A 1,153,433-nucleotide genomic window follows, 5' to 3' on the forward strand; every position below is an offset into this window, starting at 1 on the left:
TTCAGAAGCGGACAGCTGTGTTTCATTGTGGTCGCAGGGTGAGGGCAAAATATAGTTAATTCAGAAGCGGACAGCTGTGTTTCATTGTGGTCGCAGGGTGAGGGCAAAATATAGTTAATTCAGAAGCGGACAGCTGTGTTTCATTGTGGTCGCAGGGTGAGGGCAAAATATAGTTAATTCAGAAGCGGACAGCTGTGTTTCATTGTGGTCGCAGGGTGAGGGCAAAATATAGTTAATTCAGAAGCGGACAGCTGTGTTTCATTGTGGTCGCAGGGTGAGGGCAAAATATAGTTAATTCAGAAGCGGACAGCTGTGTTTCATTGTGGTCGCAGGGTGAGGGCAAAATATAGTTAATTCAGAAGCGGACAGCTGTGTTTCATTGTGGTCGCAGGGTGAGGGCAAAATATAGTTAATTCAGAAGCGGACAGCTGTGTTTCATTGTCTTCTGACTGTTTCTTGGGGGTTGGCTTAAAAAAGATATCCAATTTTTTCTGCTTTGCCCTTTTTCTTCTTTCATGAAGAAGGTGCCAAATAAGATCTTATTCTATGAACTGCTACCCTGATGCATTCTGCATTGTAATTATAGATTATAGAATTATAGAACATTACAGCACAGTACAGGCCCTTCGGCCCTCGATGTTGTGCCAACCTGTCATACTGATCTCAAGCCCATCTAACCTACACTATTCCATGTACGTCCATATGCTTGTCCAATGATGACTTAACTGTACCAAAAGTTGGCGAATCTACTACCGTTGCAGGCAAAGCGTTCCATTCCCTTACTACTCTCTGAGTAAAGAAACTACCTCTGACATCTGTCCTGTATCTTTCACCCCTCAATTTAAAGCTATGCCTCCTCGTGCTCGCCGTCACCATCCTAGGAAAAAGGCTCTCCCTATCCACCCTATCTAACCCTCTGATTATTTTATATGTTTCAATTAAGTCACCTCTCAACCTTCTTCTCTCTAATGAAAACAGCCTCAAGTCCCTCAGCCTTTCCTCATAAGACCTGCCCTCCAGACCAGGCAACATCCTAGTAAATCTCCTCTGCACCCTTTCCAAAGCTTCCACATCCTTCTTATAATGCGGTGACCAGAACTGTACACAATACTCCAAGTGCGGCCGCACCAGAGTTTTGTACAGCTTCACCATAACCTCTTGGTTCCGGAACTCAATCCCTCTATTAATAAAAGCTAAAACACTGTATGCCTTCTTAAGAGCCCTGTCAACCTGGGTGGCAACTTTCAAGGATCTGTGTACATGGACACCGAGATCTCTCTGCTCATCTATACTGCTAAGAATCTTACCATTAGCCCTGTACTTTGCATTCCGGTTAGTCCTACCAAAGTGCATCACCTCACACTTGTCTGCATTAAACTCCATTTGCCACCTCTCAGGAGAGAGTAGTAATCACTGTCTTCTAAGAGCTGCAACTGCTTCTCAATTTCCCTTAGGATAGAAAACAAAACATAAGTGGAAAGCTCGCATGGTGCGTCACCCTGCATTTCATCTTCTTCATCTCCAGCTTCCACTTCCCCCTCAGCAATGAGTTGTTGTAGATCAGCTGTACAGTGGGACTCAAGCAGTTCTTCAACATCCTCACTCTCCGCTTCTTCAAATCCAACTTGCTTTGCAAGATCAACACAATGTTCTTTGATTCTTGGGAGTTCCTCTGATGTATCAAAGCCTTCAAAATCTTGAAAAAAAATTGTCAGAAGCTTCTGCCAAACTGCATGCAAGCAGTCCTTACTGACATCATCCTAGGCCTCCATGATAATGTCAATTGCATTCTTGATGTTAAAGCTGAGGGTAGAAATAGCACTTTGATGTTTTCAGAAATCTCAGCAATGGTGGAAGGATGGCTTGGCACTTTACCAGTGATGATAAGAACCACAAAATACAAATTCTACTTCCTGCAATATTTTCTAAAAACATCTTCCAAAACATCAAAAATAAGGTTAGAGAAAATTTAGTCCGTCATCCAATCTCATTTACTTGACCTAAAGTAGATGGCTAGAGCAGACTTAAGGTAACCTTTCAAGGCTCGCGGGTTGCAGAGTGCTACACCACCACAGGCTTAAGTTTTACGTCTCCACTGGCATTGATGCCCAGCAGCACAGTCATATGACCCTTTGCCACCTTAAAGCCTACAGCGTGTGCTTCATTCATTAGAAATATAGGTTCTCAATGGTATTTACTTCCAGTATAAACCAGTCTCATCCAAATTGAAGTGTGAAGCTGGATGAACATAGCAGGCCAAGTAGCATCTCAGGAGCACAAAAGCTGACGTTTTGGGCCTAGACCCTTCATCAGATGTGTGGCACTTAACACTGTTTTAAATGGGACAGAATTTGAACAGATCTAGCAATTCAAGACTGGACATCCATGGGGTGCAATAGGCCATCAACATCAGTAAAATTGTACTCCAGCACAACCTGTAACCTCATGGCCCGTCATATCCCCCACTCAACCATTACCGTCAAGCCAGGGATCAAACCTCATTCAATGGGGAGTGCAAGAGGCCGTTCCAGGAGCAGCGCCTGGCATACCTGAAAATGAAGTGTCAGTCTGGGGAAGCTACCAATCAGGACTACAGTCAGTTCTGCTGTAATGTACATTCTGGCAATGCAAACTGCCTATAAAGTGACTGACAAATGGGGAACGCTATCTCTAAGAACATGAACTTATGTTGGCTATAACATGCTTACATCAGTGCACAGAGGAGGACATATTGACATAACATGATCGTTTCACAGGCTTTGTCCTGAATACGTGCAATGTTAGCGCCAAATCCACACTAGCATCCTGTGATCATTTTGCAGACTTTGTCATGAAGCGCTTTCTGCTGGAGGTACAGTGTTCTGTGATTTTTGTTTTTTGGCAAATTCTGCCATGCTACCCATAAAAATGCAAGGAAAAAGTGACAAGAATGTTAACAAGAAGTATCCTGGTGATAAAATTGAGGGTGGTGAACATAAGAGAAAGGCTATAATACTGAAAGTGAAGCTCGATGTTACAAAGCATTTTGAGCATAACAGGAATAATGTGCCATTGCAGACAATGCAGAAAATATTAAAGCAAGCTGTATTGCTGGAACAAGTCTGACTGCTAGCAAATCTGTGAGATCACGGACAAAGGAACTTGAGGTGGAGCGACTTCTAAATGTGTGAACAGAAGATCATACAAAAATGCGATCTGGGACCACCTTTCTCACCATAAAAGAAAACCTTATCGATTTATGAGATCTAATAAAAATGCTGAAAATCCGACATAGAGAAATAGATGTGGAGCTGGAGGATCAGAGCAGGCCAGGCAGCATTACAGGAGCAGGAAAGCTGACGTTTCGGGTATGGACCCTTCTTCAGAAATCCTACAGATGTCCCTGCCTTTAGTACTAGCAGTGGCTGGTTTTCTGGTTTTAAGAACCGCTATGCTTTTCATAACATCAAGTTATGTGACAAAGCTGCCAGTGCAGATGGCATTTTCTCCCATAGTAGAAAAGTTAATTGATGAAGAGGGCCGCAACTTAGATCAAGCTTTCGATTTAGATGAGTGATAGTGGGAACTGCAGATGCTGGAGAATCCAAGACAATAAAGTGTGAAGCTGGATGAACACAGCAGGCCAAGCAGCATCTCAGGAGCACAAAAACTGACATTTCGGGCCTAGGCCCTTCATCTGATTGTGAAAGTCTGAATGGATCAGCTGGCTTTCCCAGTGGAACTAAATGATGGATCAAACCCGTCAGCGATCTTCCGCACTCAATGCACCTGGATTTGTGCTCACGTTCAATCTTTATTATTCGTCCTGTGGCAAACATTCAGTACCCACCATTGTTGGATATATTGGCCCAAATCTTACAAGACATGACGATAATCAATGGATTTGCCACTCTGTTCCTACACTTTCTGTGCTACAACCAAGTTTCCCATTTCCTGCACTGAATTCTGATCATATTACAACCTTTCCACAAATGGGGAGCATAACTTCTCACCAACTATTCCCTCAAAGCACAGAACCTTTGAGGCAAGGCAAACTACGGTACTATCTTTCGGCGCTCACTGTCATAATTTCTTGAGATTAAATGTCACAAAACTTACCTTAATTATACTGTTTTCAGCTTTGTATACCAGTACAAAATATTTTCAAACCTGTTATAATTATCCTGCAGCCAGCATTTTTAATGTTCACTCTCCTCCCTCACCTCAGTGTTTATCCTCTTATCCCCAACAAATGTTTACCTTTCTCACTCACTGCCGAGACTGTTTAACATCTTGCTATAAATACACCCTACAACCACGATTTTGACCCTAGCCTTACACTCTTTTATGTCACAAATGTACTCAACTGCTACTGTCTCCCTGCCTGACATTGCTAAATTCTTCTGACATGGGATCACTGTCTCCCAGCCAGCCTAAGTGAAAGGGGGTGGTATATAGAAGTGGTGTACTGGCTGATGATGCACAGAGTACTGGTGGTTGCACATTGCCACGTGTCCCAGAGAGCTTTCACTAGACCGATACTCCTGAGCAGTCTTTAGAAGCCAATGAGCTGCGGAGTCATGCCGAGGTTGTAGTAGACATCGGTGAGGCCTCTTCTGTAATACTGTGTCCAGTTCTAGTTGCCCTGTTGTATGAAGGGTATTATTAAGCTGGAGACAGTTTCTAAATTTAGTTCCATCTGCCACTCCATGGCCCATTAGCCTAACTGATCAAGGTCTTGCTGTGCTCTAGATAATCTTCTTCGTTGTCCACTGCACCCCCAATTTTGGCCTCATCTGCAAACTTACTAACCATACCTCCTAAATTCTCATTCAAATAATTTATATGAATGACAAAAAGCAGAGGACCGAGCACCGATACTTGTCACACACCATCAGTCACATGCCTTCAGATGAAAAGTAACCTTTTGTCACCACGCTGTCTCCTACTTCCAAGCCAATTTGGCTAGCTCCCCCTGGATCTCACGTGATCTAACCTTACTTATCAGACTAACATATGGTGCCTTGTTGAATGCTTTGAAGTCCACATAGACAATGTCTAACGCTTTGCCTTCAATCTTTCTTTATCACCTCTTCAAAAAACTCAGTAAAGTTAGGTGAGACACAATTTCCCATGCACAAAGCCATGTTGATGGCCCCCTAATCAGTCCTTGTCTTTCTAAACATATGCAAATCCTGTCCCTCAGAATCCCCTCCAACAACTTACTCACCACTAACACAATGCTCACCGGTCTATAGTTCCCTGGCTTTTCGTTACAGCCTTTCTGAAATAATTGCACCTTCACCTGTGGCTGTCGATGATACAAATATCTCATCAAGGGACCTGCAATCTCTTCCCTAGCTTCCCATAAAGCTCTGGGAAAAACCTGACCAGGTCCAGGGGTTTTATCTATCTTTACTTGTTTTAAGACCTCCAGCAACTCCTCTTCTGTAATAATATGAACTCTTTGAAAATATCACTATTTATTTTCCCAAGTTCCCCAGGTTTCATGTCCTTCTTCACAGTAAATACTGACACAAAATATTCTTTTAGCATCTTACCCATCTCCTGTTGTTTCACAAATAGGCAGCCACATTGATCTTTAAAAGGGTCTATTCTCTCCCTAGTTAGTCTTTTGCCCTTGATATACTTACGGAATCTCTTTGGATTCTCTTTAACACTATCTGCCAAATAAATTTAGATAAGTTGTCTCATGTCCCTTTTCTGCCCTCCTGATTTCCTTCTTAAGTATACTCCTACTACCCTACTATACAACCTTACCAAATGCCTTTTAGAAATTCAAACACATAGTCTTCCCTTCATCCATGTTGCCTGCTACTTCAAATATTTTCTCTGTTAAAAGGTTTTCTTTAAGGAAATTTTAAATCAAGTGCAAACAAGATTCAAAGATATAAATATTTATTAATCTGACATTGAACATCCATCGTCTTCCATTAAAATACAGTTGCTGTATCCAACACATATTCAGCTCTGCAGTATTTGCTTTACACGCACTTCTGTTTATACTGGTGCACCTTCATTCACTTCCTTATTGACGGACTGGGCTTTCTCTGCAATTGCTGCTTTCTGCTTCAGCTGTTTAGCAGCACGCAGTTTCTGTAACTCCTGGAACACCTGAAACAAAGCATAAAGCCATGAGAGCGCATGGGTCAGTGTGTAAACACAAATATATATCCAGCATGTCCCATCTCTTAAAATTCATAGTTTTTAACCTTATTGGGAGCCACTGTTTGGACTCAACTTGGATCAGCTACATTCTGTTCCTCTTTCTTCCACCACTTTAGACAGGATTTTCCTCATTGACCAGACTGCTCCTGCTGAACAATTTCTACCTAAAGCACTAATCTACTTCAATAAGAGCAAGAAAAAAGCAACTGAAAGGCATTTGGTTACTCTGTCATTCAATGACATCATCGCTGATCAGACTACAGCCTTAGATTTATTGCCTACCCCCGTAAGACTTGACTCCCATACAAGCTGAACAATCTCTCTCAGCCTTAAATAAATTCAATGACCTAAGCTGGTTTCTAGGATGAATTGCTTATCTAACAAAGAAAGGTTGCACTGTCTGGGCCTATATCATTTAGAGCTGAGAAGAATACAAGGTGATTTTACTGAAATAAAAACTCTTGGGGAAATATAAAGCTCACAGGGTGGTCCTGGCAGGATTCTTTGCTTTTGGGAGAGACTTGAACTGGAGAAAGTTGCTAAAGAAAAAGAATTTGTGATTTTAAGATGAGCAGGACATTTTCTAGTTGTTGCCAGGTTACGGAATTCTCTTCCCAGTAAACAGCAGAAGCTATGTCATTCAATTTATTTACCGCTAGATCGGGTAGATTCTTGATTGACAAGGGTTATGGCAGCAGATAGGAAAGTGGAACTGACACCACAACCAGCACAGCTGTCATCTTATTGAATGGGGTGCAGTCTCGAAAGGCTCAATGACCTTCTCCTTCTCCAAAGTCCTTTGTTTCTGATAGGTGATGCTCTAGCTTGTCCTGCGACACTCCAGAAAAAGTGTGCCAACCTGAAAATGAACCATTAAGCCTTGTTTTTCAGTTAGTTAGCCAAACATCTTCCTGTGCTAATACATCACCCCATCACCATCTTGTGTAATAACTTTTCAATGTGGCATCTTTTCAAATGCCTTTTGGAAATTTTAATACACTACACTTACTGGTACTTTTATCTCTTCTGCTTGTTACAATCCGAAAGAACTTTAATAAATTTGTTTCAAAAAATTGTGTTGTGACAGCCTCAGTACAATGTGATTTTCTGATGTTTGGCTGCATTTTTTAAAATAATGGGTTCCAGCATTTCCTTTATAAGAGCTGTCGTGGTGACTGGTCTATAGTTTCCTGTTTCCCACCCTTCTTCAATAGGAGCATTACATTTATGGTTTTTTAATCCTTTGGGGCTTATCCAGAAGTGAATTTTGCCAGGTGCCTTTTCTCTAATGATCATGATTGATTCATCGCGCACCATCTTGCCCAATTCTATACTATTAATGCATGTTTTTGTGTCCTTTAACATGTTGAATGAAAGAAAATCTTGTTCAAACTCTCTGCTATTTTCTGGTTTACCGTCATTAATTCCCCAATCTTATCCTCTGAGGAATGACTTTTTATATCTAATTTTTTAGAATTCTAATTTTCCATTTCTGGCTATTACAGATACTTTATTTTTCCTAAGTGCTCCTTTTGCCATTTCTAAATTAATCTCCCAATGTTATGGCCTGCTGCTAATCTTTGCAAAGTTGTCCATCTTTCTTCAAATTTGATATAACTGATTTCCTTAGTTATCTACAGATAGTTCATCCTTTAATTCTCAAAGACATTCCATTATCTCCAAAAATATCCTGCATTGCATGTCCACTCATCTCCTAGCCTATTTTCAGGCTTGACTTCAGCCAGACTTGTCTTGATAAACTTAAAGACAACTACAAAGGTAAGACATCAGTTTCAGACCCACCCACCTCACAACAGAATATAGCACTCAATTTGCCATGATCATCTTCCCTAGTGAACCTGTATCATTACAGCATTAATATCATCACATTTCATCTTAAAAGATCTAATTAGTTTGTTTCAAGATTTTTTTTTTCATGTTTTGTTCTAAGAAACAATCCTGAATGTACTGTGAAATCATTTTCAAGGCTAACTTTACCCATTTCATTTGTCCAAAGATTTCAAGCCACACGTGATCTTTATATTACACAGTCCGATTATTTGTTGATTAATACTCTATCATACAGGATAGCTGCTGTTAGGAGGTTCTAGATTATTTCCGCCAGTTAATGAAAAACCGTACAGCATGAGCAGGTCACTTGGCCTACCCACACTGAGCTGACACATGATGCCTTTCTAAACTAAAAACTTTTTGCCTCTACATAGTCCATAACTCTCTATTTCCCGCCTATCCAAGTACGTCAAGATGCTGCATAAATGTTGCTATTGTATCTGCCTCCACCACCACTCCTGCATTCCAGGCATTTACACCCTGTGTAGAAAAGCTTGTCTCATATTGCCTTTAAATTTACCTCCTTCTACCTTAAACCTATGACCTGTAAGTAATTGACATTTCTACTCTGGGAAAAGGAATGACTATCCATGCCTCTCAATTTTGTAAACTGCTATCAGGTTGCCCCTCATCTTTTGACTTTCAAGCAACAACAAACCAAGTTTGTCCAATCTATCCTCGAACAAACTCTCCAGCCTAGGCAAAAGCCTGATAAATCTGCTCTTCAGCTGACCCAGTGCAACCACATCTTTCTTATAATGTGGATACCAAAACTACACACTATTTTAGAGTTTTAGAGTAGATTCGTAGCTCAGGTTTTGGGTATTGTGGTTGGTTGGCACACCGAGCTGGTTCATTGTTCCACAGATGTTTCATTACCTTGCTGGGTAACATTCATCAGTGCAGCCTCCGACGAAGTGCTGTTGAGTTTCAGAACATAGAAAAGTACAGCACAGTACAGGCCCTTCGGGCCATGATGTTGTGCCATGGAATAATCCTTATCCAAAAGGAACTTTACCTACATCCCCCTCAATCCACTGCTGTCCATTGCATGTCCAGGAGTCGCTTAAATGTCACTAATGACTCCACTACCACTGGTAAACTATTCCATGCACTCTCAACCCTCTGGGTGAAGAACCTCCCTCTGATGTCTCCTCTATACCTTCCTCCTAACACCTTAAAACTATGACCCCTCATGGCAGTCAATCCTGCCCTGGGGAAAAGTGTCTGGCTATCGACGCTATCAATGCCTCTCGTTACCTTGTACACCTCGATCAGGTCACCTCTCTTCCTCCTTCTCTCCAGAGAGAAAAGTCTGAGCTCAGTCAACCTCTCCTCGTAAGACAAGCCCTCTAGTCCAGGCATCATCCTGGTAAACCTCCTTTGCACCCTCTTCAAAGCCTCCACATCTTTCCTACAATATGGCGACCAGAACTGGACACAATATTCCAAGTGTAGTCTCACCAGGGCTTTGTAGAGCTGCAGCATAACCTCGCGGCTCTTAAACTCGATCCCCCTGTCAATGAAAGCCATAACACCATATGCTTTCTGAACAATCTTATCCACCTGGGTGGCAACTTTGAGGGAGCTATGCACTTGAACACCAAGATCCCGCTGTTCCTCCACACTGCCGAGAATTCTGCCTTTAATCCTATATTCAGCATTTAAGTTCGACCTTCCAAAATGCATCACTTCGCATTTATCCAGGTTGAACTCCATCTGCCGTTTCTCAGCTCAGCTCTGCATTCTGTCAATGTCTCGCTGAAGCCTGCAATAGCCCTCGATACTATCAACGGCACCTCCAACCTTTGTGTCATCAGCAAACATACTCCAAGTCATTTGTAAAAACTACAAAGAGCTGAGGCCCAAGAACAGAGCCCTGTGGCACACCACTCAGCACCGACCTCCAGGCAGAATATTTACCATCTACAACCACTCTCTGCCTCCTGTCAGCCAACCAATCCTGAATCCAGACAGCCAAATCATCCTGTATCCCATACTTCCTGACTTTATGAAAGAGCCTGCCGTGGGGAACCTTATCAAATGCCTTGCTGAAGTCCATGTACACCACATCCACTGCTCGACCCTCGTCAACCTGTCTTGTGACCTCCACAAAGCACTCAATAAGATTTGTCAGGCATGACCTGCCCCTCACAAAGCCATGCTGACTCCCTTTAATCACGCTATGCTTTTCCAAATAGTCATAAATCCTATCCCTCAGAATTCTTTCCAAAACCTTGCTGACCACAGACGCAAGACTGACTGGTCTGTAATTTCCAGGGATTTCCCTATTCCCTTTCTTGAAAAGAGGAACAACATTTGCCTCCCTCTAATCTTCCGGTACGACTCCTGTGGAGAGTGAGGAAGCAAAGATCTTCACCAGCGGCTTAGCAACCTCTTTTCTCGCTTCCTGGAGCAACCTAGGATAAATCTGGTCTGGCCCTGGGGACTTATCAATCTTAATGTTTGCTAAAATTTCCAGCACATCAACTTCCTCAATCTTGATCTGTTCAAGCCTGTTTTCCTGCTCCTCAAAGTTCTCATTCACAACAAGGTCCCTTTCCTCAGTGAAAACCGAAGGAAAACACTCATTTAGGGCTTCCCCTACCTGCTCAAACTCCATGCACAAGTTCCCTACGCTATCCCTGATCGGTCCTACCTTCTCCCTGATCATTCTCTTATTCCTCATGTATGAGTAAAATGCCTTCGGGTTCTCCCTAATCCTTCCTGCCAAGCCTTTTCCGTGCCCCCTCCTGGCCCTCCTCAGTCCACTTTTGAGCTCGTTCTGAGCAAGCCTGTAATCCTCTAAAGCTTGCTAGACCCTTGCTTTCTCCACCTTACATACGCTGCCTTATTCTTTTTGACAAGAAGCACCTCTGTACCCGTCATCCAAGGCTCCTTAATCGTACCCCTTCTTACTCGTCTCAGAGGAACAAATTTATACATCACTCGCAACAACTGCTCCTTAAACAGCCTCCACATGTCTGTTGTGCCCTTTCTGTGGAACAATTGCTCCCAATCTGTACTTCCCAACTCCTGCCTGATAGCATCATAGTTTCCTTTACCCCAGTTAAATATCTTCCCCTGGTAACTGCTCCTTTCCCTTTCCATGGCTATGGTAAATGTTTTCCTGCCTGTTATTTAAACTCTGGTGGCCGTTGAGCTAGGTTACCTCACTTTCGGTTTTCCTTCAAAATGGAGTGTATATGGGTTCTAGCTCTGAGTTTATCAATGGCGTTCTTAGTAGAGAAGCAGCTTCTAGGAATTCCAGTGTTTGTCTCTGCTTCACCAGTCCCAGGATCCTGGTGTTGTTCCAATTGAATTGGTGGTTTTCCTTATCCAAGTAGGCGGATACAAAACCACCAAAGTGGCAACAACACAGTAGACATCGGGGTAAGAACAAAATTAAATTTGCTAGAAAAGCTCAGCAGGTCTGGCAGCATCTGTGAAGGAAAAAATAGTTAACATTTCAGGTCCAATGACCCTCCCTCAGGTTCTGAGGAACGTTAACATTAACAAAACTCTGTCTTTTCCTTCACAGATGCTGCCAGACCTGCTGGGTTTTTCCAGCAACTTTTGTTTCTGTTTCTGATTTACAGCATCTGCAGTTCTTTCGGTTTTCACCTGGAAAAAAAACCTTTCAGACAGGAAACTGACAGACACAGAGAAAGCTGTTCTGATTTTCAGAGACACCAACAAGACAGAATTCCTAGCCACGCTGAAGACCAATGGTATCAATGAAGAAACACAACAAACCATAAGGCAGACAGTGATCTTGAAGCTGACCAGAAAAAAATGAACTTAACACTGTTAACACATCAGAAAGAAAGGGTGGGATGCTTCAAGGGGCGATGTGGACTTGTTAGGTCGAAGGGCCCGTTTTCACATTGTAGGTAATCTCATCTAATCTACCTGCAGAAAAATGGCGCATGATAATAATGCTAAACAAATGGGACTACCTCTCCAAGGCACAGACACTTCTAGCTGACGAGAACACATACTGGCAAGTGCAGACAGACCTGACACCACAACAGTGCAACGAGGTTCTCAACACACTAAAGAGACTCAGACAGACCGGACAAAATCAACAAAACAGAATACCTAAGAATGAAACCTGAAGGAACTAACACCACCCCCCCCCAATTCTATGGCCTCCCAAAGGTACACTAACCAGAAGTATCCCTCAGACCATCGTCTCCCTGTCAGGCATGCCATCACATAGATTAGCCAAGGAGTTGCAAAGGAGATTTAAAGCACCTCATCAGCAAGTCACCCTACTCAATCCACTCAGCCCAGAAGTTCCTCAATTCCACCAAGGACAGAAGGATAAATGATGATGAGACCATGATATCATTTGACAGTACTGCCCTATTCACATCGATAGACATAGCACTAGCAAGAGAAACACAGACAACACTACTAAAACAAGATTCGAGTGGCACCATCTCCACAGACAACATGCTGAAGCTACTGGACATATGCCTCACCACCCACTTCACCTTTAACGGCCAGATGTATGAACAGATCAACAGGATACCCATGGGATCACCTGTCTCCAGACTAAATAGCTGAAGCAGCGATGCAGTGACTTGAAAGCTTGGCCCTTCCTCTAATCCAACTGAAACTCTGGAAACGTTACGTGGATGACATCTTTGTCATTACTAAAATGGACCAAACTATAGGAGACACACGAACTTATAAACAACACCCTCAAGATCAGATTCATCAAAGAGGAAAGAACAAACAGCTCCCATTCCTGGACATCATGGTGGAACGCAGGACCAATGGGGAATTCCTAAGAAAGGCACACAGGAGAGCCACACACACTGACCAAGTACTGAATTTCAACAGCAACCACCTCAATACACAAACGAACTTGTGTGAGAACAATATTTAAATGGGCAACACACTGCAGCAACACAGAACTTCACCAGAAAGAAGAATACCTCTTCCAAGTATTCAAAGACAACAGATACTGGAAAAACTGGGTCAGAAGATGCTTATTACACGATCACCAGGAAGATACTGCACACTCTGACACACTCATCACATCACCTTACATCAGAAACACATCTGAACTGACCACAAGATTCCTATGACCACTGGGCATCAAAGTAGCACACAAAGCCACATCAACCCCACGCCAACTACTAACTCATACCAAAGACCGACTCTGGACAGGGCCAATGTCATATACAAGATTCCCTGCAAAGACTGCAAAAAATATTACATTGGACAGGCAGGAAGGAGATTCACCACAAGGGTACACGAACATCAAAAGGCAACAAAAAGGCACAACCAATACTCACTCATCTCCATCCACATTGATAAGGAAAACCACCAATTTGATTGGGACACTACCAGGATCCTGCGACAGGCGAAGCAGAGACAAGCACTGGAATTCCTTGAGGCCTGGTACTACACTAAGAAAGCTGTCATTAAATACAGAGCTAGACCCCACGCACAGTCTATTCTGAAGGAAAACCGGAGTGAGGTAATGGACACCAGAGTTTAAATAATAGGTGGGAAAACAGAACAGCGCTTCATCAGAGATAACAAAGTATGGAGCTGGATGAACACAGCAGGCCAAGCAGCATCTCAGGAGCACAAAAGCTGACGTTTCGGGCCTAGATCGTTCATCAGAAAAGGGGGATGGGGAGAGGGTTCTGAAATAAATAGGGAGTGGGGGAGGCAGATCGAAGATGGATAGAGGAGAAGATAGGTGGAGGGGAGTCAAACAAGTTAAAGGGGCAGGGATGGAGCCTGTAGAGGCGAGTGTAGGTGGGGAGGTAGGGAGGGGACGGGTCAAGGGGACAGGGTGAGGTTAGTAGGTAGGAGATGGAGGTGCAGCTTGAGGTGGGAGGAGGGGATAGGTGAGAGGAAGAACGGGTTACGGAGACAGGGATGAGCCACTGCATCCCAAAACCAGCCCAGCTGGTCCCCGCCTCCCTAACCTGTTCTTCCTCTCACCTACCCTTCCTCCCACCTCAAGCCGCACCTCCATCTCCGACCTACTAACCTCACCCTGCCCCCTTGAACTGTCCATCCTCCCTGGACTGACCTATCCCCTCCTACCTCCCCACCTATACTCACCCCTACAGGCTCCATCCCCACACCTTTAACTTGTCCGTCTCCCCTCCACCTATCTTCTCCTCTATCCATCGTCGATCCGCCTCCCCCCCTCCCTATTTATTTCAGAACCCTCTCCCCATCTACCTTTTCTGAAGAAGGGTCTAGGCCCGAAACGTCAGCTTTTGTGCTCCTGAGATGCTGCTTGACCTGCTGTGTTCACTCAGCTCCACACTTCGTTATCTTGGATTCTCCAGCATCTGCAGTTCCCATTATCTCTGATACAGTGCTTCATCGAAGACTGCACTGATGATGTTACTCAGCAGGGCAACGAAACGTCTGTGGAACAACGAACCAGCTCGGCAAGCCCACCAGCCACAACAATAAATGCTAATCTAGCATTGGCCTAACCAATGATTTAGAAAACTTTTAACAAATGGAAGAGTTTCTGCAAAACCTCCCTGCTCTTAAACACTATGCCTTGACTAATTAAAGCAAATATCTCATATCTTCTTAACCACTTTATCCTTCTGTCCTAATAACCTTAAGGAGCTGGTGCACGTGCACCTCTGATCCTCTGTGCTTCCCAGGGTCCTTGCATTCATTGTGTATTCCCTACGCTGTTTGTCCTGCCTTAATATATCACTTCACATTTATCTTGATTGAATCAGCTCATATGACCAGCCCATCTATATGCTCTTGTAATCGAAAGCTATCCTCCACACTATTTAGGACCTCACCAATTTTTGCATCAATAAACAGCAATGGCCCTAATACTGATTCCCATGGAACCACACTGGACAGACCCCTGAACCATTATCCTAGGTTTCCTGCCACTGAGCCACTTGTGGATCCAATTTGCAAAATTTCATTGAATCCCACGTACTTCCATTAGGACCTTATCAAAAGCCTTGAAGTCCGTGTAGACAACATCTATTGCTCTGCCTTCATCTAACTTCTTGGTCACCTCTTTAAAAAGAAAAAAAAAACAAATTTGAGGGCTGATTTCTCATGCACAAAGCCATGCTGACTATCCAAAAATCAGTCCTTACACGCAGATTCTGTCTTTCAGAATCCCAATCCATCAGTGACATTAGGCTCACCAGTATCTAGTTCCCTGGCTTTTTCTTGCAGCCTTTCTCAAATAATGGCACATTAGACATCTTCCTGTCTTCTGGCACCTCACCTGTGGCTGTTGATGATACAAATATCTCTGCTGGGGGCCCTGCAATTTCTTCCCTAGCATCCCACAATGTCCTGGGATACAATTGATCAGGTCCCAGAAATATATCCACCTTTATACTTTTTAAGACCTCCAACACCTCTTCTGTAATGTGGGCTCATTTCAAGAGATCGCTATTTTCCAGACTTGTCTAGTTTCCATGTCCATCTCCACAGTAAATACTAACTCAAAATATTCATCTCACCCGTCTAAATTGGCTCCATACATAGATGGCCATATTGATCTTTACCAGGCCCTATTCTCTCCGTAGTTACTCTTTTGCCTTTAATATACTTGTGGAATCTTCCTTTAGCCTGTCAAAGCTTTTTTTGATACCTCTTGCCAAAGCCATCAAAAAAACTCTCCACCCCTACTCTCTTGCCTTCTTTAACTATGTATTCATCTTAACAGTTCATTAAGATGTCATGTGACTTCACCTTTTGTATCAGCCTTCTATGAGGGGCCTTGTCAAATGTTTTGCTAAAGTCCTGTACGTAACATCTACTACCCCCACCCCATCCATTGTCTTCACCAGTTCTTCAAAAAAAAAACTCAAGCTTGAGAGACATGACCTTCCCCACACTAAGCAATGCTAATATTTTCCAACAGGTCCATTTTTTAAAAAATAAAAGAGAGCAAATCATATCCTTAAGAATTGTCTCCAATGATTTAGCCACATTGATGTGAGGCTCACGAGCTTGTAATTTCCTAGATTTGTCCTGTTGCCCTTCATAAATGAAGGAATAATGTTGGCTATTCCTCAGTCCTCTTGGACATCTCCCGTGACTAAAGAGAACATAAAGATTTTGTATAAGCAATTCTCACCATTTTGCAATAGGTCCCATCAGGTCCTGAGAACTTGTCTACATTAATGCTTTTTAAACACACACCACCACCATCTGTCTATATTGGCAATGCCCCAGAATATCAAAAAAAATCCTCCCAAGACTACCTTTTCCTTTGTGAATACAGATGCAAAGTATTTGTTACTTCTTTCCTTTGCCATTTCTCGTCTCTACACAAAACGATCTACATCTTGATCTTCTGAGCCAAGATAATTTCATTATCCTGTACTGATCTCATCCTTTAATCGACAGAGCTACTCCATCTACATTTTGACTATCCTTCTGATATTCAAGCTTTCCCTCAACTTTGACCAACAATTTAATTTAAAGCACTATCTACAGCCCAAATCCACCAGCATTCAATGAACCGTATTCCAATGGAACAGCCCCTCTTTCCAGTACAGGTAGTTCTGCTACAATGCATGTTTCGTTAACGCGAATTGGCTGTAACACGATTGATAAATAGTGGACACAGTTTGGATAGCATGAACTTTCTGCTGTACTGGTATAGTCATCTTTAATAGTTATTTCCCAATAATGCGGTCGTCTATAGTATGAGGACATATAAGAGCTCAACTATTGTGTTATAGGAGAATCAGCAGTATTGGGGTCATTGTCCCAGGAATTGAAGCCCACGTTCCCAAAACAACCCTTGAGCCATGTTCAACTCTCCGATTTTAACGATCCTATGTCAATTTGCTTGTGGCTTAGGTAGTAATCTAGAAATGTTTATTTTTGTGTTTCTCCCTTATAATTTAGGCTCAAATTCTTCAGACAGTCTCAACTAACACATCATTCAAATGGACTTGCATTGACAGTATCCATGAAGGATTTTTCCCTTCCTACTTCTAATTCTGATCAGTATATTTCCAACTCATCCATTTGACTGTTTTGTTGTAGTTGGCAATTAGTCATTGCTTTTACCTTTATTGCGTACGGGGTGAACAGAACACAGAGTTTCCCCCTACCTTGAGCAGCATGACGGCTCAGTGGTTAGCACTGCTGTTTTACAACACCAGGGATCCAGGCTCAATGCCAGCCTCGGGTGACTATATGTGTGGAGTTTGCATGCTCTCTCCATGTTTGTGTGGGTTTCTGCCACATGCTCTAGTTTTCTCCCACAGTCCAAAGATGTGCGAGTTAGGCGGATTGGCTGCCAAATTGTCCACAGTGCTCAGGGATGTGTAGGTTAGATGGATTAGCCATGGGAAATGCAGGGATAGGGTTAGGGGATGGGTCTGAGTGGGATGCTCCACAGAAAGTCTGTGTGGACATGTTGGGCCAAATGGCCTGTTTCCACACTGTGGGGATGCTATATGCACAGTTTCTTGGTCTGTACTTTCACTCATCCATATGGTCTAAACAGGGTCTCTAGGCAGGCTTTCAATTGCAGAGCCTAATTCCTTCTATACTTGATGTCAAGGCTTGTACTTTGAAACAGCGAGCAGGAAGTGGGAGGACTGCCGAGTATTTGCAGTTTTTTTCTGCATGGAACTCCCAGGACCAGTCAACTGGCTTCTGCCCAGTGACATATATTAATGACTTAGATGAAAATGTAGGTGGGTGGCTTAGCAAGTTTGCAGACCATACAAAGAACCGTGGAGTTGTGGATAGTGTAGAAGGTTGTCAAAGGATGCAGTGGGATATAAATCAGTTGCAGATATGAGCGGACAAGTGGCAGATAGAATTTAATCTGGGTAAGTGTAAGGTGCTGCACTTTGGGAGATCAAATGTTAAGCAAAAGTTCACAGTTAATGGCAGGACTCTGAACAGCATTGATGTACAGAAGGATCTTGGGTTCAAGTCCATAACTCTCAAAGTGGTCATGCAAGCAGATAGGGTGGTAAAGAAGGTCTGTGGCATGCTTGCCTTTATTGGTCAGGGAATTGAGTACAAAGTCATTTTGCAGCTTTATAAGACTTGGTTAGGCCATGCTTAGAGTACTGCATTCAATTCTGGTTGCCATATTACAGGAAGATGTGGAGGGTTTGGAGAGGGTGCAGAAGAGGTCTACCAGGATGTTGCCTGTAGGGGTATGACCCATAAGAAGAGGTTATAAAAATTCAGATCATTTTCTCTTGAGCGATGGAGACTGAAGGGATACTTGATAGATGTCTGTAAAATTATGAGATGCATAGATTGGGTTGACGGTGAGAATCTTTTTCCCAGATTTGAAATGTTTAATACCAGGGGGCGTGCAAGGTGAGAGGGGTAAGTTCAAAGGAGATGTGAGGGTCAAGTGTTTTGTTTTTATACACAAAGTGGTCGGAGTCAGGAAAGCACTGCCAGGGTGGTGGTGGTGGTCAAGGCAAATATGATACGGGCACTTAAGGGACTTTTAGATAAGGACACGAATATGCAAGAAATAGAGGGATATGAGCCAAGAGCAGGCAGAAGGGGTTGGTTTCATTTGGCATCATGTTTGGCAGAACATTGTGGGCTGAAGGGCTCATTACTGCGCTGCACTGTGCTGTGTTGCAGGTAACTGATTTTAACAAGATCAAAGAACTACTAGTCTCTGCAAAGATTTTCCCTAAACCAACTTCTTGACAGCCTTGACAACAGCCTCCATTTATATAATAAATTCCAATGCAGTAACATTTTCCAAAATGGCTCACAGGAACAACAAACAAGCAAAACGTGACACTGAGCCACAGAGCTGACCAGAATTTTCAACAAGGAAGATTTTAGGGGTATGAAGAGCTCTTGAAAGACCTAAGAGGGTTTGACGTTTCAAGATGCAATTCCAGGTTTTAGGGACTAGTTCACAGCATAAAGGCAGAACTGAAAGTACTCTGGTATAGCTTTGGAGATCATCATAAAATTGAACTGTAAAACTGACTTCAAGGGAGTAAGAAAATAATTCATCGGCTAAGTTTAGAGTGCAGGGCAAAACAGCAACGTGCAACATGTTGGCTAGGGAATGGGCCGGCAGTAGAAAAGACAGTAAGTAAGCTTTATTTAAACTACTTAACCCTGTACTTAATTGCCTTTAATCAGTGATTTTTAGAAGTTATAATGAGGAGGAGTTGAAATTTTTGTAATTGTACTAAGACAAATCATCAGGATTGACCTGATGATTCAACTGGGCAACACCAAAGAATGAACTTGCGGTCAGGGGAGGGGAAATTTTGAAGCTTGTAAAGGTCCCATTAATACCATTGGGCTGCAGGGTTCCCAAATGAAATATGAGATGCTGTTCCTTCAACCTTCAGGTGGCATCGTTGTGGCATTGCAGAAGGCCCAGGATGGACATGTCATTCAAGGAATGGGAGGGGTAGTTAAAATGGTTTGTGACTGTGAGGTGCAGTTGTTTGTTGCGAACTGATTGTAGGTGTTCCACAAAGTGGTCCCCAAGCCTGTGTTTGGTTTCCCCGACGTGGAGGAGGCCACAACAGGAACAGCGGACACAGTATGGCATGTTAGCAGATGTGCATGGTCTCTTGCATTTCATGCAACTCATCCCACACACCCTCTCCCCGCAATAACAACCAAAGCAGAATCCGCCTTGTCATCACATACCACCCCATCAACCTCCGGATCCCATGCATCATCCTCTGGCACTTCCGCCACCTGCATTCAGAACCCATTACCAAAGACATTTTTCCCTCCTCACCCTTGTCTGCTTTCTGGAGAGACCTCTCTCTCCGCGACTCCCTTGTCCACTCCACACTCCCCACCACCCCTGACACTTTTCCCTGCAACCACAGGAAGTGTTACACCTCCTCCCTCACCCTCCTCCCAGGGCCTAAGAAGACCTTCTGATTCAAACAGATGTTCACCTTCACATCTGCTAATGTGGTATACTGCACCCACTGTTCCCGTTGTGGCCTCCTCTAGGTCACGGAAACCAAAGGGAGGCTTGAGGACTGTGTTGTGGAACACCTATGACCGGTTCACAACAAACAGCTGTACCTCCCAGTCAAAACCATTTCAACTCCCCCTCCCACTCCCATTCCTTGAATGACATGTCCATCCTGGGCCTCTTGCAGGACCACAATGATGCAAACCCGAAGGTTGCAGGAACAGCATCTCATATATTTCAGTTGGGAACCCTACAGCCCAATGGTATCAACGTGGACTTCACAAGCTTCAAAATCTGCCCCCCCGACCACATCCCAAAACCAGCCCAGCTTGTCTCCACCTCCCTAATCTGTCCTCCCAGCTATCCACTCCTCCCAGCTCAAGCCCCACTCCCAACTCCTACCAACTAGCCTTATCCTGCCTCTTTGACCTGTCCATCCTCCCTGGATCAACCTATCCCCTCCCTAACTCCCCACCTACACTCACCTTTACTGGCTCCAACCTCACCTCTTTGACTTGTCTGTCACCTCTCCACCTATCTTCTCCTTTATCCATCTTCTATCCGCCTCCCCCTCTCTCCCTATTTATTTCAGAATCCCCTTCCCATACCCCATTTCAGAAGAAGGGTCTAGACCTGAAACGTCAGCTTTCCTGCTCCTCTGATGCTGCTTGGCCTGTGTTCATCTTGGTCTACCCCTTGTTATCTCAGATTCTCCAATATCAGCAGTTCCTACTATCTCTGTAACAAGGCTATTGGCTAACTGGTTGAAAAAGGGATCAGAATAGCTTTTTTTTTACTGGCATGAATATGATAGGCCTCAGTCTGGAAACTCCACAATGTATCATCACTACATGGCTATATTGACACCTGTTCAGGTTTCTCATAACAGTACCAGGTTGGTACTTGGGTCCATCTTCAGAACCAGAGCGTTAGTTCACCCAGTATTTAGTGATGAGCTATCCTACTATAGCAGTCATCCCTCAGAGCCTGATCCTGCCCACATCCATCATTCAAGTGGGAATGGGATCAGAAGTGGATCTCCCTGAAAATCTTTCCCTCCTTTATCCAAAAGAACTGAGGCTAATTTCAAAGTTTACGTTCAATACTTATTCCATTCTGTCCTGTTAGCAACAATAATGAACACAGTTGGCTGATCTCCTTACCCTTATGCACAAAGCTTTTTTGGCAGCCCATCTCTGTGTCACCTTCCTGTAATAATCTGGGGGGAATGTGTACTGGATACCTAGCTGAGTGCACACATTCTCAAACACCTCATAACGCGTTCGCCGGAGATACTTCAACAGCTTCTTCCGTCTGTCGATTGCCATCAGCATGTGGCGTTTGTTGGTCTTATCCTGTTTAAGAACAAACATGTCTGAGTACTTTAGAAAGATATACTTGCCCTAGAAACTACGCAGTGATGACCCAATGCCCTGGCGGCACTGCACTTGGGTACCATGTTTGCATTTGAGAGATAGAGGAAATCATAGGGTGTGCTCTTGCTGAGTAAAAATGAAAATATGAACTAATCACTAAAATCGCAACTGCAATGTCACATGAATGTGCAACATTAGCATTAAAGGAGTACAGAACCATAAAAATGCAAATCACAAGACTTAGGTAGAAAGGGCATATGGAAAGAACAGGAAAGTGGAGCGAGAAAATTGCTTTGAGATGAGCAGAGGTCAAATAGTTCTGGACCCTAGATCCAGAGGATTACGTTTCTGATAGAACTTTAATACAGAAATAAAACTCCTTTGATACTATCCCCAAACACTCCTTAGGCAGCTACAGCTTTGTGTTAAATACAAAGTAAAACTTCCTATACACTGTACCCATCAAACACTCCCACAACAGGTACAGAGCTAGATTAGATGCGGAGTGAAATTTCTGACCTGCTCAATCTATTTTAACTCTTTATTAACACAATAAGATTAAGTAAACCACAAGAATAATCAATAAGGAAAGTTTAAAAAATTGTATAAAAGGCTATCTAAGTGAAAGGTTTGAATGTGATACTGTCTGCTGTTACCGAAAAAACATATAAATGCTTTTTTTTAAAGTGAATTTGGAGAGGGAAATATTGTATAGAATAGAGTGAAAATGAGCAGCATTAGGTTTGTGGGATATTAAAGACCATGAGAAGTGAGGACAGTGGGACTGAAATATGCAACATTGACTCAAGTACATGAAATTGACAATAGATCTTCATGGAGGTAAAGCCTCTTTAGTTGGGACTGTGTGCATGCAATTGTTGGGTAAGAAAGTCTAAATTTTTATTTGGTACAAATGTAATGTAGTTTGTAATTGACATCAAACTTGTATCTACAGTGTAAACTCTGCTATTTCCAGTCTGAAGTAAGGCATTCCAGAGGGTTCCAGTAAAAGAACAACTTCAACTAAGAAACTGCTGAAACTGGACCATTTAGTTGGTCAGGAAGACTGTGCGTTAGGAGCATGTAGTGGTTCACATTGACTACGAGATCTTTGATTGGCGTTGTTAACCTGGGCCAATCAGGTAGCCCTGGCTGACAGATATAGAAAGGAGATTCTGAAGGTTGTCTCAGGTCTAGGGATTGGCTTTGAGCTAGCTGTTCACAGCATGTGGATACCCACCTCTGTGCAGAGCATATAAAACTAGCTAGCTTGGGGTGACTTAGCTTGAATGCAACTTATAACAGAGCACCAGAGTTGTTAAGTGATTTAGGAACATATGACTATAGACAAAGTAGTATGTTTGGCATAGTCAATATGAGGAAGCAGGTGCCAGATTAAGAATAACAAATGTCATAACCACTGCATTACTTTCTGCACGGTGTGCAAGGTAGTATAAGGCAAATCAGATGAGAAATATGAATGCATAGAACAAACACAGGTGTGGGAGAAGGTTTGTAAGGCACTGGTAGGATGACTGTGGAAACTGGAAATATTACCAAATGTGGTTAAGTGTTCTTGCCAACTGTACAAGTGGGAAAGAGAAAGAAGTTTAAACTGAATATGGGGGCAAAAGATCAAATTTGAGATGATGTGACAAATCAAAGAGAATGGAGGCCAAAGAGAGAGGGTGATTATATGGGAAACGATAAACCGACCCTGACGGAAGGAATAGAGAACACGAACCTTAGAGGCAACTGGCAGATGAAGCTAGAATTTACAAAACAGTAAAAGGATAAAATTAAAGGTCCTGTATTTAGGTGTATGCAGTTTTCTAAATAACACTCATGAATGGAGTGGAAACAGAAACAACTAAGAATGACATGGCTGGAGGATGATACGCACGGGGATCCAAAATTTGAGGGTACGTGACATTAAGGATGCCAGGACAGTAAGACAAGGTAACGGCATTAGTTAACGAGCAAGGATGACATGCAAAAATGACAGATTTAGCCCATTACAGGGAGGTGTCTTAAGTACAGGAAATCAAGCTGGGGAAACAGTCTGGATAGATACGAGAAATGGTAAAGGCAAAAAGTCACTTGCGGCAGTGGTGTCCAGGCACCAAACAGTAACCACACAGGGCAGTGGGGTATAAAGTAAGAAACCATGAGAGGTAGTCAGGGAGGCACAGTAATAATCATGGGAGATTTTAATATGTAATTTGACTGAAAAAAAACTGGATGGGCAAAGGTGGCCTAGATGAAGACTTGTTTGAATATCTTCAGTATAATTTCTTAAAACAGCATGTTCTAGAGTCAGACAGCAGATGAGGAGGAGGCCTGGTCATCTACAATGGGATAGGATTAATTATCTCACAGTGAAGGGACCCATAGGTAGCAATGATTGATTTTGCATTCAGTTTGAGGGAAAGAAAATAGGTTTAAGAATGTTTTTAAAAAAAATAAGTAACAGCAAATATGAGGAATGGAAGCACAGTTGGCTGAAGTGAATAGGCAAATTAGGTTAAGGACAGGGCAAGACAGATGGGATATTAGACATTTAAGGGGATATTCTGGAATACAGAAAAGATACATTTCTGCATAAGAAAAATTTCAAGGAACATATCCATCATCTATAATAAACTAAAAACATTAAAGGTAGTATCACACTTTAAGAAAGAGAGCGATCCATGTGCAAAGATGAGTGGGAGATCAGAAGATTGAAACAGCAAAGCAAGAAAATTAATAAAGAGGAAAAATTAAAGTACAACAGAAACCTAGACAGAAATATAAAAACAGATAGTAAAAATTTCTATGAATATTTAAAGGGGAGAATGAAAGTCAGTGCTGACCCCATAGAATGTCGGAGTACAGAATTAATAATGGCAAATAGGAAAAGACAGATGAATTAAAAAGGTATTTTGCATCAGTCTTCAATATTCAGGATATAAGTAATATCCTAGATGCAGTGATGAATCAAGAAATGGAAAGGAAGGGAAGAACTTAGGAAGTCTAAACAGCAACAAAATTAAGAGATACTGAGTAAATTATTGGAATTATGGGCTGACAATTGCCCATTTCTGATGCAGTTTACCTTAAAATCCTAACTTGGTTCATGAGTTGTTTTAATTTTTCAAAACTCCCTTGATTTGAGGACGATATCATTGGATTCAAAGGTAGCAAATGGTTAAAGGATTGGTTGGATAACAGGAAGCAGAGTGTAGATGGAAATGGCTCTTTTTCAAGTTGGGAAGATGTAATGAGTGATGTGGCACAGTGATTGATGCTTGGACCTCAACAGTTCGTGACTTTTACAAATGACTTAAGTGAAATGTCAGAAGGTATGGTTTCCAAATTTACTGACAACACAAAGATAGGTAGAAAAGTAAGCTGTAAAGAGTACACAAAAATGTAATAAAATATATCATTAGGTTAAGTAAGTGGCCAAAGATATTGCAATTGGAGTATAATGTGGGAAAATATGCAACTACCCATTTTGGCAGGAAGACAAAAATGCATTTTGGCCTAAATGGAGACAGATTGCAGAGCTCTGAGTTGCAAAGGCATCTGGGTGTCCTCATGTATGAATTGTAGAAGATTATTGTGCAGGTACAAAAAGTAATTAGCAAAGCTAACAGAATGTCGTCATTTATTGAGGGGAATCGAATACAAAAATGTCAGATTATGCTTCAGTTATTTAGGTGAGGCCATTTCTGGAGTACTGTAAACAGTATTGATCTATTTAAGGAAGGATAAAAATGCACTTCATGCAGTTCAGAGAAGGTTTACCAGCATAGTACCTGGAAAGGGAGGGTCGTCTAAAGAAGAAAGGTTGGGCTGTCTAGGTTTTTCTCTGCCGGCTAAAAACAGACAAGATCTCTCCTCATAAGGGAGAATCTATAACCAGGGGTTACTATTTAAAAATCAAGTGTCACCAATTTAAGACAAAAATGAGGGACAACTTTTTTCTCTCGGAGGGTTGAAATGTCTTTGGACTTGCTTCTACAAAAGGGAACAGAGATCTTGAATGTTTAAGGCAGAGGAAGAGAGAGATTGTTAACTTTCAGCAAATTGATTCTTAGGAGTGGGTGCGAATGAAGTTAGAGGTGAAGCAAACTCGATGGGAAGAATAGCTTCCTCCTGTTCCTGATTCATAGTTCATTACATCACCCTTTGTAGCAAGGCCTAAGGAGACCAGTTGAAACAATGGACAACACCCTCTTGCACATATTCCCACAAGTCTGTGGCTGCAACAGAGACAGACTTTCATGTATGTAGCATCTTTCACAATTATGGGACATCTCAAAAACACTTTTCAACTAATGAAGCACTATTTGAAGTTTAGTCATTGTATGAAATACAGCAAGCTCTAATAATGGGAATTGTGACAATTATCACCAAGTTAATCGAGGAATAGATACTGGGACTAACTCTCCTGCCCTGAACTGAAATAGTACCAAGGAATGTTTTACATCCACCAGGCCTTTGTTTAAGATCTCATCTTAAAGGCGGCACCTTTGTCAGTATAGCATGTCTTCTCAACCACAATGCATTGGCAGTGTAGAGTTTATGTCGACTTCTGGAACAAGATGATTCCATGAGGCAACAGAAACACTGGATCTTTTGATTTTCACTGAAGGTAGGCATGTGTTCAGCTTATTCACACTGAGCAAAGTATAGTGGGTTTCCTAATCACAGACCTATTGAGGGCACCAGAAAAGCCCTGATGAACAGACAGGATTTCTGCAAACAATACATTATCCTTTAAATCTGGAGGAATAGAATTAAAAATCAAAGATGCTAAATTTGCACTAAACCTTAGTTAGATCACACTTGGCAATACCAAGAACAGCTTTGGTCATCATGTGATTAAGAAAGATCACAAGAGCTGAAGGATTGTAATTATCTGGGAAGGCCGAAGAGACTATTTTAGAAATGCCAAAGGAAGTTCTTTAACATTAACTGAGGGTTTGAGAAGGAAGATCCAGATACAATGTTTCCTCTTGGTTAGACACGTAAATATAAGTCAGTTACATTAAATCCAATTGCAAATTCAAGGGAAACTGGTTTGCTGAGACAACACACGTGGTTGTTGGCCGATTCTCAAACGTTTCGTCCCCTCAGTAGGTAACATCGTCAGGATGCTTCCAGTGAAGTGTCGGTATTCTGTCCTGCTTGTTATTTGTGTGTCTTGGTTTGTTGGGGTGGATGGGTGATCGGTCAAATTGGTGTTCCTCTTTGTCCATGCATATTGAAACGAGTCATAGTTGGTCATATCTCTTGGCATCTAGTTGGTGTTTGTGAATCCTGATGGCTAATTTCCTTCCGGTTTGCCGTACATAATGTTTTTGGCAGTCTTTGCATAGTATCTTGTAAATAACTGGGCCAACATAGCTATCCCAGGACAAGTCAAGCAAAGACAGGCACGAGAATTCCTGGAGGACTGACACTCAAACCAGAACTCCATTAACAAACATGTAGAGCTGGACCCCGTATATCAACCACTAAGAAACAAATCCAGAAGTGATGCCATCCACCCCAGCAAACCGTGACACACAAATAACAAGCGGGACAAAACACCAACACTTCACCAGAGGCGGACTGATGATGTTACACTAGTAATGGTGATGAAATGTTTGCAAACAAACTCACCAGCTTGGCAAGCAAGTCAACAACCCAAGTTACAAATCTTCTCAAATACTTTGAACAGCTCATGTATTTGGAAAGGCAAGGACTGATTAGGGATAGTCAACATGGCTTTGTATATGGCAAAACTTGATTTGAGTTTTTTAAAGTAGTATCAAAGAGGATTGATGAGTGAACAGAGCAGAACAGTGAATGTGATCCATATGGACTTTAGTAAGTTGTTTCATAAGTTCCATATGGTAGACTGGTTAGCAAGGTTAGATCATATGGGATGCAGAGAGAACTAGGCATTTGGAAACAGAACTGGCTTGAAAGCAGAAGACAGAGGGTAGCTTGTCAGACTGGCAGTCTGTGACCAGCGGTGTATCACATTGATCAGTGCTGGGTCCATGGATTTTCATCATTTATATAAATGATTTGGATGTGAACTTAAGATGTATGGTTAGCAAGTCTGCAGATGACACCAAAATTGGAGGTGCAGTGGACAGCAAAGAAGGTTACCTTAGAGTACAATGGGACCTTGATCAGATGGGCCATTGGGCCAAGGAGGGGCAGGTGGAGTTTAATTTATACAAATGAGAGGCGGCTGCATTTTGGAAAGGCAAATCAGGTCAGGTAAGGTACTGGGGAGTGTTGCAGAACAAAGAGAACCTTGGAGTGCAGGTTCATAGCTTCTTGAAAGTGGAGTCCCAGATTGTCAGGATAGTGAAGACTGCATTTGGGATGCTTGCTTTTATTGATCAGTGCATTGCGTATAGGAGTTGGGAGGTCATACTGTGGACATACAGGACATTGGTTAGGCCACTTTTGGAATACTGTGTGCAGTTCTGATCTCCCTACTATAGGGAGAATGTTATGAAACTTGAAAGGATTCAGAAAAGATTTTCAAACATGTTACCAGGGTCAGAGCATTTGAGTTATAGGGAGAGGCTGAACAGGCTGGAGCTTCAGAAGTTGAGGAGTGACTTTATAGAGCGTTATAAAATCACAAGGGGCATGGATAGGGCGAACAGCCAAGGTCTTTTCCCCCGAGGTGGGAAAGTCCAAAACTAGAAGATGTAGGTTTAAGGTGACGGGGAAAGATTTAAAAGGGACCTAAGCGGCAATTTTTTCATAGAGGGTGGTGTTTGTATGGAATGAAGAAGTGGTGGAGGCTGGTACAATTACAACATTTAAAAGCCATCTGCATGGATATATGAATGGGAAAGGTTTAGAGGGATATGAATCAAATGCTGGCAAATGAGGCTAGATTTATTTAAGATATCTGGTTGGCAAGGACTAGTTGGACTGAAGCAACTGTTTCCGTGGTGTACAGTTCTATAATTATGACATAGCATGGGAGCCACGATGGCTTGAGGCACGTAGCAAAAAATGGATGTGAACTTAGGTAAGTATACGAATATGAAAGGTTTGGAGAGATATGGGCCAGGAGCAGACTGGTGAGACAAATTTAGTTTGGGATTATATTTGGCGTGGACTGGCTGAATCAAAGGGTCTGTTTCCATGCTGTATGGCTACGCATTTAAGGGAAAGTTGGATAAGAACACAGACAAAAGCAAGACAAGGCTCAAAATCCTAGAACTTTACAAAAACTATAGTTCAGGAGGAGGCTGTGTTGAGGTTAGTTCAAGTACAGCAGGAGGCGGCTTACATGGAATATAAACACCATTGGGACATAGGGCTGATGGCCCACTGTAAAATTCCATATAATACCAGTATGGGCTGGTCGGAGATGACAAGCAGTTAAGTTTAATTACGATGCCTGCCACAGCCAAATAATCATGAAGTACAGATGCCTGATTCAGCATCACATATGCAATTGCCACTCACTGAATTATTCTGCCGATAGGAATCAATGAACACTTTAGTAAGTTAGTTAAACCAGTAGAGAGGAGTTGCTTTGAAAGATGTGGTGTAAATTGAGACATCAGAATCATTGTGCCATTGCGTTGGGAAAGGCATTGTCACAAGCCACGGTGATGAATTAGACCAGCAGAAATAGTTCATCCATTAACTGAAATTTGCATTGCTTGGTAAAAGTGACAAAATTGCACAATGTTCTGGAATAACAAAGAGGAACTGAAAACGGATGAATCAGTAGTCAGACTGTCATGAGTTCGAACTGCACTCTCCAATTCCAACACAATCTAGTTTAGCTTCAGTGCTGTTCTAATGGGCACTGATCTGTGCCCAAACTCACACAAAGGTGTGTCTTGTCTCATGCTTGCACCTACAGGAAGAGATATGATGTGGGAGTGAATGTGAGCCCCAGGCTGACGCAGGGTGTGCTTGTCCCAAACATGCATGATAGGGGAGCTATCACTTGGAGGGTATGACATCGTCCCAGGCTTACACAGGGAGGAGCAACACCCAGGCCCACTTAGAGACAGCCTCACACATATTCACTTCCAGAAGTAGTAACGGACAGTGATCATATTGGAGACCCTCACTCCTCATTAATCACTTTACTAGGACGAAGGAGGCTCATCAAAGGAAATCAAAGTTAGGTTGCTTCTCACCTGTCTGATATCAACCAAATGAGCAAATGCTAATTTCTTTACCAGACAGTGGTCCAGCAGCTCTCTTAACTGAAAGCACAAGTATAATCCAGCACTGTACTCCAAATGAATTCCTCTCCCCCAGCACTTATCTTCTCATTCTGTCTTCAATTGGATGTTGGAAGGGTACCGACAGGCTTGTCAATTGCCTGGCAGTGGCATAGTGAATGGTTAGGTCTAGGACTGTGACAAAGACAGTGATATGCCTTAGTTGTACTTGTCCCAATATAGTGTTAAAATCTGATTCATTATGTAGGCCCCGTCACACTTTCTGTCACTCACCTTCCTGTGTACCTGAAGGTGCTCTTGGTAATTCCGTATTTTTGCTGTTAAGATGGCAACTGAGGAGGGAAAGGGAGATAGAATGAGTTAGAATCCAATAACTTAACACACATTAGTCAGGACCTCTATGCAAAATTATTTCAGGTATCAGATATATCCATCATCTCTTTACACCCACTAGTACAGAATTTGGTCCAATGATTTAGCAACAGTAAGAAGAGTTAAGAGCGGTGGTTAAGGGGTAGAGCTTGATATCACCAGTGAACAGGTTAAAAATAACACCTTACTTCCAGATGCTATTACTGTTGGCAATCTGACGATGAGAAATAGAGGGGGGGGGGGGGGGGGGGGGGGGGGAGGAGGAGCAACAATTTCTTCTTGAAGGACACTGATTGAAGTGAGGAAACAGGAAGAGAAGCCATTACAGGTAATTTGCTGGTTACAATTAGATAGGCAACAGCAGCAGCCTGTTAGTGGAGAAGTGGAGTGGCCAGTGTCAAAGATTACAGGTAGGTATTTTTTAAAAAATCTTCATTCATGAGATGCGAACGTCTCGGTGATCCCTATTTGTCCTTAGCGCAGTTAAAAGTCAACCACATTGCTGCAGGTCTGATGTTACGTCTAGGCACACTAGGTAAGAATGGTAGTTTCCCTCCCTAAAGGACCTTAAGGAACAGATGGTTTTTCTAACAATCAACAGATTCATTTTCATCATTCGAGTCTCAATTCCAGATTTTTAAGGAATTCAAATTCCACCATCTGCCTTGGCAAGATTCAAACCCGAGTCCCTGGAACACCATCTGGAGTCTCTGGATTAACAGTACAGTGATAATACCACTAGGCCACCCCCTCCCCATAAGTGAAGAATAAATGATTGTTGGGAAACCTGAAACATTAACTTGGCTTTTGCTCCACTGATGCTGTCAGACCGTCTGAGTTTCTCCAGAAATTTTTGTTTTGTTAAGAATAAGTGGTTGTTTGAGAAAGATAATTACATAGATCTACACAAAATGCCTTCAGATTGAAGGAATTTAAAATGGATCGTTCCTTTCATCTGAAGCTCAGTTTACGCTGGTACGTTGGGATAAACACTTGCTTAATGAAAGAATAGCAAAACGTTCCAAAGGTTCTTAGAAACAAAGAAACCTACAGCACAAGAACAGGCTCTTCGGCCCTCCAAGCCTGCGCCGATCAAGATCCTCTGTCTAACCTGTCATCTATTTTCTAACGGTCTGTGTCCATTTGCTCCCTGCCCATCCATGTACCTGTCCAAATATATCTTAAAAGACGCTAACGTGTCTGCGTCTACCACCTCCACTGGCAACGCGTTCCAGGCGCCCACCACCCTCTGAGTAAAGAGCTTTCCATGCATATCTCCCTTAAAGTTTCCTCCTCTTACTTTGAACTCATGACCGCTAGTAATTGAGTCCCGCACTCTGAGAAAACGCTTCGCAGGAGCAATTATCAAACAACATTTAGAACTGAACCATAACAGATATTATGGTCAGTAGCCAAAACCTTGATTGAAGTGTGAAATTTTAACAAACAATTTAAAGGAGGAGTGTGAAACCTGGAGAAACCATAAAATCCTGATCTTGTGGTACACAGCACGGGTGTTTTCAAGGTGCAAATCAGAATTCAGGGAGTGGAACACAAATACAACAACAATGGAAATCAGGAACACCCAAGCAACTATGTTAACAGTGGTGAAATCTTGGAGGGTTGCAAGTACACCTATAACGTTTGGATACAGACATGTTAGCAGACGCGTGTGAACCTGAATACCGCATTGGAGTGCATACATCTGATTGCACACTTCTATTCATGTGTTCTGAGGAAGAGTCACCGGACCTGAAGCGTTAACTCTGTTTTCTCCTCCACAGATGCTGCCAGACCTGCTGAGATTTTCCAGCAACTTTGTTTTTGTTTCTATTCATGTAGATATTGTTACAACACAGGCGCACAAGCCAGACTTGCTAACACTAGATTCACAATGTAGTGAAATTAAAATATTTGATGACCCTCAAAATTGATCAATTGTTCCTAATTAGACTTTACAAATAACCAGTCTTGGACACAAAATTTATAACTTAAAAATTTATCATTAGTAATTAATGCAACTTTAGCAGAATACAAGGCTGTATAATTGCTATCTACAATCTAAGCTTGTTTATCCTCCTCCTGACTGACAGACAGTGAAGGGATTAACTTAAAAAAAAAGAATAAGTTGCCAATTCAATAACTGTCTCAACGAAATGCAATAGGCTACATTATAGGTATATATGATTATATCTGGCCTGAATTCCAAAGGCACCAGTCAATTGCAAACCATTTCTGCAGATCTCTGGAGCCTTTTCCTTATTTTTAAAAGATTAGGGTTCTTTTCTCAGGGCTATCAGCAAGTCGATAACTGGAGAACAACTATAGAACGGTAAACCAAACAAAAAAACTCTAGTCCTGCACCTTCCAAAGCAACACTGTTTTCTCCCCAGGCAAAACCAATTCAGCCATTGTTGTTTTTTTATTATATAATCTGTGTTTGGTGAGCTGGCCAGCATCTGTCCTCCCTTGATTGACAAATTTAACATTTAACTTGCTACCAGTCCTCAGGAGCATGACAACATCTTAGTGCTAAATCTCTTATGGCATTCTTACAGCACTAATTAGCCTGCTTTATCTTTCTAGGCCAGTCCCCAACAGCAAAAGTCAGTATTTTATTCTCTCTTTTAAAAAACAAGCTGCTGTTCAAAGTCCAAATCTCAATTGTAACTCTCAGTTCATAACCAAAAGTGAAAAAAAATCAAGAAATCAAATGATGGTCTCAACAATATGCACGTCTGCAAGCATGTCAGCATGTGTGCATGATTATGAGAGTGAGGGACAGTATCTGACAGTGAGAGAGAATTACTTTGTGTGCCACCATGACTGTGTATTTGACATAACTAACATAGTGTGAATTGTCGTGATGCCACCAGGATTGGATCTCTCAGGGCAGAAATTCAGTCTGTGGCTAATTGACCTCGTTGATCACAATCACAATTTGAGCTGTTCCACTATGGACCAGTTAATTCCATCTTCCCTGGGCCATCCTCAAGTGGTTCAAGGTTGTCCAGAATTTCTGAGAAAGGTACTTCACCATTCTAGTCAGTTACCAGGTTGTGACTGGTGAAGTTTGCAGTCAGCAGTCAGCTAAAAGAATACTGACAAGTGCAGGGGCTTTAATTTTGGGGAATGAGGAGTGAACAAAGAAAATTACAGCACAGGAACAAGCCCTTCAGTCCTCCAAGCCTGCGCCGATCGAGAGCCTCTGTATAAACCTGTCATCTAAGGGTCTGTACCCCTGTGCTCCTGCCCATCCACATACCTGTCCAGATACATCTTAAAAGGCACTATCGTGTCTGGGTCTACCACCTCCGCTGGCAACGCGTTCCAGGCACCCACCACCGTCTGCGTAAAGAACTTTCCACGCACATCTTCCCATAAACTTTCCTCCTTCATTAACTATTGGCTGGTGACATTCCCTGAGGAAAATGTTTTACGTTTTTTTGTAGCCCTTTACATCTGTTAAAGGCATGGCAAACAGCAGCATGCATGAGCAGACACTTGCATGAATGGGTCTGAATGTGCATTGGTGTTGTGTGGAAATTTAGCCAAGCAAGAGCTAGAGTGTGTCAGCAGGAATGAGTGCACATGTCAGTACATATGAATGAGTTGTGCCTTTAAAGAACTTAGAAAGAAAGGGGACAAATGTCCGTATGTATGTGTGTCTACAATTTTCCATTGCATCACACAGATGTTTTCTGTCATAGTTGTTAAGACATAAAACAACGTTCACAACAGCACTGTCAAACTAAATTTGACAGAGCTCGACAAGAAACCAAAGAGGTAGGTTTTAAAGAGCAAGTTAGATTCTAGTGAAAATATAATATCAATACTCAACTTGCCATTTTCCTTCAATTCAGACTTGCTTGGACCACAAGTTTCAAAAATGGACAAATACAGACCTAACAAAAACATAGTTGCTGGGAAAGCTCAGCAGGTCTGGCAGCATCTGTGAAGCAGACAACAGAGTTAATGTTTCAGGTCCAGTGACCCTTCCTTAGGACTGTGGAAGAAACACAGAACAGTCCGAACACCCCAACCTCGTCCCAAACCCAGCCCAGCTCGTCCCCACCCCCGAACTCACCCAAAACCAGCCCAGGTCGTCCCTGCCTCCCTGACCTGTCTGTCTTTTCTCCCACCTATCCGCTCCTCCCACTTCAATCCCCACCCCCACCTCCTAGCTACCAGCCTCATCCCTGTCTCCTTGATCTGTCCGTCTCCCTCCACCTCTCTGCTCCTTTATCCATCTTCCACCTGCCTGCCTCCCTCCCTCTCTGTTTATTTCAGAATCTCTTCCCCCTTGCCCACTACTGAAGAAGGGTCCAGACCTGAAATGTCAGCTTTCCTGCTCCTCTGATGCTGCTTGGCCTGCTGTGTTCATCCAACTCCACACCTTGCTATCTCAGATTCTCCAGCATCAGCAGTTCCTACTATCCTGAATTGAAATTAACATTGTTAGAAAGGGCACTAAAACTTCTGCACCTTTCAGCCAATTCACACATTAAGGACAACATGGTCGGTAATCAAACTGCATCTCATGAAATGTGCCCAAGAAAAGGTTCAGGTGAGAGGCAAGAATGATTCAAAGTTTAAAACAGCAAGTTTGAAGGATCAAACATTTCCATGGATGTACTTTAGAGCCGCAGAGACTCAGAGGTTTCTCAACTGAGGCCTAAAACCTAAATGGCTGAGTAACATTGCTGAAGATTACATGTTAACAGATTGCAGATGCAGGAATATGCAAAATAACAGTATAAGAGTTAAAATTAACTGGGTGTTGTCTCCTCAGAGGCCAGTGAGTCTTCGAGATGTGTACATCTTTAGGACAGAGCTACAGCTGGGGCTGGATTGAGTCTAGGCTGGAGCAGAGATCACATCATCTAAAGTTTAGAGTACCAATGCACAACACGTGATCCATGTGATCTCTGGGGCTGCACTTGTTTCAGAGATAGGAGGAACTACAGATGCTGGAGAATCTGAGGTAACAAGGTGTACAGCTGGATGAACACAGCAGCTGCTTGGCCTGCTGTATTCACCCAGCTCTACACCTTGTTATCTCTGGGGCTGTTTGGTTCGATTCATGAGCCTTCTGCCACTTGCCAATTATGCTACAAAACATCATGTTAGAAAAATATAAACACAGATGCTTAAACTAGTATATACAAATCACAGGGAATTGAGTAATTTTAACTAAACTATATACAACATGTTGCAGATTGCATAATGGAAAAGCGTACTTACTTTGCACTTCTGTAGAGCCAACATCACTGGGACTCCTCTGCACCTTCTCCACCAGCTGGCTAGTTTTCAGTTTCAGCTTCTCTTTCTGGAGTGAATGATTCATCATGTCAGTCCAGTCTAAACAATGCAAGGTTAATCGCAAATTAACAGCACAAGGAATTTCCTCTTTTCAGTCCGGATTTATATTCTAGCATAGTTACAGATGAGTTCTCTCAATACTTAATCTGACTTGAACACCCATCTCCTTAAAAACAACTCAATTTGATAGCCCACCATTCTGTAAACTACCATCTTATCTCCAACCTCTCTCTCCTCTTCAAAGACCCTGCTCTTGTGTATTTCCCAGATGTTTGAATCCCTCTAGTTGGCTTCCAACCACGTAATAGTACAGGGTGTAGTTCTTCAGAATCAAAACAGTCTTCCTCTCTTCATCCTTCACGTTCTGCCTGCAGCCTATGACATGGCTGACTACACCTCCCATCACCTAATACTTCTCTGTCATCCAGCTGGGTGAGACTAGTTTCGCCTGGTTACACTCTTAACTAAGATAATTACAATCAGAGTAACAATACCAAAGGCTTCTCTTCCCGCTTGCACACCTTTATCTCTAGTGGCAACCCCCACTGGGAATCTCTCCTTCGCCTCCTTCCAGTTCTCTTCCACATGTTAACATTGGCAACAACATCTCTGCTCCATTTTTGCTGCAGCAGCAGGAGTGGTGAGAGCAAGGGCCAGGGAGCTGCCGGGACGTAAATTCTTCATTTCCGCAATAGACCTACGTGGGAGCGGGCGAATCACGCTCTGGGAAGGTAAGTGAACTGTTATATTTGGGCGGTGGCTAAACCCGAGCTCCTGAGATGCTGCTTGGCCTGCTGTGTTCATTCAGCTTCACACTTTATTATCTTGGATTCTCCAGCATCTGCAGTTCCCATTATCTCTCACACTACACATGTAGTGTCTCCCACCCACCCTCCTCCTTTAAGCAAAAGAAAAAAAAATTCTGTGGTGTGTTGATAAGGTAAGGTTTTTCTTTCTCTTTTTTTAAATCCTGTTTTGCTAAGTGGAGTGACTTGTTAAAAATATTTCCATTTCATTTATCTAGTTTTTGATTTTACAGTAGGACTAAGTTAAGCTTAAGAGTAAAAACGGCAGGAGATCCCAGACCCGTGTTATGCTCCTCTTGCTCAATGTGGGAGCTCAAGGACACGGCTGATGTCCCTGACTCCTAGACGTGCAGGAAGTAAGTGTGTCCAACTGCAGTTCTTGTTCGACCGCATGACGGTTCTGGAGCTGTGGATGGACACACTTTGGAGCATCTGCGATGCTGAGGAAGTCACGGATAGCACGTTCAACAAACTGGTCACACCACAGATTAGGATTGCTGAGGCAGAAAGGGAATGGGTGACGAAAGGAAGAGGCAAAAAAAAACAGGAAGGCAGTGCCGGTGTCCCCTGCGGCCATCTCCCTCCAAAACAGGTACACCGTTTTGGATACTGTTGGGGGAGATAGCTCACCAGGAGAAGGCAGCAGTAGCCAGGTTCATGGCACCGTGTCTGACTCTGCTGTACAGAAGGGCGGGAAAGAGAGTGGAGGGCTATAGTCAAAGGGGATTCAATTGGAAAGGGATTAGACAGGCAGTTCTGTGGTCGACAAAGAGACTCCCAAATGGTAAGTTGCCTCTCAGGTGCACAGGTCAGGGATGTCTCAGATCGACTGCAGGACATTGTGAAGGGGAAGGGTGAACAGCCAGCTGTCGTGGTGCATATAGGCACCAATCATATAGGTAGAAAACATAGGATGAGGTCCTACAAGCAAAATTTAGGGAGTTAGGAGCCAAGTTAAAAAGTAGGACCTCAGAGGTAGTAATCTCAGGATTGCTACCAGTGCCACGTGCTAGTCAGAGCAGAAATGAAAGAATAGGCAGGATAAATGAGTGGCTCGAAAGATGGTCCAGAAGGGAGGGATTCAGATTTTTGGGACATTGGGACCGGTTCGGGGGGGGGGGGGGGGGGGGTGAGAATATTACAAATTGGACACTGCCTAGGCAGAACTGGAACCAATGTCCGAGGGGGTGCTTTTGCTAATGTGTCAGGGAGGGTTTAAACTAATGTGGCGGGGATGGGAACCAAATGAGAAGATTAGTGGACAGTCAACAGGTAGTAACTAAAGCCTAGTAACTAAAGGAACTAAATAATGAAGTCAGTGTGACTAAGGGGAAGAGTAGACAGACAGCAGACAAAGAACGCAAAAGGGACAGGTGATCTGAGGTGCATTTGTTTTAATGCAAGAAGTGTGTAAGGCAGATGAACAAGATAAGGTTTGGATTAGTATCTGGGAGTATGATGTTATTGCTACTACTGAGACTTGGTTGAGGGAAGGGCAAGATTGGCAACTAAATATCCCAGGATACAGATGCTTCAGGCAGGACAGAGAGGGAGGTTAAAGGGGTGGAGGAGTTGCGTTACTGGTCAAAGAGGATATCTTAGCTGTGCTGAAGGAGGGCACTATGGAGAACTCGAGCAGTGAGGTGATACGGGCAGAGCTCAGAAATGGGAAGGGTGCAGGAACAATGTTGGGGCTGTTCTATAGGTCTCCCAACAGCGAGCATGAGATACAGGTACAAATATGGAGAGAGATTACAGAAAGATGTAGGAGCAACAGGGTGGTTGTGATGGGAGATTTTAATTTTCCAAATATTGACTGGGATTCACTTAGTGTTAGGGGTTTAGATGGAGCAGAATTTGTAAGTACCATCCAGAAGGGTTTTCTCAAGCAGTATGTAAATAGTCCAAGTCAGGAAGGGGCCGTACTGGACCTGGTATTGGGGAAAGAGGCCGGCCAGGTGGTTGAAGTTTCAGTAGGGGATTACTTTGGGAGTAGTGATCACAATTCAGTAAGTTTTAGAATACTGATGAGCAAAGACAAGAGTGGTCCGAAAGGAAGAGTGCTAAATTGGGGGGAAGGCCAACAATAGCAAAATTCAGCAGGAGCTGGGGAATGTGGGTTGGGAGCAGCTGTCTGAGGGTAAATCCATATTTGATGTATGGGAGGCTTTTAAAAAGTATTTGATTGGAGTGCAGGACAGACATGTCAGTGTGAAAATGAGGGATAGAAAGGGCAAGATTAGGGAACCATCGGTGACAGGTGAACTTGAGACTAGCAAAGAGGAAAAAGGAAGCATACATAAGGTCTAGGCAACTGAAAACAGACAAAGCTTTGAAGAATATCGAGAAAGTAGGGCCAATCTGAAATGAGGAATTATGAGGGCTAAAAGGTGTTATGAAATATCCTTAGCAAACAGGGTGAAGGAAAGTTCCAAAGCCTTTTACATGTACATAAGGAGCAAGAGGGTAACTAGGGAAAAGGTTGGCCCACTCAAGGACAAAGGAGGGTAGTTATGCGAGGAGTCAGAGAAAATGAGTGAGATTCTTAAAGAGCACTTTGCGTAGGTATTCACGGAGGAGGGGGACATGACCGATATTGAGGTTAGGGACAGATGTTTGATTAGTCTAAGTCAAGTCGGCATAAGAAGGTGGAGAGGCGGGGAGTGTTGGGTATTCTAAAAGACATTAGGGTGGACAAGTCCCCAGGTCTGGATGGGATCTATCCCAGGTTACTGAGGGAGGCGAGAGAGGAAATAGCTGGGGCCTTAACAGATATCTTTGCAGCATCCTTGAGCACAGGTGAGGTCCCAGAGGACTGGAGTATTGCTAATGTTATCCCCTTGTTTAAGAAGGGTAGCAAGAATAATCCAAGTAATTATAGACCGGTGAGCCTGACGTCAGTGGTGGGGAAGCTGCTGGAGAAGATACTGATGGATAGGATCTATTTACATTTGGAAGGAAATGGGCTTATTAGTGATAGACAGCATGGTTTTGGGCAGGGAAGGTCATGTCTTACCAACTTGATAGAATTCTTTGAGGAAGTGACAAAGTTGATAGATGAGGCAAGGGCTATTGATGTCACATACATGGACTTCAGTAAGGCGTTTGATAAGGTTCCCCTTGGTAGGCTGATGGAGAAAGTGAAGTTCTATGGGGTCCAGGGTTTACTAGCTAGATGGATAGAGAACTGGCTGGGCAACAGGAGACAGAGAGTTGTAGTGGAAGGGAGTTTCTCAAAATGGAGAATTGTGACCGGTGGTGTTCCACAGGGATCCATATTGGGACCAGTGTTGTTTGTGATATACATAAATGATCTGGAGGATGGTATAGATGGTCTGATTTTCAGGTTTGCGGATGACACTGAGATTGGTGGAGTAGCAGATAGTGAAAGAGACTGTCGGAGAATGCAGCAGAATATAGACAGATTACAGAGTTGGGCAGATAAATGGCAGATGGAGTTCAATCCAGGGAAATGCGAGGTGATGCATTTTGGAAGATCCAATTCAAGAGCAAACTATACGGTAAATGGAAAAGCCCTGGGGAAAATTGATGCACAGAGAGAGATCTGGGTGTTCAGGTCCATTGTACCCTGAAGGTGGCAACACAGGTTGCTAGAGTGGTCAAGAAGACATACGGCATGATTTTATTCATCTGACGGGGCACTCCGAGTACAAGAGTTGTCAGGTCATGTTACAGTTGTGGAGGACTTTGGTTCAACCATATTCGCAATACTGCGTACAGTTCTGGTTGCCACATTACCAAAAGGATATGGATGCTTTGGAGAGGGTGCAGAGGAGGTTCACCAGGATGTTGCCTGGTATGGAGGGCGCTAGCTATGAAGAGAGGTTGATTAGATTAGGATTATTTACATTAGAAAGACGGAGGTTGAGGGGGGACCTGATTGAGGTCTACAAAATCATGACAGGTACAGACAGGGTGGATAGCAAGAATCTTCTTCCTCCCAAAAGTGGGAAATTCAATTACTAGGGCTCACTATTTCAAGGCGAGCGGAGAAAAGTTTAAGGGAGATATGCGTGGAAAGTTCTTTACGGAGAGGGTGGTGGGTACCTGGAACACGTTGCCAGCGGAGGTGGTAGAGGCAGGCACGATAGCGTCATTTAAGATGTATCTAGACAGATACATGAATGGGCAGGGAGCAAAGGGATACAGATCCTTGAAAAATAGGCGACAGGTAGATAGAGAATCTGGATCAGCGCAGGCTTGGAGGGCCGAAAGACCTGCTCCTGTGCTGTAACTTTCTTTCTTCTTTGTCTCAAAGCATAGTATTGTTTAACTCAGTTGTACTTCACCTCCACCATTCCTTCGCTGTTGTAAAGTCATCCAACTCCTTATTCAAAGTAGAGGACCTGGATGAGAAGTCTTCTCTGTTTAAATATCATGAAGACTTCATTCCCCACTGCAAACTCTGTTCCCTAGCAAATTTCTCCAATCCTCCCTGCAAGGTCAGAGTAAACCAGACTATTCAAAAGTGTGGTATCATTGTGGGTCACAAGATGCTTTTCATCCCATTACCTAGACTTCCCACTTGCATTGTCATAACAATCCCTGATTTTGCCCGAACCTCAATCTCTTTGCTTCTGAAACCCTCATACTCGCCTTTATTACTTCGGAATAGGATTATCCCAGCGATTCGCTAACTGACCCCCAAATTCTGCCTTCAATAAACTGGAGACCAGCAGAAACCATGTCCTAACCCGCAAAAATTCAGTTCACATATCATTGTAGTTATTGTTGAACCACACTGCACCCCTGTCAAACAATGTCTCAACATTAAAATTCGCATCCAATCTCTCCATGGCCTCCCGACATCTCTTGTAACCCCTTTCAGTCTCTCAACCCTCTGCAATATCTGATTGAGCATTTTTGAACAACCCCAAATTTAATCCTTCACCATTGATAGCTGTGGCTGCAGCTGAGGTTATAAGCTCTTCAACTCTTTGTTTGAACCTCTTCACCTCTGTCTCTGTCTCTCCCTCTCCCTGTAAGGCTCTCCAAAACATACTTCATTGACCAAGCTTTTGGCCATCTGCCCTCAAGATAATGTTAAGTGGTACAGTTTTCAACATTTGCAACAACTGTGAAGCACCATAGGATTTTTGTTACACTAAAAGCATTATTTAAGTAGAAATAAAAGTCACTTCAGCCTCAGCAGATGATGTCTTTGGTTGAGGCTTAAGCAGTGACTTGAAAAAGGAGCATATCATTGCAGAAATAAAACAAGGTTAACTATGATATGAGGAAATGACGCATTGGAAAGCAAGGGCACCACACTATTTCTCTTCAATTAAATCTGATCTGAAAAAAGAATGGCTTACATGAGTTGCCATTTCCAGAGACAGCAGCTTTCGAACCACATCATTGGTCCTGCAGAAAAATTAGATTCACAATTCAAATATACAGGTCTCATGTTGGATATGGGGAAAGCATTCAGTGACATTTACAACTCATTTGCTGAAGCTGTTTTCACCATTATGCAACAAATGGACATTTTAGTTTGGTGCATGACACGTGGCAGTCAATGACTGTCTCCCATGTGAAAGAGAACCTAATCGTCTCTCCTTTTGACTCAAATGACATTACATGAGGATGGATTCAGCGATGGCAAAGGATAACTCTGATGTCTTTCCACAGATGTTAGCAGATCTGAGATTTCCATCATTTGTTTCTTTTTAAAAGCGGAAAGATAGCTTTTAAAATCTATTTTAAAGTTGAAGTACATTCAATGCTAAGACTTTTAATCAGTAAGACAAGGAAATGTTATAGGGAATAGACAGGAAAATCAAGTTAAAGATCATCAGGTCAGCCATGATCTCAGTGAACAGCAGGGTAGACACAAAAGTGTTGAAAACCCTACTTCTCTTCCTACATGTAACGATCCTTTAATGTCAGATCTTGCAGGTTACTATTGAGCAGAAATTTAACTGGACCAGTCACATAAATACTGTGGCTACAAGAGTGGGTCACAAATTGTGCAACAAGTGTTGGAGGTGGGTAGAATACCAAGATTTTATCCCGGCTACAGTGAAGAAATGCAGTATATTTGAGAGTCAGGATTGAGACTAGCTTGGAGGGAACTTAGAAGTGCTGGTCTTCCCATGTATCTATTGCCCTTGTCCTTCTGCATGAAGTTTCTATGGGTTTGGAGGATGTTGTCAAAAGGATCTTTGGTGAATTTCTGCACTGCACCTTGTAGATGACACACACACCGCTACTACTGAACATTAGTGGTGGAGGGAGTGGATATGGTGCCGATCAAGAAGGCTTTCTGTCCTGAATGATATCAAAGGTTTGAGTGTTGTTGGAGCTGGACCCATCCAGACAAGTTGCACTTTCCTTACTTATGCCGTATAGATAGTGGACAAATTTTGGGAGTCAGGCGGTGTGCCACTCACTGCTGTGCTCCTAGCCGCTTTGGTTTTCTAGCCACTATTTATTTGGGGATTCCAGTTGAGTTTCTGGTCAATGGTAACCTACAGGATATTAATATTGGGGAATTCAGTAGTAGTAGTACCACTGAACATTAAGGCGTGGTGGGAAGATTGTCTCTTATTGGAGAAGGTCATCCCCTGGCATTTATGTAGTGCAAATGTTACTTGCCACTTGTAAACCCAAGCCTGGATATTGTCCACATCTTGGACATGGACTGTTTCAGTATGAGTTGCTGCAAATGGTGCTGAACATTGTGGAAGAGCCGTATAGGTGGTATGTGACAATGCAGGAGCTGAAGCAGCCAGTGTGGGAGCGACTCAATATGCACATCCAATCACAGACTATGTTTCTCGTACACTCTGAACAAGACTCCCATCCTGCAATTCTTCAGTCTTGTTTAGACGCTGGAGGAGCCATGATGTAAGATAATATCCAAGGGGTAACCTTTCTTGAACGGTTTGTTTTTTTTTGACTTTTTGAGGCTACTGTATGATTGAGAGTGAATTCGTTTCAATCAATTTGAATTCTCCAGAAGTCAAGCACTACAGCATGTTGAAAATCTGCATTCTGACAAACTCAGTATAAACAGATAATCTCTCAGCCTTTTCCTCTGCACCTCTTACAGAGCCAGAGATCTACAACACAGGAAAGGGCCAGCCCATTACATCTGCTTCGATCAAAAACAACGACCTAACAATTCATATATGTGGTCTGTACTTCAAGCCCATTCAGATAGCTTTAATACGTAGTTTTCTATTATGTAAGGATATCAAAAGCTATCAATGCATGTCACGAAAACTCCAAGGTGACCTTCACAATCTGAAATGTCTTAGTTTAGAAAGTTTCAGATCTCAACCACAGAGGATAAACAGTTTCCTGAGTTTACTCCTGAAAGACCAAGCTGTAAGTTTGTGTTTGGATTTCCCACCAGATGGAATAGTTTCTGCGATGAATTTTCTTCATCATTCTGAACACTAGTCAGATCATCCCTTAATCTTCTGTACAAAGGTACCAGATGAAAGTATGCTAGAAGTTAATTGAGTGGTCAGAGTCAATCTCAATGGGCTGCAATGGGAGATACAAGTACACATGCAATATTTGAAAGCCCAGCAGCTAAAACTACAGATCGACGAGATCCCTCCTGACCGAGTACCTGCAGTACATTGGAAAGACCAACTGCATACTCGAGACATTCAATTCCACAATTAGGTGCATTTAACACCAACTGCTTAATCAAAGTCTTCATGTCACTGTATGGGGAGCTGACTTCCTTCTAGAGGACTCAGTTATTGAACTTGGGAGTTCAGGGTCACAGCATCACAGAATATAGTACAGAAAGACGTTTTCAGCCCATCAAACCTGCATTAACCCTCTGACCAGCATCCCATCCACCCCGTCACTGTAACCCCTCATCAGGTTTGTAGCATGCTTAACCCACCTCACCTGCACATCCCTGGACAGTGAGGCAATATTTTCGCCCCCATGGCCAATCCACCTAACTTGCTCATCTTTGGCCTGTGGCAGATAACCCACACAGACACAGGGAAGATGTGCAAATGCCACACAGGGCTGAAATCAAACCCGGATCCCTGGTACTGTGAGGCAGCATTGCTAACCACTGTACCATCATGCTGACCTTGCAGATGAGACTTGAACTCATAACCCATTACTTCAGGGTGGTCCATGCCTTTTCCTACTGAGAGTCCTAGTATCTCGACCTCATATACCCAGCAACACCCTATCGAAACAAACGCTAACCAACCCCCAACTCAGCGCATGAGTTGAGCAGAGAAACGTGAAGCTTCAGCAGTTCAATGTCATCAGGAAACTCAGTGTACGTACATATTCATTATTTCCAGGTCTTTGTAGTCCTTCTTCAGCATGGTTGGTGACAAGTCATCCAGCTGGCTGGGAAATTCTGCAATGAGGGAAACACATTAAAATACAATAACATTTGAACTTCATAGAATCATTTAGCACAGCAGGACATTCTGCCCAGCGTGCCTTGACCAGCTCATTAACAGCCACCCAATAACCCGTCCTTCTCATAGACAGCTGTAAACATTTTCTTCTGGCTTTTGATAGTTGCTATTGAATTGGCTTCCATTACTTTTTTTGGGCAGTGCATCCAGGTTTTTCCCAATCTACACATCTGTGACCTTCTGTTAGAGCTCCACTTACCGGTTGCGCTGACAGTGCACCCACATGTTCATCAATATTTTGAAACACTCAGCTATATGCCCTTTTCAATTTTGCACATCATTTGTTGATGCTGGAAAGTATCTCTATTAGTGAAACCTCATTGATGTTGAGTAGAAGTCAGGGTATAGGTACCATACCAAGTCAGTCTACCCGATTGAACAGCATTCTCCTGTACCCAGGGCCAGTGTTAGATGTCTCCACCTATGAGCCCTGTGTCATTCTGTATCACCCCACCTGTTGCCGAAAATCTGCAGGAGTTCAAGCATCAGGGATAAAGTTAATTGAGAGATCGGTTGGACAAATAACTTCTAACCTTGAATTTTTGAGGAAACTCATGGAGCTGTTGTTACAGTCATCATTTGCCTCCTGCTCCCAACACAAAGCCAAACTACAGTGTCCCTGGGAGCCTCATATCTCTGTCAGAATTTTATTATGCAAGATCAGCTCTGTGTTAGGGTCGACCTTGTAGGGTACATAGTAAATAGAGGTAGGCTATTCAGCTCCTCAAGCCTGCTCCAACATTTAATATGATGATGGCTGACCATCAAGCTCAATATCTCGATACTACTCTCCCTAGTATCGTTTGATCCCTTTGGCCACAAGGGTTATAGCTACATCTGTCTTAAAAACACTTTGGCCTCAACCACTTTCTGTGGTAATGAATTCCTGACTCACCATTCCCTGGGTGAAGAAATTTCTTGTCATCTCTGTACTAAAGATTTACCCCTTAACCATAACCTGTGACGCCTGGTTCTGGGCTGCCTCACCATTGGAAACATCTTTCCTGCATCCCTACTGTCCTGTTAAAATTTTAAGGGTTTCCATGAGCTTCCCCCCTCGTTTGTCTAAACTCCAGTAAATACAGTCCTAATTGACTCACTCAACCTCTTCTCATATATTCTCCAGCATCTGCAGTTCTTAATATCTCTCTCATCCTAGGAGTCATTTTGGCAAACCTTCGCTGCACTGTCTTTATACCAAGCACATCCTTTCTCAGCTCGGAGACCAAAACCAAACACAACATTCCAGAAGTTGGACCACCAATGCCCTGCATAATTGCAGCAAGGCATCCTTTTCCTATACTCTAATTTTCAAATACATAACAGTTGGCCTTCTTTACTGCCTGCTACACCAGGGTGATTACTTTCAGTGACTGGTGCACAAGGGACACCCAGGACTCCCTGAGTATTGCCCTCTCAATTCACAACTATTTAAATAATAATCTGCCTTCCTATTTTTGCTGTGAAATCCGACAGCCTCACATTTTATTGCATGGGCCATGCATTTGCCTGCTCAGCCTGCAAAAAAACCAAATCACACTGCAACATCTCTGCATCCTCCTCATAGCTCACCCTTCCATACACACTGCATCACAGCAAGAAACTGTTAATTCGCGAAGATAATTTTATGTTGCATGCAGATTATATCCTAATGTTTTAAATCTTATTGCTTAGCTCAATATGCTTATTCCCTGGTTTTTGAGCTTTAACCACTTTTGCAAATTCCCACTCCCTCCACACAGCGTGATTACTTATCAGAATGACTGGACCAGTTTAATGTTCCTTTCCATCCCAGTATCCAAGTCATTAAACAAAGGTGTTGTCCGTGAAGGCCAAAGCAGAATATTTGATTGTTGTGTCTCCCAGGAGCATGGATACCCCTGGGTTGGCCCTTTCCAAACAGCACACCAAAAGATCCAAGGCAACGTTGAATAGTATTAGTGAGAAAAGGTTGCCCTGCTTAACTGCCCTCTCCATGTTGATTGGCGTGATCTTAGTTTTGTTTCTTGCACCACTGGGGTAATGTTCAAGTCCTAGATTAGCATTATGAAGTCTTTGGAAACACACACACTCTTGTGTTTTAATAAGTAGTTTGTAGCCAATGGAGTCAAAGGCCTTCACAAGCTCGACAAAAGGAGCTGCTAGGAAACCCTTTTGCATAGAATTGGTTTTGGTTGGTGAAATAATTGAGCGAGGCATAACCTTTGTGAACAAGCGGAGCAGCACTGGGCTGACAGGATGGATGTCAGCCGTCAATGTCTTTCAGATGATTCGGCTCCACTTAAAAGGTGTCAGGTATTGGGTTTGATTTCAGCCAGTGAGAGAACAGTTGAGCTAGGCATATGGTGCCCGCAACATGGATGCCCTTGACATCTTCCACTCTCCTCTTGTCTGCATTAGCTGCATTTTTCATATCATCCCCCTTGATAGCTACAATTACTTCCATCTCCTCCTCTATTGGCCTCATCAACAGACCATCATCCTCTCGTGTGGAATATGTGGCGAATTTGCTGAGGCTCACCATATTGTTTGCAGCTTAAAGCTTTGTATGAAAACAATTCCCCCCCCCGCCCCGGCTTTCTTCTATAAGGAGGCTGTGGATAGCGCTTACACCATCTGTCTGGCAAGTTGGTGCCTGCTGGTTCTCTGTCTGAATTACATGGCTCAGAATAGGGCTTTCTGGATCACCTAGCTTTGCAAAATACCATACCAGTATCCTTTACCTTTCTTTGGTTGCCTCCAGGTCATTTTATTGTTTGCACGGTCACATCCCTGGTTATTAATAAAGTTGGTGATGCTTGTTCAGTGCCAAGTGCTCTGGGGCACCCCAAACATGCATAAGTCCTTTGGATTGAGTGCATTGGTCATTAATATGCCTACATTTTGGCTGGTGACTTGACTATCATGTTTTGGACATCTGGAGCCCATGTCAGGGGAGAAGATATCCTCAGTAGCTCATCTTCTGGGAAATCATGAAGAAGATTGTGTAGTGTTATTGCTTTGCTTGGGCCTCCAATTGGATGTTCTGCAACCATCTGCACTTACCTGTTGTTTGCTTAGCTACTTCATTTTCAGGACGTCAGCTATCTTTTTAGTGAATTGCATGCCATCCACTAAACTACTAAGCAAAGTCGCAAAGATTAGTTTCTTCCTTCACTTTTTCCTCCGCTCTCACTTGGGTCTGGCTTTCAAGACTGCGAGACATTTCTTGCTTCATGCCTGTTGTGTCATGCATACCTGATCTATTCATGCCACAAAACTGATCTTAGTCATGAATTGTAGTTGACACAGACTACGTGCCTGCATGTTTAGGAAGGGTGTTTAGTGTGATGATAATATGTTGGCATTGGGTGCCCATTTTCTCCTCCGAGTAGAGCCCATTCAGAAGTCTCTCACACAACTAGACTAGCCAGTTGAAGTTTTAAGCTATCCATTAGTTCAAAGCACTCTGCTACCATCGATCTCTCTAACACCCAGCTTCTGCATTAGTTCAGTTATCCATGTGTTATTTCATATAGCAAGAGCTGATTCCCCCAGAAATCTGCACTGTCCACTGTTGTTCAGGACATACCTCGGGTTTTCTTCGAGACACTGGCATAATTGTTTGCAACCACCAAGCTGGCACCTGTAGAAAAACAGTCAACACTCAAACAATGGCCACAAAAGGGGTTAGACACTATCTTGTCTATCATCACACAACAGTAAACTTATATTGCAATATTTCCTAAACTAGATCTGGAGACAAAGGCTTTGAGCACAGCAAAAATAGTCAAAGTGAAATGTACTCAGACGCCTTTCATGTAAAAGGTTAGCATGCAGACTTACGCCAACAGCAAGGGTTCAATTCCCACAATTACCATGAAAGAACCTCCTTTAACTTTTCCCTCTCCTGCAGTGTGGTGACCTCAGCTTAAACCACCTGTCATCTGTAACAGAGCAACTCTATGGTCCAGCAGCACTATGGTTACTGTTATATTAGATAGCTCAAGAAGATTAGTTTCTCATAATCCATTCTCACTCCCTCCCACCCCCACCCCACCGCGCCAAAAGCCCACACCACCGGCTGGAGACCCCATCTCCTGGGATCCTTATATTCTGGCCCATGTCCTGATATTCCTCCCTTTTCTCATGCTGCATTTGCCTGTCACCTGAGCCTCCTCAACACCAACCACACCCCCAAACCTCAAATAGTGATCAAGCCCTGTTTGTCCCTGCTGCCCTCCCACTCCCTCCAACCCCAGGTGGATAGGCTGTCAACTTCCCCGAGGTGAACAGTCCCCTCCCTGCTCCTCTCCTTCACTCTGGGACCCCTACCCTCGCCATACCTCTAACCTCGCCATTCTACCTGCTCCCCATCTGTCTCCTCTTCCTCTTCCTCTTCCTCTTCCCTACGTGGCACACTCCCCCTCACCCCCCCCCCCCCCAATCCCCGGGAAACCCTGCTCCTCACCTTATCCCCAGGCCCTCTTTCCTTCCCTTTCCTCACCTTGCTCCCCAACCCAATGACGCCCTGCCCATCCCCATCTCAAAATCTGCCCCTGCCCTTTACCTCCGCCCAGGCTGTCCCGGAGTGAAGATTCCCGGGACTCCCTCCCTGCGCCTCACCTCCCCACTGTCCGCTCACAACCGCCCCGGGGCCCTCCCAGGTGAATAGAGCCCATCCTCCAGGTCTCAGGAACCGGCTAACCGCCCGCCGCAGCATCGTCACCGTCATCAACCACGCGACTGTACGCGTCATGATACAGCGACCAGGTCCGATTGGAGCCATAGCAACAAGGACATCCCATAGTAACAGGCAGCGTCAGAGGAGAAGGCTAGCTGATGTTTTGGGTCTGGACTCCTCTTCAGAAATGGGGGAGGCGGATGGAAGATGGATAGAGGAGTAGATAGTTGGAGAGGAGATAAGACAGGGAGCCAGTAAAGGTGAGTGTAGGTAGGGAGTTGGTCACTGAGGTGGGAGAGGAAGAAGTAGAGGACTTTTAGGCCATCTGCATGCGTCTAAGCCCAGGCCCAACCATCCCCCCTCCACCGACACCCTTATCCCCCCTCCACCGACACCCTTATCCACTTAACCGAACTCGTCCTCATCCTTAACAACATCTCCTTCAATTCCTCTCACTTCCAACACACAAAGGGGGAGGCCATGGGTACCTGCATGGGGCCGACCTATGCCTGCCTCTTTGTAGGATATGTGGAACAGTTTCTCTTCCGTAGCTACGATGGCCCCATCCACACCTCTTCCTCCGTTACATCCATGACTGATAGGCGCTGAAACAGTTCATCTGCTTTAATAACATCTTCCACCCCAACCTTAAGTTCACCTGGACCATCTCTGATACCTCCCTCTCCTTCATGGACCTCTCTATTTCCATCTCTGGTAACCACCTAGAAACCAATAGCCATTTCAAGCCCACCAACTCCCACAGGTACCTGGACTACATCTCCTCTCACCCAGCTTTCTGCAAGAATGTGATCCCCTATTCATAATTCCTCCGCCTCTGCCACATCTGCTCCAAAGATGGGGTGTTCCAAACCCAGATATCTTCATATGTCGAGGACCGCAACTTCCTCTCCCTCAGTGGTCAAAAACTCCTTCGACCACATTTCCAGCGCTTCAGCCCTCACACCCCCTCCCCGGAATAAAAACAAAGACAGAATTCCCCTTGTCCTCAGGTATTACCCATCAACCCCTGGATTTGACGCATCATTCTGTGTCACTTCCGTCATCCCCAATCTGACCCACTGGGATGGATATGTTTCCCTCCCCATCCTTATCTACCTTCCAGAGGGACCACTGCCTTCGCGACTCCCTCGTCTGCTCCACCTTCCCCGCTAGCCCCACCACACCCGGCATCTTTCACTGCAACCACAGGAGATACTACACCTGACTCTGCACCTCCACCCTCACCTCTATCCCAGGCCCCAAAGAAACCTTCTACATCAAAAAGATGGTCACCTGCACATCCACTAATGTGGGCTGTTGTAACTGCTGTTCCTGATGTGGCCTCCTCTACATCGGTGAGACCAAGCGGAGGCTCGAAGACCGCTTTGTAGAGCACTGACTCTCGGTTCATGACAAACGGCAACACCTCCCAGTCGTGAACCACTTCAGCTCCTCCTCCCACACCCTGAACAACATGTCCATCCTGGGCCTTCTCCAGTGTCACAACAATGCCACCCAGAAACTGAAGGAACAGCACCTCATATTCCATCTTGGAAGCCTACAACATAATGGTCTCAATGTGGATTTTACTAGATTTAAAATTTCCACAACCCCAACCTCATCCCAAGACCAGCACCTCCCCCCCCCCCGATCCCCACCTCGTTGACCTGTCAGCCTTCGCTCCCACTTATCCGCTCCAGTATCCACCTGCTATCGCCCCCTCACCTTTATTTATTTCAGAGCCTGCTTCCTCTCTCCCATTCCTGAAGAAGGGTCCCGACCCAAAACTTCAGCTTTCCTGCTCCTCTGATGCTCCCTGGCCTGCTGTGTTCCTCCAGCTCCACATTGTGTTATCTCAGACTCCAGCATTGGCAGCTCTTAATGAGTAAAACAAAAACAGAGAATGCTGGAGAAACTCAGCAAGCCTGTAGCATTTGTGGAGAAAGAAACAGAGTTAACCTTTCTGAAGTACAGTCGCACAAGACTGAAAATATTAACTCGGTTTTTCTCTCCGCAGATTGGCTGCCGCATTCTGCATCTTGGAGTAATGGGGCCAAATCCATCCTGCACACCTCAAAATGAAGATTTTGACATTTGGGGCATTTTCTAAAAAAGCAGGCATGACAAGCCTGGAAACATCCTGACTCAAGCCACTTTCCTTAGTAATGAAGATTTACACTAATGACTTCTCACCAGAACATCTGGTGAAACTTCTGGAACTGTTACGGTGAAGGGCCACTGGGCTTGAAATGTTAACTCTGCTTTCCACAAATGTGACCAGAGCTGCTGAGCTTCTTCAGCAATTTCTGTTTTAGTTTTGGTTCTCCAGAATGCGCAGTTCTTTGTTTTCTGTTTGAGGGCTTGCCTTCTTCTTATGAACAAAGGCCTAAACAATCCCCAACCCTCTTCTGCCTGGCTGAATTTGTTCTCCCATGGAACAACTTCTCCTTTGTTCCACTCATATCCTCCAAACAAAAGGTAATTCCATAGCCCTCACACAGGTTCTAAGCCTTGCCTCCCTGCCTAACCCTATTTGTTTGGCTCATTAATTAGTTATTATTTTTGTTAGCTGAAGTAGTAGAAGGTTACAGTTTCTTAGTTGGCAGTCAAAATAACACTCAGTAGCTCCCAGAGGTGTTAAGAAAATATATTAAAAGCAGCACTTCCTTCCCGTTCCACACTAAAATCTAACTTGCATCAAATTTTTGACTTGGCACTTAGTTTACAAAAATCATACTGTCCATAGATCACTTCCTCAATCTGTATGTGATAGCAAAACCCACCTAGTTTTGTAGAGAGCCAATGAAACACATTCAAGTTACAATTGTTTTAGTACTTAACAGCTATTCAAAAAGTATTGCTTTTGGATCCAGTAATGGGGAATGAACTAGACCACACAGAAAAGTAGAGGTAGTGGAACACCTAGATAATGGTCACCATGTTATATGCTTTAAAATGATGACAGAGAGTGTTGTAATTATGACAAAAATTCAGTCCGTGGATTGGGGTAGAGCTAATTTTGATTGGAAATTAATGGACAACAGTATTTACTGAAGGAGAGAATCGAAGAGAAAGAAAAATTATAATCATAAATATCCATAAGACCATAAGACATAAGAGTGGAAGTAAGGCCATTCGGCCCATCAAGTCCGCTCCACCGTTTAAATCATGGCTGATGGGCATTTCAACTACACTTCCCTGCACTCTCCCAGTAGCCCTTGATTCCTTGTGAAATCAAGAATTTGTTGATCTCTGCCTTGAAGGCACCTAACGTCCCGGCCTCCACTGCACTCTGCGGCAATGAATTCCACAAGCCCACCACTCTCTGGCTGAAGAAATGTTGTCTCATTTCCATTTTAAATTTACCCCCTCTAATTTTAAGGCTGTGCCCACGGGCCCTAAACTCCCCGCCTAACAGAAACAACTTCCTAGCGTCCACCCTTTCTAAGCCATACATTATCTTGTAAGTTTCTATTAGATGTCCCCTCAACTTTCTAAACTCTAATGAGTACAATCCCAGGATCCTTAGCCGTTCATCATACGTTAAACCTACCATTCCAGGGATCATCCGTGTGAATCTCTGCTGGACACGATCCAGGGCTAGTATGTCCTTCCTGAGGTGAGGGGCCCAAAATTGGACACAGTATTCTAAATGGGGCCTAACTAGAGCTTTATAAAGCCTCAGAAGCACATCGCTGCTTTTATATTCCAACCCTCTTGAGATAAATGACAACATTACATTCGCTTTCTTAATCATGGACTCTACCTGCAAGTTCACCTTTAGAGAATCCTGGATCAATACTCCCAGATCCCTTTGTACTTCTGCTTTGCGAATTTTCTCACCATTTAGAAAATAGTCCATGCCTGTATTCTTTTTTTCCAAAGTGCAAGACCTCACATTTACTCACATTGAATTTCATCAGCCATTTCCTGGACCACTCTCCTAAACTGTCTAAATCTTTCTGCAGCTTCCCCACCTCCTCAGTACTACCTGCCTGTCCACCTATCTTCGTATCATCGGCAAACTTCGCCAGAATGCCCCTGGTCCCTTCATCCAGATCATTAATATACAAGGTGAACAGCTGCGGCCCCAACACTGAACCCTGCGGGACACCACTCGTCACTGGTTGCCATTCTGAAAAAGCGCCTTTTATCCCAACTCTCTGCCTTCTGTCAGACGGCCAATCCTCAATCCAAGCCAGTAGCTCACCTCGAACACCATGAGCCCTCACCTTGCTCAGCAGCCTCCCGTGAGGCACAGTATCAAAGGCCTTTTGGAAGTCTAGATAGATAACGTCTACTGGGTTTTTATCATGCATTTTTAAAACAAAAAACCTTGCTTGACAAACCCAAATTGACTTTTTGAGGAATAATTGTTAGTTAATCCTGAAGATAAGTGCAACATATTACACGGGGGAATACAGAGGGTAGGTGACAGCCTGGTGCTGTTGTTATTGGCCTGTTAATCGCGAGACCAAAGTAACCTTCTAGGGAATTGTTTGAAATCTGCCAAGGCAGATGGTGGAATTTGAATTCAATACAAATTCGGAATTTAGAGTCTAACAATGACCATGAATCAATTATCGATTGTCAGAAAACCAATCTGGTTCACTAATGTCCTTTAGGGAAGGAAACTGCCTTCCTAACCTCATCTGGCCTACATGTGACTCCAGACTCAAAGCAATGTGGTCAACTTTAAAATGCCCTCTGAATAATTACGCTTGGGCAATAAATGCTGACCTAGACAGTGATGCCCTCAATCTGAATGAGTGAAGAAAATGGAGTTGCAGAATGGGCCAATGTTTGGCTAATGAAGTTCGAACAAAAAAAAAGTACATTTTAATAGGAAAAGTAGATCGTACTATTTGGAAGGTTCGAGATCTCATATAAAAGAAGAACAAGGGGAACTTTGGAATGCAAATACAATAGTTATGAAATTTGCTCCAAAAGTTAGCGAGGCCATTGAAAATCAAACCAAGCAGTGGGCTTCTAAGGGATTGAAATGAAAAGTAAGGCTGTTCTGCTCAATCTGTATTAAACCTTGGTTAGAACACATTTAGCTCCTGTGTAGCAGTTCTGGATACCATATTATAAACAGGATACAGAGGCACTGGAGAGGGTGCAGAGGTGATTTGCAAGGATAGAACCAGGCATGTGTAGGGGACTATTTCAGCAAAGTGTTGACAGGCTGTTTATCTCTTCTTTTGATAAAAGGCTGGGTCTAACTTAATAAAATAATGAATGGTTTTGATGGAATAGATGTAAACACAACGCTTCCTTTTGTAGGGAAAGACCATAACTACTGGCTATCAATATCAGTCACCAATACATTCAATGTATAGAAACATCTTTCCAACAACAACTTGTTGATGTAGTGCCTTTGACATAATACAGTCGGTTCTGCCATAACACGTGTTCCAGCAATGTGACTTGGCTATGACACGACTGACTATTTTAAAATGCGAACCCGTGTTGGCTATAACGCAATTCCACCGATGCTCAGAGGAGTACATGTCCACATCACATGATCATTTCACCAACTTTGTCATGAACTACTTTCTGTGAAAAATATAATACTCCATGATTTTCTTTTTTTTTGCAAATTCTGCCATTTTATTTTGTTATTAGATATGAATTAAACACGTATTCAAACTGTGCTATTCTTTCTGTTAGGCTTTTGAGGGATTTTTAATGATATTTCTTGGTGGTCTGCCTAACCCTGTGTTTTCAGTAGGCCCCTTTATAGCGCGATTTTCTAAAACAAGATGCACAAGAACGCAATCATCTCATCATAGCAGAACTGACTGTAAATGGTTCTGAAGAATGAAAGCATGGTAGAGAGGCAGTGTGAGAAGATTGTAGGTAGTATTTCAGACAGCTGAAGGCATGGTCATTAATGCTGCAACAATTAGTAAAGAGAATGCTTGAGGCCAAAATTAGATGAACGCAAATGTCAGAGGGTTGTCAGATTTGAGGAAGAGGGTGAAACTTTGACCACAAAAAAATTTGCTTGAATGGGAACCAATGTAGCTTAGTGATGCAGACTTGATGTTACTAACTACCTATTATGTTGAGATTTATAGAAAGTGGAATTCTTAACCAAATATTGGGTAGAATGTGAATACCATTACCACAGGATAATAAAATGTGAGGCTGGATGAACACACAGGCCAAGCAGCATCTCAGGAGCACAAAAGCTGACGTTTCGGGCCTAGACCCTTCATCAGACCCTCTGATGAAGGGTCTAGGCCTGAAACGTCAGCTTTTGTGCTCCTGAGATGCTGCTTGGCCTGCTGTGTTCATCCAGCCTCACATTTTATTATCTTGGATTCTCCAGCATCTGCAGTTGCCATTATCTCTGACACCATTACCACAGGAAGTGGTTGAAGTGAATACTGTGGATGCATTTCAGGGGAAGCTGCGCATGCAGATGTAGGAGAAGAGAATACAGGGTTACAATATAGATTTAGCTGAGAAAAGTTTGAAGGAGGCTCAAAGGAAGCATAAATGCATTGACATAGACTGTTGGGCTGAATGGCCTGTTTCTGTGCCAGGTGTATTTTTCTATCTGATTTTGTCTGCCCGGACTTCCGCTTTACCACAGATATTTATCCTGTTTCTTCCACACTCCCTTTCCTTTATCACATTTTTCAAACGTTTCCCAGTTCTGATGCAAAGCCAGTTTTGTAAAATGTTAACTCTGTTTCTCTCTCCAAAGAAGCTACCTATCCTGCTGAGTGTTTTTGGTTTTTATCTGAGCAACTCAGTACTCAATTTGTAGCAAAGGAGAGCGTCGATGATAGGGTAGCAGGTAGGAGAGATGAGATGACAAATGAGGTAATTGAGCAAAGCCATCAGGGATGGTAATGGTACAAGAGAAGACATGAAAGATCGGACTAGAGGAGATGTGAATGGAAATAATATAACCACCGCCAAAAACTACTAGCCTGCTGATGAATATGTTTCCAATGCAGGAGATAGGGGTACTGCCATTAAAATGGCTGCTGTGATCAGTCTGTAGAAACCCAGATGCATCTGCAACACAGTTGCAGTATCAAGGAACAGGCAAAGCATTTTGAACTTACAATCTTCCTACATAGGTTTTTAAACCACTTGTGTGTTTAACTAGAGTTAACTTCGAAAATACATGGCATAAGTTAAATTATTAGAATAAGTTTTAGCTAGCTATTTTCTAGTTTTGCAAGCAGTTAAAATGTATAAATAAAAGAACGATTGTATGGGCAGGCATCTGTCAATTTAACTATATTTAGCATTGGTAAGTTTGCATTTTGAAAAGTACAAACTTTTCATAATATTCATGGGATGTGGCAGTGCTGGTTAGGCTGGCTAAGGATACCAAGTTTCCTTCCCTCAAGAACATTAGCGAACCAGTGAAAAGTAATCAGCAGTGGTTACAAGATTTGCTTTTATTGCAAATTTAACTCCTAATAGGCTTGTGTGGTGGCACAGTGGTTAGCACCACTGCCTGACCGTGCCAGAGAGCCAGGTTCAGTTCCGACCTTGAGTAATTGTCTGTGCAGAGTTTGCACGTTCTCCCTGTGTCTGTGTGGGTGCTCCGGTTTCCTCCCACAGTCCAAAGACGTGCAGGTTGAGTGGATTAGAACATAGAACATAGAACAGTACAGCACAGAACAGGCCCTTCAGCCCACAATGTTGTGCCGACCATTGATCCTCATGTATGCACCCTCAAATTTCTGTGACCATATACATGTCCAGCAGTCTCTTAAATGACCCCAATGACCTTGCTTCCACAACTGCTGCTGGCAACGCATTCCATGCTCTCACAACTCTCTGCGTAAAGAACCTGCCTCTGACATCCCCTCTATACTTTCCTCCAACCAGCTTAAAACTATGACCCCTCGTGCTAGCCATTTCTGCCCTGGGAAATAGTCTCTGGCTATCAACTCTATCTATGCCTCTCATTATCTTGTATACCTCAATTAGGTCCCCTCTCCTCCTCCTTTTCTCCAATGAAAAGAGATCAAGCTCAGTCAACCTCTCTTCATAAGATAAGCCCTCCAGTCCAGGCAGCATCCTGGTAAACCTCCTCTGAACCCTGTCCAAAGCATCCACATCTTTCCTATAATATGGTAAATGCAGGGTTGCAGGGCAGGCGTAGGGGCTGAGTCTAGGTGGAATGCTCTTTGGAGGATCACTGCAGACACAATGGGCTGAATTGCCTTTTATCACACTTTAGGGACATTATGATTCTCCATTGAGATGGATGTATACATTTCATGGACTTGAATAGTATATTCCGGCAGAAAATAAAGAGCATGAACTCATGTAAGTACTGGATTAAAACTGCAACAGTGGTTGCCATGGTGATCGTCAATGAATGATAGGCATTTGAACCCTGTGCGTTTCTCACTGTTTGTGCATTTTGACAGTGCTCCACCTCGTGGTGTTGGCCAGAAATGCAGTCTCCAATAAAGGAGGCCAAGCAGCATCTCAGGAGCACAAAAGCTGACGTTTCGGGCCTAGACCCTTCATCAGAGAGGGGATGGGTGAGGGTTCTGGAATAAATAGGGAGAGAGGGGGAGGCAGACCGAAGATGGAGAGAAAAGAAGATAGGTGGAGAGGGTATAGGTAGGGAGGGGATAGGTCAGTCCAGGGAAGACGGACAGGTCAAGGAGGTGGGATGAGGTTAGTAGGTAGATGGGGGTGCGGCTTGGGGTGGGAGGAAGGGATGGGTGAGAGGAAGAACAGGTTAGGGAGGCAGAGACAGGTTGGACTGGTTTTGGGATGCAGTGGGTGGAGGGGAAGAGCTGGGCTGGTTGTGTGGTGCAGTGGGGGGAGGGAACGAACTGGGCTGGTTTAGGGATGCGGTGGGGGAAGGGGAGATTTTGAAACTGGTGAAGTCCACATTGATACCATTAGGCTGCAGGGTTCCCAAGCGGAATATGAGTTGCTGTTCCTGCAACCTTCGGGTGGCATCATTGTGGCACTGCAGGAGGCCCATGATGGACATGTCATCTAAAGAATGGGAGGGGGAGTGGAAATGGTTTGCGACTGGGAGGTGCAGTTGTTTGTTGCGAACTGAGCAGAGTTCGCAACAAACAACTGCACCTCCCAGTCACAAACCATTTCCACTCCCCCTCCCATTCTTTAGATGACATGTCCATCATGGGCCTCCTGCAGTGCCACAATGATGCCACCCAAAGGTTGCAGGAACAGCAACTCATATTCCGCCTGGGAACCCTGCAGCCTAATGGTATCAATGTGGACTTCACCAGTTTCAAAATCTCCCCTTCCCCCACCGCATCCCTAAATCAGCCCAGTTCGTTCCCTCCCCCCACTGCACCACACAACCAGCCTAGCTCTTCCCCTCCACCCACTGCATCCCAAAACCAGTCCAACCTGTCTCTGCCTCCCTAACCGGTTCTTCCTCTCACCCATCCCCTCCTCCCACCCCAAGCCGCACCTCCATCTACCTACTAACCTCATCCCACCTCCTTGACCTGTCCGTCTTCCCTGGACTGACCTATCCCCTCCCTACCTCCCCACCTATACTCTCTCCACCTATCTTTTCTCTCCATCTTCGGTCCGCCTCCCCCTCTCTCCCTATTTATTCCAGAACCCTCACCCCATCCCCCTCTCTGATGAAGGGTCTAGGCCCGAAACGTCAGCTTTTGTGCTCCTGAGATGCTGCTTGGCCTGCTGTGTTCATCCAGCCTCACATTTTATTATCTTGGATTCTCCAGCATCTGCAGTTCCCATTATCTCCAATAAAGGAGATTGTGTTTCATGACTGTTGATCTTAATATGGTATCCGGAAAATGTAAAGTGCCCAATCAAAGAATGAGAACTTCAATCTCTGAATAAAGAAATGTGAAAGTTACTGACATTTGTGAGACGTATAAAATTATAAGGTTGGTTGTTTTGACTGGCACAAATGCGAAGAGCCGTCTTCTGAGCTATAGAGCTCTGTGACTCTAACACTGAATCTCCTCTTGCCCACCTTAGGTTTTGCTGATCACAAATGGCCCTTTGATTCCTGGAACCTAGGTCTTGGCACAACACCTGCTACAATCAAAAGCTCCTAATGGGACCCAATGGGACTTTTAGACAGTAAACACAACAACTGTTGTAGAAGCCAGGTAAATAAATCTCATGTTATCTCAAGATTAGAATGTCAAATGACCAAATGTTCAGGAATGTCTCCAACCAATGTTAGCATCTGTACCACACGTACACATTACAAGCTCCTTACTCTCTGCTCTGTGCTGGAAGACAGCAAAAGAACTCTATTTGCAGTGCTCTTGTCACTTGAGAATTGCAAAGATCTACTCAGTGGTAGCCCTACTAGGTGCAAGGACAAGAAAATAGCTGTATCTTCTGTTATAACCCAGAAGGAACAGGAGTCCATTCAGAGACAATACAGCGTGGAACTGGATGAACACAACAGGCCAGACAGCACTAGAGGAGCAGGAAAGTTGACGTTTTGGGCCAGGACCCTTTTTCAGAAGTGAGGAGGGGTAAGGGAGCTGGGGAATAAATACAGAGAGGAGGGGTGGGGCTGGGGAAGGAAGGTGGGATGATGCTAGATGAGTACAGGTAGGGAATGGGAGGAGGAGTAAAATGGCAACCAGAAGGTGTTGTCGTTTCTCACTTATAGAGAGGAGATGCTCTATGAAACGGTCCTCGAGTTTACGCTTTGTCTCACCAATGTAGAGAAGGCCACATCGAGAGCAACAGATACAATAGGCCAAGCTGGCGGATGGCCAATATGAAAGATTTGCTTTGGGCGTTGAATGGAGATGAGGGAGAAGATGTAGGGGCAGGAGTAGCACCTCCTGTGGTTGCAGGGAAAGGTGCCAGGTGTGGTGGGGTTAGTGGCGAGTGTGGAGCGGATGAGGGAGTTATGGCGTGAGTGGTCCCTACGAAAGGTGGATAGGGGTGGGGAGGGGAATATCTCTTTGGTCATGGGATCGAATTGTAGATGGCAGAAGTGGCAGACAATGATATGCTGGATGTGGAGGTTGGTGGGGTGATATGTGAGGATAAGGGGGATTCTGACCTTATTTTTGTTGGGAGGAAGCGGTTTTAGAGCAGAAGTGTGGGACATACAAGAGATGCAGTTGAGGGCATTTTTGATCACCAGAGGGGGGTTGTTGAAGTCCTTGAAATACAAGGACATCTGAGAATGACCGGGAGTGGAATACTCCATCCTGGGAGCAGATGCAGCAGAGGCATCCTTCGTTGTTCTATCACAATATCACTTCTATCTTAATTCCTTTTATTTGCCTCAGTAAACAAGTCATTACAATAAGTGATTGAAGAGAATTAGTATTCATTCCATCTTTTATGCTGGTTTGTTTTCCATTTTCAGCCCACACCACTAGCTAGCAGCAAAACAATAAAGAAAGTCAATAGGTAAGCCTGTTTGTGTCAGTTCACAGCCTGTCCATGGACAAGTTCTCATCTGTACTTCCTCGTGTTGGTACAGGAAAAACTAAGTCTCTTGCAACACCAAACTAAGGCTTCAAGGAACTTGGAGGAAGCTAGGCCCCAGACATGCAGTATGCAGACCCACAAACATGTGATCTCAATGCCATTCATGAACCAAATTTCCTGCAATGAGCGAATAGCTCCATTGCCTTGTGGATACCCCAGGTTCAGTTGAAGACTAAGGCAGTGAACCCTGATCAAAATTTTGAACGTACCCCCTGAGCTGATGCTTAAATTTGTCATGTTTTGAATTCAAAGACTCTTCTTCAAAGAAGGTGTTTACTTACTTAACCTGAGTTGACAAAAATCTGCTCAGCCTCGCTTCCTTAAGATCCAAGACAAAGCTGCACCAACTCATCAGAAAACCTTGCTAAAAGACATGTTCAGGAATTCTCTCAGACTTGCAAAGCGTTTGATTTGACCATCAGCACCTGGATGACGGGTGTTATGGCCCAGGATGTTGGCATACAAACTTCTGTCAACATTGACAATGTGAAGCTGGAAATCATAGGAATCTACAGCACAGAGAAAAAGCCCCCTAGGTTTGGGCACAATTGCCTAATTATTATAATCTCATTTTCTAGCATTTAGCCAACAACGTTGTATGCTTTGGCATCGTAAGTGCACATCTAAATGTTCTTAAATGTTGCAAGGTTCTGCCTATACCTCGCAGGTGCAGGGTTCTAGATGCTGATCACTGTCTGGGTGAAAAAAGAATATTTCCTCTCACCCCTCTAAGCCTCCTTCCTTTTACCTTAAACCTATGCTCCCGGATATTGATCCCTCCAACCAAAGGAAGGAAAATTCCTCCTGACTAATCTCTCTATGCTCCTCATAACTTCTTATATCTCAATTCCTTTTGCTCCAAGGAAAACGACTCCAGTCTATCCAACCTCTCACTATGATTAAAATTCTCCAGCCAAGCAATATCCTGTTCAATCTTCTCTGCACTCTCTCACCCTGTTGATGCTATCACATCTCTCGTATAATGTAGATTTCCAAACTACACACATTACTCTAGCTGTGTCCTCAACAATGTTTTATACAGTTCCATATAATCTCCCTGCTCTTAAAGGCTATGCCTCAGTTAATAAAGGCCCTGCCACCTTAAGGGACTACATACATGCACATCATATTCTCTGTGATCCTCAATGCTCACCAAGGATCTACTGTTCATCATGTTGTTCCTTGCCTTGTTTGTCCTGCCTAAGTTCATCATTTCACAATTATACAGATTGAATTCCATTTGCCACTGATCAACCATCTGACCAATCTGGCTATGTCCCCCTATGTTTCACACTTCTCGAGCCCATAGTCACCAGCACCATAGTCACTTGATGCTGAAATCAACACATCAATTGAAAAAACTTCACCTGACATCTCCAAGCTTAGTAAGGGAGTGTGAACAACAACAACCTGAATGAGAGCACCAACTGTGAAGTCTGTGTCCTCAGCACACTCCTCTATAGTGATGACAGCAGAACAACATACAGTAGGGAGGAAAAAGGCTGAACTGTACTCACCTTCTCTGTCCCTGAAATATCCTTCAAATCTCCTGACATATCAACATTATCAATTTAGTGGTACTGAAATTTACTAATTTCACCAGAATATACTCATTGTGAAAGCCAACGACATCTAAGCTCTGTCAACCACATTCATGAAAATCAACCTTTTATCCAAAGATTTGCACAGTGAACCATCCGCTGGGCCATGACATCTTGGATGCCTGTACCTCCACTATAAGCACCCCTATAAATTGGAAATGAAGATAGAGATCTTGACCGTGACATCTGGGATACAGTCCCCTGGAGGCTGACTGTTCAGAAGGGCAATGGAAGAGATGAGCAGAAATGAAAAGTCCAAGTGGCTGAGAAGAGGAATCAGAGCAAACAGGTGAGTAAATTGTATATTTTCACAGCTCACTGTCTCCCTCAGCATAATATGTGGCAGAGATTATCATGTCCGGGTGGGGGTCCTGAACTACACTAACAATGCTTCCCATGGAGTTGACCTGCACTGTGCAAACAATTGTCTTAAGAGATACAGGCTCCAGTTCTATCCTGCATGGCATCCTTATCTGAGAAAAATCTACTGATCACAGTTTTAAACTTCAGTTATTGTCAGCATTGATGGCTGCTGAGACAGAAAGTTCAAGATTTTCACTAGCCTTATGTGAAAATGTGTTTCCTCCTTTCAATCCTAAATAACCTGTTTCTAATTTTGTATCACTCAACCATTTCTATTAAATCGTTTTATCTCATGAAGATCCCGCTCAGTAATTGGAACTTTAAGCAATTTTTTTAATCCTGCCATACCAGATTTGTTTCTTTACCTCCCACTTTTTCATAGAAACATATAAAATCCTAATTGGACTGGATAAGCTGGTGTGGGAAGAATGTTCCCGATGTTGGGGAAGTCAAGAACTAGTATCTCAGTATAAGAATAAGGAGTAGGCCATTCAATCTGTGATGAGGAAGAATTTCTTCATTCAGAGAGTTATGAACCTGTAGAATTCTGTACCACAGAAAGATGTTGGTGCCAGTGTATTATATATTGAAGAGGGAGTTGGATGTGGTCCTTGCAGCTAAAGGGATCAAGGGGTACGGAGAGAAAGTGGGAGTGGGATACTGAGATTGCATGATTAGCCATGATCATATTGAATGGTGATGTGGGGGTATGAAACTATTTCCTATGTTTCTATTCCAACAGTAGGCTGCAGGGAAATTTTACTTTACATTTTTCTAAATAAAAAGCCAATGAACAGTCTGTGCACTTCCAAAATTCTGACCCCGGATACTGATTGTCAGTGAAATGAGCAGTTCCTGCCAGGGGATGACACTTTTAGATCCAGACTTCCATTTGTTGTTGACATTGGCTGAGTTTGTTCATTTTTCTACGTGAAATCCAGAAAGAAATGCTAAACCAGTCAAAGGAAGCCTGTACAGTTTGTATATATGTGATTGCAAACGTGAAGTAAGAAAAGCTTTCCTGCCAATGTGGAAGAAATGTAAACAGACAACAATAATGTGCTGCATAAAGGGAAGAGCCAGTATTTTATTCATGATGCTGAATTAGTGTTGGAAGAAGCTGATAGGTACAGGGGAATCTGAGTATAACAACAATGATCAAAAACAATGGGATGTTGATCTTCAGCAATTAGAAGAGGAAAGAATAAGTTTGAGAGAGCAGTATTAGTCAAACTTTACGAGTCTTGTCAGATCAGATCATACCATGAGCATCAGGTCCAGTTCCTGTCATCAGGAAAGTCAGGCATTAGCATTAATGAAGGTTGAGACCTGATGCTGATTACATTGTCCAAAGTCTAGGTTATAGAGAGAGATAGAAGGTGCTGAACTTTTTAGCCTAGAGCCAGAACACCTGACAGCTGGTATTATGGAGGGATGGAAAATTGAAAATCATGTGAAGTAAATGACGGAATTTCCTTCAAGTTGAAGTATGAAAGTTAAATCTGAAGGTACAGGTTCAAACTGGAGAAAGGGAATCTCTCAACTGATGCCAAGAAATTCTATTTTACACAGTGATCAATGTATTAAATAAATACCCAGAGGGGTAGAATCCCTGAAAACATTTATTAAACATTTGTGTACTGTAAAAGGGTGATTCCAAGGTTCTGTCTGAAAAGGTGAACTGATTTGGAATGTGAAAACAATCAAAGAACTGAACAAGGACTGAAACAAAAAAAATTGAGGGATGGGTCTGGGTGGGATGCTCTGAGGGGCAGTGTGGATTTGTTGGGCCGAAAGGCCTATTTCCACACTGTAGGGATTCTAAATTTTCTAAATCTAAAAACAGAAATTGCTGGAAAAATTAATCAGGTCTGGCAGCATCTACATAGAACATAGAACATGGAACATAGAACATTACAGCACAGTACAGGCCCTTCGGCCCTCGATGTTGCGCCGACCTGTCATACCAATCTGAAGCCCATCTAACCTACACTATTCCATGTATACGTCCATATGCTTGTCCAATGACGACTTAAATGCACTTAAAGTTGGCGAATCTACTACCGTTGCAGGCAAAGCGTTCCATACCCTTACTACTCTCTGCATAAAGAAACTACCTCTGACATCTGTCCTACATCTTACACCCCTCAATTTAAAGCTATGCCCCCTCGTGCTCGCCGTCACCATCCTAGGAAAAAGGCTCTCCCTATCCACCCTGTCTAACCCTCTGATTATCTTATATGTCTCAATTAAGTCAGCTCTCAACCTTCTTCTTTCTAACGAAACAGCCTCAAGTCCCTCAGCCTTTCCTCGTAAGACCTTCCCTCTATACTAGGCAACATCCTAGTAAATCTCCTCTGCACCCTTTCCAAAGCTTCCACTTCCTTCTTATAATGCGGTGACCAGAACTGTACGCAATACTCCAAGTGCGGCCGCACCAGAGTTTTGTACAGCTGCAGCATAACTTCATGGTTCCGGAACTCGATCCCTCTATTAATAAAAGCTAAAACACTGTATGCCTTCTTAACAGCCCTGTCAACCTGGGTAGCAACTTTCATGGATCTGTGTACATGGACACCGAGATCTCTCTGCTCATCTACACTACCAAGAATCTTACCATTAGCCGAGTACTTTGCATTCCGGCTACTCCTACCAAAGTGCATCACTTCACACTTGTCTGCATTAAACTCCATTTGCCACCTCTCAGCCCAGCTCTGCAGCTTATCTATGTCTCTCTGTAACCTACAACATCCTTTCGTCACTATCCACAACTCCACAGACCTTAGTGTCGTCTGCAAATTTACTAACCCATCCTTCTACGCTCTCATCCAGGTTGTTTATAAAAATGATGAACAGCAGTGGACCCAAAACCGACCCTTGCAGTACACCACTAGTAACTGGAGTAATCTACGAGAGAAAGCTGAAATAATGTTTCAGGTCTAGTGATCCTTGTTCAAAACTGAAGTGAGCTTGAAAATGATGGTTTGTACACTGTTGATAAAAGAAGATGGGAGCAAGTGGAACAGGTCGTGTGAGTGCCGAAAGCAAAGGATAAAGGGGATACTCATGCTGGTACACGAGAGATATAGATACAAAATACTGCCAATAATAAACATGGATAATGGAAAATAAATTATCGTTGCTGAAAGCAAATCATTACAAACAAGACAAGGGGTTTTTGACAACACAGTGTGGAGCTGGATGAACACAGCAGGCCAGGCAGCTTCAGAGGAGCCAGAAAGATGACATTTTGGGTTGTGACCCTTCCTCAGAAATGGGGAGTTGAGAAGGGTGCTCATAAATAAGTAGAGAGAGGAGGGGTGGGGCTGGGGAAGGTAGGCAGGATGGTGATAGGTGAGTGTAGGTAGGGAGTGGTGGGGATTGGTCAGTGAGGCGGGAGGATTGAATAGGTGAGAGAGAAGATGAACAGGTTGTGTCAGGTCAAGGAGGGGGAGGATGAAGGGAGGGTTGGACGTGGGATGAGGCCGGGGAGTGGGGACATTTTGAAACTGGTAAAATCCACATTTAGGTGATTGGGCTGTAGGCTCCTGAGGCGGATTATGAGGTGCTACTCCTCCAGTTTGTGGGTAGTGTCATTGTGACACTGGAGGAGGCCCAGGATATTCATGTCACCCAGTGAGTGGGAGCAGGAGTTGAAATGTTTCCTAACTTGAAGGTGTTGTTGTTTGTCATGTCCAGGATGCAGGTGCTGTACAAAGTGGTCTCTGAGCCTCTGCTTGGTCCCACCGATGTAGAGGAGGCCAAATCGGAAGCAGTAGATGCAATAGACCTCATTGATGGATGTGAACCTCTGTCTGATTTGAAATGTTTGTTTGGTGCCTTGAATGGAGGTGAGGGGAGACGTATAGGGGCAGGTGTGGCACTTCCTGTGGTTACAGGGAAAGGTGCCGGGGGTGGTGGGGCTAGTGGCGAGTGTGGAGCAGACGAGTGCGGAGCGGGTATTTTTGTATTCATGTGTTTGTATGTTTGTGAACGTTGCCGGGGGAGAAGAGAGGAGGTGTAATCAACATAGAGGACAGCGCTCATTCCCTGAGTTTGTGGAACTGATTGCCAAGTCTTCGATGTGGTAATGTACCTACAGTGGAAAATGAGATGCTGTTTCTTCAGGCTGTATGGGACTTCATTGGAACGTTACAGAAAGCCTAGACCAAAATGTTAGCCCGAAAGCAAGATGCGTTATCGAAATGGCAAGGAATGCCATTGTCTTCCAGCACTTCCTATTTTTATTTCAAATCACTGGCATTCTCAGGTAGAGTTGGTGAACACTTATAGAACATAGAACATTACAGCACAGTACAGGCCCTTCGGCCCTCAATGTTGTGCCGATCTGTCATACCGATCTGAAGCCCATCTAACCTACGCTATTCCATGTACGTCCATATGCTTATCCAATGACGACTTAAATGTACCTAAAGTTGGCGAATCTACTACCGTTGCAGGCAAAGCGTTCCATTCCCTTACTACTCTCTGAGTAAAGAAGCTACCTCTGACATCTGTCCTATATCTCTCACCCCTCAATTTGAAGCTATACCCCCTCGTGCTCGCCGTCTCCATCCGAGGAAAAAGGCTCTCCCTATCCACCCTATCTAACCCTCTGATTATTTTATATGTCTCAATTAAGTCACCTCTCAACCTTCTTCTCTCTAATGAAAACAGCCTCAAGTCCCTCGTAAGACCTTCCCTCCATACCAGGCAACATCCTAGTAAATCTCCTCTGCACCCTTTCCAAAGCTTCCACTTCCTTCTTATAATGCGGTGACCAGAACTGCACGCAATACTCCAATTGCGGCTGCACCAGAGTTTTGTACAAGTGCAGCATAACCTCTTGGTTCCGGAGCTCGATCCCTCTATTAATAAAAGCTAAAACACTGTATGCCTTCTTAACAGCCCTGCCAACCTGGGTAGCAACTTTCAAGGATCTGTGTACATGGACACTGAGATCTCTCTGCTCATCTACACTACCAAGAATCTTACCATTAGCCGAGTACTTTGCCTTCCGGTTACTCCTACCAAAGTGCATCACCTCACACTTGTCTGCATTAAACTCCATTTGCCACCTCTCAGCCCAGCTCTGCAGCTTATCTATGTCTCTCTGCAACCTACAGCACCCTTCGTCACTATCCACAACTCCACAGACCTTAGTGTCGTCTGCAAATTTACTAACCCATCCTTCTATGCCCTCATCCAGTTCATTTATAAAAATGACAAACAGCAGTGGACCCAACACCGACCCTTGCAGCACACCACTAGTAACTGGTCTCCAGGATGAACATTTCCCATCAACTACCACCTTCTGTCTTCTTTCAGCAAGCCAATTTCTGATCCAAACTGCTATATCTCCCACAATTCCATTCCTCCGCATTTTGTACAATAGCCTACTGTGGGGAACCTTATTGAACGCCTTGCTGAAATCCATGTACGCCACATCAACCGGTTTACTCTCATCTACCTGTTTGGTCACCTTCTCAAAGAACTCAATAAGGTTTGTGAGGCACAACCTTCCCTTCACAAAACCGTGTTAACTATCCCTAATCAATTTATTCTTTTCTGGATGATTATAAATCTTATCCCTTATAACCTTTTCCAACATTTACCAATAACTGAGAAAAGGCTCACTGGTCTATAATTACAGGGTTGTCTCTACTCCCCTTCTTGAACAGGGGAACCACATTTGCTATCCTCCAGTCATCTGGCACTATTCCTGTAGACAATGACTAGTTAAAGATCAATGCCAAAGGCTCAGCAATCTCCTCCCTGGTTTCCCAGAGGATCCTAGGATAAATCCCATCCGGCCCAGGGGACTTATCTTTCTTCACCCTCTGTAGGATTTCTAATTCCTCTTCCTTGTGAACCTCAATCCCACCTAGTCTAGTAGCCTGTATCTCAGTATTCTCCTTGACAACATTGTCGTTTTCTAGAGTGAATACTGTTGAAAAATATTCATTTAGTACTTCCCCATCTCCTGTGACTCCACACACAACTTCCCACTACTATCCTTGATTGGCCCTAATCTTACTTTCGTCATTCTTTTATTCCTTAAATACCTATAGAAAGCCTTAGGGTTTACCCTGATCCTATCCGCCAACAACTTCTCATGTCTCCTCCTGGCTCTTCTGAGCTCTCTCTTTAGGTCTTTCCTGGCTACCCTGTAGCCCTCAAGCGCCCTAACTGAGCCTTCACATCTCATCCTAACATAAGCCTTCTTCTTCCTCTTGACCAGAGATTCCACCTCCTTCGTAAACCAAGGCTCCCGCACTCTACAGCTTCCTCCCTGCCTGACAGGTACATACTTATCTAGGACACACAGGAGACTTTCCTTGAATGAGCTCCACATTTCTAATGTGCCCATCCCCTGCAGATTCCTTCCCCATCCTATGCTCCCTAAATCTTGCCTAACATCATTGTAATTGCCTTTCCCCCAGCTTTAACTCTTGCCCAGTGGTATACACCTATCCCTTTCCATCACTAAAGTAAACATAACAGAATTGTGATCACTATCACCAAAGTGCTCACCTTCTCAGAACATCTACGTTCTGCTCACATAAAAGACCCTGAACTACCCATTGCCTGTCACTTTAATGCACCACATCCTGTTCCCTGACCAACATGTCTGTCTCTGGCTTGCTGCAGTGTTCCAGCGAAGCCCAACACAAGCTGGAAGAACAACACCTCATTTTCCATTTGGGGACCCTGCAGCCCTTCAGACTCAATATTGAGTTTAATAATTTTAGGGCCTAAACTCTCCCACACCCAGCTCCCTACCCCACACACCAGACCTTGTTACCACATAGCTTGCCATTATACACTACCTGTTATTAGTCACTAATAGTCCTCATTAACAACTATTCACCCTCCCAGCCTGATTGTTATCAAGTCTTTGCCTGTCCAACTGCTCTTCTCCCTCTTCAGACTCTACTCTACCATTTATTCCCCCTCCCCTTTTCTCTGCAGATAAACTGACGTTTTCCCAACCACTATCAGTTCTGAGGAAGGGTCACTGGACCTGAAACGTTAACTCTGTTTTCTCCTCCACAGATGCTGCCCAACCTGCTGAGCTTTTCCAGCAACTTTATTTTTGTGTACTGGCGTCCTCAGGATTCTGCTTTTATTTGAGTACCTTGTGATTGTCTGTTTTACATAGAACATAGAACATTACAGCGCAGTACAGGCCCTTCAGCCCTCAATGTTGCACTGACCTGTGAAACCAAACTGAAGCCCATCTAACCTATACTATTCCATTATTATCCATATATTTATCCAATGACCATTTAAATGCCCTTAAATTTGGCGAGTAAACTTGGTATCTTCTACCTATACACACAACTGACTTTCTTGATCTCTTACTGGTCCCTCCTTTTCCTTAATTTCATTTGTAAAACTGACCTTTCCCCAACTTAGAATGCGTACTTCAGGTGCATCCTTGTCTTTTTCTGTAAAGGTCAAAACTAAGAGTAGGAGTAAGCCAGTTAGTCCATCAAGCACACTTTGCCATTCAACATGGTCATGGCTAACCTTGATCTGAACATCATACTCCCACTCTCTCTCCTTGAAACTTTTGGCCTCTAGAAATCTATTTCTTTCTTAAGTATATTCAGTGACTTGGTCTTCACAGCACGCTCTGGTAGAGAATTCCACAAGATTACCACCTTCAGAGGGGAAAAAAATCTCATCTCAATGTAAAATGGCCTACCCATATCCTGAGACTGTGACCCGTTATTCTGGACCACCTAGTCAGGGAAATATCATGCCTTCAACCAGTCTGTCCAGCCTGTCCTGGCTACATCTCATAAACCTCAAGCCCAGAATGCAACTGAAGACTGAAATCAGTTAAATTATAAGATACATAGATAAGGTTGATGGTCAGAATCTTCTTCCCAGAGTTGAAATGTCTAATTTATGGAACAAGAGTGGTAGGAGAGTGGAATGTGAATAGTTTAATTTTAGTTCCTGTGATGTATTATTCTATGTTTTATGCTTGTTTTATTTCCTGGCAAATTCTCAGACAATCAGATAGACTGAAGATTGAGATTTTACCCATCAGAGAATCAGCAAGACCAGTGATTAGGACACATTTAACTGGTTAACTATTGGAGAATGAGTTAGGACCAGGATTGGAACCTTCACACATTATCTTCAGAGCAGTGTTGCACAGGCCAATGTCTCATCTTGAATCTTTGGAAAATTGAGCTCATCTGAAAACCTGTTATCGGTACTTAAACTTGCTGCAGATCCCATTTACACATCACCTTGCTGACCTACTATGGCTCCTAGCGTGCAACACTTCAGATACAAATTTGTCAATCCTATATTTCAATTCTTTCATTTACTTTCTTTTTCTAACTCTCTAACCTTCTGATGTCCTACAAACATCTCACCCAGTTCTTTACATTTCACTATTGTTACCCTAGACCCGAAGCTCTGGAATGTCTTCCCCAAATCTCTCTGTATCATTCACTTTCTTTAAAATGCTTTATAGAACCAATCTCTTTGACTGAGGTTCTGGCCACCTAAGCTAATAGATTAGGTTCGCTCGGTTCGCAACAAACAACTGCACCTCCCAGTCGCAAACCATTTCAACTCCCTCTCCCATTCCTAAGACGACATGTCCATCACGGGCCTCCTGCAGTGCCACAATGATGCCACCCGAAGGTTGCAGGAACAGCAACTCATATTCCGCTTGGGAACCCTGCAGCCCAATGGTATTAATGTGGACTTCACAAGCTTCAAAATCTCCCCTTCCCCCACTGCATCCCAGAACTAGCCCAGTTCTTTCCCTCCTCCCCCCGCTGCATCACAAAACCAGCCCAGCTCGTCCCCTCCCCCCACTGCATCCCAAAACCAGCCCAGCCTGTCTCTGCTTCCCTAACCTGTTCTTCCTCTCACCCATCCCTTCCTCCCACCTCAAGCCACAGCTCCATTTCCTACCTACCACCTCATCCCGCCTCCTTTACCTGTCCATCTTCCCTGGACTGACCTATCCCCTCCCTACCTCCTCACCTATACTCTCCTCTCTACCTATCTTCTTTTCTCTCCATCTTCGGTCCCCCTCCCCCTCTCTCCCTTTTTATTCCAGTTCCCTCTCCCCATCCCCCTCTCTGATGAAGGGTCTAGGCCCGAAACATCAGCTTTTGTGCTCCTGAGATGCTGCTTGGCCTGCTGTGTTCATCCAGCTCTACACTTTGTTATCTAAGCTAATAGATTGTTTGGATTATATTGTGTCTAAATGCCTCTGAATGATTTTGCATGCTGTCCATAAATGCGAGTTATTGAGGTGTATTTGTGATTTTTATGTGGTGAATTCAGCTGCTGTTTTTCACACAGCAAGATCCCGCAAAAAGCAGTGAAATAAATGATCAGATATTTTCATTTTAGTGATGATGATTGAAAAATAAATATTGTACAGCACAGAGAACTCCTGTCTTTGTAGAATAATGCCATGGGACTTTTTAGTTCAACCTAATTTTTTCATGATGACATGTAGGAGATCCGACAAGGGACCGTGCAGTGCTGGGAACTACTGCTGGGGAATAAATCCAGATAGGTGGCCAAGGTGGCAGTGGGGCACTATTTAAGTGATAGCAACTACAACAGTGTACTTTTTAAGTTTGTTATTGAAAAGGAAAAAGATAGTTTGTAAAAAAGAGTTTTGGATTGGTGGAAGGCAGTTCACATTGAAATAAGGGTCACCAGACCCGAAACATTAACTCTGATTTTTTTCTTCACAGATCCTGCCAGACCTGCTGAGCTTTTCCAGCAACTTTGTTTTTGTTGCTAATTGAATAAGGTTACATCTGGCCAATGTAGACTGCGAACAGCTACTTATAAGTAAGCTTAAAGGAGAATAATGTACAATGTTCAAAAAGGAACTGGGGAGAAAAGGATCAACATGTTCCTTTTAGGACCAACAAAACCAGGGAATGCTGGTTATAGGAACAATGTAGGAAGAAAATATAAGGTTTTAACGCATGAAGTGGAAGCAAATCAACAGAGGTCCTTGTGAAGTATATAAAGTGCAAAGGGGGACTTCAGAAAGTGACTAGTAGAGTAAAAAAGGGGCATAAATACACAGGCAGGTAAGATTAGAGAAAAATCCAAGATATTTTATAAATGTATCAATAGGAAGAGCATAACCAGGGAAAGAGTAGGGCCCATTAGGAGCCATTGAAACAATCTGTGTGTAGAGCCACATAAATTGGTAGCGTGTTAAATGAATACTTCACATCTGTTTTCACTCAGGAGAAGAAGCATGTCAGTACAGAATTCAGGAAGAGGAGGAGGTATTGGTGGTTTGAAGGGTGGACAAATTCCAGATCCAAATGAGTTGTATCTCGGGCTGCTGTACATGGCAAGGGAGGAAATTACAGGGGCTCTGACTCAAATTTTTAATTCCTCTCTTTTCCACAGAGGAGGTGCCAGGGTGGGAAATTCAGGGATAGAGTAGTGGGGGGGATGCCCTTCAGAGGGTCATTGTGGACTCAACAGGCCAAACAGCCTGCTCCCACACTGTAGGGATTCTATGATCTATGTAGATAAGTACATGAAAAAGTTGCCACTTAGGTCACTTTTAATCTTTGTACCCTTGCCTTAAGGCTATGTGCTCAAGTTTTGGACTCCCCTACTCTGGGAAAAAGACTCTAACTATTCACCCTATCCATGCCCATCATGATTTTATAAACCTTTATAAGGTGACCATTCAGCCTTCAATACTGCAGGCAAAATAGCCCCAACTTATTCAGCATCTCCCTACAGCTCAAACTGTCCAAACCAGGCAGCATCCTTGTAAATCTTTTCTGCATCCTTTCAAGTTTAACAATATCTTTCCTATAGCGAAGAGACCAGAATTGAAAGCAGCATTTCAAAAATGGCCTAACCAATATCCTGTACAGCTGCTACATGACATCCCATTTCCTATACTCAGTAAAGGCAATAAAGGCAGGCATACCAAATGCCTTCTTTGCTACCCTGTCTACCTGTGACTTTACCTTCAAGAACTTGGAACCAGAGACAATGAAGCCCAGGGAGACTCAGTCACATGACACCAAGTTATAGTCCAACTGGTTTATTTGAAATCACAAGCTTTCTGAGTACTGCTCCTTCATCGGGTGAAGTGGAGGGAAGCACATAGGCACAGAATTTACAGCCAGAGAGATAATTGTAAAATAATTCCAGGAAATTAAGAGTGTCAAAAGATAGTACAAATGACGTGAGTGGGGTGTCAACAGGGTGAATAACAAGTCTTTGCAGGTGATCAAAAGTGTCAGAGACTGTGAGTGAAGTGTCCACATTGAATAGCAATTGAAGGGATGACCTATGATCTGATTAATTAAAGCAGAGAGATAATTACAAAAAATCAAAAATAAGATGGTGCTAGATACAAACCAAATGGCTGGAATAACATGATAAGTACAGGAGTCACAAGATGCGGTTCTAACCAAAGTTTCAAATAATTCAAAACTGTACAAACTAATTAAGGTAGAAAGATAATAGCAAGTTATCAAAGTGATGGTATTAAAATAGAACAGTAATGAAGATTTTGCAAATGAAGAACAGTATGGTGGGGTAGCACAATGCGAACTCAAGACCATGGCTAAGGCTGTCCTCATGTGTATGGAACTTGGCTATCAGTTTCTGTTTGGTAATTTTGCGTGGTTGTGTGAGTTTCAGGCCGCCTTAAAGGGCGCCTACCCAAAGATCGGTGGTTGAATGTCCTTGATCACTGAAGTGTTCCTCAACTTCCTCCGTTCATCCGTTGTCATAGCATCTTCATGGTCTCGCCAATCTACCATGCCTCGGGGCATCCTCTTTTCTCTTGCAGTGTTTGAGGTCAACAACATTGGCCAAGTCACAAGAGCATCTGCTGCGTATGTGGTGGCTGGTGTTCCCATGTGTCATGGTAGGATATAGATGTTATTGGTCAGAGAGAAAACAGTCAGTCCCCTAAGAAGCAATCAGGGTCAGAGAGTCAGTGTCATAGAATCGTACTGCGTGGAAACAGAGCCTTCATTTCAACTCATCCATGCTGACCAGAGAGAAGGCAGTCAGTCCCTGAGAAAAAGCATTGAGGGTCAGGGAAAAAGGCAGACTGTTGGGGCTTAAGATAACAAAGTGTGAAGCTGGATGAACACAGCAGGCCAAGCAGCATCTCAGGAGCACAAAAGGTGACGTTTTGGGCCTAGACCCTTCATCAGAGATCCTCTCTGATGAAGGGCCTAGGCCCAAAACGTCACCTTTTGTGCTCCTGAGATGCTGCTTGGCCTGCTGTGTTCGTTCAGCTTCACACTTTGTTATCTTAGATTCTCCAGCATCTGCAGTTCCCATTATCACTGATACAGTTATAGACTGTTGGGGCTTGTCTGTTTGTGTGAATAATATGTCATTAAGTAAGTGTTTAAAATGTTAACAACCTCTATTTTGAATAAATAATTTCTGGCAGCGGAGAAGGCTGGAAATACATCATTAACTGAACTAAGAGTCTCACCTAGCTGCTGCGCCTGCACTCCAAGCAGACAAAACAGAAGGAGGATCAGAAATTTTATCCATCACAGTTTTATCTTAGTGAACAGAATGGACCAGGTCCAATCTTAGCTCCAGTCTGTTTCCTGCGATACTATGGGATAAAATTCCAAAAGGAGATATGTTTATTAGGAAGCAACACAGGCTGGTGCCATTTGAAGTGAATGGTTTCACCGCTGTCTCACCTCAGTACATGAGGAACTGAGGAAGGCCAGAAGTTACACAATGAGGGTGTGCTCTGTTCTGTACCACAGATATAAACAAAAACACAACAATTCCTGCTGGCTGGGAACACGGAAACTGATGATGCAAAAGCATCTGTGTTGGATTTTCCCAGGAGCTCAGAGCTAAAGCTGTCAAAGATATTTGTATGTCACGGCTGGGGGCTGTGGTTTGGATGTGAATGAGGATACTGAAAGTTTCTGTAGCTAAAAAGAATCAATGCTACTTAGATATTGTCGCCATCAAATGCTGGCAGTAATTCATGTAATGGTATCCAGGGGGTGTGTGATGGCGTCTAGGGATTAAGAACTGTGAGTGAGTGCTAGCCTAATATGATCCATTACTGAAGGTCTAGGGCTGGAGCTCTCAGCAGGGGAATAAAGTGGAATCAGTGGAATGGCTGACTGCTGTCTCCTCTCAGCAGCTCCACCAGGAAAAGTGGCCACTGGTGGCTCTATGTCCTGCCCTAGACATCCAGGATCTAGATGCGAATCATGTGAGGTTTATGAGAGGTTACCATTAGAGCTAGACTGGCAAGCTTGTGTGAAGTGTCGGAGAGAGGGGAGGCAGGATTAACAAGCCAGGATAGAGAAGGGTGAAAGGGGCATCACCTTGTTAGGAGGGCCTCTGGTGGACTAGGGGAGCCCCTGCCCTTACTTGTTCCTTAGAGAATAATGACTTAGCCTGCACCAGCTCACACAATTAAAGCTGCAGACATCACACATGGCATGCAGTAAATTCCTTAATTAGTTATTAACTGCAGAGGGTCAGGGATTGGGTAGGTATTAGTCAGGATGCCTAATGGATTTTACATATCTCTGCCCCCTTTACAATCACTGTCAGGAGAGTGTTAAATCAGATCTGAAGTGATATTGAAATTAATAACATCGAGCCAGGAAGATTATTCTTATGTTCTTAATTTCACTCCATCCTTCTATTGTTGTGGTTATATGGTCCAGCTAAGCTCTTCAATCACTTCATTATCTTAAAGTGTGACCAAACCAACATCTCCCAGACTTTAAACTTATGGATAGCTAACAATTAATCCACTAGGCCTGATTCATAAAGCATTTCTGATCAGCAGAATTGAAAGATGTTTAAATTAATTGTACACCGATTCCATTATCAATGTCAGACTTGGATAATTCAACGAACCTTCCACCCATTCATTCTCTTTTGTTCTCTCCACCAGCAATTACCTGAGTAATATTTTTCTGGTAGTTTTATTCCATTCAATGCCTGTGGTTATTCCAGTGTTTTGTGAAAAAGCCATACATGGGGTTACATGTGATTATATGGGATACAGCACAGAAACAGGCCATTCAGCCCAATACCAATATTTCTACTTCACTGGAACTTTGTGACATCCTTCTCATCTGTATCTATTAGCGAACCACTTTATTTTCTTCTTCCTCATACGCTTGTCTAGTTTCCAATTCAATAGATCTATCTCGACATTCCTTCAGAATTCTCTATTGGAATTCTCAAAGACTGTATTATACTAATGGCACCAAATACCTTTATCATTTTAGGTCACCCCGCTGGCATTCTTTCCTAGAGCAAAGAGACTTAGCCTGTCAATCTTTTCCTGAAATATTACCCCATTGATCTTTGTGATCATCCTTTTAAGTCTTCTTAAAAAGAAGTCACCAAATAAAAGGAACACCTGGAGAAAACGTATGCAGGACGTGCAAACTCCACTCAGACAGTCACCTGAGTGTGGAATTTAACTCAAGTCCATACGCTGTGAGGTAACAGTCCTAACCACTAAGCCCCTGTGCCACCCTAAGACAAACTTTCCTTATATGTTTTCCCAACTTAGATATTTCTTTATATTGCTTTTCAGATTTTTTTTAATGCCTCCCTGGAATTTAAGTAGCACCTGCTATTAATCTAATAATAGGTGGCACAGTGGCTCACTGGTTAGCACTGCAGCCTCACAGCGCCAGGGACCCAGGTTTGATTCCACCCTCGGGCAACTTTCTGTGAGGAGTTTGCACATCTCCCTGTGTCTGTGTGGATTTCCTTCCGGTGCTCCAGTTTCCTCCCACAGTCCAAAGATGTGCAGGCTCAGTAGGTTGGCCATACTAAATTGCCTGTAATGTTTAGGGGTGTGCAGATTAAGTGGGTCATTGGGGATGGGTCTGGGTGGGATGCTCTGAGGATCAGTGTGAGCATGTTGGGCCAAAGGGCCTGTTTCCACATTGTAGGGATTCTATGATTCTAATTGTATCATAGCATTAATCAGGCCAGTATCATAGCATTAATCAGGCAGCCTTGTCGAATTGGATAACATGTTTACCCAACCAGTGAGGCCCACTTCCTGTGAATTAATTTTTAAAAATGTGCAGTCACTCTCACTTTACATCTGGAGATCAGATCTTGGTTTGGACCAATGCAGTAATGAGGACAGTGGCCAAATTGTCCTGCGAAACGCAAACTGAAAGTAATTGAGTTAATCATTTGCAAGTACCACTTAATAGCACTATTAATGACCTTTTCCATCACTTTTGCTGAAAATCAAAAGTAGATTGATAGGGTGGTAGCTGGCTGTTTTGAATTTGTCCTACTTCTGTGCATTGGACATATCAGGACAATTTTCCACATTGTGGGGTGTGAATTAGGTTGGAACAGTACTGAAAATCTCGGCTCAGGACACAGCTAATTTTGGAGCTTATTCCTTTGATACTGCTGTCAGAATATTGTCAGGATCTGCAGATCTGCAGAATCCAGTACCTTCAGCCATTTCTCATATGAGGTTAGACTGAATCAAAGTGGTTAAAGACTGGCATCTGTGATACTGAGAATCTCAAGAAGAGGTCAAATGGATAACCCATTTGGCACTTCTGACTGAAAATTATTTTGAATACTTCAGTCTTAATTTTTGCATTTATGTGCTGGACTCCCCAGTGATTGAAGATGTTTGTGGATCCTCACCGTCCGAGGTTGTTTAATTGCCCACGACCCTTCATGTCTGGATGTGACAACTGTACAAGAACTGAATTCTGATCCATTGTTTGTGGGATCACTTAGCTCCGTCTATCACATGTTACTCCCACTGTTTGTAATACAAGTAGTGCTGTGGTTTAGCCTCACCAGATGCACCTCTTTTTTTAGGTATGATCTCCCAGCTTGATGATAATGGTAGGTGGGGATATGCACATCTTTGAGGTTACAAATTATGATTGAATACAATTGTGCCACTGCAGAAAACCTACAGCACTCCATTGATGTCCAGTTTGGAGTTTCTATATTAATTTGAAACATGTCCTGTTTAGCATGTTGATAGTGCTATAGATCATACAAAGGGTACCCTTAATGTGAAGATAGGACTTCAGCTCCTCAGGGACTGTGCAGGAGTCACTCTCTGCGATACTGTTATGGACGAGTGTATTTGCTACTGGTAGATGGAGGAGGACAAGGTCAAGTAAATTTCTCCCTCATGCTGGTTCCTTTCTGCAGAAGCAAGCTATTAGCTATGTCCTTTAGGCCTGTAGTGGTGCTGCTGAGCTGCTCATGAACATTAAGTCTCCTATTCTGTATATGCTGCCCTCTTGGATAGGAAGGAAGTGTGTTTTTACAACATTGGGTTTTACAGTTGCCAAGAGGTTAGCTTTTTAATTTGTGATTTTTATTGAATTCATATTTCACAGCTGACATAGGGAGATTTAAATCCATGTCCCAGGCCAATAGCCTAGGGCTTGGAATTTTCAATATGATTTAGTATTGAGTCTGGAAGGGATGATCAGTACATTCAGAGATGAGCAAAGATTTGTGGGGTTGTAAATTAGTGAGGAGGATAGCCTTAGAACGCAGGAGGACATGGATGGGCTGATCAGTGGCAAATTTAATTCAATTTGAATAAGTGTGCGTTGATGCAGTTGGGCAGAATATAGGAAGAATGACAGGACGTTAAGAAGCGCTGAGGATCAGAGGGACCTTGGTGTGTATGTCCAATGGTCCTTTAAGATATTAGAACAGGTGGGTGAAGTGGTAAAGAAGGCATATGTAACACTTGCCTTTATTAGTTGAGGCACAGAGTTTAAGAGCAGGGAGCTGAAATTGTATAAACTGTTAGTTAGGCCATGGCTGGAGTATTGTGTGCAGTTCTGGAATTGACATTATTAACAGGATATGATTGCTGTATTGAGGATGCTGAGGAGATTTACCAGAATGTTGCCTTGGCTGGAGAGTTTCAGCTATGAAGAAAGATTGGATAGTCTTGGGTTATTTTCCTTGGAGCAGAGGAAACCAGGAGGGACATGACTGAGATGTGTGAAATTATGACGGTATGGACAGGGTAGATAGGAAGAAACTTTTCTCCTCGTTGGAGGCATCAAGATAATGAAGAGCACCCTTAACACTTACCATCAATAGTACAGCCATACATCTGCCCCTTGAACAGTGCAGCACTCCTCCAGTATTGACCCACTGATAGTGCTGCACTCTCTCAATACTGATTCACTGGCAGTGCAGTCATTCCTCGGGACTGACCCGCTGATGTTTTAGCATTCCCTCAGCGTTGACCCACTGACACTGCAGCACTCCCTCAACACTGAACCTTTGATAGTACAGCACTCCTTGTCTTCCCCTCTGACACCATGGCATTCCTTCAGTGCTGCAGTGAAATATCTGCCTCAAGCAGTCTGTAATGTGAAGGGAGAGGACTGTTGGGACACTTGATGTTTTCTTTGGACCAACACTGACTTAATCATCTGCTAAAGACAATTAACCTGAGGAAGGAAATCAGATTATGACAGCAAAGACTTAAAAAAAAGGCACAGGGTGTAAATAGTAAAAACACAGTAAAAATGGAAACAATAATTTGGGGAAGGAAATAAAGATATTGGCAGGAATTGTTCAGGGAAGGTGTAGCTACATAAGGGAGATCCGAGTTCATTGTCCTGCCTGCCAGCAGTGCATTGTTGAGGCTGCCTATGCTCTGAACCAATCTGGCTCTTGCTTGCTCAGTTCTGACGGTATTTTATTGCTCTCACAATTTCCTCCCTGTCATATTTGCTGTGATTTACCAACCCACTAGTAACTTCATCCAAAATCTGAACCTTTTTATTTGATTTTAGAAAATGGGACCTTTTGAGGAGACAAATTTCAGCCCAACCTCCGCCCGCCAGCCCCCACAGACACTGGGAATGTAGTGAGTAGTTGCAATTGGGAATAATACAGTCAGAGGAATAGTTAATCTTCTCAGTGGTCAGGATCAAGGGTGCCAAAGGCTGTGTTACTTGCCTGATGTCAGGGTTCAGGATTTTTCATCTGGGCTGCAAAGGTTGTGGAGAAAGGGTGTGGGTGGAGGCTAAGTCTCTGGAGGGTCATAAGGGACTCAATGGACTGAACGGCCCTTTTCTGCACTGTAGGGATTCTCTGATTCTATGTTAAAGAAAAAAGCAATAAATGGGGAGAAGATGAAATATGATGGAAACTTAGCTCATATTATAAAAGAAGATTGCAAGGGTTTTTATGGATATGTAAAAGGTAAGACAGAGGAATGAGTGGACAAGGAACCACTAGAAAATAAGGCTGTAAATTTAGTAATGGGGTACAAAGAAGTGGTAGATGAACTGAATAGGTACTTTGCATCAGTGTTCACAATGTAAAACACTAGCAGCATACTGGAACTTTAAGAGAGCCAGAGCAGAGGTGAGTGTAGTGACCATCACTAATCATCAGGTGCTGCAAAAGCTGAAAGGTCTGAAGATAAATAAATCACCAGGAATCTGATGGAGTTCTGAAGAAGATAGCTGAAAAGATTGTAGATCCGTTGGTGGTGGTCATTGAGGAATCACCAGAGTCAGCAAAGGTCCCAGGGAATGGGAAAATGACTAAGGTAAGATCCCTGTTTAAGAAGGGAGGGAGACATAAGACAGGAAACCAAAGGCCGGTGTTCAATGGTAAGATTTTAGATTCCATCATTAAAGGTGAGATTGCGGAGTACTGGAAGTGCATGGTAAAATAGGGCTGTGTCAGAATGACTTTTTCAAGGGGAGGTTATGCCTGACAAATTTGTTAGAATGCTTTGAGGAGGTAATGAGCAGATTAGACAAAGACAACAAGGTGCAGAGCTGAATGAGCACAGCAGGCCAAGCAGCAATCGGGTCTGAATCCTTCGTTAGAAAAAGGGTTTTCTGAAGAGGGATCCAGACCCAAAACATCAAGCTTTCCTGCTCCTCTGATTGCTGTGTGGCCTGCTGTGTTTATCCAGCTCCACACCTTGTTATCTCAGACTCCAGCATCAGCAGTCCCTACTATCTCTCAGACAAAGACAAGTTAGGCAGTGGACATGATCCATTTGGATTTCCAGAAGGCCTGTGACAAGGTACCACACAGGACACTGATTTACAGGGTAAGAGCCCATGGTGTTATGGGCAAGGTGCTGACATAGATAGAGGATTGGCTGACTGGCAGAAGGCAGAGCATTGGCTTAAGGGTGTCTTTTTCAGGATGGCAGCTGGTGACTAGTGGAGTTCTACAGGGGTCCACTGTGGGGCACAACCATTCATATTATTTGTTACCAGTATGGATGAAGGGACTGAGGGCATTGTTGCTAACTTTGCAGATGACACAAATATAGGTGAATGGACAGTTGGTTTGATGCTAGGAGGTCGCAGAAGGATTTGGACAGGCTGAGAGAGTGGGCAAAGAAGTGGCAAATGAAATACATTGTGGGAAAATGTGAGGTTATGCACTTTGGGTAGCATGAATAAGGGCATAGACTATTTTCTAAATAAACTTTCTAAATAGGAAAAGGCTTCAGCACAAGGGGATGTGGGTGTCTTATTTCAGAATTCACTCAAGGTTAGCATGCAGGTTCAGTTGGCAGTTAGGAATGCAAATGCAATTTTAGCAACCATTTGAAAAGAGTTGCAATATAAGAGGAGAAATGTACTGCTGAGGCTGTATAAGGATCGGTCGGACTGCATTTGGCAAATTTTAAACAGTTTTGGGTCCCATATCTAAGGAAGGATGTGCTGACATTGGAGGTGGTTCAGAGGAGTTTTACAAGAATAATCTCAAGGATTGGGAGTGGTTGAGGACTCTGGGTCTGTACTTGATGGAGTTTAGAAGAATGTGGGGTGATCTGATTGAAACTTACAGAATACCGAGAGGCCTGGATAGAGTGTATATGAAGAAGATATTTCCATTAGGCCGTGAACTAGGACCCAAGAGCACAGCCTTGGCATGAATGGGCGGTCCTTTAGAACTGAGACGAGGAAGAATTTCTTCAGCCAGGGGGTAGTTAATCTGTGGAACTCATTGCCACAGGAGGAGGCCAAGTCATTGAGTGACTTTAAGACAGAAATAGATAGGTTCTTGAGTGGTGAGGGGATCAAGAGTTCCGGGAGAAGGCAGGAGAATGAGGTTGAGAAACACACAAACCAAGATTGAATAGAGTCATAGAGGTTTACAGCGTGAAAACAGGCCCTTCGATCCAAATTGCCCACGCCACCATTTTTTACAATTAATCTAGTCCCATTTGCCTGCATTTGGTCCATGTCCTTCCATGTATCCCTTCTGTGTACCTGTTCTTTTTCTCTCATTATCTGCCACAGTCTCAGTCACTTAAACATACAGGCTCAGGTGCAATTCCATGGCCAAACTCCTGCCTTCACACAACAAGCAAGCCATTGCCAGCAGCAGTGTCACGCTAGAAGCGCTGAGTAAATTCATGGACGCAGTCTATTGAAAGTGAGGAATTCCCCTTCCCCTCCCCCATCCCATCACACTCACTTCACCTGGAAGTTCAAATCTAGATTGACTTAGTGCAAGCCTCTGAATCACAAAACAAGTATCTTAATACCTGAAAGTCAATTACTGGAGACTATATTGTTCCAATGAATAGAATAACAGGAACTGCTTCACTGATACAGCAGCCGCACCTTTCGAGCATGGTACAATGGAATAGAGCTGATTGTATCACAGGGCAGGCTCAGCCTAGCCTCTGAAAGCTTTAACAGGATACAAGGGCTTCCACTTATAGAGTGCACTGAGCAAATGATTAATGAGAAAGAATCTTTATTGTTCCAAGATTTTGAAATATGTTATGGCCTGTTTCTTCTCCTTCAGTGTTCCACAAAAATTCACCATGCATTTAACTAATGGTCAGGACTAGATGCTAAAATAAGAACAAGAAAAGCTGGAAATACTCAACAGGTGAGGCAATATCTCTTGAGACAAACAGACTTAGTGCTTTAGGTTGATGATTTTCATCAGAATAGATTCTAATTGGAATGTGGATGCTGCTGCCTGGGCCAACATTTATTGCCCATCCCTCGTCGTCCTGGGGAAGGTGGTCATGAGGTGTGTTTTCAAGTTGAATAAATATTTTGTGAATTTGCCCCATGGCCTTGCTGGAAATTTTGAGGGCATTCATTCTCTGACAGTTTGCTGTTGATAGCAGTGATAATGGGAACTGCAGATGCTGGAGAATCCAAGATAATAAAATGTGAGGCTGGATGAACACAGCAGGCCCAGCAGCATCTCAGGAGCACAAAAGCTGACGTTTCGGGCCTAGACCCTTCATCAGAGAGATCTCTGATGAAGGGTCTAGGCCCGAAACGTCAGCTTTTGTGCTCCTGAGATGCTGCTGGGCCTGCTGTGTTCATCCAGCCTCACATTTTATTACTATGCTGTTGATAGCATATGTGCGATACAAGCAGATAAAATCTTCTGTTTTGTTTGGAATGCCTGACTGAGTTCAGCAAACTGAGTGTGGAGCTCTCAATCTTGATTCTGTAATTTTTAAGCGTCCACTATGAAATCACTCTACAATCTCATGCCTTCTTGACTTCAGTATTAATTATTCTATGGACATAAACCAATCCTTTCTTTACAACTGTAAATTAACAATGGCTTTTGTTTGTGATATCTTTTCAATATGTTGATCTGCTGAACACTATATCACCTACACTACCAGACAGAGTTGCCTGCAGAGTTGTGCACTTCTCTCTCCTTTCTGAGTTGCACAAATTCCTTTGGGTCTTCCCTCAGTTGCTGGTGGTATATCAGTAACTGCAGTGGAATATTATTCCATTTCTTCATTGAAAGTTATATTTTCATTCACTGTTAATGCACTGTTGTTCTTATGAGTATAACATCTGTCACTTGTGACTTGCCGTGAACATAGCCTGCCACCAGTTTATGTCTTTATATCTTCAATTGGATTTTTATGAACACAAAGCAGAAGAGATTAAAGGATTAAAGATTTTGTAGCCTTGGATTAAATAATGTCCCGATGATGTGTAAATCATGGGATAGCAGCTGCCCAAATGCATGGTGAAGGAATAAAGACAGAAATGAGAAAACACAAACTAGCAAAAGCCAACAGTTCCCAATGTCTCAGAGGAGATGAGCACCTTGGAGCCCATGCTGACAGAGCTATTTTGTGCACACTTCACCAGTATAGGTGCTCCCCAATCAGTGAGCCCTTACGATGAGAGGGTGGCACGCAGTGAAGTACAGATCACTTTAGAACAGGAAGGTTCAGAGACGTTAGAGCTGGGACCAGCCAGGTCCCCTCAGAGGGTCAAAAACAGAAATTGCTGGAGAAGCCCAGCAGGTCTGGCAGCATCTGTGATGAGAAATCAGAGATAATGTTTTAGGCCTGGTGACTCAGAACTGATGGTAGCAGGGAAATGTTGGTTTATGTGCAAAGATAGGGTGGGGGGAGCAGGCAAGGAATAAACAATAGTTGTGGATCAAGCCTAAAGAGAGAGAAGAGCAGTTGGACAGACAAAGGAGTGAATAACAATCTGGCTAGGAGGGTTTTTAATGGAGACTGAATGGCTAACAATAGGTAGTGTTTAATGGCAGACTATGTGATAACAAGGCTTGGTGTGTGGGTTATTGGGCTAGGACATGGGAGAGCTCAGGCCCTAAAATTATTGAACTTGATATTAAGTCTGGACAGCTGCAGGGTTCCCAAACGGAAAATGAGGTGTTGTTCGTTCAGTTTGCACTGAGCTTCATTAGAATTCTGCAGCAAGCTAGAGATAGAGATGTCAGCCAGGGAACAGGGTGGTGTGTTAAAGTGGCAAGCAGTTGAAGTCAGGGTCATTTTTGCGTGCAGAACGTAGATGTTCTGTGAAGTAGTCAGCCAATCTACTCTTCATTTCCCCAATGTAGAGGGGACCACATTGTGAGCAGCGAATGCAGTAGACTAGATTCTGGGAAGTGCGGGTAAAGTGCTGCTTCACCCGGAAGGTATGTTTGGGCCCTTGGATACTGGGGAGGGAGGAGGTAAATGGAGGTAAATGGCAGGTGTTGCACCTTCACCAGTTACAGGGGAGCATGCTGTAGGGCTGGGGGTGGGTGAAGGAAGAGTGGCCTTGGGTCTCCCGGAGGGAACGGTCCCTGCTGTGAGTGGACAAGGGAGGGAAGGGGAATATGTGTCCAGTGGTAGAATCTGATTAGAGATGGCGGAAATTTACCAGCACCTGCACTTTAGCTGCACTTCCCACAATCTAATCTGCATTCGCTGCTCACAATGTGGCCTCCTCTACATTGACGAAACGAGACATCAATTGCGTGACCACTTCACAGAACATCTATGTTCTGCCCCCAAAAATGACTGTGAGCTTCCAGTTGCCTGCCACTTCAACACACAACCCTGTGACCAGGTCAACATCCCTGTCTCAGGAGTGCTGCAGTGTTCCAGCGAAGCTTAGCGCAAGCTGGAAGAATAACACCTCATTTTCTGCTTGGAGACCCTGCAACCCTCTGGACTCAACATCAAGTTAAATAATTTTAGGGTGTGAACTCTCCCATGTCCTAGCCCCTACCCCACATACTGGGCCTAATTATCACATAGTCAGCCATTACACACTACTTATTGCTAACCATCAACAGTCTCCATTAATAGTAATTCACCTCCTAGCCAGATTGCTATCTACTCCTTAATCTGTCCAACTGCTCTTCTCCCTCTCTTTGGGCTCTATCCCCACCTACTGTTTACTCCTTGCCTACTCCCCCTATCTTCTGCAATACATACTGACGTTTCCATCAGTCGTGAGGAAGGATCGTTCGACCTGAAACATTAAATCTGATTTCTCTTCAGAGATGCTACCAGACATGCTGAGCTTTTCCAGCAACTTCTGGTTTTATTTCTAATTTACAGCATCAGCAGTTCTTTTGGTTTTTATTTAGTATTCCCCCAGAGAATGAAGGAAAAGCATAGTCCTGTGTTCAGCAAGACACTGATGTTTGCCCACATGTCTGGGTGAGAATGAAGATGTCCATTCTAGTCAACTGACCCACAATGTCTGAAGACTTTGAGTGTACGAGCTCTGCCACGATGAGTGCAGCGAATGTCACGGACTTTGCAGTATCAGTTGGAGTAGATGCAGGATCTGTGCACTAACAGACACAGAGTGTCTGCCTCAATCTTGAACATTAACAGTCAGTGCACTAATGAGGCAATGATGTACAGAATGGGTGCTAGCCGTGTCCTAACTGACACGGGTGGTTCCCTCTATTGATTAAGGGCTGAGGATGTGACAGTTGGTGATGAGGGGTCAACATTCATGGCTTCCATTATCATCCACCTTCTCTAACAGACTGTGGATCTACACCCTATAACAGAATCTGCCCCTTCAGTGATGCAGTGCGCCTGGCCTCAACTGGACCTTGCAACTTGAGGGCGAGTGCAGTGACCATCTCAGGCCCAGACAGTCATGAGCAAGCTGACTGCCTTTACTTTCTCCTCAGCCACAGAAGGAATATCAGTGGCTTTGAACAAAGGCCACTGCATCTGCAATATCACTTTGTGAGTCACTTGCCCATTGTCTTTTGTAAATAATGCTGCACCATACTTTGATAAGGCATTGGCCATGATGTTGCACTACGACAAACTTTGTGTGTCTTCATCTTATCATAGAAACAGCTGCTGCAAACCTTCTGATGAGCCTCAACAATGGACGCAAATCAGAAACCATTCGCCTTCACTGATGCTCATACTCTGGCAATGCCCAGGTAGTTTCTCCCTTCTAGGCAGTCTATGCTGCTGATGAGAGACTTGCCTTTGTTGTCTCCTGTCCTTCATTCTATATTACTGTGTTCCTGTCACCGAATCGCCTGTTTCACTTCATGCCACTCATTGCTAGTTGACCCTATCTCTGAGACTGTGGAACATTTACACGAGAGTTGTGATCAATAAATCCACTGGACTACTGAGATGCATTGTCCTGCATTTTCTTGCCAATTAAGGTCACCTGGAATCTGGAAAACAATTGTATCGGCTCCACTGGGATTTATGAGTCAGTGTTTCTTATCCTCACCTTCTTCAACTAATACTCATGCATCGGAGACAAATGCAAACCATACACCCAAACTGCATCTCACAACCATACCAACTTCTCATCTCTGCTGGGATCAGATTATCAGGACTAAAGATGGAGCAGAGAGAGTTAGAACTGATCCTTAAAATGGCTGGTTAGTCGAGGAGTATGACACTGCAGCAACAAATGCTGATAAAGAAGGCCCAACAACGGCTGAATGAGAAAGATTTCAGATATAGCCCTTTAAGAAACAGGAACCTGGTATTATCAGTTAGACAGTGTAGAAGATTGAACAAATGGGTAAAATCCAGCACAGGAATGTTGATCGCTGCAATGGAGAAATTGGTACTTGCTTGGTGATTGTCGTCCGAATAATATTGTGGGCACGCCTACCCGTCTACCTTGTCTAAACCTGTCATAATTTCATACAATTATGTTCCCCCTCAATCTCCTTTGCTGTAAGAAGACAACCACAGTTTATTTAATATTTTTCTAACTGACACTCTCAGTCAAGGCAATATCTGAGAAAGTCTCCTGCACCCTCACAATGCAGTCTCATCTCTCCTATAATGAGGTTTTTAGAAATGTTGTGGCGTAACCAGCAATTTATACAGTTCCAGCATAACCTCTCTGCTCTTAAACTCCATGTCTTGACGAATAAAATCAAATATTCCACATGCCTTCTTAACCACTTTATTTACCTGTCCTGCTACTTTAAGGGACTGGTAGAAATGCATTCAGGTCTCTCTGATCCTCAGTGCTTCCCATGATTCACCCAATATCTTGTTTTCCTTGCTTTCCTTATCTTTCTCAAGTTCATTATCTCACATTTACTCAGACTGAAGCCCATTTGCCATCGGTCAGCCCATTTGACCGGCCCGAGATCCTCCGTAATCTAAGGTTTACCTTCTCACTATTGAGCACCCTAGCAATTTTTTTATTATCTTTGAACTTCATGATCAATCCTCCCATGTGCAAGTCTAATTGATTTATACATACCACAAGCAATAAGGGCCCTAACACTGACCCTTGTGGGTTCCCACTGGACACAGGCTTCCAGCTAGAAAACCACCCCTCAATCATCACCCTCTGCTTCCTGCCACCCGGCCAATTGTGGACCCAATTTGCCAAATTTCCTTAGATTCCATGGGCTCTTACCTTTGCTGTCAGTCTTATATGTGGGACCTTATCAAAACCCTTGCTGAAGTCCAAATGGACTACATCAAAAGCATTGCTCTCAACTCTTCAAAAAATTTGATCAAGTTGGTCAGATGTAACCTGTCAAGAGTTCAAGTGCGAACTATACAGTAAATGGAAAAGTCCTGGACAAAATTGATGTACAGAGAGATCTGGGCGTTCAGGTCCATTGTTCCCTAAAAGTGGCAACACAGGTCAATAGAATGGTCAAGAAGGCATACGCAATGCTATCCTTCATTGGATGGGGTATTGAGTACAAAGGTTGGCAGGTCATGTTGCAGTTCTATAAGACTTTGGTTTGGCCACATTTAGAGTACTGTGTGCAGTCCTGGTCACCACATTACCAAAAGGATGTGGATGCTTTGGAGAGGGTGCACCAGGATGTTGCCTGGTATGGAGGGCGCTAGCTATGAAGAAAGGTTGAGTAGATTAGGATTATTTTCATTAGAAAGACAGAGATTGAGGGGGGACCTGACTGAGTTCTACAAAATCATGAGGGGTATTGACAAAGTGGATAGCAAGAAGCTTTGTCCCACATTGGGGACTCAACTACTAGGGATCATGAGTTCAAAGTGAGAGGAGGAAAGTTTATGGGAGATATGCGTGGAAAGTTCTTTATGCAGAGGGTGCTTGAACGCGTTGCCAGCGGAGGTAGTAGACACAGACACGATAGTGTCTTTTAAGATGTATCTGGACAGGTACATGGATGAGCAGGGAGCAAAGGGATACAGACACTTAGAAAATAGGTGACAGGTTTAGACAGAGGATCTCGATTGGTGCAGGCTTGGAGGGCCAAAGGGCCTGTTCCTGTGCTGTAATTTTCTTTGTTCTTTCTTTGTTCTCTCCTAAACAAAACCATGCTGACTGGTCTTAATCCCTGCTTCTCCAAATGCAGAATAATTCTGGCCCTCAGAATTGCTTTCAATATGAGCCCAGGCACATACCTGCACCTTCTTAGAGAGTAAGAGAGTAAACTAACCTTAACATAGTGTGGCAAAGCTACCAGCATTACATATTCATTGATAAATTGTGATAATCAGATTAACTGGTTGACGATGAGATCGCAAGATACCACTGCACGTCTGCTGCAGGTGATCAAGAGATTACAACAGGCCGGGACAAAACAAGACACCGAATTGTTTCATGGTTTCTTTCATTAAATGTATTGCCAAGTAGAGAGCACGTTAGAATCGTCTGAAAATTCACCTCAAATCCAAACAAATTGAACATGTGTTCCAAAAGCAGTTAACATAATATGTTGACTTGGATTGAGCACATACCACAAATCCAAATGTTACAGCACAAAACAACTCATCAGTTAATATTTTCACTCTGGGTTATCAAGTCAGAATGGCATTATCACAGTTGTTGGGTCAGTTGATACAACATGGCCGTAGTTAAATGTGGAGGTAGCTTTACTCTATATGGGAGAGGCAGTGGCCCAGTGGCATGAATTTAATGGCTCAGGTAATGTTTTTGGAACTCCAGTTTGAATCCTGCCATAGCTGATGGTGGAATTTGAATCCAATAAAAGTAAAATCATAGACTTTTACGGTACAGAAGGAGACCATTCATTCTGCTATGTCTGTACCTGCTCCTGAAACAGCCAACCAACTAGTCCCATTCTCCAGTTCTACCGCCACAGGTGTCTAAATTAATCACTTGTACATATCCGGAATTAAGAGTCTAATGATGACTATGTTGTCGATTGTCCGAAAAACCCATTAGTTCAATAATGGCCTTTAGAAAATGAAACTGCCAGTCTGGACTACATGTGACTCCAGTCCCACAGAAATATAATTGACTCTTAAGTGCCCTTGTAGGCAATTAGGGATGGGCAATAAATGCTGGCTTAGCCAGTGATGCCCACATCCCATGAATGAAGTTTTTAAAAGTCTAACCATGTGCTGTGACTATCCCGAGAGTGTTTGACAGGATATGTTCAGCAGCAGGTTTACCCTTTACCTAACTCTCTGCTGTAGAAGTCCTGGAAATTTTTTCACATTCTCTGTGGGATGTGGACATTACTGACTGGCCAGCATTTAATGCCTGTCCCTAGTTGCCCCTAGGAGGTGTGATGAGGTCCCTTCTTGAACAATGGCAGGCCATATGTTGTGGGTAAACCCTGAATGCCATTCGGAAGGGACTTCCAAGATTCTGACCCAGTGACAGTGCGGGACTGGTGATATGTTTCCAATCGGGATGATGAGTGGTTTGGAGGGGCACTTGCAGGTGATGGTGTTCCCATTATCTGCTGCCCATGTCCTTCTAGATAGAGTGAACCTCAGTAGCAGAGGAATTGAACGTTTGTGGATGTGGTGCCAATCAAACAGGTTGTTTTGTCCTCGATGGTGTCAAGCTTCTTGAGATTGATTGGGGCTGCACTCATCCAGGCAAGCAGCAAGTATCCCATCACACTCCTGATTAGCACTTTGGAGGTGGTGAACAGGCTTTGGGGAGTCAGGAGGTGAGTTACTTGCTGCAATATTCCTAGCCTCTGACCTGGTCTTGTAGCCACTATGTTTATGTGGTGGGGCCAATCGAGTTTCTGGTCAATGGTAACCCGATGGTGTTGACAGTGGGGATTCAGTGATGGTAATGCCGCTGAATGTCAAGGGGTAGTGGTTAAATTGTCTCTTATTGTAGATTGTCATTGTCTTGCAATTGTGCGGTGGGGATGTTACTTGCCACTTGTTAGCGCTAGACTGGATATTGTCTTGTTGCATGTAAACGTGGAGTGCTTTGATAGCAACATGGTAAAGAGTACTTTATTTTCAGTTTAAAAGATTAGAGGGAGCTTTATTGCTCACCTAACCCTGTGTTGTACCTGTCATGGGAATGTTTGTTGGCAACAATCATGAGGAAGCTTTACTCTCCATCTAACCATATGCTGTACCTGTTCTGGGAGTGCTTGATGGTGGCAGTGCAGAGGCAACTTTACTCTGTATCCAACCCTGTGATATACATGTCCTGGGAGTGTTTGATGGGGAAAGCATGGAGGTAGCTTTACTTTCAGTTTCCTGTAGATAGAACATTACCCTGTATCTAACCCTATGCTGTACCTTTCAGTATCAGTTGAGTATCTTTACTTTCAGTTTTCGAAACTAGTGAGATCTTTACTCTGTACCTAAATGCATGTGAAATTGATGATAATGATGAGGACAACCCTCAGACCCTGCATTAACAACAGAGAAACCTCAAAACCTATCCCGTTAAGTTATCTTGACATTTTTCAAGATAAGGTGTTAAATTTACTTTTATTTCATTATTAGACATGAATTAAGCATTTATTCAAACTACTCAAACTGTGCTACCCTTTTGTGTTAGGCTTTTGAATGATTGTTTTTGGTGGTCTGCCCCTAACCCCGCTTTTCCCATAGGCCCTGTTATTTCCATAGCCTGATTTTCTATAATGTGGTATTGCGCAGGAATGCAACTGTCATGTAATAACAGAATCAATTGTATATAGTTCAGAGAATTTGGAGGCAATGTGGGAAGTCAGTGCAAAGAGGAGAGATGCTTTCCCATGCTTTTGTTTTTGATCATAGTTTGTCACGATTTTTAACAGGATAATTCAAGCACATGAATGGGGGTCCAAGTGTAAACGGTAAACTGTAAGTTCATTGGTTGGGGATAGCTACTAATTTGATTGTCTAGTATAAGTTACTTTCAGATTGAAAGTAAATGGGGGAATTGTTGACAGGCTACAAAATAAAAGTTTGCTGCAGCAGGAAGTGTACGATAACTTCATGATGTGGGAACTGGTGTATGCCGTTGTGGTTTATCCTGATCATATCTGTTGCAGGTGTTGGTTGCTTGAGGAACTCTGGTTCAAAGTTGATGGCCTGGAATCTGAGCTTTGAACACTGCAGTGTATCAGGGACCTGTGAGATTCATTATGTACAGTTGGTCTGCAACACCACCGCTGCCCTCAAAGTAGCTGTAGGGAGTTGAGACTGTCACATATGTCCTTCTGGAATATGTCTTTGCAAAGGAACACTGGAGAAAGATGCAATGGTTTGTGTTGAGCTTCATCCTGAGCAGCTCCATGACAAGGGAGTCTGTGCTCTACGGTCTTCCCCAGAACGTACACCAATACAAATATCATCTGCACCTGCTGGACTGTCAACTCATTGAAAGGCACTTTTTGATCTGCCCAAAACTTGTTGGTCTTCAGAAGAAGGAGCTGACCACGACTGAATGTATCAGACTGACAATTCCAAGGTCCAGAACTATGTGTTGGGGGATGCACTAAAGCCTGGGGCTGTTGCCAGCAAGGTGAAGTTGGAAAAGACCACTTTCTGTTGTCTCCCTGCTGAAGATAAACTGAGGATCCTTTCAGTTACCAGACCCTCGTAGTGGCTCAGATATATATACATATTAGTATTGTGTGAGGAAGCGAGGTCTTTGGGTTTTTGGGCAGAGTCGAAGTCCAATGTTTTATTTATTTACTTTTTTATATGTAGCTCTACAGAACCGAACTGCTTTTGTGACAATGTCTACATACAAACAGATTTTTTATGCATAAAGTATATTTTGAAGTTATAAAAAGAGTGGGTGTTATCTGAACATTATGTTTCAGGAGCCAGTCACACCTTTTAGATTAACCACCTGAAATTCAGTCAGTGGTCAGGAACAGGTGGGTGTGACTACAAGCAAAGCAGGTAGCGGAATCTAGGAGGTAGTGCTGAAGGAGTCTCCACCCTTGATAGTCTAATAGGTTTGAGATTCTTGCTCCCTGTGTGGCTGGGTTTATAGTCTGTAGGGAGGATGAGCAAACTGACCATAGCACTGTGGTACAGAAATCCGTTCTAGAGGGGGGTGTAAAGAGATATGTAGTTGTAATTAAGAATACTATAGTCAGAGGAATTTTTACACTGTTCTCTGTGGCTAGGATCAAGAGTGCTGAAGGCAGTGTTGCCTCAGAAGAGCAAAAAACTTTTCTGCTCCTAGTCCTTTCTCACTGGCATCACACCGCAGAGTGACTTTGTTGCCTCAATAACAGTGCCTCAATACTAACATTGTAATCACAGATTGCTTAATCCAAATAAAAGCTTCTGCTTCTTCTGTGACCTTTGCAATGACCTTTGCAATGTGGGACTTGTCACAATCTTGATTACTTGCATCTTTTCAACCTCCTCCATCTTGCCTTCAAGGACATTTGGAGCACTTCTCCAAGGGTGCTCAATAGTTCTATAGTCTAGTCAATGAAGATATCCATATCCTGTGAAAACCTCTTATGCTTTTAGGATCTGTTAAACAGCTTGATGACATGCAAATCAACTTTAAATCTATCTCTTAAGCTTTTAAGTCTTTTCAGTTGAGGTGAGGGAATTATACTTATTGTATAATTATACTTATTGTATTGTATCTTGATAGTCAAGATACCTTGTCTATCCAAACATTGGTTGAAGCTCATGAGGCTGCAGCACCATCATTTTCAGTTTGACACTTTACATTAAGATAGGAACATAGTTCATTCAGCCCATCAAGCCTGCTACATCATTTAATATGATCATGGTTGATAGAACACTTCAATGTCTTTTACCTGCACTATCCCCATCATCCTATGCACTATTAATAATAGGAAAAAAATCAATCTCTACATGAAACAAATGCAAAGACTGAGCTTCCAGAGCCTTTTATGGTCAAGAATTCCAAAGATTCACTATCCTTTGTGTTTATTTAATTGCTTCATGCAACTGGTTGGCCAGAATTTGTTGCAGGTCCCTAGTTGCCTTTCATCTGACTGGCTTGCTATGCCACTTCAGACAGCAGTTAAGAATCAACTGCACCAGTGATAATGGGAGCTGCAGATGCCGGAGAATCCAAGATAACAAAGTGTGAAGCTGGATGAACACAGCAAGCCAAGCAGCATCTCAGGAGCACAAAAGCTGACATTTCGGGCCTAGACCCTTCATCAGCTAGGCCGGAACATCAGCTTTTGTGCTTCTGAGATGCTGCTTGGCCTGCTGTGTTCATCCAGCTTCACACTTTGTTATCTAAGAATCAACTGCACATGGCTAAGCTATGTCCTACTTTCATCTACTTATCTGGGTTCTACATTTCTTAAAATCCTTGGATATTGAAAATTTGTTGTAATCCAGAAAGTTGATAAACCCCATTGAAAATCCAGGATGCAATTAAACAGGTAATCTCTGCCCAGAAGACTGGCCAAAGACAGTGAACTGAGAGCTGTAGCAAACAGGAAGTCAGTGGAAATAGGGTTCTCTAGCTATTGGAGTGGAGTCATGGACTGGTGCCTGATTCCAGTTATTCTGTGCTAGAACTGATAGATTCAGCAACACATGCAAACCTATTTTAAATGGGGTTGTGGTGGCAAAGTGGTAATGTCACTGGACCGGTAATTCAAGAATGCAAGGCTTAACTCAGTGGGAATGTGAGTTTGAATCCCACCATGGCAAATGGTGAAAATGAATTCAAGAAAAATATTTTTGAATTCAAAGCTACTTCTATGGTAACAAAGTAACCATTATTGATTGTTGCTAAAACACAAAATCTGGTTCTTTAATGTGATTTAGAGGAAATCTACCTTACCCATCCTTATCCAGTCTACCCTACATGTGATTCTGTACCTACAGCAAGTGGTTAACTTTTCAATGCCTGTTTAAATAATCTCACTGGCAAATCAGTTATATCTGACCACAAGACTTTTGCAGAAGAGTTCAGATTGAACTTTGACAGGACTAGTTCTGAGGAAGGGTCACTGAACCCGAAACATTAATTCTGATTTTTTCTTCACAGATGCTGCCAGACGTCTGAGCTTTTCCAGAAACTTCTGTTTTTGTTCATGATTTACAGCATTCACAGTTCTTTCAGTTTCAACAAAATAGGTGTCTGTCATTCACTTTCCATAGAAAATCTTTGGCCAATTAGAGTCAACCTGCAGTATTTAAGATTTAAGTAAGGCTCGACAGTTAACAGTCTGTCATCATTATCTGGTGAATTCTCTATTGCAACACTGCTATCAATCAGAATCCACTTGTCAATCAGTCCGCACTCTCCTTTCATACAATATAAATGTTCCTTTCTCTTTACTTTGATATTTCTTGTGAATTGCTCTGTAAAGTTCAAAATGAAAGCCTCAACCAATTCTGTGAGTTTTAACAATATTCAAGTTCTGTAAAAGGACAATCTGAACTCTACTGCAACAGTGTTGTTTATTCAGGAATTTCATTTGTTCTCAAATTGAAGAAATTACCAAAAGCTTTTAAAACCTCTTCAGAAGTGTTTGTGTACTTTGTTATTTGGTGATTTATTTCATCCACTATAAGATAAACAAGCCTTCTTTACATTTGTTCATGCCACGTTGATGTCAAAGTCCTGACCAATAGTAATCTTTCATTCCCGATTGATAAAAGTAAAATGCTGAACAGAAGTTGCAGAGACTTAAATTGGTCACCAGTGCAATTTATCTTATACTCAGGATTATCATAGAATCCCTATAGTGTGAAAACCAGCCCTTTGATTCAACAAGTCCACACTGACCCTTGGAGCATCCCACCCAGACCCATCCCCCTATAACCCACTAATGTTCAATGTCCTTGAACACTACGGGCAATTTAGCATGGCCAATCCGCCTAGCCTGCACATCTTTGGACTGTGGGAGGAAACTGGAGCACCTGGGGGAAACCCATGCAGAAACGGGGAGAATGTGCAAATTCCACACAGACAGATGCCTGAGGGTGGAATCAAACCCAGGTCCCTGGCGCTGTGAGGCAGCAGTGCTAACCACTGAGCCACCATGCTGCGAATATTGTCCAACTGCAGTATCACACTTGATGTTGGACAATGGTTTGTTGAAAAATTTGCAAGCTGCTTCAGTATGTGTGTTGCAGACATTCAAAGGGATACAAAGTCCCAAGTATCATTGCCCTGTCAGATCAGGTACCATGGCGGAGGAAACCGAGGTTACAACCTACAAAGATAAAACTACATGGTCCAGGTGGAACAACTTTCAATATGAAAGGAATTTCAATGAGTAATACTGTAACACAGACAGCATTCAAGAGTTGAAGCTGTGTGTGTGATTCACAATCAACCCTCTTCACTTTGAACCTGTGTACAGGTCTTAGCCTCAACATTCTTGCAGGAGCAGAAAGAGTTTGACCACCTTCCTGAGAAGAAATGTTTCAGAAACAAATCACTGATCAAAAAGCAGCAAAGAGAGATTTCACTGAGGCTTTTTTAAACCTAAAATGAAGAGACAGTTTATTGCCATTATCATTGAAGCAACAGGAGAATAGCTCCATACTAGCAACAGGAAGGAAGTCACAGATTTTGCAGGACTGATGGAAAGGTTTTCTATTCCTATTATCTCTGAAAAACAGTTTAATCTGTTCTCTCTCAAAGCAGAATTGTCAGTGCCAGTAACAGAGGTGGCATTGAATGTGTAGCAATCGTCCAGCAATGACTGAAGATGGAAAACGAACTAATTCGCAAGAAAGACATCCGCAGAGGAAAAACAAATTCTTCCAATTTAACTTTCTAAATTTATTCATGGAATGTGAGTGCCACTAATGGAAAACGTTTAGTGCCCATTGCTTGAGTAGGTGATGGTGAGTTGCTTTCTTAAAAGGCTGGAATCCATTTGCTGTATCACTATGCACTTTCAATTCACTTCTCTGTCTGCTGCTGCTGCTTTAGTGCTGTTGGCATCGCTAATAACGATTCTGCTAGAATGGTTAGTGCCAGCTACATTAGGAATAAGCTGCTGAATTGGTCATCCAGATCATGAAACTTATCAATGGAATTAATTCAAGGATGGGTCTTGAAGAATTTGAATGATGGTGGTTTTTACGATTTCCTTTGGCAGTTTGTGGGATTGTCCTTGGGAAGAAAGTTTGTTGATACAGATTCTTAGAAATAAATGGCTTTTGTGGTTTGTATGGCTGGCCCTCATGTTGTGTCATTTCTGAAAGGCACCAGTACTTGTTTCTGTCAACTCCTATCAGTTCATTCTATATTTTACATACTTTTTCCTTCAACTGCCCATCCAATTTCTCTTTGAACTCGGTGACCGTGTCCACCTCTATTAAATTTGAATTCAAGGAATAAATTTCGACTTGGAAGCTTATTTAATGGTCACTGTGATACTTTTGTCACAAAAAAAAACTATCTTGTTCACCAACGCCCTTTTGGGAAGGAAAATCTGTCAATCTCACCTGGTCGGGTTGCATGTGACTCCTGTCCCACAACAATGTGGTTGAATCCTAAATTGTTTCACCTGCTACAAAATTTAATTGGGAAATAATAATGGACATATCATTAAAATCTTGGATTTCACCTAGTGATCTGAATTTCACCTACTAGACTTTGAATCCAGAAACCCAGTTAATGTTCTGGGGACCTGGGTTCAAATCCCACCATGGCAGATGGTAAATTTTGAATTAAAAATAGTTTGGAATTAAGAGTCTTTGACAACCATGAAATAGCTGTTAATAGTAGGGATAAACCCTTCTAGTTAACTAAGTGCTTTAGGGAAGGAAATTGCTATCCTTACCTAGTCTGGCCTCCATATGACTCGAGATCAACAGCAATGCCCTCTGGACAATCAGGGCTGAGCAATAAATACTAGCCTAACAGTGATACCTACCTTCTCCGAGCAAAAAAACAATGGCAAATCCATGACAGTCTAAGTTCAAACATGGACAAATGAGCTGATTCCAGTGGTGAGACAATAGTAGCTGCCCTGAGTTCAAGACAATATTTGGCTAAGTGTGGCATCAAGGAGCCCCAGAATACAGAATTGTTACAGAGCAGAAGGAGGCCATTTGGCCCATTGTGCCTGCACCTATTACTCAGTGCCAATCTTCTGTCTTTTCCCAATATCCCTGTACAGCATTTTTATTTAACTTTTTAAAATTCTCTTGTGCAACCTGGGCATTGCTGACTGCGCCAGCATTTATTGCCTGTCTCTTGTTGCACTTGAGAAGGTGGTGGTGAGCTGTCTTGTTGATCTAATGCAATCCAAGTGCTGTAGATAGACCTACAATGCCGTTACAGAGAGAATTCCAGGATTTTGACCCAGTGACAATAAAAGAACGGTGACATGTTCTCACTCAGGATGGTGAGTTGTTTGGAGGGGAACTTACAGGTGGTGAAAACAAAAATGCTGTAAATCACAGCAGGTCAGGCAGTGTCCATGGAGAGAAAGCAAAATAATATCTTAAGTCTAGATGACCCTTCATCAGAGCTGACATGAAGTGATGTCCCTATGTATTAGTTGCACTTGTGTTTGTAAATGGAAATGATCATGCGTTTGGAAAGTGCTCTCTAAGGATCTTTGGTGAAATTCTGCAATACATCTTCTATATAGTACACAGTATTGACACTGAGAGTGGAAGGAATGGCTTGTGGATCCAATCAAGCGGACTGCTTTGTCCTGGATGGTGTCAAGCTTCTTGAATTTTGTTGGAACTGCATCTATCCAGGCAAGTGGCGAGTGTTCCATCATACTACTGACTTGTGCCTTATAGATCATGCACAGGCTTTGGAGAGTCAGGAGATGAGTTACCTGTTTGAAGGTTGCTAGCTCCAAAACTGCTCTTGTAACTACTATATTATATATGGCAAATCCAGTACAGTTTCTGGTCAATAGTAAACCCTAGGATGTTGATAATAGGGGATTCAATGATGTTAACATTGACAATATTTATCAACTCAGATGCATGAGTAGATTAAAGTAAAGATGTGGTTGAACAAACTGGAGATGGACTGCATGCAATTCTGTGGAAGCCAGACCAATAACCATGGGGACAACTAGGATAATGTTTGTTGATTAGTAAGTTTCTGTGACTTCATGTACTTTTCTATTCATTGTTAATTTGTATTTTTGTTACAGAGCTTCATTGGGGCTGTTTAACACAATTTTTTGTTTTGTTTAAAAGAGCAGAGAGGAGAATGGAGGGCTCTTGATGGTGTCAGTGTCCTTTCCTCTGAGCAAGCAGGCCTGAGTTCAAATCCTACTTGCTCCAGAGGTGTCTAATAACATTTCTGAATTGGTTGATTATAAAATATTAGGAAGGGGAAAGGTTGGTACGTAGAGCACAATGGATTTAGATGGTCCCCTTTCGTAGTGCAGCATTCTATGATTCTATAATTAAAAACTGGAGAATGACCTGGTTAGATCTGATGGAATTTCCAGAGCTTTACAGCTACAGCTACTGTTGTTTGCAGATGATAATAACTGAATAGAACTGAATAGAACAAGCTGTTCCCATAATTTTTTAAATAAGTTCCAAATTCCTAACACTGTAAGTGCCAAAACTGCAGGAACGTTCTGTTAAATCAGTGTTACAATGTTTCTAGCCCACTCAAGAAAGTGGGTGAAATGTTTAAGAATTTGGCAAAATCTGTTATAAACCAGTAGATGTTGTGTTCTACTGTTACAACTCACTTTACGTCGTCTCTGCTTATAACCCAACTTTCCTCCCAGGCTTGGTTCAGAATTAAATGTTCTTAATTAGTGTTTAAGATTTTTGTGCAGCTAATTTCCATAGAATATCATGGAATTTTGGTTCACGAATGCTAGAAATGGAACATATTCCTCAATCACAAGTTTTATATCCTCATCAAATAGTCCCAGCATAGGAGTGGCACGGCATCAGATACAGAGTAAAACACTCTGTACATTGTCTCCATCAAACACTCCCAGAGCCGGTAAAGCACAGGGTTAGATACAAAGTAAACCTCCATCTCCACTGTCTCCATTAAACACACTCAGGTACAGCATGGAGTCACATACAAAATAAACGTCCCTCAAAACTGTTCCCATCAAATGCTCCAGGGCTACTAAAGTAAAGGGTTAGACCCAGAGTACAGCTTCCTCTACTCTGTCCCCATCAAACAATCTCAGGATAGACGTGATATGAGGTCAGATGCACAGTAAAACACTTCCAACATTGTCTGTTTCAAACAGTCCAGGTTTGGTAAAGTAGAAGGTTAGACACTCTACACTGTCTCTATCACTCATTCCCAGGGCCAGTAAAACACAGGTACAGAATACAGGAAGAAGATGGAGGGCTTGGTGACGCGGTGCAACGACAACATCCTCTCTCTCAATGTCAGCAAAACAAAAGAGCTGATCATTGACTTCAGAAAGAAAGGAGGAGAACACACCTCCATCTACATCGATAGAGTTGAGGTTGAGAGGGTGGAGACCATCAAGTACCTAGGAGTGACGATAACCAACAAACTGCCCTGGACTTACCACATAGATACTATGGTCTTCTTCAGGCGGCTCAGGAAATTTGGCATGTCCGTAAGGACGCTCAACAACTTCGACAGATGTGCCACACAGATCGTACTTTCCAGATGTATAATGGCCTGATACGGAAACTGGTCTGCCCAGGACTGTAAGAAACTACAGAAGATGGTTTACACAACCCAGACCATCGCAGAAGCCAACATCCCATTCATGGACTCCACCTACACTTCTCGCTGCTGCAGAAAGGCTGCCAACATCATCAAAAACCTCTCCCACCCCGGTAATGCTCTCCTGCAATCTCTTCCATCAGGCAGGAGATATAAGAGCTTGAACACACACACCAACAGGTTCAGGAACAACTTCTTCCTTGCCATTATTAGGCTGATGAATAGACTCTCTAACTTGAAAGAGTGTTGATCTTACTAACATTGATCTTGCTTTGTGCATCTCCTGTGCAGTGTAAACTGTATGCCTTACTCTGTCCAAGCACCCTCTGATCTGTATATCCTTGTACTCTGATCTGCCTGTACTGCTTGCAGACAGAGCTTTTACTGTGCTAGGTACACGTGACAATCAATCAATCAAATCAACTCAAATCAAATCAGGTTTAAAGTTACCATACTGTATCCATCTCACAATAAAAGGTTCTTTACTGAAGAGCGACCATAACAGTATAATTTCACAGTTTGGGGTCAGAGATAATGGGAACTGCTCTCTGATGAAGGGTCTAGGCCCGACATGTCAGCTTTTGTGCTTCTAAGATGCTGCTTGGCCTGCTGTGTTCATCCAGCTTCACAATTTGTTATCTTAATTTCACAGTTTGTTTGAGTGTGTGATACTGGGTTATGAAATTAATGTGGCTGTGGAAAGAATTTGGCTAAAACAGACAATGAAAATAGTTGAAAAGATGAAGCCACAGGTTATCAGTTGCAGACATTTAATGAGATATTCTTTAATTCTCAAAAAGATATATTCCATTAAGAAAGAAAGACTCTACAAGAAGAATGAACCAGTCATGATATGAAAAGAAGAATAGGCTGCAGAAATAATGGATATCTAATGTTGTAATTTTCCAAACTTTCTGGGATTTAGAAAGATCCCAGCAGATTGAAAATCTATAAATAAAACATCCATCTTCAAGATGGAGCGACAGAGAGACCAGCATACTAAAAGCCAACTAGCCTTAAATTCATTATTGTAAGAATGTCAGAATCCATTTTTAAGGATGTCGTAGATTTTTGAAAATCAGAATATAATCAGTCAGAATCAACATGGTGTTGTGAAAGGGAAATCATGTTTGACAAAACTATTAGAGTTCTTTGAGAATGTAATAAACAAGAATTTCTTCTCCCTGACGATTATTAATTCAATTTCTGTTTCAGTGTTTCGGTGTTCAAGGTGTATACAGATTCATTTGTTTGAAATATTGATGTTCCTCAGAGCTCCTCACTCATTTCATGCAAGAAGACAATACCACAAAGTCATCCAATAGAATCTCACTCATTCTAGAACTGAATTCCTTCATTCTTTCTGCTGTCATAATGTGTCAATTTGATTTGCTGCTCAATGATTCTCCTTTTCATTGACAGTCCTTAGAGTGTACCATCTATGTCTGGCTGAGTCAGACTCAAAGAGAGCTACGCCATCTGACATGGACTCTTCACCACTGTCCGTCTCAGCACCATCTGCTTTTGTTCACTATAATAAATGTCAGTCACCAACTGAAAATCCATCTATTTGTTTATGGGATCATGGCAATCTGTGAATATCTGAGCTGGTACCTGGGCTGCTGCATTGCTGTGAGTGCAATCTCAAAAGGATTCAGTTCCTCTGATGATTAGTCATTGGCAAAGTACATGGAATTCTGCCGTATGCCTGCAGGCCCTGATGAACAGATAAAATTTTGAGGTTGTTGACTTGGTCGCCGAGCTGGCTTGTCTTTGTTCAGACGTTTCGTCACCATTCTAGGTGACATCATCAGTGGGCCCTCCGATGAAGCGATGTTATTCCACTTGCGGAGTAGAATAACTTCGCTTCATTAAAGGCTCCACTGATGATGTCACTTAGCATGGTGACAAAACATCTGAACAAAGACAAGCCAGCTCGGCGAGCGAGTCAACAACCTTATCCACATCCCAAGCTACAGATCTCTTGCCAAAACTTTAGATAAGATATTAATGTTTACTGGCAAGGTAAGAATGTTGCAGTGTATCATTATGAAGATGATCATATTTCAATCTATTGAAGCCAAGATCAATATGATTTTGTGCCTACAATATGTTATTGAACTGATATTGAACTGTGTCACCGGGTAACTTGTAGGTTCCCTTCTCCCAGTCTATGATGGACAGTGACTCTGAAATGCCACCAATCTCTGGTACATTTTTCTCTGCATTTTCAGCTGAGAGTCACAAGAAAATTTATCTTCAGCTCTCTCTATCTCCCCTTGCCCTGTGCTCTTTTCTCCTGTGGCGATGTATGTTCCCATGACAAGCAGAGATGACCAGATATCAGGGAGAGAAATGAAATTGTGTAAGGGTGAAGGTCAGTGGCAATGATTGATCCACAGATGGGGATGTAAGGGATTGCACAGAAAGGGACATGCATGATAAGTGGGTTTGAGGAGTGTTGTGATGAGCAAAGATTGTCAAAGCAGAATGAGGGGTGAGGTAATGCACATTCTTGATCATGATATGCTATCCTGTACTATAGCATGTAGCCTGATGTTATAAAAGACATTTTAATTATTTATTCATTTTATTGGATGTGGGCATTGCTGGCTGGCCAGCATTTATTGTCCATCCCTAGCTGCCCTTGAGAAGGCGGTGGTGACCTGCCTCTTGAATTGCTGCTGTCTACCTACTGTAGTTTGATTTAGAATGCCATTAGGGAAGGAATTCCAGGATTTGACCCAGTAACAGTGAAGGAATGGTGATATATATCCAAGTCAGGATGGTGAGTTGTTTGGAGGGGAACTTGAAGGCGGTGGTGTTCCCAAATATCTGCTGCCTTGTCCTTCTAGATGGAAGTTTTCTTAGGTTTAGAAGGTGCTGCCTGAGGATCTTTGGTGAATTTCTGCAGTGCACCTTGTACAGTTGCTACCGAGCGTCAGTGGTGGAAGGAGTGGATGCTTGTGGATGCAGTGCTGCTTTGTCCTGGATGGTGTCAAGCTTCTTGAGTTTCTTGACGCTGCAAACGTCCAGGTACGTGGGGAGTATTACATCACACTCCTGACTTGTGCCCTGTAGATGGTGGGCAGACTTTGGGGAGTCAGGAGGTGAGTTACTTGCTGCAGTATTATTAGCCTCTGACCTTCTGTTGAAGCCATTGCATTTATGTGGTGATGGAAACGTGCTGCTGTTTGTAATCAAATAGCTCAGTACTTGTCCAAATATTGTGACTGTAACATACGTATGTACCATGAGCTTTAACAATGGTCTATTGAATCTTTCAGTACTACATTACCCATGTCTAATTTTTACAATACAAGTGCTAATACAATTATTACCTGATCAAATACATGTACATTTTGGAGGCAAAAGCTCATATGACCATAATTAGTCATAGTGGCATCATGGTGGTTAATCACCCATAAAATTATTCAGGTTTTCAGTGGTAGATGTTTGGAATCCTCATTGAAGATCAGCTAGACTACAACCTTGAACATTAAAGCATTCTGAAACCTAACAGCACCATTTTCTGCGAGTAAAAGTCTGTAAATTAACCAGCCTGAAGGCACACTTACCTGGTCATGTTACAACTGTACAAGACATTGGTAAGACCACATTTGGAGCACTGCATACAATTCTGTTTGCCTTGCTATAGGAGGGATGTTAATAATTTGGAAAGGGTGCAAAAGAGATTTACAAGTATGTTAGTGAAACTGGAAAGTTTGACTTATAAGGAGGGGCTGGATAGGCTGGAACTTTTTTCCCTGGACCATTGGAGTTTGAGGGGTGATATTATAGAGATTTAGCATGGATACTGCATGGAAATCAAACCCTTTGGTCCAACCCATCTATACTGACCAAGTTTCCCAAACAAAACAAGTCCCATTTGTTTGCTATAACACGGTGTGAAGCTGGAAGAACACAGCAGGCCAAGCAGCATCAGAGGAGCAGGAAAGCTGACGTTTCGGGTTGGGACCCTGCTGTTGGCCCATTATATCGAATCCTTTCCTGTTCATGGCTTGTCAAAATATCTTTTAAATGTTGTAACTATACCAGCATATACCACTTCCTCTAGCAGGTTATTCCACATACAAACCACCCCCTATGTGAAAAAGTTACCTCTCAGGTCCCTTTTAAATGTTTCTCCTCTCATTTAAAGTTATCCCTCTGGCTTGGAACTCCCCGAGGGAAAAGTCCTTTGCAATTCTCCTTATCTAATGCCCCTCATGATTTTATAAACCTCTGTAAAGTCACCTCTCAACCTCTAACTCTCCAGTGAAAAATGTCCCAGCTTTAAACCCTCCACTTCCAGTAACATCCTTGAAAATATCTTCTGCAACCTTTTCAATTTAATAACATCCTTCCTATACTTGGGTGACCAGAACTGTTCATAGTACTCCAAAGTGGCCTCACCAACTGCAGCATGATGTCCTAACTCCTATACTCAATGGTCTGAGCAATGATGGCAAGCACCCTAAACACCTTCTTTACTATCTTTGATGTAGCTTACAAGAAACTATGTACCTGAACCGTTCGGTCTTTCTGTTCAACAACACTATCCAGGGCCCTACCATTAAATGTGTAAGTCCTGCCCTTGTTTGGCTGACCAAATACAACACCTTGTATTTATCCAAATTAAACTTCATTTGCAACTCCTTGGCCCATTGGCCCATCTGATCAAGATCCATTTGTAATCATTGATAACCTTCTTTGTTGTCTATTGTACCACAAATTTTGGTGTCATCTGCAAACTTACTAACCATGCTTCCTAAATGCTCATCCAAATTATTTATATAAATAACAAACAACAGTGGACCCAGCACCATTCCCTGCAGATACAGCTAGCCACAGGCCTTCAATCCGAGAGACAACACCTCAACACCACACTCTATCTCATACCATCAAGCCAATTTTGTAACCAATTAGCATGGTCTCCCTTGAATTCCATGTGATCTAACTTTACTAACCAGTCTACCATGTGGAACCCTGTTGAAGACCTTACTGAAATTCACGTAGACAATGTCCACCACTCTGCTCTTACCTTGGTCACATCCTCAAAAAACTCAATCAAGTTTGTGAGACACAATTTTCCATGCACAGAACCATGCTGACCACCCCTAATCAGCCCTTGCATATTCAAATGCACATAAATCCTGTCTCTCAGAATCTCCTCAAACAACTTACCCATCACTGACATGAAACTTACTTGTCCATAGTTCCCAGGCTTCTCTTTGCAGCCTTTCCTAAATAAAGGCACAACCCTCCAGTTTTCTGGCATCTCATCTATCCCTGTAAATGATCCAAATATCTCTGCTAGGGGCCCCACAACTTCTTCCCTAGCTTCCCACACGTACTGCGACACACTCGACCAAGGCCTGGAGATTTATCTACCTTTAACACCTTCTCTTCTTAAAGCTTTTTGAGAAGATTTGTGGCTCGGTTTGTGGCTGAGGTTGCAGACTTGTGCACTGAACCGATGTGTTTGATTGCAGGCGTTTCGACACCCTGCTAGGCAACATCATCTGTGCGCCTCTGGTGAAACGTCGGTGTTCTGTACCACTTGTTATTTATATACCTCAGTCTGCTGCGATTGTTGGCATCACTTCCGGTTCTGTTTTTCAATGGTTTGTATATTGGGTCCAGTTCATTGTGTTTGTTGATGGAGTTCTAGTTGGAATGCCAGGCCTCCAGGAGTTCTCTGGCATGCTCTGTTTGGCTCATGTTATTATGGGTATGTTGTCCCAGTCAAATTTGTTCCTTCTTTGTCTGTGCGTTTTGAGAATTGGTCATGTCTCTTGGCGGCTATTTGTTGTTTGTGTATCCCTACTGTCAGTTTTCTTCCAGTTTGGCCTATGTAATGTTTCTCACAGTCCTTGTGTGGTATTTTGTACATCAAATTAATTTTATTCGTTGTGGGTATTTTGTGTGTCCTTTATATTGTGTGTCCTTTACGTTCATCAGTAGCTGTCACAGGGTGGTTGTTTGTTTGTGGGTTACCATGATATCTAGGAGTCTGAGTACTCTTGTGGTAATCTCTGATATGTCACCCATGTACAGTAGAGTGACTAGTGTGTCTGACTATGTTGTGTCTCCTTGCTGTGGTCTGTTGCCGAAGTAACAACAGAATGTGATTTTTGGTTATCCATTCGTTTAAAGAAACTCTGTATAAGTGCCCCTGTCCTGCTTCGTGCAATTCTGGGTTGCTGCAGTGTGTTGTGGCTCATTTGAATGATATCCTGTTGCAGCTCCAATTCTGGGCGTTGGAGTAGTTGCTGATGTAATTAAGTATAAATCGGTGAGGTGGGAAGTGAGGACAACATAATTTTTATTATATAACATAACAAAGTGTGGAGCTGGATGAACACAGCAGGCCAAGCAGTATCTCAGGAGCACAAAAGCTAACGTTTCGGGCCTAGACCCTTCATCAGAGAGGGGGATGGGGAGAGGGAACTGGAATAAATAGGGAGAGGGGGGAGGCGGACTGAAGATGGAGAGAAAAGAAGATAGGTAGAGAGGAGAGTATAGTTGAGGAGGTAGGGAGGGGACAGGTCAGTCCAGGGAAGACGGACAGGTCAAGGAGGCGGGATGAGATGGTAAGTAGGAAATGGAGGTGCGGCTTGAGGTAGGAGGAAGGGATGGGTGAGAGGAAGAACAGGTTAGGGAAGCGGAGACAGGCTGGGCTGGTTTTGGGATGCAGTGGGGGGAGGGGTCGAGCTGGGCTGGTTTTGTGATGCAGTGGGGGGAGGGTTTTAGAGCTGTGGAACAGGTAATGGACGAGGTGCGGTGGAGGGCTGTCTGGATGACAGAGGGGGAAAAGAGCATTGTTTGAAATTGGAGGACATCCGGGATGCTTGGGAGTGGAACACCTCCTCATTGGAGCAGATGCGATGGAGAGGGAGGAATTGGGAAAATGGGATGGAGTTTTTGCAGGATACAGGGTGGGAGGGGTATAGTTCAGATAGCTATAGGAGTCTGTGGGTTTATCATAAATGTCAGTCTATACATTTTCACCAGAAATGGAAACAGAGAGATCAAGAAAGGTAGGGAGGTGTCTGAGATAGACCAAGTGAATTTGAGGGCAGGGTGGAGGTTGTTAGTGAAGTCGATGGACTGCCCCAGTTCAGCCTGGGTGCAGGATGCAGCACTGATGCAGCTAAAGATATAACAGCTGAAGAGTTGGGGAACAGTACCGGTGTGTATGCTGAAGAGGGATTGTTTGACATAACCAACAAACAGGCGTAGCTGAGGCCCATGCGAGTGCCCATGGCAAACCCCTGGATTTGGAGAAAGTGGGAAGGATTGAAGGAAAAGTTATTGAGGGTGAGGACCAGTTCAGCGAGCTGGAGCAGGGTAATGGTGAGGAGATAACTGGGTGGGTCTGTTGAAGAGGAACAAACTGACCACCTGCAGGCCATCAGTGATAATGGGAACTGCAAATGCTGGAGAATCCAGGATAATAAAATCTGAGGCTGGATGAACACAGCAGGCCCAGCAGCATCTCGGGAGCACAAAAGCTGACATTTCGGGCCTAGACCCTTCATCAGGGGGTCTGATGAAGGGTCTAGGCCCGAAACGTCAGCTTTTGTGCTCCTGAGATGCTGCTGGGCCTGCTGTGCTCATCCAGCCTCACATTTTATTAACCTGCAGGCCATCGTTGTGTGGTATGGACGTGTATAGGGATTGCATGTTTCCAAAGAGGTGGAGGGCATGGTTTGTGTCCCAGATGTAGGTGGGGAGTGCCCAGTCCAAGGGGGAGAGAATGGAGTTGAGGTAGAAAGAGATGAGTTCAGTGGGGCAGGAACATGCGGAGATGATGGGTCAGCTGAGGTATTTGGGCTTGTGGATTTTGGGGAGCAGATAGAACCAGGTAGTGTGGGGCTGGGAGACTATAAGGCTGGAGGTAGTGGAGGGGAGATTACTGAAGGCGATGAGGTCATGGCCAATGTGGGAGATGGCGACTTGATGGGCCGTGGTAGGGTTGTGGCCAACAGGGAGGTAGGATGTGGTGTCAGAGAGTTGGTGTTTGGCCTCTGTGACTTCGACATCCATCCTGCAGACTACCACTGCCCTGCCTTTGTCAGCAGGAACTGAGTGGTGAAGGGAATGGTCCTTGCCTACCTTCCTATCTCTCCTGAATGTCAGCCATTTATCTGACGACCTTTCTGAAGCTACAATATATCACATTGACTCCAACTGCCTCTCCAGCTGATCCAAATGGTCTGATATAAGACTCATCGAAACACACTTTCTGCACATGTTGTCTCCAGGGACAGTCAACTGTTCCCTGATCTCTCATATCCAACAGGAGGAGCATATCACTCCACTGACTGCCATCTTTGCCCATTAATAGACAATAGACAATAGGTGCAGGAGTAGGCCATTCGGCTCTTTGAGCCAGCACCACCATTCATTATGATCATGGCTGATCGTCCACAATCAGTATCCTGTTCCTGCCTTATCCCCTTAACCCTTGATTCCACTATCTTTATGGAGCTCTATCTGTCTCTTTTTTGAAACTATCCAGAGACTTGGCCTCCATTACCTTCTGGGGCAGAGCATTCCATATATCCACCACTCTCTGGGTGAGGAAGTTTCTCCTCAACTCTGTTCTAAATGGCCTACCTCTTATTTTTAAACTGTGTCCTCTGGTTCTGGACTCCCCCATCAATGGAACCATACTTCCTGCCTCCAGATTGTCCAATCCCTTAATAATCTTATACGTCTCAATCAGATCGCCTCTCATCCTCCTAAACTCAAATGTATACAAGCCCAGTCGCTCCAATCTTTCAACATATGATAGTCCCGCCATTCCGGGAATTGACTTCGTGAACCTACGCTGCACTCCCTCAATAGCCAGAATGTCCTTCCTCAAATTTGGAGGCCAAAACTGCTCACAATACTCCCGGTACGGTCTCACCAGGGCCTTGTACAGCTGCAGAAGGACCTCGTTGCTCCTATACTCAATTCCTCTTGTTATGAAGGCCAGCATGCCATTAGCTTTCTTCACTGCTTGCTGTACCTGCATGCTTGCTTTCATTGACTGATGTACAAGAACACCCAGATCACGTTGAGCTTCCCCTTTACCTAACTTGACTCCATTTAGATAGTAATCTGCCTTCCTGTTCTTGCCACCTGGCTAAAAACTGGCTAATATAGACTTGCCTAAAAAGACTCACACTTTGCACAAATTCTTGTTTGCACAGTGTTGCAGTTGACACTCATGCTGGGAAAACTCAATTTTTTTTACTATTATAAGGCCTGCAAGAAAAAGCTGTAAATACTATGTATTTTAAAAAAGAAACATCCTTCCCTTATCCATGGTTTTAAATTTTAAGTATGCAAAAGAGAAAAAAAAAATAAATTCTTAAAATCCAACACTTGGCTTAACTCCTAGGAGCTCAGACAGCGTCATCCTCAGATTGTCTACAGGCAGCGATTCTGGACAAATACTCAGTCCTTCTGGCTCTAAGTGACAATATGTTGATCCCTCTGATTTCTAGATTCAGCTTTACAAAGTAATGGATCCAGGAACCCTGCTCCCTATCATTATTTCACTGCCACAAACACTGTTAAGGAACCCTTGACAGTCACATGTAACAGGCCTTTCCCGAACTCTGTGTCTCCCTGTCTTGCCTTCTTCCTGCATTCTTATTTATCTACCTATCTATCTATCTACCTATTTATTTATTTTGTCTTTAGAAGTTCCGAAAGCATTGTTAAATGAAAAGAAATCTGCTTTCTGTTCTCAAAGACAGAGGAAAATCACATGAAAGGCCTGCCAACTCACAAGCCACACTACTCTCCTTCCACCGTTTTTTTTTCTAAAACCACTGGATGGAATCCACTTGCTGCAGGTAGACAAATGATAAATGATGGAAATAGAAAATGGTGCTGACCCTAACCTGGAAACAGGCCTCAGAAATCACCATCACGCCCTCTACACTGTTGCATTAGTTTGAGGCTGTATCACTTCCAGACTCCCCATACAAATGCAAATCTCCAATCATTAGCTGTACTTGTGTGCCTCTGTGTGTATGTGTGTAAAATTAATGAACTCAAATAATACCACCAGGTATTTTTGAGATAATGTTTTCTTGAGCACATTTTTAAGAATGGCCATAACTGCAACTATGGAATTCCAAAAGGCATTTAACAAATTTCCATGCAAGAACATAGAACATAGAATTTGTGAATACAAATGAAATAGTGCTCTGAAAACAGAGTGCTAAACTAGAAAAATTGCATGGGATTGAAGGAAAGGAATAGGAGCAGGGAAAGGGAAAGGGGCATTGAAGACGAGGTAGGAAAAGACGGGAGGTTAAGGCAAAAAATTACACTGTGCATCCTGTATGTATCTGCACTTGGTCTCAGTTTTTGAATATACTCATCAATGACCTAGGTAAAGGAAAATTGAGCTATATATCTAAACTTGCCCAGAACACATTAGGTTAAGTGATTAGGAGGCAGATAGAATAAACAATGCCAATGGGAGCAGAAGTCTGCAAAGAGACCTTGATTAATTGGATGAGTGACAAAAATCCAAGGCAGATGGAGATTAATGTATGAAGGTATGAGGTTATCCGCTCTGGATAGAGGTATAGTAGATCGGAATGTCTTATAAATGGTAACTAACAAGAAGTGGAGGCTTAGAGAAATTTGGGGATCCAAGTACAGAAAAATTATTGGATAGGTGCAAAGTAAAAAAAATGTTACTAGAATGTTGACTTTAATCTCAATCCATCTGAAATACAAAGTGATATTACAACATTACAGAACTCAGGTGAGACTTTATCTGGACAACACAGTGACTGAGGAACCGATATACTAAAAACAAAATGCTAAACTTGGGAAATTGGCATTACACAAGCAGAAATCTAAATCATCATTTAAAATTTGACTTCGCATCTTAAGACTGAAAAGGATGGCAAGTACCTAATTAATAAAAGGTGCCTGACAGTGGCATTTAGCAGTTGATTAGCTGGAAGTGATTGTCTGAGTAAGTACTATAGCAGGAAGCTGATTTAACAGTTGTAACTTGGATAACTCAAATTATAAACTCTCTACATAAGTGGGCAAGTTTGCAATTAGAACGATGAAGTGCAGAATGATTTGGGAAATATTTCACGAACAGAGTGCAAAATTCAAGGGTGAAAACAGAAAGTGCTTGAAATATTCATCAGAGTATATCTGTGGAGAGTGAAACAGTGATCATATTTCAGAACAGTAATCTTCTTTCAGAACATGTCTTCATGAAAGGTCACCATCATGAAATACTGTCACTTTCTTCCTTCACAGATGCTTCCTGACCTACAGATTATTTCCAGTATTTTCTGTTTTTAATTTCAGATTTCCAGTATTTGCAGAATATTGCTTTTGCCAAATTTGGGAGCTTGATTTTTAAAAAAATAACCTATTTTTCTAATCAACCTGCTCACATGTGTTATTATCACAAATCTGGAGCAGTTTGAATTGAACCTGTGCCTCCCAGTCCAGGTGTAGGGACACTACCGCCACTCCACAAGCCCACCATATAAGTACGGTAGGGACTACTTGTATTTTAGGTGGAAACATAAGCTACAAAATTGAAGTTTGAAAATTTTTTTACAACATGAAGGAGAAGTGGAACCGCATAGTGATCACTCAATGGTTACAGAAGGAGGTGCAACATTTGGAGACATTGGACTCAATGCATTTGTGTGACACTCAGAAATCAAAAACAGCATTTAATATTGAAACAGTATTGAAGATTAAAGGGACTAAAAGCAGACACATCCTCAAGATTCTAGTCTCCTAATCTCAGGAAAGCTTTTACTGCTGTAGAGGGAATGCAACCAAGGTTCACCGGACTTGTTGCTGGAATAGTGGGACTGTTCAATGAACAGGGATTGGGGAAACTGAGACCTGTATTCTCTAGAGTTTCAAAGAATGAGACATGACCTCATTGAAACCTACAAAATACCTAAAGTGATAGTTGGGGTAGATGCAGGTAAGAAATTTACCACTGGCTAGGGAGTCTAGAAACTAGGGGTCATAATTTAAAAAGAAGTGGAATGCCATTTAGGAATGAGACGAGGTGAATATGTTTTATTCAGAAGGTGATGAACCTTTCGGATTCTCCAATCCGGATGGCTGTGGAAGCTCAGCCTATGAGTATATTTAAAGTACAGGTTAATCATTTTTTGACTAATAATGGCATAAATGACTATGGAGTTAGTGTTAGTATTATATTAATGGCAGGGCAGTCCAAATGGACTGAATGGCTTACTCCTGTTCCTACATTCTTAGACTTAGTGGCCTACATCCTGAGCTTCTAATAGAGATGCCTGATGAGTTATTGAATACTGCTTAGTGGATACGTAGAATGGTGCAGGTCATTAATGATTTAGCACACACTTGGAGAGCTCTTGTGATGCAGTGCTAATATCCCTACCTCTGGACCGGGAGGCTTGCCTGGCCCAGAGGTGTGTGTCTAGGCAGATTGTTTAGAAAATATCTACACTTGGTGACCTGTAATGTCAAGGGTTCCACATGCACGGCCACTCTTTGAAGGAAAAAAAATTCCAGCCAGGTTCCTCTTGAGCATCTGATTTCTCTGGGATTAATATCAACTGGACATTCCCCCATAACAAATAAGGCCACAAGATCAAGATGGAAACAGTTACTTACCTTAGAAGCCCCAGAAAGGTGTGAGCAGGCGAAGAGTTAGTGACAAGTTAACTTATCTGCTATGTCCCATCACACCTATCAGTCTGTCAGTCACACAAAAGACAAATTCCACATGTTTCATCTTTAATCACAGATTCATTCTTCTTACATAGCTGCTCACTTCCACATATACATTACTGCTGACCACACGAGAGACTCCTATTGAAGGTGCCACACTGGCATTTACCCTTATGAATCAATGCAGATCATTGAGCTGTTCCCTGCACTGACCTCGGGTTTTGCGAGCAGTTCACCACCTCTACCACCTCTGCTCAGCCTGACTTGGTCAGGCAGGAGGGCCTTGCAGTACCATCTGTGGAAAACAGCAGTTCTTGCCTTTCCCTGATGTCCTGGAAAAGAACCTGGATGAGATACTGCTGAACAGTAGGGCTATTTGTCAAGTCACTCTGCCACCTCCCCTGTTGACAGAGAGGGGATTAACTGGGGTATTAGGGACAAGAGACAGTGGTAAGGTATAGAATGTTGTGGGTGTATAAGATATGTAAAAGGAACCTGAGGGGAAACATTTTAATACAGAGTGTGGGACGTATGTGGAACACGCTGCCAGAAGAAGTAGTAGAGGCAGTTGCAGTTACAACATTTAAAAGACATTTGAACAGATACATGGAAAAGAAAGGTTGAGAGGGATTTGGGCCAAACACAGGCAAGTGGCACGAGTTCAGTTTAGGGAACCTGGTTGGCATGGACATGTTGGGCTGAAAGGTCTGATTTGGTGCTGTATGACTCAGTGACTCTATAGCGTAGAAAGAAATTGGAACAATTTGACGATAATATAGAGGAAGTGCATTGAGAGCCCGACTGTGGCTGCAGCATTGTCAGCTGATAGCTTTTCACCTTTGGCTATTTTCCTCTGCTATTAGATTGCTAGTGTGTATCCAAAGTACAGCACTGGGGCTTTGAATTTAAATTACGGTTAAAACTCCATCTCTAGGTAACTAAACAGCACAGACACGATTATTGACAGCAAATCGATTAATGTCTTTCTGTGCTGAAAGGTATGGAGGTGCCGGTGTTGGACTGGGGTGGACAAGGTCAGCAATCACATGACTCCAGGTTATAGTGCAACAGATTTTCAAATAAACCTGTTGGACTATAACCCAGTGTCTTGTTAGTTCTGACCTTGTGCTGAAAGGTGATAGATTAGATATATGGTGTGTAGAGCATTCAGGTACAAATTCCAATAATTTAAATATTTCCTCTGGTAATATTAAAGAGCAATGGCTGTGAACAGATTAGAGTGAATCATTCCCTTTTATCCTCTGTGTTCTGACCATGTTACTTAGCTGACACTGTGCACACAGAAACAAGGACTGTACGGGAGGTGACCCTAAGGCACACACGAGATATACAGGAGCTGACAGTAAGATACACACAGACTTTACAGGAGCTGACTATGAGACACAAGCAGATAATATAGGAGCTGACATAGAACTGACGCTCATTCATACAAGTACCAACATTAAGTCACACAATCTGCACAGTAGTTGAAACTGAGACACACAGATTTTATAGGAGCTAAAATAAAAACAGAAGTAGCTGGTGAAACTCAGCATCTGTGAAGAGATAGCAAAGTTAATGCTTCAGGTCCAGTGAGTCTTCTTTAGAATTGGAACCAAAATGTTAACGTTGCTTTCTGTCTACAGGTGATGCCAGACCTGCTGAGTTTCTCCAGAATTTCTGTTTTTGTTCCAGATTTCAAACATCTGCAGTTCTTTACAACACAGTGTTGAGCTGGAGGAACACAGCAGGCCAGACAGCGTCAAAGGTGCAGGAAAGTTGATATTTTGGGTTAGGATCCTTCTTCAGAAATGAGGGGTGGGGAAGGGAGCTCTGAAATGAATAAGACAGCGGAGGGCTGGGGCTGAGAAATGTCAGTGGGATGGTGATAGGTGAGTGCAGGGTGGGAATTGGCCAGTGAGGGTGGGAGGAGCAGATAGCTGCGAGAGAAGATGGACAGGCTGTGTTGGGTCAAGGAGGCGGGGGTGAGAGGGGCTGGGGAAGGTAGATGGGATGGCGATAGGTGAGTGCAGGTAGACAGTGGTGGAATTGTTTAGTGAGGTGGGAGGGGCGGATTGGTGAGAGGGAAGACAGACAGGTCAAGGAGACTGGGATGAGAGGAAGAGATAATGGGAACTGCAGATGCTGGAGCATCCAAGATAATGAGGTGTGAAGCTGGATGAACACAGCAGGCCAAGCAGCATCTCAGGAGCACAAAAGCTGACGTTTCAGGCCTAGACCCTTCATCAGAGAGGGGGATGGGGTGAGGGTTCTGGAATAAATAGGCAGAGAGGGGGAGGCGGACCAAAGATGGACAGAAAGGAAGATAGGTGGAGAGGAGAGTATAGGTGGGGAGGTAGGGAGGGGATAGGTCAGTCCAGGGAAGACGGACAGGTCAAGGAGGTGGGATGAGGTTAGTAGGTAGGAAATGGAGGTGTGGCTTGGGGTGGGAGGAAGGGATAGGTGAGAGGAAGAACAGGTTAGGGAGGCAGAGACAGGCTGGGCTGGTTTTGGGATGCAGTGGGGGGGAGGGGAGGGGATGAGCTACTCCTCCTCCCATTCTTTAGATGGCATGCCCATCATGGGCCTCCTGCAGTGCCACAATGATGCCACCCGAAGGTTGCAGGAACAGCAACTCATATTCCGCTTGGGAACCCTGCAGCCCAATGGTATCAATGTGGACTTCACAAGCTTCAAAATCTCCCCTTCCCCCACTGCATCCCAAAACCAGCCCAATTCGTCCCCTCCCCCCACTGCATCACACAACCAGCCCAGCTCATCCCCTCCACCCACTGCATCCCAAAACCAGCCCAGCCTGTCTCTGCCTCCCTAACCTGTTCTTCCTCTCACCCATCCCTTCCTCCCACCCCATGCCGCACCTCCATTTCCTACCTACTAACCTCATCCCACCTCCTTGACCTGTCCGTCTTCCCTGTACTGACCTATCCCCTCCCTACCGCCCCACCTATACTCTCCTCTCCACCTATCTTCTTTTCTGTCCATTTTCGGTCCGCTTCCCCCTCTCTCCCTATTTACTCCAGAACCCTCTCCCCATCCCCCTCTCTGATGAAGGGTCTAGGCCCGAAAGGTCAGCTTTTGTGCTCCTGAGATGCTGCTTGGCCTGCTGTGTTCATCCAGCTTCACACTTTATTATCTGGGATGAGAGGAAGGGCTGGTTATGGGATGAGGGCAGGGGTGGGGAGATTTTGGAACTAGTAAAGTCCATGGTGAGACCATTGGGTTGTAGGCTCTCAAGGTCTTTGTTTTATTATTTACAGGAACTAGCTCTGAGACACACAGAGAGACCATACAGCAGCTATGAGGTGCACTGAGACACACAGAGGGACCATACTGCAGCTATTAGGTGAGGAATGGAGAGGTGAAATTAATGTGACAGAGTGAGAGCAGAAATGGAGAATAGAAAGGTGCGTTAAATTCCTTCAGAAGCACCATTCTTTTCTTCACACTTCAACATCAATGTATGTGTGAACAAACCTCTTTCATGTAACTGATTGTGTCATGCAGTCTCTTGGTGAGCTGTTGTATATGCTGGCTCACCATTTCTCATCGCAACAGTCCCTGGGATAGAATGGTTGATTTTACGTCTCAGACTGCTCTGGTTGGTGATGTCTCCTGCACTAAATCCAATGTCTCCCGTCTGCTTTCACAGGGCATTAATTGGGCTTACAGACTTAGTCAATGTTCACACTGCATGCTGAGGCCAGTCCTAACATCCCAACTCATCACATACCTCCGGTTCACTGGTGTCTGCATCCCAGACACTGAAAAAATGCTTGGTTTTGACTTTTTAAGTGTCACTGAGGGGTTGGGACCAGCTGTAAACACAGAGGCGGCAACATTAAACAGTACAGCTCCATCTAATACCCATCAAAAAGGGTCACCCCATGTGGGAGCATTTGCTACTGTGGCTGGAGCAATAGTTTTCAATAGTCTCCTGCTCTCTGATTCATCTGAGACTCTCAATTCTTGCTGCTGCACTTGGGTTAATCTGTACAGTAAGCAGAGGAATTGGCCTAATAAGGACTGGCAGCTTGATCTTAGAATGGAGTGTACCCCTTGAGTACTGATGGGTCGGAGGTGCAGATAACCCAGTGACATAACCCAAAGTGTCACCAAGACTAGGGGTAGAGATGAGGCTGCCGAGGAGGGGTGGATATGCTATGCACTCCCACTAATAGTCAGTCTTAAAGAATGCAAAGGTTATGTTCAGGTGCAGTCAGGGGCTGGTCTATTGTGGGCTGGCCTCAGCAGGACCCTCAGTACCCCCTAAAAACAGGACTGATGGCTCATCTGCACCTTCAACAGAATTGAACAATGCAGCAGGCTCAGTCTTGAACTCAGTTAGGGGTTAAACTTGCACACTGTTCAAGTGACCATGTGTAAGGAAGGACACTGAATCATCAGAACCTGCTAGACGTGTGTCGATCATCATCCCTCATTCAGAATCAACAGGATGTGTAACTGAACTAGATTCAAACTGGCATGGCCAGTAATAAAGGCCAGTGGTCAATAACATTAGTTAAATTTTGGGGGATTGTCTGTAAGTGAAGGGTTGGCTGTGAACATATTCAGTATGATTTACCCCTCACCGAGTCTGGCTCTCTGAACAATTTTTCTGTTGTGGGATTCTTTGTGTGTTGTTTTGTGTGATCAGTGCCTTTCAGAGTCAGTGACTGGAAATATGGGCATGGAATTCATCACAAGAAATAATCATTTGAAGCCTCAAATAACGAAGACAGGCACTCAGTGCTTCTTTTCAGTGAGACTGCTAAAACAGGTTGGTGGGATATTACAGCATCATTATCCAATGGATTAAAATGGAAGGATTTTGTTTAACACTGTGACTGCCACTGTGATGAATTGTCCTGTTGTTCATTACAGATCAGTGATACAAATGATTAACTTTTGGGTCAGCAGGTTATGAGTTCAAGCTCTCCATTCAAAAGATTCGGCACATTATCCCGGTTGATAATTTTCAGATCTGAAGGAATTCAGCACAGTCAGAGCTGCTGCCTTTTTTCTCATTCATTCACTGGATGTGGGTGTTGCTGGCTGGGCCAGCATTTATTGCCCATCCCTGGTCACCCTTAAACAGGTGGTGGTGAGCTGCCTTCTTTATTGACAGCAGGCCACAGACAGCAGGGACATCCGTAATGACATTAGAGAGGGAGTTCCAGGATTTTGACCTAGTGACACTGAAGTGACACTATAACAGCGATATATTTCCAAATCAAGGTGGTGGGTGGTTTGGAGGGGAACTTGCAGGTGATGGTGTTCCCATGTATCTGTTGTAATTGTCTATATAGCTGGCAGTAGTCATGAAATTGGAAGGTACTTTCCAAGGAGTCATGGTGAGTTATTGCAGTGTATCTTATGAGTGTATATTTGTGGTAGATGGGGTGCCAATCAAACATGTTGCTTTAAGAGCATTGAACATAGATCAGTACAGGCCCTTTGGCCCACGATGTTGTACCAACCTTTTATCCTACTAAGATCAAACTATCCTGCATACCCAACATTTTACTATCCTTCATGTGTATATCCAAGAGGCAGCATCCTGGTAAATCTCCTCTGCCCTCTCTCTAAAGCTTCCACATCTTTCCAAAAATGAGGTGACCAGCACTGAACACAATATTCTTGGTATGGTCTAACCAGAGTTTTATAGAGCTGCAGCATAGCCTCGTAGTTCTTAAACTCAATTCCCCTGCCAATGAAAGCCAACACACCATATGCCTTCTTTACAACCCCATCAATATGGGTAGCAACTTTGAGGGATCTATGGACGTGGACCCCAATATCCCTCTGTTCCTCCACTCTGCTGGGAATCCTGCCATTAACCCTGTGTTCTGCATTCAAATTCGACCTTCCAAAATGAATCACTTCACACATTTCTGGGTTGAATTCCATCTGTCGCTTCTTTGCCCAGCTCTGCCAATGTCAATGTCCTGTTGCAACCTACAACAGCCCTCCATGCTTTCTACAACTCCACCAAACTTCGTGTCGTCGGCAAACTGACTAACCCACCCTTCCACTTCCTCATCCAAGTCATTTATAAAGATTACAAAAAGCAGAGGTCCCCAGAACAGACCCCTGCACAACACCACTGGTCACCGAGCTCCAGGCTGAATACTTTTTATCTACTACCACCGTCTGTCGTTTTGTCTTGATGTTGTCAACCTTATGAGTACTGCTGGAGCTGTAGTCATCCAGGCAAGTGGGGAGTATTTCATGATATTCCTGAATTAAACCTTGTAGATTGTAGTAGTAGTCAGGCTTGTCGACAGGTATGTTACTCATTACCTAGCCTCTGACTTGTTCTTGCAGTCACAGTATTTACGTGGCCAGTCTAGTTCTATTTCTGTCAAATATACAGGATGCAGCTAAGGGGATGGGGAGGTCAATGATGGTAATACTGTTGGATATCATAGGGCAGTAGTCAGATTCTCCCTTGTTGGAGATGGTCATTGCCTGCAAATTCTGTGAGCAAATGTCACTTGCCACACTATCAGCCTCAGCCTGAATGTTGTTCAGCTCTGTCTTCGTTTGTACATGGACTACTTCAGTATGTGAGGAGTTTCTGAATGTTGTGCAATCATGAGTCAACGTCCGTGCCTCTGACCTTACAGTAGAAGGAAGGTTATGGATGAAGAAACTGAAAATGGCTGGGCCTACGACACTGTACTGAAGAATTCCTGTGGCTGAGATGATTGACATCCAAACTATCTTCCTTTGTGCCAGGAACTCCACCCAGGAATCACGGGGAGGCGATGGCCTCGTGGTATTATCACCAGACTATTGATCCAGAAACTCAGTGAATGTTCTGGGAGCCAGGTTTGAAAAAAAAACTGGAACTAAGAATCCACTGATGACTGTGTTGATTGTTGGAAAAACCCATCTGGTTCACTAATGCCCTTCAGGGAAAGGAAACTGCCATTCTTACCAGGTCTGGCCCACATGTGACTTCAGATGCACAGCAACGCACTTGACTCTCAATTGTCCTCTGAAATGGCCTAGCAAGCGATTCAGGTGTATCAATCGCTACAAAGTCTCAAAGAAATGAAACCGGATGGATCTTCTGGTATCGATCTAGGCACCGGAAAAGACAAATGCAGAAACAGCCCCTTCGAACCTGCAAAATCCACCTTACAAACATCTAGGATTAGTGCCAAAATTGGGACAGCTGTCAGCCTGACATCGTCATACTCACAGAATCATACCTTACAATGTCCCAGACTCCACCATCACCATTCCTAAACATGTCCTGTTCCACCAGTAGCAGAGGCCCAGCAGAGGTGTAGGCACAGTGGTACACAAAGAACAAAACAAAGAACAAAGAAAATTGCTGCACAGGAATAGGGCCTTCGGCACTCCAAGCCTGCGCCGATCCAGATCCTCTATCTAAACCTGTCACCTATTTTCCAAGAATCTGTATCCCTCTGCTCCCTGTCCATTCATATATCTGTCTAGATGCTATTGTGCCCGCCTCTACCACCTCTGCTGGCAGTGTGTTCTCCAGGCACCCACCACCCTCTGCGTAAAGCATTTTCCAGGCATATCTCCCTTAAACTTTTCCCCTCTCACGTTGAAATCACGACGGCGAGTAATTGAGTCCCCCACTCTGGAAGGAAGCTTCTTACTATCCACCCTGTCTATACCTCTCATGATTTTGTAGACCTCAATCAGGTACCCCCTCAACCTCCATCTTTCTAATGTAAATAAACCTAATCTACTCAACCTCTCTTCATAGCTAGCGCCCTCCATACCAGGCAACATCTGCACCCTCTCCAAAGCATCCACATTCTTTTGGTAATGTGGCAAACAGAACTGTATGCAGTGTTCCAAATATGGTTGAACCAAAGTCTTACACATGAATAACATGACCTGCGAGCTCTTGTACTCAATACCCCATTCGATGAATGAAAGCATGCTGTATTGCCTTCTTGACCACTCAATCGACCTGCGTTGCCATCTTCAGGGTACAAGGGACCAGAACACCCAGATCTCTTTGTGCATCAATTTTCCCCAGGGCTTTTCCATTTACCACGTAGTTTGCTCTTGAATTGGATCTTCCAAAATGCATCACCTCGCATTTGCCTGGATTGAATGCCATCTGCCATTTCTACGCCCAACTCTCCAACCTATCTGTATTCTGCTGCATTCTCCGACAGTCCCCTTCATTATCTGCTACTCCACCAATCTTAGTGTCATCTGTGAACTTGCTAATCAGACCATCTATACCTTCCTCCGGATCATTTATGTATATCACAAACAACAGTGGTCCCAACATGGATTCCCTTTGAACATCACCAGTCACAGTTCTCCATTTTGAGAAACTCCCTTCAACTGCAACTCTCTGTCTCCTGTTGCCCAGCCAGTTCTCTATGCATCTAACTAGTACACCCTGGACCCCCTGCGACTTCACTTTCTCCATCAACCTACCATGGGGAACCTTATCAAACACATTACTGAAGTCCATGTATATGGCATCTACAGCCTTTTCCCTCATCTATCAACTTTGTCACTTCCTCAAAGAATTCTATCAAGTTGGTAAGACATGACTTGCCCTGTACAAAACCATACTGCCTATCACTAATAAGCCCACTTTCTTCCAAATGTAAATTGACCCTATCCTTCAGCATCTTCTCCAGCAGCTTCCCCACCACTGATGTCAGGCTCACCGGTCTATAATTACTTGGATTATCCTTGCTACCCTTCTTAAACAATGGGTCAACGTTGGCAATTCTCCAGTCCTCCGGGACCTCACCCATGCCCAAGGATGCTGCAAAGATATCTGTTAAAGCCCCAGCTATTTCCTTTCTTGCTTCCCTCAGTAACCTGGGGACTTGTCCACTCTAATGCCTTTTCGAATACCCAACACTTCCCTCCTCCTTATGCCGATTTGACCTAGAGTAATCAAACTTCTATCCCCAACCTCAACATGCATCATGTCCCTCTCCTTGGTGAATATTGACACAAAGTACTCATGAAAAATCTTACTCATTTTCTCTGCCTCCTCACATAACTTCCCTCCTTTGTCCTTGAGTGGGCCAACCCTTTCCGTTGTTACCCTCTTGCTCATTATGTACGAGTAAAAGGCTTTGGGATTTTCCTTAACCCTGTTTGCTAAAGATATTTCATAACTCCTTTTAGCCCTCTTAATTCCTCATTTCAGATTGGTCCTACTTTCCTGATATTCTTCCAAAGCTTTGTCTGTTTTTAGTCACCTAGACTTTCTGTATGAGAGATAATGGGAACTGCAGATGCTGGAGAATCCAAGATAACAAAGTGTGGAGCTGGATGAACACAGCAGGCCAAGCAGCATCTCAGGAGCACAAAAGCTGACGTTTCGGGCCTAGACCCTTCATCAGAGATGATGATAAAGGGTCTACGCCCGAAACGTCAGCTTTTGTGCTCCTGAGATGCTGCTTGGCCTGCTGTGTTCATCCAGCTCCACACTTTGTTATCTTAGACTTTCTGTATGCTTCCTTTTTCCTCTTTGCTAGTTACACAATTTCACCTGTCATCCATGGTTCCCTAATCTTGCCCTTTCTATCCCTCATTTTCATAGGGACAAGTCTGTCCTTCGCTTTAATCAACCTCTCTTTAAAAGCCTCCCAGTTATCAAGTGTGGATTTACCCTCACACAGCTGCTCCTAATCCACATTCCCCAGCTCCCGCCGAGTTTTGCTATAGTTGGCCTTCCCTCAATTTAGCACTCTTCCTTTCAGACCACTCTTGTCTTTGTCCATCAGTATTCTAAAACTTACAGAATTGTGATCACTACTCCCAAAGTAATCCCCTACTGAAACTTCAGCCACCTAGTCGCGGTCAGTCCCCAGCACCAGGTCCAGTGTGGCCCTTCCCAAGTTGGACTATTTACATACTGCTCTCGAAAACCCTCCTGGATGCTCCTTACAAATTGTGCTCTGTCTAAACCCCTAACACTAAGTGAATCCCAGTCAATGTTGGGAAAATTAAAACCTCCCATCGCCACCTCCTTGTTGCTCCTACATCTTTCCATAATCTGTCTAAATATTTAAACCTCTATCTCACGCTCGCTGTTGAGAGACCTGCGGTAGAGCTCCAACCTTGTTACTGCACCCTTTCTATTTCTGAACTCTGCCCATATTGCCTCACTGGTCAAGTCCTTCATAGTGCCCTCCTTCAGCACAGCTGTGATATCCTCTTTGACCAGTAATGCAACTCCTCCACCCCTTCTACCTCACTCTCTGTCCCGCCTGAAGCATCTATGTCCTGGGATATTTAGTTGCCAATCTTGCCCTTCAGGAATGGCAATAACATCATACTCCACGTACTAATCCAAGCCCTAAATTCATCTGCCTTACCTACTACACTTCTCACATTAAAACAAATGCACCTTAGACCACCTGTCCGTTTGTGTTCATCATCTGCTCTCTCCCTACTCTTCCCCTTAGTCATACTGACTTTATTACCTAGTTCCTTACAGGCTTTAGTTATTATCACCTTACTGTCCACTAACCTCCTCATTTGGTTCCCATCCCCCACCACATTAGTTTAAACCCTCCCCAACAGCGTTAGCAAAAGCACCCCCTCGGACATTGGTTCCAGTCCTGACCAGGTGTTGACTGTCCAATTTGTACTAGTACCACCTCCCCCGGAACCGGTCCCAATGTCCCAAAAATCTGAATCCCTCCATCCTGAACCATCTCTCACAAAAAAAAGTCACTCATTTATCCTGCCTATTCTTTCATTTCTACTCTGACTAGCACGTGGCACTGGTAGCAATCCTGAGATTACTACCTCTGAGATCTTGCCCAAATATATCAGTTTTCTCACCTTTCCAGAGTGCAATTTGACCGATCCCACTCAGCTCTGCTGCCGAAATGAAGAACTTACCTTCTTGGCAGACCCCTGGTCCTCGCTCTCTCTGCTCCTGCTGCTGCAGCAAAAATACAGTCAGGACAGAGCTGCCCTGGGAGTCCTCAACATTGACTCGACTGCACAAAGTCTCATGCCTTCAGGTTAAACGTGGTCAAGGAAATCTGCTGATAACCACGTATTGCTCTCCCTCAGCTGCTAAATCCACACACCTCCAAGTTGAACAATACTTGGAGGAAGCACTGAGAATGGAAAGGGCACACCATGTACTCTGGATTTCAGTGTCCACCACCAAGAGTATCTCATCAGCAGTACTACTGATCAATTGAGTTGGATTCTAAAGGACATAGCTATTGGACTGGGTCTACATCAGATTGTGAGGTAACTAGCAAGAGGGAAGAAACATACTTGACCTCATCCTCACCAATCCTCCAGCTGCAGATGCAAATGTCCATAACAGTATCAGTAAGAGTGACCACCATACATTCCTTGTGGAGATGAAGAACCACCATCACATTGAAAACACCCTATATCTTGTAGTGTCATACAATGCTAAATGGCTCAGACTATGAACAAATCTAGTAACTCAAGACTGGACATCCGAGAGGTACTCTGTGTCACCACAGCAGAAGAATTGTACTCCAGCACAATCTGTAAGCTTATGACCTGGCATATCCCCCAGTCAACCATTACCCTCAGCCAGGAGATCAACTCTGGTTCAATGGAGGAGGCCATACCAGAGACAGCACCAGGAAAACCTGAAATTGAGGTGTCAACTTGGTGAACCTACCAAACAGCAAAAGCAGCAAATGATAGACAGAGCTAAACGATCCCACAACCAACAGGTCAGATCTAAGCTCTGCAGTCCTGCCACATCCAGTCGTGAATGGTGGTGGACAATTAAACAATTCACTGGAAGAGGAGAGTCCACAAATATCCCCATCCCCAACGATAGATGAGCCCAGCGCATTAGCGCACAAGATAAGGCTGAAGCTTTTGCTGCAATCTTCGGCCAGAAATGCCAAGTAGATGATTCATCTCGCCTCCTCCAGTGGTCTCCAGCATTACAGAAACCAGTCATCAGCCAATCTGATTCACTCCACATGATATGAAGAAACGGTTAGAGATATTGGATGCTGCTAAGGCTATGGGCCCTGATAACATTCCGGCAATTGTACTGAGGATTTGTACCCCATAATTTGCTGCTTCATAGCCGAGCTGTTCCAGTACAGTTACAACACTGGCATCTACGCAGCAATGTGGAAAATTGCGCAAGTATATTCTGTACACAAAAAGCAGGATAAGTCCAACTCATTCAATTAACACCCAATCAGTCTCCTCTCGATCGTCAGTAAAGTAATGGAAGGTGTCATTAATAGGCTATCGAGCAGCATGTGTTCAACAATAACCTACTCAGTGATGCCCTGTTTGGGTTCTGCCAGGGTAACTGAGCTCTTGACCTCATTACAGCCTTGATTCAACCATGATGAAAAAGCTGAATTCTGGAGATAACATTTGACATCAAGGCCACATTCAATTGGGTGAAGCATCAAGGAGCCCTAGAAAAACTGGAAGCAATGGGAATTATGAAGGAAACTCTTTACTGGTCTTACTTGGCACATAGAGAAGTTGTTGTAGTTGTTGGAGGTCAGTCATCTCAGCTCCAGAATATCTTCCATAGGAGTCTCTCAGGGCCGTGTTTTCAATCCGACCATCTTCAGTTGCTTCACGTTTGCCCTACCTCCATCATAACATCAGAAGTGGAGGTATTCACTGATGATTGCATCATTATCAGCACCATTCATGATGACTCCCACACTGAAGAAGGCAATGTTCAAATGCACCGAGATCTGGACAATATCCAGACTGAATATTATCTTGAACTCAGGACAGTCACCGTTGCCTCACTGATGGTATCAGCTCTTTTGCCCATGTTTGAACCAAGCCTGACATGAGGTCAGGAGATGAAAGTGCCTGACAGAACCAAAACTGAGAGTCAGTGAGCCTAATATTGCTGAGAAATCACTGACACCATCTCTTTACTGATGATGGAGTGCAGACTGATGGGGTTGGGTTAGATTTGTCCAGCTTTTTGTGCACAGGATATATGTGGACAGTTTAGCATAACGTTGGGTGGATGCCATTGCTGTAGCTGTATTGGAACAGCTTGACGAGGGGAGTGATATGTTTTGGAGCGCTAATCTTCAGTATTATTGCCGGTGTAACCTTTGCAGTATCCAGTGCCTCCAACCGTTCATGTGGAATGAATTGAATTGGCTGAAGACTGGCATCTGTGATGCTGGGGAGTCTGGCTGATGTTTGCACTGATGTGCTGGGATCCCCCATTATCGAAGGTGGAGATATTTGTGGAGTTATTTCCTCTAGTGAGTTATTTCATTTTCCACCACCATTCATAACTAGCGGAGACAATCAATGAGTTCAAAGGGAAATTGAATGGGTATTTGAAGGAAAAAGAGATATAAAATATGGAATAAACTGATAGGAATTGACAGGAACAAGTTACTGGGGCCGTCTAGTAATGACAGAACAGGAGGTAGCCAGCCACACAAGACCCATCTTGGACCTATCTTCATTTATAAATTTCATGATCTGGAGGATCAACTCAACTTATTCCTAGTGTAGCTGCCATAGGAATGTTGGCAGAATCAGTGATGCCAACACAGCTGAAGTAGAAGCAGTCACAGCAGTAAATTGAAAGTGCACAGTGCCACACCAAATTGAATGATATTGTCCCTCAGCATTGGAGTTATGTTCTCCTAGCCGCTTACCAAATCCACCATCGTGTCTTCCCCACACTTCTCCACCAATCATATCTCATCTCCAAACTTCTTTTATGACGGCTTCCTGAAATCAGCATTCATTGCTTACAGTGCTGCTAACCACATAAACCATTCACCTCAGAAACAAGCAAATACAGATGTCATTTTTACCAAATTTATTTTAGTTTTATATTTATAACAGAAATAATTGTTTATTAAGTAAGATCAAAATTTGTGGAATGTGGTAAAAATATATAAACTTGATAATCCAGCTACCACATGACAATGAGCATGATAAAGTAGACATACACTGGGAACAGTTGGAGGCCAAACTTCACCCCCTCTGCAATCTGGAATTTGAACCAAGTTACAGCACAATTAGTGATGACTTGCCATATAATCATAACACATGGATGGGGGCCATTTGGACCATTGTACTTATGTTTGGTCTCTGAGCAAGTTAATCAGATCCATTCACCTGCTTTATTCCCTAATCTTTTTCAATTCATTCCCATTTGTTGGTGAATCTGATTCCCCTGCCTTTTCAGGCAGCACACTCCAGATGATGATAAATTGCCACACCAAGCATTGTTCATCCCTCCTACCAATTAACATAAATCGATATCCTTAAGTTACACACCCAGCTGCCACTCTAATTGGTTTGTACTCAGTTATACCACCAACATTCCTTATGATTCTTAACACACTAATCCCACGGAAACTTCTGTGCTCTAAGGAACCCCCAACTTTTCCACGTTCACTGAACATCTTCATTTCTATAAACCATTTCAAGCAAATCTCTTCTTCCCCCTGAATCTGATGCCAACAGATTAGCTCATCTAATGTGAGGAGGACCTGCAGTCCTTTCTGCCATTCAATGAGATCATGGCTGACTGGTACCCCAATTCTATTTAGCTGCTATTGCTCCACTGTCTCTTAATATTCTCACCCAACAAAAGTATCCAAGATCAAGTGCAAAAACTTTGGAGAGCCCCTGAATGTACAGCTTTGAGGAGAAAATTCCAGATGCCCAGTGGCCTTTGGGTAAAAACAAAGGTGTTTCTTGTTGCTGATGCTGAATAACTTGGCTCTAATTTTCAAATTGTACTCTAAATGGTGAATGGAAGTATGGATAATTTTACTTTTCACTTCTACTGATGTATAAATCAGAACTTTCTCTGGATCAGTAAAAAAAATTCAGTAACCATGTGCACATGCATATGGTGCAGTTGATATTGCAATCTATTTTATAATGTAAAATGATGCTTAACAGATGCCAATTATAATTGTTCAGATTGTGAAAACCATACAAATTCTAGACTTGAATCTGAAACCCTGCCCTGAGAGTGAAGTTACCTACAGAGGAAGTGACCATTTGACTACCCTTGCTGTTTCCCAGCATCCCTTATGGTTTTGTGCCTGTTACTATTGCATTGTGCCACACCCCTACACTAGATCACCAATGAGAATCTCCGTTGTTGTCAAGTCCAAATGAGGTACCAAGGGAGGCAGGAGGCTTGATATTTGATACTTCCAGTCCTCATGGATGGTAGGATATTAATAATGAACTCAACTTCCTCTCTTGGTGCACTGATTGTCAGTTGCTATGGTTACCAGTGGTCTTCTCCCCTTGACCTGTCACACCAGCTGAGCATGATGCTCATTCTTTCCTGTCTTCTTGTTCACTATCATTGCATGGCAATGTGCCCTAGGAGTGTGTCCACAAGAAAATGAGCTCCACTCACAAGAAGTGAAGTTCTTTGGTAAGGTACAAGCTTTATCCTGATGTGTGATAACTGACAAAATCTGTGTTGTTGATGAAAGTCCATTTGACACTGCATCTTTGTGAATACTGAGAGCAGACTGAAGAAAAAGGGAAACTTGATGAAGGTGTCTCCTCCAAACTCGGTGTACACTGTCCTGCGTGTCACAGCTAGTTTGCCACAGAATTCACTTGTGGAGCATGTCCTCCATGGTCACTCGTCCCCAGCTACCGAGGATGAAGGTTTCAATATCACACTCATTCTCACCCCGAGCAATCCTGAAGTAACCATTCTCGCCCCAATCTCTTCCCCAAGAGTTAGCAGCAATCTGGAACAGAAAGAAAGAGGAAGGCATCAGTCCACATTCCTCAGCCCTTCCAGTACAACTTTTCAGCATCATTCTCCATTCCCCGCAATGTGTCCATCCACTGTCATGTTTCAGAAATGTAAAGGAGGGCCTGACATGCTGTAGAATGAAGGAGACGCAGAGGCAACCAATTTAGCTTATTCTGCATTTCAATGTATGTTTTTGACCTCAAAAGGAATGGAAAGGACAAATGGCCCAAGACACTCTGGGCCTGACAGAGGACAGACATTAGCCAGCATTTCTAGTAGCATCATTGCTAATTAGGCCCTGTTTACAGGAGGACATCATATGAGAGACAGTCAAAACAAAAGTTCCCAGAATTGAAAAGATTTTTATTTCCTCTCTCACGGGAGGTGGGCTTTACTGGCTGGACCAGCATTTATTTACCCATTCCTAGCTGTCCTTCAGAAGGTGCTGCATCTCGAACAGTCACAATCCTTGTGGTATTGAGACCCAGCACCCAGAGTGCTGTTAGGAAGGAAATTCCAGGATTTTGACCCAGTAACAGAGGTGGCATGGTGGCTCAGTGGTTAGAACTGCTGCCTCACAGCATCAGGGACCTGGGTGCAATTTCACCCTTGGGCGGCTGTGTGGAATTTGCACATTCTCCCCATGACTGAGTGGGTTTCCTCCAGGTGCTCCGGTTTCCTCCCACAGTCCAAAGATGTGCGGGTTAGGTGGATTGGCCACGCTAAATTATGCGTAGTGTTCAGGGGTGGGTTATGGGGGGGGAGGGGGGTTGGTATGGATTTGTTGGGCCGAAGGCATGGCCAGTTTCCATGCTGTAGGGATGCTATTGCATGATAAAGGAATGGCGATATATTTCCAAGTTAGGAAGGCAAGTGACCTGGAATAGATTTTGCAGGTGGTGGTGTTTCAATCTATCTGCTGCCCCTGTCCTTCTGGATGGTAGAGGTTGTGAATATAGAAGATGCTATCTGAGGAGTTTTGGCGAATTGCAGTGGTACGTCTTGTACATGGTACACTCAGCTGTTACTATGTGTCAGTGGTACAGGAAGTCAATAAATAAAGTGGTGCAAGATAATAAAATGTGAGGCTGGACGAACACAGCAGGCCAAGCAGCATCTCAGGAGCACAAAAGCTGACGTTTCAGGCCTAGACCCTTCATCAGAGAGCTGAAGGGTCTAGGCCCGAAACATCAGCTTTTGTGCTCCTGAGATGCTGCTTGCCCTCTGTGTTCGTCCAGCCTCACATTTTATTATCTTGGAATCTCCAGCATCTGCAGTTCCCATTATCTCAAATAAAGTGGTGCAGGTTACTGAACAAACAGGCTGCTTTATCCTGTTTGGCGTTGATCTCCCTGAATGATGTGGTGCATTGTGGATCAATTACAGGTTGTTGTTTGTATATCAAGGCAGTTCCCAATGATAATGTGCAGTTGCCTTCAGTCAGAGCCGACTTTCACAGCAGGATGCCTAAAAGAAAATCTATGAGCTTTTCAAGAGAAGACCTGAAGCTGCTGAACTTATACGAAGAGATTGGGCACCCCTTTGAAGACAGCCTGAAGAAATCACTAGGCGAGTTAATTGAGCTTTGGGAGAGGACAGGTACCCTTTGGAACTATGAAAAATAGAAAGGAATGTGTGTTGAAAAGTAGACAAAGTCATTGGAACGGCCAAACTCATTGAAAATGTTGAGTTGTCACATTAATTGTCAACCTGTCAAGAGAGTTGATAAGCTCACTGGAAGAGTTAAACTGCAACTTAAAAAAAAATCAGAGCTTGCTATTGCACTCTTACAATGACAGGAAGGCAGATAATCATCTGGCTGTTGATAGGTTGGGAAACAGGGGGGATGCAATGTGACCAGGGTATCCTTGTACACCAGTTGCTGAAAGTTAGCATGCAGGTGCTGTAGGCAAAGGCAGCAAATGGTACGTTCATCTTCATAGCGAGAGAATTCGAGTACAGAAACAGGGATACTTTGCTGCTATTGTCGTTGGTTAGGCCACACCGGGAGTATTACGTGCCGTTTTGGTCTCCTTATCTGATGCTGAATGTTTTGGCTATGAAGGAAGTGCAACAAAGGTGTACCAAACAGATTTCTGGGATGGTGGGATTGACATATCAGTATTAGTATATTGACATATCAGACACTGTATCAGTTTGGATTACATTCATTGCCTTTTATTCTTCTAAACTGCAATCTCACAGAAACATATAAAGTTCTACCAGAACTATACAATGTGTTCCTGATGACCGGGGGTCATGGAGGGTGGGGCGGGGGGTGTTCAAAGAATCAGGGGTCACAATCTAAGGATACAGGTTAGGCCACTTAGTACTGAGATGGGGAGAAACCTCTTCACTCAGTGAATGACAAGCTTGTGGAATTGTCACAGAAAGTGGTTGAGGCCAAATCAGTGACTGAATGTTTTCAAGAAGTGAGATACAGTTCTTACGGCTAAAGGGATTGAAGGGCATAGGAAGAAAGTGGGAACAGGGTGCTGAGTAAAATGATCAGCCATGATCATTATTGAATGGCAGAGCAGACTCAAAGGGCCTACCGTTACTCATATTTTCACAATCTATCATGCACAGTGAGGATCCGATCTGTTCGCAGCTTAACCCACAGCTCCAAATGGTTATACAGTTATTGAAGTAGGGTTATGAATACATATGGTTATTTTCTTTTAAAGACATTAAGCTATTGGAGGAATTTCAATGTTCAGTTATTTAAAACAATTTTTTTTTAAATAACATGAAGTCATAAATAGAAACAAAGCTTTATTTCATGTCACATCGGCCCAGAAGTAAAAGGGAAATGATAAGGGTTGTATGGTATGGGTTGGCATTAAGAAAACATAGAAATACAAAGGCAATTGGGGCGGCACGGTGGCTCAGTGGTTAGCATTGCAGCCTCAGAGCATCAGGGACTCGGGTTCGAATCCAACCTTGGGTGACTGTCTGTGTGGAGTTTGCACGTTCTCCCCATGTCTGCGTGGGTTTCCTCGCACAGTCCAAAGATGTGCAGGCTAGGTGGATCAGCCATGCAAAATTGCCTGTAGTGTTCAGGGGTGTGGGGGTTATAGGGGGTCTGGGTGGGGTGCTTCAAGGTGCGGTGTGGACTTGTTGGACCGAAGGGCCTGTTCCCACACAGTAGGGGATCTAATCTAATCTAATTGAGTCAGAAGGGCATACATGGCATAGATCAGGCGAGATGGCTTGAGGGACGGATGGGGCATAGGGAGAGAGTGAGAGAGGTCTGTGTGTCTCACAGAGTGTCAGAGGGGAGGGTGTGATGGCTGCTTTTCTTCTCCTTCCTTTGTTTCTTAAACTTGGGACAGAAGTCCTGAATCACCAGGGTCAGCATTTACACAGCCAGCCTCTGTACCAAACAATCCCAGGGACTATCGTTAAGTTCTTTATCAGGCAGGGAATGGCAGGCCTGACCTTGGTTCACACCTGCCCCACCTCAGACTGCTGGAGAACATTCTCTACAATTCATTTTGATGAGCTGATTTTTTTTGACTCAAGAGCAACATATCAGGTCTCCATACTATCCCTGCCCTTGGAGTGCCAAGGGAGCTCACTTTCAGTTTATAACAGTAGAGGAAGTTTTACTCTGTATCTACCCCCATGCTGACCTTGTTTAGCGGGGACTGTGGGTACCTGAAATGAGAGGGATTTCTATAATCCTGTTTTAGCAAACACAGCCTCGTCTCCAAATGAAAAGCTGAACTTTGTTTTAACATGCTCAACATTCTGATTAAGACAACAACCTCTGCTGAGTGGGATATGTTATTTTACTGTTGTTTTATTTCATAATGTATTGTGACTCTCCAGAGTATCAAATACTCAATGTCTTGATCTGTGGTGATGGTGCAGGTAGATATTTCAACATTGACCTAGGGGAAAATAAGTGTCTGTCAGTTCCCCATCTGACCACTTGCTACACTTAAAGGTGGCAACTTCAGCTGTCACTGTCACCCTCTAGCACAACATCATCCTTGCCCATTTTTCATGGAAACAGTGAGGTGCCATAGGCTATTCATCTGTGATGGTCATTTTGGCTGGTCTCCCACCTCTCTTTCTGTACCTACCTCTCCAAAGCACTTTTGCAATGCACAGCAAAGTTCTGGCTCATTCTCATTCTTACATGGTGATCTTTTGCTCCCCAATCTGCTACTCAGTTTAGAGTAGTAGAAAGAGCTTTACTTTCAGTTTCAAAGAGTAAAGAGAGCTTCATTCTGTAGCTAAGCTTGTACTGTCCCTCCTTTTTGTTTCAAGATGGCGACAGCGGAGTAGGCAGCGTTCGGGGCTTCTCAGCCTGGGGCTTATCAATCCGTCCGCTTTGTTTTCTCCCCCCTTTTCTTCCTCTCTCTTTTTGTTTTCTAGGATTTAATTTTTTTTCTTGATAAGAAATCTTACCTTGAAGCATATTAGAGCTGGAGTAGAGCGGGCTGAAGGCCTGGAGCAGTGTGGAGCAGGGGTGGTTTTTGGACTGGGGTCTGGCACAATGGCTTGCAAGGCTGGTCAGAACATGCCCCTGCACTGAGCTACTGCAATGTAATGTTTATCTGCAACTTGTTTCTGACTGTAGTGTTTATCCTTTTAATTATGTTTTATTTATTCTATGAATCACTGTAAGATAATGCAACTTATTTTCATTTTTACTTCTCTTGTTTATTTAAGATTTATACCTAGGTACCTTACAGCTAAGATGGTGCCACGAGAGGTGACATTGAAAACTTTTCACTACACTTCTGTACTTGACTACACGTGACAATAAAAGGTATTCTAACCTATTTTCAGGGTCTTTGATGGGGATGGAGTAGAGAGAGCTTTACTTTCAGTTTAGAAGAGTAGAGGAAGCTTTATTTCCCCTTTTAAAGATTAGAGAAAGCTTTACTCTTAACCATGTGATGTCTTTGGAGTGTTTTATATGGACAGCATCGAGGCACACTTACTTTCAATTTTAAAAGAGTAGAAGAAACTTTACATTGTATTTGACCCCACATTGTCTCTGTCCAAGGTGTTTGATGTGGACAGTGTCACAATAGCTTTACGTTGTTTACTTCAAATTTGAGAGCGTACAGGTAGCTTTACGCTGTATCTAACCAGTGCTTTATCTATCCTGGCTGTTCTTGGTGGGAATGTGTAGAGGAATCTTTACTCTGTATCTAACCCTGTGCTGTCCAGTCCTGGAAATGTTTGATGGGGGGGCAGTATAGAGGAATCTTTACTCGATATCTGACCCCGTGCTGCACCGTGTCCCAGCAGACTCTTACATTCTAATTGGGATAAAAAGAACATTATTGTGTTGTGTGCATGGTTGTGATTTCCACATACCCAGTATTGGCGAATCTGTCCATCATGTCCTTGATCTTCACCCCACCTACAATGAGAAACACAAAGAAACAGTTTTCTGATTAGAATAGAATTTCAAACTCAAACAACAGAGCTCTGCTTCCACCTTGTGTAATCCATGGAGGAAAGGTCCCCATTGATTTGAGAGTGTTCTCCTCCTCCTGGGCAGAATTTACACAGTCAGCTGTTCTAACACCAATGGGGGTGTACAGGCCTCAGAGGAACCTAATCAACAAACATTCATAGAATCCCTATACTGAATGAAAACAGGCCACTCAGCCCATTGAGTCCTCACATTAATGACGATACTGCCAAAGTCAGGCAGCTTTCCTTAGCCACTGAAAGAAGATGAACCAGTGAAGTTGATATCGGGTGGGAATCAGATGTGTCAACTCTTTTTGAGAGAAAGTACAACTTCTTTTTATATGGCATCTATCATGACAGAGATATCTCACAACCACATAGTCAACAAAGTATAAACATTGATGTGATCATTGGCATGGATGCTGGGAAACTGCCCCATCTGTGTGCTGTAGGATTGTCGACCTGAGTGCAGACATCGATACTATCATTTCACAAATGGCACAACAGGCAGTACAGCGCTCCCTCAGCAGCGGAAGCCTAAATTGTGTGTTCAAGTATGGCCTGCATTCAAACATTTTGGCTCAGAAGCACAAGTGATTTTAACCAAGGACAAAAACAGAAGTTGCTGGAAAAGCTCAGCAGGTCTGACAGCATCTGTGAAGAAGAATCAGAGTTAACATTGGACTTTTTAGAGATAGCAGGGCTTTGTACGAGGCGGTTTTGTCTCACAAAGTTCTTTGAGTTTTTTGAAGAAGTAACAATGATGACTAGAACATAGAACAGTACAGCTCCTTCGGCCCATGATGTTGTGCCGAATGTTAATCCTAAACCTAAGGTCTATCTAACCTCCACCCCTACTTTATACTATCATTCACATGCCTATCTACCACTAGCTCCACTACCTCTCCGGCATTGCATTCCTCTTCCCTACCACTCTCTGCGTTAAGAACCTACCTCTGATGTCTCCCCTATATCTATCTCCAATTATTTTAAAACTATGTCCCCTCATAATAGCTACCTCTACCCTAGGAAAATGTCTCTGGCTGGTCACTCTATCTATACCTCTGATCATTTTGTACATGATTGATGAAGGTAGAGCAGTGGATGTTGTCTACATGGGCTTTGACGAGGTCCTGTGTGGTAAGGTGATCCAGAAGATGAAGTCATGTGGGATCCATGGTGAGTTAGCAAGTTGGATACAAAACTGACTTGGTCATAGAATACAGAGAATAGTTGTGTTTTTTCCTGACTGGAGGCCTATGACCAGTGGTATTCCAGAAAGATGTGTCGGGACTGCCATTGTTTGTAATATATAAATGATTTGGATTTGTTGTTGGTCTAAATAGTAAGCATGACATGAAAATTGGCTGTTTGTGGATAGTAAGGAAGGTTCAAAAAGAATACAGCAGGATGTAGATAACACCGTGTGGAGCTGGAGGAGCACAGCAGACCAAGAAGCATCAGAGGAGCAGGAAAGTTGACATTTTGGGTCAGGACCCTGCTATGCTCCACACTGTGTTATTTCTGACTCCAGCATCTGCAGAACTTACTATCTCACAGCAGGATATATATCAGTTGGAAAGCTGGGTGAAGAAATGATAAGGTTAAAGTGAGGTTGTACATCTTCAGAAGTCAAATGCAAGAGGAAAGTATATTGCAAATGGTCAGACCCTTAGGAGTGTCGATATAGAGAGGAATCTTGGAGTGCAAGTCTATGGCTCCCTAAGAGTGGCAACACAAGTGGATTAGGTGGTAAAGAAAGCATTCATCAGTTGGAGCATTGAGTATAAAAGTTGGTAAGTCATGTTGCAGTTGTAGAAGACTTTAGATAGGCCACATTGGGAGTATTGTGTGCTGTTCTGATCACCACACTGTAGGGGCACGTGGAGGCTTTGGAGAGGGTGTAAACAGAGGTTTAACCAGGATGTTGCCTGGATTGGAGGGTATTAGCCAAAAAGAGAGAGGCTGTAAAAAATTGGATTAGTTTCATTACAGCATCAGAGGCCTAGGGGCGACATGATAAGAGGTATATAAAATTATGAGAGGCATGGATAGGGTGAATTGTCAGAGCCTTTCCTAGCGTGGAAAGTCAAATACTAGGAACCATAGTTTAAGTTGAGAAGGGAAATGTTTACAGGAGATATGCGGGGTAAGTTCTTTCTTTTAAAACAGAGTGCGGTAGATGCCAGAAATGTGTTGCTAGAGGGAGGTGGTAGAAGCAGGTATGATAGCAATGGATGTGAGTTTGCTCGCTGGGCTGGAAGGTTAGTTTTCAGACGTTTCGTCACCATTCTAGGTAACATCATCAGTGAGCCTCTGATGAAGCGCTGGTGTTATGTCCCGCTTTCTATTTATCTGGTTAGGTTTCCTTGGGTTGGTGATGTCATTTCCTGTTCTTTTTCTCAGGGGATTGTAGATTGACTCCAAATCAATGTGTTTGTTGATGCAGTTCCGGTTGGAATGCCATGCTTCCAGGAATTCTCATGCATGTCTCTGTTTGGCTTGTTCTAGGATGGATGTGTTGTCCCAATCAAAGTGGTGTCCTTCCTTATCTGTATGTAAGGATATGAGTGATAGTGGGTCATGTCGTTTTGTGGCTAGTTGATGTTCATGTATCCTGGTGGCTAGCTTTCTGCCAGTTTGTCCAATGTAGTGTTTGTCACAGTTCTTGCAAGGTATTTTGTAGATGACGTTCGTTTTATTTGTTGTCTGTATAGGGTCTTTTAAGTTCATTAGCTGCTGTTTTAGTGTGTTGGTGGGTTTGTGGGCTACCCTGATGCCAGGGGTCTGAGTAGTCTGGCAGTCATTTCGTAAATGTCTTTGATGTAGGGGAGAGTGGTCATGGCTTCTGAGCCCGTTTTGTCTGTTTGTTTGGGTTTGTTGTTGAGAAATCGGCAGACTGTGTTCATAGGGTACCCATTCTTTTTTAATACGCTGTTTAGGTGATTTTCCTCTGCTCTGCGTAGCTCCTTTTTGCTGCAGTGTGTGGTGGCTCGTTGGAATAATGTTCTAATGCAGCTTCGTTTGTGGGTGTCGGGATGGTTGCTTCTGTAGTTCAGTATTTGGTCCGTATGTGTTGTTTTCCTGTAGACGCTGGTTTGAAGTTCCCCATTGGCTGTTCGCTCTACTGTGACATCTAGGAATGGCAGTTTGTTGTTGTTTTCCTCCTCTTTTGTGAACGTTATGCCAGTAAAGGGTATTATTGATGGTCTTGAACGTTTCCTCTAATTTGTTTTGTTCAGTGATGACAAAGGTGTCATCCACATAGCGGACCCAAAGTTTGGGTTGGATGATTGGCAGAGCTGTTTGTTCGAGTCTCTGCATTACTGCCTCTGCTAAGAACCCTGATATCGGAGATCCCATGGGTGTACCGTTGGTTTTTCTGTAGGTTTTGTTATTGAAGATAAAAAAAAGATAAAAACATCGTTATCCTACCTGCAGACAAAGGACGCTTGACAGTCATCTTAAACTGAACAGACTACATTGAGAAAGCGAATGCACCGCTTGCAGATACCGACACTTACCAACAGGTGGCGATAGACCCGACCCCACAACTAGAGAACCGAATCACAGCCTTACTCAAAAAACTTCAAAAATCTGGAGAATTAAACAAGAGAGACTTCCAAAAAATGAAACCAGATGGATCCAACACACCACGCTTCTACGGACTACCAAAAATTCACAAACCAGACGCCCCCCCTCAGGCCCATAGTGTCGCTACCTGGAACACCAACCTACAGATTAGCCAAGGAACTACACCAAAGACTAAAACACCTAGTAGAAGACTCCCACCACTCCATTCGCTCCACCCAAGAATTCCTGAACACCAAAGACACCAAGATAGAAGAGGATGAAATAATGGTCTCTTTTGACGTGACAGCCCTGTTCACATCCATCAACATCAACCTGGCCAAAGAAACACTGATGACACTATTAGAAGAACCGAAGACACATACACCAGACACCACCAACCTCATCAGCAAAGACAACATCATCAAGCTAGTGGGCCTATGCCTCACCACCCACTTCACTTTCAATAACAAAACCTACAGACAAACCAACGGTACACCCATGGGATCTCCGATATCAGGGTTCTTAGCAGAGGCAGTAATGCAGAGACTCGAACAAACAGCTCTGCCAATCATCCAACCCAAACTTTGGGTCCGCGATGTGGATGACACCTTTGTCATCACTAAACAAAACAAATTAGAGGAAACGTTCAAGACCATCAATAATACCCTTTACTGGCACAACATTCACAAAAGAGGAGGAAAACAACAACAAACTGCCATTCCTAGATGTCACAGTAGAGCGAACAGCCAATGGGGAACTTCAAACCAGCGTCTACAGGAAAACAACACATACGGACCAAATACTGAACTACAGGAGCAACCATCCCGACACCCACAAACGAAGCTGCATTAGAACATTATTCCAATGAGCCACCACACACTGCAGCACAAAGAGCAGAGGAAAATCACCTATACAGCGTATTCAAAAAGAATGGGTACCCGATGAACACAGTCTGCCGATTTCTCAGCAACAAACCCAAACAAACAGACAAAACGGGCTCAGAAGCCATGACCACTCTCCCCTACATCAAAGACATTTACGAAATGACTGCCAGACTACTCGGACCCCTTGGCATCAGGGTAGCCCACAAACCCACCAACACACTAAAACAGCAGCTAATGAACTTAAAACACCCTATACAGACAACAAATAAAACGAACGTCATCTCAAAATACCTTGCAAGAACTGTGACAAACACTACATTGGACAAACAGGCAGAAAGCTAGCCACCAGGATACATGAACATCAACTAGCCACAAAACGACATGACCCACTATCACTCGTATCCTTACATACAGATAAGGAAGGACACCACTTTGATTGGGACAACACATCCATCCTAGGACAAGCCAAACAGAGACATGCACGAGAATTCCTAGAAGCATGGCATTCCAACCGGAACTCCATCAACAAACACATTGATTTGGAGCCAATCTACCATCCTCTGAGAAAAAGAACAGGAAATGACATCACCAACCCAAGGAAACCTAACCAGATAAATAGAATCAGAGATAATGGGAACTGCAGATGCTGGAGATTCCAAGATAATAAAATGTGAGGCTGGATGAACACAGCAGGCCAAGCAGCATCTCAGGAGCACAAAAGCTGACGTTTCGGGCCTAGACCCTTCATCAGAGAGGGGGATGGGGGGAGGGAACTGGAATAAATAGGGAGAGAGGGGGAGGCGGACCGAAGATGGAGAGTAAAGAAGATAGGTGGAGAAGGTGTGGGTGGGGAGGTAGGGAGGGGATAGGTCAGTCCAGGGAAGACGGACAGGTCAAGGAGGTGGGATGAGGTTAGTAGGTAGCTGGGGGTGCGGCTTGGGGTGGGAGGAAGGGATGGGTGAGAGGAAGAACCGGTTAGGGAGGCAGAGACAGGTTGGACTGGTTTTGGGATGCAGTGGGTGGGGGGGAAGAGCTGGGCTGGTTGTGTGGTGCAGTGGGGGGAGGGGATGAACTGGGCTGGTTTAGGGATGCAGTGGGGGAAGGGGAGATTTTGAAACTGGTGAAGTCCACATTGATACCATATGGCTGCAGGGTTCCCAGGCGGAATATGAGTTGCTGTTCCTGCAACCTTCGGGTGGCATCATTGTGGCAGTGCAGGAGGCCCATGATGGACATGTCATCAAGAGAATGGGAGGGGGAGTGGAAATGGTTTGCGACTGGGAGGTGCAGTTGTTTGTTGCGAACTGAGCGGAGGTGTTCTGCAAAGCGGTCCCCAAGCCTCCGCTTGGTTTCCCCAATGTAGAGAAAGCCGCACCGGGTACAGTGGATGCAGTATACCACATTGGCAGATGTGCAGGTGAACCTCTGCTTAATGTGGAATGTCATCTTGGGGCCTGGGATGGGGGTGAGGGAGGAGGTGTGGGGACAAGTGTAGCATTTCCTGCGGTTGCAGGGGAAGGTGCCGGGTGTGGTGGGGTTGGAGGGCAGTGTGGAGCGAACAAGGGAGTCACGGAGAGAGTGGTCTCTCCGGAAAGCAGACAGGGGTGGGGATGGAAAAATGTCTTGGGTGGTGGGGTCGGATTGTAAATGGCGGAAGTGTCGGAGGATAATGCGTTGTATCCGGAGGTTGGTAGGGTGGTGTGTGAGAACGAGGGGGATCCTCTTGGGGCGGTTGTGGCGGGGGCGGGGTGTGAGGGATGTGTCGCGGGAAATGCAGGAGACGCGGTCAAGGGCGTTCTCAATCACCGTGGGGGGGGAAGTTGCGGTCCTTAAAGAACTTGGACATCTGGGATGTGCGGGAGTGGAATGTCTTATCGTGGGAGCAGATGCGGCGGAGGCGGAGGAATTGGGAATAGGGGATGGAATTTTTGCAGGAGGGTGGGTGGGAGGAGGTGTATTCTAGGTAGCTGTGGGAGTTGGTGGGCTTGAAATGGACATCAGTTACAAGCTGGTTGCCTGAGATGGAGACTGAGAGGTCCAGGAAGGTGAGGGATGTGCTGGAGATGGCCCAGGTGAACTGAAGGTTGGGGTGGAAGGTGTTGGTGAAGTGGATGAACTGTTCGAGCTCCTCTGGGGAGCAAGAGGCGGCGCCGATACAGTCATCAATGTACCGGAGGAAGAGGTGGGGTTTGGGGCCTGTGTAGGTGCGGAAGATGGACTGTTCCACGTAACCTACAAAGAGGCAGGCATAGCTGGGGCCCATGCGGGTGCCCATGGCCACCCCCTTAGTATGGCGTACTGACCTCTACATCGCCGAGGCCAGACGCCAACTCTCCGACACCACCTCCTAACGCCTCCTCGATCATGACCCCACACCCGAGCACCAAACCATCATCTCCAACACCATTCATGACCTCATCACCTCAGGGGACCTCCCACCCACAGCCTCCAACCTCATTGTTCCCCAACCCCGCACGGCCCGTTTCTATCTCCTTCCCAAAATCCACAAACCTGCCTGCCCTGGTTGACCCATCGTCTCAGCCTGCTCCTGCCCCACCGAACTCATCTCCACCTATCTGGACTCCATTTTCTCCCCTTTGGTCCAGGAACTCCCCACCTATGTCCGTGACACCACCCACGCCCTCCACCTCCTCCAGGACTTCCAATTCCCTGGCCCCCAACACCTCATATTCACCATGGACGTCCAGTCCCTGTACACCTGCATTCCGCATGGAGATGGCCTCAAGGCCCTCCGCTTCTTCCTGTCCCGCAGGCCCGACCAGGCCCCCTCTACCGACACTCTCATCCGCCTAGCGGAACTCGTCCTCACACTCAACAACTTCTCTTTTGACTCCTCCCACTTCCTACAGACTAAGGGGGTGGCCATGGGCACCCGCATGGGCCCCAGCTATGCCTGCCTCTTTGTAGGTTACGTGGAACAGTCCATCTTCCGCACCTACACAGGCCCCAAACCCCACCTCTTCCTCCGGTACATTGATGACTGTATCGGCGCCGCCTCTTGCTCCCCAGAGGAGCTCGAACAGTTCATCCACTTCACCAACACCTTCCACCCCAACCTTCAGTTCACCTGGGCCATCTCCAGCACATCCCTCACCTTCCTGGACCTCTCAGTCTCCATCTCAGGCAACCAGCTTGTAACTGATGTCCATTTCAAGCCCACCGACTCCCACAGCTACCTAGAATACACCTCCTCCCACCCACCCTCCTGCAAAAATTCCATCCCCTATTCCCAATTCCTCCACCTCCGCCGCATCTGCTCCCACGATAAGACATTCCACTCCCGCACATCCCAGATGTCCAAGTTCTTTAAGGACCGCAACTTCCCCCCCACGGTGATTGAGAACGCCCTTGACCGCGTCTCCCGCATTTCCCGCGACACATCCCTCACACCCCGCCCCCGCCACAACCGCCCCAAGAGGATCCCCCTCGTTCTCACACACCACCCTACCAACCTCCGGATACAACGCATTATCCTCCGACACTTCCGCCATTTACAATCCGACCCCACCACCCAAGACATTTTTCCATCCCCACCCCTGTCTGCTTTCTGGAGAGACCACTCTCTCCGTGACTCCCTTGTTCGCTCCACACTGCCCTCCAACCCCACCACACCCGGCACCTTCCCCTGCAACCGCAGGAAATGCTACACTTGTCCCCACACCTCCTCCCTCACCCCCATCCCAGGCCCCAAGATGACATTCCACATTAAGCAGAGGTTCACCTGCACATCTGCCAATGTGGTATACTGCATCCACTGTACCCGGTGCGGCTTTCTCTACATTGGGGAAACCAAGCGGAGGCTTGGGGACCGCTTTGCAGAACACCTCCGCTCAGTTCGCAACAAACAACTGCACCTCCCAGTCGCAAACCATTTCCACTCCCCCTCCCATTCTCTTGATGACATGTCCATCATGGGCCTCCTGCACTGCCACAATGATGCCACCCGAAGGTTGCAGGAACAGCAACTCATATTCCGCCTGGGAACCCTGCAGCCATATGGTATCAATGTGGACTTCACCAGTTTCAAAATCTCCCCTTCCCCCACTGCATCCCTAAACCAGCCCAGTTCATCCCCTCCCCCCACTGCACCACACAACCAGCCCAGCTCTTCCCCCCCACCCACTGCATCCCAAAACCAGTCCAACCTGTCTCTGCCTCCCTAACCGGTTCTTCCTCTCACCCATCCCTTCCTCCCACCCCAAGCCGCACCCCCAGCTACCTACTAACCTCATCCCACCTCCTTGACCTGTCCGTCTTCCCTGGACTGACCTATCCCCTCCCTACCTCCCCACCCACACCTTCTCCACCTATCTTCTTTACTCTCCATCTTCGGTCCGCCTCCCCCTCTCTCCCTATTTATTCCAGTTCCCTCCCCCCATCCCCCTCTCTGATGAAGGGTCTAGGCCCGAAACGTCAGCTTTTGTGCTCCTGAGATGCTGCTTGGCCTGCTGTGTTCATCCAGCCTCACATTTTATTATCTCAGATAAATAGAAAGCAGGACATAACAGCAGCACTTCGTCGGAGGCTCACTGATGATGTTACCTAGAATGGTGACGAAACGTCTGAAAACTAACCTTCCAGCTCACATCCAGAACCTCAACCTGAGCTACAAATCTTCTCAAAACTCGCTATGATAGCAATGTTTAAGAGGCATTTAAAAAGACACAAACAGGCAGAGAGGCATCCAGACCAATGCAGGTAGACAGGATTAGTTTAGAATTGCAACACAGTCAGCATAGACATGGTGGGCTGAAGAACCTGTTCCTGTAATAGTTCTATGGAACTATTCCTCAATGAAAATCAGGGCAGCAATAGAGAGGTTTGGGAAATGCGTTGAATTGGTATCATGTCCAGCTCAGTCTAAAGTTAAAACGTGATAACTAAGGTTGTGATTTAATCCTGTTCATTCAGACAGTTTCAGTTAACACTTTTATCCAGGTAGAACACAGAACAATACAGCACAGTACAGGCCCTTCGGCCACGATGTTGTGCCGACCTATTATGCTACTAAGATCAAACTACCGTGCATACCCTACATTTTACTATCCTCCATGTGCCTATTCAAGTGTCCCTTGAAAGTCTCCAAAGTATGTGACTCCACTACCACTGTTGGTAGCTCATTCTACATGCCCACCTCTGACATTTCCCCTATACCTTCCTGCAATCACCTCAAAATTATGTCCCCTCATAACAGTCATTTCTGCCCTGAGAAAAAGTCTCTGACTATCCACTTTATCTTGTATGCCTCTTTCAAGTCACCTCTCATCCTTCTTCGCTCCAAAAAAAGCCCTAACTCCCTCAGTCTTTCCTCATAAGATCTGCCCTCCAATCCAGGCAGTATCCTGGTAAATCTCCTCTGCACCCTCTAAAGCTTCCTCATCCTTCTAAAATGAGGCATCCAGAACTGAACACAATATTCCAAGTGTGCCTCATGAGATGGCAGGAAGTTTTCCTTGAGGTTTGGTGATCAGGAAAATGGAAGTTCAGACAAATAAATACTTCCTCATTCTGCTTATTGATTAATTTCCTTCTCATATTGAAAAACAAGTATTTTGATATAGTGAAGGTTGCACGTCTTAAAGACTGAACCATATAAACTCTGGCCCCAATGTTTTTGCACCATTTCCAGCTTTAGCTTCTTGCTGAGAGAAAAGGAAAAGATGAATCCATTCTTCCTCTGTTCATTAGGCTCATTTTCTGCTGACAACACTGGAAGGAGTTAACCCCCAGCTGGAGGTCACTGTGCAGACTCCAACTTGAGATCCAACACAATACAGCAGAAACCAGCATTTCCTGCACATCTCTGCAGAGGGACTCCACCTGCTACAAGGCTGGAGGAGACAGCTAAGATGTAAGTCAATAATTTCACTGGAATCTTTCCTCAGATTGCAAGGGCCACCCTCTGTATGTTTATCAAATTCCATATCAGCAGAAAGAACAGACATTCACTTCTCCTCACTTCCCCTTACAAACACAACAGTGTTAGCCCCAGATAATGATAGACAAATGCAGTGCGGAATCCTTCACTGTGCACGACTGAAACAGAACAAATTTTATCACTGCAGATTTCACAATTAATGGAACACAGCAAACCACATGCCTTGGCATCACACTTAGTACTAGAATCTCAGCGGCAGTGATTACACCAACATGGGGATCTCGGTCAGTGGCAGTGAGTAAACTGACATGAGGATCTCTAGTTTCTCCAGGCTGAGCTCCTTGATCTTCAGCTCACCATCTGAAGTGACAATGAAAGCAGATTCGATAGGAATGTTCAAAAGTGAATTTTAGAGGCACGTAAAAATCAAAAAACATCAGAACTATAGATAAGCAAGAGGTCAGTGGTCCTTACTGAATAGTTCTATCAAAAGTGATAACACAAGGACAATGGTCTGAGAGACCTCCTCCTGGACTATATGATGACATGATTCTCTGTCAGTGACAAGAAGGGCTGAAATTCCTGACAGTGATGCATACAGTTTATAGAGTTATACACCTTGGAAACAGACCTTTTGGTCCCACTCATCCTTGCTGACCAGATATCCTAAATTAACCTAATCCCATTTGCCAGCATTTGGCCCATATCCCTCTAAACCTGTCCTATCCATATACCCATCCAGACGCCTTCGAAGTGTTGTCAAACTTCTACCACCTCCTCTGGAAGCTTGTCCAATGCACACCAGTTTTGTGTTAAGGAAGGTTATTGATGGTATAATGAGGTATCAGCAGCAGACACTTCAGAAACAACAGATTTTATCTCAGGACTTTCTAACAAGGAGAGAGGAGATTACGTCCTTGTCCATCTGCTCTGTATTCAAATCCAGACCCTAACTGTGAGTATCCAGTGTGTGAACCACCATAATCTTTCCTCACACTGCTGTAACAGGGAATGCAGCTGTATATCATTTCTGTGGAATGGAATTATGTTATCACTCGCACGTAGACAAAACAGCTCAGTGTTGCTGGTCTCACTCATGCATTATATCAGTCAAAGGCAATCCTGTTCATATGTAAAAAGTGGAAAATGTTTTAAAACAGTTGGTTGTACAGACCAGGAGATTAAAATGCAACAGTTAATACTTGACTATTTTGATTGATATTAGTATGTATTGTTAATAATTAACCATTGTATTGTTAATCTTTGATAACAAAGTGTGGAGCTGGATGAACACAGCAGGCCAAGCAGCATCTTAGGAGCACAAAAGCTGACGTTTTGGGCCTAGACCCTGTTAATCTTTTATTTATTTGTGTCTTTCACTCATTTTCAGACTCATTTTTATGTTCCTTGAATGGAATACTTCTACCTTTTTACTTGTTTTCCTTTTAACCCATTTAGCTGTTGTCCTAATTCATTGGCATAAATTGCTTTGATTCAGCACAAACTACTTTCTGTCTATTCAGAAGCATATCCTTTTCCCACTGACATGATTCTGGAACTTACTGACACTCTTATCTTTATTAGTTTCCCAATCTGGCCTGTATTTTCTACACATCACATACAGAGCTGGAACACCGACTTTTATCTGATTTGTCCTTGTCATGACATATAGCTACTTCTTTCTAATCTATGTAGGAGCAAATTACTACAGATGCTGGAATCTGTACTGAAATCAAAAAATGCTCAGAGATCACAGCAAGTCAGGCAGCATTCATGGAGTGAAAGCAAGCTAATATTTCAAGTCTAGATGATTCTTTATCGGAGCCAGTGAAGAGTCACTTAGACATGAAACTTTAGCAGTTTTTGTTTTCAGTAGTCTTTCTAACCCATGCCATGCCTTGGCCTATTTTGTTCTTGGACTTCAAAGGTTTGACTAGACCTTCCCTCTGCTGGTTCCCATCAAGAACGTGAAATGGCACAAGAATTCCTGTCGAGGAACATGGAGAAGTCTGAAAGAGTGAAAGGCACTGATAAATTAAAAAATGGAGAGTACAATAATTCCCTGTACATGCTAATATCGAGCAAAGTGTTTCTAGTTGAGGTTCAGTTATTGCATTTTAATCTCCTGGTCTTAAAGTTAAATGTTGAAATATTGCTATATTTTATATATGAACAGAATTGCCTTTGACTGAATATAAGACAGTGAGGCAGTTGTATTAATTATGAGAATGTGATTTTGAATCCCTGTGAATTGTCAATAATTCTTCTTGAATTTCATCTTATTTGGACCAAGACCCCACACCAATCATTCCTTACCCTGTGATTTTAACCGAGTGTGTCCCATGTCTGCGGAATGTCTCTGGTTTTTCAGCCATTACTGGTGTGTGTCTGTAAACTCCACTCCTGTACACAAAGAAGTCTTCATGTACTTCCATCAATGCTGTGAGAGGACACAAGAAGAGTAAGTGTTCATTCTTCAAACTCATCACAACCTCCTCATCATTTTCACTGTAACAAACCAGTATTCCTGCATAATCTCACCACATTCCCACTGCAGTATTCCCACCCACTAACAATTACTGTGGCCTTGACACAAAGAAAGGTTGATCCACACTTGTGTGCATCCATCAATGCCCATTCCAGGATGTATTCTGGTGGCACCTTTCTCAGGAATCGTAGCTGCTATCAGACAAACAGTGATCGCATACAACAGTAAGGAAATGTATTCTTTAACTCTTCCCAAAACAACATGGACACCCCAAGAAAAGAAACTTCCTAATGACTATGAAAACTTCCCTAGACCCTGAAGTTGTTAAGAGCACTTCACAATCAATGATACCTTCCACCATACATGATACATCCTGGTTCTAACCTCTCATAATCAGCTATATATCTCTAATCTTTACACAGGCACCACTGATAGCGAGCTGGGTCTGCATAACATCGAGGCACAGATTAGGTTGTGCCCATAACCAATGACAGCCTTATACTCTGATGTCAAAGGTTATTTGATCTAAAATCACACCATTAATGGCAGGAAGTGAAGGAGATGTTAATTAGTTTCAAATGTGGATTAATAGAGAAGTTAGTGCTCCATCAAACTGAGCTGCCATACTGAGGGACAAATGGTCAGTGCAGGGTTCGAGTGGCAACTGTATCAATTCATCCAAGGTTTCAAGAGTTAAGAATGATCAAATCATTTGTCTACACAGTTCATCAGCAGCAACCTTCTCAAAAGGTCAAGAAATAGTCTAACCCTAACCTGGGGCAGCACAGCGGTTAGCACTGCTCCCTCAGCCCCAGAGACCCAGGTTCAATTTAACCCTGGGTGACTGTCTGTGTGGAGTTTGCACATTCTCCCTGCATCTACGTGGGTTTCTTCCGGGTGCTCCAGTTTCTTCCCACAGTCCAAAGATGTGCAGGTTCAGTGGACTGGCCATGCTAAAATACCCATAGTGTCCAGGGAACGTGTAGGTCAGGTGGGTTAGTTGTGGGAAATGGAGGGTTATAGGGATAGGTTAAGCAGTATGAGTCTGGGTGGGATGCTCTTCGGAGAGTCGGTGTGGACTTGTTGGGCCGAATAGCCTGTTTCCACACTGTAGAGATTCAATGAATTCATAGGTAATCCACCAACTGAATTACTCCTAATTGGCATTGGATCTATTAGTTCCATGCTGAGGACCATATACAGTGTGGGTTTAAAATCATGACAGTAGTACCGCCCCCACAGTAGTGTGTTGGGACTGCCAGGTGACCATCTCAAAACTGTCCAATGAGACCTGATTCCAAAATCTTCTGATTCACATGCAAGAATTCTATTAACAAAGGCACAGGTAATATGGAAATATGAGTAGTGGGATATAATCACACCACATTGTGATGCAGGGTATGCCAGAGACAGCAGTACAGCAGGGGCTGCAGGGTATATCTGGGTATCAGTGAGGGGCTATTATGTTTTTGTTGTACTGTATTTAAAGGTCTCTCCATCTCCTGAGTTGATAAAACATGGAGAAATTGTGCTCAGTCTAATTATATTGTATTTCCTACCTTGCACAGGCCCATTCTCCATTATTTCTTTCATGATTTCCTTGTCCTGTTGAATAAATATGTAATTACATTAGAATAAAATCAAAACCCTTCACTGATCTCTTGCTGTCGTAACAATCACTTGTACAAAACCAAACCTCACAACTGGGTTGCTGCCACACACTGGTAAAGAACAGGGACACAGAGCAGCTCCAAGGAGGAAGCAATGACTCACTCAGCAGGGACGCCTGACCGAAATGGAAAAATGAATTTGTCAGTCACCCAGTGCTGCACAGCAGCCCATTTGGAAGAGAGATTCCTGGCAGTGGGATAAAGTTGGCTTGATAGAGACAAAGCATGAGATTGTTGTTTCAACATTTAAAGGAATAATGAGGTGAAGTGAATTGTGAAAATTGGTAGGTCAGACTGTGGGTCAATGATGATATTCAGTGAGGGTATGAAGTGGCTTATGTTGATAGCACCTTCCTCCTGCAGCTTCACTGATAGCAAGTTCCGAGAGCCTGAAGAGAAGAGAGGGGCTGGGCCAACGATACCAAAGTACTCACGTTGTTAGAGAGGCGGTAAGGTGGAGTGGTTTGATAGATCTGGTTTGTGTGGCTGTAGGGATTGGGACAAGGCATCGTTGCCTGTCTCTTGCCACGGCCAGCTGAGCGAGTGGACATCATACACTGGCTGCTAAGTTGCTGCTTCTCAGAGTTGGAGAATGGATAGCAGGCATCTGACACCACCCTGCAAGGAGCAAAACAGAAAGAGGTGAACCCACAGCTTCAAACAAGGAATATCAATCTAGGCTATCCATTAGCAAATCACCAATTATCCAAACCTAATCAGTGACTGGGTGAGAAGGTCATGGCAAGGGCTAATGTAAAGTCACTATTCTGATCCCAAAAGTTTAGTTTAAACTGAGCTGTAGAACATAGTTTGAGCATAGAACAGTACAGGCCCTTCGGCCCACAATGCTGTGCCGAACTTTTACCCTAATCCTAAGGTCTAACTAACCTCCACCCCTACCTTATACTATCATCCAAATGCCTATCTAATAGCTGCTTAAATGCCCTTAATGAGGCTAACTCCACTACCCTCTCCGGCAATGCATTCCACGCCCCGACCACCCTCTGAGTAAAGAACTTATCTCTGACATCTTTATATCTAACTCCACTCAGTTTAAAACTATGCCCCCTCGTAATAGCTACCTCCACCCTAGGAAAACGTCTCTGGCTGTCCACACTATCTATACCTCTGATCATTTGGTACACCTCTGTCAAGTCACGTCTCATCCTTCGTTGTTCTAAAGAGAAAAGCCCTAGCTCTCTCAACCTTTCCTCATAAGACCTTCCCTCCATTCCAGGCAACACCCTGATAAATCTCCTCTGCACCTTTTCCAATGCTTCCACATCTTTCCTGTAATGAGGCAACCACAACTGGACACAATACTCCAGATGTGGCCAAACCAGGCTTTTGTATAGTTGGAGCATAAGTTCACGGCTCCTGAACTCTATTAATGAAAGCTAACGCAACATATGCCTTCTTAACAACTCTAACCTCCTGGGTGGCAGCTTTCAGGGAAGTGTGGACATGAATCCCAAGATCCCTCTGCTCCTCCACACTCCCAAGAATCTTTCTGTTAACCCTGTATTCTACTTTCAAGTTTTTCCAAATCTGCCACATTTCCCCTTATCACATGCCTCCTTACCTTCTGCACGAGCCGACCATGGGGATCATTATCAAATGCCTTACTTAAAGCCACTGCCTGAATATATCAGTTCCTTCCTGGCTCACATTCTCTTTACACACCCGCTGTTGAAAGCAAGGCGGCCTGCAGCATGAGGTAAGTTTTTATACTGGGGGTAAAAACAACCTCACCCTGTCAGCACTCTGGCTCTTGTTGCTGTTGCTGAAAACAAGCTAGGAGTTGTTTAATTTTCAAATGATGTCTTTCACTTGCACCATAGAGTCAGAGATGTACAGCGCAGAAACAGACCCTTGGGTCCAACTCGCTCACGCCAATCAGACATCTTAAATTAACCTAGTCTCATTTGCCAGCATTTGCCCTCTATCTCTCTAAACCCTTCCTATTCGTATACCCATCCTGACGCCTTTTAATTGTTGTAATTGTACCAGCTTCCATCACTTCCTCTAGCAACTCATTCCATACACTCACCAGCCTATCCATGCCTCTCATGATTTTATGAGCATCTATAAGATCACCACTCAGCCTCCAACACTCCAGGGAAAATAGCCCCAGCCTATTCAGCCTCTCAAATCCTCCAACCCTGGCAACATCCTTGAAAGGGTTCAGAAAAGATTTACAAGTTTCATAACATGTTTCCTATAGCAGGGAGGCCAGAATCAAACACAGTATTCCAAAGCCATTGAATACAATCTCCATCCCATTTTCTCACAGAACAAACTTCAGGGGAGCGAGTGACAAGCTGAGCAGGATTGACTGGAACAAGAGATTGATGGGATAAGCAAGAACTGAACAATGGGCTACCTTCAAAGAGCAAATAATTCAGGTATAGTCAGGGCATATTCCCTCAAGTGGAAAAGGAAGGATAAAGAAATCCAGAGTTTCCTGGATGACAAAGGAAGTAGAAATTAACATTAGAAAGAAAACATGGCTGTTTGATAAATGTGGGCAGAAAGTACAGTTGAGAACCAACAGCATACTGTAAGTCTGGGGGGGTTGAGAGGTGAAAATGCAAAGAAGAAAGGCAAAGAGGAACGAAAGATGAACAAAGGGAAATTCCAATGTCTTTGAGAGACATATAAACAGAAAGAAAGTGGTTAAAGGAAGAGTAGCTGATCAGAGACTAACATGAATATGAAATTGACTGAATGATAGGGGGAAAAAAGGGTGATGTCAGTGAATATTTTTCAGGCTCGAGGAAGGTTTGTAATGGAGTTCCCTGGGATTGGTACTGAGAGCCTTCCTTTCCCTGACATACATTAATAATTTGGATCTTGGTGTGTAGGAAAATTTCCAAATTTGCAGATGACACAAATTGTAATCTGTGGCGAGGACAGTGCGGAACTCCAAAAAGGGTATTGATAAATTTGTGGAGTGGCTGGTAGAGGGCAGATGAGATTCAATGCAGAGAAGAGGCCACTTTTGGTCAAAAGAACATTGAAAGACAATATAAAATAATGGGCACAATTCTAAGGGGGATGGAGGAGCAGAGAAACTTCAATAAATATGAGTATTGATCATTAAGGTGTCTGGACAAGTGGAGAGAGCAGTTAATAAAACATACAGTATCCTCAGCTTTATTAATAGGAGCGTGGAGGTAATGTTGAGCTTGAACAGGACACTTGTTAGACCTTAGCTGGAGTATTTTGTACAGTTGTGGCCAGCACATTAAGGGAAAGATGTGAACACATTGGAGTGAGTTCAGGAGAGATTTGTTAGTGATTCCAGGGACGAGAAACTTCAGCTATTAGAACAGATTGAAGAACTTGGGATTGTTCTCCTTGGTCAGAATGTGGCTGAGCGGAAAGTTGACAGACATTTTCAGAAATTATGAGCAGGTGCGATAGAATAGGTAGGGAGAAGCTGTTCTCCCTCATAAAAGATAAAAAGAATGAGAGGGCACAGATTTAAAGCGGTGTGCAAATTATGATGTATGATGGAAGAAAAACAAACTTTTTCACACCGCTAGTAGTTAGGGTTTGGAATGCAGTAGGTTCAATTGAGCCATTCAAGAGGAGCATTGGATGAGTATTTGGATAGAAATAGTGTCCAGGGATATAGGGAAAGGCAGGAGGATTGCCACTAGGTAATAGGTCTGGGGCAGACAGGATTAGCTGCATGGCCTCCTTCTATACTCAAATAATGCTGTGATTGTCCAACCAAGGGTTGATGATCTGGAGGCAGCCTACTTGTTCCTCTGTGAAGTTCAGCCATGTCTTAGTGGTAGTACTTTCAGCAGCAGAAAGGCACAGCTTTAATCCCACAGAGACTTGAGTATCTGATCCACAGCCAACACTTTCTCCGTAACTGAGGGAGGGCTACATGGCAAGAGATATTCAAGTGTGAAAGAAGCATTAAACTGAGGCCCTGAAGCGCCTCTCAGAATTAAAAGACTCCAGGCGTAAAACAGGGCATTCTCCTCAGCACGTGGGACAATATTTATCAATCAGCTAACATTGCAAAGAATAATTATCCGGTCATTATGTCACCGCGGCCTGTGGGACCTTGCTATGTGCAAATAGGCTCTTGTTGTTCCTCTAACATAATTGTAAAAGTCATTCATTGACCATGAAGTTTTTGGAGCATCCTGGGATTGTGGAAGGTGCTATAAATTGCAAATTCTTTCCTTTGTTTAGAAAAAAAAACACTGAAATTTGTAGTGACCTTCAATGTAGCATAATCTCAAAGTGCTACATGATAACTTGCGAGCCAATGAATGAAATATGTCAAAGGGTGAACAAAGGTGGAAGGGGTGCCTTTAAAAGGAGAGTCTAATGGGAGAAGAGAGGGACCAGAAAAATGGAGAGGCCATGTAGCTGAAGACAGAGCTTGAAATGACAGAATTAAACGAGTATCCAAAGAGCCAAAATGACCAAAGTGCAGATCTTGGAGATGACTGTGATGCTGGAGGAGATTAGAGGGGGAGGTGGGGTGAAGTTATGGAGCGATCTACAAATATTAGTTTCATATGGAGGCATTCATTCACTGGGAGACTGTGCAACAGGCTTTTGGCCACTGGAAGATGGGAAGTTGGCCAGGAAGACATTGGAAAAGTGGAGTCTGGAGGGAACAAAGAAAAAAGAACAGAGAACAAAGAAAATTACAGCACAGGAACAGGCCCTTCGGCCCTCCAAGCCTGCGCCAGTTGAGGCAGTCTGTCTAACCTGTCATCCATTTTCTACAGGTCTGTGTCCATTTGCTCCCTGCCTATCCATGTACCTGTCCAGATATATCTTAAAAGACGCTAACCTGTGTGCATCTACCACCTCTGCTGGCAACGCGTTCCAGGCACCCACCACCCTCTGCAAAAAGAACTTTCCACGCACATCTCCCTTAAACTTTCCTCTTCTTACTTTGAACTCATGACCCCTAGTAATTGAGTCCCCGACTGTGGGAAAAAGCTTCTTGCTGTCCAACCTGTCTATACCCCTCATGATTTTGTAGACCTAACTGTAACATGACCTGCCAACTCTTTTACTCAATACCCCGTCCGACAAAGGAAAGCAGGCCGTATACCTTCTTGACCACCCTATTGACCTGCGTTGCCACCTTCAGGGAACAATGGACCTGAACACCCAGATCTCTCTGTTCATCAATTTTCCCCAGGACTTTTCCATTTACTGTATAGTTCGCCCTTGAATTAGATCTTCCAAAATGTATCACCTCGCATTTGCCTGGATTGAACTTCATCTGCCATTTATCTGCCCAACTCGCCAGTCTATCTATATTCTGCTGTAATCTCTGACAGTCCTCTTCACTATCTGCGACTCCCCCAATCTCAGTGTCATCTGCAAACTTGCTGATCAGACCACCTACACCTTCCTCCAAATCATTTATGTATATCACAAACAACAGTGGTCCCAGCACTGATCCCTGTGGAACACCACTGGTCACAGATCTCCAATTTGAGAAACTCCCTTCTACTACTACTCTCTGTCTCCTGTTGCATAGCCAGTATTTTTATCCATCTAACTAGCACATCCTGGACCCCATGTGAGTTCACTTTCTCCATCAGCTTGCCATGGGGAACCTTATCAAACGCCTTATTGAAGTCCATGTATATGACATCTACAGCTTTTCCCTCATCAATCAACTTTGTCACGTCCTCAAAGAATTCTATTAAGTTGATAAGACATGACCTTCCCTGCACAAAACCATGTTGCCTATCACTGATAAGCCCATTTTCTTCCAAATGGGAATAGATCCTATCCCTCAGTATCTTCTCCAGTAGTTTCCCAACCACTGACGTCAGGCTCACCGGTCGATAATTACCTGGATTATCCTTGCTACTCTTCTTAAACAAGGGGACAACATTAGCAAGTCTCCAGTCCTCTGGGACCTCACCCGTGTCTAAGGATGCTGCAAAGATATCTGTTAAAGCCCTGGCTATTTCCTCTGTCGCTTCCCTCAATAACCAGGGATAGATCCCATCCGGACCAAGGGACTTGTCCACCTTAATGTCTTTTAGGATACCCAACACTTCCTCCTTCCTTATGTCAACTTGACCTAGAGTAAGCAAACATCTATCCCTAACCGAACAAAAACATCGAAACTGGTTTCAGTAGTAGATATGTAGAGGCAGAAGAGGAGACAGACAAATGGAGGGAGCTTGTCCTAATGTGGAGAATAAGGGGCATTGGAAGTTCATCTCAGGGTCTTAGGACCCTTGGCTTACAGTCTGCTTCAGCCTAGAAGAATGGCAAGGGGAGGGTTGCCGTTTATGCAGAGGATTAGAGTTTGTTGTGGGGACTGATTTTTAATCAAGGTCGGGTCCTAAGCCCGATTACCTTCAACTGCTTCATCAATAGCCTTCCCTCCATCAAAAGGTCAGAGTGGGATGTTTATGCAATGTTCAGCATCTTTTGCGACTCCTCAGATACTGAAGCAATCCATGGTCAAATGCAAAAAGATCTGGACAATATCCAGGCTTGGCTGACAAGTGGCAAGCAATATTTGTGCCATACAAATGCCACACGATGGCCATCACCAATAAGGGACAATCACAGCCCCTTGACATTCAATGGTGTTACCATCACTGGTTTCCTCACTATCAACATCCTGGGGGTTATCATTGACCAGAAACACAACTGGATTCAATAGTGGTCTCAAAAGCAGGTCAGGGGTGAGGAATACTGTAGTAAGCAACTCACCTCCTGACTCCCCAAAACCTGTCCACCATTTACAAGGCACAAGTCAGGAGTGTGATCAGAGGTAATGGGAACTGCAGATGCTGGAGAATCCAAGATAATAAAGTGTGGGGCTGGATGAACACAGCAGGCCAAGCAGCATCTCAGGAGCAGAAAAGCTGACGTTTCGGGCCTCGACCATTCATCAGAAAAGGATCTAGGCCCGAAACATCAGCTTTTGTGCTCCTAAGATGCTGCTTGGCCTGTTGTGTTCATCCAGCCTCACACTTTGTTAACAAGTCAGGAGTGTGATGGAATATTCTCCACTTGTCTGAAGGGTGCAGCTCCAACAACACTTAAGAAGCTGGCATCATCCAAAACAAAGCAGCCCACTTGACTGGCACCACATCCACAAACATCCACTCCCTCCACCACTGACACTCAGTAGCAGCAATATGTACCATCTATAAGATGCACTGTAGAAATTCAAAGATCCTTAAACTGCACTTTCCAAAGCTACAATGATTGCCTTTTGAATCAATGTGTCAGTGCTCAGTTTTATACTGTTAACCCATTCAACGTGCATACTAGCGCCTGTTGTTTGTAACAAAGCAAAGTCATTTAATGAGTACAGACAAGCAACTAGAGAATGGAGACTGGTACAGAATGGTCTTGAGAATCAGCCTATAACTTAGTCCATCAGTTGGCAGTGGGAGCCATTTAGTTACCCATTAGTGTGGGCACCTCAGGAGGATGTTGGATGGATGATCCACTATGCAATTCTAGTTGGCGATTGTTGCAAATACTTTAGCCTTTTCTTTTACACATACGGTCTTGGACTCTCCCACCCTTAAGGGCAGAGATATTTGTGGATCTTCCTCTTTCAGTTAGTTATTTCATTCTCCACCATCATTCACAAATTCAGTTTCAATCTGAGGGATCTCTGGATCAGTATACATTTAAATTGCTGGTTTACGCTGTAGTGTCTCCCGGTTCTAATTAATATTCAATTCTTGAAGGGAAATACTCTTTTGGATTAGAAATGTGCTGCCTTGAAAAATATCCTAGAGTAACAATCATTTCCTTTAGTCTTCATGAAATAATGTGAATGAAATAATTCTAATGAAAGTATGGAAGATCCACAATTGCCTAGTTACAAAATAAGGCAGACACCATATGCAAGCACTAATGCAATTGGAGGGTTTATGACAAGCAGAATGAAGATGGAAGTATTGTTATTAGCTATTATGGCACAAGACTAAATTGAAACAGTAATAACAAGTGAATGAATCCCCAGCAAAATTCTACTGATCACAAAGTGCATTAGTCCTGTGTCTGAATGCATTAATTGTAGAATTCTAAATGCATTATCAGTTAGTGCTCATCTTTCATCATTATGTAGAACAGATGGGTTAAAAATATTACTTTGAATATACATTAAAGAACAAAAGAACAGAATATAATACATTCTGTTTGGTTTTAGTTTATGTTGACAACGCATTGGGGTCACGAAAGAGAGTTGCAACTCCAAGAATAGCTAAATTAAGCCAGTTTTAAAGTACTGGTATAGTAATAGACCTCTTTCAAAGAAAATCGCCCTAACCTATTCTCATAACTGAAGTTCCTCATTCCTGGAACCATTCTCGGAAACCTCTTCTGCACTCTCTGCATTATATTTCCATCCTTCCTATAATGTGGCTCTCAGAACTGTACAATATTTCAGCTGAGGCCTAGCGAGTGTATTATACAAGTGAAACATAATCTCCTTGCTCATGCACACCATGTCCCTGTTAATAAAACCTGGGGTATTGCATATTTTAACTGGTCTCTCCACCTTTCCTACCATCTCTAGTGATTTATGCACATGTACACCCAGGTATCTTTACTCCTGCATACCTTTAAGCTAGTGATCTTTATTGTATACCATCTTTCCATGTTCTTCCTACAAAAAATACATCATCTCACATTTCTCCATGATGAACTTTATCTGACACCTTTATGCCCACTTCACCCAAAGGCAATGTCCATTTGATGCTCTACGCCTTCTTTGCATCACCTACAAACCTTGAAACTGTTTTGAAACCCCATTACACCAAGGTCTAGATCATTTATATCAAGAAAAGCAAGGGTCCAATACAAATCCTGGGAAATTCCACCAGCAACCTTCTAACCTGGAACCTGTCCATAAACCATCAAGCTGTTTCCTACCTCTCAGCCAAGTTGCATCCATGTTGCTGCTCTCCCAAATTTGGAACAAATGCCTTTTGGGAGTTTGGGTATACTAGCTTTGTCCTCATCTACTCTATGACCTATTCAAAAAACTCTAGCAAGTTGTACAGACATGATTTCCCCTTAATAAATCCATGCTTGTTATCCATAATTAACCTACTTTTGACAGTGTCACTCTTAATTCTATCTTGAAATATTTTTTGTTTCAGGCAATTTTGCAGAGATTAGATAGTCAGGTGACATGGTCCAGAAGGAACTGCCAAGCAGAGGAATGCAACAATTGTAATGAGCAGGAAATGCTACTGGCATAAGAACAATGAAGCGAGGTCCATAGATTTACAAATTGGTGTGAAAAAATAGAATAAGAAAACATTGGAAATATTGAGTGATTCTGGAAATGAGTCTCATTAAGAAGTGACAACGTACTGGGAAGGGAGCTGCCACAATAATAGTGCCGGGAGAGATAAAATTGCAAATAGAGACAGTAGCTTGAATAGCTTAGAAAATGAAAGAGATCACAGAACAGAAGCAAAAGTCCTTGTGATCATGACACTTTGACAACTGCCAATAACTTATTTGTATAAAAATTACACAAAGGAATGAACTGAAGCTGGTTTGTTTGCGAGACATACGTAGTCAGTTATCTCTAATTATAAATGTATAAAGATTAGCTCCAGTTTTATCCTCCACCACTTAAATGTTTGCTGCAATGCAAGTCTTCCACCTTAAAAGCACTTTACATGTAAGTCAGTTTCTGATCTACAGTATGGTACCATTTCGTCTCGGTTAGAATAGTGTCTACGGTACATACCCCCGCCGTCTCAGGTACCACCAGGCGCCATCGACCCGCCCACCATGACAGCCTTGTTGGTTCCGGGTGTTGCATGAAATAAGATTCTGTGGAGATAATGCTGCTGTCATGTGACCCATGGACTGGATGGAGATCCTGTCAGATGCCACGGCTAAGGGTGAAGGAACAAACATTAGGCAGCTCAGCAACTCATTATTCTTCAGTGTGATGCTCGCTGATATTCCCCACACCCCGCACCAGCTCATCAACTCATTATTCTTCATTGTGATGCTCGCTGATATTCCCCACACCCCGCACCAGCTCATCAATTCATTATTCTTCAGTGTGATGCTCGCTGACATTCCCCCACCCCGCACCGTTACACTCGCTGATATCCCCCACACCTTGCACCGTTACACTCGCCAATATCCCCCACATCTCGCACTGTGACAATCACTGATATCCCGCACACCTCACACTGTGACACTCGCCAATATTCCCCACACCCCGCACCGTGACACTCGCCGATATTCCCCACACCCCGCACCACGACACTCGCCGATATTCCCCACACCCTGCACCGTGACACTCGCCGATATTCCCCACACCTTGCACCGTTACACTCGCCAATATCCCCCACACCTCGCACTGTGACAATCACTGATATCCCGCACACCTCACACTGTGACACTCGCCAATATTCCCCACACCCCGCACCGTGACACTCGCCGATATTCCCCACACCCCGCACCCCGCACCGTGACACTCGCCGATATTCCCCACACCCCGCACCGTGACACTCGCCGATATCCCCCACACCCTGCACCATGACACTCGCCGATATTCCCCACACCCTGCACCATGACACTCGCCGATATTCCCCACACCCTGCACCATGACACTCGCCGATTTCCTCACACCCTGCACCGTGACACTTGCTGACATCCCCCTCGCCCCACCCTGTGACAATGATACACTCCATAGCAGATTGGGAAAGAGGAGCTAAAGCAGAGAGTTGATCAGCTGCTCTGCAGTTGGAAAGAAAATTAAAGTATTTCATCAGGCGAGTGGGGAAGTGATTGGTTGATGGGTATTTTCCAATTCATAATAAGCTAAAAATTTTCAATATGGAAATTATTAAATTATTAAAGTAGGTATAAGAAGTACCAATGGAGTGGCTGTTGAGTACTATTTCGTCTCTTTAGTTTTAAGTACGATTGACTATAATTGGTAAACCCTGTGAAGTATTAACATGCTGGTACTTTAAAAAAATCTAGGCACCAAATGGGACTTTGAACAAAGTTATTAAAATAATTTCTAATCCTAAGATTTGAAATAATAGTATCAGAGTTGGTGGTAGGTTTACTTAAAACTAGACTCAGTCAAATAAGCATATTAATCCAGCCAGTTAGCTTAATATTTAACAAAGGGAAAATGTTAGAAGCTATTATTAAAGCAGAGTACTTGGATTAATTCAAGGTAAATCAGGCAGAGAGGATACCATTTTCCAAAAGGAAAGTTACATTTGACTAATGTTTTTGGAGTTACTTGAGGAAGAACATATGCTGTGCATGACAGGGAACTTTTGGATGTAGCTATACTTGGATTTCCAGAAACGTTCAATCAGGTTCCACATCAAAATATTGTGGAAACTAAAAATCATGATACAGGGGGAACTATTGGCACAGATAGAAGATTGGTTAGCTAGTAGAAAACAACAAGTGAGCAGGATAAACACGGGACTACATGATGAACAGTACGAACCTTGGAACAACAGAAGATCAGAGGGACCTCTGAAACATCTGCATCCCTCATTGCAATATCCCAATATATCCCTCTCCACACTGCAACATCCTGATATACTCTGCACCCCACGCCGTGACATCCCAACATACTTTGCACTGCTCAGTGATGCGCCCCTCACTGCGATATCCTGATATACCCCCACACCCTTCACTGTGATGTCTTGATATATCCTACATCCCTCACTGCGACACTCCAACATGCCCCATGCCCCGATATGCTCCACGCCCCTCACTGTGATGCCCCAATATGTTCCACGGTCTCAGTGTGCAGCTGTTACCTGCTGTCGAAAAGGCCCAGGAGGCTGCACAGTTTCCCTGGTCCATGGGCTCATGGATCATCCCTGGCCATTTATTTGCTGCGTTGAAGTATCGAGGCAGGAGGTCATTACTGTCCATTTTCATCTGAAAGCAAGGGTCAAACTTAGTGTAAAGCAAGAGCTCACTAGAACAGTGCAGGTCACAGACCTGACTTCATGATTAAATAACTGGCCCAGATTATATTTATTTTGAATTGGAGCTGTGTCCACCCCTTGCCCCTTTATTTTTAACGTGTTCTGCAATTGGTATCACTGACGGGAACAACAATATTGCCCATCCTAATTTGCCCTCAAGGTGGTGGTGAGCTTATTAAATCACTGCAGTCCTTGGTTTAATGAAACACTCAAAGCGCTGTTAAAGAAGGGTGTTGCAGGATTTTGATCTAACGACTCTGGGGGAATAGTGATGTATTTGCCAGTCAAAATGGTGAGTGGCTTGCAGGGAAATTTGCATGGGGACAGCACCCCTGCACCTGCTGCTCTTATCCTAGTAGGTTATAGAGATTATGGGTTTTTAAAAGGTGCTGCTGATGGAGCCTTGTTGAGTTGTTATGGAGCATCTTGTAGATGGTACAGAATGCTGCAACAAAAGATTTGCTAAGATGCTACCTGGACCAGTAGGTTTAAGTTATGAGGAGAGGTTGGATAGGCTGAGACTTTTCCCCCCTGGAATGTAGGAGACTGAAGGGTGACCTTATCGAGGATTATAAAATTATGAGAGGCGTAGATAAGGCAGATAACCAACAGCTTTTCCCCATGGTAGAGTTGTTCAGAACTAGACAGCATCGGTTTAAGGTCAGAGGAGAGGGATACAAAAAGAGGGGCAATTTGTTTTGACACACAGGGTGGTGAATGTCTGGAACAGGCTGCCAGATATAGTGATGGAAATGAGTACAATGTCGTCATTTCTGAAGCATTTCGACAGGTACATAGATGGAATAGGTATAGAGGGATATGAACCAAACACAGACAAATGGGATGAGTTAAATTATGAAAACTGCGCAGCATAGACAGGTTGGCCAAAGGGCCTGTTTCCATGCTGCAGACCTCAATGACTCTAACTGCGCACCAGTGGTGGAAAGAGTGAATGTTGAAGGTCATAGCTGTGGTGCAAATCTTGCAAGCTGCTCGGTCTTTGGTGTTATTTTGCTTTGATTACTGTTGCAGCTACACTTAGAGGAAAAGCAGCACAGGACAGTACTGAAGACATTGCTGAAGAGACAGAATGGCCTTGAGAATACTACATTTATCCTCAAGAATAAAAAAAAGACTGGTTAGAGTTTTTAAAAAAAATGGCCTTACAGCTGGGAGTATTCTACTGGCCACTGAAAAATGTGATTGATACAAGAATATGGTAATTAAAAGGTACAACATTGGTAGAGCAGTGAAAATACAGATATAGACAATGATAGCAATGGTGGTAACGGCAGAGTGCAGTGAGGATTCCTACATTGCATTCAAGAAAATTTTCTACAGCAGAATGTTTCCAGTTCAACAATGGGAGTCACTGCTAGACCTGGTGACTGGGAGAGAAATGAAGTGATAGTTGGAGAACATCTACTGTATAATGATTATTAAATCAGAAGGTTTGCAGTGACTGCTGAAAGGACCAGGAACAATCAAGAGTTTGAAATAATTAACTGGAGAAGTGCCAAGAACAGACCTGATCCAGGTAAATTACATTCAAAGATTGGCAGGGATAACTGCTGTTGAACAACAGGCTGCCTTTAAACGGGAGATGGTTCAAGTTGAGTTGAGCTACATTCCCAAGGGATGGGAAAACAAAGCCAGAAGAGAATAGCAGAAGAAAGTGAGAAAATGTAGCAGATAAATAGTGTAAATGACAGCAGATGGATGATACAACTGAGAATCAGGTAGAATGTTGACTGTTCATGATTTTGGGGGTGGGGATACAGTGCAAAAAGCCAGAGAGTAACCAATAGGGAGCAGCAAAGGAGTTTATGTTGAGATAGAATGTATGGTTGAAGAAATAAATAAATACTTTGCTTTGGTCTTTACCAAGGAAGATGATGTTGCAAAAGACACAGTATTGTAACAGCACAGTAATAGTACTGTATCATTGGTTATAAAATTCTTTGATGGCCTCAGCATATTGAGGCTGCGATTTTCTAGGGAGTTCATACTTTCTTTAACGACAGTGTGATGACCAGATAGATCAAAGGCCTGACTTTTGCTGCATGTTTTATGGATACAAAAACCTTTCTCCAAATTAGAATGTCCTTACTTTAAAAATGCAAGAATGAACAGCCCGAGTAGAACAAGACAACTAGATTTAGCTACTATCCTCAATGAAAATTTGGTTAGAAATTTATGAAGAATATCCACTCCATTCTAAAAGCTTGCTGTAAAAATGGCCAACAATGACGCTGTTGTAAAAGGATTGTATGCCTGAGTGCTAACCCTTTACTAGGAGTCACCCTGTTGTTTCAGAAGCACTATGGATGGTCAACAAATTCGTCGTATTTCTGCATTGAATTGAGCAGGTATTCCTGAGCTAAATTAATTCAGGGAGATTCTTTGTGATGCTGGAGTTTGGAGAACTTGCTAAAGACTGGATCTACAGTAAGGTAATAGAACATAGAACATAGAACAGTACAGCACAGAACATTAGGCATTCAATTGTAAGAAAATAGCACAAAGTCTTAACATGTATACAAAATCGTACAAAGTACAAATACAAAGTTTTGTGTATGCTGGGAATCTGAAATAGAAGCTGAAACACAAAACTGCTCAAAATAGTCTGTGGCCCAGGCAGCATTTTGTGGAGAATGTGAGCAAGAGTGAGAGAGCTGTGAAAGAGGGAAAGCGAGAGAGAAACAAAGTCAGAGACAGAGACAAATTAAATGGGATCACGTATCCCACCTAGATGCAGATTGCCCCAGAGTCAGATAATTGTGAGGATGGTGTTTTGTGGGCTATCCCAACAAATCGGTGATGGTTGGGTGGAACAACCAGTGGAGTGTGTATAAGAAGACAAGTGAGAGCTCAGATTATTGCTACTGGAGAACAGACACCACAGGTGGCTGCTGGGACTTTTCTACAAATGGAATGGAACGTTTGGCTACTGGCCTGGACAACGGGCTAGAAATTGGGCAATGATGTTTTGGGAAAGTCATGGAGGAGTAATTATGTCCTATACAAAATTAAAAATGGGATAAAATTGGGCATGTTGGCTCTGTTGTTAGCACTGCTGTCTCAGTGCCAGGCACCTGAGTTTGATTCCGCCCTTCGGCGACTTCGTGCATTTTGCATATTTTGCCCGTGTCTGCATGGTTTTCCTCCAGGTGCTGTGGTTCCCTCCCACAGCCTACAGATGTGCAGGTTAGGTAGGCTGGCCGTGCTAAGTTGCCCATAGTGCCCGGGGATGTTTAGCTTAGATGGATTGACTGTGGAGAATGCAGAATTACAGGGACAGGTTATGGTTGAGTCTGGGTGGGATGCTCTTTGGAGGGTTGGTGTGGACTTGATGGGCTGAATGGCCTGCTTCCACACTGTAGGGATCCTATGATTTCTATGATTCCATTAAACTAGCAGAAATGTGCTCCTATCTGTTTGTCCAAGGACACCCAGCACACAAAAATGGGGTGATTTTAAAACACACAGACAAAACCCTGTATGACCACATACACTATGAATTGATACCAGTGATGTTAAGGTTCATCCAGAACCCAGTTTCCACAGTGCTGTCCTTCCCAACTTCAGAAATTTCTTGTATTTGAGCCTTCGGCTATTAGGATGGAAAACAGTGATTGACATGGGGAGGGCCAGACTCGAGCCAGCAGGGTGTAGGAAAAGGCACATATTGAGTGATTTGGTCACAACGTATGGAGCAGACATTTCCACAGTCAATACTGTGATCAGAGATAATGGGAACTTCAGATGCTGGAGAATCTGAGATAACAAAGTGTGAAGCTGGATGAACACAGCAGGCCAAGCAGCATCTTAGGAGCACAAAAGTTGACGTTTCGGGCCTAGATCCTCTCTGAAGAAGGGTCTAGCCCAGAACGTCAGTTTTTGTGCTCCTAAGATGGTGCTTGGCCTGCTGTGTTCATCCAGCTTCACACTTTGTTATCCACAATCAATATGCTCTATTTGACTAATTTGGACAGTAAACTCAGATTTTTAACCCAACAGACCTTGGGTAAAATTAATCTGGACAGTTGGCAAGATCCCAAGGGGGAATAAAAGAAAGGCAGACAGACCGACGCCTGGTAATGCCAGGACCATAAACATGATCAAATGGAGAAAGATAGTTGATGACAGTAGGCAACAGACTAGGACCCTGTGAGTGTTCTACGGCCAGTGGATAGTTGAACAGTTGAGGGAGAAGCTTAAGCAGGCTAATCAAGGACAGGTCCCATCTTGGATCAGTAATAAGCAGATACGCCATTTGGGCTGCAAGAGACACCCCCAACATTTCAAATTCTCAATTAGCGTCATGGGCTAGTTTAACAAAGATTAATGGAATCCCAGAAGACAGCATGGAGATTATATTGGGAATCCAATCATAAATCACTGAAGCATTAACCTACTAGTGTTACATAGTGTTTTTGCACAGCAGCAGGAGGCCATTCAAGCCCATCAAATCTATGTACAGCAAATCAATTTCTGTGCTTGATTCCAAACTCCTGTCAGTTTATTTCCTTCAATTTCATTTTGATTATCTCCATGTCCATCACACTCAAGGACTGTGAGTTCTAGAGTAATACCATTTGCTGTGTAAGAATTGTTCTTTTCAACATCCTTTGTACTTTGGTGTCCTACTGTCCTTGCACCATCAGTTAATGGAGGCAGTTATTCTGGTTTCCTTTATCCAAACCAGTAAAATCTTGTCCACGTCTGCTACACGTCCCCTCAATCTCCTTTGCAGCAATAAGAAGAATCCCCATATATGCTGTCATGACTATATGCCATTGCTCCATCTACCACAAAGCTTGGCCTTACGTTCAGTTCATTCATGTTCATCACTGTGTTTGAGGGTCGCCTGGTACCCAATCGGTATCGGATTCCTTCATCCAGAGTCAATCCCCAGAACTGGCTGTAGTTTGAAGCCCTCCATCTGGCGAGAGAAAGATAAAATACCAAATGTCAAGCATGAACCTTATTGGGAAAGCCAGGTTTCACCATTCCACGTGCTCAGTGCCCAAGAAAACTGTCGATGGGATTTAAACCAAGTTTGTTGCCCACTGTCTGCAATGAGCGCACTCTATGTAATGAGTGTTCAACAATACTGACTTCCCCGTGCCCGCAGGAAAATACTGTAATCGGAAACAACTACTGGCCTAAAGTAGGCAATATCAGACTAGCTGTTTGCTGCCTATCACATACCTGCTCCCTGTCTAATTGCTTCAATATTCTCCATCTTAAGCTGCCATCAAACATTAAAATTACCCTGAAAGAACGAACATATTAAATCAACAAGTCATCATTAGATGACACCACGATTGGGTTTTAAATTATCAGAGACTTGTAATCAATGAGCAAGTGATCATTTAATAATGTTGTATGTGTGAGTAACACCAGGGCTGGCATACTTAAACACTGCTTAGGGACTACACTTAGTGTCAGAATGAGTAGTCCGAAGAACAAGCCAGTGTTGGGTTCAGAACCTCATCTCAGAGCAGCAAAACAGATGCACCCACTGGGTGTCACCAGGTATCAGAGATAATGGGAACTGCAGATGCTGGAGAATTCCAAGATAATAAAATGAGAGGCTGGATGAACACAGCAGGCCAAGCAGCATCTCAGGAGCACAAAAGCTGACGTTTCGGGCCTAGACCCTTCATCAGAGAGGGGGATGGGGAGAGGGAACTGGAATAAATAGGGAGAGAGGGGGAGGCGGACCGAAGATGGAGAGTAAAGAAGATAGGTGGAGAGAGTGTAGGTGGGGAGGTAGGGAGGGGATAGGTCAGTCCAGGGAAGACTGACAGGTCTTCAGGACACGGTCGAGCAGTTTCAAGGCCGAAGAGATTACAAGAGAGTTGCAATGGGAGAGAGATTCCCTGAGGTTGGTCCGGAGGGAGGAGGGTAACTTGTTCAGGTTAGGCATCCCTGGAAGAGGCTTATACTCTCCATCTTCGGTCCGCCTCCCCCTCTCTCCCTATTTATTCCAGTTCCCTCTCCCCATCCCCCTCTCTGATGAAGGGTCTAGGCACGAAACGTCAGCTTTTGTGCTTCTGAGATGCTGCTTGGCCTGCTGTGTTCATCCAGCCTCACATTTTATTATCTTGGAATTTTCCAGCATCTGCAGTTCCCATTATCTCTGATACTATTTTAACCTCACTGCGAAGCCTCTTCCAGGGATGCCTAACCTGAACAAGTTACCCTCCTCCCTCCGGACCAACCTCAGGGAATCTCTCTCCCATTGCAACTCTCTTGTAATCTCTTCGGCCTTGAAACTGCTCGACCATGTCCTGAAGACCTGTCCGTCTTCCCTGGACTGACCTATCCCCTCTCTACCTCCCCACCTATACTCTCTGCACCTATCTTCTTTACTCTCCATCTTTGGTCCGCCTCCCCCTCTCTCCCTATTTATTCCAGTTCCCTCTCCCCATCCCCCTCTCTGATGAAGGGTCTAGGCCCGAAACGTCAGCTTTTGTGCTCCTGAGATGCTGCTTGGCCTGCTGTGTTCATCCAGCCTCACATTTTATTATCTTGGGTGTCACCAGGTAGCTCACTGATGAAGACTCTAATTGTGAACAGTCCGTATGTGGGTCTGGGAAGGCGAGAATATGAACGGGGAGGAGTCGTTTCCTGGAGCAAAGGATATAGGTCAGTCCTAGGTCAGGACAAATTTCAATCAACATTGCGGTGGAGGAATTGGATGTCATCAAACATAGAGGAGAACGAACACTTGCTTTGTTGGAGGAGGTCTGCAGCTGTCCTTAATTGGTTGGGCCACACGCAGCGAGGATCTGCTTTCCTGACCTTAGCAAGTCTGCTGCCAGCTAAATTTTGGTCAGCTCAATTTGTATAGGAATCCTTAGATAAGCATATGGAGAATGATGGGATCATGTAGGGGGAGGGGCTTAGATTAGTTCACGGGTCGGCGCAATATCGAGGGCCGAAGGGCCTGTTCTGCGCTGTATTGTTCTATGTTCTATGTTGAACCTCCCAACTGTGTGCAGATTAATTTCCCTGTAACAATATGGCAGGTGGTGTGTTATACATACATCTTCCCTCTTTACCCTACTGGAAGCTAATGTATCCATGAGTGGTACTGTAAAGCAGGTCAGTAATACTACTACAGAGCACACTTGGACTTCAGTAACACTGCTGCAGCACACACAGACACACACTCATATGCATGAGTAACATGGATACAGCACACACAAGCATATTTCAATGCATTATAGTGCACTGATATGTGGATGAGATTGTTTCTTTGTGTTGGACTTTGCTGAAGGATGACACTTACCCATAATTTCCTCCATTGATATTGTGAATCATTTCCTGATTGATGAGACACACATGCTGCTCACAATCCCATTGGCCACTGCTGCAAGTGCTGAAGAATCACACACCATTAAAGCCATTATACAATTCAAAACAAGTCAGAACACCATATGAAGAATTGCGGTGACAGAGAGTTACTGTCTACATGAATAATTGTAATAAGAATCACCATACACCAGTGCCTGAAATTTAAAGAATAAATGAGAAAGAAATATGTGACATGAAGTCATGTGATGATGGGGCCAGTAGTACGGAAGTTCAAACCGTCTGGAATTGGAAAATGAGCCTGATTTTTTTTCATTCATTCATGGGATGAGGGGCTGCTGGCTAGGCAGTGTCTATTGTCAGTTCCTAATTGCCCAGAAGAGTCAACCACGTTGCTGTGGGTCTGGAGTCACATGTAAGCCAGACCAAGTAAAGATGGCAGTTACCCTTTCCTGAAGGACATTAGTGAACAAGATGTGTTTTTCTGACAATTGACAATGGATTTATGGTCATCATTAGATTCTTAATTCCAGATTTTTAATTGAATTCAAATTCCATCATCTGCCATGACAGGTTTCAAACTCGGATCCCCAGAATGTTATCTGGATCTCTGGATTAACAGTCTAGTGATAATATCACTAGGCCATCACCTCGTGCAGTCAATCAATTCTCTCTCAAACCAGTTTGGCCCCTCTCATGGTGTAATCTGAATGTTCTGTATGCAGTGGTTGTCGCAATTGGGGCGAACCTCATATTTCGCTTGGGAACTCTGCAGCCCAATGGTATCAATGTGGACTTCACATGCTTCAAAATCTCCCCTCGCCCAACCACATCCCAAAACCAGCCCAGCTCATCCCCGCCTCCCTAAATTGTCCGTCCTTTCTCCCACCTATGCACTCCTCCCACCTCAAGCCCCACCCCACCTCCTACCTACCAGCCTCCTCCTGCCTCCTTGACCTGCACGTCTTCCCTGACTGACCTACCCTCAACCTAACTCCCCACCTACACTCACCTTTACTGCCTCCATCCCTGCGTCTTTGACCTGTCTGTCTCCTCTCCACCTATCTGCACCTTTATCCATCTTCCATCTGCCTCCCCCACTCTATTTATTTCAGAATCCCCTTCCCCGCCCCCATTTCTGAAGAAGGGTCTACACCCGAAACGTCAGCTTTCCTGATCCTCTGATGCTGCTTGGCCTGCTGTGTTCATCCAGCTCTACACCTTGTTATCTCTGTTTACACTGTGAACTGGATTTGCACCAAGTATCGGTAATTCAATAAGGCAGCAATTGTCCCAGCTCCAAATCATTTTCCGAGGCTTGCAGCCTCGATGTTCCAGTGAATCCGCAGTATGCAGTGTTGAATAAGGAGGACTACAGGTCATTCAGACCCAGGAAGAGACTTTCCATGAAACACACCCTGACGTTTTCCTGTTCACTGACGAAACCTGAGTTTCATTTATCTTAGAAGTCACAGTCAGGTATTAAATGGTGGAGGTCACATCGATCACACTTCATACTTGTGATGACTTGTGGATTAGTGGGGTTTTACTTCCAGAACATTCTTCACAGCGGAGTCATGGCAATGTTGAATTGTGAGGTGGGATGTTAAATCAAGGTTTGGTCTGTCACCTCAGGTGGGTGCAACAACTTCCAAATGGGAGTAAGGGAGATATCCCTGGGGTGTCCTCATCAATATTCATCAGAAAAACTGATTATCTGCTCGTAATCCCACTGCTGTTTGATAGAGAATTTGCTGTATGTAAATTGGTTGCAGTGTTTTCTACATTACGATAAGACATAGGAGTGGAAGTAAGGCCATTCGGCCCATCAAGTCCACACCGCCATTTAAATCATGGCTGATGGGCATTTCAACTCCACTTCCCTGCACTCTCCCCGTAGCCCTTGATTCCTTCTGAGAGCAAGAATTTGTCGATCTCTGCCTTGAAGGCATCCAACGTCCCGGCCTCCACTGCACTCTCTGGCTGAAGAAATGTCATCTCATTTCAGTTTTAAATTTACCCCCTCTAATTTTAAGGCTGTGCCCATGGGTCCTAGTCTCAGACTACATAAACATGTAGTTCAGCTGTGAGTTGCTTTGGGACATGTTGAACTTGTGACAGGCACTACAGAAATGCAAGTCTTTAATTCTATACCTTCCCCACCACCATGTAAGTGACTGCAAACTCAGCAGAGAGGACTGACCAGTTCCATCACATGTAACCGTAGTCAGCCACACACACACTGCAGCTTTAATCATATTTAAACTATTTCAGACCAACAATAGGACAAAAAGCCCTTTTTAAAAATGTTAAAGTCCTCCAAATAATTACACTTCTGTTTGACATTTGCTGCTCTTTGATTCTTTCCATGAAGTCACTAAGTGAATGATTACAGGGTCAGTGCTGTGCAAAGCAGAACAAATTGACTTGTTTATGGAGAGTCACGATCCTCAGGGGATGTTTCTGAGCAACTACTAATCAACAGTTTGAGCGAGACAAAGCAACTTGACATCCCACGGTCATCAGTTCCATAGGAATGTCAGACACTCTAGGCTTGATTTCACCTGGAGATATATGCTTTGCTCCCCTACTGCCTCCACAGAAGACAATCACGAGCCCACTGACGGAGAATGCACTGCCTGTGAGAATACATGGGCAGCAGCCTGGATTGTTTCAGAGTGTCCCTTTGACCCCATCTGGGAAGAACTCCTGGTCTAGAAAGCTGTTTGCCAATCCAATTGGCTTGCAACTCTGAAGTCCCAGGGTCAAGCAGTGGCCACTGCTGGGATTGCAGGCTGTCTGTACAGGATTGAGGGACTACAAACTTGAAGGCAATGGTGGGGGTAGTGTGTGTGCATGGGGGGAGGGGGTGGTGTGCAGAGAGATCACCGGACGATATAAGATCAGCGAACATAGAACATTACAGCACAGTACAGGCCCTTCGGCCTTCGATGTTGTGCCGACCTGCCATACCAATCTGAAGCCCATCTAACCTACACTATTCCATGTACGTCCATATGCTTGTCCAATGACGACTTAAATGTACTTAAAGTTGGCCTATCTACTACCGTTGCAGGCAAAGCGTTCCATACCCTTACTACTCTCTGAGTAAAGAAACTACCTCTGACATCTGTCCTATATCTTTCACCCCTCAATTTAAAGCTATACCCCCTCGTGCTTGCCGTCACCATCCTAGGAAAAAGGCTCTCCCTATCCACCCTATCTAACCCTCTGATTATCTTATATGTCTCAATTAAGTCAGCTCTCAACCTTCTTCTTTCTAACGAAAACAGCCTCAAGTCCCTCAGCCTTTCCTTGTAAGACCTTCCCTCCATACCAGGCAACATCCTAGTAAATCACCCTTTCCAGAGCTTCCACATCCTTCTTATAATGCGGTGACCAGAACTGTACGCAATACTCCAAGTGCAGCCGCACCAGAGTTTTGTACAGCTGCAGCATAACCTCTTGGTTCTGGAACTTGATCCCTCTATTAATAAAAGCTAAAACACTGTATGCCTTCTTAACAGCCCTGTCAACCTGGGTGGCAACTTTCAAGGATCAGTGTACATGGACACCGAGATCTCTCTGCTCATCTATACTGCTAAGAATCTTACCATTAGCCCTGTACTTTGCCTTCTGGTTACTCCTACCAAAGTGCATCACCTCACACTTGTCTGCATTAAACTCCATTTGCCACCTCTCAGCCCAGCTCTGCAGCTTATCTATGTACTAAACCTGTAGACAATGAGGACTCAAAGATCAAGGCCAAAGGCTCCACCACCACCTCCCTAGCTTACCAGACAATCCTCGGAAAAATCCCATCGGGCCCAGGGGTTTTATCTACCTTCACACGTTGTCAAATTGATAACACTTCCTCCTTACTGACCTGAACCCTTTCAATTCTAGAAGCCCGTAACTCATTCACCTCCTCTACAATATTCTCCTGTCCCTCAGTGAAAACAGATGAGAAATATTCATTTAGCACCTCTCCAATCTCCACACTTGTCTGCAATAAACTCCATTTGCCACCTCTCAGCCCAGCTCTGCAGCTTATCTATGTCTCTCTGTAACCTACAACATCCTTCGTCACTATCCACAACTCCACCGAACTTAGCGCCGTCTGCAAATTTACTAACCCATCCTTCTACACCCTCATCCAGGTCATTTATAAAAATGACAAACAGCAGTGGACGCAACACCAACCCTTGCGGTACACCACTAGTAACTGGTCTCCAGGATGAACATTTCCCATCTGTCTTCTTTCAGCAAGCCAATTTCTGATCCAAACTGCTATATCTCCCACAATCCCATTCCTCTGCATTTTGTACAATAGCGTACTGTGGGGAACCTTATCGAAAGCCTTACTGATATCCATATACACCACATCAACCGGTTTACTCTCATCTACCTGTTTGGTCACCTTCTCAAGGAACTCAATAAGGTTTGTGAGGCACAACCTTCCCTTCACAAAACCGTGCTGACTATCCCTAATCAAATTATTCTTTTCTAGATGATTATAAATCCTAACTCTTATAACCTTATCCGACACTTTACCAACAACTGAAGTAAGGCTCACTGATCTATAATTACCAGGGTTGTCTCTACTCCCCTTCTTGAACAGGGGAGCCACATTTGATATCCTCCAGTCTTCTGGCACTATTCCTGTAGACAATGCAGAGTTAAAGATCAATGCCAAAGGCTCGGCAATCTCCTCCCTGGCTTCCCAGAGGATCCTAGGATAAATCCCATCCGGCCCAGGGGACTTATCTATTTTCACACTCTGTAGGATTTCTAATACCTCTTCCTTGTGAGCCTCAATCCCACCTAGTCTAGTAGCCTGTATCTCAGTATTCTCCTCGACAACATTGTTGTTTTCTGGAGTGAATATTGTTGAAAAATATTCATTTAGCACTTCCCCTGTCTCCTGTGACTCCACACACAACTTCCCACTACTGTCCTTGATTGGCCCTAATCTCACTCTCGTCATTCTTTTATTCCTTACATACTTATAGAAAGCCTTAGGGTTTACCCTGATCCTATCCGCCAACAACTTCTTATGTCTCTTCCTGGCTCTTCTGAGCTCTCTCTTTAGGTCTTTCCAGAGTACCTTGTAACCCTCAAGCACCCTAATTGAACCTTCACATCTCATCCTAACATAAGCCTTCTTCTTCCTCTTGACCAGAGATTCCACTTCCTTTGTAAACCACGGCTCCTGCACTCTACAGCTTCCTCCCTGCCTGACAGGTATATACTAGGACACACAGGAGCTTTTCCTTGAATAAGCTCCACATTTCTAATGTGCCCATCCCCTGCAGTTTCCTTCCCCATCCTATGCTCCCTAAATCTTGCCTCATCTCATCGTAATTGCCTTTCCCCCAGCTATAACTCTTGCCCAGTGGTATACACCTATCCCTTTCCATCACTGAAGTAAACATAACAAAATTGTGATCGCTATCACCAAAGTGCTCACCTACTTCCAAATCTAACACCTGGCCGGGCTCATTACCCATTACCAAATCTAATGTGGCTTTGCCCCTTGTTGGCCTGTCTACATACTGTGTCAGGAAGCCCTCCTGCATTACAGACAGTAGCCTGGTGTTCAATGATGTGAAGATAGGAGGTGGTGCTGGCACTCGCCTCTGCAATGTAGATGTCAGTACACCAGCATCACTCCGGTTGGCAGGCTTGATTATAAAGTCAACATTAGATCTGGGAGCATAGAGTGCTGTTAGTTTGGAGGGAGATCGGTTCGAAAGGGTAATGGAGGAGCCGGGGCGGGGGGGTCGGGGGTAACAGACAAATTATAGGGCTCACACACCAGACCATACCATCACATGGTTGCAACACGACCATCCCATTGTCAGCTACCAATGGTTCCAATTAGCAGATATTGATTCCTCCAGGCTGTTCCTTACTCATTCCTTCATCTGTCCAAATATTTTCTCTCTCTCAAAGCTTTATCTCCACCCATCATTTTCTTCTTCCTTCTCTACCCCAACCCATCTTCAGCATGTATACTAACGTTTGCCTAGCTATAATCAGTTCTGGTCTTGAAATATTCTTTTCTCTCCACAGATGCTACCAGACCTGCTGAGATTTCCCTGCAATTTCTCTTTTTGTTTCTGATTTCCCACATCCACAATTATTTTTTTTTTTGTTTAGCATTAACTGTGATAGTTTTAGTATGCAAGGTAGGGTTGAAACAAACTTCCAAAACTGCACGCAGGAGAGTATTTTTAGCTAATATGCAGAAAGCCCAACAACATACAGGGAATTCTGGACCTGAAATTCCAAACAAGCCTTGGCAGGTGGAAGGTGCATCAGTAGAGTATTTTGGAGATAGTGTCCATAACTCAGTTAGATTCAGGATAGTCGTAGAAAAGGATCAGAAGAAGCTACGAATAAAAGTTCTAAACTAGGGAAAGGCTAATTTTACTAAGGTACGATTTGGCCAAACTGGACTGGGAGCAGTTAGAACAAAGAAAATTACAGCACAGGAACAGGCCCTTCGGCCCACCAAGCCTGCACCGATTGAGATCCTCTGTCTAAAGCTGTCATCTATTTTCTAAGGGTGTGTATCCCTTGCAGTTAAAGCTGTATTAAAATGGGAGGGGTGGTAGAATTTAGAACATAGAACAGTACAGGCCCTTTGGCCCACAACGTTGTGCCGAACTTTTACCCTAATCCTAAGATCCATCTAACCTCCACCCCATCTTATTGCCTGTACCATTTAAAGGAGAAAAGAATGGGTGCACAGGTTAAATAGTTCCCATAAAGACTAAAGGGTAGGATCAAGACCAGAGAGCCCTGGATGTCAAAAGGGTATAAAGTTTAGGTCTAAGAAAAGCTTGTAGCAGATATTGAGAGCTTAATATGGCTGAGTCCCCAAAGGAGTATAGAATGTGCAGGGAGGAAAAGGAAATTAGGAGAGCTAAGAGTGGACAAGAAAGAATTGGCGGATTGGGTACCTGGGTTGTGTATTCACTCAAGTTTAGAAGAATGAAAGATTATCTTATTGAAACATTTAAGATCTTGATGGCTGTGGATAGGGTGGATACCAGGAAGATAATTCCTCTTGTGGGGACTAAAAACAAGGGCACACAATTTCAGAATAAGAGGCTTCACTTTCAATTCAGATAATGGAAAATCTTTTCTTCCCTGCAGAGTCATTCATCTGTGGAATCCTCTTCCCTAGAGGACAGTACAGAGAGGGTCATTAAATTCATTCAAGGCCGAGTGAGTTAGATTTTTGATGAACAATGAAGACAAGGGTAACAGACAGGTAGACAGGAAGTTGGAATAGAGAACTCAACCAGATCAAGCCATGATCTTATTAAGTGATGGATCAGGCTCAAAGGGGTGAATGGCACAAAGCTGTTCCTAAATACAGAGGCTGAGATTTTCCTTTGGTTTAGGTGTGAGGGGACACATCTTTAAGGGAAAAGATCCTCCCTCACCTCACTGAAATCATGAGAATATCCACCAGATTAAGTGCCAATCAGATACTTAGTTTTCCTGCCCTATCAAATGTTGCAGTCCAGAAGTCCCATTTCTCAGTTACAGGTAGATGTCAGAGAGCAGCCATTCCTTACAGCAGAGGGCTGTTGAGGCTCGGTTAGTAGGATCATAAAATTCTACAGTGTGGAAGCAGGCTTTTTGTCCCTAGAGTCTACCCCAACCCTCCGAAGAGAATCCCATACTCCTGCCCTATCCCTGTCACCCTGCACTTCCCATAGCTAATCCACCTAATCTGCATATCCCTAAACATTATAGGTAGTTTAGCATGGCCAATACACCTAGTCACCTAAGTAAGTATAATCATGGCTTAGGGAGACAGTTTTAATCAGTAAGGAAATCAAGGGCTGGGGGAAAAGGTGGATTTGAGCATTATTAGAGGCATTATCTCATTGAGTGGTGGAACAGTCTGGATGGGCTGAATGCTCCACTTCTGTTCCTATGTCTTATGGTCTATAACCAGGCTGCCGCACAGACATCTAGATGAAGGATTCTTGTTCACCAGGGTAGTCTCAGGCAGAGGCTTTTTAATTCTCAGAATTGTGTAAACTGGAAGGAAATGTGATTGCATTCTTTAAAATGTTACAGTTTAGTTAGTAGCAGACATCTCTCAGTCACAAGGTTGTGGGTTATAGTCTCACGTCAGGCCATGACAATCCCTTTTGATGTTCCTGTGTATGCTATGACATTTTAGTTTTGTGGGAGCTTCCTGTGCTTAAACTGGCCACGTTTCCTTCATTATAAGAGAGTGACTTGGCTTCAAAAATGATTTCTTTAGCTCTATAACTGTTTTGTTTGTTGGTTCTGATAAGCATAATATACATAATGCATCTTCTTTCTCCCTTATAAATAAAAAAAGGCAAGCTTCAGCTACAGTGGAGAGACTAATCCAGTTAGATGCGTTTGACATGGCTGGCAACAGAAAACACAAACTGAATCATAGAAATAGCTGATGTATCTGCAGGGAATGCTTTTACAAAGACCAAGGGGGAAAAGAAAAAGATCCTCCACAGAAAACCAAAGCTGGACAGGAAATTTGGATCTCCACCTTAAATAGGAGGTACCTTATTTTTAAATTGTGTCCCTTAATTCAAGCTTGTCCCATAAGGGGAAACATAATTTTACCACTCAAGTTGTCAAGTCCCCTCAGAATTTTATACTTTAAGAAGATCAACTCTCGTTCTCATGAATTCCAATGGATATCGGCTTGACTAATTCAAACCTTCCTCACAAGATAACTCCTTCAACCACAGGAATTAGGAAGGGGAACCTTCTCTCTATTGCTTCCAAAACACATTTATGTCCTTTCTGAAATAAAGAGATGCAGACTGGATTCTGTACTCTAGATTTTGTCTCACCAATGTCCTGTAGAACTGTCATAAAACATTCATACTTTTATATTCCATGCCACTGGTAATTGACAACAGCATTCAATTTGCCTTCCTAATCACTTCCTATACATACAGAGAATAATTTTGAGTTTCACGGACCAAATCACCCAAATTCCCCTGTACCGTACAGATGTAATTTCTGTCCATTTAAATATTATTCTGCTTTTCTATTCTTCCTGCCAATTGGCAAGTTCACAATGGAATCCTCCTGCCAAATCTGCCCATTCCAAACCTCTCTTCATCCTTTTGCAGTCTCCTCATGTCTTTTCATAATTTACTTTCCTACTACCTTGTGTCATCAGCAAATTAGCATCCATTCATCTAGTCTCTTCACCAAAGTCATTAACATTGATTGCAAATTGCTGAGGTTCCTGTGCCAACTCCTGTGGTACTAAACTGGTTGCCAATGTATGAATGATCCATTTTAAGCACCATTTCTCCCTATCTAACCAAACCTTAATCCATGCTTAGAATGTTACTTCCTATACCAGGAACTTTTATTTTATGTAATAATTATTGTTGGTGAGGCCTCTTATGGCAGTACTGTGTCCAATTCTGATCAACCTGTTATAGTAAGGATATTATCAAACTGGAGAGGGTTCAGAAGAGATTTACCAGGATGTTGCTGGGAATGGAAGGTTCGAGTTATAGGAAGAGGCTCGTTCGGCTGGGGGTTTTTTCACTGGAATGTAGGAAGTTGAGGGGTATGGAGGTTTTAAAATTATGAGGGGTACAGATATGATAAATGGCAGCTATCTTTCCCTTGTATGGGCATTTTTTAAGGTGAAAGGAGAAAGCTTTAAAAATAATACTTGGGACAAGTTTTTTTCCCCCCCCAGAGTCATTCACGTGTGGAATGAACTTCCAGAGGAAATGGTGGATGTGGGCACAGTCAAGGAGAGGTGATGGCTTAATGGCATTATTGCTGGATTGTTAATCAGCTGTAATGTTCTGAAGCCCTGGGTCGAATCTTGCCACTGCAGATGGCAGAATTTGAATTGATCTGGAATTAAGAGTCGAATGATGGCCATAGATCCGTTGCCAATTGTCAGGAAAAACCCATCTGGATCACTAATGAACTTTAGGCAAGGAAACTACCACCATACCCAGTCTGGCCGACATGTGACTCCAGCCCCACAGCAATATGGTTGGCTCTTAACTGCCCTCTGGGTAGTTAGGGACAGACAATAAATGCTGTCCTAGCCAGTGTCATCCCATGAATGAATAAAGGGAAAAAAAGTCACATGTTTAAAAGACATTTGGATAAGTAATGAATAAGAATGATTTGGAGGGATAAGTTTTGTTTAGGATTATGTTCAGCATGGACTGGTCGGACCAAAGGGTCTGTTTCTGTGCTACATGACTGTATTATATCCATTTCTTAAAATTCATTTGTTGGATGTGGGCATCACTGGCTGGCCAGCATTTCTTGCCCATCCTTAGTTGCCCTTGAGAAGGTGCCACTTCTACAGGTTCCCCTTTACCGATGTTGCGTGTTACTTCCTCAAAGAACTCTATTAAATTAGTCAAACATGATTACCCTTTCAAAGAACAAAGCTGACGTGCCTGATGATACCGAGAATTTCTAAGTTGCCTCCTACATCCTGTTAATTAGACACTTCCCTACAGCAGTCATTAGGCAATTTGGCCTCCCTTTCTTGAATAGCAAAGTCACATTCACTATTTTCCATTCTAATTGGGTCTTCGAAGATGGAGAGAACTTGAAAATTAAGATCAAAGCATTTACTAACTCATTAGCCATTTCTTTAAGATGAAGTCCATCGGGTTTGGGGACTTGTCAGCATTCAGTTCAAATTATCTGCTCAGTACTCTTTCCCTGGTGGCCAATTGTTTTTAATCTCTTCCCTCCTTTTCACTTTGCGATATGCTGTCATATCTGGGATGTTACTTGTATCCTCTGTGAAGACAGACAAAATATTCGTTCAATTCATCTGCCATTTCCTTATTTTGAATTCCCCAGGTTTACTATAGGACCAATTCATTTTATTTATTCATTTCCTTTATAAATAGCTAGAGGCGCTTTCTAACAATTTTTTGAGTATCACTTCACCAGCAGTTCAAGGCAGCCCATCAATACTTTATCGAGGGCAATTAAGGATAGACAATAAATCCAAGCCTAGCCAGTGATGCCCCTATTCCACTAGGAAATAGAAACAAAACTAGAAACTGTTTTTATTTGTAGCCAAGTATAGCACGCAAAATGACACTTTTCACTGTACCTTGGTAGAAGTGACAGCAATAAATCAAAGTCAAACTGCATTGCTGAGAGAATTACCCCTATCCAGGAAATGGGTCTCAAGGTGTGGGAGGGTATTAAAGCTGGGGGAGGGGGCCTGTGGAAAGCAGGTAGTTGGAAGAAATGAGGGGGGAAAGCTGTCGTATACAGGGGTAGGTCTGACCGTGTAATATGCCAAAGTAACAGTATAGTCTCTGTTGCAGATGTGTGGCAAGATGTAACCGTGGTAAGAAGTTTCTTAAACAAACTTATATTTTCTTTACCTCAACAAACTGTAAATATTCTCCCACAGCAAAATGAGATAGTATTAGAACTGTGTTGCTAAGGGGAATGCAGCAGACGAGGGAGGGTTGAAATGGTGATATGACAGGGTTGGAGAAAATATCACATAGTTCTTCAGCAGAAACTGCATAATGCAGAGATCTGCCTGTGGATGCCTCGAGCTTTGCTGGTTTGCTGATAACGTGATGACTGTTTTTGTAGTGCTCCAACCTCCTGCTCTTGGCTTCTGGCAGTCCTTGAGTTGCAGACACTAAGGGTACTGTATGCCATGTTCAAATTTACCAGTGTCCTCAGTGGATAAAGCTTGCTACTTGCTTTATTAACAGCATCAAGAGGCTCCCTGCACTGCCAGAGGGTGGGAGCATGGGTTATAGTCAGCTTGCAGAAGCTGCATCCAAAAAAAGAGGCTGGAAATGTATAAAATCATGAGGGGCAAGGATAGGATGAACAGTCAAAGTCTTTTCCCCAGGGCAGGGGAGTTCAAAACAAGAGGGCATGGGCTTAAGATGAGGAAGGGGAGGGGAGCGTGTGGGAAGATCTAAAAGGAACGAAGGAGCAACTTTTTCATGCAGAAGGTGGTGCACATACAGAATGAGCTGCCAGAGGGAGTGGTGGAGGCTGCTACAATTACAACATTTAAAGGGCACCTGGATGGGTATACGAGTAGGAAGGGTTTAAAGGGATAAGGGCCAAATGCTGGCAAAAGGGACTAATGTTGGATTAATGTTGGATATCCAGTTGGCATGGAGAATTTGGACTGAAAGGTCTGTTCCATGCTGTACATTGCTGTGACCCTATGACTCTCAAGTTGGCACTTCCCACCACACCCTCTCCATTCGACCCACACCACCACCAAGGCCCCCCCACTGGCCCTAAATGCCGCCCCCCCAACTCTACCTACCCGCACCACCACCACCAACACCTCCACCACCAGCCCCAGCTCCCCCCACTCTATCCACCCACAACACCCTCCCCACTGGCCCCAGCACTCCCTCCCCCCCACTCTAACCACCCACACCACCACCAACACCCCCCTCCCCTGCCCCACAAGTCCAGGTGCTTGTTTTGCAATGTCTCCCTTATTTGACAGTTTTTATTTATAAGACAGCTTTACCATGCCATTTTTGACTGATCCCTCCCTTTGTGTAGACAAAATACACAGACAGCTCTTTTAAGGAAAAGCTTGTTTGGAATTCCAATATGTTTTGGCTGACGTATTGCCTCTTGTTTTGGCCATTAGTTCTGCAAGGTTACATTGTTAATGGGCCATTATGGAGCTGCTTGTTCCTCCTTTGCTGCACCCCACAGACTCATTTCCTTCTGTGTGTAAAAGCATGGGCAATTACTGAATACTGAAGCTTTTCAACATAGACCTCAATTTATTGAACCCTAACTCCCCGTCACAGCTAGGTAAGATCCATTGAAATTTAAGCTGCTGTTGCTTCGCCTCATTTTAAACCCATCCTCAAGGTCAGCTCACTCATTCAGACTAACCGTCAGGACAGAAATTTCAAGAAAGACAAACGAGCAAAAAGAAGTGGTTTGAACTCCAAACCACTATTTATCAAGATACAAACCTGGGTTAATTTTTAAAAATAAAACGCCTTGGAATTCTATTCATCAACACAGAGTGTCCCAACATGCTTCACAGCCAATTAACTGCATTATGACATGTTGTCACTGATATACTGCAGGCACATCAGACAAATTTCAGATGAACCCAAATGGCACTGACCCTCCAACAGCACAGTGCACCCCCTCCCCAGCACTGACCCTCCGACAACACAGTGCACCCCCTCCCCAGCACTGACCCTCCGACAACACAGTGCACCCCCTCCCCAGCACTGACCCTCCGACAACACAGTGCCCTTCCTCCCCAGCACTGACCCCCACAACAGGACAGTGCCCTCCCTCCCCAGCACTGACCCCACCGACAGCACAGTGACCCCCTCCTCAGCAATGATTCTCCAACAACAGTGACCCCATCCCCCACAATTGACCCTCTGACAGCACAGTGCGCCCCCTCCCCAGCACTCATCCTCTGATGGCACAATGTTCCCTGTCCCCCTCCCTCCCCAGCACTGACCTTCCAACAGAGCAGTGATCCCCACACCTACAGCACTGACCCTCCAAAAAAAGTGATGCCCCTCTCCGCTGCACCGACCCTCCAACAGGGTGGTGCTCCCGCACATGAATGGAATGCCAGCCTGGCATATACAGGGTCAATGCAACTGAGCCTCAGATATTTAACTTGTGTACTTTGGCTAGAAGAATAAAAAAAAGCATCAAATTGTTTAAATTATTTAAACAGAGAGAGATTGTAGAACTCAGATGCGGAGGGGTTTGTGTGCCCTGGTACATGAATCACAAATCACAAAGGACTACGAAGGCAAATTAAATGTCAACATTTGTTGCAAGTCAAGTGGAAGAGTGTTACTATTGACGTACAGGGCATTAGTGAGACAGCATCTGGAATACGGAGTACAGATGTGGACTTTTATGAAACAATACAATTGCATTTGAATAAACTCAGAGAATGTCCATTCACCCGGGGGGTTGGGATCCTCAACAGCAGGGAATCAAGTGCGAGGCTGGAAGAAGATACAGTATTCAGAAATAGCAAGTTGAAGAAACACATCACACTAGAACAGTGCAGGGAGTAAGGAATGTCTGTTTGGATTATATTGCATCTATTTCAATGCAAGAGTGCTTCAGGTAAGGCCGATAAACTCAGGGTGTGGATCGGTATGTGGGGCGGGGATGTTATAACCATTACAGAAACATGGCTGAGGGAGGCACAGGACTGGTAGCTTAATATGCCAACGTACAGTTGTTCTAGGTGGGACAGAGGTGCAGGAAGGAGGGGAGCGGGAGTTGCACTTTTGATGAAGGGGACAATCATAGCGGTAGTCAGAGATGAAATAACGGAGGGATCACCCAGTGAGACTTTGTGGGTGGAGCTATGAAATAAGAAAGGGATGGTGACATTATTGGGGTTTTACCATAGGCCCCCAAATAATCAATGGGAATTAGTGGAACAAACATACAGGGAGATTGCAGAGACTTTCCGCAGCAATTGGGTTGTCAAAGTGGGGGATTTTAATTTTCCTAACATAGACTGGGACTGCCATAGAGTTAAGGGCTTAGATGGGATGGAATTTGTTAAATATGTTTAGGAAAGTTTCCTCAAGCAGTATATAGAGCAGCCTACTCAATAGGGGACAAAACTCAACCTACTCTTAGGAAATAGGCAGCTCAGATGACTGAGGTGACAATGGGGAGCGCTTTGGGGCCAGTGAGTATAGTTCTATTAATTCTAATATAGTTATGGAGAAGCGCAAAACTGGTCCACACGTTCAAGTTCTATATTGAGGCAAGGCGAATTTTGATGGAATTCAACAAAAGCTTGCAGGGGTTGATTAGAATAGTTTGTTTGTAGGCAAAGAGACTTTTGGCAAATGGTAGACTTTTGATCTCTAGCTATCACATGTTTACTGTCTATATGTTCCTGTGAGGGTAAAGGACAAGGTTGGCAGGAGTAGGAAACCCTGGATGACAAGAGATATTGAGGCTTTGTCCAGGAAAGAAGAGGCATGGCTCATGTATAGGCAGTTGGGATCAAGGGAATCCTTGGAAGTTTATAGGGAATACAGAGTTTACTGAAGAAGAAAATCAAGAGGACAAAAAGGGAGGCATGAGGCAGCTTTTTGGCTGAGAAGATTAGGGTGAATCCAAAGAGATCTTTAGGTATGCTAAAAGAAAAAGAATAACTAGAGAGTTATATCCTGCCACACGCACACACACACTCTCATGCAATCTGTCCTCAAGGACCAAAGTAGACATGTATGTGTGGAACCACAGGAGATGCGCGAGATCCTCAATGAATATTTCTCCTCTGTGTTTACCATGGAGAAAGACATGAAGACTTGGGAACTTGGGGAAGATAATAGCGATATCTTGGGGACAGTCCAAATTCACAGTAGAGGAGGTGCTGGAGGTATTAGGATGTATGAAGGACGATAAATCTCCTTGTCCTGAACAGATCTCTCCAAAAACCCCGCAAGAGTCGAGAGAGGAAATTGTGGGGAACCTGGCTGATATATTTTGTATCATCGTTAGCTCTGGGTGAGGTGCTGGAAGACTGGAGGGTAGTGAATGTTGTGCACTTATTCAAGAAGGGCTGCAAAGAAAAACCTGGGAATTATAAACCAGTAAGTTTAACACCTGTGGTAGATAAGTTACTTGAAAAGATTCTGAGGGACAAGATATACATGCATTTGGAAAGACAGGGTTTGATTAGGGGTAGTCTGCATATCTTCATGCATGGGAGATCATGCCCACAAATTTGTTTGAGTTCTTTGATGAAGTGACCAGTAAGGTTGATGAGGGCAGGGCAGTAGATGTAGTCTACATGGATTTCAGTAAGGCCTTTGTTAAGGTTCCACATGGTTGGCTGCCCTGGAAGGTTAGATCAAACGGAATCCAAAGAGAGCCGGTAAATTAGATACACAATTGACTTGATGGTAGAAAGTAGAGAGTGATGGTAGAAAGTGGAAGGATGCTTGTCAGACTGGAGGCCTGTGACAAGAGGTATGCCTCAGGGATCGGTGCTGGGCCCGTTGCTGTTTGTTATCTACATCAGTGATTTGGATGAGAATGTATAAGGCATGATTAGTAAGTTTGTGGAAGTCACTAAAATAGGCAGTATCGTGGACAGTGAGGAAGGTTATCAGAAATTGCTGCAGGATCTTATTCTTTATTTTTCTTAATTTTGGTTTGGAACTGTGAGCTGAATTTGAGAGTCGAACTTTGAACAGCAGCTGGTTTTGGAAAGGGGCAGAGAGCGAACAAGCTAATTGTAGGTTAATTATGGTTCTAAGAACGTTGCAGATGTTTTGGCACTAAGATGTCTTGTGCTCAGGGACTGGCAGCCAGTTGAATGTAACATTGGTGCTAGTCAGACAATCACAGACAATATGGAAAAAGAAACAGAAACCACAGATTGAACTAGCTTTTTGAGCGTGTTTGGAAGCTGCTGATCTTGAAAGATGTTTTTGAATTTTAATGTCTCTAGTTTTATACCCAGTTGAAGAATAATTGAATGTCCTGGAAAAAAAAATCTCAGTTTTTATTAAATAAATGAATATTGTTCAGAGCCTGCTGGAAGCTGTTTGCATTGACCAGTGATTTTGGAATTTAAGCAAGAAACCATCCTAATTTGCCTGCAATACAACATACTGTTCAAGGATCCCATGAAGACAAGGTATCCATTGTTGAAATGGTTACCAAACTGGCAAATTATCAGTAGAAAATAAAAGTTAATTTATCCCTTAACAGTGTTGGTCAGTCAGTCTGTAAAAATGGGGGTTATGATCAAAGAAGTTGGAGTTTAAAATCACAGACATTAATTAGGTTATCTCATTCTTTAGCTTTGCTCTGAAAGAACAGTACTAATAATAAACTATTTTTAGGCTTTAGATTTGATGTCTGAGATCTGTTTTTCCATAAAGTCTAGTTAGGAAGAATTGGACAATTTTGAAGGTCACTGAATATTTTAATTTCGCCATGTTTCAAATCCAGTAATTATGAGGCTTATTCAGTTCAGCCTGCAGTCCCTACATCATGTCAAGTGTGTCTCTTGGAGGGCTGACAGAATCTGTAGAGATCTTTCGGTCAGAAAACAATGGAAGCCGGGTCATCAATTACATTCAAGGCAGAGTTTGATTGATAAGTCAATCCAAGCTAGTAGAGGACAGATGGAAAACTGGAGGCCACAGTCAAATCAGGCACGATTTCATTGAATTGCAGAACAGGCCTGAGGGGCTGAATGGCTGACTCCTTCTTCCAATTCTGGGGCCCATAAAATCAGGAGACACAGCCAGACAAAACACAGATCCCATTTTCCTACAGAGTCTTAATGACATTGCAGAGCCCAAAATCAGTCACTAAAACTGGAGGACTCTACTCTCTACACACAGGATGCCAAGACTACAAATAATAAAGTAAAATCTCCTCTCCCCATTTTGGGGCATTATCGCTCTGTGCATTTAGAGGGTTGAAAAAAAAATCAACACAGCTATGACTCAATGTCGTTCTTATTCTGTCATCTTCCTTCCTGACTAAAAGCCTCATTAAAAACTCCAGAAAATGTCTGTTCGCCTCCTTTCAAAATTATCTGTGTCCACTGTTCCACCTTATTAAGGAGAAAGATAGTCTGGTATTATTCCTGTTTAAGATGGTTATTATAATAATAACACAAGAGCATGATGCTGTAATTTACTCTGGTTTGGCAGTCTTGCTGTACAACCTCAGTACCCTGCACTAGTCTGTGGGTGAAGATGAGGGAACAAAAGATGGAAAGAGGGATTGGACTCTCCTCAGGAATTTACCTGTCATGGTTGCACTTCTCTAAGAAGCACCTGAGTGAATACATGAATAGGAAGGAAATAGAGGGATACGAATCCTAAGTGAATACAGTTTTAGCATGGAAAGGCAAAATGTGTCAGCGCAGGCTTGGAGGGCCGAAGGGCGTGTTCCTGCACTGTATTATATTTTGTTATTGTTAGGAATGATCACCATGCATTCATTGTGGAGACAAATTCCTGTCTTTACACGGAGGCTCCCCTCCACGGCATTACTGGTATGTAAATAGGATCGAATCAGAACAGTTCTAATAGCTCAAACCTGGGCACCTAGGAGGTGCTGTGGGCCATCAGCAGGATTATATTCAATCACAATCTGCAATCTCATGGCCCAGCAGTATTGTTGAGCCAGGGGATGTAACTTTATGAAGAGTGAAGGACGGCATGCCAGGAACAGCACTAGGCATTCCCAATAACAAGGTGTCAATCTGGTGAAGCTACCAAACAGCAAAAGCAGCAAGTGATAGACTAAGTGATAGCTAAGCAATCCCAGAACCAATAGATCCGATCTAAGCTCTGTAATCCTGTCACATCTAGTTGTCGAGGGTTGTGGTCAATTAAATATCTTGGAGAAAAAGGCTTCACAGATATCCCCTTTCTCAATGACGAACATGTCCAGCACGTTAGCATAAACAATAAGGCTGAAACATTCACAGCAGTCTTCAGCCAGAAGTGCCAAGTAGATGATCCACCTCAGCCTCCTCCAGAGGTCCCCAGCATCACAGGTGTTAGTCTTCAGCCAATTCAGTTTATGCCACATGATACCAAAAGTGAGCTGAAGACACAGATATTACCAAGGCTGTGTGCCCCAACAATATTTCAGTAGTAGTCCTGAAGAACTGTGGTCCAGAACCTGTTGTATCCTTTACAAAACTGTTCCAGTATCTCTACAAACATTGCCATCTATCAAACAATGGGGAGGATTGCCCAGGTATATTAGAAGTAGAAAAAAAAAGGCCAAATCCAACCCATCCAATTACTGCTCCACTCGTCCATATGCAATTAAAGTAATGGGAGATGTATTTGACAACGTTATCAAGCAGCGCTTGCTCAGCAATAAACTGCTCACTGACAGCCAGTTTAAATTCTTTTGGGACCACTCAAGACCTGACCTCATTACAGCCTGGTCCAAACATGCACAAAAAGAGCCAAATTCAGAGGCGAGGTGGGAGTGACAGTTTGAGATCAAGGCTGTGTTTGACAAAGTGTGGCTTCAAGAAGTCCTGTTAAAACAAAAATTTCAATTGGAATCATTGCTCTCCAGTGTTTGGAGTCATAACTAACACAAAAGAAATATGTTGTGGAAATTAGAGATTAATCATTTTGGTCCCAGGACATCACTGCAGAAGTTCCTCTGGAGTAGTGGGAATCTCGACATACGGGGAAAACGAAAACAGGAAAGTAGTGTTGAGGATTATCATATCCCATTGAATGGCACAGCAGACCAGATGAGCCAATTGATTTATTTATGCTCCTCAGAATCAGGGAATTTGCTGATTGCACATTTTAATTTGATACTGATAATCAGATAATGAAGCAATTGGTTCCTACAATCAACAAAATCTTGGCCAACATCAGGGGAGGCAATGGCCTACTGGTATTATTCTTAAACTGTTAATCCAGAGACCCAGACAATGTTCTGGGGACCTGGGCTCAAATCCTACCAGGGTGGAATTCAATAATTATTTGGAATTAAAAATCTAATGATGAATCCATTGTTGATTTTTGGGAGAAACCTATCTGGTTCACTAATGTTCTTTAGGGAAGGAAACTGTCAACCTTACCTGGTCTGGCCTACATGTGGATCCAGACCCCAGCAATGTGGCTGATTGATAACTGTCCTCATTCCCTGAATGAATAAGAAAAAAAAAATCTAGGTTTGGCTGAAAGGTGCCCATTTAGCTTCTTGGTATAAATACAATTTCCTGCATTTGTCTGTTTCTTCTCTATAGTGTTTCTTTCCCCTTCAATACTTATCCTGTTTGCTCTCAGACCACAACCCCATATGTAAAATAAATTCTTAAAAGTTAGATCTCGTTCTTTAGGCAATGACCTTAAATTGGCTTCCTTTGGTTTCCAATTATTCTGCCACTGGAAACAGTTAGTACTTATTTCTTTGATCAAAAGTCTTCGATCATCTGAACATAAATGAGGTCCTTCCTCCCTGGCAGTCTCACACAGACACAATGTAGAACCATAGGGTTTATTTGATGCTAGCCTCTCCTCAGTTGTCTGTCCTTCTGTTTTAAATTTCATCTGTCACGTATTTGCCCTTTCACTAGCCTCTGTCCTTCTAAGGTCTGTCACTATCCTGGGACGTACAATACTGTGGGAGCACTTTCACTACACAGACTGTAGAGTTTCAGGCAGAGAGTCCACCCCAATATTCTCAGAACAATATCTCCAAAGGGATAAGAACACAAGAACCAGGAAGAGTAGTAGGTATCAACTCTGTTTCATCATTCAATGCAATCACGGCTGACAATCTTGGTCGCATCTTCACTTTCCTGTCTGTTCCCCATGACCATGGAGATTCTTCCCTCCCCCTACCGCATCCCAAAACCAGCCCAGCTCGTTCCCACCTATCACCCCGCTCCCACCGCAAGCCCCACCCTCATTTCCTACCTACCAACCTCATCCTGCCTCCTTGATCTGTCTATCCTCCCTGGACTGACCTATCTTCTCCCTAACTCCCCACCTACACTCACCTTTACTGGTTCCATCCCCGTCTCTTTGACCTGTCTGTCTCCTCACCAGCTATCTTCTCCTCTATCCATCTTCGATCCGCCTCCCCCTCTCTCCCTATTTATTTCACTACCTTCTTTCCCTTCTCCATTTCTGAAGAAAGGTCTAGGCCTGAAACGTCAGCCTTCCTGCTCCTCTGATGCTGCTTGGCCTGCTGCGTTCATCCAGCTCTACACCTTGTTATCTCAGATTCTCCAGTATCTGCAGTTCCTACTATCTCTGCTCAATTCTGGATGTTTGTTATATTCATTCACAGGATGAAGGCATCACTGGGCTAGGCCAGCATTTATTACCCATCCGTAATTACCCAAAGGTCAACCACATTGCTGTGGGTCTGGAGTCACATGTAGGCCAGACTAGGTAAGGATGACAGTTTTCTTCCTAATGGTCATTAGTGAACCAGATGGATGGTTACACCAAGAACCCACAAAAGGGAAATAATGGTCAATAAATTCAGCCTTGCTAGATTCTCAAGAATGACATTTTACAATGAAATTGGCCTAGGAAAATATAAAAAACCATGTCAAAAGTTAAAGGAATATGGAAAATGAGGAAAGTGCTGCTTATAGATACTGGAGCTTGTGGGAATGGGAATTGAATACTTTCAATATTTTTGGAAGAGGATTTCCCACAGATTTCAGTTGCCTCTCAGAGCAGCAAGCTGGAATATGCAGGTTAAAAATATCATCCAGCAACACATGTGTAAACAATCGTCAGAAACAATTACAAATTTCACATGATTCCCACCTTACCCTCGAGACTTACACTCTCACAGAATGCTTATAGCACGGAAAGAAGCAACTCAGCACATCATATCTGTTCTGGCTCTTCGAAGGATCAACTTGTCAACTGCCACTCCCTCCCACTTCTGCCCTGTACATTCTTCATTTTCAGATAAATATCAAATTCCTTACTTGGTCTCCATGGACCTTGCCTCCACCACACTCAGGCAATGCAGACCCAGTTCCTAATCTTAATTGCTGCATTAAAAAAAGTTTCCAAATGTCACCATCATTTCTACAGATTTTCTAAATTCTCTGCCCCATTCTTGATCCATCAATGGAGACAATTTCTCTCCATCTACCGTGTCCAGAATTCCTCAGGATTTGGAACAAATCGATTAATTCTCCACTCAGTCGTATCCCAGCTTCCAGTTTATCTATGTGTAAAGTTTCTCATCCTTGCAATCATTCTCATTAATATTGTCAATATCCTCTACATTGTCTTTGTATTATTCCCAAAGTGTGGAGACCAAAACTGGACATGGTACTGTACCAATGGGGACATAAATTACAAATCAAGCATGGATTCTGCCTTTAATGATGAGGGTGCTGTGTACCTTAATAAACACTCTTGACAATTCAGCTACCGTTAATGTTTTACACACAGATGCAACCACGTCTCTCTGCTCCCTTCAGAGTTGTACACTTTCTGTAATGTCATCATCCAACTAAAATGAATCACCTCACACTTCTTGACATTTAAGTTTCATCTGCCACTTGTCTGCCCATTCCTCCAACTTATCCTATCTTCCTGTCAGTTTACAAAGCTTCCAATTTTTGTACTAACCACAAATTTTGAAATTGTATGCTGTGCACCAAGGTGAAGTTCATTAATACAAAGTAAGAAGAGGAGGATTTCCAACACCAAGCCCTGAGAACTCCACTGAAAGACACCTCCAACTTGAAAACCATCCATTAGGCAGGACCCTGTCACTCATCAAATTTTATACCGGTGATACTGCAGTCCCTTTTATTCCATAAACTCTGACTTTGCTCATAGGTTTGTCGTGCAGCACTTGTCAAGTGCCATATAGAAGTCCATGTGCAACAGATGAACAGCATTTACCCTCTCGGCCATGTCCAACTTCCAGCAATTCAGTCAACCTCTGTTTTGCCTTTAAAAGTGCTCATGCTGATTTTCCTTTATCAATTCATATTTGGTCAAGTGACCATTGATTTTGAGCCAAATTATTGTTTCTAGAGATTTCCCCACTGTCAAGATTACACTGACTGGACTGTAATCGCAGCGCCTCTAGAATTTCTACCCTTACTTCTCTCAGCATCCTTGACTGCATTCCACCAGGCCCTAGTGCCATACAACCTCTCCAATACCACAACTGTATCAATTTTAAACCCTTTAAAAGCCAAAAAGCATCCTCTTTCATCATGACCTATGTAGCCTCTTTATCCTTGGAAAAGACAAATGCAAAGTATTCATTTGAAATCTCAGCCACATCTTCCGCCTGTATGCAGAAATCCTCTTTGGTCCCACCCCTCCTTTTACCGTTCATATGTGGAGAAATCTAATGATTCCTTTCTATGTTAGTAGCCAGTCTCTTCTCATACTGTTTCTTTTGTTTGCTTTCACAACCACCCCACCCCCGACCCAGAGGTTTCTAATTTCAACCTAGCTCTCAATTGTAAGATCCCTCTGATATTACCACACATTTTCTTCACTTCAATCACTAGGCCTTGTGGCTAGACTGCTTTGCCCTACCTTTCCCTTTTATTGCAGGATAGAAAATTTAAAATTCACTGTGGCATCCCAAGTGATTTCAGTGTTCAAATGTACAAACAGCATGTGGACAGGGAAGAGTTTAAGATTTGGAATCAAAGTGATCCAAAGTAAGCAATACAACAATGTGGACTTACAACTTTTTCAGTTAGGCCCACCCAGGGAGAGTGAGCTACGCTGGCCAACATTGGGAAAATTTCATGATCTCCCACATCATCCCCATGACATACATGTTGGTGTTTTGAGTCAGGGATTTCTTTGAATATTAAAGCTAGAAGTTACAGATACTGCTACATATTACACCTCAACAGGAATACAACAGCAATATGATCAGGTAGCAAAAAGCAAGAGACTGACTAGAATGTTGCCAGGAATGCAGTAATCACAAAAGCTGGGGTGTTCTTTTTACAATAGAAAAGGTCCAAAAGAGGTTAAGTGAATAATTCAAAATCACAAGTGAATAAGAAAGAACATTTTCAGTGACAAAGATTTGGTAACATGAGTCCAAGTCTGACTAGCAAAGGAATCAGAGGTGACATGAAGAATTTTCTTTCAAATGGTGAGTTGTTGCAATCTGGAATGTGTTTCTAAAAGAGCAGTGCAAACAGCTTCAATAGTAACCCACAAAGGGAACTGGATAAATAGCTGAATCAAAAAATTTCAGGACCAAGGTGGGGGAAGGATGGTTGAGGAGATTAATTGGTTATCTCCTCTGACAAGCTGAAAAGACTCAGTTGACTGAATGGCCTCCACCTGTGCATTATCATTCAAATCTAATCCTTGATGGAGGGGGTAATACACTGACTTTAGAAAATTAGCTGGCTAACAGTAAACAGAAAGTGGGCACAAATGTGTCAATTTTTAGTTGGCAGAATGTAAAGAATGGGGTGCTGCACTGATTATTAGTGACTCAGGGGCCTCAACTGTTTACAGTGTATATAAGTGACAGATGGGTGATCTGAAAATATGGTTTCTAACTGTGCTGAGTGTACAAAGACAGGGAAAAAAAAGAGTAAGTTGTGAAGAGAACACAAAAAAGCTACAAAAGGGAATCTGGACCGGTGAAAGATAGAAAAGAATGTTTGAAAATATTCTTTCCACCAAGATGGACAATTTCATTAAAAACAAGTAGCATATTATGAAACAGTGGGAGATCGCAGCGCTCACAGGTGTAGGGCATCTGGGTGTCCTCATGCATGAATCACAGATGGCATGGTGGCTCATGAGTTAGCACTGCTGCCTCACAGCAGAGACCTAGGTTTGATTCCACACTCAGGCATTAGAGTTGTTCAGTGGCGAGAGTCCAGGAAGGAGTATAAGGGCAGCCTGCTAAGGTAAGCTTTCGTTTTAAAAGTCTTACCTCGCGTGACTGCGGCCTTCAGTTGGTCAGCGGAGGAGTCCCAGAGCGCATGCGCGAGTGGTCGGCTGGGTAACGGTTATCTTTCACCCAATAAATTTGGGAAGTAACAACGTGGAGTGTCTCTCACTCTTCTACCTCTAAAAACCTAATAATAAAGACTAAGTGTGGTGAGCAGGTAAGTATTTGCATTTTTTAATCATCTTTCGGGAAGGTCACCTAGACGCCTAATCCTCTGGGAACAATTCGGAAGGCAAAGCTGGAGTCTGTTTGTGTATATAACGGAGTAAATTTACTGGTGCAGAGAGCACTTAAAGAGAGAATACTGCGAAATTAAAAACAAACTAATTAATTTTAAAGAATTAACAAAGTAGAGTTGGCAGGCTAGGTGATGTGTTGTAGCTGCCTGATGTGGGAGCTAACTGATCCCATTGAGAACTGCAGTGACCACATCTGCAGCAAGGCTTGGCTGCTTGGGGAGCTTCGGCTCAAAACTGATGAGTTGAAATCCGAACTCCAAACACTGTGGCACATCGGGAGGGGGAGAGATACCTGGTTGTCATGTTCCAGGAGGCACTCACCTAGTAGATTAACTAATGTTAATTCGATCAGCGGGCAGGGACAGCAGTGTGTGACTGCGAGGGAGTTCCTGCAGACGGGAACACAGGAGCGACAGCCCTTGACATTGTCCCACAGGAATGAGACACTTACTCCCTGCGTGGATGAGGAACAGGGCTGCAGGAAGGATGAGTCAACTGACCATGGCACCAAAGTCCAAGAGGCTATTCAAGAGGGACAGAGCTAAAGGACAGATTGTAGTTGTAGGGATTCCATCATCAGGGGGATAGACAGTACCCTCTGCAAGCAGGACAGAGAATCCCGCATGGTGTGTTGCCTGCCCAGTGCCAGGGTGCAAGACATCTCTGACCGGTTTGAAAGGATACTGGAGAGGGAGTGGGAGGATCCAGTTGTTGTGGTCCACATAGACACCAACAACATAGGCAGGGCTAGGAAAAAAGACCTGTTTCGGGATAACGAAAAACTAGTAACAAAATTAAAAACAGGTCTTCAAGGGTTGCTGGATTGCTGCCCGAGCCACGTGCAAATTGGCATAGAGAAGCAAGGATCAGGGAAGTAAACACGTGGCTAAAAAAGTGGTGTGGGAAAGATGGTTTCCTTTTCATGGGGCACTGGCATCAGTTCTGGGACAGGAGGGATCTATACTGCTGGGATGGACTCCACCTGAACAGGGCTGGGTCCAGTGTTCTGGCGAAAAGGGTAAATAGGGTGATCAACAGGACTTTAAACTAGTAAGTCGGGGGAAGGGAGGAGTGAGTGTGCAGGGAGTATAGCAATTAATGTAAGGTAAGGCAGCAGGTTAGCAGGTGATGAAGAAGCTTTAACTCCATTGAAAATTAGGAAAAAAAAGTTAAAGGGAAGGAGAACACAAGAGCTGTTAGTAATGGAGGTGATATGACCCAAAAAGAAGGTGCAAAAACTGGCATAAGGGCACTTTTATCTGAATGATTGGAGCATTCGAAACAAAATGAATGAGTTGACGGTGCAAATCGTGGCAAATGGGTATGATTTAGTGATCATTACAGAGATATGGTTGCAGGATGGTCATGATTGGGTGTTAAATATCCAGGGGTATCAAAACTGTTCGGAAGCACAGACAGGAAGGTAAGGGAGGTGGTGTTGCTCTGATTTTTAAGGATGACATCAGGGCGGCAGTGAAAGATGATTATATAGGTTCTACTGAACAAAAGGTTGAATCCATTTGGGTGGAAATTAGGAATAGCAGGGAGAAGAAGTCACTGATAGGTGTGGTCTATAGGCCACCAAATAGTGACATGGTGGTGGGATGGGCAATAAATGCAGAAGTAGCTAATGCGTGTAAAAATGGTTCAGCAATTATCATGGGGGATTTTAATCTACACATTGATTGGCCAAACCAGGTCAGTCGTGACAGCTTTGAGGAGGGGTTCCTAGAATGCATCCGTGATAATTTCCTTGCACAATATGTAATGGGAACAAGCTATCCTAGATCTAGTCCTGTGTAATGAGACAGGAATAATTAATGATCTCACAGTTAGGGATCCTCTCAGAAGGAACGATCAGAGTCTGGTCGAATTTAAAATATGGATGGAGCATGAGAAAGTTAAATCCTGTACCTGTGTCCCGTGCTTAAACAAAGGAGACTATGAAGGAATGAGGAAGGAGTTAGCTAACGTAGAATGGGAGCAAAAACTTTATGGTGGGTCAATTGAGGAACAGTGGAGGACTGTCAAAACAATTTTTCACAGTATTCAGCAGAAGTATATTCCAGTGATAAGGAAGAACTTTAGGAAAAGAAATAGTCAACAATGGAAGTCTGAGAAAAGTATCATATTTTAAAAAAAAATACAGACAAAATAGCAAAGTTTCGAGTGAAACCAGTAGACTGGGAAATCTTTAAAGGCCAACAGAAAGCCACAAAAAATCGTTATAAAGGAAAGTAAGATAAATTATGAGAGTTAACTAGCTCAAAATATAAAAACAGGCAGCAAAAGTTTTTATAAATATGTAAATCATAAAACAGTGGCAAAGGTAAACATTGGTCCTTTAGAGGATGAGAAGGCCAATTTAATACCTAGGAATGAGGAATTAACCGAGGCATTAAACAGTTATTGTGTGTCGGTCTTCACAGTGGAAAACACAACTAACATGCCAAAAACTGATGGCAAGAAGGTTCTAGGCCCGAAACGTCAGCTTTTACGCTCCTGAGATGCTGCTGGGCCTGCTGTGTTCGTCCAGCCTCTCATTTTATTATCTAGGCAAGAAGGTTATAGCAGGTGAGGACCTTGAAACTATCATTATCCCTAAGGAGGCAGTGCTGGGCAGACTAATGGGGCTAAAGGAGACAGGTCTCCTGGCCCTGTCGAAATGCATCCCAGGGTACTAAAAGAGGTGATGGGGGAAATAGTACTAGCAATTATTTACCAAAACTCACTGGACTCTGGGGTGGTTCCCGCAGATGGGAAAACAGCCAATATGGTGCCACTGTTTTAAAAAAAAGAAGATAGACAAGAGGCAGGTAACTATGGGCTCATTAGCTTAACTTCTGTAGTGGGGGAAAAATGCTTGAACCTAACATCAAGGAAGAAGTAGCAAGACATTTAGATAGAAATTATCTCCTTGGGCAGAGCGCAGCATGGGTTAATGAAGGGTAGGTCATATTTAACTAATTTGATGGAATTCTTTGAGGACATGACTTGCATGGTGGACAGTGGAGAACCTGTGGATGTGGTGTATCTGGATCTCCAGAAGGCATTTGACAAGATGCCACACCAAAGGCTGCCACATAAGATAAAGTTGCATGGTATTACAGGCAATGTATTGGCATGGATAGAGGATTGGTTGACTACTAGAAAGCAAAGAGGAGTGGTAAATGGGTGTTTTTCTGGTTGGTGGTCAGTGGCTAGTGGTGTGCCTCAGGGATCAGTGTTGGGACTGTAATTGTTTACAATTTACATTGATGATTTGGAGTTGGGGACTGAGTGTGGTGTGTCAAAATTTGCAAGTGACACTAAGATAAGTGGTACAGCAAGACACAAAGTATGCCAAGGGATATAGATAGTCTAAGTGAGAGGGCAAAGATCTGGCTGATGAAGTACAATGTTGATAAGTGTGAGGTCGATTCATTTTGGTAGGAAGACGAGCAAAATGGACTGTGTTTTAAATGGTAAAAAAGTCCCTGTGCAGAGGGACTTGGGCATCCTTATACATGAATTGTTAAACGTAGGATTGCAGGTGCAGCAGGTAATTAAAAAGGCAAATGGAATTTTGCCTGTCATTGCTACAGGGATGGAGTTTAAAAACAGGGAGGCTATGCTGGGTATAGGGTCCTGATGAGGTCACACCTGGAGTACTGTGTGAAGTTTTGGTCTCCTTACTTGAGAAGGGGTGCACTAGCACTGGAGGGGGTGCAGAGGAGATTCACTCGGTTGATTCCAAAGTTGAGAGGGTTGGATTATGAGGAGAGACTGAGTAGACTGGGATATACTCATTGGAATTTAGAAGAATGAGGGGGGATCTTATAGAAACATATAAGATTGTGAAGGGCATAGATAAGGTGGAGGCAGGGAGGTTGTTTCCACTAGCAGGTGAAACTAGGACCAGAGGGCATTGCCTCAAAATAAAGGGAAGCAGATATAGGACTGAGGTCAGGAGGAACTTCTTCACCCAAAGGGCTGTGAATCTGTGGAATTCCCTGCCCAGTGAAGCGGTTGAAGCTACCTCACTGCATGTTTTTAAGGCAAGGTTAGATAAAGTTTTGAATAGTAAAAGAACTAAGGGTTATGGTGTGCAGGCGAGTAAGTGGAGCCGAGTTTCAAAAAGATCAGCCATGATCTTATTGAATGGTGGGGCAGGCTCAAGGGGCCGGATGGCCTACTCCTGCTACTAGTTCTTATGTTTGCATGTTCTCATGATGGTATGGACTTAATGGGCCAAATGGCCTGCTTCCACACTGTAGGGATTCTATGTTAGAGTGCAGGTAGGGCAAGGAATCACGAAAGCTAATAAAATACAATACAAAAGCATGCTTTAGTTATACCAGGTGTTGGTGGGACCTTTATCTGGAGAAGTGTGCTCAATATTGGTTCCTTATTTAAGGAAGGAGGTATATTCATAGGACACTGTTCAGAGAAGGTTAATACTTGGAATGGGCAGGTTGCCTGATGAGGAAAGATTGAACAGAATAGGCTTGTAGCCATTGGGATTAACTGTAAGAGGTGATTTGAATGAAAGATCCTGAAGGATTGTCACAGATAGTAAGAACTGATGCTGGAGTCACAGATAGCACAGTGTGGAGCTGGAGGAACACAGTGGGCCAGGCAGCATCAGAGGGTCAGGAAAGCTGATGTTTTGGGTTGGGACGCTTCTTGTGACGGGATAGATGTGGAAAAGTGGTTTCCTCTTGTGAGAAATTCGAGAGGCAGGATTCACTGTTTAAAAGTTTTAAAAAGTCACCAATTTAAAAAGACAGACGAGGAGAATTTTTTTTACCCTCACAGCAAGTTGAGTGTCTTGGTAATTATTTTCCTGATAAGGCATTGTCAACGCAGACGTAAATAGGTTCTTGATGAGCAAAGGGGTGAAAGGTTAGTTGTGTGTCTCTGTCAGCTTCTGTACTTGCACGGGACACAGTAAGGAAGTTTCAACCAGCACATCACAGGAGGCGATGCTTGAACAGGAGATACTGTGGCCCCAGTGCAGCAGAAAGTACTCATTTCCTTGCACCTCGCAACTCATCCCATACTAATGGTTTCGAGTACTTCTTGTGACATGCATTTGCATTTCTAAGTTTCACAGATTGAATGTTCTTTCAACAGTATTACCATTCCCTCTCCAACACAAAATACACAATGGGGCAGCACTGGAACAGGCTCTTTGGCCCATTGTATTTCAGGGTAGTTTGTTTGTGGAATGAACTGTCAGAGGAAGTAGTAGTTACAGCTACAACATTTAAAACACATTTCAACCAGTACATGAATATAAAAGGTTTAGAGGGATATGGGCCAAACACAGGTAGGTGGGACTAGTTTAGGTAGGGAAACTTGGTCAGCGAGGAGGATTTGGACCAAAGAGTCTGTTTCTGTGCTGTATGACTCTATGACTATGTCTATGCCAACCATGATGCCATTCTAAATCAATCCCATCTGCATGCACATGGTCCGTCTCCCTTTATTTCCTGTCTGTTTATGTATTTGATGTGTTGCTATTATATTTGTTTCTACCATGTCCAGCTTGTCTGGCAGCATGTTCAAGGCATCTAACACCCTCTGTGCAAAAAAAAACTTGCACATCTCCTTTAAACTTTTCCCCTCTCTCCTTAAACCAATGCCCTCTAGTATTTGACATTTACACTATGAGAAAATGCTCCAACTATCCACCCGATAATTTTATATAGTTCTGTCAGATTGGCCATCAACCTCTCCTTATAATAATACACTCCAGTCCAGGCAACAGCCTGATAAACCTCTGTTATATCTTCTCTAAATCTTCCACATCCTTCTTATAGTGTAGCGACCAGAACTGCACACAATACTCCAAATGTGGCCTAAGTAAATTGTTATACAGCTCCAACGTGACTTGCCAACCCTTAAAATCAGTGCTCCAAGCAATGAGAACAAGCTTCTATATGCCTTATTTATTACCTCATCCTCATGTTGCCACTTTCAGTGAGCTTTAAACTTGCATTTACTGTAGATATTCCACTAGCATTTGACCTCTCAAAAAGCATCACCTCACACTTGTCCAGATTGAAGGCCATCTTATATTTCCCTGCCCAACTTTCCAACCAATCTATATCCTTTGACAACTTTCCTCACTGTCCACAACACCACCAGTTTTCAAAGTTAGCTCCTGTTAAAGGAATAATATAAAGTTTGATTATGTAAGCTGTTAGTTCATTGATTTCCAAAAAAAATTGACTTGTGTTCCACATCTACTTTTATTTGGGCTGTATTCATATACGACCTATCCAATAGTAAGGCTATTTCAACTGACTCTATATCTGTGTTGATAAAGTGGTTTGCCCCAGCTAATGACAACATACTCTCCATTCTGAGCTGGAATTAATGATTAAGGTACTGGTCAAGGTAAAACGTCTGCTGTCTGGATCATGCTGTGGTCACTGGCACAATATTGCGCTGCTTTTGTAGAAAGAAAATCACTCACTAGCCCTTTAACTGCAGCTGGGCCAATCTAAATGCAGATCTGAACACAGATCATTCAGAAGCATTCAGGACATGGTTATTGGTTTTGTGCCCAGTGTCTGTAAGTGATTAAAATGCCAATCCAATGGCATGTATACAAGCAGAATGCAAACCTCAGATCCTGACCTAGACAGCTTCGAGCAGCTCCAAATTCCCTAAAAGGTATGTAGAAAAGTTGAGAGAATGGAGTTGAGGAACATATAATTAAAAGCCAGAGCAGGCCCTACAGGCTGATTGGCCTAATTCTGCTCCTATATTTTACAGCCACTCCACCATGACCTTGTTATCAGTTTGGCTCTGTTGGGAGCAAAGGAGCTCCTGATGTCATTGTCCAATGAACTATGTGACGGCGCACATCTATCCAGCATGTCAAGGAGAGAGTCTACAGGGGGAGCCAAATGTATTGGCTGGGGCAAAGTGAGTGATTGGATGTTGCACATCCATCAATGGGACTTGGAGACTGAGAGTTTCCAACTCGAACTGCAGAAGCTGTGACAAACAGTGACGGTGGAATTTGAACATCAAACTGCTTGAAGGAAATTTTAAATTAAATTTCAGGTAAAAGGACAAAAGGTGACTGAGTAAAGTGAGATTCCGGTGTTTACATTCTGTGCCCAAGAACTGAATCACACTCCAGACAGTCTAATAAGAGACTTGATTTCAGTTTACAAATGTGGATTGACATGCAGTGGTCTGTTATCCACAGACATGGCTACCCCAGCCACTGTATCATCGAGATTGTTGGAACAAGAAACCCCCTGCCCATAGATAGGAGAACCTGTCCTATCAACACAGTTCACACAGGGGCCTGTCAATCTGCAAATCCTCCTCATTAATCATACAGTTCTGAAATGGCCAAGACTAATGATACAAAAACAACCGGAGATCCAGTTTGCAACTCAGTGCTAGGCTAAGCGTCTGATGGCAGTTTCGCCTCGAATATATGTCCTCCCCAATGCAAAGTTCAGAATTATAACATTTTTGTAGTTTGCCTCCAAACTGTTTAAAAATGGTAAACAATGGCTTTAATTGTCTTTTGCTGTCACTCCTTCTGGTTCTCTCACATTCCCTTCTTTCCTGGAAGATATCCTAATATTCTCAATCAATCCCACCCTCCTTTCTTACGTTCTTCCTTTGAGCAAAATTTTTCCCCATGGCCTGTCCTCCTTCTCTCAAATCACTGTCCTTTGCCCCATGACCCATCAGCCCTCCTCCCTCTCTCAAATCACTGTCCGTTGCCCCATGACCCATCAGCTTATTTGTCCCCTTTCTAACTGCTCTCTCAAAATGCAGTGTCAAAACAACAAGAAAAGAAGAAGCACAACAAACACAAGGTATTGCTGCTAGCACTGCGAACTACATTGTAGTTTCAAGTGTTGCTCAGCAGAAACACTCCCACCTGAAACAGAAAGTTAAATGTTCAAGTTGTATCAGAGACTGGAGCATATAATCCACATTGACATGGCAGTGCTTAAACAGACAGGTACTTTGTTGTTTTTGGATATCACATTCTGAAGTTGCAAGAAAATCAGGCTTTCCACCATTTGATCAGAACTGAAAAGCCACAGAGATCACCTAAGAAGGCAAAGTAGAAGGCAGCAGACTGAGGATTTGACTTAGGTGTAGTTGGTCATGACATACTTTTGTTTCTCTACTCATTCGTGGGAGGTGGGCATCACTGGCTGGTCAGCATTTACTGCCCATTCCTAGTTCCCCTTGAGAAGGCGGTGGTGAGCTGACTTCTTGAACTGCTACAGTCCACCTGCTATGGGTTGATCCACAATGCCCTTAGGGAGGGAATTCCATGATTTTGACCCAGCAACAGTCAAGGAACAGCAATATATTTCCAAGTCAGGACAGTGAGTGACTAGGAGGGAAACTTGGAGGTGGTGGTGTTCCCATATGTCTGGTACTCTCGTCCTTCTAGATGGAAGTGGCCGTGGGTTTGGAAGGTGCTGTCTGAGGATTTTTGGTGAATTTCTGCAGTGCATCTTGCAGACAGTACACACTGCTGCTACTGAGCGTCAGTGGCGGAGGGAGTGAATGCTTGTGGATGTACTGCTAATCAAGCAGGCTGCTTTGTCCTGGACAGTGTCAAACTTCTTGAGTGTTGTTGGGACTGCACCCATCCAGGTAATTGGGGAGTATTCCATCACACTCCTGACTTGTGCCTTGTAGATGGTGGACAGGCTTTGAGGAGTCAGGAGGTGCATTACTAGCCGCAGCTTTTGGCTTGCCCTTGCAGTGTTAATGTGGTGAGTCCAGTTGCATTTCTGGTCAATGCTAACCCCCAGGATGTTGATAGTGGGGTATTCAGTGATGGTAACACCATTGAATGTCAAGGGACGGTGGTTAGATTGTCTGTCTATTATTGGTGATGGTCAAGGGATTGAAGATAAACGAAGGTGGATGTAGGAGGATAGTGAAATATGAATGGGAAACATTTCATGACAGCACATCTCCTGATAGGAGTATGGCTACAAATAAAAGAGAAAGGTTTCAGTGCAGCAGAGGGAACACTTCACTATAGGAGATGCCTTTCAGCTCAAATAAAAGACATAAAGGTCTCATCAACTCTCTCGAATAAAAATGTAAATGATCCCAAAGGGTTCACTATTCTGATCAATATTTCACAATCAACATTACAACTCAGCTTATGCAGCTTTATCACATTGCTATTTGCTGTATACATATTTCCCACGTTTAAGCAATGACTGCACTCAAGCAATTCATTTTGGATGCCCAAGGTCACAAAACACACTATAAAAGGTTCTTTGTTCCTACATCCAGCAGTTTGTGATGCCTTGTGTACATTCGGTATATTCAGCCAGCTCTGGATTCCACAGTTTAAGGCAGAAGGATGAGAGGCTTTAGGAAAGGTGTGGATAACAAGCACAAGAATGGATCCTGCAATGAGGAAATTCATATACGTGGGTATACTGGAGAAGTCAGGACTATTTTTCTTGCAGAAGAGAAGGCAGAAAGGAGATTTGGTTTACAGAATCATGAGGAATGTGGGCAGAGTAGATGGGGTGACAGCATTCCCATTGGTGAAAGGTTGCAGAACCACAGGGAACAGATTGGAGGTAACTTGCAAAATCAAAGATGATAGGAAGAGAACCTGCTCCGCAAAGAGTGTGGTTCGGGTCTGGAACATGATCAGAGATAATGGGAACTGCAGATGCTGGAGAATCCAAGTTAACAAAGTGTGGGGCTGGATGAACACAGCAGGATGAAGGGTCTAGGTCTGAAACGTCAGCTTTTGTGCTCCTGAGATGCTGCTTGGCCTGCTGTGTTCATCCAGCTTCACACTTTGTTATCAGGGTCTGGAATTTACTGTCTGAGAGTGTGGTTGATGCAGGTTCAATTCCGTGATATAGAAAATAGAAGCAGGAAAATAGGATGCCTTTGAGCCCACTCCACTAGTCATCATGATCACTTCTGATCACTCAAATCAATAGCCTGCTCCTGCTACCATAATTTCTTCTTGAACTCATGCAACATTTGGCCTCAACTGCTTTCCGAGGTGGTGAATTCCACATGCTCACTCCTTGGGTGAAGAAATTTCCCTTCTCACAGTTAGCATTTTATTGGTTTCTACAAGATTGCCTCCTCATTTTTATGAGCTCCAGAGATAAACTGATTTAACTCTTCCTAGGTCATTCCCACTATCTCGGAAATCAGTCTGATAAATCTTTGCTGCATTCTCCCAACAGCAAGAACATTCTTCCTCAGATAAAGAGACCAAAATGATACAGAGTTTTCCAAGTGTTGCTTCACCAATGCCCAGTATAATTGCAACAAGTCATTCTTGCTCCAGTACTTGAATCCTCTCACTAATGAAGGCCTATGCATCTTTGCCCTCTTCACCACCTGCATGTTACTTTCAATGACTGTGTACAAGGGGACCCAAGTCACATTGAACATTTCCCTCTCTCAATTTATAGTCAGATAATAATCTACCTTCCTGTTTTCTTTTCCCCCCCCCCACAAAATTGGTAACCTCGTACTTATCTACATTATACAGCATCTGCCATGTATTTACCCACTTTTCCAAATGACATTGAAGCATCTCTGCATCCTCCTAAAAGCTCACCTTCCCAGCTAGCTTTAAGCCATCTGCAAATTTGAAGATTTTACAGTTAGTTCCCTCATCAAAAATAATTAACATATTGTGAATAACTGGGGTCCTAGCTCAGATTCTTGCAGTATCCCCTAGCTTCTGCCTGCCGTTTGGAAACAATATTTATTTACATTTTGTTACCAATTCATCACCAAGTTTTCCATCCATTTCAATACACCAGCCCCATCCCCAATTTTTAACTATGCATTCTAATCTCATATGTGGAACTGTCAAAAGCCTTCTGAAAATCCAAATAAGTAACATCCATTGGCTCCCCTTAATCAACTGTTCTAGTTATAGTCAAATAATTCTAGTAGGTTTGTCAAGTGCAATTTCCTTTCCATAAATCCATTCTGACTCTGTCTGATGCTGCCACTATTTTCGAAATGCTCAGCCATTAGTTCTTTTTTGAAAAAGAGATGAACATATTCCCCACTACTGACATCAAGCTCACTGGTCTATAATTCCCAGTTTTCTCTTTGTCTCCCTTCTTAAAAAGAGGGGTCACATTAACTACCCTCTAATCTGTAGGAATTTTTCCACGATCTATTGAATCTCAGATGATAATGACCAATGCATCCACTATTTTAAAGGCCACTTCCTTAAGGGCTCTAGAGTGTTGATTGTCTAGCCCTAGGGATTTATTGGCCTTCAATCCTATGAATTTCCCCAGTTCATTACTGATTTCCTTCAGTACCTGCCTCTCACTAAACCCTGTGTTCCCTAACATTTCTGGAATTTTCGTTCTGTGTTCACAAAGAAGGATATGATAGTTCCCCATTATAAATCCCACTATTTCCGACATAAGTAACATGTGGCTTCAATCTTTTTCTCTTCACATATTTATACAAACTTTTACAGGCAGTTTTTAATCACCCCACAAGCTTATTCTTGTACTCTATTTTCCCTTTCCTAACCAAACAACCAATTTTTGTCCTCCTTTGCTGAATTCTAAATTGTTTGCACTTCTTGGCGCTATTGGCCAGAAGAAAGAAACAATTTGTATGCCTCTTCCTTGAGTCTAACACTATCCCTAAGTTGCCTTGTAAGCGATGGTTTCGCTACCTTTCCCATTTTACTTTTGCATCGTACAGGATTGAATAACTGTAACAATTCACCTAGGCATTTTCTGAATGATTGCCATTGCCTTTCCATCATCATCCCTTTAAGTAATATGCCCCAATCTATCACAGCCAACTTGTGCCTTATACCATCGTAGTTTCCAACCATTTTAGATTCAAGATTCTGGTTTCAAAATGAACTGGGTCAATCTCCAACCTGATGACGGGTTCTATCACATTATGGTCACTCATCCTCAAGTGGTCGAGTGGTTAGGGTCTAGATTTGTACTGCCCGTGAGAGTGTGGTGGAGGCAGGTTCAATCAAGGCTTTCAAACTGGAGTTGGATAACTATCCTGGGTGTAAATATTTGTCAGGCTATGGGGAACAGAGGCAAGAGGGATTCACTGAGTTGTTCTTGCAGAGATCCAGTAACAACACTGATGGGCCAAACAACCTTCTCCCGATCTGTAGCCATTCTATATTCCACAGTTTGCAACCACACAAAAATATGACTGCATAGTGCAGTCACTAAATGTGGCTGCAAGTAGATAACACTTACCAGAGGTTGCAGTTCTCTCGATATGTGGCTCCTGATGGGTACTGGAGCCCATTCTTCATACAATCTAGAACAGAGAGAGACATTTAGCATAGAGTCCTTGGAATTGAGAGGCAGAAATCAACAGCAAAGTGACAGTAAAAAGCTAAACATGGGACTAACCTTTCATCTGTTGTAAAAGAGGACATTATAGCACTGTGAGTGAGGGATATCAGGGGACCCTGATCGATCAGTATGGGCTTACTCCAGGAGGCCAGAACCTGAGAGAAAGTATGCTGTGCATTCTTAGAATGAGCTCACAGCTACACATGGTTGTCCCTTCTGCAACTGTGATCCCTACCCAGCCTTAGCTTCCCACCAGCTGGATCCCAGTCCCGCAGTAGTGTTGTGTAACCAGGCCAATTCCCCACCAGTTCAGGTAAACTGAACCACAGCTCAGAATTCCAACATTTGAGTACTTGCAGTAATAAAATCTAACTCTTGTTCTTCTTTCCAGCTCATGTAATGTTGTTCCCTGCAGTACAGAAGATGGCCAATTAGCCTCTCGCAATCATGCCATTCCTGATTCATTCCCTTGCCTGTTCACCACTAAGCCACTAGCATTCAGTCTCCATTCCCTACACTTTCACCATGTCCTAAGGAACCAAACCTCTTATAGTGGAGGAACCTTTGAAATCTTAACACACTGTTTCCAATGGTTTGACCTGGGCTTCTGATTCCAAAGCCCACTTCAAATCTGCCAGTGACTGGGCAAGGCATCAGCTTCAGGACTCGTGACCCAATCTCGGGGATTATGGAGTCAGCCTCAGAGTCAAGCAATGTAAAGAAAGGTAGAGGCAAAAAGCTGTCTTGTACCCATGAATAAACTCTGCTCATCACCTTGTTCAAAGGCCCCCATCAGCAACTAACCACCCTATTGAAACACACCCCAACAAATACCATAAGTCTTTGCCAGAATTTACCATGCACCCTCCCGCACTAATGTAACTCCATGAATAGAAATTGCGCCTCAGCGTGAAGTATATTTGCAGTGGGCCCCATACATCTGCTAGAGGTCAATGTTCCTGAAGGGTAGGGGAAAAATTCCCTCACACATTCTCATTTATTCTCACATTTTAATATAAATGAAGAGTTAAATGAGACACATGCAACTTTCACTCTCAATTGCCTTCAATGTGGAATGATTTGGAGGAATGTGACTGAGGTTGTAACCTCACTGAACGCCTGGGGTATTAGACAGTGTCTGTAATACATGAAGCCTAATGTGGAGGAGAGCTCACTAATCCTTGAGGAATGTGTTCTGAAATCTCAGGTCTGTAATTGCCACTGCAAGGTGCCTCAGCAGCAGTGCAGCCAGAAATCTTCAGGACACACTTCAGAAACTCACCTTTCACTTTCAGTTTTCCTGTAAATGTTCGTGTTAGTTTATTGGAAGTATCCCTCTTAAAAACAGCCACACATATAAAAAGAGGTAATATTGCTCAAGGTAACCTAGCCTTTATCCTGGCTCCAACTTTATCCAGTCTCCAACTAAGGAAGGACCCTCTGCAAAAGGAACAAAGCCTACCTCAACATCGCGAAGGAATGTTCCTCTACCAATAGCACACGTCAATGCAGAGTCTCTGGATTCCAAAGCCTGGCAATCTACTACTGCCATCAAACCCACAATAAACCAACTCCCTCCAGACATTTCTAGTAGTCTAATGGACAGGAGCTCCCCATCTTATCCTGCAGCAGGGCTCCCATATCAAAGCCAGATGGTTCTTAATTCAAGTCCCATTCCAGAGCTCAAGCATGAAAATTAAGGCAGACACTCCAGTGTGATACTGAGGGAGGGCTGCACTGTCAGAGGCACTGTCTGATGTGCACGCTGATAAACTGAGGCCCTATCTGCTGCTTGAGTGGATGTGAAAGATTCTAACTCAGTATTTGAAGAGGAGCTGGGAATGTTCCCTAGTGTTCTGGCTAATATTTATTCTTTAAATCAACACTGCAAATAGATGTTCTGGTTATTACCACATTAGTATTTATGGGAGCTTACTGTGCACTAACTAGCTGCTGTGTTCCTTACAACAATATCCAAACCTTAAAAGCATTTCACTATAAAGTCTTTTGAGACATCCGATGGCCTGTAAAGTGGTCTGTAACTTCAAGTCTCTTATTTCCAGTGAGGGGGTGCTGTGTTTCAGGTGCCAGATCTGACACTTCATTGACCAGAGTCTAGTACCTGTTGCAAGCAAGGGCACCAAATCAGGTCAGACTTGGGGATAAGAGGTCAATGGCTCGCGCTGATTACAACAGACAGTGAAAATATTTTGATTGGGAACAAAATTCCTCAGGATCAGTAGGAAATAAAACTTGCCATCCTCACGTGGGTCTGACACAAGGGCAATTCCATCCTCAGTCTGAAGTGACCCAATATGCCATATCAAAGCTCAGCAGGGTCACCAGAGATAGAAAACAGATACCAGCAGTGCCAACAGGATAAAAAATTAAATTCTCAACACACATTTTACTGGAGATGCAGTGGTAGGCAGGAAGCTGCAAAGGGACAAAGGAGAAGGGAGAGGGAGTGGGATTTGCCAGACTGAGACCTGGGATGGTTTGACTATTCCATGAGGAGACTGGGTCTTGTATTCTCTGGAGTTTAGAAGGAAAACGCTTACAGGGTTCAAACACGATCTATGCTGGAGGTTCACTGGGATGGGGTGGGGAGAAATGGTTTGTGGTGGCTGTTGAAAACCAGAGGACAAAGTTTTAGAATAACAGGCAAGTAATTTAGTATGAAGACAAGGAGGAATTCCTTCACTGAGGAAGGCATATTCTCTACCCAGAGGCTGGGGCAACTCAGTCATTGAGCAGGTTCAAGTGAGAAGTGATACATTTCCAGATATGAAGAATATCAATGTATACGGTGACAGCATAGGAAAATGGTGTTGAGGTGGAAGATCCGCCACGATCTAGATGAAAGGCAGAGGCTGAATGGCTGACTCCTGCTCCTATACAGAAGGCAAATCTTGATGGGTTAACGTTTGTTTAGTACTCAGAACTGTCTCCCCTATGATAATATCCCAGTTGTGTTGGTGTCAGAGGCTGACAGACACCTTTTAAGGCAGCTGTTATATTCATGTCCTGAAAAATCAGAGTCCCTACAGTGTTGAAACAGACCCTTCAGCCCAACAAGTCCACACTGACTCTTAGAGCACCCACCCAGACCCATCCCCCTTTAACCCACTTAATCTACACATCCCTGAACACTACGGGAATTTAGCACGGCCAATCCACCTACGCTGCACATCTTTGGGCTGTGGGAGGAAACCGGAGCACCCAGAGGACACCCACGCAGACACGGGGAGAATGTGCAAACTCCATACCGACAGTCGTCTGAGAGTGAAATCAGACTTGGGTGTCTGATGCTATGAGGCAGCAGTGCTAATCACTCAGCCATTGTGCCACCCTATCATAGATAGATCATGGCTTTTGATGAATGAATGAGCAAACAAGAGTGTATCACACTGCACAAGGTCCACTTGGGGTCTTCAGTGACTGGGTTACAGATGGTAATCACTCCGTACTCACCAGTCTCCTCCCTCATCAGGTAAACAAGAGACAGACGAGAAACATGTAAATAATCTAAAACCTCAATGTGTCAGCAGTTGCTAGCCAGAGGAAAATCACTAACAGTTTACGTTTACAATTTGATGGAGATAAGAGATTGGCATAGAGTCAACTGGGCAAGAAGTTTCCTTCACTTCATACCAGAAGATGATAAACAGCCCAGAAACAAAGCAGGCTAAAGATTACATTCTACTTCTGAGCAACAATTCAATCCCTGTGCTAAAGTGACAACACTTCTCCACCCCGGGACAAGTGATAAGACTACACTTCCTCAAAATGTGCCATGTTATCTCTTTTGTCCACCTTGCATGGAAATGTCAGTCTGGATGATGTGTCGGTTTGGAGTGGGATTTGAACCAGTGAACTTCTGAAAGGTGACGCAGCTACTGACCCTAAGTTGATTCCCTCTCCTTTCATAACCTGGCCACTAAGGCCAGTTGGAACAGACTGACCAATGCCAGCTAAAAAATGTGGATCAAGGGGTGGGGGTGTTAGCAGATAATAAGCCTTGGATCTTCCTGTGCTGTGGGAGCTCAGCGTTGGCTGCGTAATGGAACTGAGTGAGCTGAGCCAAAGCAGTATATTTGTAAGCAGTCACAGGAAGGCAACAGGGTAAAATTTGGTTCAAGTTATTTTGAGACAGACAACTCCATGTCAGGGTGAAAGGTCAAATGAACCCAAACTGCCAGTGGCGAGAGTGCTCAGTAGTCGTGGTCATTGGAACTGAATATGTGCTGAGTTGACTCCAAGCAAAAAGAAAATGATTGAATTGTGCAAAGTTCCAGTACCAGAAGGTGCGAGAAGCGAAAGACAGGGGACAGTCTAAAAATGAAAGAACCTAATTTGGGTCTGAGCTCAGATCACATGATAATTTTTTTTCTGCGTATAAGAACAGAAAATAGTAATATTCAGCAGATCATGCAGCAATTGTGAAAGGACAGAGCAAATGAGCTGAATTTGCCCCGTCCTGCAACACTGCACTATTGTTCAGTGGATCAGCTACTAGACATGTTTCAGCCTTTCCGCACTTCACTGGAGCAACACAGATTGCTCACTCCACAATAGCAGGTAACCATTAGATCATGCCCAACTGGGGGCAGCACCATCTTGCACCTGCCCTAAAGCCCCCAGCACAGATTCACTGGGATAAGACAGCGCCAACTCTAGCTACAAACCACCCCTGAGGATGCTGGAGATCTCCCTGCACAACGAGACCCTGACAGTGCGGCCACGAGGGATTCTTCATTATTCACAGCCCTGCAGAGAGTGACTGCCTGTTGTGGTGCCCTGTCTGCCTCAGCAAAGCCCACTTCTCCCCTGACACAGAGCTTCTCATTATATATCAATTCATACGTGGGAGTTTGCAGATGCATCATTAGAACAATTTTATTTAACAAGTATAATGTAGCAAAGGGAGCATCCCTTTATTTCAAATGGGAGGGATTATAAAAATGATGAGGTTTTGCTAAAACTATACAAGGTAGTAGACAGACCACAGCTGGAATACCATCAATAGTTTTGGGCGCCTTATCTAAAGAAAGATATCCTGCCCTTGAAGGCAGATCAAAGGAAATTCACCAAACTGATTCTGGGTATGGAGGGATTGTCAATGGCAGGAGAGGATGAAGAGGTTGAGTAGGTTGGGCCTGTATTCACTGGAATATGGAATGAGAGGGGACCCCATTGAAACATGCAAGATCCTTAATGGGCCTGACAGAGTGAATTGAATGCAAAAAGGCTATTTTCCCTTGTGGCAGGATCTAGGACAACAGGGTATCATCTCAGAACAAGGGGTTACACATTTAAGACAGATAAGAAGGAATATCTTCCAAGGGTTGTTAATGTGTGAATTTCTTTTACTGTAGTGGGTTCTAAGGTTGAGTCATTCAGTAATTCAAGGCTGAGATAGACAGATTTTTAATAAGCAAAACAGTCAAGTTATGGGGGGAATTGGTAGGAAAGTGGCGTTGAGGATTGTCAGATCAGCCATGATTCCACTGAATGGCAGAACAGACTTGATTAACTGAATGGTCTACTTCTGCTCCTATGTCTTTATGGCAAAGCCCACCACTTCTGGAGGATCTGCTGGTTAGACACCATCACTGATTGGGAAGGCAGCTTTTTAATTTGATATCTCTGGGAAGGTCATGAATGTCATCCTACCACAAGCAGTTCAGAGCTCCTCTGGAACTGGCCACGGATGAGGAACATGCAGCTCAATGTTTCATAAGAATCTGTCCCAATGTCAAACACTGCACTGAGCTGACACACCCAACTTCCCAATTACAACATTTCCAAAAAAAAGAGAGACTCTGAGGGTCTGGAGATTGAGAAAGGCATTGTGCAAGTTCTCACTCAATTCAATCTTCCAAGTTATAGTTGTGGCTCAGTTGGCAGCACGCATTTCTTAAGTCAAAAAGTCACTAGCTGAAGCTACACTTCAGCACAAAATCCAAGGTGAACCTCCAGTGCTATACTGAGGCAATGCTACACTGTTAGAGGTGTCATCTTTCAGTCACGATGTTCAACAAAAGCAGTCTTCAGGCATTATAAGAAAGAAAATCCCTTAGCTTTATTTGGCAGAAGACAAGGGAGCTCTCGTGGTGTCCTAACTGATACTGCTGTCCAAAGATCACAAAAACAGATCATCAGGCAATTATCACATTGGTGTCTGTGGGAGCTTCCTGTGTGGTTCTTACATTAGGTTAGTGCCTACACTTCCAATAAAAACCAAAAGAACTGCAGATGCTGTAAATCAGAAACAAAAACAGAAATTGCTGGAAAAGCTAAGCATATTTGGCAACATCTGTGAAGAGAAATCAGCATTAACGTTTCAGGTTGAGTGAACAGCTGAGGAAGGGTCACACTACCAGAAATGTTAATTCTGATTTTCCTACACATCCAAAGTGCTTCTGGCAGTGGTTCACTGTCAAACAGTCTGTGCTCATGAAAGATGCTATGTAAATGAAAATCATTTCTTTCCAACACATTCCACTTGCCCACAGACTGTGAAATATTTTTGGTGTACTCAACAGTATCAGGATTTTAATGTGGAGGATGTCCCCAGCAACAACCATGGCACTGGGTCAGACCCAGATTAAACCTTTTTTTGTCTGACCCCAGCTTAGCCTCAGCCCCTCTCACCTTGTACTGAAGGTTCTGGTTTACCTGTTGTATGTCCCTAATGCAACATCAAATGTTTAGAAAATCCCAAAGTACATTACTTTGACAAAAGATTTCTCTTTTGTTGGAGCAAGATCAAATGTAATAATCAACAGAATGACAAAGATGAAAACACAGAGATAGAACTGGGGCTTTTTGTTTGTACTGACTGCTTCATTTGAGGTTAATGGGCAATAAAAAAAATCCTGATATTGTCTTAGAATATTGTTTGGGATCACAATCCAACACGATGCAGTTCTTAAATGAAAACAGAAATTGTTGAGAAACATAGCAGGTCTGAGCAGCGTCATTGGAGAGAGAAAGAAATTAACATTCTGAAGAAGTCACACTGGGCTCAAAACCCTAACTCCCTCTCTCTCTCTACAGATGCTGCCAGACCTGAGTTTCTCCTGCTCTTTCTGACTTTATTTCAGATCTCTAGAATCTGCACTGTTCTGCTTTTGAGTGACTCAGCCCTCACACAGCATCTCTGTTCCCCATTCTAGCCCAGAGCTGTGGAGTACCCAACACCTAAACCCACAGCCACTACCATCTAGAAGGTCAAGGGCAGTATATACATGGGAACATCATCTCCAAGCCACTGCTGTCCTAACTTGGAAATATATAATCAGAGCATAGAAGAGGCCCTTCAGTCTATCCATTTTGCACCAAAAAATTACTCAAAATGAACATTAATCTCACTTTCCAGCATTTGGCCCATAGTCTTCAATGTTATGACATTTTACGTGTTCATCCAAGAGCTTTAAAAGGTTCTGAGGTTTCCCATCTCAACAGCCATCCCAGGTAGCCCAGACTGTCAAAACCTCTCAGGTAAAATTATTTTGCTCAATTCCCTTCTAAATATCCTGCTTTTTACATTAAAATTATACTTTATTACTGACCCTTCAACTTAAGGGGAATAGTTGTCTACATCCCTCAGTCTCATACATCTCTATCAGGTCATCTCTCTACCCTTCTCTGCTTTAAAGAAAATAACCTGAGCTTACCCAGACTCTCTTAATTGACAAACTGCTCCATTCCAGGCAATATCCAGTTGCATTTCCTCTGCACACCCTCTAGTGCAATCACATCCTTCCTATGGTGTGGCAATGAAATGGCACACAGTTCTCCAGCTATGGAAACAAAGTCCTGTACAGCTTCAATTTAATCTGTTTTTATAATCTGTGCTTCAACTGATACCACTCCATTTGCCTTTTTAACTACCCTATTAATCCGTGCTGCCAACTAGAGATCTTTGGACCAGCAGCCCAAGATGTCTCAGTTCTTGTGAAATTCCCAGTGTCCTGCCACTCATTGAGGACCTGCTTGTCTTGTTACTTCTTCCAAAGCATATTGTCTCACACTTAAAGGGTTAAATTTCCTCTGCCCATCTGATTAATCTGTTTATATCCTCCTCAGCCTAAGACCTTATTCTTCATTGTTAACTATCCAGCCAATCTCTGTCATCCACAAACTTTCATTGCCCCAATATTCTCATCTACATCATTTATGAATATCACAAACAATAAAGGAACCCAGGACTGATCTGTGGTACACTGTGGACACCGCCCTCTAGTCATACAAGCAGCCCTCTACTACCACCCTCTGTCTCCCAACTAAGCCAGTTTTGGATCCAACTTCGTGAATTACCCTGGATCCCATGAGTTTTCACTTTCTTTATCAGTTCCCCATGTGGTAACGTGTCAACAGCTTTGCTCAAATCCGTATAAGTTCCATTAACTACACTACCTTCATCTACATACCTGATCACCTCATCAAAAAATTTAATCAAATTTGATAGGAATGAGCTCCCTCTAACAAAACCATGCTGAGATCTCTGATCAAAGATCTCTTGCTGGAGATTAATTCTTTCCTTCAGAATTTTGTACCAATGGTTTCCCTAATATTGATGCTTATCTCTATTACCCATGTTGAAAAGTGGAACCATATTAGCTGTTGTCCAGTCCTCTGAGGCCAAAAGGAATTAAAAAAAGAGTCAGAGCCCCTGTTATTTCCTTTGGGTGTGCCCATAACCAGGGGTCACAGTCTGAGCGTTCAGGTAGACCATTTCCGATGGAGATGAGACATTTCTTCACCCAAAGAGCGGTAAGTCTGTGGAATTCATTACCACAGAAAGTAGTTGATGCCAAACATTGAATGTATTCAATAAGCAGCTAGATATCGCATTTGGGGCAAATGGGATCGAAGGTTATGGGGAGAAATCATGATGAGGCTATTGAGTTGGAGAATCAGCCATAATCATGAAGAATGGTCTCCTCCTGCTTCTATCTTTTATGTTTCTATGCTTCTCACCTCCTACAACAGCCCAGGATACAACTCAGCTGGGCTTAGGTATTTGTCCACCTCTAAGCCCACCAAAACCTCCAATATTTCCTCACTTCCTATGTCAATCTGCTCAAAAATTTCACAGTCTCTCTTCCTAAATTTGTACCTAATTAAATTTTTTAATCAACAAGTTCAGAAATGTCATGACATGCCTCTGGAGCAGTGGGATCTTGAACCTGGGCCTTTTGGCATAGACGTAGTGACGTTACCATTGCACCACAAGAATTCTATATCTACATCTGTCTTCAAAGACTGATGTGAAAGTAGCTCAGAGATAGCACGAACTGCGGATGCGGAAGTCAGAAACAACAGTGTGCAGCTGGAGGAACACAGCAGCTCAGGCAACATCAGAGGAGTAGGAAAGATGTTGTTTTGGGTCAGGACCCTTCTTCAGAACTAAGGAGAGGGAACGGAACTGGAAAATAAATTGAGGGAGGAGGGGTGGGGCTGGGGGAAGATAGGAAAGATGGTGATAGGTGGATGCAGGTAGGGAGTGGTGGGATTGGTCAGTGGGATAGGTGGGGTAGTTGGGTTAGATGGGCAAACTTGTCCATCTTCTACCCCACTTATCTGCCCCACCCATCCCACAGACCAATTCCCACCACTCCCCCACCTATCACCATCCCACCTACTTTTGCCTAGACCCACTCGTCCTCCATCGAGTTATTTCCCAGCTCCCTTCCCCCTCCCCAGTTCTGAAGAAGGATCCCAACCAAAATATCAACTTTCCTGTTCTGATGCTGCCTGACCTGTTGTCTTACTCCAGATCCATACAATTTTGTGTCTGATGTGAAAGTACTCGCTTAACCAACCCTATAAATGCCCTCAGGCCTGGTGCACAAATTGGCCCCTTGGTCCCTAATGGGGCCTACTTTTCCCCTGGTTATTCTCTTCTCTGTGATAGGCTTGGTAACATATTGGATTCTCACTATTCTTATCAGTGTTTGTTCGGTATTCCTTCAATGTGGCTGGGTCAAAAACCTGGAATTCCTTCCCAACAGCATTGTGGGTCTACCTACAGTATGTGGTCTGCAGCAGTTCAAGAAGGCAGCTCACCACCATCTTCTCAAAAGGCAACTAGGGATAGGCAATAAATACTGGTCCAGCCAGCAATGCTTATGTCCCTCGAGTGAATATTAAAATCCCCAGCAGAGATTAGTTAAGACCACATGTTTCAGCGATTGAGACTGAGATCTATCTTTGATATGTCTCTGCTCCCTAATTCCAGGGCCTGTTAGTTCTGCATAAAGGCATGCGGCCACTCAGGGTACAGGTTGTACACCTTCCGCCCAAGCCTCGAATAATGCTGCATTCCAATGCAATGCCACATCATCCCGTGCCAAGGCCAGCATGCCTAGGTGCTAGAGTAATGCAGCAGTGAGCGCTCCAAAATATTCGACATGTTGTGCATCAGCCATCAGCCCATACAGGCCAGACAGCATGCGGAAGGCAGGGGAATAGCTTGGAATGGATGGGCTTTCCCCATGTTTGAGTTTCAGATTAAACACAATCAGCCTTTCTCTTTTTGTCACCTTGATCTGGGAAGCAGAGTTCAGTTTGAACACTCCTCAGTCTGGAGATTCGCCCCTTGGTGACCCCCTCCAGCTCTGAGTTCCTTTGTTCCACATACTGTAGGTGGTGGGGCAGTCTGCATTCCCCCCCCCCACCCCCAACCATCTCCAGCTGGCACAGGAGAACCTCAGACAAAGTTAATGCTTAATGAGTTAAAGATTTTCTAATCTGTAACCTGGTGACATCAGGTGGATATGAATCATTACTCTCTTCACACCATCAGCCCTAGTAATATTTAATGCACCTTGCCCAAACACCAGGGTTTTTATTTAAATGGAAACCTGAAATGTGCGGCTAGCTGTGTGCAGTCCCTCAAGATACCTGAGCATCCACCTGTTGCGAGTGTTTCTCCTGGACATTCCTCAATCATTTCCACACTCCTCTTCCCTCACCTCATCATGATTAAACACTCCCCTTCCTCTGTCCTTTAAGACTGTGGCCTCTTTCTGCTACATTCCCAAATGAACCTTGCATCTAAGGAAGGTACAGAAGGCATCACTGTTAAGCATGATGCAGTCAGTCATTCCCAGGCAGCTACATGTCACTGGGAGGGTAAGGGAGAGCTAGCCCATCATCAGGCCATCCCTGGAGAGTGACTCATTTCTCTTACAAATCCTTTTATTCAGCAATTATCAGAGATGTGAAGTTGTGAACCAACAAAGTTGAGAGAACTCATCTTGCTGTTCCACTGTGGGACGCTGAGACATTACCACTACCCTCAGTGTTGAACAAGTGCAATGTTTAAAGAGAGACTCAGGAGACAGGGAGATCCTTGTTCTGTGTCGAGAGAAATAGCCTCCTTCTGTTTAACCACTCGAGTTGAGTCAAACATTCCAGGGCTGATCTCTGGATAAACCATATTCATCAAGATTTTTGCAAGACAAAAATCTGCCAGTCTCAGAAATCAAATTAGTAACTAATCTAGCATCAGTTGCCTATTGTGATAGAGTGTTTTAAGCAAAACTCCAGAATCTCACTGTGGCTATTTGTACTATCGACACTTTCCCGAACTGTACACTCAGTCTGATACAGAGACTGACAGGAGTGGGAGCATCAGTCTTCACCGAACCATTTCCCAATTGGACACAATAAAGGGTCAGGGAGACCAATCCCAGATCAAACCTGCATAAACTGAAAAACATTTACTATAAGCCTCCTGACACTTGTGAAAATGTTGAGATTATTGCTAATATTTATGATGAATTCCTGCGGCCAGTATCTGTCTGTCAGTATGTATGTGTGTGTGTGACAGCATGAGAGAGAGTGCCTGTGAATACACGAGAACAAACTAAAAACCAAAAGAATTGCGGCTGCTGTAAATCAGGAACAAAAACAAAGTTGCTGGAAAAGCTCAGCAGGTCTGGCAGCGTCTGTGAAAGGAAAAAAAGAGCTAATGTTTCGGGACCTCAGAAGGGTCACCTGACCCGAAACATTAGCTCTTTTTTTCCTTCACAGATGCTGCCAGACCTGCTGAGCTTTTCCAGCAACTTTGTTTTTGTTCACAAGAGAACACCTGTGTGAGACAGTGAGAGTGTGCCTGCATGTGTGTAGCTACAGGTTAGTCTTAAACGTATGGGAGTCTGAGAGCCTGTGTGAGGGTTTGTGTCAGCCCGTGTGTATGGCAGTCTGATAGCCTGTGTGAGGGGCCGTGTATGAGCCAGTGTTCCTCACCGGGCTGTTCGGGAGGCTGAGTCCCCAAACAGAAAGTCCAGAAATCCGGGCAGCAGTCGGACACGGTGCGGTTACAGAACAGATCGCAGTAACAGACGGTGTCGATATAGGGCACGGTGCAGACATCATCGCGGCCCGGACAGCAGGAGCCCAGGCGGCGGCAGTACGAGCCCTGGGGGTCCCGGATCCCAGAGCGGTGTAAGCCGACGTTGAGTTCTCGACGCCCGCGGTTCAGGGCAGCATGAAGCCCCGGGCACAAGGTCCACAAAAGCAACAGTAGCTGCAGCGGACCCGCTCGATCCATGGGCAACTAGAGTCCGTCTCTAGAGCAATTGCAACCCTGTAACAGACAAGACAGGCGGACAGCACTCAGCAAGTGTCCAAATCCCAGCTTCCATTCATTAACTTCAATCTCAAATCTAAATCATCCATTGCTCATGCAACCTGTTGCTGCAGGAGCTGGTCCCCAAACAGACTGTCCTGTAAATAATAAAGGACAAATTAAACTTTACTGAAATCATTGCTCAAAAATGGCTTCTCTGTGCTGGACCTGTTTTGCCCCTCTGTATAAACCTGTTGCCAGGAGTCATAGAGAGACCATTCGGTCACACCAATGCGTTCCAGGTTTGCTAACACACACACGCGCTCTGGCTCTATCTGTCTGTCTGGCTGTCTCTCTCGCTCACTCACTCAATCAATCAATCAATCGATCGCTCGCACTCAGTTCACCCTGCGCCAGAGGCTGTTGTTACCAGGGGCTCCGCAATATCCTCACCTCGCCAGGAACTATGAACTGAACCTGTCCCCTCTTCAGTGAGCCGCTGAATGTCCAGCTCTAGTGCCCTCTCCCCGGCTATGTACAGGGGGTACCGCCCATCCTGAACAAACCGGAGGCTGCGCCTGCACTGTACAACCACTACATTTGCACAGCGCGCGGAATCCGGTCATTCCAAGGCAGTCAATAGGAGAGGTATGAAACCAAATGTGACTGAGGCACACAGAGAACTAATAGGGCGGGTGCACCAAAAGCTTGGTTGAAGAGGGATTTTCAAAGCTTCGGGCTGAGCTCAGTGAGAGGACAGTCACGCAAGGTGTCATGATTAGATCCAGGGATTTTCAACAGGCCCAGAGTAAATTAAACATTTCAGCGGGTTGTGGGACTGGGGATATTCTCAATAACTCAGATGTTCACAGTGCAGAAAGAGGCCATTTGGCCCATCCTGTCTACACTGGTCACGAAAAATCTGAGTACAGTACTCGCATTTTCCAGCTTTTGACCCAGGGCTTTGGAATTAACTCAATACCGTTTAAATATTAGGAGATTAAAACCAAATTCTCCTAGCCTTCTAATAAACATCTTAATTTAAGAGGGACATAGATATGAAAACAAGGACAGAAATGTCAAGAGATAGTAGCAACTGCGGGTGCTGGAGAATCTGAGATAACAAGGTGTAGAGCTGGATGAACACAGCAGACCAAGCAGCATCAGAGGAGCAGGAAGGCTGACGTTTCGGACCTAGAACCTTCTTCAGGAAATGATATTCTGAAGAAGGTTCTAGGCCCAAAAAGTCAGCCTTCCGGCTCCTCTGATGTTGCTTGGCCTGCTGTGTTCATCCCGCTCTACACCTTGTTATCACAGAAATGTCAAAATGGAGGAAACAACCAGTTGATGCAGGTGAGCAGGCTATCATCAGCACTGCTCTGAATCTGCTGTGGTGGAATCACTCCATGTGTAGGAGTTGACACTGGGCATAAAATCAGTTTCCAAGTATCAGCCAATTATGTTTCAACTTTCACTTTGAACTAAAATTGTTAGGGGTGGGAGGTAGCGGCTAGCTAGATGGTGTGTGTGGATGGGTCAGTGGACAGTCAGTGCTGAGGGAGTGCTGCACTGTCAGAGAATCAGTGCTGAGGGAGCACTGTGCTGTCAGAGGGTCAGTACTGAGGGAGTGCCGCACTGTTTGAGGGTCAGTGTTGAGGGAGTGATGCACTGTTTGTGGTGTTTGTGGATCTTGGGAAGGAAGTCAAAGGTTGTGAGGGGGGTGGTTTGGGTGGTTAGTGGACAATGAAATTGGAGACTGTGGAGGGAATGATTTCTGTGACAGACTCAGAAACAATGGTTGATTTTGGGAAGTAGGGTCATAGTCTGGGGGAAACAAGAGGGGAGTGTTGGAGAATTGGCTTTTGGCCTCTGTATTGTAACAGTAATATTGTATGTTAATAATAAATATTGCACAACATCAGCATGCCCCTTACAAATGGGTTTGATGGTTTTGTTAGAATTCATGAGGAGGTGTCTGAGTTGGACTGGAGTGGACAAGGTCAGAAGTCACAAAACACCTGGTTATAGTCCAACAGGTTTATTTGAAATCATAAGCTTTTGAATCTCTGCCCCTTCTCTACCTTAACTAGTTTGAACAGGTTTGGATTACTTGTTACTTTGGTTAGACTCTCTGTATACACTTTATTTAAATTTTTTCAATAATTATCCCTCTGCCTCAATTAATTGAATTATAGGTCATCCCTTCACTTACTATTCAGGTGTTGACACATTACTGATGCCTTCTGACACTTTTGATTGCCTGCAGAGACTTATTATTCAGCCCATCAACACTGCACTTACACCATTCGTATGATCTTTTGATCTCTTTGCCTATAAATTCTGTGCCTGTCTGCTTTTCCCCACCACCTAATGAAGGAGCAGTACTCTGAAAGCTTGTGATTTCAAATAAATCTTTTCGACTATAACCTGGTGTTATGTGACGTCTGACCTTGTTAGAATTGAACCAGAGAGAACAACAAGGTCAGAAAGAGATGAAGTTAGAGCAGGGGAGAAGAGCTGGAAATTGATATGGCCAGTGACACGCCAGCAGCTCTCAATGAAAAGACCTAGAGAGGATCAGAAAACAGAGGGATGGGACCAGGTGGCATGAGAATTTTGGTGGAATGTAAAAGGGCCCAAAGAGAGGGGAGAGAACTATTGGTTGAAGTGGGTGTGAAGATGAAAGTGACAGAAGAAACTTGAAATCCATTAAGAGTGTGCTGTTTGTGAATGTAGTTGAAATTTTTGCTAAGGACAGATTGTCTATGGTCTTTCAGGGGCAGGTGGAAGTTATTGTGAATATGCAGCAAGAGATGACATTGGAAGAAGGAATGGAGTCAAGGGGAAGTGAACAGAAAGATCTAAAGAGTTAATGGGAACTGCAGATGCTGGAGAATCCAAGATAATAAAGTGTGAAGCTGGATGAACACAGCAGGCCAAGCAGCATCTCAGGATCTCAAGGGTTGATTACCATGAATTGTTGAAGCTTGTGACCCTTCACACCTGAAAGGAAAGAAACAAGTTCATTTTTGTGTCAAATGAGACAGAAGATGTAAGGCTAGAATGGACCATATCAACTTTGAGAGAGAGATTCAATTCTGCTGAGAGAGTGTAAGGGTGTGTTTATTTTTTGTTTGTATCTGGGTTTCCATCAGTATTTTGTTTTAATTTTCAATTAGTTCATAGATTCCCTACAGCATGGAAACAGGCCATTCAGCCCAACCTGACTCTCCAAAGATCATCCTACCCAGCTGCCACGCCACCGGCTGCCACCCCTGTAACCCTCTATTTCCCATAGCTAAGCCACCTAACCTACGCATTCCTGGACACTATGGGTAATTTAGCCTGGCCAATCCACCTAACCTACACATCTTTTGATTATGGGAGGAAACCCATGCACACACAGTGAGAATCTACAAACTCCACACAGACAATTGCCTAAGGCTGGAATTGAACCCGAGTCCCTGGCACCATGAGGCAGCAGTGGTAACCACTGAGCCACCATGCCACCAATTTCATTTACTGTTTCACTGCTGAGTTTACTCACAAAACGTGAGTCAGTACCCTACAAAATTCATAGTAATTGGTCAACAGGCCCTTTGTGATGTCCCAGTCACAGTGCTAAAGCATTTATCATTCACTCTTTCAACTCTTTACATTATAAATTCTCATTGATTCAGAAACACCATTCTTCTTACAAGTGAATCTCACACACTATACATTTTAGAGGGCACCTGTTCCTGTCCATTCTCTGGTTAACTGATAGCCCAGCTAAGGATTGTTAACAGGGAGTGCCCTCACTTATGCTGTCTACCGAAATGTATCACCACTCAGTTCTCCTGTCACTGCACAAAGCGAATTGGAAGCATTTGAATGAGATGAAGCATTGTCTTTGAAAAGATATTTAAATAAACAGTGCACACCTTTCATAGACAGAGCATAAACTTTATTACACCTAAAACAATAAAATTGCCACAGGCTCTCAAGAAACATTGTTTTAAAGACAGGGGCTCCTCTTTCTCAGCTGAATTCTTTGATAATTCACTGGTTCAGCATAATGTTAACATAATCTACTCGGACTGGAAAGTGAGAAGTTCCAGTCAGACACCTGTTTCACAAAATACCTGATACACATTCCACCTCCATGAATGCAAAGTAGGTTTGAGCAGCTGATCTGACCCTGCCAGTTGTCACAGGGCTGGGCTAGGTTAAAAGTCACCCCTAAAATACGAAGCAATGTGGCTATTGAGCACTCTGTGACTGAGATACAGGGAGAATGTGAATGATTAAAAAAAAGGGAGAGGCATATAGTCCCTCACTATTAATATTATGTTCATTCAGGTTCTTCAGATGATGCTATGTTTTTGCCTTCTTGGAACATGCTGGTTACTGTTCTGGAGGAAAGCTGGCTTGCTGGAGCTCAGGCATTGTCTCTGGTTATTATCCTTTGGTCAGTTGTTTTTCACTGTCAGGGAGCTGGTGTATTGTTATATTTGATTGGTTATTCTGAAGAGGTTCTGATTTGTTTCCCTGGAGTTTTCCATCCCAGTGTGACAGTAAAGCTAGTTCAATACAGTTCAATGATCAAATATATAAACTCCATTTGAAGTCACTGTGATATTGCTAAAACTATCCCTCCTCAACCTGCCTGCAGTGTTTGTCAAGGAGAGCTCACTATCCTCTGCGATTCTGCAGCTGTGTAACACTGCTCTCACCTGGGTCCATTCCTATCAGAGATAATGGGAACTGCAGATGCTGGAGATTCCAAGATAATAAAATGTGAGGCTGGATGAACACAGCAGGCCAAGCAGCATCTCAGGAGCACAAAAGCTGACGTTTCGGGCCTAGACCCTTCTCTGATGAAGGGTCTAGGCCCGAAACGTCAGCTTTTGTGCTCCTGAGATGCTGCTTGGCCTGCTGTGTTCATCCAGCCTCACATTTTATTATCCATTCCTATCCAGTTCACCATCTCCAGAAAATCTCTTGCAATGGTGTTACTTCCCTTGGGCAGGAAATGGCGAGTGGGGATATGGGGCTGTGTTTTCAGGTTGGCAACCTGTAAACAATGGGAGTCCACAGGAATCAGTGCGGGACTGCAACATCCGTACCTCCATCCCAATCTCTGTGACCTCCTCCAGTCCCCACACCCATCCCTATCTCTGTAAGCTTCACCAGTCCTCACACCCCTCACTGTCTCTCTCACCTCCTGCAGTCCTTACACCCCTCCCAATCTGTATAAACTCCTCCAGTCCCTACACTCTTTCCAATCTCTGAAATCCACTCCCATTCCCACATCTCTCCCTATCTCTATAAACTCCTTCAGCTCCAAAACGCCTCCCTATCTCTGTAATCCCCTCCAGCACTTAACACATCTCTTTATCTCTGTATCTCTTTATCTCTGTAACCCTTCAGTCCCTACACCCCTTCCAATATCTGTAATTTTGTCCAGCCCCTACACCCTCCCAGTCTCTGGAAACTCCTCCAGTACCCACAGCCCTCTTTATCTCTGTAATCTCTACCAGCCCCTACAGCCCTCTTTTCTCTTTAATCTCTTCTACCCTCTCCACACCTCCCTATCTCTGCAACCTCCTACAAACCTCCCTATCTCTGTAATTTCCTCCAGTCCCTACAGCCTTCTCTATCTCTGTAATCTCCTCCAGCCTGTACAGCCCTCCTTTTCTCTGTAACCTCCTTCAGTCCCTATACCGTTCCCTATCTCTGTAACCTCCTCCAGTACCTGCACCACTCCCTAGAGGAGTTTACAGAGATTGTCTGGGGTGTTGGGACTGGGGCGGTTACAGTAATAGGGAGGACGGTAGGGGCTGAAAGGGGCTGTCTCAAGATCTTTGGTGAATTTCTGTCATACATTTTGTAGCTAATACATACCACTGCTACTGAGGGTCAGAGTAGAAGGAGTGGATATGGAACAATCAAGCAGGCTGCTTTATCCTGGATAGTGTTGAGCTTTTTGAGTGTTGTTGTAGCTACAAAGACCCAGCCAAATGCAGAATATTCCATTGCACTCCTGATTTCTGCCTTGTAGATAGTAGATAGCTTTAAGGAGTCCAGAGGTGAGTTACTCACTGCAAGTTTTCTAGCCTCTGACCTGATCTTGTAGCCACTGTACGTACATGGATATACTAGTTTGATTTCAGGTCAATGGAACCCCAGGATGTTGACAGTGGGGGAATTCAATGATGCTAACACCATTGAGTATCAAGGGATGGTGGTGAGATTGCCTCTTATTGGTGATTGTCATAACCTGGCATTTGTGTGGTGTGAACGTTACCTGCCACTTGTCAGCCCAAGCCTGGATATTGTCCAGATCTTATTGCATTTGAACATGGACAGTATCTGAGGAGTTGCAAATGGTGCTGAACATTATAGAGTCATCAGTAAAGAAAAGAAAAAAGAATCCCCATTTCTGACCTTCTGATAGAGAGAATGTCACATTGATGAAGCTGCTGGAGATGGCTGGGCTTAGTCCAATACCCTGAGGAACTCCTGCAGAGATGTCCTTAAGCTGACACGACTGACATCCAACAACTGCAACCATCTTCCAATGTGCCAGGTATGACTCCAACCAGCAGGGAGTTTTCCCCAAATACCTATTGATTCCAGTTTTATTAGCACTCCTTGAGGACACACTCAACTGAATGTGACAATGATGTCACTCTCACCTCACCTAAAGGTGATACACCGTCTGTGAGTTGAGTGCATTACTCTATCAGTGAGTTGTAATATTGCTGTCTGAGCGAGTTGAGGTGTCACTTTGCCAGGGAGTTGAGCTGTTAATCTGTCAGTGAGTTGAAGTTGACTGTGTCAAGATGTTACTGTGGGTGATTTGAGGTGATACTCTGTGGGTGTGTCATCATGTAACCCTGTAGTTGTGTCAAAGTGTAACTTGGTGGGTGCATCAAGATGTACTCTGTCAGTGAGTTGAGGTGTTATCTCAAAATGGGTATTCCAGGAGGTCACTGCGTATTCCTCACTACAACTTCTCCTTGTTGTCTCAGCCAGCACTATATCACACCATACACAATATCATCTGACTGTGATCTGTCCTGGGTACAGGTGCGCCTGTGAATCCCTCAGTTTCATTTCTGGGTCCTCTCTGATCTCCAAAGCTGACTGTTGCAAATTCAGAGTTATGAAAGCTGACATCATACAGCAGTTATGTTGACAATCTGGAAACTTCTCCCATGACAGGAAAACACAGCAGGAAATTGTGAAACAGAGACGACTTTCAGATATGTCACTTCATGGGCGCCTGATAAACTGAAATGGAGAGGAGATGGTGTCTTACTCTCACTGTGCTCTCCATCCGAATACAATTCAGTTGACTCAACTTCTTTTAAACAATAATTTTTAAATCTCCCCTTCTCCAGACAGGTCAGCCTGTGGATCAGACTAGGTAATATGTGACATGATACACAATCAGTTTTAATCAGCTATATGACTTGGAGGAGTGTTAACTGCTCATTGAAGGAAGCAAAGTGAGGACTCTCAGAGAAACACTCACAAGTCCCAAATACTATGTTCCTGAATGGGCCTTAGGGCACCAAGTTGCTTTCCTGTTTAATACACAAACAGGGAAGAGGTCCACAAACTTTCTAATTAACATGTTCAGAGATGTTATTACACATATCTGGAGGATGTGGAGCTTGAACACAGGCCTCCTGGCCCAGAGGTAGGGAGACTACCACTGCACCGCAAGAGTCCCATGCCCCCAGAACATTTCCCTGGCCTTCTGCATTATTAGTCCGGTGACATTATCACCACATCATCACCTCCCCCTGTTGGGGCTTCTCTCTGGGAACATAGCATCTAAAATTGACCTATGTGCCTTGCAGTTTTCCTAGGACAAGGCTTTCATGTACAGTGGGATTCATGCCTTTACCAGGAAAATGCCGTGAACCAGAGTGGGAAAATAGTAAGCCAAACAGATCTGAATCCCTGGCCCCCTACTTCTGGAGGGTAACAGTTGTGAAAAAAATCCATTTATGGCCAATGATGAAGGAACGGAGAACTTGCTGTGCTGAACTTTTAACAGGAGCATTTGCAGACCTATTGGCCAGTTGATACACGCGCTAGTTCACTTAGTTTGATCATCCTCTTGCCACACGCAGGGAGTTGGAGATCGGTACAGACTCTGGGCATGGAGCAATGCTGCACTGTGGAAATATATCACATGACCAGAGATTCAAATTGCCTATTTGTTCAGGTGAGAACAGGATGAGGTTAGCTGAGTCAGCTCAGAGTTTACAGTCACTATATCATTCTTTCTTTCGTGTGAGAAAGTTAGAGAAGTGCTACACTTGTCCCCACACCTCCTCCCTCACCCCCATCCCAGGCCCCAAGATGACATTCCACATTAAGCAGAGGTTCACCTGCACATCTGCCAATGTGGTATACTGCATCCACTGTACCCGGTGCGGCTTTCTCTACATTGGGGAAACCAAGCGGAGGCTTGGGGACCGCTTTGCAGAACACCTCCGCTCAGTTCGCAACAAACAACTGCACCTCCCAGTCGCAAACCATTTCCACTCCCCCTCCCATTCTCTTGATGACATGTCCATCATGGGCCTCCTGCACTGCCACAATGATGCCACCCGAAGGTTGCAGGAACAGCAACTCATATTCCGCCTGGGAACCCTGCAGCCATATGGTACCAATGTGGACTTCACCAGTTTCAAAATCTCCCCTTCCCCCACTGCATCCCTAAACCAGCCCAGTTCATCCCCTCCCCCCACTGCACCACACAACCAGCCCAGCTCTTCCCCCCCACCCACTGCATCCCAAAACCAGTCCAACCTGTCTCTGCCTCCCTAACCGGTTCTTCCTCTCACCCATCCCTTCCTCCCACCCCAAGCCGCACCCCCAGCTACCTACTAACCTCATCCCACCTGCTTGACCTGTCCGTCTTCCCTGGACTGACCTATCCCCTCCCTACCTCCCCACCCACACCTTCTCCACCTATCTTCTTTACTCTCCATCTTCGGTCCGCCTCCCCCTCTCTCCCTATTTATTCCAGTTCCCTCCCCCCATCCCCCTCTCTGATGAAGGGTCTAGGCCCGAAACGTCAGCTTTTGTGCTCCTGAGATGCTGCTTGGCCTGCTGTGTTCATCCAGCCTCACATTTTATTATCTTGGAATCTCCAGCATCTGCAGTTCCCATTATCTCTCTCCCACTTCAGAGATTGAGTTTGGTATTCGAGGCTGACACGTAGTGCAGTATTGCAGCAGAGCACCATTGTCAGAGGTGCCATATTTTAGAGGTATACTAAACTGATGCCTGTCCTGTCTAATGTAAAAGATCCCATAGCATGACTTTCAAGAAGAGCAGAAGATATTTTCTTAGTGTCTCAGCTGATATTTATTCCTCTATCAACGTCAAGCAGATTATTTGGTTCATTGTAACCTTGTTGTGTACAAACATGGAGCATAGTAAAATGTAGAGTATGCAGGGTAGATTGCTCTTAGTAGGATAACAGATCAACACAACATCATGGGCTGAAGGGCCTGTACTGTGCTGTACTGTTCTATGTTCTAAATATCTGCTGTGTTTCTTACATTGCAATGATGGTTACAGAAATATCTCATTGACTGGAAAACATTTTGAGATATCCTGAGATTGTGAAAGTTTCTATGTCAATGTCTGTTTTTCTTCCTTTTATGCTTTTATTATTCTGGAAGATGGGTCTAAGTGAATGATAGACCCTCCCTCATTCTAACTCCTTGGTAAGCTTTGTGGCAATTGTGGTCAGTAAAATGGTTCACACAGAAGATAGTTAATATGTTCTTGGAAAGGCAGAGGGGGCTTCAGTTTAGTGCCTCACTTGAAATACAGCACCATTGATGGTATAGCACTCCCTCAGGATGGGACTACATTCCAGAACCAGTTTTCTGAGTGCAGGCCTTAGTGACTCAGCTGTGGGGAGTTCCAATGAGACTGTAGCCTGCATTGGGAAAGTAACCACCCCCCCCGCTGTGTGGTTGGTGCCTGTAACCTTTTCACCTCAAGGTACACTTACTATCAGCTGGGGTAGCAATTGTCTCACTCTTAATATCCAGACCAGCTAGGTTGAAGGTGATGCCAAATACTGTCGCCAGGTTTCCATCACGCTGGGTAAGCAGACAGTGTGTCTGGATCTGTCAGTTTTTTATCTGTATGTATCAGGGTTTAGCCCCAGTCCTTTGTCAGTATTTTTTCGGAGCAGCCCTGATTTGGAACCATTTCGTAATTGTACACATACCATCAGCAGTCAATTTATGAGCCTGAGCTCATAAAGCACTACATCTCTTTATGTCATTGTCTTCCTTTAAAACACATCTTGAAATCTTTGATCAAATTTTAATCAGTTGTCTGGTATGTCCTTATGTGATACAGTGTCAACTTTTGTCACTGCTCCTGTGCCGTGCCTTGGGACATTTTACTATAAAGGCATGAAATGAACATAAATTGCTGTTGTTTTACCTGGTGCCCATAACACCATGATATAACTCAATGGCAGCTGGACACTTCCCCATGTTCCTTGATTTTGTCCAGTTTGTCACTTTTTACTGGATAAAATACACGTGATGAGTGTGCAGGAATCCCTGAGATACTGACCAATATCCATTTAACCTTCCACCTAGCCCCATCATCAAATGATAACTCCTTCAGCCTTTTGTATGAAATTTCTCAACTTGGATTTAGTGTGCATATCAGCAAGTTTCAGTCTCAGTGCCATCACCCATACAATCAATCTGGTGTATGTAGAAATACAGTGATAGAGAATGGGGTCAGTATCAGTTGACTCAGAAGCCAATCATTCAAATGTGTGAAACACAAGACTCGCATGTTGCGCATTCAGCATATACTAAATCCAAAAATATTCATGATTAATTGCTGTTCAAAAGTTTGAGTCAGAAATGCCCACATAATCATTTTGGTGTCTGTTTCCTTTGTCTTTGGAGCAGACCCCAATGTGTAATATGTCAGGTTAAAATGGTTCATTTATTACAGGATTCATAAACTAAAAAGAAGCCTTACAGTCATAAGAAGCTTCAGGGAAATCATGAAAATGAACCATGCGCAGAATCTGGTTGGAAGTAATTGGAAAAAATTGGTTTTATTGTTTTCTGGATCTGATGAAACCACCTTCATTACTCAGTAACCAAGAGTTGCAGCTGATGACTAACCTGGAGACCAATGTTAACCTTTTGCTTTCATATACAAGTGTACAAGGGCAGGGAAGGAAAGTCCATGAACTTCACTGGCTGACTACAGTAATTGTTTAAGCTGCGGAACAGATTTATTTCTGTCACATTATTGAGTGAGTTCAATTTAATTAAAACCATTGCACTCAATTTCAATTCAAATGAATGCACAAAAGAAAGTGTTGGGAGGTTAAAGAGGATTGCAAATGAGGAATGTAGGGAAGTCAGAAAATGACATAAACAGTATTTCAGTAACATTCCTCAGTGATGGGCTTGAGTCCAGTCATAACTGAGCCAAAGTGGCTGATGTTTCTGCCAGGCTCAACAGTGTAAATTGTCTGAAAGTCACGAAATCAATGTAAAAAGCCAAGTGTGAATTAGAAATATAAGTTACACACATATTGATTTTATGAGAACTTTTGAATGAGTTTGCAAAATATTTAAAGATATTTCATTTATAAACTGACTATAAAGCACAACAAAATAGGTAAAGGGTTCTGATTAGAATTTTAAGATCATTTTCACTTATTTCAGTTTATGTTTTAGATACAAGGTACTCTGATTACAAATACACTTTTTTTCTGTGAGACCCTAGTTAGAGCTACAATATTAAAAATGTGGGGTAACAAAATGTAGAGCTGGATGAACACAGCAGGCCAAGCAGCATCTTAGGAGCACAAAAGCTGACATTTCGGGTCTAGATCCTTCATCAGAAATGGGGTAGGGGGAGAAGGTTCTGAAATAAATAGGGAGAGAGGGGCAGACAAATTGAAGATAGATAGAGGAGACAGACAAGGTAAAGAGGCGGGAATGGAGCCAGTAGAGGTGAGTATAGGTGGGGAGGTAGGGAGGTGATAGGTCAGTCTGGGGAGGATGGGCAGGTCAAGGGGGCGGGATGAGGTTAGTAGGTAGGAAATGGGGGTGTGGATTGAGGTGGATGGAGGAGATAGGTGAGAGGAAGGGCAGGTAGGAGGCGGGGACGAGCTGGGCTGATTTTGGGATGCAGTAGGGGGAGGGGAGATTTTGAAGCTTGTGAAATCCACATTGATACCATTGGGCTGCAGGGTTTCCAAGCGGAATATGAGTTGCTGTTCCTGCAACCTTCAGGTGACATCGTTGTGGCACTCTAGGAGGCCCAGAATGGACATGTCATCTAAGGAATGGGAGGGGGAGTTGAAATGGTTCGCGACTGGGAGGTGCATTTGTTTATTGCGAACCGAAAGTAGGTGTTCTGCAAACTGGTCCCCAAACCTCTGCTTGGTTTCCCCAATGTAGAGGAGACCACAATGGGTACAGCAGACGCAGTATACCACATTGGCAGATGTGCAGGTGAACATCTGCTTGATGTGGAAAGTCTTCTTGGGGCCTGGGATGGGGGTGAGGGAGGAGGTATGGGGGCAAGTGTAGCACTCCCTGTGGTTGCAGGGAAACGTGCCGGGTGTGGTGGGGTTGGAGGGGAGTGTGGAGCGGACAAGGGAGTCACGGAGAGAGTGGTCCCTCCAGAAAGCAGAAAACATGAATCAGGTTATGAATCATAAGTATATCAAAGAAAAAGTTTTAATACAAGATAATAGCAATTCCATTCTGGATTGCTTCCTGGTTGTTTGTCAAGGAATTTTTACGTTCCACAGTATGTGCAGGTCAATGGGTTTGCGTGGAAACGTGATTTATGCTAATATAACAGTCACCAGGGTCAGTGCCACTCCCACGGACTCAAGCCTGCATCATTCAACTCTCATGGATTCTGGGCACCACAGCATGGTCTGTTTGGCATTCTAATGTTGCTTTATTTAACTCACTTCTCCTATTCAGAGTCTGCTGCATTTCTGTCTTTAACATATCTAAGAGTAAGTGTAATCAGACTCTGAGGTGTTTCAATAAACTCTTTATTTACACCCTGAGTACATAATGCTGATTATAGCTTGCTAGTTTTTCAATTCAGTCTCTTCTCAGAACCTTGATAACATGCGTTCGTGTCAGAGTTACATCATCTGTGATGTAGATTCATAATGCAACAATTGTTTGAGAGATAAGACTGTAAGGTAGATGAACATTGCATAATTTTAAAGTTGATTTGTGTTTCTATTTTATGTATGTTAAGAAGAAGAAGGCATTGTTTTTAGTTTAATTTTATATTTGTTCTGTGGCTGTTGCCAGGACTTGTTTTGTTTACGTGCATTTAAATTAAGGGGTTTTCACCCTTGAGGTGAACATTTAAGTGCATTAGAGAAGAAAAGGGTAGAAGAGAGAGAAAAAAAATCTACTGTTACCCAGCAACAGTAATCCAGTAACACGGAAAATCAGAACAATCCAGAAGAAGTCAGATAGGGTGCAGGATTATTCCGAGAGAAATGGGCCCTAGCCACAGGGGTATGGGTAGTTTAGCACCCTCCAAAACAATTAGGACAGGACTGGAAAGAAGTCCTGAGTTGCATGGAAAATAAATCCAGAAGCATTGTTGGTTGTTGAGGTGTCAGTATAGACATCCTACAAGACTGGTGAAAGCACACTTTTGCTAAAGATAAACAAATTAAAGTTGTGACAGTTACACTAGAGATTGAGCATAGACACAAGGATGACTCTTTACTGACATTTGAGTGTCTGTGTGTTTGTTGGGGAATAAATGGGCGAATCCTTTTTTCAGAAATTTGCAATGAGATAACAGAACATAGAACAGCACAACACAGTTCAGGCCCTTCAGCCCACAATGCTGTGCCGAACTTTTACCCTAGACCTAAGATCTACCTAACCTCCACCCCCACCGTATACTATCATCCATATGCCTATCTAATAGCCACTTAAATGCCCCTAATGAGGCCAACTCCACTACCCTCTCCGATGATGCATTCCACGCCCCTACCACTCTCTGAGTAAAGAACATACCTCTGACATCTCCCCTGTAAGTAACTTCACTCACTTTAAAACTATGCCCCCTCGTAATAGCTACCTCCATCCTAGGAAAAAGTCTCTGGCTGTCCACTGTATCTATCACCTCTGTCAAGTCACCTCTCATCCTTTGTCGTTATAAAGAGAAAAGCCCTAGCACTCTCAACCTTTCCTCGTAAGACCTTCCCTCCATTCCAGCCAACATCCTGGTAAATCTCCTCTGCACCTTTTCCAACACTTCCGCGTCTTTCCTGTAATGAAGCGACCAGAACTGGACACAACAGTCCAGACATGGCCAAACCAGGCTTTTGTATAACTGGAGCAAAACTTCATGGCTCTTGAACTCAATCTGTCTGTAATGAAAGCTAATGCACCATACACCTTCTTAACAACTCTATCCACCTGGGTGGCAGCTTTCAAGGAACTGTGAACATGAACCCCGAGATCCCTGTGCTCCTCCACACTTAGAAGAATCTTTCTGTTAACCCTGTATTCTGCTTTCAAATTTGTCCTTCCAAAATGAATCAACTCACACTTTTCAGGGTTAAACTCCATCTGCCATTTCTCAGCCCAGGTCTGCATTCAATCAATGTCCCTTTGTAACCAAAAACAGCCCTCCGCACTGTCCACAACTCGATCCAACTTTGTATCATCTGCGAATTTACTCATCCACCCTTCCTCTCCTACAACCAAATCATTTACAAATCACAAGTCACAAATAGAAGAGGACCAGCAACTGAGCACCATGTTGAATATTTTCTGTCCACGACTCCCTTTGTCTTCTAAGGGTCAGCCAATTCTGAATCCAATCTGCCACATTTCCCCCTATCCCATGCCTCCATACTTTCTGCATCAGCCTACCAATGGGAACCTTATCAAACGCCTTACTTAAATCCGTGTATACCACATCCACTGCTCCACTTCATCCACGTGTTTGGTCACCTCTTCAAAGAATTCAATAAGGTTTGTGAGGCATGATCTACCCCTCACAAATCCACACTGACTATAACAAATCAAACTGTACCTATCCAAGTTAGCATAAGTCCTATCTCTCAGAGCCCTTTCCAATAATTTGTCCGCCACTGATGTATGACTAACTGGCCTGTAATTTCCGGGGTTATTCCTATTCCCTTTTTTTGAACAAGGGAATGACGCTTGGCTCTCTCCAATCTTCTGGTACTACCATGGACAGTGAGGACAAAAAGATCATTGCCAAAGGCCCTGCGATCTCTTCCCCTGCTTCCCATAGAATCCTTGGTTAAATCCCATCAGCCCTAAAAGACTTATCTATCTTCAAGTTCCTCAAAATTCCTAGTACATCTTCCTTTCTAACATTCACCTCCTCTAACTACCAACCTGTTTCACATTGTCCTCCCCTACAACTAGGTCCCTCTCAGTTGTGAATACTGAAGAAAAGTATTCATTAAAGACTTTTTCTATTTCTTTAGGCCCTGTGCACAAATTCCCTTTACAATCCTTGATTGACCCTACCCTTTCTCTAATTCCTCACATCCATGTAAAAAGCCTTGGAGTTTTCCTTGATCCTATCTGCAAGGTTTTCTCATGCCCCCTTATGGCTCTCCTAAGCCCTTTCTTCAGCTCCTTCCTAGCTAACTTGTATCCCTCTAGAGCCTTTTCCGTTCCTCTTTTACTAAACTTTACATAAGCATCCTTCTTCCTCTTAACCAGTTGTTCGGCCTCTCTCAAGAATCAAGGTTCCCTTACTCAACCGCATCTTCCCAGCCTGCTAGGGACAAACATATCGAGCACATGCAGTACGCTTTCCTCAAACAATCTCCACATTTCTATAGTGCTCTTCCCTGACAGCACCTGTTCCCAAATTATGTTACCCAATTCTTGCTGAACAGAATTGTAATTACCCTTCCCCCAATATAAACTTTATCCTGCTGTATGCATCTGTCCTAGAGTTATGATCACTACTGCCAAAATGCTCTCCTACCAACAGGTCTAACACTTGATCCGATTCATTGCCAAGCACCAAATCCAAAGTGGCCTGTCCTCGTGTTGGTCTGTCTACATACTGTGTCAGGAACCCTTCCTGAATGCACTGGACAAAATCTGCTCCATCAAAACTATTACACCGAAAATGTTCCCAATATTTGGACAAATTTTTGTACTTCTGCACCTTTCCAGTATCTGCCTCCCAATCCACTCCTTCACTTCTCTGCAACTGCAACAAAGTGACTGCTCCTTTCTTGTTCCTGACCTCAACCCAAACTGACTCTGACGACATATCATTCTCGAACTGCCTTTCAGTAGCTGCTATATGCGCCCTGACTAGCATTGCCACTCCACCGCCTCATTTACCACCCTCCCTATATCTTTTAAAGCATCTAAATCCTGGAACTTCCAACATCCATTCCTCTCCCTGAGTTGCCCAAGTTTCTATAATGGCCACAGCATCATAGTTCCAAGTACCGACCCATGCTCTAAGTTCATCCGTTTTATTTCTTATACTTCTAGCACTGAAGTATACACACCACAAAACCATCTCAGTGTCCGCAATTATGCTCCATCGACCGCATTTCTTGATAAAGCACCTCACTCCCTGTTGTGTCTGTTGGAAGGCTGAATACCTTGTCCTCTGAATTATAAATTCAGTTCCCCACCCCCTGCCAAACTAGTTTAAACATGCCCGCACAGCTCTAGCAAACCTCCCTCCCAGGATATTTGTGCCCTTCCGACTCAGGTGCAACCCGTCCTTACTGTACAGGTCCCACCTTCCCCAGAATGTGCTCCAATTATCCACATAATGGAAGCCCTCCCTCGTACACCAGCCCTGTAGCCACATGTTTAGCTTCACTGTCTCCCTATTTCTTACCTTGTTATCACGTGACACTGGCAGTAATCCAGAGATAACTACCCTGTTTGTCCTGGACTTCAGCTTCCAGCCTAACTCCCTGTACTGGTTTTTCGCATTCTCAGTCCTTTTTCTACCTACGTCATTGGTACCAATGTGCACCATGACCGCTGGTTGCTCACCCTCTTCCTTAAGGATCTTGAAGACACTAGCTGAGACATCATGGACAGTGGCACCCGGGAGGCAACATACCATCTGTTCATCTCATTTGCATTCACAGAACTTCCTGTCTGTGCCTCTTACTATTGAATCCCCCACTACAATTGCTCTCCTATTCTCCCTGCTTCTGTTCTGAGTCACAGAGCCAGACCCTGTACCAGAGACCCTATTCCTGTGGCTTACTCTTGGTAGGTTGTCACCTCCAACAGTATCCAAAACAATATACTTATTGTTGAGGGGATTGGCCATTCCACTCAAACTATATTTCTCAGGGGTCCTCTCGCTCCCAGTCTCCAACACCCCTGCCGCCAAAAATGAAGGCCATGAAGCACTAACGCTAAGTTATTCTCCTCGTCATTTACCTTCCCAGCAAGTTCCCGTGCTCTCTCCCGGCTTCCATTATGTGGATAATTGGAGCACATTCTGGGGAAGGTGGGACCTGTACAGTAAAGACAGTTTGCACCTGAGTCGGAAGGGCACAAATAACCTGGAAGGGAGGTTTGCTAGAGCTGTGCGGGAATGTTTAAACTGAACATTCATCCTACAAACAGTAGATGAACAGGAGCAAACAGTTCTTGTATAGTGTATCATAGTATGTGTTTCATTGTGTAGTAAAGTTTATATCTTATTTTAAGTACATTGGTACCCTCTTGTCAAAGTGTTGGAAGTGACCTCCACAATAAACAAAGAGAAGAAAAAACCTTATGTTTTATCACATCAGGACTCACTTTGAGATCTGACTTGTCCGTCAACTATGATTATAACAGCATCACATATACCATCACCATCATTACAAGATTAATTCCCACTATACCTCATCAACCTTAGGAAGCCAACATCTTTTGACTATAATTTTGAGCGTGACTGTAAATTGAACCCAAAGACAAAACTGTATTCCAATATATCTTTCATACATTTCTTGCCTCTTCCTCCTTGTCTGAGATTACGCAGTTGTCTCCTCACTATTCCAATTTGGGTTCATGCATACATTCTCTTGATGTGTCAGTTGTGGGTCTGCAATTGGTGCTCCTGTTTCTGAAATCACTACTCTGTGGTTTAAGGCCAATTTAAAGACTTCACATGATTTTAGCTGATGGAGCAGCTCAGCAGTGAGGTCTGTATTGCCTTTGGGAACAGTGATTACATTGATGGAGTCTCTGTTGTCGGGTGAATATGAAGTATCTCACAGCAGATGCATTCTCTCAGTGTCTTGATGATATTTATCTCCAAACTAGTACCCAACCCAGATTATCTGGTCCGATACTGCATTACCTTGTGTAAACTCTTGTAGTGTACAAATTATCTACTAGGTTTCCTGCAACACATCAGCAATTAGATTCCACAAATTGATTTCTTAATTGTAAAGCACTATGAGAGGACCTCAGGTTATAAAAGTAGCTGTAAATCTATGTGAATAAAATTTAAAGTTATTTATGACGTTATTTGTCCATTTCCTTTCATGCCTGTATTGTAGACAATTGTAGGATGAATGTTAGACAAGATTGTATCCACCAGGAAACTCCTGTTGGCTACTCCATGAGATTGTGGTCCGATTCAGTTTGTAGTTGTACTAGATATTACAACCAGGCAAAAAGGATCAACTGAATGGTGGAAATGAATACATTTATAAACTCATGGGACATGGACAATGCTAGCTGGCTAGCTTTTATTGCCCATCCCTAGCTGCCGGTAAGAAGGTGGTAGTGAGCTGTCTTCTCGAACCACAGCAGTCCACTTGCTGTTGGTTGACCCACAATACCCTTGGAGTGGAGGGGACGGGGGTGGGGGGGGTAATTCCAGGATTTTGACCTAGCAACAGTGAAGGAATGGCGATATATTTGCAAGTCAAGATGGTATATAGTTTGGAGAGGTACTTGCAGGGGATGGTGTTCCCATGTATCTGCTGCCCTTGTCCTTCTAGATGGAAGCGGTCATTAATTTGGAAGTGCTTTTGAAGGAGCCTTGGTGAATTTCTGCAGTGCATCTTATAGCGAGTATCCACTGCTGCTACTGCGCGTCAGTGGATACTTGTGGATGTTGTGTTAATCAAGCGATTTGCTGTGTCCTGGATGGCCTCGACCTTCTTGAAAGTTGTTAAAGCTGTACCCATCCAGGCAAGTGGGAAGCATTCCATCACACTCCCAACTTAGTCCATAGAGCCCCTACAGTGTGGGAACAGGCCCTTCAGTCCAACAAGTTCATACCAGATCTCAGAGCATCCCACCCAGACCCATCCCCCTATAATCCACCAAACCTACACATTCCTGAACACTATGGGCAACTTAGCATGGCCAATCCACCTAATTTGCACATCTTTTGGACTGTGGGAGGAAACCCACACAGGCACAGGGAGAATATGCAAACTCCACATAGACAGTTGCCTGAGGCTGGAATCAAACCCGGGTCCCTGGTGCTGTGAGGCAGCAGTGCTAGCCACTGAGCCACCGTGCTGCCCACTGCTCATTTCTATAAATAATGCAACAAATGTACTGAATTGTAATGCTGAAACAGACTATTCTCCAAGCCAGATGTCTCAGGAAATTTCCTGTGAAGCTTGGGTTTGTAGTGCCTGCTTGTCAAGGAATGGCATTCTGGTTGCTGCCAGCTTCAAATAGTCAAGGTCAAAAGTTACATGACACCAGGTTATAGTCCAACAGGTTTATTTGAAATCACATGCTTTGGAGTGGCTGCTCCTTCATCAGGTAAAGTCAGACTTCACCTGAAAAATGAACAATACACTGAAAGATTGTGATTGCAAATAAACCTATCGGACTATAACCTGGGTGTCATGTGACTTCTGACCTTGTCCACCCTAGTCCAACACCGGCACCTCCACATCATGGCTTCAAGTAGTGTAATTGTTACTCAATAAATCCTGAGCTAGACATTATATATGGGGGCCTGCAGGCACAGTGCTTCATGTGATAACTGTGCATATCAGGAATTCAATCCTGGAGGTCAAGCCCATTAAACTCTCTGCCAGAAGCATTTATCATTTAGCATTTCCTTTAGTGCTTTTACCTCTCTTCCCCAGTACATGCTGCTTTCCAACTGTTGGGAGAGTAGAGCACTCAATGTAGATGTAATGGTTTGCAGGGCAACCTGTCATGACCAGACAGGAACATGCCAGGGATTTTCACTTGGTATGGGGGAGGTTTTCTTGTGCAAATGCATCCACATGAAATGTAAGCTCCTTACATCTGCATATAAGTTGTATATATCTGTATATAAAATGCACTTCATTACATGTGCATGTAATGGAAGCTCACCATGTTTCAATACATATAAATGTTCATTACATTTGTAGACTTTTGAAAGCTCATTACGACTGCATGTCCATTTTATCAGTAGGCAGGAAGCTCTGTTTTCCACTGTGACCTTCCAGCAATGATTTCCAGGTGCCATTTTTGAAAGGCACCCAGTCAGCACTTCAATCTCTGAACCCAAGGCAATCGGAGAACCTTGCATCCTGATCCTAGTCAGTCCTAAAGGTGCAAGGGCAGAGGCAGAATGAATGGTCTAAATTCATTGTCTGCTTCCTTGAGTTGCTGCTGCAGAGCATACGTGAGCACAGGGACACCTGGATCCCAAGGAGTGGCAACAACAGGCCATCCTGCCTAATGAGGGCAGCACGGATGGAGGTGATGAAGGGACAGCACATAATCAAACCATAGGTGATCCTGAATGCAGTGCCACAGGAGGATGAATGTCTACTAATTCCCTCATTCTTCTGTATCTGCATCCTACAATAATACCCATACAGGACTACCACATGCACCCTTGGAGGACAGACATCTCCATCACATCTGGGATCAAAATCATCGTCTCTCAAGGGCTGCTTTGTGATTTTCAGGGCTAACTTTTTATTGTCATTAATTTCAGTCTCAGGCACTGCAATCACATGGGAAACTTACCCTCTCTATTGGTGCTGATGCCTGGGCTGTTTGGACACTCACAGGAGTGAACTTGGAAGAGTTCAGCAATATCCTCAATCATCATCACCACTCATTAAACCTGAAGTTACACCACATAGCAGCCTTGAGTCAGCAGCAAATACAATATTTGAAAGCTACTGACATCTATATGGTAACATATACATCATCAACACAATCACTGAGTAGGTTCAAAACAGAAATAAATTGGCTTTTGGAAATTAACAACATCAAAGGATATGGAGACAATGCAGAAGACTGACATGGAGATTGTCAGTGATCGACAATACTAGGGCACATATTGATGGGGTGAAAAGCTTACTGCAGGTCCCATGTTCTGTGAACTAGTGAGTGCACATTCAGTTGCTCAGCTCATTCCTTTGCCCACACCCTGGACTTGGTTAACCCTCACTCTCCTATTCGCAGACTCACTTTGCCCTCAGTCCCAGCTTCACACTCTGGGACCTGGACATACCAATCTCACTAACCAGGCATGTCCACTCTCTGTGACCTTCTAGCTGCACAACATCTGGCCTTTGTGAACCACTTTGCTCAAACTCTTTCTGTGGCCCCACTTCCTCAAGGCCCAACTCCAGAACCCCTCATCATATACCACCACTGCCCCCATACTCCTGACCTGACCTGACCTCAGGCTCCCAACCCTCTTCACTCTGAGCTCAGGCCATCTCCCAGCCCAACTTGCACTGAACTTCAGATTTTAACCACTACCTGGGTGCAGCCTGTCACTGTTCACCCAACCATAGGCTTCTTTCTTCCCACTGTCTTCCCACATGTACAATCAGCCAATAATTGGACAAACAGCTCATCAGTTCCTGTGAGGATTTTTAGCTGATTGGTCACCCGATGTGATTACATTTCCTCAGCAACTCACACCCCAACAGCTCACTGACCAGGAGCTCACTGACCAGCAACTCACTGACCTGCAACTCACTGACCACCACACTCCAGCAACTCACTGATTCTGTTTCTCTTTCCATAGATGCTGCTTGAATTTCTCCAGCACTTTCTGTCTTTATTTCTTTCATAAACCAAAGCTCTCTCCATAATGTCTCATGAAACATTCCTGGAACACACATAGCACAGATTATATATTGTATAAATATCCCTGTGCACTACTCCACCAAACACTTAAAGTGCAAGTGCGATAAAAAAATAGATAAATTCAGAACAGACAACAGAGTACTCTAAAACCTCTGCAACATCACCCATCAAATATTCTAAGGACAATTAATACAAAGATTTGATACACAGTAAAGCTTCTATTCCAGCAACCTTTCCGTTATGGCCAGAATAATACAGCTAATTGGCCTAATCAATGAGCTGCTGGGATATGAGCGGCTGATTAGTGAGCTGGTGGTCAGTGTGCTGCTGGAATATGAGCTGCTGATCAGTGAGCTGGTGGTCAGTGTGCTGCTGGAATATGAGCTGCTGATCAGTGAGCTGCTGGTCAGTGAGCTGCTGGATAATGAGCTCCTGGGATATGGGCTGCTGGTCAGTGAGCTGTTGGTGTGTGAGTTACTGGTCAGTGAGTTGATGGTCAGTGAGCAGCTGGACGTGAGATGCTGGGGTATGAGCTGCTGGTAGGTGAGCTGCTGGTCAGTGAGTGACCTGGTGGAGAGCTTGCAGGTGGTGGTCTTCCCATGAATCTGCTGCCCTTGTCCTTCTGGATGGAGGTGGTCGTGGGTTTTGAAGGTGCTGTCTGAGGATATTTGGTGAATTTCTGTAGACAGTACACACTGCTGCTACTGAGCATCAGTGGTGGAGGGAGCATCTGGATGTGGTGACAATCAAGCGGGTTGCTTTGTCTTGGATGGTGTCAAGCTTCTTGAGTGTTGTTGGAGCTGCACTCATCCAGGCAAATGGGGAGTATTCCATCACATTCCTGACTTGTGTCTTGGAGACGATGGACAGGATTTGGGAGTCAGAAGGAGAGTTATTTGCTGCAGTATTCCTAGCCTCTGACTTGCTCTAGTAGACACTGTATTAATATAATGAGTCCAGTTAAGTTTCTGGTCAATGGTAACCCCCAGGATGTGGATAGGGGGAGAATTTAGTGATTGTAACATCTTTCACTGTCAAGGGTGGTGGTTAGAATGTCTATTATTGGTGATGGTTATTGTGTAGCAATTGTGTGGTGCAAATGTTACATGCCACTTGTCAATCCAAGACTGGATATTGTCCAAATATTATTGTATTTGAACATGGACTGCTTCAGTATCTGAGGAGTTGTAAATGGTGCTGAACATTGCACAATCTTCAGTGAACATCCCCACTTCTGATTTTATGATGGAGGATAAATTTACTGATGAAGTAGCTGAAGATTGTTGGGCCTAGGACACTACCCTGAGGAACACCTGCAGAGATGTCCTGGAACTGAGATGATTGACCTTCAATAACCATGACCACCTTCCAATTTGTCAGTTATGACTCCAAGCACTGGAGAGTTTGCATCAATACTCATTGATTCCAGTTTTGCTAGGGCTCCTTGATGCCACACTTGGTCGAATGAAGCCTTGATATCCCAGAACTCTCTTCTCCTTTGGTATTAAGCTGTTTTGTCCATGTTTGAACCAAGGCTGTAATGAGGCCAGGAGCTGAGTGGATCTGGTGGAACACAAACTGGCATCACTCAGCAGGTTATTTCTGACCAGGTGCTGCTTGATAGCACTGTTACTGACACCTTCCATCACTTTACTGATGATCGAGAGTAGACTGATGGGGCGGTTTGGATTTGTCATGCCTTTTATGTGCAGGACATAGCTGAGCAATTTTCCAAATTGTTCGGTAGAAACCAGTGTTGTAGCTATACTGGAACAGCTTGGCCAGGGGAGCAGCAAGTTCTGGAGCACAACTCTTCAGTGCTATTGCCGGAATGTTGACAGGACCCACAGCTTTTGCATTATTGAGTGCCTCCAACTATTTCTTAGTATCACATGAAGAGAATTGAATTGGCTGAACACTGGTATCTGTAATGCTGGGAATCACTGGAGGAAACTGAGATGGATCATCCACTCAGTATTTCTGGCTGAAGATTGCTGCGAATGCTTCAGCCTTATCTTTTGCAGTGATGTGTTGGGCTCATCCATCATTGAGGATGGGGATATTTGTGGAGCCCCCTCCTCCAGTGAGTTGTTTAATTATCCACCACCATTCACTATTGGATGTGGCAGGACTGCAGAGCTTAGATCTGATCTGTTGATTGTGGGATTGCTTAGCTCTATCTGTCACTTGCTGCTTTCGCTGTTTGGTGTGCAAGTAGTCCTGTTTGGTGGCTTCACCAGGTTAACACCTCATTTTCAGGTATGCCTAGTGCTGCTCCTGGCAGGTTTAATCCCTTGGCTTGATGGGGGCCATGAGGTTAAAGTTTGTGCTGGAGTACAATTCTACTGATGTTGGTGGCTCACAGGACCTCATGAATGCCCAGTCTTGAGTTGCTAGATTTGTGTGAAGTCTGTCCCATTTAGCACAGTAGTAGTGCCACACAACTTGATGGAGGGTATTTTCAATGTGAAGGCAGGACTTTGTCTCCACAAGGTTTGTGTGGTGGTCCCTCTTACTGATACCAATGTGGGCAGATGCAGTTACAGAGGGCAGATTGGCAGGGATGATATCGAGTGTGTTTTTCCCTCTTGTTTGTTCCCTCACCACCTCCCGCAGACCCAGTTTAGCAGCTATGTCCTTTAGGACGTGACCAGCTCGATCAGTAGTACTGCTTCTGAGCCACTCTTGTTGGTGAACATTGAAATCCTCCACCCAGTATACATTTTGTGTCTTTGCCATCCTCAGTGCTTCCTCTAAGTGTTGTTCAACATTGAGGAATACTGATTCATCAGCTGAGGGAGGACAGTATGTGATAATCAGCAGAAGGTTTCTTTGCCCATGTTTAACCTGAAGCCATGAGACTTCATGGGGTCCAGCATCAATGTTGAGCGCACCTACAGCAACATCCTCCCGACTGTATCCCGCTGTGCCAACCCCTCTGCTGGATCTGTCCTGCCCATGGGACAGGACATATCCGGGGATGGTGATGGTGGTGTCTGGGACATTGTCTATAACGTACGATTCCGTGAGTATGGCTATGTCAGGCTGGTTCTTAACTATACTGTGAGACAGCCCTCCCGGTTTTGGCAGTATCCCCCAGATGTTAGTGAGGAGGACTTTGCAGGGTTGTTTCTGCTGATGTCTTTTCCAGTGCCTAGGTCGATGCCAGGTGATCCGTCCAGTTTCATTTCTTTGAGACTTTATAGTGATTGGTACAACTGAATGGCTTGCTGGGCCATTTCAGAGGGCAGTTGAGAGTCAACCACATTGCTTTGGGTCTGGAGTCATATGTAGGCCAGACCAGATAAGGATGGCAGATTTTCTTCCCTGAAGGACCTTAATGAGCAAGATGTGTTTTTCTGACAATCAAATAGTTTCACGGTCATCAGTAGATTCTTAATTCCAGATTTTTTTTAGGCTGCAGCTAGAATATTGTGTGCAGTTCCTGAATCCACATTATAGGAGGGATGAGATAGCTCTAGAGAGGATGCAAAGTGATTTATCAGGGTGTTGCCTGAGTTGCAAAGTTTTGGTTATGAAGAGAGATTGGACAGACTGGGGTTATTATCATTAGAACAGAGGAAATTGAGAAGAGGCATGTTCAAAATGTATGAAATTATGAGGGGCATATATAAACACAAGTGTCCAAACTGTAGCACTGTCTTGTCATTGGCCTTCGAGCAGATCAACATTGGGTTTCAAATACTTTCACCTTGACCCATCTCTTAATGTGACGTTTTGCACTTTGGAAAAAAAGAAATCAAGCATGGACTATTTTCTAAATGGTGAGAAAATTCGTAAAACAGAAGTACAAAGAGATCTGGGAGTGTTGGTCCAGGATTCCCTAAAAGTTAAGCAGGTAGAGTCCGTGATTAAGAAAGCGAATGTAATGTTGTCGTTTATCTCAAGAGGATTGGAATATAAAAGCAGCGATGTGCTTCTGAGACTTTATAAAACTCTAGTTAGGCCCCATTTAGAATGCTGTGTCCAATTTTGGGCCCCACACCTCAAGAAGGACATACTAGCCCTGGAGCGTGTCCAGCGGAGATTCAGACGGATGATCCCAGGAATGGTAGGTTTAATGTATGATGAACGGCTTAGGATCCTGGGATTGTACTCCTTAGAGTTTAGAAGGTTGAGGGGAGATCTGATGGAAACTTACAAGATAATGTATGGCTTAGAAGGGGTGGACGCTGGGAAGTTGTTTCCATTAGGTGGGGAGACTAGGACACGTGGGCACAGCCTTAGAATTAGAGGGGGTAAATTTAAAACGGAAATGAGATGACATTTCTTTGGTGGGCTTGTGGAATTCATTGCCACGGAGTGCAGTGGAGGCTGGGACGTTGGATGCCTTCAAGGCAGAGATCGACAAATTCTTGATCTCACTAGAAACCAAGGGCTACGGGGAGAGTGCAGGGAAGTGGAGTTGAAACGCCAATCAGCCACGATTTAAATGGCAGAGTGGACTTGATGGGCTGAATGGCCTTACTTCCACTCCTATGTCTTATGGTCTTAATCCAACCCTCGACTTTCCCTATCCCATTTTTATACGATTTTCAAATTCTTCTTAAGGAACCCTATCTATACAGATTGACACAGATTGCTGCATGTATCCTGCTGATGTGAACACGAATTCCCTAGTGGAATATTATTGATATGTTAGTAACTCCCTTTTGATCCTCAGTTATCTTTGATGCATATATGGTATCATTAGACATATGTAGGGTCCTTGCACACATACAGCACTGTCACACATTACTTTTGTCTAGACAGAGAAATGCTGATTAAAGTTTGGCAAACATCTGTAGATAGGTACACTCAGATAATGAAGATCATCAGTTTAACTGGGACAAGGTAACCAAAGTAGCCAAAGTCAAACATAGACACACACAGGAATTCCTAGAGGCGTAGTTCTCCACCCGTAATGCAATTAACAAACATATAGAATTAGACCCCAAATGCAAACCCATACAGATCAAAACCAGAAATGACACCCCTCACCATAACAACCAGACAGTATAAATTCCAAGTGGAGTAGAATAACATCGCTCCATCTGAGGCTTGACTGATGATGTCACCTAACATGGTTACGAAACGTCTGAACAAAAACAAGCCAGCTCGGCGAGATATGCTGACGCTGACAGCACAGTGTCCACTTGGCATCACTGACAGTTTCTTCTGTGTTGCCTTATCTTCTAGCAGAGTACTGAATTCTATCCCCGTGTTGAGCGAAGATGCAGGGAGAGTAAGTTTAAACCCATTCTCCTGTGAATGGAGACTTCAGCTGTCCACTGTCAGGAGTTGTGAATGATCTATTTCCTACCTTGCCTGTAACTTAATTGAGAAAACAAAGTTAACTTAGGAAATGGATGACACCTCGAAACCTGTATTTACTGAAATGTTGTTCAGTGTTGATAAATGAGGAGTAATGAAGTGCTTATTTAATCTATCAATAAAGAATCATTCCATTTTGAGTGTTATGAGCCCAGTTGATGGCACTACTGGGCAAGCCACACCCCAGAGTGAAAGCTATCTACACTGATCATTTTTATTTGTTAATGTGGTGATTAGTCATAAAGTTTATTACAGAGAAGAAATCAAGCTGTACACATAACAACAGACAGGAAGATTTTAACAAAAACGTCAAAACAAAGTTCCATTCTTTTTCCTGATGGTATTCATTACTGAAACTTACATTCAGAGATATTAAACTCCAATCTCAACTCTAAGTTTCTGTTTAACTGAATCTTTCCAGTTTCTTTTTGTTGACCTGTGGAGACAATTTTATAATTCCTTTCTGAGTCCGAAGGAATGGATTTAAGCTTACACTCCCTGAATCTTTGCTCAATTATGGGGTGGAATTCAATACTCAGTTAGAAGAAGATAAGGTAGCGCAGGGAGGAGTTGACAGTGACGTAAAAGAGACGTCCATGTGCCATCAATGCCAACATACTTTTGTCTCCTGTACTAGGTAAAGCTAATGTGTAATGGTGCAACATGTCCAATGGCCCTCTCTACTCTGATGGTCTAAATATTTCTGGTTCTAATGCCTTTAAACTTCTATAAAAAATTCTCCTGGCTTGGAAGCTTCACACTCTATAAAAACACTGCAACTATAATGACTAGCTCCTCTGAATGAAACAGAACAAAATTCCTGCCAATAGAAGATAACAAAATGTGGGGCTGGATGAACACAGCAGGCCAAGCAGCATCTCAGGAGACTCCTGCTAATAGAAAACCTCTTCCCTTTCAAGCTAAACTCTTGCTTTCTTTTGAACTGATGTCAAGACAAAGCAAATGCCTTTGTTCTGTTTACCCTGCCTATTATAAATTCAAAAGTAGAAATATTTTATTCCGTTAACACCACCGAGGTCTACCAGGCACGTGGACACAGACTATAGTCTTCTTAAAACTGATGCAGTTAGGCCAATGTATTATAGTGGATTCCTGACCGTTTCTAAAGCATAACTTTCATACCACTACTCTACACTATTTACCTCTATTTTTAAAAGATCAAATTCCAGAAATGATAATATGTTACACAACCTTCATCATAAGAATAGAGAACATAGAACAGTATGGCATGGGGTGGCACAGTGGCTCAGTGGTTAGCACTGCAGCCTCACAGCACCAGGGACCCTGGTTCGATTCCTGCCTCGGGCGACTGTCTGTGTGGAGCTTGCACATTCTCCCCGTGTCTGCATGGGTTTCCTCCGGGTGCTCCGGTTTCCTCCCACAGTCCAAAGATATGCAGGCTAGGTGGATTGGCCATGCTAAATTGCCCGTAGTGTTCAGGGGTGTAGGTTATGGGGGATGGGTCTGGGTGGGATGCTTCAAGGGGCAGTGTGGACTTGTTGGGCCAAAGGTCCTGTTTCCACACTGTAGGGAATCTAATCTAATCTAAAGTACAGCACAGGAACAGGCCCTTTGGCCCACCATGTTTGTGCCAACTACAATCCCATTCTAAACTAATCCTATCTGCCTGCATTTAGTCGTTATCCCTCTATTCCCTCTCCATTCCTGTGTCTATCCAAATGCCTCCTGACAGTTGCTATCAATTTAATTCACCTCTCCAGCGTTATGCTTTAGAAAAGGTCAGGAATCCACTATAATACACAGACCTAACTGATTAAGTACTGGACTATTCTCCAGGAAGTGCCAACAGCTTTACTATGATACTGAACAGATTTAATATAGATATTCGGAGGGAGTAAGTCTGATTAGCAATGGGCTAGAGTTTATAATTCTGTATCATCGCATTCAAAACATACATATGCCTTCCTATCCATTCCCTTGTACAACATTCCAATGGGCCAGACTCTTCATTCCATTGTCTGAAATTTCCATGAGTCAAGTCTCTTCCCATTCAATCCATGGTCTTTTCTGTCAGAAGGCAGGTCTGACCCACATCACTGTAATCTCCAACACACATAGATCAAAGAGGCAGTTCCCAATCCATCCCACCTCAAATGTGTTCAGAGATGGTAGGAACTGTAGATGCTGGAGAATCTGAGATAACAAGGTGTAGAACTGGTTGAACACAGCAGGCCAAGCAGCATCAGAGGAGCAGGAAAGCTGACGTTTCAGGCCTCGACCCTTCTTCAGAAAACTAAATGAAGAAGGGACTAAGCCTGAAACATCAACCTTCCTGCTCCTCTCATGCTACTTGGCCTGCTGTGTTCATCCAGCTTGTTATCCTAGCTCAAATGGGGTTTGACCCCCCCTGCCAATAGCACCAATCTGATCGACACCAGTCCAGTGACTGAACCAGACTGAAAATATTTACTTTAAATTGTATAGCCAACTTGATCCAATTCAAGCCTGAGCCAAGCTTTTTTTTGGCTGATGAATCCAAACTTTCATCAGAGACTGACAGTAATTGAAACCTGATGGGACTTTGAAGACTTAACTTGAAGTAATGCTGGCACTGTTGAATGCTACTTATCATCAAGTAGTCAGACTATGACTCAGCAGCTGAGTATGCAATATAGGAGATTATCGGCATATCTAATCCAATTAAAAGGCACCCTAGCCCATAGAAATTGTTTAGCACTGATGTTGCTTCTTCCAATCAGCCTTTGCTTTATGTTGATTTTCCAAATTTGCCCTTTTCTTATAAAGGACCCATATTGACCTTTACTCCCCCTGTCCTTCCATGATGTTTGCAGCATCAAGCTTAATAGATGAGGCCAGTATAGTTTGGACGTATGGCAACCAAACTTCTTCATTGCCTCATTGGAGTTCCACGTGGAATCCCTTCATATTGGGGTTATTGCTCATCACTGTTATCCATTTCAGGCCAGTGGAGAGTGGTCAGTGCAAATTAACACCATGAATTCCTGAGGTAGAAAGTAGGCATGACAAGTGTAAAATAAAATTGATCATTCTAAAGGGCTGCTAAGGGACCTGTGTATATAAATACTCAAAATACTTTTGACTTCATCTTTGCCACAGATGTATCTGTACATGATAGTATTAGTGAGAGTGACCATTGCTCCCAGCAATGAGTCTGAAGAGGCACCCAGAAGAAACTCCTAATGTGCATCCTACCACATTCACAATGAAGAACGGGTGACAAAATAGGGGAGAAAAAAAGGATTTGATGGGTGTTTGAGATAGATGAAACAATCAGGCAGGTTAGGAATGGCTAGATGATCCAAGCTAAAAGGTACAGACAATAGATATAAAATTTAAGGACATAAATCACTGAGGAATATATCTTTTAGAATGGCATTGTTCTCTAGTGTACACCAAGCAATAGAAAAAATATACTGCATCCACTGTACCCGGCGTGCCTTCCTCTACATTGGGGAAACCAAGCGGAGGCTTGGGGACCGCTTTGCAGAACACCTCCGCTCAGTTCGCAACAAACAACTGCATCTCCCAGTCGCAAACCATTTCCACTCCCCCTCCCATTCTTTAGATGACATGTCCATCATGGGCCTCCTGCACTGCCACAATGATGCCACCCGAAGGTTGCAGGAACAGCAACTCATATTCCGCCTGGGAACCCTGCAGCCTAATGGTATCAATGTGGACTTCACCAGTTTCAAAATCTCCCCTTCCCCCACCGCATCCCTAAACCAGCCCAGTTCATCCCCTCCCCCCACTGCACCACACAACCAGCCCAGCTCTTCCCCTCCACCCACTGCATCCCAAAACCAGTCCAACCTGTCTCTGCTTCCCTAACCTGTACTTCTTCTCACCCATCCCTTCCTCCCACCCCAAGCTGCACCCCCATCTACCTACTAACCTCATCCCACCTCCTTGACCTGTCCGCCTTCCCTGGACTGACCTATCCCCTCCCTACCTCCCCACCTATACTCTCTCCACCTATCTTCTTTTCTCTCCATCTTTGGTCCGCCTCCCCCTCTCTCTCTATTTATTCCAGTTCCCTCTCCCCATCCCCCTCTCTGATGGAGGGTCTAGGCCCAAAACGTCAGCTTTTGTGCTCCTGAGATGCTGCTTGGCCTGCTGTGTTCATCCAGCTTCACATTTTATTATCTTGGATTTTCCAGCATCTGCAGTTCCCATTATCTCTGATAGAAAAAATGACATGCATCTTTATGGCATCATTCTCAATGACAGGACTTCTCCAAGTGCTTTACAGCCAATGAATAAGTTGTTGTTGTAATGTAGAAAACACAGGAGCAAATTACACTCAGCAATTTCTCAGACAGGATGTCTGTTAAGAAATAAATATCAGGTCAGCTTCAGGAAGAACTCTCAGACTCTTCTTTGAAATAATCCCACGAGATTCTTGACTGCCAGCCTAGAAGGTAGCAAGTGCCCCAATTCATGGCAAAAAGACAATAGCTCCTTGTCAACAGAGCACACCAGTGTCACCCTGGATTGGAGAAAGAACCTCAGTGTGATAGTCATGGAGCTAGCAGTTACAAGCATGTCCTTAACTGAATGAATATCAGATGCTCTTGAACCCGAGTCTAGGAACGTCCACCCCTGTGGTGAATTTGGAATGCACTTTGCAGGGGCATTTAATCAGATGGGTGGATAGTCTGGAGTTAGTTTGCCCATTCTGGAGAATCCAGAACAGAGGGGCACACCCTCAGGACGATGCAGCAATTAATTGAGGCACAGATAATTGATAATTGAGACATAGAGATGCACACTTTGGTTCAACTCGTCCATGTCAACCAGATATCTTAAATTAATCTAGTCCCATTTACCAGCATTTGGCCCATATCCCTCTAAACCTCTATTCATATACCCATCCAAATGCCTTTTAAATATAGTAATTATACCAGCCTCTACCATTTCCTCTGGCAGCTTGTCCATACACACACCACTCTCCATGTGAAAAAGTTGCCCCTTAGGTCCTTTTCAATCTTTCCCCTCTCACTTTAAACCTGTGCCACTAGTTTTGTACTCCCCTACCCTGCGAAACATACTTTGACAATTCACCCTATCTGTGCACTTCATGATATTATAAACCTATCTGAGGTCACCCCTCAGCCTCCCACTGTCCAGAGGAAACAGTCCCAGCCTTTGGGGGCTTAAACCCCCAACCCTGGCAACACCCTTCCAAGTTTAACACCATTTTTCCTCTAGCAGTGAAACCAGAATTGAACGCAGTATTCCAAAAGTGGCCTAACTAAAGTTCTGTACAGCCACAACATAATATTGCAACACTATATTCAATGTATTAACTGATAAAGGCAAGTGTATCAAATCCAATCCAATTGAAAGGGACCCTGAGCCAATAGAAATTGTTTAGCACTGATGTTGCTTCTTCCAGTCAGCCTTTGCTTTATGGTGGTTTTCTAAATTTGCCCTTTTCTTATAAAGGACCCACGTTGACCTTTACTCCCTCTGTCCATTCAAAGTCTTCTTCACTACCCTGTTGTAGAAAGCTCGTGACTGCTAAACATAGGTAGAGTGCTAACTTGGCCAAACAGGAAAGGATGCTGGGCACATTTATCAAGTGAAACACTGAAACCACAAAACCTACATACCAGACACAGTTCAAACACAGCAGCCAGGTGCTAATGATATTATCATAATGTAAAAGGCAACAGTTATTCTGGACAGACATATCCCCACCAAGTTATTCACTAAACAAAGAGCCCAGGCAGAAAAGCACCAGGTCCTGTGACACAAAGAAACCAACACTTAGCATGCCATCTAGATGTTTGACTCTTGTTTCAAACTAAAAAGTATGTCACTGTCTTTGGCCAAAACTATAGAAAGTTCCAGAAAACTATCTGTAAGGTATAAAAACATTGGTTCAGCTGTAGTCCTCGCTCAGAACCATTCTTGGAACCGTTCTGAGGCCTTCTGAGACAACATGACATGTGGCAGAGACCAGCTGACCATCCAGATAGAGAGAGGAAGTATTTTGCAGACTCAAAGACAGAGCCAGTGAAATAGCAACTGCATAAATTTACAAGAGACTTGGGAAGTATTGTTAACTTAAGGGGCCAAAGAAGAGTAGAGATATTATGTTCAGTATTAAAGATTATTGTAACTTTGTTTTTGAAACATTAGGACTGTTTTGTGTTGGTACCAGCTTATGTACATATTGGTTTGACCACTTTGGTATTGTAGGATACCTGGGCAAATTCATTCATGACATTCTGGCCAGGGTTATCTGTAACTTGTTTAAACAGGAACCAGACAACGTTGTCTACCTGTGACTCCGTCTTCAAGGAACTGTGAACCTGCAGCCAAACTTCTCATTGTTAGGGAACACACCCTAGGACCTTACCATTAAGTGTGTAACCCTTGCCCAGATTTGCCTTAACAAAATGCCACATTTCACATTTATCTAAATAAAACTCCACCTGACTGTCAGCCCATCGGCCCATCTGATCAATGTCCTGTTTTACTCTGACATTATCTTCTTCATCATCCATTACAACACTAATTTTGGTGTCATCTGCAAATTTACTAACCATGCCTTCTATACTCACATCAAAATCATTTATAAAAGTTACTAAAAGCAGTGGACACAGCACCAATCCTTATGGCACACTGCTGATCTCAGGCCTCCAGTCTCTGTCTCCTACCTTCAAGCCAGGTTTGTATCCAAATGGCTAGCTCTCCCTGGATACAATGTGATCTAACCTTGCTAACCAGTCTACCATGCTGAACCTGTCAAAAGTCTTTCTGAACTCCGTATAGACAACATCCACTGCTCTGTATCAATCTTCTTTATCACTTCTTCAAAAAGCTCAATCAAGTTAATGAAATGATTTCCCAACAACAGAGCCATGTTGACTATCCTCCAATCAGTCTTTGCCTTTCCAAACACATGTAAATCCTGTCTCTCAGAATCCCATCCAACAATGTACCCACCACTGACATCAGGCTCATCGGTCTATAGTTCCCTTGCTTTTCCTTATCACCTTTCTTAAACAGTGGCATCACATTAACCACCTCCGTTCTTCTGGCACTTCACCTGTGGTTATCGATAATACAAATGTCTCAACAAGGGGTCCAGTAATCACTTCCCTAGCTTCCTACCAAGTTATGGGGTACTCTGATCAGGTCTCAGGAATTTATCCACCTTTGTGCATTTTTAGACATTCAGCACCTCCTCCTTGGTAAAATGGAGAAAATGCAGGAGCAAATTGCACTCAGCAGCTTCTCAGATTGGATGTGGGAAGCTAGCAAAGTGATTGCTGGACTCTTGCTGAGATATTTGTATCATCGATAGCCATAGATTTTCAAATAATGAGAAATGTTTTCAATCAGAGAATTGAGAATCTTTGGAACTCTTTACCCCATAGCATTATGGATATTCCAATGCTGAATGAATTTAATACTAAGAAGGACAGATTTATGGTCTCGTAGTAAATTGCCAGAAGTGAAGAACATGTGAGAAAAGGAGTTGAGGCAGATGATCACCCTCAATTGTACTGCATGGTGCAGCAGGCTTGATGGGCTGAAGTGCCTATTCACACTCCTGTATCTTACATGCAAATGGAAATTGCCAGATTGCATTTGCCCTGCGATTTGGAACAGAGTCTGAGTGAGCTGCCAACTGCACTTCAAATGAGAGATTTGGTTGATTGATTTTATTTTGATTTGATTTATTAGTATCACATGTTCCGAGACACAGTGAAAAGTATTATTTTGTGTGCTAACCTGACAAATCATGCTGTATATAAATACATCAGTGTAATGGAACAGAATGTAGAATACAATGTCACAGCTACAGAGAAGGTGCAGAGAAAAATAAATATGAGAGGTCTGCTCATAAGCCTGATAACATCAGGAAAAAATATTTTCCTTCGCTCGCTCCTTTTGAAGCCAACTTCATCAGTTGTTTAAAAAAGAATTCAATAGTTGCCTGAAAAAGTGAGTGGGCTGGAGAATGGGACAGTAAAGAGTTTGGGAACTGACGTGGGAGTGTGCACAGCTTGAAATTGGGAGCAGTCAGTTCCTGGAGACATTGCATTGAGAAATTTACCCAGGCAATCTTAACTGTTCCATTTGCATGCAGTAAGCAGTGTTGAAATCCCATTGAAATGACCTGAAACACTGATGGTGGATCACTGCTAATCATTCACCACTTCAGTTTCTAGCAGCCACTCGTCCCAGTGAATCAGTTTCCTTCCCTGTGCCTGGGTAGTTCTTCTACAAAACTACAGAATAGTTGAGGTCATTGCAGTGATTTTTCTCATTACTGAAAAGGAGTTAGGAACAGAATTCTCAAGCTTTCCATCCATACCAGGCTGAACAGGGCTATTCTGAGACAAGGATACCCCTGAGTTGTTGAATCTAATTATTTCTCTGCTCAGGAAAGTCATGGTCTGTAAATATTATTTTGGTGACATTTGCTTTTGGTTACCGTGGGAGTGAGATATGATCATCAGATACTTAATTTGGACGGATATGGGAAGCAGGAGAAAACTGGAGGAATTTGCTACTATTTTGATCACAATATTGACGTATGCAATGGTCTGTACAGTCTCCAGTGTGGATCAGTGAGTCTAGTTCACTCTCCCTTCTGTCTTGACAACATTCATGTAGCTAGTGTATACAATGGGTACCCTGGAGATAAACTGATCACGAACAAAGAAAAAGAATGGATTTTCCCCATTAAACCTGATTTCATTGACTGTTTTATCCTCTGGCTGTAAGTGACCACAAATAGGTTGTTAATTACCCACTGAATTACCCTATGGAAATAAGGCATTTACCAAGTACTGCAAGGCTGGATTTGTGTCAAGGAGAGGGCTTTTACCCTGTAGGATATTAGTTAGGGTTATATTTTAAGGTTGGATTTGGAATAGATGTAAGATATTAAGGTTAGAGTTTACTGGTTAGGGTTAGAAACTAGGATAAAGTTATGGTTTAGTAGAGGGATTATGCATCCATTGGTGAAGAAGAAGCAGCCTAGGTCCTCTGTTGTTTGCAGTGCATATAAAATGATCTGGAGGAAGATGTGGGTGGTCTGATGAGTAAGTTTGCAGATGACACAAACATTGTGTTGCTGATAGGAATTGCTGATTGTGTTGACGATTGTGAAAGCATTCAACAGGATATAGCTAGATTGGTGACTTGGACACAGAAATGGCAGGTGGCATTTAATCCAAACAAATATGAGATGATGCATTTTGGATGATCAAATTAAGGTGTGAATCATACTGTTAATGGCAGAGCCCTTAGGAACATTAACATACGGAGAGATCTGGGTCTGCAGGTCGACAGTTCCCTAAAAGAGGCAACACAGATGGCCAAAGTGATTAAGAAGGCATATGCTTGCCTTCATCACCCGGGTCATGGAGTATAACAATTGGCAAAACATGTTGCAGCTATTAGGCCGCATTTGGAGTATTGTGTGCAGTTTTGGACACCACATTATCAGGAGGACATGGAAACTTTGGAGAAGGTGCAGAGAAGGTTTACCAGGGGATGTTGCCTGGTCTGCAGGGCATTGGCTATCGGGAAAGGTTAAAAAGACCAGAATAGTTTTCACTGGAAAGATGGCAGCTGAGACGAGATCTGATAGAGGTCTACAAAATTATGAGAAGCCTAGATAAGGTGGATAGTCAGAGGCTTTTTCCCAGGGTTGAAGTTTCAATTACAAGCGGGCACAGGTTCAAGGTGAGAAGGGGAAAGTTTAAGGGAAATGTGCGAGGAAAGTTTCTCATGCAGAGCGTGGTAGGAGCATGGAATACACTGCCAGAGGAAGTGGTGAAAGCGGGCACATTGGCGACATTTAAGAGACCTCTGGATGGTTACATGAATAGAGAGGGAATAGAAGGATACAGACCGAATAAGTGCAGAAGGTTTGTTATTTAGTTTAGTCAGAGTGTAATGATCAGCACAGGCTTGGAGGTTTAGAACATAGAACATAGAACAGTACAGCACAGAACAGGCCCTTCAGCTCACAATGTTGTGCCGACCATTGATCCTCATGTATGCACCCTCAAATTTCTGTGACCATATACATGTCCAGCAGTCTCTTAAATGACCCCAATGACCTTGCTTCCACAACTGCTGCTGGCAACGCATTCCATGCTCTCACAACTCTCTGCGTAAAGAACCTGCCTCTGACATCCCCTCTATACTTTCCACCAACCAGCTTAAAACTATGACCCCTCGTGCTAGCCATTTCTGCCCTGGGAAATAGTCTCTGGCTATCAACTCTATCTATGCCTCTCATTATCTTGTATACCTCAATTAGGTCCCCTCTCCTCCTCCTTTTCTCCAATGAAAAGAGACCGAGCTCAGTCAACCTCTCTTCATAAGATAAGCCCTCCAGTCCAGGCAGCATCCTGGTAAACCTCCTCTGAACCCTCTCCAAAGCATCCACATCTTTCCTATAATAGGGCGCCCAGAACTGGACGCAGTATTCCAAGTAGGACCTGTTCCTGTGTTGTACTTCTCTTTTGTTTTTTTGTTCTAGGGCTAGGAAACTGGAAATTGTGGCACCAGCATGGCAGAAAAATCAAGAATGTCAGTTGGAAGATTTTGAATAGAAGGGGATACAATAGGGTCAAGATGGGAGGAAATCAGTACAGTGGGGCAGGATCAGCTGAAATGGTGGGTCAGCCAGGGCAGTGTTTGTGGATTGTGGGAAGAATATAGAAGCAAGCTCTGCAGGGTTGAGAAACTGTGGAGGGGTGTCTTAAAAAATCAAAGAAACATAGAAAATAGAAGAAAGAGCAGGCCATTCAGCCCTTCAAACCTTCTCTGCCATTCACTATGTTCATGGCTAATCATCCAACTCAATAAACTGCTCCCACTTTCTCTCCATGCTCTTTGATCTCTTTAGCCCCAAGAACTGGAAACACAACAGATGAGTGCGATACTAAATGAGTATTCTGCATCAATATTTAATATGGAGAAGGATATAAAGCTTCAGAACTCGGGGAAATAAATAGTGCTATCTTGAAAAGTCTCCATATTACAGAGGGGGAAGTGCTGGATGTATGAAAATGCATAAAAGTGGATAAATCACTAGGACCTGATCAGGTTTATCCCAGAAGTTTTTGGGAAGCGAAGGAAGTGATTGCTGCATTCTGTTCTGAGATATTTGTTTCAATGATAGCCACTGGTGAGGTGCCAGAAGACTGGAGTTTGGCTAACGTAGTATCATTATTTAAGAAAAGTAGTAAGGAAAAGCCAGGGAACTATAGACCGGTGAACCAGACGTCAGTGTTGGGCACATTGTTGGAGGGGCTTCGGAAGGACAGGATTTATACGTATTTGGAAAGGTAAGGACTGATTAAAGATAATCAACATGGCTTTGTGCCTTAGGAAATTGCGTCTCATTAACTTGATTGAGTTTTTGATATTGGTGAAGGTGGAGCGGCAGATGTTGTCCATTTGGAGTTCAGAAAAGCATTTGACAATGTTCTGCATGGTAGACGGATTAGCAAGGTTAGATCACATGGTATCCTGGGGAACTAGCCAATTGGATAAAAAATTGGCTCAGAGTAGGAGACAGAGGATTGTGGTGGAGCGTTGTTTTTTAGACTGGAGGTCTGTGACCAGTGGTGTAATGCAAAGATTGCTTTTCATCATTTGTACAAAGAATTGGATGTGAATATAAAAGGTATGGTTAGCAAGTTTGCAGATGACACCAAAATTGGTGTTGTAGGGGACAGCGAAGAAGAATATCTCAGAGCACATCGGGACCATGATCGGTTGGGCCAATGGCCCGAGGAGTGGCAGATTTAATTTAGTTAAATTTAGTTTAGATAAATGTAAGGTGTTGCATTTTGGTAAGGCAAATTTAGGATAGGACTTGTATAGTTAATGGTCAGGCTCTTGGAAGTGTTGTTGAACAAAGAGACCTTGGAGTGCAGGTGCATAGTTCCTTGAAAGTGGAGTCACAGGTAGACAGGATGATGAAGCTGGCATTTGGTACACTTGTCTTTATTGGTCAATGCAGGTAATAAAGGAGTTGGGAGGCTATGTTGCGGCTGTACGAGACATTGGTTAGGCCACTTTTGGAATACTGCGTTCAATTCTGATCTCCCTGCTATAGGAAAGATGTTGTTAAACTTGGAAGGGTTCAGAAAATATTTTACAAGGATGTTGTTGGGATTGGAGGGTTTGAGCTGTAGGGAGAGGCTGAATAGGCTGAGGCTTTTCTCACTTGAGTGTTGGAGGCTGAGGTGTGACCTTATCGAGGTTTATAAAATCCTGAGGGGCATGTATAGGGTGAATAGCCAAGATCTTTTTTCCAGCATAGGGGAGTCCAAAACAAGAGGGCATAAGTCTAAGGCGAGAGGGTAAAGACTTAAAAAGAACCTAAGGGGCAACTTTTTCACTCAGAGGGTGATTCATGTATGGAATAAGCTGCAAGAGGAGGTGGTGGATGTAGGTACAAATTCAACGTATAAAAGGCACCTGAATAGGTGCAAGAATAGGAAGGGTTTAGAGAGATAGGACCAAATGCTACCAAGTGGGACAAGATCAGTTTAGGATGCCTGATCAGCATGGACAAGTTGGACCAAAGGATCTGCTTCCATCTTGTACGCTTCTATAACTATACCGATTTCTTTTACGGGGAGAAAGAGCCTCATAGCACTGTGATATAATGACAATAATACAAACCTTGCTCAAACAGGGACAGGAATAAATTTAATACTCTAGTTTGCGATATATTAAGGAGAAATAGGGAAAGGAAAAGGAAAAGGAGCAAAGTGCAGTAATATTGATCAGAGAAGCTATTGTCGAACAGAAAAGGAGTGATATGCTTGATAATAATTTCTGTAGTTGATGTTGTATATGTGAATTTTCAAATGTTTTGGATGAAATATCACTCAGCAGATTTTTCAGCAAAACCGAAGACCATAAAACTAAATGAGCAATGGAGGCATGAATACAAATGATCAAAAGGCAGGCAGCAGACAGAGGTGGTGAACAGCTCTTTGCCTGATTTCGAAGGAAGTAGATAGTTGTGATCCCCAGGGGTCAGTGGGAAGCTGAATCCTATTTATGAAGTGAATGGATGACCTGGACGTGGGTCATAATTTCAAACTATCACACATCATAAAGCTTGAAAAGGGGTGAACTATAAGGCAGAAAGTTGAAGACTTCAACAGGGCATAGACAACCAGGTAAGCTGAGAAACACATGGCTGCAGCAATTTGTTCCAAGGAATTGTGAAGAATCATAGAGAAGGAAAAATGAGGAGAGTGGATTGTCACAAACACTGCAATGTAAAAATGCTTTGGAAGTTATCATCAACTCCATTGTCTTAAACTCCAAATAAAACAGAGTTGGGATAAATATCTCAGGCTGGAGAAATTGCTGTATGATTTACCATAGGCATACCCAATTGCTATGGCAGAAACACTGAAACTGATCGAGGTGGGCTGTCAATTTTGACAAATATTACTCCATTTCACAGAATATAGGACAGCTGCTGATTAGGTAACGTGCAAGTGCTAATGGAAAGTAGATGTATTTATTATCGGATGTTAGCACCAAGACAGAATACTGGTGAGGTTTCAGTTTCGATTCCAAAGAAAGTAAACAGAGGAAATAGAGTCTTGAAGACACAAGGCACAGGAAATTGGAAGGTATGTTTTGCTGGTGAAATCTCAAACAGGGAGTGGACAGATGTCAAAGGGCACTAGATAACAAAGTGTGAAGCTGGATGAACACAGCGGGCCAAGCAGCATCTCAGGAGCACAAAAGCTGACGTTTCGGGCCTAGACCCTTCATCAGAGAGGGGGATGGGGAGAGGGTTCTGAAATAAATAGGGAGAGAGGGGGAGGCAGACTGAAGATAGGTAGAGGAGAAGATAGGTGTAGAGGAGAATATAGGTGGGGAGTTGGGGAGGGTTTAGGTCAGTCCAGGGAGGATGGACAGGTCAAGGAGGTGGGATGAGGTTGTTAGGTGGGAAATGAAGTTGCGGCTTGAGGTGGGAAGATGGGATAGGTGAGAGGAAGAACAGGTTAGGGAGGCGGGGACGAGCTGGGCTGGTTTTGTGATACAGTGGGGGGAGGGGACGAGCTGGGCTGGTTTTGTGATACAGTGGGGGGAGGGGATGAGCTGGGCTGGTTTTGGGATGCAGTGGGGGAGGGGGAGATTTTGAAGCTTACTGTGGATTTCTCCTGTGATGCTTGAAAGATGGTGGAAACAGAGTCGTTGATCTTTTTATGGAAGGGGAAGATAAATTCTTGATAATAGAGGGAGTGAAATGTTGTCTTGAGTAGGTGGAAACTTAGAGTAATTAGATCAGCCGTGATAGCAGAACAGGGTCAAGGGGCCAAATGGCTGATTCCTGAAAATGTTTATATGCCTGCCAGAAGCTCAGTGGATAGTGAAAGATCAGAAGATCTATTTCAGCTCTGTGTCAATTAATGTGAAAGTAACTTAAGTTTTGAATTATTGGTTCAATTGTGAATTAGCAAGAAACTGTGTTGGTTGCAGTTTATTAAGATAGGAAATCTTGAGTTATTCAATTCAATTATTTCCATTGGCGTTGGAAATTTTATCCCTGTTTTTAAAGCTATCGACATAAATGTGGTTCACAACACAACATAATCTAAATGGTGAAATTTCAGTGCAGTCTAGTGTGGGAATAACGAGCTGTGAGTCCACATACCCAAACTGATAAGTTTGTTAGCAAGATATACATGACCTTGGACTTTGGTAGTAATAAATAGCATGAAACACTAATTAGGTTCCAGCTCTGAACATTGCACTTTAGGAAGCATATCCAGCCTCAGAGTAATGGTGGTGGGGGTGTGGAGCTGGGATTTAGTAGAATAGTGCCATGGACAAGCCTGTTTAGATAACTGGACAGCATGGAGAAGCTGTGCTTGTCCAGTTTGCATAGGTGTCTAGTAGAATGAAAAAGGGTTGCTAACGTGAAAAAGCAGATTTTGTACAGTTAGCAAAAAATACAGAGTGGAAGCGAGGGATTGTTTGACAGAGGATGCAGCTGTAGGGAGTACACATTACCTGAAAGGGCAGCAGAAGCAGACTCAATAACTTTCAAAGAAGAACTTAATGAACATTTGAATGGGAGAAATTTGCAGGTGGGTTAGACACAGACAATATGGGCTGAATGGCTCCATCTATGCTCTTTCATTTTATAGATAACTGAAACGGACTCATTTTGATGATTTAGCCATACTTGTGAGTGTGCTCTGATCAACTTCAAACCAAATTTCCCTAATTCAGCAAACCAGCTCCCGATGCATTTCCTGTGCAGTGGTGATAGTGGCTACAGCAAATGAGTGTAAGGCAAACTATCAGTCTCGCGTGGGCCTATGTGTCTTTCCAAACTCAATGAGGATTACTCAGCAGCTGAATTACTGAGAGATATTTCCATGCCTTCTCCTTTTACTTATGATTATTTATGTTGGTTTAGGCCTCAGACAAGATTGACTGGGTCATCCTGTCAACTCTGATTCACCTCTGGTTCGGTCAGGCTCGTGTTAAAGGCTGGCAGTACAGTATCATTCTGATGGAGTGCTGCACTGAGGGGAGTGTCATAAACTGATGTACCCTCTGCCCCCAAAGGGTTTTGTGAAAAGTCCTACTGCGCAAGTTTGAATTGGAGCAGAGAATTCTGTCCAGTATCTTGACCAATATTTAACTCCTCATCTAGGTCCAAGATGGCAGCAGAGTGAGACACTCCAGCTGGAGCTTGTCTGCTCTGTCCATTCTTCCTCTTCTTTACTTTTTTCCCCTCTTATTGTTTTATTTCTTTTACTCATCTGACCTACAACAATTCCCAGCCTCTGGGGACGATTCCCATCCTCCAATGACTCCTGGTCTGGTGCCGCAGCCTCTTGGTGTGATGTGGTGACCTCCCAGCCTGTTGCTGTGCCCTCCCATAACGACTTCCAGGCCTGGTGTCATGGCCTCCCCACCTATTGTAACAACGTCCCAGGACACACTCCTAGCGTGGGATCCTCCTGGCTCAGCATGATGTCCTGAGCCCAAGATGGCAGTCTGAAGTATTCTCCCAGTCTCATGGTCCTCAAGGATGATGTGGAGTATTTATCTCACTGCTATTTGTGGGATCTTGCAATGCACATTTTCATGAACATTGATGATATTTCAAAAGTAATAAATTGGTACTCTAGTAATCAAGATTGAAAAGGAGTTAAATGAATGGACTATGTGTTTTTAAATGAATGATCACATGTGCCTCTCCTGGGCAGGGATGAAACTGCATGCTCCAGTATTATTCCTGGCCTGGGGCCCCTGACCCTGACCCAAGCTCAGTGATCACCTAGAAACTTGGGCCCCAATGTACCCCCTGCACAAAGCACTGATCCTGGGTCCCCAGAACAGTTCTGTTTAAAAATTTAGGGACAGGGTTCATGAAAATGAGCACTAGGTGATGGCCCAGAGGTATTATCAATCGATTGTTAATCCAGGGACCCAGATCACAACCTGGGGACCTGGGCTTGAATCCTACCATGGCAGATGGTGGAACTTGAATTCAATAATTATCTGGAATTAAGAATTTAATGATGACTCTGAATCCATTGTCGATTGTTGGAAAAACCCACCTGGTTCACTAATGTCCTTTAGGGAAAGAAACTGCCATCCTTACCTGGTCTGGCCTACATGTGACTCCAGACCCACAGCAATATGGTTGACTCTTAACTGCCCTCTAGGCAATTAGGGATGGACAATAAATGCTGCCTGGCCAGCAACACCCTCATCCTGTGAATGAATAAAGAAAAAATAAGTTAATGGAAAACCCAGAATCTACTCACTTAACAAGAAGAAGATCCTGTCTCAACCTTCCCCTATTCCCTGGAATTTTACTGGGCTTAGTAAACACAGTCATGAATAAGCACTAAATGTCTGATTGATTAGGATGAGAAATTTTGGTCTAAAAATGCCCTCTTTAACCAATGTGTCAAAACACTGGTCAAATATCCAGCTCTATCTGGAAGTCTGGCAATCAATAAAATGGCTGTTGTGTCCCTTATGGGTCGCTGAATACCCACCATTTTCACTGAATCACAGAGTCCCTACAGCGTGGAAGCCATTCAGCCCATTGGGCCTATACTGAATCTCCAAACAGCATCTCACCCAGACCCACCATCAACTTATCCCTGTAACCCTGCATTTCCCATGACTTACGCAGCTAGCCTGCACATGCCTAGACACTATGGGCAACTAGCATAACCAATCCAACTAACCTGCACATCTTTGGACTGTGGGAGGAAAGTGGAGCTCCCGGACAAAACCCACACTACACAGGGAGAAGAGGAAATTCTGAGACTGTGACCTCAAGTTCTGGGCTTCCCCAACATTGGGAATACCTTTTCTGCATCTAGCCTGTCCAGCTCCAGCAGGATGTTATATGTTTCTATGAGATCACCCTTCTATGAGGACATTGGTGAGGCCATCCTTGGAGTATTGTGTTCAGTTTTGATCACTTTGCAATAGGGAAGATGCTATTAAATTGGAAAGAGCACAGAAGAAATTTATAAGGAAGTTACCAGGATTCAAGTGACTGAATTATAGGGAGAGGTTGGACAAGCAAGGTCTTTTTCCTTTAGAGTGTAGGAGACTGAGCAGGGATCTTATGCAAGTGTATAAGAGCTTGAGTGGCATGGATAAGGTGACTGCACTCGATCTTTTTCCCAGGGTTGGGGAATTGAGAACCAGAGGGCATTAGTTTAAGATAAGAGGGGAAAGAATACATGGGAACGTGAGGGGCAACTTTTTTTTAAACACAGAGGGTGGTACACATATGGAATGAACTGCCAGTGAAAGTGGTTGAGACAGGTACATTAACAACATTCAAAAGGCATTTGGACAAATACGTGAAAGGAAGGATTTAGAAGGATACGGGCTAAGTGCAGGGAAATGGTGTTAGTGTGGATAGACGTTTTGGTTGGCATGGACTAGTTTGGGCTGAAGGGCCATCTCTATGCTGTAGAGACTGCTGTATGCTCTATTACTCTATGACACCCCTCATTCTTCTAAATTCCAGTGAATACAAGCCCAGTTGACCCAATCTTTCCTCATATGTCAGTCCTGCCATCCCAGGAATCAGTATGGTGAATCTTCGCTGCACTCCCTTAATAGCAAAAATGCCTCACAGACTGGGAGAACAAAACTGCACACTACACTCAAGGTGTGACCCCGCCAAAGCCCTGTATAACCTCAGCAAGCCATCCCTACTCCTACATTCAAATCCTCTCACTGTGAAGGCCATCATACCATTAGCTTTCCTCACCACCTGCTGCACCTGGGTGCCAACCTTCAGTGATTGTTCCCCCATGACCACCAGTGCTCATTGCACCTCACCTTTTCCTAAACTGCTACCATTCAGACATTAATCTGCCTTCCTGTTTTTGTGAGAAAAGTGGATAAATTCACATTTATCCACATTATATTGCATTTGTGAAGTATTTTCCAACTCAGCCAGTCTGTTCAAGTCACCTGCAGCCTCTTAGCACCCTCCTCATAGCACACACTTCCACCCAACTTAGTGTCATCTCTAAATTTGGAGACTTTGCACACAACTCCTTCATTAAATTGTTAATATATATTGTGAACAGCTGAACCCAGCAGTACCCCACCCATCACTGCCTGTCACTCTGAAAAGGGACCTATTTTTTCTAACTCTTTGCTTCCTGTCTGCCAACCAGTTCTGTATCCATGTCAATAGATTACCTCTGATACCATGAGCATTAACCTTCCTTACTAATCTCCTGTGTAGAACATTGTCAAATGCCTTTTGGAAGTCCAGATGCACAACATCTACTGATTCACCATTGTCTACTCTACTGGTCACATCCTCAAAAAATTCCAGAAGATTTGTCAAGCATGACTCCCCTGTAGTGAATCCATCCTGACTAGGACTAATTCTGTCACCACTTTCCAAATGCTCAGTAATAACATCCTTAATGATTTATGCTAGCATTTTCCCCACCAGCGATGTCGGGCTAACCAGTTTATAATTCCCCATTTTCTCTCTCCCTCCTTTTTTAACGAGTGGAGTTACATTAGCTATCCTCCAGTCCATTGGAACTCTTCCGGAGGCTACAGAATGCTGGAAAGTGATCACCAATGCAACTATTATTTCTAGGTCCAATTCCTTAAGTACTCTGGGATACAGAGCATCAGGCTCTGGGGACTTATTGTGTTTTAATCCCATCAATTTCTTCAATACTATTTCCTCATGAATAAGGACTTTCTTCAGCTGTCCCAGGGAAAGATAAGTCATTAGCGTCGATTCCTCCCCCTGCATGGTCATTTGCCTCAGGAGTGAGCAGAAGAAGAGTTTAAGATGACTATCAGGTACTGCCCTAGCTCTTTTCCTCTGAGAGCTACGTGATTCCAACTGCACACTGGGATATGAATGCATGGTCTGAGACTCAACATGTCAACCTTGGAAATGAGGAATCCATGTACTGTAGGATAATGGTTAAGTCCTTTTATATTGGTAATTACATGATTAATAGTGCTTGCTGAAAGGAGATGCACTTGAAGCTAGGAGAGAGGCTATAACATTTCACGAATGATCCCTCCTACATACTCACTTAGTGCAAATAGTTAATGAATAAAAAGCTGCTCCTCCCTACCATGAGGTCTGACATACGTCTGTCTCTTGCTCTCTATACCTCCTCAGCATGATCTCACAAGATGCTGGTAAGTCCATTGGGAGCTATCCCTGGCTCTGACCACTCCTCACAGGAAATCGAAAACAAGTGTGATCAGCAGCAGCAAGGCTCACCCTGTGAAGAGGTAAGACAGAACCAGCAAAATCTCTGACTGGGCAGGACCGCCTGACCAGACACAAACCCCAGGGCAGGCAGGACCCAGCAAGACTCTAGACGCTGAACCATGAAAGACCTGAGACATTCACATAACAAGACAGTGCAAATACAAGGACAACGTCTGCAGGAGAAACCCCACAGGAGACCCACATGGCCCTGGGAACTATTTTAACCCTCCTGCAGCCTTTGTGGATGCTGCAGGGCCTCAGACAGGCTGACTAGCGGTGGTGCTGCCAGAGAGGGCACCAAACACTGTGACAGGAACAGGTGGTATTGCTAAAAGGGTCATTTCAAAGGACTTGTACAAAGAAATGTCATTGCAAAGGAAGAAGGCTCTACCCAACCCCAGGGAGAGTTGCTTACAGTTATGGTGCTCCCAGTTCCTCACAGAAGCTTGTGCTAGAAACACATTAGGTATACAATGTGAAAGGTGTTCCTTTACAGAAAAGTATGGTTGTTAGAGAAATAATTGACCTGGATGGTCAATACTAGAGCATGGAAATCAATGTCAGCAGCCACTACACACACTTGAGGTTAGACAAAAGGGCTCCAGTCACTGTTTTCTTAGACAGTCTTTCACAGCTGAGAGATGTTACCCAAAAACATCAACTGTATAACCCAGAGATCGAACTTCCCAGTAAAGATCAATTTCAGGCAAAGTTACAATGCACATTTCAGGCATGTTGGGAAACACAGCAGTGGGACAACCTGTAAAACATTAAAATTCATCTTTAAAATCAATGTAGTTGTCAGTCAGACACCCACAAACCATGTTGCAGCTGTACAGAAATTTATTTAGGGCACTATTGAAATATTGTACAAGGTTATGGTCACCACACTGCCAGAAGGATTTGGAGGTGTTCCTGTGTCTCTAAGAGGCCTAGGAAAGCTCAACATCATGTACTGCATCACACTCAAAGCAAGGTCTAAATCTATGTAAAAGCCAAAATAACTCAGAAACAAAAACAGAAATTGCTGGAAGAGCTCAGCAGGTCTAGCAGCATCTGTGGAGAGAAATCAGAGCTAAGATTTCAGGATCAGTGAACCTATGTGATTGTTCGAGGCTCACGTTCAAAGAACAGAGAACAGTATGGCCCAGGAATAGGTCTTTCAGCCCACCAAGACTGTGCAGACACATAATGCCTATATAAACTACAAAACTTTTGTCCCCACATGGTCTGTATTCCTCTATTCCCTGCCTATTCATGTACCTGTCAAAATGCTTCTTAAACATTGCTATTGCATATCCCTCCACCTCCTTGGATAGCACATTCTAGGCATTTACCACCCACTGTGTAAAGAAACTTTCCTCTCACATTTTCTTTAAACTTATTCTTTTTTACCTTGAACCCTCTATCCCTAGTAATTGACATTATTCCCTGGGGGAAAAAGCCTCCAAATAACCACCATGCCACTCATAATTTTATAAACTTTTATCATTCGATGTTCAAGTGAAAGCAAGCCAAGTTTGTCCAATATTTCCTTAAAGCTATTACCCTCCAACCCAGGCAACATTCTGAGAGTTGGTTCTGTACCTTCTCCAAAGCCTCCAAATCCTTCTGGCAGTGTGGTGACCATAACCTTGTACAATATTTCAATAGTGGCCTAAATAAATTTCTGTACAGCTGCAACATGATTTGCCAACTTCTATATTTTATGCCCCGACTGATGGAGTTAAACATGCTAAACATCTTGACCTTATCCACTTCAGTTTAACATGAAAGAGGACATTGAGGTGATGTTGAAGAAGGGAGTTATTTCAAAAGTGGCAGAGCGATGGCATTCTGTTCAGCTATGGTGCCTGTCCCTCAGCCAAATGGAATTTGTGTCAAGTTAACATGTTTAAACAAAGCAGTCCAACGTGATTTCAATCCGATGGCACCAGTAGATTAGAGCCTGGTAAACTCTCAAATAACATACTTTTCATGAAGTTAGATGCCAACAGCAGTTTCTGGCAACTTCTTTTGGCCAAATATTCCAAATTGTTGACTGCATTCATGAATTCCTCTGGATGTTATTCTTTTAAATATCTGGCCCTTGGCATTACATCTATGCTTGAGAGAATTTTTAAATGGGCAATGTCAAGGAAGGAGACCTATGCCATATTCACATCCATGAGTTACTTAAACCCAACATGATGACAGAGTGAAGAGGGTCTGGTGTAAAATATAGGATAGTGGGTTGACACCTAACTACAAATGTGACTTTTCAGCCATGTTGATCAGGCAAAAGGAATAATGGTGGATCTACAGAGCCATCTGATCCTTTCACAAATAACAGAAAGCCCAACAACACATGGAATAGTAAACCAAGTGGGAACAGTCCTGCCTTGCTTAGCACAGTTCAATGAACCTCTCAGTGAGCCCTCGGAATATGAGCACTCACAGTGTTGAAATGAACATCAGCAGTGCTCATCCAACTGAAACAGCGATAAACTCATTTCATCAAGGATAGTAGGAACTGCCGATGCTGGAGAATTTGAGATAACACAGTGTAGAGATGGATGAACACAGCAGACCAAGCAGCATCTGAGGAAAGCTGATGTTTTGGCCTACTGTGTTCATCCAGCTCTACACTGTGTTATCTCATTTCATCAAAGATCTTTTTACAGTATGACGCAACTCGTACCACTTTCATAGAGGCAGGTGCATTATCAACAGATCTAAAATCCATTTTCTTTCAGTTTTAATGTGGAGGGTATAGAAGAACAGTTTATGATGCTTCCAGAGCTCCTCCAGACACTGCACAAATGACAAAGAAGCACTTTTGCAGAAACTATGGCGTGAGAGAAATGATCAGGTGACATAAATTTTTTGAGAAGATTTGTAGCTCAGGTTGTTAATGGGGTTGTAAACTTGCTCACTGAGCTGGTAGGTTTGATTATAAATGTTTCATCACCCTGCTAGGTGACATCGTCAGTGTGCCTCCGGTAAAGCGTCAGTGTTCTGTCCCGCTGGTTATTTATGTGCCTCGGTTTGCTGGATTGTTTGGTATTACTTCCAGTTCTGTTTCTCCGTGATTTGTATTCAGGGTCGAATTCACTGTGCTTGTTGATGGAGTTCCGGTTAGAATATCAGGCCTCCAGGAATTCCCTGGCATGTCTCTGCTTGGCTTGTGCGATTATCCATATGTTGTCGCAAAACTTCACAAAGCAGAACAGGAGCACTTATATGGAGTCTTCAAAAGGAATGCATACCCAAAAAGCACAATCTGCTGTTACTTCTGAGACAGACCGCAACAGGAAGGCATAACACAACCAGACTCACTAATCACCCTACCTTACATCAAAGACATTTCAGAGGTGACCACAGATCAGAACCCTAGGTATCAGAATAGCCCACAAACTGACAACCACCCTACAACAGCCACTGATAAACATAAAGGATTCCATACCCAAATCCAGGAAAACTGGCATAATATACAAAATGCCATGCCTTGAGAAACACTACACAGGCCAAATCAGAAGAAAACTGACAGTACGGATACATGAACACCAACTAGCCGCCAAGAGACACAATCAATTCTCAGAGATAGTAAGTACTACAGATGCTGGAGTCAGAGATAACACAGTGTGGATCTGGAGGAATACAGCTGGCCAGGAAGCAACAGAGGAGCAGGGAAGTTGACGCTTCGCATCGGAACCTTTCTTCAGAAAAGGCTGGGGGTTTGGGGGAAGGGAGCTCAGAAATAGAGAGAGGAGGGGTGGGGCTGGAGAAGGTAGGTGGGATGGTGAGAGGTGAGTGCAGGTAGGGAGTGGTGGGAATTAGTCAGTGAGGGTGGGAAGAGCAGAGAGATGGGAGAGAAGATGGACAGGTTGTACCAGGTTAAGGAGAGGGAGATGAGAGGGAGAGTTATTCATGGGATGAGTCCGGAGTGGGGAGAGTTTGAAGCTGGTAAAGTCCACATTCATGCCATTGGGTTGTCAGCTTCTGAGGTGGAATATGAGGTGCTGCTCCCCCAGTTTCCGGGTGGTGTCATTGTGACTCTGGATGGACATGTCTCCCAGGGAGTGGGAGGGGGAGGGGAAGTTAAAATGGTTGGTGACCGGAAGGTGTTGTCGTTTGTTGCAAACACAGCACAGATGCTCTACAAAATGGTCTCTGAGCCTCTACTTGGTCTCACCGATGTAGAGGAGGCTACATCATGAGCAGCAGATGGAATAGACCACATTGACGGATGTTCAGGTGAACCCCTGCCTGATATGAAAGGTTTGTTTTGTGCCTGGGTTGGAGATGAGGGGAGAGGTGGAGGGGTAGGTGTAGCACTTCCTGTGGTTTCAGGGAAAGGTGCTGGGGGTGGGGGCGAGGGGACTAGTGACCAAAGGAGTTGCAGAGAGAGTGGTCCCTATGAAAGGCAGGTAGAGGTGGGGAAGGATATATATCTTTGGTTGTGGGGTTGGATTGTAGGTGGTGGAAGTGGCAGAGAATGATAGGTTGGATGTGGAGGTTAGTGGGGTGATATGTGAGGACAAGGGGGATTCTGTCTTTGTTTTTGTTTAGTGCCAGTGTAGCTATGGAAGAGGGATTGTTCCAAGTGTCCTACAAAGAGGCAGGCATAGCTTGTGCTCCAGCGGGTTCCCATGGCCACCCCCTTAGTCTGTAAGAAGTGGGAGGAGTTAAAGGAGAGGAGTAAGGGTAAGGACGCTTAAGCAGACAAGGGTGTTGGTGGAGGAAGACTGGCTGGGCCTGTAGGCGACGAAGAAGCGGAGGGCTTTTAGGCTATCTGCATGGAGGATACAAGTATATAGGGATTGGAAGCCCATAGTGAAGATGGGGTGTTGGGGGCCAGGGAATTGGAAGTTTTGGAGGAGATGGAGGGCATGGGTGGTGTCCCAGACATAGGTGGGGAGTTCCTGAACCGGGGGAGAAAACAGAATAAATGGAGACATGTTCAGTGGGACAGGAGCAGGCAGGGACAGTGGGTTAATCAGGTTTGTGGATTTTGGGAAGGAGATAGAAATAAGTGGTGTGGGATTGGGGAATGGTGAGGTTGGAGGCTGTGGGTGGGAGGTCACCTGAGGTAATGAGGTTGTCTCACTTGCCTTACTACATATTGACAATGAGGGACACAAATTTGACTGGGACAACAGATCAATAATCACACAAGGCAAGCAGAGACACGCCAGGGAATTCCTGGAGGCCTGGCATTCCAACCGGAACTCCATCAACAAACACATTAAATTAGCCCCTGTGTACAAACCACTGAGAAACAGAACTGGAAGTGATACCAACCATCCCAGAAAACTGAGCATATAAATAACAAGCGGGACAGAACACTGACGCTTCACCAGAGGCTCACTGACAATGTTACCTAGCAGGATGATGAAACATCAGCAACCAAACCCACCAGCTCAGTGAGCACGTCTACAATGTTATCGGGCGACATCTTTGGGTTACTGTTCAGAATTGAAACTGACCACATGCTGTCAAAAACCTTGTTAAACTCAAGAGCTTGAAAAGCTGCCTCCCAAAATCGAGATATTCTGTTTAAGGTTTGAAGCAGTTGATCCCCTCTCGGATGTTATGATCCCAGCGAATGGTAATATTCACCAAGCCAGATCCCAGGGTGAGATATGGCATGGTAGATCACCAATTTTAACTCTGTTTGTTTACTGTCAAGGTCAGTCATTGAACAAGAAGCTGCCAATGTACATTTAATAAAATAACATAAAAGTTTGTTACTTCTATAATTTATTTTATGAAAGAAAAATCACACTACATGAAAACTATTTGAAATAATTCAATACAAATATCAGAAGCAAGTATTCAACATTTTTACTTCAGCAATAACCTTACAGATATCCAAACTTCAAGGAGGAGTCACCCCTATCTACATACTAAAGCCTCCAAATCAGTTGGTAAATTTCTATGCAGTCACTTGATGCTTTTTTCTTCAATTAATTTCTCTCAACAAGAACGTTAAACAATGTGCCAACTCAGCTCACAATTACTCCTGAACATGGGTTCCTTCATGTTCTGTCTTAATAACCTTGTAGGATGCACTTCTGTCTGACATCTCCACAGCTTTCTGCTTGTGAAATTTTCTTCTAAGAACCTAAGACTTCTCGCTATCCCTGCCTGACTATTTTTGGAGACTGCAATTAATTGTACTTCTGCTTTTGTTCGGGCTGCCTGTCTTGCTCTGCCTGTGTTGCAAAACGTGTCGGCCAGCAGCAGAGTAATGATTTCCAGTTGGCTTGGTTGTTTTTGTTTTAGTTAAAGTCACATCAATTTTTGGAAATGCTATTTCCAACTCACATTAACTTTAAAATAAAATACTTTCTGATCCATTCAAATGGAACAAATTAGACCTTCATAGAACAGAACATTAAAATCTACTGTTGTCCACTTTATAAATTGAGTTCCCAAATAGTTATTGAAAATTAAATGCTGGCGGTATGGGCAGCAGCAGCATCAGCGAAGTGGACCCAGAGTGGACGCTTGGTGACGGTGAAGTTGAATTTGAGCCAGTGTGATGCAGTATCAGCAGTGGTTGCATTGGTGAGTTTCAGTGAGGGCACGTGATGGCAGCAGCATCGGTGGAGGCGAGATAGTGACGGAGAGTGGTAGTATGGCGAGGGCACTCGCGGCTGGCTGCTCCAAGTGCACTTAACAAGAAGGACTGTAAAGTTGAACTTCACTTCTTTATTTTTCTGCCTTTATATTCTATATTCTGGTTTATTCTTCTGTGGTTTAAGACGGCACCGGAGAGTGATGATACTATCCAATGCTTCTTACTGTATCTTGTGACAAAATACATGTGACAATAAATAAAATCAAACAATGATTTAATACGGATTAGAGAAAATCTTGGGGGAGATGTTGGATAATGGTTGTAAGTTGGACCAAGCTTACAGGGTTGTCGAACAGACAGTGACTAAAGTTTGTTGTTCACTGAACTGAGGATAAACTCACCTCTCTTTGCAACCTCAGTATAATTTTACAGTACGTAAATTTTGGAAGTGAAGATGAAGTAGAAAACTAAAGAAATCTATGGCTACAGAGAGATAGATTCTTCAAACTGTAAAACCATGAAAATACAAACTAAACATTTCTACAGGAATAGAAATGAATTAAAAAGCAAACAAGCTATGGGTAGAATGTTATTTAGAAGGGATTCAGATGACTGTGAACACTTCTGGTCTCCATATCAGTGAAAGGACAGAGAGTCAAAAGTGGAGAGAAAACAATAGCTTTATAATGATGATGTTTAACACTTCACTGGCCATAGGTGAAGTGCCAGATGACTGGGCGATAGCCGATATGGTTCCTTTGTTCAAGAAGGGTAGCAGGGATAGGCCAGGTAATTTTAGGCGAACTAGTCTGACATTAGTGGTAGGGAAATTATCGGAAAAAATTCTGAGGGACAGAATTAAATCAATACTTGGAGAGATAGTGATTGGTCAAGAATGCTCAGCATGGATTTGTTCGAGGAAGACCCTGTATGATTAACTTAATTGAGTTTTTTTGAAAAGGTTACTAAATATATTGATGAAGGTGGTATAGTTGATGTGGTTAACATGGATTTCAGTAAGGCCATTGATACGGTCTCACATGGAAGGTTGATCCAAACGGTAAAAGTCCATGGGATCCAAGGCAAGTTGTCAGACTGATTCCAAATTAGGCTTGTAAATAGGAGGTGAAGGGTAATGAGAGAGGATTGTTCTTGTGATTGGAAACATGTGACCAGGTATGTATCACGAGGTTTGGTGCTGGGATTCTTGGTGTTTGTTATGTACATTAACAACTTGGATATGAATGTAGAAAGTATAATTAGGTTTGTAGGTGACACCAAAGTTCGTAACGTTGTTGGTAGTGGGGAGGATGGTCTCAGCCTCAGACTGACATTGATTAGCTGATAAATTGGGCAGAGCAATGGCAGATGGAATTTAATCCTGATACGTGTGAGGTGATGCACTTTGAGAGGTCTAATAAGGAAGGACAGTGAATGGTAGGTCCCTAAGGAACAAAGGGTCCTTGTTTTACAAGTCCATAGATCACTGAAGGTGTCAGCACAGGTAGACAGGGTTGTGAAAAAGGCCTTCTTTAGCCAGGGTGTAGATTATAGGAGCAAAAAAGTCTTGTTACAATTATAAAACATTAGTTAGGCCACAGTTGGAAAGTTGTGTGCTGTTCTAGTTGTCACAAACGCCATGAATCGCAGCACCAATCCTTTGGTATACTGCTGGTGTCACATGGAAGATGGCTGCAGGCTCCCAAGGCAGAATATGAGGTGCTGCTCCTCCAGTTTGCGGGTGGGGCCATTGTGACACTGGAGGAGGCCCAGAATGGACATGTCACCCAGGGAGTGGGAGGGGGAGTTAAAATGGTTGGTGACAGGAAAGTGTTGTCTTTCATCACATACAAAGTGCAGATATTCTGCAAAACAGTCTCCAAGTCTAAGCTTGGTCTCACCTTCCCCCTCCCCATTTCTGAGGAAGGATCCTGACCCGAAAAGTCAACTTTCCTGCTCTTCCGATGCTTCCTGGCCTGCTGTGTTCCTCCAGCTTCACACTGTGTTATCTCTGACTCCAGCATCTACCGTTCTTGCTATCTCTGAGTGACATACTATGAGTATCAAAGTAGGCTCAGAGTGAGTGGGTGAGCATTATGAGTGTGAGTGCATAGCCCACAGATACAGTCCCTGAGCTGTGTGTGTGTTTGTGTCTGTCTCTGGGTGTGTGTGTGTGTTTGTGTGCGCGTGTGTGTGAAAGTGTGTCCCTGAGTAGTGTTTTGGTGCAGCATGATTACAATGAGAGTTACTGGTGCAGCCTGAGGTTAGAACATTGAAGAAATGACCTGTAAGTGGATTGGACATGTGCCATAGAGGCCGTTAGAGGCTGGCACGTATCTGATGCCAATGTCCATTGATGATGATATCCTGTACTGTAATTTCCTTTGCTCTTTTTGTTCTAGAGTGAGTGTGCCCTGAGATGCTAGTGCCTGGTGTCCAATATAGAAGTTGTACAGAGGAGATGGCGAGCCGAGTCTAGCAGGTGTACACTCTGGTTTGCCTGTGGAGTTTATTCAGGTCCAGCTGGTTCTGGTGATGAATATTAATGAGGTGAGTTACAGGATGATTAACAATCAACAATCTCCCATAACTGACAATTCACCACAGTCGTGAGAGAAACTCAGCACAGAGATTGCAAAAAGCATAAAACATGCAGTCAAATGCTGCTGACATTGAAATGGACCTTGCTGGAATTCCTCATCTGACTCTGCCACACAGCTCACATTATCCAGAGCCCGAGATCTAACCCTAACCCTATACCTAAACTTAACCCGAGAACGAACACTAACCCGAACCCTGTACCTAACCCTGATCCTGTATCTATCCCTATTCTTAACCACACAGTTCACAGATACTAGTCTTCAGCCAATTCGATTTACTCCATGTGATATCAAGAAACAGCTGGATGCACTGGACACTGCAAAGCCTATGAACCCTGACAACATTCCAGCAATAGTACTGAAGACTTGTCCTCCTGAATTTGCTGCTCCCCTACCCAAGCTGTTCCAGCATAGTTACAACACTGGCATCTACCCGACAATGTGGTAAATTGGTCAGGTACATCCTGTACGTAAAAGACACGACAAATCCAATCCAGCCAATTACCACCCCATCAATCTCATCAGTAAAGTAATGGAAGGTGCCAGTAACAGTGCTATCTAGCAGCACCTGCTCAGCAATAATCTGCTCGTGATGCCCAGTTTGAGTTCCACCAGGGCCACTCAGCTCCTGACCTCTTACAGCCTTGGTTCAAACATGGACAAAAGAGTTGAATTCCAGAAGCGAGGTGAGAGTGACAGCCCTTGATATCAAAGTTGTATATGAACAAGTGTGGCATCAAGGATCCCTGGAAAAACTGGAATCAATGGGTATCAGGGGGCAAACTCTCTGCTGCTTGATGTCATACCTTACACATGGGAAGATGATTGTGGTTGTTGGAGCTCAGTCATTTGGACTCCAGAGGTTCCTCAAGGTAGTGTCCTAGGCTCAACAATCTTCAGCTGATTCATTAATGATACTCGTTCTATCATAAGCCCAGAAGTGGGGATGTTTTTTGATGATTGAGGGTTTTCAGCACCAATCATGAATCCCCAGTTACTGAAGCAATCTGTGTCTGAATACAACAGGATCTGGACAATATCCAGGCTTGGGTTACAAGTGGCAAGTAACATTTGCGCCACACAAATGCCAGGCTATGACCATCACCAATAAGAGACAATCTCACCACTGCCTTTGACTTTCAATCGTGTTACTAACACTGAATACCCCACGATCAACATCCTGGGGGTTATCATTTATCAGAAACTCAACTGGACTCATCACATAAACACAGTGGCTACAAGTGCAGGCCAGAGGGTGGGAATACTGTGGCGAGTAACTCTCCTCCCGACCCCTCAAAGCCTGTCTATCAACCTCAGGAGTGTGGTGGAATACTCCGCACTTGTGTGGGTGAATGCAGCCTGAACAACACTCAAGTAGCTTGACACCATCCAGGACAAAGCAGCCGCTTGATTGGCATCACATCCACTCCCTCCATCACCGCTGCTCAGTAGCAGCAGTGTGTACCATCTACAAGATCCACTGCAGAATTCTCAACAAAGATCTTCAGACAGCACCTTCCAAACCCACGACCACTTCCATCTAGAAGGACAAGGGCAGCAGATACATGGGAACACCACCACCTCCAAGTTTCCCTGAAAGCTACTCACCACCCTGACTCGGAAATATATCACCATTTCTTCATTGTTACTGGGTCAAATCCTGGAATTCACTCCCTATTAGCATTGTGGGTCAACCCACAGCAGGTGGACTGCAGCAGTTCAAGAAGGCAGCTCATACCATCTTCTCAAGGGCAATTAGGGATGGGCATAAAATGCTGGCCATACAGTAATGTCCATATCTCACAAAATGAATAAATTTTAAAAATCATCCTGAACCCTATACCTAACCCTAAACCTATACCTAACCCTCAACCTATACCTAACCTTAAGCCTAAGCCTGTAAAACTCCATCAATATTGTGAGACTGGAATCACATGTCACACAGAATACAGAAGGGTCCCAGGTTCCCTTTCCTGAGGAGCTTTAGTTTATCGTTAGTTTATTTGTAGTTGATGACAATCCCTTACATCCATTTGTGTGGTATCAGTGCAGTAATTAAAGAATTATTGAATTTTGTTTTGAATTGAGAATGAAGGAATAATGCAGGAGATAACGTGGTTATGTGTACAGTGAGGACTGCCTGGGAACATTCCACAGTTCAAGAGAAGCTCTGTCTCCCCCAGACTCTCATTCCCCATGTACAAGGACTCAGCCTTGACAGAGATACAGAAAGCCAAATGATAGACTCTCCAATATCAATGACCTTGTGCTTATTCATTTTAATGCACCACGTTGTGCAGCAAATGTTAAAATTTTTGACTATTTGTTTTGGATTTGTTGATACATCTTCTTTAGTTCATTCGCATGCCTCCAGAACAGGACTGCAAGCTGACACAGGTCACGCCATTACCTCAAATCTGACTCTTCCCTTTCTCCCGTACCATACATATGCACATGCACGGAGATTGACATAATACATCTAGCAGAAACAGATGCATCACACCCTCATGGAGAAATACAATGAAACACATATACAGCCACAAACATGGAGAGACACTCTTCACACAGACAGGTACATACACATGTATACAAACTGACAGATGCATACACAACCAATCACACACATACATACATTCACATGCACACATACACACGCAGACACAGAAGAGTCAAACTCCCACAGACAGTAACACATGCATGTGCACATATATGCACACACACATAAACATGATGGACACACACCCACACACACACACGCATGCATGCACTCACACACATGCACCTACATTCATGCACACATACACACACAGATAGAGCAATACACGTATAGACACACTGATGCACACACACTCACACAAATGCACTCCCACACAGACATACACAAACACAAACACACACACATATGCAGAGTCAGACACGTACAGACACCTAGACGCATATATTCTCTCACACACACAGGAAGACACAGGTACACACACATACACAAACACACTCTCACATGCACACATAAACATGCATACACATGCACACAAACACTCAAAGTCACGTTCCCACAAGAAATAACACATGCATATGCGCATGTACACATGCATACATAGATACAGGCACACTCGCGCGCGCGCGCACACACACACACGCACACGCATGCACACACACACAAACTCAAACACAAATACATGAAATAATTCTGGCACATTATTGCCTGCCCACTGTTCCCTCCAACGTGCATAGCTATGTATCAATTGGAAGTCCCCGTTCGGGATCTGTACAAGCCTTTTAGGTAATTATAAGTATACCCACGAAAGATAATCTAACAGGAACTAGCATTTAAATAAATTACCTTAATGCATGAAAAATAAAATCAAAAGAGAGGATTGTCTGCACTAGACCAGAATGGACTGATGTGGATCGTTTGAATCAATGGTCAAGATTTGGTTACAAAATCTGCACACACTGGTTGTCATGCTCATGTTTGCAAATTTCTGAAAGCAATGGATACTTTGCTTTACAATGCAGAATGAGACATGATAATTTACCTTGATATAAGTTTGATGTGGCATGCCTGGACTTTCAGGAAGCTTTTGATGCAATGCTTCACAACAGCCTTGTGAGGAAAGTCATGTCACTGAAAAAAAAAGGACAATAACAACATGGATATAAAATTGGCTGAGTAATAGGAAATAGAGGGTAATGCTCAATGCTTATTTTTCAGGCTGGAGGAATCAATGATCTAGATCTTGGGCATGTAGGGTAAAGTTTACAAATTTGCAGAGGTCATGAATGTTGGGATTACTGTAAACTGTGAACAGGACAATGTGGAATTCCAAAAGGACATTGACAAGTTGAAGAAATGGGTGAAATGCAGTGAAGTGTGAGGTAATGCGCTTTGTTTGGAAGAGCACAGGGTCCTGGGTGTAAATGTGTACAGATTATTGAAGGTGGCAGGACAGCAGTAAATAAAGTGTACAGTGCCCTTAGCTTTATTAATAGGGGCACAGAGTACAAGAGCAAGGAGATGATGTTGAATTTGTATAAGAAACTTAGAGTCGTAGAGCCATACAGCATGGCAACAGATCCTTTGGTCCAACTTGTCCATGCTGACCAGGCATCCCAATCTCACCTAGTCCCATTTGACAGCATTTCATCCAGATCCCTCTAACCCTTCCTATTCATTTGCCGATCCAGATGTCTTTTAATGTTGCAACTGTACCTGTCCCCACCACTTCATCTGGCAGCTCATTCCATGCATTCATCACCCTCTGCGTAAGGAAGTTACCCCTTTGGGTCCTTTTTAAATTTTTGCCCTCTCACCTTAAACTTACACCCTCTAGATTTCGACACTGCCACCTTAGGAAAATTCACCCTCTCTGTGCCTCTCGTGATCTTATAAACCTTTATAAGGTCACTCTTCAGTCTCCGAAGTCCTGGAGAAGAGAGTCCCCAGCTTATTTTCCTTCTCCCTATACATCAAATGCTCCAATGCTGGCAACATCCTTGCAAATCTTTTCTGAACCCTCTCAAGTTTAACAATATCCTTCCTATAGAAGAGCAATCAGAATTGTAAGCAGTACAGTGTTCTGACCGATAAAGGCAAGTGTGTTAATTCTCTTCTTCACTATCCTGTCTACCCGTGGCTCCACTTTCAAGGAACTATGTACCTGCATTCCAGGTCTTGCTGTTTGGCAACACACCCCGAGATTTGGCTATTGATTGTATATACCTTGTCTTGGTTTGCCTTATCAAAATGCACCACCTCACATTTAGCTAAATTAAACTTCTTCTGCTACTCCTTGGCCCATTGGCCCAATTGATCAAAATCCCATTCCACTCTGATACAGCCTCCTTCACTGTCCACCACACCATCAATTTTGGTGTCATCTGCAAACTTACTATATTCACATCCAAATCATTTATGTAAATGGTGTAAAGCAGTGGACCCAGCACCAATCCTTGTGGCACACTGCCGGTCACAGACCTCCAGTCTGAAATGTAATCCTCAACCACCCCTGTCTGTCTCCCATCTCAAGCCAATTTTGCATCCAATTGCCCAGCTACATCCTGGATCCCATATGATCTAACTAACCAGTCAACCATGTGGAACCTTGCTGAACAGTTGGCTGAAGTCCATGTAGACAACATCAATCTCTCTGCCATCATCAATTTTCTTTTACAACCTCTTCAAATAATTCAATCAATTTAGTGAGAAATGATTTCCTATGCACAAAGCCACATCCCAGAATTTGGCTATGGTAACACATTGTGTTAACAGGCTTTTCCCCTGTTAAGCCAAAAAAGCCAAGTATTGTTTGATTTACTCATTTCCCTTTTTACTCTTGTTCTTTTTACTGAGGCATGTGAAATAACTCCACAGAGGTCAGTGTCCTGTCATCAGGTTACCTTTTATTTACATGTGCATAGTACTGGACACTAGGCCCGCTTCCTCAGTCAGCTCTCAGAGCGAACGGAACTCCTGACATTGCTGTTTATGTCTGTCAACCAGGGCTCCCTGATTGGACCAGGTTAACATCCCCAATCAGGGAACTCATATTATACCAGATCCACCTGGCTGACCTTGTTACAATCACTATAATATGTTTCAGGGTTTTCTCCAAATTCTAGTTTTGTATTCTAATTTTTGAAATAAATGTACAGGAAAATTAGAAGGCATGGAATCCCTACAGTGTGGAAACAGACCCTTTGGCCCAACAAGTCCACACCAACCCTTGTAAAATCCCACCCAGACCCATCCCCCTGTAACCCACCAAATCTACACATCCATGAACACTATGGGTAATTTAGCGTGGCCAATCCACCTAGCCTGCACATCTTTGGACTGTGGGAGGAAACCCACGCAGACACGGGGAGAATGTACAAACTCCACTCAGTCACCTGAGAGTGGGATTGAACCTGGGTCCCTGGTGCTATGAGGCTGCAGTGCTAACCACTAAGCCACTGTGCTTCCGCCATTAAGTTCATAAAACCCATTAAGTTGAAATCAAAGATGGAGTTTAGTAACAAAACATTCAAAACATAGGGGAATTACTATGTTATTCAATTCACACATTCAAGCTCTTCAGAAATTAGGGAAGACAGATAAGCAGATATATTAAAAATGTTGCTAAATCCAGGATATCAGAAATCAGTGCACGTGAGGTACAGAGTCCTGGAGATCAGTGTCCAGTGACAGTTTCTTTGGATTACGATCCCCTCTTGAAGGCAAATTGTGGGCTTGTTTGCAGCAAGAAATTGGAATCAGAGATGGAGGGTCTGAGGCAAGCTGCCAACACAGCCTGAAGTCCTGCTTTCCGCCTGCAGGTCAAACAGGATCCCTGAAATGTAGGCTTCAGCAATTCATCAAGCTCTGATTTCTATCATGTGACAATGACAGATATTTCAGGTGCAAAGGGTAAATCACAATCGTAAAGTCATGAAGCAGACAGGAGCTTTATTTCCCAATCCGAGTGTCCAAGACAAGGTGAAGGGGCTAAGTGTAAGACCATTCAGCCCATTTTAATAGTATGGGTTTTGAGATGTTTCCTCGGCAAGAGCTGGTTGCAGGCGGCTCACCCTCAAGCCCTTAGGACAGCTTTAGCTGTAATCTTTACAGAACGCAAAGGGTTCAGAAGCTTCTGGAAATATGATCATGTGATCAGCTTTGACCATCTTATTAGCACAGAAACACTGTCCATTTTTAAAAGAAATGCAAGTCTAATACAAAAATAGAACGTATGGTTTTCTTTGGGATGCCTCCTCACGATGTTTGACCATGACCAAACACATGCCCCCACTCATTGTCTTTTCACTGGGGAGAGGGAGTGGAGGGATGATTTGACATCAGTCAGCTGCCTGAACCTCTACTCTACCTTGAGCTTATCACCGTTCTCCAAACCCTGTGGATGGCAGCTTGCCCACCAGATGGAAAGAAATAATTCGTTTGATTGATTCCGATAATACACTGGCCATGCCAAAATACAGATTGTGTGGTCAGTCTATTGTAAAACAGATGAACAAAAGCAGAAAGGGGTTGATCCTTCCTGCTGTGCCACCTGCTCAACAGAACCTTGCCCTGTGCACCACCTCCCAGCCAACTATTCCCCACTCTCACCCCAGCGCTGGGCACCACGATTTTACACCACCATATAACCATGAGACACATCACCTCAGGCCAGACCTGATACTCACCAGCTGCCCATCTCAACTGTGCCCACGACATAGCTCTAGCAGTGATTGGCCAGCAGTTCCCCAGGTTGCGGGTTCCTCCTGGAGGAGGGCAGGACACCCACAACTAGCCATCACAGTGTGATATAACAGTGGGTGGGCTTCAGTGGGTGACATACCTTCTACTGGGGTAGGGGTGGTATTGGAGTTTTACCCTGGAATGGGGTTGAGAAACAGATCAATCATGATTGAATAGTGGGAAAGACTCAATGGGCCAAATGGCCTAATTCTGCTCCTATCTCTTATAGCCACAATGACCTCAGAATGAGTGTTGCACAGGCTCAGATTAACGGAAGCTTCCATACAGCCTTGGGGCGAGTGACTACGGGTAACATCATGCTCGTTCCCCCCACCACCCCGCTCCTGCTTTAAAGAAGGAGTGCATTCGGCCTGTTCCCCCTCACAGCTGCACCCTGGCACAACAGCCTGCCACCGTGTTGGGTTTTGAGGCTGGTAGGTCCTGAGACTGGCCCAGCTCAGACTTCATCTGAACCACATCTTCACTCGGCCTCAATGACCAGGTTTTGTCAGCGACAGTCCCAAGAAGCTATCTGCCAGAGAGACTGATAATTATCATTTTATGTATTTAAACAATGTTCTTCCTCTGCTCAGAGTTTGGAATTTCTCTGGTTAAAGGCGACTCTCAACTAATTCCTGGACAACAAAATGTGAGGCTGGATGAACACAGCAGGCCAAGCAGCATCTCAGGAGCATAAAAGCTGACGTTTCGGGCCTAGACCCTTCCTCTGATGAAGGGTCTAGGCCCGAAACGTTAGCTTTTATGCTCCTGAGATGCTGCTTGGCCTGCTGTGTTCATCCAGCCTCACATTTTGTTGTCTTGGATTCTCCAGCATCTGCAGTTCCCATTATCTCTCAACTAATTCCTGGTGTCCACTCGCCTTACACTGGCTCAGACTCAGGGCTGGTAACTGGCTCACATGCCCCCTCTTGTGACTGGTTCAAGAAGTACACCAGCTGGGGGAACTCATTTCAAACTGATGTTTTGTCTGTCATTAAACAGAATTGATCACCATCTGAAATAGCGAGTACAGTCCAGGCAGAGACTTTACATAAAAATTACAAAGGGTTAGAAATCTGTGGCAAGTCTGGCAGTGTCAGCGTGGAGAGGAACTGGTTCATGAGCAGGATACTTCTGCTCAGGGCTGAAAGCAGTGTCTGTTGGGAGATCACTCTAGGAAATCCTGAGAGAATAATTCAGGGATACAGCATGCCTGTGGACCCTGTCCAACTGCGAATAATGGTCCATTTCCCAAGTTATTGACCCTGTTGCAGCATCTCATCAGGAGCCTACAGTCACACTGCCTCGTGGGGGAGAGTTTCTCAACCACCAATCACCATTAAAAACTGATAAGGATGGCAGCCTGCCCACCAAATGGAAAGAAATAATTCACTTGATTGACCCCAATAATACACTGGCCATGCCAAAATACAGATGTATCTATTCTATCTGCCAGTCTATTGTTAAACAGCTGCATGAACAAAAGCAGAAAGGGGTTGATCCCTCCTGCTGTGCCACCTGCTTAACAGAACCTTGCCCTGTGCACCACCTCCCAGCCAACTATTCCCCTAAGATTTAGGGGATGTTTTGGGGTAGGGATGGTAATAGATCATAGATCATAGAAAAGTACAGCACAGTACAGGCCCTTCGGCCCACCATGTTGTGCCGTGGACTAATCCTAATCCAAAAATAAAATAACCTAACCTACATTCCCCTCAATTCACTGCTGTCCATGTGCATGTCCAGTGGTTGCTTAAATGTCACTAATGAGTCTGCTTCCACGACTACCACTGGCAAACTATTCCATGCGCTCACAACTCTCTGGGTGAAGAACATCCCTCTGACGTCTTCTCTATACCTTCCTCCTAACACCTTAAAACTATGACCCTTTGTGGCAGTCAATCCTGCCCTGGGGAAAAGTCCCCGGCCATCGACTCCATCCATGCCCCTCACCACCCCGCACACCCGGAGTAAGATCAGTGAGCAGCAACTTACTCTGCCAGGGCCCCCACTGTATGGGTTCTAGAACATTTAAAAAGGGGCACTTCGCCCAGAGCCAACTGGGGCTTCCCTTGCAGAGATGGACCCTTCTCTGCTGGCTCTATAAATATTTGCCGGTTAGACAGAGACCATTCTGCAGTTGGTCTCACATTGCTGGTGATAGGCCACGGCTATGGGACAATGCCTGCCTCCCCTCCTGAGGTTTTCCCCAGCAACAAGCCATGTGATATGTCACCTCTAAGACCATCATCTGGAAACTCTGAGCATCATCTGACAGCTCAATGACCTTTCATCAGAACTAAATTGAATTTAAGATGTAATAAGTTTTGAACAATTAGAAAGGCCGGAGAAAAGAACAAAAGGGAAGGTCTCTGATTGGGTGAAGATAGGAGTGATTCAATGAATAAAAGGCTAATGGAGGCAAGTAAAGAGACAGTTGATGGGATCGAAGAGGACAGTGGAGGGAGGTAAGAGGTGTAAAGGAGGGAGTCGAATCATCATCTACAAAACAACAGCAGTTTTGATCATAAATTGTTGACCTCCATGTGGATTCTGGGTGGAATGGTGAACATGGATTTATACTCCAGAGGTGTGTAATAACATCTCTGAACAGGTTGATTAAGAAAAAGTGGAATGTTTAATGCATATGACTGTGTACAGCATGTACTGTTATGTCTACGAGTCATGAAGTGAAAGATGTTCAAATTGTTTGCTTTGTTAAACCAGCTGATTTTGTTTAAATTTCTACTGTGACCTCAGTTAACCTTTACAGCTTACAATTAGTTTCAATGAGAGTATATCATAGAAATTCCAGGAACTGAGATGTCTCAACCCAAAATCCTTCCCCTTAACTAAAACTGTTCGAGTTTGATTACCTTTTATGATACAGCTTTGACTTTTTTCGGCAGTTTGCTTTTAACACCAAGAGAGAAATAATGAAGCAACCCCAACCTTCACTTGCCTCAGGTCTCAATCTCTCTCAAAAGTCTGGAATGAGGAATGAATCTTGTATTTCACCTGCAAAGTGAAGCTGTTCTCAGTTCACAGCTGCTGCAGCATCAATTACAGTTCAAGTTCACCTGAAGTCCTGCAGAGCCAACTGAAAGGATCTCCACTGGACACTGACTTACTGGATTTAAATTAATGGGAATGAATGCTGTTGGTTCCAAAGATTTTAAGAAGTTCATAATTTGTGAGGTGCGTGCATGAGTGTGTGCATGACTTTGTGTGCGACTGTGTGTCTATGCGTGTGTGTGTGATTGTATGCGTGTGTGTGCAATCATTTGTGTGCCTATGTGTACGATTGTGTGTGTGTGTGTGTGTGTGTGTGTCTGCATGTGTGCAAGCGTGTGCATGCAATTGTGTGTGTGTATTTATGTGTGTGTGTCTGTGTGTGCACGAATGTTTGTGCCTATGCATGAGTGTGTGTGTGTGTATTTGTGTACAGATAATGTGTTCATTATCTAATTTGTGTTTGTGTGAAAGGTGTGCGCACAATGGTTTGCTGTATGTGTACTGACACTGTGCGATACCTGGTGTATGTATGCATGGAACATACGTGTGATTGAAATACTCAAGTGCTGGGGGGCATGCTGAATAAAGCAAAGCTAAATAGATGGCTTATAAAGATGATAAACATAATCAACGCTGTCCGGGTGTGAGTGTGCACAGGGACTATGTGCATTGTCTGGTGTTAGTGCTAACAGAGAGTTTATGTAGTGCTGGGTGTTCATGTGTACAAGGAATGTGTGCAATGTCCATTGTGAGTCTGCAAAGGGTGTGTGCGCACCAACTGATGTGTGTATAAAGGGAGAGTGTATGGTATGTATAAAGTGTGTGTAACATCTGAAGTAGAGTGTGTCCAATAGCTGATGTTAGTGTTTACAGAGACTGCCAGCAGTGTCTGATATAAGTGTGTTTAGCAGGTGTGTGCAATATTGGATGTGATTGTGTACAAGGAGTGTATGCAGTGTCCAGCGTGAGTGTATAAAGGAAGTACGTGCAACGTCTGAAGTGTGTGTACAAGGAGTGTGTGTAGTCTCTGATATGACTGCGTAAAGGAGAGTGTGTAATCCCTGGTGTTCATACTCAAATTGAGTTTATGCAGTGTTTGGTGTTCATGCTTACAGGGAGTGAATGCATTGACCAGTGTGTATGAAGTGTGTTCAGCATCTGATGTGTGTGTAAAGGGACAGTGTATAGTGTCTAATGTGAATGTGTGCATTGTCAGTCATGAAGGTGTACTGGGAATGTACCCAATAAAATTGTGAGTGTGCACAGGAAGTGTATGCAGCATCCACTGAAACCGTGTACAGTGAGCATGTGTAGCATCTGGTCTGAATGTGGGAGCATCTCGTGTATACAAATAGAGAGTGTGAAGTGTCTGATGTGACTGTGAACAGGGAGTGTATACGTTGTCCACTGTGCATGTGTACATGGAGTATAAACTGTGCCTGTCGTCCATATGTACAGGGAGCATGTGTAGAGTGTTTGCGTGAGTGTGTAAAGAATGTGTTTGCACTAACTGAAGTATGTGTAAAGGGAGATAGTACAGTGTTCAGTTTGAATGCCTCCAGGCAAAGTGTGCAGTACCTGATGTGAATGTGTACAGGCAGAATATGCAGTATCTGATGTTAGTGTGCAAAGGAAGTGTGTGCAATATCTGATGTGTGTCTAAGGGGAGATTGTACAGTGTCTGATGAGTGTGTAAAGGGAATGTACACAGTGTTAACAATGAGTGTGTACAGGAAGTGTATGCAGTGTCTGATGTGAATGTATAAAGGAATGTGTGCAATATCTGATGTGAGCATGTAAAGGAAGTGCGTGCATCATCTGATGTAAGTGTGTACAGAGAGTGTGTGTAGTATCCCAGCATGAGTATGGAAAGTAAACGCGTGCATCATTTGAAGTCTGTGTAAAAGGAAATAGCACAAGTATTCAAAATAAATTTAGAGGCAGTGTGTGCAGTGTCTGATGTGTGTGTGTACAGGAATGTGTGCAATATCTCGTGTGAGCATGTAAAAGAAGTGTGTGCAGCATTTGAAGTGTGTAAAGGGAGATAGTACAGTGGCACGGTGGCTCAGTGGTTAGCACTGCAGCCTCACAGCTCCAGGGACCTGGGTTCAATTCTACCCTCGGGTAACTGCCTGTGCAGAGTTTGCACATTCTCTCTGTGACTGTGTGGGTTTCCTTCGCGTGCTCCGGTTTCCTCCCACAGTCCAAAGATGTGCAGGCTAGGTGGATTGGCCATGCTAAATTGCCCGTAGTGTTCAGGGGTGTGTGGGTTATAGGGGGATGGGATACTCCAAGGGGCGATGAGGACTTGTTAGGCTGAAGGGCCTGTTTCCACAATGTAGGGAATCTAATCTAATCTAGTGGGTAATGGGTCAACATTGGTTGTCCTCTAGTTGTCTGGCACCTCTCTTGTGGCATGTTTTTTGCATGTATCCCTGAGATTTCCTCCCTTGTCTCACTCAACAGTCTGGGATATATTTCATCCAGCCCTAGATATTAGTCTTCTTTTAACCCTGCCAAACCACTCAAAACCTCCTCTCTACCTATGCTTTTTAAAAATTGTATCACAGACCTTCTCCCTAATTTCTGTCCCCATTTTCTCCCTCTCACCAGTCATCACCAATTCAAAATATTCATTAAGAACCCCATCCTTTGGCTCCACACACAAACTATCACTGTGGTCCTTAAAGGACATCACTGTTTCCCTCGCTATCCTTTTTTCCTTAATGTAACTACAAAACAACATAGGATTTCCCTTTATTGTACCTGCTAATATTCTTTCATGCCCCCATCCCTTTTTGCTTTCCTAATCTCCCTTTTAAGTTCCCTCTTACAAATTCTATACTCCTCCAGGACTTCTGCTGTTTTGTGTCCTCAGTATTTGCCATAAGCCTCCCTTTTTCTCTTAATTCAATGCCGTATATCTCTCAATATCCAGAGTTCACTGGATTTGATTGTCCTACATTTTGTTTTTATTGGAACATGTTGGCCCTGCACTCTCCGTATTTCCTTCTTGAACACATCCTACTGTTCCAAGACAAATTTACCCGAAAGTGTCTGCTGTCAGTATGCTGTAGCCAGATCATGCCCAATCTTATTTAAATCAGCCTTCTCCGAATTGACTGCATGCCCATTCTTCTCCCTTTCTATTAACAATCTTTGATCTAACAGAATTATTATCACTGTTTGAAAAATGCTCCCCCACTGATACTTCAACCATCTGCCCATCTTTGATAAATAAAATTAATTTTCTGGTGGTTTTAATGTATGGGTTTAAACAGTTGTTCTGGATGCATGTTAAGAATGATGCTCCCTTCAAACCTCCACCAAAACTACCTTAGTTAATGTTGGGTAAGTCAAAATTACTCTATTACTTTAACACTTCGAAATATAGAGAAGGGATCAGAAATAATTGTATACGATATATAAGAACAAAGAAAATTACAGCACAGGAATAGGCCTTCAGCCCTCCAAGCCTGCGCCGATCGAGATCCTCTGTCTAACCTGTCATCTATTTTCTAATGGTCTGTGTCCATTTGCTCCCTGCCCATCCATGTACCTGTCCAGATACATCTTAAAAGACACTATTGTATATTGTCTGCGTCTACCACCTCCGCTGGCAACGCGTTCCAGGCACCCGCCACCCTCTGCGTAAAGAACTTTCCAAGCATATCTTCCATAAACTTCCTCCTCTCACTTTGAACTCATGACTCCTAGTAATTGAGTCCCTCACTCTGGGAAAAGGCTTCTTGCTATCCACCTTGTCTACACCCCTCATGATTTTGTACACCTCAATCAGGTCCCCCCTCAATCTCCGTCTTTCTAATGAAAATAATCCTAATCTATTCAACGTCTCTTCATAGCTAGTGCCCTCCATACCAGGCAACATCCTGGTGAACCTCCTCTGTACCCTCTCCAAAGCATCCACATCCTTTTGGTAATGTGGCGACCAGAACTGTACGCAGTACTCTAAATGTGGCCAAACCAAAGTCTTATACAACTGTAACATGACCTGCCAACTCTTGTACTCAATACCCCGTCTGATGAAGGAAAGCATGCCATATGCCTTCTTGACCACCCTATTGACTTGCGTTGCCACCTTCAGGAAACAATGGACCTGAACATCCAGATCTCCCTGTACTTCAATTTTCCCCAGGACTTTTCCATTTACTGTGTAGTTTGCTCTTGAATTAGATCTTCCAAAATGCATCACCTCGTATTTTCCCGGATTGAATTCCATCTGCCATTTATCTGTCCAACTCTCCAGTCTATCTATATTCTGCTGTAATCTCTGACAGTCCCCTTCACTATCTGCCACTCCACCAATCTTCGTGTCATTGGCAAATTTGCTAATCAGACCATCTATACCTTCCACTAAATCATTTACATATGTAGAGAGCAATTGAGAATGAGTGTGTGAATGTCTTCATTTTTAAAATATCTTGTTTTGCTCATAGTTTACAATGAAATGCATTCATTTTTCCAAAGTGAAGTTGTTATGAAGGAGTTTTATATTTAATGTTGTACAGCGGACTTTAGTCTTGAAGGATTATGTAAAATAGATTTATTTCAATTTTTTTCAAAAATAGCCCAAGTAGATTCTACAACAAGCAGTTAACCTGGAATGGTTTCTTGAGAAGTGGTCATTGCAAGGTCACTGTGGACACTGGAGTTTATTTTAACAAGGCTTCCTCCAAATCACATGACTGGCGATAGCTTTCTGTTGTCACAGAACACAACAGTGGCCGGCTCGCTGAGGTTCTTGTTTTATCTGGTTCAGAAGGAGGAAAGCCTGCTATGAACAAAGTGCCCACCAGATGTCTACCATTTCTGAAAAGGGCACTCTCCCTTATTATATCTTTTACCCCTTTGTCCATGAAATAACCTCCCCGAGATCGGTACCCATCATCAAGTCACCCTTTATTTGCACTTGAACAGTCTTTGATTTTATTACTGCCTCATTTAGAGTCAGATACTGGTGTGTCTGAATCTCTGATATTCTTTCTTTCTTTGTCAGCCAGGGGTCCCTGACTGGACCATATTAATAGCCCCAATCAGAGAACTAAGATTCTGCGATGTCCAATTGGCTGAACTTGTTACAATCACTACAGCCTGTGTTTATTCTTTCAAAAACCCAAATTCTGCAGAAAAATTTGCATTTTATTCTCATGGATATGTTTACTTTAGGGCTGTATTAACTGTATATAGGAGAGAACTTCACTTTTTTTTGTTTTCTCATTTTGTTTTAGTTTGGAACCATGAGGTAAGTTTAAGAGTTGAACTATGAACATTAGCTTGTTTGAAGGGGGATGGTAACAGGAACAGATGTTTGCTGCTGGGATATAGGCCTGGTTAATTACTGTTGTAAGGATAGCGAGTTTTGAGAAGATTTGTAGCTCAGGTTGAGGTTCTGGATGTGAGTTTGCTCGCTGAGCTGGAAGGTTAGTTTTCAGATGTTTCATCACCATTCTAGGTAACATCATCAGTGAGCCTCCAACGAAGGATATTATGTTGTAAGGATATTATAGGTGAATTAGTACTGAGACATTACTGTGCTGAGGGCTGGCAACTGATTGGATTGTGAATTGGTGAATAAAGAAGGACTGGTCCTAATCAGCCAACTAGAGATAATACAAACTGAAAGAACTGCAGATGTAAATCAGAAACAAAAACAAAAAATGCTGGAAAAGTGTAACATGTATAACAGCATCTGTGAAGAGAAATCAGAGTTAATGTTTTGGGTCCGGCAACCATTCCTCAGAGTTAAAATTCTTTACACAGAACATTCAACAACTCAATAACTGGAAAAAAAACTAGAGAGAACAACACAGCTGCAGTCTCTGGAGCTTCCAAAAAAATCACCCTACCTCCTGCTAAAATCCAGTCAGAACCATTTCTGTCTTTTCAGCTTTCCTTTTCAACCAACATTATCTCTAGTTGCAAAAATAGAAGTTGCTGATAAAGCTCAGCAGGTCTGCAGTATTTGTGAAGAGAAATCAGAGTTAACATTTCGGATCTTTGACCCTTCCTCTGCATTCTTCTCTCTAGTTTTCTTTCCAGTTATTGGGTTGTTGAATGTTCTGAATAAAGAATTTCAGTCTGTGAAAAATAGATAAATATTCCTACGAGTCTACAGAAATTTTTTGCACTATTCAATGACTTAAGAATTCAAGCATGATATACTACATGCACGTTCTATGTGCCTCTGAACAATTCATTGTCAAAGAATTTAATGAAGGCCTTGTATTTATTAAAAACCAAAAGAACTGTGGATGCTGTAAATCAGGAACAAAAATAGTATGCATTGTTTGAAACAGTTTAATTGAACTGGAAAGTTACACACAAATTCTTATTTTGTTTTTAATTTGCCCCTTAACTGTATCTGTTAGTCTGCCTCTGTGAGAGTGGAGGCCGATGATCAAAGAAAATTGAGTTTTCTTTGTGAGGATTAATTAGATTACTTTGTCATTTATTGTTGCTCTGCTAAGTTACATTCTTAATGATAATTTGTTAATTTTTGTTTAAGTTATAAATCTTAGTGTCCAAGATCTATTATTTTTAAGTCTAGTTAAGAATACGAGCAATTTGAAGGTCATTGAACGTTTTAATTTCACTGTGTAGTGAACCCAGTGATAGTGAGGCTAATTTTTTATTTGGCTCATTGTCCCTGTATCATAATGATATACTGTTATAACATACATCATCATTGCATCTTCATTGGAGAAAAAACTGTTTTGATAACAATCAAATAATTGTATTTAATAAGAAACCTGCTTGATAGATCATACATATGTAGTGTCTTGTGAGTGTGCATGCAGGAAGCCTATGTGTTCCTGGTGTAAATCAGGTATACCTAAACAGTGGGACTGTGTGTAACATCTGGGGTGTGTGTGTGTGAGTGAGAGATACATGGATGTGTGCAGTGTCTGGTGTCTGTTGAGAGGGTACATGTGATCTAAAGTGTCATATAAGTAAGTATATGTCGTGTCAAGTATGTCTTTGCAGGGAATGTGTATAATGCCTGATATGGGTCTACAATGGGAGTGTCTGCAATTTCTAGTGTGTTTATACAGGGAGTATATACAAACCCTAATGTGTGTATGTGCATACACGGTGATTGCATGCAGGGAATGTGTGGAATGTCGAAGTCCATATGAGATTGTGTGTGTAGTGTCTGATATGTGTACACAAAGATGTGTTCAAATTCTGGAGTATACATATACAAGGAATGTGTGTAGGTTCAGGTGTGCATGCATACAAGGAGTGTATATAATATTTAGTGTGTGTATGAAAGGAGAATGTGCAAAACCCAGTGTCTGTATGTATTGAATGTATGAAATATCTTGTATATGTATGTACATAGAAAGCATGTGCCTGTGTACAATGTCTGGGTGTGTGTACATGCAGCCTGTGTAGTATCATTGTCATAGAATGTGGAAACAGGCCCTTCAGCCCAACAAGTCCACACTGACCCTCAGAGCATCCCATTCAGACCTATCCACCTATAACCTACCAAATCTACATATCCCCAAACACTACAGGCAATTTTAGCAATGTCAATCCACCTAGGCTACACTTTTTTTGGAATTTGGGAGGAAACTGGAGCACCCAGAAGAAACCCATACAGGCAAGTTGGAGAACGTGCAAACTCCACACAGTCACCCGAGGGTCGAATTAAACCCAGGTCCCTGGAGCTGTGAGGCAGCATTGCTAACCACTGAGCCACCGTGCTGCAATATCTAGCATGTCACCATGATGCCTGGTGTGTATATAGATACAGAGTATATGTTCAGCATCTGATATGTTCTTCTCCAGGGAATGTCTGTAGTATCAAATGTGTATGTACAGAGTGATGTAATGTTTGGGGTGTGTGAGTAAGGAGTCCATGCAATGTCTGATGTGTATGTCCACAGGGAATGTGTAGACTGCCTAGTTTGTGCACAAACAGGAGTGTATGCAGTGTCTTATGTGTGTATACAAAGAATGTTGCAATATCTGGTGTTTGCATGCAGGAAGCATTTGCATGTCTGGTCCATGTTTATAAAGTGAATGTGTGCAACATCCTTTGTGTGTACAAATGGATGTGTGTAGTATCTAGTGTGTTTGTGTTCAGGGAGTACATGATGTGTGTATACATAGGGAGCATGTGCATACCTGGTATCTGCACAAACAAGGAAGGTGTGTAATATCTAGAGTATGTGTATGCAGGGACTGTGCAGTAAGTGCATTGTTGGGGCTTGTATGCAATGCCTTCTGCATGTGTGTATAAGCAAAGAATGTGTGATGCTTTCTTGTGCATTTTTGTGATCAGAAATGAGAAATATTAAATCATGTTGGAGATTTTCTGGAATAAACAAAAAATGAACAATAGATAAATCACAACAAACTGATAACTTCTTCATCAAAGTTTATTATAATAAATAACATTTCATTATCTCAGTGAGGTACTAATTTCTTTTGTTAAGCAGAACTGGTTAGAAGCCGGTTAAGATTGTCTTGTTGCTAGGGTCTTTTATTCTGGTTTCAAGAGGTCATTACATTCTTAGAAATCAATGGAAATTAAACAAACATCTAAATGACATTTTGATAAACTTCTCCCCTAATTTTGTTCAGACATGACACACCTCGTACCAATATTATTTGCTTAGCGGGGCTGGAGGGACATGCATCTCATGCAGATGATGTCGGTGAGACAAAATGCGCAACCCTTCCATGACATGCAGTTGCTACGTGCAATCGGTGTATTGCATAGATATGGCCCACCTTTATCAAACAGCCTACACTCTAGCCCAGTGTAATGTAATGGAGCCAGGCCTAGTTACAATCAGGCTAATGAAGCTAGCATGCTGGCTCTTGGATTACTAATTATTATTAATTATTCATGATTAATAATAATATAACAAAAATACACTACGAGTGTGGAAGAAGCGGTTTCCCTCGGGTTGTAAAGCCTGTTGAATGCCATGGGTTGGGACGGTTAAACATGCAATGACATCATTGAGATGCAAGAGACCCACACCAGGCAGATTGTTCTGTTCATAATTACTTACTTCTGAATCCTAACAGAGTAAGGTTTGAACTGTGGGAGAGTAGTGTATTATCCCAGCAACTCCGGTGCAAAGTCAATAAACAGAATTCAGTTAGTTGCAAGATTGTGGCCCCGAGAGTGTGATAAAAACCCACATCAATGATGGTTGTTGTCACAATTGTGAAGGAGCAAGAAGGACATGTTTGGCACCAAGAATGACTGGGGAGAGGGTGCGGTGAGGATTGTTTGATAAAGTCTTGCATCCACCACACCAAGACTTATTACAGCTTCATAGATCAAAATCTAATGTCAAATGGCCTGCACTCAACAATGGGAAACAAACTCAATTACGTGCTACCTGGAATTTATAAACACTTCCAGCTGCTGGCTGACTAGCCACAGAATATTATGTCCAAAACAATTTTCCATACATTTACATACTCATACATGGAGGTGAAAAGCAGAAGATAGGTTTACAACTCAGAATCACAACTATTGATACCCGAGGTGCAAACTGTGTGGAAATGAAAACGGTCAAACATTTCCTGAGTCAGCATCATCTCCTCCCTCCCCATTCTTACAGTGTTTACCCCAGATTCATCAAGGTTTCTTCTGAAGCTCTGCCACTAGGAAGATTATGTATTATTAAAGTCACAAATCCCATGAGTAAATTATTACAGTTTAACATGAGCTGGGGTTTCATCTTTCTTCACCTTAACCAGGAGCAGGAGATTCCTTTGGCATGTTCTGACTTCCTGTTTTTCAGTTCTATTGCAATACAAACAGATTTGAAACTCATTTGGAAAGTGAGGAAGGGAATTGAAATACCCCAAAGCATATTAGGCATGGTGAAGCTACAGGGGCACAGAAAATCCATTTATCCCATCTCTTAATTTGATGACATACCTGAAAACAAGTAACATGTTTACATCTAAAAACCAGGGATTTGGAAAGTGGATCATCTGTGTGCTTCAAGGAAATGCTCCCTAAGAATTGTTGGGCATGGGATCAATCAGGAATTAGATCAGCTATTTCACAGGAATCTCCAGAAGAATGTACAGATTTCAGTGTCATTCTTGGGCATTGGAATGTCTGACATCAGAAAAATAAGCAGATTAAAAATTCAATTTTTGAAAGACAGTGTGCCCTTGTAATATCTTTTGCTGCCACCATCCTGTGATTTCTACATCATGTGGACAAAACAGACTACCTCGGATAGAGGAATTGGTCACAGTTGAATATAGGCTTTTGCTTTTTTCCTAATTTTGATTTCTAATTCTAACCTGCCTCAGTATAGCCTGACCCTTCCTACCAGAAGAATCATAAATGCACAGACCACTCCTTTCACTTCTATCTACTCAAAAGTGTAACATATAATGTCAATAATGTCACAAAGATCATTGTTTTCTGGAGAGGAGTCTCACCTGCCTGCTGTGCATATTTAAACCAAGTGAGTGTATTAAAGATTTGAAGCATGTTACAGGGCTCCCAATTAGGAGTTCAGAGCTAGAGACTGGCTCTTTACCAATTGAATAGCTTTGTCAGAAATGTGGAAAAAGGGAAGTGTTCTACTCCACAGTGGCATGTCAATACTGCAGATGATGACCAGGGTGAGGGGAGGGAGTTTTTGCACTTTCCAGTTCAGCAACATAGCCATGGAGTGGTTATAAAGGAGGTCTCCTTCCCTGATTTCCCACTGGGTTTGTCTGGCAGTCTGTCTGTGTGGTGGTGGAATCCCTCTTGATACCAGTAAATGCCAGTGAGGGCAGAATGTTGTTGGTAATTAATCAATTTACTGGATTGACTGGCCTCTGGTTGGCAGATAATCGTACAATGAGCTGTCTGCTGCCAGTAACACCGTGGTGTAGGATAATATTCAGCTCTCCTCACAATGTCTTTCGCATGCATTTTACTTGCCTCCCAGCCTGTCCCCAGGGAGACATTAAACTACAGCTTCACTTATCTTCCATTTTAAATTGATGATTCAGTAATACCCAGAAAAGAGCAGCATTCAGTTTGGGGGTTTCTCAGTTTCTTTCACCAGTTTGTGTTGAGCCAGACATTGCAACAAAGCAGGAATAGGTTACCACAATTTGCTTATTCACCGCAAATATGCATGCTCCTGAATATTCTCTGCTGAAAATAATGAATGAATGGACATGCATAAATATTTGATTAAAAATCATAACTCCTGTGGAATTTCTTGTCCTGTTGCATTTTGATACTGTCACTGTCACTTTGCCACTCCAGTCTGGGGTTAGAATGTTGGGACAGATTTTAATTGCCAGCCTGAAATAAGACTGGCCCGTGTTAGGTTAACAGGCAGCTGGCTCACAGTGACAATTTGATACATTGGTAGCAGGTCAAAAATATAACACATTGTGTCCAGCTTTGGGTGTCTTACTCTGAAAGAATACAAAGTCATAAAGAAGGTACTGAAGATGTATACTAAAATATCACGAAGGATCAGATAATCAATTACAAGCAGAGAATACAGAAACTGAGTGCTTTTCAATGCAGCACAAAACCTAAAGAGGGAATTTGTTACAGGAATAGAAAAAAAGAACTTTCACTGGGAAACAGGAATTTAGGAGTAACACCAAAAAAAAAGGTAAGGTAACATCCCTTTGTATAAAATAATATAATTATTCTACTAAAAACAGTCCACAAATGCTGGTGAATAAATTATTTGAAAATGTCTATACTTTAAACTATGGTGAAAGGACAAGAGATTGAGCTTAAATTGAATTCTTCCAGGGAGCCACTGGTTTCACTATTACATAGTATTGAGAGCACAAAACATATGACCCATCCACTCAGTTAGGAGTGTTTTATGCTCCAAAGAACTGTTTCTCATTCACAATATCTCTACATATCTACAACAAATTCCAGTTTGTTTTAGAAACTGAACTCTTCAAACTGCCACAGTGGTTAACTTCTTGACCTCTGGATTCCAATCTAGGAGTGTGATCCACAACACCACCCAATCAGTACAAATTTCCACCAATTAGAAGGCACTTCCTACCTGTTCATTTGTTTTGATCATCTGCCCACATTCTGTTTCACATCTACAAAATCATTGAGTTGATTTGAAGTTTCACTGATCCTCTTCGAAAAGTCCTATGCACTAGTTATCTTCTGACCTAGATTAATCATCATAACTTGAGGTTTTGTGGTTCAGTGAGAATGCTGTCTTTTTTGATCCTCTACTTGTTACCTCCTTTTTCCACTTCAACAATTCTTGACGAGACATGGGAAGTGTGTTTTTTCCTTTACTCATTCATGGGATGAGGGCATCACTAGCTAGGCAGCATTCATTGCCCATCCCTAATTGCTCAGAGGGCAGTTCAGAGTCAACCACATTGCTGTGGGTCTGGAGTCACATGTAGGCCAGACCAGGTAAGATTGGCAGCTTCTGTCCCTAAAAGACATTAGTGAACTAGATGGGTTTTTCTGACAATCACCACTGGATTCATGGTTCAGCATTAGATTTTTAATTCCAGATATTTTTTATTGAATTCAAATTCCACCATCTGCCATGGTGGGATGCAAACCTGCGTCCCCAGAACTTTATCTGGGTCTCTGAATTAAGTCTAATGATAATACCAATAGGCCATTGCCTCCCACTTGTAAGGAACAATGAACAAATCTTTGTGAGTGGGTATGGCAGTGGATGGCCATATAGCCTCCTGCAATGCCAAATCCGAAAAGTTCTTCAAGCCTAAAATTGGCTTCACCCAATTAGCACCTGCGTTCTCTACTACGCAGGTATATGCTGCATAAAAGCCGCAGCCAGTCTCAATAACAGAAGTGGATCCAACTTGTTTCAGAGATAATAGGAACTGCAGATGCTGGAAAATCTGAGATAACAAGGTGTAGAGCTGGATGAATACAGCAGGCCAAGCAGCATCAGAGGAGCAGGAAAGCTAGGTCTAAGAAGGGTCTAGGCCCGAAACATTAGCTTTCCTGCTCCTCTGATGCTGCTTGGCTTGATGTGTTCATTTCAGCTCTACACCTTGTTATCTCAATGGATCAAACTGGCTAGTGTGAGAACCATAAGAGAAGTCCGTTTTATCACTGAAAATTATGAGCTAGACCACAGGATGTGTCAGACTGGTACAAGACACCTACAGTTCTCTGTGTAAAATGGATTAAATATGATGGCCCTTATCATTTGTTAGAAGTTTTGTACAAAATCTACATGGAGTCTGGAGATGGTTACTGATTACTCACAATGCATTATTGTATAGTCATCTCACAAGGTGCCCTTACAAAAGGTAAACCAGGTTTCAAAAAAAGAATGGATCGCTCACCATTATGTGGTTGCCTGCTTTCACAGAAAGCTCTGGAACAATAAAGTCTGCAATATCTCAGAAACCTAAGACTAAAAGTGTCAGAAACCTTGTCTCCTATAGCACAGCAGCTGTGTGTGTTATATCAGTAATGAATGATAAATTTATATGATAGATCCCTTTTCCCTCACCTTGTCAGCTCTCCTGTGCAGCAATTTAATTGGGCTAGGCACTTTGGGAAGTGCTGTATCAACAAGTGTTGTTTAAAGGTATCTTGTGGCTGTTTGCCCACTCGCTCTTTATTTAGCGTCTATGCTACTTTACGCTTTTGGCAATCTTCGTGGTTCATATTTCATGCAATAGACACAGGCTAAATCAAAAATCTGGACAATCCACAGATACTAAACTGGAAGCCAAGAGAAAGTGACTTTACAAGAGATGAGGACAACAACAGAATTGTTATTGAGCTCAGACTGATACGATACTCATACAATGGCTGTAGACCAGAACAAGAGTGACAACACAATTGGTAAGAAAAAACCAACAGTGACATCATCATCAGTAACAATATAATTGGTGAGTGACACTACCATCTGTGACATTGTCATCCGTGACGATGCCATCCATAACACTACATCAGTAATACAGCCATCAGTAACACCGACATCATAACACCATTTAGTGACACCGTCATCAGTGACACAACTGTCAATATACTGCCATTTGTTGCATTGGCATCTGTAATGCTATCATCAATATGACACTACCAACAATGTTCCAACAACTTTAATGTTATGCCACCAACAATGTGATTGATGTATCAATGCGATACTGAAAAGTGATTTATCATCGGTAGTGTACTATCGTCAGTGTGATACAACAAGATGACATGACCAACAGGATCAAAGTCTTGTGTTCCTGACTGTTGTCATCGTGTGGGGTGATATAATGAATGTACTGTCCTGAGAGAGCAACAATTGTTGAGCACAAAGGTTACAGCACGCTGTCCAAGATATTTCAATTGCCCAGGCTAGTGGAGATGGTTCCAATCCAGTGCAGCACATTTGTGAGAATGACCTTTAGGACTGCTTAAAATGCCCAACTGCTGCTCAGTGCACCTTCACATTACATGAAAAATAAATAAAAACAAAGTCTGCAAGGCCCAACCCAGCTGGGATTCTAGCCAAGCATTCAAAATGTGATACAAATAGTTTTTTGTGTTACAGCTGGACAGTGTCTAGGTACTCTCAATGGTTTAACAGTTGAAGAGAAACACCACAGTTCTGACTTTCCCAAGAAAATAATTGCTTTCTGGTCTTAAATAATATTTGCAAGGAAAGGAAAATGGTTTCTGTGTTCTTTTGTAAATCAGACTTTCAGAACATACTGTACACCTCTCTATATGGTTCAGGATTACCTCTGACTGCTGAGTATATGTCAATGAATTAGATAGAACATTAGATTGTTAGACTTGTTGTCAATTTACTCAATTTACTTAAAAGGGCGAAATGAACCTTCTGAGCTGCCTGTAACATTTAAATTTTCTTAGTCATTCCTTGTGCTGTGTTTAATATTGTTTGAAGCTCATTGGGAGCAGAAATTTTGTCTACAACACCTGTTATACAAAAATCAGATGTTTGGTTCCACTGAGCTAATGAGTAGGCAGTAAATCCACCATATCCACTCGGGGTAGTTTGACAGAATGGAAAATTTCAGTGTGAAATGGCTCAGTTCATGGCACTCTTCCTTCAGTCAGAAGGAGGTTGGTTTATATCTCATATTTGTCAGAGTGAGAATACAGAGCAATGTTGAGGGAGATAACTACCTGATGTTCACACGGACGTTAAAGATCCCAAGGCACAATCTGAAAAGCAGGGAGTTCTCCCAGTGTCTCAACCAATATATTTTTCTCAGTCAACCCCACCAAAAATATACATTAACATCTTATTGCTGTTTGAGGTTCTTTGCTATCTTCTAATTGCCTGTCAGATTTGCCTGCAGAACAGTTATTGTGCCTGAAAGCAAGAGTGAAGCAACCTGAGATGTTTCAGAGGTGATAAAGTCCTTCTTTAACTGCGCAGCCTGTCTCTAACTAGCAATTTAAAAGCACAATACACAGTAACAGAACATAGCTGAGGGGCACAGATATAATTGCCCTGTCTGTGATCTTTAAACACTTAAAAGAGTGATAATTCAGTGGAATTTACACCCCTTTAAACTTGAAGGCAAAAGGGTCTGCATGATAATTAGCTAATGATGTCCTAACAGCAGCACCACCACCTTTTGCAATTTTGTAGGTAAGTTATTGGTTTGTTGCTGATTAGTTACAAGGATAGCAAGAAGTCTGCCTTCTCTCTTTTCTTTTGTTCTTATTTGCTATTCCTCTCCTATCACATACATTAAAATGAGAAGAGATCTCTGAGCAATGATCTCACTGTGAAGCAAGTTTGTGTATAATGCCCATGAGAATATGCTTTGAACAGACAGCTCAGTATTTAATTTGGATTTCTGGTTAGCCACTGCCTATTTGCATCTGTGAATGAGATTACAGCTGGTACCTGAATCATACGGGCTAACAAGAAACAGGGAGCTGCAATTACTAATTGTATACTACTTTTTTAAGTATAGTTACTGGGTTCCTTATAAAACTCAGTCTTATTCTTTCATTTAATGTGAACGAAATATCAGATTGAGTTTGATTGCTTGGATTTTACACTCTGCTTCCTCTCTGAAGGCACCTAGAACTCACTGAGAGTCCTGCTCTAATGTCTTATGCGAAGGCCGCACTTGGATTTGAAAGTTTCTGTTTGCCAGCATTTCATTTCACAGCACTTCATATACAAAGCTATAATTCACATCATTATATCTCAAACGTCAGTAAGTCCACCACCAGACACCTCATATCCCTCCCCAAATTAAAAACAGGATTTGATTCAATTGTTCCTCATGGATCTTTCATAAATCAGCATTTTTCCAGTCCTTTCTTTAACATTCTGTCTTGCTTCAGGCATGATGTCTCTAATGCTGTCCAGAAATGACACTAAAATACCGACAGCCAAAGACAAACGGTCACACCTTAACAGAATGTTGACCTTGGCTACAGTCCTGAGAATTTGATTGAAATCTTTCTTCAGTCCAGCTTCTGTGAATATAGTGCTAAATCGTATTCAGCTTGACCTTTCACGTGATTCCTTTGGTGCAGAAAGCTAAGCAAAAAACCAGGGATATCAGACACACTTTGAATACGAGAAACAATTTCATTGGAATGTTCTGAATAGGAAATTGAAATTCCTTCACAATCTTGAAATCTTATTAATTTCTTTTAGCCAATGTTAAATCTTTTACTATGGATTGCCTTGTGCACTACTGAGTTGGGGCTGGAAGACTGCAAAAAGCTAGATGGAAACCTGTCACAGGCCGTATTGATGAATTATGTTTGCTGTTTCAGAATCATAGGAGACATCAAATATTTTTACTCCCACTTTGGACAAGTAATTGTCTTCGAGGTCACAGAAGATATTCTTTGATGTGTTGAGATTTGTTCTTTGAAAGTTGATCATTGGTATTAAAAATACATCATTAAATTAAAATGCAAAACAATAATGATTGCTTTTAAGATGTCTTCTTAGGTTTGTTTGTGCCAATCCACATAACCACGTTCAGTCAGGTTATAAATCAGCCTGGGTCACCTGGACCTTTTAATCACCTTACTCTAGATTTGTGGAGGCAGATATGTTCAACGTCTGGGTAGACATAGAGATATCTGTAGTGTCCACTGGGCTGTGATAGTCAGAGGTCAGGTCCTGGTCAATTAGAGGAATGTTCATTGCAGCCAGAGTCAACGCTGTCACTGAACCTTTGCTTAAACTCTGGCTATAGATCATCAACAACATGTCCAGCTTTTGTTCAATAGATTGCACCTAGAATATACAGAGAAAAGACAGTGTAAATATAGGGTGAAACAAGGATACAGTGAGAGAAAACTACTAATGTTCACAGTGTTCAAATGTCAAAATGGAGATGTAGTCAGTAGTGATGTAGTAATCTGTAATCAGAGCTTGTTCTACCATTCACTTTGATCATGCCTGATCTGTGACTAAACTCCATATTACCCTTGCTCCATACTTTTAAATACCTTGGGTTAAAATATATTGATCAAACTCAAGATTTTAAAATTAGTTGCTGTTTCTGGAAGAGAATTCTATACTTCAGCAACCTTTCTGTAGAAGTGCTTCCTAATTGTACTTCTAATTTTTAGAAAATAGCCTATTGTTCTAGACTTGCAGTCAGCAGAAAGAGTGTACTTACAACTCTTTTATCAACTTTATCTAATACCTTGAAAACTTTGATCAAATCATATTTAGTGTGCTAAATTCCAGGGAAAATGATATTAATGAAAGATTCTCCTGATGTTTTGATGGATGAGTGTTGATGTCAGAGTTATACATTTATAGACTCTGAGATTTACCTTCAGAATGTCTAATTCAGGAGCATTCAATGGTAGATGTTTTCGTCATCAGCTAACTGTCGAAAGATTTTTAGCATTCTGAATAGCATGGTCTTGATAGGAGCAGAACCTTGCAGCAACTTTAATGTTAGGAATTTTGTCCTGCAAATTACATTTCAGATGAATTTTAAATAGTGAAGCAAATTAATCCAGTATTTTTATGAGAGACTGATTGGTTGTCCATATCTCACAGCCAAAGAGAAATTACATGAAAATCACCGTTCTGTAGATTTTTATCTGTGTTCTGAGACAAATCCCTTGCTCTCCTCAAATCCTGTCAGTTAGCCTACTGAATGCTGAGCATATTTCTGCAAGACAAGGAGAATATGCCCCCAAGGTAGCAGAACATTTGAATTGAGTTGAGGGGTGTATCATTGATTGTGATTGGAGTACGTGGTTAGGGATAAATTAGGTGTAAAATCTCTGTCTTTTTCAGACTTACTGTAATGCTGAAGCATTCTGAGGACTGGACAGGGCAGTCAACAAACAGCTGGATGTCCTTACAGGGTGTGCACTATGATAGTAAGGTTGCCAACAAACTGGAGTTCGCTTAATAGCTGCTCTGTGATCTTTATGCAAGCCTTCAGCCTTTCCAGACTGAAGTTGCTGTTTACCCTGAGCTGAACGTTGTCTCTTATGTTGAGATCTTTGAAAGAAAAGTAAATGACAAACAGACCTGGAGCCTCATTAATGGCATTGGTGACAGGAAAAACATCTCATGAGGCATTATTCTATATTACACTGACCATTACACGACCATAAAATAAGAAGTAGATCAAGTAAATCAATACTATATAGAGATCCACTTTCTCTTATAGGCTTTTTTGTAAGTTAATGTGCTGCATAGATTGTATTGATCAATCTGCATTAAGCCATAACGGAGAAAACCTCATGCTGTCGACCAAGTCTGTAAAATGAATGAGAATCCTGTCACAACCTAAACATTAGCATATATCAGACTACGTTAATGTAGGAAGTAACATCAAAAGCCCTATGATGCAGAGGAAACTTAGGAAGCTTGACTATCCAAACAGAACTCACCAAGAAACGGGACAGGAACAATAATCACACACACAGGTTGGTGATCTCCCAGAAGATAACAGAGATACTGAAGATTCTTGGAATAGGTTAATGTATGTCACTCATAGCACAGCCTCTGACATTATTGGATTCATCAAACTGACGCAAGCATAACCAAGATATAGACGAACCAACAGGTAACCTAATAACCATCAATCAGAACACAAGCTCCAGACCAAAGGAAGTGCAATGAACAATGTACAGCAGGAGAAGCTGATGGTATTAAAAGGTTGCCAATAAGCATGACCTCTATGAAAGTCTGCAATCTGTCTATGGCCCCCAAACTAGTATGACATCCATCCCCCTAGTGGACATTGATCAGCTCCAAATGAACAGATGTAGCATTGTCTTTCTTCAGCAGAGAATTTTAACAATCTCCGAAAGCAAAAATCTACAGTGTGCAAAGACGTCACTGAATCAGTCCTATAGCAGTATATTCTGGATGTGTTTGCCCTTGTTCAAATTCAAGCTGACGTTACCATGACCATAAAGCCATTGTCTGTAAATAAGTCTCCAAGCATCAACGCATTCTCCTGAAGTATTCAAATACATGGCGGAGCTCACATGGTTAGGCCACTTTTGCTTAACCTGGAGTCAGGGCATTGTGTTTTCAGGTTACAAGAATGTTTTAATAACTCACCTGTACAAATTGGAGAAAAGCAAATTAATCTGTGACAATCACTGTGGTATTTCACATCTTTATACTGTGGGAAAATTCTTGCAGGGCTTTTTCTGAAAACCCAGATCGGGCATAATTTTTTAAGTCTATATTGCACTCCATCCATGGTCAATTTACCCTTCCTAGGTTGCGGACCCCAGAACTGTTCACAGTAACTTCAGTTGTGGATTTGCACCCGCAGCATAACTTCTAGTTCCTTGTTTTCTAGTCCTCTAGGTATAAAGGCCAATATTCCATCAGCCTTGTTTATTACTTGCTGAATGTGTGACTATATTTCCCAGTTTACACAAATCTGTACTCAAATCCTGCTATGGCAGATGGTAGAATTTGAATTCAATACAATCTGGGAATGAAGAATCTAATGACATGTTAGGAAAAACCCATCTGGTTCATTAATGCCCCTTGGGGAAGGAAACTGCAGTTTGGCCAAATCTGGCCAAATCTGACTCCAGTCCCGTGGCAATCATAGAACATAGAACAGTACAGCACAGAACAGGCCCTTCAGCCCACGATGTTGTGCCGACCATTGATCCTCATGTATGCACCCTCAAATTCCTGTGACCATATGCATGTCCAGCAGTTTCTTAAATGACCCCAATGACCTTGCTTCCACAACTGCTGTTGGCAACACATTCCATGCTCTCACAACTCTCTGTGTGAAGAACCCGCTTCTGACATCCCCTCTATACTTTCCTCCAACCAGCTGAAAACTATGCGCCTCCCAAATCCCGACTCTGTCCCTGCCCCTCCCCCACCATGCACCCGCCGCCATTGACCATGAGGACACGGCCGGAGACCCCACCGATGACGTCACATCTGCCTCCGCCGGCCACAGAACTTCCGGAACCGCTGCTGCAGTCACCACCTCCACGTCCAGGTACAACACCCCACACACCACCCTCACCTCAGCTGCTGCCGCCCACCCCGATCCTCCAACCGCTGACGGAACCCCGCCCACGGTCGACGCCAACAGAACCCCGCCCACGGTCGACGCCGACGGAACCCCGCCCACGGCCGACGCCGGCGAAACCCCGCCCACGGCCGACGCCGACGGAACCCCGCCCACAGCCGACAGAACCCCGCCCACGGCCGACGGAACCCCGCTCACGGCCGACGACCTCATCGCTCACCCCACAACCTCCACAGCCAGCAACCCCAGAGAAGACAGCCACACTGAGCCCTGCCGCATCTTCACCATCCCCCCAGACCTCCCACTGACTGAAGACGAACGGTCAGTCCTTAGCAAGGGGCTCACCTTTGTCCCCCTACAACCACACATCAACGAATACCAGTCACGGTTGGACATAGAGCAGTTTTTCCGCCGTCTTCGCCTCCATGCCTACTTCTTTAACCGGGAACCCAACCCTCCTTCCACTGACCCCTTCACCCGCTTCCAACACAAGTCCTCCTCCTGGACACCACCCCCAGGCCTCCTACCCTCCCTCGACCTCTTCATCTCCAACTGCCGTCGAGACATTAACCGCCTCAACCTCTCCACCCCTCTCACCCACTCCAACCTCTCCCCCGCAGAACAGGCAGCCCTCCGCTCCCTCCGCTCCAACCCCAACCTCACCATCAAACCCGCAGACAAGGGTGGCGCAGTGGTAGTATGGCGCACTGACCTCTACATTGCCGAGGCCAGACGCCAACTCTCCGACACCACCTCCTACCGCCTCCTCGATCATGACCCCACACCCGAGCACCAAACCATCATCTCCAACACCATTCATGACCTCATCACCACAGGGGACCTCCCACCCACAGCCTCCAACCTCATTGTTCCCCAACCCCGCACGGCCCGTTTCTATCTTCTTCCCAAAATCCACAAACCTGCCTGCCCTGGTCGACCCATCGTCTCAGCCTGCTCCTGCCCCACCGAACTCATCTCCACCTATCTGGACTCCATTTTCTCCCCTTTGGTCCAGGAACTCCCCACCTACGTCCGTGACACCACCCACGCCCTCCACCTCCTCCAGGACTTCCAATTCCCTGGCCCCCAACACCTCATATTCACCATGGACGTCCAGTCCCTGTACACCTGCATTCCGCATGGAGATGGCCTCAAGGCCCTCCGCTTCTTCCTGTCCCGCAGGCCCGACCAGTCCCCCTCCACCGACACTCTCATCCGCCTAGCTGAACTCGTCCTCACACTCAACAACTTCTCTTTTGACTCCTCCCACTTCCTACAGACTAAGGGGGTGGCCATGGGCACCCGCATGGGCCCCAGCTATGCCTGCCTCTTTGTAGGTTACGTGGAACAGTCCCTCTTCCGCACCTACACAGGCCCCAAACCCCACCTCTTCCTCCGGTACATTGATGACTGTATCGGCGCCGCCTCTTGCTCCCCAGAGGAGCTCGAACAGTTCATCCACTTCACCAACACCTTCCACCCCAACCTTCAGTTCACCTGGGCCATCTCCAGCACATCCCTCACCTTCCTGGACCTCTCAGTCTCCATCTCAGACAACCAGCTTGTAACTGATGTCCATTTCAAGCCCACCGACTCCCACAGCTACCTGGAATACACCTCCTCCCACCCACCCTCCTGCAAAAATTCCATCCCCTATTCCCAATTCCTCTGCCTCCGCCGCATCTGCTCCCACGATAAGACATTCCACTCCCGCACATCCCAGATGTCCAAGTTCTTCAAGGACCGCAACTTTCCCCCCACAGTGATCGAGAACGCCCTTGACCGCGTCTCCCGTATTTCCCGCAACACATCCCTTACACCCCGCCCCCGCCACAACCGCCCCAAGAGGATCCCCCTCGTTCTCACACACCACCCTACCAACCTCCGGATACAACGCATTATCCTCCGACACTTCCGCCATTTACAATCCGACCCGACCACCCAAGACATTTTTCCATCCATTCCCCTGTCAGCTTTCCGGAGAGACCACTCTCTCCGTGACTCCCTTGTTCGCTCCACACTGCCCTCCAACCCCACCACACCCGGCACCTTCCCCTGCAACCGCAGGAAATGCTACACTTGTCCCCACACCTCCTCCCTCACCCCCATCCCAGGCCCCAAGATGACATTCCACATTAAGCAGAGGTTCACCTGCACATCTGCCAATGTGGTATACTGCATCCACTGTACCCGGTGCGGCTTCCTCTACATTGGGGAAACCAAGCGGAGGCTTGGGGACCGCTTTGCAGAACACCTCCGCTCAGATCGCAACAAACAACTGCACCTCCCAGTCGCAAACCATTTCCACTCCCCCTCCCATTCTCTAGATGACATGTCCATCATGGGCCTCCTGCAGTGCCACAATGATGCCACCCGAAGGTTGCAGGAACAGCAACTCATATTCCGCCTGGGAACCCTGCAGCCATATGGTATCAATGTGGACTTCACCAGTTTCAAAATCTCCCCTTCTCCTACTGCATCCCTAAACCAGCCCAGTTCGTCCCCTCCCCCCACTGCACCACACAACCAGCCCAGCTCTTCCCCCCCACCCACTGCATCCCAAAACCAGTCCAACCTGTCTCTGCCTCCCTAACCGGTTCTTCCTCTCACCCATCCCTTCCTCCCACCCCAAGCCGCACCCCCAGCTACCTACTAACCTCATCCCACCTCCTTGACCTGTCCATCTTCCCTGGACTGACCTATCCCCTCCCTACCTCCCCACCTACACTCTCTCCACCTATCTTCTTTACTCTCCATCTTCGGTCCGCCTCCCCCTCTCTCCCTATTTATTCCAGTTCCCTCCCCCCATCCCCCTCTCTGATGAAGGGTCTAGGCCCGAAACGTCAGCTTTTGTGCTCCTGGGATGCTGCTTGGCCTGCTGTGTTCGTCCAGCCTCACATTTTGTTATCTTGGAATTCTCCAGCATCTGCAGTTCCCATTATCTCTAAAACTATGACCCCTCGTGTTAGCCTTTTCTGCCCTGGGAAATAGACTCTGGCTATCAACTCTATCTATGCCTCTCATTATCTTGTATACCTCAATTAGGTCCCCTCTCCTCCTCCTTTTCTCCAATGAAAAAAGTCCGAGCTCAGTCAACCTCTCTTCATAAGATAAGCCCTCCAGTCCAGGCAGCATCCTGGTAAACCTCCTCTGAACCCTCTCCAAAGCATCCACATCTTTCCTATAATAGGGCGACCAGAACTGGACGCAGTATTCCAAGTGCGGTCTAACCAAAGTTTTATAGAGCTGCAACAAGATCTCACGACTCTTAAACTCAATCCCCCTGCTAATGAAAGCCAAAACACCACATGCTTTCTTAACAACCCTGTGCACTTGGGTGGCCATTTTAAGGGATCTATGTATCTGCACACCAAGATCCCTCTGTTCCTCCACGCTGTCAAGAATCCTATCCTTAATCCTGTACTCAGCTTTCAACTTCGACCTTCCAACATGCATCACCTCGCATTTATGCAGGTTGAACTCCATCTGCTACCTCTCAGCCCATCTCTGCATCCTGTCAATGTCCCGCTGCAGCCTACAACAGCCCTCTATACTGTCAACGATACCTCCAACCTTCATGTCGTCTGCAAACTTGCTGACCCATCCTTCAATCCCCTCATCTAAGTCATTAATAAAAATTACAAACAGTCGAGGCCCAAGGACAGAGCCCTGTGGAACATCACTCACCACTGACTTCCAGGCAGAATATTTTCCCTCTACTACCACTCGCTGTCTTCTGTTGGCCAGCCAATTCTGTATCCAGACAGCTAAGTTCCCCTGTATCCCATTCCTCCTGACCTTCTGAATGAGCCTACCATGGGGAACTTTATCAAATGCCTTGCTGAAGTAAATTGACAGTCATTGACTCTTAACTGCCTGTTGGGCAATTAGGGATGGGCAATAAATAGTGGCCTAGCCAGTGGTGCTCTTGCTCCGTGAATGAATAAAAAAAAAGTGGAATCATTAGTCAAAGTATTCCAGAACTCAATGGATTCTGGAATGGTTCCAGCAAACTGGAAAACTGCTAATGTGACATTACTGTTCATGAAAAGAGAGAGACAGAAAGGAGGAAACTATAGGTCAAGATAGCAAAGTGTGGAGCTGGATGAACACAGCAGGCCAAGCAGCATCTCAGGAGCACAAAAGCTGACGTTTCGGGCCTAGACCCTTCATCAGAGGTCAATTTGTTTAACATCTATCATTGGGAAATTGCTAAAGACCATTATTAAGGAAGGAACAGCAGGTCACTGAGAAAAGCTTAAAGCAGTCAAACAGTCAATAAACATAATTTTGTGAAAGAAAAATCACGTTTGACAAATTTGCTGGAGTTGTCAGAGGAAATAACAAGCAGAGTTAAGAAATAGGAACTGGTAGACGAAGTGTCTTTGGACTTCCAGCAGGCATTTGATAAGGTTCTATTGAATAAAATGTAACTATACAAGACATCAGCTCATGGCATTCTGGGTATAAATTCATATGAATTGGGAATTGGATAACACACAGGAAACAGTCAGGATTTATGGGTCTTCTTTAGGATGGAAAGAAATAACTAATGGAGTCCCCAAGGATCAATCCTAGGGCCTCAATTATTTACTATTAATGACATGGGCAGAGTGTAATATATCCAAATTTGTTGATGATACAAAAATAGGAGGAAAGGCATATTGTAATGGAGACGTAAGGAATCTGCAGGAGCGTACAGATAGGTTGAGCCAGTGGACAGATGGAGTTTAACATAGAAAAGTGTGAAGTCATGCACTTTGGTAGGAAGAATCAAAAGTCACACAATTATTTGAATGGAAAGTGACTTCTAATAAAGTACAATAAACAGGGATCTGGGTGTTCCTGTGCATGAAATGCAAAATGTTAGCATGCAGGTGCAGCAGGCAAATAAGAAGACAAATCGAATTTTGGTTTTTATTGCTAGGAGCTTAAAAATAGGGAACTCTTATTACAACTGTTCAGGCTGCTTGTGAGGCTGAGTGCTATGTATAGGTTTAGTCTCTACATTTAAATAAAGATACACTGGTGTTGGAGGAACATTTAAAAGAGATTCACTAATCTGATCCATGGGATGAAGGGGTTGACTTATTGAGAATGGCTAAACAGTTAAGGATTTTATTCATTACGGCTTAAAATAAACTGAGGGGTGAATTTATTGAAACACACAAAATTCTTGGTATGGCTTGGTAGGGTAAACTTTAAGAAGATGTTTCCACTAAGTGTGGAAATCTCAAACTAGGGGACATAATCTTCCAAAATTCTATTGACCTTAGGAGCTGTACCCAGAGATTGGAGGGTGGTAAATCTAACTCCAATATCTAAAAAAAGGAGAAAAAAACACAGAGAAGTACAGACCAGTTAGCCTAACATTGACAGTGGGAAACTGCTAGAGTCTATTATAGAAGACAATGATAACAACGTTTGGAAAGATTAATGGGATTAGACAAAGTCAGTATGGGTTTAGGAAAGACAGATCAGCTTAACCAATCTTCTGGAGTTTTTTGAAGGGAGAACTAGTGGAAATGGTAATCTGGATTACAAGAAGATTTTGATAAGGTCACATATAAGAAGCTAGGGGACAAAATTAAAACATAAAGCCCTGGGGAAAATATATTGGCATAGATGGTGAATTGGTTGACAGACTAGAAACAGTGAGTGGGAAAGACAGAATATTATATAAATGGTGATATATTAGAAAGTATGAGCGTATAATGCAATCTGGGGGTCCTTGTACATCAGGCAATGAAAGTAAACAGGCAGTAGCAGCAAGCGGTCAGGGAGGCAAATGGTATATTGACCTTCATTGTAACAGGATTTGAGTTCAGGTGTATGAATTTCTCACTGCAATTACAGTGAAGACTGGGTGGGCCTATACTGGGATATCATGCATAGTTTTGGACTGCCTATCTAAGAAATAATATACTTGCTGTAGAGGGAGTGCAGTAAAGGTTACACGGCAAAACCAGGGATGGCAGGATTGTCTGATGAGAGGTTGGGTTCACTAGGTCTTACTCAGTAATTTAGAAGGATGAAAAGGAATTTGATTGAATCAGATAAAATCCTATAAGGGCTAGGCAGGCTAAATGCAGGTAGGATTTTGTTCCCTCGTTGGAAGTGTAGAACCAGAGAACAGTCTCAGGATACAGGGAAGACTATTTAGGAATGAGATGAGGAAACATTTATTCAATCAGAGGGTGGTCAACTTGTGAAATTCTTCACCACAGAAAGATGTGGAGGCTGAGTATATTCAAGAAGAGTATTAATATATTTTAAGATTCTAAAGGCATCCAAGCAGGAAAAGACATTCATATACAGGATCAGCTATGACCATATCGAAAAATTGCAACCAGCTGAACTGGCTGAATGGCCTAATCCAGCGACATAATCATTTCATTACCAAGCCTCCTTTTTCATTTACTCATGGGATATGAGTGATGACAGCTAGGCCAGCATTTATTATCTGTCCCACTTTGCCCTTGAGAAGGCAGTGGTGAGCTGCCTTCTTGAACCACTGCAGTTCACATGGTGTAGGTGGACCCTTAATGCCGTCAGAGAAGGAATTCTAGCATTCTGACCCAGCAACAATGAAGGAATGGCAATAAATTTCCAAATCTGGATGGTGAATGGCTTGAAGGGAAACTTGCAGGTGTTGGTGTTTTCATGTATCTGCTACCCTTCTAGATGGTAGTGGTCGTGGGTTTGTAAAGTGTTGTCTAAGGATCTTTGGTGAATTTCTGCAGTGCATCTTCTGGATAATACACATTGTTGCTACTGAAATCTGATCGTGAAGGGAGTGGATGTTTATGGATGTGGTGCCAATCAAGCAGGCTGCTTTGACCTAGATGGCATCAAGCTTCATGAGTCCTATTGCAGCTGTACTCATCAAGGTAAGTAGGGAGTATTCCATCACACTCCTTGTGCCCTGTAGATTGTGGAAAGGCTTCAGGGAGTCAGGAGGTGGGTTACTTATTGCAGGATTCTGAGCACCTGATCTGCTCTTGTAGCCACTGTATTTGTATGGCTACTTCAGTTCAGCTTCTGGTCAATAGCAACCCGAGGGATGTTGATAGTGGAGGATTTAGTGATGGTAGCATCAGTGAATATCAAGGGGCAGTGGTCAGATTGACATTTGTTGGAGATGGTCATTATCTGGCACTTGTGAGACATAAATATTACTTGCCACTTGTCAACCCAAGCCTGGATGTGGACTAGATCTTATTATAGTGGAACATGGGCTGCTTTAGTACTTTAAAAGTACTGAACATTGTGCAATCATTGGCAAACATTCCAATTCTGATGCTTTGATTTAGGGCAAGTCATTGATGAAGCAGCTGAAGATGGCTGAGCCAAGAACACTACCCTGAGGAACTCCTGCAGAGATACCGGAGCTGTGATGACTGTTTAGTAAGAAACACAACCACATACTTTTGTGCTGTGTATGACTCCACCCAGTGGGCAGTTTTCCCTCTGATTTCCACTGACTGCAGTTTAGCTAAGGGTCCTTTGTGCTGCAAATGGCCAAATGTGGTCTTGATGTCAAGGAGAGTAATTCTCACCCATCCCCTTGGAATTCAGCTCTTTCATTCATGTTTGAACAAAAGCTGTAACTATGTCAGGAACTGAATGGCCCTGGTGGAACCCAAACTCAGCAACAGTGAGCAGATTATTGGTGTTTTCGCCTATTCCATTGATTCTATATGTGAAAGAACATAGAGGTGAAAGGTCTAACATTAAGGTGAGAGATTCTGTAAACACTGCAATATCAGTTAACAAGAACAGTCATAGAGTCACAGAGATGTACAGTATGGAAACAACCCTTCGGTCCAACTCTTCCATGCTGACCAAATATCCTAAATTAATCTAGTCCCATTTGCTAGCATTTGCCCGTATCTCTCTAAACCCTTCCTTTCATGTACCCAGCCAGATGCCTTTTAAATGTTGTAATTGTACCAGCCTCGACCACTTCCTCTAGCAGCTCATTCCACACATGCACCACCCATTGTGTGAAAAAGTTGTCCCTTAGGTCCCTTTTAAATCTTTTCCCTCTCGTCCTAAACCTAGTTCTGGACTCTCCCAACAACAAAACCTAGTTCCCTCTCATCTAAAACCTAGTTACCCTCTAGTTCTGGGCTTTCCCAACACAGGGAAAAGACCTATCCATGCCCCAAAATTTTATAAACTTCTCTAAGGTCACCCCTCAGCCTCTGGTGCTTCAGGAAAAATAGCCCCAGCCTACTAAATCTCTCCCTATTGGTCAAATCCTCCAAACCTGACAACATCCTTGTAAATCTTCTATGAGCCCTTTCAAGTTTCACAACATCTTACCTGCAGCAGAGAGACCAGAAATAAATGCAGTATTTCAAAAGCGGCCTAACCAATGACCTGTACAGCTGCAAAATGACCTCCCAACTCCTGTACTCAATGCACTGACCAATTAAGGCAACTCTGATACAATTTTAACCTCACTGTGAAGCCTCTTCCAGGGACGCCTAACCTGAAGAGGTTACCCTCCTCCCTCTGGGCATACCTCAGGGGTTCTGTCTCCCATTGCAAATCCATCTTCGATCCACTTCCCCCTCTCTCCCTATTTATTTCAGAACCCTCTCCCCCTCCCCCATTTCTGATGAAAGGTCGAGGCCTGAAACGTCAGCTTTTCTACTCCTAAGACGCTGCTTGGCCTGCTGTGTTCATCCAGCTCTACACTTTGTTATCAAGCATACCGAGTGCTTTCTTCACTATCCTGTCTACGTGCCCACTCCACTTTCAAGGAACTATGAACTATCTGCAAACTTATTAATTGTACCTTCTACATGCAAATCCAAGATATTAATGTACATAACAAACAGTAAGGGTCTTAGCACTGATCCTTATGGTACATCGGTGGTCAAAGCTCCCAATAACAAGAACAACCTTCCACCGCCACCTTTTGCCTCCTATTTGCAAGCCAATGTTGGATCAAGTTGCTCACTTTCCTTGGGTCCCATGAGCCTTCTGGATTGGCTTTCCATGTGGGACTTTGTCAACAGCCTTATCGAAGTCCATATAAACTAATCAGCAGCAATACCCTCATCGATATATTTCATCAGCTTTTCAAAAACTCAATTAACTTACTCACTCAGGATCTCCCTCCAACAAATCTGCACTGACTATCCCTGATCAATCCCTGCCTATCCACGTATTGATTGATCCTGTCCCTCAGAGGTTTTTCCAATAGGTTCCCTACAACTAATGTCAGACTAGCTGTCTGTAATCACTTGGCTTATCCTTGCTGCCCTTCATGAACAAAGAAGCCACAGTAGCTCTCCTCCAGATATTTGATACTTCATCTGTTGCCATAAAGTATTAAATATCTCGACCAGGCCCCAGCAGACCTCTCATCAGGCACTGGTGATTTATACAACATTATGCCCAGTAAAACATCTAATATCACCTCCTTATTAAAGAGGACATCTAACTGAAAGGAGTGAAATTTAGATAAAGTACCAGCAGCATGTTGGTAATAATCGAATGTGCTGCATGAGTTTCAGTGGAAAATGAAGGATAAAAGTTTGCTTGCTACTTTCTGAAGCTATGGACTTTTCCTGTAAAAACCAACTCTGTCCCAATGCTTGCATGATCATAGCAGGTAAAGGTTGAATTGATTCCTCAGAGGTATTCCACCTAGTTTTGATTACTATTGTTCAAAGCATTTGAAGAAAGCTGCGGATAGGGTTTGGAGAAGATGAAACACTTAAGATGTTACTGGCCAGGCTTCTGCCTTACGTTTGAGAGGCTGGGGGAAATCCTCTGATCTGCAGGACAGTGATGACTCTCCTCTCCGCAGATTCAGTTGGTATCAAATGGACTATTGTGGTGTTCAGTGCAGCACTATGTTCCATCTATAAGTAAATTACCTGTTTTTCCACTTTTATCACCCGTCCCATCATGCTCAACTCATCAAAGGGTTCCAGTTCTGGTGCGATTTTCTCTCCTTTTTCACGCAATTTCTTGTCAGTGGGCATTTGGCCTTTCCCAATGATTTGGTCAACTCTACAATGAAGTAAAACATCAAAGTCAGCAAAAATCAAAACCATGTCTGTATTTCTTCCTGTTTATTATGCTCAAGAAATTTAAAAAAATCCAAGGCTTGTGGCAGAACTGCAATTCTGTTGGGCCTTGCTCATAGCAGGAAGCTTATTGGAAATTAGTGAATACTGTGTGCACTTTTATCCAACTATTGATTTGATGGTCAGAAATATCAAGCAACTTTCTTGCTAAGTGCTTTATGTAAGAGGTCAACATGATTGTGCGGGGCAAGGAATATTTTTCATTTTATCTTGCTTAAGCTTTTGAAAGATGTAGTTAATATTGAAGATAACAGGATTTTAAAAAAATTAAATTTGAAACAATACAAAGAACTTTTTCCTAATAACATACAGATACATGGCCTAAGTTTAAGAGATAATGGGAACTGCAGATGCTGGAGATTCCAAGATAATAAAATATGAGGCTGGATGAACACAGCAGGCCAAGCAGCATCTCAGGAGCACAAAAGCTGACGTTTCGGGCCTAGACCCTAGACCCTAGAGCTCTCTGATGAAGGGTCTAGGCCCGAAACGTCAGCTTTTGTGCTCCTGAGATGCTGCTTGGCCTGCTGTGTTCATCCAGCCTCACATTTTATTATCTTGGCCTAAGTTTAACCTCTTTTTCAGTTTTAATGTGAAAGGGCCTGGTTTACTAGACCTCAGTAAAACCTTACAAGTGAGGTTCATGAGAAAGTCTTTTTTCAAAAAGTGACTTTCCATCTCTGCTACTGAGTCAGCAGGAACAGGAGTTTTTGCTTTGGAAGGGATACAGAAAAGCTTCATGATAATGATCTCGGGGATGGGGAACGTCAGTTATGCCAACAACTGGATAAGTTGGGACTGTTCTCCTGTGAGGAAACATTTGAGAGTGGAGTCGATTGAGATGTTCAAAATCAGGAGGGGTCTTGACAGAGTAGATAGGGAGGTACCATTCCCATGGGTAGATGGATCGAGAATCAGCTAAAGGTAATTGGCAAAAGAAGCAGTTAAGATATAAGGAAAACCTGCTCAGACATCAAATGGCTAGGGTCTGGATGCACTGTCTGAATTTGGTGGAGGTAAATCAGTCATGGTTTTCAGGAAAAATTGGATAAATTTCCAAGGAGAAAAGTATTTGCAGGGCTACAGGCAAATCGTGGGTTTGTGAGCCCAATTATGTTGCTCTGGCAGGGAGCCAAATTGGCTGAATGATCTCCTTCTGTGCTATAATATGTTAATAATCACTTTCAGTGACCAGCCATTAGGGAAGGACCATTGTTTGATCTGTTCTATGGCAGCAGACCCTTGAATCAGGTGAGAACAAACGTACCTGGACTGGAGGCTCTTGATTCGGCCAAGCATGTCCAGATGACCAGCAGAATATTGCTCGATCACATCTTTTACGTCATATGGTCGCAAAGTCTCTTTAAACTTTCTCTTTGCTACAAGAAATTTCAGGATCCTAGAGGGAGAAGAGAGTGAAAAAGCATTTGGGAAATGCAGCAGTAGGTGCTTTCATATTGAGAACTATTTGTTTACAAGCTGAGAGACCAAGAGAACAGCTATTAAATAGTTCAGTAATATCTAGAACATTCCACGCCAGCACGTCCCCTTTTATTTTCCCAACAATTTTCTGGGTTTTTCAATTAGATTCACAGTTATAAACTCAGCAGAGTGCCAGTCCACCGAACCATGAGAACACATTCAAGTGTTTCATTGCAGAAAGTAAATGGTCCGTGATAAACAATAGCATGAATTCAGCAAAGGAGGACCCAAGAAAAACTGATAAAGAAAGGGAAAAATACAGTGTGAAAGTAAGTTAGCTAGGAACATTAAAATAAACTTCAATTAGTATGTAAAAAGGAAACAAAGGCAAACAGAAATTTGGGTCTATTACAGATAGAGACAGGAGAATTTATTACAGGAATGAGTAAATGACAGCAATGTTAATCAAATACTTTGAATTTGTGCTTACAGAAGAAGGTACAAAAATAGTTGCCATAAACAGTTGAGAACGAACGGTTTAGTGAGAATGGGGAACTGAAAGAAATTACCGGTAGTAAAAATGTAATTCCAGAGAACTTAATCAATTGCAAACTGATACACCTTCTTGGACCCATTGATCTACATAGTGCTGAAGGAGATTGCTACCTTACAGAATTCTACAGATTCTGGAAAGGCTCCTGAGGAAGAAAATGGAAGTCCCCTTTTTTAAGAAAGGAGGGGAAGAGAAGCTGGGGAATTATAGACCTACTATCCAACAAAATTAGGCAAAATGCTAAAATCTACAACTGACACTGAAAAAGCAATAGTAGGGTTGGGAAGAGTCAATGTGAAATGGAAACTACATTTGGCAAAGCTGCTGGAGCTTTTAAAGGATATATCCAGCAGAATTGATAAGAGGGAGTGAGTTCACGTTCATAGGATAACCATAGAATTCCGACAGTGTGGAAGCAGACCATTCAGCCCACTGACCCTCCAAAGAGTGTCTCACCAAGACCCACCCCCTACCCTATCCCTGCATCCTAGACACTGTGGCCAATTTAGCACGGCCAATCCACCTAGCCAGCACACCTCTGGACTGTGGGAGGAAACTAGGGCACCTTGAGGAAACTCAAGCAGACTCAGGAAAAACGTGCAAACTCCACACAGACAGGTGCCCAAGGCTGGAATCAAACTCAGGTCCCTGGTGCTGTGAGGCAGCAGGGCTAACCACTATACCACTGTGCCACCCCTGTTGTGTGTCTGGCTTTCATTACGGTCCCACACAAGAAGTTATAAAGAAGATTTTGAGAAATTGGGTGAATATAACAATGTGGATTGAAAATAAGTTAATAGACAGAAAACAGAGCATAGAAGCATTGAACATAGAGAGGCAGCACAGCAGTTAGCACTGCTGCCTCACCATGTGAGGGGCCTTGTTCCAATTTTAGCCTTGGATGACTGTCTGTGCGAAGTTTGCACATATTCGTGTGTGTGTGTGTGTGTGTGCTTCCTCCTACAGACCAAAGATATACAGGTAGGTGGACTGGCCATGCTAAATTGCCTACAGTGTCCAGGAATGTTTAGGTTAGCCATGGTAAATACAGGGTTGTATGGTATGAGTCTGGCTGGGATGCTCTCCAGAGAATTGGTGTGGACTTGTTGAGCCAAATGGCCAGGTCCCACGCTGTTTGGAATTTTTAAAAAGAAACTAATTTTCAACAAGTCAGGCTGATATTAGTGAGTGGAATTGCCCTATGAGGAGAGATTGAGAAGGCAGGGCCTATATTCTTTATAGTTTATAGAAGGTGGAGAGGTGATCTCATTGAAACATGTAAAATTCACACAGGGCTTGACAAAGTAGATGCAGAATAGATGTTGCACTTAGACGAGAGGTCTAGGACCAGGAAATATTGCCTCAGAAGTAGAGGGTCATTTTGGACTGAGATGAGGAGAGTGGTAAATCTTTGGAATTCTCTATAGTAGAGGGCTGTGCAGAGTCATTCGCTGAGTATATTCGTGTCAGACATTGATACAGTCATGGATATTAAAGCAATAAAGGGATTTGGGGATAATGTGGGAAAATGGTGTTCAGGCTAAAGATTGACCATGATCTAGTTAAATAGCAGAGAAGGCCTCTCAGGTGAATGGTCTACTCCTGTTTCCAATTTCTTATATTTCATGTGACTGAGTACAGACTTCATTCACTGATGCCAAGGGATAACTTTCAATACTTTCAATAATTATTTACCAGTGGTAACTGACATCTTCACGAAACTTCAGAAAAAGTGAATAAAAATCTAATTTACAACTAGAACATTTCAGTTCCAGGACATCTCTTTAGGAGTTCCTTAGGGTAGCGACCCAGGCCCAGACATTTTCATCAACGACCTTCTCTCCATCATAAAGATTGCACAAGGTTCAGCACCATTTGCAGCTGCTCAGGCAGTGAAGCAGTTCGTGTTCAAATGCAACAATATCTGGACAAAATCCAAGCTTGGGCTAACAAGTGGCAAGTAACATTCATGCCACACAAATGCCAGACTATTAACCATCACTAGTAACAAAAAATCTAATCACTGTTCCTTGACATTCAATGGTGTTACAATCACTGAATTCCCCCACTAACAACATTCTGGGGGTCACACCTGAGCAGAAACTCACTGGACTTGCCACATAAACACAGTGGCTTTCGTGAATGTAGATTACCTTTGTTAGATTACCTACAATGTGGAAACAGGCCCTCTGGCCCAACAAGTCCACACCGACCTTGAAGCATCCCACCCAGACCCATCCCCCTATTACCCACACATCCCTGAACACTACAGGCAATTTAGCATGGCTGATCCACCTAGCCTGCACATGTCTGGACTGTAGGAGGAAACTGGAGCGCCCGGAGGAAACCCACACAGACAGGGGGGAATGTGCAAACTCCACACAGACAGTTGCCCGAGGCTGGAATCAAACCCGGGTCCCTGGCACTGTGAGGCTGCAGTGCTAATCACTGAACCACTGTGCCACCTGAATGTAGTGACAATCAAGTGGGCTGCTTTGTCGTGGATGATGTCTAGCTTCTTGAGTACTACTGGGCTGCAATATTAGTAAGGCCTTTGACTAGGTCCTGCACAGCAGGCTAGACATGAAGATTAGGTTGCATGGGATCCAGAGAGAGCTAGCTAATTGGATTCAAAATTGGCTTGATGGTAGGAAGCAGAGGGTGATGGTTGAAGGTTGCTTCTTGGACTGCTGGCCTGTGACTAGTGGTATGCCACAGGGTCAGTGCTGGGGCCTCTGTTATTTATTATTTACATAAATGATCAGGATGTGAATGTACAAGGTGTGATTAGTAAGTTCATGGATGATACAACATTAGATTGTATAGGTGATAGCGAGGAAGGTTATCAAAATTACAAAGGGATCTTGATTAGGTGGGGAAGAGGGAAAGTATTGGCAAATGCAATTCAATACAAAGAAGTGTGAGGTTTTGTACTTTGGTAATTCAAACTAAGGTAGGACTTATAAAGTAAATGGTAAGATCCTGAGGAATGTTGTGGAACAGAGGGACCTAGGAGTACAAGTAGATAGTTCATTGAAAGCAGTGTCACAGGCGGACGGGGTGGTGAAGAAGGCATTTAGCATGCTGGCCTCATCAGTTGAGGCACTAAACATAGCAATTGGGATGTTATGTTACAGCTGTATGAGTCATTGGTGAGGCTGCACTTTGAGTATTTGGTCACCCTGTTACATTGAAGACACAGTTAAACCGGAAAGTGTGCAAAGAAGATTTACGAGAATGTTGCCAGGACTAGTAGGCCTGAGTTATAGGGAGATGTTGGCCAGGATAGGGCAGGAGTGAAAGGAACAGGGTGGTCATTATGGGAGACTTTAACTTCCCCAACATTGACTGGAAATGCTATAACTCTAGTACGTTGGATGGATCAGTTTTTGTCCAATGTGTGCAAGAAGGTTTCCTGACACAGTACGTTGAAGGGCCGACAAGAGGGGAGGCCACACTGGATATGGTACTTGGTAATGAACCAGGCCAGGTGTTTGATTTAGTGGTAGGTGAGCACTTCAGACAGAGTGACCATAATTTGGCTACATTTAGTTTAGCGATGGAAAGGGTTAGAAACATGCCACAGGGCAAGAGTTATAGATGGGGGAATTATAATGCGATTAGGCAAGACTTAGGAGGCATAGAATGGGGTTGCAAAATGCAGGGGATGGGGACAATCGAAATGTGGAGCTGGTTTAAGGAACAGATATTGCGTGTCCTTGATAGGTATGTCCCTGTCAGGCAGGGAGGAAGTGATAAGGTAAGGGAACCATGGTTTACTAAAGAAATTGTATCCCTTGTTAAGTGGAAGAGAGAGGCTTATGTAACGTTGAGACGTGATGGTTCAGATGAGGCAATGGAGAGTTACAGATTAGCAAGGAAGAATTTAAAGAGAAAGTTAAAAACAGCAAGAAGGGGACATGAGCAGACATTAGCAGATAGAATAAAGGAGAAGCCTATCGCATTTTATAGGTATGTGAGGAATAAGAGGATGACTAGGGTAGGAATAGGGCCAGTCAAAGGCAGAAGTGGGAAGTTGTGTGTGGACCCTGTGGAGATCGGAGAGGTGCTAAATGAATATTTCTCATCTGTTTTCACTCAGGAAAAGGAGAGTATTGTAGAGGAGAAGACTGAGTTGTGGGTTACTAGAATTGAAAGGATTGAGGTTAGTAATGAGGAGGTGTTATCAATTCTAGAATGTGTGAAGGTAGATAAATCTCCTGGGCCAGATGGGATTTTTCTGAGGATTCTCTGGGAAGCTAGGGAGGAGTTGGCAGAGCCTTTGGCCTTGATCTTTGAGTCATCATTGTCTACAGGTTTAGTACCAGAGGACTGGAGGATTGCAAATGTTGTGCCCTTGTTCAAGAAGGGCACTACAGATGACCCAGGTAATTATAGACCAGTGAGTCTTACGTCTGTTGTAGGAAAAGTTTTGGAAAGGATTATAAGAGATAGGATTTATAAGCATCTAGCAAGCAACAATTTGATTGGAGACAGTCAACATGGATTCGTCAAGGGCAGGTCATGTCTCACAAACCTCATTGAGTTTTTTGAGAAGGTGACCGAGCATGCGGATGAGGGTAGGACAGTTGACGTGGTGTAGGCAATCACATGGTAGGCTATTGGAGAAAATGAGGCATGGGATTCAGGGAGATTTAGCCGTTTGGATTAGAAGCTGGCTTTCTGGAAGAAGGCAACGAGTGGTGGTTGATGGAAAATATTCAGCCCGGAGTCCAGTTACTAGTGGTGTGCGTCAAGGATCTGATTTGGGGCCACTGCTGTTTGTCATTTTTATAAATGACTTGGACGCAGGCATTGGTGGATCGGTTAGCAGATGAGTGGTGGACAGTGTGGAAGAATGTTGCAGGTTGCAGGGAGATTTGGATAAACTGCAGAATCGAGCTGAAAGGTGGCAAATGGAGTTCAATGCAGATAAGTATGAGGTGATTCACTTTGGGTAGAATAATAGGAAGGCAGAATACTGGGTCAATGGAAAGATTCTCGGTAGTGTGGATGTGCAGAGGGATCTTGGTGTCCATATACATTGATCCCTGATAGTTGCCACCCAGGTTGACAGTGCTGTGAGAAGGCTTATGGTGTGTAGGTTTTATTGGTAGAGGGATTGAGTTCTGGAGTCGTGATGTCAAGCTGGAACTGTACAAAACATGAGTGTGGCCTCACTTGGAATATTGCTTACCATTATAGGAAGGACGTGGAAGCATTGGAAAAGGTGCAGAGGAAATTTACCAGTATGTTGCCTGGCCTGGAGGGAAGGTCTTATGAGGAAAGGCTGAGGGACTTGGGTCTGTTCTCATTGGAGAGAAGAAGGCTAAGAGGGGATTTAATACAGACATACAAGATGATCAGAGGATTAGATAGGGTGGACAGTGAGTGTCTTTTTCCGAGGATGATGACATCGGTTTGTACGAGGGGGCATAGCTGCAAATTGAGGGGTGATAGATTTAAGACGGATGTCAGAGGCAGGTTCTTTACTCAGAGAGTGGTAAGGGCATAGAACGCCCTGCCTGCCAATGTAGTTAACTCGGTCACATTAGGGGTATTTAAACAGTCCTTGGATAAGCATATGGATGATGATGGGATAGTGTAGGGGGATGGGCTTAGATTAGTTCACAGGTCGGTGCAACATCGAGGACCGAAGGGCCTGTTTTGCGCTGTATTGCTCTATGTTCTGTCATTCTATCAGCTTGACACCATCCACAACATAGCAGTGGCACTACATTCACAAGTGTCCACTCCCTCCACCACTGATGCTCAGTAGCAGCAATATGTACTATGTACAAGATGCACTGCAGAAATTCACCAAAGATCTTCAGACAGCGCCTTCCAAAACCACGACCACTTCCATCTAGAAGGACGAGAGGAGCAGATGCGTGGGAACACCACCACCTGTACTCACCATTCTTACTTGGAAATATATTGCTGTTCCTTCATTATCACCCAGTCAAAATCCTGGATTTCCCTCCCAAATGGCAGTGTGCATTAACACTCAGCTGGTGGTCTGCAGTGGTTCAAGATAGCAACTTAACATCGTCTTCTCAAGGGCAACTGGGGACTGGCTCTAAATGTTGGCCAGTCAGTGATGTCCACATCTCACAAATGAATTTACAAAAGTCAAATATCACCCAGTGCCTCAGTTATCAGGAAAAGCTCTGTACACAATCACTGTACTTAAATTATTTATCTTTAGGTCTGCCGAGATCTCAGCACACTGTTACAAGGACACTGCTCTTTATCTACTCTGTCTTTCATTTTCAGGGCACATGGTGGCTCAGTAATTAGCACTGCTGCCTCCCAGAACTGGGGACCCAGTTTCAATGCCACCTTGGGCAATTGTGAGCTTTAATATTCACTGGCACTAGAAAACATTGAACATAGCACAGTGTAGGCCCTTCGATCCATGATGTTGTGGCAAATTTTTACCCTAATCCTAAGGTATATCTAACCTCCACCCCTACCTGACATTGTCATCCATATGCCTAACTAACAGCCACATAAATGCCCCTAATGAGGCGACTCCACTATCCTCGCTGGCAATGCATTCCATGACCCTACCACTCTCTGAGTAAAGAATCTATCTCTGACGTCTCTCCTATATCTACCTCCACTCACTTTAAAACTATGCCCCCTCGTAATAGCTACCTCCATATTCGGAAAAAGTCTCTGGCTGTCCACTCTATCTATACTCCTGATCATTTTGTGCACCTCTATCAAGTCACTGCTCATCTTTCATCATTCTAAAGAGAAAAGTCCTAGCTCTCTCAACCTTTCCTCGTAAGACCTTCCCTCCATTCCAGGAAACATCCTGGTAAATCTCCTCTTCATCTTTTCCAATGCTGCCACATCTTTCTTGTAATGAGGCGACCAGAACTGGACACAATACTCCAGATGTGGCTGAACCAGGCTTTTGTATAGGTGGAGCATAATTTGATGGCTTTTGAACTCAATTAATGAAGGCTAACACACCATACATCTTCTTAACAACGCTATCCACCTGGGTGGCAGCTTCCAGGGAACTGCGGACACGAACCCCAAGGTCCCTCTGCTCCTCCACACTGCAAAGAATCTTTCCATTAACCCTGTATTCTGCTTTCAAGTTTGTCCTTCCAAAATGAATCACCTCACACTTTTCAGGGTTAAACTGTATCTGCCACTTCTCAGCCCAGCTCTGCATCCTATCAATGTCCCTTTGTAACCTCAAACAGTCCTCAGCACTATCCACAATGGTTTTGTATTGTCCATGAACTTACTAATCCACCCTACCACTCCTTCATCCAAATCATTTACAAAAATCATAAATAGAATAGGACCCAGAACAGATCCTTGTGGTACACCACTCGTAACTGAGCTCCATGTTGAATACTTTCCATCCACTACCAACCTTTGTCTCTAAGGGTCAGGTATTTAATTGCTGAATCCTCCATAATCAACATCCTGAAGACTGGCATTGAAGACTATCCACAAATTGAACTGAATCTGCCATACAAATACGGTACCTACAAGAGCAAGCAAGAGACTAGGGCTCTTGCTGTGAGTAACCAGGTTATCCAGCAATAAATGTTAGTCCAGCAAACATATTCCACATAATAAATGAAAATAGTCTAAAATTTGTGACTCACATAAATTTTGTTCTATCATTTTCTGTTTCATGAACCAATGGAAACTCTCAAAAACAATTCTGTTACATTCTTCGTAATTATAATGCTATCCATTTGGACAAGTTTTAATATTTTAGATGGAATAATATCTCAAATTCCTCTTTATATCTATAATCCCTCATCCTTACAAATATGGCTTATCATAATAATCAGAGACCCAAAGTGTGTTAGATTTTTAAAAAAATCTAGAATGTGTTCTTTTAAAATAAAATTTGGACTGCTACAGAGAAAAAAAACCATGGATGTAAATTCACTGACTCTCTGGTCATGCTCTATGCAAAGTCCATATGATGAACAATGTTGTAACTGTAAAGTGTTAAGCATACTTTAACAGGGAGAGATTTAACAAGAGATACCAAGGGGGCTGACTACCCAATAGCAACAGAATGTGACCTCTTGCAGTCTGTTTTATCCTCCAAGAAAATTTTTATAAAATTATCAAGTACGTATGTGCCACTAGTCTATTTGTTTTATTGACTGGGCATCCTAGCATATGAATTCAAGTGCTGTGAGGGTTACAGCTTTGAGACCAGCCCTTTTAAATATACCCTTACACTGCAGGGAAAAAAAAGGAAAAGTTTCTCTCTCAGTCAGTCAGTCAATGTTGAAAAGAATCAGAACAGTAGAAACTGTGCTGACTTGCAAAACGATCTCAAAATCAACTGTTCAACTGCCAATGTCAATACTACCTACCAATGCCATCCAACAAGATTTAAAACATTGGCTTATCTGCTTTTTGAGAACAATTCAGAGACTGTTCTGCATTTTTTAAAAAAAATTATCTTTTTGAATTCACTTCATATTTCTAATGCGTGTTGGTGCATAGTGCTGCTGTTTCTTTCAGTATTTTGTCGTTTGAAATTAATTCAGCAACTGAGTTTATTTACTAATCAATAAACTCATTCTTTTTGTTAATTTGGTTAAATTGTTTACTTTTAAAACACAAGTTAATTTGGGTCTGGGAGAAAGATATCCACAAGGGGATTCTTCTAAATTAACCTAGAGGCAATCAACTGACAGGTGGGTGAATAAAGACGGGGAGCGATTTCATCTTTCCAGGAGTTTAATGTTTTGGGATATTGAATGTGAAGCTAACTGGGAATCTCACCTTGGATCTCTCCTGTAAAGTTAGGGATTTCTGCTATGATTTGAATCCACAGACGTAACAACATAATTTGACAGAGCAAATTGTCAGGTTGAAACATTTTTTGAAATGAAAAGACTGCAGAACTACATTGTTACAGTATATAAATACTTGCATTATATTCCTGACACAATTAAGGACATTATAGAGGATTCTGTTATAATGCAATAGTTGCGTTCCAGTGCAAAATAGTGTTATACAAAATTGCACTAAGAAATAACGGGCCCTATGAGAAAAGTGGGGCTAGGGGCACAGCGCCAAAACATATCACTCAACACTCAAGTTCTATGTGTTTCTGCATGTCCGTCTTCATTCTGCGTACGTGTCTCTCACTCCCTTCATCCATCCCTATCTCTGCGATCTAATCCAGCCCCCTATATGTCTGTAAAGACAGTAGTTCCAAATCCTAAAGCCTTTTCTCCTATCTAACATTCTCGAGCACCTGTCAGCCTTCCTAAGACTAACTTCCCACTATCCTCATAAATGTCCAAAGCTGGTATAAACATCCACATCTCTGTAACCTCTATCCATCCCTTTGAACCCCACTTTCACTGAAACACTTAATGCATTTGCAACAAGGCAGATGTAATGTCAGAATTAACTGAAGTGAATGGAAATGATCTAATTGTCATTATGGAGATGCAGCTGCAGAATGACCTTGGCTGGGAAGTGAATATTCACAATCCAGCTTGTGATCCACTTATTGTATTAGCCTGTTCTACAGTAACCACTGACTTTTCACAATATTGCTCATGTCACTGTTTTCCATTTGGAACTTGACAGTGAATCATGGCAAGCTATCTGCTCCACAGCCAACCAAGCCTGAATTTCTCCTCACTGTTGTACAGTAACAGGTTCCAAAAGACAGAACTGATATTTCAAGAATGGGTACTTTGACTATTGTTATACAAGTTCCTTAGGTTAGCTTTGACAACGACCATGAAATCTTGCATGCAGACCTCACCAGCTTTTGAGTGTTGCGTATTTATTTTATGTGAAAGCAAACGGAGGGGTTAAGATTTGTATTTAATGTCAAAGATAGGCAGAGACAGATAAGTGACTGCTGAAAATAACTGCAACTTGTAAATTTGTGACAGTGAGGTTTTGGTGAGAAAGGCAGGTGTGTTAGACTACAAACATAAATAGAAGCATAGTTTATAACAATAGGGAAGTTGTGTTAAAACTTTATGAATCAGTTGTTAGGTTTCTGTTTGAGTACTGTTGGTCAAAGAAAAACATACAATAACAACTTTGAAAAATAAATTGAATAAGTTCTCGAAAACCAAAAAGCAGGTTGATGGGGACCCCCTGTACTTTGGAGAAAATACAAGTTCTGTCCCATGAACAGTTAAACAATTTGGCAAAGCACTTGGGTTTAGAACTTCACCTGAAAGCCAAAAAATTCAAAATAGTGGACAATAGTTCTTGGATGGAAACAGAGGAGAGACAGTAGTGGTTCAAACACCAGTAGAAATTAGAATTTCAAGAAAAAGAAGAGGAAAGATAGAAAGTGGGAGAATGAGGCAAGGGAAAAAGCAAAAGAAATAGAAATGAGAAAAGGAGGAAAGAGCAAGGAGGGGAGAGAAAAGATTTCAGGAAAGACAGCAAGAAAAGACACTTGAACCATATGGATGATGATGGGATAGTGTAGGTGGAGGGGCTTAGATTAGTTCACAGGTCGGCGCAACATCGAGGACTGAAGGGCCTGTTCTGCGCTGTATTGTTTTATGTTCTAACCAAGAGATGGGGCTGTGAAGCAGGGAGACACCAATGGCTCAGAATTAAGCATGGAGGCAACTCAGTTTACTCATTTAATTCTGACGTTCGAAGTTGCATAGGTGGAAGCCTTCTTTATCCCTTTTCAGAGGGTAGCACAACAGTTCAATTGACCACTAAAACAGAAAATGTTGAAGAAAATTAGCATGTCTGGCAACATCTGTAGACAGAAAAGCAGAGTTAACTTTGAGGTTGATGGGTCACTAGTCTCAAAACATTAACTCTGATTATATCTCCACAGATGCTGCCAGACCTGCTGACATTCCCCATCACTTTCTGCTTTTGTTTCAGATTTCCAGTAATTATAGTTCTCTGTTTATAGTTTAGTTAAATTGGTCAGTCCAATATTGGCTCCTATTACTGCAGAATAGGCTCTCAGGGAAAGTGCATGAGATTCATGCCCCCTTGTTGGAAGAAAGTATCACTGCTTCGAAGCAATAAACAGGGCTATCTGAAGTGCATATGTCAAAGGGATAACATCGGAAATAACATACACTGAGGAAACTGCCTGACCAGATGTACCTGGAATTTAAAAAGTTTAAGCAGCTTGCTTTTGAACAGTAGGTATGGACAGTTAAGACAGAAACTGCACACAAAAACCTGTGTGAAACAATTCTCCTTGAGGAATTTAAAAGGTCAAACTCTTTCCCAATGAGAATACATCTCAGGCAGGCAGCCACATTGGCTGATGATAATGAGCTAATCCATAAACCCCTGTTCCGGAAGAAGCTCTTCCCTAATCATCTCCAATAAAATGTACAGGTTCAAGGTGAGAGAGTGATAGGAAACTGAGTGCTGACAGAAGCACAGGAAATGCTGGGGTGCCTCCTCAGAATAGAATGAGCCATACTAAAATGCAAGGCGAGGCTAAGAAACCTGTATGCTTTAAGTGCTTAAAGATACAGCATGTCTTTGCCAACAGCTGGAGGTTGTTGGGGAATAAAAGCAAAGAAAGGGTGCAGTCAGACAGAACGATACTGAAAGGAACTCAATTGTGAAGGGGGCAGACAGGAGATTCTGTGGCTGCAGAAGAGGCATCATGTGCAGATGTTCACCTGCACATCTGCCAGTGTGGTATACTGCATCCGCTGTACCCATTGTGGCTTCCTCTACTTTGGGGAAACCAAGCAGAGGCTTGGGGACCTCTGTGCAGAACACCTACACTCGATTCGCAATAAACAACTGCACATCCCAGTCGCAAACCATTTCAACTCCCCCTCCCATTCCTTAGATGACATGTCCATCCTGGGCCTCCTGCAGTGCCATAATGATGCCACCCGAAGGTTGCAGGAACAGCAACTCATATTCCGCTTGGGAACCCTGCAGCCCAATGGTATCAACGTAGATTTCACAAGCTTCAAAATCTCCCTCCCCCCACTGCATCCCAAAACCAGCCCAGTTCGTCCCCTCCTCCCTAACCTGTTCTTTCTCTCACCTATCCCTTCCTCCCACCTCAATCCACACCTCCATTTCCTACCTACAACCTCATCCCGCCCCCTTGACCTGTCTGTCCTCCCTGGACTGATCTATCCCCTCCCTACCTCCCCGCCTATGCTCTCCTCTCCACCTATCTTCTCCTCTATCCATCTTCAGTCCGCCTTCCCCTCTCTCCCTATTTATTTCAAAATCTTCTCCCCAACCCCCTTTTCTGATGAAGGGTCTAGGCCTGAAACGTCAGCTTTTGTGCTCCTAAGATGCTGCTTGGCCTGCTGTGTTCATCCAGCTCCACACTTTGTTATCAGGATGGTGTGTTGTCTCCCGGATGCCAGGGTTAAGGATGTGTCTCAGTGATTGGAGAACATTCTGAAGGGGGAGGTTGTACACCGAGAGGTCATTGTGCACATCGGTACAAATGACATTGGCAGGCAAAGGGAGTTAGCTTAGAATTTAAAAAGCTGCACCTTAAGGGTAGTGATCTCCAGATTGCTCCCAGTGTCACATGCCAGTGAGGATAGAAATAAAAAGATAGGTCAGGTGAATGTTTGGCTGATGAGCTGGTGTAGGGGGCAGGGTTTTCAGTTCTTGGATCACTGGATCCCTTCCGGGGTACAGGTGACCTGTACAAGAGGAACGGGTTGCATTTGAACTGGAGGGTGTCCAATATCCTTGTGGGGAAATTTGCTTCTGTTACCCGGGAGGGTTTAAGAGGGGTGGTGTGTAGGTGGATAAGACTCTGAATAATTGAGGAGCCTCTGAGAAGTCAGGGGGCAATACATTAGCCAACAAAAACAAATTTACTATTCAGGATAGCCAGGGGCACATTAAAGGAAGGAAAAGATTTCTGGTTTGAAGTTCATTTATTTCAAAGCGCTAGGCCTGACTGGTAAGGCAGATGAGCTCAGACTGGGGATAGTATAGCCATAGCAAAAACATGGCTGAGAGAAGGGCAGAGAAAATAGCAACTGTAGATGCTGGAGAATCCGAGATAACAAAGTGTAGAGCTAGATGAACACAGCAGGCCAAGCAGCATCTCAGGAGCACAAAAGCTGACGTTTTGGGCCTAGACCCTTCATCAGAAAAAAGAGAAGGGCAGGATTGGCAGTTCAATGCTCCAGGATACAGAAACTACAGGCGTGACAGAAGTACAAGTAAGTAAGGAGGGGGATCTGCCCTTTTGATAAGGGAGGATACTACAACAGTACTTAGAGAGGATATTCTTAAGGAGTCATCAAATGAGGCCATATAGTGAGAACTTAGAAACAAGGAGATGGTCACGCTGTTGGGACTGTATTATAGACCCCCAAACAGCCAGCAGGTACGAGAGGAGCAGATGTGTAGAAAGATTGCAGAAACCTGTACGAATAATAGAATAGTATTGATTGGAGATTTTAAGTTCCCCTGTATTGACTGGGCTACCCGGAGTGTAAAAGGCCCAGATGGGGTGGAATTTGTCAAATGTGTCCAAGAAAGTTTCTTAAATCAATATGTAGAGAGCCCTACTTGGGAGGGTACAACACTGGACTTCGTCTCAGGAAACAAGGTCGGGCAAGTGACTGAAGTGTCAATTGAAGAACACTTTGGGTCTAATGGCCGTAACTCTCTTATTTTTAACTTAGTTATGGAGAAAGATAGGCCAGGTCTGCAGGTTAAGGTGCTGAACTGGAGTAGGCCCAATTTTGGGGTCATCAGGCAGGATGTAGCTGAGGTCAACTGTTTGATTTCTCCTCAGTGTTTAAGGATGCTAAGGAAATAACGGAAACAAGTGGGGATGCTTTGGGCCACATGCACATTACCAGAGAGATGGTGTTTGCAGCCTTAAAGATTATTAAGGTGGATAAGTCCCCTGGGCCTGATCAAGTCCATCCTTGGATGTTATGGGAGGGTAGAGAGGAAATTGCAGAGAACGTTGCAGAGATTTTTCCTTCATCTTTAGTCACTAGTGAAGTTCCAGAAGACTGGAAGGTGGTTAATGTTGTTCCATTGTTTAAGAAAGGTAGCTAAGACTAGCTAGGGAACTGCAAGCCAGTGAGCTTGACATCAGTGGAGAGGATACTGAAGGGCAGGATCAACCAACATTTAGATAGTCAAGGTCTGATGAGGGACAGTCAGCAGAATTTGTGCATGGGAAGTTATGTCTGACAAATCTTTTAGAGATTTTTGAAGAGGTAACTAAGAGAATGGATGACGGTAGGGCAGTGGATGTTGTCTATATGGACTTTAGTAAGGCCTTTGACAAGGTCCCTCATGGTAGGCTAGTCATTAAAGTTAGGTCGCAAGGGATCCAGAGAGAGCTAGCTAATTGGTGTCAAAATTGGTTCGATGGTAGGAAGCAGAGGGTGATGGTTGAAGGTTGTTTCTCGGACCAGAGGCCTGTGACTAGCAGTGTGTCACAGGGATCAGTGCTGGGATTTTTGTTATTTATTATTTACATAAATGATCCAGATGTTAATGTGCAAGGTACGATTAGTAAGTCTGCAGATGATATAAAATTGGGAGGTATTGTTGGTAGCAAAGACATTTATGATAGTTACAGAGGGATCTTGGTCAGATGGGGAAATGGGCTGAATATTAGCAAATGCAATTCAATACAGATAAAAGTGAGGTGTTCCACTTTGGAAAGACAAACCAAGGTAGGACTTATACAGTAAATGGTAAGGTCCTGAGGAGTGTTGAGGAACAGAGGGACCTAGGAGTACAAGCACATTGTTTGTTGAAAGCGATGTCACAGGTAGACAGGGTGGTGAAGAAAGCATTTAGCATGCTGGCCTTCATTGGTCGAGGCATTATGTTACAGTTGTATAAGTAGTTAGTGAGGCCGCACTTGGAGTAATGTGTACCGCTTTGGTCACCCTGTTTTAGGGAAGACATAGTTAAACTCTAAAAAGGTGAGTGGATTAGGAAAAGTCAGGAAGGATTTCTGAAGGAAAAATCATTGAATACCTACTGTGTGGAACCAGGCTATTTGGCCCATCATGCTCACACCAACCCTCCATCAATCAACCCACCCTGTATTTCCCACCCTACACATGATGGGCAATTTAGCTTTAGCATGGCCAATCCACCTAACCTGCATATCTTTGGACTATGGGGGGAAACTGTGCAAACTCCAAACAGACAGCTGCCTGAGGCTGGAATCAAACCCAGGTCCCTGGCATTATGCAGCAACAGTGCTAACCACCGATCCACTGTGTGGAACGAACTTGCTAGAGTGTTTTTGCAGAGGTAACAGAAATGATGAGGATAATGCTGTTGATGTTGTATGTGTGAATTTCCAGAAGCCATTTGATGCAGAACCACACAACATACTTTTGAGAAAAGTTATTAGTCATGGTATAAAATGGAGAAGTAGCAACAATGGTACAAAATTGGCTGAGTGATTGGAAACAAAGAGTAATGCCCAATCGTTATTTTTCAGATTGGAAGAAGATTTGTAGTCAAGTTCCCCAAAGGTAAGTACTGGGGCCCTTGCTTTTCCTCATGTATATTAATGATGTACATCCCAGTGTGCAGGAGATAATTTCAAAGTTTGCAGCTGACACAAAACTTGGAAGAATTGTAAACTGTGAGTAAGATGGTGTGGAACTCCAGAAGGACATTGACAAGTTGGTTCATTGTGCAGATAGATGGCAGATGAGGTTCAATACAGAGAAGTGTGTGATGTTGTTGGGTTGGAAGAGCATTGAAAGACAATATAAAGTTGGGAGTAAAATTCTAAAGGGGTGCAAGAGCACAGGTCCTGGAAGTATATGTGCACAGAAGATTAAGGTGGTATGACATATAGAAAGAGCAGTTATTAAAGTATACAGTGTCCTTGGCTTTATTAATAGAGTCATTCAGTTCAAGAGCAAGGGGGTGATTCTGAACTGTATATAACACCTACCATACCTCAACTAGTGCACAAGAGTATAGTATAGCTGCGGGCATCACATTATAGGAAGGATGTGAATGTACTGGCGAGAGTATAAAAGCAATTTACAAGAATGGTTCCAATGTACTAGACCTGCGCAATGGTCCCCTGTGCAGAAGACAGAAGTCACCCCCGTCGAAAAGTTATTTTGTTAATGGATACTGTTCAAATGTGAGCCATAGACATCAACTGATTAGGTCAATGTATTCAGCAGTTAAGTGCATGAGATTTGCGCCACAGTTCTATTCTGCATGCAATGAATGGCAGAGAAAAAAATATACTAATGTCAGAAGCAAATAGACTGGAGTCCCAGTAGAAAGTTGAAACAAATGACTGTTTTGCAGATAGAGAACATTCAAAACCTTTCTCCCCATTCTAATGTGCCATTGGTTATCAAAGCCAAATGATTAATAGGAGCACAGGCTAAACAGAATGTTTTGCACAGGTAAAATATCTAAGTGATCTCCCTCCATGTGACAGTTCATTTGTGTTATCAAACAGAATGACTGAGTTAATTACTTTACACATTCAGCTGGAGAACAATCATTTTGAGGTAGGATTTAGGTACAACATGTAGGAGGAGGGATCGAGAGTTTTCCGAGCAGTTTTTGTCCAATGTGTGCAGGAGGGCTTCCTGACACAGTTATGTAGATAGGCCAACAAGAGGCGAGGCAACATTGGATTTGGTACTGGGTAATGAACCAGGTCAGGTGTTAGATTTGGATGCAGCTGAGCACTTTGGTGATAGTGACCACAATTCGATTATGTTGACTTTAGCGATGGAAAGGGATAGGTACATACTGCAGGGCAAGAGTTATAGCTGGGGGAAAGACAATTATGAGGCGATTAGGCATGATTTATGATGCATAGGATGTAGAAGGAAACTGCAGGGGCTGGGAACAATTGAAATGTGGAGCTTGTTCAAGCAACAGCTACTGCGTGTCCTTGATAAGTATGTACCTGTCAGGCAGGGAGGAAGTGGTCGAGCGAGGGAACTGTGGTTTACTAAAGAAGTTGAATCTCTTGTCAAGAGGAAGAAGGAGGCTTATGTAAAGATGAGGCATGAAGGCTCAGTTAGGGTGCTTGAGATTTACAAGTTAGCCAGGAAGGACCTAAAGAGAGAGCTAAGAAGAGCCAGGAGGGGACATGAGAAGTCTTTGGCAGGTAGGATCAAGGAAAACCCTAAAGCTTTCTATAGGTATGTCAGAAATAAAAGAATGACTAGAGTAAGATTAGGGCCAGTCAAGGACAGTAGTGGGAAGTTGTGCATGGAGTCCAAAGAGATAGGAGAGGTACTAAATGAATATTTTTCGTCAATATTCACACAGGAAAAAGACAATGGTTGTCGAGGAGAATACTGAGATACAGGCTATTAGACCAGATGGGATTGAGGTTCATAAGGAGGAGGTGTTAGCAATTCTGGAAAGTGTGAAAATAGATAAATCCCCTTGGCCGGATGAGATTTATCCTAGGATTCTCTGGGAAGATAGGGAGGAGATTGCAGAGCCTTTGACTTTGATCTTTATGTTGTCATTGTCTACAGGAATAGTGCCAGAAGACTGGAGGATAGCAAATGTTGTCTCCTTGTTCAAGAAGGGGAGGAAAGACAACCCTGGTAATTATAGACCAGTGAGCCTTACTTCGGTTGTGGGTAAAGTGTTGGAAAGGATTATAACAGATAGGATTTATAATCATCTAGAAAGGAATAATTTGATTAGGGATAGTCACGGTTTTGTGAAGGGTAGGTCATACCTCACAAACCTTATTGAGTTCTTTGAGAAGGTGACCATATAGGTGGATGAGGGTAAAGTGACTGATGTGGTGTATATGGATTTCATTAAAGCATTTGATAAGGTTCCCCACAGTAGGCTATTGTGTTAGGTTTAATTGGTAGAGGGATTGAGTTTCAGAGCCATGAGGTCATGTTGCAGCTGTACAAAACTCTGGTGCGGCTGCACTTGGAGTATTGCGTATAGTTCTGATCGCTGCATTATAGGAAGGATGTGGAAGCATTGGAAAGGGTGCAGAGGAGATTTACCAGGATGTTGCCTGGTATGGAGGGAAGGTCTTATGAGGAAAGGCTGAGGGACTTGAGGCTGTTTTCGTTAGAGAGAAGACTTAAGAGGTGACTTAAGATATCTAATCAGAGGATTAGACAGGGTGGACAGTGAGACCCTTTTTCCTTGGATGGCTAGCATGAGGGGGCAAAGCTTTAAATTGAGGGGTGATAGCTATCGGGCAGAGACCAGAGGTAGGTTCTTTACTCAGAGAGTAGTAAGGGCGTGGAATGCCCTGCTTGCGACAGTAGTAGACTCGCCAACTTTAAGAGCATTTAACTGGTCATTGGATAAACATATGGATGATAATGGAATAGTGTATGTTAGATGGGCTTCAGATTGGTTTCACAGATCGGCACAACATCGAGGGCCGAAGGTCCTGTACTGCGCTGTAATGTTCTATGTTCTAAAAAGGAGAAACTTCAATTATGAGGACAGATTGAGGAAGTTGAGACTGTTCTGCCTGGAGTGAAGGTGGAGAGGAGATTTGATCCAGGGTTTCAAAATCTTGAGTGGGGTACATAGGGAGAAGCTGTTCCTGTTCGTGAAGGAAGTAAGAATGAGAGGGTTTGGATTTAAAATGATGTGCAAAAGAAGCAATGGTGATGTGAGACAAAAACCTTTTCAGGCAGTGAGTAGTTAGTGCCTGGAATGCCCTATCTGGAATTGTCTTTTTTAATTTATTCACATTCCAGAGGGCAGTTTAAGTGTCAATCACATTGCTGAGAGTCTGGAGTCATGAGCAGGCCAGACCAGGTAAGGATGGTAGTTTCCCTAAAGGATATTAATGAACCAGATGGGTTTTTCCTGACATTCATCAATGGATTAATGGTTATCACTGGTAGACATCATTTGCGGTCATTCCAGGTTTTTGTTGAATTCAAATCCATCCATCTGGCATGGTGGGATTCAAACCTACGTCCTTAGTTTCAGTAATAATAAGACTAAGCCACCACCTCCCCGATGTGGAGGAGTCAAAGTCAACTGAGTCATTCAATAGGGCATTATATGACTATTTGGATAGAAATAGTGTGCAATTGTATGGAAAAAGTTAGGGAATTGGCACCAGGTAATGATGCTTGTTTAAAGATCTAGTGCAGGCATGATGAGAGAATGGCCTCCTTCTGCACCATAACATTTCTGTGATTCAGTCAATTTTAGTGGATTCAAAAATACATTCTTCTATTAAGTGACCATTGCTATCCCTTGGTGAGTGGCATAACTTGGAACTATGTAGTTGACTTGATATCAATGTTGATGACACCAGCTTTACCTCTGTATCCACAATATTCAAAGATTTTTCCTGAAATAGCTTGTACAACATTACCTGAACAAGATAAATGTTTTTCTACCTTCATGTTCACAGGACTGAAACTCAGTCTCAGTTCATCATCTCTAAGTGTTTGGCCTTGAGTTAACAGTCTTTCCTTCTGCTATCTCAATCAGACTCAAAGTGTGAATCTATGATAGAGATAATGGGAACTGCAGATGCTAGAGAATCTGAGATAACAAAGTGTGGAGCTGGAGGAACACAGCAGGCCAAGCAGCACCTTATAGACAATAGACAATAGGTGCATGAGTAGGCCATTTGGCCCTTCGATCCAGCACCACCATTCATTATGATCATGCCTGATCATCCACAATCAGTATCCTGTTCCTGCCTTATCCCCATAACCCTTGATTCCACTATCTGTAGGAGCTCTATCCACCTTTTTCTTGAAAGTATCCAGAGACTTGGCCTCCACTGCCTTCTGGGGCAGAGCATTCCATATATCCACCACTCTCTGGGTGAAGAAGTTTTTCCTCAACTCCGTTCTAAATGGCCTACCCTTTATTTTTAAACTGTGTCCTCTAGTTCTGGAGTCACCCATCAGCAGAAACATTCTTCCTGCCTCCAGAGTGTCCAATCCCTTAATAATCTTATATGTCTCAATCAGATCCCCTCTCATCCTTCTAAACTCAAATGTATACAAGCCCAGTTGCTCCAATCTTTCAACATATGATAGTCCTGCCATTCCAGGAATTAACCTCGTAAATCTATGCTGCACTCCCTCAATAGCAACAATGTCCTCCCTCAAATATGGAGACCAAAACTGCACACAACACACCAGGTGTGCTCTCACCAGGGCCCTGTACAGCTGCAGAAGGACATCTTTGCTCCGATACTCAAATCCTCTTGTTATGAAGGCCAGCACGCCATTAGCTTTCTTCACTGCCTGCTGTACCTGCATGCTTGCTTTCATTGACTGATGTACAAGAACACCTAGATCTCGTTGTTCTTCCCCTTTACCTAACTTGACTCCATTTAGATAGTAATCTGCCTTCCTGTTCTAGCCACCAAAGTGGATAGCCTCACATTTATCCACATTAAACTGCATCTGTCATGCATCTTCCCACTCACCTAGCCTGTCCAAGTCACGCTGTATTCTAACAACATCCTCCTCACATTTCACACTGCCACCCAGTTTTGTGTCATCAGCAAATTTGCTAATATTACTTTTCATGCCTTCATCTATATCATAAATGTATATTGTGAACAGCTGTGGTCCCAGCACCAAACCTTGTGGTACCCCACTGGTCACCACCTGCCATTCTGAAAGGGGCCCATTTATCACTACTCTTTGCTTCCTGTCAGCCAGCCAATATTCAATCCAAGTCAGTATTTTGCCTCCAATACCATGTGCCCTAATTTTGCTCACTAATCTCCTCTGTGGGACTTTATCAAAGGCTTTCTGAAAGTCCAGGTACATTACATCCACTGGCTCTCCCTTGTCCATCTTCATAGTTACATCCTCAAAAAATTCCTAAGATTAATCAAGCATGATTTCCCCTTCGTAAACCCATGCTGACTCTGACCTATCCTGTTACTGCTATCCAAATGAGTCATAATTTCATCTTGTATAATTGACTCCAGCATCTTTCCCACCACTGACGTCTTAGGAGCACAAAAGCTGACGTTTTGGGGCTAGACCCTTCATCAGAAAAGAGGGAGGGGGAAAGGGTTCTGAAATAAATAGGGAGAGAGGGGGAGGCAGATCGAAGATGGATAGAGGAGAAGAAAGGTAGAGAGGAGACAGACAAGTTAAAGAGTTGGGGATGGAGCCAGTAGAAGCGAGTGTAAGTGGGCAGGTAGGGAGAGGATAGGTCAGTCCGAGGGAGGATGGGCATGTCTAGGAGGCGGGATGAGGTTAGTAGGTAGGAGAAGGGGGTGTGGCTTGAAGTGGAAGGAGGGGGTAGGTTAGAGGAAGACCAGGTTAGGGAGGCAGGGACTGGTTTTGGTTTCCAGATGGCGCAAGTGTTGGAGGATGATGTGTTGGATCCAAAAGGTGGGGTAGTATGAGAGGATGAGGGGGATTCTGTTTTGGCGGTTATTATGGGGATGGGGTGTGAGGGATGAGTTGCGGGAAATGCGGGAGACATGGTCGAGGGCGTTCTCGACCACTGCGCGGGGGATGTTGCGGTCCTTGAAAAATGAGGACCCCTGTCGCCGCCTCCTAAGGTGCTGCTTGGCCTGCTGTGTTCATCCAGCTCCACAGTTTGTTATCTGTGAATCTATGATATTCTGTTTGATTCCAAACTCTACTTCTTCTTTCTTGTTGCTTCCATTATCAAAACAATCATTTTCAATCACCTCCACAACATTGTCTATGCTCCACCAGAAATTGTTCTGCTGCTGAAATTAAATCCTCACTTCTATTATCTCGAGCCTTGACACCTCCAAAGTAGTGACTCCAAAACCTCTGACCTCTCTGAACTCCAATAGTCACTCAGTACCTCAGTCTCCCGATTTCAAAGGTCCAGCTCTCATTTTCAAAGCCCAATTCCTGCATTAACCTAGTGTTCCTCCAACATAGGATCTCTGGACACTCCTCCTTCTCCAGTACATAGCAACAGCAGTAAACTATTCAGCCAATTGAGCTTGCCCAGCTATTCAATACAACCACAGTTGATCAAACACTCAATGCTTTTTATCCACCCTATCCCCATAACCATGAATGCTATTGGTAATCAGAAATCTCTAAATCTCCATTGTACTCAAAGATTGAGTTTCTACAGCCCTCTCTGGGAGAGAGTTCTAAAGATTCACAACCCTCTGAGTAAAAGAGATTCTCTTCAACTCAGACCTAAGTGGCAGCCCCCCTACTTTTAAACTTTTCCCCCTAGTTTTAAAGTATCCAACCAAGCTAGGCATCTTACCACCATCTACCCTGTTTATCCCATTAAGTATTTTAAATTTCAATGAGTTCACCTCCCATTTCTCACAACTTTAGAGAATGAAGGCCAAGTCTGCCAAATATCTCTTCATAGGACAGTCCTACCATCTGGGAACAAGTCTTTTGAATCTTTGTTGCACTTCCTTTACTGCAGTAATATTTTCCCTTAAATAAGCACACAATATTCCCTAGGCGGTCTAACTCAGCTCCTCTACAACTGAAATAAGACGTCATTACTCATGAAAACACTCTTATAATAAAAGCTAACATTCCATTATCCTTCCTAATAGTTTGCTGCACTTGCATATTAATGTTCAATGACTTATAGAAGATGACACACTTTGTCCATCTATACTTCCAACTGCTTACAATTTAAAAAATTGTCTGCAGATCTGCCCCACAGTGGATACCCTTACATTTTTCTATATTGATTTTCATCCGGCATGTTTCTGCCCAGACAGCAGGTTTGTTCAAATCTTCCTAAAGTTGCTTTACATCTTCCTCATAGCACACATCACCACTTTTTTAAAATCATGTGCGAATTTGGAAATATTACACTTGGTCTCCACCTCCAGATCATTGCTACATATTCTGAGCAGCTGGGGCCCAAGTACTGATCCTGGTAATATTCCAGCCCGCCAACAGGAGAATGACCCATTAATTCCTACTCTCTGATTAAAACACCTTGCCTTTGCTCCCTCTGGTGTCACATAATTGCCTCTTATCCCATTTCTCCTCGAACAGCAGACTTCATTCCTTCCTCCTTCCAAGCCTCTGTTCAGCCACTAATCTCCTTTCCATTGGAATTTCTGGTTTCTGTCTCTTCATTGCCAGCAACATTACCGCTTTCCATCTTTTCTACTGCCCTAAATACATATTCCATTTCCTATCTTATTTCTCAATTCCCTACCCTTCCCTAAATTCAGTGCTCAGTATATGCCTCATATGCTAAAGGGGAAGTCCTTTTGCACGATGTCCTGTGCAAAGATTACTCTAAAATAGCTTTTTGCTAAAGCTCACGCATTAACACTTTGGTAAAGTACCACAGAATCGAAGTCAATGAAACCTGCAATTCCAGAATGAGTTAACTCCATCTGAAAAATGAAACAGAGATGAATTCTGCATTCTATACTACGTGCACAAATACTCTGAAAGGCATTTTACAAACATTGATCCACTGACTGCGTATTAGTCACCAAGAGGTGGCGATCTCTGCCAGCAACTCTCATGCTCAGCCAATTCAAAACACAAATTAAATGTTGACCTACATTCCTCAGCACAAGCAGGTGTGAAGCAGGGTATTTATAAGTGGCTTTGACAATGATGCTCAGCACACTAGTTCCATCTAACAGGCAAAAGGCAAAAAAAATGTTGTGGGAAAAAGCCAACACAGCAAAATAAAACAGCAATCAGCTCTTTGATCCTAACAACATTATATATAACTTTGCACATCATTGTCAGCAAAGACAAACTCCTTTCTACAGAAATAAAACAAACATTTGAACCTTCACTCTGGTCTATTCAATCCAATGAAATGTCATTACAGACCATTCAATCCCAGGCACTAGGTCACAGACCACCCAATCCCAGAACTGGGTTAAGGCTTCATTACAGACCACCCAATCCCAGCACTGAACTAAGGTTATACAATAAATGGTAAGGTCCTGAGGAGTGTTGTGGAACAGAGGGACATAGGAGTGCAAGCACATTATTTGATGAAAGCATTTAGCATGCTGGCCTTCATTAGTTGAGGCATTATGTTACAGTTGTATAAATCATTTGTGAGGCCGCATTTGGAGTAATGTGTACTGATTTGGTCACCCTGTTAGAGGGAAGACATAGTTAAACCGGAAAGCTAAATCCCAGCACCGACCAGATCACTGAGTGTCTTCACACAGATCGTTCAGTCTAGCACTGTACTGAGTGTTAATACACAGACTGATCAATTCCAGCACTGTCCCAAGCGTCCATACACAGACATTTCAATCACAGCACTGTCCTGAGTGTACTTACACACACCATTCATACTCTGCACTGTCTACAGTGTCCTTATACAGACTGTTTATCCCAGCACTGTGCTGGGTGTAGTTACATGAATCATTCAATCTCTGCATTGTCCTGTGTGATCTGAAACAGAACTTTCAATTGCAGCACTGTCCTAATTTGACCTTTAACAGAATGTTCAAATCCAGCATTCTACTGAGTACCCTCAAACAGACTGTTCAATCCCTGCACTGTACTGAGTGTCCTTACACAGACTGTTCAAACCCAGCAGTGTTACGACTGTCCTTACATTGACTGTTCAATCCTAACACTGTGCTGAGTGTCTTTACATAGGAATGTTCAATCCCAGCACTGTACTGAGTGTCCTTACACAGACTGTTTAAATCTAACATGTTACATGTGTCATTACACTCCTTTGGCTGCAGTATTTAAATTTTTTTAACTGGCCGAAGAACTGCTCTTTATTCAGAATCTGAACAGTGCTTTTCCCCAGGATATTACAGCACACATAAATATAGTATCATTATCTAACATTTACACTTACAGGTTCCAATGCGGACACAATATGTCAACCTGAAGGGGAGGCAATAGTAATATCGCTAGATTAATAATCCAGAAACTCAGCCAAAGTTCTGGTGGAGCCAAGTCAAATTTGTGACCCTGAAACCACTTCTGATTGTCAGGAAAACCCATTCCATTCACTAATGTTCTTCATGAATGCAAATTTACCATCCTCACCGGTTTGCCCTACATGTGACCCGAGACCCACAGCAATGTGGCTAACTTCTCAACTTCTCTCTGAAATAGCCATGTTAGCCACTCAGTTCTACTAATCACTACAAAGTCTGGATAAAAAAAAAATGAAACCAAATGGAGCACCTGGTATTGAAAATTACAACTATAAAAACAGATCTTACTAACATCTGGGGGCTACTGCCAAAATTGGGACAGCTATCTCACAGACTGGTCGGACAACATTGCGTAACAGTCATACTCATGGAATCATACCTCACAATGTCCCAGATACCAGTATCACCATCCCAACGTCGGTACAGACAAGGCAGAGTTAGTGACACAGTGGTAATATAGTCAGGAGGAAGTCGCACTGAAAATCGTCAACATTGACTTGAGGCCTGATAAAGTCTCATGGCATCAAGTCAAACATGGGCAACAAAACCTCCTGTTGAGTACCATGTACTGCCCTCCCTAGACTGATGAGCCAGTACTCTTCAATGTTGAATACTGAGGATGACAAGAGTGCGGAATGTATTCTAGGTAGGAATTTCAAAGTCCACCACTAACAGTGGCTTGACAATAGCATGACCAATCAAGCTGGTCAGTTCCTAAAGAACATAGTTGCTAGACTGGGTCTGGAGCAGGTAGTGAGGGTATCAACAGTGGGACAAATATACTTGACCTCATCCTCACCAATTTGCCTGCTGCTAATGCATCTATCCATGATGGTATTGGTAATGGTTATTATGGAGATGAAGTCCCATCTTCACATAGATAATACCTTCTATCATGTTGTGTGGCATGATCACTATGCTAAACAGAATACACTTCGAACAGATCTAGCAACTCATGACTGAGCATCCGTGAGGCACTGTGGACCATTAATGACAGTAGAACTGCACTGCAGCATGACCTGCAATTTCATGGCCTGGCATATTCCTCGCTCAACCACCACCATTAAACCAGGGGATCAACCCTGCTTCAGTGGAGAGTGTAGGAGGGCATGGCAGGAGCAGCAACAGGTAAACTTCAAACTGAGGTGTCAACCTGATGAAGCGACTAAACAGGACTACTTATGTGCCAAACAGTATAAGCAGCACGTGACAGACAAAGCTAAGTGATCCCACAATCAATGGATCAGGTCTAAGCTCTTAAGTCCTGCCCCATCCAATGGTAAATTGTGGTGGACAATCAAACAACGCACTGGAGGAGGATGCACCACAAATATGCCCATCATCAATGTCAGGAGAGCCCAGCATATCAGTGCAGAAAATAAGGCTGAAGCATTTCAACAAATTTAAGCTTGATGTGCCAAGTGGATTCCTGTTGGCCTTCTCCAGAGTTTCCCAACATCACCGATGCCAGAGATAGTAGGAACTGCAGATGCTGGAGAATCCAAGATAACAAAGTGTGAAGCTGGACGAACACAGCAGGCCAAGCAGCATTTTAGGAGCACAAAAGCTGACATTTCGGGCCTAGACCCTTCATCAGAGAGGCCTCTCTGATGAAGGGTCTAGGCCTGAAACGTCAGCTTTTGTGCTCCTAAGATGCTTCTTGGCCTGCTGTGTTCATCCAGCTTCACACTTTGTTATCACCGATGCCAGTCTTCAGCCAATTTGATTCAGTCTACATGGTATGAAGAAACAGTTTGAGGATCCGGATAGTGCACTGCCCACGGGCCCGGATAACATTCCGTCAATAGTGCTGGAGACATATGTGCCAAAACTTTTTGCTTCTCTTGCCAAACTCTTCCAGTTCAGCACCAACACTGGCATCGAGCCGATAATGTGGAAAATTGCCCAGGTACGCACTTTACACAAAAAGCAGGATAAATCCAACCCAGCCATTTACTGTCCCATCAGTCTAGTTTTGATGATCAATAAATGATGGAAGGTGTCACCAACAGGGGATTCCAGCAGCATCTGCTCAGCAATAACCTGCTCAGTGTTGCCCACTTTGGGTTCCACCAGTGCTGCTCAGCTCCTGACTTCATTACATACTTGGCTCAAACATGGGCAAAACAGTTGAATTCCTTGAAGGGAAGAAAGCTGAGGGGAGATTTGATAGAAGTTTTCAAAATCATGTGTGAGCTGGATAAAGCTGCACCAGAGATTTGCTCCTTCTCGTAAAAGGAACAAGAATGAGAGGGCATAAATTTAAACTGATGTAGAAAAGAAACAAGAGTGATGTGAGAAAAACCTTATTTCACTGTGAATTCTTAGTGTAAAGAATACACTGTTTGGAAATGTGGTGGATACAAGTTCATTTGAGAGGGCACTGGATCGTAATTTAGACAGGAATAGCAAGTAAGCATTTGGGAAAAAGAAGCTGGAGACTAGCACCAGGAGATGATGGCTATTTGAGGAGCTGGTATAAGTATGATGGGTTGAGTGGCCTCTTTCTGTGCTGTAACAATTCTGAGATTTTGATTTGCTGAGAATATAATTCAGGCACAAATTTGAAGATCACTTGGTTCCACCAAGTAACACTGAATTTAACACACAATATTATATTCCTTTAACTGTCTGCCAATCTGTGAGGATTTTCATGGGGGAGAGGAAGGTACAATCTCACTTTTGTCATTCATAACGATATCATCCACTTTTCACTATCATAGGCTGGTCAGTGAAATAGTTAATATGCTGTATGCTTGACACTGTATGTATGCTACTTCAAAGAAAGCCCTGTTTCTTTTCCTTCCACATTTTGTGTCAGTAATGATTCTTAAGTTGCAGTTGAATCTATTTGGGGCACACAATGACCATCTTCTGTGCACAGATGAATGATAAACATTGCAGATTTTGTTGTTTAATTTTTTACAGGTACATTTCTGCTTCTCCGCCATTAGGTTTATGCCTGTGTGAAGTCTGGGTACCGAATACTAAACCATCTATTTTTGTCAGCTTGTTCCAGAAATGAGCTGAATGAGCAGAAAAAACCATAAGCAGCTCTGATCTAGTGAGCATGTCTCTTTCCAGTTTTGTCTCTGCAAGTGCAGACTCTTGCAGTGTCCAGTTTTTTAAGGGAGCCATTACCTTACTCTGTCTTTGGGTATAGACCAAGATGCATACAATCAGCAGCCTATTTAATCATGAAAGGTATCACTGCCAAGTTCAATTCTTCCTCCACCTTATCTTCCAATAAATGCAGTTCCCAGAACGGCTGCTCAGAGTAACCCAGGGCTAGCACACTGAATATCATTTCCTTTTTGGGCCAGTAGCAGAGAGGCCATCATTGCTGCCACAACCACTGGCTCAGGTGCGATCAGCAGATCACAACATCATAGTTATCTTCTGGCCAAGTGAGGGTTTTTGTTCTGTTACATGTTTAACATTTTAGGGTCCTTTTTCATTCAGAAGCAGTGACTGACAGTACGATGACAGCAGGTAATGTTCAAATAGATAAAACATACACTTACAAGTCCATACTTGTGATCTTGCAGTCACAGAATGTGCTATTTGCTACAGGTCTGAAAAATGTTAGACATGGCTGAATGCCTGCTGACTGGCAGAGTAATGGTATGTGAAAGTAAGTAGGGTAACAAGCAGCTCCATTCAGTCATAGAATCACCACAGTGTGCATGAAAGCCATTTGGTCCACTCAGCCCTCTGAAGGGCAGCTCACCCAAAGCTGCCCACCCTATCGTTGTAATCCCGCATTTTCCATGTCTAATCTACCTAGCCTGCCCATTCCTGGTCACGCTGGGCAATTCAGCATGGCCAATCCACCCAACCTGCACATCTCTGGACTATGGGAGAAAGCCAGAGCAGACACATAACAGACATGGTAAGATTGTGCAAACTCCACACAGAGAGTTGCCCAAGTGTGGAATCAAACACAGATCCCTGTTGCTGTGAGGCAGCAGTGCTAACCACTGAGCTGTCGTGTCACCTAGCTGAGTCAGTCCTTAGCTGATACCTGTGCATAAGATAGTGGTCTGGAACAGAAGCATTGTTTGGTAATTGCTTTACCCGTGCCTACATCCCAAGATTTAACACTAGCAGTTTGTAGAGAGAAGTGATTCTGAAAATTCCACCTCATTCGGTCAGCTAACATTTTATGTGGTGACTATGTTCAATCTTCCGTTACTTGGGATAATTACACATTAAAGGTGGACAGGATTGGGGTGGCATGACAGCTCAGTGGTTAGCACTGCTGCCTCACAGCAACAGGGATCTGTGTTTGATTCCACTTGGGTGATTCTCTGTGTGGAGTTTGCATGTTCTCCCCGTGGCTGCGAAAGTTTCCTCCCGGTGCTCTGGTTTCCTCCCACAGTCCAAAGCTGTGCAGGTTAGGTAGTTTGGCCATGCTCAATTGCCCGTCATGTTCAGCGGGTTGTAGATTAGGTGGTTTATAGGGGGATGGGTCTGGGTGGGATGCTCTGAGATTCAGTGTGGACTTGTTGGGCTGAAGGGCCTGTTTCCACACTGTAGGGATTCTATGATCTTCTGGGATTAGAGGTGTGGGAGGTATCAGTGGACTTGCAACAAATGATGAAATTACACAGTTAGATGCAACGTTCTTAAAGCATCAAAGTGAATAAAATGGGCTTGGATGAGGGAGTTGCAAGGTTGTGGGTGCGATGTAAAACTGGGATGGGTTGTTGGATTGCGCTAGACGGGAACCCCCGGGTGTGCTATCCACTCTGCTTTCTATGCAGAGTGCCACTCTGAGGCAGGAAGTCTCCAAGATTGCATTGCAGCAAGAGGCCTTCAACATTGGATTCTTGAAGACAAGGGGTACCCATTTAAAGCAGTTATTGATGGTTGCCGAGGAACATCGCAATATATTCAAAGGGCTGCCCTGAGCCATGAGTGAGCAGTCATTGGCCTCTTAAAGATGGAACTCTGTTGTTAGATGATGGTGATGGATGTAATCGAGTGCTGCAATATGCTGCTGCAAGGGTTTGCCATTTGATCGTGATCTGCGTAATCTTAATAAGACAAAAAACATAGGACCAGAATTAGGCCATTTGGCCTTTGAGTCATGGCTGATATGTTTCCCAACCTCATTCTCCTGCCTTTTCCCCACAACTCTAGACCCCCTTACCAATCCAGAACCTATCTATCTAGTTCTTAAATATGGTCAACACCACGGCCTCCACAATATGGCAAATTCCACAATATGGCAGATTCAGCACCCTCTGGCAAAAGAAATTCTCCTTCATCTAACTTTGCAGTGTAAAAAGGGTAGTGATGCTCCTTGTCCAACAACAGGATGTGGAGGAGGGGGTACAGCAGGCAAAACGGGATGTTCTCGACCATGAACAGGAGGCAAGGCCAATATGGGAATGTGGAAGGAAACTTCAGAATGCTCACATTCGCAACACCTTCCTGCAACCACAACACCCTTCTAATGCCTGTACGATAAAAACTGCGACTCATTTTGGCTAGATACAAACTCTCATATTGTTCACCCTGATCTAGCACCCAGGGTTTCACATGTACACACAGATATACCTGACATGAGGGCAGGTGTGTTCTTTGAAAGCCCACTGAGGGATAAAGCATATAGCTGACACCAAAGCAGCAATAACTCCATGACCCACCACAGAAGCTGAAACATTTATCTATTACAGGTACACTATCAATACTTAACATGTGACAAGTCCTAAAACTTGTGAGCCACTGGTACAAATGGGTGCTCTTCTTAACATCTACTTGTGCTTCAGCGTAGTGTTGCTCCTTTGCTTGCAGCTTAATTGCAGTCAGGCTGCTTATCATGCTGTCCCATGTTCTAGGATGACCTGGACAGCCACCCTTGGGTTTCCAGAAGACCGCTAGTTTGCGTCGCTTGTAAGTTATAATAGTACCACACTGCCAACCAGAGATAGAGGACACCTGGAGGAGGTTTCTGGGTCTCAAGGTCTCCTCACTGTCTGCATTTGCAGCTCAAGTCTTATCATCTGTGATCACCCAACTACCCTGCAATCCAGTCAGTTCCAGGGCCATTTACTCTGCCAGTATCAGTACTCTTAATGTCAAGCATATCAGCTCTGGTCTTAGTTCTTTCTTAGCTGTTGTAGGCTTGTATGTGCCGTAGGTAGAATGGGGGCATTAAGCTTCCACACAAAGATCAACACAACACATTTTTGCTGGACAGTGATGGGCCCCCAAGTGTCTCCTCCATACATTTATTCTCAAAAGACAAGAAAGGACAAACAAAGATAGACTACTGGTATTTTCCAGTTGTGGTTATATATTTGGGTGGTAGCCAAGTCCCTAGACTCACGAATCATCACATATGTATAAATGACTAATCGAATCACTAAAATGGTTAATTTGCTTCACTTTGCAGATGACACTAAGATTGGTGGAGTAGCAGATATTGAAGGGGACCGACGGACAATGCAGCAGAATATAGATAGATTGGAGAGTTGGGCAGAGAAATAGCAGATGGAGTTCAATTGGGCAAATGCGAGGTGATGCATTTTGGAAGATCTAATTCAAGAGCGAACTATATGGTAAATGGAAAAGCCCTGGGGAAAATTGATGCACAAAGAGATCTGGTTGTACAGGTCCACTGTACCCTGAAGGTGGAAATGCAGGTCGATACAGTGTTCAAGAAGGCATACGGCATGCTTTCATTCATTGGACGATGCACTGAGTACAACAGTTGGCAGGTCATGTTACACTTGTATAGGATTTTGGTCCGACCACATTTGGCATACTGCGAACAGTTCTGGTCGCCACATTACCAAAGGGATGTGGATGCTTTGGAGAAGGTGCAGAGGAAGTTCACCAGGATGTTGCCTGGTATGGAGGGCACTAGCTATGAAGAGAGGTTGAGTAGATTAGGATTATTTACATTAGAAAGACGGAGATTGAGGGGGGACCTGATTGAGGTCAAATCATGAGAGGTATCGACAGGGTGGATAGCAAGAAGCTTCTTCCCAGAGTGGGGGACTCAATTACTAGGGGTCATGAGTTCAAAGTGAGAGGAGGAAAGTTTAAGGGAGATATGTGTGGTAAGTTCTTTACGCAGAGGGTGGCGGGTGCCTGGAACGCATTGCCAGCGGAGGTGGTAGAGGTGAGCATGATAGCATCATTTAAGATGTATCAAGACAGATACATGAATGGGCAGGAAGCAGAGGGAGATAGATTCTTGGAAAATAGGTGACAGGTTTAGATAGAGGATCTGGATCGGCATAGGCTTGGAGGGCCGAAGGGCCTGTTCCTGTGCTGTAATTTTCTTTGTTCTTTACTACTGAGTACAAAGGAACTCTTACTAGGTTTCATCAAGAAACACAAAAACTTTAAACAGATTACGAAGTACAACTATACAAACTTAAACTATTCTCGTTAAATCAAATTCACATACATTTATCCACAGATAGAACAGATGAGACAGACAGTTCTGTATAAGTACCATGGGTAGAAAACAGGCAAAAAGAAACAAATGCTGTGGATCGATAGTCAAAATGAAATGGGTGGAATGAGATGGCTTTCTCAATGTTATTTTGGTTTTTTGCAATGATATTATGTTACTGTTGATTGCTCAACTTTAGAAGATCCTTAATTCAGTAGCTCATCAGTTGGATCCATTGCTCGTATTACTCGAGATATACGGGATGGTTTAAACTAGATTGGCAGTGGGTGGGGAACTGGATGTGTAATTCAGAGGATAAGGTATTCAGCCTTCCAACAGACAACAGGGAGTGATGTCGTTAATGAAGAAATGCGGTTGATTGAGCGAAATTGCGGACACAGGGATGGTTTGAAGTGTGTGTATTTCAATGCTAGAAGCATCAGAAATAAGTCAGATGAACTTAGAGCATGGGTCAGTACTTGGAACTACGATGTTGTGGCCATTATAGAAACTTGGGTAACTCAGCGACAGGAATGGTTGTTGGAAATTACGGGATTTAGATGCTTTAAAAGAAATATGGAGTGTGGTAAATGAGGCGGTGAAGTGGCAATGCTAGTCAGGGCAAGTACAGCAGCTACTGAAAGGCAGTTCGAGAATGATATGTCGTCAGAGTCAGTTTGGGTTGAGGTCAGGAACAAGAAAGGAGCAGTCACTTCGTTGGGGTTTTTTTTTACAGACCTGCTAATAGTTGCAGAGAAGCGGTGGAGTGGATTGGGAGGCACATACTGGAAAGGTGCAGAAGTCACAGCGTTGAAGTCATGGGCGACTTCAACTTTCCAAATATTGATTGGAAACTTTTTCGGTGTAATAGTTTTGATGGAGCGGATTTTGTCCAGTGCGTTCAGGAAGGATTCCTGACACAGTATGTAGATAGATCAACACGAGGAGAGGCCATTTTGGATTTGGTGCTTGGCAATGAACTGCACCAAGTGTTAGACCTGTTGGTAGGAGAGCATTTTGGCAGTAGCGATCATAACTCTGTTACTTTTACAATAGTGTTGGAAAAGGACAGGTACATACAGCAGGGTAAGGTTTATAATTGGGGGATGGGTAATTACAATTCTGTTAGGCAAGAATTGGGTAACATAAAGTGGGAACAGATGCTGTCAGGGAAGAGCACTATAGAAATGTGGAGATTGTTTAAGGAATGCATATTGTGTGTGCTCGATATATTTGTCCCTAGCAGGCAGGGAAGATACGGTTGAGTGAGGGAGTCTTGTTTCTCGAGAGACGCTGAACAACTGGTTAAGAGAAAGAAGGATCCTTATGAAAGCTTTTGGAAACAAGGATCAGAAAAGGCTCTACAGGGATACAAGTTAGCTGGAAAGGAACTGAAGAAAGGCTCAGGAGAGCTATAAGGGGCCATTAGAAAACCTTGACACATAGGATCAAGGAAAACCTCTAAGCTTTTTACATGTACGTGAGGAATAAGAGAATGACCAGAGAAATGACAGGGCCGATCAAGGATTGTAAAGGGAATTTGTGCACGGAGCCTAAAGAGATGGGAGAGGTCCTTAATGAATACTTTTCTTCAGTATTCAGAGGGCCTTTGCGATGATCTTTTCATCCTCACTGCCCACGGGTATAGTGTGGGAAGATTGGAGAGTGGCAAATGTCATTCCCTCGTTCAAGAAAGGGAATAGGGATAACCCCAAAAATTATAGGCCAGTTAGTCTTCCTTCAGTGGTGGGCAAATTATTGGAAAGGGCTCAGAGAGATAGGATTTATGATCACTTGGATAGGCACATTTGATTTGTGATAGTGGGCATGGATTTGTGAGGATAGATCATGCCTCACAAACTTTATTGAATTCTTTGACGAGGTGACCAAACACATTGATGACGGTAGAACACTGGATGGATTTAAGTGAGGCATTTGATAAGGTTCCCCATGGTCGGGTCATGGCAGAAAGTAAGGAGGCATGGGATTGGGGGAAATGTGGCAGGTTACATTCAGAATTGTTTCAAAGATAGTAGGAACTGCAGATGCTGGAGAATCCGAGATAAAAAGGTGTTGAGCTGGATGAACACAGCAGGCCGAGCAGTGTCATAGGAACAGGAAAGCTGGCCTAGACCCTTCCTCAGAAAAAAATCTGAGAAAGGGTCTAGGCCTGAAAAGCCAGCTTTTCTGCTCCTATGATGCTGTTTGGCCTGTGTTCATCCAGCTCCACAACTTATTATTTTCGATTCAGAATTGGCTGACTCTTCGAAGACAAAGGGCAGTAGTGGACGGAAAGTATTCAATGTGGTGCTCAGTTACGAGTGGTGTACCACAAGGATCAGTTCTGGGTCCTCTTCTATTTGTGATTTTTGTAAGTGATTTGGATGTACGAGTGGAAGGGTGGACTAGTACATTCACAGATGATACAAAAGTGGTCGAGTTGTAGATAGTGTGGAGGGCTGTTCTAGGTTACAAAGGGACATTGATAAGATGCAGAGCTGGGCTGAGAAGCGGCAGATGGAGTTTAATCCTGAAAGGTGAGGTGATTCATTTTGGAAGGACAAATTTGAAAGCAGAATACAGGGTTAACAGAAAGATCCCTGGCAGTGTGGAGGAGCAGAGGGATCTAGGGGTTCATGTCCACAGTTCCCTGAAAGCTGCCCCCCAGGTGGATAGAGTTGTTAAGAAGGTGGATGGTGTGTTAACCTTCATTAATTGAGGGATTGAGTTAAAGAGCCGTGAAGTAATGCTCTAGCTACACAAAAGCTTGGTTCAGCCACATCTGGAGTATTGTGTCCAAGTCTGGTCACCTCATTACAAGAAAGCTGTGGAAGCTTTGGAAAAGGTGAAGAGATTTACCAGGATGTTGCCTGGAATGGAGGGGAGGTCTTACAAGAGAAGGTTGAGAAAGCTAGGGCTTTTCTCTTTAGAATGACGAAAGATGAGCAGTGACTTGACAGAGGTGTACAAAATGATCAGAGGTATAGATAGAGTGGACAGCCAGAGACTTTTTCCTCGGGTGCAAGTAGCTATTACAAGGGGGCATAGCTTTAAAGTGAGTGGAGGTAGATATAGGGGAGATGTCAGAGGCAGGTTCTTTACTCAGAGAGTGGTAGGGGCGCGGAATGCATTGCTGGAACGGGTAGTGGAGTCGGCCTCATTAGGGGCATTTAAGTTGCTATTAGATAGGCATTTGGATGATAGTATAAGGTAGGGGTGGAGGCTAGATAGACATTTGGTTTAGGGTAAAAGTTTGGCACAACATTGTGAGCTGAAGGACCTGTGCTGTGCTATACTGTTCTGTGTTCCATGTTCTATCTAGTTATGTGCTTGAGTTAAAAGTTCTGTTTTCTCAGACTCTGTTTGTTTTGTATTTTCACTCACAAACAGAAAGAGAGAGAGAGAGACAGACTGACTTTCCCTGTAAGTTTTCTGGAAGTCTATGTTTGACTGTTCTTTCTCAGGTCTGACCAAATGCAAGCTAAAAGGCAATTGCAAGACAGATTTTCAACTCAAAAGGCATCTGGTCACAACTTGTCCCACGGAAGTATCAAATATAGTTTCTACAAAACTTGCACAACTTTTAAATACTTTCTCATCAACCTGTTCAGAGATGACTTGGGACTTGGACTCAAGCCTCTTGGCTCTGTATCTTTGGACCACAGTACATGAATACCAGACATTTCATATCTACTTTCCACACAGCAAGGATATTTTCTGCTCTTGGGAGGCAGTGGCACATTGGTAATGCCACTGGACTAATACAGCACAACAAACTCAGGTTCTGGGGACATGGATTCAACTTCCACTGTGACAGATAGTAAATTTGGATTCAACAGTAAAAATCTGGAATTAAAAACATTAAACATCTCCCCTATATCCACCTCCACTAATTTTAAAGCTATGCCCCCTTGTAATAGCTACCTCCACCCTAGTCCAGTGGTAACCATGACACTGTTGATTGTTGTAAAAAAATTTCCGGTTCACCAATAGAGAAAGGAATCTGCTGTCCTACCTGGCCTGTCCTGTATGTACTTGTAGATCCACAGCAATGCAGTTGGATCTGAAATGCCTCCAGCCAATTACGACTGAGAAATGAATGCTGGCCTGCACAGCAATGTCCATATGTCATAAACAATCAAGAAAAACAGTTCTGTCCATAAATTTAGGGATCACTGTTTCTTTAAAAAGCAAAAACTGATTTTAAGCTTCTGGAAAATTTACGCAGAGAACAAGGTTCAAACAACCATCATTAGAGCTTGCTCCCAAACCACTCATGTCAATATCCCTTCATGTCACAAGTTACTCTTACTCCAATCCTGTCAACTACATATCTTCTGCGAAGCCTGTTCTTTTCTTAATCTTGAATTTGAAATTTATTTTTTAATTTGTTTCCTGTTTGCCCTTTTGAACCATCTCAGTAACATTGCTCATGACTGATGACTCTGCTCCTGCCCTACAGCTGCTGTTCTGTAGGTAGTTGAAACAACTTTATCTACTTTAAAATAATTTTTTATTAGCTGTACAGGTGTTTAAGAGGGTGATTTTGGAGCTAGTGATAATCTTAAAGTCAGAATGTCAAGATATTTGTATCACGAGTCAGTCCAGACTCCAAAGTAAAGGAATCAGTAGATATTTACTAGCAGCAAAGAACACTCATTGTCTTATATTGTAAGGATTAGAGAGAACATGAGTAGAGGGGAAGGTACTGACTGCTTCATTCCTCATCCTCCTGTGTCCCAAACAAATCTTGTTTCCTCCCTGCTTGGGAAAAATGTTATCAAAAACACAACTATTTTCAATAATTTTTGGCTGAGCTGCTCAAAAGCACACATACTTTGAATAGGAACAAAAACAAAGTTGCTGGAAAAGCTCAGCAGATCTGGCAGCATCTGTGCAGGAGAAGACAGAGTTAACGTTTCGGGTCCAGTGACCCTTCCTTTGTGGAGTGTCTAGATAGGAACAGAACCAAGGTAATCCTCTTGCCTGAAAAGAGGCCAAAAATTACAAGGTAGTTTTTAACGACTGGCTAGAGTTTCTTGTTAGTGAGTTGAGAAAGATGTGGCAGCTTAGGAAAGATAATTGTTCTTTAAAGCAGCTAATGAATTTTTAAAGCCAGTTTATTGAATTCAACTGTATCTCAAATTTCACAGAGAATGTGAAATGTGAGATAGTGGGAATGCCTGCCAAGATTTTTATTCCTGAATTGCACTTGAATGAGGCAATGTAATCAGATTTCACATTGTCATCTTCAAATTTACAGGTGATCTTAATCAGCGAAATTAGAAGCTAGTATTAGAAGGGGGAGCCAGTCTATGTCCACAGCAATGAACCTCTGACCACCTGTTGTACTTTCCTATGATGTTCAATATTTGTGCCCAATAAGTGACCGGCAGCAGCTGTTGAAAATCAACGGCAGATTGTTTTCACCCAATTTTTCCCTAGTTAGAAATGTACAGGCACATTTTTTTCCCAGTCATAGTATTTTCAGCTGGTACTAGCAGTGAATCCAATAACAACAACTTATGTTTGCACATCACCTTTGGCACAGTAAAATGTCCTACATTGCTTCACCAGATTAGTATTAAACTAAATACAACTACAAACTACGTGAGGAAATATTGGTGATGGAATTCTGGAACTTAGAACTTTGGCAGCTGAAGATGCAGCTATCAACAGTGGAGAAAGCAGGGATACATAAATCACTTGAATTGGGGAGAGGAGATATAACCGCAGGTTAAGGGAGATTACAGCGATCAGGATGGTTGAGGCTACAGTGTGATTTGAAACAAGGATCAAAACTTGAAACTGATGTTCTTGTGTCTGCTCTGACGAGTGCAAAGTGAAAAACATTGACAGCACATTCATTTTTGTAAAATTTAAGTTCTATACCATCAAGTGAATATTGAGGCATCAGTTAACCAAGAGTCAGTATCAGAGTAAGCTGCGCAGTTGGAGTGGCACTGAGATAAAGTGAGTAACTAGGAATACAGAGCTGAGTGGGATTTCAACTGGTAAATCTTTTGTAAGTTTAATTATTAGTAAAAGTCAGAATCAGGTTTATAACCAATAACCTTTGAGGAAGTTTAATTATCTATCAAACATCTGAAATGCCTTGTCAGAATTAGGTGTCGATTACTGTTGCAGAAAGTTGGGATTGTCTACAAATTGCTGGAAATTAGAATAAAAATTTAAACAAGTAGCTGCTTTTCTAATTTAATTGAGAAAGTTAGGGCCTTTATAATAAAGTAATAAAAGTGGACTAAAGTCAGGTCTCCAGATACTTAAGGCAAGATTTATGCACTGCAGGAGGAGTGTTTGCAGTGAAATGAGGACTTTAGTATTCTTTAAACTGAACAAATATCACGCTTATTCTAAAACGAAGTTATGACGGCAGAGCTTGCACCAGTAATATGGTCTGCCTGCCCTATATGGAAAGTCATGGTTACATCCAATGTCTCTGATGACCACGTGTGTAGGAAGTGTGTCCAGCTGAGACTACAGACTAACTGCATTTCAGGGCAGAACAGCAAGTGCATTCACTGAGGCACATCTACAATGCTGACATTATCATGGAAGTTCAGTGAAGTATTTACACCATATACCAGAGGTAAAGACTGAATAGGCAGAAAGGGGATGGGTGACCAGCAGGCAGAGCACAGGAAGGTAGGTAATGCGGGAAGCCATTGTGGTCATCTCCTTTTAACAGATATATTATTCTAGATACCACTGGGGAGAATGACTTTTTAGGGGATCACAGCAGAAGCAAAGTACATGGTGCCACAGGTGATTCTAGTGCTCAAGAGGAGAGGAACAGAATGGCAGGGCCATAGTGATAGGGGATTCAGACGTAAAGGTAATGGACAGGTGTTTCTGTGGTCACAAAAGAGAGCTCAGGATGGTGTTTGGTTTCAAAATCAAGGATGCCTTGGAGACACTGCAGGGCATTCTGTTGCTAGCCGACAGCAAAGATAACAGGATATGCCAGGTAAACATTGCTAGGAGGGAGAGATTCAGATTCCTGGGATATTGGGACCAATAGGAGTAGGAGTAGGGAGGTTTGCTAGTGCTGTTGGGAGGGTTTAAATTAGAATGGAAGGGAGACCAAGGAGATAATAGAGAGGAAAACAAAGATGAGAAACAAAAGGCAGAAAGATAAGAACTAAAAGTAGAAGACAGAAGAAATATGGGAGCAAATCAAATGGGGCCATTGGGAAAAATACAGCTAAGATGACGAAGAAGGCTAAAAAGATGTCCCAAAAGAATAGTGTCTTAATGCGTGGAAGATTCACACAATATGGTAGATGAGTTAGCAGTGCAAATAGATATACATGATTGTGATAGAGTTGCATTTACAGAGACAGGGGTGCAAGGTGACCAAGGATGGGAATTGAACATTCAGGGGCATTCATTATTTAGGAAAGAACTTATTTAGAGCAAACAAAAAGGGAAAGGAGTTGCAGTACCCATTGTTCATAAATAAAAAATCAATGCAACAGTAAGGAAAGATATTTGCTTGGAAAATTACGATGTAGTAGAAATATGGATGGAGATAAGAAACACCAAGGGACAAAGAACATTGCAAAGGGTTCTCAAGTAGCTCCCAAACAGAAATGGAGACCATTAGACAATAAATCAGAGATGCATGTCATAGGGGTACAACTGTAATAATGGCCGAGTTTAATTTACATTCAGATTGGATAAACCAAAATAGCAATGATATTATGGAGGAGGATTTCTTGGATTTTACATGTTAGTTATTTTTTAGAGAAAAATATTAAGGACCCAAATGAAAACAGACTGGTTTTTGTACAAACTTACAGTAAAGGAAATTCCAAACAGTCACAACCCTCGAGAGAAAAACATATTTTCTCATCTATGTTTTTAATGGGGAACCCCTTGTTTTTAAGCTATGACTCCTAGTTCAGGATTCTTCTATATCCATCCAGTAAAGTTTCCTCAGAATCAATGAAGTTACCTCAGACTCTTCTAAACACCAGTAGATAGAGGCCTAGGTTGATTAGCCTTTCCGCATGAGGCAATCTTTCTGTTTCAGGTATTAGTGTAGAAAAGCTTCTCTGAACTGCTTCCAACACATGAACATCCTTCTGTGAGCAGGGCACATAGTCTCACTAAAATCCTGTATAAATGAAGCACTGGCTACTGTGAAATGTGAAAGAATAAATTTACAATCTTGTTGTGCAGAGTCCTTGGGGGATGAGTGGCCATAATCTGATAGAATTCTTCATTAAGATGGAGTATGAAGTAGGTGAATAAGAAAAGAGGGTCCTGAATCTAAATAAAGGGAACTACAACTTTACATGTTTCAGCTTTGATATAGAGGGGTGTAAAAGGGGTGGGAGAGTTACATTATTGATTGAGGGGAATGTCATAGCTGCACAAAGATAGATAGCTTGAAATGCTCTTCCAACAAGGCTGTATAGTAGAACTCAAGCAAGAAAGGTGTAATCACTACAATGGTATTATACTATAGGCCTCCCAATAGCCAGTGGGAGATAGAGGCACAGATATGTAAGCCGATCATGGAAAGGTATAAAAACAATAGGCCTGTCGTAGATAGTAAGAACTGCTGATGCTGGAGTCAGAGATAACACAGTGTGGAGCTGGAGGATCACAGCAGGCCAGGCAGCATCAGAGGAGCAGGAAAGCTGACATTTCGGGTTGGGATCCTTCTTCAGAAAAAGTTTGCTGTAGTGGTGATTTTAATTTCTTCAATATTGACTGGCACTCCCTTACTGACAGGGGCTTAGATGGGGAAGAGTTTATTAGGTCCATTTATTAGGGCCTTTAGTAATCCTCATAATGGGGAATGAACCTGGTCAGGTGATCATAGTTTGAATAGGGGTGTATTTTGGGAACAATGAGCATAATTCTGTGAGATTTAAGATAGTAATGGATACTGAAAAGACTGGTCCTTGGGCGTAACTGCTAAACTGGGGGAAGGCTAATTGCAACAGTATTAGACAGGAACTGAAGAAATTGGACAGGGGCAGCTAAGGATAAACCCAGTTCGGACAAGTGGAAGGCTTTTAAAGGCCAATTGATCAAAGCGCAGGACTAGCATGTTCCTGTGAGGATGGAAGATAAGGATGGCAAGATTCAGGAACCCTGGATAACAAGGGATATTAAATGTTTAGTCAAAAAGAGAAAGGAAGCATATGTAGGGTTTAGGAAACTGAAATCAGACAAGGCCTTTGAAGAACATAATGGAAGCAGGAAAGAACTTAAAACAAGGAATTAAGAGGGCTAAAGAAAGCCATGAAACGTCCATGGCAAGAAGGATTAAGGAGAATCCCAAGGCATTTTATACACGTATTAGGAGCAAGAGAACAGCGAGGGAGAGGATAGGCCCAGACAATGACAAAAGAGAGAATTTATTCATGGAGCTGGAGAAAGCAGATGAAGTCCTTAATAGGCAATTAGTAATTGCATCAGTACTAAGGACATGGATGATGGTAAGATTAGGGAGGAGTATATGAATATGCTAGGGTATGCTGATGTTAAGAAGGAGAAAGTGTTGGAAGTTCAAAAACATTAAGGTTGTTCCAATTTTCCCACTGCTTGATGCAATTTATCCCAGGATACTAAGTGAGGTAAGGGGAGAACTACTAGACCCTCGACAGAGACTGTTGTATCTTTAGCCAGAAAACACAAGATTAGCCAATGTTGTTCCTTTGTTGAAGAAGGGCAATAGGGATAATCCAGGAAAATGTAGGCAGGTGAGCCTTACATCACAGGTAGGGAAATTACTGGAGAAGATTCGTAGGGACAGGATTTATTTACCTTTGGAAACAAATGTATTTATTAGGGATAGTCAGCATGGTTTTGTACAGGGATGTCCTGTCTCACAAATCTAATGAAATTTTTTGAGCAAGTGATGAAGACGGGAAAGGCAGTGGGTATAGTCTACATGGACATTTTAAAACATTTGACAAGGTCCCATATGATAGGCTTGTTTAGAAGAGTAAGTCAAATGGGATCCACAGTGAGTTAGCAAGCTGGATACAAAATTGGCTTAGTCACAGAGGGTAGTTGTGGAGGGGCATTTTTATGACTGGAGATCTGTGAGTAGTAGTATTCCACAAGGGTCTGTGATGGGACCTCTTTTAGTTTGCAAACATATGAATGATTTGGATGAAAATGTAACAAAAACAGAAATTACTGGAAAAGCTCAGCAGGTCTGACAGCATCTATTGAAAGAAATCAGAGTTAACATATTGATAAATGTTCAGAACCCTGACGAAGGGTCACCAAGCTTGAGTGGTTAACTCTGATTTCTCTCCACAGATGCTGCCAGACCTGCTGAGCTTTTCCAGCAATTTTTGTTTTTGTTTCTGATTGACAGCATCCATAGTTCTTTTGCTTTCTATTTGGATGAAAATGTAGGTGGTCTGATTCGTAACTTTGCAGCTGACACAAAAAATGTTGAGGGTGTGAACAGTGAGGAAGGTTGCCAATGAATACAAGAGGATATAGTTGGAAAGTTGGACAGAGAAATGACAGATGGCATTTAATACAGACAAGTTCCCAAGCTGGCATGCTGGCAAGGTATGTAGCGTTTGAGCTCCTAGACCTGTCAGCTCAGGTTGGCCACATCCTTCTTTCTCTTTCCTTTTCACCCTCTTTCTTTTTCTTCATCTTCTTCTTATCAGTGGTGGAGGAGGTGTCATCGTGGAGCAGGCTGGAGTGGGACTCATGGTGAAGAGGTGAGGCGATGGCTGCAGCAGTGGCTTAAGGTTGCGGTAGGCCTGAAGTATGGTCTCTTAGCAATGCAGGTGAGGCACCAGCAGTGCAGCCGCAGACTCTTGGGGTACTGGCTGGATCCCGGACAGGGACTCATTGTGGCCTGATGACTAAAACACATTACGGAAGTCCCAGAGCCCTTAAGAAAACCCGGATCCATGCTTGACAAGAAGGGCCGTAAAGTTAAGTATTATTTCTTATTTTTCTGCATTTATACTTTCCGGTCAATTGAACAGAAGATGAACCTCTATTTAAGAAAAGATCAAGTGGATAAGGTGGTAATGAATGCGTAAGGCATACTTGCCTTCGTCAGTCAGGATGCTGAGTATAAGAGTAGAGGGGAAATTGGTGAACAGGACTTGCTTCGCACTAGGATCCACATGGAGAAGAGATTTGGTGACGACAAGTTTTAAGCTGGCTAGGACTGAGGACATTTCTGAGGAAATGATGGCAAGAGTGAGGATTTCAGCAGGAGTTGTTGTGAGGCAGGGGAGGTAACATTGAGAAAATAGAAAATAGTTGGAGGACTAAGCTATTCGGCCTTTCGAGCCTGCAACAGTATGATCATGGCCAATCATGTAATTTCAGTATCCCATTTCCACTTTCTCTCCATACCCCTTGGTTCTTTAAGCCACAAGGACCACATCCAGCTCCCTCTTGAATATATGCAACAAACTGAGCCTCAACAGCTTTCTGCGTTAGAAAATTCCACTGGTTCATAACTCTCTGAGTGAAGAATTTCTTCTTCATCTCAGTCTGAAATGGCTTGCCCCTTTCTCTTATACTGTGACCCCTGGTTCTAGACTTCACCATCATCAGGAACATTCTTCCTGTACCTAGCCTGCCTGGTCTCACAGGGACTTTATATGTTTGTATGAGATCATCCCTCATTCTTCTAAATCCCAGTCGATTCAGTTTTTCTTCATATGTCAGTCCTGCCATCCCAGGAATAAGTCTGGTGACTCTTCACTGGACTGCCTCAATAGCAAGAATGTCCTTCCTCAGACTAGGAGACCAAAACTGCACATAGTACTCAAGGTGTGGCCTCTCCACGGTCTTGTATAACGGAAGTAATACATCCCTATTCCTGTACTCAAATCCTGTCAAAATGAAGGCCAGCATGCAATTAGATTTCCTCACTATCAGCTGGATCTGCATATTTACCTTCAGTGACTGTTCCATCATGACACCCAGGTCTTGGTGCACCTCATCTTTTTCTAAACTGCCACCATTCAGATAATCAACTACCTTCCTGTTTTTGCCACCAAAATGGATAACCTCACATTTATCCGTATTACACTGCATTTGCCAAACATCTGCCCACTCAGCCAACCCATCAACGTGACCCTGCAGCCTTTTAGCATCACCTTAGGAGTTGAGTGATATTACGGAGGTGGAAGTAGGTTGTCTTCCTGACAGCATTGATATGTAGTTGGAAATTTGATTATATTTATTATTTTCACATGTAACTAGGTATAGTGACAAGTTTTATTTTGCATACAGTACAGGCATGCCACACAAAGATCATAGGGTGACAGAAAAGAGTGAAGATACAAAGTTACGGCTACAAAGAAGGACACAGAAAGTAAGATCAACATTAGACTTGAAATTTGAGACGTCCATTTGCAGCGGGTAAGAAGCTTGTTGGTATGTGTGGTTAAGCTTTTGTATCTTCCACTTGATGAAAGAAGTTGGAAGAGGTTATCACCAGGGTGAGATGGCTCATTGACGATACTGGTGGCCTTTCTGAGGCAGTGAGAAGTGTAGATGGAGTCAAAGAATAGAATATTGGCTTGTGTGATGGACTGGGTTGTATTTATACACGGAACTTGAAGTCAGTTTTGACACAGAATTTATGACAGTAAGGTTCAACTGCAGACATGAAGTGGAGGGAATCAGGCTAAGAAAATGGGTTTTGAGGTGAGTGACCAGGTTACATTCCAGGTTATTTGTGGCCAGAACGGCCTCTGTTCAGTCTTTTTGAAGTTTGATTTTTGCCCACATGTAGTACAACAGATCATAGCCTCTTGTTCAATGCAAAGCTGGGCTTCTCATCTAATACCTTCGTCACTACTGTTCTACTTCTTCTACTGTCTTCTTCCCCTTCTACCTCAGTCCACCTGGCACTGGGTCCCTCATCCATACACTTGTCAGATGAAGACAGGCTCCAACAGGCTTCACTCCCTGTTAACTTCAGTTCATCCAAAACATTTCTGGTGTAATCTGTATAAAGTTTACTTGTCAACCAGTCCCATCCTCACAGTCCTACATTTGTAGGGTTCGTCGAGGTCTCAATTTTAAAATTCCTATCCTGCTTTTAAATCCTTCCTCGATCTTGTCCTTCCCTATTTCCATTAATTTTGTCAGTATAACAACAAATCCCCTTTCTTCTGATTCTGGTCATTATACATCCTCTCTGCTTTCACTTGGCATCTTTGTGTCACTGAGGTCTGAGCATTTAAAATAATTAAATGATTTGATAGTTGCAGAGAGGGCATTTCCTCTGCTGGTGAATCTAGAACTAGGTTCATTATTCAAAATCAAAAGGAACTTTTCATACAAGTGATAATGGAATGTGGAGGTGTCTCAAAAAAAAAGCCTGTAGATGCTGGGGTCAATTAAAATTATCACAGCTAAAATCTACAATATTTCTGTTGCGTAAGGAATCTGGAAACAAAGGCAGTTAATTGTATTTGTCAAATTATTCTGATTTGATTTAATGAAATGGTAGAGCATGTTCAAAGAACTGAATAGCCTCCTCCTCTCCGACATTTCTGCATTCTGACATTGTATCTGTCAAATCGCTTGCTGTCCCTCTCCACCTTATGTGTCAAGCATTTAATTACCATGTTCAAGACCTTTCTTAAAATGGAGATCTAATCATAGAGTCATAGAGTTGTGCAGCACAAAGCCAAATCCTTTGGTTCAATTCATCCAGGCTGATCAGATATCCTAAGTTAATCTAGTTTCATTTTCCAGCACTTATTCCTCCAAACCTTTCCTGTTTTTGTACCCATCTAGATTTCTTAAATAGCTCATACCTGCGAAAAGTATCCCCTTCAAAATAAACAAAATAGCTAACTGATCATTAACAAACAATCCTGGCTAGACAGTGTCCAAATTGGACCCAGAAGGTGATGGTTGAGGCATGTTTTTCCAACTGGATGTCTGTGTCCGGTTGAGTCCCACAGGGGGTAAGTGCTGGGGCTCTTGTTGTTTGTGGTATTTATGAATGATTTAGGCTTCAGTGAGGTAAGTTTGCAGATGATATAAAAATTGGAAGGGTGTTAAATAGTGAGGAGGATAGCCTTAAACTGCAAGAGATATAGCTGAGCTGATCAGATGGACTGATCGGTGGCAAATAGAATTCAACCCGGATAAATGTGAAGTAATGCACTTGGTCTGGGCAAACAGGCAAGGGAATGCATGATGAATGTTAAGACTCTGGGAAGGACTGAAGATCAGAGGGAACTTGGTGTGCATGTATACCAGTCCCTTACATAACGGGAAAGCTGGATAAAATGGTTAAGAAGTCAAATGGGACATTTGCCTCTATTAAGTGAGGCATAGCGTTTAAGAGCAAGGAAGTTATGCTAGAATTACATAGGATATTGGTTAGGCCACAGCCAGAGTGCACAGAACATAGAACATAGAACAATACAGCGCAGAAAAGGCCCTTCGGCCCCCAATGTTGCGCCGACCTGTGAACTAATCTAATCCCATCCCCCTACAATATCACTATCACTAGTATTGTGGTCAGTTCTGGAATCTGCATTATAGGAAGGGTGATGGCACTAAGAGGGTGAAGAGGAGATTTACCAGGATGTTAAATTGTCTGGAAAGTTTTAGTCATGAAGAGATATTGGATAGACTTGAGGTTGTTCTTCTTAGAGCTTCTAGATTGAGAGGAGACATGATTAAGATGTATAAAATTATGAGGGCGGTAGACAGAAAGAAACCTTTCCCCTTGATGGAGGGATCAATGACTGGAAACAGAGACTGAAGGCTAGGGGTAGAGGTTTTATAGGAGATGTGGCAAGAAGCTTTTTCACCCAGAGGGTAGTAGGTATCTGAAACTCACTGTCTGTAAGGGTGATAGAGGCAGAAATCTCATAACATTTAAGAAGTACTTAGGTGGGCATTTGTGATGTCAAGCAGCCAACTGCCTCTGCTTTTGCCTTAATGATGAACCAGGATTTAGAAAGGCCTGTGAGCCTACAAAGGAACACTATTGACAATAGAAAGTATCATCCAACCGACCTGAAGATCTACTTATAACTAAATAATTTCTATTTGCTCCAAGAGGTATTTATTTACAGTAAGTAGGACTTTGCAACTTTAAATACACAGCTTAAAAACAGTTCCAACTTACATCAGAATACAATATGTATTTCTACCACTGGAGGTGTGTTAGTAATGATGCAAACATCCTCAATCCCCCTCTTATACCAGGCTCAACTCTAGATCTACCACATTTAACACATAATATAAAGAAAATCTCCCCGCAACAAAACAATTTGATGGCCTTGCAGTTACGTGAAAATATGTAGTGGGTTATTTTCCAGCATGTTCTTCTGTTCACCAACTGTAACATTGATAGACAAGCGCAAAATCCTGCTGGTGAGCACAAGGGAGTCTTTGGAGATTCAGTCCCCAACTATTTCTCAAGGATGACTCAGCTAACTAGAGCCTTGACATTTATTTCTTTGTAATCTGATATTTTTCATTGCCAGTGTTCCTGCAGTAAATGTTAATGCTCCACTTTGTAATGAAACACTGACCTAAGGGCACGGATGAGGGTTTTCACAACAGGCTTTACATCTTCCATACTGATATCACAGTGAAAAGTCTTTTCATCATAGTTGTCATCGCCCATGTTCTCAGCTTAATGAAAAACAAACAAAGAGTTATCACAGTGTGCAACACAAAAAGGAAACTTACATTTTTACAAAATATTGCAGGGACTCAGGAGCATCTCAAGGCTCTTTACAGTAAATGAAGCAGTTTTAAAGTGCAGTCAAAAAATAATGACGTATTAACATAAGACTCACTTTTAAAATAATGCTCAGGTTTCCACATTTTCTTTCCTTTCCATAACGGCTATGACAGTTTAGACATTAAATATTGATAAATTTTTGTACCATGGATAGCATGAGACAGAGGCTTGCCTTTACCAAATATCCACAGGTGGTTTTAACCAACAGCCAAACATATGGAAAGGGCTTTTTTTTTATCAAGTTGGCAGAGCTTTAGGGCCCCACTGAAAAAGTAAAATACCTCTGGCTTGGGACAGATCACAGTCCAGCAACCTGGATTAAAGTGAAACCTAACATGGCAATGGAGTGCCTATATATCTTGAGATATTCCCGAAGAGGTACTGGGGTCTAACCCAGTAATATGAAATGGACTCGTGCTGAATTAGCAGCCGATTTTTCACTATGCTACTTTTATTTTCCATTGATTTGGAAAATACTGCCAAGATATTTAAGTTCAAACTAAGTAAAAGTGATAGGGAGTCTAAGAAGTGAGTCTCAAAAAGTTTACGCTATGTTTACGCGAACCTCAGTGGAAAGATCAAGTCGGGTGTGGCAATAAATGGATAGCTGATTTGTACAAGAATTTATTTTGTGCTGTTGAACTAGAACACTTCCAGCTCAACTACCATATAATGGGTTCACTGAGTTTGACCTTAGTGTCCACGGAAGGAGAAATGTTACTCAGGTTTCCTGCTCCAATAACTGTCCCGTGATCTGGACTATGTGAATATGAGTGCACTTTGAGTGAGACCAAGATTTGATTGGATTGTGACACTCTCCATGTAGAATAGGTGGCTAACATGCAATGTTTGGACTAACACTTAGAGTCATATAGTGCAGAAGAAGCCCTTTGGCCTATCAAGCCAATCGATCTATCTACACTAATCCCACTTTTGAGCGTTTGGTCCACAGTCTTGAATATTATGACATTTCAAATGCTCATCTATATATTTTTTAAAGATTGAGATTTCCCAACTCTATTACCCTTGCAGTCAGTGCATTCCAGATTCCCACCATACTCTCAGTGAAAATGATTCCCTCAAATTCCCTCTAAATCTCCTGCCCTTCATCTTGAAATTATGCCTGTTATTACTCACCCTTCAACTACGGGGTACAACTGCTACCAATCTATCCAGACCATGTCCGTCATAATGTTATACACCTCAGTCAGGTCTTCCTTCAGCCCACTCCACTCAGAAGAAACAACCCAAAGCCTATCCAGCATCTCTTTGTAGCTGAAATGCTCCATCCTAGGCAACGTGCTGGTGAATCTCTTCTGCACTCCCTCTAGTACAATCACATTTTTCCCATAGTATGGTGATCAGAATTGTATGCAGAACTCCATCTGTTGCCTCACCAAAGTTTTGTAACACTCCTATATAAACTCTCTGATCTTGTAGTCTATGCTTCAACTGATAAAGGCAAGTCCCAAATGCTTTCTTAACTTACCCTATTATTTTGTCCTGTCATCTGCAGGGACCTATAGACAAAAGCCCAAGATCCTTCCATCCTCTGTGATTCCTCGTGTCCTGCCATTCATTGAGTACTCGCTTGTCTTGTTCCTTCCTCCAAAAGTATATCACCTCACATTTTTCAGGTTAAGCTCCATCTGCCATTGATCTGCTCATCCCATCAATCTTTCTAAGTTCTCCTGTAACCTAATATCTTCTTCCTTGCTGTCAACCTTTGAGTCATCTGCAAATTTGCCTATCGGCCCAGCACAAAATTTCTACTATATTGTTGATATGTATAGTGAACAATAAGCGACACAGCACTACTCCCAGTGGTATTCCACTGGACACTGGCATCCAGTGTTACAAACAGCCTTTTACCTCCACACTGATTTTGATGACTAAAACAAGTTTGAATCCAACTTTTCAACTTACCAGAGTCCCATACGCTTTTACTTTCTCTATCAGCCTTCCATGTTGGACCTCATCAATTCAAATTACTGCACTACCCTCATCTACACAGCGATTATTATTAATGCGTCTAAGTTATAAAAAGACCACAGGGTAGATTGCCTCCCAAGCTCCCTATTAAGGTTCACCTGACTTGGTCTCTTAAAGGGGCAGCATTCAGCCCTAACTACATCTATAACAGGGTGGCATGGTGGTTCAGTGGATTGCATTCCACTCTTGGGCAACTGTCTACATGGGGTTTGCATGCCCTCCTCTGTCTGCGTTTCTTCCAGGTTGTTTGGTTTCCTCTCACAGTCCAATGATGTGCAGATTAGTCGAATGGTCACGGGAAATGCAGGGTTACAGCGATAGGATAGGGGGTTGGGTCTGGATGGGGTGCTCTTTGGAGGGTCAGTGTGGACTTGATGGATTAAATGGCCTACTTCAACAATGTAGGGACTCTATGATTTATGAATGCCGCTCATCTTGTTGAAAAATTGAATCATATTTGTTAGGCATGGCCACCCTCTGACAACGCCATGCTGACTATCCTTCCCTAATTCCATCCTTCAGAACGTTCTCCAACACTTTTCCTACTACTAATGTACTACTACTACTCCTGAGTGAAGACAGATGTGGAGTAGTTGTTTAACTCCCTACCAATGTCCTCTGATCCCTAAAATGTGTGCTACTCTTTTCCTACCCTTGAAAAACTTATACTTGAAGAAGAACAATTCATTTGACAATTATTATCCAGGGTATGAAAACGTCATTAAAACCAAAGAACTTCTTGATAACCTGAGACTTCATGGGAACCTGAAAAATGGTTCAGGAAATTTATTAAGTATTTGCACAAAAGCAAGAAAATGAATGCAGAGTAAAGATACAAGACTACTGAAACTGGTAAATCTAGTTGGAGCTAGCACCAATAGGCAATAAACTGAATGGGCCTCTTCTGTTTTGCAATTTCTATGATTCTTTCAAGCTGATAGATTATCACAGTATAAAATGGAGTATTTACCATTTCAGGCACTCAGTGTTGCAACAAATACTCCTAGCCAAGTACAGCATGGCATGTACAGCATGGAACAAAACAAAAGTGTCTCTCTAATGCACCAACAACAAGCCCACTCCCAGCTTCGTCTTCACAAATGCATCATTTCATCCGTCTATTCAGCATTATATTTCTATGCAATTGACCACAGAATGCCCATGGTCTAACTGAACTGGCCAGTGCTATGGCGGCTAGAAGCCAGTCCATAAAATGCATATGTCCACAAACTGCATTAGGTCTGTAAAAATTGTAAAATGAAAGGATCCAGGTGGTGTTACCTCTGAGTTTCTTAGGCCCTACAACTTTCTTAATCAGAGCTCAAAAAATTGCCCCAAGCCTCAATCATTCATGAATTTGTAATCAACTTCTCAAAGGGCTACAGCATGACCACATTCCAGATCTTGAAATGTGTTTCTTCCCTCCTCTGCTGGCCATCTCAATTTATTATGCATAGTCAGGGCCAGTCAACAATGTCACTATGAAGCAAGATCAGCTTAGTCACCTTCAGACTGCTCAGTAACTAGGTACGGGTTTCAAGGTCTAAATTGATGACTCAGGCAGGATTGCCACACTGTCACAGAGCTGCAGGATTTTTACAGTATGGAAAGAACCCCTTCAGCACATTGTGTCCACACCAGTCACGGAACATCCATCTATTCTAATCACATTTTCCAATACTTGACCAGTATCCCTGTATGCTGAGTTGTTTTGAGTGCTCATCTAAACAGTTTTTAGATGTTTTGCGAGTTCCTGCCTCTACCGTCCTTTCAGGCAGTGAGTTCCAGACACCCACAACCCCCTGGGTGAAGAAAGAAATCCTCGAATCCCCTCTAAATGTCCTACATCTTTTCTTACAACTGCACCCCTTGGTTATTTATCCCTCTACTAAGGGGAAAGGTTTCTCAATATCTACTCTGTCATATGCTCCTCAGAACTTTAGGCACGTCTGTCAGATCACCCACCAACCTCCTCTGCTCTTTGATACAGACCCCAGCCTATCTAGCCTTTCTTCAAACCTGAATTGCTCCAGCCCAGGCAACATCCTGATGAATTTTTTCTACATGCCCTCCAGTGGAATCACATCCTATCTGACCAGAACAGCACACAATACTCTAGCTGTCACCTAACTAACATTATACACAGCCCCATTCTCACCTCCATGCTCTCCTATCCAATGCCTTGACTAATAAAGGCAAATCTCCAACATGATTTCTTAACCACCTTATCTATCTGACCTGCTGACTTCAAGAATATATAAAGATTCACACCAAGGTCCCTTAAAAGTCTGTACTTTGCAGGGTCCCACTATTCAACATCTACTCCCTTGCCTTGTTAGTCTTCTCATAATGTATCACCTCACATTTTTTAGGATTAAATTTCAGTTGCCACTGTTTGGCCTTTCTGACCAGCTCACCTTTGTCATCCAATAGTCCAAAGCTTTCCTCCTATTTATCACGCCATTAAGTTCCATGTCATCTGTGAATTTAATGATCAAATGTCTTACATTCATGTTTAGATCATTAATATTTACCACAAACAGCAAGGGACCCAGCACTGAGACCTGTGGTGTACCAGTGGACACAGCCATCTAATCACAAAAACACTTGTCGATAATCACCTTCTGCTTTCTTAATTTTGTGCCTAATTTACTCTGAATCCCAAGGTATTTTAGCTTCTTAACCAGTCTGCCAGGTGAGACTTTATCAAAAGCCTTAATGAAGTCCATGTAGATTACATCAATGGCGCTACCATCATCTGCACGTGATTACCTCCTTGCAAAACTCAAGCAAATTTATGAGATATGATCTCCCCCTGACAAAACCATGCTGACTATCTTTGATTAATCCTTACCTTTCCAAGTAGAGATTAATCCTGTTTCTCAAATTATTTTTTGAATAGTTTTAATACCTACCATCCTTCTTGAATAATGTATCACGTCATCTCTCTTCCAGTTCTCTGAAACCCCTTTTCTGTCCAGAGAGGATTTGAAAATTAATGTCGGACCTATTCCAATCTCCTCTGTTGTCTACCATGGAAACCTAGCTTACATCTCATCTAGGCCTGTGAATTTATCCACTTCCAAGCTTCCTCAAACTGCTAATACCTCATCCCTCCCAACGTTAATTTTTTCAAGTACATCACAGTTCCCCTCCATCAGAAATTTCTCTCTTCTTACTTTCCACAGTTGTTCTGGGTTTTAGTCGGAGTGATGCTCGAAATCGGGTCCTGTCGTTGAAACTCCAGCTCTTCTGCACCTTCGTGGGGCTGACCTGTGTCGCATTCTCTGTACTGGGTGAGCGCTGGATACTTGGGGCTGAAGCTTGCTTGCTTCTTATGCTCTGAATCCTTGGACTATTCATCTTCATTCTGTCTCTGAATCCTAGCTTCTGGTTACTGAAACATGATTGAAAAGCATGAAAATCCTTGCATCCATAAATATTGCTTAACCAATACAAAGCCAATGTATTTACAAACATATATCTATCTATTCAAAATGTACCACGCATGAAAATAAGTGTAAAATAATTTAAGAATAGGAATAGTTTATGTCTACCAAGGAGTTTATCTTTCATGTGCTTAATCCTATCTACTTTTCTCACCATCCATATATTCTATCGAGAATCAAAATTCCATTACCATGCAGAAAACCTCCCTGTGGCTTCTCTTCTTCTTAGCATTCCCAGTTTAACCTGTCTCCATCAAAGACACCTTTATGTTCCTCAGTCAGCCAAAACTTCTAAAGAGGAAAAGCTCCATTTCCTGTCATTGTTCCTCTGGATTTAAAGTTCCTCAAAAATGCTGGAGATATATTTCTGATCCTCATATGACTGGTGACAAAACCAGATCAACTTGTTTAGAAATATTTGAAATGTGCAGTACAAGTAGGAAAGGATTTGGCAGTAATGAACTCGAATGTAATCTTTGCTTTCATGTTTGACCATAATGTAGTTGCTCACCAATTTGTCTCATGTCGCAAGCTAGCTATCCTGGATCATTGCCCAGGGTATATCCTTGGACATGTTCCAAATAACAATTTTATTTATAGGTTTGAAGATATAATTGAACTGTTTTACTCCGTGTCACTTTATTGGAAGTTGCAGGAAAGAAACAGATCATCAAAGCATACATGTTGCATTCATCAGAAATGTAAGAAGACAAACTTTCAACAATTTACCACAATTTATAGTACAGGAGAAAAGGGATGTTGATTGATTGGCAAGCAACTGGCTGAGGCACTGTAATGGGCTTCCCAAGATTCCAGATAATTCAGAAAGATGAAAGGCTTGAAAATATTGCTTTTGTTTGTAGAGAACAAGGCCTTGAGTCTGTTGCCTCCAGTAAGCATGTATTCGCAAGGTTACAACTCAATTGATTACCTCAAACTGTTGCTTCACAATTTCAGTAAGTGCTGCCTAATTGCAGTTCATGAAATACAAAAGGTAGTGTTCAATATTCACAATTTCTTTGAATTACTTACGGGCTTTGGGAGCATGTAGTGCCCAGCTTTCTCTACGGTAATGGCTCAGCGAATCAGAGTCCATTTCCAAACCAATTAACACCTCTTTCGCCTGTACAACAAATTGTTGTGACTGTTTGAAATTTGGAATTCTTGCATGGGTTTTGATGAATGAAAGCCTGTAGGTTTTGGCAACATGCTCTCTTTTCAATACCATCCAAGTTGTGTATCAGACAGATTGTTGGAAATGTACAGGAGAATGACCTTGTGGTCAATCCAAAATTAGACATGATGAGAAAATAATTATTACTTAGCTGAAATTATCATTATTATGCAGCTAGGAGAGACACAGTTGACTCTCATGAACCAACCAGGAGACAGAGTGACTTACACGCACTGACTAGGAGAGACAGCCTGACTCACACACCAATTAGACAGAGAACCCAACTCACATTGCACCAACCAGGAGAGAGACTTTTGACTCTCAATACAGGGTATTAGCCACTGCTCTGTAGGTACCTACCATTATCTTTTAAGTCAGAAATAGCAACAGCAAATGGAGTCAGTGACAATGCAGTGTAGAGCTGGAGGAGCCCAGCAGGCCAGGCAGCATGAGAGGGGCAGGAAAATTGATGTTCAGGTTGGGACCGTTCTTCAGAAATGGGGAGGGGCAAGGGAGCTGGGAACTAAATTGAGAGAAGAGGAGTAGGACCGGGGAAGTTAGGTGGGAAGGTGAAAGGTGAATGCTGGTGATAGGTGAATGGTCAGTGGGATGGGATGGTCACCTCCACCTCCATTCAAGGGCCAAAGCAAACCCTTCTCATCAGACAGGGTTCACCTGAACATCTGCCAGTTTGGTCTACTGTATCCGTAGCTCCCAATGTGGCATCCTGTACATCAGTGAGACCAAGCATAGACTCAGAAACTGTTTTACAGAGCCTCTGCAGTCTGTACATGACAAACAACACCTTCCAGTCGCCAACCATTTTAACGCCCTCTCTCACTTCCTGAGTGGCATGACTATCCTGGGTCTCCTCCAGTGCCACATTCACCATACGAAAACTGGAGGAGCAACATCTCATATTTAACCTTGGTAGCCGATGGCTAAACGTTGAAATTACCAGTTTTAACACCTCCCCACCCCTGGTTTCACCCCATGTCCAACCCTCTCTTGCATCCCTACCTCCTTGACTTGACACAACCTGTCCATCCTCTCTCTCACCTATCTGCTCCACCCATCCCACTGACCAATCCCCACCATTCCCTTCCTGCATTCACCTATCACCATCCCACCTACCTTCCACAACCCTAACCCTCCTCTCTATTTATTTCCCAACTCCCTTCCCTCTCCCCATTTCTGAAGAAGGGTCCCGACCCAAAACATCAACTTTCATATTCCTCTGTTGCTGCCTGACCTGCTGTGTTCCTCCGGCTCCAAGCTACATCATCTTTTAAGTGTAAGGAATCACAGAGCAGGGCAGTTGAGGAAAAACATTTGTTTGTCTAAAAACAAGAAGCTCTTACAGTTAACAATATATGGTTTGTTGCATGCTAGTAACTAGCTGTTGGTCACATCAATATGTTCAATATGTTACAGAAGCCCAGTAGGTGCTAGCTGTAGGTCTCATTCTTTCACAATCCTAAACTGTCCTTCCCAAGGGTGGTAGTGCTCAGTATTAACAATTTCAGACACTTTCTAACCCATATACAACAACGCACATCAGCCACGTGACAGGCTACCAATCATATAGCTACTAAACATCCTGGAAGCTGTGAGCACGTAAGCAAATGCAGCAGGAAATGGGTTCCATTACACAATCGTTAAAAATAAAAAGCAACAGGATATTTTCTTGAAAATGTTCAGTATAATGTACATATGGAAATATGAAATGAGAAGAGGAGACCTGGTGGCTTCTAGAGAAATAGAGATTCATTGGACTGAATGGTCAATTCCTTTCTTAAAGTATTCTATGACTTGATAACAGATGGTCAGAGCTACATTCAAGCACACATGCAACAACTGACAAACACAGGTCAAAGCTGACCTTGTAATGGTGTCCAGCCTGTCTCAGTGGCACTCAGCCAACCTTAAAGTAGTGCAAGATGAGATATCTGCAGACAACTCCAGAATAATGCATTTACACTAATGTGCATATGAAAAATATAATTGTATATCTGATCATATGGATTACATTAAAAGGGATAGTGTGGACTTCAGGAAAAACATAGTAGTCTTTGAGAGAAAGTAATGTAGATTCACTACAATATCAGTGCACAAGGATTACATTATGGAGACAGAATAATCTGATTGACAGAAGTTCCTCAAACAGTAACATTAATTCCGTTTCTCTGCAAATGCTACCTGACCTGAGCTTTTCAGAAATGTTTGTCTTCAGTTCAATTAGTCTGCATATTCTTGCACAAAAACAAAGTTGCTGGGAAAGCACAGCAGGTCTGGCAACATCTGTGAAGGAGAAAACAGAGTTAACGTTTTGGGTCTGATGATCCTTCCTTAGGACTCTGTTTTCTCCTTCACAGATGCTGCCAGGCCTGCTGAGCTTTTCCAGCAACTTTCTTTTTGTTCCAGATTTACAGCATCCACAGTTCATTTGGTTTTTATGCATTTCCTTGGATGCTGTTAAACTTCTTGAGTATTGTTTCTGTTCCACGCAACCACAATTTGCCCATAAGCAGCACCTTTAATGTTATAAAATATTCCAAGGTGTGTCACAGGAAAGCCACTAAGACAAAGTTAATATTAAGTTAAAGTCATTGATAAAATGATCAATGAATTAAAGCTTGGTTGAAGAGGCAGTTCTGAAAAAATGTCTGAATGGAGGGAGATGTAGAGGAGCAGGGAGGTTGAAGAAAGCAATTCTTGAACCCAAAGGGAACAACGGCCATTGGCAGGTGGAGGGGAGTAGTGCAAGCTCAGAAGACTAAAGTTGGAAGAGTACGGAGTTCACAGGAAATTGGAGGAGATTCCATGGATATATATCAGAGTTTTGAAAAGTCACTGTTTTATGAAATCATGTGTGATTGAAACAAAGGTAAATCATCCCTTTGTTTTTCTTTTGATTTGTCTGCAGCCTCTGACACAACTGCCCACAATATGTTCTTCAAGTGTCTCACTTATTATGCTGCTGGGTGGGACTGCACTCACTCGGTTCCATTCTAACTACCCATAATACACTAACTTTTTGTCGCACTTCTGCGCAATTTACAATTGTGTAGCTTTATCACAGTGGCACAGTTTGTTTTATAATGGCTCTGTGAAGCAACTTGGGACATTGATATTAGAAGTGCTTTATAAATATAAGTTGTTGTTACGGCATGTGGACAATGGGAAGCTAACAAGGAGAACATTTGAATAAGTGTTTCTGGAGATAGCCTGGATACAATTTGATGGGCTGTGTGTTGATAGCTGATGTTTAGTCATTGTGAGGACATGGAATTGCATGTACGGCTCAAAGTCAGTCCCAAAGTCAAACTGGCATGCAATCTGGGAAGATGGGAAGGGTGGGGATGGAATCAGTGTCTCAGATGTAGATTTTGTGATATGGACTGAAAGTATGGCTTTGCATTTTACATATTTAATTCGAAGAAGTTTAAGTTCCTGTGGGGGAATGAACTAATTGACCATAGTACTAGGATACAAGAAGTTACTCATATATGGGGAGTAAGAAGGAATGTAGTTGTAGTAGGGGACAATATAATGAGGGAGACTAACACTACAGCAGAGAGTGAGTACCCATATGGCTGTCTTGCTTGCAGTGTCAGGATTTGGAATAACTTCTCAGGACTGGAAATGAACCTGCAATGGGGAAGATAGGATCCAGTCATCAAGGCCCAATGTCATAGGCAGCACAAAGGAGGTTCTACACTGATAATATGAGGAATTAGCTGCCAAATTAAGAACCTCAAAGGACAAAGGAAGCAACTTACTAATTGGCATAAGACAAATCAAATAAGGCACTGAATGTGTGGCCACAAAGTTAGAATAGGAGAAGTGGGTTTCCATTTGTGGGGCACTGGAATTAGTCCTGGTGTAAGTGGGATCTGTACTGATGGGTTGGTCTCCATCTGAGTCATGCTGGGGCCAGTATTTTTGCTAACTTTATTACCAGGGAAGGAACCAGAGAGGATTTTAACTGGAATATTGTGTGCAAGGTATCAAATTTGGAGGATGCGGTGAATCAAAGAGTAGACTAAAGGCCAAAGAGAGGTATTAATATAGGAAATGATAAACAGACCATGACAGGAAAGGATAGAAAACCCAATCTATGATCAAAATGAACAGATAAGAGGAGTATTTACAAACCGAGTAAAAGGACAAAGATAAAAACACTCTGTCTCAATGCATGTAGAACTCAAAACAAAATGGACGGACTCATATTGCAAATAGAAATGAATAAATATGATCTGATAGCCAATGTAGAGACATGGCTGAAGGATGATATGGATTGGCACTTGAATGTTGAAGGGTATTGCATTTTTAGGAATGATGGAAGTGTAAGAATAAGTGAAAGAGTGGTTCTATTAGTTAGTTATGGTGTTAGCACAATAAAGAGGAATGATCTAAGTTCAGGAAAGCAAGATATGGAGAAGTTTGCAGAGAAAAGCAAAATGATAAAGGCAAGAGTCACTTTGGGAGTGTTGTGCAGGCCCCCTCACAATAACCACATAGTACGGTGGGTCATAAGGAAGAAATATTGACAGTTTGTCAGAATGCCATATAATAATGGGAGATTTTATTCTACATACTGACTGAAAAGTTAGAAGGACAAAGGTAAAGACCATATCTTTTCATTTTTCTTTATTTTTTGGTTGTGGACCAAAAAAAGAGAAGGATATAACTTTGAACCAAGGAATCTGTGGAAGGATAAGTGGCAGTTTTAAAGCAATTTGCTGGAACTCACTGTGACTTGTATTTACACTGTTGCTTTGTTCAAGAGGTAGGGGAGATTGTTAGAAACTCATTGGCACAGTGGATGTGGGCTCAGGGCAGCTCTGCCCGGGGCAGACTGATGATTTTTCTTTAAAACTCAGGGCAGTTGTGTAGGTCAGGATAACAATTCTTCGACTGGCTCCTGGGTAGGGGAACATCCTAAATAATACATTAGCAGACTCTAAGGAGTCAGTTTCTTTTGCTTTTTGCAGAGAATTAGCAAATATTTCAAAGATAGACAGCTATTCTCATTGATCTTTTGCTGATATGCTGCTGCCTTTAGCAAATGACTGAAAGACTAAACAAATTGTGTGCCAACTGCCCTATGGCTGCAGTAAAGAACTGAAAGAGCTTGGAAAGAAGATCATATAACAGAAGGACTTGGAAGAACAAATAAGATGCCTCATTGGATCCTGTGGACTGGTGCTGTGTTTACCTAATTTGTTTATTTCTCCACCTATTGCACCTACTCTTTTGTTACTGTGTCTGTCTATTTTTGAACATAGGAGATTAAGAAGGGATAGAGTTTAAGTTGGAGAGTTATAAGTTGATAATTCATACTTTGTCTACCTATGTTTGGAACTGACTTATTCATTACGAATAGTAGGTACTTGTTGAATGCAGAAACCTGGCTGGAGTTTTCAATTAACCTGAATTTACCATGCAGGAAATTTAGGGATTTTGAGTAATTTGACTTATCCTTTAACTTTTGTGATGACCCAGGGTGTAGTGAGCTCAAGTTTAGAAGGGGTGGACGCTAGGAAGTTGTTTCCATTAGGCGGGGAGACTAGGACCCGTGGGCACAGCCTTAAAATTAGAGGGGGTAAATTTAAAACTGAAATGAGATGACATTTCTTCAGCCAGAGAGTGGTGGGCTTGTGGAATTCATTGCCACGGAGTGCAGTGGAGGCCGGGACGTTGGATGCCTTCAAGGCAGAGATCGACAAATTCTTGATCTCAGAAGGAATCAAGGGCTACGGGGAGAGTGCAGGGAAGTGGTGTTGAAATGCCCATCAGCCATGATTTAAATGGCGGAGTAGACTTGATGGGCTGAATGACCTTACTTCCACTCCTATGTCTTATGGTCTTATGGTCTAATTATCGACATACTTTCCCAAATAAGTAGCTCAAATAATGTTTTTCAGATAGCTTCTGGACTTGCTCTGCAGCCAACCAGACAGCAGGTTTTATAAGACCTGGTATTATACAATGGGTCAGGATTAATTAATAATCTCATGCTTAAATGTAGGAGTAACAAGCCCAGAGAACCCTGGATGTCAAGGAATGTTATGGACTAAATGAAAAGAAAAACAAGTACATATGGAGCAAAACAATGGTGGCCTGAAAAAATGAAGATTATGGAGAATCCCAAGATATTCCATATGTATATAAGGGAAGAGAACAATCAGGGAAAGAGTAGGGATAAAATGGCTTACACTTGCTCTTGATGTACATATTCGTACATCCAAAATTGTATGTTGGAAAAGAAGTGTGACAACAGAATGTGGAGGAGATGACAAAGGACATGGTATTAAGCTTTCATTAACTGACATGCAGAAATTAATGTGCTTTTGAATGTTGTCTTGATCGCTCAATCATCTCTAAATAGTCAAGTAATGTCTGAAATCATATATTAGATGAGCAGAAATTTTCTCCAGCCAAATTTTGGGAAGACTGAAGTACTGTATTAAGTCCTGTTACAAACTTTGCTCCCTTTCCATTGTTCTCATCCTCTCCTTGACAACTGTCTGCGACTGAGAAAGATTGTTTGCAATGTTGTTGACTTGTTACCCCAAGTTGATCACATTTCTATCACTGAGTCCACCATCTCCATAATATTGCTTGACTCTGCCTTGTCACAGCTCAATTAATTATAGAAATTCTCATTCATACCCATGTTACATCTAGCTCAGACAAAGTCTTGTTCACCATCACTCCTCTGCTCCCTGACCTATATTGACTACCAATATTCTTAAACCTCTCAACTCCCTACCCCACCCACCTCCCTATTTCCTGCACGTAAACTGACGTTTTCACAGACACCATCAGTTCTGAGGAAGGGTCACTGGACCTTGTTAGATGTTAACTCTGCTGTGTAACCTCTAGTTTAATTCTTCTGCCATTGGTGGTTGTGCATTCAGCCACCAAGACCCTATGTTTTGGAATTCCAACCCTCAATCTCACTGGCTCTCTATCTCTCTTTCATTCTTTAAAACATTGCTTAAAGCCTCTTTATTCAAGCTTTTGGTCATTTGTCCTAATCTCTCATGCGGCCTCAGTGATCAGTTTTTTATTTGATTTGCTCTTTTGAAGCAGCTTGGGACTTTTTAACATTGTTAAAGGTGCTATATTAATAGAATTTGCTGTTCTTATACTTAGAGTTCACAGGATGCACTTACATCAGAAGGTCAGTCATCCATACCAGCTTAGCCATTCAATTTCTCTGCCCCCAACCAATCCAAAAACTAAGTATTTCGTAGAATGGAAATAATGGGAACTGCAGATGCTGGAGAATCCAAGATAATAAAGTGTGAAGCTGGATGAACACAGCAGGCCAAGCAGCATCTCAGGAGCACAAAAGCTGACGTTTCGGGCCTACACCCTTCATCAGAGAGGGGAATGGGGAGAGGGTTCTGGAATAAATGGGGAGAGAGGGGAGGCGGACCGAAGTTGGAGAGAAAAGAAGATAGGTGGAGAGGACAGTATAGGTGGGGAGTAGGGAGGGGATAGGTCAGTCCAGGGAAGACGGACAGGTCAAGGAGGCGGGATGAGGTTAGTAGGTAGGAAATGGAGGTGCGGCTTGGGGTGGGAGGAAGGGATAGGTGAGAGGAAGAACAGGTTAGGGAGGCGGGGATAGGCAGGGCTGGTTTTGGGATACAGTGGCGGGGAGGGGAAGATGACTTTTCATATTAAGCAGTGTTCACTGCACATCTGCCAATATAGTATACTGTATCCACTGTACCCGGTGTGGCTTCCTCTACACTGGGGACACCAAATGGAGGTTTGGGGAACGCTTTGCAGAACACCTCCTCTCGGTTCGCAATAAACAACTGCACATCCCAATCGTGAACCATTTTAACTCCCCCTCCCATTCCTCAGATGACATGTCCATCATGGGCCTCCTGCACTGCCACAATGATGCCACCCAAAGGTTGCAGGAACAGCAACTCATATTCCGCTTGGGAACCCTGCAGCCCAATGGTATCAATGTGGACTTCACAAGCTTCAAAATCTCCCATTCCCCCACTGCATCCCAGAACCAGCCCAGCTCGTCTCCTCCCCCCACTGCATCCCAAAACCAGCCCAGCCTGTCCCCGCCTCCCTAACCTGTTCTTCCTCCCACCTCAAGCCGCACCTCCATTTCCTACCTAATAACCTCGTCCCGCCTCCTTGACCTGTCCGTCTTCCCTGGACTGACCTATCCCCTCCCCACCTCCCCACCTATACTCTCCTCTCCACCTATCTTCTTTTCTCTCCATCTTCGGTCCGCCCCCCGCCCCCCTCCCTATTTATTCCAGAATCCTCTCCCCATCCTCCTCTCTGATGAAGGGTCTAGGCCCGAAACATCAGCTTTTGTGCTCCTGAGATGCTGCTTGGCCTGCTGTGTTCATCCAGCTTCACACTTTGTTATCTATTTCATAGATCGGTTCTCCACTACCCCAGCAACAGGTCTATTCTTGACTATCATTGCTACTGTCCAAATGAAAACACCCATACTAAACTACATTGTAAAATCTATATAAAACTCTTAGTCTGGATTTAAACCCGAAATTACAAGGTTGGCTCTCGGTTTTGCTTTGGTGGACCGAAACACATTGGTCACAAAATGTTGAATTGGTTGGATGCAATGGATCCAACTTCATTCTGTGGAATTGTGCATTTAATAATTTCTCAAGTGCCTTTTGCTCTCCTACCATTTTTGATTGATGGAATGTATTCTCAGGCTCATGTCACAAAAAGGTGTGACATTTGCAAAAACAGGAACTAGAAAATTTCATTTCTGGGATCTCCAGCTGTAGCTCATGCTACAATTCTTCATTCATTCTAAATGTCCTCACCTTCAATGGCATAGCTGTGAAATATTGTAATTGGTTTAAATGTTCTTTCCTGGAACATGCAACTTAAATGAATACCAAACAAGGATTGGGTGAAGTTTGATTGTAATGCTTCCACTTTGAATAAGATTTTAAAATTCATTGTTCAGACCCAAACATGGAGAACGGTCCTGTCAATGGGATACTGGGGTCCTTGGCTTTCAGACAACAATACTTGGATCATAAATTTCAGCACAGTAGGAAATAAAAACAAACAAATCATCAATTATTTTTTAAAAACATCACACTTATGAAATCAATCTCTTCCCGTTAAAACTCTAGAAATAAAAGTTAATCATTACACAAAATTAAGCTTCACATCTTCCATCATTTAGAGATGACCACTAGGAGTAGGGTGAGAATCTCTGAGCATCGCAAAAAACAATATACCCACGCAAATGGCAGAAAGGCCACGGAATTCTGGAAACCCAGGTTAATAGCAATTTAGTTTAGAATATCAGAATTGTTAATAAGGTGGTACCCTTGATCATCAAAAGATTACCCCAAACAACCCATGCAAGAACAGGCATAAAAATAATCTAACATCAAGCATCTAAAAGTCTACCTAATGGAGAACAGGCTAGTCTCCAATGTGTGCTGAAGCAAGGAATTCTAGGACTGGGGGGGGGAAGGGTTCATGCAGATTCAGTTAGTTGGCATTCCAAAGGATCACGTGACCCATCCAGGAGCTTGATACCTCTGTTTCCACGTGGTTTGAATCCGGAAGAAATTCTTTTTACTATTAAAGAGATGACTAGGAGTCAAGAAGGAGATAAAAGTAGAATGTTACTGTACATATTAAGGGATTAAAGAAGTAAAGCACATGCAATGTTACCTGAATCCGATTGCAGCCCAAAAGCAGAAGTGAAATAAACTGAAGCACCTTCTTTGTAAATTACGTTTTCATGTAGATAAGCATGTGTCTGGTTACCGAGGAAGGATGCTGTGTTCTTCTTATTGAGGATATACCCATGATAAATTTCTACAAGCCAAACGTTGCATTTTGTACTTGTCAACTTTAATTAATTAATTAATTCAGAATTCCAGATTATATCAATTCAGAGGGCCAAAAGGAATAATATGCAGTTCATTAAATATTTAATGGGCTGGGTGTTTTTCTTGACAGTTTAATGCTATTGACATGCCATATGACACCTCATCCAATAAGATCTATAAAAGGTTTTCTCTTCTGCTGCTTGTAATGGCTAATGCACCATACTGATAAACTCAACTGATCAATGTACTTTCTGTAAATTTTGACAGTAAACAAATAAATCCTGAAATGTTCCTCTCTGACAATGTGAGATTGTGAAAAAATAAACAGCTTTTCATCAACTTTCTTACTCCAAGGTCAGAAGTGTATATTTGGCTGTTTACAATAAATTCTCATTTAAATAGCTCATTAATAAATGGATAAATTCAGTCAGTAAACCTTTTAGGTATTTTCTTGTGGCCCATTAGCACTTCAGATGCATTAACCTCGATCTCTGAAAGATGCCCCTTATTTTTACTGAAACAGCACAAATTTTCCTAATTCAGCTTACAGTTATCTTCAAACATGAAAGTGGAATTGAAGTCAAGGTCAGATAATACCAAACTGAATGACAGAGCAGACTCGAGGAACCATATAGCCTCCTCCTGTCCAGTGCCCTTTTCTTAAAACATGGAGGATGGTACCATTGTGTTCATGTTATTGGGCCACTGGAGCAGTCTAGATGCATGATCTAATACTGCAGTGACATGAGCTCAAATCTCACAATGAATTAAGTGCAATTAATTAATAAAAAAGTTGGAATAAAAAGCAAGTCTTCAGTAATAATGATCCTGAAACCATAGCATTTTTATAAAAGCCAAACTGGTTCACTAATATCTGTTTGGGAAGGATATCTGTCATCTCTACCTGCTCCGGCATGAATGTGAGTTCTGATCCACAGCTAACTCTTGACATCCTCCTGATATGGTCCAGTAAGCTACTTAATTGTATCAAACCACTACAGAAAACTTAAATAAAGACAAAACCCGACAAATCACCCCTCATTGATCAAGTCACGAAGACCAACAAATGCAAACCCACCCTTGTTGACCTTGCAACATTCTTCTTATTCACAGTTGGGGATTTCTGCCAAAATTGAAAAGCTGACCCAAAACTCAGCAAGCAAATACCTGATACATTCATACTTACAAAATTGTACGTAACAATGTCCCAGACACAACCATTTGTGGGGACACCCAGTCCCATTAGAAGGCCAGACCCACTAGGAGCAGGACAGCGGTGTAAATTCAGGGAGGAATGAAGAGGAGATTTTGAGTTAATGAAAATCTGCTGGACCATGACCCTTTGATTGGTCGAATTGCAGGTTTTTATTTGTAAATTTTTAAGCGCAGAGCAGCCAGAGACAGCCAGGACTGGCAAACTTAAAACAGCTCTCTCTCCTTCTCCACATCTGAATGAAAACATAAACAAACCAAGGAAGCTTAAAAGAAAGAATTTTAATCAGAAAGGACCCAGGTCAGTCAGATCAACTATCAAATGAAGAACAATTGCTTTGCAGACAGCAGTGTTTCATCAGTGACAAAATCAAATGAAACAATGAGAGATCATTGAAAACAACTTGGGATCCAAACTTTGAATCTTCAGAATTTTGATCCCTATGTCCTTCCCATTCATAATGTCTGTGTCGCATTGTCTGTCTTTAACATGAATGAACATGTGTGATGGTGATAAAGGTGTATAGGTTAAGCAACATAGTAGATTAGGAATCCTTTGTTTTCTTGGCCATTTGACAAGTGTATTATAATAAATACATCTTCTGCTAATGATGAAACCTCATGTGATTGCAATTGTCCTGTTTGGGATTTTATGCATTTTGTGACAACTTGAGGAACAATGAAACATGAATTACTGGTGCAGTCTTCCCAGTTAGTCATGATACTACATGTGAAACAGCAGAAGCAACATGTGTAAGGCAGAGCTAAACAATCCCATAGGTAAGCCTTTCAGTCTCATCACAGCCAATCATGATTGATAGTGGGTACTTACACAACTAAAAGGAGGAATAGGCTCTACAAGGCAGTACATCAGTGCCCAAGACAAGGACGAAGGATATACAATCATTTTCATCCGTATGTTAAGGTCACACGTGGTAAGTTTTTGATGCTGATCCAACTTCCTGAAAGCCAACTTTCAATGTAAACTGAACCTCTTACACTCTGTTTGTATCCGTCAGCCAGAGCTCTCTGATTGGATCAGATTAACTGCTCCAATCAGAGAACTCATATTCGGAGGTCCACCTGGCTGACCTTGTTACAATCGCTATATCATACCTTCTCTGAATTTGAGGATATAGGACAGTTTTTTTTGTAGCTCCTCCTGGGGTGTTGTAACACTAGCTCAGGTTCCTCCAACCATGCCTCTGATATGGGCATCACTCAACACACAGTAGCTTTGCCTCTTGCACCTGAAGTATCTCAGAAGAAATTCATTCTTCTCTTCAGCAGGCAAAGGTATTGAGGCAGCAATGTCTGCTGTGTCCATCTATGAATCCAAGGTATCTTCAATGCTTGATGGAGAGGGAGAATCCATGAGTTCGGGAAAAGCTGGAAAGGCAGTCAAGGAGCCTGGCACGTTTTGCTCCTGTACTGTTTGCGAGTTTGCAGCTTTCATATGGTCCATGGGGTTGTTCAGGATTGTCACACCTACCCAAACTTCATACATCAATGGACCTGATTTTATGTCAACTATACGTCTTACCCATATAGGGCCATTCCCATGGTTTGTACACCTAACTTTGTCCGTAAAGTGTCTCTCCTGCTTAGTGGAATCCTGTGTCAAACATTTCCTTGAGTCCAGCATTGGCATTCTTGATGCCATTTCATCCTGTCCCTGGGTCTGATAAGATCAGATTTAACCTGGTACAGCATCTTCACCCCATTAGCAACTCTGCTGGAGATATCCCTGTAATTGCATGAGGGTTGGAACTATAATCAAATAGGAACCAGGACAGTTTGGTATCTAGTGTAACGGTCGGCTGCTTTTTTAAGCTGTCTTCAAAGTTTAGATTGCTCTTTCTGCCAGGCCATTGGATAATTGATGGTATGGAACTGTCCTTATATGTTGAATGCCATTCAACTTCAGGAAATACTCAAATTCCCTGATGATAAACAATGGCCCATTATCTGTGACCAATACTTTGGGGAACTTGTTTATTGCAAAAGATGTACAGTTTTTATATTGTCGTCCCTGTGTGTGAAATGAACTCTACACACATCCAGCCATTTTGAGTGGGGGTCCACAATAACTAAGAACATTAAGCCTATGAGAGAACCTGCATAGTTGATGTGTAACTGAGTCCATAGTTTACCCAGTCATGTCCACGAATATGAGGGAGCTGCTGGCAATGCCCCACCAACATAGCTAAGACTGCACCTTGGCCACTAGACATAACTACTCACCAAAATCTTCATTTTGGAAACCCCTGGATGACCCTACTGATGTTCAGCCAGTAACTGGTGGCGACCTCTGCTTGGAGCAATCACTCTTGCTCCCCATAATGATAGGCTGTGCTGGGATCTAGTTTCTATGTGTCCAAAAATGTTTCAATTCTGGCTGTGATGGCCCTTTGGTTCCCCCATCACCACCAGCTGTTCCAGTTTTGCCAGGCTAGATCTTTCTGCATCCAAGTTCTGCTATTGTCAGCTGTAACTAAAAGTGTGTCCATAAAATTTAAAACAATTACAGACTCTTCCAGTGGCAGTACCTTTGGTGGTGTATCTGCCAGGAGGAGGCAGCTCAATGCATCAATGTTTTCTATTTGGCCTCCCAGATGGTGTTCCAACTTGTAATTATAAGCACTTAGTGTCACAGCCCACCAGTGAATGTGGCCTGAAACTATGGGTGGCGCTGCCTTGTCCTCTTTTAGTAGAACTAGCAGAGGTTCTAGTCTGTTATTATAATAAATTTAAATCCGTTAAGCTATTAGTGGACTTTCCGGTGTGTGCAATCCCTGGATTCCAGCCTGTTTCTTAATTTAGGTCTAATGCAATTTCTTTGCTATCTTGAGTCTGCATATTGGCAGCAACCACAGTTGTGTGCCAGTCTGGATCCTGAAGGAAATTTTAATAGTTTCGCTGAGGCTTGGCTTTGTTTTTGGGGTTTTGCTCTGGATTGATCTCATGTCCTTCTGTTCAGGACATATCCTGAGGGAGGCTGTGCAATTGCCTTTCCTTAAACGGTGTTCCCCAAGCTCAGTCAGACTAGTGAGGGTGTCCACTTCCATTGGACTATCCTGGAGCTCATATGCTCCACATGCTACATTCTCCAATGACAAAGCCAGTTGTAGAGTCTGTCTGAAGTTCAGTTGGGCTTCAGCAAGTAGGTGCTTTTGGATGTTTACATCACAAATCCCACATACCAAACAGTTTCTTAGCATCTCATTAAGAGTTGAACAAAACTCAGCCTCTGCAAGTCGCCTTAAACCGATAAAAAATCCTGATAATAATTCCCCTGGTTCTCAAATTGCCAAGTAAAAGTGATAGCGTCTCAAAGTTTGGGGGGTGGTTGTGGTCATAATATTTCTTAACTAAATCCATCAACTCTTAAAAAGTATCCCATGCCTCAGTTACAGTTAAGCTCCTAACAATCAAAAAAGCTTTGGGCCCACAAGCTGTCAGGACAATTACTCATTGCTATTCATCTGCCCCAATGTCATTTGCGTAGAAAAAAAATGCATTCTTTCTACATAATGGACCCAGAATTCGACAGCAGGAGCAAACGAGTCAAGCCTCCCAAATAATGGGACCATGCCAGGAACACTTATTCCAACTCAAAGACGACTGTTGTGAGTGAATTTCTTCACAGCATGCTTTTCCCTCACTGCCACTGAAATAACACCACAGAGGCCAGTATTCTGTCACAAAGTCGCCCTTTATTTACACATGGAAAGTTCTTGACAGTGATCCAGCTTTCTCAGAGGCAGAGCGGAACCTCTGACATTCTCGTTTGTATCGGTCAGCTACGACTCCCTGACTAGATCAAATTAACAGCCCCAATCACGGAACCCATATTCTATTAGGTAGGCCTGGCTCACTTCATTACAATCACTACAGTTGCAACATCACAGATGTCAGATTTCATGCAAATTGAGTAATTCCTCATAAAATCAAGAAGGAGTTAAGGCATTGGATGTAGCACATCCTGATATTAGTACTTGAAGACTTGTGCCCCTAGCCAAGCTGTTCCAATACAGCTGCAGCACTGGCATCTACCTAAAATGTGGGAAGCTTCCCAGGTACATTATGTCCACAAAAAGCAAGACAAATTCATTCTGAAAAACCAAGCCCCATTGGACTACCCTCAATCATCAGTAAAATGACAGCGGAAATTATCAACAGTGGTTTCAAGTGGCACTCAAACACAAGTTACCTGCTCCCTGACACCCAGGTTGGGTTTTGCCAGGGCCACCTAGTTCCTGAATTCATTACAGACTTGGCCAAACAAGACTAAAATCCCTGCAGCCTAATGGTATCAATGTGGACTTCACCAGTTTCAAAATCTCCCCTTCCCCTACTGCATCCCTAAACCAGCCCAGTTCGTCCCCTCCCCCCACTGCACCACACAACCAGCCCAGCTCTTCCCCCCCACCCACTGCATCCCAAAACCAGTCCAACCTGTCTCTGCCTCCCTACCCGGTTCTTCCTCTCACCCATCCCTTCCTCCCACACCAAGCCGCACCCCCATCTACCTACTAACCTCATCCCACCTCCTTGACCTGTCCGTCTTCCCTGGACTGACCTATCCCCTCCCTACCTCCCCACCTATACTGTCTCCACCTATCTTCTTTACTCTCCATCTTCGGTCCGCCTCCCCCTCTCTCACTATTTATGCCAGAACCCTCACCCCATCCCCTTCTCTGATGAAGGGTCTAGGCCCGAAACGTCAGCTTTTGTGCTCCTGAGATGCTGCTTGGCCTGCTGTGTTCATCCAGCCTCACATTTTATTATCTAAGACTAAAATCCCTGCAGGTTATAACAAAGTGTGGAGCTCAATGAACACAGCAGGCTAAGCAGCATCTTAGGAGCACAAAAGCTGACGTATGTTTGCTAGTGCTATTAGTGGGAGTTTAAACTAATTTGGCAGGGTGATGGGACATGGGCTCGAGGAACAATAGCAGATGATGCACAGACAAACAGAGAAGGGAAAAAAAAAGTCAATCTGGAAGGCAGCATGTTTATTGCCAAGTTAAGGTTCAAGGGAGCATGGAAAGACTAGATGGCATTTATTTCAGTGAAAGGAGTTTGCCAGTATTAGACCTTAAGGCATAGGAGCAGAAATTAGGCCATTTGACCCATCAACTCTGCTCCACTATTGAAACATGCCTGATAAATTTCTTAATCCCATTTTCTGCCTTCTCCCTGTAACATTTGATTGCCTTCATCTATCTATCTCTGTATTAAATATACTGAATCAGCTGGCCTTCACAGCCTTCTGTGGTAATTAATTCCATAGATTCTCTGACTGAAGAAGGTTCTCTTCATCTCAGTTCTAAAAGGTCTTCCCTTTACTCTAAGTCTGTGCCCTTGGGTCCTAATCTCTCCTACTAATGGAAACGGCTTCCCAATGTGCACTCTATCCAGGGCTTTCAGTATTCTGTAAGTTTCAATGAAATCACTCCCTCATCTTTCTAAACTGCAAATATAGAACCAGAGTCCTCAAGCATTCTTCATATGTTAAGCCTTTCATTCCTGGGATCATTTATGTGAACTTCCTGTGCACCTGCTCCAGGGCCAGTACATCCTTTCTGAGATATGGGGCCCAAAATTCCTCACAATATTCTAAATGTGGTCTGATCAGAGCCTTATAAAGCTTCGGAAGTATATCCCAACTTTTATATTCTTGTCCTCTCAAAATAAATGCATTTGCCTTCCGAACTATTGACTCAACCTACAAGTTAACCTTAAGAGAATTCCAGACTTTTGCTCCCAAGTCCCTTTTCACTTAAGATTTCTGAATCTTCTCCCCATTTAGAAAATGGTCTATGCCTCTATTTTCCCTCCCAATAGACATGATTTCACACTTTCCCATATTGTATTCCATCTGCTACTTCCTTGCCTCCACTCTCCTAGCTTGTCTAAATCCTTCAGCAGCCTCCCCACCTCCTCAATATTAACTGACTTTTATCCCGTCTCTGTATTATCTGCAAACATGGCCAGAATGCCCTCAGTTCCTTCATCAAGATAATTATTGTATAAAGCGAAAAGTTGTGGCCCCGGCACTCACAATTGCAAAATTCCACTAGTCACCGGCTACTATCCTGAGAAGGATCTTTTAAGCCCCACTCTCTGATTTTTGCCAGACAGCCATCCATTCTAGTACCTTACACCATGGGCTTTTATCTTACTCAGAAGCCTCCTGTGCGGCACCTTGTTAAAGGCCTTCTGGAAGCCCAAGTAGATAACATCCATTGGCTCTCCTTTGTTTAACCTGCTTCTTACCTCCTCAAAGAATTCTAACAGATTTGTCAGGCATGACCTCTCCTTGATGAACCATGCTGACTTTGCACTATTTTATCATGTACTTCCAAATATTCAGAAATCTCATCATCCTTCACAATGTACTCCAAAATCTTACAAACGACAGAGGTCAAGCTAATCAGTCTGTAATTTCCCGTCTTTTGCCTTACTTCCTTCTTAAACAGGGGATTTACTTCAGTTATTTTCCAGTCCTCTGGGACCCTCCCTGATTCCAGTGTTTCCTAAAAGATCATCACTAATGCCTCCACTATCTCTTTAGCTATCTCCATCAGAATTCTGGGGTGTATTCCATCCATTCCAGGTTATTTATCCACCTTCAGATCTTTCAGTTTTTCTAGCACCTTCTCTTGGTGATGCCACCATACTCACCTCTGACCCCTAAACCCCATCAACTCTCTTGATTTTTTTGGGATGTTATTCGTGTTTTCGATTGTGAATACTGGCGCAAAGTACTTTTTCAGCTCCTGAGCCATGTCTTTGTTCCCGTTACTACCTTTCCAGTGTCATTTTCCAGCAGCCCAATGTCTATTTTTGCCCTCTTTAACCCTTTATACATCTAAAGAAACTCCTGCAATCTTACTTTGTTACTGGCTAGCTTACATTTACTTTTAATCTTCTCCCTCCTTATTTCTTTTTTAGTCATCCTCTGTTGATCTTTGTAGGCTTCCCACTGTCCTTTGTCACATTTTTTGCATTTTCTTTTGCTTTTATACTATCCCTGACTTCCCTTGTCAGCTTGCTTCATCCTCACTTTAGTCTGCTTCTTTTTCCTAGGATTGAACTATTTCTGTGTCTCCTGAATTACTCCCAGAAACTCCTACCATTGTTGTTCTACTCTCTTTCCTGGTAGGCTCCTCTCCCAGTCAATTCCGTCCAGGTCCTCCCTCATCCTCTGTAGTTATCTTTATTCAACTGTAATATCCATTACACTTGATTACAGCTTCTCCCTTTCAAGTTAGAGAGTGAATTCTATCATATTACGTTCACTGACTCCCGAGAGTTTGTTCAGCTTAAGGTCCCTTATCAAGTCTGTTTCATTTCATATCACTAAATCAAGAATTGCCTGTTCCCTTGTGGACTCCACCACAGGCTGCTCCAAAAAGCCACCTCGTAGACATGTCACAAATTCATTTTCTTACAATCCACCACCAACCTGATTTTCCCAATCCATCTGCATATTGAACCCCCATTGTCACTGTAACCATGCCTTTCTTACGCACTTTTACTAACTCCTGGTGTATCTTGTGCCCCACATCCTGACTTCTGTTTGGAGGCCTGTACATAACTCTCATTAAGGTTTTTTTTCACCTTTGCAGTTTCTCAACTCTGTTCACACAGATTCTACATCATGTGTCCCTATGTCATTTCTTGCTATCGATCTACTAATTTCTTACTGATAAGACAACCCCACCCCTTCTGCCGACCTGCTTGTCTTTTCAATAGGATGTATATCCTTGGATATTTAGCTCCCAATCTTGATCGCCTTACAGCCATATCTCCTTGATGCCCACTGCATCATTTCTGCCAATTTCAATCTGTGCCACAAGCTCATCTTATTCTATATACTGCATGCATTCAGATACACCTTCAATCCCATATTTAACATCCCTTTTCTCATTGTCTTCCCTTTATCCGATGTACTTGAAGTTAGATTCCTAACCCTTTCCAAACACTCTGCCCTGTGTTGTGCTTTGGAAATTTTAATAACATCTCCTTTCTTTTCATTTTATCTTTCATATTTTTCCATGCAGTCGAATCCACCTTGTGGGATCCTAACCTGCTGCTTTGTTTCCTTTCCCTGCCACTTTCTAGTTTAAAGTCCTGTTGACCACACTCCTTCCCCTTTTTGCTCGAACATTGATCGGAGCTCGGTTCAAGTAGAGACCACCCTAATGGCACAGATCTCTCCTGTTCCAATACTGATGCCAATGCCCCATGAAATGGAACTCCTCTTTCCCACACCACTCTTTTAGTCATGTGTTATTTTTTCGTCCCTAAGTCAATATGCACGTGGCTTGGGTAGTAATCTGGAGATTATAACTCTTGAGGTTCTATGTTCTATGATCTGTTCTTTAACTTAGTTCCTAGTTCCTGATAATCCACAAACAGGTCCTTTCTCTTTGTTTTGCCTACATTGTTTGTCACACGTGGACCACAACAACTGGATCCTCCCCCTCCCCTAATATCCTTTCAAGCCAGTCAGTGATGTCCCTCACCCTGGCACCAGGCAGGCAACATACTAAGTGAGGATCTCAATCCTGTTTACAAAGGATGCTATCTATTTCCCTAATTAAAGAAGCCCCTGCAACTACCAGTCGTCTTTTTGCACCCCCCTCTTGAATGGTCTCCTGTACCGTGATGCCATGGTTAACTGGCTCAACCTCCCTATAGCCCTGTTCCTCATCCACACTGAGTGCAGGTACGTCATACTTGTTGGACAAGGTCTAGAGCTCAGACTTGAATACAGGATCTCTCTACCTGCCTCACTTTCACTCACACCCTGCTGTCCCTTCTCACTGACCGAATTTAGAGTATTTCATCCACCTGTTGTGACTGCCTTCTGAAACAAAGTTTTCAGGTAGCTCTTCCCCTTACGGATGTTCCACAGTGTCAGAAACTTGGACTCCAGTTCAATAATTCTAAGCCGAAGTTCCTTCACTTGCTGCAAGTGTGGTCACTGCAGCTCGCTACGCTATCTGCCAACTCCTACATCGTACGCCTACAGCACATCACCTGCTCAGCTATCTCTACTAGTTAATTAATTAATTAGTTAATCCCTAGTTAGTTGATTACTTTATTGATTAGTTTTGCAGTGATTTTTTTTTGTTTTGGTCTCAGCAGACCTTATTACCAGACAAGTCAGATCCGAGTCAGGACCCCAGCTTGACAGATCATTATTTTATTTGTATTGAGTTAATCAGATGGTCTCTTGCTGAATCATAAGCATATAATGCTGCAGGTTTTACAACAAAATGGAAGTTCATTACAAAACTGGCAAATTCAAATTGTCCCGCTGTAACAGAAAGTCAAATATTTTAAACACACAGAAGTATGATACCAGTAATCCTAAAACAATCCTTTATAAATTGAAAAGAAGCAAAACAGCTTTTGGACAATGTGCAATAAACCCCTAATACAGGACCCAAAACACCACTTTAATACTCACGCCAGTATCCTGTTATGTAACACCTTGGTAGGTTTAGGTCATTTACAACTTCAACTTTTAAACTGTAGTTGTGATAGCTTCTTCCTGAAGCTATCATACACTTGAACTTCGCTTTTAAAAGATAGTTACAGAAATATTTATAAGACAAATAAATCATAATGGTCGTTAACTCAAAGCCAGATAAAAGGCACACCAAGTATCAGTAAAAATTATACCTGAAAATCCCACACTTTACATCACACAATGAGGCAAATGAGTTGAGGGTCCTGATTAACAAATGGGAACATAAACTTGTTGTCATGGAAACATGGCTGCAAGAGGGGAAGGACCAAGAGGTAATCATTACAGAGTATAGAATCTTCAAGTGAGACAGTAAGGTATGGGCTAGAAGTGTCACACAATTGCTCAAGGACAAAGGTGATCTAGAAATAAAGGTTCTAAACTTGGGTAAGGATGATTTTAATATGATAAGATGGGATGCAGCTAAAATGGAATGGGAGCAGTTACTTGTAGGAAAATCTATATCAAAGTAGTTGCAGTTATTCAAAAACAAAATAGTGAGGTGCAGGTCCCATATGTTCTTGTAAAGGTGAATGATGGGACTAACAAATCCAGAGAAACCTGGATGGCAAGCAATGTACAGGATTGGATAGGGAACAAAAAGAAAAGCTTATGGTAGATAATAAGAGTTCAAAACACTGGGAGCCCTAGAGGCACACAGAAAATGCAGGGGTTACTTTAAAAAAGAAAATAAGAGATAAAAGAGGGAACATGAAAAAACAATTGCCAGTCAACTAAAGGAAATTCCAAATGCATTTTATAAATGTATTAGGTCAAGAAAATAACCAAGGAAAGACAGCCCAATAGAAACCAAAGTGACAAACTCTGTACGGTGCCAGAAGACATTGGTAAGGACTTAAATGAATACTTTTTATCTGTAATCACTATAGAGAAGAACAGTGCTGGTACAGAAATCAGGAAGGAACTGTGTTATACCGGAAAAAAATTACAATTGAGAGAGATCATGTATTAGCAGGCTCAAAATTAGATGAAATCTGAAGTCTAGACGATATGAATCCCAGGCTGCCATGGGAGGCAAGGGAAGAGGTTATAGGGGCCTTGACCTTAATTTTCAAATCCTTCCTGGCCACAGAATAGGTGCCAGAGGACTGTGGAGGACAGCTAATGTAGTGCATTGTTCAAGAAGGATAATGGGGATAAATCAGGAAACAATGGGCAAGTAAGTCTAACATCAGTGGTAGGGAAACAATTGACAAAAAGTTCTGAAAAAATGGTTCCCTGACATAATTAATCTCCACTGAATAAGCAAGGATTAATCAAGGATAGTCACTATGACAGAAGACCTTGTCTGACAGGTTTTGACTAGATTTTTTTGAGGATGTGACCAGGTGTGTGGATGCGGGTAATGATGTACTTCATGGGCTTCAATAAGACTTTTAATAAGGTGTCACCAGGGAGATTGGTAAGAAGGCAGGAACCCAAGGAATCCAAAGCAATTTGGCAAATTGGATCCATAACTGGCTTAGTAGTAAGAAGCAGAAGTTGAGGACCCATGGCTGTTTTTGTGACTCCAAGCCTGTCTTCAGTGGCACACTACAAGGGTCAGTGCTGGATCCCTTGCTGTAGTATATACATTAATGCTCTAAACATGAATGTGGAAGCTTTAATCAGTAAGTTCACAGATAACACAAGTCGGACTCCATGAGCAACACGCACCCCACACCTATGCTATTTGGCATCCAAAATGTGCAGGTGTCACAGAACCCTCAGGACACATTTCTAATCAGCTTACAGGATGCTTCTGTACCTTGTACTGCACTGGTACCTATCAGTGTAATTCTGCAGTATGAACTGGACCAAGCTGTATCTCCAGGTTCTTTGCTTGCTGCCAGGGTGTTCGCTCAAACTGAGCCTACCTGTACGCTTGCAACATCCCTTCCTTGGATTGCCTTGCCTTGTCTTTCTAAAACTGCCTCTCAGTCAGAGACAACAGGTTCATATTACTACTGTCTTGCCATGCCATTTAGCGCATGATCAAAGCCAGAATGCTGGCCAGAGTTGTCATCAGTGCTCAACCCAACCAAGGGGATTTGCTCAGGGGATCCCAGCACAGTAAGTCAAGGGTAGCCTCTTATACCAGTCCAGGGTCTGCTTGGGTAGTCAGTCAGGATTCTCTGCTGTTAAGGGGTGAGGAGCCAAGTGACAGGTTACATATCACCTATATTGACTATTTCTGTCCTACTGTGGTCTGCTTTGATCCTGGGATGAGACAGACAGGTATTACAGGAGATTAAAGTGAGTAATCCAGGTACTACTGTTGGTGCAGGTGTGGTGGATTTCCTGAATGTGTGAGTAGGTCACGCAAAGGGTGCGCTGAGTTAGTGGCATTGCAAGTTGGGGCAGGTGAGGCTGAATGGGGAAGATCTTCATGCATGAGCCTTGGTGGGAAGTGAGTACAGTAGCAGAGATAGAATGAGTGTGAAATATCAGAGAAAATGATGGTGGCACTTTTTACACTGGCAGACTGGGGAAGGACATTGAGCTTCATCCTGCAGTGTTGCACATTTCTCCAGATAGCCAAGATTGCATTGAAATGGTTCGCGACTGAGATGTAGTTGTTTGTTGCGAACAAAGCACAGGCGTTCTGCAAAGCGGTCCCCAAGCCTCCGTTTGGTTTCCCCGATGTACAGGAGGCTTGGGGACCGCTTTGTGGAACACCTACACTCTGTTTGCAACAAATAACTACACCCCCCAGGTACGAACCAATTCCGCCCACCGCCCCCCCCCCCCCCCCCCACCACGCCCGACTCTACTCCTCGGACGACATGTCCATCCTGGGCCTCCTGCATTGCCACAATTACGCCACCTGAAAGATGCAGGAACAGCATCTCATATTTCGTTTGGGAACTCAAGGGTGTCAATGTGGACTTCACAAGCTTCAAAATCTCCCGTTCCCCCAACCACATCCCAAAACCAGCCCAGCTCGTCCCCGCCTCCCTAACCATTCCTCTCACCTCAAGGCCCACCCCCATCCCCTACCCACTAACCTCATCCCACCCCTCTGACCTGTCTGTCCTCCCTGGACTGACCCATCTCCCCCATCTCCCCACCTACATTCACCTTCACTGGCTTTAACCCTGCCTCCTTGACCTGTCTGTCTCCTCTCACCCTATCTTTTCCTTTATCCATCTTCTATCTGCCTCCCCCTGTCTCCCTATTTATTTCAGAATCCCCTTCCCCTCACCCATTTCTGAAGAAGAGTCTCGACCCGAAATGTTAAGCTTTCCTGCTCCTCTGATGCTGCTTGGCCTGATGCGTTCATTCAGCTTCACATTGTGTTATCTCAATCAAAATAAACATTTGGTTAGACAGTTACCCAGTCCTAATGGAGGTTGATACTGGCGCGGCCAGTTCATTCTGGACTCCAACTCTTAAGTTTGCACAAGACCTGGCTAGGCCTGCGAACCTGTGCTGGTTAACATTTACACTTTAAGGTTGCAACTTCAGTTCTGCACTCTTATGAGAAGCAGCTGATGCAAGTCACTACTGACTGTAGTAAAAAGCCCGGGCCCAAACTTGATGGGGTGAAAGTTGTTGAGGTTCACCTAGACTGGCCTAAAATCTTTTGATTAAAAAAATGGCTGCCTCAGTAAAGTCTGAATTAAATACCTACAAGTTTGTCAGGAAGGACTAGAGACTATCAAAGGAGGCAAGGCTACATTTCATGTTGACGAGGGAAAAATTCCACAATTCTGCAAGATCTGCCTTATGGGCAAAAGTCATGGCAGAAATCTGAAAGCTGGAAAGTGATGAAATGTTCCACCAAAATTAGATCTTTCCCTGGGCTGGTGAATTATTATGGAAAGTACACAGATAACCTGAAGTCCATCCTAGCACATTTGCACTGACCCTTAAAAAAGGCTCAGCCTTGGAAATGTCACATAGCTAAGCCATAGCTTTCAGGGAAGTGAAGGTGTTGACATTCTAGCATCCCAAGCCTGATCTGGTATTGGCATGCGATGCTTTAGCTCCAAGTAAACCAATGGGGAGGAATGCCCAATAGTGTATGTGTCAAGGACTCTGGCTAATGCAGAGCGTAAATACACTCAGATAGAGAAGGGAGGTTTGGCAGTCATATTTGGAGTCAGGATGTTACACCAATACCTTTACAGACATAAATTTATAATAATAACAGACCACAAATCCCTGCCAGGTCTACACAAAGAGGACAAGGCAGCGCTGCCATTACTTCAGGCCAAATTCACCAGCTGGTTCTAATATTAAGTGCATATAATTACAGGTTGGAATTACATCGAGGAGACCCAGGAACGAATGTAGATGTATTGAGCTGCCTCCTGCTGGCAGATACACCATCAATGGTACTGCCACTGGAAGTGTCTGTAATGGTTTTAAATTTCCTGGGCACACTTTCACCCACAGCTGACAAATATCAGACTTTGGACACAGAAATGTCAGGTCCTGTTAAAACTGACACTGCTGGTGGTGATAGAGGAAGCCAAAAGACTATCACTATCAGAACTGAAATCTTTTTGGGCCGAGAGAGACCAAATCACAATGGAGGATGGCATGTTATTGTGGGGAGCAAGAATGAAGGAGACAGATTGATTGCAGTGTGACAAGGATGGAGAGAGACTGAATACAGAGCGAGAAAGAAGGAGAGAGACTGATTACAGAGTAAGCGGGAAGGACATAGGCTAATTACAAAGTGAGATGGAAGGAGAGACACTGATTACAGAGAGAAGGAAGGACAGAGGATATTTAATAGAGAGGGAAGGAGACACTGATTATGCAGAGCGAAAGAGAGGCTGATTATAGTGCAATAGGGAAGGAATAGAGCCGATAACACAAGACTCAAGGAGAGAGGCTAATTACAGAGACAGGGAAGGACAGATGCTGAGTAAACTGAGAGGAATGGAGAGAAGTTGATTACAGAGCGAGAGGAATAGGAAGTGGCTGATTACACTGGGAGGAACAGTGGCTGATTACAGAGTGAGAGGGAAAGGGAGAGGAGGAGAGAGGCTGATTAAACTAAGAAGAATGGACAGAAGATATATTCCGGTGCAGATGGAAGGACAGAGGTAGATTTCAGAGAGAGAAGGATGCACAGAGGCTGATAACAGAAAGAGCACGAAGGAGAGTAGCTGCTTATACTGGGAGGGAAGACAGTGGCTGATTACAGAGTGAGAGGGAAGGGAAGAGGCTGATTACAGATAGAAAAGGACACAGGACAATTACAGAGTGAACAGAAATGAGAGGGGCTAATTTAGTGTGAGCAGGAAGGAGAGAGGTTGATTATTGTGATGGGGAAGGATGAAATCTGATTAGAGATAATGGGAATTGCAGATGCTGGAGAATCCAAGATAACAAAGAGTGGGGCTGGATGAACACAGCAATCCCTCTAGTCCTCACACACCACCCCACCAAGCTCCGGATACAACGCATCATCCTCCGACACTTCCGCCATCTACAATCTGACCCCACCACTAAAGACATTTTTCTCACCCACCCTTGTCTGCTCCACACTCCCCTCCAACGCCTGCAGTGCCATAATGATGCCACCCGTAGGTTGCTGGAACAGCAACTCATATTCCACTTGGGAACCCTGCAGCCCAATGGTATCAATGTGGATTTTACCATCTACAAAATCACCCCTCTCCCCTCTGCATCCCAAAATCAGCCCAGCTTGTTCCCGCCTGCCTAACCTGTTCTTCCTCTCACCTATCCCCTCCTTCCACCTCCTGCCGCACCTCCATTTCCTACCTCCTAAACTCATCCTGCCCCCTTGACCTGTCCGTCCTCCCTAGACTGACCTATCCCTTCCCTACCTCCCCCCCATACTCTCCTCTGCACCTATCTTCTCCTCTATCTATCTTCAGTCCGCCTCCCCCTCTATCCCTATTTATTTCAGAATCCTCTCCCCATTCCCCTTTTCTGATGAAGGGTCTAGCCTGAAACGTCAGCTTTTGTGCTCCTAAGATGCTGCTTGGATTGCTGTATTCATCCAGCCCCACACTTTGTTATCTTGGATTCTCCAGCATCTGCAGTTCCCATTGTCTCTCAAAACACCTAGCCGACACATCTTTCGACTGTGGGAGGAAACCAAGGGGAGAATGTGCAAACTCCACACAGACAGTTACCTGAGGGTGGAATTGAACCTGGGTCCCTGAGGCAGCAATGTTAACCACTGTCCCACCCAACAACATTAGATTCTTAGTTCTAGATATTTTTCTTGAATTCAAATTCCACCATCTGCTGTGCCAGGATTCAAACCTGAATCCTCAGAATGTTAATTGAGTCTCTGGATTAACAGTTCAGCAAAAATACCAAAAGGCCATTGCCTCCCCTCTAAATTTTATTTCTAAAGTAGGAATTTATACAAAGTCACATTCACTGACTGTCTATAAATTGTGCGCTTTTTGAACAAAATGGAATGTATCTGCAAATACAAATGCACACCACAGATACATTTGAGAGTGTGCACGTGAGAGAGAGAGCGTGTGTGTGTGTGTGTGTGTGTGTGTGTGTGTGTGTGTGTGTGTGTGTCGGGGGGGTAGAGAGAGAGAGGAAGAGAGAGTGTCTGCTTGAGAGACAGTGCATGTATGCGACAGGATCTTTGTGAGAGACCGAGAGGGAGAGACAGTGTATGTGTTAGTGTGTGGGAGAGACAGTGTGCATGTGAAGCAGAGAGAGAGAATGTGTGTGTGCTTGAGAGACAGTGTGTGTATGAGAGAGGATCTGTGAGTAGTAGAGTAGTGAGTAGTAGACAGAGAGTAGTAGTAGAAGGGAGTTTCTCAAATTGGAGACCTGTGACCAATGGTGTTCCACAGGGATCTGTGCTGGAACCACTGTTGTTTGTGATATATGTAAATGATTTGGAGGAAGGTGTAGGTGGTCTGATCAGCAAGTTTGCAGATGACACTAAGATTGGTGGAGTAGCAGATAGTGAAGGGGACAGTCAGCGATTACAGCAGAATATAGATAGACTGGAGAGTTGGGCAGATAAATGGCAGATGGAGTTCAATCCGGGCAAATGAGAGGTGGTGCATTTTGGACAATCAAATTCAAGGGTGAACTATACAGTAAATGGAAAAGTCCTAGGGAAAATTGATGAACAGAGAGATCTGGGTGTTCAGGTCCATTGTTCCCTGAAGGTGACAACGCAGGACAATAGGGTGGTCAAGAAGGCATATGGCATGCTTTCCTTCACTGGACGGGATATTGAGTACAAGAGTTGGCAGGTCATGTTGCAGTTGTATAGGGCTTTGGTTCGGCGAGATTTGGAATACTGTGTACAGTTCTGGTCGCCACATTACCAAAAGGATGTGGACGCTTTGGAGTGGGCGCAGAGGAGGTTCACCAGGATGTTGCCTGGTATGGAGGGTGCTAGCTATGAACAGAGGTTGAGTAGATTAGGATTATTTTCATTAGAAAGACGGAGATTGAGGGGGGACCTAATTGAGGTCTACAAAATCATGAGGGGTATCGACAGGGTGAATAGCAAAAAGCTTTTTCCAGAGTGGAGGAATTACTTGGGGTCATGAGTTCAAAGTGAGAGGAGGAAAGTTTAGGGGAGATATGCATGGAAAGTTCTTTACACAGAGGGTGGTGGGTGCCTGGAACGCGTTGCCAGCAGAGGTGGTAGACGCAGACACATAGCGTCTTTTAAGATATATTTGGACAGGTACATGGATGGGCAGGGAGCAAATGGACACAGACTGTTAGAAAATAGATGACAGATTAGACAGAGGATCTTGATTGGCGCAGGCTTGGAGGGCCGAAGGGCCTGTTCCTGTGCTGTAATTTTCTTTGTTCTTTGTGTGAGACAGCGTGTGTGTGCGCGTGTGCGTGTTTGAGTGTGTATGTGTTTGAGTGTGTTTATATGACTGATTGTGTGTCTATGTATGCGTGTGTGTGAGAGAGTGTGTCGTGTGGTGAGGTCTGACAAATGTTATACACCAGATACATTGATGACATTTCTTTCCTTTGGTCTCATGGTGAGGAATCACTGAAACAACTACATAGTGAATCTACAAGTTTCATCCCACTATTAGATTTACTGTGGACTACTCTTTAGGATCATTTCATTCTTGGACACGCATCTCCATCAGGGACGGACACCTCAGTACCTTATTCTACCGCAAACCCACGGATAACCTCACGAAGCTGCATTTGTCTAGCTTCCACCCTAAACATATTAAAACAGATACCCTCTACAGATAAGTCATGCACATATACAGGATCTGTTCAGATAAGGATGGTGGCTCAGTGATTAGCACTGCTGGCCTCACAGTGCCAGGTACCTGGGTTTGATTCCACCCTCAGGCATCTGTCTGTGTGGAGTTTGCACAATCCGCCCGTATCTGCGTGTGTTTCCTCCGGGTGCTCCAGTTTCCTCCTGTAGTCCGAAGATGTGTAGGCTAGGTGGATTGGCTGTGCTAAACTGACCGTAGTGTTCAGGGATGTGTAGATTGGGTGGGTTATAGGGGGACAGGTCTGGCTGGGGTGCTCTGAGGGTCGGTGTGGACTTGTTGGGCCAAAGTGCCTGTTTCCACACTATGATTTATGATCTAAGGAGGAATGAGCCAGACACCTGAAGGTGTTGAAGGATGCCCTCATACAAAAAAAGATATGATGCCCAACTCATCGATCACCAGTTCTGACGTGCCACAGTGAAAAAACGTAATGACCTCCTCAGAAGACAGACACAGGATACATCTGATAGGGTATCCTTTGTTGTCCAGTACTTCCTGGGTGCAGAAAAACACCTTGTTCTTTGCAGCCTCCTACGCATTATCGATGATGATGAGCACCTTGCCAAGATCTTTCCCACGCCTTCACTTCTCACCTTCAAATAACTGCCAAACCTTAAAGAGACCATTGTTTGCAGTATCAGACACAGCCACTACCCAGCCTTCAGGACAACACTGACCACAACACTATACAACCCTGACATGGCAACCTCTGCAAGATGTCAGATCTTCGACATGGATGCTACCATCACTACCATCATCCTCTCTCATGCACATTGTCTCTCCCTCTCTCACAGACACTCGTGAATCTTTGAGGTGAATCTGTATTTGCAGATATATTCTAAGGTTTTGGAGTAGATTTGTAGCTCCGGTTGTGGATGTTGTAGTTGGTTGGCTCGCTGAGCACCAAGAAAGTCATCAAGAAACACATAGAGCTCGACCCCATATACACTCCACTGCGAAGGAACACTGGAAGTGAGGTAATCCAGCTCAACAGACTCCAGAGTTTAAATAACAGGTGGGAAAACACAATGGTGCTTCATTGGAGGCTGCACTGATGACATTAGCCAGCCGGGTAATGAAATGCCTGCGAAGAAACGAACCAGCTTGGCGAGCCAACCAACTACAAGATATATTCTATTTTGTTCAAAAAGCACACAATTTATAGACAGTCAGTGAATTTTATAAATTACTACTGTAGAAATAAAACCAGTCTGACTCCAAACCAAAACACAAACAGATTCTAAACAAAGCTTCACTCCTAAGCATTGTCTGACCTAAAATGTCACCTCTTCTTTACATTGATAAAACCCTTAGTTCTCTCTGGACAGTGACTTGACGGGGACTCATATACATTATTAATTAATTAAAACATCTTAACCAATCAAAGAGTTAACAGCATCTTAGGTCTGTTTAATATATCCCTATCAGTGATGTGACCCTTTGATCTTTTACTTACAAGTTCTATGCCTGATACTACCTCTCTCACTATCACCTGATGAAGGAGTCAGGCTCCGAAAGCTTGTGTTTCAAATAAACCTGTTGGACAATAACCTGGTGTTGTGTGGTTTCTAACCTGTCAAAAGAGTCAGGGATCAGAAGTGAGTATAGTGATCATCAATAAGGATAAGGTGCTGAGGGAGCTGAAAGGTCTGAGGGTGGATAAACCACCCAGGCCAGGTGGACTATTTCTCACAGTTCTGAAAGAGATAGCCCAGGAGATTTTCGAGGCATTGGTGCTAGTCTTTCAGGAATCATTATAGAACATAGAACATTACAGCACAGTACAGGCCCTTCGACCCTCGATGTTGTGCCGACCTGTCATACCGATCTGAAGCCCATCTAACCTACACTATTCCACGTACGTCCATATGCTTATCCAATGACGACTTAAATGTACCTAAAGTTGGCGAATCTACTACCGTTGCAGGCAAAGTGTTCCATTCCCTTACTACTCTGAGTAAAGAAACTAGCTCTGACATCTGTCCTATATCTTTCACCCCTCAATTTAAAGCTATACCCCCTCGTGCTCGCCGTCACCATCCTAGGAAAAAGGCTCTCCCTATCCACCCTATCTAACCCTCTGATTATTTTATATGTTTCATTTAAGTCACCTCTCAACCTTCTTCTCTCTAATGAAAACAGCCTCAAGTCCCTCAGCCTTTCCTCGTAAGACCTGCCCTCCAGACCAGGCAACATCCTAGTAAATCTCCTCTGCATCCTTTCCAAAGCTTCCACATCCTTCTTTTAATGCGGTGACCAGAACTGTATGCCATACTCCAAGGCTCTGGTTAGATCTCAGTTAGAATATTGCGAGGTGTTTTGGGTCCCAGATCTAAGGAAGGATGTGTAAACATTGGAAGGGGTCCAGATTAGGTTCACAAGAATGATCCTGGGGATGAAAGGATGTCATATGGGGAGAGGTTGAGCACTCTGGGTCTGTATTTGATGGAGTTTGGAAGGATGAAGGGGAATGTCAGTGAAACTAATAGAACACCGAAAGGCCTGGATAGAGTGGATGTGGAAAAGATGTTTCCAGTTTTTCCCAGGATGGAAATGACTATTACGAGGGGGCATAATTTTAAGGTGATTGGAGGAAGGTACAGGGCACATGTCAGAGGTAGTTTCTTCACACAGAAAGTGGTGGGTGGATGGAATGCGCTGCCGGCAGTGGTAGTGGAGTCAGATACTTTAATGACTTTTGAATGACTCTTGGATCGGCACATGGAGGATAGTAAAATGTAGAGTATGCAGGGTAGATTGATCTGAGCAGGATAATAGGTCAGGACAACATCGTGGGCCAAAAGGCCTGTACTGTCTTGTACTGTTCTATGTTCTATTAAGAGAAACTAGGACCCAAGGGCACGTTCTCAGAGTGAAAGGATAACCCTTTGGAACTGAGATAAGGAGGAATTTCTTCAGCTGAAGGGAGGGCTGCAGAGGCCAAGTCATTATGTATATTTAAGACAAAGATAGATAAGATCTTGATTAGTCAGGGAATCTAGAGTTAAGGGGAGAAGGCTGAAGAATGGGGTTCAGAAACGTATCAGGGATGATCAAATGGTTTGGCAGACTTGATGGGCTAATAGACATTTTTCCCTGCCCACCCTTATCTGCTTTCCGGAAGAACCACTCCCTCCATGACTCCCTTGTCTGCTCCACACACCCCACCAGCCCCACCACCCCTGGCACTTTTCCCTGCAGCTGCAAGAAGTGCTACACCTGCCCCTACACCTCCCCCCTCATCCCCATCCCAGGCCCCAAGAAAACCTTCTGTATCAAACCGATGTTCTCCGGCACATCTGCTAATGTGGCATACTGTATCCACTGTTCCCGATGTGGCCTCCTCTACACTGGGGAAACCAACGGCTTGGAGACCCCTTTGTGGAACACCTACACTCAGTTTGCAACAAACGACTGCACCTCCCAGTTGCAAAGCCTTTCAACTCCCCCTCCCACTCCTTAGATGACACGTCCATCCTGGGCTTCCTCCAATGCTGCAACGATGCCACCCGAAGGTTGCAGGAACAGCACCTCATATTTCGCTTGGAAACCCTGCAGCCCAAGGTATCAATGTGGACTTCACAAGCTTCAAAATCTCCCCTCCCCCACTTGCATCCCAAAACCAGCCCAGTTCGTTTCCACCTCCCTAACCTGTCTGTCCTTTCTCCCACCTATCCCACTCCTCCCACCTCAACCCCCACCCCAACTTCCTACCTACCAGCCTCATCCCAGCCTCTTTGACCTTTCCATCGCTCTTTGACTGACCAACCCCCACACTACCTCCCCACCTATGCTCACCTTTACTGGCTCCATCCCCGCCTCCTTCACCTGTCCACCTATCTGCTCCTTTATCCATCTTCCATCCGCCTCCCCCTCTCTATTTATTTCAGAATCCCCTATCCCTCCCCCATTTCTGAGGAAGGGTCCAGACCTAAAACATGAGCTTTCCTGATCCACTGATGCTGCTTGGCCTGTTTGTTCATCCAGTTCTACACCTTGTTATCTCAATATTTTTACAAAGTATTTTAAGAATACATTCCCGTATTATTTAGTGATGTGTAATGCTCATACTTTGCTACTCTCTTTGAAAGACATGGAGAACAGTCCCATGTGAACTGGAAAAATTACAACCTTATTCAACAAAGTTGTAAGGATTATTCCAGCAATTACTGTCAAATTGGTAGAAATGTGGAACTCTGCTACCATGGTGAAGCAAAAGGAGGGTGTTAGCTATGAAGAAAGGTTGGGGAGGTGGGGAAGCTGCAGAAAGATTTAGACAATTTAGGAGAGTGGTCCAGGAAATGGCTGATGAAATTCAATTTGAGCAAATGCGAGGTTTTGCACTTTGGAAAAAAGAATACAGGCACGGACTATTTTCTAAATGATGAGAAAATTTGTAAAGCAGAAGTACAAAGGGATCTGGGAGTGTTGGTCCAGGATTCTCGAAAAGTTAACTTGCAGATAGAGTCTGTGATTAAGAAAGCGAACATAATGTTGTCGTTTATCTCAAGAGGGTTGGAATATAAAAGCAGCTATGTGCTTCTGAGACTTTATAACGCTCTAGTTAGGCCCCATTTAGAATACTGTGTCCAATTTTGGGCCCCACACCTTAGGAAGGACATACTAGCCCTGGAGCGTGTCCAGCGGAGATTCACATGGATGATCCCAGGAATGGTAGGTTTAATGTATGATGAACGGCTAAGGATCCTGGGATTGTACTCATTAGAGTTTAGAAGGTTGAAGGGAGATCTAATAGAAACTTACAAGATAATGTATGGCTTAGAAAAGGTGGACGCTGGGAAGTTGTTTCCATTAGGCGGGGAGACTAGGACCCGTGGGCACAGCCTTAAAATTAGAGGGGGTAAATTTAAAACTGAAATGAGACGACATTTCTTCAGCCAGAGAGTGGTGGGCTTGTGGAATTCATTGCCACAGAGTGCAGTGGAGGCCAGGACGTTGGATGCCTTCAAGGCAGAGATCGACAAATTCTTATCTCAAAAGGAATCAAGGGCTACGGGGAGAGTGCAGGGAAGTGGTATTGAAATGCCCATCAGCCATGATTTAAATGGCAGAGTGGACTTGATGGGCCGAATGGCCTTACTTCCACTCTTATGTCTTACGGTCTTATGGTCTAACAGAAATTGCTGGATGAGCTCAGCAAGTCTGGCAGCATCTGTGGAGAGAAATCAGAATTAATATTTTCGGACCAATGACCCTTCTTCAGAACTAACGGTACCTTGGAAAATGTTGGCTTTTATGCAGAAGATAGGGTGGGGGGTGGGGTTAAGGAGTAAACAAGAGATGGGAATGGGGCCCAAAGAAAGAAAAAATAGATAGACATAGTGAGATGTTATTGGCATAACACCCCATTGATTTCTATATTCTCTATAAATTAATGCTTTTTATCTGCTTACACAGAAGTATGCAGACACTGCCTTATAACTTCCTGCCTGATTAGAATTAGGTGTAAAACTTTGTAAGTCTTTATCTTCCTGCACAGGGGTATGTGGAAACTGTCTCAAATAAGATTAGGTGGGCAGCGTTTGTAAAGGTGTGAGACTTCTGAGATTCTGTAAAGAATGTAACTTCTGTTTCTGTTAAGAGTGGAGATCCCCTACGCAAAAGTCAGGACCCTGAAGTGGGTGGTGAGACTAAGGATACTGGTGTAGTATATAGAAATAATTAAAAAGTAAAAGCTCTCAAAATGGGACAAATGTTAGGTAAGTCAGGTGTTGGAACCCCTTTACATCAGTTATGCCAGGGTGACCCCGAAAATGAAGTACAGTACAGACATCTGTCGGCATGCCGAAACAAAAAATTGGGAAATGAGATTTGGCCACTGGGGGAATGTGGGATATAGATCTATGTACTAAAGCAGAAGAGGTACTATGGACATGTAATGCGGGAAGCAAATGGAGAGGGTTAATGTCATCCTGGAGAAAGAGAGCTGACTGAGAAATCAAAACTGGCCAGTTGGGTGGACAATGCCTGTAGGAGAGGGATTAGTGCATGTGATAGTGAGGGAAAACTTAAACCTTGGGAGGTGTTAAAGCTGCAGTGTGAGGATCATGAGATGAATGAACAGGAAAGGGTTAAACAAGAAAGACTGGAAAGGGAAAGACGAGACGAAGAACGGGGATTAGAGCAGCAGACCACGTTGACAGAAAATAAAAAATCGGAGGCACCTCCTGAAATATCTGGCATGCCACTGTTGCTCCAAACTAATGATACAGATGAGCAAGATGAGGAGGACTGTGGAAGGCACCCCTCTGCCCCATCAGGACCACTACCTTCTCTACAACTCTACCCATCCTTGGCCAGCCTAAATCTGCAGGCACCCCAACACTGTCATCAGTCCCAGCAATCGCCCGTAGCCCTATCACCGCCACTGTACGCTGGCTAAACCAAAACTCCTGCTAGAGAATCTCCAAGCCCTACAGTAATCAGCACACATGAATCTCCTGACAAACCAGCGGCTTGTACAGACCCTATCTCCTGTTGTACTAGGTCTAAACACTAAGATTGGTGGAGTAGCTGAGAGTGAAGGGGACTTCAGAAATTACAGCAGAAAATAGATAGGCTGGAGAGTTGGGCAGATAAATGGCAGATGGAGTTCAATCCGGGCAAATGCGAGGTGATGCATTTTGGAAGATCAAATTCAAGGGTGAACTATACAGTAAATGGAAAAGTCCTACGGAAAATTGATGAACAGAGAGTTCTGGGTGTTCAGGTCCATTGTTCCCTGAAGGTGACAACGCAGGTCAATAGGGTGGTCAAGAAGGCATATGGCATGCTTTCCTTCATTGGACGGGATATTGAGTACAAGAGTTGGCAGGTCATGTTGCAGTTGTATAGGACTTTGGTTCAGCCACATTTGGAGTACTGTGTACAGTTCTGGTCGCCGCATTATCGTAAGGACGGAGAGGGTGCAGAGGAGGATCACCAGGATGTTGCCTGGTATGGAGGGTGCTAGCTATGAAGAGAGGTTGAATAGATTAGGATTATTTTCATTAGAAAGATGGAGATTGAGGGGGGACCTGATTGAGGTCTACAAAATCATGAGGGGTATAGACAGGGTGGATAGCAAAAAGCCTTTTCCCAGAGTGGGGGACTCAATTACTCGGGGTCATGAGTTCAAAGTGAGAGGAGGAAAGTTTAAGGGAGATATGCGTGGAAGGTTCTTTACACAGAAGGTGATGGGTGCCTGGAACGTGTTGCCAGCGGAGGTGATAGACGCAGACACATTAGCGTCTTTTAAGATATATTTGGACAGGTACATGGATGGGCAGGGAGCAAATGGACACAGACTGTTAGAAAATAGATGACAGGTTAGACAGAGGATCTTGATCGGCGCAGGCTTGGAGGGCCAAAGGGCCTGTTCCTGTGCTGTAGGTTTCTTTGTTTGTTTGTTTAAAACTAAACAGATAAGCAAGAAACAGAATACGGAACAGACTGCTAGTGGGCAAATGGAGGGAGGGCAGGATTCTTTCAAAACACACAGGGGAAGCCTGAAAAAACGTAAGCCCTGCATGCAGTTCTCTCGACCCTCTAGCGCCTGTTTAGTATTTCCTAGCGATTCTACAAGTAGTGAAGAATGTGATAGTCCTGATTCACAAGCAGAGGATAGTGAATCTGAGGACCGGGTTTGGGAGTGACCCTTAGAAAACCAATCCCTAAAGAAGGACCCCTGTAAGAGAAATCAGCAATTGCCTAATTGCACAGTCCCTCACCTGAACCTACCACAGGGGGGTCAAAATACCATGCAGGTCTACACCCCTTGGAAACCACAAGAAATGTGTTTAATTATGTCAAGGGCCCGGATCGAAAGACTAATCCAGAAGACTTTATCGATTACATCTTGGGCACTATTCAAATGTACCCAGCCACCCCCAAGACCTCTTTAGCCTGTGCTGCATGGCTCTTACCCCTAGTGAATGTACTAGGCAGAAAAGCTACCTAGGAGATCCAGCTCCCCAAGGCTGGAATACTTTTACAGGTCTCGTGGCTGAAGGTCTTCGGCTACAGACCATTAAAGATGCACTCAAGTGAACCTTACAGCAGCTGGTAGACATTACCGAAGTGCTAGAGTGCAAACCCAAACCTGGGGAGGATGGTCCTGATTTCTGGGACCGTTTCTGCTCCACCTGTGGCACCTATTCTGGTGCTACTGCCTACATTGCAGGGAATCCCTCACCACAGTTTAATGCTGTTTTACTGGAGTGTTTACCTGAGGCTGTGGCGACAGCTATTCGCACTAATAACATGGAATGGTCAGTTTGCTTACCAAAATCCTAACGCCTCTGGCTTCTTGCAAAACCCCAAAATCCTTCACACTCTCTAACAAACAAAGGTCAGCCTTTACTGACTTAAAAACAGCCCGTGCTGCCACCCCGGCTTTAGGAAGACCTTTATATGACAGACCTTTCCAGCTACATGCTAATGTTGTGGATGGGGGTATTCACACAGACTCACGGCGATCGCAAACGACCGGTTGTCTACTACTCTAACCACCTGAACTCTGTAGCTCAGGGCTTACCTCCTTGTACCCAGATTCTTTCTGCGATTTATTCTTTAGTCACTGCAGCCTCTAACGTTACTCTCCACCAGCCTCTTACCGTCGATATCTCACATGCCATTGAAGCCCTCCTCACCTCCCACCAGACTCAACATCTTACCAGGCACGTTTAAGCCGCTACAAAGTCGCTCTCCTTAACAAGCCCCTCTTGACATTCTCTTTCTGCTCCACTATTAACCCAGCCACATTTTTGAGCGCCCGCAACCCCCCCAAAACCAGATGAGTTCTTTGAACCCCCACATGACTGCCTACTAAGGAATCAACTTCTAACCTCCCCCGACTGGACCTTACTGATGTCCCACCCCTTTCTCAGGACCTTATCCTGTTTGTTGATGGCAGTTCTTCCAAGTCCCACTTGGGTACCCCCTCTCTGGATATGCAATTGTCGATGCTGCTTCCACATTAGAATCAGCGGCATTTGAGCCCCGGGTGTCTGCTCAGAAAGCAAAACTTTGTGCCCTTACCCGTGCTTGCATCCTAGCCTCAGGGAAGTCAGCGAATATTTACACCAACTCAGTATGCCTTTGGAGTCTCCCACGATTTTGGCCTGTTATGGTCTCAGCGTGGGTTTTTAACGTCCTCAGGTACACCCATCCAGACTTCCCTGTATGTTAAAAACCTTCTTCAGGCAATCCTCCTCCCTAAACAATTGGCTGTTATCAAATGTGCTGCCCATGCCTCCGATGATTCTGTAGTTACTCAGGGCAATGCCCGGGCTGATCAGGCTGCCAAACAGGCTGCTGCAGATGAAACTTTTATTGTACCTCTATGAACAAGCAGGTGGTAAATCGCACTTCTCCTTTGGACAAGATGGGCATGCCAGATATCATCACTGTTCAGCACTTACAGGGGAATGTCCCTGCTTCTGAAAAGGATATTTGGCAGGCGCATGGATGTTCGCATTCTGCATCCTCAGGCCTTTGGGTTATCCCAGTCGGCCAAGTGTGTATACCTGATGCTTTGTTACTAATGCTTGTTGACTGTCTGCATTCTGACACCCACCTTGGCAAGGAGGGAATGAATGGTACCTGGTGACACCCCAGATTGGCTGAGGCAGCACGGGCTCGTATAGCATAATGTCTAACATGCTAGCAAAACAATGTTGATCAGGGGGTGAGATGCTCACCAGGAAAAACACCCTTGCCAGGTGGACCGTTTGAATGCATTCAGCTGGATTTTATTGAATTACTGCGTGTAAACTGTTATAAATATTATCTTGCCATTGTAGATGTATTCAGTAGGTGGATAGAGGCTTTTCCAACGACAAATAACAAAGCCTTGATAGTAGTAAAATTATTATTAATTGAATTAATACCGAGGTTTAGAGTGTCTCGATAAATTAGTTCGGACAATGGCCCTCACTTTGTAGGAAAGATTACTAAGAAACTGTGTGATGCGTTACGCATGCAGCAGCAATTCCACTGTGCCTACCACCCCACCGGGCGGCAGGGATAGTGGAAACAGCTAATGGAACACTCAAAGCGAAATTGACCAAGTTGACATTAGAGACCGGCCTTAACTGGTTAAAGTTTTGCCCCTAGCTTTGTACCACATGCGAATAACACCCCATTCTACTACTGGACTCTCGGCAGCAGAAACAGTCTATGGCGGACCCAGCAGAACACCCTGGGATGCCAATACCAGCCCATCCAACCAAATTGACCTGAATGTGATGGGAGAAGAAATGCAAAGGCACTTCCGGCAACTAACATTATCTCTAAAGTTTCTCCATCCACAGGTGAAGTGTGCCTTCGGACCACCTCCGTAGGCACCAGACCAAGACCTTAAGGACCAGGATCACGCTTCGTGGCCACAAATCGGAGATTTCGTGCTTGTCTGGGACTGGGATCGTCCCAAGCTTGGACCAAGGTGGAAATGACCATTTCAAGTGCTTCTTCAAACTCTGATTGCTCTTAAAGTTAAACGGCAGAATTGCTGGATCCACCAAGTGACTGCAAACGATGAATTCCCTCATCAGCTTGCAATTAACCATTCGACTGAGTATTATTCTGACCGCGCATGGCCAGCAGGGCAATCTATTTTATAGAACACACATCCAGCTGCATGGGAATTGGACTGCTTGTTACCGGCTAGCACGGTCTGTAGAGGCATTATTTGTGGAACCCTACCCAGCTCTATGAAGTAGAGTATTCCGGTAAACGTTACAGAGGGGAGAGGAGAATTTGGACAAGAGGTGTGCAGGGTAGGTGTGTGGAATTGATAGTTAATAGCCCCTCGGATTGTATAGGCACTAAACCTAGGCATGGGAAGGAAGGGGCTAACTGTACAAATCTCAACAGCTATCCGTTTGCTTTAATGGAACTGGGACTTGTTGTGTGCATGCTCTTGTCACTAATTACCCCCATAATGTTTCCTGAACCCATCGGTGCATAAAAAGAACTTGCACTACTAAGGGAGGACTGTTGAACTGCCCCTGTTTAGAATCTAAGCCAATCAGTGTGACCCCTGGCATACAGTGGACTTGTGGGGATTGTAATGGCACCCATGTAGAAACGGACTATGGGGTGTTTCCGTTTAACTCCACAGATTTCTATCTTGATAAGAGTCAATCCTCCTGGAATAGCTATCAAGGAATACATGAATCTGTTACCTGCTACTGGGATATGAAGGGATTTGTTTTCCTTCTTAACGGGACCTTCACAACTTCCACTCCAACTTTGCCAGTGCTGTTTGCTGTTGGGACCATTCGGCCTCTCAAAGTCCCTTGTCCCCAATGAGCACGGACTTAACGGTGAATTGTCACACACTTCCTGAGCCGCAGGCTTTGTGCTGCATGGCAGGACCCGATTGCCTTGGGGTCTTCCTTGCGATAAGGCTTCCTGGGAACTGTCAGCTTGGGAGGGTCCCCAGGGGTGGAGGCCACAAAAAACCACAACTACCTGAGATGTGGACTCACCGACCTGGGAAACAGCATAATGACAGCATTGGAGGCAGAATTAGCCGAACTTTGGCTCTATGCTCAGCAAACCCAGTATGCAGTGGACTATCAACTGGGTCAGCAAGGAGGAATATGTACTATTATAGAGGACAAGTGCATTACCCATGTTATCGAACAGTCCTATAATATTACCCAGGTTATACAAGTCAAACAGGGGCAGTTGGAACAGTGCAGAGAGGGACCCTGACCAGGAGAGCGCTTGTTGGTATGGCTTATGGGCAGTTCTTGGGGGTCAAACCTACTACATGGGTTAGTTATTCTAATAGTTATCATAGCTGTCTGCTGTATATTTATGGTATGCCTGAACCCTTGCTACAGACTTGTGTTTGCCAGACTAGCAGCTGCCTTCTCGGTCCCAATATAGGTTATCATGAAATGATAAAAGGAGGGAATGAGATGTTATTAGGAAAATATCCCATTGATTTCTATATTCTCTGTAAATTAATGCTTTTTATCTGCTTACACAGAGGTATGCAGACACTGTCTTATAACTTCCTGCCTGATTAGAATTAGGTGTAAAACTTTGTAAATCCTTATTTTCCTACACCTAGGTGGAAAGACACCGCCTTAAGCTTCCTGCCTGAGGAGAATTACAAAGAACAAAGAAAATTACAGCACAGGAACAGGCCCTTCGGCCCTCCAAGCCTGTGCCGATTGAGATCCTCTGTCTAAACTGGTCATCTATTTTCTAACAGTCTGTATCCCTTTGCTCCCTGCCCATCCATGTACCTGTCCAGATACATCTTAAAAGACACTATCGTGTCTGCGTCTACCACCTTCGCTGTCAATGCGTTCCAGACACCCATCACCCTCTGCGTAAAGAACTTTCCAAGCATATCTCCCATAAACTTTCCTCCTCTCACTTTGAACCCGTGAACCCTAGTAATTGAGTCCCTCACTCTGGGAAAAAGCTTCTTGCTATCCACCTTGTCTACACCCCTCATGATTTTGTAGACCTCAATCAGGTCCCCCCTCAATCTCTGTCTTTCTAATGAAAATAATCCTAATCTACTCAACCTTTCTTCATAGCTAACACCCTCCATACCAGGCAACATCCTGGTGAACCTCCTCTGCACCCTCTCCAAAGCATCCACATCCTTTTGGTAATGTGGTGACCAGAACTGTACACAGTACTCTAATTATGGCCGAACCAGGGTCTTATACAACTGCAACATGACCTGCCAACTCTTGTACTCAATACCCCGTCCGATGAATGAAAGCATGCCATATGCCTTCTTGGCCACTCTATTGACCTGTGTTGCCACCTTCAGGGAACAATGGACCTGAACACCCAGATCTCTCTGTTCATCAATTTTCCCCAGGACTTTTCCATTTACTCTGTAGTTCACTCTTGATTTAGACCTTCCAAAATGCATCACCTCGCATTTGCCCGGATTGAACTCCATCTGAAACTTATCTGTCCAACTAGGTGTAAAATTTTGTAAGTCTTTATCTTCCTGCACAGGGGTATGTGGAAACAGTCTCAAATAAGATTAGGTGGGCAGTGTTTGTAAAGGTGTGAGATTTCTGAGATCCTACAAAGAACGTAACTTTTGTTTTTGCTAAAAGGGGCCAGGGCACTGACTTTTGTTCAAGCGAGACACTTCGGCAACTTGAAATTACATTCTGTCACTTCAGCAACTTGAAATCTCCTCCTGTCATTAGCAGCCACTTCACGAACGATCAATACTGTATTTTGCTCTCTTTATATTTTCAATGTGGTAATTGTTTGTGTATCATATCATTGTCCGATGTAGTGACTGTTTCATGTATCATGCCATTGTGAGATGTAAAATTGCTTTATGTATTATACGTATTATGTATTATATGCATTATGTATTATGTTGATAAGGTTTAAAAAGCGGGGACTGTCCGCTGCTCAGGAAGAATTGCTTATGAGACTCTGCACTCTGTGCCGGGTTGAGTACAGTGATCCTCCACAGCTTGTACTTGCTTTGTAATAAACGATTTGTGTTTTTCTAAACAGGTCAGTGTCTTGTCATTGCATAAAGTCCATGAGAGTCTCCAAAAACGAACCTAACAATACAAGTGAATAACAGAGATAATGGGAACTGCGGATGCTGCAGAATCCGAGATAACAAAGTGTGGAGCTGGATGAACACAACAGGCCAAGCAGCATCTTAGGGGCACAAAAGCTGACATTTCGGGCCTAGACCCTTCATCAGAAAAAAAGTAACAGTCAGGCCAGGAGAATGAAAAGCTGCTAATGGGGACAATTAGTGACTAACAATGAGTTGTGTATAATAACAGGCCACGTGATGACAAGGCCTGGTGTGTGGGGGTTAGGTTAAGAACATGGGAGAAAGTACCTCAAGCCCTAAAATTGTTGAACTCGCAAGTGAGTCCAGAAGATTGTAGAGTTGCCAAGTAGAAAATGAGATGTTGTTCTTCCGGTTTGCACTGAGTTTCACTGGAGAACTGCAGCAAGCCTGAAACAGAGCTATTGAGCAGGGAACAATTTGGTATGTTGAATTGGCAGGCAATTAAGCCTCAGGGTCTTTTCTGTGGACAGAACACAAGTGTTCTATGAAGCAGTCACCCAGTCGTTGCTTCATTTCCCCTCATTGTGACGAGTGGCTGCAGTAGACAAGATTGAGTGAAGTGAAGATAAAGTACTGCTTCACTGGGAAGGTGTGTTTGGGCCAATGGGTATTGAGGCGGGAGGAAGTAAACAGGCAAGTGTTTCACCTTCTGCAGTTGCAGGGGAGGTGCCATGAAGCTGTGGGGGCTGTTGGGAGGAGTGGACCAGGGTGTCCTGGAGGGAACAGTCCCTGCGGAATGCTGAGAAGGGAGAGCAGGGGAATGTGTGTCCGGTGGTGGCATCTTTTGTTCTATCATCTTGTGCTGAAGTAGTTTAATCATGTGGGGTTTTGACTTATCAAACCGAGTTGCAATTGTTCCAGATACATTTTGCATACGTTCTCTTAACTTTGTGGTAAGTTCAGTTTTCAGAATACTCAGAATGAATTTAATGTTGATGTATTAAACTTACCAGGAACCTACGATAACAAAGTGTGAAGCTGGATGAACACAGCAGTCCAAGCAGCCTGATGAAGGGTCTAGGCCCGAAACATCAGCTTTTGTGCTCCTGAGATGCTGCTTGGCCTGCTGTGTTCATCCAGCTTCACACTTTGTTATCTTGGATTCTCCAGCATCTGCAGTTCCCATTATCTCTTACCAGGAACCTACTGTTCCTTTTCACCTAATGCAGCCTTTGGATTAAATATGAGATTAATTAATAGAAAAAGGGCTGGTCAAATTGAGTGCGCAGATTCTCTGCTATAATTTTTATCTTTCTGCTAAAGCTCGCTTCACATAATGTTCCCTGGTTTCAGATGAATTTGCTGTCAAACACCTCTCAACAGCATTTAGTAGATAACAAAGTGTGGAGCTGGATGAACACAGCAGGCCAAGCAGCATCAGAGGAGCTGTACGGCTGACGTTTCAGGCCTAGACCCTTCTTCAGAAATGGGGGAGGGGAAGGGGGTTCTGAAATAAATAGGGAGAGAGGGGGAGGCAGATAGAAGATGGATAGAGGAGAAGATAGGTGGAGACGAGACAGACAGGTCAAAGAGGCGGGGATGGAGCCAATAAAGGTGAGTGTAGGTGTGGAGTTAGGGAGGAGATAGGTCAGTACAGCGAGGACAGACAGGTCAAGGGGGTCGGATGTGATTAGTAGGTAGGGTTGGGCGTGGGGCTTGAGGTGGGAGGAGGGGTTAGGTGGGAGGAAGGACAGGTTAGGGAGGCAGGGACGAGCTGGGCAAACCTCAGTAGATTTCTCTCCCACTTCAACTCTCTCGTAACTCCGGACAAACAACATTTAGTAATTGATCACCAGGAGTAGCCTGGCCCCAGTTCAGTAGGTGCGCTTGATAATACAGCTTCAAAAATTGTCAAAATGTTACATCTATTGGATTTTAACATGTCACAAGTTCATAAAATGTGTGTAGCGTGAAATTGGACACTTTCACCTTTGTTCCAAGATATGTTTCACTGCATTGCTGAAATAGCAAGGATAAGGGTTCCAGCTATTGATTTGCTAATGCAAATTATTGGATACTGACCAATCTTCTGAACAAACTCCCGAAAAGATCTTACTTTATAGATGAGAGATAACAAAGTGTGGAACTGGATGAACACAGCAGGCCAAGCAGCATCTTAGGAGCACAAAAGCTGACGTTTCAGGCCTAGACCCTCTGTTTTGCTTTACAGTCGATGGTATCTTGTTGCACTGCCTTTCAAGTTATCAGAATAGCTGGCTCATATACCTTTATGGATGAGAGGTTGGGTGCATTTTGTGTAAACTGTGTCTGTTCAGAGGCACTGAATATTGTTCCATTCTTTAGCTTTCATTGCTCGTACTTCAAGCTAAGGTACAGCACAGATAATATAGAGAACACACCTCCCTCTACACTGACCACATCAAAGGCTCCCTGGGCAGGTGCAATATAGGGTTAGCGACAGAGTAAACCTCCCTCCATTGTCCCCAATAAGCAGTACCAGGGCAGGTAGAGCACCCACTTCGATACATGGCATAGCTAGTTAGCTACGGAGCATGCCTTACATTAACAATTTTTCAAGTTGTATAATTGAAGGATCAATTCAAAAATGGATTCATAGTCATGGAAGTTCCAGTCAAACTACTAAACTACACAATATTCATGATAAATACTGCATATAAAAAGTCCATTTTTAAAGAAAATAGATATTTACTTACAGATTTCAATGAGATGGCTATACCTACTTCTCAACGCAAAGTCTGTAAATCCTTAATTGCTCCCCTTTTCGATTGGCCAGCCAGCCCAAATCTGCTGTATAGGTAATTATCAAGCTCTGCTTCCATCTCCTGATTCACGTGCCACATAGCTTCACTGATCATCTGCAATGTCTCAATGAACTCCAAAAGAGTGAGTGTAGCCCAGTTTGAGAATGCTGCTCTACTCTGTCCCATCATGGACATCAAAGGCAGGTTCAGAGGAAAGATTAATATATCCTGTCTTAGTTAACAGTGTCTGATCTATCACCTTCAATCCGATAATTCTGGGATTAGAGAAGGTAAAGCTTTAAGTGAACTCTTTGATCAAACAAAAGGTGATGACATATAGAAGTGGGTAATTCAGCATCTCAAGTCTGTCAATCATTTAAAAGGACTGTGGCTGATCTGATGGAGTGCTTAATGCCAGTTTCTTGTATTCCCATCCCATAACTAATGACTTCCTTGCCTTTAAAAGTCTGACTAATTCAGATGTAAATGACCCATCTTCTACTACTCTCTGGGACTGAGAATTCACAGGCTAATGACTCTCTGAATTTTGCCTCTAGTTCCAGATTCATCCATGAGAGAAACATCCACTGACCATAGACCCTGTCAAGTCTCCTCAGAATCTACATGTTTCAATAACATATCCTTATATTCTTTTACCCTAAGCTGCTCAACTTTTCCTTAGAAGGCCACTTTTCATTTTAGTAAGCAGCGTGAGCTAGTTATGATGGTCACCATGATAACCAACATAGACTGGTCTTTTTTCCCAATGACAATCTGGCTCATTGATGCCCTTGTCTAGTTTAGATTACATGTGATTCCAGATTCACAGCAAAGTGGCTGATTCTTAATTGTTCAGTGAGACATTGGTTATGACAAATGGGAAACAAATGCTTGGTGAAAACACTCACATTGCATAAAAGAATAAAGAAAATGAAAAAGTACAGTCTCACTAATACCTTGGTTTAGTTGTAGCAAGACTTCCCTTTTTCTACCCCTTCCACTTGTAGAAAAGACCATCAATCCGTGTACCTTCCTGGTTACTTGCTCTAGTTACATGTCAACCTTCTGTCCTATTGTATTGCAGCATTCTGTGATCTCTCTCCCTATTTAAATATTATTTCAGTCTTCTATTCTTCCTACCAAAGTGGACATCCCCTCGCTTTCCATACTATACTCCATCAGAATTCTGCACACTCAATGAATCTATATTCCTTAGCATCTGACTCAATGAAGCCTTGCATAATTTACTTTATTTCATATCCTTGTGTTGGGAGCAAATATTACAATCCAATATGTCCCTTTACTCAAATCATTAACACAGATTGCAAATAGTTGCAGCCTCAGCACAGATTCTTGCAGCACTCCACTAGTTGCAGTTTGCTAATCTGAAAATCAGCTACTTATATTGACTTCCAGTTTCCTGCTTGTTAGCCACTTCTCTAACCGTGCTAATGTATCATCCACAAAGCCATGAGGTCTTATCTTGTGCAGTAACCTTACATGCAACATCTTATCAAATGCCATTTAGAAATTTATGTACATTAACATCTTTTGGTTCCCCTTTAACCATCCTGCATGCTACTTCATCAAACAACTCTAACAAATGCGTGAAGAATTAATTTCCTATCATAAGACTGCATTGTCACTGATTGAATTACGATTTTTGTAAATGACCTGCGAATAATTTTTTTATAATGGATTCTACTACGTTCTACATGGCAGATATGAGACTAAGTGGTGTACAGTTCCAATTACTTTGTCTCCTTCCACGGTGCGCTGGAGTCCTGAGTGAAGAGGTCAGCCAATTGCTCTTGTCCACCAATAACCATCCTCTCATTTCTTGTAGTGGCTCAAATGCAGCTGGTACTATGGCTGTTGCATAATAAAGGCAACATGACTATTTCCAAGATATAAGAGCATGACAATTGTAATTCTCACCTTTGATCATATATTAGTTGGACTTCAATCCCTTTCGCTTGTGGTATATCTCTGAATCTATATGCGTGTCCAGAAAGTGATGCGTATGTGGTTAATAGCACCTTGCATCATGGGGAAGGCTGCAATCCTGGTGAAGCTGCATGATCAGTCTGCCTGCTTGTCCCAGGCAAGGTGAGATACAATATACTTAGTTGTCCTTTCATGGACACTCTCAGTGACCGACCTCAGGCAGCTGTGGACTGCAAACTTGTGTGATTTTGCTTACCTGCTTCAGCCTGGAAGTATCCCCAAGACAAAATATTCAACACCACTGTTACCTTCTCAGCAATCTGCATCCTGTTCAGAGGCTACAGTTCTACCACCAACAAATGAGAGGAAGCTGCGCTCTCATATTGCTGAAATTATGGGTACTCTGTAACCAAACACTGCAACAGAAATTCCTCTGAAACTCATTCATGGAGAACTAATTCCATCAGACCCAATGGATTGGAGCTGGCATCCTGATACTAACAGCCCCAATTTCTCAAATAGCTCTAATTTTAATTAAGTTTAAAGTATACTTAACTTGCTTCTCTCTTAAGCCGGACAGAGCAAATTGTGCAAGATTTTGAACAGATGAAACAACAAGCTCAAATAGTTTTGAATGCAGAACTGCAAATACAATGTATAGAGTACAAGGAAACAGTCCAGAAATGTTAATGCAACCTGTAATCAGTCCAACTTGTACAAACATTGATATTTCAAAACTAAAACACAATTTTAATTTAACACAGTTTTTTTTTCATTGGGACTGAGAATTTGAAAACATTTCTTGAATTCTATCTTGATAGGTACAAACCTGTTATCCGACTTTTTTTTCCCACTAATGTTAATGAATGAAAGAATGGAAAGAGAAATGAGGATTAATAGTGTGAGATGGTAAAAACAAGTGCACAACATCTGGGATGAGTGGCTGTTGTCTCTCCTCTATTTCCAAACTTCATTAATATGGTCCCCTACTTCATGCACCAGTTTCCAGTCATGCGACAGAAGAGATGACTCTGCATCTTTGCAGGGATGAACAGTTAAATTTGCGGGGTCATTTGTCTGGTGTAGGTAACTATCATTGCTCACAAAAGGACAAAATGTCTGTGAACAGTAATCAAATTGAACATTATACATAACTAGCCTATCATCAAAGAAAGTCAGAAAATGCATTCATGACAGGATCCTGAAGTAATTTTTGCCATTTAAAAATTTTCTTCTCTGGTGAAAACCCATTGGTCAACCTTTCCCAACTGGTAAGGGAAACAGGTGAATTATTGTAAGACCTCAAACACAGTTTACTTTTTGCCTTGAGGAAGTTATCTAGTACTCTTCTTCCTGTGTTCTCCTAAAGATGGAATTCATTGGTTTAGGTAGCACATGGTATTATCAGGCCATTGCAAAACACCTCTTTCTGGATTCCTCTGCCTTAAGAATCGACAAATAAAAGAGATAATGCAGCCCCTCATCCCATAAGCTGACTTTTAAGTTACATCTGAACAATGAAAACATATGACCATAACCGGAGGGAAGCATACACATAGACACATATGAAAATAGATGGGAAATTTAGCTTAGGGTAAATATACTTGTCACCTACCTCTCCCCCAAATTACAGGGGGGGACAATTAGTCTTTGACTTGAATGAAATGCATGTATCCTTGGGGATTCTTCTTGTAATTTTTTGCAGTCTGAATTTCTAAGTCCACCATTGCGCCAACGGCTCAGTGATTCAAGCATAACTGCCAGTTCTCTAGAGTTTGGTTTTAACAGATGAAAATGATCATTCCTTTCTGATGCCAAACATTTTGGATTCTCTTAAAGAAACAGTATCTTTTACTTATTTGCATGGTTTAGATTTGGCACTCAGGAAAAAGCTGTTCAGGATTTTCTGACATTACCAGAGGGCCCTGGCCAGAACTACAGGACAGTGGGATCCGGGCCATTTATGTGGGAACACCACACAGCTTTAACTAAGTAGGAGGTTCTCTCAGCTCTGAAGACAGCATTTTCATCTATTTTAGGGAAAGAAGGCTTCACAGGCAATAGTTTTTATCAGAGGAGAGGTCAGACATTTAGCTGTCTGGCTTGTCTGGCATCTAGTATTGAATTATATATTCATGATGGAGCTGGACATGGCCCTTGTGGCTATAGGAATCAAGGAGTTTGGGGAGAGGGAAGGAATGGGATTCTGAGATTGCGTAATTAGCCATGATCATATTGAATGATGGTTCAGGCCATAAGGTCTACTCATTCACCCATTTTCTATGTTTCGATGAGCAGAAAAAAATTCTCCAATTAAATAAAAGAGATAATGCAAAGGCATTAACTTCAGTTTCTAGCACAAATTCTGTGCCATTGCCACTGACATGATTCCTCTCCCACATCAATGTCTGAGGAAGGACTGGTCTGTTCATAACTTCAGTGTCGTATTTGATCCAGGTATCCATGAAAGCTAAGTAAATGTCATCACTAAGACCACCTAATTTCATCACCATAGCATTGTCTAATACCAGTCAACTCAGGTTCTGTTGTTGAAACCCTCATCCATACCTTTATTACCTCTCGACTTGACTGTTCTAACATACTCCTGAGTGGCCTCCCACATTCAACCCTTCACAAGCTTGATTCAAAAATCTTCTGCCCATTGTCCTAAATCACACAAAGTACCATACCTGAATCGCATGTACTTTCACTAACCTACAGTGACCCCCAGGTATGTAACAACTCAAATTTAAAATTTCTGGCATTGTTTGCAAATCCATTCATGGTTTCACCTCCCATCTCTGTAAATCTCCAACCTAAAAACTCCAAATGTCTGTACTCCTCCAATTTAGATCCTCTATTCTAGTTGCTCCAACAATGCAGGCCATAATTTCAGCTGGTGAGGCACTAAGCCCTTAAATGTCTTGTCTAAGCCTCCATGCCTCCTATAAATTGCTCCTTAAAATTAACCCCTTTGTCTTGTACCCATCTGCTTCAATATTGTGTGTGGGTCAATGTTAAAGTTTGCTCCTTGGCACTACAGTTTAAAAAATAGTGTAAAGTTTAGGAAAAAGGTTTGGACAAAGGAAACCAGGCAAGACTGCCGAAAAAAACCCTTATCTGTCTGTTGCTTTCACATCCAGTTCACATTAATTTAACAATAATCATGTTAAAACTGCTATTGTAACACAAGTTAACTGTTGTTAATGTGAAGGATCACCACAAAGATATACATCAGATGTTAGATCTCTTTCACACTGCAATGGGAGTAGAGCCCATCTGCAGGAATGAGTATTTGAACTCAACATTCTTTTCCTGGGTTTGTTTTCTCCTCTTTTGAATTTGTTAACTTTTGCTTTGGATGTTAGTGGACAGTTCTCATGTGAAAATTATCAATCAGAGGCTTCATCACTGAGGCTTTTCTCACATTACTCAGTTTCAAGCAAAGATAATTCGCTACATCGCCAAGTGTGAGTATACTGGTTGATCCTCCTCTTTTGTAGTGCAGGAGCTTTTTGGTCTCTACTGTGCAATCCCAATAAATAACCAGAAACAGAACCTGCAATCTTTCAAGACACACTCAGTACCACAATCGTTGGCATCCAGTGAGACACTAAGTTAGAAGTAAGTTCAAACTCAAATAAAAGATCCACACAAATTCAGCTCCTGAGCAAATATTCCTGCGTTGTAAACAGGAACAGCTGAATAGCTCCAGCTGTTCAACAATGTGAGGGGAATCCCTGGTATTTACACATACGGGTAATAGTCCAGCACAGGAAGCTTCACTGAAGATTAATGATGCTGGTTTTTGACCCAGCCCAATGGTGCAGAAAAAGTCTCTGAATGGGAACACCGCAATCCAACAACTTCTGCTGGTGAATGAGTTGTTGACAGGCACTACAGTTTTTAAAAAATTGTAAAGTTTAGGAAACAGTTTGGACAAAGGAAACCAGGCAAGACTGCTGAAAAAAAACCCTTATCTGACTGCTGCTTTCACATCCTGATCACACAAAGTACTCACTGCATCAGAGGGCAGACTGGCTCCTGCCTTTTGCTGAATGGAGAATTTCTAGTCATCTTGAGTTAATTACTGGTGCTACCAGATAAGTCCTCCCGCAGATGATTAGGTCAGATAATCCTAGTCACATCTAGCTCAAGTGATAGAGTTATGATATCTGGAAAGAAGTAGCCTTACTATCTGGGGGCATGGAGGGAGTTTATCAGTGTGATGAAGGTTAAAGAATACTGCAGGAAGCTTATAGGGAAATGCACTGCATTGCACCTTTCAGTGCTTAAGGGCATTTCTCCCACCAATAAATGGCAATTCTTATGGAGTCTTGCCATAGGGTCAGAAGCTCTGTGGTAGGCTGAATGAGATTGATTATGTTCAATAATTTTTATTCTAATTCTAAAACAATTCTCACCCAAAGTTTTCAGAATCTATGAAGAAGATACTGTCACTTTAATCCATAAAAAAAGGAAACAAAACATAAGCCGATATTCTGGAGTTTATGTGAGCGTATCAGTGAAAGCATTCAGAGTGAGTAGTAATTGTTTGGTGCTTTGCAAAGCATTTGGTGAAGTATAGCTGCCAGGTAGGAGACAAATATTATTTGACCTTTGTGAAGTAATCTGATTTGAGTAATGGTACAGTTTCCCTGTTTTCCCAGTATAGTTTTGGAAAAATGAGGAAATCAACCAATAGATCATAAATTATTTTCTAATCATGCAATAAAATGAGAACAGCCACAAGATGAGGTGCAAGAGGGGTAGACAGTGACAGACAGAAGAGAGACTAGGACAGAGAGGAAGATGAGAAGGGAGGATGAATGAGATATTGAAGTTGATAAGCTCAGGAGGTTCACAAGAACAGAATTAAGTTTCAGTTGGAATTATTTTAGATTTTACCATCCACCCTTAAAGCTCTCCAATTTCCAAACTATCACAGCTAACTGGCATTATGTGATCAACATGTAATTATTTCAGCCCTTAGTTTGCAACCTGGAGGTATTCACTGCAACATTAAACTTGGGCATTGTAGAATATGGTGCTGTCTACCCTCAGCAAGTTAAACAGTGTCTATTATTTTATGGGGCAAGATATTTAATCCAGAGAATGAAGATATATGTTCTTTTTGAGCTAGCTATAAAACAGTATCGCAACGCAATTAAATACACAAACTCCTTCGACCAATTTTGAAATTAAAACATATTTACAGATTCACCTGCATCAAGTCAAAAATGTTTATACAATGTAGGCACTCATATGGATTTTAGAACATTTTAGTTGGATTGAATTTTCTTCACTGTCATTAACCTAACTCATTGATGAAAAATATGGTTCCGTTTGGGCCAAGATTTAATCTAGGGAACAAACACTAATGAATCGTTCCATAAAACAGATATTGTTCCGTTCCCTGGAAAATGGAGAGTGAATTGATCATCAAATGGTACTTCTGTACAATTCAAACTGATCGTAAGTTATAATCAGTGACAGCTATAATGATGACAGGTAAACTACTGCTGGCTGTCCTGAAGCGTATTGCTCCAAAGAAAAATGAAAGCTGATGGGGTAAGTAAAGGAATTTGGAGAATAGGGTAAGAATTAGAAGGGGTATAGTGCAGAAATAGTAGAATTTTCAGTTGAACAATTTGGGAAGAAACTTCTCATGCAGCAAAGGCTGAGACTGAAAGTAGGAAAAACGTTTAGTCACACTGTGCACACGACACAGGAGAACACAAAGGAGACAGCAACACCAGGTAATAACTGGGATGGAGCCATGCATATAGCAGAGTACAGCAAAGCCCTCAGGACAATCTCATACGGTGAACACTGGGGCACAATGTCAACTTGTAAGCCAGGTTCTGCAGCATAATTATAATGCTGAATTAGCAAATATTTTCCATTTAAACCACATGACCACACAAAAGTACATAAAAACTTTATTTTGTTGCTCTAAAATTTTAAAATAAATTACAAAAGCCACTATAGTTTTGTCTGTGAAGTTAATGATAATTGCTAAATGTGACATTCATATGCAAATCAACAAAGCACTTTGCCCAATATGGTGGCTTGAGACTATGTGTAGCCCCTGAGCGCAAGGCTCTGAAATTCAATTCTTTTGCATTGACATTTCTTATTTGCTGGATTAATTGACTTGACATCCCAAATGTCACCTCTGGTATACTGAGGGAACTGTTAAAATCTTTAGTTATCTCAGGGCAGTGACTTGAAAGAAATCTGCAACTTTGCACATTAATCATTTCTGATTAAAGATTTAACAGCCATCTTAGATTTGTTCAACACCTCATCAGTTCTATGGCTCTTTGATCTTTTGCTCATAAATTCTGTGTCTGATGACACCTCCCTCACTGACACCTGAAGAAGGAGTAAGACTCTGAAAGCTTGTGTCTTCAATTAAACTTGTTGGTCTATAACCTGGTGTCATGTAATTTTTGACATCATTGTAGGATAAGGGGTAGCAGATTTAAAACGGAATCGAAGAGAAATTACTTCTCACAAGGGATTGTGAATCTGTGGAATTTGGTATCCCAGAATACGGTAAATGATGAGACACTGAGTAATTTAGTAATAATGAAGGGCTATGGAGAGCAGGCAGGAAAGTGGAGTTGAGGCCAGGATGACATTACTCATGGTTGTATCAAATGTCAAAGCAGGCTTAAGGGACTGAAGTATCCACTCCTGCTCCTAGATCTTATGTCCCAAAACATCCGAGCCTGTAATTTTGAGTCCAGGGGAATGCTTATTGGTGGCTAGTGGTGTATGACAAAGCAAATCTTTCTCCAGGTCTTTGGCCAACAGGTGAGATCTGAGACGCCTCAACAAGATTTTGCCTAGGGTGAGGGGTCCAAGCGGAAATCCTGATCTTCATAGAATCCTATAGTGCAGAAAGAGACCATTCAATCCATCGAAGAGTATCCCACACAGACCCAACTAATCCCTTGTAACCTCTCATTTATCATGGCTAATCCACCTAACCTTCACATCTCTGGATACTATGGGGTAATGTAGCATGGCCAATCCACCTAGCCTGCACATCTTTGGACCATAGAAGGAAACTGAAGGCATGGCAGAAATTCACACAGACATGGGGAGAATATGCAAACTCAACGCAGACATTCACCCAAGGCTGGACCCCTGGCAATCTGAGGTAGCATTGCTAATCATTATGCCACACTCTTACTAGCATAAATTCCAGTATTCTATCCAGAATGTGTGTCATTCTTAGAGAATTAATCCTCAACAAAATGCTATTGTCCACTCAAAGGTATTAAATACAAAAATAGGGGAGATTATTCTGTTATATAGGGCATTAGTCAGAACACGTTTGGAGTACTGTATGCAGTGTTAGTCATTTGTTTAAGGATGGGCGTAAATGTATTGGAGGCAGATTGGGGTAAAGGACAGTTGTGAAGGGGAGTCTTTCGAGAATGAAGTAACAAGAGGTCAGAGACAGTGTGTTCCTATTAATGTGAAGGGCAAGGCTGGAAGCTGTAGGGAATGTTGGATGACTAGAGAAACTGAGGCTGTGGTCAAGAAAAAAGAGGCATATGTCAGGTATAGAGAGATGGGATCGAGTGAATCCCTAGATCAGCATAAGGGCAGTAGAGTACAGTTAAGATGGAAATCAGGAAAGCAAAACGAGGACATCAGATACCTTTGGCAAATAGAGTTAAGGACAATACAAAGACATTCTATAAAAATTTTACGGGCAAAAGAGTAACTAGGGAGAGAATAGGGCTCGTTACCGATCAATGTGGCCATCTGGATGTGGAACCACTGGAGATAGGTGGGATACTGAATGAATATTTTGCGTCAATATTTACTGTGGGGAAGACATGGAAACGAGGGAATTTTGGGTAATAAATAGTGATGCCTTGCAAAGCGTTCATGTTACAGGAGTGGAGGTGCTGGAGGTCTTAAAAATGCTTAAATAGTGTCAGAGAGTCCGACAGCTTGGAGATAGGCCCTTCAGCCAAAACTGGTCCATGCCGACCAAAATGTCCTTCCATGCGAACCTCATGTCCCTGCACTTGGCCCATATCCTTCAAAACCATTCCTATCCATGTATTTGTCCAAAATGCCTTTTAAATGTTGTCAATGCACCTGCCTCAACCACTTCTGCTGGCAGCTCATTCTATACGCATACCACCCTCTGTGTAAAGAAGTTGCCCCTTGGGTTCCCGTGTATTCTTTCCCCCCTAACCTTAGACTGATCCCCCTAGTCCTCGATTACCTGATCCTGGGAAAAAGATTGAGTGCAGTCAACCTATCCATGCCTCTCATGATCTTATACATTTTTATAAGATCCCCCCTCAGTCTCCTACACTCTCAAGAAAAAAGTCCTAGCTTGTCCAACCTCTCCCTATAATTCAGTCCCTTCAGTCCTGGCGACATCCTTGTCTGTTTCTTCTGTACTCTTTCCAGTTTAATAACATCCTTCCTATGGCAAGGTGACCAAAACTGAACATAATACTCCAAGTGCAGCCTCACCAATGTCATGCACAACTGCAACATAACTTCTCAACTTCTATACTCAATGTCTTGGCTGTTGATGGCCAGTGTGCCAAAAGCCTTCTTCACTGCTGTGTCTATCTGTGACGCCACTTTGAGAAAACTGTGCACCTGAACTCCAAGGCAGATCTGTTCCACTACACTCCTTAAGGCCCTTCCATTCACCATGAAACTCCTACATTGATTTGGCCTTGCAAAATCCAAGACCTTTCACTTATCTATGTTAAACTCCATTTGCCATTTCATGGCCTACTTCCCCAGATGATCAAGATACTGCTGTGAAAGGAAGATAAATTCCTGAGACTGGGTCAGGTTGGGATGTCTGGTCAGCATGGATGAATCATCGGGTCATACAGCACAGAAACTAACCCTTCACTCCAACCAGGATTATGCTGACCATAATCCCAAACTAAAAACTAAACCAGTCTCACTTTCTTGCGCTTGGCCCATATCCTTCCAAACAATTTTTTATTCATGCCCTTAACTAGATATATTTTAAACATTGTAACTGCATCCGCATCCACCACTTCCTCTGGAAGTTCATTCCAGCCAAGAATCACTGTGTAAAAAAATTGCCCCTTATGGTCTTTTTAAAATCGTTCTCCTCTCACCTTAAAATTATGCACACTAGTCTTGAAATCACCCACCCTAGGGAAAAGACACCTGCCATTCACCATCCCAGTCTGACCTAGTCTCATTTGCCAGCATTTGACCCATATTCCTCTCGACCTTTCCTATTCATGTACCCAAACAAATGCCTTCTAAATGTTGGAATTTCACCCACTTCCACCACTTCCTCTGGCAGTTCATTCCATACATAAAAGCACTTTTTGCAAGAAAAAGTTACTCTTCAGGTTAGAACATAGAACAGTACAGCACAGAACAGGCCCTTCAGCCCACAATGTTGTGCCAACCATTGATCCTCATGTATGCACCCTCAAATTTCTGTGACCATATGCATGTCCAGCAGTCTCTTAAATGACCCCAATGACCTTGCTTCCACAACTGCTGCTGGCAACGCATTCCATGCTCTCACAACTCTCTGTGTAAAGAACCCGCCTCTGACATCCCCTCTATACTTTCCACCAACCAGCTTAAAACTATGACCCCTCGTGCTAGCCATTTCTGCCCTGGGAAATAGTCTCTGGCTATCAACTCTATCTATGCCTCTCATTACCTTGTATACCTGGTTCTTTTTAACGTTTTTCCCTCTTATCTTAATATGTCATCTAATTTTTGACTCCCCACCGTATGAAAAAGATCTTGGCTATTCACCCCATCTATGCCCCCCATGACTTTATAAATGGATGATTTGGACAGAACAGTCTGTTTCCATGCTGTCTGACTCTATGGCCCTAAGGCTTTCTTGACTAATGTCTGTAATGGGTCGGCAGTGTTACGACAGAAGATTGGACAGGGTAATTTTGTACACAGTGGAGTTTAGAAGATTAAGCAGAGACTTGGTTTAAACATGTAGCAATCTGAGGGGGCTTCATGGCATAAATGTGGGAAGGAAACTTCCTCTTGTGGGAGAATCTGGATGAGGAGACCATGTTTAAAACTAAGAGTCACTTTTTAAGTCAGAAATGAGGAGAATTTATTCATCTCGCAGGGATGTTTAATGAGGTAACAAGGTGTAGAGCTGGATGAACGCAGCAGGCCAAGCAGCATCAGAGGACCAGGGAGGCTGACGTTTTGGGCCTAGGCCCTTCTTCAGAAAATGAATGTTTAATGGATGTTTAATGAGGCACGCTTGATTAGGGAGCTTAAGGTGAAGGAACTCCTTGGGGCAGTGGCCATATATAATCAAATTTATCCTGCAGTTGGAGAAGAAGGGGCTGGAATCATGGAGGTAGCAGAGTTGAGCTTGGGCCAATGTGGTATCTGGTGGTACTGGTGGTATCCGCATTAGCAAGGTCCAGTGAGGCATCATTGTGGTGAGGCGAGATGGCACTGAGGACTGCCGACTTCTGTTCTAGTTGCAGTGGCGGAAGCGAAGGGAGTCATGCCAGGCTAACAAGCATATGGCGGACAACTTTACAAGGAGGGCTGTAAAGTTGAACACTTTTTCTTTATTCTTCTGCCTTCATATTCTAAGTTTTCAGTTTTGTATCTGTGTTTTAAGAAGGTGCCAGAGAGTGGTGACGCTGTACAACACTTTTTACTGTATTTTGTAACAAAATACACAAGACAAGATTAAGTCAAATCAGAACTTCAAAAATGTCAGGGCAGAGGTGAGTATCGTGGCCATCACTAAGGAGAAAATGCTGGGAAAGCTGAAAAGACTGAAGGTGGATAAATCACATGGACCAGGTGGACTATATCCTAGGGTTCTGAAGGTGACAGCTGAGGAGATTGTGGATGCATTGGTGGTGATCTTTCAGAAATCCCTGGAACAAAGGAGAGTCCCAGAGGACTGGGAAATGGCAAATGTATCACCCTTGTTTAAGAAGGGAGGGAGGCAGAAGATGGGAAATTATAGGTCGGTTAGTGAGCAATCAGTTATTGGTTAGATTTTAGAAATCAATTATTAAGGTTGAGATTGTAGACTACTTACAACTATATGGTAAGATAGGGCTGACTCAGCATGGGTTTGTTAAGGGGAGATCACATCTAAAAAACCTGTTGGAGTTACTTGGGGAGGAAACAAGGAGGTTCGACAAAGGTAAGCCAGTGAATAAGATCTATTTGCATTTCCAGAAGACCTTTAACAAGGTGTCATACAAGAAGCTGCTAAATAAGATAATAGCCCATGGTTTTGGGGCAAGGTACTCTCATGGAGAGAAGATTGACTGACTGGCAGAAGGCAGAGAGTGGGGATAAAGGGGTCTTTTTCAGAATGTAGTCAGCGGCTTATGGCGTCATGCAGGGATCAATATCGGGACCATAACTATTTACATTAAACATTAATGATCTGGATGAAGGAACTGAGGACATTTTGCGAAGTGTGCAGATGACACAAAGATCATGTTGACGAAACAAAGAGGCTGCAATACACCTAGCACAGGCTAGGAGAGTGGGCAAAGAAGTGGCAGATGGAATACAATGTAGAAAACTGTGAAGTTATGCTTTTTGTTTCCAAGAAGAGGCATTGACTATTTTCTAAATGGGGAAAGGCTTTCGAAATCTGAAGCATAAAGGGATTTAAGAGTTCTAGTTTAGGATTCTCTTAAGGTTGACATACAGTTTCAGTGGGCAATTTGGAAGACAAATACAGAACACAAGTGCAGGGATATGCTGCTGATGCTGTACAGGGGTCTGGTCAGACTGCATTTAGAATATTGTGAGGAGTTTTGAGTTCCATATGTAAGGAAGGATGTGTTAACTTTGGAGCGGGCCTAGGTGAGGTTCACATGAATGATCCTGAGAATGAAAGGCTTGTCATTTGAAGAGCATTTGAGGACTCTGGGCCCGTACTCGATGAAATTCTGAAGAATGAGGGGTCCTCATTGAAACTTACAGAATACTGAGAGGCCTGGATAGTGTGGGCATGGGGAAGATATTTCCACTAACTGTACAGACTAGGACATGAGGGCACAGACATGGTGAAGGGATGACCCTTCAGAACTAGACAAGAAGGAATTTCTTCAGCCAGAGGGCAGTGAATCTATGGCAATCATTGTCAAAGGAGGTTGTGGAGGCCAAATCATTAAATGTATTTAAGACATAGATGGATAGGTTCTTGACTGGTAAGGGGATCAAAGGTTATAGGAGACTGCAGGAGAACGGGTTAAGAAACACATCGGCCATGATCAAATAGCAGATGGGCCAACTGACCTAATTCTGCTCTTCAATCTTATAATTTTAAGATCATGTATCTTTGAAACTGTCTTCTTGAAAAAGCAGTGGAAACTAAATCTTTGACGATTTTTAAGACAGAGATAGATCAAGGGGGTGAAGGGTTGATGAGGCATCGGCAGGAATGTGCAGTTGGGGTTACAATCAGATTCATCATGATCTTAATGCACATCAGAGCAGGCTCAAGGAGCTGAATGGCTTATTCCTGCACCTAATTTGGATGTGTGCATATTCCAACAGCTGGAGAGATGATCTGCTGAAGGGTTCATAGATTTCAAAAAGGGATTATCTTCAATTTGTTGCTGGCCTTTAAGTTCTAATGAGGGCACGGGGTGGGATCTTCTTTGCATTTCCTCACTGTAATGAATGACCCACACGAGTGCAATTCCCAGCAAGCTCAATAGCGCTTGTTGACTGTAATCATCATTAAGTTTTATTGAGGACCTAGTCAAGTTCCCCAATTCTTTACTTAAATGATTGCAGTGTGAGATCATTAGCCAAAATGGGTGATTACCAGACTTTGAAGGCATATGGATTCCCTGTGACAAACAGTATTCCTTTTCGATTTTACCCTCAGCCATGTACCCTGCCAAAGTCCTGCCATGTATCAAGTATCTCGTTTTAAGTCACTTCATCTTCTGATAGGCATACCGGGACATGCATCATTGACACAGGCACAATTTATTGTCACATGTACTCAAATATGGAGTACAAGGATACAGCGAAAAGTGTATAATGTCACCCACACATGGCATTACCTAAGGTACAAAATACCTAGCAACAAAATCTTAGTTTCAGAAGTAGAAAAATAAAGATATAAGGTTGAAACATTCAGCACCACAGTCATAGAGGTCTATACCACTGAAACAGACCCTTCAGCCCAACTTGCCCATGTCACCCAGTTTTCACAATTAAACTAGATCCATTTGCCTAAGTTTGGTCCATATCCCTCCATTCCTATCTCACCCATGTACCTGACTAAATGTTTCTTAAATGACAAAATTGCACTCGCTTCTACCATTACCTGTGGCAGCCCATTCCAGACACTCACGACACTCTGTGTGAAGAGATTGCCCCTCTGGACCCTTTTGTATTTCACCTCTCTCACCTTAAACCTAAACCCGCTCGTTTTAGACTCTCTTATCATGGGGAAACGCTGTTGGCTATCTACCTTATCTACTCCTCTCTTAATTTTACAGACCTCTACAAGGACAACTCTCAGTCTGCTACGCTCCAGCGAAAGTCCCAGCCCATTTAACCTTTTTTTATTACTCAAACCTTCCAGTTCAGGTAGCATTCCAGTAAATCTTTTCTGCACACTTTCGGGTTTAATAATATCCTTTCTCTAGTAGGGTGACCAGAACTGTATGCAGTACTCCAAATGTGGCCTTACCAATGGCTTGTCCAGTTGCAACAAGACATCCCAACTGCTATACTCAATGCTCTGGCGGATGAAAGTAAGCATGCCAAAAGCCTTCTTAACCACCCTGTCTATTTGTGACTCAATTTTCAAGGAACTATGAACCTGTACTCCTGCATCTCTTTGTTCTATAACACGCCCCATGGCCGTATCAGTGACTGTGTAAATCCACCCAAATGCAACACTTACATTTACCTAAATTAAACTCCACAGTCTTCTTAGTATAAAAGTGGAAAAATAAAGATATAAAATTAAAAAGTCAAACATTACAGTCCTTTCTTAAGTCAAGGATCTGCAAATGCTCCAAGCCAGGCATACCCCAACAAGGCTTGTTGTCCCCTGCACTAGCAATGTTTTCCTGCACTGGGCTAAGACCTGCCTGTGTTCGCCAACCAGCTGCGCCGCCAATCGCCGCAAGGCTTTGGCCGTGACTGCAACTTTGCCGTTGCCGTCATCCTTTGCAACTGACTGCCATTGCTGCCATCTTTCACTTCTGACTGCCACGAATACCATCCTTCGTCTCCGCTGCAGCTATCCAGGCTAGCACTCGGCTCCAGCCACTGCCATGCATCATTGTTACATAGACACCTCACTGTAAAGTCTCGCGCTGATACAGCTTCGGACATCGATGAAGCTGCATTGTGGCTGATGTTACTGTCCCCTAGTCGCTGCTGTCATTAAGCAACTTGATCTCTGACCTGGGACCTGGCTAGATAAGATCTTGTTTCACTGCACTTCAGTCTGGTGGCAGGTGCCAGGAATCTCATGCTCATAATTTTTAGCCTAGAGTAAGTTTAAGAGTATTGGGTGAACAGGGTTTTCCTTGCTTATGGTGCTGATTCTTGCTGGAATTTGTTTTCAGGGATGGCAGTACTCCTTTATCTAATCTGTTGGGAATACCTTTTTAAGGACAAACTTGGAAAACTGGGAGATTCAAAGTATTTTCTGGATGGACAGGGGTGTTACCATGTGACCTCTTGGAAATGAAGGCAACAGTTTAATGTGTACCATGGTTGGCCTTTGTGCAAACTATTGCATGGAAACCCTTTCTGGTCTTAGAATTCTGTTTTACAGATTCAAACTTCAGAGTGGAGAAAACAATTCAAAGCTGTGAGCGTTTCCTTAAATCCTTTTCTCAATAGAAAACTCTGAAAACTGATAGAATTACCAAATGCCAGTATTTCTGCCAGATATAATGGGAACTGCAGATGCTGGAGAATCCGAGATAACAAAGTGTGGAGCTGGATGAACACAGCAGGCCAAGCAGCAACTTAGGAGCACGAAAACTGACATTTCGGGACTTGACCCTTCATCAGAAAAGGGGGATGGGGAGAGGATTCTGAAATAAATAGGGAGAGAGGGGGAGGCGGACCTAAGATGGAGAGAAAAGAAGATAGGTGGAGAGGAGAGTATAGGTGGGGAGGTAGGGAGGGGACAGGTCAGTCCGGGGAGGACGGACAGGTTAATTATGGCGGTTATTGCGGGGTGAAGTTGCGGTCCTTGAAGAACAAGGACGCCCTTGACCGTGTCTCCCGCATTTCCCACAACACATCCCTCACACCCCGCCCCGCAATAACTGCCAAAAGAGAATCCCCCTCGTCCTCACATACCACCCCACCAACCTCCGCATAAAACGCATCATCCTCTGACACTTCTGCCATCTACAATCCAACCCCACCACCAAAGACATTTTTCCAACCCCACCCTTGTCTGCCTTCCAGAGAGACCACTCTCTCCATGACTCCCTTGTTCACTCCACACTCCCCTCCCACCCCACCATACCCGGCACTTTCCCCTGCAACCGCAGGAAGTGCTACACCTGCCCCCACACCTCCTCCCTCACCCCCATCCCAGGCCCCAAGATGGCTTTCCACATCAAGCAGACGTTCACCGGCACATCCGCCAATGTGGTATACTGCATCTGCTGTACCTGGTGTGGCTTCCTCTACATTGGGGAAACCAAGCGGAGACTTGGGGACTGCTTTGCAGAACACCTACGAAATAAACAACTGCACCTCCCAGTCGGGAACCATTTCAACTCCCTCTCACATTCCTTAGATGACATGTCTATCCTGGGCCTCCTGCAGTGCCATAATGATGCCACTCGTAGGTTGCAGGAACAGCAACTCATATTCCGCTTGGGAACCCTGCAGCCCAATGGTGTCAATGTGGATTTCACCAGCTTCAAAATCTCCCCTACCCCCACTGCATCCCAAAACCAGCCCAGCTCGTCCCTGCCTGCCCAACCCGTTCCTCCTCTCACCTATCCCCACCTCCTACCTCAAGCCGCACCTCCATTTCCTACCTACCAACTTCATCCTGCCCCCTTGACCTGTCCATCCTCCCCGGACTGACCTATCCCCTCCCTACCTCCCCACCCATACTCTCCTCTCCACCTATCTTCTCCTCTATCCATCTTCGGTTTGCCTCCCCTTCTCTCCCTATTTATTTCAGAATCCTCTCCCTCTCCCCCTTTTCTGATGAAGGGTCAAGGCCCAAAATGTCAGCTTTCATGCTCCTAAGATGCTGCTTGGCCTGCTGGGTTCGTCCAGCTCCACAATTTGTTAACCAGTATTTCTGTCCACTGCTAACATCCAAAGAGCGGAAGAAGGCTCAAATCCAAGTCGACAAGAATCAGAATTGGGCATTTCCATCAATCTATGGCTGTCAGCAATTTGTTTCATTAGTATGAAATCCAGTGGATATGAAAAATCATTACATTTTACCCTTTGTTCCTGATACTTAACCCTCAGGGATTTCCTTTACCCTTGCCCTTTTTAAAAAGCGTTTTCTCTACATCTTTTTGTATTTTTTTTATTCATTCATGGGATGTGGGTATCACTGGCTGGACCAACATTTATCGCTCATTCTTATGAATCAAGTGCATTGTGTGGATCTGCAGTCACATGTATACCAGACGAGGTAAGGGTGGCAGATTTCCTTACTGAGAGGACATCAGGTAAAACAGATGGGTATTCCCAACAATCAGCAATGGTTTCATAGCCATCATTAGATTCTTATTTCCAAATTATTATTGAATTCAAATTCTACCATCTGCCATGGCAAAATTTGAACTTAGGTTCCCAGAACATTGCCTGAGTCTCTGGATTAATAGTCTAGCAATAATACCAAGAGGCCATTGCCTCCCCCTGTATTCCGTGTGTAATGTGTCTAATTGTATACAGTTTTAATTCTGGATCACAGCTTCGGTGTTATTCAGTGTTTGCTGCTTTCCTTAAGAGAGTTTGCTCCTGATAACCAGGTTAGTTTCATTTCATTAAGGAAGCTTGGCTTCTTTTTATTCTGAATAACAGTACAAAAGAAATAACTAGTTATTTTGTTTATTTAATCAAGAGTTATATTGAATATGTAACTGGTGGAATGGTTGGTCTTAGTTATCAGTGTATTCCATCATCACAGTCAGAACAAATATACTTTCAAGGAAGGAAGTTTGCCATCCTGACCTGGTCTGGCATCACCCGAGCCTCCCAGTTGTGTGATTGCCCGCCTTCTAAAATGGCCTAGCAAACCACTCAGTTCAAGGTAACTAGAGATAAACAAGCTGTCCTTAACCCTGACATGTACGGTGGCATTTCTGGAGAGCTTAGGAGAAGATTTATCCCGGGGAAGCATACCCTACATGGGAATCGTAAGTCGGCTGGTTGGCATATTTATTTGTCACTATAAAAACTGAAAATGAGGTGTGGAGAATAATTAATTATGGAAGTGAACATTGGCAGTTATATAAAAGATTTTGAAAGTAATTGTCTTAAAAGAAAAAGATAGTTATGGGCGTGATAATGTTTCAAAGGAACTCCAGGTACTGAATAATAATGCTTAAGTTTCAGTTGGCTTTTCATTTGCAGGTTTGTTGCCCGGTCTATATGAAAATCTACTCAGATTGTAATCATCTGTGGTGTCTTTAACAACAGTCGAAGACTACAATATCTACTGTAGCTTGGGAGTAAAAAGAGCAAGAGGGAAGTTTCTAATTCCAATTTTTCAAGGCAATTTAATGGGGCTGCTCCCCAGATTATTTCAGTGCAGTATTAAAAAATTACTTCTGCCCACATACTCCTGATGTGCTGGGACTGTGCTGAGTTTAGGGGAGAGGTTTCTCCTATGTCAGCGACACATAAATAGCGGCCACCACTGACACTGGCAAATTTATTTGGTGGCAGGAGAAGATCATCGTCTGAATACATGGATTTTACAAGCTCAATTGTTTTGCTGCATGTGTGCTGGTAAGTTGCTGTGGAACGCAGGGACAATTCAGGGGAAAAAAAACCTTGCAGCTCTGCCTCTTCGAGCAATGCTTAAGCATTCCAACCACTTTATGGAGCCAGGATATCATGTAGCTCAGTTCCAGGTCTATACTGAGTTGGTCAAAGGCTGTTGAATGTAACATGCTGGCTAATCACACAGAGGTTTGTTAGGTATGTTGGGTGTGTCTGTCTTAGGTCATGACAATACACTCAAACCACACTGGTGCAGTGGACTCAAGACAATGCAGTATGAGCTCTAAAATGTCTCTGTTAATTTGAAGAGGAAGAAACATCCAGGGAGAATATTTATAATCCAAGTACATCCCTCTCAACTTGTGTGAAAAAGGTTTGCAACCAAACAATAAGAGCAAAATACAACAGCTGCTGGAAATCTAAAACAAACATTCAACAAACAAACAAACAACTTAACATTCTGGAGAAACTCAGTAGATTTAGAAGCACCTGTGGAAAGAGGAAGAGAATTAACGTTTTGAGTACAATATCAGTCATATTGGACTCAAAATGTCATTCCTGTTGCTCGTTAACATTAACTATGATTGTCTATCTACAGATGCTGCCAGATTTGCTGAGATTTTCCAGAATTCTCTACAACAAAATAATAATCATTTTCTGGACTCAAAGTTGGTTCAGGCTTCACTCTTTCTTCAATTGTTTCAGTAATGTTAGGTGCAAGCAGAGGCTTTTGTCTTCTGGAGGGGCTCTTTCGACAAGAGTGGAACTGCCATGTGGGTAACAGCTAGGGTGAGAATGGCCAACTCCAAACCATCCAGTCTTATAAAACTTTTAACTGTTCAACTATCCATCCCATGGCCCCTGCTGCTGAGTTTCCAGGAACTATATAGCTCTGGGTTGATTCCTTGGATTATTTTGATGTTCTCCCCTATTTAAACTGAATGAATGCTTTCAGGAACTTTGGACACCAACCCTTTGTAACTGATGTCACACTACTGGACACAAGGAATAGGGTGCTTTTATAACGATTTCATGCTTTTGCAACTAGATTATTCTTCAAACGTTAGCACAAACATGCTCTGCCTAAAGTTAATTTCCTTTTTATCTGAACAATTGACGCTGAAAATCAGTGTCATATAGGCACCATCAATGTTGTGTTGTTTAAGGACTCTTTTTAAACTGCACAAATTGAAAAAAAAGTCACAACAAATGAAGGATAACTTGGGGTGTCTAGGGACGAAAGAATGAATGATTTAATTCTGAGCAGTTTTCAAACAATTCCGTGTGCAGTGTCCTACATGTGTATGAAAATAACGTTGAATCAAATGAACCTAACCTCTTCAATGTGAATCCATAGTCTTGAAAACTGAATATAAAATGCTTCCACTACAAACAATCCTGAGTGGTCACAGGTATTTCATGGAAAATAAATGCAAAAGACATAGATTTCACACAATGCCAGGATAACATGAAATGGGAACATTAAAACTGCAACACAGGTTGTTGCTGTCTCTTTTCCCATTACAAGGCAATGGGGATGCACAAGCTCTTCAATACCATTGAATATGGCAGGAATACAACAGCATAATGCGCAACAAAGAGAAAAGAACTTTTATTCTTGGTCTGCCAGCAACCACAGAAACAAGAAACATATGCTCGACGAAAGTTTTCTTTCTAAAGTTTTCAAGCAATAATACTTCTATATTATAGAATCTGCTGACACTCATGCACCAGATTACACATTATTAATTGTCACTTGTGCAAAATAATGATGTTATTAAGTATTTGTGGCACAACTCTAAAATGTCAATTAGCAATGTGAAAAATAAAAACTTTCAGGAGGACCACATTTCTCTTGAGAATGTGGATTCATGTTATGCTTCCAGTAGCAGCTACCTGCAATTTGTCTAATCTCGACGTATGAGCTCAGAGAATGAATGCTGATGGGTAAAATGATTAGAAGAGAGGCATGTCAAGCCTAGAATTGTGTCCATCCACAAAAGTACACCCACAGCAGTGAACTGAGGAGTGGTGACTTGGACTGATTTCCCCTTCTCGGGTACCAAGTCCAAAACTGGAATTTTTCAAGAATTCACTTGTGACTCCTGCAATGTTCAGATTATATATATCAGGGATTAAGCCATCTGGGCCAAGAAATAATCAATTCTATAAGATCTCAATGGACTGCCTGGCAGACCAATTAAATTGGTGTTTTCTCTTCATTGCACCAACACAGATTAGACAGAGGGAATATTGAAGTCAGGTAGAAACTGAAAGGCAGGTCGATATGACATATTGTTACTTCAGTGGTGTGTGGGTACATGCCTGAACGAAGGTAGAACACTGTCATAGTAATACCAGGTGGCCGTCAGGTATGGCCGACTCACATCTGTAGAGTAGAGACGCCAAGCAGCCTGGATAAACAAAACAGAGAAAGACACACACCAACAGATCAAACCATCAAACAGGACAGGACAAGAGAAAGCAAAATAAAAAGTGGCACATAAAACAACATGCAAGATAATGGGAAATTTATGTGGAGAGAAATTGCATTGTTTAATTAGGCATTGCACACTTATATGTATAAGAAAACAGTATGTACTATTATCAGCGCATGTGAAATAATATATAATAATCTGTGGCACTCTGTTGAAATCCACAAATTAATAACAAAGTTGTGATTAAAAGGATTCAGATTCTTGGCAGTAGATTAGATTAGATTAGATTGCCTACAGTATGGAAACAGGCCCTTCGGCCCAATAAGTCCACACCGTCCCTTGAAGCATCCCACCCAAACCCATCCCCATTCCCCTAAACACTACGGGCAATTTAGCATGGCCAATTCACCTAGTCTGCACATCTTTGGACTGTGGGAGGAAACCAGAGCACCCGGAGGAAACCCACGCAGACATGGGGAGAATGTGCAAACTCCGCACAGACAGTTACCCGAGGTTGGAATCGAACCTGGGTCCCTGGCACTGTGAGGCTGCAGTGCTAACTGCTGAGCCATGATGCCGCCTAGTACAGTGAATCATGAATACTCACCCTGAATGGGTTCCAAGGGCAGTGATAATGGGAACTGCAGATGCTGGAGAATCCAAGATAATAAAGTGTGAAGCTGGATGAACACAGCAGGCCAAGCAGCATCTCAGGAGCACAAAAACTGACGTTTCGGGCCTAGACCCTTCATCAGAGAGGGGGATGGGGTGAGGGTTCTGGAATAAATAGGGAGAGAGGGGGAGGCGGACTGAAGATGGAGAGAAAAGAAGATAGATGGAGAGGAGAGTATAGGTGGGGAGGTAGCGAGGGGATAGGTCAGTCCAGGGAAGACGGACAGGTCAAGGAGGTGGGATGAGGTGAGTAGGTAGGAAATGGAAGTGCGGCTTGGGGTGGGAGGAAGGGATGGGTGAGAGGAATAACAGGTTAGGGAGGCAGAGACAGGCTGGGCTGGTTTTGGGATGCACTGGGGGGAGGGGACGAACTAGGCTGGTTTTGGGATGCGGTGGGGCAAGGGGAGATTTTGAAGCTGGTGAAGTCCACATTGATACCATTGGTCTGCAGGGTTCCCAAGCGGAATATGAGTTGCTGTTCCTGCAACCTTTGGGTGGCATCAGTGTGGCACTGCAGGAGGCCCATGATGGACATGCATCTAAAGAATGGGAGGGGGAGTGCGGAGGCTTGGGGACCACTTTGCAGAACACCTCCGCTCGGTTCACAATAAACAACTGCACCTCCCAGTCGCGAACCATTTTAACACTCCCTCCCATTCTTTAGATGACATGTCCATCATGGGCCTCCTGAAGTGCCACAATGATGCCACCCGAAGGTTGCAGGAACAGCAACTCATATTCCGCTTGGGAGCCCTGCAGCCCAATGGTATCAATGTGGACTTCACCAGCTTCAAAATCTCCCCTTCCCTCACCGCATCCCAAAACCAGCCCAGTTCGTCCCCTCCCCCCATTGCACCACAAAACCAGCCCAGCTCTTCCCCTCCACCCACTGCATCCCAAAACCAGCTCAGCCTGTCTCTGCATCCCTAACCTGTTCTTCCTCTCACCCATCCTTTCCTCCATCCCAAGCCGCACCTCCATTTCCTACCTACTAACCTCATCCCACCTCCTTGACCTGTCCGTCTTCCCTGGACTGACCTATCCCCTCCCTACCTCCCCACCTATACTCTCCTCTCCACCTATCTTCTTTTCTCTCCATCTTCAGTCCGCCTCCCCTTCTCTCCCTATTTATTGCAGAACCCTCACCCCATCCCCCTCTCTGACGAAGGGTCTAGGCCCGAAACGTCAGCTTTTGTGCTCCTGAGATGCTGCTTGGCCTGCTGTGTTCATCCAGCTTCACACTTTATTATCTTGGGTTTCAAGGGCACTTGTTTTTAAAGTATCTAAACATTTTCTTCTCATCAAGAAAAAACTGCACTTAGAATATCATCACCTTCTGCTCCCTCACCAATTGCCTGAGCTTCACTTCTGAATATATTATGTGTTCATAGACAGCTCTATCATGGGGAGTTTCATAGCATTCAGCACCAATGTCCATCACTAATAGCAGACAATTTCTAAGATCTCCACTATCTAGCCCTGAATGTGCAGCACTCCGTCAGCCACAAAGAACAATTCCCATGACGTACTGACATGAAGGAGACTGGATGCAAGTAATATTGACCTTAATATATTCACTCCTTGCTCAGGTCCACCAACCCACACTCTATAAACACCTATCGACACTTCACATTTCAGATTTGTGGAGAGTTAAGTCAGACTGGAAGTTAGGCTGGGTCAGCTGAGAAAAGACTAGTGGACTGCTAGTTGCCAAGGTGGGCCAGGCAGAAAATCTGCCTCAGGGTTCCAGCACTCTGTACAAAAGTTAAAATAGAACAATGAAACATATATCAGTAACTTACTCAGACTCTTTCAACAACATCTTCCAAACCACTACATCTAGAAAAACAAGGGCAGTAGATACATGGGAACACTAACACCTGAATGTTCCACTCCAGACCGCACATCATCCTTGGAAATATATCACCTTTCCTTCACTGTCACTGGGTCAAATCTTATAATTCCCTTCTTAACACACTGTAGCTGTCTCTTCAGCATAATGACTGTATCAGCTCAAGGAAACAACTCACCACCAACAGCTTCGGGGCCAGTAGTAAATCCTAGACAGCAGCCTTCCAACCCTCTCAACTGCCTCAGTGTCCCAATACTCATCCGCACCACTGTCTGCAAATCCCATATGGCTCAATGAACAACTTATAGTATCCTATACACCTTAAAAAATTCCCCATTACCTCTCATACCCTTTACCAACTTACAGTTTCTACTATTTCTTACTTTGTATCTTCAAGTAACCATGCGTATATCAAAAAAAGTTCCTTTAGTTAAAGTTCGATGTCACAAACTATATTTTCTTGTTAGGTTTGGCCATCCTTTGACGGTTTAACAGTTACAAAGGGTTTATTCACTTTTTCAGAACAATCTTCTCTATTGTCAACAATCCCAAAGGATACCTGACACCCCTAAGGATACCAAAAATCCTCAAAAAGGGTGCAAGATCCCACCTCTAAAAGATGCTCTAGACAAGAACCTAATGTCTGTGAATGGTATCCAATCAATCCCCAAGGTTCAAATCAGCTCTCAGCAAGTGTTCTGTGTGTGCACAGATCTCCAGGCTAAAGGAAACTTAAAATCTCACTTCAGGGGAAGATTTCATTGTCCAGCTAACTCTGTAAAACAGAGTGGCACAAACCCAACCTGACTCCCCCTTCCTCACAAAAGTGGGAATGCCTTGTTCTGAGGTGAAACTTCTGACTTCAGGGCATTTCTGTTATTTTCATCACAATGGAGAGCCTCCCTGTAATGAGAAAAGAAATACCCTGCATTTTTTCAGACTCTTATAATCTATCAGGCTCTCAGCTCTGTAAAACTTAACTTAATGGATATCTGAGAATACACCTTTTGCAAATACTAGTATTACAAGTATTTGTGTTTATCAGGATTTGCTTTCCTCCAGAACATGAACAGGTCTAGGCCGATTAAATCCTGAAAGAGTGTTGCCTTGTCAGAGTTTTGTGCTTCATAAAAACCAAAAGAATTGTGGATGCTGTAAATCAGGAACAAAAACAGAAGTTACTGGAAACATTCAGCAGGTCTGGCAGCATTTGTGAATAAAAAAATCAGAATTAACATTTTGGGTCTGGTGACCCTTCCTCAGAACAGAACGAATGATTTTTTCTTCGCAGTAACTGCCAGGCCTGCTGAGCTTTTTGGGCAACTTCTGCCTTTGTGCTTCAGTTAGATGTTAAATCAATGCCACTGTTCTTAGAACGGTGCATGTTAGAGATTTCATGGAATTGACTGATGAAAAGCACAGAATTCTCCCTATGTCATGACCAATATTTCTCTCTCAATCAATTTTTCTTTCTATCCTTTTATGCTTTTATACCACTCTGTAATTTCAATTACATTTTAAACTATTTCACGCCAAGGTTGTTTAATTAAATAAGTAGGGGTTTCAACCTTTAGGGCTTAGTACAGTTCTTGTGTTGTAGCAGAATTAGTATTTCAAGTCCAATAAGATGATTCTTCACAGTTCCAAAGGACAGTCATTTTGAAATGTTAAAGCAAAATCTGTATCAGCCACAATTTTACAGACTACAACAAAGTTGTTTTCATTAAACCGCGGAAGTCTGAACATTGTAGACAGAACTGATATTGTGACACCTTTACTCTCACTACAAGGCTCAATAACAATTTTAAGGTGAGGAACAACAGGTTTAGATGGGATATGAGGAAAAATGTTTTCACCCAGATGATTGTAGATATCTGCAACTTACTTGCTGGAAGAGTGGCTAAGTTGGGGACTCTGAAGACATTGAAAAACTGTTTAGATGCACACTTGAAACATCATAACATAAAGAATATAGGCTAAGTATTAGAAAACAGGATTATAGTGGATGGCTACTTGATGATTGATGCAGACACAATGGGCCACCTTCCCTCCTTACTTGCTGAAAAATCTCTGTGGCTCTCAGTCTAATAAACCCGTATGTCAAAAAACAACTCTTCAGCATCAACATGATTTGGCTCCCTGCATTACACCCAACGGCTGTGCACTGACACACACATAACTGCTGGTCTGATTTCAAAATTGCCTTATTTCACTCTCCAGGTCCCAAATCATGAATGAGCTCCTGAAGGACTCCAACAGAGCTGAGCAGGCCGCTGGCTCCCCCACTCATATCAGCTTTGAAAATTAAACATCTCAGAAGTCTCTGGGCACTGACACACCAGCATTTTTATGAAACTTACATCAGTCTCATCTCTGGCAGCAACTGAAAATTAACCCTTTGATTAAAAATCAAGGAAACTTTGAGCCAAATATGATTTAAATCCAACTATTTAAGATACAAATCATGTGAGGCTGACTTAAGCATTCATACAGGAAATAAATATACTGCAGACAATAGGGGTGAACATTTTTGTTTTGTGATTATGTAAAAAGGAAGTAAAGTTCTAATGGATCCTCAGTGTAAGCTGAAATGATGTTCTGAACTAGACAGGCTTTTTGACTTCTGACCATCTCACATTCAGAATCATGAGTAAAGTGTCAATGCAGAGATTTATTACAGGATCTCTGGTTTGTTGTTGACATGAAGAGCATTTGTGCAAATAATCAGCACAAGTTTACTAAAGGGCACTTAAGCTATCATGTCAAGCAATGCTCTGACCAAATACTGAGATCTTTTCTACGTTGAAAGTCACTTCTCTATGCAAAGAAGGTCAATAACAAAGTAATTATTAATTTAATAGCAGTGAATAGCAAGAGTCGTTATTCAACAATACAACAGAAGTACTAACATGGGTCCATGTATTACTCTGTACAGACTGAATGACGAGGATCTAATCACTATTTCCTATGATGTGAGTGAATGCTAGGTTGATGGTTGCTGTTCTATATATTAGGAGTGAATGTGAGAAGTCTGATCATTATTCTATATATTGAGTGAATAGCATTCCAAACAATAGGAGCAAATGACAGGGTTTCAGTAATTATTCTGTGCAATAGGAACAAATACAATTTTGTATAACTGATCATCTCAAGGTCAGTGTATGGAGCAAAATTGATCTCTCTTATTGAAACTGCTGTGTTCATATCCTTGGCACAATGTAATTGATTGTTCAGTCCTATTACTTAATCTTAGATTTGGATATTGTCTAAAAAACAAATGCACTTTTTAGGTCTTTTGCAGCTTCGACCAATTCCGTTGCCAGTGGTGTCCTGAGTAGGGTGACCAGTTGACATGGTGGCATTATGGTGATCCTTATGCAGACCTTAGAATCAGTCAATGAGAACCCTGTGATTTTCTTGTGAGTGATTCCTGAATAAGCATTGAAGAAAATTTGCCCAGAGCTTGTGAGCAAAAAGGTGGGAAAACCCATTGAGTCCTACAAAGCTTACCACATACACAATGTACACCTGCTGACTCACCTCTTAATGTTGAATTGCTTGGAAACAAAAGAAATTTGAGAACAAAAAAACTGGTCAATTCAGAAAAGCTCTAAAATTTTCCTTCCATTTCCTGAGACGTCAGGATAAGTTCCATGAAATTATGACAGCCCGTTATTAATGACATCATAGTTAACGAGCAACTTACCCGCTATGACAGCATACATTTCTTGGAGCATGGAAGGAGTGAACCAATATTTGCTAAATGTTTAGGGAGCCTATTTCAGAGAGTCAACAAGTTTAGCCAGTCTCATAATCTTGCCTTAACATTGTTGACCAAATCCTGCGTCTTTAATTTCCTTTCCTTTATTCTGTACTCCAGTGAGATTGTCCTTGCTTGACTCTACTCTTGCAAATATGACTGTAGCTACAACATCTCCAACAATTGCTTCTAACTCAGTACAGGCACTATTCTTTTCTGAAATCTTCCAGAAACTGTCCTCAGCAACTACCTTTCCCACACCTAGACATTATTTCTTGGTAACATTATCCAAAGTGATGGCGTGTACTTCCATAGAGGTGCTAATCAGATCTAACTCTTATTTCTATATTATCTCTCACAATCTCTGCACATTTGTCAAGATACCTGTTCAATATCAAAAATTAAATTAACCACATTTTCCTTCAGGTAAATATTGCACTAAAGCTCTTGTCTTTTGACCCCTGTCACAAATATTTTATCCTTCCACTCCATCGACAGCACTGCCAGATGTTGGAACAGATTACTCTAAAACTGAAGAAGTTTGTTTGTTCTTAGCACAGCCTGCTGTTGTATGTACACTCCATTATAAACACTGTCAAACAAATATTAAAATAAATGCTGATGCGGGAAGCATTGCTTACAGGTGCCACAAATAAGGCATTAATAAGGAAGTAATAACAGGACATTTGGAAAGTCAAAAAACAACCCATCAAGGTCAGCACGGTGTTATGATGAGTCAATCATGTTTGGCTAATTTGCCATAATTCTTTGGAGTTGTAATAAGCAATATGGATAATGAGGATCCTGTAGATGTAGTATATCTGAATTTCCAGAATGGCATTTTACAAAGGTGCCAAACAAAAGGTTAATACACACGGTAAAGATCAGATGGGATTCGGGGTAATTTATTAACTTTGATACAGGACTGGCTAAGGATTTAAGGAGGAGATAGATTTTAAATGGTAATGGGTTGAAGTGCTTTCGAGGTTGAGATGAGATTAGCCATAAAAACCGAAAGAACCGCGGATGCTGTAAATCAGGAACAAAAATAAAGTTGCTGGAAAAGCTCAGCAGGTCTGGCGGCATCTGTGAAGGAGAAAACACAGTTAACATTTCTGGTCCGGTGACACTTCCTCAGAACATTTTGAGGAAGGGTCACCGTTCCCAAAATTTTAACTCTGTTTTTTCCCTTCACAGATACTGCCAGACCTGCTGAGCTTTTCCAGCAACTTTGTTTTTGTTGTGGATGAGATTAGCTATGATCATATTACATGGCAAAGCTGGCCTGAGGGGCTGGTTGCCTACTTCCTCACTAGATCTTATTTTCAAAGTTCTCCTCTCTCCATCTTTGTTACCTTATCTGCCTCAGTCAATCTGCTGCTGAAATCCTATGCCTTCGCCACCTCCAGACTTAACTATTCCAATGCTCTACTGGCTAGTCTCCTTTTCCTAACCATTGTAAACTTAATTTAAAACTCTGCAGCCTGTAACTTATCCAACAATAATCCCTGCTACCCTACTGATTTACCTTGATTCAAAGTTCTCCAACAAATCATATCCTTATGTTGAAATAAAGAATTGCTAAGGTGCTGAGCAGCCATGGGTTTTATAGTGTCTTTGTGTTCATTGTTAGGAAGTGTAAAAGACCATAAGCAGATATACACCATTCAGCCTATCGAGTTTGCTCTGTCATTCATTGAGATCATGGCTAATCTGATAATCCTCAACTCCATTTTCATACCTATCCCCACAACCCTTGATTCCCTTGGTGATTAAAAAAACTTACTGCCTTAGCCACAATCTATTTAACATCCCAGCCTCAACAGTACATTGTAGTAAAGAATTCGACAGATCCACCACCCTGTGTTAGAAAAAATACCTCCTCATTTCTGTCTTAACTGGGCGACTCCTCACTAGATTATCCTTTCCTGTCCCAGACCCTCCCACAATGGGAAAAATGCTTTCGCATATAACCTGTCAAGTCCTCTAAGAATCTCAAATGTTTCAATAAGATCTCCTCTCATTCTTCTAAGTAGAATCTCAAATTACTCTCTCCATATAAAATGACTCCATACCTGGTATCAACCTGCAGAACCTACTCTGAACTTCTTCAACGCCAATATATCTTTCCTTCGTGGTCTGACTAGTGCCGTGTATAGTTTTAGCAAGAGCCTCTACCTCTATTTTTGTACTTCAATCCGGTTGAAATAAAGGCCAACATTTCCCTTCCCTACCACCCACTGAACTTGACTGCTAGCTTTCTGTAATTTACCCATGAGAACTTTGGGATGTGAGTTTTGCTGTCTGGGATTTATTGCCCATCCCTATTGCCCTGGAGCAGGTGTGAAGCAATGGTGAAGTCATTCCAAGTCAGGATGATGTGTGACTTGGAGGGAAACTTTCAGGTGGTAGTGTTTCCAAGTATCTACTGCCCTTGTTCTTGATTGTCGTAGTTTGGGATGTGCTGTCGGAAGACCCTGGGTGAGTTACTGGTATGTTTCATTCTTCTATTTTAATTTTTATACAAATGCTCGAACCCTTAGGCAGATTTTCTGCCCTGCCCACCTCGGCAACTAGCAGTCTCTTAGGTTCTTCTCAGGTAGCATATCCTGATTTTCAATGTAACTTCTTCCTCACAAATCTGAAAATCTGACAAAAAATGGTGCGGACTGCTCATTCAAACAGAAACTGGTTTGGTCCTGTTCTTACTCTAATCAGACTATATGCAAAGAACACAGGAAAGATACAATCTGCGACTGGAGGAGCAATAGGCAGGGTAGGTGCTAGGCACAAGGGAGTCTCTGGGGGAAGTATCTTCCAGAGACCAGTGGCTAGAGCAAGATGCCATGCAGGAAAATCATATGAACACAGGAATTAGGGGCAGGGGTAGACCATTCAGTGTCTTAAGCCTGATCCAACATTCAATAAGATGAGCTGATGTGTTCACCTTGTGACTATACATTCCCATCCACTCCCAACTATCTTCTATTCCCTATCCTAATAATGATCTATTTATCTCCACCTATAATATATTCAATAGCCCTGCCTCCACCACTTTCTGAGGCAGTCACAAAATCCTCTTAGAGAAAATAGTTCTCCTAATCTCTGTCCCAAAAGGCCAACCTGTAATTTTAGAAACCATCCATAAGAGAAAACATCTTTTTCACTCCACTTCTCCCCTATTCAGGATCTTATACAGTTCAATCAAATCTCTCCTCACTCTAGTGGAAAGACCTTCACCCTGTCCAAGCTTTCCTCATAAGAAAACCTGCTCATTCTAGGTACTGAAATAGTAAACGCCCTCTTAACCACCTCCATTACATTTAAACATAGGAGCAAAAAATTACACACAGTTATTGAGATGTAGTCTCACCAATGCCCTGTACAACTGAAGCAGAACATGCTTACTTCTAAATAAAATTCCCCTTAGAATAAATCTATTAGCCTTATGGAACTTGAATACCAATAGTGTGAAAGAAAGCCATTTGGCCCATCCAGTCCACAGCAATCCTCCAAAGGCATTCCACCCAGACCAACCCCATCCCAACAACCCTGCATTTTCCATGGCTAATCCACGTTGCCTACATATCCCTGGATACTGTGGAGCAAATTAGCATGGCCAATTGACCCAACCCATGTATGTTTGGACTTTCGGAGGAAACGGAGCACCCGGAGGAAAACCGCACAGACTGTCGCCTGAGGATGGAATTGAACCCAGGTACTTGATGCTGTGAGGCAGCAGTGTTAACCAATGAGCCACCATGCTGCCCCTTGGTTATGTGCAGTGCCTATATGCTAACCTTTTGTTACTCATTAACTAGAAAGCCTAGAACACTCTGCACCTTGGAACTCTGAAGCTGATAATTGGTGGGAGGGAGATAGCCACTGAAGGGGAGCCATGTATCTCGCGAGATGCTTGTTTGTCTGCAGGATTTGGGGGATGCTGCGTGGTGGTAAGAGGAAGCTGCAAAGAGGATGTTGGAGATGGGATGTGTAAGTGGGGATTAAGAAAGATAGGGAAGCTGCAAGGTAGATCAGTAGGAGATGGAGGAGAGACTGAGAAGAGAGATGGATTAGACAGAGAGAGTGTAAGGCAGATGGGATGGGTGAATGGACAGCTGCAAGGTAGTATGGGGACTGTCAGGAGGAGACAGCAGCTACAAGGCAATGAGGGGAAAATAGGGTGCTGCTGAAAGGAAACAGCTAGAAGATAGGCAGCCTGCAACAGGTGTGAAAGGAGATGGGAAGGCCACAGGGGTGGTGGTGGGTATGACGGAGAGACTGGGAGGTAGGTGGGGCTGTAAGGGAGCTGTGGAAAGTCAGACAGACTGCATAACCAGGAAGGATTGCATGAGAGGGAAGTTGCACAGGGTTTGGAGATAGAGGGAGGCTGAAAATTATGTGAAAGAAAGAGGTTGTATCAGAATGGTGGAGGTGGGGCTGGGGATAGGAAAGAGAGAGAGGCTGGAAAGACGAGAACACAATTTTGAACTCTCAACAATAGAACACTTAGCTAACTGGAAGATAGAAAAACTCAAAGTCACTGAGTTCATAAATTACTTGAAAATGAAGGTGAAATCTCTGGCTGAAGGCTGCATATGTTCAGGAGCAACTATCTGGGATAAATCTGTTGGCTGCCATTTTAACACCCGGCACACTTAGCAACCAAGCTATATGACCACATATTGCGCCTCTAAGAAAGAAGACGTATCTTCTTTCACACAATCATTACTAGCAAAATCAAACATGATCTCACATTCTTGATCAGGCCCAATTTCAAATATTAAAGGGATTTGATAGGCCAGATAGGGAAATATGTTTCTATGGTGAAGGAATTAAGAGCAAATAGACATGATTTTAAAATTCATGCCAGTTTATCTAGGATGAAACCAACATGTATTTTCACACATGGGGGAGTAAAAATTAGAAACTCTTTTCCTCAAATGGTTGGGGATCCAGAGATTAGGTGGAGTTTCAAAGTGAAATAAATAAAGCTTAGTTAGGTAAAGTATCAAAGAATAAAGGAACAAAGTCAGATTAGTGAAGTTCTGGTACGACTCAGCTGAATGGTGATGCAGGGTCAAGAAGCTTAATGGCCTTTGGTCAGTTCTTAATGTTATGCTCTCTCAGTCTCTCTTCCCATGTGTTTTACAGGGTTTTAAAATGGGAAGCTCCTGATTTGTATCAGAGATAATGGGAACTGCAGATGCTGGAGAATTCCAAGATAATAAAATGTGAGGCTGGATGAACACAGCAGGCCAAGCAGCATCTCAGGAGCACAAAAGCTGACGTTTCGGGCCTAGACCCTTCATCAGAGAGGGGGATGGGGAGAGGGAACTGGAATAAATTGGGAGAGAGGGGGAGGCGGACCGAAGATGGAGAGTAAAGAAGATAGGTGGAGAGAGTGTAGGTGGGGAGGTAGGGAGGGGATAGGTCAGTCCAGGGAAGACGGACAGGTCAAGGAGGTGGGATGAGGTTAGTAGGTAGCTGGGGGTGCGGCTTGGGGTGGGAGGAAGGGATGGGTGAGAGGAAGAACCGGTTAGGGAGGCAGAGACAGGTTGGCACGCTTGGGGTCAAATTGGGAAGGCTGAAATGTGGACTGTAGTCCCTTGGGGATGATCTGGTTCCTTAGGCAGGTGCTGAGGAAGGTGATGTGGCTGTGGTACCTGGTTTGCTTCAGGACATGGTCGAGCAGTTTCAAGGCCGAAGAGATTACAAGAGAGTCTAGGCCCGAAACGTCAGCTTTTGTGCTCCTGAGATGCTGCTTGGCCTGCTGTGTTCATCCAGCCTCACATTTTATTATCTTGGAATTCTCCAGCATCTGCAGTTCCCATTATCTCTGATACAATTTTAACCTCACTGCGAAGCCTCTTCCAGGGATGCCTAACCTGAAGAAGTTACCCTCCTCCCTCCGGACCAACCTCAGGGAATCTCTCTCCCATTGCAACTCTCTTGTAATCTCTTCGGCCTTGAAACTGCTCGACCATGTCCTGAAGCAAACCAGGTACCACAGCCACATCACCTTCCTCAGCACCTGCCTACGGAACCAGATCATCCCCAAGGGACTACAGTCCACATTTCAGCCTTCCCAATTTGGCCCCAACCGTGCCAACCTGTCTCTGCCTCCCTAACCGGTTCTTCCTCTCACCCATCCCTTCCTCCCACCCCAAGCTGCACCCCCAGCTACCGACTAACCTCATCCCACCTCCTTGACCTGTCCGTCTTCCCTGGACTGACCTATCCCCTCCCTACTTCCCCACCTACACTCTCTCCACCTATCTTCTTAACTCTCCATCTTCGGTCCGCCTCCCCCTCTCTCCCTATTTATTCCAGTTCCCTCTCCCCATCCCCCTCTCTGATGAAGGGTCTAGGCCCGAAACGTCAGCTTTTGTGCTCCTGAGATGCTGCTTGGCCTGCTGTGTTCATTCAGCCTCACATTTTATTAGCTCCTGATTTGTACTCTGTACTTGCTCTTCTTCCCACTCTGGGTATTTTTTGTGATATAAGCCTTGACCCTTCACCTCAAGATTCAAGAATGTAAAGGATTTAATTTGGACAGGAATACTTCTTGTTAGCATGGTGTAACTAAACTTAAACAGCAGATACAATAACTTCTGTGTACTTGCATTCGTACCATATTGCATACAATAGCAGAAACTTTCAAGTTGCCACGGCTGTCACAGGGATTCTCTTACATGGGAGAGGTGTGTGTGTTGGGGAGGATTGGAGTCTGAATTCTTAATGTAATTACAGAATGGGCATGAACCTTAAACATTAAGCTTTTCTGTGCTAGCAATGTTTCAAGCTGTTGTGACCTTTCATTCAATTCACTTAAGAGGGGATTGGGGTAGAGGATCCACAGATGCTAAATCACTGAAAATCAACTCAGCTAGGTACTTTTAATTTCAGAAAATACAGCTTCATCCAGCATGTCATTGTAGTCAGTCTTGTTCCTATTTCACTACTCCAGCCCTCTTCCATTGCAGCTGTTTCCCATCTGAACCCTTGCCACCTCTTTCCTAGTCCATTACATTTGAATGGAGAAATAGAATTGTCCTATTCAGCCTCTTAATCCCATTCTACTATTCAATAAATCATGACTGACAGTGACTAAATCCATAAGCACACCTTTGCACTATCCCTTTATACACTTTCACACATAAAAATCTGTGAATCTGAGAGATAAAATTACAGTTGATTAAAGTCAAGCTTTAAAACTTGACTACACCTTGTAAATTCCTTAAACTGGCAAAAATAGTTCCTTTCTATCTTCTCTCCAGTTCATCTTAATGTTTTAATCATCCTTACCTTTTTAAACTCCAGAGAATAGATTTGTGACCATGAGTCATATCCTGCCAATTCTGGTACCTGACCGTTAACCCTAGTCTCTGTCTCCTGCCACGCAGGTCAATCCACAAATGTCTCCCTCTTCACTACTTTAGTCAACATTTCAAAACATTCAAACAGGTTTGTGAGGCATGATCTCCTTCCCAGTTCTCTCAGATCTGCTGAATTTTAAGAGATGTTGAGTCACGCATTCCTGATAATTTCACAATAACGGATGTGGAGTTAACTGGTCTTTAATTTCCTGATTTCTCTTTCTAAACACTTGTAAAAGGTGACAGGACACACAATTTTCCAATCTGAAAAATGGTTCTGGAATTACAAAAACTTTAGAAGATTATTTCCAGAACATTTGTAACATTCTCATCAACTTTGCCTGAAATTGCTAGGGTGGAAACCATTACTATATTTACTGAGCTGCTATGGATTCCAGGAGAAGTGTGAGGTTAAGTAGATAAAAGCTTTTTCTTCATTCAGATTGCCAGATTGCTCATGTTGCACTACATCAAAACCCACCCCAAAACTGGTGTTCAAAGCCATTCCTTAGCATTGAGACTTAGGTAACAAAGCAGTGCCTGACCATTTAAAGTGATTTGCTGTGATTGTAATGTGCTCTCAAATAATGCTGCCAGAGTGTAAAATTCTTCACTTACTTGAATGAGATTGGCAGCAGGTGTTCTTCTTTTCTCAAAGTGTTTCTGTCGATGTTGTTCTTGCACTTTGAGTGCAAAACCAGAACCTAGAATTCCCTGCAGACAACACATGACAGTCAATTACTACTTGAGATACAACATTGATCTAAACTGCACATTGTTTGCATTGTAAGTGGCAAAACAACATAACATCCTAGCCGGATATTAAAGTATGGGATCAGAGATAATGGGAACTGCAGATGCTGGAGAATCCAAGATAACAAAGTGTGGAGCTGGATGAACACAGCAGGCCAAGCAGCATCACAGGAGCACAAAAGCTGATGTTTCAGGCCTAGCCCCTTCATCAGATTGACGACATGTCCATCATGGGCCTCTTGCAGTGCCACAATGATGCCACCCGAAGGTTTCAGGAACAGCAACTCATATTCTGCTTGGGAACCCTGCAGCCCAATGGTATCAATGTGGACTTCACAAGCTTCAAATTCTCCCCTTCTCCCACCGCATCCCAAAACCAGCCCAGTTCGTCCTCTCCCCCCACTGCATCACACAACCAGCCCAGCTCGCCCCCCCCACTACATCCCAAAACCAGCCCAGCCTGTCTCTGCCTCTCTAACCTGTTCTTACTCTCACCCATCCCTTCCTCCCACCTCAAGCCGCACCTCTATTTCCTACCTACTAACCTCATCCCACCTCCTTGACCTGTCCGTCTTCCCTGGACTGACCTATCCCCTCCCTACCTCCCCACCTATACGCTCCTCTCCACCTATCTTCTTTTCTCTCCATCTTCGGTCCGCCTCCTAACTCTCCCCATTTATTCCACAACCCTCTCCTCATCCCCCTCTGATGAAGGGTCTAGGCCCGAAACGTCAGCTTTTGTGCTCCTGAGATGCTGCTTGGCCTGCTGTGTTCATCCAGCTCCACACTTTGTTATATTGAAGTATTGGACTTTCTTTTTGGATTCTATCCTCCTTCCTGATGTTGCTAACTTTTCTGGAGTCATTCCACATTGACGAGTGTCCCTCAAATATCTTGTCCAAGTGTTTAACGTTCACATCTCAGACTGCGCTGTGAGTGACCCCTTTTACCAAGGGGACAGCAGAAACAAACACAAATCAGACCTTGTTGAATGTGCACAAGATAATAATCAACTCAAGGGCCCTGGGTGTTTTTTCTCATCGCTAGTCGAGGGTATTGAAGGAAGTTATAGTATCTCTGCATTGTCAATGCCTCAGTTAAGACATCACACCGAGAAATCATGATCATCTTGTAGGCTTCAACAGCATGGGTAGCCTATTTAGTCATGGACTCATTGGGGTCTACCATACTAGCCAATCATACCGGCCAATAAGTGAAAAAGACACGTTTTAATGAAGCTTTCCATCTTGCACTTATCAGTACAATTCACAAGAGGTAACAAATAAAAGGCAAAATAACATTTATATAGCCTGAGAAAAAAAAGTCCTGTGGGGTAATGGCTACTCTGATCAGATGATCTACATAGACATAGAAAATATAGGTAGGAGTAGGCCATTTGGCCCTTCGAGCCTGCGACAATATTTAATCTAAGATAACGAAGTGTGAAGCTGGATGACCACAGCAGGCTAAGCAGCATCTCAGGAGCACAAAAGCTGACGTTTTGGGCCTAGACCCTTCTTGTGGCTGATCATCAGACTCTGTTACCCTGTTCAAGCTTTTGCCCTATATCCTGTGACATTTTTATCCATAAGAACTATATCTATTTCATTCTTAATAAGATCATAAGGTCATAAGACACAAGAGCATAAATGAGGCCATTCGGCCCATTGAGTCTGCTCCACCATTCAATCACGGCTGATAAGTTCCTCAACCCCATTCCCCCGCTTTCTCCCTGTAACCGTTGATCCCCTCTATCTATCTCAGTCTTAAATGTACTCAATGTCCTGGCCTCCATAGCCTTCTGTGGCAGTGAATTCCATAGATTTACCACTCTCTGGCTGAAGACGTTTCTCCTTATCTCCATTCCTTTTACTTTGAGGCTGTGCCCTCGGGTCCTAGTCTCTCCAATCAATGGAAGCATCCTCCCAACATCCACTCTGTCCAGGCCATTCAGTATTCTGTAAGTTTCAATTAGATCCCCCCTCATCCTTTTAAACTCCAATAAGTATAGGCCCAGACTCATCATACGTTCCTTATATGATCCTCTGGGAAGCCAGGGAGGAGATTGCCGAGCCTTTGGCATTGATCTTTAACTCATCATTGTCCACAGGAATAGTGCCAGAAGACTGGAGGATAGCAAATGTGGTTCCCCTGTTCAAGAAGGGGAGAAGAGACAATCCTGGTAATTATAGACCAGTGAGCCTTACTTCAGTTGTTGGTAAAGTGTTGGAAAGGATTATAAGAGATAGGATTTATAATCATTGAGAAAAGAATAATTTGATTACGGATAGTCAGCACAGTTTTGTGAAGGGTAGGTCGTGACTCACAAACCTTATTGAGTTCTTTGAGAAGGTGACCAAACAGGTAGATGAGAGTAAACCGGTTGATCTGGTGTCTATGGATTTCAGCATGGCGTTCGATAAGGTTCCCCACAGTAGCTATTGTACAAATTGCGGAGGAATGGGATTGTGGGAGATATAGCAGTTTGGATCAGAAATTGGCTTGCTGAAAGAAGACAGAGGATGGTAGTTGATGGGAAATGTTCATCCTGGAGTCCAGTTACTAGTGGTGTACCACAAGGGTCGGTGTTGGGTCCACTGCTGTTTGTCATTTTTATAAGCGACCTGGATGAGGGCGTAGAAGGATGGGTTAGTAAATTTGCAGACGACACTAAGGTCGATGGAGTTGTGGATAGTGACGAAGGATGTTGTAGGTTACAGAGAGACATCGATAAGCTGCAGAGCTGGGCTGAGAGGTGGCAAATGGAGTTTAATGCGGACAAGTGTGAGGTGATGCGCTTTGGTCGGAGTAACTGGAATGCAAAGTACTGGGCTAATGGTAAGATTCTTAGTAGTGTAGATGAGCAGAGAGATCTCGGTGTCCATGTACACAGATCCTTGAAAGTTGCCAACCAGGTTGACAGGGCTGTTAAGAAGGCATACAGTGTTTTAGCTTTTATTAATAGAGGGATAGAGTTCCAGAACCAAGAGGTTATGCCGCAGCTGTACAAAACTCTGGTGTGGCCGCACTTGGAGTATTGCGTACAGTTCTGGTCATCGCATTATAAGAAGGATGTGGAAGCTTTGAAAAGTGTGCAGAGGAGATTTACTAGGATGTTGTCTGGTATGGAGGGAAGGTCTTACGAGGAAAGGCTGAGGGACTTGGGGCTGTTTTCATTCGAGGGAAGAAGGTTGAGAAGTGACTTAATTGAGACGTATAAGATAATCAGAAGGTTAGATAGGGAGGGATAGGAAGAGCCTTTTTCCTAGGATGGTGACGGCGAGCACGAGGGGGCATAGCTTTAAATTGAGGAGTGAAAGATATAGGACAGATGTCAGAGGTAGTTTCTTTACTCAGAGAGTAGTAAGGGAATGGAACGCTTTGCCTGCAACGGTAGTAGATTCGCCAACTTTACGTACATTTAAGTCGTCATTGGGCAAGCATATGGACGTACATGGAATAGTGTAGGTTAGATGGGCTTCAGATTGGTATGACAGGTCGGCACAACATCGAAGGCCGAAGGGCCTGTACTGTGCTGTAATGTTCTATGTTCTATGTTCATATGTTAAGCTTTTTATTCCCGGGACTATTCTTGACGACATCTGATTTCTTGACTTCAATTTTCTGTGACAGAGAATTCCACAGGCTCACCACTTTCCAAAGAAATTTCTCCTCATTTCAGTTCTAAAGTGTTTACTGAATACCCTTAGACCGTGACCCCTGACTCCAGACTCCCTGAGCATCAGAAACGTCCTTCCCGCTTTACCCTGTCTAGACCTGTTAAAATTTTATAGTTTCAGTGAGGCTAATTGGAATGTAATTATGTAATTGTTCATACTGTGGGTTTTGGCAAATGCGGGAAAGTTTGAAAGGGTGTGCATGAGAGAACGAAGTAATTCTATCTCTTGCTACAGGCTTCATGACTTACTGCACCAGTCTCCTGTTACCTTATTGGTTAAAGTCTCAAAACAAACAATTTCATACCTGTATTGGGATTTGATTATTAGGACTCAAAAACGTACCATACATCCACTCTTTCTAAGGTTACTTCCTTGAGTACTGTAGGGTGTAGATTATCAGGCCCTGGGAATTTATAAGCCTTTGATTTCATCAATTTCCCCAACATCATTTCCCTACTCAGACTGATTTCCTTCAGTTCTTCCCTCTCACAATTCCCCATGTTCCACAACATTTTGAGATATTAATTGAGACCCCTTGTGATGACAGACCGAAATATGTATTCAATTGATATTGTTTACATTTCTTTGTTCATAATTGTAACTTTTCCTTGTGACATTTGACTTTACTATCTTTTTCTCTTCACATACCTGTAGAAAGGTTTACAAACTGTTTACTCTTGTAGCAGGAGCAGGTCATTCAGTTTCTTAAGATAGTTCTGCCATTTAATAAGATCATGGCTGATTGGATTGTAACCTCAAATCCACAATCCCCCAATCGTGATAACGTTTCAATTCTTCGCTTATCAAGAACCTATCATAAAAATAAAGGACTCTGCTTCCACCATCAACAGATAAAGTTAGCTGTTTCATGTTGTTACTATGCAGTAGCAATACAAATGGTGTTTTCCACTAAAAGGGTGCTGCCTTCAAGCTAAAAGACATTCTGTCCATCACACGAATGAGTAGTGTGGTATATGAATTTCAGTGCCAGTGTGCTACCCAGAACGTAGGTCATAATTTCCAAAGGATATGGTATATCATATCAAATAGCATATCCCTTTAGCAGCTTGCAACAAACAAGGCGCTGACTGTACACAAACAGCCCACGCCAGAAAAATTCACAACATGATGCCCAACATTAGATATAATTCATTTACTAAATAAATCCTGAGTGTGCAAATTAATTATGCTGACAACTAGTTGGATTTGTAGTATGATATACTTGTACATACTGAAAGCTACATATAGCAATACACAAGGCCACATTATTGAAGGGAAGGTGACAACCTCGGGGTATTATCACTGTTATTCCAGAGGGCCCAGGTGATGTTCTGAGGATCCTGAGTTTGAATCTCAGCAGCAGATGATGAACTTTAAATTCAATAAAAATATGCTATTAGGAGTCCTAGCGATGACCATGAATCACTGTCGATTGTAAGGAAAAAACAATCCAGTTCACTGATGGGAGATCATGCCTCACAAATTTGTTAGCATTCTTTGATGAAGTGACCAGGAAGATTGACAAAAGTAGGGTGGCAGACCCTGAAATCAGCCTTACTGATGGGGTTTCACATGGTAGGCTACTCTGGAATGTTGGATCACATGGAATCCATGGAGAGCTGGCAAATTGGATACACAATTGGTTTGATGCTAGAAAGGAGAGAGTAATAGTGGAAGGATGCTTGATGGACTAGAAGGCTGTGAGTAGTGTTGTGCCTCAGGGGTTCGTGTAGGGCCAATTGTTGTTTGCTACCTGTATCAATGATTTGGATGAGAATGTACAAGGCATGACTAGTAAGTTTGAGGATGACACTAAAATAGACGGTATTGTGGACAGCGAGGATGGCTATCAGAAATTGTGCAGGATCTTGATCAGCCGGGCAAGTGGGCAGAGAAATAGCAAATGGAGTTCATTATAAATAAGTGTGAGGTATTGCATTTTGGAAAGTCAAATCAAGGTAGGAGTTTTCATGGTGAATGGTAGGGCCTTAAGGAGTGTAGTGGAACAGAGGGACCTTGGAGTTCAGGTGTACGGTTCTCTAAAAGTGGATTCACAGGTAGACATGGCAGTGAAGAAGGCTTTTGGTACACTGGCCTTCATCAGTTATGGCAATAATTATAGAGGTTGGGAAGTTATGTTGCACTTGTACAGGACATTAGTGAGGTCTCATACGGAGTATTGTGTTCAGTTTTAGTCATCTTGGTATAGGAAGGATGTTATTAAACTGGAAAGTGTGCAGAAGAAATTTATAAGGATGTTGCCAGAGCTCAAGGGACTGAATTACAGGGAGAGGTTGGACAAGCTAGGACTCTTTTCTTCAGCACGTAGGAGACTGTGGGAGGATCTTATAGAAGTATATAAGATCATGAGAGGCATGGATAGAGTGAATGCTCTCAGTCTTTCTTCGAGGGTTGGGGAATCAAGGACTCAAGGGCATCAATTTAAGGTAAGTGGGGAAAGAATACATGGGAATGTGAAGGACAACTTTTTTATACAGTGAGTGGTATGCGTGTGAAATGAGCTGCCAGTGGAAGTGGTTGAGGCGGGTAAATTAGCAACATTTATTAAGCATTTGGATGAATACATAGATAGGAAAGATTCAGAAGGATATGGGCCAAGTGCAGGGAAATGGGGTTAGCATGGATGGACATTTGGTTGGCATGGACCAGTTTGGGCTGAAGGGTCTGTCTCCATGCTATCAGACTCTATGACTCTATAATGTCTTTTGCTGACCAAGTGTAGTCTATCAACATTTGCATTTCACACTAAAATGAGCGCAAAGGGCAATGAAAATCTTCAGCGAGATATAGATAGGTTAAGTGAGTGCGAAGGGTCTGGTAGATGGAATACAATGTTAGTAAATGTGAGATCATCCATTTTGGTAGGAATAACAGCAAAATGAACTACTACTTAAATGCTGAAAAATTGTAGCATGCTGCTGTGCAGAGAGACCTAGACATCCTTGTGCATGAGTCACAAAAAGTTGGTTTGCAGGTGCTACAGGTAATTAAGGAGGCAAATGGAATATTGTCCTTCATTGCTGGAGGGATGGAGTTTAAAAATAGGGAGGTTATACTGCAGCTGTATAGGGTGCTGGTGAGCCCTTTTGGTCTCCTGACTTGAAAAAGGATGTACTGGCACTGAAGGCGGTGCAGAAGAGGTTCGGTAAATTGATTTTGGAATTGAGTGGGTTGCTTTATGATGAGAGATTGAGTAGACTGGGACTGTAATGACTGGAATTTAGAAGACCAAAGGGGGGATCTTATATAAACAATCAAAATGATGAAGGAAATAGATAGGATAGAAGCAGGGACGTTGTTTCCACTGAGGGTGAAACTAGAACTTGGGGGCATAGCCTCAAAATTGGGGGAGCAGATTTAAGACTGAGTTGAGGAGGAACTTCTTCACCCAAAGGTTTGTGAATTTGTGGAATTCCCTGCGCAGTGGAGCAGCTGAAGCTATCTTGTTCAATGTTTTTAAGGCGAAGACAGACAGATTTTTGAACGATGAAGGAATTAAGGGTATGGTGACTACGCAAGTGTGGAGCCGAGTCCATTAAAAGATCAGGTATGATCTTATTGAATGGTGGAGCAGGCTCAATGGGCCAAAAGGCCTATTCCTGCTCCTATTTCTTATTTCGGACAGAAAGAACAAGTACACACACTGTACCCATGTCAACTCAACAAATGGTTCATTTCTGGGTGCAATGCTTTGACTAATCAGAGTCAAACTGTGTATTTTAAAATAAATTTTAAACGAATCATGGCAGTTAACTGTGTCACGACTCAATGGGGATGGCATACCAGGAATCAAGTCACACTATTTCCAGAGTTGCCACAAACGTGAAAATTTAATGAAACTATTGGATTGTCCAATTTGTCTCTAAATGATTGCCACCCAAGATAAAAGCAAACCACAAGAGGTTTCTTCACTAACAGTAAAAACAACTATTTATTGTAACATACTTAAATTTAACAAAAACACTTAAAAATGATTTATAATTACAGTAACTTAAACTTTACCCCTTTTATAATTTCCACAGGCACAAAGAGAAGCAGACAAAACACAAATATTGAGTGGAGAGAAAACTGTGATCAGTACAAGAAAGTTCTGTAGCAAACGTCCAATTCATAAAACCAGATGGGCTGGTTTCACAATTAATCTGATTCTTCAATTATGGCACAATGGACAGTGTTTAGTCCACTAGTTGATTCGTTGGACATGGACCTTTCTTTTCCCTTTGGATTCAGAATTCTATCTTCAGCATTTCTCAATGTATTTCTTTTGATCTTTCAACCACAATTGGAAAGAGCCACTTTACAGAGAAAGGGGAGAGACAAATTTATCCAGCCATTTTTGAAGGTCTCTCTGCTTGTCTCTTTTCATTCTCCTCATACAATATAAAAGTTGTTTTCCTTTCACTTTAGTAATTTTTGTGAATTTTGCTGATGAGGGTAATATGACCAGCTTTCAGAAAATATGTCTCATATACTTACAGCTGGTAGAGCAAAGAAAGAGACTCCTAATAGTGCAAATCCTGCTGCCAACATGCGACCAAGCCATGTTTGTGGAGTTTTATCACCGTAGCCAATTGTTGTTAGTGTAACCTGCAAAATTAGAGAAGATTTTTAAAATTGAGTTTTTCAACTAATTTAAATTCTATTTTTTCACCCCAAGTAGTTTGATCATTTTAACCAGGCAGACAGCAGCTCTCACTGTTCGGCTCTCATTGTTCTGTGACATATCACAGCCAGATTTCTGCTCCAAACCGGTTATGGAGTAGAAGGTTAACTATACCTTTAATCTTATAACAGCGACTGAGCACATGTATCAGCAGCCATATCATAATTATGTCTGGTTACATGAAAGTAGATCAGGTCACAGAGATGCTTTCTCGTACGCTATCCTGTATGTAGCGTGTGTATCAAATAATGTTATTGATGCTCACTGACAAGATTGAGGACTGCCTTCTGTTCACAACCCAGACCTCATCTGACTGCACTGGGAAAAGTAGAGTAAAACAATAGTGGAATTCTGTTGGCACAGCATAAGATCGAAGAAATTAAACCAAACTGAACAAATCCAAGCAAATGTGCAGCAAAATGTTGTTTTACTCACTTGTGTTATCTTAAGAATTGGATATATGAAAATTGAGCAGCCTCTTAGAGGCTTTGAACAGAGTAATTGATAATTATTTGGATAAAAATACTGTGCAAGTGATGGTGAAAAGTAAGAGATTGGCAGTCAGTAATGATGCTTATTTGCAGAGCCAATGCAGGCACAACTGGCTGAATGGCTCCATCTGCATCCATATCACCTCTGTGATTAAAACGAAACTCCAAATCCATTGTTAAATTTAAACTTTAATCAATGGTTAATAGATTGCTGATACAGAAGAAAAGTGAGAAAACCTAGAGATACTAGGAATGCTGGTCAGAGTGGGGCAGGCAAATCACTTAAAATAGTGGGATGAAGAAGTTAGAGATAAGAGAAACTTTCTTCACACAAGGCTGTGTGATGTACCCTGAAGAATGGTAAAGTATGTCCTATACTCAGAAGTTTAAACTGTAATTAAACAGAGGTAGTGTGTATGTTTGGGAGGTAAACAAATTGCTTCAGAAAGAACCTAAAATGCTAATCTCTGATCTGAAGAAGAATATTAAGATCATAAAAATTAGACAAAAAAGCCTCAGCTATCAATGGTTTTACATTGCCATGTATAAGGAGAGTGCTAGTTATTTTACATTGACAGAAATGTCTACTCAGGGAAGTTTAATTGATAGCAGGTTTGTTAAAGTAGTTATTCAGATGGCTACTGTTGAACCACATCTTAATGAAAATGAAGCATCCAGTTGTGATGTAAACTATGGGATTTGCGTGTGTAATTTTTAATGTTATTTGGTGTGAGTTTGGATTTCTGGTTATGAGTCAGGAAATTGTAAGGATTTTTGTAATTATTGTGACTATATATGCCTTTAAGAGGGATGTGTCTGTCCTGGTTCTCTTGAAGGTGAGTTTTGCAAATCTGGTACTGAGGCGTCTGCACTATGGAAAGCAAAGTAAATAGCTTTGGCTGTTTGTTAAAATAGACAAAAAAAAAAGCATGAGCGGATGAACTTAGGCTCACACAGACCCAAATTTTAAGTTTGGCTTTCAGTTGTTGAAATCAGGTTTTGAAGTTGAAGCTACTTAACACAGCTCTCTCTCTCTGCTGCTAGATTCTTTCTGTCAGTGCTCCTTTTTCTGGACTGGAAGAGATACCAAGAGAAGGAAATTTGTTTTGCTGAATTTGCCTTTACCAAGGATATATGTTTATCGGATGCTGCTATATTGGAACAGTTAAGAAGTAGTAATTGAAGTATATGTTATTTTGTTAAGTATTTTATTGAGTTTAAGTTATTTCAATTCTTCTTTTTTTGTTTGTATTTTAACTGTGGTGTGAGAATAAAGTATGTTTTGCTTAAATTCTAGTAGTTTGACTAATCAAATAACAGCTGGAATGCAGCCCCTTAATTTTGCAAGTAAATGAGATAAATGTTAGGGTCTAGGCTATCTCCTTAATATGTTTTGAAGTGGTTTGGTCTGGTCCATTACAAATTGGGGGCTCTTGTTAGGATCAAAATCTCTAATTCCAGATTGGGTTTGGGATTATTGGACTCAAAGATGGTGAGTGATGAGTTTTGATGTTCTGTTTTTGTGCGTTGCATTTGGATGGTTTAATTACAATTATAACAATGGCTCTTTCCATAGCTAAGAGCTTCTAGGGTATAGAAGGAACCACCTGGGGAAGGTTTGCACAAGGCAAATCTTTTGGAATTGGCAGACAAACTAGAGTGGGGATTATGTTTGTCGGTGAAGAAAGGGCAGATAATTGCAGCAATAACTGAGCATCAACAATTATCATGAGTGCAATCAGAATAATTGGAAATGGCTAAAATTCAATTGCAATTAAACTGCTTGAATATGAAAAGGAAGTGAAACGGTTTTTGTTAAATCAGAAGTAGAAGAAAAAGAAAGAATAGCCCTAGCATAAGAAAGGAAAAAAAATGACAGAAGAAAGGGAGGAAGAGACAACTTTTAAAATTCATAAGCTGAAACTGAAAAATGAAAGTTGATTTAAAATGACGGAGGTAGTGGTAAAAAATTAAAAATAAGGTGATGCTGGAAACAAACCAAATGACTGGAAGAACAGGACAGGTACAACAGTAGCATGTTGAGACTCTAACCAAAGTAATAAATAATCCAAAACTGTACAAATTAACTTGGTTTATCTCCAGCACTACCTTATTTTTAATTTTGTGTCATTATCTCTCTTCCTCATTTGATTGGATTACATGTCATCCTTTTGCTTGTTATTCAGCTATTAGTTTAGTCACACCATCCAACACTTCAGATCACCTGCAGAAACTTACTATTTGACACTCCACTCGCACCATTTACACGGTCTTTTGATCTCTCTGCCCTTGATCGCTCTCTGCCGATAAATTCTGTGTTTCTCTCTCACTTTGTCTGACAAAGGAGCTGTGCTATGAAAGCTTGTGGTTTCAAATAAATTAGTTGATTATAACCTGCTGTCATTTGACTTCTGATTTTGTCCACTCCAATCCAACACTAGCACCTCCACACTTGTTTTATACATCCATGCTTTACCAAGGTCGATGATAAGGATGTAGAAGCCATTTTTATTTCACTTGAGAAAGTGCCTAAACAAATGAAATGATCACTAGCTTGCGGGCATGGTTAATTCGATCGAATTTGGTAGATAGAGCTAGTGAGGTGTTTGCATCACAATCAGAGGACAATGTTTTAGGAATCTAAGGAGGGGCCTGGTCAAACGTACATCGAGTTTGAAAAGATCAAAGGAAGTAACTTTTATAGGTGGATAGGCGCATTGAAAATTGATCAAACATATGACTCTCTTAGAGAAACTGTTAATTTGGTGGAGTTCATAAATTCATTTCCTGAAGTAGTGAGAACTCATGGAACAGCAGGGAGTTAAAACTGCAAGATTAGCAGCTGAAACAGTTAATTTATTAAAAGCAATATTTGGATAGTTGAAATCTCATACCCCCTTTAGTTTCTACCCTTTTCAGCAATTTGCCTTCATTTTCAGGAGGAGTGAGCGAGAGAGAGAGAAAGAAAGCATGAGGATGCTGCCAGGAATGTAGGTTTTCCACTTTAAAAAGCTTACCACAAGTAGGAGCAGCCTTCATTTATTTGGGCAGCGGCTTAACTTGAGACACGACACGTGTAGTGGCTCCCACCCGCCCTCCTCCACTAACCAAAAAAAGAGATTTGGTAGTGTGTAGATAAGGTAAGGCTTTTTCTATTTCCTTTCTTTTATATCTGTGATTGGTAAAAACTTCTTTCGTTTCTTTTTCATTTATCTAAATTAAGTTTAAGATTAAAAATGGGAGGAGATCTCAGACCTGTGTTGTGCTCCTCTTGCTCAACGTGGGAGCTCATGGACATGGCTGATGTCCCTGACTCCTTCACGTGCAGGAAGTGTGTCCAGCTGCAGCTCTTGTTAGATCGCATCCCAGATGTGGAGCTGCGGATGGACTCACTTTGGAGCATACACGATGCTGAGGGGGTCGTGAATAGCATGTTTAGCGAATTGGTCACACTGCAGATTAGGATTGCTGAGGGAGAAAGGGAATGGGTGACCAAAAGGCAGAGAAAGAGCAGGAAGGCAGTGCAGGTCTCCGCTGCGGTTAGCTCCCCCCAAAACAGGTATACTGTTTTGGATACTGTTGGGGGAGATGGCTCACAAGGGGAAGGCAGCAGTATCCAAGTTCATGGCACTGTGGCTGACTCTGCTGTATAGAAGGGCAGGAAAAACAGTGGAAGGCCTAAAGTCATTGGGGATTCAATTGTAAGGGGAGTAGAAAGATGGTTCTGTGGTCGAAAACAAGACTCCCGAATGGCAGGTGGCCTCCCAGGTGCACAGGTCAGGGATGTCTCAGATCGGCTGCAGAACATTCTGAAGGGGGTCAGTGATCAGCCAATTGTTGTGGTGCACATAGGCACCAATGATATTGGTAGAAGATGGGATGAGGTCCTACAAGCAGGGAGTTAGGAGCCAAGTTTAAAAAATCGGACCTCAAAGGTAGTAATCTCAGGATTGCTACCAGTGCCAATACTAGTCAGAGCACAAATGAAAGAATAGCCAGGATGAATGCGTGGCTTGTGAGATGGTGCAGGAGGGAGGGATTCAGACTTTTGGGCAATAGGGGCTGGTTCTGGGGAAGGTGGCACTATTACAAATTGGACAGTCTGCACCTGGGCCGGACTGGAACCAATGTCTTTGGGGGTGCTTTTGCTAGCGCTGTTGAGGAAGGTTTAAACTAATGTGGCAGGGGGATGGGAACCAAATATTGGACAGCTAATTGGACAGAAAGAAGGTCGTAACTAAAGCCTGCAGGGAACTAGATAATGAAGTCAGCGTGACTAAAGGGAAGAGCAGGCAAGGAGCAGATGATGAACACAAAGGGACAAGTGGTCTGAGGTGCTTTGTTTTAATGTGAGAAGTAGACTAGATAAGGCAGATGAGCTTAGGGCTTGGATCGGCACCTGGCAGTATGATGTTATTGCTATTACTGAGACTTGGTTGAGGGAAGGGCGTGATTGGTAACTAGATGTCCCAGGATATCAATGCTTCAGGCAGGATAGAGAGGGAGGTAAAAGGGGTGGAGGAGTTGCATTACTGGTCAAAGACCTTATCACAGCTGTACTGAAGAAGGACACTATGGAGCACTCAAGCAGTGAGGCAATATGGGCAGAACTCAGAAATAGAAAGGGTGCTGTAACAATGTTGGAGCTGTTCTACAGGCCTCCCAACAGCGAGCATGAGATAGAGGTACAAATATGTAAACAGATGATGGAAAGGTGTAAGAGCAACAGGGTGGTGGTGATGGGAGAATTTTAATTTTCCCAACATTGACTGGGATTCACTCAGGGTTAGGGGTCAAGATGGAGCAGAATTCGTAAGGAGCATCTAGGAGGGTTTTCTAGAGCAGTATGTATGTAGTCCAACTCGGGAAGGGGCCATACTGGATGTGGTGTTGGGGAATGAGCCCAGTCAGGTGGTTGAAATTACAGTAGCGGACTACTTTGGAAATAGTGACCACAATTCAGTAGATTTTAAAATACTCATGGAGAGCGGCCCTAAACGAAGAATTGTAAACTGGGGGAAGGCCAACTATACCAAAATTCGGCAGGATCTGGGGAATGTAGATTGGGAGAAACTGTTTGCAGGTAAATCCACATTTGATATGTGGGAGGCTTTTAAAGAGAGGTTGATTAGCGTGCAGGAGAGACATGTTCCTGTGAAAATGAAGGATAGAAATGGCGAGATTAGGGAACCATGGATGACAGGCAAAATTGTGAGACTAGTCAAAAGGCGAAAGGAAGTATACATAAGGTCTAGGCGACTGAAGACAGACGAAACTTTGGAAGAATATTGGGAATGTAGGGCGAGTCTGAAACAAGGAATTAAGAGGGCTAAAAGGGGTTATGAGATATCTTTAGCAAACATAGTTAAAGAAAATCCCAAAGCCTTTTATTCATATATAAAGAGGAAGAGGGTAACTAGAGAAGGTATTGGCCCACTTAAGGACAAAGAAGGAAAGTTATGCGTTGAGTCAGAGAAAATGGGTGACATTCTTAATAAGTACTTTGCATCGGCAATCACCAAGGAGAGGGACATGACGGATGTTGAGGTTAGGGATGGACGTTTGATTACTCTAGGTCAAGTCAGCATAAGGAGGGAGGAATTGTTGGGTATCCTCAAAGGCATTAAGGTGGACAAGTCCCCAGGTCCGGATGGGATCTATCCCAGGTTATTGAGGGAAGCGAGAGACGAAATAGCTGGGGCCTTAACAGATATCTTAGCAGCATCCTTAAGTACGGGTGAGGTTCCGGAGCACTGGAGAATTGCTAATATTGTCCCCTTGTTTAAGAAGGGTAGCAAGGATAATCCAGGTAATTATCAACTGATGAGCCTGACATCAGTGATAGGGAAGCTGCTAGAGAAGACACTGAGGGACAGAATCTATACCCATTTGGAAGAAAATGGGATTATCAGTGATAGGCAACATGGTTTTGTGCAGGGAAGGTCATGTCTTACCAACTTAATAGAATTCTTTGAGGACGTGACAAAGTTAATTGAGGGAAAGGCTGTTGATGTCATATACATAGACTTCAGTACGGCGTTTGATAAGATTCCCTATGGCAGGCTGATGGAGAAAGTGAAGTCGCATGGGGTCCAGGGTGTGCTAGCTGAGATGGATAAAAAAACTGGCTACACAACAGGAGACAGGGAGTAGTAGTGGAAGGGGGTTTCTCAAATTGGAGACCTGTGACCAGTGGTGTTCCACAGGGATCTGTGCTGGGACCACTGTTTGTGACATACATAAATGATTTGGAGGAAGATATAGATGGTCTGGTTAGCAAGTTTGTAGATGACACTAAGATTGGTGGAGTAGCAGATAGTGTAGTGAAGGGGACTGTCGGAGATTACAGCAGAATATAGATAGATTGGAGAGTTAGGCAGATAGATTGGAGAGTTAGGCAGATAAATGGCAGAGTTCAATCCAGACAAATACGAGGTGATGCATTTTGGAAGATCTAATTCAAGAGCGAACAATAAAGTAAATGGAAAAGTCCTGGGGAAAATTAATGAACAGAGAGACCTGGGTGTTCAGGTCCATTGTTTTCTGAAGGTGGCAACGCAGGTCAATAGGGTTGTCAAGAAGGCATACGGCATGCTTTCCTTCATCGGATGGGATACTGAGTACAAGAGTTGGCAGGTCCTTGTTGCAGTTGTATAGGACTTTGGTTCAGCCACATTTAGAGTACTGTGTACAGTTCTGGTTGCCACATTATCAAAAGGATGTGGATGCTTTGGAGAGGGTGCAGAGGAGGTTCACCACGACGTTGCTTGGTATGGAGGGCACTAGCTATGAAGAAAGGTTGAGTAGATTAGGATTATTTTCATTAGAAAGATGAAGATTCAGGGGGAACCTGATTGAGGTCTACAAAATCATGAGGGGTATAGACAAGGTGGACAGCAAGAACCTTTTTCCCAGAGCGGGGGACTCAATTACTAGGAGTTGTGAGTTCAAAGTGAGAGGAGGAAAGTTTAGGGGAGATATGCGTGAAAAGTTCTTTACACAGAGGGTGGTGGGTGCCTGGAACGCGTTGCCAGCTGAGGTGGTAAACGCAGACACGATAGTGTCTTCTAAGATGTACCTGGACAGGTACATGGATGGGCGGGGAGCAAAGGGATACAGACCTTCAGAAAATAGATGATAGTTTTAGACAGAGAATCTTGATCAGCAATGGCTTGGAGGGCCGAAGGGCCTGTTCCTGTGCTGTAATTTTTTTTGTTCTTTATATCTGCTGTTTTATCTCCCTGTGACTGTTCCAAGGTACATGGGATATGTCCAAGTGTGGTTTTAGTTTGACCATATAGTCTAGTTTTCTTTACCTTATAGCATATCAGCCTTCATCACAGTTGTGATTCTTTCTTTGGTCCGTACTGCAGCCCTACCTCATTTGTTATCCCTTGCTCCATTCTGACTGAAAACTCTACCATCAAGAACTGCCATTAAGTCAGAGATATTTCAGAGATGTTTCATACTTATGAATTTCTATCAATGCCCTCATCCATTTAATCATTGGACTCCTTGCACTGAAAATATAACATTATTTATTGAATAACTCCTTTATTATCTCGTTTTTAAGCTGTTGTTTCCTCAACCTTCAATACTTCCTTACTAATTTTCTTGCATCTATTTCCAACTTCCATCTTCCTTCTGCATCTATGTTTAGGTTTCCGTACCTCTGCTAAGCTAGTTTATACATCCTTAATATCACTAACAAACCTCTTCCACATGATACTGGTCCCAGATCTGTTGAGATGCAAGTCCTCTGGCTTGTACAGGTCCTACTTATGTCAGATCTAGTCCCAATGCCTCAGGAATATGTAACGCTCTCTTTGCAGTGTTTCTTCACTATCTGCTCTATCTTCCTATTTTCTGTTATGATGCAGGAATAACGCAGACTTACTACCTCTGAGGTCCTTGAATGACCTAGCCCACTGAAATCTTCTTTCAGGTTCTCATCACTCTGCCTAAGTTCTGAACAAAGGTCACTGACTTGAAATATTGAGCAGAATCTTCTACTTTTTGATCTAAGAATGATGTCAGCAGCAAAACTTGGTCAGATGAACATCACCGTCAAAGCACAGTAAACTGAAATGCAGGAACAACAGCAAGGGGATCATGGAGAATTAGGGGTGTCAGAAGGAAGGACTTTTAGTAGCCATCCCTTGACCCCCATTTGTACACCTGATTGCCCATAGATTTTGCCTAATCTAGCAACAGGCTGCTGTAGTGTAGTTGGGACCACTGCCACTGTTCATGCCTGCTGGGATTGTGGTTAATTATGGCAGTATTGTGAAGGGACCCACAAGTCGTCATTAACTGACCTCTGAAGTGTGTCAATTGGTAGGAGAGTGACATGGCGTTCCTGCCCACAGCTTAATTCCTGAGGTACTGGATATGCATTGAGGATCTCCGTGATACCTAACTGCCCACTTATTGTCCCCTCCCAACACCTTTCTGCTACTTTTGGGTGGGGAAGATTGCAACCAATAATTTGATTTCACTCCAGGCTGTTGCCTTACCTGCTGAATACTGCAAACGTTTTCTGTTTTTATTACTGCCTATTAGCATTTAATCATTGCAATACCATCCAAACAAAAGAATAAACTAGAACATTAATATCTGGACTTACTGTACCCCACCACAGAGAGTCTGCGTATGTCAAAAATTGAGAATTTGCCTCCTTCTCAGCCAGATAAACGAGGAAAGAAGAGAAAATGAGTATTAAAAATCCAATGTACCAGGCTGTAATCAGCTCCTGCAAGAGAAAGAAGACAACATCTTACTACATTGAACAAAACAATTAAAGCAAATTAATTCAGCCTCCCGATTCCTCAGTTGTTATGTACACCATCAGGTAAGTAACAAAGCCGTACTAAATTCGCTGATTTTAGCTGGGAACTAGTATCACTTGTCCCTGATATGAAGCGATGCAATCAAATCAACAATTTGTGCTTCCACTTCTTGGTTAACTTCTACAGGAAAATGTCTGTGTTGGACTATGTATGAGAGCATAGTTAAGCTTGAAATCATACCATAACAAACAACATTGAGTAATCATCTTCAAACCACATGCATGCATACTTCCTGGCAGCTGGTGTTTGTGTACACTTCATTATGGACCAGGCAAATGGACCCCCTCAATATATATCAAGAAAATAGCCTAGATTTTAACTTTTATGTTGTTTAAAGGCAAGTCTAAGGCACTGTGTTTCAGATTCCAGACTTTAACTCTCTTGAAATACATAACAAAGTAATGTATTATTTAATCACTAGTCATTTGACTGTTCCAATATAGTAGTATCCCATAAACACCCCCCTGCAAAAGCAAATTCAGCAAAACAGATAGCATGTGAGAACAATCTCCAATCCAGGAGCAAAGAACACCAAAAGAAACAATGTAGTAGAACACAGCAAATACAAGCTTTTTGGTGCAGCAGAGACAGAGCTGTATCTATCAGCTTCAACTCCAAAAAACCTAATTCCAACTGAAATCAAAATTAAAACCCTTGATCTGTGTGAGCTTGACTCTATTCATTCATGTTTCTTTTGTCTAATTTTAAAAAAGGCACCCAAGGATCTCAAAGCTGTTTACCCACTGTTTCTGAAGCAGCCATGGTGGCACTTTGGTGTCAAAATTCCTCTTCAAAAGAAACAACACATAACAAATCTCTTTTAAAAAGCACAGCATCATTCCAGTTTATCAAGTTGAAGTAGCTTTTGCAGTGAACCTTCTAAACTTATTTCATAGAGGAACCAGCAAAGACACAAGACTTTCAATTCACTTAATGCTGAACACAGAGTTTTGCAATGAAAGGATTATGCCTAACATGCTGTACCAGCCAGTACTCTGCTCCTAATTCTGTAGTGTAAAATGGGTGGTGAATCTGCAGCTCATTAATATGTTCTATAGTTAGACAGTGATAATTTTACAACTGTGTGTTAATATGTGGTCTGTGAACAATATATTTCAAAACAAAGAGATGGCTTCCAAATAAGGTTGGACACATCATAAGGAAGAACTGAGTAGTTTTTGGCAATGATGCCACCCTGGATCCTGGAAATTTTTACAGGATCTGCTAACGTTGAGACATCAATGTTTCTTCGAATGGTTTGGATTGTTTGATTTGGAATGTTGTTGACTCTGTCACAACTGTCAAAATATGAGCAGACTTCTCAAAGCAAGTTGTTGGATAGGGATTGGCCTGAAGCCTTCTCAGTGCAAGGGAAATTCTTATAAGAGGATTCATTTTTCAGCTTGATAGTTACTGGGCATGAACCAGGCAGGGAAAGGCTTCAAGTAGAGGACAGGCAAGGACTGATTAGTGATAGTCAGCATGGCTTTGTGTTTGGGAAACTGTGCCCACAAACTTGATTGAGTTTTTTGAGCATGAAACCAAGAAGATAGATGAGGGCAGAGCAGTAGAGTTAAGTACCTGGACTTTAGCAAGGCCTTTGAGAAGATTCTGCATGGTAGACCAGTTAGTAAAGTTAGAACACATGGGATTCAGGGAGGGCTAGCCAAATAGATAAAAACTGCCTTGACAATAGGACACAGAGGGTGGTGGTTGTGGGTTGTAACTGAGACTAGAGGCCTGTGACCAGCAGTGTTCTACAGGATTTGGTGCTGGATGCACTGTTGATGGTTATTTAGATAATTGATTTGGATGAAAATATAGGATGCATTGTTAGTACGTTTACGAATGACACCAAAATTGGTGGTATCATAGATGGTGAAGGTCATCTATAGTAGAAAGAGATCTCGATCAACCAGGCCAATAGGCTGAGGAGTGACGGATGGAGTTTAATTTGAATAAATGTGAAGTATTGCATTTTGGTAAAACAAACAAGGGCAGGTCTTATTCACATAATGGTAGGGCCTTGGGTAGCGTTGTCCAAAAGACAGGCCTAGGGAAAATGGAAAGAACTGCCAATGCTGCGAATCAGGAACAAAAACAGAAGTTGCTGGAAAAGCTCATCAGGTCTGGAAGGAACTGCGAAGAAAAAAAGTCAGATTTAACATTTCAGGTCTTGTGACCCTTCCTCAGAATCTGTGTGAAACAGACCTAGGGGTTCAGGCACATAATTCTTAGAAAATTATATCACAATAGACAGGTTGGTTAAGAAGGCGTTTAGCATGCCTTCTTTCATTGTTCAGACTACTGTGTTTAGGAGTTCGGACATCATGTTGAGGTTGTACAGGACATTGGTGAAATCGCTTTTGGATTACCTCTATAGGAAGGATATTATGAAATTGGAGAGGGGTCAGAAAAGATTTACGAGGAAGTAGCCGGGACTAAAAGTTTTGAGTTATATGGAGCGTCTGATAGTCTGGGACTTTTTTCACTGGTGCACAGGATGTTGAGGAGTAGTTTATAAAATTATGAGGGGCATAGGTAAGCTGAATAGCAAAGATCTTTTTCCCTAGGATGGGGGAGTTCAAAGTTAGGGCATATTTTTAAGGTGAGAGGAGAAAAATACCTGAGAGGCAACACTTCCACCCAGAGGGTGATCCGTATGTTGAATAAACAGTCAGAGAAAGTGGTAGATGTGAGTAAAGTTACAGCATTTAAAAGATATCTGGACAGGTATATGTATGGGAAAGGTTTAGAGAGATAAGAGCCAAATGTAGGCAAATGGGGTTAGTTTAGTTTGGGAAACCTGGTCAGCATGGATGAGTTGGACCAAAGGATCTGTTTCAATGCTGTACTGCGCTATGAATAGCTCTGTAATTGTAACATCAGTGATTTAACGCAGCATGGCAGTGGAATGTGCTCTATTATGTGATCTCATTGTTATTATTCATTTCAATTCAAGTAAACGTCAGAAGGTATGTTAAACAGATGACAAATTGATCGCATCCATTTTACACAATATTACAAGGTTAAAATTGTCCCCACAAAATAGAATGCTGTTAAGAGGAGAAAAATGCTAAATAACAAAAATCTCTAGAAATAAATACAGAAATGCAGGCTGTGTAAAGGGAACTCCATACTAATTTCGCTGCCCCACATTTACTCTGCCAGAAATTAACTCTGGAGGCCAAAAATAAGAAAGCAATCCTTTTTCAAGAGAGAATAGTTGCAATTTATCACTAGTAGTTTTAAATTAGGGAGTTGGAGTAAGTTAACTAATTACTGGCTTTTAGCATCACAAACTGACCACTGCTGTACAGCAATATTTGAGCATAGTGATTATTTCTGGTTGTGAAGTCCTTTAAGGCAATGTGCTCAATGAGAGACCAATTCAAACAGAAATATAAAGAAAAGGCACTTGACTGAAGGACTGGAGTATGTGTCCCTCTGGCAGTAGCCCATCCTTTCAGACAAGGAAGAGAGAAAATTAGCCAGAAAATATTGCAACATTGAGGTTAGGTAGAATAAGAAGAAAAGGGAGGCACACAAAGCTGGACTGACCTTACTGTGAGCATACACAACAGATCCCAACAACTTCCAGGTTCCACCCCTACGATCCATCCGTACCATCCGAAGAATCTGTAGGAACCTCATGCTACGAAGTGCTGAAGTGGCAAAGATATTTCCCTTGGTCCCAGCAGCTATCACAGCAACAGAGGCAACAAAAACTATAAAATCTGAAATGCAGAAAGGATATGAAAGTTAAGGTCTGCAAGTTGAAGCCATCATTATTGCAGTCCTCTCCCTATTCATCCAAACTTCTTAACTTGTGCAGCGGTATGGATTACAAGGATACTTTTAGCATTCCAGAACCTTGCCTGCTGATCATTCTTCAAATGTAAATTGATACAGTCAATCATTGGGAGACTATCTGATTAGTTGTGACCAGTAAAATGGAGCTCAGCTAAATAAAACAAAGAACTGGAGATGCTCCAGATCTAAAACAAAAATAGAAATTGCTGGTAAAGTATGTAAAAATTTTTCTGAGTGGCTGTGGGTCACTCCTAGAAGGGAGGGCAAACAGCCAGAAGTTATGCCACACACTGGTACTAACAAAACGGCATGAAGAGTGACGAGGTCCTGCAAAGAACATTAGTACTAAGTTAAAAAGCAGGACCTCTCCAGATGACTCCCTGCGCCATGTCCCAGTGAGACTAGGAACAAGAAGATAGAACAGTTAAATAAGTGGCTAAAGAGCTGCTGTAAGAGGGAGGACTTCAGATATCTCGATTATTGGGATGTCTCTTAGGGCAGGTGGGACCTGTACAAGAAGAATGGGTTGCACTGAAACTGGAGAGGCACCAATATCCTTGCGACTGCTATTTGGGAGGTTTAAACTACTATGGCGGGTGAGTGGGAAACAGGGCAGTAGGTCAGTAAGTGAAATGGCCAAGAAGGAGTTAGAGACAAAGACCAGTAAGGCTAAAGGAACAACATAGGGGGACAGGTTACTGAACATGGTGGAACTGGCAGTTGGAAGTGTATTTGTTTTAATGGGAGGAGTATGACATGTAAGACAGATGAACTTAGAGCTTGGATTATTACATAGATGTTGCAGCTATTACAGGGACATGGTTGAGATAGGGAAAACATTGGCAGCTTAACATTCCAGGATTTAGATGTTTTAGGCAAGACAGAGAGGGATGCAAAAGAAGTGGGGGAATTACATTACTGATTAGAACGTAGAACATAGAACAATACAGCACAGAACAGGCCCTTCGGCCCTCAATGTTGCACCGACCTGTGAACTAATCTAAGCACCTCCCCCTACACTATCCCGTCATCATCCATACGCTTATCCAAGGATTGTTTAAATGCCCAAAATGTGGCTGAGTTAACGACATTGGCAGGCAGGGCATTCCAGGCCCTTACCACTGTCTGAGTAAAGAACCTGCCTCTGGCATCTATCTTAAATCTATCACCCCTCAATTTGTAGCTATGCCCCCTCGTACAAGCTGACATCATCATCCTACGAAAAAGACACTCACTGCCCACCAAATCTAATCCTCTGATCATCTATTAAATCCCCTCTTAGCCTTTTTCTCTCCAATGAGAACAGAGCCAAGTCCCTCAGCCTTTCTTCATTAGACCTTCGCTCCAGACCAGGCAACATCCTGGTAAATCTCCTCTGCAACTTTTCCAATGCTTCCACATCCTTCCTGTAATGGGGCGACCAGAACTGTAAGCAATATTCCAAATGAGGCCGCACGAGCATTTTGTACAGTTGGAGCATGACATCACGGCTCCGGAACTCAATCCCTCTACCAATAAAACCTAACACAACGTAAGATAATAAAGTGTGAAGCTGGATGAACACAGCAGGCCAAGCAGCATCTCAGGAGCACAAAAGCTGACGTTTCGGGCCTAGACCCTTCATCAGAGAGGGGGATGGGGTGAGGGTTCTGGAATCAATAGGGAGAGAGGGGGAGCCAGACCAAAGATGGAGAGAAAAGAAGATAGGTGGAGAGGAGAGTATAGGTGGGGAGGTAGGGAGGGGATAGGTCAGTCCAGGGAAGACGGACAGGTCAAGGAGGTGGGATGAGGTTAGTAGGTAGGAAATGGAGGTGCGGCTTGGGGTGGGAGGAAGGGATGGGTGAGAGGAAGAACAGGTTAGGGAGGCAGAGACAGGCTGGGCTGGTTTTGGGATGCAGTGGGGGGAGGGGAAGAGCTGGGCTGGTTGTGTGGTGCAGTGGGGGGAGGGGACGAACTGGGCTGGTTTTGGGATGCGGTGGGGGAAGGGGAGATTTTGAAGCTGGTGAAGTCCACATTGATACCATTGGGCTGCAGGGTTCCCAAGCGGAATAAGTGTTGCTGTTCATGCAACCTTCGGGTGGCATCACTGTGGCACTGCAGGAGGCCCATGATGGACATGTCATCTAAAGAATGGGAGGGGGAGTGGAAATGGTTCGCAACTGGGAGGTGCAGTTGTTTATTGCGAACCGAGCGGAGGTGTTCTGCAAAGCGGTCCCCAAGCCTCCGAGATAATGGGAACTGCAGATGCTGGAGATTCCAAGATAATAAAATGTGAGGCTGGATGAACACAGCAGGCCAAGCAGCATCTCAGGAGCACAAAAGCTGACGTTTCGGGCCCAGACCCTTCATCAGAGAGGGGGATGGGGGGAGGGAACTGGAATAAATAGGGAGAGAGGGGGAGGCGGACCGAAGATGGAGAGTAAAGAAGATAGGTGGAGAAGGTGTGGGTGGGGAGGTAGGGAGGGGATAGGTCAGTCCAGGGAAGACGGACAGGTCAAGGAGGTGGGATGAGGTTAGTAGGTAGCTGGGGGTGCGGCTTGGGGTGGGAGGAAGGGATGGGTGAGAGGAAGAACCGGTTAGGGAGGCAGAGACAGGGTGGACTGGTTTTGGGATGCAGTGGGTGGGGGGGAAGAGCTGGGCTGGTTGTGTGGTGCAGTGGGGGGAGGGGATGAACTGGGCTGGTTTAGGGATGCAGTGGGGGAAGGGGAGATTTTGAAACTGGTGAAGTCCACATTGATACCATATGGCTGCAGGGTTCCCAGGCGGAATATGAGTTGCTGTTCCTGCAACCTTCGGGTGGCATCATTGTGGCAGTGCAGGAGGCCCATGATGGACATGTCATCAAGAGAATGGGAGGGGGAGTGGAAATGGTTTGCGACTGGGAGGTGCAGTTGTTTGTTGCGAACTGAGCGGAGGTGTTCTGCAAAGCGGTCCCCAAGCCTCCGCTTGGTTTCCCCAATGTAGAGAAAGCCGCACCGGGTACAGTGGATGCAGTATACCACATTGGCAGATGTGCAGGTGAACCTCTGCTTAATGTGGAATGTCATCTTGGGGCCTGGGATGGGGGTGAGGGAGGAGGTGTGGGGACAAGTGTAGCATTTCCTGCGGTTGCAGGGGAAGGTGCCGGGTGTGGTGGGGTTGGAGGGCAGTGTGGAGCGAACAAGGGAGTCACGGAGAGAGTGCTCTCTCCGGAAAGCAGACAGGGGCGGGGATGAAAAAATGTCTTGGGTGGTGGGGTCGGATTGTAGATGGCAGAAGTTTCGGAGGATGATGCGTTGTATCCGGAGGTTGGTGGGGTGGTGTGTGAGAACGAGGGGGATCCTCTTTGGGCGGTTGTGGCGGGGGCGGGGTGTGAGGGATGTGTTGCGGGAAATGCGGGAGACGCGGTCAAGGGCGTTCTCGATCACTGTGTGGGGAACGTTGCGGTCCTTGAAGTACTTGGACATCTGGGATGTGCGGGAGTGGAATGTCTTATCGTGGGAGCAGATGCGGCGGAGGCGGAGGAATTGGGAATAGGGGATGGAAGTTTTGCAGGAGGGTGGGTGTGAGGAGGTGTATTCTAGGTAGCTGTGGGAGTCGGTGGGCTTGAAACGGACATCAGGTACAAGCTGGTTGCCTGAGATGGAGACTGAGAGTGTCTCCATCTACGTCCCTCTACGTGGAACAGTCCCTCTTCCCCACCTACACAGGCCCCAAACCCCACCTCTTCCTCCAGTACATTGATGACTGTATCGGCGCCGCCTCTTGCTCCCCAGAGGAGCTCGAACAGTTCATCCACTTCACCAACACCTTCCACCCCAACCTTCAGTTCACCTGGGCTATCTCCAGCACATCCCTCACCTTCCTGGACCTCTCAGTCTCCATCTCAGGCAACCAGCTTGTAACTGATGTCCATTTCAAGCCCACCGACTCCCACAGCTACCTAGAATACACCTCCTCCCACCCACCCTCTGCAAAAATTCCATTCCCTATTCCCAATTCCTCCGCCTCCGCCGTATCTGCTCCCACGATAAGACATTCCACTCCTGCACATCCCAGATGTCCAAGTACTTCATGGACCGCAACTTTCCCCCCACAGTGATCGAGAACGCCCTTGACCGCGTCTCCCTCATTTCCCGCAACACATCCCTCACACCCCGCCCCCGCCACAACCGCCCAAAGAGGACCCCCTCGTTCTCACACACCACCCCACCAACCTCCGGATACAACGCATCATCCTCCGACACTTCCGCCATCTACAATCCGACCCCACCACCCAAGACATTTTTCCATCCCCACCCCTGTCTGCTTTCCGGAGAGACCACTCTCTCCTTGACTCCCTTGTTCGCTCCACACTGCCCTCCAACCCCACCACACCCGGCACCTTCCCCTGCAACCGCAGGAAATGCTACACTTGCCCCCACACCTCCTCCCTCACCCCCATCCCAGGCCCCAAGATGACATTCCACATTAAGCAGAGGTTCACCTGCACATCTGCCAATGTGGTATACTGCATCCACTGTACCCGGTGTGGCTTCCTCTACATTGGGGAAACCAAGCGGAGGCTTGAGGACCGCTTTGCAGAACACCTCCGCTCAGTTCGCAGCAAACAACTGCACCTCCCAGTCGCAAACCATTTCCACTCCCCCTCCCATTCTTTAGATGACATGTCCATCATGGGCCTCCTGCAGTGCCACAATGATGCCACCCGAAGGTTGCAGGAACAGCAACTCATATTCCGCCTGGGAACCCTGCAGCCTAATGGTATCAATGTGGACCAGGTGCAAAATCTCCCCTTGCCCCACCGCATCCCAAAACCAGCTCAGTTCGTCCCCTCCCCCCACTGCACCACACAACCAGCCTAGCTCTTCCCCTCCACCCACTGCATCCCAAAACCAGTCCAACCTGTTTCTGCCTCCCTAACCTGTTCTTCCTCTCACCCATCCCTTCCTCCCACCCCAAGCCGCACCCCCATCTACCTACTAACCTCATCCCACCTCCTTGACCTGTCCGTCTTCCCTGGACTGACCTATCCCCTCCCTACCTCCCCACCTATACCCTCTCCAACTATCTTCTTTTCTCTCCATCTTCGGTCCGCCTCCCCCTCTCTCCCTATTTATTCCAGAGCCCTCACCCCATCCCCCTCTCTGATGAAGGGTCTAGGCCCGAAACGTCAGCTTTTGTGCTCCTGAGATGCTGCTTGGCCTGCTGTGTTCATCCAGCCTCACATTTTATTAACTTGGAGTATTGTATACAGTTTTGATCACCCTGTTGAAGGAAAGACATAGTTAAACTGGAAACTGTGCAAATAAGATTTACAAGGATATTGCCCAGGACAAGTAGGCCTGAGTTATGGGGGGGTGTTCACCAGGATAGGACTTTATTCCTTGGAATGTAGTAGAATGAGGGGTGACCTTATTGAGGTGTATAAGATCATGACGGGCATAGATAGGATGAATGCATGTAGTCTTTTTCCTAGAGATGGAGGATTAAAAACTGGAGGGCATAGATTTAAGGTGAGAGGGGAAAGATTTAAGAAGGACCTGAGGGGCAACTTCTTCACACAGAGAGTGTATGTGGAAATGGGCTGCCAGAGAAAGTGGTTGAGACAGTAGTAACAATTGAAAAACATTTGGATAAGTACATGAATGGGAAGGGTTTAGAGGGATATGGGCCAAATGTGGGCAATTGAAACTAACTGAGTGGGCATCATGGTCAGTATGGACCAGTTTGGGCTGAAGGGCCTGTTTCCATGCTGTAAAACTCTATGACTCTATGACAGTAAAAATGTGGGTTCAATTCCCACATAGCTGAGCATCAACTTCTCCCCTCTCCTGAGGCATGGTAATCTTCAGGTTAAACTATCACTAGTTGTCTCTCCCTTCTCTCTGTTTGGTCAGAATATGAAGGACGACAGAGAATAACTAAAAGGTTAATCAGGTGAGAGAAATAAGATATTGTGAGGAAGCTAGTTGGCTATATAAAACAGATAGTTAAGAGCTGAAGGAGGTAAAATGGGTGCTGGTCTTCTAACATGAGGGAATGATAGTTAAAAATAGTTACTTAAGGACATGATGGATTAAATGAGCAAATATTTTATTCCTGTCTTTTGCTCCTTTGGATGATACAAAAAGCATGATTGTACAAAAAAAAACAATCATGGTTGTAAATCAGGACATGCAAGGGACACTGAAATTGCAATCATGTGAAACAAAGAATCCCTACAGTGTGAAATCAGGCCATTCAGCCGATCAAGTCCACACCAACACTCCGAAGAGCATCCATCCAAATCCAAACCCCCTATCCTATATCTGTAATGCTACATTTCCCATGGCTGATCCCCCTAGCCTCCACATCCCATTTAGTATGGCCAATCCACCTAGCCTGCATATCTTAGGATTGTGGGAGGAAAGCAGAGCACCCAGAGGAAACCCAAACAGACATGGGGAGTATGTGCCATTCAACAGACAGTCACCCAACAGTGGAATTGAACCCGGGTCCCTGTCACTGACCACTGAGCCACCGTGCTGCCCACGCTATGAAGTAGACTGACTTCACGTCAATGACTTAGATCAGGAAGATGAAGGCACATGACACATGACAAGATATTGTGAAGAAGTCAGAAAGAAGTTTAGATGGATATACAAAAACAAAGCATATAACTGATGTTTTCCCAGCCATCATCCATTCTGAGGATGGGTTTTCAGATCTGAAACATTAATTCTGATTTTTTCTTCACAGACCTGCTGAGCTTTTTCAGCATTTGTGCTTTTGTTCCTGATTTACAGCATCCAAACTTCTTTCAGTTTTTGTTTAGACGGATATACTTGGTTTGAGTGAGTGGAAAAAGAAATTGGCAAATGGGTATAACGTGGGAAAAAGCAAGCTAACAAAGAGCATGCCAAACAGCAACTGATACAGCTATGTGATCCCACAATCAATGGATCAGATCTAAACTCTGCAGTCCTGTCACATCCAGTTGTGAATGGTGATGAGTCATAGTGTCATACAGCACGGAAACAGACCTTTCAGACCAACTCCTACATGCCAATCAAGTTTTCCAAATTAAACTAGTCCTACTTGCCTGTGTTTGGCCCTTACCCCTCTAAACCTTTCCCAATCATGCACCTATCCAAATATCTTTTAAATGTTGTGATCTTACCTGCATCTACCGCTTCCTCTGGCAGTTTATTCTACGTACAGATTGTGAAAACATTGCCCCTCAGGCATCTTTCTCTTCTCACCTAAAAAATATGCCCTCTAATTTTGAACTCGCTCACTCTCTCACTTCACCCGACAAAGGGGCTACGCTCTGTAAGCCTGTGATTTCAAATAAACCTGTTGGACTATAACATGGTGTCATGTGACTTCTGACTCAAAAAGTTCAATCAAGTTTGCGAGACACGATTTCTCACGCACGAAGCAATGCTGACGATCCTGAATTGGTCTTTGCTTTTCCAAATGCATGTAAATCCTTTCTCTCCAAATCCCAGCCAAAACATACTTACCACTGATGTCAGACTCACCAGTCTACAGTTCCCAGAATACTCCCTGAAGCCTTTCTTAAATAAAAGCACAGAATTAGCCACTGTCCAGTTCTCTGGTACCTCACCCGTTGCTACAGATGATACAAATATCTCTGCTATGAGCCCCACAACTACTTCCCTAACTCCCCACAACATTCTAGGATACACGTCATGTCCTGGAGATTTTTCCAGCTTTATGTTTCTTAAGATCTCCAGCACCTCCTCTTGTGTAATGTGGACTGCTTTCAAGAGATCAATATTTATCTCCCCAAGTTCCCAACCTCCATGTCTTTCTCCACAGTAAAAACTGATGCAAAATATTTGTTTAATATCAATTTGGTGGGCAGTTAAACAATTCACTGGAGGAGGAGGCTCCAAAAATATTCTCATCGTGATGGAGATAACAAAGTGTGGAGCTGGATTAACACCACAGGCCAAGCAGCATCTTAGGAGCACAAAAGCTGACGTTTCGGGCCCAGGCCCTTCATCAGAAAAGGGGGAGGGGGGAGGGTTCCGAAATAAACAGGGAGAGAGGAGGAGGTGGATCGAAGATGGATACAGGAGAAGATATGTGGAGAGGAGACAGACAAGTTAAAGGGGCGGGAGTGGAGCCAGTAGAGGTGAGTGTAGATGGGGAGGCAGGGAGGGGATAGGTCAGTTTGGCGAGGACGGACAGGTCAAGGGGGTGGGAACTCCTTTTAGGGAAGGCAACTGCCATCTTTACCTGGTCTGGCCTACATGTGACTCCAGACCCACAGCGATGTGGTTGAATTTTAACTGCAATAAATGCTGGCTAGCGTGTGATGCCCTCATCACGTGAATGAAAAAAGGGAAAAAAAAAGAGGAATGTAGTTTTGGCTGCTGGAGGTGGTCATCACAGCTCCAGACACCTCTGCAGGAGTTCCTTAGGGCTGTATCCTAGGCCCAACCATCTTCCGCTGCTTCATTAATGACTTTAATTCCATCACAAGATTTGAACTAGGTACATTCACCAACGATTGCACAATGTTCGGCACTATTTGTGGACTTTGCTGATACTGAAGTAGTCTGTGTCTAAATAGAACAAAATCTGGACTACTACCAGAATTTAACTGATAAGTGGAAATTAACATTTGAACTACACAAGTGCTGAACAATAACCATCTCCAACAAGAATCCAACCATCACCCTCTCATGTTCAATGGCATTACCATCACTGAATCCTCAATCAGTACCCTGAAGATTGAAAAGAAACTGAACCATACCAACTTTATAGATTAAGTCTAGAAGAGCAGGTCAGAGACGAGTTGCAGGAAGTGCAACACTTGCCCCCACACCTCCTCCCTCACCCCCATCCCAGGCCCCAAGAAGACTTTCCACATCAAGCAGATGTTCATCTGCACATCTGCTAATGTGGTATACTGCATCCACTGTTCCTGTTGTGGCCTCCTCAACATCGGGGAAACCAAGCGGAGGCTTGGGGACCGCTTTGCAGAACACTTACGCTCGGTTTACACTAAACAACTGCACCTCCCCGTCGCGAACCATTTCAACACCCCATCCCATTCCGCAGATGACATGTCCATCCTGTGCTTCCCGCAGTGCCACAATGATGCTACCTGAAGGTTGCAGGAACAGCAACTTATATTCTGCTTGGGAGCCCTGCAGCCCAAAGGTATCAATGTGGGCTCCACAAGCTTCAAAATCTCCCCTCCCCCTACTGCATCCCAAAACCAGCCCAGCTTGTCCATGCCTCCCTAACCTGTCCTTCCTTCCTCTGATCCCCTCCTCCCACCTCAAGCCCCATCCCTATCTCCTACCCACTAACCTCATCCGCCACCTTGACCTGTCCGTCCTCCCTGCACTGACCTAGCTCCTCCCTACCTCCCCACCTACACTCTTCTTTACTGGCTCCATCCCCACCTCTTTGATTGGTCTGTCTCCGCTCCACCTATCTTATCCTCTATCCATCTTGTATCCATCTCCCCCTCTCTCCCTATTTATTTCAGAACCCCCTTCCCCTCCACTATTTCTGAAGAAGGGTCTAGGCCTGAAACGTCAGCCTTCCTGCTCTTCTGATGCTGCTGAGCCTGCTGTGTTCCTCCAGCTCTACATGTTGTTATCTCGGATTCTCCAGCACCTGCAGTTCCTACTATCTCTGAAGCAAGATTTCCTAGCCTCGCCTTTTAGCTCGTACTCTTTAATCCAGGCAGCATCCTGGTAAACCTCTTCTGCATCCTCTTCAAATTCTCCACACCCTTCCTGTAATGTTGTGACAAGAACTGAGCACAATGCTCTAAGTGTAGCTACCCAAAGTCTTATAAAGCTGGAACATGTCTTGTACTCAATTTCCCAACCAATGAAGGCATGCATGCCATACGCCTTCTTTACCACCTTATCTACTTGCGTGGCTACTTTCTGGGAGCTTTGGACTTAAACTCTTGAATGCTGCTCAGAGACCTGCCTTTAACTATATACTTTTCCTTAACATTTGATCTCCCAAAGTGCACCAACTTATAATTTACGCGGATTAAGCCCCATCTACCACTTCTCCACCCATATCTGCTACTTATCTATATCCTGCTGTATTCTTTGATAACTTTCTACACTATCCACATCCGATCTTTGTATCATCTGGAAACTTATTAACACACCCACCTAAATTTGCATCTAAGCCATTTGTATAATATCACAAATAGCAGAGGTCCCAGTATGGATCTCTGCAGAATGCCACTAGTCCGGGCCTCCAGGCTGAGAAACACCCTTCCACCACTGCTCTCTGCCTTCTATGAGCAAGCCAATTCTGAATCCATGCAGCCATGTCACCACAGATCTCATGCATCTTAATCTTTGGGAGGAGTGTACCTTCAGGGACCTTATCGAAAGCATTACTAAAATCAATGTAAATAACAACCACTGCTCTATCCTCATGAATCATATTCGTCACGTCCTCGAAAAATTCAATTAAGTTAATAAGACACGACCGGATCTGCACAAAGCCATGCTGACTGTCCCTAATTAGGCCATGCTTTTCCAAATGTGCATAAATCCTATCCATAAGAGTTCTCTTTAATAGTTTCCTGACTCCAATTTGAGACTGACCAGTCTGGAGTTTCCTGGATTATCTCTATTTGCCTTCTGGAACAAGGAACAACATTAGCGACTCACCAGTCCTCTGGGGCATCTGCAGTGGCTAGCTAATGCCACCATGATTTTAAAAAAAATGATTCGGGAGGATAAACCCTAGTGCTGCATAACAAAGATGAGGGTAGAGATCACTAGTGAAGGCCAGTAAGACGACTGCAATGCAAGGTCCCTGGATTCAGCATGGTAAGTGCATTTAAGACCTAGTCTAGTCAGAAAATGCTAAGACAGTACCACATTCACCTGGATCCTGCTGCTTGCATCACCCATCCCTTCACTTTGCCTTGTCAACCCTACTCCATCACAGCATTCTTTACACTCATGTAACCTGTATGTTTATCTGCTTTTGGGAATACAAATTTACGTTTAAAGACTTCATCAAAAATGGAAGTGTTTGGGCATTATCTGGATTAGAAAGTGTTAATCATTTGGTTCCTTGGAAATGAAGTGAATAGTATTACGTGTGAGATTTATCTGCTGTTTATATAAAGTTGTGATTTTCTAGATATTAAAGGCATCAAGGGGTATGGACAAAAACGAGGAATATGGCTTTGATACAGAGAATCAGCCATAGTCATATTCAATGGTTTGAAAGGCTGGCTGCTCTCCTAGTTTCACAGTTGTTAGTTTTAAATCTGAGATAGTTTTTTTTGTATGTGAGGTATTAGAGTGTATTGGCCTAAGGTAGATATTTGCAGTTAGGCCACAGGTCAGACATGATCGATTGCATTGAATAGTGGGCCAGGCTTGAGGCGTTGAATAACCTATTCCTTTTCATTCTCATATTGTTTAGATTAAATTCCCTACAGTGTGGAAACAGGCCCTTCGGCCCAACAAGTCCACACCACCCCTTGAAGCGTCCCACCCTGACCCATTCCCCTACAACCCACACATCCCCAAACGCTACGGGCAATTTAGCATGGCCGATCCACCTATCCTGGATGGTTTTTTTTTGGACTGTGGGAGGAAACCCATGCAGACACAGGTAGAATGTGCAACTCCACACAGACAGTCGCCCAAGGCTGGAATCGAACCTGGGTCCCTGGTGCTGTGAGGCTGCAATGCTAAACACTGAGCCACCATGCCGCCCTGGGGAAAAGACAGGCAAAATGTTCAAGGAGATAAGAGATGGGTTTTAAAGCACTTAATTATGGGAAAACCTAGTTTTGAACAGATTCTGGGCATTCTATGCTAATTGTCGTCTAGCTGGTTCCGTTCTAGATTTAGTTTTCTATTTTACAGCGGTAATTAGTACGTGAAGAAGGGATCCTGGGGGAACAATTCTCTCTTTCCCCATCTCTTAGTAATATTTTCTGGAAACCTGATGAAGTTTTCAAATATAATTTATTCTGATTACCTTATAAACTCTGCAAAGACAGCCTTCATCACTTTCCAAAGACTCAGATCAAGCTTGATCTCAAATCAAATTTAAGATCTTCTATCAGTATACAGCTGCCAGCAATTCAATTTCATGGACCATGAGAAGTTATCATTCTTTCTTTTGTTTTCAGCCTCTTGGCCAGCAGGTGTGTCTGTGTTTGGGACTAAGGGGACATAGTTTAAATTCTGAATTATAACTTTTACGGGTTTTGTTTTGTTATTTGGTTTAAGAATAAAATTCGAGTTATAACAAATGTACTGTTTTGAGTTTGTTAAAGATTTCTGGTGAAAATCTGTTTTACTCTGGAAAACAATGCAAAAGCGATCATTTTGGTAACTGAAACACATATTCGTACAAATGGTATGACTGGTGAGTCATGGCACTTGATTATCAACATATTCCATTCTATTTCTTCACTTGTGTGATGTTTGTGTTGCTGGCTGGCCAACATTTACTGTCCATTCCCAGTTGCCCATGAGAAGGTGGTGATGAGCTGCCTTCTTGAACCGCATCCATGTGATACCAGTAGACCCACAATGCTGTTAGGGAGGGAATTACATGACTTTTACTAACTGACGCTGCAGAGTATTTCTAAGTCAGGACAGTGAATGGCTTGGAGGGAAATTTTTAGGTGGTGGCATTCCCATACGTCTGCTGCCCTTCTTCTAGACTGAAGTGGGCATGGGTCTGCAAAGTGCTGTCTAAGGATCTTTGGAGAATTTTGCAGGCATTTTGTTCAGATCTTGTTGCATTTCACCATGAACTGCTTCAGTATCTGAGAAGCTGTGAATGGTGCTGAACATTGTGCAATCTCTAGCAAAATCCCCACTTTTAACTTTATAATTGATGGAAAGTCATAGATGAAATAGTCGAAGATGGTTGAGCCTAAGGCATTACCCTGAGGAACTATTGCATTGATATCCTTGAGCTGAGATGACTGACCTCTAATAGCCATCTTCTTATGTGTCAGGTATGACTCCAAGCAGTGGAGAGTTTGCTCCGTGATGCCCAATGATTCCACTTTTGCCAGGGCTCCTTCACGCCCCTCTCATTCAAATGTAGCATTGATGACAAAAGCTGTCACTCTCACCTCGTCTCTAGAATTCAGTGCTACAGTTTATGCTTGAACCATGGCTGAAATGCAGTCAGGAGCTGAATGGCCCTGGCAGAGCTCAAACTGGGTGCCAGTGAGCAGGATATTGCTGAGCAGGTGCTGATGGCTGCACTGATAATGGCACCTTCCATCACATTACTGATGATCAAGAGTAGACTGATGGGGCAGTAACTGGTCCCATTTTTTGTGTACAGGCCATACTTGGTCAGTTTTTCACATTGTTGGGTATATCCCAGTGTTGTAGTTGCACTGAAACAGCTTTGCTAGGGGAGCAGAAAGTTCTGGAACACAAGCCTTCGGTATTATTGTCAGGTCTTTTTCAGGATGCATAGCTTTTGCAGAATCCAGTGCCTCTAAACATTTCTTGACATCACATAGAGTGAATTGAAACTGCTGAAGGCTGGCATCTGAAACAGTGGGGACCATTGGAGGATGCCAAGATGGATCATGTACTTGGCACTTCTTGCTGAATTTTGCTGGAAATGTCTTAACGTCATCTTTTGCACAGATGTGTTAAGATGCATTAACATTGAGGATGGGATACTTGTGGAGCCTCTTCCTCCAGTGAGTTGTTTAACTCTCTACTGCCATTCATGTGTGCACACAGCAAAACTGCAGAACTTAGATCTGATCCGCTGGTTTAGGATCATTTAACTCTGTCTATCACTTGCTGCTTATACTGTTTGGCATGCAAGTAGTCTTGTTTGGTAGCTTCACAGGTTGACACCTCATTTTTAGGCTTACCTGGTCTGGTCCTGGAATGTCCTCTGGTACTCTGCATTGTACCAGGGTTGATCCCCTGCTTGATGGTAGTGGCTGAGTAGGGAAACACTGGGCCACGAGGTTGCAGGTAGCTTTGGAGTATAATTCTGCTTCTGTTGATGATCCAAAGCGCCTCAAGGGTGCCCAGTTTAGAGTTGCTAGATTTGTTTGAAATCTGTCCCATTTAGCACAGTAACAGTACCACACGATCCAATGTGGGGGTATTCTGAATTTGAAGGTACGTCTTCATCTCCACAAAGTCTCTGCAGTGGTCATTCTTACTAATACTGTCACGGACAGTTGTATCTGCACTAGGCAGACAGGGATGAGGTTGAGTATCATTTTCCCTCTTGTTGATATATCACTGTGATATTAAGTAGTTCTGCAGATTAACCACTCTTGGTGGTGGACTTTGAAATCCCCAACACAGAGAACATTTTATGCCCTTGCCACCCTCAGTGTTTCCTCCAAGTGTTGTTTAACATGGAGGGGCACTGCTTCGTCAAATGAGAGATAACAGTATGTGGTAATTAACATGAGGTTTCTTTGCCCATGTTTTCCCTGAAGTCATTCGACTTCATGGGGTCTGCAGCCAATGTCAAGGAATCCCAAGGTGACTTCCTCCCACCTGTATAATAGTATGCCGCCACCTCTGCTGAATTTCTCCTGCTGGTTGGACAGCATATATTCAGGGATGATCATGGTGATGGTGGTGTCTGGGACATTGTCTGTAAGGTGTGATGCTATGAGGCAGTTCTCCCAATTCTAGCACTCATCCCCAGATTTTAGTAAGGAGGACTTTGAAGGGTCAATACAAATGTTTTTGTCACTGTTGGTTCCAGTGTCCAGGTTGATGCCAGGTGACCCCGCTGGTTGCATTTCTTAGTTGAGACTTCATTACGATTGAGTCCGTTGCTGTCATTTCAGAGGGCAGCTGAGAGTCATCCACATTGCTGTGGCTCTGGAGTTACATGTAAGGTTGACTAGGTGAGGATAACAGATTTTCTTCCCAAAAGGACATTAATGAGGCAGGTGTATTTTTCCAATAATTAACAACGATTTCATGGTCATCGGTAGAATAATTCCAGACTTTTTTTATTTAATTCAAGTTCCAATATCTGTCATGGCAGGCTTCACACCCGGATCCCCAGAGCATTAGAGTTAACACGGTGTGAAGCTAGATGAACACAGCAGGCCAATCATCATCAGAGGAGCAGAAAAGCTTGACGTTTTTGGTCAGGACACTTCTTCAAGCTTTCCTGCTCCTCTGATGCTGCTTGGCCTGTTGTGTTCATCCAGATTCACACCGTGTTATCTCAGATTCTCCAGCATCAGCAGTTTCTACTATCTCTCCCCAGAACATTAGCTGAGTTTCTGGATGAACACTCTTGTGATAATACTCGGTTGTCACTTCCCCAGCAGTCATAACATTATACATTTTTCTCACAGTCCCCTGCACCTCACTTTCCCCTTATATAATTCTGTAACTCTCTGTGATATCTAGTTTTTTCTATCCATTCATAGACAGACATGAACATTAGAGGAAAGACCACGGACATGGGAAGAGGAGGAGATCTGGAGATGGGCTCCCACACTAGCCTCATCCAAAACTTCAAAAAGGGAGCCCTTGAGATCAGTGGTATTTGGGAGTCCTTCATCATCAGAGATTAGTACTTATCTGCCCCTTTGTCAAATTTACCAACAAACACCCAATTATACTGATATATTTTCAATATTGACTGAAATATGATCATTTTTGGAAAAGTACTTAATCTACCATATCTAAACTGTTGCTTTTAAGTAAGAGGTAACAAGATGTTGAGCTGGAGGAACACAGCAGGCCAAGCAGCATCATAGGAGCTGGACGGCAGACGTTTCGGGCCTAGACCTCTGATGGAGGGTCTAGGCCCGAAACATCAGCCTTCCTGCCCCTATGATGCTGCTTGGCCTGATGTGTTCATCCAGCTCTACACCTTGTTATCTCGGATTCTCCAGCATCTGCGGTTCCTATTATCTCTGTTGCTTTTAAATAAACAGCTTTAAAAACTTTTATCTCAATCCTCATTTTAGATAATACAAGTCTGTATTATACCTCTCAGCGCCAGGACCCGGGTTTGATTCTACCCTCGGGCGACTGTGTGGAGTTTGCATATACTCCCTGTGTCTGCGTGGGTTTCCGCCAGGTGCTCCAGATGTCTCCACAGTCCAAAGATGTGCAGGCTAGGGGGACTGGCCATGCTAAATTGCCCATAGTGTACATGGATGTGTAGATTAGGTGTGTTAGCCATGGGAAATACAGGGTTACAGGAAAAAGTGTCAGGGGATGGGCTGGGTGGAATGACCTTCAGAGGGTTGTCGTGGACCTGTTGGGCCAAAGGGCATGTTTCCACACTATAGGGATTCTATGATTCTAATGGAGAATGGTAATGAATTTCTGACCAAGAACTACAGTACAAAATTTCAATCAACAGCCTTCAGTGTAAGTAGAACAGTCACACATTGAATAGCGAACAGCACAAGAGGGAGATAGGCACTTTACTTTACATGGTTACCTTAAACCTTAAGCAACTGATTTTAACAGTGTAGTTCAGTGGGCTGATTTAATTTTAACAGCAGAGAAGTCCTGGAATTTGGAAGCCAAATGTCAGAATGGCTGTATAGGTCAATGATGAAAATAACAACTGGACATTATCGTGGTGCTGAGGTAACTATAAACTTGTGGCTAAAATTAATGTTAAGACTAGAAGGCAACCTCTCCCCCTATTAGCGCTGATGGAATATGAAGTGCAGAAGAGGGGAGATTTGGGGAGGAAGGCAAAAGGTAGAAATCCCATTTGGAACTCGGTCCACAACTATTAAACATGTTTTAAAAATTCTTAAAAGCAATTGATTCATTCCCTGTTACCAGAATCTAATTTTTCAGTTCATTTAACATTATGAGCAGGATGCCATTGTAACTTTGTTAATTAACCTACACATGTCCTATTAACTGTTAATTTTCTCCTAGATTATCACTTCTAAATGCTTTCCAAAAACACTGTTTTAAGGTGAAAATTGCTTCTCCCTTTCCTAAACCCTCTGCCAGTCTTACCAATCTAATGGCCTTTTGGCTGGACATCGAACTTGCACACTTCATAAGATTAAGTGCATACAAAAATTACTGTCCATATCACAACACTATCAAATCCCTATTCCCAATCATCATCATGCTCACTGACCTACATTGACTACTAGTCCAGATATGCCTTAAAATTTTAGGATTCTCATTGAAAATCTCTTCCTATCTCTCCATAGAATCCCTACAGGATGGAAACAGGTCCTTTGACCCAACAAGTTCACACCGAACCTCAGGGTGTCTCTATAACTCACCTAATCTACACATCCCTATGGGCAATTTAGCACGGCCAGTTCACCTAACCTGCACATCTTTGGACTGTAGGAGGAAACTGGAGCACCTGGAGGAAACCCATGCAGACATGGGGAGAATATGCAAACTACATACACACAGTTGCGCAAGGCTGGAATCAAACCCAGGTCCTTGGCGCTGTGAGGCAGCAGTGCTAACCACTGAGCCACCGTGGTCTTCCCATCCCTACAACTCTCCAGTGTCTCTGTACTGTTTCCAATTAAACTGACTCAGGGAAGGTACAGCACGGGGTTAGATGCATAGTAAATCTCCCCCTACACTTCCAAGAAATGTAAGGAAATTATTGGAAAAGAATCTGAAGGACGGGGTTAGTCAACATTTGGAAAGGTAGATATTGACAGTGGATAGCCAGCATGGATTTGTCAGGTGGATCTGTTGAGTTTGTTGAAAAGGTGGCTAAACATATTGATGAGGGTAGTGCAGTTGATGAGGTCTACATGACTTCAGTAAGGCCTTTGACAAGTTCTGAAATGGAAGGCTGGTCCAAAAGGTAAGAGCTCAAAGGATGCAAGACAAGTTGGCAAATGGGATACAAAACTGGCTTACAAATAGGAGGCAAAGGGTAAGGATAGAAGATTATTTTTATGGTCAGCGATGTACCACAGACATCAGAGCTGGGAACCTTGCTGTTTGTTCCATACATTAACAACTTGGATGTGAATGTAGCGGGTATAATTATTAAGTTTGCTGATGCCATGAAAATTGGTGGTGTTAATGGCAATGTGGAGTATAGTCCCAGCCTACAGTCTGATATTAATCAGTCAATAAATTGGGCAGAGCAATGGCAGATGGAATTTAATCCTGATAAGTGTGAGGTGACACATTTTGGATGGTCTCATAAGGGAGGGATAAACACAATGAATGGCAGGTCCTTAGGGAGCACTGAGAAACAAAAGAATCTTGGTGAACAAATCCATAGATTCCTGAAGTTGTCATGGCATGTACAGCATAGAACATAGAACAGTATAGCACAGCACAGGCCCTTTGGCCCATGGTGTTCTGCCTACCTATTATCCGACACTAAGATCAAATTACCCTGCCTACCATACATTTTACAATCATCCATGTGCCTATCCAAGTGTCGCTTAAATGTCGACAGGGTAGTGAAGAAGATGCATGTCTTCATTAGCCAAAGCAAGGAATACAGGAGCAAGGAAGTCTTGTTACAACTTTATAAAACATGCTTAGGCCACAGATAGAATACTGCTTGCAGTTTTGGTCACCACACCATCAAAAAGATGAGATTACATTGGAAAGGATGCACAGCAGATTCACTAGAATTTTTCCTGGAATGAGAAATCTCAGTCATGAGGAGAGACTGAATAGATTAGGTTATTTTCTTGGAGTACAGGAAGCTGAGGGGAGGGGGGATCTCACTGAACAATACAAAATTACGAGAAGCATAGTCAGGGCATATCATGAGAATATTTTCCCCTCGGCAAACATGTCTCAGACCAGAGGGAATGTATTAAGATAAGAAATATGTGGTTGGAGGAGATCTGAGAAAAAAAAATTCAGAGGACGGTAGAAATACAGTACTCGCTGCCTGAGAAGGTGGTGGAGGCAGGTATTATTGTAACATTTAAGAAGCATCTGGATAAGCACTTAAAATGCCAGGAAATAGTCAGCTATGGACCAGGTGCTAACAGAAGAAACATGTTCTCTATTTTATGAATATAAATGTTTTATGTCTGCTGGGATCCAAACATGTTTTCAAGTATGTCACGCAATCTAGCATTTCTTACCAATTACACAGAATGGTTTTCGAGCAAATCGGAGCCTCCCCTGCAATCCTCTGTATCGGCAACAGCAGCCAGCTGCCCAAATTCGGACCACGTACTCCATTCCAAATACAATGATCATAAGGAATTCCTGCAGAACAGGACAAATTAAACAAGTAGCATTAGCACTGTGCTTCACAGCTCTAAACTTGGTGGTCAAGTTTCAGTCTATACAATATACAACGGTGAGGCCAACCTGTAATCCACACACGGCTGTGATGGTTCTACTGTGTGGTTTATGCTCTCTACAAAATGAATTCAGCCTGTCCTCCATCCACGCAGGAGAAACCTGGAACCTATTCACTCCATATTAGCAAGGTCAAAACTGCAGTTCGTCCATTCAACACTATTGGGATCAGGGAATGTGAATTAGCCCTTTAACTGCTTCATTCTTCAATGATTCAAAATGATAACTTTTTCTCATTCAGTGGTTAAATTTTATTCAGTATCAGTACGGCTTGACACATGCTAATGCCTGAGCAGTAATAATAACACACGTGCAACACTATTACTCTTAGTAGAAGCATGACTGCCACTTTATTCTTTATTCATTAACGGATGAGGGCATCAGTGGCCAGGGCAGCATTTATTGTCCATCCCTAATTGCTTAGGGCACAGTTCAGAGTCAACCACATTGCTGTGGGTCTAGAATCACATGTAGGCCAGACTAGTTAAGGATGGCAGTTTCCCTCCCTAAAAGACATTAGTGAACCAGGTGGGTTTATCCTGACAACTGGCAATGGATTCATGGTCATCATTAGATCCTTAATTTCAGATATTTATTGAATGCAAATTTCACCATCTGCCATGGCAGGATTCAAATGTAGGTCCCCAGAACGTTACCTAGGTCTCTGGATTAACAGGCCAATGATAATAACAATAAAAACCTACAACAAAAGACTATACTCCAGACATCATTGTGCCAGACAACATGACATATATGCATGTGGTCCCTCTGCCAGCCAATTCTTTCACAAGAATTCATCTGTGGATTTGTCCCAGTCTTCCTCTAGTCAAATACCTGCATTCTTTCTGACAAGAAAACCACAACTTACACTTTCTATACACTGCAAAACTGAGGGAAACCAATTTAAATTAATTGTAAACTCATTACCATCAGAACTATCCCATCAGTCAGCTGGAATTTCCTCAGCATATACTAGTTCTGTTCTTGGGACCACTGTCCAACGGAAAGGGCTTCAGCATCACTACCATTATTCACAGCTAAGGGTGCAGGAAGTAGGAAAGGGCAGTTTCATGTGGAGATGCCCATGAAATCAAGGTAAGACAAGACAGACAGAATGCCTCAGTGGTCAGTAGGGTATACCACCCAGCAGTTGTTCTGAAGTAGCAGGGTGCATGTTGCTATCAAAGTCAAGGAACAGCTTTACAGGTTCCTCCTAGAAAACTGCAGATGATGGATAGGCTTTGGGGAGTCAGGACGTGAGTTTACTTGTTGCAGATTCTTAGACTCTGACCTTTCTTGAGCCTAAAGCAGTTACATGGCTGGTCCAGTTCAGTTTCTGGGCAATAGTAAAATACACTGTTTTATCACAGGCATCTGTTAAAAATGGTCAATTATATGGAATAGGTTTTACATGGATTTAAAGTATTTAAGGGTGTCACTCTGGCAGTGAAGTAGTAAAATTGGAACAGAAAGCAGTCATTCAACTTCCTGAACCTAGTTCACCAATCATGTAGATTACAGGTGATCATCTGCCCCACTGCCACTTTCTCATGTTATTTCCATGTGCTTTTTTCTTTACTGTCTCATAGGATACAAATGTTACTGGTTGACCAGTCAGCATTTGTTGCCCATCCCTGGCTGCTCTTGAGAAGGTGATGGTGAGCTGTCTTCTTGAACCACTGCAGTCTACTTGCTGTAGGTTGACCCACAATGGCTTTAGGAAGGGAATTCCAAAATTTTGACCAAGTGATACCGAAGGAACAGCAATATACTTCCAAGTCAGGATAGTGAGTGGCTTGGAGGGGAACTTGAACATGGTGATGTTCCCATATACGTGCTGTCCCTGTACTTCTAGATGGAAATGATCATGGGTTTGGAAGGTGCTCTCTAAGGATATTTTGTAAATTTCTGCAGGGCATCTTATAAATAGTACACACTGTGCTACTGAGCATTGGTGGCAGATGGAGTGGATGCTAAAGCATGTGGTACCAATCAAGTGGGCTCCTTTGTCCTGGATGATGTCAAGGCTTTTGAGCATTGTTAGAGCTGCTCCCATCTGGTCAAGTGGGGAATATGCCATCACATGCATGACCTGTGCCTTTACATGGTGGACATGCTTTGGGGAGTCAGGAGGTTAACAATTTGCTGTAGTTTGCCTAGTCTCCAACTTACTCTTGTAGCCACTGTGTTTATGTAGTGAGTCCAATTGAGTTTCTAGTCAATGATTTCTGTCTCAAACAAACTGATCTGGGGTACAGAATTCCAAAGATCCACCACTCTCTGAGTGAAGGAATTTCTCCTCATCTCAGTCCTAAAAGCCTTCCCCCTTATTCTGAGAATCTGACACCTATTTGTAGACTCACCAACCAGGGAAAATATGACATTTTCATCTAATATGTCACACATCGTATTAATTCTTATGAGTTTCATCAAGCTCAATTCATTTCTTAAACTTAGGAGAAAACAGGGCCGGTTTTCCCACTCTCTTCTCCTAATGTAATCCTCCATCCCCGATTGATCTGGTGAACCCCATTACCTCCCCTCAGAAGCAAATATATCCTTTCTTAGATGCTGGGTCAGCATAGACAAAATGGGATGAATTGTCCCCTTCTGTAGTATATCATTTCTATGGTTCTATAAGGAGACTAAAACCGTGCAAAATACTCCAGTTGCAGTCTCACCAAATCTTTGGAAAGAACCATAGCTAATTTTTCATTATTTTACTTTCATTCCTTTGTCAATTTTAGTTTGGAGCTATGAACTAGGAATTGTGGGCTGAAGGTGACCTTTGGACTTTCATGTGGTAGAAGAAAAAGAACAGATCAAACACACTTCTGCTTGCCTGTAAGACCAGGCTGAGTAGGTAATTGCAGGCTGATTCTTGATTAGAATGGTTCCCATAGTCATAGCAACTCTGGGAAGCACACTGTCTTTAAACAGAGAGAAGATGTTGTTTATTAATAACACCAATACCTGAGAATTGGTTCAGGAAAGTGAGGAAGAGACCCCATATTTAAGAAGGTGGCAGCTGCTGAATGGTAGTTGAGTATTCAGGACAAGACAGTCTATCAGGGCAGAACCAGAGTTCAAGTTGTTTTGTGAACTGTGTTTTCTGGGGAGAAGAGTTTGGCTGCTGATGACATATTATGAAGATTTGAAAAGCCCCTGTACAACCTCCCTTACCAGCCTTCAGAAGCTCAAAGAGTAGAAAGCTGAGTTAACTGAATGAACTTAAAAAGGTGACCCTGATCAACCACTCCAGAAAAGTAACCAAGGAGTTTACATCTATGCATCATTTGTTTGTCTGCCTCTCTTTTGTGTGAGCTGCAGCTGAAAACAAATGTTTCGGGTTTAAGGTCAGAAATCACACAGCACTAGGTTACAGTCCAACAGGTTTATTTGAAAACACAAGCTTTTAGAGCCTCACCCCTTCTTCAGGTGGTAGTGCGAGAGGTAATATCAGGCATTGAATTTATAAGTGAAAGATCAAACGGTCACACCACTGATGTGGGTGTATTAAATAAGCCTAGGATGCTGTTAAATCTTGAAGCAGTTAGAAGGTTTAATTGATTAATATGTATATGCAAATCTCTGAATTCCTTCAAGAGAACTAAAGGTTAAAGAAGAGGTGACATTTTAGGTCAAAAATGCATGTTAAATGTGAGGACTTGTTTGGAAACGGTTTGTGTTTTTGGTTTGGAGTCAGGCTGGTTTTATTCCTAACATTGACTGACTATCTATAAATTGTGTGTTTTTTGAACAATGTTTGCAAATACAAATTAACTCCATAGATTCACATGCGCACGTGCATGTGTGTGTGCGTGCGTGTGTGTGTGTGACACAGAGAGAGAGAGAGCGCATGAGAGCGTGCAAGTGTGTGCCTGTGAATATGGGGAGAGAGAGAGAATGTGTGTGAGAGTGTGTATGTGTGTGCATGAGGGAGAGGGAGAGAGCGGGTGGGTGCTCGCGTCCACGTGTGTATGCATGCGTGCGTGCGAGACAGAGTGTGTATGTGTGCACGTGCTTGAAAGACAGTGTATGTATGAGAGAAGATCTGTGCATGTGTGTGTGTGGGGGTGATATATATAGAGAGAGTATGCGTGTGTGTGTGTGACTGCGTGCGTGTGTGTGTGTGTGCTTGACTGCGTGCGTGTGTGTGTGTGAGAGAGAGAGAGAGAGAGAGAGAGAGAGAGAGAGAGAGAGAGAGAGAGAGAGACTGTGTGCATGTGTGTGGAGGAGAGACAGAGAGAGTGTGTGTGTGCGTGCTTGAGAGACAGTGTGTGTATGAGAGAGGTTCTGTGTGTGTGTGCGTGAGAGCAGAGAGAGTGTGCGTTTGGGGGGTGGAGGTGGTGAGAGAGAGTGGTGTGCGTGTGTAGTAGTCTGGTTGGGCCACCTGCACTGTGAGATCCTGGCTGAGGGCGTCCTCATGGGTACCGAACTTGGGTTCAGAGGCTATCAGCCTCTGATCAGCGACTCTGCATTGTTGTGTATCCCAAAGTCCACCTTGGGGGATGTTTACCTGAAGATTTGAGGCCAAATGTCCTCTGAAGTGTTTTTCCACTGCATGGGAACATCCCTGTCTGGCAATTGTTGATGGTGTCCATTCATCTGTTGTCATAACGTCTGCATGGTTTCACCAATATACCATGCCTTGGGCCATCCTTGCCTACAGTGTATGAGATAGTGGTTTGAGGTGGTTCTCTTTATTTTGTTTTTACCATCTATTTACCTATATGCCTAATGTATTCCATCGCAGCTTGTTAATCGTCCAGGATAAAGCACTGTGTTAACTTGAAGTTTGCTGCGTAGAACTGAAACAATTCCATGTCTCATAAATTAATCAACACAGAAGAAACATTTTAATTATTTTTCAAGAATTTCTGTAACCTTGAATCTGTCTGGAAGTGTACTATTTTTTACCTTCTTTTGTTTGAATTGAATTACTCGCTCTAAATGCTAAAAGCTTTTAAAATTATTTAAATTCTGCTGTATTTTCAGCTTTTCTTCTTAAAGTTTGAACTATGGTTTCAATTCAATTCCAATAAAGTTTTACTAAGAATTTCCAACTTTAAGAAACACTTTAGAATTATAACTAACTGTTAATTACCAATACATAAGATAAGATCTTTAATTGTAATCTCTTTTGTACCATTTTAAAGATTTCCTCGGAACTTCTTAGAAAGCTTTTGTCTTTTCAGTTGCACAAGTTTTTTTAATCTCTGTATTGAAAAGATATTTCTTCAATAATGCTTTTCATTTTGAAATAGTTTAACTGTGGTAAAACTTTTGGTAAATGTAATTTTATCTTCCTAATTTTTTTTAAAAAAAAGGTTAAGACGAGTTTTCCCTCCCTTCATCGTTTCCTGCCTTTTCCAGCAAGACCATAAGGCCATAAGGTACAGGAGCAGAATTAGGCCATTCAGCCTGCTCCTCAATTTGATCATGGCTGATATGTTTCTCAACACCATTCCCTGTAAACTTTGACCCCTTACTAATCAAGAACCTATCTCTGTCTTAAATACACTCAATGACTTGACCTCCACAGCCTTCTGCAGTAATGAGTTCCACAGATTCGCCACCCTCCATCTGAAGAAATTCTTCCTCCTCAGTTCTAAAGGGTATCCCGTCACTCTAAGACTGTCCCCTTGGGTCCTAGACTATCCAATTTGTGTAAATATCTTCTCTCCACGTCCTCCGTTTCCAGGTGTCTCAGTATTCGTAAGTTGCAAGATGGAGAGTTGGTATCATTTCTCTTTCTTCGTAACTGTTTTGCTCATTTTTAAACTGCCAACATCTCGTGCTTTTTTGAGCCTTTAAATAAATTTCCATCAGTGAATAATAACAATTTCTTTGATTCAAATTTACTTATTTTAATTCTGCTTTTGACTTGTAAGAATCAATCTCATGAATCACGTTTGATGCAATTCTAAATAATGGCACCCATTATAGTATACACCTGCAATGTTTAATAACATTGATTGTGATATTAACAATGCTTCTTCTAAATAAATTTTCCTGAATTCTGGCTTTTCTCAGCTCCCCAGCCCAGCATAGCACTTTACAAGCAAGTTCCTTATCCCTCCTTTGATGGAACAACTGAAGCCCAAGTCAAGTATTTATTTGGTGAGAGTAATGATGGCAGACACTGGAAGCTGGAGTCAATAAATGTGGAGCTGGAAAAGCACAGCAGGTTATGCAGCACCCCAGGAGCAGGAAAGTCAATGTTTATTTGCTGAATTTTAACGTGGATTTTATTCAATGTGAGACGCTTTTTAGTCCTGACAGCTTTTGTGTACTTTTTCCATTGTTTCTGCCTGATTTAGAGTTATGAGAGCTGTTCCAGTTTGAACTGACTAGCTGATGTCTCTGGAGCTGCAATTGGTTTTCTACTTATTTAAAATATTTTCTTAAAGAAGTAACTTCCTTTATCATGCAGAATTCTTTTATCTCTCTTCTCTTTAGATTGCTGTGAATTGGTTGCACTGCTGGTGATTTCTTCATTTATGTATCGGACGTTGGAGCTATTCCGAAGTTTCTGAATTAAATCTATTAGACCAACTGTCTTAGACAGCAATCAATTGCTAATATACTTAATGTTCAACTTATGCTTTGGTAGCTGACAGTGGTTATTAATTTGTGACTTGACTAACTTCTTTCATTCACTCAGATGTGGCTATCCAAATCAAGAGTTGGCCAAGTCTCTCCAAATTGGGTGACTTAAGATTCAATTTCTGCACTATTCACTCAACTGCAAACTCCACAGTAAATCTCAGATGGTTCCAGTAAAGTGGATTGGTTAAAAACAAATCCATTGCCTTGGCATAAATTTATTGCAATAGCCACAAACTGCATTTTGCGATCCTTTCAGATCATGCTAGGGAGGTTAAAACTTCCAGCTGCAAGCTATATAATGTGGCGCCAATAGTAACAGTGTCTGAAAACCAATTGTTTACCTTCAATTTCCAAATTGTAGTAAAGCTCAAATTTAGAGGCACTGCATGATGGAAGGAAGATGAGTGTGTTAAGCATAAAAAAAATGCCTTGCCATCAAGGGAATTTGAAGTCAGAGGTGGGAAGAAAACACAAGTAGATGCACACCATGTTGAGTAGCCAATCCCACCAATGCATTCCAAAAATATGTATACAAACTCCAAAGTGGCTTAGAAGCCATATCTAATTCCTGCCAATACCCGAGGTATACAAAGCTGAGTTTGTATGTTGTTGAGTTAAAGGCCAGGCTTTCTTTCATCACATAAATATTTGAGAATCTACTAGGAAACAGAATGAAATGATGCAGTCATGCAATTTTTACATTCCACTGTGTCCCAGCACTCTTTGGTAAACAGACATATTTACACACCAGAAGCAGTAAGAAACATATAATGAATTCTTTGTATCCTTTCAGTTTCTTTGAAATTTATGTTCAGCCCAACGTGCCTCAGAATTTATTTTACTAATTCCATTCTCCACCTCCCCTGAACAAATAGGGACCTGTGGGACACAATTTCAGAAAAGACAGCTTTCCTTCATTTATCATAGCTATTACACTGGCAAGTTATTTTAGCAAACTGGGTATCAGTGTTAGGTTCTGTGCTATTTTCACCTGAGGCTCACAATAAAGACTTTCCAGCAGGTGTCACTAGATGACGATCAGGAGCAGGAAACTGGGCTAATTATTTGATACTGAACAGAGCAGTGATGAAACCAACTAATAGCAAACTTACTTTCACTCAGTTCAGATGAGCTAACTCAACACAAACAGGAAATCAAACTTGAGACCTTGATGATCTCATAAATCAGAACTGCTGCAGCCCAGCAGGGTTTACTATGAAATAGGTAGAATTTTCTTTTGGGTCTGATCCAATCACAGAATTCCTACAGTGTGCAATCCACACATAAGTTACCCAAGAGTGGAACTGCACATGCACTCCTGGCACTGTGAGGCAGTAGTGCTAACCACACAGAGCCACCGTGCTACAATAGGATATCCAGCATTGTCTCTCTGTCTCTCTCTAATGGAACAGCAGCCCCATGGCTCTCTGGAACTATGAAAACTCTAATGACTTGAAACGGGGCTGGTTTAATACTATATTCACAGCATATCTCAGAAAACAGACAATTTCTGTTTGAGTAACAGAGAATCATGGGAGCGGCTGCTGTGGAGAAGTTGGGGAGAATTATTTCTGTTATTAATTTCTATGTTAATAATTGGGAAAGTTTGGTTTCTATTTCCTTTCTTCTGAATAGTGGAGGCTGCTGAAGGTTTAAGGGAGTCACAAGGTATGCCCAACTGGGGTTGCCTGAGATTCCCTAGATATGGGTGGTGTGGCAACTGTGAGAGGATGCTAAAATGATCTTCATGGTGGGCAAAAGTAAACATCATGGAGGTGTCAAGCCTTATTGGGGAAGACTGCATTGAAAATCATGCTCCGCTTTATTACAAGCCTTCACAATGTGTAATGCTCAACTAGATCATCAAGTTGATTCATTGCTATTCAGAACAAAAGAGGTTCACACTAGGTTTCACCATTAACATAAAATAATTATTTATTGTAATGCACAACTTTAACAAACAGCAGAGGAAGGAAAGAATTACTAATCTACCCTTGTTATTTAAACCACACACCTTTAAAAACCCAACTATACACACACATTCATCATTAAGACAGAAAAAAGGCAAATGATTTGACACAGGCGGTATTTATGGGAAAAAGAAGATTGACAGTGAAACTAAAATTCCAAAAATTAAAAATTCAGATTGCAAGCATGGTTCAAATTGTCTCAATACCTCTTCTTCTTTCAGCACTGTTAATATGCTATTGTTTTCGAAGCAATAGTCACTCTTCACTTTGGTACTTAATCTAGTAGACCCAGAACTTGTTAAAATTCTACTTTTTAAGATTTCTTGCAATTTCTGTCTTTACACCAACTTGGAGAGAAAGCGGGAGAGAGAGTGACAGAGATAGAGAGAAAGATGGAGATGTTTTCAGTTTGTAGTCTCTGGATGTCTCATCAGAACTGAAAGCAGCTGGATACGGATGAAATATATGCTGTTGATGGGAGGGGAGTGGATGGTGTTGGGGAAGGATTGAATCGAACGGAGGAGATTATGCCAATGGACAGAGAGAAAAACAAGGAAAAGCTAAAAACAGGATTGCTCACATTAAGCTCATTTGGAGGTAGATACTGGGTACGGTGCTGATTAGAAGTGTCAATGGTTGAAAACAGGTTTGTTGAGCTAGGATTTCAGAAAGGCCTTTGATAAGGTTCCACATGATAGGCTGCTCTGGAAGGTGTGCCACAGCAGTCGGTACTGGGGCCATCGATGTTTGTTATCTATATCAATGATCTGGATGCAATTGTACAAGGCATGATTAATAAGTTAATAAAATGTGAGGCTGGATGAACACAGCAGGCCAAGCAGCATCTCAGGAGCACAAAAGCTGACGTTTCGGGCCTAGACCCTTCATCAGAGAGGGGGATGGGGAGAGGGAACTGGAATAAATAGAGAGAGAGGGGGAGGCGGACCGAAGATGGAGAGTAAATAAGATAGGTGGAGAGAGTGTAGGTGGGGAGGTAGGGAGGGGATAGGTCAGTCCAGGGAAGACGGACAGGTCAAGGAGGTGGGATGAGGTTAGTAGGTAGATGGGGGTGCGGCTTGGGGTGGGAGGAAGGGATGGGTGAGAGGAAGAACCGGTTAGGGAGGCAGAGACAGGCTGGACTGGTTTTGGGATGCAGTGGGTGGGGGGGAAGAGCTGAGCTGGTTGTGTGGTGCAGTGGGGGGAGGGGACGAACTGGGCTGGTTTAGGGATGCAGTAGGAGAAGGGGAGATTTTGAAACTGGTGAAGTCCACATTGATACCATATGGCTGCAGGGTTCCCAGGCGGAATATGAGTTGCTGTTCCTGCAACCTTCGGGTGGCATCATTGTGGCACTGCAGGAGGCCCACGATGGACATGTCATCTAGAGAATGGGAGGGGGAGTGGAAATGGTTTGCGACTGGGAGGTGCAGTTGTTTGTTGCGGACTGAGCGGAGGTGTTCTGCAAAGCGGTCCCCAAGCCTCCGCTTGGTTTCCCCAATGTAGAGGAAGCCGCACCGGGTACAGTGGATGCAGTATACCACATTGGCAGATGTGCAGGTGAACCTCTGCTTAATGTGGAATGTCATCTTGGGGCCTGGGATGGGGGTGAGGGAGGAGGTGTGGGGACAAGTGTAGCATTTCCTGCGGTTGCAGGGGAAGGTGCCGGGTGTGGTGGGGTTGGAGGGCAGTGTGGAGCGAACAAGGGAGTCACGGAGAGAGTGGTCTCTCTGGAAAGCTGACAGGGGAGGGGATGGAAAAATGTCTTGGGTGGTGGGGTCGGATTGTAAATGGCGGAAGTGTCGGAGGATAATGCGTTGTATCCGGAGGTTGGTAGGGTGGTGTGTGAGAACGATTCCGCCTGGGAACCCTGCAGCCATATGGTATCAATGTGGACTTCACCAGTTTCAAAATCTCCCCTTCTCCTACTGCATCCCTAAACCAGCCCAGTTCGTCCCCTCCCCCCACTGCACCACACAACCAGCCCAGCTCTTCCCCCCCACCCACTGCATCCCAAAACCAGTCCAACCTGTCTCTGCTTCCCTAACCGGTTCTTCCTCTCACCCATCCCTTCCTCCCACCCCAAGCCGCACCCCCAGCTACCTACTAACCTCATCCCACCTCCTTGACCTGTCCGTCTTCCCTGGACTGACCTATCCCCTCCCTACCTCCCCACCTACACTCTCTCCATCTATCTTCTTTACTCTCCATCTTCGGTCCGCCTCCCCCTCTCTCCCTATTTATTCCAGTTCCCTCTCCCCATCCCCCTCTCTGATGAAGGGTCTAGGCCCGAAACGTCAGCTTTTGTGCTCCTGAGATGCTGCTTGGCCTGCTGTGTTCATCCAGCCTCACATTTTATTATCTTGGAATTCTCCAGCATCTGCAGTTCCCATTATCTATGATTAATAAGTTTGTGGATGACACAAAAATAGGCGGTAAAATGGGCAGCGAGGAAGGCTATCAGAAATTGCAGCAGGATCTTGATCAGCTGGGGAAGTGGGCCGAGAAAGGGCAAATGGAGTTTAATACAGAAAAGCGTGAGGTGTTGCATTTTGGAAAGCCAAATCAAGATAGAAGTTTCATGGTGAATGGTAGGGCCTTAAGAAGTGTAGTGGAACAGAGGGACCTTGGAGTTCAGGTGCATGTGGAGTCACAGGTAAACAAGGCAGCGAAGAAAGTATTTGGCACAATGGCCTTCACCAGTTAGGGCAGTGAGTACAGAAATTGGCAAGTTATGTTGCTGATGTACAGGACATTGGTAAGGCTGCACTTGGAGTATTGTGCTCAGTTTTGGTCCTTGGTATAGGATGTTATTAAACCAGAAACAGTACAGAAGAAATTTACAAGGATGTTGCCAGGATTCAAGGGACTGACTTCAAGGGAAAGGCTGGAAAAGGCAGGACTTTTTCTTTAGAGCATAGGAGACTGAGGGGGCATCTTATAGAAGTGTATAAGATCATGACAGGCATGGACAGGGTGAATGCACTTAGTCTTTTACCCAGGGATGGGGAATCAAGAACTAGAGGGCATCCGTTTAAAGAAAGAGGGAAGAACTTGACCAGCAACATTTTTTACACACAGGGTTTTATGCATATGAAATGAGCTGCCAGCGGAAGTGGTTACGGTGGGTATATTAACAACATTTAATTCGGCATTTGGATGAATACATGGATAGGAAATGTTTTAGAAGGATATGGGCCAAGTGCAGGGAAATGGAGTCAGGGTGGATGGACATTTTGGTTGGCATGGACCAGTTTGGGCCAAAGGGCCTGTCTCCGTAATATCGGACTTGATGACTCAATGATTACTGAATGCCCTACCATGAACATCATGGAGATTGCCATTGACCAGATGCTGAACGGGACTAATCATGTCAGAAGCATGGCTATAAGAACAGATTTAAGGCTAGCAAATTGAGATTTTACTCCCTAAAATGCCCACCATCTACATGGCACAAGTCAGGAGTATAATGGAATGCGTTATATTTATCTGGATGGGTGCTGTTCCAAGCACATTCAAGAAGCTCAACACAATCTAGCATTAAGTATCTTGTTTGAATGGCAGTCCATCCACCCTGCATTACATCACGTATGATGCCAGCAATGTGTACTATCAACAAAACGCACTGCAGCAATTCATCAAGGCTTCTTCCCATTCCCCTTCCTAATCCATTATCTTTACCATCTAGAAAGATAAAGGCAGCAGGTGCAAGGGAACACTACCATCTCCATGTTTTCATCATTCATCAGAAACCATATTGTGGCCCCATCAATATTGCTTGGTCAAATCCTTGAACTCTCTTTCTAACAGAAATGCGAGCATACCAATACAACAAAGACTGCAGACGTTCAAGGAGGCAGCTCACCACTACCTTCTGAAGGACAATTAAGGATGGGTAATAAATAGTGTTTCTGACTTTATCCATCCAGGTGGTAAAGATCATCGGTTAAGAAGGTGCAGAGGAAGGAGTCTTTGTGAGTTGCTACAAAGCATTTTGGCAATGGCACACGCTGCTGGAACCATGCACCCACGGGATAGGGCAGATGGAGTGCCATTCAAACTACGTTCCCCTTTATTCTTTTTCCACTGTGTGAACTTCTGAAGCCCATGTGTAGTTTGTGTAGCACAGGATCTCTGAACAATAGTGCAGCTTAGAGGGAACACTGGCAATAACTTCTGGCCCAACCAGTGACCCTTGAATGCATAAAAGAACGTGGTGGAGGCAAATTCAATCATGGTTTCAAAAGAAAATTGAATAAGCATCTGAACAGAAAAGATTTTCAGTGTTATGGGAATAGGATGGGTTTTTTTAAAAATTCATTCGTGGGGTGTGGGTGTCGTAAACCAAGCCAGCATTTATTGCCCATTCCTAATTGCCCAGATGGCAGTTAAGAGTCAAACACATTGCTGGATCAGATGAGCTGTCCTCAAAAGAAAATTGGCATGGACACTGTGGGTATCATATCATTTTATTTCTGTGTGCTTATAAATTGTGAACTGTAATGAGACAGAATAATTTTAAAAATAAGGATTAACCAGGTTTGCAGCATATTTTCACAACAAGGAAAATGATACCTGTTGTGAACCCTGCTTTTAGGACTGTGGGTTTTTGCAATGGGTAGGTGGGCAGGAACCGAGGAGTTGTTTACATGTGAAGCTGATTGGCTTTCAGCTAACTGAGCAGGTTGAGACTGGAAATAAGTTACAGAGACACAGACACTTAGAAAGAAAAACACAGACACCCAGAAAGAAAGACACAGAACTATGTGCTACTGTTCTCTGCAGTAAAAAGAAACTCAATTGAAGATTGAGCCTTTTTGTAGCAGAGAGCGGTGGGAGCCAGGTGGAAGTGAGGTCGCAGGACAGAGGCAGTCGGGAAGCTTTGTGAGTGCTATTTAAGTACTTACCACGAAGCCAGCGGTCCTTTTTGCAGCAGAGAGTGGCAGGAAGAGCGGTAGCAGAGAGCGGAAGAAGTGGAGCTTGCTGGGAAGGTGAGTGATTGTTTTTAAGTGGGTGCGTTCTAAACCCGAGACCCTACACCGTAGGGTCTCCCTACCACTCACCTCCTCTAACCTTAATAAAAGGCTGTAGACTCGGTAAGTTTTTTCAGATCTTTTTTTTTGTTTCTCTTCCTAGTTTGGTACTGTGTGAGCCTTCAGATTAGCTGGGTATGGATGTTAGGACAGTTACATGTTGCTCCTGCAGAATGTGGCAGGTGAGAGACATGACACATGTCTCCGCTGGCCACATCTGCGGGAAGTGCACCCAACTCCAGCTCCTCGAAAACCGAGTTAGGGAACTGGAGCTGGATGAACTGCGGATCATCCGGGAGGCTGAGGGGGCAATTGACAGGATGTACGGGGAGGTGGTCACTCCTCAAGTGCAGGATAAGGACAGCTGGGTTACAGTCAGGGGGTGGAAAGGGAACCGACAGACGGAGCAGGGATCCCCTGTGGCCGTTTCTCTCAGCAATATGCCGCTTTGGATACTGCTGGTGGGGACAGCCTACCAGGGGAAAGCCATAGTTGTCAGGTCTCTGCCACTGAGCCTAGCACTGTGGCTCAGAAGGGAAGTGGGGAGAATAGAAGAAAGCTAGCGGTAGGGGACTCAACAGTTAGACGGATTGACAGGAGATTTTGTGGTCAGGAATGGGACTCCCGGAAGGTATGTTGCCTCCCAGGTGCCAGGGTCCGGGATGTCACCGATCGGGTCTACAAGATTCTGAAGAGGGAGGGTGAGCAGCCAGAAATTGTGGTACATATTGGCACCAATGACATAGCCAGGAAAGTGATTGAGGATCTGAAAAGAGACTACCGAGAGCTAGGTTGGAAGCAGAAGAGCAGGACGAGTAGAGTAGTGTTCTCAGGTTTGCTACCGGTGCCACGAGATAGGGAGGTGAGGATAGTGAGCGAGTGCAGCTTAACACGTGGCTGTGCACCTGGTGCAGGAGGGAGGGCTTCAGATACTTAGACCATTGGGATGCCTTCTGGGGAAGGTGGGACCTGTACATGAAGGACGGGTTGCAACTGAACTGGAGGGGCACAAATGTCCTGGGTGGGAGATTTGCTCGAGTGGTTCGGGAGGGTTTAAACTAGTTTGGCAGGGGGGTGGGAACCAGAGCTACACATCTGAGGGGGGAGGGGGCGTAGTAGCAGATGAGGCAGGAGCAGGATGCAGTGAATCTACCGGGAAGGTTTTCATGTGATGGAACGAAGGGATCGGTTAAAATGTGTCTGCTTTAACGCAAGGTGTGTCAGAAATAAGAGTGACAAACTTAGAGCATGGTTCAGTACTTGGGGCTATGATGTTGTAGCCATAACGGATACGTGGGTTTCACAGGGGCAGGAATGGTTGCTAGATGTTCCAGGGTTTAGAACATTTAAAACGAACAGGGAAGGGGGGGAAAAGAGGAGGGGGGCTTATCGTTGCTAATCAGAGAGTGCATCATAGCAAGAGAAATGAAGGTTGCCGAGGCAGGTTTGTCGACCGAGTCAGTATGGGTCGAAGTTAGGAACAGCAAGGGAGCAGTCACCTCATTGGGGGTTTTCTACTGACCCCCAAATAGCAGTCGGGAGATCGAAGAACTCATAGGCTGGCAGATTGTTGATAAGTGCAAACGTAGCAGGGTTGTTGTTATGGGTGACTTCAACCATCCCAATATTGATTGGAACCTCCTTAGTACAGATGATTTGGATGGAGCCGTTTTTGTCAGGTGTGTTCAGGAGGGTTTCCTTACTCAGTATGTGGACAGGCCGACAAGAGGAGAGGCCATTTTGGATTTGGTGCTCGGCAATGAGCCAGGACAGGTATCAGATCTCGTGGTAGGAGAACACTTTGGCGACAGTGACAACAACAGCCTCACATTTATCATAGCCATGGAGCGGGAAAGGAGCAGTTGCCAGGGGAAGATATTTAACTGGGGAAAAGGAAACTATGACGCTATCAGGCAGGAGTTGGGAAGTACAGATTGGGAGCAGTTGTTCCATAGAAAGGGCACAACAGGCAAGTGGAGACTGTTTAAGGTGCAGTTGTTGCGAGTGATGCATAAATTTGTTTTCTGAGACAGGTAAGAAGGGGTAAGATTAAGGAGCCTTGGATGACGGGTACAGAGGTGCTTCTCATCAAAAAGAAAAAGGCAGCTTATGTACGGTGGTGGAAGCAAGGGTCTAGCACAGCTTTAGAGGATTACAGGCTTGCTCGGAAGGAGCTCAAAAGTGGACTGAGGAAGGCCAGGAGGGGGGGCGCGGAAAAGGCTTGGCAGGGAGGATTAGGGAGAACCTGAAGGCATTTTACTCATACTTGAGGAATAAGAGAATGATCAGGGAGAAGGTAGGACCGATCAGGGATAGCGTAGGGAACATGTGCGTGGAGTCTGAGCAGATAGGGAAAGCCCTAAATGAGTTTTTTGCTTCGGTTTTCACGAAGGAAAGGGACCTTGTTGTGAATGAGAACTTTGAGGAGCAGGGAAACAGGCTTGAACAGATCGAGATTGAGGAAGTTGATGTGCTGGAAATTTTGGCAAACATTAAGATTGATAAGTCCCCAGGGCCAGACCAGATTTATCCTAGGTTGCTCCGCGAAGCGAGAAAGGAGGTTGTTAAGCTGCTGGCGAAGATCTTTGCTTCGTCACTCTCTACGAGAGTCATACCAGAAGATTGGAGGGAGGCAAATGTTGTTCCTCTTTTCAAGAAAGGGAATAGGGAAATCCCTGGAAATTACAGACCAGTCAGTCTTATGTCTGTGGTCAGCAAGGTTTTGGAAAGAATTCTGAGGGATAGGATTTATGACTATTTGGAAAAGCATAGCGTGATTAAAGGGAGTCAGCATGGCTTTGTGGGGGGCAGGTCATGCCTTACAAATCTTATTGAGTTCTTTAGGGAGGTCATGAGACAGGTTGATGAGGGTCGAGCAGTGGATGTGGTGTACATGGACTTCACCAAGGCATTTGATAAGGTTCCCCATGGCAGGCTCATTCATAAAGTCAGAAGGTATGGGATACAGGGAGATTTGGCTGTCTGGATTCAGAACTGGTTGGCTGATAGGAGGCAGAGAGTGGTTGTAGAGGTAAGTATTCTGCCTGGAGGTCAGTGCTGAGTGGTGTCCCATAGGGCTCTGTTCTTGGGCCTCTGCTCTTTGTAGTTTTTATAAATGACTTGGATGAGGAGGTTGAAGGGTGGGTTAGTATGTTTGCTGATGACACAAAGGTTGGAGGTGCCGTTCATAGTATCGAGGGCTATTGCAGGCTTCAGTGAGACATTGATAGTATGCAGAGCTGGGCTGAGAAATGGCAGATGGAGTTCAACCTGGATAAATGCGAAGTGATGCATTTTGGAAGGTGGAAATTAAATGCTGAATATAGGATTAAAGGCAAGATTCTCGGCAGTGTGGAGGAACAGCGGGATCTTGGTGTTCAAGTGCATAGCTCCCTCAAAGTTGCCACCCGAGTGGATAAGGTTGTTAAGAAAGCATATGGTGTTTTGGCTTTCATTAACAGGGGGATCAAGTTTAAGAGCCGCGAAGTTTTGCTGCAGCTCTACAAAACCCTGGTGAGACCACACTTGGAAGGTTGTGTCCAGTTCTGGTCGCCGTATTATAGGAAAGATGTGGAGGCTTTGGAGAGGGTGCAAAGGAGGTTCACCAGGATGCTAACTGGACTGGAGGGTTTGTCTTACGAGGAGAGGTTGACTGAGCTCAAACTTTTCTCTCTGGAGAGAAGGAGGAAGAGAGGTGACCTGATCGAGGTGTACAAGGCAATGAGAGGCATGGATAGAGTCGATCGCCAGAGACTTTTCCCCAGGGCAGGACTGACTGCCACGAGGGGTCATAGTTTTAAGGTGTTAGGAGGAAGGTATAGAGGAGACGTCCGAGGGAGGTTCTTCACCCAGAGAGTTGTGAGTGCATGGAATACTTTGCCAGTGGTAGTCGTGGAAGCAGAGTCATTAGTGACATTTAACAGACTGCTGGACATGCACATGGACAGCAGTGAATTGAGGGGAATGTAGGTTAGGTTATTTTATTTTTGGATTAGGAATATTCCACGGCACAACATCGTGGGCTGAAGGGCCTGTACTGTGCTGTACTTTTCTATGTTCTAAGATTGAAGAAAATAAGTTACCTTTCTTGCAGCAGTTGCTGTGAGCACTGACTTTTGCTATGATACATCACAAACGTTCTCATTCAGATTCTTTTGTGTCTTTCACAAAACAATAGAAGCTTCCAGAGGAAGACAACCGAACATAAAGAGTCTGGCTAGCCAAAGAAGGGCCATTTCTCTATCACAATCAGGAAGCAAAGGCCACTGAACTGACTTCCCAGTTTTACTACCACTGCCAGTAATTTATTTTTCTATTTGTTTGTCTATTTGTGCGTATGGAACATATTTGAAGGAATTAGAGTTAGAGTTTTAATTAGTAGGGTTATATGCCAGTGGTTTAAAACTGTTTACCTATTGCTATTGTCTAATTATTTATAGTAAATAATAATTCTTGTTCAATACAGAAACCTGGTCCATGCTTTCTATTAACCTTCGTTGGTGACTCAGGTAAGTTGGGGTGCAGGGTATGTCTTAAAAATGAGCTTTAATATGGAACATAGAACATAGAACAGTACAGCACAGTTCAGGCCCTTCGGCCCACTCTGTTGTGCCAAACGCCAGGAATAGCAGAGCCTAATTTAGGGCCTGCTACCCCAGTAGGTCATAACAACACAATGTTCTAAATGGTTTCCTTCTGTGCCAGTACATTCTATGATTTTACATAAAAATCCTATCGTTGGTGAATGCCAGCTATCCTGGAAGTGGCAATAGTATCTTCTCCCTGAAATAGTCTGTTTTTCATACTGTCTTCAAGCCTCCAAGCCGAATGGGGTATGATGTTTGGAAACATAGGAGACCACCTGTATACATAGCTGCATCATCTGGATAATGGGCGTATAATAAAAACTTTGTTGCCACCAGAACATCAAGAAAAAGATCACCAACGTGCGAAAGCAATTAAATAAAACAAAGATCATCAGATTCTGGACATCAAACAAAAATTGCTGGAGAATCTCAGCAGGTCATTGGACAGAAAATATTAACACTCTTTTCTCTTTGCCGATGCTGCCAGACCTGTTGAGTTTCTCCAGCATTTTATTTATTTATGTTTCTGATTCCTGGACCACCTGTGAGAGCCTGCAGAATATGCCAGAGTGCATACCCAGGTTTGTAGTGGTTCATGCTTTCTCCACTAGCTATCCATCACAATAGCATTGCCATTGCCACCAGCCTTCCTGAAACCACTTCAGGGGGAGCAGCAAACAGACGGGAAGAAGTAAAGGTGGAAGAAACACAGGAAAGAGAAGACTCATCCCTTCATCCTAGTCAGGCTGAGAGCACTTTTTAAGATACAGCTTTGCTTTGAAAAACATCCCTTCATCACTCTAGTTCCATGATTCCCCTTCTATATGGAACATCCATTACAGGTAGGGTGGGAACAGGACTGGCACGGTGACAACCATATGCAGCTTGCACTTCATGCAAGAGAACAGGGTTAAGGTGAGATGGGATTTGAGAACATACATTAGAGATGAATATACCATCATCCTCGTGTTCTGAGCAATGTCTGATGCATTGGCCTCTGTGGCAGTTAGTTGCACAATGAGGAGTACCATTTCCTCTCTAGAGTTCAAGCTCTGCTGTCCCTGTAAAAAATACTCTTGTTTCTTCTATTGTACGCAACTTTGTCCTGCAAGAGAGTGGGAAGACCACCAATGATTGTGCTGTGCTATGTTTAATGATTATGGTTGCATGACTGGAAGTACATAGAAGCATCAAGATGTAAGGTATAAGGTTAACATCATTGGGTGTAAGATGACTGGCTAATTTTTTCCTTTGCTACTCAACACTATTGAGGTCAGTAACGTAGACTCCTTTGCTAACTGAGATCAGTTAACTCAGCACAGACTGGAGGCCTTCCAGTTCAGCTAACTCATTTGTAAAACGATGTGAAGGCACAGATTGGGTTCCATATTTTTCACAGCATTATGCTCGAGATATATCGCTTCTGATTAAACAACACACATCCAAGACAGTGCAAGGAGCATCACTCTGCTAATTATCCAAACAATGTGAATGAAAACTTGCAGATTTCGTATCATTTTAAATATCTAATTGGCATTTTTGATTTATTACTTAATTAGGTTCTGGGTTTCACCGGATGTGCAGATTTGAAATTTCTAATTAAGATAAAGACAGGCAGGAATCTTGCACTGACAGTCTAAGTGGGAAATTTCCCTTGTACAGCAGAAAGACACTTTTGGAGCCTATGTACTAGTTACTCGAACTCCGAGCTGGTTCTACTATTGTCAGCAATATACTTAATACAACTAATGTTCCTTACATGAACTTAGCATTCTGCTTATTTTTCATAAACACTGAAATGGTCACATGTCTGCAGTATTTAATGAGATTTTTACAAATGATGATGGGGAAGGAAAAGGTTGACTCCAAGGCAGTTAGCACAAAATGTGCACAAGGCAAAATAAAACATTTCACTCCCATCCTGGACAACATGAATCTTGAGCATCTCTATAACAGCTCAGGTACAAGGTTGACAAAAGTGGGGCAAAAAGGGGCATTTCACTGACATATGGGCTGTACAATTGTGTAAATCTCACTGTCAATACCTGTATACATACTGTCTGTAGTGAACATGGGGAGCATTTTTGAATTAGAGACTGTAATACTCAGTATCAAAGGCTTCTGCTGGCCTTCTGAAGAAGCAATTCACCTACTACCATTCAGTTGGCTGGTTTTTCAATCTTCTCAGATGTTGAGGGGGTTCTAAATCTGACATCACAATTTACGGAACAGATAAAGCATCAGTAATTATCAGCAGTGCTTAATGAGCTCACACAATTATGTGGCACTCATCACAAAGAAATACACATCCACTGTGTCTGAAATTGATTTTCAAGGATACAGAGAGACAAATACTAGAGAAAATCCTGCACATGGCAATGCAATGTCACTTGTTTCCTTCTAACCCCACTTAACATGAAAGAGTTAGCATTATTCCCTGGTCCAATATGCTAATATCATAAATTCATTCCTAGGTACACAAAAATCACAGAGCTTCTTTACAAAGATGTGCAATGATTCAGCATCTCTACCAACCCAAAGTCGTGAACCAATCCCATAGTGCATTTTCACTGGAGATGAATCCAGAGTCCCAGGCTAATGTTCCATAACATTGGTTTGAATCCCACCAGCACAGATGGCAAAGCTCAAATTCAATAAATAAATCTGTAATTAAGAGCTGATCTACTGGTGAACAGGAAACATTATTAATCAATGTAAAAACCAATCTGGTTCACTGATTCTTTAGGGAAGGAGGATGTACCATTCATACCTGGCCTTTTTGTGACTGTAAATCTACGGCCCAAGTGGTTAACTTAAGTGCATTCTGAAATGGTCAAGCTAACCACTCAGTCGAATATAACCATTACAAAGTCTAACAGAAGGAATGATCACCTGACATCAACCAAGGGTGCACACTGTCCGGTTGACTTTGCATAACCTGCGTTTCTAACATCTGCAGGCTTCTGTCAAACTTGGGAGAGCTGCCCCACAAACTAGTTAAGCAACAGCTTGTTATAGTTATTCCCATAGAATTAAACCTAACAGGCAAGATGTGAGCTACTTCACTCACCAAAGCTGGGAATGTCCTTTCTGGGTGACAGGACAGATCCACTTGAGATTTTAGCACAGCAGTAGTCAGGAAGGACCTCCTATCTCACTGACCAATCCCCTACATTCACTTTTACTAGCTTCATCCCTGCCTCCTTGACCAGTATGTCTTCCCTCCCACCTATCCACCCCACTATCTACCTGCTATCACTGCCCCACCCCTCTCTATTTATTTGAGCCCCCATCCCCTCCCCACCCCCATTTCTGAAAGAAGGGTCCCATCCCAAAACAGCAGCTTTCCTGCTCCTCTGATGCTGCCTGGCCTGCTGTGTTCCTCCAGCTCCACAATGTGTTGTCTCTGTCTCCAGCATCAGCAGTTCTTACTACCTTTGCGTAATCAGGAAGGCATTGCCTTGGGGTTCCTCTCTCAGCTGTTGAACAGGTTCTTTTCCAAGTTGAAGACCACTTGAGGATGCACGAAGGGTGGCAAGGGTGCAGAATGTACTATGGCCAGGGGAAATCAATGTCCATCACCCAGAGTAGCTTGGTATCACCACTACTTAGTTTCACCAAAAAGACATAGGCTGAGTCTCTTATAACCAGTGAGGAAAACAAGACGTATAAAAAAATCATGACCTCATCCATACCAATAAATCTGTTGCTGACACACATTTCTATAACAGTATTGATAGGAGTGACCATTGTGTTGTGTGGCAGTGCCACCATGCTGAATGGAATAGATATTGAATAGACCAAGCAACTCAAAACTATCCATCCAGTAAGTACTGAGAGACATCAGCAGCTGGATTGTGTTCAATCACTAGCTGTAACCTCATATCTCAGAGCTCTTGTGGCACAGTGCTTGTTGCCCTACCCCTAGGTCAGGAGGTCTGGGTTCAAGTACCACCTGCTCCAAAGATGTATCAAAATAACTCTGAGTAGGCTGATTAGAAAACATTTAACCTCAAATCGCAGCATATCAACCACTCTATCGTTGTCACACAGCCAGGGGTTCACTCCTGGTTAAATGAAGTGTGCAGGAAGGCACAACAGGATTAGCATCAAATAAATGCTAAAATCAGTTACCTACCTGATGAATCTACAAAGCAGGACTCCTTGCATGCCAAACAGCTTTGTAGCAGGTAATAGAACGAACTAAGCCTTCCTACAATCAATGGATCAACTCTAAGCTCTGCAAAATAAAAACCAAAAGAACTGTGGATGCTGTAAATCAGGAACAAAAATAAAGTTGCTGGAAAAGGTCAGCAGATCTGGCAGCATCTGTGGAGGAGAAAAGAGAGTTAATGTTTCGGGTCCGATGACACTTCCTCAGAATCAGAACTGATTCTGAGGGAGGGTCATCGGACCCGAAATGTTAACTCTATTTTCTCCTCCACAGATGCTGCCAGACCTGCCGAGCTTTTTCAGCAACTTTGTTTTTGTTTCGAAGCTCTGCAATTCTGCCACATCCAGCCATGATCGGTTGTGTATAATTAAAGAACCAACTGGAGGAGGAGGCTCCAAAAATATCTCCACCTGCTTTGATGGGGTAGCCCCGCATACCAGTACAAAAAAAGTCTGATGTATTTGCAAACATCTTCAGCCAGTCATGCTCAGTGACTGATATACATTGGCTTCTGCCTGAGATCCTCAGCATGACAGCTGCCAGCTTTTAGTCAATTTAGTTCACTCCACATGGTATCAAGAAATTGTTGAAGTTAATTGGATATTGCAAAAGCTACAAGTCCTGACAACATTCTGGTAATAATTCTGAAGATCTTTGCTCTGTAAATAGCCTGCAGTCCTAGCAAAGCTGTTCCAGTACTGTTACCACACTGGCATCAAATGGTAACTTGGAAAATTGCCCATGAATATCCTGTTCACAAAAAGCGGATCAAATCAATCCTGACCAGTTAGCATCACATCGATGTACTCTCAATCACTGGCAAAAAGTTGGGAGGTGCATCAGCAGAGTTATCAAGCAGTACTTACTCAGAAATAACTTGTTTACCGATGCTCAGTTTGGTTTCCTGCAGGACTCTAAGTGCAGCACAAAGGAACTCACAAAACTGACGTCAACAGGAATTAAGGGAAAAGTATCCACAGGCTGGAGTCATACCTGGCACAAAGGAAGACAGTTGTGCTTCTTGCAGGTCAATCAGCTTTGCAGAAGTTCCTCAAAGTAGTGTCCGAGGTTCAACCATCTTTAACTGCTTCATTCTCTTCACTATAAGGTTAGAAATGGGGATGTTTGCTAATGCTTGCACATGTTTGTGGCCATTAACGAATGAAGGTACTGAAGCAGTCTGTGTCCATATGCAGTGAAACTTAGATATCCTAGTTTGGACGGACATGTAATAAGCAACGTTTCCATCAATAAGTGCTAGACAATGCCTTCTACCACAGAAGAGAATTAACTATTTTCCCATGATACTCAAAGGCATTAACATCACTGAATATCCACTATCAACATCCTGGCCATTACAGGTGACCAGAAACTGAACTAATCAGATATAAAAATACTGTGGTTGCAATGGCAAATAGAGGCTGGGAATTCTGCAGCAAATAACTCAAACCTGACTCCTGAACGTTTGAGTACGGTCTACAAGGCACAAGTTGAGAGTGTGACAGAATACTTACCACTTCAGATGTATACAGCTCTAACAAAACTCAAGAAGCTCAACCCTAACTAGGTTAAATCAGCCTGCTTGATTGGCACTTCATTAAATGTCCTCAATATTCATGCCCTTCACCACCTATTCAGTGGCAGGAGTGTTTACCATCTACAAGTTGCGCTGGAACAACTAAAGAAGGCTTCTGTAAAAACCTAGGAGATCAGGGTCAGCAGATTCATGGGAATACTAACACCTGCAAGTTTCGTCTCCAAGTCACATATCATCTTGACATGGAACAATGTCATCATTTTTCACTGTTGCTGGGTCAAAATCTTGCTAACAGCACTGTGGGTGTACCTACCCAACATTAGCTGTCCACAGTCAGGTAGGACTATGGCGACTTTAATTCTATTTTACTGTCAGAAACTGAATGCAAACACTTGACTGGTGAGTAGGAAGGAATAAAGCATCTACAATCATGAACACTGGCATACGTTGCTCTACAGCAGAAAGTTCACTCTCTATAATGACCTCCAGACCCTGATTATATTGTTAGACACATTAGGATCTGATCAACAACCATTATGCATATACATTGGATTGTCTTCATCAATACAGTGTTTAGGTGGAAATATCCCATAGATTGATGCAACTGTGTATTTGACATGCTCAGCCATACTCCTAACACAGAATTAGCAACAATGTGACAATGAAAATGATGTAATTGCAGTGGTTTCACATGACCATTAACCTTGTGACAGAGATCAGAATTAAATGCAATATTCCAAAAGTCGTCCAACCAATATCCACAACATAACCTCCCTATCCTATACACAATGCACTGACCAATCAAGGCAAGCATACCAAACACCTTTGCCACTACCCTGTCTGCCCATGTCTCAATTTTCAATGAAACTGCACCTCAAGGTGTCTTTGTTCAGCAATACTCTGCAGGCCCTTATCATTAAGTGTATAAATCCTGCCCCGATTTGCCATCTCAAAATGCAGCCCCTCACATTTATTTAAATTAAGCTCCATCTGCCACTCCTCAACCTATTTGCCATCTGATCAGTGTCCTGTTGTACTCTGAGGTAACCTTCTTCGCTATCCATTACGTCACCAATTTTGGTGTCATCTGCAAAATTACTGACCGTACCTGCTACATTCACATTCAAATCATTTTCTATAAATGTCAAAAAGTAGTGAACCTAGCACCAATCCTTGGTCACAGGCCTCCAGTCTAAAACGCAATCCTCCATCACGACCCTCTGTCTCCTACCTTTGAACTAATTTTGTATCCAAATGGCAAGTTCTCAATGTAATCCATGTGATCTATACTTGCTAATCGATGCACCATGTGGAATCTTGTCAAACAACTTGCTGAAGTTGATATCGGCAATGTCCACTGCTCTGTCTTCATCAATCTTCTTCGTCATTAGAAAAGTCTTCCCACCAGCAAGGTTAAATTAAATTACCTATAATTGCTGGATTTTTCTTTATTTCTTTTTGAAGGAGGTTGTAAAATTTTCAATTCTCTGCTCCTTCGGGTACCACCTCTGAGTTTGAGACTGGAAATTGTGACTTGTGCCGCCACAATTTCCACTCTCAATTCTTTTAATATCTTTAGATGCATCTCACCTTGTTCTAGAGCTTTATCAATTTAAAGTCCTAACAGCCCTCTAATTCTTCCTCTTCATCAATTTTAAACCATTCAAGTGCCTGAACTACATTCTTTTTCACCATGACTTGCACAGCATCTTTGTCCATGGTAAAGATAGATGGAAAGTATCCATTTAATAGCTCACCCGTTTTTATACATGTAAATCTCCTTTTGATATCCAATTGCTGCTATCCCGTCTCTCATTATCATTTTAGTACTTATGTCTCTGTCGAACACTGGGGGATTTGGCTTCAGCCGTCAGTATCTTCTCATACTCTCTTCCCTTCTCTTATGCGCTTTTCCAATTCCCATCTGAAGTGGGCTGAATCAATATTCTGCTCACTTTCAGTTCAATTTTCCGCTGAAATTTGTCATAAGCATACATTTCCTGCTTCATTTTAATCTTTATTTCTTTCGTCATTTAGAGAATTTTGGATTAGTTTGTCCTAACTTTTCCCTTTATGGGAATATACTCTGACTACACTTGAAAAATCTTTTCTTTAAAGGTTTGGGTCAGTTACTGCTTTACCTGATTGATTGATTGGTTGATCTATTGTCACGAGTACCGAAATAGAGTGAAAAGCTTTGTTTATGAGCAGTACAGGCAATCACTTCAAACAAAGGATGTACAGGTTTAGAGGCATACAGGTTACATTATTTAAGGCCATTGAGTCCATTCAATAGTCTGAAATGGCCAGAAAGAAGCTCCTTCTGAACCTTCTTGCACGTGTGTTCAGGCTTCTGTATCTTCTGGCAGAAAGAAGTTGAAGGAGGTCATTGGTAGGGTGCGAACTGTCTTTGATGATGTTGGCTGCCTTTCCACAGCAGTGAGCCATGTAAATTGAGACCACGGTTGGGAGGTTGGCTTCCGTGATGGTCTGGGCCATGCATATCACCTTCTTTAGTTTCTTCTGGTCCTGGGCAGAACAGGCCAATATGCACCCAGACAGTACAACCTGCTAATCTGTGATTCCAAATGATCTGAACCAAATCTATTGTTACCCACTGAAGGTGGCAATCTTCCAGTCAATTATTCCAATACCTGATTGTTCCTTGTCCTTTTCAATCACCAACTAAAACCTTATGATGCAATGATCTATGTCCCTTAAATGTTTCCCTGTGGACACTTGATCCACTTGGCCCACCTCATTCCAGAGAATGAGGTCCAGTAATGACTCCTTTCTAATTGTGCTGGAAACATATTATTGTAAAATATTCCTCAGCAGCCAATGAAAAGACCACTAAGTTGTCATTTGGGTCCACCTTTCTTTTTTTTAAAAACAGAAAATTAGCATTAGTGACAGCAAGCAATTAGGAAAGCAAATTATATGTTAGTGTTTGTTACATGAATGGATTCGATATAACAGTAAAGAGTTCTTAGTACAATTATACCAGGTACAAGAGTATTTATGCAGTTTTGGTCTCTTTAACAAAGGAAATAAATAGTTGTACAGTCTTGCCTGAGAGGAAGCGCAGTGAACATTCATGAGACTGGTTTCTGGAATAGTATTTTTGTCTTCTGAGGAAAGACTGAGAAGACAAAACCTATATTCACTGGAGCTTAGGAAAATGGTAATCTAATTTAAAACATAAACATTTTTAAAGGTCCTATGGGCCTAATATCCTGTGGGTTCCGTTCTAACCAGTAGCTGCTGTTTCAAATGTTGATAGATACATGTGACAGATTTTGTAAGGAGTGGTGCATCCAATCAGAAGCTGCTTCTCTCACTGGCCAGATCGGGCTTCTGTGTCGAACGCTTAGGGAAGCCAGGGAACGTTTTGGAGGGTGTGTGCGTGCGCGTGATGACTGACTGAGTGTGGAGGAGGGGGAAAAATTGGGGATGGAGTGAGATGGAACAAAGAGTGATTTCCTGAGGACAGAGTATTGTGGGTGTGAGTGATTGAGACAGGGGTAGTGAAGGATGTGTAGAAAGGGGGCAAGAATGAAGGATGGATGGAGTGGAGAGTGATGGAGGAAAGGGAAGGAATGAATGGTGGAGGAAGGGGAGAGTGAAGGGTGGAGGAGTGTGAAAGGTTGGAGGGAATGTGAAGGTGAAAAGAGTGGAGGGAGGGGGAAGTGATGGGCAGATATTTACAGACAGTGAGGCAGTGTAGGAGAGACTTGAAGATAGTGAGGGAGAGAGGGAAAGTGAGAAGTGTGGTAGGAATGGAGTTAGAAGGGAAGGGAGACTGGTATTGTGCGTACGGAGGTGCGGGACATCAGGAAACGCAATGAGAGTATGTATGAACAGAGGCCAAGTACGCCAGACTCACAGTCAATTTACCCTTCCTCACACTACTCCCCACAAAATCCACCAGAAAGTAGGTTGGGACAGTAAGAGGATCTAGGCTGACAGGCAACCTGGTTCCAATTCCCATTTTCATATGAATTCTGCCAAGACCTGCTTGGGATATTTTCCACCAGAGACTAAACGGCAGTGTTACTTCAACCCAAAAACTTTGCTTGTTCTCAGTCCTCGCTCATTCACTAGTGATTAGGACTGGGGACCCAGTCTGTCTCTGTTTCTGTTTCTTAACTGAAAAGATAAAGAAGGTTTTCTTTGTTCCCTCTGCTGCTTGCCACTTTTTAAATTCTTATATTAATTAATTATTCATTTATTTAAATGATCAATTATCGTTTTGGAATTTCTAAGAAAATCATTGTTACCATTGTACCAAACCTTACTTCAATAAAACTTGTTCACCAGTCCCTTCAGGTGTGAGAAAAAGTGAACAATGTACACCCAATTGTGAAAACATTGGACAAGGCTATGTTAGACTCTAAGAATATACTTCCCTTGGCTCATAGTTCAGAACAAGGGGTCACAGTCACGAATAAGCTGTTCAAGACTGAGATAAGAAGGATTTTTTACACTCAAAGCTTTGAGAGTTTTTGGAATTCTCTACCCTAAAGAATTGTGAATGCTGAAACATTGTGTGCATTTAAGACAAAGGCCAACAGATTTTGGGAAACACAACTACTTAAAGGATTAAATCAGTTATGAACTTGTTGATTGGTGGAGTAGCCTTAAAGGGCTACGTGGTATTCTCCAATGGCTATTCCATATGTCCTATCCGCAGTCCGTTTTGCCATGGTCTCCAGGGGTCCTGCAGTTGAATGACTCACTACCATATTGGCATCATCCAACAGATCACTGGGACAGGTGATCTGCATGACCTGTGACTGGACTAGACTATTACTTGCACAATCTGTTGATCCTAATTACTGTTCCAGCCACTCCATTCTGGTTCATTGTAAATCAGTTAGTTACATTTACGCACCGTTAAATTTGCCCCACCGTTCCTCTTACCAGAATAAAGAGTCCGGAATTTGCCACATCCTGGTGCGCAGGTATGGTGGAAAATACTGACAGGACGAGACAACTGAAGACAAGCAGGAATCTGTTGGAGACAAAGAGAATGCAATTAAATTAAACAGATGTTATAGGAGATACAGCAGATATTCACGAGTTGTGAACCACACTCTTCCAGTGTTTTTATCTCAACATCCCAGAGTGTCAAATTGTTCCCAAATTCAGTTATCCTCATTCCAAAAAGGATAAAACTAATTAGCAAACAAGCGTTAGAATGTTGTACTAACCTGACAATGCTGGAGTATAATTATCGGTGATTGTCTATTATGTAAGTCACCTCTGCAGTGTATTTCCTCATATTTGTTAAACATTTAATACTTTGCTGAGAATCATTAATGAACCAGATAGGTATTTGCAACAGTTGACGATAGTTTCATTATCACTGTTACTCAGAATAGCACTTAAATTTCAATTTTTTGTATTTTAAATTTCACCAGATGATACCACTTCCCACACCACAAGCCTGGGCTCGATTACAGTACTGGTCCAACTACATTACCACTTCAAAACCATCTTCCCCAAACTCAGTACCCAATACACAATGCTAGAGTATTTACCAGATTATTCTATAACTGAAAAAGTGCTGAGTTACAATTGCTCATGGTTACTACATAATACATTCTGCAATATACATATATGGGAGTTAAGTTATCTCAGTTGACTGGATGGTTGGTTTGTATTGCAGACTGATGCCAATAGCAGGGGTTCATTCCTGCACTGGATGAGGTTACCATAACAGACTCTCCATCTCAACATCTCCCATCACCTGAGGCCTAGTGCCCCTTAGGTTAAACAACGACCAGCCATCTCTCCTTCATAAGAGAGCAGCCCTATGATCATCCGGGACTATAATGACTTTATATTTATCAATGATTACTGTACAATAAATACTGATCTATATACAAATTCTGATCATTATGATATAACATACGAAGTGTCCAATTGTAGCATATAATCATAAAATCGTCAAGTACGAAAGAGGCCCTTCAGCTTATTGAATTTGTATGGTTAATTATACACCAAACCCAGTTTCCAGCACTAGGCTCATAACCTTAATAGGCACTCTAATAAATTGCTTCAGCATACATAATGGTGAGTCTCGGCAGGAAGATTGGTGCTGACTTGATGGGCCAAACGGCTTCTATCTACACTGCAAGAATTCTATGATTCTATAAAAGATCTCATGGCATTTTTCAAATTGACAGGGTTGGGGGTAAATTTAACAGTCCCGAAAATAGGTGCCGTGCCTTTTGATTGAATTCAACTCAAGCACATGGATTCTACTTGCTTATTTCAACAGTCTCAGCACCTAGTTGGAATTAACAGGAAGTGTAACAAACAACAAAACTTGAGTTCCAAGTTTTAGAACATGGGTAGTGACTGGAGTTACTGTTGTGTATCCATGAGGCGGAGGACTACATATGGATAGAAAGTATAGGGAGGTGGTCACACCACAGGAATGCATGACAATGAGAAGTCTCAGAAAACGTGGAAGGAAATGCAAAAATACCAAGTTTATCTATTTGCTAATCAGTGCTCCATTTTGGAAATTGGTTACCAAAGGAGATTCAGGATTAAGATAAAAAGTAAAGATTTAAAAAGTTGCCAGAAAAAACAGTAAATCTGAAAATTAAGAGATTTTTAAGAACACAGCTAAGGATGACCAAGAAACTGGAAAAGAATGGAAGCTTAGGATATTAATACAGCCCAGCAAATAAATATAAAAAAACTTTTTAAACGAAGAATCATAATGGCTCCTGAGGGAAGCGCAGTCTGATCGAAGCCATAGTACCACAGGTATATCAGATATACAGGGGAGAAGGAAGAAGAGTGGAACAACAACCGTTATAGCCGGCTTCATAGACAGGGATGGAAAGCATTTCTGAGGCGTTAAATGTGACTCCAGTATGGTGCATTGTCTCCCTGGTGCCAAGGTCAAAGGTGTCATGGAGCAGCTCCAGGACATCCTTCTGTAGGATGGGGATCAGCCAGAAGTCATGGTCTACATTGATACCGATGACACAGATAAGAAGAAGGACAAGGTTCTGATGGCAGATTTCGGGGAGTTAGGAAGGAAAGGAAACAACAGGATGTCAAGATCAGTAATCTTCAGATTAATCCCCCAGTGCCATGTACTAGAGAACATAAGAACAGGATGACTGAATATTGAAAATATGGTTGGAGAGCTGGTGTAGAAGGGAGGGCATCAGATTTGAGAGAAATTGGCACCAGTTCTAAGCAGGTGGGATCTATACAAGCTGAACTAGTTACACCTTAATGGGACTGGGACTGATAGCCTTATGGTGAGATTGGTTGTGCTGCTGGGGGAAGTTGAAACCAGCTTATCATGGGAATCGGATAGTGAGGGAGCCTGAAAAGAAGAGAAGTTGTTAACAGGAAATCAAAAAAAAATGCTTAGGGAGACTAGAAGACTGAAGAAACAATGCCAATCATTAAGTATGTTTGAAAAACAGAATGATGTCAAAAAGACAATGTTAGATTAGATGAGATTCCCTACAGTGTGGAAACAGGCCCTGCGGCCCAACAAATCCACACTGCCCCTTGGAGCATCCCACCCAGACCATCCCCCTATAACCGGGCGACACAGTGGCTTAGTGGTTAGCACTGCAGCCTCACAGCGCCGGGGACCCGGGTTCGATTCCAGCCTCAGGTAACTGTCTGTGCGGAGTTTGCACGTTCTCCCAGTGTCTGCGTGGGTTTCCTCCGGGTGCTCTGGTTTCCTCCCACAGTCCAAAGATGTGCAGGCTAGGTGGATCAGCCATGCTAAATTGCCCGTAGTGTTCAGGAGTGTGTGAGTTATAGGGGGATGGGTCTGGATGGGATGCTCCAAGGGGTGGTGTGGATTTGTTGGGCCGAAAGGCCTGTTTCTACATTGCAGGTAATCTAATCTAACAAACACACACCTGAACACTATGGGCAATTTAAACTGTGATCTTTTTCCCTCTGGTGTACCAGTGTTTAAAATTATTTGATCTAAATTTAAATATTGTGGTCTGTGGTGTCCAGGAATTAGTGATTTCTTTATGGTAAAGATATTTGTTTCACGGGGCAGCAAGGACTATTGAGTATCTTGATGAACTCTAAGTCTGCATTCTGCCAGTCCATATCAATATTTACAGAAGGTATTAGCAACTGACTGCAGTATTTCATGAAGGAGATGGTCAGAATGACAAAGGACTACCTGAAAACCAAATACTAGCCCCCAAAATTAAAAAAAATTGTCCTTGAGAAAACCAAGCCTTTGGGTACAAAACCCTGATGCATATATAAATGGAAGCTATTGTGTTTGCAGAATCTCTCAAAAAGGTGTCTGCGACAAAGTGTACTTTCAGGTCTCACCACAGAGTAGGGGTCGATTATAGGTAAACTTTAGGCAGATGGCACAGCCACTACCTCCAGTAGTGTTCCTCCAGCCTCACACCGAGTTACCTCCAAGTCCATTCTAGACGATGACAACTTCAGCCACTTTCGATGCAGTCAGAATGAATACGAATGAGGGGACATGCGGTGAGCAAAATGTCAATAGAGGAGGCCTCATTCGGACACAACAGTAACTGCATTCCAGGCACCAGCAAAACACATAACGCACTTGGAAAATGGTCTCGCGCTGGCGCGGGATTAATTACGGTAATGGCGCGTGCCAAATGGCGGCGGCAACAACAATCGAATGTCTGAGCGTGACAACCGCTCAAGTTACCGTATTTGGATATCGATAAACAGGGGGATATCTTTGAGTATGTTCAGTCAATAATTCCAGCGACGCTTTATGAGTGATTGAAAAAATTTCCTTCAGAAATTCAGCTGTTTGGGCAGTGAGAATGTCTGTGTAGTCGTTCACGGTCTGCCGCGGTTGCAATTGTTTTATATTTACTCATCGCATGTGGGCATCTTTGGCTAGGCCAACATTTATTGTCCACATCCCGAATTGCCCGGGGGGCAGTTAAGAATCAACCACATTCCTGTGGGCGTGGAGTCAAATGTAAGCCAGACCAGGTAAGATCAACACGTTTCCTCTCCTGCAGTGACAGATGGGTTTTTCCAACAATTGGCAATGGTTTCATGGTCATCATTGGACTCCTAGAGTCATAGAGATGTAAAGCACAGAAACATAACCTTTGGTCCATCTCGTCAATGCTGACCAAGTATCTTAAATAAATCTAGTTCTATTTGCCATCATTTGGTCCATATATCTCTAAACCCTTCCTACTCATATATCCATCCAAGTGCCTTTTAAATATTGTAATTTACCAGCTTCCACCACTTCCTCTGGCTGCCTCCATACACACACCATCATCTGCATGAAAAAGTTGCCCATAAAGGTACCTTTTAAATCTTTCCCCTCTCACCTTAAACTTTTGCTCTCTAGCTTTGGACTCTTTACCCCCTCACCAGAGAAAAGACCTTGTCTAGTTAGCCTATCAGTGCCCCTCATGATTTTATAAACCTGTACAAGATCACCCCTCTGTCTCTGATGCTCCAGAGAAAATAGCCCCTGTCTATTCAGCTTCTCCATATAGCCCTTCAAATCTAGCAACATCCTTCTAAATCTTTTCTGAACAATTTCAAGTTTCACAACCTGCTTCCTATAGCAGGGAGACCCAAATTGCATGCAGTATTCCAATAGTGGCCTAAGCAATATCCTGTAAAGCAGCAACATGACCTGTCAACTCCTATACTCAATGCACTGACCAATAAAGGCAAGCATATTAATTGCTTTCTTCTCTATCCTATCTACCGGTGACTCCACTTTCAAAGAACTATGAACCCACAATCCAAGGTCTTTTTGTTCAGCAACACTCTCTAGTATCTTACAATCAAGTGTGTAATTCCTGCTCTGATTTGCCTTTCCAAAGTAGCACCTCACATTTATATACATTAAATTCCATCTGCCACTCCTCAGCCCATTGGCCCATCTGATCAAGATCCCGTTGTATTCTGAAGTAACCTTGTTCGCTGGCTACTGCACCTCCAATTTTGGTGTCATCTGCAAATTTAGCTCACCATACCTCCTATGTTCACGTCCAAGTCATTTATATAAATGACAAAAAGCAGTGGACCCAGTGCTGATCCTTGTGGCACACCGCTGGTCACAGCCCTCCAGTCTGAAAAGCAACTTTTCACCACCACTACTGTCTGTGCTCTATTTTTGAGCTAGTTCTGTATCCAAGTAGCTAGTCCTCCCTCTATTCTCTGTCAGACCTTGCTAACTAGTCTACCATGGGGAACCTTGTTGAATGCCATACTGTTAACTCCAGATTCTTTATTAAAGTCAAGTTCCACCATGGCAGGATTCAAACTCAGGTCCCCAGAAGATTAGCTGAGTTTCTGGATTAACGGTATAGCAATAATAACATTAGGCCATCACCTCCCCAGGGATCTGAGGTTACGGTACATAATTCTTTAAATTTTGCATCACATATAGACAGAGTCGTTAAAAAGGCATTTGGCATGCATGCTTTCATTGCTCAGTCCTTTGAGTATAGGAGCTGGGATGTTATGTTGAGGTTGTACAGGAGGTGAGGCCTCTTCTGGAATACTGTGTCCAGTTCTTGTCACCCAATTATAAGAAGGATATTATCAAACTGGAGAGGGTTCAGAATAAATTTACCAGGATGTTGACGGGTGTGGAAGGTTTGAGTTATAAAGAAAGGCTGGATAGGCTGGGACTTTTTTCACTGGAGTGTAGGAGGTTGAGAGGTGACCTGACAGAAGTTTATAAAATAAGGTATGCATAGGTGTTTTCCGTAAGATGGGTAATTTCAAGACTAAGGGGTACCTTTTAAGGTGAGAAAGATTTAAAAAAGACATAAGAGGCAATACATTTGGATGGATATCTGAGTAGGAAGGGTTTGGAGGAATATGAACTAGGAGCAGGCAGGTGGGACTAGTTTAATTCAGGATTATGTTCAGCATGGACTGGTTGGTCCAAAGGGCCTGTTTCTATGCTATATGATTCTACGACTCTCTGATACTAAACAAGCTCCAGAAACTAAACCATGCCAACTAAACTAAGATCTCTAAAGGTTGAGACGAGTTGACCCTTCCACTGAGGTTTGAGTACTTGTAAGCTTGTTATTGAGGGTAAAAGTGTTTTATCTTTATTTCTGATATCTTTGACATCATTGATGTGGAGTGCATCTTGATGACTTTGGGGCAGTTGAGAAGCATTTTCCAGGATTGAGATTCTTCAAGTTGATAAGCATGAATTTTTTCAGTAATTCTTTTCTTGGGCTGTGGCAGCAGTGTGCACTCTCTACAAAATACATGTATTAACTTATCTAAATCCTGCCACCCAGAAGGACAGGGGCAGAATTTACTTGGAACACCAACTGCATGGTCCTGTCCATGTTACACACCATTCTGATTGAAGAAATTTTGCTACTTCCCATTGCAACGAGGTAAAAATGCTGGACTTCCTTCCTAGCAGTTGTGGGTGTTCCTACACCCAAGGAGTTGTATAGTTGTTAAAGAATGCAGCTTATTACCACCACCTCCAAGGCAATTGCAGATAGTCAGGGTCCATATTTCCATAAACAAATGTAACAAAAGTTAATGCAAGGAAAAGAAGATAGACAATATATGATAAGGGTACAATTCTAAAGGGGTATAGGATACAGGGACCAAGATGTATATACTCAGAAATTATCAAATAAAGCAGGACAGATGAGAATGTATTTAATAAAGCATACACTATCTTAGGCTCTTTTAAAAGGGACATAGAGTTCAAAAGCAAGGAATTCATGTCAAGGTTATGTAAATTGGTGATGGACTCAACTGGAGGCCTGCATCCAGTTCTGGGTGTCACATTTTGTGAAGAATGTGAAGTAATTAGACAGAGTGCAGAAAGGATTCACAACAATAGATTCAAGAATAAAAACTTCAGTTGTGTAGAAATGCAGACATTGGAAAAAGTGGGACTCTTAGAGAAGGAACAGGAAATTTGATCAATGTGTCCAAAAGCATGAGGATTATGGACAGTTAGTCAGGAACAAGAGGGCATAGATTGAAGGTAACTGGCAATCAAAGCAATAGTAACAGAAGGAAAACCCTTCTCATGCAGTGAGTGGTTGGGATCTGTAATACAGTGCCAGAGAGTCTGGGGGAGGTTGTTTCAGTTGAGGCATTCAGCAGGGAATTAGATTATTGTCTGACAAGAAAGTATGTAAGGGGAAAAGTCAGAGGGACGGCAGCAGGTGAATTGCTCCTTCTGAAAGCCTGCTCAAACAAGACAAATTAAGTGTATACATTCTTTGATTCTGTAATAAAATGAGCCACAATTAGTGTTAATTAAGACTTCCAATCGCACTAACAGTTAACTTGACATCGATACTGCTCTACTTATCATCATTACCAAACTTCACCTCAGTGTTGGTGTTCCTCAACATTCTCATATTATCAAATTCCAACTCAGTGATGGTATCCTTTTGCATTGTAATTTTACCAAGCTCTTACTTGGTGCTGTTTTGTTCTTTCCTCTTACACTACCAAGCCACACTACATTTCTTGGATAAGAACACATTTTCACCATAGTCAGTACTTCACAAGAAGTTAGTGACGATGTGGTAAAGTTTGGATGGCACAGCAGTCTTGGACTCACCTTGTTCATATGATTACAACCCTAATTCTTCTAATAGAACATTCAATATCCTAATCAAAATACTTAGAACTTTAGGAAAAGTTGAAACAACTGCTTGTATCACTTAGGATAGGGTAACATGACAGTAGACATCTCATTCACCACTGCAGTTCGTTTACCTGCAGTTTAATATTGGATCCAGAGAGCAGAAAACATAACAGTGAACTGTCAACCAAGGTAAAGCATGTGGCACAAGCAGAAAGGGAAGACAAGCAGGTAAATACTTAACAATTTCCATGCAGTAATCATGGAGGAGTATTAATTAGTCAAATATGCAAAATGTGACTCCAACCAGCATGCACATATAACATAAAGGTTTTATCCAAGTGACATTTATTTAAATTGAGCTTCTGTAGTACAATGGAATTTAAAATTCAATTGTGTTGTTTACTTGTAGGCAGATAGGAATAGGGTTTATACTTTTGGCAAGGTGTTATTGCCTCCTTATTACTTCCACCAATCAAACCATTTCAATCACAGACCTCCCTCACTCTTTTTGGTCCTCATATTCACTCCATGCCACATTACTGTGAGGCCCAAATCCCTCCGTTTCAGTTGTTAGGGACAAATCCAGGTGCTGGTTTTTGCTCTTAGCTGCTAAATATTCTGTCATTCTGGAAACAGATCCAAGTCATGATAATAAGGCCTTTAGTCCTGACATGTTCCTAAGTCATTTCAAACTTTCGCCACAATCAAAACTCTGGTGCGGCCGCACTTGGAGTATTGTGTACAGTTCTGGTCACCGCATTATAAGAAGGATGTGGAAGCTTTGGAAAGGGTGCAGAGGAGATTTACTAGGATGTTGCCTGGTATGGAGGGAAGGTCTTACGAGGAAAGGCTGAGGGACTTGAGACTGTTTTCGTTAGAGAGAAGAAGGTTGAGAGGTGACTTAATTGAAACATATAAAATAATCAGAGGGTTAGATAGGGTGGATAGGGAGAGCCTTTTTCCTAGGATGGTGATGGCGAGCACGAGGGGGCATAGCTTGAAATTGAGGAGTGAAAGATATAGGACAGATGTCAGAGGTAGTTTCTTTACTCAGAGAGTAGTAAGGGAATGGAACGCTTTGCCTGCAACGGTAGTAGATTCGCTAACTTAAGGTACATTTAAGTCGTTATTGGATAAGCATATGGACGTACATGGAATAGTGTAGGTTAGATGGGCTTGAGATCGGTATGACAGGTCGGCACAACATCGAGGGCCGAAGGGCCTGTCCTGTGCTGTAATGTTCTATGTTCTATGTTCTAATCTCCCCTTAATTATTGGAGTCCACATCTTTGATACTGCAGCATTTTGTTTGTGCTGCATTATACACGTGCCTACGACTAGGAATGCAGCTTCAATCTAAAAGAACGCAATCTTGAAGTAAGACCCCCATAACTCAGCTTATTTGCCCAAGCATTGCACATTTGGCCACAGATTAGCAACACACACACACACACACACACACACATCTAATTTTCACCACAATATTCTGAGAAACTCATTAAATGGCAAAAGAGAAATTGAACTTTTGACTCAAACCTTAATAGCTGCTTTTGCAAAGTACTTAATTTTCCATAATGCTGCTTTGTATCGCATTCTTCTTGGCATGAGGTAGTCCAGATATTTCAATGCAAGACACAGCTTCATTGTTCAGCTGTGCTCCATGCAAAAGTGGCTCCTTCAACCTGTTTCTGTTTTCCTTAAGTGTCTAAGTTTGGTTCTTTTAATTATTCAACAGATTTTGCTTTGTAACTTATACCCAAAACTGCTGCCCAATCATAGAGTCATACAGCACGTAAGAAGCAATTTGACCCATCGGGTCTGTGCCAACCTATCTGCACTAATCCTGTTTTCTAGCACTTGGCCTATTATCTGTAACAGAACGGAATTTACAAATGTCATTTCAAGTGTAAGGAAATGATTGACTTCTGGATGATTAAGTCTGTCTTTAGGGATCTACTGGTAGAAACCTTACTTCAATTTGAAGGTTCGAGTACCATTGTAGAGAACGTGAACACAAAATCCAGTTACTCCACCGTGGCACTAAGGAAATTCTGCCCTACCAAATGTGCTGTCCCTTGGATCACACATTGAATCAAGGCAACCTCTACCCTTTCAGATGAATATAAAGGATCCAACGGCACCATTTCGAAAAAAGAGCTGGGGTGCCTGGTGCCCTGGCTAATATGAATCGTTGATCAACACTACTAAAAAAGATTATCTGGTCATTTTTACATTTTGTTTAAGAACTTACTGTGCTCAAATTGTCTACCATATCTTCTGTGTTACACCAAACTTCAAAAGCACTGTCTCTAAATGATATTTTAAAAATTTAATCAAAGATATAACAGGCAATATCAAAATACTGAACAAAAACAAAGTGGCTGGAAAAGCTCAGCAGGTTTGGCACTATCTGTGAAGAAAGAAACAGAGTTAATGTTTCGGGTCCAGGATCAAAATACCTCTTCGTCCCAGCAGCTACAGTGCCCCTGTTGTGTGAGGCTGGCTGATCTGGGCAAGATAGTCAGTTACATTCTAACCTGTTACAGACCTTCTATGGCTGAACAGCCTACTGACTGGATTGATTTGAACAAGGTAGTTAACCACAGTTAACATTGAAATTGATCATCTATGGAACCAGCCATCCACTGAGCCCAGTTTAAATGCTATAAGAATCATTGAATCATATGAATGTGCATAGAGTTATGATACCTGTCGAACTATAATATCCATTAAATTGGTGACTGTTAAAATTGGCTGCTATTGGAATTAGCACCTGATGGTATTGTAACACTCACTGCACTGGTAGCAGGTGGAATTAACCCTGAATCAGCATGATAAAGACAGGAAGAGAGAAACAGAAAGTCAGACTCAGTCTTATTATTAGAAAAGTTTCAGGGACGTGTAGACTTGTTGTAACAACCACTTTGTTCATTAAGATCAATAATTTCAGTTTAGATCTGCGATCAAACCCAAGACCTTCTGTTGTTTGTATAGATCAATGTACATCTTGCAGTCATCACTTGGTGGAGCTAGTTATATTTGTTATGTCTGCTGCAGCAGAGAGGACAAGGAGTTAAACTGTACAAGACAGTTAGTTCCAAGGGCTCCAAACAACATAATTTCAAGCACTACCACTAGACTCTGGAGGGGAGAAGCAGTAAATTACTGCTAAGCAGATTCTAAATCATTTAAACAGCTTTTTAAATAAATCAAATGTTTCTAAATTTCTATTTCCAAAAAATATATAGTAAGGATGGAGGAAAGCTAAGAAAACATAAACATTTTGGCCAAACTGCAAAGCACTGCTGTGTTGACTGATAGAATATTCTTGGTTACCAATGATGAGGGAAAACCATTTCTTTAAATTTTGACAAAGTACTGTGGTGAATGGAGACCTCAGAATATGAGAAATAACCAAGAATGAGAAAATAGAGGAGATTAAATTCTGAACTTGCGGTTATGTGACACCAAGTGCTGGCTTTCAAAGCCTGCACAGTATGTAATGGGCAGGGAAGCAATAAACTGTTCCATAGTTTGGCTGTCCTGTAAAGAAGGACTTTGAAAAGCAGAAGGTACAGTAAACAAAAGAGAAAAATGCAGGACATAGTATTTGGAACTTCAAACAAACAACAGAGGAAACAAATGTGGGGAAAAGACTATAGCTCAAGCTGGGGGTTGCAGGCAAATTCATGCTACTTGCCAATATGAGTGGCTGTGTTGCACCTAGGTCTCTAAGGATAGAAACTGACTTTGCCGACTTGCAAGACAAACAGGGAGATCTTCGAACTGAAATTTTTTAAAGTTTTCTGCCTCCTGATTTATTCTATTAGCAAATGTGGGAGTGAATTGGCATGAATTTTAGTCACAATAATATTTCCATTTTACTATAAAACAAAGGGCATTTCAACACAATGGTGTCAGATTGCAGACAGATTACTGTGCTCTAAACACCATAGGTGATGTAGTAGGAGGAGCAAAATAAAATGTGATAGTGGTTTGGATAGTATAGTCAGGTAGATTGTATCAATCTCTGCACCTGTAACTGGGAATCCTGAGACTGTGTTGCTGGCCTGCTGCCGGGGTTTAAGGACATTTGCTAATGACTGGAGAAGAACTTTGAGAAAAAGGAAGAAAATTGCATTCTTGTTGTCCACATGGGAACTAATAATATAAGTAAAGCTAGAAATGGGGTTCTGCTAAGGGATGTTATCTACAGGGTCTTCAGTAAAGTGTTTGACAAGACTCCATATGGTTGACTAATTAGTAAAGTTAAATCACATGGCATTCAGTAGGGCTTGCCAATTGGATACAAAATTGGCTTGATGGTAAAAGACAGGTTCGTGGAGGAGGGTTGTTTTTCACGCTGGAGGCCTGTGACCAGTGGTGTTCTGCCATGATTAATGCCGGTCCACTGTTGTTTGTCAGTTATACAATAGATGAGAATTTGGGCAGCATGATTAGTAAGTTTGTGGGTGACAAAATTGCTGGTGTAGTGGACAGTAAAGAAGGTTTTCTAAGATTACAAAGGGATCTTGATCAATTGGGCCAATGGCTTGAGGAGTGGTAGATAGTGGTTAATTTGGATATATTTGAGGTATTGCATTTTGATTAGATGAACAAGGCCAGGACTTTTACAGTTAAGGGTAGGGCCCTGGGTAGTGTTGTTGAACATAGACCTACGGGTTCAAGTATATAAGATAACACAGTGTGGAGCTGGATGAACACAGCAGGCCAAGCAGCATCACAGGAGCAGGAATGCTGAGAGGTCTAGGCCTGAAACGTCAGCTTTCCTGCTCATGTGATGCTGCTTGGCCTGCTGTGTTCATCCAGCTCTACACTGTGTTATCTCAGATTCTCCAGCATCTGCAGTTCCTACTATCTCTGGTTCAAGTGTATATAGTTCTCTGAAAGTCATGTCACAGGTAGACAAGTGGTTAAGAAAGCACTTAGCATGCTTACCTTCATTGCTTAGACCTTTTGAGTATCGGAGTTGTAATGACATGTTGAGATTATACAGGATGTTGGTGAGGCCGCTTTGAGTCATTGAAATATATGGCACAGAAACAGACCCTTCAGTCCAACTTGTCCATGCAACCAGATGACCCCAAATTAATCTAGTCCCATTTGCTAGCATTTAGCCGTTATGCCTGTAAACCCTTGCTAGTCCTAATTATCCAAATGCTTTTTAAATGCTGTAGTTGTACCAGTCTACACCATTTCCTCGAGCAGCTCATTCCATTCACGGGCCACCTACTGCCTGAAAAAATTGCCCCTCCGGTCCCTTTCAATCAGTCCCCTCGCATGTTAAGCCTATGCCCTAGACCCTAGGGAAAAGATCTTGGCTGTCCATGCCCCTCATGATTTTATAAATATCTATAAGGTAATCCCTCAGCCTCTGACACTTCAGGGAAAATAGCCCCAGCCCATTCATCTTCTCCCTATAGCTCAAACCCTCCTACATAGGCAATATTCTTTTGAAGCTTTTCTGAACCCTTTCAAGTTTCACAACATCTTTCTAATAGCAGGGAAACTAGACTTGAATGTAGTATTCCAAAAGTGGCCAAACCAATATCCTGTGCAACTGCAACTTGACCACCCAACTCCAATACTCAATGCACTGACCAGTAAAGGCAAGCATACCAAATGCCTTCTTCACTACCCTGTCTACTTGCAATTCCACTTTCAAGGAACTATGAAGCTGCATTCCAAGGTCTCCTTGTTTGGCAACACTCACCATTAAATGCATAAGTCCTGTCCTGATTTGCCTGACCAAAACGCAGAATTTCACTTTCACCTAAATTAAACTCCATTTGCCGCCATTCCTCAGCCCATCTGATCACGGTCCCATTATATTTGCTGTCCATTGCAACACCAATTTTGGTTTCATCTGCAAGTTTATTAACTATATCTCCCATATTTACATCCAAAACATTAATAGAAATGACAAAAAGCAGCAGACTTCTGATCCTTGTGGCAGACAGCTGGTCACAGGGCTCCAGTCCAAAAAGTGACCCTCCACCATCACCCTTTATCTCTTTGAGCAAATTTTGTATCCAAATGGCTAAGTCTCCCTCTATTCCATTTCGAGTACTATGTACAGTTCTGGTCACCCTGCTACAGGAAGGATGTTATTAAATTGGAGTGGGTTCAGAAAGAATTTGTCAGGATGTTGCTGGGAAGGGATAGTTTGAGTTATAAGGAACAACTGGATACTCTGGGACTTTCTTAACTGGAGAATAAGAGGTTCAGGGGTGACCTTGCAGTGGTTTAAAAATCATGAGGGGAATAGATAAGGTGAATAGCAAAAGTCTTTTCCCTAGGAAGGAGGAGTTCAAAACTTGGGAGCATATTTTTTAAGATGAGAGGAGCAAGATTTAAAAAAGACCTGAGGGGCATTTTTTTCACAGTGGGTAGTTTATATGTTGAATAATGTGCCAGAGGAAGTGGTAGATGCAGGCAAAGTTACAACATTTGAAGGACATTTGGACAGGTACATGAATAAAGGTTTAGAGAGATATAGGCCAACCATAGGTAAGTGGGAATTAGTTTGGGAAACATGGATGAGTTGGACTAAGGGGTCTGTTTCTGTGCTGTGTGAATCTATAACTAGGGTCCAAATTAATGAGCAGGAGCTCAAGACTAATAACCTTGGGATTAGCTTTAGAGCCACATACAAATCGATATTGGGACCAGCAGATTAGAGGTTGAATTGCATGCATGACAGAGTGGTGTGAGAAATAAGGGTTTAATGAGACATTGGCACCAGTATTGGAGAAAGAGGGAACTGTTCTACTGGGATAGATTCTACTTCAATCAGGCTGTGATCAGTTTCTTGGCTGATCATACTGTCAGGGTAGACAGGTTTTAAATTAATCAGAGGAGGGAAGGTACAGGTAAGCATTAACTTTTAAATTGATGATAAGTCTTGACCTTTTCCATAACTATATTATAACTTGGGGAATTATGATCACTGTTCCCAAAGTGCCCCCTACTGAAACTTTGATCACCTGGCTACGTTCATTTCCCAAAACAGGGTCAAATATGGCCCCTTCCCATGGTTCCTTCCCTAGTTGAACTATCTACATATTGTTTCAAAAATCACTCCTGATGCAGCTAAGAAAATCTGCCATATCTGAACCCTTGGCACTAAGGGAATACTAATCACTAAATAAAAACTGAAAAAACTGCGGATGCTGTAAATCAAAAATAAAAACAGAACTCAGTTCTGAGGTAGGGTCACTCCACCAAAAAGTTAACTCTGATTTCCGTCCACGGATGCTGCCAGAGCTTTTCCAGCAAGTTTTGTTTTTGAATTCCAATCACTGTTGGGGAAGTTACAATCATCCACTAGCACTACCCTTTTGTATTTACATCTTTTCATGATCTGCTTACACATCTATTCGTCTCATGCCCACAGGCTATTGGGAGGCCTATTGTTTGACCACGTCATAGCAATTGCACCTTTCTAAGTTCAACCCATATCGCCTTGCTGAATGAGCTGTCCAAGATGTCACTAGAATAATCACCTCTTTAAATGTTCACCAGCTAATTACCCTTGGTAATCTATTGTTTTTACCATTGCTGCTGCTATTCTTTGATTTTCCAGCCCATAATGTTTGTGTCAGTTCATCCGTCTGTCTTTTTTTTTGGTCAATGAGTACATTTGTATACTTAGGAATTAAAGGGTTACAGTTTAATTTGCATTGGATTATTTTAGTAATTCTTTCTCTTCCCTGCCATGTGATAAAATTAACTCTGTTACAATAAGTAGTCATTTTGTGGTAATTTTGTAGAATAGTGGGGCACAATTATTCATTCACTCTTCCCAGTTAACATTGTTCTTTACATTTTTCTATTTTGCTTCTTTTAAAATTATGCTCTTTAATCCCAATTTTAATATTTATGACTCAAAGATCATTATCATTTTCTGTTTCCCAAGTATGCCGTAACCTCTCCGTACATTGTGTATTAACTTTATGGCACTATATTTCATCACAGTTTATGTTTGGTTGATTGAAACTTCCCGTTAAAATAACTTCCGTAGTCTCATCTTTTCTTCCCATTCCCTTATAAAGAATTGTCTTCCTTCTTTCTCTGATTAGATGATTTGCTGCACGGGATGTTCCAAGTCTCAGTGGAATGCGAACAGAAGCAGCCCAGTTTAAAAAAAAAGCTATAATCTTGTTGAGGCATCAGAGTTTTGTCTGCTGTAAAGCAAGCCCAGGGACAGAAATCATTGGTTTCTGTACTGTTTCTCGCTGAAGCACAATGGTCCTACCTCTAAACCTAGCAGAGCAGCTGACCTGAGCATAACAAACCCTGGCCGTTGACTCCTTGTGTAACTTTCCTAGGCCCCGCTACCACGTAGAGAGGAAGCAAGGGGCTTGAGTTACCCCTTTACATGCAGACTTCATGAACCGTAGGCTTGTCAGGCAATAGTGAGGCCAATAGTAGGCCTTTCATTGGAATCAGGATTTGGAGGTGTTGGTCCCACTTACTAAGAGCTGCCAACATGTGAGATCCCAGCCTTTATTTTGGGTCAGTTGTACCACTGTGAATGCCATGATTGCAGCTGGATCAGTAGATATCAGAGTCTCCAACTCAAACTACAGGTAAATAAGCTTGGAAGAAGAGGACGGTTCACGAGGTATACAACCACCCTGCCTAATTGAATGCATTTCCTGCTTTCACATTTGCCACCAAAGGTCATAGAAAAATTCCACCCAATGCCTACAAAATTGTGTGTTTGGAAATCCCACCTATTTTTATCCTGCCCAATTTTCCCAAAGGAAGGGAAAAATGCAGACCTTCAAGCCTGCAGAATAGTGCATACCTGAACCCTGCCATCTCCCACATTGCCACCAGAATTAAGTCAGGGCTGGGAAAGGCCTACTGTCAGACTTCCATTCCAAACCAACTGATGGTTCCAAATCCTGGAACTCACTCCCTAACAGCACAGTGAGTGTCCTTACACCCCAAGGACTGCAGCATTTCTAGAAGGCAGCTCAACCCTTTTCTTCAGAGCAGTTAGTAATGCCACCAATCTCTACATTCCATGAATAAGTAAAACAAAAATGCCAGACCTCAGTCAGTTTCCCACTGTTGCTGCACTATCTTCTTGTAATTTCTGGAATTCTATCACAGTTGATTGCATATAGTTTATTCAGCACCAGCTGTTGAATGAGCTGGCTGTTGGGAACGCTGTCAAGGTTAATCACACTTAATTCGTGCAGCTAATTTACTGCCTTCCTTTCCTTTACATTACCAACTCATTTTACACCATGCACCATTAGCTTGCACTATGTCTTCACATTAGCAGGTTCATGAGGAGAAAACAGAGTCAGCGTTTCAGATTTAATAACCATTCTTAAGAATACTTCTTTGGTTGTGGCAATCGAGCCTCATCCGAATGCCTAAGGAGGGGCAGCAGCAGAGAGGCATATAGGTTGCAATGACCCTCATTACCCAGAAGCTGCATCAATGCAGTAACTCATGTCCATCTCCATTGACAGCCCTCAGAGAAAGACATCTAAATATCCCCAGAACCAAAGACATGGTGACAGGGAGACAGGAACCTTGACCCTCGTTCAGGTGCCCCATCCTCACAAGGGAATGGAGCAATGCCAGCTGGCACCCACCTGGAGATGGATCCACACATGGGCCCTTCCACAGTTTCCACACAAAACACTGCAGAGCTGGAGAGCTCAGACACCTGCACCACATCACCCCCCCCCCACCGCCTCCCTCCAACCTCAGCCTTTGTCTCTAGCAAGAAGACCATCAGCATTTTTGACCTGTCTTGATACAGGTTCCCCTGGGATAACCTTGTGAATTGCATAATACATTGTGGGAGAGGGAGAAAGAAGAAAACGTATTAAGGGCACTTTGGTAGCAAGGTGTAGAGCTGGATGAACACAGCAGGCCAAGCAGCATCGTAGGAGCAAGAAAGCTGACGTTTCAGGCCTGGACCCTTCTTGAAGGGTCTACGCCCAAAATGTCAGCTTTCCTGCTCCTCTGATGCTGCTTGGCCTTCTGTGTTCATCCAGCTCTACACCTTGTTATCTTGGATTCTCCAGCATCTGCAGTTCCTACTATCTCTAAAACCACTTCGTTCGCAAGGCGTTTTTGTAAATAGAACTATGTATGTAAATGTTTATGACTTGAAATTTCTTGCATCTGCCTCAGTTTCTCTGTGTCAGTGCTCAATGCATTTCCGCACCAGGAGGAAACAAGTATGGTCCTCCATGAGTCTTAATGCATGGAGGTATGCACAGATAGCGTACAGCAACATGTGCAAGCAAGGGGAACACAGTGAATACTAGGTGCAGCTGATACTTTTGCCCTTCCTGGTTCAGCATTCCTAATACTTGACTTCCTCTGTGTATAAAGTGCTTGTCAAAGATATGTCCAGCAGGGATTTTCCCAAGGAAATGTCACATACTGAAATGTCAATGCTATATGATGTTGAGGGAGTAAGTATCCTCTATGCCACACATTTCTTGGGCCTGTTTCCTGTGTTGATTCCATTTAAAAGGCCTCTGTACAGCTTTGATGCAGCCCCTCCCTCTCAAGGCAAGTCATTTACCAAACCAACACAGAGTGATCATAACCATAATCTTTCAAATCCAGTATAATTGAAGGTGACAGTGAGTACCCCTTATGCCTTAGCCTGAATACATCAGTGAGACCCCAAATATCCATATCCCATCAACCCCAAAGATTCACACTTCTCAACGTCCGCACCCAGCCGGTGTCCCTTTGCCCACACCTGGCTACCCTTCCCACCAAATTTCTAGCATATGAGTTGAACATGCCTGAAATAGTCATTCACTAAGCCACCCACTAGTTACACATTCTTATTTCCTTACAAGATCACACAGTGCAGAAGAGATCCTTCAACTATTTGAGTCTTTCTTTTATTCACTTGAAGGATGTATGCGTCACTGGCTGGTCAGCATTTATTGCCAGTCTCTAGTTGCCTTGGAGAAGGTGATGTTGAGCTGCCCTTTTTACTATTGCAGTCCATGTGCTGTGGGGCTGTACTAATATTTGTGTATATACTCAGACCAGTCTCACTTTCCCACACTAGGCCCATAGCCTTGAATGTCATGATACTTCAAATGCTCATTCAAGTACTTTTAAAAGGTTTTGAGGTATCGTACCTTATATACCCTCCCAGGCAGTATATTTCCTGGCCCTCACTGTGCTCTGGGTGAGAAAGGCTTCTCCTCAAATCCCCTGTAAACCTCTTGCCTTTAAATTTAAAATTATCCCTCTTTTTATTGACTCTTCAACCGGGGTAACAGCTGCTTTCTGTCCAACTTGTCTAAGCTCTTCATAATCTTATACATGTCTATCAGATACCCCCTCCAACGTGCTCTGACCCAAGAAAATGCCCCGGGGTTGTCCAGTCTTTCTTCATAGCTGAAAAGCTCCATCCCAGGCTGTATCCTCTGCACTTCCTATTAGTTGCATTTGGTGACCAAACTGCACCCAATACTCAAGCTGTGGCCTGTGCAACTCCAACATGATCTCTCTTGCTCTTAAAATCTGTGCAACAACTGATGAAGGTAACTGTCCTGTATGCCGCCTTATCCACCCTATTAACCTGTTCTGCTATTTTCGGGGATCTGTGGACAGGCACTCCTGGATCCCTCTGTTCCTCTGAGCTCCCTTGTGTCTTGTCATTCATTGAGTACTCCCTTGTCTTGTCCTTTCTTCCAAAGTGCATCACCTCACATTTTTCAGGGTAAATGAACATCTGACCAATCCGTTTTTATCTTAGTTTAAACTAACACCTTTCTCCTTGCTGTCAACCACGCAGCCAATCTTTCTGTCATTTTCAAACTTACCTATCATCCTTTCCACATTCTCACCTTCTTCATCTATGAATATGACGAACAATAAAGGATCCAGCACGGATCCCTGTTCTATACCACGCACACCAGAATCAAGTCACAGAAACAGCCTTTTCCCACTGCCCTGTCTCCTATCACTGAGCCAATTTTGGATGCATCTTGTCAAGTTAACCTGGATCCCATAAACATTTGCCTTCTTCATCAGCTTTCAATGTGGGACCTTGACAAAGGCCTTGGTGAAATCCATATAACGTTCATCAACTGACCTACACTCATCCAAACACTAGGTCACACCCTAAAAAATTGGGCCAGATTTGTTTAGAACAAAGAAAATTACAGCACAGGAACAGGCCCTTTGGCCCTCCAAGCCTGCGCCAATTGAGATCCTCTGTCTAAACTTGCCATCTGTTTTCTAAGGGTCTGTATCCCTTTGCTCCCTGCCCATCCATGTACCTGTCCAGATAAATCTTAAAAGATACTATCATGTCTGCGTCTACCACCTCCACCGGCAACGCGTTCCTGGCACCCATCACCCTCTGCGTAAAGAACTTTCCACGCATTTCTCCCCTATATAGTGAGGGGACATGAGACATCTTTAACAAACATGGTTAACGAAAATCCCAAAGCCTTTTATTCATATATAAAGATCAAGATGGTAAATAGAGCAAGTATTGGCCCACTTAAGGACAAAGAGGAAAGTTATGCATTGAGTCAGAGAAAATGGGTGACATTCCTAACGAGTACTTTGCATCGGGATTCACCTGGGATAGGGACATGACGGATGTTGAGGTTAGGGATAGATGTTTGATTACTCCAGGTCAAGTCGGCATAAGGAGGGAGGAAGTGTTGGGTATCCTCAAAGGCATTAAGGTGGACAAGTCCCCAGGTCCGGATGGGATCTATCCAAAGTTTTGAGGGAAGCGAGAGAGGAAATAGCCGGGGCCTTAACAGATATCTTAGCAGCATCCTTAAACACGGGTGAGGTCCCGGAGCACTGGAGAATTGTTAATGTTGTCCCCTTGTTTAAGAAGGGTAGCAGGGATAATCAGGGTAATTATTGACCGGTAAACCTGACGTCAGTGGTAGGGAAGTTGCTGGAGAAGATACTGAGGGATAGGATCCATTCCCCTTTGGAAGAAAATGGGCTTATCAGTGATAGACAACATGGTTTTGTGCAGGGAAGATCATGTCTTACCAGCTTAATAGAATTCTTTGAGGACGTGACAAAGTTGACTGATGAGGGAAAGGCTGTAGATGTCATATACATGGACTTCAGAAAGATGTTTGATAAGGTTCCCCATGGCAGGTTGATGGAGAAAGTGAAGTCACATGAGGCCCAGGGTGTGCTAGTAGAGATGGATTAAAAACTGGCTAGGCAACAGGAGACAGAGAGTAGTAGTGGAAGGGGGTTTCTCAAATTGGAGACATGTGATCTGTGGTGTTCCACAGGGATCTGTGCTGGGACCACTGTTGTTTGTGATATACGTAAATGATTTGGAGGAAAGTATAAGTGGTCTGGTTAGCAAGTTTGCAGATGACACTAAGATTGGTGGAGTAGTAGATAGTGAAGGGGACTGTCAGAGATTACAGCAGAATATAGGTAGATTGGAGAGTTGGGCAGATAAATGGCAGATGGAATTCAATCCAGGCAAATGCGAGGTGATGCATTTTGGAAGATCTAATTCACAAGCAAACTATACAGTAAGCGGAAAAGTCTTGGGGAAAATTGATGTTCAGAGAGATCTGGGTGTTCAGGTTCATTGTTCTTCCTTTTTCCTCTTGGCTAGTCTCACAATTTCACCTGTCATCCATGGTTTCCTAATCTTGCCATTTCTATCCCTCATTTTCACAGGAACATGTCTCTCCTGCAAGCTAATCAACCTCTCTTTAAAAGCCTCCCACATATCAAATGTGGATTTACCTTCAGAGATAATGGGAACTGCAGATGCTGGAGAATTCCAAGATAATAAAATGTGAGGCTGGATGAACACAGCAGGCCAAGCAGCATCTCAGGAGCACAAAAGCTGACGTTTCGGGCCTAGACCCTTCATCAGAGAGGGGGATGGGGAGAGGGAACTGGAATAAATAGGGAGAGAGGGGGAGGCGGACCGAAGATGGAGAGAAAAGAAGATAGGTGGAGAGAGTATAGGTGGGGAGGTAGGGAGGGGATAGGTCAGTCCAGGGAAGATGGACAGGTCAGGGAGGTGGGATGAGGTTAGTAGGTAGATGGGGGTGCGGCTTGGGGTGGGAGGAAGGGATGGGTGAGAGGAAGAACAGGTTAGGGAGGCAGAGACAGGTTGGACTGGTTTTGGGATGCAGTGGGTGGGGGGGAAGAGCTGGGCTGGTTGTGTGGTGCAGTGGGGGGAGGGGACGAACTGGGCTGGTTTAGGGATGCAGTAGGGGAAGGGGAGATTTTGAAACTGGTGAAGTCCACATTGATACCATTAGCCTGCAGGGTTCCCAGGTGGAATATGAGTTGCTGTTCCGCAACCTTCGGGTGGCATCATTGTGGCACTGCAGGAGGCCCATGACGGACATGATTTACCTTCAAACAGTTTCTCCCAATCTACATTTCCCAGATCCTGCCGAATTTTGGTATAGTTGGCCTTCCCCCAGTTTAGAACTCTTCCTTTAGGACCACTCTCATCTTTGTCCATGAGTATTTTAAAACTTTCGGAATTGTGATCACTATTTCCAAAGTAGTCCCCTACTGTAATTTCAACCAACTGGGCGGGCTCATTCCCCAACACCACATCCAGTATCGCCCCTTCCCAAGTTGGACTACATACATACTGCTCTAGAAAACCCTCCTGGATGCTCCTTACGAATTCTGCTCCATCTTGATCCCTAACACTAATTGAATCCCAGTCAATGTTGGGAAAATTAAAATCTCCCGTCACCACCACCCTGTTGCTCCTACACCTTTCCATAGTCTGTTTACATATTTTTACCTCTATCTCACGCTGCCTGTTGGGTGGCCTGTAGTACAGCCCCAACTGCACCCTTCCTATTTCTGAGTTCTGTTTTGTATGACCTCCTAGTGACAGAGCCATGCTGACTGTTCCTATAAAATCTTGCCTCTGTAAATGGAGATTAATTTTCTTCTTCATTATTTTCTCCAGTATTTTTCGTACCACTGATGTTCCATTCACTGGTTGACAGTTCTGTAGTCTATCATTACCACCTTTCTTGAAAAGCAGAATCACATTAGCTACCCTCCAGTCCTCTGGCACCTTGCCTGTGGCCAGAGAAGATGTTAAAGTTTGGGTCAGGGCTCCTGTAATTTCCTCCCTCCTCTTCCACAATAGCTTCTGGTACAACACATCTGGAGTTGGGAATTTATCCACTCAGAATCCACCAAAACCTCCAGTACCTCCTTGCTTGAGAACTTCACAGCCCATCATCTTGAATTCTGTACTTACACCCTCTTTCTCCCAAATAAAGACAGTCATAAAGTACTGTTTAACATGCTGACAAATCCTCTAGCTTCACAGATTGCTCCTTGGTTCCCGAGTAGGCCCCACTTTTCCTTGGTTATTCCTTTCCCCTTCATACACTTGTAGAATATCTTGGGATTGTTCCAAACCTTTCCTGCCAGTGTTTTCTCATGCCTCTCTTTGCTGTCCTAATTGCTTTCTAGAGTTCTCCCTTCACTTCCTTTACTTCTGTCGAACCTCTATGGCTTTGTACCTGTTTTGCCTCTCTGTTTTCATTTTTATCCAGTCCTGAATAGCCCTAGATATTCATGGCTCTCTGGGCTTGTTGCTCCTATATTTCACCCTGGAGAGAACATGAGATATGGGCAACATGGTAACTCAGTGGTTAGCACTGCTGCCTCACAGCACCAGGGACCTGGGTTCAGTTCCACCCTTGGGCGACTGTCTGTGTGGAGTTTGCGCATTCTCCTGGTATCTACATGGTTTCCTCTGAGTGCTCTGGTTTCCTCCCACAGTCCAAAGATGTGCAGGCTAGGTGAATTGGCCATGCTAAATTGCCAATAGTGTTCAGGAATGTGCAGGCTAGGTGGGTTAGCCATGGAAAGTGCAGGGGTAGAGTAGGGAGATGGGTCTGGGTGGGATGCTCTTCAGAGTTTTAGTAGCTGTGGACCCGTTGGGCAGAATGGCCTTTTTCTACACTGTAGGCATTCTGTGGTTCTAAGTTTATCATCATCGGTTCATCATTACTGGGACCTGATGAAGTGTATCCCAGGACTTTGTGAGAAGCTAGGGGGGAAATCGTGGAGCAGAGATATTTATGTAATCGACAGCTTAAGGTGAAGTGCCCAGAGATTGGACGGTGGCAAGTGTTGTGCCATTTTTTAAGATAGGCTGCAGGGAAATGCCTGGGAACTACAGAACATGAGCCTAGCTTCTGCGATGGGTAAATTGTTAGAGGGGATTCTGAGGGATAGCACCTGCATGGGATACTTTTTAGCATGGCTTTATGCATGGAAAATTGTGCCTCACAAGCTTGATTGATTTTTTCTGAAGGGGAGACCATGAAGGTAGATGGGGGCAGTGGGTAGACGTTGCTTACATGGACTTTGGCAAGAGATGGTCAGAACTTCAGATGGTGGAGTCAGAGTTAACACAGTATGCTGCTGGAGGAACATAGGCCAGGCAGCATAAAGGGGAAGGAAATGTGATGTTTTGGTTCGGGACCCTTTTTCAGAAATGGGAGGGGCAAGGGAACTCAGAATTAAACAGAGAGAGCAAGGGTGGGGTGGGGGATGGTAGGTGGAATGGTAATAGGTGCGTGCCGGTGGCGGGGATTGGACAGTGAGGTAGGAAGGGTTGATAGGTGGGAGAGAACATGGACAGGTTGTGTCGGTCAAGGAGGCGGGATGACAGGGAAGGTTGTGGTCATGGGAGGCATGGGTTGTGAAATTTCAAAACTGGTAAAATCCGTGTTTAGACCATTGGGGCGGAATATGAGGTGCTGCTCCTCTAGTTTACGGGTGGCATCAGTCTGACACTGGAGGAGGCCCAGGATGGACATGTCACCAAGGGAGTGGGAGGAGGAGATAAAATGGTTCGTGACCGGAAGCTGTTGGCATTTATTGCGAACAGAATGCAGGCGCTCTACAAAACAGTCTCTGAGCCTCTGCTTGGTCTCACCAATGTAGAGGAGGCTGTGTTGGCAGCAGCGGATGCAGTAGACCACATTGACGGATGTGCAGGTGAACCCCTGTCTAATGTGGAAGGTTTGTTTTGTGCTTTGTTTGGAGGTGAGGGGAGAGGGGTAGGAGTAGGAGCAGGTGTAGTACTTCCTGCGGTTGCAGGGAAAGGTGCTAGGGATGGTGGGGTTGGTAGGGAGTGTAGAGCAGATGAGGGAGTCACAGAGAGAGTGGTCCCTACAAAAGGCAGACAGGGGTGGGAAGGGAAATATATCTTTGGTTGCGGGGTCAGATGTAGGGGGCAGAAGTGGCAGAAAATGATGCATTGGATAAGGAGGTTGGTGGGGCGATATGTGAGGACAAGGGAGATTCTGTCTATATTTTTGTTGAGGGGAGCGGATGTGAGGGCGGAGGTAGGGGAAATGCAAGAGATGCTCTTAAGGGCATTTCCGATCATCAGAAAGGGGAAGTTGCGGTCCTTGAAATAAGAAGATATCTGCGATGTGCGGGAGTGGATCGCCTCTTTTGGGAGCAGACACGGCGGAGGTGGAGGAATTGGGAATGTGGCATCACATTCTTGCAGGATGGTAGGTGAGAGGAGGTATCGTCTCGGTGGCTGTGAGAGTCAATAGGCTTGAAATAGGTGTCGGTTTCGCGACGGTCACCAGAGATGGAGACAGAGATCCAGGAAGGAAAGGGAAGTTTTGGAGATTGTCCAGATGAATTTGAGGTTGGGCTGAAAGGTGTTAGTAAAGGTGATGAACTGTTCAAGCTCCTCATGGGAGTGCAGAACGTTAGGAAGGCCTTTGACTGCATAGTAGGTTGTTGAATAAAGTTAAATCTCACAGGATCCAGGGAGAGCTAGCTAATTAGATATAAAATTGGCTTGACAGTAGAAGACAAGAGAGTGGTAATAGAGGGTTGTTTTTCAGACTGGAGAACTGTGATCAATGGTGGCCACAGCAATCGATGCTGGGTCCACTATTATTTGTCATTTTATAAATGATTTGGATGAGAATTTAGGAGATATGGTAACTATAGGTGTGGATGACACCAAGGTTGGTGGTATAGTGGACAGTAAAGAAGCTTTCTGGAAATGCAGCAAGATCTTTATCCACTGGATCAGTGCTCTGAGGAATAGCAAATGATGCTTAATTGGGATGAATGTGAGGTGCTGCATTTAATAGGACAAATCAGGACAGGACTTATACACTTACTGGTCAGGTCCTGAGGAATGTTACCGAACAAAGAGACTTTGGAATGCATGTTCATAATTCCTTGAAGATGGAGTAACGGGTAGACAGGATAGTAAAGAAGGTGTTTGGTATTCTTGCCTTTATTGGTCAGTGCATTGAGTATATGAGTTGGGAGGTCACGTTGCGGTTGTGCAGAACATCGATTGAGCCACATTGGAATGCTGCATTCAGTTCTGGTCTCTCTGCTATAGAAAGGATATTGTGAAACTTGAAAGCGTTCAGAAAAGATTTACAATGATGTTGCCAAGGTTGGAGGGTTTGAGTTATAAGGATTTGCTGAATAGTCTGGGGCTATTTCCCTGGTGCCCTAGAAGTTTATGAAAATTTAAGGGGCATGGATAGGGTGAATAGCCAAGGTGTGTTCTCCAGCATAGGGATGTCCAAAACTAGAGGGCATAGGTCTAAGGTGAGAGGGGAAAGATTAAAAGAGACCCAAGGGGCACTGTTTTCATATAAAGGGTGTTTTTTATTTATTAATGGGATGAGGGCATTGCTGGCTAGGTTCCCTAATTCAAAGTGAACCACATTGCTGTGGTCTAGAGTCACATGTTAGCCAAACCCGGCAAGGATGGCAGTTTCCTTCCCTAAAGGACATTAATGACCCAGATGGGTTTTTCCTGACAATTGACAGTTGATTCGGGATCATCATTAAATTCTTAATTCCAGATATTTTCATTGAATTTGAATTCCACCATCTGCCGTAGTGGGGTTTGAACCAGAGTTTCCAGAATGTTATGTGGGTCACTGGATTAACTGTTCAGTGATAATACCACTAGGCCGTAGTCTCCCCTGTATGCATGGAATGAGCTGCCAAAGGATGTAGTGGAAGCTGGTACAATTACATTTAAAAGGCAGCTGGATTGAAATATGACTAGGAAGGGTTGAAAGGGGTGTGGGCTAAATGCTGGCAAATGGGGCTAGATTAATTTAGGATATCTGGTGGGCACAGACAAGTAAGACGGAAGGGTTTGTTTCCATGCTGTACGTCTCTGACTCAATCGACTACTCCTCCATGTTAAGAATTTTAAGCTGCTTTGTCAATGATCTCTCCATTATAAGGTCAGCAGTAAGGATGTCCTCTAGGGATTGCACAATGGTCATCATCTTTTGTGATTCCTCAGGTTCTGAAGCAGGCAGTGTCGAAATTCAGCAAGACATGGACAATATCCAAGTTTGGGCTGATACGTGGCAACTAACATTTGTGCCACGTAATTGTCCAGCAGTGACCATCTAAGTGAACTGGACAAGCCACATTGATAATAAAATGCAATAATAAGTCAGAGATTGGAATCCTCTGACTCCCCAAAGCCTGTCCACCATGTGCACAAGTCAGGAGATTGATAGAATACTCTTCACTTACCTGGATGGATGCAGAATAAACAACTATCAAGAAGCCTTGATACTATCTCGGGCAATGCAGTCTATTTGATTGGTACTACATCCACAAACTTTTACTGAATCCAACAGCAATGCATTATGAGAGCAGTGTCTCATCTACAAGATGCACTTAAGGAATTCAGCAAGGCTTCTCAGTTTCCAAACGCATGACTACTATTATCTAGAAGAACAAGTGCAGCAGATACGTGGGAACACCACCATCTGAAAGTTCCTGTTCAAGCTACGCATTACTATATTAATGTTACTTCAGCGTAATTGGGTCAAAATGTGTATTTGTGACAGTATTGTGGGTGGACCGGCACTAAATAGGCTGTAGCAATTCAAGAAGGCAGCTCACCGCCACCTGAAGGGAATCAGGAATTTGCAATAAATGCTGGCACAGCCAGTGTAGCCTTCCCTGAGTTAATTTTTTTGAAAAGGTTTGGTTTTGTGATACCGATGAAGGAATGAATATACTGTGTACACTGGGGAGAACCTCTCAGTTCTAATTCAGTTATTCCCATGGGATGGGAATAGACGGGGTCTTGGTTTAACATCCTATTCAAATGGCATCTCTGGCGATGCTTCTGAATAGGACTTGTAGCATTTCTTTCTCATTCAGAGGTGAGAGTGGTAACAACGTGTGCCCGCTATTAATAAGACAAACAAATTAGCAGAAAGAAACAATCTCATTGTGCTTTGCTTTGGCTCTTTGAAAGAGCTAAGTCAATTTGACCCATATTTCACCATTGCCCTGCAGCTTTCTCTTCAAGTACATGTCCAATCACTTTTGAAGTTCCTACAGAACCTGATATCACTTAGATACTTTGAGCTACTGCCTTCTAGATCTTAACATCTCACTGGGTGAAAACATTTTCCTTCTTGTCCTTTAGCCAATCATTTACAATCAACGACCTCTGGTACTTGACTTGTCCTTACTGCTCTCAATTTTGATTAGTTGTACTAGGCCTCTCCTTAACTTGCCCCAATCAAAAGTGAACATTTCCGGTTTCATTAGTTGCTCCATATAACTGAAATTCATCACCCTCTTTATTATGCTTGTAAACCACCTTTGCACCTCAACGTCCTTTCTAAAGTGTGCTTCTCAAACTTATGCAGAAAATTTGACTGAAAATTACTCAGACGTTTGTAAGGGTTTGGCATGACTTTTTTGTTTTGTACTAAATGCCCTCATTTACAAATCCAACTATTCTTTCTGCTTTCTTAACCACTTTATCAACTTGCCCTGCTTGCTTCAGAGATTTTTTGATACCTCATTCACGGATCCAACAATTCTTTCTGCTTTCTTAACCAGTTGATCAACTTGCCCTGCTCCCTTGAAAGGTTTTTTGATATGTACTTCACATCTTGTAGTCCCCTCAACATAATGCTATTTTTATTATCCTGCCTCGCAACATTATTGTACACAAAGTGCAATACATCATTCTAATTTGTATTAATTTGCATGTGCCATGCATCTATCTGTTTCACCAAACTGTCTATGCCCTCCTGAAGACCATTATTATTATGCATACCATTTACTGTATTGACAAGTTTTATGTCATCTATAAATTTGAAAGTTGTAGTCTGTCTCCAAGTACAAATCATTTAAGAGAAAAGCAATGGTTTTAGAATTGATTTCTGGTAGAACCTACAACCTACCCCTCGCCATTCAGAAAGCCATTAATTCACCATAATAATGTAAAATAAAAAAAAAACTGTAGAAGCTGGAGATCTGGAACAAAAATAAAAATTGTTGGAGAAACTCAATAGGTCTGGCAGCATGTGGAAAGAAAATAGAGTTATCATTTTGAGTGCACTGACACTTCTTCAGAAGAGTTCTTCAGTTCTGAAATTTCTCTAACAGTTTCTGTTTTTGAATTGTTCACCATTACTGCCTGAGTTGTGCTCCTTGGCAAATTACATGACTAGGTTAGCACCATACTTTTAATAATACATGCTTCTATTTTGCAACCAAGTGCTATATGGATTGTTATCAAATTACCTATGAAAATCCATATAAACAAGATACATTGCTTTACTTTAATCAATCTTCTCTGTTAATACATCAAACAGTGAATAATATCTTGCAATACATTCATTCTTATTATGCAGGCAACACTAACTAGGCTAGCATTTATTTCCCATCTCTAAATAATAAATGTGAGGCGATTCATTTTGGGAAGAATAATAAGAAGGCAGAATACTGGGTCAATGAAAAGATGCTTGGTAGTGTGGATGTGCAGAGGGATCTTGGTGTCCGTGTACATAGATCCCTGAAAGTTGCCACCCAGGTTGATTGTGCTGTTAAGAAGGCATACAGTGTATTAGGTTTTATTGGTAGAGGGATTGAGTTCCAGAGCTGTGATGTCATGCTGCAACTGTACAAAACGCTGGTGCGGCCTCACTTGGAATATTACATGCAGTTCTGGTCGCCCCATTACAAGAAGGATGTGGAAGCATTGGAAAAGGTGCAGAGGAGATTTGCCAGGATGTTGCCTGGTCTGGAGCGAACATCCTATGATGAAAGGCTGAGGGACTTGGGTCTGTTCTCATTGGACAGAAGAAGGCTAAGAGGGGATTTAATAGAGACATACAAGATGATCAGAGGATTAGATAGGGTGGACAGTGAGAGTTTTTTCTGAGGATACCAGCTTGTATGAGGGGGCATAGCTGCAAATTGAGGGGTGATAGATTTAAGACAGATGTCAGAGGCAGGTTCTTTACTCAGAGAGTGGTAAGGGCGTGGAATGCTCTGCCTGCCAATGTAGTTAACTCAACCACATTAGGGGCATTTAAACAGTCCTTGGATAAGCATACGGATGATGATGGAATAGTGTAGGGGGATGGGCTTAGATTACTTCACAGGTCAGTGCAACATCGAGGGCCGAAGGGCCTGTTCTGTGCTGTATTCTTCTATGTTCTGTGATGGTTAAACAGCAACTGGGGTGACAGAATGGCGTTGTATGTGTGAGGAACTGTCAAGCATGCAGACAATGTATTGTGAGCAGTGTGGCTTTGTGGCTACTGTGCCTTTATGGAGTGATGGGGTGGGGGTGCAACACTTGATTCCCCACACTTGGCCACTGCAGTGATTGTAGATGCACTGCATAGAATATGAGTTCCCTGATTGGTTCAGATTTACAGCCCCAATCAGGAAGCCCTGGCTGACAGATGTGAACAGTGACAGAGGTCTGTTCACTCTGAGAACTGGCTCTGAGGAAGTCAGACCAGTGTCAAATACTATGCATGTATAAATAAAGGGTGATTTGGTGGCAGGCTACCAGTCTCTCTGAAGTTCTCAGCCACGTGCACAATGGCCTTTCAAAGATGGTGCAATAACAAGGGATGTGAGTTTTTTAGTGGATATCTGGTGAGTGGTGATGGGACAGTATGGAGGCAATGTTTGGTGGAACAATGTTAAGAGAACTTTGTTGTGCACTTTATCTAACTTGTGTTATTACCTACCCTTGGTGTGCTTGATGGAATAATGCAGAAGAAATTTATGACACATTTACCATTCTGTACTTTTGCTGGGAGCACCTATGCTGGCACTATCCCCGAAATAGAAAATATTCTATTCTAAAAATTGGAAGCACTGAAATATTTGTTTTAAAAATACTTCTGTTCTCTGCCTGTTCCAAAATATTTCTCATCAAACTAAAATAGTCGAATGCTGCAAATCTGAAACAAACGAAGTGCTACAGAAACTCAGCATCTCTGTCAGTAACTGCAGAAAGAGAAACAGAGATAACATTTTGAGGCCGATATAACTTTTGTTCAGAACTGAAACGGTTGAAAGCTTGTTATTTTATATGTTAACTCTGATTTCCAGCATCCACAGTTCTTTTTGTTTTTACTTTTTTTTCAATACTTTTGTTAGAGGTGGAGGAGGACCCAATGCAAAAGACAAATGGGTTGCTACTTGAGGTTAAGAAAAATCAAAATGTGAAATAGGTGTAAGTTATGATGTGAAAGGGTGAAAATGGGACCTTTCAACTGACAGCAAAGTAAACAATCCAAAAACTAGATAAGCTGTCAGTGGTGGTGATGGTGATGGTTGGGGTAAGGGAGCAGAAGAATGTAACAAAATGGAGGTTAGATGTCTTTGGGTCAGGCCCTGAAGATGTTCTATGACCTTGCAATGTGCTTCATAGACCTGGCAAGCAACTGGAAGGCAGATCATTCATACAGATAGAGCAAAGATGTTTTGCAAAGTGGTCAGCCAGTGCGCGCTTATTCTTGCCAATGTAAAAAAGACAATATTGTGAGTAACAAATACAGTAGACTATATTGAAAGAAGCACAAGTAAAATGCTGCTTTGCCTGTGTGTTTTGCAGGCTCCCAAAAACAGCAATTATTTTTAAACAATATATTTTTATATACATTTATTATAGTCAGATTATTTATTTCAATGATGTTAATCGTTGAATATAGATCGAGCAGACAAAGAACTTTCACAAAATGCTGAGATCAATGTAGGCCCAAATCTTGCAGTATTGTCACTTAGATCTGCATTTTTTAATATGAAATACAGAAATGCATGGTACTTCCAGACTGAAGGGTAAAATATGGGATACACTCAAGATAAAAGGTATGAATGAGAAACTTACTTTGTAAAGATACTGGTTCTAAATCTGGAGGACCTTGGATCATGAGGGAGGTAGAGATTGGATGAAGCAATAACAGAATGTGAATGATACATGTCAGATGAATTCTTCAAGCAAGACCAGGTCAAATGCAATAAGTTGACAAGGAAGTAAAGAGGAAAGCAACACTGGCAAAGACAGAATATGAGAAAGGGAATGGCAGTTAACAAGGAAATTAAACAAATCTTCTGACAAATAAATGTAAATGAGTAATAAGAGTTGGAGTAGGTTTAATTCAGGTTAAAAAGGATGATATTTACTAGAATACTTAATGAGTACTTTGTATCAATCTTCGCTAAGGAAGACATAGAGGTAATAGGTGGTTTAACTTAAGAGACAAGAGTTACTGGAAAGGCTGGCTATGTTTAGAATTAGGAAGTCACCTATGATAGATGACACACATTGTAGTTTGCAAAGGAAGGTGGGAGGGAAATAATGGAAAATTTTGCCACAAGCTTGCAATCGTCCCACAATGAGGTGGCTTGGGCAATGTGGCATCAGATTTTTAAGAGAGTGGCATCCTTGCTCAAGAAAGGATGCAAGGACAGCCTGGTTACTGCAAACCAGTTACTCTAACACCAATAAAGGATGAGATTTTAGAAACAATAATCGGGAAAATCAAAGATATTGTTTTACGTTAATTAGGTATTAGCAATTTGGAGACTTATAAAGCAGTCAGTGCTTGACTAATCTGATAGATCTTTTTGAGACAGTAAAATAAAATGAATGAAGCAATTGCAATGGATCTTCTGTGTATGGAATTTAAAAATATCATTTTGTCAAAACCAAATAAATATTTAACAAATTTATGGTTTGTGGGATAAAAGGTTCATTGTCAGCCCAACTAATAAATAGTGACTTACGGTAAAATTGTTTTTGTCACACTGGAAAGTTGTAGACTGTGTTCTCCAAGGATCAAATTTTGGCCCTTTGACTTTTCTTCATAAATGTAGAAAGTTGTAGATATCATCAAATCAACCTCTTCAGAGATGTTATTGCACTGCTGTGGAGTAGGTGGAACTTGAACCCTGGTATCCTGGCTCAGAGATACCACTGCCTTACAATAACCCTGTCCCAGGTTGTAAACTGTGAGGATGATACTAAATTACTGCAAAAGGTCTGGATAGAATGGCAAAATGGACAAGTGGCAGACGGAATTTAAGACAGAGAAATATGAGGTGATGCATTTTGGCAGAAAGGGTAGGCCCTGGCAGTTCAGATAAACTAATAGTTCTCAAGAATGTATGGGGTCAGAGAGACCTGGGAGTGCTGTACAATTTATTGGCAGTGGGAGAATGTATTGAGAGTGTGGTTAGCAGTACATTTGAGATCTGGGCTACTTAAACAGAAGTATTCAGCATAATGCAGGGAAATTATGTGGAACCTTTCTAGTATTCTAGTTAAGCCACAGTAGAGTATTGCATCCAGTTCTAAATGCCAGTTCACAGGAAACACATGAGGGTCCCTAACATGCCGAGACCCTACCCTTGTAGGGCCTCCCACCCATCCACCTCCTCTAACCTTATACACCAGGGACAAATCAAGGTAAGCTTCTCTTTTTTTTACCTTCTGTTTAGGGGATGGAGTGCAGGTAGAGGAATGTTCCTCCTGCATGATGTATGAGGTGAGGGACTCCATTAGGGTCCCATCCAAATATGTCTGCAGGAAGTGCACCCAACTCTTGCTCCTCTAAGACCGCGTTAGGGAACTGGACCGGGAGCTGGATGAACTTCAGATCATTCGGGAGGCAGAGTCAGTGTTAGACAAGAGTTTCAGGGAAGTAGTTACTCCTAAGCGTGAGGAAAGCTGGGTAACTGTTAGAAGAAGGAAAAAGCAGTCAGTGCAGGGATCCCCTGTGGTCGTTTCCCTGAAAAACAAGTGTACCGTTTTGGATACTGTTGGGGGGGACAACTTACCAGGGGCATGCAGTAGGGTGCAGGTCTCTGGCACAGAGTCTGTCCCTCTTGCACAGAAGGGAAGGGGGGATAGAAAGAGAGTGATAGTCATTGGGGACCCAATAGTTAGAGGGACTAATAGAAGGTTTGCCGGGAATGAAAGAGACTCATGATTGGTGTGTTGCCTCCCAGGTGCCAGGGTCTGTGATATCTCGGATCGTGTCTTTGGGGTCCTGAGGGGAGAGGGTGACCAGCCCCAAGTCGTGGTCCACATAGGCACCAACGACATAGGTAAAAAGAGGGATAGGAATGTCAGATAATAAAATGTGAGGCTGGATGAACACAGCAGCCCCAGCAGCATCTCAGGAGCACAAAAGCTGACGTTTCGGGCCTAGACCCTTCATCAGAGAGGGGGATGGGGTGACGGTTCTGGAATAAATAGGGAGAGAAGGGGAGCCAGACCGAAGATGGAGAGAAAAGAAGATAGGTGGAGAGGAGAGTATAGGTGGGGAGGCAGGGAGGGGATAGGTCAGTCCAGGGAAGACGGGCAGGTCAAGGAGGTGGGATGAGGTTAGTAGGTAGGAGATGGAGGTGTGGCTTGGGGTGGGAGGAAGGGATGGGTGAGAGGAAGAACAGGTTAGGGAGGCAGAGACAGGTTGGACTGGTTTTGGGATGCAGTGGGTGGAGGGGAAGAGCTGGGCTGGTTGTGTGGTGCAGTGGGGGGAGGGGACGAACTGGGCTGGTTTTGGGATGCGGTGGGGGAAGGGGAGATTTTGAAGCTTATGAAGCCCACTTTGATACCATTGGGCTGCAGGGTTCCCAAGCGGAATATGAGTTGCTGTTCCTGCAACCTTCGGGTGGCATCATTGTGGCACTGCAGGAGGCCCATGATGGACATGTCATCTAAAGAATGGGAGGGGGAGTGGAAATGGTTTGCGACTGGGAGGTGCAGTTGTTTATTGCGAACCGAGCAGAGGTGTTCTGCAAAGCGGTCTCCAAGCCTCCGCTTGGTTTCCCCAATGTAGAGGAAGCCACACCGGGTACAGTGGATGCAGTATTCCACATTGGCAGATGTGCAGGTGAACCTCTGCTTAATGTGGAAAGTCATCTTGGGGCCTGGGATAGGGGTGAGGGAGGAGGTGTGGGGGCAAGTGTAACATTTCCTGCGGTTGCAGCGGAAGGTGCTGGGTGTGGTGGGGTTGGAGGGCAGTGTGGAGCGAACAAGGGAGTCATGGAGAGAGTGGTCTCTCCGGAAAGCAGACAGGGGTGGGGATGGAAAAATGTCTTGGGTGGTGGGGTCGGATTGTAGATGGCGGAAGTGTCGGAGGATGATGCGTTGTATCCGGAGGTTGGTGGGGTGGTGTGTGAGAACGAGGGGGATCCTCTTTGGGCGGTTGTGGCGGGGGCGGGGTGTGAGGGATGTGTTGCGGGAAATACGGGAGACGCGGTCAAGGGCATTCTCGACCACTGTGGGGGGAAAGTTGCGGTCCTTGAAGAACTTGGACATTTGGGATGTGCGGGAGTGGAATGCCTCATCGTGGGAGCAGACGCGGCGGAGGCAGAGGAATTGGGAATAGGGGATGGAATTTTTGCAGGAGGGTGGGTGGGAGGAGGTGTATTCGTGTCAGGCAGGATTTCAGGGAGCTAGGGTGGAAGTTGAGAGCTAGAACAATCAGAGTGGCTATCTCTGGTTTGTTACCCGTGCCACGTTATAGTGAGGTAAAGAACAGGGAGAGATTTCAGCTGAACACGTGGCTGCAGGGATGGTGCAGGAGGGAGGGCTTCAGGTACATGGACAAATGGGGCTCACTCTGGGGAAAGTGGGACCTCTACAAACAGGACGGTCTCCACTTGAACCAGAGGGGCACTAATATCCTGGGTGGGAAATGCGCTAGTGCTATTCGGGTGGATTTAAACTAGCTCAGAAGGGGGATGGGAAACTGAGGTGTAGTCCTAATACACAGGAGGATGAGCGTAGGGAGGACATGGTCAGGATCTCACTGTCACGGAGTGTGCTGGCAGACAGCAAGCTGGATTGAAGTGTGTCTACTTTAATGCCAGGAGTATCTGGAATAAGGTAGGTGAGCTTGCAGCTTGCATAGGTACCTGGGACTTCAATGTTGTGGCCATTTCGGAGACATGGATAGAGCAGGGTCAGGAATGGATGTTGCACAGAAAGGGCACAGCAGACATGTGGAGGCTGTTTAAGGAGCAGTTGTTGCGAGTGATGTATAAATTTGTTCCTCCGAGACAGGTAAGAAGGGGTAAAATTAAGGAGCCTTGGATGACGGGTACGGAGGTGCTTCTTGTCAAAAAGAAAAAGGCAGCGTACGTAAGGTGGAGGAAGAAGGGTCTAGCACAGCTTTAGAGGATTACAGGCTTGCTCAGAAGGAGCTCAAAAGTGGACTAAGGAAGGCCAGGAGGGGGCACGGAAAAGGCTTGGCAGGAAGGATTAGGGAGAACTTGAAGGCATGTTATTCATACGTGAGGAATAAGAGAATGATCAGGGAGAAGGTAGGACCAATCAGGGATAGCGTAGGGAACTTGTGCGTGGAGTCTGAGCAGATAGGGGAAGCCCTAAATGAGTTTTTTGCTTCGGTTTTCACTAAGGAAAGGGACCTTGTTGTGAATGAGAACTTTGAGGAGCAGGAAAACAGGCTTGAACAGATCGAGATTGAGGAAGTTGATGTGCTGGAAATTTTGGCAAACATTAAGATTGATAAGTCCCCAGGGCCAGACCAGATTTATCCTAGGTTGCTCCGGGAAGCGAGAAAGGAGGTTGTTAAGCCGCTGGCGAAGATCTTTGCTTCCTCACTCTCCACGGGAGTCATAGCGGAAGATTGGAGGGAGGCAAATGTTGTTCCTCTTTTCAAGAAAGGGAATAGGGAAATCCCTGGAAATTACAGACCAGTCAGTCTTATGTCTGTGGTCAGCAAGGTTTTGGAAAGAATTCTGAGGGATAGGATTTATGACTATTTGGAAAAGCATAGCGTGATTAAAGGGAGTCAGCATGGTTTTGTGAGGGGCAGGTGATGCCTTACAAATCTCATTGAGTTCTTTGAGGAAGTCATGAGACAGGTTGATGAGGGTCGAGCAGTGGATGTGGTGTACATGGACTTCAGCAAGGCATTTGATAAGGTTCCTCACGGCAGGCTCATTCATAAAGTCAGGAGGTATGGGATACAGGGTGATTTGGCTGTCTGGATACAGGATTGGTTGGCTGACAGGAGGCAGAGAGTGGTTGTAGGTGGAAAGTATTCTGCCTGGAGGTCAGTGCTGAGTGGTGTCCCGCAGGGCTCTGTTCCTGGGCCTCTGCTCTTTGTAGTTTTTATAAATGACTTGGATGAGGAGGTTGAGGGGTGGGTTAGTATGTTTTCTGAAGACACAAAGGTTGGAGGTGCCGTTCATAGTATCGTGGGCTATTGCAGAATGCAGAGTTGGGCTGAGAAATGGCAGATGGAGTTCAACCTGGATAAATGCGAAGTGATGCATTTTGGAAGGTGGAAATTAAATGCTGAATATAGGATTAAAGGCAGGATTCTCGACAGTGTGGAGGAACAGCGGGATCTTGGTGTTCAAGTGCATAGCTCCCTCAAAGTTGCCACCCATGTGGATAAGGTTGTTAAGAAAGCATACGGTGTCTTGGCTTTCATTAACAGGGGGATCGAGTTTAAGAGCCGCAAGGTTATGCTGCAGCTCTACAAAACTCTGGTGAGACCACACTTGAAATATTGTGTCTAGTTCTGGTCGCCGTATTATAGGAAAGATGTGGAGGCTTTGGAGAGGGTGCAAAGGAAGTTTACCAGGATGCTGCCTGGACTGGAGGGCTTTTCTTACGAGGAGAGGTTGACTGAGCTCAAACTTTTCTCTCTGGTGAGAAGGAGGAAGAGAGGTGACCTGATCGAGGTGTACAAGGTAATGAGAGGCATGGATAGAGTCGATAGCCGGAGACTTTTCGCCAGGGCAGGATTTACTTCCACGAGGGGTCATAGTTTTAAGATGTTAGGAGGAAGGTATAGAGGAGACGTCAGAGGGAGAACCCAGAGAATGTGAGCGCATGAAATAGTTTACCAGTGGTAGTTGTGGAAGCGGAGTCATTAGTGACATTTAAGCAACTGCTGGACATGCACATGGACAGCAGTGAATTGAGGGGAATGTAGGTTAGGTTATTTTATTTTTGGATTAGAATTATTCCACGGCACGACATCGTGGGCCGAAGGGCCTGTACTGTGCTGTACTTTTCTATGTTCTATGTTTTATGCAGAGAAGATTTTCCATAATGGCTCCAGAAATCAGGAATTTTAACTGTAAGATTAACTTGGAGAAGTTGGAATTGTTCTCCTTGAAACAAAGAAAATTGTGGGGAGATTTCATAGAGGTGCATAAGGTTATGACAGATTTGGATAAGATAGAAAAGGAAAAATCTGTTGCTAGGATCTGATGATGCAAAAATCAGAGGAAACAGATGTAAGGCTTTGGACAAGGAATTAAGGGAAAATGTGAATTTTGTCACACAGTGGTGATAATGATCTGGAACTCAGCCCAGGAGGGGAAATGGAAGCACAGGTGGTCAATTATTTCAAAAGGAAGTAAACTTTTGGACTCACACTGATAATCCGGTTAATGGGAGTGAGTAACTTGCATACAGAGACCTGGCTTGGAAATGATGGACCAAATTGGCTCTTTCTGTGCTATATGTTTGCATAGTTCTATGTTTAGAAAAGTAGAGTATTGTATTAATTAATGCAGTGCATGGGGTTCACATTTCAGTTTCAACTGTCCCTTGTCTGGTAGCTATTAGATAGTGTTAGTCCTGAAGTAACACAAGGCGTTTTAAGTATTACAGTGGATGTGTGGCATTGAATTGTATTCTGTCTTACTACTTTCAGCTAGGTGGAATGGGAAGGAGAAAGGGAAGAGAAGATTAGGGCATAACAGGAAAATAAAGTTGGGAAAAGGAAGCAATCCAGAAGAAAAAGACATGGATAGAAGGAAAAGCAAAAGACAATGGAGTCATGCAATCTGAGGCTGCATGCTGTACCTCTGTGAAAAGAGATCTTCAATTTAGGAAGCTCTGTGGCAGGCACCAAATACCAAACAGGAGTCAAACTTTACCGAGGTCTTGGAGGTCTCGCCTGCCAGCTAATGAGCACATCCAGAGTCCCAGAATCATGGAGGACCCAAGACAACAGTAAATGTAGAAGTTGGGAGTCTTTGTTTGGAAGGCAGAGGGAAAGGTGGTGTGTTAGGGTACAGAGACGTCTACTGCTTGCAGGGTAGTAGCTTTCAAGAAAGTTATATGGTGACAGTCATTTCTGAAGCTGGGCAAATCCTAGCAGTGGTGTTCTGACCTCCTTAAGTGGTTCTTAATTGACCGTTTACACACCTTAATTGACACTGTGACAGAAAGGTCAATCATGGGTCTTCCCACCCATAACTTAATTATGGCCAAGGCTGGAGGGTGGCAGGGTTTGTGTATGCCACCTTAATAAATATACTATTCTGCATCCAAGCTCAGTATCACTGGGAGCAACAAATTCAATCTCATGAGTCTTCCAAAAGGAGAATGCAGGGGTGAAGAGGGAAGAAAATCTGAGGGTTATTCATAATTTCTTGGTTCCTTTCACCAGTTCCCACCCAAATCTCTCATGTGGTAGGGGCCCAGAGCAACTAGGGGCTACAGATGAACACACAGCTTTCACATCCAACAATATGCTTACTGTCAGCTAATCAAAAAGATGTTGGTGGTGAAGGATGATGTAAGCAAAACTTCCAATAAATAGTATTAACCACTTTTGAGACCTTGGACTAAAGAAAACAGTACCATTACATCACAGAATGATAACCTCAAGGCTGTATCACTATTCAAATACTCAGAATTTTAAATAAATCAATTTTTTGTTATTAATGTAGGATTTATTTCTAGAAGTATTCACGGTGGCATAATGTCAAGAGAGCAAGCCTTGAGTGTAATTGTACCAACATTAATGCTTCATACAACATAGAGCAGTCCAATATCTTTAGATTAGATTCCCTACAGTGTGGAAGCAGGCCCTTTGGCACAACAAGTCCATACCGCCCCTTGAAGCATCCCACCCAGACCCATCCCACTATAACCCACACACCCCTGAACACTACTGGCAATTTAGCATGGCCAATCCACCTAGCCTGCACATCTTTGGACTGTGGGAGGAAACCGGAGCACCCGGAGGAAACTTGCGCAGACATGGGGAGAATGTGCAAACTCCACACAGACAGTTACCTGAGGCTGGAATTGAACCTGGATCCCTGGGGCTGTGAGGGTGCAGTGCTAACCACTGAGCCACCGTGCCGCCCCTAAACATTACTTGCAACAGAAGACCTATGAATGTTTATTTCCGTTGGAAGGGATGGGTGGAAGGAAGGTGATTTACTTGTGTAAGAGAGATAATGGGAACTGCAGATGCTGGAGAATCCAAGATAATAAAGTGTGAAGCTGGATGAACACAGCAGGCCAAGCAGCATCTCAGGAGCACAAAAGGTGACGTTTCAGACCTAGACCCTTCATCAGAGAGGGGGATGGGGTGAGGGTTCTGGAATAAATAGGGAGAGAGGGGGAGGCAGACCGAAGATGGAGAGAAAAGAAGATAGGTGGAGAGGACAGTATAGGTGGGGTGGTAGGGAGGGGATAGGTCAGTCCGGGGAGGACGGACAGGTCAAGGAGGCGGGATGAGGTTAGTAGATATGAAATGGAGATGCCGCTTGAGGTGGGAGGAGGGGATAGGTGAGAGGAAGGACAGGTTAGGGAGGTGGGGATGAACAATGTCAGCCTGTTACCGAAGTTGCTTGGTTTGGGTTCTGCCAGGACCACCTAGTACCCTATTGCTTTACATGCATGATCCAAATCCAATGTAGACAAAATGCTGAATTCCAGAAGTGAGGCAAGAGTCACTGCCATAACATCATGGCAGGATCTTTCAAGTGTGGCATCAAGGAGTTGTAGCAGAACTGGAGCAATGGGAATCAGTGGAAGAACACTCAGTTTGTTGGAGTCATACCTGGTGATTGTTGATGTCAATCATCTCAGTACCAGGACATCACTGCAGGAGTTCCTCAAGGTAGTGTTACCGGACCCAACCATCTTCAATTGCCTTGTTAACGATCCTCCTACCATGATGAGGTCAGAAGTGGAGTGTTCACTGATGATTATTGAGCATTTAGCAGCTTTGACAACTCCTCACATACTGAAAAATTCCATATCCATGTATGCATCAAGATTAGGCTTGTACGGTTAAAGGTAGAAAATAGCATTTGTGTCCCATAAAGCCAGACAATTATTGTCTCCAACAAGTGAAAATCTAGCTATCTTCGTCATGACATTCAATGGCAATACCATCACTGGAACTCCTGCCAACATCCTGGAGTTAAACATTGCATAGAAACAGTCATTTAAAAACCAGCTGCAGGAAAATGTCAGAGGCTGGGAATTCTGTCGTAAGTAACTTACCTTCTGACTCCAGAAGATCTACCCAATATATTTGTGACACAAGTCAGGGGTGTCTTTGTATACTTTCTACTTGCCTGAGTGAACACAGATCCAACAATGGTCAAGCGGCTCAACACCAAATACGACAAAACATCTTGCTTGATGGGCACCTTGTTCATCATCTTAAACATTCACTGCTTAATCACTGATGCACAGTGGAATAGTGAATTACTGCTGCAACTGACCAAGGCTCTTTCGATAGCACCTTTCAAACCAGTGACATGTACCTCTTAGAAGGATTAGGGCAGCAGATATGACCATCTGCGAGTTCCCCTCCAAGTCACACATTGTCTTAACTTGGAACTGTGCTCCTTCACGGTCACTGAAAATTTGGACTTCTGGACCAGTTTTGATCATCCAAGTGGAATGTAGAGAACTTTTCTAGTTTAATTTTCCTGTGTTTTATCTGCCTTATTTGCCTTTCTTGGGAGAGCTCATTGTGTCTAATGGATCTGTACATGTGTGTATCATGATATATTATGCAGCAAAACTGCATGGGACTCTTTGAATTCTGTTTTCTTATCTATCATTTTTGTATGTGTGCATGCTCCTTACTGTTACTTTGCTTGGTGTCCTTCTATAATGCTTATATGAATGAGCCTTCCCAGTATTGTAACTTGGTGTCTTTTCATTAAAGCACAGTTTAACCATCTTTGAATCCACTGCACCCATTGATTCTCCCAAGGGAAGGTTATGAGATTGTGTTTTAGTAATCTTTGTGGAAAGGGAGCAAAGAGTAAACAAGAGTAGAACACCTCAGAGATAGCAAGAACTGCAGACTTTGGAGTCAGAGATAATACAGTATGAAGCTAGAAGAACACAGCAGGCCAGGCAGCAGAGGAGCAGGAATGTTGACAGTTTAGTTTAGGACCCTACTTCAGAAATAGAAAACCTGTTCTTGTTACAGATACATAGTGTATAAGATTAGAATATTTTGGGACTGTCGGTTTCACTTAGGGTAAAATGGAGGCATAATGTCAGCCTAAGCTTTGCTGTCATGTATCATCTTGTCACTAAAATGATTGTCATATCAAGAATGTTATTGATCATCTTCTGATTTGAATGTGAAGTGTTGTCACATCAATATTGAAAAGATCAAGGATAAATTCTGGTTACTTTGATGAACCTGTTTGGACATGATATAACACACCTGCAGGGTAGGTGAGATATGGAACTAGACCTTCTGGTTCAGAGGTAAGGACTGTACCTCTATTCTGCAAGTGCTCTAAGGATTAATTTTATAACGACTTACTCCTTGATTGCTACTGAGCCAGACGGACAAGATAAAGTCACTTGTAGTGACGAAGAGTTGGTAAAATGAAGCACCTGGATGAATACATGAATAGGAAGGGAACAGAGGATTACAGATCCTGTGATGGAAGACAGTTTTAGTATGGAAGGGCAAAATGCGGTGGTGCAGGCTTGGTGGGCCAAAGGGCCTGTTCCTGTGCTGTATTCTTCTGTGTTCTTTTGTGGACGCAACCAGGTGGGGGAAAGTGTCAAGAGTGAAAAATGGTATTGGCCATGGAAATTACAACCTGTTCTTCTCCTGCTCACGTGTACTGAGCACGAGCTCTTAATCACCATCATAGTTCTCTACCTCCCTTATTGCAACAAGATGTCTTGGATACTTTATGCAGTAGTATCAATGCAAAATGTTCTCATCGAGCAAAGGGACAGGCAGAATGTGTGCGTGTCTAATGAAAGTCATATGTAGCATTGTCTGTAGAAATGACCATCAACTTATCGTTTAAAAGCTAATCACCAAGTTCTAGCTCCTTAGATGCTTAAGAGGAATGAAGGTAGATAGGCAGAGGTAGGTAGATTCTTATTAGGTGAATGTGAGGGAAAGGATTAACAGGGGTGAGTAGGAAGTTACAGTCAAGCTACACACGATCCTGATGAATTCTGGAACAGACTCAAGAGGCTGAATGCCCTAATCCTGCTCTTAATCTGTATGTACACATTTACATCCAGAAGCATCTCATGGCCTAACTGGGCAGTCATAAAGGAATCTTGCTTAGAAAAATTCAAGAACCGCCTGTATATAGTGAAAATGAGTTTCACTACTTTGAGGAAAGCCTTCACAGATTTAGTATAATCCACTGCTCATACTTTGGTCATACTTTTGGCAAGCATCAAGATTGGTTGGATGAAAACAGTGACATAAGCTAGAAACGACAAGAGGGCAAAGTTGACGTGTACAGAGTTTCTCTGAACAGTTGTTTATAATCATCCAAATATGAGGGCAACCAAAACATCCACAGAACTGTCCAGTGTAAGTTCTAAGATGGAAGACTCATGTCTGAATCAGAAAGAAGATGAACTCGAGTCTTGTGCAAACAACAAAGATGGGAAGTGATTCCACAACGTACTGAAATCTTTTTATAGCATCAGTCCAGTAGTTCATTAGCAATCCTTGGTGCCTGTGGAGTACCTAATGCTGCTCAAAGAGAAAAAAAAATCAGAAAGATGGTGTAATGATTGGGACCATGTTGGCCAACATAACCAAGAGATCAGAATCTCTTCAGTGGAGGATTGACTCCGAGCTGGCTGCCCACAGTCCATGTACTTTGCATTAGTGAATAAAAGGTGATTTGAGGATGGGATACTAGCCTCTGTGCAGTTATTTCAGTTCTAAATGTTGAAATGTTACCAGAGACGACAGATTTGAGGTGCTTGGTAAAAAGGCAACATGAGAAAAAATGTTTGCAGTAGTGAGTGGTTAGGATCAGGAATTCTCTGCCTGAGGGTGTGGGGTAGGCAGCTTCAATTGTGGTTTGCATAGAGAATTCAGTGTACAATGAGGGACATTTTACAGAGCTACTGTGTTCACCTCCAAAATAAAACGATAAAGAAGAAGTATAACCAGGAGGTCAGAATCTCCTCAGTGGATGATTGACTCCGAGCTGGCTGGCCACAGTCAGTATACTGTGCATCAGTGAATAAAATGTGACATAGTTACAGGACCTGACCTTTGTGCAGTTATATCGGTGGCAGTAGGAGAAAACAGCTTTGCTTGCAGTTGTCCTCTTAGTGTTGGGGTAAGCATTTCTGGCATTGTGCCTCTGTTTGGGAAATTTGACACATTTGACCCTGCTATGGAAGACTAGGCTCTGTATGTAAGAGAATGCAATATTTTTTCCAGGCAAATGACATGGGGGCAGATGAAAGGCAAAAAGTGATCCTTCTGACTACATGTGGACCCACAGCATTTTTGGTTATAAGGGGCTTAACTTTCCCAGAGGCACCAGATACTAAAATATTCCAAGAATTAACAGAGTTGGTTAAAGAATGTTATGACCCCAAACCTCCTCTAATCCTGAGATGCTGTCGGTTTTATTCGGCTGTTTGAGAACCAGGGGAAACTGTATCGTGATTTTTGATGACGTTATCATGTCTGGCAGACGTAAGTGATTTTTGGTTAGCTCTGAATGAAATGCTGAAAGACCATATGGTATGTGGAATTAGTAATGTAACCATGCAGAAACGTCTACTAGCTGAGGCCCAACTGGACTTCAAACAGGCATTGCAGCTGGCCTCGTCATTAGAAAATGCAGCTTGTGGAGCATGCGAACTACAGGGCATACCAATGGAAGTGGACACCCTGACCTGTCCTGCTGAGCTTGGGGAACACTGCGTGAGTGTAGGCAATCACAGAGACTCACGCAGGGCCTGTCCTGAGCAAAGGGACCCTAGGCTAAACCACAACAGATCCCCACAACAAAGCCAAGACTCGGACAGGTAGCTGATCAGTTTTTCAGGACCTGAGCCGGCATGCCATTGTAGTTGTTGCTGGTATGTGGACTCGAGACAGCAAAGGAGTCTTATGAGATCTGACTTGAATAGGAAAACTGGGAGGCCAATACGCAGAAGAATGCACACCCTGCACAGTTCCCTTACATGTGGGTTGGAACAATTAAATTGCTTAGTGACACCCAAATTGGAGCCAATTAAAATTAATGTTTGGCTAAATGGTCATCCAGTTTGAATGGAAGTTGATACCCATTCACCTGTATCGGTGAGTATGGAACCAGTCTCTACCAAAATTCACTCTGAACTCCACCCCTTAAGTTTGTGTAGGACCTTAGCCAGGCTTCATTTCTGAACTATTATGAGAACCAGCTGGTTTAGTTACCACCGATTGTAGTAAAAGTCTTGGGGTCAAGATTGATGGGACGAAATTGGTTGAGAAAGATTCACCTTGATTAGCTCAATATTTTTCAATTGTAAAATAGCTGCTTCAGTGAAGTCCTGGTGAAATACCTGGGAGTTTTTCAAGAAGGGCTGAGACTATCAGAGAGGCCAAAGCCACTCAACAGGTTGACCAAAACAACCCAAAGGCCTGGCTGAAACCGTAGGTGTTTTCCTCTCCATCGAATGTCGAGGAAACCTCAAAGTCTGAAATGATGCAGCCTCGATACCATTGCCACTGGAAGAAAAGGAGGAGATTCTTCAGAAACGATCCTATCACAAGAGACAGGCCACATTCTAGTAGAAACACCTATGACTGAGTCCACATTGGAGGAACTGGACCTGGGGCAAGCAAAAGACCATCCCTACATCCCCAGTCTTGGGGGTAATGGGAGGGAATGTAGTGGTTGGGACCAGGTTGACATTGTTAACTGAGTTTTTGGCCCAGGTTAACCCAATCAATCAGGAAAGCCTTGGCTAACTACTATAAAAGGAAGATTAGAATCTCCTCAGTGGAGAATCGACTCTGAGTTGACTGGCCACAGCCAGTGTACTGTGCACTAGTGAATAAAGGGTGACTTTGTGACGAGATCTGGCGTCAGTGCAGGTATTTCAGATGAGTAGTAGATTGTAACCACATTCTCAAACAACTTTAATACATCAATGAGGAGACAATTAATGAGCGAGTGGGGGTGTGGGGTATGTTGTATGGGTTGCCTATTAAATTATTTTCTTGATGCCTCTCCAAAGCTGTGTTAGAAATGATGCACACTTTCAAATGCCTGTCTGGAGATAAAGCCCCTTAAACTGATTTAATCCCGTAGAAGGTCTATAAGGCTTGAGGTCAATGCCTGCTCAAGAAGCTCAATGAAATCTTTCAATTTATGTAGGAGCAAGGAACCATCCTGCAAAGGTGCCTTCATTGTCTATCTATACAAACAGAAAAGGAACTCATCAATTTTGTGAAAACCTTGCCAGTACCAGACAAGTCTTCAACAAAATTCTTCTGAAACCACCTAGTGCAACATCTCAATCAGGATCTGTTGCTTGTGAGTCAGTGTGGTTTTAGAAAAGTTGCAGAAACACTGGTAAACGGTTTGCAGTTAGTCAACTCCAGGAAAAATACCATGAACAGAACATGGACCATCTAAATCATGTTTGCTGACCTGACCAAGGCCTTTGACACATTCAGCCCTGAGGGCCTTTGGAAGTTAATGGAAAAATTTTGCTGCTCTGAGAAATGCATCACAGAAGTCTGACAGTTCCACCACAGCATGCATGTGTATGTTCATGAATGACAGTGAGTTTTCTGACCTATTCCTAGTGGAAAATAATGACCACACACTATCACCAGCCTTCTTTAGCTCTGTTGTCCGATGCCACCTATAATCATGACCTTGGCACTGAAATTAGATAATGCATGGATGGGAAAAACTGTTCCATCTAAGAACGATACAAACAAAGTTAAAAGACCAAGGATATAGTTCACAATTTTCTGGTCACTAATTGGCAATATATTTGCTGCTGGCTTAAATGTGTACAATGCTGTACAGTGTAGCATGGAGTTGTTGTCCAATGCATATGACAATTTCAGCCTTATTATCAGCACAAAAGGAAACTGAAATAATGAACTAGCCTGGTCCAGGAAAGCTCCATCTTGAGCTTCAGGTTCCAATCATGACCAAAACCTGTCAGCACAAGATAAATTCATTTATCCAACAGCACTCTCTCTCTGTTTACTCTGATGATGCAAAACATGGAAAAACTGCCAAATGCAATTGAAGCATTCAGTAGCCTTCAGCCATCAGCTGGGAATGAAGAGTAAATCTGCCTACCAAACTGAAAGTTGATGGAGTGGTACTCCTGACTACGTATGCGAGAACTGTAATTGTGTGGCAGTGTCATACCAATAAGTACAATAGCTTTCACTTGTCCCATCTTTAGAAAGCAAAGAGAAAACACCACAACGAGAGTAAGTCCTGAGCTAGCATCTTTTACAAAACTCAGTTATCTGTGGTATTTGGTTCTGTTTGCTTTCAGGGTGCAGATCAACTTTAGCAGTCACTCACTGGAAGTCTATCAAAAACCCCAGGTGATGAATACAGCATTGTTACCTCAAAGGACAAACAAGAAATTGAGGCACGTGTCAGGTCATATGACCAGATATTTGTCTTACTTGACAACGACCATGAACAGCTTGCCTGTTAAAGTTAAAGGCCACCGTTTGGTTGTTTCTAGCTGCTATTGCAAACTTATTAGGAAATGTTGATATTGAAAGAAGAAATCCAAATTCCTAGCAACTATCTGACAGAACATCACCACAATATATCACATATTTAACAAAATAAATATTATTGTACATATAAAGAAAGTAATCAAAACAACAGCATTAACTTTAAATTAACTTTGGGGCTGCGCAGTGGCTCATTGGTTAGCTCTGCTGCCTCACAGTGCCAGCAGCCTGGGTTCAATTGCACCCTCAAGCAACTGTGTGTGGAAGAAATAATGGGAACTGCAGATGCTGGAGAATCCTAGATAACAAAGTGTGAGGCTGGATGAACACAGCAGGCCAAGCAGCATCTCAGGAGCACAAAAGCTGACGTTTCGGGCCTAGACCCTTCATCAGAGAGGGGGATGGGGAGAGGGCTCTGGAATAAATAGGGAGAGAGGGGGAGGCGGACCGAAGATGGAGAGAAAAGAAGATAGGTGGAGAGGAGAGTATAGGTGGGGAGGTAGGGAGGGAATAGGTCAGTCCAGGGAAGACGGACAGGTCAAGGAGGAGGGATGAGGTGGTAGGTAGGAAATGGAGGTGCGGCTTGAGGTGGGAGGAAGGCATGGGTGAGAGGAAGAACAGGTTAGGGAAGCAGAGACAGGCTGGGCTGGTTTTGGGATGCAGTGGGAGGAGGGGAAGAACTGGGCTGGTTTTGGGATGCAGTGGGGGAATTGGAGATTTTGAAGCTTGTGAAGTCCACATTAATACCATTGGGCTGCAGGGTTCCCAAGCGGAATATGAGTTGCTGTTCCTGCAACCTTTGGGTGGCATCATTGTGGCACTGCAGGAGACCCATGATGGACATATCGTCTGAGGAATGGGAGGGGGAGTTAAAATGGTTCGCGACTGGGAGGTGCAGTTGTTTATTGCGAACCGAGCGGAGGTGTTCTGCAAAGCGGTCCCCAAGCCTCCGCTTGGTTTCCCCAATGTAGAGGAAGGCACACTGGGTACAATGGATACAGTATACCACATTGGCAGATGTGCAGGTGAACATCTGCTTAATATGGAAAGTCATCTTGGGGTCTGGGATGGGGGTGAGGGAGGAGGTGTGGGGGCAAGTGTAACACTTCCTGCAGCTGCAGGGGAAGGTGCCGGGTGTGGTGGGGTTGGAGGGGAGTGTGGAGCGGACAAGGGAGTAATGGAGAGAGTGGTCTCTCCAGAAGGCAGACAAGGGTGGGGATGGAAAAATGTCTTGGGTGGTGGGATCAGATTGTAGATCGCCGAAGTGTCGGAGGATGGTGCGTTGTATCTGGACGTTGGTGGGGTGGTATGTGAGAATGAGGGGGATCCTCTTTGGGCGGTTGTGGCGGGCGCGGGGTGTGAGGGATGTGTGGCGAGAAATGTGGGAGATGCAGTCGAGGGTGTTCTCGACCGCTGTGGGGGGAAAGTTGCAGTCCTTGAAGAACGTGAACTTCTGGGATGTGTGGGAGTGGAATGCCTCATCCTAGGAGCAGATGCGGCGGAGGCGGAGGAATTAGGAATAGGGGATGGAATTTTTGCAGAGGGTGGGTGGGAGGAGGTGTATTCTAGGTAGCTGTGGGAGTCAGTTGGCTTGAAATGGACATCAGTTTCTAGCTGGTTCCCTGAGATGGAGACTGAGAGGTCCAGGAAGGTGAGGGATGTGTTGGAGATGGCCCAGGTGAACTTGAGGTTGGAGTGCAAGGTGTTGGTGAAGTGGATGAACTGTTGGAGCGCCTCTGGGGAGCAAGAGGCAGCGCCGATACAGACATCAATGTAACGGAGGAAGAGGTGGGGTTTGGGGCCTGTGTAGATGCGGAAGAGGGACTGTTCCACATAACCTACAAAGAGGCAGGCATAGCTTGGGCTCATGCGGGTACCCATGGCCACCCCCTTTGTCTGTAGGAAGTGGGAGGAATCGAAAGAGTTTGCACATTCTCCCTGTGTCCGCATGGGTTTCCTCTGGGTGCTCCGGTTTCCTCCCACAGTCTAAAGATGTGCAGGTTAGGTAAATTGCCCATGCTAAATTGCCCCATAGTATTCAGAATGTGTAAATTAGGTCAGTTACAGGGGGATGGGTCTGGGTGGGATGGCCTGAGGTTTGGTGTGGACTTGTTGAGCCAAAGGGCCTGTTTCCCCTCTGTAGTGACTCTGTGATAAAACTTTGGCTTGTAAAGACTTATGCTGTAAACTCAATTCCACTGTTTATTTTCACTCAAGTTTCTTTATCTAATGCAAATCTTGAAGGTTTGTTCACTATTGCTAGGACCAACCCAAATAATATGCCAAGATCACTGGGAAATTTATCTGATCAATTTTTAATTGATCTCAAACATAAAGTTAAATAAATCATTTTACCTTTGAGTCTAATCCATATGAATAATTTATGCTGCAAATGGAATATTATAACACCCCCCGCCCCCCCCCGACAATTACTGGCCTTGTTAAGGAACTCTCATTTACCGTCTGGTTTTACTTTCTTTTGATCAGGGAACTACATACATAATTTAAACCTTTAATCGATGTAACGGCAGGCATTCATAGTCTATTATGCTATAATAGAAAACCCCTTCCTATTTATTAGTTTTTGAACTGTACCTGTGACCTTGCTAAGTTAACTTTTAACTATAATTATCTCAGAGGTTGTTTAGATCTGAGTGAAAAGTGGAAGTCTGTTGAACTGAGGGCTTTTCAAAGATAGCTGTATGTTTTTAAAGTAAGAATTTGATATCTATTGCAATACCATGTTTGTGTAGCTATGGATTCCGGGATTGTGTATATAAACTGGACCCAACAAGTTGTTTGCAGGTGAAGCTGATTGATAATTAGTTTGTGGACTCGGGGCCAATGTCATAGGTCCTCTGCTAGCCTACAACCATGCAATTGGTTGTCAAGTAGCTGGACACCTGAGGAGAGAAACTGGCAGATCTGTAGCAGCCAAAAACACACTTTTGGTTCTCTGAAAAAGGAACTGAGGGCATTGTTGCAAAATTTGTAATTTACACAAAGATAGCTAGAGAGACACATAGTATTGTGGAATTGGGAGCGCTTTAGAAGAACTTGGACCAGCTTGAAGAGTGGGCAAAGTATCTGCAGATAGAATACAGTGAGGTTATGAATGATGAGTTATAAGTGAAGGTTATGCACTTTGGTAGGAAGTGTAAAGGTTTTTCTAATTGGGAAAGGCTTCAGAAATCTGAAGCACAAAAATTGGGAATTCTACATTCAGCAATGTCTTAAGGTTAACATGCAGTTTCAGTTCGCCGTTAGAAAGGCAAATGCAATGTTAGCATTAATTTCAAGAGGGCTAGAACCCAAGAGCTGGATTGTGCTGCTGAGGCTCTGGCCAGACAGCATTTGGAACATTGTGAGCGGTTTTGAGCCCCGTATCCAAGGAGAGATGTGATGCATTAGACAGGGTCAAGGAAAGTTGATGTTTCAGGCCGAGACACTTCTTCAGGTCCTGGGGATCTGCATGCAAATCTTGCCATGATAGATGAAAGAATTTGAATACGATAAAAATTTAGATTAGATTCCCTACAGTGTGGAAACAGGCCCTTCAGCCCAACAAGTCCACACCAAACCTCAGACCATCCCACCCAGACCCATTCCCTTGTAAATGACCTAACCTACACATCCCTGAACACCATGGGCAATTTAGCACGGACAATCCACCTAATCTGCACATCTTTGGACTGTGGGACGAAACCGGAACACCCAGAGGAAACCCACGCAGACACTGGGAGAATGTGCTAACTCCACACAGACAGTTGCCTGAGGGTGGAATCAAACCAGGTTGCTGACGCTGTGAGCAGCAGTGCTAACCACTGAGCCACCGTGCTACCAATATGGTTCACTAATGTGCTTTAGAATATAGAACAATACAGCGCAGAACAGGCCCTTTGGCCCTCAATGTTGAGCCGACCTGTGAACTAATCTAAGCCCATCCCCCTACACTATCCCATCATCATCCATATGCTTATCCAAGGATTGCTTAGAGAAGGAAGCTGCTGTCCTTACCAGTTCTAGACTACCTGTGAATCCAGACAATATGGTTGACTGAGATAGTAGGAACTACAGATGCTGGAGAATGTGAGATAACAAGGCGTAGAACTAGATGAACACAGCAGGCCAAGCAGCATCAGAGGAGCAGGAATGCTGACGTTTCAGGCCTAGACCCTTCTTCAGAAAATTCTCCTTCTGAAGAAGAAGGGTCTAGGCCCGAAACGTCAGCCTTCCTACTCCTCTGATGCTGCTTGGTCTGCTGTGTTCATCCAGCTGTACACCGATATGGTTGACTCTTGACTGCCCTCTGTGCAGCTCAGAATGGGCAACAAATGCTGGCTCAAGCAACGGCACTCACATCACTTGAATGAAAAAAAACTGGGAAACCTCACCTGAGGTCTAGTTGTAACACAAGTATCGTGAGATAAGGGCAGGTAACGGTCTAGTGGTGATGTTATCATTGTACTGTTAATCCAGAGAACTAGATGATGGTCTGGGGACCTGGGTTCAAATCCTGCCATAGCAGATGGTGGAATTTAAATTCAATAGAACAGAAAGACTCTGGAATTAAGAGTCTAATGTTGACCGTAAATCCATTGCCAGTTGTTGGAAAAACCTGTATGGTTCACTAATGACCATTACGGAAGGAAACTGCTGTCCTTATCTGGTGTGGCCCACATGTGACTCCAGACCCACAGCAGTGTGGTTGAGTCATGACTGCCCTCTAGGCATTTAGGGATGGACAATAAATGCTGGCCTAGCCAGCGATGTCCTCATCCTGTGAATGAATACATTTTAAAAAAATGGGAGGTTAACGTTTAAATTAAAAACATGCTATTGATTGTTATTCATTATCAGTCTAATCTTTTGACCTTCATGTAACGGCAGGACTATACCAGAATTTTCTGCTATATTTTGGTGTTTGATGAGATTGAGAGTGAGGAATAAAAGTTTGAGTACAGCTAACTCAAACTTGTACACCCTCATTTCAGAAAAATATGACCATCTTCATAAACTAAGAGCCTACCAAATGACTCCTGAATCTATTAAAAGATGAATTGGATATATTTAGTGCCCACAAAGGGGATTTCAGTGTTGGCAAAATAACAAGGTGTAGAGCTGGATGAACACAGCAGGCCAAGCAGCATCAGAGGAGCAGGAAAGCTGACGTGAGATAATGGGAACTGCAGATGCTGGAGAATCCAAGATAACAAAGTGCGGGGCTGGATGAACACAGCAGGCCAAGCAGCATCTTAGGAGCACAAAAGCTGACGTATCGGGCCTAGAATGATCTAGGCCCGAAACGTCAGCTTTTGTGCTCTTAAGATGCTGCTTGGCCTGCTGTGTTCATCCAGCCCCACACTTTGTTATCTAGAAAAGCTGACGTTTCGGTTTCTGAAGAAGGGTCTAGGCCCGAAATGTCAGCTTTCCTGTTCTTCTGATGCTGCTTGGCCTGCTGTGTTCATCCAGCTCTACACCTTGTTATCTCAGATTCTCCAGCATCTGCAGTTCGTATTATTTCACTGTGAGCAATGGAACATGTTACATTTCAACAATGCATTGCAATCTTAAACACATACGCACTTGCATGCACATCCACATGAATTTATATTTTGCAGCATAGGTGAAGGGAAAATCCTAGCTGATTTCCCCCACCCCTCCACTATCCAAGGCTTTTTAAAGCATTGTAGGATTGTCATCATTATGTTTAGAATAAGTTTTGGTACTATCAGCAATCACAATGCAATGGCATCTATGTATGATTGCATGGTACTATCTGCAAATCCTTGATGAATGGTATGTACCAGGATGATGCTACTGTAGTAAAAGCATTCACTGCACTGCTGAATACAATGTTCTCACAGATGTTCCACAGTGATAAGTGAATGAGAAGGTTACTGATAACACCTTCTTCCTGATCTAAGTTCAGGCCTTGGCCTGTGCTGAATTACTTGATTTAAATCAAGTTGCACCAGTCTGAGGTCCTTGGTCTACTGAAGGAAAATACAGTCATGGTTTTGCTACTATCCAATGTCCCTGACACATGTATCTGTCAATTGAAAAAGATATAAGATGTGCATATTATTGCCTCAAGATCTAAATAACCTTAGCTATATTTAAAGAGAACAGCGCTTTATTGAGGTAGCAAAGAGGCATAGAGAAATTTTCCGAGCTTGAGCTTGCATGCTTAGAAGAGGGAAAAAGTTTTATTTTAATTAGGAATTGACAATAACAGTTTTCTTTGAAGAAATAAAATTCACAAGAATCCCAAGCCAGCTGGTTGGATGAACATTGCCTGCATTGCTTACTCACCTTCACTTTAGAGAATGAAATTTTAAGGGCTTGTGCCGTAGACCATTAACAATCCACTCTGTCAAGAAATCTGTTTTACCCATTCCATTCCTTGAGAAATGTTTTCAGTTTGTCTGTGTTTCATTACTTCAATCCACCTCCCCCAACACACAAGTACAAACACTTCACTAAAGAAGTGACATTTCGGAATGCATTAGATATGAAATACTTTGGGATATCTAAAAACGTGACAGGTGCCGCATATACAGCAGTTTTTTGAGAATTTCATTTTTTTTGACTAACTAACTTTACTTCATGTGTTAATATGTCCTGACATGGAATTTCCCTGATCATAGCAGCTCACAAGCCATTACAGTGCTCCCAAGAGTTGAAGTTCTACTGAACCCCCTAACCCAAAATACTTTTGCAAATCATTATTTATTTGGCATACCCAGCCAGGAGAGAGTACTGAGCTTTTGACAAACTAGAACAGTAATTAGTTTATTACAGATCAAGGAACATACAGTTTACAGAGGCGTGATTAACTCTGTGGAACCATAACATTTCTCCCTGGGAATCTTGCATAAGTTCTTACATCATCACTTTTTAAAAATTCATTCATGGGTTGAGGGTGTTGCTGGCTGGGCCAGCATTTATTGTCCATCCCTAATAGCCCAAAGGTCTGCATTGCTGTGGGTCTGGTGTCACATGTAGGCCAGTCCAGGTAAGAATGTCAGTTTCCTTCCCCAAAGGATATCAGTGAGTCAGACAGGTTTTTCCCAACAATTGACAGTGGTTTCATGGGTTATTGTTAGATTCTTAAATCCAGATTTTAATTGAATTCAAAATTCACCATCTGCAATGGCATGATTTAAACCTGTGTCTCCAGAACATTACCTAAGTCTCTTGGTTGACAGCCCAGTGATACCACCAATAGCCATTGCGTCCCCTTGATCATAGTGCAAGGTATTATTTACATTATTCCAGAATTAACCATTTCATTGACCATTTATTGGTCTAGTGTTGTTTTTATTTGTAAAACATTCTTTGTTAACTCATCGTTGAATACTCTTATCTGGAAGTCTACTTTTCACATCTAATAGCAGCAGACTACATGTGCATAAAAAAAAACTTCTTTGAACCCGCGCCCCCCCATGCCTTTTTAAGTTTATACTGTAATTTTGTGCTGTTCTTGTCTGTTTCTTCTATTCCTAATGACAAAACAGGCAATGCATTTCCACATTCACTTTTATACTCAGTAAACTGATGTTCTAGTTGTAATGATATATCACTGGACCAAAACGTTGACCTTACCTTTTCTTCACAAATGCTGCCAGACCTGCTGAATTTCTCCAGAAACTCATGTTTTTGTTTAGATTTCCAGAATCTGTAATTATTTTTTTTTAAATTGTTGTTCGGTGTCATATTAACAACAAACACCACATTTTGTATGGATTTGCCATTAGTTTGACAAAGGGAATCAGTAGCAGTGTTTATGGAATGGAGGATCACCAAAACACTCCCATTACAATCCAATAAATATTCCATAATCAGAGACCAGATCTGTTGTTTTCTAGCCATGATGTCTGTATTTTCAATCAAAAGAAGGGAAAGGCTTGCATTTGTATAGTGCTTTTCATGAGTGCCAAGTACATAAGAGTGTTTTACAGAAAATAAAGCACCTTTCAAAGTGTTGTCACTGTTGTATTCAGGAAACGTATTAGCCAGTTTGAAAACTTCCCCAGACTCCCGGCAAACTCCCACAAACACCAATGTGACAAAGACCAATTGATCTGTTTTTGTGATGTATGTTGAGGGAGAAATATTGACCAGGACCTGTCCCTTGCTGTTGTCTGAAATTCACCAATGGGACCTTTTACTCAAGTGGGTTTAAATTTAAAGTTTCATATGGTGAATGCATTTTTCAGTACTATATTGAAGTGTCAGCCTTCATTTAAGCCCTCAAATCCTGGAGCAGAATATGAACCTGACAACTTGTGACTCAGAGACAAGGGAGCTATTGTAATAACGTCACATCGACAGCATTCATCGTTCACAGTTATAAAATTTGCATTATTTTCCCTCTAAATCGTTCTTTATTGCACTAAAAAAGATTTTAAGCCTGAATTTCTTAATTTTGAGCTCCAGGGACCCTTCCTGCATGCTTTCCAATATAATTGGCATGAAATGTCTTTGATATACATCTTAAAATGCACAACCACCAAGAGCTAAATATAAACAAAAGAATTTCTATATCACACTTGTCTTTGAAGTTGCCCTGAGGGTAACCTACTTTCTTGATCTTTTGTAACATGTTCTGTGACATATAATTATGCATTCTTAAACATTTACAATCTGAATTTTAGGCTTGATTTGTAAATTTTAAATAATACAATTTTACAGATAGAAATGGCTTTTTTTTGGTATGTTAGGGAGAATAAATCAAAGGGTGAGGGAAGCAGAGTGAAAGGAGGCTTATGTAAAGCATAACATGTAACTTTGAGCAATTGGGTTGTGTGGCCTGTTCAATACTGTAGACTCTAGCTAATTCTCAAGAACATGGGAAATCATTCATCTCTTTCTGGCTAATCTATCTAAAGAAATCTCTTCAGCTCGTGTCACACTATCCAAGTATTCCAGACTTTGAATATCAGGCCTGATATTCATTTGTAAGTCTGACCTGGAAATGAATTCCATGAGCATTGGAGTTGCACTGCCACTTTCATACGCCTGATGCTAACAAGTTCAAAGCAACACTGGTGACTCTGCACAGATGACCACGAGCCTAACTTGGCTGCAGCCAATTTACCTCCAAAAAAACTTATTGTTTGTAAATTTAACTGTTGAAGGAATCAACTGGACTAACGAAACATCTGATCGGGGTACAAGTGCACTAATGAAATGTGTGCTGTACAGAAAACAGCTGCAGAAATGAAACTTGTGATACAGGAAACAACTACACTAATGAAAGCGGTAATACAAGAGACAACTGCAGGGTTGAAATGTGTGATACGGAAAGCATTGACAGTAATGAAATGTAAAGGTCAATGCCTTCAGTACAACACAGAAAAGCAGGCAAGAAGGGAGGAACAAAAAAGCAAGTTTAATAGAGTTGACCTCACTGTTAATGAGACTATTTTATCAAATCTTCGAGCAATTTTGAGCAACAGTGAAACCAAAATAGATTACACGAGCAGATAAAGGTTGATGACATTTGAGATTTGTTTTTAAAAAATGAGGAAAAAGATCCTCGGGCAGAAAGAGAACATTTTATGTTCTCCACGTCTGCTGTGATGTCAGCTTTCTGAATTTGTTGCTGTGCTCAGCCTTCATACATCAGGCACTTGCTCTATACTAAACTCCTGACCTCTAACAACTTATGCTGAGGTTGCAGCGTACAATAAAGCCATCTATGTTACCACCAGAGAAGCACATTTCGTTCAAATGCCCCTGATGTGATAAAAGCAACAAGTCACTTAAATGGAAATGCCCAGTTAGAGGTCCGGTAAGACATAACTCGATTTCCCCAATCCTCGCTCTTACTCTTTACAACATTTGTGACGTCTAAATCTAACAGCTGCAACCCTTCATTTAGATTTCCCAAATGAACAAGCAAATAAATATGTATCAGTAACAGTTTCTTCTATAACTCACTTTTGCGAAGATGGATTCCTTGTTGAGTGAGGAGAAAAGGTATTTGTAGGTTGTTACTGACACCGGGATTAATTCAATGACACGTGGAGTGCTGAAATGACTATTAGTAAGATTTAAGTATTTTTAGGTATATGTCAGGTTCATTTTATAAATGATGGATATTAATGCAAGGGTTAGCTTGGACTGAGTCAGCAAAAAAAAAAAGCTTCGTAGTCTTCTTTCACAAACATAATAAATCTGGGAAAATAGAAATTAACTACACATCTTCAGAGGTTTAAATTTCAAATACTGTACAGTTATTTTCTCTTGAGCCCCTGGTAGAGGTACAGTTGTTTGGTCCCAGCAGACAGACCTGAAAAAGAGCCCACTAAATACTGTTTCTGGGACTATAGTAATATTTAGTCCTACGTAGGCATGACCAACTGCGTCCATACGATTGTGAACTGGACCCCATTCAGAATCAGAGGAGACTAATTATTTTCAATCAAGAAGTGCTCAGTGCTCAAGAAGTGTTTAGATTGTGTACTGTCAATCCTAGAGGTTCATTATCCATTCTTAGATCAGACCACACTTCCTGAATGATCACATAGAACTATAAATCACAAGTCTGATTACTGTCTTAAAATTTATTTTTCTGTTTTCATGATTCATTTGTGTCAAAGTTTACTCTACTGAACTTTCAACAGTTTCACACTCTGTTCCTCACACCTCAATACAATGAAAATTGCTTGCTAAAGGTTAGAGCTGACCTCACGTTTACTAATTCCTGCATCAATAGTACATTCTCAACTGCCATTGTGAAACTATTCATAGCCCTGACAACATGGAAGAACTTGAAACACAGGCATCATGTCTACAAGATCAGCACCACCTTGTGCTCTCAGAGATGGACAACTTTGATTGAAAGTCACATTGAAGCCAGTCATCACAACCCCAACTGAAATTCATTAAAGAGGCATTCATGGCTCAACCACCCTTATCCACTCATGACCTTTCCTCCATCTTAAAGTCAGGAGCACAGCTGTTTGTTGATGATTTTCAAGTGTTTAACTCCACTTACTACCCCTTTGATAATGTACCAGCCATTCAAACTGTAAACCATCCAGATTTGGCTAATGAGTGGCAAGTAATATTCAGGCTAGATGAATGCCAAGCAATAGACCAACAAGAGAAAGCACAGCTGCCTCCCCTTAACATTTAATTGACACCATCATCATCAGCATCCTGCAAATCATCATTGATGTGGAACGGAACCAGGATCACCATCACCTTAAGGGCAATTAGGGGTGGACAAGAAAGATTGGCTTTGCTGGTGATACCCTTATAACATAAATTTTAAAAGCTGTGGCTACAAGGAAGAGGTACTCTGCAACAAAAGCCTCCCCTCTTGAACCCTCAGAATCTATCTTCTGTCTGCAAAGCTTGAGTCAAACAACGTGATGGAATATTTTCCACTCATTACAATTGGTGCAGCTGAGCTCAAAAAGTTCAATGTCATCCAAAACAGTCACGTGATAGGCTTGGTGCAGCTCCAGCTGGAGTCAGTATCTACCGTAAATCACCACAGCTTGGAGCCTGCAGTACTACAATTGGCAAGGTATGCATCCACAACACTCAGTAGTACAATCAACAGCAGCACCTCTAACACAGAGAACAAAAGCAGACCCAGTTGCATCAGAAGTCTCATCACAATGCTGCAGATGAAAAACAGTTCCCCAAATATGTCTTCTCAGGATATCTTGTGAGTGATAAAGTCCTGCCTATACTCCAATAACAAAAATAGAAGTATAGGCTGCACAACCTGATTCTTATCTGTCACTTCTGCTTGCCAATAGTGGTTGGATATCTTTCCTATCACCTTGTACCACCAACAAAGTTGCATATTTTATCTTTTACAGGTAGAGCTTAATAGGTATAGACCAGAAGCTTTTACCTTCCTAGTACTCCAAATGGAGTAACTATGCCTTGTATTTCGTGTATTATTAACTTTGGAGATGAATATAGTAGGCATTTGCACGTAGCAAGAGTCCTACAACTGCATCAAAGGTAGCTAAAAAATAATTGCATGTTATTGTTTCTTTGAGGGAGAAGCCCAAATATCATTCATGCTTTAAAGTCTCATGCCATGATATCCGAATATTCAACCGAAAGGGCAGAGGGAGGCTTAGTTTTATATCCCAGCAAAAGATAATTCCCAACGATACAGTGCTTAGTACTTAGCACTGCATCGGAATATCACCCTGGAAGACCCACTTTCTTTTGTTGGGGAATGAATTCATGGTCTCCTAGTTCAGAGGTCAAGTTGATACGTACAACAGGACTGGGCACATTCTTTGTTAATGCTGCCAACAGTGAATGTAAACACAGAACCGGACAAGCGTTTGACTGTGAAGAGCCTGATGGAATTGATGCATGCACTCTGTAATCGCAGGTAAGGTCCTAAAAAAAGTTTAGACTTGAATATTATTTTGTTTACCCAGGTGACCGGAAGCGTACAACTTAGTGCTGTGTTTAGAAGGTACTGGCCAAAAGATTGAGTAGTGCATTGAAATTACCCATTAACCTTTCAAATGTGAAAAAAATTCTATTCCAACCCAAATAGAATAAATGTCTCTTCAGCATAAGGGTACTTTGCAAAATAAAGATATGTTTTTCCTAATCCACTTCCCGAATAGGCAATGGGCCCAGAGCCCAAACTGATCCAAATCTAGCACTAACAGCTTTACTTGCAGAGACCACTTGTTGCCTGTGACACAATTCAAACACAACAGTTCAGCCCTGTCCCATGAGTGACTGACCCTGAAACACAGCTGGACATTTACCAGATGTTGCAACACACATCTCACTATTCACCAATAGTTTTGTGCATAAACGGAAACATAGTTTGCATTCAAGCAATTATTTGTTTCAGTTTCACTGTACAGGGCATATCCTATGATTTTAATTTATCGATTTAAGGAGGATCAAGGCTGGTGCTATAGATCAGAACACAGACCTTTCCTCTGCAGGATAGAGATTTGAATCCATCTTCAAGGGATGCAGTGAAATTGCGCATACTGCCAATAGATCTAAAACCAATTCGCAGCCTCCTTCAGAGGACAACCGAAGGCTGTTACATGAAAGGAAAGAAGACAACTGTTACCGAAAAGGCATTAGAGACACCGTTGTAAAGCTGGGGCTGAGCTGCACTATGAGGAGTTAATTATAAAGACTACTTTCCTCTGCAGTCTATCCTGTAAAACAAGTGAACCAGAGTCTTTGATGTAGATCCCAAAAATTGAATCAGCATTTAAAATCTTCACCTTCACGAACACCAAATGAGCGGAAATCCCCCACAAAATTGACACAGTGATTCAACAGAGGAAGATGACCTCAGAGACATCATGCTAAGAACAGAGTATGTCTGAAGGCAGTTGTCAGGAGATTTGCCGATAATGCAATTTACCAGCATCAAATGCCATTTAAAGTTATGTAACAAAATCCCCAATTTACAAAGGTTCTGTTGCAGTTGAAGCCAGCTGCCTAATTAATACATCCGGCACTGTTGACTAACTGTTTGTGGGGTTGAGTAATCAAGCACTATGACCAATATCGTCGGTTCAGGTATAATTTCTTCAACGTTAGTTGGCTTTAATGCGATTTTAGAATTTAGACAGCTATTTGTAGAATGTGAACTTTTCTTAACTGTATTGGCTATAATGCAATTCCGGCCCTGTTAGTTTAAATGGCACAACTACACCGCGATTTACTTGTAATGCGAGATTGCATGAGAATGGAACTATCACATTACATCCGAACCGACTGTATATCAATTAATATTGTATCTAATGAATGTGATTTGGAGGGAAACAAAACCTATTGAGTTACATTTCTTTTGTTTCTTATATCCATAAAGGTGCAGGATGTCATTATTGGAAAAGTTTGGAAAATTCCGATTCAAGACATCCAGTGCAGTGTCATGTGAGATCTGCCATTACAAGGTCGCATTGATGCGGAGTAAAGCAATTTCTACAATCCTTCACCAAATATTCCAAGGTATGAGACATGTACTGAAGGGGAATTGTAAAACTCTCTCTTCGTTGTTTTTAAAAATCACTCGGGGCCGGTTCAGGACAGTGTAAATCAGAGTAAAACTTTCCCTACACGGACCTCCTCAAACAATCCTAGACAGGTGCTGCGCAGGGTTAGGTACAGATTTAAGCACCTGTTTGTGTATTTTGGTGTGTGCACTCACCTACTATCTTAGAAGAAGCATTCTTCTGAGCTAACAAAGTGTAGAACTATATGGACAGAGCAGGTGAAACAGCATCAGAGGTGCAGGAAGGCTGACGTTTCCGGGCTAGACCCTTCTTAAGAAAAATGTTTTTTCTGAAGAAGAGTCTAGGCCGGAAACATCAGCTTTCCTGCTCCTCCGATGCTGCTTGGCCTGCTGTGTTCATCACCACCTACACCTTGCTTTCTCAGATTTTCCAACATCTGCAGTTCCTACAATCTCATTTTCTAAGCTTGTAATCAGAGATGATTGGAACTGCAGTTCTGGAGAATCCAAGATAACAAAGTGTGAAGCTGGATGAACACAGCAGGCCAAGCAGCATCTTAGGAGCACAGAAGCTGACGTTTCGGGCCTAGACCCTTCATCGGAGAGGGAACTGGAATAAATAGGGAGAGAGTGGGAGGCAGACCGAAGATGGATAGAGGAGAAGGTAGGTGGAGAGGAGAGTATAGATGGGCAGGTAGGGAGGGAATATGTCAGTCTGGTGAGGACAGACAGGTCAAGGGGGCGGGATGAGGTTAGTAGGTAGGAAATGGAGGTGTGGCTTGAGGTGGAAGGAGGGGATAGGTGAGAGGAAGAACAGGTCAGGGAGGTGGGGACGAGCTAGGCTGGTTTTGGGATGCAGTAGGGGGAGGGGACGAGCTGGGCTGGTTTTGGGATGCATTGGGGGGAGAGGAGATTCTGAAGCTCGTAAAGTCCACATTAATACCATTGGGCTGCAGGGTTCCCAAGCAAAATATCAGTTGCTGTTCCTGCAACTTTCGGGTGGCATCATTGTGGCACTGCAGGAGGCCCATGATGGACATGTCATCTAAGGAATGGGAGGGGGAGTTAAAATGGTTCGCGACTGGGAGGTGCAGCTGTTTATTGCGAACCGAGCAGAGGTGTTCTGCAAAGTGGTTCCCAAGCCTCCGCTTGGTTTCCCCAATGTAGAGGAAGCCACAACGGGTACAGTGGATGCAGTATACTACATTGGCAGAAGTGCAGGTGAACATCTGCTTGATATGGAAAGTCACCTTGGGGCCTGGGATGGGGATGAGGGAGGAAGTGTGGGGGCAAGTGTAGCACTTCCTGCGGTTGCAGGGGAAGGTGCCGGGTGTGGTGGGGTTGGAGGGGAGTGTGGAGCAGACAAGGGAATCCAGGAGAGAGTGGTCTCTCCGGAAGGCAGACAAGGGTGGGGATGGAAAAATGTCTTGGGTGGTGGGGTCAGATTGTAGATGGTGGAAGTGTCGGAGGATGATGCGTTGTATCTGGAGGTTGGTGGGGTGGTGTGTGAGGACTGGGGGATTCTCTTTGGGCGGTTATTGCGGGGGCGGGGTGTGAGGGATGTGTTGCGGGAAATGTGGAAGACATGGTCGAGGGCATTCCTAACCACTGCGGTTGGGGGGGGCGGGGGGGGGGGGGGGGGGACATTGCAGTCCTTGAAGAACGCGGACATCAGGGATGTGCAGGACTGGAATGCCTCATCCTGGGAGCAGTTGCGACGGAGGCGAAGGAATTGGGAATAGGGGATGAAATTTTCGCAGGTGGTGGGTGGGAGGAGGTGTATTTTAGGTAGCTGTGGGAGTTGGTAGGCTTGAAATGGACATCGGTTTGTAGGTGGTTGCCTGAGATGGAGACAGAGGGGTCCAGGAAGGTGAGGGATGTGCTGGAGATGGCCCAGGTGAACTTGACGGTGAAGTGGATGAACTGTCCGAGCTCCTCTTGGGTGCAAGAGGTGGCACCAATACAGTCATCAATGTAACAGAGGAAGAGGTGGCGTTTGGGGCCAGTGTAGGTGCGGAAGAGGGACTGTTCCACGTAACCTACAAAGAGGCAGGCATACCCCATCCCCCTCTCTGATGAAAGGTCTAGGCCCAAAACGTCAGCTTCTGTGCTCCTAAGATGCTGCTTGGCCTGCTGTGTTCATCCAGCTTCACACTTTGTTATCTCATCTTCTAAGCTGCTCAGTTTGCTGTTCTATGGTTTCTTTATACTGCATTACTTTTCAAAAAAAGGTTTCCACTGAAAGTGCCCTATTGATAGCAGGAATGGAAAGTTCTTTGGTGGGATGCATTTTGTAGTCAGCATCCAACATTTAGTTATTAGGATTATATATCTATAAAACTGTAGCCTTATAAATATGTCATTATTAAAAGATGCTGATAAAAGTTGCTGATTTCAAATCAGCAAATGGAGAAAGCTTATGCACTATCCATTGTACAAAGAAGAGAAGTGGAAGAGCATTTGAAGTGAAAGAAAAGGAATGAGAGCACACTACCTGATTAAAAGCTTGAACTAAAAAACGAGACTTCTGACTCCTGGGAATATTCTGATGAGGAAAGATCTGAGTCCAATCCATGACCAACTAATGAGGTGATGAAACTTATGCAATCTCTCCCAAAAAAAAGGAATGTTGAGATACTTTTCTTTTGTAAAGATAGTTAAGCAGATAAGGTATCCAGGAGAAAGCTGGATATTGCTAATACAAAGCAAGTTGACGGGCAGAGTTTATGAAGTTTTGCTTTGCTTTCAGAAGAGACCTAGATTACAAGCTAACAAAAAAGTCTATAGTCAGGTTTACAGGCAAAAAGTTTGAAATATCTTAAATCAATCCGGCCAGATTTAGGCACAATTTGTGAAGGTAAGGCAGAATAATTTTGATTGTTGGCTGTGGGCATTGAAGATGAAAATGATGTGTGATAGGGTTAGAAAATAATTCTCTTAGAATCATTTAAAAATTTAATCCTTCATTCGTAAGAACGTATAAAAAATGGCAATTTGCAACAGGTGAGATGAATAACAATTACAAATAGGTCCGCAAATCTAAACGTCTTTTCGTCACCTGCACAGACTCGAGGAAGTTAGTAGGTGGCCAAATGAAAAACAACCAAGAAGCCAGGAATGAAATGGGACAACTGGGAATGCCCGAGTATCTACTCCTCAGGGCAGAAAGGAAGGTCACTGAGGGAGGAAGTATTATCTGAAGGCCCAGTGTGCTTCCATTGTGTTGAGAACAACATATAAGACTGTATATTTTGGTGTGGTAAGAAGGGAAAGACAAGGTCAATAATTTTTGAAATTTAATTTGAGAGTTTGGGACTTTGGTGTTGAGGAGTCTTGTCATGACAGTGGAGGATCCCCAAAATACTTCGGAACATATTGAACTTTTTAAGTACAATATTTTCATTTCAAAGCTTTTAAAATAGAAAATTAGACAAAAGATGACTATGGATGTAACTTTGTGGTTGTGTGGAAAGACACACCCTGGAATGTCATACCTGATGAGATGTCAAAGAAGCATGAAAGGGATGAAGTTAAAAGGGAGAAATGTACTACAAATTAACGTTAGAGAGTACTGTCAGATAATGAACATAATGGGTGAAAAGAATCTGGGGGAGAAACATGTTTCAAAAATATTCAGTTAAAAGCCAGTTCAACCCTGGTTTGTGTGTTAATGAGAGAAGGTCTGCTTGTGAACTGAGGTGTTTGTGTGTGCCAGTGAGGCAAAGTATGTGTTTGTACTAGCCTGTGTTTGAGCACTAGTGTGCTGTGGTAGTCACAGCTAAACAACCATCTGTTAGTCATCCCTGCATTGCTTATAAAGGATTTGTGCAGTATCAGTGCTAAGTGCCAGCTAGCCAGTCAAACGGTAACAGGATAAAAAGAAGGATTCTCTCATTGTCATAAACATAGCGAGTTTTGAGAAGATTTGTAGCTCAGGTTGAGGTTCTGGATACAAGTTTGCTCGCTGAGCTGGAAGGTTCGTTTACAGACGTTTCGTCACCATTCTAGGTAACATCATCAGTGAGCCTCCGGTGAAGCGCTGGTGTTATGTTCCGCTTTCTATTTATGTGTTTAAAACACATAAATAGAAAGCGAAACATAACACCAGCGCTTCACTGGAGGCTCACTGATGTTATCTAGAGTGGTGACGAAACATCTGAAAACAAACCTTCCAGCTCAGCGAGCAAACTTACATCCAGTGTCATAAATATTTACAGCACAGCAAGAGGCTATTCAGTCAATCATATTTCTGCTGGTCAACAAAAGAGCTGACTATACTTCTGACCAAGCTAGAAGAACAGCATCTTATTTTCCATTTAGCGACTCTGCAGCTTTAAGGACCTAATATTGACTTCAATAATTTGGAAACTGAACACCTCCTTCCATATACTTTACCTACACCCCATGAATATGTCAGGAATTGGGCAAATGGTTGGAACTAGTTTTGATTATCGTACAGAATTCACTTAATTCATTGACTGGTTTTAGACCTTCTGAATTAGAATAGGGATATGAAATAAGGGGCCCTCTAACACTCATCAAAGACAACTTTTTGAACAGAGGGATGAATCCTCCTTGTTAGACTGTATACTTGTTTCCTGGGACCAGATCGCAGAAACCTGCAAAATAGCTCAAGAATGCATTACAGATCACAAACAACCATGAAGTAATGAACCAATAAACACGCCAAATCCTAAATGTTTCGTATGATATAATACTATTACTACCTTTACAAGGTGCTCCTTTGAAAGCAAGGCAGTCAAAAGGATCAGTAAAGTAAGTTGGGTGATTGACACCACTCATTATCGAAAAAGAGTTTTTTGTGTCACATCAATACGTGAAAACAACACCAGAGAAACTAAATGATTAATGTTTGTTTCACTCAGGAAAGTTCATGAAATCTCCCATTATTAGAGATCCAAAGGCTAGGGGGTATGAAGAACTGAAGGAAATCAGCTTTAATAAGAAAGTTGAGCTGCAGAAATTAATGATACTGAAAGTTGACAAGTCCTTGATAACTGATAAACTACATCTCACAGTGTTAAAAGTAGTAGTTGTGAAGATAGAGGTGCATCAGTGATCATATTTCAAATTTCTATAGAGTCTGAAATTTTAAAAAATTAGCACGTTTTGAGAAGATTTGTAGCTTAGGTTGAGGTTCTGGATGTGAGTTTGCTCGCTGAGCTGGAAGGTTAGTTTTCAGACGTTTCGTCACCATTTTAGGTAACATCATCAGTGAGCCTCCGGTGAAGTGCTTGTGTTATGTCCCGCTTTCTGTTTATCTGTTTAGGTTTCCTTGGGTTGGTGATGTCATTTCCTGTTCATTTTCTCAGAGGATGGTAGATAGATTTGAAGCCAATCTACCATCCTCTGAGAAAATGAACAGGAAGTGACATCACCAACACAGGAAATGACATCACCAACCCAAGGAAACCTAAACAGATAAACAGAAAGCGGGACATAACACCAGCTCTTCACCAGAGGCTCACTGATGATGTTACCTAGAATGGTGACGAAACGTCTGAAAACGAACCTTCCAGCTCAGCGAGCAAACTCTCATCCATTTATAAAAATTATTCATTTGTGAGATGTGAGCATCTCCGGCTGGCCAGCAATTATTTCCCATCCCTATTTGCCCTTGAGAAGGTGGTCGTGAGCTGCCTTCTTGAACTGCTGCAGTCCACCTGCCGTTGGTTGACTCTCAATGCCCTTAGGGAGAGAATTCCAAGAGTTGGACCCAGCAACAGTAAAGGAATGGTGATATGTTTCCGAGTCAGGATGATCGGTGGCTTGGAGGCAAACTTGAAGATGGTGGTGTTGCCATATATTTGCTGCCCTTTGTCCTTGTTGATGGAAGTGGTCATGAGTTTGGAAGGTGCTGCCTGAGGATCTTTGGTGAATTTCTGCAGTGCATCTTGTAGGTAGTACATACTGTTGCTACTGAGCATTCGTGATGGAGGGAGCATGTGCCTTGTAGATGGTGAACAGGCTTTGGAGAGTCAGGAGATGAGTTACTCACTGTTGTATTCATAGCCTCTGACCTGCTATCATAGCCACTGTATTTATGTGGTGAGTCCAAATGAGTTTCTGGTCAATGATAACCCCCTGGATGTTGACATTAACGGTTTCTTTGGTAACATATTGAATGTCCAGGGGCAGTGGTCAGACTGTCAGACTGTCTCTTATTGGTGATGGCCATGGCCTCCATTTATGTGGCACAAATGTTACTTGCCACTTGTCAGCCCGAGCCTGGATATTGTCCCGATCTTGTTGCATTTGAACATGGACTGCTTCATATCTGAGGAGTCGTGAAGGGTGCTGAACATTTTGCAATCATTGGCGAACATCTCCACTTCTGACCTTATGATGGAGGGAAGGTCATCAATGAAGCAGCTGAAGATACTTGGGCATAGGATACTACCTTGAGGAACTGCTGCAGAGATGTCTTGGAAAGATCTCCAACAACCATGACCATCTTCCTTTGGCCATAATGAGGTCAGGAGCTGAGCGGCCCTGGTGGTATCCAAATTGGGCGACACTGAGCAGGTTATTCCTGAGCTGGTGCTACACGATACCACTGTTGAAGACCCCTTCTGCCACAGATAATCAAGAATAGACTGATAGAGCAATAGTTGGATTTGTCCTGCTCGTTATGGACAGGAGATAGCTGGGAAATTTTCCACATTGTTGGGTAGATGCCAGTGTTGTAACTGTATTGAAACAGCTTTGATAGGGGAACAGCAAATTCTGGAGCGCAAATCTTTAGCACTATTGCCTGAATGTTGTCAGGGCCTGTCACCATTGCAGTATCCAGTCTCTCCAACTGTTTCTTGATATCACGTGGAGTGAATCGAATTGGCTGAAGACTGGTATCTGTAATGCTGGGAACCACTGGAGAAGACTGAGATTGATTATCCACTCAGCATTTCTGGCTAAACATTGCTGCAAAAACTTTAGCCTTGTTTTGGTTTCATGATTCCAGTGCAAATTGGAAAGTAACAAATATTTTAAGGGGAGGAGGGAGTGAGAAAATGGGGAGCTACATATCTGTTAGCCTTACATTAATAAGAGGGAAAATGCTTAAAAATGTAATAAAACATGTGAAAAATTGACACTTGGGTAATAAGACCTTTACGATGTAAGAGTAGAAGTAAACCATTTGGCCCACTGAGCCCACACAACCGTTGAATGTGATTGATCTGATCATTCTCACTGCGCTTTCTTGTCTTATTGTCTGAAATCTTGATTCTTTTAATGATTAAGATCTGTCTGTTTCAGCCTTAAATGTACCTAATGACTGAACCTCAACAACCTCTGTGGTTAAGATTTATACCCCAAGAGAGGTTAAAAAAAAAACTCCCCATCTCTATCCTAAATGGGCCGCACATTATTCTGAGATTATGCCCTCTTGTCCTAGATTCTCCCACAAGGGGAATCAACTTCTCCACATTTACCCTATCAATTCCCCTTAAAATCTTAAATGTTTCAATTAGATCTCCTCTTATCCTTCTAAACTTCACTGAGTTGAAGCCTAACCTATTCAACCCCTCCCCATAAGAAAATCTATCCATTCCCAGAATCAACTTAGTGTACCTCCAATGACAGTATATGTTTGCTTAGAAGTCGCACCCAAAACATCACCCACTTCCACCTGTGATCTGACTGGTGCCTTGTATGGTTTTACTAAGACTTCCCTATTTTAATGCTCCATTCTCTTTAAACCAAAGGCCAACAGTCCATTTGCGTTTTCTATAACCTGCTGAACTTGAATGTGAATCATTTTTGTGATGTATTTACAAAGACTTCCAAACTCTCTGCATCAAAACTTTGTCATCTTTCTCCATTTAAATCATATTCAGCAGTTCTGTTGTGTTGGGATTATAATGAGGTCAGCCAGTTGGACCTCGTAGAATATGAGTTCGCTGATTCGGGCTGTTAATCTGCTCTCATCAGGGACCCCTGGCTAGCATAAAAAGTTCGAGTGTCAGGGATACTGGCACTCTGGTGCCTTACTCTGTATGAGACAGAACTACAGTCAAGGACTGTTCATGTGTAAATATGAACGTGAGTTGATCATGTGTTAATGGCCTCTGTAGAGATATTTCAGTTCAGTGGTGACAAGAGTAAAGCATGATCTTGAAGAAATTCTCTCGAAACAGTCATCTTTGAGTTGGTGTAATTATTTTCTTATGTCTTGCCTTTGTTTGGGAAGCTTGACACGTTTACCCCTGCCGTCGAGGACTGGGCCCAGTATGTGGATGCAATTCATTATGTTCCATGCAAACAACATTGTAGCAGATGAAAAATAACAAGTAATTCTCCTAACAGCCTGTAGATCTGCAGCTTTTTATGTCATTCGGAGCCTAAATTTCCCCAAGGCACCAAATGTAAAAATCTACAAGGACTGACTGACATTGGGTTAAGGAAATTACAACCCCAAGCCTTCCCTAATTTGAGACACTGTCACTTTTATTTGGCAATTTGACAATGAAGGGAATCTATATCGGATTTTTTGTTGAGTTAAGACTACTGACAGAAGCCGTGAATTTGGCTTAACCCTTAATCAGTTGCTTAGAGACCATCTGGTATGCGGGATTAAGGTTGGCCCACAGCAAAACCCCAAAAAAATACAAAGCTAAGCTTTGGCCAAGCTATAAAAATTTTCAGAAGGATCCTGGCCAGCAAGCCATTGCAATTGTTGCTGGTCTACGGACGCAAGACATCAAAAGAGTCCTGCTTTTGGAAGTGAGTAAGTTGGGCCAGTAATCAGGAGAATTTATACCCTGGAAAGCCTAACTATGTCTGTCTGGTTTGGAACAGTTAAATTGCTTAGCAACATCCAAATTACAATCAGTCAAGACAAGCATCAAGTTAAATGGTCAGAGGTAGTAGGAACTGCTGATGCTGGAGAATCTGTGATAACTAGGTGTAGAGCTGGATGAACTCAGCGGGCCAAGCAGCATCAGTGGAGCACGAAAGCTGACGTTTTGGATCTAGACCTTTCTTCAGAAAATGAAGAAGGGTCTAGTCCAAAAACGTTAGCTTTCCTGTTCCTCTGATGCTGCTTGGCCTGCTGTGTTCATCCAGCTCTACACCTTGTTATCCCAGGTTAAATAGTCATCTTGTTTTAACAGAGATCAATACTGCTATGACCAGTATCAGTGATCGCAGAGCTAGTTTTTCATAAAATTTGCTCTGGAGTCTAGCTCTTAAATTTGCACAAGATCTCAGCTAGACTGAGAGCCCATGCTGGGGAACCTTTTACAAATTAAGAGTATAACTTTGGTTCCAGTCCCTTATGAAAGGCAGCTGGTTCAGTAAACAATAATTTTAGTAAAGGACTCGGGCCCAAGCTTAACGGGGTGAATCTCTCACAAATAAATTTCACCTAGATTGGCTCAACATTTTTTAATTAGAAAAAGTCTGCCTGAGTGAATTCCTAATTATATACTCGGAAGTCTTTAAAGAAGGACTGGGGACAATCAGAGGAGCCAAGGCCACATTGAATGTTAATTAAGCAATTTTGCAATTCTGCAAGGCTCGTGCATTGTCATTTACCTTACAGGCAAGGGTAGAAGCAGAAATCAGAAGGCTAGAAAGAGAAGGAATCATCAAACTAGTCAGTTCACAGAATGGGCAGCACCAGTCATACCGATTTTGATAAATACCCAGTGATAATGGGAACTGCCGATGCTGGAGAATCCAAGATAACAAAGTGTGGAGCTGGATGAACACAGCAGGCCAAGCAGCATCTCAGGAGCACAAAAGCTGACATTTCGGGCCTAGACCCTTCGTCAGATAGCCCGTTAAGCTTGGGCCTGAGTCCTTTACTAAAATCATTGTTTACTGAACCAGCTGCCTTTCATTAGGGACTGGAACCGAAGTTATACTCTTAATTTGTAAAAGGTTCCCCAGCACGGGCTGTCTGATGAAGGGTCTAGGCCCGAAACGTCAGCTTTTGTGCTCCTGAGATGCTGCTTGGCCTGCTGTGTTCATCCAGCTCCACACTTTGTTATCTTGATAGATACCCAATTCCTCAGACCCTTCATATGCAAAGCTGGCAGAGGGAACATCTTTCATGAAGCTGGACATGAGCCATGCCCACTTGCAATTTTGCAGGACTCCCAGAAGTATGCTACAATTAATACTGAAAAGGCCTTATACCAATATACGCGACTGCCTTTTTGGGTATTGTCAGCCTGTTCAATTTTTCAGCAGACAATGGAAAACATTTTGCAAGGTCTACCTCAGGTTACCATTTACCTAGAAGACCGTGGAAGACCAATATGGGACACTTAGAACTAGAATGTTGTTCTAAGTCATTTCTCCAAGGCAAGCCTAAGCCTTGGTAGGGAAAAATGTGTGTTCTGGGCCTCTCAAGTGACTTACTAGGGCTATAGAGTCAACAATACCAGGTTACACCCATTGGGAAAAATAAAGTGAGAACAATCAAAGGTGTCCCTGCTCCCACATTTGTCTAGGAGTTTAGGTTATTTCTTGGGCTGTTAAATTATTATGGAAAATTCATGCATAACCTGCATCCTCTTTTGCATCAACTCCTCAAAAGGTCCATTGAAAATGGTCTCATTGACAAGCCCTAGTTTTCAGTGAAGTAAAGAAACAGCTATCATCCTCTGGTGTTGGCGTACTGTGATCCCCAGAAGGATACGGTATTGATGTGCAATGCCTCATCATTGGACATGAGGTGATATTAGCTCATAGGTGGCCCAATGGAGAGGAAGACCTAAGAGCTTGTGCATCCAGGATTTTGGCTAATGCAGACAGTAAATATATCCAGATATAGAAATGACAATTGGCGATCATATTTGGAATCTGGAGGCTCCACCAATACCTTTTAATGGCCACTTTTAGTATTGGGCTCTAACACATAAGATCTTCAAAATAAAATAGCAAGAAATGCAGTTCTGCAGCAATGTCCTCTTTTGTAGCAATTTGCTTAAAACCGGGTCTGTTGAATGGACACGCTGCTTGTATGCCTGCCACCAGACTTCCAAAGCAAATGTTGTGCACAGAACCTGGTTGTAGCAGAGAGCCCCCCAACTGCACTCCCCAAAAGAAGAAATGCCTTAGAAACATCCTTAAAACAGATTGAGAGGGAGAAACCTTTCCCCTTAGTGGAGGGGTCAATAACAGGAAGCAGTTTTAAGCCTGGAGAGTGGCGAATGAAGGAGGACACCTCCGGCTGTAGCAGCAGCAAAGCCATAATGTGCCAGACATGGCTCCACCCTAGCACATGGTCTCCCAGCAAGCCAGCAGAAGGATCTGAGCTGCCTTCTCCGGCACAGCATTGCAGGCTGAGCCAGCACTCTTGATCCTCATCTAGGCCTGGGGACTCGAAAGGGATTGGATGACAGTTTGGTGGCAACGTATGAAGGAGTGTCAAATGGGGAACAGGAGGTAGGGAACCCCTGCATCTCCAGAGCAGCTGCTAACTCGGACACAGCAATTGTGGGAATGGTGGTCGTGGAGGCCCATAATCAAAATGGTCCAGAACCCATTACAGAGACCCAGGAAAACTGAAAGAACAATGTTTGCTGTAAATCAGGAGCAAAACCAAAGTTGCTGGAAAAGCTCAGCAGGTCTAGCAACATCTGTGAAGGAAAAGCTAGAGTTAACATTTCAGGGCCAGTGACCCTTCCTCAGAACAGAGCTTGTGACAGAAACCCAGATTCCGGCTGATATCAAGCAGTGATTGGAGGAGGGACAAGAAGAATAGGGAAAGATGAACTCTATTGCAGTAGAATCTTCCGTGTTTAATGTTTCAAGATAGCACCAGAGTGTGGCGACACTTTTATGTATGACGTGAAAAAGCACTTTTCATAGTTGATTTTATTGTCACATGTATATAAAAATACACAAAGTGCTTATAATAAAGTTAGATCACTGTCTGGGAGGCTGAGTAGCGAATGCAGATGCATTTAGATCATAGAATCCCTACAGTAGACTCAGCACCAGGTTAAATCTGATCTTCCTAGACCTGGGGGAGGGTGAAAGCAGCATTAGGAACTCCAGTGCTGGATCCAAGATACGTGCCAAATGAGAGAATGATACAGGGGATGAAATTTGGTGTAAGAATCGTGAATGTGGAAGAGCCATTATCAATGCGAGATCAGGACCTGTGACATATAGAGTTCATATTGGTGTAACAGTCCTGAAAATGCATGTGGACCATATGAAAGCTGGAAATTGGCAAATGGTGCAGGATCACAACTTGTCCTGCCCCTTAGAACCTTTGGAAATGTTCCTGGAACCCATAGATTCACCCTCTGTCCAACATTGTCATGTTGCCTGAATCAGAGATGGGCATAATGGAAGTAGCTGCCTCAACACCTCTGGTGTCAGAAGAGTGTGAAAGACTACTAAGATGCTCCTGGCACAATTAGCAGGCTACCATGCCCCCGTATCAGATGCTGAGTTGAAAGAACTTGACCTAGTGCTAAAGCATTCAAAGAGAAAGAACTGGCTTATGCCCATGGAGTCCGAGACACAGGGATATATTGATTAAATAAGGTCAGCCAACTGGAACTCATTGGGGTGTCAATTTGTCCCGATCAGAGAGCCCTGGCTGACTTAAGATTACTTGTCAGTGATAATGACACTCTCTGGTGCCTGACTCTGTGTGAGATAGTGCTACAATCAAGGCCTGTTCATTTGTAAATATGATGTGGCGGTGCCGGTGTTGGACAGGGGTGGACAAAGTCAGAACTCACACGACACCAGGTTATAGTCCAGCAAGTTTATTTGAAATCATAAGCTTTTGGAGCGCTGCTGTTTCGTCAGGTGAAATGGCCTCTGTAGAGTTGTTTCAGAGTCAATCACTTTGTTGTAGGACTGGAATCACATGTAAATCAGACCAAGTGAAAATAGCAGATTTCCTTCCCAAAAGTCTTTAGGAAACTAAATTGGTTTTTCCAGAAATTGGTAATGGTTATATAATGTTTGTCATTAGATTCTTAATTGCAGATTATTATTAAATTCACATTCCACCATCTGCCATCGTGGGATTCAAACCCAGGTGCCCAGATCATTAAAAACCAAAAGAACTGCGGATGCTATAAATCAGGAACAAAAACAAAGTTGCTGGAAAAGCTCAGCAGGTCTGACAGAATCTGTGAAGAAGGAAGCAGGGTTAATGTTAAGGGTCCGGTGACCCTTCCTTAACTTTTTTTTTTCCTTTTTTGTTTTAACCCTTTTTTGCACAGATCATTACCTGCTTTTCTGTAATGATAGTCCAGCAATAATACCGTTGGGCTGTAGCCTCCCCTTAACATGAAAACAGTTGCTCATCAAGAGCTTTTAAGCTGTTACAAATCATGAGAATCATTTTCAATGTCTACACATGAAAAACTGCTTGTTATTACTGTGAGTTTGCCAAGGCCATTCAAGATAAATGAGATCCAGTATACCAGGCTGTTTGTTATAGCAGTGTTTTTTTTTAACCATTTTTTGCCCACAATGCTTTGACAACAATTACAAAACCTTAGTCTTTGACTTCTTTGAATTTCATTTCCTGTGATTAGTAACTACCTTTTTTAACTGCGGCAAACATTTTGATTTAATAGGTAATAGATATCAGGCTTCACTCAAAAAAATTAGAAACACATTTCTTGGTTCAAACCTAGAATGACAGAGCAAAGTAGGAGGCCATTGAGACTGTCATGCTTGTGCCAGTTCTTTTAAAAAAGATGTTGACAAAGAACCCTCATGGCACATCTCTGATCCACTCACTGTTTGCTTCTGCACTTTAATGCTGCATTTCAGGGCACAGTGACAAGCTATCAGCGTAATGTTGCAGCAAGGAAGCTTTGCTCTCAGGGAATAGCACCCAGCTGATTATTAGAATAAGCTGTATTTCTGGGCTTTTTTTTCTTTTAGTACTCACTTACTTTGAGCCCCCTGCCTTATATTGCCTTAATGCACTTTGCACCTCATTTAGAGATACCAGTTTTACAGGACTACTGCATTGCTGTGCCAGTTAGCACAGACACAAAACCAAGAATCATGTCTTGGCTACAGCAGGTCTCACAGAAGTCAAGGGAGATAGCTTCCACTCAGAGGGTACCAGCACAGGAACTGATACCGGGACAAGGTCTGTCAGTTGCTCAAGGTGGAGAGAGTAGGATCCACTCCTCGTGAAGGAGCTGAACTGGGTTGGACAGCCCGCTACACACCTTGACTCTTTCTGCTCCCTTATAGGGGTGATTTCTTTCTGGAACGAGAGCGAGGCGGATATGAAGAAGGTGAAAGTATGTCGCACAGCTGTTACTTTTAGTGCAGTTGGAGAGGTATCCTGACTGAATAGATAGTGCAGAGGGAATGCTGGATTCGTGCTGTTGGCGGTGGAAGTGGAAGTCTGCAAGTGAAGGAAGATGATACAGGTAATAATAAGAATGTTTGGAGATAGTTGGTACAATATGCAGAGAAAGAGTGAGTGTGAGGTGTCAAGACAGTTGAGACTGCACTGACCGGAGTGTCACCTTTAGACTAGCTGGCATGGTTTAGAGCATAGGGCTCCACTGCTGATCCTGGGGGACGTGGATGTCCCACCTCTACATCACCCCATCAGCAGGACACTGCCCACAAAAGGTGGTGCCAACTTTTTCTTCTCTGCCATGTGCAAGGCAAATACTGGAAACCATGCAAGGCAGGTCTGGACTTAACAGTGCTTGTCCAGGAACACAGTGGCTTTTTAAAGATGGCATAAGCATCAGGGATGCCAGTCCATTCCTAGATATCTTGGTAGTAGTGAGCTGTTTCAGGTACGGCAAGTAATAGAATGGGACTAGAATCAGACAAGAGGTGCTCCATTGGGGTGGGCTCGTAGTTAAGGACGTGAAACAAAAACTCCTCGAGAAACTCAGCAGGTCTAGCAGCATCTGTGGAGAGAAAGCAGAGTTAACATTTCAGGTCTGGTGACACTTCAAAATGTTCTGAAAACTTTCTTTCTTTTGCACTGTATCCTTCTACTTATATAAAGCCAAAGTTCCTGCATTTTGTTTGACAACTTTCTCAGCTTGACTTGTCACCACCAAAAGTAAACCTTCAGGTCTCTCTATTTCTGCACTTTAAACTTGTATCGTATGGTTTACATTACTTCTACCTAAATGCATTACTTTGTGCTGTTTGGTATTACATTTCTTCGTTCACGTGTCTCCACATTTCACCAACTTGCCTCTGTCCTGAAGTTTGCTGTAGTTTTCTTCTCTGATTACCACATTGAGTTTTGTATCATCTGAAAATCATGTCCTGTACTGTGTGAGTTATCATTGGGTATACTAATAGTGACTTTTGGCGAATACTACTATATACTTGCCCGGTCTGAAAACAATGTCCACCTCAGTTATTTCTTTATGCTTAAACAGCATTAGAAAACATTAAATTCATAAAAATAACAAAAGTGCAATGTGTCTAGTAATACAAAGAAGGGAGTCTAGAATGATTTCTGAAGAAATAAAACACCATCTGATAGTTTGCAAAGTAACGTGCTCATTTCTGGCAAAGCAGCTTTAAATTGTCATCATCAGCCTGTATTAATTTTGGCAGTAGCATATTTTAGTGTAACATTTCGAACAAAATGAGTGTGTGGGCTTTTGATCATTTCATCAATTTCCAAAAGAACTTTGTAATCCATAAAAGCTGTGCTTTCATTCTTAAAGAGCTTTGAAGTGAATTTTTTAGATAAACTTCACGATAATACATTTTGATATACAATTGACAAATGTCAAAATAATTAAATATAGTTGTGGATCTAAATAGGATTCATACAACACACATAATAAGGAATGCATTGAACGTATTTCACAGAAACAGAAAATTTACAGCATTGAAGGAAGCCATTCAGCCCGTTGTGTGCATAACGTGAAAGAGAGTTATCTAGCTCTATCCTACTGTCCAGCTCTTGATGCATAACTGTAGGTTACAACATATCATGTGCACATTGGCGCCTTTTGAAAAAAAAACAAAAATACCATGAGCATTTCTGCCTCTGCCCATTTCAGGCAGCAATTAAAATCATTGGGCAAAAAGCATTATCAGCAACTCACTTCCATCAATTACTTTAAATCTATGCCCCAATGGTTATTGACATTTCCACTAACAAAATAAGTCATTCCTGTCGACTATACAATACCCAGATCCCTCATAGTTTTTCACACTTCAATTAGCCTCCCTTCAGCCTCCTTATTCCAAAGAAAACAAACTTATTTAATGCAGTCTTTTCTCATAGTTAAAATTCCTCACTTGTGGCAACACCCTTGTAAATTTCCACTACACTGTCTCTAGTATGATCACCTTACATAACTGATCTGAATACAGTCTTGTACCTGGGATCTGATTAATGTTTTAAATAATTCTAGCATACATTTCCTACTCTTCTAATCTATCCCTCAACAAGTGAAGCAAAGTATTTCATGTGTGTTCTTGACCACCATATTTATTTGTTCAGCCACCTTCAGAGACTTCTGGGCATTGATTCCAGGGTTCCTCCATTCCGCTGCATTTGTCAGAATCATGCCATTTATTGTGTATTCCTTGGCTTGTTTGTGCTTGTCAAATGCAGTTCTCTGAATTCCATTTGGCTTTCTAGCCACATGATAAGTATATTGATACCTTCTTGCCGTCCACAGGTTCTCTCTTCACTGTTGACCACACTGTCAATTCTTTTATCATGTGAAAATGTTTTAAATTATTTGCCTACACCTAAGTTTAAATTATGATATATACTAGGAAAAGCAAAGAATCCCACAGAACTTCATTTGGAACAGCTTTCTAGCCATAAAAATGCACATTGATAATCTATTGCCTCATTCCACTGTGCCAATCATGAACTTTTAATGTTCTGACCAGTTTACCACATGGTATCTTGTCCAAAGCCTTGCTAAAATTCATGTAGGTTGCATCAAATGTGTCAATAACGCCCCCCCCCCCCCCACTACCACCACCAACTCTTCATGTTGGCTCCTAAAAATTCAATTACATTAATCAGAAACTGCCTTTTCTGAACAAAACCATGCCTTTGATTAACTTATACCGTTTTGTAAATGACAATTTATACTGTCTTTCAAAACTTTTTCTGATATTTTGTCCATGACTGAGATTGATCTGACCAGATTAATTGTTCAATCTATCCCTTTCTCCCTTTTTAAACAACATTACAACATTAGCTGTTTTTCATCCCTCTGTCTCTATACACCTCACCAGAGGGCTTGGAAAATGATGATCAGAATCTCTGCTATTTCTGGCCTTGCTACTCCCAGCAACTATTGTATCTGGGCCTGGCGTTTTATCCATTTGAGAGATTGCTAAACTCCTTAATGTTTTTTTCACTATACTGATCCCATCCAATATTGATAACTCCTACTCAAATGTAGTGTGTGCACTGTTCCTCTCTTTTGTGAAGACAGGTGCAAACTATGCTTTAAGAATCTTACCGAAATCTTCCATCTCCATTAACTACACAAGGTAACGTGTTGATCTCTGATCAGCTGTAATTTTCCTTTTGTTATTCTGTTGCTCCTTATGTATTTCTTACCTAGACTGGGGTAATGAGTCCAATGATGTCCCTGTTTTTTTTTCATTTCACAAGGTGCTTTCGGGGATGTTACTAACGTAAAAGAAACAAAACAGTACAGCTGAGACAGCTGTTTAAGGCTGTCACTTATTTCAGACACTCTCAGACCCATTGTGAAAGTCCAGCACTTTTTGTTCTTATTCATATTTCCATAACTTGTGGTTTTCTTTATATCAAAGTTTGGAATACACATTTTTTGAATTGGTCCCACGTTTGATGTACTAACTATGTGCGATTTGTAATCATTTAAACTAGACCTAAATCAAACTGCACAAACCAAACAATTTAAATTCTGACAAGGACCAGACCGCTTATTAAAATAATAATGTTGAGAGATTTAAGCTTTAGAATACACTGTCTACTGCTTTCATCTTATGGCCAAAAGTAATATTGCGCTGAATCAAACGTTCATGATGATGTCATTGACTAAATCTTGGCCATATTTCTTTATCTTTTGGATATTGACCTCCCATAAGTCACCTAATTGACCACTCCACATCAGCCAAGCCAAAGCAGCAAATGCACATTAAGATCGTTAGCAGGATCAGTAACTATGGACAGCTGACCATTTTGAGCCCTTACCTACCATCAGAACATGTACAATTTCCAGTAGCAGGCACTGAATAATGATTAAGATTGGATACCTTAGCTGAAGGTAATTGTAACAGCATAGCAAAGATTGTAAGTAAACAAGACAGTTAGAGATTTTTCCAATATGAAGCTTACAACTTGAGAAACTATTAGGACCAATTCTGTATTTGGAGAGCCAAGAATGAATTGTGAGCAGTCAGCATGGTTTTGTTAAGGACAGGTCATGTCTGACCAACTTGATATGAATTTTTCACACATAGCCAGAAGGGCCCACATGGGAGATGAATAGCAAAGGTAAGAGGCATGGGATCCAAGGAAATTTGGCAGAATACATTCCCAGTTGTCTGAGTGACAGGAAGCAGAGGGTTTGGTTGAGGGGTGTTTTTCTGACTGGAAGTCTGTGTCCAGAGGGGTCCCAAAGGGGTCAGTGTTGTAGTCCGTGCTGTTGTGATTTATGTAAATGATTCTAAAATTCTCTGCCCTCTGGAGCAGTTCCTATAGATTGAAGGTTGACAAATGTAAACCCACTGTGTGAAAATTGGGGAGGGAGGGGGAGAAAAATAGCAGAGAATTATAAATCATTTAGCCTAAAATCAGTAGTACTGCAAATGCTAGAGTCTATTGTGAAAGATGTGATACAGAACACTTGACCGGCAAAGCATCCAATATTTCCAGGGTCACTTCCTTTCATATTCTAGTCACCTAGTGACTTATCAGCCTTTAACCCCATTAATTTCCCGAGCACCACCTACTTAGAAATGCTGATTTCCTTTCTTTGCCCTGTCACTAGATCCTTGCTTCACTAATATTTCTGGGAGGTTATTTGTGATGATGACAGAACAAAAATATGTGTTCAATTCCTATGCCACTTCTTTGTTCCCCATTTTAATTTCCCTGGCTTCTGGCTGTAAGAGACCTACATCTGTAATCAAGATACAAGCATGACCCTGAAGAGATTTGCTTGCAACAGTCATCTTTGAGTTGAGGTAAGCATTTCTGGCATCATGCCATTATTTGAGAAGCTTAACTTATTCAACCCTGTCATGGAAGACTAGGCCGAGAATGTAGAAAAATTGCTTTTTTTTTCCCAGGCAAATGACATTGTAGCAGATGAAAATCACTGAGTAAATCTCCTGACAGCCTACGAAGCTGCAGTTTTTTCTGTTATTAGGAGCCTAACTTCTGTTACAATCTAACAATCTGTTTCACTGATCTTGCCTTTGCCCGGGGTTTGTCTATGGGATGTTATTATATTGTAACAGTTACTGTTTATTAGTTTAATCGTTTATCATTCTGTTAATGTTTCCAGTAGTGTTCAAGTTTTACCCATTCCTTTCTTTTGTTTGTATTTGAGCTATAGGGCAATAATAAAGTGTGTTTTACTTAAAACCGAGTAGTGAGGCCAATCGAATGACATCTGATACCTTGCACTTGCCTTTAAAAAGTTAAAAGATCTAGGCTATCACCTTGATATTTTTGCAGGAAGTTTTGTCTGGTCCATAACATCTGGCAGTTATAGAACCAGGGGAATCCATGTTGGGATTTTTGACTAAGTTGAGATGACTGACTGAAGCCTGTGACTTTGGTTTACCCCTTAATGATTTGCTTAGCGATGGTTGATATGCGAGATCAGTGATGTCACTGCAAAAGTGCCTGCTATCTGAAGTCCAAGAGCTTCAGGCACTACAACTGGCTTTATCTTTGGAACATGCGACCAGTGGAGCTTATGAGTTGCAGGGTAGTTCAATGGAAGTGGACACTATCATCAGCCTGACTGAACTTGTTAAGTGCAGGCAGTCGTATAGCCTTATAGCTTTGGGGCAGCATGGTGGCTCAGTGCTTAGCACTGCAGCCTCACAGCACCAGGCACCCGGGTTCGATTCCAGCCTCAGGTAATGTCTGTGTGGAGTTTGCACATTGTCCCTGTGTCTGCGTAGGTTTCCTCCAGGTGCTCCAGTTTCCTCCCACAGTCCAAAGATGTGCAGGCTAGGTGGATCGGCCATGATAAATTGCCCATAGTGTTTGGGGCGTGTAGGTTATAGGGGGATGGGTCTGGGTGGGATGTTCCAACAGGCGGTGTGGACTTGTTAGGCCGAAGGGCCTGTTTCCACACTGTAGGTAATCTAATCGAATCTTACTCAGGATGTTTCCTGATCAGAGGTGCTCTGGGTCAGCCCAAAACAAAGGCAAATCTCAGTAAACGTTCGTCAAGATCCTGGCTGGCAAGCCATTGTAGTTGCTGCTGGTATGCAGACTCGAGATACCTAAGGAGTTCCATTAGATTTAAATTGAATAAGATAATTCATAGGTCAGTATCCAGGATAGTTCATATCCTAGAAAATCTGGTTTGGAACAATTAAATTGCATAGCAAAATCCAAACCAGAAGTAAACAAAATAAACATTTAGTCAAATGGTCACCTGGTTCTAATGGATGTTGGTACTAGTGCGGCCATATCAGTGATCGCAGAACCAGTTTTTAACAAGATTCCCTCTGGACTGGAGTCCTTAGGTTTGCACAAGATTTTAGTTGGACTGAGAATCTATACCGTGGAACCTTTACAAGGTAAGTGCACAACATTGGTTCTGGTCTCTTTTAAGAAACAGCTTAAATCTTTACCTCTGATTGTAGAGAAAGGATCAGACTCAAAATTAATGGGGTGGAATTTATTATGAGAGATTCACCTAGACTGGCTTTACATTTGTCAATTAGAAAATGTTTGCCTGAGTGATATCCGAGTTAAATACCTAGAAGTCTTCCAGGAAAATCTTGAGACTGTCAGAGGAGCCAAGGAACCAACCTTGCATGTTGACCAGAAAGCAATTTCACAATTCTGCAAGGCTCACCCAGTGCCACTTGGCATACAGGCAAAAGCAGAGGTAGAAAGTGAAGGATTCATCACTAGTTTGCAGAATGGGCAGCACCAGTCATACTGATTTTGAAGCCCAGCCAGTTGGCTGAACTTGGTCGATTTACAACAGTGAGCAGCTTTTCGCAGTTGGATGAGTTCCAGTTCCCTCGGATCGAGGATTTATAAGCAAAGCGGGCGGGGGCGTGGGATATCATTTGTGAAGCTGGACATGAGCCACATTTATTTGCAGTTGCCGTTAGAGGGGGATTCCCAGAAGTATGTTACAACTAATACCCATAAGGGCTGATATGAGACTGCTGTTTGGGCTTTCATCATCCTGTTCAATTTTTCAGTGAACAATGGAGAACATTTTTCAAGGTCTACCTCAGGTTGCAATTTACCTAAATGATATCCTAATAACAGGAAAAACGAATAAGGAACACACAGAGAACTTGGATATAGTCCTAAGGCATTTTGCTAAAGCAGGTGTAAAGCTGAGAAGGAAAAAAATGTGTGTTGCAGGCACCCAAGTGACCTACTAGGGCTACATAGGCGACAAGACCAGGTTACACCTATTTGAAGACAAAGTGAGGGCAGTCAAAGGTGCCCTGGATACCACGTCTGGCCAGAAGCTTTGGTCGTTTCGTTGGCTGGTAAATTATTAGTTCATGCATAACGTGGCCCCCTACTTGGCACCTTTGCCTCAACTGCTGAAAACAGGTCAGCCTTGAAAGTGGTGCTTAGACAAGCCCTAATTTCCACTGAAGTATGGAAATAGCTGTCATTCTCTGAGGTGTTGACACACTATGATCCCAAGAAAGATCTGGAATTGCGATGCCTCCCTGTATGACATTGAGATGGAAGTAGATCACAGGTGGCCTAATAGAGAGGAATGCCCAAATGCATATGAATCCATAACTTTGGCTAACACAGAGCATGAATATGCCCCGATAGAGAAAGTAGCATTGGCTATTTGAAGTCTGGATGTTCCAACATCACTTTTTTATGGATAAAAGTTGCTGATAATCATGAACCACAAACCCTTACTTGATCTGCTTAAAGACAGCAAGGCAGTGCCTCCCATAGCTTCAACTGGGTGGCACGGTGGCTCAGTGGTTAGAAATGCTGCCTCACAGCACCAGGGCTCGATTCTACCCTCGGGCAACTGTCTGTGTGGAGTTTGCGCGTTTGCCCTGTGCCTGCATGGGCTTCCTCCAGGTGCTCTAGTTTCCTTCCACAGTCCGAAGATGTGCAGGGTAGGTAAATTGGCCATGCTAAATTATCTGTAGTGTTCAGGGATACGTAGAAGTCAGTGGGTTTTGAGAAGATTTGTAGCTCAGGTTGAGGTTCTGGATGTGAGTTTGCTCACTGAGCTGGAAGGTTCGTTTTTCAGACATTTTGTCACCATTCTAGATAACATCATCAGTGAGCCTCCAGTGAAGCGCTGGTGTTATGTCCTGCTTTCTATTTATCTGTTTAGGTTTCCTTGGGTTGGTGATGTCATTTCCTGCATTGGTGATGTCATTTCCTGTTCCTGCTCCAGTGTGACTAAGGATAGGGACACAGCATCCAGGCGTATTCAATTTTCAGGAAAGATAGATGGAAAGGATGGGGAGATAAAGTGGTGTTGCTGGTTAGAGAGGAGATTAACATAATAGTAAGGAAGAACTTTAGCCTGGATGATGGGTGGAGCTGCAGAAGGGAGAAGAATGATAGTAGGAGTTGTGTACAGAACACCAAACAATAGCTGTGAGGTTGGGGATGGCATCAAACAGGAAATTAGAGATGCATGTCATAAGGGTACAGTAGTTATTATGGCCAACTTCAATCTTCATATTGATTGAACTAATCAAACTGGTAGCAATGTGATGGAGGAGGATTTCCTGGAATGCGTGAGGGATGGTTTCCTTGACCAACATGTTGAGGAACCAACTAGAGAGCAGGCAATCCTGGACTGGGTATTGTGTAATGACAGAGGATTAATTTACAATTTAGTCGTGCAAAACCCATTGGGGAAGAGTGACCATAATATGGTAGAATTCTTCACCATGATGGTGAGTGACACAGTTAAATCTGAGGCTAGGGTCCTGAACTTAAAGGAAACTAACTTTGGTATGAAATGTGCATTGGCTTGGATAGACTGGCCAAGGATACTTAAGGGTTTGACAGTGGATCGACATAGCAGAGATTTAAACAACACAGTTGTACATCCCTGTCTGGTGTAAGAGTAAAACAGGGAGGGTGGCTCAATCATGGTTAAGGGATAGTGTTAAGTTCAAAGAGGAGGCATTACAAATTGGCCAGGAAAAGAAGCAAACCTGAGTACTGGGAAAAATTTAAAATTCAGCAGAGACGGACAAAGTGTTTAATTCAGAAGGGGAAAATAGAATGCAAGAGTAAGCTGGCGGAAAACATAAAAGTGGACTGCAAAAACTTCTATAGATATGTGAAGAGAAAAAGACTGGTGAAGACAAATGTAGGTCCTTTACAGTTAGAATCGGGTGAATTCATATTGGATTACAAAGAGATGGCAGACCATTTGAACAAATACTTTGGATCTGCCTTCACGAAGGGGGACACAAATAATCTTCGTAAAATGCTCGAGGACAGAGGATCAAGCATGAAGGAGGAACTGAAGGACATGCTTATTAGTCAGGAATTGGTATCAGGAAATTGATGGGATTAACACTTGATAAGTCCCCAGGGCCGAGTGCTCTGCATCGTAGAGTACTTAAGGAAGAGCTGTTGAAATAGTGAACACATTGGTGATCGTTTTCCAGCATTCTGGAGACTCTGGAAGAGTTCCAAAGTGGGTAGTTAATATAACCCCACTTCTTTAAAAAGGAGGGAGAGAGAAAAAAGACAGTTATAGGCCAGTTAGCCTGACATCATGGCATGGAAAATGCTTGAGTCAGTTATTAAGAATATAATAGTTGAGCATTTGGAAAGCAGTGACAGAATCAGTCTAAATCAGCAAGGATTCACTGAAAGGAATCATGCTTGACAAATCTCCCGGAATTTTTTGAGGATCTGACCAGTAGAGTGGACAAGGGTGAATCGGTGGATGTTGTGTATCTGAATTTACGAAAAGGTTTTGACCAGGTCCAACACAAGAGATTAAAAAGCAAAATTGTAGCTCATGGTATCAGTGGTAATGTATTGATTTGGATAGAGAACCGTCTGGCGGACAGGAAGGAGAGAGCTGGAATAAACAGTGACGAGTGGGATACCACAGAGTTCAGTGCTGGGACCCCAGCTGTGCACAATATACATTAACAGTTTGGATGGAGGAATTGAATGCGATATTTCCACATTTGCAGATGACATTGAGCTGGGTGGCAATCTATGCTAGCGGAGGATGCTAAGAGGCCACAGGGTGGTTACACAGGCTGGCTCAGTAGGCAAATAATTGGCAAATGCAATATAATGTGGACAAATGTGATGTTATCCACTTTGGCCAAAACAGGAAGGCAGGTTATTATCTGAATGGTGGCACACTAGGAAAAGGTGAGACGCAACAAGACCTGGATGTCATTGGTGGAATAGTTGTTGAAAGTTGGCATGCAGGTGCTGCAGGATGGCCTTTATTGTGAGAGGATTTGAGTGGAGGAGTAGGAGTCTTGCTGCAGTTATACAGGGTCTTGGTGAGGCCACACGTTGAGTACTGTGTGCAGTTTTCGTCTCCTAGTCTGAGAAAGGACATTCTTATTATTGAGGGAGTCCAGAGAAGGTTCCCCAGACTGATTTCCAAGATGGCAAGACTGACATATGAGGAAAAACTGGATCTGCTGGGCGTGTACTTGCTGCAGTTTAGAAGAATGAGGGGGGATCTCGTAGAAACATATAAAATCCTGATGTAACTGGATAGGGTTGATGTGGGAGCAATGTTCCTGATGTTGGGGAAGTCCAGAACTAGGGCTCATAGTCTAAGAATAAGGGGTAAGCCATTTGACTGAGATGAAGAAGAATTTCTTTACTCAGGTAGTTGTGAACCTGTGGAATTCTGTACCACAAAAAGTTGTTGGGACCAGTTTGTTCGATATATTCAAGAAGGAGCTGGATGTAGCCCTTGCAGCTAAAGTGACCAAAGGGTAAGGAGAGAAGTAGGAGTGGGATACTGAAATTGCAGAATCAACCATGATCATTTTGAATAGTAGTGCAGGCTTGAAGGGCTGAATGGCCTTTTCCAGCACCTATTTTTTGTTTCTATGTAAAACTGCATGGATCTTTTCAATACACTGACTCAAAGAACAAAGAAAAATACGGCACAGGAACAGGCCCTTTGGCCCACCAAGCCTGCCATTGCATTTTGCCCTCCATACTAAAATTACCTTCACTTACAGGATCCGTATCCGCGTATTCCCTTTTATTCATGTCTTCATCCAGGTGCTTCTTGAATGCTGCTATTGTATCTGCTTTCAACGCCACATGTGGCAGTGCTTTCCATATACTCACCATCTTTTGCCTCACACGTCTCATTAAAACCTCCTCCCGCACCTTGAACCATTGTCCCCTAGTAACTGACCCTTCCATCCTGGGAAAAAGCCTTATATTTTCCATTCTATCCATACCATTCCCAATCTTTTAAACTTCTATTAGGTAACTTCTCAACCTCCTCTGTTTCAGTGAAAACAAAACTCATTTCCTACCTACTAACCTCATCCTGCCGCCTTTACCTGTCTGTCCTCCCCAGATTGACCTATCCCCTCCCTACCTCCCCACCTATACTTTCCTCTCCACCTATCTTCTCCTCTATCCATCTTCGGTCCACTTCCCCCTCTCTCCCTATTTATTTCAGAATCCTCTCCCCTTCCCCCATTTCAGATTAAGGGTCTAGGCCCAAAATGTCAGCTTTTGTGCTCCTAAGATGCTGCTTGGCCTGCTGTGTTCATCCAGCTCCACACTTTGTTATCCCAGTCTGTACAAACTTGTTTCATAGCTAAAATCCCCTATACCAGGCATACCTTTTCTGTGTCCTCTCCAAAGCATCCACATCCTTCAAGTAGTGTAGTGACCAGAACCATACACAATATTCCAAATGTGGCCTAACTAAAAGTTCTCTAACGTTGCAGCATAATTTGTCTATCCTTAGACTCAGTGCCCCTTCAAATGAAGGCAAGCATGCCATAGGCCTTTTTCACAACCTTATCTACCTATGCTGTCACCTTCAGTGATCTGTGGACCTACACATCCAGATCCCTCTGCATATGAATACTCTCAAGGGTTCTGCCATTCACAGTATAATTTCCACCTGTACTTGACGTTCCAAAATGTATCACCCATATATGTCCAGATTAAACTCTATCTGCCATTTTTTTGCCCATGTCCCCAACTGATCTATATCCTGCTGTGTCCTCTGACAGTCTTCCACACTATCTGCAATTCTACAAATCTTTGTATCATCCACACACTTACCAATTAGATCAGTTTTTTTAATGTAGGTCATGAACAGCAGAGGTCCCAGCGCTGATCCTTGCAGACCACCACTAGTCATAGCTCTCTGACCAAAAAGGATCCTTTCACCGCTATCGTCTGTGTCCTATGACTAAGCCAGTTCCGTATCCATCTTGCCAGTTTACCCCTGACATCATGTGACTTCACTTTCTGTACCTGTCAAAGGCCTTACTGAAATCCATGTAGACAACATCAACTCAATCATCTTCATTTTTTCAAAAAGTTCAATCAAGTTAGTGAGGCACCACCTCCCCCACACAAAATCATGCTATCTGTCGCTAATAAGTCCATCTGCATCTAAATGCTAACAGATCTTATCCTGAGTAGTTTTCCTATAATTTCCATACTGTAAACATGAGACTAACAGGCCTATAGTTTCCAGGATTACCCCTGCTACCTTTCTAAAATAATGGGATGATATTCGCTCTTCTCCAGTTCACTGGGACCTGGGCCAAAGAGGATACAAAGATGTCTCTCAATGCTCCAGCAATTTGTTTTCAAACCTCCCTGAATATTCTGGGATAAATACCATCAGGACCTGGGGACTTACCTACCCTAATACTTTTTTAAGATATACAGCACCTCTTCCTTTTTAGTAGCAACTTGGCTTATAAATTCAACCCTCCCTTTACATCATCCTCAACTAATTCCTTCTGTTTGGTGAATACCGGCGCAAAGTATTTGTTTAGGACTTCACCTACCTCTTCTGGCTCCATACATAGATTTCCTTCTTTGACCTTGAATGGGCCAACCCATTCCCTGGCTACCCTCTTGCTTTTTAATGTATGTATAAAAAGCCTCGAAATTCTCCTTAATCCTGTTTGCTAATGACTTTTCAAGACACCTTTTAGCCCTTCTAATTCCTTGTTTAATTTTTTTTTCATATTTTCCTTACATACTTCAAGGACTTCATCAGTTCCCATCCTCCTAGACCTTACGTATACTTCCTTTTACTTTGTAACCAAGGTCATTACATCCATGGTCCTGGAAGTGTTACTCTTAAATAACTGGCCATTCTTTACCAGCAAGGAATTTGGATATTTCCTAAAGTTGAATGGGATTTTACGTATAAGGATAGCTCTATATCACCAATCATCCAATGGCCTGGCAGAAACAGCAGTCCAAATTTTGAAGGCTGGCTTAAAGAAACAGTTTACCGCCTCACTAGTAACCAAGCTGTCATGATTTTTATTTGATTATATGACTACTCCACATGCAGCTACATGGATTACAGAGTTGCTAATGTGTCAAAAATGCTGCATCAGGTTAAGTTTGATGGTCTCAGACTTGGGAGTTGGGGAAGGTTGAAATGGCATCAGGAACACCGATGCTCAACCTAAGACTCTGCCAAGCAAGAGAAACAGTTTGATATACAGGACACAGTTTTGTATAAGAACCATGGGAACAAGTAAGAAGCATAGTTGATACAGGTCAGAAGCAGTGATGCATAAAGTTCAGGTAGGTGCGACACTCCTTAACAAGTATATGGAATGTAAGAAAGCTGCAAATTTGCAAATGGTATGGAGGCAAAAACTGTCCTGCCCTTCAGAACAGTTGGAAAGGCTCCCAGAACCCATGGGTTCACCCGGTCTGTCAAGTGTTGATGAGTCCTCAGAATCAGAGATGGACATGACAAATGTATCCGCTTCGAAATCCTTGCTGCCGGAAGAGCAGAGTGAAATTGTACCAATGCACTCCTGGCGAAAGAGACAAACCCCTGTGTGTTATACACTGCCCATATCAAACGCCAAGTCAGAAGAACCTGACTCGGTGCTAGAACGCCCCAGGAGGCTGTCCAAGATAAAAGACCAAGCTATGTCCTTTGACTCAAAGGAAGAGGGATGTACTGATTGTAATGAGCTCAACTAGCTGGACTTCATGGAATAAGAGTTCCCTGATTTGGGCTGTTAATCCTAACCAATCATGGAGCCCTGGCTAACAGATAAAAAGGGAAGTGTCACAGATACTCACATTCTGAAAGCCAACTCTGAAGAGGCTGTATAAAAGTTAGGAACTGTTTCTGTGTACGTAACGGGTGCCTTGGTGGCAGGATACTGGCTTCTGTGGAGTTATTTTAACTTGCAGTTTGACAAAATGTGTGAGGATGTTGCACAATTTTGTGGAAGCATTTTTTAAAGTATGCTAAGGGAAAAATGTTTACCTGGGAGGCCAAAGTGGCAATCTGTGCATGGAGCCAGAGGATATGAGGAGGTCATAAACCTATTTCTCATCTGGATTCATAAAGGTGAAAGACATTGTAACTGGAGATTTCAATCAGGATTTTGACATTCTAGAACTTGTTACAAATAATAAGGAGGTGATATTAGATGTTTTACTAGGCATAACATTGTATAAATCACCAGTGCCTGATGAGAGGTATCCAGCATGGTATGGGAGGAAATGGAGGGGTTTGCTTGGGCCTGGTGGAGATATTTAATACTTTGTGACAACGGATGAAGTATCAGATGTCTGGAGGAGAGCTAATGTGGCTTCTTTGTTCATGAAGGACAGCCAAGTGATTACAGACAGCTAGTCTGACATTAGTTGTAGGGAACTTATTGGAAAAAACTTTGAGGGACAGGATCAATCAATGACCAAACAGGTAGATGAGAGTAAACCGGTTGATGTGGTGTATATGGATTTCAGCAAGGCATTCGATACGGTTCCCCATAGTAGGCTATTGTACAAAATGTGGAGGAATGGGATTGTGGGCGATATAGCAGTTTGGATCGGAAATTGGCTTGCTGAAAGAAGACAGAGGGTGGTAGTTGATGGGAAATGTTCGTCCTGGAGACCAGTTAGTAGTGGTGTACCGCAAGGGTCGGTGTTGGGTCCACTGCTCTTCATCATTTTTATAAACGACTTGGATGAGGGCGTAGAAGGATGGGTTAGTAAATTTGCAGATGACACTAAGGTCGGTGGAGTTGTGGATAGTGACGAAGGATTTTGTCGGTTACAGAGAGACATAGATAAGCTGCAGAGCTGGGCTGAGAGGTGGCAAATGGAGTTTAATGTGGACAAGTGTGAGATGATGCACTTTGGTAGGAGTAACTGGAATGCAAAGTACTGGGCTAATGGTAAGATTCTTAGTAGTGTAGATGAGCAGAGAGATCTCGGTGTCCATGTACACAGATCCTTGAAAGTTGCCACCGAGGTTGACAGGGCTGTTAAGAAGGCATACAGTGTTTTAGCTTTTATTAATAGAGGGATCGAGTTCCGGAACCAAGAGGTTATGCCACAGCTGTACAAAACTCTGGTGCGGCCGCACTTGGAGTATTGTGTACAGTTCTGGTCACTGCATTATAAGAAGGATGTGGAAGCTTTGGAAAGGGTGCAGAGGAGATTTACTAGGATGTTGTCTGGTATGGAGGGAAGGTCTTACGAGGAAAGGCTGAGGGACTTGAGGCTGTATTCGTTAGAGAGAAGAAGGTTGAGAGGTGACTTAATTGAAACATATAAAATAATCAGAGGGTTAGATAGGGTGGATAGGGAGAGCCTTTTTCCTAGGATGGTGACGGCGAGCACGAGGGGGCATAGCTTTAAATTGAGGGGTGAAAGATATAGGACAGATGCCAGAGGTAGTTTCTTTACTCAGAGTAGTAAGGGAATGGAACGCTTTGCCTGCAACGGTAGTAGATTCTCCAACTTTAAGTAATTTAAGTCATCATTGGACAAGCATATGGACGTACATGGAATAGTGTAGGTTAGATGGGCTTCAGATTGGTATGACAGGTTGGCACAACATCGAAGGCCGAAGGGCCTGTACTGTGCTGTAATGTTCTATGTTCTAATATGTGGAAAGGCAGGGATTGATCAGGGACAGTCAGTGCGGATTTGTTGGATGGAGATCCTGAGTGAGTAAGTTAATCAAGCTTTTGAAAAGGTGATGAAATATATTGATGAGGGTATTGCAGCTGATGTAGTTTATCTGGACTTCAGTAAGGCTGTTGATAAGGTCCCACATGGAAAGCTGATTCAACAGGCCCGTGGGTCCCAAGGAAAGTGAGCAACTTGATCCAACATTGGCTTGCAAATGGGACGCAAGAGGTGATGGTAGAGGGTTGTTTTTGTTATTGGGAGCTTTGACCACCGATGTACCATAAGGATCAGTGCTAAGACCCTTACTGTTTGTTATGTACATTAATATCTTGGATTTACATCTAGAAGGTAAAATTAATAAGTTTGCAGATGGTTCATAGTTCCTTGAAAGTAGAGTCGCAGGTAGACTGGATAGTGAAGAAAGCATTCGGTATGCTTGCCTTTATTGGTCAGTGAATTGAGTACAGGAGTTGGAAGGTCATTTTGCAGCTGTATAGGACATTGGTTAGGCTGCATTTGAAATACTGCATTCATTTCTGGTCTTTCTGCTGAAGGAAAAATGTTGCGAAACTTGAAAGGGTTCATAACAGAATTAAAAAGGATGTTGCCAGGTTTGGAGGGTTTGACCTGTTGGGAGAGATTTAATAGGCTGGGGCTATTTTCCCTGAAGTGTCAGAGGCTGAGGGGTGACCTTACTGAAATTTATAAAATTTTGGGGTATGGATAGGTATTTTCCCTGAGGTGGGAGAGTCCAAAAGTAGAGAGCATAGGTTTAAGATGAGAGGGAACAGATTTAAAAGGGACCTAAGGGGCAACTTTTTCATGCAGTGGTTGGTGTGTGTGGAATGAGCTGCTGGAAGAAGTGGTAGAGGCTGAAACAATTACAACATTTAAAAGGCATGTGGATGGGTATATGAATAGAAAGGGTTTAGAGGGATACGGGCAAATGCTAGCAATAGGATGAGATTAATTTAGGGTATCTGGTCAGCATGGACGAGTTGGACCGAAGGGTCTGTTTCCATACTGTACATCTCTATCACTCTAAGCACAAAAAACATTGTTGATAGTGAAGAGGATGGTCTCAGGCTACAGTCTAATATTGATCAGCTGGTAGATTGGGCAGAGCAATGGCAGAAGGAATTTAATCCTGATAAGTGTGAGATGATGCATTTTGGGAGGTCTAAGGGAAGGATATACACAGGAAATGGTAGGTCCCTGTGGAGTACTGAGAAATAATGGGATCACAGTGTGCAAATTCATAGATCTCTGAAGTGTCAAGCACAGATAAACAGGACAATGAAGAAGGCATACAGGATTCTTGCCTTCAGTAGCTGGGGTGTAGAATATAGGAGCAAGGATGTCTTGTTACACCTCTTTAAAGTATTGGTTTGGTCACTGTTAGAATACTGCCTTCAGTTCTGGTCGCCACACTGTCAGAAGGATGTGATTGTACTAGATGTGGTGCAGAGGTGATCCACCAGTATATTGCCACGGATGGTAAGTCTCAGTTTTGATGAGAGAGTGGATAATCTGTGTTTGTGTTCCATGGAACAGAGGAACTGAAAGGTAATCAAATGATGTATACAATTATGAGAGGCATAGGCAGATAGATCATAGTAGACATGTCTAAAACCAGACAGTGTAAGTTTAAGGTGAGGAGTGTGTGGTTCAGAGGGGATCTGAAGCAAATTCTCTTGACCCAAAGAGTGGTAGAAATATGGAATGAGTTGCCTGAGATGGTGGTGAAGGCAGCTACTCTCACAACATCTAAGAAGCATCTGGATAAGCATTTAAAAATACCAGTACATACAAGGTTATGGACCAAGTGCAGGAAAATGGAATTAGCATAGTTTAGTGGTTGTTAGCTGGCATAGATGTTGTGGCTCGAAGGGCATGTTTCTATGCTGTATGACTCTATGGCTTATCGGAAATTGGAGATCTCGCAGTAACAAGATTTCTCCTGCATCTCGAAGAGATCAGGAAAGGGTGCTGAATGAGCTCTGGGAGGGATTATAAATTGAACAATATAGAATGTCTTGAGGATAGTCCTGAGGATATAAGCCCAACCTTTTCCAGACATTTTGAACCAAATAGGAGAATCGAATATTTCTCATTGTATTATCAAGGGACCTCTTGGAACCGTTGAACTGAACTGAATACTCTTCCTTGCCAACACATCCTAAAACTCAGTGCACATCAGTTCTGAAGAAGGGTCACTGAACCTGAAGTTGAGTCACTGAACCCGAAGCATTAATTCTGACTTCTGTCCACATATGCTGCCAGACCTGCTGAGCTTTTCCAGCAATTTTGTTTTTTGATCTCATTTCCAGCATCTGCAGTTTTTTTTCATCCTAAAACTCTGTACTTGCACACAGTTGGAACTCTTGCTTAAACAATACAAGGCAAACAATACTGCTTTTCTGCATGCAGCTTCAGTGTTTCATAGCCTACAGCATAATATGATTGAGTAATTCTTGTTGAGTTACATGTTATGCTTTTTTTATGACTATAAGGGCTCTGACGACACTTCTTTATCACTTAAGACCCAAGTGGAGTAAAAACACCTTGCGCAGCATTCTCAGATCCTGCTGACAGACAACCACAACATTTGAACTTTTGTGCTGATATTTGGAAACGCAGACCGTTAGTTGAAAAGGAGAATAAGAACAGGCTGGTATGTTAATGGATACTGCCCAAAAATAACCCTAACACTCAAATGTCAGCTAAATTCAAAACCCACCAACTCAGCCATTTTAATTTACTGAAACATGGAATTTGCAAAAAAAAACAAAATGTTAAGAAGGCAGTTTTCCTCTGATGCTAAACAGCCTCTAAACTGGCCAAAAGGAAATCTTAAGATACAACACAGTTTCTTTCTTAGCACCATATCATCTCGGTGTGGGTGTCATACCACACACCATAGCTTGCCAGCTTGAAGATCATTAAAGCTATGAAGGGCAGTGATATTGCCTGCTAGGACACATTAAAGCGGTCACACACCATTTTGAGTAATAGTGATCAGCAGATAGGAATAGAATTCATTGGTGCAGATAGTGAATTCTACTTAACGTCATAGATAATGGGAACTGCAGATGCTGGAGAATCCAAGATAATAAAATGTGGGGCTGGATGAACACAGCAGGCCAAGCAGCATCTTAGGAGCAAAAAAGCTGACGTTTCGGCCCGAAACATTAGCTTTTGTGCTCCTATGATGCTGCTCGGCCTGCTGTGATCATCCATCCCCACGCTTTGTTATCTACTTAACATCATGCCTAGTTTTCAAAGTTCAGTTGATGATTGAGGTCAATTGACTGCACTATATTTGCAAATAAAAGGTTGAGATACATTAATAAAATATCTGGTACGGTTTCCTAAGATTTCACCATATCAGGATGGGGGAAAAAAATGCGGTTAATCTGGTAAATGAGTCATACTGGCCTGACAACCAATCAGATCAATATGTCTCACTTAATTGCAATAACTTTTTTTGTTATATTATTTCTTCTGGGTAAAGATCAGTTGATACTTTTTACAGGACATTCTTTGAGCACTCCATTTCAAAGTGTGAGTGCTGAGTTATTCAATCTTACTAGACACCTTTTAGAATCATCATTAAAAAAAGGAAGTGCTATTTATTCTTCTAATGTCCATTTAAGGGATTTGGGACATTGCTATAAAGGTTAGTATTTATTGCACAGCCATAAATGCTGTTGAGAAAGTGGTAGTGATCCATCTTTTCAGTCCATGTGGTACAGGTACGTCCGTGTGGAAAACTGGAAGGGAATTCCAGGATTTTGAGTGAAGGAATAGCTGATATAATTCCAAGTCAGGCTGGTGGAGACTTGGATGGGAATTTGTAAGTGGTGATGTTCCCATGCAACCGCTGCCCATCATCTTCTAGGTAGTAGAGGTCACAGGTTCGGAAGGAGCTGTCAGGGGAGCTTTGATGAATTGCTGCAGTTCACCATCTATATGGTGCAACACTGATATCATTGTGTGACAGCGAGGGAGACAGATTGTTTAAGATGGTGTCAGTGAAGCAGGTAGCTTCATCCTGGATGGTGTCGAGATTTTTCAGTGTTTGTGGAGCTGATTCATCCAAGCAAGTGGTGGTATCAGTGATGCTCCTCATTTGTGATCAGAGAAAATGGGAACTGCAGATGCTGGAGAATCCAAGATAACGAAGTGTGTAGCTGGATGAACACAGCAGGCCAAACAGCATCTCAGGAGCACAAAAGCTGACGTTTCGGGCCTAGACCCTTCATCAGAGAGGGGGATGGGGAGAGGGTTCTGAAATAAATAGGGTGCGACGGGGAGGCGGACCGAAGATGGATAGAGGAGAAGATAGGTGGAGGGGAGAGTATAGGTGGGGGGGGGAGGGGGGGAATAGGTCAGTCTGGGGAGGACGGACAGTTCAAGGAGGCGGGATGAGATTGGTAGGTGGGAAATGGGGGTGCGGCTTGAGGTAGGAGGAGGGGATAGGTGAGAGGAAGAACAGGTTAGGGAGACGGGGACGAGCTGGGCTGGTTTAGTGATGCAGTTGGGGAGGGGATGAGCTGGGCTGGTTTTGGGATGCGGTGGGGGAAGGGGAGATTTTGAAGCTGGTGAAGTCCACATTAATACCATTGGGCTGCAGGATTCCCAAGCGGAATATGAGTTGCTGCTCCTGCAACCTTCGGGTGGCATCATTGTGGCACTGCAGGACGCCCATGATGGACGTGTCATCTAAGGAATGGAAGGGGGAGTTAAAATGGTTCGCGACTGGGAGGTGTAGTTGTTTATTGCGAACCAAGCGGAGGTGTTCTGCAAAGTGGTCCCCAAGCCCCCGCTTAGTTTCCCCAATGTAGACGAAGCCACACCGGTTTCAGTGGATACAGTATATAACATTGGCAGAAGTGCAGATGAACATCTGCTAATATGGAAAGTTATCTTGGGGCCTGGGATGGGGGTGAGGAAGGAGGTGTGGGGGCAAGTGTAGCACTTCCTGCGGTTGCAGGGGAAGGTGCCGGGAGCGGTGGGGTTGGAGGGGAGTGTGGACCGGACAAGGGAGTAATGGAGAGAGTGGTCTCTCCGGAAGGCAGACCAGGATGGGGATTGAAAAATGTCTTGGGTGGTGGGGTCGGATTGTAGATGGCGGAAGTGTTGGAGGATGATGCGTTGTATGCTGAGATCGGTGGGGTGGTATGTGAGGATGAGGGGGATTCTCTTAAGGGCGGTTATTGCAGGGGTTGGGTGTGAGGGATGTGTTGCGGGAAATGTGGGAGACACGGTCAGGGGCGTTCTCGACCACTGCCGGGGTGGGGGGAAGATGTTGGTGAACTGGGTACCCGCATGGGCCCAAGCTATGCCTGCCTCTTTGTAGGTTACGTGGAACAGTCCCTCTTCCGCACCTAACTGGCCCCAAACCCCACCTCTTCCTCCATTACATTGATGACTGTATCTGCACCGCCTCTTGCTCCCAAGAGGAGCTCGAACAGTTCATCCACTTCACCAACACCTTCCACCCCAACCTCAAGTTCACCTGGGCCATCTCCAACACATCCCTCACCTTCCTGGACCTCTCTGTCTCCATCTCAGGCATCCAGCTCGAAACCGATGTCCACTTCAAGCCCATCGACTCCCACAGCTACCTAGAATACACCTCCTCCCACCCAACCTCTGCAAAAATTCCATCCCCTATTCCCAATTCCTTTGCCTCTGCCGCATCTGCTCCCAGGATGAGGCATTCCACTCCCATACATCCCAGATGTCCACGTTCTCCAAGGACCGCAACTTCCCCTTCACAGTGGTCGAGAACGCCCTTGACCGTGTCTCCGGCATTTCCCGCAACACATCCCTCACACCCCACCCCCGCAATAACCACCCTAAGAGAATTCCCCTCGTCCTCACAGAGCACCCCACCAATCTCCGCATACAATGCATCATCCTCCGACACTTCCGCCATCTACAATCCGACCCCACCACCCAAGACATTTTTCCATCCCCACCCTTGTCTGCCTTCCGGAGAGACCACTCTCTCCGTGACTCCCTTGTCCGCTCCACACTACCCTCCAACCCCACCGCTCCCGGCACCTTCCCCTGCAGCCGCAGGAAGTGCTACACTTGCCGCCACCCCTCCTCCCTCACTCTCATCCCAGGTCCCAAGATGACTTCCCATATTAAGCAGATGTTCACCTGCACTTCTGCCAATGTTATATACTGTATCCATTGTACCTGGTGTGGCTTCCTCTACATTGGACAAGCCAAGCGGGGGCTTGGGGACCACTTTGCAGAACACCTCCGCTTGGTTCGCAGTAAACAACTACACCTCCCAGTCGCGAACCATTTTAACTCCCCCTCCCATTCCTTAGACGACATGTCCATCATGGGCCTCCTGCAGTGCCACAACGATGCCACCCGAAGATTGCAGGAACAGCAACTCATATTCCACTTGGGAACCCTGCAGCCCAATGGTATCAATGTGGACTTCACTAGCTTCACAATCTCCCCCTCCCCCCACTGCATCACAAAACCAGCCCAGCTCGTCCCTGCCTCCCTAACCTGTTCTTCTTCTCACGTATCCCCTCCTCCTACCTCAAGCCGCACCCCTATTTCCCACCTATCAACGTCATCCCACCTCCTTGACCTGCCCGTCCTCCCCGAACTGACCTATTCCCTTCCCACCTCCCCACCTATTCTCTCCTCCCCACCTATCTTCTCCTCTATCCATCTTCGGTCTGCCTCCCCCTCTCCCTATTTATTTCAGAACCCTCTCCCCATCCCCCTCCCTGATGAAGGGTATAGGCCCGAAACGTCAGCTTTTGTGCTCCTTGGCCTGCTGTGTCCATCAAGCTCCACACTTTGTTACCATGCTCCTCATTTGTGCCTTGTAAATAGTAGACTGGCTTTGAGAAGGAAGGAGATGAGTCATTCAGAGCAGAATATTCAGTCTGTAATCTGGTCTTGTTATTGAGATATTGGTAGGGTTGGCCCAGCTAAGCCTCTGGCCAATAGTTATCCCTATGATCTTGGCAGTGAAGGAATCAGCAATGGTATGCCATTTAATGTCAAGAATGTTATCTGTCTTGATTCTCCTGTTGATGGTAATTTCCTGGCATTTGTATGTCACAAGTATTACTCATATTTATCAGTTGAAGCCTGACCATTGTCCAGACAATGAACATAATATTGCTGTGGCCTTTACTGTCTATTCTCTACAACCTTTGATTCTTGTCAGTCAGAAATCTACTTAAGTCAGAGTTTTTAAAAAATGCTCAATGACCCCACTTAACTGCTGTCTAGAGAAGTGAATTCTACAGACTCTCAATCTTCTGAAAGAAAGACATTCCCCTCTGAAATAACTGCACAGAGGCCAGTATGTCGCTACCAAGTCGGTGGGTTATAGGGGGATGGGTCTGGGTGGGATGCTCTGAGGGTTGGTGTGGACTGGTTGGGCTGAAGGGCCTGTTTCCACACTGTAGGGATTCTATGAAAAAAAAGTTGCCTTTATTTACACGTGCAGAATAAATGGACTCTGACCAGCTAGGTTAGCGCAAGTCCCTAGAGTGAGGAGACTTCTATTTATATTTTTCAGCCAGGCTCCCTGATTGACGTGTGTTAACAGCCCCAATCGAGGACCTCATCCTCAATGAGATCCACCTGGCCAACCTCATTTCAATTACTGCACCCTCAACTCTCCCTTAAAAGGCAGATTCCTTACTTCTAATTTCATCTCATTATTACTGTTCCCCTAGTTCTGGTCCCTTCCAAAAAGGAAACCATATTCTCAGCACCCACCCTGTCAAGTCCTTTCAGGATCCTGTATGTCTCTGTATGATTGCTTCTCATTCTTCTAAACCCCAATAGATATAGACCCAAACTGTCCAACGTTTTCTCATAACATAGTGACATCATCCCAGGAATTAGTCAAGTAAGCCTTTTCTGCACTGCTTGTAGTATAGCTATATTCAAGTGTTCAGCATGAAGGAGCACGGGTTCATCTGAGAGCAAAGACAGAAAATAAATCATGGGTCTCCTTTTTTCTGGGCCTCTTGCCTTTTCCCTCCCATTAACCTTCTCCCTCTCACTTTTCAAGTGCTCAGAATTGAAAGCCATGGTTATAAGTGAGGTTATATGTTTTCCTAGTTTACATGATTAGCAAAATTTCTTGGCTATTGTACTCTGTGCGTCTATTTTGAAAGCCCATGCTTCAATTTTGGCTTTGTTCACGGGGGAAAAAAGAATCATTTTTCAGTGGGTGATAAATTTTTCTCCGTATAAATTGCAATTAAGCATACCTGCAAATGCCCAACATGGATCACATAATATAAGTTCGAAATATGCACATAACAACCAATCAATAATCTAAACTGAGAATGCAGGAAGTACTTAGCAGGCTGGCAGCATCTGTGGAAAAAGAGGGACAGAATCAACATTTTTGGTTCCACACTCCGGACTGTTCTGACGAAATGTCATTGACCTCTGTTTGTTTGTGTGAGAGTGTGTGTGTGTGTCTCTCTGTCTTTGTTTCTCTAACTCACTCTCCCTCTCCTTCAGCACAGATACCACTATACTTGCAGAGCTCTTTCACAATTTCAATTTATATTACAATGTAAGAAATAGGGACAGGATTAGGCAATTCAGCCCCTCCAAGCCTTTTTTAAAATTTATTCATGGGATGTGGGAGTCGCTGGCTGGGCTGGCATTTATTGCCCAGTGGGCAGTTAAGAGTCAACCACATTGCTGTGGGTCTAGAATCACATGTAGGCCAGACCAGGTAAAGATGACAGTTTCTTTCTTTAAAGGGCATTAGTGAACTAAATGGGGTTTTTCCAACAATTGGCAATGGATTCATGGTCATCATTAGACTCCTGATTCCAGAGTTTTTCTTTTCTATTAAATTCAAATTCCGAATTCAAATTCCAAATTCCTAATTCAAATAAATCAGGAAAAGCAAGGATCCCAAAATTTATCCCGGGGAGCACCACTTCAAACTCACCTCCAATCTGAGAAATGCCCATCAACACTTAATGCATTACTTCCTATCCTTCAACCAATTTCTAATCCATGCTGCCAAGGACCCATCAATCCTGATCATGTCTAATTTGCTAACCAACCTGCCATGTGGCACCATATCAAACTATTTCTGAAGGTCCAATTGTACAACATCCACAGCATTGTTCTTGTTCACTGTCAGTGTCAACTCATCAAAAAACTGAAATTAAATATGTCACACATGAGAAAGCCCTTGAGAAAGCCATGTTGACTGTCTAATATTAACTTATTTACCTTATCTCATATTATGGCCTCCATCAGTTTTTCCATTATTGATGTCAAGATGACAAGTCTTTCATTCCTGAGTTACCCTTTGCCCTTTCTTAAACAATGGTGCCACGGTTGCAATCCTCCAGTCCCCCAGGACTAATCCTGTGTTCAGAGAGGCCTGGAAAATTTCCAGCAACTGTTCCATGATTGCTGAGAGGGGCAAGGGAGGCAATCTGCCTGGGCTGGCAACTTCTTCTTTACCTAGAGTGCTGCCAGCCCTTTTTTCACTGCTTTTTTTATCTAGCAGTATAATGCTTACTTTCTTAACAGCTGCGTTTTTAACTCGGCCATTGCTACCATCTTCTAATTTGGTAAAGTAGAAGCAAAATATTCATTTTATAACTCTGTATCCTTTACTTCAGTGTGCAGCTTACCCTGCTTGTTCCTGTTAGGCCCCACTCTATTCTTCACTGATCTTTTACTAATAATATGTTTGAAGAACATTTTACTGTTTGTTTTAGTGCAGCCTGCTGTCCTATTCTCATGCTTCCTCTTAGCCTTCCTTACTACAGCCTTAGCCTCTCTCCTGCAATTTAGAAACCCTTACTGATTTTTATTGCTAGTATTATTTTGATATGTATCAGATTCTTCCTTTCTCTTACTTACTTCCTCTCTAATAAACTTAGTTATCCAAGTTACTGTGGCTTTGGATGCCACTTATTTATTTCTCATGGGATGTATCTAGCTTGAACCCTTTTTATCTCTCTTTTGAAATTCTCCCACTTTTTATCCACTATTTTGTCGACCAAAATGCATTTCCAATAATCATGCTTCAGTTCAATTTTTAGAGCCCTAAAATCTGCCCTTTTCCAGTCTGGGATCTTAATCATTGACTCTTTTCTTTCTTTCTGCAAATTAATATTGAATGATCACAATGTTATGATTGCTATTTCACAAATTCCCCCCATTCTGATGTTCTCCGCTTGACGTGCCTCAATTCCTTGACCAGACCTAGCACAGTTCCTTCCCTGGTAGGACTGGATATACTGTTCTAGAAAGTTCACCTGCACACGTGCCCTTTTAGTGCTTCACACTGTACCTTTTTCCAAGTCCTACCGTAGGGTAATTGATTCACCAAATGTCACCGTCCTACTTGTCCTACACATTTCAGTAATCTGCTTACAAATGCTTCTTCTACTTCCCGCCATCTAAGGTCCAAAATACAAACCCAACAAGGTTACCGCTCCCTTCCTTTTCACACCTCCAATCATATATCCAACCTGCACTCAACCCTGGAATATATGGACAATAAAAATACCTACGTCAGACTCCTGCTCACTGACTACAACTTCACCTTCAACATCATTATCATCTCCAGATTGATCTCAAAAGTTAATGACCTTGGTCTCAGCTCTGCCCCCTACAATTGGATCCTCAGCTTTCTGGCCCATAGGCCGCAATCAGTGAGGATGGGTAACTGCACTTCCTCTACAATATCAGTCAACACTGGAGCCCCCCATGGCTGTATCATCAGCCCCCTACTGTGCACTCTGCACACCTGCGACTGTGTTGCCAAATTCCGAATGAGCACCATCTAAAAGTTTGCTGACGACACCACCGTAGTGTGATGGATATCTAACAATGACGAATCGAAAAACGGAAGGGAGATAGAGGGCTTGGTGAAGTAGTGGAGTGAAAACAATCTGTTTCTCAACGTCGGCAAAACTATAGAACTGATCATCAACTTCAGAAAGAAGGGAGAAAACATACCCCTGTCTACATCAACAGGACTGAGGTGGAGAGGGTGAACAGCATCAAGTTCTTCGCAGTGATGATAACTGACAACCTGTCTTGGACTTCCCACATAAATGTGGCAGTCAAGAAGGCACAACAATGCCTCTTCTTCCTCAGGCATCTCAGGAAATTTGGCATGTCCATTACATCCCTCACCAACGCCTATAGATGCACCATTGAAAACATTCTGTCTGGGTGCATGACAGCCTGGTGTGGCAACTGCTCTGCCCAGCACCATAAGAAACTACAGAAGGTTGTTGCACTGTCCAGACCATCATGGAAGCCAACCTTCCATCCATAGACTCTATACGTGGCTCACTACCACGGAAAGGCGGCCAACATCATCAAAGACCCATCGCACTGTGGTAATGACCTCCTACAACCTCTTCCATCAGGCAGAAGATACAGAAGCCTGAAAAAACGTGCAAGCAGGTTTAGGAACGGATTCTTTCCTGCTGTTATCAGACTGTTAATTAGACTCTAGCCTCAAATAATGTAACCTGCAAAGACTTTTTGATCTGTATATCCTTTGCTTGCTGTGATCTCCAGTCCTGCTAGTAAACAAAGATTTTCACTGTATTTTGGTACATGTGACAATAAAATCAATCAAAAATAAAATAGTTTCCAATTCGGGAACTGCATCCTATTCAAGGACAATGCTACACCTTTGCTCCACCTCCTCCCATTTTACCCACCCTCCCCTTTTCTACTAAAAGCCTTATAACCCGAATGTTAAATATTCAGTCTTAGTGTGGATTGAGTCACATTTCTGGCAATGCTACTATGTCATTAGCCCCCAGAGCAATTTCTGCTTCCAGTTCCCCCATTTTGTTCACTATACTCTGTGTATTTACATACATAAATTGAGGAAAACCCACATTACTTTATGCCATGAGGCAGAGAAGTCTTTATTTCCAGTATATTGTTTGCTGAATTCAGCCTTCAGTCTCAAGTTGAGGTGGAAACCTGTTAACCCACTGTGCCATGGTTCTCCCAGTGACAGCTTTTCTTTGATATATTTGACTGTAAGTTGGAAAACATTCATAGTCAGATACTGAGGCACAGCATTTGGCTCAAAGATTGTTAATAACAAGGCTGAAGAGGAATAGTTAAACAGTGAAAACCATACACAAACTGCAACATCATCAGAATACCAGTGAGTCCAGCGAGACTATGCTTACGTCAACAGATTCAGACTCGTTTTTCTAAATCTCACAGAGGAAATGATGGAAGAGACCAAAATAAGTCCTATGGATCTCGCCTACTACTACTACTTTTCTCAAAGTCAACCATCCACTGAATGGCACTATGACAAAGGTTTTGGTTTCTAGTTTGGTCAAATTCTGTAAAACACCCTGTTATGTTTTTCTATGTTAAAGATAAATGCATGTAGATGTTTTTGTGCAGTTTATTACAACATTGCATGTTCTACATTTTAGCAACTAGATTTGATGGGCAAAATTACCTTAACCCTGATTTATTTTGATGCTCTGAAAAATAATCTTCCTCTGTCAACCCCAACTGATGGGTTACAGCTATGCAGCACTAACTACTCACTTTCAACCAGTTTACAGATCATTTCAAATGAATACCATTTTACCACATTGCCACCCTATCGTGATTGTTGACATAGTTCACATTTCACACATATGAGACGTAACATTTTGTTTGAAGTTAACTCTTAGCTATTGTTATAGACACAATTGCGTAGAGTCAGAAATAGACACCACAAAATAGACCCTTTGGTTCAACTTGTCCATGCTGAATATAATCCCAAACTAAACTAGTCCCACCTGCCTGCTGCTGACCTGTATCCCTCCAAACAATTCCTATTCATCTGCTTATCCAAATGTCTTTTAAATGTTATAATTGTGCCCACGTCCACCATCTTCTCGGGAGGTTCATTCAACACACAAACCACCCTCTGTGTAAAAGACTTGGTCCTTGTGTCTTTCTTAAATCTCTCTCCTCTCACTTTAAAATGGTGCCCCCTAGTCTTGAAATCCCCTATCGTAGGAGAAAGACACCTACCATTAATTCTATCTATACCCTCACAATTTTACAAACTTCTATAAGATCACCCCTCAACCTCTTACACGCCAGTGGAAAAAAAATCCCAGCCTATCCAGCTTTCCTTAAAACTCAGAGTTCCATACCTGCAACATTGCCTTTGTGTGAATTATAGCACACGCAGAATGTTTAAAGGAAGGTGCAACTTAAAGAAGAATATTCCTGTAGGAGGTTCTGAATCTATTTGCAGTCTTTTTTAGGCTAAAAGAGCAAAAGAAGATAAGCAACAGGCAATTACGAAGAACAAGTGAAGCTACTTGTGTGGACATGAGTTTGGATGGATATGACAGAACAACCGAAACCTTAACTGATGATGGCAGTTTATTTCATCATCTCCATATAGCAGCATATCTGTAAGGACTGCGAGTCAGTTTTCAGACCACAACTAATAGCTGTTAGAGGATGTGCTAGTACTATGCTCCATGCAAGTATATTTACGTAAGCTGGTATGGCTGTCTGACTATCTGCTCTGCTGTTCTACATTCAGATTCCTATTGATCAATACCAATAATTCCAGACACAGTTGGTGAAATTTTGGAAAACATGAGCTAGCGGCTTGTGTTGGCTGTGAATCACCGTCATACTTACTTTTATGCAACACCTGAAAGGAGGTTATATGGGAGGACTCATGGAACAGGCATTAATATAGGTGGCTACGTAGTTACATAATTTGGTGGTACCATTAAGTGTGCTGAACAGCTTCTTTCAACAGCTAGAGCCTCTACCTGCAATAAATCATCTGCAAATGTGAACTGTGTTCATGTGTATCATGAGAATGTTGGCATCAGCAGTTGGTCACTCTGCACCTCCGATTCAACCTAATCTTCCAGAGTTCCATCCATGACAGTCAGTGTTTGAATAAATGGCTTCACTCTGGGAACTACATTGATGCTGAGCCAAACAAAAATCAAAACAACTTGCAAAGGAGTCATGAGAACCAAAGGGCTAGCAGAAGAAAACTCTAAAAAGTCTATAAATAATTTAGAAAAAAATTCCCATTGTATTACTGGATACCAAGAATGAACTTTGATTTTTTTTTACTGTGTGAAGATATAGATAGGATTAATGAACGGCAGGTGTCTTTACTCTAGGATTAGGGATTTCAAGACTAGGGAGCACATTTTTAAAGTCAGAGGAGAGAGATTTAAAAAACACAGGAGGGGCAAGTCTTTTACACAAAGGGTGGTTTAAGTGTTGATTGAACCTCCTGAGGAAGTTGTGAATGTGGACACAATTGCAATATTTAAAAGACATTTGGACAAGTACATTAATAGGAGAGGTATGCAGGGATATGGGCCAGGAGCAAGCAGGTGGGACTAGTTTACTTTGGGAATATATTCAGCATGGACGAGTTGGACTGAAGAGTCTATTTCTGTGGTGTATCACTCTAATGCAAATGTGTCTATAGCAGTAGCTAAGAGTTAACTTCAATGTGCTTTGCACAATGCATTAAGAAATTGAATTTAGGTCAGACCACACCCAGTTCTTTATTTTAATCAAACTCCCAGATTAGCCTATTGAGCTGCAAAAGGTGAAGATGTATCAATGTTCGTCTATAATGAAATTGAAATTCTATCAAGTCCTTTGCTCACTTTTCTTTGGATTAACGGAGACTAATATCAGCCTCATATGATTACTGGGATGCAACACTCCTATTTATATATTAAATATATGTATGTGTATAAATATATTAAAATTAGGATAGTGTCATGTTAAATATATATATAATTGTTATATATTAATTATTTATAAAATAATCAAGTTACAATATTTTAAAGATATTTTTACTTTTTCATGGAAATTGGGTTGTTAACAAGGCTAGCATTTGTTGCCCAACCCTAATTAACTACGAACTGACGAGGTTGCTTGGCCATTTCAAACAGCTGTCGAAAGCCAACCATATTGCTGCAGGAAAGGATAACGGATGATTTTCTTCCTTAGAGAATATTAGTGAACTAAATGGTTTTTTTGCAGCAATCAACACCATTAATTAAACTTAAATTCCATCAATTACCATTGTGGGATTTGAATCCATGTCTTCATTGTCTTAACTTGGGTTACTAATCTAGTAACATTGCCACTAGACCCCTAAATATACCTAGTATAGCATATTGAGACATAATTTTCCTTTATGTGTTACATTACATCATTTACATCAGATATAAATAACCCTGCTGTATATGATATTGCTTTTGCAGTGTTACCCATATGCCCTTTTCTGTGTTTTTTTTTAATTCACAGGATACGGGTGTTATTGCCTAAGACAGCATCTATTAGTTGTCCGGAATTACAATATAAACTGCAGAATTGGGCTGAAAGGTGGCAAATGGAGTTCAATGCGGATAAATGTGAGGTGATTCACTTTGGGAAGAATAATAGGAAGGCAGAATACTGGGTCAATGGAAAGATTCTTGGAAGTTCAGAGGGATCTTGGTGTCCATGTACATAGATCCCTGAAAGTTGCCACCCCGGTTGATAGTGCTGTTAAGAAGGCTTACAGTTTATTGGTAGAGAGATTGAGTTCCGGAGCCGTGATGTCATGCTGCAGCTGTACAAAATGCTAGTGTGGCCTCACTTAGAATATCGTGTGCAGCTCTGGTCGCCCCATTACAGGAAGGATGTGGAAGCATTGGAAAAGGTGCAGAGGAGATTTACCAGGGTGTTGCCTGGTCTGGAGTGAAGGTCTTACGAAGAAAGGCTGAGGGACTTCGGTGTGTTCTCATTGGAGAGGAGAAAGCTAAGAGGGGATTTAATAGAGATATACAAGATGATTAGAGGATTAGACAGGGTGGACAGTGAGAATCTTTTTCTAAGGATGATGACATTGGCTTGTATGAGGGGACAAAGCTACAAATTGGGGGTTGATAGATCTAAGACACATGTCAGAGGCAGGTTCTTTACTCAGAGAGTGGTAAGTGCGTGGAACGCCCTGCCTGCCAATGTAGTTAACTCAGCCACATTAGGGCATTTAAATAGTCCTTGAACAAGCATATGGATGATGATGGGATAGTGTAGGGGGATGGGCTTAGATTAGTTCACAGGTTGGTGCAACATTGAGGGCTGAAGGGCCTGTTCTGTGCTGTATTGTTCTATGCTGTATGTTCTATTACCCTTGAGAAGGTGATGGTGAACTTCCTTCACTGCAGTCCGTAGTATGTAGGTATTCCTACAGTGCTGTTAAGATGGGAACTCCAGGATTTTAACTGAGTAATGGCAAATCATGATGGTCTGTGACTTGAACGTGATGGTGTTCCCATACATCTGCTGTTTTTTGCCCTTCTAAGTGATAAAGTTTGTGGGTTTGGGATGCATAGTCCAAAAAGCCTTGGTGTGTTCTGATGTTCATGTGGTCGCACACTGGTGCTACTGAGCATTGGTGATTGATTGAGTGAATGTTGAAGATGGTGCCGGGTTACTAATAAAAGTGGGTGCTTTGCGGTGGATGGTGTTAGGCTTCTTGAATGATGTTGGAGCTGTACTCATGTTCCATCGCACTCCTGACTTTTGACGTGCAGGCCTTGAGCAGCCACGAGTTGAGTAATTCACTGCAGAATTCCAAGTGTCTGATTTATTCTTGTTATCACGGTACTTACATCACCAGTGTAGTTTAGTTTTGGTTATTACTAATCCCCAGGATGTTGGTAATGGGAAACATAGGGATTGTATAATGAATTAAGTGTTACAGATTTACATTCTTGTATGCATTAAGTACCAGCAACTGGTTTACCAATCTCTTTAATTGTAGTTGATCTAAATAAGTTTGATCTAGCAACTTCTTTTTTTGTTTGGTGAAAAGTCACCCAACTCAAAATTTTAACTCTGTTTTCTCTCCACAGATGCTGCCAGATTTGCTGAGTTTTGCCAGCCAATTCTGTTTTTGTTTCAAATCTCCAGCATCTGTAGTTCTTTGTTTAACTTAAGCTTTTTTTCTTAAAAGTATCCTTAAAATCTAGTAGAAATGTGCGTTGATGGTAGCAGACAAAGTCTTCAAATGAATGAGATTCTGGCATGAAAGTATCTGTTGTATTTTTACTTGGTTTACTAAATTACATAAATGGCTGATGGAAACAATTCAGAGTGAAAAATAGAGGAAGGGTTTTCTGCTCACCCCCACTGCATGTTTGCCAGGAGGGTGATTGGAGGGACCTCCTAATTTTCTGGCCTCTACTCCAATTAAGTCTATGGGCAGTAAGGCCTATAGACAGCACTCTCACCCTTGTACCAATTTACAGATATTACACGAGTGGCATTTCCAGTAATATGTAGCTGCCATTAGTACTCAAAAAGACATTTTACCAACCACACAATTGAGCAGAGGTGTGTTTGTATTTTAGTTTTGGTTAATGTCAAGTACGTAGGGCTTTATAGACCCCAGCAACTGGCTGATTGAATCAGATAGTATTTTCTATTGATTGTTCATAATAAACAGAATACAGTCTGCACTCAACCAAAACCAAAACCAAAATACCTACAGTTGGTTATGATTCTGTGACAGGGCAACTCTTGCTGATCTTGAGTGTGCAAAAACTACACTACCAGTCAATTTAAGATTATAAATTGAGCTTGCCATATGATGATTTATGCTAGCTAGAAGTGACATGCATTAACACACACTTCTTGTCTTCTGCAAACAAAAGAAAATATTCAACCTTGCACTCTTTTTGAATTAACCACGGTCTTGGAGAAACTTTTATTTCTTGTTTTCTACAACATTATGACTACTTACAGTTGACTTGCTGACCAATCTGCACTCTTCTGTTCTGTAGTAAAAGTTGACATGGTCATTTAAAATTTAGTATTCTTGCATTTGTCTGAGTGCAAGACAAAATGCTTCAGTGACGTATCTTTTTTTCAGCACTATTCACAAACATTAGTTTTATTCTGCTTTGTTCATTTGATTCATTGGTTCATTTAACACACAACTAGAAGTTCCCACCAATTGAAGAATTTTTCTGCCAAATGTATTAATGGAATAAGTTGCATGATTCCCTTTGCTGTCATCAATCTAGTTTTGTAATCCACACCAATCAGATAGATTTTACAATAAAACGGTAACCTTTCAAATGTGCTAACTGTGAATTTTTATCTTTCAATGTGCTTAGCCCAGCTGCAGTACTGTAAAGCTAAAACTAAGAAAAAGCAGAATTATATTTGAAACTAGACAAAATGAAAATTAGGTTGATGAGAACTATTTTTTAAACTGCAGGTGAAGGTGCTGTATTCTGACAAATGCACAATTAATTTGCCAAGAAAGGTTTTGCTTAGATAAGGTTTCTGGATAACTGCAAGGTGCTGTGCTCCATACTTTGCTGCATCGACATATGTTGGGAATGAAAGGCTGTGTAAATCTTGAGAGCATCACAGCAAGGGGTAGTTAAAATAGGGTCATAGAATTACCAGCAACACACTTCCTTCCCACCTATGAAACCTTTGACAGACTCCCTTCTCCTGAACCTAGACCATAATTCACAAAGTTAACAGCATATTGCAAAGATTGGGAATTACCAATCTGCTGTCCTCATCTGTTTCCAGTAAAAGAAGTTGAACTGGAGGCAAGCATATTCCAGCTTCAGTGCAGAAATACAGAGCTTTATTAGTTGCTGTAGTCATAGAGCTATACAGCATGAAAACAGACCTATTAGTTCAACTCGTCCATGCAACCAGATAACCTAAATAAATCTAGGCCCGTTTGCTAGCATTTTGCCCATATCCCTCAAAACCTTTCCTATTCATGTACCCATCCAGATACCTTTTAAATGTTGTACTCCACCACTTCCTCTGGCAGTTCATTCCGTACATGTACCACCTTCGGTGTGAAACCATTGCCTCTTAGGTTTTAACTCTTGCCCCCCTCACCTTAAACCTGTGCTGTCTGGCTCTGGACTCTGCCACTCTGGGGAAAAGATCTTGGCTTTTCACCCTGTTCATACCCCTCATGGCTTTATAAATCTCTTTAAGATCACCCCTCAGCCTCTGACCCTAAAGTCAAATTAACTCCAGGGTATTCAGCCTCCCTCTATTAGTTCAAACCCTCCAACCCTGGCAACATCCTTGTAAATCTTTTATGAACCTTTTTCAAGTTTCACAATATCCTATAGCAAAGACACCAGAATTGAATGCAGTATTTCAAAAGTGGCCTAACCTGTACAGGCACAATGTCCCAACTCCGATACTCAACACATTGACCAATAAAGCTAAGCATGCCAAATGCTTTCTCCACCATCCTGTCTACCTAAAACTTCGCTTTCACAGAACTATGAACCTGCATTCTGAGGTCTGTTCGTTCAGCAGCATTCCCCAGGACCTCACTTAAGTGTATAAGTCCTGCTCTGATTTGAATTTCCAAAATGCGGCACCTCACACTTATCTAATTAAACTTGATCTTCCAGTCCTGTGCCATTAGAGATGTCAGTAGAGAAGCAGGTGGTGACATCGTTTGAAAGCTTGTTAACACATTCAGGTAGTGTCCTTCATTCCTGCAAATTCACCTAACCTTTAGAATACCATGGATTAACACCAATAATAAAATAGCAGGCAGAAGACATATTTAATATATTTGTATGCATTACTGTTCATTTACTAATATCATAACAGTTGTTTATAGCCCAGGGATTTTGTTCTGCTGCCATGGGAAGCATTTGGCCTTTTCTTGTCAGTTACCCATTAGAGAAACTTAGCACGTAGAGAAATGTGAACACAGAGCTTCACTAATCATTCCATGTGCAATGTGCTAGATTGGACCTAGGAGACATGCCTGAAGTTAGAGTGTAATATTACACCAACAAATATACAATATTCTGAGGTTAATCTCTCCTAATACAGTATGTTGCTAGTCTGTAGAGACCAATAAAGCCCTGGCTTTGATGCTGGCCTCTGCTGAGTTGGCTGATCCTAGCTAATTTTGACAAAATGCTACAATTAGTCTCAAAGTCACCAGACTAGAAACAATAGCAGAGTTCCTTTCATTCTCGAATCCCCTCTTGGAAGTACATGAATGGATGTCAGAAATGAATTCTAGTTCATATGAAATTGTGCTGCACAGAGGGAGACCATTTTGCCCATTGTGTTGATACTGGCTCTTTCAAACAACTATTTAATCAATTAATTCGCTTTCTAATACTTCCAACGTTTCTTTTATTAATAATTCAGAATGGGTGTGCAGAAGCAAAATACTTCAGATCATACAATCCCTATAGTGTGGAAACAGGCCAATCAATCCAACAAGTCCACATTGCCCCTCCAAAGAGTATCCTCCCAGACCCACCCCCTACCCTTTTCCTGTAACCCTGCATTTCCGATGACTAATCCACATAACTTACACACCCCTGGACAGTACAGACAATTTAGCATGGCCAATCCACCTTAACTTGCATATCTTTGGACAGTGGGAGGAAACCGAAGTACCCGGTGGAAACTCATGCATGCACGGGGAGAATGTGCAACTCCACGCAAACAGTCACCTGAGGGTGGAATTGAGCGTAGGTCCCTGGTGCTGCGAGGCAGCAGTGCTAACACTGAGTCACAGTGCCACCCCAGATGCTGGAGCTCTAAAAGAAAAATGTACAAAGACAGAGAATATCTGTAGAGAGAGAAACAGACTTAACGTCAGGTCTGTGACATCTCATAAGAAAGGTTTGCTGAAAGTCCAAGACTTTGAGATGAATGTTATGCAGATGAGGATGTTTCATTATTGGCACCTTTTTAGAGGTGGTCTTAGTCTGAATGAAGAATGGAAGGAGGACAACAGGGTAGCGTGGAAGTATGGTGGAGACAAATCCAATTGACACATTCAAGAGAGTATTGGATGATAACTTGCATACAGATAATGTGCAAGAATATGGGGAAATAGCAGAAGATTGGCAATAGGTAATATTGCTCATTTGAAGAACTGGAGCAGACAGCGTGGGCCAAATGGCTTTTTCTGCACCATAGTATTTCCGTGATTCTTTGACAGGCAGATTTTAGAGAGAGGAAGCGAAGATTAATTCCTTAGTTTGTGGAGTTGCAAAACATCCTTCCTGTCTGTAACTACTTCCAGCAGCACCTACTGGGTCACCTCTGAGACCCTGTTAAGCCTACTGTTTGGTCCTTGATTCAACTTGAAAGCTATTAGCCAATGTACTCCACATGTCAGTAGATGTAGCAGTGTGAAGCCTATCCATTTACTGCTCCATGAAAACTTGTGTAATCAGTGACTGAGTTTTAACCTGCAGATGACTGTTTTAACGTCTCCAGACAAATTCAAATTTGCACAACTCACTTGAAGTAGAATTGCTTCAGTTGAATAAAATTGATAAGATTCAATATCCAGTCCACTCACTTTGATGCTATCTGGAAAGTATGCAAAGAAGATTTATGAAGACGTCACCAGGACTAGTAGACCTGAGTTATAGGGAAAGGTTGGCCAGGATAGGACTTTATTCCATGAAACATAGGAGAATGAGGGGTGACCTTATTAAGATGTATAAAATCATGAGAGGCATAAATAGGATAAATGCATATAGTCTTTTTCCCAGGGATGGGGAATTGAAAACCAGACAGCATTGGTTTAAGGTGAGAGGAAAAAGATTTACGAAGGACCTGAGGGACAACTTCTTCAGGCAGAGAGTAGGGTGTTTCTGGAATGGGCTGCCAGAGAAAATGGTTGAGACAGGTACAATAGCAACATTTAAAAAACATTTGGATAGGTACATGGATGGGAAGATTTTAGAGGGATATGGACCAAATGCAGGCAATTGGAACTAGCTGATTGGGCATCACGGTCAGCATGGACCAGTTTGAGCCAAAGACCCTGTTTCAATGCTGTATTACTCAAATTATATGACTTCAATACAATCCATGAATTTCAAACTATTACAACTGTGAACTGCTGAAAAGGACACATTTTCTGGAAGGTTTTCATCTTGCACTCATCAGGACAATTTGCAAGAATGCTAATTTAAGTTGTTCAAATTTTTGAGATACCTCCCTTCCAGAGTAATTTGAGGTAGATAGGACATTTTTCTGGGCCATTCATGAGCTTGCACAATATATAGCAATGAATGATATGATCAAGCTACAGCTGTTTCACATTGCTGCCATGCAGTAACAACACAATGATGTTTGCTGTGAACAGTATGCTGTCATCAAACCAAAAAGACATTTGAGAACCGAAAGAACTGTAGATACTGTAAATAAGAACCAAAAACAGAAGTTGCTGGAAAAGCTCAACAGGTCTGACAGCAGCTGTGGAGAGAACTCAGAGTTAATGTTTCAAGTCGAGTGACCTTTTCTTCCTCAGAACTTCAGTTTTTGGTTCAGAAGGACATTTGGCCGATCACATAAACTTAATTCTTTAGTTTATGAATTCCAGCGCTAGTGTGTTGCCACTACATCCCAAATATTGACAAATCATACTGAATCCCATATTCTATTGGCTTTTCACAACAGGCAATGTACTGACCATACCTAGACAGCCTACGCTTTGAAAATCTGCATTATGTGTCCAATGTTAGATGTGATTCCTCAATCGTACAACACTCACTGTTTAACTTCGAATGCACAAAGAATTGTGCTGACAATCAATTTAGGATTTTTGGTACGACTTGCAGTACTTCTATAAATCTCTGTATGAATCTAAATATATTAATATACCAGATCCTTTGCAGGCAGAAAGAACATGTATACATACCAGAGATAATGGGAACTGCAGATGCTGGAGATTCCAAGATAATAAAATGTGAGGCTGGATGAACACAGCAGGCCAAGCAGCATCTCAGGAGCACAAAAGCTGACGTTTCGGGCCTAGACCCTTCATCAGAGAACGGTGATGAAGGGTCTAGGCCCGAAACGTCAGCTTTTGTGCTCCTGAGATGCTGCTTGGCCTGCTGTGTTCATCCAGCCTCACATTTTATTATCTTGTATACATACCACATCTGTTTCAACTCAACAAAACGGGTGATAAAAATTTGCTGGATCATTTCTTAGGGGAATGCCTTGACCAATCACAGTCAACCTGCATTTAACTGTCAGTCATCATTAACTGGTACAATTTCTGGCAATGCCTCCACCAATCAGAGTCTGCTTGTCTCTGCTCTCTTTCACTATATAAATTGGAACTCCCCTTAAATTCCTGTACTTCTAAATTGTCCTGAAGTGTTCAAAATTAAAAGCTTCAAGGAAACTGTCTTTTTTCAGCAATATTCAAGGGCTGCACTACCAAATGAATACTGCAGATTTATTGAATTCCACTGTAACCCCTGATGCTGTCTCAGATGGAGAGGTTCAAAAGCAATATTCAAAATAAAACTGCGGAGCTCTGCTAACCTGACCAAGAGTTTTCATTCAACTAAAGTTATTAAAACAGAAGCAAAAATAGAAAGTGATGGAATAACTCAGCCAGTCTGGCAGCATTTGTGGAAGAAAGCAGAGTTAACATTTCGAGTCCAGTGACTCATCTTCAGAACTAATTGTAGCTAGTTGGTATATATACTGAGGATAGAATGGGGAGGGGAGGAAGGAGTAAATGACAGGTGGGGATGAAACCCAGCGAGAGAGAGAAAAGCAGAGTTAACAAGATGTAGAGCTGGATGAACACAGCAGGCCAAGCAGCATCAGAGGAGCAGGAAAGCTCACGTGTCGGGTCAAGACCCTTCTTCACAAATGGGGGAGGAGAGGGGGATTCTGAAATAAATAGGGAGACGGGGGAGGTAGATAGAAGATGGATGAGGAGAAGATAAGTGGAGAGGAGACAGACAGGTCAAAGAGGCAGGATTGGAGCCAGTAAAGGTGAGTGTAGGTGGGGAGTTAGGGAGAGGATAGGTCGGTCCAGGGAGGACGGACAGGTAAAGGAGGCAGAGTGAGGTTAGTGGGTAGGAGATGGGGGTGGGGCTTGAGGTGGGAGGAATGGTTAGAGAGGCCGGGGCGAACTGGGCTGGTTTTGGGATGCAGTTGGGGGAACAGGAGATTTTGAAGCTTGTGAAGTCCATGTTGATAACTTTGGGCTGCAGGGTTCCCAAGTGAAATATGAGATGCTGTTCCTGCAGCTTTCGGGTGGCATCTTTGTGGCAATGCAGGAGGCCCAGGATGGACATGGCATCCAAGGAGTGGGAGGGGCAGTTGAAATGGTTCGTGGCTGGGAGATGTAGTTGTTTGTTGCAAACCAGGTATAGGTGTTCTGCAAAGCGGTTCCCAAACCTCCACTTGGTTTCCCCGATGTAGACAAGGTCCCAACGGGAACAGCGGACACAGTATACCACATTAGCAACGTGCAGGTGAATATCTGTTTGATGTGGAAGGCCTTCTTAGGGCCTGGGATGGGGGTGAGGGGGCAGGTGTAGCTCTTGCTGCGGTTGCAGGGAAAAGTGTCGGGGCTTGTGGGGCTGGAGGGGAGTGTGGGACAGACAAGGGAATCATGGAGAGAGTGGTACCTCCGGAAAGCAAAAAAGGGTGTGGAGGGAAAAATTTCTTTGGTAATGGGTTCAGATTGCAGATGGCAGAAGTGTTGGAGGATGATGCGTTGGATTCGGAGGTTGGTCCGGGGGTATGTGAGGACAAGAGGGATTCTGTTTTGGTTGTTATTGTGGGTAGGGGGTGTGAGGGATGAGTTGCGGGAAATGCGAAAGACATGGTCGAGGGCATTTTCGACCACTGTGGAGGGGAAGTTGCAGTCCTTGAAAAACAAGGACTTCTGGGAAGTCCGGGAGTGGAATGCCTCATCTCAGGAGCAGATGTGGCGGAGGCAAATGAATTGGGAATAGGGGATGGCCTTTTTGCAGGAAGTTGGGTGAGAGGAGTTGTATTCTAGGTAGCTGTGTAAGTTAGTAGGCTTGAAATAGATATCGGTTTCCAGGTCGATGCCACAGACAGCTCTACACCTTGTTATCTCAAATTCTCCAGCATCGGCAGTTCCTACTATCTCTGAGAGAGAAAAACAGTGGACATACAAAGGAATAGGTAAAGGTCAGCTTGAAGGAATCAATAGCTGCTAATTGAAACTATTCTTGGCAGAGAATGGGATGGTAATGGTGTAACCGATGTGCTGACAAGACCCGGTGTGTGTGGCTTGTGGTAAGGATATGGAAGAAGGTACTCAGATCCTAAAATTATTGATCTTGAAATTGAGTCCCGAAGGATGCAGAGTCCCCATGCGAAAAATAAAATGCTGTTCTTCCAGTTTGCACTGAACTTACCCAGGGCACTGTAGCAAACCCAAGACAGAGTTCTTGGCCAGGGAAAACAGTGGTGCATTGGAAGTGATAATGGGAACTGCAGATGCTGGAGAATCCAAGATAATAAAGTGTGAAGCTGGATGAACACAGCAGGCCAAGCAGCATCTCAGGAGCACAAAAGCTCAACAGGAAAGTCAGAGTCTTTTTTGCATAGGTGTTCTGCAAAGGCAATCACCCAGTCTTGTGTTTTGTCTCCCCAATAAAGAGGAGTCCACATTGTGAGCAGTGAATACAAAAGACTACATTGAGTAAAGTGCAGGAAAATCACTGCTTCATGTGGAAGGTGTGTCTGGCGTCTTGAATAGTGAGTAGGTGTTATAGCCTCTGCGATTGCATGGGAAGGTGCCATGGCTATAGGGAGATGTGAGTGGAGGAGGAATGGACTAGGGTATCCGAGAGGGAATGGTCCCTGTGGATGGCTGACAAGGGATGGGAGAGAAATGTGATTACTGGTGGCATCCCTCTGGAGGTGGAGGAAAAGGTCGCTAATAATTCTGAAATAATTCCACAGAGGCCAGTATCCTATCATCAAGTCACCCTTTATTTACGCATCAAGAGTTCTTGGTACTGATCCAGCTCCATCTGAGCCAGCTGTCAGAGTGACACAATGTCTGAGTTGGCCATGACTCCTTGATTGGACCTGATACAAAGCCCCAACCAGGGAACTCACTCTGCGAGGCCCACCTGGCTGATCTCAATACGAAGACCACATCCCTACCCCTCTGAGTCCAAGATCATCGGCCAGCTCTTTTTGTTTTGTAGCTCCTCCAAGAGCATTTTAGCACTGGGTCAGGTTCGTCCAACCTCCCCCTAATACAGGCAGACATGTTACGCAGAGTAGCTCACCTCTTGTGCCCAAATCGTCTTGGAAGAAATTCAGATTTTCTTCAGGTTGCAAAGGAGTCGAGGTGGCGACGTCTGCCATGTCCGTCTCAGATTCTGAGATATCTTCGATGTTGATGCAGGTGGAGAACTCAAGGGTTCTGAAACAATGGAAAGGCATTCGAGGACCTGGACACATTTTGTTCCTGTACCATTGCAACTTTCATGTGGTCCACTTGCTTGTTCAGGACTGTCACATCTATCCAAACTTTATATGTCACTGGGCCTTCCTCGCATCCACCATGCCTCTTACCCATGCAGGACCATTCCTGTGGTTCCTACACCAAACTTTGCCCCCTTAAGTGTCTGTCTTACTTAGCAGAGTCTTGTGTCGAGCACAAGTGTTCCTGTTGCCATTTCACCCTGACCCCCCTCCCCAGGTCCGGAAAGATCAAATTAAACCTGCTGCAGAGTTTTCTCCCCACTTGCAGCTCTGCAGGAGCTATGCATGTAGTTGCACGAGGGATGGTTCTAAATCAAATAAGAACCAGTGAAGATGTAAGTTGTTTCCTTAAGCCTGCCTTTAAAGCTTGGACTGCCCTTTCTGCCAGACCATTGGATGATGGATAGCATAGAGCTGTCCTTATGTGACAAACACCATTTGACTACAAGAAATACTTGAATACTTTGCTGGTAAACGATAACTCATTATTGTGACCAACATTTCAAGGAGTCCATATATTGCAAAAGATGTGTGCATTTTATCTATTGTCATTCTATGTTTGATGAATGAACTCAATGCAAGTAATGCTATTTTGAGATGGCATCCACAATGACTAAGAACATTATGTTATGAAAGCTTATGAAAGGACCTGCACAGACAACATGTAATCGAGTCCAGCATTTAACCCAGCCATGACCACAAATGTGGGGGAGCTGCTGGTGGTAACTTTTGTCCTTGTGGACACTGCCCCGCCTATGCAGCTTTGTCTGTATCCAGTCCTGGCCATCAGTCATAACTTCTTGTGAACATCTTCATATTGGAAACACCTGAATGACTCTGGTGGAATTCAGCCAGTATTTGGCAGCTACCTTTTTTCGGGACAATCTCTCTTGCTTTCCATAATAACATGCCATACTATATTGTGATATGGTCTCGCCCGGTCCAAAAAGGTTTCAGTTCTGGTTATGATGGCCCTTTGGTGCCCCCTTTGCCACCAGCTATTTCAGTTTTACCAGGAAGATATTTTTCTGCATCCAAAGTCTGATATTGTCAGCCATGGCTGGAAAAAAAATTAAAACCATTACAGACTCATCCAGTGGCAGTACCATCAGTGGTGTATCTGCCAACGGGGAGCAGTGCAATGCATCCACATTTGTTACTTACCCCCCACCCCGGTCAGTGTTCCAATTTGTAATTACAAACCTAGCAGGTCTTTGTGGTCTCAGAGATAATGGGAACTGCAGCCTCACATTTTATTATATAGGTCTTTGTGGTCTGTTATTTTTACAAATTTACATCTGTAGAGGTATTGGTGTTACTTCATGGCTCCAAGCATGATTGCCAAATGTTCCTCTGCATCTAGACATATGTGTGCTCTGCATTAGTCAAAGTTATGCATGCATACATTATTGGGCACTCTTAAGCATTGGGTCACTTATGAACTATCATTACCCTGATGCCATACAAGGACAATCACATATCAATGTCCACCAATTCCCATGGCTAATTCATCTAGCTTGTGCATCCTGGACACTTATGGGCAATTTAGCATGGCCAATCCACCTAATCTGGACATCTTTGAACTGTTGGAGAAAACTGGATAAGCCAGAGGGAAACCCATGCAGACAAGAGGAGAATGTGCAGAATCCATACAGGCAGAGGCCCATGGCTGAAATCGAACTCGGGTCCCTGGCGCTGTAAGGCAGCAGTGCTAACTACTAAGCCACCCATGATCTTCCTAGATCCCTGGACTTTCCTGATAAACATTTGGGTATTTAATTAGGACTTAACTCAGGCAGCCATTTTCTAATCAAAAAATGTTGAGCCAATCTAGGTGAATCTTTCTCAACTAATTTCGTCCCATCAAACTTGAACCAGAGCCTTTTACAATACCGTCAATGGTAACTGAACTAGCTGCTTCTCATAAGAGGCCAGAACTAAAGGTGTACCCTCAATCTGTGAAGGTTTCCCAGAACAGATTCTCAGTCTAGCTGAGATCTTATGCAAAATTAAGAGTTGGAGTCCAGAGTGGATTTTGTTAAAGACTTGTTCTACATTCAATAAAACAGCCACATTGGTATTGACTGAGAACCGGGTGACCATTTAAGCAGACATTTATTTTGATTGGTTCTGATTTGGATGTTGCCAAGTAATTTAACTGCCCTAAACCAGGTGTAAGGGGGATCTTCTGGGGCGTGGATTATCATGGATGCCAGCCTATGAGTTCTCTTATTCAATTCAGGCCGAGTGAGACTCTTTTGCTATCTCACGTCCACATGCTGGCAGCAACTACATTGGCTTGCCAGCCCGGATCCTGAAGAACAGATTCCACATTAACTGTCCTACTCTATTATGCATCTGGAATAACGGCAATACACGGTAAAAGAACCTACAATAACTGCGAGAGATAATGGGAACTGCAGATGCTGGAGAATTCCAAGATAATAAAATGTGAGGCTGGATGAACACAGCAGGCCAAGCAGCATCTCAGGAGCACAAAAGCTGACGTTTCGGGCCTAGACCCTTCATCAGAGAGGGGGATGGGGAGAGGGAACTGGAATAAACAGGGAGAGAGGGGGAGGCGGACCGAAGATGGAGAGTAAAGAAGATAGGTGGAGAGAGTGTAGGTGGGGAGGTAGGGAGGGGATAGGTCAGTCCAGGGAAGACGGACAGGTCAAGGAGGTGGGATGAGGTTAGTAGGTAGCTGGGGGTGCGGCTTGGGGTGGGAGGAAGGGATGGGTGAGAGGAAGAACCGGTTAGGGAGGCAGAGACAGGTTGGACTGGTTTTGGGATGCAGTGGGTGGGGGGGAAGAGCTGGGCTGGTTGTGTGGTGCAGTGGGGGGAGCGGACGAACTGGGCTGGTTTAGGGATGCAGTAGGGGAAGGGGAGGTTTTGAAACTGGTGAAGTCCACATTGATACCATATGGCTGCAGGGTTCCCAGGTGGAATATGAGTTGCTGTTCCTGCAACCTTCGGGTGGCATCATTGTGGCACTGCAGGAGGCCCATGATGGACATGTCATCTAGAGAATGGGAGGGGGAGTGGAAATGGTTTGCGACTGGGAGGTGCAGTTGTTTGTTGCGAACTGAGCGGAGGTGTTCTGCAAAGCGGTCCCCAAGCCTCCGCTTGGTTTCCCCAATGTAGAGGAAGCCGCACTGGGTACAGTGGATGCAGTATACCACATTGGCAGATGTGCAGGTGAACCTCTGCTTAATGTGGAATGTCATCTTGGGGCCTGGGATGGGGGTGAGGGAGGGGGTGAGGGAGGAGGTGTGGGGACAAGTGTAGCATTTCCTGCAGGGAAAGGTGCCGGGTGTGGTGGGGTTGGAGGGCAGTGTGGAGCGAACAAGGGAGTCACGGAGAGAGTGGTCTCTCCGGAAAGCAGACAGGGGAGTGGATGGAAAAATGTCTTGGGTGGTGGGGTCGGATTGTAAATGGCGGAAGTGTCGGAGGATGATGCGTTGTATCCGGAGGTTGGTAGGGTGGTGTGTGAGAATGAGGGGGATCCTCTTGGGGCGGTTGTGGCGGGGGCGGGGTGTGAGGGATGTGTTGCGGGGAATACGGGAGACGCGGTCAAGGGCGTTCTCGATCACTGTGGGGGGAAAGTTGAAGTCTTCCGTAAAAGAATCCGCAACATCTGAAATACTCTGGTGCATTCTCAATAGACTGAAGGGTCTCTTCTGTGCTGTATAAGTCTCTTTAAGTTCTGCCATGGAAGTGTGTCATAACCTGCCTGAACAGTGTGGTTAATCTTTATCATGCAGAACAGATAGCTAAATGTGAAGTTGTACACTTTGCTATAAAAACCAGAAAGGCATAGTATTATTTAAATAGTTATATTTTGGGAAATGTGAATGTACAAATGGATCCAGGTGTCTGTGTACATCAGAAAATGAAATTAAACAGGCTGATGCTATAAGCAATTATGCAGGCAAATAATGCATTGGGGATAGGAGGACTGGGGAAAGATTGGTTTGATTGGATCTGCTTTTGCTAGAGTTTAGAAGAATGAAAAGGGAGCTGATTGATTGAAACATAAAATTCTAACAGTGCTCAATAGACTAGATGAAGGAAGGATGTTTTCGTTGGTGGGAAGTCTCGAACCAGGGCTCAGGATACAGAGAACGTCATTTAGGATTAAGATGAGAAAACATTTTACTCAGAAAATGGTCAACCTGTGGAATTCGCTACAAGAGAAGCTTGTGGAGACCAAGTCACTAAGTATATTCAAAAATGATATAATAATATTTTTGATATTAAAAGCATTAAGGTGCATGGAGAGAAGGTGTGAATATGGCATTGAGATAGAAGATCAGCTGTGATCACATTGAATGGCAGAACAGGTTTGAAGGACCAAAGGGCCTACTCTTGCTCCTAGTTTCTACATGGAATCCACAATAGTTGCAATACTTTATACAGAGTCTGCATTGGCTGCAGTATTCTGTAACAGAATGCTCAATAATTGTAGTCTTTTCTAACAGAAGCTGCAAATTGGCAGTACAACATAACAGAATTCACAAGAACAGTAATACCTTACATCAGAATCCCAAAAATGGCAAAACACTGTAGCAGAATCTGAAATGATAGCAATATTTGCAGCAGAATGCGCAATAACTGCAGTGTTATTTAACAGAATTCCCAATTAACAGCAATATTCTATTACAGAGCCTGCAAATAACAGCAATACTCTGCAACGGATTACGGAATAACAACTGTCTTCTGGAACTGAATCCCTAATAATAGAGGCTACAATAAATCTAGACATTGAAAATAGATCTGCGATAACACCAATCTTATCTACAATAATTCCCAGTGTTCTCTAACCAAATCTTCAATAACACCATGCAATCATAGAGGTCGACAGCGCAGAAAAAAGGCTGTTTAGCCCATTGAGCCTGCACAGGACAAAAACAAGCACCTAACTATTCTAATCCCATTTTCCAGCACTTGACCCATAGCCTTGTATGCCTTCACATCATAAGTGTACATTTAAATACTTATTAAATGTTGTGAGGATTTCTGCCTCTACCACTATTACAGGCAGCGACTTCCCGGTACCCACTACTCTCTGGGTGAAATAAGGTTTCCTCACATTGCCTTTGAAACATCTACGCCTTACCTTAAATCTGTACACCCTGGTCATTGATTCTCTCCATTAAGGGGCAAAGTCTACCCTATCTATGCCCCTCATAATTTTATACATCCCAGTCACGCCTCCCTCAGTCTCCTGTGTTCTAGGGAAAATAATTCCAGTCTATCCAATCTTTCATCATAACTAAAATGGCCAGCACAGCCAACATCCAGGTAAATTTGCTCTACACTCTTCCTCGTGGCCTAGGTGATATTTTACACAGTTCCAGCATAATCTCACTGCTCTTAAACTCATTGTCTCAAGTATTAAAAGCAAGTATTCTGTATGCCTTCATAACTACTTTATCTATCTGTCCTGCTGCCCTAAGGGACCAGTGGACTTTGTTACCAATGTCCCTCTGATGTTTGTTGTTTCCCAGGGTCCTGCCTGTTTTGGCCTGACCAAGTGCATCATATGGATGATAATGGAATAGTGTAGGTTAGATGGGCTTCAGATTGGTTTCACAAGTCGGCGCAACATCGAGGGCAGAAGGGACTGTACTGTGAAGTAATGTTCTATGTTCTATCACCAGACAATTATTTATGACTTACATTTGCAATTGATAGCCCACCTGACCAACCCATCCATATCGTCCTGTCATAATGCTACCCTCCTCACTGAAATATCTCCATGAAGGCCGATACCCTATCACCAAGTAACAGCATGGAACCTCAGTCCAGTGTTTACCTGGCCATTTCTACAAATTCTTGCTGGCAGTAATTTTTGTTCTTGTTGGCGTTCTGGTCACTGCCCCACCAATGCAGCTACGTCTGCATCCAGTCTGGCCACCAGACATAACTTCTTGTCAACAATCTTCATTTTCGAAATTCCTGGATGACCCTGGTGGAATTCAACCAACATGTTGCAAGGACCTTTGCTCGGGATGATCACTCTTACTCCCAATAATATGCTGTCCTGTATGGTGATCTGGTTTTGCAGGTCCAGGAAGGTTTCAATTCTAGTTATGATCGCTCTTTAGTTTCACCTACCAGCTGTTTCAGTTTTACTAGGATAGGATCTTTTTGTGTCCAAAGTCAGGTATTGTCAGCACTGATTGAAAGGGTGTCCAGAATGTTTAAAATCAGAACAGACACTTCTAGTGGCAGCACCACTGATGGTGTATCTGCCAATGGGAGGCATCACAATGCATCCACATTTGCTACTAGCTTCCTGGATGGTGTTCCAACCTTTAATTGTATGCACTCAGAATAAGAGCCCACCACTGAATTTGACCTGAAGCTATGGACAGCACAGCCCTGTCCTTTTTCAAGTAGCCCTAAAGGCCATTACTATTGCAAATTAACATCTGAAAAAGGTAGCAGTGGAACTTTCTCACATCAAAGACGATCAGCAATCCTTCCTTCTCTATCTGGGTGTATCTTCGTTCGGCATCATCCAAAATTCAGGAAGCATACGCTATCAGGCATGCCTCTCTGGTGGGCAGTCAGTGAGCCAACACTACCCTGATACCATATGGAGAGGCATCACATGTCAGTATCACACCTCACTTGCGATTATAGTGTGCCAATACCTTAGCTGACGATAGTTACTTCTTCACTCTGTAAAGGCTACGTCTTGGCAATGAGACCATTTCCAAGGCTGACTCTTTTCCAATAGTAGATGTAAGTGTGCCAAGTTGGAGGCCATGTTATGTATGAATTTTCCATAATAATTCACCAATCCAAGGAAAGGCCAATGCTCTTCACAGACGTGGAAGCCAAGGCTTCTTTGACTGCCATCACTTTATCTTCCAATGGGTGTAACCTGCTCTTGTTGACACTGTGACCTGAATAGGTCACTTGAGTGCCTGGAACACATTTTTTTCCCTTCCTAATTGCACATCCGCCTTGGAGAATGGTTTAAGCACCATGTTCAAGTTCTCTAAATGCTCCTTTTGGTCTTCCCACTTATTAGCACGTCATCCAGATAAATGGTGACCTGGGGTAGACCTTGTAAAATGTTTTCCATTGTCCACTGGAAGATGGCACAGACTCATGTATCTCAAAAGGCAGACTCATACATCCTTTTTAAGTAGTTTTCAGAATTGAGGATGACATGCTAACTGTCATTTGATGGGTTTTGGAGTGGCTAATAAGTTAAATGTGTGATCTGCACAGTTTGCCACATGCAGATGAGGTTGTGCTTGAAGGGCTAGTGTTGAATTGTTTGGAGGTTTGTGCACGCTCTCCATCACCTCGACACATTCAGGAGGAAGTCTTTTGATGCTCTCAGTGCGTTCTGTAATGAACATTCTTCATTTTGGTTGGTCACAAGCCAAGGCTTCCTGTGAGGCATCAAGTATGTTTGTTCTCTTCAGCAATGACTTTGGGACATCCCTAAAGCATTTCCAGTATCCTCTGGGGACTCCTGCCACAATTAGTTCTGTATATAGCTGTTGCTTCAGGAGTCTGCTGTTAGCCATGTCTTTGCAAAATACTCTAAATCCAATGACAGGGAAGGAGGGCATTCAACACCAGTGTCTTCTTCCATGCCTACTTGCTCAGCATTGAAGCACGATCACTCAAAGCCTACTAAGGGCTACAAATAGAATTCTCAGAAGACGAGCTATATGAACTGGGTGAGGAACCTAGACCAGGCATCATAGTGTAAAGGTTGGAGCCCAGACCTTTCAAGAATTGTACATTAGAAATGTACAACTGACTTCAAATGAATCTCTTGAACGGTATAAAGAGTTTAAGGGCATTCTTAAGAGGTAGATCAGGAAGGCAAAGGGGCATATGAGATAACCTTGGCAGTTAAGGTTAAGGATAATCCAAAAAGGTTCTTCAAATACATTAAGAGCAAGAGAGCAACTAGAGAGAGAGAAGGATCAAAGAGGTCATCTTTGTATTGAACCTCAGGAGATGGGAGAGATATTAAATGAATATTTTGCATTAATTTTTACAATGAAAAACAAAATGGAGGCAAGAGAACTCAGGGAAAAGAATTGGAAAAAGAAAACTGTATAAGTAGTAGTGCTGGAGTTCCGAGAAAATATAAAGCTGGATGAATCTCCGGGACCTGATCCAGTGTATCACAGGACATTGTGCGAAGTTAGGTAAGGAATTGCAGGGCCCCTTGCAGAAATATGTGTTCATCTATAACTGTAGGTGGGGTGCTAGATGTCTGGGGAATGGCTAATGTTGTAATTTTGTTTAAGAAGGGATGTAAGGGGAAACGTGGGAACCACATACCTGAGAGTCTAACTTCGGTGGTGGGTGAGTTATTGGATGAGATTCTGAAAGGTAGAATTTATATGCATTTGGAGAGGTAAGGAATGATTAGGGATAGTCAGCATAGTTTTGTGTAAGAGAAATTGTGTCTCACAAACTTGGTTGAGTTTTTTGAGGAACTAACCAAGAAGGTTGATGAGGGCAGAATGATAGACATTGTTTATTTGAACTTTAGTGAATCCTTTGACAAGGTTCTACATGGTAAACGAATTAGTAAAGTCAGATCACCTGGGATACGAGGTGATTTGCCAATTGGATACAAAATTGGCTTAACGGCAGGAGATAGGAGTGGTGATGGAGGGTTTTTTTTTTGGACTGGAGGCCTGTTACCAGTAGTGTTCCAAAGGGATCAGCACCACCTCCCCCCCTCGTCCACACCTCCTTGACTTGTCCATCTTTTCTCCCACCTATCCGTTCCTCCCACCTCACTGACCAACCCCCACCCCCACTTCCTACCTACTAGCCTCATCTGCACCTCCTTGACCTGTCCATCTTCCCTCCCACCTACCCGCCTCTCCCTCCTCACTGACCAATCCCCATCCCAACCCCCTACCTACACTCACCTGGACTCGCTTCATACCCGCCTCCTTGATCTGTCTGTCTCCTCTATCCATCTTCTATTATCGCCTCCTCCTCTCTATTTCAGACGCCCCTTCCCCTCCCCTATTCCTGAAGAAGGATTCAGACCTGAAACGTCAGCTTTCCTGCTCCTCTGATGCTGCCTGGCCTGCTGTATTCATCCAGCTCCATATCTTGTTATCTCAGACTCTAGCATCGGCAGTTCCTACTACCTTTTAAGTGAAACGGTGATGCACTTCAGAAGAAGTAACAAAGCACGCATGCGCTCAGTGAATGGCAGGGCATGACGAAACTTAAACAAGCAGAGGGATCTTGGGGTGCTTATCCACAGATCTCCGAAAGATGTAGTGTGGATTAATTGGATAATTGAGAAGGCACACAGGATATTTTCCCTTACCAGTTTAGGCATTGATTATAAGAGCATTGAGGTTAGTTGGAGATGTACAGGACTATGATTAGGCTCCAGTTGGAGCACTGTCTGCAGTCCTGGTCACGGCACTGTAGGAAATATGTGATTGCATTGGAAGGGGTGCAGAAGAGATTACCCAGAATGTTGCTTGGGATGGAGCTTTTCAGCAATGAAGAGAAGCTGGATAAGCTTGGGGTGTTTTCTTTGGAGCAGAGAAGCAGACATTATAAAGGGCATAGACAGGATGGAGAGAAAGCAGCTGTTCCCCTTAGTTGAAGGATCAATAACAAGAGGACAGAATTTTAAAGTGAAAGGTAGGAGGTTTAGAGGAGATTTGAGGGAAAGGTTTTCACCGAGAGGGTGATAGCGATCTGGAACACACTGCCTGGCTGCATAGTTGAGGTGTGTAACCTCACATCCTTTTAAAAATACATGGATGAGCACTTGAAACATTATAATATTCCAAGTTATGAGACTAATGCTGTGAAGAGAGACTAGCGTAGATTTAATGCATTTTGGTAGTACAGATCTGAAGGGCCGAAGGGCGGCTTCTGTACTGTATGATGCTATGATTTACTTTTTATTTGACTGCACCTTTTCAAATAACATATCCATTTCTCATAATTACAGGGAGTAGATGAGTTAGTATTTAGGGACTCCTTATAGCTATCAACCTAGCATTGGACACCAAATATGGGGCAAGAGTTCCATTTGGAGTCCCTGAGAAATTCGGTTCCAGCAGCCCATGAGTGCTGGATGACAGCACTACTTCTGTCATTCTGAGCCAAGTTGTTTGGGAGAAGCCGGCTTATGTGTGCCAAATTAATTATAAACTCTCTCGCCGCATATAAGAAACTTGCCTCTTTCCAAATGCTACAATAGTATCTCTTGATCACATGACTCTTATGGATCAAAACCCACCCTCTTCAAGCGCAAATAGATTATTTCCAACCTAAAGTGACTTGGTTATTTGAAAGAAATTCCACATTTTTGCTCACATTGTTATTAAACACCAAATCATGTCAGAAAATTAGACTAATACTGAATTAATCTACTGATATGAATGAGTTTGGATTTTTCACTTCAATGATAATATATGGTCTATAATATCTCATTATAATGAAAACACTAACATGCTGAATATTTATCTGTGAAAAACATAGAAATGAGAGGGCTGCCTTGGCTCAGCTCCCAACCAAAAGATAAAATAATTTACCAAAAATGGTCGTAAGCCCTGACAAAATGGGACAGGTTTACTGAACAAAACACTGAGGTATCCCTTAAATTCCGTTTCAACTTTCACAAAGTATTAATGTTAACAATTCCTGCAATGGAGTCAAAAGAGCTAGGCACAGTATCAGCATTCTGTTGTAAGTGGTACATGGTCCATGAAATGATACAGAATAGCTACAGCCCTGGAGAAGGCCACTTGGCCTATTATGCTTGTGCTGCCCTCTTTGCAGTGATAACTGAAGAAGCCAGAGGAGTATGATCAACTGATATGTTCCTTCATTGTTAGTTTTTAGATAATATTCCAAATTCTTTTCAATATCTCAACTGAACCATATTCCTAGCAATGTATTCCAAATTCAACTATTCACAGCATGAAAATGTTTGTTCTCATGGTGCCATTTCTTCTCTCTTTGCACCCTTTGGTTCTCAATTCTCCCAACAACGGGGAAATTTCTCTTTACTTAGTTGAAATCCACCATGATTTTGAATATCTTTGACATCGATAAACCTCAACGCAGAAAAAAGTTCCCAACTTCAACAAACTACCTATGTAACTGAAGTTCCTGATCCCTGGAACCATCATTTTGAATTTAATCTCCCAGTGTTCTGTGCATTTCGCTCTGATACTTATCTGATATTATCTCCTGATTACCACACCCAGCTACCAAATTTGTTAAATCTTCCCTGTTGCACTTGCAAATCACCCAAGTACTACCTGCCCAGTCTGTGCAGGTCCCATATCCCTCAGAGCTGATTCTAATGTCCCAGAGGTCTAAAGCCCTCCCATCATGCATGATCTCTTGCAGTCTTGCATCTGTTCTTATACACATTTGGATATGGAACTGGAGTAATTCTGAAATTACTACTTTTGAGATTTTGCTTGCTAACTTTTAACCTGACTGTTCTAGTAACAGGGTTGCGTTCTACAGGAGACACAGGTAGCTGGTCGTCGTAGTTTGCTCCACCCTTCGCTCTGACAAATACCTAACCTAGCTCCTCTATCAGGTCGTACTACTGAATATCTTGACTTCAAGGACATGCCTACTATGGACTGTACATTTGCATAGGGATAATATGGAGGCACATAGAAACGAATTATAGAGCATCAGGAATGAATTGTGAATTTTGGGTATCGTTTACCACATATTCCCAGAAGCTGATTCTAAGATTATGTGTGAACCACAGACATGCACTTGCTCTGTCACTGCAGAACTACATGAGTTATTCAAGAGGAGATGAGATATAATAGTTGTAGTGATTGGAACAAGGTCAGCCAGATGGAACTCGTAGAATATGGGTTCCCTGATTGTGGCCATTAACTTGGTCCAACCCGAGAGTCCTAGCTGACAGACATGAACAGGGGTTTCAGAGGTTCTGTAAATTCTAGGACCAAGCTCTGAGCTTACTAGGTCAGTGTCATGTACTAAGCATGTGTAACTAAAAGGTGACTTGGTGATGGGATACCAGCCTTCATGGAGTTATCTCAGCAGCGACGAGGGTGGGATTAATCATTGACCTTGCAAAAGGGACGTCTTACCTGAAGCCCAACTAGACCTTAAACAGGCACTACAACTGGCTTTGTCATTATAAAATGTGGCAATTGGACCTCATGAGTTACAGCGTATTCTGACAGAAGTGGGCACCCTTGCGAGACCATCTGAGCTTAGGGATCACCACTTGAGTGAAAGCTATTTCATGGTCTGAATCAGGACATATCCTGAACATAGGGACTTTAGATCAACCTACGGCAAAACTCCAAAACAAAGCCAGCCCTTGGCCAAATGGTTAAAATTTTCTCGAGAATCTGGACTGGTGGGCCATTCCAATTGCTGCTGCAATACGGACTCAAGACAGCAAGAGAGTCCCAGAAAACCTAATCTAAGTAAGAGAACTCATAGGCTGGTTGCAGAGTAAGAGAACTCGTAGACTGGTTGCAGGAGGGTGCACACCCTGAAAAGTCCACTACACCTGGTTTGGAACAGTTAAATTGCTTAGCAACATCTAAATCAGAACCAATCGAAATAAACATCTGATTAAATGGTCACACTTTGAATGGAGGTTGCTATGCAGCTGTATCAGTGATTGCAAAACCAATCTTTAGCGAAATTTGATGTTGACTCCAACACTTAAGTCTTCACAAGATCCTGGTTGGGATGAGAACCTATACAGGGGAACACCTATAGGTCATAGGCACAACTTCTGTTCCGGTCTCTTATGAGAAGCAACTGGTTCAGTTACCATTGATTGTAGTACAAGGCTTGGACCCAAGTTTGACGGGGTAGAATTGGTTGAGAAAGATTCAACTCAATTGGTTCAAATTTTTTGATCAGAAAATGGCTCCTTGAGTGAAGTCCTAATACCCGGAAGTTTTTCATGAAAGTCTAGGGACAATTAAAGGGGCCAAGGTCACCCTACATATTGACCAAGAAGAAATTCCGCAATTCTGTAAGGTCTGCTCAATGTCATTTACCTTACATGCAAATGTAGAAGCAGAAATTAGGAGGCTGGAAAGGGAAGGAAATCAATACAGTTTGTAGGATGGGCAGCACCAATCGTACTGACTGTGAAGCCTGACAGGTCAGTTCGCCTTTGTGGAGATTTCAAATAAACAGTAAACCTTTTTTTGCAGCTGGATGAATAATCAATCCCTTGCATAGAGGGCTTGTACACAAAACTGGCATGGGGTTGTCCTTCATGAAGCTGGATTTGAGATATTATACCTGCAATTGTGACTAGTTGAAGAATCCCAAAGACTCCTCCTGACAAAGTGAGGCCTTTGCAGGATCAGAGATTATTATACTAAAGAGGAATCTGTGTCTCTTTTAAAAGTAAGTGTACACAGAGATATTAGATTTAAAAACTGATTGATGTGAGTAGGTTTATTGCATGGATTGGACTTTTAAAAAGGCTTTGAGCTTTGCTAAGACATTTCTGGATGTAGAAGGTATAGCTGAATTATTTGAAGTCTTTGACTAAGGCCAAACAAAATTAGCAGATAAATTGAAATGGATTCTTAAAATAATGAGATGTTTAAAATAATGCTTGTCATTTTAAATTTTAAAGTTGTGAGCCCTGAAGTTAAAGTGTCATCACTAAAAGTAGCTAAGATTCAGCAAGAAATGAAAATGCTTGACTCAGAGAGAGAGAGCAAATAGAAATTAAAATAAATGAATTGAAAGATAACTAGAACAGAAGAGATTTAGAAATGGGTGAGAAAGGAACGTTAAGAGAATTGGAAATAAAGTTTCAACTTGAAGGTGAGGAGGGAAAGAAACAAAGGAAAATAGAAAGAGAGAAGAAAAGAAAAGACGGAATGAAATTTAAAACATTTCAACAAAGAGATAAAGAGATCAGTCAATATGGCTTGGCTAGAAAAAACTTCTGAGTAAGGAAAGAAAGAAGATTCATAGATTCGAACAGTGTCGAAAGGCCTTTTAGCCCAACAAATCTGCAAGAACATAACAACCACTTAAAATGCTAAAATCAATTTCCTGCACTTGTCCCATATCCTTGAGTGTGATATTTGAAGTGCTCATCCAAATGCTTTTAAAGGTTGTCAGGTTTCTGGCCTTCACTACCACCCAGTTTTACCACCTACTTTTAGTTGCATTCCAGATATGCACCATCCACTGAGTGAAAATGTTTTTTTTTCCGTATTCTCTCTGAACGTCTCATCCCTTATTCTAAAACTCTGCTCTCTCGTGACTGACCCCTCATCCAAGTGGATCAGCTGCTCTCTATTTGTCCTGTCCATACGCTAATAATCTTATACATCTCTATCATGTGCTTCTACATTTTCTCTGCTCCTAAGAAAACAATCCACGCCTGTCTAGTCTCTCTTTATATCTTAATTTTTCCATCCCAGGCAACAATCTAGTGAGCCTTCTGTATACCCCTCTAGTCCTGTCACATCCTTCCAGTAGTGAGGTGATGAGAACTACACACAGTACATCAGCTGTGACCTAACCAATGCTGTGTACAACTCCAACATTACCTCTGATTTTCTTCAGGTCAGAGGGTTGGCCATGGATACCCACGTGGGCTCCAGTTATGCTTGTCCATTCGTGGGGAATGTGGAACATTCCTTGTCCCAGTCCTATTCTGGCCCCCACCCATAACTCTTTCTCTGATATGTCTGCTTCCCTCTCTCATCCAGAATCGGAAAAGTTCATCGATTTTGCTTCCAATTTCCACCCTGCCCTCACTTTGACCTGATCTTTCTCTGACTTCTCCCTTGCCTTCCTCAACATCTCGGTTCTATTTCTGGGGTTGGACTGGCCATTAATATCCATTATAAACTCACCAACTCCCACAGCTAAGATAATAAAGTGTGAAACTGGATGAACACAGCAGGCCAAGCAGCATCTCAGGAGCACAAAAGCTGACGTTTCGGGCCTAGACCCTTCATCAGAGAGGACCTTCATCAGAAAGGGGGATGGGGAGAGGGTTCTGGAATAAATGGGGACAGGTGGGAGGCGGACCGAAGATGGAGAGAAAAGAAGATAGGTGGAGAGGAGAGTATAGGTAGGGAGGGGATAGGTCAGTCCAGGGAAGACGGACAGGTCAAGGAGGTGGAATGAAGTTAGTAGGTAGGAGATGGAGGTGCGGCTTGGGGTGGGAGGAAGGGATGGGTGAGAGGAAGAACAGGTTAGGGAGGAAGAACAGGTTGGACTGGTTTTGGGATGCAGTGGGTGGAGGGGATGAGCTGGGCTGGTTGTGTGATGCAGTGGGGGAAGGGGACGAACTGGGCTGGTTTAGGGATGCGGTGGGGGAAGGGGAGATTTTGAAGCTGGTGATGTCCACATTGATACCATTGAGCTGCAGGGTTCCCAAGCGGAATATGAGTTGCTGTTCCTGCAACCTTCAGGTGGCATCATTGTGGCACTGCAGGAGGCCCATGATGGACATGTCGTCTAAAGAATGGGAGGGGGAGTTAAACCGCATCCGAAAACCAGCCCAGTTCATCACCCTATTCCAGAACCCTCTCCCCATCCCGCTCTCTGATGAAGGGTCTAGGCCCGAAACATCAGCTTTTGCGCTCCTGAGATGCCGCTTGGCCTGCTGTGTTCATTCAGCTTCACACTTTATTATCTTGGATTCTCCAGCATCTGCAGTTCCCATTATCACTGATACAACTCCCACAGCTACCTGGACTATACATCCTCGCACTCTGCTTCCCGCTAAGACTCTGTTCTGTTCTCTCAATTCTTCCTTTTCTGTCGCTTATATTCCGATGAAGCCAACTTCAACAAGGGAGCCTCTGATGTATCAACCTTTTTACTCAACGGAGGAATCCACAGCACGGTTGTTGACAGGGCCTTCAACTAAGTCCATTTTTGTCCTAGTTGATTTGTCCGTTTTTAAGCCCAACAGAGCCTCCATTACCTCCCCATTTCCTGTGTCAAACTGCAAGTTCCTCGCAGTTCCTTTTCCTGTTCAATTTCTACATTCTCCTTTTCTAGAGTGAAGACTGAAGAGAAGTATTCATTTAATACCCTTCCTGCATCTTCACACACAAGTTGCCCCCTTGGTCCCAAATGGGCCGTACTTTTTCCCTGGTTAACCCTTCCCTTTAATGTATTTACAGGAGAGGTTGTGGTTCAGAGGATTATTCTGATTCTACTGAAGGATTTGTTTTAAATAGATGGCTGGACTTCAAAGAATTTCACCTCATTTGAAAAGGTAGTTGGTCAAATAAAGTAGCCAAATCAAGTTGCACCTTAATGTTTCTGAGTGTTTTGACAGGTACTGCTATGGATGTGTACACCAGTTTGCCAGTAGAAAAGCCTGCAAGCTATGAAACCATTAAAAATAGTAATATAATACACAATTGTAACAAACTTGTTCCTGAATCTTATGAATAAAAACTTAAAACTACAAAAAAAACCTAATCAGATATTTGTAGAATTTGCAAGAAAAAAGAAACATTAGGCTATCAGTGACTTTGATCATTGAAGTTAGATAAGAAGATTGAGAGTGTTAGGGAAATTATGATTAATGAAGAATGCAGAAATAGTATTCCACTAAACCTTAAGATTTATTTAGAAAAATATCAAGTCATAAAAATCTGGTGAATAGTAATTCTAGCATAAACCTGTGATATCTCACATAGACATGTCTGGTGAAAGTCAGGTGGCAATCTATATGGAGTTGAAGGAATAGAAAATCTATGAATAGGAGGTATTAATTTTAGGGAATACACAGAAGGATGCCAAAATAATAGTATAATGTGTGCATACATACCCACGTCCCTGATCATTTGGCATGGAAGGTGTTGCTTGCATACAGCAGCAACATAAAACATTGAATTAATATAGATTTCAGGCCACCTGTAGTTTCAGAGGGATTAAGGTGTTTGTCTTCCTGGTGTACAGATTGTGTGTTAGAATACTGTTTCTTTCTCTTTATTTGAAGGTTATGCCTGAATTTTTAGTTGCACTTCTGTCTTACTCTTCTGATTTTTGGTCACCAAGTACAAAGGTCGGACAGGCAAGTCACAGACCTTCATCCTGAGTATGCTCCTGAGTCTGATCAAGGGGGCTATTTATAGGAATAAAAGCAGAAAATGCTGGAGAAACTCAGCAGGTCTGGCAGCATCCATGAAAATCTTCTGTTGGTGATATTGACGATGACAACTATCAGATTCGCGTAAAACCTCATGATTCACAAGTGCTGTTTAGGGAAGGAATTCTACAATCCTTACCTGGTCTGGCTAACATGTCACTCCAGACCCACAGAAATGTGATTGATACTTAACTGCCCACTTAAATGGCCAAGCAAGCACTCAGTCCAAGAGCAACTGGGAATGGACCACAAATGCTAGCATTGCCAGTGATGCTCATATCCCAAGAAATAATGACTTTCTCTCTCCATATATGCTACCAGATCTGCCAAGTTTCTCCAGTATTTTCTGTTTCAGTTTCAGATTTCCAGCATCTGAAGTATTTTGCTTTGATTCAGATATTTAAAAGTTCAGCCTGCAGAGCTGGAGGAGATTGTTAGACCTGGCTGGCTGCCTTTCTTTTGTGGCTCTGTCCATTTCCAGAGAGGAAGCATGCAGAGTCTGCTGGTATGCAGGAAGTTTTCTGTTGCTGATGGGCATCTCGGGGACTTTATTGTCCTATCTCTACCCACAATAACGTTCCAATTCAAATTTTGAAATTATGTTGGAATATTTTATTTTTACTGCCCACAAAGTGGCTGTTTCATTTTCATTTGTTTTAATTTGTTTAATATGATTCTTCTTGATCAGAGCATTGAGTATAGGAGTTGGGACCTCATGTTGAGGGTGTACAGGATATTAGTGAGGCCGCTTTTGGACTACTGCATACAATTCTGATCACCCTGCTATAGGAAGGATATTATTAAATTGGAAAGGGTGCAGAAAATATTTACAAGGATGTTACCAGGATTGGAGATTTTGAGTTATAGGGAGGTGCTGGATAAGCTGGGTTGAGGGATGACCTTCTAGAGTTTTATAAAATGATGGGCATGGATAGGTGAATGGCCAAAGTCTTCTCCCTGGTGTAGGGGAATTCAAAAACTAGAGGGCATAGATTTTAGGTGACAAGAGAAAGATCTAAAAGGGACATGAGGGTCAACTTTTTCAGACGGAGGGTGTTATGGTTTATCGAATGAACTGCCGGAGGAAGTGATAGATGCAGGTACAGTTACAACATTTCGAAGACATTTGGCTAGCTACATGATTATGATTGGTTTAGAGCAATATGGGCCAAACACAGGCAAATGGGACTAGTTTAGTTTGGGGAAACCTGGTCAGTATGGACAAGTTGGACCAAAGGGTCTGTTTCTGTGCTGTATTACTCTACGACTCTATAATTCAGGTCACTCTGCTCCTGCTCCCATTTTAGAATTGCACCCTCCATTTTATATCATTTCTCCACGGTCTTCCTACCAAATCGAATGAGATCATTCCTCTGAATATTAAATTTCATCTCGCACTTGTCTGCCTATTCTACCAATTTTGCTACTTGCAAGTTTTGTGTTTTCTGCAAACTTTGAAATTGTCTCTTATACAAAGTGTAGGTTGATAATATGTATAGGAATAAGAGGACTTATAGCATAGGTCCCTGCACAACTTAAATACGTTTGTCCTCTAGTCGAAAAAAACCCACTGACCATTGCTATTGTTTCAATGGCTTAGTTAGGTTGGCAAAAAAGAGAAAATGGGAAATGGAGTGCATTTTTGGACGATAAACAAAGGGGGGAATGTACAATAAGTGGTGGGATGCTGAGAAATGTAGAAGAACAGAGTGTCCCTGGAGCATATGTTCATATCTCCCTGAAAGTAGATAACAACTCTCATTGACACTGATGCAACCACATGAACTCAGTGAACCTCACATTGCCTTAGTATGCTGTGAACAATATAGCCAGTTCTTTCCGTCTCTCCGTAAGTCTACTTCCCCTCTCTTGTCACACAGAGTGGATAGCTGACTGGAATATGTAACTGACTTCTCCCCCATACCCAAGAATGAAAACTCAGATGAGATCTCAATAACTTTATCTCAGCATGATCCATCATCTTCTAGTAACAATTAAATCTCTTATAAACTCCATAATTACTGGTGAGAGTTGATTGGAATCAGGAAGCTGCCTTGTACTGTTTTCCCTGCAAATGTCAGGACCATATCTGATGATTTCTGATTATTGGAGATGATGTGTACACTTGCAGATCCATGTCATGATGTCTTTTTCTATTTTTACCAACAAAAAATTATTTATAGTCCCCATTCAGCATCACTGGAAGATTGTTAACCCTCGATGTAATACATTTTCAACGGCTCCTCCTCTTCCAGCTCTCACATAGTTATGATTCAATAGAGGAGTCCAGTTCAGTTTTGAGTGTGACAGAGCCTCTGATATAATCAATTTTCTATTAATTTGTTAATGAAAGCCACTTTTAATGACTGATTTCCAATATAACTTTATATCATGAACTCTATGAATCATTTGGTAACATTTATACAAATTAATACTACTTATTTAGTTTAAAGCTACCTTTCATATTTGTTGTCCATACCTGTAAAATATTCTCTCACTTTTCAGAGGCAAGAACAATAAACTAATGTCAACTCTGAATTTAGATGATTAATGCACTGTCTTGTGTCATGCTAGCTAATAAACTCCAGGATAAACGTTAGCTAATACAGCTTCTGGTTTGTGTAGGTTTTAACGTTTATGGCCTGAACAGTGTGGAGACCTATCAGGAGGTGCTCTCACCTCAGATTATTAGCCACGACTCTCACTGGAATGTGTATGTGGCATAAATCTTACAACAATGGGCATGGCTGTTATGCAAGTACAGATACAACAATGGGAAAAAAAGTATAAGCTTCTAATATGAATATCACAAGCATACTGTTTTAGTAAAAACCGAAAGAACTGCGGATGCTGTACATCAGGAACAAAAACAAAGTTGCTGGGAAAAGCTCAGCAGGTCACCAGACCTGAAATATTAGTTCTGTTTTTTTTCCTCACAGATGCTGCCAGACGTGCTGAACTTTTCTAGTAACTTTGTTTTTGTTCCTGTTTTAATAAATGCTACTCCCAAGTTAAGAAGAATTGGGATAAAATTTCAATGCTTCAAATTTGGACTGCTTCAAATCTTGCTTATGATGAGGTTGTTTGACTGGACGGTAGGAGTTGGACCATTTTGTGGAAATGGCATACCATCTTTTCCAATCTCATGAAAATCTACAGTGTTGTAAAGGAAATTACCAAGATAGGGCAACACAGGAATGCTGATTTCCTGGATTTATGATATTATATCAATAAATAAAGGATGATGGGCAATGTTCCTGTAACAATCTGAATGTGGATAGTTTTAGGGTGAGACTCCCTAGCATATTTTTTACTACTTCTTTCTATCTTGACTTTTCCAGCTGATTTCCCATCCTGTCTGGTCAATGGAGCCTATCCCTTGTCCAAGTAACCATTATTAAAGTATGAGCCAAGCCATGAAAGACAAAGACTGTTCTATATTGGACATCAACATTCAATATTAATACTGTCTCACCACTTACTGATTTTCCATCAGGAACTTGGGTTCATTTTCATCTCCCTGAGGAACAAACTATAGTCACCCAGCCTTCATTGGAAATATTTATGCATGTTTGAATTGTTTACTCATTGGTGCTAGATTTCAGAGATGCAGGTATTATTAAACAGTGGTATGTAAGTTGAAGACACCCCCTTTCGGAGAGCAGACTGTTGCGATTCATCTTCTTTCCAAGGTGTCTTTAATAACCATGCCTGACGGGGCCAGTGCACAGCCAAATGAATAATTAATAAGACACCACGGAAAGTGGTCTTTCGTAAGACTGTCCTTTTGATTTTCTTCACTCCCTAATAGAAGCTGCTTCACACTACTCCACAGCAACAAAATGGAGTCAAGCCATTTGTTCCCAAGTGGTCGAGACAATATAGGTTCAAACTCGAATCTACCACCTGGAGGAAGAGATGTTACCCCATCACCCTTTGTATTGCACATACTTCAGCTTCACCCAGCTGACAAACTCCTAGAAAATTTCTGTTGCTTATGAAATATGAGCCACAGCAAATATTTTAACTACAAGCAACATGTGCACCTCCACTGGAACAGTACCTGATATTTTAAAATATAATGACAACAGTTTTAATATGGAAGGACAAAATGTGCTGCTGCAGGCTCGGACACTGAAGGGCTTGTTCCTATGCTGTATTGTTCTTTGTACAGGTAGTTCTCCTATAAAGCGACATTTACATTCTTTTGTGATCTTGCGCTATAGAAAAATCGGGAAATCTCTATGGAAAAATCGCTATACCTGTGCAGCAGGAAGTTTGCGTTATCCAAACAACGTCCGCAGTTCATCATATTCTCATTAACGAAACACGTTATAGCAGAACTACCTGTCTTTGACATGAATAATCACACATTTGCCATGTCAACAGGAAATTCAACATGTCGAAATCACAAACCTAGTGTGTGGATATGATATACTTTCCATCCTACCTATTGACGATCACAAAATTCAGAAGGCTGTGCACATTAAGGAGCTCATTGTCTTTAATTTTCCATATTGTTTTTCTTTCATGATTCTCTTTAGTCTTTTTTTCTTTCCCTCTCTTCCACTGTGTTTGTATTTTCTCTCTTTCTTCCTGTGTCCCTGCGTCTTTCTTTCAGTCTTTCTGTCTCTCTGTCTGATTCTGCTAAATTTTCAAACCACTTTCAAGTTGTGAATGGAAGTGGAGTGGTAGCGTGACGGCAATGAAAATACCAGATCGCATGCTCCTTTCAGGGCACTATTCTCTAGCTCTGTCAACACCAACTGTGGTACATGGATGGTGGAAAAACAATCTGGCTATCCTCCCAACCGAGCCCAGTTAAAGGGTTTAAGATATTTCGTAAAAGCTTTTTGGGGTGGGGTCAGGTGGGCAAGAGTGTTTGTATCTTGGAATTTTGCAATAGTTGATTGCAAGTGCGATTGATATGAATCAAGTACTTTCAGTTGGATAAAACTTCACACTGAAGTCCCAAAAGGAACCAAATTAGGCCCTGTTGTATTTTTATCCATTATAAACAGTGTGTGTATTGATTTCACCATGCCGATTCATCCCTATAAATATGTGGATGACTTGACCCTCCTGGATTGCTGTGATCAAGGCATCTCACAAGTATGGAGCAATTGCTTTACTGATCGAATGGACAACAGTAAATCAGATGAGCCTGAAGCACCAAAAGTGTGATGCTTTAAAATTGAACGTCAAGAGAAATCCTCTGATCCCCACTCACCAATTTAGGTGATGCTGGGACAGTTCAATGAGCATGCATTAAACTATTAGAAACATTTATTCTAAGTGATCTCAAATCAAATGCGTGAAATCTTTGACAGCATTGAGAAGACTTCAAACGCTACATTTTCTCAAGCATCACAGCTGATGTCAAACTTGCCTGTTCAGTGTGTTTCAAGCTGTTCATACATGTTATGACACCTCTGGAGCATGTAGGGCTTGATATTAGAACTTCTGTCCTGGAGACAGGGACACTGTCACTGTGTCACAAGACGTAAGACGCATTATTGAATAATGTGTTCAAAACCAATACATTTACTTGTTTGGAATGCTGAACTTACAAAAGAAGTATGTGAACAAGCTAAAAAGATATTAAGAAATTAGCATTGAGACTGATTCTGTGTAAGTTATACCGTAACTACTATGACATAAACAACTTAATATGTGTTCCCTTGCTGGAAAATCTAGAAACATAAGAACCTTTTGGTCATTTGGCCTTCAGCTTCCTCTGTCATTCAGTTTGATCATTGGCTGATCATTCTACTCATTACCCCGTTCCCACTTACCCACTCATGGCCTTTGATCCATTTAGCCCAAAGAACCATATCTACCTCCCTCTTGAAAACGTTCGATGTTTTGGCCTTTCTGTGGCAAAGAATTCCACAGGGTTATCACTCTGGATGATGAAATATCTTCTCATCTCAATTCTAAATGACCTAGCATAGCCGTAGACTTCTAATTCTGGACCCACCAGTAATCGGGAACATCCTTCCTATATTTGCCCTGTCTGGACTTTTTCACATTTTATAGATGTCAATGGGATCCCCACTCCCATCCGCATTCTTCTAAACTCCAGTAATTATAGTACTAACTGATTCTATCCTCAATCTTGGCATTCCTAGGAATCAGGCTTGTAAACCTTTGTAGCACTCCCTCTGTAGCCAGAACATCCTGTCTCAGATCAGGCGACCAAACTATACAATAATACTCCAGGGCCTGTATAGTTGCAGCAGAATAATCCTGCTCTTTTAGTTGAATCTGCTCACTCTGAAGGCCAACATAACATTTGCATTCTCTATCACCAGTTGTGCCTGCATGCTTACTTTCGACAACTAGTGTACAAGAACACCTAGGTCTCATTGCACCTCCCCACTTCACAATCTATTGCGTGCTATTAATCCACCTCCCTTTGCTACCAAAGTGAATAACCTTGTATTTGTCCATTTTTATACTTCATATGCCATGTGTTTGCCCATTCACTCAACTTGCCCAAATCACACTAAAGCATCTCTATGTTCACACAGTTCAGCCTCTCATCCAGCCTTGTGTTGTCTGCAAATTTGGAGACATTACATTTAGTTCCCTAATTTAAGTCAATAATATATATTGTGAATAGCTGGGTTTCAGTAGCTGGTCACTGACTTCCAAGCAGAGAATGACCCATTTATTCCTGCTCTTCGTTTCCTGTCTGCCAGCCTGTTCTCTGTTCAGGTCAGTACACTATCCCCAATTCCAAGCACTTTAATAAAGCTCCAAATGGATTTCATGAACAAACTTTTGTATATTATCTTCCATTATTATCTCTTGCCACAACTACAATTAAAGTGAAAATACACCAATCTGCAAATAAAGTACATAAACAAATAGACTACAAGATAGCCCAATCTTTGAGTAGGATGTAAGTGATTGAGAATTTCGTAAACTAAATCTGCTAGCGGATTATTTGTGGACTTTAATGGTTTCTTTTTTTGCCATTAATCTTATTCTGTAAATAAAGGATATCAGCATTTTGCAATGTAATTAGTTGCAAACAAATCACAAAAAGCTACAGGAAAAACGAATAAAATATAGATATATTTAAATTATCAGAATATAGTTTGGAATATCAACAGTGCAAAGGATTAAGAATGGAAGGAATTCCTGAATTTTTTCAAGAAAAAATGTTTTAACATTCTTAATCAGTGTACCCCAAGGCCTAAAAGGAGAAATTACAGGAATGGGTTCTGATAAAGGATCACAGGTTTGAAACATTAACCATGTTGCTCTCCTTAGATGCTGTCTGACTTTGAGTATTTCCAGAATTTTCTGTTCTTATTGCAAAAAACAAGGTGAATCTAGCTGTGAGAAATGAATGAGAAAATTGAAACATGCTTGAATAATGGTAGAGAATTCAGGATACAGTGCTTGTAATATGGTCAAATTTAAAACAGTTTTGGAAGACAAAGAATAGTCAGTCTTTGTAATTGTTAAACTAGGGGAGGTTATATCTTAGTGGTATCATTTGTGGAATATTAGTCCAGAGATACAGGTAATGTTCTGGGAATGCAGGTTCAAATCCTGCCACAGCAGATAGTGGGATTTGAATTCAATAATAAAAAAAAGTCTGAAATTAAAGAGTTGAATGATAACCATGAATCCTTTGCGGATTGTTGGGGGAAAAAAAACCCCATCTGGTTTAAACATATCCTCCAGGGAGGGGAACTGCCATCTCGGCAATTAAGGGTGGGTAATAAGTGCCTGCCTAATCAGTGATGCCCTCATCCTGAGAATAAATAAAAAAGAAACCTGGAATGTTCTAATTTTGGTGATTTGTAAAGCAGTCTGCTTTGATCTGGTAATTAAACAACAACTCACCTTCTAAGTAGGAATGGTCTGGATACAGTTGAGATATATTCCCATGAGGGGAAAAGGAAGGGCATCTAAGAGTTTCCTAGATGAGTGAAACAATAAAGCTTAAAATGAGACAGAAAAAGAGGCTTGTAACAGATGTAAGTTTTGCAAGAGAACCAAAGTATATAAAGTACAGAGCATGTCTAAAAATGGAAATAGGGTGTAGGAAATAGATTAACAACCAACAAAACAATACACTAAAACAATAAAAAGCTGTTCAAAGAAGGAATTGATTAAGGCCCAAAAGGTGGCAGGTGGCATGGCTAAGATACAAATTAGTTACTTGTATCTATATTCAGAACAGAAGAGGGTACCCTAGAATTTTGATGCTGCCAGATTTCAAATGTGACACCCTTATTTCAAGAAGGGAAGAAAGATAGACATAGCAACCAAAGGTCATTTAGCCCAATATCAACGATGGGAATACATTTAGAAACAATAATCTCAGTCAAACTAAGAGTATTACGACGATAATGGGATAATAACTGAATCAACAAAAATCTTGCTTTATTGATATTCATTCATGCTCCAGTTTGGTTAGGCTCAGTGATGTCACACTGAGTCAAATGCTGCCTTTCTATCAAGAGCAGTCATCCTCAGTTCCCCACTTGAGTTCAGCTGTTTTCTCTATATTTTGACCAAGGCTCCAAGCCGAGGCGCTAGTGGAACCCCAAACTGTATGTCTGCAGGTCTGTGGAACCCAAACTGTAGGTAATTGTTGAGTGCGTACTGTCTAATAGCACTGTTGTTAACACTTTCCATCATTTTGCAGCGTTTTTTGTTGAGATATGGGCATCACTGGCTTGCCCTTGAGAAAGTTATGGTGAGCTGCCTTTCAGAATCACTGCAGTTCCTAGTGTGTAGGTACAGCAGCAGTGTTATTAGGAAGGGAGTTCTGGATTTTTGACCCAGCCACAGTGAAGTAATGGCAATATATTTCCAAGTCAAGGAAATGTGTGGTTTGGAAGGGAGCGTGAAGAGTGCAGTGTTCTCATGCATTTCCTGCCTTTGTCCTTCTAGGTAGTAGAGATTGTGGATTTGGAAGGTACTGTCTGAAGAACCTTGGTAAATTATTGCAGTGCATCTTGTGGTGTTGGAAACCATCTACTATTGTACGTTCTCCATCCCAGGCCCCAAGAAAACCTTCCACATTAAACAAATGTTCACCTGCACATCCATCAATATGGTATATTGTATCCGCTGTTCCCGATGTGGCCTCCTCTACATCAGAGAAACCGAGTGGAGGCTTGGAGTCAACTTTGTGGAACACCTATGCTCGGTTCATGACAAACAACACCACCTCCCAGTCGCGAACCACTTCAACTCCCCCTCTCACTCCTTGGACGACATGTCCATCCTGGGCCTGGTCCAGTGCCACAATGATGACACCCGAAGGCTGGAGGAACAGCGCCTCATATTCTGCCTGGGAATCCTGAAGTCCAATAGTCTCAATGTGGACTTTACAAGCTTCAAAATCTCCCCCACCCCCAACCTCATCTTAAGACCAGTTCCCCCTCATCTCCGCCTCCTTAACCTGTCTGTCTTTTCTCCCACCTATCCACTCCTCCGAACCCACTGACCAATCCCCACCCCTATCTACTAGCCTCATCCCCACGTCTTTGACCTGTCCAACTTCCCTCCCACCTACCCGCCCCTCACTGACCAATTCCCATCCCAACTTCCTACCTGCACTCACCTGGATGAGCTTCATACCTACCTCCTTGACCTGTCCATCTTCTCTCCACCTATCTGCTCCTCTATCCACCTTCTATCATCGCCAATGCTCTCTCTATTTATTTCAGAGTCCCCTTCCTCTCCCACATTTCTGAAGAAGGGTCCAGATCAGAAACGTTAGTTTTTCTGCTCTTCTGATGCTGCCTGGCCTGCTATGTTCATCCAGCTCCACACCTTGTTATCTCAGACTGCAGCATTGACAGTTCCTACTACATCTGAGTGTTAAAGAGTGATAGCAAAATGTGGTGGACAGAGTTCCAAACAAATTTTGTTTTTGTTCTGGATAGTGTCAAGCTTCTGGAGTGTTATTGGAGCTGCACCCATCCAGATAAGTGGACAACATTCCATCAATATCCCGACTTGTGCTTTGTAGATGATAGACAGACACTGGGGATGACAGGAGGTGAGTTACTTGATGCAGAATCCCTGGTTTCTGAAGTGCTCTTGTAGTCACAGTATTAAGCTGGCTAGTGCAGTTGAGTTTCTGGCCAGTGGTAAGCCCTAGAATGTTGATAGTGAGGAATTCAGTGATGGCAATCCCATTGAATGTCGAGGGACAATGACTAGATTCTGTCTTGTTGGAGATAGCTCCAAACAATGACTATGTGTCATAATTGTTACTTGTGGCTTATCAGCCCAGACTGGACTTTCTCCAGGTTTTATTGCGTATGGACAAAGACCTTTTCAGTATGAGAGGAGTCATGAATGGTGCTGAACATTGTGCAATCAGTAAACATCCTCTTTTCTGACCTTACAATGTAGCAGAAGATGGTTGAGCCTAAAACACCATTTTAAGGAACTCCTGCAACCGAAATGATTGATCTTGAACTACCTCACCAACTTCCTTTATACCAGATATCACTCCAACCAGCAGAGAGTTTTCCTCCTGATTCCCATGGACTTCAGTTTTGCTGGGATCCTTGCTGCCATACTTTGTTAAAAGCAGCTTTGATATCATGGCCAGTCACTCCTCATCTCACCTCTACAATTCAGCTGTATGTTTGGACCAAGGCTGGAATGAGATCAGGAGCTGAGTAGGCCTGGCAGAATATTGAGCAGGTTATTCTTTTGCAAGTGCTTGATGGTACAGTCAATGACCCTTGCCATCATTTTGCAGATGATTGCAAGTAGATTAAGTGTAGGCTGATGGGGCAGTAATTGGTCAGGCTGGATTTGTCTATTTTTTTGTAAACAAGACATGCCTGGGCAATTTCCACATTTCTGGTCAGATACCAATGTTGTAACTATATTGGAACAGCTTGGTTAGGGTTGCAGCTGGTTGTGGAGTACATTCTTAAGATTTTGTCATAGCCTATGAATGATCCAGTGCATTCAACTATTTTTGACATTGTGGACTGAATCAAATTGGCAAAAGACAGGTATCTGTGACACTGGACATCTCAGAAAAAGGATGAGATGGAGCATTCACTTGACATTTTTAACGCCAGGTTTTGCAAATGCTTCAGCCTTGACCTTTGCTTTGATTAGCTGGACTTGCTCATCAGTTACAATAAGGATATTGGTGCAGCCGCCTCCCCCAGTGAGACATTTAATTGCCAACCACAGTTTCTGACTGGATGTGGCTGGACTGCAGATATTAGATCTGGTCAGTTGGTTCTGAAATCGCGTAATTGTTCCTATCACATGCTGCTTACACCGCTTGGCATGTAGGTAGTTCTGCATTATAGCTTTATAAGATTGACACTTCATTTTTATGTATGCATGGTACTACTCCTGACATGTTCTTTTGTACTTTTGATTAAAACAGGGTTCATTCCATGGATTATTGAGAATCTGGAAGATATGCCAGGTTGTGAAGTTGTAGATTGTATTTGAATACAATGCTGCTGTAGCTGATGGCCACAGCACGTTATGGATACTTGGTCCTGATTGCTGAGTCTGTTCAAAATTAATCCTGTTCAGCACAGCGATAACGCCAAACAACACACTGGAGAGTATCCTCAGTGCAAAGGCAGGACTTCGTCTCCACAAGGAGGCTGGCACCTCCACATCGTGGCTATCATCGACATCACAAACTGCAGTCTTCCAATGATCACTGCAAAACTCAGTGTCATAGACAGATAGGTCAAATGAGTTTTTCCCCTTGTTATATACCAAGCCAAGCAGCTGTGTCCTTCCAGACATGGCCAACTTGTTCAGTAGTAGTGCTGCTGAGCCTCTTAATTTAAATCCCCCAACCAGAGTACTTACAATGCCCTTGCTAGTGATGTTCAACATGGAGAAATTATTGATTCATCACATGGGAGGGGATGTGTACATGGTAATCAGTTGGAAGTTTCTTTGCTCGTGTTTGACCAGATACCATGAAACATCACGGGGATCACAGTCAATGCTGAGGAATGCCAGAGAAATTCCCTCCCAGCAATACATACCGTAATGCCACATGAGGTGGGTCTGTCCTTTTTGTGGCTTGGGATATATGCAGGAATGATGATGTTAGTTTCTGAGACATTGTCTGTAAGTTATGATACTGTGATGTGGAGGTGCTAATGTTGGCTGGCACCTCCACATCATGGCTACCATCGACATCCCAAACTGCTGGCTCAAAGTGGAGGGGATCTCTAAGAAGACTGCACATATCGATACAGACATCAAGTTTCTGCACAGATGCAAGAAAGCAGAGAAAATCCCGAAAGGACTATAGATCACAAAATCACTCAAGTTGACCTACAACACAGACTACGCTGAGAGACTCTGCCATTGCACCTCTCACACACTCCTCAATCATCTTGTACACCAACTCTACAGCAGATGCCATAACTTTGAAATCGATTAGAGTCCATATTCTCAGCTTGCAGTCAGGATACAGCGGACCAACTACAAGACACTGACAAGTGGACGAAGCAACAGAACTACATCATCTACATGCTTACCAAGAACAAGAAACTGGAGAAACTTGGCATCACCACCAGCAGTAACTAAGCCTCCTAGGTACCATGGTTGAAACTGGTACCATGACAAGGAAATCCATCAACTTATCTGACCACATGTTCAACCAGACAAATTCAAGTTCTCAGCCAAGGGCTCAACTTCTGCCCCACTGCTAAAATAGACCCAATTGATCTCACCGCAGACATAGCGGAATGCATCAGACAAATGAGGCTATAGCAATTCTTCCATAAACCCCAAAAAGTCAGCAGCGAGCCCAATGAGACAACCAAAGAACTGGAACAGTCGACAGAGAGATCCATGCTGCAGCAACCAAAGAAGAGAGTCGAATTGGACCCCTCCAGAAGGCAGTTTCCCTAGGTTCGACATGTATGCTCAAGCCATCAGGAGATGCATGCACGCCAGATTAATCAGCCAGGGAATTCCCACTATGCTCCAAATTCCCAGAAACACATACTTCGTCTGTGTCTCACTCCCGCAACCACTTGTGCAGAGACTGTTGCAAGATGGATACACATTGTCTAAGGAACAGGAAGTAGAGAATAGTTTTGAATGCTTGCTTTCCTCCATTCTGAAAACAATCTATGCTGTTTCCCAGGGATTTTTATGAGGATCATTATATTCCTCCTCAAATAATTCCAACAGATCTGATTAAGCTGAATATCGAGCCCTCAAGATTTACTAATATGGAACTAGTGGTAAGGTACTTCAGTTAACTGAAGAGACTGGAGAAGTGTGATTGTTTAGCAGAAACTTTACTTAACACAAGTTGTGATGTCATGGACTACCAATTACATAAAATCAAAGAGTGTTATGAACTGTGAGGAGGGTAATGACAGATTTAAGAGGGCACAGGCAGTGTGGTGGAATGAGTGAAAACATGGCTGACTAATTTTAGATGCAGAGAAAAAGTGATGAATTCTAGTAGAAAGCACTAGGACAGCAATATAAAATAGAAGATACAGTTTTTGAGCAGAGGGACCTGAGGATACTTCTGCATAAACCATTGAAAGTGGTAGAACAAGTTGATAAAGTGATTAAGAAAACATATGGGATCATCTGTTACATAAATGGTGTATAGTCTACAAAAGAAAGGAAGTTATGATGAACTTGAATGAAACACTGGTTTTATTAAATCATCTTCAACTGGTGTATGTGTCCAATTTTGCATGAGGACCACTCTTTAGGAAAGATGCATAGACACTGGAGAGGATGCAGAAAATGTGAGAATGTTTCTCAAGTTGAGGAACTTCAGTTACAAGGGTAGTTTGAAGAAACATATGTTGTTTTTAGATAACTAGATAATATTGGCATTGGAGGGGCATCCAGAGGGGGTTCACAAGGATGATACGAGGAATGAAGTGTTTGTCATTTGAGGAGTGGTTGAGGATTCTGGTTCTGTATTCAATACCATTTGGAACGATGGAGGTGCAGCAGTGATGTGGGGCGGATCCTGTTGAAACTTACAGAATACTGACAAGACTGGATAGAGTGGACATGGAGACTGGAATCTGAGGACGTAGCCTCAGGGTGGTGTCGCTTTAGAACTGAAGCAATTTCTCTAAACTGTTGTTTCTTCAGCCAGATGTGGTTGCTCTGTGGAATTTATTGCCACAGAAGGCTGTGGATGATGGGTCATTAAATATATTTAAAACAGAGATAGACAGCTTCTTGAATAGTGAGGAGTTAAAGCGTTATGCAGGGAAGGCAGGAAAATGGGATTGAGAAACATACAAGCTATGATTGAATGCCAGAGCATTCCTCATGCACCAAATGGCCTAATTCTGTCCTATATCTTATGGTGTAATTGACAAAGGGTAGAGGACTAAATGAAACCAAAAGAACCAACAGTGATGAGAGGAAAAGCTGCTTTACACAGAGTGGTTAGGATCTTGAATATAGTCCAAGAGCTTGGTAGAAACAGATTCAATCCTGAATTTTAAAAGAAAATTTGAAAATTATCTGAGGAGAAAATATCTTCTGGGATTTCAAGACAAAACAGGCAAGTGGTGCTAGCTGACAAGTTCTTGCAGACTGCTAGTATGATAAACCAACGGCTTCCTTTTGTCCATAACTATCCTATGAGCCAATGAAAGGGTCGTGGATACAGATTCAATAATAACATTCAATGAAGAATGGAATAAATATATCAAAATGAAAAATTTTAGTGGACAATGACAGAAAGGTGGGACTAATTTGATAGCCTTGCAAGAGTCATTACATAAATGATGGGATGAGTGGTTTGCTTCTGTGGTGTATGTTGAATCATTCTGTGGTTCTATTAAATACCTTTATCAGACGTAGATTTACAGCTATTAACACAACTCTCTGGATGATATTACCTGATGTCTTCAAAAAAATTAAGCTAACTTAGAAAGATCCAACCTTCACAAATTCAAGTTAAATCTTCGTCTATTGACTCATTTTTTTTCCTCCGTACTAATCACTATATCACGTAAATTCCAACAAACTATAGTAAAGAGGGAACTCTGTGATTTGCTTACAAAGGGTGAAATTATCAAAACTAAACAGCTTTGGAAATCTACAAATAAAACACATTCAATCCTTTGAACATCCTGGAGCAGATCATTGAGGTTTAAGTTCTTGTGTTTCCTCCATTGCTTTATTGTCAAATGTCATTAAAATTTCACATGTGATTATGATACCTTACTTCTGAAAACCTAATCTTGATCCTTGTAGACCTGCCATAATGGACTGCCTCAACGACTGTTCATGTTCTGATGATTTATCACCCTTTCCTGGGACTAAGCTGCTCTGTATCCTGAAACTGCACTTACTCAGAGACACAACTCTGGCATTTTGGCAAACAGCAAGCTTCAAGCCAGAACTGATGCTAAGTTTATTTTCCAAGCTTTAATCTGTTGCACAAATTAAATGCTACATGTGTATTTCCTTCACTCTCACTCACAATTACACTGAAGTATAAGTGACATATGGTTTCCTTCTGAGCCCCAATAATCCCAAGACTTCTCTCAAGTCATGACATCAACTGTCCCCTAACTCTTCTGAGTTCTAACAACACAGAACCATTCAACTGCCCTGGACTTTTGAGTCCCCAGTTACACAGACATAGTGCAGGTCATTATCTTTTCAGCATCCAGCTAAACAGTTCTTTTCCATATTAAGTTTGCAGTCTCTGTCTCCTTCTCCAGCTAACTGTAACCCCAGAATTACTCTTTGGTGATCCTTAAACTATTTTGTGTGAGCTATTTAAAACCTTGAAACCAGCATTATTTTGGAATAATCAAATATTGTCAACAACAGTGGGACTCAAATGTAACAACTCCTTGAAACTATCTGCTTTCTGAATGTTACGATCCTGGAAGGCTGCTAGCTCCATCAGCATAAAACCAAGACAACAAAAAAGGAATTCACCTCATTTATTTTCAGACTTACATTATGAGGCTCACAAGCACTCCCTGAATGGTCTCCCAAGTAAAGGACTCTCAGTGATATACATTCTCAGAAGGTGCTTGATAAACCCAAATGTTCATGTATAAGGATTCTAGTGTAGGTCAGGAGCTGAAATCCAACTCTGAGTCCTCCTATAAGATACTGCCTCTGAGATCTGTGACTCATCCCAAAATTATAAATCACATATTCCATCTTGCTTTAAATCAACACCAAATTTATTTCCTTCTTACATTTATGCATTATTTATACATTCAATAGCCTAGTGGTATCATCGCTGGACACACAAACTCAAAGAAGCTAATGTTCTGAGCACCCGTGTTCAAATCCAACCATGGCAGATGGTAGAATTTGAATTCAATAAAGAATCTGGAATTTAGAGTCTAATGATGACCATGCAGCCATTGCGGAATATCAGAAATATCATTTGGTTCACTAATGTCCTTAAGGGGAGGAAATCTGTCATCCCTACTTGGTCTGTCTTAGATGTGACTCCAGAGTCTCAATAATGTGGTTGACTTTTATCTGTCCTCTGGGTTGTTCGGGATGGGCAGTAAATGCTACCTAGCCAGAAGTACCACATCCTATGAATGAATATTTTAAAAAAAATCAGAAATTTTGGTGATATTTCATCGATGTGATCTGGTGATAAAATTCTTTTGCCGGTGCAACTCCCTCTCAAACAATCTAATATTGAACAGGAGGATTGTGCGCTTGATAGACTGCGTTCAGAGCCTGACCTTCCACTGGGAAGTCAATAAGCATTCCTTTCTTTCAAATTTTACCCTGAAGAAAGAAATTTAATTCAAAATATTTCAAAATGCATCAAGGATTGAGAAAAAAATTGTCATTTGAATTTTTGAACTGTCTTCAGGATCTGATCCAGCTTGACACTGTCAGAGATGCATACCTTCTGAGGACACTTCATACCAGCTCAATGCACTTCCAACTGAGCACAGATGGGAACCTACTGTCTCTGTTGCATTAGCATTGGAGCAGGGTGTTTTTCCAGTATCCTAGTCAATATCTGTTCCACAACCAACATCACTGCAAAACAGCTTATACCATCAATGATCTCATTACCAATTAACTGCCATTTTTGTCTGCAAAAATAACCAGTGACTTCAAAAATAATGAGTTGACCACATCACTGTGGAAGACATTTGAGGAGAAGTGATTAAACACTTCGTAAATATAAGATTTTTAAAAAAATTTTCAGGGATCAACTGTTACATAAATCTAGTTGGTTTACTGATGACAGAGGTTTAGCTGCACACAGTGATCATTGGACAACAGCCAAGAAAAGCATGGCCTTACTCCAGAGATATTAGCCTAACTTAATGAGTAAATTTGCATGCTACATGGACTGTCCACTTATTAGACCCACTTAAAGTCTGTGGTTAAACAGTGATTCTGTAATTGAACTTCCCTCCAGGACTCAGTAAGTAAATACACTAACTGCTACCACACTCGATTATCTACTTGGTTGATACTCCATGCTGAGGTTCATTTGATTTCATTTGGGGGAATGATGGGATTTCCAACTGACGTCAATACTTTTGGACGAGGAAGAAAATTAACGACTGTCAGGACTGTTGTTATTGATCAGTGCCCAGTGAGTCCTGCAGTAAACAAATGATTTGGTCATAATCATGATATCCTCAGGAATAATTTTAAGACTTGTAAATAATCAATGCAGTTGGTCAAAATTCTGGTTGCTTTCTGTGGTACCAATCCCAGTTGACAAGAGTTTACAATCTCAGCACAAGAATGGGAGAATTGGATGCATTATTTTAAGAAAATGTAGAACCATTAATGAAACACACAGAGGATTAAAATGTAGAGTTCCTAGCTAGAGGCTTATCATAATAAAGAAATCGACTAGACACAACCAAATGACCTCTGGTCTTCAAGCTAGAGAGAGCACAAACTCATGGTCAATGTAGTCAAGTACAAACACTTCATGACACTGATAGCAACCTGTGATTTAATGTTGTGGAAAAACTTAGCTTCATTGATTTAATTATAATTACAAATCATTACAAGTGAATTTGGGGCCTGGTTGCCATGGGAATGTGTCAAATACTCAAGCAGACACTTTCTCCAGTGAAAATTCCAAATTACCCAAGTTTCAAACGTAAGGATAACAATGAACAAAGCACTAGGTGGGGCAAACCTTTCCCTATGCCCCACATTCCTGTCCATTGAACCACTCTAACCACTGCAACCTATTTCTCTGAATTCATACAGACTTACACGAGAGTATAGATTGTATCCGAAAACAGAGGCTAGGTTAGAATGGCCAATTTTGATCAGACTTAATGCTGGAGATTTCATCACCTGTTCTGCTGCCTCCAACCATTACACACCTTTGTTCCCACTACTTATCAACCAATTCATCTATCCTCTGTATGTCTCACCGTCCCCACCATCAGTGATCTAAAGGACTTCATTACCAAATTAAATGATAGTTATTGTCACTTATACAGCTTTTTTCCCAATAAATGGAAATGTTCAATAAAAGTGTAAAACTAAAGATTTTTATTCCAAATTGTTTGCTAAAGATTAATCTTAAATTTGTGGAAACTTGTGATAAAGCCAGGTGGTTTGGCAATCCTAGCTTTCAAGTATAGTGTCTACAAAGCATGGTACTAGTTACAATTAATCCAGTTGCTGTACCAGAATAGAGCTATAGAGAATCATACAACCATATGCATGGAAACAGACCCTTCAGTCCAACTTGTCCACGCCAACCATGTTCCCAAACTAAACTAGTCCCACTTACCTGCCGTTGGCCCCTATCCCTTTAAACCTTTCTTATTCACGTACTTACTCAAATGTCTTTTAAATGTTGTCGGTGTACCTGCATCCACCACCTCCTCTAGCAGTTCATTCCACGCCTGAACCACTGTGTAAAAACGTTGTCCCTTGTGTCCTTTTTAAATCTTTCTCCTCTCACAATAAAAAATGCGCCCTACTTTTGAACTCCCTCACCCTAGGGAAAGGACCCTTGCTGTTCATCTTACCTGTGTCCCTCATGATTTTATAGACCTCTATAAGGTCAATCCTCAACCTCCTACACTGCAGTGAAAAAAGTCCCAGCGTATGCTTATAACTCAAAACAATCCATTCCTGGCCACATCATGGTAAGTCTTTTCTGAACCTTCTCCAGCTTAATAATATCCTTCCTTTCATAGGGTTGCCAGAGCCGGATACAGTACAGCAGAACAGGCCTCACCATTTCTGAACATTGGGAAACCTATTGTAGCACAGAGAAGTTCAACTCCCTCATAGTATACGGCTAAGTAACATGAAAGAGTCCTGCACTCCATTAACTTATTATAGTCATAGACAAAAAGGTTCTTTGGAAACCACCTCTCATTGAATCACCAATATCAATATCACTGGAGAAGTCGAGCTCCTGATTGGTTACATAATGAATAAACATTAAATAGTAATAAAGGGAAAGAGGAAATCAGGTTACCAGCTCTTTTCTATTCTAAAACCAGGTCTTGAGCTGGGGTGGAGCTGGAACAGGGAACAGACCTGGTGTGGCATAAGAGACACAGAGAGCAAGAGTGGGACCAGAGTTGGACTGTTGATACTGACATTTCTGTTGTCGAAAACCCATGAGACACCCTCAGAACTGTTAACCCTTCCACATAGCCACAAGAGAAGCTTGAATTTCTGGTTTAAAATGGAGATTTGTGGTGCCTGGTTTGTATTTCATATATTTCCTAAAGATTTCCTTAAACCCAGACCTGATGTGAAATTTACTCACGAAACTAGAAAGAGGTAAAGGCAAAAGTTGCAACATTTCAGAAATATACAGTACAGATTAATGTTATTCAACTCATCATGCCTTGCCAGCTCTTTGAAAATGCGATCCAATTAGTCTCTCTTCACATAGCACTGGAAACTTTTCCTTTCATTTATCAAATTCCTCTTTGATAGTCATTCTTAAATTTCTGTTCTGCCCACTTCCTTGCTTTCAGGCAGCACATTCCATATCACAACATGCTATATTGAAAAAAAATACATCTTTTCTCTGCTTCTTTTACAATTATGTTAAGCCTGCATCCTCTGGTTACTGACCCCATCACTGCAAAATAGTTGCTACTCATTTCCTTAATCAAATTTGCCTCATTTCACTAGATCAGGGTATTTTCCTCTAATGTGCTTTGGAGTCTGGTTAAAGTACTGATCTCTGAAAAAACGCAATGTTGCAGCCTGATAGCCCCTTGCAGTGTAATAGCCCCTTTGCAGTGTTGCTTTTGGGTTTTTCATATTCTCTTAATGCAGCATCCAGATCCTGCTTCTGTTTCTACACTTGAAACAAGACAAAGCTGAAGAGGTATAGAGCTGCAGAGTGTCAGACAGGATTGGGGAATAGGGGAGTCAGTAAAATTCCATCTAATCTTTAAAAGGTACTTGTATTTGCATTTGAAGTGCATAATCATCAAGGCTACGCAGCAGAAGTTGGAACTTGGGATTAAACTGGATCTTAAAAGAATAGAGAGTGCAAAAAGCAGGTTGTGCACAGCAAACAGAAATTGGAGGCTAGATTGATCTTCAAGTATGTACTGGATGGAGCTCATGCTGAACATTTGTGCCCATTTAGTTGAGGAGAGAAAACTGAAGAAGCAGTGCAAGGAAGAGAGCAATTGAGTGAAGTCAAGGTTGAACGGAGATGGCAGTGCAAAAGGAGCTGGTCTCTTATACCTCACTGCACTCAGAATCAAGCCCACTTTTTGAAAGAGCAGGGAGTGAGGCAGCACCAAACGCAGAAGAGATGAAGAATTGAGAAATCAGTAAGCTAACAAGAGCCAAGGTCTGAAAGAGACAGAAAAGTGTTATGTTATGTCTTACAGCTAATAAACAATATATCGTGAAGAGGAGTGTTACAGATATAATCACTGCCTGTGACTTGATGGTATTAATGTCTTAGTTTCTATCCTACTGGGCTCACTTGCAGTTGTAACCAAGTTGCTCAGTACTAGTCCAGACATGACAGTGCCTGTGTTTGTAATATATGTAGATATTAGGATCTGCAATAGTCATCAATTGAACCTTTCAGTACCACATTACCAATGTCCAGTTTTTCTGTTACAGAAGGAACATTAGTATCACCTCATTGGGTAGGCAATAGCCTAGTGGTATTATTGCTAGAAATCCAGCTGATGTTCTGGGGACCTGGATTCGAATTCCACCACACAGAAAGTGGAATTGGAATTCAAAAAAATGTCTGGAATTAAGAATCTACTAATCACCATGAAATCATTGCCAATTGTCGGAAAAACCCATCTGGTTTACTAATGTCTTTCAAGGGAGGAAATCTGCCACCCTCACCTGGTCTGGCATACATGTGACTCCAGACCCACAGCAATGTGGTTGACTCTCAACTGCCTTCTAAAATGGCCCAGCAAGCCACTCAGTTGTACCAATTGCTACAAAGACTCAAAGACATGAAACTGGACGGATCACCTGACATCGACCTAGGCACCAGAAAAGACAATGGCAGAAACGGCACTGTCGATCCTGTGAAGTCCTCCTCACTAACGTCTAGGGGTTAGTGCTAAAATTGGGAGAGCTGTTTCACAGACTGGTCAAGCACTGAGAATGACAAGGGCACAAACAGATTTCAATGTCCACAACCAAGAGTGGCTCAGCAGCTGTACTACTGATTGAGTTGGTCAGGTCCTAAAGGACATAGCTGCTAGACTGGGTCTCCGGCAGGTGGTGAGGGAAAAACATACTTGACCTCATCCATACCAATCTGCCAGCTGCAGTTGCATCTGTTCATGACAGTATCAGTAAGAGTGACCAGCGCACAATCCTTGTGGAGACAAAGTCCCACCTTTGCATTGAGAACAACCTCCATCATGTTGTGTGGCACTATCATTGTGCTAAATGGGACAGACTTCGCACAGATCTCGCAAATCAAGACTGGGCATTCATGGCCATGGGCCATCAAAAGCAGCAGAATGGTACTCCAACACAATCTGTAACTCATGGCCCGGCACATACCCCACTCAACCATGACCATCAAGCAAGGGATCAACCTGTGTTCAATGAAGAGTGCAGGAGAGCATGCCAAGAGCAGCACAAGACATACCTGAAGATGAGGTACCAACCTGGTGAAGCCACCACACAGGTCTACCTGCACGCCAAACAGTGAAAGCATCAAGCAGTAGACAGAGATAAGCGATCTCACAACCAACGGATCAGATCTAAGCTCTGCAGTCCTGCCACATCCAGTCGTGAATTGTGGTGGATAATTAAACAACTCACTGGAGGAGGAGGCTCCACAAATATCCACATCCTCAATGATGGAAGAGCCCAGCACTTCTGTGCAAAAGATAAGGCTAAAGCATTCGCAGCAATCTTCAGCCAGAATTGCCAAGTGGATGATCCATCTTGGCCTCCTCCCATGATCCCCAGCATCACAGATACCAGTCTTCAGCCAATTCAATTCAATCCACGTGATATCAAGAAATTGTTGGAGACACTGGATACTGCAAAGGCTACGGGCCCTGACAACATTCCAACGGTATTGAAAACTTGTGCTCCTGAACTTGCCACTCCACTAGCCAAGCTGTTCTAGTGCAGTTACAATAGTGGTATCTACCGACAATGTGGAAAATTGCCCAAGTATGTCCTATACACAAAAAAATGGGACAAATCCAACCTGACGAATTACCGCCCCATCAGGCTACTCTCATTCATCAGTAAAGTGACAGATGGTGTCATCAACAGCGCTATCAAGCAGCACCTGGTCAGAAATAACCTGCTCAGTGACGCCCAGTTTGGGTTCCACCAGGGCCACTCAGCTCCTGATCTCTTTAAAGCCTTGGTTCAAACATGGACGGCTCAACCCGAGACTCTACAACTGTAGTGTCTCCCACCCGCCCTCCTCCTCTAACCTAGTTAATAAGGTAAGGTTCATTCTAAACTTTCTCTATTGAACATAAGTTTGTTATTAATTTGTTATTATTACTTGAAGTGAGCTTTCTGCTTTAGTATTGAGTGGGTGTTCAGATAAGTGGGGTATGGATGCTAGGGCAGTTGCTTGTTCCTCCTGCAAAATGTGGCAGTTGGGAGATGTGGCACACGTCTCCGCTGGCTACATCTGCGGGAAGTGCACCCAGCTACAGCTCCTTGAAAACCGTGTTAGGGAAATGGAGCTGGAGCTGGATGAACTACGGATCATTCGGGAGGCAGAGGGGGTAATTGAGAGGAGTTATCGGGAGTTGGTCACTCCTAAGGCTCAGGACGAGGATAGATGGGTTACAGTTAGGGGGAGGAAAGGGGACAGACAGACAGTGCAGAGATCCCCTGTGGGCATTCCCCTCAGCAATAAGTATACCGTTTTGGATACTGCTGGGGGGGTTGACCTACCAGAGGAAAGCCATAGTAGTCAGTTCTCTCGCACTGAGCCTGACACTGTGGCAAAGAAGGGAAGGGGGCAGAATAGAAAAGTACTCGTGGTAGGGGACTCGATAGTTAGGGGAATCGACAGGAGATTTTGTGGGCAAGATCGGGATTCCCGGAAGGTATGTTGCCTCCCTGGTGCCAGGGTCCGGGACGTCTCCGATCGGGTGTATAAAGTTCTGAAAGGGGAGGGTGAACAGCCAGAAATCGTGTTACATATTGGCACAAATGATATAGCCAGAAATAGGTTTGAGGATATAAAAAGTGATTTCAGGGAGTTAGGATGGAAGCTGCAGAGCAGGACGAACAGAGTAGTGTTCTCTGGTTTACTACCGGTGCCACGAGATAGCGAGGTGAGGAACAGGGAGCGGGCGCAGCTGAACACGTGGCTACGCAGCTGGTGTAGGAGGGAGGGCTTCAGATATGTTGATAATTGGGATGCCTTCTGGGGAAGGTGGGACCTGTACAAGAAGGACGGGTTGCATCTGAACTGGAAGGGGACCAATGTCCTGGGTGGAAGGTTTGCTCGAGTAGTTCGAGAGGGTTTAAACTAGTATGGCAGGGGGGTGGGAACCTGAGCTGTATACCAGAGGTGAGCGTTGATGCAGGTGAGGCAGTAGCAAGAGGTAGACCAGCTAGTGGGAAGGATTTTCCTGGGAAGGAACCAAGGGATCGGTTAAAGTGTGTTTGCTTTAATGCAAGGAGTATCAGGAATAAAAGTGATGAACTCAGAGCATGGATCAGTACCTGGTGCTATGATGTTGTGGCCATAACAGAGACATGGGTTTCTCATGGGCAGGAATGGTTGCTGGATGTTCCAGGGTTTAGAACATTTAAAAAGAATAGGGAGGGGGGAAAAAGAGGAGGGGGTGTAGCACTACTAATCAGAGAGAGTATCACAGCTACAGAAGCTTCCATTGTCGAGGAAGATCTGCCTACTGAGTCAGTATGGGTGGAAATTAGGAACAGCAAGGGAGTAGTCACCTCGTTAGGGGTTTACTACAGGCCCCCCAATAGCAGCAGGGAGATTGTAGAAAGCATAGGTCGACAGATTTTGGAAAAGTGTGGACGCAGTAGGGTTGTTGTAATGGGTGACTTTAACTTTCCTAATATTGATTGGAACCTCCTTCGAGCAGAAGATTTGAATGGAGCTGTTTTTGTAAGGTGTGTTCAGGAGGGTTTCCTAACGCAGTACGTTGACAGGCCGACGAGGGGAGAGGCCATTCTAGACTTGGTGCTCGGAAACGAGCCGGGGCAGGTATCAGATCTTGTGGTGGGAGAGCATTTTGGTGATAGTGACCATAACACTCTCTCATTCTACATAGCTATGGAGAAGGAGAGGATTAGGCAGAATGGGAGGATATTTAATTGGGGAAGAGGAAACTATGATGCGATTAGACACGAGTTAGGAAGCATGGACTGGGAGCAGTTGTTCCATGGTAAGGGAACTATAGACATGTGGAGATGGTTTAAGGAACAGTTGTTGGGAGTGATGAGTAAATATGTCCCTCTGAGACAGGCAAGAAGGGGTAAGATAAAGGAACCTTGGATGACGAGAGCGGTGGAGCTTCTAGTGAGAAGGAAGAAGGTAGCTTACATAAGGTGGAGGAAGCTAGGGTCAAGTTCAGCTAGAGAGGATTACATGCAGGCAAGGAAGGAGCTCAAAAATGGTCTGAGGAGAGCCAGGAGGGGGCACGAGAAAGGCTTGGCAGAAGGAATCCGGGAAAACACAAAGGCATTTTACACTTACGTGAGGAATAAGAGAATGGTCAAAGAAAGAGTAGGGCCGATCAGGGATAGCATAGGGAACTTGTGTGTGGAGCCTGAGGAGGTAGGGGAAGCCCTAAATGAGTTTTTTGCTTCTGTCTTTACGAAAGAATCGAACTGTGTAGTGAATGAAACCTTTGAAGAGCAGGTGTGCATGCTGGAATGGATAGAGATAGAGGAAGCTGATGTACTGAAAATTTTGTCAAACATTAAGATTGACAAGTCGCCAGGCCCGGATCAGATTTGTCCTCGGCTGCTTTGGGAAGCGAGAAATGCAATTGCTTCGCCACTTGCGAAGATCTTTGCATCCTCGCTCTCCACTGGAGTCGTACCTGAGGACTGGAGAGAGGCAAATGTAATTCCTCTCTTCAAGAAAGGAAATAGGGAAATCCCCGGCAATTATAGACCGGTAAGTCTCACGTCTGTCGTCTGCAAGGTGTTAGAAAGGATTCTGAGGGATAAGATTTATGACCATCTGGAAGAGCATGGCTTGATCAAATACAGTCAACACGGCTTTGTGAGGGGTAGGTCATGCCTTACAAACCTTATCGAGTTTTTTGAGGATGTGACTAGTAAGGTTGATGAGGGTCGAGCTGTGGATGTGGTGTATATGGACTTCAGTAAGGCATTTGATAAGGTTCCCCATGGAAGGCTCATTCAGAAGGTCAGGAGGAATGGGATACAGGGGAACTTAGCTGCTTGGATACAGAATTGGCTGGCCAACAGAAGACAGCGTGTGGTAGTAGAAGGAAAATATTCTGCCTGGAAGTCAGTGGTGAGTGGGGTTCCACAGGGCTCTGTCCTTGGGCCTCTACTGTTTGTAATTTTTATTAATGACTTGGACGAGGGAATTGAAGGATGGGTCAGCAAGTTTGCAGACGACACAAAGGTCGGAGGTGTCGTTGACAGTGTAGAGGGCTGTTGTAGGCTGCAGCGGGACATTGACAGGATGCAGAGATGGGCTGAGAGGTGGCAGATGGAGTTCAACCTGGATAAATGCGAGGTGATGCATTTTGGAAGGTCGAATTTGAAAGCTGAGTACAGGATTAAGGATAGGATTCTTGGCAGCGTGGAGGAACAGAGGGATCTTGGTGTGCAGATACATAGATCCCTTAAAATGGCCACCCAAGTGGACAGGGTTGTTAAGAAAGCATATGGTGTTTTGGCTTTCATTAACAGGGGGATTGAGTTTAAGAGTCGTGAGATCTTGTTGCAGCTCTATAAAACTTTGGTTACACCGCACTTGGAATACTGCGTCCAGTTCTGGGCGCCCTATTATAGGAAAGATGTGGATGCTTTGGAGAGGGTTCAGAGGAGGTTTACCAGGATGCTGCCTGGACTGGAGGGCTTATCTTATGAAGAGAGGTTGACTGAGCTCGGTCTCTTTTCATTGGAGAAAAGGAGGAGGAGAGGGGACCTAATTGAGGTATACAAGATAATGAGAGGCATAGATAGAGTCGATAGCCAGAGACTATTTCCCAGGGCAGAAATGGCTAGCACGAGGGGTCATAGTTTTAAGCTGGTTGGTGGAAAGTATAGAGGGGATGTCAGAGGCAGGTTCTTTACGCAGAGAGTTGTGAGAGCATGGAATGCGTTGCCAGCAGCAGTTGTGGAAGCAAGGTCATTGGGGTCATTTAAGAGACTGCTGGACATGCATATGGTCACAGAAATTTGAGGGTGCATCCATGAGGATCAATGGTCGGCACAACATTGTGGGCTGAAGGGCCTGTTCTGTGCTGTACTGTTCTATGTTCTATGTTCTATGTTCTATGGACAAAACAGCTAAATTCCAGAGGTGAGGTGAGAGTGACAGCCCTTGATACCAAGGCTGCATTTGACCGAGTGTGGCATCAAGGAGCACTGGCAAAACTGGAATCAATGGGTATCAGGGGGCAAACACTCCGGTGGTTGGAGTCATACCTGACACATAGGAAGATGGTCGTGGTTGTGGAAGGTCAATCATCTCAGCTCCAGAACATCTCTGCAGGAGCTCCTCAGGATAGTGTCCCAGGCCCAACCATCTTCAGCTGCTTCATCAATGATCTTCCCTCCATCATAAGGTCAGAAATGGGGATGTTGGCTGATGATTGCACAATGTTCAGCACCATTTGTGACTCCTCAGATAGTGAAGCTGTCCATGTTCACATGCAACAAGATCTGGACGATATCCGACCACACAAATGCCAGGCTATGACCATCACCAGTAAGAGACAATCTAACCACCACCCCTTGATATTAAATGGTGTTACCATCACTGAATCTCCCCCTATCAACATTCTGGGGGTTACCATTGACCAGAAGCTCAACTGGACTCACCACATTAACAGAATGGCTACAAGAGCAGGCCAGAGGCTGAGAATACTGCAGCAAATAACTCGCCTCCTGACTCCTCAAAGCCTGCCCACCATCTACAAGCACGAGTCAGGGTGTAATGGAATACTCCCCACTTGCCTGGATGAGTGCAACCCAACAACACTGAAGTAGCTTGATACCATCCAGGACAAAGCAGCCACTTGATTGGCACTACATCCACAAGCATCCACTCCCTCCACCGCCGACACTCAGTACACGGTGCCGCTACTACCTACAAGATGCACTGCAGAAAGATCTTCAGACAGCACCTTCCAAACCCACAACCACTTCCATCTGGAAGGACAAGGCCAGCAGAAATATGGGAACACCACCAAGTCCAAGTTCCCCTCCAAGTCACTCACCATCCTGACTTGGAAATATATCCCCATTCCTTCACTGTCGCTGGGTCAAAATCCTGGAATTCCCTCCCTAATAGCCTTGTGGGTTATCAGGAGGACTGCAGAGGTTCAAGAAGGCAGTTCATCACCACCTTCTCAAGGGCAACTAGGGATGGGCAAGAAAAATGTTAGCCATACAGTGATGCCCACATTCCACAAAAATGTATAGAAAATAAAAATCTTGAAAGTAAAAAAGCCTGCAACTACTTCCATGGTACATTATAAAGGCAGATCAGATCAAAAAAAAGAGGCAGAAAGAAACAGGAGAATGAAAGATAGAAAAAGGAAGAAGTGCACTGAAAAAAGGAGTGAACACAGTGAGATGAAAAACAGACCAAGCAATAACAATCCTGTCTGATGAAGGGTCTAGGCCCGAAACGTCAGCTTTTATGCTCCTGAGATGCTGCTTGGCCTGCTGTGTTCATCCAGCCTCACATTTTATTATCTTGGAATCTCCAGCATCTGCAGTTCCCATTATCTCTCAAGCAATAACAAAGACTGATTCTGAAAGAGAAACCAAGAGAATGGGAGTGAGACAGCACCTAGGGAAACACCCAAGTTGCACCTGTAATCAAGAGGAGAGATTTATCATGAGAAATAACTGAAGAATCCTGTCCCACTTCCACAACAAGAAGGTCCCTCCCAATTATCTCTTTTCCTATCCTGAAATTTTCATTTGATGCAGGTGCTTGTACATGAGTGTCAGTCATTCTCTGGTACTTCACCCCAGTAGGAATTGCTCATCGATGAAACTGGACAGAGAGAGAGAGTTTTCAACCATGTGGCTATTACAGCAGCTGACCACTGTTGTATGTGGAGCCCTGTGCTCAGCCAGTGAACAGGGGGAATATTTTTTAATTTATATTTTTGACAGGCACATCTATACTGAAGCCACCCAAGTAACTTACCTCATTATAAAGTGAAATCTGCTACACTAGATTATAGATACATCCTTAAATTGGGGAATAAATGGAAAACATTAAGTGAACCAGAATGAGAGGGAACCAGGAATTATTGATAGTATTTTTGTAACATATGTTCATAGTTACAACATCTGTATATATCTGCAGGGTTTATGTAACTGGCTGTATGTACTTGTACAGATTGACAGTTAACTCCAAAATTCAGGAGTTTCTGCTAAGTATGAATGTAAAACTAGGTAGATATGTTATTTCACTTTCTACCTCATTTTGCCCATCACCCACCCCCACATTCCCCCGCCAACCAATAACTGGGAGAGTCACAGTTTCTCGTTCCAGGCATAGAATATGGAATTTGTGTAGCATCTTAGGTCAGCTGTATTTCTCCAAGTTCCCAGCATTTAAACTACTTGACAGATTAATGACAGTCCATCATGCGACTCCACCTAAAGACCTTGAAGAACAAAGCAGCATGGTACATGAAAGCTATTTGCACAACATGATTATCTGCAACAGTTGGCAAAGTTACATGTGCTAGTAGCTGCACTCCAAGTGCAGTTTTCTCTCGGGTTTTGAATGTGTTCGTTCTTAGCTACACAGATGCTGTGATCACACCATGATGTGGATAAGGAAATTTGCTCAATCCATTGCAGCTGATTCACACACACATCCTCTATTGTTAATCCCTCAATCATGACATGTTAAATTATTGTTTTGGGCTTCACTAAACTATAAAATTATATTGTACAGACTAAAGCCATTTGGCCCATTTCTGTGTTAGACCTTTTCTGGAGTGATCCAAAACTAGTTACAGTTTCTTGTCCTCTTTGCTTGGCACTGTGGTTTTCTCTGCATCAGAGTTTCTTCAGTTTTCTTGTAAAAGATACTGTAAAGTCTGCCTCAGCTGTATGCTCATCAATCTCAGACAGATCAACTAAATGAAGACAAAAATACATAGCCACAGGTGAAAACAGACACCAGGGGTAAAAAAATTAATGCATTTCAAACTATAACATGACACCAAGCAATACAATTCTAATAATCTTGTGTATGTTTATTAACAACCATTGATCCCAGAGTGATGACATCATACACAGAGCTACTGTGTTGCTAAGGTCAACGTGATGCCAGCTTGTCAAGTATCTGCTACAAAATATCATGTGGATCAACAAGCTAGTCCAACCCTCTGATCTCACATTAGGTCCTCCTAATTTTCAGATCCTGTGTTCCATCATCATTTGTAATACCAACTAAACACATTTATAACGAGTCAGCCGACTATATTACTCATGATGCCCATCTTTTTCATATTGTGAGCTTGTGGGTTTGAGGATCACAGACACCTCAGATTGGCTGGTGACTTTATACAAATCATTTAAGATAGTTAATTAAGTTCATTGAGAAGCAAAAGGATCTAACTAGATAGTAGAAATATACCACTGGTACTATGTGCTAGTGAGAGTAGGAATAGGAGGATAGAGCAAATGAATGTGTGGCTGAGGAGCTGGTGCAGGCAGAAGGATTTACATTTTTGGATCATTGGAATCCCTTCTGGAATAGAAGTGACCTTCTATAAGAACTATGGGTTACATCTGAATTGGAAGGTGACAAATATACTGGCGGGGAGATTTGCTAGTGCTTTAAACTAGTAAGGGGCTAAAGGGAGTTGGAGGGGACCCAAACAGATAGGGAGAAAAGAGAGAAGCCTGAGGCTGGTATAGTTGAGAAAAGGAGCAAGACAAACAGTCAAGGCAGGCAGACACGAGGCAGAGATTGCAATTATTTCAATGCAAGAGGCCTGACAGGTAAGGCAGATGAACTCAGGGCATGGTTGGGAACACGGAACTGGGATATCATAGCTGTTACAGAAATGTGGCTCAGGGATGGAAATGACTGGCAGCTTAATGTTCCAGGATTTAGGTGCTAAAGGAATGATAGAAAGGGGGACAGCAGAGGATGGGGAGTGGTGTTTTAGGTTATGGCTATATTTACAGCATTATGGCTGTACTTAGGGAGGATATTCCAGGGAGTACAACCAGTGAAGTTATTTGGGTGGAATTGATAAATAAGAAAGTAACAATCACCTTACTGAGATTGTACTGTAGACCGTAGACTGCACCCCCCACCTTCCCCACCACCACCACCACCAGTAGTCAGCGGCAAATTTGTAAGGAGATCTCAGTTATCTGTAAGAATAATAGGGTCGTAATGGTATGGCATTTTAACAGTAAAACATAAACTGGGACTGCCTTAATGTTAGTGATAATGGGAACTGCAGATGCTGGAGAGTCCATGATAACAAAGTGTGGAGCTGGATGAACACAGTAGGCCAAGCAGCATCTCAGGAGCACAAAAGCCTCTCTGATGAAGGGTCTAGGCCCGAAACGTCAGCTTTTGTGCTCCTGAGATGCTGCTTGGCCTGCTGTGTTCATCCAGCTCCACACTTTGTTATCACTCCCTTAATGTTAGCAGCTTGGGTGGAGAGGAATTTTTATGTGTCTGCAAGAAAGTTTTCTTATTGAAATATGTGCATGTACCTAGTAGAAAAGGAGCAAAACTTGAGCTTCAATGGGAAATAATGCAGGGCAAGTGACTGAGGTGTTCGTGGGAGACATTTTGGGATCAGTAATCATAATTCTATTAGTTGTAAAATAATTATGATAAAGGATACACCTGTTAAAATTCCAAACTAGACGAAGGCCAATTTTGACAGCATTAGGCACGAATTTTCACAAGTTGATTGGGGGTGGATATTCACAGGTAGAGAGTCAGCTAGAAAGTGGGATGCTTTCAAAAATGAGATGAGAGTCCGGAGACAGTATGTTCCTGTTAGTGTGAAGGACAAAGCTGGTAGGTGTAGAGAATGCTGGATGACTAGAGATATTGAAGCTTTGGTCAAGGAAAAGAAGTAGGCATATGGCAGGTAATGGAGAGTCAATGGCCCAGTGGTATCATCGCTGGACTGTTAATCTAGTGACTCAGTTAATGTTCTGGGGACCCAGGTTCGAACCCCACCAGGACAGATGGTGGAATTTGAATTCAATAAATATCAGGAATTAAGACTCTAATGATGACCATGAATCCACTGTTGATTGTCAGGAAAAACCCATCTGGTTCACTAATGTCCTTTGGGGAAGGAAACTGCCATCCTTATTTGGTCACCCTATATGTGACTCCAGACCTACAGCAATGTGACTGACTCTTAACTGCCCTCTGGACGATTAGGGATGGACAATAAATACTGCCTCACCAGCAATGGCCTCATCCTGTGAAGGGATAAAGAAAAAAAATGTACAGACAGCTGGGATTGAGTGAATCCCTAGAAGAGTACACTTAAGAGGGAAATCAGAAGGACAAAAAGGGGACATGAGACAGCTTGGGAAAATAGGGTTAAGGAGAACCCAAAGGAATTCTACAAATAAATTAAGGATAAAAGAGTAACAAGAGAGAGAATAAGGTCCCTCAAAGATCAACGAGACCCCACCAATGTGTGGAACTGCAGGAGATAGGGGAGATACTAAACAAGTGTTTCATATAGTTTTTACTGTTGAGAAAGTTATGGAAGCTACAGAACTTGGAGAAATACATTGTGATATCTTGAAAAGCGTCCATATCACAGAGGAGGTGGTAGTGGATGTTTTATAAGACACAAAGGTGGCTAAATCCCTGGGTCCTGTTGGATGTATCCCAGAACTTTGTGGGAGCTCAGAAAGTGATTGCTGGGCCCCTTGCTGAGATATGTGTTATTGATTGTCACAGGTGAGGTGCTTCAATACTGAAGGTTGGCTGACATGTTGCCACTATTTAAGAAAAGTGGTAATGAAAAGCCAGACAACTATAGACCAGTGAGCTTGACATCAGTCGTGGGTAAATTGTTAGAGGGGATTTTGAGGGACACGATTTGTGTGTATTTGGAAAGGCAGGGACCGATTAGGGAGCGTCAACATGGCTTTGTGGATGGGAAATTGTGTCTAACTTGATTGAAGTTTTTGAATAAGTGATAAAGAAGATTGATGAAGGCAGAGCAATGGACGTTGTCTGTACGGACCTCAGCAAGGCATTCCACAAGGTCCCTCATGGTAAACTAGTTTCAAAGGTTAGGTCACATGGAAGTCAGGGGAAGCTAGCCATTTGGATATAAAATTCGCTGAAGACAGGAGAGGGGGAATGGTTGTGAAGGGTCGCTTTCTGTTCTGGAGACCTGTGAGCTTTGTGACACAAGGATCGGTGCTAGGTCAACTGCTTTTTGTGTTTTATATAAATGATTTGGATGTGAATATATGGTTAGTAAGTATGCAGATGACACCAAAATTGGTGGCGTAGAGGATGTAAAAAAGGTTACCTCAGAGTGCAATGTGATCTTGATCAGTTGGGCAAATGGGCCAATGAATGATAGATTGAGCTTAATTTAGATAAATGTGAGGTGCTGCATTTTGGTAAGACCAATCAGGGCAGGTACTGATGGTAAGGTCCTTGGGAGTGTTGCCGAACAAAGAGACCTTGGGGTGAAGATTCGTAGTTTCTTGAAAATGGAGTTGCGGGTAGACAGGGTAGTGAAGAAGGCATTTGGTGTGCCTGCCTTTATTGGTCAGTGCATTCAGTATAAGTGTTGTCAGGTCATGTTGTGCTGCACAGGACATTGGTTAGGCCACATTTGAAATACTGCATTCAATTCTGGTCTTCCTGCTGTGGAAAGATGTTGTGAAACGTGAAAGGGTTCAGAAAAGATTTACAAAGATGTTGCTAGTGTTGGAGGGTTTAAGCTATACAGAGACACTGAGTAGACTGGGACTATTAGAACAAACAAAGAACAAAGAAAATTACAGCGCAGGGACAGGCCTTTTGACCCTCCAAGCCTGAACCGACTGCTGCCCATCACAACTAAAACCCCCTACCTTTCTGGGGACTGTATCTCTCTACTCCCATCCTGTTCATGCATTTGTCAAGTTGCCCTTTAAAAGTCATTTTCGCATCTGCTTTCACTAACTCCCCCAGCAGTGAGTTCCAAGCACCCACCACCCTCTGTGTAAAAAAACTTGCCTCGTAAATCACCTTTAAACCTTGCCCCTCGCACATAAACCTATGCCCCCTAGTAACTGACTCTTCCACACAGGAGCACAGAGGCTGAGGGGTGACTTTATAGATGTTTATAAAAACATGAGAGGCATGGATGGGGTGAATACCCAAGGTGTTTTTCCCAGGATAGGGAAGTCCAAAACTAGATGGCATAGGTTTAAAGTGAGAGGGGAAAGGTTTAAAAGGGATCAATGGGGCAACTTTTTCACTCAGAAGGTGATACATATGTGGAATGAGCTCTTAGAGGAGGTGGTGTTGCATGTACAATTACAACATTTAAAAGGCATCTGAATGGGTACATGAATAGGAAGGATTTTGAGGGATATGGGCCAAATGCTGGCAAATTAGACTAGTTTAATGTAGGATATCTGGTTGGCATGGAAAGTTGGACAAAAGGTTCTGTTTCTGCGCTGTACATCTCTATGATTCATTCATAGGATGATGCTGTTGTTGGCCAAGCCAGCATTAATTGCCCAAAGTGCATTTAAGAGTCAACCACATTGTTGTGATCTGGAGTTACATGAAGCCACACCTGGTAAGGATGGCAGTCTTCTTCCTAAAAGGACATTGGTGAATCTTAATTCCAGATTTTTATTGCATTTGAATTCCACCATCTATACTGGTGGGATTTGACCTTATGACCCCAGAACATCACCTGGGTTATTGGGTTACCAGTCCAGCAACAATACCTCAAGGCTACCACCTCCCTTATTCAGTTAAGAGCAGATCACTGCTATCAGAGAACAAACAGCTGAATGACACAGAGTATATTGGTCTCGGTAACCTGTGGCAGCAGCATTTTGCTCTCTAGCCGAAGTGCTAGGGAACTGTTCCCTGGATCATCTTCTTTCTTCCCTAGTCCATCATCCATCTGAGAAAGGTGGCTGCCTGAAAAGGACTGCTATGTAATGAGGTCTGCCCTCCGACTCTCAGCACCTGTTAATATACTTTATTTTGAGTAACAGTTCACAGTATCATTTACCCTACACCATTTGTTTGAGCATTCCTAATCTCTTAATACAGGACAGGTAGCCAAGAGAGTAGGATGGTCATTTCCTTCCTTGTCCATCTCCCAACTTAGTCAGGTTTTCAGATCACTTTATGCTGAGGGTTGTTTCTTCATTCTTTCTAAATCCTTCCAAAGTTAAGTGGCATGACAGCTCAGTGGTCATCACTGCTGCCTCACAACACCAAAAACCCAGGTTCACGTCCACCCTCGGGTGACTGTCTGTGTGGTGTTTGTGCATTCTCCCAGTGTCTGTGTGGGTTTCCTCTAACAGCCCAAAGGGTCAGGTGGATTGGCCATGCCCATAGTTTCCAGAGATGTGAAGGCTATGTGGATTAACCATGGGAAATGCAGGGTTATAGAGTGGGGGTGGGTCGTCATGGATGGTTTTTGGAGGATTGTTTTAGACCCAATGGGCTGAATGGCCTGCTTTGACACTGTAGGGATTCTATGATTCTGTAAAGGACATCACAGATACTGGAGGACTTCCTGACCTCAGTTCAGGAATATTGTGACCTTAATACTGGAAGCACAATTTTTAGTGGCATTTATCTGACCACGTCTTAGTCCCTGACAGGTAAGAATTGTTTCTAGAGCCAGAAATTCAAAGCTGTGCCAGCAAATTCCATAAGAGTTCAATACTATCCTGAAAAATATTACTTATTAAGGAATCCTTTTTTCTTACAATACCACTTTATTTGTGTTCAATCTCTCACCAATAAATATCACAGATGGTATCTATCTCTCCATGCACATTGATAGATCTATTCATTGTGTACGTGTCGATCTTTTGACTGTGCACATGAAACAAGTATCTTCTGTTACTTCCATCAAGTTATGGGAATGATTACAGATGGTTATACAATGCTCAGCATTATTCATGACTTTTTCGCTCCAGAGGAACATGTGTCCCTATGTACCAAAACTGGACTATTGCTTGTTTTCAGCACCTCATTACTATGCAGCTTCTCAACCTACCACCGACAGCAAGGAAACTCAATTTCGACAATTCCTGACATGAAAGTCTGAGTGCGTACCTGGTGACTTCAGCCCACCATTTGCTCATCTGGACTGCCAGTTTGGACAACTGACACGAACATTAGGGCACATTGCATGGGCAGAGACCCCAAGCCTCCCTCCATTTCCAACATGTGCCAGCCTCCTTGCATCATCACGGCATATAGAACATAGAACAATACAGTGCAGAACAGGCCCTTCGGCCCTCAATGTTGTGCCAACCTGTGAATCTAAGCTCCTCCCCCTACACTATCCCATCATTATCCATATGCTTATCCAAGGACTGTTTAAATGCCCCTAATATGGCTGAATTAATTACATTGGCAGGCAGGGCGTTCCACGCCCTTACCACTCTCTGAGTAAAGAACCTGCCTCTGACATCTGTCTTAAATCTATCACCCCTCAATTTGTAGCTATGCCCCCTTGAACAAGCTGAAGTCATCATCCTGGAAAAAAGACTCTCACTGTCCACCCTATCAAATCCTCTAATCATCTTGTATGTCTCTATTAAATCCTCTCTTCGCCTCCTTCTCTCAAATGAGAACAGACCCAAGTCCCTCAGCCTTTCTTCATAGGGCCTATGCTCCAGACCAGGCTACATGCTGGTAAATCTCCTCTCCACCTTTTCCAATGCTTCCACATCCTTCCTGTAATGTGGCGACCAGAACTGCACGCAATATTCCAAATGAGGCCGCACTAGCGTTTTGTACAATTGCATCATGACATTACGGCTCCGGAACTCAATCCCTCTACCAATAAAACCTAACACACCGTAAGCCTTCTTAACAGCATTATCAACCTGGGTGGCAACTTTCAGAGATCTATGTACGTGGACACCGAGATCCCTCTGCACATCCACACTACCAAGAATCTTTCCATTTACCCGGTATTCTGCCTTCCTATTATTCCTCCCAAAGTGAATCACCTCACATTTATCCGCATTAAACTCCAATTGCCACCTTTCAGCCCAATTCTGCAGTTTATCCAAGTCTCCCTGCAACCTGCAACATTCTTCCACACTGTCCACCACTCCGCCGACTTTTGTGTCATCCGCAAATTTACTAACCCATCCACCAATGCCTGCATCCAAGTCATTTATAAAAATGACAAACAGCAGTGGTCCCAAAACAGATCCTTGAGGCACACCTCTAGTAACCGGACTCCAGGCTGAATATTTTCCATCAACCACCACTCGTTGCCTTCTTACAGAAAGCCAGTTTCTAATCCAAACTGCTAAATCTCCCTCAATCCCATGCCTCTGTATTTTCTCCAAAGCCTACCATGTCAAAGGCTTTACTGAAGTCCATGTACACCATGTCAACTGCCCTACCCTCATCCACATGCTTGGTCACCTTCTCAAAAAACTCAATGAGGTTTGTGAGACATGACCTGCCCTTGACGAATCCATGCTGACTATCTCCAATCAAATTGTTGCTTGCTAGATGTTTATAAATCCTATCTCTTATAATCCTTTCCAAAATTTTTCCTACAACAGACATAAGGCTCACAGGTCTATAATTACCTGGGTCATCCCTACTGCCCTTCTTGAACAAGGACACATTTGGAATCCTCCAATCCTCTGGTACTAAACCTGTAGACAATGAGGACTCAAAGATCAAGGCCAAAGTCTCCGCCACCTCCTCCCTAGCTTCCCAGACAATCCTTGAAAAAATCCCATCTGGCCCAGGAGATTTATCTACCTTCACACATTCTAGAATTGATAACACCTCCTCCTTACTAACCTTAATCCTTTCAATTCTAGTAGCCTGTAACTCAGTCATTTCCTCTACAATATTCTCCTTTCAGTGAAAACAGATGAGAAATAATCGTTTAGCACCTCTCCAATCTCCACAGGGTCCACACACAACTTACTACTTCTGTCTTTGACTGGCCCTATTCCTACCCTAGTCATCCTCTTATTCCTCACATACCTATAGAAAGCTATAGGGTTCTCCTTCATTCTACCTGCCAATGCCTGCTCATGTCCCCTCCTTGCTCTTCTTAACTCTCTCTTTAAATCCTTCCTAGCTAATCTGTAACTCTCCATCGCCTCATCTGAACCATCTCGTCTCATCGTCACTTAAGCCTCCCTCTTCTGCTTAACAAGAGATACAATTTCTTTAGTAAACCACAGTTCCCTTACCTTATCACTTCCTCCCTGCCTGACAGGGACATACCTATCAAGGACACGCAATATCTGTTCCTTAAACCGGCTCCACATTTCGATTGTCCCCATCACCTGAATTTTGCTAACCCATTCTATGCCTCCCAAGTCTTGGCTAATCGCATTATAATTGTCCTCCCCCCACATATCTCCAATGTGCTTACAGTATGTTTCTGAACTTTAATGTAGCTCCTCAGGACACACTTGCACCTGTAATTGGAATGCTGATGCAAGAATAGTTTACACACGGACACCCAGCTCTCGAACTCGACCAAGCTGCATCTCAGGATTACCTCACACTTTGTCTTAGCAGTAACTCACTTTCTGCCTACTTGGATCCTCAAAGTATAACTGCCTTAACCTTTTGTGGTATGCCTCCTCAGCCAGAGATACCAAAGTCATAGTACTTATGTATTGACTTATCATTTAGCACAGAGACAAGCCAGGAAGCTTGTCATGATTGTCAGAATTCCTCAGTCGAGTCAAGGAAGACACCTTTCAGCCAGGGGATCTCAGCACAGTTAGTCAAGAATGGCTTATATTCCAGTCCCAGGGGCTTGGACTTCGTCAGTCAGCTGCTTGGTTCAGTTAACTTCAGGATACTGTCATAAAGGGTGAAGAGCTGACTGTCCGGTGGCCTGTTTTCTATTGTAAGAGAAAAGGAAGTAGTAAGGGAAATGAAAGTGGCTGGCAAGATGGTTCATGCTGCTACAGGGGTGAAAGGTGGTGAGGTATACCAAGAGGCAGAAAGTAGGCAGCACAAAGGGCATGCAGGGATAGTATTGCAGAGGGCTTGAGGAGGGTGACAAGGAGTGAGGGAAGAATCATTTTCTGAAGAAGGGTCTAGGCCCAAAACATCAGCCTTCCTGCTCCTCTGATGCTGCTTGGCCTGCTGTGTTCATCCAGCTCTACACCTTGTTATCTCAGATTCTCCAGCACCTGCAGTTCCTACTACCTCAGAAGCCTTGGTGGGAGGTGGGTTGGCAGCAAATCTAGAGTGAGTATGAGATAGCAGAGAGAACATGGTGGCCCTTACCATGGCAGAATGAAGAAGACCATTGACCAGATGGTTGAGACTGCACTGAACCAAGTAACAACAAATGTAAGGACCTGTGCAGAGCAGTTCTGGACTGACATTGATTGTTCTAGTGCACAACAGCCTCTTAAAGGTGGTGCCAGTACTCAGAATCCCAGGCAATCCCAGGATATGCAGATATAGCTGAGTTCCTTTGGCTGTGGTTGGGTGGTAGAATTAGGCTGGGGTTGTGTCTTAGGGGCATGGTGGGGAGATTTAGTAAGGTAGTGTGAGAAAACATGCTAAGCATGTTGGAGAATTTCATTTTGCCAAGATATGACAAAATTCAGCCCAGTGAAATGATCAGAAGTTGCCATTTAATACATTGATGCCCTCAAGGGAATCTGTCATTGTCACCTGGTTTGGCCTACATGTGACTCCAGACCATAGCAATGGTTGACTGCTTTCTGAAATGGCTACACAACTTACTTCAAGCACAATTAGGGATGGACAACAAATGTTGACCTTGCCAGTGATGCTCACATCCCATGAATGAATCTGGAAAAAAAAATAGAGCTATTTACTGTGTCCACGAATAGATCAGTGGGTCTGGGCAGGGGGGGGGGGTGATTTTTGGAGAATCAGTGAAGACTCTGTGGGCCCATTGGCCTCTTTCTGCACTGAAGAGATTCTATGATCCAAGAAATTACTTGTGACCATCATCTACCCCGCATGACCACCTGGAAGTTTGCTGCTCTTATCCCTAACCCTCCATTCCCCATGCTGGTATGAAGGAGGCTTCAAAACAACTGACAGACAGTCGAATCGATGGACTATCCAACATCCATAAAGTTAAATTGGCATGTTGCTATCCCATATGAATGATCATTGAGAAATCAAAACTGATCCCTACGAATCTAGCTTTACCTGGAGAATTTTGGATGAAAAGTTAAATCAAAGTCCTGTCCACCCTCACAAATGGATGTATACACCCACAGCATTACTGGAAGATGAATGGGCATGTTCTCCCAGCCATTATTTATCTCCTAACCACCTCTGAATGTTGAGCCAATCTGTGGGACGGTACGCTTCATGTAATTGTTGAAATTGGATAGAAAAACTGATGAATGAAAGAATGAGTCATGAATGAAAGAAGTATCAAAATGCCTGGACTAGAAGCCCTGAAACAGCCACTCACTGTATGAGTAACAAGCAGTAGTAGACCATTCAATCCCTTGAACCAACTCTGTCATTTAATAAGCTCACAGCTGATTTGGTTGAAATCTCATCTCCACATTACCACTTACCCCTGATAATCTTTGACCCCATTATGAGAAATTATCCACCTCTTCCCTAAAAATATGCAAGGACTCTGCTTGCACCACCTTTTCAGGAAGAGAGCTCATCATCAACCAATCAGAGATAACGGGAACTGCAGATGCTGGAGAATCCAAGACAACAAAGTGTGGAACTGGATGAACACAGCAGGCCAAGCAGCATCCCAGGAGCACAAAAGCTGACACTTCAGGCCTAGACCCCTCATCAGAGAGGGGGATGGGGAGAGGGAACTGGAATAAATAGGGACAGAGGGGGAGGCGGACCGAAGATGGAGAGAAAAGAAGATAGATAGAGAGGAGAGTATAGGTGAGGAGGTGTTCATCCAGCTCCACACTTTTTTGTCTCATCATCAACCTGCTGTTTCTTGATTTCATCAGTTCCTCCCTTTGTCTTTCAACTTTGTGCTATGTCACATAGTGGGTCTAGTCCGATGACAATCTACTCAATGTGGATTTAATAGAAAATCCTTTACATTGTATTCCAAGGAACATGCTACATGGGATAATTCAAGAAACTCTGACTGACTGCTCTCACTCACCCATTTTAGACTGGCATTGGATGCCTCACCAGGAGTTCTCAGCCTTTAAAGATCAACAAACTGATCAACAACAGAGGGTAATCCTCAGGCTGATTTTAAGCAGAATGTAGTATGATCAACCTCAATACAGTCAAAGGGAAGTAAAAAAAAAATAGAATAACAACTCAGAGATCTATGGACCTGAGCGCTTGTGTATATTCAAGACAGGGATCAATAGACTTCTTAGTATTAAGGGAATTACAGGATCTGAGGGTAGTGCATGAAGGTGGAATTAAGGTCAAACTACACCCAGGATCAAATTGATTAGTACAGCAAGCCAGAAAGGCCACATTGTCTACTTCTGCTGATATTTTGCGTGTCCTTGCGTTAAGTTGCGTACACTGCCTTCGAGCAGCTAGATGGAAGGATACAGCAAGAAGTAAAAGAAGAGGAGATCTGAAATTAAAAACGTACGAAAACATCTCTACCACTGATAGCCAATTCCAGCACTCCTCCCCACTCTTGACTCTGACCCACCTCCGTCTTCCCATAAGACCCTCATTGTTCCATCATGTCATCACTACCTCCGGCTTAGTGGCCTCAGCAACTCTAGGCCACTTATGTACAGTCAGCAATTGCAACTGCTATTCAGGTGGTAGAGTGTGCAGTGAGACTTGCCAGCCTCTGAGTGAGGGCCAGCTGTTGGTGGCTGATATTTCAGACTCTGGAGTCCTTGATATTGTTTCGAGCTAATGCTGGCCACTTAAGCTGGACATTCCTCAAAGGAAACAACACAGTATTCCTACTGTCTCTCTGCAGGCTGACAAGACTCTTGTCACTTCAGTTGAAAACCACCCTACGTGTGGATGCACTAGGTAGCAGCAAGAACTGGCTAAGCTGTGTTGCTCTGTCACCAGGGTTGTAAGTTCTCAGCCATGAAGAATAGCAAATGGAGCACAACCAAGGATAGCTGTGGGAGCTGTAGAATCATCTCCAACCCATCCCCATAATTAGCACTCTCCAGTCACAAAGGGAGATAATATCAAGGATAACATAACTTTTGTTTTAAAGTTACTCATGAAATTTTCTGTTATGATGTGGGCAAACAATCTCATTTTAACCTGCCATCATTGTGCTGCAGTATACAATTATTCCAAGGGTGCAGAATGGATAAATCTTAATGGGGAGTGTCCTTCTTTCTGCAAATGGAACAGCTTCAGGGGCTTTTGTAAAGCTGTTTTATTAACTGGAAATAGGAAATTCCCAAAACTCTTACCCAGCTAGCAGTGGGATCTTTACAACTACAATGTTTCAGCACCGCCCCCTGTAATAAATGATGGAAGGTGTGGATTTGACAGATCTCCTCTGAAAAGCTACTTACAACACTGACAGTTCCTTTGAAGTTTACAGCCAGTTTCCATTTCCTGTCAGTTATATTAACCAATACTTTCTAATAACTTTAAACAGCTACTTTTCCTCTCAAATGCCTACTTTGAAGTCAAGAAATGTAAACACTTCACAAATGTATTACAAAGAATGGCTGATTTTGTTTATACACATTTCAAAACAAAACTCCTTTCAACAGACTGATTCATTAATCCACAAAAAAAAGGAGTTACCATGAGGTGTAAGGGCTGGGACACCATGAGGTAGTTGTTTGGTAGTACAGAAAATAAGTACTGCTGATAAAAGACACATTTTGTTGAAGCTTTTCATCTTCTGTTCCTCAGGATAACTCACAAGAAATAGCAAAGTGAAGTGAAAAGAACACTTACCAACAATCTGCATTGTAAGTGGACTCTGACTGGTAGAGGTATTGCCATGGAGAATATACCAGTTAGGCTGACTGACAGAGGAACAAAGGAACTGCAGTTCATCAAGCCTTCCCCATCCTTTTATGTGACCTTGACTGAATACATTTTTTAAGATGTCACTTTGTTCCGCAGATCCCTTTATTCCACTGATAATCAAAATTTATCAATCTCTACTTTAAATATACTTAAAGACTGAACTTTCACAGATAGAGATTTTCACAGGCTCTGAATAGAAAAATTCTTATTTTGGTACAAAATGCCATCACTCCTTACATTTAAATTGTGCCTCCTGCTTTTAAATTCTGCAACCGGGGGAAACACTTTAACTGCATCTGCATTCTGAAGAAGTGTCACTGGTCTCAAATGTTAACTCTGCTCTCTCTCCACAGACCTGTTGAGTTTCTCCACCAATTTCTGTTTTTGTTTCAGATTTCCAGCATCTGCAATTCTTTGTTTTATGTAGCTGTATCTACCCTGTCTATCTCATTAAGTTTTACGTGAGCTTCAATGATATCACCTCACATTATTTGAGATATTTTTCCTGAGATAAGAAACCCATAACACAGTACTCTCGATGTGGTCCAACCAAGCTTGATAGAATTAAAGAAATTTCACTAATCCATCCTTAAATTCTCTTGCATTAAAGGCTAACATCCCTTTAGCCTTCTGAATAGCTTGCTGCACCAGCCTTTGGTGTCCTATTGACAAGAATACCTTGGTCCCTTTGTATCTACATTTCCAACCTCTCGGCATTTAAGAGATACCCTGAATATCTGCACTTCCTATCAATGTGGATAATGTCACATTTTTCAAAGTATATTCCATCTGTCACATTCTTGCCAAGTCACTAAACCTATCCAAATCCTCTTGAAGCTGCTTTAGGTATCCCTCACAACATGCATTCCCACTTAGCTTTACAAACATAAACAGAAATTTCTGGAAAATCTCAGCGGGTCTGGCAGCATCCGTGGAGAGAAATCAAAGTTAACTTTTTGGGTCGAGTGACCCAGAATTGAGATCTGAGGAAAAGTCACATCCACCTTATTCGTTTTAAGACATCCAGCACTTCCTTCTCTGTAATATGGACATTTTTTAAGATGTTGCTATTTATTTCCCCACGTTCTGTATCTTCCTTATCCATCTCCACAGTAAACACTGATGCAAAATACTTGTTTAGTATCTCCCCCATCTCCTGCGGTTCCATACATAGGTGGCCTTGCTGATCTTTAAGGGCCTTATTCTCTCCCTAGTTCCCCTTTTGTCCTTAAGGAATCTCTTTGGATTCTCCTTAGCCCTAGTTTCCAAAGATATCTCATGTCCCCTTTTTGTCCTCCAGATTTCCATCTTAAGTGTACTCCTACTGCTTTTATACTCTTCTGGGGAATCATTCAATTTCTGATATCTACACCTGACATATGCTTCCTTCTTATTCTTGATCAAAATCTCATTTTCTGTAGCCATCCAGCATTCCCTACAACTACCTGCCTTGTCTTTCACCCTAACAGGAACATTCTCTTGTAATTTCACTTTTGAAGCCCTCCCATTTTCCAGCCATCCCTTTATCTTCAAACATCAACCCCCAATCAACTTTCGAAAGTTTTTGGCCATCATCCAATTTAGAACTTTAACTTTTAGATTCTATTCCATCACTATTTTAAAACTAATAGAATTAGTCACCTCTGTCACTTGCCCTGCCTTATTCCCAAAGAAAAGGTCGAGTTTTGCACCTCCCCTAGTAGGTACATCCACATACTGAATCAGAACATTTTCTTGTACACACTTAAATTCCTCTCCATCCAAGCCCTTAATGCAATGGCAGCCCCAGTCTATGTTTGGAAAGTTAAAATCTCCTACCATAACTACCCTATTATTCTTACAGATAACTGAGATCTCCTCAAATTTGTTTCTCAATTTCCCACTGACTACTGGGGAGTCTATAGTACAATCTCAATAAGGTGATCACCCCTTTCTTATTTCTCAGTTCCCCCCAAATAACTTCCCTGGATGTACTCCCAGGAACATCCTTCCTAAATACAGCTGTAATATTATCACTAATCAAAAATGTCACTCCCCTTCCTCTCTCACCCATCTTTTGATCCTCCTGCAGCATCTATACCCTGGAACATTAAGCTGGTCTCCTCTCCATCCCTGAGCAACGTCTCTTTAATTGTGATGATTTCCCAGTCCCATGTTCCTAACTACATCCTGAGTTCATTTGCCTTACCTGTTAGGCCTCTTGCATTGAAGTAAATGCAGTTTAATTTATTAGTCATTCCTCATTCTCTACCTTGTTCCCATCTGCCCTATCTGTTTGACTTGCTCTTTTTCCCAACTGTACCAGTGTCAGATTGATTATTTTCCTCACTATCTCACTGGGTCCCACCACCCCCCTCCACCATAAATCCTCCCAAGCAGCTCGAACAATTCTCCCCACCAGAAGATTAGTCCCATTCCAGCGAGGGAGAGTGAGTGAATGTGTGTGTAAGAGTGAGGGAATGTGAGCAGAAGAAGAATCAATTCTTGGAGGCTAAACAAAGTTTAGGCAAAAGAAAAAGCATCAGAATACCTATTTCCCATCACTGACCAAAAACTAAAACTACTGGAAATGACAGCAGGTCAGTCAGCATCCATGGAGAGACAGTAAGCAAACATTTTGAGCCTAGATGACACATCATTAGTGTGTCATCTATTTCCCATCCTTCACTTAACTCCATGGATAACCTAATGTTTGCACTCTACCAAATAACCCTTTATTTACGCATGCACAGACCCGGTACCTAGAGTGAGGAGATTCTCTGAGACTCTTGTTTAAATCTGTCAGCGAGGGCTCCCTGATTCGCCCCTGATTAACATCCCAATCAGGGATTTCATTCTCAATGCGATCCACCTGGTCTTAGTTCCAGTCATTACATCCCTCCCTGTCTAAGTCCAGGATGGAGGCCTGTTCTTTTCCTTTTAAAGCTTCTCCCAGGATGTTTTCATACCAGGCCCCGTTCCTTCAGCTCTGAGTTGGACGCAGCAGTGTGTACCGGACTGTGGCCCATCCCTTGCACCTCGAGCATCTTGGAAGAAATTCCTCCTCTTTTTCAGGCTATAACAGCTTCAAGGCTGTGACAATGGCTGCTTCCATCAATGCTAGAAAGAGCGGGGAGAACCCATTGTTTCTGACAGCATTTCTCAGTTCTGAAGGGCCAGGTATGTTTTGCTCCTGCGTTGTTTGTGAGGTAACAGCTTTGATGTGATCTTCGTGTTTGTTCAGGACTACATCACCTACCCAAATTTTGTATGCCATGGGACCTGACTTTGTGTTGACCTTGCCTCATCCCATGCAGGGCCATTTCTGTGGTTTTGACACCGAACTTTGACTCCCGAAGTAAATTGTTTCTCTTGCTCAGAGGAGCCGTGTGGCCAGCATCGGCGTTCCTGCTGCCGTTTGACCACCACCACCTCACCCCCCACAACCCTGGTCCGGGCATATCCTGGTGTGGAGTCTTCTCCCCAGCAATTCTGCTGGAGGTAGCCCTGGTGTTGCGTGAGGGGTGATCATAATTAACAGGAACCGGGACAGTTTTATATCGGTGTAGGCTGTTTTCTTAAGCCTGCCTTCAATGTTCAGACTGCTGTTTCCACCAGACCATTGGAAGATGGATGTTATAGAACTGTCCGAACATGCTGAATGCCATTTTAGGAAATACTTGAAATCCCTGCTGGTAAAGGATGTCCCATTGTCTGTAACCAGTACTTCCAAAGGTCCGTGTATTGCAAATGAAGCTCACAGCTTTTCAATTTTTATTCCTTGAGTTTGACAAGTGGATTCTATGCAAGTCTAACCACTTTGAATGGGCATCCATAATAGCTAACAACATAAAGCCCTTAAAAGGACCGGCATGGTCGACATGTAACCTAGTCCAGGGATTACCTGGCCATTCCCATGCATGGTAGGGGATCAGCTGGTGGTTATTTTTACCTTGTTGGCATTTGGACACTATGCCACCAAAGCAACTATGGTGGCATCAGATTCTGGCTACTAGGCATAACGTCTTACCAGCATCTTCATTTTGGAAACCCCTGGATGACCTTGGTGGAGTTCAGCCAGTATCTAGTGGCAACCTTTACTCAAGACAAGCATTCTTGCTCCCCATAATAATATGATGTCCTCTGTGGTGATCTGGTCTCGTTAGGTCCAGAAATATTTCAGTTCTATTTGTAATGGCCCTTTCGTTTCCCCCATCATCAAAGCTGTTTTAGTTTTGCCAAGACAGGATCATTTTGTGTCCACTGCCAGTTATTGTTAGTGATGACCAGAAGTGTATCCAGAAAGTTTAAAACCAGACCTGACTCTTTCAGGGGCCACAACTGGTGGTGTATCTATCTGTGAGAGGTGACTCAAGGCATCCATATTTGCCACTTGGTGTTCCAGCTTGGAATTGTATGTACTGAGAAGAAAAGGCCCACTGCTGAATTTGACCAGAAGCTATGGTGGCACAGCCTTATCTTCCTTAAGTTTCCCTAGTAGGGATTTGTGATCTGTCACTATTACAAATTCATGTCTAAAAAGGTATTGGTGAAACTTTTGCAGATCAAAGATCACCACCAAACCTTCCTTCTCTAACTGGGAACATTTGCTTTCAGACATCAGCCAAACTTTGGGAAGCATACACTGCTGGCTATCCCTCTCCACTGTGGCCACCGGTGAGCCAACAATACCCTGATACCAGGTAATAAAATGTGAGGCTGGATGAACACAGCAGGCCCAGCAGCATCTCAGGAGCACAAAAGCTGACCTTTCGGGCCTAGACCCTTCATCAGAGAGGGGGATGGGGTGAGGGTTCTGGAATAAATAGGGAGAGGGGGGAGCCGGACTGAAGATGGAGAGAAAAGAAGATAGGTGGAGAGGAGAGTATAGGTGTGGAGGTAGGGAGGGGATAGGTCAGTCCAGGGAAGACGGACAGGTCAAGGAGGTGGGATGAGGTTAGTAGGTAGGAGATGGAGGTGCGGCTTGGGGTGGGAGGAAGGGATGGGTGAGAGGAAGAACAGGTTAGGGAGGCAGAGACAGGTTGGACTGGTTTTGGGATGCAGTGGGTGGAGGGGAAGAGCTGGGCTGGTTGTGTGGTGCGGTGGGGGGAGGGGACGAACTGGGCTGGTTTTGGGATGCGGTGGGGGAAGGGGAGATTTTGAAGCTGGTGAAGTCCACATTGATACCATTGGGCTGCAGGGTTCCCAAGCGGAATATGAGTTGCTGTTCCTGCAACCTTCAGGTGGCATCATTGTGGCACTGCAGGAGGCCCATGATGGACATGTCATCTAAAGAATGGGAGGGGGAGTGGAAATGGTTTGCGACTGGGAGGTGCAGTTGTTTATTGCGAACCGAGCGGAGGTGTTCTGCAAAGCGGCCCCCAAGCCTCCGCTTGGTTTCCCCAATGTAGAGGAAGCCACACCGGGTACAATGGATGCAGTATACCACATTGGCTGATGTGCAGGTGAACCTCTGCTTAATATGGAAAGTCATCTTGGGGCCTGGGATAGGCGTGAGGGAGGAGATGTGGGGGCAAGTGTATCTTGGGGCCTGGGATAGGCGTGAGGGAGGAGGTGTGGGAGTTCACCTGCACATCTGCCAATGTGGTATACTGCATCTTAAGCAGAGGTTCACCTGCACATCTGCCAATGTGGTATACTGCATCCATTGTACCCGGTGTGGCTACCTCTACATTGGGGAAACCAAGCGGAGGCTTGGGGACCGCTTTGCAGAACGTCTCCGCTCGGATCGCAATAAACAACTGCACCTCCCAGTCGCAAACCAGTTCCACTCACCCTCCCATTCTTTAGATGACATGTCCATCATGGGCCTCCTGCAGTGCCACAATGGTGCCACCTGAAGGTTGCAGGAACAGCAACTCATATTCCGCTTGGGAACCCTGCAGCCCAATGGTATCAATGTGGACTTCACCAACTTCAAAATCTCCCCTTCCCCCACCGCATCCCAAAACCAGCCCAGTTCGTCCCCTCCCCCCACCGCACCACACAACCAGCCTAGCTCTTCCCCTCCACCCACTGCATCCCAAAACCAGTCCAACCTGTCTCTGCCTCCCTAACCTGTTCTTCCTCTCACCCATCCCTTCCTCCCACCCCAAGCCACACCTCCATCTCCTACCTACTAACTTCATTCCACCTCCTTGACCTGTCCGTCTTCCCTGGACTGACCTATCCCCTCCCTACCTCCCCACCTATACTCTCCTCTCCACCTATCTTCTTTACTCTCCATCTTCGGTCCGCCTCTACCTCTCTCCCTATTTATTCCAGAACCGTCACCCCATCCCCCTCTCTGATGAAGGGTCTAGGCCCGAAACATCAGCTTTTGTGCTCCTGAGATGCTGCTAGGCCTGCTGTGTTCATCCAGCCTCACATTTTATTATCTCAGATTCTCCAGCATCTGCAGTTCCCGTTATCACTACCCTGATACCATACAGGGAGGAATCAAATGTTCGCACTACCTCTCATTTGGGATCATAGTGGGCCAACACTTTAGATGATGATAGCTGGTTTTCACTTCCCTAAAGGCTATTTCTTGGCTATATGACCATTTCCAAGGCTAAACCTTTTTCAAAAGCAGGTGTAAGGGTGCCAAGATGGAGGCCAGGTTACGTATGAATTTTCCATAATAATTCACCAACCCAAGGAAACACTTAGGCTCTGCTGCAGACATGGGAGCCAGGGCACCTTTGATCGCTGTCGCTTTATCTTCTGACAGGTTTAACATGGCCTTGTTGACTCTCTAGCCCAAGTAGGTCACTTGGGTTAATAATGTGTAGAGTTGGATGAACACAGCAGGCCAAGCAGCATATTAGGAGCAGGAAAGCTGATGTTTCGGACCTAGACTCCAGCATCTGCAGTTCCTATTATCTCTCGGTCACCTGGGGTGCTTGGAACACACACTTTTCCCTTATAAGGGATGCACTCACATATGTCTAAATTTAAAAACTGTCTAAATTCTGTAAATGCTCTTTATTCATCTTCCTGGTTATTAATGGATTATCCAGATTAACGGTGATCTGGGGTAGACCTTGTAAAATGTTTTCCATGGTGTGCTGGAAAAGGACCGAGGCTGATGGTACCCTAAAAGGAGTCTTATATATTGGTACAAACCCTTGTGGATATTAATTGTCACATTCCAGGACTCCTCATCTAGTCTCAATTGTCGGCAGGCAAGGTTTATGTCCAAATTCCTGAAGGACAGCTCCCCCCCACAACGCCTTGGCCAGTTTTTCATACAAGTCCTCTAAGCACGGGATTTGGTATTTATCCAGCTGTGAGAAGCAGTTTACCGTTCACCTAAAATCTCCACAAAGGCGAACCAGCCCACCAGGCTTCATAATCAGTATGACTGGTGCTGCCCATTCCACCAGCTGCACTGGTTTGGTGATCCTTCATTTTCCAGCTTTCTGATTTCTGCCCCTATTTTTGCATGTAAGGCAAATGGCACTGGGCGGACCTTACAGAATTGTGGAATTGGTCAACATGTAATGTGGCCATGGCTCCTTTGATAGTCCCTAGACCTTACTGAAAACCTCTGGGTATTTAATTAGGACATCACTCAGGAAGCCATTTTCTAATCAAAAATTGTTAAGCCAATCAAGATAGATCTTTCTCAACCAATTCCACCCCATCAATTTTGGATTTGAGCCTTTTACGACAATCAATGATAACAGTACCAATTGCTTCTCATAGGAGACTGGAACCGAGGTGATATCCTTAATCTGTAATGGTTCCCCAGTATAGGTTCTCAATTTGGCCCAAATCTTACGCAAACTTAAGAATTGGAATTCAGAGCGAATCTTGTTAAAGACTAGTTTTACAATCACTGATACAGCCGCACTGGTATCGACCTCCTTTAGAACCAGATGACTATTTAACCAGGCACATACTTTGGTTCTGATTTGGATGTTACTAAACAATTTAACTGTTCCAAACCTTACATAGGCAGACTTTCCAAGGTATACAGTCTCCTGGATACTGCCACACGAGTTCTCTTACTCAAGTCAGGCCTTGTAGAACACAGAACATAGAACATAGAAAAGTACAGCACAGGACAGGCCCTTCGGCCCACGATGTTGTGCTGTGGAATAATTCTAATCCAAAAATAAAATAACCTAACCTACATTCCCCTCAATTCACTGCTGTCCATGTGCATGTCCAGCAGTCGCTTAAATGTCACTAATGACTCTGCTTCCACGACTACCTTTGGCAAAGTATTCCATGCACTCACAACTCTCAGGGTGAAGAACCTCACTCGGACGTCTCCTCTATACCTTCCTCCTAACACCTTAAAACTATGACCCCTCGTGGCAGTCAGTCCTGCCCTGGGGAGAAGTCTCTGGCTATCGACTCTATCCGTGCCTCTCATTACCTTGTACACCTCGATCAAGTCACCTCTCTTCCTCCTTCTCTCCAGAGAGAAGAGTCCGAGCTCAGTCAACCTCTCGTTGTAAGACAAGCCCTCCAGTCCAGGCAGCATCCTGGTAAACCTCCTTTGCACCCTCTCCAAAGCCTCCACATCTTTCCTATAATAGGGCGTCCATAACTGGACACAATATTCCAAGTGTGGTCTCACAGGGTTTTGTAGAGCTGCAGAAAAACCTCGCGGCTCTTAAACTCGATCCCCCTGTTAATGAAAGCCAAAAACACCATATACTTTCTTAACAACCTTATCCACTTGGGTGGCAACTTTGAGGGAGCTATGCACTTGAACACCAAGATCCCGCTGTTCCTCCACACTGCCGAGAATCCTGCCTTTAATCCTATATTCAGCATTTAAGTTCAACCTTCCAAAATGCATCACTTCGCATTTATCCAGGTTGAACTCCATCTGCCATTTCTCAGCCCAGCTCTGCGTACTGTCAATGTCTCGCTGAAGCCTGCAATAGCCCTCGATACTATCAACGGCAACTCCAACCTTTGTGTCATCGGCAAACATACTAACCCACCCCTCAACCTCCTCATCCAAGTCATTTATAAAAACTACAAAGAGCAGACGCCCAAGAACAGAGCCCTATGGGACACCACTCAGCACTGACCTCCAGGCAGAATACTTACCATCTACAACCACTCTCTGCCTCCTGTCAGCCAAGCAATTCTGAATTCAGACAGCCAAATCACCCGGTATCCCATACCTCCTGACTTTATGAATGACCCTGCTGTGGGGAACCTTATCAAATGCCTTGCTGAAGTCCATGTACACCACATCCACTGCTTGACCCTCGCCAACCTGTCTCGTGACCTCCTCAAAGAACTCAATAAGATTTGTAAGACATGACCTGCCCCTCACAAAGCCATGCTGACTCCCTTTAATCACGCTATGCTTTTCCAAATAGTCATAAATCCTATCCCTCAGAATTCTTTCCAAAACCTTGCTGACCACAGACATAAGACTGACTGGTCTGTAATTTCCAGGGATTTCCCTATTCCCTTTCTTGAAAAGAGGAACCACATTTGCCTCCCTCCAATCTTCCAGTATGACGCCCATGGAGAGTGAGGAAGCAAAGATTTTCGCCAGTGGCTTAGCAACCTCCTTTCTCGCTTCGCGGAGCAACCTAGGATAAATCTGGTCTGGCCCTGGGGACTTATCAATCTTAATGTTTGCCAAAATCTTCAGCACATCAACTTCCTCAAACTCGATCTGTTCAAGCCTGTTTCCCTGCTCCTCAAAGTTCTCATTCACAACAAGGTCCCTTTCCTTAGTGAAAACTGAAGCAAAAAACTCATTTAGGGCTTCCCCTATCTGCTCAGACTACACGCACAAGTTCCCTACGCTATCCCTGATCGGCCCTACCTTCTCCCTGATCATTCTCTTATTCCAATTATCCCTAGAGATAATAGGAACTGCAGATGCTGGAGTCTAGGTCCGAAACATCAGCTTTCCTGCTCCTAATATGTTGCTTGGCCTGCTGTGTTCATCCAACTCTACACATTATCAACCCAAGTGACCTACTTGGGCTAGAGAATCAACAAGACCATGTTAAACCTGTCAGAAGATAAAGCGACAGCGATCAAAGGTGCCCTGGCTCCCATGTCTGTAGCAGAGCCTAAGTGTTTCCTTGGGTTGGTGAATTATTATGGAAAATTCATACGTAACCTGGCCTCCATCTTGGCACCCTTACACCTGCTTTTGAAAAAGGTTTAGCCTTGGAAATGGTCATATAGCCAAGAAATAGCCTTTAGGGAAGTGAAAACCAGCTATCATCATCTAAAGTGTTGGCCCACTATGATCCCAAATGAGAGGTAGTGCGAACATTTGATGCCTCCCTGTATGGACAGAACAGACAGATGAGGCATAGGGGAGAAAAAGCAAAACATTCCCGACATTAAATGAAATAATTGGTGACATTAATCCTGCTAATCTCCTAACAAAGTCCTTAGTATGCAGTTTTCTCAGAAGCAAAGCCAGTGGAATCAACATTTTGTCCATTCAAGCAGAAACCCGTTGGCTGATAATACTATGATCTTTCATGTATCTAAGTATAAAAGATTTCTTGTTGAGGAATGTAATTGAATGTCACGCACATTTCATTACTTCATGGAAATGCTGTACTGTCTTGCATTGAGAGTCTACTTCAATTTATTACTTTTGACTGGGGCAAATAGGAAAAGTGATTTTTGAAATGACCTTGCCTGCTTTCACCACACACAGTCATCTACATCCACACATATCAGTACACATAAAATACAGCCTGTACCATGCACATGTATATTGACTTGCACATATGCAGACACATCTGAATACGAAACTCACATTCACAGTCCACATTGCCACACTCAGACAAAAGTTAACATAGAGGAGGTCAGCAGTTTAAACTGAGAAGAATTAAAAGACATGTCTGTATTCTTGGCACTCAGAATGGATTGTTGTTGGCTGTGTTTGAAGCAGAGATTATAGCATCTCTTTAGGGATAATTGGCAGAGAAAGAGACAGTGTGACGAGAGAGCGGGACATTATGTGCAGTCTGTAATTGCCCTAGTAAGGAAATGGGAACAACATGAATGACCAAACATCATCTTTCTGTGCTATAGACCTACTAAAAGACTTGGTATGATTTCTTTTAAATAGCAGTAACACAAAAACAAATGACTGCTGCAGGGCTCAGTGAGTTTATATAACGTGTCAGAGAGCCGCACTAGCCAGGAATGTTCCGGCTACTACAGGAAACATTGATGTCACTGACAGTTCAGTATAACCACTGGCTTCAGTGACTCTGGGTTAGCTGCTGACCTCCGCTGCAAAGTTGAGAGTGGAAGAGAACTGGATCTAGCTTAGCTAAATCCTTCCACTGTTAGAAGAATATTTAAACTGGGAACTGTGCATCCCAGGCTTTTGCAGAGACCTTCTAGAGGTTCTGCGATTCAGACTAGCCCCAGAGTCAATGACATGAGGACCAAGCAGGATACCATAGCTAACAGGAAGCAAAGGAACAGCAGCTGGATGTTCGGAACACTGCTCCCCTGTGTTCCTACATGCTACCCATCACCGGTTGTCTCCCCGACTCCTGCTCTCTCTCCCCATGCACCTGCTTTCCCTGTGGTCCTGCTGTTTCTCCCCATGCTCCTGATTTCTCTCCGTGTGCTCCTGCTCTTACTCACCATGCTGTTTCTCTCTTTCACCATGCTGATGTTGTCTCCCTGTGCTCCTGCTGTTGCTCACCATGCACCTGCTGTCTCCTGTGCTCTTGCTATCTTTCCTCTTGTTCCTGCTCTTGTTCCCTGTGCTCCTGCTCTCGCTCCCCACACTCCTGCTCTCTTTGCCCGTGATCCTGCTCTCTCCCTGAGCTCTCACTCTGTCTCCCCGTGCTCCTGCTCTCATTCCACGTGCTCCTGCTCTCGCTCCCCATGCTCCTGCTCTCTCCCTGTGCTCCTGCTCTTTTTCCGTGTGCTCCTGCTCTCGCTTCTAGAACATAGAACACTACAGCGCAGTGCCCTTTGGCCCTCGATGTTGCACTGACATGTGAAACCAATTTGAAGCCCATCTAACCTACACTATTCCGTTATCATCCATATATTTATCCAATGACCATTTAAATGCCCTTAACGTTGGCGAGTCTACTACTGTTGCAGGCAGGGCATTCCATGCCCTTACTACTCTCTGAGTAAAGAACCTACCTCTGACTTCTGTCCAAAATCTATCACCTGTCAATTTAAAGCGATGTCCCCTCATGCTAGCCATTACCATCCGAGGAAAAAGGGTCTCACTGTCCACCCTATTCAATCCTCTGATCATCTTGTATGTCTCTATTAAGACAAAGGGGAACAAAACAAGAACCCATAAATGGAAATAAATGATCAGATAATTTACTTTAGTGGTGTTGGTTAAGAGATAAATGCTAGCCAAGACACTGGGAAGAATTTTTTTCTCTTCTCTGAAGTACTGTCATAAAAAACACTTCCTTCTAATTCACTGAGGCAACTAGCAGAGTGGTCAGCACTGCTACCTCTTAGTTCCAGGGACTCAGGTTCAATTCCAGACTCAGGTGACCGTCATTCTCCCTGTGTCTGTGTGGGTTTCTTCAAGGTACTCCTGTTTCTTCCCATAGAACAAACATGTGCAAGTTAGGTGGATTGGCTGTGCTAAATTGAACATAGAGTCTAGGGATATGCTGGCTAAGTGGATTAGCCATGGGAATGCAGGGTTCTAGGGACAGGGTAGGGGAGTGAGTCTGGGTGGGATGCTGTTCAGTGGGTTGGTATAAAGTCTATGGACTATAAGATACAATCTTATTTCCAGTAATATGTTTGTGAAGTACCTTGGGGCACTTTACTATTGTATATTAAAAATACTGTAGAAATATAACTTTTTGTTGACTCTGGAGGCAAAAAGATGAATAAGAGTTTCATTGGGTGATGAGCAATGGTAATGGTGGAAATGATAGTGTAATGTAGGTGAACATAAGTGGCCATATTGATGGAAAGGTTTTGAGATTGAGTCGAAGATGTTCTGCCATAAGAGTCGAACCAAAAATTAACTGTCAGATGGAGCTGGATAGCAGACACCTTGGATGACAATGTGTGGTGGACCATTATCAAAGACAGAAGGGAGGTGGAAGAGGCATAAGACCTCTTCATACAATATGCAATGATGAAGAATAGTTTCTGAGGTGGAACAATGAAGACTTTGAAACACACATGGAGTCTAGAGAGGAGTTAGTATTTTCTCTTGAGATGGGGCTAAAATAAAATGAATATATGTTTGCAATTGCTAAAAAGGCAACAATTCTTTTTTCCTATTCATTTTGTGGGATGTAGACATCACTGCTGGCCAGCATTTCTTGCCCATCCCTAGTTGCCCTTGAGAAGGTTGTGATGAGCTGCCTTCTTGAACCACTGTAGTCCTCCTGCTGTGGGTTGACCCACAATGTCATGAAGGAGGGAATGCCAGGATTTTGACACAGCGATAATGAAGGAATGGCGATATATTTCCAAGTCGGGATGGTGAGTGAGCCAATCAAGCACCTGTTTTGTCTTGAATGGTGTCAAGCTACTTGAGTGTTGTTAGGGCTACACTCATCCAGGCAACTGGGGAGTATTCCATCACACTCCTGACTTGTGCCTTGTAGATGGTAGACAGGCTTTGAGAAGTCTGGAGATGAGTTACTTGCCACAGTATTCCCAGCTTCTGGCCTGCTCTTGTGGCCACTCTGTTAATGTGGTGAGTCCAGTTGAGTTTCTGGTCAATGATGACCCCCAGGATGTTGATAGCGGGTGATTCAATGATGGTAACACCACTGAATGTCAAAGGGCAGTGGTTAAATTGTCTTTTGTTGGTGATGGTCATAGCCTGGCATTTGTGTGGTGCGAATGTCGCTTGCCACTTGTCAGCCCAAACTGTGAATGACTCGGCCTTTCTGGAAACTGTTCAGACCATATTTGAGTGAGTTAAATATTTTTTTGCAATTTTGGGGAATTCCTTCACAGTTTAACTGCAGAGATCAGCAAACATCTGCTTCCTGGAAATCTTCACTTTGTTTAGGAAAATATTGATAGACAGCAAAGCTGTGCTTCAATAAAGGGAACGCAGTCAATAACTAGTGCACCAAGGCATTAAACTATACAAAGCAGCCTAATGCAGGAGCCTGGACAAGGCTTCAAAATGTGTCAATGTGTTGTCCTTAAAAGGCACTGGCCAGTAGTTTTTTTCTCATCATGTATGCATGTTTTATTTACCCTTTTCAAGATTTGCCAGCACTCTAAAAGTAGGTAATTAGATCTGCTTTTTTTTAAAAAATGAGAAATCCTTTGATGTACCACCTGTTTAAATACAATCATTGGTACAGGGGCTGTAACTATGACAGCTTCAAGCTGTCCATGTGATTAAGGGATCTGCAAATGCTGAAATTCTCATACAGAGTGCACCTAAACAATGGCAAATGTTCAGAGAGTCTCATCCGTCTAAATATTGATACACTCCTGAGAACTCCCTACTAAATATTAAAACAATCTCAAAGGCATTTAACATTATGGAGTCACATCCAAAACTTCATCCCTAGGAACTGGAACTCCTGGTAGTATTGCCTCTTTATATTGACTTTTTGGACAGTTCTCATTTAATATTGACAGACTTCTTAGAACCTGTGTTCTAATTACTCAGATATTTAATGCACTAAATGTCTATTGGCAATGCAGAGTGCAATTGAGGTAGTGTACTGATGTCAATAAATACTGAAAACGACTTAGATATCAGGTGATCATGGGGATATCTGTTTTAAAACTACAGCCCAAAAGGCAAATATAGATTCATTCCTCACAACATCTTTCCTATCACTTTCGACTTCTCTGACAGAAAACCATTCCCTGCCTACAATGTTCACACACAGAATCATATGTGTGTGTAAATAGCCATAGTCTCCATTAAAGAGAGACAACAGACTGCCTAGTTCATCTTAGGACTGAACCCACTTTATTGGCTTTTGTCGTGCACCATACTAGCCTGCTGCCAGAAACTCAGCTAATGTTCTGGAGTTCCAGGTTCAAGTCCCATTATGGCAGATGGTGGAATTTGAATTCAATTAAAAATATATCTGGAATTAAGAAGCTACTGATGAAACATGAAACTATTGTTGGTTGACAGGAAAACCCATTTGGTTCGCTAATCCCTTTCGAGAAGGAAATCTGCCATCCTTACCTGGTATGGCCTATATGTGAGTACAGACCCTTAGCAGTGTAGTTGACTCCCAATTATTCTCTGAAACTGCCTCAGCATGCCATTCAGTTGTACCAGTCACTCCAAAGCCTCAAAGAAAGGAAATCAGATGGATCACCTGGCATCAAACCAGGCACTAGAAAAGACATGACAGATATAGTCCTGTCAACCCTGCAATGTTTTCCATACTGACATCTGAGGATTAGTGCCAAAATTGGGAGGGAAGTCTCACAGACTAGTCAAGCAAGAGTCTGACATAGTCATATTCACAAACTCATACCTTACAGGTAATGTCCAAGGCACAACTGTCACCATCCCTGAATATGTCCTATCCCACCAGTGGAAGACACCCAACAGAGGTGGCGGCACAGTAGTATACAGTCAGGAGGAGGTTGCCCTGGCAATCGTCAACGTTGACTCTGGACCGGATGAAGTCTCTAGCTTCAAGTTAAACGTGAGCAAGGAACCTCCTGCTGATTACCACGTTCTTCCGCTGCTGATGAATCGATACTCCTCCATGTTGAACAACACTTAGAAGAAACAATGAGGATGGCAAGGGCACAAAATGTACTCTGGGTGGGGGATTTCAGTTCCCACTGCCAAGACTGACTCGATAGCAGCACTACTGATCAAGTTGGTCGGGTCCTAAAGGACAGAGCTGCTAAGCTGGGTCTGCAACAGGTGGTGAGGGAACCAACAAGAAGGAAAAATATTCTTGACCTCATCCTTAACAATCTGCCGACTGCAGTTGCATTTGTCCATGACCGCATCAGTTAGAGTGACCACCACACAATGATGGAAAAGCCCAGCATATCAGTCCAAAAGATAAGGCTGAAGGATTTGCAGCAATCTTCAGTCAGAAGTGTCAAGTAGACTATCCATCTTGACTTCCTCCAGTAGTCCCCAGTATTTCAAATACTAGACTTCATCCAGTTAGAACTCCATGCAATTTGAGACACCGGATACTGCAAAGGCTTGGGGCCACGACAACATTCTGGCAATAGGACTGAAAACTGTTGCTCCAGAACTTGCTCCTCCCCTTGCCAAGCTGTTCCAGTACAATAACAACACTGGCACCTATGGGACAATGTAAAAAATTTCACAGGTATGTCTTGTATACAAAAACCAGGACAAATCCAACCCGGCCAGTTGCTGCCCCATCAGTCTACTCTTGATCATCAGTCACGTGGTGGAAGGTGTAATCACCAGTGCTATCAATCAGCACCTGCTTAGCAAAAACTTGCTCAGTGACACCCAGTTTGGGTTCTGCCAGGACCACTCAGCTCCTGACCTCATTACAACCTTAGTTCAAACATGAACAAAAGAGCTGAATTCCAGAAGTGAGTTCAGAGTGATAGCCCTTGACATCAAGAATGCATTTGATTAAATATGGCATCAAGGAGCCCTAACAAAACTGGAATCACTGGGTATTAGGGGGCAAACTCTCTGCTAGTTGGAACCATACCTGGCACAAAGGAAGATGGGCATGATTGTTAGAGGTCATTCATCTTATTTCAAGGACACCTCTGCAGGGGTTCCTCAGGATAATATCCTAGGCCTAACCATCTTCAGCTGCTTCATCAATGACCTTTCCTCCATCATTAATCCAGAAATGGGAATGTTGGTCGATGATCGCACAATGTTCAGCACCATTCACAATTCCACAAATACTGAATCAGTGTTCAAATGCAACAAGGTCTGAACAATATCCCAATAGCCTTGGGCTAAGAAATGCCAAATAATAATTGCACCACACAAATGCCAGGCTATGGCTATCAGCAACCAGAGACAATCTAACCACTGAGCCTTGACATTCAATAGTGTTACAATCATTGAATTTCCTCGCTATGAACATCTTAGGGGTTACCATTGACCAGAAACTCAACTGCACTCACCACATTAGGGCAGCGTGGTGGCTCAAAGGTTAGCACTGCTGCCTCATAGCACCAGGCACTTGGGTTCAGTTCCAGCCTTGGGCGACTGTCTATCAGGAGTTTGCACATTCTGCCTGTGTCTGCATGGGTTTCCTCTCACAATCCAAAAATGTGCAGATAAGGTGGATTGGCCATGCTAAATTTCCCCTAATGTCCAGGGATATGTAGGCTGCGTGGGTTAACCATGGCAAATGCAGGGTTATAGGGATAGGATAGGAGGGTGAGTCTGGCTGGGATGCCAAATGGTATGGACTTGTTGGGCCGAATGGCCTGCTTCCACACAGTAAGGATTCTATGGACATGAACACAGTGGCCTCACAAACCGTATTGAGTTCTTTGAGAAGCTGACCAAACAGGTAGATGAGAGTAAACCAGTTGATGTGGTGTATATGGATTTCAGCAAGGCATTCGATAAGGTTCCCCACAGTAGGCTATTGTACAAAATGTGGAGGAATGGGATTGTGGGAGATATAGCAGTTTGGATCAGAAATTGGCTTGCTGAAAGAAGACAGAGGGTGGTGGTTGATGGGAAATGTTCATCCTGGAGACCAGTTACTGGTGGTGTACCGCAACGGTCGGTGTTGGGTCCATGACCTGGATGAGGGTGTAGAAGGATGGGTTAGTAAATTTGCAGACGACACTAAGGTCGGTGGAGTTGTGGACAGTGACAAAGGATGCTGAAGGTTACAGAGAGACATAGATAAGCTGTAGAGCTGGGCTGAGAGGTGGCAAATGGAGTTTATTGAGGTGATGCACTTTGGTAGGAGTAACCAGAATGCAAAGTACTGGGCTAATGGTAAGATTCTTGGTAGTGTAGATGAGCAGAGAGATCTCAGTGTCCGTGTACACAGAACCTTGAAAGTTGCCACCCAGGTTGACAGGGCTCTTAAGAAGGCATACAGTGTTTTAGCTCTTATTAATAGAGGGATCGAGTTCTGGAACCAAGAGGTTATGGTGAAGCTGTACAAAACTCTGGTGCGGCCGCACTTGGAGTATTGTGTACAGTTCTGGTCACCGCATTATAAGAAGGATGTGGAAGCTTTGGAAAGTGTGCAGAGGAGAATTACTAGGATGTTGCCTGGTATGGAGGGAAGGTCTTACGAGGAAAGGCTGAGGGACTTGAGGCTGTTTTCGTTAGAGAGGAGGGTTGAGAGGTGACTTAATTGAGGCATATAAAATAATCAGAGGGTTGGATAGGGTGGATAGGGAGAGCCTTTTTCCTAGAATGGTGATGGCAAGCACGAGGGGGCATAGCTTTAAATTGAAGGGTGAAAGATATAGGACAGATGTCAGAGGTAGTTTCTTTACTCAGAGAGTAGCAAGGGTATGGAACGCTTTGCCTGCAACGGTAGTAGATTCGCCAACTTTAAGTACATTTAAGTCATCATTGGACAAGTATATGGACGTACATGGAATAGTGTAGATTAGATGGGCTTCAGATTGGCATGACAGGTCAACACAACATCGAAGGCCGAAGGGCCTGTACTGTGCTGTAATGTTCTATGTTCTAAGAGCAAGTCAGATGCTAGAAATACTGCAGTGACTGAATCACACCCTAACACCCCAAAGCCTGTCCATCATTGACAAGGCACTAGTCAAGAATGTCTTGGAGACAGTAAGGACTGCAGATGCTGGAAGCTGGAGCCAATATATGTGGATCTGGAAAAGCACAGCTGGCCAGACAACATCTGAGGAGCAGGAAAGTCAACGTTTCGGAACAAAACTTTTCATCAGGGCTGGGGAGGGGGACGGGGTCCAGAAATAAGTAGAGGGAGGGAGAGAGGTAAGGCTGGGGTTGAGTAAGTGAGATGGAAATTGGTGGATGCAGAAAGGAGGTTATTGTGGTTGGTCAGTGGGAAGGGTGGAGTGGATAGGTGAGTAGGAAAATGGACAGGTTGGGGGTGGAGAGATTTTGAAGCTGGTGATGCAGGTAAGGGTTATAGTAGTTCGTCAGTGGGAAGGGTGGAGCAGATAGATGAGTCAGAAGATGGACAGGTTGGGGTAGGAGAAATTTTGAAGCTGCTGAAGTCATTATTCAGGCTATTAGGCTGTAAGCTCCTAAGGTGAAATATGAGGTGTTGTTCCTCCAGTTTATATTTGGCCTCACTCTGATAGTGGAGGAGGCCAAGGATGGACATGTCATCAGGGGAGTTCATGTGGATGGCAACTGGAAGATCCAACCAACTGGACTTTCAGAGTGTCCTGCTGACTAAATTCCAAGTTTCAGGAGTCTAGTGTCACGCTCACAAACAACATGTCCTATCCAGGGGAGCTGTTTCAGAGTGATTAATGCCTGGACATGGAAGGAGAAATATTGGCCCATCATGTCTGAGGAGAAAAGATTTAAAATATCAAGGCAGGAAGGTACACACACACACACACACGTACACACACACACACACACAGTGGTGTTCCAGTGACTGTAGAAAGAGTTATAACCAATCACTGCCTAAAAGTGCATCACATCATTCACTGCATAACTTTAAATGTTTCCTGTGTGTTGAAGAGCATTAAATTGCAGATCTGCAGAGATCAAGGACATTGTGTAAATGCAGAGACAGTGGCAAGCGTTTCAGATTCCCATCTGAGATGGAAATTCATTGACGTAGTTGTACCAGACAGAGACTGCTCAACTGCTACATACGTGAGAAGCGATTCACTCCTGGAACCACTATAGCTATACCACTTAGTTCATACTGTGGAGAAGCTATTCAGCTACTCTGTCTATGAAGCAACACACAACACACACAGAAAACATTTAAAGTTGCACAGTGAAGGATGTCATGCACTTTTAGGCAGTGTTTGGTTATAACTCTTTCTACAGTCACTGGAACACGTGTGTGTGTGTGTGTGTGTGTGTGTGTGTGTGTGTGTGTGTGTGTGTGTGTGTGTCTGTCTGTGTGTGTGTGACCTTTGTGCTTTCCCAATCACACTGATATTGTAAATATTTTCTCCTCAGACATGATGGACCAATATTTCTCCTTCCACGTTAGTCAATCTCTCTGCATTCCAGCGTGTTGCTCTTGTGAGAGACCGTTCACCTTACTTAGGCATATACTTAAGAGTCAATCACAATACTGTGGGTCCGGAGGCACATTTAGGTCAGACCAGATCAACATGACTTATATCCCTCCTTCAAGGATATTAGTGAGCTAGATAAGTTTTAATGACAATCGACAGTTGATTGCTACCTTTTTAATTTCACCTTTTTAAAAATTTTTGCTAAATTCAAATTTCATCACAGCCATGATGGGACTTGAGCATATATCCCAGAACATTACCCCATACCTCTAGATTACTGGTCAAGTACATAACTACTGTGTTACTGTCACCCTATGAGTAGATAACCGAGATTAAACATTGGAGAGGCTGCAGAGGAGATTTGCCATTTACCATCCTGAGGTATCTCTGGTTTCTTTCTTCACAGATGCTGCCAAACCTGTTGAGCTTTTCCAGCAACTTCTGTTTTTGCTCCTGATTTAAAACATCTGCAGTTGTTTCAGTTTTTGTTAAGATTTACCATGATACTTTCTGGATTGGACAGTTTTACCTATGAAGAGAGGTTGAACAGATAGGAATTGTTTTCTTTACAGCAGAGGAGATGAAGTAGTGGCATGATTGAGGTGTATAAAATATTGAGTGGCATAGACAGGGTAGACAGAAAGAAACTTTTCCACTTAATGGAGTGATGAATGACTTAAGGTAACAGGCAGGAGGTTTAGAGGTGAGGAATAATGTTTTCACCCTGAGGGTGGTGTCCTTGTAAGGTTGATAGAGCCAGAAACTTTCAAAACATTTAAGAATTATTTCAATGATCACTTGTGATGCCAAGGCATACAAGGCTATGGGCCAAGTTTTGGAAAATGGTTTAGAATAATTAGTTTGATTTTGACCATAGATAACCTGATAGGCTGAAGGGCCTTTTTGTGTGCTGTAGTCTTCTATGGGCACTAGGCAAGTTAGCCAGAAAGAGGATGCTGCTGTTGGAATGTCTTTCTTGCTACCAGATTTTGAAGATCTTGTGAAAGCATAGCTGGTGGCACTCCTGTAGAATTTTGAAGTGCCTGGTGTCGGTTTTTCAAGTTTCCGAAGCAGTTAGGAGTACAGCTGCTGGTAAATGATAACTTTAGTCTTAAGTCCTCAAATGGTTCTTTACTTCAGTCAGCTTAGGCTGAGCTGGCACATTGGAGGTGACCATGAATTTTGTTGTCTATGTTTTTATTGATAGGGAGCTCCCAGGATACAGAAAATTTCCAGGATCACACTGTTGATTTCAATCAGTGGTGAGAGGTATTTTGATGTAGAGCTGGTTCACAAAAGATTTGTGCTTTATCGATGTTTTCTGAGAGGTCTATTTTTGACACACTTCAGAAATGGAGTCAGCAATGACCTGGAGCTCGGTGAGTGCATACACAACCATCATCTGCATGCAGGAGTTCAATGCCAGGAGTGGAGTGGTTTTGATTTTAAGGCAGCATAAGTTGAATAGTTTTCAGTGAAGGAGAAAACAGAGTTAACGTTTTGGGTTCAGTGACCCTTCCTCAGAGGAATTTCAGGTCATTCCATTGTGAGGAACATGGCCTATTATATCACTCTGAAGTGGGAAGTGAATAGTGGAAAATTTCGAGAGGCAGCTAAATTTCAAAGACCAGGAGTGGTCGGTGTTTGAATTTTTCTTGAATGTGATGTGCAATGAAGATCATGTCTGTAGTGCCTCTCAATGGATGAAAACAACATTGCAACTCTGGAAGGAACTCATCAGTGACCAGGAGAAAGCAGTTACAAAACTCTCCTGTGTGACAGGACAGCAGGGAAACTCTTCTGCAGTAACTGCAATCCTGAACACACATGCACAAATTCCACATTACATAGGTTACATTTATAAAGTGCCTTTATTGTTGTAAAAATTTCAAGAAGCTTCAGGTACACGAGGAGATATTAGGACAAATGATCAAATAGTTAGTTTTAAAGAAGCATCTTAAAGGAGAAAAGAGAAGTAGAAAATTAAGATTGGATGAGGGAATTCCAGAATTTTGAATTTATGGAAGCAAGCCTTATGTTCGAATATGTGTTTCTCATGGGCCTAACAACTGCATAACATGTAAGAGTTAAGACACAGAGAGACACACATAAGTTAGATGGTACTAGATAGGAGTGAAACATTCTCTGTGTATTGCACATGCACAGGAGCTGACACTGAGACACACAGGGCCAGTACGCGAGCAGACTGGAGTGAGCTGTAACGTTTTACAGAGAGAGACACACACACACAAAAAGATACAGAGTTTAGACTGGAGAGAGAATGAACTTAAGCAGATAAACTGTGAAAGATAAACAGCTGACACTAAAAGCAAAGTGGACAGTTATCCCATCTTTGTGTCCTCCTGTGATGCAGTGGGAGCAATTCTACCTTCATGGCAGGAAGCCTGTGTTCAGATCCTCTACCTGTTCCACAGATGTGTGTTAGCATCTCTGAATAGCTTGACCTAAACAAATGCTAAGCCTGCTTTGGATGATATTGGGTGACAGAAGTTGTGGCTGGAATCCACTTTCATGGTGTTCCACCACTCATTATTTTGCAATAGGTTTAAAGTCCAACATTCGGAGCCTATTGTTAGATAATTGTTCTGATCACAGCAGAAAATTAATGACTAAAGCTACTCACACCGAGGTCACTTAGAAATCATAGCATGCCTACGGTGTGGAAGCAGGCCATTCAGCCCCAACAAGTGCAGACCAACCTTCCAAAGATATCCCTATTCAGACCCATCCTATCCCTGTAACCTGCATTTTCCATGGCTAGTCTTGCATACTATGGATAATTTAGCTTGGCCAATCCACCTAACCTGCACATCTTTGGACTATGGGAAGAAATCTGGAACACCCAGAGGAAATCTACACAGACATTGGGAGACTGTGCAAACTCCACACAGATTGCACCCTCAACCAAGGGTGGAATCAAACCCAGGACCCTGGCACTGTGAGGCAGCAGTGCTAACCACTAAGTCACAATGCTGTGCTGTCCCACAGGTACTGCCCTTAGAGGCAACTTCTCAAGGTTGATAACAGATCCATCCTGCATTCAGCCATCACATACCCCATTTTCCAGGCTTAGAGGATCAAAGCAGGTCTCAAACACATGCGGGCAAGTCTTTGTAACTGCTGCACATGATTATTCCAATTTAGGATTCCAGATGATAGCAATTCAACCAGTGGCTTAAACTGAGGTAGCAGTTGTAAATAAGATCATTGTACAAGCCTCAGAACCACAATCAGTTGAAACAAAGAATACGAGAATACAATGTATAGATGAGCCATAAATACTGGTCATTAGTGTACTGCACCCAAGGACAACATAGACTGTAAACACCAGGAGATTAATATATTTCACGCAAGGCCATCATACACAGAACATACTCGCTATTCATTAATATACTGCATATAAAAACAACACATATATATGTACAAACTAGGTCATATACACAAGTACAGCATACAGGGACAATACACACCAGTCATTAATATACCACACATCAGTCATTCAGTAAAGCACAGAACAGTAGCATAAACAGACTGTTCACAGTGGATCATTAATAAACTGCACACAAAGATAGTGTACACAGAATATAAACAGCAGTCATTAATTTACTGCACTCAAGCAGAGCATGCAGAAGCTGTAGACACCTTGTCATGGATGTATTGTGCACAAGGACTGCATACACAAACTGCATGTCAGTCATCAACATACTACATATAAGAACCGCACATACAAAACGGTCATTAATATGCAGCACACAAAGACTATGCACTCTGGCCCATTAATATGCTGCATACAATGACAGCATGCATGGACTGTATACACTGGTTATTAGTATATCGCACAAAAAGACAGCATATACACAGTGGGTCATATACTGCATACAAAGACAGACTGTATAAACCAGTCATTAACATGTTACACACAAGACTGTTCAAACTGAGTTAATATACTGCAGACAAGGACAACATACACAGAGTCTACACACATCATTACTATCCTGCACACAAGGACAGTGCACACAGATGTACACACTGTTAATATACTGCAGACAAGAACAGCATACACAAAAGGTACACACCAGTTATGGATATACTGTACACAAAGACAGCATACACAGACTCTACACACTGGATAATTAATATACTGCACACATGGACAGCATACACAAAAGGAGCACACTGAGTCATTAATGCCACAAAAGGACAGCATACACAGATTACACACTAATCAACAAGAATAGCATAGCACACTATACACACTGGTCATTAACATACTGCACGCAAGGACAACATACACAGAATGTACAAATGGCTCTTTAATATACAGTACATAAAGACAACATACACCAACTCTACAGATCTGTCATTAATGTACAGCACATAAGAATGTCATGTACAGACTGTACACACTGGTTCTAAATATACTGCACACAAGGACAGCATATACAAACTGTACACACTGAGTCATTAATATGCTGCATACATGTATGCAAACAGAGAATATACACACAGGTCATGAATATGCTGCACACACTGAGTCTTTAATACATTGCAGAAGGACTGTGCACATACATCATGAATATATTGCACATGGGGGTCGCATATACAGATTGTAAACATCAGTCATTCATATGGTGCACAGATGGAGAGCACACACAGACTATACACACCAGCCTTAACATATTCTATGCAAGGATAGCAAATAAAGACTGTAGAAACAGGTCATAAATCAAATCAACACAAACATAGATTGTAAATAGCGGGCCTTATACATCCTGCACACAAACCTGTACACACAGGTTATTAGCATACTGCACATAAGGACACTATACAAATGCTGTACACACTGGGTCATTAATATACAGCACAGAAAGACAGCATACAGAGGCTGTACACACCAGTCATTAGCATGCTGCACACAAGGCCAGCATGCATAGACTGTACACAAACATACCACACACAAACACAAACTGTATACACTGTGTCATTAATATATTGCACACAATGACAGCATACACAGATTGTACACACCGGTTAATTACATATTCTGCACAGACTGTACATGCTGCGTCATTAATATCTGCACACAAGGACAACACAGACATACTAATAAACAGTGGGTCGTTTACATACTGGACATGACAGCAGCATACAAAGACTGTACACAATCACCATTAATGCCCTGCACACAGAAACAGCATACACTGAATATTTACAACAGTCCTTAATATACCACACTCATAGACAGCATACACAGTCTGTACACACAACAGGTCATTAATAAACTGCACAAAAGTACAGTTTACAGAGACTGTACACAACAATCATTGATATGGAGCACAGAGGGAAAGCATTCACAAATGTACACATTGATCATTAATACACTGCACACAAAGTCAGCATACACAGATGTACACACCGTGTAATTAATATCCTGTACACAAGAACAGCAGACACAGATTGTATATATGGCATTATATGCAGACTACATTCACTAGACTATTAAGAAAGCATACAGAGATTGCACACACCGGTCATTAATATACTACACAGAAGATCAGCTTGCACAGAATGTACACACAGGCCATTATACTGCACACCAGGACAGTACACAGACTGTACACACCAGTCATTAATATGATGCACACACAAGAACAGTACTCATCCAATGTAGACACTGATACTTAATGTACAGCTCACATAGGCAGCATGCACAGAATGTAAATACTGGTCATTAGTATATTGCATGCAAGCACAACATGGGTTATGTGCACACAGGGTTATGAGTACACTGCAAAAGGACAGTATGCATAGATTGTATGCACTGATTCATTAATAATCTGCACACATGGACAGCACATACATACTGTACACTCTTGGCAATTAATATATTTAACTCAAGGAGAACATATGCAGACTATTCATAACGCTCATTAGGAGAGCATACAAAGACTGTGCACACTGACCATTAGTACCTTGTACACAGGAACAGCACACGCAATCTGTTCACAGTGGTCATTAATAGTCTACACGCAGGAACGGCATACACAAAATGTGCATACCTTTTTCCTTGATATACTGCACACAAAGACAACATATACAGACTATGTACACCACATTATTAATGTACTGCACACTGAGGTAGCATGCACAAACAATGCACATAGGGTCATTAATATACTGCACAAAATGACAGCTTATAGAGACTATGCAAACTCAAGTGTAACATACACAGAGTGTATGAGATAACAAGGTGTGGACCTAGATGAACACAGCAGGCCAAGCAGCATCAGAGGAGCAGGAAAGCTGACGTTTCAGGCCTAGACCCTTCTTCAGAAATTTCTGAAGAGGGGTCTAGGCCCGAAACGTCGGCCTTCCTGCTCCTCTGGTGCTGCTTGACCGGCTGTGTTCATCCAGCTCCACACTTTGTTATCTCAGATTCTCCAACATCTGCAGTTCCTACTGTCTCTCTTTCACAGAGTGTATGCACTGGTTCAGTAATATATTGCATGCACAAACAGCATGCAAAGACTGTACACACAGGTCATAATATACAGTACATAAGGGCAGAATGCAGAGATTGTATGTGCTGGTCATTCCTATTCTGCACAAATGGACAGCATACACAGGTGTAAACAGCAGGCCACTTCCATACCATGTACAATGACAGCTTACACAGAATATACACTATGTTCCTTAATATACAATGCACAAAGACACAAGGTCATTAATGTACTGCACACCAAGGTAGCATGCACAGACTGTACACACTGATCAACAACATACTGCAAAAAAGAACAGTATACATAGATTGTACATTTTGTTTATTAAATGGACCACACAAGGACAGTATACATAGAATGTGCATATTGGTCATTAACATCCTGCACACATGTTCAGCCATGCAGATATACAGACTGTATAATTAATAAACTGTACACAAGGACAGCAAACACAGATGTACACCCTGTGTCATTCATATCCTGCACACAAGGACAGCATATGCATATTTATATGCCAAGTCATTAATAGTCTGCACACAAAGGACAGCAAACACAGACTGTACACCCAGGTCATTAATATGCTGCACACAGGACAGCATACACAAGCTGTACACAACGTGTCAGCAATACACAAGACACAAGGTGAACAAGCACAGTCTATTCACACCTGTCATTAATATATTGCACACAAGGAGAAATACATATGAGGCGCACGCCAATCATAAATATTCTGTGCAGAAGGACTGCATACACAGACTGTAATGCACTGGATCATTAGTAAACTGCACACATGGGCAGCACAAACACACTGTACAAATAGGACATTAAAGCACACATGGACAGTATGCAAAGACTACAACACATTTGTTAACATATTGCAAACAAGACTTTACACAGTGGTCATTAATATACTGCATACAGGAACAGCTGTGGCAGACTCGACATAATTGTCTTAAATACCTAACAGACAAGATCAGCATACACAAATTGTACTTTCTCGTCATTCTCATTCATACACTGCGCAGAGGAACAGTACACAGACCATCCACACTGTGCCATTAATGTACTGCACTCATGGACAGCATGTACAGAATGTACACATAGGTCATTAACATGCTGCATAAAGGGACAGCATACACAGACTGCACATATCGGTGATTATTATCTTCATCATCAGCAGTCCCTCACAAATGAGGAGGATTCTCTTCACCTCTCAGTGAGTCTGTGGGTGGCTGTACAGACCGATGTGGCTACGCAGCCGGTGTTACACTTGGGCAGGCGATGGTCACAAGAAGGGATGAGTGGGGCGTTGGTGTGACAGCCCTTCCTTTCATTGTTTTTGCCGAGCTTTCGCTTTATCCTGATAGCAAGTCAAGAAGTCTTCGATACCTTCCCAGATGCTTTTCCTCCACTGTGGACAGTTTTGGGCCAGCAAGTCCCAGGTGTTTGTGGGAAAGCTGTACTTCACCAGTGAGACCTTGAGGGTATCACTGAAACGCTTCCTCGGTCCGCCCAGGGCTCACCTGCTGTTTTGAAGCTGGGAGTAGAGCACCTGCCTGGGGAGTCTTGTGCCAGTCATGGGGCAACATGCACAGCCCATCATAGCCAATCAAGGATGGTCGGTGCTCGATGCTGGGAATATTGGCCTGGTCGAGTATTCTGGTATTGGTGCATCTTTCTTCCTAGGGGATGCAGAAGGTCTTGCACAGGCATCATTAGTGGTACTGCTCCCGTGACTTGAGGTGTCTGCTGCAAACAGTCCACATCTCAGATCTAAATAGGAGGACAGAAACCACCACAGCTCTGTAACCCATAATCTTGGTGTCAGGTCTGATGTTGTTGTCCTCAAACACCCTTTTCCTCAGGCAGCTAATGATTGTGCTAGCACACTGGCAGGAGTGCTGGATCTCTTCATCAATAGCTGCTTTGGTCCACAGGACACTTCTGCAGTATTGGAAGTGGTCAATGTTTCTAAGGCATCCCCATAAACCTTGATGCATAGGGGTTCACTCCACAATGGCAGGCCGTTGATGGAGGACCTTTGTCCAGCAGGTGAGACCCATGCTGTCATCCATACATAGTATTCACTGACTGTACACAAAAGTCATTAATTTACCGCACATTAAGGCATCATACATTAATGACCCTGTGTGCACAGTTAAAGTACTGCACACAGAGATAGCACACATAAACTGTGCACATTAAGTCATTATTATACTGCACAAAAGGACAACATACACACACTGTACACATTGATGATTGACATGGTGTACACAAGAAGATCCTATAGAGGATCCTATTCAGGAAGGGGCAAAACTTGACCTACTCGTGGGAAATAGGGCAGGACAGGTGAGTGAGGTATCAGTCGGGAAGCACTTTGGGATCAGTGACCATAGAAGAAGGACAAAACTGGTCCACACGTTCAAGTTCTAAATTGAGGCAAGGCGAATTTTGATGGAATTAAACAGGAATTTGAAGGGGTTGATTGGAATAATTTGTTTGCAGGCAAAAGGAACCTCTGGCAAGTGGGAGGCCTTTAGAAGTGTGATAGATAGAGTTCATGGACTATATGTTCCTGTGAGGGTGATGGTCAAGGTTGGCAGGAGAAGGGAACCCAGGATGGCAAGAGATATTGAGGCTGTGACCAGGAAAAAAAGGAGGGATGGCTCAGGACAGTTAGCTGGGATCAAGGGAATCCCTGGAGTTATGTCGGGGAACAGGAGTTTACTGAAGAAGGAAATCAGGAGGCCGAAAAGGGTGCATGAAATAGCTTTGGCTGAGAAGATTAATGTGAATTCAAAGAGATTCTTTTAAGTATATTGAAGGAAAAAGAATAATGAGAGAAATAATAGGACCTTTCAAGGACCAAAGTGGACATGGTGTGTGTGAAACTGCAGGAGATGGACAAGGTCCTCAATGAATATTTCTCCTCTGCATTTACCGTGGAGAAAGATGTGAAGACTTAGGAACTTGGACATTAGTGGCGATATCTTGGGGATAGCCCATATCACATAAAGGAGGTGCTGCAAGTATTAAAATGTATGAAGGTGGATAAATTCCTTGTCCTGACCAGACATATCCAAGAACCCTGCAAGAGACAAGAAATTGTGGGGACCCAGCTGATGTATTTGCATCATTGTTAGCCACGGGTGAGGTCCGGGAAGCCTGGTAGGTAGTGACTGTTGTGCCCTTAATCAAGAAGGGCTGCAAAGAAAAGCCTGAGAATTATAAACCCGCAAGTATAACATCTGTAGTAGGTAAGTTACTTGGGAAGATTCTGATGGATAAGATATACATGCATTTGGAAGGACAGAGTTTGATTAGGGTTAGTCTGCATGTCTTCATGCATGGAAGATCATGCCTCTTAAATTTGTTAGAGTTCTTTGATGAAGTGACCATCAAGGTTGAAGAGGGCATAATGGTAGACATAGTCTATGTGGATTTCAGTAAGGCCTTTGATAAGGTTCCACATGGTAGGCTGCTCTGGAAGGTTAGATAACATGGAATCCAGGGACACTTGGGAAATTAGATACGCAGTTGGCTTGATGGTAAGTAGCAGAGAGTAATAATGGAAGGTTGCTTGTCAGCTGGAGGTCTGTGACTAGTGGTGTGCCTCAGGGGTCGGTGCTGGGTCCGTGACTGCTTGTTATCTATATCAGTGATTTGCTTGAGAATGTACAAGGCATGGTTTGTAAGTTTGCGGATGGCTCTAAAATAAGCAGTATCATGGACAGTGAAAAAGTTTATCAGAATTTGCAGCAGCATCGAGATCAGCTGGAGAAGTTGGCCGAGAAATGGCAAATGGAGTTTTAGAGATTAATTGTGAGGTGTTGCATTTTGGAAAGTCAAATCAAAATAGAGTTTCATGATGAATGGTAGGGTCTTAAGGAGTGTAGTAGAACATGGTACCTTAGCGTTCAGATGCACAGTTCTATGAAAGTGGAGTCACAGGTAGACAGGGCAGTGAAGAAGGCATTCGGCACACTGGCCTTCATCAGTCAGGACATTGAGAAGTTAAGAAGTTATGTTGCAGTTGTACAGGATGTTGGTGGGGCCGCATTTGGAATATTCTATTCAGTTTTAATCACCTTGCTATTAGAAAGAATGTTATTAAACTGGAAACAGTGCAGAAGAAATTTACAAGTATGTCGCCAGAACTCAAGGGACTGAGTTATGGGGAGAGGTTGGACAAGCTCGGACTTTCTCTTCAGAATGTAACATACTGAGGGGGCATCTAAGTGTATAAGATCATGAGAGGCATGGATCGGGTGAATGCACTCAAGTCTTTTTCCCAGGGATGGGAAATCAAGAACAAGAGGGCATCAGTTTAAAGGAAGAGGGGAAAGAAAACATGGGAACCTGAAGGGTGACTTTTGTCAGACAGAGGGTGGTACACATATAGAATGTGCTGCCAGCGGAAGTGGTTGAGGTAAGTACATTAACAACATTTAAAAGGCATTTGGACAAATACATGGATAGGAAAGGTTTAGAAGGATATGGACCAAGTGCAGGGAAATGGGGTTAGTGTGGATGGACATTTTGTTTGACGTGGATCTATTTAGGCTGAAGGTCATGTCTCCGTGCTGTAGGACTCTATGACTCTGACTCTAAGAACAGCATAGACACAATGTACACACTGGTCATTAATACCCTTCAAAAAGGACAACAAACACAGATTGTAAACACTAGGCAATAATATAATGCACACAAGGACATTATATATAGTTTGTAGACAGTGGTCATTCATATGGAGGACAGAGATGAAGAGACATTTGTTCACCCAAAGAGTGGTGAGCCTGTGGAATTCATTACCACAGGAAGTAGTTGATGCCAAAACATTAATATTCAAGAGGCGACTAGATAATTGCACTTGGACAAATGGGATCAAAGGTTATAGGGAGAAAGCAGAATTAGGCTATTGAGTTGGATGATCACCCATGAAGAATGGTGGAGCAGGCTCAAAGGGCTGAATAGTCTCCTCCTGCTATATGCTGCACACATGAACAGCACACAAGGGTCATAAATATACTGCACAAAAGGGCGACATATACTGAACTTACACACGTGAACTTTAATATACTGCACACAAGGAAAACAAACACAAACTGTACACATTGGTCATCAATATGGTGCACACAGGACAGCATACATATAATTGAAACATTGATCATTAATTTCATGTACATAAGGACGGCATACACAAAGTGTACATAAAAGTCATTAAAATCCTGCAGAAAAAGACAGTAAACATAGACTGTATGTAGCAGTCATTAATGTAATGCATTAAATGACAGTATACAATGAACATACACACCAGTTGTTAATATACTGCACAAAAGAACAGAACTCAGAAACTGTATTCACTGGTCATGAATATGGTACACTCCGTCCATGAATGTACTGTATACAAGGGCAACACACATTAACTGTACACACAGATCATTAATATACTGCAGAAAATGTCAGCATACACAAACTGTTGTCACCTGGTCAATAACACACTCTGCACAAAATCAGCAAACACATAGCAATATACTCGATGTCATTAATACACTGCTCTTAAGAATAGCGTACACAGATGGTACACACTTCATAATTATGCTGCACAGAAGGACCACAAAGAATGTATACATTTGGTCATGAGTACACTGTACTATTTTTAATCATGCTCAAGATGAGGGTGTCGGTGACCAGGTAGCATTTATTGCCCACCCCTAGTTGTCCAGAGGGCAGTTCAGAGTCAACCACATTGCTGTGGGTCTAGAGTCACATGGAGGCCAGGCCAGATAAGGATGGCAGTTTCCTTCCCCAAAGGACATTAGTGAACCAGATGGGTTTTTCTGACAATCAACAATCGGTTCACAGTCATCATTAGATTCTTAATTCCAGATATTTATTGAATTCAAATTTCACCATCTGCTGTGGTGGGATTCAAACCTGGGTCCCCAGAACATTATCTGGGTTTCTGGGTCAACAATCCAGTGATAATACCACTAGGCCATTATCTCCCCTGTGGGCATATCAGAACAGCGTGCACTGACTGTACACACCTGCAATTAGCATACTGCAAACAAGGTTGGACAGACTGTACACAGTGGTCATTAATACCCTGAACACAGGACCAGCTTACACAGAGAGTACACAGCAGTCATTAATACCGTGCACACAGAAGCTGCATACAAAGAACGTAAACACGGATCAATATACCGCATAAAATTACAGCATGCACAGATAACACTCACCCATCACTAATATGCTAAACACAGGAACTGCATGCACAAACTGTACACAATAGTCATTAATACCCTGCACACAGAAATTGCCTGTACTGACCATGTGCACCAGTCCTTAATATACCGTCGGCAAAGGCGATGTACATTGCTTACACTGGGCATTAAAACGGTGCACACAAGAAAAGCATACAAGAATGCTCACATCAGTCATCAACGTAGTGCACATATAGACAGCATGTGTGGACCAGGTCATTAATATATTGCATACAAGGACAGCTTACACACTGGTTATTAATATTCTGCATGCATGGGCAGCAAACACAGACTGCACACACATTAATATAATGCACACATGGACAACATACATGGAGTGTACACGCCAGGTTATGAATATACTGCACACAAAGAGTAGCATACACAGAGTGGACACACTTGACTTTAATATAATGCACACAAGCACAGCATACACAGACAGTACACTCTGGCCCATCAGTTTACTAAACACAAAGACAGCATAAGACCATGAGAAGTAGTAACAGGAATAGGCCATTTGGCCTCGAGCCTTCTTTGCCATTCAGTAGGATCATGGCTGATCCAATCTTCCTCACATCCACTTTTCTGCCTTTTTACATCACCCTTGATTCCTCTGCTGATCAAGAATCTATCTTCCTCAGCCTTAAATATACAAAGGACTCAAACCCAACATGTCTCTGTGACAAAGGGTTCCAAAGACTCTCAATTCTCTGAGAGAAGTACTTCATCCTCATCTCAGATTTAAACTGGTGCCTCTTTATTCTTAGACTATACTCCCTGTTCCCGTCCCATGAGGGGCATTTACATTTCAACATTTACACAAGCATACACAGATAGTGCACACAAGTCACTAATATACTGCATAACAGGTTGTATGTACACATACAAGTTACTAATATATTGTGCACATAGGGACATTATCCCCAGGTCATTAATATACTTCACAGAGAAAAGGCATACAGATTGCACACACAGGTCATTTATACACTGCAGAGAGAATCTGTATGGACAGCAGCTGTATGCACAGGTCACCACTATAATTATTATTATCAAATATTAATATGCAATATTAATTACCATTCAATCAATTAACACTAATGTACTTTACACTAGGACTAGACACACAGGTCATGAACATTCTGTGAACAGAGGATGTACACACTAGATTGTACACACACGTCATTGATATACTGCACACAAGTGCTGTACATATTCGACTATATGTACAGATTATTAATATACTGCACATAGAGACCATAAACATAGTATCTGTACACACAGGGGCTGCACACATCGATTATTAGCAAATTACACACAGCTGTACATACGGGGACTGTACAGACAAGTAAGTCATCTGCATGCAGGAGACTGTATACACAAGGATTACAATTACAGATTAATTCTAGGTCTTATACAATTAACATTTCTTTGTGCTGTATGAAACAGGGAACAATCAGCCTTTGGGATCTCAACTTATGCCACAGCTTGTCATCAACATTTACTCCAATCCCAACTGGGAACGCATTTTTTGGTAGCAGAGTGAATATTCTGACATCCTTGGGAAGAGTGAATGAGATTGGGTGGGTTACAGGGGGATGCGTCTGGGTGAAATGCTCTGAGGGTCAGTGTGGACCTGTTGGGCCAGAGGGCCTGTTTCCTCACTGTAGGGAGTCTTTGATTCCATAAAAAGGAAGGCGTAGGAAATGTTAAATATTGGTGACTGTAAAGTACCATTACATTATCAAAAAAGGCAACTGATCAGTTTATTTTGGAAAGAAGCTAGAATTTCCTGTTTTCCCACATCTGTCTTCCTGGTACTTTTTCTAAACCATCAACACTTTAGGGCCTGTTCTGTGCTGTACTGTTCTATGTTCTATAGGGTGCATCCATGAGGATCAATGGTCGGCACAACATTGTGGGCTGAAGGGCCTGTTCTGTGCTGTACTGTTCTATGTTCTATGTTCTATGTTCTAACACTGCAACTTCATGTGGCCTACTTTGTTGCAGTAAAAATGCCTAGGCTTTTTTATTCCGCTTTCCCCCTCATGGATTTCCATTTTACCATATGGTAAACTATCTTTATATCTTCAATGAGATCTCCTTTTCCCTCACCACCATAGGATTTCTCTTTTCCCTAATTTCTATTCCTCACAGATTGAAATTGATGTCTGAAGCCAAACTTCGATTTATGAACCTCATAATCATTGGCCATTTCAGCTGCTAATCTTGCAGTTTTAACTCTCTGCTCTCCCACATGAGCTCTCACTACTTCAGAAAGTGAATTTTTGAACTCCTTCAAAATAATTATCTCTCTAATAGCATCATAAGTTTGATCTATTTTCAATCCCCTTATCTACCTATCAAAATTATTTTGTTTGATCCTTTCAAACTCAATGCATGTTTGACTAAGGCCCCTCCTTTGATTCCTGAACGTTGTCTGTCGGCTTCTGGCGCCAGCTCAATTGCATTTAAGATGACATTTTTCACCTGAACATTGTCCCCAGACACCTCCTCTAATAGTGTTGTATCCACCAGCTTTGTTTGGATCAACAAAACCCACATGGTCACCGGCCACTTTCTCAACTGAAATGAAAAAAGATTTTTATATCCTTCTTGTCGAATTTGGGCAACACTTGGGCATATTTATACAGAACCCCACTGGGCCTTTAGTTACATGCCCAACATGACTATCCTCCTCACTAAGCCTACCTTCTGCTTTCACCTTTGCCCTTTTAAATGAACCCTCCTGTCTAATTGCCAACTTCTGAAGTTCAAATTCTCTCTGCTTCTGCTTTTGTTCTCTCTCTTTCTTCTCCTTTCCTTCCTCTCCTTTTCTATTTCCTCTGCTTTCAATCATAATTCAAATTGTTTCATTTCCTTTTTTCTTTCAAGCTGCTTCATTCGCTATTGAATTTTAGCCATTTCCAAAGATTACAATGGCATTTCTGGCCATTTTAAATGCTGCCACTTTTGCCACAAGAACCTTCCCTTTTCTTGCAGACCTGGGCAACCCCAACTTCAGCTTGTTTACCAATTCCGAAAGCCTTGCCTTGCTCACATTCTATAAAAATCCCAAAGTCACTTCTTCCACTCCCAGAAAACACTTGACCAAAACAGCCATTACTACAAAAGGTTCACTCTGTGTAAATCAAACGAATTCAACACTCAACATAAAAAACACCAACAATTAACTCCTTTGAATCCAGAAATCCTAAACCCAATTTGGAATTATAGATTTCAATCCTGACAAGAGCCGTCAATTTGTTATTGGACCAGACCCTGTCAAAATATTTTAAGAAGGTAGCCTAGACCCTAACTTTTTCTTATCTTAAAAGTAAATGTGAAGTGCCATGTTCTGGATGCAATGCAACTACTCAAACTACTTGACATTAAGCAAAACACAATTTATTTAAAGACTATCATTAAATTACAAATTTTTGCTTAAAACTAAACCTAAAAACAAAACAATTAGAAAGCATGATCTGTGAGAGCTGGCTAGCCCAGGGTGCTTCCGTTGTTCCAACTTTTAAAAAAACCACATGGCCTTGCAAATTGTGTACTTTCTTAGACACAGCTCAGCACCTATGCCTTCTAACCTCTCTACAAAAAAAGAAAAAAATCCTCTTAAAGTGACAGCATCATCACAGAACTCTACACAGGACAAGTTAAGAAATATGCTAGAAATGATCCAGTACTATCAAAAGTGATGGGCAAGGTACTTAGTGCCATCAACACAGGAACAATCCCAGAACTGAACCCATATGTCACACAGAAGTTGGAACTGTCCATACAGCAGGATATCTCCAATAGGAATGAAATTCATCAGTCCACCACAACTAAGAAAATATTAAGTCGACACAATGAATGTCAGAATGAAGGAGATAGCCAGAAGTTATTTTGGCCATTGGTTGACTCCAACATTGAGGAGAAAGTGGGAACACCTGCAGCTTGCACAAGAGTTCACAGCTTATTTCCATTAGCACCATTGCACCAATGGAAACGGCCAGAAAGGCCAAAGCAAATAATCCATATGGCTATGCCAGACATTTTGAAGGGTGTGTTTTTCATAGTTATTGATATACGTGCTAAATGACCTTACTTTTGCCATAATGAAGATGACATCTTCAGAGAAAACTATTGAAAAATTGGGAAGATCTTTGTGACGTTTTGTAGCCCAGAACAACTTGTTAGAGATAATAGCCCAGAGTTCATGTCTCAAGAGTTTACAGACTATCTAAAGCAAAATGGAATTCAATGTATCCAATCAACTCCTTATCAGTTGATTTGACAGTGAAATATTCCTTAAAGCTTACTCGAGAACAGGATCACTATCCAAAAAACTCAACAAATATAATTCTCTTTGACTCAAAGTTCTCCAGCATTGCTCACGGCAAAGTATCAATTGAGCTTAGCATTTGATTGGTTGAAACCACCCATGACAAAAGACATTTTTGACAGGAAACAACAGAATCAATTTTTCCAACAGGAGAACAAGGCCAAAGGTTGCATTTTCCAAAAAGAAGTCAGGAAGTATTGATAAGAAATTACACCACTAGAGAGGAGTGGATACTAACCATTGTAGCACAGTCCGGACAGATCTCCTACACCATATAGATGAGAAATTATGTAGTATGGAGAAGATCAATTCTTTGCGACCAGAACGAAGATATATATGATGTAAATATTGTGAATGCTTATTGCAGAAACCTCTGTTATAAGGGAGGATGGTTGGTATTTGTGTGAGTATGGTGGACTGTCTCTTTAACAGTCTGATCATGTGACATCATGACGACATTATCAGCCATTTTGGGTGGAAAGCAGTTTAGACTACGCTTGCTGTCTGGTACAGTAAACATTTCCAAGTTTCTGCTGCAAAAATCTTCAGCCCTCTGGTCCTTCTTGGAAATTAAATGAGTTTTGTGAATCAATATTCACTTTGCTAAGGAACCCAGGAGATGGGAGGTACACATCAGAGTAAACCAGAGGACAATTAAAATTGAGATGAGGAGGAATTTCTTCATTCAAAGTATTGAGCATCTCTAGAATTTTCTACTCTGAATGGTTGGGGATGCTTAGCCATTGAGAATATTCAACATAACGGCTAATTACTAGATTTCCAAATATTCAAGAAATTAAGCATTATGAGGAAAAATGGAATTGATGTAAAAGATCAACTTTGGTCATACTGAACAACCATGCAGGAAAGACAGTGGAACAGCAATGGCAGGAGTTCCTTAGAATTATTCAGGAAGCATAACAAAAGATCATCCCTAATGAAAAGAAGCACACTGAAGGGAAGACAAGGGAATTATGGCTGAAAAGGAAGTTGGGAACATCATTAAAACAAAAGAGAAAGCATATAATGTGGCAAAGGGCAGTGGGAAACCAGAGGATTGGGAAGTGTACAAAGACCAAGAGGACAACTAAAAAAGAAATAAGGAGGGGAAAGATTAAATATGAGGGTAATCTGGCCAGTAATTTAAAAGAAGGTAGCTGGAGTTTCGTTCGATATATAGAGGGAAAAAGGGAGGCAAAAGTAGTCATTCAGTTGCTGGAAAATGACACTGGAGAAGTAGTAATGGGGAACAAAAAATAGCAGAGGAACTGAAAATGTACTTTGTGTCAGTCTTCATGGTGGAAGCCACATCCCAAAATTACAGCCCAAAACTTCAAGTCAGAGGGCAGAGTTGAGTATGGTGGCATCAACCATAGTTGGTCTATGGTAGAACCATAGAAGGTGCTACAAAAATTGAAAGGCCTGAAAGTGGATACGTCACCTGGACCAGATGGATACACCCCAGAGTTCTGAAGGAGGTAGCTGACGAGATAGTGGAGGCATTAGTGATAATCTTTCAGGGATCACGAGAGTCAGAGAGGGTCCCAGAGAACTGGAAAATCACTTATGTAACCACCCTGTTTACAAAGGTAGTAAGGCAAAATATTAGAAATCACAGGGTGATTAATCTGACTTTGGTCGTTGGTAAGGTTTTGGAGTCCGTTGTGAAGGATGAGATTTCTGAATTCTTGGAAGTGTATGATAAAATAGGGCAAAGTCAGCATGGTTTCATCAAGGGGAGGTCATGCCTGACAAATCTGTTAGAATTCTTTAAGGAGGTAACGAGCAGATTAGACAAAGGAGTGCCAGTGGATGTTATCTACCTGGACTTCCAGAAGTCCTTTGACAAAGTGCCACACAGGAGGCTACTGAGTAAGATAAGAGCCCATGGTGTTAGAGGTAAGGTACCTGCATGGATAGAAGATTGGCTGTCTGGCAGAAAGTGGAGAATGAGGAGAAAAGGATCCTTCTCAGGATGGCAGGCGGTGATTAGTGGTGTTCCGCAACTTTTCACTTTATACATGAATTATCTAGATCAAGGAGCTGAGAGCATCCTGGCTAAGTTTCCAGATGATACAAAGAGATAGTTCGAGGGACAGGTCATATTAAGGAGGCAGGGAGGCTGCAGAAGGATTTAGACAGGTTAGGAGAGTGGAAAAGAAGTGGCAGATGGAATACAACATGGGAAAGTATGAGGTCATGCACTATATTAGGAAGAATACAGGCATAGATTATTTTCCAAACGGGGAGAAGATTCAGAAATTTGAAGTGCAAGGGGGTTGGGAGTCTTAGTCCAGGGTTCTCTTAAGGTAAACCTGCAGGTTGAGTTGGTAGTTAAGAAGGCAAACGCATGTTGGTATTTATCTCAAGAGGACTAGAATATAAAAGCAAGGATGTATTTGAGGATTTATAAGGCTTTGGTTATACCACGTTTAGAAAATTGTGAGCAGTTTTGGGCCCCAAAACACAGGTAGGATGTAATGGCCCTGAAACAGGTCCAGAAGAGGTTCACAAAAATGATTCCAGGCTTGAAAAGCTTAACATATGAGGAATGTTTGAGGACTTTGGATCTGTACTTGATAGAAGGATGAAGGGGGATCTAATTGAAACTTACACATGTACTGAACAGCCTGGATAGAGTAGATTTTGGGAAGATGTTTTCATTAGCCGGAGAGACTGGGACCTGAGGGCACAGCCTTAGAATAAGCGGAAGATCCTTTAGAACAGAGATGAGGAGAAACTTCTTCAGGCCAGAGACTGGTGAATTTGTGGAATGCATTGCCATAGAAGGCTGTGGAGACCAGGTCATTGAGTATATTTAAGACAGAGGTAGAGGTTCTTGATTGTTAAGGGGGTCAAAGTTACAGAGAGAAAGCTGGAGAATGGGGTTGAGAAACTTGTCACCAATGATTGAATGGCAGAGCAAAATTGATGGGCCAAATAGCCAGATTTTTGCTCATATGTCTTATGGAATGGTGAAGCAGAGTTGAAGAGCCAGATAGACTTCTGCTGTAATTGAGTGGTGTTTTGTTTTTGCCACTACCATAGTTCCGTGCTCAGAAGTTAGAATGACAGAAGTGCAGTCAGTTCTGAAACTAATCTATTGTCTATAGTCTCTTTGGATGTAAAAGACTGATGGCACTGATAGAAGAGTATTCTCCTTGATATTCTGGACAATATTTATAGCATTTGTTCCAGAATGAGCCCCTCTAAAAACAAATTATTTGCTCATTATTACATTGCTGCTTGCAGGGACCTTGCTTTGAGTTGCATTTCCTACATTATAGCAGCAACCACACTTCTAAAGTATTCAATTGGCTGCAAACTGTTTTGGAATGACCAACAGTCATGAAAGGCATTGTAGGAATTGTTTAATCCAAATGACAGGTGTGAGAACAACACTCTGTGATAACAATAGAACCACCGTTAGCAGAATGGAATGATACCACATGTGCAGTGTTGAGCTTAGAGATACACCAGCTAGGTCAAACAGAAGCGGTACAGTGAAACCTGACAGCCCATTATAGATCTGTTGGGTGACCAGTTACCCAGATTTTCCATGGTTTCTGAAATTTGCTCTCCTATTTCACATAGCAGAAGTGGGCACACTGGGATGCCATTTATGTAGATATTTCTCTTATTGTAATTGCCAAATCATAATTGTGTTTGTGTATGTGTGTGTGTGCATTTACAACTGTGAGTGTGAAGTCCACAGCCAATTACAGTGCTCAAGGGCACATCTACAAAAGAAGTGTAGCACTGGCTGCCACTTGCCTCCCAACTTTGACAGACACTTAGTTGCAATTGTAGAAAGATTGGAGTGGGGGAGGGATGTCCTAACACTGCTATGAAAAATGGGCTGATAGCTGCTGTAGCAGGCTTGGGGAGCTGAGGGAATGGGGGGAATGGTTGGAGGTGGGCCTCCAAAACTGTGTTCTACAGCAGTTGTCTCAGGCCTGTTCCCGGGCTTTGGACTTGACACAGTATGCCCAGTGAGTTTTTTGGCAGATCTTGTTGTGAGGGTCACTGAGAGGGTGTGGAGATATGGTGTGTGAGTGTTAGGGCAATAGGCTGGAAGCTCAGGGCGGTGGATGGTGGGTTTGTGAAGGCCTGAAAGGGGAAACTATGAAAACAGACTACTCTAACAGTCTTCAAAATCTCCCCTCCCCCCACTGCATCCCAAAACCAGCCCAGCTCGTCCCTGCCTCCCTAACCTGTTCTTCCTCTCACCTATCCCCTCCTCCCACCTCCAGCTGCACCTCCATTTCCTACCTACTAACCTCATCCCATCCCCTTGACTTGTCCGTCCTCCCCGGACTGACCTATCCCCTCCCTACCTCCCCACCTATACACTCCTCTCCACCTATATTCTTCTCTATCCATCTTCAGTCCACCTCCCCCTCTCTCCCTATTTATTTCAGAATATTCTCCCCATCCCCCTTTTCTGATGAAGGGTCTAGGCCCGAAACGTCAGCTTTTGTGCTCCTAAGATGCTGCTTGGCCTGCTGCGTTCATCCAACTCCACACTTGGTTATCTTGGATTCTCCAGCATCTACAGTTCCCGTTATCTCTCCTCTAACAGTCTCAGCAGGAACCTATAACTATTCCCTCAGCCTCTCTGGCAAAGAATTCCTTAGTTTTTCTGTTCCCTAAATAAAAGATCATCAGCTAAGCCAGCAACCATCACACATATGTACTCAATGCAGCTTCACAAACCTCTTTTTTTCCAAAAGCTCTCTTGCAATGAAGTTGACGTTACTTATTTTCCTGCCAAAGTTTCCTAAAGAACGAAAGTAGTGCCATAATGTCGATAAACTGCAACGTTTGAAGATAAACTCTGGACTAATTTTCTCAGTGATCATCCTTTCAATTCAGTGACAGACTTTTTTAATGGCATGATTATGAAATTTCACAGTTACCCTGGCAACATAACAAAAGGAGGAGGCAATTTAACCTTTCAAACTATTTTATCATTCATTTAGATTGTGGATGATCTGTGTGTATAATATGTACGCTTATCCAACCAAAGCCTAGAAATAATGGTCTTAAAAGTGGCAACCAACCTTATACTGTAATGTAGACTCTGTGATTTATATGTTATTAATATTATTTATTTTTAGTTATGATTTATGGATTCTGAATTAGTGACCTTTGGGCTTTTAGGTGTGTCTGAGGGAGAAATGATTAGCTTGTAACTATATCTGTAGCCATGGTGATTCTGTATAAAACAGTTTGTGTAAGCTAGCCTTCAAAATGAATAGCTTTTGTTCAGGGGTGTATATGACTGCATCATCTAGAACCAAAACAAGTGTTTTTTTGTGGTGGAGGATATAAGATTTCCATGGCTGTTTGTGTTTTGAGATGTACAGGAACAAACAATATTTATTCAGCCCTATTTAACAGCAAAGACTATTTTTATTTAGTATCTTTCTTTCTTCAACTATTCTTTGCTTTAAATGTTCATTCAGATTGTACATAGAGTTTACTTTCAACTTGCTCGTGAAAAGCCCAGGGATGACATGACCATGTTTCTTATTGTGTTCTGTTCTGGTCACCTCATTATAGGAAAGATGTGGAAGTTTTAGAGAGGGTGCAGAGGAGATGTGCCAGGATGCTGCCTGGACTGGAGGGAAAATCGTATGAGGAAAGCTTGGTGGAGCTAGCACTTTTTTCATTGGAGCAAAGAAGGATGCGAGGTGATTTGATAGAGGTATACAAGATGATGAGGCATAGATAGAGTGGATAGCCAGGGACTTTTTGCCAGGGCAGAAATGACTATTATGAGGGGGCATAATTTTAAGTTGATTGGAGGAAGGTAGAGGGGAGATGTCAGAGGTAGCTTCTTTATACAGAGAGTGGTGGGCGTGTGGAATGCACTGCCAGCAGTGGTAGTAGAGTTAGATACTTTAGAGACTTTTAAGGAACTCTTGGATTGCCACATGGATGATAGTACAATGTAGGGTATGAGGGGTAGATTGAACTTTGTAGGATAATAGGTCGGCACAACATCATGAGTGGAAGGGCCTATACTGTGCTGAAATGTTCTATGCTCTTTAGATATTAGATTCCCTACAGTGTGGAAACAGGCCCTTTGGCCCAACAAGTCCACACCACCCCTTGAAGCATCCCACCCAGACCCATCCCCCTATAACCCACACACCCCTGAACACTACAGACAATTTAGCATGGCCAATCCACCTAGCCTGCACATCTTTGGACTGTGGGAGGAAACCGGAGCACCCGGAGGAAACCCGCGCAGACACGGGGAGAATGTGCAAACTCCACACAGACATTCGCCCGAGGCTGGAATCGAACCTGGGTCCCTGGTGCTGTGAGGCTGCAGTGTGAACCACTGAGCCACCTACTTCTACCCCTACTTCTTTCACTTCCCCACTGTCACTATTTCAGCAAGCTCTTGGCAATGCATATGATTCAGACAGATTTGCAGAACTACAGATAAATGCAGAAAGACAGTGGCATAGTAGTAATGTCACTGGGCTAATAGTTCAGAACGCCATGCTAATTTTCAAAGAACATTTGTTCAAGTCTCACCATGGCAGCTAAACCCAACAAAAATCTGGAATAAATAGCCAATCTAATGATAATCAAGTAGTCGGTGTCAATGTTGTAAAGACTTATCTGGTTTACTGATATCGTTTATGGAGGGAAATCTGTCTGGCATACATGTGACTCCAGACCTACAATAAAGTGTTTTGACTTTTGACAGTCTTCTGCGTTATTAGTGATGGGCAATGAATGTGAGCCTGGTTGGTAATGCCCACCTTCAATAAATGAAAAAAAAAGCTAATTTGGAATCAAAGATCAGATCCACCTTAAAACTCCCCTGCCCTTGCCGGGCTGATGGATCTATTTTTAAAAAAAACACAGGTACTAGTTCCAGCATGCTTCTGAGGCCGCAGGATCAATTACTTCATGTGCCACTAGGACCTTCATCTACACAGCTACAATCACATTGACTCTTGCTAATATCTGTGCCTCTACAGATCTGATAATCAGCAGCTTTGGTTCAGGGAGCACTATATATTTGGAATAATTATTATCGGATTTAATTTGTAAGTCAGCATATTTTTGCTGGCCAGGGAACATAAACTGAAATGGAAATCAGACTGATACAACTGAAATACCATGGGAGTTTTGCAACTTGAAGATCAATGCTTTAAATTAATTGAGCTGTGCTTTGTAGCTTTTTAAAGCATGGATATGGAGAATAATGGCACCAGGAGTCTTTTGAGTTAGGGGAAATCTGTCTCATAGCAACCCTCTGTTTGGTTGAGTTGCAGAGTGTTAAAATCTATCATTGCCAAGGCAGCAAAGGGAGAGAAACATCTGATGCCTCTGAACTGAAAGTGTCCATCTCTCAACCTCCCTTCCTCCCTCTAGTGAAAGCCATAAAAATAAGAAATGATCAAACATTAAATGGAAAAATGACCATCACCCTTACAGATAAGTGTGTCAATCATTGCTAAAACCAAAAATACTGTGAGAAAAAATATCCACCTGTCTGGACTTCTAAGCTTTGGAATTTTGTTTACTCTATTGAAGCTCTTTGCTATCTATATGTGTTAACTGACCAGTAAGCTTTGCACAGTCAGTAAGGAGCAATCACGTCCGGTGTGAGACACAGCCCAAGCAAGTTCAGAGACTTTGTAGGCAGAATGAGCACTTGGTGCAGAGGAGGAGGTACTTTTTCTTTAGTTTATCGTTTGTAAGATTTTTTTTCAAGATAAATTGAAGTCTAGGGTGAGGGGCTCAGCACAAAGCAAAGAGTGACATCACAGGAAAACTGTACGTTCATTGGTTGGTAGTAGCTGTTAATTTGACAATCTTTTGTAGGTTACTTTCAAATTGAATGTAAATAAGAGAAATATTTCCAAATTACAAATTAAAATACCATTAGAAAACTTTAAAAAAATTAAGAACAAAGTGAACAAAATAGAGTGCAGGGCCAGGCAATATATTGTACTTGCACGATGTTGGAGCTGGTGTACCCCATTGTGATCCAGAGTGACCACAGCTATAGCAAGTGCTGGTTGCTTGAGGAACTCTGGCTCACTTGGTCTGGAATCTGAGATCAACTGGAGCTGGAGCCTAGAATGCTGTGACACAAAAAGGGGAGCGAACAGGAGATGTTACCTGGACACTGTATTTCAGGAGGTAGTCACCACCCCCCCTTCCTTAGATTAACTATCTTGAATTCAGTCAGTGGTCAGGCACAAGAGTATCTATTTATGAGGCAGGTAGGGGCATCCAGGAGATTTTGCTGAAGGAACCTTGAGCTTGTCTGAGAGGTTTGAGATTTTTGTTCCCTGTGTGGATGACATGAGATGCTGTAGGGAGGTTAAGCAAACTGATCACAGCACCATGGTAGAAGGAGCCGTGCAAGATGTGGGAGAAAGGAGAAATGTAGCTATACTCGGCGTTAGTCTAGTCAGGGGAATACTGTTCTGGAAGACTGTGTTTCCCATCCATTGCCCGAGTTCAGTAAATCTAAAGTGTTGCAGAGGAGCTTGGAGTGAGAAAGATCCATATATCGCGGTCCATGTAGGTACCAATGGTATAGGTGGAAAGAGAATAGAACTTCTACTGAGGGAATATGACCAGCTAGGGGCCAAATTTAAAAAACTAACCAAAAAGGCAATAATCTCCAGATTACTACTTGATCCACAAACTAATTACCACAAGGTTAACAAGTTTAAAGAGGTAAATATGTGGCTCAAAGATTGTGTGGAAGAAGCAGATTCTAATTCATGGGACATTGGCACCAGTACTGGGGAAAGAGGGAATTGTTCCAATGGGACAAGTTCTACCTGAATCATGATGAGACCAGGCGCAGGGGGTTGCAGCCTTGATTTCACTTTCATGGAAGGATGTAAATTCAAAAACAAAGGAGAAGATTGGATTGCAGGTTTGTGATGGGACTGTTTGTTACCTGAAAAAAAAGGGACAGAATATGTGAATGTCATACTGTATCAAGGAACCTTACAAGTGTCAGCAAAAATTGATAAAAGAACAAAATTAAAGCCTCGTCCCTTAGTGCACGAAGCTTTCGAAATAAAGTAGATGAAATGATGGTACAAATCAGTGTAAATGAATATGATCTCACTGCCGTTATGGAAGCATGGTTGCAAGGACAAAAAAGTTGGGAACTTAACATTCAGGGATATTTGACCTTTTTGAGAGACAGGAGGGCTGGAAAATGTGGTGGGGAAGCTCAGTTAATAAGAAATGAAATGAGGGCAGTTGTGGGAGAAGGTTGAGGCTCAGATGACGTAGAGTCTACTTGGGACTCTCAAATTAAGAGAGGGATCGCTGTTCTATACATAGAACATAGAACATAGAACAGTACAGCACAGAACAGGCCCTTCAGCCCACAATGTTGTGCCGACCATTGATCCTCATGTATGCACCCTCAAATTTCTGTGACCATATGCATGTCCAGCAGTCTCTTAAATGACCCCAATGACCTTGCTTCCACAACTGCTGCTGGCAACGCATTCCATGCTCTCACAACTCTCTGCGTAAAGAACCTGCCTCTGACATCCCCTCTATACTTTCCACCAACCAGCTTAAAACTATGACCCCTCGTGCTAGCCATTTCTGCCCTGGGAAATAGTCTCTGGCTATCAACTCTATCTATGCCTCTCATTATCTTGTATACCTCAATTAGGTCCCCTCTCCTCCTCCTACGATAAACATCTCAGGCCTAAACAGTGTCTGTTTGATCTTCACGCCACTGAGATAATACCATATATACACCTCGTGTCCACACCACTACATTCCAGCTGAATGATCAGGAACAGAATCTCGGGCCACCTATATGCCATTCCTTTGTTCTGGTCAATGAAAAAGGTGACCTGAAAAAGTCAGCTTTGGAATGGGGGAAGGCAGATTTTATTAACATAAAGCGGATCTTGCCAGTAAATCTGCAGGAGAGCAATGGACATGCATTCAAAAAGGAACTGAGGAAGGGTACAGGTCCAATTTATACCCTTTAGAGGAAGGTGTAGGAACAATAAGTTCAGAGAACCCTAGTTATTTAGGACAATTCAGAAATGAATAAGGAAGAACAGTTGGGCTTTCAGCAAGTCTAAAGTGAGTGACTCAGTTGCAGCCTTCAAGGAATACGGGAAGTGCAGGAGGGAAATTTAGAAAGCAATTAGAAGGGCAAAAATGGGGCTTGAGAAAAGATTTGCAAACGGGATTAAGGAGAATCCTAAGATATTTTATAAATACTTTGAAAAGAAAAGATTAACTAGGGAAAGTGTAGCGCCCCTTATGGACGAAGGTGGCAACCTGCGTGTGAAGTTGCAGGATATTGGAATAATGTTGAATCAATACTTCTCTTCAGTCTTTACTCTATAAAAAGAGAGCATAGGTACAGAATTCAGGAAAAGGGACTGAAAGGAACTTGTACAGTTTGACACAGGAAATGGAGAGCTATTGGAGGCTCTGTCAGAATTATAAACAGACAAATCCCGTAGACCGGATGAATTGTATTCCAGCTACTGTGGGAATTGAAGTAGGAGATTGGGGCTGTGACCCTGGAGGAAGTGCCAGAGGACTGGAGAACGGCTCTATGGTTCTACTTTTTAAGAAGGTTGGTAGAGATGAACCAGGAGATTACAGACCAGTAAGTCTCACATCTGTGGTAGGGGAAACTATTGGAGAAAATTCTGAAGGAGCAAATTAATATCCACTTAGATGGGAGTAGGTTAATTAAAGATAATCAACATGGCTTTGTCAGAGGAAGGTCATGCCTAACAAGTTTTATGAGAATTTTTGAAAATGTGATCAAGTGTGTGGATGACGGAAGTTCACTTGATATAGTTTATGTGTATGCTTACAAAGCTTTTGACAAGGTACAACTTGGGAGACTGATAGAGGAGGTTAAAGAACATGAAATTGAAGGAAACTTGACAAGATGGATCAGAAACTGATTTAGTAACTGGATACATAGGATAGTGGTAGAAGGCTGTTTGAGTGATTGGAGGCCAGTATCCAGCAGTGTACCACAAGGATTAATATGGGGACCCTTATTGTTGTCATATACATAAATGGTATTGATTAAAATGTCAGGGGAATGTTAAGCATTAGGTCATTAACTATTTTTAAGGTTGAGATAGATTTTTTAATCAGTAAGGGAATCAAGTATCATGGGAAAAGGCTGGAAAGTGGAGTTGAGGATAATCAGGTCAGCCATGATCTCATTGAATGACGAACCAGACGTGGGCTGAATGACCTACTTCTGCTTCTCATGGTCTAATCATCTTAAATCTTTTCTGATATTTTGGCTAGGCCACAAATAACACATTGTATTCAGTTTTGGTCACTAGACTTTAGGAAAAATGTCATGGGTCCTTGAGAGAGTGCAAAGGAAATTTATCAGAATGGTTCCAGGAATGAGGAATTTTGCTACTGGGTTAGGTTGGAGAAGTTGAGATTGTTCTCCTTGGAGGAAATGATGATGAGGGAGATTTTCTTGAGATGCCAAGAATATATAATTATACTTGCCTCGGAGCCCAGACATTCAATAGATTGCACAAATACTTGAGTTCCTGAGTTCTGGCTGACTGTCCTCTGCTATCAGTTTCACATTGTTTATTTTACACAGTTAAGTGGTTACAAGTGCCTGCAGTTTCAGCTATTGAAACTTTAAAGGACCTGAATATTTGACACTTCTTTTAAGTGAAAGAGCATGCATTTTTAAAACATTTTTTATTTACTCATGAGACGTTGATGTCGCTAAGGTAACCAGCATTTATTGCCCCTCCCTAGATGCTCTTGAGAGCTACCTTCCTGAACCGCTGCAGTCCCTGTGCTGTAGGCAGAATAACAATGCCCTTAGGAAGGAAATTCCAGGATATTGATCCAGTGACAGTGAAGGAATGGCAATATATTTCCAATTCCTGATGGTGAGTGGTTTGGAGAGGCACTTGCAAGTGATGGTGTTTTCATGTATCTGTGCCCTTGTCCTTCTCAATGGAAATGATGGTGAGTTTGGATGGGATTGTCTAAGTATCTTTGGTGAATTAATCTCTTGTTTTAAAGATTATTTACATATAAAAGTGTCACTCTACACTCTTCCTGTACATTGTATAGTGGGCAAATGGGCATGAAAGTGCCATGGAGTGTGTTGAACAGGTATACTTTGACACATGGCCATGATGGGCCATGCTGGCCCCTTTGGCTGGCTAGGAATTTTTTCTGAGGTTGTCTGGCCTGCTCTCAGCTCCATAATGAAAATCTCACCTCCAGATTTAGTTTTTCTCAAGGCAGGATGCAAAAACTAGAAACTTTGGGGACCCCTATTATCTACCTTAACTGTGAAAATTTGACCCGTGGTTGCAGTAAGGAGTTGATGATACTTGACGAGAAACTTGATTAAATATTATAGATCTCTTCCAAATTTGCTTCTGGGCATGAAATACCAGATTTCACAATGGAATTATCTTCAGTGTTCCTGAATACCTACACTGCTATTTTTCATATCTCAATGAGTATCTTATCCAGTGTCAGAAGGCATTGGTTGTGAAGAATGAAGCTTTAAAGTTTGATAGGCAGGTGAATACTTCTAATCTCTCCCCCATAACCCTGGCTGGTCACCAGAAGAACAGCTCCAAAACCCCAGCAGAAACTGGGTAACTGCTGTCATCCCATCATTGTCGTTTTCTCTGTATATTTAAAGAGCAGGTACACTACTTGTGTGACACTAGAAACAAAATAAAGAATTTGTATTTATATACCTCCTTTTAGAATGTTAGATGCTTCAAACTACTTCACAGTGAGACCAGATGATGGAGATAATCAAAAACAGAAAGATACAGAGAGAGATAAAGACAGAAAAACAAGTGAGACAGACACATAATCCGGGATAGGCACAATAAATAGAAAGACTTACAGATCTTAATTCCACAGAAGGAAATGAGGAATGGCACAGCACCTGAACTCTTTGTACACATGTGTACATCATGAGGCAAGAGAAACAGCTAATGTTTCAAGTCCAGGAATCCCTTTTCAGAATTACTTCAGGGTTCTGAAGAAGAGTCATACTGGACTTGAAGTGTTAACTTTGTTTCTCTCTTCACAGATACTGCCAGACCTGCAGAATTTTTCCAGCATTCCATTTCTTTCAGATTTCCAGCATTCACAATATTTTACTTCTATATAAATCATGAGCAATGTTCCTGATGCTGACAGCACCATGGCTCATGGGAAAGAAGGAGTGACCATTTGCCAAGAATAATACAAGATAATGTGAGAGCATTTGGCACTTTTCAGCAGCGTCCTTATTATCATAGAATCTGAGATTTTTTGCGTTATGCTATCAAAGTTTAACTCTGACCATACTGAACATTATGCTTTTTATGCTTTTTGTTTTTGGGATCCTTAAGGGGGCGGGGGAGCAGCCCCAAGTCGTGGTCCACATGGCACCAACGACATAGGTAGGAAGAGAGACGGGGATTTAAGGCAGAAATTCAGGGAGCTAGGATGGAAGCTGAGAGCTAGGACGAACAGAGTTGTTGTCTCTGGTTTGTTGCCCGTGCCATGTGCTAGTGAGGCGAGGAATAGGGAGAGAGAGGAGTTGAACACGTGGCTACAGGGATGGTGCAGGAGGGAGGGTTTTGGATTCTTGGATAATTGGGGCTCTTTCTGGGGTGGGTGGGACCTCTACAAGCAAGATGGTCTTCACCTGAACCAGAGGGGTACCGATATCCTGGGGGGGAAATTTGCTAAGGCTGTTCGGGTGGGTTTAAACTAATTCAGCAGGGGGATGGGCACCAAAATTGTAGTTCGACTATAGAAAAGGTTGAGAGTAGGGTGGTCCGAAATAAAGTTTCAGGGAAGCAAGATAGCACCGGCAAGCAAGAAGTTGGATTGAAGTGTGTCTACTTCAATGCCAGGAGCGTCTGGAATAAGGTGGGTGAACTTGCAGCATGGGTTAGTACCTGGGACTTTGATGTTGTGGCCATTTCGGAGACATGGATTGAGCAGGGACAGGAATGGTTGTTGCAGGTTCCGGGATTTAGATGTTTCAGTAAGAACAGAGAAGATGGCAAAAGGGGCGGAGGTGTGGAATTGTTGGTCAAGGACAGTATTACAGTTGCAGAAAGGATGTTTGGGGACTCGTCAACTGAGGTAGTATGGGCTGAGGTTAGAAACAGGAAAGGAGAGGTCACCCTGTTGGGAGTTTTCTATAGGCCTCCGAATAGTTCCAGAGATGTAGAGGAAAGGATAGCAAAGATGATTCCCGATAGGAGTGAGAGAGACAGGGTATTTGTCATGGGGGACTTCAACTTTCCAGATATTGACTGGGAACACTATAGTTCGAGTACTATAGATGGGTCAGTTTTTGTCCAGACTGTGCAAGAGGGCTTCCTGACACAGTATATAGATAGGCCAACAAGGGGCAAAGCCACATTAGATTTGGTACTGGGTAATGAGCCCGGCCAGGTGTTAGATTTGGAAGTAGGTGAGCACTTTGGTGATAGCGATCACAATTCTGTTATGTTTACTTTAGTGATGGAAAGGGATAGGTGTATACCACTGGGCAAGAGTTATAGCTGGGGGAAAGGCAATTACGATGAGATTAGGCAAGATTTAGGGAGCATAGAATGGGGAAGGAAACTGCAGGGGATGGGCACACTAGAAATGTGGAGCTTATATAAGGTAAAGCTCCTGTGTGTCCTAGATAAGTATGTACCTGTCAGGCAGGGAGGAAGCTGTAGAGTGCGGGAGCCGTGGTTTATGAAGGAGGTGGAATCTGTGGTCAAGAGGAAGAAGAAGGCTTATGTTAGGATGAGATGTGAAGGCTCAGTTAGGGCACTTGAGGGCTACAAGGTAGCCAGGAAAGACCTAAAGAGAGAGCTCAGAAGAGCCAGGAGGAGACATGAGAAGTTGTTGGTGGATAGGATCAGGGTAAACCCTAAGGCTTTCTATAGGTATTTAAGGAATAAAAGAATGGTGAAAGTAAGATTAGGCCCAGTCAAGGATAGTAGTGGTAAGTTGTGTGTGGAGTCAGATGAGATAGGGGAAGCGCTAAATGAATATTTTTCAACAGTATTCACTCTAGAAAACGACAATGTTGTCGAGGAGAATACTGAGATACAGGCTACTAGACTAGGTGGGATTGAGGTTCAGAAGGAAGAGGTATTAGAAATCCTTCAGAAGGTGAAGATAGATAAGTCCCCTGGGCCAGATGGGATTTATCCTCGGATCCTCTGGGAAGCCAGGGGGGAGATTACCGAGCCTTTGGCATTGATCTTTAACTCGTCATTGTCTACAGGAATAGTTCCAGATGACGGGAGGATAGCAAATGTGGTTCCCCTGTTCAAGAAGGGGAGTAGAGACAGCCCTGGTAATTATAGACCAGTGAGCCTTACCTCAGTTGTTGGTAAAGTGTTGGAAAAGGTTATAAGGGATAGGATTTATAATAATCTAGAAAAGAATAAATTGATTAGGGATAGTCAGCATGGTTTTGTGAAGGGAAGGTCGTGCCTCACAAACCTTATTGAGTTCTTTGAGAAGGTGACCAAACAGGTGGATGAGAGTAAACCAGTTGATGTGCTGTACATGGATTTCAGCAAGGCGTTCAATAAGGTTCCCCACAATAGCTATTGTACAAAGTGCGGAGGAATGGAATTGTGGGAGATATTGCAGTTTGGATCAGAAATTGGCTTGCTGGAAGAAGACAGTGGGTGGTAGTTGATGGGAAATGTTCATCCTGGAGACCAGTTACTAGTGGTGTACCGCAAGGGTCGGTGTTGGGTCCACTGCTGTTTGTCATTTTTACAAATGACCTGGATGAGGGCGTAGAAGGATGGGTTAGTAAATTTGCAGACGACACTAAGGTCGGTGGAGTTGTGGATAGTGACGAAGGATGCTGTAGGTTGCAGAGAGACATAGATAAGCTGCAGAGCTGGGCTGAGAGGTGGCAAATGGAGTTTAATGCAGACAAGTGTGAGGTGATGCACTTTGGTAGGAGTAACCAGAAGGCAAAGTACAGGGCTAATGGTAAGATTCTTAGCCGTGTAGATGAGCAGCGAGATCTCGGTGTCCATGTACACAGATCCTTGAAAGTTGCCACCCAGGTTGACAGGGCTGTTAAGAAGGCATACAGTGTTTTAGCTTTTATTAATAGAGGGATCGAGTTCGGGAACCAAGAGGTTATGGTGAAGCTGTACAAAACTCTGGTGCGGCCGCACTTGGAGTATTATGTACAGTTCTGGTCACTGCATTATAAGAAGGATGTGGAAGCTTTGGAAAGGTGCAGAGAAGATTTACTAGGATGTTGCCTGGTATGGAGGGAAGGTCTTACGAGGAAAGGCTGAGGGACTTGAGGCTGTTTTCATTAGAGAGAAGAAGGTTGAGAGGTGACTTAATTGAAACATATAAAATAATCAGAGGGTTAGATAGGGTGGATAGGGTGAGCCTTTTTCGTAGAATGGTGACGGCGAGCACAAGGGGGCATAGCTTTAAATTGCGGGGTGAAAGACATAGGACAGATGTCAGAGGTAGTTTCTTTACTCAGAGAGTAGTAAGGGAATGGAACGTTTTGCCTGCAACGATAGTAGATTTGCCAACTTTAGGTACATTTAAGTCATCATTGGACAAGCATATGGATGTACGTGGAATGGTGTAGGTTAGATGGGCTTCAGATTGGTATGTCAGGTCGGCACAACATCAAGAGCCGAAGAGCCTGTACTGTGCTGTAATGTTCTATGTTTTTGTGTTTTTCTGGTCTTCTTTTTCACAGACTACCTTATGCTATTCATAATCCTGAAAGATCGATAGTCAGTTCTTCTCTAAACCATGAGGCCTCAATAATAGAGGATCCCACAAACAGCCATGTGACAATGACCCAGTTCAACTATTCTAATGACGTTAGTTAGGAGGCAGCTATTGCAAAGGAGATGAGGGGATAACTCCCATATTCTTCTTTCAATTCTGGCTTAGAATCTTTTACACAAGCCTGATAACGCAGACAGAGTCTCTCCTGGAGTACTAGTCCAGTTCTCAACACCATAATTTTGGTCGTAATTTTGATGGTAATGGAGAGGATGCAGAAAGACTTCTGAAAATGGTTCCAGGATGAGGACCATCAGTTACATAGATGGATGGCAAAAGCTATGACTGTTCTCCTAAGAGAAGAGAGAGGGGATTTAATAGAGGTGTTCAAAACCACAAAACAGTTGGACAGCGGAGACAGAGAAACTGTTCCCATTGGTATATAGTTTGAGAATGAGAGGGCAAATACCCAAGCTAAATGGAAAAGAAGTGAGTAGTGGGATTTGGAGTACACTACCTGAGAATAGGGTAGTTTCAATCAGCAGTGGTTTTCAAAAGGGATTTGGATCATTATCTGAAAAGAAAAATATAATTGTAGAAACATGGAGAAAATGTGGGAATATCACAAGAATTCCTCATGCAGATAGCCAGTATAGGCATTATTTCACCAAATGGCTTCTTCTGTGCTGTAACGTGAATTAACTCCACGAAGGCTGGTGTCCTGTCACCAAGTAATCCTTTATTTATATGTGCATAGTACATAACACTGACCCAGCTAGCTCTCAGCCTGCTCCTAGAGTCAGCAGAACCCCTGACACAGAGATAGTAGGAACTGCCGATACTGGAGAATCTGAGATAACACCGTGTGAAGCTAGATGAACTCAGCAGGCCAAGCAGCATCAGAGGAGCAGGAAAGCTTGATGTTTCGGGCCGGGACCCTTCTTCAGAAATTGGGGAGGGGAAGGGGATTCTGAAATAAATAGGGAGGCAGAAAGAAGACGGATAAAGGAGAAGATAGGGTGACAGGAGACAGACAGGTCAAAGAGGCGGGGTTAGAGCCAGTGAAGGTGAATGTAGTTGGGGAGTTGGGGGTTTAGGGTCAGTCCAGGGAGGACGGACAGGTCGGGGGGGTGCGGGATGAGGTTAGTGGGTGGAGGATGGGGGTGGGGCTTGAGGTGGGAGGGCAGGTTAGGGAGGCAGGGACTAGCTGGGCTGGTTTTGGCATGTGGTCGAGGGAGGGGAGATTTTGAAGCTTGTGAAAAACACATTGATACCCTTGGGCTGCAGAGTTCCCAAATGAAATATGAGATGCTGTTCCTGCATCTTTTGGGTGGCATCATTGTGACAATGCAGGAGGCCCAGGTTGGACATGTCATCTGAGGAGTTGTGGGGGAGAATTGAAATGGTTCGTGACTGGGAGGTGTAGTTGTTTGTTGCGAACAGAGCGTAGGTGTTCCACAAAGCCGTCCCCAAGCCTCCGTTTGGTTTCCCCGATGTAGAGGAGGCCACAATGGGAACAGTGGATACAGTATATAACATTGACAGACGTGCAGGTGAACATCTGTTTGATGTGAAAAGTCTTCCTCGGGCTTGGGATGGGGGTGAGGGGGTATGTATAGGGGCAGGTGTAGCACTTGCTTCAGTTGCAAGGAAAAGTGCCGGGGGTGGTGGGCTGGAGGGGAGTGTGGAGCAGACAAGGCAGTCATGGAGAGAGTGGTCCCTCCAGAAAGCACACAAGGGTGGGGAGGGAAAAATGTCTTTGGTGGTCGGGTCAGATTGCAGTTGGCGGAAATGTCGGAGGATGATGCGTTGGATTTGGAGGTTGGTCGGGTGGTACGTGAGGACGAGGGGGATTCTGTTTTGGTTATTATTGCGAATAGGGGGTGTGAGGGATGAGTTGCGGGAAATGCGGGAGACACGGTCGAGAACGTTTTTGATCACGGTGGAGGTGAAGTTGCGGTTTTTGAAAAAAGATATCTGGGATGTTTGGGAGTGGAATGCCTCATCTCGGGAGCAGATGAGGCAGAGGCAAAGGAATTGGGAAGAGGGGATGGCATTTTTACAGGAAGGTGGGTGAGAGGAGGAATATTCCAGGTAATTGTGGGAGTTGATAGGTTTAAAATGGATATTGGTTTCTGGATGCCAGAGATGGAGACAGAGAGGTCTAGGAAGGAGAGAGAGGTGTCAGAGATGGTCCAGGTAAACTTAAGGTTGGTGTGGAAGATGTTAGTGAAGTGGATGAACGGTTGAAGCTCCTCATGGGAACATGTATTGGACAATAATCCACCTCTTGAACCCGGAGCAACTCAGAAGAGATTAATTTTCTTCAGGTGGTAATGGCATTGAGGCTGCAACATCTGCTGTCTCTGTCTCAATCTCAAGAGTTTCTTCAGTGCTAAGTGGGATGGTAGAACCCATGGGTGGCAACTGCCTTGTGGATGGTCTGAGGGGTTGGGTGTGTTTTGTTCCTGCCCCATTTGCAAGGTTACAGCTTTCATATGTCCATGAGCTTGTTCAGCACTGCATCACGTACCAGAACTTTGTACGTCATGGGACCAGACCGTGCATTGACCGTGCCTCTTACCCATAGAAGGCCATTACTGTGGTTTTCATCCCTGAAGTAAACCGCCTCTCTTGCTAAGAGGAGTCTTACATCCAGCATTGGCATTCCAGATTTCGTTTCACGTCTCTTCCCCCGACCCCTCCCCCCTCCTATGTCCAGGAAAAGGTTTAACTGGTGTGGAATCTTCTCCCTATGAGCATCTCTGCCTGTCCCTCGCAACTGTCCCTGTAGTGGCGTGAGGGGTGGACCTGTGATCAAATAGAACCGCGACAGTTTGGTACCAAGTGAAGCCGTGGGATATTTCTTCAAAGTTTGGACTGCTCTTTCCACTAGACCATTGGCCAATAGATGGTATGGAGGTGTCTTTACTGGCGAATGCCATTCAACTTTAGGAAATACTGGCATTCCCGGCTGATAAATGATGGCATGTTGTCTGTGACTAACATTTCCTGGATTCCATGTATTGCAAAAAATGCTCGCAATTTTTAAATCATCATCCCTATGTTTAACAAATGAACTCGATACACGTCCAACCACTTGGAATAGGCATCTACTGTGACTGAGAGCATAGAGGCCATAAAAGGACCAGAATAGTCGACATGCAACCGAGTCCAGGATTTACTTGGCATTCCCGTGAATGTAGGGGGGCTGCTGGTGGTAATTTTTGTCCTTGCTGACACTCTGGGCACTGCCCCTTCAACACAGCTATAATTGACATCCAATCCTGGCCACCAGATATAACTTCTCAACAACATCTTCATTTTGGAAACTCCCGGATGACCATGGTGGGTTCAACCAGTATCTGGCAGCAACCTTTTGTGATGATGCTGTCACTTTTAAAATGTTATTTTGTCCTTGTTTTTTTCTGAAGAGAGATTGTAAAGGTAGAGGCACCAAAAAGACCGGGGAATTACAGTTTAACAATGGAAGGGGAGTGGCTAGTTCACCCAGTTCAGATTTTTTCTAGGAACAAAAGCAAAGTTGCTAGAAAAGCTCAGCAGGCCTGGCAGCATGTGTAGAGGAGAAAACAGTGTTAACGTATCGGGTCTGGTGAACCTTCCTCAGAACAGTTCTGAGGAAGTGTCACCAGACCCAAAATGTTAACTCTGTTTTCTCCTCTACACATGCTGCCAGACCTGCTGAGCTTTTCCAGCAACTTTGCTTTTGTTCCTGATTTACAGCATCCATAGTTCTTTTGGTTTTTATCAGTTTTTTTCTAGTTTTCGTAGCTGTAGCAGTTATAAGATGTTTTGCAAGCTTCAGTAAATGATTCCTGGCTGACTTTCTCTGAAACCTCTCTGGTTTTTGTTCCCTCCAATCCAGTTGCACCAGTTTTGCCAGAACCAGATACTTTTGTGTATACAATCTGATATTGTCAGTGGTGACCACTGACAATATTTAAAATTTAAAAATTTAAAGAAAATTTAAAACCAGAACAGACTTTTCTAGTGGCACCATCGTTGGTGGTGTATCTGTGCCAGTGGGACGTGGCTCAAGGCATCGGCATTTGCCACTGGGCCTCCTGACCAGTGTTCCACTTTGTAATTGTACACACTCAGAATAAGAACCCACCACTGAATTTGACCTAAAGCTATGGACAGTATGGCCCTGTCCTCTCTAAAAATCCCTAGCAGGGGTTTGTCATCCATTACTATTACAAGTTTATGTCCGTAAAGTTATTGGTGGAACTTCATCACACAAAAGGTGACCACCAAACCTTCTTCTCTGGGCATATTTTTGTTTGGCATCAGCCAAACTCCAAGAAGCATATGTTATCAGCTATTCTTCTCCACTGGCCCACCTGTGAGCCAACAGTACCCCAATACCGTAAGGCGAGGCATCGCACATCAGAATCACGTCTCACTTGCGATTGTAGTGTACTTACACCTTAGATGATGATAGCTGCTTCTTCACTTCCCTAAAGGCTATGTCTTGGCTACAAGACCATTTCAAATGCTGACCCTTTTACAACAGCAGGTTTAAGGTATCAGAACGGAGGCCAGGTTACGTATGTATTTCCTGTAATACTTCACCAATCCGTGGAAGGACCTGTACTCCAGTGCAGACAATGGAGCCAGGGTACCTTTGATCACCCTCACTTTATCTTCCAACAGGTGCAACTGGTCTGTAACAGGTGTGGAATCTTCTCCCTATGAGCATCTCTGCTGGAGCTGTCCCTGTAGTGGTGTGAGGGGTGGTCCATGTGATCAAACAGAACTGGGACAATTTGGTACCAAGTGAAACAGTGGGCTGTTTCTTCAAAGTTTGGACTGCTCTTTCTGCCAGACCTTCTGTAGCCCAAGGAGGTCACTTGAAGTGTCTGGAACACACTTTTTACCCTCCTAAGGCATAAGGCATAATAAATGTTTGAGTACTATGTCTAAGCTCTCTAAATGTGCTTTAATAGTGCTTCAAATAAATGGTGACCTGGGGTAGACCTTGTAAAATGTTCTCCATTGTCTGCTGGAAAATGGTACAGGCTAATGATACCCTAAAAGACACTTTTGTATTTTGTGTATTTCATCTTCCCCGATGCCATTTGTCCAGAAAAAATAATGCACTCTTTCCAAATGCTGGGGCCAGTCTTTGATGGCAGAATCAAACAAGTCACGCATTCCAAATAACGGCATAATGCCAGAAATGCTTACCCCAACTCAAAAATGACTATATGTGAGTGAACCTCTTTGGAGGCAACCTCTCATTGCCACTTCGATAACTCCATGAAGGCTGCTATCTTGTCACCAAGTCACGCTTTATTTACACGTGCATAGTACATGACGCTGACTGAGCCAGCTTAGTGCCATTTCCTACAGTGACCAAAAACTCTAAGTATCCTGTTTATATTTGTCAGCCAGGGCTCCCTGATTGGTGCTGTTTAGCTGGTTCAATCAGGGAATTCATTCAACTCTACCCTCATGGCTGACCACATAACGATCCCAACATTCTGCAAAATTTACAAAGATAGCATCAGAGATAATGGGAACTGCAGATGCTGGAGATTCCAAGATAATAAAATGTGGGGCTGGATGAACACAGCAGGCCAAATGATGATACCCGGTGCGGCTTCCTCTACATTGGGGAAACCAAGCGGAGGCTTGGGGACCGCTTTGCAGAACACCTCCGCTCAGTTCGTAACAAACAACTGCACCTCCCAGTCGCAAACCATTTCCACTCCCCCTCCCATTCTCTTGATGACATGTCCATCATGGGCCTCCTGCACTGCCACAATGATGCCACCCGAAGGTTGCAGGAACAGCAACTTATATTCCGCCTGGGAACCCTGCAGCCATATGGTATCAATGTGGACTTCACCAGTTTCAAAATCTCCCCTTCCCCCACTGCATCCCTAAACCAGCCCAGTTCATCCCCTCCCCCCACTGCACCACACAACCAGCCCAGCTCTTCCCCCCCACCCACTGCATCCCAAAACCAGTCCAACCTGTCTCTGCCTCCCTAACCGGTTCTTCCTCTCACCCATCCCTTCCTCCCACCCCAAGCCGCACCCCCAGCTACCTACTAACCTCATCCCACCTCCTTGACCTGTCCGTCTTCCCTGGACTGACCTATCCCCTCCCTACCTCCCCACCTACACCCTCTCCACCTATCTTCTTTACTCTCCATCTTCGGTCCGCCTCCCCCTCTCTCCCTATTTAGTCCAGTTCCCTCCCCCCATCCCCCTCTCTGATGAAGGGTCTAGGCCCGAAACGTCAGCTTTTGTGCTCCTGAGATGCTGCTTGGCCTGCTGTGTTCATCCAGCCCCACATTTTATTATCTTACAAAGATAGCACCTCTGATATCCCAGCATTTCCTCAATGTTACACAACCTCAGCTTTTACAGAGATAACAAGGTGTAGAGCTGCATGAATACAGCAGGCCAAGCAGCATCAGAGGAGCAGGAAGGCTGAAGAAGGGTTTGGCTCGAAACGTCAGCCTTCCTGCTCCTCTGATGCTGCTTGGCCTGCTGTATTCATGCAGCTCTACACCTTGCTATCTCAGATTCTCCAGCATCTGCAGTTCCTACTATCTCATCAGTTTTACACTCAAGTAACTGGAGTAGGACTGGAACCTGTCACCATGCTGGTGATTACCATTGACCAGAAACTCAACTAGACTCACGATATAAATAAAGTGATACGAGAGGAGTTCAGAGACTAGGAATCCTGCAATGGTAACTCACCTCCTGAATCTCAAGCCTGTCCACAAGGCACAAGTCAGGAATGTGATGGAATGCTTCCCACTTGCCTGGATGTCTGCAGCCCCAAAAACACTCAAAACGATCAACACTAACCAGGACAAGGTAGACCGCTCTTTTGGCATGACATCATAAACATCCAGTTGCTCCACCATAGATGTTCAGTAGCAGCAGTGTATACCATTTACAAGATGCATTATAGAAATTCAGTGATAATGGGAACTGCAGATGCTGGAGAATCCAAGATAACAAAGTGTGGAGCTGGATGAACACAGCAGGCCAAGCAGCATCTCAGGAGCACAAAAGCTGACATTTCAGGCCTAGACCTCTCTGATGAAGGGTCTAGGCCCGAAACGTCAGCGTTTGTGCTCCTGAGATGCTGCTTGGCCTGCTGTGTTCATCCAGCTCCACACTTTGTTATTATAGAAATTCACCAAGGTTTCTTAGATAGTACTTTCCAAACTCTCAACCACAACCATCGAGAACGACAAGGGCAGCAGATGATGGGAGCACTATCTGAACACTAATTCCCCTCCAAGTCACACACCAGCCTGACTTGGAAATATATAATAATATAATATAATAAATTAATATCAGTGTTACTGGGTCAAATTCCTGAAATTCCCACCCTAACAGCATTGTGGGTCTACCTACAGCAAATAGATTGTGGCAGTTCAAGGACACAGCTCACCACCACCTTCTTAAAGGCAGCTAGAGATGGACAATTAGTACTGGCCCAGACAGTGACACTCACATTCCATGAATGAATTTTAAAAAACCTAAATCATCTGCTCTAAGAATCTAGACAGCCAAGCACTGAGTCATGAGTTACACCTTATCAAGCCTATGATGATCTTCTCTGTGAAACATTCTTTTCTGATAGGATGAATGTATGGCCAAATGTGAGCAAAGGCTGAAACAACTTTAGTTTAAAGCTGTTTCCTGATGCTGAATCTTTTAAGAAATAATGAAGGAATTGATTGTTTGGATAATTTTATTCCAAAGAAAAATATATCTTTTATAAAACAACTGCACAAAATCTCCATCTGAAACAATAAAATACAAACATTTTCTACAATACAGGAAGTACCCAGGGCATTCTAGCTAGTACTGAATGCCAAATAAACAATGCATTTGTGTGGAAAGCTGGAACTCTCAGTTTCCTGACACCCCGTACATCCAGTGAATCAGTGATGTTTAATATCAATCTCTGCACAAACATCTCCTTCTTTGGAAAGCAGATACCAAATAAAGTGCAAGCAGCACATTGAGCCAATAGGCCATGATACCCTGTCACCCTATTCATCTGGTTCTGGCTTTCAGTACAAACCCTTATCACTTATTTTAACCTGTTCCTATGCTTGCTTATTTTGTGTCTGTAAATATTGTTCATCTACCTGTTTAAATATGTTACCACATTTAAATAGTGTTCTTCTGGCCTGAGGTAGAGATGTTGCACAAGATCCCAAAATTTGTCAGGGTGGGTTGCAAACTGACACCTCCAAAGAGACTAAAACCTAAATCCAAGACCTTAGACTGCTTGACACACTGCTGTTATTTTGTTTCTGTATCTTTCTCTCAATGCAAGTGTGACAAGATTGACATTACTAGGAAGCAGACATTTAATTACATTTCAATAGTTACTGGAATTTAAGTACGCCTCAAACAACTCTAGCCTGCTGACGGGCTATAAACCCTCATGTTGCTTATTTTAACCTGTTCCTGCACTTGTCTATTTTGTTTTTTGTAAATATTTGTATTATAAGTAATATTAAGAGAAAAGGGATTACCAGGGGAAAAGGGGGGACAAGTTAAAAACCAAAGGTGCAACTTGTGCATGGAATCAGAAGACATGAGTGAGTTCTTAAATAAATACTTCTCATCTGTGTTCACAACAGAAAAAACCATTGTAGCTGGAGATCTCATTTATGCTGGTGAGATTCTAGACCATGTTAAGATTAATAAGGAGGAGGTATTCAGTGTTTTAGCAACATAAAGGTGCATTAATCCCCAGGACCTGATGAGATGTATTTCATACTCCTATGAGAGGCAAGAGATTGCTGGGGCCCTGGCAGAGATATGCAAGACTTCAGTTGCTACAGGCGAAGTGCCAGATGACTGGAGGATAGCTACTGTGGTTCCTTAGTTCAAGAAGGGTAGCAGGGATAAGCCAGGTAATTATAGACCAGTTACCCTGACATCAGTAGTAAGGAAACTATTAGAAAAAGTTCTAGGGGACGGGATTAATCACCTCATGGAAGGACAGGAATTGATTAGAGATGGTCAACACATTTTTTAGAAGGAGATCTTGAGTAATGAAGTTAAGTGAGCTTTATGAAAGAGTGATTAAATGTATTGATGAGGTTGGTACAACTGATGTGGTTTAAATGGACTTCAGTAAGGCCTATGACAAGGCCCCCAAGGAAGGCTAGTCCACAGGTAAGACCCCATGGGATCCAATGCAAACTGACAAACTGGATCCAAAATTGACTGACAAATAGGAGGAAAAGGGTGATGGTGAAGAGCTGTTTTGTAATAGGAAGGCCATGACCAGCAGTATACCACAAAAATCAGTTCCGGGGCCCTTGATGTTTGTTATGTACATTAACAACTTGGACGTGAATGTAGCAAATATACTTATTAAGTTTGCAAGGTGTGTGAAAATTGGTGGTGGTGCTAACAGTGAAGACGATGGTCTCGGGGTACAGTCTTAGAGTGATGGATTTGTAAAGCATGGAAACAGAACATTCAGTTTAACTTGTCTATGCTGACCAGCTATCCGAAATTAATCTGGTCCCACTTGGGCCATATCTCTCTAAACCCTTGCTATTCATGTACCTATTCAGATGCCTTTTAAATGTTAAATTGTACCAGCCTCCACCACTTCCTCTGACAGTTCATTCCATACACGCATCATCCTGTACGTGAAAATGTTGCCCTTTAGGTGCCTTTTAAATCTTGCCCCTCCCACGTTAAATCTATGCCCTCTAGTTTTGGACACCCCCACGCTGGGAAAAACACCTTGGCTATTCACCTATCTTTGCACCTCGGGATTTTATAAACCTCAAAAGGTTCACCCCTCAGCCTCCAAAGCTCCAAAGAAAATAATCCCAGCCTCCGAAGCTCCAGGGAAAACAGCCCCAGCCTATTTAGTCTCTCCCTATAGCTCAAATCCTCCAGCCCCAGCAACATCCTTGAAAATCTTTTCTGCATACTTTCAAGTTTCACAACATCCTTCCTGTACCAGAGAGGCCAGAATTGAATGCAGTATTCCAGAAGTGGTCGAACCAATGTCCTGTACATGACCTTTCTCCTCCTATACTCAATGCACTGAACAATAAAGACAAGCATACTGAACTCGTCTTTGCTACCCTGTCTAACCACAACTGTACTTTCAAGGAACTATGAACCTACATTCCAAGGCCTCTTTGTTCAACAGCACTCCTTAGGACCTTATCAATAAGTGTATACATCCTAACCAAAATACAATACCTCACATTTATCTAAATTAACCTCCATCTACCACTCCTCGGCCCATCAGATCAAGGACCCATTATACTGTAAGGTAAACTTCTTCACTGTCCACTACACCACCAATTTTGATGTCATCTGCAAACTTACTAACTATATCCCCTATGTTCGTGCCCAAATCATTTAAATAATTGATAAAAAGAAGTGGACCCAACACTGATCCTTGCAGCACACTGCTGGTCACTGGTCTCCTGTTCAAAAAGCGACCCTCCGCTCTTAAACGAAAGGGGTAAACAGAGAAGAAAAATCAAGCTTCCCCCAACACCGTACCCATCAGACACTCCTGAGTCAGGGACAGCACCAGGTGAAACACAGAGGAAAACCCACTGTACTCTTTCAAAACAGAAGATAAAGTTGCTTTGATTTTAATTTTGTTTAACCAAGACTCTATTAGTCGGGGGAAAACAGAAATGGATAAAGAAGCAAAAGGTGTCTCCTCCTTGACTCTGCCCACCAACATCTTTTGGGCAGGAACCACAGGGGGCCAAAAATAAAAACAAACTCAAGCAAAACCAAAAAAAATTAAACAAACAAATAACCAACTAAATAGATAAATCCCCTCAGCTCCATCCCCATCAAATGCTCCTGGGACAGGAATAACAATGGTTTACAATCCAAGGGAGGCTTCCCTGCTCGTTTCAATTAAAGATAAAATTCGCCTCACACTGATTCCCATCAAGCACATCTGAGACAGGGACAGTACAGGGCTAAAACAAAACCCCACTTGGCACTACCAAAAGGTCCAAAATTGGGGACATAAGACAGCTCTCTTCCTGACCGATAAATAACACAAATTCAAAAAGGCAAAACAGAAACTTATCCTGCAGAAATAATATACTCAATCAGAATATTATTATCCAGGTTGTTGCTAGTACTAGACTCCCCCTGTCCCTCTGACCCCAAGGAGTGGCACCTTTTTTGGGAGGATGGGGGAAACAAGAGATACCTCCATCACTACACTATCCTGATGCCCCCACTTCCCCTCAAGTGTCCTCCCTTCCTTGTCTCCCATGGGTTTTGGGGCATCCGGGGGACCTGGGAAACTGGAGCACCACCTGCTCATTTGCGCTTTTATCATCAACGGGCCCTGGGCTGGTCCCCTGCCCAGTCTGGCGCCCAATGACCTTGGGGTCACTCTGAGAATCTTGCTGGGAGGCCACCACCAAATGCTTAGTCTTCCTGTAGCCTTTCCTCCACTGCAGATGCCCTTCCACTCGCCCCACTGACATCTATAGCCAAGATAGCTCACTTCCACAGGGGCCGAGAGGGGTGACATGAAGGGAGGGGTGATGATGCCAGCTGCAGCTGCTCAGCTACTGGTAGCAGATTTTGAGACAAGGCAGTTCCTCAAGAGGTGCCCCATCTCCTAGCAGACATAACACCGCACACCCTCCATCGACCAGAACTCCTAGTAAACAGCACTCTCATGCTGAACCATGAAGTTGCCCTCCATGACATACTCCCGGGCTAGGCAGACAAAAACTTGTCACCGGATGGCCTCTTTCAGACTGAGCAGTAGTGGCACCATGCCCAACCTCACCTCCCTCAGCTGGCAGAGGTGGGGGAGAAGCAGCTCAGATGGAACAAAGGGCAGGACATTTGATAAAATGACTGTCTGAGAAACTATTTCCAGACGTCATCACACTGACAGTAAGTTCCTTCTCCAAAGAGAGGTGCATTGCCTGCTCCGTCTTCAGGAGGAACACTACCTTCCCATGCATCCTTGATGCAGCAACAATGGTGGGGTCACTGACTATCCTCGCCAAGGCTACTGCACATGCCTCAGTGGTCACGGCGGGGTGAGTGTAATATTTTACCCTGGACTGTTAAATAAGGGGGTGGCATTTTGACTCGGTGTTTAGTACTCTTGCTCCGTAGCACAGGGACCTGGGTTCAGCTCCAGCCTCTTTTCAGACTATGTGTGGAGTTTGCACATTCTCCTTACGTCTGTGTGGGTTTTCATCAGGTGCTCTGGTTTCCTTCCATGTTCCAAAGATGCTCAGGTTACAGATTGGCAGGATTACAGAGATAGAGTAGGGGGAAAATGAGTCAGTTTGGACTTGTTGGGCCGAATAGCCTATTTCCACACTCTAAAGATTCTAAGGATTCTAAAGGGTGACAAGGGGGTGGAGGACGCAGAGGATGTGTAAGAACATTAGAGCGACTGGGCCCCATCCCAGATGTTGTTTTACAATTGCCATCACTTTCCCCCACCCTCAAATCAGGACCTCACACAAATCACTGAAAATAGCCTGACAAAGTCTTATTCTGTTGCCAGCCAGCACAGTACCTTAGGCTGCCATGTCCCAACCCATAGTCCCAAACAACAATTCCCCAAACCCAAAGACAAGTCACTAGCAGATGGTATTGGCCGGTCTGGAAGTAGTAAAGTGGAGAGGGCCCATGCTCCTAACGGTTCCAGGCCCACAAATAAGTGTTCAGGCCCAAAGCTGTTAGTGTCCAGGCCTAAATTCCTCAACTGAAGAAAATAGTCAAGGCTTCATGAACGCAGCAGACAAAATAGAAAAGTTCAGGCTTCAGGAACTGATGCTTCAAAGCACTGGTTATGTAGAAATACAGGTCACCAGACTCCTCAAGGTAGCAACAAAAGCCAGTTCCAGTTGCAAATCCCTCCAGGCAGGTAGGCTGCAGCACCCAACACCCGACACTCCAGGCCCCAGCAGCAGCAGTTTCTCCCTGGTACAGTAGGTGTTATTACAGCAGTCTTCAACTCACTGAAGAGAAACGCAGGCCACCAGGCTTCCAAAGGCAGCAACAGCAGAGAATCCCAAGTTTGAATGTCTGCAGCAGGGCAGACTGCAACCCCAGAGCCTCTAAGCTCTAGGCCTCAATCAGCTCCAGAGGCTCTCAGTTGCAACAAATGTTGCCACTCCAGCCTCCAAGTTTCAATGACAGCAGCACCAGCAGAGTGCAGATTCTCCATGCACTGTCCACTACAGGGGAAACAATGCTCCACCACTACCCTCTGTCTCCTGCCTTCAAGCCAACTTTGTATCCAAATGGCTAGTTCTCCCCGTTTTCCATGTGATCTAACCTTGTTAACCAGTCCACCATGCGGAACCTTGTTGAACACTTTACCAAAGTCAATATAGACAATGTCCACCAATCTGCCTTCATCAATCCTTGTCGTTGCTTCTTCAAAAAACTCAATCAAGTTAGTGAGATACAATGTCCCACTCACAAAGCCATGTTGTCTACCCTAATCAGTTTTTGCCTTTCCAAATGCATATATATCCTGTCCTTCACAATCGCCTCCAACAATTTTCCCATCACTGATATCAGGCTCGTCAGTCTATAGTTCCCTTGATTTCCCTTATCACCTTTCTTAAATAGTGGCACCACGTTGGCCGATCTGAAGTCTTCCGGCACCTCACCAATGGCTACTGATAATACAAATATCTCAGCAATGGCCCAGCAATCACTACCCTAGCTTCCCACAAAGTTCGATGTTATACCTGCTCTGGACCTGGGAATTTATCCACCTTTAAGCGTTTTAAGGTGTCCAACACCTCCTCCTCTGTAATATGAACACTTTTCAACGTATTGCTGTTTATTTCCCCAAGTTCTCTAGCTTCCATATTGATCTCCACAGGAAACACTGACGCAAAATAGGTTGTTTGTTTTTCTAAGAGGAGAGAAGGCTGAGGAGGATCTGATTGAGGTATACAAAATTATGAGAGTCATAGACAGAGTAGATCATGAGAATCTTATTCCTATCACATATGTGCCTAAGACCAGGGACCGTAAGTTTAAGTAGTTCTGAGGAGATCTGAGAAAAGATTTTTGACCCAGAGAGTGTAAGAATATGGAACGTGTGGTCTGACAGGTTGGTGGAGGCAGGTACCCTTGCAACATTTAAGAAGCATTTCAAAGATTTCTTAAAATGCTAAGGCTATGGACCAATCGGAGGTAAATGGTACTAGTGTTGATAAGTGTTGTTTGGTCAGCATAAAAGCACAAAGGGGCTGTTTCTATGCTGTATAACTGTCTAACTCTGTGGACGGGAAGCAGTTTATGATGATTAAATTAGTAACTGTCTCAAGGCTGGTGATAGGGTTAAGGAATGAAGGAAGGAACAGAGAGGTTTGAGATTGTTTTGCCAACACTTTTTTAAGAGGGGTTTTGGGAAATGTGTGAGAGTTCTGATTAATTGTGTTAGTGTGGGGAAAATTTGCAGATTCTCTATTTTTCAATGATCTAAGAAATCATCTCATTTCTGAAAAAGAGTCAGCTGGAGAGACAAAGAAAGAGAGAAGGAAAGACATAAAGAGAGACAATAAGAGACATGGAGCAACAGAGACAATAAGAGAATGACAGGGTAGAAGTCAAAGAATACGGAGAGAGATGTAAAGAGAATTATACTTTTATTTAAGTAGATTTACTGCATGTGTGAAAGGTAGTAGGTGATTGTGATATCAGATCATACTGAACTTGAACCTCAATCTTGTATTCCTAGTAAGATGCCCTCTCCTGCTATTCTCTATGTATAGTTATATTCAGTAAAACCTGCTGCAGTTCATTCATAAGTGAGTGTAGATCTCACATTACTATTTGGTGACAACATTGACCAGATCCACAGGAGAGGCATGTGAAAGGAGACTTAAGTGAAGACCAGCAAACTTAAGCCAGAGGTGGGGATATATACTTGAAGTAAGTTTCAGCAGTGGTGATGGCAGATTCTTCGTTTGCGAAGATCAGTTGGGAAGAGATTCGTCAGCGATTTCGTTGGCACAACTGTTGGTGGCTGTAGGGTCCTATCCTGGACCTGCAGCTCCTGGAGCAGTGCGGGAGGGGAATGCTCCGGACAGCGGGGCTTGAGATGAGGGCTCCTTCCTGCGTTTCCGTCTGTCCTCTGCAGCTGCTCTCCTCGAACATTCAAACTGCTCCGTCGCCATCGTAGTTTTCTTCCGCCATGCGTCCCTGTCAGAAGCCAGCTTTTGCCATTCCGTTGAGTCGATGCCGGCCTGAGACAGCTGTTGCTTCAGTTGGTCCTTGTAGCGCTTGCGCGGGGCACCGCGGTTTCTTTTGCCGTCGCAGAGTTTGCCAAAGAACACTGTCTTGGGTATTCTGGTGCTATCCATCCACGATACGTGACCTGACCATCGAAGTTGCTTCAGGAGAAGGGTCGCTTCGATGCTGGGGAGCTGGGCCTTTTCCAGCACTTCGTTGTTAGACACACAGTCCTGCCAGGTGATGCCCAATATACAGCGCAGGCAACGTTGGTGGAATCGTTCCAGCAGCCGCATCTGTTTCCGATACAAAACCTAGGTCTAAGAGTCATAGAGCAGTGTGTTGATGACCGCGGCCTTGTAAACCTGGATTTTCGTCGACATGCTTATCGAGTGGTTTCCCCATACAGGCTTCCTCAGTTGCCCGAAGGCGCTACTTGCTTTTGCAAGGCGATTGTCGACGTCTCTTGTGACTGTAGCATCGTTGGAGATTATGCTTCCCAGATACATGAAGTGTTCGACCGTGTTGAAGGGGGTGACCGTCGATCGAGATTCGAGGTGGGTTGTATGCGCTGCATGGTGGCTTCTGGTACAGGATCTCTGTCTTCTTCAGACTGATCATTAGCCCGAAAGCCTTTGCAGCTTCGGAGAAGCGCATCACTGCAGTCTGTAGCGCATCTTCTGTGTGTGTGAGTAGGGCACAGTCGTCCGCATACAGCAGCTCCATGATGGGCTCCCGTGTTGTCTTCGTGCGGCGAGGAAGCGGCGCAGATTGAGGATATTGCCATCCGGGCGGAAGCGAATGTAGATGCTGTTCATGATGCCCTCCTTCGCTTCCTGCAGCATCATGTTGAAGAAGATGGCGAAGAGTGTTGGTGCCAAGACGCATCCCTGCTTCACACCCTTGCTGATGGGGAACGGGTGTGATAGGTCACTGTTGTATTTCACCTTGCCGCTCTGACCTTCATGAAGTTGCTGTAGGATGGTTAAGAACTTAGGAGGGCAACCGAGCTTCCCCAGGATTTTCCTTAGACCACTGTGGCAGACAGTATCGAAGGCTTTGGTGAGGTCAATGAATGCCGCGTACAGTCCAATGTTCTGCTCACGGCATTTCTCCTGAAGTTGGTGTAGTGCGAAGATCATGTCGGATGTGCCTCTGTTTGCTCTAAAACCACACTGACTTTCTTTCAGGTTGTCCTCCGCAATGGTGGGGATCAGTCTGTCCAAGAGGATTCTGGAGAGAATCTTCCCGGCCGTAGACTGCAGAGTGACATCTCTGTAGTTCGAACAGTCTGATTTCTCACCCTTGTTCTTATACAGGGAGACTATCACAGAGTCACGTAGATCAGCTGGCACCTCACCTTGTTCCCAACAGAGTGCAAATAAGTTGGTGAGTTCGTTCAGGAGCGAAGCTCCTCCTAATTTGTATACTTCTGCGGGGATTCTGTCAATACCGGGGGCTTTGTGGAGTTTCAGCTTAGAGATGGCGGATTGAACCTCATCCAGCATTGGTGGACGGTTGAGTTCGGATCTGATGTCCTGCTGCGGGATTCTCTCGATGGACCCTGTTTGTACTTGGCGATGGTCCGTGAAGAGGTTCTCGTAGTGTTCTGTCCATCGCTCCATAATGGCTTCTTTGTCAGTAAGCAAACTGGCACCGTCAGCAGAGTGCAAAGGGGCCTGAAGTTGGCGGGTCGGTCCATACATCGTGTGCAGAGACTCATAAAAAGCTCTGGTGTTGCCAGTGTCTGCATACTGCTGTGTTTGTTCTGCCAGTTTTGACCACCAGTCATTTTGCATCGTTCTGAGGTTGGCTTGCAGGGTACTGCATGCAGCTCTGTATTCTGCTTTGGCTGTTTTGTTGTCAGATCTGGAGAGAAAGGTCTGATGGGCAGAGCGTTTCTTCTGGAGGAGAGTCTGTATCTCAGTGTTATTTTCGTCAAACCAGTCTCTGTTCCTCCTAGAAGTGTATCCGGCCACCTGAACAGCTGTATCGCGCATTGCAGACTTCAGGTGATCTCATGTCTTTCCTGTGTTGCCACCTGTGTCCGATGAGTCCTTGGATTTCAGTCTCTCCTCTAGCTTGGACTGGAATTCGTCACGAAGATTGCGGAGCTTGCCTACGTGGATTTTCTTAGAACATGGTCCCCTCTTCTTTGTCACTGGCTTGACTACTAGTCTTACTTTCATCCGTACCAGCCTATGGTCCGTGTAACAGTCCACACTTGGCATAGCCCTGGTCTGTAGGACATCCGATCTATCCCTTTGGCGCATTAGGACGTAGCCCAGGAGGTGCCAGTGTTTGGATCGGGGATGCTTCCAAGTTGTCTTGAATCTTGCTTTCTGTTGGAACAGTGTGTTTGTTACCACCAGTCCGAATTCTGTGCCAAGGCTGACGAGTTCTCTCAACCCGGGTTTGGAGTCAGAGTTGTCCTTCTCCTAGGCTGGACTGCTCCGCTTTGGTAGACATGGTTATTTTTGTTGTTGTTGCTGGTTTCAATGGCGTATGTCAGCAAACAACAAAATACGCCACTACAGTATCTTCCAGCTGCTGGGCATCCATCTTCGCCTCCACCCGAGCCCTCTCCTTTGGCCGGCTGCTGTCGTTGCTACGGCTGTGAGGAGATTGTCGCCAACAATCAGCAGTGGTAGAAGGCAGCTAATGGCAGACTTAGACCCACATCTGAGCATTGAACCATTGATCAGGAAAGTTCATGGAGAACATAGAACATAGAAAAGTACAGCACACTACAAGCCCTTCGGCCCACGATGTTGGGCCATGGAATAATCCTAATCCAAAAATAAAATAACCTAACCTACATTCCCCTCAATTCACTGCTGTCCATGTGCATGTCCAGCAGTTGGTTAAATGTCACTAATGACTCTGCTTCCATGACTACCACTGGCAAACTATTCCATGTGCTCACGAGTCTCTGGGTGAAGAACCTCCCTCTGACATCTCCTCTATACCTTCCTCCTAACACCTTAAAACTATGACCCCTCGTGGCAGTCAATCCTGCCCTGGGGAAAAGAAGTTGTAGAAAGAGCTGGAGAATATTCACAGCAGAGTACATGGTAAGCAACAGAAAAAAAAAATGAATCAACCAAGTTAAGTCAAGGTTAAGTAGAGAAATAACAGTACCTTTGGAGAAGTGGGAGAAACAAACACTAAGGGATATGGTGGTAAATACCACAGCACAGCTTAATATCTTAGAGACTGCAGTTCAAATTCTGTAAAGACATCAAGTAGAATTAAAATTCAATTGAAAAGTTAGGAATACAAGGGAAGTCTCAGTAATGATGAAACTATCGTCCAATGACTTAGAAATCCGTCTGGGTCATTAATACCCTTCAGAGAAAGAAATCTGCTGCTCTTACCTGGTCAAACTTCTATGTGATTCCAGACCCACAGTAACGTGATTCACACTTAACTGCCTTCTGAAATGGTTGAGCAGGCCTGTCGGATTCAAGGGCAATTAGGATGGTCACAAATGCTGACTTTACCAGCATTATCTACATCCCATGAAAAAATAAAAAAATCTCTGAAAACACCAATTGGAAGTACATTAAGGTGGTGTCCCAAGCCATGAAGAAACTCCACCTGATTGGTTTTATAGAGGTTTGTGAGTGCAAAGGAAGATATCAGGGAAAAGCTGAAATAACAGGAAAAAATAACAAAAGAAGCCAGATTTCAAGACAGCATTTCAGTCAGTGATTTGCTCCCTGAGAATACAGGTACAGAGAAGAAAGCCAGCAAAGAAGCCATTCATTCCTTAAATCTGAACTTTCAGTCACTAGTCCAGAAAGTCCAGCTGTCTCTTCTGTACAGAACTGGTTCTTTCTTGAAGAAGATAACAAAAAAATAAAGTTGTGTATTTACTAAACAGGATACCCAGGAGTTGCAGAAACTGCTACCACATTGGATAAAGAGGTTCCTCCTAAGGTAAATGACCAGATCACTGCTGAAAAGCAAACAAATAACCTTCTGCTTGTTTGAACCATGATGAAGGCCAGTAAAGTTTCAGACATTTGTATAGCAAGTAAAGCTACTACAAAATCGGAGATATCCACAAGTATGAAATTAGGAAAAAATCTTCAATCATACAAGGAAGATGTTTCAAAACCTCAAAGCAAGTTTGACCATCAAAACGTCAGGCAGGATGCATAACACAACATCTACATGGGTAAAAGCAATAAATCTTTGCGGTCATGCACAAAGAACACCAATGTAGGCCTGACATGTTTAGAGAAAATGTTAATCTCCGGCAAAAGCCCATCAAGAAGAAATACTACATCTTCAAAAAGCTAATAAATCATCCAAATAGAAAGAGACCTTTAAGTCCAAAATGAATCATGTTAATATTTAATGTGCATCAACTAATTAAGAAGCCTAATGTGATGCTAACCTCTGTTACAAGAGGAATTGAACATAGAAGTAAGGATGTTATGCTTTAGTTACAGACGACATTGGTGAGATCACATTTTAACTACTGTGCACAGTTTTGAGCTTACTGAAGGAAAGAAATACATTTGAAGTGGTTCAGAGAATGAGCAACTTTTCTTATCAGGATAGGTTGGATGAACTGGGCTTGCTTTCACTGGAATTTAGAAAAGTCAGGTGGACTTGATCAAAGCCTACAAGATCCCAAGTGGTCTTGATAGGGTGAGTGTGGAAATAATTTGCTGGATTTTCTGAGGAGTAACAATTCTAGTCAGATTGCAACTTGGCTTGTACTCTTTTCTGTTAAGAAAGTGTTTCACGTTTCTGGCAGAAAATCCTGATCACAGCTCGTGCAGAACTGTAGAGTGCATCTCAAGCCATAATTGCATTGGCATAGTGCAGGATAGTTGGAGGAAGGCAAATTGTGTCCTCTTCCTAAAAGCAGTAGTTGATGTATTCCTGATTTAAATGTCCAGTAGCATAGACAGACACTTTCACAGTTGCTGTAAACATTAAGGATATGAGGTAAGTACAAGGTTAGATTAGTAGGGTAAGAAGGGTGTCAATTAAGTGATGAAGTCTTCACGATAGGTCTAGGTGAATGGATCCTGATTGGGGTGGGGTGGGCTTTGGGTTTTATTGGTGGCTGAGGAGTTAGATAAATTTTTAATTGTATAACATTTTCTGTGTAATTATTAAAATAAAAACTGCAGCTGTTCTTCAATTTACATGGCTATTTTCAGAGGCTTCCAAGTGCTGGGGAACTGCCCATCTAACTTCCCAGGTAATTTCTGGGATTTCACAGGGTCTTGATGCCCAGTTTCCATTTAGACTGCAAAGATAACTATCTAGTCCATCAGAAAATCTGTTTCCTCCCATGGTGGGTCTGAACCATAAGGAGCATTGACTTAAATTAGGGATCACCCTAGTAGAAGAGAGTTGAAGAGATTTTTTTTCTCTCAGAGGATTGTGCCACTTTGGAATGCTGCCTGAGAAAGTGTTGAAGGCATGGTCATTAAATGTTTTTAAGGTGGAAGTAAATTGAGTTATATTAGGCAGGGCAATCAAAGGTTATCATGGGTGAAGAGAATACGGAATATTTACTGTACAAATGGATCAGCCATGATCTCATACGTTCCTATATTCCTAAATTGTTGATTCACATTGACAGCAGCTGCATCATCAGCAAGCAAAGGAAGCACTGGGGAGTCTGTACACCCGAAGGACTTACTCTTGTCAGAAGCTGTCATTCCACCTTGCCAAAATGTCAGTCCTCCAAGACAATGACACAGGAACAGCGATGTTCCAAACATTGCATAAGAGAAATAGTGCTATTGAAAATTAGTTCCTCAAGCACAAGATACTTACAGGAGGAGGAAAGTTGAGTTGAAGTGTTAAACATTTATAGTCAAATGTTAATAATGCAAACAGTAGGTATAAAGTAAGGGGAATTGCAGCTACTGAGGATATGTGAAAGGATAAAACTCTGGTGACATCAGAACACTTAGAATTGGAGACTGGGTCTCCAGGGCTCCAACTAAATATGTCCCTCTGAGACAGGCAAGAAGGGGTAAGATAACGGAACCTTGGATGACGAGAGCGGTGGAGCTTCTTGTGAAAAGGAAGAAGGTAGCTTACATAAGGTGGAGGAAGCTAGGGTCAAGTTCAGCTAGAGAGGATTACATGCAGGCAAGGAAGGAGCTCAAAAATGGTCTGAGGAGAGCCAGGAGGGGGCACGAGAAAGGCTTGGCAGAAGGAATCCGGGAAAACACAAAGGCATTTTACACTTACGTGAGGAATAAGAGAATGATCAAAGAAAGAGTAGGGCCGATCAGGGATAGCATAGGGAACTTGTGTGTGGAGCCTGAGGAGGTAGGGGAAGCCCTAAATGAGTTTTTTGCTTCTGTCTTTACGAAAGAAACGAACTTTGTAGTGAATGAAACTTTTGAAGAGCAGGTGTGCATGCTGGAATGGATAGAGATAGAGGAAGCTGATGTGCTGAAAATTTTGTCAAACATTAAGATTGACAAGTCGCCAGGCCCGGACCAGATTTGTCCTCGGCTGCTTTAGGAAGCAAGAAATGCAATTGCTTCGCCACTTGCGAAGATCTTTGCATCCTCGCTCTCCACTGGAGTCGTACCTGAGGACTGGAGAGAGGCAAATGTAATTCCTCTCTTCAAGAAAGGAAATAGGGAAATCCCCGGCAATTATAGACCAGTAAGTCTCACGTCTGTCGTCTGCAAGGTGTTAGAAAAGATTTATGACCATCTGGAAGAGCATGGCTTGATCAAATACAGTCAACACGGCTTTGTGAGGGGTAGGTCATGCCTTACAAACCTTATCGAGTTTTTTGAGGATGTGACTAGAAAGGTTGATGAGGGTCGAGCTGTGGATGTGGTGTATATGGACTTCAGTAAGACATTTGATAAGGTTCCCCATGGTAGGCTCATTCAGAAGGTCAGGAGGAATGGGATACAGGGGAACTTAGCTGCTTGGATACAGAATTGGCTGGCCAACAGAAGACAGCGAGTGGTAGTAGAAGGAAAATATTCTGCCTGGAAGTCAGTGGTGAGTGGAGTTCCACAGGGCTCTGTCCTTGGGCCTCTACTGTTTGTAATTTTTATTAATGACGTGGATGAGGGGATTGAAGGATGGGTCAGCAAGTTTGCAGACGACACAAAGGTCGGAGGTGTCGTTGACAGTATAGAGGGCTGTTGTAGGCTGCAACGGGACATTGACAGGATGCAGAGATGGGCTGAGAGGTGGCAGATGGAGTTCAACCTGGATAAATGCGAGGTGATGCATTTTGGAAGGTCGAATTTGAAAGCTGAGTACAGGATTAAGGATAGGATTCTTGGCAGCGTGGAGGAACAGAGGGATTTTGGTGTGCAGATACATAGACCCCTTAAAATGGCCACCCAAGTGGACAGGGTTGTTAAGAAAGCATATGGTGTTTTGGCTTTCATTAACAGGGGGATTGAGTTTAAGAGTCATGAGATCTTGTTGCAGCTCTATAAAACTTTGGTTAGACCGCACTTGGAATACTGCGTCCAGTTCTGGGCGCCCTATTATAGGAAAGATGTGGATGCTTTGGAGAGGGTTCAGAGGAGGTTTACCAGGATGCTGCCTGGACTGGAGGGCTTATCTTATGAAGAGAGGTTGACTGAGCTCGGTCTCTTTTCATTGGAGAAAAGGAGGAGGAGAGGGGACCTAATTGAGGTATACAAGATAATGAGAAGCATAGATAGAGTTGATAGCCAGAGAGTATTTCCCAGGGCAGAAATGGCTAGCACGAGGGGTCATAGTTTTAAGCTGGTTGGTGGAAAGTATAGAGGGGATGTCAGAGGCAGGTTCTTTACTCAGAGAGTTGTGAGAGCATGGAATGCGTTGCCAGCAGCAGTTGTGGAAGCAAGGTCATTGGGGTCATTTAAGAGACTGCTGGACATGTATATGGTCACAGAAATTTGAGGGTGCATACATGAGGATCAATGGTCGGCACAACATTGTGGGCTGAAGGGCCTGTTCTGTGCTGTACTGTTCTATGTTCTCTATGTTCTATGTTCTAAGATTACAATCCTCTTACAATCCTCTGTATGTAGAATTTTCAATAAAGCATGTTGCAGTTCGCTCTTAAGCGAGTAGATCTTACTGCAAGGAAGAGGAGTAGGAAAGCAGAAAGAGTGGAGAGACAGATAGAAAGCAAGATAGAGACAGAGATTTATCAAGAAATGAAGTGAAAGAATCTCACTGTTGATGACTGTACAGAGAACTGGAGCAATGGGCGAAAAGAGAATGTTATTTCAAAAATTTATTTATGATCATGTAATGATTGCAAATCAGCAAGAGAGTTATTTGCAATCATGGCACTTCTTGATAAGTAATTCCAGTACAGGGACAAAGCTGACAAAGTGGAAAATTGCCCAGGTACATTTTGTTCACAAAAAGCAGTTTAAATCCAATCCAGGCAGCTACTAATCATTAAGCCTATGCCCAGTCATCAGCAAATTCATGGAAGGAGTTGTCAATATTACTGTTAAGTGATACTTACTCAGCAGTAGTCTGTTTCTCAGTTTGGATTCTGCTACTCAGCTCCTGACCTCATTTCAGCTTCAGACCAAAATGGATAGAAGAGCTAAATCTCTGACGTGAGGGGAGACCAATAGCCCCTGATATTGTAACAATATTTGACTGAGTCTGCTATCAAGGAACCCTAGAGTCAACGGAAATCAGTGGTAAAGTCTTCACTGGTTAGTGTCATACCTTTCGCAAAGGAAGAAAGCTGTGTTTGTTTTAGGTCAATCATCTCAATCTCAAGAAGGTGTTTCTCCGGATAGTGTCCTAGGCCCAAATATCTTCAGCAGCTCAATCAGTGACATTTCCTTTGTCACAAGGTCAGAAGTAGATAGCGTTACTAATGGGCACACAATGTTCAATATTGCCTACATGTAGCAGTGCCAGTCAGCACTCAGGTTTGGGCTTATCTTAGTATGCAGCTCCTCAGAATTTAGGAATGACAAAGGCAGCAGATGCATGGAAGCACCACCATCTGCAATTGTCCTTCCAAGCCTCACACCATCCTGACTTGGAACCATTTTGCTGTTCCTTCACTGTCATTAGAACAAATCTCTGGAACATAACAACAGTGTTAGGGTATCTGTACCAGATAGATTACAGGGGTACAAGTAGTCTTGTACAAGTAGGGGTACAAGTAGGCTCACTACTGTCTTTTCAAAGGCAGTTATGGATGGATAATAAATGCCTTTCCAGTGATGCCAAAATCTTAGGAGTAAACAAAAAATACTTGAATTTAAGAACACACTTGCATTGCAGCCAAGCTGCTTCTTCTAAAGAGGGAAGTTAAGCTCATATTCTATGATGGATTTGTGACGCAACCAATAATTGATCTTCGCCACTTGCGAAGATCTTTGCATCCTCGCTCTCCACTGGAGTCGTACCTGAGGACTGGAGAGAGGCAAATGTAATTCCTCTCTTCAAGAAAGGAAATAGGGAAATCCCCGGCAATTATAGACCGGTAAGTCTCACGTCTGTCGTCTGCAAGGTGTTAGAAAGGATTCTGAGGGATAAGATTTATGACCATCTGGAAGAGCATGGCTTGATCAAATACAGTCAACACGGCTTTGTGAGGGGTAGGTCATGCCTTACAAACCTTATCGAGTTTTTTGAGGATGTGACTAGAAAGGTTGATGAGGGTCGAGCTGTGGATGTGGTGTATATGGACTTCAGTAAGGCATTTGATAAGGTTCCCCATGGTAGGCTCATTCAGAAGGTCAGGAGGAATGGGATACAGGGGAACTTAGCTGCTTGGATACAGAATTGGCTGGCCAACAGAAGACAGCGAGTGGTAGTAGAAGGAAAATATTCTGCCTGGAAGTCAGTGGTGAGTGGAGTTCCACAGGGCTCTGTCCTTGGGCCTCTACTGTTTGTAATTTTTATTAATGACTTGGACGAGGGAATTGAAGGATGGGTCAGCAAGTTTGCAGACGACACAAAGGTCGGAGGTGTCGTTGACAGTGTAGAGGGCTGTTGTAGGCTGCAGCGGGACATTGACAGGATGCAGAGATGGGCTGAGAGGTGGCAGATGGAGTTCAACCTGGATAAATGCGAGGTGATGCATTTTGGAAGGTCGAATTTGAAAGCTGAGTACAGGATTAAGGATAGGATTCTTGGCAGCGTGGAGGAACAGAGGGATCTTGGTGTGCAGATACATAGATCCCTTAAAATGGCCACCCAAGTGGACAGGGTTGTTAAGAAAGCATATGGTGTTTTGGCTTTCATTAACAGGGGGATTGAGTTTAAGAGTCGTGAGATCTTGTTGCAGCTCTATAAAACTTTGGTTAGACCGCACTTGGAATACTGCGTCCAGTTCTGGGCGCCCTATTATAGGAAAGATGTGGATGCTTTGGAGAGGGTTCAGAGGAGGTTTACCAGGATGCTGCCTGGACTGGAGGGCTTATCTTATGAAGAGAGGTTGACTGAGCTCAGTCTCTTTTCATTGGAGAAAAGGAGGAGGAGAGGGGACCTAATTGAGGTATACAAGATAATGAGAGGCATAGATAGAGTTGATAGCCAGAGACTATTTCCCAGGGCGGAAATGGCTAGCACGAGGGGTCATAGTTTTAAGCTGGTTGGTGGAAAGTATAGAGGGGATGTCAGAGGCAGGTTCTTTACGCAGAGAGTTGTGAGAGCATGGAATGCGTTGCCAGCAGCAGTTGTGGAAGCAAGGTCATTGGGGTCATTTAAGAGACTGCTGGACATGTATATGGTCACAGAAATTTGAGGGTGCATACATGAGGATCAATGGTCGGCACAACATTGTGGGCTGAAGGGCCTGTTCTGTGCTGTACTGTTCTATGTTCTATGTTCTATGAACTGAATAAATTGAGAACAAATAGCTCAGGATCTTAAGTTGCAAGTTATAAATAAAGAACTCGTATGCAGAAAAGTGCTGACAATTGATACACCCCATCATTGTATCAATACTTGTCATGAGACAGGTGAGCAAATACTGACTACAACTATTTTGTTACAGTTCTATTTATAGATTGTCTTCACCAAACAAATATGTTAAACAGCAATTCACAGATTTGAGGGGGAAAAGCAGGATAACGCACAAAGCAGAGAGATTTGGAGATGCTGAGGCAGAGATGTTTAGGGACAGAATTCCAGAACATGAGGCTTAGGCAAGAAAGGCAAAGCAATCAAAGTTTAGAGTGAATGTAAGTCAAAGACTGCAACGAGATTGAGAAGATAAGGAAGGATAAGACAATTGGATCATTGTCACAGGGAATGTTATTTCTGTTTGTGGTTAGGAGTGTTTCAGTGCTGTTAGCAGGATGGATACCTGCTGGGCGAGATTTAAGTGGAAGTTCTGAAAAAGCTGGTCAAAGACCTGAGAGACTGTAATAAATTAAGATTCTAAAGCATCTCAGACATCAGAAAGTGAGGCAACTAGTTAAATCCAGCAAAAGAACACTAAAGACCTGAAATCACAGCACTTGTTTTCTGAGTTGGAGACAAGTCTTTGTTCACTTTGAGAGCTAAGTTGTCTGGACATCTGATCGATAGGCACAGTGCAACAGAATTATTTCTGATACATTCCAGGTAAACACGCTCACAATTGATATAACGTCATCACACTTACCAAATCTGGTCAAGTCAATATTCAGAAATCACCTTTCACAACTACTACTGTAACATTTTTCTTATCTTACCAAGTGTAACTGACAACTTTATGCAGAGATTTAACATGAGCTCTATGTTTGGAAGGCCAGTAGTGTACTCTGTGGCCTTTCCAATCCTGCTATTTTTGGAATCATTCACAATGCAAAACCCCATACTGAATCCCAACATTTGGTGACGGTGATATTCCACTGCTCCATACATCTCCTGTCACCACTGACTTCAATACAAGTTGAAGATGATAGAACCTAAATAGGTAAAAACTGAAAACACACAAAAGATCTGTCTGACTCTGAGGGAGACATTAGCTTGCAGGTGGGTGCATTATTGCAGGTTTCATCTGAAACATAAACTCAAAACTTTATTTTAGATCCTAGACAATTTGCTGCATTCAATTAGCATTTTGTCTTTAATTGGAATGTAGATATGATTTGACCCGCCAGCTATTCCACATTATTATCCCTCATGCTAGCTTCATTCATACTCCCCTTCGTCAAAATAATTGTTCTGGAAGCAATTTGAAAACATTTTGACATTGCCTTCTGAAGGGTCATTCAGGATAGGGTCTTGTCAATGACACATGCATCATCATATAAAAGAATAAAATCTGCTTTCTTGAGAGCATCCTGTCCAATAACACAATCCACCTTAGCAGCTGATGGAATACAAATAATGAGTTATTGCCCTAACATCATGAGAAAAGCAGCTTCAAGCTTTAGCAGCTCTCCATTTCTCTCTCTCAAAGTCTTATCTCCAGAAAAAATTTTGGACGTCATCCGTGAAATTGGACTAACTCTCTGAGTAAAAGATATATTACTACTTACACCTTCAACTGTTATCCATTTGTACACAATTCTCAGGAGAAGAATTGCTACAAGATCAGCTGACTGATAGACTCCCAAAGGGATGTTGACTTACTGACTGTAAATCACCCAAACTAATACCAACACCTTTGGTATTTTCAGAAATTTATAAAGCGTATCTTCCTTCCTCTTCTTTCTGTTTTCTTTCTTTCTTTCCCCCACCCCTGTTTTTAAATGTTTTGTTAAATAAACTCTACCTTTAATTTTGCCTTTGGGGATTTTTCCATGGGTTGATTGAAATAATCAACAAAAAAGGGGTTTGGGAAATATCCTTTGACTGGCTTCACTAATAAGTGAGAGTAAAAAATGCAGGGGTAAAGACAATAGTACCTCGCTATCTCAAGCTTAAGAGAAGAAAAACAATCATAACGTAAATTCACCTCATTCTCTCTTTATCCATAACAGGACTAATAATGAGAATTCTCAGACTCTTAAATTGGGAAATATGAATGTGCTGTCCAATATCTGACACACCCTGCAGTGCAGAGTTGCTTGTCACACGTCTTGGCATGGAGCAACTATTTCCTAGAAATGCCTCAGAGATAACGGGAACTGCAGATGCTAGAGAATCCGAGATAACAAAGTGTAGAGCTGGTTGAACACAGCAGGCCAAGCAGCATCTCAGGAGCACAAAAGCTGATGTTTCGAGCCTAGATCATTCATCAGAAAAGTAGGAGGGGGAGAGGGGGAGGCAGATTGAAGATGGATGGAGAAGATAGTTGGAGAGGAGACAGACAAGTTAAAGAGGCGGGGATGGAGCCAGTAAATGTGAGTGTAGGCAGGGAGGTAGGGAGGGGATAGGTCAGTCCAGGGAGGACGGACAGGTCAAGGGGGCAGGATGAGGTTAGTAGGAAGGAAATGGGGATGCGGCTTGAGGTGGGAGGAGGGGCTTCCCAGAAACCCACACAGACATGGGGAGAATGTGTAAACTCCACACAGGTGCCTGGCGCTGTGAGGCAGCAGTGCTAACCACTGAACCACCGGGTCATCCCCATGTTGGCAAGCCCTTTCTACTGTAACATATGTTCTCCAATGCACTATCACCTCACCCTGTTATATGTAGATTTCCTTCACGATGATTATTCCTTTTGCATCACAGCATACTTCTGCCAATCCTCAGAATGGGATCCCCCTCCCCTATTTGCATATCAAAGTGGCAACCCTGATAACTTCACCTTAACATTGATTGAATTGAACCCTACAGTCACCCAGCTCCCAAACTGACTTTGGGACAGCCCTGACTAATAAATGACCATACCTCTGAATGAAAAGTGTGTAGCTCCCAGACTGACTCACCACAAATTGCCTTACTGTTTGTAATGGAACTGCAGGACTGACTGCACCACTCCAGATACACATATCCTGACCCTGACCACGCCCCCAAGTCCAAACCCTGGACTGAGATCAAACGACACCTTTGACCTGGGATGTCACAAATGATAACAATCCCCCTTGACTTGACTGAGGACTTCTCGCCTTAAACTTTGAGACAAAGCCATTGGTCAATGCCCATGGAGTGTGTTTGACAAGTAAGCTGCTGGTACACGCTGCAGGTGTCAGATTGACAAAGCACAGTGCCCCACTAAAAAATGTGCACCTCGTTGACTGATGAATGTTGATAACCAGGATACAGAACCTAAAGGCGTGACAGAAGTACAAGTAAGCAAGGAGGATGAGTTGCGTTTTGATGAGGGAGGACAAAACAACAGTGCTTAGAGATGATATTCATAAGTGGTCATCAAATGAGGTCATATCAGTAGAATTTAGAAACAAGAAGGGGATGGTCATTCTTTTGGGGCTGTATTATAGACCCCCAAATAGCCAGTGGGTACAAGAGGAGAAGATGTGTAGAAAGATTGCAGAAACCCTGTAGGAATAAGAGTAGTATTGGTTGGAGATTTTAATTTCCCCTATATTGACTGGGCCACCCGGAGTGTAAAAGGCCCAGATGGGGTGGAATTTGTAAAATGCGTCCAAGAAAGTTTCCTAAATCAGTATGTAGATGACCCTACTCGGGAGGATACACCACTGGACGTCCTCTTAGGAAACGAGGTCAGGCAAGTGACTAAAGTGTCAGTTGGAGAGCACTTTGGGTCCAATGACCGTAACTCTCTCAGTTTTATCATAGTTGTGGAAAAAGATAAGACAAGTCTACAGGTTAAGGTGATAAAACTGGAGCAGAGCCAATTTTGTGGCCATTAGGCAGGATTCAGCAGAGGCCGACTGGGTCAGTCTATCTAAAGGAAAAGGAACAACTGACAAATGGGAAGCTTTTAAAAGTGTGATGTCAAGTGTCCAGGGTCAGTAAGTCCCTGTTAGGGTGAAGGGAAAATCTGGCAGATATAATGATCCCTGGCTGTTAGGGATATTGAGGTTATGGTCAGAATAAAGAAGAAGGCAAACATTGGGTTTAAGCTATCGGGTTCGAGTGAATCCCTAGATGACTATAAAAAGGGTAGAAGCACGCTTAAGAGAGAAATCAAAGAGCAAAAAGAGCGTATGCGATTGATCTGGCAGAATAAGGTTAAAGATAAACCCAAAAGGTTTTGTGGCTATATTAAGAGTAACAGGGTAGCTAGGGAAAGAAAGATCCTTAAAGATCAGCATGGTATCTATGTGTGGAGCCACATGAGATGGGGGGGATTTTTAATGAATATTTCTCAGTCTTTACTGAGGAGACAATCATGGGTGCTAAGGAAATAAGGGGAAAAAGTGGGGATGTTTTAGACCACGTACACATTACCAGAGAGAAGGTGATTGCAGCCTTAAAGTTCATTAAGATGAATAAATCCCCTGGGCCTGATCAAGTCCATCCTTGGACATTGTGGGAGATTAGGGAAGAAATTGCAGAGGCCCGTGCAGAGATTTCTACTTCATCTTTGGCCACTGGTAAAGTTCCGGAAGAGTGGAGGGTAGCTAATGTTGTTCCATTGTTTGAGAAAGGTAGCAAAGACAAGCCAGGGAACTATAGGCCAGTGAGCCTGACATCAGTGGTAGGAAAGTTACTGGAGATGATACTGAGGGACAGAATCAACCCACATTTGGATAGTCAAAGTCTGATTAGGGATAGTCAGCCTTGATTTATGCACAGGAAGTAATGTCTGACAAATATTTTAGAGTTTTTTGAAAAGGTCACCAGGAGGATGGATGAGGGTAGGGCAATGCATGCTGTCTATACGAACTTTAGTAAGGCCTTTAACAAGGTCCTACACGGCAGGGTAATCATGAAAGTTAGGTTACATGGGATCCAAAGAGGGCTAGCTAATTGGATTCAAAATTGGCTCAATGGCAGGAAGCAGAGGGTGAACATTGAAGGCTGTTTCTCATACTCAATGCCAGTGACTAGTGGTGTGCTGCACAGGTCAGTTCTGGGACCTTTGATAAGTAAATTTGTGGATGATACAAAATTAGGAGGTATCATTGATAGTGAAGAAGGTTATAAAAAATTATAGAGGGATGTTGATTGGATGGGGAAGTGGGCAGAGGATTGGCAAATGCAATTCAATACAGATAACTGTGAGGTGTTGCATTTTGGAAAGTCAAAACAAGATAGGACTTTTACAGTAAATGGTAAGGTCTTGAGGAGTGTTGTGGAACAAAATGACCTGGGAGTACAAGTACATAGTTCATTGAAAGTGGTATCACAGATGGATAGGATAGTGAAAAGGCACTTAGTATGCTGGCCTTCATCAACACAAGGCATTGAGTATAGGAGTTGGGATGTTATATTACAGTTATATAAGATGTTGGTGAGGCCGCACTTGGAGTATTGTATACAGTTTTGGTCACCCTGTCATAGGAAAGATATAATTGAACTGGAAAGTATGCAAAAAAGCTTTTTCAGGATGTTGTCAGGACAAGCAGGCCTAAGTTATAGGGAGGGTTTGGCCAGGATAGGATGTTATTCCTGGAAAATAGGAGAATGAGACCTTATTGAGGTCTATGAAATCATGGGGGGCATAGATGGGATAAATGCATATAGTCTTTTCCCCCAGGGATGGGGATTTGAAAACTAGAGGGCATAGGTTTAAGGTGAGAGGGGATAGATTTAAGAACGACCTGTTGGGCAACTTGTTCATGCAGAGAGTGGTGCATATTTGGAATTGGGTGCCAGAGAAAGGGGCAAGGCAGGTACAATAGCAACATTTTTAAAAAAACTTTTGGATAGGTACATGAATGAGAAGGGTTTAAATGGATATGGACCAATTAGAACTAGTCAGCATGGACCAATTTGGACCAAAGGGCCTGTTTCCAGATTGTATTACTCTATGAATCTCTGTCAAATGTCCTGGCTTTGTGACTGTGCTCAAAGACAAGGCAAGACGTGCTGTGAGCCTTTAAGCTCTGGGTGAAAGGAGAAATAGCAGGCACAAAGAGAGTGAATGCTAAGTAAGCAACTGAGAAGCTCTCAGATCCCTGGTCAAATCTGCGAAATGTGATTTTCCCAGCATGCAAAGTGTTCTTGCAGCACTACTCCAACGATAGCTGCCAGTATGCTGAAAAGTGCAGCATTGGAGTGCATTGGTTTAGAGATGTGCCATGGCGATGTGGTGATGCCAGCATTTGTCAGCTGCCAAGGTCCAGGGAGGTAGGGTGCATGCAATCACTGCCCATGGATCATGCCTTGAGATGTTAGTACCTGATATAACACCTTTCCGATAAAACATTGCAAAGTACTTCACAGGAATTTTGTCAAACATACAGCAGAGGACCAAAACCTTGGTCAAAGAGATAGATGGGGGATCTAGGTAGGGAATAACAAAGCTTCCGACTGAAGGTGAGGAAGAATGTTCGGCTCCGGTGGTAGTGCAACAAAGGTTTACTAAACAGATTCCAGGGATGGCAGGACTGACGTAGGAGGAGAGACTGGATCAGTTAGGACTATATTCACTGAAGTTTAGAAAAATGAGTGGAAATCTCATAGAAACCCAGAAATTTATCAGGACTAGACAGGGTAAATGCAGGAAACATGTTCCTAATGACCAAAGAATCCAGACCAGGGGTGCCAGTCTAGGGATACAGGGTAGGTATTTAGGACTGAGATGAAGAGAAATTTCTTCACCTACAGAGGGTGGGCCAGTGGAATTCCCTGCCACAGGTTGAGGTCAAAACATTGGATGTATTCAAGGAGGAGTTAGGTATTGTTCTTAACATTAAATGAATCAAAAGGTGTTTTAAAAAAGCACGAGTTGTTGATCAGCCATAATTATGTTGAATGGTTGATGGCCTACGCACCTCATAAGATCTATCTGCAACACAGGTGGCAGGAAAAAAATCACTAACACCAAAGTTCTTGTAGGGTGCCTTATATGTGATTTTGAATGCATCTTTCATGAATTAGCCATGTGATTCAAAAGAAAGATTCCTGAAAACTAAAGGTAATATTCAATAGGCAGCTAAGCAGAGAAACCTGTACCATAGGACAGCCCAAAAACCGATTCACTCTAACTCTAGCAATCTGAAAACCAATCTCAGAATCTATCATTTAGACTCATAGTGAGAAAAAAAAACCCTGAACTGCCGTTAAGCAATATGAATATTCAGGAACAGAGCGAAGACCAAATAAGACATGCAAGCACAGAGCAAAACTAGTACTTCACCCATTCTTCCAATATCCTCGTAGGTAGTTTTCCTGGTACTATTGGGAGAAGGTTAAATTCATCTTGCAAGAGGAGGGGACACAGGATATTTATGAAATAGAGACACATTGTGCAACAACAAAGGAAGCAAGTTAAAGTGAGTTCAGCTATGTTGAATATCAGTAAAGTAAGGCAGGCTAGATGGTCTTTTCAGCTATGAATATAATTAAGACTTATAAGTTAAAAGCTTGGATTGATATATGGAAGTCTGATATTGTTGTCATCACAGAAACATGGTTGAGGGAAGAATAGGACTGACAACTTAACCTTCTAAGGTATAGGATCTTTAGGTGAGGGGGTCAGTTACTGCAACAAGGAAAGATGATATCTTGCAAGGGTCTTCAAACAAGGCTTTGTGGGTAAAAGTTAGGAATGGTAGTGGGGGCAGTCACATTCCTGTGTATGTTATAGGCCCCCAAACAGTCAATGGGAAATAGATGAGCAACAGTTCACAGAGTTGTGTAAAATAATAATTGTGTAATTATAACTGGGGGAGTTTCAACTTTCCCAACATAAATTGGAATAGTCATAGTGTTAAGGGTTTAGAGAAGGCAAATTTCTTGAACTGTATCTTGGAAGGGCTGTTTTTTTTTGTATCAATACATAAAAGGCCCAACAAGGGATAGAAGAGTACTGGATCTGGCTCTGGGGAAAGAAGCTGGGCAAGTGTATGCTGTTCCAATAGGGGAACATTTAAGCGATAGCAACCACAACATGGTACGGTTCAAATTTGTTATGGACAAGGAGAAGGATGACAGTGAAGAACGTTATCTAAGATTACCAAGAGATCATGATCAATTGGGTCAATGGGCTGATAAGTGGCAGATGAAGTTTAATTTGGATAAATGTGAGATATTACATTTTGATAAAAACAAACAAGGACAGGACTTAAACAATTAATGGTATGGCCTTGGATAGTGTTATAGAACAGAGAGAAATTTGCATCACAAGTAGGTCGTTAAAAATGCATTTGGAAGGTGTTTGCCTTCACTGCTGAGACCGTTGAGTATAGGAGTTGGGATGTCATGTTGGGGTTGTAGAGGGTGTTGGCAAGGCCTCATCAGGAGTATTGTGCACAGTTCTGGTTGTCCTGTTATAGGAAGGATATTATTAAACTGGAAAGGGTTCAGAAAAGATTTACGAGGGTGTTGCTGGGAATGTAGGATTTGAGATATAAAAATAGACTGGAAAGGCTGGACTTTCTTCACTGGAGCATTGGAAGTTGAAGGGTGACCTTACTTAGGTTTAAGAAATCATGAGGGGCATAGATAAGGTGAATTACAAGGGTTTTTTCCCTAGGGTGGGGAGTTCAAAACTAGGGGGTGTATTTTAAGGGTGAGAGAAGAAAGATTTTAAAAGGACATGATAGCAGCTTTTATGCTCAGAGACTGGTCCATGTGTCTAATAAACTGCCAGAGAAAGTTATGGATGTAGGTACAAATACAATGTTTAAAAGACATTTGGATGAATTTACGAATAGTAAGGGTTTAGAAGGATAAGGACCAAGCGCAGGCAGGTGGGACTAGTGTCGGCATGGATCGAAGAGCCTGTTTCCATGTTTTGTGACTCTATGCCCACAAAAACAGCTTTAGATTGGGGAAAGAGAGCTTTTATTAAAATAAAGCAAGATCTGGTCAAAGTTGACTGGGAACAGCACCTTGTGGGTAAATTTACAGCAAAAACAATGGGGGACATTCAAAAGGGAGCTGGAGAGAGTACAAGTTTAACATGTACCCTTTTGGGGGTAAATAAAAGAGCAATAAGTTCAGGGAACCCTAGATGATTAGGACATTTCAGGAGTGGATGTGAAAAAAGAGAAAGGCTTTAAGCAAGTCTAAAGGCACAATGTAAAGGGATATAGGAAGTGCAAGAGGGAATTTAAGAAAGCAATTAAAAGAGCAAAATTGGGGCATTAAAAGGTACTTGCAAACAAGATTAGAGAGATTCCAAAGATATTTTAAAATACATTAATTGGAAGATGATAACCAAGAAAAAAATTAGGGTACATTCGGGATCAAAGGAGCAACCTTGTGTGAAGCTGCAGGATACTGGAAGGATGTTGAATGAATACTTCTCTTTGGTCTCTCTGGAAAAGAAGAACATAGGTACAGAATTCAGGAAAAGGGTCTGTGAGGAACTTGCACAGTTTGACATAGGAAATGGGAGGTATTGGACGCTCTGTTCGGCTTAAAAATAGACAAACCCCCTGGCCCGGATGGATTGCATCCTTGGCTACTGTGGGAGGTGAGGTAGGAAATTGCAGAGGCTCTGAGACAAATTTTTAATTCCCGTCTGGTCACAGGGGATGTTCCAGAGGGCTGGAAATTGGCTAATGTGGTTCCATTTTTCAAGAAGGGTGGTAGAGATGAACCAGGAAATTACAGACCAGTGAGTCTCACATCAGTGGTAAGGAAGCTATCGGAGAAAATTCTGAAGGAGAGAATTAAAATTCACTTGGAAAACCATAGGTTAATTAGGATAGTCAGCTTGGCTTTCTCAGAGGGAGGTCATCCGAACAAATTTCGGTGACAGAGGTATACTACACAGAAACAGACCCTTTGGTCCAATTTGTCCATGCCAATGAGACATTCTGCAATAATTTAGCCCCATTTGCCAGTATTTTCCCCACATTCCTCTAAACAATTCCTATTCATATACCCAACCAGAAACCTTTTAAATGTTGTAATTGTACCAACCTCCACCACCTCCACTGGCACATCATTCCAAACACGTATTCCCCCAACCCCCACCCCCCGCATGAAAAAGTTGCTCCGTACATACCTTGTAAATCTTTTCCCTTTCACCTTAAATCTATGCCTTCTGGTTTTGGACTCCCCTATCCTGGGAAAAAAGACCCTGACTATTCACTCTCTCCATGCCCCTCATAATTTTATAAACTTCTTTAAGGTCATCCTTCATCCTCTGATGCTCCAATGAAAATAACCCCAGCCTATTCAGCCTCTCCGATAGCTCATACCCTCCAACCCTGACAACATCCATGTAAATCTTTTCTGAACCTTTTCATGTTTCATAACATCCTTCCTATAGCAAGGAGACTAGAATTGTACACAGTATTCCAAAAGTGACTCCGTCAATGTCATGTACAGCCGCAACATAACCTCCCAACTCTGATACTCAAAGCACTGACCAATAAAGGCAACCATACCAAACCTGTCTGCCTGCAATTCCGCTTTCGAGGAACTACGAACTTACACCTCAAGGTCTCTTTGTTTGGCGTCAGTCCCCAGGACTATGCTACTAAGAGTATAAATCCCACCCTGATTTGCCCTACCAAAATGCAGCACCTCAGATTTATCGAAATTAAACTCCTGGCCCAATATAGTAGCATTCTCAAACACACTTTTGACAAAGGCAAATTCAGACAGATTGTCTTACATGCAATTCTACAGCAAGAAGAGAACTCCAGTTTTTAACTATGATGGTGAGAGGAATAAAAGCTTCCACATCCAGCTTCAAGACCTCAACAAAGGCAAAAAACTAAAATGAAAAATCCTTGTTCTTTGAGCGCTTGACCTCACCCATTCAGGCTGCTTCTATTGTTCCAACATTAAGTAAAGCCCCAAAGCCTCACCAGCTGTTTTCTCTATTGGCCTTTGAGCAGACTGCTCATCACCTCTGTCTGAACCTTTCTTTATGAAAAAAGTCAGGACAGAGTACACCTCTTAAATATGCCTCTTTAAATATTGTCTTGTCTTACTACCTTAAAAAAACCCAGCGCTATACAAAGATGGCTTCATTTTAAAAAATCTTCTGCCGTATACTACTGGTATGCTGCAATCCATATACATTACATTAACTCTAAGCTTGCAAACATTCATGACTACAGTCTATTTCAGTCCATTTATTGTCGCCACCAAAGGCCTCTGTCTTCTTTTATCAAAGTCCAATAGCACATCCGCAGTTACATTCTCAATGTCCAGCCATGTGCATAATTTTCAAATTGAATGGCTGCAATAACAAATTCCATCTAAACAGGCTGGAATTTTCATCCTTAATTTTTGCGAAGAGCTTTAAGGTGTTATGATTAGTACCTACAACTGTGTCAGATACATTACTGGCAGTATAAATGTCGAAATGTTATAACGCCAACACCAAAGTCAAGATCTCCTTCTCAGTTGCGGAATATTTCTTTTGATGATTACTCAATTTTCTGTAAAATTTCTCAATAGGTCTTCCAGTCTTTTCATCATCTTGCAATAGCACTGAAACTCACATTACTCACATCAGTACCCACCTTGAATGACTTTGCATAACTGGGTATGACTAGCACTGGGCAGTGGCTAACACAGCTTTCAGGCTGTCAAATCCCTTCGGACATTCCTTCATTCACTGATATTTTCTGCACTTCTTCAACGAGTCAGTCAGTGGAGCAACCATACTGCTAAAATTAGGTACAAATCTCCAAAGAAAAAATACTCAATCCCAGGAATCATAGGATACTGGATGTAAGTTTGCTCACTGAGCTGGAAGGTTCATTTTCAGACGTTTTGTCATCATTCTAGGTAACGTCATCAGTGAGCCTCCGGTGAAGCGCTGGTGTTATGTCCTGCTTTCTGTTTATCTGTTTAGGTTTCCTTGGGTTGGTGATGTCATTTCCTGTTCTTTTTCTCAGAGGGTGATAGATGGGCTCCATATCAATGTGTTTGTTGATGGAGTTTCGATTGGAATGCCATGCTTCTAGGAATTCTCGTGCGTGTCTCTGTTTGGCTTGTCCTGGGATGGATGTGTTGTCCCAATCAAAGTGGTGTCCTTCCTCATCTGTATGTAAGGATACTAGTGACAGTGGGTCATGTCTTTTTGTGGCTAGTTTCTAGCTAGTCAACTAGCCACGAAAAGACATGACCCACTATCACTAGTATCCTTACATACAGATGAGGAAGGACACCACTTTGATTGGGACATCACATCCATCCCCAGATAAGCCAAACAGAGACACGCACGAGAATTCCCGTGCACATGGCATTCCAACCGGAACTCCATCAACAAACACATTGATTTGGAGCCCATCTACCACCATCTGAGAAAAAGAACAGGAAATGACATCACTAATGCAGGAAATGACATCACCAACCCAAGGAAACCTAAACAGATAAATAGAAAGCGGGACATAACACCAGCGCTTCATCGGAGGCTCACTGATGATGTTACCTAGAATGGTGACGAAACATCTGAAAATGAACCTTCCAGCTCAGCGAGCAAACTTATATCCAGAACCTCAATCTGAGCTACAAATCTTCTCAAAACTCGCTAATCATAGGATACTTTTGTCTTCATCAATTGTATGGGAAACTCCCCAATAACCTTTGTTTTCAGGTCCTGCAGGCCCAGGTGTCCATGTACAAAAATATTGCACAGGAACATAACCTGGGCCTTTGCAAACTCACTCTTAGCCAGGTCTATCACTGAGCCTGCCTCCTGGAGTTGAATGAACAATTCTGATTAATGCTTCAAATGTTCCTCCCATGTGTGACTAAAACTTACCAGATCGTCAATTGGCTTTTTTCACCTCATTATACTCCCCAGATACCTTCTCTAACAGTGATGCAAATACCTCACTAGCACTACCTACCAACTTTGTTTGGATCAACAATAACCTCATGGTCACCAGCCTTTCTTCTGCAAGGGCCATCCTTTTCTTTTTTCACTGCTTTTAATAGTAATTCAAACTGTTTCATATCCCTTTCTCTTTTCTTTTGTTTGGCCAGGGCTATTCTTCTTTTTCTTTCTTCAATGCCACTGCCTCTGATTCAAACTGCTTCATTTGCAATTTAATTTTAGCAATCTCCAACTTAATCAAACAGCCACTCACACCTCTTCTAGTGATCAGGAAGTTCATTCAGCCCTGAGAGGCAGAACAATAGCTCGACAGCATTTGGTGGGAGATAAGGGAGGCTGCAATTGGACATAACTGGGGGCCCTGATCCCAGCAGTGTGCACTGTAATACCAGCAATGCACTTCTATTCCAACGAGGTGTGTGCCCTGAGGGGGCCTTGTGAATGCCCGATGTGAGCAGTTCGCGAGAGGAGTTTGAAATTCCAATAAAAGAAGACCCTGCACATGAAGGAGTCCTTGAGCCAAAGTGCCGAGGAACGGAAAAGAGATTGGTCAGACTTATTGATCGAGAGAAAAGTTCCCGCAGACACCTCTGAGTCAAGGACTTCACGAACCCTCCACACCGAGAGCAACCCTTGCAACCACCAAACACCATTAACTAACCACAAACCTCCACTCGACATCTGAAGGCAACCAAAAGCGACCAGAGCCATAAGACACCGACCGGGGTTACACCTGCAACATCCACCACCATCCAAGACAACACACTCGCTAGGACCACCAAGAAAGGAAAGAAACCCAAGGTCCTCACCTATTAGGTCCAACATCCCTAACTGCGACAGCGAACACCAGGAGACTGACAGTTGTCAGCACTGGTGGCCCTCCGCAGAGCCCCAGCTACCGCGAGAGACTATTGACAAGGGCAAGTTGAAATCGCGTGCCAGTCCGGGGGTGAGCCTAAGGTCATCGACAGCCACTAATCCAGCTTGGCCAGTCTAAGATGGGGGCTTGTGGGGTTTGGGGACTAATAACACAAGGCATCCCTAAGGAAGGGAAGCAAAGTAGGACTTTGGGTTAGGAAGTAACCTCTCTCTCTCTCTCTCTCTCTCTCAGCCATCCATTAACAACCACTCACAGTAACTATTAAACCCATTGCACCGTTCTTAGCTGCAAAGCTTAACTGGGGGTCTAGTTAACTCTAAGACAGACATTAGTCAGTACTAAGATAACAAAATGTGGAGCTGGATGAACACAGCAGGCTAAACAGCATCTCAGGAGCACAAAAGCTGATGTTTCGGGCCTAGACCCTTCATCAGAGAGGGGGATGGGGAGAGGGAACTGGAATAAATAGGGAGAGAGTGGGAGGCGGACCGAGATGGAGAGAAAACAAGATAGGTAGAGAGGCGAGTATAGGTGCAGAGGTATACTCTCCTCTCTACCCCCACCTCCTCACCTATACTCTCCCTATACTCTACTCTCTACCTATCTTGTTTTCTCTCCATCTTCGGTCCGCCTCCCCCCTCTCCCTATTTATTCCAGTTCCCTTTCCCCATCCCCCTCTCTGATGAAGGGTCTAGGCCCGAAACATCAGCTTTTATGCTTCTGAGATGCTGCTTGGCCTGCTGTGTTCATCCAGCTCCACACTTTGTTATCTTGGATTCTCCAGCATCTGCAGTTCCCATTATCATTAGCTAGTACTAGTCAGGTTTGATAATCACTTCCCAGTTTTCATGTAAATATATTCAATTTTCTTGGCTTTCAATAAAATCAGAGTTTTCTTTGCCTCTGAAGCATCTGCCTCCTGTGTTTGCCACCATACCACATTCCACTTTGTAAGTCCAGTGTCAGAACCAAGACCGTCTCCAACATATCCCTCACCTTCCTGGACGTTTCTGTCTCCATCTCAGACAACCAGCTACAAACCGATGTCCATTTCAAGCCCACTGACTCCTACAGCTACCTGGAATACACCTCCTCCCACCCACCTTCCTGCAAAAATTCCATCCCCTATTCCCAATTCCTTTGCCTCCACTGCATCTGCTCCCAGGTTGAGGCATTCCACTCCCGCACATCCCAGATGTCCTCATTCTTCAAGAGCCACAACTTCCCCCCCACAGTGGTTGAGAACGCCCTTGACTGTGTCTCCCGCATTTCCCGCACCTCATCCCTCACCCCCCGCCCTCGCAATAACTGCCCCAAGAGGATCTCCCTAGTCCTCACATACCACCCTACCAACGTCTGGATACAATGCATCATCCTCCGACACCTCCGCCATCTACAATCCGACCCCACCACTAAAGACATTTTTCCCAACCCACCCTTGTCTGCCTTCCAGAGAGACCACTCTCTCCACAACTCCCTTGTCCGCTCCTCACTCCCCTCCAACACCACCACACCCGGCACTTTCCCCTACAACCGCAGGAAATGCTACACCTGCCCCCACACCACCTCCCACACCCCCATCCCAGGCCCCAAGATGACTTTCCACATCAAGCAGATGTTCACCTGCACATCTGCCAAAGTGATATACTGCATCTGCTGTACACCGTGTGGCTACCTCTACATTGGGGAAACCAAGCGGAGGCTTGGGGACCGCTTTGCAGAACACCTCTGCTCGGTTCGCAGTAAACAACTCTATCTCCCAGTTGCGAACCACTTCAACTCCCTCTCCCATTCCTTAGACGACATGTCCATCCTGGGCCTCCTGCAGTGCCATAATGATGCCACCCGTAGGTTGCAGGAACAGCAACTCATATTCCACTTGGGAACCCTGCAGCCCAATGTATCAATGTGGATCTCACCAGCTTCAAAATCTCTCCTCCCCCCACTGCATCCCAAAACCAGCCCAGCTCATCCCAGCCTGCCTAACCTGTTCTTCCTCTCACCTATCCCCTCCTCCCACCTCAAGCCACACCTCCATTTCCTACCTACCAATCTCATCCTGCCACCTTGACCTGTCCGTCCTCCCCGGACTGACCTATCCCCTCCCTACCTCCCCACCCATACTCTCCTCTCCACCTATCTTCTCTTCTATCCATCTTCAGTCCGCTTCCCCCTCTCTCCCTATTTATTTCAGAATCCTCTCCCCATCCCCCTTTTCTGATGAAGGTTCTAGGCCGAAACATCAGCTTTTGCGCTCCTAAGATGATGCTTGGCCTGCTGTGTTCATCCAGCTCCACACTTGTTTTCTTGTTATGCTGGTGAGCAATAAACCAGGCGACACTCCCTCCAAAATACAGTTTAAATAAAGAAAGGCAGAATAGCAAATTACCCCACTGAATTAACTTACTGAAAAGCTCAAGTAAGTATGATGCTTTTGAGTTGGTACTTTCAAAAGGCATTTGATAAAAAGTGCCACATGAGATTTCTGAGCAAAGTTAGAGGAGAAACATGGATAGGATATTAGCTGAGTAGTAGGAAGCAGGATGTTTTATGTAACGCATGTTTCTTAGTACTTGGATAATGTTTGTAGCGGAGTTCCCCAAAGGCTAACGTTGGGACGCCTGCTCTTCCCAATATTCATGAATGTCAGAGAACTTGGTGCACAGGGCATAACTTCAGAGTCTGCGGAGGATACAAAACTTGGCAACATTGTGGACCAAGACGAGGATTGTGTAGAACTTCAAAAGGACAGTTTGGTGGAATGGCAGGGAAATGTGAACTGATTTATTTTGTTCAAAAGAATGTGGACACAATATAAAGAGTACAACTTTAGAGGAGGTGCAGGACCAGAAAAGCTTAGGTGGATATGTGCAGAAATCATTGAAGGCAGCAAGCCAGGTTGAGAAAGCAGTTAACAAAACATGCAGCATCCTGGCCTTAAATAATACAAGGTCATTATACAAAAGCAAGGAAGTAATGTTAAATTTGTACAGAACACTGGTTCAATCTTAATTGGAGTAAGGAGAGCCAGCATGACAGAACAGACCAAATGATTCTTTTCTATGCTATAACCAAACAGTGAATGCCAGCTCAGCAATTTTTACTGATTTCATATGATTTGTTTTTCTATGATGGATCCTCTGTTTCAGATCTTAATTAAGGTTTGTTAGTTCTCTATGTTTGCTGATATTTGGAAGCTTTAGGTGCCACTCATTGATCCAATCACTTTCCTTCTTTCAGCCCAATTCAGCCAGTATTTGCTCCAGTAGTTTGTTAGTGATTGTCAATAGGCCTGTCCCAAAGGGCCAGAAGCTTGCAAGTGAATGTATGTAAGCCAGTGCATGTAGGTTCAAACTAAACAGTTGACTGTGCATTAATTTCAAATCAGCAGCAAGAACAAGGTGGGACTAGATGGTGCTGAGGTTAGCATTATTTTAAAGGAGACTTTAGTGAATCTTGGATCTTATTGACTACAAGGTCCTTGATTGGGATTGTTAACCTGGGCCAATCAGGAAATCCCTGGCTGACTGCTATAACCAGGAGAAGTCAAATCTCCTCAGTTTAGGGGACTGGTTCCACAACTAGTGTACTGTGGACAAGTAAATAAAGGGTGATTTAGTGGCAGGATACTGGCCTCTGCAGTTATTTTGAGTAACATTCTCTCACTTAAAAATTTCATCAGCAAAGTGCTTTCCTCTGGATCTTTAAAATTATGAGAGACATACATACACACATACATACATACATACAGGAAAAAACATTTCCTGTTCATGGAGGGATCAATGACTGGGGCATAGATTTTAAGGTAAGAGGCAGGATATTTAAAGATCTGAGGGGAAAAACTTCTTATCACCTAGAGGGAAGTGTGAATCTGGAATTAACTGTCTGTAAAGATAGTGGAAGCAAAAATCCTCATAACACTTAAAGTATTTAGATATGCACTTGCAATGCAGATGCATAGAAGGCTATAGTTAGGTGCTGGAAAATGTGGCTAGAATAGGTGGTCATTTCTGATCACCGGGGATATGATGGGCTGAAGGGTCTTAGTCTGTGTTGTAGATCTGTGTGTCTGATTTCAGAATGAAACTCCTTGATTTAACACTAAGGAAGTAGTGGCACTGAGACAGTTGGCAAAAATACTGCAGGCAAGTAGCACAAGAGTTTTGCATTACATCTAAACCATGCTGATCTGTTCTGGGAGTTTTTGATGGGGACAGTGTACAGGAGGCTTTACTCTATTATCATACTCATGCTGTACCTGTCCTGGGAGTGTTGATGGGGTCAGTGAGAGAGAGATCTTTAGGCTATATCGAATGTTGGAAATTGGAAATAAAAACAAAAGATTCTGGTAATAGGTCAGACAGCAACTGTAGAGAGAGAGAGAGAGAGAGACAGAGTTAAAGGTTTAAGTCAATTGTTAAATGGATTCCAAGGCAGATGATGAATTAATACACTGTTATTTTTCTTAATAGTAAGCTTATTTACAGAATACAACAGTAGTCTCCTACCTACCAACCAATCCGTTGACCCAGCATTTCCCTACATGTACTTTCTGTAAAAGTGCTCAAGATAATCAATCAATAGAAGGTTGAGGGGAGATCTAATAGAAACTTACAAGATAATGTATGGCTTAGAAGGGGTGGTCGCGAGGAAGTTGTTTCCGTTAGGTGGGGAGACTAGGACCCGTGGGCACAGCCTTAGAATTAGAGGGGGTCAATTTAAAACTGAAATGAGAAGACATTTCTTCAGCCAGAGAGTGGTGGGCTTGTGGAATTCATTGCCACGGAGTGCAGTGGAGGCTGGGACGTTGGATGCCTTCAAGGCAGAGATCGACAAATTCTTGATCTCAGAAGGAATCAATGGCTATGGGGACAGTGCAGGGAAGTGGAGTTGAAATGCCCATCAGCCATGATTTAAATGGCAGAGTAGTCTTGAAGGGCCGAATGGCCTTACTTCCACTCCTATGTCTTATGGTCTTATGGTCTAATGCTCTTCATTGGTTTATCCTTAACTTTAACAATAGAACATGAATAAAATGATCTTTCATAACCAGAGTAACTGAAGTTGTTTCGTAATCAGATGGACATTGGATTCCTTCTTAAAGGATGCCACCTTGTTTACAACATCAAACTTTCATGAAATTTTATTCCACATTTCAATTGTTCAGCGAATCTCTTTATCTTTTTTACTGGCTGCTATAATGCAAGAAACCCCAGGCACTTACAGTCAGTGACCACAGTCTAAGATTCCTTTATTCAACAGTAATTTTTTCACTGCCGGAGGTAGAACTATTCTGTCTCTGCAGGGGTTGGCTGAGCAAGTTGGCTGCCCTTTTTCTGCACCTTGACCATTTCCATCTTGAGATTGTAGGCATGGAAGCATCTGGGTTCTCTCAATTGATAACATGTATTAGATGGTTCAAAAAGAGAAGGAAGTAGAAGGGAAGGACAGTGTCCGGTCCCTTTCATAGACTACTTGTTAATTCGTAGTTTTTGGGTGTCACTGGAAGGGCGGGCATTTATTAATCATTCCTAAGTGTCATAGAAAGTCTGATGCAACTGAATAATTTGTTAGGTCTCTTCAGTGCGCAGGATACAATATAGTGAAATGTTATGGACTGGTCTAATGATCTGGATACAGCTGGTGAAAGTTTAAATTTAATTCAATACATCTGGATAAAATGCCAGTTTCAAAAATGGCAATTGTGAAATTGCAGGATTATGAAACAAACCCATCTGGTTCACAAATTTCTTTAATCATAAAGAATCTTATCCAGTCTAGTCGGTATGTGAATTCAGACCCACAACAATGTGATTGTCTCTTAACTGCCCTCCAGAACAGCCAAACAAGCCACTCAATTTGTATTCAAGAATGCAGCTCACCATCACACTTCTCATGAAGTAAACACTGGTCTTGTCAGCATGACCATTGATATAGACCTGGTGCCACGTTTGATGTCAGACTGGGTAAGGCTGCCTTCCCTAAAAACGTATGCAAGGGGGAAATTCAATTAAACACACGAGGGAATAAGGAGAATAAAGGGTGAGAGATTCACATGGGAGCGTAAGGTCAAGCATGTATCAATTGGGTTAAATTTGTAAAGTAATTTCTGCAAAAAACGTGTCAGTGAACCAATCTGAGATTTTAACACAGCCATTTATACTGATACCAACTTTTTATTTCCAGTTATTTTAAGCTGAATTCTTGTTTCTCAAATTAAAACGGTACAATTGAAACTAATGAGTCAGGATCGTTAGTTCAAGAAAAGTACTTCAAGCCAATGCCAGTCATTCCTAAAAAGCACTGAGACTGTGAAATCATGTTGTTTCTGTCTAATAGAGAGATTTTGCCTTCTTGGTCTACACTGTTTACAAATGAGGCAAGAAGGAACTTTCCAAAATACCCAATTAGAAATGTAAAAAACATGGAAATCAGATTCAGGCAGTGTATGCAACAGAACTCTTTAAATGAGGAGGGAGGGAAACAATGAACTATTTGGAAGAATGAAAGCACTGGAAGGAAGAAAAACCCAAAGGTTGTGAATAGCAGTAAAGTGACTAAGAGGAAGCCAACCTGATTCAGATCAACCTTTAATGCAATTGGATAGAGTGATGATCAACCTGCTTTTCAAATGGAGGAAGGAGGAGGTGAGAGAGGGGCTGCTATTGCGTGAAAGGGTTAAGAGTAGAATCAACAACATGGATCCCTGGCGCAGCCCAGAGATAAAAACAACTTACATATATACACATATAAATAATTTTTTGTATTATGAATTTGTTTTCACTGAGTTACCATGGTGAGAATTCCCACGTTGTTTATACAATGAATTATAATAAATCAAGTTTGTGCTGGGAATTCTGAAGCAGCTTCTACTTTTGCTGCTGTTCAAACTCTCATCTTCTGCTACCTCAGTAGGTCTATTATTAACCACCCTTTCTCCCTCGCTTTTCCTCTCTATCACTCTTTCTCACTCATAAAGCCTGATTTCTAATTATTGACCAACTGAGCAAAGAATATCATAGACATTTAAGATGATGTAATTTGCCAAGAATTCTCACGGGTACACAGTCTTCCAATTACTGCCCACTTTTGTATCATGACAATCAGTAATAATTTCAGGATTGATATCAAACAGACCAAAATTTGGCAAAAACTAACAAGAGCAGCTTTCCAACCTCAAAGGGTTTAAAATCTTATGCTGTTGTGTGAATAATTAGCACAGTCTTAGTGAGATTTACATTTTGATCATCATTAACTCCATGTTATTGTAACTCTCTCCAAATTAAATAGAAACTAGCATTTATATAGCACTGTTTAAAACCACAGGATTACTCAAAGTCCATTGTTATGAGAATACTTTATCTGAAATATTAATTTGGAATATGATCAAAGGGACATATATCTTTACATTGGACTTTTTGAAAATAACACTTTGCAAATCAAAGGAGACTGGCTGCAGCAGGGACGAGTGTTGCATTTGTAAAGTTGTAAGCTGCATGGCTGGAGTTATTGAAGATATGGACCAGTGCTTGGGACATGCTGTAAATAATTCATTTCTCTGAATTTAACTGTTCCTTGCCAAAATACTTTTAGGATAACAGTGCAAATTTTTTTTTAAAAACTTTTCTCAGACTTGGAGGTTATGCTGTGTGTTATTTCTTCGAACAGTGTAGTTGTACATATTTGCACAGCTTAAGCCTTTTGCAAATAATCTTTATACCTTAGCTTGACTACATTTTGTTTGCAATAAAGTCATCCTTTACTGTTACCAGCAGAGCTTGGTTGACTATTTCCGATAGTAAGCTATTTACACATGGATATAGGCCACCCTTTTTAAATGTAACCTTTTTTGTGATCAACAGAGGAAAGGCTAAGGGGATGGAATCAGTTCACTCTTCCTAACTTGGTTGTAACATGCTGATAAAGTTTGGAAGTTGGAATTTTACAAGTTGTCGCAACCAATTGCAGTTTGGTGAATTGATTGTCCTCTTTGAAATCTCCATAGTTGACCAAAACAATGACTTTTTTTTGTATAGTGAGGCTACAACTACCGTTAATAAAAGTGCAGTTACCTACAGTCTGCTATATTAGTCAGGAATTATCAATTTTCTTAATGAAGAAGGAGCAAGTTTATTATGTGCTAACCCCAAAAAGATAAATAAATGTGGTATGCGTATGCAAGATCCAAAGTTAAAAATGATTAGTGTCTACTGCAAAAAGATTAAATGTATGGGCAGTTTAACATCCTTTGGGTATGCTTGAGGCATAAAGGTCTTAACCAGAGACCACAGATGTTTATTTGATGTCTTGTATCCACAGCAATAGCAAATTTTGCAGGTTTCTGGAAGTTCTTAGTGTCTAGATGTCTCTCTCTAAATAGTGCTATTGCTGGATGCTTTGTCCTTCGAAAATTAGACAGAAAGCAAGTTTACCCAGGTCTGCAGTCACAAATCAATCTCTACATTTCTGCCAAAAGCAGTTCATTGAAATATAAGCAATCCAAGAAGCCAGTGGAGTAGGAAGCTTCGGCAGGACTCATCCAATCCACACTGTCTGTTTCTTTTTCTTTTATTTGTCTTTTTTACTGTCATTTATTTTTCTCTCTTCTTTCTCAGTCCAGTCCTGCCCTCCTGGCCTCAGCACAGATTCCTGGCCCCAGCACAGACTTGGACTCTCAGCCTTAGTATGGACCTGGTGTGGCATTCTCTCATCCAGTGTGGCAGTGTCCAACCTGAAATGGTGGTCTTTTGGGCTGTCACTTTGGCCTTTCAGCACAACGTGGTGGTCCCCAGCCCAGCGTATCAACTTTCAGCCCGGCATGGCAGTCTCCCAGCCCAGCGTGGCCTCTTCTCCATTTGGTGTGGCATCTTCTCGGCCCAGTGTGGCAGTCTCTCAGACCAGTGTGGCAGTGTCTTGGCGACAGGCTTGGTGGTCTTTTGGGCCAGCATGACAATCTCCTGGCCTATCGTGGTGGTCCCCCAGCCCATTGTGGTGATCTCCCAGACCAGTCTGTCGGCTTTTTGGCCCAACATGGTAGTCGCTTGGCCCGCCATAGCAGTCTCTCTGCCCAGTATGGTCGTTTCTCAGCAGCCCAGCTTGACGGTCTCTGAGCAGTACATGGTGGTCCATTGAGGTGGCGTGGTGGTCTTTTGGTGGCCCTGGCAGTCTTTTGGTCGAGTGTGGCCTCAGCCTGGCTTTCGGCCCTGAGGTGGTTCCTGAGCGATCACCCAGCCTCAAGACTCTCAAGGTGAAGCCCAGCAAAGTCTGGAGTCAAGGTCTGGCACAGACTGGAGGTGAGGTGCCACCATGGTCTGGGTTGAAAGGACTGTTGTTCTGGGCATTTTATTTCTCTATTTCCTCATTTATTCCTATAATCTGTAATGTTGCACCTTTTACTTCTTTATTTTTCTGATTTCTTTTCTCTAAGAACTTGTACTGAAGAATCTATACCTAGGTACCTTGTACCTAAATGTGGTGCTGTATGTGGTGACTTGTAAACTTTTCATTGCACCTATTTAGGAACATGTGACAATAAAGCTCATTCAATTCAATTCAATTCAAGCTGTTTTGTGTATATCAATGAATTCATTGTTTCCAAGCTCAATAATTTGAGATAATGTCTTTCATTTCCAAAATGTAAAATGTATCATGCAACTGTAAATCAAAATAGAAGACAATGTTTCTGAAGGCAGGGCACTGGACTTGATATGATAACTTTGTTTCTCTCCACAGATGTTGCCACAACAGCTGAGCTTCTCCTACAATTTCTGTTTTTGTTTCAGATTTCAGCATCCATGTTTTGTTTTTTTTCCTTTGTTCATTCCTGGCTGGGTGGACTAGCTTTTTGAGAAAATGTTAAGTTCAAATTATTCCATTTATTTTGTAATGGTTTCTTGATGCTTGGCTAATCTGTATCATCAACTGATCTTGGGTGTAATTTTAAATCAGTGTTTTCTCCCCCTCTTGAAACCATTTGAGTCCACAGCATTCACAGATTTTAGAATCAGATGATGGAATTCAAAATCAGAAATAAATAAGTCTGCATTTTATTACTGTAATGCCAAAATGTGGTCACTGTAGTATGGGAAATACGGCAGCCATGTATCGTTCACTGCGTATTTACCCTAATTTACTAGAAAATATGCTGTGTATTTACCCTCTAAAAACTGGGTAATACACTATGTATTTACCCTGTATGTACAAGATAAGACATTGTATATTTGCCCCACACGTACTGAGTAATATGCTGCATATTTAGAAGACTTTTCAGTATTTTTTGTTGTGGCTTATAAAATGGAGGCATTGATGAGGGAGACTATCATTATCTGCCATGGTTATCAGTCATTATTAGGGTTATTGGTAGTCTTTGAGGTTATATTTATCCTACCTGTGAGGAGTCTTGAGTTGGTCCTGTCCACATTTTCAATCTACTCCCCATTTTAATATGAAAATCTTAGCACATTTTAATTGTTTTACAACTGCATCTGTTTCTCCCCTTGCGCATGTTCATCTCACTATAGTTGAGGAATGAGGAAATTAATTTCCATTGGAAAATCTTTCCCAATGACATCATAAAATAATTTAACAGCCTTCAGAGACTCACACACTTCAACTATTTAATAATTGTAAAAGCAGTTTGTGTGTCTAAATGTTTAGATGTGTTATAAACACAATGCACAATGGGGAAGATTACAGCAAACTTTTATTTAACTTGTGTCAACTTTGTAAATCATACCTCAGCGTGGATTCTTCCTTACTCAAAAGTGAGTTGTATTTCAAAACAGCTGGAAGGTACAGGCAAATTATTGAGTAATCTCTTGTACCTTAGTTTAAATCTAGACACTCTGGAGCATGAAATCCTCTTTCTGTGATTGCCACACTGATCTTCTGCAAATGTGCAGGAGTTTTAACTCAAGTAGCTTATTGATTGGTGTCCACAATTTTAAGAAGTCCAAACCTTAGCTGTAATTGTCCGTGAACCTTTGAAATGGCACACATAAATGGTGTTTCCAATGATCTCAAGAAACAAAGTGCAGGAAAGCACCTTGACAGAGTTGTGAGCTTGATCTCAAGAAACAAAGTGCAGGAAAGCACCTTGACAGAGTTGTGAGCTTTCTCTCACCTCTGAATCAGAAGGTAATGGATTCAAGTCCTCATCCAGAGGCTTGTGCACATAATCATGGGAATGCAAAGTTTATAAAATATGACTCAGGATCTCTACAATGACCTTCACTAAAGTAGGATAATTTACTTCAGCTGCTCCTTGTTCCTAATTAGTGATCCTCTAATTGATGGTGGACTTTTCTAGGAGTTACCCATTACTCATCACCAACCCAATGGTAAATCATTGCATGTGAGCCTAGAGGACAGTCAATGAATTCTGTCAGAGATTTTACTCAAAACACATAATCCAGTTGAACACAATACAACTAGCGATTTCAGTTGGCAATGCATTTGCCAAGGAAATCCTTGCTTATGTTCCCCTCTTGCTACCTCAGAGATATTATAGCCAATTATAGTATCTCTACTGCTGCCTCAAATCAACTCAATTATTTTAACATCTATTACTATTACAACATTGCCACTTTCAATTAACAGAAAGGGAATACTCTAATCAGAGCCTTTCCACAGTTAATAACTGATTACAGGACGTATGCTCGGGGACCAATCAACAGGAATTCTCAGTAAAAATGATCAATTTGAACACAACAGTTTAAGACAAAGCAAAAAGAGAAGTTAGAGGGTAAGCTGAGAATAACATCACTCGAACAGTCCAAATCACAGAGAGACTTGATTTCATTGATAAAATGTATGTTAACAATATACAGCCTTAGGTCTTTGTCTTTTGACTTAACAATTGCCACTTGTTCTCCAATGAAATATCCAATATTGCCAAGAATGTGCATAAATTTTCTCCAACATCAGTGAGACCAATATCATATCATGTGAATCACGCCAAAGATTTGGCACTCTACTTACTGATTCTGCTTCTTCCTGGTCACTTGCTCAGGTTTACTGCAATGACACACTGGCCCAATTACTTGTGTAATCCTTAGCTGATCTCCAGTGGTCCTTACCAAGTTAACATACTTCCATCACCCCAACATCAGTTGTCTGTTATCTTACCTTTACCCTATGACAGTGAATCACCCAATTCCTGACTCAATTTCTTCACAATCGCCCTTACAAGGCTATCATGTTCAGTCAGTAGAAACTAGAACCCAGCCCCAGGTCACTAACTGAAACATTAACTTAGTTTATTTTGCCACATATCCTGCCTGATCTGTTGTGTATTCCCAAATTTCTGTACTTCTGTTTCAGGTTTCAGTATTTCACTTTTGTGATCTCGCCATATGTGACGTCTGATTTTAACCCTGCTGCAATCTTTCAGTAAACAGAGTTTCATCCCGAATGGTCTGAACTGATCCTCTACTTCAGGCTAAGTAGCAAACTCTCAGTGCCTCACTCAAGTAGGTTAGCGTAAGTGTTTCTTTAACACCAGTGCACATGACAATTGAGCAGAATCCCATGTTCACTCATCTCTCTTTCTCTCTCTCTCACACACACACACACACGATATACACACATTCCCACAAGCACACACACAGTCAAATGCCCACATATTACACTTGCTACATAGAAATACAAGCCCTCATAACTGCAGACACATGCTCACAAATACTCAAACTCTTAGTCACCGTGATGCTCATGTATACACGCGTATACTGATAAACACATTTCATTAAAAGCAGGAATGGGAACTAACTTCTCACTTATCCCTTTTCTAGCTAAGGGACCAATGCCAAATTAAGTATTTCCAACTGCTAACTTTGCCTAGACATATGATGACCCCTGGAACATTTCTGTGTTTTGTGACATTACATTAGTGTTTAATGATACCCTTAACCCTATAACCCCTTCAGCAGATACTCTGAATGTAACATATACATTCAAGAACCATATGAGTGTCACAAAATACACTGAAACTTCTCCCCAGACTGATAAATGGTGTTTCTTTCCTATTCCATGAAAAGTAATCATTCAATTTTCGCTGTGTTTATCTTTGTATTGCATTGCGAATCCTCTGAGTTACAGCATCTTGGGCACTACACAAACCAATACCATGCCGTAGTTCATTATTGTACCAATTCATTATTAAATATGATGTTATCTCCTCATCTGCAAATCACTTTACCAAGATTTGTTATCCCACTTGTCCTGAAGTCAGAAATCACAGTTTCCCACTGGAAGGGAACACCCAACCATCTAATCTTAAAATGCAGTCCTAGCCAGTCAGATCAACCCTACAGTGTAGATGGAGACTGTCCAGCCTTTTGGGTCTGCACCAACCTACTGAACAGCATCCCACCCTATCCCCATAACACCACATTAACCATTGCTAATCCACCTACCCTGCACATCTTTGGAATGTGGGAAGAAACCAGGCCACCCAGCAGAAAACCCACACAGATACAGAGAGGACATGCAAACTCAAACTAATGCTGGAAACAAACCCAGGCATTGGCATTGTAAGGCGCAGTGTAACGACTGTTCCACCCAGTGTTTGCTGGCTATTCGGGTGTGGAAGATATTACAAAGAAACTTATCCAAATGTCACCTAATGTCCATCAAGAGCCACTGGATATGTGGTGTACATTTGAACACTGGCTTTCGAAATTTGTGGGATGTGGTTCCTGTGATTCCACCATCAAGAACCAGTGCCACTGACGTCAGCAGGATCAGGGAGTGATTCTTTCGTTTGCAAGGTAGTGATGAATAGATCTCAGCCAACCAGCAGAGTGCAAACAGTAAGTGGTGAGCAAGGGCATGAGGTAGACAACGCAAATGCTCTCATAGGCCTTCTCTGACTTGAAGTTGAAGGATCCTATCTGCCAGCATTGGGGGTCCTGGTCACATTCTCAGATTTGTTGCCAAGGATGATCTCACAGGCTGTTCATACTAAAGGCTTCTGAGAGGCCAGGAAACTCCCAATATGGAGATGCCCAAACACAGTCTCTTTATGTTAGCATCCACTGCTACACTGGGAGCCTTTTGTCTGCCAACAAAGAGCACATATATTGCCATGGTGTTGGCCTGTATGTGTGCCATGGTTGCTCCAGCTTAGAGGACTCACAATTCAATGCAAAGATAACATAGTAATAATGGGCTGATTACTGTTCATTGAAATGGAGCCAAAACACTATTCAACAGTCTAAGAGAAACTGTTCAGTGTAGTTCATGGCATTCGTATGATTCTTGAATGTGCAGATTCTGAAGGGGTGTGTCCGCATCGTGGCCTAATTTGTAGCCCCTGCCACTTCACCTCACCAGAATTTGCAATGAGTCTTTGCTGGAAGGGGCAAATGATTTGGGGCACATTCACATTCAGTAAATTCTATCTGTATCTATTTATTCTTTCAGATTAAAGTTATTTTCCATGGAGTATGTGATGACATATTTGACATATTTAAAGGAAATGTCGCTTTTTGATTAGAAAGAAAAGAAAGACTTGCATTTTTATAGCACTTTTATGATATCTAGAAACATTTTTCAACCGATAATTTACTTTTGAAGTGTAGTTGTTATTGTAGTGTATGAAATGCAGCAAGCAGTCATGCATAGCAAACCCGTGTAAACCACATGATAATAACCAGATGATCTGTGTTAGAAATTTTTTGTGAGATAACAATTGATCACAACCACTACCTAGGTCTTCTTCAAACATAGCACAAACATCAACCTACTATTTATTATTGACTGAAGTCAGCTGAGACTTCTGCATTTTCTTAGATCCTTCAATTCGTCAAACTGGAATTTTTTCGAGATGCAGTAGATTAGATTGTATTCTTTTGCATACATTGCTCAACGCACATATCCGTCAATGGGCAAACTCAATAAACTGCAGACTGTACTGCACATTATCAATCCTATGTCTCTAACTTGTACTTTCAGAGTTTCCGTTATAAATGTGCATGGAGCTATGGAAAAGAAAGTAACAAAATATCAGATGCACTCAAGTACAGTCCAGATAGAGTTTGTAATTTTTGCCATTCCATATGAGGTGTTGTTCAATCAGATTTTAATTGAATTTGAAAAACTATTTTCTGATTGCCTTGCAATATTTCATCTCACGGCTCTAATCTAACTCCTGACATCAGCTCTTCTGTATCCTATCATAATTAATCACCAAACTGGAAAACTCCTGACATCAACCACTGTAAACCTGACGTTATTAAACAATTATACTGTATGGATCACTGAGTTTATAAAGCTTATAGTGCCCAAGTGCCAGGAATCCACACTACAGACACTGCATAAGCCATGGCATTGAAGTATACACCTGCTCAAAGGTCAGGTGGTTTTCTGAAAAGCGAATAAAAAGCATCATTACAGGAGCAGTTAAATGTATATTTTGATGGTGTCTTCACAAAAGCAGGCATAAATAACCTCCCAGAAACGTGAAGGAACTGAGGGACTCATGATAGAGTGGAATTGAAGGAAATCTGTACTAGCAGTCAAAATAGCTCAGTTGGGAGATTGTTAGACTGAAGATCGAAAGGTTCCTGATTTAATCAGGAAAAATCTAATCAGCGGTTAGCGCTGGTGCCTCGCAGTGCCAGGGACCCAGGTTCAATTCCAGCCTTTGGTGACTAGCTGTGTGAAATTTGCACATTCTTCCCATGTCTGTATGGGTTTTCTCTGGGTGCTCCGATGTCCTCCCACAGTTGAAGGATGTGTAGGTAGGTAGATTGGAATGGGAAATTCAGGGTTAAAGGGATAGGGTAGCGAGGGTGAGTCTGAGTGTGGTACTATTCAGAGAGTCGGTGTGGACTTGTTGGGCCAAATGGCCTGTTTCCATACTGTAGAGATTCTTATAAAATGTGCCAAACTGAAAAAAAAAATGATGCTGGGGAAATTAACAGGGCTAAAAGCTGCCAAATCTCCGGGCTTTGATAATGTAAATCCTAGAGTATGAAATGAAATGGCCGTAGAAATATTGGATGCATAAGTGGACATTTTCCAAAATTATATGCACTCTGGAGCAGTTCCTACAGATTGGGGGTGGCAAATGTAATCATACTATTTAAAAAGAGAGGGAGAAAAGAAACAGAATTACAGCCTAACATCAGTGATGGGAAAACTGCTTGAGTCTGTTGTAAAAGATGTAATAACAGAGCACTTGAAAAGTATAAGCAGGAATAGATAAAGCCTGCATGGGTTTATGAAAGGCACATTAATAGTTAATGAATCTACTGGAGTGTTTTTGAGGGTGTAGCGAGTAGACTAGGTAAAAGAGAAGCAGGGCATATAGAGTTAAAGGAACTGCAGATGCTAGAGAATCCAAGATAACAAAGTGTAGAGCTGGATGAGCACAGCAGACCAAGCAGCATCTTCGGAGCAGGACAGCTGATCTTTTGGGCCTAGACCCTTCTTCAGAAATGGGGGAGGGGAAGGGGGGGTTCTGAAATAAATAGGGAGAGAGAAGAGGGCGGATCAAAGACGGATAGAGGAGAAGATAGGTGGAAAGGAGACAGAAAAGTCAAAGAGGCAGGGATGGAGCCAGTAAAGGTGAGTGTAGGTGGAGAGGTAGGGAAGGGATAGGTCAGTCCAGGGAGGATGGACAGGTCAAGGGGGCGGGATGAGGTTAGTAGGTAGGAAATGGGAGTACAACTTGAGGTGGGAAGAGGGGATAGGTGAGAGGAAGAATAGGTTAGGGAGACAGGGATGAGCTAGGCTGGTTTTGGGATGCAGTAGGGGGAGGGGAGATTTTGAAGCTTGAGAAATCCACATTGATACCATTGAGCTGCAGGGTTCCCAAGCAGAATATGAGTTGCTGTTCTTGCAACCTTCGGGTGGCATCTTTGTGGCACTGTAGGAGGCCCAAGATGGACATGTCATCTGAGGAATGGGAGTTGAAATGGTTCGCAACTGGGAGGTGCAGTTGTTTATTGCGAACCGAGCGTAGGTGTTCTGCAAAACGGTCCACAAGCCTCCGCTTGGTTTCCCCAGTGTAGAGGAGGCCACAACGGATACAGCAGATGCAGTGTACCACATTAGCAGATGTGCAGGTGAACATCTGCTTGATGTGGAAAGTCTTCTTGGGGTCTGGGATTGTGGTGAGGGAGGACGTGTCGGGGCAGGTGTAGCACTTCCTGCAGTTGCAGGGAAAAGTGCCGGGTGTGGTGGAGCTGGAGGGGAGTGTGGAGTGGACAAGGGAGTCACAGAGAGAGTGGACCCTCCAGAAAGCAAACAAGAGTGGGGAGGGAAATATGTCTTTGGTGGTGGGGTCAGATTGCAGATGGCAGAAGTGTCGGAGGATGATGCGTTTTTCTGGAGGTTGGTGGCGTGGTATGTGTGGATGAGGGGGATTCTTTTTTGGTTGTTATTGCAGGTACAGGGTGTGAGGGATGAGTTGCAGGAAATGCGAGAGACATGGTCGAGGGCATTCTTGACCACTGCCGGGGGTGAGCGGAAGTTGCAGTCCTTGAAAGACAAGGACTTCTGAGATATACAGGAGTGGAATGCCTCATTCTCGGAGCAGATGGGCAGAGATGAAGGAATTGGGAATAGGGGATAGCATTTTTGCAGGAAGGTGGGTGGGAGGAGGTGTATTCTCGGTAGCTGTGGGAGTTGGTGGGCTTGAAATGGACATCGGTTTCTAAGTGGTTGCCTGAGATGGAGACAGAGCGGTCCAGGAAGGTGAGAGAGGTGTTAGAGATGGTCCAGGTGAACTTAAGGTTGGGGTGGAAGGTGTTGATGAAATGAATGAACTGCTCGAGCTCCTCGTGGGAGCACGAGGCAGCGCCGATATAATCATCAATGTATTGGAGGAAGAGGTGGGGTTTAGGGCCAATGTAGGTACAGAAGAAGGATTGTTCCACGTAACCTACAAAGAGGCAGGCATAGGTTGGGCCTATGCGGGTACCTGTGGCCACCCCCTTTGTCTGTAGGAAGTGGGAGGAATTGAAAGAGAAGTTGTTGAGGGTGAGGATGAGTTCGGCTAAGTGGACGAGAGTGTCCGTGGAGGGGGACTGGTCAGGCCTGCAGGTCAGGAAGAAGCAGAGGGCCTTTTGGTGGTGTCACAGACATAGGTAGGGAGTTCCTGGACCAAGGGGGAGAAAATGGAGTTGAGATGGGTGGAGATAAGTTCGGTGGGGCAGGAGCAGCCAGAGACAATGGGTCGACCAGGGCAGTCAGGTTTATGGATTTTGGGAGGGAGATAGAAGCGGGCGGTGTGGGTTTGGGGAACGATGAGGTTGGAGGCTGTGAGTAGGAGGTCAGCTGAGGTGATAAGGTTGTGGATGGTTTGGGAGATGATGGTTTGGTGCTCAGGGGTGGGGTCATGATCCAGGGGGCAGTAGGAATAGAGTATTTGGATTTTCAGTAGGCTTTTGATAAGGTCTCAAGTAAAAGGTTAGCAGGCAAAATAGGTTGTTCCCATTCTTCGGTGTGTCCAGAACCAGGGGTCACAGTATGAGAATTCGGGGTAGATGATTTAGGACAGAGATGAGGATGCATTTCTTCACCTAAAGAGTGGTGAGCCTGTGGAATTCATTACCACAGGAAGTAGTTGATGCCAAAAATTTGAATGAATTCAAGAGGTAACTAGTTATTGCACTTGAGGCAAATGGGATCAAAGGTTATGGGGAGAAAGCAGGAGGGGTCTATTGAGTTGGACGATCAGCCATGATAATGAAGAATGGTGGTGAAAGCTCGAAGGGCCAAATGGTCTCCTCCTTCTCCTATCTTCTATGTTTCTGTGTAAAATTAAATCACATGGATTGGGATAAATTTGACATGAATTGAGAATTAGAACGTATCGGTGGTGTGTACAATTGACAAGATGCAATGTAAAAATTTCCAAAAATTCTCAGGTAGCACCTTCCAGACCCATGACCACTTCCGCCTAGGAGGACAAGGCAGTAGCTACATGGAAGTTCCACCCCCTGCAAGTTCCCCTCCAAACCACTCACCATCCTGACTTGGAACTATATCGCTGTTGGAACAAAATCATGGAATTCCGTCCCTAAAGGCATGTTTGGTATCCCTACATCACATGAACTGCAGTGGCTCACCACTACCTTCTCAAGGTGAATTAGGATGGACAATAAATGTTGGCCTCGGCAGCAATGCTCATGACCCACAAGCTAATTAAAAAAAAACAAGCTGATAGCAAGAATCAGAGAATGGGAATAAATCAATTATTTTGTGGGTGGCAGGCAATGACTTGTAAGGCACTGCAAGGATCAGTCTTGGACCCCAGCTACTCATGATATATGTCAATAACTTGGATGAGGGAACCAAACGCAACATTTCCAAATTTTCTGATGACTCAAAACCGGTTGGAATTGCGGGTCATAAGGAGGACGCAAGGGGCTTCAAGATGATTTAGAAAAGTGAGTGAGTGAGCTAACATATGGTAGACGCTGTATAATGCATTATTTAAATGATGACATATTGGGACATGTGGATACACAAAAGGATCTCAATGTCCTTTTTCACCAGTCAATGAAAGTAGACAGGTGGGTGCAGCAAGCAGTTAGAAAAGCAAGTGGTATACTGGTCTTCATTGCAAGAGGATTTGAGTTTAGAAGTCAGGGGGTCTTACTGCAGTTATACAGAGCCTTAGTGAGATCACACCCAGAGTATTCCTGCAGTTTTGGTTTTCCTATCTAAGAAAGGATATACTTGCCATAGAGGAAATGCAGCAGAGGTCCATTAGGCTGATACCAGGGATGGCAGGACTGTCATATGAGGAGAGGTCAGTTCAACTGGGTCTGTAATCATTAAAGTTTAGAAGAATGAGGGGGGATCTGATGGAAATGCATAACATTGTAAACAGAGTTGGCTGGATTAGATGCAAGGAAGATATTTTCCCCAGTTGGAGAGTCTAGAACCATGGTTTCAGGATACAGGGTAGGCTATTAAGGACTAAGGTGAGGTCAGTGTTCTTCATGCAAAGAACCTGTGGAATTCTCTACCTCAGAAGGCTATGAAGGACAAATTACTGAAATCTAAAAAGAAAGAGATAAATTTACTAAAGGTATTGAATTTTTAGGGAGAAAGTGGGAATAAAGCATTGAATATAGAAGATCAGCTGTGATTAGATTGCCTAAAGTGTGGAAACAGGCCCTTTGGCCCAACAAGTCCACACTGCCCCTTGAAGCATCCCACCCAGACCCATCCCCCTATAACCCACACAACCTTGAACACTATGGGCAATTTAGCATGGCTGATCCACCTAGCCTGCATGTCTTTGGACTGTGGGAGGAAACCGGAGCACCTGGAGGAAACCCACACAGACATGGGGAGATTGTGCAAACTCCACACAGACAGTTGCCTGAGGCTGGAATCAAACCCTGGTCCCTGGTGCTGTGAGGCCGTAGTGCTAACCACTGAGCCACTCATATTGAATGGAGAAGCAGTCTTGAAGGGCCAAGTGGCCTACTGTTGAATCTAGTTTCTATGAATTAATAAAACATTTGCAACTAAAAGAAGGAGACTTATCCACTTTTTGATATTTAATTCTCCATTCCATGCAACGTCAGTCAGCTAAGAAATATAAATAAAATAGCATATCAAATAGAGTCATTAAACATCTCTATACAGCAAGAATTAGGGTTATTGGACACAACAGCACCTTACAAAATATAGTAATTAAATTTATTAGTAGGGTAAGAAATGCTATCATTATGAAACCTTGAATGGGCCAGCCTTTGGGCTAACATGTACATAGAATCCCTACACTGTGGGAAAGGCCATTTTCACTGTTGATTCCACACCAACCCTCTGAAGGGCATCCCACCCCCTCTACCCTTGCTGTGTAATCCTGCATTTACTATGACCAACCCAGCCAGCCTGCACATCCCTGGACAGTACAGGCAATTTAGCATAACCAATCCATCCAACCTGCATATCTTTGAACTGTGAGAGGAAACTCAGGCAGACACAGGGAGAATGTGCCAACTCCACACGGTTGCCTGAGGGTAGAATTGAACACAGGTTTCTAGTGCTGTAAGGCAGCAGTATTAGCTACTCAGCCACTATGCCACCCTGTCGATACAGGTTAGTTGAAAACAATTCCAAAAACCTTCAACAAGGCATTGAACATTTTACCTCTCCATATGCCAACTCCACAATATAGTATGTAAGTTTGCGTACAAAAGCCACCAATCTTTTGATTTCAGAATTTTTTATACCTATCTTTAGCAGAATGTGAACAATTACTCGATACTCTTACTATCCAAAGAAAATTACTTTCGTACATATTGTAGGGATTCTGCACACATACTCATATTTGTTTCATCACTTGCCCTTTTTCTTATGTTCTCTGCTTAGTGAATGTAAATTCATGCTTAGATGCACCAGGGGAGTCAAAGCTCTGGAACTACTCAGCATGGAGTCTCCAAAATAGAATTTACAGCCTCCAGTTGCTGATAAAACAGATCCCAGTTAAAAGTTTATCCATTGAAGAAATGACAGCAGGAATAAACCCTTTATAAACCTCCACAGCCACATAAATTAAGCAGGATAACCATACCATTAACAAAAAAAAATTAAGCTCATATTGGACTGTTGCCTGGGACATGCAAAGTTGGTAGATCACAGTTTGAAATCACTTTATACAAACTTAATAAACTGAAGATGATGTAAGATAAAGGTAAATGAGTAAGATCATTTTCATATTTGTCTTTTTTATCATGTATTTTGGTAAGAAACGCTTTCTTGATTTGTTTATATTGAAATTAATTTATGAATATGACCCATGAACAGAATGAGCTCAAACTAAATTCATTTTCACCAAGAGATTTCACATCAGAAGCTGAGGTGACAACATTGCAGAGGGATTACTGCATCCTTTGATTTATAGAATCCCCACAATGTGAAAACAGGCTATTCAGCCCAACAGGTTCATCCTACCCAGACCCATTCCCATACACTATTCCTGTAATCTTGCATTTCCAATGGCTAATGCACCTAACCTACACATCCCTGGACACTATGGGCTATTTAGCATGGCCAATCCACCTAACTTGCGTGTCTTTGGACTGTGGGAGGAGACCACAGCACCCAACAGAAATCCATGCAGACAGGGGGAGAATGTGCAAATATCACACAGACAGTTGCCGAACATTGCAATTGACCACAAGTCCCTGGCACTGTGAGGCAGTGGTGCTAACTTCCAAGCCAACATGTTGTTCAGGTGAATATTAAAGGTATTGCATTCTACTGGTAAAGGCACATGCTTTTGGCCAGCTTTGAGCCTACATACAACACCACACATTGATTGGGCATTCACCATCTAGATTCACACACAATGACTGAGGGATGTGATATTGTACTGTATGAATACAATTCTTCCTTTTCAAACTCTCAGTTATTTCTCACTCAGGAAACTCAGCGACCTGTATGTTAAATTGGTCTTCTCCATCTGCTTCAACAACCTTCCCCGTGGAAATGGTTCTAGGCTCAGTTACTAGGTGGGTAAAAATTTCCCACCCATTTCTCTTAACTGGCTAATTTATAACCTGTGTGCTTGGTATCTGAAACCTTCATCAAGAGCCAATGCTTAGTCTGCCTGGACTAAAGGTATAAATTAGCCATTCTTGGACATGTTTGGCTACCACTAATCAATTATTTGTCAAATTCTTGCCATTACTTCATGGCTCCTTGTGGAATCTTGCTGTACACCAACTATTAGTCACATTACCTACTTCATATCAGGGACTACAGTTTCACAACTAATTTGTTGGATGTTAAGAGCATGAGAAAATCCTGAAGTGGAGGTGCCAGTGTTGAATTGGGGTGGACAAGATCAGGCTATAGTCCAAACGATTTATTTGAAATCACAAGCTTTCGGAGCATGGCCCCTTTATCAGGTGAAATGAAGAATAGCATACAGGCACAGAATTTAGACACAGAGAGATCAATGGGCAGAGAGATCAAAAGATCATGCAATTGGTGTGAATGGAGCATCAAATAATATGTTTCTGCAGGTGATCAATGGTTTGAGTAAAGTGTCAACAGCTGGATTGTAAGTGAAGGGGGTGACCTATAATCTGATTAATTGAGGCAGAAGGCTAATTACAAAAAAAATTAAAAATAAGGTGATGCTGAGACAAACCAAATGGTTGGAATAACATGACAGATATGAGTTGCCTGGTGAGGGTCTAACCATAGTAACAAGTCGTCCAAAACTGTACAAACTAATTAAGGTATAGAGATCACAACAAGTCATCAAGGTATTGGCGTTGAAACAAGATAGTAAGGAAGATTTTACAGACAAAGAACAGTGTGATGGGGTTACATGTAGCACTTTATGAACCCAAGATCATGGTTGAGACTGTCTTCGTGGGTACAGAACATGACTATCAGTTTCTGCTTAGTGATTTTGCGTTGTTGTGTATTTCAAAGACTGCCTTGGAGGACGCTTACCCAAAGATCAGAGGCTGAATGTCTGTGACTGCTGAAGTGTTCCCTGACTGGGAGGGAACATCCCTAACAGATGATTGTTGCACAGTGTCCATTCATCTGTTGCTGTAGCATTTGCATGATCTCACCAATATATCATGCCTCACGGCAAAAACAACACTGGCTGAGTCACATGAGTAACTGTTGTGTACATGGTGGGTGGTGTGATGGTAGTATCCATGTTGATGATCTGACATGTCTTGCAGAGATTGCCGTGGCAGAGTTGTGTGGCGTTGTGGTCGATGTTATCCTTATGGCTGGGTAGTTTGCTTTGAGTGATGGTCTGTTTACGTTTTGGCAGTTGCTTGAAGGCAAGAAGTGTAGACGTAGGGATGATCTTGGTGAAATGTTCATCATCATCGATGACATGTTGAAGGCTGTTAAGAACATGGCGTAGTTTCTCTGCTCCAGGGAAGTACTGGACAATGAAGTGTACTCTATTGGTCATGTCCTATATATGTGTTCTGAGGAGGTCATTGAGATTTTTCATTGTGGCACGTCGGAACTGGTGATCTATGAGTTAAATATCACATCACATTCTTATGAAGGCATTTTTCATCATCTTTAAGTGTCTCTCACATTGCAAACTACCGTGGATCTTAGATTCATGTTGCACTACATGTAACCCCATCACACTGTTCAGTGTTTGTCAAATCTTCCTTCTGCCCTGTTTCAACGCTATCACCTTGATAATTTGTTATGATCTCTCTACCTTTACTGGTTTATACAGCTTTGGATTACTTGTTACTTTGGTTCGAACCTCATCATGCAACTCATATCTGTCATGTTATTTCAGCTATTTGGTTTGTCTCCAACACCACCTTATTTTGATTTTTTTGTAATTATCTCTCTGTCTCATTTAATTGGATTATAGGTCATCCCCTCACTTACTATTCAGCTGTTGACACTTTACTCACACCGTCTCACACTTGATCACCTGCAGAAACTTATTATTCAATCCTCCACTCGCCATCTGTATGATCTTTTGATCTCCCTGCCAATAGATCTCCCTGCCTATAAATTCTGTGCCTGTACACTATCTTCACTTCACCTAACAAAGGGGCAATGCTCAAAAAGCTTGTGATTTCAAATAAATCTGTTGGATTATAACCAAGTGTTGTGTGACTTCGGACCTTGGAAAATCCTGACATAGAGAAAGACTTTATCCAAATGCAAGTTTATCCCTTTGTTTCTAAAATAATACGTGAAAGAAGACACAGTACAATTTCCTAGCGATCAGGACTGGATTCTCTCCCACCCCTCTCCCCACCTCACCCTCCTAAATCCCTCAGTAGCCACCAAACATCCAAACTCTGCCCCTCTCTGCAGCCTGAGGTTTATTTACACGCAAAAACAAACCATACCGGACTGGAAAAACTGTAGGAAGTAATACCTTCAACTATTAGCCCAAGGGATATACACCAAAACTAAGCATGTTGCTATCAAATGAGGCACTGTGCAAACAGCTGCTACTTCGCCCCAAAGAACCACATTAGAGAATCACTTGCCCATCACTATTCCAAATCATGCTCTGTGATACAGCCCTACTGTGATTGGTCAGGTATTTGTAGAGCACAAACTCGTCTGGAAGTCATTTATAAATCCAGCTGTTCGGTGAGCTTCTGTATTCTTTTTGAACTGAAATTAAAGCTGCCTCTACACTGTTCCCATCAAACACTTGGAATACAGGAATAGCACAGGGCTTGATACAGAGTAAAGCTCCCTTTACACTTTCCCCATCAAATACTCCCAGCACAGGAATGGCAAAGGGTTAGATACAGAGTAAAGCTCCCTTTACACTGTCCTCATCAAACACACCCAGCACAGGTATAGTATGCAGTTAAATACAGTGTTGAGCTCGGTCTACACTAACCCCATTAAATAGCCACTGGACAGGTACAGCATGTGGTAGATACAGAGTAAAGTTCCCTCTGTTCTTTTAAAGTGAATGTAAATATCTCTCTATACTCTTCCTATTAAACATTCCCAGGACAGATACAGCACAGGGTTTAGTTATAATTAGATTAGCAAGTAAATGTCCAATTGCAAAATCACATCTAATGTTGGACATTCAGTTGTGAGTTTTGCAACAGCAAATCATTTGGATCTGTTTAGTACTTTCTTTGTTGCAATCAACCAAAGGACCATGTTGTTTGATATAACCTGCCAGTCTTTGGGATGAATATACATCCTATACATGTGATGTTACACCAACACTACAGTTCATTTATGTGATAGGCAGTACGTCCTTTTAGCTTGACCGGATCATCCTATTTGTAACAAACACCACTCACATTGTTACTGCATGGTAGTGAAGTGGAACAGCGAGCTTCCCCTGTTGCTCAATCCTTTGAGAAATCTTGACATTCCACAGTGATCTGAGTCAGAAGTCACACAACACCAGTTAATAGTCCAAGAGGTTTATTTAAAATCACAACCTTTTGGAGCATGTCTGCTTCATCAAGTGACGATGAAGGAGCAGCATGCTGAAAGCTTGTGATTTCAAATAAACCTGTTTGACTATAACCTGGTGTCATGTAACTTCTGACTTTGTCCACCACAGTTCAAAAGCGGCAGCTCCACATCCTGGTGATCTGAGCCAGACTGTGTACTTTTCAGGATCCAGGGTGACATCCTTTCCATGGTGTACTGAGAGGAATGAGACCAGGTTGTCCAGTTTCCTCTAGGATGGCTTTGATGGATCATCATTCAGCATCAAGTTTTCTGGATGAACAAATGGATCTGGCTCTATTTAAAAAGCTAGCTTTGTGGTAGAAGAAACCAACAGAATATTTATTTCAATAAATTTCAAAGTTTTAAATGGTGCCTGTAATTGCCTTTGAAGTAAAGGGCCATAGAATGGTTATAGCACTCAAGAAAGACTTTGGACCTACTGTGTCCTTGCTGGTTCTATGCGAAAGTAACTCACTAAGTGCCACTTACCCCAACTTTACTTCATAGGCCTACATATATTACTTCTACTTTGCCATCTATCCAATTCCTTTATGAAATCACAATTGAATCTACATGCCCCCAGACCCTCTGGATGTGCATTCAGGATTCTAGCTACTAGTTGGGTGAAAACATTCTCCTCCATCTTGACATTGCTTCTTTTGCCAAGTACTTTAAATTTGTGCTGTCTGGTTTTTTTCCTTTCTGAAGGTTGGAAAAGTTTTTCCCTATCTACTCTGTCCAGACCTCTTATTGTTCTCTATGGAGAATAACTTGTCCAATCTGAAGTTTCTCATTTACTTTTGTAAATCTTTTCTGCAGTCTCTCACAATAAATGTCCTTCCTAAAACAAAGGCCCAGAATTGGAATGAATAAATTGAAGCCAAAACAGTGTTTTAATAATGTTTAACATAACTTCCTTGCTTTTGTCCTCCATGCCCTTATGAAGCATCCCATATGCCCTGTTACCTACTTTCTTAATATGTCCTGTTAACTTTACTGATTTATGTACGTAAACCCCCAGTCATTCTGTTCCGATACATACTTTAGAATTGTGCCTTTTAGATTATATGGTCTCTCCTAACTTCCAACCAAGATAAATTATGTTGCTCTTTTCTGCATTAAACTTATTCTGTCATATATCTGTCCACATGCCAATCTTGCTTTGTGAAGCTTATCAGCAACTTCCTCACAGTTCACCATCCTTCCAAATTCCTGTCTTCTGTAAATTTTGAAATTATGCCCAAGTCGAGATCATCAATATATTAATATGCCCCAGGTCATCCCAGTGTATCCTTCCTCCATTCTAAAAGATATAGACCCTGAAGAGCATGCTTAACTGTAAAAGCTTCTGGTAAGGTGATAAATGAGCATAGTTAGAGGAAACTCATTTCTGTGATTAAACTTATCTGAGGGTGGAACCAGACATTTTCCAGCATAATCTTTCTCGATATAGCATCAAAATCATAGAAACTAGATTTACACCAAATACAACTTGCATTTGAAATTTTTTGGTCTTTTCTTCTGGTTTGGCTGATTTCAGGTAAACGAATAGCCCAACTATATTTAAAGCAACTCTTGGATAGGCACATGGAGGATAGTAAAATGTAGGGTGTGCAGGGTAGATTGATCTTTGTAGGATAATAGGTCAGCACAATAGTGTGGGCCAAAGTGCTGTACTGTGCTGTACTATTCTATGTTCTTAATTTTTTTAATTAAAATATACCCTATGGTGTTGTTCAAAAGTGGTTTGTTGGATGTTAAATTCTGGTACCAAGTAATATATTACCATGCTGCACAAACAGGTAGCCTGTTAGTAAGTGAGCATGTCCTCAAACAAACAGAATTTCACTGAATGAGAAGAAATCCTTAAACTGAAAATCAGAAGCTAAGATGAAATGTCCTACTGTTTGTCTCTGTTTTCATGAGCTTGTTTTTAAGCAACCGGCTAGAGCCCATGCTGCCTCTTGAGGCATTTTCTCTTAGGGGGAGATTCCCCAGATTGTCTAAAGGGCCTTCTCATTTTCCTTTCTTTAAACAAATAATGGTAGAAGTAGATACAGAAGCTAATCAATTATGTCAAGTGTGCCTGGAATGGATTTGCTTACAAATTAAACCTCGCGAGCAGCATTGTACTGGACAAAGGATAAATAAAAATACACAGAGATAACACGGTGTGAAGCTGGATGAACACAGTGGGCCAAGCAGCATCAGAGGAGTAGAAAAACTTGACATTTCAGGTCGGGACCAAACGTCAAGCTTTCCTACTCCTCTGATGCTGCTTGGCCCGCTGTGTTCATCCAGCTTCACACTGTGTTATCTCAGATTCTCCAGCATTGACAGTTCCTGCTATCTCAATAAAAATACACACACTGGTTTCTGATACCATAACGGGGACAGAGAGCGAGCTTCAACTGTTGGCCAAACATCCTGACTTTCATTATCGATGGACGGAGATCCCACATCCTGCTTCTGGTATCGATAGGTAGATAGTCGGAGAAAACCAAACAGCATGAGAGTAAACCATGGAATGGAATAGTGAGAGCCAAAAAAGAGGGAAAGAAAACAATTGAATGTAAGAGAACAAGAGAATAAGAAGAAACCAGCAGAAAGTCAGAAATTAAGAGAAAATGATGGATTAAGAGAAAAGAAACAGAATGAGAAATACTGGAAGGGAGAAACACAAGGAGAAGTGAGAAAGAGAGAATAATAATTAAACAGAAAAAGATAGACTGAGAAAAAAGGAAGGTACAGAAAATCCCTTCAGTCTACTCCTAGTGTGGCCATTTAGTCTCTTAACTTACAGCAGCAATTAATATCTTTGATTCTCCATTGTTTCTCTATCCATGCTGGAAATATCAGTTTGTGCCTCTCTGCACTTGAGAGTTAAGAAATTCTGTTCGAATTGTCAGTTCATTAACTAGCACCATTTAACTTATTACAGGAATACAGGAAGTAGGAACAGGAGTAGGCCATTCAGTTCTTCAAACCTACTCCATCATTCAGCTCTATCATGGCTAATCTTCTATCTCGATAGTTTTGTTCATATTATCCCCATAACCCTCTGTATCTTGTTAATTTCTAGAAATCTATTGATCTCTGTCTTGAATGTACTGAATGACTTAGTCTACACAGTCCTTTGGGATAGAGAATTCCAAAGATTTACTGCACTCTGAGAGAGGAAATTTCTCCTTATCTCAGTTGTAAATGACCTGCCCATTACTACCCCCATCCTTTCTGCCTCTACCCTGTTAAGCCCTCTAAAAATGTTGTATTTTTCAATGAGATCACTTCATTCTTGCAAACTCTAGGGAATGCAGGCCAGGTCTCCTCAGTATCTCCTTCTGGTACAATCCCACTATCCTAAGGACCAATCTGTTGAACTTTTTTTTATGAGCTAAAACACTAAATCTGGCATTTTGTGTTTAAAGTGCAGAGTTTCAAGGGATCATGTCCTTCCATTATTAGCAGTAACCATTTATAGCACTGTCCCATCTCAGTACATAATCAGTGAGGAAAAACTATGCATTCTTCAAAATAACAGTGATAGAGCTTCTCCCACATAAGTGAGTTTGTTTCTGCAATTTTTGACACTCCCCCAATGTATCCATATTGAATTGTTTCCTAAGATTGGAGTTTTAATGCATTATATAAAAATGATGACAGAGAGGAAACATTTATCTACTTCTTGACAATGAGAGATATTGAATATTCAATTCAGAGATATTAGGAACTGCAGATGCTGGAGAATCTGAGATAACAAGGTGTAGAGCTGGATGAACACAGCAGGCCAAGCAGCATCATTTTCTGAAGAAGGGTCTAGGCCTGAAATATCAGTTTTCCTGTTCCTCTGATGCTGCTTGGCCTGCTGTGTTCATCCAGCTCTATGCCTTGTTATGTTGACTATTCAATTGTCAGCTCGTGAATTGTCATACGTCAACAGAACATATATGGAATTCTAGATATGCTTTGTTCATTGGCTAATTTCAGTATGTCGTGAGCAGGAGGCAACCTGATTCCCTCACCTGACTCCACACTCCATAGTGTCAGATACAGTAAACATCACACTAAGCATCTTATATCTAGTTTGCACCAAAAATTACAACCACACAGTTCCTAGAAATATGGAATTATCAGTGTGACCACACTATTGCCTCCCTCACTCTCCCCTGCCATTCGCACCATCACTATGCTTTTCTACATTCTTTAGCCCTTCATCTCTCTACCTCACTTTCTTCCTTTAAGTTGCTCCTTAAACCCAGTTTTACAACTAAGTTTTTGGAAGTTTATACGAATATTACTTTAAGCAGCTTAGTTGTCAAAATGCTCCAATAAAGCATCTCCAGATCATGTACTCCATTAAAGGCATTGTATAAACACAAGTTGTCATTCATCTCTCAGTTTTCCTGATTCTTTCTGTGAAACTTTTATTGCTTACAGATTTCCTGATACTGAGTTCTTAAGGGCACTCCAGCCTGTAGTGAGTCTTCCTTAATCATCCAAGACGAGCTGGCTATTTGCCAGTAGAAGGTCAGTGATTTCCAAATCAGCCAAATGTTTCAGTGTGAGTCACTGGACAGTGACCAGGAGCAGGTGACCTTGTTCGAGTTTAAATTCTCCCATTCCCATCAACTCCATTACTCTTATGACTAGGTATTCACTTGCATTGCCTCTCCTAGATTATGGGCCAAGAATGGAAAATTAGTGCAGTCAGATCTTTGTTGATTGTCATGCACCTGATGGTCCAACTAGTCTCCTTATGTGTTACAAATGCTTGAGAGTCTATGAACCCCAGACATCAGCTTATCAGTATCAACATCAATTCTGGCTCTCTCTTGGTTCCTTAAGCAATTTACATTTTATTCAGTTTTCTCACTGTTCCATTGCTGCCTGTGCCCAGGATTTTGCCCAAGTTCAGTTTAGCCAGTGTTTCACTATCAGGGCAGGTCCCATGATAATCTGTCCCAGTGCAAAAATTGTGGATGCTCAAGACAGCAGAGTTAGATAAATGTAGATACCTTGCAGGGCTGCCATAGAGTAGTGAAAGACAATTCAACATTCTCACAAAAGAAGTGAAGAAGAAACAAGGTCCTTCTCTTCTGGAACCTCTTGGATGCTGTTGTAACAAAACAAGGGAATATCATGGACCATTTATAAAAATTATGATTTTGTTTTCTTTCTTATGAATGAATGATTTTATTATCATGTGTATTTTATAGTGCAAAAAAGGCAGTAAAATACAATGAAAAATGTTTCCACTGTCACCACAATCTGGCGCCATTTTGAATGGTTTAAAGAGTAAAAGAAATAGAAAGATATTGCTTAAAGAGAATCCATCAGCCCTGAGACAGATCATCATCAACAATCCCTGTGCCGCCATCTCTCCTCCACAGTCTCGCCACTCTGTACTCTGGACCCAACCAACATTGAATCCACCTCTCTTCAGGCACCATCTTGCACAGCAGGGCTGATTCTCCTCTACTGCCACCTGTCTTTGGTCGATCCAGTGCAGAATTACATCTCTCGCCAAGGAGCCTGCCTCATTGATGTTGCTGTGATGCCCTTCTACCTTGCTTCGCCACTGCCAGCACCAGACCTGATCAACAACAAAGTCATCAATCCTCAGGTGCCATCTTTTGCCACTGGGTCTACCTCACTGTCGTCACCTGTGCTGGTGTAGCAGCTGCCAATTCCAATACCATGTCCTATGCTCGCCCCAGAAAAGTAAGTACAGGCTCATTCACCATCATGAGGTCCATGCTCAGCCAACAGAGGTAAGTAAAAAGAAAAAGGGAAAAAAGGAAAGCAGCTGGAGCGGGCAAGTCCCAGGTCAGGAGCCCTTCTTGATAACAGCTGGAGCTTAGCCTCCACCGAGGCATGGATAAAAAATACTGACTTAGCCAACAATGGTTATACCCCATGAACAAATAATAAAACACAGCATCATTTGTATGTAAGTATTGAAGATTGAAAAGAATTGTTGTTTGACTAAATACAGTATTTAGAGATAGAAGGTTCTGTAGAATACTCTTAAGGAAGATAAGGCATTGGGGTAATGTGACTGTAATCCAGAAACCCAGGCTCATGGCCTGAGGACATAAGCTCAAATCCTACCGTAGTAGCTGGTGGAATTTTAATTTAGTCAATAAATCTGGCACATAAATATAAAGCTGGTCTTGGTAATGGTACTATATAACTACCATTGATTCTCATCAAACCCCACTGATTCACTAATTAGATTAGATTCCCTACAGTGTGAAAACAGGCCCTTCAGCCCAACAAATCCACACCGCCCCTTGAAGAATCCCACCCAGACCCATTCCCCTATACCCCACACATCCCTGAACACTTTGGGCAATTTAGCATGGCCAATCCACCTAGCCTGCACATCTTTGGTCTGTGGGAGGAAACCGGAGCACCCGGAGGAAACCCACGCAGACAAGGGGAGAATGTGCAAACTCCACACAGACAGTCACCTGAGGCTGGAATCGAACCAGGGTCCCTGGCGCTGTGAGGCTGCAGTGCTAACCACTGAGCCAATGTGCCGCCCACTAATGTCCCATCTGCACCTGGTCTGGGCTATATGTAGATCCAGAGCCACAGCAATGTGGCTGACATGGCCTAGCATGCCATTCAGTTCAAGGGCAATTAATGTTCAACATCCCGTGAAAAAAAAAACAAAAAAAAAAGAGAAAATCTCCACGAGTATATGCCAAAATATAGAGAAGCTCATTTTTGCACTTACGTGTAGGAGATAGGTATCACAAGCAGTCTCACCTGAGATTGCCACCACAAAACTGAACTTGAGTCCTTGGTAATCTTTCACCCTCAAACAGACACTGCTATCACTATGCATTCAATCTGTGTAGTGCTTGTGCCCTACACGCAGGAGAGGTTTAGTACTCTCCCTGTGACGAATACTCACCAAGTTACCAGAGTCTATTTTGGACTGGAGCCAGCTCCTGACTGATAACTGACTGTTTGCCAAAAATAACCAGAAATGCTGATCGTATTTTTCTGCATTTTCTCCCCAGTAGATTTCCTCTCCATTCCTGACCCCTGCAAGAATTAGAATGCCTCCACTGATTTCAGCTTCAGGGGCACTGCAGTCTCCATTTCCACTGCAGTGTTAATTTCACATTCCTGCAGACCCTTACTTCCACAGCAGCTCTGGCATTGAAAAAAACTGTAGCAATATCTCCACTGGGACAGAGCACCATTGATGCTGCCCTGAAAGAGAAATACAGGAATGGGTCATCCAAAATGCTGATCTTCAGCTCACAGCCAAAGCCATAGATTTTAAATGCTTTCGTAGGTACAAAGCATAGCTCTTTCCATAATACCCAGAGTAGACATGCACACAGATATACAAATTCACATATTTTCATATTCACATGCACGTTCACAGACTTATACACTCTCTCACACAGAAACCCGCCCATATACACTCCAGACTACACGCACAAATACACACATGCACACACATGGAATCAAACACACATATAAACAGAAATTGCATACACACACTCTCACATTCACGTTTTCACAGACACACTCACATATTCACATGCTCACAAACATACTCATGCTTGCATGCATACAGTTAACACATGCTTGTACACACACACTTTCACATAGAGAACAAGCAATATAAACTCTCACACATATTTGTTTAAGCTTAAACACTCACATGTACCCTGACCATGCATGAACACACACAGAGCACAGACTCACATTCACCACACAAAGACACTTACAGAGCACACACTCAAATACGAAGCACACATTCATACAATTGCTTTTAATTTATTCTGGAACAATATGAACTCACCACAAATAAGTAAGGTACATGCATCCACTGTGACTGTGAATTTCCAATGTACAACTCAAAAGCAATCAGTTCTGAAGAAAAACTCAAGTTAATTTCAAACCATTCCCCATTAAACGTATGATAGTGATTCCCTCAACCTGTTGAACTACTGGATGTGCTGACCTTTGTTCAATTTCCTAATTTTTGTTGCAGAAATAAATCAGGTAGGCAGGAGAATTTTAAGGAACAGTGAAACGTGAATTGGTACAACAAATTTTTCCTTTGAAATCTGCCTATCCACCACAAATTCTCTCTAAAACACATCTTCATTTCCTGAAACTACTTGATATTTCCATTTCCTGCCTTCCTGTTACCCAAGCCTTTGTATCAATACTGTTTGCACACTCCTTTCTTCTTTCTTGGAACAAATTTGACTAGTTCCCTTCAGAATGTGAAAAAGCCAATGCCATTGTTCAGTTATATATTTTAAACAAGAACAATCTAACCACTGCCCCTCCCCTCAAATCAAGTCCTGAAATTGGCAAATTCTGAGATGGGAAGGCATACCAAGGATGAGGGATTTAAGTTTCTTGTCATATCAGCAATGTCAAGGAACAGCTGTGACTGGAAGACACAGCTCCTGATATTTGTCCATGTTGTATCAGATCATTCTGTCTAAGGATCAAGGATGATTTATTTTGCTGCGGTATCATGGGTCCTGAAGTGGCAAAACAATAGAATGCTAGAACCACACACCCTATCATAGTTGCGAGATGAGTAGTGTTCGTTGAAGTCGGTGGGTGAGCTGCTTGAATTTTTGCACATTTCTGCCAGACGTCTGCAATTTCCTTCAATGTGAGATTATTAAAGACACTCAAAACAATTGACGGCTTCAGGGATATTTCTTTTCCAGTTTGGGCTGTTTCAGCCTAAACATTATATACCAGTTAAGAAAATGTCTGGCTCTAGAAGAATAAAATACTGAATTCCTTATTTACCAGCCTTTGCATTTTCTTCGTATTCATTTGTGGGACATGGAAATCACTGGCCGAGCCAGCACTTATTATCCATTCCTGTTGCCCTAGAGAAGGTGGTGGTGAGCTGCCTTCTTGAACTGTTATGATACATGTGCCATAGGTTGATCTACAATGCTGTTAAGGAGGGAGTTTCAGTATATTGACCCATTGACAGTAGAGGAGCAATGATATATTTCCAAATCATAACATTATGCGTCTTGGAAAGGAACTTGCAAGTGGTGAAGTTCCCATATATCTGCTGCCCTTGTTATTCTAGATGGAAGTAGTCATGGATTCAGAAGGTGCTTTAGGTGAATTTCTGCAGCGCATCATAAATAGTACACGCTGCTGCCACTTAGTGTTTGTGGATGTGGTGTCAATCAAGTGGGCTGTTTTGTCATGGATGGTGTCAAGCTTCTTAGGTGTTATTGGAGCTGCACCCATCAGGCAAGGGGGAATATTTCACCACATTCATGATTTGTCCCTTGTCAATAATGGACAGGTTTGAGAAGTCAGGGGGTGAGTTATTCACCATAGTATTCCTAGCCTCTGACCCATTCTTTTAACCATTGCAATTATATGGTGAGGCCAGTTCAGTTTTTGGTCAATGGTAACCCCCAGGATGTTGATAGTGAAGGATTTAGTAATGGTAACACCAGTGAATGTGAAGCAATGCTGTTTAGATTGTCTTTCATTAGAAATGGTCATTGCCTGGCATTTGTGTGGCACAAATGTTATTTGCCATTTGTCAGCCAAGCTTGGAAATTGTCCAGATCTTGTTGCATTTGAACATGGACTGCTTCAGTATCTGGGGAGTCGTGAATCATAGAAGCCCCACATTGTGGAAGCAGGTCATTCAGCCCATCAAGTCCACACTGACTATCCAAAGAGCATCCTACTCAACACAAACCCCCCACCCTATCCCTGAAACTGTACATTTCTCATTGGTAATCCACCTAGGCTGCACATCCCTGGACACTATGCACAATTTAGCATGGCCATTAAACCTAACCTGCACATTTCTGGAATGTGGAAGATGGTGAACATTGTACAATCGTCAGCAGACATCCCCACTTCTAACATCATATTGGAGAGAAGGTAATTGATGAAGCAGCTGAAGATGATTGGGCCAAGAACACACTCTGCAGAGATGTCCTGGAGCTGAGAAGACTGACCCGTAACTAACACAACCACCTTCCTAAGTGCCAAGTATGACTCCAACCAGAGGAAAGTTGATCACCTGATACCCATTGATTCCAGTTTTACTAGAGTTCCTTGATGCCACACTCAGTCAAATGCAACTTTGGTATGTCACTCTTACCTCACCTCTGGAATTTAACTCTTTTGTCCATGTTTGAACCAAGGCTGTAATGCAGTGAGGAGCTGAGTGGCCTTGGTGGAACCCAAATTGGGGAGCATCAGGTCATTGCTAAGTAGGTGCTACTGGATAGCACTGTTGATGATACCTTCCATTACATTAGTGATGATCAAGATTAGAGTGATGGGGCAGTAATTGGCAGGCTTGGTTTCATTCTGCTTGTGTACAGGACATGCCTGGGCAATTTTCCACATTGTTGGGTAGATGTCAGTGTTGTAGCTGTATTGAAACAGGTTGGCTAAGGGAGTAGTACGTTCTTGAGCACAGGTCTCCAGTACTATTGCCGGAATTTTGACAGGGCTGTTATCCTTTGCAATGAGTACTATTTACAAGATGCACTGCAGAAATTCACCAAAGATCCTCAGACAGTACCCTCCAAACCCACGACCCTTTCTATCTAGAAGGCAAGGGCAGCAGATAAAAAAGGAACACCGCCACCTCAAGTTCCCCTCCAAGGCACTCAGCATCCTGACTTGGAAATATATCACCGTTCTTTCACTGTTGCCGGTCAAAGTTCTGGAATTCCCTCTCTAATGGCACTGTGGGTCAACCCACAGCAGGTGAACTGTAGCTGTTCAAGAAGGCAGCTCACCACCACCTTCTCAAGAGCAACTAGGGATGGCCAATAAATTCTGGCCAGTCAGCATAACCCACATCCACAAATTTGTTTTAAAAAAAAATCCAGTGTCTCCAACTGTTTCTTGATATCATGTGAAGTAAATCAAATTGGCTGTAGACAGGCATCTAGTATCATTTTTAACTGTTTAGGTGATCCATTCCAAACTTTTTTTTCACGAAATAAGAATTTTCAATGCTCAGATCTGAAGGACCATTAGTGACTAATAAATCTAATGAATAATTCAGGAGAAAATCTTTACTCTGAGAGTGGCAAGAATGTGAAACTCAGTACTGCAGAGCAGTAGTTGAAGTAAATAACAGATGCAGATAAGGGAAAGCTTGTTAAATATGAAAAGGGAAACGGAACGGAAAAAATGTAGAGAAGGTGGCATGAAGAGTGGAGAGGAAAGTTACATTTGCAGTATAAACAAAAGCACAGAACTACTTAGGCTGAATATCTATTCTTATAATTTTATCTAATTTGTAAAAGCATTTCTTCTGTTTCAATCAACCTCTACCTCAAAAAATACCCTGAAGTTCAGTACTGCAAGTTCTTCTATTTTCCACAGCCCCTAAAAGTGCAATCTTCAGGTAGTTCCCTCTGAAGCAGCATTACATTCACCAACAGGCCTGGTCAAACTGCACCAAACCAGTTCATGTCAGACACTCAGCCAGAAAACATTGATGATCCGAATAGTCTGAGCTTGATGTGGGAAAGGAACCCGCTGAACCATCTCTGCACAATGTTAGATTTTAAAACTTTTGCATTTCCTCACAAAACAGTTTATTGGAAAATGGAAGGCAGAAGGAAATCATAATAGTTATCTTCATTCAGATATGCTGAACAACTGGGTTTTCGTTGCTGGTTCAAAATAGAGCCCAATCTATCTCCTAAGATCACAAGCAGTTAACTGTCATCATTAACACATCAAGGACATTAGTGAACATGGGCATAGGCAAGCATTTATGTGGGTAAACACAGACATGGGTGAATGTGGGCACAGGTGAACACAGACACAGACAAACATGGACATGGATGAATTTGGGCACTGATTATCGTAGGCATAGGTAAGAGTTGTGGCAAGGAGATTGACTTAGAAATGTAAAGATCCCTAGCTTAAGACCCAGGAGTCAGTCAGCTGAACATACTCGCCATTCAATTACACTGCTGCTGAGCTGCTCACACATAATGTGCCCAATGAGACAAGCATTCCGAGCATGTGCTGGCATTTACAAACTGTTAGGAACTTACCTTCAGTCTCTACGTCTTACACACTGAATAATATTTTCCTTTTCCATCTCTTTAAGTTTTCAGGGTAAAATGTTGAAGTCCTGTTTTCAGCCCAGTCTTTGCTAAGCAAAGAGTAATCCCAAACTGACTTATGGAGTCTGAGTGATTTTATTTTCACAGCAGCTCAACACAAATGGAACCTAAATCCATGGTCCAACCTGCTCAAATATAGCTGGGTATGAGTTGCGCTATTTATTTCTGGGCAAGAGTACAATACACTAGCTCATAGATTTAAATCTCACAAGAGGTTCAGTGTTTCCCACAAACCTTGAAGACAACCTTACTTCATATACGAACATTTCTGTAAAACACAAATCACTGAATATAATCTCTCTCACATATAAAGTTATACATTAAGTCAACCACTGGGTCTAAAATTCTTGTGAAGGGGCGTTTTCAGGAGACTGCCAAGTTCCGGGCAAAAGCCTGTTTTGTTGCGGGTCCAATGATGAACCGATGGGGCTGGGGGCAAACACAGAAAAAAAGACAGGGTTTTGATGATAGCGCAAAGCTTGGGCAAAGTCTCCGGATGGACACAGTTGACCGGGCGTTAGGAGATCAATTTTCGAACTTTATTCAGAAACAGTTTACCAATCCTTATGTGCAAGCTAGAATAAACATTTACAATTAACTTCGTTAAACGTGACATAACAAACAAACTCTGGCGCTTCCACCAACACCGACAGTTCAACAGCTAAACTTCCAAACGAGCGCACAGACTGAAAACACAACACCCACATCTTTTCTGGATATAGGAGCAGGTTTTAAAACTCTAGCACATATTGTAATATGTATTTATTTAAAATACGCCACCACTATAAATGTAGTTTAAAATACAGGGCAAATGTTGAGACTCGGAGATGCAAAACGGTGTTATTTGAATATTCTTGCAATGACCGTGGCGGCTGTTTGGAAAGATGGTAGTGTACAGAGAGATGGAGTGTTGTGGACGGAATGACCGCCAGTTCCGTACTAGGCGACACTGGGACAAAGCACGGCCGGTTTTTTGGGGGGGGGGGGGGGGGGTTGGAGCAGTGCGTATGGGACTGTTGGTTACTCACATGAAAGCATGGTAAATGAACGCCCATCCCCGCGGTCTCTCCAACACGTTGTACAGACAGTTCTGAAGCTTTCGGTAGCGGGCATTCCTCTTGTTGCCGTGTTTGAGGGGCAGCGGTCTGCCCAGCAGCCCGACGCGGGCACTCTGCACACTGTCCCCAGGCAATCCGGCCAGGACCAACCTCTCTCCATCGCCAGGCTGAGGTGCCAGCCTCAGGCGGCTGCCCTGGTGTCTCTCCCCGGGGCTCGCAGCCACCCCGTCCCGGCCTGAGGTCCCACTCTCTACCGCCGTCAGCCCCACGAACTCCACTCGCTTCTCATCGGCCATGCCGCCGGCATCTGCGTGGTTCCGGGGCATCGAGACGGCGGACTCCAACGGGAAGGGAGCGCCGCCGCCGCCCCTGGAGAGCCCCAACTCGGCTTGACCATGCGCCAGGAGTCCGCTCTCCTTGCGCCCTCTCACTGCTCAGAGGCACCCTTCAGAACATTATGCAACTGTGTGTACAGCCAAGTATCAGAGTGATGGGCAGTAAGCTCAGATTCCAGGAGTTTCACAACCCAGAGGGATCTTCCTGAAGGATGGAGTTGTGTCTTCACTTGCAGTGAGTCTCTCTTACTGCCTTATTCAGCTACAATCACCAGCATTGGCTCTCATACAAACATCACTCTCTCTCTCTCTCTCTCTCTCTGTCCCGCTCTGGGGCTTTTCACTCTAACTTCAACATCATTGAAACTTCACAGCAACACGCACCGCTCCTACTGTCACTCCACCTGTCATCCATCAAACTGACATCCCCGCTCCCTGGAGCCTTGACTCCAGCTCCGCCTTCCCCTCATCTACGACACCCCCTCTCCGCTTTTGCAGCTTTCCTCAGCCTCCAGGCTCCTCCCTCATCAGCACATTGCACAGAAAGCTCAGAGGAAGCGGGTCCTGCACTAACAAGAGTTCTAACTGCTGGTTCTGGCCTCGGGGAGAGTAGCGCCTCAGGACGAAGCCTCTGCCCTGCCGGAGCGGCTTCGCTTCAGGTATTTACACAAAAGAACATTAGAACTACGAAGGAAATAAAGATTCGTTTCTCCATGTAATTCAGTCTTCATAATTAACCACTTAGAGGCACAATGCTCACAGCCTCTCCACTTACAAAACTCCTCCAAATCTTACCAAGAACAAGGTACACGTTTGTAATGATCCAGAATCTTTGCCCATGTTTACAGAAATTGACTATTCGTGGAGAATTACCATTACCAGAAAGTAACAGGTCAATATAAATCCGTGTAAACCTCCAAATGTACTTCAGTACTTTTTGCAGGGAAAGTGCTGTAAGTTTTGGTTAGATTGCAGGCTGTGTTTATTTTGGGAGAGATGCTGAATTTTTACCGACATGACGCTGATAGATTCCAGTGTGGGATACTGGAAGTATTCCCTGACTATCTGCGTGCTTTCAGCATTATCACTGGAGCTGAGCTCAGACCCATGAGTTACTCTCAGTCAATGTCACTTTCTGTCTGTACTGACCCAACCGGGGCAGCCCAGTATCACCCGGGCCAGGCCAGAAATAGCACCATCTACAGGACCTGGACCACATTACTGTTTCCTCCCTGCACTCACAAGAACTTGTGATGTTAGTTCATGCCAACTCAGTGCTGGATTCGTTTCTTTAGAGGTCATTTCACAATTTAAAGACATTCTCTTGAAAATAGTCAATACCAATCAACTCATTCCAATCTGTAACTCACTCCCACATATCTATTATTCCAAAGATAAAACACCAAATCCCACGATTAGATTCCAGGCTGTAACTCGCTCCCGGGTATCCGTTATTCTATCTATTTATAAAATCCCTGAACGCCTCGATTAGATTCCAAATTGTTACTCACTCCCGGATTTCATCTACATATAACCACACGCACCAACCCCTCCATTAGATTCCAGTCTGTAACTCACTTGTGATTTCTGATCCTCTATGGTTAAACCATTCTGAACCTCTCGATTACAGTTAAAGGTGTAACCCACTCCTGGGTTCCTGTTATTCTATTTATAAATCCCAAGAACCCTTGATTATATTCCATGCTGTAACTCACGCCCGGGTATCTGTTATTCGATACACACAAAACCCACCCTGAAACCTTGTTTAGATTCCAGTCTATAACTTGGGATTTTTTCATATCCAGAAGACCTTTCATGCACAACTGAACGGTTTCTTTCCGCCATCAAAAATTAACCATGTTATCTTCTTCCTTGATCCTTCACCCCTGGATCGCCCTGTCTTCTAGTTAAATTACCAAAGAACATGCAAAATGCATCATTGGCAGTGCAACTGCACCAGAAGTGAGGGAGAGGTAGAGAGAGAGCGGAGAATAAATCAAAATGGAATTGGAGGTAAAGTCACTGCACCTCCTGCTGTACCCATCTCTTCTAAAGACATCAGTGTTAGTGAACACTGTGTACTTCCTCTCAAATGATATTTGGGCACAAATGTAGCCGCAGAAAAGGGGAGGGCAGTTGGGAGTTATGACCCGCCCCCTTTACGGCTCGCCGCCTGGATTTGTTAATATTCACTTTGGCCAGGCCCAGCAGCACATCCATGAGGAACAGGCACGATTTAAATACGTATGTTCAAAGGACTGAATTAGAGGAGTACATATATCTCAGAGGCCTGTGGGACCATAAGGAATTACAAAGATACAGAGTGGCAAAGAGAAGGAGAGATTTGAAAATAAGGATGGGAATTTTGAAATTAACTATTGTTTAACCGGGATTCTGTATGGGTCAATGAGTACAGGATTGATGGCTGAGCAGAACTATGGTGCACTTAGAAATGGACAGCAGCATTTTGAATAACAACGGGAGGGTAGAATGTGGGAGATCAGCCTGCAGTGTGCTGGAATGGAAATATTTGAATGTAGTAAATGCTTGGATGAGCGTTTCAGCAGGGGATGAGCTGAGGCAAGGGTGGTGTCATGCAATGCTGTGGAGGTGGAAATCCTAATGTGCCTAATCTCATTGTCAGTGAAGACGTCAAGGTTGTAAACTATTCAGCCTGAAACTGTCGTCAGGAGGAGGAATGGAGTTAGCAAGTAAGGACTGGAGTTTGTGAGGGGGACTCGAGACTATATATTCAGACTTGCCAATGTTTAAATAGAGAAGATTATTTATATTCATTGGATATCAGTCTATTAGTATAATATCTGAGAGACCATGGCAGAAGTGAGACAGTGGTAGAGTCATAATTACACACGTACGTGTAAAAATTGAAACTGCAGTTTGAAAGGTATGGTCCAACCATGCAACAGTTCTAGGAGCTGGAAGAAATTAGCAATAGGGAGGGGTAGATAGAGTCTGGGCTTGACAAATGAGTGCAGCTGGATCAGGGATAGAGTCAGGAAATGTTACAAAGGGTGAAAGCAAGACATCTTTTTGGTAAAGCAGATATTCAACAGCATAGGCATCACAAGCAAACCCAATCTTATTGTTAACCAGTATTTGACACAGGGGTCCCTGGGTGATTTCTGTCCTCTCACCAGGAATGTTGAGGCACAGTGGAGTTATTCAAAGTCACCCCTTTCTCTAACCTAAGTTTATTGAGGACACTAGTCTATTACAGTATGGGCAATCAACCTTCTGACAATGCTGGTTTCTGTGTGCAAAATTTAGATATATAGCAAAATTTGGAGATGAATCATGTAGAACTGTTACAGGTACTAAAATTTCTATAACCTAGATCATGGGGGATCTCATTAAGGATGAAAAATAGGCTACAGTTTCAGGTACAGCTACTTAGTATTTGGGTTCTCTAAGATCTAAGCATAAGTCGCATCATAGAGATTTTCACTGATTTTTGTTGGAATAGAAGGAGATTGTAATCACTTCAAGGTGAAGAACTTATTCTCAGTCAGGGAGCTGAACCAAGTTCCTTGCAGAGTTCAGCATCTATGGCTGTTGGTAGTCTGGAGATGGATCATTGCATGGTGAAGCTGGATTGTTGGCTGTAGTAGATAGGATGTTGGCTGGGGAGATTGTAGGTCGGAAATTTTGGATGAATTCAAGTTAAAAGATAGAGTTCATGGTAGTTGTCTTTTCCCTATGATGGGGGATTTCACCTTTAGGTGGCACATTTTTAAGGTGGAAGGAAAGCGATTTAAAAAAGACAAGGGGCAAGTTTTTCACACAGAGGTTAGTTCGCATGTGAAATGAACATCCTGAGGAAGTGGATACAATTACAGCATTTAAAAGGCATTTGGATAAGTACCTAAGTAATAGGAAAGATTTGGAGGGATACGGGCCAGGAACAAGCAGGTGGGAGTAGTTTAGTTTGGGATTATGAATGGCATAGAATGGTTGGACCAAAGGGCCTGTGTCCATGCTGTATAACTCTATGACTCCAAGTGAGTCAGGAGTGCTCCTACAGAAACAAGTAGTTGTCTATTTACCAATGTTTACAGTTCTGTATTTTCTGATAAGTGACAAAGAATATATTTGTACAAAGGAAACAATATACTGTGAATAGTTGAAACGATTTACACTCCACATTATCCATCCCATGATGACTGACTCTTGCTGAGGTGCTGTATAAATTAATCTAATGTTTTGATTCAATTCTTTTATGCTTAAGCTACATCCCATTTGAACACCTCAATCGTGTAGCTTTTCTCCTTGTTCGTTTACATCGATCTGCTTCAACTCAGTTAAAGCCCAACTTGTAACTCACACCAAGTATCCATTAATCTATATATAAAGCCCCTGTAGTGTTGAGTAGTTTGCCGCCTGTAATTCACTCCAGGGTAACTATTATTCTACATACATAAGGCATCCAAGCACCTCCAATAGATTCTTACCTATGATCATTCCTGTATTTGATATATGCTGTCACTTGGAAATGCAGAAAATGGGATTTCCTGATTAAAAGAAATTTACCTTTTTGAATGAAATAAAACTATGGGACCCATTCATTCCCTGGTGCATTCTCCACAGCAACTCCTTGGCAACTAGAGCCAAATGCCAACCAAGGGGTGACAAGTGGCTCAGTGGTTAGCACAGCTGCCTCACCACACCAGGCACCCAGGTTCAATTCCACCCTCCAGTGACTGTGTGTGTGTGTGTGTGTGTGTGTGTGTGTGTGTGTGTGTGTGTGTGTGTGTGTGTATGTGTGTGTGTGCGTGTATGTGTGTGTGTGTGTGTGCGTGTATGTATGTGTGTGTGTGTGCGTGTATGTATGTGTGTGTGTGTGTGTGTGTGTGTGTGTGTGTGTGTGGAGTTTGCGCATGTTCTCCTTGTGTCTGCGTGGGTTTCCTCCAGGTGCTCCAGTTTCCTGCCACAGCCCAAAGACATGCAGGTTAGGTGGATTGGCTATGCTAAAATGCCCATAGTATTCAGGGATGCATAGCTTAGGTGGATTATAAGGGGATGGGTCTGGGTGGGATGCTCCAAGGGTCAGGTTGGGCCAAAGGGCCTCTTTTGACACTGTAGAATTCTATGATACATACAACATTTTTGCTAATACAATGTTTATGTTCCTCCTTTTAAATTTTGGCATTACAAACAAATGAAGTAGGAGCTGAAATAGACCATTTGGCACCTTGAGCCTGCTCCACCTTCAATAAGGTCGATGTTATGTTTGCATTTTGAATTCCACATTCCCATCCATCTGTGATGCCCTGCTTAACAAGAATCTATCTGTAGTAAAAACTGATAAAAAGAAACTGTGGATGCTGTAAATCAGAAACAAAAACAAGAATTGCTGGAAAATCTTGGCAGGTCTGGCAGCTTTTGCTAACAGAAATCAGAGTTAACATTTCAGGTCGCGTGAACCTTCCTCAGATGGAATCAATCCATCCCAAGTTTTAAAAATATTCAATCACCCACCTCCAATGCCTTCTAAGGCTGAGGGTTCTAAAGTTGCACAACCCTCAGAGAGAAAAAAAAAGTGCATTATCTGTCCTAAAAGGGGTAACCCCTAATTTTAAAGCGTGCCTCTCCCGCCCCAGTTCTAGACTGAACCACAAGAGTAGAAACTCTCTGTGTCCATCTTGTCAAAACCATTCAGGATCTTATAAACTTCAATCACGTCACCCAACACTGTTCTAAGCCCCAATGGAAACAAACCCAGTCTGTCCAATCTTTCCTCAAAACAATCTATTCATTCCAGGTTTCAGTCCAGTAAACCTCCTCTGAACCACCTTCAATACATTTACATCCTTAAATAAGGGGACCATTCACAGTTTTCAAGGCATGGTCTCACCAATGCCCTGTATAACCAAAGTATAACATCCATTTTTTAACATGCAATTCCTGTCACAATAAAGGATAGCGTCCCATTAGCCTTTCAGATTATATGCTGTACCTACGTTGTATCCTTCTCTGACTCATGCTTTGGAACACTCAAATCTCAGTACCTCAGAATTTTGCAGTCATTTCCCATATAAATAATATTCTGCATTTTCATTCTTTCTGTCAAAGTGATCAACTTCACATTTTTGCACAATTTACTCCAGCTGCCAGTTTTTGCTGACCCACCCAAACTATCTACATCCATCTATAACTTCCTTGTATCTTCTTACATACTTTCCTTTTGATCTTTATGTAGTCTGCAGATTTAGCTCCCATGCCTTCGCTCCTCTCATTTAAGTCATTAACATAAATTGTTATAAGTTGAAGCCTGGCACAAACAGCTGTGGGATTCCACTTGTCACATCCTGCCAATCAGATAAAGACTTATATATGCATATTCTTTATTTCCTGCCAGCCAATCAATCTTCTATGCATGCTAATACTTTACCCCCTACATCATGATCTTTCATTTTCAGCAATAACTCATTATAACTTACTGAAAAATCAAAGTATAGTATAATCTGCAGACTTCCTTTTATCAAAGAACTGCAATATATTGGTTAAATATGATTTCTCAAACACTAAATAATGCTGAACCTTCTTGATTACCATATGCTTCTATAAGTGAGTAGCATTACGATGGAGAATGGCTGAACCCCTCTGATATTTAAATTAAAACATAAGCCCCGATCTGTTTTGACAGGAGTAGGGGTTGCCCTCTAACAATTACCCTCCAAAACACCCAGAGAAGCTCATCTTTCTCCTCATACTCTATTAAAAAGTATGATTAAAAGAATGAAAATCCCTGATCTCCACTTTACAAGTAACAAGAAACAATTTATTTATTTAACCCAACAATGCACAAATTAACAAATTACTTACAAACCAACAATTCTCTCTCAGACTACTAACTATTCCCTCACTGGTCTAAATTCTAGAGGAAGGCTGTTTAAATAAAAACAAGTCCCACTAATATAAACCCAATTAATAAGAAACAATAGATTATAACAGTCTCTCCAAATTCACAGAGAATGTCTTCTGGAATATTCTATCATCTCTACTCTCTTCACAAGCACCTTGCTTCCATTAATTCTGCTGTCAGGGATATTTTATCTGTATAATTTCTTCAATGAGGACTTTGAGCTCAAAGTCTGGCAGATGAGAGATGGCTCTCTCTGACCTTCCAGATGTCTTTGTCTTATATACCCTCAAGCACATAATCAAATTCTTATAATATGATTCGTTTCAGGTTTTTAACACCATCAGCTTTAAATTCAATTGGCTTTCAGTATCTAGGTGCTTCATTTAAATTAATTGGCTGAGTTCAAACTCGTCACAACATCAAAACAAGACTGTCATTTTGCCAGCCCCTGTAAGGCTTTTTGGATACACTTGTCTCACTTTTTGAGGCTGTCTGTAATGGCATCCTCAGCTGCTGCTCACGGACTTTTTTTAAAATTTCTAAGTATGAAGCATGGATCACTTAAAGGAACCACATATTTTAGTTTCCTGCCTTCCACTTCACAATTACTCCACCCAACTATTCCAAAGCCATCTTCATGAGGGACATCGAGCTAATGGGCTTACAGTTTCTTGTTTCCCTGCTTAAAAGAGTGTTTATATTTGCTACTTTCCAGTCCGATAGAACTTTTCCTGAATCAAGGAAAATTTGGAGAATTAACACCAATGCATCTGCTACCTCATTAACCATGATTCAGAACTGAGAATGAAGTCTATTTGGACCCAGAGACTTGTCAGTGTACAGCTTTTTCAGTTTGCGTAGTATCATTTCCCTCATGATTGTAATTTTGATAAGTTCCTGTCTTCTTTCTGTGTTCTGATTAATAGTTATTACTGGAATGCTTTTTCTAACCACTAAAGTGAAGACAGAGGCACATGTTTGTTCAGAGATAATGGGAACTGCAGATGCTGGAGAATCCAAGATAACAAAGTGTGAAGCTGGATGAACACAGCAGGCCAAGCAGCATCTCAGGAGCACAAAAGCTGACATTTCGGGCCTAGACCCTTCATCAGAGAGTTCTCTGATGAAGGATCTAGGCCCAAAACATCAGCTTTTGTTCTCCTGAGATGCTGCTTGGCCTGCTGTGTTCATCCAGCTTCACACTTTTTATCTCACATGTTTGTTCATTTCATTCTTGTGTCTGTCCTGATGAATGCAAGACAAAAAATCTCCCCAGCATATTTTTTTTTCTTTTTAGCTGTTGTCCCACTGTGTAGTTCCAGGCTGTTACCTTTAAGAAAAATATCTTAAAAACTACCACTTTTATAAAAATGTTAAATAGACAGTAATTGCACAAAGGAAGCTAAAACAGGGTTCTGAAGAAGGGTAATAAAAACTGAAAGAACTGCAGATGCTGTAAGTCAGGAACAAAAACAAAGTTGCTAGAAAATCTCAGCAGGCCTGGCAGCATCTGTGGAGAGAAGTCAGAGTTAATGTTTTGGGTCCAGTTACCCTTCTTCAGAATAAAAGCAAAGTTTCTGGAAAAGACCAGCAGGTCCAGCAGCATCTGTGAAGGAAAAAAACAAAGTTAACATTTCGAGTCCAGTCATCCTTCCTCAGAACTAAGGAAATGAATTCTGAGGAAGGGTCACCGGACCTGAAACATTAACTCTTTTTTCCCTTCACAGATGCTGCCAGACCTGCTGAGTTTTTCAATTTCTGTTTTTGCTGTTGCTGAAGGTAAAATATGACTGATTAGACTAGACAGCTGTGAGATCTACGTGGATTGCAGAGATGCATGCCCAGGTATGTAACAACACTTACCCAGGATGTCTTTGAAGACTCACTGAAAGAATGTGAATTAGACATTGACCAGAGCAAAAATTAAGAACCACAGGTGGGAATTGAGCTGTTGCCAGAATGCCAATGCTTTATATGGAACATGAACTAATCTCTTCATAGGTCATCCAGTAACAACAGCCATCTTAGTTCGTCAGTTAAGAATGATTCAAAAGGACAAGACATAAGGAGATTTCGTCTTGAGCCATACAGATGAAAACACCTCTACAGGCAGAGACAACATAAGGAAGAGGGGCAAAGAGAGCCATCTCAAAGCAGCTAACAGGGTGCTGCAGAGTAAGTGGGCAGCTAAATTGGCCATGCCTGCAGGAATCTTCTCTCTGTCCTGCACAATCAGCCTGCATAAGAAAATAATTATCCAACAATACAATCCTCTTCTGCTACTGAGCATGACTTGAAGGGTTATCCTCTTCTCTTTACTGGGCCATTACAATATATGTATGGATACTTATTGTAATCATGGCCTCATGACTGTGGCTCAATGGTTAACACTGCTGCCTCACAGTGTAGGAAGCCAGGTTCAATTCCAGTTTTGGGTGACTGTCTTCCAGCAAGATGGCAGCACAGTAGGACGCTTTACCTGGAGCTCCACCGCTCTACCTATTCTTTCTGTATCTTTTCTCTGTCTTTTCAGCAGTCCTGGAGCAGGGGAAGGAGTCCTAGAGCAGCAAGAGGTGAAGCGAGTCCCACAGCAGAGCAAGGGGAATGAGTTCTGGAGCAGAGTGAGGGGAAACGGATCCTAGAGAAGCATGCAGGGTTGAAGTCTCTGAGCAGCGAGAAGGGAAATGAGTCCTGGTGCAACATGGCCCAGTGCAGTGCTAGCTGAAGTGAGTCGCAGAGCTGCACGAGGGTAAGTGAGTCTTGGTGCAGTGCAACGGGAAGTGTGTCCCGGAGCAGCGCGAGGGGGAAGTGTGTCCCGGAGCAGAAGGAGGCAAAGATTGTCCCGGTGCAGCGTGAGAGGAAGTGAGTCCCGGAGCAGCGCGAGGGGGAAGTGTGTCCCGGTGCAGCGCGAGGGGGAAGCGAGTCCCAGGGCAGTGCGAGGGAGAAATGAGTCTCAGAGCAGTGCGAGGGGGAAATGAGTCCTGGTGCAGCGTGAGGGGAAGCGAGTCCTGGTGCAGATCGAGGGGAAGCAAGTCCCGGTGCAGAGTGAGGGGAAGGGAGTCCCGGTGCAGCGCGAGGGGGTAGAGTGTCCTGGTGCAGCGTGAGGGGAAGCGAGTCCCAGGGCAGTGCGAGGGAGAAATGAGTCTCAGAGCAGTGCGAGTGGGAAATGAGCCCCGGTGCAGCGCGAGGGGAAGGGAGTCCTGGTGCAGAGCGAGGGGGGAGAGAGTCCCAGGGCAGTGCGAGGGAGAAATGAGTCTCAGAGCAGTGCGAGTGGGAAATGAGCCCCGGTGCAGCGCGAGGGGAAGGGAGTCCTGGTGCAGAGCGAGGGAAGCGAGTCCTGGTGCAGCGCGAGGGGGTAGAGAGTCCCGGTGCAGAGCGAGGGGAAGAGAGTCCCGGTGCAGCGCGAGGGGGGTGAGAGTCCCGGTGCAGCGCGAGGGGGTAGAGAGTCCCGGTGCAGCGCGAGGGGAAGGGAGTCCCGGTGCAGCGCGAGGGGGGAGAGAGTCCCGGTGCAGCGCGAGGGGAAGGGAGTCCCGGTGCAGCGCGAGGGGGGAGAGAGTCCCTGTGCAGTGCGAGGTGGAACCGAGTCCCAGGGCAGTGCGAGGGAGAAATGAGTCTCAGAGCAATGCGAGGGGGAAGTGAGCCCCGGTGCAGTGCGAGGGGAAAATGAGTCCTGGTGCAGTGTGAGGGGAAGCGAGTCCCGGTGCAGCGCGAGGGGGCAGTGAGTCCCGGTGCAGAGTGAGGGTAAGCGAGTCCCAGTGCAGTGCGAGGGGGTAGCGAGTCCCGGTGCAGAGCGAGGAACACAAATACATTTTATCTTCTAACTTATTTCTATATATAATGCACCTAAGAACCGGGTCCACTCTGTAACTCTATCCTGGGAATCATTGCATCCACATAAAAAACAGAAGTAATGACAAGGTTTAGTGGATTTAGTTAGCTCATTCTAGCTGCTACCATGCACATACGCTATGCAGTAGCTCCATACCATGCAGTATTCCCCACTAATACAAAAATTAATAGGGTGTTGCCATCAAGCTAAAAATATGCTCTGCCGATCACATTTTTTAAAAGATTCATTCACAGGATGTGGGTGTCACTAACCAGGCAGCATTTCTGCTCAGTTGAGAGTCAAGCACATTGCTGTAGGTCTGAACACACATAGAAGCCAGACCAGGTAGGGGTGGCCATTTCCTTCCCTAAAGGCCATTGGAGAACCTGATGAGATTTTCCTCCAATAATCAGTACCTGTTTCTGCTAGACTCTTACTTCCAGATTTTTTTTACTGAATTCAAATTGCCAATTGATCAGAGTTATTCTCTCATCAAGTATAAATGTTGTTTTCTATATACATTAGTATTCTTGTGAATTGTCCTGATGAGTGCAAAACAGAAAACATTAACAAAATATATCTTTCTTCAACAATACACAAGTTCTAACTGCCAAACAACTTATTGGATCAGTGGATTGGGCTGCAAAGATTTGGTTGTCCGTGGAACTTCATTACAGGGCTGCAACTGCATCATGATATTTGACCATAACTATCTTGAGTAGGAGAGCTGAAAGAGACAACTTCAATGGATAGGTCTAAGAAATCCCTCTATTGAGGGATGGATGAGCAACATAGCACTAAAATAAAAATCGGAACCACCAAGGTAATAATCTCTGGAAATTGTTGCAAATTGATGTAGGGTAAATAAGATTGGAGAGGCAACTAGGTCATTCAGAGATTGGTGTTGGAGAAATAGGTTCCAGTTCATGGGGTGCTGGCACCAGTTCTAGAGAAAAAAGATCTGATCCATTAGGACAGGCTTCATTTGGTCTAAGCTGGATCAGTATCCTGGCAAATTGCATACCCAATGCTGTAGAGCTTTAAATTAATTAGTGGGGTGTGGATGAGAGTTCAATTGAAAGGAAGCTTTAAAAAATCAAAAATAAACAAGAGAACAGGGGTGAGCAATAATCAGTGTATGACAGGAGTAGAAAGTATACACAGAGATCACAGCAAAAATTAGAACCAGAGAGAGTTAAAATGGTTAAAATGTCAAAGCTTAAGGCTTAATTCTCACAGCATTTGTAACAAGACATGTGGGTTGTTGATGCAAATAGAAATAAATGAGAATGACTTGATTGCTATTACGAAGAGGTGGTTGCACATTGACCAGGGCCGGCGTTCAATATTCAAGGGTATTCAATGTTCTGGAAGATTAGACAAAAGGAAAAAGGAGGTGGAGCAGCTTTACTAATAAAAGGAAGTTATTAGTGCAGTGATGAATATTGATATTGACAGATAGATCATGATGCAGAATTAGTTTTGGTGAAATAAGGAACAGTGAGGGGAAGAAGTCACAGGTTGGAGTCATCTATAGGCCTGGAAGAGTTGCCTCACTGTTGGGCAAAGTATAAATCATGAAATAATGGAACATTGCAATTGTCATGGGTGATTCTGACGTGAATATTGAGTAGACAAATTAGATGGATAATGGTAGCAAGAAAGACAAAGTCCATCAGGAATCATTTATTAAAGCAGCACATCATAGTAACCTGCCTGGAAACAGGCTATTTTGGATCTAGGAATAAGTAATGAGGTAGATTAGTAAAATATCTCACAGTTAAGAATCATCTAGGTGATAGCAATCACAACATGGTGGAATTTCAAATTTACCTTGAAGGAGAGCAACTCGAGTCTCAAACCAGTGTCTTCAACTTAATTAAGGGCAATTAGAGAGGTATGAACAAAAAACAGTCTAAAACAGCCTTGGAAAATAGAATAAGGGACAGGAATCAGTGGAAGAGCAGACATTTGTGCAGATATTTCATTGCACTCAGCAGAAACTTATTCCAGTCAAAAGAAAGATTCAAGGAGAAGGTGAACTGCTAATGTTAACAAAGGCAGTCAAGAAGAGCATCCAATCTGAAACTAAGGCATATAAAGTGGTAAAACAACGTCAGAGGATTGAGTTTTTATAGGAACCGTCAGTGAGACCCTTGATATGCTCTACCATTCGATATGATCATGACTGATCTCATCTCACCCTTCACCCCACTTTGTTGCCATCTCTCTGCAACACTTCAACCCATTATTAATTAAAAACTGTCTGTCTCCTTATTAAATTTACTCAATGGCCAGGCATCCACCACATTCTGGGGTAATGAATTCATAGATTCACGAGCCTTTGAGAGAAGTAATTTCTCTTCATCTCTGTTTTAAATCTGCTACCCCTTAACCTAAAACTATGACCTTTCATTCTAGGGAGGGAGAAGATTGATTTTAAAGTAAATTGGCAAAAAATATAAAAACAAACAGCAATACCTTTTACGGGTATATAAACAGAGAGTAGATACTATAAATGTGGGAGTCCTGGAGGATGCAAATGGAAAATTGATCATTGGAACAGGGAATTGGCAGAAAATTTAAATCAATACTTTGCATCAATCTTCAACGGTGGAGGCCACTATAAACATGCCAAAGATAACAGATACATAAGGTGCTAATGGGACGAAAGATCTTATTAGATTAGATTCCCTACAGTGTGGAAACAGGCCCTTCAGCCCAACAAGTCTACACCGCCCCTTGGAGCATCCCACCCAGGACTATCCCCCTATAACCCACACACCCCTGAACACTACAGGCAATTTAGCATGATCGATCCACCTAACCTGCACATCTTTGGACTGTGGGAGGAAACCGGAGCACCCAGAGGAAACCCACGCAGACACGGGGATATTGTGCAAACTCTGCACAGACAGTTACCCGAGGCTGGAATCAAACCCGGGTCCCTGGTGCTGTGAGCCTGCAGTGCTAACCACTGAGCCACCGTGCTGCCTCAATTGCCTTATAACAGTCTCAATCACAAGGGTCTAAACTACTGGAAGTAAAGGCAGGCAATTTGCAAGGATTCAGTAGCCTGCATTCAAGAGTTTTTAAGGAAATGGCTGCTGGAATAATGGGGGCATTGGTTTATATATTCCAGAACTCACTGGATTTCAGAAAACTGCTAATATGCTATCTGTATAACAAGAGAGGGAGACAGGCAGCAGAAAGCTGTAGGCTTTTTGCTCTAACATCTGTCATTGGGAACATGTCCTTGTAAAAGTCCATTATTAAGGAAGAATTAACAGGACATTTAGAAAAGTTTAATGTAACCACAAAGCCAACATGTTTTTGAGAAAGGGGAATCATGTTTGACAAATTTGCTTGAGTTCTTTGATGATATAGCAAGCAGAGTTGAGAAAGAATTAGTAGGTGTAGTGATTTTGGATTTCCAGGATGCATTCAATAAGGTATATAGCAGCTTCCTGGCTGCTAAACACAGTTAGATTGCTAACTTGACCAACAGCAAGGGATGGTGGGTACATTGGCTAAGTAAAACTCTGAAATCACAAAACCTACATAACAGACACAATGCAAACACAGCAGCCAGGTGCTAATGACATTATCATAATGTAAAACGAAACAGATATTCTGATCAGACATATCCCCACCAAGTTATTCACTGAAAAAAGGAGAGCCCAGACAGAAAGGCGCTGGATCCTGAAACTAACAGTAGCATGCCATTTAAATAATTGACTCTTGTTTCAAACTATAAAGTGTATCTGGATGAATACAGCAGGCCAAGCAGCATCAGAGGAGCAGGAAAGTTGACGTTTCAGGTGCAGACCCTTCTGAAGAAGGATCTTGATCCCAAACATCAACTTTCCTGCTCCTCTGATGCTGCTTGGCCTGCTGTGTTCATCCAGCTCTTCACCTTGTTATCTCAGTTTCTCCAGCATCGGCAGTTCCTACTATCTCTATAAAGTGTATCTCCCTGATTGGCCATAGCTGCAGAAAGTTTCAGGAAACCATCTAAAAGGTATAAAAAATAGGGTTCACCTGCAGGTCACACTCATAGACTCACTTGAATCATGTGAGACCTTCCAAGGAGAGCAACATCACAAGAGGCAGAGACCGGCTGACCATCCAGAGGGATAGAGGAAGAAAGCAGCTTCTCAGACTCAGAGACAGAGCCGGAGAGAGAACAACTGCATATATCTACAAGAGACTCAGAAAGTACTGTTACCTTAAGGGGCCAAATAGTCTTAAAGATTAGTTTAGTCATTTCCTGATACATGTCAAAGTGCCTGGGTAAATTAATCTAGTGTACACTGGATAAGAAGTCTGTGGGGTCTTAGAGACACCCTGTTCCAGACAACAGGTGTCACATAAAAAATGCTTGCGCAATATAGCAGTTCATGGTATTAGGGGGTCATGCCTTCGCGTGGATTGAGGACTGGTTAAAAAGACAGAAAAGAGTCAGGATTAATGGGTGTTTTTCAGTTTGCAAATATGTAACCAGTCGAGTGCCACAGGATCGGTCCTAGGGCTTCAATTATTTGCCATTTTGGAAGAGGAGGCACAATGTGATATAGATAATAAAATGTGAGGCTGGATGAACACAGCAGGCCAAGCAGCATCTCAGGAGCACAAAAGCTGACGTTTCGGGCCTAGACCCTTCATCAGAGAGGAATCTCTGGAATTATCTTGGAATTCTCCAGCATCTGCAGTTCCCATTATCTCTGATACAATGTGATATAACCAAGTTTGCTGACAATGCCCAATAAGTGGGAGGGCATGTTGTGCTGAGGACAGGAGGAGTATATAAGGGGCTTATAGATACATTGAATGAGTGAGTACAATCTTGGCAGATGGAGTTTCATGCAGGGAAGTGTGAGGTTATGCACTTTGGTAGGAAGAATGAAAAATCAGACAATTATTTAAATGAAAGAGCCTCCAAAAAAGTACAGTACAGACAGATTTGAGTCAACCTTGTATGAAAAAGAGTTAGCATGCGGGTGAAACAAATAATTAAGAAGACAGATAGAAATTTAGTCTTTTTTGTTGTGTGTTTGGAACTTAAATAGGAAGTCTTGTTACAGACGTACAGTTGGTAAAACTGCACCTGGAGTATTGTGTACAGTTTTGATCCTTGTACTTAAGAAAGGATATATTGGCATTGGAAGCAGTTCAAAAGAGATTCCTTGGTCTGATTCCTGTGATGAAGGAGTTGACTTATAAGGAACAACTGAACAGTTTAGGCCTTTATTCATTAAAGTTTAGGAAGATGGAGGCTAATCTTATTGAGACACACAAGATCCTGAGTAGACTTGCCTGGGTGGATATTGAGAAGATGTTTCCACTAGTGGGGGCATCACAAACTAGAGGATACAGTTACAGAATAAGGAGACACTCATTTAAAAAAGAGACGCAAAGGATTTTCTTCTCCCAAAAAGGTAGAGAGGTGTGAAGCCTAGACCACTAAAAGTATTAAGGGAAGGTAGATAGATTTTTTTCAAAACTTCAGGGAGAGGAGGCATGGAGGCTCAGTGGCTGGCACTGCAGCCTCACAGCACCAGGGACCTGTGTCCGATTCCAGCCTTGGGTGACTGCCTGGTGGTGTTTGCATATTTTCCCTGTGTCTGCATGGGCTCCCCAGCACCCACAGCATCACCCCCCACCCCACCCCCACCCCCCCATCCAGATGCTCTGGTTTCCTCTCACAGTCCAATGTTATGCAGGCTACGTGGACTGATTGTGCTAAATTGACCATAGTGTATAGGTGTACGCAGGCTGGTAGATTAGCCATGGGAAATGGTAGGCTACAGGATAGGGTAGGGGGTTGGTCTGAGTAGGAAGCTCTTTAGAGGGTTGCTGTAGAATGGCCTCCTTCCACACTAGAGATTCTATGAGGAGCTGACACAAAAGAGGAGTTGATGTCTTGGGCAGATCAGTCATGATCTTACAGACTAGTGGGGTAGACATAATGGGCTTTAATGTCTTTCAGTTTTTATAATGGGCGGAATGGCCTGCTCACTCTTGCTTTTATTTCTGCTGTTCAAAGTCCAGACCAGGGCCCTGCAAGGCTGTGGGATAGCCCTGATACTTTTCACTAAACCCTAACAATGGCTAGCCACCACTGACTAGATCAAATGTGAATATTAGATATGACCGAGACGAAAAATTCTTTAACCACATGTGCCAAGAGTAAACTCACCGTCATACGATCTACAGTTTGCAGATGATTGCAGTGTCATTGTTCACTCTGCACCAGATTTACGAGCCACTCTTAAATTCCTCAATTCTATTTGCAAGAAATTCTGCCTGTCCTCCAATGTTGACAGAACAAAATGCATATCAAATCAGACATCATCGAGTCATAGAGTGATATAGCATGGAAAAAGACTTCTCTGTCCAACCAGTCCGCGCCATAATCCCGAACTAAACTAATCTCACCTGCCTGCTCCTGGTCCGTATCCATTCAAACCTTTCCTGTTCATGTACTTATCCAAATGTCTTTTAAACATTATAATTCTACCCACATTCTCAGGAAGTTCATTCCACACGCGAGCGACCCTCTGTGTAAAAAAAAATTTGCCCCTCATGTCTTTTTAATGTCTCACTCTTCTCATCTGAAAAATGTGCCCCCTTGCCTTAAAATCCTCCATCCTAGGGAAAAGACAACTATCATTCCCCTCATTATTTTATAAACTTCTGTCAGATCGCCTCCCAACCCCTTCTCTCCAGTGAAAAATTCCCGGCCTATCCAGCCTTTCTTTATAACTCAAACCTTCCATACTCAGCAACATCCTGACAAATCACTTCTGAACCCTTTTCAGCTTAATAATATCCTTCTTATAACTGGGTGACCAGAACTAGACACAGTATCCCAAAAGAGGCCTCACCAATATCCTGTACAACTTCAACACGATTTCTCAACTCCTATACTCAAAGGACTGAGCAACGAAGGCAAGCATACCAAATGCCTTTTTAACCACATTGTCTTTAATGGGAGGCAACTTCAAAGAGTTATGTACCTGAACCCCTAGGTCCTGCAGACAGTGACAGGTTCTGCCTCCCATGTATGTTGTAGGAGAGACTCTGGAATCTGTTGAGCACCTCCCTGACCTTTGCAACTCCTTCTCTCAAAAACCACCATTGACAAGGAGATCCAACTGCACCAGCTCAGACTTCTACAAACTACAGCAGTCAATGTGTGATAAAAATGGCCTTGCGAAGTCAACAAAACTCTTGGGGTTTGGGACATAAACACCTACACTACATAAACACCTGGACTGTGTATTTTTGACATAATAGCATTAGAGAAATTCTATCATCACTGTCTATGCTGCAGTCTCCAGATCTTATAGGAGAACTACTGAACAAACATTGGAGTCTTGCTTGAAACTAATTCCACAGGCATTCAGGCAAAACTGAAAAATCAACTTTGATCTTCAATGGACACTGTCTGGATAGCTACAAAAAAGCCATCTTCTCCATCAGGTCCTGGTTTCTCCACTTTCAAATGGCTAATTTTCTGGTGTGAACAAAAAGAAATGCTACAATGACACTTTGAAGCTCACCTAGAAACACAGAAGCAGTGACATTAATGATTGGGAGGAACTCATTACCAATCATTCAGAATAGTGACAACCTGTCAATCAAATGCATCATGTTTTGAATTGTGACATCTTCCTGATGATGCAGTCAGAGCAGAGAAGAAAGAAAAGGAGGTAAATCCTGCTCCCACTATCCAGGGACCCCCTACTCCATGGACCCAAAGACCTGTAACAAGGATCAATCTGTTCAGTCTGGGGAGGTACTGTCACTGGACTATAAATCCAGAAACACAGCTAATGCTCTGGGGACTTGGGTTGAAATCCCACAGCTGGTGGAATTTGAATTCAATAAAAAAAATGTAATTAAGAATCTGCTGATGATCATTGTTAAGTGTCCAGTGTCCTTCAGGGAAGGAAATCTGCCATCCTCATCTGATCTGGCCTACATGTGACTCTAAGGTTAGAGCAATGTGATTGACTCGCAACTGCCTTCTGAAATAGTCTAGAAGCCACTCAGTTTTATTAATTGCTATGAAGTCTTGACAAATAAATGAAACAGAATGGATTACCTGACATTGATCTAGGCACCAGATACAACAACAGCCGAAACAGCCCTGTTGACCCTGAAGAGTCTACCTTCTGGGGGCTAGTACCAAAATTGGGAGAGCTGTCTCAAGATTACTCAAGCAAAAGCCTGACATGGTCATACTCACAGAATCATACTTTACAGACACTATTATCACCATTCCAAGATATGTCCTGTCCCATCGGCAGGACTATACCAGCAGAAGGGGCGGCACAGTGGTATACAGTCAGGTGGGAGATGTTCTGGGAATCCTCAACATTGAGTTGAACTCAATGAAGTCTCCTGACTTCAGGTTAAACATGAGCAAGGGAACCTCTTCTGGCTGAGTCCTACTTTGGTTGATGAATTGATAGTCCTCCATTTTGAATTATACCTGAAGAAACACTGCAGCTGACAAGGCCATAAAATGTACTCTGGGTGGGAGATTTCAATGTCCGTCATCAAGTGTGGTTCAGCAGCAGCACTGATGATTGAGCTGGTCAGGTCCAAAAAGACATAGCTGCTAGACTGGGTCTGTAGCACATGGTGAGGGAACCAACAAGAGGGAAAAGCATACTTGCCATCATCCTCACCAATCTGCTGGCTGCAGTTGTGTCTGTCCACAACAGTATCGGTAAAGGGTGACAACTGAACAGTCCTTGTGGAGATGAAGTCCCGCCTTCATGTTCTCTTCATCACATTCTCCAATGTGTTGTGTGGCACTACCTCCATGCTAAATAGGACAGACTTTGAACATATTGATTTGAACACTTTGATTTGGGCAGCACTGCAGCCTCACAGCGCCAGGGACCCAGGTTTGATTCCAGCCTTGGGCGACTGTCTGTGTGGAGTTTGCACATTCTCCCTGTGTCTGCGTGGGTTTCCTCCGGGTGCTCCGGTTTCCTCCCACAGTCCAAAGATGTGCAGGTTAGGTGCATTGGCCATGCTAAATTGCCTGTAGTGTTCAGGGGTGTGTGGGTTATAGGGGGATCGGTGTGGGTGGGACGCTTCAAGCAGCGGAGTGGACTTGTTGGGCCGAAGGGCCTGTTTCCACACTGTAGGGAATCTAAAAATCTAATACCTAGCAGCCAAAGACTAGGCCTATGCAAAATGCTGTGGGCTGTCAGCAGCATCAGAATTGTACTCCCGCACAACCTACAACGTTATAGCCCCCACTCAACTGTTGCCAAGAAGGCAGAGTTCAATGGAGACTGGAGGTGGGGCATGCCAGGAACAATGCCAGATATATCTAAAAATGTGATGTCAACCTGGTGAAGCTACCAAACAAGACCCCTTGCCTGCCAACAGTATAAGTAGCAAGTGATAGACAGAGATAAGTAATCCCACTACAAACAGATCAGATTAAACTCTGCTATACTGTCACATGCAGTCATGAATGGTTGTGGATAATTAATCATCTCACTGGAGGAGGAAACTTCACAAGTATTTCCAATCTCAATGATGTAAGAGGCTTCACAAGTATTTCCATTCTCAATGACGGAAGAGACCATACATCAGCACAAAAGATAAGGTTGAAGCATTTGGAGCAATCTTCAGCCAGATGTGCCAAGTGGATGATTCATCTTGGCCTCTTGAAGCTGTCCCCAGCATCACAGATGCCCGTCCTCAGCCAATTCAATTCACTCCACATGATGTCAAGAAATGTTTGAAGGCACTGGATACTGCAAAAGCTAAGGGCCCTGAAAACATTCTGGCAATAGTTCTGAAGTCTTGTGCAACAGAGCTTACTGATCTCTGAGCCAAAGTGTTCCACTATGGGTTACAACACTGGAATCTACCCGACAATCCAGAAAATTGCCCAGGTATGTCCTGTACACAAAAAGCATGACAACTCCAACCAGCCAATTACTGCCTCATCAGTCTACTCCCGATCATCAGTAAAGTGATGGAAGTGTCAAGAACAGCACCTGCTCAGCATTAAGCTGCTCAGTGACGCCCAGTTTGGGTTCCACCAGGGCCACTCAGCTCCTGATCTCATTACAACCTTGGTTGTAGGTTAATGTTATGGCTGGTTAGCTCACCGAGCTGGTTCCACAGACATTACTTTGCTAGGTAACATCATCAGTGCACCCTCCGATAAAGCGCCGTTATGTTCTTCCACCTGGTTTTTAACCTCCGGAGTCCTTTGAGCTGGATTACCTCAGTTCCGGTTTTCCTTCACAATGGAATGTATCTGGAGTAAATGTTTGTTGATGTCTTTCTTCATCAAGTACTAGGCTTCTAGGAACTCCCATGCCTGTCTCTGCTTTGCTTGTCCCAGGATCTTGTGTTGTCCCGGTCAAATTGGTGGTTCTCCTTATCCATGTGGATAGAGATGAGCGAGTATTGGTCATGTCTTTTTGTAGCCAATTGGTGTTTGTGTGCCCCTGTTGTCAATTTCCTTCCTATTTGTCCGATATAGTGTTTGTCGCAGGGAATCTTGTATATGACATTGTGGGTTGTGGATCATTGGTTCGGGTGAACAGTTGTCGTAGGATTGATGTGGGTTTGTCTGTTACTCTGATGCCCAGTGGTCGGAGGAGTCTTGTGGTTAGTTCGGATGTGTTCCTGTTGTAAGGTAGTGTGATGAGTGTGTCACGGTGTGTAATATCTTCCTGGTGTTGTTTGTGTAATAGGCATCTTCTGACCCAGCTTTTTGGATATCCATTGTCCTTGAAATCCTGGATGAGGTATTCTTCTTCTTCATGGTGCAGTCCTGTGCTACTGCAGTGTGTTGTTGCCCGTTTAAATAATGTTCGTACGCAACTTCATTTGTGTGTGCTGGGATAGTTACTGTTGAACCTCAGTACCTGGTCTGTGTGTGTCGCTTTTCAGTATACTTTCGTCTGCAGTTCCCCATTTGTCTTGCGCTCTACCATGACTTCCAGAAATGGGAGCTGTTTATTCTTCTCCTCCTCTCTGGTGAATTTTATTCCAGTGAGGGTGTTGTTTAAAAGTTTATGTGTCTCCTCTAATTTGGTCCGTTTAATGGTGACAAAGGTGTTGTCTACGTAGTGTATCCAAAGTTTTGTTTTGATTAGCAGAATGCCGTACTTTCCAGTCTTTGCATCACTGCCTTGGCTATTAGTCCAGAGATGGGTGATCCCATGGGTGTCCTGTTGATTTGTTTGTACGTTTAGCTGTTGAAAGTGAAGTGGGTGCTGAGGCATAGGTTCAGTGGCTTCAGCATGTTGTCTGTGGAGATGTTCTCACTGGGGTCTTGTTCTTGTTCTAGTCGTGCTGTCACTGTTTCCCTTCCTAGGGATATGTCTATTGATGTGAATAGGGCAGGGACATCAAGCAATACCATGGTCTCCTTGTCATCTATCCTTATGTCTTTGATGGAGTTAAGGAACTTTTGGACTGAGTGGATTGAGTGGGGTGACTTGTTGATGAGGTGCCTCAGCCTCTGTTGTAGTTCCTTGGCTATTCTGTGTGATGGAGTGCCTGGTAGGGAGACTGTTGGTCTAAGGGATACTTCCGGTTTGTGTACTTATGGGAGGCTGTGGAATCGGGGCGTGTTGGTTCCTTCAGGTTTCATTCTTAAGAAGTCTGTTTTGCTGATCTGTCTGGTCTGTTTGAGTTTTTTTTAGCGTGCAGAGGATTTTGTTGCCTAGTTGCAGTGTTGGGTTAGTCTGTACTGGTCTGTACTTTGCCTTGGAGATATAGTCCCTTTTATTTAATATTACTGTCATGCGCCCTTTGTCTGCTGATAGTATTGTGATGTTCTTGTCCTTTTTCAGTCCCTATAGGACCTGCCTTTCCAATGTGTTGAGGGTGTTGAGTTCGCTCCTTCCGGTCAGTGTTGGGAATACTGTCTGTCTTATGGTTTGTTGTGTTCCTTCGTTGATGTTGTTGGTCTTCAGTGTGGCTTCCAGTGTGACTATGAATTCTATTTTGTTGGCATCTCTGTAGTTATAGTTAAGTCCGTGGGTGAGAATGGCTTTCTCTGTGTCTATTAATTTCCTGTCTGAGAAGCTTCTTATCCATGTGTCCACTCTGTTGTTGTCATTTTGGTGGGTAAATGTGGCTAGCTTGTCCTGAAGGGTCTATCGTTTCCTGGCTCTTATGGTCTGTTGGCTGATGTTGATGGCTTGTTCCAGGTCTGTTGTCCAGAAGTGGTTGGTAGCTTCCTGAAATAAAGCTTTTTTGGTGCGTAATTTCTCTGTTGTATATGTGGAGCCGCTTGTCTGCGTAAGATAATTACCTTCACCATCCTGTGGCCGTTGTGTTCTGCTGTCTGACGAGCTTGTGGGTTGTTGATCGGTGATTTGTATCTCACACTGCATGATAATACCTGGTTCCTGAGGCATCCATGTAGGAAGTAAAGTTGTTTGTGGGTTGCACTCTCTTGTTTGGCATAGTTCACCCATTTCATGCCAATTTGAGCGTATTTCGCCTGTAGGACTCTAAGGTTTTGGAGTAGATTTGTAGCTCGGGTTGTAGATGTTGAGGTTGGTTGGCTCACCGAGGTGGTTCTTTGTTGTTCCATAGACGTTTCATTACCCTGCTGGGTAACATCATCAGTGCGGCCTCCGATGAAGTGCCGTTGTGTTTTTCCACCTGGTTTTTAAACTCTGGAGTCCATTGAGCTGGATTACCTCACGTCCGGTTTCCTTCACAATGGAGTGTGTATGTGTTTGTTGATGGCTTTCTTTGTTGAGTACCGGGCTTCTAGAAATTCCCTTGCCTGTCTCTGCTTTGCTTATCCCAGGACCTTGGTGTTATCCCAATGGACTTGGTGGTTCTCCTTATCCAATTGGATAGAGATGAGTCAGTATTGGTCATGTAGGTTAATTTCAGAGGTCAGGTTAGTGTGATGGCCTTTGAAATAAAGGCCACACTTGATTGAGTGTGGCATCAAGGAGCTCTGGTAAAACTGGAATCAATGGGAATTGGGTGCAAACACTTGATTGTTGGAGTTATACCTGGCACATAAGATGACGACTGTGGTTATTGGAGGTCTGTCATCTCAGCTCCAGGTTATCTCTGCAGGAGTTCCTCAAGGTTCAACCATCTTCAGCTGCTTCACGAGTAGCCTTTCCTCCATCATAAGATCAGAAGTAGGGATATTCGCTTGCACAATGTTCAGCACCATTCACAACTCCTCAGATACAGAAATATTCTATGTTCAAATGAACAAGATCTGGACAATATCCAAGCATGGGCTGACAAGCGGCAAGTAACATTCGCGCCACACAAATGCCAGACAATGACCGTCACCAATAAGGTACAACCTAGCCACCGCCCCTTGACATTCAATGATGTTGCCATTGCCAGTATCAACATCCTGGAGGTTACCATTGACCAGAAACTCAACTGGACTTGCCATATAAATAAAGTAGCTACAAGAGCACGTTAGGGACTAGGAAGACTGCAATGAATAATTCACCTCCTATCTCCCTAAAGCCTGTCCACCATCTGTAAGGTACAAGTCAGGAGTGTGATGGAATACTTTCTGCTTGCCTGGATGGTGCAGGTCTAAACAACACTCAAGAAGCTTGACACAATCCGGCACAAAACAATCTGCTTGATTGGCACCATATCCACAAGTATCCATTCCCTCCACCCCCAACTCAGAAGCAGCAAAGTGTACTGTCTACTTGATGCACTGCACAAATTCGCCAAAGGCCCCTAGACAGCACCTTCTAAACGCCAGCATTCTAGTAGGACAAGGGCAGCAGATACATGGGAACATTATCACCTGTAGGTTTCCCTCCAAGTCACCACCATCATGACTTGGAAACATATCACCATTCTATCAATGTTGTTAAGAATCCTGGAATTCTCTCCAAAAGTGAATCTACCTATAGCACATTGTCTGCAGCGGTTCAAAGGCAGCTCACCATCACCTTCTCAAGGGCGACTAGGGACAAGCAATAAATGCTGGCCAGAAAGCGATGCCCACATCCCACAAGTGAATAAAAACAAACATAAAGACCTGCGACAGAAACTCACTACCCTCATCAGACATCATTATCAAATTGAGGGACACTGCTGGTAGCAGCCACCCAAATATTTAATTAAATTTCAGCCTCTATCTATCAATAATTATGTTTTCAGTGTAACCCTGATGATTTCAGCCTTACCTTATAATTCACTTGTAATTTTCCATGTAAGATTTTCACAGTGTAAATTGTAGTTTGTCTCTCACTCTGGTGTAGTTGTTAATAGTTGTTTAATAATTTTGAAAAACAATGCTGTCACTGCTCAGAGATTGCAATTAAGATAGTATATAAGAATCTCTTTAAAAAATGGAAAAATAAGGGACTTATCCAGTCAATTCAGGGACAGGTGAGTGACTGAAGGTGAGTTCATCTCTTTTCTAAGGTCAGGCTTGGATGATCAACTTACAATCTAAGGTGGTTAAAGCAGTAGTCAGATGGATTTTCTGGATTTCCAGCCTTTGCCTTTTCATATGGGAGAAACACGATATTAAACTGCATAAAAGAATTGCTTTGAAAATAGAATTCTAGAAGATCAACATGACGGTAAGCTAATTCAATCACACCAGTCTTTTGACATCATAGAGCACGGGAAAGAAATTTGAGCAGTCTATCAATGTTAGCAGAATCCTGAGACAATGTCTTGGAAAGGTTACAGTGAACTGCGTGAGTAGGGTCTGTGGCTTTTTACTATTTCATGTGCACAATGCGAAACAAATGCAGCTTGAGAGAATTGTCCTTTAGGGAAGGAAACTGCCATCCTCACCTAGTCTGGCCTACATGTGACTCCAGGCACATAGCAATGTGGTTGATTCTCAACTGCTCTCTGGGCAATTAGGGATGGGTAATAAATGCTGCTTGGTCAGTGATGCTCTCATCCCATGAATGAATTTAAAACAAAACATTTTCATTCTTTCAGTAGGTAGAGTACTTACTTTTGGGTTCTGGCAGGGCCAGTCAACTCCTGATCTCATTATAGTCTTGGTCCAAGCAAAAGAACTGAATTTCATACTCTTATACAATCATAGAATTCCACAGGACAGAAAATGGCCCTTCAGCCCATCATGTCTGCATTCGTCAAAAAACAACCACCTAATATTCTAATCCATTTTCCAGCACGTGGTCCATTCCTTTGTATGCCATGGCATTGCAACTGCACATCCAAATAGTTAGTGAGTTCCAAATTCCCATTACCCTCTGAATGAATGATTCATTTATTGTCACTTGCATTTTACATTGAATAATGCAGTAAAATACAGTGAAAAGTTTTATCAGTCACAGTGGCTCAGTGGTTAGCACTGCTGCCTCACAAGCCAGGGGCCCACGTTTGATTCCAGCCTTGGGTGACTGAATATGTGGAGTTTGCACATTCTCCCTGTGTCTGCGTGGGTTTCCTCCGGATGCTGTGGTTTCCTCCCACAGTCCAAAGATGTGCAGGTTAGGTGGATTGGTCACGCTAGATTGCACATAGTGCCCAGGAATTTTCAGGCTAGGTCGATTAGCCATGGGAAATACAGAGATGGGAGTGGGGTGCTAGGTCAGAGGGGGATGCTCTTTGGAGCATCTGCATGTACTTAATGGGATGAATGGCCTGCTTCCGCACTGTAGGGATTCTATGAAAGTCACTACTATCCGGTACAATTTTGAATCTCACATCACCACTAAACCTCCTGACCCTAACCTTAAATTCTATGCCCCCTGGTCATTGATCCGTCTATCAAGGGGAGACATTTCTTCCTATCTATTCTATCTATACCCTTCATAATTTTTTACATCTCAATCATGTCGCTCTCAGTCTCCTCTGCTCTAAGGCAAACAACACCAGCCTGTCCGATCTCTCTTCATAACTGAAACTCTTTAGGCCCAGGCAACATTCTGGTAAATCTCTTCTGCACCCTCACCCTGTATAATCTCATCCCTTCTAGACTGTGGTTTCCAGAACTGCACACAATATTCCTGCTGTGGCCTAACTAACATTGTATACAGTTCCAGCTTAACCACCTGCACTTAAACTCTAGGCCTCAGCATACATAGCACAAAGGAAGGTGGCCATGTTTGCTGATGATCAGTCATCTCAGCTTCAGGACATTTCTGCTGGAGTTCCTCAGGTTAGTGTTCAGCTGCTTAATCAAGGACATACCCTCCACAACAAGATTAAAATTGGCACATACATTGCCACAGTGGTTTTAGGCAACTGTGAGTTCCGTGTGTGATAAAGTTATCATCAAAAAATGCAAGTTCATTTCCTACTATATTGGACCAGATCTTCGTATATTTTAGGTGACCTCTCACTTTTAGGTGGAGGCTTATTTTCTGCAGTATGCTGTCTTTTGCTGATTCTGCCTCCAACCCGTCTCACGTAAAATTCTGAAATCAATAAGACATTCCACTGTAGCTAATCTGACTCTGACTGTAGTGTAGTTAAACATGTCAACTATCCAGTTGTGTTACCCTGTGAGATTCTTCACCTGAAAGTGTGGACGATCTGAATCAAATGTTGGAGAGGTGACTGTCCAACGTTTTCATGTTGCATGGGATTGGAAAGACACAAGCGTCTTTGATGTTGTGTCAGTTTTTTACTCCATTGAGCATTTGTCCTTGTTCAGTATCAAAATGTGTGTGTGTGTGTGAACCTAGTGAGCTCTGCTGGTGGTGTTCAGTTTTGTACCATTGCCAACAATGTTGCCAATGATTCCTCGCTGTCTTTCAGTACTGAAGAAAGTATCTCCTGGGAAGTGCTAAGGGATGAAGTTAAGGGATGAAGGCATTCTGCATTCCTGAAACCTTCTTCATGAGTAACCAATGTGTAAAGACATCAGCTTTGCTGTGTTAGTGGTATGTGAAAGTATCTCCATTATATGACCAGCTTCGTGAGAATGTAGACCCATGAAATGATGCTGATGGTTCCTGTGAGATGGATACTTTGTTAAGCACGTTAAGACTGATGCTTAGTCTATTTTTGCCATTTTCTTTTTGCATCATGCTATACCTAGATTTATTATCTATGGTGATGAATTGATCTGCTCTGTGATACTTCAGCATGGAAATTGTAACCATCTCACATTCTGTGCAGCTGCTAGAACTGAGTGTTGACATCAGGAGCAAGACAGAATTACTTTATCTCCCAAATCCAGTAATTAAGAAACAATGTCATCATGTACAGTCAATGACATCAATCATGCTTAGATGTGCTTATTGAAAAGATCTGCCCCCACAAAGCTTCTGTGAATAGTTACATACAACATGAACCTACCTAGGGTGTTAGAATACTGAAACTGTGATCATTCCCAGAGCTAGATTAATTAAGTCAGTGTAAACTGAAGAGTGTTTGCTGTGGGAATGTTGCAAAATATGCCAATGACTAGATTTGACACTCAAAATAAATACTTCTGTGCCATTATCTATGAGAAGAGAGACTGAGATGCCCACAAACTTGATTGATGTGATACTCTCATATTGATACTGTGCTCAAAAGAGTTAGAAGAAGCTTAGATGGAGCCCTAAGAACCAGTAACAACTCAGTACAGTTGAATGTAGGAGTGAGAAAGTAGTTACTTGGTGCAGCTTTTAAGTTTTGGAGTGTGGTGAAATCCAGGCATATTGCCACTTTACTGAAGCTAGTTGGCTGCACAGGGCAGAATTTTTGACCACCAGTGGGTTTGGGGGTACAATGTTAAGGAGCTAAATGGAATGCAGTGGCAATAGAAGAAAGCAAACAACCAGAACATGTTCACTCACAGAAGAACTCATGGTGCAATAAGGTTTAGGGGAATTCCAAAGCTAGATCATCAAAAGTGAGGAATTGGAATCTCTTGTAGATGGTGGACAGACTTTGAGGAGTCAGAGGAGATGAGTTACTCACTGAAGTATTCCTAGCCTCTGATTAACTCTTGTAGCTACTGTGTTTCTGTGACAAGTTCAGTTGAGTTTCTGGTCATTGGTAACCTCCAGGATGTTGATAGTGGGGGATGCAGTGATGATAACACCATTTAAGGGGGTGGTGGTTAGGTTGTCTCTTACTGGAGATGGCCATTGTCTGGCATTTGTGTGGCCACTTATCAGCCCAAGCCTGGATATCATCCAGATCTTGTTGTATTTGACTATGGACTGCTTCAGTATTGGAGGTGTCACAAATAATGCTGAACATTATATAATCGTCAGTGAACATCACCACTTCTGAGAGAAGATCATTTATGAAGCAGCTGAAGATAGTTGGGCCTAGGACACTACCCTGAGGAACTCCTGTAGCGATGTCCTGGAGCTGAGATGACTGACCTCCAACAGCCATGACTGTCTTCCTATGTGCCAGGTATGATTCCAACCAGCAGAAATTTTGTCCCTGATTCTTGTTGACTCCAGTTTTGCTAGGGCTTCTTGATACCACCCTCGGTCGAATGCAATCGTGATGTCAAAGGCTATCACTCTCATTTCACGTGGGGAATCCAGCTGTTTTGTTCATGTTTAACTCAAGGCCATAATGAGGTCAGGAGCCCTGGCGGAACCCAAACTGGGCATCAATGAGCAGGTTATTGCGGAGCAGGTGCTGCTTGATAGCGCTGTTACTGACACCTTCCATCACTTTACTGACAATGAAGAGCGGTTTGATGGGGTGGTAATTGGCCAGGTAGGATTTGGTCTGCTTTTTTTATGTACAGGACATACTTGGGCGATTTTCCACATTGTTGAATAGTTGCCAGTGTTATAACTGTACGGGAACAGTTTGGCTAGGGGAGCAATAAGTTCTGGAGCTCAAACCTTCATTACTATTGCTAGAATGTTGTCAGGGCCACTAGCCTTTACAGTATCCAGCATCTCTAACCATTTCTTGATATCACATGGTATAAATGGAATTGGCTGGAAACCAGCATCTGTGATGCTGGGGACTCTCATGATGATGGGGACCACTTTATTGATGACTAACAGTATTGGATTATGTTATTGGTCTTAAGTAAATGTTCTACGATATGACATGACGTGATAGCTTTTCTCCTGTGCTAGTTTATATCTATATATTGAAGATTCATTTTCTATTCCTGGAGATTTCAGTTTCATTCTGGAGAGTGGTAACCCCAGATATGGATGAGAAACCTACTACAAAATAACTAACGAAGCAACAATCCTCTCCAAAGGTATGAGCTTGTGTTAACTGTCCAACAGGTTCTTCCTCTCGGCGAGGATTGATCATAAGTATGGTCCACTCACTCCTGTTCCCATTACCTCCTGATGACCGACCTGTTCCTCAATATGAGTAGTCCAAGAAGCTTTTGCTTTTCCTATCTGGAAGAGGCTAATCTCTTAACATTAATTTAGAGAAGCTGGGTTTGCAGATCTTCTAGCTGGAACATTTCAATATTAACCAAGAGATTGCCAGACTCCCAGTCTGACAATGATCGCAAATTACTGAAACCACAGGAAGCCGACCTTCAGACCAGGCCCGGTCTGAATGTAATCCTCCAAAACATGTTACAGGTAGAATTTGATTTTGGCCAATGATATGATCAGCCATGTGTTATACCTCTCTTCTGATTCGTACTTACAATGATTTCAATCAATAAATAAATATTATCCACTTTACAAGATAGCATGAATCAAACTCTATCCCATTGAGCACACACCTGTGAAAACATTTTTTTCATTCAGCCATAGGAAGCGGGCCGTTATCGTCCTTTTCTAAGCCCCCAAAGGGCAGTGATAAGTCAACAACATTGCTGTTGATTTGGAGTCATATGAAGACCAGACTAAGTGAAGGTGGTAGCTTCCTTTCCTAAAGGACATCAGTGAACCAGATGGGGTTTAATAACAATTAACATAGTTGGCATTAGGCTAGCTTTTAATTCACGACTTCTATTGAATTCAAATTTTACCATCTTCCATGGTGGGATTTGAGCCCATAACCTGGGGTCACTAGCCTAATGATCTTACTATTAAAGCGTTACCTTCTCTTCAGAATGGTCCAGCAACATAAATTTATGCAGTGGCTTGAAAACTCCAAGATGGATGATAATATTTCAAAGGAAATATCGAGATTGTTCTGCAATGGAGCAGTTGTCCAGGTGATGGTGTCAAAACAGAACCATAAGGAAGATTTTCCAAAACAGAACAGTATAGTGGGGTTACAACCAGCACAACATGAACCTAATATCACAGTTGAGACCGCCTTGGAGGATGCTCACTGGAAGATCAGAGGCTGAATGTCCTTGATTGCTGAAGTGTTCCTCAACTGGGATGGAACACTCCTGCCTGGCAATTGTTGCATGGTGTCCGTTCATCTATTGCCACTCTGCATGGTCTTGCCAATATACCATACCTCGGGGCATCCTTTCCTACAGCATTTAGGGGCAACACGGTGGCTCAGTGGTTAGCACTGCTGCCTCACAGTGCCAGGGACCTGGGCTCGATTCCAGCCTCGGGAGACTGTCTTTGTGGAGTTTGCACATTCTCCCTGTGTCTGCGTGGGTTTCCTCTGGGTGCTCCGGTTTCCTTCTATAGTCCAGAGATGTGCAGGTTTGGTGGATTGGTCAAGCTAAGTTGCCCATAGTGCCCAGGGGTGTTTCGCTTAGGTGGGTTAGACATGAGAAATTAGGGGAATGGGTCTGGATGGGATGCTGTTCGGAGGGGTGGTGTGGACTTGTTGGGCCAAATGGCCTGTTTCCACGCTGTAGGGATCCTATGATCTATGGTTTAAGGTAGATAACATTGGCCAAGTGTCATGAGTTCCCACTATGTACGTGGTGGGTAATGTTCATATGTGTGATGGTAGGATCAATGTCGATGATCTGGCATGTCTTGCAGAGGTTGCTACGGCAGGGTTCTGTAGTGTCACAATTGGTGTGTGTGTTGCATGACTACTTCTTCTCACATATAGTAATTAGTAATCTCACTACATTATAAACTCAAGAAAGCTTGGTTGAATTGGCTTAAGTTAAAACAAGCTTGTGATTTCAAATAAATCTGTTGGACTATAATCTGATGTTGTGTGAATTCAGACTTTCTCATTGTACGGCTTGGTTTGGTGGTCACACATCAATATCACTTCTAAGCTCGTTCTCACTCTTGGGTTTCTTGATAACTTGTTTGGATGATAATATTTCAAAGGAAATATTGAGATTGTTCTGCAATGGAGCAGCATTCTTTGCTGGTGGGACAAACTGATGAAGTAGTTGTCTTAATACAGATTGATAATAAAACCAATCTTGGAATGACCCTGGACTTTTTAATGTGGCTTTGGACTCACCAACACTTTCAATCATTTTGTGTGAAGATATGTTGCAGTGTGTCTCAATGTCAAGTAGATCTGTCTTCTCCCACCTCAAGATTAACAAAAGCCATTGCAGAATCAAACTTAACCCATACTTCAGTGAATGGTCATCAAGGTGACATCTCCAAGTAGTTATTCTGTGACCTTAGAATGAGCTTCCACTGGACAGGACCAGATTACCTCAACTCATTGGGAAGCTCCTTAATCAGCAAGACGCATACAGACTGCATCTCTTTTGTTGTACAAATTCAATGTGCTGTCTAAGTCACTCCTTTACTGTTTTTCTCCTCACTTGTAGCATAGCGGTTCCTTCTACTGCTGTAGAGATCATTAGACAATAAGAAATACAAACAGGAGGAAGACATTTGACCCATTCAATCTGCTCCACCATACAACAACATCATGGCTATTTGATAATGGCTAAAACTTTACCTTCCTACTGATCTCTGCTTGCGTGCCTCAGCCCTCATTAGCCTTGACACCATATCTGACCTGTACAGTTCCCTCACTGGGCCAATATAGCCCAACAATAACAACTTACATATATGGACTGCCTTTAACGTAGACTAAATAGAGGTGTGTTTAAAAAAAATACACCAAGTAAAATGGATTATTGAGAGTGCAAATAGGTACTTGATTAAAGCATGGAAAGAAGATATTAAAGGATGATAGGGAGATGGAGAGATAGAGAGGTTTACAGGAAGTAATTCCAGAATGTGGGGCCCAAGCAAATGATGGCATGGCCCCAGTGGTGACTGTAAATGTGTGGTTTTGTGTAAATTGTATTGTAATGCTGTTAAAATTGGACCTTTGAAAGATTGAGCTCTGCCTTGTCATATTGCAGCAACATGAGATAATATTCTTTCAGTGTCCTAAAATAAATTACAGCCTAAAAATTTAGACTTTGAAGTCGAGTCCTGAACCTGAATAAAACTTCTGATAAAATGCAATTTCAGCAATGCAACTTAGCAAAATTTTAATTAGTAAATATTTAAGCAGACCCGAAGATCATATCTTAAATTCCTAATGACATGAAGAGTAGAAGTAAATGATTAATTTCCCTCTTCACTGAATAAAACTTGGATAAAATGAACCTCGCTTACAGCAGAGTACTAACTTCCATCAGTTTAATAAACCATTTCAATGCATCAGGGTGGGTCCAGACCCAGCCTGATATTGACTTTGCCTATCAGAGTGTCCTGTGGATCACACAACAGCTAAGAAGCACAATAAAATGAACACAATGAAGTATAATAAACTATTCTTTCTCCAAACGCAACATCCCACAAGAGACAGACTTAAATTAAGAATTAAGTTTAAACCCTCAATAATCAGCCCATCACAGCCTCTTAATTTTGTTCTCACTGTTAACCACTGAGCCACCGTGCCGCCCTCAACTTCCTTGTGTTTAAATAACCAGTGGGAACACACAACCGCGCTTCATTGGAGGCTGCACGGATGATATTACTCAGCTGGGTATTGAAACGTCTGCAAGCTAATGAACCAGCTCGGTGAGCCAACGAACCAAAGCAGCCACTGGATACTGCAAAGGCTATGAGCCCTGACAACATATTGGCAATAGTACTGAATATTTATCCCCAGTCAAGCTCCTCAAATGTAACAACAACACATATCTAACTGACAATGTGGAAAATTGCCCAGATGCATCCTGTACAAAATAAGTGTCCTTGATATCAGCTTTTGACCAAGTGTAGCTTCAAGGAGTCTTGGCAAAATTGAAATCAATGGGAATCACATAATGAGTATAGTACAAAGACAGGGAGGAGAATAATTTGTGAGGAAGACATAAGGGGCCAATTTCTCACTAAGTCAAATTTGTTGGGAGGCCTTTCAAAGTAGTAATCTAGATCCACAGTGACATCTCCAGGAGAGAAAGGGAGACTCTAGATACATAGAATCTGTCCAATAGGGAAACAGGCCATTCGGCCCAACAAATCTACACTGCCCCTCCGAAGACCATTCCCCTATATTTCCCATGTCTAACCCACCCTACCTAAACATCCCTGGCACTGTGGGTAATTTAGCATGGCCAATCCACCTAGCCTGCAGGTGGAAGGAAACTGGAGCATCCAGAGGAAGCCCACACAGGCTGGAATTGAACCTGGGTCCTGGCACTGTGAGGCAGCACTGCTAACTGAGCCACTTACATCTTGAAAGAAGGTTTAGAGAAGATGTGAGGAGAAACATTTCACCTAAAGGCTTGTTGAGAATCTGGAACTCACTGCCCTTAAGGACAGCGGAGGCAGAAACCCTGAAGAAGTATTTAAATGTGAACTTGTGATGCCAAGGCAATAAGGCTATGGGCCAAGTGCTGGAAAATTGGATTAGAATAGTTTGATCAGCAGGAACATAATGGGCCAAATGGCCTTTTCTATTGCTGTAGATTTCAATGACTTTATATTGGATGCCTTGCTCGTTGGCTGAGAAAGGTGGCAAGACACCCGAGTTGACTTTTCAAAACAAGGTTGACTATATCTTACTCCAATCAGGCAATTTGAAGGGCAGCTGTGGCCTTTTGAGCAAAGTGGCAGAAATCCGACCCAGCTCGAGCTGCCAGCCAATCAGAGGCAGGTAGCTCTCACACTCAGCAGTGTCACTCTGTGGCTGCTGCTGGAAGAACACCTAGCATTGCCAGAACCAGAGTGTCAGGTAAGTGCTTCATGGAAGAGGAAGGGAGTTTCTGGATTGGGGACAGTGGAGAGAGGAGCTGAAGGCTGACAAACAAGGACTAAGGTTATGTCTCAGTGACCACTTGCTCCCCACAAGCTGACAGCATGCCCGTCTGCCCAATCAGCTAGGCTGAGTTTTTTTGACGCCATTTGTTGGACATGGGTCTGAAAGGTTTAATGTTGAGGAATGCCGTAAGGACCACTCTCTAAGATGATGATACGGGCAGGATACAAAGAAGTGAAATCCAACATCTCATTCTCCTTGAAGTCTCTGTAACAATATCATATCAATTTGACCTGTAACAAGTTACTAGCATGCAAGAAATTAGATCTTGTCAATTACAATACGTCTTCCAAATTGACTAGAAGTAGTTTCCCTGTGCTATAGACTTTGTAGATCCCTACAATGAAAGTGGAATAGCACAGCAAACCTTCTTCGTGAGTATTAGCTCATACAGTGCAGTGAGCTGGCATGGCTAGACAACACAACCAGAGATCATTGCAACTCAGGTGGTAATAGGCCTTTAAGTCACCTTCAAGTGATCGTCAATTGACCAGTTAGGAACCTCAATACATGGCAGACTGGAAAGGCCTTGCTATGAATGAATGAATAAAAATAATTCATTTTTTCCTAACAAAATACACAAGTCATTATCAGAAATGAAAATTCCTACACACAGTAAAAAGGGAGGAGGAATTCCATTCGGGGATGGACAATTAATGTCAATGTTTCTCCTCTCCCAGTCTGGTCCCATATCCATTTATCACGCTTTCCATCACTGTCAAACTATTATGTTCCTAAGTGTTGATATAGTTTCCATCACAAGCATTTATAGCTCGCAATGTACGTAAAACATAAAAGCAAAACGCTGTATATGCTGGAAATATGTGCTATGTGTCCATGTATGAAAAATCCCCCACTTGCCAGCCTAAATCTCTTAATATTTAATCCTCTATGTACTTATTTTAGATGACTGAATTACTAGAAAAAACATCTATTGCTAGTTAGTTTGTCCCATTCTTTCGCCATTTCAATCATCTTTGCCAATAAGCTCCCTCATTTTTATTGATATCTATTCTAATTTTTCAACATTGTTTTTGCATTTTTAATTTTCTCAGACCAGGCAGCATCTTTGCCTTTTGCCTAAAATTCCTTCTAATAGCTTGGAACCTAAAACTATCTCTAACAATGATTGAGCACGTTCACCATTAAAACCTGACTTTATGCCTCACCCCATAAACCGAGTTTGCCATTAGCCCTTCCCTGCTCTTGTCCAGTTGAGATATTGCTTTTTACATTCTGAGAACCTGAATTCCAAATCATTCTGTATCCCACATCAACCAGATTTCCCTCGCTCACTGTGTAGTTATTGTTCTGTGGATTAAATTCCATCGGCCATGCCACTATCTTATGAATATTCCTGTCGACTTTCATTTGGTTCTCAGAATTTTTTACTATGTAACTAATAGTGGAATGGTAGCAGTGAAATAGATAATTGGGAAACTACAGTAAAGTACAACCATATTCAATAAGAAACAGGATTGTTTTGGGTGCTGCTAAAAAATCAACCCTTGTTGATCACTTTTACTCCCTCTGCTGATACACGTGTAAATGCTAGCTTCAAGTGGGCAATGTAATTTTCATGCACCATTTGCTTCCCCGACAATATCATCACTTTATCAATGTCAAACGTCTCTTTCATTGTAGCCATGACATGGCGATGCTGGTATTGGACTGGTGTGAACAAAGTCGGACGTCACACGGCACTAGATTATGGTCCAACAGGTTTATTTGAAATCACAAGCTTTTTGTACACTGTTCCTTTATCAGATGAAGTGGAGGGATGTACACAGGCACAGAATTTCTTGATAGAGATATCATTGCAAGATAATTCCAGGAAATTAAGCATGTCAAGAGGTAGAATAAATAGTGTGCGTAGATGTCAACAGGGTGAATAATAAGTCTCTGTAGACGATCAAGAGTGTCAGTATGAGTAAAGTGTCAACAGCTGAATAAGAAGTGAAGGGATGACCAATGATCTGATTAATTAAGGCAGAGAGATAATTTCTAAAATATTAAAAAAAAGGTGGCGCTAGAGACAAACCAAATGGCTGGAATAACATAATAGGTACAAGAGTCACATGATGAACGTCAAACCAAAATAAAAAGTAATTCAAAACTGTACAAATCAATTATGGTAGAGAGATCAAAACAAGTTGTCCAGGTGATGGTGTCAAAACAGAACCATAAGGAAGATTTTCCAAAACAGAACAGTATAGTGGGGTTACAACCAGCACAACATGAACCTAATATCACAGTTGAGACCGCCTTGGAGGATGCTCACTGGAAGATCAGAGGCTGAATGTCCTTGATTGCTGAAGTGTTCCTCAACTGGGATGGAACACTCCTGCCTGGCAATTGTTGCATGGTGTCCGTTCATCTATTGCCACTCTGCATGGTCTTGCCAATATACCATACCTCGGGGCATCCTTTCCTACAGCATTTAGGGGCAACACGGTGGCTCAGTGGTTAGCACTGCTGCCTCACAGTGCCAGGGACCTGGGCTCGATTCCAGCCTCGGGAGACTGTCTTTGTGGAGTTTGCACATTCTCCCTGTGTCTGCGTGGGTTTCCTCTGGGTGCTCCGGTTTCCTTCTATAGTCCAGAGATGTGCAGGTTTGGTGGATTGGTCAAGCTAAGTTGCCCATAGTGCCCAGGGGTGTTTCGCTTAGGTGGGTTAGACATGAGAAATTAGGGGAATGGGTCTGGATGGGATGCTGTTCGGAGGGGTGGTGTGGACTTGTTGGGCCAAATGGCCTGTTTCCACGCTGTAGGGATCCTATGATCTATGGTTTAAGGTAGATAACATTGGCCAAGTGTCATGAGTTCCCACTATGTACGTGGTGGGTAATGTTCATATGTGTGATGGTAGGATCAATGTCGATGATCTGGCATGTCTTGCAGAGGTTGCTACGGCAGGGTTCTGTAGTGTCACAATTGGTGTGTGTGTTGCATGACTACTTCTTCTCACATATAGTAATTAGTAATCTCACTACATTATAAACTCAAGAAAGCTTGGTTGAATTGGCTTAAGTTAAAACAAGCTTGTGATTTCAAATAAATCTGTTGGACTATAATCTGATGTTGTGTGAATTCAGACTTTCTCATTGTACGGCTTGGTTTGGTGGTCACACATCAATATCGCTTCTAAGCTCGTTCTCACTCTTGGGTTTCTTGATAACTTGTTTGGGTGAGACTCAAGGGTTGGGCTCATCCCCAGCCTTCTCAGTAATATCAGTTCAAGTAGGTGCTGAAATTATTTGTCTGCTTGTTTTTAACAGGAATTGTACTCAATGCTATTGAAGTAGAGAACAGTTTGGTCAATGCATAGCTTTCATGTAATACCTTTCAGTTTGTTGATGTAAGAAGCAGTCAGCATACAATCTGAGAGTGGTATATGTATGTGATGGCTATTATATAGCTCTAAACGGAAATAAATGTGTTACATTCTCCAGACAGAACATAGAATGCAGCAATTGGTTTAGTGTCCTTGATTGAGATTGGTATTTCAAAAGTCCTGAGGAATTTTAATGGTCTTTCACTGTTGCAAGAGGAAATGTTCATAAGTCCTTGTTTACAGAGCATGAGGCAATCCTGAGGGTTCTTCAATGTTATTTCTTCCATGATGGTGACGGATGCTGTTGTACCATTAAAGGTATCTACTGCTGAGCGGTCGTTGGTGACCATCACAGGTTGTTGGTTATTGTGTATTCTGTATTGTTGTATTCTAGAGTTTGAAGGCTGCACACAAGGCTAGTACAAACTGTTAGCATTCATTGCCTATAAACTGGACACATAAGCTTGGCGGAGCAAGGCTTCATTAGTGCCTTCATCTATCACATTTCAACCCCATGTGATTTAAACTCATCACAACATAATTCCTTATGCAGAGTGATGGCGTAGCTAACCCTTTACCTTACAGTCATTCACATCTTTGCTCTTTTCAAAAAATGAATTTTCATTTTAAATTAAGCCAATTCATCCAGGCTTTCTTGAGTTTACAAAAGAATGAGTTTATTAGTTACTATTTTTGAGAAGAAATAATAATGCAATACACACATAAAGCACACACACACACACACTCACGCACACTCTCTCTCACACACACACACACACACACACACACACACACACACACACACAGAGTCTCACACACACACACACACACTCTCACACACACACACAGTCTCACACACACACAGTCTCTCACACACACAGAGTCTCATACACACACACACACACACACACATAGTCTCACACACACACACACTCTCTCTCACACACACACTCTCTCTCACACACACACACTCTCACACACACCTCTCTCTCACACACAGTCTCTCTCTCACACACACACACACACACACACACACACACACACACACACACACACACACACACACACGCACACACGTTAAGAATAGGATGTCTATGTCGACCTGAAAGAAATAAAAATTTTTAAAATGTGGATTAGTCTGTAGGCCAGGGGCTGCTCACACATTGGATCAGCAGCTTGTGAACTCAAGTTATCTGAACCCCAGCAACGGTCTTGTGCTGGCGAGAACCAGTTTGAACCGGGTCAACTCAGAGAAAAACAAAGAAAGTGATATAAGGTATATATCCTTATTTGGTGGAAAAGTAATGAGTTAATGCTAACGGTGACCTTGAGCCAGAGCCTATAACGAAAAGACACAGGCTCGGCAGTTGAGCCAGAATCAACAAGAATAAGACACCACAGTTCGGCAAGATAAGGAAAAACAATCAAAATAAGGATTATGAGCTTGCCAGCAGCGAAAACTCTGGAGGTCAACCTTTGCTGAATTGGAGGACCCTACATTGGAAGCATAAAGACTACACTGAGGAACTGAGGGATCGCCTGGCCAGTGTGAACTCCTGTCCTTGAGTATTAGACTTTATTTTCTGTGACTGCTCAGGAGACATCTGAGAAACTTAGTGGGTATGCACGTAGGTTTTAGCCTTGTATGAATAGTTCATTGTCTATTTTACCCGCAAATAATCAGCTTATTTTGTAATATTCACTTGTAGTGCAGACATACTACATAGCAACGTCAGCCATGAATTATACCAATTCCACACCTAACAGCAGACTAGACACAAATTGTGCAAGAGGCAAAGAAGATAATCCAACAATGTACTAAACACAGCAAAACATTTAGAACTCATGCTGATAAGACAAATGAGGTCACGTGTGACACCGGTTTTTGGAGTAAGTTTTGAAATTGGAGATATAATGGGTGAGAATATTATTGCGTGGAGCTGTAATATTGATTTTATGGTAATCATGATAATCAATGTGTATCAGCTCAGAAGTGGAAATATGATGATCCTAAGGTAAGATATCTTTTGATCAAGAGTGGGAAGATGTTGGCCAAGGGCTGCTCGCACATAAAAACAGGAGTTTGTGAACTCAAGTCACCCGAACCACAGCCACTGTCTTGTGCAGGCTGGAACGAGTTCAAACCAGGTGAGCTCAGAGGAAAATAAAGGAAGTGACATAAGGTATAAAACCTTATTTGGTGGAAGAGTAATGCTAATGGTGACCTTAAGCCAGAGTCTATAATGAAAAGACACAGGCTCAGCAGTTGAGTCAGAACGAACAAGAATAAGACACCACAGTTTGGAATAAAAATGAAAGATTTCAGGCATGCTAGCAGTGAAAACTCCAAAGATCAACCTTCACAATGCCTTGGAAATGCACCGACTACATTGAGGAACTAGGGGATCGCCTGGCCAAAGTGAACTTCTATTCTTGGGTATTAACCTTTATTTTCTGCGACTGTTCAGGAAACATCTGAGAAACATAATGGGTGCGCATATAGATTTTAGCCTTGTATGAATTGCATGTCTATTGTTGACTCTTAATCAAATGGCGTGAATTGAATGTCTGTTTTAACTAAACTAATAAAGTCAATTTTTTGTTGATACATACTTGATTCTTTTCCTCTTTGTGCTGAGCCAATAACTGTTGAGGGCAGCAACCAGGCAACAAGTCTCTCAGTCATCTATGAAGATTAGATAGCGAAACATTACTGCCGTTAAAAAGAATGGCATCAGTAGTGTTCTCATTTATAATTGAGAGGTCAATTTTGAAATTCTTGGCTTTGCAGGTTGTTTGAGATTATTTTGTCAGGAAGGTTCCTTTCAACAGTGACTGGCTGGTAGTCTTCAGAGGGAGAGAGATTGATTTTCCCTTTCTTTACCTGCAGTGGAGGGGTGTTTCATAGCTATTCTCAAACTATGAATTTACAGCACACTAATCCGTTCAACAGTACTCCAGGCCACTAACACACACACAGGCCATTGGGTGCAGTTTTCTTTAATCCCTGGAAGGGTAAAACACAAGCATGTCTACAAGAGATGGCTTTATGATGAAAATTCGTTGTGTAATCGGCTTCTCATCTGCTCTTTCACTTTAGTTTCTCTATTTGAAGTTTCTCTGAATCTGTACGGGTGTGACATTCATTGTTCCAGACAGGACTCTGCTCGACAGTCACTGAATTTACATCTATTGTCAAATGCTAGCTGCAGCATGCACATGGTGGAATTAAAGGTTCAATAAGTCCATAAGCATTTCAGGGTTCTGGTAATATGTTGAGTGCACAGAGCCCATAGCACTGGCAGAGCCTTACTTTGAGTTTGCTATAACTTTTGCCAAGGGCTGATCCATCTCTAGCAGGTACTGGGTTGTAGCCAACAGCAGCTAAGGTATCCCGACATGAATGTTTATTACCTTCTCTGTGTTGCTGCCACCTTTGTTGCAGTAATTTATATATTGGTTTGTAGTTGCTGCTGCCATTGTTGAGGTAGATTCATGTGTAAGCAGAAAATGCTTACGAACCCCTTTTCCAACATAAAACAGATTATCCTCAAAACACTCAACAGAAACTTTGGCAGAATTACCGTTGTTAGCAGAGAGCAGGGCTGGGGGGTAATCCAGGAGCATCTGTGGCTAGTTCACCCTCTGCCACGCTTTCCTGAAATAGGAAACAAATGTCGTGTCGTTCCGTGGGTGGAATTTCAGTGGAGACTGAGTCAACTTCAGTTTCTTTCTGTCCAAAGATGTACAAGTTAGGTAGTTCGGCTGGGCTAAATTGCCCATTGTGTCCAGAGATGTCTCAGTTAGGTGGATTACCATGGGAAATACAAGGATAGGGTAGGGGGGTGATCTTTGGATGGTCAGTGTGGACTCAGTAGGCTAAATGATAACAAAGTGTGAAGCTGGATGAACACAGCAGGCCAAGCAGCATCTCAGGAGCACAAAAGCTGATGTTTCGGGCCTAGACCCTTCATCATAGAGTTTCATCCACCATCCCGTCACAAATGATTTTTTTGATGACCTGAAGTCTCAATGATCCATATTGAGAATTATCAGTGAAGTGATCCAACTCATGAAGGAATTAATCATCTCTTTAGGCTAGTGCCAGCTCCTGAGTGCAGTCTGTGCAGTAAATTGATGCAAGAATGAAAGGCCTTAAGGAAGTTGTCATATTTGGAGATTCTTCTTCAATGTCTCTCAAATAAGAAGGGTGTTGGCACTGTTGCCGATTGTGTATGTAAGTACACTAATCTGCTCCTGTTCTGTTTTTAATCAAGACTTGAGGAAATCCATTACCTGCCAAAATGCTACCATCAGTCTGGCCCCACATTGACTCCGGGGCTAGACTAAAGACATGGTGAGGTATCATCAAGTATGGTTGTCATCATCTCTAGCAGTACAGAGCTGGTTTGGTGAATGCCATGGCTTATTCCTCAAAGTGAATTTTGTTAGTCAAAGTCATTTTATTTCTCTGTTGTTTATTAGTGATGTGCAGTTTCCCTCACTGCTGTCCAGTTGCTGGACTGGCATCAGGGTCCTTTACTCGATGTTCTCCAGCTACTTCTATCAGGTTTTCCGTTATCGCTGACCACGTTTTGTCCCTCTTCATCACTTGCCACTGTCTACAGAAAGCTACTTAGACATCAAGACACAAGGACTGATACAGAGGCTATTGGTACTGTTAATATTAATTACTTGCAAAGTATAAACAAAAATGTGGCGGTATTCAATGCTGTATTACTCTATGACACTATCTTAATTCTATCCTCAAGAATGACCCCGGTATTCTGGTTTCTTGCCATTTTCAACACACTATTTTGTTCTGATGCTAACATTTCTGTACTAGACCTGCTATAGCCTTCCAGCAAAGCCCAACATAAGTTGGAAAAGCAAAACTTCTAATCTCCCTCATTCTTGAATCTTCCCCTGACTTTCCATTCTGTTCTACTTGTTCCTCCACAGAATCAATATTGCACATCTTGTTTTATTAATGCAAATGTCAAGGAGAAATTCTGAGGATTGAGATTCGCTGCTTGATACCAGCCCACTGCAGAATTTATTGCCTTCACTATTTATAATTCAGTGTGGAGTCACTCCAATGAATTTCCTCACATCAAACATGGTGCAGGAGCATCCTCTGCTGGCTAGCTGAATATACACACAGAAAACAACCAGACCCTGAAACGATTTTTCTAACTGATTTTGCAGAAGAATGGATTTGTTGTCAGTGCTACTGTAAGGAGAGTCCTCACTGTCCATGGTTGTATGTGATGGCTTTATATTTTAATTTTATTTCATCCAGCCCTTGAAATGCATTAGAAAACCGCTGACTCAAAAGTCCACTTAGGCAGTCGGGGTACAGTGAAGGATGTGACAAGAGAAGGGGTATACACTGGCGAGAGGGCAGTCAGCAGGGCCGCCAGTGAGATGCTAAGGGTACAGCAATGTAATGTGGGCACACAGTGATGACACCAATAGTACCAGCATCCTGTTTAAATGTTGTTTGCAGACAACAACCCTGCTAGCACAAAGATAACATGGTGTGAAGCTGGATGAACGCAGGCCAAGCAGCATCAGAGGAGCAGGAAAGTTTGACGTTTGGGGTCGAGACCCTTCTTCAGAAATGGACAGAGATTTCTACTAGTAAAAAACTATAGCTTACAATTGTGTAAAATGCAATTGATTTAATCAATTACATCATCTTTCAATTAGATTAAGAAATTACTGAACACAAAATCAGATTTTATATCAGACATGTACAATTTTGTAGAGTTTAGCTATACCTGACTATTCATTCACAGGATTCATTCTGGTCCAGAATTGCCGGGGCGGGGGGTGCGTGATGATGCTGATTGGTGGTTGGAGTGAAGATTTGAATTGGCACAGTCATCACCAGCAAAAAGAGGACTGAGGAGGAAGCATTGCCAAGGGACAGTTAGCCTCCAACCATTATTTCAGTGTTTCCCTCTCTCTGTTCATGCTGTAACTGTACAAAATGCTAGTGCAGCCCCATTACAGGAAGGATGTGGAAGCATTGGAAAAGTTGCAGAAGAGATTTACCAGGATGTTGGATAATAAAATGTGAGGCTGGATGAACACAGCAGGCCAAGCAGCATCTCAGGAGCACAAAAGCTGACGTTTCGGGCCTAGACCCTTCGTCAGAGAGGGGGATGGGGAGAGGGAACTGGAATAAATAGGGAGAGAGGGGGAGGCAGACCGAAGATGGAGAGTAAAGAAGATAGGTGGAGAGAGTATAGGTGGGGAGGTAGGGAGGGGATAGGTCAGTCCAGGGAAGACGGACAGGTCAAGGAGGTGGGATGAGGTTAGTAGGTAGCTGGGGGTGCGGCTTGGGGTGGGAGGAAGGGATGGGTGAGAGGAAGAACCAGTTAGGGAGGCAGAGACAGGTTGGACTGGTTTTGGGATGCAGTGGGTGGGGGGGAAGAGCTGGGCTGGTTGTGTGGTGCAGTGGGGGGAGGGGACGAACTGGGCTGGTTTAGGGATGCAGTAGGGGAAGGGGAGATTTTGAAACTGGTGAAGTCCACATTGATACCATATGGCTGCATGGTTCCCAGGCGGAATATGAGTTGCTGTTCCTGCAACCTTCGGGTGGCATCATTGTGGCAGTGCAGGAGGCCCATGATGGACATGTCATCTAAAGAATGGGAGGGGGAGTGGAAATGGTTTGCGACTGGGAGGTGCAGTTGTTTGTTGCGAACTGAGCGGAGGTGTTCTGCAAAGCGGTCCCCAAGCCTCCGCTTGGTTTCCCCAATGTAGAGGAAGCCGCACCGGGTACAGTGGATGCAGTATACCACATTGGCAGATGTGCAGGTGAACCTCTGCTTAATGTGGAATGTCATCTTGGGGCCTGGGATAGGGGTGAGGGAGGAGGTGTGGGGACAAGTGTAGCATTTCCTGCGGTTGCAGGGGAAGGTGCCGGGTGTGGTGGGGTTGGAGGGCAGTGTGGAGCGAACAAGGGAGTCACGGAGAGAGTGGTCTCTCTGGAAAGCAGACAGGGGTGGGGATGGAAAAATGTCTTGGGTGGTGGGGTCGGATTGTAAATGGCGGAAGTGTCGGAGGATGATGCGTTGTATCCGGAGGTTGGTAGGGTGGTGTGTGAGAACGAGGGGGATCCTCTTAGGGCGGTTGTGGCGGGGGCGGGGTGTGAGGGATGTGTTGCGGGAAATACGGGAGACGCGGTCAAGGGCGTTCTCGATTTTCCGGAGGTTGGTAGGGTGGTAGACATTCCACTCCCGCACATCCCAGATGTCCAAGTTCTTTAAGGACCGCAACTTTCCCCCCACAGTGATCGAGAGATGCTGCTTGGCCTGCTGTGTTCATCCAGCCTCACATTTTATTATCTTGGAATTCTCCAGCATCTGCAGTTCCCATTATCTCTTTACCAGGATGTTGCCTGGTCTGGAGTGAAGGCCTTATGAAGAAAGGCTGAGGGACTTGGGTCTGTTCTCATTGGAGAGAAGAAGGCTAAGAGGAGATTTAATACAGACATACAAAATGATCAGAGGATTAGATAGGGTGGACAGCGAGGGTCTTTTTCCAAGGATGATGATGTCGGCTTGTACGAGGGGGCGTAGCTGCAAATTGAGGGGTGATAGATTGACAGATGTCAGGGCAGGTTCTTTACTCAGAGAGTGGTAAGTGCGTGGAATGCCCTGCCTGCCAATGTAGTTAACTCAGCCACATTAGGGGCATTTAAACAATCCTTGGATAAGCATATGGATGATGAAGGGATAGTGTGGGGGGAGGGGCTTAGATTAGTTCACACGTCGGTGCAACATTGAGGGCTGAAGGGCCTGTTCTGCACTGTATTGTTCTATGTTCTATAGACTGAATTCAGCAGATTAGAATATGAGAAAAACATATCTCTGATCAATGTCAGGATTTGACAAGTGAGATTCTGTACCATGAGAGTGAATGGGGAAGGAATTATATTTTGAGATTCTTTACAAAGGCAGAAAATAATGAGGTGTTTGGTTCATACTGACTTGGAGAAATGATCTATGATACACATAGGACTGTACATTGAGAAGCGCCATTGTTTGGCGTGTTGTCCAAATCCCTTTGGGACTGTCAGACACTTTAACCAATGGGTTACAGATGAATTTACCACAATGCTGGAACAGCCAATCAGTACAGACACAAGTTGGTACCAGGACAAACTGTCACAAAGTTATGAAGGTCCCAGTAACAGTAAGACTTTAACACTAACAATGCAGTTCTTAATCCTGCCCAATCCCCTTCATTGTTACAGTACTTCACAGAGTCTCTTGCAATATTTGTTTACGATGTTGTTCTCTTTTTCTCTCACTCTGGACAGTTAGTTGGCCTTTGCCTTTGCCATGTCGATCAATTCTTCATCTCCAGAAAGTCCAAGAGAGCGATCTGGTTTTCTGAAACTTTCTGCAGTTCTGGCCAATCTGGGAGAATCACTTAATGATTTGAAACATTGTCAACCTTTAGATTGCTTGCTAGTGTTTAGTTCTTTATCTACCATCAGGACCTGGAGCCTTTCAGTCTGGTTTTTGGTCAAAAATATGCATTCCTCTTTGTTTGGTTGCTAGGTGGTTGGGCATTTGTCTGTCCAGGATAACTGTTGACAAGATGAGCCCTTTCATGCTTTGCTAATGTCATTAGCACCTGGCTGTTGTGTTTGCTCTATGTCTAGTTTCTGGGTTTGCAATTAGCAGAACTTCACTAGGCCAATGTGTCCCACACACAGTAATTCTCGCTGTTTAGCCAAGTTGACAACTATTTGCATTTTAGCAGCCATGAGGCATGATGGGAAGATTTCCTCTTTTTGGAACCAAGAGAGCTCATGCGAATATAGTTCAAACCTAATTGTAGAAGCTTGGTTTTGGTCATTGACACAGAGGGAAGGCTACATGTTATTGTGAAAGCCATTGCATATAATGGTCAACAGTAGTTTCTGTGTACCAATCACTACACAGTTGGTAAGATAAGATGCTGCTTGGCCTGCTGTGTTCATCCAGCTCCAAACCTTGTTATCACAGCTGGTGAGTGATTTGGTTACATTTACAAATTGAGAGTCCAAAAAGGTATTGTGATAAGCTGTACAGAATTCATGAGACTCAAATGCATAGACATAAAAGAACCTGTGCTAAAATCTACAAAACCCTGCAATGAGAACATCAAAGGGGGGAGGGAGTTGTGATTATAACCCTGGGAGTTCCTTCTATCCTACAGCCCCCGCACATGTGTTTATGCATGACTCATAGTGAACATCATCCTCCCAGTTGGTGGGTTTAGTCTTGTCTTTTAACTCTTTTGTGTGTTGTACTGTTTGAGTAAATGCTTGGTGGGCACTCATTAATTGCATTTAGACTTGATCCAATTTTTTTGGTAGAGGTTTTATACCTCTCATATTCCTCAAAATATTTCCCAAGATATTTTCTTAATTTGTCACTACCATTTATGAGTCTCACTCACCTTCAATGGATATTGGTTAGTTCAATTAGGCCAATCCATGTGGGAATGTGAGGTTTGATACAAAAATGGTTTTCATTACATTTCAGATTAAATCCTCTTACTGGTATTTCTTGATTGAAATAATGACACAGTCTTCTCCCTCTCCTGCTGTATGAGACTCTCACAATGTCAGTCCTCAGATTCCTAGCTCCAAAGCGCAGTTTAAAGCACTACTTGTTTTAAACCACACAGAGCATGTTTGTTAAGATATATAGGCTACAGATTGTATGATGGAATGATCCATTTTTTCTGATTTAAATAAAGTGGTCCCTATCAGTGTACAGCTTCTACACCATATGGGAGAGGACCAGAATATCCCATCCGCATTCCTTTTCTTACTATGCTGATAGTTTCAACCACAGAAGGTCCTTAACCTCACTGTGTCACTCAGGATAATTGGGATTCCTAGTACCAAGTCCAGGGCTTCACCAAGAGTGTCCCTGCAGACCACACCTTGGTTCACTGCCTCCTTTGGCAGATAGAAATGCTGACATGTCTCCTTTCCTGGATCAGATGTTTGTTGTTGATCCAGGATAGGACTTTCTCCTGGCCAGCCTGTTTGAGGTCCTCCCTCAGTTGTTCAATCTTCCAGTTTCCATAAATACTGCACAGGTGCAATATTGCTGCCTGCTGTCATCCATGATTTTACCCTGGGTGGTCTGGCTGGTGATTTTTGCATGACCACCAAGTATGGTCACCAGGTTGTGGTTCTGTGACTGGTTCCCCGTCAATTGTCCTTCTGCCTCAAGTTGGTTGTCCTCATTTAATTCTTCCAAGGCTTGTTTAACCTGTTGGTTTAAGATCCTGAGTTTAGTATCCAAATTAAGGGTATTAACTGCTGATACTCCTGCCTCATATGCTGTGGCTAAATCATTAAGAAGTTCCCTTTTCTCATGCTTATTATGGGCTGTGGTTTAGCTGCATATTTTCTGGCCCCACATCCCATTAAGCCATGAGTTAGATGTGAGCGTAGTTTTTCATTGGGAAAGGTACCATTCCAGTAGCTGCATACCAGATAAGTCTATTATTATCAGCATTAATGCAAGATGGATATCAACAAACAAAATTTGTCCTGTGGGATTAATCCCCAGTCTATTATGTGGACCTGGAATGCGGTGGGACAAGCTGTGGAAGGGGGCTTTACTGCTCGTCTGGCTCTTTAATCTCATTTTATAAAAATCCTCCCAGGGCATTGCCGTCCTAATTCTAATCCTTTCTCTGGGCTATGCTTGGAATCCCACTGTCATGCACCCAGCACCCCTACTAATCAGCCATGATCTCTATGCCCATGCAACTGAGTGTGGAGCTCCCAGTTGGGTTTTCTGTTCACCACAAGGTGATCACATCTGAAATTAACCAATTTTGCAGGTTGGGCCCAGAGGATCCCTTTCACACACACTGCAGCATCAGGTAGGTTGTACCGTGGATTACTTTGGTTTCCTATCTACCAACACAACATAAAGCAATAATACTGTCAGATGACAGAAATGAAACTTCGTTATTACCTTGGAGTGTTTTCTCCAATACTCTTTCTTAAAAAGATCAACAGTAGTTCTTGTAAGAATCATTGTTCAAAATTTGACTCATAGTGGCATTACTCAATCATCAAATTGTCACCCATTTCTGACTCCCTTTTTACTCAACATATTTGATGGCTGGGAGTGTTGGGTTTCAGTGAAGGGTGACAATTGAGTCTGGGTTAATATGGATCGGGGGGTGCATTGAGTCAAGTGCCTAGTATATCTTTGGCACCATTGGCGATGGCCATCAGTGTCGGGGATAGGGAATTATTCTCCTCGGTCCGGGGGGGATATTCGATTATCGGTTTTGTGTTTTGCGCCTGTGGTGCTGGGGACCGGTTTGGATCGCAATGTGTAGATCAAAAGGCAATCGACATGAGACTTAAAAACAACTTAAGCTCAGCAGGTCAGGCAGTATCTGTGAAGGAATAAACAGAGTTAACGTTTCGGGTCCAGTGACCCTTCCTCAGAACTGATGGTGACTGGGAAAACGTCAATTTATATGCAAAAAATAGGGAGGTGGGTGGGGTAGGGAGTAAACAATAGGATAGAGCCCAAAGAGAAAGACAGTTGGACAGACAAAGGAGTTGCTAACGATCAGGCTAACGATGGTGAATAGTTGTTAATGGGGACTGTTATGACTAACAACAGGGGCTGTGTACTGGCAGGGAAACACCGGGAGTGACCGTGAAATTAAAGTGGGTGGGTAAAAAGAGAGATGGAAACGGAAATCCTGTCGGACAGAGGAGCAGAACCTCTTCAAGGTGGGCATGCCTGGCAGAGATGTAGCAGTGAGTTAAATACTAATAAAAACCTGCGGATGCTATAAATCAGAAACAAAAACAAAGTTGCTGGAAAAGTTCAGCAGATCTGGCAGCATCTGTGAGGGTTGCAGTGACATCCGAGAGTTGGGTGGGGGAGTGGATCAGCAGTGGTGACCTGGAGGTAACCGGGATTATCAAACTCTCGGTTGGTATTGGACAGCGTTGGCCACAGCAGGGTGTGAACGTGATGGGAGTTATTTTGAGGCGCATGAAGACTTCATTTGATTGATGTGGCACCGCCCCATTTTACCTGAATCCAACAAATGTTGAGACCGAGGGCCTAACATTGTCCATAATGGAGTGCGGTCCCGAAAACCTGGGGAACAAGGAATCAGGCTGGTGGACTTGAGGCATAATTTATTGCCCTGCTTCGTATTCTGAGGGAGAACTCTACGATTGAATTAAGCCCGATTCTGTTTTCACCTTGTGGCCATTTTTATTGCAGTTTGCGCAACTTCTATGATTTCCACCAGGGTACAGCCAGTAGATACGTGGGTGACAGCGTCTATACTGGCTCGATGCCTCTCACGTGCCGCCCTGTCATCAGGAGAGAAAACTCGGTGGAACGTGAAACCGAGGAATAGTAGTACATCCATGCGGTGCTGTTCTGTTGCAGATTTCCTCCATCAGGCTTCAGGGGTTTGATACATGCGCTCACGGATAGCCCTCCATTGACGGTGGCTGGCGATAAGAAACTTTCAGTTGATGCCGAACAGCGCCATGGATTCGTCCATGACCTGCCTAGTGAAGCGGCTACCCTGTTCAAATTCAGCCCGGTGGGGCAGGCCTTAACTTGTGAAAAGACCAGCTGCACTGAGATAACAAAGTGTGAGGCTGGATGAACACAACAGGCCAAGCAGCATCTCAGGAGCACAAAAGCTGACATTTCGGGCCCAGACCCTTCACCTTAGCTGTGTTTATGTGTGTGGACAACAACCCGTTTGGAAAAGGTATCAGTGATAACCAGTGATAATGGGAACCGCAGATGCTGGAGAATCCGAGATAACAAGGTGTGGAGCTGGATGAGCTTGCCTTGCAGTGTTCATCCAGCTCCACACTTTGTTATCAATGATAACCAGAACGTATTTGAATCCTTCTGGACAGGTAGGCAGGGATCTGATGTAGTCAAGCTGAAGGTTGATCCAGGAGCCCGCTGCTGGTCGAGTGTGACTTAAGATCGTTTGTACTGGTGTTCTGTGCAGCTATTAAGCAGTTATCAGTGTAATGTTTTAGGTCTTTTCAACATTAGGCCACCAGCACAAAGCTGTAATCCTTTCCTGGGTGATATCGACCCCTAGATGTCTCCGGATATAATGATATCGATAGATGATTTGATTACGGTCACTAAGTAGGTACTACGACCAGGCTTTCATTGATTATTGTTGTTGTAACTATCTGGGTATTTTCTTTGGAGGATGTGGTTCCAATCCGGGTCAGAACTCTGAGCTTAGATCCTCGCTGTTAGGCGGCTTGATGTCTCAGTGCATTACTGCCTCACAGCCCTAAGGACCCCGGTTTGGCTGTGTGGAATTTGCACAGTTTTCCCGTGTCTGTGTGGGTTTCCTCCGACCGTCCAAATACATGCAGATCAGGTGGGTTGGCTATGCTAAATTTTCCTGCAGTTTCTGGGCGCTAGGGTTGGGGGTGGGCATTGGGTCTGGATGGGATACTCTTCATACGCTCTGTGTAAACTCGATGGGCCAGCTGGCCTGTTTCTACAGTGCACGGCAATGGTTTGCTGGTTCAGGTTTGTCCTTGTCACCTCTCCCACCCCATTTGGTCCGTTTGTTCTAATGTTTCCCTCTGGGGAGGTTTTATGACGGTCTTTGACGTCCCTATAACTGGCTTTGGGCTTAATGGACATGCTGTTGGTTTGGATGTGTAGCATTGGTGATAGCCGTTCCGCCGTGAGCACCGCCGTACGCGAGTTCAGCAAGCTCTGTGAGCTGTTCGTTCATGTAACTGCGGAGCTTAAAGCTGTTTCCGTTATAGGGTTCCCCAGCGACCGGGGCTGCTTTGGGGAAGGGCGGAGGGGGTCTCTGTCGATGTTCCTTCACTGACCCCTCACTGTTTGGTGCTATCTCAAAGGCCCATTACAACCCTTTGGTTCTCTAGATTCTCTATCCTTTCGTAGCACTTTGTGTTTCCCGGTTGTAACAGTTTGACCTTTTTCTGTGTTAGAATTGTGCAGCAATGTCATCACTGCCTGCAGCTCCGTGCACTGCTGTTCGAGCCTATCAATATGGGTCTGGGCTGCTTTCCAATCTCTCACTGCCCTTTTCTTACTTGAATAGGCCTTTTCATACTGGGAAAGGAATTGGCCCGTGGGAATCAGGATTTCTTGCATTCTCCTGTCTTCCTCTTTAGCAACAAGTTTTTTTAACTTTCCTAATTCATCAGTTGTGGTTCCTAATCACACCTGGAGCAATCTAATTTTGAAAACTTTGCCTTAGAAATTCTCTAGGCTGTGGTTACTTTAGCCCTTGCCCCAATTCCTTATGCCTCTAGCAATTAGTCCCATATTAAAGAATCTTCATTCCAGAGCCAGCCTGGCTTACTACAGAATTCTGCCCACTTGGGTAATTTTTGAATGGGTCTTGTTTGAGAGCATCCTCCCCTTTCTGCCACTGGGACACTTTTCCCATTTTTATTTTCTTTGAGGTAGTGGAAGCAGTGGGGGATTGACAACTGCCAATGCCTCTAAGTCCCCACATACGAGGTAAAACACCTGTTTTCCTCTTTAGGCTGACTCCCTCTCAGGCCTTCTATTTCCCACAATCCCCTCCATACTTGTACTCTGCTCATTTCACCTTTCTGATCCAATATAGGTTGGTCCTGAAACATCGATCCCTCTTTCTCTCACTCTCGAATCCAGGTCCCCATGTGGGCTACTTGCCCTCTTTACAACCAGCTCTGGCCGAACATTGAAGACAGCAGGTGGTGTTGGTGGTTTACATTCGAAGGAGCTAATGGTAATTTCTTATCAAGACCACCCAGGTACGCTGCAGGTTGCCTGAGCCTTTTAGGGCCCATCACCACTATGTTTATCAATCAAAGGGACATAGAATCCCAACAATGTGCAAACAGGCCCTTTGGCCCAACATGTCCACACTGATCTTTGGAGCATCCCACCTAGACCCTTAACTTACCCAAGCTACACATCCCTGAACACTACAGGCAGTTTAGCATGGCCAGTCCACCTAAACTGCACATCTTTGGACTGTGGGAGGAAACTGGAGCACCTGGTCGAAACCGATGCAGATACTGGGAGAATGTGTAAAATCCACACAGACAGACAGTCAGATGAGGGTGGAATTGAACCCAGGTCCCTGGTGCTGTGATGCAGCAATGCTAACCACTGAGCCACCATGCTGCATAGGTTATAAATGAATTTGCCCTGGCATCGCACAATATCAGAACTGTCAAATCACCACACTCACAAGTTGGTACCATTGCAAACTCAAATTCATGAAGGAACAAGTAACAGCAAGACCTGAACACTGACAATAATGTTTCTAATCTTACCTGATCTTCTTAGTCATTTACAATACATCCTAGTGTCTCTTTGTAACATGAGTTATGTTCATGATGTCATTGTTCTCTTTTTCTCTCACCCCAGATGGTTAGTTGGTCTTTGTCTTTGCCACAATGGTTGCTGCTTCTTCATCTCCAGAAGGTTCAAGAGAGCAATCTGCAGGTAAGTCCTTTTTTTAAAGACCTTTTTGGATAGTTATTTGGAACTTTCTATAGTCCTGACCAATCAGGGAAACTCACTTAATAGTCTGAAACATTGTCAAACTTTGGATGGCTTGCTAATGTTAATTTGTTCACATTAACTAGCAGCAAAACGGCACAATGAACTCTCCTTAATATCGGTACATTTCAACAACAAAGGCCATCAGTTTAACTGGGACAAGGTAACCATAGTAGCCCAAGCCAAACATAGACATGCGCAGGAATTCCTAGAGGCATGGTTCTCCACTCGTAATGCAATCAACAAACGTATAGAATTGGACCCCATATACAAATCCATACAGACCAAAATAGGAAATGACACTACTCACCATAACAACCAGACAGTATAAATTCCAAGTGGAGTACTATAATGTCACTTCATTGGAGACTCCACTGATGATGCCACCTAACGTGGTTCCGAAATGTCTGAACGAGAACAAGTTAGCTCAGCGAGCAAGTCAACAACCTCAGGTTCATGTAGGTATTACATCATGTTTTGTCAGGCTCATTCCTGGTCCTTGGGTTTTCTCCCTCTTCAATATTAGCCATATCTCAGTTGCTGACACTTTTGCCGGTGAGTTCAAGTCTCACTGCAGGACTTGAACATAAAATCTAAGCTAACATTTCAGTACTGACAGATTTGCAGTCTTTTTGAATGAAATTTGAATCTGAGGCCCAGTCTGCTGAGGTGAATGGAAACAATCTCACAGGATTAACATAAATGATTCCACTATCCCAGTTTCCTGGTCCATATTTATCCCACAGTCAACATGTGGTCATGATCACACTGGTGTTTCAGTTTTCTTGCATGCAAATTCTTAGAATCACAGATGGCTAAGGTATAAAACAAGGTTACTTGATACATGTAAAATAACAACTCTCCTTGTTTCTCTCTACAGCCCTACAAGCCTTTCCTTTAAAGTCTAATTCCCCTTGAAAGCCTCAAATGAACAACATATTTTAGATCTGAACCACTCGCTGTGTGAAAGATTCTTCCTCATGTTTCCACTGTTTCCTTTGATCACCTTAAATTTGTCTCTGGTTCCTAATGGGAACAATTTCTCCCTATCTATTATGTCTAGACATTGATTTTAAACAACTTACTCAAATCTTTTCTCTAGGGAAAACATTTCCTAATTTTTGCAATCTAACTTCACAACTGAAGTTCCTCAATCCCTGGAGCCGTTCTTGTGAACCTTTTCTGCACCTTCTCTCACGTTTTCATAGACTTCTTAAAATGCAGCCACCATGACCACCTGAGGCTATACTGATATTCCATACAAGTTTAATACCACTTCAACGTGCTTGTACTCTGTGCCTCTTTGTGGATTGAAAAGGATTTTGATTTTCATTTCCAATAAATCACAATTTAATGTGTGTTGTGGTTTTTCTGCTCTTTACTAGAAATCCGATGACTTTGAAGCAAACAGCCAAGTAAAGCTCAGTATCAGCAGTGTGTAGTATCTACAAGAAGCAGTGCAGAAATTCAAAGCCACCACTAATGAGAAGGAAAAATTCAGCAGATACATGGGAATGTCACCCCTTGCAATTTCCCCTCCAAGTCAGTCACTATCCTGAAATATATCACCTTTCACTCACTATTATGCACTCAATATCCTGGAACTCCCTCCCTAACAACACTGTGGTTTATCCTTTGGCCCACGGATTACAGCAGTTCAAGAAGCCATTTTAATAAAATGCATGATTCTAAAGAGCATGCAGGAACAGAGGAATCTGGGTGCGGATGTACATGGATCATTGAAGGTGACAGGACAAGTGGAGAGAGCAGTTAATAGGGCATTTTGAGATCATGAAATAAGTGGTATTGATGCTCTTCAAGAGATCCAAGGTGGATAAATTCCCAGGACGCACTGGTATCTATCCCAGCTTACTCAGGCAAGGGAGATTTCTGGGGCCTTGACCAAGATCTTTGATTCCTTTCTAGTAAGTGGAGAGGTCCTGGAGGACTGGCAAGTAACTAATGTTGCTTCTTTGTTCAAGGAGGGAAATAGGGATAAATCCAGGGAACTATACAGTGGTGATTCTCACATCAGCTCTTGGAGAGACTTCTTAGGGATAGGATTTATGCACATTTGAAAAAAAAAAATGGCCTAATTAGGGATAGTCAGCATAGCTTTGTGCAGAGCAGGTCATGTCTTACTAACTATTGAATTTTGAGGTGATCGATGAGAGTGGAGCAGTGGATGTTGTTTACATGGAGTTTAGTAAGGTTTTCACCAAGGTCTCTCAAGATACGCTCAATCAGAAGATTAAGATGCATGTAATCCATGCTGACTTGGCCACATGTATTCATAATTTGCTTACTGATAGAAGACAGAGGGTAATGGTGTTTTTAAGGCTGGAGGTCTATGACATGGTGTTCCGCAGGGATCTCTGTGGTTTGTGATTATATATGAATGACTTAGATGAAAATGTAAATGATGGGTTAGTAAGTTTGCAGACAATACAAAGATCAGTGAAGTTGTGAATAAGATAGAAGCTGGTCACAGGATTTAGATCATTTGTAGGAAAGGGTGGAGAAATGGCAGCTGGAGTTTAGTCTGGGTAAGTGCTGCATTTTGGGAGATCAAATGTTAAGGGAAATTATACAGTTAATGGCAGGACTCTGAACAGCACTGATGTGCAAACTGATCTTCGGGTTCAAGTTCATAGCTCCCTGAAAGCAGCCATGCAAGTAGATAGGGTGGTAAAGGTGGCATATGGCATGTTTACCTTTATTGGTCAGGGAGTTGAGTACAAAATGATGTCATGTTGCAGCTTTAAAAGACTTTGCTTAAGTCACACAGTATTGTGTTCAATTCTGGTCTGGATTAAGAGGGTATGATCTATAAGGAGGGACTAGAAAGACTCTGTTTTCTTTTGAGCAGTAGAAGCTGAGGGGAGACTTGATGGAAGTCTATAAAATTAAGATGCAGAAGTAGGGTGGATGGTGAGAATCTTTTTCCCCCCACAGTTGACATGTCTGATACTAGGGAGCATGCATTTAAGCTGAGGGGGAAAAAAGTCAAAGACGACGTGAGGAACAAGTGTTTTTTTTTTACACAGTGGTAGGAGTCTGGAATGTACTGCCAGGGGTGGTGGTTAAAGCAGATACGATAAAGGTCATTTAAGGGACTTTTAGATAAGCACACAAATATGCAAGGAATGAACGGATACGGATCAAGGGTAACAGAAAGGATTAGTGTCATTTGGTGTCATATTCAGCACAACATCATGGGCTGAAGGGCCTGTTCCTGTGCTGTACTGTTCTATGTCCTATGCAACAAAGCATACAATGTCCTGAGTTTTCTAATAAGAAGCAAAAAGTTCCAGAAAGTTCAACATTCAGATTTTTAATACTAGAATTTACATTCCCAATAATGTGATAATAGTTGTTAACCAATGCTAGCAATTATATTCCAAAACATTAGCATTTGAGTAATATAATACTAATTGCTGGTGGGCTTTCATCTCACATTCCAGAGAATGAAAATCTTCATAATCAGATAACATCTTTTCCTGTGAATACACGCCTATCTGTATTGTCACTTTGTAATGATGTAGCACCAAGCAGCTTGAACTCTTGTATGCATGTATAACTCTGTACATAGTAAAATAAATTCTTCTCCATCATTTAATAGTCCAGGAAAGTAAAATATTACCTACTGTTTGAAGTCAAGGGCAAAAGAAATTACAAAGGTGAAATGTCTAGCTTTCATAATTGAAGACCCGATGTCTTGCCAAAGTTTCAAAGCCTGTATCAGTAAGTGAGCGATAAAAGGTGGCAAATCCTTCAGCTGAATATTTTTGTTTTGTATCTCCAAACCTCCTGTGGTACTCAATTCTTTGCAATAAGTAATATACTCCTACTCAGCTGTTCTCAGGTGAACCCACAATTTAGGGAAATGTAACACTTGGGGATCCAACCATGAGCCCTTGTCAATACATTACATAATGAACCCCTCTACTAGAATGTGGCTCAGGCTATAAACCAAAAGGAGAAACCTATTTAAAGGACAACCCTCTGTCTTAATAGTGCTTTTCCCAATATTAGGTCGTCTTGATTGCTGAAGCATTTTATATTATAGCCAATGAAGTAATTTTGAAATGTAGTCACTGTTGTAATATAGAAAAACAAAGCAGCTAACCCGTGCACAAGTTTCCATAAACAGCAACAAAAAAAGTGTGAAATAGCTGAAGTCATGTACCACAGCTAAGTGGAGTGTAACTATTTTTGGTTTGCTCTTATCTTGGAGACAAGATAGATCAAAAACTCATGTGAAGTCCAGATTTCTTTGCCCAATCCACTATCACATTCTACCAGTCCTTAAATCAAAGCTCAACAATAGTGCTATAACAAAAGTTTTTTATTTCTAAAGGCATATAAAGTAAAAATGTGCTAATACCAAAGATTCCAGATATCAGAAAATTATTAAGACAGCTTGAAGCAACAACAGATGCACTCAGTGTTTCACACAATAGTGCAATTACTCAGAGGGAGAGTGAGAAACTGTAACATAGGGTACACATATAATTAGAATGTTCTCATCACCCTGGAAAAGGCATAAAAACACATCAGAGAGAAGCAGTTTCATCCCCAGGTCCTCAACCCTGACTGGGGAGTTACAATTTGCCGAGTAACTCTTCCTTAGCACTTTTTTTGAAACTAGGACGGATATGGAAGCTCGCGATTGGCTCTTGTACAGACACTGGGCCATCCCAACACAGAGGAAAAGCAGATATGGGATGTGCATTGAATGAGATTACCATTGGAAAGGAAGTGCTGTTGTCTGATTAAATATCAGGTGAGGCAGGGGGGGAGCTGCTGAGCACAAGTGTGGACTGAAAACCATGGCTAGAGGAGAAAGGTGTACAATGGGGATACTTAGTGAATATCAAACAAGGACATAAGATTTGAAGAGAGTCATTGCTAGAAGGGGAGATGTGGGTTTTAAATGGGAACCATTGGAGACATGGATGAAATCAAATAAACATTATTTTTAATGCACACACCAAGTCAAATACTCCTTAAGTAAACTGTGGTTTATAAAACTGAAATGAAGCACACAAAATTAATCAGCTTTTCTAAACATTGCAATGTCCAGTACATGATCTTCTCACCATCACACACTCACTTCAGGTTTTATCAATTTATTCACAGGAGAGGACCATTGCTAATAAACTGGTCACCAACAATAATCAAGTGGCAGGGGCCTATGCTGATGCTCCTCTCACCTCCAAGTGTCTTCCATCACTGCTGGGGAATACTGCAGCATAATTATCCTCTATCTCAAATCTAGATGTGGCATGTTTGACTGTATCATGTATATGTAGTATTGCCAAGATCACTTAATTCAGCACACTGAAGTGAACTGAGAGCATGTCTAGTTTGTATCCATCACCTGTGTGGTTCTGTAATCAGGTTGGGCACAATTTAGTTGCTGTTCAATGGAACTTAGTTGTTTTTGATAAATTTACACATGATAGGAAATGAAGAAATTAGGTAAGCAAACAGTTAAGATCAGAATTGGTCTGTTGCCACAAGAATCTCAGGATTGTCAATGTGATTTTGAGCTACAAACAGATCTGGCAAGGAGCTATCCAATCACGAAGGAAGAAAATAGGAGTTTGTATTGGGGATTTGAAAAGCATAATAGTAAACAAACACTGTTTGGCAACAGTCAAATATATTTTCAGCAACAAAATGAAGGAAATCTAGTTTCAGAAACTTGTAAAACATCAGGTTCCGGTATCATTTTAGAACACTTCCAATCTGATCCCCAACAAAAATGCTGAATCCTGCTGGGATAAAATTTCAACACTGCAACTGCCCTCAAGTATCTGGCAAATGGAGTCAATCTTTACATATGGCTTAAGATAGGAATCAGTGGTAAGCATTTTATTTAGAAATCACAACACCAGGTTATAGTCCAACAGGTTTATTTCAAATCACAATCTTTCAAAGTACTGCCCCTTTATCAAGCTCATTTAATCAGATTATAGGTCACTTCACTGGTTATTCAGCTGTTGACAGTTTACTCACACCGGCTAACACTTAAGATCACCAGCAGGGACTTCTTATTTGACATTCCACTCACACAATTTGTATGATTTTTTTTCTCCTTGTCTCTAAATTCTGTGTCTGTGTGCTTCTCTTTCACTTCATCTGATGAAGGGGCTACGCTCTGAAAGCTTGTGATTTCAAATACATCTGTTTGACTATAACCTGGTGCCGTGTGACTTCTGACTTCATCCACCCCAATCCAACACTGGCGCATCCACATCACGGCTTTTTATTGGGGCGGCAGCTAGGGAGGGGAGGGGCGTGGGGGAGGCATTATGAACAAATCCAATCTCATCCTGACCCAGAAGTCACATTCATTGCACTTTCAAACAGAGCTTCACCAATGACAACTAAAAGCGGTTTCTCCGTGTAATACAGGGTGCCCAGACAAATGAAGGGCTCAAGAAGTGAAGCACGCAGGCAGAGGATTCGTGCAGGTCAGGTATGGTCCTCTCCATGTATTTAGCTATTAGATCCACAGTGTGATCTCAGCCTAACTTTACATCCAAACCTTCATCTTGACAAACTCATTAGAACAAAGTTTCAATTTCAAAAGAACTAAATTCCTTCAGGTGCAGTCAAGGAGGAATAGCACAAACTAGCTGACGTGCATAAAGAATAATTTATGACACCTGGGAAATGTTGCGCCCAGTCCCAATGCAAGCACAGCTAAGTCTAATTTGAAGAAAACCTGCTATTGCTCTGTCTTGTGTTACTATTACTTAGATTTGCTTTAATCATTCTTCAAGGCTATCCTGAGTAATGCTCAGAATTTATGATCTGTTCCATGTCCAAGAAACAGGTTCCAAAAGCAGAAAGCCAGTAGTCAGAACACAGATTTAAGGTACTGGGCAAGAGATCTTGAAGGAACAGGAGAAATATACATCTGGAAGTACTGTCTCAAAGAGTGTTAAAAGCAGATTCAATAACATTTTCAGAAGGATATTAGAAAAATATTTGAACTGAAAAACATTTGCAGCACTTTATGGAAAATGTGATTAAATTAGATAGCTCTTTCATAGAGCAGGCACAAACATGATGGGCTTAATGGACTGATTCCAGTAATGCATTATTCACTGTGGAACTAGCAGGATTAAAACAAATTGAAATTAAGCCTGACCTGGTAAGGATGAATAGAAAACAGACTTTTTTTTAAACAATACATAAGGATTCTTGAAAGCCTTCATTCTTTCAAAACTGAAATTTTTCTGTTCGTTCAAAGTCAACATTTGTGTCAGTGCTGACCAATCCACAGCCAGGATCACGGGAACAAATTACTCCCCATTAATTAACACAAAATGATCTACATTTATTAAAATACAGAATGACTCAGGGTTTTGAGATGCGCTCTATACAGCACTCATAACAGGCCTGTTCATCCCATTTGAAAATACAGAAACTCAATTGTAAGTTCAAGCTGTATATAGGATGCTACTCTATTCAGATTAGCAACAATGGAAACCATGGAAGTTATAAAAGTCTAGTAAATCAAACTGCTTGAACAGTGAAGAAACTGACTAAGTAATACTGACAGTCTATACAGAGGAAAAAAAAACGATAGTCCATGAATGGTGTAAAATTAGTCAGGGATTTCAAAAAGGCCTCCCAGGTTCAATGAAGTTCAGTACTAAATTAGGTCTAAACTGTTTAACAGTACTGCAGGAAAAGGCAACCCACGACCAACTTCCCAGGTAAGTGTAGCTCAGCAATAAAAGTCAGCTCCATCAGGGCTGTCCATGCTAGGTGAACAAATACTATCGTACATATCAGTAGCAATTAGCAATATTCAACTACATAGTTGAAGTAGCTGAGATCATGTTGAGTACAATACTATACAGAATATTTCTTCATCAGATTTTAGATGACCAAACACATGGGCAAGATACCAAAGTGTTGGAAGCAGAGCACAAAAATTCCCAGGAGTCAATCCTAGTGTCAATGTTCTCAGATACAAGGAATGATGGAGAAACTGGGGCTGTTTAGCCTCCAGCAAAGGAGCACATGTATCATAGTATAGCAAGCATAGAAAGCCGAATTCACAAGGTCAAATCAGTTTCAAATTCACAAAATGGCAACCGGGGGTGGGGGGTAGGATTGAAGCCAGATGATTATCATACAGGTATCAACACAGCTTCTTTGCAGAGAAGTGGAAACAACACCTTGGAAATTTTCAAGAAGTATAGATGCCGCACTAGGGAAACTGAGGATTTTTCGGAGATAGGGTTAAGGGTAGGATAGTCCCGACCCCAAAACGTCAACTCTCCTGCTCCTCTGATGCTGCCAAATCTGCTGTGTTCCTCCACCTCCACAGTGTATTGAAACTGAGGACTGCTGCATGGATGGAAGGGCCTCACTCATCCATATCGATTTTGTGATACGTACCAGGAAAAAGGAAGACACCAGGATAATAACATTTCAAAAGCTGCCAAGAGCATGCCGGATCATCAGTGCTGTACCCCACCTCCAGTACTGTAAAGAAAATGCCCAATGTCCTTTCTGGAGCCACATTGCACTTTGAGAGCCAACAAAAGGAGATTGGGAGTGGAGCAGGAGCAGCTTGTAACTGGATTGGAACAAGTATCCATCAAGTATCAGCTATGTTGAAATACCTGACCAATTACCTCATCTTCATGACCCTGTGCAGCTCACTCATGGTTATTACACAGTTAGATCCAAGTAAAGAGATGGTTATTGTAAACACCAACATCCTAAACTCCACTGAACTGTCAGCATTTTGAAAACATTAAACAGATTTCCTAAATAAGTAAAACAATTAGATGGAAGGACAACTAGAGGTGAAAAACAAATGCTAATATAGCCAGTAATGTACATATCTCATTAAATATTTAAAGTTTAATCCCATTTTTGCAACAGCTATAGGAGACTGTAGTTGTTGGGTTGGAGAGCACAGTTTACAAACACTGTTCAATGTTTCATCAGCATTCTCTAAGAAGTCTCTTTTTACTCCTCTCTGGAGACGACTGGTCCCTGATTTACACAGCACTCTCAAAGTTAGTCTCGATTTTTAAATTTTCATCCTGGTTTCAAATCCACCCAAGCAGTCATTCCTTCTTATTGCTGTAACCTCAAGCTGACAACCTTCCAAGGAATGTGCACTCATCTAATTTGAATTTCTTCAGCACCATCAATTTAAAATCACTGGCCCACTGGTGTCTGTGCCTTCAGTTGTTTAGCCCCTAGTCCATGAATATGCTCCCTGCGACTCTGACTGCACCTCACTTTCCACTATTAACCTTTGGTCATATTTTCTATTGTAACACTCCGATGGAATTCCACTGTTAAAAGCCCAATATAAATACATATTTTCATCGATGTGGAACTGTCCCTGATAATGTTTCATTATGAGCATCTCTCAATGATCAGTTCTCAATTTTGACCAATTTACATAAACGGGTCTTGATTCAGCGTTCACTGGTTTATAAACCGGTTACAGAGGAATTGTGCAGCAGACTTTCTGGTATGTGAACCAAGGAACACAACTTACAGATTTACCTCCATATAACTCTGATTTGCTGCATTATGTTTTTTTAGGAAAAAGCTGATTAACCTTGGTGAAAAACAACACTGTACAAATGAATAAAACAACAGCAATATGATCAATGATGGTACAGGGTGATCAGAACAGGTAGGAACCCTCCTTCTTACCTGTCCTCACACGGGTTTACAAAGCATTACTCGGAAGGAGTTTATTGCAATTTACTTATGTACAATTATTTTTACTTAGCACAACGCAACGGAAAAAGAAAAATGTCAAAGAGTCATTTTCCATCCTGGTTATTTAGTGACTTTACTATTTATACAATGGCTTCTGTGGCAGTTGATTTCAGCTGTACAATCTTTGCACTATTCCCCTGTAACCTGAGTCGGCTGCCCATCTGTAGTTTGATTTGTGGACTGGATGAACATAGGCTGGGTGATGTCCTGTCCTGCTGGCATGGTAACCTGTTGAATCTGGTACAGTTGCTGCAGGGAACAAAACAAAAATATGATACGTGAGCATAAACTGAACTATAACTTCACACAACAGACAAATAAAGACATGATTTCTAAGTTGTCCAGGTGCAGGGAATCTCAAAGCAAGCCAACGCTTACTGGCATGTTCCATATGAACATCCTTTAATCTCAACATCACAAGAAGCAAAGTAAAATAGACACGAGCATTGGAACTGAAAATGGGGTTCAGGTACGCTTGACAAAGCAGTGACGAATGTGCAGTCATTTTCTGACAGCAGAAAAGGTGGTGTTAAAGTTCGGTGCAAGTGGGCAGGGGTACAGTTATTGAATAAGCATTCCCCCATTACCACTGGTGGCACCTCAATATATCAGAAACTGTGAATGTGTCAAGCTACAAGGCGGAAAAATCACTAAAATAGTGAAGTACGGCTAGAAGGTGAAATATTGAAGAAGTAAACTTCCACGGTACAGGATGACACTGGAGCTTGGACAAGCACAAAATGGTGTGAGGATGTGACTGTGTTGTTTTTGAATAAGTTGAAGTTTGTGGTGAAAAAGATTCAGTGGACTAAAGAGAAACGATAATGCATTTTCACAATCTTACAAAATCCCAAAATGCGTGAAGTTGGTTCTGCAACATCTACTATTAAATGCAGTAATGTTATTGGTGAAAGATGTAGCAGTCAAGATACAAACTGCAAACTCTAACAAACAGCAAGAAAAGACAACACGGTGTGAAGCTGGGTGAACACAGCAGGCCAAGCAGCATCAGAGGAGTAGGAAAGTTTGACATTTCAGGTCGAGACCAGCTTCACACCGTGTTGTCTCAGGTTCTCCAGCATCGGCAGCTCTTACTATCTCAGCAAGAAAAGACAATCTGTTTTTAAAATGATGACTGATGTATAACACTGGGACAATTCTTCAAAACTGTCGCAGTATCTTTTTAAGCCCAGACGGTAATGATGTGGGGCAGAATTATCTTTCAAAAAAAAAGATCTTCGAAAGAGAAGAAGCTGGGTCAAACCTGCTGTTTGACAGCATGTGACAGTATCATTTAAAAAAAAATCCCTTCATGGCATGTGCGTCACTACACCAGCATTTATTGCTTATCTCTAACTGATCTTAAAACGGTGGGGAGCCATTTTCTTTAACCACAGCAATCTTTCTAGCATGGGTATACAGCCAGTACTGGAAAAACGTGAATTCCAGGAATCTGTTCTAATGAGAGTGAAGGAACAGCGATATATTGCCATGTTAGGATGGAGGGTAACTCAGGGGGGGTGGTTACACTCCCACGTATCTACTGCCCTTGACCTTTGAGATAGCTTCTTCCAAACTTGCAGATAAACTGTGAAATGTGCATCAGCGGGTGGTTGCAGTGCATTTGGTAGATGGTACACACCACTGCCTCAGTGCATAGACAAGGAAGGGAGCAAATGCTGAAGGTAGTGGACAGGGTGATCAAACAGGCTGCTTTGTCCATATTAGAGTTGAGCTTCTGGAATTTTACTTTTCTCGACTACTAGTACAGCTGCACCCACCCAAGCAAGTGGAGAGTGTTCCATCACTCTGATTTGTGTCTCGCAGAAAGCTGACAGGCTTTCAGAAGTTGAGGGGAATTTATCCACCCTTGCAGCCATAATATTAATATGGCTGCTCTAATTCAGTTTCTGGTCAATGGTAATCCTCAGGATGTTGATAGTGGGAAGTGGTGATGCCATTCAGCGTCAGGGGAGATAGTTAAGTTCTTTTTTGCAGAAGATAGTCACTGCTGATTAGTTGTTTGCCACGATTATAGTTGGCACTGGTTAGCCAAACCCTGGATACTGTCCAGATCTTGCTGCATTTAGACACTGTTTTACTAGCTGAGGAGTCATGAGTGGTACTGAGCTTTAATGATTGCATAAGAACATCCCCAACTTCTGATATTGTGATGGGGTGAGAATATCGTTGGTGAGGCAGTTGATGATGATTGGGCTAAAGACACTACTCTGAGGAACCCTTGTGGAGACATCCTGCAGCTGAGATGACTGACAATCAACAATCACAAACATCATCTTTTGTATCACTTCCAGTAAAACTCTAACCTTAGTTTCCTGCTCTCCCTCCCCATTTCAATTCCAGTTTTTCTCAGGCTTCAGTAAAATTGCTGCTATGTTGTCAATGGCAGTCACTCTCATCTCACCTTTAAATCTTGTCTATATTTGAACTAAGCTGTAATGTCAGGAGTGATTGACCCTGACAGAACCCAGACTGACCATCACTGAACAAGGTTATTGTTGAGTAACTCACTTGATAGCACTGGTGATGACCCATTCCATCACTTATGACTGACAGTGGACTGAGGGGGCAGCAATTATCTGATTGGATCTGTCTTGCTTTTTGTGGACATCTAACTGTTAACCCTGTTAGCATGCAGGCTGATGAGAATTGCTGTCATATAGCATTATGGCAGGAACCAAAAAAATGGTTTCAGTTTTGTCTAACTAAAGTGGGGAAATTGATCCAGCTCTCGATAGCATACAACTAGTGACTGCAGTAATGTGGCAAACAGCGTTCAGCAATGCTAGTATAAATACAAACATGGAACAACAGTAAGCCTCGCAGCCCTTTGAACCCACTCTGCTATTCAATAAGATCGTGGCTGATCTGATTTTAACCTCAACTCTACATTCCTGCACATCCTCAATAATCTTTCATAGCTTGCTAATCAAGAATCTACTTACTGCTCCCTTAATAATATTTAAAGATTCTGCATTGTGAGATACCAGCTGGATTATATCAGATATTATCACCAAGCACATGGACGATTTAAGCAGAGATCAAGAATGTACATTATAAGTGACCTAAAAGAGAGGAAAATCACTTGGACAACAACCGTGCATTCGTTATGATAGCATCTGAACTGGAAGAATACATTGACCTATCACAGGCTTGGAGAAGTATTCATTGCTGTTGCAAGGCAACAGAGGCCACGGATGACAAAGAACAGTCATTAGAAATAATAAACTACTCAATTGTTCCATTACTCTATTATGCAAAATGCTATCTTCAATTGAAAATATTTCACTCACAGAGCAAGGCTGAATGCAAAAGAATCGAGAGCGACGTGCTGAAGAGGTAAGAATTTTTTTTTTCAAAATAAAAATGCATGCCTGGTGTTTTTGGTTAAGTTACTGGCTGCTTATATTTTAAAATAGCCTTTCCTGTAGGAGTACCTGGGAAGTGCTTCACTTTATTACCCTTACAGTTAATAGGTGATGCATTTCTACCAGCTCTCAGCCCTTAGGAATGTAGTTTCATGGAAACAAAGCTGTTGTTTTGTAAATTATTTACCTACAACCTTGCCCCACCTCTAAACTTGTTATGCAGTCACTGAATATGATCCTGAACAATAGCCTGAGTGTTGTCCTTCTAAACTAAAGATAAGCAAAACAATCTGACACAGAAACAAGTATGTAACTGCAATTATTTGTTCTGAATTGAAAGTTAAGACGAGGAGTCAGCGCCCCATGTGTCTGACATGGCTCAGCACATAGCAATTTTACCAAAGTCAAAAGCTTGTGAGTTTAAGAATCTACACTGACATTCAGGACTGAGGAACGTGTGGTGTTTTGCAATGTCTTGAATGTTGTTGTATAATTGCAAGTCTGTTCTTGTTACAGCAGGCAACATTAAAGTTCAACAAAGTAAAAGAGAAGACAAATGACTGTAGTAATTAGGTGACACCAAGCGTGTATTTTCCAAAATCTGAAGATAATAAGAGTGAGGTAAGATGTCACAGAGTTTGAAACCGCACAACGGATGAGTTGTGTCTCAATTTAAAGTCAGTGATTTGGAAAACTGTGTCCTGCAAACCAGATGGTGATCCATTAACCCCTTGGTTACAAAGAGATCAGAGGTCAGTTTTGTGTAAAGCAACAAAGGGGGAGGTGGGCCTAAAAAGAAAAAATTCAAAACACCTGACTTCTCTCCAGCAAGCTGGCAGGAGAGATGGGTCCTAAGTTCAAATTGCTAGTTAATCTTCAATTTCATTGCAAATTCTCAATGCACTCACAAATATACCACAGAGAGACATTATGCCTAAATCATGACCTATACCTAAAGAATGCAGAGGCAATACTCTCCAACCCAACGTCATAGAATCTATTTACTGCTGGGATTGCTTGCTAACATCAATTAATGGTAAACAATAAAAAGCTTTTGCAGCCACCAAGCACCCCATCTCCACCGCAAGTGAGAGATGCTGTTTCACAACAACAAATCAAACATTAACAATCATTAAGTTATCAGGGAATAGTGGGGGGGAGGGGGGGACTTAATATAAATTATATTTAACTATTTAATACAACCACAATCTGACCAATAGAAAAATCTCACATTCATCATAGTCATATTTTCCTTTCCAGGTGCATACACTTCAATTTCCAAACTTGAAAACTGTTTTTTGGCAAGTTTATAGGCAATTCAGCCATGACATATCCACCCTAACAAACGTTGTGGCAAGTGGGATACCGGGTTGGAACAACAGCTGCAATGAATTTTTCTACAGTAAATAGGTTTTTTTGAGTGGTTTCCCAATGCTGATAGAATCCCCATTATTGAGACAAGCATTATCTTTTGCACCAATAATGACCAACTGCAGCCAAGTCCTGGTATACAGCTCCCTTCCTGCAACCTCTTGCCAAATACATTCCAACAAACATCTCAAAGAAAGAAAATGAGAGTACTTCGCATCAAGCAAAGAGTCTGTCAGTCTAGCATATCTGTGGTGGCTTTATGCTTCAGAAATCTAAAATGAATTTCAGTCTTGCACCTGTATCACCTTCTCTTTTGAAACTATACTTGATTTTCCTTTAAGATACAATGCTCTTCACTTCAAAAAAATTCTGTGGCACAGCATTCTATGCCCCTAAAACATCTACTCTACATTAACAACCATTCAAATCCATCTCCAGTATAGAGACGTATTTATTTATCAACTATATTTATTTGAGCAACACGAGTCACCATTGGATGAAGGGGTTCAATTCTTTAGGGAATAGAAGGTCTAAGTTATAATTTAGGCATAATGTACGACTGCTGTTGGGAATTAATTTGTGAACCTACGTTATAAATAATCCATCCTCCAATTTGCCTCTAGCAATGTAGTAGTAAATTCATTGACCTGTGATAATTACTGTAGAATTCTAACTTCTCAACATTGCAAGCTACAAATCTCAGAGTTTAATTATTTGTACAAAAACACAAGCTTATTTATTGACGGAACACATTATAGAATTGCACAATGCAAATGGCATTAGCAAATGGGTAAAGCTCAAGGACAAGTTAGCACAGCTCAATGCATCTCAGATCATGTTTTACTCAAACTGAAAAGATCCTGGGACCAAGGTTTCTGATAAGAAACATGTATTGGTGTAATAAAGAATGACTTGAAGAGCTAATTCAATCTTTCAATTTGCTAGACAGATGCAAAGGGTAGTTAAGAATAAATCATATCGGCATACAACTGGAGTCACACAAGCTGGACCAAGCAAGGACCACAGATTTTAGATCCATTTCTACATTTACTGACACGTTTTATTTGTTAAACATTGTTTCCTTCTAATTAGGATTCAAATCCAGAATTAGACTTTATGTCCTCTGAATTTGCTGAGACTGCAGTACCCTGAACTATAACTGGCTCAAACGAGAAGCTGGCAACACGTCAGTTGATGGATGAACATTTCTCTCAGGATCCAATAAGGAAAGCAGGTTTGCTGCTGCACCTCACCAAGGCAACAATCCCTTTAAAAAGAACTAAATCCTCTGCATGTTCCAACTTGTTTGCAAATTGTATTCCATTTCCACCTAATATAACTAGCATCTGTGTTTTTACAATGGTTATGATTCTGAAGGGGCTCAGTAGGGTAGTCTAGTGTTGTTAAAACTTTTCCCAAGCCTGACCCCATTTGACAACTTCAGATTTCATGAGAACTTAGAATGAACACTTGGAGAGGTATGCGTGTGCGAGCGAGAGCGTACAGAGATGGTGGTGGAGCAAGTATATTGAGCTGGGGGACACTTCAATTTTGCGTGATGGGAGCAAAGGATCATAAAATCCCTTACAGTATGGAAGCAGACAGTTTGGCCCATCGAGTTGAGAAGGAGTTGATTTGATGGAAGGGAAGGGTTTTTTCATAACAATTAATATCCATGCACTCGCAAATTTCAGATGCAGCAGCAATCAGGCACCAGACAGCATTCCATCAGGGTATTCCCACGAACAAAAATTGAGTATTTAAAAGGGGGTTGCATTGTTATCAGAAACCAGTTCAAGCTTCAGCCATTGCTGGCTTGGACCTTGTAACTGCACAAGTGGTCACAGCAATTGTTTGGGAAGCACTAGAGTAGATGCTGAGAATCTGCCTCTGCTGGTCAGGGTATCTAATGTTTGGGAACAGTCTCAGAACAAGGCATTGATTATGTAAGACTGAGATAGAATCGGTTTCCCTGCTGCTTGACTTCTTGGTCCAACAAATCTATGCTGAGCATAATCCCAAACTAAACTAGTTCCACCTGCCTGCTCTTGGCTCATATCTTTCCAAACTTTTCCTATTCTTTTCGACGTTCTAATTGTACCAACATCCATCACTTGTTCAGGAAGTTTATTCCACACATGAACCACCCTATGGAAAATATTTCTCATGTCTTTTTTAAAATCGCTCTCCTCTCACCTTAAAAATGTGCCCCATAGTTGTGAAATCCACCATCCTAGCCAAAAGACATCTATCATTAACTCTATCTATACCTCTCATTATTTTATAAATTTCTGTCAGGTCGTCTACAAACCTCCCACACTCCAGTGAAAGAAGTCCCAGCCTATCCAGCCTCTCTTTATAACTTAAACCTTCCATACCCAGTAACACCCTGGAAATCTTTTCTGAACCTTCTCCAGCTTAATAGTATCCTTCCTATAACTGGATGACCAGAACTGAACAGTATTCCAAAATAAACCTCATCAATGCCCTGTCCAACCTCAACACGACTTCACACCTCCTAACTCAAAGAACTGAGCAATAAAGGCAAGCGTATCAAATATCTGTTTAATTACCATGTCTATGTGACGTAAGCATCAAAGAATTATGTACCTGTACTCCTCAGTCACTCTGTTTAACAGCACTAGCCAAAGCCCTACCATTAACTGTATTAGCCTGTTTGTTGTACTAATTACCTCACATTTATCCAGATTGAACTCCCATCTGTCATTTTTCAGCTCATTGACCCATTTGATCAAAATCCCTTTATAAATCTTAGAAAACCTTCATGTCCAACATGCCACAATTTTGGTGTAATCTGTAAACATACTAACCGTGCCTTCTATATTCTCATCCAAATCATTTATATAAATGACAAACAAGAGAGGATCCAGAACCGATCCCTGTAGGACACTGCTGGTCACAGGCCTCCAGTGAGCAACTCTCCCAACATTCCTCAGTTTCCTGCCGTTAAGCCAATTATGTGTCCAATTGGCAAGCTCACCCTGAATCCCATGTGACCTAACTTTACTGATTAGTTTACCATGTGGAACCTTGTCAAAGACTTTAGTAAAGTGTCTACTGCTCTGCCATCAATCTTTTTGGCAACTTCCTCAAAAAACTCAAATCAAATTTGAGAGACACGAGTTTCTTCACACAAAACCATGCTGACTATCCCTTATCAACTTCTGCCTCTTTAGATGTTCATAAATCCTTTTATAATCACCTCCAACAATTTACCCATAACTGAAGTCAGACTCACATCTATAGTTCCCTGGTTTCTCCTTACAACTTTTCTTAAACAAAAGGTACAACATTAGCCACCCACCAATAGTTATATATGATGCAAATATTTCTGCAAGGGGGCTTGTAATTTCGTCCCTACTTCCCACAATGTTCTGGGATACATTAGATCAAGTCCCGGAGATTTAGGCGCCTTTACATTCCTCAAGACCTTCCAAACTTCCTCTTCTGTAATACAAGCTGTTTTTTAAATATCAAAGTTTATTTCTCTGCATTCTCTACACTCCATTTCTTTCTCCACAATAAAAACCTACACTCTCTATATTGACTATGAGATTCAATTTACCCAAATTGTCTATATCTAAAACAAGATGCTCTTCTATTCTTGACTAGAACCTTCAATATCTTTATTCATCCATTGTTCCTTAATCTTACCAGCCTTACCCTTCACTCCAACAGGAACATAATACCTCTGATCATCACACTCTTGAATGCCTCCCACTCTTCAGGCATCCTCTTACTTGTGAACAGTCAAGTCCAATCAATCTTTGAAGGTTCTTGTCTCAAAGCATTAAAATTTGCTTTACACCAATTAAAAACTTCAACTTTTATGGAAGCTTATCCTTTTTCAAAATTATTTTGACACTAATAGGATTATGATTACTAGACCCAAAGTGTTTCCCCACTTTTACTTCAGTCACCTGCTTTGCCTCATTGCCCAAAAGAAGGTCTAGTTTTGCTCCAAATCTAGAAGGAGCATCCATATATCTAAAGAAAATTTTCTTGAACACATTTGACAAATTCTTCACCATCCAAACCTTTAACACTATGGTAGACTCAGTCAACGTTTGAGATCTCCCTACATATTTGTTTCACAATTTCCCTCTTACTATTGGGGATGGGGGCAGCTAACGTAAAATCCCATCAAAGTGATCTTTTCTTCTTTATTATAATCTCTATCCAAACATTTTCACTGGACAGTTTATTCAGACTATATTCCCTAGTAAAAGCAGTAACGTGTTCCTTAATCAAACTCCCCCCGCCCCCATCCCACCAACACACACAAATTTCTTGCCTCCTTTTGTATGCTTCCTGTAGCATCTAAAACATTGAGCTGCCATTCTCGTCCATCTCTCAGTCAAGTTTCTGTAATAGCTATGATGTCCCAATCCCATGTTCATAAACATGCTCCGAGTTCATCAGCCTTACCTGTAAGATCCCTTGCATTGAAATAAATGCAATTTAGCTTTTCAGAGTTAGTACATACTCTGACTCTCTCGTGTTTCTTTTCTAATAAAGGTGCTCTCCTCACACTCACAAACTTTCCTCATCAATCCTTCTGTTTACACTGCTACTTAGTGGAAGTGGAGGAATTCTACCTGTATAAAGTCTCCCTTATGGAATGGATAAATCTCCCTACTAAGATAGTGGTCTCTTTCCAGTTTATGTTAGACCCATCCTTATTTAACAGGTCTTTTCTATCCCAAAAGACATTCCAATTGTCCAAAAACTTGAATCACTGGATAAACCAGCTCTTCAGCCATTGATTTTTCTCCTTTAACCTTTCATTCCTTCCCTCATTTGAGTTTGGCATTGGGATTAAACCAGAAATTACTACTTTTAAGGTTCTGTTTTTTAATCTTCTACTTAACCTCTTAAAAATTCACTTTGTGCTGCTTTAATCTTTTCCATAAAAATGTCATTCCTACCAATCTGCACAATAACTTCTGGGTTCTCAATCTCACCTTTAACAATATACTTAAAACGTTTAGAGACATCCTTAATCCTAGCACCAAGAAAACAACAAATCATTCTAAATTTATGCACACTGCCACAGAATCTCCTGTCTCTGCCCCTTAACAAAAATTCTATTAAATCTTGTCAAACACTGCCTAACAAAAGAATCATTCCCAGTTTGAATTAATGACTGCCCCTTCCATTTTCCTCAGAGAGATTATCCCCTTCTACCAAAAACTAACTTTCTGTTTGATATAGAATAGCCAGCGGAGATTTTTGAACTACCTTACCTTTCCTGACAGTCACCAATCTATCTGACTGATCCTACTATGTAATAACTTTTCTAAATATACTAGCCATCTCACTCTGTACCTCCTATATGCCCTTAATAACACTATGCCCAAAAAGAAGGATGTTTCAATAACACCTTATATATAAAAATAAATTACCTTTCATTACCTACAGAAAATAATGTTTAAATGGAAAAAAAAATTAAAATATACATGTTAAGACATTACTTCAAAGGGCTAGGAATCTTTGGAATTCTCTACCTTAGAGGGCTGCGTATGTTCCACTGCTGAACACATTTAAAGTTGAATAGACAGAACTTTGGTATCTCAGGGAATCAAGGGACACAGGTAGTGGCTGTAAAGTGGAGCTGAAATCCAAGATCTGCCACGATTATATTGACTATCAGAGCAGGCTCGATGGGTCACATGGTATCTCTTGCTCCTATTTGTTGTTTTAATGTAAGCAAGTCAAGTCAAGAATCTACCCACATTACAAAATGAACAGACAGTCTACTTCATGTTGTATGCAGCTCAGAAAACTTGCTCAAATTGCAAATAAAGAGGCAGTTCAAAAAGGATCACAAAAAGGTAACATACCTGTCCATCAGTAAATTGGCTGTACTGTTGCTGCTGCTGTTGCTGTCCCTGCTGAACTTCTGTTTGTCCTACCTAGGATACGTAGAAGAAACACTAACCAAACAGGATACGAAAACAAAACAGTAGTGCCAATTTTTCCACCATTCTATTTTTTGTTATTTTTGAGATCCCCAGATCATATATTTTTCTGCATGTTGCAATGACCTAATAGTGTACCCAGCAATTAACCCTCATGCAGCTATATACATAAGGATAGACTTTGTTATCCAGTTCTACCTCTCTGTGGGTGATGCTCAAGCAACACACATCTAATCATTAAGAAACTGACAGGCACTCGTGAGGTGACTGCTTCCTGGATGGAGAAGGCTCAAACAGTTGCTCCTTGTAGTCAACAGAATTGTGACTTTGTCTCAAAAACAGCTGCAGAAACTCAAGACTGTCTTAACAGTAGCACAGCTGCTCTATTGCTTAAACCAGGAAGATGTCTGACAACCAGGAGCACCAAACTGAACTGAACATTATTTCATGGACAGCAGACACTCATTGCAAACCGATTACATTCAGAACATCTCTGCTTCATTATTATGGCCTTGCGATGTAGAGAAGACCACACTGGGAGCACCAGATGCAGTAGACTAGGTTACAGGAGATTCAGGTGAAGCTCTGTCTCATTTGGAAGGACCGTTTAGGGCCCTGCATGGAGTTGATGGAGGGGTGGAGCAGGGGTGTCAGAGTTGTTGGTGGGGAATGTGGTGCAAACTGAGTAGTAGTGCAGGAAATGGTCCTTGTGGAAGGCACAAGGGAGTGTAAGATGTTCTGGGTGATGTTCTGGAGTTGGCAAGTGTTTGAGAATGATACGTTGAATGTGGAGGCTGGTGAGGTAGTAGGTAAGAATAAGGATAGGGTCCTGTTTGTGAGTGGTGGTTTAAAGCCGTGGAGTGGGAAATGGAAGAGGTGCGGTTGAGGGCTGTCTGGATGACAGACAGGGGAAAATAATGGTGTTTGCGAAAGGAAGGCATCAGGATACCTGTGGATGCAGTTGTCCGTTAGGTTGCCGAGTTGGTTGTTCTGTGCTGTGCAGATGTTTCGTTACCCTTCTAGGCAACATCATCAGTGCAACCTCTAACTGAAGCACTGGTGTTCTGCTTCCTTCTGGATTTATATCATCCTCTGGTGTGATGGTCTTGTCATTTCTGGTTCTGTTGTTTTATCAGTGGTCTGTATACGGGGTCTATTTCTGTGTGTTTGTTAATGGAGTCCAGTGTTGAGAACCAGACTTCCACAAATCCCTTGCATTTCTGGTGTTCACTTGTCCCAGTATGGTCACTTTGTCCCAATCGAACTGATGGCCCTTATTGTCTGTGTGTATTGAGGCAAGTGAATATTGGTCATGTCTTTTTACTATCAGCTGGTGTTTGTGTCATCAGTTTTCTCTCTGTTTGTCAAACATAATTAGTAGCATGGTATTCTGTACATACACGACAGAAAACAAGACCATCTTAGGCTCAGCATGAAGGGATGGCCCTAAGATGAGGAGGAGTTTCTTCAGCCAGAGGATGGTGACTCTTAGGAACTCACTGCCACAGAAATCAGTGGAGGCCAAGTCATCAAGTGTATTTAAGTCAAAGATAATTAGATTCTTGCTGAGAATGAGAACGAGGATGGGATTGGATGGTTGCCTTTTGGAGCAGTCTGGCAAAAGATAAACTTCTTTCATTTAAAAGACAAGCTGCAAGGGTGACCTCCTGACTTGAACCGGCAGTTTCAACAATTTCCAGGTCAGGGGAAAAAAACATGCTCTCTTGAACTTCAGCTTTTAAAGTCCCTTCCAAAGACACACAAAAGAAGAAACAGCTGGCAGTCAAAAGTGAATCACTACAGATGTTGGGGATAAGAAATAAAAGCAAAGTGCTAGTGAAATGCGCGTCTGGTGGCATTTGTGGAGAGAGAAATAGGGTTAAGGCTTTGAGTCCAATATGACAATTCTTCAGACTGACAATCAAAGCTGAACAAAGAACCTGGTCTAGAAAGTATGTGAGGATGCTTTAATTCACAAAAGACTTTCATTTATAAACCAATTGCTGAACAGTTTTTGCTGGATACACAATAATGATCATTGCAATTAAGGTTTTCCACTATGAAATATCCTGCTTACATTGAGAACCAATGAGTTGAAATGCAACAAGCACTGCTGGTTATAATTTAATTGTAAGGATCCAATTTCCCATCCCAGACTCCTTGTACCATGTAAAACATGCCTACCTGCTGTGTAGTTCCTGAGGCAAGAGTCTGGATCTGCCCCTGTACCACCTGAGTTCCAGATACAGGCTGAGCCAGCCGAATATACTGCAACTGACCTGCATTCAGTTGCACCTGATGATCACAACAAAAGGAAGGAGCCTCATTAAATGGAATTTTAAAATCAACTCACAATGTAATCTGCCATGCTTCTGAAGATATAAGCCAAGCCTGTCCACCTTTCTGCTTAAAACAATCCTGTCCTTTCAGATCCTTGCCTGGTAAATATTCTCCAAAATTTAAGAATACATTTTAATTTTTGACTTCCCACTAAATGCACAAGCATTCAAGACTTATTTGCTCATTAGCCTTTGGTCTCTGCTTTACAGTGATTTAATTTAAATTTCAAATTGACATTTTCAGAAACCAGTCAAGCGGAGAACATTCCAAATTACAGGGTCTTGGAAAAAGTACATTTGAACGCAAGGAGAAACTATGAGATTTTTATTAAGCTCATTAAATTCCAAGTTTTGCTATCATTTCCATTGGAAGGTATATTTGTGTTGTCTTTTCCTACTTGCTTGAAAAGAGTGGCTTAGGCCATAAGATACAGGAGCAGAATTAGGCTATTTGGCCCATCAATTCTCCACCATTCATGGCTGATACTTTTCTCAACCCCATTCTTCTGCTTTCTCCCCATAACCCCCTTCCTCATCAAGAGGATATTTATCACTGTCTTAAATACTCAATAACCTGGCCTCCACAGACTTTTGTAGCAATGAATTCTGAAGAGTCACCGTCCTCTGACTGAAGAAATTCCTCATCTTAGGGTCACCCCTTCACTCTGAAGCTCTGCCCTTGGTCCTAGTTTATCATACTAGTGGGAATATCATCTCCACATCCACACTGTCCCTCAGTATTCACAAAGTTTCAATAATATCGCGTTCTTCTAAACACCATCGAACACAGACCCAGAGACCTCAACTGCTCATCATATGACAAACCATTCAAATCCAGGTTAAACCATGTAAACCTCCTATGGAACCCCTCCAGAACAGAAAAGGGCAACATTCAGACTGCAGGTCCATGAGGGTACGGTGCTCGCAATACACTGGGAAATAGAAGAGCACTTCATGATCATTCTTTCCATTTGCATGGGCTGTGTATGTGACTTGCTGCCAGCAGTTCATATTTAAGAAAATCAAACTGTCCCAGAGATCAGTTTATTTTACCATATTAAAAGAGTATTATTTTGCGCATACCGGTATTTGTTGTATCTCGCCGGTGTTGGTGATAATCTGCTGCATGACCTGCATGGTCTGCCCCGAATTGGACTGAGTCTGCTGTGTTTGATTCTGTGCTGGAACAATCTGTACCTGTTGTCCATCTCCAACCTGCATTGTCACTGGGGCAGTCTGCAACAAGACAGTATGAAAACAATCACCTTAACATCGTGAAACTCAAATCTAGAAAGAAGTACAGGCAAGCATCGTAATGACAATTAAGGGAGAAATTAATGGCCTAGCTTACGTTCCGCTGTAGTTATTTTAATCAGCCTGTTTCAAAATGTTATGACACACCTCTGGAGCAGATGGAACTTGAACACAGCTATTCTGGCCCAGAGTTGGAACACTACCACTGTGCCACAAGAGCCCTCAGGTTCTGCTTTTTCCATGGGCATCTTAGTGCTGTTATTATTCTAAATCAATCAAAATTATTAATCATTTGTGCAAGTCTAGGTTAAGGGAAGTCTGCACAGGTTTCTTAAAGGCAATTTGTGTTTAGCTGACTTGGAGTTTTGAGGAGGAAACTGAAGGTTGATGAAGGCAATGCTGTTGATATGATTACAGTCTTTAAAATGATGTTTGAGAAAATAATAGACTTGTGAGCAAAAGAACTCTCAGAACAAAAGGGCAATGGTAAATTTTATACAAAGTTAGCACAATGAATGGAAACAGTCTTGGTGGATGGTCCTTTTCCAGATAGGAGTTTTAATAGGATTTGTAAGGGGCCAGTGTTAGGACCCCTACTCTTCATGATCTGTATCAATTATCTGGATCATTGCAAAATAGACAAAAGTTGGACGTATTGTGAATTGGGAAGAGGATAGTGCAGCATTTTAAAAGGGCACAGACAGGTCAGTGAACAGGTGCCAGATGAAATTTCGTGCGGAGAATGATGAAGTAATTCATTTGGTATATAAAAAAATACAGAGTAGTAACATACACTAAAGGGACACAGAAGCACTGGAACCCGGAGGTATATGTCTCAACTCACTGAGGTGGCAGGGAGGTTGACAGATCAGTTAAAACAGCATACAACAGCCTGGATTTGTTTAATAAGGAATAAACACACACAACTGCAGATGCTGGAATTTTGGACCAAAGTGAGACAATGCTGGAGAAATAGCAAGTCTGGCAACATCTGTAGAGAGAAAGACAAAATTAACTTTTCAAGTCCAGTGGCCCTTTGTTTGAACACCAGTTCTGACACAAACTCTTTGTGATGAGTATGGAAATTCAATATCATACATTTCTCTCCACAGATGCTGCCAGACGTGCTGTATTTTTCCAGCACTTTCTGATTTTGCTTAATAAGGGTACAGTGAGAGAAGCAAAAAAATTATGTCAATTTTATACAGAATACAATGCTGCAGAAAAGAATCATCTTTTCAAAGTTGTATTGCACTCTTCAGGACAGAATCACAAGGATTCCAAATTTCAAAAAGAAATAGGATGTTGATTTATTGGCAAATTGGTCCTGATTGGTTGAGACTTTCATTTGCCAACAAATTTGCACTCTGTTTCTCATATAGCATTGAGTCATCGTGATATACAGCATGAAACAGGCCCTTTGGTCCAATTTGTCCATGCCAAGCAGATATCCTAAATAAATCTAGTCCCATTTGCCAGCATTTGGCCCATATCCCTCTAAACGCTCCCTATTCATATAGTCATCCAGATGTTTTTTAAATGTTGTAATTGTACCAGCCTCCACCACTTCCGCTGGCATTCCATACATGCACCACCATCTGCATCAAAAAGCTGCCCTTTGGATCCCTTTTAAATCTTTCCCCTCTCATCATAAATCTATGCCCTCTAGTTTTGGATTCACCCCACCATAGAGAAAAGACCTTGTTGATTTACTCTATCCATGCCCCTTACGATTTTATAAACTCTACATGGTCACCCTCAGCCTCCGATTCTCAAGAGAAAATGGCCGCAGTCTATTCAGCCTCTCCCAATAGCTCAAACCCTCCAACCCTGGCAAGATACTTGTAAATCCTTTCTGAACCTTTTCAATTTCACTACATCTGTCCTATAGCAGGGAGACCCAAATTGCACACAATATTCCAATAGTGGCTTAACCAATGTCCTGTACAGTCGCAACATGACCTTCCAACTCCTACATTCAATGCACTGACCAATAAAGGCAAGGAAACTAAACGCCTTCTCCACTGTCCTATCTACCCATGACTTTACTTTCAAGGAATAATGAACCTGCACTCTAAGGTCTCTTTGTTCAGCAACACTCCCTTCGACCTTACCATTAAGTGTATAAGTCCTGCTCTGATATGCCTTTCCAAAACACAGCACCTCACATTTATCTAAACTGAACTCCTCAGCCCATTAACCAATCTGATCAAGATTGTGTTGTACTCTCAGGTAACCTTTTTCCCTGACCACTACACTTCCAATTTTGGTATCATCTGCAAACTTATTAACCATACCTCCTATGTTCACACCCAAATCATTTATATAAATGACAAAAAAACATAGACCAGCATCAATCCTTGTGGCACACCTCTAGTCACAGGTCTCTAACCTGAAAAGCAACCCTCCACCACCAACCTCTGTGTTCTACCTTTGAGCCAGATACCTTTGAGCCAGTTCTGTATCCAAATAGCTACTTCTCCCTGTATTCCATGTGATCTAACCTTGTGAACCAATCAACCACGCAGACCCTTGGCTGACTGAGGTCCATTTAAATCACGTCCACCGTGCTACCCTCAACAACCCTCTTCCTTACTTCTTCAAAAAACATCAGTGCTTTAGAACATAGAACATAGAACAGTACAGCACAGAACAGGCCCTTCAGCCCACGATGTTGTGCCGACCATTGATCCTCATGTATGCATCCTCAAATTTCTGTGACCATATGCATGTCCAGCAGTCTCTTAAATGACCCCAATGACCTTGCTTCCACAACTGCTGCTGGCAACGCATTCCAAGCTCTCAACTCTCTGTGTAAAGAACCCGCCTCTGACATCCCCTCTATACTTTCCTCCAACCAGCTTAAAACTATGACCCCTCGTGCTAGCCATTTCTGCCCTGGGAAATAGTCTCTGGCTATCAACTCTATCTATGCCTCTCATTATCTTGTATACCTCAATTAGGTCCCCTCTCCTCCTCCTTTTCTCCAATGAAAGGAGACCGAGCTCAGTCAACCTCTCTTCATAAGATAAGCCCTCCAGTCCAGGCAGCATCCTGGTAAACCTCCTCCGAACCGTCTCCAAAGCATCCACATCTTTCCTATAATAGGGCGACCAGAACTGGACGCAGTATGCCAAGTGCGGCCTAACCAAAGTTTTATAGAGCTGCAACAAGATCTCACGACTCTTAAACTCAAACCCCCTGTTAATGAAAGCCAAAACACCACATGCTTTCTTAACAACCCTATCCACTTGGGTGGCCATTTTAAGGGATCTATGTATCTGCACACCAAGATCCCTCTGTTCCTCCACACTGCCAAGAATCCTATCCTTAATCCTGTACTCAGCTTTCAAATTCGACCTTCCAAAATGCATCACCTCGCATTTATCCAGGTCGAACTCCATCTGCCACCTCTCAGCCCATCTCTGCATCCTGTCAATGTCCCGCTGCAGCCTACAACAGCCCTCTATACTGTCAACGACCCCTCCGACCTTTGTGTCATCTGCAAACTTGCTGACCCATCCTTCAATCCCCTCATCCAAGTCATTAATAAAAATTACAAACAGTAGAGGCCCAAAGACAGAGCCCTGTGGAACCCCACTCACCACTGACTTCCAGGCAGAATATTTTCCTTCTACTACCACTCGCTGTCTTCTGTTGGCCAGCCAATTCTGTATCCAGGCAGCTAAGTTCCCCTGTATCCCATTCCTCCTCACCTTCTGAATGAGCCTACCATGGGGAACCTTATCAAATGCCTTACTGAAGTCCATATACACCACATCCACAGCTCGACCCTCATCAACTTTTCTAGTCACACCCTCAAAAAACTCGATAAGGTTTGTGAGGCATGACCTACCCCTCACAAAGCCGTGTTGACTATATTTAATCAAGCCATGCTCTTCCAGATGGTCATAAATCCTATCCCTCAGAATCCTTTCTAACACCTTGCAGACGACAGACGTGAGAGACTTACTGGTCTGTAATTGCCGGGGATTTCCCTATTTCCTTTCTTGAAGACAGGAATTACATTTGCCTCTCTCCAGTCCTCAGGTACGACTCCAGTGGAGAGCGAGGATGCAAAGATCTTGGCAAGTGGCGAAGCAATTGCATTTCTCGTTTCCCAAAGCAGCCGAGGACAAATCTGGTCCAGGCCTGGTGACTTGTCAATCTTAATGTTTGACAAAATTTTCAGCACATCAGCTTCCTCTATCTCTATCCATTCCAGCATGCACACCTGCTCTTCAAAGGTTTCATTCACTACAAACTTCGTTTCTTTCGTAAAGACAGAAGCAAAACACTCATTTAGGGCTTCCCCTACCTCCTCAGGCTCCACATACAAGTTCCCTATGCTATCCCTGATCGGCCCTACTCTTTCTTTGATCATTCTCTTATTCCTCACACAAGTGTAAAATGCCTTTGTGTTTTCCCGGATTCCTTCTGCCAAGCTTTTCTCATGCCCCCTCCTGGCTCTCCTCAGACCATTTTTGAGCTCCTTCCTTGCCTGCGTGTAATCCTCTCTGGCTGAACTTGAGCCTAGCTTCCTCCACCTTATGTAAGCTACCTTCTTCCTTTTCACAAGAAGCTCCACCGCTCTCGTCATCCAAGGTTCCTTTATCTTACCCCTTCTTGCCTGTCTCAGAGGGACATATTTACTCATCACTCGCAACAACTGTTCCTTAAACAGTCTCCACATGTCTATAGTTCCCTTACCATGGAACAATTGCTCCCTGTCCATCCTTCCTAACTCATGTATAATCGCATCATAGTTTCCACTTCCCCAATTAAATATCCTCCCATTTTGCCCAATCCTCTCCTTCTCCATAGCTATGTAGAATGTGAGGCAGTTATGGTCACTATCACCAAAATGCTCTCCCACCACAAGATCTGATACCTGCCCCGGCTCATTTCCGAGCACCAAGTCTAGAATGGCCTCTCCCCTCGTCAGCCTGTCAACGTACTGCATTAGGAAACCCTCTTGAACACACCTTACAAAAACAGCTCCATTCAAATCTTCTGCTCGAAGGAGGTTCCAATCAATATTAGGAAAGTTAAAGTCACCCATTACAACAACGCTACTGCGTCCACACTTTTCCAAAATCTGTCGACCTATGCTTTCTTCAATCTCTCTGCTGCTATTGGGGGGCCTGTAGTAAACCCCTAACGAGGTGACAACTCCCTTGCTGTTCCTAATTTCCACCCATACTGACTCAGAAGGCAGATCTTCCTCGACAATGGAAGCTTCTGTAGCAGTGATACCCTCTCTGATTAGTAGTGCTACACCCCCTCCTCTTTTTCCCCCCTCCCTATTCTTTTTAAATGTTCTAAACCCTGGAACATCCAGCAACCATTCCTGCCCATGAGAAACCCATGTCTCTGTTCTGGCCACAACATCATAGCACCAGGTACTGATCCATGCTCTAAGTTCATCACTTTTATTCCTGATACTACTTGCATTAAAGCAAACACACTTTAACCGATCCCTTGGTTCCTTCCCACTAGCTGGTCTACCTCTTGCTACTGCCTCACCTGCATCAACTCTCACCTCCGGTATACAGCTCAGGTTCCCACCCCCCTGCCATACTAACTTAAACTCTCTCTAACTACTCGAGCAAACCTTCCACCCAGGACATTGGTCCCCTTCCAGTTCAGATGCAACCCGTCCTTCTTGTACAGGTCCCACCTTCCCCAGAAGGCATCCCAATTATCTACATATCTGAAGCCCTCCCTCCTACACCAGCTGCGTAGCCACATGTTAAGCTGCGCCCGCTCCCTGTTCCTTGCCTCGCTATCTCGTGGCACCGGTAGTAAACCAGAGAACGCTACTCTGTTCGTCCTGCTCTGCAGCTTCCATCCTAACTCCCCGAAATTACTTTTTATATCCTCAATCCTATTTCTAGCTATATCATTAGTGCTTTGATAGAACTTCGGTGAAACCACACTGGCAGTACTGTATACAGTTTGTGTCTCCTTATCTCAGGAAGAAATATCTACCATGGACAGAGTGCAATAACTGTTTACCAGATTAATGCCTGGTATGGCTAAATTGTTTTGAGAAGTTGTGGAAACTGGATCTGTATTCTCTAGAAATTTGAAGGATAAGAGGTGACCTCATTGAAATGCACAAAATGAAAAAATATATTTGGATAAGATGTTTCCCTAGTTTGAGAGTTTCGAACCATGGGCCAGAGCCGCAGCATAAGGGGCAGGTCCTTTAAGACAGAGACAAAGAGGTACTTTTTCACTTGGGGGTGATGAATCTTTGGAATTCTCTGGCTCAGAAGTCTGTGAAAGTTCAAATCATTGAGCAAGTTTTCTGGAGATTAAAGATGTCAATATAACATGGGAAATTAGCAATGAGATACATGATCAGGCATTGTCATCGAGCCATACAGTACAGAAACAGACCACTCAGTCCAACTCATCCACAACAATCAGACATCTTGATCTGACCTAGTTCCATTTGCCAGCATTCAGCCCAAATCCCTCTAACCCTTCCTATTCATATACCTGTTTAAGTGTCTTTGCAATCTTCTAATTGTACCCGATTGCACTTCTTCCTCTGGCAACTTGTCCTATACATGCACCACCCTCTGCATGAAACATATCCACTGAATGCAACTTCACCAAAATCTACGATCGTAAGATGATCAAACTGAATGGTGGAACAGGCTTGACAAGTTGAACAGCCTACTCTTGTTCTACATTTCTACTGCAAGTGTCCAACTATTCTGTATAGACTCCAATCCCTCCAGAGGCCTCACCATTTATTATACTTTACGTTTAGAAAAAGGGAAACAAAGATCACAGAAGAAGTTCATCATATTGCTTACTTTGGCATGCATTCACTATAATATACATCCAGGTACAGACTGATATTGTACTTGCAATGCTGTGGACAGACAGAACCCAGCCATAACACTATGACAGCAATCAATAGTTAAAATGGCAGAATGCAACAAATGGGAACAGCTCATCATCTGGATTCCTGTGACTGCATGGTTGGTCAATTATAAAAGTTGTATTTTCTAGTCTTGTTCTTTCCACAGTTTTTTTTAAAAGAAACAACCTGACTTAGAAAGGGAAGGTTTCCTAGATAGTAATTTTGTCTATACATGAATAAGGCCAACCCATTAACTCCAAATCCCGCTTTAAATTCCCAATCCTATATGAGGTACCATCATGATGTTCTCTTCCCTTATACAAAAGTCAGAAGACCAAGTGTGAAGCTAAGTCCAAGATTTAGTTTCCTCCCACCCATCTCCTCTCCATTTCACCTTGTTGGGAACACAGTGCTTTCATGTTAACTGCTGGCAAATCCTCCATCTACTATTAAATTTTTATTTGGTAGATTGTGATTAAGTTAGAAATTGCTAGACCACAAATTGGCCATACCAGAGAAAGAACAGGTGAAAACTTCAGGTAACAGGTCCTCAAACGGAAACTAATATTGGACAGATCGTGCCAAGAATTATAATGGATCACTTTACCTGGCACTTCAACAGGCAATCTTATGAACGTTATAGTTAAGAGTTTAAGGCCCAAAATGTTCAAGTAGAAAGAAAACATCTATTTCTGTAGCTCTTATGTTATTTGTGCACAACCACAGAAAACTGTAAACTGGGGCCTCATTGCCTGTAATAAGTTCCTGAACTTTGGTGCTTTATTGGCCATAAATCAGTTAAAACATAACAGACTTCCAACCTAATCTTTAATGAGCTCTGGTTTTGTAAAGCAACCAAGCAGGTATTTATCCAAATGTGAAGTTTTCATAGAATTTACTTTGCAAAACTGTGGGGGTTTTGATGGGCTCTAAAAAGAGAGAAACTGTTTTCAGTGGTGAAAAGGTCAGTTTCCAGGGATTTAAAATCAGAGACAAAAGAACCAAAGGCAAGATAAAGGCAAATTGTTTTGCAAAGCAAGTAAATGTCTGGAATGAGCCACCTGATGTGTTGGAAACAGGTTCAATAGTAGCTTTCAAAAGTCAATTGGATAAATATCTGAAACGGAGGAAAATTGCATTTCTTTACAGGAAGAATATGCAAGTGGCATTAACTCTAAAACTCCTTCAGAAAAAGTGGCCTAGGTACAATGGAATGGAATGCCACATGATTCTAATATGGGTCAACATCTGCAGCAGTCACAAAGACCACTCAGTATATGGTGTTCTTATTTGGTTTTAAGGATACTAAGGCAAACTCCTAACTGCACAAGCTGGGAATTTTATTAAGCAATTTTATCTAAACAGATCAATTAGACATTTAACTAACTGTGTCAACTTAAATACAGGGGGATTCTCATTTGTCGGCAATATTCATTACTTACTGGATAGAAAAATTTCTCAGATAGACCAAAGATTGTAATATAATGACTTTATTTAAATGTTAGTATTTCAAATACAATGATGTGTGCATAAAATATTGAGCAGCACAAATTTAAATCATTATGCTTTAGTTTTGACAAACGTGTTTATTTTGGCATTGATGCACAAAAGTCTGTACCTTTACAAATTGTATGCTATCCTCAATTCATGGTCTCATGTGACTCCCGCACCAAAAGAAATCCTGACACCTCTCATACTCCCACTAATATATATCTCAATGCATTTTCCCAGGAGACGTGTAAACTGACTCAAAAAAAAGGGTCCTAACCTGAAACATCAGCTTTTTTGCTCTCTAATGAGGCCTAGCCTACTGTGTTCTTCCAGCTCCACATTGTGTTATCTCAGATTCCAGCATTGGCAGTTCTTACTACCTCTTAAAAGGGTTAGGGAGTCTGCTGTTAGAATTTCTCACAACTCAAGTCGATATAACAGATGTACTTTTATCAGTCCACTGATGTGCCTCAATGGCAACTCTGAATGTGCGGTTTCAACAAAACAGTCAACCCTTGAGAACGCAAACCATGTTGCATATGTACAACTCACTCTTGCAGAACAACTAGGGGAAGTAATGGCCTCGTGGCATTATTTCTGGACTATTCATCTAGAGACCCAGGTAATGTTCTGCAGGTCTGGGCTCGAATCCCACCATGGCAGATGGTAGAATCTGAATTCCAGAAAAACCTGGAAATCAGTCTAATGATAATCGCCGATTGTCTGAAACATTTCATTCACTAATGTCTTTTAGGGAAGGAAACTGCTGCTCTTACCTGGTGTGGCCGACACTGCAGACCCAGAGCAATGTGGATGTCTTTTAACTAGTGATGGATAATAAATGCTGGCCTAGCCAGCAATGCCCACATTGCATAAATGAATTTTTAAAAATCATATAAAGACAGGAAACAACCTATAACAGCACCTTGCATTTATATTGTGCCTTTAAGTGTTGCAAAACATCCAAATTAATCTCAGTTGTATTATCGGTCAAAATGTAATACATGCCACACAGGCATTAGGACAAACCTGGTCCAACAGACAAGGGGGTGAATTAAAGTTGAAGAGACAGGTGGTGAGATGCAGGGACTTAGGAAATGAATTCCAGAAATGAGGTCACATGTATTAGTATTATGTACAGAGATTGAATAAACAGGGCAAGGTAAGACAGAAAGCATACATACTTCTTTTTCATGGGGACATTACCGTAATGGATGATGCTGTAGTCTGAGACTGTGCAACCTGCACTTGCTGTAACTGTTGGACAGTAGCTCCTTGCACTACCTGTGAATGCAACATTTCAAACCATTGGTGTCTGAATCTCTCAGACTTTATTACATAGACTGCATCAGTTAACAAATATAACCAGTAATCAGTCACAGGACAACGTGATTTTCCACACACACAGGGTACTAGATTACTTACAAAGATGTACCACTCCCGTGGTGTATTGGCCACTGGGGCCTTTATTTTGGAGACATTGCTGGGCTTTATAGATTTTCATGGACAAGACAGCATGTTTTCATGAAGGAGAATGAAAAATTGTACAAAAATAATTTATATATTGAAGTTTGTTAGTAAAATATAAATTGAACTGAATTCTGTACAGTAACATTAATTAAATTTTGACCAGTTCAGTTACCACCATGCTTTTCCACATGCTCAACAAAATCTCAACAACATAATAATCCACCACAAAGACAGAGATGTTTCTAAAGTTATAGACAAAAGTACAGCCAACTGGACTTGCCCAGAGGTGAGCTCAAAGATCATGATTGCTTATCTTAGCTGCACAATGTAACAATATTATACTTTTGCCAATTAGGGTCTTGTTTGAGCCAATTTCTTTTTGTTTTCCAAATCATCAGTTGTGACAAGGATTCTATGTTTCTCTAATCCTCTGACCCTACCTGTGCTGTACATGTGCAGAACTAACAAGTACAAGCTAATGGTTGAGGTAGAAGACTATCACTAATTCTCTTCTCTAAACTGGGTTAATTTGGTTTACAGTGATACAGGATGAAACATTGGTGAGTCTTAATGAGAAGAGCCACTTATCTTTGCAAGTTTGTCATTTATTCATAGCAATAAGCACAAATTCCATTGGCTAGTTAGTCATTCAGGAAACAACGATGATACATTTGTCTCCACTGGGATCTGAAGCCAATTCTCATTTCTCAAGTACATTATCAAATTAGACGCAGCTTAATGCAATCTTCAACACTAACATGATAAGAACCATGACTTTAAAAGAAATGACAGCTACAGAATACGATGACTTGGATAGGAGGGAAAACAAATAGTAGAAAGCAAAAACGTGGGGAATAGTAGCCAAGTCAAGCTGCATTGTTATGTGAATTCAGCATCAGTACACGATGCAGCTGAAGCTACAAACCAGCTGCTGGAGATCTAGCAAATTTTGTCTCCACTAGATATGAGGTGCCAAAGTGATTGGCAGACCTTGGCTTGTACAGCATAATGCATGGCTGGTCTCCGAACCACCAGGAAATCTGCAGTTGTGAATTTTTAGGTCTAGCAAATGGCAGGTTGTAATACTTTACTTTTAATATTCTGAGTTTGAAATTTTTAAAAAATTCATTCATGGGATGAAGGCATCACTAGCTAGGCCAGCATTTACTGCCTATCCCTGACTGCTCAGAGGCAATTAAGAGCCAACCAAATTGCTGTGGATTATTAGTGACCCGGATAGTTTTTTTCCTGACAATCCACAGGATCGATGGCCTTATTAGACTCTTAATTCCAGATTTTATTAAATTCAAATTTCACCATCTGCTATGGCAGGATGTGAACCTGGCTCTCCAGAACATTACCTGGGTCTCTGGATTAATAGTCCAGTGATTATACCACTAGGTTATCACCTTCCCAGCACTGGTTACATTGAGTTCAATTTGTGGTTGACAATGGTCAGGGACAAAAAAAAAATCCTCAGGTTATGAACTATCCCTTCTTACCGCAACCATAACATGGAATTCAACAACTTGTTCCTAAACAGCAGCAAATCAAAATAACTCAAGCCCCAATAAATATTTAAAATGAGACAAGGACTCAGCTAGCATGCAGTGTTCATGAATACATGGATTGTTAAGAGTTGGATGAAACCACCTAGAACAGTTTAATTCTTAAGCAGAAATTTGCTTTTTATAAAAAAACCTTCATGCCATTTCTTAGAGCTAAAAGCTCCCTACCTGTCCCTGCTGCGGTTGTCCAATGATGATCTGACTTGGTTGTATGGTTGTGCTACCAGAGCCCTGTTGCCCCTGTTGCTGCCCCTGTACTTGCACAGTTGTGGGCTGCTGAGCTAAAGTGAAGTAGTACTGCACTTGCTCTGAGCTTGGAACTGTCTGGCGAACTTCCTCCTGTGGTACAAAAGCAAAACACAAAGTCCATCTACCTGAGATGAGGCAGCATGAGGTTTGCTATTGCTGTTAGTTAAGGTGGTGCCACAGTGGAATAATACACACTAATCTCAGTCAACACACACAAAATGAACATATTCTCAGGCTGCAGAGGATAAACTACAAAGTACTTACATCAAGCAGGCCACAAATTTAATCTGTAGTTTTCTCACTTGATGAGTATCCACTTCACACATCATGCTCCCACAGCCAACAGAGTAGAATAAACAATTAAACCAGTGTTTTTTAAAGTCCCAAACTGAAATCTCAGCATATTGATCAAAGTATCACTTTGACAGTAGTTAGGTACACGAAGCACCCTATTCACTGCAGATAGCATGGAAAATATTTCACTTCAAAGTCACCAGGTCATTTGTCAGTTAAGGCAAAGTGTAAATAAATGATTTTACTCCTTGAGCATTTTCAAGCTGCCTTAGAATCATAGAATCTTACAGCAAGGAAGAGGCCAGTCTCCTGTGCTTCTGTTTAACAGCTGTTTGCAGACAGCTTATAGATGCTCCTAATTTTGGCAACACAAAGATCATTCCAGAGGTTCCACAATTATGAGGAGTGGGTACATGAAGCACAGTTTGCAGAAATCACAGAAGCTCTCCAATGATAATACTGGCAGCCTCTTGCATTAAGTTTATTGAGTGATTTAATCCAATATATTCCCCTTTAATAGTAAACAGACTTTGGGAATGAATCACACCCACCAGAAGAGATAACATGGTGTGAAGCTGGATCAACACAGCAGGCCAAGCAGCATCAGAGGAGCAGGAAAGCTTGATGTTTTTGATCGGTACCCTTCTTCAGAAAAAGGGTCCCGACCCGAAACGTCAAGCTTTTCTCCTCCTCTGATGCTGCCTGGCCTGCTGTGTTGATCCAGCTTCACACCGTGTTATCTCAGATTCTCCAGCATCAGCAGTTCCTACTACCTCTCCACCAGAAGAGGTCTGGTCAAGGTTACGTCAATCTTCTGCATGTGTCTTGCTGGCTAGCTGCTGCTCTGTCTGTGTCAGTATGAGCAAACATCCCTCTCCCAGCTCAGTCAGTCCACAGCTGAGAGTGTAGGATGTTTACACACACTAGACCACAGTGTTAGGGCTGTGATTCCTCTGCAGTGACATTAGATCTTCAAAACACCATTGTGAGAAAAGTTTATGAAACAAGGAAGAAATTAGAATGTTAAGTGCACATCAGTTAAATGAAAAGACAGACTAACATTCTTGACCAATCACCAACATGGAGATACTCTGACAGAGGTTCTAACTGAAGCATTGATTTGCCGTATCCCATCAATTCAGCAGCCACCATTTTCTGTGTTTTTCAAAATGTTAGTTTCCAACAGTTGCTCCTTTTGCTGGTTAGTTCATGAAAACAGACTGCAAGAGTCACTGATAGAAGCATATTTTAAAACTAAAGAACTGGTAACCATTTTCTGTTTCCTTTAAGAGTAATCACCTCACCACTTTGGTCATAGTGTAGAAGTGAACTAAAAGTAAACAGAAAGAAGCTACTTCTGCTGGTTCAGGAGTTAGGATTTAAGGTGATTGGTAGAAGGATTAATAGGGATATGAGGAAAGTCTTTTTTTTAATGCAGAATGTGATGGGTGTCTGTAATTCACTAACCAATTTGATGGTCAAGCAGAAAACTTTCAACTCATTTAAGAGGAGCCTGGATGTTTACCTGAAACACTAACCTGCTAGGCAATGGATCTGGTGCTGGCAGGTAGGATTAGAATAGGTGGCTAGTTTATTTGGTCAGTGCAGAAATGATGGGCTGAATAGCCTCTTTCTGTGCAGTAATTTTTCTAAATTTTCATGATCAATCAACACAAAAATTAGAGTTAGACCTTTCAGATGTGAAAGTACGGAAGTACTTCCAATTGCCAAGGCAAAGGTTTGGAAATCTCTTCTGCAAATGGCAACTGATCAAGGGCAAATTTTAAATCTCACATTGAAGCTCCCTGTTGTCCAAAATGTATTAAGAGACATGGGGTATCTCACAAAAATTGTTATAATGGTCCATGTACTAGAGGCAGTATATTGGTGCAGACAGAGAATTGGCTACTGGGCAGGAAACAGGTGGGGATAATGGGTTCATTTCAGGTTGGCAACTTGTAACCAGTGGGGTTCCACAGGGATCAGAGCTGGGACTGTAACTGTTTACAACACAGGTAATTCTCCTACAATGTGACAGTTGCATCCTTGTGTGACCTCATGCTATGGAAAATTGTGTTATAGGGAACTCACTATATCTGTACAGTAGAAACTTCGCATTATCCAAACAGCGTCCACTATTCATCAGAGATGACAAGGTGTTGAGCTGGATGAACACAGCAGGCCAAGCAGCATTAGAGGAGCAGGAAAGCTGACGTTTCAGGCCTAGACCCTTCTTCAGAAATTTCTGAAGAAGGGTCTAGGCCCGAAACGTCAGCTTTCCTGCTCCTCTGATGCTGCCTGGCTTGTGGTGTTCATCTAGCTCTACACCTGGTTATCTCAGATTCTCCAGCATCTGCAGTTCCTACTATCTCCACTATTCATCAGTTGTGTTACGGCCAATTCGTGTTAGGGAAACACACGTTATTGCAGAACTACCTGTACATGAGGTTGCAGACATCCCCGAGCCGGTGGGTTCGTTTGCCAACGTTTCATCACCCCGCTAGGTAACATTGTCAGTGCACCTCCGGTGAAGTGGTGTTCTGTCCAGTTTGTTACTTATTTGTATGCCTCAGTTTGCTCAGGTGATTGGAACCTGAAGTAATACCAACCACCTGAGCAAACTGAGGCAAATTAATAAATAACAAACAGGATAGAACACTGATGCTTCACCAGAGGCGCACTGACAATGTTACCTAGCAGGGTGACAAAACGTTTGCAACCAAACCCACTGGCTCGGTGAGCATGCCTACAACCTCATCCACAACCTGAACTACAAAATCTTCTTGAAAACTTTGTACTTATTAATAACTTGGAGGAGGAAGGGTAGCCAAATCTGCAGATGTCACAAAAATAGGTGGAAAGGCACACTGCAAGAGGGATACAGTTTATAAAAAAAGATAGGTTGAATGAGTGGGCAAAAAATTGGTCAAGGGAGTATAATGTGGGAAAATGCAAAGTTGGTCATTTTGGAAGGGAGAATAAATGAACAGCATTATTTAAACAGAGAAAAACATACAGAAGGCGATAACACAATGGGAATTGGGGGGTATATATGCATGGAACACAGAAAGATAACATACAGGTACAGCAGGTAATTAGGAAGGCTGATGGAATGTTGGCCTTTATTTTCAAGGGGTTGGAATATAACAGCAGGGAAGTCTTACCACAACAGTATGGAATGCTGGTGAGACCACATCTAGAGTACTGACAGCAGTTTTGGTCCCCTTATTTAAGGAAAGATAGCAATTCATTAGAGACAGTTCAAAGAAGGTGCAGTAGGATGATCCCTGTTTGAATGGGTTGTATTATGAGCAAAAGGTTAAACAGTTTAGGACTCACTGAGTTCAGTTACCGTGAATGTCAAGAGAACAAGGCAAGGCTGGATAGTCTTTAATGCTAGGGGTGTAATACGTAAGAATGAGTTAAGGGCGTATATTGACACATGAAAGTTAGATATTGTTGCCATTACAGGAAGGTGTTGACGGAAGGGCTGGAGTGCCAACTCAACATTCTGGGAGATAGTAAGAACTGGCAACGCTGGAGTCAGAGATGGGTCCTAACCTGAAACGTCAACTTTCCTACTTGTCTGATGCTGCCTGGCCTGCCGTGTTTCAACAGCTCCACACAATGTTATCTCAATATTCTGGGCCATAGGATCTTTAGGTGGGACAGAGGAAGGTGTAACAAGTGTGGCACCATTAATTAAAGAGTTACGATATTTTGGAAGAGTCCTCAAATGAGGCTTTGCAGGTAGAATGTTAAGGGGGCAGCTACTTTACTCGAAGTGTATCATAGGCCTCCAAAGTGTCAGTGGGAGCAGAGGAACAAAAATGCAGACAATTCACAGAGGTGCGTAAGAGTAATTATGCTATTTCCACTTTTCCAACATACATTAGGATAGCCATACTGTTAAGGACTTACAGGGGCAGATTTCTTGAAATTATCCAGGGGAATTTTTTGTATGAATACGTAGAAGGCCCAACCAGGGATGGCTCAGTGCTGACTCTGGTTCTGGGCAAAGAAGCCAGACAAGTATTTGTGTGGGAGTGAAGGAACATTTTAGCAATAATGGTCGCATGGTATGGGTCTGGACAAGGGGAAAAAATGGTCTGTAGAAGATGGCTTTGGATTGGGGGAAGGCAGTGTTTATTAAATTAAAGCAGGATCTGGTCACAGTAGACTGGGAACAGCTCCCTGCAGCGAAGTCTACAGCGGAGCAATGGGAGTGTGTTCAAAAAGAAGCTGGTCCGACCTCTAGAGGAAATGAAAGAGCAATAAGTTCAAAGAACCCTGGATGTCTAAGACAAATCAGGACCGGATAACGAAGAAGAGTAGAGCTTTTGGCAAAGCTAAAGGGAGTAATCCAACCGCAACCGTAGAGGAAGACAGGAAGTGCAGGAGGAAACTTAAGAAAGCGGTTAGAGGAGCAAAAAGAGCAGCATCATAAAAGGGCTTGTGAACATGATTAGGGAGAATCCGGAGATATTTTATCAATACATTGACAGGAAGAGATTAACCAGGGAAAAGGTTGGGCCCATTAGGGAAACTTTATGGTGAAGCCTCAGGATATTGGATGGGTGTTGAATGAATACTTCTCTTTGGTCTTCACTCTGGAAAAGGAGAATGTAGGTAAGGATTTCAGAAAAGGTACAGTTTGACATAGGAAATGGGTAGGTATTGGAGGCTCTGACGGGCTTATAACAGACAGATCCCCTAGACTGTATCCCAGGGTGCTGCTGGAGGGGAGGCAGAAAATCACAGGAACTTTGACACAAATTTTTAATTCCCCTCTGGCCATGGGGGAAGTTCCAGTGGACTGATGGATGGCAAATGTGGTTTCACTTTTTTTTTTAAGAATGGTAGAGCCGAATAAAGAAATTATTGACCAGTGAGTCTCATGTCAGTGATAGAGAAACTATTGAAGAAAATATTGAAGGAGCGAAAACCCATTTGAGAAGGCATGAGTTAATTAGGGATAGTCAGCAGGCTTTGTCAGAGTGAGATCATGCCTAACAAATTTGATCACATTATCAAAGAATTCTAACAAGTATATGGATGAGGGAAGTTCAGCTGATGTAGTTTACATGATTATCAAAACTTTTGACAAGGTCCTACATGGGAGACTGAGAAGGTTAAAGCACATGGAATTGAAGGAAACTTGACATGATAAATCAGAAACTGGCTTATTAACAGGAAACAAAGGGTAGTGGTAGAAAGCTGTTTGACTGACTGGAGACCAGTGTCCAGCAGTATACCACAACGATCAGTATTGGAACTTTTATTGTTTGTTAGAAACATAAATGATACTGATGAAAACGTGAGGGGTATGTTAAGCAAATTTGCAGATGACACCAAGATTGGTAGAGTGGTTAAAAGTGAAGAAGATTGTTGTAGGTTACAGAAAGATATAGATGAGTTAGTCAGATGGGCAGAGCAGTGGGAGACAGTATTTATCCCAGATGAATGCAAGGTGCATCAACATGGAAGAAGAAACAAGATGACGGAGTATTTAATGTATGGCGGGCTACTGGGTAGTTTAGACGTACAGAGGGATCTTGGAGTAATTATTCACAGAACCCATAAGTTGGTACAGCATGTGAATAGGACAGCTAAGGCAGAAGGGACATTTGCTTTATCAATTGTGGCATCGAGTAAGACAGCAAGGAGGTAATGTTGGCGTTGTAGAGAGCACTGGTTCGGCCACAATGGAGTATTCTGTGCTGTTCTGGTCACCTCATAACAAGGACGATGTGACAGCGCTGAAGTGGGTAGAGAGGAGAGTCACCAGGATGTTGCCTGGGAGGAAAAAGTGAGCTATAAAAAGAACCAGCCAGGTTTAGATTGTTTTCTTTAGAGCAGAAAAGACTGAGGGGGTTCGTGATTGAGGTGTACAAGATTATGAGGGGTATGGACAGGGTGAATAGAGTGCAGCTGTTCTGCTTAGTTGAGGGGTCAATCATGTGGGCATAGTTTTAGGGTAAGGAACAGGAGACTTAGAAAGGATTTTGGAAAAAAGCTTTTTCATTCAGGTGGCGGGAATCTGGAATGGACTGCCTGGTAAGATGTAGAGGCCAGAAACCTTACAACCTTTAAAAAAATTGGATGAACACTTCAAATATAACAATTCAAGGGATATGGAACAAGTGCATGAAATTTGGATTAGCACACTTTTAGATGATGTAAACTCAATAAGCCAATGAACCTTTTCTGCGCTATATGAATCTATGAATTTAAAGGAGCTTGAAAGGGTAAATGCTGGGATGCTTTCCTCGTGGGAGAGTCTAAACCACAGAACAGAGTCTCAGAGTAAAGGTTTGCCGTTTGAGTTGAGAAAGAATTTCTTTTTGCAGAGGGTTGAGTGCCTTAGGAACTCATTGCCACAGAGAGCTGTGGGGGATGAGTCCTTGTGTATATTTAAGGTTGAGATAGATAAATAGACTATTGATCACTAGGGGAATGAAGGATTACAGGGTAAGGACAGGATAACGGATGTGAAAAATACTGTATCAGCCGTGAACCTACTGAATGGTAGAGCTGGCACAACAGTTGAATGGCCTGCTACCAATCCTATTACTTATGGTCTTAGAAATGAAGTTTGTTCACAGATCAGCCAGGATTTATTTGGAATAGGCTTGAGGGCCTAAATGACCCAATTCTGTTCTTATATTGCTGTATGTTCCTGATACCTTCACAGGGACTGGTCAACTTATAACACTTCTTCTGTGTTAAAGGTGCCACAGAAATGCAAATTATTGCTTTCAGTAACTGATCAGGAAGCCATAACAATGCCCAAGGATCGGCAATGGGCATGAGGAGGCCATGAGCAAGTTGGGACAAAAGGGCTCAGTCGGTTGTTTCCTCACCAGTCACTTGTAGTAGCAGTCAATGCCCCAACTCTAGCATTCCCACCTCTTACCTATGTGACAATCAGTTCATACGGCACAGGTGGAATTGTGTTCAACAGTCTGCTCTGGTGACCTCATCTGGTAAACGGATTAAAAAATTGCCAGAACCTACAGCATTCGGATCAGAAATTGTTGATACCTGAACTTATACTAAAACTGGGGATTCTGGGTTCATTTGCTTTTGTGTGTGAACCTCAGAATGAGCTGTGGGGAAAGACTCTCAAACCAAATCACTGAAAGTGTTCTCTGAATGACAGACTCATTCACTACTCCCCATAATCAACAACAATGGAAATAGAAATTAGCATTGCATCCAAACAGATAAAACCTATACTTGAAGTGAACTTAATCCATAAGTTTACTTCTGTCCTTGTTGCATTATTTACAGACAGGTCAGTATACACCTGGAAATTTCTTCTCTCCATGCTAATGAGTGACAGTTAGGCATTAATATGATATCACTCATTCTAAAGCACAGTTTACGTACCCCCCTAAACAAAAATAAAATCAGAAAAGTATCGATCAATAAGAAATGCAAGGACAGCAATGGATTTCCCAACAGTACTCTACAAGGTACACAATAAAAGGTTAAATCTGCAAATTCTAATTGTTACAGATACCGCGTACTTCAAATACTAACAGGTATTGGTATTCAGATTGAGGAGTTTTCATTAATGAGTCACCTGGCTAAAAAAAATTACAAATCCAGAAAGGGTAAGCTATAGGGTTAGAAATGAAGACTAAAAATAGAACAAAAAGTACCCAGCAGTGGAGATGGCAAAGTTAACATTCCAAGTTGACAAGGGTTCTTCAGATTTGGAAAAAGTTAGAGATTTTTAGTTTTTAAGCAAACACAGGCAGAAAAACCTAAGGATGAGAGAAAGAGAGACAGGAAAAAGCACATGATAGGGAATGACAAAGTCATAGATGGGGGGATTAAAAGGGCAAAAGGTGATAATTATAGCACAAAGAATGAAATAAAAGATGGGTGCAGAGGTAGTGGAAACAGGAGCAGAGTCATTATACAGCACATCTGCTCTGAAAAAAAAGCTGTGGACAGATGTTATGATCGGGAAGGACAGTAATTTCACTTCTCTCTTCACCAGATGCTGCCAGACCCGGAGTATTTCCAGGGAGAACAGATATATTGAGTGCAAATGATCCTGAGATATCTAGGGCTGATAAATCATACTGCCCAGCACACTGAGGCTAAAATTCAGACATTTCTGCCAAGACTCTGACCTCAGAGAATGTTTATGTACAAGTCTGCATCAATTACAGATAGTTTGTGCAACAGTTTCACTATTACGCCTTTTGTTTTATAAAATCAGTACTTGTGCATACTGCCAGACAGAATACACACAGATGGCAGTACAGGTGTTCCTTCTAAATCCATGTTGTCTTCTAACAGTGATCTTAAGTCATTAAGTGAAAATGGCAAAAACCTGGCACCCACAGGCACATTCTACTTGCTGGCAAATTTTACAACTTCACTAGTGTACTGGGAATAAGAGCCAAGACTTAATTCCTGATCTTGAAGCAAAGTCTTTCTGCCTTGGAGAGACAATTATGACTGGTATTACTGCTAGAAATGGACTCGACAGTAAGACTCAATGTCATTAGCAAAACAAAAAGTCCAACTGTACAACAAAATAGAAAAGCACCTTTCTTAGAAATATAAAATAAAGTAAGAACAGGAATTATAATTTACAATGATAGTGAATGAAGTACTTTGGAAGCCAATTTGGAGTAAAACACAGCACATGAACCACTGATATGTACATCAAGAGTGCCCAATAGTGCCTATCTTCTGGCAATACTCATGCTGTTCACAAATGGAGACTGCCTCATGGATCTTCTTCATAGTCTGAAATTGCTGAAGAGTTTAGCTGCACCTAGGAATAAGCTGAAGGTATAAATAATTCCAATAAACATTAAAATTAACAAATGCAAAACAGTGAAAATATTGGAAGCATAAGATAGAACATAGAACAATACAGCGCAGAACAGGGCCTTCGGCCCTCGATGTTGCGCCGACCTGTGAACTAATCTAAGCCCCTCCTCCTACACTATCCCATCATTATCCATATGCTTATCCAAGGACTGTTTAAGTGCCGCTAATGTGGCTGAGTTAACTACATTGGCAGGCAGGGCGTTCCACGCCCTTACCACTCTCCGAGTAAAGAACCTGCCTCTGACATCTGTATTAAATCTATCACCCCTCAATTTGTAGCTATGCCCCCTTGTACAAACTGAAGTCATCATCCTCGGAAAAAGACTCTCACTGTCCACCCTATCTAATCCTCTGATCATCTTGTATGTCTATTAAATCCCCCCTTAGCCTCCTTCTCTCCAATGAGAACAGACCCAAGTCCCTCAGCCTTTCTTCACAGGGCCTGCGCTCCAGACCAGGCAGCATCCTGGTAAATCTCCTCTGCACCTTCTCCAATGCTTCCACATCCTTCCTGTAATGGGGCGACCAGAACTGCACGCAATATTCCAAATGAGGCCGCACTAGCATTTTGTACAGTTGCAGCATGACATCATGGCTCTGGAACTCAATCCCTCTACCAATAAAACCTAACACAGCGTAAGCCTTCTTAACAGCACTATCAACCTGGGTGGCAACTTTCAGGGATCTATGTACATGGACACCAAGATACCTCTGCACATTCACACTACCAAGAATCTTTCCACTGACCCGGTATTCTGCCTTCCTAAAATGTTAGAAATACACAGGTCAGGCAGCATCTGCAGAGAATCAGAAGTAATGTTTCAGGTCAATGGACCTACATCACAGAAGACAAATATTCTGATGAAAGGTCATTAACCTGAAATGTTAACACTCTTTCCCTCCACTTTTGTTGTCTGACTCAAGAGTATTTTTAGCATTTACTAATAGTTCAGCACTAAAAGGCCAAGGCTTGCAAGATGGATAATTTGAATCTGCGCCTTCACTTTAATGTTTGCAAAATGCCGGAAAGGCAGAGTATCTGGAGTGCCCAGCTCTACTTATATAATTCAAGATAGCTTGTTTTAATTTTGAAAAACCTATCACAATGGTGGGAAAGCTACAAGATTCTAAACAATCAATAACAAAAAACAAATGTCAGAGATCCATTCATTTTATGGGCAATTTAAGGCACCATTTGGGTATAGTAAACTGTTACTCCAACGTAATCTAGCAGATTGTCTGTTCAAAATACTCAAACTCAGGCATAGCTACAGAATGAAGGCCAATCTACCAGAGGGAAAGAGAAAGTAGAAGAAAATAACATCAGTCAATCAACAGAGGCTTCTTCACAAACTGCTAAGGAAAGCCAAACAAACAGTTATCCAAGTCTACCATTTGTGGCAGGAGAAAACTAAAGTGTGCAGATGTGTATAATCTACCTCTCTTACTGTCACTTTACGACACTGTGTTAATATTGTCTGCTCTTGTGAAGTGCTTTGGGATTTTCACAAGTTAAAAGATACCGTGTAAATGTTCATTGTCGTTAGATCACCTCTGTCCCTACTTTTGTTGCTGCTGACCAACAATCTAACATGGTCCCAACATTCAGGATCCCTGCTCAAGACGCAATTGTACCAGCTAGGGTTTTTTTTAAGACACATGCACACTTTCCAGAAAACTTAATAAACTTTGTGATTCTTTAATGTTCCATTAATCTGACATGCATCACACATTAAAACCTAATGAGCCTCTTATCAACTACTAAGTTTACTGCTTAGCTGAAATATCTTACATTCAATGAAATGAGTTCTAACTTGGTTGGGGAATCATAGCCACAATTCTTCACTACTTTTCCACTTATCACCTAGTCTTTCAAACGGTGGTGCTGTTTTCTGCTACAGCGGTCTCAGCCTAACCACACTGTTCCGAAATAAAATAGGTATGTAAGAAAAATTTGTTCAGTTTTAAACCAAACAAGTTGTTTGTTAATGAAGCTATTTAAATATTAAATCAGTCACCAAGATTACATCACTTCAATGGAAATTCTTGATTTTTACAATACCTCATTTCTTCTGTTATCTGCTGTTTTCTTCGTTAGGGGTTCTCAGGTGGTGGTGAGAAGTGTTTGACAATTTCACACCCAACCTATACCTAAAACATGGTGTGTAGGATGGGACATAGGTTCTTTCCACAAGATGACCTCCTCAGCTTGACAATAACATCCTAGGATGCACAAACTTTGGTTTAAAATTGGACTCCAGCAATAAAGCTGCTGAATCACAACATTATCAGGACAGGGAAAGTGGTCATTGTCTGTATTCTGAACTTTGCAAATCTCTCACTTCATCAACTAGGCCCCAGGATACAGGAAGGGAAGGCAGATTTAGAGTCGGGTGTACAGCACTGAAACAGACCCTTCGGTCCAATTCGTCCATGCCAACCAGATCTCCTAAATAAATCTACTCACCCTTCCTATTCAGATGCCCATCCAGATGCCTTTTAAATGTTGTCATTGTACCAGCCTCCACCACTTCCTCTTAGGTCCATTTTAAATCTTTCCCCGCTCACCTTAAACCTATGCTCTTTAGTTTTAGGTTCCCTATCATGGTACCCTTGGCTCTTCACTTTATCCATGTCCTTTATAAGGTCACCCTTCAGCCTCCGACGCTCCAGGATAGCCCAAGTCTATTCAGTCTCTCCCTACATCTCAGGCTCTTCAACCCTAGCAACATCATTGTAAATCTTTTCTGAACCATTCCAAGTTTTACAACATCCTGCCCATAGCAGGAAGACCAGAATTACTGCAGTACTCCAAAAGTGTCCCAACCAAGGTCCTGTACAGTCACAGCGTGACCTCCTAACTTATATACTCAGTGCATGGATCAATAAGGGCATGCATACAAAACACTTTCTTCACTAACTTTCCTATGTGCAACTTCACTTTAAAAATCTATGAACCTGTACTCCAAGGTCTCTTTGTGCAGCAACACTTCCCAGAATCTTACCGTTAAGCGTATAAGTCCTGCCCTGATTTGCCTTTCCTAAATGCAGCACATCACATTTATCTAAACTAAACTCCATCTGCCACTCCTCAGTCCATTGGCCACCTGATCGAGATTCCACTGTACTCCGAGGTAACCTTCTCCACTGTCTATTACACCTCCAAATTTGGCGTCATCTGCAAATTTACTGATCATACATTTACTCAATTCTATTGTGATCAGTAATCTTACTAGTAGAATCTGGGGGGATAATGAACAGATAGACTCAGACATACAGCATAGAAACAGACCCTTTGGTCCAATCAGTCCATGCCAAACATAATCGCAAACTAAACTAGTCCCACCTGCCTGCTCCTGACCCATATCCCTCCAAACCTATCCTATTCACGTACTTATCAAAGTACCTTTTAAAGATTGTAACCATGCCCGCATCCACCACTTCCTTAGGAAGTTCATTCCACACGCAAACCACCCTGAGACAGACAAGTGATTTAATGGGAGGGGAGGAAGTGACAACATAAGAAATAGAAACAGGAGTAGATCATATGGCCCCTCAAACCTGCTCTACCATTCAATACTACCATGGCTGATCATCAGCCCTTAGTTTCACATTCCTTCATGCTCCCCATATCTCTCGATTCCTTCAGCGGCCACAAATCTGCCTCTTGCAGCCTTAAATATATTTCAGCAATGCAGCATCCATGACCTTTCAGGATGGGGGATTCCACTTTTCAGAGAAGAGGTACAGTCAACAGTCATTATAGCATGGGAACAGACCCTCTAAACCAACCAGCCCATGCCAGCCATAATTCCAAACTAAACTAGTCCCACCTACTTGTGTTTGGCCCATTTCCTTCCAAACATTTCTTATTCATACACTTGCCTAAACATGTTTTAAGTAATGTAACTGCATCCGCATTCACCACTTCCTCTGGAAGTTCATTCCATACACGGACCACTATGTGTAAAAAAATTACCCCCTATGTCTTTTAAAAATCTTCCCTCTTTCACTTTAAAAATATGCCCTGTAGTTTTGAAACCCCTCACCCTAGGGAAAAGGCAACTGCCATTCATTTTATCTATACCCCTTGTAATTTTACAAACCTCCACAAAACGTCACACCTCAACCTCTTATGATCCAGTGAAAAAAGTCTTAGTCTATCCAGCTTCTCCATAAACTCAAACTCTCTATTCCCAGCAACACCCAGGTAAATCTTTTCTCAATCCTGTTCTGCTTAATAATATCATTCCTATCACAGAGTAACAAGAACCAGGTCCAACTTCTACATTCAAACACCTGAGCAACGAAGGCAAGCACGCCAAATGCTTTCTTAATCACAAGTATTGCAAACCTTAAAGAATTACGTACCTGAGCCCCTAGGTCTCTCTATTCTACAACACAGCCCAATGCTCTATATTTAAACGTAAACAAATCCTGCCCTTGTTTGTTTTATTCCTTCACTGTCTACTATACCACCAATTTTGGTGTCATCCACAAACTTAATAACCATGCCTCTATATTCTCATCTAAATCATTTCATAAAATGACAAAAAAAAAGTGGATCCAACACCGATCCCAGTTGAACACGGCTGATATCGGGCCTCCAATCCAAAAGCAACCCACTACCATCATTTTGTCTCCTGCCATTAAGCCAATTTTGTATCCAACTGGCAAGCTCACCATGAATCCCATGTTATCTAACTTTACGAATTAGTCTACCATGTAGAACCTTGTCAAAGGCTTTAGTAAAGTCCAAGTAAACAATAATAAGGGCACAGCAGTGGACAATTTTCTTGCTTACTTCCTCAAAAAAAAAGTTTGAGACATGATTTCCCTTGCCCAAAACCATGCTGACTATCCCCAATCGTTCCTTGTCTCCACAAATGGATATGAATCCTACCTTTCAGAATCACCTCCAACAACTTAGCCACCACCAAAGTCAGACCCATTCTAGTCCCAGGTTTCCCCTTACACCCCTTCTTAAACAAAAGGCACAACGTTAGCCGTTCTCCAGTCATTCGGCATCTCACCTGTAGTTATAGATGACACAAATATTTCCACAAGGAACCCTGCAATTTCCTCCTTAACTTCCTACAACGTCCTGGGATATACTGGCCCTAGAGTAGAACAGGGTGGTGGTGATGGGAGATTTTAATTTTCCCAACATTGACTGGGATTCACTCGGTGTTAGGGGTTTAGATGGAGCAGATTTTGTAAGGAGCATCCAGGAGGGTCTTCCAGAGCAGTATGTAAATAGTCCAAACTGGGAAGGGGCCACAGTGGACCTGGTGTTGGGGAATGAGCCCGGCCAGGTGGCTGAAGTTTCAGTAGGGGATTACTTCGGGAATAGAGATCATAGTTCAGTAAGTTTTAGAATACTGATGGACAAAGACAAGAGTGGTCCGAAAGGAAGAGCTCTGAATTGGGGGAAGGCTAACTATAGTAAAATTCGGCAAGAGCTGGGGAACGTGGATTGGGAGCAGCTATTTGAGGGTAAATCCACACCTGATATGTGGGAGGCCTTTAAAGAGAGGTTGATTAGACTGCAAGACAGACATGATCCTGTGAAAATGAGGGATAGAAAGGGCAAGATTAGGGAACCCATGGATGACAGGTGAAATTATGAGACTAGCAAAGAGGGAAAAAAGAAGCATATATAAGGTCTAGGCAACTGAAAACAGACAAACCATTGAAGAATATCGGGAAAGCAAGACCAATTTGAAACAAGGAATTAAGAGGACTAAAAGGAGTTATGAAATATATTTAGCGAACAGAGTTAAGGAAAATCCCAATGCCCTTTATTCATACATAAGGAGCAAGAGTGTAACTAGAGAAATGGTTGACTCACTCAAGGAGAAAGGAGGGAAGTTATGCAAGGAGTCAGAGAAAATGAATGAGATTCTTAATGAGTACTTTGTGTCAGTATTCACCGAGGAGAGGGTCATGACGGATGTTGAGGTTCGGGATAGATGTTTGATTACTGTAGGTCAAGTCAGCATTGGTGTGGTGGTTGGGGGGGGGGGGGGGCGGCGTGATGGAAAGAGTGTTGGGTATTCTAAAAGGCATTAGAGTGGACAAGTCTCCAGGTCACCAAGGGAAGCGAGAGAGGAAATAGCTGAGACCTTAACAGTATCTTTGCAGCATCCTTGAGGTCCTGGAGGACTGGAGAATTGCAAATGCTGTCCCCTTGTTCAAGAAGGGTAGCAAGGATAATCCAAGTAATTACAGACCAGTGAGCCTGATGTCAGTGGTGGGGAAGCTGCGAAGCTGCTGGAGAAGATACTGACAGACAGGATCTTTTTACATTGGAAGAAAATGGGCTTATTAGTGCTAGGCCACATGGTTTTGTGCAGGAAACGTCACGTCTTACCAACTTCAACAGAATTCTTTGAGGAAGTGACAAAGTTGATAGATGAGGGAAGGGTTGTAGATGTTATATTGACGGACTTCAGTAAGGCATTTGATAAGGTTCCCCTTGGTAGGCTGATGGAGAAAGTGAAGTTGTATGGGGTCTAGGGTGGACTAGCTAGATGGACAGAGAACTGGCTGGGCAACTGGAGACAGACAGTTGTAGCAGAAGGAAGTTTCTCAAAATGGAGAACTGTGACCAGTAGTGTAGAGATCCATGTTGGGACCACTGTTGTTTGTGATAAAAATAAATGATTTGGAGGAAGGTATACATGGTCTGATTAGCAAGTCTGCAGATGACACGAAGATTGGTGGAGTAGCAGACTGTGATTTGGAAAATGCAGAGTTGGACAGAGAAATGGCAGATGGAGTTCAATGCAGGCAAATGTGAGGTGATGCATTTCTGAAGATCCAATTCAAAAGCGAACTATACAGTAAACGGAAAAGCCCGGAGGAAAATTGATGCACAGAGAGATTTGGGTGTTCAGGTCCATTGTACCCAGAAGGTGGCAAGGCATACGGCATGCTTTCATTCACTGGACGGGCTATTAACTACAAGAGTTGGCAGGTCATGTACAGTTGTATAGAACTTTGGTTTGAATACTGCGTACAGTTCTGGTCGCCACATTACCAAAAGGATAGGGTGCAGAGGAGATTCACTAGGATGTTAGATAACACAGTGTGAAGCTGGATGAACACAGCAGGCCAAGCAACAACAGAGGAGCAAGATAATTGACATTTTGGGTCGAGACCCTTCTTCTGAAGAAGAGTCTCGACCAGGAATGTCAACTTTCCTGCTCCTCTGATGCTGCTTGGCCTGCTGTGTTCATCCAGCTTCACACCGTGTTATCTCAGATTGTCCAGCATCGGCAGTTCCTACTATCTCCTTCACCAGGATGTTGCCTGGTATGGAGGGCGCTAGCTATGAAGAGAGCTTGGGTAGATTAGGATTATTTACATTAGAAAGACGGAGATTGAGGTGGGACCTGATTGAGGTCTACAAAATCATGAGAGGTATAGACAGGGTGGATAGCAAGAAGCATTTTCCCTCCCAGAGTGGGGGACTCAATTACTAGGGTTCACAATTTCAAGGTGAAAGGGGAAAAGTTTAAGGGAGCAATGCGTGGAAAGTTATTTACGCAGAAGGTCACGGGTGCCTGGAATGCGTTGCCAGCAGAGGTGGTAGATAGAGGCGGGCACAATAGCGTCATTTAAGATGAATGGGCAGGGAGCAGAGGAATACAGATCCTTGGAAAATAGGCAACAGGTTTAGATAGAGTATCTGATCGGCGTAAGCTTGGAGGATCGAAGGGCCTGTTCTTGTGCTGTAATTTTCTTCTTTGTTCTAGAGATTTATCCACCTTTACATTTTCTAAGAACCATAGCATTTTGTCTTCTGTAATGTGAACTGTTTTCAAGACATGAATATTTATCTCCCCGAGTTCTCTGGCATCCATTTCTTTCTCTACAATAAAAACGGACACAAAATATTCATTTAACATTTCTCCCATCTCCTGAGGTGCAACACAAAAATGACCTCTGATTTTTAAGGAGACTTACTCTCTATGTGCTCTCTTGTTCTTAACAGACTTGTGGAATCTCTTTGGATTATCCTTATCCTAATATGCCAAATGCTTTCTCATATGCTGTCTTTGCCTTCCAGATCTTACTCTTAAGAACCACCCTTTCACTCTTTACTGTTCAAGAGATTAATTTGAACCAAGTTGTCTATATCATATATACGGTTCCTTTTCATTCTCAGCTAGAACCTCAATATCTTTAGTCATCTATTGTTCCCTAACCCTAACAAAACTTACCTTTCACTCTGATAGCAACCTAGTGACTCTGAACTCTCGTTATCACACTTTCCAACGCCTCCCACTTATCACATGTCCCTTTACGTGCAAACAGTCTATTCTAATCAACTTCTGAAAGTTATTGTCTGACACCATTAAAATTTGCCTTACTCCAACTAAAAACTTCAACTTTTATGGAAGGCTCATGCTTTTCCAAAATCATTTTGACACTAATAGAATTATGATAACTAGACAGAAAGTGTTCCCCCACTTTTACTTCAGTCACCTGCACTGCGTTATTGCCCAAAAGAAGGTCTAGTTTTGCTTCTTCTCTAGTAGCAGCATCCACATACTTAGTAAAGAAAATTTTCTTGAACGCCCTTAACAAATTCCTCACCATCCAAACCTTTAACACTATGATAGTCCCAGTCAATGTTTGGAAAATTAAAAATACTTATTATTACACCTTATTATTCTGACATATACCTGTGATCTCTCTACATATTCATTCCTCAATTTCCCTCCGACTGCTGGTGGGGGGCCTTTCTTGAAATCCCATTAAGGTAATCATGCCTTTCTTATTTCTAATTTCAACCCATATATTTTCACTGAATGGTTTCTCAGAAGTAACTTCCCTAGTTACAGCAGTAATGTTTTCCTTAAGGTTTTGGAGTAGATTTGTAGCTCGGGTTGTGGGTGTCAAGATTGGTTGACTCGCCCAGCTGGTTTCTTGTTTCACAGTCATTTCATTACTGTGCTGGGTAACATCCTCAGGGCAGCCTCCGATGAAGCATCGGGGTGTTTTCCCACCTGGTTTTTAAACGGTTGAAATGGATTGCCTCACTTCCGGTTTTCCTCCTTAGTGGAGTCTATATGGTGTCAAGTTCAACATGTTTATTAATAGCATGCTTCGTGGAGTACCAGGCTTCTAGGAATTCTTGTGCCTGTCTCTGCCTAGCTTGACCCAGGATTTTGATGTTGTCCCAGTCAAAACGGTGATTCTGCTTGTCCATGTGGATTGAGTTGAGTGAATATTGGTTGTGTCTTTTTGTAGCCAGTTGGTGTTCATGTGCTCTTGTTTAGTTTCCTTCCTGTTTGTCTGATGAAGTGTTTCTCCAGTCTCTGCAGGGGATCTTGTAGATGACATTGGTCCTGTTCACGGCGGGGAGTGGGTCTTTAGTTTGGGTGAGCAGTTCTTGTGTGCCACTCTTGGCAAGCCAACCAACCTCAACACCCACAACCTGAGCTACAAATCTATTCCAAAACCTTAGAGACATACGGGTGTAACAGGCTCAAATTGGCAAGAAAATGGGGAAATTACACCAAACGAGACAGCGCAACCTGTAAACAGCTCTACTTCCTACATGGATGCCTCAGGAACCAGGTATTATCACACAGTGTGAAGTACAAACCAGCCACGAACAACCCAAAGGCCTGGAAACCAGCAGAACAAAATGGCCGCAAGATGGTAAGGGTAATAATAAATGACGCACACAACCGGCTCCACAAATACAACAGAGAAATTACATGCCAAAAAAAACCTTTATGCCTGGAAGTTACCAATCAAGGCTGGTCAACTGACATGGAACAAGCCATCAACATCAACTTACAGACCACAACACCCTGCAAGACAAGCTAGCCACACTTACCCACAAAACGACAAAACAGACACATGGATAAAGGAACCTCTCCAACAGGAAACTGACAGTCACGGAAAAAGCCGTTCTCACCTGAGAACTGATCTACAACTGCAGGGATGCCAACAAAACAGAATTCCTAGCCACACTAAAGGCCAATATCAACAAAGAAACATAAACAAAAAGACAGAGTAATCCTGACACTAACCAGAAGGAACAAACTCATCACACAGGAAAGACAGGTCATGGAGAGATTAAAGAAGGACAAGAACATCACAATACTATTCACTGACAAAGAGCGCATGACAGCGATGCTAAATAAAAAGGACTACATCTCCAAGGCACAAGCACTGCTTGCCAACTAGAACACATTCCAGCCAGTACAAACTGACCCAACACCACAACCAGGCAACAAAATCACCTACTTGCTAAAAAGACAAACAGGGCAGATCAACAAAGCAGACTTCTTCAGAATGAAACTCGAAGGAACCAACACACCCCGATTCTACGGCCTCTCTAAAGTGCACAAGATGGAAGTCCCCCTCGGACCCGTAGTCTCCCCACCAGGCACTCCATCACACAGATTAGCCAACGAACTACAAAGGACGTTCGGGCACCTAGTCACCCCATTGTATCCACTCAGCCCAAGAATTCCTCAACACCAAAGGCACAAGGAAAGATGAACAGACCATGATATCGTTTGATGTCACTGCCCTATTTACATCAATAGACATACCACTAACAAGGGAAACAAATGACAACGCTACTGGAACAAGAGTAGACCCCAGTGAAACCATCTCCAAGGACAACATACTCAAACTATTGGACTATGCTTCACCATCCATTTCACTTTCATGGGAGAAACATACAAGCAAATCAACAGGACACCCATGGGATCACCTATCTCCAGGCTCATAACAGAAGCAGTGATGCAAAGACTAGAAAAGATGGACCTTGCGTAAATCCGACCAAAACTTTGGATACACTACGTAGAGGACACCTTTGTCATCATTAAACGGACCAAATTAGGGGAGACAAACTTTTAAACAACACCCTCACCGGAATAAAATTCACCAGAGAGGAGACGTCATGGTAGAGCGCAAGACAAATGGGGAACTGCAAACAAAAGTATACAGAAAAGCCACACACAAAGACCAGGTACTGAGGTTCAACAGTAACTATCCCAGCACTCACAAATGAAGCTGTGTGTGAACATTATTTAAACAGGCAACAACACACTGCAGCAACACAGAACTATGTCAAGAAGAAGAATACCTCATCCAGGTTTTCAAGGATAATGGATATCCAAAAAAATGGGTCAGAAGATGCCTACATGAACATCATCAGAAAGATACTACACGCTCTGACACACTCATCACCAGGAACACACTGGAACTCACCGCTAGACTCCTACGACCGCTGGGCATCAGAGTGGCACATAAGCCCACATCAACCCTACAACATCTGCTCACCCGAGCTAAAGACCCAATCCCCGCCATGGACAGGACCAATGTCATCTACGAGATGCCCTGCAGAGACTGAGAGAAACACTACAATCGGAAAAACAGAAAAGAAACTAACCAACAAGGAAACATGAAAACCAACTGGCTGCAAAAAGACACGACCAATACTCACTCCTCTCAATCCACATGGACAGGGAGAATCACCATTTTGACTGGGACAACACAAAAATCCCAGGACAAGCTAGGCATAGACAGGCACGAGAATTCCTAGAAGCCTGGCATTCCACGAAGCATGCTATTAATAAACATATTGAACTCGACACCATATATAGACTCCACTAGGGAGGAAAACCAGAAGTAATGCAATCCATTTCTACGGTCCCCAGAGTTTAAAAACCAGGCGGGAAAACACACCGATGCTTCATTGGAGGCTGCACTGAGGATGTTACCCAACATGGTAACAAAACACCTGCGAAACAAGAAACCAACTTAGAGAGCCAACCAACCTCAATAGCTTCATTAATCAAAAATGCCACTCCCCCCCATCTCTATTGCCTTCCTTCCTATAGCATCTGAAACATTGAGTTGCCAGGGCTGTCCATCCCTCAGCCAAGTTTCTGTAATAGCTGATGATGCAATCCCATGTTCCCAAACATACCTGAAAATTGGCTTTCAATTGCACCTTTTTGTCTTTCCTTATCCAAAAGATTAATATTCAATCTTAAAATTTCAATTGCACCTTTCTGCCTTTCCTTATCCAAAAGATTAATATTAAGCAGAAAATAAATCTTAACTAAAATCAACCACTTAGCTGACACAATGGAATTAAAAACGACTTCTCAAGTAGTCCAGCAGATAGCTTTCAATCCTCTGATAAAAAAAATTTCACTGCACTGTTGTCCATATGTAGGCCTCTCCAAAAGCTCCATGAACATGATTCAATTTTTAAAAATAAACTCTCCTCTGCAATTTCGAAAGAATCTCTTTAGTAATGTAAAAAAATTCTCCTTCTACACATATAATCTTTTTAGCGTATAATTTTAAAAAACTCTTTAGTTGTCCACATGTAGGCCTCTCCAAAAGTTCTGTAATATTCTGAACTCAACCCCATATTATAAATTCCTTATTCTGACCTAAAAGGGAAAAAAGGAAAAAGGCTAAGTATTTATTAGAATTGTTAAAATTAGGAGAGGTCTGATGAAGAATCATCTCGACTTGAAGCGTTAGCTTGCTCTCTCCATGGATTCTGCCTGACATGTCACGATTTCCATTTTTTGGTTTCATTTAGAGTAGGAGAGTTTGACCACAGAAGGTAACCTATCATATTCCCTAGTAGTGTTATCCCTCACCTTGAAAAATGCAACTTGATTTAGGCTTCAAACATTAGCTTTTTCCAACTGGTATAGTTCGATACGATGAGGGTCTTCAACCAGGGAATGAGAGCAGCAGTGATTCATTGAAGTAAGCAGCAGTCAACAGCTGCAAACATCTGACTGAAAGCCCTTCCACTCCACACAGCTTCCAGTCAAGGATGTTTACAGCAGCATAAACTGCCAGCAATTAACACTGTCAAGATGGGCAAGAGATCACCTGTAACAAAAACCTAACAAACTGAACACTGAAGCGAGGTGATCAATAATCTCAAGGCTAGAAACACTGATACAAGGATCCCAATGTGATCAGTCTTATAGCTACAGAGCTCCATTAACTGCCTCTTGGGCAGGAAGGCAAACAAGAGAACTTCTAGAAATCCACCAATACCACTTTATGTACAAGTTACAGTACTCACCTAGGACAATATCCCTAACACTTCTTCAAAGATATTTTTGCATCTTCCTGTGGATGCAGACCCAGGAATCTATGCAGTCAATCACTGCATAAAGAAATACTGATCTAGAACAGTGAGAACACAACATTAAGGCCACAGGGTATTTAAGATGAAGGGGGACTCAAACGTATTGTGCAAAATCCCACTAGGCTAAGACCTAATCCTTCTTGAACTGTTCAAGCAGGTAGTATGTAGTTAACCATTGGTCATGGTTACCACTCAGGTTCGATTCCAAAACAAGAGGACGTAGTCAAGATCCACATACAGGAAGTAATACAAACCAAGTCAACAGAGGCGCAAAGCGACAGTGACATTAACATTCATGTAAGGTCATTAAAGTTGAGCTAAGTTGGCAAAAGAAACCCCTCCACCACAGCTCAACACACCTAGCCAGCCAACCAATCACAGAGCCAGTTGTCATGCTCAAAACTTCAGGTCCAAATACCATTCTTCATGAAGAGCCCTGCCAATGACTTCTGTGATATATAGCTCGCTCTAGTCAAACTAAAATGGAGGCAAGGTTTCTAACCAAGTGACGTAGCAAGAAATTCACTTTGGTTCATTCAACTGAAACAAGGATGTTCCAAGATTTTTAGTGACAAGGTAACATAAACATCTAACTGAAAGCTGTATTTACTTTGTAAAGCTTTCAGTTAAAGATGTTTACATGACCGCTACACCAACACATAACTGAAGACCAAAGGATGAAATGAAAACACACAACTTAAAAAAATTAAACTTTTGATTTTATTAATTCTGATAGAATTAAACAATATTTTCCTCTAATCTTACTGCAACCTCTTGCCTCATCTTATTGTGTCATCCAAAAAGTTGCATCTCAGTGGTTCTAAACATTTCTCGGTATCCCTCACCCCTCCTCAAACTGCACCAATCGAAAGCTGGAGATATAAGCCAAAATATTAACAGTAAGTCAGTAGTATGGCAGTCCACCATTACAATGAAGGAGTGATGGATCACTGTGGATCTAGTACATGATTGAATATTTTTATTTATGGGCTCTTTTGAGTTCTGCTTTGCCCAAAATACACTGCAGAAACACAATGAAAACTGTTTAAAATGCAAGGAAAAACACATTATGGGCTTTACATGGAACAGACCATATTAAAGTATTGTAACAAAACCACAGTTAACAGCACAGTATCAGACCAAGTTAAGAAGCACCTTTCTATCTCAAGTTAAAGATCCTCACATTCAGATCATTAAACATAATCCACACTACCACCTGCAAGTCAGTGCCCTAACATATACGATAGTCAACATTTTTTTTCAATGATTATTAATATTTCAGTGCAGTCCCAACTCAGCCAGTAAACCAACTGAGGCAAATGGCTAAAAAGCATAAAAATCAAAAAGAAATTCATATGTCCATCAAATTTTTTTAACCAAAAGAATTGCAAATTTTAAGATTTACTCATGCGTGCTGCCACCAGAAGGCAGTGTTCCACTTTCTTGAGGTAAATAACTGAGTGCAATTACTTAAACCTTAACCAAAGAACATTTTATATAGAGGCATATATATACATTTGGATACTATTACCAGACTGAAGGGAATGGAGTGGGGAGAAAAATGCGTGCAATGTAGATTTCTGATCAAGTTTGTTGTTAGGTCTATAAATCCATTATTAGTTTTTTTTTGCTTCTTACCTGTCGTTTTGGAGGTTTGAGCTCATCTCTTGGAACAATGTCAATCAGAAAATCAAACTGATCGAACTTAGTAATGGCCATGGCAATGTCATTCCTCTGTTGGGAGGAAAACATCAAACATAACTCAAACAGCTATGGTAACAAAGCAGCAACACATACAGGCAGCAGGTGTCAGAGAGATTTCTCAGCAGCAGTGCTTTATGGAGAAATGAATCGAGAGTTTGCATCTAGAACAACTCCATTTACAGAAAAGAAAATCCACTTCATTCTTATCCCAAAAACATTACTATAGACCTACTGCCTAGAATGAACTGCGTTAGCTAAACACTGAACAATCCAAATGGTGTCTGACAGATATGAGAAAGTACATAGGGACAGGTTGGTCAAAAAGGATTGGTTGTTGGGCTTGGTGCCCATTTTTTGTTCCTTAGAACTTTGGTTATAAATTTCTAAGTTGATTGGCACCCTCCTGAAGTTATATTACATTAAAACCTTTAACTGCTGAGTCAGTTAAATTCTTAGCAGTAAAATAAAGTTTAATTTTTTTTTCTATGTCTGGCTGAAGCCTAACAGGACTGTCCAAGTACTAATCTTTAACTTCAAAAAATTGGGTCTTTATTAAGTAGGAGCTTGGAGTGGCACTCACTCAGACATTTGAATCAACATAAAATCCAGTCTCTAACCAGCATACTAAGAAATCACACTAAACGCAACAGAATTTGAAGCATTTGTGGAAACCCATGACTGCATTACAGCTTATAATGAATCACTCAGTCTCAGCCACAGTGGATGTGAGCTTGTTACAACACATCTGGGCAAATGGGAAAAAAGTCCAGATACAGCAAAGCAGAACTAGCCACAGCTCTCAACCTTTCCTTTCAAGCATGACCTATGGCAAAGTGTTTGGTGGTGCTTCAGCTTTAATTAGCAAGCAACATATGCAGACCAAGCACTCCTCATGGCCAATTACACGTGCAAGGCCATCACTGAATCACCACCATTCAACAATCGATCCCATCCAATAGGATCATACACCAAAAAGCAATCAATGGAAAGTTTAAAAATTGTGCTACCTCACAAATTCATATAATTTCTATTGTATCAGACATCTAACAACTCCCCACCGCTTACAGCAGTCTGTCATTACCTCTCACATTGTTCTTCTCTTTGTGAAGAAGTGCCACTTCTTCTGAGTTTATTGCAAGGCTGCAAGCTCAAATAAAAATTAACACTGAAAATATTCAGCACAGCAAGCAACATTGTTGGAGAGAAATAAGAGCAAAGGAAGATCAGAAGGTGGACATGTTATTGGTGAGAAAAGGGTATGTCTTTACAACATTTCATCTTGCACTCATCAGGCTGGAATTGCAAGAAAATGAAATCTCAAAACCAACTAGAATTGACACTGTGCGAGAAGAGGGTGCAGACTGGTCAAGATTGGTTGAGGTGCTGCTACAAAGAATACATTCTAATCTCATGCAAGTTGTTGCTTAGTTTTAAATGAACAAGTCATCTCCGATTGGTCAGGGCACAGTCCTGGGAATGAACGTTCCAAAGCTTTCATTTAATTGCAAAAAGGCTCAATAGGTGATATTTTCTTTGTTTGCAGAAGACAGGATCCTGGACATAAATAAATGTTGCTTCTGCAAGAATGAGTATTGTTTGATTATCCTAAATTGGATGTTATTGTAACTCATAGCACAGTCCAGTTGTGGTATTATACTTAATGTTGAACACTTGCTCCAAGTTCCACATGTTAGTTGAGTACGGTCAATTCTCTGCCAATTGCAAACAGCTAAACAGACAATGCACCAGTCATTGGATCGTACAGCCTACACACCTGGCATCACACCAATCAAATTCAAATAGCACATTATTCATCCATATGATGCAGGACACCTTTTTAGCTTAACAGCAGTATTCTGTCAATACTAGTGATAACGGGAACTGCAGTTGTTACCACATAGTAGCAGAGTGAAACTATTTGGTTCATCTATTCTGAGGAAGGGTCACCAGATCTGAAATGTTAACTCTGGCTTTTCTTCACAGATGCCATCAGATCTGAACTTTTCCAGCAACTTCTGTTTTTGCTTCACTTGTTGCTGAGACACATTATCCTTCCATAGTAATCAGAAATAGGTTTGACACTTTTCACAACTGAGAGTGATGGCCTTTTGCCGACTCATTAGTCTGCATGATATACAGCAAACAATGATCTGATTGCTGGAGTTATTGTTCTACAGGACAGCTTTGATCCGCCTATTTTAGTATCAAGCTTGTGCAGCGATCCAATGGGTAATTTGTTTTTATGTACAAGGTTGCTAAAAAGGCCAGTGTTGAGGTGTGGAACTGTAGGAATCCCAACTGCAAGAATGATGAATGCCAGTGAGTGTGAGTTTGCAGTGGACTGTAGCAGTGAATGCATTAGCAGATTTCTCAAAAGCACATTGAGGAAAGGGAGCTTATTAGACTGCTCAATTTCAAAAGTTGAGTCTGAGCTCAGGATGGAGGTTACTGAGGTGTGTGAGGAAATCTGTGCATACAAGTGCAGCTTCAAATACAGCAAACATATCATCTTTGTATCTTAAATATGCAAGGACCTTGCTTTTGTGTCGTGCAGTGAAGTGATGATTGGAAGAAATTTCAGTCTGACTTCATACAGTGGGACAAATAGGTACAAAACGCCCCTTAGACAGATGTCTTAACTCAATTAGAGGAATGCATTAAATTCTCCTCAAAAGAAAATCCACACCAAACAGATCGAAGTCTGTTATTTTGACTACAGTCAACAACAATAATCACTTACACTGAGAAAACCTGAAAGCAAATTACGTGTTCAAGTTAAGCAACAGCATTGGTTTGTTATTGCTTGAATCAAATCATTAAAGCATGACTTTAAACAAATTTTAATCAAAATGTGTAAGTAATAGATGTGATAATAAATCCTTCTTTTAGGAATTCTGTCATAGCTTATTTCTGCCAGTCACACTTCTGAACTTGGGAGTATGGGACAACTGGTGTATTAGCATCCCATGTAGGTGTGTATGGAGCGTGCTGGCAAAAAATGTTTCCTTTTGCGCAAGCTGATAGACAGTCCTGCTCTGAAGGCAGAACCTGCTGACCATTCGAGGTACGGTTCCTTGCTCTGTCAGGTATTGTTAGTATTTTATTATCACATTCTAGTTTTAAATGCTCCTTTCCGTTCAAGCATATTCTTACAGAATGCCCAGTGTTCAGAGTACCTGCAGAGTCCTGCGTTTGTTATCTTCAGTGTGTATCCATGCTCGCAAGGATAACTCTGTAATGAAAATCTGAGCTGCCTTCGCAAACAGCACTGGTGCCTCTGCACTGATCATCTATAAAGATAAAAGGAGAATGCAATTATATCTTAAAGGTCTCCGCTCCTGTCATCTGCCGTTAGTGAGGATGGGCTGATCAAAGCTCTTACACTTTTGGTTTGGTTTTGGTTTTTGCTTTAAGAAATCAGATACGTCTTACCTTGGGTAGTATTTTTCAGTATAGGCTCTTTGGCCCAATATATTTGCATCGCTCATCAGCATTTGGCTTTGTATTCTTTGGCACTTCAAACAATCGCCTAACAATTATTAAAAGTTGTGTTTGTTCTTGCATCTACCAGTTTTTCAAGTAGTGGGTTCCAAATATCAATCACCCTATCAGTGAAAATGTTCTTCCTTAAATACTCTTTAAATCTCCTGTTCTTTACCTTATATCTAGGCCCTAGTTAATGGCTCCTCTACTAATGGGAAAGGTTTCTTCCCACATACCCTATCTACACCCTCCAAAATTTTGCACACATCGATCAGGTCCTCTCTCACCCTTCCCTGCCCCAAGGAAACCTACTCCAGCCTATCTAGCTCCTCTTCAAGGCCTGGTTAATCTCCTATGCACCCTCTCAAGTGAAAATATCCTTCTTTTAATGTGGTAGCTAGAACTGCACAGAGTACTCCTGTGGCCTATCTAATATTACTTACAGCTTCTTCAAAACTACCATGCTCTCATACTCAATTCCTTGGCTAACTATAGCAAGAAATTCCATAAGAGATAGTAGGAACTGCTGATGCTGGAGAATCTGAGATAACAAGGTGCAGAGCTGGATGGAACATAGCAGGAAAGCTGACGTTTCAGGTCTGGACCCTTCCAAAAATGTCAGCTTTCCTGAACCTCTGATGCAACTTGGCCTGCTGTGTTCATCCAGCTCTACACCTTGTTATCCAAGAAATCCCAGTGGCCTTCTTAGCCACCTTTCCTGTTGCCTTCAAGGATATGTGAATGTGCACATCAATATCCCTCTGATCTTCTGTACTTCCCAGGGTTCTCCCATTCATCAAGTACTCCCTTGACTTTTTAGTACTCCCACTAGACATCAAATCACACTTTTCAAGATTTAATTTAATTTGCCACTATTCAGCTCATCTGCCTAGCTTGTCTATGTTGCCCTGTGATCGAAGGTTTTCCTCCTCACTATTTACTACAACAAAAATTCCATATCATCTGTGAATTACTGATCAAAACCTCCTACATTTATATTTAAATCATTAACGTACACATCAACAGCAAGAGATCTCTCAATGAATCATGTGGTACAGCACCAGACATAGTGTCAGGGGATAGACGTGATGACTGATGGTTGTTTTTGTGCCTGGGTATCTAAGCCTAATTGCCCCGGATCCCACAAGCTCTTACCTTCTTGATCAGTCTCCCATGCTTGTTCCAAAATACAGGATATAAAATATTTGGTACATTAAGGCACTGGGGAATAGCTGACGTAAATATAACTTGGTCTGATGTTTTAAATGACAATGTGGATATCATTTTTTCTCTCCGTGACTGCCAATCTGACAAAGATTTACACAATAAGCAACTGGATAGGTTGCAGTTGGGGTCCCATGGTATTCCAGAACAACAAGGATATGCAAAGGCATCAGAAAAATGATGGAAGTACTCAACAGGTCTGGCAGCAGCTGTAGAGAATGATACAAATTTAATGCCTTAGGTTGGTGACCCTTTATAAAAGCAGCTGTTTCCATAGATGCTGCCAGACCTCAGGATTCTCAGCATCTTCTGTTTTTAATTCAGAATTCTTGCATCTAAAACATTTTTGCTCTTGTCTTATACGTTTAGCCACCTCAGATTTCTGCATCTGGCAAGTTACATTAGTTCTGCTGCTACATACAAATCAAGAATTTTTCTGTCACGATAGCTGTTTCTCCAAATTCATCTTTCAGACCCAAAGACAACAGATTCCTAGGAGCGTCAATATTTGTGGACTGTCCGCCCACACTGAAATGCTAGGAAACTGTGTTGCTGGCAAACACCACATGGCAGGAAAAAAATGGGGAGTCAGTTCAGTGCTGTAACAAAATCAAAAAGTACTCAGATTAAGAAATCAGAAATCCAAGTTTAGGGAGTCTTCATGCTTGTCAAGGTATTACTGTCTATTGTACACTCCCAGTCATATTTTAAGAGACTGGAATCTTCCAATCTTTGTTTTCCTTCCCACCAGATTTGGAACTTTTCTTTAATGTAGCTACTGCTGTTATAACAAACTTTAGTCTCAATTTTCAACTCACAAGGAGCTCTGTTAAAATAAAAACATGAAAATAAATTAGATTTGAGTTATGTAAACAGAAGGAACACTTTTATGAAGATTTAATGGAAGTAAAATCAACATTTGGCTGCTATGTGATTTTCTTAATGAATGTTTAAGCATTTGAGCTGTAAGTAGATAAATCCTAGTCTCACAATGTTTTGATTTGGTTGCTAAGCTATTAGGTTAAAAGAAAGAAAGCAGAAAAATGGAGTGAGAGAGATAAAATCTGTGGCAAAACATTTTCATTCTAAAGGGAACAGCATCACTCATCACTCTCATAAAACAGTCAGTCATTGATTTTTCCATTGCCTCATTTGGACAGAAAGGCAGCTGACCTGAACAGCTTAAAAAAGATCCCAGATTCGATCACCTGAGCTCTGGTGAAAGCACAAGTGCTACAATTATGCCATTAGCAGTATTCCTAAGCTCAAGATGGGAAGGGGGCAAGGTGGGATAGAGCGGGGGCGCTGCTGTGAGAGAGGTATATCAGGCCCTCTCCCACTCCCAATAGCTCTTGATACAAGTGGTTTTGCAAACAAGGTGCTCCTGCATAAACTTAAAACATAGCATGTAAATATAGAACAAATTTATCTCTGTACCTTTACATCTTCATCAAGCTTCATGATCTTCTTGATACGAGCTAAGGGGAGATCTTGCACCTTGAAATCATTCTGTAGAATCAGATATTAAAAGACAGCCGAAAGTTAAAACACCACAAAACCTGATGCCCTATCTATAATACATAACTCTAATACAGAAATGACTTCCACCACATTTACCCGAAGTTGAGACAGGTGTCCCAAATATTGACGATCATCAGCTACCGCCCTCTCCAAACAGATTCTCAATTGCACAATTCCCACTATATCAAGGGTACTAGCTCACTATGCTGGATATTTTCATGTTTTGGGCTGAGAACATAAAATCCTGCTGTCAGTGTGGATTAGAGAATTGGTGCAGTATTATAGAGCCATCTCACACCACCAATCACAACGACTGGAGCTGTGTTTCTCCAAAGCATCAGTGCTTCAAATATTTATTTTAAAATTACACCTCACAGCATGCAGAGATTAACTTGACATTGAAGGGAATTAACATCGCGATTTGTTGGAATTTAAAATTAAATTTGTTTAAAGTTTATCAAATAAGATAAGTCGTTCACATACGGCAAGGTACAAAAAGCAGCAAGCATCACTTAAGTATTAGGTGCCCTAAAGTGAATTGCAAAAGAGTATAGTTGAATATAGTTAAGGGTAACGCTGAAGTGTTTGTTGGTCTGTAGTCAAAATCTAGTTAGAAAATAGGACTGTAAGAACAGCAGAATAGCATGAGGACTTGGACATTATAGGTTAAAATAAGGATCAAATCTTTTGGATAGCTGTCAAAACTATCTCACTGTGGGAAATTGTGCACTCTAAACCAAAAACCATGAGGTTGAAAAAGTATCAAGGGTGATTTAATTTATTCTTATATGATGGAAATGACCAGTGAATACCTTCAATAAGAACTTGCATTTATGTTGTACCTTTACCTAGGTGCTTAACAGAAACATCAAATAAACATGGACAGTAAGCTAGTTAAAGAAATATTACAGCAGGTTTTAAGGAGCACTTTAAAAGGAAGTAAAAAGTATTGAAGTAAAGTGATTTAGGGAAGGAATTCCAAAGACTTGGAGATGTAGGCAACTGTGGAATCAAATCCCAAGTGTTAGATGAATTAAATATTAGAATGCACGAAAGATTAAATTTAAAATATAAGTATTTTGCTAAGTCATGGGGCAGAGGACATCACAGGGCTAAACAAAAGAGAGACCATGAAGGAATTTGAATACAGAATAAGCATATTAAAAAACGACAGATGCATTGCTTAACCAGAAGTCACTATATATGCTTACTGAACTATGAATCCTAATATAATATCATAGTGCAAACAGCAACGTGAATAGTAGAGATTTGGATGAGAGCCGTTTACGGAGAGTGGAAAATGGCCGACCAGCCAGGAGTGTGATGAAATCAAGTCTGGGGGAACAGTGACACGCGCGAGGCATTCAGTAGCAAAAGGAACTAAAGCAGGGCAGAATCAGGCAACTTTACAAACATGGAAATAGGCAGAATTTACTGTAGTAAATCTACCCTCAGTGTTGGCAGAGAAACAAATGAAAAATATCATTAACAGGACCCCTAATTATGAACAGCAACATTAACTTCTGATTGGAAATATTCAATGTTGCTTCAGAAATAACTGCTATATTTGACAAACTTGGCCTTTATTACTTTTTCAAGAATTTATAAAACTGGGCATGTTGCTCACATCATTTCCTGGATGTCCAAATGTTTTCTATCTGAGGTCACACAATCTGCTAAAATTAAAATTTTCTAGTGTCATTAGTGATGGCAGTGGCAAATTAACAGTGTCCCTGGGCTAGTAATCCAGAAGTTGAGGCTAATTGGTTGGGGTCACAGGCTCAAATCAACCATAGCAACTGGTGAAATTTAAATTCAATTTATAAATAACTCTCAAATTTCAAACCCAGTCCTAGTAATGGTGACCATGGAACAGTTTGATTGTTGTAAGTTCCATCCGCTCCACTATTGTCCCTTAGGGAAGGGTATGTGCCATCCTCACTTAGTTTGGTGACATCTGACTCCAGAACCACTGCAATGTGTAAGACTTTTTAGTGCCCAATGAACCATTCAGTTCTTGGCCTAATTAAGGACAGACAACAAATGCAGGCCTTGCCAGTGATACCTTCAGTTCAACAAAGAATAGTTTTTAAGAAGTGCCAGGCCTTTGCTACAGGAGCTCCCCAGGGCAAGTACTGTGAAGCAACTTGTTCAGACATGTCATGAGACATTTCTAGTGCAGGCTGGACTTGAACCAGGACTTTCTGTCCCAGTGGGACGGAACACTGTCACTGTGCCACATAGTCCAGTTCCTCAGGTTAGGGTCTGAGCTCCTTCAATGAAGAACTTACATTGGGTCAAAGGTAGAGAGTGTTTTCTGGTGATTGCAAAATGTCAATACCATTTTCAGCTCCTCAGATGCTGCAGCAGACTATGCCTGTGTGCAACTACAGCTTGACAACATTCAAGCTTGGATAAGTGACAAGTAACATTCACTGCAAACTAGTATCAGGCAATAATCATCACCTGTAAGAAAGAAAATTCTAACTACCTCCCCATGATATTCAAAAGCATTATCATTGTTGAATCCCTCTCAGTATCAATATCCTGACAATCACCATTGATCAGAAACCAAGCTGGACCAGCCACATACATACTGTGATTACAAGAGCAGATTAAAGGTTTGAAATTCTGCAGTGAATAACTCACATCCTAACTCCCTAAAGTCTGTGCACCATGAGGCAAGTCAGTAGTGTGAGTGATGGGATTATTGCCTGGATGAATGCAACTATGACAATAGTTAAGAAGCTCAATATTCAGTGGTGAGCACTTCAACCTCACAGTGCCAGGGACCTGGGTTCAATTCCACCCTCGGGGAACTGTCTGTGTGGAGTTTGCACATTCTCACCGTATCTGCATGGGTTTCCTCCAGGTGCTTTGGTTTCCTCCAGCAGTCCAAAGATGTGCAGGCTAGGTGGATTGGCTATGCTAAATTACCCTAGTCTTCAGGGATACGTAGATTAGGTGGGTCATAGGGGAATGGGTCTGGGTGGGGTGCTCTGAGGGTCAGTGTGGCCTTTTGGGCCAAAGGGCCTGTTTCTACACTGTAGAGATTTTATGACTTATGACCATCTAGTCTAAGGTATATCAAGCTGGGCCTGAGTTTTTCTTCATCCTGTATGCATAGCATACTATATGCCACCCTCAAACTACGCAACCAAGAATGATGTGCTGTGTTCACGTCCATAACCAATTGTTTACATATCCAGTACTGTTGCTCAGCAAGTAAAGATTAACTTAATGAGCTATTTAAATTTTTATTACATAGCTCATGTGCATAAAATTAGCATGAAGCATGTTTGAAAAAATATCCACACCTAGATCCACTCTGAAAGGAGTGTTAAGTAAAGTGAATGACGACATACCGGCGTCAAATTGCGTATCTCTTCCATGGCACGTGGCCAGAATGTCTGGAGCAAGTGTTGGGCTTCAGTGCTGCCACCTCCCTGAGAGGCTGTACTAAATGAACCATCTGCAGTGTTAGACATTCCTAGGCCTGCAAGAAATCAGAGGCAAAGTTACACTCAACCTACTGACTGCAAGAGATACAATGGAAATCTGATCCAATATTTAAGAAGTTATATTTTAGAAACATTTTTACAATTAATTTTTTTTTCATATGGCCAGCATTTCTTGTCCATTCCTAGATGCCATTGAGAAGGTGGTGGTGAGCTGCCTTTTTGAACTGCTGAAGTCCTCCTACAGTGGGTTGACCTACAAATCCTATGAGGGAGGAAATTCCAGGATTTGGACCTAGTGACAGTGAAGGAACAGTGATATATTTCCAAGTCAGGGTCATGAGTCACTTGGAGGTGGTAGTGTTCCCTTATGTCTGATGCCCTTCTCCTTCTAGATGGAAGTGGTTGTAGGTTTGGAAGGTGCTGTCAGAGAACCTTTGGTGAATTTCTGCAGTGCATCTTATAGATAGTACACACAACTGCTACTGAGCATCAGTGGAGGAGGGACTGGATACTTGGGATTTAGTTCTAATCAAGCAGCTGCTTTGTCCTGGATGGTGTCAAGATTCTTGAGTGTTGTTGGTGCTGCACTCATCCGGGCAAATGGGGAGTATTTCATCAAACTTATGACTTGTGCCTGGTAGACAGCAGGCAGACTTTGAGGAGTCAGGAAGCGAGTTATTCGCCACAGTATTCCTTGCTTCCTGCCTGCTCTTATAGCCAGTGTGAATGGGATGAGTCCAGTTGTGTTACTGGTCAATGGTAACCCCCAGGATGTTGATAGTGGGGACTCAGTGATGGTAACACCACTGAATATCAGGGGACGGTGGTTAAATTGTCTCTTATTGGTGATGATCACAGCCTGGCATTTGTGTGATGCAAATGTCACTTGCTACTTGTCAAACCAAGTCTGGATATTGTCCATATGCTGCAGGTGAACATGGATTGCTTCAGTATCTAAGCAGTCACAAATGTTGCTGAACATTGTACAATCAGTGAACATTTCCACTTCTGGCCTTATGATGGAGAGAAATCATTGATGAAGCAGCTGAAGATGGTTGGGCCTCAGACACTATCCTGAGGAACGCCTGCAGAGATGTCCTGGAGCTGAGATAATTGACCACCAACAACTGTGACCATCTTCCTAATTGTTAGGTATGACTCCAACCACTGGAGAATTTGCCCGTGATACCCACTGATTCCAGTTTTGCTTGGGCTCCTTGATGCCACACGGTTGAGTGCAGCTTTGATATAAAAGGGCTGTCACTCTCACCTCACCTCTGGAATTCAGCTCTTTTGTCCATGTTTGAACCAAGGCTGTAATGATATCAGGAGCCGAGTGGCCCTGGCAGGACCCAAACTGGCTATCGCCGAACAGGTGATTTATGAGCAAGTGCTGCTTGATAGCACTGTTGATGATACCTTCCATCACTTTACTGATGATCAGGAGTAGACTGATGGAGTGGCAATTGGCTGGGTTGGATTTTTGTGTACAGGGCATACTTGACAAATTTTCCACATTTTCGGGTAGATACCAGTGTTGTAATTGTACTGGAACAACTTGGCTAGGGAAGCAGCAAGTTCTGGGGCACAAATCTTCAGTGCTATTGCCAAAATGTTGTCAGGGTCCGTAGACTTCATAGTACCCAGTTTCTCCAATTGTTTCTTGATATCATACGGAGTGAATCAAGTCGAAGACTGTTGCTACCTGTAACGCTGGGGACCACTGGAGGAGGCCAAGATGGATCATCCACTCGGCACTTCTAGCAGAAGATAAAGTCAGGAGGTATGGGATACTGGGTGATTTGGCTGTCTGGATTCAGAACTGGTTGGCTGACAGGAGGCAGAGAGTGGTTGTAGATGGTAAGTATTCTGCCTGGAGGACAGTGCCGAGTGGTGTCCCGCAGGGCTCTGTTCTTGGGCCTCTGCTCTTTGTAGTTTTTATAAATGACTTGGATGAGGAGTTTGAGGGGTGGGTTAGTATGTTTGCTGATGACACAAAGGTTGGAGGTGCCGTTGATAGTATCAAGGGCTATTGCAGGCTTCAGTGAGACATTGACAGTATGCAGAGCTGGGCTGAGAAATGGCAGATGGAGTTCAACCTGGATAAATGCGAAGTGATGCTTTTTGGAAGGTCGAACTTAAATGCTGAATATAGGATTAAAGGCAGGATTCTCAGCAGTGTGGAGGAACAATGGGATCTTATGTGTTCAAGTGCATAGCTCCCTCAAAGTTGCCACCCAAGTGGATAAGGTTGTTAAGAAAGCATATGGTGTTTTGGCTTTCATTAACAGGGGGATCAAGTTTAAGAGCCGCGAGGTTATGCTGCAGCTCTACAAAACCCTGGTGAGGCCACACTTGGAATATTGTGCCCAGTTCTGGTCGCCCTATTTTAGGAAAGATGTGGAGGCTTTGGAGAGGGTGCAAAGGAGGTTTACCAGGATGCTGCCTGGACTGGAGGGCTTGTCTTACGAGGAGAGGTTGACTGAGCTCAGACTTTTCTCTCTGAAGAGAAGAAGGAAGAGAGGTGACCTGATCGAGGTGTACAAGGTAATGAGAGGCATTGATAGAGTCGATAGCCAGAGACTTTTCCCCAGGGCAGGATTTACTGCCATGAGGGGTTTTAAGGTGTTAGGAGGAAGGTATAGAGGAGACGTCAGAGGGACGTTCTTCACCCAGAGAGTTGTGAGCGCATGGAATACTTTGCCAGTGGTAGTCGTGGAACAGAGTCATTAGTGACATTTAAGAGACTGCTGGACATGCACATGGACAGCAGTGAATTGAGGGGAATGTAGGTTAGGTTATTTTATTTTTGGATTAGGATCATTCCACGGCACAACATCCTGGGCCGAAGGGCCTGTCCTGTGCTGTACTTTTCTATGTTCTATGTTCTATAAGATTGCTGCGAATGCTCCAGACTTATCTTCGCACTGATGTGCTGGGCTCTTCCATCATTCAGGATGGAGATATTTGTGGAGACTCCTCCTCCAGTGAGTTGTTTAATTGTCCATTCATGACTGGATATGGCAGGACTGCAGAGCTTAGAACTGATCCATGGGTTATGGGATTGCTTAGCTCTGTATATCACTTGCTGCTTCCCAGGTCTAATCCCCTGGCTTGATGATAATGGTTGAGTGGGGAATATGCCAGGCCATGAGGTTACAGATTGTGCCGGAGTGCGATTCTGTTGCTGTTGATGGTCCACAGCGCCATCATTGCACTAGATAAACACATCTAGGCAGTGTGGTAGAGGTTTCAGTGTAGGAAATGTCATAGATTATGAACTTGCTTGAAACAATGTCTAAGAGCATTAATCATTAACTAGAGTATATATAAAGTCAAACAATAGCCAGGCAACACTACTGTCAAATGATAGACATTGCACCAAACATCCATTCATACACTCAAACACCAATGATTCATTCAGCCCTTTTTGAAAAAAATTCTTACAATTTCCTCTTTATGAAAGGGTTGATTCTTATTTGGATACAGTTCTAAAAAATGTCAGCAAGCCTCCCAAATTTCATTCAAGGGACCAAGTTTCACGTAAATGTTTGTAGAGCTAAATCCAGGTATCGGCAGAATCGTGAGGCAGGATCTGAGCTCAGCATGGAGCTGCGCACATCAGATATTCACTTTCCTGCTGATACCTGGCTATCTGCCTTTCACACTTGGTACAGCTACATGCATAGAAACAGAGACAGAGATCACAATGTCTTATCCAAGCATTTTTCTCTCTGCTCCAATATGCAATTGAGAGCCAGTAGGCTTCTCCAAAGCCATGTTAATGTCAATGCCAAGCACAAGACACAGCCGCTACTTGTGAAACACAATCTCTACAACACTTTCACAGTATTACAGAATGACTGCTTCTCCACTAACTATTCAGCCAGGTGTATTCACATTTGCTTTTGCAAGAGCCACTCTCCTGCCCAAGCCACTCCCACACCCTTTATGCATTGTGCAGCACTTTTTCTTCCCCACTCCAAGCGTTTCATCAAATTCCCTCCTTGAAGCCTCAAATTGAAGCTGCCTCTACTAAACCCTCAATCAAATGCAGACTACAACCACATGCTGTATTAAGAGATCTTTTCCTCATGCCACCACTGCATCAATAACACCAAAAAAAAGGATCATCTATGTCTCAACCCTTTCACCAATGCTAATAGTTTTTCCCCTTTGCATTTTGTTTATACTCAAGATACCTAACAAATCTCATTGTAATTGGTTCCCCAATCCATCCTCAATTAAAATCTCATTCTTGGAGCTATTACAAGTATTTTATGCACTGTCTCCAACTCCTTTGCAATATTCTGGAAGTGTGCCAACTGAGGTTGAATCAGTGTTTTGTAAAGGTTTGGCAAACTATTCCTATGCTATTTAAGATATTTTCTACTCAACCCATTCAGAGATGTAATGACATACCCTCTGGAGCAAGGTGGAACTTGAACTGGCGCTCCTGGCTCAGAGATAGGGACATTACCACTATGCCACTAGAGACTCTCGTATGCTTTTTAACTACTTTCTCAACCAGCCTTGTCACCTATAACAATTTGTGCAAAACTATTTCCAGTCTCCCTGAACCTGTGCCACCAGTAGAATTATGCAACAAATTATGTTGCGTTATCTTGATTTGCCAAAATTAACTCTCACTTCTTCTGCATTAAATTAAATCTTTTATCACCTGTCCATCCATTTCACCAGACTGTGTCCTCATCACTATCCTCCTCATAGTTCATAATATTTCAAGGTTTTGTATTGACTGCAAATTTGCAATTGTGCCTTATACACCCAAGTCTAAGTCGAAAATACATAAAAGGAAAATGAGCAATAACTCTAGTTCCAAACATTTGTCTCAAGTCTGAAGAGTGAAAATTCCCCAATCTGGTTTCTTATGACAGCCAATTTCTTATCCATGCAGCTACTGTTCCTTTCATTCCACAACATTAATGCTGCTGAAAAGCTTATTATATAGTACTTTATCTAATTCCTTTTGGAAGTCCACGTATACCACGTCAACCATTAAACCTTCAAAAACCCTGTTACTTCATCAAAACCATATTAGTTGAATGTGACTTGCCATTAATAAATCTAAGACTGCTTTTCTGAATGAATCTACAAATGTCCAAACGACCACTAATTTACTCCTAAATTATTGTTTCTACAAGCTTACCAACCACAAAGATTAAACATACTTTCCTGTAGTCGCTGGGTTTATCCTTTCCACTATTCTCTGAACAAAAATGCAAGCATTGCAATTCAAACATTTCCTGGCATCAGCCTATGAAGGGTAGGAAAATTATGGCCAGAGCCAATTTCCTCTCTTACTTCCATCTGCATTCTTGGAGAGTAAGCCTCAATTATTGGTTTGAGGGAGATTTCTCTGGAGGGAGACCGAGAATAAGTGAGTAACTGGAAACTCTGGTCAAAGTGGGAATTCATGGCAGAGTTAAGACTTACTGAAAGAAGCGTAGTCTCTAGACTGAGCGGGAAGTGGGAGAGGATCCAAGGCTTACCTGCATGAGACCAATCACAATGCTTGGGAAGCAGATTAGTGAATAAGTTTTGTCAGTATTTGCAATTTTTTTTTAAGTGAAAAGCTTATTATATAGTACTTTATCTAATTCCTTTTGGAAGTCCATGTATACCACGTCAACCATTAAACCTTCAAAAACCCTGTTACTTCATCAAAACCATATTAGTTGAATGTGACTTGCCATTAATAAATCTAAGACTGCTTTTCTGAATGAATCTACAAATGTCCACTTTGTGTTTAAGTTTCTAGACTTCTGTCTCTTTTCTGAGAACCAGTTGGTTAACTTTTCATAGTGACTCAGTACTTATTCTAAAGGGTAACAAATAGATTTTAGTTAAAAGATGGCCAATTAGAAAGGCCAAGTGCAGTCATGGACATAGCCTGCGTCCCAAACCAACACATTGGCAGGAACTGAACTTGGATGCACAAGCTTGCCAAGGAGCTGGAGTTACTGCAAGGCTGAGGACTATGTGGATAGTACATATAGGGAGATGATCAAACCCCAGATTAGAAGCATACAGGCAGCAAGGGAATGGATGACTATAAGGTGGTCTACAAGAAAAGTAGGCAGGGAGCATAGCTGTCCCTCAAGTTCAAGTTTACCATGCTTACTAATTGCTACTGTATTTTGAAAATTTGGTGAGGGCAACAGGGAAGGTAGAGGCAGGTCCATGGCATCACAACTGACTCAGCTTTACAGGGTAGGAGGAAGAACAGAAAAGCAATAGAGATTTCTTTGTCAGATGTTCAGACAGGTTTTGCTTTGGCAGTGAACTTGACTCCAGGATAAAGTGTTGCCTCCTTGGTGCTAAGGTCAAAGATGTCACAGAGTGGTTACAGAAAATCTCTCAGGAAGAAAATCAGTCAGAAGTCATGGCCCACACTGGTACCTGACATAAGTAGGAAGAGAAGTCAGATTTCATGGAGACAGAAAGGAAGTTAGAAAGTAGGATCTCAAGAGCAGTAATCTCAGGATTATTCTCAATGCCACATATTAGTGAGTATAAGAACAGGAGGATTGATCAATTAAAAATGTGGCTAGAGAACTGGTGCAGGAGGGAGGACAAAAGGGAGAATTGGTACTGGTTCTGGGCCAGAAGGGACATAGTACAGGCCCTCCGGCCCTCCATGTTGTGCCGACCTGTCATACTGATCTGAAGTCCATTTAACCTACACTATTCCATGTACGTCCATATGCTTGTCCAATGATGACTTAAATGTACTTAAAGTTGGAGAATCTACTACCGTTGCAGGCAAAGCGTTCCATTCCCTTACTACTCTCTGGGTAAAGAAACTACTTCTGATATCTGTCCTATATCTTTCACCCTTCAATTTAAAGCTATGCCCCCTCGTGCTCGCCATCACCATCCTAGGAAAAAGGCTCTCCCTATCCCCCTATCTAACCTTCTGACCTGTACAAGCTGAGCGGATTACACCTTAATAGGACCGGGACCAACATCCTTGCACTGGAGAGTTGCTTGTACTGAAAGGTTAATAGAATAAAACAAAGAAGGACCAAGAAAATGATAAGGAAGGGGAGAACTAAATATGAATGCAATCTAGCAATTAAAAAACTGATTATAAAAGCTTTTATGGGCGTATAAAAAGAAAGCAAATAAGGACTGTGTCAGGAGCATTCGTAATCAGGAAGAGATAAATTGGAGAGAAGCTAAACAATTATTGTGCGTCTGTTTTCACTAAGGAAGACACCAGAAATCTCCCAGGGCTACAGGGCCGAATGGCAAGGGAGAATGAGGAATTGACGTAATTAATATTAATGAGAAGATCGTACTGAAGACATTAGAGATGGCAGAACTTGATAAATCCCCATGATCTGAACTCCAGAGTGTTGAAGGTGATAGAGATAAGCGATTTTGATTTTCGAATTATTCCTGCGGACAGGAAAGTAACAAACATCATCCTATTTCTAAGAAAAGAGCGATAAAACAAAGGCACTACAGGTCTGTTAGTCTTATATCAGTTGGAGGTAGAATGCTTGAATTTATGATAAAGGATGGGACAAATAAGCTGGTTGATAATGATCTGATTAGTCATAATGAACATGGATTTGTGAATAGAAAAGAGTGTTTGACAAACTTGTTATAGTTTTCTGAACATGTTACTAATACAATCGATCAAGGAGAACCAATGGATGTAATACACCTAGATTTTTGAATTTTTTTTTTTAAAAAGAGTTTCCCACAGGAGGCTTATTAGAAAGATTAAAACACATTGGATAGGAGGTAATGTATTAGTATTAACAATTGGCTAATAAATAGATATCAGTAGGAACAAACAGGCCATTGTTGCTTTGGCAGGCTGTAACTCGTGGTTAACACAAGGATTAGTACTTGAACGCCAGCTGTTCACCAAATGAAGATGTAAAGCTGCTTTACGAGGTTTTAGGCAGAGTATATCATCAACAATATGACAGGTAGAATATAGTGTGGAAAAATGTAAGGTTATCCACTTTGGCAAGAGCTTACTCCTCATTGCAGTATATTATTCTCATAGCTGGAGTGTAATAACAAAGGTTCATCTAATTGGTTCCTGCAGTGGCAGACTGTCCTGTGAAGACAGAGAAAACTAAACCTGTACTCATTCAAGTTTTGAAGAGTGAGGGGTGATCTCACTGAAATCGACAAAATACTTAAAAGGGATAAAACAGGGTAGAAAACATAGAACAGAGAACAATACAGTGCAGAACAGGCCCTTCAGCCCTCGAAGTTGCGCCGACCTGTGAACTAATCTAAGCCCCTCCCCTTACACTATCCCATCATTATCCATATGCTTATCCAAGGACTGTTTAAATGCCCCTAATGTGGCTGAGTTAACAACATTGGCAGGCCGGGCGTTCCACCCCCTTACCACTCTGAGTAAAGAACAGATATAGGTAAAATGTTACCTTTGATTCGGGGTCTAAAATTGGGGGAACAATTTAAAAACAAAAAGGGGGATTCACAGGTCTCAGACAAGGAGAAATTATTTCACTCAGAGGGTTGTTAAACGTTTGAATCCTCGACCACGCAAGGTTGCACAGATTTGGTCTTTGAATGTGTTTTAAATTTGAGATTAATAGATTTCTTCCTACCAACAGCATTCATGGTTATGGGAATGTGGACAAGTAAAAGCACTGAAGTGTTTGATCAGTCATGATTGTATGAATGGCAGGGAGGCTTGACGGGCTAACAAAGAACTAAGAAAATTACAACACAGGAACAGGCCCTTCGGCCCTCCAAGCCTGCGCCAATCGAGATCCTCTGTCTAACCCGTCATTTATTTTCTAAGGGTCTGTGTCCATTTGCTCCCCACCCATCCATCTACCTGTCCAAATATATCTTAAAAGACGCTAACATGTCTGCGTCTACCACCTCCGCTGGCAACGTGTTCCAGGCACCCACCAGCCTCTGTGTAAAGAACTTTCCACGCATATCTCCCTTAAACTTTGAACTCATGACCCCTAGTAATTGAGTCCCCCACTCTGGGAAAAAGCATCTTGCTATCCACCCTGCCTATACCCCTCATGATTTTGTAGACCTCAATCAGGTCCCCCCCTCAATCTCCGTCTTTCTAATGAAAATAATCCTAATCTACTCAATCTCTCTTCATAGCTGACTGGCCTACTGCTCTTTTTATGTTCCTACATGCCAATTAATCTGAGGGATTCATCTTTTAAGTAGAAGCAGCCTAACACCTCAATCACTTGTTGAGTAAACAAATTAGCACCTCATCATATTCTTTGCATCGTATTTTGGTCCCATGCCTCCATTTACTCCTTTTTACCGTTAATACGTCAATTGAAGATTTTTCATTCCCATTTATATTTGCTGCAAACCTTTTGCACATTCTCAATCTGGCAGGTATGATCTCAGATTTATTCAGCTAAAGATCCCTCCTTCAAATGCAAACAAAACTTCAGTTCAAGGAGATATGTTTCTGCATTTTTCACAGTTCAATTGCACTTCACTAAAATCCAAGAGATAACAGTGGAATATCAGCAAACAGAAATTAGAATTAGCTCCAACTTTTAACAACATGAGAGAGAATCACCATATGCAAAGGCAACATCATCAAATTTCAGAGATGAAAGGCCTGTCTTATGAGGAGAGATTAAACAGTTTCGACCTATGTTTGCTAGAGTTTAGATGGATGAGATCTAATTGCAGGAAAGAAGATGCCAAATAAGTTGATAAGGTGGATGCAAAGTGAATGTTTCCCCTTGCGGAGAAAATCCAGAATGAGAGATCATAGTTTTAGACTAAGGGGTGACAGATTTCAACTTGAAGAGGAAGAGAAATTACTCCTCTCGAAGGATTGCGACTCTATGGAATTCACTACAGCAGAGTGCAGTAGAGGCCAGAATAAATTTAGACAGTGTTTGCTGATACGCATTAAGTAGAACTTACGTGGAATGTCATGCACAAATTAAGAAGTGCTCTGGGAAGTGAGCATGACTTTGAAATGAAGTTCAGCAGTGGCATACCAGATGCAGAATGGGGCATGGGGAAGGATCCCTTAGAGTGAGGAGGGAAGGTGGCCCAGAAGTAGTCACCCCTTCACCTGGCTTTCTAGCCCCCGACAACTCAACTTCTGGTTCTCAACTGGATCCTGAAACCCCCATCCTCCTGATCTCTCCCTCTCCTGGACTGTGTCCCCTGGAACTATCTGCATGTGCAAGATCATCTTGAAGATGCTCAAACAGCACATGTGCTGGTGTCAGCGACTGCAGCTATAAATTTGAGGAGATAGGCATTTTTTAATTAGTAATGGGTTGAAAGGTTACGGGGAGCAGACAGGCAAGTGGAGTTGAGGCCAAGATGAGATCAACCAGGATCATTTTAAGTGGCGGAGCAGGCTTGAGAAACTCAACTGACTACTCTTTATGTAAATGTGGTACAGGTTATTCAATAAGATAAATCTGGGCTGACACGCCAAGTTGGAGAATGTGCAAGAGTGGATAGGTTCCATCGGTCCTCTGGGTAATTAGGGGTACAAAAAACACAAATGCTTTGATTTTGGTGACTTTAAATAGAAATTCATTGCATTTTATAACCCGGAACTTCCCCAGTTATTCATTTATTGACACTTTATACTCAAAACTATCACATGATGAACTGAGCTTACCCAACTGAATGCAGGATAATTAAATACTTTCAAGAGTAATAACTTTGTAGAAACAAGCATTTATTTTTCCCCAAAACTATTTACATTAAACCAAATGCAAATATATCTAAGAAAACACCACAGAACTTCAGAATAACTGAACTTGACTTGGAAAAACACACAACTTTCGGTCTGGACTAGTGAACAGAATGCAGAAAGTGGTGAAGTACAAAGATTAGTTGATATTTTCCAGATGGACAGCTGTGTTTTGGTACCTTCTGCAAGTAAAATTTATTCAGGCTCATCCCTAATTGCCCTGGAGATGACTGCACTTCTAACGACCACCCAAGAATCTTTACAGCACCCAGGAAGTTTCCAACTTGAATGACTGTAGTCCCATGGTTAAGCGACAATACTATAGGCAGAGGAGATCCAGAATTTGTCCCAGCAAGATGAAAGAACACTACGATTAGGGTATGAATGGTGAGAAGCTGGCAGGAAACTTGCAGGTGGCAGTGTTTCCAGGCACCCTTGTCCTTCTAGATGGTAATGGTAGTGAGTTTGGAAGGTGCTCTTTAAGGAGTCTTGGTAAGATGCTGCAATCCATCTTGAGGATACACACTACTGACACAATGTGTTGGTGGTTAATGTGGCAAAATTCAGCAAGTTGCTTTGTCCTGAGTACTGTGAAGATTCTTTAGTGTTGTTGGAACTGCAATCTTCCATTACGTTACTGACATGTGTTTTATAGGCCATGGGCAGGGGGAGTCAAGAGGCAATTTACTCACTGCATTATTCCTAGTTTCTGACGTGCTGTTGTAGCCACAATCATAACTAGTTCAGTTTCTGGAAGTTTCTAAAGTCGTCAGAAGGCAATTGAGAAGTCACAACATTAGATAAATGACAACCGTTAACAGGAGAAAAATTGTGTTTAAGAAGAAATATACTGGAGTTTGCTGACGGTGCATTGAGACAGGCCCCTTAACTAAAATCAAATGTGGCATCATCACTCACTCCTGAAAGAAACTAACTGCTGACCCTCTTCAGCCTTGTTAAGTCTTGTCCATTCTCCAAAACCTCCCACTCCAAAGCTCCTTGGATCATTCTGTCACTTTGCAAATTTGTGCCCATCTTTCTTGGAACTCTACGTTTAACACATTCTGCTCAGGTTTTTAAACTCTGCTACATTACTAAAATAATTTTTATCAAAGTCACAAATGACATCTAATGAAATTGTGACAGAAGTTCAACATAGATCTATAGCTTCCAACACAGCTGTTCACATCACCCTTCTGTAATACTGCTCTATTCCAGCTGGGTGGGAGTGCACTCGTCTGGTTCCACTTTTACTACCTAATCGTACCCAAGAAAACACCATCATTAGCTTATCTTCATATTTCTACAGTCATTTCTATTGTCCACCAAATAAGAGCACCCCTTATATTTCTAATCTACACGTTGTCCCAGGGCAACTGTAATGGTATCAGTGCCAGCTGGCTAAGATAAATTGGGGAACATTACTTAAAAAGGATCTCAGTGGATGGGCAATGATAAATGTTTAAAAAGTGCATGAATGAACTGCAACAAGTGTTCATTCCCATCTGGCACAAAAAACACAAAAGGTGACCCGCCCAAGATTAGCAAAGGAATTCAGGGATAGCATTAGATCCAAGGAAGGGACCTAAAAATTGGCCAACAAAGCAGTAGACCTAAGAATTGGAAACGGCTTACATTTCAGCAAGGGAGGAAAAAAGGATTGACTTGGGGGGGGGGGAGAAAGAAGGTTTGAGAATAAGTTTGCAGAGAACATACAGACTGCTTGTTAAAGCTTTTGTAGATATGTAAAAAGAATAAGTGTAGTGAAGACAAATGTAGGTCCTTTAACAGTCAGAAACAGAAAAGTTGAGGAACAAATACATGACAGGCCAATTAAATACATACTTGAGTCTGTCGCCACAAAGGAGGACACAAAGAACATCCCAAAAACGTTGGGGAACATAGTGTCGAGACAGGGGCGAGCACAGGGTCTAGAGAGAGAGAGAACAACTGAACAAATTAGAATTAATAGGGAAATAGTCTTGGGAAATTTCTGTGAGTAACGCGAATAAATCCCTAGGGCTTGATGATCTACATCCAAGAGTAGTTAACGAGGTGGCTCTTAGAAATATTGGGTGCGTGGAAGTTATCTTCCACAATACTAGAGAATCTAGAATGATCCTTATGGATTGGAAGGTAGTCAATGTAACCCCACTATTCGAAAATGTAGAGAGAAAACAGATAATTATAGACTGGTTAGCCTGACATCGGTGGTGAGAAAAATGCTAGAATCCATTGTAATATATTGAACAGAAGAGCACTTGGAAAACAGTGGCAGGATCAGATAGAGTCAGCATGGATTTACAAAGGGGAAATCATGCTTAAAGGTGTACTGAAAAATTGAAGATGTAACTAAGGGGGATAAGGGGAAAACCAGTGCATGTGGTTTACTTGGACTTTCAGAAAGCTTTCAATAAAGCTCCACATTAAAGATGAGCATATCAAATTAAAGCGTACTGAGTGGAGATGGTACCACTAAGATCTGTACTTGTACCTTCATTATTCACAATATATGATTGAGATGACCGAACGTTGTTTTCAAAAACAAGGCGGCAGATTATCTGAATGGTGATACATTGGGAAAGGTGCAACAAGACCTGGGTGCCCATCTACACTAGTCACTGAAAGTAATCAAGCAGTTGCAACAAATGGTATTTTGGCCTTCGCAGAGAGAAAGGATTCAAGTTCTGGAGCAGGGATGTTTTGTAATTGTATCCGGCTTTGGTGAGACCACACCTGGATTATTATGTGCAGTTTTGTTCTACTTATCCAAGGAAAGAGGTTCTTGCTGCGGAGGGAATGCAACAAAGGTTTATCAAACTAATTCCTAGGAAGCCAGGGCCAACATATGAAGACGGGGTACATTAAGACTATATTAACTGGTGTTTAGAAGAATATAAAGAGATCCCAAGGAAACCCATAAAATTCTAAAGGAGGTAGATGGGGTAAACACAGGAAGGATGTTTCCAGCAACAGAGGGGGTCACAGTTTAAGGATGCTGGTTAGGACAGAGATGAGGAGTAATTCTTCACCCAGAGAATAGCGAGTTCCTGTTTTGCAGTCCTGTCCATGCTCAAGAAGGAGCACACTGTGTTCACTGGCATGATACGGACCTTTAGAAACTGGTGGGCACCACATCAGAGATAATAGGAACTGCAGATGCTGATGAATCCGAGAAAACAAGGTGTGGAGCTGGATGAACACAGCAAGCCAAGCAGCATCTTAGGAGCAGGAAAGCTGATGTATCGGGCCTCTAGGCTCCTAAGATGCTGCTTGGCCTGCTGTGTTCATCCAGCTCCACACCTTGTTATCTCGGCACCACATCATCACCCTGGCCATTATTTTGACTTACTAAGTTTCCATTCACCCCAAGTAAGTTTCTGTTGACCATTAATCATTATTTTGTTATGGCCACACATTGTGGGCTAAATCCTTTTCATTTATTAACAATTTAAAACATGGAAATCTCTGCCACAACAAGAAAAGTTGAAGTCAATGCATTGAATGTTTTCAAAGGATTAGATACAGTTTTTAGGACTAAAGGAATCAAAACACATGGGAGGTAGAGGGAACAGGGCTGAGATGGATGATCAATCATGACAAAGTTGAATGATGGATCAGAATAGAACTGTCAAATGCTGCTATTTTCTGTGTTCCTCTGTACTATTTCCTGACTGGTTTCTAAACACAGGTTGATAACACCCAGCCAGCTCTAACTCACCACCTTTCAATGTTTGTGCTGTCCCTATATTGCAAACTACTTAACTGACATTGAGGGCAGTTTTTGCATACATTTCCTCAGATTAAATACAGCAAAAACTGAAGATACTGCCTTTGACTCTTGGCTCAAAACCAGTTTTCTGAAGAAGGGTACTGACCCAAAACTTCAGCTTTCCTGCCCCTCTGATGCTGCCTGGCCTGCCGTGTTCCTCCAGCTTCACTGTGTTATCTCTGACTCCAGCATCTGCAGTTCATACCATCTCTGTTTCCATCTCTTCCTGTTACCATACTGTTCACAAATTCAAGGTTTGACCAAAATGAATTTTAAAACATATGTCTGGCTGTCTCCAAGACTCATATAAAAGCACAGACGCTCAAAATCTGAAACAAACAGAACACTGCAGAAACTCAGCATGTCTGGCAGTATCTTTGGGAAGAGGAACATAGTTAACATTGAGTATAGTATGACTCATCTTCAGAATACTGTGCGTTTGTTCTAAGATTGCCTATTTTGATCTCTAACATTACCTGTTTCAATTCCTTGCCTAAATTTCTTCATCTTTCTAATTCAGTCCTAAGACAGTCCTTTAAATCTATCTCTTCGACAAAGCTATTAGTCATCTGATCTATTATCTCCTTAACTGTAGACAGAAAATTCTGAAAAGATTCAGGTCAGGCACCATCTGTGGAGACAGAATTAGAATCAATGCTTCAGATCAATCACCTTTCATGAGAACAAAAGGTCATTTACTTGAAATGTTCACTTTGACCTCTCCGCAGAAGCCGAATGACCTGCCCAGTATTCCTGACACCCATCTTGTTTTTATTTCAGATTTCTAGAATCTGCATATTGTGCTTTTGTCAAAAACAGCTTTTAAGGCTTGGTATCATATTTTGTTTGAAAATGCCTTTTAATCTACTGGGATGTTTTATTATATTGAAGGTGCTATTTCAATACAAGTAATTAACATGCAGATACGATAAGCAATTATGAAGGCAAATTGGATGTTATCATACACTGTTTCCCTCTTCGCAGTGTAAGAGTAAGGAAGTCTGGGTGCAACTGTTTCCAGCTTTGATTAAACAGTACAGATTTGATTTTTGCCCATGTAAAAATACAGTTGTCTTACAGAAAATGTAAAGAAGATTCACAAGATTGATTTCTGGAACAAAGATGTTGTCCAATGAGGAGAGATCAAGTACATTATTCATTAGTTTTAGAAAAATTAGACATAAAATTCTAATTAAGCAAATTCTTAGAGAGATTGACGTGACAGGTAAATACAGCACATTTTCCTATCTGGAGAATTGAAAATTAAAAGGTCATAGTTTCAGGATAAGTGTGTGTCGGTTTAAAATTTAGTTGAGGAGAAATGCCTTCATTCAGTATTGTGCAACTTTAGCCTTCTCCACTCTAAAAGGTCTCTGGTGATACATACAAGACAGAAATTGACTAATTCTTGGACACTAAGGGAATGAAGACATTATGAGAAAGTAGAGTTGATGATGTAAAAGGTCAGCCACACTCTTACTAAATGACACAGCAGGCACTAGTGGCTGAATAGCCAGCTCTTGTTCTCATATCCAGTCAGTGCAAGACTTAGTAAGCATTACCAAAGTTCTTCAGGAATATGACAGCGTTGTGCTACAGGAAGATGCCTGGAGCCCAACAGGATTGTGTATAACTCAGTATTTTAAAAAGTGCAAACTATATCTTGTTAGGAGAAATTCTAATTTTAGGTTATGCAAAATACAATTGTTTGAAGTGAGAAGGTGTAATTATATTCTGGTAGCATTATATCACACTAGGACATTTAAAACAACAGTTCCTTATGACAGAGATAACAAGGTGTGGAACTGGATGAACACAGCAGGCCAAGCAGCATCTCAGGAGCACAAAAGCTGACTTTTCAGGCCTAGACCCTTCAGAAAGGGGGATGGGGAGAGGGCTCTGAAATAAATAGGGAGAGAGGGGGAGGCAGACCAAAGATGGATAGAGGAGAAAATAGGTGGAGAGGAGAGTATAGGGGGGAGGTGATAGGTCAGTCCGGGGAGGACGGACAGGTCAAGGAGGCGGGATGAGGTCAGTAGGTGGGAAATGGAGGTGCTGCTTGAGGTGGGAGGAGGGGATAGGTGAGAGGAAGAACAGGTTAGGGAGGAGAGGGGGATGGGGAGTGGGTTCTGAAATAAGTAGGGAGAGAGGGGGAGACTGACCGAAGATGGATAGAGGAGAAGATGTGGAGAGGAGACAGACAAGTTAAAGAGGCGGGGATGGAGCCAGTTAAGGTGAGTATAGGTGGGGAGGTAGGGAGGAGATAGGTCAGTCCAGGGAGGATGGACAGGTCAAGGGGGTGGGATGAGGTTAGTAGGAAGGAAATGGGGGTGCGGCTTGAAGTGGAATAAGGGGATAGGCAAAAGGAAGAACAGGTTAGGGTTGCGGGGACGAGTTTGGCTGGTTTTGGGAATGCGGTGGGGAGAAGGGGAGATTTTGAAGCTTGTGAAATCCACATTGATACCATTGGGCTGCAGGGTTCCCAAGCAGGATGTGAGTTGCTGCTCCTGCAACCTTTGGCTGCAGGAGGCTTAGGATGGACATGTCGTCTGAGGAATGGGAGGGGGAGTTGAAATGACTGATACTTAATTCCAAGAACTGCTGCCACTCTGTATACGTTTAATACACTATGGGTTTCAGCAGATTTCTTTTACCTTCATCAAGATTTGCATGCTGACTGTCAGAGGTTGTTTTAAAATGCAAAGTTTGTTTTTGTTGCGAATAATAGAACATAGAACATTACAGCACAGTACAGGCCCTTCGGCCCTCGATGTTGTGCCAACCTGTCGTACCGATCTCAAGCCCATCTAACCTACACTATTCCACGTACGTCCATATGCTTGTCCAATGACAACTTAAATGTACTTAAAGTTGGCGAATCTACTACCGTTGCAGGCAAAGCGTTGCATTCCCTTACTACTCTGTTGTCATGTTTACCTAGTCTGACACTGGATTGCGTTTTTCAGTTGAAACAGATGAAAACATGTACACAATACACATATTTGAGTAAAATAAGATAATGCTGGAGATTGGAGACAAAAATAAAACACAAATTGCTGCGAAATTTAAAAGTTCTGGCAGCATCTGAGGGGAAAAGCAGAATTAACGTGGCAGCTCAGAAAAAGTGACATAAAACCTCACATTTACGTGACCTGTATGAGGGAACCAAATGCAACAGTTTTCTGGGATATATAGAGGCTTTAAGATGATTTAAACCAGCTGAGTGGGCCAACACCTGCTATATGTTGAACAAAAGTGGCTAATACGAAGTTATATACTTAAGTGTGAAAAAGGAAGAGTGATAATATCAGGAAATGTGAATATACAAGAGGATTTGGGCATCCTGTATACCAGTTAAGGAAAGTAGGCACCAGGTGCAACTATTTGATTTGATTTGTAGAACAGATTCCCACTGTGTGAAAACTGGCCATTTAGCCTAATAAGTTCGCACCCACTCTCTGAAGAGCATCCCACCCAGATTCACCCTCTACCGTATCCTGTAACACTGGATTTTCCATGTCTAATCCACCTAACCTACATATCCCTGGACACTATGGGCAATTTAGCATGGCCAATCCACCTACCCTGCACATCTTTGGACTTTAGGAGAAAACCAGAGCACCGGGATGCAAACAGAAAGTGCAAATTCCACACAGATAATTGCCCGAGGGTGGAATTGAACCTTGGTACCTGGCACTGTGAGGCAGCAGTGCTAACCACTTTTTAAACCAAGGTTCATTTAATTTACTTACTATTGTCACATGTATCAAGGTACAGTGAAAAGTATTCTATTGCATTCTAAACAGGCAAATTACACTTTATGTAAGTACATCAGGGTAATAGAACAGAATGCAGAATATAATGCTACAATTAGGGAGACATATGGTACATTGGCCTTCATTGCAAGAGGATTTCGAGTTTAGAAGGATGCTTTACTGCAGTTACACAGGGCTTTGGTAAGACCTGAAGTAGTGTATGATGTTTAGTTGGTGGGGAGAACAAAGTAGGTAGCAATGTACATTCTCAGCACTGATTGGTGTCAGCACATGGCATTGACTTCTGGTTCCAGAAGTCACTGTGTGCACAGATCTTAGAGGACCAGGCAGCCAGAAAAGAAAATCAGAGGGAATGCTGCTTATAACATAAGAAAGAATACTTGTCATACAAGGAGTGCAGTGTAGATTCATTAGGTTGATATCAGGGATGGTAGAATTGTGTTATGAAAAGAGAATGGTTTGACTGTGCATGTAATTCAGTCAAGTTTAGAAAGTTGAGATGGGGGTCACATTAAAACTTCTGAAATTTTAGCAGAGCTGGAAAGACTAGGTACATGGAAGATGCTTTCTCCAGCTGAGGAGACTACAGCCAGGGAAGACCATTTAGGACTGAATTGAGGGAAGAAAAATCTTCACTCACAAGGATAATGAACTGTGGAATTTTCTAACACAGAAGTCTGTGGAAGCTATGTCACTGATCATATTCAAGAAAGAGCTAGATACACCTTTAGATTTTAAAGGCATCATGGAGTATGTGGAGAAAGCCGGAATATAGCATTGATATAGGGGATCTGAAGGGCAAAACAAGCTTGAAAGACTGAATGGCATACTCCGGCTTCTCATTCCAATGTTTCTGTGTGGATCTCCATTTCCTGAAGGTTTGCAGAGATGAATAGCGGACTGTGATATCGGTATGACATCTGACTGTGCAGTGGCGAGTTGTATACCTTCCAAATGCTTAGCAATACTGGATCAGGTAAGGTTAAAACAAAACAAATTTGTCAACTGCTCTTAATGAGAACAGTTCATCTTGTAGCTTTCCTCAAGGTAACAGCATAGATTCCACAGTGTAATGTACAAATATACAGGGTATTGAGGCAAAGTAGTACAATGGAAGCAGTACCACCTACAATTGTTGTGCGCTCAGAAGATTACAAAAACAGGAACTTCAGACATGAAGCATTTTAAAAGCACAAACTCTGGGGTTATGTTGCAGACAAACAGCTACCTTGGATAAATTTCAAATCACAGACAGGAAATGTTAAGATGCAACATGGAAACAGTTGCTGTAGGAAGAGGTTCTACTTGTTATGAACAACTGTACTATGCCCACATAAGGAGGATTGCTATAAAAAACAAAAGATGGTATACACCACCATCATAGAATCATAGAATATTAGATCTGCAAGAGAATTACATAGAATTCTGAGCAAGGTGTCAAACCCAGAAATTGCACAGTGAGATAGCAAGAAAACAGAAAGGGAGAGAAACATCTGGGACGGCACGGTGGCTCAGTGGTTAGCACTGCAGCCTCATAGCACCAGGGACCTGGGTTCGATTCCAACCTCGGGCGACTGTGTGTGGAGTTTGCACATTCTCCCCGTGTCTGTGTGGGTTTCCTCTGAGTGCTCCAGTTTCCTCCCACAGTCCAAAGAAGTGCAGGCTAAGTGGGTCGGCCATGCTAAATTGCCCGCAGTGTTCAGGGGTGTGTGGGTTACAGGGGGATGGGTCTGGGTGGGATGCTTCAAGGGCGGTGTTGGGCCGAAGGGCCTGTTTCCACACTGTAGGGAATCTAATCTACTGAATATTTTGTGAGTAAAGTTCTACTCAATAAAGACAATGTCATAATCAAACCTCACCTGACTTTCACATTCATATCCTTCACTTACCAAACATTGTAGAAATACTGCTGTTAAACCAAAATCAGGAAGTTTATTATATATCGCTGGTACTTATAAAATACTAGAATTGCTACACTTTTCTTCCTCTTATCTTTGCTACTTTGCACACATTCTCCCCTTGGTTCATCTGCCACATTGTTCATAGTCTAACATCTGCATAGGTACAATGATTTCATAGAGGCAGCCAGAATTCACAGGTACTAGGCAGCACTAATGGATCTGATTGGGCTTGCTTTATAGAAAACTGACATGGATTCAAAAGCCCACTCTGTAGCCTCCTGTGTTAGGACCATTCTATGATTCATTGTGTGTGTTTGTGGTACCACGATACATATAGTTGTTAGGGAGGGCATTGCAGGTTTTATTCCCAGCAATGATAAATAAAAGTGATGTTGTGTAGTTCTATGTTAGGATGAGAGAGACCTGGGGTTGAATTTGCAGGTGGTCGTGTTCCCATGCGATTACGGGCATGGCCTCCTTGCTGCTAGAGGTCACAGGTTTGGAAGATGCTGTCAATGGCAGATTGTTGAAATGCATCTTGTAAATGGTACACACTGTGCAGCAGTGAGGAATGGAGTGAACACATAAAAACGGTTGAGTTAAATGTCAAATCGAGAAAGCTGCTTTGTTTCGGCTGATATCATAATTGAGTGTTGTTGGAGCTGTAGTCACCTAGGCAAGTGGAGAGACTTTCATTAAGCTCCAGAATTCTGCCTTGCAGTTCAGAGGAATGAGGGCACTTAGAAAGAGTTACTCTCTACAGAATTCCCAGCCCATGACTTCTCTTGTAGCCTGAGTATTAATGTGGCTGGCAGAGTTAAACTTCTGGTTAATTATCATCGACTGGACATTGGTCATGGGTGATTCAGTGTTGGTAATGCCATTGAATTGCATGGGCAGATAACTAGATTTTCTTTCGTCAAAGATGACCATTGTCTGGCACCTGTGAGATATGATTGTTACTTGTCACTTATCTGTCAAAAACTGAATGTTCTCCAGGTCTTGCTGCATATAAACTAAGGAGGCATCAATACCTGAAAAGTCTTGAATTGTACTACACTAAATGGCTTCATGTGCCTGACAGAGTTTCTGCTATGCTGTTTTACCTGGATGGTTACAGCATTCCTGGACTGGGCAAAAGTTTTATGAGTTATATGGCGCTTAACTATAAATGTTTAATTTTGTGCTTTATTTGCACATTGGACGAGAAAATCTTTCCTTTGAAAAGAAATATAATATACCTTGATTCAGATGACAGGCTGATCAATGGGACAGCAACAACCTAGAATGAGTCCAATACAAGAAAGCTGTAAAAGAGAAAAGGCTGTATTGGAAACAGAAGTATAAATATGCTGACACCTGTAGATCATCAAGATACTTTGACATTTGAGCTGCAGCAAAAAGCTCGTTTAGCAAGTCAAATTTTCCAGTCTTGCAACATTCAAAGTAACTGCAACTTTCAATATGGGATTATAAATTAACAGGTTCCCATTACATACACTGAATATTTTGCACTCAAACTTATTGTCAAGGTCAAGAACAGCATATGTTAGTTTATATGCATAGACAGCACAGTTTTCTATCTAGTCGAGTACTCGTAGGTCAGACAAAGGATAAAGTTCCCCTGCGTACTTCAATTCCTACTGCACTGCAACAGTCATTTACATACTTCTTCCAAGTTGTCTAATTTGGAACTAATTTTATGAGTAGTGCTGTGCTGTGAGTTTGTAGATTCTTCAATAAGGGATCAGGCCATTTGAAACTCAGGAATTTTGCTCTAAGTTCTAAAGTTAATCAGTTCAGAGAAACCTTGCATTTAAACACAGTTTCTTTATCTTAAATATTCCAACTTCCTTGACATATGCTGCATTAATTGGAGCTTTGGTCACTTATGAGGACAAATGCAGATGCCATTTTGTGCACAACACAATTGACAAACAACAACAAAATAAATAACTAAACTGGGAGGAGCAGTGTTAACCAAGATGTTGCTCTTCTTCAGACTGCACATGTTTTAATACAGCATCACGGAATCAATATTCTGCTTTTATTGTCACATCTAAAGCATGAAACTCTTGGCAATACTACACTATAGTAGTTAGCCCAGTTTTTGCACAAGTGAGGCTTGACCCTAAACTTCATGATTTAGATCCAAGCTACTGTTAATTATGTTAAGGAAGCATTTGTAATGCGACATCCTGTTCCCATGATCATAATTTCAATGTCAGATATTGAATCACAACTACAACCGATATGACTTTTATTTGCGAGTTCTCAGACAAACAAACATTTTTTTCAGTATGTTCCAAAAAGTAAATGGTCATTCAGTAATATGTGTTATTCTTACTCCCTATGCTTAGTGTAACCAGCAATTAAAACAAGTAGTCTTACAGAAAGGATGCAGTGGCCAGTGTTGAAGGGATTGTTGGGGGAAGAGGGCGAGAGCGAGATCAATGACATACATCAAAAATGAAATCTCAACAGCACATCCTATTGTTGGCCACAACAACTATGTATATGTATTCACAATATTTGATGATACAACATTTCTATGTACACAATACTGTAGTGCTGCAGGGAGGTAGTGTACACCGGTTTTGGCTGTAACCCTAGAAGATCATGCAAAGTAGTCAACAAACAGCAATTGGTAAAGCTCTTCTCTGCTTTCCAAAACACCAAATAGCTTGTAATAATGGGAAACAAAGCAATTTGGCATTTGAGGAAATGGGCCTATTTTAATTGCTGAGACAGGAAGACACCCAATCTCTGACTAAAAATAGACAGCTGAATTTGTCACAAATGGCAGATCACTCCAGGAATTGGGACTTTCTATCACCATCTGGAAATATACCCTAGCCTTGGCAGTCCAGAACGCATGCAACCAAGGCACTTCTGTATACTCTAATTTTGTTTATAAAATGTCAGAATGCTAACCATAAATATGTGAACCTGAAAGAAACACAAATGTAAACATTTAGAACAATGATAAAACATCATAAAGCAGTATACATCTTACATGTTTCTGCCCTCAAAGTACTGCACTAAAAAATGACATTTTTTTTTCCAGAAAAGCTTCTGAACAACTGGTGCTTCATCTCCTGTCTGTAAATTTATCTCCTCTAATTATTTTGCTTTATTGATTTGCTAACCATTTGATGGAGGAGCCCAATTGGAGAGAAGATACTGTGAAGTTTCATTCATCACTGTGAACGAGAAACTTCTATAAACACACTGCTCTCCTACCACAGAGAGAATTATAAGCCCAGTAAGAGGAGAAATTATCCCTTGGTCACCTTTTAAATAGTTGTCCCTGTCAAAAAGCAAAAACTTGGACACTGACTATCTATTTGCACCTGAAGCATGAACATTGTTACATTAACTTTGACAATAAGAGCTACGCATGAGCAGTGAGATTATTTAACCTTAGTCAATTGTAGTCCGTTCTCAGTAAATGAATTAACCAGTCTTGATCAATATAAAATCTAATTGCAGTTTAATTTGTTACAGAGTAATCAAAGACCTGGGGCCTTTTGGGTAATACTCTTCTCATCTTACAGAATGTTGACAGTTTCAAACAGTAAGGTTAGTAATGCAGGCATCACTGTGAAGGAACTCAGTGAATATCATCCTTTCCACCCCTCTTCCCCACACCCTACCACTAAGAAAAAAAACTGGGCCAATCAGAATCAACAATATCAGAACGGCAGCAATATAAAGAGCTATGCCGTGGGAGGGTTTTGGACAGTGCCGGCACTTCCCAGAATAAAATGCTATCTTTGATTACTACATTATAGCACTGCATGCCTCCAGATATGTGGTTGCTACTTACTGAAAATATTTTTATATTGCATTTAGCAACAAACTTATCCTGGCAATGTAAGAATTTCATGCACAAGTATATTCTGACATTTTGTTAAAATGGTGGGTGCTGCAATGTAAATAATGAGGACATTATGTGGAACCAACAATAATGCAACAGAATCATGTGAAAGTTGAAGAAAAACAAAAGAACACTAACTCAAAGGCTTTGAGAGTCTGGGACTCTGAAGGGTTAGCTGAAATGTACTTGAGACAATTAATTGTTTCTGGAGATGGATCAGAGCAAGACCAAGAAACATTCCAAGAATGCTTGTAGATGGAGCTGATCGAAAACAAATGTCAATTGGACACAACAACTTATTTACCTTATGATATCAATGTCCCCTTGTCTAATCTGGAAGAAACAAATGCCCTACACAGGCAATACTTCCTCTGTATTTAATAGGGAAATCTTAATTTTTGGAGGGACACCATTCTTAAAGATTAACATATATTCAGCACAATGGCAATGAGTTATACATCACAGTGTCTCCCAAAGAATTAATTCACATTGACGTGAATTATACATAGCTACTGTGATTCCGAACAACATGAAGTTTCAGACAGGTAAGACAAGGTATGAAAACAGAAGTTGCTGGAAAAGCTCAGCAGGTCTGGCAACATCTGAGAAGGAAAAAACAGAGTCAGCATTTCGGGTCTAGTGACCCTTCTGAGGAACATTAACTGTGTTTTTTCCTTCACACATGCTGCCAGACCTGCTGAGGTTTTCCAGCAACTTCTGTTTTTGCTCCTGATTTACAGCATCTGCAATTCTTTTGGTTTTTATTAAGACAAGACAAGAGACAGGAACAGGAAGAGGCCATTTGTCCCATCAAGCTTGTTCTGCCAACCAATAAAATCATGGTTAATCTGCATTGAGTTCCACTGTTCCACTTACCTTGAACAACCTTTAATTCACTGCTCAATAAAAATCTATTACTTCCACCTTAAAAATATTCAGTGACCCTGCCTCTACTGCTTTCAGAGGTAGACAGTTCCAAAGTAATATAACTCATAACGGTAATATTGGAGCACTGTTGATCTTTTAAAAAATGAGGGAAACTTACAAAGAACATTTTAAACTATGTTCAAGTCCTAGTTTTGTGCAGTTACTCCAATAAATTGACATATTTTCGATTCTCTACTTGTCCTTGTAACCAAATCTGTCATCATAGGCAAATTACATGAGGTCAACTCATCGTCTTTAGTGTGCATGCAGCAGCTAGTATCGTAAGAAATCACAACAATCCTGGAGTTGTTCCTTGATGGCCCCAATTTCTTTAAAAACATTTTCAGCATATTACAATACATAAAAAAAATCAATCTCCTTATCAGTTATTTTCATAAATTGCAACCATACATCCATATTACAAAGTGTACAGAAGGCAATTATATTCAAGGTAGAAAACCCCTCTAAAGTTATGAAACACTTAGCAAGTATAACAAAATTTTTTCATAGCCTGCACCCATTCCCACCCAATGGATTAATCACACCCCTTGAACAGCCAACAGCAACCGTATCTCAAGGTCACTTATTTTCAGTTCAAGGCCCAGCTACGCCAACTTCAGACATACTTTGTTAAACCTTTCACAACAAGGACAAAGCAGACCGCCATTCTAACAGTATAGAGATAAGAGTCCTAATGGACTTTTAGAAAAAAAAGCATTTTAGTCACCACTACTTCCATTTCTCTTGTGGGCGTGTTACAATACTTAGTTTGAGACAGGCAGTGACTGGCTGAGCTATTCCAAACCAACATTCCAGTGACCTTCACACAATTCTCAAGTCAAACGTGCACAGGACTGGGCACTCGCCTGTTCCTCTCCTTTTACAAGGCATTGTGTGTTGCCTACATAACAGAGGAAGGATTGCTGAATTTCAAGCATCTGTCCTCAATAAGCCAATTGAAACTATATGTCAACAATAAACTGAAGCCCCACGATTTCTAATTAAAATATCATTGTTCATGGTGAAAAAAAGCATCAAAAACCATGATAGTCTCTTCTATTAAGTGTCTTGTAGTCTGTCACCTGAGGATAGTAGCAGGATTTCAAAACAGTCTGGTTCACAGATTCAAAGTTGTATGTTTGTCATCAAGTTTTGATATATTGTGTAAAGTCTGTTGATCCTGCCTAGTTTGAACATCCGCTCCATATCAACTCTAGCATACAGCAAATCCAAAATAACACTGACACACAGGACTTAAAACAAAAATCCAGATTTTATTTTTTGGAAATATGGGAATAAGAAACGAAAAGTAGGACATTTTCATAAACCTCCACATACTGAACTTAGGTATTGTTCACTTGTAGTTAAGAAAAGAAAATCTACAATCCTTCCTCACCAGAAGTAGAACAAAACAAACATCTGAATGGCCTCTCCTTTAACAACCACTGTCTACTCACTAGCCCTCGAGGAATTCAAGGTTGCTCAAAGCCCTTCGATCACTTGATTGTGACTTGTAAAGCAGAAAGCTGAAGGACACAGCCTAAATACTAGAACAGTCATACGAGAAGGATTTTACTTCGTCTAAATTTTGAGAGGGAAACCCAGTTTCTTGCGAATCCACCACAGTATTTATGCAGCCATTCACTCATTTTGATTGAAAAAAAATTCTCAAACTTACCCCAACATCCAGCTTCATAGTACGAATGTACTCTTTCCTCTCCAGGTCCGGAAGGAGAGGAAAAGGAGCACTGGAAGACACTCCTAGGCTCCAAAAAAACAAGGAGGCCAACAATCAAAACCTTCTCAAATGCAGCGAACCCCAAACGCAGCTGCAGTGCAATACAGACAGGACACAGTGCAAAGTAGAAAGCTTGCAGCTCTGAAGCCAGTAAATGAACGCAATCGCCATTTTTCTTTGTCTTTCACTTGACCCCTGTCTCAGTGATAAACTCACTACAACAAACCTGCAGCCTTTTCTCTCCCCCCCCGGCAAGTGAAGGCTGAAACTCAGCCCAACCTGCTACTCGTGCAAGACCCGCCTCCCCAGCATAGCAGCCTGCCATTGGAACGCCACCTCGCGTTTCCCCGGGGTGTTGCATCCTGATTGGACAGTCAGCACGCCAATCAGCTGGCCATTTGACACTTCCGGTTTCAGGTTCGGTTGTCCGACAGAATAGGGGTCAGAAGAGATAGGGGAGGCCTGGATGGGCAAAGGAAACACTCAACACAAGCATTAATTCAGGGAGAACACCACGAAACAATTGTAGGATACTGTGAACAAAGAACTGCAGCAGATTTTCGGATTAAAGCGATCAGTACATCGTTTGTTTATTAGCTTGTGTATTTGCACATTTTCCTTTGGCAGTACGAGTAGATTCCATTGCCAACAGCACCATGTAAACTCTCTTTGTTTCTCTCTGCTTTCACAGCGAAGAGGTTTTTTTTACAAACTTTCCACCGCTTTTCTCCTTCATCACACAAATCCCGCCTCACGCCCTCCGAGATTGGTCAGAACTGGGTTGCAAACATTCCATTCCAGCACCGCCTAATACTCGATTGGCCAGCAGCTATATCAATTATTGCAAAGGGATCGCGTCATCCTAAAGGCTCTTTCCCCCAATTACCTTTGCTGAAATCGCCAAAAGATTGAGCTAGATCAGACACTTCAAGCTACTATTACTCAAGCAATTTTGGCAAAACTAAACGCAACTGCCATAGGTAATAGGTGGCATCAACAAGAAAAATGTTCTCGAGACTATTTAAGCCTGGATTTCAACACGCAACTCATTTTTCTACAAAAATCTTGACCAAAATGATCCCATTCTCTGTCTCCGACGTAAAGAGTTCCGTTCTTGGGCAGATTCTTAATCCGGTAACAATCAAGTTAACCACCAGGGTCAGACAGGTCAACTACAGGCAAAACACCAGAACTAGCTGCGCCAACTGGAGGGCAAAACAAAATCACAGACTGACAGAACATCTGCAGGCAGAACACAGGGATTTGTCATAGCAACGACAGATAGGATCGGAAAGACAAATTACAGGCCCTAGCAACAATGGCATCAGACAAGGCAACTAGAGGCACAATTTGGGGATCAGACACGGCAAGGGAAAGTACAGCAACACCCAAGGATCTTCCAGGATCAGTTTGTGGCAGGGCAGAAGGGATAACATCCTGAAATGTACTTTAGTCAGGTTCAATCTAAGCAACAATGTTTAGTAATGCAGGCACCCAGCACAGTGAACAATAACAAATGTTAATATCCTTTACTTATTAATCCCAGTTGGAGCAAATATGCAGGGAAGTTTGTTGCAGAAACTGATGCAATGATATTCAAGAAAAGTGTTTCTATTTTGTCACCACCATAAACGTAATAACCCAATACATCATTGGATATGCAACATATAAACAGGCTATTCGGATCAACTAGTCTATGCCAAAGGGATAAATACATTTTTCTGGCTAATGCAGCGCAATTCAAAGCTGTTCACATCCAAACTGATTCACCCAGAATCTAACTGGAAAAACAATCTGGCAATTACATTAATTAGCTAAATTATAATTCAGACAACATAACATTTACTCATACGAACACTGACCCTGATACTTACAACACCAACAGTTCAGCCTCATTATCTTACATCAAATATAAAAGTTTAGAGAATCTTATAAAAGTGAATTTGACCTACATTCCAGAAAAACCCATATGATGAGCTGACTAATCTCATAGTTAAGCATCACTTGTTGAATCAGAATTACTGCAGGAAGTATCAATGAATGTACAACTTGATACCTATTTGGTTGCAATATTCCAAATCTCATCACCTGCACTTTGACAGTAAGTCAATTCTACATTTGACCATTACTTCCCACTGCACCCTGTACGTCACTTACTAAAGAACATGCACTGGAAAATATACTGACATAGCACCTTTCAAATTCCGGCACCCTTTGCAGTCAATTTCAAAGTGAAGTTGCACTGTTATGATGAAAGTAGACACAATAAAATCCATAACTAGCAATGTGATGAATGACACATTAGGTTATCGGGGTTGTCTGAGGACAAATATTGGTCAGGGCACTTAGAAGAACTTGCACATGCTTCTTTGAAATATTACCATGAAATCATACCCAAATGCAGGGACACAGACCTTTGGACATTCTCTTAAAAAGTCAACACCTCTGACAGTGCAGTACTCTTTCATTGCCAGGCTAGTGTGTCAGCCAGGATTTTGTGTTCACATCTTTGGAATAAGAGTTGATCACACAATTTTTGAAAGCTGCAAAAATGCTGTCCACCGATTCACGTCTCTTTTCATGCCAAATACTTATTAAATTGTGGTTAATGTTATTTTATAAGCAAATACAGCCATAACTTGCATTTTGCAAAGTCCCACAAACAGCAAGGAGCATCAACCTAGATTACAGTCTGGGAGAACAGCTTAAACCCATGACTCTTCAGAGTTTGTGTGCGGTGAACAAAGCCTATTTGACACTATGGAACATAATGCCAAGTTACCATAAACTATGAAACAGTTACAAACTGCTGGAAAATCTCAGCAGGTCTGGCAGTATTTTGACTGAAGAAGGGTCACTGGATCTGAAATGTTAACTCTGTTTCTGCCGGACCTGAGTTTTCCCAGCAATTTCTGATTTTGTTTTCCAATTTCCAGCATCTGCAGTTCTTTGGGTAATTTTTTAAAACCATAAACTGTGCCTGTGACGGTATCCAGTCCAGCCGTTGTCCACAGCGCTGGCACAGTAATGGATGCACAGAAAGCACATTATGGCTGAGTGTATAACAACACAGTTAAGAGTTTGGTTCACATGGGAATTTGATGCTGAGAAGGTAACATACACTCCTTCCAGCATCTGCAGTTCCCATTATCACTGATACACTCCTTGCAGTACTTCTTTTCAACCTCCGGTGGCTGACTCCTTTGGCTCCAAGTTAGGACAGAGTAACTTTCTATTAGTTCTGTTGTGTGTGAGTTAATAGCTAATTGATTAGTTAAAAATCTGTCTATCTAAGTTTTGAATATACTTAAAAATCAAGCCCTCACAGTCCTCTGCGTTGAATACATGTCAATAAATAAACTTTTTCACATATTCACTATCCTCTGAGGTGAAATTCTTTCCTATCTGTATGTTAAAAGGGCAATCCCTTATTCTAAGATTATGCTTCATTATCCTAGATTCTCCCACAATGGAAAACAACTTTTCCATATGTAAGCTGTTAGATCACCTAGGAGGGAGGATCAGCCCCTGACTTTTAAGTATGAGAATGAAAAGAATGAATGAATGGACAAACTATGGTATAGAATGCCATCCAAGCAGGCATGAATGAAAAGGAACATAGTACCATTAAGAGGCAGTGTGGTCAGGGAGTGCGTACTGTTCTCTAAAGTGTGAACTGTAGGTAGAATCAGGAATAATGCACTTCTAAGATAGTCTGTACAGTCACGGCCCAAATCAATGTTATCCGAGCAAGATGCCAATTTATATCAGCACAGGTTGAGCAAAGAATGCAAAGTACAGCTCAAGGAGAGGTGTGGGAAGAAGGTGGTTTCAATGTATGAGGTGCCAACATCAGTATTCATGGATGGATGAGCTATTCAGCTGGGATATGCTCCACTTAACAGTATTCTGGCGAGTCACAGAACTAAAATTGAGGACAGAGCTTTAAACTAGCAGTAGAGGGGTGAGGGAGTGGAGTGTTGGGAGAATCTGAAATCTGAAAAGCAATAAATATTGTAGTGATGCAATAAAGACAAAGTGAGGATGACCAAGAACTGAGTTGAACATAACTTGTACATCAGCAAATAAGGTAATTGCAAGAAACAGAGGTTATAAAAAAAATTGAAAGTTGATTGTCTAAATGCATGAAGCATCTACAATACCATAGATGAACAAGTGGCACAAATAGACGGAGATCATTTAATCGCCAATTCAAAGACATGGTTGCAAGGTGTTCAATGTCAGGAAGTATTCTAGTATACAAAATATTTTGGAGATAGCCAGAATAGCAAGTGGAGAGGGGTAGCATTGAAAGTAAGGATGACACAAGAACATCAGTGAGAAAGTATCTTGTTTGAGAAGATCGTGAAGCAGAATCGGTGTAGGTGGAAATCAAAAAGCATTGTTGCGACATTTATAGACCCCTGCATCAGTAGGACAGAGTATTAAATTAGAAATCATTGGTGTTTGTAATAAAGGCAATGAATTAACTATGACAGACTTTATCTCCATATGGGTGATGATAACTAAATTGGCAAAAGTTGTCTAGAATCTTATGGTATTATGACAAGACGTGATGGAAGAATATTTTTAAGACAGATTTCAAAATCAGAAATTGCTGGGAAAACACAGGTCTGGCAGTATCTGTGGAGGGAAAACAGAGTTAACATTTCAGATCCAGTGACCCTTCTTCAGTCAAAATACCGCCAGCCCTGCTGAGATTTTCCAGCAGTTTGTAACTGTTTCAAAGTTTATGGTAACTTGGCATTATGTTCCATAGTGTCAAATAGGCTTTGTTCACAGCACACAAACTCTGTAGAGTCATGGGTTTAAGCTGTTCTCCAAGACTGTAATCTAGGTTGATGCTCCTTGCTGTTTGTGGGACTTTGCAAAATGCAAATTATTGCGGTATTTGCTTACAAAATAACATTTAACAAACAATCTTAAAAGTAATATACATTATGTTACTAAGTAGGGTCAAAACTAACTTATATTTAGCACTGTGAAATGAGGCAAGGTTAATTAGTAATGTAATTTTTTTTCCATACACTGATGGGATAGCGACATCATGCCTGGCCAACTCATTATTGTCCATCCCTAGTTGCCCTTGAGAAGGTGATGGTGAGCTGCCTGCTTGAACAACTGCAGCACACATGCTGTGGGTTGATCCACAGTATCCTGAGGACAGGAATTCCAGGATTTTGACCCAGTGACAATGACAGAACAGTGACATACTTCCAAGTCAGGATGGTGAATAGTTTGGAGGGGATTTTGCAGATGGTGGTGTTCCCATGCATATGCTGCCCTTGTCCTTTGAGATGAAAACGGTTGTGGGTTCAGAAGGTGCCGTCTAAGGATCTTTAATGAATTTCAGCAGTGCATCTTGTAGATAGTGCACACTGCTGCTATTGAGTGTTGGTGATGGAGGGAGTAGGTCCTTGTGGATGTGGTGCCAATCAGTGGGCTGCTTTGTCCTGAATGGTGTCAAGATTCTTGAGTGTTGCTGGAAATGTACCCATCCAGATAAGTGGGGAATATTACATCACATGCCTGACTTGAGCCTTGTAGATGATGGACATGTTTTGGGGAGTCAGGAAAGTTACTCACGTCAATATTGCCAGCGTCTGACCTGCTCTTGCAGCCACTATGTTTATATGTCAAGTTCAGTTGAGTTTCTGGTCAATGGCAACCCTAAGGATATTGATAGTGGAGAATTTGGTGAAGGTAACTCCACTGAAAGTCAAAGGGCAATGGTTAGATTGTCTCTTACTGGAGATGGTCACTACCACACAAATATGTGGCGCAAATGTTACTTGGCACTTGTCAGCCCAAGCCTGGATATTGTTCAGATCTTGCATATGAACTTGGGCTGCTTCAGTAATGGAGTGGCAAATGGTGCTGAACATTGTTGACTGAAGATTGCACATGCACATCTCTGACGTATGATGGAGGCAATAAAACATGCTGTTGGCATCCCTGTGCAAGGTAACCAGCCATTCAGCCAAATGAGCTAACCAACTTCCTTCTTAGTCAGTGTAGTTAATTTCCAAGGTTACCATGAAGGGCCATCCTTCACAATCTCATCCCTTGCCTAAGGAATAGTGTCCCTCACACTAAACTCACTGCCAGTTGTCTTTCACTCTAATGAGAAAGCATCCCTATGGTCCTCTGGAACTACAATGACTTCTTTCCACTAAATGATCCATTGGGAAATAGCAATCACAATACCACTGAATGCAGTGTTCAGTTTGAATACAATATACTTTTATTTCTTTATTCACAAACAGGATGAGAGCATCGCTGGCTAGGCAGCATTTATTGCTCATCCCTAATAATCCAGAGGACAGTTCAGAGTCAACCACATTGCTGTGGGTCTGCAGTCACATGTAGGCCAGACCAGGTAAGGAAAGTAGTTTCCTGCCCTAAAGGACATTAGCAAACCAGATGAGTCTTTCTGACAATCAGCAACAGATTCATTGTCATCATTAGATTCTTAATTCCAGATATTTTTACTGAATTCAAATTCCACCATCTGCCATGGCGGGATTCAAACTCAGGTCCCCAGAATATTATCTGGGTCTCTGGATTAACATTCCAGCGATTCTATCTCAAAATTTCGGAGAGGAAATACTATAGTGGATTTGATGCTCAAGATCAGCCATGATCATACAGCATGATGCAACAGGATAAGCAGTTCAGACAGTGATCTATCTCCTACGTTTATTTATGTTCTTCTCAAGTAGCCATGGGTGACAATGAGCAGCTGAGAAACAGTACACCATGAGTTACAACGAAGAACTGTAGCCCTCTGGCCCAGTGCACCAAGAAGTACACTGCACGTCAAGCCCAGAACATCCAGTGAGCTTCCTCCTGTATCCTGAGCCATTTATAAGTCCTCCTGCAATCCGTATTTAGTAAGCCTGGAACCATATCAAGAGCATCCAATAATGCAAGGACTTGCTCTGAGCCAGGCACTAGCTGGTGTCAATCAATGCCTGTGTTGTTGTGACCGGGGGTGGGTTCGAGGCGCAGGTTGGGTTCCGGCGGGAAGGTGGGGGCTCTCGCTCAATGGCGGCCTGGCGACTCTGTAAAATGGCCCGTTTCCTCCATCTCCTCCGAAGCCCAAGGATGGCTGGATGGATGTAAGGCGGGCGGGCAGGCTGCTCAAGGCTCACACCCCGGGCCCAAGGCCCAGGGTCCGGGCCCGCGAACCAATAGCGGCCGAAACCCTCAGACCAATCAAACCTCTGACCCGTGTCCACCAATGAGAGCAGCGGCACACCGAGGCGGTGAAAAGATGGCGCCCGAGCGGCGGCGGCACGCAGCCACCTGCCGCCGCTTCTTACCCTTTCTCCCCGCCGCCCCCGACACAGACCCTACACTCACCCGGCAGCGTGTGAAGTGCCACCCTGTCTTAGCGCCTGCCTGCCCGCCTCGCTTGTCTCCTTCTCCGCTCGCTACCCCTCCCCCCTCGCACGGAAACAAGATGGCTCCCGCGTTGCTTCAAGGAGACAGAAAGGCGCACCTCGCGATAGTTCGGCGCCAACTCCCGCTTCTTAAAGGGGCTGCTTCGAATTTCTGCGGGCCAACATTAAATGTCTCTTAAGGGGAGTTTTTGACCATAGCACCAGTTTTGGTGGAATCTCATATAGAAGGGAGGCCATCATTTAAAATTGTACCATTTAACCTGATTAATGCCCCTAATTTTTTTCAACTAAATTTGTCACTTCATATTTTCGTGCATTAAATTTAATCAACTCATTTCACCGTCCTGTGTTCAATCTGTGGTCTGCTACAGTCCTTCCCACGGTTCATTAAATTATTGAACATTGTTATCTGAAACTGAACAGGACAGGACCTGGCACTTTAGCCCACCGTATCCGTGCTATTGAAAACAATACGCCGGATAGTGTATATAGAGCAGATCAATGGTCCTAATACTAATCATTGGCAAACACCAGCGTGTGCTTGCCATCATAGAATTGTTGCAGCAGAGGAAAGGCCTTTAGGTATCAGTGGCTATCTCAGGAGTTGGGCTGCATTATCATCCCATGATAACAATGCTTTGATTTAATTTTGATAAGGCCCCATGTACTTCTGTTGACAATTCAATTTTTATTCTTTTTGTTACAGTGCCCCACCTGGTGCTGTCTAACTTTTAAACGTTTTATTTGAAAAGAGTAGAAGGAGACCATTCAACCCAGCTTACCTGTGCTTACTTTCAGAATGAGTGATTTGCTTAGCACTACTCATATGCACTTTCCTTATGGCCCTTGACATTCTTTGTTCGCAGATTATGATCTAATTCTCAAAGTCTAATGGGAGTAGTCCTCATTCAAATTTTCTTTCTACAGCAGTAGTCCCCGATAACTCAGATTTGACTTTTAGTGGACAGGCCTTCATGAGTGACTTTGGCCTTGCTCCTTAATTGATTTGACTGGGCAGCTAACTGATGACTGGCCAGATCTCTGAAATCCAGACTCGAAACGTTAGCATGCTGTCTCTCCATGGATGCTGTCTGACCACTGTGATCTCGAGCATTTGTTGTTTTCAGTATCGATTCCAGCAGCTGCAGTAATTTTTCTCCTACTATCACTGGGATGTTCACTTTATATGCTTGGACCTCAGACAGTAAAATTGACAAGTTATAGACAATTAACAGATAGACAATTGGATAGGAATATGAAGATGTTCCAATGGTTAGGGCTACCAAGAAGGGAATGTGTACAGTTGAGGATTCACCACATGTCCGAAGCTGAGATTGTGACTCATGTATGAAACCGCAACAGCTATTCTCTTCCATCAAGGTACATAGAACAAAAACACAATGGATCTGTATTTGGCTGTTGCAACAACCCAGCGTGTGGGGTAAGTTTCATTCTATGAATGTGGGGGCTTCATATTTGAGCAATGTGAGGGCTTGCAATGGGCACATGGTATGAGTGACATTAGGCATTAATCTCTGTGTCATATAGTTCCTGGTCCCAAACACATTTGACCACATTAGATAGCATCAGCAATCAATACCATTAATGTCTGTGATGCACAACAATGTATTATTGACTAGAAAGAATGACCCTAGATGCCAGGGTAGCAATTACCTTCCAACTTTCCATAGCCTGCACATGGTGCAGGAGCTGTTATTTCACACCTTGGACCATCAAACCAATGCTAAGGATGGTGGACTTTGTACCTTAAATCTTCTAGTTACTGTTAGACAGATATTCACTTGGAAAATAAATGAAGAAAAGTAAATATATGTTTTCAAATGTGAGAACGTAATTAGAATAAATTTCCACCCGTGCCTTTTGTGTGCCTTCAAAAGGTCCTCGTTTCCCTTACATTGCAACAAAGTGCAGTCCCAGTCCAAGCCACCATGCCACCCGACAGTTCTGTGGAATACCATTGTAAACCGCTCTCCATTCGCAAAAACATCTCAGTCCTAGAGATCTATAAACGGAAAAAGACCCTTCAGCCCACTGAGTCTGTGGCAGTCAACAATCACCAAGTAACTATTCTAATTCCATTTTCCAACAGTTGGCCATGGCCTCATGTGTCTCATATGTACAAGTGCAATCTAAATACTTATAAAATGTTGAGAGAGGGAGATAATGGGAACTGCAGATGCTGGAGAATCCAAGATAACAAAGTGTGAAGCTGGATGAACACAGCAGGCCAAGCAGCATGTCAGGAGCACAAAAGCTGACGTTTCGGGCCCAGACCCTTCTTCGGAGAGGGTTCTGGAATAAATAGCAAGAGAGAGGGAGGTGACTGAAGATGGAGAGAAAAGAAGATAGGTGGAGAGGAGAGTATAGGTGGGGAGGTAGGGAGGGGATAGGTCAGTCCAGGGAAGACGGACAGGTCAAGGAGGGAGGATGAGGTTAGTAGGTAGTCGCGAACCATTTTAACTCCCCCTCCCATTCCTTAGACGACATGTCCATCCTGGGCCTCCTGCAGTGCCACAATGATGCCACCCGAAGGTTGCAGGAACAGCAACTCATATTCTGCTTGGGAACCCTGCAGCCCAATGGTATCAATGTGGACTTCACAAGCTTCAAAATCTCCCCCTCCCCCACTGCATCCCAAAACCAGCCCAGCTTGTCCCCGCCTCCCTAACCTGTTCTTCCTCTCACCTCAAGCCATACCTCCATTTCCTACCTACTAACTTCATTCCACCTCCTTGACCTGTCCGTCTTCCCTGGACTGACATATCCCCTCCCTACCTCCCCACCTATACTCTCCTCTCCACCTATCTTCTTTTCTCTCCATCTTCGGTCCGCCTCCCCCTCTCTCCCTATTTATTCCAGAACCCTCACCCCATCCCCCTCTCTGATGAAGGGTCTAGGCCCAAAACGTCAGCTTTTGTGCTCCTGAGATGCTGCTTGGCCTGCTGTGTTCGTCCAGCTTCACACTTACAAAATGTTACGAGGTTCACCACCCTTACAGGCAGTGAGTTCCAGACTCCTACCATCCACTCAATGAAAATGTTTTTAATCACATATCCTCCAAAGCAAGTGTCCCCTAACTTCAATGTATGCCCCCGGTCATTGATCCCTCCATCATGGGAAAAGACCCTTTCTGCCTACCCTGTCTTTGCCACTCTCAATTTTGTACATCTCAATCATGTCCCCTCTCAATCTCCTCTGTTCTAAGGAAAACAACCCTAGCCTGTCCAATCTTTCTTCATTACTGAAGCTCCCCAGCCCAGGCAAAATCCTGGTAAATCTCCTCTGCACTCTTTCCAGTGCTACCACATCCTGCCTATAATGTAGATTCCAGAACTGCACACAGCTCTCCGGCTATGACCTAACCAACTGTTGACCAAAACCCTTTGTTTCCTGTCCCTTAGTCAAGTTTGGACCCAACTCACCACACTTCTCTTATCCCATGTGTGTTAATTTTCAAACCGGTCTGCCATGTATGCCTTTGTGAAATGCCTCACTAAAATCCATGTCGGTACATCCACTGCACTATATTCATCAGAACTCCTTATTCATTCCTCAAAAAAAAATTCAGTTGAAAAGTCACAACCTTCCCTATACTGACCATCCCTGATTAACCCGTGCCTTTCTCAGTAACAGTTAATGCTTTCACTATCAATTCCAGTAATTCTCCCACTACCATTTCAAACTGTCTATAATCGTTTTGAGTATACTCACACCCTTTTAGAAAAACATTCATGGATCTCAAATCTTCTGTTAGTTTGCTTTTATTTTTGTATTAATGAATTCAATGACAAAGCAGGTGCTTTAGTCACCCGAGAATCATTAATTAAGTATTAATGAGTGCACTCAAAGAATTACACAAGTTATAGAGTCATAGAGCCCTATAGCATGGAAACAGACTCTTTGATCCAATGCACCCATGCAGTCCAAACATCTCAATCTCACCTGGTTCCATTTGCCAGCATTTGACCCATAGCCCTCTAAACCCTTCCTACTCATATACCCATCCAGATGCCCTATAAATGCAGCTCATTCCATACAGGCACTACCCTCTGCATGAAAAAGTTATGCCTTAGGCCCTTTTTAAATATTTCCCCTCTTACCTAAAACCTATGTCCTCTAGTTTTGAACTCCCCCACCCTAGGAAAAAGACCTATCCATGCTCCTCATGATTTTATAAACCTCTATAAGGTCAACCCTCAGTTTCTGGTGCTCTGGGAAAAAGCCCCAGCCTACTCAACCTCTCAACCACTGCCCAGTTTATGTCCTGTACACAAAAGCAGGTTCCAGCCCATCACAATCCTATCAGCCAACTCTTGATCATCAGTTAGACATGGAAGGTGTCATCATAAGTAAGATCAAGCAGCACCTGCTCAGTAATAGTAACCTCAGTTTTTGCAGGTCAATCATCTCATCTCCAAGACAATACTGCAGGGATTCTTCAGAGTCGTGTCCTAGGCCTGAACATCCTTAACTGCTTCATCAATGACCTTTCACTCCATCAGAAGAGGGATATAGCTCAAACCCTTCAGTCTTGGCAAGATCTTTGTAAATCTTTGCTGCACCTTCTCAAGTTTAACATCACCCTTCCTATTGAAAGGTGACCAGAATTGTACGCACTATTCCAAAAGTGGCCTCACCAATGAACTGTAGAGCTGCAACATGACATCTCAACTTCTACGCTCGATGTTATTAGGGTGAGTGTCTGCTGTGTAAATGTTGTGTGCCTAACTCTGGGTGAGAACGTCCAAGTTAAAGTACCATTCGCAATAAAGTTGTGTCATAATGTGTCCAGACAGGTCAATTAAAAATCAGGTGCTTGTACTAACACAGTATCAACACTTCATCAGAAGGTGGACACCTCTGGTACAACCAGAAAATTGGTGTACAAAACAAATGTTATTTGTTGATTCACAAAGAGGTTATTTTAGCTATTGATTAGAAATCAGAAAAATACACATGTTTGAATCTGTATAGTGTCTTCCACAAGCCCAGGTTGCTGCAGTGGTGTAATGTTGTGCCCTTCCTGAAGGTGGGTTTGGTAGAGCTGGGGTCATTCTTTTGGATGGGAAGTGGTAGGTGGCTCTCCTGCTGCTATTCTTACCTCACCACCCCATTTACCTAGTTCAGTTCATTAACCTAATGACGGTTTCTGTGCAGGCTGCAGGGCTAGGAATTCCTGAATAAGGCATTCAGTGTTTCGTTGAGGGGCCCAACATTAGGAAGGGGAGAAATGGACAGCTGGAATAAATTTCTCTGGCCTTACTGTTGACATTCTCACCCTAAGACCCTAATACCTTGATTATCCACCCTCACCCACCGTACCCTAGCTTCTTCCTCAGTACTCTCAGATGGGTGCAGTGTTAGCAGTGGCCACTGCCTATTGAATGGAAACACTGAGTACAAAAGTGCTGCCATCCTCCAGCTGGCTGGAAGCTGTCAGTAGGTGGAACTTCATATCCACCATCCCCCACACCGCACCCACCCACCCAGACAAGTGTCTTTGCTCCTGGCCCTTTTCGATGCCTGACACAAGATGTCGTAAGCTTTCCTGAAAAGAGGCCATGTGTGGCATTTGAACATGGACTTTCAAATTTTGAGTTGCAAATGGCACTAAACATTGTACATTCATCAAGGAACATTCCCAATGCCCCCACACACTCCCCTCTTCTGATGGAGTGAAAGGTCATTGATGAAGCAGTTAAGGATGTTCAGGCCTAGGACACGACTCTGAAGAATCCCTGCAGTATTGTCTTGGAGATGAGATGATTGACCTGCAAAAACTGAGGTTACTATTACTGAGCAGGTGCTGCTTGATCTTACTTATGATGACACCTTCCATGTCTAACTGATGATCAAGAGTTGGCTGATAGGATTGTGATGGGCTGGAACCTGCTTTTGTGTACAGGACATAAACTGGGCAGTTTTCAACAATCCCTCTTTCATAGCCCCACCCCTTCCTCTGTTACATCTATGACTGTATCGGACCTGCCTCATGCTCCCATGAGGAGCTCAAACAGTTCATCCACTTCTCCAACACCTTCCACCCCAACCTTAAGTTCACTTGAACCATCTCTAATACCTCTGTCTCCTTCCTGGACCTCTCTGTTTCCATCTCTGGCAGCCACCTGGAAACCGATATCCATTTCAAGCTCACCGATTCCCACAGCTACCTAGAATACACCTCCTCCCACCCACCTTCCTGCAAAAATGCCAACCCCTATGCCCAATTCCTTTGCGTCCGCCGCATCTGCTTCCAATATGAGGCATTCCACTCCCAAACATCTCAATGTCCTCGTTTTTCAAGGACTGCAACTTCACCCCCCTCAGTGGTCGAGAATACCCTCGACCGTGTCTCTCGCATTTCCCGCAACTCATCCCTCACACTCCCTCCCCGCAATAAAAACCAAAACAGAATCCCCCTCATCCTCACATACCACCCCACCAACCTCCAGATCCAACGCATCATCCTCCAACACTTCCGCCATCTGCAATCAGACCCCACCACCAAAGACATTTTTCCCTCCCCACCCTTACCTGCTTCCTGGAGGGACCACTCTCTCCGTAACTCCCTTGTCAGCTCCACACTCCCCTCCAGCCCCACCACCCCCGGCACTTTTCCCTGCAACCACAGGAAGTGCTACACTTGTCCCTACACCTCTCCCCTCACCCACATCCCAGGCCCCAGGAAGAATTTCCACATCAAGCAGATGTTCACTTGCACATCTGCTAACGTGGTATACTGTATCCGCTGTTCCCGTTGTGGCCTCCTTAATGTGGGCTTCACAAGCTTCAAAATCTCCCCTCCCCCGACCGCATCCCAAAACCAGCCCAGCTTGTCCCTGCCTCCCTATCCTATCCTTCCTCCCACCTATCCCCTCCTCCCACCTCAAGCACCACTCCCAACTCCTACCTACTAACCTCATCCTGTCCATCCTCCCTGGACTGACCTTTCTTCTCCCTAACTCCCCACCTACACTCACTTTTACTGGCTCCATCCCCACCTCTTTGACCTGTGTCTCCTCTCCACCTATCTTCTCCTTTATCCAGCTTCTATCTGCCTCCCCCTCTCTCCTTATGTATTTCAGAATCCCCTTCCCCTGCCCCATTTCCGAAGAAGGGTCTAGGCCCGAAACGACAGTTTTCCTGCACCTCTGATGCTGCTTGGCCTGCTGTGTTCATCCAGCTCTACACCTTGTTATCTCAGATTCTCCAGCATCTGCAGTTCCTACTATCTCTGAAACAGTTTTCAACATTGTCAAGTAGTTGCTGGTGCTATAACCTGTACTGGAACAGCTTGACCCAGCATGTTCTGGAGCACAAGTCTTCCGTCCTATTACCAGAATGTTGTCAGGGCTCATAACCTTTGCAGTATTCAGTGCCTCCAACTGTTTCTTAATTTCACATGGACTGAATCAAATTGGCTAAAGAACGGTATCTGTAATGCTGGAGACTATTGGAGGAGGCACCGATGGATCATCCCGTAAATACTTCTGGCTGAAGATTGCTGCAAATGCTTCAGAGTTAACTTTTTTCAGTGATGTGCTGAGCTCTTCCATTATTGAGGATAGGGATATTTGTGGAGTCTACTCCTCCAGTGAGTTGTTTAATTGGCCGCTAGCATTCATGACTGAATGTGGCAGTACTGCAGAGCTTAGATCTGATTCATTGGTGTGGGATCACTTAGCTCTGTTTATCGCTTGCTGCTTATGCTGTTTGGCGTGCAAGAAGTCCTGTTTAGTAAATTGATGGTAATGGTTAAGTGGGGGATATTGCCAGGCCATGAGGCTGTGGATTGTTTTGGATTCTGTTGAATTTGGATTTTGTTAATTGCCCAAAGTGCTTCATGGATGCACAATCTTGAGTTGCTAGATGTGTTTAAAGTCTGTCCCATTTAACATGGTGATAGTGTCTCACAGCACAATGTAAGGTCTTAGCTGTGTGAAGGCAGGACTTTGTCTCAACGAGAACTTATGGTGGTCGTTCTTACTGATACTGTCATGGACAGATACAACTGCAGTCAGCAGATTGGTGAGGATTAGGTCGAGAACGATTTTCCCTTATTTTGGTTCCCTCAGCACCTGCCGCCGACCCTGTCTTGCAACTATGTCCTTTAGGACTCAACCAACTCGATCAGTAGTGCTGTGCTGAGCCACTCTTGGTGGTGGAAATCACAGGTAGGCCAGGCCAGTTAAGGGCAGCGGTTAAATCCCCTAAAGGGCATTAGTGAACCAAATGGATTTATGTTCATTGTCTTATACCGATCTAATCGTGAACATGATCCTAGTTACCACACAGTTCCCTTTGGTAGTTAACTTGGTCCAAAACATTTCTGATCAGTTTATCAGAAGAGCCTGTTGAAACAAAGTGACAATTGTGGATCAAGTGTTTGGAAATCAGAAACTTAGTCAAGGCTTGTTTGATATACTAAATCTCATTGTTCAATCTCTAAAAGATTTTAGAAATTTAATCCCACATTTACAATGCAAATTTTGTGAAACCATTAGTGGGGGAAGCAGTTAAAATGATTGATGACAACTCAATTTTGCTGCAAATTGTTGAATTTCAAAGATGCCTGATTTTTCAGGTGGCTGAGGGGACCATCTGAGTCAGGCATGACTCTCGTACATTTATGCAGTGTCCTTTTATTTCAGTTAGATGTTGATTTGATCTTAACAAGGAAGTAAATGGGCGTTCCTGTGACTGGCAAGACTGACTGGGCTGGTCCTCAAAAAGGTACTGCATGCTTAATTCATAGCTTTCATTTTTAGGTCTGAGGAGGGGGATTCCTTTCTGCTGGAAGGGCCAGTGCTTGCTAGACCTAGCAGTCAAAATTCTCAGTTTGAGTGTTAGCAGTGAGTTCTAAGTGGAACAAAGTCAAAGCATTAACTAAACTGTTAAAGTCAACTCCAAGCTTTACCAAAGCTTCCTATTCATCGGATTTAATGCAGGCTGGGTTTTAACAAATTTAACAATTTACATAAATTAACAATTTATAAAAGCAAACCAAACTTGACAATTTAGTCCAAAAGCCTTTGAGCTAATGACAGAGACTCACTACATCCAAATACACAGACATCGAGATTCAAGGGCAAGTCAGGTGGGACATTATTTATGCAATTATTCAGTTATGGAATAGGTTACCAGGACAGCTGCAAAAGTGTATGGCGTAAATGGGAGCAAGAAACATTTGGACAAGCTCTAGCAGAGAAAACTTTGTGAATTGCATCAGCGTGTGTTCTACATAATATACATGTGGCAGCCACTGCGTAATAGTGATGGAGTGGGTGGCTTTTGAGGCTCGGAGTCGTGGTCATTCAAGAAAACTCATGTGACCGAATGTTGAGATGCTTTTTAGAATTTGTAACAATTGTTAAGTGTATGGTAGAGAAGCACTGAGGGATCAGGAGATGAATCACATGCTACAGAATACCCAAATTCTGACCAGCTTTCATAGCCACAGCATTAATGTGGTTGATTTAGTTAAACCTCTGATCAATATTGAGTCCATAAGATACTACTTCTGCTTTGATTGAGTTGGCATCATGGACTAACGTTCCTTCCTGCCAAGATTTATGTGTTTAGCACTAAAGAAGCAAGGCCAGCATTTACTGTCCTTCACTACTTACTTGCAAGAAGGTGGTGGAAGTGAGCTGCTATCTTGACCCATTATGGATTATTTTGGTCAAATGCTGTTCAAGAGGACCCAGCAAAGGTGAACGAATTGTCTTATTTTCTGTGTTTTTCCTGTGTCCCTGCTGTTCTTCTTTAAAACTGTGAGTGTTACAGGTTTTGGAGATGGTTAGACTTTTTCATGTTGAAAAGGGGGTGGAGAAGTGGGTACTGTTGCAGGAACCTATCCATAAGGATTGGGGTGCTGCAGGCTAATGTTCTGGTGGTGGGGGTGCGGTGGGGGGAGCGGAATGGCAGTTGTGAAGGGTGCAACGAGGAGGCTATCAGGAAGGGGATCCAGATGTTTGGGGGCTCACTGATATGCAGAACTGGTGACCCAGAGCCACTGCCCAAAGAAAAGGGGTGGTGAAGTGGGTACTGTTGCAGAACTGGTGACCCAGAGTCACTGCCCAAAGAATACTCCATCACATTGCACTGTGCTGGAAACACAAAATATGTAAAAGGAATGAAAATGGCTGACCACACTCGGAGTGAGCAGGGCAATGTCTTGACCCTAAGGGAGATGGCTGCAGAAGCAAACAATGATGTATCAGCCATGGAGTGTACAAGACACAGAGCCGCTGTGGGTGTTGGAGCAGGTTGGGAAAAGGCGGTGAAGTGTCCTGCTGAGTGAGCAGATGTACAGAGGCCGTGCAGTGTTAGTTATGTGAGAGATTGGGTGGGGGTGAGAGCAAGTGAGGGAAGATATTGCTGGCAATAGTGAGAGTCGCAGAGCTTGATCCTGAATGGGAGATGCTGAGTAAGTATCAGCTGAGTGGCAAGTTGTTCCAGGAAGGGTGTGTGGTGAGATGATGCTAGAATCAGACATGAGAAACCGAGGGGGTGGGGTAGGTAGTTACTGAGGCGGATTTTGTAAGATATAGTGAGAATTTTCACGAAGTCTTGCAGAGAAATTGTGACAACCAAGAGAAACATAAGAATCAGCTCTCTACATTCATTCTAATTGGATTGGATATGACGTTTTTGAACTCCTTAAGGAGAAATAGTTCAAAGTTTTTCATAAGTGCCTATAACCACTGGTCAAAATTAAACTGCTTCAGACTTTCAAATTCCAAGTATGTCTGGTCAGGCCATTTTCTGAGGGTATGGAACTTTTGAGAAACTATCAGCAGGAGTAGGCCATTCAGGCTTTCAAACCTGCTCCACCATTCAATCTAGTCATAACTTCCTTGGGGTGGTATACCATTCGAGTTACCACTTAAAATAGCCTTCTTAACTACCTTATAATCAATAATCTCTCTCTTTCTCCCGTTCCTTCTCTTTTCTTTGAAATTCTACTTTCCATTCCAATTTTAATCCCTTTACCACGACCGTCTCCAATTAACCTAGCCCAGTTTCCACCTACAAACTACTGACCATGTCTTTTAAAGTTTTTGGGTCGCTGGGTTTTGGGCAAAATTGTCAAATCTTCTCACTGTTTGAGGGACAGAGTTTTTAAATCTCAAATGTAACTTCCCCTAATTCTGCCAGGAATGTGCTGCCATTGAATTGTGATTTTGAATCATCACAAGCTCAAAAAAGCCCTGTCTAGTTTCTTATTTTTAAAAAAATGGTTTCAATGTGACAAATGACCCACTCCAGTTCTTTTGTTTAAGCTGTGGGACCAAATTATGGCAAAAGCCTTCAATTTGTTACACTTAGGCCCTGGCTGAGGCTCCTCAATTTGTTCCAGATGGGATAGCTCAAAGTCCCTTTCTTTATTCATCCCACCCACCCTTCAGTTGTTTGCAATCAGGTTAATTTAGAAAGGAACTGTTCTCTTCACATTGTCTCACTTCATCCTGGTCTTCCACGATATTGTGAAGTTTTAATATCTTGGACTGCGATGGGAGATGCATTCATTTTCTTAATAATTCTGCTGGTCTTAATCCATTTTGCGCTGGCGATAGTCTGGAACTCAACTGAAGCAAATCAATATCATTTTTCTTCAGCAAACATTTTATTGTTTTCACTCCTCATTCTGTTTCACCATTTGCTGAAGTGTAATGAGGTGAACTCAATTTGTGAATGAAGCCATTTTTGCAGACAAACTCTCCAAATTGCTTGATTGCAAACTGTGGCTTGTTATCAGGTACCATTGTATTTGGTATACTCTGAATCAAATAGATTCATTTCAATGATTTTATTTACAGGCCTATTGTAAAACTCTGTTTACAATTTATGAAATAACAACAATATGGAATAAGAGGAGAAGTAGGCCATTTGACACATGGAATCTGTTCCAGCAATCAATAAGATCCTGGCTGTTCAATTTGTGTTTTGGATTTGACATTCCTTTGACCCATCTACCGCTGGTTTCAGCAGGCCATCAGTCCTTGGCAGTTTCGACAGCACCCGGTCCTCAGTGGTTTTGAGGGGCCCCTTGTCCTCGACAGTTTCAACTGGACCCCAGTTCTTGACAATTTTGAGTGGGCCCCAGTCCTCAGACGTTGGACAGGTCTCTAGTCCTCAGCAGTTGGGCAGGCCCCGGACTTCGGCCGTTTCAACAGGCCCTGGTCCTCTGCAGTTTCAACAGACCCCTGGTCCTTGGCAGTTTCAGCAGGCCCCTGGGCCTCAGCAGTTTCAGCAGACCTCTGGTGCTCAGCAGTTTCAACAGGCCCCCAGTTCTTTACAGTTTCAAGAGGCCCCCAGTTTTCAAAAGTTGGACAGGACCCAATCTTCAGCAGTGGCCAGTTTGTGAAACCAAGAGGTCATGGAATGAACAATAAGTTATATTTGTCTTAACTTTTTCTTATTTTTTAAAATATATAATTTATGTAATTAAATAGCACTGTTTTGTGGCAACTTATACATATTTACTGTATTTTCACAAATACAAGTAACACTAAGTTTCTACCTATCTATTTATCCCCAATAACTCTTCATTCATTTTCCTAACAAGAATCAATCCACCTCTAACTTAAAAAAATTCAATGAACACGCCCCCTCTACAGCCTTCTGAGATAGTGAGTTCCAAAGCTGTAAAATCCTCTGACAGAAAGAAAATGATCATCATCTCTGTCCTAAAAGGGTGACCCCAAATTTTAAAATAATAGCCCCTAGTTCTGGTTTCCCCTACAAAAGGAAAACCCTTTCCACATCCATCCCATCAAAACTATTTAAGATCTCCTAAACATCTATCAAGTCACTCCAGACTCTTCTAAACTCTGGTGGAAACAAGTCCAGTTTGTCCAACTTATCCTCGTAAGACAATTCACTTATTCCATGTGTCCATCTAGCAAACCTCCAATGTATTTACATCCTTTCTTAAATAAGGAGATCAAAATTGCGCAGGGTATTTGAGATGCATTCTTACCAATATCCTCCACAGCCCTGGAGCACACCGTTTATGTTCAATTCCTTTCATGATAAAGGCTCGCATCCATAAGCACCCTTGATAATATGCCTACATACTAACTTGCTGAGACTCACACACCATTACACCTAGATTCCTGTGCCCATCAGAATTCCCCCATTCTTCTCCATTTAAGCAATGCTCTTACTTTTCTCATTCTTCCTGTCAAAGTCAGCCAACCTGACATGTTCCCAGATTATACCCCATTGGCAAGATTTTTGCTCACTCAACCCACCCAAATCCTTATTTCTTCTACACAACATGCTTTTCTATCAGTTTTTGTGCATTATCTGTGCCTTTCTCCCCTAATCAGTTATTTCTGTAAACTGTAAACCTGAGGCTCCAGCATAGTTCCCTATGGGATCCCACTCATTATCGCCTGAACAATCAAAGGCCCATTTCTGCATATTCTGTTTTTTTTTGCCAGCTGGCCAAACTTCTAGCTGTAACAGTTGATAATTTTCAAAAATATTTAGTAATGGGATGTGAACATTGTTGGTCTGGTCAGCATTTATTACCCATCCCTAAAGGGCAGTTAAGAGTCAATAATATTGCTGGGGGTCTGGAGTCACATGTAGGCCAGACCAGATAATGATGGCAGATTTCCTTCCCTGAAAGGAGATTAGTGAACCAGATGAGTCAGTGTTGGGTCCACTGCTGTTTGTCATTTTTATAAATGACCTGGATGAGGGCGTAGAAGGATGGTTTAGTAAATTTGCAGACGACACTAAGGTCGGTGGAGTTTTGGATAGTGACGAAGGATGCTGTAGGTTGCAGAGAGACATAGATAAGCTGCCAAGCTGGGCTGAGAGGTGGCAAATGGAGTTTAATGCAGACAAGTGTGAGGTGATGCACTTTGGTAGGAGTAACCGGAAGGCAAAATACAGGGCTAATGGTAAGATTCTTCGCAGTGTAGATGAGCAGAGAGATCTCGGTGTCCATGTACACAGATCCTTGAAAGTTGCCACCCAAGTTGACAGGGCTGTTAAGAAGGCATACAGTGTTTTAGCTTTTATTAATAGAGGGATCGAGTTCGGGAACCAAGAGGTTATGGTGAAGCTGTACAAAACTCTGGTGTGGCTGCACTTGGAGTATTGTGTACAGTTCTGGTCACCACATTATAAGAAGGATGTGGAAGCTTTGGAAAGGGTGCAGAGGAGATTTACTAGGATGTTGCCTGGTATGGAGGGAAGGTCTTACGAGGAAAGGCTGAGGGACTTGAGGCTGTTTTCATTAGAGAGAAGAAGGTTGAGAGGTGACTTAATTGAAACATATAAAATAATCAGAGGGTTAGATAGGGTGGATAGGGAGAGCCTTTTTCCTAGGATGGTGACGGCAAGCACGAGGGGGCATAGCTTTAAATTGAGGGATGAAAGATATAGGACAGATGTCAGAGGTAGTTTCTTTACTCAGAGAGTAGTAAGGGAATGGAACACTTTGCCTGCAACGGTAGTAGATTCGCCAACTTTAGGTACATTTTAGTCGTCATTGGATAAGTATATGGACGTACATGGAATAGTGTAGGTTAGATGGGCTTGAGATCGGTATGACAGGTCGGCACAACATCGAGGGCCGAAGGGCCTGTACTGTGCTGTAATGTTCTATGTTCTATGGGTTGTTACAACAATTGATAGTGGATACATGGTTGATTGGGCTAGATTTTTTAATCCAAGTCTTTAAAAATATCGGATACAGATTTCACCACTTGCTACGGCAGTATTTGTTTCCATGTCCTACAGCATTAGCCTGGGGTTCTAGATTGCCCGTCCAGTAAAGGTAACATTACCACCTCCTCTATTAAACTCCACTCTTAGCCTTTCTCTAGTTCTTGTTGGGAATATTGATGGCAATAAAAGTTTTTTCGTGTTCCTGACTGTTGATTGTGCAAATTCTGCAGTTCACTTTCATCTCTTCAATTCATTGAGTACTTTCTGCTCGCCAAACTGACTGTCAAGCTCCTACTCTGCATTTTTAAATGTTGTAATTGTACTTGCATCCACCACTTCCTCAGGAAGTTCAATGTGCCTATCCAATAGTCGCTTAAATGTCCCTAATGATGACTGTGAATCCATTGTCGATTGTCAGAAAAACCCATCTGGTTCACTAATGTTCTTTAGAGAAGGAAATGGCCATCCTTACCTGGTCTGGCCTACACATGACTCCAGACCCACAGTGATGTGGTTGACTCTTAACTGCCCTCTGGGCAATTAGGGATGGGCAATAATTGCTGCCTGGCCAGTGACATCCTCATCCCATGAAAGAATAAAGACAGTTCATTTCACACACGAACCACCCTCTGTGTAAAAAACTTGCCTGTTATATCCTTTTTAAATCACTCTCCTCTCACCTTAAAAATGTGCCCCCTAGGCTTGAAATTCCCCATCCTTGGGAAAAGGCAACTACCATCAACTCCATCTATACCTGTCATTATTTTATAAATGTCAACCTTCATTGCTCAGTCCATTGAGAAGAGGAGTGAGGAAGTCATATTGAGGTTGTACAGGAGATTGGTGAGGCCACTTCTGGAATACTGTGTCCAGTTCTAATTGCCCAGTTACAGGAAGGATATTATCAAGAAGGACAGGGTTCAGAATAGATTTACTAAGATGTTGCTGGGTATGGAAGGTTTGAGTTATAAGGAAAGACTGGGACATTTTTCACTGGAGTGCAGGAGGTTGAAAGGTAGCTTGATAAAAATTTATAAAATAATGAGAGGTGTAGATACAGTTGATGGTAGTTGTCTTTTCCTTAGGATGGAGTATTTCAGACTAAGGGGCACATTTTTAAGTTGAGAGGAAAGACATTTAAAAAAAGATATAAGAGGCAAATATTTAACCCAGAGGGTGGTCACCTGTGAAGTGAAATTCCTCAGGAATTGGTGGATCCAGGTACAATTACAATGTTTAAAAGACATTTGGACGGATATAGAGTCGGAAACGTTCGGAGGGATATGGGCCAGGAGCAGGCACGTGGGACTAGAACATAGAAAGAACAGTACAGCACAGTACAGGCCAGGCCCTTCGGCCCATGATGTTGTGCCAGCCTATTATCCTACTCTAAGATCAAACTACCCTGCATATCCTTCATTTTACTGTTATCACTGTGACTATCCAAGTGTTGCTTAAATGTCCCTAATGTATCTGACTCCACTACCATTGTCAGCAGCGCATTCCATGCACCCATCAGTCTCTGTGTAAAGAAACTACCTCTGACATCTCCCCTATACTGTTTTCCAATCACCTTAAAATGATGTCCCCTCATAATACTTACTTCTGCCCTGTGTAAAAGTTTCTGGCTATCCACTGTATCTATGCCTCTCATCATCTTGCACACCTCTATCAAGTCACGTCTCATCCTTCTTTGATCCAATGAGAAAAGCCCTAGCTCCCTCAAACTTTCTTTGTAAGACCTGCCCTCCAGTCCAGGTTGCATCCTGGTAAATCTCCTCTGCACCCTCTCTAAAGCTTCCACATCCTTCCTGTAATGATGAGACCAGAACTGAACACAATATTCCAAGTGTGGTCTAACCAGGGTTTTATACTGCTGCAGCATAATCTCACGGATCTTAAACTCATTTCCCCTGCCAATGAAAACCAACGTACCATACACCTCCTTAACAACCCTATTAACTTGGGTGAAAACTTTGAGGGATCTAAGAATGTGAACCCCAACATCTCTCTGTACTTCCATACTGCCAAGAATCCTGCGATTAACTCTGTGTTCTACATTCAAATTTGACCTTCCAAAATGAATCAATTCTCATATTTCTGGGTTGAATTCCATCTGCCACTTCTTTGCCCAGCTCTGCATTCTGTCAATGTCCCGTTACAGCCTACCACAGCTAGTCGGCATATACTGGTTGGGCCGAAGAGTCTGTTTCCATGCTGTATGACTCGAAGCCACCTCTCAACCTCCTATGCTCCAGTGAAAAAGTGCCAACCTATCCAGCCTTTGTTTATAACTCAAACCTCTATCGAGTTTTGAGAAGATTTGTAGCTCAGGTTGAGATTCTGGATGTGAGTTTGCTCGCTGAGCTGGAAGGTTAGTTTTCAGACGTTTCGTCACCATTCTAGGTAACATCATCAGTGAGCCTCTGACGAAGCGCTGGTGTTATGTCCCACTTTCTATTTATCTGGTTAGGTTTCCTTGGGTTGGTGATGTCATTTCCTGTTCTTTTTCTCAGGGAATGGTAGATTGGCTCCAAATCAATGTGTTTGTTGATGGAGTTCCGGTTGGAATGCCATGCTTCTAGGAATTCTCGTGCATGTCTCTGTTTGGCTTGTCCTAGGATGGATGTGCTGTCCCAATCAAAGTGGTGTCCTTCCTTACCTGTATGTAAGGATATGAGTGATAGTGGGTCATGTCGTTTTGTGGCTAGTTGATGTTCATGTATCCTGGCGGCTAGCTTTCTGCCAGTTTGTCCAATGACAAACACTACATTGGACAAACTGGCAGAAAGCTAGCCACCAGGATACATGAACATCAACTAGCCACAAAACGACATGACCCACTATCACTCGTATCCTTACATACAGATAAGGAAGGACACCAGTTTGACTGGGACAACACATCCATCCTAGGACAAGCCAAACCGAGACATGCACAAGAATTCCTAGAAGCATGGCATTCCAACCGGAACTCCATCAACAAACACATTGATTTGGAGCCAATCTACCATCCCCTGAGAAAAAGAACAGGAAATGACATCACCAACGCAGGAAATGACATCACCAACCCAAGGAAACCTAACCAGATAAATAGAAAGCGGGACATAACACCAGCACTTCATCAGAGGCTCACTGATGATGTTACCTAGAATGGTGACGAAACGTCTGAAAACTAACCTTCCAGCTCAGCGAGCAAACTCACATTCAAACCTCTATACCCAGCAACATCCTGGTAAGTCTCTTCTGAACACTCTCCAGCTTAATAATAGCCTTCTGGGCAACAAGAACTGGACACAGTATTCCAGAAGTGGCCTCACTAATGTCCTGTACAACGTCAACATAATGTCCTAACTCCTATACTCAAAGGACTGAGCAATGAAGGCAAGCGTGTCAAATGTCTTTTTAAACGCAACAAGAACAGAAGCTGCTGGAAGCTCAGCAGGTTTGGCACTATCTGTGAAGAAAAAGTTAGAGTTAAAGTTTTGGGTCCAGTGACCCTTCCTCAGAACAATTTTGAAGAAGGGTCACCGGACCCAAAACGTTAACTCTGATTTCTCCTCATAGAGGCTGCCAGACCTGCTGAGCTTCCAGCAACCTTTGTTTTTGTTCCTGATTTACAGCATCTGCAGTTCTCTCACATTTTTAACTATCCTGTCTATATGTGATGCAAAATTTAAAGAATTATATACCTGCACCCTTAGATCCCTCTGTACTACAACACTGCCCAAGGCCCTACCATAAACGATATAAGGCCTATCCTTGTTTGTTTTACCAAAATGCAATACTTCACATTTATCCAGGTTGAACGCCATCTGCCATTTTTCAGCCCACTGACTCATTTGATCAAAGATCCCTTTTATGTTCTCATCCAAATCATTTATCTAAATGATACAAAAAAGGGGGGAGGGTAGGAGAGATGGTGACAGGGGCTTATCATGATCGGCCCCTGGGAAGGGAGGAGCAGATAGGTGAGTAGGAAGATGGACAGTTTAGGGCAGGGCAGGGAGGTGAGGAGGAGGGGGAGGGTTGGACATGGGATAAGGCTGGGGGTGGAGGGATTTCTAAACTGGTGAAGTCAATGTTGACACCATTGGGCTGTAAGCTCCCAGGGTGAAATATCAGATGTTGTTCCTCCAGTTTATGTTTGGCCTCACTCTGATAATGGAGGAGGTCAAGGATGGACATGTCGTCAGGGGAGTGGGAGGGGGAATGTCGTCAGGGGAGTGGGAGGGGAATGAAAATGGATGGAAACCAGGAGGTTGGGTTGGTTGATGCATTCTGTATGCATCAACCAATCCAACCTCCCGGTTTCCATCCATTTTCATGGTCTCATGTTTTTGGTCTCCCCAGAGGGGAGACCACATCAGGAGCAACGAATACAGTAGATCAGGTTGGATGAAGTGCAGGCGAGTCTCTGCCAGATCTGGAGGGATTGTTTGGGGCCTCGGACAGAGGTGAGAGGGGAGGTGTAGGGGCAGGTGTTGCACCTCTTGTGGTTGTAGGGAAAGGTAACAGGTGTGATGGAGACATTGGTGGGAGTGTACAACTGATGAGGGAGTCACGGAATGATCGATCCTTGTAGAAAGTGGACAGGGGTGGGGAAGGAAAATATGTTTTTGGTTGTGGGATCTGATTGTAGGAGGTGAAAATGTTGGAGGATGATGCATTGGGTTCAGAAGTTGTTGGGGTGGCACACAAGGTATAAGGGGACTCAATCCTTATTGTTGTTGGGGAGAGTGGCAGGGGTGCAAGCAATGGAGGAGATGCGGTTGAGGGCATCCTTAATTACAGAAGAGGGAAAACTACAGTCCCTAACTTAGGAGGATATCTGGGATGTCCTGGAGTAGAATGCCTCATTCTGAGAGGAGATGTGGCAGAGGATTTGGGAGTATGGGGCAACATTTTTTGCAGGAGGGTGGGTGAGAGGAGGTATAATCGATGTAGAGGTGTGAGTCAGCGGGTTTGAAGTGGGTATCAGTGCTGAGTCGGTTTCTGGAGATGGACATGGAGTGGTCCAGAAAGTGGGTGGGGGACAGGTGATAGTGTCAGTAATGGTCCAGATGAATCTTACAGCAGGGTGGAAGGTGTTGGTGAAGTTGTTGCACTGCTCAAGTTCCTCACAGAAGCACGAGGCCGCACTGATATAGCAGAGAAAGAGATGAGGGATGGTACCAGTGTAGTTGTGGAAGAGGGACTGTTTCACAAATCCTACAAAGAGGCAGGCATGGCTCAGGCCCATATAGGTGTCCATGGTCACCTCTTTGGTTTGTTCATGTCCAGCTCTTCTTCCACCTCACCTTCCTGACCTGACCTAACCTGTCCATCTTCCTACTCACCTTTCCACTCCACCCTTCCCACAGACCAAGCACAATAACCCCACCTGCCTCCCCCTAGCACCATGTCTCCTCCCTTCTCCCAGCAACGCTCTCCCCCTTTATTTACTCCTGGGCTCCCCTCCCCCTCCCCAGTCCTGACGAAAAGTTTTACCCAAAACGTTGACTTTCCTGCTCCTCTGATGTTAGCTGCCTTGCTGTGCTTTTCTAGCCTCACACCTATAGACTCTGACTTCCAGCATCTGCAGTCCCTATTGTTTCCCTGTGGAACACAACTGGGGATAGGCCTCCACTACTAAAGCAATCCTCCACCATTACCCTCTGTCTCCTGCCATTAAGCCAAGTATGTACCCAATTGATAAACTTACCCTGAATCCTATGTGATTTAATTTTACTAATTAGTTTACAATGCGGAACCTGGTCAAAGGCTTTACTAAAATCCACATAAACAACACCTACTGCTCTGTCATCAGCAATCTTCATGGTAATTTCCTCAAAAACCTCAATCAAGTTTGTGAGACATGATTTTCCTCATGCAAAACCATGCTGACTATAAATTTTTGTTTCTCTAAATGTCCATAAATCCTATCCTTTTTAATCACCTCCAACAATTTACCCACAAGCAAAGTCAGACTCACAGGTCTACAGTCCCCTGGTTTTTCCTAAGTACCTTTCTTAAACAAAGGTAGAACATTAGCCACCCAACAGTCACCCATAGTTATAGATGATGCAGATATTACTGCACCTTGCTGTATGGCAGTAAGTTGAGTTAATCTCACACTTACACCATGTCGCAGCAGCTCATGTGGCAAACACTCTGCATGTGCAGCCATCAAGCAGCCATGTTTTAAAGTTTTAGGGGAGTCGTCCTCATCAAAGTCCACAGAGGTACCATATCAGCACAACAGATACCAACAGGTCTGCCAGCATCTGTGAAGAGAAATCAGAGTTAACGTTTCGGGTCCAGTGACCCTTCCTCAGACGCTAACTCTGATTTTCTCCTCCACAGATGCTGTCAGACCTGCTGAGCTTTTCCAGCGACTTCTGTTTTCGTTCCTGATTTACAGCATCCGTGGCGCTTTTGGCCTTTATGACAGATACTGGTCTTCAGCCAATTTGATTTACTCCATGTGATATCAAGAAACAATTGGAGAAACTGGATACTACAAAGGCTACGGACCCTGACAACATTTTGGCAATAGCACTGAAGATGTGTGCTCCAGAACTTGCTGCTCCCCTAGCCAAGTTGTTCCAGTACAATTACAACACTGGTATCTACCCGACAATGTGGAAAATTGGTCAAGTATGCCCTGTACACAAAAATCCAACCCAGCCAATTACCACTCCATCAGTCTACTCCCGATCATCAGTAAAGTGATGGAAGGTTCATAAGATCATATGATACAGGGGCAGAATTAAGTCATTCTGCCCATCGAAGTCCGCTCCGCCATTTGATTGTGGCTAATATGCTCCTCACCCCATTTTCCTGCCTTCTCCCCATAACCATTCAACCTTTTACTAATTAAAAATCTGTCTAACTCCTCCTTAATTTTGCTCACTGTCCCAGAATCCGCTGCAATATGGGGTAGTGAATTCCACAGATTCACAACTGTTTGGGAGAAATAGTTTTTCCTCAACCCTTTTTAAATCTGCTACTCGTTATCCTAAGACTATGGACCTGCATCTTAGTATGCCCCACAAGATGCCCAGTTTGGTTCTGCCAGGGCCACTCAGCTCCTGACCTCATTACAGCCTTGGTTCAATCACGGACAAAACAGCTGAATTCCAGAGGTAAGCTGAGAGAGACAGCCCTTGATATCAAGGTGACATTCAACCAAGTGTGGCGTCAAGGGGCCCCAGCCAAACTGAAATCAATGGGTACCGGGGCAAACTCTCCTTTGGTTAGAGTCATACCCGACACATAGGAAGATGGTCACGGTTGTGGGAGGTTAAGCATCTCAATTCCAGGGCATCTCTGCAGGAGCTCCTCAGGCTAGTGTCCTCAGCCCAGCCATCTTCAGCTGCTTCATCAATGATCTTCCCTCTGCTTTAAGATTAGAAATGCAGATGTTCGCTGATGATTGCACAATGTTCAGCACCATTTGCATCTCCTCAGATACTGAAGCAATCTGTGTCCAAATGCAACAAGATCTGGACAATATCCAGGCTTGGGCTGACAAGTAACATGCGTGCTACACAAATGCCAGGCTATGACCATCACCAATAAGAGACAATTTAACCATCACCCTTTGATATTCAATGGTGTTATCATCACTGAATTACACACTATCAACATGCTGGGACTTATCATTGACCAGAAACTCAACTGGGCTCACCACATAAACACACTGGCTACAACAGCGGATCAGAGGTTAGGAATACTGAAGCGAGTAACTCACCTCCTAATTCCCCAAATCCTGTTCACCATCTACAAGGCATAAGTCAGGAGTGTGATAGAATACTCCCCACTTGCCTGCATGAGTGCAGCCCTAACGACACTTAGGAAGTCAGACATGATCCAGGACAATGCAGCGACTTGATTGGCATCACATCCACAAGCATCCATTCCCTCCATCACCGACGCTCAGTAGCAGCAGTGTGTACTATCTACAAAATGCGCTGTAGAAATTCTACAAAGATCCTCAGACTGCACCCTCCAAACCCACAACCATTTCGATCTCGAAGGACAAGGGCAGCAGATACATGGAATACTACCAACTTGAAGTTCCCCTCCAAGCCACTCACCATCCTAACTTGGAAGTGTATTGCATTTCTTCACTGTCACTGGATCAAGATCCTGGAATTTCCCCCCTAACAGCACTGTGGGTCAACTCACAGCAGGAGGACTGCAGGTGTTCAAGAAGGCAGCTCACCATCATCTTCTCAAGGGCTGCTAGGTCCGGGCAAGAAATGCTGGCCAGCCAGCAACATGCACATCCCATAAAATGAATAAATTAAAAATAGTCAAGGGCAGAAACCCAAGGGGATTGGCAATGATCAGATGTCTGGTCGGGGTGATCTCAGTCATGGCGGGGGTTTGGGGGGGTGGTGGGGTCATTCTCAGTCCTGGGTCTCCATAGCAGCCAATCCTGGTGGTAGGGCTAATGCAGTCAAGGAGACGCACAGTCCAGGGCCTGGGCATATTTTGCTGAAGTTTGAAGGTTATGATCTTTTGTGAGATGCCTGTATGGAGGCAGAGTTAGGTGTAGTATGCCCCTACGAGCATGAGGTAACAGAAGGTAGTCTTATCCCAGCGGAACATAACAGGTCAACAAAGTGTGGAGCTGGATGAACACAGCAGGCCAAGCAGCATCTTAAGAGCTTTTGTGCTCCTGAGATGCTGCTTGTCCTGCTGTGTTCATCCAGCTCCACACTTTGTTATCTTGGATTCTCCAGCATCTGCATTTCCCATTATCTCGGAACACAACAGGTCATTCACTTCCTTCCTGCACTGCTTGTAGTCCAGTTTGTGAGGACCACAGGCTCTGAATTGAGTTGCCCCTAGCCCCGTATCTGGCAGGTTTGGACAGTGACCGGGTATCATCCACTGGGAAAGGAACCTTGTCTCCTTTGTGACTCCATCTGAGAGAGTATGAAAGGAAGGGGCACTGAACCAAATGGTCCTGCTCCTCTGGGAGGCTTTTCTTAGCTCATGAGTATAACCCCCAAGGGTTCCTGGAAATCTCCACCTTAATTGAATGAAGCGGTGTCCAGGTGGCTTTCAAACATGGCACCATGACCCTTGACCCTAGAGGCTAGACAAGAATGACATTCCTGACAGGTGATGCACCCAATCAGTCATACAACAGCAAAATAAGGTGAAAAATACATAATCACTCAAGAGAATGTGCCCAGGGCATTGGCAGATCTGAGATGCTCACTGTCATACTTTAACTTAAAAATCTTGGCCTAGTTTCAGAGTGTTGTAAACATGCCTCCTTAGTACTTGAGATAACAAGGTGTAGAGCTGGATGAACACAGCAGGCCAAGCAGCATCAGAGGAGCAGGATGGCTGACGTTTTGGGCCTAGACCCTTCTTCAGAAAAAAAAACAAAAAAAATGGCTGGGACGATGTCTCTATGGCTTGACTGCAACTTCCTGTTTGTGGAGAATAGCAGTGGTGTGGCGGCTGCTGCTGCAGAATGAAATAAGTGCCTCACCTGTTGCTCGGAAATCTTAGGAGAAATGTGTGCTTTTTCAGAGCCTGAATGGACGCAGGAGCTGGGATTCAGAGAGCAGCCCCAGAAATCTACTTGCCTACCACAAGGTGGTGCTCATTAGCTTTATATCAGCCATTGGCTATCTCAAAGACTGGATTGAGCAGAATTGGCACTGAGTCACGCAGACTGGAATAATATTGCCCAGTATTACACAGACAGCTTAATTCACACAGCTCTTTCATACTCTGCCTTGAATAAAACAGGGCTATCTTATCTGCAGAGATAGTAGGAACTGCTGATGCTGGAGAATCTTATATAACAAGGTGCAGAGTTGTATGAACACAGCAGGCCAAGCAAAATCAGAGGATGCCGGAAAATTAAATCTGAAACATCAGCTTTCCTGCTCCTCTGATGCTGCTTGGCCTGCTGTGTTCATCCAGCTCTACACCTTGTTATATCTTATTTGCACTTATGCATCTTCACAACTTTCCAAATGCATTACATGTAAATGCTGGTTTCAAAAATTTAGCAAGAGCTGAGTAACAGTCCAATAAAGTGGCTACTATCTTGAGTACTCCTGATTTCACAAGGACTGCTCCTCAGGGTTGGGCCTGCAGCTGTCTGTTGACAAAACATTGCTGTGTTTAATTTAACACAAAAGGTCGCTGCAATCCAGGAGCAACACAAACATGCTGAGATAGCAAGAACTGCAGATACTGGAGTCAGAGGTAGCAAACTGTGGAGCTGGAGGAACACAGCAGGCCAGGCAGCATCAGAGGAACAGGAAAGCTGATGTCTTCAGTTGGGACCCTTCTTCAGAAGGTCTGTTCCTCTGATGCTGCCAGGCCTGCTGTGTTCCTCCAGCTCCACAGTTTGCTACCTCTGACTCCAGCATCTGCAGTTGTTACTATCTCAGCACGTTCAGAGGAACAGACCTTCTGAAGAAGGGTCCTGACCCGAAACGTCAGCTTTCCCATTCCTCTGATGCTGCCTGGCCTGCTGTGCTCCTTCAGCTCCACACTGTGTTATCGCAAGCTTGCTGAAGTTCAGTATTCATGTTGCAATTTGGGGCAGGCCGCAGACAGATTTCAAGTTGAATTTTCATTATAGAGAACAGGAGAAAGGCTCTGAACTTGGTTTTCAAGTTGGTGACCCTTTCCCAACAAAGTGAGAGTCTGACTAAAAATAATCACAACTTTCACAATATTTGTGGTGTATGTTTTAACCCTGTTCAATTCAAGCCAATAGCAGTGAACACAAAAACGGGCCTTAGAGTCATGAAGGCATTGCCAGCATACACCATACTGGTTCACTTCAGAAAAATCCAGAGGGAAGTGATGGGATAGTGGGTGCCAGTGCAAGCAATACTAACCTAACATTGAGGGATAGATGGGAAGGAGGATGCCCCTTCCCAGCAGGTTGGAGGAGATGACTGCTCTAAAAAGACGCAGTCGAGGGAGTACATCTTTCAGCCCTCCTGGAAGGGCTCAGGGCCTGCACCCTCCAGCATTACAGCCATTTGTGAAGCAGCCTTGTGGGTGCTGCTGCTTCTGACTATGGGTGGGGCAGGAGAGGGAAGAGTAGCAAATTCATTGACTGACCTCCTTGGACTGACTCACAGCCGTAGTGCTGTTGCTGTTTCTCCACTGAGCTGTGCACATTCTAATGATGAAGCACATGTAATAGTGGACACAGGAAGACAGTGGTGCTTTATCTTGGTCATCCAGGAGATGGTCCAGAGGGAGGAGCTGTGCCTCTCTGCTGAATTACCCCATCAAGCAGATGGTGATATGCATAAACAGAAAAGCGGATGAGGATAAAATTGAAGGGATGAAGGGTCTAGGCCCGAAACGTCAGCTTTTGTGCTCCTGAGATGCTGCTGGGCCTGCTGTGTTCATCCAGCCTCACATTTTATTATCTTATTAAAGCGGATGAGGAGGCAGTCAAGTCTGCCCAAGTGGACCTGGTTATCATAGAGAGGGTAAAGTGATAATTGAGGTTCAGATCACTGCATCCTACCTCACAGTATTCCACACTGTAACACTGGGACATGCCAGCACTGTAAAAACTTCCTCCCTAAAGGCAAACTCACATCACCTCTTCTTGTGATAACAACGTGTGAAGCTGAATGTTGACGTTTCGGGTCGAGACCCTTCTTCAGAAATGGGGGAGGGGAAGGGGATTCTGAAATAAATAGGGAGAGGGGGGAGGCGGATAGAAGATGGACAAAGGAGAAGATAGGGTGAGAGGAGACAGACAGGTTAAAGAGGTGAGGTTAGAGCCAGTGAAGGTGAATGTAGATGGGGAGTTAGGGAGGGGATATTTTGGGTCGAGATCCTTCTTCAGAAATGGGGGAGGGGAAGGGGATTCTGAAATAAATAGGGGGGGGGACAAGAAATGCCAACTTTCCTGCTCTCTTGATGCTGCTTACCCTGCTGTGTTCATCCAGCTTCACACCATGTAATCTCAGATTCTCCAGCATCGGCAGTTCCTACTATCTCACCTCTTCTTGTATTGCACAGGCACAGGGTTCTGACTCAGTCTTCTTGCTCAACAGGCCTGTAGGAGCAGAAGCTGACAAAGAAACTCAGACACACCTTACTATTACAGCACAGATGCACTGGGTCCTCACACATGGTCGGATTGGGTAGCTTTGGTGAACAGCATGGCACCAATGGGCAGCAGAAGCTGTCGCAGGCACACCCAGATGGACATAGTTACGCTAGAAGAAGAGACGACAGGCAGAATGAGAAAGATGAAGTGAGAGAGAGAGAGAGAGAGAGATAGAGCCAGGCAGGATCAGAGAGAGATAGAGGGGTAGTAAGAGAGGCAGAGTAAGAGAGGCAAGGTGAGAGAGATAGGGTGAGAGACAAAGAGTGAGAGAGGCAGAGATTTTTATTCACTCATGTGACGTGGGTGTCGCTGGCTTGTCAACATTTATTGCCCATCCTTAGTTGCCCTTGAGAAGGTTGTGGTGAGCTCCCTTCTTGAATTGCTGCAGTCCACCTGCTGTGGGTTAACCCACAATGCTATTAGGGAGGGAATTCGAGGATTTTGACCCAGTGATAGTGAAGGAATGGCAATATACTTCCAAGTCAGAATGGTGAGTGGCTTGGAGGGGAACTTGCAGGTGAGGGTGTTCCCATATGTCTGTTGTCTTTGTCCTTCTAGATGGACATGGTTGTGAGTTGGAAGGTGCTGTCTGAGGATCTTTGGTGAATTTCTGCAGTGTGTCTTGTAGATGTTATGCACACTGCTGCTGCTGAGTGTTGGTGGTGGAGTGTGTGGATTTTTGTCACTTAAGCAGGCTGCTTTGACCTGGATGGTGTCAAGATTCTTGACCGTTATTGGAGCTGACCTATTACACGGCTGACCTGTGCCTGGTAGATGGTGGAAAAGTTTTCAGAAGTTTGGAGGTGAGTTACTACTGCAATATTCCTGCCTCTGGCCTGATGTCTTAGGTGCTGTAGTTGTACGTGAAATCCAGTTGAGTTTCTGGTCAATGGTAACATCCAGGAAGTTGATAGTGGAGTATTCAGTGATGGAAAGGCCATTGAATGTCATGGGGCAATTGTTAGATTATCTTTTATTGGCAATTGCCATAGCGTGGCATTTGTGTAGTGGAAATGTTACTAGCCATTTGTCAGTTCATGCCTGGATATTGTCCAGATCTTGTTGCATTAGACCATAGACTGCTTCAGCATTGGATGAGTCCTGAACATTGTGCATTCATCTGCGAACATCCCCATTTCTGACCTTATAATGGAGACAAGGCCATTGAGAAAGCAGCTGAGAATGGTTGGGCCTAGGACACTACAGGAAAAACTCCTGCAGAGACGTGCTGTAGCTGAGATGACTGACCTCGAACAGCCATGACCATCTTCCTATGTGCCAGGTATGACTCCAACCAGTGGAATCCAAACTGAGAGGGCAAGAAAGAGAGAGAGAGAGAGAGCGAGAAGTGAAAGATAGAGGAAAGTGCAAGCGGGACAGGGTGAGAATGAGAAATACAGAGTGACAGTGAGAAAGGCAGAGTGAGAGAGGGAGGCAGAATGAGGGAGGGAGAGGAAGGTAGATTGAGCGTGAGAAAGAAAGAGAGAGAGAGAGAGAGAGAGAGTCAGAGCCAGAACTAGAGTGAGAAAGAGACAGGATGATCAGCCAGGTACAGAAGCCAGGCCTCAGAAGCCCACTCTGCGTTCTCACTTCAGCTGCTATACCATCCAGTGCTGGTTCTCCTCTGTTTACTACATTTCTGTATATGACCCCAGACCCACAGCAATATCGTCACTCTTAACTGCTGTCTGGAGTGGCTTAGAAAGCTGGTCAGTTCACTGGCAGTTAAAGATGGGTAACAAGTTCTGGCCCTGCCAATGGCACCCACATTATATATAAAGATAAAGAAAAAGAACTCCATCAAGTTAATCAGGCATGATCTTCCTTCAAAAAATCCCTGTTGGCTGTAAATTTGAAACAAAAGATGGAGGAAATCTGCCTAAGGCAGATTTGTCCGTTATGACTTAGTTGGGAATACTCTTCACTCGAAGTCATAAGGCCCAGGCTTCAAGCCACATTCCAGGAATTGAGGACTAAAGGCAAGCTGGTCAGCCCACTACTTTTGGAGTGCTGCAGAGTGCAATATTAAAAGGAGTTCCAGTTGCCTGCTGTGGTGGATGGAAAGGATCCTGTAGTGTTATTTGAAGAAGTAAAATGAAGTTATTCCCAATGTCGTGGCTAGTTTCTATTCATCATCCAGCATCATAGAAACACGTTATCTGGTCATTCTTACATTGTTGTTTGTGGGAGTTTACTGAGCAAATTGGCTACCATGTTTCCTATATTACAGCAGTGGCTACACATCAAAAGTACTTCACTGAGTATCAAATGCTTTAGAAATACAAGTCATTCTTCTTTGTCTGAGCTTGCACCTATGGGCTAATGACCAGTTTTTTGGCCTTTCTTTTACACATACATGTAGACAAATTTTGAGAGAGATCCCGTGTGATCAGATTTCTGCAGATTAGCACGAGAGAGACAAATTGCACTTTAGATACTTAGGCTCTGTACCATTGGTGGTCAATCCCAAAGTGATTCATAAACTGTTTGTGGTTTTACTGTTAAGATTCTCTGCAGATTGTCTTTCTGAATTTTGATCTATCGCTAGAACAGCTCAACCCTGATATTTCTTTTTATACCATTCATCTGCTTTCTACAACACTGCTTTCTACAACTCTTTGGAGTTGACATATTTCAAAATCTCTATCCAAGCTGTCATTATAGCTCTACTCATGTGAGGAACATGCACATTTAAAAGACATCTTAACTGACAACATCCATTGAATGAAAGAGAAATTAATTTGCTTGGTTATTCCTGTTGGCCATATTCTGCCTCCTTTCTTTACATATTCACTGGTAGACTCTTCAACTACGATAACCCAATAGACAGGACCTGGTGTATGCACTGCCAGTGGCCAGCAATGTGAATGCTGCACTCAACCTATTCCCTTCCCAATCCTTCCTTGGCACTATTAGAGACATATCCAGAATCACCCCGCACTAAAGGCTTAATGGACATCACTGATGGATTGGTTGTCAAGTCTAGTATTTTACTAACTTTCCATGTGATGCCTGAAGACATAGCTTTCAGTCACCAACTCAGAAATCATCTCTAGGCATACCATCTCCCACCAGTAGGACTGGCCCACTAGAAATGGTAGGCATAGTGCCATACATTCAGGAAGGAAAGGCCCTGAGGCTCTACATTGGCTCAGGATCTCATCGAGGCATTAGGTTAAACATGAGCAAGAAAGGACTTATGGATTACCCCCCAGAAACACAGTTGCTAAACAGCAGGTCAGAGGCTAGGAAACCTGAGTGAGTAACTCAATTCCTGCATCCCTAACGCCTGTCCACCATCTACAAGGCACAAGTCAGAATCCAATGGAGAACTACCCCCTTGCCTGGATGAGGGTAGCCCCAACTACACACAAGAATTTCAATACCATCTAGAAAAAAATTTAGAACGCCATCAAAAATTCTCAACACCATCTAAAAACAATCTGCTTAATTTCACCCTACCTTTACCATTCACTCCCTTTCTCATTGTTGACGTACATGGTTTCGTTTTGACAAGATGCACTGCAACAATCCAAAAACACTTCTTGGACAAAACCTTTAAAGAGTTTTTTTCCTTCCTGGTGCATAAGAGTGTAAGGATCTGAAAGGATTAGTATTGAGGAGTTCTTTAAGCAACACTCACTATCATGATATCAGACAGATCATTTAATAGTAGGAGTACAACTAAAGGTCTTAGGGGAGGAAGATCTGTGGCCAATGAACCCCCTCATACTCTCTGTAGCAACATGTCAGTGTAACTTATCTTAAGATGTTTTCGTCAACCACAGGAGACCTAATGGGCCATGTTGATGCCTAAATGGTAGGAGCAAACTGACTCCATGGAGGGCAGTAGCGTGGAGAGCCTCATACAACATGGTGATAAGTAATGCAGATTGCTCATATAGTTATTGGGCATGGAGAAAGACACTCAGCGCATCAAAAGCACACTGGCTCTCTGTAGAGTAATTCAGTGACTTTCACTCTACCACTTCATTTCTTTGTATTTTGAAATCATTGACCATTACTATTTTCATGACCCTTGAAGATCATGGACAGCCAGAATGCCCCCAGTACCTGTTTTTTCCCACTATCTTGGACAATCACCCATGTAACCTCCTGAACCCTCACTACCTGTGGGTGACCATTTCTTAAAGCAGATAATTCAGGGACTCTCATTATCCCTGACACTGAGTAACTCCCATTGAATCTCACACACCTGAGCTCAAGCTACAGCAGCTGGAGATACTTTCTGTACACAATGTTCCCCTGAGACATAAAAACTGTCCTGAACTTCCAACAAGTTACAGGAAAGAAAAACAACAAAAGTGCAACTGGCCATCCAAGATCTAAAAGCAGCACAATTCCCTCTTTAAAATCTAGCAAGTACTGTGTTGAAACTATTATTTCCAATTTATGCTTCTTGACTTGCTCTATGCTAATAATCTGTTGTCAATTCCTGTAATGGGATATTGAGCCCAAATGAAAAGTTTAATTTATTGGTTCCCAATTTGTATCATTGCCTTCCAGATCACAACAGATTATTTATCTGCTTTCTTGTGATGCTGAAATTTGATTTTTCTTTCAAACTGGGTCTGCAGCGCCCAACAGAGATCATCTTCTCCTAGTCTCAGGCTGACTCTGCACTCCGCTTCTCCACATGCTCCAAGGACTACCATAGTTTAAGACAGTGACTCACCACCATCTTCTCTAGGACAATCAGTGCTTGGGATACTAAGGAGTCCTGAGAAAGCAGTAGTTCATCGAGCTGAAATCTTATTGACTGTTCCCCTCAACATCACCATCTCATGCACTCCAACACCTTGTATTGAACAGTCCTTCAATAACCTTCTCGACCCAGTGCACTTTCCTCCATACACTTCCTCCCAGTGCAACTCCTCCCAGAGTCCCACTTCTCAGTGTGCCTCCTCACAGTGAACCACACCCAGTATGCCTCCTCCCAGGAGGTAGTGGCCATGGATATTATCACAAGACCGTTAATTCAGAGACCCAGACAACGTTCTGGGGACCTGGGTTTGAATCCTGCCACGGCAGATGGTGATATTTGAATTCAATTAAAATAACTGGAATTAAGAATCTAATGATGACCATGGATCCATTGTCAATTGTTGGCAAACTCCATCTGGTTCACTAATATCCTTTAGGGAAGGAAACTGACATCCTTACCTGGTCTGGCCTACATGTGACTCTAGACCCACAGCAATATGGTTGACTCTCTGGGCAATTAGGCATGGGCAATAAATGCTACCTAGCCAGCGACACCCTCAGCCTATTACTGAATAAAAAGTAAACCCTCCTTCCAGTGAACCTCTCCCAGTACACTTCCTTTCTGTGCACCTTTGCCCAGAGCGTTTCCTCCCAGTTCACTTCCTCCAAGTATGCCACCTCCCTGTGAAACTTCCTTCAGTGAACCATTCCCAGTTCACCTTGTCCCAACGAATTACTCCCAGCGTACCTCCTCCCAGTGAACTACTCCCAGTGTACCTCCTCACAGTGAACTACTCCCAGCGTACCTGCTCACAGTGAACAATTCCCAGCGTACCTCCTCCCAGTGAACTACTCCCAGCGTACCTCCTCCCAGTGAACTACTCCCAATGTACCTTATCCCAGTGAACTACTCCCAGTGTACCTTGGCCCAGTGAACTACTCCCAGCGTACCTGCTCACAGTGAACTACTCCCAGTGTACCTTATCCCAGTGAACTACTCCCAGCGTACCTCCTCACAGTGAACTACTCCCAGTGTACCTTGTCCCAGTGAACTATTCCCAGCGTACCTCCTCCCAGTGAACTACTCCCAGTGTACCTCCTCCCAGTGAACTACTCCCAGTGTACCTTATCCCAGTGAACTACTCCCAGCGTACCTTATCCCAGTGAACTACTCCCAGTGTACCTTGGCCCAGTGAACTATTCCCAGCGTACCTCCTCCCAGTGAACTACTCCCAGCGTACCTGCTCACAGTGAACTACTCCCAGTGTACCTTATCCCAGTGAACTACTCCCAGCGTACCTCCTCACAGTGAACTACTCCCGGTGTACCTTGTCCCAGTGAACTACTCCCAGTGTACCTTGTCCCAGTGAACTACTCCCAGTGTACCTTGTCTCAGTGAACTATTCCCAGCGTACCTCCTCCCAGTGAACTACTCCCAGTGTACCTTCTCCCAGTGAACTACTCCCAGCGTACCTTCTCCCAGTGAACTACTCCCAGCGTACCTTATCCCAGTGAACTACTCCCAGTGTACCTTGTCTCAGTGAACTATTCCCAGCGTACCTCCTCCCAGTGAACTACTCCCAGTGTACCTTCTCCCAGTGAACTACTCCCAGCGTACCTTCTGCCAGTGAACTACTCCCAGCGTACCTCCTCACAGTGAACTACTCCCAGTGTACCTTGTCCCAGTGAACTACTCCCAGTGTACATCCTCCCAGTGAACCAGTTCCCAGAGAACCAACCCCAATACACCCTCCAGTGCACCTCCTTCCCACTGCACCATTCCCAGTGAAAATTATATCATGAAAATTACAATTGTTTGTGTTGCAGTTTTAAGGCAGTCCTGGATAAGATATGAATGTGGAATTTTTTTTAAAAACAGAAGCATAAAATATTTGGGCAGGTCACATGTACAGCTGTTCCTGTCATCAGTGTCTGTGCATACTCACTTGTAAACTATGAATCTTCAGGTGACAAACCAACTAGCCATCGGTCTGGGCTCACTGCAACGCGAGTGCCTCCACTAAAATGTGGCTGTGGTCCCTATCAGCTTGCACCCTCAGAAGGAATGAGCTAACCTGACAGATTGCCTTTGTGCAGTCCTAAAACATATGAAGAAAATTGATCCTGTTCCTTTCTCTATATCTTGTTTCTCAGTAAATGTGAGAAGAAGACTCCAGCAGAGTGTTGCCACCTCTCTGGGGCTGTCATGAAATGTCCAGGAATTAGCAACCGGTCATCTGGACACTACAGTGATCAGCAGAGAGACAGAAATTGGAGGGACAGCCTGAAAGAGAATTCAGTTTTCATTTCATTTAAACACTGTTGTCTACTAGTTATTAACATTTTGGAGTGGAGGAGAAGGTTGTTTTACTGAACAGAATAAATAGTGACAAGAAGTCATGTGACAAAACCTCCAGGAATATGTCCAATCAGCATTACCTCTCGTACAGAACATCTTGTCTGAAAAAAAGCAAGCACAGCCTATTAACTTTTACAACCAGACCCTAGCCAAAGTTCCCCAATTCATTACAATTCCAGAAGGTTAACCCAAAACTGTTCAGGTCTCTTGTGAGGAGGGAAAGCCAGGCTCCTCTTCTTTATTTACCTGTTCCCTTGACTAGGTGCCACCAGGTTAATTTATAGAGGTCCTTTCCCCTGTTGGCACCTTTCTGCCAGACCCAAATGAGATTACGTTTTAAAAGGAGCCAATTGAACAAGGCTTTCTAGAATTAACAACAAGAGTGTTTATGAATGGCTAAACGTGAGAAAAATTAATAACACAGTACACATGATCAGACTAAAAATCAGCCCAAAAACGGCAGAATTAAAAATAAAATCAGATATATGGTTTAGAGTCTGATTTGTTTGCAAACTGTGGATTGTTGAATACTCCAAGATGCACAGTGGTGATTATTGGTAGTGTTCGCATTGGAATGCGAATAGTGGAGATTCTATAGATCCGATGCCTTTTGTCCATGATTGAATTCCAGCTTTCATGGTTAGAGTAAGGGCTTTATTATCATATTTCCATTTAACTGGTTTGCAACAGTTTGAATGAAGAATGGTCTTTACCTGCAACTCAAGGATATTATGGAGTGGTCCCTAACTGTGACTACCACATCCTATTATCATTTGAACCCAAGATAATAAAATGTGAGGCTGGATGAACACAGCAGGCCAAGCAGCATCTCAGGAGCACAAAAGCTGACGTTTCGGGCCTAGACCCTGATGAAGGGTCTAGGCCCGAAACGTCAGCTTTTGTGCTCCTGAGATGCTGCTTGGCCTGCTGTGTTCATCCAGCCTCACATTTTATTATCTTGGAATTCTCCAGCATCTGCAGTTCCCATTATCTCTGATATCATTTGAACCCAGGCTGGTACACATGACAGCATTTGATGCCACCAGTCTACTCCAGTAGAGTAAAAACTGGCTTTCTAACTTTATGTATTGTTCCTGTGTATTCTTCAAACAGAATAAACACAGAATGTGTTCTGTGGTCTGGGTCGCAATCTGAAAGGGGTGGTTTGCTGCTGAGCATCCCCTCATTCCCTTCGTATGGAAATCTCTCCCTAATTGAGCTTGTCTAATAATTTCTGCGCGCAACAATTGGATGTTAACAGACCGTCACTGAATTTCAAATATACAGTTTCTCTGTAGTAGTCCTCCTTTCAAAAATTTCATTTCTTAGAACTAAGAATAAAAGTTTGGGGTTCTGTCCCATTATCACAACCGTTGCAGTTCTTGATGCTAGTTGTTCCTTCTTAATAATAAGCTCGTTGTTGAGGTTACCTGGGCAAGACACTGAACGAAACTGTTTGAGAGAGCAGCAAAGAATATTCCAGGAGGGAGGAGGGATCCATAAATAGATTAGGTTGCAGTCAATGTGGCAAAGACTTTACTGGGTCAAATTATCTTGTAAAGTCTGCAATTCTTTCCCATTTAAAAGGCAAGAGAAAAAAGCTAAAAGAAAATTAGGCTTCTTCATAGTAGGACATTGCAGTCCATTAAAACTCAAGTGCAAGTGCCCTCATCACTGTAACAGAACAGTGACAAGCTCTGGACCACTCTGCCTGCAATTATTTAGATTGCTTGCTTTCAGCACAGGAGTCATATGACACGGAATAAATCAATGAAACATGTTCTCATCACAGTAAATGGAAATTATTTGCTAGACAATTGTTAAGTCTACATGAATGCTTCAGTTGGCCCGCTACTGTAAGTATAAAAAAAACCTTTCCAACTCAATTAGTCAGTGCTCTGCAGTATTAAAGATCTGCTTCTGGTGATAGGTATCAAACAGCAGCAATCAGCTAGAGAATGAACTGTAGCACGTGTCACCGGCATTTGTTGCCCATTCTTAATTACCCTTTTAAACTGAGTGGCTTGCAAGGTCATGGCACAGGGCAATTAAGATTCAATCCCATTGCTGTAGGTATTGAGTCAGACCAGGTAAGGATGGAAGAGTTCCTTCCCTAAAGGACATTAGTGAATAAGATGGGGTCTTTTTCACAACAATCAATGATAGTTGCCATGGTCACCAATACTGACACTATCAATATATTCTAGATTTATGAATTACATTAGTTTGGGCCTCTGGATTACTAGTATAATGACACGATATCTCTGTGCCATGTGTGTCTGCCTCTGTATGAGTGAGTCTGGCCCTGGGAAACATGCATCAGGGAGATTTGCTATGTCTGGTTCCTATCAACTGGAGCAGTGGGCCTGAAAGTTGATAAAATGTGAGGCTGGATGAACACAGCAGGCCAAGCAGCATCTCAGGAGCACAAAAGCTGACGTTTCGGGCCTAGACCCTTCATCTCTGATGAAGGGTCTAGGCCCGAAACGTCAGCTTTTGTGCATCTCTGATGAAGGGTCTAGGCCCGAAACGTCACATTTTATTATCTTGGAATCTCCAGCATCTGCAGTTCCCATTATCTCTCATAGGCCTGAAAGTTGATGTGAGTTCTTTCCTGCCATAACAAGAATCCAAGTCTGTATTCATCTTGGTGGTCACAGGGACTGCCCATCTATTTTGCAATGAGACCTACTGAATGAAGGTGATACTAACCAAACAGCCACAGCAAAATGTGCCGAGCAGAGTAGGAACTTACAAAGGGCCAAACCCTGATCAAAAAGGAGGGAGAACTGTTGCAGAAGGTGTTCAGCGCTGTCAAATATTGGGCTGTTCCTTGCTCACTGCGCTGTGTACCACATAGAAACATTAAAACTAAGATCAGGAATAGGCTGTTCGGCCCTTTGAGCCAGCCCCAACATTCAGTATGACCCTGGCTGATCCTGTGTCTCAATATTATTTATCTACTTTCTCCCCATATTCTTTGATGCCTTTCATCTCTAAAAGAACTCTATCTCTTTCTTGAATATATTCAGTGACTTGGCTTCTGTGGTAGAGAATTCCACAGATTCATTATTCTTTGACTGAAGAATAATTTCTTCATCTCAGTCCTAAATGGCCTATCCTAATCCTGAAACTATGACTCCTGGTTCTAGACTCTCCAACTAGGGAAAATATCCTCCTTGTGCCTAGTCTATCCAACTCTGTTACAATGTTATGCATTTCCATCAGACCCCCTTTCGTCCTTCTAAACTTTAATGATAACAGATCCAGTTGAACTAACTGCTCCTCATACGACAGTCCTGCCAACCCTGGTATCAGCCTAATGGACCTCTGCTGCATTCCCTCTATGGCAATTATATCCTTTCTTCGATAGGAAGGCCAAAACTGCAGGAATACTCTGGGTCTGATCTCACTAAGTCTTTGTATAACTGCAGTAAGACCCCCTGACTTCTAAACTCAAATCCTCATGCAATGAAGACCAGTATACCACTTGCCTGTCTAACTGCTTGCTGCACCCACCTGTCTACTTTCATTGACTGGTGAAAAAGGACATTGAGGTCTTTTTGTGCATCCACATGTCCCAATATGTCATCATTTAAATAATACATTATACAGCATCTATCATATGTTTGCCCACTCACTCACTTCTCTAAATCATCTCAAAGCCTCTTTGTATCCTCCTCACATTCTACAATTCCAACTGGCGTTGGGTCATCAGCAAACTTGGAAATGTTGCATTTGGTTCCCTCTCCAGATCATTTATACATAACATGAAAAGCTGGGGCTCAGATTCATACGGGTACCACTTATCACTGTCAGTCAATCAGAAAAAGACCCATTCATTCCCTCTCCATCTCTTGTCTGTTCTCAATCCATGCCAATGTATTGTCCCTTATCTTATATGCTTTCATTTTGTCTATTAATCTCTTATATGGGACTTCAAGATCTACTGACAACCGAAATACATCACATCTACTGGTTCCCTCTTATCTCTTCTATGAGTTACATCCTCAAAAACCCCAGTAGATTTCCTAAATATTATTTGCCTTTCATACTGGCTTAGTTCAATCCTATTAATGTTTTTCAAGTGTTCTGGCGTCATGTCATTGATAATAATTGCATTTTCCCTGTTACTGATGTTAGACTAATTGGTATATTATTTTCTGTGTGTTTCTCTCTCTTTCTGAAAAATAATTTGGTTTACATTTGCCATACTCTAATCTGTAAGAACTTCTCTAGAGTCTATTGAGTTTTAGAAATTGGTGCCCAATGCAATTAATATTTCTGGTGACACTTCCTACAGTATCCTAGGATGTAAATGATCAGATCCTAGTGATTTGTTAGCCTTTAATCCCATTAATTTCTCCAGCATCATTTTCTTATTTATACTGATTTTCTTCAACTCCACCCTTTCATTAGATCCTTGGCTCCCAAACATTTCTGGTAAGTTATTTGTGCTCTTTACAGTGAAGACAGAACCAAAGTTTATGTTCAATCCTTCCATTTCTTTGTTCCCCATTACAATTTCCCCGGCATCTGACTATAAGGGGCTCTACATTTGTATTTACTAAACTCTTTCTCTTCACATAATTACATCATTGTAACGGTTAAGGCTTATTTAAATGAGGCAAGCGGCTAGTTCAGTTGGTTGGATAGTTAATTTGCAATGAAGGATGGTGCTATCAACATGTATTCAATTCCTGCACTGGTTGATGTTACTATGAGGGACTCTCTTTCTCAATCTCTCCACTCGTCTGAGATGTGGTAACCATTGGGTTAAACCACCATCAGTTCTGTCTATAATGAGAGGCCAGTTTGATAGAGCTGTGGTGACTGTACCTTCTTTAGGTACAGCACATTTTGTAAGCTTCCACATAAAACTTAGACTTAAACTTAAAACTTAGGCTCATTGAGATCGACAGAAAGAAAAATCCTCTCTGTACCATCGTGCCCATGCCTGACAAAAACATACACCAACTATTCTAATCCTATTTTTCAGTACTTGGCAATAGCCTTGTAATTCTTGACATCACAAGTGTGTACATCTAAATACTTCTTCAATGTCATAAGGGCCTCTGCCTCTGTCATCCTTACAGGCGGTCAGTTCCATATTCCCATCAACCTCTGGGTGAAAAGGTTGTTCCTTGCATTCCCTCTAAACCCTCTGTCCCTTATCTTCAATCCTGACCCCTGGTCAGTGGTCCTTCCATCAAGGGGAAATGTTCCTTCCTGTCTACCCACAACAATCAAGCCCCCTTTTAATCTCCACTGCTCTAAGGAAAACAATCCCAGTGAGTCCAATCTCTCTTCACAACTGAAAATCACAGCCCAGGCAACATCCTCATAAATCTTCTTAATGATGTCACATCCCTTCGATAATGTGGATTCCATAACTGCACACAGCATACTCACTGTGGCCAAACCAATGTTTTAACAGGTTCCAATATCACCCCTCTGCTCTTAAACTCAATACCTTGCCTAATAAAGGCAAGTATCCCATATGACTTCTTAACCACTTTATCCACCTGAGCTGCACCTCAAGGGACCAGTGCACGTGCACACCAATATCCCTCTTATCCTCAGTCGTCCCAGGTGCCCTACAGTTCATCACGTATTTCTTTGTTTTGTTTACCCTGCCCAATCACATTATCTTAAGTTTTGAATTCAATTTGCACTATTCAACCTATCTTACCAGCCCATGTATGTCCAATTTTTCCACAGTGTGAAGAAAACCGGAATATGTTTACACATAAACAAAATGCCCGAAAGTCTTGACAGACTGTGACACTGATTACAGGAACTGGATGAGTACCTGCCATACTTATATAGGGTCCCCTTCATCATCCCTTTTCAGTTCTAGAAGCCACAGTTTTGTCAGTTCGTTCTAACCCAATTGTTTGATGTGAAGTGCAGCATAAGAAGATAAGGAAAAACAGCAGAAATAGACTATTTGGCCTGCTCAAGCTTGTTCTGCCATTAAGAAGGTCATGGTTGATGTTCTACCTCACCTTGATCCTCTTGCACAACCCTTCCCTTTTAATCCCTTAGTAAACAATAAAGCTACCAATTTCTGCCTTGAATATACTCAACAACTAAGCATTCACCACACTTCCAACCCCATTGCTCCCAGCTTCAATTTCAGCACCAATCCTGCTTGAGGAAACTTTGAGTTATCTTTTTGGAAACCCAAATGCTATTGGGCTACATCAGGGGCCCATGTTTGAGCACCCGGGTTCGATTCCACTCACTGGTGACTGTCTGTGTGGAGTTTGCACATTCTCCCCGTGTCTGAGATAGTGGGAACTGCAGATGCTAGAGTATCCGAGATAACAAAGTGTGGAGCTGGATGAACACAGCAGGCCAAGCAGCATCTTCGGAGCAGGAAAGCTGACTTTTCGGGCCTAGACCCTTCATCAGAAAAGGGAGATGGGGAGAGGGTTCTGAAATAAATAGGGAGAGAGGGAAGCAGATCGAAGATGGATAGGGGAGGAGATAGGTGGAGAGGAGACAGACAAGTTAAAGGGGCGGGCACCTACACATCTGCCAATGTGGTATACTGCATCCGCTGTACCCATTGTGGCCTCTTCTACATCGGGGAAACCAAGTGGAGGCTTGGGGACTGCTTCCCCTCCCATTCCTTAGACGACATTTCCACTCTGGGCCTCCTGCAGTGCCACAACGATGCCACCTGAAGGTTGCAGGAATAGCGACTCATACTCCGCTTGGGAACCCTGCAGCCCAATGGTATCAATCTGGATTTCACAAGCTTCAAAATCTCCCCTCCCACTACTGCATCCCGAAACCAGCCCAGCTCGTCCCCGCCTCCCTAACCTGTTCTCCCTCTTGCCTATCCCCTCCTCCCACCTCATGCCGCACCCCCATTTCCTACCTACTAAACTCATCCTGTCCCCTTGACCTGTTCATCCTCCCTGGACTGATCTATCCCCTCTCTATCTCCCCACCTACACGCACCTTTCCTGGCTCCATCCCTGCCTTTTTAGCTTGTCTGTCTCCTCTCCACCTATCCTCTCCTCTATCCTTCTTTGATTCGCCTCCCCCTCTCTCCCTATTTATTCTAGAACCCTCTCCCCCTCCCCCTATTCTGATGAAGGGTCTCGGCCCGAAATGTCAGCTTTTGTGCTCCTGAGATGCTGCTTGGCCTGCTGTGTTCATCCAGCTCCACACTTTGTTACCTTACCAGTCAGGCCTTATGCATTGAGATAAATGAACTCTAAACCAGGAATCTTTTCCTTCCTTTACTGTGCCCCAGGCTTTCCTGGATAGCAAATTTGCTTTTGTGGGCTAATGTATTTTCCCCTGACTTCTCGATGGCACCTCTATTATTTAGCGTCCCACCTGCCCCTCGCCAAACTAATTTAAACCCTCCCGGGTGACACAAGCAAATTTCCCCACAAGGATATTGGACACCCTCCAGTTCAAATGCAACCCGTTCCTCTTGAACAGGTCACCTGTACCCCGGAAGGGATCCAGTGATCCAGGAGCTGAAAACCCTGCCCCCTACACCAGCTCATCAGCCAAGCATTCACCTGACCTATCTTTTTATTTCTATCCTCACTGGCGTGTGACACTGGGAGCAATCTGGAGATCACTACCCTTAAGGTGCAGCTTTTTAAATTCTTTTCCTTTTGTTGTTTCCTTTTCTCAAAGCAAGTTAATGAGCTTCATCAAATATTTAGCTACTTTGTAAAACCATGTTAACGTCTTTTTATTCCATTTTCACACACAAATAGGTTTGGCACTACTTTATGATTCCATTATTTTGTTGGTTATTGCTGGTGGGCTGTTGGGCCTTTCGTACCTGGATTCGATTTCTGGCTTTCCTTGAACGTGAACATGAAGATTAAGTTTATATGTTTGGAAAATATCACCCATTGAAAGGATTTATAGTATTAGAGATTTTGTCAAATCCCCGATGGAGAGGTAGGTCCAGTGGTGAAGGATGGTGCCTGAACTGTGGCAACTTCGACGTTGTTTGGGTCCAGTTTAGATGGCAGTGAGACGGTGGGGGAGAGATGGCAACAAAGGCATCAATGATAATGAGCTAGATCAGGACCGATGGACTCTCCTCAAGCTTTCTGTCCCTTTTTTTCACCATTCTTAAATCTATTCAAAATGGTACTGCAAGATTGCAACAGTGGAAAAGCTTTTCACTGTACTTTACTGTTTTCTCACTGTACATCACGCGACAGAAACATCATTCATTCATTCATTCATTGCCTGTGATGTCAGATTCCTTTAGGTAGACGTTAACTTTGGCTGGGGTGTGATAACCTGCTCTGTCCTGTTGCTCTCCCTTGTGATTTCTGGCTGTGATTTCAATACTGTCTTCTCCAGGTAGTTCCACACAGTTCATCATACAGGAGCCTGGAACTTGGGCCAGAGCAGCTAGTGTATGGAATGGGGTTCAGGGTGGGAGGTTGTGGATCCTGGGACAACCCAGGTTAATCAATAACTCAAGCTTTTGCCTTTACACACTCTGGAATAGACTGGAGCGAACGTACACTGCATTCAATGATCTATTTTCAGAGTCTGAGTTTCACATGAAGGGGGCTTATTACTGGCATCAGGCAGCTTCTTTAAATATCTGGCAGCATGTACTTTGCGTTAATAACACAGTATGACCAAAGACACCACCTTGGTGCAAGCGCTGTCTCATTAGCATCGAGCAAAGGCCTTCAGTATTGACTTCCTTCTGTCTGGAGTAATCCCCTTTGAAGCATTTAGTGAACCTATCAATCATTTTTGCTCATTTTCAGTCTAACCCCATTACCTTCTTATAAGACCATCTACTTACAATTTGGAAGAAATTCTTCTCATAATTTCCATTGCCTGCTTTGATTTGATTTATTGTAGTCACATGTACCTAAGTATAGTGAAAAGTTTTTTTTTGCAAGCAGTACAGGCAGATCATAGCAAACTAGGACATACAGATCATAGGATGCTTAGACAAAGCTATACGGCTGCGCAGAAGGTGCACAAAGCAAGAACGACATTATTTGGAATTAGAGAGGTCCACTTAACAGTCTAATAGCAGCAAGAAAGAAATTGTTCTTGACCCGGTTGGTACATGTGTTCAAGTTTCTGTATCTCTGCATGTCAGAAGAGGTTGGAAGAGAGCACTTCCGGGGTGGGAGGGGTCTTTGTGCTGATGTCGGCAATGAGAAGTGTAAATGGAGTCCGTGGATGGGAGGTTGGCTTCTGTGATGGTCTGGGTTGTATAAGCCATTTTCTGTAGTTTCTTACAGTCCTGGGCAGAGCAGTTGCCGTACCATGCACACATCGCCAATTCTTCCTCAATTTCCTTGCTATAACCCCAGTGTTTGCTGTATTTTTCTCACTTTTCTGATCCTTTTCTGATTCAGATGAATAAATTTCATTTCTTCTGATGACGTGACTTCTGGTTGTCTTGTTGAACCACTTAAAGATTATTTTTAGTTTGCACTAACTCATCCTAGACCTGGAGATGAAATCATAGAATTGAACATCACAAGAGTCTGTAATGTCAGTGCAGCTTCTTTAATGGAGGTGAACAGTTTAGTTCTGTCTTTACCCAGAGCCCTGCGAGTTTCTCATTTTTAAAAATTCATCTAATTCTCTTTTGAAAATTATTATTCAATCTGCTTCCACCATTCTTTCTAGCAGTGCATTCTAGACTATAACTCAGAGGGAGCTAATGGTGATGTTGTAACATTGTTGGGCTACTCATCCAGGGACAGGCTAATGCTTTCTAGGCACAAGTTCAAATCCCATTGTGGTGCATTTTATAAAAGTAGTCTCTGTAATCTTGGCCCGAAATGTCAGCTTTTGTGCTCCCGAGATGCTGCTTAGCCTGCTGTGTTCATCCAGCTTCACACTTTGTTATCTTTGTAATGATTGATTGTTGTTAAATAAATCATTAGGGAAGGAAGCTTACCATCATTTTCTGTGATGGTTGACTCAAGCTAATGTGGCAGACTTTTAATTGTCCTCTGAGAAGGCCTAGCTGGATTCTCAGTTCCAGTGTAATTAGAAATGGGCAACAAAAGCTGGCCTTGCCCCCAAAGCACACATTATGTGAAAGAAAACTCAGATGAAATAAACTCTTTATCAAATCTCTGGTTTTTGCTCTGCCTTGAAAACTATCCCTCTGCAACTGAAATGCTAATTTGTGCAACATTGATGCAAAAATTCTTCTGCAAATTTACCTCCCATTTTCTAGCATTTTAGTATAAATTCCACCCCAAATTTTTACTGTACCATGGGAAGAACTGTTTGATATGAGGAGTAATACCCAGCATGGTTTTCCTTGAGCTGAAGGCTTGTCTTCTTTCATCCTCATATCACCTTTAAGATCTGGTTTCAGTCATGAAATGTTCCTGTCCGGGTTACCCTGTGGAAAATACAGTTTGGGAAATGATCTTGAAATCTGTAGTTGGAATCTCTCTACATTTCAAAGGGTAGGATGAGGAGATGGAAGAGTCTAGAATGAAGGCGCCAGTGATAGCATTTTCTTACATGTAGACACTCAACCATCAGGTCTTAACATTTCTGCACATTGCTACTTTAGAAGGTTTTGACAGACTTGGAGTAATTCTATTTACAACAAAAAAAAGCCTGCAGAACATTCCCAACGGAAGGTTCTGGAGATCTGAAACAAACAAAACAGAAAATGCTGGGGAAACGCAGCAGGTCTGGCAGCATGTCTGGAGAGAAAAACCAGAGTTAATGTTTTGTTTAATATTTTGGTACCAGGCTCAACATATTAATTCTGTTCCTCTCTCCACAGTTACTGCCAGACCTGCTGAGATTGTTTTAGAAGATCAATGCCATTGGATCACTCACAGTCCATGACTTGTAGAGAAATCCCATATTCAGCATCATGCTTGCTACATGGCTCAGCTCCCATCCACTCCACCATCTCGCTTCAAGATGGCTGTATCCTTCAGATCCTTCCCAGTGGATACAAGCCAACAGAGAGAGTGAGATGACCAATTGCCCAGACTGACAGAATTTTCATTGGCGTAAAGTGCAACTGATGGAATGCAGAGTGAAGCTTAAGTAACTATGCCCTCCATGTTCTGAACAGCAAGGTCTAACATTCCCAATGTACAGTTTGTATGTAATGTCGAGCACCTTACCTGCACATAACGGCCTTGGGCCCTGGAACTGCCACTACACATAGTTCAATCTACTCAACACCAGCCTGATGGCAAAAAACCATCAGTGGATTATACATTGGGAATCAGAACTTCTATCCCCTGTAACTCGTGGTTCTGAAGTTTCTGGGGAAACAGATAACCTGAAGCTCTTGAAATTACAATAAGGGCTTTGCTGAGAGGATTTCTTATCATATTCAGGTGAAACTATGCAAGACTGAGTACAGAGAATCCTTAAATCCTCAGAGACTCTCCAGATCCACAGAGGATCAAAGCCTAGTGCTTTCGATGAGTATCAATCACTGTAGCGTTTTCTCTCAATGTATGGTAGTATTCCTGTTCCTGACCTGTTGTGGGAGGAAATTGTGAGGTAAGACATGCAGGACAGTTGTGGAGAGTTGCAGAGTGGATAAATGGTACTGGGAATTGTTACTGCTCTATTGCAAACCTACCTACTTCCATGTTGACATCCTGAAATTGAAACTGTTTCACTCCCATCATAGAAAGCCACGCCTGCAGCTTAAGATTCAATGTATTATTTTCACTGTATATATTAAAAAATGTAAACATACACACATTGGTGCACACTCTCTCAGGTACACACCCAATCACCTACAGACACACATATAACTACATACAGCCACACGCACGCACGCACACATACAAATTTGGAAACACTTGTAATGCACTGTCTCAGATATGCACCCAATCACTTACAGACACACGCTGACACATATAAATTCACATGCATACAGACAGAGTCACACACACTTGTAATGCACTGTCTCTGATACACACACAATCACTTACGCAAATATATACATACACATACACATGCTCATAGGAATATTTGTAATGCAATTGTCACTTGTATCTGAGACATACACGCAGAAAGCTTGTATGTACTTTCTCAGATACACATACATGCAATCACTTACAGATGCACACATATAAATTTGTCCACGCAGAAACATCTGCAAATACTACTTTCACATGAACATGCACAAAAGTACATACACTTGTAGAAACATGTAAGCATGAACACAGACAAGCAAACCTCCTAAGAAAGAGCGTCCTACTGTAGTGAAAAGATTTGTTTTTTCAAAAAATCTCCAACACTGTTTGTTTCAGTTGCTAATTGTGAGTTATTAATATCCAGTTCTTGCTGACACACTCTTATTAAAAAGCTCACGTGTTCCGGAAGCCTGTAATTTGCTTTGTGTTGAGTGTCAGTTGTGTATACAGGAACAAGAGGCTGGCAGCATGAGCCAGTGAGAAACCTGCTACCACTGAGCTCTTCATTGTTCTTCATGCCCCGTGGATGATCCCATTAATCCTTTGGCCAGGGCTGTCACATGGGACAGGATCCTGGTTTGGACTGTCCAGGGCTGAATAAAAACACAGATAGGTCTGTTTGAAAAAAAAAGAAACTCAGAGGATTTATCATTTGGTGTGTCCCAAGTTTCCAATTGTGGGTCCACAGTATGCCCTGGTGTATCTGTGTGCTAAAAATCAGACATTAAAGGAGAGCGCTGCCTCTGTTTGCACTTGTCTATAGCCACTAATAGGTCTACAGTGGGCAGTACTGTGGCTCCACAGTTAGCACTGCTGCCTCATGGAGCCAGGGATAACAAGGTGTAGAGCTGGATGAACACAGCAGGCCCTAGCAGCGTCAGAGGAACAGGAAGGCTGATGTTTCGGTCCTAGACCCTTTTTCAGAAAAACAAAAATCACTGCACCAGGGTCCTGGGTTTGATTCCAGGAGTTTGAACATTCTCCTCATTTCTGCATGGGCTTTCTCCAGGTAGATTGGCCATGCTAAATTTCCCATTTTGTCTAGGGATGTGTAGGCTAGGTGGATTAGGCATGGGAATTGCAAGGTTACAGGGATAGGATGGGCCTGGGTGGGATGCTCTTCAGGAGTTAGGTGTGGACTTGATGGGCTGAATGGCCTGCTTCCACACTGTAAGGATTCTGTGAATATTAATCTTCTGTTAACAGCAAGTTTACTTTTATTCATTTACAGGATGTGGGCATCTTTGATTGGGCCAGTATTTGCTGTCTGTCTAACTTTTCTTGATAAACTGTGGAGAACTGCCATTTTTGAAGCACAGTAAACCCTGGTGGAAGTTAGACCCATTCCCAACTCATCAGGGAGGGAGATTCATAAATTTGACCTAGTGGAGGAACGGCGATATGTTTCCAAGTCAGGATAATGAGTGGCTTGGAGGGGAACTTGTGGCCCGTGGTGTTCCCATGCAACCACTGCCCGTATCCTTTTTCAATGGTAACCACTGGGGATTTGGAAGAAGCTGCCTAAGGCATCTTGGAGAATTTCTGCTGTGCATCTTGTAAATAGTAAACACTGCTGCAAATGCATCATTGGTGAATGGAGTGGGAAGGATTGGTGAATGTTGAACGTGCGGTCAGAGATCAACATCTTGTACACGGCGGTGGATAATCTGGGTATGATTCAGGAGAAATACTTTGTGACTGTCTTTACTGAAAGTGGGGACAATGCAAATATCGGTGCTGAGGAGGAGTGTGAAATATCCAATAGGATAAACCAAGGGAGAGAGTGATTATTAGGGGAATTTTCATGTATGAGTGTGGTAAATCACTAGGTCTGCATAAAATATACCTCAGGCTACTAAAAAAAAACAAGTTAAGAGAGAGCTATATCGTTTTTCAATTCTCTCTGACCACTGTCATGGTGTCAGAGATTATAGGACTGTTATTGTTGTACCATTGTTTAGAACTGAAGAAGGGATAAACTGAATTACATAAGACGGTCAACCAAACCCCGGCTGTGGACAAATTATTGGAACTAATCTCTGAGATTCCATATTAGATATCATTTGGACACAGATGGATTAATCAAGGCTAGTCAAAGGGAATTTATTAAGGAAGGATTGCACTTGATGAACTTGATTGAATTTTCTGAGGAAGCAACAAGAAGGATTGTTGAGACATGTGTCGCAGGCAGAATTTTTATGTTCTCTTTGTTCAGGATGGAAGAGCAGTGAGAATTCTTGCTCTTGATGTGTGTATCACAACAGAGGACCAGCAGTAAACTTTTGTGAGTTTTAAAATAAAGAATGTTATTTATTCTCACGCACGCATTCCAAAATTAAAACATTACATCTTATAAGCTCACTTCCATTTGTGCATATATGCGTAAACTCACACAATCACACTCTTGCACGTAAACTCACACAGCATACACATAGACAGTCACACACACACTTGCATACTCACAGTTACACACGTAGTCTTACGCATACAAAGCCACACTTATACACATACACAATAATGCTCACACATATACCACATATACACATCCAGTCAGTCACAAAACACACACACACACTCACACACACTCACACACACACTCTCTCTCACACACACACACACACACACACACACACACACACACACACACACACACACACACACACACACAACAGTTACAGGTAAAGACAATACATTATTACAAATGATGGTTTACGTAGTCTCTGATTTATGGTCTCCAACTCCCCCCATGGTCTTAAGTAAAGGATTCTCAGAAGATTGTGAGGTTTCCTGTCGACACATTTCTAAAAAGGTGGCTATTTGGTGAACTTGGAATTGGAACAAGTTGGTGGAGTTCCAAGTCTTGGTTTATTCACCTAGGCTGTTTGAATCAGTTAGTTTCATTGTTTTCTGATAGAATTCTGCAACTGTCTTCCAGGTAATTTTAAAAGCAGACAACAACCTAGTTGCCTTTTCATGTGACTTCCTACAAAGTCATAATCTCTTCCAAATAAGCATTTATGTTGATTCTGTGTCAGTTTGATATCTCTGAGATGGTCAATATCTTTGATTTTTATTGTTCCATTCTGTTTGTTAATGCTTTTTGGAAATATTGTTCAGGAATTCGCACTGATTCACAAGGTCTGGGGATTATTTTGTGTTGGCCTCAGTTTAAACAAAGAGATGGATGAGTTCCCTGGATGCTGTGCATGTCTAGATTTCATTAAATAATCCCTGCGCTATGTGTATATATTACAAATGCCAGAGACCAAATCATTTTCAGCAGCCATTTTAATAATCAACTTATGTCCAGTTTTAAAAATGTTGATTGAAACTCCATAATATAATGGGGCATTACAGTGGAATAGGAAGGACTGGTTTGTCTTCATCAGTTGTGACTCAGATGCTAGGGAAACAGAAATAGGTCATTCCTATCTATTTTATTATAACACTGTGTTGTATTGAAGCTAGGACAAAGGTAGGCTTTAAAAGTTGGATCAAGCAGTGAGATTGTCAAACCATTCAAAGCTTATTGAGTGCATGGAGCAGGAGCTTAATTATAAGAGAGCTTTGAGAAAATCAACAACCAATCCACTATCTGCAAGTTCCCCTCCAAGCTACACACCATTCTGACTTAGACATATATCACCATCACTTGAGTGTTACTGGTCATAATCCTGGATCTCCCTCCCTAACAGAATTGTGGGTGTATTTACACCAAATGGCCTGCAGCAGTTCAAGGAAGCAGCTCACTCCCACCTTCTCAAGGGCAATTAGAAATGGACAATAAATTCCAACGCAACTTGCAACAACCACATCATGTGAATGAAGAAGACAAAAGCAGGAATTTGCTCAATGTTGCTCAATGTTTCAAGGATGTTCAGTGCAAAAGGATTGAGAGATAACAGAAATAATACAGGTTTTCATCAAATATCTCTCAGGGGTGGAGGGTATGGGTCCTATACTGCATTATGGACAGAGGAGTGGGTGTTGAATGGAACCAAGTAAGAACACCAGGATCATCCGGAATAAGGTGGGTGAACTTGCAGCATGGGTTGGTACCTGGGACTTCGATGTTGTGGCCATTTCGGAGTCATGGATAGAGCAGGGACGGGAATGGTTGTTGCAGGTTCCGGGGTTTCGATGTTCCAGTGAGAATAGGGAAGGTGATAAAAGAGGGGGAGATGTGGCATTGTTAGTCAAGGACAGTATTACGGTGGCAGAAAGGAGGTTTGATGACGACTCGTCTACTGAGGTAGTATGGGCTGAGGTTAGAAACAGGAAAGGAGAGGTCACCCTGTTGGGAATTTTCTATAGGCCTCTGAAAAGTTCCAGAGATGTTGAGGAAAGGATTGCAAAGATGATTCTGGGTAGGAGCGAAAGTAACAGGGCAGTTATTATGGGGGTCTTTAACTTTCCAAAAATTGACTGGAGATGCTTTAGTTCAAGTACTATAGATGGGTCAGTTTTTGTCCAATGTGTGCAGGAGGGTTTCCAGACACAGTATGTAGATAGGCCAACAAGAGGCGAGGCCACATTGGATTTGGTACTGGGTAATGAACCAGGCCAGGTGTTGGATTTGAAGGTAGTTGAGCACTTTGGTGATAGTGACCACAATTCGGTTACATTTGCTTTAGCAATGGAAAGGGACGGGTATATACTGCACGGCAAGAAGTGTAGCTGGGGGAAAGGCAATTACGAGGCAATTAGGCAAGACTTAGGATGCATAGGATGGGGAAGGAAACTGCTGGGGCTGGGCGCAATTAAAATGTGGAGCTTGTTCAAGAATCAGCTACTGCGTGTCCTTGATAAGTATGTACCTATCAGGCAGGGAGGAAGTGTTCAAGCGAGGGAACCGTGGTTTACTAAAGAGGTTGAATCTCTTGTCAAAAGTCAGAAGGAGGCTTATGTAAAGATGAGGCATGAAGGCTCAGTTAGGGTGTTTGAGATTTACAAGTTCGCCAGGAAGGACCTAAAGAGAGAGCTAAGAAGAGCCAGGAGGGGACATGGGAAGTCTTTGGCAGGTAGGATCAAGGAAAACCCTAAAGCTTTCTATAGGTATGTCAGTAGTAAAAGAATGACTAGAGTAAGATTAGGGCCAGTCAAGGACAGTAGTGGGAAGTTGTGCGTGGAGTCTGAAGAGATAGAAGAGGCACTAAATGAATATTTTTCGTCAATATTCACACAGGAAAAAGACAATGGTTGTCGAGGAGAATACTGAGATACAGGCTATTAGACCAGACGGGATTGAGGTTCATAAGGAGGAGGTGTTAGCAATTCTGGAAAGTGTGAAAATAGATAAGCACCCTGGGCCAGATGGGATTTATCCTAGGATTCTCTGGGAAGCTAGGGAGGAGACTGCAAGTCCTTTGGCTTTGATCTTTCTGTCATCATTGTCTACAGGAATAGTGCCAGAAGACTGGATGATAGCAAATGTTGTCTCCTTGTTCAAGAAGTGGAGGAGGGACAATCCTGGTAATTATAGACCAGTGAGCCTTACTTCGGTTATGGGTAAAGTGTTGGCAAGGATTATAACAGATAGGATTTATAATCATCTAGAAAGGTTTAATTTGACTAGGGATAGCCAACATGGTTTTGTGAAGGGTAAGTTATGCCTCCCAAACCTTATTGAGTTCTTTAAGAAGGTGACCATACAGGTGGATGAGGGTAAAGCAGTTGATGTGGTGTATATGGATTTCAGTAAAGCACTTGATAAGGTTCCCCATGGTAGGCTATTGCAGAAAATACGGAGGCATGGGATTGAGGGTGATTTATTGGTTTGGATCAGAAAATGGCTAGCTGTAAGAAGACAGAGGTTGATGGGAAATGTTCATCCTGGAGTTCAGTTACTAGTGGTGTACAGCAAGGATCTGTTTTGGTGCCACTGCTGTTTGTCATTTTTACAAATGAGGGAGTAGAAAGATGGGTTAGTAAATTTGCGGATGTCACTAAAGTCGGTGGAGTTGTGGATAGTGCGCAAGGATGTTGCAGGTTGCAGAGGGACATAGATAAGCTGCAGAGCTGGGCTGAGAGGTGGCAAATGGAGTTTAACGAGGAAAAGTGTGAGGTGTTTCACTTTGGAAGGAGTAACAGGAACACAGAGTACTATGCTAATGGTAAGATTCTTGGTAGTGTGGATGAGCAGAGAGGTCTCGGTGTCCATGTGCATAGATCCCTGAAAGTTGCCACCCAGGTTGATAGGGTTGTTAAGAAGGTGTATGGTGTGTTCGGTTTTATTGGTAGAGGGATTGAGTTTTGGAGCCATGAGGTCATGTTGCAGCTGTATAAAACTCTGGTGCGGCTGCACTTGGAGTATTGCACACAGTTCTGGTCACAGCATTATAAGAAGGCTGTGGAAGCATTGGAAAGGGTGCAGAGGAGATTTACCAGGATGTTGCCTGGTATGGAGGGAAGGTCTTATGGGGAAAGGCTGAAGGATTTGAGGCCGATTTTATTAGAAAGAAGAAGGTTAAGAGGTGACCTAACAGAGATGTACAAGATGATCAGAGGATTAGATAGGGTGTACAGTGAAAGCCTTTTACCTCGGATGGAAATGGCTAGCACGAGGGGACATAGCTTCAAATTGAGGGGTGATAGATTTCGGACAGATGTCAGAGGTAGGTTCTTTACTCAGAGAGTAGTTAGGACGTGGAATGCCCTGCCTGTAACAGTAGTAGACTGGCCAACTTTAAGGGCATTTAAATGGTCATTGGATAAACATATGGATGATAATGGAATAGTGTAGGTTAGATGGGCTTCAGATTGGTTTCACAGATCGACGCAACATCGAGGGCCGAAGGGCCTGTACTGTGCTGTAATGTTCTATGTGCTATGTTCTCTGAAACTGGAGACAGATGCTTTTCTAGAATTAGAATCCCTACAGTGTGGAAGCAGGCCCTTTGGCCCAACAAGTCCACACCAACCCTCAGAACATCCCACCTAGACCCATTCCCAAACCCAAACCCACCTCATCTATACATCCCTGGACACAATGGGCAATTTAGCATGGCCAATCCACCTAGCCTGCACATCTTTGGACTGTGGGAGGAAACCAGAGCACCCAGAAGAAACCCATGCAGACACGGAGAGAATGTGCATCGCTTCACAGACAGTTGCCTGAGGGTGGAATTGAACCCAGGTCCCTAGCGCTCTGAGGCAGCCGCATTAACCCCTGAGCCACTGGGTCTGCTGATTCAGTAAAAGCGAATATTAAATATGGTGTGGAGCTGGGGGAGCGCAACAGTTCAGGCAGCTTCAGAGCAGCAGGAAGTCGATGTTTCAGGTTGGAATCCTTCATCAGGATTAGGGAGGGGGAAGGGAGCTGGGAAATATATAGAGGGTGGAGTGGTGGGGCTGGGTGAAGGTAGGTAGAATGATAGGCAGATGCAGGTAGGGAGTAGTGGAGATCAGTCAGGAGGAGAGGAGGGGCTGATGGGTGGGAAAGAAGATGGTCAGTCAGAGGAAACCCACACAACACTGGGAAAACATGCAAACTCCACACAGTCGCTCGAGGGTGGAATCGAACCGGGGTCCCTGGCACTGTGAGGCAGTAGTGCTAACCTATGAGCCACCGTGCCACCCCTTTACTTGACAGAATGCAGCATTACAAATTTGTGCTTCCTCGTATCCCAGCAGTCCTTATTTATACTCTTTTGCAAAACAAATAAAATAAATTAGCCAACTAATTTAAAAGAACTAGCATTGCGAAAACAAAAATGAAATTGTCAAAGAAAGCTTACAAAACTAAGCTGAAATTTGATTTTGGGACCAGATGTTGTTCACCTGCCCCTGCAGTGCCCATTTGCTGTGGCAAACGCTGTGTATCCCCAACATCTGTGTATTCTCTGGCATCTGCAGTTCCTATTATCACTGTGTATACCCTCTTCAATGACATCCCAGTGTGATCACAGCCAACAGTCCCTCTAAGCTGTGTGGCTGAGTGTGTGAGCAGCTGCTCTGATGTACTGTACATCCATGTCAGCATGCCAATTATGGCACTAACATCTGGTTGTGGAAGTCACTGCTGCACAGGGGCTTCAGAGGCCATGCAACTGGAAGGAAAATTTGAGGGAATACTGATCATAAACACAAAGGAGAGACCATCAGCTGAATTTTCCATAACCTAATGCCTGGTAATATAGTCTCCTTGGCCTGGCACAGAAGAGAACCCCTCATTGTGCCAATGGTTAGGAGTGTGGGACTGAAATATAGCCAAAAATTAGGGTTTCACCTGAGTTATCACAAGAAAGCTTGTCTGTGAAAGAAATTCAAGCGAAGAAAGGTCTTCTGGGAAAGGACATGGACAAGCACCAAAGTCTACAAGGGCCATCGTCTTCCATGACGGACCAAAATATCCTCCAGAGGAGAAACCCTGCACAGATCAGAACAAATGTCAACAGCCCACAGGCTGAAGTCCTGTCATTTTAGCATGTCTGAAGAGAATGTGTTCTGAAAAAAACTCTGCAAAATTCAGGCCTCCTGCATTGGTGAATCAGAAATTTGAGGGGAGCTGGTGTAATGATCAAGGTAATAATATCATATATACAATTATATCATGGGTAAACAATGGGAGAAAAGCTTTAGGGCAGTTGTGTATGAAATAATCATAGAATCCTGACAGTGTAGAAACAGCCCTTTGGCCCAACAAGTCCACACTGACCCTTGGAGCATCCCATTAGACCCATTCCCCTATAGCCCACCTAAGCTACACATCCGTGAACACTATGGGCAATTTAGCATGGCCAATCCACCTAGCCTGCACATCTTTGGACTGTGGGAGGAAACCAGAGCACCTGGAGGAAACCCACACAGACACGGGGAGAATGTGCAAACTCCACACAGACAGTTGCCTGAGGGTGGAATTGATCGCAGGTCCCTGGCGCTGTGAGGCAGCAGCATTAACCCTGAGCCACTGGGTCTGCTGATATAGTAAAAGCAAATATTAAATACGGTGTGGAGTTGGGGGAACGCAGCAGGTCAGGCAGCTTCAGAGCAGCAGAAAGGTCGATGTTTCAGGTTGGAATTCTTCATCAGGACTAGGGAGGGGGAAGGGAGCTGGGAAATAAATAGAGAGTGGAGTGGTGGGGCTGGGTGAAGGTAGGTAGGATGATAGGCAGATGCAGGTAGGAAGTAGTGGAGATCGGTCAGGAGGAAGGGAGGGGCTGATGGGTGGGAAAGAAGATGGTCAGGTAGTGACATGTCAAGAAGATGGGGATGAGAGGGAGGGTTGGATATGGGATGGGACCAGGGGTGGGGAGATTTTAAAACCGGCGAATTCTATGTTGAGGCCATCGGGCTGTAGGCTCCCAAAATGAAATATGAGGTGTTGCTCTCCAGTTTGCATATGGTGTCTTTGTGGCACTGGAGGAGAAACAGGATGGACATGTGACCCAGGGAGTGGGCGGGGGAGATAAAATGGTTGGAAACTGGAAGGTGTTGTTGGTTATAGCGTATATAGTGCAGTTGTTCCGCGAATTGGTCACTGAAACAGTGCTTGGTCTACTGATGTAGAGGAGGCGCCCTTGGGAGCAACGGATACAGTAGACCAGGTTGGCGGACGTACATGTGAATCCTTGTTGGATATAAATAGTTTGTTTTGGGCCTTGGATGGAGGTGAAAGGGGAGATGCATGGGCAGGTGTAACACCGTCTGCAGTTGCAGGAAAGGTGCCGGATGTGGTGGGGCTAGTGGGGACGAGGGATTCGATCTAACAGGTCAGCCCGGGATTCCATCACACAGATTGGCCCAGAATTTCATCCAATAGGTCAGCCCAGAATTCCATCACACAGATTGGCCCGGGATTCCATCACACAGATTGGCCCAGAATTTCATCCAATAGGTCAGCCCGGGATTCCATCACACAAATCGGCCCGGGATTCCATCACACAGATCGGCCCGGGATTCCATCACACAGATCGGCCCAGATTTCCATCCAATAGGTCAGCCTGGGATTCCATCATGCAGATTGGCCTGGGATTCCTTCGGGTGGCTTTTGCAACATCTTCTTTTGCAGGATCAGTGACTGGTGATGAGATTGGTCCTTGGCCAGATTCTGTGGAGTCTTGCCGCCTGGGATTCCAGCAGCCCAGTGCAGCGGGTCGGCAGCTGTATTGTCTTTTCTTGAACACAGAGGACATGAATTTAACTAAGATGGACTTCGTCTTAAATTTAAAAAAAAAATTGTGATCCGTTCCTTCTGTCATTGATATAGGTGCAGTGGTATGACAGCATAAACCCTTTTCCCAGATTTGTTTTGTAAAAAATACAAGTGACAATAAATGACTATTGTATTCTCAATGATCACTTGTCTTCAGCAACAGCAAAAGCAGAGCAAAAGCCAGCAAAAAGAAAGGTGCGATAACAAGGTGTAGAGCTGGATGAGCACAGCAGGCCAAGCAGCATCATAGGATCAGGAAGGCTGAAGTTTTGGGCCAGACCCTTCTTCAGAAATGAAGGGTCTAGGCCCGAAACATCAGCTTTCCTTCTCCTCTAATGCTGCTTGGCCTGCTGTGTTCATCCAGCTCTACACATTGTTATCTCAGGTTCTCCAGCATCTGCCGTTCCTATTATCTCTGATACAAAAATAAAGCTGCACTTGCTTTTGTGAAGAGACCGGGAGTTTTTGAGCACAAATAAATTTACAAGCAATGAACAATCATGGCACCATTGCCTCAGAGACGATAATCCCCTTCTGGGGCCGTATCCATTGGTCACAGCTCCAAACCATCTCAGAACCAGAACAGGTTCTTGAACAGTTCTGGAGAAGGATCACTGGACCTGAAATGTTATTTCTGCTTTCTCTCCACAGATACTACCAGACTTGCTGAGTTTTTCCAGCAATTTCTGTTTTTGTTTCTTAAATATCCATGTTGCTTTCCCCAGTGCACTCTCTCTTAGGTCAGTAGATTTGAGCTTCCATACACCCTTTTGAATTGTGACTTCATCGGTCAGCACCAGACCCTGAGCCTTATATAATTGTTATGTCAACCTTCATGCTGAACTCCCTTCCCATCAAAGGCAAGTTGGCTCTGAATGTCTATCACCACTCATTCCAACAGGGACCCATGGCCTCTAATGTGCCATCATATCCCTGCCTTTTAATGTGAATATCTCTCCTTCACAATTATTCTATCCCAGCATGCTGCCCTTAATCCCTAGAACTGATTTCCCCAACATCCCAACCAGAGCAGCGGCCCCTGATAACTCCCTTTAACTCCCATTGAGTTGACTCCCAGGACTGACCGTTGCTCATTCCCCTGAGCAACTTGAATGGACAGCACCAACTGACGTGTGATCAGACTGATCTCTGCCCATCTCTCCATTGGTTTACTGCAAATCTTTGAGCTGATAGCTTTGGACCCGCAGACCAACCATGGCCCACTTCCTGCATTGCAGTGAAATGGATCTTATGTGTCTGAATGCCTGGAGTGGCAGACTGACTGTATCTAAACCTAGGGTTATTAAACGCTGCCCTTGACTTACTGTGCATGGATCCCCTGACTGTTCCCCTTGGCCTGGCTGTGACACATAAGTTCAAGAGCCTAAGTTTAAGTCTAGCAGTAAGTGGTTTGAAGAAGATCTGAAGAAAACATTTTTCACCCAGAGGGTGGTAGAAATATGGAAGGTGCTGCCTGGCAAGATGGTGGAGGCAGGTAATCACACAACATTTAAAAAGCAACTGGACAAGCACTTAAAATGCCAGGGTTTAGTAAGCTATTGACCAAGTGCTGTAAACGGGATGAATGTAATTTGGCGTTTGTTGGTGAGTATTGACATGAAGGGCTGAAGGGCCTGTATCAATGCTGTAGGTAACCATGGCAACCTGCCTGACTTGGTGCCCTTATCTAAGTTTATTGCAACTCAGAGGTACTGCGAGCCTTTAAGATCTGGGGACAGCACCAAAAGGCAAGCCAAAGGTGAGATGCTGTCTACATCCAAGGAGATGCAAAGTGAGTGAGCTCTAAGAGAGCAAGTAGGACGTAGCCTGAGATGTAGCCTGGCCCAATCCATGAGATGGGCATTTGTTCCTATTTGCAAAATGTCCTGATTAGCAGCATTGCAATAAGAAGTGCCAGTGTGCTGCAAAGAGAAATGGAGAGTGGTATTGTAAGTTGATCAAAGGAGTGCCATGATGGTGAAACAGGCCTGGTACATGCCAACTCAGGAAAAGCTGCATTACCACGGCCTGGGAAGGTTCCACCCAATGTTTCCACTTGTGGGCAAGTTCAAAACCAAGGGCCACAAGTAACAGAAAACAACTGATGAATTCAATGAGGAATTCACAATAAAAAACCTGAAAGTGATGAAATTGGGGAACTTGTTGCCACAGAGGAATGGTTAAAATGAATAGTGTGCATTTAATGTGATGCTAATTAACACATGGCAGAGTAAGGAATAAAAGACTGGGGTAGAATTTTATAAGATGATGGCAGAGCAGCAGTAGATAGAATAAGATAAAAATACGACAAGACATAATAGGGTGAGATGAAGAAATGTTCATGAAGAGCAAATTCACTAAAATTACCGAATTGGACCATCTATTGTTAGCATCATGAAAAAAATAAGCCAGATCCAATTGTTACGATAGACTCAGAGATAATGGGAACTGCAGATGCTGGAGATTCCAAGATAATAAAATGTGAGGCTGGATGAACACAGCAGGCCAAGCAGCATCTCAGGAGCACAAAAGCTGACGTTTCGGGCCTAGACCCTTCATCAGAGAGGGTTTACCAACTTCCTGGTTCTGACACTGGGCTTTATGTGTGCGACTTGGTGTGGTGGAAAAACACTGGAGGCAGATGTTTCAGAGGCCAAGAAAACTCTGATTTTTATTAAACAAACAAGCAAAATTGATATATTTACAAAACAAGGAAGTGAATATCAAATTGAAACCCCCACCCTGCGTCCATCTCTGACAGAGTCTGTTTCCCAGATAATTAAATACAGTAGGTAAAATAAATACAATGAGTGACTGTTACTATACAAATAGGGGAAAAGACAGAGAAAGAATTACCTTTTCTAATCCACCTCTTCCTCAGAGGTGTGCCACACCATTGACCCTAAACCCCCCCTTCCCTTTCTATGAAGGGTCCCTCTCTGATGAAGGGTCTAGGCCCGAAACGTCAGCTTTTGTGCTCCTGAGATGCTGCTTGGCCTGCTGTGTTCATCCAGCCTCACATTTTATTATCTTGTTACGATAGACTGTCTGGTCCAGCCTGTTCTGCGTAATCATGATGTCTTACGTGCCTTAATGAAATGAGAATGGGTGTGAGGTCAAATTGTGACTGTGTTTCCCTTTTATGCTTGAGGCAGTGAAATATTGTTTGATTTACTACTTACTTGTTTCACCTACTCGTTCCTTCCTGAGATTCACTGAATTGTCATTCCCAAACCCTTGATTTCAGATTCCAATCTTTGAACTAACTGGGGGCCATAAAATGGCCGAGGCTGGTCACAAGATCATACTGCCTTGGGATGCCAGAAATGTAGACTTCAGCAATTCAACAAGCTCAGATTGCTGTCATGCAGCAATGGCAGACATTTTAGGTGCTGAAGGCTTATACAGTTGGAAAGTCATTGAGTGAACAGGAGCTTTAACTTCCAATTTGCGTTTCCATGATGAGGTGAGGAGGGTGGAACTCTCAGACCATTTGGCCCATTTTAATAGCATGAGTTTAAGATGTTACAATGTCCAGGTCAGGTTGCAGGCAGCTCATAGACCAGTCCTTTAGCTCAAATCTCTCCGTCTCAATGCAGAGGGCTCAGAAGCTTCTGGAAGTATGGCCATGTAATCAGCTTTGACCATTTTATCACTCCAGTAAAGCTGTCTATCATTAAAACAAACAAAATTTTTATATGAAAATATAGTAGAAAACAACAGTGTTCTTTGGAATTCCTCCTCCTGCCCTATGGCCATGCTATAATATATATCATTCCAACTGGCCCACGTGAAGCAAACCATTTTATCTCATGAGAGCTTATAAAAGATGAAACCCCAGTGAAATGAGTAAAAATACAAAATAGAATAGAATATCCTTTATTGTCACGTGTACTTGGTTGTAGAAGTACGTGAAAAGCTTTTACAATATCTGCCTCTTATGGTGCCATCTCAGATACGAGTACCTAGGTACAATCTTGTGTACAAAAGAGGAATAAAAGGTAATTATATTACTTTACAGAGTTTAAAAAATAAATTAGAAATAAGCCACCATTAAAGGATTGATATTACACTCAGGGAAAAAAAATTCAAATAGATATTACATTGTAGCAGCTCAGTGCGGGCCCTCCACAAGTGGTCTGACCACCCGAGCCAGGCCCCAGTCCAACAGTTCTGTTCCAAGCCTCCAGCCTGCTCCATGCTGGCACTCAGTTGCTCCATGGTAAGTTCCAGGACCACCTCTGTGCCGGTATCTATCTACTCGGGACTTGTTCCCCTTGTACTGCTCTAAGACTCACAGCCCACGCGCCACTCCAGGGCTCACAGCCCACACGCTGCTCCAGGGTTCACAGCCCACCCACTGCTCTGGGGTTCAGGGCCCACGCGGTGCTCCGGGGTTCCCAGCCCATGCGCTGCTCGGGCGCTCACAGCCCATGTGCCGCTCCGGGGTTTACAGCCCAGGCACCGCTCCGGAGCTCAGAGCCTAAAGCCTGCTCAAAGTCTTGCTGCTGTTGGGAGTGCTGCCTGGTTCACGGTTTACCAACTTCCTGGTTCTGACACTGGGCTTTATGTGTGCGACTTGGTGTGGTGGAAAAACACTGGAGGCAGATGTTTCAGAGGCCAAGAAAACTCTGATTTTTATTAAACAAACAAGCAAAATTGATATATTTACAAAACAAGGAAGTGAATATCAAATTGAAACCCCCACCCTGCGTCCATCTCTGACAGAGTCTGTTTCCCAGATAATTAAATACAGTAGGTAAAATAAATACAATGAGTGACTGTTACTATACAAATAGGGGAAAAGACAGAGAAAGAATTACCTTTTCTAATCCACCTCTTCCTCAGAGGTGTGCCACACCATTGACCCTAAACCCCCCCTTCCCTTTCTATGACTAGCCAAGCTGGGTTAGAGGTCTTAATGACCTTAGGCTCACTGCTGGTGTGAAAACCGCCATTTCGACTGGCTCTGGCCATAGTCACTTGCTGTAGCTGGGACTCCGCGAAAGGCCGCAGGTACCAATAATAGTCAGGTGGGTGGTGTCTGTCAATGCGGTTGGACATGTGGGACTGCCCTGGTGAGTACCCTGGGTTTTCCTCCACATCCTGGAGGTCCATGTGAGTGGGTCGTTGCTGTGGCTGGTGGAGAATCTTGCTGGTGTTGCCCCAGTTGGCGCTCCGTGCCTCGGGATGCCTTTGGTTGCCTCTGGATATCAGATGGATGCTTGCGGTTAGTTTTCAGTAGTTGGTCTTGCTGTATTCTCTCTATTTTTGCTTCATTTCTTGCTGCACCTTCCAGTTCACTCTCTCACCTGTGCTGGGCTCAGGGTCTCCAGTTACACCGCACTGCAGGCCCCTCCTTATCTCCTGCCAAATTGGTGATCTGTAGTAGTAACACAGTGTGGAGCTGGAGGAACACAGCAGGCCAGGCAACCTTAGAGGAGCAGGAAAGCTGATGTTTCGGGTTAGGACCCTTCACTCTCTGTGATCTGTTGTTCCTCCTCTCAAGGCTGAAGAGGTGCCCTGAGTACTGGAGTGAGTGATAACAGCTTTTTGATGGGAAAGAATGGTTTTGATGGGTTTGGAATGTCCGGCATTTCCTTTGGATGGATATTGTTCAGGTCACAGAGTGGTGTGAAGATTCCAAGGTGAAACAGGTTTTCATGTAACACCGTGGTGTGGAATGTGCAGTACCTTTGTGCCTGAGCACTGATTTGGAAGTGAATGGATTGAGACCTGTGTAGACTCCAGAGTGTCTGGAATTGTTGATGTTGTTTATTTCCTATGGACTAGCTTGCATTGTTTTATCTGAGGCACGAATAGCAGGTTTTCCTTTTGGTTTTGCTCAGCTAGCCCCTGTCCCAGACATCTGCCCCTGGGTTTGTATGTTTCCCAGTCTGTTCCAGCCAGCATCTTCCTGGCTCAGTTGCAGCCCTGGTTTCTGCAGTGCCAGTGACTTTAATCCCATATATTATAATTCCCAAAAATTCTCCCTTGAGAGGATTTTTTTTTAAAATCCAGGGTTTGTCCAACAACTGATGAGACTGCTGGACATGCATATGGTCACAGAAATTTGAGGGTGCATACATGAGGATCAATGGTCGGCACAACATTGTGGGCTGAAGGGCCTGTTCTGTGCTGTACTATTCTATGTTCTATGTTCTATGATGGGGATTTTTGGCCGACTTTACACTGCCTGCATTTGTCGCTCTCCTGAATTCACCTCTGAGGCAAAGGGGAAAAAAAAGAAAGAGACAAAACGAAAAAGAAACGAAAAGAACAGGCAGAGCAAAGGAGAGATAATGGGAACTGCAGATGCTGGAGAATCCAACTTAACAAGGTGTGGAGCTGGATGAACACAGCAGGCCAAGCAGCATCTCAGGAGCACAAAAGCTGTGGTTTCGGGCTGAGACCCTTCATCAGAGAGGGGATGGGGAGAGGGAACTGGAATAAATAGGGAGGGGGGGAGGCGGACCGAAGATGGATAGAGGAGAAGATAGGTGGAGAGGAGAGTATAGTTGAGGAGCTGGGGAAGGGATAGGTCAGTCCAGGGATGATGGACAGGTCAAGGAGGCGGGATGACGTTGGTAGGTGGGAAATGGAGGCGTGGCTTGAGGTGGGAGGGAGGGGATAGGTAAGAGGAAGAACAGGTTAGGGAGGCAGGGATGAGCTGGGCTGGTTTTAGGATGCGGTGGGGGAAGGGGAGATTTTGAAGCTTATGAAGCCCACTTTGATACCATTGGGCTGCAGGGTTCCCAAGCGGAATATGAGTTGCTGTTCCTGCAACCTTCGGGTGGCATCATTGTGGCACTGCAGGAGGCCCATGATGAACATGTCGTCTGAGGAATGGGAGGGGGAGTTAAAATGGTTTGTGACTGGGAGGTGCAATTGTTTATTGCGAACCGAGCGGAGGTGTTCTGAAAAGCGGTCCCCAAGCCTCCGCTTGGTTTCCCCAAAGTAGAGGAAGCCACACCGGGTACAGTGGATACAGTATACCACATTGGCAGATGTGCAAGTGAACATCTGCTTAATATGGAAAGTCATCTTGGGGCCTGGGATAGGGGTGAGGGAGGAGGTGTGGGGGCAAGTGTAGCACTTCCTGTGGTTGTAGGGGAAGGTGCTGGGTGTGGTGGGGTTGGAGGGGAGTGTGGAGCGGAAAAGGGGAGTCACGGAGAGAGTGGTCTCTCCGGAAGGCAGACAAGGGTGGGGATGGAAAAATGTCTTGGGTGGTGGGGTCGGATTGTAGATGGCGGAAGTGTCGGAGGATGATACGTTGTATCCGAAGGTTGGTGGGGTGGTATGTGAGGTTGAGGGGGATTCTCTTAGGGCACTTATTGCGGGGGCGGGGTGTGAGGGATGTGTTGCGAGAACTGCGGGAGACACGGTCAAGGGCATTCTCCACCAATGTGGGGGGGATGTTGTGGTCCTGGAAGAACTCGGGCATCTGGGATGTGCGGGAGTGGAATGCCTCATCCTGGGAGCAGATGCGGCGGAGGCGAAGGAATTGGGACTAGGGGATGGAATATTTGCAGGGGTGTGGGTGAAGAGGAGATCTGGTTGGAGCATTTTACTCGGCTGTCACCTTGCCTTAATCTGGAAAGCACCTCTGCAATTTCCTAGTCGAAAGGATCACTCTGACCTTGTTGGTCACTGCAGGTTTTATGCTGGGTGATCTCACAAACCAGAGCAGGATCACCTCTCACTTGAATGAATTTAGTGAATTAAGAATCATCACATGGGTAAGCAGCCTAGCTCACAATGCTACTATTCTACAGGAAAAGAATATTATCAGTATTGATGTTAGTTCTGACTACAGGTGACATGAGAATATCATCTCTGCTTGTCTATTTCTAAATGATCCTTCATTTAGATGAAACAAATGATCTCCACAAATAATAGAATCTACTTCCCTAATCAACTTGCACATCAAAAGCTAATCCTGCACTTGCCAACTCTTTCGGTCAACTTGTGAATCCCACACCCTTTGAGCTCCATCTCTTTTCGAAGAAATGGCTGCGAATTAACTTGCCATACTTTGGGAAGGAGTAACAGAGGAGTTTTAATTTAACTTCAATTAATTTTTCAAGCTGGAATTGAAAGGTAATGTCAAAACCCATTGAATTCATTATTGCTCTTTTCAAGAGGAAATCTGCCATCGTTCCTTGTCTAGTTCATGTGTCACAGCAGAGTTACAGCAAAATCTTGTGAAATGGCATGGCAGGCCACTGGGTGTGTTGTCATTGCTTAGATTAGAAACTTTATGCATTGCATTTGCAAATAATATTTCAGCAAGACGAACACTGCAATGGAGGCTTTAATTATCCCATAAGTTGGAAAATTAGTGAAGAGTTCCTAGATCCTAACAATGTAGATACAGTTTGACCAAGCTCATTGACTTGATGGCCAAAGCAAACTTGCCAGTGTTTGGACATGAATCCATCATTTACATAATGCTCTGCCTCTCCGCTCTGTGATAGACGTGGTTGTATGATGCTATCCTTGTCTTCCACCACAAAGAAACTGCTTGATATTTGATACCCAATACTCAAACGTACAGTGGCGAAGGCAGCAATTATTCATGAATGCTCAGTGTGCAGATTCATCAGTTCCTCCTTTCCTAGTAGAGCCAATTGTAAGACAGCCTGGCTCAGCTGGTAGCATTTGTAGCAAGAGGTCAAACATTACTAGCTTCAAAACTCATTCCAGTACACAAATGTGTGGTAACAAGGTGTAGAACTGGATGAACACAGCAGGCCGAGGAGCAGGAAGGCTGACGTTTCGGGCTCAGATCCGTCTTCAGAAATGAATTTCTGAAGAAGGGTCCAGGCCCGAAACATCAGCCTTCCTGGTCCTCTGATGCTGCTTGGCCTGCTGTGTTCATCCAGCTCTACACCTCGCTATCTCAGATTCTCCAGCATCTGCAGTTCCTACTATCTCTGACACAAATGTGTGCTCTAGTCTGGTACTCAGTTGCAGTGATAATTGCAGGGCTTATCAGTGATAGGCAACATGGTTTTTTACAGGGAAGGTCATGTCTTACCAACTTAATAGAATTCTTTGAGGACATGACAAAGTTGATTGATGAGGGAAAGGCTGTAGATGTCATATACATGGACTTCAGTAAGGTGTTTGATAAGATTCCCCATGGCAGGCTGATGGAGAAAGTGAAGTCACATAGGGTTCAGGGTGTGCTAGCTAGATGGATAAAAAACTGTATCAGTGATGATGGGAACTGTAGATGCTGGAGAATCCAAGATAACAAAGTGTAGAGCTGGATGAACACAGCAGGCCAAGAAGCATCTCAGGAGCACAAAAGCTGATGTTTCGGGCCTAGACCACTATCTGATGAAGGGTCTAGGCCCGAAACGTCAGCTTTTGTGCTCCTGAGATGCTACTTGGCCTGCTGTGTTCATCCAGCTCCACACTTTGTTATCTTGGATAAAAAACTGGCTGGGCAACAGGAGACAGAGGGTAGTAGTAGAAGGTAGTTTCTCAAATTGGAGACCTGTAACCAATGGTGTTCCACAGGGATCTGTGCTGGGACCACTGTTGTTTGTGATATATGTAAATGATCTGGAGGAAGGTGTAGGTGGTCTGATCAGCAGGATTGCTGATGACACTAAGATTGGTGAAGTAGCTGATAGTGAAGGGGACTGTCAGAAATTACAGCAGAATATAGATAGACTGGAGAGTTGTGCAGATAAATGGCAGATGGAGTTCAATCCGGGCAAATGCGAGGTGATGCACTTTGGACGATCAAATTCAAGGGCGAACTATACAGTAAATGGAAAAGTCCTAGGGAAAATTGATGAACAGAGAGATCTGGGTGTTCAGGTCCATTTTTTCCTGAAGGTGACAATGCAGGTCAATAGGGTGGTCAAGAAGGCATATGGCATGCTTTCCTTCATTGGGCGGGGTATTGAGTACAAGAGTTGGCAGGTCATGTTGCAGTTGTATAGGACTTTGGTTCGGCCACATTTGGAGTACTGTGTACAGTTCTGGTCGCCACATTACCAAAAGGATGTGGATGCTTTGGAGAGGGTGCAGAGGAGGTTCACCAGGATATTGCCTGGTATGGAGGGTGCTAGCTATGAAGAGAGGTTGAATAGATTAGGATTATTTTCATTAGAAATACGGAGATTGAGGGGGGACCTGATTGAGGTCTACAAAATCATGAGGGGTATAGACAGGATGGATAGCAAGAAGCTTTTTCCCAGAGTGGGGGACTCAATTACTCGGGGCCATGAGTTCAAAGTGAGAGGAGGAAAGTTTAGGGGAGATATGCGTGGAAAGTTCTTTACACAGAAGGTGGTGGGTGCCTGGAACGCGTTGTCAGCGGAGGTGGTAGACGCAGACACATTAGCGTCTTTTAAGATATATTTGGACAGGTACATGGATGGGCAGGGAGCAAATGGACACAGACCCTTAGAAAATAGATGACAGGTTAGACAGAGGATCTTGATCGGTGCAGGCTTGGAGGGCCGAAGGGCCTGTTCCTGTGCTGTAGGTTTCTTTGTTTCTTTGTTTAATTACTGTTTGCTGTGTCAAATCTTTTGGTTACTATTCTTATTTCCATGACAAATCCAACAACTCTCTCAATTACCTTGACCGTACATCCTCACACCCTGCTTCTTGTAAAAGTCCATTCTATTCTATTCTCCAAGCTTCTCCTCCTGTATCACATCTGTTCTGATGATGCCAGCTTAAACAAGGGAGCCTCTGAAATGTCCACCTTCTTCCTCAACCAAGGGCTCCCCAGCATCATTGTTGACAGGGTCCTCCGTCAGGTCCAACCCATCTCCTGTACCTTAGCCCTTACCCCATCTTTTCTGTCCTACAACAGCAATACAGTCCCCCTTGACTTGCCACCATCCCACTTGCATCCATATTCAGAGGATCATTTGTCTCAACCTCAGCCACCTCCAGCAGCAGGTCACCACCAGCACACATTCCCCTCTCCTGCCTTTTCCGCCTTCTATAAGCTCAGTGCAAGTTGGAAGAACAGTGTCTAATTTTCTACTTGGGAATTCTGCAGCCTCTGGACTTAATATCGAGTTCGACAATCTTAGGACTTGAGGCAATTTCTCTCAACCCATTGTCAGCTACTGGTAGTCCATATTAGCAGCTGTTCATTCTCCCAGGCTAGTCTTTATCCACTGTTTTGTCTGTCTAACTGTTTCTCTTTCTTTCGGCTCTGTATCTACCTATCATTTACTCTCCCCCTTCCTTCACCCAATCTTCTGGATATAAACCAACAATTTCCTAGCTACAAAGTGTGGAGCTGGAAGAATACAACAGGCCAGGCAGCATCAGAGGAACAGAAGAATTTCTGAAAAAGTGTCCTGACCCAAAACATCAGCTTTCCTGCTCCTCTGATGTTGCCTGGCCTGCTGTGTTTCCCCAGCTCCACACTTTGTTATCTCTGACTCCAGCATCTGCAGTTTTTGCGATCTCATTTTCCGAGCTACCATCAGTTCTGAAGAATGATCACTAGACCTGAAATATTAACTCTGCTTTATCTCTCTACAGATGCTGCCAGATCTGCTGTGTCTTTCCAGCAATTTCTGTTTTTGATTTCCAGCAATTGCAGTTTTTTCATTTTCTTTTGTTTACTTTTCTTATTTGTTCAGCCTACTTGCTTAATTCTTTAGTTACTTTATAATTTTGCTGTTGAGGCCCATGCCCCTGTAATTTTTGCAGGTTTGTGCATAGCAGTGGCTTCCACAACTGGAAAATTTCGTGCATCAGGCATCTTGGATACAGACATAGGTGGATGGGTTAGTAAGTTTGTAGATGACACTAAAGTTGGTGGAGAGGGGCACAGTGTGGAAGAATGTTGCAGGTTGCAGGGAGACTTGGATAAACTGCAGAATTGGGCTGAAAGGTGGCAAATGGAGTTCAATGCTGATAACTGTGAGGTGATTCACTTTGGGAAGAATAATGGGAAGGCAGAATACTGGGTCAATAAAAGATTCTTGGTAGTGTGGATGTGCAGAAGGATCTTGGTGCCCATGTACATAGATCCCTGAAAGTTGCCACCCAGGTTGATAGTGCTGTTAAGAAGGCATGCAGTGTGTTAGGTTTTATTGGTAGAGGGATTGAGTTTCGGAGCTGTGATGTCATGCTGCAACTGTACAAAAAGCTAGGGCGGCCTCACTTGGAATATTGTGTACAGTTCTGGTCACCCCATTACAGGAAGGATGTGGAAGCATTGGAAAATGTGCAGAGGAGATTTACCAGGATGTTGCCTGATCTGGAGAGAAGGTCTTTTTGAAGAAAGGCTGTTGGACTTGGGTCTGTTCTCATTGGAGAGAAGAAGGCTAAGAGGGGATTTAATGGAGACATATAAGATGATCAGATGGTTAGATAGGGTGGACAGTAAGAGTCTTTTTCCGAGGATGATGACGTCGGCTTGTACGAGGGGGCATAGCTGCAAACTGAGGGGTGATGGATTTAAGACAGATGTGAGAGGCAGAGAGTGGTAAGGGTGTAGAACGCCCTGCCTGCCAATGTAGTTAACTCAGCCACCTTAGGGCCATTTAAACAGTCCTTGGATAAGCATATGGATGATGATGGGATGGTGTAAGGGATGGGTGACACAGGTCAGCGCAACATCGAGGGCCGAAGGGGCTGTTCTGCGCTGTATTATTCTATGTTCTATGTTCTATCAATGGAACCCATCAGCTCAGGCATCTCTCTTTTTCTCTCACAATGTGATCCAGTTAAACACATTCTTAAACTGCATCCATGTGTTTGCATTATCTCCTTGGCTTTGAGATAACTTGAAGCTGGGAATGAATCTATGAAAATGCAAGCCTTTCTTTTAAACTCATGTTTAGCTGATCCTATTATGACTCTACAATGGCTTTAGGAGGTGATTTTGTCCTGGTCTTTTTTTCAACTCAAGAAAGGTTGAGATAGACCTAAGGAGAAGTTTACTCAAAGTCAATAATGTAAACAGCCTGTGAGACCTTGGGTTTTTTTTAAGTGGAATGATAGAAACAGCCTGAATAGGTGTGGTCAGGCTCCCACAAAAACAGGATTTTTGGTTTTAGCTTTTTGCAGTTGCTGTGGTCTTAATGCTGGATGTGGAAGCTCTTATTCGTTTCTCTGTTACAGCTAAAAGCTGGGGTTCTCTTCCTGATGCTAGAATTGCATGTGAGAGAATCTAGTCAACTGAATTTGCCTTTGACAAGGGTGTGATTATGTGACATTACTACATCGGAACAGTTAATTAGTAACTATTATATTTTATGTAGTTAAGAATTTCAAGAAAGTTGCAGTTAGGCTAGTTCTTTTCTGTTCTTTTTATATTGCCTGAATTTTAACTGTAGTGTAAAAATAGTGTTTTGCTTAACATTGAGTAGTTTGACCAATCAAAACACAACACTTTACACTTATCTTTAAAATAAGAATAAGTTAGGTTCTAGGCTATCTTCTTAGTATGTTTTGAAGCGGTTCAGGCTGGTCCAAAGCAATCGTCAATAGAATGATTTGATATTAGGAACAGGACTCAAAATGTTAAATTGGGTGTCACGCTAGCCTTCAAGGTCACTTGACATAGAATCCCTACAGTATGGAAGCAGGCCTGTCAAATCCACACCGACCCTCTGAAGAGCGTCTCACACAGAACCAACCCCCAACCAATCCCTGTAATTCTGCATTTTCTATAGTTAATCCATCTAATCAGCACATCCCTATACACTTATGGGCAATTTAGCATGGCCATTCCAAACAACCTGTCCAGTTTTGGACTGTGGGAGGAAACTCAAACAGATACAGGGAAAATGTGCAAAATCCTCATAGACAGTCACCCAAGGGTGAAGTTAAATGTAGGTCCCTCGTGCTGTGAGGTAGCAGTGCTAACCAGTCAGCCACCGCACAATGACATAGTTTCCTTTTGCGATGAAATGTTAAATTGGACATTCTTTCTGCCCTCTCACATGGTAAAAGATGCTGTGGCAATGTTTTGGAGATGCTTTGAGATGTCTGGTGATCATGACAGGTGCTATAGAAATACACATCTTCCTTTTCAGTTTATATTTTAGAGACACCAATGTTAACGGAAGGGAAATGCTATCTTCTGGGTCATCAACAAATGCCCAAAGCACTGCCTCTGTCCAATTCTGGCTAGAATTAAATCAACACTCACTCTGGTGAATAAGCATTCAGTTGCACTCCTGGAAATCCAGCCTCACTGTATCAGTGACCTTGCAGTGAGCTGTTCGCTCAGTATCTGTATTTGTTATGTGATAGGTTAACATTATCTCACTTTGAAACCATTATTGCTTTAAATAATACCCTGCAGCCTCACAATATGAACACTGACACAATGCAAGTGGGTTAGTCAGTTTGATGTCTGTTTTTGCTGCCACATTGTTCGTGTTTGAAGTGTTGGAGTTGTGGGTTTACGTACAAAAAAAGTCAACCACGAAATATGTATTTGATACAATTAGAACACGACTGGTTGACATTTCGCTAATGTTGATAACAGCACTATGTGTACAAGCAGACTGCTCGCCTCTACACATAGTGGCACATAGTTGTAGGGGGTTATAGGCTGTGAACCTGATCAGCCAACCGCCAATATCCTCTACACCACTCTAGGCAGTAGCCCAAGATATGCTCCCACTAGTAATGTGCCAGTCTCGATGGAGAGTCCACTGAGCCATTGCCCACTTTGGGAGTGACATGGAGTGAGTCATGGAGGTTTTCTTTCAGGGTAGAAAGGTCAATTACAAGAGGGCTCAGGTTCAAGGTGAGAGGGGGAAAATTTCAGGGAGAATTAGTGGGCAAAATTTTTTACACAGAGGATGTAGGACGCCTGGAACACAATGCCAGTGGAGATGGTAGAAACAGGCTTGTTAACTTGTTAGCAGTTGAGAGGGTTGGATTATGAGGAGACACTGAGTAGGCTGGGATTATACTCATTGGAATTCAGAAGGATGAGGGGAGATCTTATAGAAACATGTAAGATTATGAAGGGAATAGATAAGGTGGAGGCAGGGAGGTTGTTTCCGCTAGCAGGTGAAACTAGGACTGGGGGGCATTGCCTCAAAATAAAGGGAAGCAGATGTAGGACTGAGGTCAGGAGGAACTTCTTCACCCAAAGGGTTGTGAATCTGTGGATTTCCCGGCCCAGTGAAGCGGTTGAAGCTACCTCACTGAATTTTTTAAGGCAAGGCTAGATAAATTTTTAAACAGTAAAGGAATTAAGGGTTAAGGTGAGTGGGCAGCTAAGTGGAGCTGAGTCTCAAAGATCAGCCATGAACTTATTAAACGGAGGGTCAGGCTCGAGGGGCCGGATGGCCTACTCCTACTTCTTGTGTTCTTATGCTCAATTTTTGAGGTGTATCTTGATAGACACATGAATGGGAGGCGATCAATAGGATAGAAACCGTGCACGGGCAATAAGTAGCAGGTCTGAATAAGGATTAGAATTGGTGCAGGCTTGGTGTGCCAAAGGGCCTGTACCTGTGCTGTATTGAATTGCTTTGTACACACTCAATCAATGTGCTCCTGGCTCCTCAGCCTGGAGTGAGTCAGCCCTTTGAGAAACTGCGAAGGGCTAGAGATGCCGATATTTGTATATGATTTGATTTAGTTTGATTTATTGTTGTCAGATATACCAAGACACAGTGAAAAGTGTGGTTTTGTGTGCTCACAGGCAGATCTTATCATACAAAGTGCATCAGGGTAGCAGGACAGTGTTACAGCCACAGAGAAGGTGCAGAGATAGATCAGAATTAACATTTGGGGGGGTCTTTTCAAGAGTATGATATTAGCAGGGAAAAAAGGTGCTCTTGAATCTGTTGGCATGTGTATTCAAACTGTTATATCTTCTGCCCAATGGAAGAGGGTGGAAGAGGGTATAACCAGGATAGGAGGTTACTTTAATTATTTTGTTCGCGTTCCTGAGACAACGGGAAGTGTAGATGGAAGGCTGGTTTGTGTGATGGACTGACCTGTGCTCATGGCTCTCTGTAGTTTCTTGCGTCTTGGGGAGAACAGTTGCCATATCAAGCTGTGTTGCATCCAGATAGGATGCTTTCTGTGGTGCATCTATAAATATTGGTAAATGTCCTTGCAGACATGCTGAATTTCCTTAGCCGCCTAAGGAAGTAGAGGCATTGGTGTGCTTTTTTGACCAATGTACCAACATGGGTGGACCAGGACAGATTGTGGCTGATCATCACCCACAGGAACTTGACCTTCTGGGGTGTGCCTTCCACTCCACGTCCTGATTGCTCAGTCAAGAAAGTAGAACATTAAAGAACTGATCCATCTTGCGCATCCTGACGCACTGTCGTCAGCAGCTGCCATTGTGGCTCTCACTAGGATACCAGCCTGCAATACACAGACAGGAGGAGCAGGCAGACCTGGTAGATGACATCCCCCTACAGCCCCACTCCATGCAGGGGGAGGTCTGACTGCTTCTTACCTCTGTTCCAGTCAGCAGATGTTGGGACGACGTGTAAAATCCAAACCATCGGAAACCCCACGCACCATCCCAACACATGGCTGGGACCAGAATTGAGGAAAGCTCTTTACTGACAGAGGGTTGTGAATTTTTGGAACTTTCATGATTCTTGATAAGCCAGAGGGTGAGAAGTTCTGAGGGGCAAGTGCAAATCTGGAGAGATCCCATCAGCCATGAATGGTGCAGCAGCCTCAAGGGGCTGAATGGCATACTCCTCCTTATTTGTATGTTTACGGTCAGCTAATTCAACACAAATTGTTGCCTGGATGTAAGACATCATGTGCTGAAACTTTCCCTGCCAGATTGCGCAGGCACAGGAAAGTCTCAGCAAGGCCTACATCGACTGTGATTCTGTGTGACCCATCCCATCACTGAGTCAGGAGACTGTGAATTCCAGCTTTACACTGGGGAGCTGTACACATTTTCAGAGCAAACACTTGCATAGTTTACCAGACTGATAATTACTCAGCAATGTCCTTCAGCAGTGGGAAAGACCACTGTCGAAGGTCTTTCTGCCAAAGTTAAATGGGATTCAGTTATTAGACCCTCCCGGTACCTCAAATGTATGTAAGTATGATCTGGGCAAATAAAAAAATGCATCAGAGATAATGGGAACTGCAGATGCTGGAGAATTCCAAGATAATAAAATGTGAGGCTGGATGAACACAGCAGGCCAAGCAGCATCTCAGGAGCACAAAAGCTGACATTTCAGGCCTAAACCCTTCATCAGAGAGGGGGATGGGGAGACGGAACTGGAATAAATAGGGAGAGAGGGGGAGGCGGACCGAAGATGGAGAGTAAAGAAGATAGGTGGAGAGAGTATAGGTGGGGAGGTAGGGAGGGGATAGGTCAGTCCAGGGAAGACGGACAGGTCAAGGAGGTGGGATGAGGTTAGTAGGTAGCTGGGGGTGCGGCTTGGGGTGGGAGGAAGGGATGGGTGAGAGGAAGAACCGGTTAGGGAGGCAGAGACAGGTTGGACTGGTTTTGGGATGCAGTGGGTTGGGGGGAAGAGCTGGGCTGGTTGTGTGGTGCAGTGGGGGGAGGGGACGAACTAGGCTGGTTTAGGGATGCAGTAGGGGAAGGGGAGATTTTGAAACTGGTGAAGTCCACATTGATACCATATGGCTGCAGGGTTCCCAGGCGGAATATGAGTTGCTGTTCCTGCAACCTTCGGGTGGCATAATTGTGGCAGTGCAGGAGGCCCATGATGGACATGCCATCTAGAGAATGGGAGGGGGAGTGGAAATGGTTTGCGACTGGGAGGTGCAGTTGTTTGTTGCGAACTGAGCGGAGGTGTTCTGCAACGCGGTCCCCAAGCCTCTGCTTGGTTTCCCCAATGTAGAGGAAGCCGCACCGGGTACAGTGGATGCAGTATACCACATTGGCAGATGTGCAGGTGAACCTCTGCTTAATGTGGAATGTCATCTTGGGGCCTGGGATAGGGGTGAGGGAGGAGGTGTGGGGACAAGTGTAGCATTTCCTGCGGTTGCAGGGGAAGGTGCCGGGTGTGGTGGGGTTGGAGGGCAGTGTGGAGCGAACAAGGGAGTCACGGAGAGAGTGGTCTCTCCGGAAAGCAGACAGGGGAGGGGATGGAAAAATGTCTTGGGTGGTGGGGTCGGATTGTAAATGGTGGAAGTGTCGGAGGATGATGCGTTGTATCCGGAGGTTGGTAGGGTGGTGTGTGAGAACGAGGGGGATCCTCTTAGGGCGGTTGTGGTGGGGGCGGGGTGTGAGGGATGTGTTGTGGGAAATACGGGAGACGCGGTCAAGGGCGTGCTCGATCACTGTGGGGGGAAAGTTGCGGTTCTTAAAGAACTTGGACATCTGGGATGTGCGGGAGTGGAATGTCTTATCGTGGGAGCAGATGCGGCGGAGGCAGAGGAATTGGGAATAGGGGATGGAATTTTTGCAGGAGGGTGGGTGGGAGGAGGTGTATTCTAGGTAGCTGTGGGAGTCGGTGGGTTTGAAATGGACATCAGTTACAAGCTGGTTGCCTGAGATGGAGACTGAGAGGTCCAGGAAGGTGAGGGATGTGCTGGAGATGGCCCAGGTGAACTGAAGGTTGGGGTGGAAGGTGTTGGTGAAGTGGATGAACTGTTCGAGCTCCTCTGGGGAGCAAGAGGCGGCGCCGATACAGTCATCAATGTACCGGAGGAAGAGGTGGGGTTTGGGGCCTGTGTAGGTGCGGAAGAGGGACTGTTCCACGTAACCTACAAAGAGTCAGGCATAGCTGGGGCCCATGAGGGTGCTCATGGCCACCCCCTTAGTCTGTCGGAAGTGGGAGGAGTCAAAAGAGAAGTTGTTGAGTGTGAGGACGAGTTCAGCTAGGCGGATGAGAGTGTCGGTGGAGGGGGACTGGTCGGGCCTGCGGGACAGGAAGAAGCGGAGGGCCTGGAGGCCATCTCCATGCAGAATGCAGGTGTACAGGGACTGGATGTCCATGGTGAATATGAGGTGTTGGGGGCCAGGGAATTGGAAGTCCTGGAGGAGGTGGAGGGCGTGGGTGGTGTCACGGACGTAGGTGGGGAGTTCCTGGACCAAAGGGGAGAAAATGGAGTCCAGATAGGTGGAGATGAGTTCGGTGGGGCAGGAGCAGGCTGAGACGATGGGTCGACCAGGGCAGGCAGGTTTGTGGATTTTGGGAAGGAGATAGAATCGGGCCGTGCGGGGTTGGGGAACAATGAGGTTGGAGGCTGTGGGTGGGAGGTCCCCTGAGGTGATGAGGTCGTGAATGGTGTTGGAGATGATGGTTTGGTGCTCGGGTGTGGGGTCATGATCGAGGAGGCGGTAGGAGGTGGTATCGGAGAGTTTGCGTCTGGCCTCGGCGATGTAGAGGTCAGTGCACCATACTACCACTGCGCCGCCCTTGTCTGCGGGTTTGATGGTGAGGTTGGGGTTGGAGCGGAGGGAGCGGAGGGCTGCCCGTTCTGCGGGGGAGAGGTTGGAGTGGGTGAGAGGGGTGGAGAGGTTGAGGCGGTTAATGTCTCGACGGCAGTTGGAGATGAAGAGGTCGAGGGAGGGTAGGAGGCCTGGGGGTGGTGTCCAGGAGGAGGACTTGTGTTGGAAGCGGGTGAAGGGGTCAGTGGAAGGAGGGTTAGGTTCCCAGTTGAAGAAGTAGGCATGGAGGCAAAGACGGCGGAAAAACTGCTCTATGTCCAACCGTGACTGGTATTCGTTGATGTGTGGTTGTAGGGGGACAAAGGTGAGCCCCTTGCTAAGGACTGACCGTTCGTCCTCAGTCAGTGGGAGGTCTGGGGGGATGGTGAAGATGCGGCAGGGCTCAGTGTGGCTGTCTCCTCTGGGGTTGCTGGCTGTGGAGGTTGTGGGCGGAGCGATGAGGTCGTCGGCCGTGGGCGGGGTACCGTCGGCCGTGGGCGGGATTCCGTCGGCGTCAGCCATGGGCGGGGTTCCGTCGGCCGTGGGCATGGTTCCGTCGGCGTCGACCGTGGGCGGGGTTCCGTCGGCGGTTGGAGGATCGGGGTGGGCGGCAGCAGCTGCGGTGAGGGTGGTGTGTGGGGTGTTGTACCTGGACGTGGAGGTGGAGACTGCAGCAGCGGTTCCGGAAGTTCTGTGGCCGGCGGAGGCGGATGTGACGTCATCGGTGGGGTCTCCTACCAACCTCCGGATACAACGCATCATCCTCCGACACTTCCGCCATTTACAATCCGACCCCACCACCCAAGACATTTTTCCATCCCCTCCCCTGTCTGCTTTCTGGAGAGACCACTCTCTCCGTGACTCCCATGTTCGCTCCACACTGCCCTCCAACCCCACCACACCCGGCACCTTCCCCTGCAACCGAAGGAAATGCTACACTTGTCCCCACACCTCCTCCCTCACCCCTATCCCAGGCCCCAAGATGACATTCCACATTAAGCAGAGGTTCACCTGCACATCTGCCAATGTGGTATACTGCATCCACTGTACCCGGTGCGGCTTCCTCTACATTGGGGAAACCAAGTGGAGGCTTGGGGACCGCGTTGCAGAACACCTCCGCTCAGTTCACAACAAACAACTGCACCTCCCAGTCGCAAACCATTTCCACTCCCCCTCCCATTCTCTAGATGACATGTCCATCATGGGCCTCCTGCACTGCCACAATGATGCCACCCGAAGGTTGCGGGAACAGCAACTCATATTCCGCCTGGGAACCCTGCAGCCAAATGGTATCAATGTGGACTTCACCAGTTTCAAAATCTCCCCTTCCCCTACTGCATCCCTAAACCAGCCTAGTTCGTCCCCTCCCCCCACTGCACCACACAACCAGCCCAGCTCTTCCCCCCAACCCACTGCATCCCAAAACCAGTTCAACCTGTCTCTGCCTCCCTAACCGGTTCTTCCTCTCACCCATCCCTTCCTCCCACCCCAAGCCGCACCCCCAGCTACCTACTAACCTCATCCCACCTCCTTGACCTGTCCGTCTTCCCTGGACTGACCTATCCCCTCCCTACCTCCCCACCTATACTCTCTCCACCTATCTTCTTTACTCTCCATCTTCGGTCCGCCTCCCCCTCTCTCCCTATTTATTCCAGTTCCCTCTCCCCATCCCCCTCTCTGATGAAGGGTCTAGGCCCGAAACATCAGCTTTTGTGCTCCTGAGATGCTGCTTGGCCTGCTGTGTTCATCCAGCCTCACATTTTATTAAATAAAAAAATGCCTTGGGTTTGTTTGTTGAATAGAGTCAAGCTCCAATGTTCGTTTGTTTCTTCATACACTACTGTATAAAACCCAACTGCTTTAGTGATAACGTATGAACATAAAGATATTTTTGTGAATAAAGTGTATTTTTAAAATAGAAGAAAGTTCTCAGCAATGTTTTGCAGGAAGGGTAGGTACTGGGGTGGGCCTCACTGCAACTTGAGATAGTAATGTTCCTGGTCCAGGTGTTAATCTTAAACTGCCTGTATATGCCCTTCCTTTACTCGGCAGCTGATTGGCTGGTGCCAGGATTCAGGGATTATGAATGTTGCTGTTCTTCCTGTTGGGATTTGGGAATGTCTGCAGCCCAGCCTGCCAGAGCACTGAATGAAAGATATCTCTGTCTCGAATCAGTTTTCATATTCTTAACTTGACCCACCAGAAAGCCACCCTGAATACAAAAGGCTTTAGAAGAGGAAATTGGCAGAAAGTATGTTCAGAGAGTTAGGAACCAAAGGTCACAGGTTTAAGGTAATCTCTCAAAAATCCACAGCTGTTAGGGGAAATATTTTTCATGCAGTGGGTTGTTGCAATCTGGAATGCATTGTCTGAAAAGGCAGTAGTTATAAAACTTAGATTTATTTAGTAGCCTTCATGGCCAATGGATGTTTTAAAGTACTTTCCAACCAATGAAGCACTTTTGAAGTATAGTCACTCTTTTATCTAACATTGTTGCTAATTTGCATACAGAAAGATCCAACACATAGCAATGTAATAATCAGCAGAAAATCTATCTTTTGTGATGAAGGGATAAATCGACAACAACACCACACAACCCTGCCATGACAACTTCTGCAAGACACGTCAGATCATTAACATGGATACTACCATCACCACTCATCACGTAGATGGCAGATATTTGTGTGGCTCAGTGGTTAGCACTGCTGCCTCACATCGCCAGGCACCTGGGTTCAATTCCACCCTCAGGCAACTGCCCATGTGGAGTTTGTACATTTTCTCTGTGTCTGTGTGGGTTTCTGCTGGATGCTGTGGTTTCCTCCCACAGCCCAAAGATGTGCAAGCTAGGCGGATTAGCCATGCTAAATTGCCCATAATATTTAGGGAGGTATAGATTAGGTGGATTACAAGAAAAAGGAGTAGGGTGATGGGTCTGGGTGGGATGTTCTTTGGAGGGTCGGTGTGGACTTGTTGGACCAATGGACCTGTTTCCACATTGTAGGGATTCTATGACTTGGCCAATGTTGTCTATCTCGTACACTGCAGGCTAGGACACCCCAAGGTCTGGTATATTGGTGAGACCATGCAGACGCTACGACAACAGATGAATGAACACTGTGAACAATCACCAGATTGGGATGTTCCCTCCCAGTCGGGGAACACTGCAGCAGTCACGGACATTCAGCCTCCGATCTTCAGGTAAGTGTCTTCCAAGGTGGACTTCGGGGTACACAATAACGCAGATTCACTGAGCAGAGACTGACAGCCAAGTTTTGTACCTCTGAGAGATAATGGGAACTGCAGATGCTGGAGAATCCAAGATAATAAAGTGTGAAGTTGGATGAACACAGCAGGCCAAGCAGCATCTCAGGAGCACAAAAGCTGACGTTTTGGGCCTAGACTCTTCATCAGAGGGATCATCAGCTCTGATGAAGGATCTAGGTCCAAAACGTCAGCTTTTGTGCTCCTGAGATGCTGCTTGGCCTGCTGTGTTCATCCAGCTTCACACTTTATTATCTTTGTACCTATGAGGATGGCTTCAACCATGATCTGGGGTTCTCACACGAAATGTGACCCTATCACACTGTTCCGTATCTGTAAAATCTTCCTTACTGTCCTGTTTTGACACAATCACCTTGATAAATTGTTATGATCTCTATACCTTAATTAGTTTGTACAGTTTTGGATTACTTATTACTCTTGTTAGACCCTCACATGTGACTCATACCTATTATGTTATTGCAGTTATTAGGTTCGTCTCCAGCACAATCGTATTTTTTTGTAATTATCTCCCTACCTCATTTAATCAGGTTATAGGTCATCCCTTAGTTTGTTATTCAGCTGTTGACACTTTATTCGCACCATCTAACCCTTCAAGTCACCTGCAAGGACTTATTATTTGACATTTGACTCACGCAGTTTGTGTGGTCTTTTGATCTCTCTGCCCTTGATCTCTCTGCCTATAAATTCTGTGTTCTGTGTGCTTCTCTCACATTTCAACTAACGAAGGAGGCACACTCTGAAAGCTTGAGGTTTCAAATAAACCTGTTGGTCTATAACCTGGGTGTTGTGTGACTTCTGACTATGTCCACCCCAGTGCAACACCTGCACCTCCACATCATGGCTGTGCAGTTGTAGCAGGACATCTATTTTGATGCTGCATTCCCCTTGCCTTGAAGGCCAACATTCAATCTGCCTTCCTAGTTGCTTGAGGTATTTTCTATTGGACTTTCTGTGCTTCATATACAATGTAGAATGGTGTTTTGTAGTCTCTCCCAATTTCTACATTATTCTGTTTCTCTATCCTTTCTGCCAAGGCTTTCACAGGAGGAACAGAAAGGAGGTGTTCATAAATGTCAGGTGGAAGACACAATGTAAAACCACAAAGAATAGAGTGCGTGAGGTTGTGTGGAATTGGGGGTGGGGATGGTTTAGAAGGAATTGTGAAAGGATTCATGTCAGCAAGCAGGATGGAAATAGCAAGTTAACATATTGCTTTTAAATGTTTAAACTTATTATAAATGTGATTGAGTTTAACAACGTAGGAATGTACTGACACATATATAGAATATATACAATATCAATTTCAATTTATGTTCCACTGGGATGAAAGCTGGGAGTAGTTTGCAGGTGTAATCTGGCTTTGAACTCTGTTTCTGAAAAGATTCCACTCACTGGGCTCCAATATTGATGTGAATTGATGCATATATTGATATGTAATGACAAATATTATTACATTGACATAAATATTATATAAGATCTTGATTATATCTACCATCCAAAGATGCAGAAATTTATTTTGTATCCTGTAAGATCTTTCTGTACGTGTGTTGTGTGCATGTTTGAGAAGGAGAGCGAATAAGGAGTGCTCCTGCACCAGCTGTTAACTAAGTCTTTTTCTGTCATCCTCACCACAACTGGAGTTTTAGGAAACACACTGCAGACTTTTCAAAAAGTTAGTCACCGGGAGTAAAGGGCTGCCCTCTGCCTCGTTCTCCTGTCCGTAGCAGCATTTAAAAATCAATTGGCCGCGCATTAGCTTCTGTTAATTTGTGTCTAACCCTCCTTTCTTTCTGGTTCTCTGTGTCCTCCCTTCTTTGAGACTTTGATATCGTTCCCTGTAATCACAACAGCCCATTGTGTGTGTATCCATGTCAGGCCAATGAATAGAGAGTGCTGCTTCCTTCCTTTCCCAGTTTCTTATGAGCTCATAATTTACCAGCTCCTTGTCAAGTGAACATTGTGGCCTAATCAGACTATTCTTGTTCAACTCTTTTTATCCCCTCCACAGATGTTGCTAGACCTGCTGAGCTTTTCCAGTAACTTTGTTTTTATTCTTGTCAAGTATTTTGTTTCAAGCCCAGATTTAAACCACTGTTAAGTATATTGGGATCTAGGTATGCTGACATTGGTTAAACACAGCTCTGCAGCTTGGTGCTATGTTGAGAGTTGTTTTTATATGGTCTCATATGAACTGACTGCCAGTGCTGCATTGTATTTAAATTTTAAACAGTTTTTAAAAACAGTTTCAGCGACTGCTTTTCTGCTGTAAATCCCTATATGACCAGTGATGTCACAGCTGAGCGTATAAAAATACGGGCTGCAGATATTGTCTATTGGAGTGAGATTGCCATGGTAACCGAGCCTGCAAGGCAATTCACCATCTTTGTGTAAAAAGGAAGGTGCACTGTAAACCATTGAGAATATAATTATCATGCCTAGCACTACTGCTTCAGCACCAGTGCAGTTGGCAACTGCACCACCCTCTCGTCCTGACTGACAAACAGGCAAGGCCCAGGTTGCTGTGTGCTGAGTTAGTTCTTCCAGGAAAGCCCAAGCTCCAGTGCTGCCCCTGGCCCTGAGCACTGAAGGCCCACCTTCATCCCTGCACCCCCTCCCCCCCCCCCCCCCCCCCCGGGGTCACTGTGAGCCCCTAGACCACCAGGCGCTGGTTAATGCCTTCCCTTCCAGAGCATTGGATGGCAGTGACTAGCCACCAGAGAGAGACCAAGAATCTGAGCTGATCAGACATCTCAGGGCTTTTCAGTGTTTTATGCATGTGCGCAGTGTTAGCTTGATGTTGGCTGAGAGCATTCCCTCGCAAACGTCAAATTAGCCTGTATATTGGACATAGTACAGGCACACAGTGAAAGATGCATCAAAAATACAGAGACCTCCCCAAGCTCTCACAACAGTAACACAGTACTAGTGACTGGAATGCAACACTTCAGAAACCAGGACACAATATTAGAGATTAATAAGGCAACACTAGGCAAATACAAAATAACACCATGCAGACTCTACAGGCTCAACATTATATATCCCTTGATTCAAGGATGATGTTTGTTCTGTTATGGTATAGATTATAGACGAGACAGGCAGAGAAAGTTATGTGATAGCATGACACTGATATTCCAGTAAAAAGGTATCCACCTCACCTTCAGTCACTCCCTGTGTGTAATGGAGATAGACAGCTATGTGTGTGTAATGTACGGTAACATCAGTGCAATCTACACTATTAACATCAGTGAAATGAACAGGAACATCACTATAATGTCAGCATAGTGTCTAATGCAAAGTACAACATTAACAATAGTGCAATGTACAGTTGTAACATCAGTGTCAGGTACAACATTAACATCAATGTGATATACATCTGAGTGGTGTATATATATTCATCAGTGCAATACACAGTAACATCAGTGCAATGAATATGAACATCAATATAATGTACAGCATTAACATCAGTGTAAATGAAGTAATTTCACAGTAATGTACAGAAACATTGGTATAATGTATAGATGTTACATCAGTTTAATATTCAGAAACATCAATGCAATGCATCGCTGTGAAATCAGTGAAATACATGCAAACATCTGTGCAATGTATAGCTGTAACATCAGTGATAATAACAAACATTACTAATGTACAGGAACATCTGTGGACTACACATAAATATCAATGTAAAGTATAACATTAAAATCATGTGTAATGTACAGTACATCAAAATAACGTACAACTTTAAAAGCATTTAGCATGTAATGACATCAGTACAATGTACTGCTGTAACATTGATGCAATATACGGGAATTTTGTTTGCTCATTCATGTATGGGATGAGGGCATCACTGGCTAAGCTAGCATTTATTGCCCATTTAAAGTTTTCAAAATGATATGTAGCTCGGGCTGCGGATGAGATTGTAGACATGCTCGCTGAGCCAATAGGTTTGATTGCAGACGTTTCATCACCCTGCTAGGTAACGTCGTCAGTGCGCTTCCAGTGAAGTGTCAGTGTTCTGTCCCGCTTGTTATTTATGTGCCTTGGTTTTCTGGGATGGTTGGTATTACTCCCAGTTCTGTTTCTCAGTGGTTTGTACACAGGGTCCTGTTCAATGTGTTTGTTGATGGAGTTCCAGTTGGAATGCCAGGCCTCCAGGAATTCCCTGGTGTGTCTCTGTTTGGCTTGTGTGATTATGGATGTGTTGTCCCAGTCAAATTCGTCTCCCTCACTGTCTGGGTGTAGTGAAACCAGTGAGAATTGGTTGAGTCTCTTGGTGGCTAGTTGGTGTTCGTGTATCTGTATTGTCAGATTTCTTCCGGTGTGGCCTATTATATAGTGTTTCTCGCAGTCCCTGCATGATGTTTTGTATATTACCCCAGTTTTGCTGGTTTTGGGTATTTTTCTGCATCTGTTCTGCTCAGCTGTCCTCTGTGTCTGCGGATTGCTGACCGATGGTTTATACCTTAAACTTTGTGGAAGTACCTGTTTTCTGAGGCATTCGTGCAGGAAGTCATGGGTCATGCTCAGTCGCGCAAAACTGGAGTAATATATACAAAACATCATGCAAGGACTGTGAGAAACACTATATAGGCCAGACCAGAAAAAAAACTGACAATACGGATACACAAACGCCAACTAGCCTCCAAGAGACACGACTAATTCTCAGATAACAAGGTGTAAAGCTGGATGAATACGGCAGGCCATGCAGCATCAGAGGAGCAGGAAGGCTGATGTTTCGGGCCTAGACCTTTCTCAGAAAAGCATTTGGCCTGCTGTGTTCATCCAGCTCTACACCTTATTATCTCAGATTCTGCAGCATCTGCAGTTTCTACTATCTCTGAAACGACCAAATCTCACTGGTCTCACTACACACGGACAGTGAGGGAGACGAATTCGACTGGGACAACACATCCATAATCACACAAGCCCAACAGAGACACGCCTGGGAAATCCTGCAGGCCTGGCATTCCAACTGGAACTCCATCAACAAACACATAGAACTGGACCCTGTGTACAAACCACTGAGAAACAGAACTGGAAGTAATACCAACCATCCCAGAAAACCGAGGCACATAAATAACAAGCGGGACAGAACACTGACACTTCACTGGAGCTGCACTGACAATACTACATAGCAGGATGACAAAACGTTTGCAATCAAACGCACTGGATGGCGGGCACATCTATAGCCTCATTTGTTGCCCATCCCTAATTTCCTCAGAGGGTAGTTAAATGCAAAGCAAGTCGGTGTAATGTACAGTGTTAACTCCAGTCAGATGTACAGGAAACAAAAATGTAATATTCAAGAACATCAGTTTAATGTACAGAAGTAACTTCAGTGTAATGTACGGTGACATCAATGTCATGATTAGGAACATCAGTGCAAATACATAATTAACATCAATGTAATATGCAATAACATCGCTGAAATGCACAGGAACATCAGTGTAATGTATAGCAGTAAATTAGCATAATGCACAAGAACATCTGTGTGATGAACATCATAAACATCAGTACAATCTGCAAAATCATATGTATAATGTACATCATTAAATCACTGTAATCTACAGCAAAACCAGTGTATGTACATCATGAAGTCCAATGCAATGTAAGGAACATTACTAATATGCAGCAATGACATCTTTGCAGTCTACAGTAACATTAATGCAACATATAGCTGTAACAGCAGTTAATTGTATAGTAACACCGTTGTAATGTGTTACATTAACGTTAGTGTGATGTACCAGGGATATCATGTAATGTAGTACAACCTTAACATCAGCGTAATGTGCAGCAGTAATATCAGTGTATTGTATATATACATCAATGTGATGCACAGGAGCATCTGTGTCTAGTACAGGACTAATATCACGGTAACGTACAGTAACATCAATGCAATGTACAGCAGTTACATAAGTGAAATGTATTGGATCATCAGTGTAACACATTGATGTAACATCAGTGTAATGCACCACAGTGACAAGTGTCGTGTTCAGAAACTTGAATGTACAGCATTATCATCAATGTAGTGCACAACAGTAACATTAGTGTAATGTAAAGCAATACCAGTGTAATGTACAGTTATACTACAAATGTGTAGGAACATCTGCATAACATACAGCAACATAATGTGAAAAACTGAAAGCACCTAACTCATAATAACACCAGGGCAACGCATAAGAATATTGATGTAATGCTCAGGAACATCAGTGTAATGTACAGAATTAACGTCAGCATAATGTACAGTAATGTCACCGAAATGAACAGCTGTAAAATCAGTGAAATGTATGCAAACATCAATACAATGTTTAGGAACATCTGTGTAATGTAAAGAAACATCAATTTAACATACTGCAGTAACATCAATATTACGTACAGGAACATTACTAATGTACAGGAATATCAATGTAATGTACAACATTAGAATCAGTATAGTGCATAATATCATCAATAAAATGTACAATAAGTGAAAGGCATTTTAACATGGAATAATATCAATGCAAAATGCAGCTGTACCATCAGTGTCTGCGCAGGATCATTTGTGTAATATACAGCAGTAACATCAATGTAATGCACAGGAGTGTCAGTGCAATGAAAATCATCAATATTTATGTAATGCATACTAACATTACTGTAATATACAGCAACATCAACATAATGTACAGTGACATCAGTAGAATGCACACCAGTAATATCAGTATAATGCACATCAGTAATCTCAGTGTAGTATACTTGAATATCAGTATAATACACTGGAACTTCACTAATAAACAGGAATATAATCATAATTAACAGCATTAACATCAGTATAACTTACTCAAACATAATTATATATTACAACGCTATTACTGTATATAACAATGAAATCAGTGCAATTTACAGCAGTAACTTCAATCTAGTGTATAGAAACAACAGTGTCATGTACGGCAATAACATGAGTATGGTATAATGGAATTTCACCAACGTACAGGAACAACACTATAAAGAACAGCAATAACTTAACAGTAATATATAGTAACATTGGTCTATTGTACAGCAGTAATATCTGTGTAATACACATCAGTAACATCAATGTAATATGTAGTAACATCAAAGTAAAGGACAACATTAATGTGAGTTTAATGAATAGTGTAATATACAGGAAGATCAGTGCAATGCATTGTAATATACAATGTTAGCTTTTGTGTAATGTAAGGTAACATCAGTATAGTAAAATTGATAATGTATAGGAAAATCAACATGACATACAGTAACATTGGTTTAATGTACAGGAGTATCACTGTAATGTATGGCATAAGCATCAGTGCAATTAACAAGAACATTTGTGTACTGTACAGAAGTAAATCAACAAAAAGCACAGTAATATCTGTTGATGTATAGCAGCAACATCAGCACCATATACTGGAATAGCTGCATAATATGCAGCATAAACATTAGGGTAATGTACAGGAACATCAGTCTAAAGTCCAGCAGAATCATTGGGGTAATATGCAACAGTATCCTCAGTGTAAAGTACAAGAACATTAGAATAGTGTACAGTGATATCAGTCTAATGTCCAGCAGCAACATCAATGTAATACACAGTAACATCATTAACGTACAGGAACATCAGTGCCATGTACAAGATCATTTGTGTAATGTACAGGAGTAAATAAGTGTAATGTCCAGTATCATTATTGTAATGTGCACCAATAAATTTGTTGTAATGTTTAGTGACATTGTAATTTACAGTAACATCATTGCAAAATACATTGATATCTGTGTAATGTACAAAATTAACATGTGTAATGTTCGGAAGTATTTGTATATTGTAATATCACTGTAATGCAGAGGAGCACCAGTGTGATGTGCATAAAAATCAGTGTAATTTCAAGCCTTTCAATCAGTGCAATGTCCAGTGATATCAGATTACATTAATATAAATGTTCTACATTAATGTAGAGGAACACAGTGTGATGTACAACATTAATGTCAGCGTTATGTACCAGAATATCTGTGTAACATATTTTATTAATATCAATGTAATGCACAGTAACATTGTATAATCTACATCATTAACATCAGTGTGATGTTCAGTGAAAACAGTGTAATGTGCAGCCATTACGTCAGTATAATATCCAAGAACTTCACTAATGCACAGGAATATCAATGTAATGTACAGCATTAACATCCATGTTATGTACACCTGTAACATCAGTTTAATGTACTGTATCAGCAGTGTAATGTACAGGAACATCAATGTAATTTGCAGCATTAACATCATTGTGTTATATAGGGACGTTGGTATAATGTACAGCTGTAACGTTAGTATAATGTATAGCAAGTGCACTGTAACATAAAGTAGTAACATCGGTATAGTATACTGGGTCTTCACTATTGTGCAAGATCACCAATACAATGAATAGCACTGCAACGTACAGTAACATCAGTTTAATGCATAATGGCATCAGTGTAAAATACAGCAATAATGTTTGTGTTACGTGCAGGGCAATGTGCAGATACATCATTGTAATGCACAGCAGTAATTTCAGTGTTGTGGTTAGTAACAACATTCTAATGTACAGCAAAAACATCAGTATAATAGACCAGGACTTCACTAACGTACAGGAACACCATTGCAATGAACAGCATTAACATTCAGTGGCCTGGAGTGGTGACCTTTTGGCGGTCCATGGTGGTGTTCTTTCGGTTGGTGTGATTCCAGGGTGGTCTCCTGGCCTTGAGACCCTCGAGGTGAAGCCCATGCAGTCTGCAGTCAAGGCCCAGAGACTTGGTGGCAGCATGGAGTAGGTGGGGAAGGGCTGTTGTTCTAAACATTTTATTTCTTTATTTTTGTCATTTATTCCTATGATCTGTAATGTTGGACTTTTTTAATGTTTCTAGTTGTTTTTCCCTAGAATTTGTACTTAAAAGTCTGTATCTAGGTAACCTTGTACCTAAAATGACACTGTAAATAGTAATTTGTAACCTTTTCACTGTACTCATGTGACAATAAAGTTATTCTACATACTAACACCACTGTCCTGTACAGCAACATTAGCATAATGCACAGCAATACCAGTGTAACATACATTAACATCAACATAATGCATAGTAACATCAGTGTAATATATGGTACCATCAACATAATGTACAGTAGAATCAGTGCAATATACGTCATTAACATCAGTGAAATGTACAATACTTACAACACTCTAATAGACAGGAAGGTCAATGTGGTGTACAGGAGCATCTGTATGATGTACCGGAATTACAGTTTCGTGTGTAACATGAAACTCAGCGTAAATTACAGGAACATCAATGTTATGTACAGCAGTAACTTCAATTTATTGGAAATATTAACATCAGTGTAATGTACATTAACAGCACTACAATGTACAGTAACATCAGTAAAATGTAAAGCAACATGAGTATATCGTACAACAGTAAGTGTATGGCACAGAAACATTAGTATAATGTACTAATTAAAATCAGTGTAATGCATAGCAGAAACACCAGAGCTATTAACCATGCCAGACCCCTTCAAAATATATTAAGCAGATAGTAGAGACCCCTAACCTCTTCTTATTGTAAAGGCAAGTGCCAGATGCTGCATTCCAGTTGCAATTCGATTAGAATAAATGGCCAGATTTGAAGCAAAACACACTTTATTCATACTCTAGTTAAAAGACAACAAAAAAACCTTGACTTAGCTGTAGCTTTGTTAGAAATGCTTGACAAAATAACAGATACAGTAACTACAACTAATGAACTATTCCAATGTAGTAACATCCCATAAACACACCCTGGGCAAAAAGCAAATTCATAAAGTAGATTGTGTTGCATGTAAATCCAGCAGCACAGGAGGAAAAACATCAAGAGAACTCTGACAGAGTGTGGCAGGGAGAGATATACTGCACCAACAGACTCAGCAACTATGGCTATTAACAAAAAACAAAGAAACTAAAAATTCTTGTTCTGTAAGAGCCTCACCACACCCCTTCAGGCTGTTCTATTATTCCAACTTATAAAAAAAAACCCAAGGTCTCTCAAGTTGTTTAATTTATTGGCTTTCGAAGTAGACAGCTCTACACCTCCGTCTTGAACAAAATAACCTCTTAAAGCCATAGTTTCATCACAACAGTAACATTAGTGCACAAAGACGTGAGCATTTTATACAGTATCATCAGTGTAGTGCATAGTAACAAGAGTGTAATGTACAGCAATAGCAGCTATAAAATATCAAGGAACTTCACCAATGTACACAAACCTGAACAGCAATGACAACAATGTAATATACAATAACATCACTGTAATATACAGTGTCTGTAATATCAGGGTAATACAATAAAATTATGTAATGTACAGGAACATCACCGTAAAGGACAATGTTAACATCATGTAACTAATAGTAACATTAGTGTAATCTACAGCATTAACATCAGTGTAATATATAGGAACTTCAGTGAAATGTACATGAATATCTATGCAATGTGCAGGAGCATGAGTTTAATGTACAGCATTAACATCAGTGTAATATGCAGTAACAGTGCTACCATGTACAGTAGCATCAGTTTAGTGTACAGGAATGTTAGTATAAGATATAGCATTAACAGCAGTGTTATATATTTAGAGGATCAGCACTGTAATGTACAGCAATATCAGTGTTATGTATAATGATGTCACTGCAATATGCAAAAACAATGTTGGTGTATTGTACTGGAACCTCAGCGTCATCTAAAGCTTTGTCATCAGTGTAATGTACTGCAGTAACATCATTTACCGTATCAGAACTTTACTAATGTACAGGGAGGTAAGCATAATAACCAACATTAACAGTACGCAAGAAAATTAGGGAAAGCTTTCATCTTCTGCATAGGGACCCTGCAGCCTTCAGGACTCAAATCAAGATCAATAATTTTAGGACCTGAGCATCTTCTCCAATATTCTTCCTCCACACACTGGGCCATCTCATCCTACGGGCTACTTTCACCACTGCCAACCCATTATCACTCACTAAAGATCTCCATTAGCATCTTTTATTTCTCCCTCAGTTCACTATTGTGACGATGCTATGGGTTTAAAGCCTTATTTTGTTTTTTTAAAAAGTAAGATTTTAAGACAGATGTAAAGAGCTGTCTAATTGGAAAGCTCGTAAACAGCTTGTGAGATCTTGGGTTTTTTTAAGGTGGAACATTAGAAGCAGCCTGAATGGGTGGGCTCGGGCTTTCACAGAACCAGGATTTTCAGGTTTTTTTCAACAGCGGTTGTTGCTGGGGTCTCAGCAAGGTTAGAAAGCAGAAACTCTTCTGGTTGCTACACTCTGTCTCTGAGTTTTCTTCAGAGGTTTCTCGTCCTGGGCCACAGGAATTGTAAGTCAGGCAATCGTTATCTGAATTTGCCTATTACCAAAGCTGTGTTTATGGGATGTTACTATTCTGGAACATTTACTGTTTAGTGGTAAGGTGCTGAGTCCACTACTTTTTACCATTTATAAAAATGATTTGGATGCGAACATAGAAGGTATGGTTAGTAAGTTTGCAGATGAAACCATGATTGGAGGTGTAGTAGACAGCAAAGAAGGTACCTCAGAGTACAACAGGGCCTTGATCAGTTGCACTGAATGGACCAAGGAGTGGCAGATAGAGTTTTCTTTAGATAAATGTGAGGAGCTGCATTTTGCAAAGGCAACTCAGGGCAGGATTTATGCACTTAATGGTAAAGTCCTGGGGAGTGGTACTGAACAAAGAGACCTTGGAGTTCATGCTTCTTTGAAAGTGGAGTCACAGGTAGTCAGGATAGTGAAGATGGTATTTGGTGTGCTTGTCTTTATTGGTCAGTGCATTGAGTACAGGAGTTGGGAGGTCATGTTATGGCTGTACAGGACACTGATTTGGAATGCTATGAGCAATTCTAGTCTGCAGGCATAAGATGTTATGAAATCTGAAAGGGCTCAAAAAAGATTTACAAGGATGTTATCAGAGATAATGGGAACTGCAGATGCTGGAGAATTCCAAGATAATAAAATGTGAGGCTGGATGAACACAGCAGGCCAAGCAGCATCTCAGGAGCACACCAGCCCAGTTCGTCCCCTCCCCCCACTGCACCACACAACCAGCCCAGCTCTTCCCCCCCACCCACTGCATCCCCAAACCAGTCCAACCTGCCTCTGCCTCCCTAACCGGTTCTTCCTCTCACCCATCCCTTCCTCCCACCCCAAGCCGCACCCCCATCTACCTACTAACCTCATCCCACCTCCTTGACCTGTCCGTCTTCCCTGGACTGACCTATCCCCTCCCTACCTCCTCACCTATACTCTCTCCACCTATCTTCTTTACACTCCATCTTCGGTCCGCCTCCCCCTCTCTCCCTATTTATTCCAGTTCCCTCTCCCCATCCCCCTCTCTGATGAAGGGTCTAGGCCCGAAACGTCAGCTTTTGTGCTCCTGAGATGCTGCTTGGCCTGCTGTGTTCATCCAGCCTCACATTTTATTATCTTTACAAGGATGTTGCTGGGTTTGGAGGGTTTGTGCTATAGAAAGAGGCTGAATCAGTTGGGTCTATTTTCCCTGGAGCATTGGAGGCTGAGGGATGACCTTATAGAGGTTTATACCATCTTGGGGGTCATGGATAGGGTAAATAGACAACACCTTTTCCCCAAGGTGGGAAAGTCCAAAACTAGAAGGGCATTGGTTTAAGCTGAGAGGGGAAACATTTAAAAGGACCAAAGGGTGATTATGTATGGAATGAACTGCCAGAGGAAGCGAAAGAGGCTGGTACAATGACAACATTTAAAAGGCATCCGGATGGGTATATAAATAGGAAAGGTTTAGAGGGATATGGGCCAAATGCTGATGAATGGGACTAGGTTAGTTTAGGATATTTGTTCAGCATGGATGAGTTGAGCCGAAGGGTCTGTTTCCATGCTGTACAGCTCCATGACTCTAAATTTTCCAATGGAGTTGTTGTTTAACCATAGTGTTTGAATAAATTGTGATTTCCTTAACAGCTAGTAGTTTGATCAATTTAAATACGTCTGGAATACAGGATGTCACATTTACCTTTTAAAATAAGAAAAAGTTAAGATCTAGGAGGACTGCAACTTCCCCTCCAAAGTGGTCGAATACGCCCTCGACTGTATCTCTTGCACTTTCTGCAACTCATCCCTCACACTCCCTCCCCATAATAACAACCAAAACAGAATCCCCCTCGTCCGCACATACCACCTCACCAACCTCCAGATCTAACGCATCATCCTCCGGCACTTGCGCCATCTGCAATCCGACCCCACCACCAAAGATATTTTTCCCTCCCCACCCTTATCTGCTTTCTGGAGGGACCACTCTCTCCGTGACTCTCTTGTCCAATCCACACCCTCCTCCAGCCCTACCTCACCCGGCACTTTTCCCTGCAACCACAGGAAGTGCTACACCTGCCCCTACACCTCCCCCCTCACCCCCATCCCAGGCCCCAAGAAAACCTACCACATCAAGTGGACGTTCGCCTGAAAATCTACTAATGTGGTATACTGTATTCCCTGTTCCCATTGTGGCCTCCTCTACATCGGGGAAACCAAGCAGAGGCTTGGGGACCGCTTTGTGGAACACCTACTCTCGGTTCGCGACAAACGACTGCACCTTCCAGTCGCAAACCATTTCAACTCTCCTTCCCACTTCTTAGATGACATGTCCACGCTGGGCTTCCTGCAGTGCCGCAACGATGCCACCCGAAGGTTGCAGGAACAGCAACTCATATTCCGCTTGGGAACCCTGCAGCCCAAAGGTATCAATGTGGACTTCACAAGCTTCAAAATCTCCCCTCCCCCTACCGCATCCCAAAACCAGCCCAGTTCGTTCCTGCCTTGTCTGTCCTTCCTCCCACCTCAAGCCCCATCCCCACCTTCTACCTACCAGCCTCATCCCACCTACTTAACCTGCCCATCCTCCCTGGACTGACCTATCCTCACCCTAACTCCCCACCTACACTCACCTTTACAGGCTTCATCCCCACCTCTTTGACCTGTCCATCTCCTCTCCACCTATCCTCTCTTCTATCCATCTTCTATCTGCTTCCCCCCATCCCTATGAATTTCAGAATCCCCTTCCCCTCCACCATTTCTGAAGAAAGGTCCAGACCTGAAATGTCAGCCTTCCTGCTCCTCTGATGCTACTTGGCCCGCTGTGTTCATCCAGCTCAACACCGTGTTACCTTTTAACTATATTTTGAGGGGGTTTGGTCTGGTCCATAACATTGTTATCCATTCTTTTGTCTGCTCCACTGCTGTCGCCTCTTTCTGGGCTCCATCTCTACGTATTGTTTACTCCTTCCCATCTCCCCCACCTCATGTCTTCAGCATTTTTTGTCAGAAAGTTCCTTTGTACTAGGGTGATTTCGAGGAAGTCAATGAATGTGGTGGATTTGGAGTTTCAAAAATCTTCAATAAGGTGACACGAGATTAAAATTCGAAACTAGGACTCATGGATATTGTGTAAAAAATTAACTTGGATTAAGGATTGATTATTAGACAGAAGCTAGGCAACAGGAATAAAGAGGACAGTTGGGAGGATGTAACTCGTGAGCAGACATAAAGATTGGTATCAGTGATAATGGGAACTGCAGATGCTGGAGAATCCAAAATAATAAAATGTGAGGCTGGATGAACAGCTCCTGAGATGCTGCTGGGCCTGCTGTGTTCATCCAGCCTCACATTTTATTACAAAGATTGGTAGTTGGGTCTCAGACATTTACAATTTATATTAATGGCTTAAGTGAGGCGATTTTTTGTAAAGATTCCATGTTCGGTAATGCTTGAGGTTCAGGTGAGAAGGTTAATGACAGGGTGGACACACAGAGATTTTGGCAGCCTGGTGAGTGGGCAAGAGCAAGGCAAACGGAACAAAATGTGAACACAGTGTGAAACTGACCTACTTCAGTAGGGAAAATAAAGAAGCAGAATTTGTTTGGAGTGGTGGGCGACTATGAAATATCAGGATACAGAGGAATGTGAATATTCTCGTACTCCAATCATAGAAAGTTGACATTTAGGTATGACAAGCAATTATGAAGGTAGCCATTATGTCTATTACGAAGGCATTGGAGGAAAAGTGCAATGAGATCTTACTGAAGGGAATTGGAGGGACCAAACCTGGAATACAGTGTATAGCTTTACTCTCTTCCTCTCTCAGGAAGGAATACCTCCTATAAAGGGAGCGCAGCAAAGCTTGACTAGCCAGAACATAGGGGGAATTATCCTATGAGTATCTAAGGTCTATGTTGCCTAGAATGTAGGAGAGTGAGAGGTGATTCAGTTAAGTGAGACCATTCTTGGAGTTCAACCTGGATAAATGCGAAGTGATTCATTTTGGAAGGTCGAACTTAAATGCTGAATATAGGATTAAAGGCAGGATTCTCGGCAGTGTGGAGGAACAGCGGGATCTTGGTGTTCAAGTACATAGCTCCCTCAAAGTTGCCACCCGAGTGGATAAGGTTGTTAAGAAAGCTTATGGTGTTTTGGCTTTCCTTAACTGGGGGATCAAGTTTAAGAGCCGCGAGGTTATGCTGCAGCTCTACAAAACTCTGGTGAGACCACACTTGGAATATTGTGTCCAGTTCTGGTCGCCCTATTACAGGAAAGATGTGGAGGCTTTGGAGAGGGTGCAAAGGAGGTTTACCAGGATGCTGCCTGGACTGGAGGGCTTGTCTTACGAGGAGAGGTTGACTGAGCTCGGACTTTTCTCTCTGAAGAGAAGGAGGAAGAGAGGCGACCTGATCGAGGTGTACAAGGTAATGAGAGGCATTGATAAAGTCGATAGCCAGAGACTTTTCCCCAGGGCAGGATTGACTGCCACGAGGGGTCATAGTTTTAAGGTGTTAGGAGGAAGGTATAGAGGAGATGTCAGAGGGAGGTTCTTCACCCAGAGAGTTGTGAGCGCATGGAATAGTTTGCCAGTGGTAGTCGTGGAAGCAGAGTCATTAGTGACATTTAAGAGACTGCTGGACATGCACATGGACAGCAGTGAATTGAGGGGAATGTAGGTTAGGTTATTTTATTTTTGGATTAGGATTATTCCACAGCACAACATCGTGGGCCAAAGGGCCGGTACTGTGCTGCACCATACATAATATTCGATGTTCTATTCTTAAGGGACTGTGCTGGAGATACTGGTCTCTAGCACTTTCCATTTCTGTTTCTCCAGCATCTATAGTTCTTTGTTTTATTGTTCTTAAGGGGTTTAACAGGGACTGAAAACGTGGGTTCAATTTTCCTGGTCCAACAGAGGTGGTCCAGGTCGAGGAACTGGGTGTAAAGTTGGGAGAGAGAATGTCAGATCAGTCGGAGAATCCCTGCAGTGTGGAAGTAGGCCATCTGTCCCATTGGGTCCACATCGACCCTCTGAAGAGCAGCCCACTCAGGCCCAACCCCTACTCCATAACCCTGCATTCCTATGGCTAACCCACCTAGCCTGCATGTCCCTGGACATTATGGGCAATTTAGCGTGGCCAATCCACCTAACCTGCACATCTTTGGACTATGGGAGGAAACTGAAGCACACGGAGGAATCCCACACAGACAGTTGCCTGAGGCTGGAATCAAACACTGGTCCCTGGCACTGAGAGGCAGCAGTGCTAACCACTGAGCCACTGTGCTGCTTTAATGAGCTGTTAGCCTCTTGTGTCCAGGTGATCTTACTAGAGATGGGGCCAATACAGCTAAAGCTAGCAGGCTGATAGTAGCAGGTAACCAGTGAGGACTATTATTTGGTCAATGTGGGAAAGTTGATGGTGTCACCATTGAGGCTACAGGCCAGTATTTAACTGGAGGCAGCCTTCCAGCATGCTGACATTACTGACATGCCTGAGCAATGACCAGGCATGGATCTACCTGGATGTGCTAGCATTCATAGGAAGAGAAACCAAAAGGACTTTGGATGCTGTAATTCAGTAACAAAAACAGAAGTTGTTGGAAAAGCTCAACAGGTCTGGCAGCATCTGTGAAGAAAAAAAATCAGAGTTAACATTTTGGGTCTGGTGACCCTTCCCTAGAACAGTTCTTTTCCACCAACTCCTGTTTTTGTTCCTAGGAAGAGAGTCTGTCCATATTGTATACCTCTGAGCTGTATTTATGCTTGTTCTATCATTTTTCTCGATGCTACAGAGAGCATTACCAGCCTCAAGGCTGAATACACAGTTCCACATTACTGCCAGCCGTCCCATTTCTTTGGGTTGCTTGTTGACCCTAATCGGCCGCAGTGGAGACTGCTTCAGAATCGGCTGCCTCCATAAAGACTTGGTCCCTTCACAACCACTCCCAGTTTCCCAATCTGGAATTAAGGCTAAACTTGGGAACAATAACTCAACTAGGAATATTCAATGCAATGTGTCAGATTCTAGAACTTTCACAAATTCAGAATAAAACAAAATGTGACTGAGGTGTTCAAATGTTTCCTCCCTCAGGAGACTGGGAATCTTTGAAATCCTCTAATCCAGGGGGCTGGGAATTCTCAATCATCATGTATATTCAAACCAGAGGCTGACAGAATTTTGAAGACCGTGGAAATGATTCGATGTTGTGCTAGTATTTGGGAGTTGAGATGGAAAATCAACCATCTCTGTATTAAATGTTAGAGCAGGCTTGAAGGACCAAATGGCCTTATTCTGGCCTCCCTTGTTATGAATCATAAGTCAACGTGACAGGAATTCTGCAATGACACTGGTTAGAGGGATAAAACACCCCCAAAGTGTAGCTGCATTTTCCCAGAACTGCAGCAAAACTGGAGTCTTCTGCGCAGGCCCAAATTAGGTCAATACAGTTTAAAGTTAAACCTGGAGCATTTGAGGCATATTGTACACATTAGGTCAAAAAAATCTTCCAGTCTGTCAGTCCTCTCTCAAGTAAATTCTGAGTGTCACATTAACAACATATTCATCAAACCTGCTGCACTGCTCCACGTTTCATACCAGTTTAAATAGATCGATCCAGTAAGACCTCTGCAATCTTTCCTTAAATTCCTCCACCTCTCCAGCACTCTCTACATTTAAATATCTTCTCATAGTCTGCCAGCTCTTGACTCAGCTTTTGGTCACCGCTTCCAATCTTCACTCCCATGGCCCAATGTTTGATTTCTAATCTGTGAATTGTCATCTGATCATCTGTGTTTTTCGGTGAAAGTGCAATATAAATGCAAGCTGCTTTTGTTTCATTCAAAACATCTTTTCTGCCTATATCCTAATTCACACCAAGACCTGTTTGTTCAACATCTCTGCACTCACTGTAACAGCTACAGAGTTACAGAGACATCAGACTGTGTAAGGATGATACATGTCTAAAGATGTTGGTGAGCTTGTTGGATTTTTATCTTCATGGTCATGCTCATATTTCATAGAACATAGAACATTACAGCACAGTACAGGCCCTTTGGCCCTCGATGTTGTGCCGACCTGCCATACCAATCTGAAGCCCATCTAACCTACACTATTCCATGTACGTCCATATGCTTGTCCAATGACGACTTAAATGTACCTAAAGTTGGCGAATCTACTACCATTGCAGGCAAAGCATTCCATACCCTTACTACTCTCTGAGTAAAGAAGCTACCTCTGACATGTGTCCCACATCTTTCATCCCTCAATTTAAAGCTATGCCCCCTCATGCTTGCCGTCACCATCCTAGGAAAAAGGCTCTCCCTATCCACCCTGACTAACCCTACACTTTAAATGTCTCTATTAAGTCACCTCTCAACCTTCTTCTCTCTAACGAAAACAGCCTCAAGCCCCTCAGCCTTTCCTCGTAAGACCTTCCCTCCATACCAGGCAACATCCTAGTAATTCTCCTCTGCAGCCTTTCCAAAGCTTCCACATCCTTCTTATAATGCGGTGACCAGAACTGTACGCAATACTCCAAGTGTGGCCGCACCAGAGTTTTCTACAACTGCAGCATAACCTCTTGGTTTCGGAACTCGATCCCTCTATTAATAAAAGCTAAAACACTGTATGCCTTCTTAACAGCCCTGTCAACCTAGGTGGCAACTTTCAAGGATCTGTGTACAAGGACACTGAGATCTCTCTGCTCATCTACACTACCAAGAATCTTACCATTAGCCCAGTGCTTTGCATTCCGGTTAGTCCTACCAAAGTACATCACCTCACACTTGTCCGCATTAAACTCCATTTGCCACCTCTCAGCCCAGCTCGGCAGCTTACCTATGTCTCTCTGTAACCTACAACATCCTTTGTCACTATCCACAACTCCACCGACCTTAGTGTCATCTGCAAATTTACTAACCCATCCTTCTACGCCCTCATCCAAGTCGTTTATAAAAATGACGAATATCAGTGGACCCAACAACGACCCTTGCGTACACCACTAGTAACTGGACTCCAGGATGAACATTTCCCATCAACCATCACCCTCTGTCTTCTTTCAGCAAGCCAATTTCCGACCCAAACTGCTATATCTCCCACAAACCCATTCCTCCACATTTTGTACAATAGCCTATTGTGGGGAACCTTATCGAACGCCTTGCTGAAATCCATATACACCACATCATCCGGTTTACTCTCATCTACCTGTTTGGTCACCTTCTCAAAGAACTCAATAAGGTTTGTGAGGCACCACCTTCCCTTCACAAAAGCATGCTGACTATCCCTAATCAATTTATTCTTTTCTAGATGATTATAAATCCTATCTCTTGCAACCTTTTCCAACACTTTACCAACAACTGAGGTAAGGCTCACTGGTCTATAATTACCAGGGTTGTCTCTACTCTCCTTCTTGAACAGGGGAACCACATTTGCTATCCTCCAGTCTTCTGGCACTATTCCTGTAGACAATGACGAGTTAAAGATCAATGCCAAAGGTTCGGCAATCTCCTCCCTGGCTTCCCAGAGGATCCTAGGATAAATCCCATCTGGCCCAGGGGACTTATCTATTTTCACACTCTGTAGGATTTCTAATACCTCTTCCTTGTGAACCTCAATCCCACCTAGTATAGTAGCCTGTATCTCAGTATTCTCCTCGACAACATTGTCGTTTTCTAGAGTGAATACTGTCGAAAAATATTCATTTAGTGCTTCCCCTATCTCCTCTGACTCCACACCCAACTTCCCACTGCTATCCTTGATTGGCCCTAAACTTACTCTCTTCATTCTTTTATTCCTTATATACCTACAGAAAGCCTTAGGGTCTACCCTGATCCTATCCACCAACAACTTTTCATGTCTCCTCCTGGCTCTTCTGAGCTCTATCTTTGGGTCTTTCCTGGCTACCTCGTAACCCTCAAGCACCCTAACTGAGCCTTCACGTCTCATCCTAACATAAGCCTTCTTTTTCCTCTTGACCAGAGATTCCATTTCCTTCGTAAACCACGGCTCCCGCGCTCGACAGCTTCCTCCCTGCCTGACAGGTATATACTTATCTTGGACACAGAGGAGCTTTTCCTTGAATAAGCTCCACATTTCTAATGTGCCCATCCCCTGCAGTTTCCATCCCCATTCTATGCTCCCTAAATCTTGCCTAATCTCATCGTAATTGCCTTTCCCCCAGCTATAACTCTTGCCCAGTGGTATACACCTATCCCTTTCTATCACTAAAGTAAACATAACAGAATCGTGATCGCTATCACCAAAGGGCTCATCTACTTCCACATCTAACACCTGGCTGGGCTCATTACCCAGTACCAAATCTATGTGGCTTCACCCCTTGCTGGCCTGTCTACATACTGTGTCAGGGAGCTCTCCTGCACACACTGGACAAAAACTGACCCATCTATAGTACTCGAACTATAGTGTTCCCGGTCAATATTTGGAAAGTTGAAGATCCCCCATGACAACTACCCTGTCTCTCTCACTCCTATCGAGAATCACCTTTGCTATTCTTTCCTCTACATATCTGGAACTATTCGGAGGCCTATAGAAAACTCCCAACAGGGTGACCTCTCCTTTCCTGTTTCTAACGTCAGCCCATACTACCTCAGTTGTTGAGTCCCCAAACATCCTTTCTGCAACTGTAATACTGTCCTTGACCAACAATGCCACACCTCCCCCTCTTTTACTATCTTCTCTGTTCTTGCTGAAACATCTAAATCCTGGAATCTGCAACAACCATTCCTGTCCCTGCTCAATCCATGTCTCCGAAATGGCCACAACATCGAAGTCCCAGGTACCAACCCATGTTGCTAGTTCACCCACCTTATTTCGGATGCTCCTGGCCTAGACACACTTCAAACCAACTTCTTGCTTGCCGGTGCCATCTTGCGTCCCTGAAACTTTATTTCGGACCGCCCTACTCTTAACCTTCTCTGTACTCAAACTACAATTTTGGTTCCCATCCCCCTGCTGAATTAGTCTAAACCCACCCAAATAGCCTTAGCGAATGTCCGCCCCCCAGGATATCGGTACCTCTCTGGTTCAGGTGAAGACCATCCTGCTTGTAGAGGTCCCACCTACCCCAGAAAGAGCCCCAATTATCCAAGAATCCAAAACCCTCTCTCCTGCACCAGCCCACATGTAAAACCTCTCTCTCCCTATTCCTCGCCTCACTAGCACGTGGCACGGGCAACAAACCAGAGACAACAACTCTGTTCATCCTAGCTCTAAGCTTCCATCCTAGCTCCCTGAATTTCTGCCTTAAATCCCCATCTCTCTTCCTACCTATGTCGTTGGTGCCTATGTGGACCATGACTTGGGGCTGCTCCCCCTCCCCGCTAAGGATCCCAAAAACACGATCAGAGACACATTTTTTTGAAGTAAGTTGATATTTTCAATCCTGTGCTGCGAATTTGAATTCACATTGTGTAGAATTTAATTCCATTCTTCAGAGTTACTAACCTTATCATGATCCAATTCATTTCAGAAAGGACACGCACCCCCATCAAAACAAAACAAAAAACACAAGAACTACGCAGCGTCTCAGGTTATATTAGATTCCCTAGGTGTGGAAACAGGCCCTTCGGCCCAACGAGTCAACACTGCCTCATGGAGCATCCCACCCAGATCCATCCCCCTATAACCCACACACCCCTGAACACAATGGGCAATTTAGTTTGGCCAATCCACCTAGCCTGCACATCTTTGGACTGTGGGATGAAACCGACGCAGACACAAGGAGAATGTGCAAACTCCACACAGAAGTCTCCTGAGGCTGGAATCAAACCCGGGTCACTGATGCTGTGAGGCTGCAGTTCTAACCACTGATCCTCCGAGCCTCCCACTTGTGGAGAGAAAGCAGAGTTAACATTTCTGATTGAGTGACCCTGCTTCAGAACCAGATCGACTTCTCTCCCCAGATGCCGTTGAAGCTGCTGAGTTCACCCAACCCCATCAATTGGGTTGGACACCAGTTATTAATCAATATTGTTAAAACTGCTGCTCTCGCAGTCTAGATTAGCTTCCCTACAGAGTGGAAACAGGCCCTTTGGCCCAACAAGTCCACACCGCCACTTGGAGCATCCCACCCAAACCCATCCCCCTATAAACTTCACACCCCCTGAACACTATGGGCAATTTAGCATGGCTGATCCACCTAGCCTGCACATCTTTGGACTGTGGGAGGAACCTGGAGCGCCCAGAGGAAACCCAGACAGACCCAGGGAGAATATGCAAACTCCACACAGACAGCTACCCCGGACTGGAATTGAACCCGGGTCCCTGGAGCTGTGAGGCTGCAGTGCTAACCACTGAGCCACCGAGCCCCCGCAGTTCACTGAAGATTCATCATCCCCAAGTTTTCCAACCAGAGGGAGGGGACAATAAAACATGATGTCAGAGGAGATGGTGCCCGGGTGAAGGCAGGACCTGAGGGAATGGAAGGATAGCTGAGATGGCAAGGAGACCTGTGGGACCACTGAATGGCTGCGTCTTGAAGGTGTGTTGTTTGGGTATGCAACTTCCACAAAAGTGGCTGCTCCCATGGACCCCAATATAGATGCCAATCCTTGCTTGTGCACTCAGCTGATGGACTTGATAACAATAAGTTACTCACAGCAGCAACTGACCTGAAAATACCACATTTGATGAGGTGAAAAGCCCCCAGCTGGTAACATTCCAGACAGGTTTTTATTTTTGCAGCATAGCAACCAGTGTCACACAGACATTTACAGTTCTGAGGGTTTATTAGTATTCAAGATATAGCTTATCGCGAGCTGCTGGACTCCCAGGTGTAAGAGGGGACACAGAGTAAAGAAAAGCAAAGAAGATGCTTCACAGCTGGGAGTGACACAACAAAAGCAAAAATAGAGCAAGCAGGAGAACTGGAAATCCAAAAAAGATCTTCGGTATTAATGCTCCTTTGACACTTATTAAATTTGGTGCTTGATTTTGTGCTCAGAAATGACCAACTAATACTGGCTGTGCTTGTTAGGGAGAAAAGGCAACCTGGTATCCCACATTCAGAAATGGAGTGAGGGTGAATTTTACTGCGTGTTAGACCTTTTGTTCCTTTGCCAATAAACAGGAAATTTAGCAGTAGCAGTGCCATCCTGTTACTGCCCTCTCATTCACTGAATTCAGATTAAATCAAAACCAGACAGTGAGTATCAATCCAATGTATCGCAGTATATTTATGTGTGTGCACAACTTTCTGTGGCTCTGTATCAGCCTGAGTGTGTGTGTGAGAATCTGTGTGTGTGCCTGTATGTGTTTCATGTGAATCTGAGTCAGATTCTATGTGATTATATGTGAGTGTGTGTCTGAGCTTTGTGTCTGTGTGTTTGTTTGAGTAATTGTGAGTGGGCATGGACTAAACTGGGTGGCCAGAAAGAGAAACGTTGTTCACAATTCACCTACACAATAGTGAGGATGGCTTGCGTACTTTGTGCTGCCTGCTGATTGGAACAAACGCTGCAAAGTGCCAGCACTAATTCTTCATTTCAGCACCTGAACCTCTCAACCCAGGGCCCAAAATCCAAACTTCTAAAGCTAGTTCGCCTTTTCAAAACAGAAGGTTTACTGCAGCAGGAACAAAAGCTGAGTTTTCCCAATTAGGTCCTGTTTTCTCAACTTTCAGATGTCCAGTGTCATAGAGTCATATAGCACAGAAACAGACCATTTGGCCCATCCGGTCTATGCTGACTAGGTTTCCTAAAGTAAACTAGTCTCGTTGGCCTGCATTTGGCCCATCTCCCTATAAATCTTTCCTATCCATATGTGTGTCCAAATGTCTTTTAAATGTTGTGATTGTACTTGTCTCTACCTCTTCCTCTGGCAACTTGTTCCATACACCCACCACTATCTGTACGAAAAAGGTGCCTGAACTCCCTTTTAAATCCTTCCTCACTCACCTTAAACCTATGTCCCCAAGATTTGGACTCACCTACCTTTGTGAAAAGACATTGGCTATACCCCTCATGATTTTATAAACCTTTATAAGGTCAGCCCTCAGCCTCCTATGCTCCAGGAGAAAAACATTCCAGCGTATCCAGCCTCTCCTTATAACTCAAACCCCCCCAGACTTGGTAACATCCTTGTAAATCTCTTTTGCGCCCTTTCCAGTTTAATAACATCCTTTCTATAGCGGGGTGACCAGAATTGCATGCAGTACTCCAAATATCTTATCAATGCCTTGTACAGCTGTAACATAAAGTTCCAACTCCTGTACCCAATGTTCTGACTGATGAAGGCAAACCTGTAAACTGCCTTTTTCACCATCCTGTCTACCTGTGATGCCACTTTTGAGGAGCCATGTACCTGTATGCTTAGATCTCTCTGTTTGACAACAGCCCCCAGGGCCCCACCATTAACTGTGTCAGTCTGGCCTAAGTTTTTCTTACCAAAACGTATCATGCATTTATCTAAATTAAACTCCATCTGCCACTCCTTGGCCCACTGGCCCAGTTGATCAAGATCATGTTGTACTCTTAGATAATCTTCTTCATTCTCCATTATACCACCAATTTTGGTGTAATCCGCAAACCTACCAACTATGTCTCCTATATTCTCAACAAAATTCCTTACATAAATGACGAACAACAGTGGACCCAGCATTGATCTATGCGGCACGCCGCTAATTTTGTAGCCAATTGGCTAGGTCTCCCTGAATCCAATGTGATCTAACTTTACTAACCAGTCTACCATGCTCAACCTTGTCAAAGGCCTTCCTAAAATCCATGTAGACAATGTCTACTGTTCTGCCTTCATCTATCTTCTTGGTCACCTCTTTAAAAAACTCAATCAAGTTTGTGAGATTTGATTTCCATGCACAAAACCCGGGTGTTCCAGGGGAGGACAAACAAAACAATTCAAGAACACTCTGAAGCTCTTCTTGAATCATGGCAGCATTGACATAATGACTGGAGGAGCTGATCATTGTGTATCAGGCTGTGTTATACTTTCGGTTCGGCATCTTCATGGTGCAGTATGGCAACAACACAGAAGGAAAGATAAAGAATGGATCCTGCACTCCAGCTCCTATTGCATCATGGAATATCCTGTCCCACGTGACATGGAATCAGTCTGTTCAGACACATGAGAACTCCTGGCTGATTCCTTGACCTTGAGTCAACATCATGTCTGTAGAAGTAGCTGTCTACAGGTGTAGATGTTTGGAGTTGTACCAGTCCGTAGGTGTAGCAGTCTGTAGGTGTAGCTTCCTGTAGGTGTAGCAGTCTGTAGGTGTAGGTGCCTGTAGGTGTAGGTGTTTGTAGGTGTAGATATCTGTACAATAGCTGTCTATAGGTGTAGATGTCTGTAGGTTTAGCTTCCTGCAGGTGTAGCAGTCAGTAGGTATAGCAGTCTGTAGGTGTAGATGTCTGTAGGTGTAACTGTCCGTAGACATAGCAGTGTGTAAGTGTAGCTGTCTATTGGTGTAGATGTTGTGTAGGTGTATGTAGATGCTTGTAAGTGTAGCTGTCTGTAATTGTAGCTATTTGGAGGAATAGGCGTTGGCCAATTAGCGCCACATTTATTTTTGGAAACATATTGTAATGAATTATTAAGAAAGTAATAGCAGCACATTTGGGCAATAATAATCTAATCAGCTTTGTTCCATGAAAGGGAATATCAGATCAGCCATGATCCTATTGGAAGTACGGAGCAGGGAGGCTCAAGGGGCCAAATGCCTACTCTTGTTCTTATTTCTTGTGGTCCTAAGGTCAGTTTTATGTCTTCCCCAGCAAATAGCTTAGCAGATTTGTGGGGAGGAGGTACATAAAAATAGGCACCATTGCAGTATTGTGTATCCATATCTAGTTCACTCCCATTCATTCCCATGTACTAATTGAAACTTCCAAGACCCTGGCCCCCCTGCTAGTGGGATTTAAACTGAGCTGGTAGCCAAGGGGGTGTTGATGATGCCAAGTGTCCAGGTCACCCAGTAAAAGCTACTGGGCTAGTGGCTGATTTGGGAATGTATTTGCTGTTTGGGCACCTTGTGAATTTTATCTTCCCTCTTTTCCCCTCCCATTTTATCATGCCAATGCCAAAACCCCACCCACCTCAGTGAGAAGTTGGGCCCACTGTGTTTTGAGATCCTGGCTTGTCTTTTCAAGGGACCTTGTTGTATCCCAACAATGGCCTGAGCTCCTAGCTGCTGACTATTTGATTGGATGTTCCCCAGTAGGGCAGCTCAGTGGTCAGCACTGCTGCCTCACAGCACCAGGGACCCAGGTTCAATTCCACCCTTGGGCTACTATTTATGTGGGTGCACACTGTCTGAGTGGAGTTTGTAAATTGTCCCCATGTCTGCATGGGTTTCCTCCAGGAGCTCTAGTTTCCTTCCACAGTCACAAACATGTACAGGTTAGGTGAATTGGCCATGCTAAGTTGCCCATAGTCCGGGGATGTGCACATTTAGTGGATAAGTCAAGAGAAAATGCAGAGTCACATTAGGATTGGCGGGGGGGTGGGGGCAGGTCCAGGTGGGATGCGCTTCGGAGGGGTCAGTGTAGACTCAGTGGGTGAAATGGCCTGCTTCCACTATGTAGGGATTCAATAAACTTAATGCCAGATCAATGCCTGTGAGGCGAGTTGGCCAAGTGTAAATGGGCTCACCGCACACCACACTTCCCCCTTCTATTTATGTGTATCTATCCCCAACTTTTTGTGGCTTTGTTTGTGTCTGTGTGGCTATGTATTTGTGACTCCATGTATCACTTTGTTTCTGTCTCGTGTGCATTGCAGATATTCATCAACATTGTGTTTTGTTTGAAAAATCTAATGCTTTTTATTTTAATAATATTCAAGTGAAAGTATAAGAGCTGACTGAAATGTGTTTCTTTGACGTATTTGTTCTGATGACAGATAGTTATTCTGATCTGTCAATATTATATTGGTTTGACTTTCAGCAACTGAGTCTAACACTAATATTTGACAGTGACTTGTGACACTAACAGGTAACAGAGCTGTGTAACTGTAACAAGTGATTGCAATCTGTAACTGTAACATGACAGCAATATGGGATGGTAATTTGTGACAGTATTATCTGACTGCAATGACAGTAATATTTGAACACAAGATGGAACAATACTATTTTTAAATAATAATCTGCATTGGTAACACACTGGAGGAATATACTGCAATTCACTGATTTAGTTGTTTGTTTTCTTTCAAACCCTGGCAGATGATGAAATGAATTTAGTGTTCAGCACTCTCACAGTTAGATCATATTCCCAATTTCCTGCATAGGTCTTTAATATTTCCATTTATAGCTTTTAGAATCATAGAATGTCAACAGTGCAGACAGAGGCCATTCATCACACTAATGCTGCTCCAACCCTGGAACAGTATCCCTCCCAGATCTAGCCTACTACATGGGATTTTTATCATGACTAATCCACCTAACCTGCACAACCCTAGTCACTATGGACAATTTAGCATGGCCAATCCACCTAATCTGCATATCTTTATTCTGTTGGAGCAAACTGGAGTGCCTGGAGGAAACCCATGCAGATGTGGGGGGAATGTGCAAACTCCATAAAAAGACAGTTGCCCAAAATTAGACTCAAACATGGGTTCCTAGTGCTGAGAGGCAACAGTGCTACCCCCATTTAAAAATAAATGAGTGGAGAATTGAACACGAAGGGCCAGACACTGAAGCCCTGGACTTTATAGAGTTTGCAAAGAACAGAAAAGAAGCAGCAACATCAGAAGTATGATTCAGTCCAAGCTTAGAATAGAACAGAATAGACTAGCCTTTGCTGTCATGTGCAGTCAAATGATGCAATGAAAAGTTTGCAATGTTGCCACTTTGGTGCTATCTTAGGTAAAGGATACTACAGATAGCTACAGAACTGAAAGTTAAAAAAAAGTCTGGCTTAGGAACAGAAAGTTTAAAAACAACTTGAATTACGCACAGTCTGGAATAAGAATAAATGTATCTTTAAAAAGTACTCAAATTACAGCCCTTTTCATCGAGTCTGTACTTGACGGGCTTCAGAACTCGAGGCTTCGCTGCCTGCTCATGCTGGCCTCCAGCCTGGGATCCACCTCCAGGAATCATCTCCCACCATCAGGGCCTTCACTCTGTTCAACATAAGGCTGTTCTTTCAGTTGCACTATGTCAAGCAACAGATGCCTGAATCCTTTCAGATCTTTGGTCACCAGGGACTGCTGGAGGGTGTTAACAATGTTTTCTGGTAGCGAGTTTTGAGAAGATTTATAGCTCAGGTTGAGGTTCTGGATGTGAGTTTGCTCGCTGAGCTGGAAGGTTAGTTTTCAGACGTTTCGTCACCACTCTAGGTAACATCATCACTGATGATGTTACCTAGAGTGGTGACGAAACGTCTGAAAACTAATCTTCCAGCTCAGCGAGCAAACTCACATCCAGAATGTTTTCTGGTCTCTGGCTGGTTTTAACTGAAGGAGCTTTTGCAGGGCTAAGAGAAAATCATGGATATAGAATCACACCAGGCTATTGGAGACCAAACTGCCTTCATCTTTGTATTTGCTGTGCTCCCCACTTGCATCCCCTCTTTTTGTAGTAGAAACAGCAGCTTTAAACGCCATCACAAAGTCATGGTCCTTTGCTGCAGCTTCCCAATTCTCTACCATTTGGGCAAGGACTGTTATTAAGTCCCCTGCTTTACTCCTCTTTGTCAGCTGCTCTTCATTTTCCTCATCGTCACTGGCCAACTCAAGTTCCTCTGGCACCATATGTACGGCGCTTTCTGAACTGTCCAAGTCATTGAAGTTCAGCAATTTCTGTCGTTTTTTTTCTCCAGGAACTCTGGGCCTTTCTCCTTCAAACACAAAAGCTGCTCATTGTGTTCTCGGACAGGACCTTTTCATTTCACCTTCTTTTTCCCTGCACTTTCAATTGTGGTTCTTCTTTTTTGTTTCTAACCCAGATCTCTCATTTGCTGCCTTTTTTCATGTTTGTGACTGCAGTCTCGTCCCCCAAACTGCTGTTGCTAACCATGTCAAATGTGGGAGTTAAAAATTCATCAACGCTGAGCTGGGCAAGTTTTCCCTTGCTGGAAGCAAGCATTCTTCTCCTGACGGAACTCATTGGGTCTCAGTAAACAGGCAGCTGTAGGTGTAGCAGAAGGGGTTAGTGTGTGATATGCAAATTAGACAAATGATTCACCACAGGAAGTGATGCAGTGTCACATGACATGAGCATGCCTTTGTCCTTTTGCAGCTGTTGTTACCATTAGCTGTATTTGCAAACAAAAGTTATTGCTTTTAGTCCTCTCTCAGCAACACGACTAGAATAGTCTGAAACAGCAACTGACATTAGTACAATAGGATGAAGGGAAGCAGATTGGAGGTAAAAAGTTTCATTGTTTTCTAATACATTTAGGAGAGAGGCTGATGCATTGTGTGCTGGGTACATGCTCCACATATAGGAGGAGTGGCCAAGGCAGGATATTCGGCTTTAGTTGGGGAAATGGAGGAAGTTAAAACCATCAGATTTGATGCTAACATTAAAAAATAGGGAAAAATATACAAGTGAAATAGTTTTGGCAAAATCTTGTGTGAGGCAACTATTGTTTTCTTGAAGTTGGTTGAGGGATGGGAGAGAAGATGTGGAGTTGCATCTTTAGATCAAGGAGCAGGTTCAATACCAAAAGATAGTCTGACTTGGGAAAGAACTAAGGCAATCAATGGAGAAGAGTTCTTTGAACCAAGATCCATAGAAGTAGATGATGAATGGAAGAATTGTAAGAAATCCATTGAAGTCTAGAGAAGATAATACGGTTGAATTACCTTTCAAAGGTGGTCAATGATTAGTCATTGTGTTACAGCTATGAAATAGAAAGACTCCAACCCTAAGACATTGCTGTAAGTGATGCTGCTGGACATGTTCTCCCATGTGATTCAATATCTGAGCTTTAAATGGACAATTTCCTGAGCTTACACATGCAGCGCTAACATCAAATGTTATTTGATGTCTGTATGTATCAGGTGTACTGATCGTGATGCAGTATCATGCCTGTGATTTCCAGCCTCCAACTCTGCCCTCATCCATTTACCTTCTGTTAGCAAAGCCTCAGGAAAAGGCCACTGTGAACTCATCTCATTCTAGCAGACTTACCAGCCTTGTCCTTGTGGTTTCCTGTCCCCAGAAAGAGATTTGTCAATCAGTACCTTTTCACACAGAGCTGTAATTCCATCTATAAGTCAAGGGTCCTGACAATGGAGGCTACCCTTGTCTTGGACGTTTTTAGGTTTTCCTGTCATGTTTTATGGCCAGTTATCAACTACTAAGTTGTCACTGGGACTTTAAACCTACTTCCTGGAACTATTGCCCAGCAGACAGAGCAGTGCTACTGGGAGTTGTGGTCTCTGCTGGGACTGCATCTCTAGTATGGAGGGTTGCTGGAGTTCCAACCAAGCAAGAAAGTTCAGGGGTTGGTGAAACTGGTCAGACAGGCTTCGGTAGGGTTGTATACGGAAGTGTAGGGGAGAGGAGGTGGGGTGTTCCTACTGTGGTGGCCATTGCCTCTCTATATTTACCAAAGTGTGCCTAATTTAAGGCTCTTCAATCCCCTCAAAAGTTTGCAAAGAGGCCACTGTATTTCACAATCTTGTATTTCACAATCTAACCAGCTCCTCCCTCCTGATGAAATGCCAGCATCCGTGGGCAGAGTGCTACAATTAGCTACTTAGGTCACTGGATTGATCTCATAGGGAAGTATCATCCTGACATTGGGAAGACTCTCCACCTCCCTCATCATTTACAGGTCCCCCTTCTTTCAATTTTAGAATCTCTACAGTGTGGAAACAGGCCATTCAGCACAAGTCCACACCAATCCTCCAAAGATCAGTCCACCCAGACCCTACGACCTATCCTATTCTTGTAGCCTTGCATTTCCCATGGCTAACCCACCTAATCTACACATCCTTGAATACTAGAAGTAATTTAGCATGGGCCAATCGACCCAACCTGCACATCTTTGGATTGTGGGAGGAGACCTAGAGCACCCGGAGGACACCTGGAGAAAACCTGGAGCACCCACACGGATCCAGAGAGAATGCACAAACTGCACACAGATGGTCAACCCAGGGTGGAATTAAATCTGAGTCCCTGGTGCTGTGAGACAACAGTGCAAACCACCTAGCCACTGTGTTGCCCAGTCTATTGTTAGGTTTCTCTTAACCAAAATACAGACTCTTCCTCCCAGGATGTGAGACAATAATAAGGAAGGAGTGAACTAGACTAATCTCACAAGGGAATAAGCAGGTCCCTGGAATCTTATGAATATCTTCATTGCTCTGTGTGCTGGAGTAAATTGCTGATACTTCAGAATAATGCATCCCTTCTAGAAATTACTTTCAGATTTGAAAAAAAGCATGCATTTTTAAAGAGATAATGGGAACTGCAGATGCTGGAGAATCCAAAATAATAAAGTGTGAAGCTGGATGAACACAGCAGGCCAAGCAGCATCTCAGGAGCACAAAAGCTGACGTTTCGGGCCTAGACACTTCATCAGAGAGGGGGATTGGGTGAGGGTTCTGGAATAAATAGGGAGAGAGGGGGAGGCAGACCAAAGATGGAGAGAAAAGAAGATAGGTGGAGAGGAGAGTATAGGTGGGGAGGTATGGAGGGGATAGGTCAGTCCAGGGAAGACGGACAAGTCAAGGAGGTGGGATGAGGTTAGTAGGTAGGAAATGGAGGTGCGGCTTGCAGGGCGAGGAAGGGATAGGTGAGAGGAAGAACAGGTTAGGGAGGCAGAGACAGGCTGGGCTGGTTTTGGGATGCAGTGGGGGAAGGGGAAGAGCTGGGGTGGTTGTGTGATGCGGTGGGGGAAGGGGAGATTTTGAAGCTGGTGAAGTCCACATTGATACTATTGGGCTGCAGGGTTCCCAAGCGGAATATGAGTTGCTGTTCCTGCAACCTTCGGGTGGCATCGTTGTGGCACTGCAGGAGGCCCATGATGGACATGTCATTTAAAGAATGGGAGTGGGAGTGGAAATGGTTCGTGACTGGGAGGTGCAGTTGTTTATTGCGAACCGAGCGGAGGTGTTCTGCAAAGCGGTCCCCAAGCCTCCGCTTGGTTTCCCCAATGTCAAGGAAGCCATAACGGGTACAATGTATACAGTATACCACATTGTCAGGTGTGCAGGTGAACCTCTGCTTAATGCGGAAAGTCATCTTGGGGCCTGGGATAGGGGTGAGGGAGGATGTGTGGGGGCAAATGTAGCACTTCCTGCGGTTGCAGGGGAAGGTGCCGGGTGTGGTTGGGTTGAAGGGCAGTGTGGAGCGAACAAGGGAGTCACGGAGAGAGTGGTCTCTCCGGAAAGCAGACTAGGGTGGGGATGGAAAAATGTCTTGGGTGGTGGGGTCGGATTGTAGGTCGCGGAAATGTCGGAGGATGATGCGTTGTATCCGGAGGTTGGTGGGGTGGTGTGTGAGAACGAGGAGGATCCTCTTTGAGCGGTTGTGGCGGGGGCGGGGTGTGAGGGATGTGTTGCGGGAAATGCGGGAGACGCGGGAAACGTGGTCAAGGGTGTTCTCGGCCACTGTGAGGGGAAAGTTGTGGTCCTTGAAGAACTTGGACATCTGGGATGTGCGGGAGTGGAATGCCTCATCGTGGGAGCAGATGCGGCAGAGGCGGAGAAATTGGGAATAGGGGATGGAATTTTTGCAGGAGGGTGGGTGGGAGGAGGTGTATTCTAGGTAGCTGATGTCCATTTCAAGCCCACCGATTCCCACAGCTACCTAGAATACACCTCCTCCCATGTATCTTCTGCCCTTGTCCTCTTTGATGGAAAGACCCTGCTGATCACAGGCCAAGGTGAGAGGGACAAAATCTCCTTCATTCGCAGAATGGTGTGTCCCTCCTTAGGGAAAACAGCACTGTCTATCAACAATGGAGAGAACATTTCAAATTCCTCCCCAACCGTGAATCCACACTGGTAGCTGATATTTCCCTCAGTGTCCTGTGGTAGAATCCACTGGGTACACGTTATCAAGGCGTGAGCTGCAAACTGTAATCAAAGGAATGAAAAACAGATACGGTCTGTGACCCCAATGTTATTGTATTTGAGATCTTCAAAGATGTGGATCTTTTGCTGACATCGAAACTACATTTACCCATCCTGTAGAATTAGGAATAGGAGAGACCTTTGATTTTGTTTCCCTGCACCTTCTCCATAAAGCTCCCACACTCTTTTCAGGAATGTGGTCATTGCAATTGTCTTCTAGAAGTTAGGTACATCATGCTGCTGAAATGATTGAGGTATTTCCATCTTGTCCAGAGCAAGGATGTTCTGACCCACACTCTCCTGAATCATCTACTTCCTGAAGCTGAGGAATTCCTGCTGGAAACATAGGGTGACTTTAGACCTTCCAGAGAAACCTCTGACATGGTCTTTGTTGCCTAAGAAATAAAGGAATGATGGTGATGATAACACCAGGAACCCTGCATTGTGCTCATCGACCTGAGCAGAGAATTTGATTCAGTAAATAGTGATGGTCTGTCAATCATTGTCAGGAGACTTGGATCCAAGAAACATCATCAGAATTGTATAACTGCTTCATAATGATTTGACTGCAATTATCTGGAGTGTGAATTCTGAAACAGACACTCTCAAAATCTGGATTCATGTCAAGTAAGACTGTGTGAGGACCCCACACTATTTACAACCTGCCTGACAGTCACTATTCATCTCAATGATCAATTGCCGTCGGGTGTAAATATTAAATCCCTCCTTGATGAATAGCTCACCCCAGGCAACTCTGTGCCAAATCTGAACACATTTTATCATAAGCTGACATGATCTACAGTTTATGAATCTCTGTAGTCTTGTTGCCCGCCACGGAAGTGATTTACATCTCTCTTACAATCTCCATAATTCTGTAAATAAGAATCTTGGCTTGTGCTTCAACATTGGTAGAACAAAGCACATATCAAGGCAGACCTAGAAAGTGAAATATTCCACCTCCTGTGAATGTTGAAGGAAACACCTGGAATATGTTAAGTCCTAACGTTTTGGACTGGATCTGTAGCTCGGGTTGTGGGTGTTGAGGTTGGTTGGCTCGCCGAGCTGGTTTGTTGTTCCACAGACGTTTCATTACCATGCTTGGTAACATCCACAGTGCAGCCTCTGATGAAGCACCGGTGTGATTTCCCGCCTGGTTTTTAAAGTCTGGGGCCCGTTGAGATGGATTGCTTCACTTCCGGGTTTTCTCCACAGTGGAATGTACATGGGTTTGTGTTCAATGTGTTTATTAATAGCCTGCTTCGTGGAATGCCATGCTTCCAGGAATTCTTGTGCTTGTCTCTGCCTAGCGTGTCCCAGGATCTTGGTGTTGTCCCAGTCGAAGTCATGGTTCTCCTTCTCAATGTGGATTAAGATGAGTGAGCATTGGTCATGTCTTTTTGTGGCCAGTTGGTGTCCATGTACTCTTGTTGTTAGTTTCCTTCCTGTTTGTCCAATGTAGTGTTTCTCACAGTCTCTGCAGGGGATCTTGTAGATGACATGTCCTGTTCATGGCGGAGAATGTGTCTTTAGTTCGGGTGAGCACTTGTCGTAGGGTTGATGCGTGCTGCGTGTGAACATGATTTAAAAGGGCAACAACACTCTGCAGCAACATGAAACTACACCAAGAGGAGGAGGAGTACCTTCTTCCAAGTGTTAAAGGATAATGGATATCCGAAGAACTAGGTCAGGAGACGTCTACAGGAACAACATCACAAAGATTCTACACACCCCCACACACTCAGCACACTACCCTACATCAGGAACATGTCAGAACTCACTACAAGATTTCTGTGACCGCTGGGCATCAGAGTGACACACAAACCAATGTCAATTGTCATTTTTAAAAAAACTAGGTCACTAATGTCCTTTAAGGATGGAAATCCACCATATTTACCTGGTCTGGCCTACATGGGACTCCACACCAGAGAGATGTGGATGTTTTTTAACTGCTGTCTGGAAAGGACTTGAGGGGCAGTTAGGTTTGGGAAACGAGTGCCAGCAATACCAACGTCCCATGCAAGAATTTTTTAAAATATCCCCATCTCATAGGTGAAAATCAGCATCTAACTCACTTTGACTGATAAGAGATAATGGGAACTGCAGATGCTGGAGAATTCCAAGATAATAAAATGTGCGGCTGGATGAACACAGCAGGCCAAGCAGCATCTCAGGAGCACAAAAGCTGACGTTTCGGGCCTAGACCCTTCATCAGAGAGGGGGATGGGGAGAGGGAACTGGAATAAATAGGGAGAGAGGGGGAGGCGGACCGAAGATGGAGAGTAAAGAAGATAGGTGGAGAGAGTATAGGTGGGGAAGTAGGGAGGGGATAGGTCAGTCCAGGGAAGACGGACAGGTCAAGGAGGTGGGATGAGGTTAGTAGGTAGCTGGGGGTGCGGCTTGGGGTGGGAGGAAGGGATGGGTGAGAGGAAGAACCAGTTAGGGAGGCAGAGACAGGTTGGACTGGTTTTGTTTTAGCACAATGTCTGTCTCTAAGTTCAGCCATTTTGGATTTTAATCTGGCTATTAGGAAACCACTGGAATTTTGGAAATGCAGGTAGTGTTTACTTCATGTTGCAACTGATCCTTTGCTCAAAGTCTGATCACTCTATTGTTTATAATTGGATAGAACCAGAGTCATACACCACAGAAACAGACCTTTGCTTCAACTCATCCATGTCAACCAACTTTCCTAAACTAAACTAGTCCCATTTGCCTGCATCTGATCCATATCCCTCCAGATTTTACCTACACATGTGCTTGTCCAAATCTTTTTTAAATGTTCTAACTGTACCAGCATCTACCACTTCCTCTGTCAGTTCGTTCCAAACACAAACCACCCTCTAAGTGAAAAGATGCCCCTCAGGCTCCTTTTAAATCTTTCTCCTCTGACCTTAAAAATATACCCCCTAGTTTTGAAATCCCTCACTCTCTGGAAAAGACCTTTGCTATTCACCTGATCTATGCCCCTCCTGAATTTTATAAATTTTATAAATGGCTAGTTCATATGTGGAATGAACATCCTGAGGAAGTGATGGATACCGGCACATTTACAACATTTAAAGGTCACTTAGATAAATAGATGAACAGGAAAAGTTTGGAGGGAAATGGGCCAGGTGCAGGTATGCGGGACTAGTCTAGTTTGGGATTATGTTCAGCGTGGGCTTGTTGGACCGAAGGATCTATTTCTGTGATTTTATGCCTCTGTAAACCTCTATAAGGTCACCCCACAACCTCATACACTCCAATGAAAAATGCCCCAGCCTATCCAACCTATTCTAATAACACAAACTCTCCAGTCCCAGCAATATCTTGGTGAATCTTTTCAGAACCCTCTCCAATTTAATAGTATCCTCCATATTGCAAGGCGAACAGAGCTGTACACAGTGCTCCAAAAGCGGTCTCACCAACATCCTGCACATGATGTCCCAGCTCCTATACACAATGGTCTGAGCAATGAAAGTAAGCATGCTAAACGCCTTCTTAACCACCCTGTCTACCTGTGATGCAACTTTCAAAAACCTATGTTCCTGAAGGCCTAGGTCTCCCTGTTCGACAACACTACCCAGGACCCTACCATTAACTGCATACATCCTCCTCTTCTTTGTTTTACCAAAATGCAGTACCTCTCATTTATCCAAATTGAATTCCATTGACCAGCCTTCAGCTCATTGGCCCAATTGATCAAGATTCCTTTGTAATTTTAGATAATCTTTTTCAGTATTGACCAAACCACCAATCTACAAATTTACTAACCATATATCCTAAGTTATTTTCCAAATCCCATTGTATAAATTACCCAGCACCCTGTGGAATACTGCTGGTCACAGGTCTCAAGTCAGAAAAACAACTTCCATCATTGTCTGTCCAATATCTTCATCCCAATTTGTATCCAGTTAGCAAGCTCTCCCTGAATCCCATGTGATCTAACTTTGCTAACTAGTGTACCAAGTGGAACTTTATCAAAGGCTTTATTAAAGTCTATGTAGACAAATTTTACTGCTCTGCCCTCATAAATCTTTTTGGTTACATTCTCAAAAAACTTTATCCACCACAAATGCCAGACTCGCAGGCTTATTGTTCCCAAGCTTCTCCTTACAGCCTTCCTTAAACAAAGGCACAACATTAGTCACTCTCCAGTCCTCTGGCTTATACCCGTGGCTGTAGATGATACAGATATCTTTGCTAGGGGGCCTGCAGTTTCTTACCTAACTTCACATATTGACATGATCAGGTCCCGGGGATTTTTCCATCACTGTGTTTTTTAAGACCTCCAGCACCCCCTCTTCTGTAATGTGGACTGTTATCAAGACCACAGTATTTATTTCCTCTAGTTCCCTGGCCTCCATTTCTTTCTTCACAGAAAAAACTGATGGCAAGTATTTGTTTAATTTCTCTTCCATCTCCTGTGGTTCCACACATAGATGACTTTGTTGATCCTTAAGGGGCTCTATCCTCCCCTTAGTTGCTCTTTTAGTCTGAATGATATTGTAGAATCTCTTGGGGTTATCCCTAAACATGTCTGTGAGGTTATCTCGAAACCCCTGGTTTTCCTCTTAAGAATGCCCCAACACTCCTTATACTCTTAAAGAGATTCACTTGATCCCAAATAAAAATTGAAAGAACTGTCGATTCTGTAAATCAGGAATAAAAACTGAAGTTGCTGGAAAAGTTCAGCAGGTCTGACAGCAACTGTGAAGAAAAAATCAGAATTTACTTTTCAGGTCTGGTGATCCTTCCTCAGAACTGATGGTAGCTGGACAAACATCAGTTAATATGCAGCAAATGGGGAAGGGAACAGGATAAGGAGTAAACTATATGATAGAAACTGAAGAGAGAGAACAGCAGTTGGATAGAAAAAGGAGTTGGTAACAATCTGGCTAGGAGGGTGAACAGATGTTAATGGAGACTGTAACTGACTAGCAATATGTTGCGTGTAATGGTAGACTATGTGATAGCCGGCCTGGTGTGTTGGGTAGGGGGCTGGAATCTGGGAAAGTTTAGGCCCTAAAATTATTGAACTTGATATTGAGTCTAGAGGGCTGCAGGATCCCCAAGCGGAAAATGATCTGTTGTTCCTCTGGCTTGCGTTGAGCTTTGCTGGTACACTGCACCAAGCCAGAGACAGAGATGTTGGTCAGGGAGCAGGGTGGTGTGTTAAAGTGGCAGGCAACAGGTAGCTCAGGGTATTTTTTGTGAGCAGAACATAGATGTTCTGAAAAGTGGTCGCCAAGTCTATGCTTCCTTTCCCCATTGTCGAGGAGACCACGTTGTGAGCAGCGAATGCAGTAGACTAGATTCTGGGAAGTGCAGGTAAAGTGTTGCTTCACCTGGAAGGTATGTTTGGGACCTTGGATACTGGGGAGGGAGGAGGTAAATGGGCAGGTGTTACACCTTCACCGGTTACAGGGAAAGGTGCCGTGGGGCTTTGAGGGGGTGTTGGGGGTGAATGAAGTGTGGACCAGGGTGTCCTAGAGGGAACAGTCCCTCGGAAGCAGACAAGTGAAGGGAGTCAGTGGGCTTATAGTGGATATTAGTGGCCACTGACTCCCACAGCTACCTGAACTATACATCCTCACATGTTGCTTCTTGTAAAGACTTGATCCCATTCTCTCAGTTCCTCTGTCTCCGTCACATAAGTTCAGATGAGGCCAACTTTGACAAGGGAGCCTCCAAAATATCCACCTTCTTCCTCAACAGAGGATTCCTCAGCAAAATTATCAACAGGGCCCTCAACCGGGTCCGATCCATCTCCCACACTTCTGCCCTCACCACTTCCCTTCCCTCCTGCAATAGCAATAGCATTCCCCTTGTCCTTACCTACCATCCAACCAGCATCCACATCCAGAAGATCGTCAGATACCATTTTTGCCACCTCCACTGAGATGCCACCACCAGATACATATTCCCCACCCCTTCCCTGCCCACCTTCCACAGAGACTGTTCCTTCTGGGACACCCTGGTCCACCCTTCCTTCACCCCCAACAGGCCCCCACAGCCCCACGGCACCTTTCCCTGTAACTGGCGAAGGTGTAACACCTACCCATTTACCTCCTCCCTTCCCAGTATCCAATGGCCCAATCATACCTTCCAGGTGAAGAAACACTTCACCTGCACTTCCCAGAATCTAATCGACTGCATTTGCTGCTCACAATGTGGTCTCCTCCACATTGGGGAAACAAAGTGTTGATTCGGTGACTGCTTTGCAGAATATCTACTTTCTGCACCCAAAAAAGACCCTGAGCTAGCTGTTGCCTGCTACTTTAACAAGCCATCCTGTTCCCTAGCCAACATCTCTGTCTGTGGCTTGCTGCAGTGTTCCAGTGAATCTCAGCGCAAGCTGGAAGGACAACAAAACATTTTCCTTTTGGGGACACTGCAGCCCTCCAGACTCAATAAGGAATAATTTTAGGGCCTAAACTTTCCCAGGTCCCAGTCCCCTACCCTACACACCAGGCCTTGTTATCACGCAGCCTGCCATTACACACTACCTATTGCTAGTCACTAACAGTCCCTATTAACAGCTCCTAAAATAAAGTTGCTGGAAAAGCTCAGCAGGTCTGGCAGCATCTGTGGAGGAGAAAACAGAGTTAACATTTTGGGTCCAGTGACCCTTCCTCAGAACTGTTTTGAGGAAGGGTCACCGAACCCGAAACGTTAACTCTATTTTCTCCTCCACAGATGTTGCCAGACCTGCTGAGCTTTTCCAACAACTTCGTTTTTGTTCTATCCTATTGTTTACTCTCTACTCCATCCCCCTCCCCATTTGCTGCATATAAACCAATGTTTTCCCAGCTACCATCAGTTCTGAGGAAGGGTCACTGGACCCGCAATATTAATTCTGATTTTTTCTTCACATTTGCTTCCAGTCCAACTAAGCTTTTCCAGCAACTTCTATTTTTGTTCATTTGATCCCAGTTGTTTATACCTAACATACGAGTTCTTATTCTTGACCAGAGCCTCAATATCTTTTTATTCCTCTCAGTATTGTAAGGAACAGGAGCAGAAATTGATCTTCAAGCCTGCTCTGTCATTCAATATGACCATGGCTGATCTTTAGCTTCAAGCCTGCTGTTTCAGGTAATCTCAATGTTCCTTTTGATTCCCTGAGCAGCTGACAATCTTTCTACTTCAGCATGATGTGTGTTCACTGATGGAGTATCCACAGCCCTCCAGGACTGAGAATTCCAAAGCTTCATAATACTTAGAGGGAAGTAAAAGCCTTCTCACCTCAAGTCCCTTTATTGTGAGACTATGTCCCCTTGGCCTTAACTCAGGGAAGAATCATCACAGCATTTACCCTAAAACCCTTCAGAATCTTAATCCTTCATTAAGGTCACTTCTCATTCTTCTAAACCCCAGAGAATAACAGCCAATTTACTCAGCCTCTCATCATCGGTCAACTGTTCCATTGCATAGATCAATCTAAGAACCCTCTCTTTTCTGACTTTCATACAGACAGACCAAAATGAAATCTAAGGAATATTACCTCGACAAGTGAGCCAACAATTGGATGTTAGTAGGAGGAGCTGACATCTTTCTCATCTCCCAATTATTTCACCAAGAAATACTCAGTAAACAACTGGAGCAAACCGCATGATGCAGAGTGCTGAAGTATTTAATTAAATCTGCAAGATATGTTAGGCAGATGTTAAGGTGTCTGTTTATCAAGCAGAGTGTAAACTGGAACAGTTTTTATATAGAATATAGAGAAATGATGCATCAATGATTCAACCATAAAACAGAAATACAACGTAGTCACATATTCAGTGAATTCTGCTCAGTTTCATATAGGCTGGGGCAATGTATTAAACATTTATGCTTACTGTCTTATGTCCTGAAGTCTGATTTGCTTTTTATTATGTTGATATCTTGTCTGATAAAGTAAAACTTCCAGCACAAAACAAAGGCTTCTCTCTCCAAGATTTCACAGAGCTTCAACAGTGAATCCCAGATGAAACGGTACAATCCTTTTGAGAATGCAACAATCCCCAATGTTGGGAGATTTATCTTTCAGCCAGTGTGATAACACATTCCACAAGTTTCTAGGAAACAAATGTCCTGTGAATACCATCTGAAAAACACATGATATTTTACAGGGAAACAACTAAATTGAGTCCAAGCCTGCAGGTTCTTAGAAACTGCTTGGCAATTCTCAGAACAGTCAAAGATGCTATCTGAATCCCAAATTAGATGCAAGGCACTAACATGCTGCTGGGTATGTTATTCAGTGTTTAAACCACATGAATCTTTTGATTAGATCCCTGCTAGTAACTCACACCTGGGTACCTGTTGCTCTATATGTAAATTGCTAAATCCCTCAATTAGATTCCATTCTATATCTCACTTTTGGGTGTATTCCATATGTAAACCAACCATACCAAATGATTAGATTCCAATTGATAAATACTTCCAGATATCTATTACTATATATAATGTCATTCAATAAAGGATAACTAAATATAAATAAAGAGCTAGATTAGAATATGGAAGTAGCAAGAAACATAAAAAATGATGATAAGAGCTTCAACAGGTATAAGAAAAGGAATTGAGTAGCTAAAGTAAATTAGCTTCTATATTCATTCATGGGATGAGGATGTCACTGGCCAGGCAGCATTTATTGCCCATCCCTAAGATGGCAGTTGCTGTGGGTCTGGAGTCACATGTAAGCCAGAACAGGTCAGGATGGCAGTTTCCTTCCCATTAGTGAACCGGATTGGTTTTTCTGACAATTGACAATGGGTTCACAGTTATCATTAGATTCCTATTTCCAAATATTTTACTGAATTCAAATTCCGCCATCTGCCATGGTGGAATTCACACCTGGGTTCCCAGAACATTACCTGCATCTCTGGATTAACACTCGGTGATAATACCGCTAGGCCATCGTCTCCCCCTGCTAAGAGGATAAAAATTAAAAATGGAAACAAGGAATTTTGAATATTTATTTTGAATATATCTTTGTAATAAGAGACATAAAAAGTGTTTTAAAAGTGGTGGAAGAGGACTAAAAGTTAATAAGACCTGTTGTTCTATTGTTTTAAAAGAATTGGCTGCAGAGATAATGGATGCCTCAGTTATTCACAATTCCTTACATTCTCAAAAGTTCAAATGGCTTGACAAGCCAGAAATGTAAAGCTGCATTTCAAGAAAGGAGGGAGGCAGAAAGCAGGAAACTATAGGCTGGTTAGCATTACATTTATCATCTGTCTCCATCTTGGAGGCACCTTATCTTCATATCAAAGAGGTGCGCATGAGCTGGCAATGGGCACAGCACCTGCAGATATAAACGCTAGGTGACAGCAAAGGTAACTGAAACAAAAACAGCATTGCTGGAAAAGCTCAGCAGGTCTGGCAGCGCCTGAGAAGGGAGAAACAGTCAACGTTTCGGGTCTGATGTGTTCTGATGAAGGGTCACTGGACCCAAAACATTAACTCTTTTTTTCTTTGCGGATGCTGTCAGACCTGCGGAGCTTTACCAGCCACTTTGTTTTTGTTCCTGATTTACAGCATCTGCAGTTCTTTTGGTTTTTAAATGTCAAGGATAGGAGGCTGAGAGACAGATTTCTGTTTACAATGTACATCAGCCCAGCTGTAGTGATAGCTATTGCGTCCTCTGACCCTCACTTCTCCGACATTATCAATGCTCAGTCATAACTTCCTTGCCATCTTCAAGATCCCCATCCCTCTCCATACTCTCATATCTCCCATGTTCCTTCGATGCTCTTTCATATTCCGTTCAATTACCCCAAATAGCTTCCATGTTCATACTTCCAGTAGCCACCATGTCCACTATGAGTCAACAACAAGTCTTTGAAATTCTTCTGTTGCTATAGTAAGTAAGTAGCCATAGTTAACAATAGGCAAGAATGCCGACCTCTAATGCAGTCAGGATGGGAAATGAATTTGCATTGTTAGCATTATTCTGCATCACACTCTGGGCATCTAGTCAACTTGGCTGAGACAGCATAAGCAAAGAGGTGTTGAACACTACAGTTTACAACATCATCCAACTATTAAATCAGACAAACACAACCATTTCTAATGTCAAAAATAAAATGTTTTAATCAACTTTTTACCTCTTCATCTCATGTAAATAAACACACAGGCATTGGGAAAAAAATAATAGGGAGACATATCAATTAAACAAAGCTAGCATTCTCCTGTTAGCTGTGTCAATATTGCCGACAGTGTTGAGTCCATGAGCCATTCTTGGAGATCAGCCAGAGACTCATAATGAAGTCATATGGCAAATGTATCAACAAAAGGAGTTTGAACAGATGGCTAGTTTCTGTTTCTCTGGGGAAACTTGACAGGGTGGATTCTGAACAAATGCTTCCCTTCCTGGGACAATCAAGAACAAATCCAGGAATCACCTATTTAAGACTGATAGGAGGGGGAATTTTGCTTCTTAGAAGATCATGAATTTTGGAATTCTCTATTCCAGAAAGCAAAGCAAGCTGGATCATTCAATATATTCAAGACTGAGTTAGATTTTGAATTTTAAGTGATCCGATGTTTAATGGGAACAGGCTGGAAAATAGAATTGAGATTGAATAGTCTTAAAATCAAACAGCAGCACTTTGCCTGATACTAAATATTAAGTTTTGGAAGACTCTCATTTTTGAAGGTAATTAATTAGTGAGGCTGGGAATTGTTGTTCCAGTGACTATCAATGTGTAGCCAAGGGACGGCACTTTATCATGAAGCTGAGAGGTGCTGGAATTTTGGGAGCCATGAACAGTGGCATTCCAACATTGAAAGTGCTGGAAGAGTTTACTTACTTCGATTTCACATATCCAGCACCTGCGGTAGTTTGTTTTTATAATATTGAATTAATATTAGTTAGCATTGCTGTTTCAACCAAGGCTGTAAAAATCAGATTAATTAGCTTCTTGTGTTACTTCTCCCTGTGGACTTTTACTGTGTGCAAAACAGTTTGCCTACCTGACAATTATCATAGTTCCCAATGAATTTCCACTTGACGAGATTGTATCAAATGGGGTACAGTTGGCTGTCTGACCTATGTCCTGCTGCTGAAGCTGGTAGAAGCTGAAAGAAATTATGGGTAAACGTCACAATTTGACAGTTTCTTAACTCTCCACTCAATATTAACTGCCTGAAATTAGGGCAGTCAGACAATGTCACTGAGAGAGGCAAGACTGGAAAATTTTCACAAGGGAACCATTACACTGGGGACGGAGAGAGATTCCTTCATATCCAACCCTGTGCTGCCCTGGGAGTATTTCATATGGGCAGTGTAGAGGAGGCTTTATTTTTTGTTCAAAAGAGCACAGAGAGCTTTACGTATATCTAAACTCATGTTGTCCCTATCCCATGATGGGAACAGTGTAGAGGTTGCTTTAATTTCAGTTCAAAAGAGTAGAAGGAGCTTTACTCTGTACCTGAGCCTATGATGTACTTCTCCTGGGAGTGTTAGATTGAGACACAATAGAGGGAGCTTTGCACTGTATCCAACTTCATGTGGCTGTTCTGGGAGTGTTAGAGTGGGCCAGTATAAAAGGAGCTTTACTCTGCATCTAACCTCCTGATGTACCAGTTCTGGAAGTGTTTGAAGGTGACGGCATAGAGAAGCTTTGCGCTGTGTCTAATGTTATGCTGTCTCTGTCCTGGGAGGTGTTGAAATTTATATTCTCTGTCTGGAATGGAAGATTTTATTTTTGTACAGCACCCCTTATATTAATGAAATCAAAATCCTATCACATAGATATTCTAATACTGATGATGATGAGGAGGAGTGGTAAATGCGAAAAGTTACACTCTTTGTATTTGGAATGTTAAGGAGAATCAGAACATTCATAGAATCATAGAATCCCTACAGTGTGGAAGCAAGCCATTTGGCCCATCGAATCCACACCAGCATCCCATCGAGACCCCAACCCCCTCCAACTTATCCCTATAAACCTGCATTTCCCATGGCTAACCCACCTAACATACACATTCCTGGACACTTTGGGCAACTTATCTTGGCCACACCACCTAACCCGCATATCTTTGGACATTAAAGGAGTCTGATGTGGTTCAAGGTGTTCTGTGCAGGGTGAGTGTTCAATAATAAAAAATCCATCTCAACAAATCGGTATTGTTATTATTGTTTATTACCCAAAAATACACAGGTAGTAAGACAGTGAGTCAGGCTCTGAATCAACACTGTCTAATTCCAAATCAATCTGAAGTTGGGGCTACGGCTATGAAACTAGCGTGACCAGTCTTGGCTGGCCTCAGCCGTCTCCGGATAGGAACTTGCTGAAGCCAATGTGGCACTTTCAATCAGTGTGTGAATTATCGTGAGCTGTCCTCATGTTACCTGATATCTTCAGATTTAATTAACATCAGGCTGTGGATTTGTGATCCACTGCCAATCCAGATTTCACGTTGTTATTGTAATTACAGGTTGTGCAAGTTTGGGGATTGTTGACTGGACGCTCTGAGGAAGGAGCTAATATTTACAAATTGGAAAAACTGTAACAAATGAGATTCCATACCAAGAATGGCAGAATCATACACACAGGAGCACCTAGATGGAAGATCTAGAGGAGAACCATGAGACAAACATTTTGAAAGAAACAGTGAAGTCCTAAGGATGGAGAGTAACTGGTCTTAGAGAATTTCTGGAAAGTCAACAATTCTGAGTTTTAGAAAATATTTTATTGTAAATGGTAAAGGTCTATTCTATCATTAAGTTGTATTGATGCAGTAGTGAGGCAAGGTGAAGCCCAAAATAAAATTTGAAATAAAGATAATAATTACATTTGGGGATAGGACCAGGCAGAGGTGGATCTGCAGGAGGTATACCCAGTGTGGAAGATGATAAAAATGCTGGGTTTGAGAAAAGGTTCAAACAGTAATATCACATGAAAGTTGTGAACTGATTAGTTGGTAAGTGATCAAGGGACTGTGTGTAAAGTGCTGAAATTAAGAAAGATATAATTATTTTAAACAACCTGTAATTACATAGCTTATGATTATTTAAAAGACTCTAGCAGAGGAAAAGTAAAAAAAAACTAGTGATCTCATTATTTACCTTAGTTTTAAGTAGTAAAGATTATTGAATTCTAAATTTTAAGTTAGTGAAGTAAGTGGTAGTGAGAGAGACATTAAGTTATTGAATAATTAATTAATTAATCAATTTAGGCACAATAAAAGTGGCAGGACAGGAGATGTGTTGCAACTGCAGAATGGGGGAGCTTCTGGAAGCCAGGGTGATCCAAGCAAGCATATCATGGAATCTCATAGTCATGTAGCATGGAAACAAACCCTTCGATCTAACTCATCTGAGCTGACCTCACATCCTAATCTGATCCAGTCCCATTTGTCAGAGTTTGGCCCACATCACCCTAAATACTTTCTATTCATATACTCACTCAAATGTCAGTTTAATGTTGTAATTGTACCAGCCTCCACCACTTCCTCTGGAAGCTCATTCCATACAAGCACCACCTTCTGTGTGACTGTATGACAAGTGTTTGGAGTTGGAGCAACTTGAGGTTCTTTCAGCTTGTTTCGGCTTGTTTGAGAGTGAGGGCCGCAGGGTAGAAGAGCTAACTGACCATGTCTGTCTGGCACGATAAGTCAGAGGGGGTCAGTATAAAGGAATGTATTAGCAATGTGAGATAGCCATGGCAGTGACGGGGATTGATGCCACTCTCTGCAGCCAAGAGTGTGGATCCAGACAGCTGTATTGCCTGCACAGTGCCAGGTTCACGCCTGGAGAGGATCCCAGTAGTCCCTATAGGTACCAATGACACATTCAAGATAAAGAAAGAGGTTTTGCACAGTCAGTATGACGAGCTCAAAGATCATAATCTCTGAATTATTATCTGAGTGATATGCAAATTGGCATAGTGGAAATAAATTTAGAGAAGTGAACACATAGCTCTACACATCGCATTGGCTCTGGTTCATGGAGCATTGACAGCAAAATCAAGTAACATGGGGGCTGTTTCTTGGGAAGATCTACATCTGAATTGTGCTGGCGCCAATGTTCTTGATAACTGCATAACTAGACTGTTTGGGAGATTTTTACTTCCTCAGTGATGGTGACAAAGAATCATAGAATAGAATCTCCACACTGTAGAAGCAGGCCATTCAGCCCATTGTATCCATACTAACCCTCCACAGAGCATCACACCCACCCTATAACCCTGCATTTCCCATGGCCAGCCCACCTTGCCTGCGAGCTTTGGACTGTGGGAGGAGACTGGAGCCCCCAGAGGAAACTCACGCAGACACCTGGGAGAATGTGCAAAGTCCACACAGACAGTTGTCTGAGGGCAGAACCGAACCTGGGTCCCTGGTGCTGTGGGGCAGCGGTGCTAAGCACTGAGCCACCGTGCCACTCCAGCATCATCATGGATTCCTTCCAAGGAAGATATGATGAATCACAGAGGAGAGGCAAGAAAGAGAGATAGGTCTGCATATGGAAAATGGTAAAGAAGCCTTGGATAAGAACACAAATCTAAAAATAAATCTTCAAATAAGGCCAAAGGTTATGAAAATCACAAATGTTCTGAGCATATGAAACAAAACAAATAAACTGATAGTGCAAATAAAAATAAATGATTACAATGTGATAAACATTATGAGGACATGGTTTCTGGATGAGATAGGAAGAACTGCAGATGCAGTGTGGAGCTGGAGAAACTCAGCAGGTCAGGCAGTTTCAAAGGAGCAGGAAAGTTAACATTTCAGGTCAGGACCCTTCATCAAAGTCAGGATGACATAGATTAGCACCTGAATGTTGAAGGGTACATGATATTTACAGTGGACAGAATGTTAGGAAAAGGAGGAGGGCGGCTCTTTTCACTGGTGTTCACATTAGCACAATAGAAAGTGATGATCTGAAATCAAATCAAATGTCAAAGGTATCTAAAATATCTCCACAGAGGCATGTATCCTGTCAACAAGTCACTCTTTACTTACATGGGAACTGTGCTTGACTTTAGTACTGCCTCATTCAGAGTCAGCTATCAGCGTGCCAATATATGTGACACTCCTGCTTATATCTGTTAGCCTGGATACCCTGATTGGACCAGATTAACAGCACCCCCCCTCCCCCTCAGTCAGGGAGCTCATATTCTATGAGATCTAGCTGACTGACTTTGTTACAATCATTACACCCCTCCCCCTCTGAGCCTGAGGATGTATGCCACCCCTTGTTTTTGGAGAGCCTCCTGGGGCATTCTAGCACTGGTTCAGGTCTCTCCAACTTGGTGTCTGATATGGGTGGTGTGTAACGTGTGGGAGCTTGCCCCATGTTGGGCCATTCCGATGGTTCCTACACCAAACTTTTGTCCCTTGTCTACCTTGGCAGAGTCTAATGTCCGGCACTGGGATTCCTGATGCCATTTCACCCTCCCCCAGGCTGGAGTCGTGCCCTTCATCGTCTGTGTGTATTGACATCAGTGAAAATGGCTGCCAACTAGCCACCAAGAGACAGGATCAATACACACAGGCAATTGAAGGACACAAATTCAACTAGGACAACACACCCATAACAGCACAGGTCAAACAGAGACATGCCAGGGAATTCCTGGAGGCCTGGCATTCCAACCGGAACTCCATCAACAAACACATTGATCTGGACCCGATATACAAACCATTGAGAAACAGAACTGGAAGTGATGACAACCATCCCAGCAAATCAAAGCACATAAATAACAATGGATCAGATAACCAATGTTTCACTGGAGGATCACTGACAATGTTATCTAGCAGGCTTACAAATCTGGAATCAAACACACCAGCTCAGTGAACAAGTCTACAGCCTCATCCACAACCCAAGCTACAAATCTTCTCAAGACACTTTAAATCATTCCAGGCTCTTCCACTGGGATAACACCAGTGGTATATCATGAATAGGAGATGGTTGAAACCATCTGCACTTGCAACTTGTCCTCCCAAATGTTGTTCTAACTTGTGATTATTTGAACTTAGTTTCGGTCCGCATTCCGCAGTTGTCTCTAATACTAAGGGCAGCATGGCCTTTGTCCTCCTTAAGATGACTTAGTAGGGGTTTGTAGTCTGTGGTCAAAACAAATTTTTGACCATTAAGATAGTAGTGGAATTACTTGATTCTAAATATGACGCCAATCCTACATTCTCTATCTGGGCACGTTTACACACTGCATTAGAAAAAGTTCTAGGTGTGTCCATTATTGAGCTTTCCTCTCCATTGGACCACCTATGAGCTAATACCACCCCATGCGCAATGGTGAGGCAATGCATAACAATACTGGATCCTTCTTGGGATCATAGTATGCCAACACTTAGAGGATGATAGCTGTTTCCGTACTTTACTGAAAGCTGGGGCTTGTCTATGAGGCAATTTCCAATGGTGACCACTTCTTAGGAGTTGATGCAAAGGAGTCAGGTTGGATGCCAAGTTATGCATGAACTTTCCATAATAATTTACCAGCCCAAGAAATGACCTAAGCTCCTGGACAGATGTGGGAGCTGGGGCATCTTTGATTGCCCTCATTTATCTTCCAATGAGTATAACCCAGCCTTGTTGACTCTGTAACCCAAGTAGGTCACTTGGGAACATAAGCAGAAATTGCTGGAGAAACTCAACAGGTCTGGTAGCTGAGTCAGGTGTGATGCCATGGGCCTGCCTCTAGCATCTCCCTATATGTGCTATCCATGTAGTCCTCTGCCTTGTAGAGCACAGTAGTGACTCTAGCTACTCCTCAAGCTTGTTCATCTGGGTTCACTTCCTGCTGATGTGTTGGTCTGGGACATGGGGTATGTCTATGACTGCACTTTTTGCCAGAAAGGTGATAGCCTAGTAGTATTATCGCTACACTATTAATCTAGAGAGCCAGTAATGCCCCGGAGACTTGAGTCAAATCCCAACCATGGTAGATGATGGAATTTCAATTCAATAAAAAAATCTGGAATTAAGAGATTATTAGTAACCACAACACCATCATCAATGAGGAGGATGTTCTTCAGCCAGAGGGTGGTAAACCTGTGAAACTCATTGCATAGAATCTGTGTATACTAAGTCATTGAGTGTATTTAAGACAGAGATAGATAGGTTCGTGCTTGGTAAGGGGATCAAGGGTTAAGGGGAGAAGGCAGCAGAATGAGATTGAGAAACATATCAGCCATGATCCTATGGCAGAGCAGACTCAATGGGCCATGAAGCCTAATTCTGCTCCTATGTCTTATGGCCTTATGGTCAAATGTTGGGAAAAACCCATCTGGTTCACTAATATCCTTTAGGGAAGGAATCTACCATCCTTACCTAGTCTGGCCTACGTGTGACTCCAGAGCCACAGTAGTGGGGTTGACACTTAACCATTAGGGATGGGTAATAAATGCTGGCCAAACCAGCAGTGTCCACATCCTGTGAATGAAGATTAAAAAATGTACTCTGCTTGGCCTTTCTGACCTGCTATGTTGTAACTCCAAAATCTATTTGTTACCCTTAAAGTAAGTACTGGATCACTTTGAAAACTTAAACATTTTTCAGGAAAAGAGAGAAAAAGAGCCTTGAGACTTAAACATAAATGAAATACCACCTTTCACTTTAGATTTAGCTTTAGATTTATCATTGCATGTGTATAAAAAATACATCTCTCCACATGTTATACGTAAAGTGTTTCCACTCTCTGGCACCATCTTGAAACATTGAATCCAAAGCAAGGTTTCACCTCAGTGGAGTTCATCTTTCTTCATGCCCCTCCTCTGCTGCTCCTCCAATCGCTGCTTGACATCAGCCGGGGTCTTGGTAACGGGCTGTGCAGTCTCTGTAATGGCCTCCACTGCCACTACAACCATGACTGCTGTGTCTGAGCTGGAGCCATGGACCTGGGAATGTGCAGATCCCATACCTTCTGTTCCCTAACCCACACTTTTCCAGACCCTGCTGCCAGTGATCGATCATTGGGGGTCCTCTCCCATCCCTTTCACCAACGCTACTGCTCCTTCAGGCACCCGGACCTAGCCGAGGAACTAAAGCCTTGGCTCAGTCTATGTGTCCAGGTCAGGAGAGTCAGCCTGTGACCTGCTCCTTGCTCACCAGGAGACCCTGGCCTGGAGTGGAACCGTCTCTGGCTCGTCCTGGCTTTGTGGTCACTGGAGTCCTCCTCCTTCACCCAGCATTCTCCAGGCTTTAAAGAAAAACAGCAACAGCAAAATGAAGAAAAGATGAAAAAGAGAAAGAAAGCAGACAAGGCCCAGGCTCAATCCTGCTACTCCATCACCATCTTGGAGTTACATTGCTTAGAAATCAAGCCCTTCTTCTATCAAGAATGTTCCTGCTAGAGTAATCAACACCTAATTCAAGTGAGGAATTACAGTATGTGGTAGATATTTGTCACTATCAGGCAGCTGCATATTTCACTTGGCTATTTTAACTTCCTTAAAAGTTGTTGGTTCTCAATCTGATTCTGACTTTTACTCTCTGATTAAACTTGCTGAATATTTACCAGTTAAATTCTCACCAAGCTCCACATTGCCCAGTTACCCTCAGACTCACTCCTACAAAGTCTCCCTCACTCTGACCATGTGGCTAATTCTTCTCTACCTGTGTGTTTTTCCCTAACTGCTTTACAGCGGCCCACACTGTCCTGAGTGATCTATTAAAAACCTTACAATAAAACCTCACCCCCAATCATAGGGCAGAATTGAATGTTGCCACTTACCAGCTGTGGAACTGAGTCTTCCATTTGTGGAACATTTTTCTTCACTTGTGCTCAGACCAATCTACTTTGCCTCGCACCATCTCTTTTATCACTTATTCTCACTTGCTTCCCTCTCTGTTCTAGAACACCCCTTTGTTTATTTTTAGTTCTCTTCCCCTGTTCTCCGACATGGTACTAGTCTAAATCCTCTAACCTCTCCAGTTCTAATGAATGATTAGTTAACTCTGTTTCTCTGTCTGTAGATGTTGCCTGTTCTGCTGATTATTTACAGCATTTTCTGATTTTATTCAGATTTCTTGCATCTGTATGGTCTGGATCTCTTACCCAAAATGTTGTGGATGTGAAGATTTGTTTGGAATTTTTCAAGGCTAAGATTGATAGATTTTTGTTAGGGAAAGTTATTAGCCATGGAGTCCTGGATAGGTAAATATAGTGGACATCAGCTGCCTCTAGGCCCGAAATGTCAGCTTCTGTGCTCCTAAGATGCTGCTGCTGTGTTCATCCGACTCCACACTTTGTTATCTCGGATTGTCCAGCATCTGCAATTCCCATTATCTCTGATACAATCCAGTTGTAGACTGCTGTAGGCTCTGGGGCTGAATGTACTCGTCTCAATTTTCATGTTCCTGTGAAGAAACACTCAGACATCCCTCAACTTAATTGCCAAGAATGGCACATCACAGTGCCATTGTTATTGTAAACAGAATATTACATTATCCAGTCCTGTGACCTCATTGTGTGCACCCTGCTTAACGATAAGAGGTTTTCAGTCATTAATAATGTGCTGGTGTTTGTATGGCTTGTGATTAATGACATTGCTGTATGTTACATCCATAAAACAGTGTGTCTAGAAGTGATAATTATTTAAGTAGATTAAATGCGATGTCCTGGATTTACTACTCTGGTTCTCATCAACTATTACTGGATTTACTCACAAGAGACATAAGTTGACTAAAATATAAATTTGTTTTATCAAATATGCAGTAATATTGGAAGCAATGTTCATTCTAGAGCTGAGAGTGCATTTGTCTGATATTATCATAGAATGATATAACATAGATGGTGGAGGTTTTATTCACCTCTCACCCTCCCCTACCCTTTGGTAGTGCCAATCAATTAATTTTAATAACCTACTTTTCCCCCCATTGCTTGATAGTTTATTTCTTGGAGGTATTTACCTAATTAATGTTTGGAAGTTTCTACTGAATCTGTTTCCACCAATATTTCAGGCAGCATGTTCCAGGTCAAAATAACTCACTGCCCAAATGGCTTCCAGCAAGTCATCTGTGGCTGAGAGATGACAAGGTGCAGAGTTGGATGAACACAGCAGGCCAAGCAGCACCACAGGATCAGGAAGGCTGACATTTAGGGCCATTTTCTGAAGAAGGGTCTAGGCCTGAAATGTCAGCTTTCCTGCTCCTCTGATGCTGCTTGGCCTGCTGTGTTCATCCAGATGCACACCTTGTTACCTCAGATTCTCCAGCATCGGCAGTTCTTGCTGTCCCTGAACCAAATCTCCTGTGGTTTTTAGGTTTGTTTTTATTCACTCAAAGGATGTGGGTATTGCTGGCTGTGCCAGCACTTATTGTTTTACTCTAGTTGCCCTTGAGAAAGTGGTGGCGAGCTGCCTTTTTGAACTCCTGCAGTCCACACTCTGTGAGTTGATACACAATGCCATCAGGGAGGGAAGTCCTGGTTTTTGACCCAGCGGCACTGAAGAAGTGGCAATATATTTCCAAGTCAGGATGGTGAGTGGCTTGGAGGGGAACTTGAAGGTGGTACTTGCTTAGCTCTGGCAGCGGGATAAGTGGCTCAATTCAGAGCACCACTCTGTTTGCCAGTTCCTTTTCCTTTTCCTTTCTGTTTTCTTCTTCTTTTCTCTCCTTTCTCCTCTCTGTAGTAATTCTATTCCTCCCCAAACTCCAGCCCTTTATCTACCTACTCAAGGAGTGGAGAAGGAGTCAGGTTGTGACCACGAACAGAGCGGTGAGAGATGTGCATACTTCCCTCCTGAATGGCCGTGTCCTGCCATGCTGGCAGTTTGAGAGCGGGGCCAGTGAGGCAGCGACGGTGAGAGCAGAGACAGTGAGGCAGTGGCGGTGAGAGCAGGGACAGTGAGGCAGTGGCGGTGAGAGCAGAGACAGTGAGGCAGTGGCAGTGAGAGCAGGGACAGTGGGGCAGTGGCTGTGAGAGCAGGGACAGTGAGGCAGCGGCGGTGAGAGCAGAGACAGTGAGGCAGTGGCGGTGAGAGCAGGGACAGTGGGGCAGTGGCTGTGAGAGCAGGGACAGTGAGGCAGCGGCGGTGAGAGCAGGACGGTGAGGCAGTGACGGCAGTGCGAGTGGAGCTGGTGAGGCGGGGACAGTGAGGCAGTGACGGCAGTGAGAGTGGAGCTGGTGAGGCAGTGACGGTGAGAGCGGGGACGGTGAGGCAGTGACGGTGGTGGTCTAACAATTGGAGTGGCGTATGGACCATTGTGGAGATGGGACTTGGGGCTCTGACATATGGACTTCTTTTCCTTCTTGCTTATGTTTTGTTAAATCTTTTAATTCTACTCTTTGTAACCAAGTGGGTGCTACTGAATGGCGACTGTGCACTTTTTGCTGTACTAATGTTTTCCTATACTTAGTTACAGGTGACAAATAAAAGAAATCTAAATCCTGTTCCAAATATCTGCTGTCCTTGTCCTACTGAGTGGATGTGATCTAGCTGTGGAAAGTCCTGTCTCAAGGTCTTTACTGAATTTCTGCAGAGCATCTTGTAGATACGACACACTACTGCTACTGAGCACCTGTGGTCGAGGGAGTGGATGTTGTGAGTATGTTTGTGTGTTAGCAAATACCGTATGTGTGAGCATTTGTGTTTGGGATGTCTCTGTTCTGGAAGGGTAACTATATATTGGGTATGTGTATGCTCAGTGGCATGTATGTATATTTCTGTGATAGCCACTTCTCAGCGATTTTGTATCTGTAGAAGATGTGTGTATATATGTGTAAAGGTCTGTGTGTGTGTAGGTGTGGGTGTATTTAAAAGGTGTGGGTGTGTGTAGAGGTGTGAGAGTACAAAGTGGAATGCATGTGCATATTTCTCTCCTGTGTGTATATTAGTGCTGAGCGCTTTGTGCATTGTGTTTGTGAGTGTGAAAGTGCGTGTAACTGTAGCCCCTCTTGTTTTGTTAACGATCAATGTGAATATGCAAATAAGATAGTTTATAATATCATTGGCAAGTGATGTAAGAGCACATGAATATTAGGAGTGGGCTTTCTCTGACAGCCTCATTGCAGAGGCCCCATTTCAGCCAATCTAAATTTAGCTTGAAATCTGAAAGGGGCCTGATCAATACAGACAATAGTGTGATTTGAGGTAAATCCCAGGAGAATTCAAGTAAGACCTGGCTGGACTTTGGAACAACTCACTGCACCTTTTAGACACTGCTGGGCATCAAAGCATGAATGTCGCTCACCAACAGTGACGTACCTATTCAGGAGAATTATTGCTTATTAAACATCTTGTTACTGCACATCTCACCATATTAAGATGCAGCCTTCTCTCTTATCAAAAACATTGAACAAACTTAATGTGGAAGTCAGAGCAGGTCACCGTTGCATGTCAGGAGTTACCATATTGATCAGCACCAAACAGCATCTCAGGGCATGATCCATGAGCTCCAGTACAAACACTAGCATCCAATATTTGGCAATACCACTTGGCAGGGGGAGGCAATGGCCTAGCAGTATTATTGTTGGGTTGTTAATCCAGAGACTCAGATAACATCCTGGGGACCCAGGTTCAAATCCCACCAAGGCAGATGGTGGAGTTGAATTCAATAGAATATCTGGAATTAAGAATCTAATGATGACCATGAACCCATTGTCAATTGTTGGAAAAACCCATCTGGTTCACTAATGTCCTTTAGGGAGAGAAACTGCCATCTTTGCTTGGTCTGGCCTACATGTGACTCCAGACCCATGGCAATGTGGTTGACTCTGAACTGCCCCCTGGGAAATTAGTTCTGCTTGGTCAGCAATGCTCTCATCCTGTGAATGAATAAAGTTAAAAAAACCCCTCTGATCCATTGGTAGGATGCTTAGGAAGAAGGAAACTGCATTGCAGGTCACATCAAAAACTAGCATTAAAAGGCTACAATGGTACTTTGCATGTAGACATAGGCACTGGCTTACAGACTAGACCAGGCAGAAACAGGGCTTCATGCTTGCTCATTGAGCACCCATTTATTTAATGCCTACCTGCATGTTCACAGCATCTTACCATGCCATGCCTGTTAGCGCACTGGTGCTTCAGCTAGAGCCAAAAGATATCAGTTCATTCATATTGATATGCTCTGTTTAGCGATGATACACAGCTGCTTGTCATGTTTAGATTAGATTAGATTAGATTCCCTACAGTGTGGAAACAGGCCTTTTGGCCCAACATTCCACACCGCCCCTTGATGCATCCCACCCAGACCCGTCCCCCTATAACCCACACATGCCTGAACACTACAGGCAATTTAGCATGGCCGATCCACCTAGCCTGCACATCTTTGGACTGTGGGAGGAAACCGGAGCACCCAGAGGAAACCCACGCAGGCACGGGGAGAATGTGCAAACTCCACACAGACAGTTACCGGAGGCTGGAATCAAATCCGGGTCCCTGGTGCTGCGAGGCTGCAGTACGAACCGTTGAGCAATGGTGCCGCCCCTTAGTAGGATCTGTCTGGGGAGTTGGGGGTACATGACACATCGCTCTGGCATCCATCGCATGTGCCAGCTGCCTGCACAAGAAACACAGTACTTGTTTATTTAACCAAACAATCATGATAGAAATTAGGTGGAGCTACGCCTCCATCCAGTCAAAGGGGTCTGCTGTTGATCAAGGGGATTCATTACCATCAGTCATGGCGCAGTCTTCAATCAGTCCAGGTGCTTGGCCATGGTCAGTCCAATTGGACCATGCATAGTCAGGGGACATATCCAACTACAGTCCAAGGAGTGTGCAATAGTCAATCCTGTTGGATGAGCTCTAGCAGTCAGGGGATTCACCTGTCATAAGTTGGAAAGCAACAAATGCAGTAAACATGAATCTGGCCCAGACCCTTCTTTTCTGAGGAAGGGTCTAGGCCCAAAACGTCAGCCTTCCTGATCCTCTAATGCTGCTTGGCCTGCTGTGTTCATCCACCTCTTCACCTTGTTATCTCAGGCTCTCCAGCATCTGCAGTTCCTACTATCGCAGAAAAATGAATCTGCTCAGTTTTGTCTATGGGCTGCTTCTCAGTGTTGGCCTGAAGTGCATATAGTCTTGGAGTCAGTTGGTTAATTGTTCAGGGGATTGAGGGATCACTTACAGTAGGAATGGAGGAATCAAGGCTGTGGGGAGTGGTGAGACAGACTGTGCAAGGGTGTAAAGATTGGGTCAAGATCAGAAGAAGTAAGACCCGTGGGCCAGGGCCAGGCGGAAACAGGGGATCTGTACTGTTTGTGGATTCTGGGAAGGAGATGGAAGCAGGCTGTGTGGGTTTGGGGTATATGAGGTGGAAGTTGTGAATGGGAGATCTCTAGAGGAGATGAGATCAGTGACAGACCTGGGAACCACACAGCCTGATGTTCAGTGGTGGGGTCGTGATCCAAGGGGAGATAGGAATCTCAGAATTGGTGCCCAGCTCTGCCAGGTGGAGGAGGGAAACAGAGAAATTAAAGCAGACATGTTACAATGGCGGGTCTTTATGAAGAGACTGCGTGCAGGGAGAAGGCCAGAGGGAGGCGTCTAGATACTGGGCAAGTATTGGATTCAGGTGAAAGGGTCCTTGAAGTGAGGAGAGGACTCCTGTCCAAAGAAATGATGCAGCATTTTACTTGCACTCCTTGCGATCTAGACTATGCATTCACTGCTCACAAAGTCATCCCCTTTATATTGTTGAGACCAAGCTCAGACTGGGTGACCACTTTGTGGAAAACCTCCATTCTCTTCGTACGAATGACCCTGACTCTCCAATTCATTGCCCACTTTGCTCTCATGCCAACGTTTCAGTCCTGGGCCTGCTGCAACATTCCAACAAAGCACAACATAAGCTCAAGGAACAACATCTCAATTTCCACTTATACACTTTATAGCTTTAAGGTCTTAATATTAAATTCCATAACTTCAGAGTTTGACCTAATAACCTTTCCTCATTTTTCTTACATTCTCCTCACTCCCCCCCCTCCAGCCCCACTTGTCCAGATCCCACCCCTTTCCCCACCCTTTATTGGGTCAGCTTGTCTGTGTTTCCTTCACTTTGCTTCAGCTGAGAGGACCCATCTTCATCAAAGAGATTAAAAAAAGCAACATTTTCCAACCCATTCAGTGCTGAAGAAGAGCCAGATCGGACTTGAAATATGAACTCCATCTCTCTCTCTCTCTCTACCGACACTGCTAGACCTGTTGAGTTTCTACAGCACTTTCCCTGTCTATATTCTAGTGCAGTCCATGACAAAGTTCAGCTGCATCAGGAGCTACAAGTTAGATAGGACCCAATTGACACTCTGGATGCAGCAGATCATCGTGGATGGACAGGTGTCATTGTTTATAATGCCAGTATTTGTTTTGCGTTATGGAAGCAAACTGCAACCTTGATTAGTGATAATGGGAACTGCAGATGCTGGAGAATCCAAGATAATAAAGTGTGAAGCTGGATGAACACAGCAGGCCCAGCAGCATCTCAGGAGCACAAAAGCTGATGTTTCGGGCCTAGACCCTTCATCAGAGGGATCATCAGCTCTGATGAAGGGTCTAGGCCCGAAACGTCAGCTTTTGTGCTCCTGAGATGCTGCTTGGCCTGCTGTGTTCATCCAGCCTCACATTTTATTATCTTGCAACCTTGATTAGTTTGTTTGTGTCCATTTTTGGGGCTATTAATAAAAGCTTGTGTTGAATTGCTTGCCAGTATGTGATGTTCACTTTCTGGACAATGGTAGGCTGTGGCTGACCAGTGGACATTAAGGTCAAATTATTGGCGATGTGGAGAGGATTTTTAGATAGAATGTAGCTATGGACAGGTAAACTGTGTGGCATGATGGTTAAACAGCAACTGGGGTGAGAGAATGGCATCGTATGTGTAAGGAACTGTCAAGCATGCAGACAATGTATTGTGAGCAGCGTGGCTTTGAGGCTACTGTGCCTTTATGGAGTTATGGGGGTGGGGGTGGGGGTGCAACACTAGATTCCCCACACATGGCCTCTTGCACAGCAGCCTTTCAAAGATGATGTAGGCGTGGGTCTCTTATTAGATATCCGGTGAGTGGTGATCTGCCCCAAGAACAGGTTCTGTGGTAAAAGGGACTAGAATTGGGAATAAAAAATGATGTCATGAGGTGGAGAAGGTAATGGAGGCTTTTTAGCATAAAACACTCATTAACTCGATGTAATTAACACATTGCCAAATAAAGATGTGGTTCTTAAAGTTTGATTTGATTAAATTAAAAGTTTATCTTTGACCCATCAATGGATTCTTGCAATATTCACCAATCTCTCTCTTACACACAAAGGACAGTGTACCTCTGATCTTGTAGTCTATCACCAGATCTTCATGTTTCCTTTCCTTTCCAAGTTCTAGATCTCTAATTTACCATATCTCTGACTTGAACCAGTCGAAGTTCTTCTCAGTTAAACATTGGAAAGACCAAATAGTCATTTTCATCCACCATTGCTACACATCCCATCCCCTCCTTTGGCAGATGTATAAGGTTGAAACTTGACAACCCAATTGACCTCAGTCTCACCTTTATATTTTCCCATTATAATATCTCTGCCTCAAACAATCTAACCCTCATCCAGGCTTTTGTGGCTTTTGAACACAAGGACTCCATTCCTCTCTTGATCAATCAACTACTGTCTGCTTTCACTGCCCTGAACCAAGTAGCCCTGAACCACCTGCACCTGGGAACTGTGTACCTCCGGGGGTCTCTTGCTGCTGATGTACTAACCCCCACACTGTGCTGAGTTTGGCTTCAATCCTGCAATAATATGGCTGACTCCAAATGCAGCCTGAGATATCCGAAACCACTCAGCCATTTAAGAACACTCAACAGCTCCTTTTCAGTGCAACTGGAAACAGATAATACAATCTTTCAAAAAACAAGCAGTAGAGTGAACATAATCCATCTTTTCTCACTAATACCCATTCCATGATATGTTGAAAAATATAAGTATTTTTCTAATGAGGTTGTCCCCTTCATCTGTGAGATATGAAAACACCAAGAAGGAGTTTATAAAACTGTCCAGGACCAGGTCATAGTCTCTGAAACAAAATACTGGAAGTCTGAATGTAAACAGGTAATGCTGGAACTGATCAGCAGGTCAGGCAATGTCTTTAGAGAGATACAGAGACAACATTACAGGCTGAAGATTTATCATCACAATCTCAGGCCAGATCTACTGCATTTCTCTGTCACATTTCCTTTGTAGATCACTTCATAGTCTCACTGGTGTACATTCATCTTAAGTTTTTGTTTGATATTAAATGATTGTTAAAATGTGTTTCCTAGATGTTGAGGGCCTGAGAAATTGAGCAAATTTAAAGAGCCTATTGAAGGTGGCGCAATCTGAAAAATTGCAGATGTCAGAAGGTGCAGCTGGTTCTGTGAGTGGGGGCTGCCCTGGGAAAACTGAACCTTGAACCAATGTATATGTTAGCAGGAAACATTCTGGATGTAGCTCATGTTTAAACTTCCCTGATTTTCTGAGGGAGGTTAGCCAGATGCCCCGGTTACACTGGAATATTGGTGTTAACAAAAAACAGGAACGCTATAAGCGAATGTTTTATAAATATACAGTACTGCTGTTCACTCATTCTGTCTTGGCAGAGCCAGTCACTCTCATCTCATTGAATCTGTGCTCAGCAGTCTAGCTGAACAGAGGTTCCTTCGCCAAGTTCAGTGAATTGAGGTCAGTATCTAAAAACCAATACTGGCCTGAGAACATAGCCACAATGGATGAGTCAGCAACAAGGCTTACATGGCAGAAATGAGACTGCAGATCAATCACAAAAGCTGAGAAAGTACTTAACAATAAGCACAACATTTATCTACCAATTGAAACATGACAAGCTATGAGGCAGGAGGTCAATGGATGCAGTGAAATGGACCTGTGTAATCCGGATCAGTCTAATATAAGGTATGGCTCAAAATTATATAAATCTTCTTCCCAGATCAAAAAGCACAATGTTTGAAAGAAACAAGTGGTCATGAACAAAGTGACAGCAACCACTTCAATAATGTAACAAATCAGTGATATAACTGGTAACATATAGAGTTAGAGGGACAATTCCTACAGTTCAGGAGTATAGGGTATGTGTGTGGGATTAAACAGAGGCACCACTTGTCCCTCTGACTTGATGTTATGATAACACCAGCCTGAGAATCCTGAGAATTCCTCAGCCCTAATGATATTGAGCTGGCTGGTTTAAGCACCTGGATGCACCCACCTCAGAGTACGTGCAATCTGTCTTCATGTTTATGAGTTACTCCATCCAAGTCACATCAGGCTATACACACAAATTCATGAGATAATGGGAACTGCAGATGCTGGAGAATTCCAAGATAATAAAATGTGAGGCTGGATGAACACAGCAGGCCAAGCAGCATCTCAGGAGCACAAAAGCTGACGTTTCGGTCCTAGACCTTTCATCAGAGAGGGGGATGGGGAGAGGGAACTGGAATAAATAGGGAGAGAGGGGGAGGCGGACCGAAGATGGAGAGTAAAGAAGATAGGTGGAGAGAGTATAGGTGGGGAGGTAGGGAGGGGATAGGTCAGCCCAGGGAAGATGGACAGGTCAAGGAGGTGGGATGAGGTTAGTAGGTAGATGGGGGTGCGGCTTGGGGTGGGAGGAAGGGATGGGTGAGAGGAAGAACCGGTTAGGGAGGCAGAGACAGGTTGGACTGGTTTTGGGAGGCAGTGGGTGGGGGGGAAGAGCTGGGCTGGTTGTGTGGTGCAGTGGGGGGAGGGGACGAACTGGGCTGGTTTAGGGATGCAGTAGGGGAAGGGGAGATTTTGAAACTGGTGAAGTCCACATTGATACCATATGGCTGCAGGGTTCCCAGGCGGAATATGAGTTGCTGTTCATGCAACATTCGGGTGGCATCATTGTGGCAGTGCAGGAGGCCCATGATGGACATGTCATCTAGAGAATGGGAGGGGGAGTGGAAATGGTTTGCGACTGGGAGGTGCAGTTGTTTGTTGTGAACTGAGCGGAGGTGTTCTGCAAAGCGGTCCCCAAGCCTCCGCTTGGTTTCCCCAATGTAGAGGAAGCCGCACCGGGTACAGTGGATGCAGTATACCACATTGGCAGATGTGCAGGTGAACCTCTGCTTAATGTGGAATGTCATCTTGGGGCCTGGGATAGGGGTGAGGGAGGAGGTGTGGGGGCAAGTGTAGCATTTCCTGCGGTTGCAGGGGAAGGTGTCGGGTGTGGTGGGGTTGGAGGGCAGTGTGGAGTGAGCAAGGGAGGCACGGAGAGAGTGGTCTCTCCGGAAAGCAGACAGGGGAGGGGATGGAAAAATGTCTTGGGTGGTGGGGTCGGATTGTAAATGGAGGAAGTGTCGGAGGATGATGCGTTGTATCTGGAGGTTGGTAGGGTGGTGTGTGAGAACGAGGGGGATCCTCTTAGGGCGGTTGTGGTGGGGGCGGGGTGTGAGGGATGTGTTGCGGGAAATATACACCTCCTCCCACCCACCCTCCTGCAAAAATTCCATCCCCTATTCCCAATTCCTCCGCCTTCGCCGCATCTGCTCCCACGATAAGACATTCCACACCCGCACATCCCAGATGTCCAAGTTCTTTAAGGACCGCAACTTTCCCCCCACAGTGATCGAGAACGCCCTTGACCGCGTCTCCCGTATTTCCCGCAACACATCCCTCACACCCCGCCCCCACCACAACCGCCCTAAGAGGATCCCCCTCGTTCTCACACACCACCCTACCAACCTCCGGATACAACGCATCATCCTCCGACACTTCCGCCATTTACAATCCAACCCCACCACCCAAGACATTTTTCCATCCCCTCCCCTGTCTGCTTTCCGGAGAGACCACTCTCTCCGTGACTCCCTTGTTCGCTCCACACTGCCCTCCAACCCCACCACACCCGACACCTTCCCCTGCAACCGCAGGAAATGCTACACTTGCCCCCACACCTCCTCCCTCACCCCTATCCCAGGCCCCAAGATGACATTCCACATTAAGCAGAGGTTCACCTGCACATCTGCCAATGTGGTATACTGCATCCACTGTACCCGGTGCGGCTTCCTCTGCATTGGGGAAACCAAGCGGAGGCTTGGGGACCGCTTTGCAGAACACCTCCGCTCAGTTCGCAACAAACAGCTGCACCTCCCAGTCGCAAACCATTTCCACTCCCCCTCCCATTCTCTAGATGACATGTCCATCATGGGCCTCCTGCACTGCCACAATGATGCCACCCAAAGGTTGCAGGAACAGCAACTCATATTCCGCCTGGGAACCCTGCAGCCATATGGTATCAATGTGGACTTCACCAGTTTCAAAATCTCCCCTTCCCCTACTGCATCCCTCAACCAGCCCAGTTCGTCCCCTCCCCCCACTGCACCACACAACCAGCCCAGCTCTTCCCCCCCACCCACTGCATCCCAAAACCAGTCCAACCTGTCTCTGCCTCCCTAACCGGTTCTTCCTCTCACCCATCCCTTCCTCCCACCCCAAGCCGCACCCCCAGCTACCTACTAACCTCATCCCACCTCCTTGACCTGTCCGTCTTCCCTGGACTGACCTATCCCCTCCCTACCTCCCCACCTATCTTCTTTACTCTCCATCTTCGGTCCGCCTCCCCCTCTCTCCCTATTTATTCCAGTTCCCTCTCCCCATCCCCCTCTCTGATGAAGGGTCTAGGCCCGAAACGTCAGCTTTTGTGCTCCTGAGATGCTGCTTGGCCTGCTGTGTTCATCCAGCCTCACACACTAATTCATGATGTTCTTTTCAATCTTTTTGATTGGTAGTGTTTTGATCTCAGAATATGATGGGACTTTGATCCGTCTATTTGACTTGTAATAAATTGATCTGTTTATTAGTTTGCAGTATTCATCATTCAACATATTTCTAAAATCTATTTACATTGAAACGTGAAAAAATGCAGAAAGCAAGAGCAAGAGTAGGCCATGTGGCCCTTCAAGCCTGCCCTGACCCTCCACATGATAATGAATGATCATCCAACCGTGTGCCCTTCTCCTGCTTTCTCCCCACACTCCTTGATCCAGTTAGCCTTGAGAATGATATTCAACTCCTTCTTGAAAACATGCAATATTTTTACTGCAACCACTTTCTTTGGCAGAGAATTCCACAGGCTAGACATTCAGCGTGTCATAAAATTGCTCCTCATCTTAATCACAAATAGCCTACCCCGCATTCTTAGACTCTAGTCCCTGGTTCTGTACTTACTGGTGGTTTGGAACATTCTCCCCACGTTTACGCTGTCCATTCCTGTTAGATTTCATGTTTCAATCAGATTCTCTCTCATTTTTCTAAACTCTGGTGAATATAATCTTAACCGATCCAGTTTCTCTTCATACATCAGTCCTGCCATCCCTGGAATCAATCTGGTAAACCTTTGCTGTACTCCCTCCATCACCAGAGCGTCCTTCATCAGATAAGGGGATCAAAACTGTGCGAAATACTCCAGCTGCAGTCTCACCAAGCACTATGCAGATTAACAAGACATGTGTCTCCTGCGCTCAAATCCTCTCATTACAAAGGCTAACATACCAGTTTTTTTCTCAATCATTCACAGGACGTTGGTGTCACTGGCTCGACTAGCATTTATTGTCCAAGGTCAGATAAATGTCAACCACATTGCTGCGGTTCTAGAATCACATTTGGTCAGACCAGGAAAGGAAAGCAACTTCCTTCCCTAAAGGGCACAAAAGCTGACGTTTCGGGCCTAGACCCGAAACGTCAGCTTTTGTGCTCCTGAGATGCTGCTTGGCCTGCTGTGTTCATCCAGCCTCACATTTTATTATCTTGGAATCTCCAGCATCTGCAGTTCCCATTATCTCCTTCCCTAAAGGGCATCAGTAAACCAGATAGGTTTTCCCAACAATCGCCAAATGTTTCATAGCTATCATTAGACTCTCAATTCCAGATTTTTATTGAATTCTAATGTCACCATCTGCCAGGGCATGAAATAAACCTGAGTTCCCAGAACATTACCACGGTCTCTAAATTAATAGTCTAACAATAATACTGCTGGGCCATTGTAGTGATTATAGCCAGTTGGGCCTCAGAGAATTTGTTCTTTAATTGGGGCTGTTGATCTGGTCCAATCAGGCAGCCCTGGTTCCTAAGAATAGGAGTGTCAGACATCCTGCTCACTCTGAGAACTGGCTCTGAGGGAGTTGGAGCAGTGTCAAGGGTCTCCACATGTAAATAAATAATGACTTAGTGATGACTTCTGTGGAGTGATTTCTGCCATCACCTCCAAGGCTAACCTGCCAGGTTAACCAGTCTATAATTCCCTGTTTTCCATCTACTTCATTTTTCTAAATAGTGGGCTTACATTTGCTAAAAAAAAGGTAAAGTCATCATTGTCTTACCAGATCATGGGATTGCTCTCTCATTATAGAGTAATGTTTGGCAGTGGTTTAGCCTGAGAGGCATCCTGGGAAGGGAGGCAGTAAGTAGTAAATCTTCCATGAGAGCCTGCACTGGTGTGGGAATTGAGCCCACACTGTTAGCATCACTCTGCATCACAAATCAGCCATCCAGCCAAGTGAGCATAACCAAAGTATCCATACCCTCCAATCTATAGGAACCGTAGTATATAGAATCCAGAGTCGATAGACTCATGAAAGATGACCACTGTTGTGTGCAGTACTTCCAGGGCCATGCCTTCCAAGATGTGAATATTGCTATTAAGACGCCTCTTTATTGCCCAGCCCTAATTGCCCTGGGGAAGGTGATGGTAAGCTGTCTTATTGAACCACTGCAGTCCTTTGTGTGAGGCACATCCTAAGGGCTGTCAGGAAGGGACTTTCAGGATGTTGACCCAGTGACGCTGAAGGAGCAGTAGCATATTTCCAAGTCAGAATGTTGAGTTATTTGGAGAAGAACTTTCACCTGGTATTGTTCCTATGTTTCTGCTGCCCTTGTCCTTCTGGATGGAAATGATCACAGGTTTGGAGGGTGCTATACAAGGAATCGTGGTGAATTTCTGCAGTGCGTCTTGTAGAGAGTATACACTGCTACTACTAATCATCTGTAGGGATTGGAGGGAATGTTGAAAGGATAGGGTTGAAATCAAATGGCTTTCTTTGTCCTGGATGATGTCAAGCCTTTTGAGCTGTTATTGGAACTCATCCAGACAGCTGGGGAGTATTCCATCAGACTCTTGACTTGTGCCTTATAGGTGGTGGACAGGCTTTTGGAGTCATTAGCATAGTTACACTCATAGAATTCCTGTCTCTGAACTACTCTCAGAGCTATAGATGTGAACAATGCAGTTAAGTTTCTGGTCACTATCAATCTCACAGGATGCAGTTGGTGGGGGTTTTGGTGATGTCGATATCATTGAATAGTTCTGCAGCTCACTAAAGAAATTAAGTAAGCTAACTTGGCAGGAACACCTAACCCAGTAGGTTTAAAAATAACCCAGAGACAAATTACACCTACGGCAGAAATAGCTGTTTCCAATTGCCTTGTTTCTTAATATTTTCTCAACCAATAATTTTTATTTTTATCCATCAAGCATTCTGTTGGAGAAAGCTGTGTGAAAAGAAAGGAGGGCATGTAAAGAGAGTGAAATCAAATTGAGACATGATTAAACCATGTGCACGATCCCAATGACAAGCATTAACTTTCGCATTCAGAATGAAAACAGTAGAATACCTCTGCATATTGTTCCCAATTAATGTAGGGAGAGGGTGGGCAAACTCACTGAACAAAACTTCATCTTCTCTACAGCTGTGAATTGAACCAAACAATTTGACCTAGTTTCATTTATTTTCATACTTTGAACCGGATCTGTCAATAACCTACAACCGTTGTACTTCTGGGATGACGTTCTAACCGTGTTTGGATTCAAATAACACCAGAAATCTCCAAAAATCAGGTTATATAAATCTGACATTCTCACTTCAAATGAAGATTCATAAAAGAGAGAAACCAGATGGAGGTCAGCGCTGATCCGACATTAAATGTATCCAATCAGATAGATGAACCAATGCACCAATCAGGTTCCTTAACCAAAGTGCCACCAGTCTAATAGATGGACAAATATTTAACTGAATCGCCTTTATAAACAGAGTGGCTACAGGAGCAGCTCAGAGACTAGTAATTCTATGCCTGTCTCCCCATTCTGAAGAAAGGTTGCTGGGCTCGAAACATTAATTTTGATTTCTCTCCACAGATGCTGCCAGATCAGCTGAAGTTTTCCAGCAACTTCTGTTTTGGTCTCTGATTTACAGCATCCTGCAGTTCTCTCCATTTCCTGTCTCCCCAAAGCCTATACACCATCTACAAGGTACGCGACTGGAGTATGATAGAATACTGAGATAACAAGGTGTAGAGGTGGATGAACACAGCAGACCAAGCAGCGTCAGAGGAGCAGGAAGGCTGAAGTTTCGGGCCTAGACTCTTCTTCAGAGCTTTCCTGCTCCTCTGATGCAGCTTGGCCTGTTTGTTCATCCAGCTCTACACCTTGTTATCTCAGATTCTTCAGCATCTGCAGTTCCTGCTATCGATGACGGAATACACCCCACTGGCCTGTTGGGTGCAGCTCAGGAATCTTGACACTGTCAGGACAAAACAACCCCACTTGATTGGCACCCCATCCACAAATATTCACTCTCTCCGCCACTAATGCCTAGTAGCAGCAGTGTGTGCTATCTAGAAGATGCACTGCAAAAATTCACCTTTGACAGCATCTTCTGAACATAAGACCACTACCATCTGGCAGGATAAGGGAGGAAGATACATGGGAACACCACCACCTGCAAGTCCTCCACCAAACCACTCACCGTCCTGATGTGGAAATATATTACCATTCCTTCTTTGTGATTCTTATTCAAGAACATGCACAACAGAATAGCTTTTCAAGAGTAACTGTGTAAGGACTATAAATTCTAGCACCATTCAGCTCCCAAAAATGTAGTTAAATGTGAGAAGTTGGAACAAATGTGAGAATCAGGAAGCCAGAATAATCCACTCCAAACAAATGCACCATTTTAACATGTACTGGTAAGAATATTCACATGACCTCACCCAATGGAACACAAAGGCCATTGTCTGCCTGGTATCAGGGTTTGGAATATCTGAGCTAAAGAAGAACTTGTAGTGGGAATGGCAGGAACCATTGGTTAAGGTCCATGCTGGAGACAGTAACATAGGTGGAACTAAAAAGGAAAAAATGTGCTGTGACAGAGTAAGGAATTAGGTGTTAAATTTTAAAGCAGAACGTCAAAGGTAATAATCTCTGGATTACTACCTGACTCGTGCAAATTTGCATAGAATGAATAAGATTAGAAAGGTGAGTGTGTGACTCAAACACTGATGTGAGAGAAATGGGTTCTGGATCGTGGGCACTGGTGTGGGGACTGGGAAATGTGGGCTCTGTACCCATTGGGTCAGTCTACGTCTGAACTGTAATCAGTCCAGTGTTCTTGTTAGCTGCATAATGAGGGAAGTTGAGAGGGTTTCAAACTAAAACAAGGCAGGTAAGAGATCAAGCTTGAATAATTGTAATAAATCAAGGATAGATTGAGGCAGGAGGCCAAATTACTAATGCGGAAAATGAAGGTCAGAGAGTGGTAGGAAACGTTAGAGATAAAACCTAAGAATATACAATCAAACATTCAAGTCAACATTCTGTAAAGAGAGCTAAAAACAAAATAAAGAAAATGCATTTGAATACATGTAGCATTCATTCCAAAGTAAATGTAGTACACACAACTGAATAAATATGAACCAATTACCATTACAGAGACAAGATTGCAGGATGACAAAGTTTGTGTTCTGAATATTGAAGGATATATGACATTCAAGAAGTTAGGTAAAGGTGGAAGGAATGCTCTGTTAAACAAAGATGACATTGGTGCAATAGAAATAAATGTGAGGCCATCTATTTTGATTAAAGGGATAGAAAGACAACTTATTATCCAATTGGAGAAAAACTTCAGAGATTAGTTCAGAGGGATCTGGGTGTCCTTGTGCATGAATTGTAGAAAACTAGTTTGGAGGTAATGCAGATAATAAAGAATGTAAATGAATTTTGGCATTTATTGCCAAATGAATAGAATATAAAAGTGGGGCTATGTTGCTGCAACTGTACAAGTGAGCCCATACCTGGTGTACTGTGTATAATTTTGGTCTACTTACTTGGGAAAGAGTGTAGTTGCATTGGAGGAATGCAGAGCAGATTAATTTGATTGATTCAAGAGATGAGCATTCTGTCTTACAAAGAGAGACTGTGCCGTTTAGACCGAAAGTAGTTCTCCTATAATGCGATAGTCGTGTTCTTGTGTCATATTGTGCTAAAGAAAATCGCTATACCTGTACAGCAGAAAGTTTGCATTGTCTAATCAATTTGTTTTCAAGTAAACTTGTTGGACTATAATCTGGTGCCGTGTGATTCTTGAACCACTGCAGCCCATGTGCTGTGGGTAGACTCTCAATTCCGTTTGGGAGTGTGTTCCAGGATCTTGCCCCAGTGACACTGAAAGAAACGTGGTATATTTCCATATCAGGATGGCTTGCAGAGAACTTACAGGTGATTGGTGATGCCATGTCTCTACTGCCCTTGTTAGCAGTGGTTGTGGGTTTGGAAGACGCTGTCTAAGATACCTTGGTCAATTTTTGCAGTGTACCTTGTAGATAACACACACTGCTGCTACTGAGTGTAAGTGGTGGAGGGAGTGGATGCTTGTGGATATGGTGCCAATCAAGCTGCTTTGTCCTGGATGGTGTCAAGCTTCTAGAGTGTTGTTGGAGCTGCACCCATTCAGGCAAGTGGGGAGTATTCCATCACACTCCTGACTTGTGTTTCGTAGATCGTGACGGGCTTTGGGGAGTCAGGAGGTGAGCTACTTGCCACAGTATTCTTACCCTCCAAGCTGCTCTTGTAGCCAGAGTACTTATGTATAATCCAATTCAGTTTCTGGTCAATGATAACCCTCAGGATGTTGATGGAGGATAAGGTGGCTGTTAACTGGCATTTGTGCAGTGTTCCGGTTTCCTCCTATTGTCCAAAGATGTGCAGGTATGGTTGATTGCCCATAGTGTTGAGGGTTGTGCAGCCTAGGTGTATTAGCCATGGGAACTGCAGGGGTTGCAGGGATATGGTGGGGATGTGGGTCTGGATGGGGTGCTTTCTGGAGAGGTCAGCGTGACTCAATGGGTTAATTGACTGCTCCCATACTGTAGGGATTCAGTGAGGGAGTCAATGATCTCCGTAACCGTGTGTTTCCCATGGCTAACCCAACTGGCCTGCACATCCCCGGACACTGCGGGCAATTTAGCATGGCCAATCCACCTAACCTGCACATCTTTGGACTGCGGGAGGAAACCAGAGCACCCAGAGGAAACCCATGCAGATTCAGGGAGAATGTACAAACTCCACATAGACAATCGCCCAAGGCTGGAATCGAACCCAGGATCCCTGGCACTGTGAGACTGTTTCTATTTATTTTAGAAGGTCCTATATAGTCTTTCTGAGCATGATCTTCCTTTTGTTTCCTAGCCCATCACTGTGAAGAGCTGCAGTGAAGGTAGCAATGGGAGTCAGTGGCTTTGTAGTGAATGGCAGTGGACAGCTTATTACCCAAAATGAAGACAGAAAAGTCAAGGGAAAGAAGGGAAATGTTGGAAGTAGGTGGTATGAAAGCTATAGAGGGGTGGGAGTGAACAAATTCTTTGAAATCCTGGCAGGAGCATGATGTAGCACCGAAGAGGTCAGTGTTGTGGGGGTGGGGCAGTGTATGACTGGAACAAGGATTGTTCCACAAATCCCATAAAGAGTCAGGCTGAACTGGGACCAATGCAATAGCCCATAACCACTCCTTGGACTTGGCAGAAGTGAGATAAATTAAAGGAGAAATTGTTCAGTGAGAGAACAAGTTGAGCCAGGCGGAGGAGAGTGGTGGTAGATGGGGATTGCTCAAGCCTCTGGTCAAGGAAGAAGCTGAGAGCTCTCAGAGCATCCTAGTGGGAAATGGAAGGAAACAGGGATTGGACATCCATGGTGAACAGGATGCACTTAGGGCCAGGGAACCTGGAAATTGTCAATATGGTGGAGGGCATCAGAGGGATTGTGGATGTAAGTGGGCAGGGCCTGGACAGAGAGGTTGGAGTCAAGGTAGAAGGAAATGAGTCAGTGAGGCTGGAACAGGCTGATATGGTGGGCCTACCAGGGCAGTGTGGTTTGACAATTTTGAGAAGGAGGTAGAAGTGGGCTGTCTGTGATTGGGAGGGTATAAAGGTGGAGGCAGTGGGGGGAAGATCTCCAGAGGTAATGAGGTTGATGACAGACATGGCAACAATGGCTTGATGTTTGCATGTGGGGTTGTGGTCCGGGGGTAACAGGAAGAAGTGTCTGAGATTTGGCATCGAGCTTCGCAACGTAAAGACCAGTGCATCAGACTACAACAGCACCACCCTTGTTGGCCAGTTTGATAGCAAAGTTAGGGTAAGAGAACGAAGTGCAGCAATTTCAGAAAGGGGGCAGGTTAAAGTGGGTGAAAGGAGCAGAGAAATTGAGATGACCAATGTCATGTCGACAGTTTCCAGTGAAGAGATGGAGGGCAGGTAAGAGGCCAGGGGAAGGGGTTCAAGTGCAGGGTGAATACAGGAGGTGGGTGCATGGATCAGTGGCATGGAGAGGGGGGGGATTCCTGCCCAAAGAAGTGAGCGCAGAGACGGAGGCAGTGGAAAAACAGTTCAATATTGGGATGAGCCCAAAATTCATCAAGATGGGGGTGTAAGGGTATGAAACTGAATCCTTCGCCATGGACAGTACATTCAGCTTCAGAGAGAGGAAAGTCAGCAGGTACAGTGAACCCACAGCAAGGGCTGGTGTTGGGGGGGAATGGTCTCTAGGGACAGAAAATTATGGCATCTGAGGTCTGCGAAGGGTTGGTGCTAATGTCCGCAGGACAGATGTTGGAATACATAAGTTGCTGGAGCTTGCAAGCCTTGATGTCCGAGAAAGAGAAGTCTTTTGCTGAGGTGAGAGATGAAGCAAAGAATGAAGCGAGACTGGGGAAGGGTGCAGCTTCAAAAGAGGATAAGTCGATGTTGCTGCAGAGTGGAGTTGAGTGCGCACAAACATTGGCATTGGGAGTTGATCGTGTGCAGACTGTCAAACTAGACATGCAACATTACCTCTGTTTTCTCTCCTCAGATAGTGACAAATCTGATGAGTTTCTTAAGCAATTTCTGTTTTTGTATTTCAGATCTCCAGTGTCTGTAGTTTGTTGTTTTATTCAAATATAAATGGTTCTGAATTGAAAAGAGGTACAAATAACCAGGAAGGGTCATCCATTGTAGGCAACGTACAATAAGCAGACAAGAGAAAGCAAACAGTGGGAGAATGACCTACGTGAGAGTGCAGGAGAGGAACCTTGAGAGGTGGTGTGATCTCATTGAAACTCAAAGTGCAGGGTCAGGAAGCAGAAGGCCAGCTGAACATGGGATCGAGAGTTAAAGCAATAAAATGTAGATGCTCGAATAATTTAACATTTTAACTGTTGATCTTTGACAGCTTTGAATGTGTAAATGGGTGATTGTACCTCAGTAGATCATTGGACTCATGCTTCTTTTAACTCCTATCAGGAGAGACTGATATCACATACCTCACTGTGTCAAAATCCAACTCAGTGAGTGAATACAGCTGCAATAACACAGTGTAAAATTCCAAGGCTCACAACTGACAGGAAGGAACCATCTGAAAGGGCACAGAGGCACAGAAACAATTCATAAAAGCTACAGATCAGGTATTAACCATTGCACTTTTTAAAATTTGTCAATAGGATGTAAGCATTTCTGGCATTTACTGCCCATCACCAATCACCTGTGTGAAGTTGCTGGTGATCTGCCTTGTTGAATAGTTAAAGCCTTTTTAGATTCCCTACAGTGTGGAAACAGGCCATTCGGCCCAGCAAGTCCACACCGTCCCTTGGAGCATCCCATCCCCCATAACACCCCTGAACACTACGGGCAATTTAGCATGGCCAATCCACCTAGCCTGCACATCTTTGGATTGTGGGAGGAAACCGGAGCACCCGGAGGAAACCCACACAGACACTGGGAGAACGTGCAAACTCCACACAGACAGTTACCCGAGGCTGGAATCGAACCTGGGTCCCTGGCGCTGTGAGGCTGCAGTGCAAACCACTGAGCCACCATTCCGCCTGTGTGATGTGCATGCACGCATGCACATGCACACACACACACACACACACACACACACACACACACACTTACAAATGCACACACATTCACATGCACACACACAAACACTCAAACAAACACATTCACGCGCACACACAAACAAATGCACACAGACATACAAACGCGCACACACAAATGCACACACACACACTCACATGCAAACAGTCACAAACACCCACGCAATCACACACACACACTCATGAACACGTACATACACACAGTCTCACACACACACACACGCAGACACTCAGACTCACACATATACACACACACACACACACACTCATACACACACACACTGACACACACATTCTCACACAAATGTGCACACACATTCTCACACGCATACACACACACACACACACACGCGCGCGCGCGCAAACAAACATACACATACATTCAAACAAACACTCACACATATGGACTCACTTACACTCAGACACAAATACACACACATACAGACATGTGCAGACACACACACACTTACTTACACACTCACATATACACACTCACATATACTCACATGCATGCACACTTACACACATACAAATACACACATACACATATATTCACACACACAGACTCACACTTACAAGCACTCACAACCATACACACACATACTCAGACACAAACACACATGCACGTGCATGCGCGCACGCGCACACACACACACACACACACACGCACATACACACACTTACAAATATGTACATATACACACTTACAAAGAGACACACAAAATAACATGCACACACGCACGCACACACACTGCCGCACACACACATTCTCACAGATACTCACGCACAATTGCACACACACACACACTCACACATATACACATACACACACTTACACGCATATAAACACACACATACACGTACATTCACACACTCAGACTCACACTTACACACACTCACACACAAATACACATACATACAGATACACGCCCACACACCCACACAATCATACATACACATGCACACACACTCACTCTCACACACATACTTACACACACTCACATACGCACAGTCAGCCCCACACACACACACACACACACACACACACACACACATGCGCACACACTCACGCTCATACATACACAGAAACTCACAAACATACACACACTCATACACAGACACACAGATGCACACACTCACATGCGCGCGTGCACACGCACACGCACACACAGTCAGATGAACACACACATACACACACAGTCACACACACAAACACTTACATACACACTCACACATACACACACGCACGCAGTCACACACACACACTCTCACACACACACAGACTCTCATACACCCACACACACACACAAACATACACATACAAAAACACTCTCCCTCTCATACACTGACACATACGCTGACATACTCATGCACACACTTACACACACACATACACACCCACACACACATACTCACAATCCCATGCACTCACGCATGTACACACACATGCTTACAAATATATGCACAAAGACACATACACACTCATACACAAATACACACACTCACAGACACACACACTCACACACACACACACACACACACACACACACATTCTCACATGCACACAAAATCTCACACACACACACACACACACACACACACACACACACACACACACACACAGTCATAAATATTCCCACACTCACATGCACAGGCATGCACACTCACACTGTCACTCACATTCACTCACACTCTTTCTCTCACACACACATACTCACACTCAAACACACACTCTCACACACCTTCACACACTCACATGCATACTCACACATACACACACACACACTCAAACACACACACTCACACGAACACTCACATGCACACTCACACACAAACACACACACTGTCATGCACGCATTCACACACACATACAAGAACACACACTCACAGACATATACAACCCCACACACACTCACACGCACACACAGACACAAACACACACACTCACAAACAAACACACAGACACACACTCTGACACACACATTCACACATATGCACAGAAACTCACAAACATACACACATTCACACTCTCACAAAACACACACACACACACACACACACACACACACACACACACACACACAGAGTCACAAATACTCCTACACTCACATGCACAGACTTCACAGACATGCACACTCACATTCACTCACACTCTTTTTCTCACACACACTCACACTCAAACACACACACTCTCACACACCTTCACACATTCACACGTACACTCACACATACACACACACACTCAGACACACACTCACATTCACACAGTCACACACACGCTCACATGCACATGCACATCACACACAAACACACACTGTCACGCACAAACATACATGCACACATTCACACACACAAGCACACACATAGAGATTTACAGACATACACTCACATGCACACACACATTCACACATACTCAAACTCACACACACCATCTCTTATGCACACACACAGACTGACACACGCATACCACACAGACACACACACTCACACATACTCTCTCTCTCACACAAACACACATTCAAACGCACATACTCACGCACCCACACTCACATGCACACACTCACACACATTCTCGCACACATATGTAGTCACATTCATGCACACACACACTCACACACACACACACACACACACACACTCACACTCATATTCACACACACTCACACACACACACACACTCATATTCACACAAAAACACATACAGTCACATATACTCTCACACTCATATGCACAGACTCACACATACACACTCACTCTCTCTAACACACTATCACACACACTCACTCTCTCTCGCACACACACTCACAAACTCAAACACTCTCACACACGCCCAGTCACACACAAGCACACACTCACTCAGACACACGCTCTCACGCACAAACTCACACACACGCTTTCACACTCACTCATACACTCACACACCACTCACACACACACACACACAGAGTCACACATACTCTTACGCTCACATGCTTAGACACACACACACACTCATACTCCCACACACTCACACTCTCTCACACACACACCCATTCACACACTCAAACACACACACACTCACACACGCATGCACAGACTCACACACACACACTCATACTCACACACATTCACACATTTTCTCTCACACATGCACACCCAGCCACACACTCACATGCACACTCACTCACGCATGCACAAACTCACACACACACACACACACACACTCATACTCACACACATTCACACATTCTCTCTCACACATGCACACCCAGCCACACACTCACATGCACACTCACACACACATGCACACTCAAACACAAACATACATACACACACTTCCACACACACATACACACACTCAAACACACCCTCACACACACTCGTGCACACACACACACTCACACTTACACACACACACTCATATTCACACTCACACTCACACACAATAACACACACTCACAGACATATACACCCCCACACACACTCACACGCACACACAGACACAAACATACACACTCTCAAACATACACACAGACACACACATTCACACACATGCACAGAAACTCACAAACATACACACATTCACACTCACACAAACATACACACACACACTTACCCTCATAACACACATGCGCACAAACACTCTCACAAACATGCACACATACACACATACACACACACACAAACACTCACTGACAGAAATACACACTCCCACATACACGCACACACTCGCACTCACACATATACACACACACACACGCACATTAGCACACAATCACATTCACACAAAAAACACACTCACCGACACACACACTCTTACATGCACACACACATTCTCACATGCACACAAAATCACACACATACACACACACACACACACACACACAGAGTCACACATACTCCCACACTCACATGCACAGACCTCACAGACATGCACACTCATACTCAAATTCACTCACACTCTTTGTCTCGCACACACACATACTCATACTCAAACACACACACTCTCACACACCTTCACACTCTCACACGCACACACACACACACACACACACACACACACACACACACAGAGTCATGCACAAACATACATGCACGCATTCACACACACACAAACACACACACACACACACACACATTTATAGAGATACACTCACACGCACACACACATTCACACATACTCAAACTCACACACACCATCTCTTACGCACACACACAGACTGACACACGCATACCACACAGACACACACACTCACACTCACTCATACTGTCTCTCACACAAACGCACATACTCACGCACCCACACTCACATGCACACACTCACACACATTCTCGCACACATATGTAGTCACATTCATGCACACATACTCACAGGCACTCACACACACACTCATATTCACACATTCACACATACAGTCACATATACTCTCACACTCACATGCACAGACTCACACATACACACACACACTCACTCTCTCTCTAACACACTATCACACACACTCACCTTGTCTCACTCTCACTCTCTCTCACACACACACACTCAAACACTTTTACACACGCACAGTCACACACAAACACACACTCACTCAGACACACTTTCACGCACAAACTCACACACACGCTTTCACACTCACTCATACACTCACACACCACTCACATTCACACACACACACACACACACACACACATACTCACACGCTCACATGCTCAGACACACACACATACTCCCTCACACTCACACTCTCTCTCACACACACATTCACACACTCAAACACAACACACTCACACACGCATGCAGACACACACACACACACACACATTCACACATTCTCTCTCACACATGCACACCCAGTCACATACTCACACGCACACTCACACACACATGCACACTCAAACACAAACATACATATGCACACTTCCACACACACATACACATGCTCAAACACACCCTCACTCAGGCATACCCTCACACACACTCGTGCACACACACACACTCACACTTACACACACACACTCATATTCACACTCACTCACACAAAAAACACAGTCACAGACAAATGCACTCCCACACACACTCACACGCACACACAGACACGAACACACACACTCTCAAACATACACAGACACACGCTCTGACACACACATTCACACATATGCACAGAAACTCACAAACATACACATATTCACACTCACACAAACATACAGACACACTCACCCTCATAACACACATTCGCACAAACACTCTCACAAACATGCACACATACACACACACACTCACACACAAAAACACTCACTGACAGAAATACATACTCCCACACACACACTCTCAAACACACACACTCATATATACACACAGATTTACAGACACACACTCACATGCACACACACATTCACACATACACAAACTCACACACTCTCATTCACACACACACAGGCCCATACTCACTCACACTCACACACAGAATCTCACAAACATACACATATACACACTCACACCCACACTCTCAGACACTCACTCACACACACAGACACACACACGAACAAACACTCTGAGAAACATATACACACACACACACACACACATACACACCCACACACACATACTCACACACCTGTGTGCTCACACAGGCACACACACGCACACGCTCACAAACATATGCACATACACACACTCAAAAACACACACTCACAGACACACACACACAATCATACTCACACACACTCACATTCTGTCTCTCACACGCACACTGACACGCTCAAACACACACACTGTCACACACACACTCATATGGTCAAACACACACACTCTTGCATGTGCACACATACTCACATACACACACACACAGAGATTTACAGACACACACTCACGTACACACACATTCACACATACACAAACTCACACACACTCTCTCTCACAAATGCACAGAATCTCGCAAACATACACATAAACATGCACATATACACACTCACACCCACACTGTCAGACACACACACACACACACACACACACACACACACACACACACACACACACACACACACACACACACACAGTCACACATACTCACACGCTCACATGCTCAGACACACACACATACTCCCTCACACTCACACTCTCTCACACACACATTCACACACTCACACACGCATGCAGACACACACACACACACACACACACACACACATTCACACATTCTCTCTCACACATGCACACCCAGTCACATACTCACACGCACACTCACACACACATGCACACTCAAACACAAACATACATACGCACACTTCCACACACACATACACATGCTCAAACACACCCTCAATCAGGCACACCCTCACACACACTCGTGCACACACACACACTCACACTTACACACACACACTCATATTCACACTCACTCACACAAAAAACACAGTCACAGACAAATGCACTCCCACACACACTCACACACAGACACGAACACACACACTCTCAAACATACACAGACACACGCTCTGACACACACATTCACACATATGCACAGAAACTCACAAACATACACACATTCACACTCACACAAACATACAGACACACTCACCCTCATAACACACATTCGCACAAACACTCTCACAAACATGCACACATACACACACACACTCACACACAAAAACACTCACTGACAGAAATACATACTCCCACACACACACTCTCACACACACTCATATGCTCAAACACACACACTCATATATACACACAGATTTACAGACACACACTCACATGCACACACACATTCACACATACACAAACTCACACACTCTCATTCACACACACACAGGCCCATACTCACTCACACTCACACACAGAATCTCACAAACATACACATATTACACACTCACACCCACACTCTCAGACACTCACTCACACACACAGACACACACACGAACAAACACTCTGAGAAACATATACACACTCACACACACATACACGCCCACACACACATACTCACACACTTGTGCGCTCACACAGGCACACACACGCACACGCTCACAAACATATGCACATACACACACTCAAAAACACACACTCACAGACACACACACACACACACACACACACACACACACACACACACACACACACACACAATCATACTCACACACGCTCACACTCTGTCTCTCACACGCACACTGTCAGGCTCAAACACACACACTGTCACACACACACTCATATGGTCAAACACACACACTCTTGCATGTGCACACACACTCACATACACACACACACAGAGATCTACAGACACACAGTCACGTACACACACATTCACACATACACAAACTCACACACACTCTCTCTCACACATGCACAGAATCTCGCAAACATACACATATACATGCACATATACACACTCACACCCACACTGTCAGACACACACACACACACACACACACACACACACACACAAACGAACACTCTCATAAACATGCACACACACATGCACACACACAGACACACACACGCATACACCCACACACACACAAACACATACATACCCACACACACATACTCACACTCCTGTGTGCTCACACATGTTCATGTGTGCACACACACGCACACAAACACATGCACACACACTCACACTTTGCCTCTCACACACACACATTCACACACTCAAACATACATACACTTGCACACGTACATACTCACACACGTAAACACACAGACACACAGTCACACACTTACATGCACACTCAAACATACATGCACACTGGCACAATCACACATACACACACACACAGACTCTCATGCACCGACTCACACACACTCATAAACATACACACACAAACACACTCACCCTCTCACACACACATACACGCTGACATACTCACGCACACACTTAACACACACCACACACATACTCACACTCCTGTGTGCTCACACACACATACACGCTCACAAACATATGCACACACACACATACTCACACACAAATACATGCACTCACAAACACACACACACTCATACTCACACACACTCACACTCTGTCTCTCTCACACATGCACACACACACGCAGACACAGACTCTCATGCACCCACTCTCACACACTCATAAACATACACACACAAAC

General features: G+C 43.1%; 4 protein-coding genes and 2 long non-coding RNA genes across 17 annotated transcripts; 2 read left to right on the forward strand and 4 right to left on the reverse strand.

Annotated features, from left to right (window-relative positions):
* Nucleotides 1-5,881: 5,881 nt before the first annotated feature.
* On the reverse strand, nucleotides 5,882-49,214 carry mrps15 (mitochondrial ribosomal protein S15). 2 transcript variants are annotated; one of them, XM_048558139.1, is made up of 8 exons: nucleotides 49,087-49,214; nucleotides 48,053-48,106; nucleotides 44,342-44,417; nucleotides 41,386-41,434; nucleotides 35,166-35,250; nucleotides 29,823-29,881; nucleotides 21,124-21,315; nucleotides 5,882-6,114 (listed from the first exon to the last, which is right to left on the reverse strand). In XM_048558139.1, exons 1-8 carry the CDS (start codon nucleotides 49,193-49,195, stop codon nucleotides 6,001-6,003), a joined length of 738 nt encoding a protein of 245 aa, XP_048414096.1. In that variant the 5' UTR covers nucleotides 49,196-49,214; the 3' UTR covers nucleotides 5,882-6,000. The 2 variants fall into 2 exon arrangements, with proteins under 2 accessions (XP_048414096.1, XP_048414097.1); XM_048558140.1 differs by lacking the exon at nucleotides 21,124-21,315.
* Nucleotides 49,215-49,269: 55 nt separating this feature from the next.
* Nucleotides 49,270-145,962, forward strand: LOC132210927 (uncharacterized). The gene is made up of 6 exons (XR_009447166.1): nucleotides 49,270-49,404; nucleotides 51,162-51,622; nucleotides 59,132-59,265; nucleotides 62,302-62,512; nucleotides 134,395-134,494; nucleotides 145,320-145,962. It is a non-coding gene; the product is annotated as an uncharacterized LOC132210927 (long non-coding RNA).
* tinagl1 (tubulointerstitial nephritis antigen-like 1) lies at nucleotides 127,774-219,286 on the reverse strand. The gene is made up of 12 exons (XM_059654238.1): nucleotides 219,107-219,286; nucleotides 218,332-218,671; nucleotides 205,966-206,029; nucleotides 168,952-169,041; nucleotides 166,479-166,593; nucleotides 161,475-161,598; nucleotides 159,413-159,563; nucleotides 150,102-150,285; nucleotides 149,557-149,602; nucleotides 147,826-147,949; nucleotides 135,052-135,097; nucleotides 127,774-129,703 (listed from the first exon to the last, which is right to left on the reverse strand). The coding sequence occupies exons 2-12, from the start codon at nucleotides 218,633-218,635 to the stop codon at nucleotides 129,563-129,565; spliced, it is 1,389 nt and encodes a 462-aa protein (XP_059510221.1). The 5' UTR covers nucleotides 218,636-218,671; nucleotides 219,107-219,286; the 3' UTR covers nucleotides 127,774-129,562.
* An 82,781-nt stretch (nucleotides 219,287-302,067) lies between these two features.
* On the reverse strand, nucleotides 302,068-836,251 carry LOC125464871 (potassium voltage-gated channel subfamily KQT member 4-like). Its single transcript, XM_059654245.1, has 13 exons — nucleotides 835,581-836,251; nucleotides 524,161-524,251; nucleotides 495,106-495,232; nucleotides 475,797-475,972; nucleotides 472,013-472,138; nucleotides 462,709-462,819; nucleotides 454,397-454,492; nucleotides 439,999-440,091; nucleotides 371,108-371,318; nucleotides 365,722-365,824; nucleotides 317,208-317,339; nucleotides 315,728-315,863; nucleotides 302,068-302,575 (listed from the first exon to the last, which is right to left on the reverse strand). The coding sequence occupies exons 1-13, from the start codon at nucleotides 835,934-835,936 to the stop codon at nucleotides 302,363-302,365; spliced, it is 1,971 nt and encodes a 656-aa protein (XP_059510228.1). The 5' UTR covers nucleotides 835,937-836,251; the 3' UTR covers nucleotides 302,068-302,362.
* Nucleotides 836,252-886,146: 49,895 nt separating this feature from the next.
* LOC125465120 (uncharacterized) lies at nucleotides 886,147-890,967 on the forward strand. 3 transcript variants are annotated; one of them, XR_007250171.2, is made up of 4 exons: nucleotides 887,347-887,493; nucleotides 888,777-888,898; nucleotides 889,521-889,598; nucleotides 890,536-890,967. It is a non-coding gene; the product is annotated as an uncharacterized LOC125465120 (long non-coding RNA). The 3 variants fall into 3 exon arrangements; XR_007250172.2 differs by lacking the exon at nucleotides 887,347-887,493 and adding an exon at nucleotides 887,550-887,648; XR_007250170.2 differs by lacking the exons at nucleotides 887,347-887,493; nucleotides 888,777-888,898 and adding an exon at nucleotides 886,147-886,851.
* A 3,021-nt stretch (nucleotides 890,968-893,988) lies between these two features.
* nfyc (nuclear transcription factor Y, gamma) lies at nucleotides 893,989-993,340 on the reverse strand. 9 transcript variants are annotated; one of them, XM_048558284.2, is made up of 13 exons: nucleotides 993,209-993,320; nucleotides 980,519-980,584; nucleotides 971,674-971,759; nucleotides 959,001-959,131; nucleotides 955,552-955,623; nucleotides 952,584-952,697; nucleotides 949,342-949,437; nucleotides 925,308-925,478; nucleotides 923,308-923,385; nucleotides 913,560-913,712; nucleotides 912,322-912,432; nucleotides 910,060-910,131; nucleotides 893,989-899,684 (listed from the first exon to the last, which is right to left on the reverse strand). In XM_048558284.2, exons 3-13 carry the CDS (start codon nucleotides 971,729-971,731, stop codon nucleotides 899,565-899,567), a joined length of 1,176 nt encoding a protein of 391 aa, XP_048414241.1. In that variant the 5' UTR covers nucleotides 971,732-971,759; nucleotides 980,519-980,584; nucleotides 993,209-993,320; the 3' UTR covers nucleotides 893,989-899,564. The 9 variants fall into 9 exon arrangements, with proteins under 9 accessions (XP_048414241.1, XP_059510222.1, XP_048414244.1 ...); XM_059654239.1 differs by lacking the exon at nucleotides 993,209-993,320 and adding an exon at nucleotides 985,763-986,086; XM_048558287.2 differs by lacking the exon at nucleotides 971,674-971,759 and having other exon boundaries at nucleotides 993,209-993,319.
* Between the last annotated feature and the right edge of the window lie 160,093 nt (nucleotides 993,341-1,153,433).

This window comes from Stegostoma tigrinum, chromosome 24 (genome assembly GCF_030684315.1).
Source record: "Stegostoma tigrinum isolate sSteTig4 chromosome 24, sSteTig4.hap1, whole genome shotgun sequence".
Lineage (NCBI taxonomy): Eukaryota > Metazoa > Chordata > Chondrichthyes > Orectolobiformes > Stegostomatidae > Stegostoma > Stegostoma tigrinum.

What these genes read in the sequence shown, in the direction of transcription:
- mrps15 (XM_048558139.1), bottom strand. Translation starts at nt 49,195, where the DNA reads ATGACGGTGACGATGCTGCGGCGGGCGGTTAGCCGGTTCCTGAGACCT. An exon ending in GACCTGGAAATAATGAATAT is followed by an intron (nt 41,435 to 44,341) that starts GTACGTACACTG and finishes ATTTTTCTGCAG; the next exon opens with GACCAATGATGTGGTTCGAA. An exon ending in ACCTTCAGGTACACAGGAAG is followed by an intron (nt 21,316 to 29,822) that starts GTGAGTGACAGA and finishes GTTCTTAAACAG; the next exon opens with GATAAGACCAACAAACGCCA.
- tinagl1 (XM_059654238.1), bottom strand. Translation starts at nt 218,635, where the DNA reads ATGGATCGAGCGGGTCCGCTGCAGCTACTGTTGCTTTTGTGGACCTTG. An exon ending in CGAGAGAACTGCAACCTCTG is followed by an intron (nt 169,042 to 205,965) that starts GTAAGTGTTATC and finishes GTGATTCTTCAG; the next exon opens with CACTTGCAGCAGTGGCCAAT. An exon ending in TGGTACCTGAGACGGCGGGG is followed by an intron (nt 150,286 to 159,412) that starts GTATGTACCGTA and finishes TGCTCCTTGCAG; the next exon opens with GGTGGTGTCAGATGCCTGCT.
- LOC125464871 (XM_059654245.1), bottom strand. Translation starts at nt 835,936, where the DNA reads ATGCCCCGGAACCACGCAGATGCCGGCGGCATGGCCGATGAGAAGCGA. An exon ending in ATTCCGGACTCTTTATTCTG is followed by an intron (nt 495,233 to 524,160) that starts GTAAGAGGAACG and finishes CCTGTTCTGCAG; the next exon opens with GAATTCCTTATGATCATTGT. An exon ending in TGATAAAAGTGGAAAAACAG is followed by an intron (nt 302,576 to 315,727) that starts GTAATTTACTTA and finishes TGTATATTCTAG; the next exon opens with GTGCAATCTATTGAACAAAA.
- nfyc (XM_048558284.2), bottom strand. Translation starts at nt 971,731, where the DNA reads ATGTTCCCCAACGTTTTTGGGATGTTCTTTGTGTCCTCCTTTGTGGCG. An exon ending in AGATACGCAATTTGACGCCG is followed by an intron (nt 955,624 to 959,000) that starts GTATGTCGTCAT and finishes CTGATTCTACAG; the next exon opens with AATGATTTCAAGGTGCAAGA. An exon ending in AGCTTGATGAAGATGTAAAG is followed by an intron (nt 952,698 to 955,551) that starts GTACAGAGATAA and finishes TTATCTTTATAG; the next exon opens with ATGATCAGTGCAGAGGCACC.